Here is a 1059063-nt window from a genome sequence, read left to right as displayed (position 1 = left end):
TCTTTTGCTTGGGGGAGATCAGTCTCTTGTTCTATTTAAACTTTCAACTGATTGGACGAGGCCCACCCACATTATAGAGGGCAATCTGCTTTACTCGTGGCCTACTGGTTTAAGTGTTAATCTCATCCAAAAGCACTATCACAGAAACATCTAGAATAACATTTGACAAGTCTGGGCACAGTGGTGGCTCAGCCAAGTTGAAATGTACTGTTAATACTTACCACCCCAACTTAACAGTTGTTTGGGGATATCAAAAACTTTATCATTAAGGAAAAAAGACAGGAGTGCAGTGGTTATTTGAAGTCGTGTCTCTTGTTTGGTCACAAACAGATTCTCTCTGAAATTCCTTGCTTGCTCCCCCAAGAGGAACCATTTACTTGTCACTCGTAAGCTCTACTCCCAGAGCCCACAGATTTTATTAAAATTAAGAATTATGAGAAGATAAAATAGTTTGTTCCATCAACTTGGAATTGGCTGTTTTTATTAGAAGATTATCAACTTTTTTGTTAACGGAGTGAGTGCTGTTAATTGTGCAAGAAGATTCACTAGAGTGGATATTAAAAGGTTGATCTTAAGCCATGAATATATTCCTTTAAGAAAAGTTGATTCCTTCTGCTCTCTTGAAAGAGCTGCAGTATCACAACTCAGAATTAAAAAAGATTAGTGTTGAGAGTTCTATAGGTCTCAGCAGGAAGGAAACGTGGTTTATTGGGGAAATCATGGACAACCTAATTATCCTTTCTCTCCTTGAAAAAAGGGTTTTGGAGCCTTTCCAGGTCACCAGCACTAGGGTTTACTTTCTCTCATAACTAATTGGAGTTTAGTTGCAAATCCAGTTTTTCCCCACAACTGACCGTCAGGTTGCCTGAATATCCCAAAGCGTGTGATTTCAAGTCAACAGATGAGGCATCAGAGGCCTTTGGCTTGGAACAGTCTCAGCCCGGTGCCTGCAGCTGTCCTTGTACCTCCCGCTGTTGTTCAAGCTCCCATTTCAGAGCGCAAACTGGAAATCTTCAGCCCACTGAGAAGATCCAGGCCACAAGGACAACACAGGGGGTCTGGGGACTCACACAGAGCCTCCCACATGCAGTGTGCAATGCTCTGGTTCCCTGGGATCTTGAGTTTGGCCCGAGCCGCTTTTAACCTGTGGAACCAGCTGACTGATGAAGCTGGGACTGCTGTGAGTCAGCAGGAAACTGAGTCAGTCTCATTGATTTGGAGTAGGAGGGTGTGGGTTGAGCTGGTAAGGACGTTGGATGGGTTTTTATGGTCATGGAAATAGTTTCATTTTGCCAGCTATGAATCAACTAGCATTCATGTGAGCCCAGAAGGAGAAGAGCTAAAGTTAAAAATAAGCCAACCTTTTATTTTTAGGCAAAGCAGAGCACAGCCTTAAAACAGTAACTGGGGCATGTGGACCAGCCTCACTTTGAAGACTCAGGGGGAAGGAGTAATAGTACAGGCTCTCTGTCACATACCTTCCCTACCTGTGCAGGAGGGTATGTGGACAGACCTGCCTGAGCGTGGGAGATGCCCTGAACTGAAGCAGGGTTGTCCTCCTATCCAGCTCCCAGGTATAGTTCCAGGGACCCAGAGCCTCAGTTTGCTATCTAAATCCTCAGGAAATGAAATTGGGGTTAAGGCGTCTCTGCTGTGTGTAGGTAGTGTGCATATAGGCAGAAGTGATGTGCATCAGTACGCAGCTGCTCTAGTTGTTAAAACACTGAAATATTTTCATACTCCTTTGCAAATAAACACCAACCCCCAAGCCCCCCGTTTTCCTCCCCATTACCAGCTACCTCAGCCCCTCCTCTGGGGCCTCAGAGACTTGCTCAGTATCCAGCAACTAAACGGTTCATTCCTGGCACAGTGGGGCATCCATAGAGTCAGGTGTCCTCTGTTTTCTTGAGAGAACTCCAGTATCAAAATCCAAAATTCACCAAGATTGGTAAAAGTGAGAGTTCCATTGGTCTCAACAGGGAGAAATCCATGGTTTGTTGGGGAAAATGATGGACAACTCAATTATCCTCACCCTTCCTTATAAAAGAGTTTTGGAGCTTTTCCATGTCACCAGCAAGAGGATTTACTTTCTTCCACAAATGATCGGAAGCTTCAGCACCAAGGCCAGCTACATCCTTCGTGATTTGTTCCTGTCAATACAGTAATGGTTAAATAGAGGGACTATGGGCCAAAGGGAATCGTGGTATGTGGGTTCCATCAAAGAAAGGTGTTGGGCTGCTCACCCAAGGGACTATATCCCTAGCCCTGCCTACTTAGTTAGCAGAAGATACTCTCCTCCTTCACCACAGAATTTTCCAGCTATTTCAGTCCTCTGGGTGCCTTCTCCCATGGGCTCAGGCATAGATCTTTGAGTTCTGCCACTCCATCCTCTTCATCATGTCACCGTAAAGTGTCCCTGCCCCCAGTGACCTTTTGCTGGTGACTTTACCACTACTGCCACTCTGGCCTCAAGGAAGCAAGGGCTCTGCTCCTTATGTCCACTGAATCCCACGTGGACGCCTGCCTTTCTACTTGGTTCCCACAGGGGGCCAGGAAGGAAGGTCTGTGCCTTCCTGTGGACACACTGGAATTATTGGGAATTAGTTTGTATTTTCTAAGTCTTTGCTCAAAGGATGGTTTTCAGTGTGTATGTGGCCCATTCAAATGGTATGTGACCCATTATTCAAAAGAGACCAGGTTGTCACTTTTAATGTGACCTAGAATAGGTGTGGGGCCAATGACAGGGGAGTTAAAATACAGAAAGAAAGCTCATAGTTTTGATGGGCCAGGCATCCATAACAGCTCCAATTCCCTGACATGCACCCTTCTGGCTGCTTTGGGACTGGGATCTGCTCCTATCAGCTGCCAAGAGAAAGGCCCCAGATGCCCCACACATTACAGTTTAGGCCATGCTGACTTGGCCAAGCTCTATGATAATGAAGAAAGGATTTTCTCACTCAGTGCTGGGGCCTGCTATGAGACACCAACAGCTTGGTCAAAGGGAAACCGTTCCAGGTTCAGTCAGTCTCTCCCCCAAAATCCAAGAGTCCTGCAAAGGAATCTGACCTGGAGTTAACCAAGTGCATACCCTGTAACAGGGTGCAGCCAAGAGGGGAGCCTAATTGGCTCCACACCACAGGGCCACACCTGCCCAGAATCTGGCAGCTGTAGCCAGTTGTGAGAGGAGCTGGAAATGGGGCTTCAGAGGAAGATTGGCACTGGGATTTAAACCGAGATGTGGCAGCCATTGGAGGGGGAGAACCATGTGCAGCCCTGCAAGGGAGAACCACACAGCTTTAGCAGAGTCAAGGCTCTCGCGGCCCTGAGGGAGAGAACCACACGGCTCTGGCAGAGTGGGGACTCCCGCAGCCCTGAGAGGGAGAACCATGCGGCTCTGGTAGAGTGGGGACTCCTGTGGTCTGGGAAGAGAGGACCACGTGCCTTTGCCAGAGTAGGGACCCCCGCAGCTTTAGGAGATACGGTACTCTGGACTGGGCAAAGGGAGAAGAAAGGAAGGACTGTGTTTGTTTGTGGGTGCTTTAAGGGACTTTAGGATTTTTGGTGAAGACATTAGGTCCCTACTTTAAGTTAGTATAGCATTAAATAAACGTTTCCTTTCCTTTTCACAAATCTCTGGCATTGAGAGACGTCTTTCCTCTGGTGGCGGACATAACGGACCTGGGGGCTTCTTTCAGTAATAGTATATCATCCCAGGCCCCTCTTGTTTGTTCTGTGCAGGTGTTTGTTATATTGTCTTTTCCATTTTATAGAAGAGAAACTGATGCCCAGAAAGGTTTAGTAACTCAACTAAGCCCACACAGCCTATAAAGCTCCTAAGACCTGTACCTGGATGATCATTCCAAAGCTACACAAACCACTTTTCTTGGGTGGATCTTGGAAATTCTTTTTTAAAATATATTTTACTGATTATGCTATTACAGTTGTCCCATTTTCCCATCTTCACTCCCCTCCACCCTGCACACCCTGTCTCACCCACATTCCCCCCCTTTAGTTCATGTCCATGTGTCATACTTGCAAGTTCTTTAGCTTCTACATTTCCCATACTAGTCTTACCGCCCCCACCTACTTTCTATCTACCGTCTATGCTACTTATTCTCTGTATCTTTTCCCCCTCTCTCCTCCTCCCACTCCCCTGTTATAACCCTCCATGTGATCTCCATTTCTGTGGTTCTGTTCCTATTCTAGTTGTTTGCTTAGTTTTTGTTTTAGTTTTAGGTGTGGTTGTTAATAATTGTGAATTTGCTGTCATTTTACTGTACATGTCTTTTATCTTCTTTTTCTTAGATAAGTCCCTTTAACATTTCATATAATAGGGACTTGGTGATGATGAACCCCTTTAACTTCACCTTATCTGAGAAGCACTTTATCTGCCCTTCCATTCTAAATGATAGCTTTGCTGGATAGAGCGATCTTGGATGTAGGTCCTTGCCTTTCAGGACTTGGAATACTTCTCTCTAGCCCCTTCTTGCCTGCAAGGTCTCTTGAGACATCAGCTGACAGTCTGATGGGAACTCCTTTGTAGGTAACTGTCTCCTTATTTCTTGCTGCTTCTAGAATTCTCTCCTTCATTTTTACCTTGGCTAATGTAATTATGGTGTGCCTTGGTGTGTTCCTCCTTGGGTCCAAGTTCTTTGGGATTCTCTGAGCTTCCTGGACTTCCTGGAAGTCTACCTCCTTTGCCAGATTGGGGAGGTTCTCCTTTGTTATTTGTTCAAATAACTTTTCCATTTGTTGCTTTTTCTCTTCTCCTTCTGGTACCCCTATAATTCGGATGTTGGAACTTTTAAAAATGTCCTCTAGGTTCCTAAGCCTCTCCTCATTTTTTTGAATTCTTATTTCTTCATTCTTTTTTGATTGGATGTTTCTTTCTTGCTTCTGGTACACTTCACTGATTTGAGTCCCAGTTTTCTTCCCATCACTATTGGTTCCCTGTACATTTTCCTTTATTTCACTTAGTGTACCCTTGATTTTTCTATCAAATTTGTGACCAAATTCAACCAATTCTGTGAGCATCCTGATCACCAATGCTTTGAACTGTGCATCTGATAGGTTGGCTATCTCTTCGTCACTTAGTTGTATTTTTTCTGGAGCTTTGATCTGTTCTTTTGTTTGGGTCATTTTTTTTTGTCTTGATGTGCCTGTTATGTATGAGGGGTGGGGCAGCCCAGTCGCTGTGTTGTGACGCTATGTGTGGGGCAGGGGTCTGAGAGGGAACAGTGACAGTTGCTCTGCTCTCTGCCAGATTTCAGTTACCTCCCCTACTTCCCACAAGCAAATTGGGCCCTTCTGGTGCTGATTCCTGGGAAGGTGGGTTTGTGTATGTTCTAGGACCCTGTGGGTCTCTCCAACAAACTCTCCTGTGTGGCTGGGAGCCTCTCCCTGTGCCTCAACCCCCACAGGTGTTTTCAATTGGTGTTTTGAGGCTTTATTTCCCTGAGCTGGGACCCTGGGTTGCTTGGTCTGTCTCACTCCCCAGTTTTGCCTCATGTATCTGTGCTTGAATGTGGCACCACCCGGTCCCCCAGCCACCTTGTGCACCATGCCCCTCCACAATCTGCCACCTTGCTGGGTCTGCCTGCTGCCACCTTGTGCCCCTGCAGTCCACCAGGCACTGTCTTGTGCACCTGGGGTCTGCCAGCCACCGTTTTGCCACGACTCCTCTCTACCCAGTCGCCTGACTCTATCCCTTCTACTGGTCTGGATGAATATTTCTACTTTAACTCCTTGGTTGTCAGACTTCCATACAGTTCAATCTTGTCAGTACTAGGTGTTTTTAGTTTCTAAATTGTTGTCCTTTTGGTTGTGCATGGAGGCACAGTGTGTCTACCTACACCTCCATCTTGGCCTGAAGTCTCAGATCTTGGAAATTCTTAACACTCTTCAATTACCAACATATTACAAATGTGAAAAGGCATATGGTATGCATGAGTTGAGCATCAAGTTAACCTTGAAGACCTCTGGTGGTTTCACATGGAACAGAAGCCAACAAAGGGAAGCATAAGAGGACACATCAGCAGAACACATTTGAAAATTTCCAGTTGATTGCTTCACCATCTTACAGGTGATACCAGGAGAAGCAGCTTTGGCCATAGCACCAGGGCTCTCAATTCTTCAGTTGCCTTCTTCCTGCTAACATCACTCACGTGAGGCTGTTTGAGCTCTGCAAACACAGGTGCGAGGATCCCAAAGGCCTCGCTCTGCCACGTGCTGTAGTTTCTTTTGTATCGGACCTCTTTCAGCTGTCATAAAGCTTCATTTGGGGTGAGTATGAATTTCTCTGCTGACCTTCTCAAGTCAGATTCCTCACTGCTGTGTCTTTCTGCCTTCTAACTTTTGATTCTGTCCATCATTTGGGCCACTAAACAAGTCCCCTGATTTACTTGCCAGCACCAAACATCTTTGTATATTTTTGGTAATCTCTTTGGTCGCCCACATAGGTGAGAATCTATCTCTAGTTTGTAAATTCCTTGAGGACAGGGACCGTGTCTTAAAAATCCTTGCCTGCCCCTCAGCTCCTAGGTCTGTGCCTTCCTGTGGACCCATTGGAATTATTGGGAATTAGTTTGTATTTTCTAAGTCTTTTCTCAAAGGATGGTTTTCAGTATGTATGTGGCTCTATTCTCCACCCCCCCACTCCAGTCCATCCCGTAGTGACTCTGCCATTTCCACTCATCCCTGCTGTGCAGAGATGGTAAGAAGTTATCCATTCTCATCCCTGAAAAAAGCTCCTCATTTCCTTACATTGCAATTAAGTTCATTTTCAATATTTATTTCATTAGGAAAAATTTTAAATGTGTGTTCTTCAAAATTCTTTTCTATGTTCTCATGGGAGGCAATTTCATACATTGGCATGCAAACTGGCTTTCAAGGTTATATATTCATAGGCTTGAAGAATTAAGATATGAACGTCTTGAGATGGGGCAGGGGCAGCAGCTGGCTTTGTTCTATTTACCACAGGCAGGGAAAGCAGGAGATGAAGTAACATCTTATTGTGCCAGAAAGTAAAGAAGTGTTCAATGAATGATAAGGACGTGTCAAAAGGACACCCGGAACCAGCTTGAAGGGCCTTGTATTATTAGTATGCTCGGGCTGCCATAACAAAGTAGCCCAGACCGGGTGGCTTAGACAACAGAAATTTATTTTTCCACAATTCTAGAAGCTGGAAGTCCAAATTCAAAGTGTCAGCAGGTTGGGTTACTCCCAAGGCCTCTTTTCCTGGCTTGCCGATGGCCACCATCTCTCTGTGTTGTCACATGGCCTTTTCTCTGGGTGGGCACTGAGAAGCAGAGAACTCTCTGAGGTCTGTCCCCTCTTCTTATAAGGACGCCAGCCGTACGGGATTAGGGCCCCAGCCGGATGACCTCATTCACTTTATCTCCTCCTATGGTCACATTGGGGATTAGGGCTCCCACATATGAATTTTGGGAGTACACAGTGCAGTCCATAAGAGTTCTTTCCCTTTGTTTGATTTGTGATCCAGACCCTGCTATGAGAACCAAAGCAGGCCAAGAAAGCTCTCTGGACATCAGAATGTGAGGACAAGCTGTGATGTGGTTTGGTGCGTAACACATGGGTGGCTCTGACTCTGCATTGATTGTGTGCCTGAATATAAGCACATTCTGATTGGACGGGTGTGTACCATTTTCCAGTTTCATCATTTGATCTATTTTTTCCTGTCAATTGTTTCATGCGGGAGATAGAATCTGATTGTAATGGAATATATGAACCTACCTGGGGAGTTCTTGAGCCTGCATCTAAGAAGAAAACACCTTGGGCTTCTTGCTGGCCCTGAATTAAACTGCCCTAGGAGTGTCATATAAAAGCCCGGTGACCACTGCCTGGTTGGTCCCCATCACAGCCAGGGCTGCCTCCACATCCAATCAGTTGTGTTATCAATGCCCCAGCTCACCCCCAAACCCAGTGTCCAGTGATTTTCACAGCTACTCTAAGTGGAAACTATAAGACAAAGGAAAGGTTAGGAAGCAAAACCATCTGTTTTCTTTCCTATTATAAAGTAAATGGAGACATATAATTACAATATTCTTTACGTTTCTCCCGTGTTTTCCACACACCCATATTTTGTATATCGCTTCAATGAGAGTATGCATGCAATTCTATATTCTGCTTCTTGTACTTCATCGTAGAGGAATTAATACGTTGTGTGCCAGCTGAAAATAAACCCACACATTCTTTGTCACTCCTCCCAGAGAGAGGTGGTATCTGCGTCTCTCCCTTAGCATCTGCAATGACTGACCGACCTCCTTGTAGCCAATAGAAGGCAGTAGAGGAGATCCTGTATAACTTTCAAAACTGGGTCAGAAGAGGCCACACAGCTTTTGCCTGGCTCTTTTGGGATGTGAGCTCTAGAGGAAACTAGTACCAAGTAAAAAGACAGGTGTCCTGAGACTGCCATGCTGGAGAGCCCACATGTAGACAGACACTCTGATGGACAGCCCAGCTGGGCTAGCAGCTGACAGCCAACATCAGCTCCTAGCCCTTCGAGTGAGCCATCTTGGACATCTAGCCCAGTCAAGTCATCTGATGTGGGTTTTTTTCAGCCCCAGCTGACATCTTATTGCAACTGCATGAGCAATCTCAAGTGAGAACTGTTCAGCTGAGCCCTTTTCAAATTTATGATGCACAAAATTATAAGCAAAATAAAATCGTTAGTTTAAGCCACTAAGTTTTGAGGCAATTTTCCACACAGCACTAGTAACCAAAATGAATGTTGGTACCTGGAAATGAGGGACTGTGCTGATTAAAATGTAACACATGTGGTATTGGCTTTGACACTGGGCAACAGACAAAGGCCTTGAGAATTCTGTCAGTGAAAGCTTAAAGGAAAGGGAGGAAAATGTTATAAGAAGTGTAGGAAAAGGAGACCTTCATTAGGGAGTGGTGGGAAGTCAGTGAAACCATGACCTGCAGTAACACTGAATGTAAAAACATGCTCCCAGTGAACTCTGTCATCTAGCCAAGAATGTGTCCAGGCAGAGGGTTGGAGATGCCCCCTGGCCTCTTCTGGTTTCCCAGAATAAAATGAGAGCGGAGAGACACGAACAGGTAAGCTGAAACGCCAACTATTACATCTCCAAGTGGAATCTGGAGAAAATACAAAGGGCCCAAGATGATTTTTAGTCAGTAGAGGGTTCTTAAAGTAAAAAGGAGCCTCAGGGAAAAGATTTTCAAAAAAAAAAAATGGTCAGAGGAGAAGAATGAAGCCAGAGGGCTGAGTTTATAAAACACTTCTTAAAGATTTCAGGAAAATTCAAGATGGTATCTCATAACACTATCACGAAGATAAAAAGGACCTTAAGGCCATGCTCTGTAGATCACACCTCTTAAATAATAGACCCGGGTTCTTAAGGATATTGTCCTTAGCTGCCTTATGGCAAGACCAAGATAGAGAAGGGTCTGTCTCAAAGACCCTTTGTGGTTTTGTCAAGGAAGAGAGCTCTAATAGGATTCACAAAAACCCATAAAATTTTCAAAAGAATTATATTGGCAGAAGCATCTTAAACTGAAAGAGAGAGAAGCAGAACAAAATGAAAAGAGGCCTTGGGATCCTCAGCCTTCTGTGGGAAGGAAGCAGAGTGAGAAAGCTACCCAGCTGCAAACACAGGCTATTACAGAAAAGGAAGAACTATCCAAAGCTATCTATCAATTCAGTGTGATCCCTACCAAAATTCCAATGGCACTTTGCACATAATAGAAAAAAAAAACCTTAAAATTTATATGGAACCACAAAAGACTCTGAACAGCCAAGACATTCCTGAGAAAAAGAACAAACTAAAGGTATCACACTTTCTGATATCAAACTATGCTACAAAGCAATAATACTAAAAACAATATGCTAGTGGCATAAAAATAGACACATAGACCAATGGGAACAGAATAGAGGACCCAGAAATAAACCCCCACATACAGGGTCAACTACTATTTGACACAGGAGCCAAGAATGCTCAATGGGGAAAGGATAGTGTCTTCAATAAATGATGCTGGGAAAACTAGATGAGCACATGCAGAAGAGCGATATTAAACCCCTATCTCATGCCACTCACAAAAATTAACTACAAGTGGATTGAAGACTTAAACACAAGCCCTAAACCAAAAAACTCCTAGAAGAAAACAGTAAAAAAGTTCCTTGACATTGCTCTTGGCAACATTTTTTTTTGGATATGACACCAAAAGCACAAGCAACAAAAGCAAAAATAAACCACTGGAACTACATCAAACTAAAAAGAAAAGGGAACCCTTGTATACTGGCAATGGATATGTAAATTGGTCCAGTTACTGTGGAAAATAGTATGGAGTTCCCTAAAACAATTAAAACTACCATAGGACCCAGAATTCCATATCTGGGTACATATCTAAAAGAAATGAAAATAGGGTATCAAAACAATGTCTGCATTCCCGTGTTTATAGCTAAGCTAGGGAAACACCATAAGTTTTCATCAACAAATGAATGGGGAAAGAATGGATATATTTAGTGGTATGTACACACAATGGAATATTATTCAGCTATGAGAAAGAAGAAAATTCTGTCATTTGTAACAACATAGATGGACCTTGACAGTACACTGAGATAAGTCAGACAGAGAAAGACAAATACTGTATGATGTCATATATAGAATCTAAAAAAGCCAAACTCATAGAACTAAAGAGTGGAATGATGGTTACTTGGGTCTAGGGGGTGGGGAAATTGGTGAGATGTTGGTCAAAAAGCTACAGTCTTACAGTCAAAAGATGTATAAGTTCTGGGATCTAATGCACAGCAGTGTGGTTAGAGTTAACAATACTGTATTATGTATATGAATGCTGCTACCAGACCAGACCATAAATGTCCTCACCACACACACAACAATAATTAGGTGACATGATAATGGTGTTAGCTAATGGTACTGTATAGTAATATATAAGTGGATCAAATCAACACATACACCATAAACTTATATAAGGTTTTATGTCAATTATATCTCGATTAAAAATTAAATTAAATTATTGTGGTTGCTTTCTGTTTTTATCTTCTCAAATATAGGTAATGAAAATAATCACATTCCTCATTTTCCTTCTTTTGGATTATTTACTTAGAATAAACTTCCAAAAGAAAATAACCAAGCGGGAGAGTATAAATATTTTTATAACTTCTCATTCACACTGCCAAATTACTTTCCTAAAAGTTGGTACCAATTTGCCACCAGAAACTTATGGGTATAGCAGCTGCATTACAACTTCACCAGAACTGGGTGTTGTAATCTTAGGTATATTTAAAAGCATCACACATTTGAAAGCTGTTCTTGTATACCTATTGTAAAATCTCATTACCTCAATTCTAGGAAAGAATCCATACTAGTTGTAGCCATAAGGCTCTCTCCCTTTCTGTCTAACTCAGTCCTTTACTATCTGGTGGTGTCTTTCTTTTTATTCCAACAAACTTCTCCTATTGCATTCCCAGCCTCCTTCTGGGAAGCTGACCAAGGAGAGTGTTAGTGGCCTCAGCTATGCATATCCCTCTGCCCTGCTTACATGTCTCTCAAAAATAGCCCTGAACTATCCTGACTTTCTGGTCTACCTCCACCCTGCTACATTACTATTGACTGAAAGTTTACTCTGAGCCATATAAATGTTATTCACTCTTTCTGTTAGCCACTTGTAAGGTAAATGTTGTTTCTCCTTTTCAGATAAGAACTAGGTATGTGAAATTTGTAAGTGATGGGGACAGGGTTTGAACCCACGTGTTTGGCCACTACCCTTTACTGCCTCACCTGGACTGCCAATCCATTGGGTGTTCCCTTCCCAGTCACCCAGACTTCCTGGGAGCAAGGTAGAGGTCAGTGGAAAACTCCCATTCACTCCCTTCAAATATTGACCTGATTTATATTTTTGAACCATCCCAAATTAAAGTCAGTGCTCAGTCCTAGCTGGTGTGACTCAGTGGATTGAGCACCAGCCTGCAAACCGCAAGGTCACTGGTTCAATTCCCAGTCAGGGCACCTGCCTGGGTTGTGGGTCCCTAGTTGGAGGCCTGTGAGAGGCAACTGATCTCTCACACTTCTCTGTTTCTCTCCCTCTCTTTCTCCCTCCCTTTCCCTCTCTCTAAAAATAAATAAATAAAATCTGTTAAAAAAATAAAGTCAATGTCCAGGTGTTAACTATGTCTCTATCTCCACTCGACAGTGGCATTAAGATGCATCTTACATTTTGCCAGAAATTATTCACAGAAAGTAAAAGTCCGTAGGCCTATTTAAATATATGAACATTTTTCTGAATAATTTATTCACAAGTCTAAGAAGTTTTATACTTCTTAATATGAAAAGAAAAAAAGTATTTTAAGTTATTCTACTTTTCCATAGTCTTTTGTATTCTCCTTCCTTGGATAAAGCTGTGACAGGAAATACTGGACCCTCTGAGAGATGGGGAATGAGCTGTGAACGAGACTTTGCTTCTCTGGAACATGAACTCCATGAAAGCGAGGGCTTTGCCTGTTCACTGCCGTGTCCCCAACACCTGGCACTCAGTAGGCACTCCTGTCTGTGGAATGAATGAATGAGCTATCTGGCTTCCTGCCCAACAGTCCTCTAGTCACTGCAGCTGAGCCAATTTGTCACATGACTTCAGGCTCAGCATCTGCCATGGAACCAGCCTGAGGCCTCTGATGCCCAAAACCTGGTCCTTGAGCCAGCACCAGGAGACTTGTCCAGGAAATGCAGAATCTCAGGCCCCACCCCAGACCCACTGAACTAGAACCTATAATTTACCAAGATCTTCAAGTGATTTGAACCCATGTTAAAATTTGCAAATGACTATAGGCCGATCTCAAAGTATGATCTCTAGACCAGCATCATCAGCATGTCCTGGGAACTCTTAGAATCTACTGGATAAGGAACTCTGGGAGTGGGGACCAGCAATATGTGCTTGTAACCTCTGGGAGGCTCTGATGCACCCTAACATTGGAAAACCACTGGCACAGGCTCCACACCTTTGACCCAGTTCCACTGAGACTTCAGATCTCGGTTATAGGAGCTGGACTGTTTGCTTGTTTCCTATGACCAAACCTGTGCCTGGCCCCTCTGATTATGGGAAATCTACTTTCTCCTAAAGCCTTTCATTTCAAATTTGGGTAATTGCATAAGATCTTTCTTACCATTCCTTGTATGTGTAGTATGACATAGTGTATTCCAAACAAAATGGATAACCTCATTTTTTAACCCAACTTTTCAAGAGTCCAGATACAGAGTTCTACAGGAATAGATCCTGTCAAGACTCTCCAGGCTTTAAGACGATACAGCCATTCCCTGCTCAAAGACAGTCCGTACGAGTAGTGTGAGAAAGCTGAACTCTAGACCATGTTCTGCTAAGTGATTCACCTACAGGGCTGCATCTGTCCAATGGGGTGACTTTCCTAATTCACTCAAAGGTGTTGCTAGCTGTGGTCCTGAGTCTTATGCCTGTGATTTGCAGATGATTATTCAAGAGGTCCCCAACACTTTGGCCTCGAGTTTGCTAGCCTGAGCTCTGCCTCCTGCCCCCCCCCCCGCCCCGCCCCCTGCCCATTCGCCAAGCAAGCTCGCCTGAGCACTGCCTCTCTACCACCCCCACTGTCTTTGGAAAAAATAGTCTTCCGCAAACCCATCCCTGGTGCCAAGAAGGTTGGGGACCGCTGATTTAAATGATGATAAGCAGGAGGGTCCTGCAGTCCAATGTGAATGCAGTGCACACAGTTCTAAGTTTCTGCGAAGCATCCGTCTGCCTTGATTACAGCTGACGGATTATTCCCCTCCGCTTCTTCTGACAGTCGTAGGGCTATTTGCTCTTCTGATTTCCATTTTCTGCCAGCTTTACTGTTAGTCTTTCACCTGCCAGCTATTTGATCTCTCCTTTAAGGTTTTATTAGTTTATCTTCTTTCATTTCTCAGAGCTCTTACACACGGTTATGCAAATTCTTTAAGAACCCTTAAACACCCTTAAGCAAGTACATGCTTAAAATACACACAGTTCTTTTATAAATAGGTTCTGGACACTGTATTAATTTCAAAATATAAGACACATATTTGCTACTATAGGTTACAATCTGTAATACAATTGCTAAGCTTCATTTTTAAAACAGTAAGGAAACAAAATCACACACACACACACACACACACACATACAAATAGCAGAGCCATCACCTGACCTGCCACTTATCAGGGCCAGTATTTGTGAATTAACAACTTTAGTGCCATGATAATACATTCTCTGACAGGAATTATGCGTTTCTAGATGGCCTTTGGGAAAATGTATTTAAGCATTTCACACAGAGGGTATATGGAATTAAAATGTGTCTTTTTTTGTAATGTCTGCCCAGCGATCCTAGATCTGTCTCTGGAAGCGGAGAGAACAAATCGGATCCTTCCTCCACCTGTCAGACCTGCAGATTTTCAACAGCGTCTTCCATGCTTTCCTCTTCTGCTTCCACCTCCTTATTTTCTCCTCCATGAAATAAATGCCCTCTGTTCCTGTCATTGTTCACCACGTGGTAATTTACAACCATTAGCCATCTTGATTATTCTCCTCTGAAGGGGTTCTTGTTAGTCTATAGAGCACAAAGCGTAGGAAGCCAAAGGAAGGTGTGACGTACCCTGAGAAGCATGAAATGCAAAAGGACTAGCCTTTCCCTTAGGATAACATACTTCTAATGATACCACTTAACGTTACAGATCGCTGACTTCACGCTCACATCCTGCTCACATCAAGCAAAACCTGAATTTTCATACACAGTGTTAATAAGTAAGCCAATACTGCCAAACTCTCCCTTGCACGGTTTTTAGTAGGACTCTTTCCTATCACAGCCTTTTGGGGCTTTCCTCCCAAATTCCTGCCCTCCGGAAACGGCGGCCGGTGGCCAAGTCTCCCTCTGCCCTGTTTCTAGGCCCAGTCCCAAGTCAGTCTCAGAACAGACCGCAACGGGCTGTACAACTATTGCTGGCTGCTTATCCACCGGCAGACTTGAAAACTTGTTTTTAACGAGAGCAACAAAAGAGAAGTACTATCTATGAGGAAATCTGGTGACAATGATTTGTTATTATTACTGCTATCCCCGGCCCAGATGGTTCTCCAGATGAAATGGATAAAAATTGGATCCTCTTTGTGGCTGGTGACAGGTGCAGGCTGAGCCCCTCCAGTGGGATCTCATCAGACACACAGCGCACCGCCGGCTCAGGAGCTTCCCACCAGCGCGCGTGCATGGCGGCAATTCCGAAAACTGTCAAGTGAATAATTGGCCTCTTATCTGGAGTCTTTAAAGATTCCTTTCTTTTGAAAAGTTGTATCAGTCAGGTTCTTTGTTTGCAAGCAACACAAACAGGCACTGGTTAACGTGAGCCGGAGAGGTAGTTTTTTGGATGAACATGGGGGGGGGGGGGGCTTCCGCAATCGATGGAAGGTTAGAGAAACGGGCCTTGCGTGGGATGGGAACCCGGGAGCGCTGTAAATGTGCACAGCAGGAGATAATTGACAATCTTGTCAGGGAATGGCTAAAATGAATGAATTACAAACTTTTATTTTCCGTTTTTGTACCACTCCCATCAAGATTTAAAATTTGAGCCAAGAGAGTTTGATGGCGCAGCTTGGGTCTTAGGTGTATCTCCTGGCTAGAACAGGGTGGAGCCTCTGGTTAGCAGTCTCAGCAAAGCAGCACACAATAGAGACATCATAACGTAAAATTCTGTTGAAGAGGTGGGATTTCCAGAACGGCAATGAGAAGCTGAGCAAATTCGTTCCCCTAAAACAACTATAAAACTGGACAAAATTGTCAAAAACAACTTTGAGGCACTGAAAATGGACCAAACTGGCAAAAAAAAAATTGAAAAATGTTTATTCAAGGAAGCCTACTGAAACTTGGCTAGGGACAGTTGGACTTTCTGAATGTTTAGCCTGGGGCTGGTCCCATCAACCCTTCGGTTTCATCAGTGCAGGAGGTCTGTCAGGGCAGGGCAAGCTCTTCTGCCAGAGGAGGCTGACTTGATTTGGAGTGGAGTGTGGAAAAAAATCCCATGCCCCTGAAATCATGGAAAACAGAGGTGATTGCACAACCAGACAACTGGAAACGGCCAATGTCACAGTCATTTTGAGGTTGTGGTATTGGCTGGGACAAGCAATAGGCTGGAAACATAGCCAGAAATTTGACAGGGACATCCAGGGGCCTAGATAGGCATAGTGGGCTGAGAAAAAAAAATCCATCGTGTCGCTAAAGGTCTGAAAGGCTGTGATCACGCTCAGTGGCTGAGCGCACACTCAGGGGAGACTAGAGAAAATGCTGGCTTCCGCACGTCCCTGAGCCATGTGAGAGCCGGTGTACACGCAGAAAAGACACAGACAGGCTCAGTGGAGGGTAAAAGCTGAGGCAGATTTCTAAACTCCCTGAGCTTTAATGCGTTCCCCAGTCCACATAGAGATCCGTCAGCAAAGGCTAAAAGTCTTACTTGCTCAGTGTGTCCTACCTCTGATCAATGAGTAAGCTGCTCTGAACTAAGGGGAATAGAAGAATACCAAGCTCAGAAATAAAAACAGCAAGAACAAAGCAACTCATGAAGCATATCAGCTGTCACACACTGAAGTAAAGAAAGACTCTACAGAATAAATACAGGCAAGTCAACAACAACAAGAACAACAACAACAAAAAGGCAATAACAACAACTCCTGCGGAGGAAGTGAGAATCCAGAGTTACTACACTATATTATCTCAAATGTCTAGTTCCTAATAAAAGATTATGAAGCCCTGGCTGGCGTAGCTCAGTGAATTGAGCTCGGGCTGGGAACCAAAGTGTCCCAGGTTCGATTCCCAGCCAGGGTACATTCCTGGGTTGCCGGCCATAACCCCCAGCAACCGCACATTGATATTTCTCTCTCTCTCTCTCTCTCTCTCTCTCTCTCTCTCTCTCTCTCTCTCCCTCCTTTCCCTCCCTAAAAATAAATAAAATCTTAAAAAAAAAAAGATTATGAGACATCTGAAGAAATACTGAAGTGGAAACAGCAGTCAATAGACTCTGTCTCCAAGAGGCCCTCTAGAATGATGGACTCAGCACAAAAAAACTTCAATCCAGCTAGTAAAAATTTGTTCAAAAATCAAATGAAATTACACTTTAAAAATTAAGAGAAAATATGATGACAATAATTCACCAAATAGAGAATATCAACATACAGATAGAAATTATATTTGTAGAAGAACCCAATGGGAAATCTAGAGTTGAAAAATATAATAAATCAAATAGAATTTTCCCTAGAGGGGCTCAAAATAATATTAGAGATGATAAGGAAGATTCAGTGGCCTTGAATACAAATCAATAGAAATGATCTAATGTGAAGAAAAGAAGGAGGAGGAGAAGAAAGAAGAAAGAAGAAGGAGGAGGAGGAGGAAAAGGAGAAGGAAGGGAAGGAGAAGAAGAAAATTAAACAGAGCCTTGAAGAGCTGTAAGAATCCACTGAGCATACCAGCATTCATATAACAGGATTCTCAGAAGGAAATAAGTGCGAGAGGACATAAAAATATTTGAGAAGGAAAATGACCCAAATTCCCCAAACTGATGAGAAATATTAATCTACAGATTCCGTAAGTTTTAGGGACTCCAAGTAGGATAAATAGAAATAGATGCACTGTAGAAATCTAAAGAGAAGCTTGAAAATAGTAAGAGAAAAATGACTCTTCACACCTAGAGTGACATAAATACAATGAATGACTAAGTTCTTGTTTTAAAAATGGTGGCTGGAGGCAGTGAGAGGACATATTGATCATACTAGGAAAAAAATTCAGTCAAAGGAATTAAATTAAAAATCAGCAACAAAAATAAAATTGGGAAATCCACAAATATGGGATATTAAATAAGACACTTCATAATAACCAATGAGCCAAAAAAATAATAATCACAAGGGAAATTGAAAAACATTTTTAAATGAAAAAATAACATATCAAAAACATATGGGTTGTAGCTAAAGTCATGCTAACAGGAAAATGTGTAGCTTTATGCTTATATTAAAAAAAAGGGATCTCAAATCAATAACTGAAGCTTCCACCTTAAGAAACTAGGACAAAGGAGCAAATTAAACCCAAAGCAAACAGAGAAGGAAAGTAATGAAAAATTATAGTGGACATCAATGACACAGAAAACAATAATACTGAAATATCCATGAAATCAAAGTTTGTTCTTTCAGAAGATCCATAAAATTAACAGCCTCTGGGTAAAATGACCCAAAAACAAAACAGAGAGAGAGAAACCTAGAGAGAGAGAGAGAAGATACAAACAACAAAAATCAGGATTGAAAGAGCAGCTATCACTACCTATCCCATGGAAATTAAAGGGATTACAATGGACTCGTAAAAACAATGTTATGGCAACAGATTAGACAGTTTAAATAAGTTGACAAATTCCTGGAAGCACGCTAATTGTCAATATGAACTTAAGAAGAAATTTAAAAATATAAATAGAAATGTAACATATAAATAGAAAAATATAAATGAATCTAAAATTACAACAACAAAAAGACATATATAGAGTTACTAATTTTAAAATCCCCCCTCAAATACTCCACACCCAGCAAGCTTTATTAGTGAATTCTATCTAATATTTAAATAATAAATAATACCAATCCTTCAAAAACCCTTCCAGAAAATAGGAGTGGAAATAGTTCCCGAGTCATTTTATGAAGCCAGTGCTATCCTGATGTCAAAGTCAGACAAAGATATCACCAGAAAATAAAACTGCACACTAATACCCTCATGAATATAGATGCAAAATCCCTCAAGAATATATTAGCAAAACGAATCTTGAAACATATAAAAAGAATTATATACCATGACCATGTAGGATTTATCTCAGTAATGCAAGACTGGTTTAACATCTGAACATTAATTATTGTAAAGTGCCATATTAATAGAATAAAGTACAAAAGCCACACGATTATCTCAATAGATGCAGAAAAGGCATTTAACAAAATTCAACACCCATTCAAGTAAAAAAATTTCAACAAACTAGAAATAGAAGGGATAAACCTTTCTCAACCTGATAAAGGGCACTTATGCAAAACTTACAGCTAAATATCATACCCGATGGTGAAAGACTTCACTCTTTCCTCAAGTTCAGGAACAAAGTGATAATGTCTTCACTTGCCACTTTCTCTTTACATTGTACTAGAGGTTTTACTGAGTCAATAAAGGCAAATTTTTTGAGTTAAAACCATACAAATTAAAAGTAAGAAGTAAAATGGTCTTTATTTGCAGATTACATGAGCCTGTATGGAGAAAATCCTAATGAATCCGTACAATCTTCTTTTTAAATTACTAGAATTAATATATGGGTACATCAAGATCACAGAATATAAGATCAATATAAAAAATCAATTGTATTTCTACATAATAGAATTAATAATTCACAATATGAAATTAAGATAATTTAATTCACAATAGCGTCAAAAGGATAAAACATTCAGAAATAGATTTACCAATAAATGTAAGACTTATACACTAAAAATTACAAGCCACTTTTAAAAGAAATTGAAAAAGATCTAAACATAGAAATAGATAATCCTTATTCTTGGATTGGAAGACAAAATTGTTAAGAAGTCAATTTTCCCCATATTAATCTACAGATTCAATATAACCTCTCCTTCCAGAAGTATTTTTCAGAAATTAACAAGCTGTTCATAAAATATTAGGAGGCCAAAGCCCCAGAATAACTAAGCCAATTTTGAAGAAAAAAATATGGGAGAAATTTCACTTCAAAATTCACTATAAAGCTATAGTAATCAAGACAGCATGACACTGGCGTATGGAAATATGTATATATTTAAATTAAACAATTGAGTCTAAAAGACAATTCAGTGGAGAAATAGGCTTTTCAGGAAACAATGCTGAAACAATTGAATATCCACATGCAAAATGATTAATCTACACTCTTAACTCCACACCACACACAAAAAATTGATTCAAAAGTGGACCATAAACATAAATTTAAGAGCTAAAACTATAAAACTTCTAGGAAAAAAACAAGAATAAATCCTTGTGACTTGCGATTAGACAAAGACCTATTAGATACAATACCAACAACATGATCCAAAATAGAAAAAATTGCTCAATCAGATTGCATTAAAATTAATAACTTTTTATGTAATGGTATCTTCAAAAGATACCATTAAGAAAATGAAGGAAGAAGTCATAGACTAGGAGAAAATATTTTCAAACTATATCTGCTAACACACTTGTCTCCAGAATAAATAACAGAATAATAGAGAAGACAACTCAATTTAAAAATGGGCAAAACATTTGAATCGACGTATCACCAAAGAAGATATATGAATTACTGATAAACACATGAAAAGATGACCGACATTATTAGTCATCAGGGAAAGGCAAATTAAAACTATAACGAGATACCACTTCATGACAACTAGCATGGCTATAATCAAAAAGCCAGGCAGTAACACATTTTGGCAAGGATGTGGAGAAATTAGATCCCTTATACATTGCTGGTGAAATGTAAAATGTTTACGACTGCTTTGGAAAACAACCTGGATGTTTCCTAAATAAGTAAATAGAGACTTATCATATGATCTGGCTGTGCCACTCCCAGGAATCTTCCCAAGAAAAATGAAAACGTATCTCAACAACAACAACAAAAAACTTATACATGAATGTTCACGGCAGCATCATTTATAATAGACAAATATTGGAAACATCCACAGGTTTGTAAACTGACGAGTGGATGAACAAAATCTGGTATATCTGTGCAATAAAATGCTATTCAGGAAGAAATGAGTTATCGATAATTTGCTGTTACAAAAACGAGCCAAATAATAGCTGCTGTATCACTTCCAGGTTGTTAATTTCTGCAGGCTGAGGCCCATTAGCTAAAAATCCTGATGAAACCCATATCTTTATACACCAAATTATTCTAAAACCAGTCCAAACAAGCACATTTTTAGTCCTTTAGAGCTTGCCTGCTTTGCATTCCCCACGAGCCCTGCCCCCCACTCACAGGTGCAGGCCATAGATAAGATGTGCCCAGGGCTATAAAGACCCTAAGCTGCTGCTGCCCTTCAGTGCTCCCTGACCCAGAGGCTGCCACTGCCCTGTTAGGGGGCATCACCTGGACACGAAAGCCCGTCTTGATCCAATTCTCCCTCAGGAGTTCCTTACTTCCCTCTCCTTCTGAATGGTGGCCCCAGAGCCACCGGGCTCTGCATGGTCTCATCCTGAAAGGGACTCTCCCTCTCACACAACCCTAAGCACCACCCAGGAAACCCTGCTGTGTGTTACTGCTTCTCCTGGTCCTACGTTTTCTTTAATCAGCCCCAAGTTCTATGAGCCCCCTACAAAGCTACACCATGGATGAACACCAAAAACCACATGTGAGGTGAAAGAAAATAGACACAGACTACATACTGCGTGATTTCCTTCATATGAAATGTTCAGTAAAGGTCAAAGTGTAGAAACAGAAAACAAGTTAGTGCTTGCTGGAGTGGGGGCCGAGTTGGAGTGGGCATGAGATGAAGGCAATGCTGCCCTGTGGCGATGGTTGCACAACTCTGGAAATTTCCTAAAAATCACCCAGTTGCACTTGATGAAATTTGTGGTATGTAACTTAATTCTTATTAGCTTGTTTGAAAATTATATTTTGGTGCTGATTCCAAAAGAAGGAGGAATTAACATTGGGTATCGAAGCACAACAAATACCCAGAGCTCCTTGCTCCTCAGATGTCACTGACTCTTGCTGTCATCATTGAGAATTGCGTGTGCACAGAGCCACGCACGACTGTTGAGAGCAGCTGTGCTAATCCTTTTTTGTTGCTTATCAACAGAACTCCTGGTTCTCAGTCTTCTGGGCCCTGGTGTGATTGTACCTTCATTGCCCCTCAGGTCAGTTGAATCATGTGACTACTTCCGGCCAATGAGCCATGAGTGGAAGTGACGTGAGCCAGTTCTGGGCTATCTGCCAGTGGAAGACACTCCAGAGCATTCATTCCTCTTCACTGTCATGATCGCTGGTAATGTTCCATCGGACTGAAACTCTGACAGCCCCCACCCAACCTGAGATGGACAGGTAAAATGGGTAAAAATAAACTTTTGCTGTATTGTACCCCTGAGATTTGGGGGTTGTTTGTCACCACAGCATAATTTAGTTTATCCTGACTGATACAAGGCAGCCAAATTGAAACCCAGTATTTTTTTATTCGAATCTGAGCAATATCAGTTGCCACTAATGGCTGTAGTATCGTTCTAGTAACCAACGACTGGGTGCCATATGCTACACAAGGTACTTGACATATTTCCAATTCTCCAGGTGGAAATTACTTTTCTCATTTTACATGAGAAAACTGAACCTCCACAGGTTGCAGCAACCTGAATGAGGTGATACAAGCCTATCAGTTGCTAATACAAAACGCATTTACTCACCTATTCTGCAAATGGCTTTTGCCTGTTGCCTGCCACTCATACATGCTGGGCACCAGGAATGCAATCAGGAACAAGACAATCGCCGTCCCTCCTGTCCCAGGGCTGGGATTCTCACCGGCTAAATTTGAGGAATGAGACTACTGTGACTGGCTTCAACCAATCTGAATCCATCTAAGCGACTTGCGGGGAGACGTGGTGCCTGGAGCCAAACTGGGCTTCCTCCAGTGTGGGAGAAGGGGCGAGGCTTGCAGGTGTCGGCCACAGCAGAGAGGGGAGGAGCTCTCAGGCAGCAGACCTCACAGCTGGACCTAGACAGAAGGGTGCCAGCACCCAGTAGCCATGAGACCCAGTGACCCTGGTTTAGGATCTAGTCCAGCAGGGCCCGGACTCATGTACCTGTGGGAGCCAGAACCTATCCCCGCTGTTGAGCCCTGGACCAAAATGTGAGGACGGGAAGGGGCTGCTTGGAAATGGGGAGGTACTGAAGGTGCATCCTGCCATCCATTCTTAACAGGAATATGCCTCCTCAGCCATGGAAATGTAGAGATTTCTGAATTCTGCCCACTTATCCTTGCCCTTCAAATGAACCCAAAGATGCTGCTGATCTCAGCGAGCCCTAAGAGGGGCCATCATATTATCTGTCTGAGAGGGAGGCTATGAAAATCTGTTATCACAGAAAATAAGTCCATCTCCACAAGCTGGAGGACGAAGGATTGGAAACCACCTAGTCCCTCCCCTCTATGACCTTACAATTTATTCTTGACCCAAAAACATGAGGCTATAATGAATGTGGCTCCTGTTGATAATGTAAGGAGTGCTTCCTAAATGGCAGGCACTGAGCTGAGGGCCTCACCTGTATTCAGTCACTTACTTTTCATGATGACGTCACCGGACTATGTACTGTTATTACCATTTCACAGACGGGGAAATGGAAGGTCAAAAACACTCCTAACTTGTTCGAGTTTAGGTGAGTGGGGGCACGGGACTCACACTCAGTTCTGACACCAAAGCTTGTGTTCTCGCCCATAAGACGTGAAAAAAGAATACCTATTGGAGTTTGAGAAAGAGAAAACTATCTGTGGGTGGGGTGCAGATAAAGAACAAAGATCTTCTGGAAGGAGAATAGTTGAAGAAAACTCACCTTGAACCATACATGGAATTTATTATAAGCTTTCTTTTTTTTTTTCTCTCTCTCTCTCAGAGTGAGACAGTGAGACACAGCAGGGGACAATGAATCTTCCAAGGTCATGCCACAAGTCACTAGCCAAGCCTGGCCTGTCACTCACAGTTCTGAATTCCCAGCTCACTGAATTCAGCGGTCAGTCGAAGCAGCCGTGGGGGTGGGGGGTGGGGTGGCCCTGTCAAATAAGTCTGGAAGAAAGCACCTACCCGCACTGTCTCCCCTCTCTTTGTTTCCCCACGGTGTCCCCCCGCCACCCCCCTCCACACACAACCTTCTTATCTTCCCTCCCGCCAGCCCATCAACCACCCCAGGAAATGCCAGGATCCGAACACCATATTGGCCATGAGGGACGCGGTCAACTTCTTTGCCTTCTGTCTGTTCTAAACAAACAAAGGGCAGTGCACAGGTTATTAGTAAATACCAAGGCTTAGTTTATTGTATAAAACTTCAATCCAACAAATAAATGAGCCATCAAGTTTGAATTTATGTAGCATTCAAAACACATTAAAGCCATTTGACCATGACAAAGGCCTTTCCTGCTTTGAATGATGAAGCCAGAGCAGCAAATACCCTTCGGATGAGACATTAAGCGAGGTCCTTTCAGTTTGTCTCTGGGGACTGTCAAGGTGGAAGGGAAAGGTTCTGGCACTCTTTCTAAAGAGTTCTTTTGGGAAAATCCCATCTTGGCTCAGTTTCCTTTCTTTAAAAAGGCATTTGTGGGCCTATCACGGTCCGAGCAATTACACTCACTCAGCTAGGGGTCATCTAGCTGACCGCCACGAGGCCCTGACTTTCCTTGCTTTATCCCGGAGAAGCACCAAGGAACATCACAGGATGCTGGCCGCTGGTGTCGTGAGGTTTCAGCTGCTTCTGTGGCCTGTCTCTGAGCAGTTTCTCCATCTGCAGATTGATTATAAATAACACTTCAAAAGGATTGGTGAGAAATAAACGAGATAATATAGGAAAGAGCATTTTATCCACCCCAAAGTACTGTTCAAATAAAAGGTGCTATTATTAATATGACATTGAGCCCTGGCCAGGTGGCTCAATTGGTTTGACTGTCATCCCGTGCACCAAAAGTTTGCAGGTTTGATTTCTGGTCAGGGCACATACCTGGGTGTGGGTTTGATCCCCAGGCAGGGCACATACGGGAGACAACTGATTGTTGTTTCTCTCTCTCTCTCTCTCTCTCTCTTTCTGTCCCCCCCTTCCTCTCTCTAAAAAGTCAATTAAAACATATCCTTGGGTGATGATTAAAATAATAATAATAATAATAATAATAATTAAAGGTAATAGGTTTGCCCACCTTCTCACTCCATTTTAATTTTCTTCATTTTGCTACAGAAAATGGCAGGCTTCTTATTTCAGCTGGTATTTCTGATCTTGCGAGGAGGGGCCAGCAGCTGCCGCTAATGATCAGGGCCGACTCGTTGGAGTTGAGCTCCATCTGGCCAAGGACTGAGCCTCTCCATAAACAGGCAATTTTCAGGCAGACATTGCCAAGAGATGTAGAGAGCCTAGGAGAAATTATATTTGTGTGGGCTTCTTCCTATGGTACCCCCAACTGCCACCCAGTTGAAGATCGAAGACAACCTTAAAAGTACCTCCTTCCCCAAATACACCCAAAAAAAAAAAAAAGCTCAGTGAATCTGGGTGAGAGGGGTTATAAAGGGATATAAACTGATTGGACGCCCACCCGGGGATGGTACTTTGTTGGCTGCTGAGTTTACAAAGATGCGTAAGACGCAGGCCCTTCTCTCCAAGGAAGTCAGACACTTACACACATGCCAGTGAGAGACATGCCCCGGCTGGCAGTTGTAACCAGCTAGCTGTGCCTTGTGGAGTCCAGCTTCCACACCCTTTGTTTCAGGGCCTTTGGGGTGAGGACTGATATGTGGGTATCAAAGTTTCAGGGCATTTTTGTGTCTCTTCCACCTGCGAGGACCTGGGTCATCACCTCCTCAATCTCAGCCCGGGGTGATTGATTTCGACAGATGCGCCATAAGGTACAACGCATACAAATTCTCTAGTAGAAGGAACATGGGGTGACATGAGAGAGCCACGACATTCAAGGGTTTAAAGAGGACAGAGAAGAGATCGAAGAGAAAAACCCAGCCCTTGCTCTCCATATGTCTGAGCTGTTGCATAAGAGCTGGATATAATTAGAAATATTTACTAAATTCTTGTGATGTACTGTCAATCTCATAATCATCACAGCAGCGCTGGGGAACAGACACTCACAGCCTTGCTCTACAGCTCAGGAGATGGAGGCTCAGAGTCAATGTCCTTTCCAAGATCCATAGCTAGTGAAGGCAGGATTCGAACTCACATCCAGCTGACTTCTAATCTGGACTTGAACTGTGCTATGTGCTGTCCCCCTTCTAAGCCCTTTTACCCTGAGCTCCTTGTTAAAAGCCTGATCTTTTGAAAAACGGGTTTTGAAGGTGAAAGCTCAGATGAGATGATGAGTGTAAAGCACCTGCTATAATACCTGGAACCTCCTCAGTGTTGCACATTTGACAGCTGCTTCTTTTTCTACTGCGACCACGCCATGGTGAGAGCTGCAAGAACAGAATGCAGCTGTGGCACAAGGTGTTGGGGGGAAGTCAGGCAGGTTCTCAGTATATTCAGGGCAGGATCCAGGACCTAAGAAAAGATAGGACTGGGCAATTTCCTGAGGCTGCCTGTGGGAAGGCAGAACTTGGTGCTAAGTAACAAGGTCCCAGAGTATGTCTGTATGTGTGCATGTGCATGTGCGTGCATTCATCCATTCATCCATCCATCTGTCCGTCTGTCCATCCATCCATCCATCCATCCACCAAAGTCTTTCTAAGCACACCTCATGTGCCTGGCACTGAGTATAAAGCGATGAACAGAACAGACACAGCTCTGATCTCCTGAAGCTCACAGGCGGGGAAGACAGACAACAGTAAACACAGAAGTACAATAAATATGTCATCACAATTGAGAAGAGCATCATAAATGTGATGTACAGGGTGCTATGCTAGATAACAGCTGAGGAGAGAAGCTATCGAGAATATAAAGGAAGGCCTGTCCGAAGAGGTGACATTTAAAACAGACTTGAAGAAGTCAGCCAGGAGGAGGAGGGGGAGGGGCAGAGTGAAACAAGAGCTGCCGCTCTCGGAGCTGTCCAGTGGGTCACGTCCGCCCAGTGGGCCACCTCATGGCAGATGCTGTTGCCACAACAACTCACCTGCAGGCCCTCAATCATGTGGAAGTTGAAGCTAGTGGGTGACTCTTCCTGCCCCATTGCTTTGGAGACTGGGGGATCTCTGGTTCTAAAGGTGGCCAAAGGGGAGGTCCTGGAGACCCAGGATATCAAAAGCAAGAACAGTAGTAAGCACTCATGAGCTGCCATGCAAACACTTCCCGAATTCCTCCTGCAGATACATTGAACAAAGGGCTTGGGAGTGGGTCTGGGAACCTGGTGGGGACAGGCCACCCAGTGAACCCTAGTTCAGCCTGTTGTCCAAAGCCCCACAAAGAGCATTACTGCTATTTACATTTCAGTGTAAATCAAGTCACCTCCAACCAGCAAGGCTGTGTAAACTTGTGTTTAATGTCAGGTTTATATTAATATTTGTATTAACAAGATTGATCGTTTACATAACAATGCGTATGTAAAGTCTGGGCTAGGTCTGGCTTTACACATATTTGCATAATGTTTACAGATTGATTGATTAGACAAACTGAGCATAAATCCAAGTAAACTGCTAGTTGTTTGTTTATTTTTTCCTGTTGGGGCTCGGTAACCTATATCTTAATAAATGGGCTAAACTGAATCTAAGTCCTCTATTATAACCTTCACAGAAGATTTAATAGTTCTGAAAAGTAATTTTCACTGAAAAGAGTAAGATAAAATCATTGGGGCTATTTTTTCCCTTTAATCTCTACATTGAGCAGTAAAGAGCATACTGGCTTTAAACTACTCTCTAGTAGAGATAAAACCAGGCCGGAGGCAGAAAACCGAGATTCCAAACTTCTTCTGCCTTAGCCATGGTGGAGACTTTCATAGAGAAGCTCAGGTTTGTCAGGGACCTTGATGGGCCACCTGAAACACTGGATTAACCCCCTGGTCCCAAGAGGCCAGGAGAGGGTGTGGCTTCCTTTTCTGCCTGAAGCGCCCCCCTCTGGCTGAAGAATAAGTGGATTCAGGCACCGCCCCTATCTCCACTCCAATTGCGGCAGAGATCTGTGGAGATCAGGAAAACAAATGAAGACCAGCCAAAGAAGGATAATCACAGGCTACTTATTCTGATCCTTGCCCATAGCAAGGGCAGCCACTATCACTTGCATTTTGGCAAAGACCGAAAGGCAAACAGAGGGGTGGGAAAGTCTGACTGGAGGATGTTGGCCTGGGAAAGCTGGAGGCAGGCTAACTTGAGGAGAGACAGTACGCGTGATCAGTTAGGGGTTCGTAGTTGGCCTTCTCGGATTGGTATCCCAGGTTGGAAGTAGGGACAAAAGTGAAGGAAGCTGTCAGTTATTAAGTCGCCATTGGGAGTCGGTTGTTACAGAAGCTATTGTTCAGCATCCTAGATTGTTTAGGAGTGTGCTATCCTGCAAGAACTACCCAGCGCAGGCTGGCTGCCGAGGCTGGTCATTACAGATAACTACTGGTCATTGGTTTCCCGGGCAGGTGGCTGCAGGCTGTGGGTCAGCGTTCCAAAACCAATTGTAACTTAAATCTTTGGGCTCAAAAAAGCAAGTCATTAATAGTAGATAAATATTTCAGAAAGTATTGCATGTATTAATCTCGGGGACCCCAACCAGGTCATATATGCTATGCTAAGAGTTTTCCAGGAATTATCTCAATTAATGTTTTCAGTGAAGTCCTTGAAGATAGGAGCTGCTATCCCTGTCATTGTCATCATCATCATCATCATCATCACCTTTATTCCCATTTTATACATGAGGAAACAGGCCTATACCATCAAGTACATTGTCCATGTTCTGAGTATCTAGAAAGTAATGGAGGCCAAAGGCAAACCAGGGAGAGCTAATGCCCAGCCAAGCCCTGGAGAAATCAGACTCTTTCCCAGTACTAAAGTATTAGAAGCTTGGTATTTTCATCAGTTGAGGTGCTAGTCTCAAGCAGTTAGTAACTATTTTTACTGAAGCAGTCCCCAGTAGGATCTCTATCTGCCAGAACCTGGTCTAGTTCTCTTTATATCCTGATCTCTGAAAAGGCCTCACTTCTTCAAGAACACTCTGGCTCAGACCTTTCACCAATTCAAACAGGACACCCTCCCCGCTCTGGCTCTCCCTTTGCAACCCTCGTGCTTCAGAATGACAGAGCTTGTATGCTCCTGGGATGCACTGCAGTGATTGCAATGGGAGGCTTTGACCTTGGAGGGCTTCCTGGAGAAGGTGCCCACTGGTCCTTAAGTACTGTGCTCCTGTCACACTTCGGCCACACGGATTTCTCTGGCGTTGTTCCAGCATGCCCAGCTCGCTCCTGCCTCTGACTATTTGCATTTGCTCTTTCTTCAGCCCGTGATCGCTGTCTTCCAAATCTTCCAACAGCTGACTCCTCTTCATTCAGATCTCAGCTCTAATGTTACCACCCCAAAGGACCCTCCGGGACACCCATATCTAACATACCCTCCCACGCTGGCCCAGCACGTGCCATGCCTGTAGTTTAAATTTTCTGTCTTTGTAGCATTGCGCACTGTCTAGGACCACCTCATTAATTTTAAATGCTTGTTGTTGAGGTCTCCCATTCGAATAGTAGTTCCACGTGGACAAAAACCCTGTTTAGCTTTTCAGTGCTGCATTCCCTGTTCCTGGAAGGGCCTCCGTAAAGATTTGTTGAATAAACGATCCCATTTAATCTTCCCAACAACCCATAAGTTGGGTGCTGCACTATAGGTGACAGGCTCAGAGAAGTTAAAACAACTCACCTGAGTCATACAGCTAAAGACTGGAGTAGCATAGAGCACAGACTGGAAGCCAGGTTGATCTGCCTCCCATTGTTTTAACTGTCTCCTGCTCAACCTGTCGGTGTGTGTGGTGTCCACCCCAGGGCTGTTGAACAGATGAAACCAAAAGCGGTTTATTAGTCACACACTCTCAGCCCTCAGGGAGGAGGACGCTCTGCCAGCCAGGGACATCGGGCTTGCAATAGGGAACAGAGTGAACCACAGGGGGCCGTGTGGAAGGCTTGTCAAAAGGGAGGGTAGCCCCCTAGTTCCAGCAGGAGGATACCATTGGCTCATTTGGATAATTCTTGGAGCTGGTGAGGAACCAAAACTGCTTCTTGGGGATAAGCAAGAACTACACCTGGTCTGTTTAACCAGGTGAGTTGTGAGGCCGGGGACCCTTATCTGGGGGGGACAGTGTGAGAACCTCGGGATTAGGCCATTTAAGACCCTCCCGGTGTCACCAAATGCCAACGCAGCCCATAATACAGGATCTTAATGTAGGCCTTCCGCCGCACCCCTGTTAAAAAGCGTGTCGATGGTAAGCGAGAAAACGAGAGGACTGGTGGCAAGGAGAGGGAGTAGAAGTTGCCGGTGAATGAGGCGGCCCAAGGTTAAAGAGGGTTGGCCGGGTCCCACTAGGGGAAGTGCGTGGCCCTTTCCCAGATGCTTTGCAGTCTTCAGGAGAGTCTGCCTTGTCTCAGGAGCGTGGAGAACTGGCAAGGCCGGTCTTTCTGGGAAGAACCTCAAGGGCAGTATTTTAGGGCATTGGAGCTCATGAAGATTATGGATGTTGGCAGATCTGCGTCCTGGAGCCCATTCAACACTGACCCGTGTAAGACCAGTGGGTCTTGGTAGTGTGATTTTAAACACCCATAAAACCCCAGCTTTATTGATTGGGAAAACGTAATATCTCCTTGGAAGCGGGCCCTGTTTTGTGCTGAGAGAGTATACACAATGTTCCCACTGGAGATAACTGACCCGGGAGTCCTCTGGGGTACCGAGGCCTCGGACATAAACTCATCTGAAGCACTCGTTAAAAACAGAGTGATGAGCGCCTAAGTCGTGTCGCTCTTGCCTGCATCGCAGATGCTTTGCTGGGTCAGGCATCAAATTATTGTTATTATGTGGGTGAAGAGATGTTTGCAGTTCTTTTTCATTCTGCTTTGCGCATGTGTGTTTGTTGTTGATATTTCGTACCTTCAGTTCATTAGGACCAGATTCTTTCTGTACGTTTACACTCCCACACAGGAACTAGGAGGTAAGTCCCGAGGCTGACGTCCCCTGACCTGCTTGGTGCAGCCTTCTGCTATGCATCTCCTGGAGAGGTATCTCCCATGGGCTCCTACCCTCAACCCAGCATGTGAGTGCATGCACACACACACATAGGCACCTATGCATGCACACACCTGTGTGCACGCCCATGAAGTTGTACACTAATGCTACATTCAGTCTGGGTCCAGCTCACCTTTTGCCACTTACCACCTTCCTCTTTCACTCCTGCCAGAGAGAACATGGGCAGACATCCCAATTTCTTCACCTTCCACTGGTCCTTGTTTGGAACACGGTTCCCTGTCCCTCCTCTTTCGCCTCCCAGCCCTCACCCTCTTCCCCTGGCTGACCCATAGCCACCCTTTGGGTCTCACTGCCTCAGAGAGGGGCATACTGAAATTGTAACCCTATGTTCCCCACCCTGCAGTCCTCCATGTGCGGAGGCTGCCCAGGGAGGTGCAGGTGGCAGCCTCTCCTGCTGTCCTGTGTGACCCGGTCAGCGTGGGCGGGGGCCAGACAGCAGCTCCAGCTTGTAGAACTGGACCTGTCCATCTCTCTGCCCGAACAAGTCTCTCCATTCAGCCCTGTTTCCTCCGCCTTGGTTTAGACCGTCATTAATGCCGTGTAAAGTGTGATGGCGGCCCGGTCTGACCGGGTGGCAGGGCGAGATCCTCACCCTCGGGCTTCCTGCTGGTGCTCCGCACGGTGTAGGGTCCAGCTCTGGCTCTCCTTCAGCTCTGCCCCGCAAATGGGGTGGAGTCTCCATGGGACCAACAGTCTTTAGGCCAAGCCCGTGAACCCCCTTGCTCCCCCGGGCCATATAGTTCAAGGCCTTGATCCATATACCCAGGACCCTGCATTCCTGATACTCAAGCTCTGAACCCATTCTGGGCCTATACCGGACCCCTCCCAAGTCCATTCTCCTGAAGGCAGAGCTGTGACCAATGTATACACCCGCAGGCCTGAAGGGTGGGCAAGGGGCAGCTGTTTGCTGGGAGCGGAGCGGGGTATGGAGGAAGCCTGCAGGGGGCGCGGAGAAAGTACCCGTCTGCCAAGTGGGCAGAACTGGGGTGAGAGCAGGCAGCAGGCTGGGGTCTCTGCAGGTGGGAGGGGCAAGTCGGAGGCCACTTCCTGCTTTGAACCCCCAAGGACTCCTTCCTGACCCCAGGAAACCATGCAAACTCCTGAGAAGGCGATGTGAGGCCTCAGAATGTCTTCCTTTTCTGTACTCCTCCAGCCTCAGCCACTTTCCAGGTTCCCCCTCACATTCACATTCCAGACCTGCTAAACGATCTGCATACCCACAGCACATAATTTATCCTACTGGAACGTTAGCTCTTTACTTTCTGGTCCCCTTCCTCCCCACGGCTTTTTGAGGGCCAGCACCAGGACGTGTGGCCCCCTGGTGTCTCCCTAGCAGTCAGGACTGGGCTTGGCACCTGGCAGGCTCTTGGAAGATGGGCAGATGGGCGGGGGGGGGGGGGGGGGGGGGGGGCTGGGAGCAGGGAGGGGCCCCGGGAGCAGGATCTTCGGCCCAGGAGATGGGTAGCACCGAGTCCCCTGAGCGGCCCAGCCCACACTCCCACACTCCGAGAGGCTTCTGAGGGCTGTGTGGGGTAGGTCAGGGTGGGAGAGGGAGAAGGAGAAACGAGCCCAATAAAGAGCACCAGAGGACATCTTCTTCATTTTAGTCCTGGTTTTGCCACTTGTCATCTGTGTCAGAGGTCAGCAAACGTTTTCTGTAGAGGGACAGATAGCAAATGCGTTAGGCTTTGCAAGCCTAAGCTTTTCAACTCTGTCTTTGTGGCACAAAAGCAGCCACAGACAATGCATAAATGAAGGGACGTGGGTGTGTTCCAATAAAACTTTATTTACAAAAACAGAGAGTGGGCCGAATTTGGTCCACTGGCCATAGTTTGCTGACCCCTGATCTAGAGCATCCCAAACCTTATCAGGAAGAAGTTGGGGACATAATATCTACTTTATAGCTACATTTATGAACAAACGTTACATGAAATTATGTTGAAAATCATAATGAAGTAAAGCACCAGAGAAGTATACATTATTAGCTGTATCAGTAATGTTAATAGGCTATGGTTGGTCCCATCAACAAGTATATTGAGTATGCACTGTACACTGAGTGACTTGCGTTCATGATGTTACTCAATCCTCACAAAGATCTTGTGAAAAAATAAATTTTACCAATTTCCTGGTGAGGAAACTAAGGCTCAGAAAGTGGTTCAAAGTCACACAGGTGGTTGGAGGCAGGGCTGCATTCTAACTAATAGTAGTTTCTGAATCCACAACAGTGGCCTGAAAAAAAAAAGTAAACGTGGGGGGTGGAAATAACAGGTAAACAGATGATGGAGTGGCTGCAAACAGACAGGCCCTGTTGTGCTCAGGTAGGAGGGCAGGGCCAGGTAGTGTGTCCCTGGCTGTCACTTGACCGTCCGAGTCTGCCGGGGCCTCTGAGACCAGACGTTCTTCTCCGGAGGAGGGGAGCCTTCCCTGGGCAGGGTCCCAGGCTTTCATCCTGAACAAGGCCAGCGGCTTCCGGTGGCTCTGCCAGCGGTGCCTTGCTGGCCTTCTCGGCGGGGGATTTCCTAAGTCACAAGGCAGCCCTGCAGAACTTTCCGGGTCTGCCCAAAGCCAGGCCTGCCTCAGCCCCGGAGGGAGGCTTGAGCAGCCGGTGCCACTTGAACGCAGAGTCCGTGCCTTGAGGAGGCCAGATTCAGCAATCTGTCACACACAGCCCGCCTCTGTGTGACATGGGGACGGGAGAGGCGGGCGGCACGGGCGGACAGAGAGCATCTGTCGGCATGCTCCGCAGACAGGGATTAGAGAGGATGGGGGGAGGATAATTATGGCATTTGCTTTCCTATAAAGTGTGTGTCAGGAGGAAAGGATTAAGCTAATTGAAGAAATCTCCAGCACTTACGTCAAAGGTGGCTGCGGAGCGATTGCTCTATCTTGCATCTCACCTGCTGCCGAGGGCCCGGCTCGGGGAGGAGGCGTGCCCACAGCGCCACTCGGCCCCCAGCCCCTCTCTGTAGAAATAGTCTGAGTTGGCGTTAGCCGTTCTGCAGAGGAGAGGGGAGCTAAAAATAAGTGCATGTGAGGGAGGTTCCCCGCCTTTTTTTTTTCTGGCTTCCAAAGCTCACATCCAGTTTCCCAGAGAAAGATGGAGAGTTGGCTTTCATGAGGTTTTACAGATGTCGGCATGTGTGACAGGGGACATAATGGCACTGAGGATGCACGCTCTACACAGGGACAGGTGGCAGCCTCTCTCTCTCTCTCTCTCTCTCTTCTCTGGAACCTCAGCATAGGTTCCCAGAGGCCATCGTCACGCAAAGAGAAACCGCAGACTCCAGGACCATTTGTCATTGCTCCCCTTCCCCCATGCCACACCGCCAGGCCCAAGCATCTCCACACCCGGATCCACCCTGCAAGGGCCAGGCCTCTGTCTTCTGTCTCACAAATGGAACCTGGTCTTCAGTTGCCAGGTGACGGATTTCGGAGTCCTCTCTGTAGTGAATTGGGAGAAGCAGTAGGGAGTCAGAAAGGTTTCCTCTGTCAGTTGTAGGTGCATGCCTACCAAACAGTCTTGGGCGCGTGGACCGCTGTTCCCTGACAAGTGAAATAACCCAGCTGAAAAATATAGCCAGCAGCCTCATTTCTGCCAGGAGGCATTCTCAGACTGCCTTGGAAAGCGGATCGCCTGCTGAATCCAGAAACAGTTGTTTGAGGGCTTAGGCCAGGAAGCCGGGCTCCATTCCCCGTCGTTCTCCAGCTTTCTTACCTTGGGCGAGTTATTTCATCTCACTTTTGAGTTTTTTCATTTCTGACATGGGGACAAAACAACGCTCACCCTCTAGAGTTGTGAGGATTACGCGAGACGGTCCAGCACAAGCATCTGACACATAGTAGGCCCTCAAGAGTGGGAGCGATCGTCATCATCATCTGACAGAAAATCCTAGGGCTTAAGATGTTGTATTAGTCAGGCTCTGCAGAGAAACAGAACCAGTAGGACGTGTGAATAACATGTATTTGGATTTTAAGGAATTGGCTCACGCAATCATGGGGGCTGCCAGCAAGTCCAAAACGTGCAGGCCGGCTGTCACGCTGCAAATTCCGGCAGGAGTTACCTTTGCAATCCTGACCCCAAAGCAGCGTGGGGGCAGAATTCTTTCCTCTGTGGGGACCTCAGCATTTTCTCTTAAGGCCTTGAACTGACTGGCCGAAGTCCACCCACGTTGCAGAGGATAATCTGCTTTACTCAGAATCTACTGATTTAAATGTTAATCACATCTAACAAATAGCCTCACAGCAGCTCCTAGACTGGTGTTTGACCAAACAGCTGGGCACCCTGGCCCAGCCCAGTTGACACATAAAATTAACCCTCACTGGTGTGTCGGCTGTTAGTTCGGGGAAAATCGTCCTTGCCCAAGCAGGGAGCCTGGGGACACAGCAACAACACAACACGTACCACACCCCATCACCTGCTTAGCCCCTCAGGGCCGAGTTGTGACAGAGGACGGCACCTGGCGTGGGCGAGAGCCCTGCACGCTCAGAGCTGACCTCCCGGGTTCCAGCCCCTCCGCCAGCGGGTGAGCGTGTGGTTCTTAGGAGGATCACTAAGTGCCTCCAGACTTCCTCAGCTGCAACGCATAATAAACACATCCGCCCGGCCTCCTGCACGTGATAGTGTGAGAATAAAATGAGGCAACTCTTGGGAAGGGCTCTGGAAGTGAGCTGGGAAGTGTCCTTACGCGAGTCATTGTCCTGCAAGGGACGCGGCGCTCTGGTCAGATCGAGCCCAAGTTCTTTGTACTAAAGCCAAGGAAAGGCAACGCTATGAGATCCTATATTTGACCTCATTCTAGTAGGTCAGCTGATATGATCATTCATGGTTTCAACTCAAATCCATTGTCTTGCCTTCTCGGGATTTAGAGCAGTTTCTCGGATGGGAATTCGACGAGCAAATTGTCTGAACACTAAACTAGTTTCCCGTCTCTTGATAAATGTTCCCTGTTCTTGAGCAGGGCTCGAGCATTTGAGCTCAAAGCATTTCCCTGCGTTGGAGCAGAGCTCAAAGCAGCAGGTCCAACAAATGTTTGTGCTGGAGAATTCATTCATTACTGAGATATTTATGGAGCCCTTGCCACGTGCCGGGCACTACTCTGGGTCCTGGGTAGAGAGGCTTGTGACTCTAAGTGCTGAGCTCAGCTGTGGCTCAGGGTAAGTGCTTGATAAATGCCAGCTATTTACTATTTGTTCACGCATTATTATGTGGCCGTGTTTGAAAAAGAAAGTCAGTATTAATGCTTTAAAATAACGACAAGGCTAAGACAACATTCCTCCCAACCTCTGCAGCTTTTTCCAAGCTCCCAGGCCTGCAGCTCAACCTCAGTTCAATATCACCCTGAACTCCGAACTCCGAAGTCAGGACGCCAGGAGCCAGAACACTGAGGCAATCATTCTTTGGAAAACTTCACCATCAAAGGAAATTGTCCTATGCTATCTCTTAGAACACTTCACACTTCATTGGGAAGCTATAAAAACAATTACCAGGTCATTAGTAAAGGTTATATTTTTTAAGATCCAAAAGCATCTCTCCCAGAATGACCTTAGCAAGCATTTCAGGGAGAGACCGCTGCTGCGGTGGAAAGAGGAAGAGCTTTGGAGTGGGAACCGAGGGGCCCTGTACTGGGTGCTCAAACTGCTCCGAGCCTCAGTTTCCCCAACCCTGCGCTGGAGGTGGGAGTCCCTGCCCATCTCATTGGGCCGTTGGAGAGAGTGAACTAAAACGGCTTTGGGAATGACACCCAACACCACCCTGACCACCGGAAGGCAATTCCTTCCTTTCCCTGGCTCCCTGTTGCCTGCGTGTGGGGGTCGACCTGTGAATGGATAAAGCAGGAAGGGCTGAGGTGGACACTGACTATCAGCATAGGCCAGGTCGTAGGCGAAGCTGCAGTAACAATCGGAAACCCTCAGCAGCGGGAAACCACCGAGTTCATTTCTCACTCACACCTCCCCAAAGCCACTCAGGAATCTGACAGATCTTATCACGTGATTCCGAGATCCCAGGGAGTGGGGATAAAAGGAGCATGATGAATTACGCTGGCTCTTAAAATTTCCGCCTGGAAGTGAAGCACATTACTTCCACTCACATCACAGAAGCAAATCATGCGGCCGCACGCAGGGTAGGGGTGCCACCAGGGCAGCGAGGACTGCAGGTGTAGGGACAGACCAGCATATAGGAGCTTGGACCAAGCCCGGTGTTCGTGTACAATAAAAAGAAGGTGGGAATGTAGCAAAAGTTGAGGCTTCACATGTAATCCATCTTGTCACACCAACTCAAATTATTTTCTTTAACCAATAATTTCCTTTAAACATCCCCCCTTTAGTTTGCTCAGTAATTCGGTTACACGCCTTCATTGTCCCGGGCATTGTTCCGGGCTCGGCGCACATGAAGTAGTCCCGGCTCCTTGTGCAGCGGATCATCTGGAAGGAAGGCAGACAGCCCGAGAGTAGGAGACATACACTGTCCATTCAAAGCATGGTAGGTGCTATAAAGAAGAATAAAAGCTTGGTAAGGGAATCCAGGATCTAATCACGAAGTGCGAGGTTCAAGATCTATGCTTGAAGATGGTGAATGAGTTCAATGGTGTCCCCCCAGGTTTTATCTCCCCCCCATCCCCTCAGCACTTTCTGGAAGGCGATGTGACTGTCTCAGAACAATGGCAGTGGCGACACTTTTCATAAGCACGAGTACTAACACATTTTTCCGACCACCACCACTCCTGGTAGTGCACCCCTTCTCAGTGGGCCTCAGGTACTGGGCAGTGCGTCAGACCCCTGCTGCCCCTGAGGCCCCACAGGGATATGGAGTGGGAGAGATTAGACTGAGGTGGGACAAAAACAGCCTCCACCAGTGCCTGGGGTTATGGCATGACCCTTCCTGTGCATCTGCACTGACCTGGAACCTCCATTTATCTACCTACACCTGCATGTGGACGTCCCGGTCACCTGTCAGGAGCCAAGACTAGAACAGTGGCGGCTGGGCTGTGGGAGGGGTAGGTAGCTTTCACTGACAGTACACCTCCATGGGCCAGGGTTCTACCGACGCACCTCCGCTGTTTAACCTTCACAGCATCCTCGTGAGGTGGCTGTGTTTACCTCCAGTCTGCAGGTAAGGAAACTGCGGCTCAGAGAAGGGTGTTTGTTCTAGGTGCCAGGGTAAGTGCCAAAGGTGGGGTTAGAGAACCCTGTGCACATTCCGTTCACCTGTGCTGACTTCCAGCTCTTTGGCCTACACTTTCTTCCTTGCTCTTCCTAAAGGGCCTCCGTGGGCATCAGCAGCAGGTCAGCCCTGCAGGTGCTTCTCAAAATGCGCCAGGTCGTTTTATTATTCCCCGAGCTCCTGTTATATTCCAGAAACTACGCTAATGACTTTATATACATGATCCACTATGCTATCCTTTCCTAGTCAGTAGATGATGTGTGTGCCACATCAGACCTCTGAGGTGGGTCAATAGAATTCCATTTTTGTGTTAGGAAACAGAGGCTCTGAGAGGCGGTGGCAGACTCAAAGAGCCACACTGTCACCCACTGGGCCTCATTGCCTCCAGAAGTGCAGTGCGCCTTTCCAGTAAGCCTAAGGCTGCCGTCACGCCCTGTCATGACCTAGCAGGTAGGTTTTCCACAGGAGAACCTTTTTTTTCTGTCCCAGACTCCTTTGAGCATCTGCTGACAAGGATAGAGTCCTTCCCTGGAAAAATGCTCATAAAAACGTAAGTGGAAAAAAATACATGCACCGATCTTATTCCATTAGAAATGTATTTAATTCACATGGATTCAACTTTTTTCAAAAATTTGATTATTCAAAAATGAACAGTGAATTCCAGGAAGGAAAAAAATGCAATAAAACAAAATTCAATCTCAAATGTGCTCCAAAGTACGTTTGAAGTTTAAAAACATAACAGTATTCACCCTGAAATAGAAGTTGATCGCTGTAATACACAGCTTCAAATGGTCTGTGCGTGTCACCTTTCATACCCAGTCGGCTTGACTTTTCCTTTGGAAACTATTAAATGACTCACAAAAGAATCAGTGTCCCCAAAGTTCTTTGCCAAATGAGGGAAGACTTATGCCAAGGAACACCAGCATTCTTTAAGACAGAGCTTGAATCACGGATCCTATCAGTTAAACTCTTTGGAGGTAAAGTAATGAAATATCTAGCTAAAGTGGATTAGATCCTAGGAGTATATATTTTTTTCCCAAGTAATCTGAAGGCAGAGAATTCCAGTGTAAATTCGGCAGCTCCACAATGTCAGAATTCTGGGTCGGCTTCTCTGGAATTCTCTTGGCCTTACCCTCACGGCCACAATATGGCTGCAGCAGCTCCAAACAATGCATCCTCATAGGACATCATATTGAATGAGATATCAACAATCCCGGAGAAATCTTGTCATTTCACAGAGAAATTGCTTCAATTTTCTTTATTTCCTCAACTCCCAAATAAGCTAGGTGAAATCCACAGAACAAGGACTTCTCCAAATCTCGCTAACCCTACAAGGCTTCTTCTACTTAAATGGTGAATAAGCAATAGTGTAAGTTGTTTCAAAAACAAAAAGATTTTTGCCCCAAGGCAATACAAGTTTAAATGCCGTTTCAGCCTTTTAAAATCAAGCCTTCTCACAAAGAGTATCCAGTGTATTTTCAGGATGGACAGTCATACTTTTGTCACACAAGAATCTTCGTGGCTTGTAGGGGAGACTAAGGAGGGAGTTCTTAAGCTCATCAAAAAAAATCAAAATAAAGTTTATATGCAAATTTTGACATCGTTTTTTTCATCAGTATTTTCCAACGTAAGCTAGGCCCAGCTTAAGAGAGGCAGAGGCACAAGGTCAGTGCCAGTGTGTTGTCCCCAACCCTCCCCGCGGACGCCCCTCTCGTCGTAGGAAGTCAGGGAGACCGCCGTTGTGTCTGCTGCTGACCACATGCAGCAACATCCTTTCCATCCCACATCACTGTTGGCAGTGAAACCACATATCCAAAATAGTTTTGCATTTAAAAAAAATTACTTTCAGCCCTGGCTGGTGTAGCTCAGTGGATTGAGCGCGGGCTGTGAACCAAAGTGTTGCAGGTTCGATTCCCAGTCAGGGTACATGCCTGGGTTGCAGGCCATGACCCCCAGCAACCGCACATTGATGAAAAAAAAAGAAAAAAAATTACTTTCACAGAGATGATTTACATAGCAGCACCCTAAAAAACCTGAAAGAAAATACTTATCTTGCCACCAGAAGATCATGCATGGGCCACAGATTAAGAAGCTCCGCCTATAAATAATCCCCATCTCTCCCCAGGGGTACAGAATGGCAAGCGCTCCTTTGCATGTGGTCTGAGAGCTCTGCCTCCAAGAACATCTACACAGGACAAGCCGGCAGACTTGAATGCCGCCGATTTCCAACCCTTCACTCATCACTTGCTCAAAGGTATGTAAAACAGGCTACAGGAAGTGAGGGTCTTTCTGGAGGCACCCGGTAAAAGGGGGCAAGTGTGCCCTGCAGAGAGACACAGACACGGGTCATGAGTTCGAATCCTGGCTTCCCCACTTTCTCCCTCTGAGACCTTTATTATGTAGCCTCTCTAAATTCAACTTCTTTACCTGAAAAAAAAAAGTAAGAGTAATCATTTCCCTCAGCGGGACGGAGTATTTTTAAATCACAAAAATGTTCACCAAGTGTATACCGTGTGAATGTTCGCAAGGTTTATGCTGGGCGTAAAACTTCAGTCCCTCGGACGTGACCAAAGAATGTTTTGTCACGTAAGAGCGACCGGTGAGTTCGCCGGGCCAGCCCTGGTTTCTGCCCACAGGCAGGCAGCGAAAGGCAGAGGTATAATTCTATCCCCCATGCATGATCACAGCTTCTGGGTCTCACCCACAGATCTCCACGAGAGACGTAAGTTGAGGCCACCCTGCCATCCCGGGGATTGTACCCCTCCTTAGAGGCAGCAGGGCGAGGAGGCACGATCCAGGCTCGCATCGGTGGGCAGCCCGAGCCGCCCCCTCAAACCTGCCCGGAGAAGATGCGCGGCCGCCCTGTGGTCTGCAGACCGTTCCTTGCAGCCACAGCAACAGCAGGGTGGGCAAAGCGTCGAGGGAGGTACCTACACCCGGCTTCTCTACCTGATTGGGAAAAAAAGTTCCTTTGAGAACCAGAGTGAAAGCGTTTGCACATCAGACACCGTAAAGTGGTTTTGATAACCGACACTGCCCACACTGGAGTGGAACCCATTTTCTCTGACAAAAATACAGGCCTAAGTAAAGAGACTGTGATGGACTGAGTCGAAGGAAAGGTGAGGCCCCCAGTCTTATCCCTTAAAGCACCGGTGGCAAACACAAGGCCTGTGGGCTGAATCCGGCCCTCCACCTTGTTGTATCCGACCCCATACCTTGTTTCTACCCATCAGCAGCGCTGAGCTCTCGCTTAACTGTTAAGCAGTAGTTACATGTATACAGTCCTAAAATTACATTGGGCCCTTTGAAGGCAACCATGAGGCTGATGTGGCCCCCGGTGAAAATGAGTTTGACACCCCTGCCTTACATTGATTCACAACATAGGATTTAAATCACACCAGCCAGTGGTTCTTAGCTTGGCTTCCTATGGGAATCCCAGGGACACCTGGAAAAGAAATTCCCATGACTGGATTGCACCCTAACCCAGAGTCTCTGGGGGTGGGACCCAGGCATCAGTGTTTTTTTAAGCTTCCGAGGTGATTCCAGTGGGCGGCTGAGGGAGATCGTCACTGCTCCAGAGGCAGGTGATGGTCATCTGAGAGTCCCTCAGCCCATCGTGCGACCAGGCCGGGGGGAGAAAGCATAGCCCCCTGAAAGTCCAAGCTCATACCTCTGTTTTGGGCAAGCCACTCAACCTCTTGTCTCCTCCCACCCCTTCCATTTACTTAATTGCGTGTGGTTTTGTTCATTAGCATGAGCAGAGAAGTACGGTTACCAGGGTAACCGGGAGAGAATCTGGCGCCATCCATCCTTAGCTGAGACCACTAGCCTACGTGACCAGTCTCGAACTGCATCCGTAACTCACTTCATTTTGTTGGTTGCCAGATCATGGAGTTTTCTATCTTTTCACTCTCTTGCTCTCCTAGATCCACTTTTTAAATGTATTTATTTCCACATACATAAGCCTACTTTGTTTTTGTGGTGTGTGGAAAGGAGTATAGATGCACACCATCCTACGTACACTAAATACATCCTATGTACTTATTATTTAACCAAATACCTGTCCCCACTCAGTAGATTAAGTTCTTGAACACCAGCCATCCATCTCCCACTTTTTGCAAATTTCACAGAGCCCACCTTGCTTTAAACAATTTTAAAAGTTCGCCTTTGGTGGAATTCTCTGGTTTCTTGGGTTTCTGAAATGGTGAGTCAGAACTCGGGGGCACTAGGGCGTCCCTCACAGGGTGCTGACAAGGGCAAAGGGGGGACACCCAGAGTTATAAGAAAGCAGTGTGTAGAGTCACCCCGAGAGCCGCCCTGAGAACACACCCGTCTGACTTTTCTGACTGTACTCGGTTTCCCTACAGTTCGCTCCTCTGATGAGCGGGATCTAGATATTGGTGCTTCCCAGATATAATTACTTATTGCTGAATCCCCCAAAAAGCCACGGCAGAGATATTTTTCAAAACTCTGGCCACTTTGATATCCACAGTGACTTGGGCCCAGTGGAGAATGTTGCTCCTTATTGCCAAATTGCAAAAACGTCCTCTTGAGTTTCCAAAAATACCTCCTAGCTGAAGAGTTCTGTGCCTCCGAGAGGAAGGGTGATGGGTCGAAACAGCCACTGAGTAGAAGGCAGAAGACATTAGTCACACAGGGGAGAAGTTGCAGATAAATTTTAAGAGCCACTGGAAACAGGGGACCATATGGTGTCTGGGGGCATTTTTGTTTTCGCAGATATATCCTGGGATCTTTGAAGGAATGGTTGCACTGCCAACTCGTCAATTAATCAACCCTGCCAAGGTCGCCAGGGACGCTGTGGATTGGGTCTGGGCAACAGGGGCCTGGAGGAACTGGCTTTAATTAAAGGATTTGTGCAGTAATGGAATCCTGAAATCCTTTGAGCAATGTTGCATGAACTGGGCCTTTCAATCCCTGTGTGCATTTTCCATGGCTGTGAAAAAACGGCAAATATCCTGACCAAGCACTTCGAGGGAGGGTGTTGTTAACCCATTTAGAAGCCCCGCTGAAGGACACGCGGTTGGGAAACAAGCCCGAGCAAATGAAAAACAAAAAACAAAAAAACAAAAAAACAAAACCCCCTGCAGTCTGCAGCAGTGGGAAGATCGCCACTCTCCAAACCCTTGTGATCCAGCCCTGATACGATTGTTACTGTTTTAAAGAAGCATTGCTTTGTGGACATTAAGTGGTAACATTGCCAGCACTTGAATACCCACCAATTATCTTCACTTGAATTGTTACTTTTGATTTGGATGGAATAGTTGATATCTGAGAGTAACCGTCTCAGATATCTTTTGCTGTTTATGGGGTCCACAAACTGGAAGTTTTCTGGATTGATTCTGCCTTAGGCAGCTTTTGATAGGCAGAATGTTCGTGTAGGGCATCTATTGCCTTCTGAAAAAAATCAGCTACCTTTTCCTGACCAGGTGTGTGCCCTCGGGACCTGTTCCACACACAGCCCCACCTGCCTGGCTCTTGGAGGTATTTTTTCTTTCGTGACCTTGATTAAACATCTTTCTGAAGCTGGGCTGACCCCTTGTTTTTTATTTGCACATGTGAAATTCACACACACACACACACACACACACAATGCACCATACTCTCATGAGTGTTTCAACTTGTGGGCTGGATGCAACGCCACGTCCTGGGTGGTGATAAGAGCTCCTCCTGGCCGTGGATTGCTACACACCTCTTATCAAGTTCCATTGCCAGCAACCTCTGTGACATGACTTGGTTCCCAAAACCTCTTTGAAGAGCTGTGATTTAACTTTCAGGCATCAGCTTTTTATCAGGAGCTGTTACAAGGTCATCTTGTGTGTTTTGAGAAACTGCTATCAAATTCTAATATATTGTTCACTGTCTCTTATCTAAGTAACCCGCAGGCTGGGTGGCTGTCAGAGCTCAGAACCGTGTGTTTTCTTCCCTGATAACCTGCCATGTACAGTACGTGTCCTAGTCAGCTCAGGCCGCCCTAACAAAGGACCACAGGCTGGGTGCCTCCCACGACGGACACTGATTTTCTCAGTCCCGGAAGCCTGAGGTCAGGGTGCCAGTGGGGGCAGGTTCTGGGACTCTCTCCTGCTGCTTGCAGACGCCTCCTTCTCATTGTGTCCTCACGTGGCAGAAAGAGAGAGCTCTCTGGTGCCTTTTCTCATCAGGACGCTGACCCTATCAGGTCAGGGCACTCACTGCCCTATGACCTCACTTAACCTTAATTGCTCCTGCAGAAGTCCTGTCTACAAATACAGTGACGTAGGGGGTTACGGCTTTAACGTATGAATTGAGAGACGGGCGGGGGGGAGACACAATTTAGTCCATAGCAACACATGCACACAATCCATTCCACTTTCTCTCTTCCTTGATGTTATTTAAGAATATCATAGCCACGGTTTGGACTCAACCCCATTGACTTCTTGAACCTTCTAAAACCCATCCCCGTGTGTAGATGTGTCTTAATGACAAACCTTCCAAATAAATTTCAGAAGCCGAGAGAATGAAAAAAAAGGGTGCATACAAAGAAAGATGTACATCATGACACCGTGAGGAGAGAAGCGCTTGTGTGTCTTGGAGATCTGCGTGGCTTGTCTCTGAGGGTCTCGGCTCGCAGCGCCCGAGACTCAGCTGGGCCGTCCAGAGGCCCGGGGTGGGGGTGGGGGGGCCGGGGGGAACAACAGGTGGTAACGCAGAAAAACAGATGAACCCTGTTCCCGGTTCTGTTCTTTGGGTACGTTCCTCCAAACAAAAGAGTGTTAGGAATTAGCAGCTGCATTTCATCAGCCACTGGCTCAAAAACCAATCGTCTTTTGCTTAAACTCACACATATTTGACCAGTAATGAGAGTCTTCCCACTTGTTCCTGCTTCACACCCAATGTGTCTCGAGTTTCTGCCAACTCCGCCTCCTTACCATGTCTCAAACATGTGATCTCCTCTTTGTCTCCTCCACCCCGCCTTCCTTGGGGTCTTCGCCGGCTTTGCACGTGCACTCTTAAAAAAAACCTGTGGCCCTGGCTGGCATAGCTCAGTGGATTGAGCGCGGACTGGGAACCAAAGTGTCCCAGGTTCAATTCCCAGCCAGGGTACATGCCTGGGTTGCAGGCCATAAGCCCCAGCAACCACACATTGATGTTTCTCTCTCTCTCTGTCTATCTCCCTCCCTTCTCCTCTAAAAATAAACAAATAAAATCTTAAAAAAAAACAACTCTGTAGTGCACATTTGCCATGTTTTTAGACACCTTTTCTATATTTTGCAAATGTCTTTATCTTCCTTAGACAGAAGCCAAAAGCTGGTTTTCCCAGCACCCCTGTCAGCCAGGACACAGACATGGGCTTGGCCTCAGCCAAACATCCACACACAAGACTTTGAATCAGAAGTGATTCCATGAAGCCGGTGCCACAGTGAATTCCCCTGGAAAAGGTGAGGGCAGAACCTTCTAGTCTGTAGGAGCCGCGGCCCTGGGAGTCATGTTCAGCATCTGTTTCCAGTGATGGCCCAGTGACCGTGACAGCGATGCCACCCCCGCAGCTGTTCCCAGACGCGGTTTGGGCCTGGCTGCTGGCTTCACAACTCCTCTCAGGTTCTCCGAGAAACTCTAGCGCTTGTTGATTATCCTCTAACGAGTCATGTTCTGCTCAAACCTGCGTGCGTGGTTTTCTGTTCTTCACCATGAAGAACTCTGTGTCAGACAAGATTTGGGCTTTAAACCGCAGAGCCTGACTCGGACTGATTCGGCAGAAAAGAACAGTTGATTAAAGGATGCTGAATGACTTGCATTTTCAGGAAGATGCAGTCGACGGTCTTCCTCCTATTTCTCCTGACACATACAACTAAAGCCACTAGGCGTGACATGGACAAATACAAGAAGCCTCTGAAAGCAAGCCAACTGGTTAGGGAACGCGAGATCTAAGCAATGACAGTGACCAGTTCCCCAGGCTTTCTTTTTGCCTCGCATATCCCTGATTGGATGTTGGCAGAGCTAGAAACCCAGAAACACCAACGAGAGCTGCAGGCCAAGAGTCCCTGCAGAAGTCCACTCGCTCTACCAAACTGACTGGGACAGAAAACTTTTAGACAGTAACTACCCTCCTCCAGCAAACGTCACGGCAGAACACTACGGCCCCACCTCCAGCCCCTGCCAGCAAAGGCCAATAGGCTAGGCTCCCCCTCTTTGCCCAGCTGTTGTATGGTGGCCCAACCTCCCCGCTGGGCTGGCGGTGTGAAAAAAGGCCAGGGAGCCAGGGTCGCATCCTGCACAAGAAGTAACCTAAGGGGAAGAAGGGAAAAGGCTGCTATTTCCCAGCCCACATCCTGCAAGGTCTGGCTATGCTTTCTACCCTTGGATTTGGTCAAATTCCCCCTTTTTAACAAATCTCACGTTTAACATAAGCAGTTGAAGTTGGTACCTGCATCTCAGATCCAACCACATCCCTGCGCAGACATATAAAATTCAGCGGGATGCCCACTTACCTACACATGGTCATTCTTCAAGAGGTCGTGTTGGTCGTGCACCTGTCCCTGAAAGTCCTCCCTACACCCCAACCCAGCTTTCCTGTCTCCAGAAAACCGTCACCCCCCCAGAGAGGGCTTAACGAACGTGATGTTCCAAATCAGGCCCTGGTTCCCCTTCAGAGTCCTATTCACAGGTGTCACTGCTCATTCATCGGGGACTGCCTGCCACTCTAGCCAGGCTCCCTGGGAAGAGGCAACATGTTATTGTACAAGATGTAAGCCCAAGAGGCATAGTAGGTGCTCAGTAAATAGCCCTTGAACGAATGCCTCCCAGAAGCAGGAGAACAGTCATTCCCTAAATACCTCTCAGCCTCTCCTGACGGCAGGACAGGTGATGCATGGTGAGGTATGCAAATGTGGGAGGGCGGCCTCTCAGTAAGTATGTGTCTTCTGCTCCCCTCCCTGCTCCCTGTCACGCCTGCTCCCCTCACAGGGCAAACTCCCCAGAAGGAGGATCAGGTTCTGAGCTATGCTCCCCACTTCGTCCATCTTCTGAGGGGAGGTGAGGGGGACAAAAGGCAGGAGGTGGCGCACACAGACCACTTTCCCCAAAGGAAGGGCCTGGCTGGAGTCTCTGGCTGCGCACAAAGACCATTTGGCAGTTCTTGCGATCCTGCCAGAATGCTAGAGAGTAAACTCCTTGTTTGCAAAGATTTTATTTCTTTTACTTATTTATTTTTAGAGAGAGGGGAAGGGAGGGAGAAAGAGAGGGACAGAAACATCAATGTGTGGTTGTCCCTCATGCGCCCCCTGCTGGAGACCTGGACTGTAACCCAGGCATGTGCCCTGACTGGGAATCGAACTGGCCACCCTTTGGTTCCCAGGCCAGTGCTCAGCCCACTGAGCCACACCAGCCAGGGCTAGAGAGTAAACTCTTGATGACCTATAGCCGTGAATTTCATGCCAATGTCAAAACAAATCCTTGTCTCCAGAATTCAAAATAATATCTTTTTTTTGGTCGACCTCCATCATTTTAAATTGGTCACATAAGGAGAGGGTTGTGCTGGCCATTGTCTTTAAGTAGGCGGGAGATGCGTTTGCACTGAGACCTCTCCTTGGCCTGCTGCTGCCCGGAACAAATGTTGCCATCAAATTACCGTCCCCTGGAAACAGCAGCCTAAGTGGGAAATGCTGACAACTTCTAACCTGAGCCGGGCAAATGGCATTGATAGAATATCTAAAATAAATGAACACAGCCAAAAAAAAAAAAAAAAAGCCTGAGGTATGGGTTTCCTTAACACAGCAGAACCATGTGGCTCTGAGCCTTCTGAGAATGAGAGGGAAGGAGACACCAAGGCCCGAGGTGGACGAGCCTTTGCTGACCTTTGCACAGTACTGTGCTCCGCCAGCATCGTTCGAAGTCATGGAAGTGGCTCTGTGACGAGGGCTGGTGGTCAGAGAAGCGTGGAGAGCTCCCCAGCCACGAGGTCTCCGCAGCCACAGCCACAGGACACTCTGCCTTCGGGATCACAAGAATGCCTGTGACTTTTGGTGCATGAGGTCTTGCATTTATAGAGTTTTTTTTTTTTATCTTGTTCCAGGCTCTGTTTGAAAGAGACATGCAGGTATTTAACTGTTGATTTTACAGGTAGAGATAAGCATCAAGGGCACAGCTCATCCAGGTCTGGAGCTCAAGTTTCATGATCCCTAATCCAGTGCTCCTTCTACCAAAGTCATGTTGGGAAGCTTAAATAATGACAATGACCACTATAGCAGTGATGGCTGATGTTATGGAGTGCCCATCACATGACAGGTATGGGGGTAGGCATTGCAATGACATTATCCCACCTCTGTGAAGTAGGCACTGTCATTATCTACATTTTATGGGTGAAGAAAATAAGCCCAGAGAGCTTAGGTAAATGGTTCAAGGTCACACAGCTAGCAAGCGGCAGAGCTCAGAGTCAGAGCTCTCAACCCCTGCACATGAGACCTAGCCAAGTTCAACAGTAAGAGAAAGAGTAACACTGTTTAATTTACATATTTTGTTTTACTGATTCCTTTCTGTATTCTAAAAGTGTCTGAGTTATGTGGTTTGGGAATTAAGGGAGGTTTACCCTGGCTGGTGTGGCTCAGTGGATTGAGTGCCAGTCTGTGAACCAAAGGGTCTCTGGTTCAATTGCCAGTCAGGGCGCATGCTTGGGCTATGGGCCAGGTCCCCCATTGAGGGGCATGTGAGAGGCAACTGATTGATGTATCTCTCACATAGCAACATTTCTCTCTTTCTCTTTCTCCCTCCCTTGCCCTCTCTCTAAGAATAAATAAATAGAATCTTTTTAAAAAAGACATTAAGGGAGGTTTGCTCAATGGACTCTTCCAGCAAAATTTGGAAGATTACTTAACAGAAAGGTGTGCCTGTCAAACATTTACATACAAAAGCAGGCTACAACATTGTAAGTACACTAGAATTACAAGCATATAAAATAAGCATGGGAAAATAAAAACTATAAAGAATGCAGCAAGTTAGTATCAGTTGTATTGGAGTGGTGTAATTCTGTTTTTTTAATGTTCTCTATTTTTAAATTTTCTGAGTTCTTTGTATTTTGGAAAAATTAAGGAAATATGAAAATAAAATATAGCTTGACTTACTGAATTTATTCTCTGGTATTATGGGAACAACAGAGAAAAAAATGTATATAAAGAGCAAGAAAGGTGGGAGCCCCTCTTATTTTTCACTTTTATTATATCAAAACGTCAAAGGATTTGTCTTGATTATACTAGTAAAAACTTGTCTTCATTGCCGAGAGAGAGAGAGAGAGAGAGAGAGAGAGAGACAGGAAGAAGGAGAAAGAGGAGGAGGAGGAGGAAGAGAAAAGAGAAGAAAGAAAAAAAAAGAATGAAGGGAGGGAGGGAGGGAAAAAGGAAAGAGAAAAAAAAGGGAGTGAGTTTTGCTGCACAGCTGAACCATTAAATTTCACTGCTTTGTTTGGGAACTACTTAACAAGTCCACAAACACTAATCTCGCCGGGTAATTAAAACAGTGTAAATGTCACTGTTCTGATCTTTGACATTTGGTTTGGGTCCTGACAGGGCCCAATGAATCATAGAGAAGGAGTCTCCCTGTTGTGAGCACATGTGTTAATAATCCTGGCACGACACTTTAATATTCCTCTAGATGTTTGGAAAAAGCCTGTGCAGCTAGATATATGCCGCGCCTTCAACACTTCATCACACGCTGCGGCGGCGCCTCTTCTGTGGCTGTTTGGGGTGGCGTGTGGTCGCCTTGGACCATCTAGACTTCCATGCGTACGACTCTGGAGTCGCCGTAAACAGGGCACCTTTCCAGAGGGCACCGGCTGTGTTCTGTTTCCTAGTAACACGATGTCATATACACCAGGGAAGGTCAACTGCATTTTAATAATAATAGTAATAGCTACCACGTATTGATCACTTACTGCGCACCCGGCACTGTGGTTCTTGCTTACCAGACTCTTGCTGATTTAAAGAGAAGCAGTATGCGCAGTGATGAGAGGAGGCAGCCAGTGCCCGGGTCTACAATTTCCTGGCTCTGTAATCTCTGACAAATTTCTCAGCCTCTCTGTTTCCTAGTTCTACCGTCAGTGTGAAGAGGAGATAAGGGCGCATTCCTTCTTAGAGTTGCTGCAAAATTGAATGAGTTGGTTTAGGTAGAGTACTTGCGTATGGTAGACACTCAATACGTATTCACCTTTATTATGGCCATTTTATCACTGTTATTGCTCATTCTTACAATGAGAGAACTCTGGCCTCTCCTGACTCTGACTTCTCCCCTAGACTTTCCCATCTCAGTGGATGGAACCCCCTGCCTCGTAAATGTTCATGTCAGAACACAAGGTACCATCCTTGAGTTCTTCCTTTGCCCCCCTCCAAACCCAGACATTTAACCAGTCCTGAGTCCTCCCACTGGATTCTCTCCCAGAAAGCAGCATTCTGCCGTGGCTGGCCTGGGTTAGGAGCCTGCATCCCCCGTGCGTTATGCATCATGCAACAATGGGCAAAGTACTGGAACTCTCATTTGGGATAAAAGTAGAACCTATATCACAGGGCTGTTGTGAAGACAAAAAAAGTCAAATAATCCACTCAAAGCGCTGGAAAGGATGCCTGAGTGCAGAAACCAGTTAGGCAGTGAGAGTCGTTGTTACTGTTATTACGTCTGTTAATTCCAAGCCTGTCCAAGCTCTTACTAGGACTAAGGCTGCAGCCTCCTAATTAGCCTCCCTACTGCTGCTCCTACCCTTCCTCTCTTCACCAGACAGCCAGCAACAGGATCTTGTTTATGTGTAAATAAAACCATATCCGTGAGCAACTAAGAATCTTTCAATGGTTTCCCATTACACTTGGATACAAATCCAAGCCCTTAGCTATGGCTGGCTACAAGTCCCTATATGAGATGACCCGGTCTACCCTGACCTCACCTTGGACTGTCATCCTCCCTGCTCTAGAATCCAGGGCACCAGCTATTTTTTAGTTCTTTGAATGTGCTGAGCTCCCATCTGCCCCAGGGCCTTTGCACTTCCTGTTATCTTATGGTACAGTGGGTACAGCTGAGCTCTCAGGGCCTCAGCCGGAAAACTCGAAGGCTGCAGGCTAGAACAACTGGGGCTCCTTGGGCATCTTTTTCAGTCTCTATGTGGTCTCTCTATGTGATTCCCCCCAACATAGCAGCAAACATGCAGATGGGCTTCCTATATGTCAACTCAGGGATCCCAAGGCAGATGTTTCAAAAGAAAGGGCCAGGAGAATGCCATCTCACCTTTTATGATATGGCCTTGAAGGTTATGCAGCATCAATCACGTCCGCCATGGTCACAGACTTGCCCCTATTCAAGGGGCGGCACCATTGACCCCGCCTCTCTGTGGAGGACTGCCAGCATCACAATGTAAGGAGAGGATGTGGTATGCATACAATGCAACGTGACTCAGCCTTAAAAAAAGGAGAGAAGGAAATTGTGCCATCTGTGACAATATGGATGAACCCGAAGGACATTATGCTTAGCAATATAAGCCAACCACAGAAAGACAAATACTGTATGCTCTCGCTTACAGGAGATGCCATCCCACAGAAGCGTAGAGTGGAAGGGTGGTTGCCAGGGACTGAGGGGAGGGGGAAACGGCAGGTGACGGTCCAAGGGTACAAAGGTTCAGTGCTGCAAGATAAGTAAGTATTGGAGATCTACCACTCAGCATAGTGCCTACAGCTAAGAATGCCCTATTGTATACCCAACATTTGCTAAGAGGGTAGATTTTACATTAAGTACTCTAGCAACAACAATAATGATGATGATGAAGGCGGGAAGGAACTTCAGAGCAATGGTTGTATTTATGGTCTTGGTGGTGATGGTTTCATGGGTGTGTACTTATCTTCCAATCTACCGAGCGGTGTACATTAAATATGCATGGATTTTTTTGTGTGTGTCAAGCACACCTCAAAAGTGGTTTTCAGAAAGCAATAGACATTTATTCATGATTTGGTTTGTTTTGACTGTTTGCAAGGGTGTTTAACATGAAATGAAACTAAAGTTGAAGAAGAAGAAGAAGAAGAAGGGACTGTGGCATGGCAGATAGTGACACAGCGCCTCTGACAGCACAGCCGGCCAGGGGGCTCCCTGAGCGCAGCGGCCTTGCCTTGTACACACAGTACCTACAGCTCTGAAGCAGTGAGTGTCACATAGCAGATGTGGTTGTTGAATTAAGGAATTAAAGGCCCTGTAAGCATATGTATCATCTTCATTTTGCAGATGAAAAAGTTGAGACTCAGGTAGAAACCCAGCTTAGACTCTGACAGCTGTTTCTGAACAAATCCTGGACTCCATTCCCTCCCCAGTGTTGGACACTGAACAGGCAAGTGAAAGAATAAAGGGTTGAATTTGTCTGTATCTTCCCTAGTGAACTTATTCTAACATGGTTGATTCACATTCAGATTCTATCATCTTCCATTTTCTTCCCAGATTTTTTTAACATACTGATTTTTTTGCTTATTGTTTTTTAGGGGGGCAGGGACTTTGATATGTTGTCCCACTTATTTAGGCATTCATCAAACCCTCAACCTTGGTGAATCGGGACGACACTCTAACCAACTGAGCTACCTGGACAGGGCTCCTTCCCAGATTTTTCTTTCCCAAATGTGTTAGTGCTGATTCTTAACACCGATATGTAGCAAGCATCCTCTTCCAATGGGATCACATAACGTTTGGTCTCAGGATGCCTAAGACGGCTGCCTGCAGGTAAAAGGCCCTAAGAATGGTTAAACTCAGATTTCAACGGATTCCAGCCAAGCGCTTGTCTAAAAAGTCTCAAAAGTGATAGCATCTAAAGGCTCCTTTTATTGTCACTTTCAGAAGGCAGGGACTTGCTGTAGGATCCTTCCCAGTCTCAGCTGGTGGTGGGGTAGCCAGTCTGGGTTGTGGTTCAGAGGAAGAGCGCCACCTACTGATGACCTGCTCCACCTCCAACGCCACTACAACTGGGCTTACACCTGCCTGTTCATGGTCAAAAGGGGAGGTGGAGGTCTTCTAAGGAGAACAGCAGCATCTTGGTTTTGACCTCCAACTCCGGTATTTGAAGTAACATGAAGAGAGACAAAATCACAGCATGCTGAATACAGGGCAGGCCATTGTGACTTTGTGAGGATGGGGGGCAGAGTCTTTCCAAAATACAGCTTCACTTTTCTCACAAGCCTCTCTGCTGAGCGGGAGTTTATTAGGGAGAATAATCCCAGAGCATATTTAATATTATCCTAGCAAGGTATTAACTAGGTTATTATTTCCAGTAATAAAGTGATGCCTCACTTCCATTTTTATGTGTTCCTGAGAAATTCCAATGATGACATAAGGCAAGAAAGGTCAACCTTGACTACTTCTTGTTTCCTTTAGGAAGCTTATAGCTACGAGTAACGGAAAGCCATGGCAACTGGACTAAGTTAACAGTTCATGCAGTATGACTCCATCTGTGTGACGTTCCAGAGCAGGCAAAACCAGTACACGGGGGTAGAAAGTAGAACAGGGTCTGGAGCAAAGGGTGGGGAGGGGTTAATTGCAAAAAAGGGACAAAAAGTCATAAAAGTTCTATATTTTGATGGGACTTGGGTTACTCAGAGGTACTTAGTCAAAACCCATCAGATGGTGCAATTAACATTTGTGCATTTCACTTGCATACTTTTCTCCTGGAAAAAGATGAAATGAAATAAATACACGTTCTAGGTAATGACTTACACTTGATGTCTGCACCTTACTTTGAAATCCACTAACAAATAAAATGGGCTGATGGCGGCACAGGGAGATGGGTTGATACGTGACCCAGCATATGCGCAAAACGTTCGTCCCTGTGGGGTGAAGGTGTTGCGCATACGGGTGTTCACTATACGATTCTTTCCACTTCTATGAATGTTTGAAAATGCCCATAACAAGTAGAAAAGAAAATGAAATGTCTAAAGGAAATAGCCTATGTGCCCACCTTGAGGTTGAAACAATAAGAAAATAGCAAGTTTGGCTGCTGCTTTGGGCCGGAGTTATCTCAACTCAGCTATCTGAGTAAGAAGAACAGGTTGGGGAGTTCAGACGTCACTGATTACCTTTCTTGAAGGAGAATATTTTGAGTTTTGGGATGCCCCCGAGCTTCCAGGAACATGCCTGCAGTGGTGGTGGGCTCTCAGATTAAACGAATGAGTCCAAGGAAGAAGATACTGCTTTACTGATGATTCCTACCTTTCTAGCCAGAATGTTTTGAAGAACAAAGAATGGCTGGGACACAGAGACAGTATCTGGTGACCTGAGGGAAAGCGGGGGGGCGAGAGAAGAGGGTAAAGGGGGGATAAAGGGTGACGGAAGGAGACTTGACTTTGGGTGGTAAACACACAGTACAATATACAGACGATGTATTATAGAAGCATACACCTGAAACCTATGTGATTTTATTAACCAATGTCACCCCAATAAACTCAATAACAATAAAAATGCAACATAAAGAAGCACAAAATATAAAGGAAAAAATAAATAATAAATTGGATTTTTTAGAGAATGGCTGGGAGCCTGCCCTTCCCCTAGTCTATCACTTTCCTAGATTTGTACTTATTTTTTTTCAACAAGAGTAGCCCCTTCTGAGCATCCCGTCTCTGGAAAGAAACTGCACACACACACAAAATTCTTATTTAAGGGAGCCAACGAAGCTTTTTAGGCCATCTAGTGATTTAAACAAAGATGAACCAGAAGTATATGATTAAATTTTCCCTCCAGTCCTATAGAAATCCAATAAATAAATTAAATGCATGTGGATTTAAAAATTAAAGGCCGGGAAGGCTTGAGGCAAAGTGCATTTGACATTTGAAATAATAGAAACTCAAGAGGATGAGAGGAGGCATGTAGCAAGACGTGCCCTCCCGTGGCGTGATAGGGGCCCTTGGTACCCCCGCTCCCCCTGACGCTGTGTTTACGGAGTGTAATGGCATTGCCAGGAAATTCGATAGAACGCTCCGGGCGCCAGGTGTGACTTGAGGGCCGTCATCTGGAAGACAGTGTATGTCGGTGGGCTCCAACTCAGCCCGCACCGCAAGAGGGGGTGATGGCTGCAAGTCTCCGTGCCTTCCTTCACTGCTAGCTTCCCTTCTGAAAGGGTTTGCTCATTGCTCCACCACGCGCCTGTGAAAGCGGCTGGCCCCGTGTCGAGAGAACCTAAAAGATGTGCTCTGGTTTCCACCCGTGCGTGTGTGCGTGGGTGCGTGGGTGCGTGGGTGTGGCGCAGGGACGACCTGACGGAGGGTTCAGCGGAGCTGCTGCCACCTCGACTGGCCTCTTCGGCTCCTACCACTGGGCTTCCTGGCCTCACCAGCTGCACTTCCCGAAGCTCATCCCTTCCTGGCCTGCCGCTGACAAATTGCATTGATTTACAAAACAGACAACTCTGCAATTGCCTGAGTACATTTAATCTTTTCAAATTAAGCCAACTTCACATTCGGCATACCATATGGAATTCTTCGGGGTGTTTTATAAACACAGTTACACTTAAGCCTTCGTCCACTCTGCTTAAACTGCGGCAGGAATAGCACAGAGAGCCAAAAACACACGGACGGAAGGGACAGCCCGCTGCCAGGCCAGAGCCTCTCTGAGGTGGAGAGGACGGCGGACATCATCCGGGCCAGGGGCTGCGCCCTCTGGGCTCGTGGGCTGAACTCGGTGCCCAGATATGGTGAGTTTGGCTCTCTTCGTATCTCTGCATGTTTTTTGTGCCAACATTTAAGAATTGGAAGATTTCACATAAAAATCCGGACTTCCTGCATCTCGTGAAAAATACTGGAAACAGGGCTGCACCGAGCCCTCATCTCCACACTGAACCACCAGCTGAAGACGCCCAGCAGCAGGAGGCCGCGGTACCTCTGGCAGGGGCAGCCCTTCCCGACGGCCGTAGTTTTTACCTCCCCTGTTATCTTACACTGAAGATCTGCACCGAGACTTGCCTGGCCCTTGACGGCATTCGAGTGTGCCATCCTTATCCAAATCAAGACCTTCATTTACAGAAAAAGAAACTGAGTCTCAGAATCCAAATACAGCCCGCCTCAAGCCGCATACCCGGCAAGTGGTTGAGCTGGGACCTCATTCATTGTGCACAGAGGGAGCAGCCGGGCTGACATAGGGGTGAGGGGTCTGAGGGAGATGATGAGAACACAAGGCTGCCCTTGAACCCAAGAATTTCAAGACAATCCAGGCAGAGCCTTAGACTTCCTTGGCCATGGAGCTGGCTGTGGGGAGGAGGGAGGAAGGCAAGTTAATTTGACCTATATTTTGAGAGTCCGAGAGACCACAGATGACTTCAGGATTAAGTGAGAAGGTGAGATATTTAATCCTCAGCCTTTGCAAGTGTCCATTCATTCATGTGACATTTATTGCCTTTCACGAACTACTTTTAAGTTCTGGGGAGATGAAGACATAAAATATTTATTTATTTATTTATTTATTTATTTGAGAGGGAAGGGAGGGAGAAAGAGAGAGAGAGAAACATCAATGTGTGGTTGCTGGGAGTCATGGCCTACAACCCAGGCATGTACCCTGACTGGGAATTGAACCTGCGACACTTTGGTTCGCAGCCTGTGTTCAATCCACTGAGCTACACCAGCCAGGAAAGACATAAAATCTTGATTCTGGTCCTCAAGGAGCTTCCAGCTGTGCAAAGAAAAACAGACATGCAAGCACATGGATTCCAACGGCCCCTCTCCCTCTCCTGCAGTGGAATCTGTAGGGGAGGGCAGGACAGCACAGTGGCTGAGTGCAAGATAATAGGATAGACAGTTGTCTCTGCCGCCCGACCCCATCCCCAGCACAGAGCTCCTGAAAACCTTGTAATCTGTGCCCTGACTGGAGTGGCTCAGTTGGTTGGGCATCGCCCTGTCAACCGTAAGGTTGTAAATTCAATTCCCACTCAGGGCACATACTTGGGTAGCAGATTCGGTTCCTGGGTCAGGGTGTGGAGCGAGAGGTGATGAATCAATGTTTCTCTCTCACATCAATATTTCTCATCCTCTCTTTCTCCCTCCCTTTCCCCTCTTTAAAAATGAATTATTTTTTTAAAAAAAACATGTAATTTCACCCTGGCTGGTGTAGCTCAGTGGATTGAGCTCGGGCTGCGAACCAAAGTGTCGCAGGTTCGATTCCGAGTCAGGGCGTATTCCTGGGTTGCAGGCCATGACCCCCAGCAACTGCACTTTGATATTTCTCTCTCTCTCTATCTCCTTCCCTTCCCTCTCTAAAAAAATAAATAAATAAAATCTTTTAAAAAATGTGTAATTTCCTGGGTGATAGGAGTGTCTTTTGTTACAATGAAGTGACCCTGGGTGGACATCGGGATGACATCTGGATGAGGGCTGCTCACCAGAGAGAAGAAGCCGTGATTAGAAGCCAAGAATGATCAACACCCCTCCCCGCCATTCTCTTGAGAAAGGAGAAGGGCTGAAAAGGATATTGATGACCAATTCTCTCCTTTAAAATGTCAGAAGATTGGGGTTCAGAGGGCTTCCAGGTTGGCGAACAGGTGTCAGTGCAGGGGAATTGACCCACCTGGAGAGGGTGGGGAAGCTCCGCACCCCTTCTCACACACCTGGCCCTACACACCCCTTCCTTCTGATGTTCATCGTCATCCTTTTCCATGTCTTTTTATAATCAACGGGTAAACCTAAGTAAATGTTTCCTGAGTTCTGTAAGCCTCTCGGACAAATGAATCAAATCCAAGGAGCTGAAGGTCAGGGGACCCTTGGATTTGTAGCCACGTCGAACAGAAGTTGTGGGTAGTCTGGAAACTTACTGCTTGTTGTAGGAGACCGTTCTGCATGGCGTGGGCCCAGCTCCCACTTGGAGATGCTCAGGATCCACACCCTAGGATAGGGTCTCCCGTGGCGAATCAGGGCTGCAGTGTACCTAGGCCACTTTGAGTCTTGCTCTTGCTAAAAAACTCCCTCACCCTGAATTGAGGACATGTACTGCAAAGTAACTTCCTAAAATCCATGCTAAACCTTCCAAGGATGAGTGTATTGGGTTCAACAACTTTTGCCTTTTCATTTGCAAATATCCCTCTTCTGTGATGTGATTAGCAGCATTGGCTCCTTTGTTTTCTGTAAAAGGGAACCACCTAAAGGGAACCTGTGCATAGTAAATGAGGACCATCACCTAATGGGCAGAGAAACCTAATAAAGGCCAGTTATGGCAAGGGCCAAGGCTTTTGCTCCTCTTAGGAAAAAAGCCATGCTGTCCCTTTTCCTCCACCAGACTTGGTAGTCCATGTGGATGTCTCCTTTCATCCATAATGACGTGGACACTGCAGGCCAGTGTCTGCGTCACTTATGATTGGTACCTGAAGTGGACAGTGTCAGAACTGAGTTAAATTGTGGGACACTGAGCTGGTGACTGGGAACTGTGGGTGGCAGAAAACCCCGCACATCTGGTGACCGCAAGAGTCAGAAGCGAAGTGTTCTAGATGAGTATTAAAGGAGAAAGACACGCAGAAGGTGGACCGGGCTGGGTTGGTTCTGGTTTGTTTTATACATTAAGGTCACTCACTGACTTGCAGAACTTGGATGTTAATGCTGATCCTGTCCCCTCTTACCTTGGACAAAATGCTTCCCAGGCAAACCTCAGTTTTCACACCCATAAATAGAAATTAAACATCTACTACATGGAGTTCTTGTGAGGAAATGTTTGAAAAGCTCCTTGCACAGAGTGAGCATTCAATAATTGGTAAATTCTGTAATTCTTCTTCTGGGATGCTTTCCTCCCTCCTCCGTACCGCAGTTTCCTTTCCCTTTTCCCCATGTCCTTCCTCTCTTTCTCTCTAGTGTGCTCCAGACGTTGTTGTAAACGAGGTCTCCAGATAGTCCCCGCACTGGGTGACGGGCAGGCCTTATAATGAAAAATGCCTGCACTTATTAAAACATGCCCTGGCGGCCTCGCCTCTCGCAAACAGTGCATTGTTTGTGTTACTTCTTTGAAGGACAGAAAACTACTAAGGAATGAATCCTTAATTATTTGGTCTCTTATTCTCATGGAGTGTCTTGGCTGATGGTCCTGCTTTGGGGCTCTCTCTCTCTCTCTCTCACACACACACACACACACACACACAAAATTCTTCTGGGCCTGAGCACTCCAGATTCAAAGGTGAACCAGAGAGCCAGGAAAATCTTAGATGTCGATCCCAGGACAGATGCTGGTTCCCTTGTTGGCCACAGGCAAATTATCTCCCCCGTCACTTCCCCCACCAGAACCGCAATCAATTATTTCCTGGCCTCACTTGAGGGCTGAGAGACTTAATTAAGCTTTTGGAAGATGGTTGTTAGTTAACCTAATTCCTTCCATAAACTAACAACCCTCTGCTTTCCTAATCACACCTCCCAAATTTTCATAACTTAGTCTACTTTTCCTAAAATCAGAGTGTAGTAGCGTGACTCCTCTTTTACTAATTTGCTTCTATAAGTGGCTTTCAATGATATTATTACCACTTTCCTAGAAACAGGCCCAAGGTAGGAAAATTCTGATGAAGAGATAGCATCTCAGGGGTGACCAAGCCCAGAGATGCTGGGAAGAGTCCTATCCTCTCCAGAGTGAAGTGTTAACTTTGCCCTTGAACATTGAGAAAGGTCTTGGGCCCCCAGGCCTTGTGCGCACCCTAGAGAGAATTGTGGGTCAGATTGAACTTGCTTAGTTGGCAGTGGCATAAACAAAGAGTCCCTCCTGGCATGAGCAAGAGTCCTTTAGACATAGATTCGAACCCTGGCTCCACCTCTTCCCAGCTTAGTGACCTTAACATTTGCTCAGCTTCACCATCTGTTTACCCGTAAAACGACAATAGTAGAGTCTTCTCCCCAGGCTTGTCATAAGGAGAAAGAGAAGTCATATGAGTTCCCCTCTCACGTTCCCTTGCAAGAGATTTGTGTGTCTGTCCAATTTCCACAACTAGATTATGATGAACCCCTGGAGAGCGTATCCAGCTTGTCTCAACAGAGTTTCCACAAGAGAATTAAACTCCATGGAAAATTAGGTAAGTGACTGTTTTCTCAATTCTCCTAAGGATGATATAAAACTAGTACCATGTTAGATGCAAAGGACAGAAGTTAATTCATTGCTACACTGGATGCCTTCAGGGCATTAGGGCTGAATTCTTTCCTGCAACCTGATTAGGAAGCGCTGGTAACACCAGTCATTATAAAAGATAAACTCCAAACTTTTCGTGGTTTAGTGTAATAGAAATTTATGTCTAATGGGTGTTCTAAATTGGCAGGAGTGAAATAATTCAGCGCTTCCCAGCTGTCCACAGCCATCTGCATTAAAGGGAAAGAGCAGGGACGAGAGAGGTTTTCTGCTCAGGTTCCATGGGTTTAAATGCAGGCGGAGGGCCCCTGCCTACCTCAATGGAGCCTGGGAAACGCAGTTGACCTGTGCAGCCAGAGACAAGAAGAAAATGCTAGCAGGTCTCTACCATATGCAAGTGTTAGGCTACCATACAGTATTTTACAGTAGGTGACAGTGTTCCGTAAATTTTAAATTTATACGTGAATGAGTGGACTAATCGTTCATCCATTAATCAATTCTCACAACTTGACTGTCTCTGTTGATCTCATACCTTACTTGGACCCTTTCTTGTAGCCAGCTCCCACGATAAGGCCCTGACACGTTGACCTGTAGTGTTAAACACTGTTAGGAAGAATACTTGACCTCGACTTTGAAAGACCCAGAGGTGAGTCTCAGCTGCATTAGATCACCTGCTGGGTGATCTGGGGCCAGTCACTTTTAACTACTGTCCCTACAGAGAGATATTGCCCATGCTCCTTTGTCGACAGTGAAAACAATGGTCTGCGGCCCATCGCATCATTTCTGGGAAGACCACAGGACTTCATATAAGTTAAAGTGCCTGGGGAAGTGTCACACACATGTAAATGCAATCGATACTCATCCCCAAGTTGTTAGCTGGAAATGCTCAAGGCGTTTCTCCTCAAAGGGCGTCTGTGTTATGGGAGAATATTCGGAACAGATTTCTAGTGGTAAAATATCAGGTGCTTCCTTGCAGTGCCCTGCTTTCTACTCAGTGTTCCTGTTTCTTAGTAGTTCCGTGATAATCATTTCCACAAATGTCATCACGGGGGACTCAGAGTGCAGGGCCGTTGTTGGAATCTGTAATGAGGATGAGCTCCCGGATACAGAGGGACGTGCAAACACGAGACAGTGATGTCAGTGAGATCGCAAACCAATCTGGGGACAGGGAAGGAAAGACAAGAGGGAGGGAGGGAGGGAGGGGGCAGGGGGGGGCCCCCCCACACCCGTGGTCTGTGTTTCTGGCAACACTAGTGATCATCAGCTGACCCAGCTGGATTATTTCCTCCAGAAGGAAGACTCAGGGAGAATCAGGGGGAAATTCAAGGCTTGTAGACACTTCCAAAGGGGTGAAAGAAAAAAGCCTTATATGGGAACTAAAGTAGGTGAACTCTCAATTAAACCAGTCACCTTTGGTGGAACAAGAGTTTGAAGGGCAAACGGCCGCCAGGAGCCTCTTCCCTCCTGGGACAAGGACGAGATGTGTGGCTACAGAGAAGCTGCTGACGGTGGAGCCGGGCACAGCTGGGGGCGGACCGTTGCTCTGCCCCTATTTCTGGTCTGATTTCAGGAAAACCTCTCTGAGTTTCGGGCGATATGAGTCCTGTGTCAGAGTTTGTCAAAAAGACTAGATACAACAATAAACCTTTTGGCCTGCCTAGCACATGGTAGGCATTCAATAAATATAAGTTCTTGTTATTAAAATAGACCAAAGCATTCATTTCCCCTAGTGAAGACATGCTCATTGCTGGACAAAAAGAAACAAGAAGATTTAAGACAATACAACGGGGTTGAAATATCACTGCCCCTGGGGAGGAGGGGTCTTTCCGGACCCTCTGACCCAGAGCAAACCCTCCTGGTGACTTCAGAACTGGGCATGCATGTGTGTTTGGGTTTCGTCTGACTTTTTAACTGAAACATAAGCTCCAGGAGGGCAGAGAGCCTGTTTGTCTCGTTCACGGTGGTTCCGCGCGTGACACCGCCGAGAATGCCACATGCTCGGAAACAGCTGTTGGAAGGAAGGATGGGGAGGAAGCCAGGGCTGCCTGAATGATTAATACACATTTTGACACTGAGAACCCTTGCAGCCCGCAGAGAGCGCCACGGCCTGAGCCGCGGATATCCCCGGGAAAGGCAGCCGTTGACTGAAATGCGTTCTGACGCGTAAGGGACTCCTAGGAGATCCCTGCGCCACCGGAAAGAGTCTCCAGAGAAGCTGGGGCTGGGAGATGAGGGCGGGGAAGGAGCTTGTCTGGCTGTCACCTGGGCATGCATCCAGGTGTGCAAATGGGTCCGGAAGAAGCCCTTCTCGGCCCAACCTGCCCATGCAGAACCCAATTTGCATGCATCACCCACACCCTCCTCCGTGTAGCATCCATCTTCCTGTTCATCAGCGGGTGTGGGGCAAGGGAGGAAAGTACCTTTCAAGACCAAACATGAATCTTGCAGTAAACAAGCTTTACTCTGCCTTGTTGTGTGGGTTTTAACCTTTCATAATACCCAAAGGGCAGATTGAAAGGCTGAAGCAACGCACCGTAAAGCTTCCGTGCTAGGCTCGGGGAAACGCTAGCCGTGAAAAACAAACAAATAAAAAAGCATGAAATGCTATCATGAACCTTTTCTCCTAAAAAGAAGCACGTAGACCCCCGTTCTTTGTTTGCTAGACCCCCTTCTCCAGTCCCTTAATCCCTCCTTCCTGCCAATCCTCTCTCTCCCCTCTGTCTTTCTCTCCCCTTCCTTCCTCCCTCCCTGCCTCTCTCCTCTCTTCCTCTTCTTCTTCCTCCTCCCTCTTTCTTGTTCTCTCCCTGCCTCCCTCCGCACCCCTCACCCTGTGGGTGGGACTAGGACTTATATTACACGTGGACTGAGGATGGAAAGGACCTGGCATTGATAAAGCACCTATCATGTGCCTGGCCCTGAGTTGCTGGGAACACCTACTGTTCATTGTACTGTTCATTGTACTGTTCATTGTACTGTTTCATTGAAACTTCCCGGTAAGCCACACAGCAACCATTCTCTCCACCATCCAATCAGAGTGAGGCTTCACAGTTAATTTGTCTGAGATCACACTACTGATCTCAGACTTCCCGAGCCAAACTGCTTCAGTATGTTGAATTTCGTTCAAACCGAAGACAAACGTATATGCTCTGTTCTTCCACCTGTTAGTATCATTTCCTGTGAAAATAATCAAAGATGTACACAAAGACGCAACAATGAGCCTTAGTTATGGCATCATTTTTAATGGCAAAAATAATAAATATCAATTGACAAAGAGAAAAAAAAGAAGTTATTTTACATGAAAAAAATAATAATAAATATCCAGTAGTAGCGTGTGTTCAATTAATTATGGACCACCTACGAAGTGACATACTTTATAGATAATGTGATTGTTCACCAATTGCCAATGAAACATGTTGCTGACTTATTATTTAAGAGGGAATAAAACAGGTTTCAAGCAATACGGAGAATACTACTTGGCAAGTAAATACACAGGCAAATATATGCATGTAAAAAATCAAGAAAAATGTGAAACTGTACAGTCTATCATTGAATAGTAGGATGGCAGGTAATGCTCCCCATCTTTTGCTTCTCTGCATCTTAGAAGATGTTTCTACAAAGAGCTTGCCGTCCCTTGAGCGGTTTGTTTTAGTTTTTTCTTTTTAGGAGCAATTTTTAGAATGATTAGAAAGCTGCTTTCTAAAACATTTTGCCTGAGGGCCCAGAATTTGGAAACATCTCTCTTCTTCTTTAGCCACTACTGAAAGGAGAAGTAGAAATCCTAGCCAAATACTGACAGTTGGCCAATATTGTTTCTCTTTGTAATTACATTGTAAATCTCTGATTAAAACGTAAGCGCCTGAAAACAGAAACGTGTCCTTTTCCCCTCTTTAACCCAAGTCCTTTTGTGGTGCTCAATGAATATTCACGGCTGTTCGAAGGCCTCCTGCGGTTTTGATTCTGGGTTGTTGGGATTTGTTATTGTTTTTTTTTTCTCCTACCTTACACCAGAAGTTTACTCCTTTGGACCCTTTTTAAGTCAAATTTAAAAAATTTAGAGAAGACTGAAAGTGACTTTTTGTGTTTGAATGACATTAGGGTTTGTTGAGTGGCGTGGCCATGTAAGCAAATGAGGTGGGAGGGATGTAATTAACCTACTTGGGAAAATACTTTTGAACTCTTTACAACATCCTTTTGTGCCCAGTTAATTAATGGGCTGATTACAAATGATTATAACTCACTGAGTGGGTCTGGCAGAACTTCCCCCTGGCAGGCACTCTGCTCCCTAGGCGGCCGTGTGACTTGCCAGCACCAAAAGTCACACAGCTCCTCTGCCCGACGGAATGTTCGCTAGTGCAGAACCTGTCCAGGACCTGACTGCGTCTTCCCATCCTACAATTAGGAGAATTTAAAAATTAGGAGAGCCTAATTTTTCAGAATTCACTGTGTTTGGGGACCAATGCAGCGCTCTTCAAAATAAAACCACACTTTTCAAAACACAAAACTTTTTTCTCTTCACTGTGAATTGCAGAATACAAGGTATGAATGAGAGTATTGATCACGCTCACCGAGTGAAAAATAACGTGAACAATACTGGAAGCCCGCAGCCAACGCTCCTGTCTCCGAGAACGAGAGCGGAGGACTCCTGGTCTGTCCAGCCTTGTCTCTGCAGAGAATTACCGTTCACCTCCGCTTTCTGGGTCTGGACGGCAGGCCCTGGGCGGGGACCCTTCCATGCTCAGGTGCCGGTGGCCAAACGCTGTTTTGACCCTCTAACAAGACAGCCTCGGAATTTTCACAGCCACTTGGTACCAGAAGACCAATTTAATGGACTTGTTGATTTTCTAGCTTTGCAAAATGGTCTGTTGTTTTGTTTTGTTTGCCAAAAGCAAACTCTGTAATAATTACCTGCCAGGTAATTATTTCCTTCACTAAATACATTGGGAACAGAATACACACAAGGGCTGACATGAGGAGTGCAGCCCCCCACGAGCTGTTCTGTTCGACAAAGCAGCCAGCAACACAGGTGGCGACTGACATTTAAATGATTCAAATTAAATAAAATTTTCAAATCCAGTTTCTCAGGCGCACTAGCCACCTTTCGGGTTCTCGATGACCACATGTGACTAGTGGCTACCCTGCTAGACCGGGCACACGGGGAAGACTGCCGTCCTTGTAGAAAGCTCCGATCTAGATGAGACAAAAAGTGCAAAGCCATTAGTGAGACGCCTCCCTCAAAATCCAGCCCGAAGTTCCAAGAGTGGCTACAGACGCCTCCCGCTCCGCACGACAGCTACAGGCCAGAACATACAGTGTAACCGGGAGAAGGGGGCAACATATTCCAGGCGCCTTCCATTCCTGTCACCCCAGAACTTGACACCTTAAAGCAGCAACGACCATTTGACTTTCTGTCCAGGTTCTGGGGCTGGGCTGAGAGAGGCGGTTCTTCGGTCAGGGTGCGGTTGCAAAGGGGCTGGAGTAAGCGTCCTCCCTCCAGTGTCTGGAGACTGGTGTGACTGGGGCTCAGCAGGGGCCTGCCTGGAGGAGGCTGTAGCGCCCCCTGCAGAACCTGGCCTGGGAAGGTGCATTCAGCAGCGCACACAGAAGTCCTCGCCCTCCCGGTCTCCAGCGGAAGGGACAGGAAGAGAGTCGCCATCCGGTCCGGAGCATGCGGGGTGAGCGAGCGTGGGGACAGCCATCTGCGGCACCTTCTCAGGAAAAGGCCAAGCGTCCGTTCTCGCATGGCTGCCCTCCTGGTCGCTGGCCCCGGCTGCAGATGGGAGCCCCCGCTGGGAATTGAGCGTGTTAAAGGAAAACTAATTGTGTAACTTCTGCAGTGCTTTTTCCTGCCAAAGCACGAATTCTAAATCTTCCCTGTGCCGTGGGGCCCTTCAGCAATGTGCTGAGAAGTTTATGGATGGACTCCTCGGGATAATGTTTCCAAGTGCATAAAAAATAAAGACATAGCATTTTAAAGTAAATCAGTTATATGGAAACCAGTTACCGAAGTAGTCAGTTAAATCATAATTTAGTAATATGTAGCAAGCTCTAGCAACAGGTCTAATAAGTACTGTAATTTCAAAGCTTCGATGAACCCGAATGATATTTTGTGATATATACATAGAAATATCTGAGATTCCCATGGACGACAAATTCATAAATTCCGCTAAAACTGTTGTGCTTTGTAGCCTATGTTCAACTTTAAAGGAAATGCTAAATTTCAGTTAAAGGCTAGGGAAAATAAAGATGTGGGTTTTTTTTTCCCTCATTCAGGTTTGTCGAGCCCCTGAGCTCTGGGTGGGGGAAGGGGGTGCAGGGGACCTGGAACAGGGTCCTTTGTGTAGCAGAGCACCCAGGAGAGCTTTGAGAAGTTGTGTAAGGTGAGGAGCAGGCTGGGTGGAGGACTAAAAACAGGCTAATCTGCTCTAGGCAAGGAAGTAATAGGAATCTGGATGGGGAAGGAGAAGGTTCTGGAAGGACAGAAAGCTGGAATAGATAGTGAGGAAACGCCTTCTGGCTAGGATGCCCAGGGAAACTTTTAGGCCCCCAACTGGGATTCCTTATACTAGGTTTTGCCTCCCCACCCCCAGGCCATGATGGGACATTACCGACTGTGGCCACGCCGTGAGTCACTTCCCTTGCCCTGCCAGTCTAGACTTCCTTCCAGAACCTGCAAGCAGAGACGCGCACAGCACCTTCCCAGAGCCAGCCGAGGGAGCTAATTAACTACGTGGCTTTCCTCAGTGCCCACATTGTCAACCAGAGAAGAGCCAGGAAGAAGGACACGGAGGCCAGAACACCTGCTGTGTTGCTGCTAAAGTCTGAGTTGGAGGGTGCAGCCTAGAGGTGGGCTTCCTCCGTCTCCCTGCCTCTGCGCCACCTCACCCCCATTCCAGAGCTGGGCACCTGCAGGGGACAGGTGGAGTCTGTGGGACAGACACACTTCTCCAGGACTGCTATCTGACACTGGTCTAAGGCAGGATGGGGGTGGGGGTGGCAGGGAGAGGGCAGAGAGATGCAAACACACACACACACACACACACACACACATACACACCTTTAGTATTCTTGATGGACTACTTACTGTACACCAATGGCTGTCACTCACCAGCCAGGTAATTTGCTCCATCTCCAAGGAGGGGGGTGAGGGGTGTGGCAAGAGGCCAGGAGAGCTCAGGGAAAACTCAGTGAAATCTGAGCGATGGAGAAGGAACCCCGCCCCCCCAACACTCGAGTTCTCAAGTCTCCTACCCAGGTGTAAACAATAATTATAATTTCACTCTTATTTTTATTTGTTATTATTATAAAAAAGAAGAGGAAGATCAACAGGGCTCTTCCCTACCTCGTGATGGGGACTAGATGAAAATTTTTAATGCATAATCTCATTTAATTTTTATAACAACCCTTTTTTAATCTTCACCTGAAGACTTTTTTTTTCATTGCTTTTATTAGAGATAAAGGAAAGGAGAGGGGGAAACATTGATGCGAGAGAGAACTTTGATCAGTTGCCTCCCATACGCACCTGGGCTGGGGGTCATAACCGCCTGGACAGGAAATGGAGCCTACAACCTGGGTACGTGCCCTTACTGGGAAGCCAACCTGCAACCCTCCAGTTACTGGACAACGCTCCAACCAGCCAAGCCACACCTGCCAGGGCTATAGCAGCTCTTTATCGAAGGTGGTTGAACCACATGAAATTGTTGACTTTAGACTTAAACAAAATGAAAACGTTGTGTCCTTCAACCTAGGGGCTCCCCCAATGTTACAGGCGGATGACTTTCCCAGGACCACGTAGCTAGTGAGCGAGCCACCTGGAACCTAATTCAGGCCTGGCCCCAGGGCTCTTGGGTTGACCATGAAGATGGAGGTGCCCCTGTGGACCTGGAGATGCACCTGGAGGATTTTGAGGCTCGTTTCGTAGCACAGCAACACCCTACTGCTCTCTTCCTGGCCTGTGCAAGGGTTTGAGAACAAAGAGGTAAATAATGTACAGATTCGGCCTCGAAGGGTACCTTGCCTATAGCAGGTGCTCAATGCATGTCGGTTTAATGAGCAGATTACGGAGGGTCGCCTTCTTATGCACACAGTGTGAGGAAGGCCTGCTCTGCCCGGAGTAGCCTCCAGCCTTACATCATGCAGCCCTTTACTGTTACCAGAGCTCGCTGTCACCTGTCCTTGGAGCTCACTCTCACCTGTCCTTGGAGCTCACTCTCACCTGTCCTTGGAGCCAGCACACTTCTTTGTTAACTGCCTGCCCCAGGGCTGAGACTGACGGCTTAGCCTTCTTCTAGAGGGAAATCTCCCCGGCCCAGAATGAAGCGGGTTTGCAATGGAAACCAAGGTCAGAGCAGGAGTGACCTTGGGCCAACTTTGAAAAATGGAATGCTGGAGAGTCAGATGCAGGGAAACTTCAGGTTCCTTTTTGAATTTTTCCTGAGCGTGAGTCCACCCAGAGATCTCATCCTCGTTTCAAACAACTCCTGGGAAACAGGTTCTACATAGGACACAATCCAACAGGAGACCCACCTCCTTGGGGACTCTGGCAGCAGCGGGACCCTGGGGCGCCGAGACCCTGCAGTCCAGGCTAGGAGGGTTGTGTCCCCGGCATTTCAGCCCTTCATCCCCAACTCCCCAGTATTAGGATCACCCCAGTCTGGCATTCTGCCCCTACACACCTTCAGCGTGTATCCACTTCTCTTGCCACTGTCCCCACCTAAGTCCAGGTGACAGTAATCTCTACCCCTACTTTTTGACCTATCAAATACAAAATTCCAGTTGTGTCCTAGCCTTTCAGACCCTTCAGAGTGGTTCCCCCTGACCCTAGAACAAAGTCCAGTTTCCGTCACCTGTTTCTGCCTAACTCCACGGCTTACCTCCTCCATGCCCTCCCTCCCCTTCTCTTACAGCCAACTGGACTTCTCTTGCTCCACAGAGATGTCAGTCCTGAGAGAGCCTTTCCTCCAGGCCTTCACGCACACTGTACCTCTGCGTGCAACATCCTCCCCCCCTCATCTCAGCCTTATTTGCTCAGGTCCTGTCCCCGATGCTCCTCTGGGCCCCCAGGCTGCCCCACGTGTCCTCCGTCCTAACCCTGTCGCAGCCATTGCATCTTCTCATTCAGTCCTCCGCCTCTCGCACGGATGTGCCTGAGTCATAGGAGGGGCTCAGTACAGAAGTGATGCATGAATAGAGAAGTAAATGAACAAATGAAAGACAAAGCTCAAGATCCCTGCTCCAGAGGATTGAAAGGTCTTTCGAATATGTAGCCAGCTGTGCACCTGAGAGAACTTAATTCTGCTCTGGGAAAGAGACCCAGAGTCCCCAGGCTCAAAGGACACACGTGTCCCCGGGTGGATTGCAAGCCCCAAGAATGGCTCGGCCCCACCAGGCCACCATGGGACAGGGCTGGGTTCCTGAAAGCCCAGTACATGGCAGTGGCTGTAAATTAAGATTCACTCTTCCTCCTACAGTTTTATCCCATTCAGCAACACCAGGTCTAAGTCTCATCAGAAATGTATACTTTTTGATTTGCTTTTATTATTCACTTCAAACATGATGCAAACAAGTTGTTCCTGGACTTACAATAAATGAAAACCTCAATTTCTCAGCTATCTAAAAGAACGCTGGATGGGAGGCAGCCTTTTTTGGGAACAGTTTTGCTTTAACAATGTCATTGCTGCTGTCTCCTCAAGGGGAGAGCCCAAGGTCCCCTGTGACGTACTGAGACCAGTGCTGCCCACCCTGCAGACACCAGGGGACAAGAAGTAATTGTCACCCACTCCAAAGAATCTGGATGTTGGCCTTTTTAGGCAAAACCACTAAAAGCTATGACTGAAAAGTTACTTATGCCTCAAGGACAACAACAGTGCTTCTAAAATCTATATTTAATATATAAACTAAATCCAGGAAATAAAGTTGCATTACATAAAAAGTTCACACAACTAATTCTTGCAGGGAATGCTTGCCACAGCTGAAAGATAGGATGACTATAGCTTTGTTGAGCCAAAAAGGAGGATTTCCAAAGTAGAAGCATCTGTGAAAGACCCCAGAGTAATTCTGCCGATCTCACCCTTTAGCCTCGATGTCACAGAACGAATCAGTGTCAGAGAGACCGGGTCCCAAACCACCGAGTGTTGTGAGGAGATTACAAACAGACAGCATGCATGCGTGCACACTTGGCCTTGCTCCACAAAGCTTTTGGGAACAAATAAAATAGTAAGACAAAGAGAAATGCTAAAATACAGGAATCAGGGAAACCATCCATTAGGATGGAGTGTCAAGTGTGGGAGTCGGGGGACATAGAGCATAGTTTGGAAAACCAGCGTGTCCCATGCATTGCTATCGATGAGCTGCGAGTTTAGCTTTGAGTGTTCTAGTGCCCAGAAGGAGAAGGGACTGTAACTAGGGACATTCAACACAGCACCCTGACTTGGGTCCGAGATCTGCACACCGTAGGGGCAGCCCTTGCATAAGAATACCTGCATTGCCTCCGAACACTGAGAAATTCCAGATACTGGTAAGACAGCTATGATGGAGTTTTGTTTTACCTTGGGGAAAGGGGAAGGGAAAGGGAAAGCCAATCACTTCTCGCTATCCCTAAATCACACTGTAAAGGTGACAACGTATTCAGCCTCCTGTGTGTTGGTCCCGAGGCCCTGAATGGGTTCATTCATTCCTCGGACCTTTGCAGAGGGCTCCCTCTGTGCCAGGTACTACCCGGATGTGGGGGGCACTAGGATGTGCTGCCCAAGACCCCTCGAGCACACACTGCTCTCCTTTGGCTGCTGAGGGTGCTGCCGGCAGCCAGTCCTCCTACCCACTCCCTCCAGGACCCACCGGAGAGAGGAAAGCTTCCTCCCCTGGGGCGGCCCACATCCGATGACTGACCAGTGGGGGAATATAAAGGGCCAGGCCCCTTATCTCAGCTTGGGACAATTCTGAAGGGACATCCAGGCTTCAGAACACCCCACAGCATTGTCTGGGAACTGCATAGAGACGGCATCACAGCTCAGCTTCTACTTCGGCCCAGCCTTGCTCCCTCCTTTCCCTTCTATAGGACGGATCCCAAGAGCCCTTCCTAAGAAACCTCAGGCGTGCTACCCCCACCTCGGAGCAAATTTCAAGGGGAGAAAGATGAGAGTCTACACCTGCTGAGCAGTTACAGCCCTGCTTCCTGTCTAGGAAGTCACAGAGAAAGGGATGGGGGAGGGAGGGTGCTCCCGTGTCCTGGGATTCCGGAGCCTGGGTGGTCCGGCTTCCACTGCCCTTCACCTGTCTCCCCATTTTCCTTCCTACTGGGGACCCAGGGTTCTTGGCTCCCTCATTCATTATCGAAAACCAATCTCAGGCTATGTTCTCCTACACTTAAAATGAGGGAAATGGGCTATGTGGTTTGTAAGCTCTAGGATTATGATTCTTTGAGCATTTAAAAACAGTCTTGTTCTTTTAAATCTCAAGTACTTATTTCAGAGTGCCAATATACTGTTTATTTTTTCAATACCGAATATTTTAGTAAATACATTTACATCGCCCTCATTGAAGCACATTCAGTGGGTGCCTGCCTGCCTGATGCATCACACAGCCCTTGAAAAATCAGCAATTGTTGAGATGTTGACACGTTTAAATTGGGCTCCTCTCGCATGGAGCAAAGGAGAGTGCATAACTTAGACCGGGACTTACATTTGTGCTACATGGCTGTTGTTTCCTCTTCCTCGCCTTTCTTTTCTTCTTCTTTCAAGCTGCCAGATGGTGTGGATCAAATTATTCCAGGCTGCGGAGAGGCTGGGTTTCTGCAGATGAGCCTGAGCATCGGTGCGGACTCCTGCTCCCGTCACTGCCGCTCACAGTGGTGTAATCTGCTCCCTACAGGAACCTCCAGCCATCCGTGCTGCTCAGGGAAGAAGGTGATGGTTCCAGCAGCATTTTTTAGCACATTTTGAGAATTTCTGGAATAAAACTTTTGTTTTGTCTCTTTCACTTATTATGTTAAACTCTTAGAAATACAGGCTTTACCATTAGCTTAAACATAAACTGAACTACTAGGATACATAAAAACTTAGTCATTAGAATTCTAGCTTGAAGAGTCAGATAGACGGTGATGACAACCCAATGTTATTGAGCATTGTCTGTCTATTAATTTACCTGTCCTCACAGCAAGGTGAGGAGCAAATACCTTTCTCAGAGGAGCAAACTGAGGCACAGAGAGAAAGGACCACGTGCTAAAGTTTGCTAATGAGAGGGAGAGTCACAGTTTTAGCCCAGGCCATGCGGGGCATGGAGGCCATGCTGTGAACTGCTTCCCTCTACTGACCTGTGGTCAATTAATACTTCTGTGACTCAACATCCTCAGCAAAAACCGGGGGATAAGAACATCATCTTCGGTATGGGGTTGTTGTGAAGTGATAAGAGGAAGCAAGGAAAGCATATGTCTCTCTGCCAGGCACACAGTAAGCACTAGGATGCATTTTTAAAATTAAGTTTCATGGGGGCTCCATCAAGGGAAATGCACATATCCCCTCAATATCTCACTATTGAGTCTGACTTGGCAACCTGGTCTTTGATGAGTTCAGGAGTCTGTGTCTGAATAACACTTAGCCAACAAGGGTCCGGGCTAGATGAGCATGGAGGCTCTGGTGTGGGCATGTGTGGGCACACACCTTCCCGTGCAACCTGGGAGTTCCACGCTCACATCCACCTGCCTTCAGGTTACAGAAGAGACCAAAGCACAAGCAAGGGCAACAGAAACACTGGGCGCCATCTTTTTACTGCTGAGTTCTGGCCCTGAATCTTGCTGGTGAGAAGGTATAAATCGGTATAGCCTTTACAGAGACTGATTCTGCCAATGTCTATCAATCAACACTCTAAATGCACGTACCTCACGTCCCAGCAGTTCCACTGGAATTATGTCCAATGTATGATAGCCACTTCATCAATATTTATCAACACAGCCCTCTGTGTTGATGTCCATCCAGCATGGTACAGCTAAACAATAAAATGCAGTGTTGCCAATAAAAGAATGAGATTGCTCTCTAAGTTGATAAGGAACAATGAACAGATATATAATTAAATGAAAGAGCAAGATGCAAAATATTATCATCTATGTAAAACATAGATGCACACGTACATATTCATATACTACACCCTTATGTGTATACATATAGATACGTGTGTACACATACTTACATGTATATATGTATACATACATACATATTATTTTATTCTGTTTGGACTGCTGTAACAAAAATTACCATAGCCTGCCCTGACTGGTGTGGCTCAGTGGATTGGGTGTGGTCCCGCAAACCAAAAGGTGGCCAGTTCAATTCCTGGTCAGGGCACATGCCTGGTTATGGGTCAAGTCCCCGGTTGGGAGCCTGTGAGAGGCAACTGATCGATGTTTCTCTTACACATTGATGTTTCTCTCTCTCTCTAAAAATAAATAAATAAAGCCTTTTTAAAAAACTTACCACAGCCTGCGTGGCTTATGAACAACATATATTTCTTATAGGTCCGGAGGCTGGGAAGTCCAAGCTCAAAGTGCCGGTGATTTGGTGTCCGATGAGAGCTGCTTCCTGGCTCACAGCCATCTGTACGCTGTGTCCTCGCATGGCAGGAAGGGCGAGGGACATCCCTGGGGTTTCGGGGCTCTCTTTCTTTTTTAAAAAAATACTTTATTTATTTTTAGAGAGAGGGGAAGGAAGGGAGAGAAACATCAGTGTGTGGTTGCCTCTCAAGTGCCCCCTACTGGGGACCCGGCCTGCAGCCCAGGCACGTGCTCTGACTGGGAATCAAACCAGTGACCCTTTGGTTCACAGGCTGGTGCTCAGTCCACTGAGCCACACCAGCCAGAGTGGGCTCTGTTTCATATGAGGACACCAATTCCACTCATGAGGGCCCACCTTCCTGATCTACTAACCTACCAAAGACCCCACATCCAATTGCTATCACACTGGAGATTGGGTTTCAAAATACGAATTTGAGGGGAACACAAATAATCAGAATATATAAGTAGTACTCCACTACATATACATATATATATATGTGCATAGCATATATGTGGTATGTAAGTAATATATAACTGTATAATATTGAATATATGTAACATGTAATGTGATATATACATGTATAATATAATATATGCATGGATGTATATGTCACACATCTTTATCTATATGTATATAATACATATGTTACATATGTGTATATATAGTTTACCTTTATTTAAAAAGAGCTGTTTTTTTTTAAGATTTTATTTATTTATTTTTAGAGAGGGAAGGGAGGGAGAAAGAAAGAGAGAGAAACATCAGTGTGCAGTTGCTGGGGGTCATGGCCTGCAACCCAGACATGTGCCCTGACTGGGAATTGAACCTGTGACACTAGAGCTGGTTATTTTATAAGCAAAATGAATTTATTCGGGATAGTAGAGGAATTGCAATTCAGGACAAGAAAATGTGTCAAACCACAGGCAAATCCAAAGAACAGAGGAAAGGCACTTGGTTTTGCAGTGGAAGAAGAGGAAGTGGTGAGGGACTGTTTTGGAGAATTCAGGACAGTAATGGCTTCTCACTGGCTGAGCGTGGCAGTTTCTCATTGCCTGGTTGTCATCAGGAGCCCAAACCTGAAGGCAACCAGCTAAAGAGCTTCGGGCAACAGTTGACAAATGTGGAGGAGCTTCGCTGGGCTCTGTCCTCCTGTTTGGGGTCCCAGTGGAAGGGCACGAGAGCACCCCCATGAGGGCTTCCCACCTCCATTTTAAATGAGGTTCATTTATTACTAACAGTATTACTACGTTACACATGTATATATTACATTATACACATATATGCGCAGGGGCTGTCTGGGAGGAGATTTTATTTTAATCTGTCTACCACTGCTACAAGTAGGCTCCACTGGATCATTCCAGTTCTGTTCTCACTCTTTCTCCAGCAGAGAGATGACTTCTCTGAAAAAACTATTTTTGATGAGTTCACATGGCTTTGTGCCCCATTTCCCAGCTCTGCGCACCATTTGCCAGCTTTGCAAATGGGCAATGGGAAAAAAAGGAGTCTTTGTTTCACCACAACGAAGGCCCGCTTTTCCTGAGACTGTGCAGCGTAGCTGCCATTGTTTTGTTGAGCAAAACTCACTCTCCCTCGCTCTGTGGGCCAAGTACACGTCCCTGCTCCATAGAGGTCGGGCTTAGCGTCCTAACTTCTTTTGTTTGGCCAATGGAATGCTAGTCACCACATGACTAGAGGTCTTCAATGCATCAGCCCATCTGGCTTACTTCTTAAGCATGGTGTCCCCCAAGGGAAGAGCATACCCTGTGTGACCACTGCCCTTTCCCCTGGGAGTCAACTTGAATCTATCCCACAGAACCCGTGGCATGAAGCAGTCACCCACGGAGTCCAGCTCAGGTCACCCAAACCACACTCTACCCACAGACCCGAAAACATGAGGGAAAATGTGGGTTACAGGCCACTGAGCTTGGGGTGGTTGGTTAAGCAGCAACATTGTGGTGATAGATGGCTGATTCAATTGTAATTAGCAATACCTGACCCAAAGTCAGGAGTGAGCTTTAATAACGGCTCTTTCCCTACTAGCTATCTGGCCTTGGGTAAGTTAACCTTGGAGCCTCAGTTTCCTCATTTATACAACAGAAGTAACAATAACATGGCTCTCGGCCTCGATGTAAGGCTTAAACGAGACAATCTACGAAAAAAGCACCTGGGCCAGAGTAAACATTCTATATATCAGAGGTTGTAACCTGGAAGTATGTTTACAAAAAGAAATTCAATTAATTATCTCTATTGGGGTCAATTCTCAACTGCCAATGGGAGTATTTCATGCAGAAAAGAAAATCTAGATTTATACCTTCTCTTGGAAAATCAGATCTGGTGACCCCGGGCCAGCATTCCTACATGGCAACAATGGATAGCCCTTGGGGGCAGTCTATCTCCATGCGAACAACAGAAAATCCGACTATCAGGGAGAGAAGGGGTTCATTTTTCTCGTGCAGCAAGATGTCCAAGGGTCCACAGCCTAGGGCTGGCACTGAGGCTGAGCACTGTCACCGGAAACCTAGGCTTCTCTGTCTTACTGCTCTGCCATCTTTGGCATGTGGTGTTTGGTCCTCATGATCTCAACATGGCTGCTGCACATCCAGCCACAGCACTTGCGCTTCAGGCAAGAAAAGAAAGTGGGGAAGGTAAAGGGGCAAAGGACAAAAATCTATCCTAGCAAGGCTTTGTCTGTTTATATGGGAAAGAAGATTTCCCAGTGACTTCCACTTACATCTTAAAGGTTGGAAGTGAGTTGTCTTGACCACTTACAGCAGTCGTACTGCTGCGAGTTTGGCTGGGAAAGTGTGCAACTCATCATCGCCTCTACAGTTAAGAAAGAAGGGAGTTGGGCAGGTGCTGAATAGCTCCAACTGGAGTATCTCAGCTTAGCAGAGACCCTGCTGAGGCAGGTTTATCATTTACCTTCCCTTGGGCCCATGCATCCGTGCTGCAGCTCCTGACATATACGACGCCTGTTTTCATTAGTCCAGGCCGGGCTGAGCATTGTCCGGCTCTTGAATTTCTTATTTCTGCCTGGGCCTTTGTAAGCTCACAGCAGGTCCGAACTTCCAAGGCCTCATCCTCCCCAGCTGGTTTGTCCCATTCTTGGTTTTTCACTTCTCATCGAGGGCAGGAGAAATGTACAATATGATGGGGGACTCAAGTATTGGAAAAATTTTAGTTTCAGGTAATAGCTAATAAGCTTAGTAATAGATGCACATAAAAAGCTATCATTTCAGGAACTGAAGGTGTGACCCACCCTGGCTCCAGGAGACCATGAGCAGTTCCACCTTTGTGTCCCAGGAGGCCTGCAAGCCATCAGGATGGTATGTGAGCCAGTGTGCTCCAGGGGGTGATGCCCACCACCCAGGACACAGGTGATGACCACCGCCCAGGACTCACACGAAGGAATGCTGCAGCTTTCATCTGATTAGCTTTCCCCCTAAATTCCAAACCCCTTACCTACACTTTTCTTCTCCTTATAAAAAGGACCATTTAAAAATGGAATTGAAGACGGTCTGTCAGGGTACAAACCCTCTGTCTTTTCGGATCACCGGCCATCTGAGTAAAGCGCCCATAAAGATTTAATCCCTGTCTCTGCTTATCAGGTCTGGTAGGCGACAGGCAGGCAGCATGAAGGCTGGCTTTTCTGGTTTCAAATATTCTCCAAGAAACGACAGACAATTCCTGGACCGCCATTTGAAGTGGCTCTGACCATAGCAGCCGTGTTCTGGCTGCGGCCTTGGGTGAAACTGAGAAAATATTCTTTTCCCTCTGCTCCACTTGTCCTGTTTTTTCCTTCTGATGGGCTTGGACGGTTGCATATCACTTTTCAAGACAGACTGTTGAAGTTCCAGGAGGTGACCTCTATTTACCACAATAAAATTAGTGATTTATAGAAAGTCAGCATTGCACAATCCCCCGAACCCCCCTTTTATCCCTAACTACTGTGTCAACAAAGCACCCAGCATCCAGTATGGTTAAAGGCCTGAATTGTGTAGCAAAATAAATCATTTTTGAAATCCCAGTAGTCATGTATGGAGGGAGCCTTCCTAACTGGAATCGAGTGAGGAGGAGGAGGGCCGACGCAGCCAACCTTGGCTGTGGTATATTACTCAAGTTGATGTGGGGCAGAGAAGATTGGATATTTAATGTCGACGATGCCGTGAGAGGGGGCTGAAAAATTCCAAGTTCCACTAGAAAATAAAGAAGGTAAAATTTACGTCCCACAAGCCCTAGCTCATTTTTTTTCTTCCCCTCCCCCACTGACATTCTCCACGTTTTCTTTTCTTCCTCCTCCTCTCTTTCCCTCTCTCCTGAACTGTTCTTCTCTGTGTCTCCTGTTGAAGGCCCAGCCCGGTTTTCACTAAGGCAGGACACTAAGTTAGGTTCAGTGTTGACATTCTAATATATGCAGGATCCTGGTCCCAAACTTGCTTATTGAAATGCACTTGATGTTGTACTTTGGACCACTCCATGCAAACCTAAATTTCCCAAGTGTGCAGAGCTGCCCAGAGCCTGTGCACGGATTGCTTCGTTTGGGCAAATTGGCACATTCAAGATGGTGCTCACTCCATCCGCGCCCAGGAATCCTGGAGAGAAAAGGTCTGTCCCTAGGTGGTGGAGTAGGCTGGATGCGTCTCGCTGCTCAGTGATAGCAGCTCACTGCAGTTCAACCAATTTGTTTTAGCTCCTGCTATATCCAGACGCAGTGCCAGGTGCTGGGGATACAAAGATCCCCAAGATGTGGCGGACCCTGCCCTCAGGAAGCCCGCCATCGAGAGAGCTGATGGCCAAATAAATTATCTACCCCTCTGGAAGAGCGCTAAGTCCCCTAGGACAGGGCTCCTCGCACTTGAACGTGCACACAGATCCCCTGGGTTCCTGAGGAAGTGTTGATTCAGATTCCGAGGACCTGGGCGGCGCCTGAGGTCCTGCGCCTCTAACGAGCTCCCAGGTGATGCTGCTGGCCCAGAGCCACGCTTTCTGCAGCGAGGTCCTAGGGTTGGGTGTCAGCTGTGACGGGGAAGCCCCGGGGGCTGCTGGGGGAGAAAAGCCCCGGGGAGCAATTAGAAGCTGCTGCTTCTGCTCCGGAGAAGCCTGTGGCTTTCACTCAGGAAGGATAAACAACGGTATAACCGGGCTTGACCCGTCCGCCTGAAGTCGCCTGTCACTGTTGCAGCAAATCAAAGGGGCATTTTTCAGCTGTGGGCGGAGTGATAGCGCAGTTTCGGGAGGTAAGTGTTTGAAAAGAAACAGCAAACCATTGTTTAGGGGGGTAAGGGCACCCCCGTTCTCCTTAGGATGTCCTCCTTTTCCGTTTCCATTGGAAAAAAGGAGCTTCTCAGCGCGCAGCGGATTCTGCAGCTCTCCACGGAGGCTCTTGTCTCCCACAGCCCCTCCCCCTGCATAAAGTTACTATACCCGCCGGAATTCTACCTGGCACGCCACACACAGTAGGCACTCAATAAGTGCTTTGATTGCTTTGAGCAGAAAACACACGGGGGTCGTGTTCTGCTATTTACTTCTTAAAGCCCAAAGCCAGACTCCAGTGTGCTGCTAAACCTCTACTTGAAGAAAACTTTTTCTTCTCTTTTCTTGTAAAAGATTGTGACAGGGACACACTGTGTGGAAAACAGGAGATGGATGAGTTCTCAGTTTCTGAGACTCCAAAGGGGTGCCACTGTGTCAGCTACCTATTGCCCTGGCTAATGCTGTATGACAAACAAGCCCTCAGAAGCAATATGCTTGCTGTTCATGCACCTGGCGGTCAGCTAGGGAGGTTTCAGCACTGATCTGGACTGGACTCATTCACAACCCCAAGCTCATCCATTGGTCCTGATTGGACAATCGGGGCAACTGGGCTCTGCTCCATGAGTCCTATCTCCCAACAGGTTTGCCTGGGCATGTTTTCATAGCCATTGTGGAAGGTGCAAGAGTGCAAGCAGAGACATGCAAGTGATTTTTTCAAGCATGTGCCTGCATTATGTCTGCTGAAATCCCATCTGTCAGGGAAAGTCGCATGGCTGGGCCAGAGTCACAGCGGGAGAGCTCTGCAAGGTTCCGTGGGGGAGGCCATGCATCCAGGGAGGGGAGCGAAACTCCAGCTGTGGATGCATCCAGCGACCACAGCTTTCACATGAAACACAGGAACCCTCCAGTTCATAGTTAAGCTGATCCAAGCAACATCTTTGCACACAGCAAACATCTACCCTTCTCTGCTCTGGGAGAGCTGGAACAGCTGCAGAAAGTCCAGGGAAAACAAAGGCATCTGAGAGGAGGGGGAGCACCCGAGTGTTTACTGACAATGCTCTGTTCATAATCCACATTTAATTCAAACTCAAAAAGGATATATTTGCAATCTGCCAGGTTTTAATATCCCCACCTCCCGCCTCGAGTGGCTTTACTGCAGTGGCAGAAATATCAAGCTTTCTGCCTCTTTGAAAGGCAGAGGCCTGTGCCCCCAAGGCAAACAAAGGGCAACAGAAGAGCAAATGGGCATGTCAAGTTGCTGGAAGGTATCTAGCGGGGTGCCACGGGGCGTGGCTTCATTCTGTCTCATTTAACATCTTCATTAATGACCTGGAAGAGGGAGTAAACGGCACATTAATTATAATCACGAGTGATGATAAATGGGGATTTGTCGCCTGTACCACAGGAAGGGACTCTGGAGAGACCAAGCCGCTGGATGGATCCAGCTGGGGCAAGGCCAACAGAACCCGGGAGGGCATCACAGCATGAGGCCGAGGAAACAAGTCGTGGGAAAGCGACGAGGCCCAGCAGCAAGGAAGCCACCTGAAGTCCTTACTGAAACAGCCTAAGGTATTCACAAATAAACCTGTGAAAAGTGTACATCGAGGAAGGAGCATCAGGAAATTAGATACAAGTTAGCTGGAGCAGGAGAGGGGAGAAAGACAACCATAGTTTGGCATTTAAACTTGGGAGCGGGAGTGCTTCACATTTTTCCTCCACAGCTGCCTTCTCCCACCGGGATGGGAGGTACTAAGGGCATGGATTTGTATGGATGTGTCTGTCCCCAAGTCCTGGAACTATGCTTGGGGCATAGAAGCCTCTTAATAAATCCTTGTTAACTGAATGCCTGAATGAATGAATGAATGAATGAGGGAGTGTGACTTCTGAAGAAGGAGGCAACAAAGCTTCCCAGAGAGCAGAGGCCCTATGGGTTTTATTCTAACAGTGCTAACAGCAGCAGCAGCAGCAGCAGCTGGAGTCGTGGTTGCAGGTGATGCTCCCTATTCTAAGTGCTTCACGTGCGTTATTTCATCATCACAATAAAGCTACGAGGTGTGGCCTATCAGTGCCCCCATCTAACATATGAGGAGTGGAAAGATTAAGTAAAATTCCCAAGGTCCCACAGTGCCAGTGATGGGATTTAATTCTATGCAATCGTGTCCCTCATTTTTTTCACCGCTCTCTTGCATTGCCCGCTGCGCTGGTTTAAGGGAAAGGAGGGAGGTGAGGGGAAGAGGAGAAGGGATGGAGGAAAGAGGAGGGGGAGGGGGAAGGGGAGAAAGAGAGAACAAAAAGGAAAAGTAAACAGTCAGAGCGGGGCAGCCTTTCCCAGCGTGAGCCTGAGACTGGAGACTCGACACAGCCCTTCTCCCTGAAGGCGGCTCACCCCAAGTATAGTTCTGCAGTATTTAAAGATAGATGGGATTTGGTTCACAATGCCCCCAATGCCCCTGAGTTCTTTATGTGGTTGGTACTCAGCAGAAGAAGCCGTAGGTAGCGTTTATTTTCTTCCTCTTTATTTTATTTCTCATCTGTCTTTTATATGAGTAAAAAATTCAGAACTTTTTTTGCATATGTGCTCATTATTTTTCTGTGCATTATTTATTTTCTGCCCATTGCTATATGCCTCTGTCATTTGTACACATTGAGAATCAAGTACATAAAACCATGTATACTGTACTGTTCTTTTTAAGTGTTTTAAGGGGCCGTCAGGGGTAATTTTTCTTGTCCTACATTGTGATATTAAAACAAAACCCGCCCTGGCTGATGTGGCTCGGTGGATTGAGCCCCAGCTGGTTCTGTTCCGGGTCAGGGCACATGCCTGGGTCGCCAGCTGGGTCCCTGGCTGAGGGCATGTGAGAAGCAACCAATGGATGTTTATCTCTCAGGAGGGTGTTTCTCTCCCTCTCTTTCTCTCTCTAAAAATAAATAAAATCTATTTTAAAAATCATAGTCCAGGGCTTCCCCTCCTTTGAAACCACTCTATGTAACATTTTTGTCATGGTTTTAGTGTTTAAATAATTGTCTTTGTTTTGGTCACGTGACTACTTGAAGGTCATGAATTTGGCTTCTGCAATCACCAGCATCCAGAGAGGCAGCATGCTCCTTGTTGGGACAGACTGAAGCACAGGCAGAGACATGCTGTGTTTGAGAGAGAATCCTGGAAGCATCGAGAAAATGGGTCCATCTCCCAAGGGTGCCATCCCCAACCTTTTGGCACCTGGGACGGGTTTTGTGGAAGAGCAGGGCTGGGAGGAGCCAACCGGAGGCGGAGCTTAGGTGAGCTTGCTCTCTGCCCTGTTCCTAACAGTACCTGTCTGCACCCTGGGTTGGGCACCCCACCACTGGACTGGAAGGTGCTTTGGCTCTTGAAATGTTTTCTTCTGTTTCTATAAGCTTCTTTCCCAAATTACTATGTTTATTTGTTTGTTTTTGCCTGTTCAAATTTAGTTTCTGTCCCTTACAAGTAAACAATTTCTTAATAATGCAATAATTTAATTTGTCCCGTTTTAAAGAGGATATGCTTTGATTCTGGGATTCTAAAACTAACATTAATGGGGAAAGGGATCAATTTAGAAGTGTTCTGGGGGACAGTGGGGAACCCTTGCTCTAGCTAATTTTCACTTGGAGCTCATCTAGAGATCACTACAAATCAACTCCACCTCTAAGTTTAATGCCTACGTAATAAAAATACACCATGAAAGAGGAATTCCTAAGGCTGATCTAAGGTGGTACAAAATGTTGCCCTCCACAAATAAGAATGACAATACAAAAAACGTTTTCCCAAACATACCCGTGTTAGAATAGGGTCATCATATAATTTACCCTCCAAACAGGTGCACTCTGGGGAATGAAGGGGGGCGAATTCAACGGTTACGGAAGGACAACAGGTGCAAAACGGAACTGGTCACCTTATGTAAAATATGTCTTAACAAAGGGGGTTACTTGGCCCCCGAATTTGGGAAGTCTGTATACTATAGTGCTATCCCTAAGGGTCATAACACCTCTTCGATGCAAAGTCCTGAGCTCTATGGTGAAGAAACCCACTAAATGTCTTCTAAAAGAGCATTTCAACTGATTTCCTTATGGAATCTTTATTTTCAATAACCCTCCCATCCCAGGGACTCAGTGTTCCATAGAACATAGTTCAGAAAGTGTTGACCTTGAACCTGTGTTATCAGATACAGGACAACCTGCCACCTACATGAATAACCTGTATCCAGAGGCCTCCAAAACAAAAATATCTTCCCGCCAAGCTCCCATTTGCCTGAAATCTCTACAATTACTTTCCTCTTTAAAGACCTTTTAAAGGATATGCACATTGTAACAGGGTTAGGCATTATGTCATCTGGAAGGAATAACTCATTAGCTTGTGAAACATTAGTGCTAATTAGTTTATTTGAATAGCCACTTACCACCCATAGATTCTGAGTGGAGAATGGGTCTCCCAGGAATTATCTTCATGGGAGGAAGAGGAAAACAGGGTCTGGAGCACGGGAAGCTGGCTTGGCCTGTGCAGTGTGCTAGGGGAAGGTTCTCCGGGGTGGGCAAAAGTAGGCTAACACAATGACAATAAGTATTGCAATAATTAATAAATAAGTAAATAATACAAGGATAAACTCTGTTTTCATGGACTCATAACTGTAAGCCTACTTTAGCCCACTCTGTCTCTTAATAGAGTTCCCAACCTCTACTCCACCAAAGATCTCGTCCCTTTGCCTGTTGCCCCATATCCCTAATTTTAAACGATGTTGTCTTCCAAACAAACCGAACTTACCCAGCTGTAACATTGGTTAACTTTGTTGTCATCTATTTTTTTCCACATGCCCTTTTTCTGCCTTATTCGGAGAGTATTCCTTCCCAACTCCATTCAGGAGGTCCTAGAAGGGGCTTCCATGATCTTCTAAAAGCCCCCCTCTCTGAACCAACGGATTAATCTAGGAGTGAGTCTCTGGACCAGGTGGGGCCCATCAGAGTCCTCCCTTGGGAGTTTTGACATTTGGATCAAAACGAGCAAGTCCCCGTGCCTCTTGGGCTGCCAGAGTTGTTGGATGCGGGCCTGGGAGCTGCCAGCAGTCATGTTTTTAGCCACAAGGAGGAAGCTGATCTTAGAGAAGGGTTTCTCAACTGCAACTGACATTATGGGTTAGACAATTCTTTTGTTCTGGGGGGTTGTTCTGTGCACTGTAGGACCTTTAGCAGCATCCTTGGCCTCCACCCACTAGATGTCAGTAGCACCCTCGCCCCCAGCTTCAACAACCAAAAATCACCTCAGGACATTGCCAAATGTCCCCTGGGAGGTAAAATTGCCCTCCATCCCTGGTGGAGAGCAACTGGACGGCCAGTGGTCCAGGGCACACTCGTCCAAGTGCACAGGTGGCCACTAGGGAATGAGAGAATGTCCTGGTGACATTTAAGGCCCCAGTTCCAGCCATCCCTGAGGCTCAGCAACCCCCGGTTCTTCCTGTGGATTGATTTCATGAGCCAATTAGTTCCATTTCTTTTTGCCCTAAGCTGGTTCAAGTTGAATTTCCATAGTAGCACACAGAGTACTGCGTTCATCTGTAATTTCCATCTGGATCTTTGACAAACTGATAATAGTTCACTTTCTTGCTCTACTTCTCCTCCTGTCCCCTCCCCCAACCAGGACCATGATCACATTCAAAGACCCCTGTAAGCCCCAGTTCTCTAGCCCTGCACTACCCTGGGAGGTGTGAGGCATGAGTGGGCACAGAGACAGTAAAAATGAGCCCTGTGTGGGATAACCACCTACACACAATAAAAACGATTCCTCTCCTTTCCCCAGGAAGCAGTGGAAGCGGGCTTGCCTAAAGATAATTTTTCTCAAGAGGGGGAAAGGAAAGTTTTTTTTCATCCATGTGGGACTCAGCTACACAGAACTTAGAAAGAGGAGAAAGCTGAAGTCTCAGTACCAGAGGAAGGCTTCCCTAGGGCTGTGACAGGCAGCAGGGATTCCTGGGGTCCCAAAGCCAGTGACCCTGCCTGCCGGGCCTGGGGGAGGCTGTGGCCTGTCCTGCCAGCTCTGAGCTATGCAGGCATTGGCTTCTTGAGTCACCAGGCCCTAGGGCTCTTCAATATGACCCCACACCTGCCCTAGGATTGAGCTCACTGACCCCCTCCTCCAAAGAGCATAGACCGAATGATTGAGCTTTCATAGGCCATCCTCCCCCAGCTTTGGAGCGTAGAGCAGGCTGCTCAGGAAGGGACACTGGCTGCTACTCAGGCAGGACACCCAGGATAGCCTCAGGGCTGTTAAAATATGGGGATGCTTCCACGCTGGTTGGGACATAGATGCCATCCTGAGCCCACTGGGCATGGCTTTGCCAGTTCAGTCTCTCCCTTAGAACTTGATGCTCAGGAACTAAAGCGTTGGTGCTGCCCAGCAGAGGGTTCCAGGACCCTGCTTCTGAGAGAGGCTGCTTCTATTCTGATTGGTCTGTGTTGGTGCCTTATAGACTGCTGCATGTTTTGAATATCACCCCTGAAAGGGACAACAGAATCCTGGGGGAAAGACATGGGAGGGTGGCAAACACTTATCTTCCTTTTCTGCCTTGGAATGAGCCTACATGGTCACTTATTCTACACGGATGCATTTTTTCTGAAAGCATTTTGGGCTTGCACTTGGAGCGGGGGCATGCTGGCTCCTGGCCAAGGCACTCATGGTCCAGCAGGGGAGAGAGGAGGTGCTCAGTGGACAAGGTAAGAGCACCCAGGTGATGACAAAGGTCCTCTAGCTGACAAGCTGCTGGGGACTCAGCTGATGGACACCTTCATCTCCTCTAGAGGTCACTCTGGCCTCCTGCAGCATCCCCAGGAGTTTGGATGCCCAGCAGTGTGCCTCTGTGCTTTGGTTTGGTCCTTCCTGATGGGTTCACGTTGGCAAATCCGCTGGTAGGAACTCGGCTCGCCTCCTACACAGAGGAAGGGCTGTATATCCTCTTGGCCATATCCAGGCTTCACTGCCACCCACCGAGCCACCAAGGCCAAGTATGTGCCATGGGATTGATGTGATTAAATGGAGCTAAATGTAAATTGGAGGAAGTTCCATTGTAGCTATTTCCTTGGATTACTTCCACTCTTCCTAATTCAGGCATGATAGAGGAGAGAAAGTCAAGCATCCCTCCTTAACTCAACTTATGCTCAGGTCAAGCAGAAGCAAATGAACAGCCTTACAAGATCTGTCCAGAAAAAGTCCAACCATTGTTAATATAACAAGAATAGTTTCCACAATATCATTGTAATCTGGCAGCCAAAAAGAGTGGACTGGGATGCACATGCGTGAACAGTAACGACTTTACCATGCTAGTCAATGGGGGCGGTGGGTGCCATTGAGTGAGCATGTGTACTGTGTGGCTGTTGCATTCAAAATGACTGAGCAAGAGGAGCAACGAATCTGCATCAAATTTTTCATTAAGCTCGAACATTTCTCCATGGAAACTATTAAGATGATTCAGAAGCCCGCAGCTATGGGCAACTAGTGATTAGCAGCTTCATCATGACAACGCACCAGCTCATGCTTCATGTCTCATAAAGGTTTTTTGGCAAAACATCAAATCACCCAGGTGACTCAGACCCCCTACAGCCCATACCTGGCACCTTGCAACTTCTCACTTTTCCCCAAACTAAAATCACCTTTGAAAGGGAAGGGATTTCAGACAGTTGCTGAAACTCAGGGAAAATACAATAGGGCAGCTGATGGCAATTGGGAGAACTGTGTGAGGTCCCAAGGTGCCTACTTTGAAGGGGACTGAAGCTTCATTGTCCTAAGTACAATGTTTTTTGTATCTTGTATCTTTAATAAAAGTCTCTATTTTTCATATTACATGGCTGGATATCTTCTGGACAGACCTCGTAAGTCTAATCCTAAGAAGACAAACAAGAGGGCTATGGGTAATGGCGACCAGAGTTCATTCTGGTCAAAATATAATATAAGAAAGACCCCCAAATGATCCCTTCAATAAACACTCTCTCTCCTTCTTCCCGAATCTATTTGCCCTTCCTCAGCATCACCCCACCCCTCTACCACTCTGGCCCCATTAAAGCAGGATCCTAGGTTCATGCCACAGCCAACTATTAACTGATAAGGCCGAACAACTCCCAGTAAGTATTTGCATTTTAATTGAGAATTATTGCCGAGCACAAAGCTTTCAGAGTCCCAAAGAACAAGGCACGGAATTAGAGGCTGTGAGGTGGGTATTCAGGGGCACAGCAAAGTGTCCTGGTTGTTCCCAAGCTTTACTGTGTCTATTTTGTCCCTTTTACAAGGGACGAGTATTATCTAACCTTCTTCTGATGTCCTTGCCACCCCCCCCCACCCCCACCCACATCTGCTAACACGTTGGCTGTCAGTGGTGTGTCTGGGGGGTACCTAAGAGGGAAAGCTGTCTTGTATTGAGTGAGAATTCCAATGGACCATGCTGGTTACGAAGGGGTGTGGCCTGCCTGGGCTGGAGGGAAGAAAGGGAGAGGTGAATTGTTTGGCTTAAGTAAATATCAAGATGAGGGGATGGCTGGGTTGGGGGCTACCTGCTAAAAAGGAAGAAGTAAGAAGAGATTTTAAAAAGAAATTTTAAAAAGAGATTTTAAAAAGAAAGAATAGAGATTATGGAGATGAAGGAGAGAGAGTGTTTATTGAAGGGATCATTTGGGGGCCTTTCTCATATTATATTTTGACCAGAATGAACTCTGGCCGCCATTCCCCATAGCCCTCGTCTTTGACGTCTCAGGATTAGACTTACGAGGTCTGTCCGGAAGGTATCCAGCCATGTAATATGAAAAATAGAGACTTTTATTGTCATACGAGAGATTGGCTAGTAAGAAGCTCATGGTACCAGAAAGGCCAATGGACTCTTAAACTAGGGATGTTGAATGTTTAATTTTCAGCTGGGGGATGTGTACTATACCGAGTTAACCCTCCCTACCTTCAAATGTCAGGAAAGGTTGGCTATGCCTTGTGCCCACCCAGAGTTCTAGGGAAGAGTGCGTACTGGAGCAAGCAACACCAGCTGCGGCAGCAGATAAACCTTAACACGACACGGGTTTGTGTCTCTCTGGTCGCAGGCCAGTGAGGACAGGGCAGTCATTTCTCGGCCATGCATTTGAAACACGTGGCCTCCAAGGTCAAAGACCTGCGTGCTGTTAAAGGCAAAATCAACGGGGCAATGTGGAGAAGGAAGAGGGTGCCCGAAAGGGAGGCTGTAGAATGCAGACTGAGAATTAGATGGAAACTGAAAATTAAAACCAAAGGTGACTAGAAGAATAGTAAAGGAGAATAAATAGCAAAGCATGCTGGGAACAGTGCTGATTTCCCAGCGAAAATGATATAGGAATTTGCGCTGATCTTCTTGAAATCTTAAAGGGCATCCCCAGGGAACTGGGGATGTCTAGAAAGCTAATATTTAGTCATCCTGAGACAGGGTGCTTACTGCTCTCCCCTCCCCCGCCAACCCTACTTCAAATGTGTGACTTTCAAATATTCTGGTCTCTTTACTGTGGACAAGAAAAAAAAATAATTTTCCAGGAAAAATGGGAAGCCAAGCCCCAGCATGCCTGCTCTGGGATGCAAGACCACAAAAGCACACAGGCTGCAGGCCATTGGGCATGAAGGGGTCGTAGTGGCGGCATCCCCAGGGACGATGCTAGGGTTGTCTTCAGTAATAGGACATGGGGAGTGCCAGAGCACTGCCCAACGGGGACTCGGCCTTCACACCAGGTTCCAAGGGAAAAGAGATCCTTCCCACCAAAGGGATAAAACACGGCTCACATGTGTGAGGATGAAGTTTGGGAAAGAGACCAGGGAGGGGGGAGAACTGCATGATTAACACCCCAAAGATGTAGCCACAATAGAAACATTGCCCAATGCAAATACGATACAGGGCTTCAAAGGCTTTGGCTCAGCTGCAGAAACCACAGCTGACCCCGGTCTGCCTGGGCGGGATCGCGGCCAATAGAAAGAGGGCTTAGAATAGAGAGACAGAGTCACGGGTCCAAGAAATTAAACGACAAGTGTGCAAACAGTAGGAGAGAAGCCAAGCCTCCCTAAAGATAATACAGAAAGAGAATTTTTGAGCATTACGGATACAAAGGCCAAGGTCTGTCTGCAACGGACACTGAAGGCAAGGGGGTGGCCATGCTAAGATTGGTTTTTCATCCTTCCCCTGCTCTGCGCTGCCTCCCGCAGGGCGTGTGTGTTAAGAGGGTGAGAGGTGAGCAGACCCCTGCAGCTGCATCTCTCAGGCCGCCTGGGTTCAGCCACTGGGGGGCAGTAGTGAGAGACTGGAGCCCGAGGGAGACGCAGGGACTTCACTCTGCCTCTGGAGAGCCCCCAGCTGCCAGCACATAGAGAACTATTTGCACAGAAATAACTCAGACACCATGTTCAAACGTGGGGGAATGATTAGGTAAAACTATGGTACATTCACATGATCTATTATACGGCAAGCATTAAAAATCAGATTTCTGGAAACTTGTTCATATTATAAAATGCCTTTGTTCTGACATTAAGGGAGAAAGGGAAAATCCAAAATTAAATATACAGGATACATAAACTATATTCAAATATGCATACAAGAAAAACCAAAAGGGAATAAGAAAAAAATTAGTAAGAGTTGCCTCTGTGTGGTAGGATTATGTGTTTTTTTTCTTTCTTTTCACTTTTTTTTTGCATTTCCAATTTTTCTACAATGTACCTGGATTGCTTTTATAGCTAGGAAAGTTACTTTTTTAAAAGATTTTATTTATTTATTTTTAGAGAGGGAAGGGAGGGAGAAAGAGAGAGAGAGAGAAACATCAATGTGTGGTTGCTGGGGCTGTGGCCTGCAACCCAGGCATGTGCCCTGGCTGGGAATCGAAACTGCGACACTGGAAAGTTAATTTTTAAAGAAGAAAATGTTACCCTGCAGGATGAGTTAGTAAGCGGTATCCCTCACGTTTGCTCTGCCTGCTACATGCTATGGAATCAGTAGCAGGTTCTGAAAAGCACTTCTCAACAAACAAAAACATTAGTTTATCGATAGAATGACTTCAAGACCTTGTTCAAGCAAGATCCTGTTCCTGGAATACTGCACCGGCCTCGTCCATCTGTCATTCTCTTATCCATTCTTCAAAGTATCTTGGTTTGATTCCTGCAAAAGCAAAGCCTGAGACAAGGGCTTCCATGCAGGTGGCCTCTCCGAAGGGGAGGGTGATACGGTGTGTGGAAATTTAGCTCGGAAAGCTAGAAGAATATTCTCCCCAATACCTGTGAACTGGGGAGAAGTCAGGGGTGGAAGACGGTCTCAGAACTGTTTGTCTCATTGGCCATTAAACAGCGAAAGACTGGCTAATGACCACAGAACATCATAAAACCTTCGGAAGGTTTTGTGGACCATTTGGGATTTTTGTGTGTATTGCAGTTTTTAAGTTATTAGTGTTTCAAATCAGTACTTTTTAATGGAAATGACTTGAGCAAGAATCTGCCCCAGAATTTTGAGACCTGTTAAACAAAGTTTAATGAGAAAAACACAACACAACAAAACAAAACTCTCACCCAAGCATCCAGGAATGCAGCACAATCAATCACCTCTTTCTGGCTTTTCCCAGAGATTTTTCTCTCATTTCTCATGAGGATAATAGTCCCTGTGTTAGATTACAAGACGAGCTACAATTCTTCACCCTTTGGTCCCCGTGCATGTGACAGCGTAACTTCGCAGCTCCTCTCATCAGAAGATGGAGCCCATTCTCCATTACCTGAATCTGGGTTATCCTTGCGAATTTGCTTCGGCCAAGTGCAAATGCAGCAGAATTGACCGAATGCCAGTTTTGAGTTAAGGCCTCCAGAGGTTTGCGTGCTTCCGCGTGCTCCTTGGAAGCCTGCCTCTGCCATGAGGGTGAGCCAGAGCTAGCCCGCTGGAGGAGAGCGAGAGCAAGTGAAACGGAGGCCAGTGGTCTCCTCTGAGACCTCTTTACACCAGCCAGCCCCCAGGCACCCAGATGCACGAAAGAACCCAGCCCAGGTGCCTCAGCCAAAGGCAGCTGCCCCAGAAGCAGAGGCTCCCAGCCGATGCACGGACTTGTGAGCAGAAATGAATGTTATTGCATGCCACTGAGGTTTTATGGCCATTGCACAGCATCATTATGGTCATAGATAACGGATACAGCACCAATTTCACTAAGGATTAAAGGAGTACAGCAACACGTGCAGGATTTAGCACGGTGCCAGGACCGTGATCGCCTTTCCTTAAATGTTAATTGTTATTGTTATCATATCATCGCGCTGTCCTAGTGTGCCATGTTGTCAGATTATTTACATGTATTGGCTTCTCCCGTGGAACGAGGGGCTCCTGGATGATGGAAAACCAGACCCAATGCATCCATTCGGGGGCCCATCGTTCAAGAGGGAGACAGATGCGCGCCTAATGTCTATTGTGGGAACTAGCGATAGCAAACCTGCGAAAGTGCTGAACACAGAGCTGAGCACAGAGAAGATGCCTGGTCGTGACACAAACGAAGCATCCCCGTGCCGGGGCATCGTTGTGGAAGGTGAGCTCGATAAGGACCAGCCTGGCCGTCACCTCCACCTCAGGGAAGCGCAGCCAAGGGGATGGCGGGCTAATTTGGCAGTTTCACAGCCATAGCTGCTGCTCGTGCATTGATGCTCTCTGTTCCTCCAGAGGCCAACCATCACATGATGAAAAACTAATTAGAGCAAGCATGGTGCCCAGAATAAGCAGCCTATTAAGGAAATTTGAGTCAAATGAAAGCAAGAGGATATCTATTATAAATATATCCTTAACAAGTATTTATTTTGGGAGTCTAGTGTTTGAGGAGGAACTGGTAAAAGTCAGAATATTTTTACAGTGTCTCCTGACCCCCACAGAGGTCCTCTCTGGGGCCAGCCGGCTGCAGGGGGTGAGCGCCCAGCAGGATCGCCCAGGGAGCACGTGCTGAGCCTGGACAGCAGGTTAACAGAGACCCAGACCAATTCATCTTCATTTCATGCCTTTGACAGCCTCTCACTTTAGGTCAAGTCCAAGGCAAACCGAGTGATCTTATTAGAGGCGTGGAGAGGCGGTGGGGATCACGTGGGCTAACTCGGATTCTATTCCCAACTCCATGATCCACCAGCCAGGGGACTTGACCTAGTTACTTAATTTGTCTGAGTCTCAATTCCCTCATCTGTAAAATGGAGATAACAAAAAGTCGCCTTGCTGGGCAAGGACGAAGATCCAAGAAGAGACACCAAGTGTCTGGCTCACAATGGCAGGCGTGCAGGGGCAGGATAGCCAGCGGCTAAGCGATCAGGCTCACAGGCCGCCTGGCCCATGTTTCTGTTCCCGCTTTGCCACTGGCTAATGATCCTTAACCTGTCTGTGCCTCCTGTTCTGTAAAATCTGTAAAGGGTGAGGGCGGGTGGATTATTGCTAGGTTTTAAGGCGGTTGTGAGGATTACAGGAGTTGACATGTGTAAATTCCTTCGAATGGTATCTGGTACATGGCAAGCGCTCAGTGTAAGCTATTACTGTTCTTTGAACAGAATTATTAATAGAACTCTCTGATGACCAGAGACCTCCTAATCATCTCGCTCTAGTCCAGATATCAGCTGCAATACATTAGCCCATAGGCACAAATGGCACGAGTGGGTTTAAGTAAATCATAATTCAGTGAATCACGATTCCAGCTGATAAGCAGAGAAGCAAAATGCGATTTTATAGGCAGCTGGGCTGCTGATTAAGACGCAGCCCTCAATTACAGCACCTGCCATGGGAGACCTGCCTTATTTTTTCTCACCACTCCTCCCTCAACCTATCACCCGTCAATTTCTCTGAGTATTATGTCTTTCCCTATCTCTGAGGGTTTGTCAGTTGTATGGAGACCTAAATACTGAAACTGCTCCCTGGTTCTGGAACTCACACATCTAGGCTTGAAATAAGAACAGAGCTCAGCTCTCTAGGCAGGAGGGCTCCCGAGGTTAAGACAGACAGATCTGGAGTAGTAACAGGAGTTTGGGCCGAGAAAACGGTCCCTAGGATGTACCCAGTGGAAATGAAAACCTGGGTTCATATCAAAGTCTGTATGCAGATAGTAACAGTGGCTTGATTCATGATCACCAAAACCTGGAAACAACCCAAATTCCCTTCAGCTGGTGAATGGATAAACAAACTGTGATGCGGGCTCAGAATGGAATACTGTTCAGCAGAAACAAAGAACAAACAGCCGGTACAAACGCAACATGGGTTGCTTCTCAAATGCATTAGCTGAGAAAAAGAAGCCAGACTCAAAAGGCTACACAGGGCATGATTCCATTACCCCGACTTTCCAGAAAAGGCAAAACTACTACAGGGATTAAAAATAGACCAGCGATTGCCAGGGCCTGAGGTTGGGGGAAGAGGGTCACTACAAAGGGCCCCAGGGAATTTTGGGAAGGAATGGAAATGTTCCATATATTGATTGTGGTGGTTACACAGTACATATTTTCCAAAATTCATATAACTCTACACTAAAATAGGTAAGTTCTACTCCATGCAAATTAGACTTCAGCAAACCTATCTGTGTAATAAAATGGTCCAGAGGGACCATGGAGCAGCAGAAAAAGAAACTTAGCATTTTTCAAAGGCAAAGAAATAACTTCTAGTTTTTCCTGTCTTTTCTTTTTACTGCATGCATTCCTTGACCTTCTTGCTAGCCATTAAAACAAGCATGTTTTAAGTAGGTGCAATTAGTCTCATCAAATACAGTTACCACTGGCATAAGAAAATATTTGTTTGTCCAAACAAAATCAGTCTTTTAGGAAGAAGTGGGTGTGAATTCCCCTGGGCAAAAGCCACGACCTGTGGAGGATGACACACAGGACTAGGTGCGCGTATTTCAGACCCTGGAGCAGAGGAGATGAGGGCTGTCAGCATGTTTCGTCCAGCTGTTTCATATCCGACCTCTATGCACAATGACCTCGACACATAGAGAAACTGATCTCACAAAATTGGGGCAAAGTCAAATATAGGCAAATGCTAGGTGACTATTCCTGGAAAAATAACTTTTTTCCCAGTGAGAGAATGCCAGCATGGATAATAAACCGAGAATTCCCATTCGGAGTACCCCCAAGCTGCCCAGAGTCTGGCGTTGTGGAAAGAGACCTGGCTTCCTCACTTCGTCCCAGAAGTGTAAAAGAGTGTGGACTGATTGTCATGAACTTTTTCCAGCCTTAAAACAATTTTTCAACCTAAACTTTGCCAATGAATCAATCATTAGTGTCAGCTTTTCAAAAGTATCTGGGTAAGTAAGTATCAGGAGGCTGGGGTGGGGTGGGGAATGCCAGAGTGATATGAGCCGCCAACATGGAGTATTTGCTGAGCACAGCCACATACAACCTGGTTTCGTCCCACCACAATCTATGAGGAAGATGTCGTTATCACCGCTTCCCAGACGGGAGCCGAAGGCTTCAAGAGGGGAAGCCACTCGCTCTCAACCATTTTATATGTTCAAATGCAAGTGTTCGGTGACTCCACAGCAAGTGCAAATGATGGCTTCTGAATTAAATTCGGACAGAGGGGAGGGGAGGCAAGAGGAGAGAAAATAAAATCACAAAGGGGTGGACAGTAGTGTGCTAGTGAGCATTTGACAACTTGCTCTGGGATCTTCCCAGGGCTGGGATATGGCAACTCTACCATGGCCAGGCTGACCTCCACGTGAGGTCAACCGGTTGGGCAACCTCCTCACAATCTAACAGTCAGCTATCCTGAGACTTGCTGGTAGGAAAAATTGTGGGGGGGGGGGGCGGAATATCTCTGCAGAGAAAGCCTCAACAGAACCCTGCCCTGGGTGAAGTAGAAGGCAGGGCTGGAGCAGCAGGGTTAATGGAAAAGGAAAGAGACTGAGGATACGGAGGAAATGACAGAGGAAGACGGATTCAGGGGACAGATTCGAGACTTGCTGATGAAGATGTGAGACCAGGCAGAGGTCCTCCTGGGTGGCTAATGAAGCCAGGGAAGGCCCAGAGCACCTGTTCTGCCCATGGGTCCCAAAGTTCAAGCTGTGGGTGGACTGGGGGACTGAACGGAAGGCCCTGCTTGAGGACAGGCCAGGTATGCACGGACCCCTGCTCGGGGTTCGGAACGTATCCCCGTCGTTAAGCAGCAGCTGACTGACAGGCAAAGTACACATGTATACACTTTAAAAAATAGAGGGGATCATATCATACCACTGTTCTGAACTTGCCTATTTTTTTCAATTAATGGTATAACAGACACCTTCCATACCCTTCCATCTGAGCTGTACAGAAATCCACTGCACAGCAGTTACGTCATAACTGAGTTAATCACTTCTCTGCTGATAGACATTCAGATTGTGTATAGTTTTTATCATTTCAAACAATGAAACAACAACAAAATGCTTAAACATATTTTCGCATGTTGGTTCTAATTTATATTTTTATTCATATTGCCAAATTGCCCTCCCCCAACTTTTATTTCTTTTCACCCTTTGCTAATTGTTTTGAGAGTTATATTTTCCCTCTCTGTGGTAAACACTGTATGTGTCCAATTTTTTTTAAATGTATTTGTTAATATGATAGGTAAAAAATGTAATTTCATCAGTTTATTTTGATTGATACTCTTATTATCTTTTTATATATTTATTGGCTGTCCTATGAATTTTGTGTTCATATCCTTTTCCATCCCCTGTGAATGTATTGCTTTTTTATGAATTTGGTGGTGTTCCTGTCCTTTGTACATCTCTGTACTGGGCCATTCATCTTTTCCAGACAGGTTAGTAGGAACTTTTTGCATATTAAAGAGGTTAGGCCTTCCTGTATCATGTATAACCAACATTTTTCTTTCTGATTCTTGTTTGTCTTTTCATTTTGTCTATGGAGGGTTTTTGTTTATCTACTTTTTTGAGGGGTTTTTACTGCATGAATATTTCAGGATTAAAAAAATCGTATTGTCATCGGTGGTTTCTAAATCTCATGTCATGAGTCATATGAACTTCCTTATTTTTTAAAAAATTACCCATGTTTTCTTCTAGGGCTTTTGTTGTTGTTATGACATTTCTTTGGAATTTTAAGCCACTGTATTTCCTTTGGTGAGAAAAGTGATGTACAGACCTCTGTCCAATGGCTTTCCATTTTTTACAAGATACTTCATGAGACAGGACATTGTTTTACCACTCCTTTTGAGAGGCTAACTTTATCGTATAAGAATGTTTCCATATACTTCTGGTCATTTCTGAATTTACCATTCTATTTATTTAATAGAATTTTTTCTGTTTTCATATTAGTTCGGAGAATGTTAACTACTATAATTTAACAAAAATATTAAATATTAAATAGGACTATTTTCCTTCATTATTACTTTTTATCTGTGGAATTTTTTTTCCTGGCTTTTCTCTCATGTTTGTTTTTCTAGATAAATTTCAGAATAATGTTATTAAAATTTTTTTAAAACCTTGCATTCTGACTGGCATGACCTTGAGTTTATAAATTAATTTCAGAAGAATTCCTATCTTTTTAATACTATTATGTTTTTTTTAATTCCTGTGCAAAAAGTACACATGCCATCAATATATTAAGGTCTTCTTCAACAAAATATTATTGCATTATGTTGCACATCTTTGGTTTAGAACTTGAGGAGGGAGATCTTTTCTATAACTCTATAATTACTGTTTGCATTGTTTTAATATGAATTAATTCATTCTATCAGCAATTAAGAAGCACCTACTGCATGTACCACATACCACATTAGAAAATAAGAAGATAATAAAGCCAAGACAGGGTCCCTGCTCTGATACCTTATCAGATGGTCATTTCTAGTAGGAAGGACAGTCACGTAAGAAATTGCTGAATAGTGTAGTGACCTCTATAACAAGAGCAGTACAATATGTTATGGAATATAGAATCAGAGAGTTTGAAAAAGAGCTCACTTTTTTAGGAGTTGGTTGCGCGCTACCAAGACATGATGTGTCGACTAAATTTTGAGGAAAAGGGTGTACTGGCTAATGAAGGTATTATCCATTCATCTATCTACTGGTGTGTGATGTTACCCAAAAATACTGTTTTAATTAAAAATTTTAAAATGAATACAAAAGTATTCATTAAAAATTGGATCTTATATATAAAAATATTTATACATGTGAGTGAATTATTTAAATAGTATAGATAGGAATTTTCAATGGCTATATGTGATACAAATACTGTGCCAGCCAGATTCAATACTTTTCACTGTATAGAGATTCAAAAATCTTAGACAATTAAAGCTGTCGTTTCCTGTTTAATTTCTCCTATTGTTCTGATCTTTAAAAAACTACCATCTCTACAAAGATTTGGTAAATGGGGTCCCAGTTTTGCCACCACATTTCAGTAATCACATAGAATTGCTGAACAGCATCCAAAAATGATGAGAAATGAAAAGTGAGCTTCCATTTTTTCATGAGTAAAAATTAAAATAGAACAGACCAAAGAGAGAACTTGTGCATTATCTCCAAGAATAATATAGAGGATAATGAGCAATGATTTTCCATGTCCGATAATTTTGATTAAGAGAAAATGAGTTTACAGCAAAGTGTAAAAGTTGTGGATGAACATGAAGAAGAACTTACTTGCTGTCAGGGTGCTAGAACAATGAAGTAAACTTCAAAATAAGATGAGGACCTCCATTCCCATAGGTTTTCCCTAGATAGCAGAAGGCATTTGTGTCAGTGGGTCACAAACTGGAATTCTTACTTAGAGTACTTTGGGGACGGTAAGGGGAATGGATAAGACTGTTAGCAGAAGGCCAAGGACTGGAGTCCCTTGGTTGAACAGAAAGACCTGGAAAAACTGGTTCATCCCGTTGGCAGACGAGGTGTTGACAGATAGGGGAGATGGCACAGGACCCAGCTGATAAGCTCAAGGCCTCTTCTCAGCATTGGCTGACATTAGGAGACAAAGTGCAAGTTCCTTTATTGAAAGTAGTAACGTTGGCCACAGTTTCATGATTTTGTGATTTGTATTAGTGCACATTGGGCCTTGGACAAAAGGACTTGTGGTAGACACTTTTCCCCCCAAATCCAACATAGTCACAAACTGTCACAAACGTGAAAAACCAAAGACATTGAAAATATAACTTTTTTAAAGGAGGGGTTAAAAATCATGTTTTTCTGTGGTTTAGGAATGCTATGCTCACAGAAAGTTAGATAAAAATAGTTTACCATGCTCCCAAACTCCCCAGATTTCCTAGGGCAGGCATATTCAGCATCTGAGTCAATGGTCACAATCTGGTCTTTAGTGACTTTGAAAACAGGCATAGAAAAGGCTTATTTTACATTTTGAAAAGTCCTTAATTGACTGGTAGAGCCATGGTAAAAGGAGATTAGAAATTTTTTCAGCTGCATAAGATTTTTCAATGAGTTCCCTAAGGATGTGGGTGGATATCTTTAATTTTAAGATTGGGTCTATTAGTAGAAAGGAAATGTGGTGTCAAGCATTAGAGTCTCATTTTTATTATCTAGCATTCATGCAACTCATTTCCTCTGTGAATTTTTCAAAAAACGCTTTATAATATCTCGGTTATGTGAGCAGTGTTACATTGAACCGCCTGGCGCTAGAGATATTAAAGGAGGGCCAGCTGGTGGCCAAGCCCCTCAATACAAGCTGGGCCTCACAAGGCTACACTGTACTGGTGGGGTCGCCAGGGCCCAAGGACCAGAAATTCATGTTCATTAGATTCGCTCAGATTCAGAGTCTGACTCACACTTGCAAACTCTCAGCTCTCTGAGGTCAAGTGCGGGGAGAGTGAGCACACATATCTGCCTTTTCCTCCTCACCAAATCCTGTGAAATCAACCAATGAGCGACTGGGATCCACGCACACGGACAACGGAGTGGGGATTGATTGTGGAGCCCTGCGGGGAGGGAAGAGCAAGGGGGGAAATTGAGACATTTGTAAGAGAACAACAATCTAAAAAAAGAATAGATCTGTAACCGTGTGGGGAAAACAATAAAACCTTCATTAACAAACCAGAAATTTGGAATTACTCCTAAAAGAGAAAAAAGCAAAAGGAGTCATAGTTCAATGAAAAAAAAATATCCTGTAGAACATCACAGCTCAGAACACATGCACGAGGGGAACCAGCATGGGGAAGACGTTTGAGGGGAGCGCATGCTCAGAGCTAAAGCCATTCACTAATTCGTTCTTTTGTTCAACGAATATTCACTGAGCATCTATTGGGTGCCAGCCACTGGTCTAGGCATTTGGGTTGTCGGATCAGTGAACAAAACAAGACTCTGGCCCTCTTGGAGCTTATGTTCTAGTGGAATGAGACAATGAAAGATACTCGGTAAACGTTTCGTATATCAGAAAAGGGTGGCTGCTCTGAGTAAAGGGGGGCAAGGGAGGTGTGTGGGTGTGGGGGAAAGAGGGGCTGTTTATTCAATGATGTGACCAGGGCAGGCCTCATTGAGAAGGAGGAGAGAGTTACGAAGCAGCTCTCTGAAAGGACACTCAAAGCAGGGGGAAGAGTTAAGTGCCAAGGCACTAGGACGGGAGTGCTGTGTCTAGCACATTCCATGGGCTCCAAGGACGCCAGAAGGCCTGTGGAGGAGCCAGCTGGGAGGAGGGCAGAAGGAGATGCGGGCAAGAGGTCAGAGGGGGCCGGACTGTGTAGCCCTTGCACGGACCTTGGGTTTTAATGTAGCCAAAATGGGGACAGTATCGGGGGATTGGGAGTCTGTGTTGAGGAGAGAGAGGAGTGCAGGGTTTTGAGCAAAGGAGTGACTTGATCTCACGTACATTTTCAAGGGCTTGACTCTGGCTGTCATGTTGCAAAAGGGCTGTAGAAGGGCAAGAACAGACAACAGAGGACCAGTAGTTCGGGTTAGCAAGGATAGCAGCCATGGAAGTGATGAAAACAATCAGTTCCGAATCGGTTTCGAAGGTAGAACTAACAGGATTTCCTGACACCTCGGGCATACAGTGTGAGAGAGAGAAGTCACAGGTGACTCACGTTTTCTGGCCTGAGCAAATGGTTAGATGGGTTAGGTCACTGTCCCTACCTGAGATGAGGACAGTCGCAGGTAGACTGAAGTTTAGGAGAGGGGGAGGTGGTCATGAGCTCCTTTTTGGATGTTTTGAGTTTGAGGTATCAATAGACAGTCAAGCGTACAGCTATCCAATGTGGAGTTCGGAGGAGAGGTGTGGGCTGGAGAATACGTTTGCTGGTTATTGGCATATGTTTGATGTTGAAGGCCATGAGACTGGATACAATTACTACGTGGGGCAAGATAGGTGTGGAAGAGTAAAATGATTAATTGGTTAAAGGAGAAAAACTAGAGGAGCATCTCAATAGATGCCAAAAAAAGGTTTTGATCAACTTTAAACGCTCATTCCTGATTGAGAAAACAACTGTAGCAAGAACATTCTTACCAGGCTAGAAACATAAGGAAACTTTATTAAAGGAGAAAGAAAAGACCTCAGTATACTATGAAGGATATCGTGTTCTCTAGGTGGAAGACCCAATATATATTTCTACTTGTTTTTTCTGCTTGATATTTCTCAAATCACAAAGCAATACAGCCTTATTGTAACAAGTAAAACAGTGCTATGATGTGTAAAGAAGAAGTTAATCACCATTTTATCCCCATCTGAATCCCCTCTGAGGTAACAAACGTTAACGACCTGGCATTTACCCCTTCATATATTTTTCACGGCCCATTCAGTATTACAAGCATTATGCAGCCCGCGGAAATAGAGGGCTTTTGTTGGTGCTTTGTTTGGATAAAATAGAATCCTACCATACACATTACTAGCTTTTAAAAATTTAACAACATATCATGGACATCTCTGCAAATAATGTAGATGCAGATTCAACTCTAGCTTTTCCCCTAGTATATGGCATACAGATACATGCATACTCTAAATATGTGTATATATATAATGCATACATACATTAATGTATGTACATAATATGTAATATGTGTGATAATTGTATATTATACACACACAAATAGAATATCATTATTCTAGGACATCATTTAGCTACTATTATGCTAAATACATTTTTAAAATGTCTATCAGATTTTCTTCTTCCAGCACCTACCCAGATCTCAAACCCTTACCCCCACTCTGGCATAGCACTTGTTAACAGACCCACGCAGGGCATTTTGTGCTGTTTTCCCCCAAGCTCACAGAATCATAAACAAACAGATTTGCATACAAATGTATGCATTTATGCATGCACACACTCATACACACATATAGTAGTTTGTCACTGGGAACCGTAACAGAACATTCTCAGCGTCTTCCCTTTCTCACTCAGCATCCTGTAGAGAGCCTTCTCATCCACGGGCGGTGGTTCCAATTCCTTCTTCTTAGCAGCTGCATACATGGCACTTGGTGACGCAGATACACAACTTGTTCAACCATTTCCTTATCGAGGCATATTCACTTTGTTGTAGGTTTTATTACAATGATTCTGCAATAAACTAATTTCCATTGAACCCTCTGTACTGGTTCTTTTATGTCTACTGGACACGTTCCCAGCAGTGCAATCACTGGGTCAAAGCATATATGGACTCTTTATTTTAACAGATACTGCTAGACTTTTTTTTTCCTCAAAAGGCAACGACAACACATTTTCACAAGCAGTGCATGAGATTACACTAGATAATATCCCTCGTTTTAATTTTTGCCAGTCTGATTGGCACAGAGGAATGTCTCATGACTACTTGAATGTGCAGTTCCCTGGCTGCTGGTGTGTTTGGGTATCTTTCAAGGCGTGCATCAGCCATTTGGATTTGGAACTGCCTCGTTATACCTTTATCCCTTTTTAAAACTGGAAGGATTTATCTTTTTCTTATCATTTGGTAAAATTTTGTGGTATATAAGAAATAGTAACCTTTCATCTGTTATCTGCATTTCATTTATTTGTCTAAATGCATATTTTGACTTTTGACTTTCTTTATGGTATCTTTTGCCATGTAAAAGTTTTACATTTTTATGTAATCAAATGTGACTATTTTTGATACTTTCCAGGTTCCTGATGTTAGTTAAAAAAAAAAAGAATGAAAAAGAAAAAGGTGTTCTCTGACCCCTCAATTTGCATGTAGTCACCTGAATGTTTTTCCAAGATTTATTGTTTACATTTAAGTTTTTAATGTGGTTGGAATTTATTTTTGGATTTGCTGTGAAATTGGGATGCAAGTTCATTTTGTTCTAGATGAATAACCAGTTATGCCAGCACTATTTATTAAGTAAACCATTCTTTCCCACAGAATTGAAATACTACCTTTGTCACATATTAAATTATGATATATACTGAGATCTATTTTTGGATCCACTCTTCTGTTCCACTGATTTGTCTTCTCTTATGCCAATACCGTGTTGGTTGTATTACAGTTATTTTTATTACAGTGCCTTTCAGTTGAAGGCAAGGCTCTCGTTATTTATCTTGTTCATAGCTTTCTTTGCTATTTAGGCATTTATATTTCCATATGGATTTTAAAATAATTTTATCAAATTCCCTCCACCCCTCAAAAAGAAAGCCGTTGGAATAAAAATGAAGTTGCATTACATTTATTTAGGGAAGAATTGTTTTTTTTTTAATCTGTAAGAATTCTGTATGTATTTCTTTAAAAAAGAAATAGCATGATCACATCTTAAAAATTAACGGTTTCTTGATATAATTAAATGACTATTTCGGATGAGCTGCTCTCCTTGAATTCTGTGAAGGTGACCACTGAGTTTTGTTTTGTTGAGAACTAGTGGGCATAAAGAGATTGAATGTGTTTCAACCTATTTTAGTAATTATTTTTAATGTTTCAGTGGTGTGTGGGAGCCTCTTTGGGTTGGCTCGTGAGGCCATTGGACACAGCCCTGGAGTCACCCCAGAGAGCAGAAAGCTCGGGTGCTCAGGGCAGGTGGTGCGTTTTCCGCCCTCAGACCTATCCAGGCTTAAATTCCCCGGGCCTGCTGCCTTCCAAGGGAAGTGGACTTTGGGACAGCCATCTGGGCGCTTGTCGTTACTGGGTTAGCCATTGTCTCTGGACTTTTTCAGTGAACAGAGTAGAAAATGGAATTTGTTGATGAGAATACATATGTATTGTGTTTATACTAATTATTGCAATTCAAATGGAAGACTGTAACATTTTTACTTAACTCAATCATCTCCTTTCTGCCACACTGAAAAATGTTGGTTGTTGACAATTCCAGTAGAACTACTTGTGTATTTTCAGGCCACTCTTCAGCAGCAGGGTCTCAGAAATACCAGTCTGCACACTGTCTTTAAAATGTGAGATTCCTGAGTGCAGCCTAAGACGTGTTTTGCAATTCTATTTATGCCCTTAGGGCACGTCCCACCAGGGATGGGCTATCAAAATACTCTGCTTCAAAAGTCACTTTAAACTGGGTCTGTCTGTGCAGTTGTGCCACCAACCTGACTCTGGTTGGGTTCAGTTCACTTGTTTTCTTTTACTTTGAGCGTTTGGGGATTGCTCTTTAAAAATTTACATTTGATGTATAATTGTGTAAAATACATGTGGCTATAAAATCAAATCTAAAAAATAAGGTGTGTTCAGAGAAGTCCAGCTTCTGTCTCAGCTGGCTCACTACTTCCCATGCAGGAAGTCATTTAAAACCGCTGCCCCAGCTGGTGTGGCTCAGTGGATTGAGTACTGGCCTATGAACCAAACAGTCACCAGTTCGATTCCCAGTCAGGGCGCATGCCTGGGTTGCAGGTCAGATCCCCAGCAGGGGGCATGAGAGAGGCAACCACACATTGATGTTTCACTCTCTCTCTTTCTCCTTCCCTAAAAATGAATAAATAAAATCTTAAAAAAATAGAACTAAAACTGCTTTTACAGTTCATTAACTTTGCATTTTTTAACTTAAGTGGTTACAGATTTATGCGCTTGTGTACACATCCACAGGATGTGTATCTGCGCATGTGTGTCTCCTCTTTGTTACGGTAGACAGCAGGCAGACCTCACCCCACCTTGTTTCCTCATTCAACACACTATCTCAGAGATCACTCTATCGCCTGAATCTATACAATCTTAGCGTTTTCATCCAGTGGAGTTCCCACCCCCTGCCAGCTCATGGGCCTGGAACTGGCCAGCCTGCCCCCTCCTTGGGTCTGCAAAGGCACCGTCCGGTCGTGTCGTGTGTCCTACCTCCCAGGCCATCAGCAGCATCTAGCATCTGAGGAGTGCTGTTACAACATTAACTTTTCTCATCCAAGGGCAAGGCACATGCAAATGCAAGGATATCAGTTCTGCTTCATATTAGTATATAAATGTAATTCAATTCCTATCCAAATCCTAACAGGACTTTTTAAGGGAATTTAGTTAGTTATACCATTCACATGAAAGAGGAATGGACCCAAATAGCCAAGAAAATTTTGAAATAAAAAGAAAAATGAGTGAAGACTTCCCCTACCAGTTATCGGGGCATACCGAGAGTCTACAGCATAGACTTACTCTAGTGACATACTCTAAGACTTCTGCTCCTGGCCATGATTGAGCCATAGGGTCCAGCTGTAGCCCTCTCCCTACACCACTAAATGCCTAGATGGAATACGTAAAACAACAGATTTCAGGCTGGCATGTGCACACGGGGAGGGGAGAAAAGGTGTGTGTGCCACAGGCCAGGGGCATCCATTTGTCTTCTCACCCCAGACACCTCAAAGTTAGCAGAGGACAGCATGGCTGTCCAGAGGTAGCCTGATTGTGTTTCTCACTAATACACATCTCTGCCTGCTGGGGGAACCCAATATTATTTTTCACCAACATGAACCCTTCCTCTGCGACCTGAACAGTGTATTACATAACTCACGGCTTTACCTGTCACTGTGTCATGTGTCTGCTTCCACTGAAAGAATTGTCTGTGTGTCTTTTTATCTCCTCCTATTCACTTGAGTTTCTGTTCCTACCACTCTTCCTTGACTGCTCATATAAAGGTCACCAAGGCCTTTATCATTCCAATCCAGTGGTCAGATGTCCTTTCCATATTACCCCTGTGTTAGTTTTCTGTTGCTGCTTGGAACAGATTTTACTATATACTTAGCAAGTCAAAGCCAGAAAAATGTATTATCTTATAGTTCTATATAAGACAGAAGTTCGACAGGGTACTCACCAGGCTAAAATAAAAACCTTTCTGGGGGTTCTAGGGAAGAATCTGCTCCCTCACTCATTCAGGTCGTTTGCAGAATTCAGATTCTTGTGGTTGCCAATTGTTTCTTCTGCCGGCTATCAGCTAATGGTTGTTCCCAGAGTCTAGAGGGCACGCCCATTTTTTCTTCACTTGTGGCCCCCTTCCTCCACCTTCAGAGCTAGTAAGGGTGAGTCAGGTCCCTCTCATGCTTTGAAACTCCCCTGCTTCTTCGTCCTTTGCATCAGTCTGGCTGACGATTCTGCCTTCCTCAACCGTTTCTTAAGGTCCATGTGATCACATTGGGCCTGCCAGCATAATCCAGGATAATCTCTGTGTTTTAAAGGCTATAAACTTAATTCTGTCTGCAAACACCGGTATCTTTTGTCACCTAATTCACAGATACAGGTGAAACATTAGGGGGAGAAGACCAGGGAGCCGGAATCCTGCCCACGACACTGGGCTTCTTAGGAACATTTAGCAGTCCCTTCTTTTTGTTTTAATTTTGCCATTTTATTTTATTTTATATTTTATTGGTTATGCTACTACAGCTGTCCCAAATTTTCCCCCTTTGCCTCCCTCCGCCTGGCATCCCTCTTCCCTCCTGCATTTCCCCCTCCACTTAGTGCATGTCCATGGGTCATACATATAAGTTCTTTGGCTTCTCCATTTCCTATACTATTCTTAACCTTCCCCTGTCTATTTTGTACCTACCAGTTATGCTTCTTAATCCTTGCACCTTTTCCCCCATGCTTTCCCTTTCACCTCCCAGTTGATAACCCTCCATGTGATCTCCATACCTATGATTCTGTTCCTGTTCTGGTCGTTTGCTTGTTTTGTTTTTTGGATTCAGTTTTTGAGAATTGTGAGTTTGTTACCATTTTAATGTTCCTAGTTTTGATCTTCTTCTTTTTCTTAAATAAGTCCCTTTAACATTTCATGTAATAGTGGCTTGGTGATGATGAACTCCTTTAGCCTTACCTTGTCTGGAAAGCACTATATCTGCCCTTCCATCTAAATGAGAGCTTTGCTAGATAGAGTAATCTAGATTATAGGTTCTGCTTTTCATGACTTTGAATACTTCTGGACATTCCCTTCTTGCCTGCAAAGTTTCTTTTGAGAAATCAGCTGATAGTCTTCTGGGAATTCCTTTGTAGATAACTCTCTGTGTTTCTCTTGCTGCTTTTAAGATTCTCTCCTTATCTTTAACCTTTGGCATTTTAATTATGATGTGTTTTGGTGTGGTCCTTTTTGGGTACAACTTGTTTGGGACTCTCTATGCTTCCTGTACTTGTATGTCTATTTTCTTCACCAAATTAGGGAAATTTTCTTTCAGTATTTTTTCAAATAAGTTTTCAATTTTTTGTTCTTCTTCTTCTCTTTCTGGCCCCCCTATGATTCAGATGTTGGTACATTTAAAGTTGTCCCAGAGGTTCCTAAGCCTATCCTCGTTTTTTTTACTTCTTTTTTCTTCCTGCAGTTCTGATTGAATGTTTTTTCCTTTCTTGTGTTCTAAACCATTGATTTGATTCTCAGCTTCATCTTCTCCACTGTTGGTTCCCTGTAGATTTTTCTTTGTTTTGCTTAGTGTAGCCTTTACTTCTTCCCTTTTGTTTTTGCCATACTCAGTGAGTTATTTGAGCATCTTGACCACCAGTGTTTTGAACTCTGCATTGAATAGGTTGATTATTTCCATTTCATTTAGTTCCTTTTCTGAGGTTTTGTTCTGTTCTTTCATTTGGGCCATATTTCTTTGTCTACCCAATTTGGCAGCCTCCCTGTGTTTGTTTCTGTGTATTAGATAAAACTGCCTTGACTCCCTGTCTTAGAAAAGGCATCTGTAAATTGTGTGGGATGGGGCTTTAGGTAATCACCAGGGTGGGGCAACTCGCTTCACCACTTTGTGGCTCTGTGGGTAGGGAGGGCTCAGAGAGGGGACAGTGCCTGGCTTCTGGAGGGTTGCCCGGCACTTGCCCCATCAGCAGTTACTTCACCCATTTCCCATATGTGACTGGCACCCTTCCAGCTCTTGCCCTGGGATGAATCCCAGAGCAGGTGGGTTTGACATTTGTTCTAAGTCTTTTTGGGCCCTTTAAATGGACTCTCCTGAAAATCCAGCAGTTCCTTCTGCCACCCCAACACCCACTGGTTTTTTCAGCCAGAAGTTATGGGGATTTATCTTCCTGGACTGGAACCCTGGGCTGTACTGTCTGGACTGGGGCTGGGATCACTTGCTCCCAAGGAATTCCTTCAGACTTTTATTCACCACACATTGAGTGTGGGACCATCTGTTCCACCACCACTGCCTCTCTGTGCCACACCGCATCTCCATGCCTATCCACCTGTCTCCACAACTCCAGTCCTCCTACCCATGTGGGTGGATGTGGCTTCTTTAAATCCTTGGTTGGTTGCCGGACTTCCATACAGCTCAATTTTCTGACAGTTCTGGTTGTCATTTGTTTTGAGACATAATTGTAATTCTCTCTTGGTTGCATGAGGAGGCAAAATGTGTGCAAAATGTGTCTACCTGGGCCTCCACCTTGACCAGAAGTTGCTAACATTTTCTTCTCGATATGCTAATTATTCTTGGCTTAGGAGACCTGTTTGTTGTTGTTGTCGTTTTTTAAGATTTTATTTATTTATTTTTAGAGAGGGAAAGGGAGGGAGAAAGAGAGGGAGAGAAATGTTAATACGTGGTTGCTTCTTGCACGCCTCCCTACTGGGGACCTTGCCCACAACCCAGGCATGTGCCCTGACTGGGAATCAAACCAGTGAGCCTTTGCTTTGTAGGCTGGCACTCAATCCACTGAGCCACATCTGCCAGGGCAAGAGACCTGGTTTTGATGGTTGGTTCTTCTTAGTTTCTATTACTGGCAAATGGAAAGACACTGGGAGGACACCAGGGCCTGGTCCTCACTCTTCTTCCTAATATGCGTGAAGTGATCTCACCTAGTTGCATGTTTTTAAATAACATCTCTATGCTGATGACACCTAAATATATATCCCAACCCTAAGTTCTAGATACTTGTTCAGCTGCCTGTGTGATATCTCCATTTGGGTGTCTTAATAAGCATCTCAAACTTAGTGTGACCAAAATAGAGTTCTTCATTCATTCGCTCCAAACCAGCCACCACAGTCCTCCCATCTTCATAAACATACCCAGTGGACCAGACATCCTACATTCTTCTCCTTTCTCTCTGCTGTCCTGAACTTCTGCTAGACTATCCATTAGCATGTCCTATTGGCTCTGTCTCTGAAATATGACCCAAAGCTGACTATACCTCACCTGCTTCATTGCCACCATCCCAGGTTTAGTCACTGTCATTTCTCACCTGGGCTATATCAATAGCTTCTATACCAGTCTCTCTGCTCCCACTTTTGCCTTTTTTCCCCCATAATTGAGTCTCCAACAGCAATTGAAGCGATTTATTAAAAAGTAAAAAACATAATATTGCTCCCTTGTTTAAAATCTTCCAATGGAGTCTTACCAAGATTAATATAAATCTAAACTACTTAGAATGACCTATGGGCCCCACACAGTCTGGCCCTTGTCTGGGTCAATGACCTCAATTTGGCTCAACTCCCTGTTGTTCATGACCTCTATCCACTCTGGTCTTCCTTCTATGTACTTTTCACACTTGTACTCACTTCCTTCCTCACACATGCTCCTTTCTCTGCCTGAAATACTCTTCCCCAGTTTTTGAAAGGCTGATTTCCTCTTATCTTGGCTCAAATGCTGTCTTCTAAGAGAAGCCTTTCCTAACCAGCTTATCCAGGTCACCCCTCGCACCTTTAGCACCTCTTGTCACTCTCTATCATACTATCTGGTATCATTTTCTTGGTGGCACTCACCAATATTTGAAATTGTCTTATTTGTTTCGTAGTTCTTGTTTGTTACCCTCCACTAGAGTATAGCTGCCACATGGTCAGGGACCTTTCCTATTTTGTTCACTGCAGTAGTCTTAGGATCTAGAATAGTTCTTGATATACAGTCAGTGCTAAATAAATATTTGTTGATTGAATGTATGCATGCATGCATACAGTAAATGTTCAAACTTTCTGACAATTCACTGAGAATTTCTTTGGAGGTGGTTGATATCTAAAATAAAGAAACCAACCCTACTTCCTAAATTGAGTGTCCTGGGAAGCAGACCCTGACACGGAGGTTAACCTACAGGAAGTTGACTAGGGCGTGCTCCAGGGCTCAATGCCAGTGGAAGGCAAGGGAAGAAAATAGAACTGGCAGAGAGAAAAGGTTGGCTGTGACAGTCCCTCAAAAGGCCTAAGTGAGTCTCAATAGCCCTTTCAACCTGGCCTAGATCGTGAAGGATGAGACAGAACTTGTACCCTCATGATGGTCAGTCACCACACACAGGCCACCGTGGGGAGGAGGTGACTCAGGAGGACCATCCACAGACACAGCCGATGCATGTCAGTATGTCACTTGACATTCAGCATCTCCCTCCTCAACTAGCTGTCTATTTTACCCCCACACTCAGCCAGCGCCTCTGGTGCCCTGGTCACTTACCTTGTAGAATAACCCAGACCCTCAGCTTTTAAGGGTCTGAGTCCCCAGTCACTATGCTACTACTCTCAGGATAGAGTTGCGACTTGTGTGTATCTACTGTCAAAACCGCACAAGGGCGTATTAAGTGGATCATCTATGTGAACACATTGTTTTCCCCCATTGTATAACCATAGCTTTATCTCCTCCTCAGGACCAGAGTTATTTACTTCTGCCAGGGTGGTGATTCCTTTTCTTATGCTCATCACTTAACATGAGGAGCTTAAAGGGCCCAATTGGCAGCCATGGTGGTGGTACTGATTCCCTTTTAAGAAGCAGGCTGACTCTTAACTATTGAGAACCCAGAGTTTCTGGAAGGGGAAGCAGCTATTCCCATAATGGATCATTAAAAGTGAAGGAAAATGAAAGTATTCCTGCTTCCACCTCTTGATCCCCAGATGTATGTATTCTACCTGCTGGGAAAACAGCGCCATGTGATGGTCATTTATTTAGAATGTGTGCTGTATGATGGAGGATGGGCATGCATCTTCCTCAGGTCTTGTCTCTGAGCTGGTTCTTCTGTCAGGCTAGTTCTCCTGCAGCCTGTGATACGAACAGTGGGTCGTATGGTCATGTGCCTGTTCCAGCACTTCCTTTCATGTTAAGTCCCTTTGTCTGACACAATTGTATGTGGAATTTCACACCAGAAGATGAAACATTTTCTCTGTTCTTGGATAATGGAAGTGGCTGAAGCCCTGCAGTCAGAAAAGGCAAATCCATAGAAAATGCATTCATGCTTGTCATAATGAATGGCTACCCCTTCCAGGGTAGATGGTATCCGATGTAGTCAATTTGCCACCAAGTGGTTGCTTGATGTCTCCAAGCAATTGTGTCACGTTGGGCACTTGGCATGGATTTCTGTTACTAGCTGCTTGGACATTCAGTGATGGCAGGGCTAGATCACCTTGTTAAGTGAGATCCATGCTTCTGCATCAATATCTAGTCTCCATTCCAGCTACTAAGGGAACTCCATTCATGTGACTGTCATGCACGCCCCAGAGTGGCGGATGGCAGAGGGTGGCTTGTTTCAACCGAACATGTGGTCTTTTAGTGCCTCTTCTACAATGGATGCTCTCTGATGGTCATTGATATGTGAAGTAAAGATCTTCACACTTGATACCAACTTCCGTAGAGTCACCCACATGGTTTTCCCCTAGTCTTCATTGTTCCCCAATCTTCCAAGACCCCTGACCCGATGACCAAGCCATTCAGCACTGCCCGCCAGTCCCTGCATCTTCTAATTTCAGGGCACGTCTCTCTCTACACAAAGTGGCTGACCAGGAGGGAGGAGCTCCTCTTACCACTGTCTTTCAAGTCCAGGCCAAGTGGGGTAGCTAGCAGCCATCACCCCTTCCTTGATTACACCAGCAAACTACGTTGAGCCAATTGTGAATCAAGTTCACAAAAGGGTTTCCCTCTTACATCAACTGCTTATCAAGGATCTCCCCATGCAGTAGGAGCTGAGTGGTAACGTACAGGTGTATAATTAACAACCAGTTTTCTGAAAAGGAGAAAAATGTCCAATTTGTAGCATTAGCTAATTTTCATGGTGTAAATACTTCCATTGTGGTCAGTTTCAAACTAGTAACATGATGTCAACATCCTGAAGATTTAGCAATGAGTTCTCATGAGCTGGCTCGAGCCCACCGCCAGAGCTGAGAGAGAGAGCGGTGCTGTGCAACAGCGGTGGGTGATATGAGCTACCTGCACGCTATGTGTGCACTTGAAGCTTGCTTGTGCCTCTGGTCTTACTGGTGTTCCACATCCTAGGTGCACCTCTTCCATCTGAGCCCACCCCCACATTATGGCTTGGAGAGTGTGATAGAACATAGCACATGAGGGGTACTTCAGGTGTCATGGTCAGTTGATGGCCCATGATGAGGCATTGGTCTCTCTCAGGGCCTAGTAATACTCTAAGAGCTGTTTTTTTGAAAGATGGTTAATCCTCTATTGCAATTGGCATGGTTTTGAACCCTATGGGTCTGTACTGTGATTCTCCTACTGGGGCTTGCATAAAAATCCACATGTCATCTTTTTCTACCACTGATACCCTTAATACTACAGGGTCTGCTGGACTGTGTACAAGGAGCCAGCTGTTTGCCTTGCAGCCTAGACCCATTGCAGAGTCCTTCCCTGCTGCAGGCCCCCCTGAAAAATGGTGTCCTTCTGTGTCACCTGCTCTGTGAGTTGGAGGGGTACTTCTGGGAGATGTTGCTCCAGGACTGGATGAGGCCTGTGTGTAGACAGTGTGCTGCCTCACTCATGATGGGAGCTGCAAGATGCAGTAATTTCTCCTTTACTTCAGATGGGCTGTTCCGGCATACCCAAGTTCACTGGACTCTAAAAAAATTACATCTGAATCTTTTAAGGTTTATCTCTTGCAAGAGAGCAAGGCCTCCAACTTCCTAGCAACTCCTTGTTCATTTGGTCCATCCAGTATGTCATCATTTTACTGGACCAGTGTGATATTCTGTGGGATGCCCAGTGGGTCCACGTCTCTTCGGACTCTGTCAAGACAGAGGACAACGGAGTTAACATAGCTCTGAGGCAAGGCTATAAGTGGATACTGTTGTATAGTCCAAAGAAATGCTTCAAATTCTCTTTTGGACTAGGGACAGAAAAAGAGCGGATTTGCAGGATCATTCGCCATGTTCACATGTGAGTCCATACGAATCTGCTTTAGCAGAGAGAACATGCCTGGCACAGCAGCTACCGTTGGGAGCACCGCTTGTCTAGGTTTCGACAGTCCATCGCCATCCTCCAGGATCCGTCTGGATCTTACAGAGGCCAAACTGGTCAGTTAAGTGGAGGTATGATGGGACTACCACCATCCATCTTTTAGGTCTTAAGGAAGGCAACCAGTTTTACCTTCCTCTCCATTTTCTTTACTGTGGTACATATATATGACGTAGAATTTACCATTTTAGCCATTTTCAGTACACAGTTCAGTGCTTTAAGTACGTTTATGCTGCCGTGTGGCCATCCCCACCACCCGTCTCCAGAACTCGCAGCATCTCGTTTCACTCAGCACAGCGTCTTCAAGGCTCCTCTGTGCTGTACGTGCCCTCGTTAAGTTTAAATGACGTTCCATGGTATGCACATATCACACCCTCTTTATCTGTCCGTCTGTCGAGGACGTTTTAAGTTGCTTCCACCTTTCGGCTATTGTGAACAATGCTGTTACGAACATAGACATGCAAATGTCTGTTCAAGTTCCTGTTTCAGTCCTTGTGGCCACAGACTCAATGGTGGAATTGCTGAATCACATAGGAATTTTGTATTTAATTTTTTGAGGACTTGTCATACTGCTTTTTATTGTGGTGATACCACTTTATATTCTTGACAGCAATGTACTCCTGTTCCACTTTCCCCACATCCTTGCCAACACTTACGGTCTGTCTTTATAACAGTCATCCCAGTGAGTGGGAACGTGGTTTCTCCCTGTGGTCCTGATTTTTATTTCCCTAATGATTTGTGCTATTAACTATCTTTTTGTATGTGTTGGCCATCTGTGTGTCTTCTTTGGAGAAAGTCTATTCAAATCCTTTACCCATTTTTATAGTGAGTTATTTGTGTTTTTTGCTTGTTTCCCTGGGTTAATTTTGCAACTGTTTTCTATTTATTGTATTTGTTCTTTATTTCCCCTTTTACTTTTTTCCTGCCTCTCCTTGGTTTTAATTGAGCATCTTATATGATTCCATCCTAGCTCTTCTCATAGCGTATCAATTATACTTTATAATTGATACGCTATCAATTAGTGATAAAAATTAGTGATTGTCTTACATTTTAATTTATCTAAGTCCACCTTTAAATAATGCCATGCAGCTTCATGCATTGTACAGGTAACTTGGAATATCCTAATTCTTGTCTCTCATTTATCCCTTAAGACATTGCTGTTATTCATTTCCCTTATCCATTTCCTATAATCACTCAATATATTGTTCTATTATTACTTTAGCAATAAACTGTTATCTGTTAGATCAATTAAGAATAAGAAAAATGGAAGATTTTATTTCACCTTCATTTATTCCTTCTCCAATGCTCTTCCTTTCTACTTGTAGATTTCTGACCGATATCACTTTCTTTTTCCTAAAGAACTTCTTTTCATATTTTTTCAAGGCATTCTTCATTCCTATTACACTGTTTTAAAATTCTAACATTTGCTTTTGATTTCTTTTTAAGTTTTAATCCCTCTACTTATATTACCCATCTTCTCTTATACCTTATCTTCTTTGTCCACTGGAGCCTTTAGCATGTTAATCATAGTTAGTTCAAATTTTCTGTTTGATTCCAATTCCACATTGATTGGAATTTGGATTGGTATTAGGAATCTGACTCCTAATTCCAAAGTCTGTGTCATGACTGAGTCTGGTTCTATTACTTGCTTTGTCCTTCACACTGAATTTCCTCTTGTCTTTTACACTGCCTTGTAATTTTTTGTTGAAAGCCTGCAGAATGTATAGAAACTGAAGTCAACGCTCAGGCTTTATGTTAATGAGGTTTTATTTTAATCTGGCTAGCAGGTGGGCTGTGTTTCATGTTTGCTGTAACTGTAGGTGCTGGAGTTTTTAAATTCCTCTAGTGTCCTGTTTAGTCTCCTCTGTTGAAGCTGGGTTTTCCTAGGAATCCTTCCTCCGAGTGCAGTCTGCATCTTACAGCCCTTTCAGCTGTAATCCATGGTTATTATAGCGGAGCCCTACTGGTGCAGTGGTAAGGAGTGGGGAGGGAAAGTGTTATGGTGCGGCAGACTCCTTGCTCCTTCGAGCATGGCTTCTCCTTTGATCAGTGCATTCCAGGTCCAAAAACTGGTTGAAGAACCAAAACTAAGATGGAGTCACTTGTTGGGGACAAAATGGAGTTGGCCCTTGCAGGTGTACTAAAGAAAAATAAAGCTCAACTTTACCTAAGTCACAGGAGTTTGTTTATAGCTCTTCTCAGAAACCAGCAAAGGACTCCAGCCAATTTCCAAATGTCAAGTCTGCTCACGCCATCTCAGGACTGTCTTGTTCCTTGACTCAGCTGCCCTGATCCAAATAAGGAAGGAGACCACTAGGCAACCAATCAACTGAAAGCCAAGTAACTTCTGCCTTTTCCCCATAAAACTCTTTATTAGTCTTTGAGCAACTCAGAACTCATTGCTCCAGTAACCATGAGTTTCCCAGCTTGCAGGTCAAAATCCTTGCACTTCATACATTCTTCTGCTTTGTTTTAGGCAGTGTGCAGTATTTGGTTTTTGTCATGGTTCAAGCCCAGAAATTGGGCAAGTTTTCACTGGGGCAATTGCTCTCAAACTTTTGGTCATCTCTTCTTGACTTATTTTGGTCATTCAGATAGAGGACTTGCTTTGATGGTTGCCCATTCATTTTGCCCCGGAGACCATGTTCTATTTACCATCTCTATCACCTCGGTGGGTCAGGCCTCCTTGACACTTTGCAGCATCCACCCGGCTTCTGATGTTTAAATGCCACCGTGTGACCTCTGTGTTACAGAATTCTGTCACCTCTGCTGCTGTCAATCAGCGCAGGTCTGAAATGGCATCTTCTATCTGCAGCCTGGACTAGAGGGAGAGCCACTGCTGGATTTCTGAGTGAATTTCTGACCTCCCTTACCAGCAAATTCCTTATTGATTTGCGAAGTGGTTCTGAACTTTCCTATAAAATATATTTATCTGCTGGGTTTTCCACCTTTATGTAAATATTTCCACTTTAGCACATTCATTCCTTTAAGCTATTTAATCCCCTTCTACTACAGTAGTTCTAGCATTTCTACCCAACTTAGTGTACTGTGAGCCATTGTTTTTGCCACACTTCTCAATGACATCCTACGTGTGTTCACACCATTGCCTGGGATTCTCGTGTATGTTAAATCTTGTATCAGTAGAACCCCCAAAATAATAAATTGTCCCGTATTTAACTTTGTGTTTCACCTCCCTTCTTTATCCAGAACCTTCGGAATTTAGTCCCATGCATATTTTCCTGGCTCCTGCTGGTACCTCTTGGTAAGGTCCTCCTCTTCCTCCCCCTCCTTCCCCTTCTCTCCCTTCCCCTCCTTCTTTTGATTTTATTTATTTAGAGAGGGGGAAGGGAGGGAGAAAGATAGGGAGAGAAACATTAATGTGAGAGAGAAATGTTGATTGCTGCCTCTTGTCCGTGCCCTGGTGAGGGAGCAAACATACAACCCAGGCACATGTCCTGACCAGGAATTGAACCGGCGATTTTTTGCTTTGCACGACTGCCAGATGATGCCCAACCAACAAAGCCACACCAATCAGGGCTGTCCCACAATTTCTTTGTGGTCATTTTCCAATATTATCAGCCCTAAGAAGTCCTTGGAATAACCTATGTTGTGACTTAAGCCTAATTATTGCCTAGTGGCCAGCAGGGGAAGTTGAGGAGTATTCTGAGAAAGGTATGTGTTTTCCCACAGAGAGGAGGCCTCTGATTATCTCACTAGGAAGGAGAACTGGCCTCTACTAGGGAGGAGTGGGACATTTTGGCAGGCTCACAAGGTAGAAGGGAATTTAGGAATTTTTCAGGTCTGTCAATGTGAGTGCCCCCATTCCGGGTGTGGGCCTCTGGGCCTACTCCTTTCCAGCCTGGGCCCTAACCTTGCGGAGAATTTAATCTTCTTTGGAAGTTTCCACTTGGCCTTCTGCTACTGTTATATTTAAGTCCTGGGAATGGCCGTCCGTTTTCTCTGCCTTCCCAGGGCAGGATATGAGGGCCTGTTTATATGCTCCCTGGAAGGTCTTCTGGCTTTCACACTTAGCTTTGAGCAGCAGGTTAATCACTCTCAGAGTTACATGATCTCTCTCCAAAGTGTCAAGCCCATTTAGCAATACCCAACCAAATGCCAATGTTCTTATAGTTATTATTTCCTCCATACTTGGACAACATTGCATGCTCTTTCCCAGTACACCTTGGGTGGAATTTTAACAATGGCCGTGCTTTCTTGGACCACGTCAGGCAGCAAGTCTTTTAGTATCAGGTTGCATGAAAAGTAGACTCGGAAGCAAAGATTAGTGCACAGGAAGTTTATGGACGAGGACTCAGGATCAACCCCAGAAGAGAAGGCATGAAAGGAGGATCAGACAGAAGGAAAAACTAAGCTGTGATGTTGTAGAGGGGCTGGTTTCTACTTTAGGGACCATTCTGTGTGAATCTAGGGAAGATCACCTAGATTCCCTCTGCCCCTCATCAGAGGGAATGTGAACATCCTGAAAGGTCCTGGCCCTTTGTTTCCCTTGTAGATTCCAGAAAAGCCATTATTCTTTGGTAAATACAGCTTCTCTTCAGTCACTTAGGTTACAACACAACTGATTAGTTTACAGTTCTCTATGGATATACACTGAGCCCAAGGGAAAAGTCTCATCACCTTGATTTCTATTCCTTCTTTACTAAGTCTCTTTGCCAATTGTGAGAGGCTGATGCCTCCAAGGTTAGAACACTTCTGTAGGTAGAATTCTAACATTTTCCCTCCTTTCTCCAAAATTTTAGAGTATTTTATAGTTGTCCTCATACTGTGAATGTGGAAGCCTGATACTGGAATACTTGGAGTGAAAAACTGCCTGTATGAACTTGGGCATGACCTAGGAGGGCTCAGGTTTACTCTTTGTAAAATGACATAAAAAGGGAAAACCAGCTGGAAATTCTTTTCTAGATTTAAAACTCAATAATTAATGAATCATGACCTCTGATAAAAGTCAATATACTGTTAATGTGCATTTAGGGTAGAAACTTGTACTGTATATTTTTTTAAGTGAAGATACTCACTTTTCTTTGTGCTGACTTGGAATGTGGATTTGGTACAAAGATTTTTTTTTAACCCTCTTTATCAGCTGCAATATTAAGGTTATATTTAACCATAGCAATTGCCATTCTGAGGATTGGATAGGAACCTGACTATGGTCTTCCCAGGCATCCGTTCATCCATTTCTCATACTACGTAGATCACCCAGCTTGACTGGCCCACAGATCTCTTTGTTGTGCATTTCTTCTGGAGATGAATGCAACTGAGCCAGCAGATAGGGTCTGGGGGAGAGATCCACAACAGTCATGAGTCTTCTAATCCCCCAAATTTGCTATGGCTTTAGGGACAGCCCTAATGGCCGTGTTTACTTCTTAACCTCTTTCTGCCTTAGAGTTCACATCTATAAAATAACACCTATCTTGCAGGGTTGCTGTAAGAATGAGTATAGAGCTAGAGTTAACACCGTGGAAGTGTGTAAAAATAGCACACGGGGGATGGGGGAAAGTTAATCATGTCCTTGCTGCCAATTTTCTCTATTGCATATTAATTTTAAAAACGTTAATAGGTTGCGTGCATGTTGTACAGATTGGGTAAAAAGAGAGAAGAATAGATCACATCAAGTTTGGGTATTTGTTTCATATCAGTTTCCTCACTGTGACTGAGCGTGTCTGGTCAGTGACTTCAAGTTCTAGAACTGGAGCTGTCAAATAGTTGGGTTCCAATCCCGCCTTTGCCCTTTCTCAGCGGGATGATCTTGGCTGGCTTCTCAAACTCTCTTAGTCTGAGGCTCTCCTAATGTCCGAGTAATACAGATGGTGAGTACCTCCTAAGTAGGACTGATCATTTTCCTCTCTCGGTTTCCTAAATCAAACGCGCGTGAAGGCTAGGGGAGCTCTCAGTTTAGCAGCCACTCAAGTGCCGTAAAGCGCCGGCGGGAAGGAAGTAGGGCGGGTCTGGAATTCCCGCCTCCAATGCGTGCGCGCTCACCACGCACGCACTCACTTCACGTTGCGGAAGCGCGCGCGCAGGCCCAGCCCTCGTCGCCGCCGCCATTTTAGCTCCTGGTTCTGGCCGCACGGTGTAGGCTGTTGTAGCGGGAGGGGTGGGGGTCCTCCAGAGTTAAGTAGCTGCCGTCGACTCCACCGGTGAGGCCGCTTTTCTTCCTTCATAATCGTCCTCTCGAAGATGTCCAAGCGGCACCGGTTGGACCTGGGGGAGGATTACCCCTCCAGCAAGAAGCGTGCGGGGACCGATGGGTAAGCCAGGCCGGGGGCGCGAGGCAGCGGCTCGGGCTTTGTTGGAGTTCCGGCGGGGAGCGGGCCAGGGCCGGCCTGGCGGAGCGGGACTTGTAGCCCGACCCTTTGTTTCCCTTTGGGCTCGGTTCTCTAGCGGCCGGTCGGGGAGAGCGGCGCCACTCCGGCGTAAGGCCGGGCAAGGGCGCGGGGAGATGGTGTTGCGCGGCCTCCGCCCGGCCCAGTCGGGAGGGTGGAGAGGCCTGTCTTGGCCACGCGGACGCCGCCTCCGCCGACTGAGCCAAGGAAGAGTCACTTAGAGGGGAGCGGGCAGGAGGAAACCGCGGACCTCGTGGCCACCCGGATTCCCGGGTGAGGCCTAGAGCTGGGGGAGGGGATAAGGGAGGGCGCGGCGGAGTGTTGCCTTCCGCGGGCGGCAGGTACTTCCTTGGCAGAGGGGCCGGGGAAAGGGCCTTGGGGGCGGTTGGGTGCCCAGTCGGGAGAAGGGAGGAGGGCGGAAAGTGAGAGAAGCGCGTGGATTCTTGCTGGCTGGTATGGGGGTGGCGGGAATGGGGTGAGGCGTGCAGACGAGAAGTTCTCGGGGGAAGGGAGAGTTAGAGCGCCTGCCGGGAGAAAGGAAAACGTGGAGTATACCTGATAGACAGGAAGGCTGGTGTTTTGGAGCCTCTGCGTTTATACTGTGGCGCGAGAGCGCAAGCCTCCGTCCATTCAAACACTTCAAAGTAGGTACTAGGCAAACTTCCGCCCTCTGCCCATGCTCCCGCCATCTCCTTTATTTTCTGCTTTGGCTGAAACAGTGGTTATTGGGCACTCCTGGGAATTAGAAGGCGTTATTTTCTTATTCCAATAAGTTCTTGATTTCTGCTCCTCCAGCCTTCATAAGTAGCTTTTCAAACAAGAAGACCCTTTTCAAAAAGTGTGTTTAGTATTTATGGCAAAATATCGCCCTTGGGGAGGTTGAGAGTCGAAATACACAGACTCGTGGTGTTTCAGATTCCTTTCCCTTAGCATGCCTTTAAAGGTAGAGATATAACAATTGGATAAAAATCCTTTCTTGTCCAGTGTGAGTTTTCATTGCTGAAGAAGAGATATTTATTTAGATAATTTAGGCAAAACACAAAAGTCGGGGCATGCAAATACTTTGAAAAATTTTATTTTTATTGGGTGTGTGCATGTTCAGAATTACTGTGTCAGGCCATCGATATAACTTACATGAATTTTTGTTCACCCAGAGCCCCTTACTGATTTACAGATACCTGTGTTTGGAGTATAAACTAGGATAGCTTAGGGTGTACTTTTATTGAATTTGAGAAGCAGAAGCATGTAACATTTTAATCTTGTAAAGTTTTTAGTTTACCATGTTAGACTTTAGTTCTCTCTCTTTTTAGGCTATAAGTCCCACTCCGCCAGAAAGAACATGAGAGTATTGAGATACTTGTCACACAGTTTAGAGCTGGAAGAGACTTTGAAAGAGAGTGTAGTAAACTCTACCTAACGGATGAGAAAGGGAGATCCTGAGTTGTTAGGTGGCTTGTGCAACCATGCACAGTTCACAGCTGGATTTGGAACCTTGATCTTTTCATTTTCACGTAGTTTCTTCTTTTTTCTGTTACAGCACACATACTGTCACTGTAGTTAAGAGTCATTACAGCTTATTTTAATGGGTTTTTGATGGGTCGGTAAAGTAGGGAGCACTTGGTTCCTGGGTCCTGTGAAGTAAAAATAAGTTATCTACTTGAGATGCAATTGATGTGTCTCAAGAGTTCAGATTGGAACAAAATACCCTGGGAGGGAATGAATTATTCTATTTGTGTGTATGTCCAACATTTAAATGCTTTTCTTGGGATTATAAGTGTTTTCATGATATGTATATGGGTTGCTCCCTTTCTCCTGCAAAACATTTAAATGCGAAGTCTCTGGGTCTGTGGTGGTGGTCTTACAGTTCTCTTGGTTATTAAATGACATCTACCTGTAATAAAGCTGAAGTTCTCAGCTACTTGAGGGACTTTTATATTATCGTTTCTAAGTCACCTGAATGTTATTTTTCATAAAACTAATTTTCTTTAGCAGTGTGCTTACCATGCTTATTTGTGCTCAGGGTTTTTTTTCCCCTCTGAGTATTTTATAACTCAAAAAGTCACTTTTGTTAACTGTCATGTTAACTTTCGAGTTATTAATTTAAGCCTTGGTAGTTAGCAAGTGGTTTTATTTGAGAGGTTAGGCTTGTCATTTTTGTGAATTTCATTGCTAAACATGGCTTTATCATTTCCCCAGCACAGAGCAGGAGATTTCACATTCAAGCTCCTAAACCATACACAGGGTGGGGCAAAAGTAGGTTTACAGTGGTGAGTATGCAAAGCACACAGTCTGTTCTTGTATTATTTATTAATTATTGTGTTTTCCATAGAGAACAACTGTAAATCTACCTTTGTCCACCCTGTATAGCTGTTTTTACTCCTAGTGTATTTTAATTTTGGGGTCAGGTAGAGAAATGAAAAGGTTTCAGTTACAAAATGATCTGATTTCTTTTTCCATCCCACAAATTTTTATATATGTAATTACTGCAAAAGACAATTGTACTGTTGAGCTACAGGGAAAAAATTTTGAAAATAGGAACATTTTTCACTTTGATATTAGTTTCCAATATTGCTTCCTAATGAGAGCTTTTCTTGTTAAATTGTGGAGATGGTGAAATAAAGATACTAATCATATAACATGTAGAGTAGATACTGTGCTCTCGAAACTATTCTAGGTGCTTTATATGTATAAGCACGTCTTCACTACAGTCCACTGATGTAGGTGAGGTTAAGTAACTTGTCCTGGGGAACACAAGAGTATCCACACGTGAAAATAAAATTAAAAAGCAAAACATTCCATGAAAATTTCATCCCTGTCTTTAATCCTTTGATGAACTTTTTATTTAGATCTCTGAATATATGTTCACAAATGTGAACAGCTTTATAATATTTAATACTGGGATGTTTCAGTATGTTTTATTTCTATTTGCTCAGAAATATGTCAAGCTATAGAATAGGTATACACTGTCCTTTTTATTGGCTGCATAGCATTTCACTTGTAAAGGGGTGCCGTAACTTTTTTAACCCATTTCCTGTTCAATGGATGCTGTGGTAGTTTCCTAGACTTCATTTTCTAAGTAAAAAGTGTGATGAACATCCTGTGTGTACATAGTAGCATACTTACATCTTTAAGAGAAGTTCCTGGAAGGGAGATCGCCCAATAAAAAGCATCATGTGTGCAAAATACTCTTATTTTGATGGCCAGTTTACATTTTTTAAAAAATATATTTTATTGATTATGCTATTACAGTTGTCCCATTTTCCCCCCTTCACTCCCCTCCACCCCCACCCCACCCCCCGCCCACATTCCCAGTTCATATTTTTATTAGCAATATTTTAGTTCCTGTTATTCTGTATGGAATTTTAACCTGGTATTGTAAAGTTCTTAAAAACCTTGAATGATAAGCAGTACTTCACTTAATTCTTGAAGTACCCCACAGGACATACGAGTAGTCATGTTTTATAAGTATGGAAAGTAACTGTGGCCCTCTGGTTAGCTTATGTGCTGAGCTAGGATTGAGCCTGGAGAGTACAGAGCCACATGTTCAACAGCTGTCATATTGTCTCTCCTGACATTATTGTGGCTAAGTGATTGTAAAGCACTGCTTTGATAGTTTTTAAGCATTATACCTCAAATAGTATATCTTCATAACAAAGCTCCTTTATAATAAAAGTCCCTATTTTCAAAAAAATTGCATTTGCACAAGCCTACACATATTTCTGAAACTGGCTTTGCACCTTCCTTAACTGACCTTTAGTTTTTATTTTCCCTTCCTTGTTGATGGTAGATGGTTTGAATTATAAGCAGAATTTTGAGGTGATTTAATTTGCCTTCTGCATCCTTCCTGTTTTCTTATTTTACTCTTAAGAGTTTGTTTATTAATACTTTTCACGGACTAGTAAATTGGGCTTAATTCTCTTAATGAAAAAAAAAATCAATTCCTTAGAAGACTACAAAAGGCACCTGAAACAATTCTTTGCTCCAAAAGATAAAGTTTGGGAAGATGGAATTACGAAGTTGCCTGAAAGATGGTAGAAGATAGTGGAACAAACTGGTGAATACATCATTTAATAAAGTTACTGATGAAAATGAAAACTGTCTTAGTTTTACTTAAAAACAGAATGAACTTTTTGGCCAACTCAATACCTTACTGGTTGTGAAACTCAGTGTTTCTTTTACTTTTATATCACAATTACCCTCATTTCATGGTAAGCAGATAAACTTTGTGTCTTAAGAATGCATTTTATGCTTCATGGGCCCTTGAAAAACACCATTGTTAGCATAGGTATTGTAACAAAGCAAGGTGATAATATGATTTATTTTGTCCATCACTCCATCTACCATATCTTATAGCCTGGAAGGGTTAAGTCCCTATGTTAAGTGCTAGAAGTATAGAAGTTCGTTAAACTTTGGTCAGTTTGTATGCCACACCCTGCCCCTATCGTGCAGTGGTGGAAATGTGAATTTTTTTTCTTTAGATCAGGTGGCCTTTAAAAGTTCTTTTTATGTTCTGTGATCTTTAAAACTATCCAGTCTTTGAATCATTTGTGGCTACAGTGCTTCTCACTTTGCTGGGTACATTTCTATCTACCCTATTATAAACTTCCTTATTCACATTTGGGGCAGTATAAATACTTACTTAATTAATGGACACCTTAGACCAGGGGCAGAATGGATGAAAGAAAGTATGACTGATGTCATGTTTCAAAGATAGGCTAGGAAGCTCAAGTTTTGAATTGTGAGACTTCATTTTGTATGTTTATTAGGTTATCCTTTGTGTTCTATTTCCTTTTGATTTCTTTTCTTTTTATGCTAATGGATGAGAGACTTCCATCCTACCTTATATGTCCTGTGGTTCTGTAGAAAGTGATCACTGAGATACATGTATGTGAATATATGTACAAGTGATGATATATGTGAAAAGTGTATATATAATACGGCTTTTATCCTTTAAGTAAATTCCGATGGAATAGAATTATGTTTTTGGGGAAGGACAAGATCAAATGTAATTGGTTAGCTTATTTCTGTGATTGGGAAACCACCCTTCCTCATGTTGGGTTTAGAATTTTAGCTGTATTTCACCAAGGGGAATTACTGTTGCCCAGCTAACGGGCTGTCAGAGAATGAATAGTCTTTCCCGCTCTGCTACCGATGATTGCGGTGTTGGGAAATTTGTATGTCGTCTTGTGTTATGAATAAGGGACAGTGACCTGTGTTGTGGCTTGTGTTACATAGCTCTACATTGTCTATTTTAAGTGTAGGTCCAAATAACCTTGTAGCAAGTTTTTCTGCTTTAGGACTTGGTCTGACAGAAACTGGATTAGTAGAATGAATAAGCCTAAAATATTTAAAAGTTATTACTGTGTTAAGGATCATCTATAGTAACTAGAAGTAGATACTAGACTCGACCACTTAAAATTGGCCTAGGTTTAATATAGTGCACATCTGAGTAATTTTAATAACTTAATAGTGTTCAATGAAGCCCTTTAATGGGCAATCCAAGTGTACATAGGTTTACAAAAATACTTGGAGTGTTTTACTATTGCTATTAAGGATATCATGCAAGAGTAAATGAAACCAAAGAATAAAAAGTGTTTTAATTTTAGTTTTACTTATACAGCAATATATGCTTATTGAACAAAATTAGAAAAGTAGAACTTAAGAAAATTCACTTGTAATCCTTTAACTGACATTATAAGGTGAGGTGGAATTGTTTTTGTCCAGAAGCACTGTTTTTGATAAATTTTTAATGTAACATTCAGTGCCAAAAATACTTTTTACATAACTTGAAGGAGACTCTGGGGAAGTCTGTATGCCATCCTTTTTTTTCCATTTTCGGCCTGATTTGGCTCTGCGTTTTCCCCACTCTGCCTTTTCCCCACTCTGCCTTCAGTATTTAGCTTCTAAGTGGGAAGAGATTTTGCTTGCGGGAGACTAACTTACTCTGTTATCTGGTGGCTCAAGTTTGTGGAAAGAGACAGTTTCTTAACAGAATTTGAGGCATCATCAAGAAAGGGAAGGATATTTATGGGTGAGGCATGGAGAATCCTTGATTATAAGTTATTTTCATTATTTCTGGTACTTAACGTAATTCATTGAACTTTATATCAGTTTATTCATGTGGTTGTCGGACATTTACTTTCTTTGTGACAAAATGCTGCTGTGAACAGTTTGCATAAAGTTCAGAATCTGAATTGTAAATTTATTTTAACTTATTTATTTATTTTTTAGGAAGGATCGAGATCGGGACAGGGATCGTGAAGATCGGTCTAAAGACCGGGACCGAGAACGGGATAGAGGAGACAGAGAGCGGGAGAGGGAGAAAGAAAAGGAGAAGGAGTTGCGAGCTTCTACTAATGCTATGCTTATCAGTGCTGGATTACCACCTTTAAAAGCTTCCCATTCAGCTCACTCAACCCACTCAGCACACTCAACACATTCAACACATTCTGCCCATTCAACACACACCGGACACGCAGCACACACATCACTTCCACAGTGCATTAATCCATTTACCAACTTACCCCATACTCCTCGATACTATGATATTTTAAAGAAGCGGCTTCAGCTCCCTGTTTGGGAATATAAGGATAGGTTTACAGATATCCTGGTTAGACATCAGTCCTTTGTACTGGTTGGTGAGACTGGATCTGGTAAAACAACACAGGTGAGTTACTGTATACCACGCTACGTGTTTTATTAATGTTTAAGTTTATTAAGTGTTCTTTATTTCATGCTGGCGATCAAACTCATTGTGTGCTTCCTGATAGGACATCTTAAAGAAGAGCTGCTTTGGTATTTAGCGCCTTTTGGTGACTTTCAGAGTGGGGACCACCAGTAGGGAGTACCTATTTTCCTGAGTCCGTGGGGGGAAGTAGTGCTGTTTTTCTGGTTTTGTCGCATTATGGCTGGCAGAGTCATGTTCTCCCTCCCACTTTGACTCTGGAGGTAGTGCAAAATTGGGGCTCTGGTGTTTGCTTCCCAGTGCTCGGGTAGAGAAACCTGAACCACTGGAGTGGTTTTCGTTTTTGTCATTCTTATTTCTTTGTTTTATTTGCTTTGAACCATATGGATATTATCTTTTAAAAATGGAAGAGCTAAATAAAGCCTCTGCTTGCGACTGCTATCCATCTAGGTACCTACGTGGCTGTGACCACGTAGTCACAACTAAACACTAGTATCTTGTTAGTAATATATCTAGGAGAGCTTTCTTTCTTTCTTTTTTCTCTTTCTTTCTAAGATTTTATTTATTTTTAGAGGGGGGAAGGGCGGGAGAAGGAGAGGGAAACATCAGTGTGTGGTTGCCTCCAGTGTGCCGTCCCGCGCCCCCCCCCCCCACACACACACATACTACTGAGGACCCCTCCATCAACCCAGTCATGTGCCCTGATTGGGAACCTGACTGGTGACCCTTTGGTTCACAGCCTGATACATAGTCCACTGAGCCACACACTAGGCAGGGCTCTTTACTTTTTTAAATTGTATTTTATTGATTATACTATTAGAGTTGTCCTGATTTTCACCCCCTTTCCCCCCTCTCCCCACCACCCCTCTCCAGAATATTTTTCAAATATGATGAGCTGTTATTTGCTGCGTCCATGTTATAGACATCTAGGCTGCTCCTAATGGTTATTTTGCATGAGCAAATATAGTGGTAGGATAAATTAGTAGAAATGGAAATTGCTGGGTCAGAGGATTGTTTGTAATTGTGATACATATAGCCAAATAGGTTATAATAGGTAACATACTAGTTTACCTTTCCATGAGCATGCCTGAAAGTATATGTGCAAAACCATTAGTGTGTATGCTGAACTTGGGTTTTTACAAATCTGATGGTGAAAAATAGTATTTTCGTGTAATTTTCATTTGCATTTTCTTGCTATGACTGAGGTCAATTATATTTTCATATGTTTGAGCCAGACCCATGAGTTAAAAATTTCTTGGGAGATTACACAAGTAGCAGTCCCTGTCCACTGTAGGCAATTTGGAAAGCTTGGGAAAGTGTTGAATGTAATGATCATTTCTCCTGCAGAAATAATTATTAATATGTTGTTTCCTACTGTTTTGTTTTCCATGTTAATGTACCTATGATGCATGTGTATAGTTGAAAGTCTGATCCTTGCTATGATTTTTCTTTTCAAGTGAAGGACAACTGAGTATTGGTGTTAGAATTGGAACTGTTTTTATTTGTATCACCTGATAGAAATTTAAAGAATGAGTATGTGGTCCTGACTCATGTGATTAGGTTGGGCACAGTAGCCCCACAGAGTGACAGGTTGCTAGTTCATTTCCCAATGCCTGGGCACATGCCTGGATTGTGGGTTTGGTCCTGGCCCAGGCATGACGGGAAGCAACTGATCTCACATCAGTGTTCTCTTTTCTCTCCCTTCTCTCTCTAAAAATAAATAAGTAAAATGTTTAAAAAAAGAAAAGATACATGAAAAGATACAACTGAAACTTAACTAATATAGTGTTTCATAATAATTATATCAACTAGTGCATCTCGTTTGGATAGTATTAACAACAATAATCTAATTGGGTAAAGCTAGGCACTGTGTACTTGGTGTGTATTTAAGTTTTTCAACGTTTCTGCAAGGAAGTTGGTAGTCACCGTTTTACGGATGGTCAAAATGAGGCTTAGATTTATGAGAATCTTGGGTTTTGTGAATTTTCCCGGGTTGCATAGTAGGTTTAGGTGGGTTCAATATTTAGCCTTTCCCATTTGTCTCACAGCCAAAACTATTATTTATTTTATACTGCTATTCTGTGGTCCTATAGTTCACTTTATTTCAGAGATGAGTTTATTTAGTAGCAATTAGTGTAGTGTAGGAAGGTCCAGTCAACTCAAAGCAAGAGGCTTATGATTATTTGGGTTGTTGGTTTGGATATTTAAGATACTTAGGATTGCAGAGCATTTGAGGGGACTCAAAGGGAAACTAAACAGTTAAATAGTGAATTTTACCCACCAGAATTTTGGTATAGTGTTAGTAAACTTTGACTCAAAACTATTATAAGTAGTAAGCCAATTTTTGGTTATCTTTATATGCTTATCAGAAAATGAAATTCTTGCCCTAACTGGTGTGACTTAGTGGGTTGGGTATTGTCCTATGGACTGAAAGGTCACAGGTTCAATTCCCAATGGGGGCACATGCACAGGTTGCCGACCAGGTCCCCAGTTGAGGGCATACTAGAGGTAACTGATAGGTATTTCTCTCACATATTGGTGTTTTTCTTCCTCTCCTATCTCTCCCCTCTCTCTAACTATAAATAAATAAATAAATAAATAAATAAATAATTTTAAAGCACTTTGTACCCTATACATTTAAAAAAAGAAAAATGAAATTCTCTAAACAGTATCAAGTAATGACTAACTTTTGACTGAGACTCAGTAAAGACCTTTCATGTTACAACTTGATTCATACATGTGGTACCCATAGATGAGAAACTCAAGTTAGTTCAGCCAAGGGACAGTATGAGCAAGGGCACAGGTTAAGACAAGGCAAAGCATTGAGTGCCCTGGACAGAGGAAGAGTGAGCTGGTGAGGTAGAGCAGGTGAACCTTGAACAGTAGGTTGGGCCTTAATATTATCTTCCTGTAGATTGGGAAGCCATCAGAGATTTTTTCTTTATTAACTGAAAGACCACTGTGAAGACTTTTTATGTTAATCTTCACCTGAGGATGTGTTTATTGATTTTAAAGAGAAAAATATCGATGTGAGAAACAAACATCAGTTGGTTGCCTCCCATGTATGTACACCCTGCCCAGGAATCGAACTAGCAACTTTTTGGTGTACAGGATGGCATTCAACCAGCTGAGCCACCTGGCCAGGGCCATCAGAGCTTTTTAATTGGAGGGGAAAGACTAGGATTTTGAAGTAGTGTCCTGTTTGGTGAGAATGTTGATGACAGACTATGCAGGACATCATAAAATACAGGGCAGTAGAATAAAGGATAGACTGGAATTAGGGTGTTAACTTTTACTAAGTAGGGGGCTTGGGAGGAATTAATAAATATTTGGAGGAAGGTGGGAAGTAGTTTCCTTGTTGAACTTGTTGAATTAGGGATACCATTCTTCAAGTAGAAATGACCACTAGGTCAGGGGTTAGAAGTAGAGTTAGGACTAACATTCAATATAGGTACCCTAAGAAGAAGACTACTTGGTATAAAACAAGAAAACTCAAAGGATTGAGGGTCAGCTTTTAGGAAAAAATCCACAAACGGAGGAAGGGAAGAAGCTGAAAGAGGACTAGCTTTAGAAAATCTGATCCCTGGTGTGAGTAGCCAAAGCCTGCATATTTCAGGACCTACTTCCTTTCTTGCTGCTATTCTTAGAAATGTGACTAGATGAATTGACTAAGCGGTATTCCAAATACTATTTGGGAATCCTTGAAAGTCCTTGAAACTGGTTCAAAGTTGCTGGAATTTTTATTTGTGCACTTAACAAGACAGAAATATTACAACACATTCAAAATAGCAGATAAAAGAATCAGCTGTGTTCTATTAAACCAGACATCAGAGATGATAAGCAGAAGTGTTAATGTACTGTTGGTAAATTATTATTGCTTTGGAAAATGTAGTTATTTTTAATAGAAAATGTTTATGTTCGATGAATTTTTGTTAGGAATTAATGTTTTAAGTATTTCAGTTTTAATATCCCACCTCAGTAAATCTATTAGTTGTTTGATGTGCTAAGTTATTTTAAGAGTAAAAAGAGTTTCAGAGATCAAGAGTCAAAACTGCTGAATTAGCCAAAACTGTTACATTGTTTTTAAGTGGGAGTAAGCTATCCATTTCACTAGACTGAATTTATAAATCTGTGAGTTTTCTTGCTTCGAGAATTCTGAATTAATTTTAAACAGCTTTTATTGACTAGTGAGTGTTTTGTGTTTTTTTTTTTTCCTAATTTCATCTTGTTTGGTCTTACAAAAGACACTATGCATTTGTGAGAGGCTTGCTGAAATGAAGAGTTACATATATAAAAAGCCTTGCAAGAAAACCACTTAAACTTTGGCTTGTGGGTTTACATACCCAGAAAGCGACTTTTCTTATAGTTGAGTGTTTTTGTTCATTTAAAGTCCTTTAAAGTTATGCATTGTTATGTCCCTAGAGAAGTGTTCCCTCCTTTCAGGTATTTGTTGGTGACAGTACATCCCCAAATTACAGAAGTAACCTAACTAAAATGTAGTAATGGTATAGCAATCAATTTTCTTGAGGTATCAGTGTACAGATTCTGTACCAAAATAAAATCCCCCCAAATGTATGTCTTTTCCCCCATGTTTTTGTATCAGTAGATTCCCACTTAATGTAGTAAGTACTTAGATTTTTTTCCTATGGTTTTTTTCCCCTCAGGTAGTGAGGAACCCTGATATTAGAGGATCTGTTACCTTTTATTGATAATAAAATAGGGAGGAAATGCCCTGTTGTCATGGCAGTCATCCAACTTGTGCTTGTTGGTTTTCCTTTCCCCTTGGCTGCCCTCCTTTATTCAGTGGAAGTGCTGCTGCTTCTCTAGGTCCTGTTGAATCTGGCAGGACAATTACTAAAATTGACTTTCAGTATGGTACCTAGGGTGTTGCCATGGTGCATACCTCTCCTAGATTCTGCTGGCTTATAAACCAAATTTGAATTGAATGGAAACATAATCACTTTATAATTATAAGTGCATATGATTTATATTTTCATTTGCATTTTGTAACTCAAATTGTGTACGGACTAGCGTTACAGTTTATTAGAATGTCCTTGGAAACTAACCTTTGCTATTAATCAGAGTTTTTTGTAAGTTGGTTTTTTCCCCCCAGTGCGTGCAGTGTAGAGCATATTCTTCAGCAAAGCCTCAGTGGACTCAGCCCACTCAGGAATGCAGTTGTGTCATGTCGTCATGCATGACCTTTCCTCAGCTTAGAGTGCTCGTTCTGTTCAGAGTTTGAGTCGTATATAATTTGTGGTGTGCCAAATTGAATTTTTGTTCAATTATTACAATGTGATAAAATACTTTATGTTAAATATACCTGGTATGCAGGCAGAGTAGAATTAATGTAAATGTGAAATTATTTGATAGATTCCACAGTGGTGTGTGGAGTACATGCGATCCTTACCAGGACCCAAGAGAGGAGTTGCCTGTACCCAGCCCAGGAGAGTGGCTGCCATGAGTGTGGCTCAGAGAGTTGCTGATGAAATGGATGTGATGTTGGGCCAGGAAGTTGGCTACTCCATTCGATTTGAAGACTGCAGTAGTGCAAAAACCATTCTTAAGTAAGTACTATCTTTAAACATGGACATTTTCTTTTTTCGTTTTCTGCCACTAGACAGGGAACTTTGCTGTTGGAGTCTCAAGTCATCTAACTTTAGAATAGCCCAGAGTAGACCATCTTAAACTTACTAGATGACATTTCATTTTGAATTGTTTCTTGGTATAATACATAGATATAGAGTAGGCATTGAACTTCAAAGGTCAGATTTTAGTTACTTGGTACTGAATCTTAGGTGAAATGTCATATCATTTAAATATATAAAAGTAAAGTGACATCACATCTTAATAAGACAGTTACTTTTAGAAAGAATGATGTGTGGGATGTGATGCGATTTATTTGGGGGAGAGGCCTTTTAGTGTTAATTATACAACTGTTACCCCACATATGTTATGTGCTAAAAGGAGAATCTTTTGTTCTCTAATATACTCTTGGAGTCTTCTCAGAGTCCTCATTCCTCTTCACTGTAGTGTGGCGCACACGATTGACAACCATATTGAGCTTTCTGACGTTTTACTTAGTTCTTAAAAAATTTTGTCTTTATCTTAAACTTGTATTCCATATAAGTGCTGATACATATGTTGCCTGATGGTACTTCTTTTGAAGCTTTCCCTTTTGTTGCTTCTGTTTATTCTGTATAGATGTGACATTTAAATCATTTTCTAAAAATGATGTCGTTGTCACCATGCAATCCTCCCCCAGAGGTTGTTTCTGAAAGACAATTTTGGAACACAATGTTGCATGGATAGTAATGTGTCTTTGATGGCAGAAATATAAATACAGTGTTATGTGGGGAAACAACATTTTATAGAAAATTTTTAATGTGTGCAGAAGTGGAGTAGTGTAATGAACCTCTACATACTTATTATGCATCTTTAACCATGACCAGTCTTTTTTGTCCAGATCCCAACCTTTTCCCTGTCTCATAATTTGAAGCAAATCCTAGACATTATACTTTCATCTGTAAATATTTCAGTTTATGTCTCTCAGATAAGGTTTTAAAATATAACTGATATCACAACTTAAAATTTTTTCGTATTCGAAATACATACCCAGTTATTCTTCAGGTTGTATGTCATTATTTTCTAGTTTCTTTGATACATATTTCATTTTATTAGAACTTCAGATGAATGAATTCAGTATCATTTTTAATAGCAGTTGAACTTGTGTTTGCTTCAGGCATGTTTGTGGCTTAAAGTGTACTCTTCATTGGATACATTTTTTTAGTTTAGTGATAATCACATTGGTTGTAATTACAGTATAATTGACAAAAGAATTACTTAAAATCATAGCTTGTGGTTTCATATTACTTTAAAATGCAATACTATCAAGGACTAGAAGATAACGAAGGGCAGTTTTTATTCATGTTTAGGAAAAATAGTACTCTGACATTTGATTCAGTATGCATTGAACTTCTCTTGGTAAGCCACGGTTGATCGGAGAGAAGAGAATTTGGAAAATTGGACAATGAGAAAGTTTTATGCAGTATTGGGACTGTGTGTGATAGGGAGTGGTAGGCTGTGAAAAGATGTGCTTGTGAAGGATTTTGGTTCAGTTACTAGGGAGTAACAGGTAGATTCGATAACTCAAAATGAAGGTATTTTTGGCATTACATTTTTAAAAAATTATTTTTATTTTTTTTATTGATTATACCGTTACAGTTGTCTCATTTTTTCTCTCCCCTTTATTTCCCTCTGCCCTGCACCTCCTCCTCCCACCAGCATTCCCCCCCTCTTTAGTTCACATCCATGGGTCATACATATAAGTTCTTAGGCTTTCCCATTTCCTATACTATTCTTAATCTCCCCCTGTCTATTTTGTACCTACCAATTACGCTCCGTATTCACTGTACCTTTTCCCTCATTCTCCCCCCCTTCCCCTTCCTGCTGGTAACCCTCCATACATGATGTCCATTTCTGTGATTCTGTTCCTGTTCTAGTTGTTTGCCTAGTTTACTTTTGTTTTTTTAGGATCAGCTGTTGATGGTTGTAAGTTCGTTGTCATTTTAGTGTTAGAATTTTTGGTAATCTTTTTCTTAGATAAGTCCCTTTAACGTTTCATATAATAAGGGCTTGGTGATAATGAACTCTTTTAACTTGACCTTATCTGGGAATCACATTATTTGCCCTTCCACTCTAAATGATAGCTTTGCTGGATAGAGTAATCTTGGTTGTAGGTCTTTTTGCCTTTTCATGGCTTTGAATACTTCTTTCCAGCCCCTTCTTGCCTGTAAGATTTCTTTTGAGAAATCAGCTGATAGTCTTCAGGGAACTCCTTTGTAGGTAACTGTCTCCTTTTCTCTTGCTACTTTTAAGATTCTCTCCTTATCTTTCATCTTGGGTAATGTAATTTATGATGTGCCTTGGTGTATGCTTCTTTGGGTCCACCTTTGGGAGACTCAGAGCTTCCTAGACTTCCTGGAAGTCTATTTCCTTTACCAGACTGGAAGTTTTCCTTCATTATTTTTTCAAAAAAGTTTTTTAATGAAATGGTTTCCAGAGGCTGTAACTAAACTTACTCCAGACAGAGTAAGGGTTTTGGGATTTCTTCTAGAATCTTGTGAAGACTTAGAATCTAACCTACAATCATCTTTAAGTGATAAATCCTACTTAATAGCACTGGGCTAGTGATAGTTTTGACTAACGGGGATGCTCCATTAAAAAGGAGGTTGTGTGAGGCAACAACACATTGATGTTTCTCCCCCCCCCCCCAAAAAATAAATAAATACAATCCTTTTTTTAAAAAAAAAAAAACAACAGTTTCGTGTGAAAGCCTAGATATATACAGGGTCCAATGTAAGTTATGCCTGCTTGAGTGTGGTTGGTAGGGTAATAATATGGGTGTAATAATTTATAGCTTTAATTTAACATTTCACCTAAAATGTCATATGGTATGCTTAAGTTTGACATTGTTACAGAATTGCATGCTTATGATATTGTAACAAAAAAGGAATGCTGTTTGTGCTGGACCCTGTATTTTGTATCATCACATCGACTCTTACTTTGAGAACATAGATGTTAAAAAGAATTAAAGCCTTAACTGAGGATTAGCTACATAATTAATTGGCTAGGAAGAGTGAATACATCAGACAACTATTGATATTTTCCATTAACTGTTTTTATATATAGATTTCAAATGTTTATGTGTCCATTGTGTAGCCAGATGTTTTTAGTTTTTCACCATAGGGTGGTAAAGAAGACTAACTTCTGAAGTTCCTGCCCGAGGGCCTTTAGTCATTGTTGACGATAGATACTATTTAAATAAGCTTACTTGAGAGTACTTTAGCTACATTAGTTAAAACATCTCTCTATACAATACAGATAAAGCGTCCAAAGATAGTTTCTTCAGTTCTTTTGGGGACACTATACATAAATTTTAGGTTACAGGTCTACTATTGTGTCATTTTCCGAGGATGGAGTTTAGCATGAATTAGTGCACACTCCATTAGACCAGCCTTAAATAGCTAACCAGTCCCCCTCAGGCAAGTTAGTTTGCAGAACTACCACCCGCTAAATGGTTTTTGCCTGCTCTCATCTTCTGCCTGAAGTCTTCTTTCTGCTGTCCTGGAAATTATGGGGAGGAGGGGAAGAACAAAAAACACAACGAGTAGCTGAAGAGGAGCAAGATCTGTTAGTGAAAGATAGCTGCCAAATTTGTAACTCATCCGAGAAAAATATCTACATTAATTTTTATGTATTTATATTCAAGTTAGAGGTTGGTACATTTTTTTTGCAGTGGATTTTAAGAAGCACTTAGTAGTTGGAATAAATTCATCCTTTTTTTTTTCTTTAGGGAATGAAATAATTCATAGTCTTGAGTCTCAATTTTTGATGTTGTTAATTTGATAACTGATTTCAGTGTTATTTTGGGTGGTGGTTCCTTTTTGTCATCCGTCCCCCTCCCAGTTACTGATCTAGTTTGATTTTGAGGGAACTCAGTAATTGACACAAGTAATGCTTAGTCATTTAGTCACATAACTGAGTACTATTGTATGTTGGGCAGCGCTAGGTACAGTAGTAGAAAGTAAATCTGGTCCCTATCTCCATAAAAAAATAAAAATTAAGTGTAAAATTTCAAATTGTGATTAGGCTTCTGAAAGAGAATGTTGTGATTTATATGAAAACATGATTTGAGAACTCAATTTAGATTGGAGAAGGGGAGGAAAATTTAAGTCAAGGCCTGAATTTAAAGTAATGGTTTGCTACATTTCAGGTTATGTTAACAGGGTGTAGATCTTCCTAGGTAGAAGGAACAGCATTTTTTAAAACTTTTTTTTCTGCAGGGGAAAATAATCTTTTTATTTGAGAAGGCAATGTCCGAATATTTAAAGTTTCCAACTGATTTGTGTAAGTCAGCGATCTGTGTTTCATATCACTTGAGATATTAGGGCTGCTATTTGGACAGTATGGATGATCGATCACAGGTTGGTCTATCTCTCTTGCCTGGTTGGAGTATAAACTCTTTGGGAACAGAGACTGTCTTTATATTTATATTTGCTTTGTGCATGGAACCCTTTTTTAAAAAAATCGGAGGAGAATGAAAGGGATAACTGTGAAATCTATCACTTTTTCAGCATAAAAGTGGTAGGAATTTTTTATACGGCTTTATTTTTCCTGATTTGTTAAAACTTCTCTTGGTGGAGAGGGTACAGTGACAGGGTGCTTTGGTGTACATAATTTGCCTTTTATTCTGAATCTTTTGCTTTTGGATATCACATTCATTTCAATTTTGGAATATGTCACAAGGCTAAGGGCCCAATCTAGGGTAGTGTTTATGAAGCACAATGTTTCAGCATTCTCAGAGGACACGTGATTTCATATATAACTTTGGGACAAGCTGCTAGGTAATCAAGGAACTTTAAAGCCAAGATTGGTTGGAATCTATATAATTGACAATGAGGAATGGATATTCTTGGGTTTCAAGGTGATTTCTTGGCATGATAAATCTCTCATAAAGCTTGAGGGAAAGAGATTTTGAACAAATCAGCCAAAGAAATGCTACCCTACATAATATGGATTTGAAACTAATAGGATTTTTTAATCTCCAAAAGCCAGTCTAGGCAAGAAGATGAGAGGAATTAAAAAATCTTTAACAAAGGTAAGAAGCCAGGGCAAACTTGCTACAGTATGGTACTGGCTGGCACAGAACCTTTAAGGTTGACATCAGGGAAGGATTTTGTAGGAATTGCCACAGCAGATTCTTTGGGGCTGGTGGAAACAAGTTTGAAGCACCAGCTGCATAAGGCCTATGCTGAGATTCCAGAGTGGTTTCCAATGCAGCAATTGTTTAAAAATAGATAAGTTGAGAAGACCATCAAAGGGAAATAGATCCTAGAACACAGACTCCAGGATCACAGTGTCTGGTTGTGTGCAAGCTCTGCCACTTACTAGCTGTGATCTTGGCTACCTTAATAAACTTCCCTGTGCTTAGTGCTTTTTCAGAAGATAGAGCTAATAACTATGTCACGGGGTTGTTCTGACATCAGATATGTTGATTTGTGTACAGCCCTTAGAGTAATTCCTGACACCCAGCAAATGGTAAGTCAACATTGCTACTCTTGATTCTGCTGGTGGTGGTAAATGGCCAGTTTGAGAAATTATTGGATCTTTATTACCAGTTAACTCAGGTATCCCAGTTAATTAGAATGGGGTTATAAAACCAAGTTAAGGCAATTCCTTTTAACACAAGTGAATTACAATTTTGGGATTTTGACTTGAATTCAATCTTGGCAGTACTTGTCCCTATGAAATGAATGAATACATGCAAATTCTTTTTCAGGTTGGAGGTAAGATGTGGAAACAGGCCTTGGTATTTTAGACATCATTAATTGTACAAATGTTAATTATAAGCTAATTTACTGAACATCTGTTATTTGGTAGGCTTTGTTCTAACTCATGTATAGCACTGAAATTAGGTAAAGGCAGTTTTACTGGATATTTAGAAGGGTTTGGGAATAAAGAGTAAATGTGGTTATTCACCAGCCAAGCAGTTCTTATCAGAAAAGTTACTGTTATCACTCGATTTAGAATTCCACTGGCTTTTGTTAATTCATGGAAAGCTGGAGTTTGCATATGTTATTGTTTTTGATGACTGTTGTGCTTCTATTAATACTTAAGCACTTGCAAGGTATTAGTTATAAAAGGCCCTTTGTTTACAGTTCCAATGTCTTTATAAGTGTAAAACAACATACACTGATCCTAGCTTTCTGTAAATTCTCTTGTGAGGATGGTGAAGCATTTCTTTCAAAATCTGAAAAATTTGGGGAATGGGCAGTGTATTTTGAAAAAAAATATTTTTTTTTCTATTCTACCTGAAACATACAGAAATACAGTTGTGTGCTTTGGCTGCTGATGATTCAGCTAAGAATCATGGGAGGGTACATACCATAAATAGGGTTTGATTTTTTTGTCCTTTTTTTTTTTTGGTATTAGGAATGCATTAAAACATTTCAGATTCCAGTTTATTTGAAGTACCATATGGAACCCTTCTGTGTGACTCTGCAGCTACTAGTTTGTTCTTACTGTAATCAGTGTCATGCTGCCGTGCTGTTATGATTACAGTTAGGTTAGTGTTGCTTAATACTGTGTAATGTTTTTACTAAGAACACATCAAATTGAACTGGAGCCTGTATAAATTTTTGTTTATCCCTTTACCAGTGAAAAGAACATTAAGTATATAAAAGGACTGTTGCTGGTGTCACTGGCTCTTTGCCTTGGTTGGGGAGGTAAGCTATGAAGCATTAGGAAGGAAGTTTGAGGGTCACATGCATTGGAGGAGGTTTTTTCTCTGAGCTGAGAAGGATGGAGAGACTTTGACAGGAAGATTGATTAGGTTTTAAATAGAGTGGATGTTACAATGATGCTACCTTGGTTTACAGCATGCTTATTGTCTGGGTAGTTTGTGTGTGTGTATGTGTGGTACTCCAGCTCAAAAGAGTTAATTCAGAATTTCTTTTATTTAGTACTTCAGTCCTAACAACTTAAGTATTTATGTTCTAACAACTTAGTAGCTTTTTAAACAAATATCACACATAAATTGAAAGAAAAAAATAATTTTATTCTTAACCACCATTATAAGCACCACTCGAAGTCAGGGATACATTCCAAGAAATGTGTCAGTAAATGATTTTGTTGCTGTACAAACATCACAGAGTGGACTTACACAAATGTAACTTGCCACACACCTAGGCTATGTTATATTACTTCTATATGCTGTCTGTTAACATCATTATTCAGTGCATGACTGTACAGAGACATGTTAAGATTATTGTACAGTAATCTAAACTCAGATTGTGCTAGGGGATTATACATAAGCTGTCCTTGAGATCTTAATATTGAACTACAAAATGTCTTGTTTTTTAAGCTGCTGTGTTCACATGGATTAGGTTTGTGAAATTGTCATACCTTCATATGACTATATAATTGGGAAATATGTGTAAGTGCTAGCCATTTTGAATCCAAAAAAGATCACTTAAAAGAGGTAAATAACTCCATTTTAAGTTGACATGTATACTTAGAGCAAATTTTTTTGTATCTGTGGCATACTGAAGTGATTAATATTGGAAAGAATTGTTTTGATAAAGGAAGGTAATTTGATGGTTTTTATCTGTAGTTACTGAAAAAGTCTAATAGCATTCACTCTGGGCATGTTTAAAAATTGTTTTCTTTTTTTGGTAACCAGCCTTTTTATAGTGTTGACATTGTGAAGGATGGTTAGGGTATTTATTCTCACCATATTTAGTAGTGAAGAGAGCTGTTCTTAAAGTCATTATACTATATATAGTGTGTCTTCTAAAATAGTTCTTGATAAGTGAAAGCTGTTTTTAGTTTTTTTGTTCCTGTGTTCCTTACTGTTGTCATTCAAAAAGTATTTTACTAATCAGAGCTATAAGCAATAATAATATGTGGTAGGGAGAATAAAAGACTTTCTTTTGATCATTCTCTTTCAGAAGTCTTAATCTGTTTTAACTGTGAAGAAATTACTATATACCAACCTGTTTGTATAGGCATTTTCATGTGGGTGGCTTTGGTTTTAACTTTAAACCTATACATTCACTTATCACTATGTAGGACCAATGCCATTTCCCTGAATGTGGGCCCTTTGGAGTTTCATTATGCAGTAAAATATCCACTTAAGGTGGGGTTTAAACGTCAAACACTTTCAAAATACACAGGTGTTGCTTTTCTGGAATTCAGGAGAATTTAGTCTTTTGAGAAATATGGAATTCTAGATACCTTTCACTCTTTTACAGTTCCTTCCTCCATTTGAGTGTGGGGGGGGGAGACATCTTTTTCAAGCTTTTGTGAAGCATGCAACTTAGGATACATGTATACAGCTCTTTGTGCTAAGACTTTATTATTTCATGTCAAATATAATTAATCCAACTGGTAGGAACAGGTACATGCCTATACTACTATATGTTTTATAGAGGGTAGGATGATCCCAATTTATCAGGTGAAAGTTAAGAGTGCACTGTGAATTTGATAGCAAATAATTTTCAAGTGCCAGGGAGTTGATGTACTAGGTGCTTCATATGCATTGTTTTGTTTAACTTAAACACTAGCTGCCAAGTTCTTATTTTACAAGTAGGGCATCAGAGAAGTTGAACTTGTTCAAGAGGTCAGGCACTACTAAGAAAGCAGGAGCTGGAACCTAGGCTTGTCTTACAATAAGAATGTGTTCTTAATCACTGTATGTTATTTCCATCCTCATTTCTCATGTCTCCATGTAAATTTCTATGTGTAAATATTTGTAAATCTGTCCTAGGTAATAGGGAAAGCAATAATAAATTACTCAGATTCAATAATGCCAGTCATTTATAATAGGTACTCCTTGAAACAGATGTTTAAGAATTTTGGGGGGTCATGTTGAGTCAATTTTGGATTATTTACAAACCTGGTTTTGATTTATTTGCGTATTTAGTTATGGCAGGATAACACCCATACTTTGAAAGGTAATCAGATCCTAATAGTATTGAAATAGTACTTCAGAAATAGGATTTTCCGAACAAGTTAACTTTAACGTTTAAAGCAGGGCTGTTTCAAGACATAGGGCTGCTGGTTTCACTGACATCAAATTTTGGTATTGTTCTAGAACAACATTGCCTCATTCTTTATAATGGCTATATAGACTATTTAACTAGTTCTATTGATGAACACACAAATTTGCTGGTTTTGTTATTAAAAATTGCTACTGCCCTTAGTACCCTCTTACAACTTTGTACATACACTTTTTTCACATATGCACAGGTGTATAACTGTGAAACAAGTTTCCAACAAATGAAACTGTAAGGGTCAAAATGCATGTTTGAATTTTATTAGCTGTTGCCAGATTGTCTCCATGGAGATTTTACCTACTCTGACCAGTAAGGGATGAGCAAATGGCATCTGTTTTCATACCCTTGCCAGCCCTGTGTTGTGGACCTTCTTTTATCTTTGTCATGTTGTAATTGAGAAATGGAATCTCATCATAGTTTTAATTTGCGTTTCTTTTGTATGAAATTGAGCATCTTTACATCTGTTTATGAGCCATTTGTATTTCTTTTTGGAATCTGAGGCTTTCTTTCTAGAAATATTGCTACCTGGTTGACAGTCATTGGTAAGATGCTACTTAAAATGCATCCCAGTAATAGAAGGTAAATCTGAAAGAAACATACAATGTTATCGGATTGATGGGATTTGCTATCTGGTCATATTTTTTTTATTTTATTTACTTTTTATGCTATTACAGTTGTCCCAGTCCCCCCACCCCCCCACATTGTTCATATTTGCCTCTCACTGATTGGTAGGAACTTCTAAAACAAAATTAGCATTTGGGATATAAGGTGAAGTTTTTGTCCAGTTTGCTCTGTCTTTGTAATATAGGGGTTGGCCAAAGAAGTTTGCAGTTGTATGTGAGGTTATTCTTGTGTTATTTATTTATTAAATTACTGTATTTTTTACTATTAACCTATTTTTGCCCACACCAGTACTTCATGCCATGAAGAAACCTTAAACATTTTTGTGCAAGTATTTAATTAACAACTTTTTTAAAACATTGGGTTGTGCATCATATCCTGCCAAAGTTTTTAAAAAATAACTTAATCCCTCTGTTCTAGTATTTTGTTTTTGTTTGAAACACCTTTGATTTAATCAGGCCTTTGGAGGTGGGGTGAGGTTCAAGATAGGGATTTTAGGAAGGCTCCCTCCTCCCCTCGTCCCCCTCCCCCCATTTCTCTCTCCATCCCCACACATACCACCCCAAATAACATAACGCTGAGTTATTGGGGTTTGCATTCATAACTTGAACATTAGTCAGTGACACTCTTTAAAGTTACGAATACTATGTATAGTTTTAACATTTTTTAAGGCATTCATTTTGGAAAACGTTTTTTACCGTTCTGTGGATCTTTTTCCTTTATTTATGATGTTTTTAGGAATCAGACAACTTGAGATGCTTCAAAAAAATATACATAAACATAGGTAAACACAAAACTACAAAGCAATAATGTGTTTGCAGTGGATAATGTTTTGCCACGCATACTTTGTTTATCTCGCAGTTGGTGATGTCGACTGGGGTCAGAGTTGGTTGTTGGCTTTTAGTTGTACTATGCCATCTGTGTGTGCCCATTGCAAAAGCAGTTAAGCTAAGTTGATACTATTATTTTATTTGGAAATAGGAACTCTTTTTAACTTTCTCCAAGGATGTTTTTGCTGCTTTAGACATCTGCTTTGCTTAATCTACCCTTTCCTACCTCTTGTTTAATTTGATTAATTCACACTAGTGCTTCTCACACTTTGGCAAGCATTGGAATCACATGAAAACTTTTGTTTTTAAGACTTTATTTATTTGTTTATTTGTTTATACGGGGGGAGGGAGAAAGAGGGAAGGAAACATCAGTGTGTGGTTGCTTCTCGAGCACCCCCTACTAGGGACCTGGCCCACAATCCAGGCATGTGCCCTGGCTGGGAATAGAACTGGAGACCCTTTGACTCGCAGGCTGGTACTCAATCTACTGAGCCACACCAGCCAGGGCAGAATCACATGAAAACTTTATCCATAGAGCACAGATTGCTATGCTTCTCCTTTTCCCAGGTGATGTGGATGACTTTCGTGTGGGTCTTTGTTCCAGAAAAGGAAAACACTGGATAATAGGGAGGGTACTTGGTAAGATACAGACTTTAGCTGTCTTATGCAATTTTAGTTTAATACTTTATTATTGAAACTTCAAAATTATATAATCACAATTTTATTGTTGTAACACCCCATTCTTGTGATCCACCCCTTAACCTGGGTAAATAATTTCATTACTACTATAAAATGTAGTGCAGATTGACTTAGGCAAAGAAAAAAGGCTGTAGTTGTAGGAGTACCAGTATCTGATTCTGTCTTTTTTGGGCTATGTCAGGTTAAAACTTTTATTTATTTTTATTTATTTATTTTAAGGAAGGGGGTCATGGCATCTATACACGTGTGTGCACGAACTGAGACTCTGGGAAAAGTGTTAGTGTAGGAGGGGCCTAGGATTGGAATTGGTACCCTGATACCTAGTCTTGGTAAGCTGTTAAACTGGTTTTGAGATGCTGGAAAAGTTAACTGCTTATCCTAAAAAGAGGCCTTCCAATTAAAACAGTGTCCTTTTTCCTTAAGCTCTCTGTTGTACAAATGTCAGTGTGCTCATATTAACTGGTGATGCAGGGCATAACTAGCATCTCATCGAATTGGATCTCACTGGGTGATGAACAGTTTAATAAAGAGGAGTGTCCTGCAGTCTGTCTCTGGAACCTAGAATAATAGAGTTTGGGCTTAGTTGACCGTTTAACCTAGTACATTTAATATCATAGTTGTTAATAAAGCAAGACAAATAATAGTTTCATTAATCTTAATTTACAGTATTTACAGTCTGCCATTTGTAACATTTCCCCTCTTAGAAAAATATAAAAGAATGAGTATTTGGGTCTGCCCTCCTTTTGAGTGCTTCTATATTGTGGTCGTCTGAAGCTTGGTGAATGTTAGGAAGTAAAAGATCAAAGTAAAAGGGTTGGTTTTTTAAGGTCTGTATTAAGGAGTTTTCAAGTTAAAGTCTGATACCTTTATCAGTTGTGACTTTCTTACATTTTTTTAACATGTGAAATTTGTATGCGTTTTACAATCTATAAGGGTCTTACAAACTGGTGGCAGTTGGGTGGTTGTCATTGCCTGTGAATTCTTGAACTTGATCTAATTTTACATATTGTCACTTCAGTCAAGCAATGTACATTTTTGGAACTATGCATTGAGCTCATTAAAATGCCTTAAAATATGACATTAGGATTCTATGTTAATATGAGTAGGCTAGGAAGCTGAGCGGTAGATTGTAAATTTGGTACTATTTAAACAAATGTTGTTGGAAGAGGGACCAATTTTTTTTTCTTTTTTGCCATGTAAAGCAACAAACGAGCTTTGTGGAATCTAAGGAGATTGACTCACAAGAAGATGAAACTACTTATGTTTTGCTATTAAGATAATGTGCAAAAAGTTTGCCTGTCTCCTGTCAGTATTAACTAACATCTAAAGGCAGGAGAAATTACCAAATGTCCTCAAATAGATCAAAGACGTTTCAAAGCAACTAGAGGCTATAATGTAGCTGATTCATACACTGTGCTACACTGTCGTTAAGGCATTGAGTCATAATTTAATTGACACATTTTTTTCTTTCATGGTCTTAATATAAAACAGTCTTGCAGATAATGCTGTGTCTCTTCCAGTATTCAGGTGAAATAGAGGATTTATTTCTCTTGTACACTGTGAATTTGTTGAATTTACTGCTCCAACAGATGGCATCAGCTAAAAATACCAAGTTGGTCCATGAAGGATTAGGTTAGACTAATTTGTGAAAAATAGAGCCAAAATAGTGAAGTCATAAATGATGACCTCAGATTTTATACCGCTTTTAAATCTGTAAATAAAATCATGGATTTTCTATTTAATGGAATGAGCTGTGACTTCATTGTTTGCAGGCAGACTTTGTTTTGTCCAGGTGCCAAACTAAGGATAGTTTTGTATTAGTGACAGTAATAGCCAGAATTAATGGACAGGAGATGGCTGACCCATACAACTATTCTGCAAACCACCTTTCAACAAGTGCTTGGATTCCAAATTAGCCAACTTCTTTTGAGTTTCCTTCCCTTGAGTTCATTGATCTAGCTGCTGTCATATGGCTTCTCTCTTGATATATTTCTGTCAACATTTTTTTTATTACTAATGCTGCTCCTCATTTCATGACTGTATATTTGTGTGTGTGCGCGTGCGCGCTTCCTTATGATCATTTCATTGAATTGGGTGTGGCAGGGGAAAGTGGGGTTGTAAACCCATCTGCTCTCTTAGCTGTTTCGAACCAGGAACCTGCTGTAGCTCAAGTAAAGAATTATAAAGGCTTTAAAGAAATGCGTGTTTGCATTCGGTAACATTTTAGTGATGTGATGTTATACAGCAACTTAAAATGGTTCGTTTGTTTTATGGGTTGATTATTTGTATGTGTCAAATTTTGCTTTGTTTGGTATTTGTGGAATCGTGATCATTATATTTTGTATCAGGCTTTTCTTGATGCATTTTAATATTGCAATCATACTTGAATAGATTTGGTAATGTACAGTGTGTTTGATATATGCTCTAAAGTTTAATTTTGAAAATGATTGTAAGACAGTAGTACATTTGCTTGGGTAGAGCTTTGGGGCATATTTTGACTTACCTGATGTTTTGCATTTCATTTTTATGTCATGAAGTTTAGTTTTACAATTCTCTAAAAGAATCTAAAAGAAACTTGACCGACACATTCTTTGTGAATGTAGGTACATGACTGATGGGATGTTACTTCGTGAAGCCATGAATGATCCCCTCCTGGAGCGTTATGGTGTGATAATTCTTGATGAGGCTCATGAAAGGACATTGGCTACAGACATTCTCATGGGTGTTCTGAAGGAAGTTGTAAGACAGAGATCAGATTTAAAGGTGAGGTAATTTCTTTCACTTACTTCGTTCATAAACATTTGTACATATAAAAAATACAACACATACTGGTCAATAATAAGTATTTTTAAAAAATCAACTGTAAGAGAATCAAACAGTAAGTTGCCTACATTTTTTTTCTTCCAATCTGTTCTGCTGTGTCTTTTAGACTTTACTTATTTTTGAGTACTGTGTTTTTAAGCCAGATCTTTTACATTTCTAACATATCCAGTAGTTTTGTAGCCCTTCTGTTCACCCTGCCCTATATTAAGTACAGGGGGCTCTAAGGATCAAATCTTTGTCCTTGTCCCAACATAAATACACCCATTATAATTCATAATGCTGGCGAGTGGGAATAGCTATACTGAGAACAATCCACTTCTTAGAAATACATTTCCATGTATAAGCATTATACATGCTTATCCTAAGTTTTTTTCTTTCTTCTGTCATACCAGTTGACTAGTATAACTGTTGATAAGGACTTAAAACTGACTAATCTGGCCTCTTTTATGGCTAAGTATGTATTTATAAAAATTAAATTATGCTTTTGAAGGACTATATGAGTACTACCATTATTAATTAAGCTTTATGAGCTATTGAAGTTTTAGGGGAGAAGTCAAAGTAGAAATTAAGGACTAATAGAGTGTTTTGTGGAGGGAGCCTTCTTATGTAAATTTTTTTTAGTCTTTTCCTCTTTGTTTCTTTTTTTTAAAGATTATATTTATTTATTTTTCGGGAAAGGGAAAGAGAGAGGGAGAGAAATAACAATGTGTGGTTGCCTCTTGCATGCCCCCCACTGGGGACCTGGCCCACAGCAGCCCAACCATGTACCCTGACTGGGAATTGAACTGGCAGTCCTTTGGTTCACAGGCTGGTGCTCAATCCACTGAGCTACACCAGCCACGGCTATTTAAGTAAATTTTTAATGGATTAGATAATGTACAATTTACATAGAAGAATAATTGTACAGTCATGCAGCCCTGCACCTGAACAACCTTTTATAGTTGTGTTGTGGCTTTTTTAAAAAGGAAACCAATTCTCCCCCCGCGGGAATTTTTCTAAAGAAGTCATGTTTATTAAAGGTGATTTGGAAGAAGGGAAAAAGTTCATATCAGTGTCATTGATTCTTTTTGGTTTTCCCCATGTGCAGTGTTCGTGTGTACATGTTTCAGTAATGGGAGCAGTAATCATAATGCATATTAATGATGTCTTTTACCAATCCTTTTTACATAATATGTAACTTTATGAACTTTGGTTTTCAAGTTATTTCATGAAGTTAACATTGTACTCTATTTGATGTCAGGTTTATTTCCAATTTTGTTAAATGTAAATAACTGCTGCTCAGTCTTTCTGGATTTGCTTTTTAAATCACAATTTATTAGTGAGAAGATTTGCAGACTTTTTTATAACTGATATACATTAATATTAAATATTACTTTTTTTAAATAAAGACTACTTAATCCTTAAAGGCAACTTCATATAATTTACTTTTTTCTTCCCCCAGGTTATAGTTATGAGTGCCACTCTAGATGCAGGAAAATTCCAGATTTATTTTGATAACTGTCCTCTCTTAACTATTCCTGGACGTACACATCCTGTTGAGATCTTTTATACTCCTGAACCAGAAAGAGATTACCTTGAAGCAGCAATTAGAACAGTGATCCAAATTCATATGTGTGAAGAAGAGGAGGGGGATCTTCTACTTTTCTTAACTGGTCAAGAGGTATTGTCATTATTTGCTTCATTATTTAGCTGTTGGTGTATTGTTTCTATATGCAACAATTTTGAACCTAAGAACTTTACATATATTAACCATTTTTTTAACCCCAACATTTAAAGTTTTTCTTCATCCTGATTGTATTTATATATCAAATAATACAAACCTTATTATCCATGTACTCTAAGAATATCTATTTATACCAGTAGTGTTTGTGTTCTAGTTAATTATCCTAAGAATGTTAAATGCTTTTTGGAATTTCAAGATTTAGCAGTTTAGTCTCTGTTTGGGAGAGGCTTAGGTGGTCAGCAGTGTGTGGTAATTTGCAGTTTTGCTGAGGTATGAAGTTGAATCACAGCTGCTGTGAAGTAAGGTTATCGTAGTTATTTAAGCCTGTAAGTGAGCTCGGGTAACTCCATACCCATCCATCATCAGTGAATGTTTGTGTTTTGTTTTTGTGTTCTTTCACATGCTCAGTGGGGATTGGAAGGAATCACTGAAATTCCTGTTAGAAACTGTCTTAAGATACGAATTTTATTCTCAGGTGCAGCAAACTCATTTTTCCAGACGTAATTTCCAGCATGATGTTTATAGGTGTGCTGTGAAAACCTTAAGTGGCTACTACACGAGATGAGAAAAAGTTATATGGATAAAAGTGTTTATAAAGCCTTTTAAGAAAGGTTTTTCTTAGAGCTTATCATTTGCTGTAGTAGGCTTTGTAATTTTCTAGAAGGTGCTTCTCAAACTAATGTGTGGGGAGATCACTTAGAAATCTTGTACATTCTGACTCAAAGGTCAAAGGTGATCTGAGATTATGTATTCTTAACAAGCTTCCAGAAAACATTCCAGTTCTCAAGGGATAACTAACAAGGCTCAAGAGTGAGCAGTGCTGTTTCCATAGAACTGTCTGCATTCATTGCTGGAAATGTTCTTATCTGTCATGTTCAATAGACCACCAATGACATATGACTTTTGAGTATTTGAAATGTGGCTCTTGAGAGGAGGGACTAAGTTTTAATTTTAGAGAATTTTAGTTAATTTAAATAGCTACATGTGCTGCCACCCTCCTGTTTGTTTTTGTATGTTCACTAGTTAAGACTTGCTTTTAATTTTTAAAGGTTTATAAATTAAAGAATATGCAGTATGGATGGTATATGAAGGCAAAGTCTGAGATATTTTGGCCCTTTACAGTGAAAGATCTGACCCCTGTTCCGGAACATGTTTTCTCAAGTGTGGTCAGTGGATTACCTGCCTAGGGGAGAAGAGCTCGCAGAAACAAAGCAGGTTCTTGACCCTGTTCTAGACTTGCTGAAACACGGGAAATTTCGGGAAGAAATGTAGGAATCTGCATCTTCACAAGCTCCTCAGGCCATTTTTATATTTTCTTAGGTTTAAAAGTTCTCTGCTCCAGAGGAATGTTTTAGTGCCTGTGGTACATTACTGCCACCAACTTAAACAATGGTATGGGAAATTGCTGTAATTATTTTTCTCAAGGTCAGCTGTGTTATTACCTGCCTGCATGAGAATGTGAACTTTTATTTTGCAGTCAGATTCTACAGGGATGCTTGGTGTATAATATAAGTAATTTTTTGGTCCATTTCTTCAGTATTGTCTGTAATGATTTATAATTTGTACTCCATGGGCTAACGTTTGTTTTCTTTACAGCAGGGTTTTCACCCTCAACACTATTTGTACTGTAGGCCAGTTAATTCTTTGTTGTGGGGTGTTTGTATCTCTGGCTTTTGCCCATTAGATGTAGTAACACTCCCTCCCCTGGTTGTTAAAACCAGAAATGTCTATGGACGTTGTCAGATGTCCCCTGGGGGTTCAGATCATTCTCAGTAAAGAATGAGTCATATAATACTTGTTCTTTTGGGAAATAAGATGTGTTGCAAATTCCATGTTACAGATAAACCTCTGTTGATATTAGTCTTTTCTATGCATTTTGAATGACAATTTTGTATACCGTGTAAACAAGAGTGCTAAATGCTTTCCTGGTGGCATGCAAACCATATTTATCCTGTAATGCAGTGTTCAGGTATTCATCTTGTCCTTTTGTGTCTGGTCTTTATAGTTTCTCACTTCCTCCAAAAAGCGTATATTTTTAAATGACTATTTAAAATAGTTACTATTTTCAGATAACCAAGCATATTAGAGTTCTATCAGAAATACTGGATGCCCTCATAGCAAGGACCTGAAAGGCTTTTGTATGAGTTGGTATTTTGGCACCTTTCATTTAGCTGGGGGAGGGAAGGGAGTAAGCCCCATGGTTGTTCATACATGTGCCGTAGGGGGAGTATAGTATGTCTTTCAATAAAGTGTCATGGTAATTGTGAGTTAGATTCGTAAGTGTCCGGATAGGTTTTTGAGTTCTTTTTAGGTGACTAGTCTTGCATTTGAGGACCTTAGGGGAGGAGGTAGCGGAGAACCTAATGTACTTTGTTTCATTGTGTATAGTAGCATAGATTTAAAGATAGGTAAAATAATTACTGTTTCTCATGTCTTTGACCTTTTGTTATTTTTTTCTTAGTTAAATGGCAGATTCTGGGAATTCATGGCTCATAAATTGAATAGCATCCATAAAATTTAGTTAACCTAATGAAATTTTAAGACCACATAATTATCACCATTTTGACCACTTAATAGTGCCTCTTTAGTCATCTGACTTAATTTGGGAGAGACCAGTTTTAATTGGGGAAAGGTTGGGAAAGATTGGGATTCTATACTGTTTTTTATGTTTTATGCTAATGCTTAAAAAATCTGGACTTAGGAAATCCTTAGGGGAGCTACAATATTGAATTGGATAAGAATGTAATCGAAACCATCAATTGTAAATGTACACTCAAAGGTGTTGAAACCATTCATTCTGTCTAAGCAGCATTGTTTTATATTTAATTTTGCTGAGTACAATGTCTTTTCCACATACAGAGACTTCAGATTACTTAAATCAGTGGGGTCCAAATTAACCCACTCTCACATATGATACTTTTGGAACTGCAAGTTCCAAACCAGAAACTCCCGAACTTTCTGAATTCTCAGTATTGCCAAAGACTGAGCATGATGGTTACTTTATGCTGATGGCAGTCTATGAGTTCTGTGGTCTTCTGAACTGTAACAACTTTATGAAAGTTGGGTAAACTTTAGGGGGGACATTTTGTTGCACAGTTTTAAACCTTAGTCACTAGAATCTTATTTATATAAAAGCATAAGTGGTGTTTAGAGATGTCTTTATATTCTATGAAATGATTTCGTTTTAGCTCGACATGCTTAGCAGATTGGATAGTTTAGTCCCCCCAAGTAAAGTTGAATTATCTTGTTAAAATTCTGGAATCTGCAAATAAACATGTTGGAGCACTTAATCTTTTTAACACTGAAATCTGGGTGCTTGGTGACTTCCAACCACCTTCTTGCCAATTATATGCTTAAATTATTAAGATTGCGAATATTCTGAATATTGGCGGCCATTTTCCTTTTATTCCAGAAAACCTAGTTTTGCATTTTTTTATTTTGATGATATTTAATTTTATATTTGCATACCAGTAGGGGGCATTCTAATCTAGTTACAACATTTGGAAGCGATTTTTTTCCAAGAATCTGTGATTCATTTGTTTTATACATTTTCTGCAGTGAATAACATTTATATATATAAATATATTTTAGGAAGTGTGGGTCTCAAAGGGAACTATTACCACTGAATCTTTAATAGTAATTTTCTGTGTCATAATTTTCGAGACCATACCTGTTGTTTAATATATAAAATGACCCCCCAAAATTGTTTAATTTTCCAGAAACTTTGCATTCTTGAAAATGAAAAAAAATGTTGTGCTTTGATTTAAAATAATTTCAAGAAAAATTCTGCTTTGAAATAAAAATATGGAAGTTTACCCAATAAGGTTTTTCTTTTTAATTAAACGATTGTCTTCTGAATAAAAGAATTTTTTGATAAGGATAGCTAATGATTGGGTCCTTCACTGGACAGATTGCAAGTTATTTATTTTAATATATATTTCTGTGTTTAACTGAAGCAATGCTCCAGTGAAATTTAACATACATTTCCCTCCTGATTTTTTTGTCCCTTTGCCAGTTGCTAGAGCCTCCATCTACTCCCTCTCTGAGCGTTCATGGTGTGTCCTCCCTTTAAACCTGGATTGGAACGCAAATGTACTGAAGCAGTTTTCTGTCATAGGGAGATACTGGATGGTGCTCTAAGATATTTGGGTCAGCCTAGTTCTTAAATATGTTGATACTGTAAAGGTGTGTGTTCTCATTAGGAACAATGAAGCAAATCTTCTTATAATTGCATTGTTGATAACAGGACATTAAAGCCTAATTGCCTTCTTTAAAAATCTAGCACATCAATTTCTTTTAGATTGTGAAAATTGAAAAGGTTATGACTGCAATTAAATATTCCTGGGTGGAAAAGTCAATGTTAGTACAATTTGTTGAGAATTAATTAGGATATCCAAACTCTAAGAAGAGGGGTGTAGAATGCCAGTAAGGCAGTTGTATGTTTGATTACAGAAGTCAAAATTTCAAAATGATTTTGGAAATCCCAGTGAAATTTGCTAAATTAGTTTTGATTGCTAATTTGAAAATATGTCACATAGAACTAGGATTATGATAAGTACTTATAATGTTTCAGTGTGTATTCATTTTGTTTTCAGACTCAAACTTTTATTTTGTAGGAAATTGATGAAGCCTGTAAAAGAATAAAACGAGAGGTTGATGATTTGGGCCCTGAAGTTGGTGACATTAAAATCATTCCATTGTACTCTACACTCCCACCTCAGCAGCAGCAACGCATTTTTGAACCTCCACCTCCAAAAAAACAGAATGGAGCAATTGGAAGAAAGGTAGCATAGAAATGTTCTTCTCTGTAAACATTTTATATGTACTTTAAGAATCGTCTTTGAGATGTCAAAGTATATTGAATTACAAAGGACTAAGTAATGGTGATTATGATTAGGTTGTACAGTACAAAATAATCTGTATTTCACAAGTAAATAGAGAAAGCCCTGGCCAGTGTGGTTCAGCTGGTTGAAGCGTAGTCCCGTGAACTGCAAGGTCTCAGGTTCCATTCCCAGTCAGGGCACTAGCCTAAGTTCAGTCCCAGGTTGGGGTGCTTAAGAGAGGCAGCCGTTTAGGTGTTTCTCTCACATGTCAGTGTTTCCCCTACAACCCCCCCGCCCTGAAATCTATAAGCATGTGCTCTGGTGAGGATTTTTTTTTTTTTTAGGTAAATAGAAAAAAATGTAGTTGGGTGCAGTTTTGTATATCTTTTGACCGTAGAGGAAGCAGATACTACTTTCCACCCCTTAGTAAGAAGTGCCCCCCTTAGCAAAGGGACGTTTGGCTAGGGTAAATTAGAAAAGAGGAATATGCTCAAGTGCTCTTTCTCCCCATTAAGTCACATGGCAAAAAAGCAGTGCATTGACTTCTGCTTATAATTTTCTCCAAGGTCTAACCAAATGTCATGTCCATAGGTATGAACTGTTGACTGCACAGACTGCTAATAACAGCACAAATTACACTGCATAAATATGTGAGTTTCTTGAGGGCAGGAACTGTGGGTCTTTTTGGTGTGGATGTGTGCCTGGCACAGGAAGGGAGCATGGGTTTTCCTAACCTGTTTCTGGGCATTTTGTTGGGGATGGGAAAGGGATCTGAGTTCTAGTTTGAAACAGTGTAGCCATGCTTTCATTTTTAAATAGGCGGGGTTCTAATAGGTTCTTGGGAAAATAAGATTGTAGTGTTTGAAAAGGGTTGAAAACTACTAGAAGACTTGGCTTTTTTAAAGCCCAGTCATTGATTAGGTTATATATAATAAGCAGCATGTGAATTTTAGTAAGACCCTTAAATTGCTGGTTTTAAAGTTTTCATTTTTTAAAATTGGTATCATTACCTTTATCACCTTGGCGCAGATGATTGTCAAGGATTGAGCTTGCTGTATACAGATACCTACTTGTCAAGAACAAAGTAGGTCCTCCTGGTATCCATTGTAAATTTCTTGAGCTTATTTGTGTAGAAGACATCTTACTTGAAATATTATTCATTTGTAATGTACTTGTCAGTCAAATTTGGAATCTATTGCTTTTCTTCTCTATTCAGGACTACCAGATCCACAACTTGCTGCATTTTTAAAATCTTTATGCTAATATTTTCAGTGATTATTGAAAAATTACAAGTTAATAAAGATACATAACTGTATCATGACTGATTCTTTAACATGGCTATGCAAAAGTTGAATGAACCAGAAACACTTTTCAAATTGACTTCACTGAATAGATATGCAACAGGAGCCTAGTAGAATATAAATTAACAAGAAATTGACTTGAGGGGGCACCCAGTGTTTGAGTTTTTCATAGATCAGCAGGAGTACTCAATGACACAAAAAATAGTCTGGTCCTAGTTTCATTATTTTGAACTTTCCGATTATTGTCATAGTGTTCTCTAGAACACATTAAAAATGCTTTTTTTTTTTAATACTTTATGTGCATCCTGAACTTTGGAGAAAACCTGAAATTTTAAGGGATATGTTTAGTATACTGTTTTCAAGTTGATTTGTTGACTGAAAAGTACTAATTCTCAGTGAAGTTTTTAGCTTGATTCTTTTTTTAGAGAGAGGGAGGGGAGGGGGAGAGAGAGAGAGGGAGAGAGGGAGAGAAACATCAATGTGTGGTTGCTAGGGGTTATGGCCTGCAACCCAGGAATGTACCCTGGCGGGGAATCGAACCTGGGACACTTCGGTTCCCAGCCCGCGCTCAATCCACTGAGCCACACCAGCCAGGGCGCTTGATTCTTTATCAACAGATGTAAGTAAACATTTCTGTAGGAAAGAGATGTTAATGCACCCTTCATGCAGAGGATTTACTTTTTCAGGAAATGTGTGCATTTGATAGATCTGTGTGCATTTAGTTTTCCAATTGTGTTTTTATTATTTATCATTCTGTAAAATTGGCATTCAGCAAGATTTACTGTTTGTCTTTTTAGGTATTTACATTTTTTTTAGTTACTTTGAGAAGTATGGATTCACACTTACTAATCTTAATTTTACATGTGAGCCTTTCTTTGCGCTATTAATTGAGGTGCCAGTTCGGTATATGATACATTCTGTAGAATCTACAACTTAAACCCATGGAGTAGAATTGGTTCTTTTTTTTTCTTTCCTTTAACGCTTTTTACTTTCTAGTAAATCCTAAGAATACTGAGGAATATTTTTCACTGAAGACAGATTCTTCAGCTGCTGGTTGTAATATAGATGGTGGGGAACCACTGGAGTACCCAAGGCTTGGGCTTACCTTTGCTTTGAATTCAGAATCCTAGTGAAGGGCCACGGTGTCGCTTCATCGTTCATTGATCATGCTTCATTCAGCTAGTGCACCAGGACCTGTTCTGGGAGATCACGTTACCTCTTGGCACAAGTCAGCTTCGTCTTAGAGGTGGAGAAGAGCACTGTCAACAGAGCCTCCGTGGACGGTAGAGGGAGGGAGGACTTCCTTGGCAATTGATACATCATTCTTATTTTGAGGAAAAATACTTTGAAGGCCATATTTTAAGGACAAATGAAAAATTATTATAGAAGGCTGGTTCATAAAGGAAGATGTGCTCATCAAGCCATATATTTTTGATGCTGAGTAGCTGTCTGGAAGGAGGTAGGAGTGGCAGCTGAGAACTCGAGATAGCTGAAGCACACTGGTCAAGCACCGACTGGCATTCAAGATGAGCAGGGGACCGTGAGACCCACGGCCTGGTTGGCCCAGTTAAAAAGGGAAAAGAATTGGGATTGTGGGGAAGGAGAGAAGGATAAGAATCAAGACTCACACAGATTCTATGAGGGAATAGAATATTTTGGATACCAGAATAGGAAAAACCTATTCTTAACAAATGCCACAACTTAGAATAACATCCTGTCTACCTTATAAAACAAAGGGCTAGAGAGAGGCCAGTTCTTGATTCTTTGTCATGAATTTATTAATTAAACATCACTGTGCCAATAGAATGATGCTTTCATTCAAGAGTGTTAACTGTCTCTGATAAGCACTCACAATTTAGGTTAGAACATATAGGGATTTACTTTCTGCTTTTAGTTGTGTAAAACAATACAATCTGAATCTTTTTGTTGTTAAATTGCTTATGTACTTCGTTCTGATACAAGGATAATAGCATAGAGTAGACTATAATAATATTGAAAGGTTAGGAACAAAGTATATCTAATACAGCTTTTAAAATTCTACCAAAGTAATTGTAATTCTGTATTACTTTATATTTGTTATTACCTTTTGTAAAGCAGTGCCTTATTTGTTATTCCTCATTGTATTTATGCAAAGTAAAGTTTATAATTTGTGGCAAAACTAACAAAAGAAGCTTTTTAGCATTAAATTTTTATTTTTCTTTACTTTTTAAAGATTATGTTTATTTTTATAGAGAGGGTAAGGGAGAGAGAAAGAGAGGGAAGGAAACATTGATCAGTTGCCTCTCTCATGCTCCCACCTAGGGTCCCAGCCTGCAAAATCCAGGTATGTGCCCTGACTGGGAATAGAACTTATGTTACAGTTTACTAATGAACTTTCTCAGAGTATACATTGTTCAATAAAAAAGAGAAATTGCCTTATGGAGATGGTTCTGTAATTGTAAAGACCCTGGATGATCCACTGTCTCAATATAACGTGGTGTAGTGTTGTTGGGATGTTTACAAAAAATAATGTTTATACTGAGTTGGAGACAGCCCCACTCCCCAGAGTTCTCAGGGTTCTAAAAATCCAAACTAATTTAATTTAAATGCGTTAATGTGTCCAAATACAATTCAAGTGGAGCAACTCAAGTATGCTGAGTTCTACTACTTTGAAGTGGAATTGTTGAAACAAGTCGAAAGGGAGGGACCCTGTTACAAGGCATAGCTCACAGGTGGCAAACACAAGGCCCGAGGGTCAAACCCAGCCCTCCACCTTGTTTTATCCGGCCCAGCAGCTTGTTTCTACCCGGCGGCAGCGCCGAGCTCCTTGCCCCTAGTTAAGGAGTAGTTACAGTTACACAGTCCTGAAATTCCATTCTGCCCTTGGAAGGCAACCGTGAGGCCGCTGTGGCCCCTGGTGAGAATAAGTTTGACCCCCCCTGGCATAGCATTAGTATGGGGCATATCTGGATAAAAGTTTACTCTTAGCACACGTAATATATGAAAAGATAAAATTGACAATGTCAAACTTTTGTTGCAGGGTTTATTCTATATTTAGACTTAGCCACCTGAAATACCTACTTGGTAATGAGGTGTGAACACTTGAAGGCCTTTTGAATACTTACTGCCAAGTTACAATGTAGAAAGCTGGCACAATTTATATATGTATTTCTATTGGCCATTATGTGTAAGTCCCTTGACAGATTTAGGGTTACTTTGCGTTCTGACCAGTTCCTGGTTAGGTCATGTGCCACATCTAGAACATACTCCTAGGGCTTGCCTCTCCCCCCGCTCAGGTTCAGGGCAGCTGGATCACGTCTGTCATCTCACTTACCTGTGTGTCCTTAGGCATTATGCACGTGCTTATGTTCCACTTCACCTTAGTATTATTCCTCCACTCTAGTGGTCGAGTCATTAGAAGTAGTTCCCTCAGAGTCATACAATTTGTTATGTGAATTTCCCTTTTTCTCTGTCTCAAAACCTACCTTTGTAGTTTTAGAACCCTGCCCATTTTTAATGGTGGTAGGTGCCTACTTATAGTAATTGTCAAATCAGTATGGTAAATATATCCTACTCAAAAAAATTTTTATTACCTTAAGTTTTTTTTATTGCCTTAAATCTTTTAATCAGTTTAATTTTAGTCTTTGAGAAAAACCCAGATATGACACTTCTCTAAGGACATTTTTAACACTTCATATTTTAGAGTTTGACTTTTAGGTGACAGAATATTTGTCAGTGACAGGGGGCTTGCCAAGTTGGCATAATCACCCGATTTCAAGCACTTCTGGAATTATATATTTACATTACCTCATAAGTAGTTTATAAACACACAGAGAAAACACATGCATATCAAATAATTTGTGAAGGGAGATTAACTTATTTTTAAATAACTACAAAATTGATCACATCAAAAATTCTCAGCCCATTGACTATTTTACAAAAATTTATGTAACTTTTTTAAGAAAGTAATTTTCTTTGCTATCTTAAAGATCTATTTAGAACTGTAACAGTTTTGACTCCAGAGTTCCAGAAAACCAGACGCCCTCTTATATAATCACAAGCATGTAGTAGGTTCTGTGTAGTTTATAATACCACATTCATTGTCTAAATTTTTTTTTACAGCCCAGTTTTAGCAAAGAATAAGGGGAAGTTATAAAATTGAAGCTTGATGGTGTTAAAACCTTTCCACTATTAACTACTTAAGCTTGATTCCTGGCTCTGCCACCTACTGCTAAATTTATTGTTTTTTCTGCTACAACACACTGACTTTTTAGAAGAATATTTAAACTCAGGTTATATTTATTCACGTTCATCTGTCAACTTTATAAACCTTGTTACTGTTTGCTTCAGTTCTAGGTATTAAACATGAGTGTCATCTAAATGTCTTGAAAAATGAATTTTAGTAACATTAGCCAGCTCTGGTTTCTTACCCATTTTATAATTATCAGTCTTCTCAACTGAACAGGGCAAAAAGGAAGCATTTTGGTTTTAGACATGTAAATGATTCTAAAATGACACCCTGTTAGTGATTCTTCAGTAAGTTTTTAAGTCTTCATGGTTTCCTGGCAGTATGAGTCCTTTTGTTTCTTGTATGTGGCTTTCTTGCCTGTGATGTCCTTGTTGAAGCTGAACCTGGTCCTGCTAGTGCTCTTCTCTTCTCTCCTATGGGTGGTTGATCCCACCGTACCTTCACTATCTCTCCTCAATGCCATTTTCTCAGTAAGCTTTTCTTGTCTTTGCTGTGGAAGTAAAACCTTCTTAAATCTCATGTGGCATCTTTTGGTATCATTTAAACTTTCTATCCATGTCTAATCTTCCTTTACACACTGTAAAAGCTGTAAGAGCAGACTCCGTATCAGATTTATCTTCTGTGTCAAATGCTTGCATATACAGGCATCTCCCACTTAATGACAGTGGTCTGTTCCTGAAAATCAGATGTTCTAGGTAAAAAATGCTAATGAGGACCCTATTTTTCCCACTGTGTAAAAGAAAAATTATGTAACATATTATTCACAAGTTTCGAACCAATTTCCCAAAACATCTAAAATAATAATAAAACACATAAAAGCAAGCTATAAGTATGTGAACATTCCCTGTCGGTAAAAAAGTTCAACAGATTCTTCATAATTGCTGTGCGTGCAATGACGTGTCACATGTCATCCTCCTAGAGATTTTTATGCTTTGCAAAACATCTATATTGGATTCTCATGTCTGCTTGTTCTTGGATTATAATTTGAGATTCCTCTGCACCCCATCCATGTGTTGTTTTGTTTAATATATTGAGTTCAGTGATAGAAAATTTTCCTTTGAAAACACTGAAAGATGTGCATGTGTGGAGTTGGGTATGAAACAAGGAGTGTTCTGTCAGGGAGGTGTTCTGTAAGGTAAGCTTATATTGCTTTATTGATATTTTTCTTTTTATGCTATCCTTCTCTTTGAGTAATCAAAATGGACTAGTTTTTATTGAAAAAGGGAGTTGCTATGATGAAGTAAATGAAACTTTGAATTCTTAAACACTAGTCTTTTTATAGCATTGGCCATTGAAGATCAAACCTTATTTCAGGTTAATTTACTAGATTGAAATTCAGTGTTAATGAAAGTTAATAGTTAATCTTTCTGTCATTTGAATTTTACTTGTAATATGATTTTTATATTTATTTCTAAACAGGTAGTTGTGTCAACTAACATTGCAGAGACATCTTTGACAATAGATGGTGTGGTATTTGTGATTGATCCTGGATTTGCAAAACAAAAGGTACATACTTTAAATATGATAGTCATGTAATTTATAAATTAGCATTAGTTTAATAGTAGTTATCACCTACTCACTTATTGGCTGAACTTTACTTTTTAGAATTACTTTTCTGTTACCATTTTTAGACCTCGGTGGTATGAGCCCTTTGTGTTCTAGCTGGCTCTCACAAATTAAACCCATGTTTAATGTTTAATCTTTGGCTTTTTTTTTTCTTTACCTCATTTTAAGGTTGTATTTTCTTTGTTTCTATATAATAATGAGTGTTTTAGTTTGTATGTTTATTTAAGGAATATGGGAGTAGTAATAACAGTACAGGATTACCATCCCTGCAGATCAATTACTTATCCGACGACTACGTTAGTATTTTTATTATGTGACAGTCCGGTATGTGAAAGAAGGCATTATGCTAACCTTTAGTTTAACAGTACTGAATAGCAAGCACTTTTGCCAAATGAGGCAACTACTCAGTAAATACTGCATGTTTTATTATTCAGATATCTTTGATTGTATTTTATAGATATGATTGAGAGAATTTGTTCTCAACACATAGTATTCCTGTTTTTGATGGGAAACTTTCCCTTTAAACTGAAAGCATGTAACTGACTTCTTCTGGACCAATTTTAAAATATTTTTCTTGAGTCTCACTCTGAACATGAGGTTGGCATTAACAGGCTCTTTTCAGGCAAAAGCCTTCAGCACTATTCACTACATAAAATTGTAAGGTAAAACTGAAATTATTTTAAATTAGAAAGAGTAAAGATTATCTGTGTGTTAAATAAGAGCTTTTCCATGTTAGCTTGAGTCTTTCAGAACGATGGACTCAGAACATCTGGAAAAAAGTTAAGGCATAGAATGACATTCTGTTCCTGTGGTAGCATAATTTGTGGTCATCAATACTGTGTTTACTTGGGGATTAACTGTGGGCTTTGGGTACTTCTGGTAAATCATAGTTTTATGTTTGATTGAAGAAAAATCATTGTTATTTTCATTTTAATAGGTGTACAATCCTCGAATCAGAGTTGAGTCCCTTTTGGTGACAGCTATTAGTAAAGCTTCAGCCCAACAAAGGGCTGGGCGAGCTGGGCGTACCAGACCTGGGAAATGCTTCAGACTTTACACAGAGAAAGCTTATAAAACAGAAATGCAGGTAAGGGATTACTTTACTCTATCTTTCCTGTGTATTTGGAAGGTTAAGCTGAATTTGTTACCAGAAGAAAATTGCTTTATTTATTTCATATTGCCTTTTGGCACCATAAGCTCCTTAGTTTTTTTCCTGAGTCAGATTATGGTGTAATCTACCAGTGCATTCTGAAGTTGAGGTGGACAATGGCAGTACCACTTAGAACTCTGTGAAGATGGTTCAGAGAAACTGCCTTCCTTTCAAGTGTGTTCCACAAGTATTTTTCTCATCTGAGTCAGTGATGTAGAAGTAATGCCATCGTAACTAGCTAAAGAGGCAGAGAACCAGATATATATTTTGTTTTATGTAGCAAGAGGATTAAGAAGTGTTTAACAGAACATTTTTGTTTTTTGCTAGGATAACACCTATCCTGAGATTTTGCGTTCTAATTTAGGATCAGTTGTGTTACAGTTGAAGAAACTTGGTATTGATGATTTGGTGCATTTTGATTTTATGGATCCACCAGGTATGAATTCTCAGCATATTTCATCAAACCTTTTAACCAAAATTGGCTGTCCTCCTCTGTATCCCATGTGGCACATACATAAAAAACATTTTAATTTTTTCTTCCAGTAAACATCAAAATAATTCCTGTGTGTTAACATTAAAACTTAAAAGAGTATCAGTTATGTGAATCAAATTTTTTCCTTCAGAATAACTAAATTTTTCTGGGAATTGATGAATTTAGGGGGGGATGTTAGCTGAACACATTGTTGAATTAACAGTTACAAAGATGACCATTTTAACTACTACACAGGAAATTTTTTTAATTCTGTATGATTCATTGTTAGATCTCTAATTGAATTTGGTGACAATTTGAGTTTTAGTGTGGTCCACTGTAGACTGAAGAGTAAGGTCTCTTATAATAATAGTTTGTATTGTGTCACATTTTTGCGTGCTGGAGGCAGCTGGTCTAACAGATTACCTTCTTCCCCTAGCTCCTGAAACTCTGATGCGAGCTCTAGAACTTTTGAATTATCTGGCTGCTCTAAATGATGATGGAGATCTGACTGAATTGGGATCCATGATGGCAGAGTTTCCTCTAGACCCACAGCTCGCTAAAATGGTTATTGCAAGTTGTGACTACAACTGTTCTAATGAGGTCCTATCTATTACTGCTATGTTGTCAGGTAATAGAGGGAAAAGAACTAAAAAAAACCCAGCTCTTCAAAGTTTGGGTGGACTTCGCTTTTGGTTTTGGTTTTTAATATTTAGTATGATAGTAAATTTTATAGCTGGTTTTAAGGAACTCATTTTGTTTCCTAAATATCTTGTAAATAGCTTCATAGTGACATAGTATTTAGAAAAGTAAAATCCGTCATTGTGCACAAAATATAGTAAGAACATTGGCTTTCTTCAGTGAAAATAAAAATTGAAATAAGAAAAAATAAGTCTGAACACAGCTGTAACGGCGTTTTTGGCAGGCCCATCAGTTTTGCGGTGTATTACTGACAGTATGAGAAGAACTTTGTTCTGGCACTTTGCACTGTTAGGTCAGCATGAGCTCAGCCCAAACTGTCATTTAAAGTAGGCTTTTTCTACGCATGTAAATATGTTCCAGTGGCAGTCAGAGATGAATTTCAAGCTTAGTATCAAAGAAATAGAAGTAGTAATATATAATTTTAGGCTTAAAAACCTAACCTGGTAATTCTTTTACCATGGAAGACAGACACTTGATAAGAGAAACACACATAAGAGAAAATTGCTAATGTTGAAAATTGGAAATTAAGCTGAATAAGTAGTGCTTTTTAGTAGCAGTAAAACCCCACAAATAAATAGTAACTTGGAAATTACATTTTCCAAAAAGAAGAAATACTGATAACATACAAAAATGTACACAGATTCTTTTAGCGAAACAAGTTTTTATTGACCATTGAAGTACTACTAGTTTTAGTACTGGGGAGAATTTGACTTTCAGTCGCAGAATGGTTTATCAGTCTTAATTATAACTTAATGCCTCAAATAACTCAGAATCTTATGGAATCAAAGAATAAGTTGAAAGTTTTCTAAATAAAAAAAATTTGGCCTAGTTTAGATGTATGGTATATATTTTAATGGTGTGATTTTTTTAAATCTAAGAACTAGCTAAAATGTTTTTTTGCAGAGTTATGACTGATCAGACTCAGAGCAGATGGGCAGGGCAGTGTATCGAATCATTTTAATTAAATTGTAGTTTCACTTGCGGAGGTGGTGGTAGGTTGTTGTCTGCCTTTCTTATTACATGTTGTTTGTTAGACGCTCCCAGTGTGCTTATGTCAAGGTTTTAGTTTTTAGAGAAAGTATAGGGCAAGAGTTAACAGATTATATGTGTGTGTGTTATCTACCCAGTTTTTCTTTTTCCTAGTTCTCTTGTCAGGCATATAATTACCATTGTTTGAGAGTATTAGTCCCTTAAAAAATTGGTCATTGTGATGCAGTTGAAATCTTCCAAAACTACTACATGTCTTATTTGTAATAGGAGTTCTGAAAACAGGGTTTACTGGTCATCGTCTTCAGCATGTTAACGGAGTAAATATTCATGTGCAGCAGTTATTAAGCATGGCATTTATGGGGGGAAATGTTGATAGGTGAGGAAGAAGTCATGGAACAAAAAGATTGCTGTGGTTGGAATGTTTTCCTCTTAAATAGTTTGTGATTTATAGTGTAAATCGGAGGTCACATGGAGTGCTACTTATTCCCACTAACTGGTAGCTAGTTCACATTAACTTCCACAACTATGAGAGCTTTCTGTACTTGAATGAAATTACCTTGCTTCAGTTACATTAAGCAAGACTTAATATTTACTGTGATCATGTGTCATTGTCTCTCTTTGGCTTCTTTGGCATCTTTTTAAAGGGGAAACTGTATGGGAAAGAGTAATTTGATTCTGTATATGATTTCATTGTCGATTATTCCCATTATTTTCTACCTGAACTGATAATTTATGATTTTTTTTGAATTGACAAGGTTTTAACAGCTTTAAAATGTGTCGACAAAGTCCCAAGCTGTTAAGTATTTTTATTTTCATATTGCTTTTATGACTGTGGAATTGCTAAAAGTGAATTAAGGAAAGTTGTATTTCAAAAATGTAGTGCACGCTTTGTAACAACTTAAAGTTTTATGTGAATTAATATTGAGGCTCTAAACAAATACTGTAGTTAAATATTTTTATGACCCTTGAAATAACTGTTTCAGACTAATTGTCAACTTTTTAAATACTGGATTTTGCTTTTATATTGAGGTTTTGATTTTAATAACAGTTTTTTTTTAACTTGGGACTTTATTTACTAATCTTTTTATTAAAATGTTGGATAACTGGGCTGAATAGCCTCAGCCTTTATGAATTTTCTTAACTCAGAGGCGGTTTAACCTTCCACCACTACTGCTATCATCAAAACCCAAGATTTCATGATATTTTTTTATGTTTACATATGCTTCTGCTCACCGGTGCTAATAGTGATACCCACCAGTTGGTAATAGCCACAGTACTAGGGAAAAAATTACAACAGAAATGTGGCAGTAGACTGGTTGGCAAGTTGTTTTGAGCCCCGCAGTGGGCAGGTGTAGCTTCATAACTTTCATAGCCATTCAGTGGATTTAGTGGATGGCCTTTTGAAAAATTGCATATAGCAACAGGCTATTGACACCATAATTCTGGTTATTGGTAGAGCTATTAGCACTGGTTTTTTGAAATAAGTTGAGCTTTCTAGTATCTTGATGGCCTTCAGAATAGCTGTTTTGATGCCTACTTTCAGATCTAGTTAAAATAATCAGGTACTGTGTAGCTTTGAAACCCTCTTGTCTTACAGATGTGGGTAGGTGTTGATGTACCAAATCAAGGTAGTAAACAGTCCAAGATGCAGTTGGAGGCCATCCTGCCCTGCCCTATGCTCTGTGAACTGACCTAGCTAGGCCTTGTTCCTCTATCTGTGAATGCGTGACTCATCGATATGGGCGTTTGTGTTGGGCCCATACCAACCTTGTTTAGTCCCACAGTGTTTTGTTCGCCCCACGGAGGCCAAGAAAGCTGCGGATGAGGCCAAGATGAGATTTGCCCACATAGATGGAGATCATCTGACACTGCTGAATGTCTACCATGCTTTTAAACAAAGTAAGTGTAAAACAGATTGATGGCATTCTTTTGGCTGAATGTCACATGCGTCATATGTATCTTGATCTCACTTTCATTTACTTGTGACTTTACACCAGAAAGCCAAGAGATCTTTTTAGAAAAACCTCCTGACGAGCATTTAAGATATAAATTGACGATTTTTTAAAAAAAAAAATTGTTTTTATAACGGAGAGAGGGCACCAATTATAGAAAGCTGGAAAATACGGGGCAATAGAAATGAAATACTTGTCCCTGGCCTGGTAGCTCAGTTGATCAAGCGTTATTCCGATACACCAAGGTTGCGAGTTTGATCTCTGGTCAGGGCACATAGAAGAATCGACCAGTGAATGCATAAATAAGTGGGACAGCTAAATCGACCTCCCCCCGCCCCCACTTCAGTCTCTCTTTTCCTCTTTCTCTGAAATCAGTAAATGAAAAAAAAATTAATGAAATGCTTGTATAAAATTTGACTCTAAAATACAGATTTTATATATTTCCTTCTGTTTATATTCATACATTTTGTGTGTTTTTTTAATGAATAGTTTGTGTCGCTTATAGGATCTTGAATACTTTTACTAATAAACAGCTTTTACATAATCACTAACAAAATAGAAAAACGGACAACAAATGTAAATGACTGTTCTTCAGTCAGGCGACAAGTGGTCTATACATTCCCAAGAGGGGCAAAGTCCAGCTTTTCAAGAAGTGCACTGTTACTGAGAGTTACCATTTTCTTACCTATATAATTGAACGAGGTCACCTGTGTGTGCAGTTGGGTTTAGTGAAACAGTCACACAACAGAGGTGGGAATATAGATTGTTGCCTTTGTGAAAAGCAGTGGAATTGATGTTATCAAGAACCTTACAAATATACCTTTTGACCCAGAAATTATCTTTTAGTATTTTGTGGACTCAGATATGGTTAAGGATTTTCATTCCAGAATTATTTTTGATGTATTTATTTATTTTGATTTTATTTATTTATTTTTAGAGAGGGAAGGGAGGGAGAAAGAGAGAGAGAGAGAAACATCAATGTCGGTTGCTGGGGGTCATGGCCTGCAACCCAGGCATGTACCCTGACTGGGAATTGAACCTGCGACACTGTGGTTCACAGCCCACTCTCAATCCACTGAGCTATGCCAGCCAGGGCCTGATGGGTTTTTTTTAAAGAAGGGAAACTACCTGAACACCTACCAGTAGAAAGATGATTCAGTGATTTATGCTACAGCTACATGATATTCTAGCTTCAAATCACGTTTTCACCCAATATTTAATGACATTAAAGCATTTTTCAGTTATTTGAAATTAAGGAAACAGTAATAATCAGGTTCTCGCTAGATACTGTTGTTGAAGTACATTGTTTATAAAATTAAGAGAGAGGAAAACTTAAGAGAAAAGATGAAGGAATACATCTAATGGTTTCTGAAAGTCTTTGATTTCCACGTGTCTGTACGCTAACCTGGTGGATGATAGTCGAGTCAAAGACAGCCCCACATTATCATCGCCTGCACCAGAAATGCGGGGTTTTCACTTTTAAGTTTGTGGTTTCTGCTAGTAAGTTTTTTAACTTATAACATTGGGTTCTCATTTTGTACCTTTTGGTTTATTTGTAACTCATTTCTGTTATCTGATAAAAGTTCTACTTAGACTTCTAAAATAGTCCTTTGACTTGGACATGTCTCTGGAGGAGGGGTGTGACTTGGTTCATCTCAGGGTCCACCCAGAAAGAGCCAGAGGGCCAATATGTGGAACAAAGCATAGCAGCCAAGGTATTGCACACCTGTGTACTCCCTGTGACTCCTGGTCTGAGTTAAATAGAATCAGTGATACCAGGTGAGAAAGGGTTTGCACCCTTCCCTGCCAAGGTATAATAAATTTGGGGCAGATAAGGGAGGTGAATGAAAAGTGATTGAGAATCCAAGAGATGAAGGTCAGTACATTGTTTGCTTCAGAACATTTATTTTATCCCTCTTATGTATGCCTCATGTATTGAAAATGTATAATGTTAAAGACTATCCTTGGTAGCCTAGGACAGTTTGGAAAATCTGTTCCTGTGTGCCAAACGGTGTCACACTGGTTTTATACTTGTGTGTGACCGTCAGACACATCACTCACTCTCAGGCTGACCACTGCTGTAAAGGGCGAGGCCTTGAGAAGCACAGGCTCACTTCCATCTTGGTTCCCAAAATCCTTTGGTAGCATCAAATACTGTTTTAAGTGGAAATTAAGATTCCTCAAGGAGCAGGTGATTTCTTTAAACCATTACTCTCATAAGACATTTTGAAATTTTTAAAATTAAGAGATCGTATTATTTTGTCATTGAAGCTTTTGATAACTAGCGCAGCAGTATATTTGGATTTCGTAATTTTGTTATAAAATTAAATTTAGGATTCGTGTTGGGACTGTATTTTGATTTTAAATATAAATGTAATAGTTCACTGTTTGAAATTAGGAACTTAAGATTTAAAATTTGACATTACTAAATAATGCTTGTTCTTTTTGCACATATTTATACCTGGGAGCTTCCTGTGAGAATACTGATCAGCAGACAGCTACAGAAGTTTTATCCTATTTTTAAATAGGACTAGCAGTACGAGAAAGTCTTATGCTCCACTCACTGGCACTAAGAGCAAACTTCTAGATCTATTTGGACATTTCATATCTCAGTTGAATCTGGAATGTTTTCGCTATTGATTTCTAAATGATACTATGTTATTAATTGAAATAAGTATATTTGAAAACAGCAAGTACAGTTTTGGTTAGTCAGGAGGATATATTTCATTAGATACAATGGTCGGTTACATTAAAAGCGAATTTTATCTTAATCCTATTTGTTTCATACTTGAAAATCAAGTAGACTTGTTATTTCGCAATGCCTTAATTTTCAATATGAAATTGTTTGACTTTTGATTTTAAGTGTAGTTTACTGTATTAGAAGTACATACCTAGGATGTTTGTTTGTTTGTTTGTTTGTTTATATAGAGATAGGGAGGGAGGGAAGGAGAAAGAGAGAGAGGGAACAAAACATCGATGTGAGGGAGAATCATCATTTGGTTGCCTTTCCTGCACGTTCTGACCAGAGACCCCAAACCTGCAAGCCAGGCCTGTGACCTGACCAAGAATCAACCAGCCACCTCTTGCTTTGTGGGTGAGGTGTCAACTGAGCCACGCCGATCATGGCATACCTAGAATTACTTTAATGCAGTATTCCTGTTTTTGGATTTTTATCCCTCCCGTTTATGGAATTATTTCTCACAAATTTACATAAATAATGTCTGACGGTTCTATCTTGACAACTTAAAGTTGTTGAGTTCTTTGGTACTCTGGTGTATTGTAAAACTTGAAAACCTCAGAAAAGTTTTCACTCCAAAATTCCCGTTTTTATTGTCAGCTTCGACATTTTCATTGCCTTTCAGCTTTTTACAGAGCATCAGCATAAGCAAAAATACCTCTAAAGCATACTTAACTCTGTTTCACCTCTTGAAGATAATTCAGTGCTTTGTTTTAAATGTAAGTTCAGATGGGTACCTTTTATTTTTCATTTTAGATGTGTTAATTAGTGGATGCTCTAACACATCAATTCTTCAATTTAAAGACCCATTTTATTACCCCAAGTACCCACCCATTCTGTTTATAAATGTGGCTTAATTTTGTAATAGATCAACATTTATTAATATACCTGTTGTTCCTCTGAAAAGCTACCAAAAAAGGTACATTCCAGTTGGTAGAATTCTAAACCCAAGAAGAAAAACATGACAAAGATTTAATTAATGTATATCATAGTAGCAGGAGAAGGATCAACATAGTTTCAATTTTTAAGGCCTTTTCCCCCATTTCACAATGACCCTCTTAGATTTATTTTTCAGAGGGTCTCCTTGTACATGTGTCTTTGGTACATAATGATGTCACTGTAAATTTTACATTATGCTGCAGTTTGAGGTCTTAGATTAGCAACACTAGGTTGGGGGAAGTTTGTCAAGGATTTATCAATGGAGAAATTCTTTGATAGTCAATATCTGTGGTAAAGTTATTTGGAAGTGCTTAAATTATAAGCCTTGCTTATTAAACATATGAGTAGGGGTTCAAGACATCCTTGTAAAATTTGTCACTTGGATTTGTCTACCACTATGATGTACATGGGTAACAATAAAACTTTAAATACTTTTAAGTTTTGGTTGCTCTACCTCAGGCATAATTAAGGAAAAATACACAGTAGTCATTTAAAATGCACTGTTGTAACTTTTATTATTTTATTTTTTAATATTTTATTTTTAGAGAGGGGGAGGAAGAAAGGGAGAGGAACATCAATGTATGGTTGTCTCTCACACCCCATCCCCCCTGCAGAGGGGGCCTGGCCCGCAACCCTGGCATGTGCCCTGATTGGGGGTCATACTGGCAACCCTTTAGTTCGAAGTCTGGTGCTCAATCCACTGAGCCACCCCAGCCAGGGTGACTGTTGCAACTTTTAAATTGAATTTGATAATCTAAGGCAACAATTTTCAACCAGTGTGCTATAAATTTTTAAAACATGCAATACTTAGTCAGGGGCACTGACGACTTTCCCTTTAGATGGCCAAAGTAAAAAATGATGAGAGCAAACACAGTAGCCACCCAGTGTAAATGAATTATACATATTTGTTTTGGGTCCGGTCAGAAAAAAGTAGTTTGTTGTGCCACAGAATTTTAGTAAATAGTTTATGTGTGCCATAAGGTGGGAAAGGTTGAAAATTGCCGATCTAAGGGGGTTTTGTTTGTTTGTTTGTTTGTTTGTTTTAAGATAAGAGGCATTATACTAAAATTCTTCCACTGCCGCCTCTCAGACCATCAATTGAAAACTGTTGGGTGGATGTTTATGGGTAAAATAAATCATAAAAAATGGTTTATTCAGGATCATTGTTTTGTTATCCAATGGCCAGAAACCCTAGTGTTATTTCCTATTTTGATCCTCACTACAGATTTTTAGGAAGGTTGGTAACATTGTGATCCATTTATTGGGATGACTTGGGCAAAATTCCTTTCCTGGATTATTTCGCTTAGTCTTTATAACAGTTTTCCTTTTTAATTGGATGATACACCTGTTTGGATGATTCATGTCCCCTTTCCCCCCCTTTCTTCAACTTTGTAGATCATGAATCGGTTCAGTGGTGTTATGACAACTTCATTAACTACAGGTCTCTGATGTCAGCAGACAATGTGCGCCAGCAGCTATCACGAATTATGGACAGATTTAATTTGCCTCGTCGAAGTACTGACTTTACAAGCAGGGACTATTATATAAATATACGAAAAGCTTTGGTTACTGGGTATTTTATGCAGGTATGTGGATAATGCAGAAATACATGATAAATATTTCTGTAAAACTGTTTGCTTTCTATAACAGCCCTTTGAATTCATTAAAACACAAAAGTCAGTTTAATAAAGCCTGTGAATGTTGATCCTAAATGTTGTATCTAGATTCTTGAGTGAACTAATATACTAAGACGTTTATGTGTCTAATGAATAACAAAATCCCTAAATGACAAGTTACCGATTCAGTTAAGTAGAAATCAGTTTTAGGATTACTTTATTAATGGAGTGTTTTTTATACTAAATGAATATGTTGGCCATTTTGTTTTGGGTGGGATTAGCAGCTTTTTCCTCAATATAAATTTTAACTCTTATACTTTTGATAAATGGATTAAAGTTTCCTTGAATCTAGATCTTTATTTGAGACAGAAAATCGTAGCAGACTACTAAAAGGAAATAATTATCTAGGTGAATCCTCTATATAGAACCTAATCACGCCCAAATTCAAATATTCAGCTATATTTCATTCACAGTTTTCTATAGGGGGTCATTGGTATTTATAAGTTTAGTGTTACAAAGGCCAAAAATGTCTTTTGAGCTAAACAATAAAGATGAAAAACAATTTTTAAGTGTTTTACTTAGTTTTAAGTGTGTTATATTGGCGGCTGTAGGAATTGAAGGTGAACTTTTTTATTATCAATTTTATTGTTAATCATTTTTGTTATTTACACACACTTTTTAAAAAAAAGATTTCTTATTTATTTTTAGAGGGGGGGGGGATAAAAAGAAATGTCTGTTGGTTGCCTCTCGCACACCCCCAACCGGGGATCTGCCCTGTGACCCAGGCATGTGTCCCAACCAGAATTGAACCAGCCACCTTGGGGTTTGCAGGCTGGCACGCAAGCCACTAAGCCACACCGGCCAGGGCTATTTACGTATACTCTTTATGTTACTAGAGTATTAGAGATAGAAAGGACGTGTGTTTATCTGCTTTAGCATTTGTTAATGAAATGTTAGATGAGAGCCATCGATGTGTTTGACTATAGATAGAAAAAATACAGACAAGATGTACATGCATCTTTTAGGTACTTTCTGCCTTCTAGATTTTTTGCTCTTTATTTTTCTATCTTAAATATGAATCTTCTAGTAATTGTTCATCGATTTCATAGTTGTCACCTGGTGCTAAAGAACCTAAGGGAGGGGAAGGACCAGCTAGTATTTACTGGTATATCAGGCTTTGTGGGCCCATTGGGTCCTTGTTGAAACTGCTCAACTCTGCCTGCCCATTTAGTACAGAAGCAACCTTGGACAAATGTGTGGCCCAGTAAAACGTTACTTAGGGACACTGAGATTTGAACTTTATGTGATTTTCATTTAGTACCGAATTTTTTTTATTGCCCTCTCCCCCAGTCATTTAAAGATGTATAAACCATTCTTGTCCGACAAGCCTTGAAAGCACAGGCAGAGAGTTGGCTTTGGCCTGCAGTGCTTGACTCGTCCCTGCTTCTTCTCAGACGGTGATAAATAAGTATAGCCATGGACTAAAGAGCAAAAGGTTGGGCCTGGGCATTTATATATGTAGGTAGCGTTACTGCACTTCTCTTTTGTACCTAGCGCAACAGAAGCACTGTATTAACTTAACTTGGTTTTGGTTTCAGGTGGCACATTTAGAACGAACAGGGCATTACTTAACTGTGAAAGACAACCAGGTGGTTCAGTTGCATCCCTCAACTGTTCTTGACCACAAGCCTGAGTGGGTGCTTTATAATGAGTTTGTTCTTACGACAAAGAATTACATTCGGACGTGTACAGATATCAAGCCAGAATGGTAAGCAACACCTTTCGTTCGTCAGTTTTTGTTAGAGTTTTGCTCAGAATGAAATCTTTGTTACAGGATAGGCATTCTTCTTCCTTTCTCCCTCATGAAAGAACTTGGTACTCTTTCTATTTCCCATGTGAACTTACGGGACTTTGACCTGATGGTATGATTGATTTTTTACGATCTTTGCTTTGCCGGGAGGACAGTGGGATTGTTGGTGTGAGCATGGGCAAGATTTGGGACCAAATATATAAAGCTACAATTGACTAGCATCAAGAGTGTTTTTTGGAGTCATTCTCTTGCTGTGTGATTAACTCAAATTCCCTGGTTTCAGAAGTCAGTCTTTATAGTCTGTCTGTTCCATTATAATTGGCTCTCAACTATTTATTATTTATATGTTGGTGCTTTGGGAGCTAAACTAGCATAGGAATTATGCCCGTCTTTGTATCTTAGCATATTTGATTTCACAAAATGTAATCAGAACTGGTTATTTTAAGCAAAATTAGCTCTTCCTCAACCCCTTTTGTGTGGGGTGCCCTCCCCACCCCCACCCAGAACCCATTCAGCAGCTTAGGAGAGGAAGCGCCAGCGGAGAGTGGTGGGTCTGAAAGCCCCTATTTAGTTGATGTCACTCGCTGTATAGCGTGAGGCTTCTTTCCTACGCCGATTCATGACTTTTGACACAAATTGTATAGGACATTACCATTTTATCTTACATGCTTTGTTGAGAAAAAATTGTATGGCTAAACATTAGAAAAGTTTCCGTCAAGGGTATTCTTTAGGGTATAGAGTTAACAGTTATTAAACTTTAAAAATGAGAAGATCCGATCATTTGAATACCAAGATGTTTCTTATATATAACCTGTATTACTGTATAACCTTGGAAAGATTTGTCAAAATGGTGTTCTAGAAGGAATGAATAACTTTATGTTAATAATTTTATATTAATGTAAATAAAGGGTTTTATAAAATTTTCCGTTTAAGTTTATGGAAAGTCCAACATCAGAAAACTTACAGCTTACTACAATTATGCATTGCTCACAGTGGTGTTTACAAGAATGAGGCATTTGTCATTTTAATGTTGATTTGGATTTGTAGTTTGCCTTAGCCAATCAGTTTATTAATGAGTAATGCCTATCCTATTAGCAACTCCGGAACTTTAATTAAATGTTAATTTGGTAATTTTTTCCCTCCTTCTGGACAGGTTGGTGAAAATTGCCCCTCAATATTATGACATGAGCAATTTCCCGCAGTGTGAAGCAAAGAGACAGTTGGACCGCATCATTGCCAAACTTCAATCCAAGGAATATTCACAGTACTGAATTCAATGCTCAGAACTGAAGTTATTCAGAGGACAGCTTTAAAAGATGAACGAACTGAAAAGTTCAAGTTGTGCTCTTCACGTTGGTTCAATAATGGCCTTTATTTGAAAGCTTTTTAATTTTTCTTTACAGTAAATATTCCATTCTGATTTCATAAATTAAACATTTATGCCTCCCTTTTGTGTTGACACTGTAGCTCATACTGGAAAAGTCGATCAATGTTTTGCAGTTTATTGAAAGTAGTTCTATATATAACAATGTTATAAGCATTTCTTTAGAAATGGTTGAAAATGCTTCTAAAATGTGATTATCGACCATGGTATGCATGATCGTTGTAATTGTTGACATTCCTTTTAGAAGTTGTGAAATGTTACAACTTGTGCTTATGTAGACACAATCTTCTGTCTCAGTACAGAGGCACTGACTTCAATAAAGTCTATTTATACTAATTTTGGCCAAAGCACTTTGATATCTGTTCTAGTCTCTTTAAGCTGTCTTCTCTTCCCAGCTATGGGGCTTTTTTTGTTTTTTAATTGTAAGTATATTCTGATTACATATTTAGTATCTTCCTACAGAACTGCTCCTTAGATAAAGTAGTCATCAAAGCAATATTTTAAAAAACCTAGCTTAGCATTTTGTTAGGTTAATCAGGATGATCTAATGGGATAAAGTGTGTAGTTTTGATTCAAAATTGGATCCCGAAAACAGACTAATGAAAATAGAGCTTCCATCCTCAAGTTCATTTCAGAAGGCTGATAACTGTTAGCCACATTTTAGCAAGTCTTTTTGTTAAAGAATTATTCTAAGCACTCTGGTCTCTGAAACAAATGTTTATTTGTATTGAATAGATAGTGGGGAATGATGTTATATTGTAGATCTTGATCTTGATTTCAGTGTTGGATATTTTATGCAGTGTACAGAAACAACTAGTATAGTGTGTTAAAATGTGCATTTGACTTTCCATTTCCTGTAACAGGCAGTAGACAAGTTAAAAACCTTTCTAAACCATAAATAAAATGTTTGGTGTGACCCATCAAAGGGCCTGTAATAAATTACTTCCTTTCATTTGAAGACTAAATACTGTACTCATTAATGTCTGGACGCCCTTCTTCTACCACTGCTCCTTTAAAAGTATTTGCACATTAAAGGAAATTTACACATGTGTAGTTGGAATTTAAATATACTTTGAAGTATATTTCTAGTGGTGTGTGACTGAGGAGAGTTAATTGGGCAAATTAAAGAGTATTTCAGGCTACTGACGTTTTTAACTGTAGATGTTACTAAATGATGCCTAGTAAGCAGCCTAAAGGAGTTCATGTGCTCCTATAAGTATCTGATTTTGTTCCTGTGGACTAATTTACACGCAGAATCGATATTTTAGGTTACATTTAAATTGGTTAAAATTTTATCATATATTAAGTGTTGGTGACATTATCTGCTTGTTTTTTGGAGTTATGTTAAGAAAGATATTTGGTAAGACTTCTTCATGAAAAAGAAAGCTCTTGAGGCTGGTAGTTCCTTAATCATTGGTGTTATTGGCAAAGGTATGGTTTTTAAAACTTGTTTTCTTCATCCCCTTCGTTTTATAGATTTGGCAACTGAATGCTACAGTGGGTGTAGTTTCCCTTGTCCACATAGGATGTTGCAACCATGAAATGAGTCCCGTGGTGTAATGCGAGGACAAGAAAGTGGAAATTTTCTCTAGGATGTTTGGAACATTTTTTTCTAAAGAGGTTTCTCTCTCTCTCCCAACTTAAAATAGTAGAACTGCTTTTGTTGTGCTGGGGATCAGGAAAGAAGGCCATCAGCGAATCCAGTAGAACCTTAGACTGTGGGAGTTGAGTGACAGGGGGAAGTAAGTCCAGTAATCAGTTTATTTTGCCAGAACCCAAAAAGCCAGAAAGCATTCTGCACTCCACTTTGTCAGTGCTAGCATTAAGGTGCCTACAAACACTTGGATTCTCTTCTCAGTAATTTTAATGGCCATCCCTCTGCTCAGATACTTTAAAGAAGACCATTACTTTTGAAGACAGCTTAATAGTTCTGTTAGAAATGCTAAGCTAAAATATCTCTTTAACTGTTCCTAATTCCTCTAGAGTAAACTTAGTTAAATAAGACTGCTCCACAATGCCTTTGGGGTTCACTGTCACCTTCCTTTATTATTTAGGCTGGGTGGCCCATTTTCCCCTGTCTTCCTCTTTGACATGGTTTCTAGATGTCTTGAACGGCATTGCTGCTTTACCTCAGCCACGTGTTCTTTGGGTTGTGTTCCATACTGTGGTCTAAAGTGGGCAGTGGGACTTGTGATTCCTACGAGACCAGACGTGGCTGTTGGCTTCTGTTAATGCAGTTTATGGTTAACATCATATTGATGATGGATAACAAAGTGATTTACATGAACTTCACCAGCAAGCACAGCATGCTTTTGGCTCATTAATCTTAACTATAAGGCCTCTGATTATTACGTGACAGTTATGGGTGTGGCTCAGGGCTGAGAAGAGACCCTTACAGACTCTAACCTTGGGCAGTGTTCAGAGACTCCCCACATTTAAGTGCATCCACAGTTATTCAGATAACATTGAAAATAACAAAGACATTTAAAAAGTTAAGTAATTGAGATGGGAATGTCTTCATTATACATAGTTTATAGTGAGAAACTAACCCCATTGTTTTCAGATGTACTTTTTATCAATATTACAGGAAGTGTGGGAGGGGATTCTGTTCCAGTCTCATCCTTTTTAGTGTAGTGCCCTAGTACTGGACCTGTGGGCCCAACAGCCTGGTGGATGACCATTGCACAAATGGGCCGATTTATCTTGCCATCGTCAAGGCAACGTGTTTATTGAGCATTTCTTGCTGCAGTGACTTAATTCTTTTGGTCTACACTGGCTAGATTACAGGGATTTTATTTTGCATTCATGAATTCTTTATTTTGAAACTGGTAATTTCTCATTTCTAGGATATTTAAAGGTAACCTAGCAATACCAACTCCCTACCTCCTTTTCTTTAAATACTATGTGGGGATATTTTATTCTGTCTGAAAAGGTTCTATTTCTTGTAATTTTCAGTTGTAATTCATAGTAGACTGTAGTAAATGGAATTTGAGAACTCAAGTCGTAAACCTGGGAAAACCACATTTACATATCTTGGGGGGTTTTTTGTTTTCAAACGTTTCCCCTTGATACCAGTTTTGTTTTACTTGCAGTGTTGCTTCGTAGCATTTTGATAGAAATTGCTCAGGAGTACTGATCGTTGTTTATTTCATTGAGCACTAACTCTGGAAGGCATTGTGTGAGCCTATAAAAATAAGGCGGATAATTTAGAGACCGTCTCTAATTATGGTCTAGTTGGGATTTTAAAAATCTGTGCAAAGATCTGCACTATAAAGAAAGGTACAGGACTCTGGCTGGATAAGTTGGTTAGGTAGGGTGGTAATGCGCCACAGTTGCAGGTTTGATCCCCAGTTAGCACATAAAAGAATCAACTGATGAATATGTAAATCAGTGGAACAACAGATTGATGTTTCTTCTTTCCTTCCTCTAAAATCAGTAAATAGTAAAATTTTTAAAAAGAGGTATAGTGAATGTGGTAATGAAGAAAATCAAAGAGGTATAGTTAATCAGAAAGAAAAGGTGGGTTAAGATTCAGGAACATACTGAGGAAGTGGTGTAAGTGAGCAGCCAAGTAAGTTACATGGTTAACACTTGGAAGAGTTAAGAGCTGAGATCAGCTTTTACATCCCTGGCTGCAGTCCGTTGTCTTAATAGAATGCCTGATGGTATTTCAAACAAAGCTGGAAATCCAAATGTACATATAAAATCTCCCTGTTAGAAGCTTTACATTTACTTTTTAACTCTTAAAGCTGGATTCTGGGCAGCCATTTGCAACTTCTTGACTAAGTAATAGGAAAATTTTGTGAAGGTTTAGTTTGGACCTCAGAACATACTAGGATTTTCAATTGTACTTAAGAAGGATTTCTTAGATAAGAGCATTTCAGGCTGTGGACAGTTTTCAAAGTTTGGATTTCATTGAGGTACACATACAGTAAACTCTACCCTTTTCGGTCTACAGTTTTAAGTTCGACAAATTTATACAAGTTGTATAATCATCACAATCAATATACAACATTTTCATCACCCCAAAAGGTTTCCCCCTGTCTCTTTGTAGCTAATCTCCTTCCCCCGTCCAAGTGATTGACAGCCACTAAACTTGGTTCTTTTATTAGTTTTTTTTTTTCCCAGAAGGTCATAAATGGAATCATTCTGTCTAGTGTTTTGTGTCTGGTTTCTTTCATTGAGTGTATGCTTTAAGATTTCCCCATATACTGTGTATCAGTGCCTTCCTTTTTATTGCTGAATAGTACTCTGTTATGTGTGTGCCATGTTTGTTTCTGAATTTACTTGTTAGAAAATTGGTGTTTCTAGCCTTTGGCTAGTACGACTGGACAATTTGCATACTGGCCTTTGTGTGAATATAGGTTCTTATTGCTCTTGGTAAGTACTTAAGAATCAGGTTGCTAGGCTTTGTGATGAGTACATGTTTAATTCTCATGAGAAACTGCCAATTTTTCAAAGTGTTAACACCATTTTCCTGTTCTACCAGCAATGTATGTGTTGTTTCTCTGCATCCTCATCAGTGTATTCATGGTTATCGATTTTCATTTAGAATTTCAGTCATTTTCCCTGGCTGGTGTAGCTCAGTGGATTGCGTGTAGGCTTGTGAACCAAAGGGTTGGCGGTTCGATTCCCAGTCAGGGCACATGCCTGAGTTGTGGGCCAGGTCCCCACTAAGGGGTGCTCGAGGGGCAACCACACATTGATGTTTCTCTTCCTCTCTCCTTCCCTTACCCCTCTCTAAAATATAAAATCTTTTTAAAAAATTGAAAATAAAATTTTAGTCATTTTCCTAGGAACATCGTTTTACCTCACTGTGGCTTTGGTTTGCATGTCCCCAGTGATTTATCTTTGGCAGCACGGAGCATCTTTTCATGTGCCCGGGTGCCGCTCGCACCTCTGCAGTACGGTGCCCGCAGCATCCTTAGCCCTTCTTACAGTTCGTTTTGTTGTCGTGTTCAAGAGTTCTTGGTGTGTTCTGTATCCCGGTCCTTAATGAGGTGTGTGTTTTACAAATGTCTTCCCAGTCTGTTGGCTCGGCTTGTCATTTCTTTATCTTTAGAAAGGCAGAACTTCGAAATATTGATGAAATCCACTTTATCTTTTATTTTCTTGAATGGTTTGTGCTTTTGCCGTCGAACCCCAGATCTGATGGCGTGTTAAGGAAGCAGCAGGGAGTCCAGTTTGACTGAAGCATGATGTCTAAACCTAATCAAGATGACAGTAGACGTGGTACAGACAGACTTCCTTCCATTCCACAGTGCATGATGTAGGTGGTCTCCTTTCGGAGAACCGCCAACTGTGGTGGAGGGCAAAAAGCTTTTACCAGGTAAAGAATAAAGAACAAGGAATAGACACATAGAAAACACCTGATTGGCATCTGGGGCTTGGCTGACTGCTGCATTTACAGGAACACAGGGGTTTCCTTAAGTTTGGTTTGCTGATGTGGCACCCTGGGCGGAGTGGCTCCATCTTCAGCCCGGATACTTATTGTGACAGTCTGACACAGGGAGGACGCGTGAGGCTGGAACAGAGGTTGGGATGGACTTGTGGAGGGCTTTGAAGGCTAAGGTGGGAGTGGATCAGAGTTCAATGTAGAGGATAGATTGTAGGTGGGAGGGGTGCACTGAAGCCACTGAGAGAAAATACAGCCCAGGTCATGAGACCAAACCCGAGCGGAGCGAGAGTGAGGGCAAGAGATGAAGCAGTGCTTACAAAGCAAAGGAGTCGTCCGAAGTAGCTGGTTTAGGGTGTGTGCGTGAATGAATGGCTTGGTGTGCCAACTGGGAGTCTGGGCTTGGGATCGTGTTACTGAGATCCTGGTTGCCACCTAGAGAAAAATGGCAAAGATGACAAGTATAGAACCTTGAGTAAGGGAGAGGTGAAGGGGAGAAGACATAAAACCATTAAAATAGTGCAGTGTCATGTTACACGCAGATGCAACGGATGAGAATCGTGAGTACGGAAGGCCGTTGGCATTTGGTAGTTTGATCTTTAGCTAGCTCCTCCTGTAGGTTTAAGGTTATAGACTGCAAACATAAAAATTCCAGATGTAGTCTGACCATCTGTTTTATGTGACCCGCATGGGGTGTTTTAAATCACTTGGAGCCTTTGATTAAAAGTGGGGAGGTATCACATAGGCTTCAAAGTAGCCGTAGGTCTGGCGGCGAGGACAGGCCTAGTAATCTGCACTGGGGTTGGTGCTGTCCCCTGGAAGCAGGTGCACGGCCTTCAGCTTGCCAGGCGCCCTCTCTAGGCGTCGTCGCGTGATAAGGTTTGGGGGAAAGCTGGCAAAGGCTGCATTTACAAGGAGCTGCCTGGTTAAGATGGAGATCAAGAGGGAGCCTTTTAAAGAAGGGAACCACCTTAAAAGGTATTGAGGCAAAACTTCGACCAGGGTCTCAAGAGAGACTGGGGTTGAGGCCAAGCTTGGTGGTGATGGCCTTGGAAGTGAGTAGGGCAAACAGAGAACGGGGAGCCCAGGTTATTGAGGGTGAGTATAGTAGGCATGGAGGAAAGTGGTGAAGTCTTTGAAAGGGGAACTTTCTAGTTTTTAAAAGAACGAGAGAGAAACTTTTGCAGGAGATTGTAAGAAGTGATTAGGATGTCGTCTCTGCATTGCAATAGTGCATAACATTATGTGCTTTTCATTGTGCGGTCCCGGTTCCGCTTAGTACAAAGACCAACAAGACTCGGGAAAAGTTTGCTTAAACATTCTGAAAGCTTTATGTTTGGTGGTTTTGTGTAATTGTTACACAAAGATGATACTGATGAGGTTTTTGTCATTTAAAATAGTTTACATTTTATTTTGGTGCTTGTTTACCTTTTTACATTTAAAAGGGGGCTGGACTGATAGTGTTAAAGGTATCTTTGTGGGGTTTTTGTTTGTTTGTTTGTTTGTCTCCCAGCTGTGAATGTCTGGGTCCATACTTGGCTTTCCTTTCTTAGAGACATTTAATTACCTTAAAGAAACAGGAGCCCTGGTTGGCATGGCTCAGTGGATTGAGTGTGGGCTGCGAACCAAAGCATCTCAGGTTCGATTCCCAGTCAGGGCACATGCCTGGGTTGCAGGCCATGGCACCCAGCAACTGCACATTGGTGTTCCTCTTCCTTTCTCTCTTTCTCCCTCCCTTCCCTCTCTAAAAATAAATAAAATCTTAAAAAAAAGAAACAGGAGTTTGTACAGAAGAGCTGACTGCTTTAGACAGGTCTCCTTAAAGAAATGTCAGGATCTGCTTGTGGCGGTTTTTGCACAAGGTGGTTTGTTTTTCAGGGGTAAGGAAAGTCTTTGAAACTCAAGTTTCCCTCACTTTGTGTTATTACTATAAATACAGTGCTGGTATCTTTTAGTAAAAGAGGACTTTCAAATGAACAGATCTCTCTCGGACAGTTGCAGTCTAGTCTTGTTTTCCCCGAGAAAAACAGTATGGTGGGCAGACTGAAGGCAGTAAAAATGATCAGGCCTGGGAGGCCGAGAAAGCAATCAATAGCAACTTTTAAAATAATTTATAGGAACTCTGTTCAGAGTCCTTGATCAGAACTGGACCCCATGACTCTAGGGTAGGTTGCATTGTTCCTGCTTTTACCAGAATTACCGAGGTCCAAGGTCATGTGGCTGTTCATCCTCAGAGCTGGCAGTCCTCGCGCTGGCCCTAACCCCCTAACTGCTCCGGGTGCTACTCCGAGTGTTTACCTCGGGCTGTGTTCCGGGGATTTGCATATAGACAGCCTGGTTGGAGTCCTTGAGTCGCTGCATGGTTCTAAGATTGTGATCCTTGTCATTGGTCCAGAACGTTTTACCCACGGTAGGTAATAGGCACCTGTGTGAGTGAGGCGAGTCTGCTGTGTTCCGTTCTGTTCACCAGGAAATGGGAAAGGGAACGTGACTGCATCCGGGTTCTCCTTACGTGGTACTACGGGCGTGTGATAGGTCTTCTGACTAGCTTCTTTGAAACTGTCAGTTTTCGGGGCAGCCGTTTCTCGATTGTGTTTTTCAAATGGATCGGTGATATACATTAGTGAGAAGCGAGCCAAATCCAAAAGTCACTGGTTCGGTTTTAGGATGAGAAATATTTCCAAACCAAAACGAATTCCATCTTGCTTCTTCACACGAACTACTTTTCCCCATGACTTGGAGCCACGATGACTGATGGTCTTTTGCATTCCTGTCGTTGGAGTCTAAATATCTAAGGCTCTGGTAGGCTGAGCTCCTTATTAAGGGCTGGAGCCAGGTCCTATGTCGCTAGGTCCCTCACACACAACACTAGGCCTGGTGTGCAGCTCCCCAGCAGATACTTGAAGAAGATGACAGCTGTGGGGTTCGTGTTCTCTTTTCAGTAGCGCTGTTTCCTTCCTCACCGGTGGTCCTACCCAGGAGGCCAGAAACCGGGTTGCCCAAGGAATGGGGTAGGAATATGATATATTGAGCTTGGTAAACAGGCTGGTTTTAAATCCCAGCTCTGCCCTTACCCAGTGGTGAGATGGTGGACTTGTGACTAACGTGCTTTCCTCATTTGTAAAGGAAGGGTTGATCTTAAGACTTGGCCAAAAGATGGGCTTCACCAAATGAGATAATACGTAGGTAATGCCCAGTCCAATGGACACCCAGAAGTGGCAGCGTTTCCTATTTCACTGTTACCAATACAACGAAGTAGGTAATTTCCTGGGGCCTGACTAACACCCAGTCTTTACTTGGACTCGGAAAAATGTATTGGGACCTCCTCCCAGAGGCCTGTCTTGCTTAATCCCTGGCTCTTAGGATTCCTAGTTTAAGTCACCTGGAAAGAGATTCCCCTGCGTGAACGTCGGCGCTGCTGTGAATATGACAAGGTGTAAGTGACCTGAGTGCCTTCCTTCCCGGACCACGTGTCAGGGAGGCTTGCAGGGGCGTTTCCAGAAGGAGTGTGTCATAAGCAACGTGGGTTTCCCTGGATGACCCACGTCGTGCCTGGGAGTTGGCAGAGGCTGTGCTGTGACCTGCGGAGGGCAGTGTCTGCTTGATGACAAGGGGTTGGCCACCGCCCTTGTCTGTAGGGAGACTCGGCGTGCCCCGTGCTCTGCCTGGCCAGCTGCAGTTTCCAGGGAGCGGCCTGCCTGGTTTGGGCCTGTTCTAGTTCCTCGATGGGGTTCGGGCACAGCGAGGCACGCAGGAGCAGGAAGGCTGGTTATTTGGAGTGTTTGGCAGAAACAACTATTCTTGTTCTGCAGCCTCTTACTCCAGTGCCATACGGAAGAGAGAAAAACAATTCAGTGGCATAAGGAAGGATGTTCGCGTGTTACGTTTCATATTAAAACGTAATGCTGATAGTGTTGGTTATAGGTATGGTATCTAGAGACTTGTTTTCATTGCTTTCAAAACTCATTTTCATTGTGAAATGCAGTATTAGGTGTCTATTTCCAAATTTATCTGGTTAGCAAATACAACCACTTGGTCGTACAACATACTCAATATTTTTATTGTATCTGAAAAAGACAAATCGGCTTGAAGTGATCTAAAAGTTTTCCAGGGTTTGGGGGTTTCCCTCGGAATTTCTAGGCCTACTAGGTTGGTGTTTTAAATTTCAAGTTTTGCTCTTTATTAAAGAATAGGAAACTTAGAAAAACTGGTAAGTGGCGTTCATCATTTCTGCACTTTTGATTCCCCAGTCATCGTCTCGTTTCTGAATGTGGCATTGCAACCCTGATTTTTTTCTTTCTCCAACGTTCTGCACTGAAGCATTTGAGATAAGTCCTTAGTGTTGAGGAAATCCTGAATCCTAGCGCCTGGAGGTTAAAAGAAATACAGTGACAGGCTGTGAAATAGTGTTGTCATAACTTATCAGTGGCTGGTAAATAGGGTCCTTGCCTCCTGACACCCTTCTGAGTGAAGGCGGTTTAATTGCACCGCCTCCGTTAGATAAGCATTCGGGACGCGTGGGTGCTGTGGATCGAGTATTAACATTCTCTGAGAGTCGACTTCTGAAGTGAGTTTTCCAAGTTCCGCTTTGCGTCAAAAGTTATTTGGACAATGTCTTCCACTGTACGTGTGCATGGGGGAGCATCCTCTCTAAACGTGTGTAACTCCAGGACTGTAAAAATCAGAATTTTGCCAGCACAATTGGCATTTGTGGTTTATCCCTATGCATCCCCCCCCCCCCCCCCCCCAATAATCATCCTATGAAAACAACTCAGATGAAGAGTGAGTAATCTTTAGTTCTTAGTTTTCCTTGAAGAAGACTCCTTTGCTGTTGAAGGGAGATTTCCAGTTTCTGGGCGTATTGCGTGCACGCGTGCAGCCTCGCGGCTCCCTGTAGCGGAAACGGCGAACGCTGCACCCACTGAGCCTGCTGCCCCCTCGGAGAGGAAGGCAGCGGCTGTTCGCATGCTTCGTCAATTCAGATTTCCGACGAGGCTGAAAATCCACTTCGGTTTGCAGTGGTGACGGGTCTACCCTGATGAGTCAATCTTTTCGATTTTTGAAAGAGAAGCGTTTTAACCTTAGCAGTCATGCAGCACTTTAAAACTCAAAACAAGAGTTTGACTCTGGCTCTTACACTGGTCGAGTGGGAGGAGGAGGGGGCGGGGCCAAGGGGCCCAGGGCTCCTGTTGCCTTTGCACCGCTGTTGGGGAGACCAGAGACGCCTGGGGGGGGACCTCAAGTCGTGGCCTCAAGTCGGGGACCTTCAGATCCTCATTTTTGAAGAAAACGGGCCCGAAATAAGGCGTTCTCTTCAAGGTCATTCAGTTTGTGATTTTGTCTCTTTCTAAGGGCCGCTGCCCACCCCCCACCCCGTGCTGTTACATACATTGTGGAATTATTTACAATCCCAGCTTTCCCCCAGGAAAGACAGAACCGAACTACCGCAGCGGCATTAAGAGAATTAGGGTACCAGTTACCTGAAATGTTTCGCATGTGTGCGTGCGCACTATTGTCGTGATTAAACTGTAGGAGGAAGTTTTAACCTTTGGTAATTTCAGACGTTGATCTCTTCGTTTGATTAGCATCTGCTAGGGCTGTGAAATCTTGGTCTATTACAACTAAAGATGAAGTGTATTTCTCATTCATTAACATTTCAGATAATGCACACCACTTTAGACTTTCATGAGGGAAAATCTGAATTGTGGAAGAAAAACATGTTTTGATTTGCCCTATCATTTTTGAACACTACTTTTATGTACCAGGTACTGTGCTGATTAAGCATGTATTAATACGCACTCAATGTACCAATTCTTCTCAACAGCACAGCCACGGAATGTGACGTGCAGCGGGGTTACAGAGCCTGAGTGAGGCCTAGGACTAGCACGTGAGAGAGCCGGCTTTGAAATCTTGAAGGTGGGGCTGGAGGATGGAAGAGCGGGGTCCCAAAGCCCACTGATCTCTAGAGCAACAGTACTTCTTTTAATCCTCCTTGCCCCACCCCACCCCCTCCTGCAATGCTGAACTTTATTGCCACGTCTGTGCCGCTTGGGAGGCGCTCTTCTGAAGGCCCAGGACCTGTGTGGGAATTGCAGCTCTGCAGCACCCCTTTGCCCTGCACCCCTTTGCCCGTGCCCCCTGCCCCTTGCTTGCTGAGTGGGGCAGATGTCAAAGCACACCCAGTCACATTCATATGTAAATGCTCAGTCTTTCCACTCCCATCCTGGGGGTTTCCCCTGTTTCTTCTGATTTGCTCAGGTCTGTCTGTCTGTCTCTGTCTTACCCACCTACCCACCCACCTACCTACCAACAAGGTCTGGCTGAAGTAAGGCCTGCTTGAGTGTGCTGGGTAGGGTAATAATATGGGTGTAATAACTTGGTTTTATTTTGAACATTTCACCTGAAATATCATATGGTGTGCTTGAGTGTGAGGTTACAGAACTACATGCTTATTGTTTTGCAATAAGATTTTGTAATAAAGAAGGCATTATTTGTGCTGGACCTCGAATCTATTTCCCCCTGCATTTCCAGGTCTTTGTGTTGCAGGTTATTTGTCTCTAGAACTGCTGGATCTAGAATTGAACCACTCCCCCTTCATCTTTAAATCAAGAGAAAATATTGAGGTCACATCACTGCTGTCTCATGAATTATTTGCACAGATGGAGAAAAGATAAATATTGATGTAATCAGACAAGTGAACGTTTAGTAGGCTTTCCCTGACAGTGGCATACATGGGCCATCTAATTTTTGATCCTTGAACAAATCCCGCTTGGATTCTGTTGGCACAATTAGGTGGACAAGACAAACCACCTCTATTTTCTTGTCCCCCCCCCCCCAACCCTGACACCCAGCAGTCAGGCATTGAAACTGAAACACCCTTGCCGGGTTAACTAAGAAGAGTGAAGACTGTGCTCAGCCCCTTCCTCACACTCTCATTTCCGCTGTGGAAGGAAGAGGTGGCCACAACCTTCAGCCGGGAGCAGCTCTGGGGAGCTGCATGGGCCTGAGATGAATCTAAGCTACTCTCCTTCACAGTGGCTTGCCTGGAGGAGGTGGAAATTTGAGCCACTTTCTTGCTCGAGGTCCTTGTTACCTGACCTTGTTATCTGACCGTTGAACTTCCTTATCTACTGGACGGGAGTAAAGTAGAGTCTGACCTCTCACCGAGGGGTCAGACTCTGAAGTCCGTCCTTACGTCCTTATGGTACAAGTAATTCTATTGTCCAAATTAGATCTCCCAAAGCAGGTGATGTGTTAGAGATGCATGCTGGGCCTTTTTCCGGGAAAACAAAACAACACGAAGCATGGCTGGTTTTACCTTCAGTACTGAAAGATCACAATATCTAAGCTGAGTATCAGTAAAATTGGCCTTCTTCGCTCAGAAACCATGTTACAAAACAAATGAGCAAAACGAGAATTCTGCTCAGAAGACACACTCTTCAAGAGGCAGGCAAATACTGAGCAAACAGCAAATTCACACCTATTTCATACACTCAAGGTGATTTCAGAATCGTGAGCAGTTATTCAAACTGTTTATATTGGGTTTTGTGTTTTTGTTGGTGTTCGCTGACACCTTATAATTGAATTACCACATTTAATTAATTGCTGTCTTGGATATTGTGAGAATTACACTGGGTAATCATTGTGGCAAATGCTTTGGAAACTAAACTGTAAGGTCCCTGTGATTGTCATTAATGCGGTCGTCCAACTATTTCTGGTTCCAGGCATGTGGTGGGTGTTCACATCCCCCTTGAAGTTAAGTATGGTCGAGTGACTTGCTTAAGGCCAGTGGGAGGGTGCACAGGAGACAGGGTCCCATCTGGGTGGCAGCGGTCAATTGGTGTCAATTCCGGAGCTCCCTCTCCCCCTGCCCTGGCCACATTCCAGAGTGCGGTGACGCAAAACTCCCAGCTGACCTGTCGTAGAAGCCGCTGAGGTTTGGGGATGTTTGTTACTACAGTATAACTCAGCCCATCCTGACTGATGTACACGCGACACGTACAGATCTTACATGGTCGTGTACTGTTTGACACAGGGCCTAAGCCAACCAGCAAGGCTGATGGCGAAGGTACAATTTGAATACATTGCGTAAAACTAATACTTTTGAACTCTCCACAGAAAAAAAACTCCAAGATCCTTCAAGGAATACGTTTGAGTCATGCCCTATTTCCACTAATGTAATGAGAATTCATAGAAAAGGCGGAAAATTGCTACTTAGTGAGCCCCTTCTCTGATCCTGGGCCTGTGCGCTAGACGTAATTGCACAAACGAGCTCGCTCCGTCCTAACAGCCTCACTGGGAAGAACCCTGGATATGGTTTCTGTTGCTCAACACAGAAAGTGAGCCTGAGAGAGGTCAAATGTCCCAAGTCACACAGCTGTCTAACGGGCGGAGGAGAGCGTTATTACAGAGGGCACGGAATGCTTGCTGCTTCACTGTACAGTGACAATTTCAGCTTCAGCCTAGAAAGGCCGGGAGTGGTTCCTGCTTGCTGAAGGAGTGGCCCGGCGTAAGGGCTAATTACTCTTACTCGGAATTTAATATATGTCTTCCCCATTACACCTTGCCCTTTCTCAATGGCCTTGACCTTGTGAAAAGTCACTCCGATATAAACTTCAACATAACAAAGCCCTACCTCATCCATCAGGGGCCATGCCTAGCAACTGGGAAGTTAACTTATCCCTGTGAGGCTGGGAATGTTGGCTGGACTTCCTTTTCCCAGAGCTCTCTGTTTTTATTGATGCATTTTCCCCAACTTGTATCTTAAAAAATAAATAGCAGCCCAAAATGATGTTATCAGAATACTACACCTTTCAAATTCAGATTTTTAAAAAATTGCCTTCAATATAAAATAGGATGAATAACTGAGATTGACATTTAATTGCCTACGAATGTCATCATTCCCCGCACATTATAAAGCCAGCCGTCTTATTTTAGTTTGTTGCACAGCTGTCGTAATTCACCTTCATGCATTTCTGTGCTTGGGTGCAGAATGACAGAGGAGTTGCTTGTCAGTTTTTGATGGGGGGCTGTTTTATAATACAGGTAAAACAGTGGCTCTCAACTGGTCCCCACCTCAGACCAAATCAATCAGAATCTGTATGTTTGGAGTCCAAACATAAGAATTTTTCCCTTCAGAACTCCCTATTTGGTTCTAAGGCCGATCTAGGACTTCGGACCATTGGGTTAAAAGGAAGGCTCTTGCTGATCGGATAGACTTGGATTCAAGTTCTGGGTCCACTGAGGAAGTTGCCTAACGTTTTACTTTTGCCATCGATAAAATGGGGATCGTGTTAGTATCTACCCCGTACGTTTGTATTACGTATAGAAATACGCAATACATGCAGAAGAGCGTAGTCCGTAGCCAAGATGAAGCACCCAGGAAATTGTTAGAGCCTGTGAATGTATTACCTTACGTTCCAGTGGGGTTCTCACAGACGTGAGTAAGGTTTTCGAGGTGAAATTACCCTGGGTTACTCAGTGGGTCCCATGCAACCATAAGGGCCCTCAGAAGAGGGAGGCAGGAGGCACCCAGAGAGGGAACGTGATCCCTGAAGCAGAGAGAGGTTGGAACGATTCCAGGGACCTGCCCGAGCCAAGGACCCAGGGCGGTTTCTGGAATGTACACGTAAGGAAACAGGTTCCACTCCAGGAACGCCAGTCTGTGGACCCCTTGGTTTTAGCCTGTGAGACCCATGTTAGACCTGGCTTCCAGAACTGCGAGGCACGAAATTTGCAATAGTTTGTTATAGCAGCAACAGGAGACTAATACAACTTGTATCACGTACGTGACCCAAAAGCTGTAAATGAATACTACGGTAATGCCTTCTGGTTCCCTCTTCCTAAAGTGCCTCTCCTTTACCTTCACCCTTTTAGGTCTCTCTCTCTCTCTCTCTCTCTCTCTCCCCTCATATGCCATCTCTCCCTCCCTTTCATCCTTCCCTTCCCTTTCCTTCCTTCTTTCCCACCAGAGGCACTTGCCTGTTCTGCCCCAAGCACTGCACTTAGGCTCTTGGTTTGCAAGAGAAACTTAGAGACTCACGAGGGAAACATGTGTAAGCCATCACAATGCAAAATACAGAGAAAGCACAGGGAAATACGCCAGCCGGTGGGGCGGGGGAAGCAGGCCTGAGTCCTATTTCTCAGTCACATAGGTGGTGCCTGATAAATATTAATTATTTGTTGATTGATTTGGCTCTGTTTGTTCCCCAGGACAAGCACCTGCTCTCAGGAGGAAATGAGCATGTGGGCAGGCATACTCTGTAAACTGCAGCTCTTACAAATGCAGGGAGATGTGCCTGGGCCCACCTGGCAGGGGAAGCCCCTGAGCAACCATAACACATAGTAGGTGCTAAATCCGTGAGCCCTCTTATCAGAGACAAATGCACGTACTGAAGACAAATGTCTGTTGTGCAAGTATTCCCTCCCTTTCTTGTCTGTTCAGTGCCAGGGCTGTGATCTAGTGCAGCCAGAAGGAGAGCGTATTCACCTTTCGTGAAATTTCTCCATCTCCTACAGCTTTTCTTGTTTTCAGCCAGAAGCAGAGGGGCACCCAGACAGACTCACCACTCACTCCACTTTTCTCCCACCTATATTATTCCTAGCATGTTTTGTGGATCCTTCCCCTGGGGGTTTCCCTTGTCATGAAAGCTACTGGAGACAGACAAAACAGAGTTCATGCATGACTTTGTTTTTTTTTTATTTTAAAAAATATTTTATTTATTTTTAGAGAGAGGGAAGGGAGGGAGAAAGGGAGAGAAACATCAATGTGTGGTTGCCTCTCATGCACCCCTTACTGGGGACCTGACCTGCAACCCAGGCAGGTGCCCTGACTGGAAATCAAACCAGCAACCATTTGCTTTGCAGTCCGGCACTCAATCCACGGAGCTACACCAGCTGGGGTGGGTGAGTTTCTTAATATGCCCAAGGCCAAGCCTTAATTTAATCCTCACATCTGTATGATTAAATACCTACAGATAACACAAAAGCACCTGTGTTGGAACCTATCATATACTAGATGCTCAGTTTGTGTTCTAGCCATCTAGTGATTGATAACCAATGACCTCAAGTTGAGTGGGTTAAAGCAACCACCTTAATGTGGGGGCAGGTTATTGAGGGAGGGCTTGGTTGGAAGGTGTGTTGGGACTCCATGGCTGCAATAGGGTGATGGGGCTGGCAGGTCCGCTTTAGGATGGGGCACTCACGTGGCTGGCGAGGTGGTGCCGGCTGCAGCCGGAATGCAACCAGAGCTCCACGTGGCCACTTCACGGGGGTGCCTGGGCTTCCTCGCACAAGGCTGGCTGGGCTCCAAGTGTCTGAAGCTGCAGAAGCTGCAGTGCATCTAATGACCTTAGCCTCAAAAGTCCCAGAACATAACTGCCGGTATATTTTCTTGCTCAAGCCAGCTCAGCTTCAAGGAGAGGGAAGTTAGATCATACCTGTAGAAAGGAGAAATATCAGAGGGCTTGCATTTGCCTTTCCCCAGCCAGGAGCAGTACGTGCTTCTGTTCTGTGTCATCCTGAGGCACGAGGTCAGAGCCAGCTGCTAGGCTCCCATGCTGACCAAGGGTCCACTCAGGGTCAGTCTTGCAGCTGCACCAGCTGGAGATCAGCAGCTGGTCCCGGCCTTGTCTCCAACGGCCTCTCACTGAACTGGAGAAAGCAGATGCAGAGCCAGCCATGGGTCTAACCATCTGTCCCTGCGGACTGTTCTCTCTTTCTTTCTCTCTCTCTTTCTCTCTCTCTTTCTTTCTTTCCTCCTTCCTTCCTTTCCTCCTTCCTTCCTTCCTTCCTTCCTCCCTCCCTCCCTCCCTTCCTTCCTTCCTTTTGGTGTGTGTATATATGTGTGTTGGTAGCTTTTATCTATGTATTTATTTATAGTTCTCTTAAATTTATTTCACTGAGTAATCCTTTAAGTACTGGGTTTTTGGGTTTGTTTTTTTTTCTTCAGTGTGAGCAATAGTTGACATACAGCAGTGTATAAGTTTAAGATGCACAGCATAATGGCTTGACCTTCATATATTGTTAAGTGATTATCATGGTAAGTTTAGTTAACGTCAGCACTTCACACAGTTACACAATATTTTTTCTCCTTGTGATGAGAGCTCTTAGGGTTTACTCTCTAAGCAACTTTCAAATCGAGCAGTGTTGCCTAAGTCCTTGTGTTGTCCATTACACCCCCAGTACTTCCGTCCTTTATAATCAGAAGTTCGTGCCTCTTGACCGCCTTCATCCAGCTCCTGCACTTGCCTTTGGTGATTACTGGTCTGATCTCTTTTATATTAGTTTTTTTTTTAAGATCCCACACATAGCCCTGGCTGGCATAGCTCAGTGGATTGAGTTCAGGCCGAGAACCAAAGCATCGCAGGTTTAATTCCCAGTCAGGGCACATGCCTGGGTTGCAGGCCACAGCCCCCAGCAACCGCACATTGATGTTTCTCTCTCTCTCTCTCTTTCTCCCTCCCTTCCCTCTCTAAAAATAAATAAATAAAATCTTTAAAAAAAAAGATCCCACATATAAGTGAGGTCATACAGTATTTGCCTTTCTCTGTTTGACTTATTTCACTTAGTATAATGCCCTCAAGATCCACCTACGTTGTTCCAAACGCCAGGGTTTCCTCTTTATGGCTGAATAGTATTCCTGTGTGTGTGCATGTGTGCGTGTGCATGTGTGTGACCTTTTCTTTATCCGTTCACTTGTCAGTGGACACTTCGGCTGTTTCCATGTCTGGGCTGTTGTGAATAATGCTGCACGGACTGCACTTCTCTAAGCCATTCAAAGGTAGCCGTAGCAAAACCCGATTATGTCAGTGAGCAAAGCAACTTCACGAGTAAACTCTCATTCCATGCTAAGATCTTAGCTCTGAGCGTGAACTAATACAGTACAGATTCTGTGCCCCGTGCTGCGAAACAACTTGATTGCCATTTTATTTTGTCTTCTGGGTTTTATTTGGGAGTCATCGCAAATGCTGAAGTGTCTTTTTATAATGTAAAGACCATGGGCTCCTCTGTGGTTCTGGTTCTGTTTTGTTTTATAACTTGGACTTTCTGTAAGTCTCTTACATGGACATACGTCCCTCTGTCTGTCCTTGAGACACCTGCGTCAATGCGTTCTTCAAGTGTGTAGAGTCCCATTTCTTCCCTTTCTCTGTGCTCCTTACTTGACAAAACCAGCATTTCTCAAAGTGAACATTAATCGATGTCTTATGTACACAAAAACCCTGATGTCAAACGGGCGGAGGAGATGCAGACGGGCTTAAACAGGTTTCCTTACTGCAGGACTTCCCGGGACCTTTAACAAACTAATGTGTACGTTGTATTTCAGAGAGAACCGCAAAGGTCATGTTTCATGGACTTGCATGACCCGTGTCAGACAGCAAGCCCCAAGGACTTGTGTTCCACGGGACACACTTGGGGAAATGCAGGCATAACCCCGTGCTCCTTTGGGGGGGAAGAGGCACGTGACACGCCGTGTTACCAGGTTTCCGCACAGCTCCCCTTCCTCCAGGCAAAGTTGAGTGCTGCCCTCTCCTGGGATCCCTCTGGCAGCCCCGGTGGAGTAAGAAACTGGGGTTCCATTGCACTTTCTGTGCTTAGCTCTGTGATCCCAGGCGGGTTAGCCTCAGCTTTCTCAGGTCTAATGTGGAGGTAAGACAACTTCCTGAGCTGGGGCAGTGGTGGTGCGCGCACACACCCGGGGTGGGGGGGTGGGGGGGCTGGAGGAGATGCTGGTGTAAGCTAGCTTCCCTTCCCAGGCCTGGGACTGAGCCGAGGAACAAGGAATGAACGCACTCGCCCCCTAGTGGGCAGTTCTGCCTCTCTCATCTGAGTCCATCCATCCTCACAGAGGACTGGATGTCTTCTATTGTTGGCTTAGCAACTGCTCCCACTGGATGTGGGGGCGATTCCTTTCAGACTAATGAGACAAGAAATGACTTGAATGCAGGCGATGGATCTGAGAACAGAGATGATGGGTGCTCTCCCCAGCAAGAGACGGGAAGAAGCTCCCCCATTTTACAGATGCTGGACCTGAGGTCACACAAAAGTGACAGGGTGACACAGGACTCATGGATGAGCTGTTTCCACACAGCGGAATGTTCCATGGACAACCAGGTCGTAGGTCTCCTGTTCCCTCGATCACACGTGGTTCTTGAACTTGAGATGAGGAGCCATTTGCCCGGTTCTATCTGTGACTCAAGGTTATCCCCAAACTAGTATTTGTGGTCTTGCAAATAGTAGGCAGCAAGAACAAAGTCTTTCTATTTTTATTGAGAATGTTCTCTGCCAGGAACCATTGTATTTACTTATTTAATCCTTACAACAAAGCTTGGACGACGGCAGAATGACTCTCGGCCCCGTTGTAGAGCCCAGGAAATGGCTCTACACAGAGCGTCTGAGTAACGGGCTTTAGATCACACAGCAAATGTGGGACACGGCCAGCGCCCAGCCCCACACGGTCTGAGGTCACAGACCTCGGCACTTCACCAGACCCCGCTCCGCCTTCCTCAACGTTGTTGCTGACCACCGGGGTCTCACCCATGTCCCTGCTGCGTGCCCACCCGGCGCCAGGAGCTGGGCGTGGGGGTGGGGGGCACAGAAGGTTCACGAGACTGTTTGGCGTGTGGGATTGCTCCAGAATTGGTTTCGACTTCTTCATAAAGGATAAAGTCCCCGAGGAAAAAAAAACTGAACGATGAAATTTAAAGGAGGGAGTTTTTCCAAGCAGGAAGAAACTGGTTAATAGCAGGCTGAAGGGCAAACATGTTTTAAAAAAGAACCGACGCAGGGAAAACCAACACTGTGTTGGTGACACATATGATTTGTATGCCTGTGAGCCGGAGAAGGCGACTGGGGGAGCGGGCTGTCTTCTCGGGGAAATGAAGCATGGAAGTTCATTAGGGCTCTAAAGAAGTGTTAACAGAGGAAGCCCTGCCTGGAGAGCATCAATGGATCGCAACGCACGCGGTGTCAGGCAGGTGCAAATTGGAACCCGGAGACGCAAAGGCATGATCTGAGGGATACATTTACGAAAATATCAGACAGACAATAAATTATTAAATATGTTAAAAGCTAAAAGGATCTTTGTGTCTTCGAGGCTCTTAAATTCAAGAGAGGGAAAAAAAAAAAAAAGCCAGGTTGGTCTGGTCCGAGAGGGCAAAGGTCGGGGATCAGAGCGGGTGTGGCCGGACTGGAAAGCCCCTGGGGAGGAGCTGTCACTGGAATCATAAGGCCCGGGCCACATGCCCGTCCCCCAGGGAACTGAAGGGCAAGTTGAAAACGCCAGGGCACTTCAGGGCAGGGAGGTCCCTGTCCTGTTCTCATTCTGTGCTCAGGAGCCCGAGGCCTGGAGGGAGGCCCCCACTGCCTGGCCCAGGGGGCCTGGGCTTGCCACGGTCCCTGTGTCCCCCCACTCCCCACCCCAAGTGCCCTCAGCGGCTCTTCCGTCATCCTTGTTTCCAGACGCTCAGGACGGTGGTGGGTGAGGCGACAATGTTCCGATGCCTGTGCCAGGGGCAGGGAGAGGGCGTGCCCCCCCCCCGCCCGGGAATGTTTCCTCTGTGCGTTGTGACCTCTCTGCCACCCCTCCCACTGGTTGTCCCCACACACACGCAGGAAGGAAAGAACGGGCCGGTCTCAGCGGGGCTCTTTGGTCAGCTGGGTGACCCGGGGCAAGCGACTCAACAGCTGGTTTGTGAGACAAGAGTGATGACGATAATGGCACTTCAGCGAGCTCTGCAGGTTGCCTGTGGCAGGTCTGCTCTGCCAGGGGCCGTGCTGGCACCGTGCGGTCCTCCTGGAGGTTACAGGGCAAGGGGGGCTCGGCCTTTGGGCCCCTCCCTACCCGTGTCCCAGGCTACCTGCTGGGGCCTTTCCTCAAGCACCTGTCAGCAACATTAAATTCGTTCATCGCCAGCATCCTCCTGTGAGGCCATCATTACGGTGTTCCTCGGGCTACAGACCAGGAAACAGGTGGAGGGAGGCTCAGCGGGGAAGAGGTGGCGCTTACTCTGATCCCGCAGACGCCGCAGGCCTGGGGTCGTAGCTGCGCTCGTGACCTGGACTTTGTAAGGGAAGCCGACGATTGCACAGGCAGCGTGCATGCGACTCTAGCTGTGACAGGCGCAGGGAAGGAGAATGCAGAGCTCGGTGAGCCTATAATGCGGGCGTTTCACTGAGAAAGAGACATCTACGGGATCTGAAGAGGAGGGCGGAGTCAACCAGGGAACCGCAGCATGTTGGGGCGGGGCCTGCGGCATGGGGGGCGGGGCCTGCAGCAGAAGAGTCTGGTACACTATTGTGAAGACTGAGCACGAGGCACAGAACTAGCTGCCCGCTTGGCTGTGTGGCCTTGGCCCGGCTCTCCACCTCTCGGAACCTCAGTCCCCTCATCTGTGAAATGGAGAGAAGAGGAGGTCGGAGGGTGAACTTAGAGAATGGATATAACGTGCGTAGCCCACACCCGGCAAGCGGTAGGAGCCATTGTTAATATTATTGTCATGAACACAGATCTGCGAGGAAGAACCTCTCCCGCTGAGACCTCTGCCGCAACCGTGACGCCACCTGAGAGCTGGGAGACGTCAAAGACGGTGGGGGCTGGGGGTGTCCTCTTAGCGCACCCCTAAGTGTCTCAGAGGGAACAGATGAAATGAGAAGCCAGGAGTCATCGCGGAGGATTTCCTCAGCTGCCCTGGTGGTCGGTCAGGCTTCGCACTGCCGTCCACGGTCTCACCTGCCCCTTCATCGTGACATAGCGGCAGTGCCCCGCAGGCTCACAAACACGTGCACATTGCGAGGTCTCAGGAATATCTCTTTGTTCTGCTGTTCATGAATATCGATGTCGCCACAGCCCAGATTGGAGCCTTCGCCAGCCAGGCCAGCCACACCCCGAGCGTCAGTGTCAACAGCAGCTGACGAGTTCCGTGTCCTCTGGGCAGGAGCCGTGTGTGGCTATTCTGTTGCATGCCCGCAGCAGCCCTGTTCTGAGCTGAGTCGCACAGGCCCATTTGCAGAGGAGATGACTGAGACTGAGGCCACACAGAGGACAGAGCCAGAGTCACGTCCTCCAGCCTCTGCTCCAGAGCCTCGTGCGCTCTGTCCCATGTTCTTTAGGAGACTGTTTTTGGTCAGTGATACTTCTGAGGGTCATTCCCCAGGATTACCATCTTGTCCCGTGATGAGAGACTTAGGTGAATCTGACTCGAGATGACTGTGTGAGGACCTCCTTCTTGCCATTGGGGCACCACTCCAAACCCGGCACGGTCTTCCCGAATTCTCACTGCCACTCGTACTCATGTCCCAGGGAGGAACAGTTCTCACACTTACTGAAACCTCACACTGTCTCGTTCTTGGACTTGCTTCTTTATCTATTTATTTTTTGTCTGCCTCAACTCACTGGGCAGCAACTTTGACAACAGTAAAAATTGTGTCAGTCTTCTAGTCTCCGCAGAGACCAGCAAATTCCCTGCGCATAGTAGGTGCTCAGTTTCTCTGTTGGATGGACAGAACCCAAGACTCCCGGGCAGGTTGTGATTGTTTCCCTGAACATCTGCCAGTCTGTTGAGCTTTCAAGCCTCACTTTGCTCATCTGTAAAATGGAGTGAATAACAGACAACGGAATACCATGCAGCCATCAAAAATGACGCTGTGCCAAAACATGGAATGGCAGGGGAGCTATTTCTGATGTGGCCAGTGTGTGTGTGGGGGGGGTGGTGAGTCAATAAAAGGCCTATCGGGATGAACCTGCAGAGGATGCAGAATACTGAAGTTGAAGGTTCAGGCTATGCTTCCCAGCCACCTGGTTTTACCTGGAGTCCCCGTTTGCTAGCTGTGCGGCCATGGGTCAGTTGCATCCCCTGTGCCTTGGTTTTGTCGTCTGCCAAATGAGGATGATAAAAGTCCATGTGGAAGCGTTGTGAGAATTAATGAGTTAAGACACTTACTGTATGTGAGGGGGTCACTAGCACATGGTAAGGGCCCACTACAGAGGAGCTAGTGTTGTTGCCGATGTCACTGATATTGTTTCTGTTGTTATTGTGATATATCGAGTACAAGATGGTAAAATGGTATGTGTGGTGTGACTCCACTTACTGGAAATATGTGTCTCAGTGACTCGGAGGTATACAGACCTAAATATCACGTGATCTCTCTGGTAGATAAGTGTTTTCTTATTTGGTTCTTTCCCCCTCCCTCCATCCCTCCCTCTTCACCTCCCTCCTTGTCTTCCTCCCTTTCTTTCTTTAAGCAAACATGTATCACTTTGTGTAATGAGAAGACAAAACCAAGAAAATAATTTAATACCGAAAGTAATGCAATAATAAAACGGGCAAGGCACGCTTCCCGGGCGGCAGGCAGGGGAGGTGGCCGTGGGCTCGGTCCTGTCGCCCTCGGTGTGCGTCAGCGCGGCAGGCCTCCGGTCCAGGGAACGTGAAGAAACTCCTACCCGGTGTTTCTCTGCCGTGCCAGGCATCACTCTCGGCCCCTCACAGGCGCCGCGCAGTGGAATCCTCTTGGCAGGCCTGCCTGGAGGTGCTGGCATCGCTGTCACACAGATGAGGACGCCGGGGCTCAGAGAGGTCAGGTCATTTATCCAGAGCGTCCAGCGACCAAGGAGGCGGTTCCCCGTCGGGCCTGGCTGACCTGGAGCTGGAGGTCTACGGCCGCTTCCCTCAGGTCGTGTGCCCCAGGGCGCTGGCATCAGCGCTGCCCAGGGACTTGGGAGAAAATGCAGAATCTCAGCCCCAGCTCGGCGGTACCAACCCGGGCTCTGCTCTGTGACAAGATCCCCAGGTGGTTGGAACACAGGGTCAGGCTGGAGCAACCCCGGTCCAACCAGATGTGTCTCCCCAGCTTCCGAGTGCCCGGCTCTCATGCCTTCTGCTGCTGGCTGCGGTCCCGCCGTCCACATCTCAGCCCAGGAACCCCGGAAAGCTACCTCCAAACCACCCTCTGTCGTGAGGACTGGGCAGCTCCGAGACAACGGTGTGAAGGGAAAAAGATGTTTGAATCCGGAGACCTGATGCAGGACACTGTCGATGGAGCGTCTGTGGCCGTGTTATCCCTTTCCAAAGAGTGGGCTGTCAATAGGGCATTTTTGTTATTCAAAGAGAAATAAACACCGCAGGCTTCCTAACCAGAGGCCCTCCTGATACGCTTAAATGCGGTTCAGGGCGCCCTGATTTCAAGTTTAGCGGCAGAACAGCAAAGGTGAATTATCCCGGCCTGTGGGTGTTTGTATATGATGATGGAATGCAAACAAGCATTGTCTGGCCCTGGAAGCGGAACCGGAGGAAAAAACTTCACCCAGGTATTTAATTATACAGGGCGGGCTGGAAATGCTCTTTTATTTCCTCGCTGGCCCAGGGTTGCAAACCCATAGGTCACTCTAAATCAAAAGGCATGACAGTGGATTAGAAAGAACTGGAACATAACAGTTGGCAGAAGTTGGTCTGCATTTCTGGTTGTGTCCCTTCCCGCTGAGGCTGCCCGCGCTGTGTAATCCGTGCACGGAGTTGAATGATGTGGCTGGTGTGTGTGCCCGTGTGCGTGGGCACGCACACCCAGACATGGCTCCTTAGAGTTTGCATGAGGAGACACAGGGACCAGCTTCGGGGATGGGGCGTTGGGCCCCACTCGGGGAACAGAAGGCTTGGAGGCGCGTCCTTCTCCTCCTGGGCCCGTGCACGTGTGGGCTGCACAACCCCGGAAACCCAAGGACCTGGGCCGTAGCTTCTGTTTTTGCCCATTTCTGATGAAATATCAGGGTTTATTCGCCAGTGTTAGAGCCAAGGCAGAGGACTAGAAAGATAAATGATTTAATTCGGGCTGTCAGGTGCTGTTTGTTTGGAAGCCGGGATTCATGAGGAGAAGAGCACATTAATTGAGGTCTCAAGGTGGTAGTAGAACACATTTTCTTTATTACTGTTTTCCGTGTAGGGGGTTGCTTGTTTTTTTTTAAAGTTTATTTGGTCTTGTTCAGTCCACTTTTACCGAGTAGGTAGGTCCTGTGCGAGGTGGGGAGGATCAAAGGGAAGGAGAGCGGCCGGTGGGACGAGGCCCACAGGAGCAGTGGGAACAGGGAGAAGAGACACGTGACATTTCCCCTGGGAGAGTGACGAGGGGCCTCCCCCCAAAAGGAGACCCCAAGCTAGGTCTGGGGCAGGTCTTGCCAGGTAGACAGGGTGGGAAAGGCACTCCAGGCAGACAGGACTCTAGGGGTGAAGCCGTGTTGCTGGGGAGGAACCCGATCACCTTGGAACTTGAGCATGTTTGTGGCACTGAGGCTGCATGGGGGCGGGGAGACCCGCCGGGAGGAGCAGAGGAGGACGTTACTGGAGACGGGGTTGGAGAGGTACCTGGTAGAGATCTGGTCAGCAGGGGCCTGGTAGCCTCTTAGGCCACGGAGGACCATAGGAAATCACACCGGGCTTGGGGCGGGGGCTGGCAGTTAGATGGGAGGAATTGTAAGGGGTCATTTCAAGAATTTGGGCTTGGATCCAAGAGCAGTGAGGCCATTGGAGGGCAGTTGTGACTATCCATGTGCCTTGAACAGATTACACTGTTGGCAGGGTGGGGGCTGGCTGGTTGAGGGCAAGAGTGGTTACCAAGGACCCGTCAGGATTTTACTGGAAGGTCCTGGCACGAGAGGGAAGTGCCCTGGCCTCAGGTGATGGTGATGGACACCTTTAAAGGGAAGACACCCTGGACGTGCGTGTCGGAGGGGAGAGGTGCCAAGATGGGTCTCGCAGCACGGCCCAGACTACTCCTTCCGAGCTGCTGCCCGCAGTCGGTGGCAGCGTGCCGTCCTCGTCAGTGTCTCCCAGCGGCTCCCGGCACTCACAGGTGGGACCCAGGAGCGCTCTGAAGAGTACAGGCTTCTGTGGACAGCTCACCCCCGGCATCCGGGTCCTCTGATGTTTTTGGTTGGCTGGTTGTTTTTTCCCCGCAAATGTCTTGGCCAAGTCAGGCAAGCCAGTGTGACCGGGAATCAGATCTCGAGTCCTGTTTTTCTCCCATCGAACTCCTGTCATCTGCTCTGTGGCAGATTTTGGACCTCATCAGTGTCCACTGCAACACCTCTTTGTTAACCCTTTGGTGCATAGAGACCAGAAAACTGAAAAACTACATTTCCCAGACTCCTTTGCAGGTAAGGTCATGCATATGATGGTGCCAAGAACACACACACCTGCTCCAGACTGACAGGCAGAGATGGGCAATGGATGGTGGCTGCAAAGTTCAGGGGATCAGGTATTCTGGCTAACCGAGGGGCAAAGCCTTCTTGTCCTTCCAGAGCAGTGGGTGTCAGATAGCTCCCTTTCCTGGCTGCTTGTTCCTGTTTGTGGCACCCAAACCCAGTCTCCAGCCCCACCCAAACCCAGTCTCTGGCCCCACCCAAACCCAGTCTCTGGCCCCACCCAAACCCAGTCTCTGGCTCCACCTAAACCCAGTCTCTAGCCCCACCCAAACCCAGCCTCTAGCCCCACCCAAACCCAGCCTCTGGCCTCACCCAAACTCAGTCTCTGGCCCCACCCAAACCCAGTTCCCTTGCTCCACCTAAACCCAGTCTCTGGCTCTCTAGGGAATTATGTGAGTTACCTCATAGTATCTGCTTAAAGTATTGAAGTGCATTTTACTGCCTGAAAATCAGAACCTGTAGTTAGCTTTATTTATTATTATATATTTTCCTTGCTGTTCTACATATAGTGTTACTTTGAACAAAGGATGAGCCCACGAAAGGCAAGGAATGGTCGTGTTCTCTGCACTGTTAACCGCAGCGCTGATGGGAATGACCACCACTTGTGGCTGCTTGACCACCAATCATCATTCTTCTAGAAATCAGAGATTACTGATTGTGCCCCAATTTTCCTCTGGGGAACCACAACTTCTCCAGTCTCAGTTCACGTGCTTTGGTGGGGTTGACGCCACCAGAGAGCCAAGGAGGGTCCCGTGACTCAAGTCTGGGCAATCAGGGCACTGCAGCCTCCTGGCCACCATACCTAGTGTGTAGGCGGGCACATGACCAGTGAGAGCCAATGGCTTGACATCACAGGGGTTTTGCTGGGACTGTTGAGAGGGAGAGAGGCATCTATCTACTCTGCCTGTTAGGACCCCTGGTAAAAAGCAGGAGGCGAGCCAGCCGCTGCTGGAGGCTCCGTGCAGGACTGAGGTGGAAGCCAACCCAAAGGCAGGCCCCGCCGGGAGACCATGGTGCTGACGCTCTTTGAGCTCGCGTGGCTCCAGCCTCCCCTGAAGACGCCCCTACTCTGGGTCTGCAGTTAGGCGAGCCAATGAAACTCTTGTCTTTTTCTCTAGTTAGTAAAGGCGGGGGGTTGTCACTTGCAAACAAGTTCTGACTAAAACAAGAATTGTCCATAAATGGCCCTGATTGGCACATCAGAAAACTGGAGGCCTTCACTCTCTATTTTCTTTTATACTTTCTGTCACTTCTACTCTGGCCTTTCTTCAGGTGACCATCAATAAGACATGGCACACTGTTAATGATCTGATGCAACAAACAATTCAAATAGAGCCGAAACGCACCCTGATCCACTATCCTCTTAAACAAATTGGCAGTGGCTTCTGGGAGGAAGGAGGCTCCAAAGGAGGGCCAGGCACCCAGGAGTGTAGTAGGGCTCGCAGCTCTGTCTTGTGTGTATAGGTGCTAATCGCCACCGTAGAGCATTATGGGTTAAGAATGGGGAAGAACCCTGGCTGGTGTAGCTCAGTGGATTGAGCGCGGGTTATGAACCAAAGTGTCGCAGGTTTGATTCCCAGTCAGGGTACATGCCTGGGTGGCAGGCCATGACCCCCAGCAACCGCACATTGATGTATTTTTCTCTCTCTCTCTTTCTCCCTCCATTCCCTCTCTAAAAACAAATAAATAAAATCTTTAAAAAGAAAAAAAAAGAGTGGGGGAAGCAGGGCTACTTGGGCTTGACTGCCTCCTCCACACTCATTTGCTGTGTGATCTTGGCCAAGTCGCTTATCTTCTACGAAGTAAGCTCAAACTGGCTTATAATGAAGGAGGAGTTTATTGGCTTACGCACTTGGAAAGTCCATGGAGGTGTCTAGCTTCAGGTCGGGCTGGATCCGGTTTCTCAGAAGATGTCAGTCAGAAATCGGTGGTGCTTCTCTTCAGGGCTGGTTTCTTGGGCTGGCTCCATTCTCAAGCAGCTGGGACCATTCTCGTGGGAGGGACATGGCCTGGACGAGCTCCAGGCTTCGATCCTCCCAGCGCCATGCTCCAGGCAGAAACAGCACACCTCGAGCCCATAGCTCCAGGGAAAACCTGAGGAAGAGCTCTCGTTGGGTCAGCGTGGGCCACCTATGCGTGCTTGGAGCGGGGGAGTCAGGTCAGGTCGCTGAGACAGGGGATGAGATGTTTCCCAACGGAAAAGGCAAGGAGGGGCTGTTCTCAGAAGGAGGAACCAATGCTAACTGGGTAAAAACAACAGATGCCACTTCTTACTCTCCTAGACTGTGTTCTCTTGGGAAGGAGTGGAAATGTAATAGTTCCCACGTCATGAGGTTTTGTAAAATGCAATTAGTTAACGTTTGGGTAGCAGATGCTCTTGGTGCTCTCCCTCCCTCCCCACATCCCTACCGTATATATCCATGGCCCCCGACTCTAATGTCAGCCTTGGCACCTGTTTGCCTGACGGACTTCCCCTGGCTGCCAGACCCCGCCTCGTCCCCGCCTGGCCCAAGGTCGGCTGTGCTAGGGAGGTTGTAACACCTGGGAGCAGCCTTCAGCCCAGGAATGGGAGGATCAATTGGCTGGCTTCCTCGCCCCTTGAATGGAGAAACTTTGAAGTGTGTTCTCCACGGCTTCCCAGTGGTTCCCAAGTAGGAGTCAGCTCTGGTTGCCATGGCGATGCTTCCTTCGTTTCTTTATCCCACTTCCTTTCCCACCTTACCTGTGTTTCCTAGGATCTCCTCCCAAATTAACATCTTGCCCTCCAATCCTTGTCGCACGAAGAGGCCCAATTACTTTGGGTTTTCACAAACCAACATGAAAGATGTACGGTCCTGTGCCAACATCACGCCTGGCCCATTAGAAGCATTCAGTACATGTTTATTATCAGTATCGTCACAGTTACTCCGAGGTCCATTTTCTGCCTTAGTTCCTTAGTTTCTTTTCGCACCAACGGATGCCTCCTTCTGGCCGCCCTGGTCTCGCTGTGCTTTGCATTCACAGGGCACCTTCCTTGTCCACCACACAGGTCCTTTGCCTTTCCACTTCCCCTTGTCTCACTACTTCTTAACGTTAATCCTTGCGCAGGGTGATTACAATTTTGGTTAGAGGATGTACAACTTTAAGCAGTTACCAAGAACAATTGGTAACTAAGCAAACTACTAGACCCAACAACATTTGTTGAGACTCTAACCTTCCTGAAGGCAGGAGCGAGGTGGTTTTCACTTGGCCTGGAATGCACACACACACCAGCGTGTATGCAGAGGGCTTTTTAAAATAAGACAAATTAGCAGACTTTATTTTAATAAAGGAAAGCAACTGAATGAAATCAAACTTCCTCTGTACATTACATCTGCTTCCCATCTGCAGTTTTAGCCAAAACGATCATTTTTTATCCACATCCACAACAATTTGGCCTCTCGCATCTGCAGAGCAGAGCAGCCGTTCACTAAATGATACCCTAGTGGTATGAGTGTGTTAATGCACCTCATTTATAAGCAAGGAAAACACCCCAGCATCATCTGGACTCCAACCAATTACCAATGTGAAATTAATGCAAAACTTATTTTTTTGTTGGGGGTGGGGAGTGTTTCTGAATAAAGATGGATTTTCTCATTAATGGAGTGATATCAACGCAACAAATCACACATTTTTGAGAGTGGCGAATCGTGACTTGGCAATAAGACAGGAATGCATGCAGAAGGGAGTTGGGTTTGCTTTGCCTTGAGAAAACCAACCACTGTGGATGTGGGAGTCAGGAGCTCTCTGCTTGGGGCTCCTATCTTCAGGCTTTTGTATGCTGCGCAGCCAGGAGCTGGCAAGGTGGCCGGGGTGATCTTTTCTCAATGAGTTAGCAGCTCCCTCTGTGTCCCCAGGGGTTGCTCGTCTCCATCTGTTCTGGGTCCCCGTGGGGGCAGAAGGGGGTGGCTTGTTTTTATGTTGTTGGGAACTAGCGAAGAAACCACCATGTTGCTGTGCTCACGCCAGGTGAGCAAACCTTCCGAGGGAGAATTCTCTCAGAGCGAAAGGGCTGCCCGAGAGGAGCAAGCTGGGCAAAGAGGGAGGCAGTTTATCAGAAGTCTATCCAGGTGGCTCTCTTTGGGCCTTCTCTGTTTAAAGAGGAGAGGGCTGGGGACTAGAGGGGAGCCAAATGTTTGTGGCTGGAGGCCAGGCTCCATTTATACAAATGTTCCCCCGCTTGCTGCTCAGAGGGGATTCTTTCCACCTGTTCCTGCCTCTCCCTCGCTGGATGTCATCGCTGGGGGCCCTGGGCCTGCTCAGCGGATCCATGTGTTTGGACACGGACAGACGGACTTTCAGGGAAAGAGAAGCCACGAGCCAGAAGTCTTTGGTTCAGGATCCAGCTCTGCCGCTTGCTAGGATGGGGTCTCAGTTTTGTCATCGATAAACCAAAGATAATAATAGCGTCCTAACAGGGTCCTCTTGAAGAGCAGATGAGTCCGTGAACAGGCAGGCAATTTTTACATGGACACATCGCACGAATGTATTCACTCCTCGCCAGTTTGGGCAGCCAGAGAGTGGAACCACTGGTTCTGTCCTGGGGGGAGACACGGAGTGACGGTGTCGGAGGAGGGCGATGGCGAACCCAGCTCCGGATGAGCGAGGCAGGCAGGCGGGTGGCCAAGTCTGGGTTCAATTCTTACTATTTTGTGGCTGGGTCACCTGAGGCCGGTTGTGTATTACCTGTGAGCCCGTTTCCATACCTATGAGATGGGGATACAGAGCCCTGACCCTTCCAGGATTGTCCTGAGAAATAAATCCACTCGTTCCACCAACAGGAAAGGGGATCTCAGAGACAGAATTAACTTCCACCAGAGCCAGCGCGGGACCCGAGCTGAAACCAGGTGGCTGCAGGAACAGAATGTCACTGGAGCTAAAATACTCCACGTGAAAAGCACTTCACAAACTACATTTCTATAGTGCTGTGCATAAACATTATCCAAAGGACTTCGTTTAGACAGGAAGCCTAAGACATCCCAGGTGTTGGACCTAATTTTATATAGGCCAGTCCCTTTACAATGAATATTTATAGGAGTGGGGGGGCTGCGGTGGGATTGAAGCGGGGGACAGCGTGAAGAACGCGCCCCTCTTCCTCCCAGCCCGGAGACACAGGGAACAATAGAAGGGACAATGGGGAAGAAGACCCTCCATCCAATACTGGTGGGATCAGCACTAACTTGGATAACGAAATGGAATTCCGGTGAGTCTGATACTTAAAAAACTATTGTATTTTTGAAGCCAGGTCAGTCAGCATTATTTGGGTCTGAAGTTAGTACATTAAATTTCATCTCTCAATGTTCTTTCCGACATCATTTTTTAGGAAAAAAATCGTTTTCTCCTTTATTAAAACCTACCATGGCCAGGGTGGTTAGGGACTACGGATTTGAAGCATCCTTCTTCAGAGACCCAGAAAAGAGGATGCTGAGTTATTTTTTTTTTTAAAGATCATTGGACATACGTTTGGAAAACAAGTCAACCTCAGAAAAAGAAAAAAAAAAGGTATTTAGCCCCAAATCTAATATATTTGCTGACTCTTTACTAGAAGCAATGCTATTTGCAAGAAAACAGAAGCTGTCTTCTAGAGAGAGCCTGTTTTCCTGCCTTATTTCCCCCCTGGCATCATGAGCGGAGGGGGGGGGGTTGTGACATCACTGGGTTGCTGTGGAAATGTTCATTTCACAGAGGACTTCGGCCTCACGTGGGGAATTTACAAGAGGAAGTGTGAACTCTTAGAAAAACAATTGGTTCAAATAAAAATGGACAACATTTGGAAAAGGATTCAGAAACAAAACAATTCAAATTGCCTACAATAGTTTGTGAGGACTCAAATACTTGTAACGGCATCTCCCACATATATGCCAATTTTTATTTAAATTTTGCCTAGTATAAATATCTGTGTAAAGAGTTGGGGGAGCGAGTAAGGAATGGCTTTTCTTGGCAGAAAAAGAAAAAAACAACAACTTCCAGTTACTCAGATTGAGAGGTTGGTTTGGTCCTAATATACCGCCGAGTAATTATGTGTTTATATTTTTATAATACACAATAAACGTAATAGAATAGCTCGATGCACAGGAGTGTGACTCAGGGGCCTGAGTTTTAGTGCAAGAGCTACAAAATCCGTTTCCGCTTTTAACTATTAAATCAACAGAATGCCAAACTGGAGCCTTTCTTCCTGCTGGGGCAGTATTGTCCCCTAAATCCACTTTCCGGTTCTCTCAGCCTAGCCTAGTTGGATGGAGCCTTGACTTAGCTTAACTACAGCAACTGGCAAAAGGAAGTGGGTTTGCATGTGGGATGGGAGGCGGCGGCCGCGGGTGTGCGTGTGCCTGCGTGTGTGCTGGTGTGCGGAACGAGAGGCCCCGGGAAAGAAAGAAAATCGAGACGTAGCAAGTGTGTGAAAATATTTCTCCGTGGCTGGAAGAGGGGTCTCTCTGTACCGAAAAGCAGTTTTGGGAATTAAGAAAAAGAAAAACATCTTCAAAGAGGGTGTGAGGAAGGCTTGCCAGGAGGGCGCGCGGTGTAACGCGGTACCCGTGCGTCTCCGCCGGCAGCTTTTTCCCCCTGTCCCAGCTTGCGGCGACCCACTCCCCACTCACCCACCTGCCCGTGGCCGCACCCGAGCTCCCTGCCGTCCCGGGGCGCGCGCGCGGCCCAGCAGGAAGGGCTGCCTGCCGCCGGGGCGGGCGGGGAGGGGGGGGGGGCTGCAAAGGTCTGGCGGCTCGGGCTGATTTAGTGGCCGGGGCTGTAGTACAGGCTGTCCCCGGCAGCCGGCGGAGTCAGCGCGCCCACGTGACGGTCCTGGCTCTCCGGTGAGCTCCCCAAACAGACGCACACCCAGCCACACACGCGCGCGCACACACACACGCACACACACACACACGCACGCACCCCCGCGCGCACACGCCCGCCGCTCTGCCTCTGCGCCCTCCATCCAGGCTCGCTCATTCTCTCGCCCTCTCGCTTCCCCTGCGGTCTCTCGCTCTGCGCGCTCACACCGTACACACGCACACGCACACACGCGCGCACACACGCAGCCGGCACAGGCGGCGGCGGCTGCCCAAGTCAGGACGAACCTCTCTAGGTACCGTCTTGAGAAGGCGGCAGTGGCGGCGGCAGCCCGAGCATCCCTCCTCGGCCGGAGAGGGAGCACCGCCGAGAGTTTCCGTTCCCTTCGCCGTTTCCTTCCCCCTCCTTTTCTTTATTTTCGAGAGAATTTCTTCTTCGCGTATTGGTTTAATTTGATTTTGAAATTTTTTGGTTGCTTTTTTTCCTGTGTGCTTTTTCTCCCCTTTCCTCATTTTATTTGCATCCAGAGCATGGCGGGCTGCGGGCTGTCGAAAGATACCTTCTTCTCTTCCTTCTTTTACAACTACGGCTCCTCCTGGGAAACCCCTTCCAACCAGGTAAGGGGTGGCTCGGTGCCGGGCGGCGTCGCGCCCCTTGCCCCCCGCCTCGCGCTCACTTGGCACTCGGTGGGGAGGCAGAGGCTCGGGAGGGGGTGGGGAGGCTGGGGGGCCAAGTGGGTCGCACCGTCTGGGTCGGTGCCAACCGGCGAGAGGAGGTGTCCCCTTCCCCCAGCGCTAGCTCTCGGGTCTCCAGGGTCTGTCGCGTCCCTCCGGTGCCCAGTCTGCTACCGACACCCCCCCTTCCCAGCCCAGCGGGAACCCAAGAAAGAAGCTGGAGCCGGCACGTTACCCCAAACAACTCCAGGCAAAACCAGGGAACTCGAGCGCAACCTTCCCCAAGTCGCCGCGGGCGCCGCGCCCCTGCGCGCCCGGCGCCTGCCCGCCCTCCAGTTGCACCGAGGGGCTGCGGAGCCGCGAGTCTCCCGCGACGTGCTCTTCCTTCTCCACTCCCCCTGGGCCCCGAGCCACCTCTTTCCCTAAAATGGCTGCAATCTCAAGTGGAGGCGTCCCCTGACCCCGCGGCGGGGGGAGGGCAGAGTGGATGCTCGGGTGCCCCTGACCCCGCGCCTCCCCCGGCGCGCACAAGCACCCCACAACCACACACACTTAACTTTGATGACTGTGCAATGCAGTGTGGCTGCATCGTGCCCTCAACGCTCCCCACCGCTGGCCTCTAGGTGTGCATGTCGGTGTGATGGGGGGCGGGGGGGAGGGGGGGCTGGGGGCAGACTCCGAAAGGGGGGGCGTGGAAGCAGATGGGTGTTAGCGGGCCACTGGTAATCTGGAGAGGCAAGCGTGTGCTCAGGGTCTAGGGGTGCAAAAGCTATTCTGGGAGCCGGAGCGAGAAAGAGAGAGAGAGGAAAAATGCCTTTTAATTAAATAACTGTTGTAGTCTGCTGCCCCCACCGCATGTTCGGTGAAAGTCTACAGGCATCTGTCATTCCCAAACTACACGGGGAAGTGGAGCCGGAGTCGAGGGAGGAGAGATGTGTGTGTGTGTGTGTGTGTGTGTGTGTGTGTGTGTACGCGTGCGCGCACCCGCACGCGCGTGTCCAGGCTGGGCAAAGTTGGGGCCGGAGGCGAGGTGAAGGAGCAACGGCGAAAGGCAGAGCAACTCGGTGGGCAGTGCGGGGCGCTGGGGATTCCCGGGCTGGGGGAGCGCGCGCCGCGGAGGAGAGCGGGCCGGCGGGCATGGGGGTTGTCGAGGAAAGAGCTCGGTTAGGCCCGGCTCGCCCAGACGCCGTGGCGTCTCTTCTTCCCAGCCCGCGCGCCGGCCTCAGCGGCTCGCTGGGCTGCTCGCCGCACTCGCCGGCCAGGCGCGCTCCCTCCTCGGCCCGGGACTCAACGCGCTCCCGCGAGCTCTCCGCAAAAAATCCAAACCCTCAGAGCAAAACAGCTGAAAAAATATGCTCCGGCGCTTCCGCGTCACCCCCAGTTTTCAAAAACAAAAAACAAAAAAACCCCCCAAAACAAAAAAACTGAAATCGCCGAACTAGTAGTTGCCGGGTGAAGACCTGGCGTCTCCGGCGTGGGCTCTCCAGAAAGCGCCGTGGCCATCCGAGTGAATAATACATAAGGGCGTCAAGGGAGCCTTGGAGAGGCTCCTGCCGCCGCGGCAGCAGCAGCGGGAGACGGCGGCGAGCTCGGGCCAGACCGCCGGGCCGCCGCCGCGGGTGGGGGTGTCTGGGCCGCTCCCAGGAAGTGTGCGGGTCGCTCTGGGGGCGCGGAGCTCCGGGTGGAGCGGGAGGGCGGCTCGGGCACGTGAAATGGGGGTTCCGGGCAAGGCAACAGGGAAACGGGAGGCTCCGCTGTGAGTAGAAACTTGCAAGAATGCCGGGGTGGTCGCGTTGGCGCTGGAGTTGGGGGGCCTGGGGAGTTCTTTGGCTGCCCATGGCCGGCGCTGGGGCCTTTCTCCAGGCCACCCTGCCGGGTCTGGCGGGGCCCTGGTGCTCTCCACGCCTCCGCGTGCGGGCTACACATTGCCGAGAGCCAAAGACCCCTCGGGTTCTGCAAACTCCAGCTGTCCAGGAGTGGGCGTCCGCGCACCTGTGGTGTGTGTGTGTGTCTCTGTGTGTGCGTGTGATTGTCGATGAGTCAGAAACCTACCCCAGCTCGCCTTTAAGGACCCAGACCTGTAGCAAAGGCTTGAGCCACGTACCCGGCACAAGCCCGGCGGGGATTCAGGATTCCTTGGCAGCGCCGCGTCCCTCCAGACCCCCAGTCCAGGAGTCAGATGCGTTAGGATAAGTTTCCCGGCGTGTATCTCCGACCTACACCTAGGGGCCGCGCAACTTGGGTACTTCGTTTTCCTCCGAAGGAATACAGAAAGGAGACTTGGGTGTAAGGAAGCACTCAGTGATACACACAGCTTTCCAGCGACGGGGAGACTGGCAACATCTTTAATGAGCTAGGAAACAGGTCGTTTAGAGCGTTTAAAAGCGAAGGGCTGCAGCCAGATTTTGCAAGACAGGCAATCACGCGCAAACTCCTTGGAAACCAAAGGAGGTGGGCGAGAGGGAGGGGTTCCGGGCACGGCTGGAGTAAAGGGAGGGGAGAACCGGCGAAGGGGGGGTAGGGGGTGGGGGCGGCTTTTAAAAAGAGGGCAAACTGCCTGTTTCTTCTGGTAAAGTTAGTTAAACTTGGTTTGGAAAAGCATTTTCCCCCCAAAGGCACGATCTTCTGGAAAGGGAGTCTCATGTTGCTAAGAAAATCGGGAAGGATTCCTGATAAAGCAAGCAAGCGCCCGCTGCTCTGTGGAGGATGATTAGCTCACAGGCTGGTACTGGGTGGTGTGCTCCTCTTAGTGCAGTGCAATTGTATGGTGGGGAGAGGGAGATCATTTGAAATATTGATTTCTCCTTCCAGTGGCGCGGTATGAACTTTAAGATAAAGTACAGAAACAAATGAGCGATGTACATCCTTTAGAGGAAGGTGCCCTCAAGTGCTACAGAAGCTTTAATCCCTGGAGCTAAATGCAGCCAGGCAGTGCGCTTCACCAGAATTTGCGGTTTCCTGTGCAAGCCACATCGCTGTTTCCAGGGACAGAGACCGTCTGTGCATAAAGACCCAGGTTCTCGCTGATCTCCAGCATTGCATTTTCAGCGTGTGAGCACGGGCAAGTGACCGAGAGACCTGCTCCTAACTGTTCCTACGGAGAGAAAAATAAAAAAAAAAAATAAAAATCAAACAAGGGCAACACTTGAAATCTCATCTTGGACTGTGGGCAGGGCTGCTAGGGAGAGAGGCCTGGGCCAGATTTGAAAGAGTGAGACTTATTCATGATTTTTCACCTGACTCGCTGCCAAAAAAGCTTACAAATCCTCTGTTCCCTAAAAATAGCAATGCTCTTCAAATGTAATTTGTTTACTCCACCTCAATTAAAAATAAAACCCTCTTCCTAGTGTACAAAGTGCTTGTGAAGGAAAGGGTTGCCTGGACTAAAAAAAAAATCAAGCTTTTTATTTCTAGATCAATATGATGCTCTCTCAACATCTAATACCATGTAAAAGGAGCCTTTTTACAACATCAATAGCGGGCAGGCATGTCTCCTTAAGAAGCTCTTTTCCTGGAATCACAAGGCATTTTTGATTACTTTCATTTTCACAAGAAACTTGATTATGACACCTCCGGTTATAAACAAGCGAGCGAAAGAACTAGTGAGGATGAGGGTTCTTTATGGAGAGACCTGGACATTTGGAAACAACTGGGGGTATTTATTCATCACTAAACACAAACACGAAAACGAAACCCAGGCATGAATCATTGTTGACTGGAAGGTTTTTAGTTATTCTCTGACGTTTTATTATTAAAACTGCTGGTGGTGGGGATTGGGGTAATGTTTTGGGAGAGAGCCCAGTGTGTATTAGAGCCGAAACTGCATCTGTTACCATTTAAAAAAACTGGGAAATTCCATCTTATATCTGAGTAGACCATGTTGTAGATATTTTGCACCCACTTGCCAATGTGCAAAACATACCATAGTGAGAGGGTGTGTGTGGGGGGGGAAGCATCTGTTTAGGTGGAATTTATTTCTTCAATTAGAATGAAAACCCCAATTAAAATGTGTATGTGAAATGTCTCTGGTTTGGCTCAGTGCAGCCGACAACAGACCATTCTTTAATTTACAGTTTCACGCCTAGGGATGGCAGTAGTGCAAGCTTCCAGACCCAGCTTTATCTTTCCGTGCTGTGCTTTTCAACCTGGGAGTCTCTCCTGTAGTTGCTGAAGCCTTCGGTCTCCGCCTTGAAGCCGACCACGGGGTGGGCATTGCTGCTTGCCGTTCGGACCTAGGTCACCTTATTAGTTGTCACCGTGTAAGCCCACAGCGAAGCAGGCCAGGTCTGTATGATATTGAATCCGTCGATGGAAAGTGAAAAGCAGAGCCAGTTAGCTGACTGCTTGGGTGTCCGGGAGGCCAGACCTCTGACTTGGTTCACCCGACCGGCCAGTTCTTTGGTTTATTGGGGAGCTGAACCCAAGTTTGCAAAAAAGATATTCCCAACACACTGGACAGTGCTTTTTTTCTTTTTTAAACTTTTTCTTCTCTCCCCAAGCCCCTGCCACTCCACCAAATTTCCCAGACTGGAAATATAAAATGGCATCCCTCTAAGGAGATACACTGTCTTCTCAGAGTAGGCAGTGTCTCTGTCGAATCCAGCCCTGGACTTTCATTAGCCGGCACGTGTACTTCTTTGTCCTCGCTCTATCTTTTCTTTTTTTTCTTTTTCTAAAGATTTTATTTATTTGCTTTTAGAGAGGGAAGGGAGGGAGAAAGAGAGAAAGAGAAACATTAATGTGCAGTTGCTGGGGGCTGTGGCCTGCAACCCAGGCATGTGCCCTGACTGGGAATCGAACCTGAAATGCTTTGGTTCGCAGCCCGCGCTCAATCCACTGAGCTGCGCCAGCCAGGGCTTCGCTCTGTCTTTTCAAGCAGAATAGACGTTTCAGTGCAGAAGCGTTAATGGGTGCGGGTGAGTTGTTGAAAGCTTGTGCTGACTCTCTGTTTTGGGGGGCGGGGGGGTGGGGTTGGCACTACCTTCATGAATGTGGGTAGCCAAAGCAGAGCGAAGCCCACCGAGGGACGCGTCTTTTCCGTCCAGTCCAAGGAATATAAAGAACTTAGTATTTTTTCCCTCTCTTCCCGGGGTCTTTCATACTTCTTAAAGTGGGAACAGGGTTTGGTTCCGTGGAGGTCAGCCAAGATTGGGGAGTGACCTCCATTTACGAAGTTGTTAGAAAGCCAGCGTCTCCAAGTTCAAGAACTAGAAACTGGGCTTCTATACATCGTAAACATGTTTGTTTTCCTGGAGATGTATTATGAACTACAAAACAGTTTTCAGGTACATTTCTGTTTTGCCTTAAATAATTTTTAGAAATCTACCTATAGATCCAGCTCGCCTAACCCCAATTTTAGCAATATTGGATTCCTCTTAGGGGGACAGAAACGTAGAAGAGATGTGTCATAATGTGGGTTTGCTGGGGATCTTGCAGCAAGGCTAGCTTCTTTAAGGCACCGGCTTAAAAATATTGTTTGCTTTCCTTGATAAAGTTCAATGAACCTGAAGCTTGGGCATCAAAGAGCAGTGACAAGGGCTACCATTTATAAATGGTGTTCCAAACACTTGACATGTACTTGACCCATTTAATCTCTATGGCAACCTATGGGGTAGGCAGTTTTATTATTATTTCCATTTCATAGGTGAAGAAAATAAGGTGCAAAGAGTTAAGTACCTGGCCTGAGATCTCTGTGCTGTTTAGGTGCAAGCCTGGGAAATCCTCCAGGCAGCCTAGTTTCAGAGTCCAGAGGGCGAGCTTGCTCTTACTCCCTACACTCTGCTGCCTCGCCAGCCCAGCGGCTGCATGTCCCTTTGCAGCCAGTTTGTGCTGGTGTCATTCATTTGCCAGCCTCGTGAAAGAGTGGACACCTCCTTTGTTGGCCAACTTTGCCCATTTTTTCCTGGTTTCTAATATAATCAAACATAATTCTCTGGTGAATGATAGGCAAAGTCTTCTCTTTTGGTGAGTCAATGGTAACTACTTGATTTCTTTTCTTCTTTTCTTTTCTTTTTTCTTGGTGGTAGACTGAATGTTTGCATTTACTATTCTTTTTGGCTTGCATGGTTGCCGCAGTTTGAGAGACAGCTGGGGTCTGCCAATTGGCAGCTCCCAACATCAAATGACTATGATTTCGTCCTGACTGCGGTGGCTCAGTGGGTTGGGTTTGTCCCACAAGGCCAAAGGTCACTGGTTTGATTCCCAGTGAGGGCACCTGCCTGGGCTGTGGGTTCTGTTCCTGCTCTGGGCCCAGAAGCAACCATTAGATGTTTCTCTCTCACATTGATGTTTCTCCCCCTGTCTTTCTCCCTCCCTTCCCATTTCTCTAAAAAATAAATAAAATCTTTAAAAAAATTATGATTTTTGTGGAGGGCTCATTCCAAACTTACATATTAGTAAAATGACACTCTCCTGGAGAAATACAGTTTTAAGATTCATTAATAGACTAATTATACAGACAATCATTCAGCTGCACCAAAACTCTGTCATATATATGTATATTTATTTACGGGTAAATTCACTCCTCATTTTATAAGCAAACCCACCTCATTTTGGATTTGCACTGCACAGTGGATATTCATGCTTGTGATTTAGTCCGAAATTTACCTTTCTCCTCATGGCCATGTTACAACATGTGTCTTCCGTGCTGAATCACGCACCCAACATTTATGCCCATCACGAACTAATGCCTTTTAGTGGTTCATCCCTCGTATTGTGATCTACAAACTACAGGGGAGGAAAACATACGTGTCAGTCGTTACAGCGAGACAGTCTCTAAGAAGAGGGCAGAAGAGTCTCCCGCTGGCTTCACGTCCCTGTGGCCCGAGCGGAGTCGTGACAGTGCAGGCTTTGCGCTGGGACGCGAGCGGGGCGCCTCCCCTGAGCGGTGGTCACCCAGGAGGCAGAGCTCCCTCCCGGAGAGGCCGTGGGGAGCCGGCGCTCGCGCTCTGCCCGCGGAGAGGTGCGCGTGGACCGCAGACGGAGGCACAGGAAAGCGCAGCAGACAACGGATTTGCTCTAGAAGGCAGTGTGACTCTTTGGGTCCCTTCGAAGAATTCACGTTTGTGTATAGCAGTTCCATCGAAACCTTTCTTTCTTTTGGAGTACATGTTCAAAAATAGAAACGGACGGGAGAAAATGCCAACAGGTGATGCTATCGCCTTGGCGCTTGAAGCTGGTTCCTTAAGCACGGCACGGGGTGTGGAACAGGGCACCAGGCCCCACCTCCCCTTACTTTTTGTCAATAGGAATTGACCTGGTTTGTTAAAGTCACTGGATTTCTGTGTGTCTGACACAGGGGGAGCTGGCCGTGGGGGAGGCCACGGGCAAGTGCGGCAGAGGGGCCCACGCACCTAGGAGAGGCTGGGGTGGGGGAGGGGTTGATCGCTGCTGTGAAGGGACAATGAAAGCGTAACGAAACGTGGAGAAGCAGGTGTGCGGTACTAACATGCTTCCCGTCTTCAGCGTGCACTTCGGATTGCTTTGTGAGCACATCTTCTTGTAGGTTTGAAATACAGAACTGCGGGGAATAGCTGAGGGGCAAAGGGCACGTCCGGCTCACGTCTGGGAGAAGATCAAACGCCTTGTGGTCTCTTGCCTGAGAGAGTCCTAGAAGGTGTGTTAGTTGTGTAACAATGAAACAAAACAAGCAAAAAAGAAAAAAAAAGACAAAGAAAAAGAAAACTCTCACCAAAAAGCTCTACCACATTTTGCTCCAATTTTATTATTTCCAGTAGCAGTTTAGTCCCTAATGTTAACAATGAATGATTATGATTCCGTAGTTTCATTTACAGCATAAATTAGCATTTTGTTTTCTGTTACAGCTTTTGAATGAGGAATTATAATGTATAATTTGCTGAAAATAGATGTTATCATCTCTTAGGATGAGAACAACCACATAAACTTGAACAAATGATAAAAATGGAATCAATTACATTTCAAATGGAAGTAGTTTACAAACCTCCAAATACAAAGTGGCAGTAGTAGCTGGTTATTGTAACAAATAATTAGGTTTTTTTAAACAACATTTATTGAATTCCATTGACGATTTTGGTAATTGTTCACAGTAGACCGTGGCCCTCCCTCTTCCAAAATGAAATGTGGCATGGGATGACTGCATTTTACACCCTACGCTGTGCCTCCTTATTTAGTGTCGCAACCAGAACGTGCATTGATTTGGGTATGTAACCCTTTCCGAGTAACAGGAAAGCATCAAATTGAATAAAACGATGTCACCAACCCTAGTTGGTGGCTTAAGATAAACACCAAAGGCTGATGATTGGGAGTGTTTTTAGATTCCAAAGAAAGAAAAGAAGCAAGTGGTCAAAATAGGTGTGAACATATGTTGAAGGGGGAACATGTTAAATGATTTAGTAGACCTTATATTTTTACTTCAACAAGAATGACTTTCTCTTTGCCACTCGCCACACTCTTCTTGCTGTAACCTTCTTGCTTGTATTGTCTGCATTTCTGGGTCACTCTCAGCCCAGATGGAATGTAAGTGGACTTAGCAAGCTCCTTGCGAGGAGGAACTGTGCCTTCCAGTCTGGGTCCCCAACCTGCTGGGCCTGTAATGGATGGACAAACAGATGTGTCGGATCAATGGCTGAAATTTCAGCAAACAACTTTCATGACATTGTGTGTCTCGCTTCATGTATTGTTCTTTGTGCCATCTCTTAGGATGATGAGCACAATTCTGCCATGTCATTTTTGCAAACGGGAATTTGACTTGGAGAATAAATGAACCTGGCCTTCATTTGAGCGTCCCCAGGGAAGAACATGATTGGTTTACCAGAGGCTCTCTAGACCTCTAAATTTTTAAAATGAAAAATTATGAAGTATATACTTAAATTAATAAATTCAGAAATGATAAAGCAGGAAAAGTGGGGATCTGAGGTTTTTAAATTTTTTACAGTTTTTTTTTTTTGGTAACTGCTACATGCTGAGTGGGTCATTCATTTTTGATTATTTTTAAAAGATTAATCTATTTCTTGAAAGTTAATATGCAAAGAAAAATGTTCAACATCATTTTATTTTTAGATCCCACAATTTAGTCTGAAACAAACCAGTGGTGCATTATAAACACCCGAGAATGTACCTAATGACAGGAGTCAGGCTGAACAGATGCTAAAAGAGATGCCTCGTGTGAAGTCAACGGAGCTGCAGGAGGGAGCGGAAAAAGTCTCTAGGAGTTGGAGGGCTTGTGAGGTGAACCCCGTGGAGACTCTCGCCCATCGAATGTGTGTGTGTGTGCAGTTTGGAGCAGAAGAGGCACTGCTTGCTCCTGCACAAAAGTAGGAATGACATCCATCCCTAGAAAGGCTGTAGGATTAAATGAACCCTTGGACCTGGGAACACCTTTGTAATTGATGAGTAAAGGGCTGAGTCAATGTTAGTTCTGATCAGTTGGTCCTCAGCTATTTATAGAGTACCTACTGGTGTTGCGGCAGCCTAGCAGGGTGCCTGACACACAGTAGAGTCTCAGTAGATTATATTGCATCAGTGATAATAGAATCCATGTACTGAACACTCACTATGATGTTCTAGAAAGCATTCTACGTGCTTTATGTGGATTAACTCGGTTATTAGAATAGCCCTATGGGACGGGTACTATTACTAGGGTTACCATCAGGTGTTACAAAGGAGGTAGCGGAGGTGCGGGGAGGTGAAGAGTCTGGACCAAGACCACAGGGCGAGTGAGTGGGACAGCCAGGGTTTGTATCGATCGTGTCTGGCTTCCAAGCCCGTGCTTTAACCGTCACGCCAGGCTGCCTTCTGGTGAGTGGATGACAGAGGAGAATCACGGCTAAATAAAGTGCATTGTCCCTAACACGGGTGTGAGCTTGAAGCAGAGTCTTGCCAGGGATTAGCGAATGGTTAGCTTCCTTACACAGGGAGTGGGCAAAAAATAGGCTTACAGTTGTATCTGAAACCCAGCTTATTCCTGTATTATTTATTTATTAATTATTGTATTATTTACTTGTACTATTTCCACATGAACAACTGTAAAACTGCTCTGGCCACCCCGGGTGCTTTAAGAAAGGAGCAGGTAACATGGCCTCGATCTGGTGGACGAAGGGGAGTTTGCTTGTGGCTGGAAGAATCACAGCAGGTTTTAAGAAGGTGGTGGCGTTTGATTTGGACCTTGGAAAATGAGGTGGATGTGGGCAGGGGAGAGCAGGGGTGGGGATGGGGCCGAGGGACCACTGAGGCAGGAGGAGGGCGTAGGAGGGATTTGTCAAGCAGCAGTTGTGAAGGGTCGTGCGTTTTCATTGCTGCTGATTCCTTGTTCGTTCAACAAGATTTACCGAGTACCTGCAGCGTGCTTGTTCTTGTCCTCAGGAGCTTTACTGTGGTCGGAGAGCCATAAATCACGTGACAGAGGATATGACGTACAGAACAGTCCTCCCTTAACAGTCCTCCCTTCTATGCAGGGCATCCATTCCCAGTCCCGCGGTGGTTGTCTGAAACCACCATGGGCACCGAACCCTGTACACACCATGTTTTCTCCTGGACACATAGACCTGGGATAGAGCTTAATTCATCAGCTAAGCACAGTAAGAGATTAACAACAACAGCACGAAAACAGAACAATAACAACAATACACACTGTGTTAAAAGTTGTGTGAATGTGATCTTTCTCTGCTAGGTGACTTACAGGGAGCCCTTACAGCGTGGACACGCCGGACTAGGGATGATTCATGCCCCGCATTCAATGGCGCCACATTCCATCACGCTACTTAGAGTGATGCACCATGTAAAACTTAGGAATCGCTTATTGAATTGCTTATTTCTGGAATTTTCCATTTATTATTTTTAGACCTGGGTTGTTGGCAGGTAACTGAAACCGCTGAAAGAGAGCCCACAGATAAGCGGGGGCTGCTGTGTTAAATCCTTTTGTATCTACATCCATATATACACGTATACGAACCTGGATATCATCTGTCTGTCTGTCTGTCTCCCTACCATGATCTCCTTTACACTGTGTGAGGTGCCGAGAAGGAAAAGCGAAGAATGTGTGTAGAGAACAGAACAGCTGAGGGGCAGGGTCTGCCCTGCCCTTCTCCTGGTTTCAACTTTGGAGAGTTCCAAGTGTGAATGGCTAGGGGGAGTGTCTCCAGCCCCCCCCCCCCCCCCCCCCCGGGGTGCTGCTGATTCTCCCACCAGCCCCTCCCTCTCTCCTACTCACCTGAGGGCAGGAGCTGGCAGAGTTGGGGTCCCGAGAGTCGGTGATTTACGCAGCAGAGCTGCTTCCCACCCTGTTGTTCTGGCCGGCACAGGCAAGAAAGAAAGCTTTCAGGCTTACTTGCAAGTTACCGTCCTTGCTTCATTGAAATCTGCTCCACTGACAACGTCAAGAGAACAGCTTACTTAGTGAATCAAAGGTAAAGTTTTATTTTGGATTTGGTTGCACTTCGATAAATTACTCAACTTTTTCTGGAATAAAATTAGTCACCCAAACTGCAGAGCGAAACGGCACCCGAAGGTGGGGCCGCACTCCGGGGCCCACGCAGCCACGCTGATGAAACCTTTTACTTCTTTCTTCATATGATGCCCCAGCAAAAGGGTTACATTGCTTTGTGAAAAGAGCCAAAAAAAAATTGTAAAATGAAGTAGAACTTTATTGCTAATTGATTTTTTGACCCTGCTAAGTAACAGTTGCATTAGAAATAATTTTAACATAATTTCCCCCAATCAAACTGGTCGTAAAGAACAAGTTGCTAGCAAAAAGTGGGTTGATTCTTTGTTTACAAGTGTTAGAATAGATACTGCTCATTTCCTCGAATTTCAGTCATGTTCATTCTTTTCCTGTACTACTATAATCTAGTACAATGAGGTTTGAGCAGTGTTTATAAACTGTACTTTTTAAAAAGAAAGATGTTATTATTTATTTTAGAGAGGGGAAGGGAGGGAGGAAGAGAGGGAGAGAAACATCAGTGTGTGGTTGCCTCTCAGTAGCTCCCCACTGGGGACCTGGCCTGCAACCCAGGCACGTGCCCTGACTGGGAATCGAACCGGGAATTCTTTGGTTCACAGGCCGGCACTCAATCCACAGAGCCACAGCAGCCAGGACTGTAAAGTACCTTCTTAGTCATTGTCATTATGGTGAATGGAGAGTTTCTCTTTGACAAGAGACCATTTTGGTATTATAGTAGCATTGAATACAGACCCAGAAGTAAAGTAAATGTTAAATAAATAGACGTTATACTCACTTAGGCAGTTATTTTTAAAATGCCTCCGCACAGTGACAGTAAGCACGCGCATTGCGGGGCCCCACTCCAGGAACGGCGACCAGACCCGCGTTAACTCTCTCGCCCTCTCTGAGGCTGGTTCTGTCAAGTGGCCTCTCAAAGCAGCCCAGATCAGCACGGACGGAGGCCATTCCAGGCTAATGAGTCTTCCCCTGAACTCGGCTGAGTTGTTTAAACAAAGTGATTAGAGAACATTCTGTGATGCGAGAGCCTTCGAAAGTGCTCGAGTATCCCTTTTTTTCTCTGAAGGGTTTTGGGCCAGTGCCTCCTCTTACCCTTGGGCGTATAGAGTATTTAAGGAGATAGTAAGCTCTACTTGAGTGCTGGTTGTTATTAGTGCTTTTATGACTTATCGTTGTATTTAGGGTAAATAAATAGCTACAGTTGTTGTCTTAGTTGGTTTATAATTATCTTTTTTAAAAAACATTATTTGCATCACCTAGAATGTTAAATGGAGTATAGGGCATGAAATAAGTGCTAACTAAAATATATGTTGCTTGTTTAAATAGACACATAACCTTTGGGTCATTCTGGGAGTTGAATGATACCAGCTGCTAATTCCAAAGTGGTTAAAAATTAGAGGGGCATTTCCTGTTCCTTTAAGCATCAGCTGGAAAGCACATTTGCTGAGAAGGGAGTTCCCCCTCAAAATAGGGACCAAATACTCTTGTTCTCCAGTTTTAGGTACAGGAAACTCTTTCTTTATGTTTTACTACTTAATTTAAAAATATATTTAAATTTATTTTCTAGGGTACTGTTTCTGAATATCATGGGCCAGGACACTGATAGAACCATATTATTAATTTTTCTCATTGCAGATATGATACATTTTAAAAATGACTTTATTTATTTGTTTTTTAGAGGGGAAGGGAGGGAAAAAGAGAGGAAGCGAAACATCGATGTGCCAGAGATACATCGAATGGTTGCCTCTCACGTGCCCCCACCTGGGGACCTGGCCTCCAACCCAGGCATGTGCCCTGACTGGGAACTGAACTGGCGACATTTTGGTTTGCAAGCTGGTGCTCGATCCAGCCAGGGCTGTACATTTTAGTTTTGGAAATTTTTCTTGGAGAATTTCAGAAAGGAAGAGGAAAATTAAAACCATATATATAATGCAAACACATAAAACTAATCACAGATAATGTTTTAATATACATCCTTCCAGTCTTTGTCCTGGGCCTATGTATTTCATTTTTATATAACATTTAAAAAAGATTTTATTTATTTATTTTTAGAGAGAAGGGGAGAAAGGGAGAGAAACATCAATGTGAGAGCACAACACCAGTCGGTTGCCTCTTGTACGCACCCCAGCTGGGGGCCGAACCCCGAATCCCAGGCATGTCCGCTGACCGGGAGTCGAACTCTTGACCTTTTGCTTTGCAGAAGGACGTCCAACCAACTGAACCCCACTGGTCGGGGCCATATTTCATTTTCAATTGGTATATAAAGCCAGTATTTTCACAACACTGTTTTAGCCAAATAAACCATAACCAACTTGCCATGCAGCGTTTCACACTCCTTTTCAGGGCTCTGTGGTGCTCTGTTGTATGATTACAGGATCAGCTACGTAACCACCCACCTCGTTACTGGGTATTTAGCTTGTTGCCAATTATGACGAAACCTGGTGCACATCTATGATTATTTCTCCAGCATAATACCCCATAATAGAACTCCTCGGTTCAAGGGCATAACACTTTTTAAGACTTCTGTGCTAATTGTCTCTGAGAAGTTGCACCATCTTACACTCCCAGCAGCTACACATCCAGGTACCAAGCGGAGGCTATTATAAAATAAATCCTCATCTTACAGTATTTTCTTTGTCCATTTGAAAATTTCAAAATAAACCTTTTTAATGACCGTATCGGGCAGGAGGTCATACTTATAACAATGATGACCTTCTTTTGTCTTTAGTTTTTGCAAATTCTTTGGCCTGCTAGAACAAAACGCCGGTCGGATGAGCCAAGCAGACGGCTTAGGTGAAGAGTTTTAACTCTGGTTATTAGATCAGCCTGCTCCTCTCTTTCCAGGGCATGATATCTCCGTAAATACCTACGAGCTTATGTTCTGTTGAGGTCTGCTGAGGCAAACACCTTTCTTGTTTCCCTCACGGACCTACTTAAACTTCCAAACAAAAAGTAAGTCTGGGCTCTAAGCAGCATCTCCTGTCGTTCCTGAGAAAACGCCAGGGGAAGGGGCACGCGGACTTTATGCTAATGCATCATTATTCTAGGTGTGGTCTGGACCCACATGACAAATCTGAGAGATATTTGTGAAAATGAAAACTCTTACACAAAAGTAATGACGATTAAGTTCACAGTGAAGGTAGCTCCGGTTTCCCTCCAGCTTGCCCGACTTCCTTTCTCAGTTGCCCTCACAACTTTCCAACAGTGCTTTGGACCCTTGGTCCATCAACCAGAAACTCCCTTTCCCCAAATCCTGCCTGTACTGGAGTTTGATGCTTCCCTAAGAGAGTGCATGTGTGGGGAGGGGGCAGCGGCTGCTCACTGTTCCCACTCCTCAGACCCAGAGGAGCTGCGATCCTTGTTGCTTCCAGAACATTATTTTGCCACGATCAAGCAAAAATGGAATGATCCCTGTAGCCCTCCTGAAATTCCTATAGACCACATCCTACCCTTCTTCCTGGCTGTCTTCTCATGTCCCTGTCACTTCTGCTTGTCTCATGAGGGCTCGGACACTTGAGATGCCTGGCTCACATCCTCCACTTTACCCCAGCTGCCTCCACCAGGTGATCTTCAGTGTTCACGCGTTGGGGACATACCCAGTGGCTTTAGCTTAAGGGTTGCAGCACTTTGCTGCACTAAGTTTCGGTAGCTCAGTCACATTGCCCACACCATGGCCTCATCCTTTAGAATGTTCTGGAACCTCAAACTCTAGTGTAACTACGTAGAATAGCTTCATAGCCTTTCAGTTCCCTCACCCATTCATTCTCAATGTCTTTGGTCCCTGTGCTACTCTCTCTTTTTCCTTGTGCATCAACGGTACCCTTCCCCTCACTCTTTTTTTCGCCTGCCCAGACTCCACGATTTATCACTTCAACCAATCTCTTGCCAAAACCTCAAAGCCCTTAATCTCTCACCCTTCTATGTCCATCCACAAAATTCCAGCCTTGGGTTGGTCCAAGCAACTGCCTTGTTGGCCCCTGCATGCAAGCTGCTGTCTGCTGTTGGAAAAACCCAGTCATGCCAAGGAATACTACCTTAATTTTATTGTCCCCCAAGTCAGTGCCATGCGGTAAGCTTTGTCTGGGTCAGCAAGCTCACCCACTGTCCACATCTGTAATGCAGACACTGCCTCCCATCCTCCGCTCCCTTGCCTACTACTGGCCTTGTTCCCAGGTGAGGATTCACTTCGGTGAAACGCTTCTGGCAATGACTTCTCAATTCCTGGATGCTGGGGACTCTTAGTAGTCCCATTTTTTAAAGGCATTTCTGTAACTTAGACTCTTCAAGAAGTTTCTTTGACTCTGCTTGGTGAGCTCTTCCTGTCTTCCATCATGTCTGCGCTGCTCCCTCGCTGACTCTTGCTCTGCCTGCCCTGAGATGTGTTGTTCCGGGGGTTCTGACTGGGGTCTCTCCTTCTTTCACTCCGTTCTTGCTCTCCGTGGTAATCTACCCATGCACGGAAACTAGTCACATGACTGTCTTTCAGACTTGTGTTTCCAAGCAAGCTTGCTCCCCTTAACTTCAGAACTATTTAGCTGGCTAGCTACTTGACAGTCCCATGGATATCTCAAGGACATTATATCAAAGAATTCCTTATCCAGTTAACATCACTCTGGGCAAAGGCGACAATACTCATCCTACATATCAGTTATCTTTCGTGGTATACCAAAACTCTGTGGCTTAAAACAACCTTTCTAAGTGCACTATTATACAGGCGAGGAATGTAGGCTGAGATAAGCCAGGTGGCTCTTCTGCTGGATTCAGCTGGGTTGTTCTGTCTGCAGCCACTGGCAGAAGGCCTCACTCATAAATCTATCTGGCAGGGGCTGCTTGTCAGCTGGGGCCAAGGGGCTAGGTGAGCCGTGCATTCATGTATCCATGGTCTAGCCTGCTAGCCCAGGCTCATTCACTTAGTGGTGACCATGGGTTCCCAGGAAAAGCAAGACAGAAGAAGCTGCAAGGTTTCTGGAGGCCTCGGCTCGGCACTCCAGCAGCATCGCTTGCGTCTCATTCTGTCGGTAAGAGCGAATTGCAAGGCCAGCCCAGGCGAGGGAGTGAAGAGAGAGGTTTTATCTCTTATGGGAGGAGCTGCAAGGCCACATCACGGGGCATGCGAGTGTGTGTAGGGGGTGAAGGGGTGGCGGGTGAGGGAATTAGTGGCCACTTTTATAATTCGTTACATCCACAACTCAAGTCAACCTGTATCTCTTGCTTCCCTTCTTTTTAAAAATAACTTTTATTTTTTGATTTCAGGAAAACTGAGAGAGAGACAGACAGACAGATAGACATTGATTTGTTGTTCCATTTATTTATACATTCACTGGTTGCCTCTTTTATGTGTCCTGACCAGGGATCGAACCTGCAACCTTGGCTTGTTGGCATAGCGCTCCAACCAACTGAGCTACCTGGCCAGGGCCGCTTTCCTTCTTCTTTCACTTCTATCAGTCGAGTCAGGTCAATTTTGCCTTTATGGTAACTTGCTTATGTGTTCCTGTCTTTAACCACTGGGCTAAATAATTCTTAAGCTCAATCTCTGTATTAGATTGTTAGGGGTGGCATAAACAACAGAAATTTATTTTCGCACAGTTTTAGAAGTCAGAGTTCAAACTGTCAGCAGGGGGATTCTTTCAGGCCACAAGGGGAGGATCTGTTCCAGGCTTTTCTCCACATTTCTTCACGTCATCTTGCCTCTGTTGTGTCCATGTCCACAGGTCCTCTCCTTGTAAGGATGAAGGTCCTATTGGGTTAGGGCCCACCCCAATGACCTCATTTTAACTTCATCACCTCTGCAAAGACCCCATCTCCAAATACGATAGTGATACTGTAGTCATAGGGTAGAACTCTCAGGCCCTTAGGTTTGTTAAGGCTGTTATTTTTATTTTTAATGATTTTTTTCCTTTTTTTTTCTTTTTTTTTAAAAGATTTTATTTATTTATTTTTAGAGAGGGAAGGGAGGGGGGAGAGAGAGAGACATCAATGTGAGGTTGCTGGGGGTTCTGGCCTGCAACCCAGGAATGTACCCTGGCTGGGAATCGAACCTGGGACACTTTGGTTCCCAGCCCGTGCTCAATCCACTGAGCTACGCCAGCCAGGGCGTTTGTTTTTCAATTATAGTTGACATACACTATTATATTAGTTTCAGGTGTATAACCCAGTGACTGGACATTAGACAACTTACTAAACCATTATAATTATCATCCTTTTCAACCATAGTTTACAAATTCAATACCATTACGGACCAGTTTCAGATGTACAGCAAAGTGGCCAGAAAACCATGCACTCCACATAGTGGTCTGCCTTGCTGCCCCAAGGACCCACCTGGCCCCGTACCTCCTTACCTTGACATTACTGACTATATTCTCCATGCCGCATCCCACATCTCTGTCTTCGTCATTATTTTCATGGCTCCCTCCTGGACTGTAAACTCCCTGAGGGCAGCACACTTCGTCTTTGAGTCTCCAGCACACGGGACAGGAGACCTCCAATACACAGTGGTTCATTTGAATGAATGACCACGTGCTCGTGGAAAAAAATAAGTAAAATTAACTCTGGGAGATGATTGTCCAGAAACAAAGTGATCTCAAGATGTGTCATTTTAGAAGAGAGTGTTGAATTTTGTGGCCCAGTGCTGTTTGGCTGATCATCAAGAAGGAAGCGAGATGACTCTCGCTTTCACTCATCCAGATCATGCTGTAACCAGTGCAGAGTGACTGAAGGGATGTGGTTGAGAGACTGGAACTTCCTAGACCCACCTGTGCAATTAGAACATGTCCTGTTACTTAAAGAAAGAAGCTGAGACCGCACTGCAAATGATAGCAAGGTTAGATTTTTCAGAAAATGTCTATATTGGGATTTTCCAGAAAAGCAGAAGAAACGGGGTTTGTGTGTGTGTGTAAGAGGAGAGAGAGAGGCTTTAAGAAATTGTTTCATGCAATCCAGCGGCCTGGTAAGTCCAACATGCGCAGAGCAGTCAGTGTGCTGGAGCCCAGGGGAAGAGTTGCCCTTCCAGTCCATAGGCCATGTGCTGGCGGAATTCTCGCACAGGGAAGGTCGGTCTTTTTTTCTATTCAAGCCTTCAGCTAATTGGATGAGGCCCATCCACATTATGGAGGGCAATCTGCTTTACTCAGAGTCCACCAACTTCAATGTTAATTTCATCTAAAAACACCTTTACAGAAACATCCAGATAATGTTTGACCAAATATCTGGACACTATGGCCCAGATCCATGGCCCAGTTGACCATGAAACTAACCTTCACATAAGCCACTCTCCTGGTCCCATGTGGTACTTCATGACACAGCAGGTGATGACCGGAGTGTAGACAGAATGATCGGACTAAAATAAGCAGCTGACCCATGTACATATGCGAAAGGGACCCTTGTTGAAAGTGCCTTTCAGGTCCAGCTGGATGTGGATATTAGCTAGCATTTTACAAAGTGAATCAGTCGTCAAAAAAGGAATAGCTATCTAAATTTTCTATAGCCGGAGGGGAAAATACAATGAGCCCTGGGTGTTTAAGAAAACTTTACAACCCTTATTTGGTGGTGAACTTCATTCCAGTTGATAAGATGCAACACAAATACAGATACAATATTCATTTTTACGCAGACAGGAAATCAAAGTTTCTGGTATGTCCTGGGAAGGAGTATTATGGATTAAAAAAATAATGAAAATAATCATTTGATTAGGAGTCCAAGCTGGAGTGCCGATTGCCACAGCTCTGTTATTTTCCTTGGCTACCACTCTGAGATCTCTTCGGGATTCTAATCGAACTCCCCGTAGTTTCTTGTCTTCAAGCGGACTCAGAAGAGTCAGGAAAAGAAATAATTGCTTTCTTAGGCAGTTCTGGGATTCTGAGGAAGTCTTTCATAACAGAAGAGGCCTTTGTGTGTGGTCATCTGAGGGGCAGTAATAGGCACAGAGCTACACGGCCATTAAGCCTTGAAAACATTTATTAGGGTGAGGAATTTGGAGAAAGCTCTTTTTTTTTTCCTTCTGCAAATGGCCAAATATTCGGATGACGAAATATTGTCCTCAAAGATGTCTGCAGGCATCTGGCCCAGACTTAATAGGCAGTGTTTATGAAATCAAAGGAAGAGAGAAAGATTACTTGTAATGATGAATTCAACACGATTATTAATACTGTCATCGTGTTTACTAGCGAGTGTCATCCAGGCTTCAGATTCTTCCATTTTTACTCTGAAGAAAAGAATCTCTGAAACATTTATATCTTCCCAGGCAGGTTTCTGTTAGAATTCTACATTGCTTTCAAGTTTTGACTGCTCTGTGTGGAAATCTATCCGTAGAGAAATTCCAGTAGGAAACCCAAGAACTGTGTAATGGTGGAGGCCTGGCATTTTACAGCCAGCAAGTTGTTGAGTTTGTTTTATGATTTGTAAAACGGGAGTAGTGGCATCTACCTTCTGAGGTTACTCTAAGAGTTAAATGAGATAATATATTTGAAAGACTTAGGATGGTGCCTGGCGTTTCGGAATCTGCCGTGATGATTGTGAACAGGTGCTGACCAGGGTAACAAACAAGAGACAATTTTGGGGAAACCGTAATATCCATATGTCCCCATAGCTTCCTCTCTTGTCTTCTGGATCTGTTTCGACAGATCACACTGGTGATAAGGTAAGTTTCAGTAAAGTAATTTCTAAGGAAAACATATTTATTCCCTTGTCAGGAAGCCTGATGCCCTAATGCACACAGGCCAAATCATTTCTAGAAGGTTTGTTGTCTGCTCCAGATTTTAATATTTTTTTTCCTGATTTACAAACAAAATGGAAAAATTGCCCGTTTATTTGCAAGGAATAAAAACACGTAAGGCCAAAGAAAATGAGAAGGTAAAACTCCAGAATAACATGATTCTTCAGAAAATACAATCCAATTATAGAAAAGGTAATATCCAGTTCTTTTTTGGTTGACCTATAATAAATGCAAATTGCTTAGGTATTTAACATAGAGTGGTATTTCAGAACCAAATGGTGACTATTATTTCTATTATCAGTGGAAAAGGAATGTTAAGGTAGAAATTAGTACTTTGGGTTTATAAATGGGAGGAAAGTCTTTTGACCGTAACTACCTGAAAACCTGCAACTCCACATCTCACTCACTCCTTCAACAAGTACTTTTGGAGGCTCCGCCACATTCCGGGCTCTGTTCGAGAACCTGGGTAGACACCAGTGAGTGAGAGAGAAAGACCTTGGCTCTGGTGGAATTTATGATCTAGTAGGAGGGGACAGAATACACATAATACAATGAAATGCAGGTGCAAGAGAATTTCTGAGAGTGACACGTGCTATGAAGATGATAAAAAAAGAGTGACAGGGACCGGATAGGGTGTATGTGAGGTGTAGGGGGTGTTCAGGTTCGGGGTGGTCAAGGAAAGCCCCCAGGTGCAGGTCTGCTTGGTGCAGGTCTGGCTGCAGCTGCTGCAGAGGCTGAGGGAGTGGGTGTGGCTGGAGATAAGGCAGAGCGTAGTGGGGCCCAGATCCCAAGAGACCGCAGGTGCAATGCAAGGAATTTAGAATCCTTCTCAGTGAAAGGGGCACTGAGGTTGTGGCCCGCCTTGGGATTTCAAAAGGTCACTTCCGGCTGCTTTGAGGTGGATGGCTTCCAGCGGAGGCAACCAGGAATCCGGGGCCGGAGGAACCTGTGCAGGCTCCTGTGTGAGACAGGTGAGAGAGACGGCAGAGGCGGGGGCTGAAGGTGGAGAGTCGTTAACCTAAACGAAGCAGAGCTCGGGCAGCTGCCTCTGTTTACCAGCCTCGTAAAGACATCCGAGTGTTTGGTAAGAAAGGCAAATGATGAATTTGAAGTGGGCTCCTCAGACAATACACTGTGGACAAACCCTTCTGGGCCCAGGCCCAGCCTGGAGTTTCATGCATGAGATGGTTGGAAAGTGTGAACAATGTTATATCCAATTATATAGGACAGTAGTAATGTTTGTTGGGGGAAAAGGAGAGGTTTAGGGAAATTTTGGGGAAAATTTAGGGTGCTACCACATTTAAGTAGCACATTCAGGACAGATGCCCGTGACTCTTGGCAAGGACGTAAATCCCAGCGGTGGGTGAGCAGTGGACACTCTGAGGATTCTCATGAACCCTGCGGTGTTTTCAGAAATAAACGCTTTACATGACTAAATGGGCAGGCCTGTTTTTGGGGGGTCACTATTAAGAATGATTGCCCAGTTGGAAGGACTAGGTGCTGAAATCTTTATCTAAATATTATCTATTTATTTATTTAAAAAATATTTTTAAAAGATTTTATTTATTTATTTTTAGAGAAGGAAGGGAAGGAGAAAGAGAGAGAGAGAGAGATATCAATGTGAGGTTGCTGGGGGTCATGGCCTGCAACCCAGGCATGTACCCTGACTGGGAATCGAACCTGTGACACTTTGGTTCACAGCCCATGCTCAATCCACTGAGCTATGCCAGCCAGGGCTAAAAATATTTTTATCGTTAACACTATTACAGATGTCCACCACCCCGCTCCCCTTTGCCCACCTCCAGGTGCTGAGGTCTTTAGAAGCTGCTGGCCATTGCTTCAGTTGTTCTGTGGGAAAGGATGTCTTCGGGGGCTGTTTCGTGCCACTGTTTCCTCCTCCCCCCACCCCCCGTCACACACACACACACACACACATGAACACAACTTTGGTGGATGTTGGATGCATGGCAGGGATTCAGACACATCATGGGATTCAAGGTCAGAAAGAGAAGCCATGTGTCCCGTGAAACGTTGTGGATCGAGGCTACTTGCCCTCACCGTCTTAGGAGCCTCTTACTCCCCTGACGCACGTGGCTAAACTGCAGCCCAATTGGCTGCCAATTCTATAGCCCTCAGTTAGTTCCCCGTCTCAACTGGCATTCCTTTTCTGCTCTATTTTGCTTGGTTTCCCAGAGGGCAGTTCTGTTTGGCTCAGCCCCTGGTGTCGCCTGTCTGGTCCTGGTTTGTGGTGGAGGATGGGGGCTGGCCCCCAGTCCATCTGCTCAGCAGTGCTGGGCAGATCCACTGGATCGATGACAGATGGATCCCAGGTAGCTGTTGTGTGAAGAAGGGCCGTGTTGGCTTTCCCCGCAGCCTAGGGTCAGTGGAGGGGAAGAGTGTTTCCGGGGCAGACACTGTTGGTGCCGGGCTGGGACAGTCTCCAAGGAGGGGTGGGGGAGGGTCTCGGTGGAGCAGCAGCAATTAGATAGGAGATGCTGCTGGTGGCCAAAGGGGTCTGATCTAGAGGGGGTATTCTAGATACGGTGGTCAGATGCTCGCTCGTCAAGTATGGCAAAGACGTGAGCCACTTGTCCCATCGGCCTTAGTCAGTTTGGCCTGTTGTATACTGGGTGGCTGATGAACAGCAGACAGGTATTTCTCCCCGTCTGGGAAATGGAAGTCCAAGGTCAGGGTGCCAGCATGGTCTGGTTCCGGTGTGGCCCTTTTCGGGGTTGCAGATGGCCAACTTCTTGTGCTTCCTCACGTATCTGAAAGAGAGAGACTTCTTGTGTGTTCTTCAGTTATGAGGGCAATACACTAATCCCATCATGGGGATTGTGCCCTCATGACCTCATTGCCTCCCTACGGTCCCATCTCCTGAAACCATTCCATTGAGAATTATGTAATGAATTTTGCCGTCATGACAAATACCATATGAATTTTGAGGGGACACAGAGATTCAGACCATAGCCTCACCTTATCTATGCTGGGAGAATTTTACCTTTCAGTCCGGCCGTGCTGGCTTCTCCTTAGCATCCCTTCTGTGTGGTTCTTAGGTTAAAAGTGTCTTTTTTCTCTTTCCTCCCTTTGAGGGAATTATGTAAGGAACACCTACAACTCATAGCAACCCCCACCCCCAATAACCAGAGTTTAAAAATGGGCTAAAGACTGGAGCAGACATTTCTCCGAAGAAGACACACAGATGGCCCCTGAGTAAATGAAAAGATGCTCAGCTTTACTAATCATCAGGGAAATGCAAATCAAAAGCACAGTTAGATGTCACCTCACACCTGTCAGGAGGGCTGTCATCACAAAAACAAAAGGACAACATGTGTTGTCGAGGATGTGGAGAGAGTTATGTCCCCTTTCTCATCTGCCTTTGACGCGTGCCAGCTTCCAGGACAAGGTGATACTGGGTGATAGACGGTGTGCTGAAGGAAACGGCTTCGCTTGAACTGTCTTAGTTCCGACTCCTGGAGCACACGTACCGTAGACATGGCGACTTCAATGATGACCACTTATTTCTCACAGTTCTGGAGACTGGCTGTCCAAGGTCAAGGTGCCGGCAGATGTGGGGTCCAGGGGGAGCCCACTTCTTATTCCACAGATGGCCTCCATCTCCATGAGTGCTCACGTGGTGAAAACGAAAATGAAAACAAACCCGAGAAAGGCCTCCAGGGTCTCTTATAAAGGCGCTAATCCCATTCATGAGTGCTTCATCCTCATGACCTAGTCACCTCCCCAAGCCCCACCTCTGACCCCCTTGACCTGGAGGTCAGGATCTCCACCTGCGAATGGGGAAGGGAGGGTACAAACATTCAGACAGTGATAATGTGGAGTGAATCATTTCAATGAGGTTGAATGATTATCTTTTACCCAAAAATGCTCTCCGGACTCTCTGAATATTATTTGGCAAAGGTGGGAAATCCCTTCCTTCTCAATAAACCCAGACATGCGTAATATTGGGGTTTTCTGATAGTTTTTGTGTCCTCCTTCCAGTTTGGGGGTGAGCTCCAGATGTGCTCCTAACCTCTGAATACTTTAAGGTCAAAGCTTAGCAAATACCAGCACATTTCTTGAGAGGTCTGGAAGAACCGAATCCGAGGGATGCAAATTGCTATCATTTTATCCCAATAAAACGCACGGCTGGTATTCTGAACAAAGCCCCTTTAAAACGCACTAATCCAGTACTGACAAGCTGGCTGCGTCATCAGAACAGACAAAAAGGAATTGCGAAGGTATTGATTTTATATCAACACAGGCCTCCTGACACATGATTTAGGAAACATTTAAATAAAAGACCAGTCAGAGAAAGGGGATTAGATGAGTCTTCAAGACAGACAGACGATCAGTCTTGAGATCTGATTTAACGTTCACGTCTGAGAAAGCCATTGACCGCCTAGGGTTGGGTCCTGGATGATTGGGGTGTACGTCTTAACATTCACGGGTGTTCTGTGGGGGGTTGGTCATTTAGTCACGGGGTGCATTCTGGAGGTTGTGAGAGGGCCTGGCAGACTTGCTGAGCTGGCGTCTTCAATGGGAGACACTGCCCTGTGGCATCAGGTTGGTGTGAGGCTGCCCCAGTAGCTGTCTCCCTCTTTTTCCCTCGAGTGAACACACTCAGTTGCTCACCAAACACCCACCCAGGCCACTGTCTCCTGAATCACTTCTTTTCCAGTTTAAGTCTGATCTTCTCCCGGGGGCCAATCCTGACTTTCTCACACTGATCTCACCTTCCCTGACACTCACACAGTTAGTGAATCGATTATGAATGACCTTGGATTGTTCTCTGTTTTCGTGCATTGGTTTTATCTCCCAACCTGGACAGTTTCTACCTTGGGGTAGAAACAACTATCAAAACTGGCCTACCCTTTTGCCGGAGTTTTAGTTGATACCATCATCAGCTTTTTTTTTTTTTTTTTTTTTTTTTTTGCGTGGCAAGTGCAGTAGATATGTAACTGACCCACCTAAAAACAAAGTTTCTAAAACCCAAATCTGGCCATGGTCATCCCTTGTTTAAAAGCCCTTTGAGAGTCCCACTGCCTCTGGTTTGATTTCACACTCCCTGGTCCAGCCCCCACACCCGGTCCAGCAGCCTGCACTTCCTGGGGCTCAGCGCTTCAGCCCGCTCCCTTCCGCAGAGCCAGAGCTGGTTCTCAGTGTTGAAGTGCGATGTGACCTCTCACTCCACTCACTGAGCCTTTGCTCTGACCAGTCCCTTACCAAGACCTTCCTTTCCAATTCTGAACCGTTCTGTAACTTTTAGCATATTATCAAAAAATGCACATTTTTTTTTTGGACTAAAAGAGTGATATTAAACCGAAGGAAGAGAGGTAAGAAATGTATGCAATAATGAACATTATTTGACCAACCAGACAAATATATAATTTGTGCAGGTTAAAAAAGCATATTAATAACTTCACGAGGTTAACCAATTTAGGACTCAATTAGAAATGTGATCCGAGGAACTACATACAAATTATTATAATTATGGTGACAGGAAATGGCACTCCTAGGAAATGGTAGGAGGCAGGAATTTAAAAGGGAAATATATTATTTAAAAGTCAGGCAGCTTGTCTTTGCGGCCCTAAGAGTTGAATTGGGAAAATTAAAGATCTCTGATCATAAAACTAGCAGCAGAATGAAGTACTAAGCTAATCCACTCAGCAGCAAGCAGTTCACCACCATAATTGGAAATACAGGCTTGTGGTTACTTAATAGAAGTGAACATTTAATCATGTCAGGGCCACCGTGTGCCATAGATTTAACACGCCATCTCTCACATATTTTGCAACTTGGACAATTAATTCCACACCTGTACTGCCCCATCTCCAGATTTATAAAACATGTCTTCCCCATAAAAATAAATGTATGTGGCAAATAGCCCTCTCTCTTGTTTGCCAAAAAAACAGATTACTATCAGGACGGGCAAATTGTCACCTGCTGTCAGCAAATGGATTACCCACGTTAAGGTCATTATCATGGCTGTCATTGTCTTATACGTTAAAGCTGTTCCGTACGAACCTAGGAAGGAAATAGATGATCTTGAATTTATCTGGGGTTTCTCGGAGACCTTTGTGAACTTCATTTTGCACGCATGTAAGATTATGAATTAAACTATCCATGCAGCCACACATTTTTTAAAAAGAGAGACTGCTGTTTTAAATGGGATTTTTTTTCCTTCCTGCTAAAGGTGTTAGATGAACTCAGCATCCCCTGAACCTTTTCATGTTGTCATCTACTGACATTTTTCTCTCTGGGTTTTTAGAAATATAATACAAGATAAAAATTCGCTCGGAGGTGGAACGGCACGAGGTGGAGATAACAAGAGTATTTATTCAGTTTACTCTTCTGCGTTTATTTTTTATTATTTATGTAGTTTATGCTTCTACTTTCTTTAACCTCTAAAGTCTGTTCCGGTGAACTTTGATTTCCATGATGCTATTTCATTTAATTAAGCTTGGTGAGGACTTTTCCCCCCTCTCCATTTAAATGAAACATGATGCAGGAGGGAGCGAATATAAACATCTTTGCATATCTGATACGTTGAAAAATGCATGACCACTTAAATGTCACAACTTGGGGAAGCATTTCTTTTTCATCCCAGTGCTACTGAATTTTCAGGACAAGCCGAATTTGCATTTGTAGCTTTGCTAAAATCAGGCAGCACCATACTCTCGGGCTAAGAACTATCTCAGAGATGCACATGTTGAGATCTCGGAGTTGCTCCTGCCTCTCTCCTTGGCTCCCCTTCCTCCCTCCTCTCCACAGTCCTTCCTTCCTTCCTTCTTTTCTTTGGCAAATAGCCAGGGCTGTGGGCATGACAGGTGTGAGGCCAGCCTTGCGCTGAGACAGCAAAGCCTGCCTTCAGGGCAGCTGGCCCCCTCCACCCCCGCTACTTCCTGTGCCCCCTGGCCTGTTGCAGAGTCCGGCCAGGCCCTGTAGGCCTGCAGAATTAATTTGGTGCTGCTGGTACCTCTTCCCTGCTCCGACTGCTCATTGACTTGCTCCCTAGCAGTCAGGTTGCGGTAGCTTAGACTGCAGGAATGAGGTAAGGTCTGATTCAAACGTCCTGCCAGTAGGATCCCATGGACAGAAAGGGGCAGGGGAATACAAATCTGAAAGAGAAATCAAAGACACGGAATCAATTAGGTTATGTTGAGACAAAATAAATCATAGTGAGAAGAATGGAAGGACAGGGGAAGTGGGTCAGGAAACCACTGTTTCCGACACACTTACCAGGGGCAAGATGCCCACGTGACTCTAGGAGCTAGGCAGGGGCATATAACCAAGTGTGATGGGTGGGAGGTGAGTGGGGCGTACGTAGCCTTGTCTGTCCCCAGTTTGTTACAGTCCCCACCAGTCCATAGTGTCTCTCTAACACACAAGGATGACTTTTTAAGGAACAAGAATTTTTATGTTGTTTCGAATTTTAACTCAATACTGCGTGAGATTGCTTGGACATGAGGAGACCCCTGTGAATCAGGAAGGCCTGTGCTTCCGCAGAGGAGGCAGCTGCGTCTCGGCTCCCGTCCGCTGTGACCAGGTAGGACTGCATGTGGGGTGATGAGCTCTGGTTTTTCCACAGAAGTCAGTGTTCCAGGTTGGTTAGTGTGGCTTGTGTGAAATCTCCTGGTATTTAAATGCTGGCAGGGAAGCAGAATTTTTAAAAATTAGTTAACACTATCAGACATCTACATCTGTGCGGTGAACGTGTCTGGGGCGGGTGGTGTATGACTCATGTCGTTCATGGCCTGTGTTGTACGTGAACTAGCCGCCTCCCTCCTCAGCCTAGCCTCGTAGGGTGGGTGTTGCTGTTCCCTTTCACAGGAATTAAAGGAAGCTGACAATATGCTTGGAAAAAAACTTGAATGCAGCAAATCTCTCCTGGGCACCTACTATGTTCCAAATGCCGTGTCGTGGCCTGTACAAAGATGTAAAAGACTTCCTTCCCTACAGATACTTCTGGTGTACCTTGGGATCCTGGAAGGATGTATGGAAAGTTAGCCGCCACTACAGTGTTTAAATAAGCAACAATGCAAGGCCTCCCATGATTCACTGTGAAGTGAGTTGCACAGATAATCATTGTTAGAGGAACTCCCAGAAGGGAGAGAGATCTCTTTTTGGGTTTGATATAGGGCAAGGAATTCAAACTGGGATCAAAGGATTGAGAATCTATTCCAAAGCAGGTTGGTTAAGGAGGTCAGAAAGTCAGAGTGAGAGTCAGGAGCATCTTCTATTTTGGGAGAATTCCTCCTGGGGGAAATGTCTCTTTGGATGTATGGGATCTGATCCAGAAGGTTGGGTCACTTGTGTGTGATTGGACAGTCAATTCTTAGCAAATCCGGGCCTAGAATCTCAGATGCTGTTTGTGTAAATGGGCCCTTTTATTGGCATCTACCTTGAATCTTTGATGGAAAAGATCAGAACAGTTAGAACAGGAGTCTCGACAGAGTGACCACAGAGTCCCTGTGCTGACTGTTTGGAAGCTGTTTAATGCTGTCTTGGAATTTTTCCTATTTTCTTCTGGAACTCTTTTTTTCCATGTGAAAGCACTTGTGGTAGCAACCTGGATAGTGGCCAGGTAGTCCCCAGGAGTGAGAGTCTGCCCAATAGCAGTCGGACACTTATAAATAGTCATTGGAGGCTGCTTTAATGACTTCTAGCTTGAACCTGGAAGAAGTCAAGAAGATAACAGGAAAAAACTGTTTTAGAGCAGAGGTGGAAGGCAGCATACAGATGGCTTCTAACTGGAATGGTTGAGGCAACCCAGGCTGCTCTGTTGAGTGGCGATTTCCAAACGTGATTTTGTTAGCTCCAAGGCCTTTTTTCCGTTAAACTTCTCACTCAAAAATCCCCCCAACAGATTGCAGACTGGTACAACCACTATGGAAAACAGTATGGAATTTCCTCAGAAAACTAAAAATGGATCTGCCTTTTGACCCAGCAATTACACTGCTAGGATTATATCCTAAGAACCCTGAAACACCAATCCAAAAGAACCTGTGCATCCCAATGTTCATAGCAGCACAATTTACAATAGCTAAGTGTTGGAAGCAACCTAGATGCCCATCAGTAAATGAATGGATCAAAAAACTATGGTACATTTACACAATGGAATTCTATGCAGCAGAAAGAAAGAAGGAGCTCCTACCCTTTGCAAGAGCATGGATGGAACTGGAGAGCATTATGCTGAGTGAAACAAGCCAGGCAGTGAAAGGCAAATACCATATGACCTCACCTTTGACAGGAACCTAAACAACAAAGACACAAGCAAAATATAACCTAAGACACTGAAACAGAGAACAGACTGACAGTGACCAGAGTGGGGAGGGGAGGGAATTTCAGGGGAAAAGGGGAAGGTATACAGGAACAAGTATACAGGACACATGGACAAAAACTAAGGGGGGTGGAAATGGGAGGGAGGCGGCGAGGGCTGGGGGGGTTGGCTGGAATGGGAGTAAAGGACAGAAAACTGTACCTGAACAACGATTAAAATAAAATACCCTCCCCCCAAAATCCCCCCAACAGGTGAAATGACCCTCTCATGGCCTCTGCACCTCAGCCCTTAGGGGTTGGAAATCCATGATCCAATTGGTTATCTCAAAGAATGAGAAGGATGGATGGAATCGGAGATGGGGGAGGGGACAGAGTTCAAGGCCAGTTCTTTCCACACTGTGAGGCATTGATAGGGGTGTGTGGAGGTGGCAGGTGTACAAGGGCCATGGGAAGGGGGAAGACTATATTAGAATTTCTGTGTCTTTTTAAAAAAGATTTTATTTATTTATTTTTTAGAGAGGGAAGGGAGGGAGATAGAAAGAGAGAAAGAAACATCAATGTGCAGTTGCTGGGGGTCATGGCCTGCAACCCAGGCACGTGCCCTGACTGGGAATCGAACCTGCGACATTTTGGTTTGCAGCCCGCGCTCAATCCACTGAGCTACGCCAGCCAGGGCGAATTTCTGTGTCTTTTTCTTTTTTCATCGCATCCTCTTCAAGTTCTTTTTGGCTTATACATGATAATGTATATAATATATTAGTGCTATGGAAGTGATTTATAATTATATCCTATTATTTTATAATTTAATCCTGGGGGTATGTGCTGCTCCATTTGATGTTTGATGTTACTAATGAGGTACAGGGTCAAACATGGCAGCCACTGTCCTAGACAACGAGTCTCAGCCATTGGTAGTACAAGTCTCTTTTACTAAAGGGCCCAGACTCGTCCGTGCTAGAAACAAGAAGCCCAGGGTTCCAAGAAGTGAGTTTAACTGCTCACACGCATTCCGTCATTTGTCATTTATGGCAGGCTTTGAGGACATCCACCTTGCAATGGTATTTCTGAGAGTAAATTTTTATCATTATAGCTTCAAAAACACATCACAAACAGACACAATAATTTCATTAGTTGCTGGAAATTGTAATAATGCTGTTGAATATAAATTTCACCTCTATGGTAATTCTAAAACACAGGATGATGAATAAAAAATTGCAGCAGTATTATTGGGAATAAACTTTATTGCCGTGAGTAAGACACAAGTGGGAGGATTGATGGAGACGAAAATTTGGGGTGATTGTTTTCAGCCAGTAGGTATTACCAGTGGGAAGGTATGTTTTTCTCCCTGGTGTCCTACCCTCGCGCTGGGGGGAAGACACCTGCTCCACGGCGAGTGGGCTAATGCTCCCTTCACTCCAACCCCGACTCACATCTGCTTCTTACTCAGCCTTCTGTCACCTCGGGATGCTCTCCTGTTGCTTGAGCCAGAACCAAGGGTGTTCTGTCTTCCCCCTGTCCCTCCGCATCAAACCCATCAGCAAGTGCTGTCCATTCTAGCTTGAGTCCGTTTGTTCCCCTCCATCTCCTCTGCTACCCCCAGGCCCAGTCCTGGACCCCACAGGGTCCTCCTCCTGCCTGGCCACTCCCTGTACTGCTCCTTCCAACCAGTTCTTCACCACAGTGAGCCTTGCCATAGGGTCATTGGATTAACCACCTTCCTGCTAGAGCCCTCTTGTGGCTTCTCCTTATGTAAGAGTCAAACCCAGACTCCTTCCTGTGGCCCTCAAAGCTGCAGGCTGGCCAGCCTCATCTCTGGCACTTCTCTCCCTGGGCCCCTGTGCCTATGTACTCACGGGTCCCTTCTAATTCGTGAATGCCGCTATGCACTGAATTGTGCCCTCCACTCCCTCATTTGTATGCTGAAGCTCTCAACCCCCTCCTTAGTGTGATGGTGTTCAGAGATAGGGTTTTGGGGAGATTATGAAGGTAGAGTCCTCATGATGGAATTAATCTCTGTATAAGAAGAGACACCAGAGGGCTCGCATCTCTCTCTCTCTGCCCCATGCGGACACAGCAAGAAAACGGCATTCTAAAAGCCAGAAAGAGCGCACTTACCAGGAACCGAATCAGCCAGCACCTTGGTTTTGGACTTCTCAGCCCCCGGAACTGTGGGAAATAAATGCCTGTTGTTTAAGTCGTCTAGTCTGTGGCATTTTGTTATGGCAGTCTGAGCTGGCTGAGACAAACACCAAAAACTTGCCAGCCCCAGGACATTCCTGTTCCCTCAGCATTGAGCTGGCTACGCCCACGGTTCTCAGGTATACAGGTCTCTTTTGGGGGGAGCTCCTCCCTGACTACCCCAGCTGTAGGTCTTCTTTATGGTCCCTGTCATCGTCAGAGCTGTGGCCTCCACTCCTCCAGGGGGCGCTGTTCACACAGAATGCAGGGTGAGAGGTGGTCCATGAAGCTTTGCAAGGAAGCCTCTTCTCTCTTCTTTCTTTTTCTTGCATTTATTTATTATTATTTTTGAAACATCTCTCTCTTTCCTTCAGATTGTTTCAATCTGACATTACCTTTCATGTTTGTTTATTGCTTATTGTTTGGATAAACAAAAACCCAATCTTTAAAGAAAGGGAGCTCTTGTGACTTTCAGTTTCATGGTTCCACATCCACTGGGGAAGAAAGATACAATCCCAAAATGGCCAACAGGATACCCGTGTGTTCAAGCTGCTTTGCTGAGCTCTCCAGAGAGCCAGCTGGGCAGACATTTCTCGCCGGGCAGACGTGCTGTAGGGCAGCAAATGAGTGTCAGCCCGTCTGCCACCTCTGCTCACCCGTGAGAGCTGTGCGGAGCAGCGCCTTACCCAGCCATGCTGGAACCCGAGGCAGGAGAAAAGGCAAGCATACCCATCCTGTCTTTCCTTAAAATGTTGACATTTTGTTTATTAATTTTTTCTGTCAGTTTTTAACTTATTGCATTAAAATATTATCTTGATTACTGAGATTTTGGTGCTCTCTCAAGTTTTGCACCCAAGGCACGTGCCTCGCCCGCCCCGCTCTGTTCCTGGCCCTGGCTGGAACCTTATATTGATGACGAATGTATAGGGAGTGTGTAAGGAATCAGAGGCCTTGCTTTGGCTCAGTGGGCGAGTAATCGACCGATAGTGCGAGCTGTGGTGTGCGTGGAGCCGGAGTGCCCACCCTGCTAAACTGACGGACAGGAACAGTATATGTCAGGGCCAGCACGTTTCCCACCATTACTTTTGAATAGCACAACATTGACTGAAGCCTGGGGAGAACAGAGTCATACGAAATGGCCAAAAGAGCAGAGCTTGGGATTTTCACGGCCTTATCAGCTGCGTGGTTTGGGCCAAGTGATTTATCTTGAGCTTCAGCATCATCGTTAGTAAAATGGAGGCTTAAATATATCACCCCTTCCCTGGGTTGTTGTGAGCATTCAATGAGATCATGGATTCCCTTGACAGACACATGACTACTGAGCGCCCAGAATGTGCCAGTCCTGTGCTTGGCACTGGGTTCAGAGATGCAGAAGAGAAACAAGGATGTCTCGCCCCTGTCGGGGCTTGCAGTCTAGATGCGAGGTGACATTAATGAAGTCACAAATGTAAGGGCCCATCCTATGCCAGGGATAGTCGCCCTCATTAGGGAGACGAGGGGAGAAGTGATGAGTCAGGCGAGAGCTGAAGAAAACACAGGAGCTCACGAGCCATGGCAAGTGAGGAGGGCTTCTGGGAAGGGGACACAGCTTGAGCGAAGAGCCAGCGATGGGGAAGGACCTGGTCTCTGTGTAGAAGTGGGTGAGTGGCTGCAGTGCAGAGCATTCATTTATGTAACGGATGTTGCCATTTTTACCATTATCAGCCGCTCTGCTGGCTTTGGGTGACAGGGGAAGGTAGGATCTAGAAGCTTCACTGGCTTACTCAGGCCACTGCAGGAAGAACGGCTCTGCCTCCGAAGGCAGGAACCGGCTTCTAGATACGAGACTGAATTTCTAGAGAAGTTTCTACTAAGGAGGAGGAGAGGCCAACAGGGCAAAGAAAGCAGAAAAAGAGTTAAATCTAAAAGAGCCACCTTTGGATGGACAGTGAATGAACAAGAAGGGACGTTTCTGTGTCACCTGCCATATTTCTTTGGAAATAAAACTTTTTTTTCTGGAAATAAATATTCAGTAAGGAAGCGTTCTGAGCCGGAAATCTCAAGTGCTGAGAAAACGCCCCATTGCATTAACATTTTTGGGCTCTGCCCACTTTCCCGAAGATGCAGTTGAGTTTTGGAGGACTTCTAAGTGTTTCGACTGCTAACACATTTCCAGGGAGGGGCCTGTCCCAAGTGGATGAGGATTAGGTGAGAGGGTGAGGGAAACTGTTGAACTTTAAAAGTAATCTGAAGAACTCATGATGGGGAATTTGCATTTCTGAATGGCTTGATCTTGGCAAAGTCCGCCCTCCGGAGGTCACAGAACAGGTGGAGAAGGGCCACTAATTCAGTCCCTCAGCCTCATGCTTTCCCAAGCACGGCATGACCTCAGAGAGCGTGAGTTTCCAAGCTTTTCCTTGAGACACTGTGCAGTTAGAATTTGTCACGCAAGTGCCATTGGCGGCAGCTGATATGGCCTGGGAACTTTCCCAAAGTCCACCAGAAGATAAGAGCTTTCCGTGGCCTTTTGCATTTGAACTAGTGACCCAGAGGTGAGAAACTCTCGATTCCATCACTGACTCCCTCGGCTCCCCCAGGCCGCCTGACAGCCGTGACACTGGGAGTCACGTGTGGCACGCTGCACAGGCTCATGATGGGAAGCCGCTCCAGACTGAAAGCGAATCCTCCCTGCAGATCCCACAGTGCCAGCCGAGCACTCAACAGCTCTGACTCTCCTGAGGGGGCTGCCTGAGCTTAATCATCGCCAAACGGTGCACAATCCCAAAAGAGGGTGGTGAGGTCATTGCAAACCCCCTCGGTGGCCTGTTGTGTATGCCTCTCGTAGGTTTAAGTGCTTCCCTTCCTTTTGGGGAAGGGGAGAGGGGGCAGATCTAATTAGTGCCCTGCAAGGGATGGGAGGGACTCAAGAGAAGATTCAGGACATCTTGGAGCTTGCAAAATGTTTTGACAGCGATGACAAGAATAGCAATCAACAGGTTGTCCTCCTCATCTAGGGTCTTCTGTGGGTGGGAGAAAGCAGTCATTACAGAGGCCAGTGAGGCTTGGTGTCATTTTGTTAATAAAGGCTTTATAAGAACCAGGAGAACACCATCTGGTCCTGGGGCTCTGCCAGGTTGAGGAGACTTTAATAGCTTCTTGAGCTTCAGCAGTAAAAATTGGGCTATCCAGGGAACGGAACATGTGCTCAGGAATGGTGAGGAGTTAGAGCTTATTTAAAAAGTGAGGGGCCTAAGCTGACCTTTTGCATCGGCGCAGGACAGAGATGGACTGCGTGGCCAGAGAAGCTGCTCTAATGATGCAAAAACGAATAATTTATGGCTGCAGCTTAGCCTTCCGGGTGACAGTATTGTCTGGGATCTGTGGATCAGCAGGAGGAGGAGACTCGTTATGCAAAAGGCTGTCCAAGAATCCTTTAGGCAAGAGACCTCATTCATAAACTCCTTGCCCCAGAAAGGAGCCTTTCAGGTGAGGTTTTGTATGTTCCTTTTGCAGATAATGGCAATTAGCATAGGGTAAAGGAGATGGGAGTGTTTCTAGTTTATGAAACTTGTAGGCCAAACTGAAACCTGGTGACCTATTTCACGAAGTAAACTGTCAAAGAGTTGACAGTCACCCTCCAGAGAATTGCTCGTCCCCCCTAGAGCAAAGGAAGATAATATTTATTCATGGTATTAAAAAATTTAAATTAAGTCATCCCATAGCAGTTTCCCAGAAAAAAAGGAAAACGCACAGGAACACGGGTTAGCAATGTTGCTATAGATTAAGACTATGGAGGCAATTAATATCGAGAAAAAGTCAATCTAGCACGGTATGAAACTGAAATATTTATATGGAAAGTAAAAAAAAAATCCCATTAGCTATTACCCAGGTGGACACATCGCCATGTAATTACGGAGTTTGCTAACAAAAGCAAATTTCTCTCTCCTTGGTTCCATCTCTAAGGCATTCGAGTTGGCAGAGGCTCTTTTCATGGGGAAGTAATTTAAATAGATGCTGAATGAGGTAAGGGTCTCCTCTGTAAATTGTTCTTGTGCTGGAGGTAAAAATGTGGCTCCCAGGGAGCAGGGAGAATAGTTAGAGAGAAGGAGCCTGGCCCGTGCCTGGCGGGTGTGCAGCACGTCCTTGCTGACCACTGTTATAAAAGAGGGCAAGAGACTGGCTTGGGGGAGAAGCAAGGTGAGTGACCTGAGAGGGACTTAGGAGCTGGTGACAGTCATTCTGATACATTGTCCTCTTGGAGCTGCACCACAAGCCAGTGCGACTAGTGTGATGCAGTTATTGAGAAGGAGTTCAAGGCGGGATGAGGACATGCTCAGGACCCCAAAATATTGAAGGGGTAGTGGGGCTCAGACTGGGACCTAGTGATCTTTTTGGTAGAGGAGAAGGGTAGGCTTTCCTTTGGGATAATTCTCATCACCATGTGGTGGAGGCATGGAGAGTCCATTTTTTCCCTTGCGTCTGCCCTGGGCTCTCGCCATCACTAACAGGAGTTCCACGACCGTGCTGAGGGACACTCCCTTGAAGTGATGGTTTCTGACTTGGGTTAGATCTTTGGTGCTTCCTGACATCTCTTTGATCTTCCCTAGTTAGCCACCATTTCCATCCAAAATGTGTATTCTGCAAGTAATCTTGCCTCATCTTTCACAGAATTAAAAAAAATCTCTCTATTTGGGGATTCCCTCATTTTCCCTGCATATACCTGCCCATTTACCCATGGCAACGCATACCTTCGTCCCTCTTTTTCTGTTACACGCAAAGCCTATTGAAGTCCACTTCTGCTCTGGTCTGTTTGAGTCGTTCTCTCTCCCAACTTTGTACGTTGAGATTTTACCCCCAGTGTGATGGTATTAGGAGGTAGAGCCTTTGGGAGGTAATTAGGTCCTGGGGGTGGGGCCCTCATGGGTGGGATTAGTGCCCTTATAAAGGAGACACCAGAGACCCCTTGCCCTTTCCACTGAGGATGCAGCTAGAACTTGCTCTCTCTGAACCAGAAAGGGGGTCCTCACCAGATACTGCACCTGCTGCCGCCTCGATCTTCTACTTCTCAGATTTCAGAACTATGAGAAATACGTTTCTGTTGTTTTTAAGCTATCCCAGCGTATGGTGTTTTATCATAGCAACCCAACAAGACTAAGACAACCTTTTCGTTGTATACTTGTCTTCACTCCAAGACTTACTAACTCTTTTCACCCATTTCACAGCCTTATTCCCCTGCTTTTGCCCTTTTTTTCTTGTTTTTTTTTTTTTAAGATTTTATTTATTTATTTTTAGAGAGGGAAGGGAGGGAGGAAGAGAGAGAGAGAGAAACATCAATGTGCGGTTGCTGGGGACCGTGGCCTACAACCCAGGCATGTGCCCTGACTGGGAATCGAACCTGTGACGCTTTGGTTCGCAGCCCGCACTCAATCCACTGAGCTATGCCAGCCAGGGCATTGCTTTTGCCCTTTCATGCCTTCAATTCCTTAGTCATAGGAATGTACACGTGATCTCAGATTGCTTCCATCTCTTCCCTCCCAAATTAGCCTTCTCCTGCCATTTCCTTCGGTTCCCCTGCAACTAGTGTCCTCACCCCATTTTCTTTGAAACCATAACAATTTAGCTTTTTTCTGAATACTTTATTGAAATGACTCTTGCTAATGTTACCAATGACCTAATTTTCGAAACTAATGACCTATTTCAGTCTTCTTCCTTCTTGATTCTTTTAAGCAATTGCCTGTTTTGACAGCTCCCATATTGTAAAATACTTTCTTTCCTTGGCTTTCATTCCTTTCTTTATTCAGTCACTCATTCAATGTGTACTTATGGAGTCCTACTATGTGCTGGGGACACTATTCTAGGTTCTTCAGGTATAGAAATGTGTCATTTCTAGCAGCGTAGGCAGGCAGTAAGTAAATGTGGAGGTGAGTATGAAGTGTCATGCCAGATAAGGACGAGGCCACCACGAGGTCCAGCCTCCAGTTGCCAGCCACGGCTCTCTCTTATGATGCCTTTGACAGTCTCTCTGGTTCTTCTTTCTAGCTTTCCCACGTGGTCTTCCCAGGGTGACGTGTCTGTTCTTCCTCTGTTTTTCCTCTAGGAGATCACATCCACCCCCCAAGGCCTTAACGATCATATTTACACTAATTACATCTGCATCCACGTTTCCATATCAGACATATGTTCTGAGACTCGGAAGCATCCATCCAGCCATTTCCTGGACATTTCACCGGGGATGTCCTGTACTCGCCTCGCATTTACCGAGTCCAGACCGGCACCCTCCTCTCACCACACCTGCTCCGCCCTCTGTGTTCTCTGTCCCAGCGAGTGTTGGCATCAGGCCGCCAGTCGCTCTATCTGGAAAACTTCACCCTCCTCTCTGCTGCAGTAAGTCACGCAAGGCAGGTGATGCTGTGACTTGAAGGTTCCAGAACTGGGCCCTGCTTTCCATTTCTGGAGTCATTGCCTTCGTTCAGGTTCATATCATGTCTCTGATGGACTATTGCTTCTAGCAGGCTCCCCTCACTCCGGGGTTCCCACCTCCGATCCTCCTCTCACTTGGCTGCCAAAGTGATCACCCCAAATTTTCCCGATTGTGCCAATTCCCAATTACAAACCTCCCCTGCCTCCCTGAGGCCTGGAGCAGGGCTTAACAGCTGCAGGGGACAGCTGATGTGTGGCTCATGAAACGGCTCTATGGGGTTGGCGTCAAATATTCAAAAACACGAAATGGAAAACCTCAGAATGCATTTCATTCAGCAAGTGCGAGTATTGTTTTGTAAACATTTCTTTCAGTTCTAAATACGTATGTGTGTGCACTAAGTTGTGATGTAAAACGTATGTCTCATCTGGGCAGCACGAGAAAACTTAAAAAAAAAGTGCTGGCTCCTAAGATATAATCCAAATTCCTTGGCATGTAAGTCCCTGCTCAGTCTTGCCTCAGTCTTCCGTAACAGGATCTTCCGTAGAGCCCAGGACAGGAAAAGGGCCCTCATGTCACATCTAGGAGAAGATCTCCCTGTCTCTGAGCGTGTCTGGTTCTTTGTCCGGGTCATGCCTTTGACCGTGCTGCGTTCTGTGCTGCCCTTCTCTCCGGAAGCAAACCTCTCCTTGGTTTTCACAGCTCAGCTTCAATCTATACTCGCCCTAGGCAGAGCTGTGTATTCCCCTCCTCGGCGAGGCGACCCCTGGGCTTTCTGATCGTCCCGTGCGGCTGTGATCTCTTTGGAATGCGGTTTACCTGCTGCTGTGTCTTGTGTCCCTCTTTAGACCACATAGAGGATGACTGTGAGGACGTGTCACGTTTGTATCTTTGATCCCAGCCTGGGGCCTGGGGCACAGAAGAGCTCAGGGTTGTGGGAGAACAGGTGTACGTACAGGAAGATGCACATCCGCTTCAGGGCACTAAAAGAAGGGTGTGTATGCGCTCACTTCTGAGGTCTTTGTGTACTTTCTTATATTTACCACCTTGGCCCAGTGCCCCGGACACCAGACACTGACCACAGGGTGTACAACGCCACTGTTCCAGGTGAAATAGGTGAGAATTTGCCATGAAATTCCGTGTGTGTTTTGTCATAGCTTCAGCTGCTTTGGAAATGGGAATACTCTCCAAATGAAGCATTCTGAGGGCAAAGAGAAAGAACAGAGAATAGAACAAGAGAGAGGGAATGGGATGTGCTGAACAGAAGGAGACATGGGAAGAGGAAATGGAAGAAAATAGAACATAAAGTAGGAAGAAAGAGACGGGGCTGCCTGCCGACTCGTGTTGTGGACTGCCTTCCTAGTTCTCCACCAGCCCCAGCTGGACAGCCGGGAGGCGCGGGCACGCCTGCACCAGCCTGTCCTGGACAGCGAGCAATCCGGACCAGCTTCTCAGCCTCCGCACTACTGATGCCTGGGGCCCCATCGCTCTTTATTGTGGGGGTATTTTCCCGTGTGTGGCTTGGCCTTTATCCTCTAAATGCCACTAACCCCACCCCCACTGCTTCAGAGGACAACTCAAAATGTCACTGGACATTGACCAATGGTCCTCTGAGGGCTGACATCACCCCCATTGAGAACCTCTGCCCGAGACAGATATTTGCCCGTCTGCCTACGGCCTGTTTCGCTGTGGGCAGCGCTGATGGTGTTGGGCGGATCACTGCCAGCCTTGTAGATGCTGAGATCTGTACCTGGAAAACGAAGTGAATAGAGCTTTGAAAAAAAGGTGACTTTTAGCTTCTTTCTTTAAAAGATTTTATTTATTTATTTCTAGAGAGGGAAGGGAGGGAGATAGAGAGAGAGAGAGAGAGAAACATCCATGTTTGGTTGCTGGGGGCCATGGCCTGCAACCCAGGCATGTGCCCTGACTGGGAATCAAACGTGCGACACTTTGGTTCACAGCCCACACTCAATCCACTGAGCTAGGCCAGCCAGGGTGACTTTTAGCTTCTTTAGGAAAGACCCTACCAAAAATCAGTTAAGTAAAATCATCTTCCACACAGGCAAGGACAGAACAAGAAAGCTGGTAGTAAGAAAACTAGGAACAAAAAAGGCCCTACATTTATCGAGGGAGATTTTTCTCAGCTTTAGGCTGCAAACTTGTGGCCGAGGGGTAAGAACCTGAGTTTAGCTGCGGCGCGAGGGAACCTGGGCAGGTGAGTGCTCAGATGAACTGGCTCACTGGGGCGGAGGGGGGCAGGGAGGAGAAGGAGGAGCTGGCATCAGTGTTTTCCTGCTTTTGTGTTTCAAAAAAAATTTTTTTTTGCTATGACTGGTTTCATTTCATCTGTTTTCTAAGAAGTGCCCCATTTTCTGTACGTTATCCACTGCGGCACTGCCAGTAAATAACCAGTGGGCTTCTTCAGAGAGCTGGTAATGCTTGATAAGGTGCCGGAACTCCAGTCTTGGAACGGAGCGTGCGGGCAGGCTGTAGGCCTAGCTCGCCCTCGGACTGTGCGGAGTCTTCCAGCTTGGCCAGAGACGCATTGGCAGAGACGATTTCATGTAAAAAAATTTTATTGAGCAGAAAATGTACAAAGAAGAAAACAGGTGCAACGTTCCCTGTACATTTGAAGAAAAGTTTAAAATTGTGCAAAAATCCCCTAGCTTTCAAGAGGCAGGAAAGACGTGAAACTAGATCTCTGATGAAGGTGTTTACAAACTGTGAAGCCTGGACCTTCACTCGTGAGCCCAGCCCGGCTGAACGAAGCAGTTAATTCTCAGCGTTATTATCACGTCTCCTCGCCAACAGGTCACGTGACTCACCTGCACCTCACTGTTTGGACGAAAAAATGGGTTAGGGTTACTATCCCATTTCGCAGAGGGGATGAATGCATTCACTGCGATCCTTGCAGCTTTCCCGAAGGCTGAGGCTTAAAAGGGTCAAAGTGTTCTTCCTGAGTCTTTATATTATGGAAACATTATAGAAACCTGCCTTCGGGTATTTATCTTTGCAGCATAGCACGATTGCCCTACGGTACATGTTTTTCAGATCATTAGAAGATTCCTGGTGTGATAATGCTGGAGAGGGGAAGATCCATGCTCGCGAGCCAGCCTTGGAACAGTCTGAGCATTTATGGCGAGATTGTATTGCTTATTTCCAAGCTCCCCATCTGCAATGAGCACTAAACCATACTTAAACCATAATGTATGGTTTTAAGGTCACTGCCGGTTATTATCTGACCGGTAATGACCACAGAAGTATACATTATGGCGACTAGGAGCCATTTTCGTACTATTTTCAGTTTTGCTTTTTATTGAGTAGGGGCTGACACCCCCAGGGCTTTACAGCGTTGGATTACAGTGGCTGAAATTCTCAGTCATTTCACTGGGTTTTGTTTGGGGGTGAGGCTGGCGTGTAGCTGCTGTTTTCCGGTTCACGTGCTGTCAAGGGGATTGAAGTTGATTTGAAATGTTCCTTTCACTTGGAAATGGCACTTGGGACTTCCCACCCTATAGAGCCGTGCTCTCCCCCCTTTAAATTAGGGAGTGAGGCTGGAGAAGGAGTTGGATTTGTTTATTTTCTTACCCTTCTGACTCATCAGCCATTATGTCTCAGGAATCATCATCACGTCAACCTTATAACATTGTGGAATCGGAAAGCATGAGGGCCTTCACCTGTCCACCAGAAGGTGTAAGCATGGCGTCCAAAGTTAACCGGGTGTGTTTCCCCAGAGCTGTGATTTTAAATCCCATTTATGATCGTTTGTGTCGCTGATCGGACTGAGAAAACAAACGGGAGTGCTGGAGTGCGAACCAGTGAGATCTTTATTTTGCCACGGCATCAGCGTTCCCTTTCGAAATATTTACTGTTAGAGAAAATGCCAGAGTGGTTTTCTGCGTGTAAGAGCTTGTTATTTTGTGGTCGGCTTCAGTCAACTTTCATTTTCTGTGGAGGTTCAAATCATTATGCAGAAAGTAATACCCGGGGAAGGAATCGGGAATGTGGCACCGCGACAGTTTGATCCTGGTTGTGGATCCTGTCTCTGGAAGCGCGCAAACGATATGAAAGATTTTATTCAGCCGAACAGGAGGGCATAAAGGTCTTAATAATGAAACCTCATTCTGACGGCTTTGACTGTTGGGCAGCGGGCTTCATTTTATTTGCCATATTGATTTATTAGTTTTAACTTCTTTTACATATGCATGCATGCGATGTTGCAATTTCATCTGTATCTCCCCTCCCTCCCCCCGTCGCTGTGTGGCCTTATGAAGGGAGAGATTAACATTTTTAATGGGGAATTTTATGTAGGAACAAGAAACAGCAAACAAACATTAATTATTATACTTGTCCAAAGTAGAGAAGAATCTCCGCCATATATCTTTGTCTATTTATGTAACTGTCTAATGGTGGATAAATTATGCCCTAGTTGCTGTTGCAGTAAATTAAAAAATAATAATAATCCAAGCTAGCGAAGCAGTTTTATAAATCTCTGGTTCTACAGAAATATTTCAGGAGATGATGAAGTTTCTCCGAGACTTTGTTATTATGTCACATACAAACCTTTGCTAATGGGTGTCATTGTGGTCCAGTTATTGAGACAATAATTATGGTCGAGGATATTTTAAAGCATCCTTTATAGCCTTCCCATCGTAGCTTTCCCTTTGATAAAAGAAATCAGGTGGGTGGAAAGTGATGCCCCCTGCGATTCTTTGCATAACGAGAGCGTTTCTGAGCGTTCGGATGATGACAGAATGATCTCTTTTCTCCTCTTAAACACATAACCCCAAGAAGGTTTAAATCAATGTGTTAATTGGTAAGTGATACTGTAATTATATGCATAATCAGGGAAATTTTGAATCCAGATTATTTACTTGCTCTCAGGAAATTAATCTGCAGAGGTCATATATTAGATTGCTTGTTTATTAAGTGGAACCCCTGTAGTCACAAAGTGGCGCCTGGCTCTGCCCTCCATGAAGCATTCTTCTGGATGTTCCCAGCAGGTGTCAACGGCACGGAGCCTCGAGTGCTTATTGATCCAGATTCAAACAGTTCATTAATCTAAGCACACATTATATAGATTTTCCAATGTAATTTTGAAAGGGTTGAAAAACCATATTGAATGATGAGAGATGATACTCAAATTACGCTTTCTCTAGCGTGTCTCCCCAGGGATGGTGGCGTTCCAGGGGGGATGGCTGCTGGGACACGCGGACTATGGTTCCCTCGGGATGTAACATTTCTTCCATGTCCCTATTGCTTGGTGGTTACTGTCACAGCTTGCCCAGCGTTGTTCTTTTATCTTTTATTTTCCCTTCCTATTTGACATCGTGAGTAAGGCTCTCCCCAAGGTGCCAAAATAAAAAAGTTGGCTATGGAGGTGTGAAGGCTGCAAAAAAAAATCATGTAGAGATCAAAACATTTTTTTTTTAGGATTTTTGTCTTTCTCATGAATATAGTAAAGTTTTCCTTGGAGTTCTTATTTCTTTCTCAAGATCTTTACTTTTAGACATGTACCAGATAGTTTCAAATAATATATTCTTATGTTCTTCGAGACACAAAGTGACTCTGAGTACTGGAAAGGGGCTAAAAATAATCATTGCATTTACTTTCATCTCCACCATCACTGCTGCCATTTTGTACGTCTTTGGTTGAGCCAGGTAATGTGCCATCCAGACAAACTTGACTTGTAGGTAGTGTTTGCTTCTTCCTTGGTATGTTGCACATGTTGCCAGTTCCTTTCATTTGGAGTAATGCCTTTATAGCCTTTGCTAGAACTGAGACTGGGAGAAGTAACTAATTATCTTATTCATACTAACATGAAAATGACTGATAGTGGCTTATTTGCTAAGGAAAAAAAGGAGCAGCAGTAGGCAGATGATAAGAATCAACAGAAAGAGAAAGTCTAGAGGTCTTTGAACCGCCCCTCTCCCAACATGATTTGTATATCTTGCCTTGAACTTGTCTACCAAACAGGGTTACCAACAGAAGGTTTATGTGACTGGCACAGAAAACTATGTACTTAGTTTCATTTTGTTCTGCTAGTTTATTAGAAACTTGGGGGCATAATCCCCTTGGACCTCATTTGGAACAATGTTTGGGGTTTTATCACTTCTTCTGGCCAACACGCAGCAGGCCCTATCACATGTTGGGCACTGGAAAAAGCAAGTCAAACACAGACCTTGATTCAGAGGCAACTGGGTCACTGATTTGCCACCAGATAGAGGAGTAAGGGAAGTTAGGGAGAACCGGATTTTCAAAAGCCAACCAGAGTCTATAGATATCCAGAGGGAGGGGCCAGTGTGGAAAGGTTCACTAAGGAGGTGGCGTTGCGCTGGAATTCATGGATACGTGGTATTTTCCAAGGCTGAGAGACATTTTAGGAATGTTCAATATCTATAACAGCACAATAGGGGCTGTATTTTAATTTCACCTTAAACCTGAGGAGTCTATGTCTTTTCGTCTTAGAGAATTGGCTTGAGATGCTTCAATACTGCTGACCTGTTGGATTAGAATGCATCATGCTTAAGGATGCTTAACTAGCGGGGTGCAATTGTGCTTACTCAGACGTTTGCAGCTGATTAAAGCTTTATTTCCAGAGCCGACCCATTGTTTCAGAAGTAATTTGTGCATGATTATGGAAGTTACTGTGTTACCTATTTATTCTGTACTAAAATATCGAGTTGTTGAGTTATTAAAAAGGGTTTGCCTTATATGGCCATATTTCTCTACAAGAACACATTGCTTTTTTTTTTTTTTGCACTTTTAAGGGTGCAAAAAAAGCAACCCCAGGATAAAAGGCATGTTGGTGTGTTTCACTCCCCATCACCTAGTTCGGGGTCTGGGTGAGTCTGAGTTAATAAGGGAAGGCTTACTGGAAGAAGCAGAGCTTGCTCTGACTCTTAAGCACGAGAATGAGGAACGGAAAGCCTCAGCAGATCCAGGCACGGGAGAGAGGTTAATGAAAAGAAGCTGAAACGGGGAATGGAGCACTTGTCAGCTTTAAGCTTTGTTGTGCCATATATTCACTTTCTCCAAAAATATCTCTGTCACGGGGACGTTCAAAGTCCTCTCTCGCCTTTGACTCTGTTGGATGAATGACACTTTAGGTCAGAGGCCAGCAAGTTTTTTTTTTTGGTTCTTGTATTTTTTTGTAGATGGTGAAGGAGTAAATACTGCAGGCTCTGTGAGCTATGTGGTCTTTTTTGCCACTACTAACCCTGCTGTTGTTTCGTGAAAGCAGCCATAGGCAATACATCAACAAATGGTATGGCCGTGTCCCAATAAAACTTTATTTATAAAAACAGGCAGTCAGGCCAGATTTCACCTGGGGCCGAAATTTGCTGACTCCTGCTTTAGGTCACTGTCTCCTGAACCTCAGTCCGTTGGGACCACTGTTATGATATCGCTTACTCTGAGTAGCATCTGCATTATGGTTTACTTAATTTTCTCTCTTTCATTGATTTATTTTTTTTAAAACAGACACATTTATTTTAAAAGGAATTCTACAACATTACCATAAATGGAAAAGCAGCATTATGTGTTATGAAAAAGGGATCACTGGAAAATAAAAACAACGTAAACAAAACCATGTAATCATGTGCAGCTCATCGTGGGGACTCCCTGTGTTGGGAACCATTGACTGAGGCTGTTACTAGTCTTCGTCTCTCAGATTTGATGAGTGTTCACTTAGATATCTTGAAGGAACATAGACAGGCGGACTTCTTCTCCTTCATTATAGAGGCAGTGGCTGAGGAACCGCGGGGTGCGGGGACTGTTGCATAGAAAGCCAGCTCATTATGTGACACCCCAAGAGGGCCCTGGGCTGGTGGTGTTGGACAAAATACAGAGCGCTCATTACACTTGAACTTCAGGCAAACAACAAATATTTTTTTTTCATTTTAAATCATTTCTGTTTTTCAAGTACAGTGGATGCACATTATTCTATTACTTTCAGGTGTACACTGTGATGAGCCATGACGTAACTTAGTGAGTGATCATCCGGGCCCTTGCACCCATCCCACACCACACATAGTTATTAGAATGTTTTTGACTCCGTTCCCTATGCTGTACTTTGCATCCCTGTGGCTATCCTGTAACTACCAATTTGCACTTCTGAATCCCTTCACCTTTTTCATCCATCCCCACAACCCACCTCTGCAGCTGAGTTGTCCTTCCCAGTTTTTATGAGACATACGTGGGTGTGGGACCAGCCTGTTCCTTGTATCTACCTCTCCTACCAGTCTCCACGTGGCTTCTTTGATTTCCTGGGTGCAGGACCTCCATTCAGCCAGATTTCAGGCGGTTCTGAGTGAGGGTTCTCCTCTACTTTAGTTGTAACGATGATGTGCTTGTGGGAGGGAGCAGGTACTGCGTTTACCTATGTCGCCATCTTGACCAGAAGTCCAAATAATTTTTTAGTATGAAAATGTCCCATGCAATATTTGAGACATACTTGTGCCACAAATTTATTTGTTGTTCATCTGAAATTCAAATGTAACTGGGTGTTTTCCCACCCCCTCCTTTTCTTTTTTGCTAAATCTGTTACTTCTAGCCTGGTCCGAGAGCAGGGGTTCAGTGTGCAAGGACACAAGGGTAGCAGGGGGTGGGGTGGTACTTCGGAAAAGGGAGGCAGGAAAGCAGCAATTCAGCCTACTTAAAATTGCATCTGTGGTCGGTCTCAGCAGGGGACAGTGAGTGAAGGAGCCGACCAGGAGGTAGGGGTCAGAAATTGAGGCAAGTTCCTGTGACTTGGGGTCCCAGTCGGGAGTTTGGACACAATCCAGTTCTGCATCAGAAAACCGCTGGAGGGTTACAAAGAAGGGCATGTGTGATAGGACAGAAAATAATCTTCCACAGAACTTGCCTGTTAGCCTATTTATGTAGCTGTACCATGCTCTGGAAAAATAATCAAAGGAGAATTTAGAACTGTTCTCGGATTGTCAGTTTTTCATCTAAAAATGTTAATGTACATTTAAACTTTTAATTAAAAAAAGCATATTCCATCACAAACTATTTTCATATGGAGTTTTTAGCAGTGCTGCACACATTTTGTTCGGAGCTCCACCAGGCTATTAAGCAGCATAATTTGGGTTTAAGAGTGAGCGGAATCAGGTTGTATACCCCCAGGTTACGTCCCAAACAAATTACATTATTTAAACTGCAATCCTTGCAATGTACAGGCGCGCTCTCGGCCGTTCTGTGCAGGATGAAGTCGTAATTCAGTTGTGAGTTTCTGATGCCATCGGAGTTGTCAGCAGTCGACAGAGCCATTTGTGCAAAGGAGAGAAGAGGGATCTCATTACAGATCTTTAGAGCCAATTTTTCATCTTCCTTTTCATTTTAAAATGATCTTATGTATATAATTGCAGGCCTCGAAGACCTTGAAGGCCACACATTTGCCTGGATTTAGACTAAGTGTTTGTGCACGTTTGTGAGTTTGTATGAGGATGCATTTGGACATGAAAATCTAATGCTGACAGGAATTTTTCTGTTCTCTTGTTTCTTCTCGGTGATTTGGATGTGATTATAATCAGGAAATAATCTGACTATGATAGAACCCTGGTGATTCCTAATGCCGGCGGTCAAGTGCAACAGCCACTTCCGTTTCTCTTTGGAAAGGATCGAAGAGTCAGCAGACACACGTTGCTTTGCCAAGACTGAGGAGTGCACGCCTAGCTCACCTGGCCACCAGGTGGCGCTGTAGCCATAAGGAAGTGTGGTCACGGTTACACAGTTTGGCTGTGGCATTAAGGAACTTTCCCAAGGCTGGAATTGGGAGAGAGATAGCCTTTGTGTCTCTGGCTTCTCTGGATTGTAGGGTTTTTGGGTTCGCCTGCACATTTTGTGTATCTAGGATGTTGCCGAAAGGGGAGAGGATTATTTGATTAGGATATGATGTTTCTTGTGTTGTAAATGCGCCCATGCTCAGGGTCAACGATTTGCTAGGGATTGGTGTTAGGAGGGGAGTGGGAAGGGAAGGGAAATGTCACACTTCCATAGTTTCTGAGCTGGATGGTGTGTTCCAACCGGGCGACAGATCTGGTCCTGGCCTGTGGCCCCTGGGTGAGAAGACTGTTCTTGCTTCTGGCGTGCGTCTGCTGGGGGCGCTGTGGGAAGCGTTCTCTTCTTAGCGACACCAAACTCCTGGGTGACCGTAAGTCTCATAGTATGCCTGTTTGCTCCAAGCTCCTCTTTTAGCTGCTTTCTTTCTGTTTTTAACTACTAAGGGAAATAACTCACTGTCCAAAGAATATTTTTTTTTGTTTTTCTTTTTTGAACAGAAGCCAGATATTTGAAAACTAGACACCCACTATCGCCCCCAAGAAGAAAAGAAACTAAGGGAGCATCTGGTAGGAGTCTCAAAGACTGAAAACGAAACAACAGCAACACGGGTTGCTCTCAGCATACTAGAGCTCCCACAATGAATTAGCAAAACCATTTCCTAGATAGTGAAAGGTGGGGCATTGATTGACACGGAAGTGTGCCAAGTGGAAGAAAATTTGCTATCAGAGGGTATGAAGAAAAATTTGCTGAAGGTATAGTGGCAATTAAATCAGCGAACAATGGGATTCATAATGAAAATGGCAATGGCTATTGAGGTCCTACTATGCGCCAGGTCCTAGGCTAGACACTTGGGTATAATGACTTAATCTTTATTTTTTTTGGAACTAAAAAAGAAATTTGTTTATTGAGGGCAAGAGGATGCAAGCAATATAAAAATCGAAAGCTTATCTGGCTTTAATTGGCTTTTCTTTCTCTTGTCAAATGGGGGTGGGATTTTCTTTGTACATTTTCTAAGGGTCCCAGTCTGCTCATGAAATCCTCATACAGGGGGAAGCTGTGGGGCGGAGATTCCTTAAGCAACCCCTTGGGAGACCTCTTTCTTGGGGAGGAAGTAGCTGCTCAGCTGCCCACTTCTTTCCCTTCTCCTTCATGTGCGCTACAAAATAGTCACTGCACTCGATGGTGAGCGCAGCGATTAGCGAAAGGAAGCTCTGGAAGCCCACTCGGCCATCTTGGCATTGGTCCAGGTCTTTCATTATTTTGTCTACGGCCAGAGGGTCTTTTTGATTTTCCAGAAATCCAGGGAACTCCTTTCCCATGAGCACTCTCAGGCCCTCCTTTGTTAAGTAGCCTTTATCCCCAGCACATCTGTGAAACGTGAACGTCATCGTTTCCGTGGCGTGTTCCATCTGAGACGGCATTTTGGTGAGGTCTTGGCTGCCCAAGGCGCGACAGGATCGCTGGGCTGGCTGGGACGTACGACTTAATCTTGATGGCAGGTTTCTGAAATGGGTGTTATCACCCACTTTGGCACATACAGCAATGGTGGTTTAGAAAGGCAAGCACCTGGTTTGGGTTCTTACACCTTTGAGGGCTCCACTTAGAATGAGGTCTATTAGGTTCCAGCACTGGGTGTTGGTGTTGGGGAATTGGCTCCATAATGGACGGACGATGGAGGTAGAGACGAGGTTCCTCCTTGCATCTGCAGACCTGCCACAAAGACTGGCTTGTAGTAGGACTCCGGTAGGACGTGCAGAATGTAGTAATAGCTTTATATTTGGGTGGCCCTTCCCACGTTTGGATTGGAACATTCTTTATGTCATTCAACCAACCTCAGGCCACGTTTGCTGGGTTGGGGGGAGAGTCTCATCCAGTTTTAGGAAATGAAGAAGCTGAAGCTCTTCAGCTTCTTGTTGTGGTCGAGGAAGGCCCTGGAGGTCAGGTTTTCTGGCTATGGACCACAGGGCACCGTAGTCCACGGAGGGGCCACGTGATTTTTGTAAATGAAAATATATATGATGTAATGAATAATGCTCCTGTTGTTTTTTGTTATGTATGCATGACAAGCATTCTGACAGAAAACCCAGAATTGACCGTCTGAGGGGAATGGGTCAGGTTATAACCATACAGAGACCTTTTTACTTTTAAGATATGTTTTTTAAAACTCTTACCTATAATAAATATTTATTCTAAAATACCTAGAAGATACAGATAAGCAAAATAAAATATAATGAAAACCACCCATTGTACCCTCCACTTCAGAGATAAACATTTACATCATCTGCACTTTTTTCTATGCATATATATGTTTTTAAAAATGAGATTGTGGTCTTGTAGCTTGCTTTTGAAATTTAATATATTGTACGTGTCTTTATGTACCAATAAATTACTTCTACATCATCATTTTTAATGGCTATAAAGTGACCTACTAAATGAACACACTATAATTTATTTAACCAATCCCTTATTGTTGGACATTTGGGTTGTTTCCAGATTTCTACTGTGATAAAGCAGTATGACAATGAACACCCTTGAATATATGTCTTTGAGTAATTCATCCTGACCCATCGTTTTATAGATGAATCTACAGAGACCCAGAGAGCTTATAAAGTTTATCTGATGGGCAGAACTTGGGCCAAATGTAGGTCCCTGACTAGCTCTTTCCCTGTTACGTCTGCGGAGGCCACTGAATGTGTCTGGTGGCCGTGGCTATGCCCCACGTGGAAAGGGAGGGATTCCTGGCCTGTGCTGGGCATCGTTCAGCGGTAGAGCTAAGCTGTCCCCTGAAAAGAAAAGGCACATGAAAAACAAAGACAGATATAGTTAGTTTATGCTTTAAAGGTATTAGGACAATTCTTTCTTTAAACCCCTTTTTTCTCTTTCTTCTATAACATTATACTTCTCTAGTTTCCTGTCTGCTTCCCTGATTTCCCCTCCCTCCCTCCCTCCCTCCCTCCCTTTTCCTGTCTACCAGTTGCCCAAATTACTTGAATTTATATCTTCACATTTCTTCTCTCTGTACTCTTTTTCTCTGTCATGGCTCCAGCTATCACTTCCAGGTAAACGACTCCCAGATCTAACCCTCACTCCTGAAGTTCCTCCCATAGGCCAGTTCTACGCGCCTTAGGGCTCTGCGGGCATCTTGCGCTCCTGGGACCAGCACGTCTGCCGAAAGCCGCCCATTTCCTCAGGCCAGAAGTGACTCCTCCTTCGGCTTTGTCTCATCTCCCACCTCTTGCCAAGTCCACTCCCTTCCCTGTTTCTGGCGCTTGCCTTCCTCTCTGCATTCCCACTGCCGCTGCCCTGATTCCGACACACGACACACGTCACTTCTCGCCCAGCTGGTGGCAGTGGCTCCTCATCTGCGTGGTCCCGCGGCCCCTCTTCTTTCCTGGCCGGTTCATCCTGCCCCCGCTCGGCAAATAAGTCTTGGAGGTCACTGCTCTGATCCATACTGTCCACTGAACAGACTCCCAGGCTGTGAGCCTGGCCTTGCCCAATCTTTGTCATTTGACCCTACACTACCTCCCTAGCCTCATGAGCCTTGTTCCTCTGGGGTAGATATGGCGCATCGTACTGGACTCCTGATGTTTTTCTTAACACACCTGGCTCATAACTGGCTCTGAGCCTCGATCCGACCAGTTCCTGGGCTTGAAGGGCCTGCCCCCATCAGACTGTGAGATCCTAACATGGGAATGCCACCTCTTCCTTGGAGCCTTCCCTAGTTTCTTAAGCCCGAGGCGATCCTGGCCTCCTCCGGTTCGCCGCCACCCGCTGCTGGCAGGGCTGGGCCCTGCCCCCCCCCCCCCCCTGCATCCATCCGTGCAGCCCTTCCATGCCGCTGGGGTTTTAAACTGCTCTCGCAGACCCTTTCTCAAACCCTCTTCCCTCCACAGGTGTGTCTCCCCCATGCTAGGTTCCCAGAAAGTATCTGTTGAGTAAATACATGCAAATAATTTAGGGTCTAAGAAACTTTACGTAAATTTATCAGAAGTATGGCCATAGTATGGAGGAAATTTTAAGGACTTGCTGTTCTGAAATGAAAAGGACACACAGACTTTCTATGTATTCATGATAGCTTCTACTTATCAAACCTTCTCCTTGCTCCATGGTCTGGCAACACATGCGAAGGGGACTCAGACACCCTTGGTTAGAAGGTTAGTGCAGTTTTCTGGAAAGATCTACTTTTGTAAGTAAGAACCAGATTCTCTGTCCTTAAAATATGCTCTGCCCCATGACCTCTAGCAGAAAGGTCGTAGGCATGGAGGCAGAACACTTGGCTTCTGTTACCTACAAGCTGTGTGACTCTGGGCACCTTTTCTCATCTGTAACATAGCATTGCCTATCACATTACTTAAAAATTGCATTTGGCTGTTGGTAACAGACATTTGATATAGCAGTTGGGAAAAAAGAAAGAGGTATTTATTTATTTATTTATTGCCTTGAAAATTAAGTCTATAGAGAGGCCTATAACAACACAGGTTTTACTCTGTTTTTCCTTCTTGGTGTGTGTTTTCTCACCTTCAATGTAGCCTCATAGACCAAGATGGCTGCTTGAGCTCCAGCTGTCATGTCAGCATTCCAAGCAAGAAGGAGGAAGGGCCCAAGGTCACCTCCTCCTAGCGGAGAAAGCTCCCTTTAAAGTTTCTAGGGGTGTCCAAACTTTTGGCATCTCTGGGCCACACTGGGAGAAGAATTGTCTTGGGCCCCACATTAAATACATTACCACATGTGATCATAAAAAGGATCTCATTACGTTTTAAGTAAATTTACAGTTTTGTGTTGGGCCGCATTCACAGCCATCCTGTGGGCTGTGGGTTGGACACCCCTGCTAAACAGTTTAAAAGTGTTTTTTCCAGAAGGACTGCCCAACAACTTTGGCTTAGAGCTGACACCATGCTTCTCAGCTCCAGCTACATGTTTGAAACATGTGAAGTCTTTCAAAAACCACCTACACTTAGGCCTCACAACAAATGAATTAAACCAGAATCTCTATGGTTGGGGTCAGGACACATTTTTTGTTAAATGATCCCAGATGACCAAATTGAGTAGCTGAGGTTGAGAACCCCTGAGCTGGGCACCCACATAATTGATAACCCAAATTGTAGTTTGAGAGCGAAAGAGGGGCAGCTGGCTTCAGGGACAGCTGCGCCTGTCCTGGGCGGACTCAGAGGTACGGTGACCCAAATTGTAGTTCCCCTCTTCCCTTGTCTGTAAGGTAGCTAGGCACTGGGTTTTCTGCTGCGTTGCAGTGAGGGGAAAGAAGGGGGGAAAAGAGAGTGGTTAGGCATTCTGGGCTTCCTCCCATTCCTTCCCAAGGTTTGGGGCAGGAGTAAGTGAGACGTATGTTTACGAACTCACTTTGTAAGCTGCAATGTATCGAAGGTGTGTTTGGAAATAAGAATATCAGAACCTAGTTAACAAATGCTCACTGGGAGGTGGTGGCTTGTGGTATTTTTCTTTTAATATTTATTTATTTTTAGAGAGAGGGGATGGGAGGGAGGGAAACATCTATATGTGGTTGCCTCTTATGTGGCCCCCACTGAGGACTTGGCCCGCAACCCAGGCATGTGCCCTGACTGGGAATTGAACCGGCGACCCTTTGGTTCGCAGCCTGCGCTCAATCCACTGAGCTACACCAGCCAGGGCTTGTGGTGGTTTTATAGAGTGAACTTTGGAGGCTGACAAAGTACCCTGGCTTCGAACTCTCTTCAGCATCTCTATGATGGTGCTTAGCGCCAAGGGTCATTACCACAGTTAAAGGGGTTAACGTGTGGAAAGGATTTAAACTGGGGCTTGGCTTGTAGTGAATATTCAATAATTGGCCACTTATTATTCATAAGATTACTTCGGGAGATGCCAATAAAAAGGTCACCTTTGCTGTCTTTCAAAAGTTGACAGTGTCAGAGGTGTTTTCAGGCTGACACTGGCCAAGAGCCCTTTCTCCTCTCCCGTTGGCTGGGAACTGAGCAGGGGAAAGAGGGAATCACAGATTCAAAGGTCTTCCTATTCCCCAAGGCCCCCTGTCCTGACTGACCCCCCAGCAAGGGGCTGGATTGAATTACCAGTGGGGATCAGCCTAATAGCCAGAATGACATCCATTATTTCTGTGACTTGATCCACACATTGGGAGGTGCGTGTATTTGAAGTAACCTTTGCCTGTGGCGGTTCTGTCTCCAGTGAGCCCTCCTTCTGGCCACTGTGCTCCCGTGTAATCTCCCTTTCCATCCACTCAGTTGCCAACTTGTAAACTTTCTTCCCTGGGGCTTGCTCCTCTAATCTTGCCTTCCCTGTGTTTTGCTGTAGTCTTGTCTTCCTTTATTCATTCTGCATTGCTTTTATCTCCTTACCTTTCTGCCTGCTGAGTGTAAACAAACCTTAAGGCAAAAAAAAAAAAAAAAAAAAGAAAAAAAAACCTGAAGCTGGGCAGGATACTTCCTAGCTCCCTTGAAGGGGAAAACACAGTCTAAATCTAAGAGACTGCACTGGACTGCCGGCAGTCGAAATCCAACCCTTTGCATTTGGAGTGTCACTGCCAGTCCACGCTAAAATGCCTGGAAAACGTAAGGAGAGTTCTGCGGGGAGGAGAGTGCGTAAGGAAACCGCTTTTGAACCAGTTTTCGACTTTGTTGATAAACAATCGGTACGGAGCCTGAGATTGTCATCCTGGAGATGCTACTTCCCTCTGACCGGGGCTGATTCTTCTGGGCAGGGGTTGGCAGGCATCTGCTGTCAAAGGCCGAGTGGGAAGCTGTTCAGGCTCTTCGGGCCTTGTTCTCTCTCTGGTGACTGCTCAGCTCTGCAGGCACCAGGCAAAAGTAGCCGTAGGCAGTGGGCGAACCGTGAGTGTGGCTGTGTACCAATAAAACTTTATTTATGGATACAACAGTTTTGCATGATGTATTTTGATTGCCAAGCAGAGAGCACTGGTGATGCTACAAGTAGAAAGTATTAGACTCTGGACTTGGGGGCGATAAGGATGTGTCAAGGTGGCTCTGGGGACAGGTTTCTCAGTAACACTTTTTTTGGGGGGGGGGCTACCTCTGGGAGATGCAGTGTACACATTAACTTCCGAGAAGGCGTGGCCTTAAAAGCAGCAGCCACAAAATACCAGCCCTGGATTGGGTCAATTAACCTGTCGTTTCTCAAACGCACGCATGGCTTCAAGGGACCCCTAACAAAAGCAGTGCCATTCAAATTAGGCAGCACGGGAGTCTGCGGGTGCTCTTTGGAAAGCAGCCGGTGTCTGGGGTTTCCACTCATGCCATCGGAAGACAAACGCACAAGAAACTTGTCTTCATGAAGCTTCCAATCTAGTAGAGAGAGGAAGGCAAGGACTTACTTTATACCGACATTCATTTTACTGCTGTTTGACGTTACCTAACATATTATATTTTATTAGCAAATTATGAGCTATTGGAAAATGTGTGGATTTGAGCGGCCTTTTTAATTAGATTATTTTATTAATTTTTTTCACAATTTATTTCAATAGTAACAGATCACTGGAATGGAAAGGCAACTTAATGGAGGAATCTGCTTCAATTACAGATATTTGGCTTTCTCTGAGCTCGCTACACAACGAGAGATGTACATAGAATTCTAGTTTTCCATATAGCAGCACACATATTAGTGGATTGATTTAATTTATTAGTGAAGTTAATGACTTGTTAGCCTCTTTGGCGTTGTTTGGGAGAATAATCAGCTCTCCTGAAATAATGCATGTTGGAGCCACTCGCTCTGCAGGGCCCGTTGTAGAGCTGCCCAGTGCAAGAAGCACTGTGACTGACCACTCATCTGCACATACACGGTCTTCTTGTCCAAACATCGCACCTGGTTTCTGATGCCCTGGGGGATGAGAGCCCCTGTCTCCACGGTGCGCCTGAGCCCCCAAGTGAAACTGACATAGCCTGCATGGCTTATATTCTCACCAGCCATCCCAAATGCATCCTCAGCATGAAAAAAGATCTGTCCAGCCCTTGACTGTGATATAAAAGAGCAGAAATGTAATATCATTTACACTGGTAGGCAGATGACCTATAGTGATAGAGCCTTGCCAGGGCCTTGAGAGTAAACGGTTTCCTTTCCATTATGGCTTGCAACAGTCACATCTAGATTTTCAGGGCACTTTCACAGTGTGCACGGTGCCCCTTTAACTGTTAGAGACTTTGGCAACCTCATCAGGAAAAGTATCGTTTGCACTTGAGGCAGTGAATCCCAGAGATGCTGGAGAAAGGGCCTGAGGACTCCCTGCTGGAAGGAGGTGAAGCTGGGGTTTGAACTGCACTCTCGACTCCAGATTCTTCCCATTCTATTGGCCGCCTCCTCAGAGATGGGCGTCCTGTGGTTGGACAGGTAATAGCGAACGCACCAATCCTGCATGTTTAAATGACATCCGTGGTGTCTGCCACCCTAGCATCACCCAATAGCTAATGTTCTTTCCTCTGTACTCTTGAAACTCCAGCTTGATAAATGCAGCGCTCGTAAGAAAACTTTCATTAGAAAATGTTTCAAAAATATTCGAGAGGAGAGGGAAGAGTATAATTGCTCCCTATGATCCAATTTCCCAGTTTTAACAATTAACAGCACGTGGGTGAGCTTGTTGCAACTACACCCCCCACCTCGACTGGATTAATTTGAAAATCCCAGATACCGTATCATTTCTTCTGTAAATACTTAAGGATAGTGCTCTGAGAAATAAAGCTTTCTGATTATTTTGTGCTGCATAGCAAACCACCTCCAAAGGTAGTGAGTGACTTGAAACGATAGTTGGTTTGCTGTCTCGCCTGGTTCTGTGGTTTGATTTGTCCGTTTTCAGGTAGGGTCTCTAGTGCGATTCTGATCAGATTCCATCTGGGGTCCAGCCGTCTTAAGACAAAACTGGGCTGGCTAAGCACGGTGGCTCACTCACGAGACTGTCAGCGGGGAAGTCCAGTGGGGCTGCTGACTCCAGTTCCCACACACGATCTCTCCACGGGGCCTGGGCTCCTCCCATCGCGAGTGCTTGGTTCCAAGAGGGAAGGTCCCGAGAACAAGAGTTCTGAGACACGGAGGTAGAGGCGGTAAGCAGGGGTGTCCAACGTTTTGGCGTCTCTGGGCCACACTGGAAACAGAAGCATTGTCTTGGGCCACATGTTAACTACATTGCGACACGTAGTCACACACACACAAAACATCTCATCACGTTTTAAGTAAATTTACGATTTTGTGTTGGGCCACATTCATAAGCATCCCGAGCCGCATGCAGTCCACGGGCCACAGGTTGGATGCCCTGGCGAAGCTTCTTACAGTCTAGTCTTGGAGGTCACGACCATGGCTTCCATCCCATTTCTTTGGAGAAGGGGGCCGCTGGGACCAGGCCAGAGCCAACGGGAGAGAACCTAAGAAATTCAGAATAGTCCCTTACTATCACAGATACCCACGTAGTGTTCAAATTGCCCCATCTGAATGACTGTATTTTGTATTTGGTTTGCTCAAAGAAGGATCAAAATGCATTCCCATATTGCATTTGGTGGATATGGTTTGTATGGTTATGGTTTGAAATCTAAGACCCTCCTTTTTTAATTCTTTGTTTGAAATTTGTTGATGAGGCGGGTTGTGTGGCTGAATTTCCCACAGTCTGGATTCTGCTGCTTGCAGCCCGATGTCCCTCTGGTCCTCTCACACTTTTCTCTTGGGAACTGTTAGACACTGAGCCTGATGGAGCTCGGGCCTGTGATTTTGGCGGTGACACTTCATAGGTGGTGATGTGTGCTTTTCATTGCATCACACCGGGAGGCACGAAATCAGTTGGTCTCTCTTTGGAGAAGTTAAAATTGATTTGTGGGTTCAGGTGTTGAATTACTCCAATTGAGCTTTTTAGAAAAAGCTTTTAAACAGTTGCCTCCATTTTGCAGGCTCAGGAAGTGGGATGAATCTATATTCGTATCTCTCTGTCTGCATTCACCGTGCGGTCGCCATGAGCCAGACGTCCTATCAGAGACGCTGCACAAATCGACTGGTTTGTTTTTCAATTCATGACAACCCCAGAAAAGAGGCATTCGGACCATCCCCATTTTGTAGAGAAGGAAACTAAGGCGCATGCCCCTGTGCTTGACTTCCAGATAGTGGATGATTTCTGCTGAAATCTTGTTTACAAAGAGGGTCCACTCTCCTTTTTAGGGTTCCTGGGGGAAAAGGAACGAGGTCAGTGGGAAAGCAAAACAAAGGAGTCATCCTTTCGGTCGCCTCCTCTTAGAATCCAGAGGCTGAATCCAGAAGCTGGTGAGGCTAATTCTGCCCCAGCTTCCCCATGTGGGAGAATAATTTATTTAGCAGTGATGTTCCCCTCTTTGCGTTATTCATAGTGGAATAGAGTCAGCAGGGTGTGGCCCGCGACCTCCGCAAAGGAGGTGGGGATGATGCCCCATCCCCACGTGTGTTCCTTGCATTACCCAGACACTGGGTGCTGCAGGAGGCTCAGAAACGGCAATTTTATTTTAAAGAAAATATTTTCAAATGCAATTTGCAGTTTATACATAAAGAGTAATGAGCAAAATGGATGCAGCTGTCTTTCAAATTAACCCTGCAATGCTACCCTGGTTTGCTTTCCTAACGAAGTGATAATATAGGCAGCTCCGGTGCCTTTTGTCAGGACTTCGGAGCCTGGAGCCCTCTGGAACTTCAGAGAGAGAGAGAGAGAGAGAGAGAGAGAGGGAGAGAGAGAGAGAGAGAAAGGGCTAAAAGGTATGTGCATGGTGCCTGGCGGTGCCTGGCATCTATAGCTGCTGTAGCTGAGAAAGAAATGTCTGGAAAGAGCAGAACCCAAGAAAAGCACAGCGAGAGTGCTCCTGCTCGAGCATGCGCAGCAAGCAGGGGACCCCCACAGAGGCCTGAAGGGTGCTGCCTGGGAGTAGAAACACTCCTGTTCTCCAGGGGACACCTCTGAAGGACACAGCAGCATTTCTTGCAAGCCTGTGCAGCTATTCAGAGCCATCTTGGTCCCGGATGTCCAGGCTCATGTGGTCTAAAGCAAATGAGATGCTCTGCCAGCCTGGGGAGGCTGCTCTCCGCCCACTCACGCAGGTGCTCCTGCACTGGTGGTGGCCGAATGGAGCCAGCCCTACCGTCCCTGGAGGACTGCACATTCTAGGGTCCCGACCTTTCCCTGTGCTTAGTGCACACCCAGCTGTGTGGGTCCCTGGGCTCATGGGCCTTGCACATTGCAAAGCCAGTTTATTAATAGCGTTGGAAAAGGAGAGACTAGTTTAGAAGATGCAATTTCTTGGCATGCCTGGCACTTGCTCTTAGTTATTTTAAAGGACACTGAGTGACTTAGATCCTATTAAGTCCCTTTGCAAAGACAGAGAGACAGGCAAGCATGCAGACACACTCACATGGTTTAATGTTTCGGTATTCCGATCGCCTTCACTCCAAGCAGACGCCATGATGGTACTCTAAGCAGACGCCATGACAGGGAAAGAAGGTGGACACCTCAGGGACACGGATCCCCAGAACGTTTCCATGGTCTCATGAAAGAGACAGGATTCGCTTTGGAGGCATCTAATGGCTTTATGCATGTGCAGCCTAAGTTCTTTCTGTGGGCGATGGATGGCGGCGGCTGCCACATGCAGGGTCCAAGTTAACACAAACATATGAGCCACTCAGGGCCGGGGCATTTTCACTGACCAAGCAGTTGCCTCATTAAGAGTGTGATGACATTTTATGTGAAGCGCTGTGGTGGTTGCTTATTACTTAAAATATTTTTCTGTAGCATGAGCCTTTCCCATCGACAAAGAGCCCTGATACAGCATTTCTTTGCCTCGTGTCTTGCGACTTAGGAATTGAGCCTTATTTCTGTGTGAGAACAGCAGGGAGGAGAAAGAAGGAAGGAAGGAAAGAAGGAAGGAAGGAAGAAAGGAAGGAAGAAAGGAAGGAAGAAAGGAAGGAAGGAAGGAAGGAAAGAAAGAAAGAAAGAAAGAAGGAAGGAAGGAGGGAAGGAAGGAAGGAAAGAAGGAAGTAAGGAAGGAAGGAAGGAAAGAAGGAAAGAAAGAAAGAAGGAGGGAAGGAAGGAAGGAAAGAGGGAAGGAAAGAAGGAAGGAAGGAAGGAAAGAAAGAAGGAGGGAAGGAAGGAAGGAAAGAAGGAAGGAAGGTAGGTAGTGGATAGTACATTCGAGTTGATTTGAATCAGTCACTGTTGAGAGGTTCGCCTTTCCTCCCACGTGTTCTTTCCTAAGCGAAGGGGATTGGCCACACTGTCTGGTTGGAGGCCGTGGAGGCCACCATGGGGTCTGCCTTCATCTCTGGGTAGCGGTGCAGAGTCTCAGATGGGGCGCACTCCTCAGCCATGATGTAACGAGAGTTTCTACCTCATGCTTGTATGTCATTCACACAAGTGGAGCATCATGGGAGCTGGGCTAGATTGATGTCCCCTCCAAGAATAGCACTGATTATAGAACAGATTTTCCCATATACAGAGCCATTTTTAATTCACTGCCTACCACAGCTGCCAGCCCGTGGAGATAATTCCTTCTAGCAGAATAGCTCTAGATTATTATAGGGAAATCAAATTTGCATAAAAGCACTCTCTCTTCTCTCTCTCCCCTCTCTCTTCCTCTCTCCTTCTCTCTGTAAGTTACTAAACAGATACTGTCAATTACTTTCGTTGGGAGAGCTTTTTCAGGGGAGGGAATTTTTTTTTTCTTCGAAAAATGCCACATAAAAACTTTCCATACAACTTTAAAAGAGGTTGAGGACTAGCATTCGGTGTGACAGTTCACGTTTGATGCGCGCTTCACTGTATTCAAAGTGCTTTCCAGTTCAACAAACTTTATTTTGTTCTGTTTTGATTGAGCACAGGCCCTGGGGATGTAGAGCTGCACGGCCCTCGCTTTTGAAAAGCTGATTTTATTTGACTCGTGGAAAAACTGCCTGAAATAAATAAGGCAGACATCATTCGGTTCACTTTACAGATGACGAAACGGAGGCCCAGCGATGGTTAAGTGACCTTTTGCAAAGGCGCTTGACTGAAGGATTGAGAGCCGTAACCCGTCTTTAGAGTCATTTGCGCTTATTCTGGGGCACCATGATGGCACTCGGGGGGCAAAGGTTGCAGCTGGAAGCTGGCTGCTGGTAGTTGCTTGGCCAGACCTTTGAATGTGACACTGAAAAATGAGAAGGAGATCTGAAGATTTTATTTCTCTCTACACCCATCCCCCCCAAAGAAAACAAACAAACAAACAAACAAACTTCTGGTCTCTTGAAAAATACACTAAAATCAGAAAACGCTGAACCTGTGTGTCATCAAGGTAAGACTGGCCCTCCAGTGGCCACCCCTCCCCACATCCTAATGCCCGAGTCACTCATTGGCATTACCAGCTCCTGGCCCAGAAGGCTTGGAGCGGCCCCCTCTGCTGAATCGGGGAGCCTTAAATAAGGACGTGGGCACTTTGCCCTGGAATCTACATTCTTGCACTGTTTTTAAAATCATCTTTTAGTTTTTCTATTGCTTCAGATTTTCAGCTTAAAAAAAAGTTGGCAATTTTTCAGCTTTTGAAAAAGAGCTCGTCACCTGTGGGTCCCCTGTCCTGATGATTCAGGTTTGGAGGCTCACGACGGAGTTTTTCTTTACTAGCCACTCTAGGCTGATACTCTCCTTGTGTTCCCGAAAAACAAACAAACAGACAACCAACCAACCAACCAACGTTTGTGGCTACTGTTTTATTTAATCGCTTTCCATTTTCTGGTCTGTTTTGAGCCACCTTTTGGGAGCTAGAGAATGTGCAGGTAGAAACCTACCAAGCCCTCAGTTCTGCATTTGGGCTTTGGTTTCTCGATTGTGTTGGGCAAATTTCTATGCTGAACACAGGTTCTTATTAGGAAAATGAGGATAAGCCTATTACGAGAAGTAAATAGAGAGATGAGCCATGGCGTTAAAGACTCCTTAGATATAAGGGGTTGCTAAATTCTAATTTACCGTGGAAGTGTAATTAAATCGTTTGATGTGACCATGGAAGTTACTGGGTAGCTGGATCACCCGGGAATCTAAACACAGCAGCAGAGCACGAGAGACCTTCTGGGAGGGACCGCACACCGCAGGCTGTGTCTGGGCACTGGGTTCTGAGCCCCGCCTCCAGCACACCTCTCCCTGGGGCTATGCTGCCACCCTTGTTCCAGCAGAGTTGAGGTGACTACCTGCTGGGGGTCCTGCACTGGGAGGGAGATCGTTTTGGGTGTGTTCTGCATGATCTTGCAACTCTGCAGTTCCACATCTCGGGATGCTGTTTGCCACCCGACTCCCGAGCTGGTGGCCGTGTGCTGGCAGTGTGGTTGGATGTCAAGGCTGGGCACAGCCCTCTTGTCCCCCCAGCACTCCCGTTTCTTCTCGGGGTTTAAAATCCCACTGAAGTTGCACTGTTTTGGCTCTAGGCTTTGATTCTCTGTCAAAAATCAGTTACCGGCCTTTGCAGGTGCAGAGTTTGCAAAGCACATTCAGAGACTTTATCTCCTTTGATCTTTCTAGTAGCCCCCGGAGGCAGGAAAGGGGCATTGTTACCTTTTGGGAAGAAACACCGAGGAAAGAGTATGATCTGGGAGCTGGAGATGCTGGGTGTGATCCCAGCTCTGTAACTCCTTAACTGTGTGACTCTGAACAGGGGATGCAACCTCTCTGAACTGAATTTCTTTCCCTCCTTATGGAAGATTAAATTTTCACTTTATGGAGTGGTTGTGAAGATTAGAGAGGATCTTTTCATTCATTCGTTCTACACATGTTCATTCATTCTACAAATAGTGAGACCCAGGTATGACCCTAGGCTCTGAAGACCCTGTTCCTGCCCTCGTGGGGCGCATGGCACAGCACTGAGCAGCGGGGAGCACACAGCAGTTCCTCCGCACGTGGTGATTGTCACAGTCGGCCAGCCCAGAGTCACCTGGTGAGCGCAGAGCAGACAGGAGCGGTGCTCGGATTGCGGAGTCCTTGTCTACAAAGTCTTTGACCAGTGGGCTCTGTCCGCCAGCTCTCCGGGGAAGGGGGGCTCCTGACTGTTGCAACCGACGCCCCTTCACTGCAGTCCTCGTTTCCGGCGCACACCGGCACCGCGGAGTGTCTCAGGCTGCTCGGGCTGCTGTAGCAGAATCCTGTAGACTGAGCGGCCGGAACCACAGGCCTGTATTTCCCAGCTCCAGCGGCTGGGAAGTCCAAGATCAAGGCGTCTGCGGATTGGGTGTTTGGCCCGTGCTGGCTTCCTGGTTCACGGAAAGCCCTTCTGGGGAGGGGGGAGGGAGCTCCCCGGGGTCTCCGCGAGGGGCACTGCTCTCGTTCACGAAGGTTCCACTCTCACGGCCTCATGAAACCTCCTCGAACCATCGGGTTTCAGCGTGTGAACTGGCGGGGGACACAAACACAGCCCGCTAACATGGACTCTAGGCATAGACTATATAAAGAGAGTCTACAGCAGAGTGTGTGATTAGATGGATCAGGAGCCAGCTCTGGGCTGAGCCTGGCTCCGCTATTCAACTGCATGCTCCTGGGTGACTGACTGACTCTACCCCGCACTAACCCTCAGGTTCCTCCTCTGCGGAGAGGACGCAGAGAGAGCACCTGCCTCGGCAAGCCCTCCTGGGGCGCGGATAAGGTACCCAGCACGGTGTGAGGTGTTTGTTCAACGGTGGCTGTTGTTGTTGGTGGTCAGGCCCTCAAACAGTGGGCACGTCAGTGGGAAGGCATGTCTGCTCCCTCGTCTCAGTCTTGGCTGCCCTTCCTGTGGCTGTGGGGACAGAACTCAGCAGCAGTGGCTGGGGTCTGGAGGCTTGTGGCCAATCTGTCCCTCCTGCTCCGTCCACAGCCTTCATTCTGTAGCCATGCTGGGCTGTGGCAGGTCCTGGCGTGGGCAGGGCAGGCCAGGAGGATGGGCCTTTCCTCAGTGTGTTCCGATTTCCATTCAATGAGCCTTAGCCGGGGTGGGCTGAGACCACTTATACTGGAGGAGGCGGCTGCAGAGCCACCCCGGAAAGGGTGCTGTGTGTCAGGCTTCTGCTTCATGTCAGAGTCTGAAGTCAGACTGCTTGGGTTCAAGCCCCAGTCCTGCTTCTTACAAGCCAAAGTCATTAAACCCTGGTGTCTTCACCCAGAAGGTAAAGATGATACCAGCAGAGACACACGACATGCACTGTGTCCTAGTCACTGTGCATGTACTGATTCACACACGCCTGCGGTGGCTCCGTGAGTCGGCTACTGCTGTCCTGCTTGCTTGTGGATGAGGAGCCCGAGGCAGGGAGAGTCTAACGGGCTTTGCTCAAGGTCAGTGACAGAGCGGCGGTTCAGACCCAGGCAGAAGGCTCCAGGGACCTGTGCTCCTCACCCCGCCGCTGTGCTGCTCCCCTAGTAGGGCAGGATGATAAGAACCGACCTTTCCGAGTTTTGTGAGGCACAGACGAGAAAGGCAGGAAAAGCAGCGGGCGTCCAGCTTGGCATATAAAACAATTTGTTTTAATGGAAACATTTTCATTTTGCACTAGCAAGTATTTCTTTGCCATTGCTTCCTCATGTTTAAGCTTAGAACTCCTTCGCCCTTTTGGATTTCAGCTACATTTCTTTAGTTTCTAATGTCCTCACCATTTGGAGTTTTGATATTTAAGTGTGTTAGTTACAAACAAGTACAGGTTTAAAAACGTTGCGTTTAATTATTTATTTTTTAAAAATTTATTCTGGTAAGAATACCTAATGTGAGACTTACCCTCTTAGCGAACTTTTAAAAAAATTTTAATCATTGCTCAAGTACAGCTTTCTGTCCTTTACTCCCATCCCATCCCATCCCACCCACCCATCCCTCCCCACCTCCCTCCCATTTCCATCCCCCCCAGTTTTTGTCCATGTGTCCTTTGTATTTGTTCCTGTAAACCCTTTCCATTCTCCCCTGAAATTCCCCTGAAATTCCCTCCCTTCTCCCCTCTGGTCACCTCTCAGTGAACTTTCAAGTGAGCGTGTTGCCCAAGGGCCCCGTGCTCTGCAGTGGCTCTGGAGAGCTTATTCGAGTCAACTGACACTTCATGCCCTCCCCGCAGCCCCTGGCAGCAATATGTGCTCAGTAACTGTCCACTGTCATCCTTAGCTCTGAAGGTGGGTAAGCAGCAGGCCCTTAGAATGCAAGGCGTGGGTATTCTTCGGAGACCTCAGACTCCTGGGTACACACGTGTCCACCTCGGTCCTGTCTGGAAGTTCAAAGCCTCATGCTCATGAGTTGCCCCATCAGAATACTGTGATATCCTCCTGGTGTTACAGAACAAACAAGGGGGGCCTGGGACGATATACTATTAACTGAAGGAAACCCCCAGGTCCGTTATGTCTGCCGTCTATAGGAAAGATGTCTCTCAATGCCAAAGATTCATGAAAAGGAAAGGAAATGTTTATTTAATGGTATACAGACTTAAAGTAGTGACCTAGTGTCTTCATTAAAATCCCAAAGTCCCTTAAAACACCCACAAACAGACACAGTCGTTCCTTCCCCCTTTGCCCAGTCCAGAGTACCGTATCTCAGGAAAGGAAATAGAAGTCTCTAGCTCAGGCAGTCCCTGGTTATTCCCAGTAATCCGTCTCAGCTGGTAGGCCTCCCTGGGTTCCTGGCACCATCAGCTGAGTCACCGGGATCTCTGCTAAAACCAGGTGGTGGTTCCCCCTTCTAAAGCTGTGGGGTCCCCACTCTGGCAAAGGCACGTGGTCCTCTCTCCACCACTCTAGCCGCGTGGTCCTCTCTCCCAGGGCCACGGGAGTCCCCACTCAGCCAAAACTGCATGCTTCTCCCCACAAAGCTGTGGGGAGAGGGGTCACTACTCTGCCAAAGCCGAGTGGCAATTCTCTGCTAAAGCTGCATGGTGATTCTCTCTTGCAGGGCTGTGGGAGTCCCCACTCTGCTGAAGCCGTGTGGTTCTCCCTCCCAGGGTTGCCGCTTCTCGTTTAAATCCCTGTGCCAATCTTCCTCTGCAGCCCCATTTCCGACTCCTCCCACACTCGGCCTCACATGCCAGAACTCATATCCTTCCAGCTTTATTGGGCTGCCATCATGAGTCTGGGCAGGTGTGGCCCCATGTCATGGAGCCAATCATCTCCAAGCTCCCATGCAGGTGCTATAACTCAGGGGACTTGCCCCCCAGTTACATCTTGGTGGGGAAGTTACTTCCATTCCCCTGGCTCAGAGCATGGCCACAGCTATTTAACATATCTATGCAACCAGTTAAAGGTTATAGATATGTTAAATGACCATGCCAGAGGTTAGCTGCAAGTCTGTTGCTATGCAAAACAGCTCTCAAAGGCCCTGCTCCATGTGCCCTTCCCCCAACCCATACCTGGGTGGGGGGGGTTGGTGAGGACATCCTAAAATCTCCTGGACACCTTGAGTTCTGGGCCCCATTTCAAATGCCCATTTGGGGTCCCCCCTCTTGGCTGCACCCTGTTACGCTGGCAGACTAATATTTATAGTCAAGGTGAAATATTTATGAAGTACCTACTTAGATGAGATGCATTTTCAAATGGCTCCAGGTGTAAGTACACAACCCTGTACCGTGACCCTCTGGAGTTCTGGGTCTGAGACAGAAAGCTCCGTGTGTCCTGGGCCGATTTTAGTTTCAGGCCGCTGGGCACAGCCAGTGTACACTCTACCCGGGGCTTTCAGAACGATCACCACCTTCCCCAGCATTCCCCTCCCCCTCATCTTCGTCACCCGCTCACTGTGTGCTGAGTGCTTGGCCGGAGCCAGCTCGTCGAATTCTTGTGTTGGAACACAAAATGAAGATTTCTGCTAGGTAGTCACCTGCAAATGAAATGAAATGTTGTGTAAACATCATCGTTGGCAATAGTTACAACAGAGGGCAGGGGAGAGTAACCTATCTCAGCCCTTGACTATTTAAGAATTGTGCCATAGAATAGTTAGGGACATTCCTTTGGTATAAGCACCCACCTGCTTAGAATAATAGGTTGTTTTGAGTAGAAAAATTTCGACAAAACTTGGCTAGTACCTGTTCCCAAAATATTGCCTAGTGGACATGGATATTTTAATTTTGTTAATGTAAATATTTAGCGAGTAGCTGCTCTGCTTGGCACTCCGTGTCCTCCCACTCCCTGCCTTCTCTGCTCGCTGGGGGGGTTCCTGGCTTACACGGAATGTCCTTTCACGGAGCTGGTGTGTTTGCTGTTAGGTTTCGTTTCATCGGGTGCAGGGGTTTTCCCGGAGCTGCTGCTCAGTGCGGAATAAGGTTTAGTGATGGAGAAGCAACCTGCCAGGGGAGTTTTTAAGACAGTCAACAGGTATAGTTCTCACCATTTTATAGGGAAAGGTGTTTTTATTTTTTTACACTTAAAATGTTTCTGATGGTAAGAGTAACAAGCCCAGACTTTGGTTCTGGTAGGTAGACCAGAGACTCTGATAAGTCTTCCTGTTCAAAAAAACCCAGGAATGCTAGCTAAAGTATCACTAACACTGTTTAATGATACCTGCAAAAAAAAAAAAGTGAGTACAATTTCCAGGGGCTAAAAAGATACAGAAAGATATGGGAACTGGGCGTGATGCATAAGCCGAGGCTCTTCCTGAGGGTGGTTGCTCAGGGCAGGCACTTCAGAGTCTTAAGTTTTGACCCTCGTGCCAGGGACCAGAAACCAGGCTCTGGGCCCTTGCAATGTGGGGAGCTGAAACAGAGACCATCACATAAAGTTATAGCTCTCAAGGGGCTATACCTTCCACAAAAAAGTTAGTTAGAAAAAAAAATTCCCCTGTTGGCCAAGAGAGATAGTTTATCCTCAGCACTTAGTGTGGGGCACAGAGCTCCTTCCCCAAGGTTTAACAACAGCCCTGCCTTAATGTGCCCTTGGAGGTTGAATGTGTGCTGTGCAGTGATGTAGACGTGGTCCTGGACTGGCGGTGCTCAGGGTGCCTGGGAGACGCGCATGCAAATGCTCTCTGAAGAAAGTTACCTTTCTCCCAGACCCTGTGGCATCTCTGCAGTTTCAGACTGGTCTCATGTGACCTCACAGTTTGGAATTACAAACACACAAAGAATTTAGTCGTCACAGATTGAAAAGTCAAGGGAAACAACAAATAGGAGAATGAGACCCTCAGGGAGCTCATATATTGGAGTTGTGATGATTCAGAAAAAGATACAGAAAATAAGTTAAAAATGGCCCATGACGTAATAGAACTGGAAACACAAAGACATTGATTATTCCCCAATAGTAAGTTTCACAAGGCTATTAAAAAGACTAGGAAGATTTTTTTTAAAAGCCCATATAGAACATCTAGAAATAAAAATAAAATTATTGAAATTAAAAGTAAAATACGTCTTTGTAAGATATTTGAAAACGAAGGAGTCCCTACAAGTTAGCCATGATTCTGTTACTCAGAAGCAAACAATGTTACTGTTTTTATAATTCATTCAAGTCTTTTTTCTATGCACCTTTACAAAGTAAACATCATGTTCCATATGAGCATAATTTTTATGGTACCGATAACTTTCTACATAATAAACATATTTCCATCATTGTGCTGTATAAATGTTAATAAAGAAATGCCATAATGTAAATGTTCCCCTACAGTTGGATTTATTTATTTATTTGCTATTTATTTATTCACAAAGACTATCTTGGCAGGAGCTGCCAGGCTTTCTTACTGCTCAGGCTAGGAACCAGCACAATGTCACTTTCCCCACATTCTCCTTGTTTAGGTGAGTCATATGTCAGGCTCACATTCCGTGTGGGAAGGGACTCTATAAATGTATGGGTAATGAGAGGCATGATTCATGAGGGACTTAGCTATCGCCTACATAGTGCTTTTGTTTTCCTTTTTGTATACAATGGTAGCATATCACACACTGTTCTGCACCTTGCTTTTTGCAGTCAAATGTTTTGTAGTACATACAGAATAAATATATATGTGATTTAGGATTCGGATGGACTGCAAGCAATACTCCAAATTATAGTGGCTTAAACAAAATAGAAGTTCATTTGTCTTCTGAATTTAAGAAGTCTGGAAGTCATGGGTTCAGCTTTTTCTATTTTGTTGCTTCACCACATGTGACTTCCATTCTCAAATAACCTCGATATCAAAGAGGGCTGCTGGAGTTCTAGTCATCACATCTGCATTCCAGCCAGTAAGAAGAGAGAAAGAGGGAAATCAGTTACATTTTTCTTTAAAGGTACTACCTGGAATTTGCACCAACCATCCCCACTTACATTCCTTAGGCTAGACCATATTCACAGGGCCTCATGGAGCTGTGAGGAAGGCTAGGAAATATAATCTTTGTTACAAATAGACATGTGCCCAGTTTAAAATATTAGGGTTTCTGTTCCTAAAGGGGAGGAGGAGAATAGTTGTTGAAGGACCATGGTACATTAAGAATTGCCTCATGTTTTATACATACAAGTTTCAACATAAACCTTTTGATCTATTCTCCTATATTGTTTTCAGGAAGGTTGCACCAATGACTGTCTATTTCAGTGCCTGTTTTATGCCAATCTCTCAGCACTGGGAATAATGAATTTTATAATATTGGCAGTCATTTAAGGTTATGTTGTGTTTTAGTTTAGTTGTCTTTGATTCTTAGTGTGGATTCATGTTTTATTCTACTGTCTATTAGCCATTTATATTTTATTTTTGTGAACTTTAGTTCATAATCCCATGTCCGTGGAGTAATTTGGCTTTTTTTCTTGAATGTTTATTAATCTCTTTATATTGAGGTTACTGGCCCTTTATCATTTAATTATAAGGCAGAAATAATGTTTCCGAGAGTTCTGGAATAAGGGGGTATATGACAGTACCATTTTGTAACTGGACTGAGTAGTGAACAGCCGTCGTCATCACACTGTATGTGGACTAAAGTTTGTACAGGTTTCATGTTTGAGTTAAAAGTCTTCTTCTGTAGTGTTCTAACTACCGACATTAGAACATCTTTCTAAGAAGGGATCAGAAGAACCAGAAAAGGCATGGAGAAAAGTGTGCTGTCGAGAGAATTACAAGCAGTGTGTTTGAAACACAAGCTGTGGGGATCAATACAATGTTCTTTGACCTGTAAACTGATTGCCAGAGCTTCCTGAGTCCTGGTTTGTCAGGTCTCAGAAGAAAAAGAAATATGGGACACATGTACGAAGAATTCTCTTGTTGTTTTCAAGATAGAGAAGGATGTAATGACACCACCTGTCCATTAGAGAGCGCTCTACAGACAACCATCTAGGCTGTTGAGAGCGTTTTGTAGACACTTGGTCTCCTGTCATCTGCACAGGCACTCCACCCACAGTAAGAACGCTATTAGAGCACTTTAGAACTAGACTATAAAGGTCATGAATCAACAACTCTTAAAGAGGGGCCTGCTCTTAGAGATGACTGGATCAAACCCTTCACCTAGCAGATGGGTGGCGGGGGCGCAACTTGCCTAAAATTACCCAGCTTATTAGCCAAGTAAGCGTATCGAGAACTTCCGCCTCACACTTTTATATTAAGCTACCATAGTCTCCCTGCCTAGCAGCCTCCCAGCTTTCACCACGCCCTGCACCTGCCCTAAGGGTTTGGACTGAGCACTTGCTTTTGAGAAGCTCACCTTGCTGGTGCTCATGAATTCCTCACGAGGCTGCGCCCTGAGTCACCCTGTCCCCTTGTGACTCTACCTGAGAGCATCACTCTCCTGCACCCTCGTGACCAAGGTCCCCAGGTCCGCTCCCAGTCAGCCCCGGGAAGTGCAGGACCAACGACTCGTTGCGTCTTGGAGAAATTTGTTTCATTGCACCAACACCAAGAAGAGGTGGGCGCGAGATTGAGGGCTATTGTGAAAACTTGCAGGGCAGATGAAGAACAAGTCGCAAACCAAATATGAGAAGGGAGAATATGGTGGAAGAGCAAAATGGTTTGCTTCTTTGTTTATTTTTCATATGTGATTTTTACGATGTGAAGCATGACGTGGGCGGGATGAACACTGCATTTGGAGCCAGATTCGGGCTTCCTTCCAGGCCCCAGGACTTCCAATGGCGTGACTTCTCTGAATCTCAGCCGCCGTTTCCATGAGTTGCAACAACAACACCGGAGTTACCCGAGTGCCCAGGCTCGGTCTGAGGCTTAGGTTGTGCTGCCGCTTGAATGCATTTGGTCAAGTAACCCGCAAATGGAAGAGACTGCTCTGCCAATGGGAGGATCAGCGTCCTCTTTCCAGGGCCAACTCCCATTCACAGAGTTACTGGTGCCTGGAAGTGTCTGGGCCCATTTGATGAAACCGCAGGGAACTGGAACCTGGGCTTGTGAACTGGTTAACTCTGATGAACGTGTGTATGGGGGGCCCACCTCTGTTTGCAACTGAGCAGTCCTCCTGTTCTGCCGTATTTAAATGAGCATCTATAAAGCATACCATGATAATCTAAAACCAGTCAGCTCCGAGGTCCTTTAGGTCTAAAAAGTAAAAGAGGAAAAAAATTACGGACAATATTGCCAGAAATGATAATGAGCTTTCATTAAAAATTAGTTCTGACAAATCTGGGCAGAAAAATGCTTGGGGTTCTTATTTTAAGTTTTCCATGGAAGGGTATGCTTCAATATCGAAAAATGTAAAAGCATTTTACAGATGAGCCAAGCGAAGCTTTCAGAGTTCGTTATTCATTCAACGTGTCACATTTAGTAAGTGGCAGGAGCAGGACTTGAACCCAGGGTCTTCCCAGCTCTGCTCTGAATCACTGCCCTACATTGTCGTGTTTCGAAAGGATGACAATTTACTGTTCTAGTTACATCAAGTAGGATGTTGTACCAGATATGCTTTTTCATTGTTTTCTAAAAACCAATTAACTTCCAAGCTCTGTATTATTTGCTTTTAAGCAATAGTGATGAATAATGTGTCTCACTGATTCCAAGACAAGCATTTTCCCCCACATTTTAACATCTCTGAAATTGGATTGCTTCTTACAAGTGATGGTGTATCATCATTTAATTGGCAACATTTTTCTTTCTTAGTGGCATGTAAAATAATGGTTCATCTCACAACTGATAGTGTCTTAGATTTGATGAAATGCGGTAATAATGACGTGGTTCATATAAAGAACAGAACAGGATGGAGAAACATGCAGGTGACCATGGTCGCACTCGGGCGGGGTACCGTCGGGGAACAGCGTTACCTGTTGTCCATCCCTTCTCCTGTTGTTCTAGTTGAGACCCGTGGCTTCTATCGAATGAGCCGGTATCTGAGCTTTCATCGCGCCTCTGTCCACTTTCTTTTGCACCACAATTCGAGTTCTCACCTTAAAAGACTGCCTACCTGTAATGATTTTCCTGCACCTCGTGTGAAGGTCAAACACTTGGCATGAACTTCAGGGTCCACATGAGTCCAAAACCTGCTTTCAGCCTTATTTCTCATCCTATCTTTTCTCAGTCAGCCTCCCAGGGTCTTTGATCTAACCCAGTGTTTTCCAGAGTGTAGGACAGTGGTTCCACATCACATTAGATGCCACACGAGCAGGGCGTTGAATAACCCCGGGTCACCTCCGAAGCGATTTATGCAGTTCGGACTTCTCTCAGTCCTTCGGCGCAGCCCGAAGAGAAAGCCTTTGCTGGATGCTGGGACGTCTTTGACGTCTTGCCATACTACTTCCCTTTGTTACAGAGAAAGGGTGAGCGGAGACAACAGTATTAAGGTAGAATATCATTGTGTTTTTCATTTATGTACTTTTATAGTTATCTTATACTTGGGACAAGCAACACTGCATTTCCATTTATAGAAATGACATAACATCTCCTTTAAAAAATAATCTTATGTCAGCAAACATGGAGTCAATTAAAAATACTAAGCAAACACTAGTACAGGTGACATGTAGGTATGGCAAGAATTGTGGGTGTGGTACTCATGCCAGAAGTGTGGGCAGCAGTGATCTGTTCCAAGTACTTCACCTCCCTGTGTGCTTGTGCATGCTGTTCCTCAATTCTAGGTGCTCGGTTTCCTCCTCACTAACAATGGAACGCCATGCCTCCTTCTCCTGGAAGCCTTCCCTGATTTCTCTACTCAGACTCAATTGTGCATGCCCACAGCCCATTGCTTTAAATTTGATTTAGCACTTTTGTTAATTCTCATCCTAGTTCGATCTTCACATGCCCATGTCTGTTGTGACTGGAAGCCTTTTACTGGCAGGGACCGTGTCTCAATCCATCTCCATGAGTTCTTCCATGCCTCATGCGTGGTCATAGGGAAGAATGAGTGGATGCATTAGAAATCCATGTTAGCAGTTATTTTATGCAATTCCCCCATCCTGCAGAGACCTAGCCTGGTTCTAGACAGCTCATTTGCTTGGCTTACATTCCAGCGTCCGTGTAAGTAGCAGTTACTGAGGCATTTGTAGAAACTGCATTGTTCTTCAGCATAAATACTTAGCAAGGAAGGTCATAGAATCATCGGAAACCATTCGGGAGGATGTCAACCCTGGGGTAAAGCCAGGGAAAGGCCAGAAGGAGCCGTGCTCCTGAGCGTACACGTGTGTGCCTGTGTGCACACGCGTGTGTGTGCTGACAGAGCAGTGATCCATCGGGTTTAGAGCTGCACCTCTCGGTTGACTTTGCTCTTCATCTGAAGCCCAAAAGACAAAATTCAGTGACCAAAGAGAATGGTAATCTAAGCAGAAAGGAAGAGAGATAAATAAAATACTTGCAGTTTTTATACTTGAGCAGTCCTGTTATCTTTCTCAGTCTTAGATAAGGAGCTTTGCGCTGCCTGCCTGAGCGGAGGCGGTGGGGAGGTGTGCGGAATTACAAAGATAGGTGGTTTCTGGAAAGAAGTTCAATTCCGAGGCCAAGGCTGTCTTTTGGAAAGAGAGCAGAAAAAGACTGGGTGTACCACTCTACCCCCAATTAGGCTGGATTAATGGTGTTCTAAACAGCCCCTAATGAAGCCCACTGCTCACTCATCTTATCTTTGCTGAGGAGGGCCGGGGGTCGGCCCGCAAGAGTGCACCTTCTGGCTGGCGGAAGGGGAGGGGATGAAAACGGGAGGCAGCTTTAAGGGAACACACCTTTATCCTTCTGTAACAATTTCAAAGGGTCTCTGGCTGCTTTCTGTCAACAGCGCCGTGCAGTTCATAGGATATTCTTCAAGGGTGTGATGAGGGGCCTTGTGATGAGCCATCTGTTTTTTCTCTTTCTTCTTTTAGGATTCAACTGCATTGAGGTGCAATCAACGTGATAGTTTAATTGTTCTCCAAGGAATGCTCTAGTACAAGACTGATGCATGATGGTCTATGGAGCGAGAATCTTTATTTAAAAAAAAAAAAGAAATCTCCACCTAGTTGTCAATCATTTACAAAAGAGAGTCCGGTTTTAAGTGATTGATGGCAATTGGACCATCTTACTTGCTTCCTGTACTGACATTTTCTGGGGCTTTAGTTGGCAGATCTAGGGGAGAAGGGAATAGCAATAACACTCTTACACTGGCAGGTTTTCCTAGGGCCTCCCTGGTGCTCCTGCAAACTGAATCGGAATAACAATTAATTTGATCAATTTTACATTAAAAACTAATTTCTGCTTGTATCTGCCGTATCCTTTGTCAGGGTACAACCCTGTGGTCTGCTGATCTTTAAAAGAAGACACAGCATATCGGTTTCAGAGTCCATTGAAAGCCGTTTACCATTCACACACTAAATGTATGGGGCAGTTGGTCTTGCTGCAGCAATACAATTATTCTGGAAGAGAATTCTCAATGATGAAAATGAAAAAAAAAAGGTAAAATAGTCATAATTTACTGCTCTGGAGTGCCCGCCGGGCAGCTGTTTTCTGCCTCGATCTGTATTCTAATAAGTCTTTTAAATGAAGAGATTTATGAGATTATTTTAATTTTGATGTCTTTTTAATGCTTTGTGCATTTTAAATACAACCTTTTAATAGTTTTGGAGATTGAAGAATTTAATTTTGTTTCATACTGCAGAAATAAATGTATTCTCAGGAGACCGCACCATTATTGTAGTTCTTTCTTTCTCTTCTTAAAACCAGCATGTCTGCTACCTGCAGCACAGTCGCCAGCCACAGCTGACGAAGTCTTTCTTTCGCTGGGGAGCCAGAAAACTGGAAGGAAAGTGTTCATCCCTGTGTTACAATGTAACTGGTGCTAGTAGAACTTTTGTGGGTTCAGAGGAGTTTTTACCACCTGCCCCCCTGCCACCCCAGTAAGAAAAAAGATTTCCTGATGAAAATGACACAGCTTTATTTGGATGAGTAGTCAGAGGTGTATGTGAGTTAAATATACAGTTGACCCTTGGATAGCACAGGGTTTAGGGGGACCCATCCTCTCCCTCCCCAGCTGAAAATCCACGTGAAACTTTTGGCTATTGTTGGCCCCTTGTGTTCGGGGATTCAACCAACCGAGGATCCAAAACAGCATTTTCGCTCTGCGGTTGGGTGTCTGCACTTGGTTAACTGCGGCTGGGAATGGGAAAAGACTGTTTTGAATCCGAGGTTGGTTGAATGTGCAGACGTGAAGCTAGCAAGTAGGAAGGGGCAACTATGTTTACTTCGACTATATTGAAACAAATGTGGGCGTAAGTGCACCTGCCCTGCTCAAACCCGTGTTCTTTAAGGATCAGCCGCACATGGAGCGCTTTGCTTGTGACCGAGGTGTGGCCACATTAAAGTCAAATCTTAGATCCCCGTTGTGTGCCCATGTCTATAAACTGGTTTTAAAACTACAACATGATGGAACATATTCACCCAGACACATATTTTAGAAAAGTAACAACTGGTACTATTAATTTTTTTAGACATGGAGGAAGCCATAGAGTTAGATTGAGATGTGGCCTCTTCCAATCAAAATGAATGATGGAACGTGAACTTCAAAATAATATTTTACTGTCTTTCTCTAGGCAGGGGAAAACCATAATCCTCAGGAAAGCTGCTATAGCCAAAAGGTTTGTTAAGGAACCCTCTCTCAATGAAAGATTTCCCTTGATATTTTAAGGTAAAATGTATTACATTTCTAAGTTGCTGTAGACAACTTTACATGTATTTATTCATGGGCGTTAACAGGGGTCATGAAACTCAAGAGTTCCATGTTACGTCAGAGAGTTTTGAAATGCAGAAAGTTCTTGAATCTATGTGCTACTATTTTTAAAATACTACATAAGTTTTAAAAAGTCACTAAAAGTACAGTTTCAAACCATGTTTAACACACGACATGCTCCTGATACAATGTTAAATGCAAAGCAATGGAAGACTGTATGTGCAGCATCCCACTGATGAGAGGAAACGATGGTTGTATGGAAATTGAAAAAGTTACAAGCTGCAGGAAATTGGAAATGAAATGTTCTGCTGGGGTTATGTAAATAAGTGCACGTGCACATACACAAAACATTACAAAATTAAGAGTATGTATTTATTTTGAAGTGGACGTGAGGACGCTTTTTCACTTTCTTTCTCATAATTTTCTACAATAACCCTATGTTGTTACCTGCTACCAAAACCTAATAAAAACACCTCTACGTGTTATATAAATTGCTAAAAATCCTATATTCTTGTTGCAAGCATAGGTGTTTTCAAATAGCAATCTTCCCTGAGTTTGAGTTTGGGCGGGGGTGGGGGGGACCGTGTCAGCTTCCTGTCCCATGACTCTGATCTAATTCTGAAGCTGGAGACGAGGACTCGTCTGAGGGATAAACCCATTCCATGAACTTTTAGGATATCGCTGCTAACATACAGTTTCCATAGTGTTGCTTTTTTGCAACTCGTTCTTTCAATCATTTCTCTGACAAAAATAAGTTGCTTACAATCCCCGCTTCGATTCGTGTTTACTCAAGTTTCACCGTGCCTTTTAAAATTCCAAACCCATCCAAACTGCTGTGTCAGCAAATAGGCTGTAAACTCTCCACCGGAGTGCCCCCACCCCGGCCCCCTCCCCCCCGGCCCCCGGCGATATCGGGAGGGTTGGCACCACTCATATCTTTCCCTCTGTTCTGCAGCTTTAGAACAAAATCTACCTCCATTCTTCACTAAAGCCCTAATTTGGGGCGATCCTGTCCACCGCACGCTCTCCCAGACCTCTCCGTTTCTTGAGCGGTATAACGCGTCTAAGACCCGTCTGCCGTGGTGGTGAAGTCAGAAGAGTTAACGCGTGGGCATGACGGCATGCCTGCAGCAGTATCATGCTACTGCCATCCTTGTTTATGTCGTCATCATCGACAGTAATCAATGGGGGTCCCCTCCAGGCCAGACCTCCCTTGCTTCTGTATCTCCTTACAACATCTCATAATGAGATCGGGTAGCGAGATCTGTGTGCTTGTTACGTTCCAGGCGTATCTCGAAGTGCTCTCCATGCGTTAATCTCACTTAGTATTCCCAAGACCTCAGGGGGAAACACCACTATCATCCTATTTTGCAAGTGAGGAAGGAACCCATGGCCTGGAGCATCCCTGTAAACTCACTGAGGGTCTCCCAGCTAATAATTCTGGAGCTCTAAATCAAACAAACCCCTCTGACCTGGGCTCACCCTTCTAATTAGGAGAGGGCTTCAACATCATAAGCCAAGTAAGTAATTGTTATAGGAAGCGTTATTACAGGTGGTAAGAAGTCCAGTTCTCACGGAAATGTTGGAAAATAGCTTTTGTTCATCCAAAATGCTTAAAACGAAAGCAAGGCCTGTTGACAATAGGCTGGTGCAATTCGGCCTCAGTGTTATTGGAGCATATTCACATTTTACTAGAAATATTGAAAAAGTAAAATTAAGTTTATTGTCAAGAGCATTTAACGGAAAGTGCAGAGACATTTGCGAGCGGTAGCACTTGGCTAACAGCTTGCTTAGGCAGGAACTGTTGGCCACCGTTGTTTTCCATAAAATCGGTTGAACACGTATTTTTATATTTAGAGACACTGACTGCGGAGATAACAGGGTGCCTATTGGTGTCATTTAAATGAGTCACACTTGCAAACGGATAACTCCATTTAACCTGGTGTCAGTTCTCCACGGGGCTTTGGCGTCCATGAGTGACTCACAGCCTACAAATAGTCTACGAACCTGTTGAGATACATTTTTGCATTCTTGTTTTTTCCTGAGGGCTGTCTTCTCTCCACTGGTTTTGCTCTCCAGTTATTTTCCCACTCTTCTGCCCTCCCTCCCTCCTTCTCTTCCTTCCTTTTAACTTCTGGAAATTCTTACAAGGACATTCAAGCGAAGTTTGAAAAAAAAAGACACAAAAACATTTCTTATTCCTACAGCATGACTTTTTTTTTGAGTTTTGGTGTTACGTTACCTTTAAGAATTGTTTGGTTTGCGCACATAATTTGTAATTATATGATCACGGTCAAAGTCAACGCTTTCATTCAGCTTTGTTTCACACAATTAATGACTGTATGTTATTAAGCAGATGTTCATGATTCATGTAGTTTCCTCCCCATTGTTGAATTTTAAAATTGTTTCCATGCTTTAGTTCTTCTAGACAATATTCTAGTGAACATATCTGTGGGTATGGCATTATTTCCTATTGGATCATATGATAAATTCCTAAGAGCAGGATTATTGGGTCAGAAATAATGAATCCTTTTATGGCTCATACACATATAATGAATTTGATATTTCTAGGTGAATTGAGGGAAAGAACAGTGTAGGCTTAGACTCCAATATGAGATAAAGTTCGTAATAATTAAATAGCTTAATGAGAATCACAACAAAAATGAAGTTTTTAAAATTTCTATGCAAACTTCTTCAACTAGTTTATACTACACAAGTGGATTTTTATCTAATCAACCTCAAGTCTACTTAATGTTGAAAGGGTTTTTCAGTTAATTTAAAATATCTTGGCTATTCAGTAGATAATTTAGCCAAAAATGAATTCATTCTTGGTTCTAAATTATTTATGGTTATCAATTATATTCTTTATATTAACCAACTCTTTCAGTTACCAGAGTAATATCAAAATTTAAGGTGAGACTTTGAAAATGGGATCTCAGGATTTTTTTTTCATGCTGACAAAGATCTTGCAAATGTGGCTTTTAATTACAATAAATAACATTGATATTTTAGAGCGACCATTTCAGCAAGTGTCATATTTTTTTGTTTTGTGACTATGTGCCTATGTTTTTATTAGGTGAAAAAAGGTAACTTCGTGTCCGGCAGTCATCACCTATCAATAAACAATCAATGCCCCTCTTCCCCAGGCCCATGTCCAGTCTCGTGTCCATCTCTCATTTCAGCACTCTCTTCCTCCCTTCCCAGCTTAGGTTAGTGGAAGGAGAGGCTACATTCACTTTAAATCTGAATCACTCCTCAACCTTCTGATGACACCACCCACCCGAACTGCCCCGGCTGTGGTCGAGTGAGGGTCTTGATCATCAAACTGAAATGACGCACCTTGGCCCTTCCTTGTCTGACAGAGCCTTTTGCAGTCTGGGTCACTCCATTCTTGGAAATCTCTGCTTCTTGCTCCTATGACCTCATTCTGTCTGACCATGCCACCATGGCTGCTGTTGCCGGCTCCGTGTGTCTGTCCCTAAATGTCGACGTTTTCCTTGATTTCCAGGCTCCTCAGGTAGCTCAGTCTTTAAGGGTGGTTTCATCCATGTACAATGTGCTAAGCGTGTGGCTGTATACTGACTGTTCTCTAGCGTTCCCCCATCCTTCACCTCTGACTTGCATACTAGTCCAGGCAACCTGCTATTGATGGTTTCTTATCTGGATATCCAGAGTCACCTTTAATTTCACATGCACACAGTCAGATTCTCTGGCTTTTTGTGGAGATCCACTTCTTTTGGGTAGTGGTACCGCTGTCCACTCCGTTACTGTATCTAGAAACCTGGGAATTATGTCGGACCCCTTTTCTCATTCACCCGAATCTTACTGGCCACTGAGCTATGTCTATTCTTCTTCTTCACAGTCTCCGGAACTCCATCTCTCCTTTCCGGTTCCATTGTTCTTCCCAGAAATAAACCTACCAGCATTTCCTCCCTGGTGCACCTGACTCTGGTCTTGCCTTCCTCCAGTCCTCTGCTGGCTGCAGCTAGTGATTTAAAGAGCTCATCAAATCTTAGTACTATTCGAGTCTAACTCCTCCACATGGCCTTCACCAGCAGGCGCCGCCCAGGGTGTGAAAGGGTTGAAGCTGGATCTTGCCCACGGCGCTCAGGGTCTTCCATGAACTGGCCTGTGCCAGCTCCCTCCTCATCTTCTCCAATCTCTGGCCACATTCTTTGCCCCAGTGAAGCTCTTCATTTTTTTTTGTCCTTTTTCCATGTGTCTTATGCTTCTGTAATTTTGCAAAGCTCTTTCTAGACTGTTCTTTCTGTTATTATGGAATCCCTGCTTACCTTGCTAAGCCCAGTTCATGGTTTTCTTCCTTCTATTTTGCACCCGGACCTTGGTGACTCCCATGGTATTCTATGCTCTCTCTTTTCAAAGCAATGATCACGGGGACTGATGGTTTGTTTGTACCTACCTCTCCATGAGAGTGTAAGTTCTTGAAGGCAAGGATCGTGGTTTTATTTTTCCTCAAAATGGTTTATGTTCTATGATTTAAAACCATTTTTGTAAACAATTTAAATAATGAGGTCTACAGAAGGAAATAAAATCATTATACTCCCATCACTCGTATTTATTTCATGCAATGTGCTTCTGTCTCTCTACATAATTATTTCTTTTGTAAAAATGTCATGATAGGATTTAATCTTATGACCTTTTAAAAAAAGCTAATACCATATTGTACAAAATCTTCCACATAGTTAAATATTCTTCAAAAACATACTTTTTAGTGGCTGTATTGAATTTGATAATATTATATCATATAGTCATACCATAATTTATTTAACCATTTCATATTATACATGTTTAATTTTTAAAAATTGTATTAGCCAAAGCTTTGGTGAACCTACCTTTTTTGCTATTTAACAGATTTCATGAAATAGAAGGAGAAAAATATCTATCATAAGTCTAATTTCCTCAAACTTTACAAAGTCAGTCAAAGGGAGATTTTTTAATGAATCATGTCAATTGCCTGATGTAGTAAAAGCTCTGTTAACCTTTTGGACAGTTTTGTTAACAATATTGATAACTAAACATGTTTAAAAAAACATAACCTTTGTTGTAGATTTAGTACATAGAGCACAGGACTTCCAGCCAAGATGGAGGTGTATGTAGATACTTTGCCTTCTCGCACAACCAAAAAAGAGACAACAACAAATTTAAAAACAAAAAAACAACCAGAACTGCCAGAAAATTGAACTGTATGAAAGTCTGACAGTCAAGGAGTTAAAGAAGAAACATCATCCAGATCAGGAGGAGGGGCAGAGATGGGCAGCTGGGTGGAGAGTATGCAGCAAGGCAGCAACTGGAGGACCAGGGTGGGCAGTGACTGGCGGACTGAGTGGTCCCACATTTGCATGCAGATAATCAGGATAAACAGGGAAGAACAACTGGGGAGTAAGACAGACCATGTAACCCAGAGTTCCAACACAGGGAAATAAAGCCTTAAAACCTCTGGCTATAAAAACCTGTGGAGATTGAGGTGGCAGGAGAAACTCCCAGCCTCACAGGGGAGTTCGTTGGAGAGATACACAGGGTCCTAGAATGTATGCAAACCCACCCACAAGGGAATCAGTGCCAGAAGGGCTCAATTTGATTGTGGGAAGCGGGGGAAGTGACTGAAAGCCGGCTGAGAGCTGAGCAAGCGACATTGTTCCTTTGCAGACCCCTCCCCCACATATAGCATCACAACACAGCAACGTGGTTGCTGGAACCTGGTGAACACCTAAGGCCTCACCCCTTACAATGTAACAGGAGCACTGAAACAAAAAAAATATGCCCCAAATGAAAGAACAGATCAAGGCTTCTGAGAAAATACAACTAAGTGGTGAAGAGATAGCTAACCTATCAGATACAGAGTTCAAAACACTGGTAGTTAGGATGCTCACAAAAATGGTTGAGTATGGTCACAAAGTAAAGGAAGAAGTGAAAGTTATGCAGAGTGAAATAAAGGTAAATATACAGAGAACCAACAGTGATGGGAAGAAAACTGGGACTCAGATAAACAGTTTGGACTAGAAGGAAGAAATAAACATTCAACCAGAACAGAATGGAGAAATAAGAATTCAGAAAAATGAGGAGAGGCTTAGAAATCTCTGGGACAACTTTAAACATTTTCATATCCGAATCATAAGGGTGCCAGAAGGAGAAGAGGAAGAGCAAGAAATTGAAAACTTATTTGAAAAAAATAATGGAGAACTTCCCCAATCTGGCAAAGGAAATAGACTTCCAGGAAGTCCAGGAAGCTCAGAGAGTCCCAAAGAAGTTGGACCCAAGGAAGCATACACCAAGGTACATCATAATTACATTACCCAAGATTAAACATAAGGAGAGAATCTTAAAAGCAGCAAGGGAAAAGAAGAGAGTTACCTACAAAGGAGTTCCCATAAGACTATCAGCTGATTTCTCAAAAGAAATCTTACAGGCAAGAAGGGGCTGGAAAGAAGTATTCCAAGTCATGAAAGGCAAGGACCTACATCCAAGATTGCTCTATCCAGCAAAGCTCTCATTTAGAATGGAAGAGCAGATAAAATGCTTCCCAGATAAGGTCAAGTTAAAGGAGTTCATCATCACCAAGCCCTTACATGAAATGTTAAAGGGACTTATCTAAGAAAAAGAAGAAGATAAAAAATATGAACAATAAAATGACAACAAACAGCTATCAATAACTGAACCTAAAAAACAGAAACAAAAACAAAAGCAAACTAAGGAAACAACTAGGACAGGAACAGAATCACAGAAGTGGAGGTCACATGGAGGGTGAGAGGGGAATGGGGGAAAAGGTATGGGGAATAAGAAGCATTAATGGTTGGCACAAAATCGACAGGGGGAGGTTGAGAATAGTATGGGAAATGAAGAAACCAAAGAACTTACATGTACAACCCACAGACAAGAACTAAGGTGGTGGGGTTGCTGGTGGGGGAGGTACAGGGCAGGGGGGAATAATGGGGTAGAAAAAAAAGGGACAACTGTAATAGCATAATCAATAAAATATATTTAAAAATGCATAGAATGCATGAGAGTGGCTGTTGCTAGGAGAACCTCAGCTTTCCCATTTTCTGATTTTGCTGTAATACAGCTTTTTATGTAACTAGTTCATATTTGTGAAATGCTTTGAAGATGAAAGCTATTATGTTAGGGCAAAATCACTTCATAAAAATGTTACATATAAAATACGAAAATCCATAGACAGACTCTAAGATTTTCAAAGTAACATCAACTCTTTCATGTAATCATTTATAACCACCATCTTTAGACTAGTAATCTAGGATTCATTTATAGATTATTCTTGGAGTACTTTAGTGTTATCCATTATGGTGGAATTGTTTTTATAGTCACAGGCAATGGTTAGGAATGACGTTATTCTTCTTAACCATAGCTGTTGAAGTTGTAGCACAATTTATAAATAGGTGAGGATAAATAAAAACTGGCCATAAATATAAATCTTTCTTTGTTCGTTGAACATTGCCACCACACAGATTGGTATTTTAAAGAAATAGATTTCATCATGTGTTGTTTAGGTTTTAAAGTAGTGGCAATCATAAATTTCACACCATCTGATTTCTGTAGCTTTCTTAAAGAAAGAGTGTACAGACTGTGTGAGTAATGGGCATAGGGAGTTAGCCCGTGTGCAAATAAGGATTTTTCCCTGTGTGCATCATTAAGTAGTATTCCACATAAACACTGCATCAGACCTAAACTTAAGGCGTCCTGATGTTAACATTTGACCCTTTTATTTGCACAGTGATTCTTATTTTAACATATTGCCTTGAAAGTTTCTCTGCCCGCCCCCTCCCACCACCTCTTCCTACACACATACCACTAACATGAAGCATCACCGCTGTGGCCGGAACCTGAAGGTACATATTTTCAGTGATTGCTCCTCTCCATGGTCTCACCCTTCACACAGATCCACCTCCACCGACTAACTGACTGCAGAAGCTCACCCGGCCATCCCGTGCTGCGTGCTCTCTTTGGCCAGAGTTGAAACTCAGGGAGGATCAGGAGCGCAGAGTCGTAGTAGTGCAAAGAACCGAGAATGAGGTTGAACTTCGGTGCAGTGGCATGTCACGGTGAAGTCCAGTCATTCTGCGTCTGTTTTTAAACCTTTCCGGTGGTGTTGATGCATATTCATGCAATGTGATTTTCATTTTGGAAACTGAAAAGAAATGAAATATTTTCCATCTGACTTTATATTTTACTCTCAGTACTTACTTCCCCCTGTACTGGGCTCCTCCTCCCCATCATTTCCCTGCGTTCCTGTCCCTGCCCGAGTCTGGGCCTGGTTGGTTTTTAGGGGTATTTAAACCCAGGCGTACATGAAGTATGAGAAAATTAATGTTGTTCCAGGAATATTTTTTTTGGCTTCTGACCTTTTTGTGCACTTGAAATTGCATTTAATATTTCATTACTATAGGTCTTTCCATTTAATTTCCTGGATTTTTTTCTACTTGAAAAAAAAGTCTACAAATTTGGTTTTGCGGTACAGAATTATGGGGTCTAATAATTCTCCAGCCTATGACAGTTCAGTAACTGGTGCCCTCCAGCATTTTTATTGCACACAATTTTATTGCTAAAAGGTTAGGCCATTTGACCATTTTTTAAAGATTTATCCATCAAGCATTGCTCAGAGAGCACTAAAATCATCCACAACTTGAAATGTAACCAACATCTAGTCGTATCTTTGAAAGGGGTGTCCTTAAATTCGTGATGAGAAGAGCCCCCCAACCTAGAAACCCAACAGGTGGGCCTGTGGTCATGGGAAGGTGGGTGGGGATGCGGCGCAGGTATGTTTAGCACTTCCTGCAGCTAGCCATGCTGTCGTGAAGGTAATGAGTAAGTATTTCTCTGATAGTCTCCCCCTGTTAGTCACCCATAACTATTTCTAGAACATTGACCTTTAGTCAAATGGTGAATTCTTTCATCCTGACATGACAAGGAGAGATCCGTGAGCTAGGTAAGAAAACTCTCTTGCAATCCATTTAATTTTCCAACTGGCTTAGAGCTGATCAAGAAAATGATAAGATTGGAATTCCATAAAACGCACAACTTCCCCAGTGACTGGGACGTGGAAGGACGCTCTGGACAGTTGGGCGCGTCCTTCTTTGTGCCCGGAGCCTGACCTCTATCCACTGAGCTGATGGGGGACATCCCGAAGGTGACACGCTTTCCTGGAGAACTGGCCACTTCTGCAATGCTCACCCCACCCCCACCCCGTCACATGCCATTTGCTCCACCAGACATGCGGTAAACACCTGATTGCTTTTGGAGTTAACTGATTTGACGGAGGGCTCTTTTCACCATCTGTCGTGGGGAGTTTACGTGTTATGGGCTAAATGCATTAAAGATCTATGCCGCACACTTACAAGTTCCTTGGTGAGGCTAATGGTAACAAGTAGTAGTGATAGTTTCCAAAGGAGAGTAAAATGCATGAGCTGTTAGGTATTATTTAATGTGTGAATGCGAAATCCTTAAGGAGAAGAAAGGCGGTACGTGCAGTTTTCTTTGGAACGTAAAGTCTCCCATTTTGTATAATCTGCACAAACAATTTCTGACAGTGCTTCTCTTAATATCACCAGTAACCATTTGGTGTTGCAAGTCCTGGGGGCCCTCTGCCTCTCCTATTCACCCTCAGACCCCTGCTTGTCTGTGACCTCAAAGTTTGCTGTTTCTTTTGCATGGGACCTTCTTCCTTGACTCTTTTGTTTTTTAAAGATTATATTTATTTATTTTTAGAAAGAAGGGAAGGGAAGGAGAAAGAGAGAGAGGGAAACATCAATGTGTGGTTGCCTCTCATGCACCCCCAACTGGGGACCTGGCCTGTAACCCAGGCAAGTGCACTGACTGGGAATCAAACCGGCAACCCTTTGGTTTGCAGGCCTGTGCTCAGTCCACTGAGCCACACCAGCCAGGGCTCTACCTTGACTGTTAATGTGGCTACCCCCATCTACTTCTTTCATCTCAACCTAAATACCTCTCTTTCCTTCTTTTTCTCTATCATATACCCTTTTGAGTTCTGTGATGGCTCTAATCTCAGTTTTTAATGATTTTATTTAATTATTTCCTCAGCCTCCCCCTACCATAATATAAGTGGTACAAGGGCTAAGATTTTGCCTTATAATTTGCATATCCCAAACTTTTCTTGTAGCCCTGGCATCGAGGAGGTGCTCAGTAAATATTTGTTGAATGAATGGATGCACAAATGACCCATTTTAAGCATCATTCCTGCTTCACCCAGCTGATGTGACATTTTCCTTTTTAGCTGTCTTTTTGGTCTAGCCCATGGTCAACTCTTGAAGGAGCTGACTGGTTCTGATAAACCTCCGTGTATGGCTCGGAGTGAGTCCCGTCTTGACTGGGATTTATAACTCAGTCTGTCATCGTGAATCCAAATGGTGGCAGATAAAACTTGACAAATGAGACTTGGAGCAGATTTTAGTCGAGTTTGGTACATGGGTCGATGTACTATTTAATTGGAATGTGTGGAGTCTGAATTTTACGAACCCTTAAATCCTAACCTTAAGCTACCCCGACTCTATTTTCCTTTTTAACGATACTGCTTTCTCCAAAGCCTAACATTTGTGGCTAGATTAAAAGCGTCCTGGGAGGTGAACATCCACCAGGAGTTTTAATGGGGGGACATTGAGCTGTTTTCTCTAAAAGTGCCCCCACCCCCTAACCGGACAGGATTGATGATGGGCACGAGGCTTCTGATGCTGCTGTCTCGCTTTTCCCTCGAGTGAGTCTGGTGCCAGCAGGCCAGAGAGAGATGCAGATACAAATGCTGGCCTTGGGTTGGGAAAATGGAGGCTTCCCCACACGGGAGAACCTGTCCCTCCCTGGGGATGTTAACCGTTGTCGTTTTGTCCCAGGAAGCATTTTGAATGTTGTTGTAGGAAGTTTTTAAGTCGGACATCCGGGGCCGCCCGCTTAGAAATCCATGACATGGTGTACGAGGTTGCATGTATTTTTAGATCGGAAAGATCCAGACAAGGGATGTCGGACAAAGCGCGAGCTGGTCTTTGGCTTTGTTTGGGTGCTGTACGCTGGTGCGCAGGGCTGGGCTCCCGTGCCGGAGGCTCTGCATCAGCATTCCTCAGCGGTTCACGCGTGTTTGCTCTCACACGGCAATTCCCAGGTTCCAAAACGCTGGGAAAGCCAGTGTCAACACGGCCAGCAGAAAAGGGTAAAATATGGACTGCAGCCTTGTTTGCTATTTGCAGTGGTAAATCTGACCCAGTTCTCCCGGAAAACACGGTCTCTCTCAGGAACGGGGAAGCCACCACATTTTGGTTTGATCTTCTTAAACACACAGCTCTCCTTTTTGGATCTCTTCATCTTGGGTCCTCCCCAGCCCCCGCCACGTGCTCCTTTACTCCTGGTTCTTCTTCTCTCCTTTATAAACTTGTACAGCATCCTTTATTCGCTCTTTTCCATTTGCCCCTCCTATCCATTATGGATTTGCCACCCGCAGACGTGCACATCGAAGAGATGGCAAATGACCCCCAAGTCCACCGTGTAGGGGCAAACTGCAGTAGCACCTCAGTGTGCTTTCTTGCGGCGTTTTCCCCTAACCCTGTGTATGCATGGGGAGCGGAAAGCAATTTTTTTTCTCCAGTCTTACGGCAGTGCCGAACATTTTCCTTGCTGCTTATTCTCAGTGGCCGGAGAGATTCATTGCATGGCCCAGCCAAAGCTGGAAACGGCAAGCATCTTTTATTTTTCTCATCTTCCCCTTCCTCCATCTGTTGCAGACAGCTCTGTGCCTCAGCACCACCAGGCTCCACTGTTTCAGCATTAGGATCCTCTGACCCCTCGCCCCTCTCTTCCTGGGTTTTCCGCCTCAGAAGTCGGAGCCTGGCCCACTTATCTGGTGGCCCGCAGTGCTGCGCGTCCATACCTGTAGCTTCTCTCTTGCAGTCCGTAGGAGTGGATTGTAGTTCCGCTTCTCTGTGGCTGGCAGGAGGGAGGACGCTGCTGCTCTGGGCAGGGGGGCTGAGCTTTGAAGCCCTAAGTGTCTCTCCGGCTGGCATTGATCTGCTCAGCCAAAGGCTGCGGTTGGGTTCTAGAAGTTCAGACAGGCCTTCCTCCAGCAAGTTCCTCTGCGAGCACTGGACTCCCTGTTGCTTCCAAAGTGTAGGAAGGGAGTGGCATCTAACATTTATTCGGCATTTACATGCCCTTACTTTACATGCATTCTCGCCTCACAATGAGCCATGAAACAGGCATTACCATCGCATTTCGGAGATGAGAAAGCAGAGGCTTAGCGAGATTACCAGGCTTGCTCAAGGCCACTGCACTGGGATTCAAAACCAGGTACAAAGCGCTGTAGCCACAAAGTCTGTTATTCACACCCAACTACAAAGTCTGTTATTCCACCCTTTGGTAGAAGAATAAACTCCAGCTCTTTGTTGTTTATTGGCTGTTCTCTGGATAAGGCTCAGCATTGCCACCGCAGCCGAGGCAAACGTCTTAGAGAGGAAGACCGGAGAGAGCCAGTGTAAACGAGAGAAGGCACCAACCCCTGAGTGAGGTTCAGAGACTCCAGGAATGTTCGTGCTGGGCCCGTCCCTAGCGGTCACCTATGCCAGGGGTCCTCAATCCCCGCTACGTGTTACAGCCACCTGGGAAGCTTTAAAAAATACATATGCCTGGCCTGTGCTAACGTGTTAAAAAATAAATACCTGGGTGCAGGGTCCACCCTGGGCATATTTATACAGCTCTCCAGGTGATTTGACTTGAACATGGAGCCAAGTTTGAGAGCCACTGAGTTAGGCTAACCCCCTGTTTGGTGTTAAAGGAAGCCCAGAGTCAACAGCTTAGGGACGTGTCCAGAGTCCCCAGGTCAGCGAGGAAAGGACTGGAGAGGAGCGCAAAGCTCCTGGATAGTGGAGCTGCCGCCTCAGGGTGAGCAGATGGGCCTGGAGTTCTGCCTTGCACGTCCGTCAAATCAGAGCGCACCTGCTCCTCCCAGACTCCGGGGCCCGGAGAGGGTGGTGTCTTTGCCAGGTGGCCCTTCCATTGTTCAGCACCGGTGAGTATCTGGAAAGAGGCAACCTTCGGTAAAAAGGGACCCGTCCTACTGACTCCCCGTGCTCTCTGTGTGGAAGGTGCAAACTCTGTGTTCACACCTGACTCGTGGATTTTCTGCCCCCACGCCCAACCTCTCCCTTTCCCTTTCCTCGTGGGCTTCGGGGATTCCTGTTTCCAGAGCTGTCCGGTGGCCTCTCCTTTGGAGAAGGCAGTGGGGGAGGGCGGGGACAACGCAGGGAAGGGTTGATGCCACTGCTCAAAACCACCTTCAGATTTCTAAACAACTTGATTGTTCTGGAAGAATTGTATAAGAGACAAGAAAGTGTGTATGGCTTGGAGGCAGGATGAAATTGTTTCTGACGGGTTAAAGGTGGTTCGTGTATGTCACGTGCGGTCTAACAGAATTTACGTAATGAGGTGAGAGAAGGCAAGATGAGGGGGCGGAGAGAGATCGGGGCCGGGCGTGCTGCGGTCTCAGATCTGCCGTCAGGCTGATCCGTAAGGAACTACAGCGCATGCGTCTCTGTGGCCGGCCTTGGGCCGCGGTGGGGGCCTGTCTGAGTGAAACCAGAACGCCTTTGACCGGACTGAGAGTCAAATCATCGTGGACTCAGGGTACTGCTTTCGAAGGAGACTCTAACTTAATACTCCCTTGGCTCTAACGACAAGTCTTTTCTAATTGAAGTCATTCATCTACAATAATATTTGTAAGGTCATATCTAAATGTATTTATATATGTTATATCTTTCAATGAAAATATATCTGTATGTTTTGTGACATCTATATACTATCACTATCATTTACTACCCATCTATCATGTATCCATTAGGGCAAATCATGTGGAAGTGCCAATTATTGATGGCTTTTGATCTAAATAAATACCACCAGTGGTTTTGTATGGTTCAACCTAACATATTTCTCTCACTTTTTTTTATCTCCAAAAATTGATTCATAGAAGAAATTCTATGTTATCCTTTAAAATGGAGAACCTGTATCACTTGCTATAAACAGAAGGATTCTTAAGAAAGGTTAAAAGAACACCAAAACATTAGTATATTTTGCTAGACACTGTTGCCTGCAGAAAGCTATGAGCCTGAACCCTGTTTTTCTTTGGTTAAAAAGGGGTATTACCAAGCGTGAGGGCTAAGGGAGGTGGTAAAGGTTTATCATCTCCAGGCCAAGACTTCCTCTTTGATGGACTCGGAGTAACTGAGGACAGGATTGACAAAGAGATAGCACCTTACAGTTGTCTCATCTTGCCCACCAACCTCATGCACTTTCTGGGGCTGGAGCCACCGAACCCGACGGACAGCTCGGAGCCACGGGGCACGCTGGGCCTTGCAGAGGCCCTGCGGAGGCAGCATAGGTGGGTGGGCGAGCCCGGACGTCTGAGCTCTGCTCTCCATTGTGGCGGAGTGGAATGTGTTGACGGGGCACTTGTGCCTTCTTGAATAATTATGCAACAGCAAATATGCCAAAATTCTTCTTGCTGCATTTATAGCTACAGCTTTGCAGGGTGTGAAAAAAGCATGGCGTGCTACCAGCTATGTTGTTTTGAAAAAGTGAATGAGTTTGATGTTTTATATTTCTTTTTCTGTGTGACCCTGGGCAACGTCTCTCTTCCCTGTGAACTTTAGTTTTCTCCCTTGTCAACTGGGGTCATATCAGTGTTCTTACCTCCTTCGTAGGATTCTAATGAGGACAAATACGATAGGGATTGGAAAGTGCCTTTAGGATGTAAAGTGCTGCAATTCTTTAATTCAAATGAATTTACTCGTAACTTTCATGTCACTGAGAATACACCCCTGACCCCTTGCCCTTATCAGTCAAAATGAATTGTTAGAGGGAAACCTTTTCCTCTGTCCCTGATCTGAGTTTGAACATGGGGTTGGAAGCTGTTAGATTTTAACCCTTGAAATTTCATGGCTTTTCATCTGAGTGTAAAAGTAACCTGTGTGTTCATTGAAAACATCTACAAGACAGAAATTCACAAAGAGAAGGAAGGAGCGGTTACCCACGTTCTGCCATGCCTTTCCAGTCTTTTTTCTCATTAGTGCTGATATCAGTGTACCTCTGTCTCTAAATTTGGGAGGAAGAAATAACAAACTTGCCCAGGGTTTAATCCTCTTCTGAAAGGGTGTTTGTCAGAGATGGGGGTGGGGCGTCTCGTGGGTGGGGGCTGAGGAGGCAGAGTAAGGGGCCCAGGGAGGTGAGGATGGCCCCCATTCCCTTGTCCGGAGGGTCTGTGTGTCTCCTCGTTACAAAGGAGAGAACGAGGCGGTTTGAAAGAAACCCACTCAACAGGCCACAGGATGAGCGCCGTCTCTTGGCTGCTCCCTCTGTTGCACGTGCCTTTCCTGGAGGCTGTGCCGAGTTCTAGTTCCATTCCACGGGAAGCTGTGTGGTTCACACGTGTTAGGTTTCAACTGCCTCCCCTTGAGGGCAGTGCTCGAAAAGTTAATTAAAGTATTCATCAGTTTACCGCACAGCCTGTTGGGAACAGGGCCCTAAAAGGTCTTTGTCTTTGCATTTCGGTAGTGTCAATTATGTGATACCAATGTATAGAGTAATGTATTAATATTTAAAAAAAAACCCGTGTTCAGGTGACCTGCTTAAACTTCCCAAGTTTCATCTTGAGGACAAAAGCCCCCAAATTAGATTCCATTGTTGTTGGAATCTCAGTTACCGAGCTTCAGATAAGAAGGTGGAGACAGGGAGCCTAGAAGTGGTATCAGGAAAAAGGGGCGAGAACAGCTTTTTGAAAATTGTTCTAAATTTGCATGCAGGTTACCATGGCTACAAAATATCTTTATCACTTATTGAAAGTATCTGTTAACCTTCCGCGGCTGTCCCCTCCATCGCTGCATTTCGGGACCGCCGCCCTGCGATCGGCTAGTACTTCGGGGTTGCCCTCTCAATGGGCTGCCGCGTCCGAGCTGGGAGTCGTCCAGTCCTGTGCGCGGACGGAGTTCACAACCCACTTCTCGCCGCGGTTCCCGGCTCCCATCTGACCCAGCTGGTTACGATGATTCACGTCTGACGTCTGAACACACAACACAGCGCTGAAGGTTTCTGTGACTGGGAAGTGGATTAGGAACATCTCAGTCATTTTGGCAAGTTGTGGGAAAGTATTTTTAGGAAACCTTGCTTATATAATTTTGACGCCTTTTCTGCTCTCCCTTCTCCGGGTAGAAACCGTAGGTGAATGTACAGAAGTACGGTATTTGGAAGAGCGAGGATGCTTGTGTCCCTTGGATGAAATGAGCACATTCTCAGCCACTGTCCTGGAGGGGTGGGCGCGGCTGGCCGTGGTCATCCCTGTTTATTGCGGTGTTTCAGGGTTTCTGGTCAAGTGGTTGCTCCAAAGCACCCCTGACCTCTTCAAGCACGCGAGGAGTCAAAAGTGGTTCAGATTCGCTCTCCTCCACCACCACAGCAGCGAAGAAGCAACAAAACCTTTATTAAAGCAGTGTAGATATTAATCCACGGCTACTTAATAGCAGTGTCTATAGAAATGAACTTCTGTTTTGAAGCAAGCAAGAGAGGAACACATTTTTAAGGCGTTTTAAGGTGCCCACAGCTTCCCACGGTTTCCTCTCAATTATTTAGTATTTGTCTTAATCTGGAATTACTCTTTTCTTTCCCAGTGGAAACCCCTGGCGTTGTCTGCAGTCAGGGGTGGCTTAGTCGACCCGCTTCCCAATGCATTTGCTCATTGCAGAGCCCCTTTCCTTTGGAAGTTGCTCGTTTGTACACCTACTCCGCTATGGCTTCAAAATCAGTTCCTTTTAAGTCCAGGTGGATGGCGAGGATCAGAACGTTTCTTCCTGCGTCTGCTCTTTCAACCTTGATTCTAAACCAAACAATTGATTCTTGTGACTAATGTACCCACTTATGGCTAGTTAGTGTGCATTTCTCTGATGACAGAAATTGGGGGTTATCTTCCCCGGTGATTTTCCTAAGGACTCCCCCCATTTCTTCCTCAGGCGCCCACTTTCCCTCCCGCAGGAGTGGTTACTGACCCCGGGCGACCGGCGATTGCCAGCCATTACCCCAAATGCTTCTCTTGACGGCAGTTGCTTTCCAAAGCGACGACAGCCACATTTCAACAATTGTATCCATTATGACCTATTTTGAACGTACACACCAGAAGAGAGCTGGAGTCTGGGGAAAAAAAAATACAGCCTTGTGGCTTCTCCACAAGTGTGCACATCAAATAACAGTCCCTCAGGCACTCGGTCTCCCTCCTAACCTGGGGCTGGATGGAGTCCCGGCAGAGGTGTCATCTTGGGAGCACGATCAGACCGGGAAGGTAGCCGCAAAGCGAGGGAAACACTTCTTTTTATGTGAGAGAACAAAAAGACCTTACCCGTGACAGGTCTCCGTGGAAATCTCCTGTGGATGGCCTCAAAGAAAGGCCTGTCCTTGCTGGGTGCGCTGCCTTCGAAGTCATCACAGTGGAGCGATGGCTCCGCGTCGCGTAGGAATTTAGATCCCGGGAGGACAGCGCGGGAGGCCTGCGCCAGTGCCAGCGCCAAGCCCTGAGAGCAGCCTCTGCTGGGGTAGGCGGGGCCTGTGGCCCTTCCAGAACATGTAATGCCGCCAGTTTCATTGGTACGAGTTTCATGTTGTCCAGTCCTCCTGAAATAGAGGAACAGTATTTGCTGTGGGTCGTGGCATGAGGAGGCTTAAAATAGGAGATGAAAGCAGTAAAAAAACCAAACCAAACCCAACCCAAACAAGCTCTTTTTCTCAGCTAGGTCACTAGTAGTTGAGTCAGACGTTCTGGTAGAAAGTCACCCGTCAATCCCCTGTGGCCTGGGAAGGCTCCAGGTAAATAGCAGCTCTCACGTACTTTGTACAGAGTCGATAAAAATTGGCCTAATCATTTCAATAAACACGACATGATCTCTTTCCTCATTAAAGATTTAAGGAGTAATGCCGTAGCAATGACTCTCTTCGACAAATGAAACTGAATAAAATATGTGAAAAGAATATTTTGGCTGGCTCAAGGAAGGAGAGGCTGGCGTTTTGGTTTCAATGCCAAAGAATCATGTTGTCAACTCCCTATGTAGATGGCATGAATTTCAGCTCTTGGTTTGGTAGCTTCTGACCGAAGACCCTCTCGGGCTGGTGCAAGCCAGTGGTTTTCATCCAGGGGATCAGAGAGAGAGAGGGAATGTTCAGATCCTTTCTCCCCCTTATTCTCTCTCCCTCCCAAGTGGATGATTAGGAGAGAAGCCAAAATTGGAAAACTGTGGCATACTAAGTGCTCTGGCTGTTCTGAATTTTTCATTGTATATTCTCTAATTTTGAACTTGTCAAGTATTATCTGTCAATCATCCGCATGTAGCTTGTTAAGATTACAGCGTCGTGGATGTGCACAGGAGACTGACTAAGTCCTGTGATTAGCAACGCAAACTTTTAAGAAAAAATGTGGAAGCATATATTAAAAAGCCTATTGCTAATAAAGACCTCGATGTTTACTTATGAAAAATGGAAAATAAATGATCGGGGGGGGGGGAGAAAAAGGTATTTGGAGAACACAGCACAACTGGAATTTATCTGATTTACGTTTAATAATATAATAACAATGCAGCTGCACTCACGATGCTTAAGAACAAGAGGGATTATTAGATTTGTGCATGGAAGGTAAAATTACTGTAAAGAATTGCTTTTGGGAGTATACAAGATACAGAATATGAAATGAAATAAAATAAATGCAGGGTAGATGACTGGTTTCTGTGTATTGCTGGGTAGATTTAATTAATTGGTAATATAGCACTGAGCCATGAATTACTCCATCATTGCCATTGTTTCAATTTTGGCATTTTTCTCAAACACAGATCCATTAGAAAAGAAGAAAATGTCACTGAGTTGTAAAATATTGATAAATCCCGTGAAGATATTTTTGAGTAACTTGGAAGCATTCTTTCCCCTTATTTTGACGGGAGACTTTTTATTGTCTCTAGAAATCCCATTGAAATTTGAAATAAACCAGTAAACTTTTTTTCTGTGACTCAGTGTCATCTCTGTGTTAATTAGTTATTGCAGGTATTTGAGAACCAGCAGCATGAGGTAGGGAAAAGGGCCAGGGGCTTAAGCTCAAACAGATCCTGTCCAAATACCCGATTTAACGTTTGTCAGAAGTGTGGCCCTCGGTCAACTATGTAACTTCTCTGAGCCTGTCTTCCATTAGTGGGGGCACATTGTGAAAAATCATAGTAACACATTCATTGGTTACTGTTGAGTGCTGACCGTATACCGAGCACTGTGCTGAATGCTGTGCATATAACCCAACACCTGCAAACTGTAGCTAATGTTTATTGAAAGCTCACTCAGTATCAGGTATTGCGCTAATCATTTCCTGTATGTTGTCTGATTCAGTCCTCACAGCAACTCTCTAATACCTGCATGCATATAGGTGTGTATATGTATACACACGTATGAACAAAGTGTATACATGTATCATTTTGTAGCACAAGGGGAATGATGTTCTCTCTGGATAGATCAGCCTCCTCCTCCGAGCAAGCTTAAAATTCTTCTTTGTTTTTTCCTCCTTCTTTTGTTATTAATCTGAGAAAAGGCTCAAATATTTCTAAGTGGAACAATGAGAGAGGGGACAAAAGTCGGGACACAAAGCTGCAAGAGCGCAGGAGTCGGAGGACCGGCCCTCGAGGCCACCTCCCCGGAAGCAACGTGACCCGAATGGCCGGTGTGAGCGCTTCAGCCATTAGTGTAGCACTCTGTGTCTGAGCATCCCTTCTGCTAAGGCTTTTGCCATTTGAAATGTCACGCAAACCAAAGTTTGCCATGTATTAATTCAGAGAGAAAAGGGACAGTGTAATTGCCCACAGGAAATCCCTTCATAGAGTTTGAATGTCTTTATTATAAATAAGCCTCGAGCACCGTAACTGGAAACACTTTATATTCATCCGGATGGCCTGCTTCTCTTTCCATTCCTGAAAGCCAGGAAGGATGGAGCACGCACTGTCGATATTTGCAAGCCGTTCGTTTTGCAGCGCTGGCGGTGGTTAGAAAAGGTGGACTTATTCCGGCGATCTTGGGCATCTGAAGCTTAATCTCCTAAGAAAATCTTTAGCCAAGTCAGGTTTTTAATCGCTGTGTTAGTCATCCTACTGATTACATAAGGAACGCTGTAGGAGCATTGCAAATGCCATCAGCTCTTGGCAGTGGAATGACAATGAGGATGAAGTGTTAAAACTAGGTGCCCATAAAGGCAGACATGGAGAGAGGGCCCCCCACTCTGCTCCCCAATCTGCCTCTACAGTAATTCCGCTCTTTTATAACAGTACTCGCTGGAAGAAAAGCATCATTTGAATTAATTATTTGCACATATGGTGTGTTCCTGATGTCAGCTAATGCTACATTAAGGACAGACATGCTGGGCACCCATTAAATAATCAAGTAAATATTTGTATTGTTTATGATAAACTGGTTCCTTCTGTGGGTATTTTCTGTGCCTTTGTAAACATTACTTTAGTGGGCAGACTGTTGCTGGGGCTTCATACCGGGCATAAATTTGACAAAGAGCGCCGTTTAAATTCCAAATCCGACAAAGAGACCTCACACCCACTGTGGGTTTTGGAGCTCAGTGAATATTCAGTAACACTTAAATATAATAGCGGGATCATTATGGTATGTTGTTGAACTGAATACTACGTTAATAACATTAATCACATGGACTCATTCTTGTCCTAGCCTGGATGTTAGAAGTACTTCTCCGTGATTTCCACTATAATTCAATAGTAATTACTGATGCGATTACTCCAAGCTGGCACGAAATATTTATATTGAACCAACATGAATGCTGGGTTTCCACACAGACGTGAGGCCAGCCTTTGGAGAAGAGATTGGGGCCGAGGCGAGTCTCCCCGGTTTTTCTCCAAAATGGGCAGGAACGCACCACTGATACATGCCCCGAGTACATGAATGAGGGTGACATCGCTCCCTGTTCCCCGAAAGTTCCCGTGGTCAGAGGGAAATGTCGGGGGGGGGTCATCGCTGGGCACGTCTGAAGAACCCAGTGCTTGAGAAAAGCTTTATGTGAGATGGGGACAGTGACACCACACTGTGGAGGAGGCGCCTCGGAGTCTGGGCTGGGCAGTGGTCTGAATTTAAATTCCCAATGACTGTAGGGGCTTTTTGGAATGAGGTCCTTTTAATGGTTCTTCTTCAGTGAGCTTTAAGATGTCTGGTGGTGGTTCTTTTTTTCCTTGCTAGGGATTTCAAAGGGGGCTCTGTGTTCTCGAATGCTTCTCTTTTGTCTCACAAAAGGAAGGTTATCGCATGCTCGATGTTACTCTACTGAAAACCAAGTGTGGGAGCCAGTGGCAGCATTTCACCAAGCTTCTCTGGAGCCCACTGCGCCTGCCTCTGTCAGCTAATGAAGATTAGTGTAGCTGTGGAAGAGCAGACTTGCAAACAACCTCTAGACATTTCTTGGAAAGTTAAAAGTAAGGATCTCATCCCTTCTCCAAATGGGAGGAGAATGGGCCAATAAATACTTCTATTTATTTTAAGGCAATGCGGCTTGTAATTGGCTGCTTCTTGGCTGTGGAAATTAATTTGTGGAAGGAAGAAAACCTAATAATTTTAACCTTCCCTGTATCCTACTTTTAAAAAAAAAAAACACACAACCTCTAAGTGAATTTACTTCTCTAACCCTCAAGGCAGATCTCTGAGCTCTTAATAAATGAATCCATCCATTTATTCATTCATCGATTCACTTGTTTAACGGGTTTTATTGATTGCCTGCTAGGTCTCAGGAACTGTGCCTCATGCTGGAATTGGCCCGGGAATCTGGAACCTCTAGTTTGGGGCAGTGAGATGAGATGGTGGGAGATGTATGTTCAGAACAAAAAAGATGGTCCCAGTGAGCATCCGAAGTGGGTGAGCTTCTGAAAGGGCCAGCACCAGGGAGGGGGACCCATGACTGGAGGCTCTTCAGAACAAGGACCTTAGGGATGGGAATGCGAAGAACACCCCCCGATAAATCACAACACTGAAGGAATATGAGTTTTGTGTGAATCTTGGTTTTGCTAGACTTAAAGTTTTATGACAGAAAAACTCCCTTAGAATGTCAGGATGGGACTGACATCTGGCTTATGTTGTTGTCTTTATTCCCAGACAATGCATTTGTGTTTGAGGGGGCTGTTTGGTCCAAGGAAAGGAAGATGCTTTATATTCTTCACACCTGGGGCCTACCCCAATGCTCTCCGCTGCTTGCTGGACTTTCTAGGTGTCAGGACGTGGTTTCTTTAGGAGACCATGCAGTCTTTCCATGCTCAGTGCAGAAAGTGCACATCGACAGGTGGGAAGGGAATGCTAATTCTTTCCTCGCTGGGGTCCTGAATATAAATTCCTCTAGTCTCCACCTGCATATCTTGCATGTTAAAACAATAGTAGATGTTTCTCCGAATTTTTTTGAGCTACAAAGGCACAATTGAATCATTTCTACAGTAGATGATCAAACTCAGGGTGTTACATACACAACAGACACAGAGAGAGAGAGAGAAAGAGAGAGAAAATGAATCTCCATTGGGAACAACTCATGAAATTCTCGCTAATAGTGTTTGTGAAAGAAAAAAGACTGTCCCTGTTTCAGGCTTACTGACGATATCGCTATAGGAACTTAGCAGCTCAGCCCTCAGCGATACACTGGGGACTTGCAGGTTCTCACTGAATCCCCTGGTGCATTTCCTACATGCTGTCTCCCTGTCCGTCATTGAGATCAGATCTTGTTGCTCCCCATCCCCCTTTGCATCTGGCCTGTGATAGGCCTCTTGGTCATCTGTGGCTGCCCTCTTTTCCTCTGTCTCTTCCCTCAGCTTGCTGGCTGCTGTGGTCCACTTGTGTCCCAGCCACACTAACCGCCAGCCAGCGGTTGTCTTCACACCTCATGCAGGTCCCTCCTCATTACCTGCCCTCATTCACCTGCAATTCCTGTCTCACCCACCCACAGACAGTTCAAGGGACGCCTTCATGACGCCTTTCCATTTTGTTGAATTCGTACCTTGCCCTGGACACTACACAGCAGATATGCCTTGTCTGTATCTATCTGCATATCCATATTTACGCTACGAAGCAGCGATTTTTAACCAGGGTGCCACAAGAATTTTTAAAATATGCAATACCTTACTAGTTAGTTAAAGGCATTGACTTCTTCCCCCCTTAGATTGGCAAATAGAAAAATGACAACAGCCAACACAACAATAGCCATCCGGTGTGAATGAGTCAAAATTAGATTGATTTTTTTGCGTCAAATCAGCAACAAATAAAATATATTCTTTGGTGTGCTGCAGAATTTTGGTAAAGTAGTTTATGTGTGCCATGAGATGAAAGAGGCTGAAAACCACTGCTGTAGCACAGAGCTAACTTAGACTGTGCTCCATACGAGCATTGCATTGTCCGGGGGGATACGTTATTGGGCCCCTTTTAGGGATGAAAAGAAAAAAAAACCGAGCTCCAAAGTAGAATTAGGCTCTTCCCTGTGGCCACCACAACTGGACAGATAAACTGAAGGTCTCTGATGAGCCAAGTACTGTCCTAAGTGCCCGAGAAACACCACTCCCCTGTTTACGGAGCTCCTGTTCTAGGGAGGACAACAGACGCCACACACACACACGTAACCCACCAGTCTTTGCTGTGATACGTGCTAAGGAGACAAATAAGCAGGAAGAGGGGCAGAGTGAGGAAGGAGTGCTGTACTGGTGGCCTCTGATCCGAGGGGCGGTCAGTGTCGCTGGGACCGAGTGAGGCATGGAGAGAGGCCACCAATGATTCAGGAAGGAGATATGGGCCCACAGGAGGGGGCCTGTGAATGACGGTATGCTGTTTGGATTTGACTCTGGAGTCGTGGGATGGTTGGGTAAGGAGTGAAATAATCCGATCTGTGCTTTTAAAATGCATTCTGGAGCTCGTGTGGGGAATGGTCTGCCACTGGCTAACAGTGGCAGCAGGGAGGCCAGTGACAAGGCTTTTGGTCCAACCCAGGGGAAGAGCTGATGGTGGCTTGAATGAGGGGCAGCCACACAGGTGGTTAGACGCTGTCAGATTCGGGATGTATTTGGACATTGAGCTGGTGACATTTCCCGACGGACTGACTGTGAGGGGTAAGAGGAAAAGACCGCCGAGGAGCATGGAGTTACCTTCCACTCCGATGGAGGTGTGGGCCTGGGAGGTGTATTCATTTTCTAGGGCTGTTGTAACAAGTTATCACAAAGTTGGGTGGCTTAACGCAACAGCAATGTACTGTCTCACAGTTCTCGAGGCTTTAAGTCCCAAATTAAGGTATTAGCAGGGCTATCTTGTCTCTGTAGTTTCTAAGGAGGAATCCTGTCTCGCCTCTTCTAGCTTCCAGCGGTTGCCATCCTTGGCGTTTCTTGGCCTGTAGATGTATCATGCCAATCTCTGCCTTTGTAGTCACATGGCCTTCTCCCCGTGTCTCTGGCCAGTTTCTCTCTTCTCATAAGGACACCAGTCATTGGGTGAGGGCCCAGCCTAATCCAGAGTGACCTCATCTTAACTTGATTGCATCTACAAAGACCTCATTTCTGGATAAGGTCACATTCCCAGACACGGGGGAACACAAGTCAGCCCGCCGCACGCAGTGGGGATCAAGAATTCTGTATTAGTCAGGTTAATTCTAAGCTGCCGTTTAATACCTAAAGAGAGATGATGGCCTGGGGGAGCAGGATACCAGGATGTGGAGCTGGGGCAGAGTCTGGGCGGGAGGCACATCCGGGGGCGGCAGAGAACAGAGGCGCTTGTTGAAGCTGCGGGACCCTGGAGAAGAGGACCCAGCCGGGAATGCTCTCTTGGTTAGAGGTCAGGAAACGGGGAGGAGGGGGATCTGGGTGGAGCTGGCCTGGTTCCGTGTCTGCCTTCCTCATACACTCTGAGCTCCTGGAGAGCAGCACACCGCTGTTATGCTTCTAGCTCCCAGCACTGGTGCTGGCCTGGGGAAGCTCTCCGTACGTGTTGGCTAAATGAATGGGCGGTGAGATTTCTCTGTTTTTAAACCCTATGCAAATGCACAACATCGGTGGAAAGATAATACCAGCAGAAACGAGGGTGCTGGCCTGCGTGTCGCCTGCCCAATGTGTCTGTAACAGCAAATACTCTTCCAGGCTGCCCACCTGGTGGGGAAGGGCATGTGTGTGAAAACGGGTTTGGAACACGATGACACGATGGGGACTTGTATTCTGTGCTGCGCTTCTCCGCGGGACCCAGAGCTGGAAAAGGCCGAGGCGCCCTTTAGGTTTTGCTAGCTCACCCAAGCCCTGCACTGGGGCAGGGAGAGTCACCTGCCTGTTGTGCTTCCGAGAAGCTGGCAGCGGGGATGGAGGATTTCCACAGGGCTCGGGTGGTATTGGGGGAGGGGTTGGACGTCAAGGCGTTGTTAGAAAAGGGAGACCTCATGAGAAGAAACAGGATCGCCGTCTTTAAATATCCATGGTTTTATCAGGGGGAAAGGGATGGGAGTAGTTTTATATTCTGGAGGGCGAAACTAAGATCATTGGGCAGAAGTGACACTGAGGCCACTGAAGTGTAGCACAAGGACAGGTGTCAATCCGGAGCGGCATTGATGAGAGAGTTAACAGAAAGCAGTGTTTCAGAGCATGGGCTAGAGGCCAGAGGGCATGGGTCAAATCTGGCTTCTGCCATTTCCTGTGTGACCTTGGCGAGTGGCTTACTCTCTCTGTGCCACAGTTATTAAATCTATCCAATGGGGATAATGAGTGTCGATTTCATAGGATCATTTTAAAATTAAATAAGTTAGTATTTTGAGATCCTGGAACAGTACCTGGCGTATGTAAGCATTTTTGTTATACAAAGAGTGCTTGGACTTCGGGGTCCGAGAGACCTGATCTTAATTCTGACTCAGCCTCATACTAACTGCATGGCCTTGAAGAGGTCACCAGCCTCAGTTTACTCATCTGTAAAATGGAGATTAAAACACCTGCCTGACAGGGCTGCTGTGAGGATTTGTTAGATAATATGTATGATGCCCCAGAACATCATTGATACATCACAAACACTTGTAAGTGTTAGTTCTCTCCTAACAGGAAGGATTCGGCCATCTCTAGAGACAGAGCAAATGGCAGGCACGATGGCCACGTGTCAGGTGTTGTAACGGTGAAATGGTTACATCAGCAGGAGGGTCAGAGTCAATGCCTTTTACAACCTTTAACTCAGACTATTTTAGCCAGTGGGGCTGCTAGAAGCAACATGAGCAGGAAAAATATAACAAAAATATGGAAAAGTCTAATTCCAATTCATTACTTGAATGCACTGATTAAATAGGATGCCAGATAGGGGATGGCGAATTTAGTAGAGGCACCAGGCGGCTCGTGATGAGGTGAGATGGTGTGCTCGGGGGTAAGAGTAGGGACGGGCATCAGCTAGCCTGGGTTTGGGTTCAGCTGCACCATGTTTTGGTGATAGGTCCTTGGCCAAAAATTGTAGCTTGGCTTCTCCCAGAAGCTGACCCTGAGTCTTTTTTCTTTCTTTTCTTTTTTTTCTTTCTAAAGATTTTATTTATTTATTTTTAGAGAGGGAAGGGAGGGAGAAAGAGAAAGAGAGACATCAATGTGCGGTTGCTGGGGGCCATGGCCTGCAACCCAGGCATGTGCCCTGACTGGGAATCAAACCTACGACACTTTGGTTCGCAGCCCATGCTCAATCCACTGAGCTACGCCAGCCAGGGGCGACCCTGAGTCTTTGATTGGAGTTGCAGTTACTTATTTGGGTGCAGATATACCTGAATGCTCCTGATCATCCTGCGGGGAGAAGGGCAGGAAGCCAGTCAAGGTATGTTAGTGAGCCAGTGGCTGCTGTGGGCAACAGGAACCCAGTTCTGCAGGGACCTCTGGTTGACCGTGTTGACCTGCCTCAGCCTTGTCCCAACTTCCCTCTGTCATTATTTGGGGGCTGCTCCTGGGACAGGGACATTAGCACCTGGGCACTTCTATACGCCCTACTTGTGGGCCCAGACGCTCCTATAAGAGGAAAAAGTCCTCAGACCAAGAGCCTGGGCATGTAGGGAGAAGCTAAGTATGCTAACCCACGAGCACGGAGGGTGACTTTGTCAGCTCGGGCTGCTCTAACAAAGGAACGCAGGCTGGGTGGCTTGTAAACCACAGAAACTTGTTTCTCATAGTCCTAGAAGCCAGAAGATGGAGATGAGGGTGCCAATATGGTTGTGTTCTGGGGAGGTCCCCCTTCTGAATCCCCAACTTCTCACTGTGTCCTCACACGGCAGGACGGGGAAGGAATTGTCTGGGGTGCCTTTCACGTGGCACTAATCCCATTCATGAGGACCCCACCCTCATGACCTAATCACCTCCCAAAGGCCCCACCTCCTAGCACCACTGCCTTGGAAGTCAGGATATCAGGGAACACAAATATTCAGTCCATTGCAGAGGGGATACGGGTCGGCCCTAGCAATGGCTGCAAGACAAGTCACTTGAGCTCTCTAGACCTCGTCTCCTCCTCTATACAATGGGTGTAATGACACCAGATGGCTTCGTCTTTGTGGGGAGTAAAGGAGATAATGAACATACAACGTTCCGCTTTCTGCTTGGCCATGCGAACCAGCGAGGGTAGCTAGGACTGCTCTAAAAGAGAAATGTATGAGCAAGGAGACTGTGCCTTTCAAAGAGCAGCGGCCATAGACTCGACCGAAGACATAAATTATTAGAGGAAGCCTGTGTCCATTTAATTTGCTTGGAGAAGTGCCCATAATAGAATCTTATACACTTGGTCACTTAAAAGAATTATGTGTGGCTGACACACTGAAGTCACATTTATCCACTTGGACGGAAGGTTCATCTTGAGGATAGAGCCTGTAATTTACTGACGGGCGTATATGGTGGGATAACTCAGGTTAATGTCTGTGAACAGAGACCAACAATTAGCAAGTTAATTAGGGTCCTGATTTCTGTAGTGAAGGATAATCATTTATTAGTTTAGGTCAGACCCTGAGCCTTTCCGTGAAGTGACTTTCTATGAAAATATTGACTGAGAGGGACTCCCTGTCTCTTCCCTGGCACAACTCACACATGCCTGGGAAACTCATTATCTCGGACAGTGATAGGAGTGAGGATTACAGTAAGTGCAGGGGGGCCTGGCTTCCGCTGGCTGGTGGGAAGTCTGTGGTGGACATAGAAGTAAAATTCTAATACACACATACCTCATACCTCATTTTATTCCGCTTAGCTTTATGGCGCTCCACAGATGTTGCGTTTTGTAGAAATGGAAGGGAAGACCCTCCACCAGCACAAAGATGGGGACTCATTTTATTGCGATGCTTGCTTTATTGAGGTCGTCTGCAGCTGGGCCTGCAGTGTCTCTGGGATACGCCTGTATGGCAATAAGAGCCTCAGACCTTCGCAACCCCCCCCCACCCCCCGGCGGTCCAGGCGCCGTGACGCTGGTCTGTGACTACCCTGCACGGACCCTGTGCTCTTTCCAGGCAATAACGTCACATAAATTACCACGATCATCTCACTTGAGGCATTTGTTGAAAAAAATATATAGAAAGGATACGACTGTGCTTGGGGCTAGAAAGAATTAGGAAGTGGTAAGCTTATTTCTTTGCTTGTTGTTCACCGTGGCTGCTGTTGACCTGTGTCTGGGATTCTGTATCAGGGGCTGGAAATTATAAATCCAGTTTAGTGAAGGGGAGCAGGTGTGGGTGGAAGCCGTGGATGGAGGTGCAAGCGGCAAGCAGCTCCTCTTTTTATGGCAATAAACCCCCCAGCGTTTGTGGTGTTGGTTTTGTCTTCTCACTTGACCCTTGTTGCCTCATTTTGGCATGGGCACCCACTGAGCTTGCTTGGAAAGTTACTTAGAATGTCCCTTGACTAATAAGGTGGAGGCTTGGCCATGCCTCCTAAGCTATAGAAAGGATGATGGACAAGGCTTTTAAAATCTGTTTGGCTCCTGTTTTCGATGCCATCAGTCACGAGTTGGAAGAGTGAGTTGTTTCTGTTTGGAAAGTAGGAGCAGAGATGAGGTCATGACAAGCGGCGCTTTCTGGCGGCAGCAGATCCTGGGCGAGGCGAGGAAACCCCCGCTGGCCCCCCTTGGCCAGGGGCAGGTTACTTCTGCACCTTCCCCGTTTTCATTTAAACTGAACCTGCCAAAGGCACTGCTTCCTATGAAAAGCCCAAGCCAACAACAAAGGGGAGGTTTTAAATATGTCACCATTGTTTTTTTTTTTTTTCTTAACACGTCCTAGGTAAACTGAATTTTAACTGACAAAAAAACCCAAAATGGTGGACATAATTTTCTGTAGTCCAGATCTCAGCAAGCCCGGTGTAAATCGGTGCCCGTTTTCATGAACTGCTGATGGTTAACAAGTACCGTTGTGCGGCAGGCAGAAGGGTGCCCTGGTTCCCCCCAAATGTCTAGCTGTGATCCTGCAGAGTCTGTGAGAGTTAACCGATGTGGCAAAGGGCACTGTCCACACAAGATCAAGGTTGCAGAGCTTGAGAAGGGGAGAGTGTCTTGGACTTTCTGGATGGGTGCAGTCTAATCACATGAGTTCTTACCATCAGAGAACTCTTTCTGGCTGTGGTGAGAGGGAAATGGCAGCCCGAGGAGGACTTGATGCCCCGTTGCGGGTTTGGAGGTACCAGGGGCTGGTGCATGAGGAACTAAATTCCCCCGACAGCTTTAAGGGAGGAGGCAGGCTTCCCCCGGAGCCTGCAGAAAGGAAGTCTGCCCCGCCCCTGCTTTGATTTGGGCTGGGGAGACCCGTGTCAGAATCCCGACTGACAGAGCTGCAAGATAATACATTTGTATTGCTTCACATCAGCCACAGAGTTTGTGGTAATTTGTTGTAGCAGCAATAACAAACGAATATACCTTAGTTTCTCTGTTCTAGTTTTCCTAATGGAAATGGGGTCTCTGAACTCAGGGTGTACTCTGTGAGCAAGAAGGGCTGAATCATTTCCTATCAAAATCCGAAGCTTTGGCTCCTGTGTGGCAAAGAATCTCAACCCATGGTCTTGGGTGGCCAGCATGTCGGGAGACTTGGGTGGTGGGGACCCCAGCAGACATGAGTGACCATCCATGGGGCATCTCCTAAGCTCCAGGGACAACCGTCCTCTTACCTTACCCTCTATAGTCTCTGAGGTAGGTGTCATTATACTTTATCCGCGAGAAACTGCTTCCAAGCGGTTAAGTGACTTTTCTGAGCTCACAGAACTACCGTGTGACACAGGGAAACCTCTGCTGAAAATGTCCTTTCCGCTGCGCTCTGGCCTCCTTCCTGGCAAGCCTCGGCAGTCAGGAAATCAAACGTGCAGTGGCCGAGTGTTCTGCTGCAGAAAACAAGGAGGTAGAACCACTTGCCAGTCTCTCTTTCATGTTTCTTCAGTTGATAAAACATTAATGAAGATGGAGGACGCTGTCCCTACTTTTCTCCGCCGGACCCACGGCGGGCGGGAGCGGGACCCGGCCGGATTGGCTGACCTCCCCGTGCCCACTCTATTTCCCTCCCCAGCTAAGCTTCCCTGATTACCAATCAGCATGGATTTGTGGCTTGCAGAATAAGCACCTGGTTTGTTAGCAAAAGAATCAGGTTGGTATTTCAGACGAAAGAGTATTTGAGAAAATGATTGATTATTTTAAAGGGTCGCTTGGGACTGGCTTTGCAGATCCTACTGCATTAAGCCAGATTTAGGTTCGATTGCTTGCAACGCCATTCGGATTAGACATGTGCAACATGTCTCCCAAGTCCCAGGCTCCGGTGCCAGCCACTGAGCAGCCCTCTGTGTCGTGCACAGAGAGCACGGGCTGTCAGCTCGCGAACCCAAGCACCCCCTGTCCCCCTTTCCATGCCACACGACAGACTTCTTGAAATTCAGCTGCAGTGCCGGCGGAGGCCTCCAGACAGATGGGATTTGTTTAATGGGCGGTTTTAAAGCACTCACTCTCAGCGTTAAGTTCCACGTGAGCAGGGGTGAAGCATGAAAAGCGTTACCTTCTTCTAAGGAGCATCTGGTCTAGAGGGAGCGAGGAGGCTGTTTCAAAAGATGAACAGGTTGTGGTAAACAAATAGTTCTGGGCTCCACAGGTGAGCAGGAAACTCAGTGGTCACCCCGTACATGCCCAGGTTTGGAGCAGGTAGTCGGATGTTGGTGGCATGTGGTTGCTTCTGGGTTGGCGGCGAGGATGCCTGAAACAGCCCTAGCACCCTCCGTGGCTGGAGAACCAAGTCCTCAGACCGAGACCAGGACTTGATGGCTGGACCACAGGGCATTCGTGATTCAAGAGCTCAGTGTCCAGATGGAACTCCCCCCACCCCCAATCATCTTGCGGTGGGGGTGAGCAGGGCGTCATTACCCATAGGCTGTTGAATGCTAGCTAGCCTATTAGGTCTTCTGCATTTCCCTTACTACAGCTAGATCGTGTTTCCAGAACCTTCTTTTCTGCCAGCTGCTAGAGCTCTGCCTGCTTGTGTAGGCCATTCCTGTGCTGGCTGCCCCCTCACCTGGCTTCTGGCTAGACGCAGTGCCTGATATTTCTGTGCTCTCTATCGGATTGATGTCTTTGTGCTGTTTGCTCCAGCCGACACCTGTGTCTCAGACTCAGCGCTCTCCACCCCTCACCGGTCTCTGCCCCTGGGCCAGCTGCCACCCCCGCTGTGCTCCTCATATCCTGGACTTCCTCTGGCCTCTGGCCTCCCCTCCCTGGCGGCTCTGTGTTAAAGTCCCAGTGTGCCTCATTTGGGAGTTGGAACAGCAACACAACGGCCCCCGAATTCATCCCCGTGGGGCCTCCTTGATTTACGCCCATGAAGTTTATAACGCGCCCGCGAGGCTTGAGCCGTGACCCTAGAACCCGACAGTGTAGGGCCCTGCCTGAAAGTTTTCACAGAGCTGGCTGCAAGATGGAATACAATTCTTAACTGAAATAAAACCAGTGAAAACCTCTCTTCCTTCTTGACTACAGGAGGCCTTTTTACAGATGACCATATTTAAAAAAAGAAAGGGAGAGAGACACCAACTCTGATTTCTAGGTTAGAAAGCAGCCTCAGAGCACACGGTGCCCTGGATCAGGAGGCCATGAAATCTTTTCTTTCCTCAGCTCCACTCAAAATAATGTTAAATACTTTAGAATAAACACTCCTTACATGAGATAGCGTCTTTCTGCAAAAGGTTCTGGGTTATATCTGGGTTTATCTTTGTAGACTAATTTTTTTTTATATTGTATTCTACAACGTGCATTGTAATGGTTTTTTGTAAGCACTCCACATCAAGGAAAACATCTGTAGTCAGAACAATCTGCCTTAAACACTGCTTTCAGCACATCATGACGCTGCTCAGAAATTTTGGGTTGTTTCCTAATCTCTCTCCTTTCATTTAAATCGGAGTGTCTGACTTTCCAGGGCTCCCTGCGGCTGACCCCACCTGACCTTTCCTGTTCCGGCAGCCCTTTGTGTTGTCCTTTGTCCGTGCTCTGCCCATAGTGAAGGAGAGGCCGTGCTACAGTTCGAGACAGAGGCCCCAACGCTGGAGTTCCTGGGTCCAAGGCGTCCCAGGAACTGCGTGGTTTTTGGCAAGCTGCCTGACTTGCCTGTTTCGGCTTCCTCCTCTGTAAGATGGGATGCTAATGTGACCTGCCTCATAGGGCTGACACACAGGTGAAACGTCACGACGACAGCATGGAAACCTGCTCTCGAGCACATATCAGACGTGAGCTGTTGTTTTCCACCCTCTCGGGAGTGGACTGGTGATTTGGATAAGGGAGCTATCTGTGCCCTGTTCTTCCTTTCTCCCTTGTGCCGCAGGTGTAGTTTCCTTATCCTTGGTTTAACCTGACATCGGCGTATCATTTGAAACATTTGTATTTTTTTTTTTTGCTTTATTTTTTACAGGTACAGGGTAGATTCAGGTCCATTTTAATCATTTAGAAAGTACCGACTAAAGAATTTTCCTGAAAGTAGCACACACACCAAATCTCTACCCTCCATCCATCATAGCCATGTGCATATGCGTACAAGAATCCAGAATCCAGAATGACCAAGACTCCAGAAAGTCAAATACACGTGAGGTTTGAATCACTTTCTCTGTGTTCACTGCCATATCATTGAGACTAGCTTGGGAGGTACGGGTACAGGGTCATTCATCTACAAATAAAGCTTTGGTTTCCATCAGGAGATGGTAGAAGCAGAGTGTTTTAGTGGTGGTTTTTGCTATTTTGGAGCTTTCTATTCTGGTTGTCCAATCCCCTCCCTCCAAATAAATCCCACAAGCCAGCTGACCTTCAGAGCGTGTTTGAAGCTCACTGAGACCATCAGAAAAGGAGGCGGCCACAGTGCCTCAGGTTCCTACTCTCTCTAGCCCAGTTTTCTGTCATCGATATTGGGGGAAGTGTTGGTTTTTCGGAGAACATGTCAGAGATCTACCACAAGTCTACCTAAATCTAAATCTAAAGATCTACCATTATCTTCAGGAAGTCAGGGGCTTATCTTACAGCCAGCAAAGCCAGGTGCCCCCATGGACCAAACTGGGGTGGGCGCCCATGACGGCACTTCCGGAGGAAGTCAGCAGCTCAGAGTCAGACTCTGTGAAGTGGTTGAATGGCCTCGAAATGTAGTTTAATGGAAAGAAAAGAGTTGTTTTTGATCACGTCGCCCATTTACTTTAAAGAACAATCCCCTTTAATTTGACCATACTGTAGTTATGAATTTTTTGCGTCATGCATTTAAGTTTTGGTAATATAATAAAGACTTTCTTGTATATCATCTAGTAGCTATTTAATATATTTTTCTCTGAAAGAGAATTCAGTGGGGTTCTTATCTTTATATTTTAGTTGAGGGGGCAGCATAGTATAATAAGTAAGAGAACAGGTTACTTTAGGGATAAAAGAATAATCACCAGCAATATGATCTTGGCCAAATCTGTGGGTTTCATCAGTAAAAGAGAAAACAGCTGAGTTATGGGTTAGTGGGTGCAGGGATGAGGCGATGGAGCCGTCTCCTTGATGTGACTTCTGCCCGTGTGGACAGACTCATTTGAGGCTGCCCTTCTCCTTGCTCGCTGCACTGCAGCTACCCTGGCCCCATCCACTCACTCTACAACCGTTCAGTAGCTATGGAGTGAGCATCTCCTATGAGCAAGTGGACAATGAAGCACATCAGAAGCCTGCTTTCCTGGAACGTATGTACTGCCGGGGCCTCAAACATGCTGTTTGGTCCCCTCTACCTAGAATGGTGCTTCTTTGATGCCGTCTTCGCACTCCCTTCCATATATCCCTCATGTCTTAAATTTTGCTTCCTCAGACAAGCCTTGCTGATCTCCTGTCCCGAATCCGGTCTAAAAGATATTCTGCTGTTAGCTTTTCTCCATGTATCCTAACATGTAGTTAAAATGCTGTCAGAGTTTATTTGTATCATTGTGTTTTTACTGCCTTATTCACTAGACTGTCAGCTCCCTGAGGTCACAGACTGTATTGATTTTGTTTATTGTTTGATCTATTACATTTAGGACTTAGCTGGTTCACAATAGGTTTTTCAAGTGTATTTGTTGACCTAGTGAGAAACAATGGTATTAAAATACATTTTCATTTTACAGGCACTGATGGAAAATTTGTGCAGAATTTTAGTGGTGGTAATGCATTTAGGTAGGTAGGTTTCTTTGGTTCTGCTAGCTGATTGTGTGTATGTGTATATATGTATACTTTTTTTAATTGCTAAATTATGATCCTGGGGAGCTATTCTTTATATTTGAAAAGCTTTCAAACAGTTTTCCTTTCCTCCCCACAGGATTAGCTTTTAGAGTGAATTTTTCTTGGGTTTTGGTCGTGTTCTTTAATCTTTACAATAGCACGGGGTCACTCAGTATAAAAGTCCTGGGGCGTCTCAGAGGCTCCTTCTTCTTGCGGAAAATGCACGTCTGGCCCCTCGGTTTCCTGCGCCGTCAGTGGGACCCCGCATCTCTGGAGAGACGGTGAGAAGAAAACGGGTGACGCACAAACGCACCGCGCCTGCGCCAGTCTGTTGGCCGGCAGGAGTGGGGAGCCGGTGGGAGCGGACCTGGGGTGGTGGTTGGGTCCACACGTCGGCAGCTGGCGTTAGCTTGAAGCATCGGTCCGACCGGAGCCTCCTCTCTTGGCAAAGTTGGTGAAGCCGGCCATCGTGTTCCTACCCTTGGGAAAAGCGTTAGTTCAAGTTTTAACACTGCTATGAAAACAAAATGTGCCATGGTGGCAAACAATACTCTTGGATATGGACGGAAATCCCATAAAATTGTATGGGTGATATTAATTTAGTTACCTAGGGCTTAATAGTCATTTTATGGACAGTAAAAAAAATTTTTGTAGCCATAATGTTTTATCTAACTTTATGGTCTCTTATGCTGTGTTTAATCAGTGTAATTATGGGAGAAGATAATCAAATGTAGGACTATACAGTTCTTAAGGTTTTAATGCTGTTATTACTAATTTAACCATAAAAAGATATATAAAATCGAATCATAAAGAGAAATAGCCAGTCAGAGTTTTCAGGAGGCAGTTTAATAATAAAGGTAGAGTTGTGCCTTTTTTTGTCGGTTTGTTTACGTCATTTAGTATATTTTTGATTTATAACTGAGAAGGAACATGGAGAGGAGAATACTTGTCCTGTTCTTTGAACAAAAGTAATATCCCTCTTTAGTTCAAAATGCTTACATGGCTAATAGCGTGCTGCCCCCACAGGCTATGAAAGGCTGCATTTTAAAGCTGAGATAATACATGCCATGTATTTTAGTGTATACATGTACTCGACACACAGTAACCATATTATTATTTTTTGTGTGTGGGCATAAATAAAGAACATTTCCATTTTGTATCTGAATGAAAACAGAGACTGTCCAAGGATTGGAGCACGTGTTCCGAACCGTCTCGCTGTGGTGAAGGCAGCACCGCGCTCCGCTTTGCCAGTACGACAGCTGCCCGTTGCTGTGGTGAGAGCACCCTCCTGACAGCTGGTCCGGCTGTCATTACAGGGTGTCTTGACCCCAGTGGGTGCTCGGGGGATCTCTCTCGGTCTGTGTGCACGTGGACTACGGCGGTGGAACAGGTCCTGAATGGAGCTCACGGGACAACTAGGATGTAGATTAGGGATTGCAGGCTGGAGGCTGCGTTGGGGTGGGAAGCCCCGGTGAGCAAAGGTGCAAAGACTTGAAATTCCTGGGAAAGGGGTGAGATCTCCCCACTAACCCTCTCCGCCCAGGGCACACAGAGCCGTGTAATGGGAAAGCAGTTGGGGAGGCGGGGAAGAAAAATTGGGCCAGTATGTGGGGGCTGAAACTGGACTGAAAAGTACTGGACTGAATACAGTGGAATATTATTCACACGTGACAGGGAATGAAATTCTGATACATGCCCAACACGGGTGAACCTTGAGGATATGGAGCTAAGTGAAATAAGCCTGGCACATCGGGCAAATGTTAGGTGGTTCCGCTTACAGGGGGACTAGCAAGGTCAGCTAGCCCCATAGAGGCAGAAAGGAGGATGGACACTCCCGAGGGCTGGGAGGAGGGGGGATGCGGGGTTACTTTTTAGCGGGTACAGGAGAGGGCTGATGGCTCTCCCACAATGTGAATGGACTTAATGCCACTGCACGGCACACTTAAAAATGCTCAAAATGGTAAATTCCATGCTGTATATATTTTTTACTTCAATAAAACAATTTAAAAAGTACTGTGCTGAATTCTGTAAGCAATGAGAGGCATTGAAGTTTCTTGTGGAAGGGAGGATAAGATTCAACTGTCATTTTTTTCCACTAATATGCTTTATTTAAAAAAAATTTTTAAAAGAACTTTCAATTATTTTTTCAATTACAGTGCACATTCAATATTATTTTGTATCAGTGTCAGGTGGACTGCATGGTGATTAGGCAATCATATACTTTACTAAGTGTTTCCCCCCCCCCTGATATTTCCATGACCCAGCTGGCACCGTACACAGTTATCACAATGATATTGACTACATTCTTTACCGAGTGGCATTTTGGATGAGAAAATGAACAGGGTTGATGACTGGAAGTTTCTAATGGAGAACATATAGTTCAGAGTGAAATTGGGCAGCAAAAAGCGATTGAAACCAGAGTTGGTACCCCATATTTGAAAGACTTGGCAATCCCATGGAAATCCTGCTCTGCCTGTGTGCTTTAGGAAACTTGAGTTGGATGAAGCCCCAAAGTGCAATGTTGAGAGTTACCAGCCCGGAATTAATGAAAAACGTGAGACCACATCCTTAGGCTTTAGAGTGGCTTCGTGCTCTAAACTGATGCTGTGTTCTTTTCCACTCTCCAGCAAATATATTCTCATTGTGTGCTCCGAGGAGATGATTAAAAAACATCATTAAAATACTTCCTTTCCTTTCTTCTTCATTGGAAGAGGCCACAAGTGTCTGCTTTTTCAATTTGAACCAAACCCTCGCTTTTGCATTCTAATAGCAGCAGCTGCAAGTGCTGATGTGTGGTTCACTGGCCCTCAGGATTTTACACCAGGAGACTTGCAAAGAGGCTCACACATCATCGTTTTGATCTCCTTGCTTTAGAGGCAGAAGCTGCAGCCCAGAGAGTCATTATTGTTCCTTTTATAATTCTATCAATTTTCTGGCGGTTAGAATACACTTATACCCGGATGGCAACCAAGGGTAGGCGAAGAGAGGCTTGCCAGGCGTAGGGAGCTCCAGAGAAAAGGGAAGTCCACAGTGAGTGACAGGAGAGCTAAGGAGGGAAGCTCCCCTTTGCAGGGCCAAGCAAGGGAGGAGGCAGGTGTGAGGGGAAGGCACCTCTTCCTCCTCACAGAGGGAGCTGGGGAGTTGGAATTCGGGGCTTGGGGAGCCTTATGGGAGCTGCTGGAGTCTGTGCAGTGGGCCTGGGAGGAGCTTGGTGATAGAGCTTTGAAGTTAGGTCTGGAGTTACATTGGGCCTCACTCGTTATTAGCTCTGTGATCTTGGTCACGTTGCTTCTCTATACCTCAGTTTCCTCGTTTGTGGAAGAGCAATCACAGCTGCTCAGGGGAGGGGTTCTGAGGATACACGAGGCAGTGCTTGTAAGAACAGAGTGAGGGCTCAGAAGGAGGAACTATTATCGTGGCATTTGGGGAATGGTCAGGCTCCACTGGGAGGGCTTTTGGACTCCGTTCCCCTGCCCCCACCATGGAGCACGTGGGGCCACCGGGGCTCCCTTCAGGAAGCTCCTGTCTCCTGGTGGTGGTGTTCATTTGCACGTCTGTCTGCCCCACAACACTCTCGTTCCTGTAGGTGAGCAGTGGTGTTCTAGTCACTTGATTTCCTCAGCACCCGCGCAGGGCCCAGCGGATAACTGCTCCATGACAGCTCAGCTACTGGTTGGATGAGTGAGGAAGAGAATGCATGATCGGACCTGCTGGTCCTTCGTCGGTAGTGGGGAAGTCAGGGTGGTAAGGGACAGAGTAAAGATGGACCTTCATTTTTTGTTTTGCCCTTTTCACAAATGGCACATTGGGAGGTGATTATTTGCTTCATGAAATTTCTTTATAGAATTTATAAAAAGATTCTTGGCCTGGTAAGGGATTTTGAGAGAACACAAACTTCTGGAAATGCAATTGAACAAAACTAAGAATCTTAAAAGTGCTTGTAATCTATGATCCAGTGATTTTACTTTTGGAATTATTACCTCAGGGAATAATGAAAATTACAGAAAGAACTTTTGGCACAAAGTTGTTCATGGTAGCATTGCTTATAATGGCAAAAACCTGAAAAAAAATGTAACTATTTGTGAACAGGACTATGATTCAGTGCATTTTAGTAAAGTCACACATTGGAATAAGATGCAGCCATTAAAAATTGGTGCTGATGAGAATTTTAATAATATATGTGTATATATATCCAATACATGGATAATATATGTATATATGTAAAATTAGTGACATATGCAAATTTATGATATATGTTAAAATAGAGGACTAAAATACCTGCCCGTTGAATAGTAATCACTTCAGTCTGCAATAATGGGGACTAACTTTCTTTATAATTTTCTCTATATTTTTTAAAAACAAACATCTTTATTTTCAATTTTTTTAAAGATGTTTATTTATTTATTTGTTTATTTTTAGAGAAGGAAGGGAGGGAGAAAGAGAGAGAGAGAGAGAAACATCAATGTGCGGTTGCTGGGGACTGTGGCCTGCAACCCAGGCATGTGCACTGACTGGGAATCGAACCTGGGACACTTTGGTTCGCAGCCCGCGCTCAATCCACTGAGCTACGCCAGCCAGGAATTTTCTATATTTTCAATAGATATTTATTAAATTTATAATCAGAAAAAAATCTAGTTTCTCTAATCCATTTAAAAAGGGACACTGGGCACCGTGGTCATTGTGCCTTTCAGGAGGAGCTGTCCCAGCTCCGAGGTACACCAGCACCGTCCCCATCCCCTCCTGGGAGCAGAAGAGGTTGACAGATCAGTGTGTCTGAGTGACACGGTGACACGGAGCTCTGGCCCACAGGGAGGAGGAAACACTGCCACTTGACGTCTCGACTCAGAAGCAGACACAAAGTGCCAGGGAAAAGGTGTTCAGGAGATAAAGGACAAAAGAGTACTTGCAAAGGGGGACAAACAGAGAGACGGAGAGGAAGGATGTGGAGAACAGAAGAACTTGGGAGGAAGGAGGGATGGAGGCACAGAAAAGGGAAAAATAGTCATCGGAGCGAAAGACAGCTGTTATTTTGGGGGGAGTGCAAAGAAAGCCCTCAGTCAGTCCCTTTTCTTGCTCGGGGCCTCCATGATAGTCTGATAAAGTAATGGATCAATTGGTGCCTAGCTTTTATTTGTTTACTTGTTTTCACTTAGCAACGGTATCAGCAGGCAATAAACAAAGGGGCATATCCACCTGACTCTGTCTCCAGGAAGCATTTATAATCAGATCGGAGGCCAGACCGCTTTGTCCTCCCATGTATCTCTGCCGCCAGGAGCAGCTGGTTCACACTGTGCCGGGAACCTCGGCCCCGGGTGATGGACTGACCTGTGACTGCCTTCTCCACACACACACTCTGTTTTCCCGAGGAAGGGATCCTCGTAAGTGCACCCTGGTGCTGATAGCGGAGGACTGAGGGATGGGAGTTAGGAATGCATTCCATATTTTATTGTGAGACCTCTGAGAGATCCCATTTTCCTCCTACGGACAGATCCATAAAATGGGAATACCTCACTGACATTTGTCATTGGATGGCATTTACAAAGACTCCTGATAATCTGTGAACGAACCTTGACAGAGGAGGGGGGTCGAAAAGCAAGGAAGGAAAGAAGCGAGGAAGGAGACAGCTTAGTGTTGTGGGAAGAAATTTTCTCTGGCATCAAGCACCTGTGGGTTGGCATCTTAACTCAACTACCTACCTAATGACCCGGTAAACATTACTTAACTTTTATGAGTCTCAGTTTCCTCATCTATAAATGAAGATAGTCATACCTAATTCCAGGGGTTATTATGAAGACTAAATGACAATATGTTCAAACAGTTAACATATACTAGGTGGTCATTTAAGGGACTCCCTGTTCCACTAACTGACTGCCTACCTTATGCCAAGAATTATACTAAGTGATTTCCAGGGTCCCTGCCTAGCCATTTAAACAGACAACTCCCATTATTTCCTCTGAATCCAATAAAGTTGTTTTGAGTATATCCTGATAAGTAATTGCTTCCCCTAATGACACTCCAGTGGAATACAATATGGAAACCTCTGAAGGTTCTTACGCTTGAAACTAATTTTTAGGTGCGAGTGCTTACAATTAGTCTTGCCTCGTGTGGTTCACAGCATACCAAAAAGCCCCGGGTTTCTAAGTATCGAAATCAAAATGCCTTGAATCCTCAGACAGCCAAATCAGAAAACCTTCCACAAAGGGAGGGTATGCTCACGCTATCTGCCAACATAATTACATGATCGCATCACTGTCCACTCAGGGACTCAGCGTCTTAGAAAGGGAAGCGTTCAGTCTGTTACTAACCAACCCCTCGCCCATGCACTCTACCCCTCACACCCATTACCGCACAGAGGGAATTTCTTGGGAAAAGAAACTCAGAAGTTTAAAACAAAAACACTCCCCAAACTCATGGGTGATAATGCTCTGATGGTGAGTGCTTTGCCAACCTGCTGGTTAAAACTTTGCCTTGCAACTAGAAAAATGACCCAACTATGAGCATGTGCTGAGTGAGGTTCCTGGAATTCTGCCTTAGTTATTCTCCGGCATGCTGAGTCCTTGGCTAGAGGAGTGGTCAGGGGCTGTCCCTGCTTTGGTTTGGTTTTGTTTTTTAAAAGACTTTATTTATTTATTCTAGACAGAGGGGAAGGGAAAGAGAAAGAAAGGAAGAGAAACATCAATGTGTGGTTGCTGCTCAAGGGCCCGCTACTGGGGACCTGGTCTGCAACCCAGGCAAGTGCTCTGACTGGGAATTGAACCAGTGACTCTTTGGTTCACAGGCCTGTGCTCAATCCACTCAGCCACACCAGCCGGGGCTGTCCCTGCTTTTGACTTTGCTAAGCCAAACTGGTGACTATTTAGACACCATGTCTTTGTAATCCCCACAAGATCTCTGACAATATTTTTACAATGATTGAGATAAATGGTCTGCAGAAGGGTGAGTTGACATTCTGGAGTTCACACTCAGTTGGTTCATTGCTAGGCTGGACACAAGAGCTGAGTGTATTCTTTGGGCTTCAGTTTCCTCGTATATGAAATGGGTGTAATAAGATTGGCCACCCCCCAGGGTTGTTGGGGAGAACTGAAGGGGTGAACACGTGAGAAAGTGGAATGCTTGGTTCTCAAAGTGTGGTCCTTAGATCAGCAGCATCAGCATCGTGAGCCCCCTCCAGGCCTGTTGAATCATAAACTCAGGGGGCGAGGTGCAGCAATCTGTGTTTCAGCAAACGCTTCGGGTGATTCTGATGCCCCCTAGCTACCCCCTCCATGCCCCCACCCATCTGAGAACCACTAGGTCAATTTCTTTTGCACCAGTTTCGCTTCCAGCGACTATTCTCCAGGCCCAGTGGTTATGGGTTCTGTTTTCATCCACAGACCAGATGCTCAAGCATTTTGACTTTTATTTTGCTCTTCCCATGCATCCTCTGCCTCTGGCAAGATTGAGAAGCTCTCTGTGCTGCAGGATCCTTTGTGGAGAAATGGGAAGAACAGAATCAAAACATTGGTGAAGAACTGTAAAGTGACTATGAAAAATTTTGCAGATTGAACATTTGGAACAGACATGTAATACTCATTTGTGAATGTATCACGAAACTGGAGATAGTAAAAAAAATACATTACACTGATTTTTAGTATTTTAAATGTACTTTAAGTCTTTGAAATGTTGAAAGATGGGCATATGGAGAAGTGTCATTAGCTCATATCCCTGTCACACTTGTAAGCCCTCGCTGTATTTGCTCATCCGTTACTTTATTTTACAGTCACTGTGAATATTTCAGGCTGGTGGACAGGCAAGAGAGTTTCCTCTGATGAGGAAACTGAGGCTCAGTGAAACCAAGCAACTCCCTCAGGTTCCCACTTCAGAAAATCAGTCAGTGTTGAGAGAGCGTCACACCTACTGATCCCCAGCCTATGGCCTTTCCCCTACAGACTTCATCGCTTGTGCATTAAGTATTTTGGGGGGCAGAGATGTTCATTCGTATTTCAGTTTTGCTTTGTGCCAATGAGCGTGATTTCAAAAGTCTTTAGCTACTGTTTTTTGTTAAGTTTCATATACGTGGAGTAAAGGATGTGCTCTGAGTTCTTGATCACACTGAGATGAGAAGTGGTAAGTGATTAGGCACAAGGCAAAGACGTTTCATTCATTCAGTGATTCAACATAGGGTTGACTCTGTCCCGGACACTGGTTGAAGCTCCGTGTGTACAGTAGTGAGCAACATCGACCTCCGAAGGATTTCATATTGTCATTTTCTCGTCTCCGGCCGTGTGGCCTTTATTAAGGTGCTGTGAAGTAAGCCGGCTCAGCCTCCCTCTCTCCTTGGGATCATCCCGAGGGCACCTTTTAGGACGAGCTTTAAAGCCACCAACCGCCAGAGAACCTAAAATACAATAAAAAATTAAATTAAAAAAAACCCCAAACCGAACAAAAACAATTTAGTTGCAACAGTTAAAAAAAAATAGTGATGGTTTGGACAACACACCGACATGTGTCTGCTGCCCCACCCTGACAATGGGCTAGACATGGCGTTTACCTCAGGGCCACGGAGAGGCGTTCTTTTATGAGAAGCGGAAGACTGCCCCTCCTAGCACAGATGCGGCTCAGATGTTAAGGGAAAACACTTTGCACAGTGTGGGGCAAAAGTAGGCTTACCGCAGTTTGTCTGGAAAATAGTATAATAATTAAGAAATAATAATACAAAAATAAATTCTCATGTTTTTGTGCACTCACAACTGTAAATGTACTTTTGCTCCATCCCGTCCACGTGAGGAAGCCTGCTCTGTGGGACTTCTTATGAAGTGAAGATTCAGCAAACGAGTATTCATGTATTTATTCATTTATTTATTTTTGAGAAGCTACTGTAGGCCAGAAACTGTCCTAGAGACTGGGACTCTAGCAATGAGCACGGTGGGTGAGCTCACTTTCCTTATGGAACTTGTTTTCTAGATAAGGAAATTGAGAAATAACTAAATCATGGAATGCAGGGTAAGGAGATGGTGTCTGACTGTCTCCGAGTGGGGCAGGCAGGCTGCTTTAATACGATGGTCAGGAGAGGTCTTCTGGAGGAGAGGGGATGTGAGCTGACATTGGGATGCTGAGGGGGGGCAGCTCCTACTGATAGCTAAGCAAGAATATTCTAGGGAACAGGATCTGTGAGTGTACAGGCCCTGAGAAGGGAACAGGCTTGGCTGAAGAATGTGTTTATTGGGTGCTCAGTGTGGTGCTGGGCAGTGTGGGGATGGGTGAGGTCCTGTTGAGAGGCAGGCAGAAACAAAAGACTTGGTGTTGACCTTCAAGAAGATAATATAGCATGAAGAGTCGTACCAGAACAACTAAAGATGAGATTACTCGCCTATCTTTAAATGCACTAAGGACTTCCGAGGAAGGGGACACCAGTGGAAGATTCAGAGAGGGTATCATGACAGAAGTAGGGGATTAGATAGCTGGGCAGAAGAAAAGGGGAGGGGACCCTTCTAAGGGGAGCCGCCACTGGAGACACTATGTCTAGGAGTCCGGTGGGGAAGGTGGCCGTCCATGGAGTGGGGTGGCAGCGTGGAAGATGAGAGCCTAGGTCCGAAGCCAGGCTGCCTGAGTTGGACTCCTAGCTTCACCCCTTCCCATCTGTGCAGCTATGGGCTTTCTGTGTCTCAGCTTCCTCCTTTGTCAAGCAAGGGTCCAGCAAGTGCCTGCATGTCCTAGTTATTGCTGTGTGGCAATCCTCCCCAACACTTAGTGCCTCGGAACATCAGCTTATTATTCTCGCTCACAATTTTGGGGTTAATTGGGATCAGGTGAGTGGTCTCGCATGGAGATTTTCATGTGGTCACCGCCAGATGTTGGCTGGGATGGGAGTCACCAGAAGGCTTGATGTGGCTGAAAGTGCAAGATGGTTTCTTCATGTAACATCTGCAAGCTGGGCTGGGTGCATGCAACAGATGCTGGCTGCCTGGGCGCTGTCTCCCTGGGTCTTCCTTCTGTGACCATCTCGGGTTTCCTCTGTGCACGGCAGTTCTCAGGGGACTCAGACTCCTCACATGTCGGCTGGCTTCCCCCAGAGTGAGTATCGTGCGACCGAAAATACAAACACGTGTGTCATGATTTCCGGTGTACTCTATTGGTCAAAACAGGCACATGCCAGGTCAGATTTAAGGGGAGGGGACAAAAACCCTGCCACTAAGTGGGAAGAATGTAAAAAAAAAATGTGTGTGCCTCTGTCTCCATCTTTAATCTGCTACCGCTATTTTATGCATTGTGACGAGGATTGAATAAGTTAGTAGAAAATACTTAGCAATGCACGTAGAACACAGAACACATTCAATTATGTTAACTATGATGATGGTGATGGTGATGATGATGCTGATGAGAAGGGAAAGTCTTGATATTCAGGTAGGAGATTTGAGGGGACAGCCCTGATGGGATGGCAGGGTCCCCCGCAGTCCTTGTGCTAGAATGGTCGGAGAGGAGGTGTTGGAGAGAAAAGTCACTCCCTAGTTTGTATGCACTTAAAAATGAAGATTGTCGTTCTGTCGGGTCTGCTTTGTTAGGTGTTCTCATAGGCAGTCAGTGTCTCTTGTGTCCCTAGTTCGTTCATCCACTCCTTTGGCCTCAGCGAGCATTCACACCTTGAGCATTTACATGCTCAGCATTGCCCCGAGTGCTAGGGAGATTGGACAGACACCGTCCCTGCCAATGGAGAAGCCAAGTTATAAACCGATAGTCACCAATAATTGTATGCAACTCTGCTAAGGACTGTGAAGAATGTATGAATACACGGGGCCTCCACGAGATCATAACGGGGGACCCAGCCGAGTCTCTGCACATCACATTCAACCTGAAACAAGAAAGATAAGGCACAAATGCCAGGTAAAGAGCCCCAGGAGGAGGGCCCGGCACTGGCAGAGGCTGGAGGTGCAGAGGAGCTCCTGGCACGCAGAAACCTGAGCAGTGACCCCGGTGGTCAAGTGCTGCAGGTTGCGGGGCCAGCGGCAGGAGTGGGAGCTGGCGAGGCAGGCAGGACCCCATCACGCAGGGCCTCGAAGGCTAGTTAAGGATTGCAGATTGTATCCTGAGGGTAATAGGGTTCACAGGAATGGTGGTATTTGAAGAGTTCCCCAAACTGCTAAGTCTTTTTGTCTGGAAAGGAAGAAGAAAAAAACATCTTAAAGAGATGGGAGATGGTGTTGAGGGATGAACTGGGCCGGTTTCACTTGAACAAATAAATCACCGGTTGCCATTTATCCCCAATCAGCAATAATCTCAGCATTCTCACCCTGGGTCAGTCTGGACAAAAGCAGCCTACTCTGCTCCCTTCCACATTTGTCAGCCTGTAATAGCATCCTTATCTTAGGAAATCTCTAGATTGCTCCCCAACCTAAACTGTTTGCTGGGCATCCAGGGGTCAGTGGTGCCTGCTAAGCTCTCAGGCTGGCCCAGGCGCCCTCTTTGAACCGCAGAGGGTTCAGTGGAATTGGAGCGGCCAGTCAAAGGCAGCGGTGTTTGCTGATGCAGGTTGGGGTCTGGGGCTGTAATTTTCCGGTGCCTCGGAAAACCCTCTGCAGTCACCGGTCCACGGGCCGGATGGTCAAGGACTGAATGCCGCCCCAAAGGACCCTGCCCTCGAAGAATCGGATCTTTTAAAACCAGCTCCACTCATGCAAGGAGCAGAATTTCTCATAGACTGGGGTGGGTGGTGTGGAAAAAACTCCTCAAATTACAAAACCAAACATGACCAAAGAAAAAAATATAGACACAGCCTTCACTTTTTTGGTGCCAACATGGAAACTAAAATAGCCCCCCTTGGGAAGGGAGCCGATTTTAGTAGCTAAACTCCTGTAACTATCTGCTAAGATCGGCTGCCTGGGTTTAAATGCTTTAAATATTTCCAATGGGAAGTTGAGGCTGAGAAAATGCTCCTTGCCCAAAGGGGTTAAGAAATGTAGAATGTGTTTCTTAGGGCCTCTTTTCTTTTGTTAATGGGAACTGACATTCCCTACAATCAAATGGGACTGAGCCTAATCATATTCTTCCTGACAGAAGAAATTAAGGTCTGTGGTAGCAGACATTATAATCCTGACAGAAGTTTCATGCTTTCCAAGAGCCCAAATTACTCTGTTTACTAAAATCACATGTTGGCAGATCTTTGTTTTAATGCTCTGATTTGGGGGCCTGCTAATTTCCATTGTGTGTGTGTGTGTGTGGGGGGGGTGGCCTTCTGTGGTGTCAGCAGCCGCCCATCACTTATCTTCAGATGTGCCTGAGCAGATGAGTGGCTCCATCCTCCGGGCCTTTGACCAGAAAAATCTCCCCCATGCTGTCTGACTCCAGGGTTTGGGCTGGCCAAAGGCAGCAGTGAGAACTGACTCATTTTGTTTTTCCCTAAGGCCCAGCATGGTTCCTTCCTTCCTAAATGATCTGTTTGGGATCGACCAGCAGTTGAGCTGTAAATTTATTCAGCGGAGTACCTGAGGTCCAGCCCGAAACTCAAAACCATATACCTGTGGCTGGTGATGGATAATTTGATGGGATGCGCTGTTTTTTAAATTATTATATCCAAAGAGAAAGCAGACACGGCAATACTGTTGTTACTCAGTTACGCATGTATGAGGGTGGGATTCAGAATTTCGCCTGTGAGCAGTGGAAGTGGATCCTGCAGCCGATCAGGATGGATGCCCGTCTGGACAACTGGGGTAGCTGTAGCCATGGTGGGCTGGTGCATATTTAACAACTGACTACCCCCCTCCAAAAAAAATGAACCCACCTCCTAAGCCCTGACTTGTAATGCATGCCGATTTCTGGGGTGTAAATACCCCACCATAGTCCATTTCAAGATACCAAGATGTGTCCACGGGCTTGCACGATGCCTGCAGGTTTAACAATTAGCTCTTGCAAAGCCAGTCCAAGCCAGTTGCAGCACACGACTGTCTGAAGCGGGTTCATGCCAGTTTAATGTTATCCCTGCACACACATACACACGGATATGCATGCATCCGAGAGATACTTTTCTCCCTCCCCAAAATGTGAAGTTGGAAATGACACAGAGGAACCAGTCAGCGGGAATAACGTGTCTGGAGGTGTTACCCGATGAGCCATCAGGGTTGTCAGGAGGAGAGCTACAGTTTGATTAGTTTCTGCTTCTCCATTGTAGTGAAGCCACAACTCAAGCTTCATTTTCAAAATGCATTTCTCACCCAAAAGTCTTTTTAATGCATTTTATCTGAGGGGAGCAAATAGTTTTGTACCCTGGCCAGCAGTGCAGCCAGCTCAAAAGTCACCGATTTTAAAGAACTGTGTTCAGATTTGGTATGTGGACAAAATAAGCAGAGCCTGCAATCAGGAACTTTGCTTAAGAGCAAAGGGATTTGAGCTGATTTTAACGCGGTGGGTAACGAATTCTATCACACTGCAGTGGGAATAATTCCTTGCAAGGCTTCTTGGGGTGGCTACGTTCTAAAAATGGTTGATGTGTCTATTAGGTCAGTGTTCTCCATTAATCCGTGATCTATTTTAGAAGGAACAACAATCCCGTGCAGCCGGGCAGACTTTTGATTTGAGCACCTTGGTCAGAGGCCGATTATTTCTCTTTTATGGACAAGTCCGGAGTTGCTCCTTGCAAGTACAGTCCTTACAAAGAATTCTAATGGGCACCCTGCTGGGCGTTGTCTGTTCTTAAAGTCTCTTTTCATTCGAATTGGAGAGAAACAGCAGTCAGTTGAAATACTGGTCTCTTTGGCAGTGACCTTTGCAGAACTAAACAATACAAAGCAACGTCCATCATCGCACATTAGGACTAAATCATTTTGGTCCAGTTGCATGTAGCAGATGGATGGTGCTGTTTGTACTGTACGGCTTCTGACAAATATTTTCCCGTCTATCCATAAACATCTCTATTGGTGCCCCTCTGGGTTCTGGAAAAGTGGTTCTGGCAGGGCACTGCTGGGAAGGAATAAAAGTCAGAGAAAACTTGTGTTGTCCTTTTTTGTCTTGATTTCTTTACGTACTGAGATTGCTTTCTGATTCCCACTTGGGAGAAAATAATACAGAAGCTCCGAGTGGAAAACCTGTCTTCGGTTATATTTAGCAGGGAAATGAGTCAAACTGTGGAAGGACTGCCAGCTTCCTCACTGTAGGATTGAGCCTGCTAACGGGACACGGGGAGACCGAAGGCCTTTGGGCTGGACTCATGCGTCACACAGGCTTTGTTCTTCCAAGCGTTTGGAGGCCTGGCATCTACCTAGGGTTTTTTAAAGCCAGGTGTGGGGTGACCCCTGTTTCTTTTTTGCTTCGTTTTAATCCCTTGATCCTTCTTACACTGCATCGTTTAGGATGAGAGAATCAACACCAGCAAATTCAATTCGAAGAGCGCCTCTGTTTTGGAAGCTTGACATGATGACTTAGCAGAGAAACGAATTTCCTCTTCTTGGGAACTTGCTTCGATAATTCAGACTTGTACAAGGAGGAGTCGGGCCCTCCGTCTGGCAGCTCTTCGTTAGTACAGCTGGGACTCGGTCAGAGCGCCCAGGGAGCCTGCACGTATTCGTGGTCTTGTGAGGCTGGCTTCCCAGAACTGCTGGAATAGCGCTGTGATTTCAGGGGACAGGGAGGGTCGGCTCTCGGGGACTCGTTTTCTGAAAACTGATCTTGTTTTGTGCAAGTGCAGTTTTTTTTGGGGGGGGTCAAATTAACAAGCAGGTATTCAGGAGTTCCTGACGTAGCTTTTATAATTGTCTACGTGTGTTTCTCTTGGCTGAAATCTGTCAATGTGGGTGGTCTCTAGAGCGTGCTGAGGGGCTTTTTTTTATGCAAAGACTGCACATGTTCCCAGGAGCCTCTCTGAGTTTTGTGCCGGGGAGACACCTGTTTGCTGGCTTGGGCCTCAAACCTCGTCTCTCCATTTTTGTGTAAGGACACCCATCGTTTCCAAAGGACATTCATTCCTCAGCAAAACATTTTTATTTTCAGGCTCCTAATGCTTCAATTATTTATATTTGAGAAATGTCAAAAAGAGTGAAAACGAAGCCTTCATTTCAAATGCATTGCCGTATGGAGAAGAGAGAGGGAGTGAGTGGGCGAGCAGCGTCTGTATCCCGACTGACACTGAATGCTAAGATTGTTTACTTTCCTTCGGACCTCGGCCAGGGAGAAGGCGGGCCAGTGGAATAGAGCCCGTGAACCGTATTACTAATGGCATTGTATTCATTTTCTGTGAGGAAACGATATTATGTATTCTAGAATAAAAAAAAAGATGCAACATTTTTTTTTCTTTCTTCCTTCCTATGATGTGAAACAGAAGATAGAAGAAGATGATCTTAGAAAACACTGCTGAAACCTACAGGGAAGACAAGCCCTCAAGAAAGTTTCGGAGAGGCCGTGGCACTGGTTCACAGGAAATAATTTTTTCTAAGGAAATGAAATCCACCAAATAAATGCAAAGAAATGCGCCCTCATGTTCGTCCATTCCTCTGCCTGGTGCCTTCCCCTGGTGCCCGCATGGTCCCGTGTCAGTTACTGCAGTTGCTTCCTGTCGGGGTTTCCTGGAGGCCCGTCCTGGAGCGATGCGAGACGTGGCATCTCTAGAACGACTCTTAAGAGCAGTTGTCTTTCTTTTTTGATGAGCCACCTTTTTGGGCCACAAACATGAAGTAACTATAAAAAAAAAGAGAAATTGCTATGAAATCAGAGACATCCCTGTGGATAGAAATAAGTACTTGAGAGAAAAGTAGCATATCCTGATAGTGCCTTCAACTCGTTCCACAACAATTTAATGGGAGGAAAACACTTTTTCTTGGCCCCAAACGTCTGCCTTGAGTTATGAGTATCAATAACATTAGCCATAACAGCAGATAGAACTGTGACTTGTATGAACATATAACTCCATTAAAAATAAAGCTCACTAAGCTAATTGGAACGAGTATCTCTAGCAGCAAATTCCATAAGCTAATTGGGTTATGTTCAGAGCACTTCTTCAACCCATTTTTTTCCCTCTCTTTAATTTCATGGAGTGTTTCCTTGGTCTTGCATTGTGGCACCAGGTAACTACGAGTATCCATCTGGCATATTCATGCACCCTCATTTATTAATGACTTCACCTGTACTTTTAATCTTTCTTGACACTTCTCTGCTTTCTCCAAGAAGTAACTCTCGTCTCGGGGCAAAGTGGGTCTTTTCTCAAATGAGTGACTTCATTTCTGTTCTCTTTACTTTCCTGTTCCTCCTTTTAAAAAAAAAAAAATAAACCTGGAGTAATTTCTGTTCCTCTTTATCCATGGAAATAGTATTTACCCTTCAAGGTGATGCTTACACGCTACCTTGTCCGGGAAGTTCTTTAACCTCTATTGACTGCGTTAGTTATTAATCTGGCCCAACGAGCAAATACTTATTTCTTCTGTGTTTGTGAGTTCACTGACCAGACTGCATTCAGGGTCTGCCTAAATGACACACCCTTGGCCTAATCAGTATTTGTTGTTTGATTTCATAAAGACCAATCTGATAACATCAGAGACAAAGATAGGATGGAAGGCTCATATAGGCTGTAACCTAATGATACATTTCTGTGTATTTTTCAGGGCTTTACAAAATTGCTGCACAGGATTTATTGGCACCTTTGATGGAGCCAGACTAAGAATAGGTGTGCTCCTGAAGCTGTCCCCTGGAATGCTTATAGCTTTCCCTGAAGAAATTATCGCTTTTTCTGAACGAATCGAGACACACAAAAATAGCAGGGCGAAAAGGTCTTTTTTGTTTGTTTGTTTTGTTTTTTGGTTTTGTTTTTGGCTGTTTCTGATGTTCCTTTTCATCATGGATCGCTCAATTTCATTAATTCCTTGATTCTTCTGGTTCAACCTCAAGTTCTAGCTAGAGAGGTGGAGCTGATTTTGGGAGGCCTAAGACCCCTTAGCCCAGTCGAGTGCAATCCCGTCACTTCACCGGAAAGGAAGGGAGGCCCAGGGCAAGGACTGACCAGCCGGGTGGGGCCAGGCTGCCTAGCGCTCCCTCAGTCTACCAGGCACTCTCCTGCCACTAGCTACCTGCATTTTCCTATTTACGCTACTTCATTTGATGAATCATTAAAAATAGATAGCACAACACTTGCCTCAGGACTCATCTGAGCAGCCCCATTATTTTTAGCTTCCCATGTGGAGAATGGGCTATTATTCCTGTGCTTTGTTCCCTCCTTCCCTAAGAAGCCTTTAATCACGACAGAACTTGACCTTTCACCCTGCCGTTCCGAATTGCCTGCCTGGCCTTAATAGTCTCCTATGAGAGAGGCCTTCTCAACAGCCAAATAAATTTTGCCCGCAGATTCCTTTTTATCTGCTGTTTTTAGCACACGGTTTTCGCAAACAAAAATCCAGGCCAGGGTGCACGTTCGTCCCTGTAGGTGCTCTGATGGGCTTTTCCGTGCAAGGTATTCTGTCCTCCTGCTTGGGTAGGGACAGGTGCTCCTCTGAGACTGGGCCTGGGCTGTGTGGAGTGCCTCGGCCAGCTCCAGAGTGAGAGATCCGCCCACACCAGGGTTTCTCTGCCTACAAGAGGCCATGCAGCCAGTCTGACCGCGTGCTTTTTTAGGGACAGCCATATTTGCATTTGTCGTCTCCCCTACTTGTTTACGTCCTGTGAAAACTGGGCTCCCCAGAGGCACCTCTGCCAGGAACCCTTTTGGGACCTCCATTCTTGTATCTCTTTTCCTTCTTCACTCCCCGAAGCCAGCAGAAAGGAACTCGCCTACCTGGGGGTTCCCTCTACAACCTTCCACTGAGGAGCCCGGCACTTTGGACATTCTTTCGTTGATCTAATGGTTTCATTCCACCAGACACCGTACTCCCCTGCCGAGTGTGGAACCCAGCACCATGGCTCACAGGCAGTGAGCACTCAGTCTGTCCCTGCTAAATGGATGACTTCTGCATCCCCGGTGCCCAGCCTAGAGTTAGACTATAGCTAGACTTCAGCAAATGTTTCTTAATCAACGTAGGAATGAACAAATCAGTGGATAGGGTGGAGTAGCCATGGTTGAAGGAGGCATGCTTCCCAGCTAGCTGAGTGACCACAACCTGCTTCCCTAACCTTTTTTAAGCCTCATTTTCCTCATCTGTATAATGGGAGCAATCATATTACCTTCCTCATAGGACGATGGTGAGGATGTAGCTGTAGGTGCTTAAAAGAGTTCTCAGCTAAGAGTTTGAGGTCTTTTCAATTTTTACTTGGGAATAGAAATGAAGAACTTTTCTCCCTTTCCCACATGCATACTCTGCAGGAATGAACGTGGGCTCTGCGGGAGGGCGGTGGAGACGGCAGGGACGTTTGCAGTCATAGCTATATAGAACTAGCCCATGACGTGATGGCTTAATGAATGCCTGCTTTTTTCAGGTGACTGTTAGAAAATTAATTCCTATTTTCAGAGTTCTTACAATGTGCCAGGCGAGTTGCATATGTGATCTCATTGAATTCTCAACACCGGTCGTTAACGGTGGGTGTTATTATCCCCGTTTCACCGAGGAAGAGCTGGGAGCTCAAGCAGTCAAAGGCGAGGTCTGGCGTGAGTCAATGGCAGAGCCAGCATGGGCTTAAGGTCTTGCCGTGGTCCCTGTGGGTCAGTACGATCGGCTCTGCCTGATTTAAAAGACGCCGTTACGAAAACTGACATGGAAGGTTTTTTAAAAGTATTCTTAGATGAGCGTTTGAGGGCCAAGTTCATTTGCAGCGAAGGCTCCTCAGCAGTCTAATCATGCCTCTTTATTTTTGCTTCAAGAGGGTGCTAAGACTACTGGTTATTGAATGACAGCCCACTAAGTAGCCGTAAAAGTAAAGCATTTGGACTTTGCTAACTGGTTTAGAATCTTGCTGTGGACCCTCTACTGACTCAGCAGCTGCAGAAATGTGGTCGGTTCATGTGGCCCAGGTGCCTGTTCCTCCTTAGCCATGGTGTGGCTGTCTCTGCCTATCCTAGACAAGAACCCACCGTGGCAGACACATTCCCAAGTGTTGTCCCTTGGGCTGGGCCTTTGTGTCAGGAGAAACTGCGGTCTTCCAGCCACAGCAGGACCGATGAGAGTGTAATGATCCTGATAATCATTCTGGAGTCTACAAAAAGAGGCAAGTTAAACGGAGCCCCCAGCCCCCAAAAGTCAGAAAGAAAAGGTTTAGAAGCTGCTGCCTTGGCCAGGCCTCATGCTGGTCGGTGGCTCTCCACGTAGGCTGGAGTCCTTGGGGATGAGGTGTCCTTTCCGAGGCCTGGGTGCAGAATGGATCCTTTCTCTCCATCTCACATGGTCCAGTTTCCTCCGACCATGAATGCCCAGGAAGGCCCTGGCAGCCTAACCTACCAGTGATCCGAACCTCAGGGAGGAGTCTCTCGGATATGGCACCATAAGCATTTGGGGCGGGATAATCCCTTGGGTGGCCGCCCTGTCCATTGCCTTGTGGGATGTTTACCAGGATCTCTGGCATCTACCTACTAGATGCCAATAGTGTGGCCTTAGTTGTGACAGTCTAAGTACCTCTGGCATCACTTAGTGTCCCCTGAGCGGACTCAGCCACGGGGGAGGCAGGGAACCAGTGCTGCAGGGTCACTGGCATGCGAAGTCTCGGCTTGGGCAGAGCTAGGCTGTGGTCAAGGAGGCTTGGTGTGTGGATACTCCTCACATCCCAGGTGAACTTCGGAATGTTCAGCAGCTGATGCGCTCTGTTCCTCTTGGATGGAACCTCCCAGCGTGAGACCCCGTGCAGGTTCAGTTGTGGGAACCGGAGAAGGTCATTTTCTTCAAGTGGCTGAACCTAGGAGAGCAGATGCAGTGTGCCCCTCATCCGCGGTTTCGCTTTGTGTGATTTTGGTTGCTTGCTGTCAAATGCAGTCTGGAAATAGTCAGTGAAAAATTACAGAAATAATTCATAAGTTTTAAACTGCGTGCTGTTCTGAGTAGCGTGATGATGTGCCATCCCGCTCCATCCTGCCTGGGATGTAAATCATTCCTTTGCCCTGCATCTTCACGCTGTACTTACAGAAGGTATTTTGAGAGACAGATTACATTCACATATTTGCATAACTTTTTTTACAGTATATTGTTACACTTGATCTATTTTATTATTAGTTATTGTTAATATCTGACTGAGCTTAATTTATAAATTAAACTTCATCATAGGTATGTATGTGTAAGAAAAATCATAGAATCCGTAGGGTTTGGTACTGTCTGTGGTTTCAGGCATCCACTGGGGGTCTTGGAACGTGTCGCTGATGGATGACGGGGGACGACTGTATGTGGTTCGTAGACCCCTGTCCCCCACACCTGCACTCATGGCAGACATTACAAATCCACCATGACAGTCTCTACTACTAACCTTGGTGACTTCAGCATTCTTTCAACGTGGAAATAGCAAGCACGACACAATGTATTCGTCATTTCTGGGCTTGACCCTGAGAGAGAAATTCAGAAAGAACTGCCAAATGTAAAGATACTGGTGGGAGAAGGTCTTCTTGACATAGGAGGGTCCGAACCCTTGATTTTTAGTTTGGTTCAATTTCTTTTCTTTCCTTTACATGCAAGGCCTCAGTTGTTTGTTTTGTAAATTGCAGTCAAACTTTACTGGCAGAAACAGGAATGCTGTCGGAATGTTAATTATTCTTCCTGGATTCTTGGTGGTGGCCTTGCAGGAGCCGTAGGGATGGAGAGTATGCTGTCCACATTGTCGTCATGTAAGTTAGCCGAGGAGACTGTTTCTGGACCCATCACCTTGGATTTCCAAGGCGAATTTTGAGTTTGGGTTAATAATGCCTCTTGGTACATTTCATGGTAATCAATTTAGTAAACTTATGCTTTGTACCCAGGTAATGGACACACTTTTTCCTTGGAAACTAAAAACAAATAATAAAAAAAAAAGTACTATAACAGAAACTCTCTGACCACCATCCAGAATGGATAATTGCTAATATTTTATCATATTTACCTCAAATCTTATTTTTTATTTGTTTATTTTTAAGATTTTATTTATTTATTTTTTAGAGAGGGAACGGGGGGAGAGAGAGAGAGAAAGAGAGAGAGAGAGAGGGAGAGAAACATCAACGTGCAGTTGCTGGGGGCTGTGGCCTGCAACCCAGGCATTTGCCCTGACTGGGAATCAAACCTGTGAGGCCTGGTTTGCAGCCTGAGCTCAATCCACTGAGCTACGCCAGCCAGGGCTTAAATCTTCTTCTTTTTTTTTTAATTAAAGAAGTAGATCCTCACAGACAGAGTGAACTACTCAATCAGTCTCTAGTTCCACGTCCCTCTCAGCCTTCCCAGAGACATCCCGTGTTACACACCTGCCGTGTGTCTTACTGTGGTATCGTTCGCTCGGTCTCTGTCTATCTGGGGTCCGGCAGAAGTCACACCTGCTCCAGTGTGCTTGGTGCGGTCATACTATGGGTGTGGTCATTTATAGTTTTAATTTGAACATTTCACCTAAAATGTCATATGATGTGCTTGAGTATGAGATTGTTAATGTTACAGAATGACATGCTCATGATTTTGTAATGAAAGATTTTATAATGAAAAAGGGGCATTATTTGTGCCAGACCCTGTATGTATATGAATCTGGAAAAAATATGTTCTATTGTTTTAGGTGTTATTTAAAAATTTTTACACAAATTTTGTCATACTACTTGTATCCTTCTGGTCGACTTTCCTTTTTCAGTCAATATTATGCATGTTGATACATATAGATCTAGTTAATTAGGAGTGGAAAATATCCGTTTGTATTTCATTGTATGAACATATTTTATTTATCTGTAACTCTATTGATGAACATTTCTGTTTCTAATTTTTCACCTGTAGAAATAATCTTGCAATGGACAATCTTGTGATTTCTCCTAGAATTTCTTTAGTATATGGACCCGGCAGTGAACTTGGTGGCGTGTTTGGCGGATACATTTTCAAATTTGCCAGACGTCACAAATACTCTCTGAGGCTGGTGGTACCGGTTTCTACTCCCTCCCACGCATTCTCAGCCGGGCTGGATGGGAGCTACCTTCTCCTGTCTGACTTCCGATCGACCAGTCGATCGGACTGGAACCTACCGGCTGGATAATTTTGCAATACGGAGATTATTCTACTATAGAAGCGGAGTGAATTTTCCAACCACGGGAGACTGTAACTTGTTTCCCAGTTCGCCACAGCAGGAAGCCCTTTAAATGGCAAATAAATGATAAGGCTATAAGGAATCAGAGATTACAGGCATCCTGTGCTCCCGGGGTCCCCGGGGAGAGCCTCCTGCTTTGGCCGGAACAGGGCAGTGCCTCCGCGCACTGTTTCCTCGACTCGCGGCTCCCTTTGATGTCTCAATCTGCGCCGGGCCCCTCTCTCCCACATAATAAGGTTTTCCTCCCTTTCCTCTCCTGCCTTATTCTCCAGTGTGAAAACTGATGTAAATACATTATTTAGTTTCCCTGCAATCTCCTTATCCTTTTGAATATCTCTTTTGTGCACCGCTTGTCTAGCCGATTCGCTGATCCCTTTGCAGCGGACTTATTTCTGATGTACTTAAAGAATTTAATATTATTTGTTGTGTTATCATTGGCTGTTTTCAAACACCATATTTAATCCTCTCTAATCTTCGCTTTACATCTCACCTGCTAAAGTTTATTCTTCTGTAAGCCTCGCACTGGAATGAATTTCAATTTTTTTTTGAAAGATTCTTTTTCTTTGGTCTCAATAAACTTCTGAACCTTGCCGGTTTTGCCACTGTTTTAATTTTTCGTTCTGATGTGACTTCTGTTCCGATTATAGATTAAAATTTAGAATTTCTCTTTTTTTCAGAGGACTTTTCATGGTAGCATTCCTGGAAGAATGTGATACACAGTTTTATGTTTGAGATAAAAGAGTAAACAAACTTAAAAAAAATCCTAGGAAAGTAAATTTCCTTATGTTTTCACAAATCACTGTATTTCATACTGTCATTTAGGTTCCAGAAACAAAGTCAAGATAGAGGTATTGATAATGGGTCAACGAGGGATTTTTATCTACTAATAAAATAAAGTTGCAACTCATTGGTGGCTGGATTTGTAGGAGTAAGAGAAAGAGCAAAGCCAAATATCAATGCTGATTTTCTGATGAATGAGGAAATTAAAGAACATCTTCTATGTGGATTCTTTCTTCCGTGCAAGCCCTTGTATGCTACAGTGCTCTAGGGCGTAGTCTTTGGATCTCTCCTCTTCTTTGTCTACCTGGGCGGTCTTATTTAACGTTTCTAATTATACATATGTTCAGTGTTTTGATATTATCTCATAGGTCACCAAGGCCCTGTTCATTTTTTTCTCTGTTCTTTAGATTGTATATTACCTATTGATCTATATTCAAGGTCATGGAATCACTCCTCTGTCATCTCTATTCTGCTGTTAAGCCCATCCAGTGATAAAAAATCAGATATTCTATTTTTAGTCCCAGCAATTCCATTTGGTTTGTTTTTCTGTGGTATTATTTTTCTTCACGAAACAGTGTATTTTCTAATTCATTACAAGTGTGTTTTCGTTTTTCTCACTGAGCAAATTTCAAATAGTTGCCCCCAAATTATAATCTGTTAGCTGCAGCACCTGGGTCGTCTTGTGGTTGTGCTCTATCCGTTGTCTTTACTGTAATACAGCACCACACTTGCCTAGGTTTTTGTATGTGGAGTAATTTTTAATCGTGTCTCAGACATTATGTGTTTTATGTCATGGAGCTTCTGGATCCTGTTGTTGTCCTCAAAGAGTGCTGGCATTTTTTGTTTGAGTCATCAGTTACATTTGGTTGTACTCAGACAGAATAATCTATTTCTTGGGTGCCAACAGCAGAAAATTCAGTTCAGGGCTTTTATCTTCAGCTGAGCCTCTTCCAATTGGCCCCATGCAATTGTGGTTCAGGGTCACAAAGATTTGCTGCCCTCTAATTCTTCGGGCCAAAAACATAGTACCCCCCAAATAAGCTAAAAATGATAAACTCACCTACGATATCTTTTTTCCAAGCACTAGTTCCTCTTCAAAATATGCCTGCTTTTATTTATTTTCAGAGCCTTCATGCAGTTGTTTCAGTATTTTGTCCGGCGTTCACAGCTGTTGTCTACGGGCGGCCAGTCTGATGGGAGCGTCTCCCCATGTCCGGGTTTTTAATCCCGTCTCCACACGTGGGAACCCCACATTTTCAGCTGCAGCCCTGAGAACTCTCTCAAGCACCATGTGTGCATTAGCGTGTCACCAGCGGCCTGCTCCTCATCCCCATTTGGATGTCTGACAGACATCTTCATCACCATTTACCTACAATGAATTATTTTGGTTTCTCTTTGCGAAACAGTCCTCCTGTATCCTCAATAGATGGAATAGCTTCCTCCTTGATGTTCACCTAGGAGTCACTCTTGACCCTTTCCTCACTGCTCCTCCCCGTTCAGTCCATCAGCAAATCCTGTTGGCTTTACCTGCAACACGTGCACGTCTCTCCGTCTCTGTCACCACCACCTTTACCACCGTGATCTCTTTTCTGGCTAATGCAATGGCCTCTCAATATTGGTCTTTATTGCATCTACCCTACAACCCCTGTAAACTAGTTATCCTACAGCAGCCAGAGTATTTTTCAAATATAAATCAGATTATGTGATTCTCTGGCTAAACACTCTTCAGTGATTTATATCCTTTGCTCTTAGAGTAAAATCTTTTTTTTTAAATTTTTTTAAACATGGCCCTCATAGCCATGTGTGATCTGGTTCCTGTTTACATTTCTAGCCTCACCTTAGTCACTTTCTCCATGGGGCTCTAGCCACACTGCTCCCCTTTTTGTTTCTTGAATAGGTCCCAATTTTTCTTCCTTTTTAAAAAAATTTTAATTTTATTTTTTGATTTCAGAAAGAGGGCAAGGCAGGGAGAAAGAGGTAGAGAAACGTCAATGTGAGAGAGAAACACTGACTGGCTGCCTCCTATAGGTCCATGCATGCCCCAGCTGGGGACGGATCCTTCAACCCAGGCATGAGCTCTGACTGGGAATCTAACTAGTGACCTTTCAGTTTCTGGGATGATGCCCAACCAGCTGAGCCACACCAACCAAGGCTGACCCTCATCTTTCTTGCTTGTGGGATTTGGTACTTGGAGTCCTTTTTCGTCTGGAAACCTCTCCCTACCCCTGTTGCACGACTGGCTCCTTTTCTTCCTTCTGGTTAAATTCAGATAACACTTCCTTAATGAGACTTTCCTGAAGCAGTCTTTAGAGTTACTTTCTATTTCACTGTCTTATTTCCCTCATGGTGTATATCACATCTATAATTATTTTGATTATTTATCCGTTTGTAATCTTTCTTTTTCTTCCGCGTTGGAGTGTAAGCTCCTGGAAAGCAAATTCCTTTTCTACCGTGATTGCTGTGCGCCTCAGTGCCTGGCATCGCCTCTGGTATCTAAAAGGTACTCAGGACCGCGGTTGGATAAATGGATGAAATCAGGAGTACTGAGCTTTGTCCTTTCCTTAATGTACCAAACTGCTCAGCTCACCTAAACCTTTTCTCTTTTCCTGCAGTTTGTGCTCAAAGGTAGAAAGAAATCACTGGTATGGCTGGTTCTATTTTCTATTTGTATCAGTTTCCTTTGAGATTTTATTCTCATTCCACTGCCAGTTAGCTGGATGACCCTGGGTAAGTCTCCTGGCTCCTTGGGGTGCAATTTTTTTCATATGTGAAATGAGGAAGTAAAACACGTATCGGTGGTTTACAATGTGTTTTTTATAACATTGTGAAAAAGAAAAAAGCAGGAGGAGACCTTCCCCTCTTTTATTTCCAATGAAGTCTTATGCAGAACCTCACAGTGCCCCCTTTCACGGGAGATGGAAGGCCCATAGCCTTCCCCTCACTCTCACGCTTGGCCCCTGGGACGTTGTGTGCTCAGCTCAAGCAGCCTCTGACTGTGGAGCACAATGAGTTTTTCTGAGATGAACTCTAGGTAAATGAATCCCTTACTGTCCGTGGGGTAAAGAGTATAATTAATCCCTGTGCACCACCTCCATCAAAAAAACATTTGCACTTGTTAAAAAATTGAAGCAAGAAAATGGGACTCCAAACCCAACAAACCAAGTACAAGTTCACCTAATTTAAAGCTACTTCAGACAAGACATGCCTTCAAAGCTCCTCCCTTTTTTTTTCTTCCTGAGGGAGGAGCTGTACCCCCTGCTAGCTGAGAAAGGCAAGGGTTGGGGCGTCAGAGCTCTGGAGGGGTGGTCTGTGTCCCCTCCCGCTCTGTAAAGGATGTGCCCTGGAGAACGCTGCTGGGCAGCTGCCTCAGGTGTTCATTAAAGCGGGTGGAGCAGGCTCCTGGGAAGGGCCAGGACTGGACAAGAGGGTGGCTTCATGAGTCAGCGGGACTCTGGGTATGTTAATTAATGACCAACGTTGTCTTCTGAAGTAGCTCCTCTGCTGGTACTAGATCAAGACTTCCTTGTCCTTTCATTGTACACACCTGTGCTTCTCAGATTCATCAGCCTGTGCTATCTTTTTAATCTTTTTAGTGCGCCCTACAAACTCTTAAATCTTCTGATCCTTTTGAACCATGTCCAGGAGCAAAAATGAATTGTTTTTAGCCTCTTGCTCGCCTCCCCTTATTTGTGGGGAGAATATAAGCTTCCTGAGGCCAAGTTGGGATATTATTAATAAAATTGCCCGAAATTCACAACAGTGCCTAGCACAATGCCAGCAAACATCATGTGCCTTGGACACTGTTCAATTCAAACAAATCTTTAGAAAAGTGTGTTTTCCTCTATGTGAAAGGAATACATATCTATTGTAAAAAATTTACTATAAGCAGAAAGGAAGTAGGGCATTCAAATGTCAGCTGGGAAGAGCTGCCTCCAAGGTCCGCGGAGATGGGCTGAAACCCACTACACAACCGGTGGAGACCTGACATCCTTCGATGGTACCATTGCCTTTGGGCCGAGGTGAGGCCTCATGGTGTCTTTCTGTTTTGGGCTGCAGAGACCTGGACATGGACCTCTTGTTCCCTGACTCAGTTTCCTCTCCTCCTTTTGACAAGCAAGTAAGCAAGCCAGCAAACAAACAGACCCACACCCATGTGTGCAAGGCACCAGTCTATATAGCAAACCTTACCGAACTTTTAAGGTTTGGGAGATGGAAGAGGCTTAAGTGAGAACAAAACAAGTCACCCCAAATTGAATATTATGTGCCTATTCCTAAGAGCCATTTAGAAACCTTGCCATATTGCTTGGCCATTTTCTTTTTTCTTCTCTATCTAGTCCTACCCTTTTTTTCCCCTTCCCTGTGCCCAAATTCCTGTTTTTCCAATACAGAGCAGATTTGACTGGCTTTTTTTCTATGTTCCTCACTAGGGGTATAGTCTAAAATGGGTTTTTCAAAATGGAAGTCATGAAATAAATTTTAATTATTTTTGGAGGCAGGGTAGGACGTGGACAAATGGCAAGTTTTCTTGAAACTTTTGTCTCAGGTGTGTGTGTGTGTGTGTGTGTGTGTGTGTGTGCGCGCCCCTGGCCACTGTACCCGTCCGGATCCCAAGAGGAAACAGTGAGCCTCATTTGGGGGAGGAGCTGGTTCTTAAAAGGAAAAGCAATAGAATTTGAACTCTGGGCCAGCCTCTTGGTTTGTATAAGGATGATGATGAAAGGATAGATTTATTGCTTGGGGCAGATAGTGGGCAAAGAAGAAGCTTATCCCTTCGTTTCTGTTTGTTTTTGTCATCAAAGGCAATGACCATCAAACGAAAACGGGTTGCCTGGTGATGATGGAGTTGGGGTGGGTGGTAGACGTGACCCAGTGACGGCACCCCCTCACAGTGCTGCCAGGTCTTGGGTGCGTGGTGGAGGACCACGGGTGGTGCAGGCGTACCCCGCAGAGACAGAGCCAGGCCAGGCCTGGAAATGTACAGATGACTTAATTTTTTAAGCAAAAGGATTAAGTGGATTTTGGAAATCCTGCAAACCATTGAATATTCTATCAATCTTCAGAAAAATCCTTATAAGATTCTGGAGAATTAAATAGCTGGTGATTGAATATACAGGAAAAAAAGAAAGATCACTTAAGTCAATGAAAAGGAAGCCAAGCTAACCTCATTTCTTTTCTGGTGGACTATTAGACTGATCAATCAGGACATGCTGTAGGTAGTGTGAATATTGATTGAATCCGTGTGTTTGACCAAGACCCTGAAGGTTATTTTTCTTTTGGTTGGGAGGTGATAGCTAAGGTGGAGAATGGGAGGGTGATACATAGAAGAATTTACTGTCGATCAAGAACTATGTCACAGATTGCAATATGTCAAACTTAACGTGGCCCCCAGGTTACACACCTACCCCATAAGCCTTCCCTGGTTAATGTCATCATTGTCCTTCTAGATTGTGCCTCTAGAGGCATCTAGAGACATCTTCAGTGTAAGCTTCCTTTGCATTATCTACATTAAATCCTGCCAATTCCAATTCTAAAATATTTTGACTCTGCACTCTTCAGAACGTCACTGCCACTATTCTGGTTTAGGCCCTTGCTCCTTTTTACCTAGATTAATAGTCTTGTCCTTAAGGTTGCCTCCCTCCTGTATAAGACTCAAGAGTACTTTCGCCTTAGTACTGATTTGATCATATCACACCCCTCCTCAAAAACACTTGCTGGCTTCCCACTCCCTCCCGTTTGGTTTATGCTCACCTTTCTATTGCTGATGCTAAGTCTTGATGACTCTTTTCTTATTCCCTTTTTTCCCATTGTTAACCTGAAAATACCAACCACTACTCAAAGTGGTACTACTGTGTGCTTCATCTTTGCATTATCACTCACTCACTCACTCACTCATTCATTTGCCCATTGAATTTTACTGAACATTGAATTAGATCTTGGGGACATAATGATGATAGAATGTAGTACTAGTTTCTAGAGAGTCTGTAGCCAGATCTTAAATTTATTGACTGCTTTTGCACTATAACAACAGATCTGAGTAGTTGCAACAGAGACTGTATGGCCCACGAAGTCTAAACTCTACTATCAAGCCCTTTGCAGAAGAGGCTAGCCATCCTTGGGCCCAGACTGGCATTCAGAATCTGCAGATAAGGGCACTAACACCTAAGGTTCACTATGTTGTCCAAGGTCTTAGGGTCAATCTATGACCCAGCTAAGAACCCATTGAGCATATTGACCTTGTTCTTTTTTTTTTTAAGCCATCTGTTCCTCTGTATTCTGTTCTCAACTTACGGTCACTCTTCCTTACCTCTTCCATTTTTAGTGTCATTTAGATTTTTTTCCCCATAGTGTAAGTACATAGCTCTGATTTCACTGTGCTTATCTCTTTTAGGCCACCTTCAAATTTTGTGCCAATTCAGCCAGCTAAATATCCTTTACATTTTATATACCTGTTAGATTGTGTATCTACTGAGGGCACGGGGACCCAGACACCTCAATAATGATAATGGCCATGATCTTTGAAGCAGTGTTGAACATTGTGTTAGGTGTGTAATGTACATTATCTACAATTCTCACTAACTTTGCATTGGAGACATTATTATTATTTACATTTTGTAGATAGAGAAGAGGAGACCCACAGGGGTTAATTGATGTGCCTTGAGTCACACAGAGAGTAAGTGGTAAAGGCCAAATTGGAATCCAGCTCTGTTTTCCTCCAAAATTCACATTCTTTCCACCATAATGCCCTGCTTCTTAGTGATAGCATAATGTGTATGTATTGCACTTTAGAGAATACATACTCTCTAAACATGGCTTGTTCCTCAAACAACCATTCTTGTGTATTATATTTGATTTGATTGATTTTAAACCTCACGACAACCTACTGGAATATAAGCTTCAAGAGGCCAACAGCGTCGTCGGACTTGTTCTCAGCCATTGTCTTGGCATCTGGCCCAGTGTTTGACGTGCGGCGGGTGCTTAATACTACTCTCTTGGCTGAGTGGGTCAGCTTACTATCCCTCTCTACCCTGTTTTCATTACCTCTTATTGATTATTCTATTACAGTTGTCCCAGTTTTTCTCCCCTTTTTTCCCCTTCCTCCTTGTTTCCCCCCACCCCCACCTTAGTTCGTGACCATGGGCCATGCACATAAGCTCTTTGGCTTCTCCATTTCCCACACTGTTCTTAACCTCCCCTGTCTCTTTCGTACCTACCATTTATGCTTCTTATTCCCTGTACCTTTCCCCCCATTTTCCCCTACCCCCCTCCCCAATGATAACCCTTCCTGTGACCTCCATTTCTGTGAACCTGTTCTTGTTCTAGTTGTTTACTTAGTTCTTTTTTGTTTCTGTTTTTTTTTAGGTTCAGTTGTTGATAGTTGTGAGTCTGTTGTCATTTTACTGTTCGTATGTATTTTTGATCTTCTTTTTCTTAGGTAAGTCCCTTTAAAAACCAATAACACAGGACTTTTGCATGGGTCTTGCTTGATCATTCAAACTCGGTAACATGTACACCTTCTTTACGACTAAGAAGGCTCCGTTTCTCCATTTGCCAAGGGCAGTTCCAGTTTGCTTCTGTCGTTTTAGCACACTTGTTAATAGACCCTTTTCACTTTCAGAGGTGTCCTGGTTTAGTTGGTGAATTATACGGTCATCCATATAGAACACTTAAAACATTGCTGAGCCCAGGATTGAATGTGGAAGTCTCGTGGAGAGGTGATTTTAAGTACAGACTCTGGAGTTGGACCCCCTGGGTTTGCACTGTAGCTCAGCCATATACTCGCTGTGCAAGTTGGACAAGTAACTTCACCTCTCTGTGCCTGCGCTTCCTTATGAATATCAGGCTAAGACCTGTCTTACAGGGTTGCTCGTGGGGATTATGCCAAGTACTTACAGCTGTGCCTGGGTCCTAGTTAACATCCTAAGTGAGAGCTATCAGGAGTACTCTGTTCTTGAACAAGCTATAAAAATGTTTGGGGCCCATTATTGGAAACTTCTATCCTTTAACACTCACTAAAAGTTAAACAAAAACGTATAAAGCTCCCCTGTCAAAAGGCTGCCCCATTTCAACAGAAGCCGATAACCAGCAGGCATTTATTAGATCAAAACACCCTGGTACAGAAACGAGCACCGTACAATACTTCAAGCTCTCCCGTCATTCCCGATACGTCAGCTTGTCCTCTGGTTGATGGAATCTTCCAGAACAGAAATGTGTCTTTCCAGGTCCTCCTTCTGTTTCAGGGGAGTTGGGATGGGGGCTTGTGGAGAGACGTCCCCTTTCAAGGTCTGCTAGTAGCACCGATGGGTGTTCCTACGTACATTTCCTCTCGGGACTAACCCCACAGCAAAAAGAATGTTGCTGGTGCATTTCCACCCCCTGTCTGACATTTGCTTTTAAAGTGAAAGCACCTGAACAATACAGAATTCAGTTAAGCCTGACTGAGGAGTTCCCTGCTTTAAAAGGCACCAGAGATGAACAACAACCAATTTCAGCCTTTTCCCCCTTCTTCTGTACAAGACTGTTTATTAGACCAGATGATGTACTCAACTCCAAAACATTCATGTGGGGAAAAAATGGTAGAATTGTGATTAAAATTGATTTTTTTCCCTTTGGGAAGTTGGAATCAAAAATGGTTACCTGCTCATTTATGAAACAGATTTATTCTGTTGACATGGAGGCTTGTTTGAAATGTAATTGAATTTCTGTTACCTAATGGAAAGTGACAGTTAACAGTATTTATTTTCCATTTGTGTCTCAGCAGATAACATAACACAATTTTGATTTGTAGTTAGCTTCGGAATCTGAGATTGTTCTATCTCTGTAATTGAAAAGATGGGAGTGTGATGGCCCCAATACAATCCTTTTTTGTTTTTATACAACCAGCAAAGGTAGCTTGAGTACAGTAAACAGCCTCTCTTCCGCGATGCTAATGGTTATATTCAGATGTGCTGCGTGCGGCCTCTCTTTCTTATTAGGCTCCGACATGTCTTTCTACGTTGATAATCTCTCCATTTAGAGTCCCTTTTTTTCTTCTTCTTTGCAACTAATTTCTGTAAATAACCTCTCCTCTGCCTTCTCCCCCTCCCTTTTGGGCAAAAAATAACTTCTGTCTCGGAAGTAAAGGGAATATTCTCTGCGAGGATTTCAACGCTTCCTGTCTAGCTGACATTGCTGGCGGCCCGTGTGCGGGAGATGGAAATTGTGGGGAAGGGGAACTCTGGAATGCGGTGGTGGTAATTGAACACAGGGGTGCGGGTGTTCGTGTCAGGGAAAGGAATGCCCCCTTGGACTTGATGCTGCTCTTTCTCTTTATCTGAGTCTCGGCCGAGAGGCATGAGGACATAATGACTTTCCAAGTAGACGGAAAGTGGGGAGGAATGTTCGTTAAGATGGTTTTCTTCTTCAGTTAGAGAAGTCGAATTTGGATCTTAAGCCTCTCTCCCCTGGCACAGATTCATTTGTCTCCCTCTGACTTTGTTCCGCGGGCTCTGCTTTCCCAGAACCCTCTTCAGATGGATAATTTCTGAATGCCGTCTGAGAACCACGGAGTGTATGTGACAAACGGTAGAAATGGAGGTTTCATGGCCACTGGACTTGATTGTGGGGTGCCCTGCCTGGCCCTTGGCTTTCTAAGTGACCATGGGAAGTTGCTTCATTTGCCCGCTATAGAGGAGGACCTCAAAGACCTTCACGAGTGGTTGGATGAAAGGTCTTCAAGGAAGCTACAGTGTTTTAATTAAAAAAAAAAGCTAGCTCTCTGCCTCAGGGTCACCTCCATCAAACATTCTGTCACTGTGCCTGAGTTTAAGACAAGCAGCCAAGATGGCCTGGGGGCAGGGCCCAAGGCAGGGTCCGCCGGAGGCTGACCGTCTCTAACAGCGGCCTGAGAGGGTGGGGGGCAGGCATTGCAGCTCTCACTAATGTTAAAGTTGCCCATCAGTCTTTGTGGGCGGCAGTGCTCTCCTCTTGAGATAGAGCATTCCAGCAAGGATATCACTTGGGACAATTTCTGTGTTTGGTATATGATGTTTTGTAAACAGTTACACAGGCGTGAGATCAAACCTTTCGTACATCAGCTATTATAACCATCCATGATTACTCTATGATCAAACTGTTTCATTGCTCATCCTGAAAAATAAATCAGGAAGGAAGACGGATTTTGGGAGGTGGCTTCAAGCTAAGAGTGACAAGGGACTCCTGAGGATGCCGAGTCTCTGTCTCAAGAGGGACAGCCTTGGGGGTGGGGGGATGAGGAGGAGCGGATGTGGCTGCTCCTAAGCAGGAATATTGTTGCTTCAAAGTGAATGTTTAATTTCGGGAGCAGCGTGCGCCACAGGATGATTTTAGAAAGTGGCTATTCGGTCGGTAAACATTTATTGGTTACCTATTCCCCGCCTAGCCCTGTGCCAAGTTAGGGGACAAATGATAAAAACACGCCAGGCAGAATCTTTGCATCTGAGGGAGCCCGAGGTTCTAAGAATCAAAACACCTCGACTGCCTGCTTCAGAACACATGCACACATTATTTTTTTTTTTGATGTGTGTGGGGAGGTTGCATTATCAACTTTTCTTTAAATGCTGATCCTTAAAGAATGCTCTTTGATGGCCCTAGACTAACTGCAGCCTCTCTCCACGGATATTGTTATTCCCTAAATAGACCCTGGGCCGTTTAATGACTCGATGACTCAGTTTCCCTGTCAATGCAGTTGTGTCAGTAATTTCAGCCACCCCATAGGGCTACATGTGGTTCACTACAAATTTGGGGGACGGCAGGCTCTGGGTCACTCCTGGTGTCGTTACTTACTTAACAGCTAGCCCTCAGTTCTCCTCAACATGAACCTCATTGACCCTGGACTTGGATGGCTTTGCCAGACAAAACCATTCAAATCATGGAGTCTGAAAAACCTTGTGCTTCTTTTAATGATGAATATCGAAAAAGAAATAAACTTTTATTAAGGTAAAATTTAAATTGTATTTATTTATTCACCATTAATGGGATTGTAAGTGATTGTTTTGACTTTAATGTGGTATCCTTTATGCATACCGAATTAGGTAGCAATTACACAAATTAGGGTTTTTCTTTTTCTCTCTATAAATAAAGACCAGTAATAGTCCCTTTAACACTGGTATAGTTGCTCTAAAAATTTATTAGGAACCCAGGTTTTTTCTTTTCCCCTCCTATCCCTCTGTGCTTTCATTTGTAGTGGATGAGCTTCCATCTAAAAGATGAAACACAGTTGCTGACTCCTTAGCCATCACTTCCATGTTTCAGGTAGGAAGAGGATGGGCAAGGGGCAAAATGGGTAGAGTTCCAGTCTTCTGTCATCTCTGAAGGAGTTTCTGGGACATCCCAGTCAATGGCTTCTGTCTGCATTTCATTGGCGAGAACTTGCCTCTCCAGACATAGCTGCAAGGGAAGCATTGAAATACAGGCTCAGCTGGGCACATTGGTGCTCCAGGTGACATCGGGGCTTCGTTATTGAGGAGAATGGGAGAATGAAGTTTAGGTAGGCAGCCTGTCTAATAGGTATGAGGTAGACATTCTCTGTGGCATGCAAGTACCTGTTTATAAGCTGATGGGTCAGTTTAATAACAGTTTTATTGCAGATGTCAGCTTACTGCCAGATGCCAAAGGTCAACCAGTTCTTCTAACTGGAAATTCATATTATACATTTGTACTGATGTGGGTGTGTATATATATGTACTTGCTTTTACACAGTCATTTGTTTTGATATATGCTCCTGTAATACTTCATCACATAAGTATGCTTATATGTCAGGATATCTAGATCATGTAAGTTTCTAACTTATGTAAGATGCTATAGTTTGGAAAACTACTATTGCTTAGAAGAAAAGGAAGCATAAAAGCAGTCATAAAGCAGTTTTGCCTTATTGCTAGGTAATGAGGTCTTATATATCAAGAGATGGCAAGCTGAACAATGGCATAAAACTATGAGGAAGACACAAATACCTGATGTGCACTGGTCCTGTAAAGGCAGCTGAGAGTAGGTCCTGTAGACAGGAGGGCCAGAGCCTTCACGTTTATTCCATGCTGCTCCCACCTAATCAGACCTGACCTGTAGAAGGCCTTCATGCATGGGACCCTCATCAGACTGGAAATGATGAATTAAGTCAAAGCTTAAATTGCAAATATGGAAATGTTTAATTTGCACATCACAAATAAAAAAGACCACATGATTTTTGGATTTTAGATGCAGACTATAATTTCAACACACATGGTTCTTGTAGGGGAGTTTGACTAATAGGCAATTAAAATGCAAAGATTCTGTATTTCTCATCTGGACTCCCTGACCTGGACTTTGCCTCTAGTGATGCTATTCATATCTTGATGTCCGATGGGCCTGCCCAGGAGGATCCAAAGAGCCTAGTTAAACAGGCTTGTGGTAGTTCAGACAGAAGTTGTTTATGAGTGGGGGTTGGGATGTCCTTAGCTTGTCATGGTCTGTGTCATAGAGGTTTGATTGGCTACCTGTCCATGTCCATGTGGCATCATTTAACTAACTCATATTTTGACTTACTTGGAGAAGGACCAGATTATAACCCACCTTTTCCAGAAGATTCAAAACACTCAGCTGATTCTTCAACTCCACTAGGGCTGAGCAAGATGGCTGACCATTTCAACCCCCCGAAGAGGCTATATTTGATAAGTTACTGTCCAGGGCATGCTACCACTTAAAAAGCCCATATACCTACTTCTGTGGATAATCCTACCCTCCAGATAGAACTGAGTCCCTTATGTCACAACTGCTTAGTCAATAATGCCCATGCACAAGACAGACTTTTACCATTGCAATGTCAATATATTTTTTTATTACACTGAAAACTATGGCTTTAGAGAATATTTTTTTAATAGCCAAAGTGCCGTTCATCAAGTAGGTCCTAGAGTCGGCTGACAAATGAGGAAATCAGTGGCTGAATTTAAAGCCAGGTCCTTAGAGAAGTTGTGTAGCAAAGAGCATAAAAATTTCACCACAGCTGTTCTTTGTGTTCGTGCTGTGTATTTGGCTGTGACTTTTGGCAGTGTGTGTGCATTGGTTTTGGTATAGAATATTTTATCTCCTCCTTGGTAATGAGGCCTATGGATTTAGTTGACTCAGTTCTGTACTTCTTTTTAGTGCTCAGCCCACCGGTGGCCTATTAGCTGTTATATTACTGTAGCAAGAGGAGTTGTTTAGGTGCTTATCATTAAACATTTAGTAAGCGCATTTATTAAACACATATGTAGTATAAATGCTATTTTACAGAAGGGAGGTATAGATGCTTCTAGATGTTTATCTTTTGAGAAGAGTAAATTTGTACCACAGATACCAGTAAAGCCTGAGAACTTTATAGGAACTGTGTCTCGTGGACATCTGCTTCTAGGTTTGTTTTTAGTGTGGAATTGAGCATAGTAAATGACATGTTTTATGGACATTATACATTTTCTACTACATTTAAATGTCAGACAGTGTGTTTTCACTGCCTTAACCAGAATCTTGTACTGTTTAGTGTGTATTAGTTGAAATGAACTAAACCATCAGGAAGGTAAAATACCTTGTTAGTCAGGATAGGGTAGGTTAGGCTGCATTGACAAACAATCCTCAAATTGTGGGGGTCAATAGCAATCGTGGGTATCAATGATAATGATTAAGTAGTTACACAAAGTAAACACTATTCTAAAGAGTTTTCATGGACTAACTCTTAACACTCAAAACAACTAAATTAGACGTCTGCCATTCTCATTCCCATTTTACAGTGAAAGAAACAGAGGGACATAGTAGTTAACCTTATCCAATGTTACATGGTTAGTAAGTCTCAGGATCCAGATTCTAGCCTTGAAGTCTGGTCCCAGTGTCCAAGCTTGTGACCACTGCACAGTATTTTGTGTAATCATTTAATATTTTTTTCTGCTGAAGCTTCTATCCTCCCCACCCTCTTTTTTTCTTTTTGTAATACCACATGAATTTAGCTTTTCCCACCAACTGGCTATGGAATTAAAGCCAGGCCAATCAGAATTTGTCTTCCAGGAGTCAGGATATTGAGTATAATTGGAGCCCAAATATGTCTCCATGCAGGTGGCTGATAAGAAGATCTACCAGTTCTTGTTGTCTAGGCCCCTGCTCCTTCTGAAGCCTGACAGTCTTTCCTTTGGCACTGTGGGTTACGACATGGCCCCTCATTTTCTCTTTGTAAAAGATTATCTGGGCTCCCATTAGCTGAAGATGATTTCTGTTGCTTAGAACCAAAGAACCCTGATTGACCCAGAGCACAGATGACAGGAGAGTGGTTACATCTTAGGGACACATTTCTGTTTTGTCCCTACCTTTTGGGGACACTGGAGGCTTTGGATGCAGGCAAACCCAGCTGTTTTGTCACTTTTTCTCCTGTGTGCACATGGTTACTCCCTCCATGGTGACTGAACTGAATCAAGTTGTCTGGGGATCTTGTTTCCTCTACTTCCCTCAAAGCTCACAGCAAGCTCAGCTGTTAGTTATTTTCTGACTCCTGGGATGGAAGAATAAAAACAATTGAGATTGGGTTTTTTTGACCTTATGGTAATAAATCCCCCCCTTTTTTTGCAGTGATCCTTTTTTTCCTCTAAATACAAAGATTACACATGTATGAATGAAAGCTGTTCATTGGTGTTTATGGAGTCTCTGACATCCCCGTGGTGGCCCAGGAAGGCAAATTGTGTGTTGGTATTTTGAGGCAAGCTGAAGACTGTGACTGGCTCATGGACGAAGAGAGATGCTTTTTAAGTACATTTCTGGGAAGACCATATATTAAAGCATTACAGCCCCGCGGGTTAGAGCATGCATGGCTTTGTGGGAGGGGCACCATAGGGCCATGGGTTAGATTCCCTGGTGCTATGACTTGGCATCTCTGGGAAACCATTGCACCTCTGCCTCAATTCCCCACTTGTCCTAGTAAGGTTGTCATGCCTCCTTTGTGCCTGATATAAAGCAGCTGTTTATTCAATGATGTTCATTATTTGTAATATTGATGTGATGCCCAAGACCCTTTCTAGTTTCAAGTGAGAGTCACTTTGACACATCTCCACTGTTTCTTTACTTATGGTGCTTTACTGTCTTTGTTTTGTCTTCTTAACAATACTCAAGTCCCTTGTCTTTTGTCTTCTCCACCACCCCCGTCACCCTGAGTCAACCCCCAGCGTCTAACACAGTCTTCCGCACATTACACACTTGCAATTGAACAAAATAATGTATCGATATGAATGGTGAGAGAGAAGGGTATGCACTTGGGTGTAAGGCAGACTTTGATGTCCATCCTGGCACCTGCATTTCACTGTCTGTGTGAGCTTGGCCAGGTTTCTGTGACTTGTCAAGTGAAGAATAAAACCAGCTTCACAGAGATGGGACTGGACGGGCTGGAGTTATAAAGGCCTAGCACAGAGGCTGAGCACAAACATCCAAACACTCTTGATAATGCCACTTTCTGTGTGAAATGTGAATGGGTTAGTATGTATCCCATTCCACGGGGTAGGTATCCCATCCCTACCACGCCGTGTAGTATGTATCACAGGGACACATGGCTAGGAATGCCGAAGAAGTGAAATTTACAAAGGTCATGGCTACCGGACATGTTACCATGAAGGCTGGGTCCTGATTTTGTGAAGAATTCCAGCCAATTCTCTACCAGCCTAATTGGTTTGGATGAAGAGGCTGGCCTTGGAGTGAGCTTGCCAATGTGACTTCACTCCTTGTGTTCTCAGGATCACCTTAGGTTGTTGAGGGTAGGGTTGACAGGCGAAATAGAGGAAAAGCAGTTAATTTAAATTCCAGATAAACAATGAATAATTTTTAGTGTAAGCGTGTCCCATGCACTATTTGGGACATACTCATACACACACACACAAAAAAAACCCCCACAATTATTTCTTATTTATTTGGCATTCAAATTTAATTGGACATCATCTATTTTTATTTTCTAAATTCGACAACTCTTGATCGTAAAGCCACGGACAGACATTTAGGATAAAATTGCGTTTGTCTCTCCACTGTCTGGTGCCCTGGATTCTAGCACAAGGCTCTCTCTGATGTTTTTCCCACAAACTCCAACAGAACCCTGTTTTACCTTAATTTTATGTTCATCTATTTTAATCCATTTCATCAGATGAACAGCATTAACTCGTCCTATTTATATATAATCTATTTATAAGCACTGAAAAAGAGAGGGTATATTTGGCAGGAAATTCAACTCCTATTTAGCAATTGGCAAACGTCAAGAGAGGTTTTGGCTCCGATAAACATCTCTAAAAGTTGTGTTGGAGGGAAAGAGATTGTTACCATCCTCTTCCTTTTAGGGTAAACTTTCAAAAATGAAAACAAACACACCAAAACATCTCACGATAAGAAATGGAAAGGGGTTTTGCTTTTATCCTTATGGAATAGTCTTTGGGGCCGTTTCTCCGTCCCAGCTCTCAGGGCACTAACTAAACAGCTTTGCATTCGTTGGAGAGGCAGCTGGGTTGAAAGCTGAGTCTGATGCCTCTGATTGGCCACCACATGGCCAGTCGCCCACAAAACAGCCTCCTTGGAAGCCTTCCCATGGGCTTACTGGTGTGGGAGGGGCCCAAAGGGTCTGGGGCTGTGCTGTGTTCCTGCACAGACTTTGTAGCTAGGGTTGCCACCTCAGAAGGCCTGATGGCCATTGTCCTGGAGCTACAGATGTGACTGGTGCCAAAGAGCTGGGAACGCTGATCGCTTTGCCATTGCTTCTTTGTGAGATCCCGGGGAAAAAACAAACATAAAAGGGAATTCTTTGCTTGGTTCCTTATCTTTCAAAGCAGGAGATTAAAATTTGACTGCATAGTGATTTGGTAGCGATGGATGAAGAGACCCATGCGAATGCTGACTCTTGTTAGAAATCTCCAAATCAGATGATTCTCTACCCACAGAAAGCTTGTTCGGTGGGGGTCGGGGGAGGTTTAGGCCTCATTAGCCTTTCTGGGTGGCAACTCAGCCAGTTTATGCTCATTCTTACTTATTATTTTATTTGTGACCTAACTATACTTCTGAATTGCTTCCTATTTATTTTAGAAAAAAAGAGAATTTGTAGCAATAGACATGAAATATTTATTTCCAGAGAGACACTTTAGAAATATAAGTTCATAAAAATTAATCCTTCCATAAAAGTTAAGCTGTATGATGCATTTTAAGGACATTAACTGTGTATTCATGGACATTGAAGCATCGCTTGTCATATTTTCTGAGCGTCAGCTATGTACCAGGCAAAGCACTATAGCTATTAACATAGTAATAATAATAATAACTAGCAGTTATATAGGCTTTCTACCTGCCAAGGTATATTCTGAAAGTTTTATACATTTATATATTTATCTACCTCCTCATTCACCCATAAAAATAGCCTCAGTTTTAGTTCAGGCCTTCTCTAAGAAAATGCATAGGGGAAGAAATAGAGAAAATATTATTCCTATACTGCAAGATCCAGATTTAAGTACAGAAGAGAAGGCATTTGTACCCTTAAGAATCAGAAAAACAATTTAGGGTGACTTGCTATACCAGAATTCACAGCTGGGGAAGGTACGTGGGAATGAGATTGGAGGAAAACTCTCATCCTTGATTTAGGCCTTGAAGAAAAGTTGGGCCTTGAAGTGATGGAGAGACTCGAGGAGCACAGGTCCCTGGGAGTGGGGGTGGGAAGAGCATACCTTGGTAGGGAAGCAGGGCAGGTATGACAGGGTGACATTTCAGAAGTTTCTCCGGGAAAGGGCATTCCGGCAGATGGAGCAGCTTGACCACCTGCTTATTGGTAACTGACATTTCCCATAGACTGGTGGAGAGCAGTCCTGATCTCTTACCTCTTCAGAGCTCCCCCTTTCTCAAAGGTAACCAGAAGGGACAGAATCAGGCCATTCAGAGCAAACCCTAACATTTCTTTCCTTCAGGGCAGGATGCCTTTGTTGAGTGGCCATTCTGTAACTGGAGGTCTCCATGTGTTTTCCTGGAGCTCCTCTCCCTGAGCGGGCGAGAGCAGAGGCCACAGTGGTAGGACAAGGCCCCCATAGCAAGTCTGGGGGTGGGGGGGGTGGGCAGCCTCTGCGCTGATGGACCTGTCTAGTCTCAGCCCTGCATCCTCCTTCAGGCCGTCTCCCTGCCTCTCTTCCTTTCTCTCCACCCACTTCTTTCTGTCTCCGTGGAAGCAAGGCTGCTGTCCCCGGGTTTCTGTGCTCGCTGCTGCCGACATCCAAAGTGATAATCCTTCCTGTTCTGCGTCCACAGGAGCCCTAGTTATTTTCTTCCAGCTGTTCCAGCCGTTTTCTCCTCAAATTCACTTATGTCTTCGTTTCTCGCATTCTCCAGTGAATTCTCTCTGCAGCTCTTCCACTCTTTACTGATTCTATGGCAGATGTTTCTCCCTGACTTTCTGCTTTCCTCCCGCTCCTTTTCTCTTTTAATTAATTTATTCTTTGTGTCTGCCGGTCTCCCCCTAGGCACCCTGCCCCGTGAGTTCAGCTTAAATGTTCAGGCCCTGGGATCATCAGGACTTGGGATAAAAGCGGCTGCTTCAGTAGCTATGTGTTTGGTTCGTTCTCTGAGCGTCAGGATTCTCATAGTTGGGGATCAACTCTTTATCTCCTAGGGTTTTTGTGAGATTAGATGCGATACTGGAAGGTGTGTGTGGGGCTTAGCCTCACGCTAGGCAGAAAGCAAGAGACTGAATAAGTGAGTGGTAGCCACGGCTGTTGTTTAGTGTGTCATGCTGTCCTAGTTCGAGTTCAAGGAATACTTTTTAACACTTGCGTGGTACATGCATTGACATAGAATGGCTGCCCGTGGTCCCTTGTCCACTGCGAAACCAAGATCTGCAAAACGGTGGGAAGAAGTTTATTTACTGTGTTATTAAGAGATATTGTATGTGTGTGTGAAAGAGAGAGAGAGTTTTAAATAGGTAGTTTTGTGAGGCTCAGGGATTTGAACTTTTTGTAAAAAGCGAAGGAGGCAAACTTCTTAAGCAGAAGAATGATGCTAGGCATCCATTTCCAGGGGATTCATCTGGCAATTGGGTGGAATACCTTAGGGAGATTGAACTTGGAAAACCACTCAGGAGCCACAGTGGTGATCTGCAGGGCAGAAAGTGGGATGAAGACCCAGACGAACGTGACCGCAGAGAGGAGGGATGGATGGGACTCATGAGAGTGGGGGCGTAACGTGGGGGGCGGAGAGTGAAATGTGACCCCAGATTCTGTCTGTGGGATGTGGTGAACATGGTTGTTTCAGATTAATAAAAGTGAGCACTTCGCAAACAGGAATCCGTAAGAAAAGAGACATTGAATTACATGTTAGGCAGGCTGTGACTTTAATGTCCTATGAAATGGCTCTTAAAATCAGAATCAAATGGAGTCAGAAATAAGGGGCTGTCTTTTGAAATTCCCAGCCCTGAGTCATTAATTGAAGTGTTCTTTGTTTTCTCTGGTTCAAAATACAATTTTGGGGGGTCTCACCTGTGCAAGCATGAGTCTATCAACTAGAGATACGGGAGTGAACAAAACGAAGTCCCTGCCCTCCTGGAGCTTTCGCTCTAAGTTTGAGCCTGGAATGGGTGTGCACAGCCATCATGATTATAAATCACATCGACTTTGGAATGGCACCATGCTCAGTCCTTTATGTGGATGATTTATGTTATTTATACCAGAAATGACTCGCTGAGATAGATACTATAAAAATCTCCATTTTATAGACGAGGAAATAGAGGTATAGGGAGGCTAGCACAGGAGGAAGGCATAAGACTGAGTTTGGCAGGATACTGACCAAGGAAGCTGGCAGGGACAAAGGAGATGTGAGCAAGAAAGTCAGAAAGTGGGAGAAAAATCAGAAGCAGTTGGTAGCAGGCATCGATGTCAAGTGCTCTGGGGAGTTAAGCCGAGTGAGAAATGAGAAAAGACCTCCAGATTTGTCTAGAAAGGTGCTACTGCTGACTTCCTAGTCGTCGGTCTCCCCAAGTAGTACAGTAGGTGCCCCGTATCAAATTGCTCTAGACTGAGGAAATGCCTAGTGAGAAAGTGGACATAGACCATTCACATCAGGGGTTAGAAGGAGAAGGAAGTGAAATAAAATGGTGGTTAACACCAACAACCGCGTGAAAGTTCTGTTCTACATGGAGACAAGTTCCTTGGAGGGGAAGTGCAGGAGAGAATAAGCTGTTGGCCAGGCAAAGAAAAGGAAAAGCCCGGGGGGCTGGAGGAGGTGGGGCAGAGAGCCGTGGTGGAGGGGCTGGTATTGATGGAAGAACTCAGTTCTTGAGTGCAGGGAAGGATACGAAAGGAGATGTATGGTGTGGAGTTGCTGAAATGGAGAAAGGTAATGGATAGGTGGGACTCTTGCTTCAGACAACTTTTTCTTTGTACGCTAAGATTCCGTGCTATCCAGGTACCAGTCCTGGTCAGCAGGCCACACTGGGGACTGCAAGGAGGGAGGGCTACTTGTACTAGTCTCTCTGGGGAATTCATCAAATGAGACTTACTATTCAGTTGGCTGTATTGTGGATGTCTACTGCTGCTTATTTACTTATTTTGGACTTTTAAAATAGCTGTTCCTCTTATCCTGTTGGCACATGTCTCGCCGTTGTAGAAAAATGCTGGTGATATTAAAAGAAAATTTGTATTTGCACTTTCGTTAGTCTTTCGTATCCTCTTCCTGTCAACGTTATTAGTGTGAAATGCCATTAATCATTACAGTGTCATAAAACACATTTTACCATAATGCTATTTCCCCCCAAGGTTTATTTCTACCATTCGAAGAGATATTTGTGTGGGAAATAGCTTTCATTTTGAGCCTTTCATCTTGAACTCCATAGTTATTCCTGGGACTGTTGCCCCTTAGTTGATAATTGGTTTCGGATGCCTGCTACAGACTTCATAATCTCCGGAGGGAGCTCTGTGGAGGGATGAGTTAGGCCACTAAAAAGACCCTTAGTTTTGGGACAAAAATCACCATATGGTCTTTCCTGAGGACCAGGTGTTGAGAGCCGGGGTGGTGAGAAACCCAGCCAGGGGTCATTGTAAGGCAGAGGGGAGGGGGTCTTCACCACTGGGAGGCTGGACAGAGTGGTCAGCTCCTGAGGGGTCTGGAGAATGAAAGGGTTCTTGATAAACTGCATGGGCTCCTATGGTTTGGGTTTGGGGCATAACAGTAGGTTTGCCAGAGAACTGGGGTGGGTTGAAGAAGAATCCAAGATTTACTAGATCTCTCAAGAGCGCTTAACATGGGGGGCACCCTGAAGAGGTTGGGAGTCGGGCGTGTGTGGTGACGAGGCACAGATATGAAAGAAGGGCTCCAGGATCAGCTGCTTGTCATTCTCCTTTGCTAGACGGTCAACTCTTAAGTCTTCTGGATGTCAGCTATACAGCGAGGCAGGCCAGTAACATTTTGTGAGCAGGGGGCATTCACTATATGCTTGAAAAATCGAACTGGCCATTCTTTCTTTTGAAGGGGTAGGCTTTGAAAATTGCTGCCTTTATATTCTGAGTTCTGTGTCTTCTCCATTCAGTGAAAATGCACAAGATGCAGGCGGTTGATGTCTTTGCTTTACAGACTGTGTGTGTGTGTGTGTGTCATGTGGGGGGTTGCTGAGTATATTATTGGTCTGAAATGGGAGATATTGGTTCTTTCCCAGGATGTAAGTGCTGAGTCATTTCATTGGAAAGCATGGTGCTTTGCTTGACTTCTTACTCAGCACTCTTGAAAGGCAGGAAAAGTAACAGTTATATTAATAGGTAAAATAAGTGGCTAGGCCCTTTGTTTCAGTTAGGGAGATCATGGCTTCCAATAACCAAAGGACCGACTGTAAATGACTTCACCATTAAAGAAGTTGATTATCTTATAAAGCCAGACGGGGTATGTAGGCTCAGCGATAGCTCCTAGTGGTCCCTGCTTCTTGGCATTCATGCCTTCGTGCAGTCCTCTCCCCCTTGTATGGGCTGGATTTTGTCACTCCACTGGGGGTGATTGTCCCATAGGGGACATTCAACAATCTCTGGCAACTTCTTTTTTGTTTCAATCGGGGGTGGTGGCATCTAGTATGTAGAGGTCAGGTGTGCTGCTGCACATCTTACAGTGCACAGCCTCCCAGCGAAGAATTGCCCAGGCTGAAATGCCAAGGCTGTCAAGGTTGAGAACCTCTGCATTCAAAGACTAGGATATAGTAGCAAGTAATACGGTGTCACTTCTAATATCAGGTTATAAAAAGGGCTGTGGCTTCCATGTTGGGTGCCCTCCCTTGGTCTCTCTCGTATTGCCTGCTCTGGGGGAAGCCCACCGTCGTGTTGTGAAGCAGCCCTTTGGAGTGGCCTGTGTGACGGTCCTCTGAGGCCTGCCAACTGCCACGTGAGTGAGTTGGGAGGCGGATCCTTCCACCGTTGAGCCTTTGGACGACTGCAGCCCTGTCTCAAAGCCCTGCATCGCCTTGACTGTCACCTTGTGGAAGACCCTAAATCAGAACCACGCCCCTACACCACTCTCAGATTCCTGATCTGAGGAAGCTGTGAAATACTGTTGCTGTTTTAAGCTGCTAAACTTTGGGGTAATTTGTTACGCAGCAATAGGTCGTGAGTGCACAAGAGGTCTGGAGGCAAGGCGGCTATGATGCTGGACCAGAGATTCAGACGTGCCATCCAGGCCCAGGTTCTCTCTGTGACTTCGCTCAGCCATCTCTGCACAGCGGCCGGTCCTTGGGCCTTCCCTCTGTGATGGATCACAGGATGGCCGCACTAAGCGGCATGTATGCCAACCCAAAAGCAAGAAGGCATGTGTCTTCTGGGGCATCTCTTTTCACGAGGGGTGAAAACTTCTCACAGGAGGTACCTGTAGGACTTCCCCCTCACACTCCTGTGGTTGTGGTTAAGACATATACCGACCTCCTAGATTAAGGTGGATTGGGAAAGTAAGTACAAGGCAGGGGGCCTAAGGAGGTTTACAGTTGTTCATCTGGAAAAAGACGTGCGGGCTATGCTTATGACAGTAGCTTTATAGGCTCAAAAGAATGTCATAATGCAACCGTAAACCTACTTTTGCCAACCCTTGTATTAGGCATTTTGACCTCTATGCAGGCAAGTGACTTCTATCAGAAAAAAAAAAGAGAGAAGAAAGAAAGAAGGAAAGAAAGAAGAGCAAGGCTGCGAGCAAAGCTGCAAAACAGACAATTCTATACCTTTTCCCCTGGGAGTACAAGCCTGTAGCTCTGGGCAGATTTCCTGTAGTGGCGATAGCCGAATCCCAAGTCCAGGACTCCGGGTCTCTGGGCACTGACTGCTCAGGCAATTATAGGTCCCATTTATTCCTTCCCTTTTGTAGCAGATATTTTCCCACTGAGATAGGCTTGCATGCAGGGAATCAGTAAGGAAGGAGAGAAGGCCCGGATTGGTTCAGGTGTTTTGCTCTTGGTTGCCGGATGGATCTCCAGGGACTGCTGCTGTAATGGGGAGCATTGTTTCCATGAAAGTCGGGGCAGAGTTGTTGAAGAGGGATGGACTGTGCTTTAATAGTTTTGCTTTTCCTTAAGCTTCAGTGCAACCCCTGCTGCTTTGGACTGTGACCATAGCCTTCCAGAAGAGAAATTATGGAGAGAAACAGAATCACATATTTTATCCTCATGACTGCATTGGAAGTGGCGAGGAGATGAGAAATACACAGGAAGGGGAAAAGTTTGTAAACACAATGATCTGCAAAAGGATGGCTGAGCACAAAGTCATGGTTAGTGACAGACCCATGGTGGTGTCTGCGTGTATGAGCTGGTAGTTTAGTACAGAGAGACAGAGGGTTTGGAGGTAAGATCATGGGATTTGGAGACAAACATGTTCAAATCTCAACTCTGCCCCTAATTAGCTGTGTGATTTGGGCAGATCATTTAAATTCTCTGAGGCTCCCTGCTGTAATCTGTAGTTCATGAAAGCATTCGACATAGAACATACAAGTACCGTGTTTCTGTCTCTTTCATGAAAGCTCCATCCAGTTGCTTCTATTTGGTATAATCTTGAAGTTCGGTTGTTTTGTTTCCCTTCTCCCAGCATCTTTTTTCAGAGTCCCCTGTCACCCTTTCAGTCCTCATTCCTCCCTGAAGACATCCACATGCCTGTGTATTGGGCCAAGTGGTAAAGGGATCTGAGGAACACAGCCACCACTGGGGATGGGAGTTTACTTTTTTACCCAGCAGAGGCACACTTGCATTTGGAAAGAGGAAGACCAAATGGATACGAGCTAGGTACAAAAGCATAAATCATGAACAGCAGGATGCCATTGGATAGTCATTTTTTTAAGGAAGCTGTGTCTCTCCATGGCCTCTTAAATCACCCTGTCTAGGCGACCACCGCTTCCTCCTCTGCTCAAGGCCAACTTTACAAAGGCCAAGTTCCATTGGAATGAAAGCCTTCATGCAACGCCAAGTGATGACCTCTTTGTCTCAGCGGAGGAGTTGATACTTTTTCCCTTCCTTTCTAAGCAATGAAAACTGAGCCCTCACAGCCTGCTTCAGGGCAGGGATAGACTGGAAGGGCTCATTCATCTTGGTGAAGGGCTGGAGGCGATGGGGCTGAGCTGTCCCCAAGCCGGTAGCACGTTGGGGAGCGTCTCTCCTGCTGGCGCTCTGGAGATACGTTCTCACTGTGGCTTTGGGATGCCCCTGTGGGGTCTTTTCCTCCTCAGAATGTCCATCTTCAGCTGATTTCAAAGGCTAAAGAAGACTGCTGGTCCAGAGACTTTCAGCTAAAAACTGATCCCGGCAAGAAACTAACAGAGTGCTTAAGAACTTGGCCTTGGGAGTTAGACAGTCTGGTTCAACTCCCCATGCTCCTGCCCCAGAGTCATAACCTTCACCATGCCATTTAGTTAATCCCCCAAAGCCTCGGTATCCTGCTCTGTAAAAATTGGATTAACATTAGTCATAATATACAATGATTACCTAAGCATGTATCACATGCCCAGACCTATTCTAACACTTTACAAGGCAATGATGCATTTAATCCTTATAGCAACCTTAAAACTTGGCATCATTCTGTCTACTCTGTGTACAGAGCTGAGAGAGGGCAAGCCTAAGTCACTGGCCCAAGGTCCCACAGCTGGTCTGAGAAAGAACTAGGATATAACCTTAGTGGTAAGGCCCCGAGCCCCTGCTCCTAACCACTCCACTGCCCTGGCTTCACAGGAAAACCTTTTGAGGAGTCAAAAGGGATACAATGGCCCTTCAGTCGTTATTATTGTGATTACCATTTTCTATTTATTGGGTTACTTCTCAGACAAAATCTGAAGTGTGTCCTTCAGTGTTGATGAGAGTCATCTATTACTGACCATGAGAAGTTGGTGTGAAAAGATGTAATGAAGTCTCTTTCCTTCTTTTGTTCCCTCTTTCAAGTTCCAATGCTAGCAGCCAGAAGGAGAACTTGAATGTTTCAAATATCTGAAGGTAGGGAGGTCGGTTTGATGACCCTCCTTTTAAGCACAAGGAAAGTGGGGCAGCAATGGGCTGGCTAGTAGTGCTGTGGGGACTTACTCTCCAGGTAAACTCCCGCGTGACCCCAGAGGGAGGCTGGCTTGGATATCGTGGGAACGTCACTAACAGGGAACCTCCGTGGTTGAGAAGAATTACATCTGGTGTTAGAGTGCCATTGTTTTGGCTGCAGTACCGACACCACGTCTTTGTCACCGCATAACGAGCAGCCCAGGAGGGTGACTTGTGGCGGAGTCAGTCATATGTCTTGGCCTTCACATTGCTGCAAAGGAGAAGTGAAGGCCAATGAGTGAGTTGGTCTGTAAGGACCATGGGAAGTAGCAGCCGTATTATTGAAGCTGACCCGCTGCTTAAACCCGTAGCCGTTTCATCAATCACCCACCTTTGGGTCTCCTGAAGGTCAGTCAAATGATTCCGTTAATCGCCTGCTCATTCTCGGGTTCTCGCTTCAGGAGTAATACATTTTTAAAACTTTTTAAAAAATGAAAAGTTGGGTGACAGGTGAGTATGGAAGAAAAATAATCAGAGGGAAGAACAGTCATTTAGGAGCGAGCGGTGGGAGCAGGTGCTGGGGGAGGGGAAGAGCCTTCCGCAGCCCAGGAAGACCTTGCTGACTCACTCGCTGTGCCAGGACGAAAGAGGGGCAACGTCCTTGTCCTTGAGTTCCCCGGGGTGTGCCATCGACGCCCCTCTCTGCTCTGAATTCCCTGGGATCAAGAGTTTGCACTCCTGAGTAAGCAATGCCCAGAGCCCGAGGCAGGGACATTCGTTACAGAATTAACCACACAGACAAGGTCCTCCTCAGTGACAAGCTCTGGTGAACAGGCTCCTTTGAAATCAGAGAGCTGCCTGACCCACTTCTCACTTGTCATCTAAAATACCAGCCTTTCTGTTGTTGTACGGCTTATTGGGGAGAACAAAAAAGACACACGCAGGCTTTTAAAGAGATATGCCTGCCTTACTGTAAACAACTTTCTTTGTGTGCAAAAGCAGATGCTCTTATTGATAAGGTGGGGGAAATGGTGCCCTGGATGGAAGCCCCGAGCAGGGAGTTGGTTGGTCCTGTGGTTTAAGGTACCACAGTTGTTTCAAGGTCATGGACCTCCATGTCCAGAAAGCCTGAGTTGAGTCCTCATTCTGCACATGGAGCTGTGTGACCTTGGGCAAGTTAGTGGGCCACTCTGAGTCTTGGTTTCCTGACTTGTAGATAAGGATAATCCTCTTTCCCCTCTGTACGTTGTTGTAGTGCTTACATGAGAGCCTTCAGTCACTCAAAAATGTTTATTGGTACAACAAACACCCTACAATAGCAGAAAAGTTGCACGCATAGGTTCTAGAAGCAGAATGTCTGTGTTCGAAGGCCAGTTGCACCACTCCTTGGGCAAGTTATCTAAGGCCTCTGGGCCTCAGTTTCTGCATCTATTAAAAAGCGGGGACAGTAAGAGTATCTGCCTCACAGGGTTGTTGTGAGGATTCGATGAGTTTCTATATGGACTACCCTTAGAACAGCGCCTGGTCCCTAGTCAGTGCTATGTAAGTGCTGTTATTACATGGTAGTGACAATGGCAAATCGAAAGGAAAGAAAAGGAGAAAACCACAGAGACAAGATCTTTGCCCTTCGTGGAACTCAAGGTTTATTGGGAGGAGACAAGACACATCAAGTGCTAGAGCTGAGAGCCTGGTAAGTATTAATAGACAGAAGCTAGAAGTATCGTCATTGTTACTGAATTTCCTGGGCTTGAGTCACCAGGAGCCAGAGTCTGAAAGGCAGAGATGAGCTGTTTGTCACGTCTAGTCCGTACGTCAGCCTGTACCTCCTTCCAGTTCCCCATCTTGTGTATGGGATGGATGTATCCTTTGAGATAGGCAGGGAAATAGAGGTGGCTGCCTGACAGCCCACTTATAAAGTCAATTTTTATCCATGATGACAAATGCGGGGCTTCTCCATCTTTGGTTGGCTGATTCCATTGTACATTACCTGTGCCCAGGGGAACACAGACTGCAACATGCCAGAGTCCGCTGAGTGATTAACTCCAGCATCCTTCAGCAAGGAGTTGCTGTTGAGAAACAAGTCCCAGGAGGCCAAAGGGCCAAAAGCAATAAAGAGCCCCACCCTGAGATGTCTTCATGTATGCGGTGAAGACAGGCCCGAGAAGCTGAGGATCAAGTACAAGGAAGCTTGCTTCCTCACTCACCTTCATTGCACACTTGGAGATTAAGCCCATTGAAAAAATCGATCCCCTAATTTCTAATTTACATAGAAATGTATACTATAGGAAATAATAAAGTTATGTATTATCTTCCTGGCCAATATATTCTACTTATTAGCTGGAGGACAAATAATGGGAAAGGCTTTATTTCCTTTCTTTCTTCTTTGCCTTTCCCATTCTCTCCCTCCCTCTCTCCCTCATTTCATTTATCCTTCCCTTCCTTCATTCCTTCCTTCCTTTTTCCCTTCCTCCCTCCCTCCCTCTCCTTCCCCCACTCTTCCTCCTTGTTCTCCCCCACCCCCTCTGGTAAAAGAGCATCCACGACACAGGAGAACAGAGACACACCTAAGCCACCAGGATGCAGCTCCAAAGCGGGCCATGGCATATTTCTGAGGACAAAAATTGTGATCTCCTGCCCCTTCTGCCTCCTGGGAAGTTGGTTTCTTTATTTGGCATTTGTTTAGCATTTATTTACAAAGTTTAGGCAGCAGCTGCGACTTCGGCAGGTACACAGGGAGAAGAGCTAGCAGGTTGCCAAGTTCCACGAGTACAAATCAAGTGAAACGCCACGTTCCGGGAGTTCTTGGTATTATGTGAAATTAAACTTTGGACCGTTAAGTGGCTGTATGAGAAGGGATGCTTCCACTGATCTCTGCAAGCCCGTGGCTACCATCAAAGATGAGACTTGTGTCCAGCTGAGAGGCATTAGTGCAGTCCTATTTGAAAGGGGGCGTGAAGTGGGGGGCATTGTTATGGGGGGGCGGGTGGGGGGGAGAAGAGCCAGGGGATGGGGTAGAGGTTGGCTTTCTGGTTGAATTGGGCTGGACTTCTCTAATAATAGCTCTGGGAGGGAAAGGCCAATTTGCTCTCCTGCTGTTTTCTCGAATGCTTAAATTCCTTTTTCTCGGTGGCCCAGTTATGTACCTTAAGCATATGGGAACTCCAGCAACTATTTGCCCCAAATCACACATCCTGAGCACGTTTCTAACCATGTGCCGTTCTGACGGGGTGCAGGGAGAAGGAGAGGGGGAGGTGAGGACGGCCCCGTGGGAGCTGCCAGCCACCCTCACAGAGGGGCAGTGGAGGATGTTCCGGCGCCCCAGGGTGCAGCGGGGGTCAGTGGAGCAGCGCCACCATCTGGGGCGGGAGCGGGGCGTGCGGAGACCATGTGTGAGTCAGGGCGGAGAGTCTGCTTGGTTGTGGCTGGTGGATTTTTTGTTTGTTTGATTTTACTTTTTTTTTTTTTTGGTTTAGAGAGCTAGATACAACAATAACAAATGCTCGGCCTAACTATACAGGATTCAAGATAGAAGAATTTTCCTTCTCTCTTCCTGTTTCTTCTTTCTCCACCATCCGACAACCTCCCTGTTCCCTTTCTCCAGTTCCAGGCTTCTCTCCCTGAGACTCAAGAATAGGGTTGTACAAGAAGCACTCACTAGTTCTTTCTTGAGATTCCTGGGAAGTCACTAAAACTTGCTTTAGTGATTTAAACAGTGCCCAACGATGGGTCAGTTCAAGGCTTCTTGGTCAGCTGCACCATATATTTTAGGGGAAAAAGGGAAACTGACAGTCCATTGGCTCACTCAAGCCGCAGACCACTGTGTTGTTGAAGCACGCCGGAAGAGCGTGGAGCACGGCTGTTGCCACGTGGTCAGCTCACAGGAGCGTGGAGTTGGAACACCGCAAAGATCAGACGGGAAAAGCAGCGGCCGGTTCTGCTGGCCCGTCAACGTGGCAGTGCTAACGCCAGCTGAAATTTTTCTCAGCCTGTGCGCTGTTCTCTTTGTTCTAGCAACAGTTTCTGTTTGTCATATTTTGCTCTGGGAAAATATATCTGGAACTCAGCTGCTCAAGCTCAGGGACAGACTTTCGGGTCCCTAGGAGCGACCTGGCGGGGGGGGGGGGGGGGGGGGGGGGGGGGGGGATCCACAGTGAGGCTTTCTGTTCCGTGAGCAGAGTCCCAGAGGGCCGCTGGATGAGTCTGCGTGCTCACTCTTCTGGTGAGGGAGGGAGGGAAAAGATGACCATGGCTTCGTCTCTTGCCTTATAAAGCTGTCCGTCTAGGGGCTTGTCAGTTTGTCAAATCAAAGTGGCAACACAGTGTGGGACCTCGGAGACTGACCTTCATCCGGGAGCCAAGGGAACCCAGGGGAGGGGCCGGGCTGGAGGTCTCCGAGGCTTCTGAGAGGACCGACACACTCTTCACTGTCCGCGAAGGTCACAGAGGACGCAGCCTGTGTGCAGTGCATGGATTTCTGCAAAAAAATGTCTGATTTTTTTCCCCACCACCATTCTTTCTTGGGTGTCACCTTAAGTGTTAGTACTGTAATCGTTTAAAATCAGAGGTCAAGCTGAGACAATTCCTAGCACCTAGAGAAGGCCCAACATAGAGTTGGTGCTCAGTAAATATCAGGTGAATGAATGAAGATATCTTACAGGTTGTTGCTTGGGTTTGTATGGATTTTTTTTGGGTGGGGTGAGAGAGCTAATTATGATCACTCTTTTTTATTAAAAAGAATTTAGAGGTACGATATGCTGCTCCTAATGTATGCTTGGTACATTACAATATATTTTTTCTTTTTTTTAAAGATTTTATTTATTTATTTTTAGAGAGGGAAAGGAGGGAGAGAGAGAGAGAGACAGAGACAGAGACAGAGACAGAGAAATACCAATGTGTGGTTGCTGGGGGCCATGGCCTGCAATCCAGGTATTTGGCCTGACTGGGAATTGAACCTGCAACACTTTGGTTTGCAGCCCATGCTCAATCCACTGAGCTACGCCAGCCAGGGACATTACAGTATATTAACACAGCAACCGTGCAAGGGAACTCATTATGCCTGCTTTAGAGATGACAAAACTGAAGCTCAGAGAGGTAAGTCACTTGCCGCCGGCGACACAGCTAGTGAGGGAGTGGTGCGGGGAGCATTTGCTGTCCTGTCTGTCTGACCCCAAACGCACTTTCTGTCCCTGTCCCCCTGCCAATCTCACGTTAGAGTTTACAGCTGATGGGAAAGTCAGTCTTTCAAACAAGGGAATAAATGAAATGAGGAAATTTTATTTCACATCAGATTTCATCTCTCTTAGGGAGATTTACGTCCCTGGGTTGTATTTCATGGGGCCTTTCTACGAGTAGCCAGATTTATGGGTAGTAATCAGTAGAGGCCGAGCTGGATTTCTGTTGCATGTGTACACTTTTCACAACGAACAGGGATAATGGATCAGGGAAGAGCTGGTCTTCGTAGTCCCCAGGCATCCCAGCTGAGCTGACACTAGCGGGGAGAGCGGGACAGAACCTATATCAGGAGGGTGGCTCAGGAAATAGGGGGTCCAGCTCCATATTTGGAGAAAGCAGACTGTGAGAGGAGGCCCATCTGTCAGGAGAGAGCATGCACTCATACCAAAGTCTCTGTGTGTGTGTTTTTGAAAATGTATGCCCATGAAGGACTACTCATTTGGAGCTAAGTACATTCTGGAACACATTAGGGACTTGCATGTGAATTCCTCTTGATGTCCAGCTCTACTCAGCAGAACTAGATGAGCTGGGGTGCCTGACCCTGCTACCCATGCTACTCGTGTGTGTGCAGAAGTTGGACATGCTCACCTAACCCATGCGTGTTTACGTGTGCAGGACTGAGTCCATTCTTGTGTCTTGATGCCTTCCTCTTATGGAGCAGATTCTTGCTCATTCCGTTTGGGGGCACCTCATTTAATTTCTGCAGGGCTTTAGCATCTGCTAGCATGAGGACGTAAGCTATTCCTTCCCCTAGGTATATCTGAGTTAATTTTAGTACCCTTGGAAACCAGAAGACCTTTACAAAGCAAAAGAATGAATTGCTAATTATGCGATTCTTAGGTATTGAGAGAACAGTGTTAAAATAATTTCTGGACCAAAGGGCTCTTCCTAGATGCTTTTAAAATATAACCACAGAGGCCACTGGTGCCTACACTTAGAGATGCATCAGAATAACTTGGGGAACTTATTAAAAACACATGAGATCTAGCCCTGGCTGGTGTGGCTCAGTGGATTGAGTGCCAGCCTGTGAACCAAAGAGCTGCTAGTTTGATTCCCAGTCAGGGCACATGCCTGGGTTGCAGACCAGGTCCCCAGGAGGGGGTGCATGAAAGGCAACCACACATTGATGTTTCTCTCCCTCTCTATCCCTCTTCCCCTCTCTCTAAAAGTAAAATCTTAAACACACACACACACACACACACACACAAAGTCTAGATTGGAGTTTATAATCCAGACACGCAGGTATGGTGTGGAACTCAAAGACCTCAATGTTTGAGATCCCACAATATGGACAGCTGCTTATCCTGCTTTTTCTGTGGGGACTGAAAGTTACTGCTGTGAGCATGGGTATACATGCATGTGATGTGTGTGTGTGTGTGTGTGTGTGTGTGCCCCGGTTTGCACACATACTTCAAGACCTGGAGCAAGCAGGACTTTGGGCTGCTATGTTAACCACAGACATAGCTGCTCTTTCAAGAAAAAGCGAGTGGTAGACATTTCCTTATTGATGGGAGGGGTTCAGGTGCTGCTGTGTTTTTTCTGAGTCTTGGGAATTCTCCTGTAAATGTACTTCCAGCCCCACTCAACTTCCATCAACTCATGTCTGAGTTGGCCAGGAGTGTCCAGTGGTAGGATGCAGCCATGGCCTCACAATGTGTTTGTATTGTATTTATGCGTTCTGTAGCTTTTCTTATTCAAATGCTGTAATAGCTTCCTCCACTCCTTTCTTCTGTCCTTCATTCCTCCCCTCTTTTTTTCTGCCTCTCTTCCTCCCTCCCCGCTCTCCCCTCCTTCTTCTACTTCCTTCCTTCCTTTTATTTGACCATAAGGAAATCAGTATGAAACTTAGTATTCTGAGAAGCATCTCCATAGTTTTTTCCATTAGCCAGTATGTAGTATATATATGCTCATCACTTGCACATTTGGATTGGCAATGCAGGCTTATAAACGCTGCCATAAACTCAGCCCTTCCATCCGGGATGAGAATGGAGTTGTCACAGACAGTTGATGAGGTGGCATCTGTTGGCCACCAGTTTTACGCTGCAGTAGCTCTGAGCAGATAACATTAATAGGAATCACATTTTAAAGTTGTGAATCTGATGTAAAATACTAAATTTGACAATAATTGCGTTATAAAGCAAAAACTCTATTTATTAAAGGGCCCCATCTCCCCTTCGTGCGAGGGGCTCTGGAATTCTTGCTCATACCTGCCCCTAGCAATTATCATGCCGTCTCTGAAGTTCTGTTTTATTTTTCCATTTTCATAACAACTACATTATGATGTGACATATTTTTTTCCAGATATTTTGCTTGAATAAATAAATAGGATATTAAATTCGACTGGGGTATTAGATTATAAATTAGTTCTGTAATAGGCGTCATAATGTTATTTAGATTTTCAGTTTACACAGACCTTGTAGCAACTCCCCAGAGCTATGCTACAGAATTAGAAGTAGATAGAAGTTGATGTAAGAAAATTGGTTTTTGTAATATGCTGATGCCGGTAGAGCCGGGCTGTGTGTAAAGGTATTTAAATGGAGCGCTCCTACTTATTTCACTGTACAGACAAAAGATGGATAATGATTTCACGATTGACTTGTTGGTGCTAACATTGGCCACGTGCAAAACTAAAATATTCCTTCCCCAAATTAAAGCAGTATTTATGTAGGAAGGCTGAAAACCTAGCAGTAGAACATATATCAACTGTTCAGTGGGTGAAAAAGAATTTTTTTTTTTAAATCTGAATCGTATAATGACATAAACTCACAACTGTTTCCCGGCAACCAAGTTAGTGCTTTCAGTGACATTTCACACCGAGAAAGATAGACCCACCCAGGAACACTGTGTGCTCCTTGAAGTCGCTAGCAAGTCGGGTATTAACTCACTGAAGTAATGTCTGACGCACGCCGATGGAAAAGCAAGCACATTTATTAGAAAACGTGGCTGAGCCAGGTGAGTGCCGGCAACAAGATTCAAAGACAGCGTCTGGGTAGCAAGCGGAAGTTGTCTTTGTAGTGAGTGCCGCCTAACCCTAAAAACGGGGTGGCAGCCTGCAGGGTGGGGGGGAGGGGGCCCAGATCTGTCCCGCTGCCTGTGTTTGGATGGCTCATGAGCTGAGCCTGGCTTTTGCATTTTAAAATGGTTGAGTAAAAATATAAAACAAGAGGGACACACGGGAGTCGTATGAAATTCAATATCAATGTGGATAAATACAGTTTTCACCACACAGCCATGGCCACTGGTTTATGCATCGTCTGTGGCTCCTTGCGCACTGCAGGGTTGAGTCGACAGAGACGAAGTAGGCTGCACAGCCTAAAGTAGTTCCTCCCTGGCCCTTCATGGAAAAGGTTGGCTGGCCCCTGCTTTAAACCCAGACCAGGGCAAGCTGCTGTGCTCTGGTCCCTCAGAAAGTCCCGTTCTGGAGAGGGGTTGGGTAGGAGGCTCTGGGTACCAGTGGACAGTGGTGCTTTACTTAAAAGGGAGAACATGCGTTACCAAATGAGAAGACTTGTTCGCCTGCTCCTTGGTGAATAAAATGCCAAATGTAAAACGAATCCAACTAACTTCTGTAGCGTGACTGAAAATATCCCTCTTAGGAACAACTCCCTTCCAGGGTTTATGGAACTTGGATCTGAACACCAGAAGTTTGGTGCCCCGTGGGACGTCCGGAGGTGCCCCAACAGGGCAAAGTCTGTTTCAGAGCCTGGTCAGCCATGTGGCTCTCGTGGTCAGGCCAGACCTGGGGCTGGCCGTCTCTGCCCCTCACCAGCCCCCACATGCTGGAAAAAGCTTGTTCTCTCTCAGTCTGTTCATCTGTACGCCGATGAGTGGTTGTCTCGATGACCTCTGGTGGTGCCCACTCTGTTCTGAGAAGATCCGGTGTCTCTGATAATGGGAAACTGTCACCAGCATAAGAAGGTCCCAGGGCTAGGCAAAGCTCCTCTTGTTTATGGCTTCTTTTGTAGCTTCCTCTTGCCTCTAAAATGCTGCATTTCATTAGAGGTTCACAAGTCTTGACATGTTTGTAAAGAAAGACAGGGCAGGAATTCATATGCCTCGCCTTATAACAAACATGTTGTAACTAACCTATATTTGGAATACAATTTGTCATAAGGATGCAGGCTGCGTTTTAAGTTGAGAGCAGCTTCTGCAAGGCAATGTTTTATTCTCCTCAAGCAGATCCCTGGAGCTCTTCACTTTGCACCTCGAAGGGAGTCTTTATTGGAGAAGCGGCTCTCCATTTCCGAAGAATGGGAACATTTGCATTAAAAGATGCAGGAAATGCCATTGTCATTTCCCTGAGAATTGCCCTTTCCGGTGAATGTTAGATGAAGAATGAAGTTAAAATCCCTTGAAAGCGGCTGGAAGATAAATTAGAGCTGAGCTGCAGTTAGGTAGAACGGAATTTTGTCCCTTCCCTTTAAAATGGTTTTTAATTGATTTGGCATACTTTTTGAGTTAATAATGAGTACTGTACCTGAGTCTGCACGGTCACTCCTGCGAATTAGATCTATTGCATTTGAAACAGCCTTCCCTTGCAGAGGACAGTGATTTTAATGAAGAATCTTTGCTTATTGCACCGATGGAAATGTGGTGCATGGTGGTTTCAGACAGTTCTCTAATTAGCAGTCCAGTCTGTTCCCCTCAATATTTTACCTGAAACAGTTTGAAAATGTAGGCAGGGAAGGTGCTTTATCATGATGCTGGGAGCTCTTCCCCACTTTGCGGGAGACCGTGTAAATGCAAGGATATCTTGGGGCTGGGAGAGCCCTGCAAAGGCGGTGCAAGACCAGAGATCTTTTACATTTATTTTTTTTATGTCAAATGAATCCAGCGGTCTTTAAAAGGGGGGAGCAGAAATAGGTGACTGAATACACAAATGGTTTCTGTGTTAGAATAACAAATTTAACTTTTGGGGGTAGGGAAGGGGGAGACTGGGGAGAGAGGCATTAAAACCCTAACTTAGGGCCTAGTGATCAGGTACGTTGTGACACGGGTGGAGGTGGGAGCCTTGTGGCTCGTGTACTCACTTGTGGGGTTGGCATTTCTCAGTGTCCCTGTGGTGTTACTGTTAATGGAGCATGCAGTGTGTGCTGGACTATGTTTAGAGGCCACGGTCAAAGCCAGCCTGGAGATAGAAGCCAAAAAAGGATGAGCCGAACAAAGCCAGACATTCCTGAGAGGTCAACATATAAAGAACAGGGTCTTTCCCTGGACTCTCCACACTGAGCGAGTGAGAAATGGAGAAGACACAGGAGGAGAGAAGAAAGGAGAAACTAAATTGTGAAGAATAAAGTGTCCCCAGAGACAGAAGCTAACAGTCAGCACATTTCTACTTTAAATAGGATATTTGGTGACTCTCATTAAGACCATGTTCTTAAAAGTTTGGGAAAATGATTGATCAGGTTTATCTTAATGCAAAATGATAATAACAACCATTGGTATGTATGGAAGACACTGTGTTCCCAGTGCTAGGGCAAGTATGAACTTATTCAGCTGCTGGTAGCATCCGCTGGGGTAGGTAGGCACTACCAGGTTTTCTGCTTCAAAGACAAGAAAATGGAGGCACAGAGAAATTACTGTTAGCCAGGTTCACATGGCCAGGAAGTAATAGAGTAAGGATTTAAACCCTGGGAGAATGGTTCCAAACCTCGTGTTAACACTGATTCTGCAGGGGAAACTGGGTTCACCGCTTCCAGGTGGAGAAGGCATAGTGCATTTCCCGAACTTGGATGATGGGAGTCGGAGCCAGGGCTGCAGAAGACACGCTGGTTCCCATAATGCACTTGGAGCTGTAGGCTGCTGTGTGTGCTCTCGCTCCCCAACTGTAATTAAAATTATCATACAGTATAATGATCTCTAATACACTTCAGAACAAATCACCATCTTATATCTGACATGTTGTTAATGTTTACTACCATAATTATTAATTTGAAATATAAGGCAGCAATTTTTATTAGTGTTTGGTTATGTATAATTATGTCAAATATGAGACTGCAATTTAGATTGAACTGTATTAGCAGTGATCATACACAATTATTACAGTGTATACTTGATACCCTGCATATTTTATGTTTCTATAGATATTTTTTCCCTCTAAACCATAAAGAATTATTTAAAGATCTCCTGCAAGTTATTTACAATGCTTTTCATTGAAAGGGTTTTAGAGTATGGGGATACACATACTAAAAATGGAATATTCTGAGTCATGGTTTGACAGAGAGGAATGGGAGGCCCCTGTTAGTGAATGTGTCTCATGGGCCAGACCCCCTCCTGGGTACTTGGCACATCCGATTTCTCATCCTGACAAGGAGCATACCATTTCCCCCACTTTCCTGACCAGATAACTGTGGCAGGAGACTTTAAGAGATGTTACCCATCTAGGGAATAGTGGAGCTGGAATTCAAGTTCATAATCTTTCTGGAAATTTCTATGCTGGGTTGTTAAGGAAGAGGCCATGTGTATAGTAGACTGCTGTCAGAATGTGCACTTCTATAAAATTCTCAGCATTCTATATTTAATGTATTCATTAAATAAATTCTATTAGATCCATTTTAGAGCTGAGACAGCAGAGACAGAAGTTGAAGAGTTTTCTCCAAGGTTGTACATGCTAACGTGAGGAGTGCTAGACCTTTGAGTTAATTCTAATGTTTTCTCAAGAAAGGTTGTTACCAGCTTCCCTTGCAGTTATAGCCAGGATATTCTGAAGCTGCCCTTGATTACAGTGGACCTTGAGTTCATTTTGTGGTGGTGATGATGATGATGATGATGTAGTGTGGTGGTGAGGTAGTGTGGTGATGAAGGCACGCAGATCAAGAACTTCGTGCTAAGCTATTTGCATATTTATTATACTCACTTAATTATTGTGATATGCCCCTTTAACAGATTAGAAAAATAAGACATGGAGAGATTCTCACTACATGGTGGTAGAGCCAGACTTGAAAATAGAACTTCTGCTTCCACGTTTATAGGCTCGTTTCCCACAGAGACATTAATCAAATGACTTCTTGGGTTAAATGACCCTGATTCCTTATCCTTCCCCAAGAAAACCCATTTTCTACTCCTGAGTAGGTTTTTTGTTATGTTCTCCTGAGCACTGTTTTCTTAAAATATTAAAAAAATTCAATGATCAAAATTCTTTCCAGTGTTAACATTTCAATGAATAATATTTCAGAAAAGAAACCAACAAAAAGCAAACACAAAAACCAAGATCTAGAAAGATTACTTCCTGATCCAGGTGTATAATCAAATTATTTCAAGGAAATCAATGTTTTACATGTTAAAAGCAATCAAACTGTATTAGAGAGAGGAAAATAGAATAGTTACATCTTAGTTCAATCACTAATATGACATAGTGACATTCCACTCAATTGCTCATTGACACATAATTAAAAAATTTATTGTATTTTTATATGATTACTGTTTATACTCCTTATGCTACCTCCCCAGCTCAGTCACCACACTGTTGTCCATGTCCATGAATCCTTACTCCTCTTTGCCTGACCCCTCCCCACTAACCTCCTCCCCCACCCTTAGCTGTCAATCTGCTCTCTGTCTATGAGTCTGTCTGTATTTTGCTTGTTAGTTCAGTTTGTTCATTAGATTCCACATATGAGTGAAATTATATGGTACTTTTTTCTCTAACTGGTTTATTTCACTTAGCATAATGTTCTCTATGTCACAAAGGGTAAAATTTTCTTTTTTTTTATGACCCAGTAGTTTTCCATTGTGTAAATGTCCCATGGCTGTTTTATCCACTCGTCTACTGATGGGCACTTGGGCTGCTTCCATATCTTGGTGATTGTAAATAATGCCATAAAGAACACAGGAATACTTATATTCTTTCAAAGTAATGTTTTGAGTTTCTTCAGATATATTCCCAGAAGATGGATCACTGGGTCAAAAGGCAGTTCCATTTTTAATTTTTTGAGGTGCCTCCATACTGTTTTCCACAGTGGCTGCACCAGTCTGCATTCCCACCGACAGTGCACGAGGGTCTCCTTTCTCCACATCCCCACCAGCACTTGTTTGTTGGTTTATTGATGATGGCCATCCTGACTGGTGTGAGGTGATATCTCATTGTGGTCCTAGTTTGCATTTCTCTGATGATTAGTGAAGCTAAACATCTTTTTATATGTCTATTGGCCATCTGTATGTCCTCTTTGGAGAAGTGTCTATTCAGATCCTTTGCCCATTTTTTAACTGGTTTTTTTTTTTTTGGTATTGAGTTTTATAAGTTCTTTATATATTTTGGATATTAACCTCTTATCAGATGTGTTCACAAATATATTCCCCCTTTCTGTGGGTTGTCTTTGTATTTTATTGGTTGTTTCCTTGTGCAAACCCCTTTTAGTTTGATGTAGTTCCATTTGTTTATTTTTTCTTTGGTTTCTTTTGCCTGAGGACATATATCAGATAAAATATTGCTATGAGCAGTGTCCAAGATTTTACTGCCTATGGTTTCTTCTAGGATTTTTATGGCTTTGGGTCTAACATTTAAGTCATTAATCCGTTTCGAATTTATTCTCGTATATGATCGCAGGTTGTATGGGGGGCAACCAATTGATGTCTCTCTCTCTCTCTCTCTCTCCTTCCCTCTCTTCCTTTGCACATGTTCATGAATTCCTACCATATACCAAGTATTGTATTAAGTATCAGGCACAATGAACAAAACACATATAGTCTCTGTCTTCGTGGTGCTTATTTTCTTTCTTAAAAATATGTGTATGAACATGTACAAATTAAAGAATCAATCAATGAAATGTAAATGTTAATTTTTATTTTGCTTTTGTATTTTGTTGGTTAGTACACCTTATACATTTTTAATTAGAATTCTTTTAAATCTTGCTTAAAATTAAATTTACAAAGTAGTTGATTATTACTGGAGAAATTTATATCCTAACCGAGAGTGAGGTTTTTGTCTTTGATTGATGTTCTCAAAGTGCATCTTCCTCTTTTGGAATGACTCAAAGCTGAAGTAATATACTTTTGTAAAACCAAAGACTGCTGTCTCTCTGGGTCCTATTTGATAGTCACCAAAACCCTTTTTAAAAAAATATTGTTATTTTTTTAATCATCCAAGAATGTGTTTATTGATTTTAGAGGAGGGGAAGGAGGGGAGAGAGGGAGGGGGAGAAAGAAAGAGAGAGAAAGATCAATCGGTTGCCTCCTGTACAACCTGGGATCAAACCCATATCCTAGGCATGTGCCCTGACTGGGGATCGAACCTGCCGCTTTTTGTTATACAGGATGGTACTCCAACTGAGCCACCTGGTTAGGGCTCACTGAAACCCTTTAAACACATACCTCCCTGCACCCGTGCTTTGTCATTCATCTACGAAGTGTGTGCCAACAAAGGAGTCTATTATGAGTCTCCACTCCATCAGTGGTGAGGGGATTGCTGGCTCATCCCCATCAGCTTGACTGGCCCTCGTGGGCCAGTGACGTGCCCTGACAAGGCCAGCGTTCGGAACTGCACAAGGCAGGGTTTGACCATGTGTCATAACTGGGTGAGCAGGCTGGTTCCTGATTAAACCCATAGCAGCGACCGTGGCTCATACTGGGTTCCTTCTGAGCCATAGGACACTGAATCAGATCACGTTGAAAATTAATTTGCCCTTTCAGCCAAGAAAAAGTAAAAGAAAATCTTTGGTGTATGATTATTTTTCTGGACTCTATAGTGGAGACTCATTCCACTTGATTATAAAATGTAGAAGTCGGGATCCAGAACCTTACCTTTTTAATAAATCAAAATTACATTTTGTTGTGGTTGTTTTTGTTTTTCTGTTGCGAGTGCTTCCAATGTCACAGAGATGTATGAACAAGTCCTTGTAAGGTTTATCATGAAAAACAGATTTATAAATCCTTTAACCCAGTTCCAAAATTGATCCCCTAAGAAAAGTTAAATATCACTGCTGTTTGTAGATTGCTAGATCACCACGAAGATAATTCTTTTATAAATACAGATGGTTTCCTTATGGAAATTACATGACAGTAAGTAGATGCCAATAGGAAAAAAAAAGACACGTTGATTAGCTAATAAAATGGTGTTCAGTAGAAGGATGCTTCTTTGTCTAATTTATGGCTTATTTGAACTTCCAATGCCCTGTTTTCATCGCAGCCTTTAGGAAATGTTCCTTTAAAAACTTTAAAAATGTAAAATAATGTGAATTTGATTGTCTTGAGCATAAAATGCTAATTATTGATTAGCAGTGAATCAAAGTTATAAAGCTTCCACCTCCTCACCCTTCTTCTCACGCCAAGACATTCTTATGAATTGATGAAGCCCAATCAATTGGCAGCGGGCTGGAAACCCCGCGCTGGAGTGACAGCTAAAAAATGAGCCAATGAATATGTTATCGGCAAACTATTGATATGAAAGTCAATACTCAGGGCTCTGGCATGCAAGGGCAGAGGGCGATGAGGAGAGGAACCAGTATTTGCCGGGTGCCTAGAGTGTGTCAGAACATAGGAACATCTTTACATTTGCGTCCCTGCGGATCTTTTTTTCTTTCATTTTCTCTGAGCTGTGTTGTATTAAAGGAGCCACCTCCCTCCTTCCCCCCCCACCCCCAACACTTTGCATTGGTTACGGAGAAAGCGGTGAGGAATTTCTTCACGGGATCACGCCTTGGAGGGCATTTGAATATTAGCATTACGTTTTCCGTTTTCACTACTCTGTTTGTTGGTGGGCGGAACGCTGAGAAATGTTGCCCAACCTTTTCCAAATGGCACGTGAATAATCCTGTAATCAGTGTAATGTATTCTGTTATGGGAGTAATCAAGTCATTCAGCTTTGAAGTAAGACCCAATTTCTTAAGAAGTGCCTGATGAATGCAGTTGCAGGTAGTTAGAGGAGGCTGATGTACCTGGGCTATTTGGGTCCTCTGGTAGAACTGGGAAAAAGTGCTTGAGGAAACTGAAGTGGACTGTTCTAAAAATATCTGAGTTTCAGGATATAGTTTCCTAGCAAGGCAAAGTGCACCGTTTTAGGTTTTAAAATCAAACATGGCTGTGTGCTTTTGAATCTAGTATTGCCAAAGCTTAGTTCATTGGAAGTGAGACCCAGGAAGATGGCGGCCTACTTTATGCCTGTTCTTTCCCTAGATCTTTGCAGGGTGGGGTCCTTCTCATTATTCAAGCGTTAGCTTAAATGCTCTTGCTTCAGGGATGCCTGCCCTGGGCTCATTTTGCCTGCCCCAGGGCCACAGTCTCCCTGTTCCCTCTTTTTCTTTTTCTTTTTCTTTTCTTCAGGGCTCTTCCCACCAGGAGAAATTCTTGCTACTTGGCTGGTGTCCCCCTTTCCAGGGGAATGTAGAGCTCCCTGTGAGTTGGGACTTTATGTTCACCAAGGTATTCACAAGACCCCAAACAGTTCCTGATGTGCCGGAGGCACTCCTGAAAGACTGAAAGAACAAATGCTTAATTCTAAACCCAGAGGGTTCCCCTCTATGTACATCATTTGCATTAGTAAAGGAGTCAGCGGAGCCAGCCCACCATTCTGCTCGCTGCAGTACCACCCACCCACTCTCCAGTGGCACATCTAAGGAAGGGTTAAAGCTCACCGAGTGGGGCCTGTCCCAGGTGGGAGGCTGCTGCTAATTGGGCAGCTCCGGTTCCCAGCCAAGCCACAAGCCAGCAGCAGGCATGCAAAACGCTTGGAGTACCTGCTAGTTAAGCTTCATATTACTTAAAACGTCTATTTCAAAACTAACTCCAGCGTCTATGGCAGGGGTGTCAAACTCATTGTCACTGGGGGCCACATCAGTCTCGTGGTTGCCTTCAAAGGGCCGGATGTAATTTTAGGACTGTATACATGTAACTACTCCTTAAAGGTTAAGCGAGAGCTTGGTGCTGCGGACAAGTAGAAACAAGGTGCTGGGCCAGATAAAACAAGGTAGAGGCCCATGAACCTTGTGTTTGCCACCTGTGCTCTCTGGGTACGCTCTGTAGTCGATTCACAAGGCTTTAGTAGCCCAAATCCCATTAATGGCAGAGACCTTGCACGAAGCCTTTGGTATTGACTTGGGGCAACTTAATCTGTGGGCTTGTGCTCCCTGCCCACCACCTTATGCTTCTCAACAGCTTTCCTGCTTACCCCTCTCTAGTTTTCCTCCTGCCCTGCTCTCCCCTCCCCTCCCGTCCCTTCTTTCCCCCCTCCCCTCTCCTCATCTCCCTACCCCTCAGCTCCCTCTCACTATTGAACTCTAAGCACGTGAGGGACAGTCTCGGCCCAGTTTCCTCCTCACCTACTCCTCCCTCTTCAGACGTATCTAGCCTTCTGATATTAAGTAAGGTCTCCATGAAATGAGCCAAGTATAAAATCTTCATGTATATAAGTAGGTAATTTTGGGGCTAATCATTGGTGTATCAATACCTCCCTATAGAATGTCTTTTTTTTCTTTTTCACATTGACATTCTGTTTATCAAAGACACGCATACCATGCACTGCAAAGCATTCTGATGATAAAAAAAAAAAACAAAAAACCCAGTGTGACTTTAAGCCGCAGGTTTCCCCAGTGTAGCCAGAAGAGGATTCGGCTTTAAAGAGAATAGTTAAGAAAACTCGTTTTAAGAGCCCATTTATTGCAGAAAATAGGGGAATTACCTGTCCAAGAGAATGAGCAGTGTTCAGGTGCTGCCGATACTTCCCCCGAATAGCACCGTGGTCCTGTGGTCCCAGAATAACGGCTTCTTTATTGGGAAAAGGGGGAGGCGTTGCCGTGGTTCAGTGGGCGGGCAACGCTCCTAGCAGGCTTCCCTGGTTTGCAGAAAATGCGCCCGCGTCGGCCTTTCCACAGAGGGCTGTCCGGCCGCGTCAGGGCCACACAGGGTATATACTCCTGGCCCTTTGATTCCGTTGTTCTCAGAGCAAACCCGCGTTTCCCAGAGTCTGCTTCACTGAACAGCCAACCGTCTGGTAGGAGTTTCCATGCTGAAGGGCTCCCGGTGCAGGAGGAGGGTGGGGGGGCGCTCACGCGTTGTTCACACCAGCAGGTTAAAGAGCAGGAGGGCCTCAAGGAAAGGGACCGGGGCGACTTCATTTCATGGCTGGTTTCTGAAATGCATTTGACTGTGGATGTTTCCAAAGTAGTCTTCCGATATCCTCTAGAGCCATTTAGCCACAAAAACAAAGAAAACAAATAAGCAAAAGCAGTTGTTGTATATAGTTGACCCTTGAACGACACGGGTTTGAACTGTGCGGGGCCACTTACATGTAGATTTTTTTTTTTCAGTAAACGCAGAGGGGCCTTTACAGCCTCCGGTTTCATGTGCCAGATTCAACCCCCCGATAATTGGAAACAGTATTTTCGCATTCCCAACTGCGATGTCCCGACCTTGATGGAAAATGCTGGTTTTGATCCAGGATTGGCTGAATTTGCAAATGTAGAGGGGCAACTGTAGAGCCAAAAGTTGTACCCAGATTTTTGATTGGGAGGGTCAGCGACCCTAACCCCTGCATGGTTCAAGGGTCAAGTGTACTTACTCCGAGTGCCTCATCTTGTGGTTGGGGCATTTGAACGTCTGGTGTCTTCTTCTCCCCCTGGATGGGAAGACAAGTGGGGCAAGGGCTCAGCCTGCAACTCCTTAGTGTCCGGCACTGGGCTGGGCGCGGTCCTGGCGTGGTTGCCTTTGAGCCCGCAGCAGCCCGAAATCCTGGATTTGTAGGCAGGATCTGCAAGCTCAAAGTGGTGATGGAGCTTGCTTACAGCCACTCAGTGGGGCGAGAGGTGCAGCTGTGCGGGGACCCGACTACTGACCCCACGCCCCACGCTTCTGATGCTCAGTGCTCCCAGCAGTCACACTGTTCTCACAGCAGACACAGACCCCACTCCACCTGTCCCACTTTTGGGGCCCCTTTGGGGCACTCATTTGTTGCCATCTAAAAGAAAATGCTGTCAGGAATTCGCCGTTGCACATAGAGCCTTCCGGTGAAGACTGCATACCTTTCACATGTAAAAACCGGAAATCAAGCATGTGATAAGTATGTATACCCATGTCCATACCTGTTCATCCAACCATCCATGTTACCTATACCTAATTATATCTACATACATCATCTGTGTCCACATCTATGTCACCTATACCTATATCACCTATATCTATATATGCATATATCTATATATCTATATAATGTGTACCTATATCACCTACATCTATATCTATCACCTATATCTATATATCTATGTCTAATCTACATCTACATCTATCATATATATCTATGTACCTACACCTAATCTCCATCTCCATCTTTATCTTATCTGTATCTATTCTGGCTTCCCTAGAATCCATTCCAGGCCGGAAACATGGTAGGAGCTCGGTGACGAGAACGTTTTGGCATCAGATGGGGACACACGAGATACAAAGTATGAGTCCACGCCCCTGTTCTGCTCCCGAGTCCCCTCGGCTTTGTCTTCTCCACAGCATTTCTCTCCGCCACACGTATATTTACTTGTGCGTTTGTTTTACATGTATTTGTTTTGCTTGCACTTGGGATGCAACTTTTTGGGGGAAAAGTGTTTCAGGTCATTTACTCGCTGCCATGAAGCTAGAGTAGGTGCTCAGTAAATATCTAGTGAAAGAAGAAGTGTTCAAAGCACATTTTTAAAAGATTTTATTTATTTATTTTTAGAGAGGGGAGGGAGAGAGAGAGAGAGAGAGCGCGAGAGAGAGAGAGAAACATCAATGTGCGGTTGCTGGGGGTCATGGCCTGCAACCCAAGCATGTACCCTGACTGGGAATCGAACCTTCGACACTTTGGTTCTCAGCCCATGCTCAATCCACTGAGCTACACCAGCCAGGGCCGAAACACATTTTTATCTTACTTCTACTTTCCCCAAACTCCTCAAATTGCTTTCTTTATTCGTCCGCTTCTGTCTCATGAGTAGCTGAAATCTACGTAGGGCTGGAAGTAAAGGAAGGCTCGGTTCTAGCAACCCCAGTCTAGTAAGCACTGCCGGGCTCTGGGCTACCAGGGGTGGGGCTGTCTGGAGACCTGGCTGGCTGGCGTACAGGAAGGTGTGCAGCCACAGGGACAGGACGCGCAGTCACCGCTTCGTGCTTTGTGTTCCAGCCCGTCACTGTCACAGCGCAGATCTCTTCGGCAGAGACCCCCAGTTTTCGTTTAGAAAGTCCAGATGGCAGCCCCACTTCCCATCCACTAAAACCACACCCTGCTGGGCTTCTTCACCTGGGACGGGAAAGAATTTCAATACAATTAATCTCCTTGGCAATCCTTTAAAACCCATTCTTCTTAGAAGGGGGTGCATGGATTCATCAGACAGCCGAAAGGATCTGGAAAAGATAAGGACCCCTGAGCCGCGCGGACTGATACAGACTGGGTGGAATATTTTACTTGGTGCTTAGGTAAGGTGAAGGACTGAAAAATGGGCTTCCTTTCATCTTTGAAGTTAAAGAAATTCTGTGTGTTTGTTCAGTATTTGCCCGTTCCTTCCCCTCCACCACCACACACACAGTAACACACACACGCCCGCTTCACTCCTTTATGGCAGGAATGCTTCTGATATCCTGGGATTAGGAAGGCAGGTGAGGCGCTGCTCCCAAGGCAGGGTGCTCGCGGCCACCCCACCTCTGCAAAGCACCGGATATGAGCTCGGGACTGGTGCTGAATGCAGAGTGCGGTGGCAAGGCATTCTGCCAAAACGTTTCCGGATCCAGCGGTAGAGACTGACGCCCACCCAGCACCGATCGGATTACCGCGGCCCCAGAAGCACTTTAATCTCCACCGCTGCTCCTCCGGGCGGGGAGGGCACCAGCCGGGGGCGGAGAGGAGATGACTGAGGTGTGTGTGCTGTGGAGGGCCTTGGAGGCTGGAGTCGCCCTGCTTTGGGGCTGGCGCTGGGAACATGAAACCACTTGCCACAGAGATAAAGTGAGGGGTTCTTATGCATGGGTCTGTGGATAGCTTTTCTTTAATTTCGAGTCTAGTGTGTAAAATTTTTGTCAAAACAGGTTTTTAACACACACAACCTAGTGGCGGCAAGTTGTGCTTCTGTGGCTGACTACATTCAGGGAATAAGTGAAAGTTTTAAACAGGGATACACACTTTTTTAAAAGTGCACTTATTTATTGATTTTTAGAGAGAAAGGAAGAAGAAGGAGAGCGAGAAACAGAGAGGGAGAGAAGCATCAATTTGTTGTTCTACTTATATATGCATTCATTGGTTGATGCTAGTGTGTGCCCTGACCAGGGATCGAACCCGCAACCTTGACGCATTGTTATCGGGAGAATGCACTAACCAACTGAGCTAGCTGGCCAGGGTCAGGGATACACTTTCATAATGTGTTGGGGGTGGGGAAGCAAAGGGAAAATAAAGCTGGATCCTTAAGTAAAGGAAGGAGGACCTTTTACTAGCCAGAAACAGCAAATGAGGAGAAAAGAATGGAATAGAACATGAGTGAAATAAAATAACCAGAAAAATATTATCAAAATGAATGGTATTTGTCCAATCACACACTTGTATCTAACTGTCTACCCATCAGCTAGTGGGAAAAATTTGAAAGCCCTGCGTTGGAATAAATTTATTTTCTTGGGAACACAGAATAAAGAAAATCATAATAGGCTGTGATTAATTCCATCCAAAGTAACAAAACGAGAGTAAGCCAGCTTTTCTGCTTGTGTGGGGCTCACAGTCCATTTATAAGGAAAGGTCCTGTAATTAGAGGTCAATGTGTTGGCCATGACAGGCACTGACGACCCAGAAAGGCCGGGAGAGGAGCTGGGGGCTGAGAGACGTGTGGGTCTGGAGATCCCAGGTTCTGAAGGTTGAGCCTTTACACTTTGGGCTGCGGGAGAAGGAGAGCCAGGGGCAAGGATCCAGGAATGTGGTCCCAGGAAGATGAAGAGAGATTTGCCTGGCTCTGGCATTCCAGATGGATGTGGTGGGGAGAGAAGGAGGCCAGGACAAAGGAGGCAGGAAGAGTAACAGTGGAAACATTCCCTATTACTCAGAGACTTTCCCAGTAGGGTGAAAAAGGGGGAGGGGGGATGTGGGTTTCTGGAAGGATATTTACAAAAGCAGGTCAGGAAAACTGACAAGAAGACAAGCATTGAGCTCAGTGCAGGAGCAATGTCCTGTCTTCCTATATACGGGGGAAGTACGAACCCATGTGTACGCAAGTAAGTGGCAAACCTTACTGGGGCAGCCTCAAGGTGGAAATTCATAGCTATTATTTTCGTGGCCTCTAGCTACAAAAGCTAACAGGTGAAGATAGTCTAGAGACCCTAAGTGGGAAAAAATGACATCTTAACATTTTTGTCAGGTAGGCAATTTAAAAATATCCTTGAATTTAATATATGCCATTAATGCTAAAGGTTGTGTGATAACGATGCAAAAATGCCTTCTTTTCAATAGTTGTAAGGGGCTAGATCCACATAGAGAAGAGACCATGATGGCAGCCCCACAAAGCTGGGAAAACATACCGTGAGCCTGCCCTCCAGAATTAACTAACACCACAACCTATGTCAGGGACTCACGATTATCCGAGTATCAGCTTTTGGATTCTGTCCAGTGCCATTAGCGATTCCCATGTTGATTGCCCTGTTATTCATGAATGTTAATTGCTTCTAAATCTCTTTGGATGTTCAGATACTCCGGGAAAAAAAATTCTGACTGGCGACGCTTGGGGAAAAACATTCTGACTGGCGAAGGTGCGAGTTTTATTAATGTGCCAGTAAACAAGAAATCTGTTTCGAGACTCCAGCGAAGTGTGTGTGATTCAGGATGTTTGGAGACAGTTGATGTGGCATCTTTCTTGGCATGTCTGTCGTGTGTTGGTGGTGTGATAGAGGGGATGGGAAGGTTTTCAGTGATAACTGTGGTGTTTGTCTGAAGCCAGCATGCTTGCGGGTATGATTAGATAACCAAACCATTCCTTCTGGGGTTCCTACTTGCTTAGTATGACATGGCTACCTTTGTGAAAAGCTTATACTTAATGCTATCAAATCAGAAGATATAGACATATGAATGTAATTTGTTTGGTTCATCACCTCTGTGTTGCTCTTCACAGTTTCTGAACCAGAAGGAACCTTGGAAGTAAGCTTCTTAACCTTCCTTATTTTGCCACTGGGGAACAAAGCCTCGGAGGAGTAAGGAAGAGGTCAGGGCCGCAGGGCAATTCAGGAGAACCGAACAGAGAGGGAGGTCACTGGGCTCTTGGCCCAGGGCTCCAGCAATCAAGAGAAGGGAAATAATAAAAACTGGTGTTGATTATGTTTTCAGAAACATTGCAATGAGTGTTTGTGGAGTTCCCCCTGCCCCCACGGGTGGGAACATCTAGTATGATTTAGTACTGAGTTTCCCGTATTTGTAATTGCGACAGTATCCCAGTGGGAATAAAGGAGACACAGGGAAAGGGCAGAGCGCCCAGTGCAGCATTGGGATCGCCTCATTCGGCCAATATTTATGGAGCTCCTCCCCCTGGGAGTTTAGCAGTGAACACAAAAGTTCCTGCGTTTCTGGAGTGCAGGGCCTCCTTGCGGGGGCGGGGGTCATAGGGAAAGAGGTAGAGAGATGGAGAAAGAGAAAGAGCAGTCAGGGGACAGAGCGGGAGGAGCTCTTCCAGGTGAGTGCTCAGGGGAGACTCGCTGGAGAGGCAGGTGAGCATGGATCCTGGGAATGCCAGCAGCAAGGCTGTCGCAAGGAAAGGGAACAGCTGGAGGGAAAGAAGGTCCCGCAGTGGGAGTGTGCTTGGGGATTTGAGACAAGCCGAGAGGTCAGTGTGGCTGCAGCTGAGCAGATAGTGGGAGGTCATGACCTTCGAATCAGGGCCTTCGGGAAGGCTCTGGGTCAGGCATGTTTAAGAAGATCCATCTTTCTACATGACTGTAGTCGCAAATAGTATGCCTCATAAGCGGAGCCCAAATTCACCTTTTCTGAGAGCGTTTTCCGAAGGTGCTATCCTTCTGGGCTCCGTATCACTGACTCCCCAGGAGTGTCCAGAGAATGTTAGTTCTTTCTGGGGAATTTTATTTGTATTTTTCCTTTCAAATATTTTATTATTTATGTTATTACGGTTGTCCCACATTTCTGCCTTTGCTCCCCTCCGCCCGTTCCACCCCCCATGCCCACAGCCAATCCCCACACCGTTGTTCATGCCCATGGGTCCTGTGTATACATTCTTTGACTATTCCCTTCACCTTCTTTCTGGAGAGTTTTAGATTAGAGTGGTTTTCACTGTGCTCGAATCACTGAACCATAAGATGACAGATTTCTTGATGATAGGATTTGTGTCACACACGTTTTTGTATCTTCCAAGAAGCCAGTTGGAGTGCAAACCTTATATGCAGTGGGAACCCAGTAAATATTGATTATTTGGCCAATGCATGAATCAGTGGCCTGAGTGTGGTTGAAAGGATGGGGTGTCTTAGAAAGGGCTGTTAAAATATACCCTTCTAAAAATGCTGTGGGCAAGGTTACTTCTGAGCTTTCTGACTTCCTTGAAATACTTTTTAAAGATGAGTCCATATACTGACACGTGAATGTAACAAACCAAAGAGCAGTAACGTTATTTTCAGGCCAAATTTTAGTTGGGTGGTTGGATTTTGTCAATCTAATTTTTCTTCCACGTTTACAACCTTTTCTCTGGTATTAAAGGAATGTTGGGATCTGGGCTCATTCGACCAAGGGGTTACGTTCGGCACCGTCTGTGCTCTGGGTAAAGTGTGTTGGATGGGTTGAAATGGTGGCGGAAGTTAAGTGGGAAATGCCAGTCCCCAAGGAAAAGGTGGGTGGTCAAGTTGCACTGTGACGGGGAAGATGAAGGTTGTCATTCTTGTGCTCCTGTTACTGGGTTCTCTCACTGTGATGGACCAAAAGTTTATTTGCCTATTGCATTTCAATATCCCCATCTGTGAAGTGGGGGTAACACAAACTTACCCTCTGCCTTTCAGGTTTTTTGCGAAAATCAGTGAACTAATATTGGTAGAATTGGAGCCCCATGGATGAAGGGTACTTTGTAAGTATAACGCATTATTGTCATGTTATGTTCTGTTACTCCAAAGTGCAAATAAATAACGGATGTCTTTTCTTGCCATGTTGGGAAATAAGTAACGTCAAGTTTCATACCCAGCTGTCGATGCCCTGACTTCCTTTGAGGAATTTGATATTTCTGAGCTCTCTCATGGTTTGTCAATATGTTGGATGTAGAAAAGCCTGATCCCCTACCCCCTACCCCCCAATATTCAGGCAATGTTTACTAGATAATTTAGAAGAATACATGTCTACATAGCGTGTAAAAATGCTGATATGAACCCTGGATGTGAATGCAAGCTGTATTGATTTCTCTTGCCTCACATTTTGTCCCTTATTTATTTATTTATTTTGACTTGCATTTCACTCTGTGTCCTGAGCAGTCAGTTTGTGTCTTAAAGAAATGGTGGGTTTCAGGGAGAAACTGAATGTTTCACGAGGTCAGCAATGTTTTGTTAATGATGAAACCAAAGGAGACATCCCTTAGACAACTTGCTAAGCATCGTGTTTCCAGACTTTGGGTGAAGGAGGAGGCCACCTAGAATGGTGAGCTAAATGCGGCTCCCCCCCTCTCTGACCGTGTTACTGCCCAGATGGCTTGGCAGTGGCCTTGTCCACAGAACAGCCAAGGGCCGTAAGCCACAAGGCCAGAGAACAGGCAGAAACTGCACACCCCCAAAGCAAGGGCTTCAGCTGATTTCCCCTGCTGAATGGTACGCCTTTTTATTTTGCTAGGTTGACCAGTGCCTTGGCATTGGGTAGACGGCTGCAGACTGGCTGGCGACATGCCCAGTGCTTAACACGTAGTATTTTTTTTTTTATTTTTTTAAAGAGGGTTGTCACCTTTTAAAAACTCTTAATATGGAGAAATACAAAAAGTGTCATGACTGCTAATTGAAGCCCATTTTTCGTGAGCTGCCCTGAGACCCACAGGACTGTAGGCTCTTATGTCTGGAAGGGGCTACATGTCGCATCTAGTGCTGTTTCTTGGCCGATGTGAAGCTTCGTCGGATGGGTGCCCGGGGCCTGTAGAGGCAGGCCTTCTACCCCCAGAGGCCCCGCCCCTTTGGAGTTGCAGCATTCTCTCTCAAGTGGAACCCAACCAAGTCCACCCTCTCTGTGTCCTCCACCCTGGGGTCCTGACTTCATTTTTCATACCTACCAAGAACAAGTTTTCCTCTTCCAAAGTGACACCCTTTTGAGTGTTTGGTGGCATGGATCGGGTCCCCTCTAGGGGGGGTCTCTGTGTTCGTTTCAGTTCCCTCAACCACTGGAACTTGTACACCAAGACTCCCAGCCCCTTTGCCCCTCTGGGGAGGTTCTCATTTGTCTGTATCTTTCTTAGCAAACAGCCCCGAGGCTCTGCCTTCTCCAGGCCCCACTCTGCAGCTCAGAGTCGAGAGATCTAATCAAAGGTATGGAAGAGCATGACCTCGAAGAAACCAGCTGAAGTCACGTGCGCCCATGGATTGGTTTGAGTAATAAGACAGCAAAGCCCCCATCCCCCTGTGAGGTGCAGATGATTGACAGGGAGAAAGTTGCTTTGGTTAATAATACAATCTGCTTGCCTCCCGCAGACACAGCAGCAGCCTACTAATTTGTTAGAAGTGAATTAAGGTTGTTTACCGATGTTTTGGAGTAACTGTCAGAGTGAAAAAAAAAAGTTTGTACTAGAGGAGACCACTCACCTACTTCGGAGCCGCTGATTATTTTAAACTGAGTGCATAAATAATATATCGAGGTATGAAAGGTGGTTGGAAGCATCTGAACACGAAGCCTCCTGTTTACTAACTGTCACTGGGCTGAAGAGAGTCTAAACAGCACTGGATCTTTTTGTCTGTGAGTGCAAGGCATGAAATTAACTTTCACTTCATAGTTAGCAGAAATCATGATTAAGGCAGTCTTGTTGACGTGTCTTCCGATGATCTGGGTCCCTTTTACTATGCAAGACAATCCTTGGCAACAGAATGCTTCTCCTGTCTCCATCGAAACAAGCCCCCTGTCCCTGTCCCTCCCTCCACCCCCAGGCTTTGTTTGGGTCACTGAATCAGTTGGCTCTGGGTAGAGAGGAAAACAGCAGAAGGATACTAGACTTGGTTCCCGGGGCTCTGGTCCTGACTGTCAGGAGCCCTCTCTGCGTCTCCCTTCTCTCGCCTGTTGAGTGAGGGCAGTGGCATCTGCTTCCACTACTTTACTGGAAGGTGGAGAGACCCCAGTGAGGTCGTCATTGTGAAATGGCTCTGAAAGGTATCAGGTGTCATTTCTGGATGGGACAAGGCTGTGTTCTGAGTGACTTACATATACTAACTCATTTAGTCTGCCTGACAACCCGATGGGACAGGTACTGTGACTGTCCCGGTTTTATCACTGCAAAAACTGAAGCTCAGAGAAGTGAGGAGGCTTGCTCCATCACCTCACAGGTAATGGTGCAGATGGGATCCAACTGCCAGGCAGTTGGGGTCCGGAGTTGGTGTTCTTAACTTTTACTTGTCTGGGAGAAGGAGCCAGCTTTTCCTGCAAGTGGTTGTGCCTCCTGCTCACGCTGAAGGAAATGAAACATCATTCCTAGTAGCCTGGACCCACGTTACCCGAGAAAAGGCAGGTATGGCTTCCCTGTGAGTGCTTATCAGCAAGGAGGAATCTTGCTGGATAGGGAGGCAGCCAACTGTATGGAGTAATTATGTTTTATGTGTGAAGAGCCAGGCTATTCCTAGATGAAAAGCCCTAAGTGAAAAGATCTATTACTTGTAATGCATTCAGAAACAAGGAATTTGATTCACTTTTTGTCCCTGTAAACTTGAAAGTGTGATAGCCTATTTTGGAGTATGGGGAGAGCGTTAGAGAATGAATAGAAAATGTATGGAATGTTTAATTTTGCATGATTACATTTCATATTTGCCGAGGTAACTGTGGCAAATAGAAATGCATAACAACATCACAGCATATCTATTTTAGATGTTCTGATGAAATACTCTGGGTTTTACAGTCTGATACATGAACCCTTTGGGATAAGTCTTTATTATGCAAATGAACAAGAATGTATTTGTGTTCGCATCATTGAAAATATGTAACTTGTATAACTGCTTTTTTATTTATATTTACATTATATTTATTTGAATTTCAAAAGAGGTAAGAGCCTAACATGATTAATGAAAACAAAGATGATGGGAATTTGCAGATTCTCCCCCCTGAAGTGTGCTCACTGTGTAGCGAGGTCATACCTAAAAGTTGGAGTGGCAAGACCTGGGGTCTGATTTGCTTTGGATTTCTCAATGGAGCAGTTCAAAAATAGGGTCATTTGCATAATCCCAGAAAAATGGACGGACTCCTGAGAAGTAATCAGCTGAAGGGGAAGAATAAATCCTGCAATTTCAAATGGCCAAAACCTCAGCAGTTGCTGCTGCGCCCTAGCCCTCGTTAATACAATAAGGTAATGGCATAACTAAATACATGATGGAATTCCAATAATTGGGAACTTAGTTTTCCCATCACAATATGCAGCTTGCGGATGTTGAAAAGCGCCCGGGTCTTTGAGGAGGAGGCCAGCCAGGTTCCTTCTTTCACAGCAGCCTCTGCAGCTCCTCTGGCCATTGGGACACACTTCCCTTTCAAGCTATTTTTAGTGGGTTATATTTAGACAAGGTGAAGTTAAGCAGGAAGTACCCCAAAGTCTGACTTGCCTGCCCAGCCGTTAAGAGTTGAGGATCATTTTGCTGAACGTGTCCCTGGTGCCCTCTAGATCTTTCTAGGTAATAATGGGTGAAATGCAGGCTGGAGAGGAGTGCTGGTCGGGGCTGGGCAGTACCTCTTTGGGTCCTAATTCTGAGATGGCTTAGTGGAGCGGCTGAAGGACAGGCTCCATCCAGAGCTGAGCTCCTGGGGGCAAACCCTGGCGTGGTCTCTTCCAGGGTGTGCAACCCTGGGGAAGAAACTCAGTCTCTCTTGTTTGCTTCTGTGTGAAAGGCCAACCTCAGTGTCGGTGCGAGGCTGCACTGAGTTAATTACGGAAAGAGCTCAGGAACTACCGGGCAGCTTGTGCACCCAGCAAATGTTAGCTAATATTGTTAGGCAATCTGAGGGGCAGGTTTTTATTCCTCTGAATGTGGCAAATCTTTGAGGAAGAACAAATAAATAGATTTATGGCTTCATCCTTTCAAGAAATATTTATTGACCATTTTATCTACCGCCATTGTGGGTGTCAGAAAACAAAGATGAATAACACCTCTTCCTTGCCTTGGGAATTGAATTGGGAAAATAGACATGTCAACAGCTGATGATGATGATGATGATGTTATAAATAATAGCATTAAAACAGAATCTGGCAGGTAGTAAGATATTTTCACAGGGCCTGGTCTGTCATCACAGTGCCCCCAGCATTGAAGACATACACGAAGAAATGAATGACAGGAGTTTGGTCTAAGGTGATTTTGTCCAAGGGTCCAACTGGTTTAGCAGCACAGAGTAGGTTCCTAGCTGAGTAGTCCCTTAGCGTATGGCTGGGACTCAGTCTATGCTCAGAGATTCGGTGAGTGGGTGAACGCACGGATAAAACTCACCTGGAGCTTCTTCTCTTTTCAATGATCACGGTCAGCTGGAGAAAGCAGGTGGTTTTGCTGATGTTGAATATTAGGCCTGGCACTAGGGTGAGGTCAGTGAGATGCTCGAGGTGCACAATTCACGGAGGTGCTCACGCCCAGGGTCCCCCAGGGCCTCCTTAGATTTTGCGCCTTAGGGCCCTCGTTTCCTCAGCCTTTCCCAGGCCCTGTTGAATATGCTCATCTTATATGTGTGACTGTGCGTTATCTGAATATTTCCCCCCAATTTTGTTTTGAAAAATGTCAAGGCTACAGAAAAGTTGAAAGAACAGTACAAGAAGTACTCCGTACACCTTTTACCTAGCTGTATGAATTGCCAGTGTCTGGCCACACTGGACCATATCCCCCTCTGTAGCCCTGACCTTGAACCTTGTCCTAATGCACCAGGGGAATCATGTACCTTCTGTTTCAACATCCTCCTCCCCCCTCTGGAGTATGTGATGTTAAATTTTCTTTCAAAATTCTGCATCGCCAAAGGATAAATTTTAGAAGAGAAAGTCAAAAAGAACATTAAGAGAACTTTGCTTAAATGGTCTTTCAATTTTAAAAACTGCTACTTGAAATTTATTGGTAGACCATTAATACACTAAAATATTTAGAACATGGTCAATTTAATATGCCGAAAATTTGAAAGGCCCGAAAGTTTTTCTGGTTGCTCTGACATTCTCTTTTACAAAGGAGATGTTTGTTGTTGTTGTTGTTGTTGATGTTGTTGTTGAAAAGGCAAGTTCTCTTGACCATTATTGTTCGGAGAGCCTTTCCAAAGTAGATAGTACATCCATTACTAATACAACGACAGCATCATTTTCTGTGTCAAGACCATTCATTGTAAGGGGTCACTTTGCAACTATAACATTGGGGCTATTTATACATTTGGTGATATGCTCTCGAATAAAAAGAAATACACATTTGACTTTGGACGATGCTGACAAACTTTCTTGAAAACAAGCTTCTCAGATCATTTTGAATGTTTATAAAAAAAAGGTGTCACTATATAAGTGTGGCAAGATCTGCCAGAAGATTGTGTTATCTCAGTGGTTTTGGAAAGGCTCTCTGCGAAGCCTTGGGAATGAGGGGAGGAGCCCCCGAGGGGGTGGAGCTGGCCAGAGAGAAGGCGGGGAGACCAGCGCTGGAAAACCAGGTGGCTCCTGTTCCATTACAGTGTCTCTGGTAGGAAGTGCTCCGTGCTGTCATTTGCCTACGAATCAGCTTTCAGGAATGTGTGTTACAGCTAAAAAGTTTGGAAACCACCAAACCAGCATGGGTGGCTAGAAGAAGAAATAGAAAAAATTCAGGCAGCCATGTGTGCAGACAGTGAGAAGTGGTAGCTGCCAACTTGCAGGGTGAGAGAGGTCAGAGCAAGCACGAAACGCAGGTGCAAGAAAGGAAACAGCCCCTGTCTGGGGGTGTTCAGCAGGGTCAAGTGCCCACACGTAGCTTAGGGCGGTGATTCTGCGATGGAGTGACTACTGGTCCTCAACTCGGAGATTCTCATTCAATAGATCCAGGTTCAGGAGTCTGGGTTTTTTTTGATATAGTAATCTCTCTCTCTTTTTAACGATTTTATTTATTTATTTCTAGAGAGGGAAGGAAGGGACAAAGAGAGAGAAAAACATCAATGTGCGGTTGCTGGGGGCTGTGGCCTGCAACCCAGGTATGTGCCCTGCCTGGGAATCGAACCTGCGATGCTTTGGTTCGCAGCCCATGCTCAATCCACTGAGCGACACCAGCCAGGGCGAAACAGCCATTCTCTTTATCCAGTTCTGTGCATTTCCTTTGTTTTACCTCGAGGACTAGCATCAAAATTTGTTCTTATGACCTCTCTGTTTCCACCATTTAGTGCCGGGCACGTTGTATGTATTGTATACCCTGGCACACGGCATGCATTCAATACAGAAACTTGTGTCCATGGGTTAAGGAGTGATATCAACAATTCAGTATTTCTTGTTTTAGATTGTCTTTTAACAAGTATTTATTGAGCACTTACTATGTGATAGACTTTGTCCTAGAGGCTTCTGTCCAATTTGATTCTTACAACAGCCCTCTTTACCTGTCTACAATGGGGAAACTGAAGCTCAGGGAAACTAAATAATTCAACCAAGACCACACATATGGCTGTGCCCAATTCCAGTCCAGATATCCCTATTTTGAGTTTCACTTCTCTATTTTTTTTAATGTTCCTCTCCCAGGCCTTGCAAATAGTGAGCAGGTTTCCTCCCCCTTATTAAACTGGAATTTCCTCACAACTGATTCTCCAGGATTTCGCTCAGCCTGCACATAGAAGGGAAGATCTTCCTCCCCTTGACATGGCCAGAGACCCTGAGTGCCATCAAACGCCACTGCCCACAGTGAGTCCAGGAGCGAAGCCGCTCTGGGAGTTTCCGGCAGGGGCTGCCTGCGAGGGGACCACGACATCAGGCCTGTGTGCGCGTGTGCCCCAAACACCGTCTTACAGAATAAAACAGTTGTCGCGGTGACTAGAACATTGAATTGGTTAAGCCTTCTGGGTTTAGATTGTTTTTTGGAGAGTGAGTAACTCTATGATTTTTACTTGTCACAGGCTAAAAGGGGGGGAAAAAGTAAGAGTGAAACTCCGTAGCTATTTTTCTTCCCTGTACGTTCACAGTGGTTATTTATATCTGGGAAGTTTCTACTGGGATTTGGTTCGGGGTACAGACCTGGCAGGGTGGCTTCTGCACTCCGCGGTGACATTTGACAGCCTGCAGGCAAGGCAGGATGGATTTCTAATATCTAGGTGTATGGATCTGAGGGCCAAGCGCTGGGATCGTACTGTATTATGAAATGGATTTATTGACCCGAATCTAAAAGTGGCCTGTGGCCTGTCAATATCAGATCTGTATCAATATGGTTGATAAATTAGGGTCCCCGACCCTTTGTTTCATTTGCTTTATCAACTGCACTCGGCAGTAACGATCAAAGACTCCAGGTGGTGCGTGGCAAATGGCTTACTGCTCTCGTCATGTGTGCTGCGGGACCGAGGGCCTGGTTTTGTGATAGCGCACAGGTCAGACCCACCCTGAAGAGCACGTCTGTGCCTGGCGTCCTCCCCCGAATCGGACACCCCCGCCCCCAACCCTGCCTTTTAATATCCGCCTCGCGCATTAACTTTGAAACGCTGAGCCCATGCTGTAGGTAGAATCTTCATTTTCCAGATGAGGGAATTAAGACACTGTGAGGTGAAATGAGCTGCCCAAGGCCATACGGTAAATCTCGCATGCAGCTGGGACCCAGGCAGAGGTGTCACGGTCCCTGAGTGAGGGCAGGATACTTTTCTTCTCCGTGGTTACAAAGCAAAAGGATTCGAATTTGCAAAAAACTTTGCCGGTGATATATTTTCTCCCCAGATGGGGACAGGCTGCCATCTCATCTCTGAGTGCTTTGGAGAAGAAATCCATGTCCCCGTATGGGCAGCAGAGGGTGGAAAATGTGGTTTATTTGTTTTTTTTGTTGCCATAGACTGAGGTTGTGGACTTCCCATCTCCCACTGGAGGCTGACCCTCATAGGCTGGTTTTTGTCGTGACACAGGAATCTTTCGAGGGCAGTTACATATCCAGTGAGATTCAGATGATATGAGGGGGCAGAGAAACAGAAGACACAGCTCCCCCCACTAAAATGCTTACCTTCTTGAATGCAAGAGATCTTGGTGAGATAGGCCTGTGATGGCTTCATTTACATGACCACGCCCACCACACAGCAACCACGAGTGACTGCCCTGTGCTAGTTAACACATTGCACACACGCACCCAGCCCGGCCTGGCGATGCCCCGGAAGGAGGGTTCACAAAGGTGTTTGGAGTTGGCCATCCCTGTGGGTACCATGTGAGGTTCGGGTGTAATCCTGAAGGTAGAACAGGTGATGCCTTTGGCATAAATTATGTAGCTTTTTTACTTTTGAACATCTTCTGGAACTCTGAGGCCAGTCACTTTACTCTGATATCACAATGAAGGTAAGCTGGAATAGAACACCAAAGAGATATAAAGCAAAGCCTCTAAGAATGCTTAGGAGGGAAATGGAGTTTTCCCTGGGAAAAGTTTCCCCCCACTCTTTTTGGTTGAAAATTCATTTTTACAGTGAAGAACAGTATATCATGGAAATAGGCTTGTATCTCTGTTTTCACACCTTTTTCTTTTTGCTGAGCACCTGGGTTATCATTCTGAAGACCAGGATGTTTTTTTGTAGGTTGAGGGAATCTATGGTGTTAACCAACTGATGGCCTTTAGCACGAAATTTGTGACATCGGTTTATTTCAAATGTAGTGAGTTACCAAGCACGTTTCCTATAATCCCAATCTCATTTGCATCCTTGTGTCCTGGAAGATCGTCTCTCAGTGTGTTTTTGCTTTCTCACCCCCTCCCCTTCAATCCATATTCCCCAAGGCTCAAAGAACGAAGCCAGTTTCACCCGAACAGATTGTTAGAGGTACAGATCCCCCAGGGATTCAGATCTAATTGGTTTGGAATGGCGTCGAGGAACCTCCGTTTCTAATAAGCACCCCTTCTCTTTTAACAAGCACCCTAAAAAACTTATCAGAATCTTTATTTGCAACAAGCAGGTGTCCTGAGGGCCACAGTATGAGAAACGGTGTTAGAAGCAGAGGAGCTGGCTCCTGAGGAGATGCCACAAGGCGTGGGAGAGGGGACATGGGTTAGAGGACGATGTCCCCTCTTCCGGAGGATGGTCTCATGAATGAGTTGGTGACAGCTGTAGTCAATGACCCACTAGTTAGACAGTCTTGTAGGAAATTTACACCATACATCTTACCCCAAACCGAAGTTTACCAACATTTACTGAACACGTTCTCTTGGGAATCTCAGGATCTGAATGAGAAACAGTATAATACTCATCGCCAGGAAACATATTTATTATGGGAGCTGTTTTTTTATAGTAGGGAGAATTTATTTCACGCAAAGAATATATTGTTTGATTGATGTTATCAGATCATAGGAAGTCTATGAGAAAAGAAACAATAACACCAGCAAATTATCACATTAGGGTTGTTCACCCAGCCATTTGTGTACCATACGAATAAGCACTTTTAGGAATCTTTTGTTATTCTGTCAGATGGAGAAATTATTCATAGAAAACACTTTCGTTACTTTCAGAGCAACAACACCAGTATCACCGAGCACGAGAGAGTGTGTGTGTGCGCACACGCGTGGCTCGTGGGTGTATATCAGCAAACAAGCCATGAACTAATAATAAAACAACAAATTAGCAACAATTTAATTAAGCACAATTTATGTCAAAGTATCTGAATAGGGAGATGATTGCATAATTATATGTAAAAATTCGAGGGGAAGAATAGACGTTTTTATTCTTATGTTCAACTCCGCTCTCCGCCATTGTCCGGCAGCTGTGTCTTCAGCTGCCAGGCTGGGTCACAACTTGGGCCAACAATTTCCGCAGGAATGGCTTGGGCGAACTGGCGGGCTGTCAAGCTGTGTGGTCTGTGTACCAGCAAATGAGTAAATCAGAGTTATAAGTTGCAAATGTGCCTCAAATTAACTTCTGCATTGTAGGGAATGAGTTTGGCATAATTTAAAGTCCGTCTCAGCGACAGCCTTCTCCCGTGGCAGCCAAATCAAGGAGAGGATGGAAAATGAAGGCATGGCGGGCCACGGGGCTCCCACAGGGCAGGAGCTCCGTGCACTGCGCGAGAAATGTCACATTCCGAGAGGCCCTGGAATTAGCAGGCCCAGTGTCATATCGCGCTGTGGTCTCTGTTCACATGATACAAGCCTCTGCTTATCTGACCAGGCCTAAAATAAGACGCTCAGATGCTTTATTTATGAGCTCCGGGCCACCCAGGCCCGGGATGTACGTAACCTTGGGGTACACAGCATTTGATCACTTCAATTCCCATTAACTACCTGTTTCTAAATGGGGAAAAGCATCCACCCAGCGCCCTGCGTTATTCATGAAGACACAAAAGCAGCCTGTTGTGCTGTCACCGGGGCTGATTTCCGTGTAATGCGATCCAGCTGTTGAGTGCTGCAGTGGAAGCTCCTAATGGCAGTTTTCTCCTTCTCTTCCTCTTTTTCTCCTTCCTTTCTTTTCCCCCCACTCCTTTATTTTTCCTTCTTAAAAGGAATTGGCTTGGTCCAGACATTGTTAAGCATATGACGGTAAGTCAAGAAGCTACGAGCTGTTTCCCTTTTTAACGTGGAAGGTCCTGCTGGTGTCACGGGACCATCCCCTGCAGAGTTTCGGGACTTGGGCGCTATTCACATTTTGGATCTGATTGTTTTTGCCGTTGTCTTGGGGACTTTCTCTGGATGACAGGGTGTTTGGAACATCCCCAGCCTCTAGTCACTAGATGACAGTTGCACCTACCCACTTGTGACAACCAAAAATGTCTCCAGACATTCTCAAATGTCCCCTTGGGAACAAAATTGCCCCTGATTGGACTTGTGTGACAGCTTACTGAGTTTTTGTTATTGAAAAATCTCACCGACTGTCTCTGGCATGTGGTTATCAGATCTGGATTTAAAGGCAGAAGGATCTGGGTTTGAACTGAGCACTAGCTACAGCTCCAGCGCTAACTGGCACTAACTGGTGTGACTTTGGGCAAGATATTTAGCTTATCGAAGCTTTAAATTCTTCACGTGTTAGATAAAGATAATAATACTAAACTGATAAGGTAATTGGTAATCAAAGATCAGTGAGTTAATAGGTATAAAGTATGTGGCATATGATACATGCTCAAAAATGGATGATCTGATTATATGCCCTGACATATAAAATACTAGGATTGCCGACTTAGACATTCCGTGAAATAAAAGGCAGTCCTGTGGGTCCCTTTTATCTCGTGTGGCTCAGTTCTTGTCTCGACCCTCTGGTCTTCCCCTCTGCTCTGTCCCCCAGCCATCCCGTCTTCCAGAAACAGACTAATTATGGCCAAAGCCGTGAGACTGGGAGAAAGGAAGGAGCTATGGAGGTGGGATGGAAAAGAACAGTTTCCCAGGGGGATCGTTCTGCAAGGAAGCCCCAGGAAGAGGCGCGGGCAATTCATTTAGCTTCCTGCCCATTAAAGTACATTGAAAGATTGTAAAAACAAAGAATCCCTCAGCATGACATTAATCTGGACCCTGCTCCACTCTCAACAAATGCCAAACCCACCTCGTGGTTTTGCTTCAGGAGAAAGCGACATCGCCTTCCTTATTTGGGAACAAGGTGACAAATGTTCACTCTGCTTTTGTAGGAAACAGCTGAGAAAACAGTCAAAATGCTTCCACGCCACTAGCACAGTTTCCTGCCTGGGTCTCCAAAGTCGAAGCCCCGTTCGAGCTGCATCTAAATCTGGAAATAAGGGCCTGGCTAAGAGTGAGCGAGTAGGTATCAGCCAGGGAAGTTAAGACTGTAATCAGTGATGTGTCTCCTTCATCCATTACACGCCTATTTTACAGAGACTCTCAAGGCCGGTACTTGCCAGCAAGCCCCCCCCCCCAAACAAACTACTCTTCTCATTTGTCCTGAACCTCTCCTGTCTGGGGGTGTGTGTTACAGTTTCACTCATGTTCTGTAGATCTCTCTTCTTCACATCCCTCCTCTTCTGAATCCCTTCTAGTTGCACCGTGGAACACGAGGGTTGAAAAGGACAGGAGAGATGACCAAGTCCATTGGTTGAGTTTCTTCTAGATGATTCCCAACATGTTCCATCATCCTCTTCTTGAATGATTCCAGTGAAAGCTCACTGGTCCGTGAAGGGGATGCTCAAATGCTGGGCCCGTCTCTCTCTCTCTCTCTCTGCATTCAGTATTAATGTGACAAGTGCATTCTGAGGACCCATGGTATGCCAGGACCCAAACAGGAATAAAATACAGTTTCTGTCCTCAAGGAGTGAGTTGTGGCTGTGACGATGTTTTGCATGGATGTAAATCATTCATTTATTCATTCAACAAACCTTTATGAGCAATTATGATGAATTAGGTACCTTGCTAGGGGCTGGGGATACAATGGAGCAAGAACACCATTTCTACTCTCAGTGGAGCTTGAAGTCTGATAGAAGAGAAAGACATTAATCAAAAGTTCACCTTAGTAAATATATAATGAGATTGTGCTAACTTAAGTACAGTGAGGGAAAGGGGTGTGGTTCTGTGTGTCTATAACCGTGAAAGCTGACTCAGATTGGATAGGAAAGGGGGTCCTGGGAAGTATTTCCTCTCGAAACCTTTTTCTCTGAGCTGTGAAGGATGAGCGGGAATTAGCAAGCTTCTGAGGTTGAATGGGGAGGGAAAGGGTTAGTTAGCATGGCAATCAGGGGAATGGCAAGTGGTGCAATAGCAGCAAACACAGGGCCCCGGGGGTGACGGAGGCCACAGGACTCAGCCCAGACAGCAGAAGTGGGTGAGGTCAGCAGGGCTTCCGAAACTATAGACTTTGGTCTTGAAGACCAAGGCCGTTGAAGGCAATTTAAGAGCTGCAGAGGAGGTAAGACAGGCAGACCAGACGACAGTTATATGCAGACCAGATCAGACCAGAGGATGGAGAGGTTGCACAGAAATAGATGCACACGTGCAGGGAGGGTGCTGAGGATGAGGCTACTGATTCTGCTGGGGAGGCCCTGGCAGGCTTAACAGAGAGGATCACGTTGAATCCTCGTGAAATAAGAGCAGACATCTTCCGAGCTGTTGTTCTGGGTGGGGATACAGCAGCCACAGAGATAGGCAGGTCTGAAGACATACAGGAATATTCCAGAAGATACCTTCCCTAGGCTGGAGCACAGGGCCAGCTTGGGTGCTGAGCATCCAGGCACGTGGCTGGAAGATGAGTGTGGCCAGCTGGCCCCGAGCCCTGCGGAGCCCTCGGTGGTGTTGGAGAGGGAGAGCCAGACCCTCAGCTGGAGTTTTAGAACAGTCTCTTGGCCTGTTGTGTGGTGGTGGGGACCAGGAGCCGGAGCATCAGCTCTAGGGGCTGTGCAGTGGTCAGGAGGAGGAACGAGGGTGTCCTTCCCCAGGCGGCAGCAGTGGGCCAGAGCAGGGAGGAGAGAGGATGAGCAGGACTGTGGCATCCCACAGACACCCGACTGTCGCTTCCCAAGTAGCTGGGAAAGGCTGGCGAATGTTAATGTTGTTCTGTGCAAAGTGGGCCTTGGAAGAAAGCTGCGTGGCAGAGCAACGTGATGGATGCAATATTCCAACACGTCCAGAAGCAACAGTGTGTATGTCCCATTGTATCTGCTGTTTTGGGTTGTGCAGGAAAGGCAGAATATTATTTTTTTAAAAGATTTTATTTATTTATTTATTTTTAGAGGGAAGGGAAGGAGAGAGAGAGAGAGAGAGAGAGAGAGACATCAATGTGCGGTTGCTGGGGGCCGTGGCCTGCAACCCAGGCATGTGCCCTGACTGGGAATCGAACCTGCGATGCTTTGGTTCGCAGCCCACGCTCAATCCACTGAGCTATGCCAGCCAGGGCTTAGCATATTATTTATAAAATACTGCCCCCTCCCCCAAGCACCTGGATGTTTGGAGTTTGCACCGATAAAACATCTGGATTTAGGACTGAAGTTTTGTCTCTTCTTCCAGATGTTTGGTGTCCCACTGACAAAGCCTGTGAGCCTTCGTGAAGAGTCATCTCATAAAACTAGGTGCTCAACAGGCTTGAGCCTGTGGCGTGATTTTAAGGGCTGTAGGAATGGACGAACCCCACACCAAGGTGCTGTGGAATAACCAAACTAATTATGGACCCAAGGGACCGAGGATTTTTTTCCCGGTTGGCCAAAAGGGACATGAAATAGTGCATTTAGGGTTTTTAAGAAAATATTTTCAGGTGAATATTTGCTTTGAACAACCGGTGCTGGGAGGTCCGGGAGATTTAAATGTTCTGCGTCGGGAGGGGTTCTCCGGTTCGATTCCAGTCTCTCATTTAACCTGGCTGGCTGACAAAGAGCCAGAGAACCCGAAGGTTGAGTTCATTCTTTCCTAAACAGCGCTTTTCATGACAAAAGTACTTTCTAGGCATTTTGATTAACTCCTGGTGATCTCACGTGAAAAGAATGACCCACAAAGGGTTTGGGCAATTATTTAAATATAGGAATTATCCACAAACTTTAGAAAAGTACAGCTTCAGTACACAAAGGGCAGGAGAGACAAAATGCAGACCATGTTGATAAACTGTGAGTAAACAATCTTAGCTCCAGTTCCTGGGACTGGGCTGTCAGTTCATTTCTCTATACCCGTCTGCCCCACCCTCAGCTTCAGGGTCTCCCTCACGTCCTCGAATGCTTGCATCTTTGGCTGGATTGGGAGCATGTGGCTGTGATCGCTCAGGCCTCAGGTGTCCCAGAGTTCCAGAGGCTGCGCCCACCGACCAGGGACATCCCCACTTTCTCTCTCACCCCGCCTCCTGTGTGTCCCTCACGGGGAAGCGTCTTCGCCAAAAAAGCACGCACCCTTTCCAGGTAGGGGACGGCCTCGGGCCCCAGGGTGTCTCTGGCCAGCTCCTTCCTCTGCTCGAACCACCTCCGTCTGAAGTCCTGTCAGGGCAAAATGGCTTTGTTTTCTCATTTTGATAATATTCGCAAATACATGTAACGGGGAATCAAATTCATCAGTCTGTGCTTGTGAAATTGCCTCCTGTTTATGCCAGCCTTGTAGCGATTCCCCCCCCCCCCTCCTACAGGGGTTATTTTAATTAACAGCGTGAATTTTTGGTAGTTTAATTTATTTTATGATTGTGTAAAAATACTCCTTTGTAAGGGTTTATATATAACTAGCCAGCTAATTAGCAGTAATATTTTAACAACAGCTGTAGAAGCAGGGAGTCCCATGAAACACGGCTTCTCCCTTCAGACCGCCAAGATATTTATTGGTGTCTTTCCTTATCAGCTCTAGCCGAAGGCAACCAAGGAGAGTGGTGTGAGCATCAGATAATTAAAAGAGAAATAAGATTTCAAGTCCTCCTCTCACCTGACACACAGAACTTCCTAAAGACTTCTGTGTGTCCAAACCTCTGATTTAAGACTGTCTCTTTGGCTTAGTTCTTCCAAAATCTATTACATATTCCTCGTGGGCCTCAGCATAAGACGTACCTTTCTGGAAAATTATGGGGAGTCTTTTAACGGCATTCACTGGAACTAATAACAGTCACTGGTGTTTGTACTACACCTTCCATGGATGCACAGCATTTTAACATAGAGTGAAGTGAGCCTTGCATCCATTCGACTTCCTGGGGTTCAAGTATAAGACTGGGGGGAGAGCGAGGTACAGGAGTGGGGGAAAGGGTTGGGGGAGATGATGTAGAGACGCAGAGATGGGGAGAGTCAGAGAGAGAGACAGCAAGACAGACGGAGACAACTCTCCCCCCCACAGCTAACACCGACCGCAGCTGGCTCCCTTCCCCGCCTTTGTTGTCACCGAGCCCCCACTGCGCTGCACTGGCTTTGGGTCTGAGGCCTGAGCTCAGGGGCGGTGAGGCCACCCATGGGGAGGACTGAGGGCTTGGAGATGCACCGGGGCACCTCCGTTCAGGCTGCGTGCTCATTGGCCAGCCTGAGTGAGATTCCAGAGTTCAAAGCATAGTGGTTTGTTGTTGTTCTCACCACATTTTTATCTCCAGAGGCAAGCCAATGGCTTACGCTGGGGCTCAGCGTAGACTTTCCCCCTTCTGTGTGTTGATCTCTGATTCAGACTCCTGCAGGCGTGTGTGCTCTTCCTACCTGTGGGAGGGTGGGCCTCCTCAGCCGTATTTTATATCTCTGACCTGATTTTAGAGACAGGGTCACTGAGGGCTAGAAAAGTCAAGTGAGTTGCCCAAGGTCACACAGAAAGTTGGGGTGGAGAGGCCACTAGAACCACACTCAGGCCCTGGGCGTCTGTGTTGTGTTGACTCAGGATGCCTGGGAAGCCTCACCTTAGTTTTCAAGAGAGAGCGCACCGATCGTCTCTCTGTGCACCCTCACACCTCACCTTGATTGCAGGATGGTTGACCTCCATTGCTTGTCATGGTCCATGTGCACGTTGCTCCTCTCACCAGACTGTGAGCTCCGTGAGCGCGGTCTCTTTGTACCTAGCCTGGTGCCTGGTGCATAGTAGATGCTAAGTAAATACCTAGTACATGAATGAAAAAAAATCATAGTAAGTCAAAGCTGACTTTCCAATGCAAACTTCTTTAGGATGAATCTAAGTTTCTGATTAAGTGCTTGTTATTCAACTCCTTGTACTAACGGCTGTGTGTAAGAGTACTACGTATTCCCCGGGTGGTATGGCGGTGAAGCACAGCGAGGGCCCAAATGTTCACTATCATTATTTCCTCAACTTTAGTAAATTAGAGGGAAAGTATCTATAGAAAGTACAGCGCAAAAATTTCCAAAGAGTGCTTAAATCAATAAAATGTGGGAAATCAGTAATCACACACACACACACACGCACACACACCTAGTTTCATCAGATTTGCCTAAGAGATCTGGAGAGGGAGAATGCCCAGTCGGGGGATAGGTAAAAGTTTCCTAAGAGATGGAAACCTTCTTGTGCCATACAATCACCCCCAGGATGAGTAAATGACTGGCATTTGTAAATCACGTTATATTCCACATCCGTGGGGAGAGACAGAGACAGGAGGGTCAGAGAGAGAACAACCCAGGTGGAAACGACCTCTCGCTCGACAGCTAACACGAACCCACAGCCCGCTCCTCACCACACCTTCACCGTCACTGAGCTCCTACTGGGGTTTGGGGTTTGGGTGCGAGGGTGCGCCCACAGGAGCAGCGAGGCTGCATTCCCAGCACTTTAACAGCGCCTAGCACATAGTAGGCACTCAGTATACGTTTGATGAAAGACTGGATGGTCTTATCTGGCTTTCAACCCTTCGAGGTGGGTCTTGTAATTGTCTCTAATTGGCCAGTGAAGCCAATGTTTGTGATGAAAGTTCCCTAGCTGACCAGCGTCAGAGCTAGGGGTCAAACCCATGCCTTGTCATTCCAAAATCTGTGCTTTTTATTATTTTTTGTAAAATAGCATCACGGGCAGTGTGTTTATTTATGTGAATATATAGTCGCCAAGTATAAGGTCAGCCGGTGGTAACATTGAGCGCGGAGCTCTGTGTAGTTAGTAGAGGAAAGGCTCTGTAATCAGAAACACTTGGATTCGAATCTTGGTTCTGCCTTATTATTATTCTGATTCACACTTACTATCTGTGTGTCTTTGGGGAAATGACCCAACCTCTCTGTGTGTGAGTTCCCTTATCTCTAAAACAGAAGAAGTATCAGTGTCTACCTCCTGAGTTTTCTTGAGGATTATGGGAGATGATGCCACTGGCTGAGTGTTGGGCACGGTCAGGGCTCCCTGGTGACGGGTCCTGACTTTGTCCCTAACTGCAATGGGAACTTCCTGGGTCCCACTGTCCTCATCTGGCAGGTGACAGGATGGATGACATGATCACCTAAGGCCCCTTCCACCTCTAAGACCAGTCAGTGATCTGAGCATCATTTTGTGGTGTCTCACGTCTAATGTGATTCCTCTCAGTACTTCTAAAACGTTTTTATTTTCTGATGAAGAGAGAAAATAATAACATGAAGTGGAGAGAAAGGAGGAAAGAGGAATTGTAAGAGCATCCGTAAGGGAGGCAGGCCGGAGGGGGTGTCATGTGACAAGTAGCTAAATTGACCATTACGGGTATCGAACTCCATTTGGTGTGTAATAGTGTAGGTGAGCACTTGGCCATATGAAACTCGTATCTATAGATCACCTTTCCCCAAACACCACCGCAATTAATGAGCACGGAATGAGGGATGGAGGTTTGGCTGGGCAGAGATAACGACAGAGAATATGAGAAATAGGAGGAGAATGCGGTAATTAAAGGAAAACCGAGGTGACTTATGGCCCCCGTCCCCATTCCTTTCCTCCCCTTCTCTGTTAAGCAGCGTGAAGCAAGAACTGTTATGGAAAGTAGATAGAGGGAGCGACGTTTCTTTAAACATCTTAAAAAAAAAATTCAAACTGGGTATTTCTATTGATGGGGAAACAATAAAGTGTTAGATAATTCTAAGGTTCTCACTGCAAGAAAACAATAATTGCATTTTGTATTTTATTATAATAATAGGTTCCCGGCTAAATGCACAAATCTAATAAAACCATAATACCAAGCTACAATGGGCTTCATGAATTGGAAATGGAGTGAATTTAAATGTTTTTGGCACCTGCCACCCAGTTCCCCAATAATAAGATCTATAATTTCCTGGTAAGGGTGTGCACGACTCTTAGGAATTCAGCTCCGTGGAGGGGCCGGAGGCTGTTTTCAGCACCCGTGTCCATTTCTCAGTGGCCTTGGCAGGCCCACTCCCTCATGGCTAACCCCTTTGCCATTTAAAAGCTCTGAGAGCACTGAGATAGGCTTTGTGACTTTCAAAGGGATTTTTGAACATATAATTAGCTGTGCGGGACCAGAAAAATGGTGAGTCATCCTGGGCTTATTTGAGTGTTCCAGAAGCACCGGGCGTCACTTCCACGCATCCAAAGAACACGGTGTGTTTGCAAATGGAGCAGGAAATGCAAAGATGTGTGGGTAAGGCTCAGGGCACAGTGGGGGAAAGCTGCTGCCGCTTTGATCGCAGTGTCTGCTGCTGTGAGAGGTTAGTGCAATTTTCCCGAGTGCAGGTCACGGGTGGGCGTGGCGAGCGGGGTAAGAGGCGGGGTTCTGTTTGTTTGCTCAGGCTCTTGGTGCCTCACAAGGCCTCCAGGCCTGACACAGGTGCCGATCGGGCTCTCACACGCAGCATTTCCGTGCACAACACAGGGTCCTTGGAAGTCCCCTTTCTTCCAAAATAGGGGGTGTCATCATCGGTGAGGCAGACATCGAGTTCGGTCCCACTTTCTGACTGTCCTCATGCCAAGTCCCCAGGGAACCTATGTAGAAGCTACTGGGAGTGTCTTCTGCCTTTAGATATATCTTGTTTCCCCGTGTCAGACTCAAATGCACCCCGTGGGTGGCTCCTGATGGCTGACCCGAAAGTCTGGGAACTGTAGTCTCATTCTAAAGCTTCCCCATGCATGACAGCTCTCAAAACTGTTGGCTCACCACTGGAAACCAGTGGTAGGTACCCCTCACCAGTTCTTTTCCCTCCTTCATTTGGGATAGGCCGTCCCATATTAGGGGGTTTTTAGGTTCATGCCGAGCCTTTGGAGATCAATAGTAATGTAATGGCTAGGGGTGAGGGTTTGAGGTATTTTGAGATAGTCTGAGACACAAGACCAGCACGAGACAAAACGTAGCTCCGAAAAACTTGTAGTTTCCCCCTTCTGTCTCCCAACACTCGCGTCACACTTTGCACTTTACTTTCGAGTCCGGAGACTGCAGTTCAGTTGAGCTGAGTCACCTGCCTCTGATCACTTCCTTATCAGCTGCGGATGAGTCTACCTTGACTTTGCCCCCAGTCTCATTTAATTAGATATAAGCCTACCTCAAAGTCAATTCATTCTGGTTCTTAACATTGACAGTTTCTCTTTTGGCTAACTCCTTGCCTTTCCCTGTGATTGAAGCAGTGGAGGTTGATAATTCATTTTGTTCCGCCATTATTGATTTGGTGGCTCTGGTCCAAAATTGGAAAATTTCTCTCCACGTTGTTCTTGCCCTTGGTTTTTACAAAGACATTGCATAAAATGGAGGGTGTAGGTCAGAAATAGAAGCGTCCATGCTACTTTAGGGTATGAGGGTCCACTTTCAATCGTGAAAGAGGCTTATTGTTAATTACAGAGATACAAGGGTATCACACACTTCTCATGCGGTGGCCGGGAAAAAAATCCTCCTTACAAATGCTTTCTAAACGGAGAATGGATTTGAAAGACCATTGTCGCCCTCGCTCAGAAATGATTCCCTCATAAAGGACTTGTGTAAAGGTTTTCAAGGTACCTTTATGTGAAAGATAAACTATATTAAGGGCCCGGGAGCTTCTGCTCACCACATTCGTACTGCAGGTTTCCTTCCTTGATTCTTATAAATGTCACTTTCACCGAAGTGTTTCTTAAAGTCACCACCCTCCTGGCATTAAGGATTCTGAACCCAAGAGTAGATGCTTCTCTGACACCCTTTCTTTTTATTCTGGGTACCTTGGTGGGTGTTAGTGCCTGGTGGACTTTTTCTTGATGGGTGATAATGAGATTATCACCTTATACTGCCTTAAAAAAGCTTCCCTGAATGAGCATTGCAGAAACCTCTGAAACGAAATATTTGTGTTGTCGGGAGCTTGTGGAGACTTCCATTTCTCCACAATCCATCTAGCATGTGATTTTTCAAATGTGCCAAATGGTTGTAGAAAGGCCTATCCTTACGGGGAGAAAAAGGGAAAACCCCGTCTTTCTTTGTTTCATTTTCCCCAATTAGTAAGGCAAGCTGAGTCAGGGACACCTAGGGTCTATTGATTGGATTGGATGAGAGAGAAGTGGAGATGAACAGAAGGCGTTATTTTCCTCAGGTTTTTTTACTTCCACGTGAAGATAGGTCCTTTGAATTAGCTCATAGCCATGGTGGAGTATGTGAGCCTCACCCTTTCCTCCTCCGATGTTCCCAACGGCAAAGACAGAACCCGCGATACTGTCTCGTATCTTTAGAAACCTGGTAGTAGGTAGATGTCTTCCAGAGACACTGATTCTAAACAGAGCTAAATGCTTCCCTCTCCGCCCTTCCATCTAATTTGATATCACGGGTCTCTATAAATAAAACAAGCCCCTGATGTCAACTTCTCATTGGCTTAGAGATCACCGCAGCCTTGACCTCACGCCTGCAATGAACTCCGTTTCCTATGATCAGATCGTGGAATCATAACCAAAAAAAAAGAAGTGGTTTCCTGAAGCTGGATCCGAAACCCAAAGATGAAACCACCACCCAAGGCCTTTTCATATATTTCCCTCCCGTCAGTCACGGCTGTTACAGAACAGGTAGCACAGAGCTGCCTATGAGCCTCGCTGACTCCCAGCCACCAGCGAGCCCAGCCAAAATGGGGGAAAACTCTTACTGCGTTAAGTATTCTGGCGCGATGCAGCAAAACCCAAATCTGCCCATTGTGCTTTCATTTCAATAGGCCCTCTAGATGCTTAATTACCACACGGGCTAATTATGCAGTCGAAGTTCTACACCTCACTGGATTGGTGCAGCAGCACGCCTGGCCTTCCCTCCTCCTCCCTGGCGTTGTCGCGTTGGTTTCCCCGACCCTGTCACACTGATGCCTAAACCCTCGACCTCACGTTCCTTGTATTCTGTGCCTCAGCCTTTCCTGCCTTTCTGAGTTACGTGCCCAATAAAGTTCTCACTTCGGTGGTAGGTCAGGACTTGGTCTTTTATAAATCTTTAAGCTGGGGCCATTTAAATTCTGTTTTTTTTTTTTTTTATTGGACCCTGCCTCTTCAGATTATTTGCCGTGTAAAGGTTTGAACTTGTTGGCCTTTAGCCCCAGCTTCTTAGGCTATTAATTTTTTTTAACCTGTGTGACCATGGAAGCAATTTAATAATCTCATTGACAGTGAGGTAGCTGGAGAAGAGATATGTTTGGAAGGTCTTCAAATGGGAGTATTTGCCAAACCTGATGTGAGTGTGTGTGTGTGTATGTGTGTGTGAATGTGCACGCAGATCTCCAAGGGAAGCTCCAGCTACTAGAGCCCCTTGGGTTTGGCGTGTAGGTTAGCCTCCACCTACAAATTCCCTCCAGCAAGCTGTCTGGGCGTTTAGTTTCAGTTTTATTGGGGCAGTGTCTTCGTGTCATCTGAACCCAGCTGAGAGAAAGGAAGGAGGGGAAAAGGGAAAGCGGGAGGGAGGGAGGGGGAGAGAGAGAGAAAGAATAGTTTGTGGTACGATGTGTACTATAAAAGGCTTATGATATGTGAACAGAACAACACATCACATCATATTTGCTTGGTTATTGGGTGACTTGTCAGAATATACTTGGATCTTTGTTTTGAGTCGGAGGGGAGATTCTCCAACCTCATTTTATTTGCATATGCCTCCAAGTGAGACTTTCTGGGCCGTGCTTACATGCCCCAAAGACACATTGGAGTCGTGTTGTTTCTGGGCTTTATTTAAGAAGCAAGCGGGGGCCAAGGCGCTGTGGAAAAGCAGACAACCCCGGCCTCTCCGGCCCTGGCACCCTGATGCAGCCTTGTGGCATCCTTTGCTGGTATTCTAGGCACCACTGGATCTTCTCGGTCAACTTCCTCCTTCCCTGGATTGTCCTCCACCCATGTCCTCACCACACTTCCCGGCCTCGGACCCTTCCTTGAGGATTTGTTTCCTGCCAGCGAAATCCATAAATATATCCACACAGATACGTTAGAAGCTACTAATTACTCAACGTGTTACCCCTTCTGGATAAAATATTTGCATGTTAACAGAATCCTTCTAGAAACAGTGCCCTAAGTCAGAAAGACAGCGCTCATGGTAAGAATTTCATTTGCGTCTGTGGGTATTCCCCCATCAGGCCCGGCTGGAAGCCGGCTTCTCTGTGTGAACATGAGAACTGAACCAGCCTTATTTGGCACAGCAGCAAGTCTTCCTCCATTTTTTTTAAAAAAGTATATTTATGCAATACATATATTTATATATAAATGTGTGTGTAGAGATATATATCTCCACATGCATATATATATATATATATATATATATATATATTCTGCATGGACAGCTTATTGATCCCAGTAGCTGTTGAATTTTTATATGCCATTTATGATTGTTCCCATGGCGTAGTGAAATATTCAAGGCAAATTTGATCAGTGTTGCTTAAAAAGGTCAAGTACTTCTATATAACTTTAGTCTGAAGACGTTCCAAGACGCTCCCTGCCCGCCCCAAGGGAGCTGGACAGGTGTATGTGACTAATGGAGTCGCAAATTGGAGGCTGGCGAAGCAGCGACAGAGGAGTTGAAGCATGCGTGGGTCTGCCTCGGCCGTCCTCCCGCCCTGAGATCTGCTGCAGACGGGAGCGGTGGGATCCCACTGGGTCGCCTCACCTGTGCAAATAGCCAGGTGCGATTCCGCTCCAGGGTTTTTTCAGCGACTCTTCTTTCCCTCCCCTCAGGAAGTAAAGAATGGAGTCTGGTAATGATAGCGGTTGGTCAGCTCCAGCCTAATTCAGTCATGTCACATGCCGAACTGCCCGGTAATTTCATTGTCAGACTGACAGACAGATTGAGACGTATTTCAAAAAAGTGTTTCGAGGTGACCTGAGAGGTTATGTATTTGAAGACGGCCACAGAAAAGCAGACAGTGAATATACCATTTTTGTGTGAATTTGAAAAGTTTTTCTTTTAAATTGAGGGGAAAACAGGGAAAAAAAAGAGAGCAAATGAAGGGCTATTTTCTTTGCTAGAACAGTGGTTACTTTTTTTCCCTCTGGAAAATGAATAGGTTACTATCTAGGTCTTTGTGTTTCTCTTCTTCAACTTTGTTGTGTCTTGTCAGTTGCACTCTGGAAGGATTATATTTGAAAATACAAGGACTGGATTCTGAGTTGGCAAAACATGAAAAATAAAATATACCGGCCCCAAATGCCCAAATGATGTGTAGTGACAACCTCTTTCTGAGTTTTCCCTTATAGGATTATAATTTCTTCCTGGGTGGAAGTTTCTAGAAACAGGTATTTGACTTCCCCTACAAACTGCCACTTAACGGATAACTTGGGGAGGATTACAGTTCCCTCTCCAGATGTCTTTTATTTTGGGTAAAGTTCCCAAATGTGAACCTAAGATTTCTGGTGTTGAGCCCTTTGGGATGGGCCACTCGGGGCATCGCAGAGAGTCCTCTGCACTGGGAACCCTGGGGAGAGAGGTCAGACCAGGCTGGAGAACGCCTTGTGTCTGTTTGAAATGTTGAACATCATGGCTGTGAATGGTCCGGAGTGGATGGATCTATAGGCCAACACCCCGAGAGACAGTAGTGCTCAGGGAGGTGAAGCTGCCACGCTGCTGTCCCAGAACAAGTGACCAGGGCATCGGGGCTTCAGCCTGCAGTGTTTTGCCCCAGACCACCCAACGCTTCTCTCTGTGTCCGTGGTCGTCTTAGCTGCAGCGAGGGTTTGGGCTGTGGAGTGCGAGAACAGGAGACTAAGGCGCGAGGAGGGGGCTGCGTGATGCAAGGCCTTGGGATTTAGACTTCGGGCTTCCGACATTGTCCTGACGCATTCCTGACGCATTCTCCGCCCCCACCCCTCCCCTCTCGCCTAAACTGCTTCGGACTCTTCGCTGTGTGTTCTCTGTTCCTCTTCCACAGCTGCTGGGAGTGTTCAGGTGATAAAACTTGCAGTGACACCATAACTTGCCAAACGAGAAAACCTTTTCTTTTTTCCATATGTCGGATGATCTGTTGGGTTTCTTACCCTTCCCTGTGCCTCTCCCCGAGGGGTGCAGCCCCTAGATCAACACTCTTTCCCCACGTTTTTATATCATATTTCAAAATCCATACTGAGCCAATTTGCTTGACATGAACAGTTGGGTATTACCTCTGTCAAGGCTAACCCCGTTTGTCTCAGAGCAAGATGCTGGTACCCTGCTTACTCTCTTCCACGTGGAGATGTTTCCTAACCACCCGCTTGTGTTCCCTCGCTCTCCTCATGGTGCCCAGCCATTCTGCTGTGAACCAGGCCTAAAGTTCCCAGGTTTCTGCCCTGGCCTTGATGTGTACTCATGGTTCAAGTTAGAGACCAAACCTTAGGGTAAATGCAGGTGCTCGATGGGGCGGGTCCCAAGGTACCAGGGAGGGCTTTAGAAAAAGTATATCCTGCTCACTGCCCCACTAGTAACCAGCTGACGACCTTAGGTGAGTTCATTCAGATCTCTCATCCCTCTCAACTCTGATGTCCCTCATCTTTGAATTGAAGCCGTCCATATAACAGGGGAGCGGACTGCTGTTGAACTTGGTCTCACACCCTTGTCCTGCCCCTACCTCTCCCCAGAGGAAAATCTAGAGGATCAAGAGAAGAATCCCCAAGCTGGGGGGCTTTTACTGTTTGGGGTTCAAATCCCTACAGGCAGGCTATGGATTTGAAGGTGATCCTTCTCACCCCCAAATGTATGATGTTTTAAGTGCCAGGGCTTGCTTGTACATATGTGGTCACACCAGAATGACAACAGATGACGAAACTGGAACTAGTTGCTAAGAGCAGCACTGAGTCCATGACAACACCAATACATCTAAAGAGACGGAAACTGTGCTTCCCTTGAACGGAGTCACAACCGCAATGGCACAAGGTGGGATGAGGACCAGGCTGCATGAGAGTAGTAATGCATTTCCATATGGCGCTGGGACTTGGGGATTTTGGTCTGCATGTCCAGAAATGCCTGCGGCTGCCATGTTTTCTCTGTGGAGGAACAGGGACTCAGAGACCAGGAGGCAGCCAGCGAACAGAAGGCCTTTCCTGCCATCATGAATGGCAAAAGCTTTAAAGAAAAGTTTTTTTTTTGAGGGAATATACTAAGCTTTAAAAAGTCCAGGTATTTAGGCTTTACCCCTAAATAATTAAAGCTGAATTTATGGGAGTGGGGCCCAGGTAATCGGTATTTTTTAGAGCTTTGCGGGTTATTACAATGTGCAGCCAAGGGGGAGAACCATTAGTTATAGACATTACTCCCCAAAGTGTGGGACTCCCTTGGGGAGCTTGTAACAGACACAGTGGCTGACTTAGAACCCTAGGAGTTGGAGCCCAGGGGACCCTGACCACAACCACTAGCAAACAAAGAGATGAACTTCGGTGGAAAATACATATTTTTGAGGACACAAACAATATGGCCCTCCTTGGCCGGTGATAAGTCTTGCTAATTGTGATGGGTGTAGCTAGGCAACATTAGACCAAAGACCAGAGCTAATCTGCATTGTTGGGTCTTGGGAGGGGTCCTGTATTTTTTCCTACATGGTTTTTGAACTAGTTAGGAAATAAATGAGTCAAAGTGGAGGTTACATCTCGTCTTAATTTCTGCTGGAGCTGATCATTAGGCTGGAACTGATAACTGGCTACGACAGGCAAACGGCCCATCACGATAGCCTTGGATGAAGTCCATTTATCCACCTGTTCTTGGCAGGCTGCTCCCGGACCCCGCTAGTGGCACTGCTGCAAGGGTCAGGAAGGCCGGCTTCCTGGGGGCGGCTCGTGTCCAGGACAAGAAGGATGGGGCTGAGCTGGGCTTAGCAGGCTCAGCTGTTCTTACCAAATTCATGCAAAATAAGTCATTCAACGGCCCCACTGTAATGGGATGGAAAAGGCCATTGTTTCCTGGGGAAACTCTTTCCTTGTGAACACCGGAAGTCAGAGAATGTGCTTCTGTCAATCATTAGATGACCCTATTAATTTTTTGCCCCCCTTCACGCATTTTTGCACTTCATGGTTTAGGTGCTCTCTGCCCTGCTCTGTGGAATCTGTCTTCTAATTCTTCATTCATGCCCAGTTTTCTCTCCCAGGCACAAGGAGCCTGCGGTGCTCGAGCCAGGCTGGGGTTTGGAGGTCTGGCGCCTGAGCTGAGTTTGGGGTTGGGGTGGTGATGGGTGGTCCTCTCCCAGTGGAGTGGCCGGCCCTTTGTAGTACATGTTCCCATCTAAATACCCTCTGTAGTCTCTGTTTTCGCGACCGGACCATGGCTGTGATAGTTAGGATTTTACGTTTGCCATTTTATTTAATCTCCCCAGCAACCCGGATTCCTTCCTGTTCTTCTATTTCCATTTTACAGATGAGTCCACAGAAATATAAAAGGGAATTGGCTCAAGGTTATATTTTTAGAAGTGCTGGAACCGAGAACTCAAACCCAGTTCTGGCTGAATGCAAAGTACATGGTTTCCCCACCGTGTCACGTTCCGCTGCCCTGCACAGAATGAAGAGCCAGGAGAGGTTTTTTTTTTTCTTTCTGTGAAAGATCCCATAAGAAGTTCCCCTCAGAGAAGGTGGGGGAGGGTAACTTGTCACATCTGTTCCCTACACACATCTTTCAACTCCTGCCCTTGAGCACATCACCACCTGTAAACATCACACAGTCGTAGACCTCGGAGCCGGGACGGCAGCCTGTCTCCGGGCAGCCAGCCTCAGGTTATCCTTGTTTCTCCAAGAGAGACTGCTGAGAACAGAGAGGTTGTATGACTTGCCCAAGAAGACACAGCGAGGAAGTGATAGCACAGAAGACCTGGGGGCGATTTCAGCTCTGTCCCAACACAAAGCCCAAGAAGTCAACCCCGATGGATAACTTTCCTGGGGTCGTTCTTTATTTTAAAGCAGCCTTCCCACCTCCCTTTGCAGGCAGGGGCAGGGGAAGCTGCTCTGCAGGGCATTCCCCACCTCATCTGACCTCCCTCTGGGTGCACCTTCCTAATCTGCCCTATGGATGGTGAACAGCCCTTTCCCAGCCTGCCTAAGCAGGGCGCGCAGAGGAAGGGCCTTGCACCAATTCCGATTCCACGGCAAGCAGGTGTTAAGAAGACCCAGGCTGAACTGACAACGTGTCATGTGGAAGGCCAGGCACCTCTGCCCTGCGACCAGGTTTCCAATTTCCAACGATCCCACAAACCGGCCCAGAATGAGCGTGTTGTAGACAAACGTGGGGGAAATCATCTTGTCACTGGTATTTACGGTGTCAGACAATGGCGGATTTGGACACCTGCTCTCAGTTTAGCACAGTGGTGCAAGTGAGGTCGGGGAGAAACTCAGACTCACACAGAGGGACACGGGGGGGGGCGGGGGCTGACAGACCCCGGGCAGCACACCGCTCAGAGCCGCTCTCACCTTAAGCCCTCACTCTCTCTCCCTTCCTTGTTTTGTGAGCTCTCTCCTCCTTTCTTCTATTACAGTACTAATATTACTGTTTCAGCTATCTCTCTCCTTTGTTTTTGTCCTGTTGTTTTTAATTTTTCTGTTCTTTGACCATATGTTCATCTATTTGTTGAACCTAAACTTGTCTATTGGACTCTGCTCTGTTCTACAACCTTCCCCATCTCGGCTCACAGAAACCCCGTTTTCCTTTTGTTCAGGCCCAAATCGTGGGATCACCTTTGGCTCTTGTCTTTCTATCACACACCAAATCCATTTGCAAATCTTGCAGATCCATTTTCAAAATACCCTCAGATCCAATCACTGTTTGGCATGTTTAAATCATCACTGTGGTTCACGTCTCTTAGCTGGATTGTTAAAATAGACTTGGACCTGGGCTCCCTGTTTCTCTCCTTCCCTCTGTGTGTTGTCCTTCGAATTGGCCAGATCACATCACCCTTGTGCTCCAGACTCTTCCGTGGCTCCCCATTTTACTCCACTGAACACTTTGGCCCTAGAATGGTTCCCAAGGCTCTGCCCTCTCCATTCCCTCCCTGAGCTCGTCTGCAATGCTTTCTTGCTGGTCTCTGACCGTCCTTCACACACCCTGACCTGAGGGCCTTTGAATATGCTTTTTTCCTGCCTCCACATCCACTTCCCGACATCTTTCTCATTTTTGAATAACTAATCCTGGTCCAACTGCTTTCTTTTTATTCCCCCTCTGCCCTGCTGTCTCCAGTCTAATGTGGCAGTAGGTCCTGAAGCCTACCTTAGGTCTCAGACTCTACCTTAGGGGCTTGGTTTGGTTGGATGCCACTGCCGCTTTCAGGAAAGGATGTGCTCAATGATTACACTGCTGCTCTCCTCCCCAGCCCTGCCCCTACACGTCTGACTGGACGGTAAGGAGGAGATACAGATGAAAAACTCTTACGTTCCTGGTTCTGTAGGGAGCAGGGCATTTCATTGGCGTTTCACTCCCATCTTGTTTATATTTCTGCCCAGGATTTCATGGAGAGTGGATGTCAAAGGAAGCATATTCCCTTCTTAAAGAAGAGGAAGGAATATTAACACATGCATGATATCATAGCAACATTAATGGAACTCTGAATGAAAGGAAGAAAAAGTATTACTTGTAAATCAAACTGCATTTGTCTACATTTTCTTTCTGTTCCTGCCCCTAATCGTACGAAATTTATTGTGGTTGCAGTCCATATTTTCATGTTGTTATACAGCCTCTGTAGTTACTCCATTTAATGACTACATGCTACTGCGTTTTCTTAATCATAAGATGCTGCTGATTTTAAGTGGTAACATTTCCTTCATAACAGCTTTTCAAAGAGGAAAAGAAATATTACCACTTTAAATGTGTACTTCGAATGCATGATGCAGTCTAATTTCAGAAATGTTGAAAATTTACCAAAAAAAGGTCTTAAAATTGAGAAAAGTAAAATAGTCCACAGTATGTAAATTTATTTCACATTCACATTTACGTAATTTACTACAAATAACACTACCGTGAAAGTCTTTGTACCTATAGCTTGTATCTTTTGAATTGTTCCCTTGGTATAAATTCATGGGGGTACAAACAAACATTTTTATGATTTTGAAGCATATTGCCATTATGTTTTTTCAAAAAGGCTAAAAAAATTTTAGCTTGTTACCTAAAATGTATACTTGAGTATTTGTGCTTAATTGCAGCTTTGCCAGCATTAGGTTTTATCAATTTTTTTGCTAATTTGAATACATAGATGGTTTATTTGCATTGTTTTGATTATTTGGGAAGTGGTATAAGATACATTGGTAGCATACTTAATGATAGGTCTAAACTGCTAGTACAAGATGTCAATATTGACAAGACAGTATATGATGATCTTATTTAGATAACAAAGACTAGAATATATTCTTCAAAGTTCCTCCTGCCTTTGGCTGGGGTGGAGAAGATTCAATGAATAGACTTATTGAAAAAGAAAATCAATTTTTGTTTCTGAGAACAAATTTAATTAGACTTTTGCCATTTCCCAAGGACCTTTAAAAGAAGGTGCTACAGTCTAACCTTGGAATTTTCAAGACTTCCTTTGGGGAGCTTTGATACTGCTTGTTTCTGTTACAGAATATGTAGGAAGGGATTGGGTTTAATCACTTCGAACATGTGCTTCTAGCAACAGACATTTATACATGGCATTTACCATTTGTTAGACAAAGTTGCAATTGCTTCGTATGCTCATTGAATTCTTACAGTGATCCCATGGGATAGGGGTTATTAATTATTATTATTATCATTCCCATTGAAAGATGAGGAAGTTAAAACACAGAAGTTAATATATGTAGTAATTTAAAACACTGTGATACCAAACCAAGAAGTATGACATTAAGCCTATGTTGTTAACCACCTAAAGTTCCTTCATTTTTTTTTTTATGAGCATAACACACTATGGAATAGGCAGGAGGTTGGGGAGGCTGATGGAGATGCTAGATCCTGGAATACCTTCTGCTCTATGCTGAGGAACTTACTTTCCATGTCTAGGATGGGGGTATGAGATTTATTCTCCTGCCAACTGAAAGCATGTTTTTCAGCCACCTCTGCCTTTTGACTCAAGTTCAGAGCTAAACCTGTGATGATATCTTTCAACCTTAGAGATAGCCCCTGACTTACATCCTCTTCTTGTACCCTCAACCTTCCCTCCTGTGTTATCAATGGGATTGATATTCAAAGTACTGGGACCTGCCAAAATTAATGCAAACATTCCATGTGCTGCAACATCTGGATGTTTCTAGAACAAGCTATTGCTCTACTGGACAGAATGGCAAACTTTGAGCAAAGAAAGGTCATTGTTATTGGGACAAACAAATCATTTAAACTAGCTAATTTAACTACAACTGTTCTGTTGCTCTTTAAAACTTATCATTTTATGCCTTTTCCTTGTGCTTTGTGTCACAGGCAAATACCTCCTCTGCCTTCGGTTGTCAGGAGTTAGTCATATGTTTTATTTATGTGAAATTGTATTCCTGCTTGGAAGATAATGCAGCCCGGGGAATAAAGAGCACAGGTTTTGGAGTGAGAAAGACCTGGATAAAATCCTAGTTTTTATAACACATCTCTCATTCTGTGATGTTACACAAGTTGTCCAATTTGCTCAGGAATGAAATGAGGATGATAGCATCCTACTTCATAGGGTTGCTGTAAAGATTAAATAAAATTAATGAGCTAATAAAAATACATATGTAGTACATGGCACATACTAAATGTTCAATAAATTAGCTAATAATTTATATGGAATAAAACTTTAATACAATATAAGAAGCATTAAGTGAAATCCAAACTCAGAGCTCTTTGGGGGAAGTGTTTCATTATTTTCCTTTTCTCTGTCTCTAAGTCAATAACTCCAAGCCTCTCTCACTCTTGAATTTTGGGATCTCCTCTCTAAAAATTTTCTCTAAATAAGTTAAGATTTATTTCATCTGTGGAACTTTAAAGACTGTCAAAGCTTTTTAATGAAAATTAGAGTCATTCTCGTTTTTTCCCCATCTGGGGGTAGGATTTGCTATTTCTTTTGGTAGTTTCTGGGGTGGTACAAAGAAATTGTAAAACAAGTGGACATATTTCCAAGGAGTGAGATTTTCAAACTTCATGTTGAAACTTGGTCTAATTAGAAAATTACTTCTCTGTAGGAGTGGGAACTCTTCCTGGGACCACCAGGAAGGGCCACTCAATAGGAGAGATGGACGGTGCAGGTGTGAGCTCCAGAGTGTGGCAATGCACTTGGTGTTGGCTCATGTCTGAGTGGCCTCCAATACAAGATCCAAGGTATCACTCCCGGAGCATCAAATATCCAAACATCATTCCTATCTCCGTATTTTCAACTAGTCTCAAGAACAACCATATTGGGGCATCTGGAGTCCAGCTGGTGGCTATAGGCGTTTAGTGAAAAAGCAATACAAATTACGGGGATGATAGAGATAACTTATTGATTGATAGCTAACTGAGCAGGGCCCTTCCCCTGAGGCTTTATTTTGATGGTGGTGCTCATGGAGTAGATGCAGGTGGTGAAACAAAAACGACTCCATCACTGAACAGTTCAGGGAAGCAAGAGCTCAGTATAGCAGAGCAGATAACCGGGTTGCTATTGTTTGCAAGGTTCTACGTGGGATGTAGAATGTAGCGATCCCAACCTGTGGACATTGGTGCCACAGCTGCTGTCTGTGATGGAGAGAGACTTTGGACAGTTGCTGCTAGACAGCAAGAGTTCAGAGCATGCTGGCTTGGGTGCGATGGTCCCCGGCCATGTTCTGGCACCTGAGGAAGAGCATAGCAGTCTCTCTGGCCCCATTGCCTATGGTTGTAGGGCCTTGACACATCTCGTGGACCTTTGGCCTGGTACCACTCACCCTGTGTCCTCATCTTTCTGCTATCACTACTTCCGAGTCAGCTGAAAATTTAAAGCCTAAGTGGAAGTAAGAACCCCTTTCTTACTCCACCCAGGTTGCACTACGGTTGTTTTCCCTGGAAGAGGATTTTGTGTTCACCATCTTGGACTTTATGGTTGCATTGAAAAAAGACTGACCTTTTCCACTTGCATCTCAGCCAAAGTAGTGTCAAGGGTAGGCAGCAGGGCAGGCTCTTGAGACACCAATCTCAAAGGGGCATTAAAAACACCACTGGGCTCCAAAGGAAGGCAATGCCAGATTTATCAGAGATCTGTTCAAGGTGAAGGATAGAATGTGGTTGAAAGGCATACCATGATTGTGCTGCTTGGGGTGGGGGGCTGATCACCTCTGGAGGCACCAGGAGTAACCATGGGTGATTCCTAAACTGACTCCTGAGGATGGAAGTGGGTAACTGATTTGCTGAGTAGGATGGGGAAGTGAGGGCCAGAGCTGAATTGCCAGGGCCATTGTAGACAGAATTGAGTATTGCCACCTCCTGTACCCTTCCTATCTGAAGCTCCCAGCAATAATTCTAAATAAATATTTAACTAACATTTCAATATTTGTTTGAAAAAAATGACAAACTGTAAGTCTGCTTGTGGGACCCATGTGACTTGGTCCAGCCCTGCATCCTGGCCCCGAGGGGTAGGACCCACTTCCTCTTTCCTTTCTGGCTGCCTCCTTGAGACATTGCTCATTCAGTGGCCAGTGTCCCTGGACCTACAAAGTGTGAGGAAACTTGTATTCCTGGTTCTGTCCAGGGTTTTCCAGACCTGACACGGAATCTCCTTTTCTTATGACCCTCTTTACCAGGGAGTCTTCCATGTACCAAGCTTGGTAAGGGTCTGGTCTAGCTCTTTCACCTGGTGCTCTTTAATTCCCAGAGCGGATAGTCTATGGCATTTATTTATTTACCTTGATAAGCATTTATCATGCACTTGCTAGATGTCAGTTGCTGGTGTGCACCCTACCCACATTTCAAATTTAACAGCTCTCTGGATAAATTCATCACCGCTCTCCAATTCGTACTCAAGAAAACTTGTTTATGTTGATTTTCTCAGTTTGTTTGAATGGTGCCAGCATTCTCTCCCAAGCACGTTTGGGTGTTTCCATGGTCTTTTGTCTCAGGCCCCCATTCTCATTACCACGCCCACCTGGCAACACCTCTGTGAGCTCATGTCCTCACCCCTGAACAACCACGTGCCTCCCTCTGTCCACCTCTGTGAAGGTGTGTAATGGTCTACAGAAGCCCACATTATCAAGAATGAAGGTTGGATTCCTACATTTTTTCAACAAGCTGTTAATACTACCTTTGCATTTCTGATAGTTAAAGGAGGGTTATAGTTCTTTAATCAGTTTAATCAATTCATGGGCCCTTATGAACATGAACATGCTATGAGCACTTGAAATATTGCTTTTGATCTCTGGGAGAAAATACCTAAGAGATCAATAAACTCTTCATTCTCTTAGATCCTTAGACATTTTTGTTGTTTTAATATAAATGGTATATATGCTTTTTCTTGCTTCAGCATGTCACACGCATATATTCACGTACCATACCTCCACTCTAGACTCTGCGAGAGGGAGAGCTAATATGGAGGACCTCCTCTGTGTCAGGCACTTTGCTTGTATTATCTTTTGTGTGGTCTTTACAACACTAGTAGTTATATTATGTAGTTGTGCTTTAAGGAGGGATGAGCACAAAGAACTCCAACAATGTGCCCAAGACCACCAGTTCAAAGCCAGGTCTTGGTACTGGGAACTCTCTCTTCTCAGGGAGAGTTTTGGATGATCAGAAAATCGAAGGGTTGCTTCCTAACTTAATCTCTTCACTGATGAGATTTTCTTTTTACCCCTTTCTCTGGTAGTAAGATTTGTTTGGAGGGTCTGGAAAGTGTCCATTCAGATATGCTCAAATATTTGAATAAAGAAGAGGCAGGGCCTCCTGATTTTTTGCAAGCTGTTTCTTGGATGAAAACATTTGGCCTAAGAAAAAACTGAAGGGCAAAAATAATTCTCAGTAGATCTTTTCAACTTTGGAAGAACCTCATTATCTTTTCCTGAAGAAAAGCTGATGTTGAGCAAGTCAGCTTTGTGATACATCATCTCATAAGAAGTCAGCTGCAGGATGAATGGGCCCATATTTGTAAGGTGGTTCCATACAGTAGGGGGGTCTGGTCAGACTGGATAAATAATACCAGCCTCAAATAGACCTGGTGGAAATATCTGCCTCAGAGCTTTACCCATACATTTAAACTGGAGCTGGGAGTATTGATTGAGTTGCATTGGCCACAGCACCATGCCCCATGCCTATGGCATTCACCTATCTCACGCATTCTAGTCTGGGTTGTGGGTACAAAAAAAAATGGGTGTAGGCTTTGACATTTTCATAGAAAGTGTATTCTCACAGACATATCCCATTATATGACAATCTAATCCGCCTGGTGTAGTGAGTGCTTAATAAATGTTTCTTCTGATAATTCAGTGTGGATACTTGCCCACTTTGGCCATCATGGTCACTCCCCTTGTCCCTACAGCAGGGAGAGAGCCAGGGGCAGTCACATGGTGTTATTTAATTTGATCTCCCTGTCATACCTTCCTATGTTTGCTGGACAACTGCCATTCATGTCTCCTTTACCTTCCATGTTAAGTGTAGCATTATTTTAAAGCTGCATGTAACCCCCTTGAAGAAGATATCACACCCCCATTGATTAAAAAAAGGTAAACTCAAGTCCCATGAAATTAAGTCACTGGTCATTAGCAAAGGCAAGGTTCATGACCAGGATTGTCTGGTTTCTAGCACTTTTTTTCCCCTCTCAAGATGGACCGTAGTAAATTCATCTAAATATTATTCAACGAGGCTAACAAACCACTACTTCAATCAGTGAAATTCAGGTAGGGTCTTGCTAAACCAATCAGAGATCAGCTTCTTTCCTGTCCTGTTCTCTCTATGTGTGGCTCTCGGTGGCTGTGTGATGTGGGAGTTGAGAAGATGCTGGTGAAATCACAGGAGGATCTGAAGCCATTTGTTTATGTATAGCCTGGGCACATCCTGGGGAGCCCGACCCCCTCTCTCTTCAGATGAGGGCCAGTCTGTCTATTGAAGTGAGCCAGAAAGATGAGTAAGTTTTGTCTTTGGGTTCTGAGATTTGCTGCTGGCAGAAGGTATATTTTAAGCTCTTGGTGGCTGGGATTCTTTCTTCCCACTGAACCTGCAGATTGAAGCTACAGCCTCGAAGATCCATGCTTCAGAGCCATTCCACTGGTTATAAAGAGTGAGGGGCAGCATACTCGGATGTATAAATACCAAGCACCCTGACTCTCCTGTGTAATTTCTGCCGTTTGCATACTTTGCTTTTTTCCCCTCTTTGCACTCAGAAAATGCTTTGCTTTTCTGCTTTCAGAGCCTTATCTCCTTTGGAGTGAGAGTTTCAATTATGGCAGGAGAATTAAGGATCAGTGTTCTAAGGCGTATGTCTTCCCCCTCAGCACTCTGCTTCCTGTCCTACAGCAGGCAGAATTGGCCTCTGCTGGAGGGGACAAGCACACCCTATGAACACCTGGAAGGTGTGGAGGGCTCGACAGAAAAGGTGGCACATGCTAGTCAAGAAAGTGATTGCAGAAGAACCTAGAAGTCTTTGTCCTCACCATCGTGCAGCTAGCAGTTGGGGCCCATCTTTCACCTCTCATCTCTCACATGGTAATATTACCCACCTCTTAGGTTTTCATGTTCTCTTCCTTCTCTCTGTAGCCCAAATCCTTGAACTCCTCTTAGTCTGTAATTCTTTCTGCTCGACTTTTACACACAGGGCATGGTCTTAAAGGCGTGCGTGAAAAACCCCACCACCCCCTCCGGCTTTTCCTAAATCCTTAGGAAAATAGTGTGAAATAATGCTGTTGTTTTCGAGGAAGCATGTCATTTGTTTTACCGGTCTGTAGTTGATTAATTTGCAAATGATATTCCCAATAAAGTGCTTAGAAGTAGATAATTACAACTATATTAACAGTTCCCGGGGAAGCAGATGGTATTCTGAGGAGCTGCCATGTAGCATTAGTGCTGACGCTCCACTGTAATGTACCATCTACCCCAGAAAACCACAGACAACAGGCACAAAGCCTGCTGATATTCCAGATTGGGAGGAAATGGTGCTTTTGCCTCACATTCCAATCTTATCGGAATTTTTATGTGTGTTTTCTTGATCGCTATGGTGCTCAGTGAACTGGTACATTTTATGTGAAGTCCCATAACTCTCCAACTCTGTACTTCTGAATTAGCCCCATATTTAGCCTGCATGAAGCAAGTTTCAACTATTCATCAGTGTTTCTCCTACCATGCCAGATATTTTTAAGCATAGATTATCTCTGTATAAACATATAATTTCAATTTCCTAAATTACCTGAGCCAACATGTCATGTTAGATAATCAATTAAGGATTTTGGGATGCAGAGGAATTCCTTCCTCTTTCTGGGTCACACGCACATGCATACACACATGCACACATACACATTCATGCACACCAGTGTGTACATGTGTGCATGCGCGTGCACACACACATTCTTGTCTAGGTAACACCATATTTTATTAAGCTTCCTGATAACAAAAGGATTGTTTTTCAGCTTCGAGCTCTCAGGAGAAAGGCCACAGTGTCATGTACTCCTGCCTGTCCATCTGAGCATCAGGAGTTATCCCTCTTAGGAAGCTGGTGTTATACGTGTTAACACAAAACAAACAGGACGCAACGGAATGAGTACTCATTCGTTCTCTGGTCAGGTGAAGGCTGTTGGGCTACGAGACGAGTGTGTGGGTCACCAAGAGCAGCATGTCCGTGTGGCCCGGATCCTCTTTGCTGTCCACTGCTGGGTCTTTGCTGTCAGTCAGGCTAGCAGAGAGACACCAGTGTTGTCATGTCTGGGGTCTCCCTTCAGTTGCTGTTATCTCTGAGTCACTGCTGGGCCTGGAGAGGCTGTAACAGGCCACTGCCGCAGGCCTAGAGTGACGACTCTTTTCCTTGCCCCATTTCACAGTCATTTCTGCTAGGAGAGCAGCAAAGGACCATTGTTTTCTCTGCTTTCCCCGGGTGAGCATGGGCTAGGAGAGTATGTGTGGGCTGCTGAGTGCTTTGTGCTTATTTAAAGCTGTCTCAGAGCATATGCTCCCTGGCTTTCTAGACGCAGGCCTTGTGGTTGTTGCTGGGGGCTTACACATTAGGGGGCTTAGTTGGATATGAAAGTAGGCTCTAGGGTTCTCAACAAGTTGCCCAATTAACACCAGAAGCCTTTTTACTGTTGATGTACACTAGAAGCTTCTAGTTTTAGCTGCCATTTTTTTTGAGAGTGTACCATGCACCAGGCACTGTGAGAAATAGTTTGAATGCATCATTTCACTCAATTCTCAAAATATTCTATAAAAGAGACAATTGCTGCATTTCACTAAAGAAGAAATAGAGGCTCAGGGAAGTTAAGTAACTTATCCAAGATCTCAGAGCTAATACATGTCAGAGCTGAGATTGAAACTGTAACCTACCTGCCATCAGAACCCAGGCTCTTAGCCATGGCATTACCTGGTATTCAGTTATTTTATGAAGTTAATTCAAGCAACACCACCTAGAATGCTTTTATAGTTCTGTGCAGGTGTATATAGGCAGATGATGCACATCCTTGATTTTATATAAGGTATGCTCAGGGTCCAAGAAGTAGAACTTGGGAAAGGGTAAGGCTTGGATGGGAGGTTGGAGTTGGATTGGAAAAGGTCTTAGTCATATGAAAGATTTTGGATAGGCCATGGGGAAGCCATAGGCATCCAGGAAAGGGAGTCACATGATCAGACAAGGATTTTAGAAAGGGTTTGGAAAGAGGATGCTTTGGGGAAATGTGGGGCAGGAGACAGTCAATCTAGTGAGGGGGCCTTTGGAACGATCCAGGTGAGCAGTGCTCGGGCTCTGGCTGGCGTCCGTGATGAAGCAGTGGGACATAGCATCCGGGAGGCAGAACATATCAGTGCAAGGATAACAGTAGCCAATATTCGTTATCCTGTGACCAAGTACCTTTCGTTATTTGAAAAGCACATGAACTCATTTAATCCTTACAACATCCCTATGAAGGAAGCGGTATTATTTTCCCCATGGAACAGATGAGACAGAAAGAGAAAGAGTACCTATGGTGCCATCAGTTATAAGTGAGTTGAATTCAATCTTAGCCCCTCCTACCCCAGGTCTTGATATCTGGCTAGCATGATGTCAGACCTCGGGCCAGGCCGGGAGTCCGAGTCTAACTCATCTTTTCCTAGACATGCCATCCATGTGTGCACGTAGGGACATGTACACCTGTCTACCTAGGACAAAGCGTGTGTAGGGCGCATGGAAAGGGAATTGGCTTTAGCAAGTATGACCATTCGGTTTGTCCTCCTTTGGGTATCCTGGCAGCTCTTTCAAGGCTGCTCTCAGAGGAGGGATATTCAGCTTCCTGTTTACCTCACTTAGGTAGGACTTAACCTTTCTGTATAGGCATCTCTGGGGAAATAGAGGTCAGACGACCTGGGTTCGGGACTGTCTCTGTAATTGATAAAAGCATGTTTTGGGGGAACATGCCTTAAGGCCTCCGAGTTTCAGCTTCTCATGGTCAAGGTGAGGATGATATCCATTCATCTAGTCATGCTTTCAAGGGATGGATATTCAGCAGCTACTAGCAGTCATGCATGTACTAGGGAGGCATGGGGGCGGGGTACCAAGACATGAAAAAGTCATGGTACAGGCTCTTAAGAAGTTGAGTTTAGTGCTTGACACAAGTAAGTAAGTAAATAACTAATTGCAATTCAAAGAATCGAGGAGATAATATTCATTACAGCTTTTAAAAATCTAAAGTGCTTTAAAATGGTGTGCTATTATATTGTTATTAATTATACTAGGGGGAGTGGGAGGTGAAAGTCAGAAAATGCCAGAGGAATCTGGGTTGGGGTTGAGCTCCCTGCATCTCCAAGGCTCCCACTGGTTGAGGATCCAAGAGTGCGGGCCCTTCCAAGGAGGGTGCCGTGGCTCCCGCCTGCTTTTGACCTTTGTGGAGAGTGCTTACATGAACACACTTCATTTTCAAAAGTTTAAAAATACGCACTTGGAATTGTAGATGATCAAGCACGAATCCCAGGCCCTAAGCGTGTGGGAGAATTTGTGCTGATCTGGGAGTGCGCGAGGCCACGTGCCCTGCAATTTGACGTCAGCACAGTCCGGGAGGCGCGCAGAGTCTGGGCCCTTCTGCGTGGTCAGCCTGTGACGCAAGGTGTTTTCACAGCCTGTGAATCAATTCCCTCTAGGAAAAGAAAGAAAAAAAAAACAAAGCAAAACACCGTGCTGATTAACTCAATGTGCCACTGTTGAAACTCCTGATATTGCAATGTTTAAGCGCCTTCTCAGTGATGACGGTGAAATAAGATAAGCAGAAAATAAAAAGCCGCATGTATTTTTTATTAGAATCAAGCCCTTTCCTTTTTGAATGCTGACCTTTGAGTTTCCAAATTGGGTGAAGAAGTAATTATCAGGAATACCTTGATAAAAGGTTGTAAGATCACAATTTGGGAAAACAATTTTATATTTATAAATCCTTTGTATTTTTGGTGGCACTTTAACATCAGTTAGCTAATTTAATCCTTCATGCCAACTCTGGGAAGTAGATGGAACACTCATAATTAGATCATAGATAAAGACGCTTGGGACAGAGAATGTGTGGCCTGTCCGAGGCCCTTATATCTGGAACAAAGGGGAGAAGGAAGAAGGTAAAGAAAAGGAATGTTGATTGAGCAACCACTGTTTCTCGAGGTGGTTAATATACAATTGAATTCAGTTGGTCATGCAGTCCTGAGGGGAATGAGTATTCTTTTTTTTTAAGATTTATTTATTTGTTTATTTTTAGAGAGGGAAGGGAGGGAGAAAGAGAGAGAGAGAGAGAGAGAGATAAATATCAATGTGTGGTTGCTGGGGGCCATGGCCTGCAACCCAGGCATGTGCCCTGGCTGGGAATCAGACCTGCGACACTTTGGTTCGCAGCCCGAGCTCAATCCACTGAGCTACACCAGCCAGGGCGGAATGAGTATTCTTATTCCCATTGCATAGATGGTTAAACCAGAGTCATACATTTAGTAATCAGAGGCTGAGTTGGGAACTGGATCCCAGCTCTCCTTGATTCCAAATCTGTAGCTCTTCCTGTTTTCAACATGTTCTGATTATATCCTCTTATGAGTAAACTCTTTTGAACATTGACCTCCAATATATATGTATTTATTTATATACAAAGTATTTTCAGGTACTCTTCTTCTGCTAGTTTATAAACACCATAAAACACACACAGGAAATTAAAATGTAAAAATGCCCAAGCATGAATAGGAGACATTGATTTTTTTCTGTGCCCCATTTTGAAGATTGCCATCTAGGCTATGTTCCTTCCTTGGCAAGATAGGAGCACGAAGTTTATTCCCACAGCTCATTTTCTTAGAAAAGTCTACTAGACAGAGTAGGGATGCTTTAGGGCAGGGTTTCTGGCAGTGGCGCTCTTGGCATTTTGGACCAGCTCATTCTTTGTCGTGAAGGGCTGTGCATCACAAGATGCTTGGCAGCATCCCTAGCCTCTATTCACTAAATGCCAGTAGCATCCCCATCCCCAGTGTGACAACCAAAAATGTCTCTAGATTTTGTCAAATATCCCCTGTTGGGTGTGGGGTAGCAAAATAGCCCCCCAGTTGAGAACCAGCAATTTAGGGTAATGGATAGGAATGTTCTCCTTGCTGATGCCCAAAGAAGAAGGGATCAGGCACTGCTAGTATGAGAGACATTTTTCCTCGCCCATGGAAACTCATCCAGAGGACCCTTGGGCTCGGTTCCAACCTATATCTGGGAACTCCTGAGGTTGGCCAACCAGAACAGAGGTCCAGCTGTTCACTGATGATATCAGCCTCTGGATGACTCCTGTGTCCATGCACATAATGTCTAATTTTAACATCCTGTGCTTTTCTGCCAGTGGTCTTTGACAAAGCCCAGTGTGAAAGACCATGGTGGTTCAGTGTGGGGCATGGTATGACATGATGGTTAAGAGCATGGGCTCTGGAATAAGGTAGACCCTTGGTCAGATCTGTGTGTCTGTGACCTTGAACAATTCCCCCAACACCTCTAAGCAGCTCTTTCCTCATCATGATAAACATAAGGGAGGAGGATACTTGTATCATGTATTCAGCCCTTCCGCCCAGTGACTCTTAGTAAACCGTAGTAGCTATAATTTTGATGATGATGATGATGATTGCATAAAACAGACTCTTGCCTGGCACATAGTAAGAACTCAATGAATGACCCATATTGTCAAAACATATAATGTAAATATATATTTCTGAGTTTGATTAAAGATTCTATGACATAGGGATCAGACCTGTCTAATTCATCACTTGATCCCCATTGCCTAGTTCATTCTGGCCTGTCATAGGTGGTCAATAATTGTTTGTTTTGTATCCTCGAATGCAAGTGTTCTTCACTGTGAGCCACCACAAACAGTGATCACTGTCTCTTTCAGTCTGTTTTCATATCCCCCTTAATGGCCTCGGCGAGGGAACGCGCCCAGAAGGTCTCCTGCCCACTTCACTCTGTGCAGTTTAATGGGAACGGAAATGTCTGGTTCTTCCTTGGAAGGAAGGAAGGGAAGGCAGCTCACACTTTTCTTTCTTTCTGATGAATTTGGAAGCTCAAGAAGAGGGAATTCTCTATAATTCTGTCTAGTCAATGGAAATGCAAAAACTTAATAATCATCAGGATTGTCTAATTTTTCCCTAGGATTTGACCAAAATGCTTGCTGTCATGGTATCTTCCTGAATTCCATTTCATAATGCAAGTTTGCTTATCTGGTTTCAGGTTTTTGATTTATTGTTTCCTCTGGCTAGTTTTAGAAAAATTAGAACTCTTTTGTGGCTTTGCAAAAAAAAAAAAGATAACTTATGAGGTTGAGGAAATTTTTTTTATTGGGGATACATCAAAAATCATCAATAATTCAGACATAACAACACTTGATAAATTTAGGAGAAAATTGATTGCAGCGGCAATAGCTGATTTAAACTTGAGCCTGGTTGCATCATTACTCAAACAAACACAGGAGCTACATCAGTTTTAATTTCTGTCTTGTTTAAAAATGAGCAAGTTTCTTTTCAACAGATGACTGTTGATGATCTGCTTCTTAACATTAAAAAGGGGGGAAATTTTCCACCGTTGTCTGACTCACTGATGTTGTATGTTCTTCAAATTTTCAGCACCTCAAACCTGCAATTTTCAGAATCTGTTTTATAAAAGTGGAATTAGCAGTATGGGCTTGTTTTTGTGTTTGTATAGGTATTGGGAGTGTGTGAGAGAGGTGTGTACATAAGTGTGCATGTGGTTTTTGTCATTTAGCCTAAGAGATATGCAGCTGGAATGTTCCTTTTGTTCAAAAAGCATGTGTTCCAAAAGCATATTGCCGCTTACCTTCAATGAGTAACCTCTCTTTAGGTAGTAATGGAATGAGTGAATAGAAGCTTCCATTTTGCCTGGTCTAGTACCACTCAAAGACTGATTTTACGTTAAATTATATGTAATTGCCTAGCTACATCCAAATATTAAAAAAAAAATTGAGAGCAAGTATAACCAGCCCTATTATTCCCACGGTGTCTAGAAAAGGATGTTGAAATTCAAAGGAAATGAACAACTGAGAGGCTGGGGGGGGTTCAAGTTTCTTCCCCCCCAATTATGATAATAGCTGAAAAATGCCAAAGAATTTTTTAAAAGTCAAAAGAAAATATTTAAAAGTTACTTAAAGCTCTGTCATCTAATAGCAATTCCTGGTAGCATTTTTATAAAGTCTCAGCCTTTTTTTCTCAGATAAAAGAGCGGAGATCACATTGCACGTGTGTTTTAGTATCCTGATTTTTCTTTCGTGTAACCATACTTACGTTTTCTGTTACTTCAAATTTATAGTAGTTTAATGACTTCATCGGGGAGTAAACCGTAATGGACTTAGCTGTCCCTCTATTATTAGATATTTAGGTTGTTTCCATTATGTCTGTAACACAAAGTTGAGGATTTCTTAATTAGGCAAGAGTGCTCTGGCCCAGATATTTTTTCCCTTTCTCATATTTTTGTGATTCGCTTACACCTCCTCCTGTGCTCTCTTAACTTTGCTTTTTCACTCAGCCAAATGACCTGGTCTACTTGACCCTTGCTCTTTTTAATAAAAGCTTCGCATCCTCACCAGGGGCTGGTCTCAGGCATAGGGGGTCCCAGTGATTTACTGCAATTGACTTCCAGGTTTTGACCCTGGCATGGACCGTTATTGCCCTGAGCCCAAAGAGTGGAGCTGTGCAACTGCCTTTAGCCACAAGGAGAATTTGGCTGTGCTTGGCCTTGCCTTTTAAAGCCAAGTTTTAATAATGCAAAGGTTTGCTTCCCCCCCAAACCTACTTTAAATCTTAAATTGTCAAAGTTTCTTATGTTTAGAAATATGTTGCTTTTACTGAGCATGGGTTCCTTGATACAGAAAATGTATGGTTTATTAACCATAGCAATGGACTTTCCAATATGAACCTGCAGTGAAATGACTCCCAAATGTCCTGGCTCTGACTTTAGTGTTTTCTACATAGGTAGTGTGTTTAGAGCAAAAGCTGTACCATATACTGATCACGTATCCAGGTTGGAAGCCTAGAATCGCCAGTGTGTGCTGATCTATGGTGTGAAGAGAGGTCAAGGATAAACATTTTGCACATCTGCTTCGTTAATTTACATTTTCTTCTAATTTCACATTGTAATTTTCATGACAGATATTGCTTGCTAAATGCATGCCTTGTCATGTTACACTTGTATCTGGAGTTTCTGCCTTTGGTTGATAGTTCTAGTGTTTTAGCCGGTGGTCTCACTGATTAGGTTTGCCTCCTGGTCTTGTAGACTCTCTTGATCACACTGGTGACACCCACTGCTAGTTGGGCCTGAAAGGAAGTTTTCACTCATTTGAAAGGTACGTACTGAGCTCTTGCTATGTTCTAAGAGATTGCATGTAGGAGGAAAATGATTTAATAGTACAGAATATGAGGGGCTGGGTGATGTAGCTGTGATGCCCTGGATCACTATCTCTAGATGTCCACATGCCCTGCCCCATCAAAAAAATAAGAGGAAGCCCTGGCTGATGTAGCTCAGTGGATTGAGCGCGGGCTGTGAACCAAAGTGTCGCAGGTTTGATTCCCAGTCAGGGTACATGCCTGGGTTGCAGGCTATGACCCCCAGCAACCGCACATTGATGTTTCTCTCTCTCTCTCTCTTTCTCCCTCCCTTCCCTCTCTAAAAATAAATAAATAAAATCTTAAAAAAAATAAGAGGAGATCATGACGTCAGTTGTATGGAGTTTTCTGCTGTTAATACTTAGTTCTGAACTTGGGAGGCCCGTGGGAATGTCACGGTCATATGCCATTCCTCAATGGGCCGGATCAGGTAAACAGACTCATGAACAACTAAGGGAACATGCAGAGTGGTGGTAGGTGCTTGAGGGGAGTTGTAAACACAACGGTACAACATCGCACGAAAAGGGTGATGAGTTGGATGCTCACACTCTGACTGTCACAGCTCTCCGGCCGGCGTTCATCCTCTGCTTCCATCTTCCAGGATACTGAGGGGTCTGTGGAGATTGCAGGGAACAATCCCTGGAAGTCATCCTAGGAAGACCATTCACTGAAGAAGATAGGCGTCTTTGTCTTCTTTACCATGAGCTTCTCTTTCCTTCCTTCCATCGTTCCTTCCTTCCTCCCTTTTTTCCTCTCATTTACACTTAACTTATTCAACAAGTGGTTATTAAGCAACTACTATTTACCAGGTTGAAGATACAGTGATGATGAGTACAGACAAGGTTCTTGCCCTCAAAGACCTTATATTCCAGCGGATCAGCCTGTGGACACTAATTAAAGGAGCAAATTACAGCACTCCATATGCAAATGTTTCTGCTGCAATCAAACCTTGCTGTCTGAGCAGAAGAGCTCCTTTTGGCCTTTCAAGTGCTTTAACTCTTTGCTGGCCTCAAGTGAGTTTTATTAACACCATGCTGTTTTCCTGGTAGGACCTCATTAAGGACTTGTTGATTAGTCCTTGGCTAACTCTGCAAGTTTCCTCACAGACAGTCTAGTTTTCCTTTGAAATTGAGTTTTCTACAACTTTGACTTATCTCATTTTCAGGCAGAGTCTCTGCAGGAGTTGACTCAGTGATGGTTTCAGTTCTAAATCTGTAATAAGCAAATCCCTTAAATACCTATTTTTAGAGGTTATGCTCTACTCGCACAACTTAATTTCACAGTAACAAGGAACAATACATTTTCCAGTGAACACTTCAGAGCACCCATAGGCATAGAGTCAAGTTCACCGCGTTCAAGTAATCCAGAGTTTAAACCACTCTAAATCAGTTCTCTGCCGCATTCCCTTTCTTTCAAAGAGCTCTGAGCAACCTGCCAGCTTTATCTCCCTGATCCTCACAATATCCATCAGACGTTCAGGACGGGCTTTCATCGTGGCCCCGCCCCCTGTGAGTCGGCAGGCAGAAGAATGGAGTTTTATATTCAAAGATGTTTTATGCTTTTGTATTTTAAAGCCAAACTCATAAATGCTTCTTCATTCTTGTTCCATTTTCTCTTTCTTTTTCTTTCTCATCTATCTTTCTCTCCAGTGTTTTCTTCCTTCACTTTCTTTGAATAGTTCATTAGTTCTGTACTGAAAGGATGGATCTCAAGTATTGCCCGTTCTTAGCACCAATCAGCCACAGGAGGGATTTCTGGGCTCCTCCTGGCGGGCGATCTATCACTTCCCGCCATGAAGTCTCCCTGTGCGCGGACATAGGCCATGTTTTAAAAGCCATGCTCGGTTAAGTGGATAATGGTTCATTTCTCATACCTGCCTCTATGGTTATGGTTTCCCTATCTGTCCTGTACATCCTTTCCGGGGCCACAAACCTTTCTGGAGGGATAACCTCTTTCAGGCAAGGAGACAGACCCTCCTCAGCTGCCTCCTGCTTTGTCGATGACTTGGACTCTCAGAAGGTCTTGTGCATCGTGAGTTCTTTAGAGCTGAGTCCCTGTTGTCAATGACTCTTCTGAAATAGGGCAGGGGAGATGGGAAGAGTCCATGTGGCTAGGTAATGACCTTGCCTGGACCCACCTGAGAAAGGAAGCTGGAGGCCTCTTGTTTGGAGAGGACTGAAGGATGTGTCCTCTCTGTCCCCATAAAGGACTGGGAAGAAGAGAGTTGACGCACACGGACAGTTTTCCAACTTTTTGGCACAATGCTTTGTGTTCTTCAAGGTGTTGGGGTCATTTCACATTTATTAAAGTGTCTGCTGTACATCAGATGCCAGTTGTCAGCTTTCAAAGTTTCCAAGTTTGTCACCGTCAAAGGACTAATGACAGTGGGAGGACCAAGGTCACAACTGTAGTCAGTTCATGGGCATCTCTTGAGTACTTTGTATGTGTCTGCCTCTGCATTAGGTTCAGTGGAACCACAGCAGCACCAGCAGAAATACGTGACATCTTCGTTCCCTCCTGACTCTTGTTTGAATCATATTGGGGCCTGCGGCAGAGGTATTGGAAGCAGCTAGAAAACAATGCCGGCTATGTGGAACTGAGCTTCACAAGGAGATTCATTGCAACATTGGTTAACATTGCAATGAAATTAGAAATGCCCTTTATGTCCATCAGTATGCGAATGCTTGAAAGTGATGCTATAAGTATACTTATAAACATGGGAATGCTTAAAAGTGATGCTATAAGTATACTTCTAAGTATACTGTAGAATATTGTGCATCTGTTAAAAAGAATGCTATAATTAGAACTATAGGCAATGACATTGAAAGATTGGCAAGATCATTAAGTGGAAAAAACAGAATTTTACTTTCACTATGAGCCATTTATATTAAATATATATATATGTGTGTTCATGAAGGTAGACAAATGCATTGAAGAGAGACTTGCATAGTATTTACATATAGACTTCCATTTCTGTTTTGTAAGGATAATGTTCATAGTTCACTTACATAATTTGAAAAGTTAATGAGGAAGTACGTGCTGGGTTATACAAGATCAGAAGAGAGGCGGGAAGGAGTGGGTGCTTTCTCCTTCTTGACTCTGGGTGTTTGAGCAAAAACCAGGCACCTGGCTGGAGTCGCTTCTCAGTCCGGGCCCGGGGAGTCGCTGCAATGGTCACCGTGACTTTAAAGATGGCTGACTCTGCTCGTGAACAGCACCTGGGTGGAGGCCCCACCATCTGTCTTCACTTTCTCCTTCTTTCCAGAACGTTTGTGTTAAAGGGGATGAGGGGTGGCAGAGTAACCTTTGGCTCCGTGTCCTTAAGAAAGTTGTAAGCTGAGTTTGTAAGGGTCTTTTCTGCTGTCACGTTTTTAGACCTTGACAACTGCCGAATACGAAAGAGCCAGGATCGTATTTATGGCTCCAAGTTTATTTTACACTGATAGTAGTGACGGACTAATGAAAAACAAGCTGCATTATGATAATGCAGGTCTGTGGCATAGAATTTCTATATACTTAAGTGTGTGGGAGCTATTGAAATATATATATGTCCTTTGTCTCTTGACAGATTGTGTACTCATTGAAGTTGGAGACTATGTCCTTTGAGCTCAAAAGCATCCCCAATAATTATGTAGAACGATAGTTTATTATACAATGGACATTTAAGTGCTTGTTGATTGAATAAATAATTGAATTAATGAATGGGGTAAACAGTCTATGGCTTTTTGCTTTAATATAGAAAACAGAGTCAACCTAATAAAAGTGAAGCCATGGACTTAAAACTGTATAAAATAAGACTTTCAAGTGACATTTTTTAAAAATTATGAGGTCTTTTTAAACAGTAAAGAAAACTCAGGGACTAATATAAAAAGTGCCTAAGAAACACCCAGGTGTCCACCATCTACATTTAACAAATGCTCACAGTTGTCATGTTTGTATCTGTTTTTTTTTTTTGTTTAAGAAATAACACATTTTCAGATACATTAAAGTTCCATTTGTCCCCTTTCCCATTCCATTAGCTGTTCACACCCCTCAGAGGTGACCATTACTCCGTAGGAAGCTATACCTGTTTGCACATTTTTACCTTTTATGTAAGAGTGCACCCCACAGTCTAGAGTTCTGTGAGTTTTAAAGTTTATATGACAGTAACACGATGCCTGCATCCTCTGGGACTTGCTTTCTTTTCTCGGTATTATAACAGATTTCTCCATGTTGATAATGTAGATCTAGTTCTTTCATTCTAACTCCCCTATAAATGAATACCATGATTTATTTATTACCTATTGATAGATACCTATTCCCCTATTGACAAAGACATAGATTTTCCCCCCCAGCTTTTCATAATTGTCAATAGTGCTGTTTATGACACCCTCATGGATGTTTCCTTTTGCGTGTGAGAACATTCCTCTTGGGCACGTACCTAGAGATAAAATGGCCCAACTGTGGGGGAATTATGTTTTCAACCTAAATGGATAGCAATTAATTGTCCTCCCCAAAAGGTTGTACTAATTGACATTCCACCAGCGGGGTAAGAGAATGCCTGCACTGTACATTTTCACTAACACTTGGTATCAGAGTGTTTCCCTTTTGACATTTTAAGGGGATTTATTTCTGGCTGACGGAGGCTGTGTGACAGAGTTCAGCCCCTGCCGGGGTGCTTCGTGCTCCAGAACTGTGTCATGTCACAGCTATCCGGACATCACAGGAGCCATGCCCTTTGCCAGGAATGCATTTATTGCCTTTGAGGGGCCAACTCTTACTCATTCATCAAGTCCCAATTAAAACATCCCGGTCTCTGTGGCACTTTCTCCGATTCCTCCAGATCATTTGCTCTTCCTTCTCCTACCTCTCATAGCTTTCCGTACAGATCTCACCGTTGAACTTGATGTTACATTATTATTACTTTCTGGGGCCGTTTGCATCACTGGGCTATGAAATTCGCCAGGGCAAAGATGATAGGCATGCAGCTCAATTCTTGAGCATCTCTTGATTGGATATCCATTGCCTGTGCCTGGCACTGTGTTTGGCTCCGTGGAACCACAACGGCAGCAAAAGATACGTGACATAGCCTCTCTCTGCCAAGTGTTGCTTGACTCACAATGGCCCCCAGGCAGACAGTAATGAAGCGGCTGGAAAACCGTGCCTGGACGTGCAGACTTGAGCTTCTGCCACTTCCGATGCCCGAGCACTCAGCCCAGGTATAGCACAGTTAGTGTTTACTACAAAAATTCATGTGCAAAAGACATGAATACGTTAACTTGTGCAATAGAATCTTCTAAGCACTTTCCTAGCTGTTGGGGATGTAGCGGAGAACTGACCTGTTAGCTCTCTGTTCTCATTGAGCTGGCTTGTGTGTGTTTGTTGTGTGTGTTTGTGGGGAGGGAAGACGGATAGACGGAAAATAAATCAACAAGTCAATATCCATTAGGTCAGGGGATGGGAACTGCAGGAAAAGAAACCCAGGTCAGGTGAAAGAGAGGTGGCAGATGCTGCTGTTGCCCTGTCCCATGTCCCTTCAGCCCACCTCTGACTTCAGCTTTGGCAAAGGAAGAGGTCCTTTGCTTATGACAACTTCCCATCTCCAGCACTTTCTCCAAAGCTGTGGAGCTGGTTGGCTTATCCTGGGAGTGAGCACCTTCCCTCTGGCAGGATTGAGCTCCAAGGGCCCACAGGAGTCACCAGCTCCACCAGTGGCCCTCATTGCCTTTCTCTCATGCCCTGTCTCCCTCCCCTACTCCTTCACTCCAGCTGCCTAGAATCACCTTGCAAATAAACTCTCAGCTCCCGAGTCCCTGCTATTCTATGCTGCAGGCTGGAGCAACTCAAACTAAGAAGAGGATGATAGAGGGGCTTCTAATTTATAAAGGGTCGTTAACAAAGGACTCTTGGAGTGGGGGACCTGAATGAAAAGAGTAAGTCGTGGACACCTGGAGGAAGAGTGTCTCAGAAGAAGGAACCTGAAGGTGGGTGTGTGCTTGGCGTGTCTGAGGAACAGCGAGGAGCCAGAGCTGAAGCCCCGGTGAGCGAGGGAGGGAGGAGACACTGTTAGAACAGGGACCCTGGAAGACAAGGTAAGGGGTTTCCAATCCACCCCAAGTGAATGAATTGGGTAACTTTGAATAGAGGAGAGTCAGGATGCAATGGAGTTCTTAAATGAATGAATTAATGCAGGAATGTGTAATTATGAGTGAAACAGATCAGACAAATAGTTTGGGTATTTAGAGATTCCAGTTCATGCAGATTTCAGGAGACAATGTTGAATCACAACTATCTACTCTGATCAGGACCGATTCGATTCCATGCTTAGATATCCCTGGGGTGAGCTGCTGTCAAAAGCTGCTTTGCTTTGGTAAGCCTGTGGAGGAGGGAGACACAGGAAGGGGTGAGGGCAATAGGAACTTGAGGCCAGTAGGAATTTCACTGGGCACCGGGGACTTTGAAAGTGATATCTGAGGTTGCAGAAAGGTCACAGACTACTTGTTGCTTTGTGATGTGTGGGTTTAAGCCAGAATGTTTGTTGCTTAGCAATGTTTGCTTGCAGGTGGGCTGCGAGTAAAGGCAAGCTTCCGTCACAAAACCAAACTCCAGAGCAAAAGGGGATGTTAGCTAATTCATCAGGTTTGTAAGAAACTGGTAACTGTTGGCTCAATTACTTTTGTGTTCCCCGTGGCGGAGCCAGGCAGCATTAGTGGGGTCTTCGGCAGTTTCTCCTTTGCAAGGTGGAGCCTTTCTGCTTCATGGCTAGGATTTTGGAAAGAGGCATTTGTGGTATTTATTTACTGCTCTGTTGAAAAATGAGCACCCTGATAGGTCACAAAATGAGATGACTCAAAAAAGTGATTTCCCTTCTTCTTTAAGTCTGAGGAGCGAAAGGGCCTAGTGGTGTGGGATTGTGGAAAGTCTGGGTGGCATTACCCAGGCCACCTGGTCAAGGTGTGGGCACCAAACTACAAGTCAGTGGAAGGAAGACGGTGGAAGCGCTAAGGAGTAAAAAGCTCTTTTCCCTTGCAGAAACTCCGGACCGAATAATCCCACGCTAATCTGCCTTTCCCTGGGCCTTCTATCATTTGCTCTGTGTGCTTTAAATTTATCATCACTGGCGTGGCTGGAAAATGGAGGTCAAATTTCATTTTGGCCTGCAATGTGATAAAAATGACCTGCAAAAGGTAGATGACAGGTTGTTATTTTATGCCCTGAAAAAGAGCAAAAATCAGATAGTGTCCTCTTTTTTTTTCCTCTCCTGGATGGCCGATGCTGACTTCCCTTAGTATTGTAAACACACGTTCTGATTTGTTAGAAGGGTGGTCAAGGTTTAAAACAAGAATGATCTATTTCCAACTGGCCATTTCAATCAGTACAGGTTGACTAGGCGCCTTTCACTGGGCGAGTTCTTTTCGGAACCACTGACAAGCCATAAAAATATCCAGAGCACAAGCGTGACATTCAAACACACTGTCTCTTTGGCTTATAGTTCATTGACTCCCAGAAGTCATCTATTTATAGCCATTAATGATTTCTAAGCAATTAGATCTCCCTGTTTCAACAACTATCATGTTGTAGGATAAATCCTTCTGCACAGAAATGCATGTGGCAGGCGGTTTCGGATAGGGTAACCGAGGCCAAAGCTGGGATGCGTGAGGAAAGAGGAAAAGGATCTTTTTTTTTCCTAGCACATGAGGTGGGAGTGGAATTCATATCAGATAAGGACTATTGGGAGTTGCCGCTATGCCAAGGGATTTTTTTTGTTTTGCCTTTGAAGTCCCTACCCTCCTCCTAGGCCTGCCTTTAGGAGTGAGAGTGATAGCACCTGCCCGTCACTTTCCCCGGGGACAGTCTGGCCACCACCTTGCAGCCTTCTCCACTGGAGGTCCTTCATGAGTCAGTGCTGCTTGTGCTTTGCTTTGCTTTGCAAAGATCATTGCAAGGGCTTATCTTGGGTAATTGTTATTACTACCATCTGCATTACGGTATAATTACCTTTACGAAATGCTGGATCTCTTTAGCTGATGTTTAAAGATAAGTAATAGGCAAATAATTGCAAAGCCTTTGGATATGGAGCAGGGGCCCTGCAATAAGGTGGGCTGTGTTTACACCATGCGTTTCTCTGGTTTCTCTTGTTTGCAGGGAAGGGAGTGGTATAGGGGTGACTGGTTTTCTTCTCTAGCTCCCCCTTTATTTTTTACGCAGACTAATGACGAAGTCAGTGTTGTAGATTTTATCTGCATCTCAATCTGAGATCCATCCTCCACAACTGGTGGGATGTGGATTGCGGCATTTGAGAAAGTCAGCTTTTTTTGGTCAGAGGTCACAGGTGCAAATTCTCTCTCCGTGCCCGAGGACCAAGACTGAGGGGCAGAGGAGACGGATGAGAGAACTTCCATGGTCTCACTTGGATCAGGCAGCAAGATTTGGTGTCACCTCGTCCCGACTCCCCGACTTTGGGATAAGCTGTTGGTCGGAACTTCTTTCTTTGCGGCCCTTGTTGCACTGGGGTTTGGGCTAGAGTTCTGTGCCGAATGAACGTGATCATCAGCAGAACCTTAGCCACGTGGGAACCTGGTGCTTTTGCCATAAGTCCTTGAGTAATGAAGACACAACACTGTGGACAGTGATGCATAAACAGTGAAGGGAATGGGAAAATGAAGAAAATGGGGAGAAAAACATGGATTAATTGATAATACAGAGAAAAAAGCATGACGATATTATGATGGTTCACATAAAAAACAGTATCGAATTTATGTTTTAAGATTGCTATTTTAAATCTCTCTTGCTATTTAACATTCTTGTTTTTCTGGAAATGTATTTGATTAAGCAAATCTGGCCCAAATGTTTACCTCCCTAAATTCTTTTTTTTCCTCTAAAGAGCATTTTATTTCTTTAATTAATTAATTTAAATTATTTATTAAAATAATTAAATTTTAAAATTTATAAAATTTATTTTAATAATTTATGAAAAAATTTAAAGTTATTGATTTAAATTATTTAACTTATTTTTTATTGTTGTTATATTGCAGTTGTCCCAATTTTGCCTCGTTGCTCTCCCCTGACCGCCCCCCACAGTCGATCCCCACCCTGTTGTCCATGTCCGTGGGTCATTCATACACATTCCTTAAGTAGGCCCTTCCCCTTCTTTCCTCTCTTGTCGCCCTCCCCTCCCCTCCCCTCTGGTCCCTTGTTTCCATGCCTCTGGCTCTATTTTAAATTCTTAAATAAAGAAGGCAGTTGCATTACTTTGAGCCATGCAGACTCAAGTAAGAGATAACCCACCCACAATAACTGGGGTAAGTCCTAGCTTGTGACACGCCATCATTCCCAAAATCATTTTTTTTTGCAGTGGAAACTTAAGGCAGATGTAACAATTATCATTATGAAGATACTTACAAACTGTAACCATTTGAGACTTAGTTACTTTGTGTCATGACCCATATTAAGCTTTTTATTAGCATTACCTCATTTACTCTACACAACACCTCTATGAGTAAAATTATAATCTTTCAGAGTTTTACAGGAGGAAACTAAGCCTTAGACAGTTTAAATAACTCGATAAAATCATATTAGCTGGCATAGCTGGGATTTGAACTCAGGCCTGTCTAACTTAAACCTAAGAGTACGTGCTATTAATTGCTTACATAGGACATATGTAGTCTACTCATCTAGCGGATTAGATGAGATACCTGCATTTATATCCATAACTATATATATATATGTGTGTGACTGTCCAGTATGACTGTCAGATACCTTGCCTGTTTATCTATCATAAGCCAGGATTTATGTTGGGCAAGCTAGGAAGGAGGCTAATTTTTAAACCCCAACCACATTCTCCACCCCAGTGGGGAAAGTTCGTGGGAAAGGGTTTTGGTGGGTTGGTATTTATTTGCAAGGCTGACTACAGATTGGCTCCCGCCCACCTGAAATAGCTTCCCTCCTCTTGTTCCAGTACCACTACCAATGAAGCCAATTTTTGAGGAACACTTCATATTGCCACATTTTAAGAAATATCTGCACCCATCAGAGCTGACATTCAAACAGGCAAACTGTGTAGCTTCCTGGGGTGTGTGTGTGTGTGTGAGTGTGTGTTAAAGCAGACCAAAAATGTGCCTTCCTCCCTAAAACACATTTCTGGCCCACCGGTGTCTGAAATTCCTGTTAGATCCACATTGTGTTGGCACGACTTTCTTCTGTGTTCCAGGACAAAACTTCTGGAAGGAGTGCTATCGTAAACCTTGCCACTTACTGTAAGCAGTTGTATCCAATGTTTTCTAGAGAGACAGACTTGGATGAAGGCAGGTAAAGAAACCTTGAGGAGAGTGGAAATCTCGTGGGAGTTGCAGGGAGCAGAGGGGTTAGCGTATAGAAAGGCAGTGCTAAGAGACATGAGGGTGGACTCCACCTTCCACATTGTCATTAAACAAGCTCTAGCTCTGGTTACTTAATTGCCTTAACCAAGGAAGGAGTTGAATCAATGCTGGCTGCTTCGCATGTTTTCATACTTAGCACTAAGAAATACATTCTCCAGAGTAGATAGCTGCCCAGTCTATGGTCTTTCTTCTTCCTTCTTTTTGTGTGTTGGAGGACTCTGACTGCGTCTCTGCTTTGTAGGAGACACTGTGCCTCCCTGGAGCACGAACAGAGAAGAGGCACAGTGCCTGTCCTCACAGAGCACCCGGCCTTGGTGGGTATATGGAGAATCAAAATGCCTTGGGCTTCTTGAAACGCAGGCAGGGATTTATTCGACCTGGAGTGGTTGGAATAGAATTTATAAAAGGTGATATTGAACCATCAGCGGCACCCCTATGCGTGGAAAGGAGACAAGGTGTGGGGAATTCTCAAGAAAGCACCGTTCTGGAATTAGGATTGTCAGGTCCTGATGAAGCCTCACAGAGCTCGCAATGAGTAAGGACAGAACAGCTCGGTCTCACTGTGGGATGCTCCCTGCTAGGATGCACTTCCCAGCAAGGCTGGGGGAGCCGGGCTGCTGCTGAGCTGAGTCCTGTATCCCCTCCCTGGCGTTCTTCTGGCATCCGGGAAATCGAGGCAAGGTAAATTTAAAAGCAAGGGTATTCCTCCTCCGATGCTGTGGCGACTACCTCAGCCATTGGGCTTGCCTATTCATTCCCAGCCTTGCCTCAACCCGGGTAAGGGCCAAGTAAGGGCAAGTGCGTACCCAACAGAGAGATTAACGCATTTGCAACAATGAAAACCTGGAAAGCCTCTCAAAATAGAAAACAAACAAACAGTTGGATATTTTTGAAAAAAAGTTACTTATTGAACGCTTTTAAATTTGCATTCCAGCTTAAATATGCTACAGCTTTGCATTGTAAACTCAGCAATCGATCTAGATATCTCTTCTTGCTCTCTCTTTTCTTACGTTCTGGTGCCGAGAAAAAAAATTTCTAATTTACATGTCCAAATTAGTTTCAACTTACTTATATTGAATGATAATAGATTTCTTTTTCTTATAATTAATGTTGTCTGAAAACATAATACAGATTTAACTTATCATTGTAAAGATCTGAAGATTTTAATATTTTTGCAGAGGCATAAATACACTGTAGCTATAATTATTTCATTATGTATGTATAAAAATAGGATACAGCAAAAAGTACATGCTTTCCCTCACTGATTACTCTTAATGTCTCCCAAATTTCCTGATTTACAATATTCTCTAAGGATGTAGATTTTTCTAATTGAAGTACAGTAATTTGCATATTTTTAGACCTTGTTGACACAGTTAATTGATATGTCATTACTTATATCATGCTGAATATAATTTACACTCTTTATTCACGGCAGACTTACAATGCTGCCCTTTTGGGGAAGAATTCACAATGTAGTGTTCTTTGTCTCACTTTTCCCTTTTGCTTAGCCAGCCTTTGCCCAAGGAAAAACAAAAGGAATAATGGCCAATTGACAGGGTTTTCTGTTCAAGCTAAATATTAACCCCTAACATAATAATCTATTATATCTTAGCATCGGTGGTAATTGTACATTTTTCTAGTAGGATGCTATTTTCAAGGGACTTTCACATATTATTATGGCAATTAATCCTGTAACCCTTTTCAAATTATTTTTTATTTATTGGTTTTAAAGAGAGAAGGAGAGAGAGAGAGGGAGGAAAAGAGAGAGAAAGGCATTGATTTGCTCTTCCCCCCATTTACACACTCACTGGTTGCTCCCTGCATGTGCCCTGGCTGGGGATCAAACCTAGAACCTTAGCATATTGGGGTGATGTTCAAACTGACTGAGTACCTGGCGAGGGCCAATCCTGTAACCCTTGAGATAGGGATGGTTACATTTCTTTGACTGGTGATGAGTGGAGACTAAGGGAAGCATGAAGACTGGCCCAAGGTCATGTAGCTAGAATGATGGCAGAGCTGGGTTTGGAGACGTTGTCTCCAGGACCATGTTATGCCCACTGCACAGCATACTACACCAGAAAGGTAAGGAAACGTCTTAGCTCGAGGAGTATGAGAGAAAGACCAGGAAAGCAAGGGGGAGGTACTAGTGGAGCCATGGGCCAATGTATGAGCTGAGAGACAGGGGTTAAAGTTCATGTCAGTGGTGTCTGTCTAGGTGTGTCTGGAAAACGGAACGTTTCTCAGTATAGTTGCGCATTTCCCTCTCAGTGTGAGAATTCTCAGTGGAAGTGTTGTGTGTTCCCTAGGGGTTGAGCCCAAGCCTTTTGCTCCTTGGTCTCCCGCACGGTGCTGTGGTCAAGAGAGGCACTCAAAGATAATGGTTGAGTGGATGAGTGGCGTTCTTCAGAAGCCGGAGTTATGGCTCCATTGTTCTCTTGACGCACTGTGATTACATCTGGGCCCACCTCGGCCACCCACACCCACCCGCATCAGACAGACCTCCTCTGCGGGGTAGAATTCCTCTTTGCTTTCTCCTTTTCCTTTTCCTTTTCAAGCCCCATTACTCAGGCTGGAGAATTCTCTTGTTAAAAAGATGGTTGGAATTTGGCCTGGCATTGACATGGATTGCTAAAGATGTAGGATCTGCTTTGGATAGATTTCGAAGTGTGCAACCCATACGAGCAGCTGAAAATCACAACAAATGGAGTTCGGAAAGCATGCAAAAGCTAGACATTATCGGCTAATGGAAAAAGCACCGGCCTGGGAGTGAGACAGACCTGGGCATGAATCCAAAACCTGGCAGGCGCTGGCCATGTCACCTCTTGCAGGTCACTTCCCTGAGCCTCAGTTTCCTTTTCTGTACAACAGGGGTCGAGTCAGTGCTTTTCGCTGAAGCCAGTTCAGAGATAAGGTAAACGTCTGGCCCAGGACCTGCTGCCTTGCAGATGCTTCCCTTCCCTCGTTCATGTGCAGGTGGAGATGGATCCCGTTTAGATGGGTCGTAACTTCTGTTGCAGGAACTCAATGCTGTTCATTTCTTCATTCACAGATGTGGGATTGCGTAACTTTGTCATGGCTGGTTGATGTCACAGTTTGTGTTGAGAGCTGGGGAACACGGCCTGTTTGCCATGAGCACAAATAGAGGGTCTGCTGCCTTCTTCCCTCTGCAGCTCTGGGGTTCGTCCACTGCATGGAAGCTGGGCGGTCATCCAGCTGCCCTGTTGTACAAATGGGGGCAGTGTTTGGGCCCATGTAGGACCCGCCTCCTCTCTCCACTGGGCAGCTCTCTTGCTGCTGAAGGGCAGGTGGATCTTCCTGTTGAAAGCATAGCAGCTTCGATCACTTTCCACCAGTGCTGGGAAACGGGTTGAGCTTGAGAAGTGAACGGGCCTGACGGCTGGTGCTAGTTCTTCTTTATTTCCAGGGGAGTGGTCTGGGCAAGCAGAAAGATGCATGATGGCAGGGAAGTCACTTTGTCTCTCTCTTTTTTAAAGATTTTATTTATTTACTTTTAGAGAAAGGAAGGGAAGGAGAAAGAGAGGGGGAGAAACAGCAATGTGTGTTAGTAGGAGTTCAGGAAATAACAAATTCTTATTTTTATTGTTTTCAAGAGAGTACTCACAGGCCAGTTATATCATGAGCAGCCTTGAGCCACCCATGTGCTGTGATTTTTTCAAAGGCTGGCCTGCAGCAAAGGACCCCACTATAGGCCTGGGCTTCACAGTTCTTACAGTCTTTGTAACTCTGGGCATTTTGATTCGGTTATAGCTTGATGCCGCCCGGGAGGGAACCTCCTTAGCTAGGAACCATGTTAGCAAAGATGTGTTTATTGCATCAACAAATTCCCACCCCTGTACCCTAGCAGGAAGTGGCAGGGGCTTGCAGAAATGGATACAGAGCGGGTGTGCTTGGGAAGAAGATGCTGGGAAATGGTGCAAGGGAATAAAGCTGTCAGGTAAAACCCTTTGGTGGGCAGCTCAAGGTGGTCTGCTACGGACGGGGCATAGTAGGCAGTGAAAGGGAGTTAGAACTATCCAAGATTCAACCCATTAAACTAAACACACACAAAGCGAGGGCCTCCTCTGTGCCAGCGAGGAGCCCTTGGACTAAGTCAGCCTCTGCTCTCGAAGTGCTTTCTGCTTGGTGCCCTCTTTGCATTCCTGAGGCCTTTGGTAAGGTGTGGGCCTCTGTCTCCGCCCCTCTGTCTGTCTCTGTTTGGGCGTTTCCCTTATTTCTCTCCTGCTCTCCTTTGCTATCTCTACCGTCCTCTCTCCCCATTCTTTCTCTGCCTCACCCAGGGCTCAAGTCTCCCATCTGCATACAGTCTGATAATTGACATGTTCAGCAGAGGCATCTACATGGCACAACTGCACGGACATTCACATTGAACTTGCTGTACATGAGTAACCAAAGATTAGCTTAAGAAATTGTTTTCCTTCCCCTCTACATATCTGCAAATAGAATCTGGCCTAGGGACGATTCCTCATCAATGTAATGCTTTTGCTGCAAAGGAGAGGGAAAAGGCAAAAATTCTGAAGGCCTGAAAGAAAGCAATATTCTTAACTACAAAATAAAAAAAGAAAAAGAAAAGAAAGAAAGAAACGCAATAAATCACCCATACAAAGCACCTAATCTGTAAACTGAACGTTGGCGGCTGCTCTCACTTGCTTCCGAGACTGGCAAGGGGAGCAAGGCAAGGCCAACGTCAGGACCAGGGAGTGGGAACGGGGCTGCGTGTTGATTGCGTACATTCAAAAATTGCAGTCTCACAGATGAGCATTTCTGAGGTTCTGGGGCTTTTAGGGAGAATTCCAAGTTTTACCTTGTAAAGACTTAGTCGCTCATTTTAAGATGAGAAAACCATCTACCTCTTAAGTTATATGACGAGAATTTTAATGATTTTGGAATTACATGGCAACAGACTGAGAGGTTTTTTTTTTAATAAGGTGGTGAAGGACATAATTACCCAAGTTTCAGGAACTATCTGGTATTTCATGAGGGAAAATGTCAACATTTGGTACATCTGATGATTTCATTTTATATGTGTGAAAACAGAGGCAAATGTCTGTGTTTGAGCAGAGTAATTGTATAGATCAGTGTCTGTACTTTTCTTGAACGCACTGTTAAAATAATAATTAAGCCCTCACACCTGTTAGACTGTGAGCAAAACCCTTTTCTCCGCAAACAGCACCGTTCAAGAAGCGCCCGGCATCACCATCACTGAGGCCAGGCTAGGGCAGGTCCACAGCCCTCCTGTCTTGAATTCTCCTTCTCCCACTTCGGTTTCCTTTTCCTTACTCTTGTCCGTTCTCTCTCTGCCCCTTCTCAGCACCGCCTCCTTCTTCCTCATCAGTTCTTTTCTGAGGAAAGTGATTTCCTGACCCTAGAAAATAATTTCTGCTTGAATATCTCTGAGCCAGGCTGGGATTCTGCGCCTCCTTCCATGTTTCTCAAGCCGAGTGGAATTTCAAGCGGGCTCCAAAGGACAAAGGAAGAGGTGGTGAGTGAGGAGAGGACATCATCACCAGCACCAAGAACAGCTTGTCACGTTCATCTGTCCCAGGCCAGCAGGCATTTATTGAGCACCTACTGTGTGCAAGGCATTTATTGAGTGCCTACTATGTGCAAGGCACTAAGTGAGGTCCTGTAGAGGCACCATATTCAACCGGATGGGATTGATTGTTATAAAACAATGATACCTCCCACCATCCCAAGTTTGGATTAAGTACCCGGTATGGACCAGTTGATGAATTTCTCAAACTCCTCTTCAAGGTTAGTTGCAAAGTTCTTAAAGATGCACAGGAGGTAGGAAAGAAAATATAATTCACTGTTCACCACTGGAGCACCTGTTGTTTCACCAGAAAATAGAATATTCTTTTACTTCAGTAAATTTACACAATCCTTTTGAAGAAGCCAGTTTCCTAAGTTTTACGATGGGGATAATAGAATTACCCAGCTCTGGGTGAAATGCTTAAAGTGGTGCCAAACACATTGTTAGGTTCAGTAACTGCTAGCTGCTCTTCCCATGGCTGTTGGCTCTCGGGAGCTTGTACTGCCAAGTGCAGGCAGCTCAGCTAGACCGTCTCACACTGCACTTCCTCTAACGATGGCCAAGGACAGGAGTGCAACCAGGAAACTGGGCACGACAGTACGTCTAACCAAGGGGAACTGCTGGAGGGTTTTCTCGTGCGACTTACATGCTGCTAAAATACTAGTCAGTTCGGTCCATCGAGCCAGACAGTTGACAAGCCGGGGAAACAAGTCCGCGTGGCCTGGTGCTGAAAGGCACAGACCAGAGCCGGGGCTGAGGCTCACACCCCAGTTCTGCCAGTTCCTGCATGCGGAGCCTTATCACCCTCGCTGGTCTCGGCATCCTCATCTGTAGAGTGAGGGTGCTAAGGTTACCTGCCTCCCGGGTTTGCGATGAGGGCTAATAATTAATACACAGGGTCTGGCACAAATAATGTCCCTTTTTTATTACAAAATCATAAGCACGTGATTCTGTAATATAGCAATATCCCACTCAAGCACACAATATGGCATTTTAGGTGAAATGTTCAAAGTAAAAGGATAAATGACTACACCGATATTATCACTCTACCAACCACACTCAGGCAGGCATCGCTTCTGCGAGACCCTGCATGTGAGGTGCCTGGTGCAGTGCCTGGTGCACTGATGATCATGTAATAAGGGTCTGCTCTCGCTTGTCCTTCATTCAGAAAGTAGGCGTGGGAGTGAAGCTAGCTCTTCAAGATCCCAATTTAATTTCCTTTGGATATCCACTCAGAAGTAGGGTTGGTGGTTTGAAAGGTAGTTCAATTTTTAATTTTCGAGGAACCCTCCATGCTGTCTTCCATGGTGGTTGCACCAATTTACCTTTTCAGCGGAAGTGCACAAGGGTTGCCTTTTCTCCACAGCCTCGCCGACATGATGAGAGCCATTCTGACATGCATGCGGTGATATCTGATGGTGGGTTTTGAGTTGCATTGCTCTGATGATTAGTGGTGTCGAGCTCCTTTTCAAATACCTGTTAGCCGTTTGTCTTCATTTGAGAGATGTCTATTTAGGTTTTTTGCCCATTTTAAAAAAAGATTTTATTGATTTATGTTTAGAGAGAGGAGAAGGGAAGGAGAAAGAGAGGGAGAAAAACATCAATGTGTGGTTGCCTCTCCTGCGTCCTTTGCTGGGGACCTGGCCTGTAACCCAGGCATGTGCCCTGACTGGGAATTGAACCTACAATCCTTTGGTTTGCAGGCCCACAGTCAATCTCCTGAGCCACTCCAGCCAGGGCCTTTGCCCATTTTTTTTAATCTTTTCTTTGTTTTTGGTGTTTTGCTACTGAGCTATATGTTTATGGCACCATTATTCACAATAGCCAAGATATGTAAACAATTTAAATGTGTGTTGATAAATGAATGGATAAAGAAAATGTGGTATACATATGCAGTGGAATGTAATTCAGCTTTAAAAAAAAGAGGAAATCCTTTCATTCCCAACAACAAGATGGAACCTGGAGGATATTATGAAATAAGCCAGACACAAATGCTGCATGATCTTCCTTACACGTGGAATGTAGAATGGCCAAATTCACAGACGCAGAGAGTAGGGTGGTGGTTGCTGGGGGCGGGGGGGGGGGGAACATGGGGAGATGTTGATGAAAAGGTACAAAATATCAGTTACATGAGAAGAATAAGGTCTGACAACCTAACATACAGCACAGTGACCATAGGATAGATCTCACCACAAAAAGAAAAAAAAGAAAAGAAAATGGTAACTACAATAGTCACCCCGCACCCCCGTCTGTGTTTTTGCTTTCTATGGTATTACCATATTTCTCAGACCATAAGTCGCACCTAGGTTTTCAAGGAGGAAATAGGAAAAAAAATTTCGAAGCAAAAGACGTGGTAAAATATTTAATAATGTAAATAACATAATATTTCACCAAGCAGAACTCAGCAGCAGCATTAACAACCATTATTCCTCCCAATTTTGAGCGGGGGAGTGCCTCTTATAGTCCAAAAAATAAGGTAGTTACCCATGGTCAACCATGGTCCGAAAGTATTACATGAAAAATTCCAGAAGTAAGCAGTTCATATGTTTTAAATTGAAAACAAAGAAGAAGAAAAAGAAAAAAGCTGGACATAACACATCAAGGAAAGTGCTTTATTTCTTTTTCTGTCTTAGGAATGTAGCAAAATAAGATTTTTGTTTGTTTGGTTGGTTTTTTATTTTGGTAAGTAAGTAGTGTTTTCAGGTCAGGCCTTGTGTTTATGGAGTTTTATATTTTTTCTTCAACTTACAAACTGGTCATTCCCCAGAAACTAGACTCCTGTAACGTTTCGTTAGAAAAAATCTCTGCCAGGCGAGGCACTAAGTCCCATCTTGCATTCTCCTTTCTGTTACAAGCAGATCCTTTTCAAGATCACATTCCCCAGCTCTAGGTAACAAGGTCGCTGAATGGAGAGAACGGAAGAGCAGACTAAGGAATGGAAACCAGTGCACACGATTGGATTATTTTATACCCCAGGAGCACTCCCCCAGCCTTGCTGCAAGTCTGTCCTGACTATATGCATTTAGCTTTCACCACCATCGAGTACTTAGCAGGGTGTCGGAAGCATGCCAGGTGTCTAGTGACCATTGGTTGATTGATATTCACAAAGCTCTTTTTTTAAGACCTTCAAGAAACTAACTTTGGCTCTATTTCTGCCCCCTGGTCCAGCTCAGATCATAGACACTCCCTTTCCATGAGCTGATCCCTCACTGTTTGGAAGGCACATGAGCCAAGAGCTTAGGCTTTGGAGCCAGACTGCTTGGTTCAGAGCCTAGACCCTCACTGGTTTGCAACTAGTGTGATCACAGGCAAATGTCTTTGTCCCAGAGGGGTCATTTCTTTGTCTTGATTTTGTAAATGACACAGGAAGGATGGCTTTAAATGCTTCTGCTTAAAGGCTTGTATTGAGGATCAACACTATTCACCAACAGCGCGGGGCCTTGGGGGCAGCCAACAGCTCTGCTCCTCCAGCTTCTAGTCTGCGTGGCTGAGAAGGAACAACTCTGGCCTCAGCGCCATCTGAGGGCCTGCTGATGTTTACCATGTCCCTACCCCAAGTTGCCTGCTCGGGTCTGGCGTGCCGAAAACAGTAAAAAAGCTCAGCTGGGACCTATGAAATAGTGTCTGCTTTTTGTGCCTGGGGCTGCTCATGGCTGGTTCTTTAGGTGACAGGGTGTTGTACAAGTAAGTGACCAATAGAATTGTCATCCCCATCTGGGTTCCCTTTGGCCTCTATCGGCCTCGTCAGCTGCCCTCACCCTATAGCTGATATGCGAAGGTGAAGAGCTGAAGTTAATCAGATATGAGTAATACGATGTTTCTCAGAGTGTAGCAGGCGGGATGATTAGGTGGCATGCAGATGAATGCATGCATTTTTATTTTAACAGTTATGTGCAAAAACATATAATTAGTTTATAAAACAAGTGATCTCATGGTTATTATTGCTTAGGATTAGGCAAAGTGGAAAATGTGAGCGAATATGAATTTCACTTAAAGAAAAATATTCAGTAAATAACAATCTAGGTAGTTTGCAGGGTAGCAAAAGTGTGAAAGTGATACAGAAATGAGTAAGGTTTGGAGAATATTGGGCTAATGCAGTGTTAGTTAAAAACATAATGTTATATATGTAAATGACATTAAAAGTTTTTCATGCTCATTACATTTGCAGAGCTCAAACTGGGCAGGTAGTCACAGTGGATGAAGCCATTCACTGCAGGGAGAAGGGCTCATCGACTGGAGAAGTAAGGCAATGGTGTTGGCAAATCCTAGAGAGCCGTCCTCCCGGGTAGAATGGTAGGTAGGATCCGGTAATGAAACCCACACACAGGAATAATTCACCCCTACTCATTGTTTAAATCAAAGAATTCCATGTTTTTGTTAGTATTACTTTAACCCTCCCATCCCAACATTTATTTTTTAATTACAAAGTAATCTCATTTTTCTGTAACAAAAATCATACCTGGTGAGACTGTTTGAATTTGAACTCTGCTTTCAGCAATGCCATTGTATGGGTTAGCTCCTGCTGTATAACAAACCACCCCCAGATTTAGTAGTTAAAATAATAACGATTGTTCTCCTTATGATTCTGTGGTTCTGCAGTTTGGGTGTTTCTTATCTGGCCACAGACACACATTTGCAGTGAGTGGGTGGTTAGCCAGGCAGCTTAGCATCTTTGGCTTGGCAGCCTGTCACCTAGGAAGATGCAGGGGACTGGGTCACACCTCATCCTCATCCATCAGGCTACCTGGGTGTGTGCTGTTGACAGAAGCAAGGTCCTAAGAGAGAGAGCATGAAAGAGTACAAGACCTCTTGAGGTTCAGAAGTGGCACATTGCTGCTTCTGACACATTGGATTGGTTCAAGCAAGTCTCAACGCCAGTACAGATTCAAGGGGGAAGATTCTTTCTCTAGATGGGAGGAACTGTGAAGTTGCATCACAAAGAGGAGTGGTTGCTGGGAAGGGAAACTTTGTGGCCATTTTTTTTGTAGTCTATTATAACCACTTGGCCAATATATCACCTTGGACAAGTCAGTTTATTTCTGTATGTTGTGGTTTCCCTGTGTGTGTGAAGAAGGAGGTAATATACTGGCTCCTCAGCTCTCAGAGTTGCAACCGGGCCACACAAATCAGACCCGCTATGTCAAAACACATCGAAAGCTACAAAATCTCTAAAAAGGTGCAATTTCGTGGGTGCTCTGCCCAGATTCCTCCATAGAACAGGACATCCTAATAGAATTTGCCTCTAACGAGACACAAAGAGGCAAGGGGAGGATGATTACAAACTGCTTAGCCCAGTCCTGGCACAAAGAAGGATTCCATAAATGTCAGTGGCTATTTTTATTATTAATAAAAAATGAAGATCAGGCATAGGCAGGGAATACTCAGAAGGTTGTGATTAAGAATGAACAAACAAACAAACAAACAAACAAACAAAAGACAAAACAAACCCATTGTAGTGAAGAATGAGCTTACCCCTCCATCCCCAACTGCTTTACTATGAAATGTATTTTGTTCATCACCAGCTGATGGCTTTTGAAATCATTTATTTTTATTGTCTAACAAAGGGCGCTTTGTTGAGTGCTTCATTATCTGCAGAAAAGCTTTAGTGTTTGCACCGGAACCCTGTGCTCAAGTGCTGGCACTGGCGATACCTCTTAGTGATAATTTTCGAGTTAAGTATTATGTATCAGGTAAATGATTGTGCATATAAATGGTCATTTTAGGTTGTGCATTAGCAGGTAGAAATGGACAGTCTTTTCCAAGAAATGTTCAACTTCTTTCTCCCACAGTTAACTGCTTCAAGTAAGAGTGTAGCGCATGCTGTGATGTTGCACAAAGTCTGATTAGAAAGAATAATAATAAAGATCTGAACACTGTTAGCTCTTCTGAGACAGGAGTTGGTGCGTTCGCTGTTTCCTTTCTTCCTGCTGTAGATCCTTACATTTATGATGTGATTTGAGCCATGCTACGGCAAAGCACCAGCAGCAATGTGCCGTGTAGAACTTGTGGCTTTTCCTCATCACAGGCATTGTTTTGGAATATGGACACCCAGATATTATAATAGCCTGTCTCCGCCTCTATCCCAGGTGCTTCTTTGCTTGCTGTTTCTGTCACTGGATTGTGTGGCTCGGGAAGAAGGCATGGGTTAGATTTTTCTTGCATCTCCGAAAGTTGCAAAGAGTAGGTGCCAAGTAAATGTAAATTAAAATGAAAAATGAATGAATGTGTGATGGTAGTTCATGGAGAACAGTTGTGTCTCATTTAGGCAATGTTCTTGAAGGCCATCTTGAAACCAAAGTCTGACTTCAGTCGTTAAAGACACAAGAACAGGTCCCACTAAAGATGTTTCCAGCTCACTGCTTTTCCCCGTGCTGTTTGCAGGAGTACACGACTAAAGGTAACCTGCATGTGACATACAGAGAAACCAATTCCCTTACAAGGTAATCTTCACATGGCAGGTGATTTCCTGGAAATAGAATCTGGGTTACGACAGTAAGTGGCAATTTACTCATTACATACTTCTACCCTAGGATATCCCTGATGTCATTAAAGTGACCTGTTTTCCTGTTGGTCCCCTTTTCAGATGGTAAGCTCCTTGAAATCAGAGAAACTGTGTTCTGTCACTTGTATGCCTGTCACCTCTCAGAACGCCTGGTGCGGATCAGGCACTAGGGAGCCCACAAGCACTTTGATGGCCTGAAGACGTCACCCAGGCTCTTCAAGGAGCTTCCTGTTGGGTGTGGAGGCAGCAGAGAGGCATAGAGGTTGTGTTTTAAGACCTATTTCCGAAAGTCATGAGGACTTTTCACTGACTTCTGGGCAGAAGGGGTGAAAAATAGAGCACATTTGACCCACCAGCGGTTTGAGGGATGTTGCTCGCGCTCCTCACCTTTGACCTTTCTTCCTTGGCTCTGCTTCTTTGTCTCCAGTTCTGTCTTTTCCACGTGGTTCTTTTGTTGGCATTATTATTATTATTGTTCTTTTTTAATTTTATTTATTTATTTTTAGAGAGGGAAGGGAGGGAGAAAGAGAGAGAGAGAAGCATCAATGTGTGGTTGCTGGAGGTTATGGCCTGCAACCCAGGCATGTGCCCTGACTGGGAATCGAACCTGAGACACTTTGGTTTGCAGTCCGCGCTCAATCCACTGATCTACGGCGGCCAGGGCTTATTATTATTGTTCTTAATCTGGGGTTATGCTTCTTTGAAGAAGGTGAGTGCAGTGGGTCCTTGGCTAACAAGTGCCAGCTCTTTCCCATGCCTTGTGGGGTTGTGTCTAGCACATGGCTTTGCACATGCCACATGTCCAGGAAATGCAGTTTTAAGTGCCTAAGTAGAGTCCATCTTTGGTTCATCGCTGTTTTCTGGATTGTCATGACCCCTCCCTGTTGTTGTGGTCATGATCCTCTCCTGCCTGCGAACAGCATCTTACTGCCCTCCTTCCCTCCACTCTGCATTTAAGGATGATTCTTGCATATGTCCCCACCCCCCTCCTCCCTTCACACGTTTCTATTGTGTGATGGGGCAATGAGGGATGACAGACACAGAAGAACAGACCTCGCAATACAGCGGGTGAGGCACGCCACAAAAAGGGAAAAACAAAATCGCCGGCTGACACGGTAGTCATGCTCTGTGTCAGCGCTGTTCTAGGTATGGGGACTAAGCAGGGAACAACAGCGACTGAGTTATCAGATGGCAGAGCTGGAAGGAGGAACCTTCTCACGCAACACACATAAATGCCATGCTCTCAGAATGCCAGGGACCGTGCTGAGTCCAGGGAACTCAGCCATGCTCCAGTCTAAGGCTCTGAAGAGTGGCTTTGGGGGGAGGGAGGAGTCAAAGTCCCAGCTTAGCAAGCCTCAAAACTTGAGACGTCTCGAGCAAAGGTTAAGTCCTTGTTGTTCGTTGTATTTCTGGTCGTAATCTCTCAAGTGGCTGCATGTGAGGATGGGTCCGTTGACTGCGTGCCCGTGGCTTCTCAGCTTCTGCAGGCCCCGGAGAGAGAGGATGCCATATGCTGCCTGTGTGAGTGGTCATTACTGCAGACATGAAATAAATGAGATTTCCGAGGGTTGTGTGCTCTCTTCTGCTAAACAAACCTATGAATGGGATTATGGTTAATTTTTTACATATCATTTATGGTTAGCCATCAGCCCCATATAACACAAAAGACAAGCAACAAAAAAAAACTTTTTTAGAAAAGTCCCGGAAATCCAAGCAAGCTCCAGGGTTGTTACCACCAAATGGGATCCTCTCTTCATTACGGAGAGCAGGGATGGACCTCCATGCCTCCCTGGGCGACGTTCCGCTTTCTTCAGGAAATAATATAGGGTTTCCCCCATAATGACCCTGTAGGCTGGAATAGCTCCTTGGGACCCATTTCAGTCCACGGGGTAAATGGTGTGTTTTTTAATGGCATTTTTACCCAACAATGAAGCGTGTGATCTAATGATATACATAGTGTGGGCTCCGTAGGGAACAGCGTCGAGGCCTTGGTTACCTTTAAAAAGTTATACTCTAGGCCCTGAGCGACCAGATTCCAGGGGAACACCATCTGTATTTAGTATTATCAGAGGAAAATAAACACTTGGCAGGAGCATTCTTAGGGCCCTTTCACAGGATGTCTGAAGAGGCCATGCATTGGGCAGGGTGCCATTTCCAGCCAGTGACATCCCGTTCGCAAGGCAGCTGCTCTTTGCTGCTATGAAAGACATGTCAGAATTAGTCTTGGAAAATCCCGTGACTAGTCCCATATGGCTGCCTGGATCATCAGTCCTGGAGTGTTGATAGACGAGTGATTTAGATTACTGAGGCAACCATGAGATCATGGAAAAAGGCCCCAAGTGGCAGTCATGAGTCATGGGGTGGAACCCCAGCTCTGGCACTTACTGGGCAAGTCACTTACCTCGCTGAGCTTTGGTGTCTGTCTTCAAAATGGGGATAACCGGCCCTGTATCACATGGAAATGGGGAGGGTTTAGAGGCCTGCCTCACGTGCATTCCTATAGGGAGGTTCCTAGCTTAGACATGGTTCTTAGCGCGGTAGTTCTTAAGAAAGCAAGCTACCAGTAAAGGGTTTGGCACTAGTCAAGTATTCTCCACATTTTTTGGCTCCCATGAATCACTCAGGGTATTAAAATACAGGAATCTCCTGGCTGGTGTAGCTCAGTGGATTGAGAGCGGGCTGGGAACCAAAGTGTCACAGGTTCAATTCCCAGCCAGGGTACATTCCTGGGTTGCAGGCCATAACCCCCAGCAACCGCACATTGATGTCTCTCTCTATCTCTCTCTCTCTCTCCCTCCCTTCTCTCTCTAAAAATAAATAAATAAAATCTTTAAAAAAATACAGGAATCTTCTCCTACCTGGCCTATTAACGGAGACTTTCTAGAAGTGAGGCCTGGGAACCTGCATTTAATAAACATCCCAGCTGATTGTCATGGTCAGACTAGACTGGAAAACAGTACTGAAGGCAAAGAAGCTGCAAACAATTCTTTTGATGGTGTTATCATCGTTTCTAGGGCTGAGTCAGGCACATGGTTTGGCTACTTGTCCCATTCAAGTGGCACTTGACTTCTACAATCACGGTAAATTGTATGTTGATTCAGGTGTGTATGCAGATGTGGCCCGGGTCACAACCATCACAGTCAGGGTGGCTTGGCTTCATTTCTTGGACAGAAAGAATTTTTTCTTTTTTGCATAATTCTAAATTGCAAGGCACACACATGTATCCTAAACTTAAAATGAATATCGGTCCAAGAAGCGTGATTCCCCAAAGAAACAGAAATCAAAGTGACAAGTCTGCATGGCCCTCGGAGGCCTGACCCAGTTCGCTCCCTGCTGTTTTCATGCGGTTGGCCACTGGTTGGGAGCTTTCTTTAAAATGCTCTCGCTGGGGTGGCGAGGGACCAGCCGAGGAGTGTGCTCAGCCAGGTGTCTTCACAAGATGCGTAAGAGGTCCCTGTGAGTCAGACCTATGGTCCAGCCAACCTGCCATTTTACCTGGGGCCGTACGTCTCTAGTACAGTTTGTGAGGCACCTAGCAGTTCCTTTTCATGCTGACCATCTAGGAAATAGGACATTTCAGTGGAATAACAATAATCATGATCACAATGTACCGCTTTTTAAATGTTAAATTTAATCTTTGGACAATTTCTGAGTCATTGTTCCCATTTTACAGATGAAGAGTTGGAAAGAGGTTGTTTAACTTGCTGAGCTGTCATACCGAATGGCAGGAGTGAAACAGGAACCTAGTTCTGACCTCAAACTTTCAATCATAACTCCATGAAATCCTCCCTAAAATGCACCCCCAAGTTGCAGACTTCCCCTGGGGCTGGGTGCGTGTGCAGTCCCACTGCTGTTCAGGCACCCGGGCTCCACTTCCTTGACTTCAGTTGGTGTGGTCTTTGACAATCTGCTTCTCTCCAGATGTTTCTGAAAATTTCTGTGGGGAGGTCTATTTGTCCTGTCTAATCTGGACGGCTGCTATTTTGCTATTGTAATATCTTAGGATCTATCACATGCATTCTGAATAACAGAATCTCAGAAACAGAAGGGTTTGACTGGTCATTTACACCAGCCCCGAACAATGTCAGAATGATGGCTCACTCTCTCTGACCCATCACCAAGCCCTCTGTCTGCGTGCCTCCAGGGACGGATGACGTTCTACCGTCATAGACCATGTGTGACAACGCTGGGCAGACAATACAACCTGTTCACATAGTCAGCGTAAGAAATGTCTAAACCTGCAGAGAATTTTTATGAGTTTGTTTAAGCCAAGCTGATGACATATGTCAGGGAGTAAGATCTCAAATACTCCAGAGAATAGCGGTTTTGAAGTTTCTTTTATGCATTTGAAATTAAGGAGGGACGTAAGGAAGATTACATGGAGGCGGGAGAAAGTACGGTGGGAATCGGCAACCTCTGGTGTGCTTTAGAAGGAGGGGCCTGAGAGGGGGCGTTTCAAAGGTGTGCTAACCTCGACGCACAGAAGCAGCAGACGGGGCTTGCTTAAGGCAAAGGTCAGCGTTTTAGTAATCACAGCCTGCCCGATTACAAGTTTATGATCCAATCCCCCTGTGAGGTGACTTTCCCCAGAACCCCCTTTTTGTCCACACCATTTACTTCCACCTACAGTCCTCTGTGGGGCTGATGGGGAAAGCTTGAAGGCCCTAAAATACCATGGGCCGTAGGCCATGGTGGACCGAATCCAGGACACAAGATCCCTGGGTTTTGGAATAGGCACTTTCCTTGGATAAATGACAAAGCGACTTCACAGCACAGCTGAGGAGAGTGGTAAGATGGCAAAAACCGAAGAGGCTTTCAAGTCCCCAAGGGGGCTGATGCAGAGGAAACACTGTGGTGTTTTCAGGAGGAAGGAGGTGAGTCGACACTGGTGAGGGTGGAGTGCAGTGTTTGCATTTTATTGATTTCCTAACCTATTGATTTCAATGGATGAACTGTCTGCCAGAAAGAAAGAGACTAACAGTGAAGCCGAAACCCAGCCCTCTGGGCTTCAAAGGAGGGAGGGCGTGATGATACCCCGCCGCCCCACCCCGCCCAACTTCTTTCCTAGTCTGCCCAGGAGCATGCCCAGGGCTGTAATCCCTCCCTCGGCATCCTGGCCGGGGTGGATGTGTGCGCTTTTCCGAGCCTCCTCCATTGTCCTCCCTGAAATCTCAGCTGCAGGAAAGAAGGACTAGCAGCTCTCATTTGGATCTTACTGACCTGCAAGTGACAGTATACAGTATCGGAACTATTCTGGGCATCACTGTGTCTGGTGCATCTCTATGTCCCCAACACCTAGCTGGTGATAGTGCAAAGTAGATGCTCAATAAATGTTTTGAAAAATGAACGAATGAATGCTTGATGCATTGCCCCCTTTTTGAGAGGTCCCAGGCATTATTAAAGTATTCTAAAATTGGGAGTTTATCTGAACACCTCATTTCTTCCAGTTGCAAATGCCCAGAGGGCAGGGATCACTCTTTAACTTCTTTTGTAGTGCTCTGCTGCGATACACACCACGTCTTGGAGGCCTTGGGGTTCAGTATCAGCCTTTTTCTCCCTCTGACAAGACGAGGGGTAGTTTCTGCCCTAGCAGAGGACCCGTGGTGGGGGCTCCTCTTCCCAGGCCTCTCCCCTCTATATTGACTGGGAATACAACGGTGAGATAGTGCCTGGCTAGTTCCTGGACACTTTCAAAAAAATTTTCTCTCACATCTTTATTGAAGTATACTTAACATTCAATAAAATAAAGTCCCCTGTTTTAAGTGTACAAGTCAGTGATTTTTTGTTAAGTACACAGTTGTGTGCCCATCACCACAATCCGAATTTAGAATGTTTTCATCACCCCAGAAAGATTCCACATGTCAATTTGCAGTCAATCCCCAGTCCCACCCTTAGCCCCAGGTGACCACTAATGTACTTTTGGTCTCTATAGGCTTTTCATTTCTGTATTTTTTATATAAGGGAATCATAGACTATGTGAGTTTTGCTTCTTTCATGGAGCATGCTGTTTTGTAGTTTTCCCCATGTTGCATTATGTGTCAATAGAGTTTGTCTTTTTATAGCTGGGTAGACTTCCATTGGATGGACACACCACATTTTGTGTTACCATTTGCTGGTTAGGGGATATTTGCATTTATTTTTGCTTTTTGATTCCTATGCCGCTCTGACCATCTGTGTACACGTTCTGTGGGAACATATGACGAGGGCAGTGACCTTGGCTCTGTGTAGGAGAGAGGAGGGCAGAAATGAACCAGAAATGAATTTCACATGTATTTCTGAAGTTCACATTCAGTACCTAAGTAAGAAACAAAAGAAACCTGTGTTGTTATAATTACCTTTAATATATAATGTGTGGTATTTTTCTACACCGAAGTCAGTCTTAAAAAGACATGCTGATGCAAAGTTTATAATACTAGGAAGGTGGAGTGCCCTGTATATATCATGAGTTAACCTTTTCTATAGGGGTGATGCATAAGGTATTTATAAATATGACTAGTTCATCAAATAGAAAGTTTTGCTTGGGAGCTAAGAACTCATTCATTCCTAAATGTGCATGAATTCAGTGACACATGTCAGTCACATTTCTGGATGCTGGGAGTACAGCAATGAATAAGAAATCCTGACTTCACAGAGCTTATACCCCAGAGGGGAAAGTAAAGCAATAAAAACAAGCTAGTAAAAGGTAGTTGTTACGTGGTGGTAAATGCTGTAGAGAAAATGAAGCATGAAGGAGGACAGAGTGTTGGGGATGGAGGTGGGAATGGAAAAATTTAAGCATACGGTCAGGGAAAGCTTCACTGAGGAGGTGACACTTGGGCAAAGACATGATGCAGGTGAGAAGAAAATCATGCGAGTATGTGGCAGAAGATCATTCCAGGCAAAGGAGCAAGCAAGTGCAAAGGCCCTGAGGCAGAGGAACAAGCGAGTGCAAAGGCCCTGAGGTAGGAGCGTGCGCAGAGGGCACAAGCAACAGTGGAGAAGTCAGATGGTGGGACCCAGCAGGGGCAATGATGGCCTCAGAACATGCCTTGAAAGGTAATGCAGTCCTTGTCCCAAGGAGAGGCTGAAGGAGCCCTCGACAGGGGTGCTACGGTGATGCATCAGGTGTCCAGTTATCAGAGGGATACACCAGCTTTTCAGGTCCCTTGCAAAATTGAGGCAGCACCGTGATTCTTTGAGACTGAAAATGGCTATTCTACACTAAGCAGATGGGATGTCAGAGGGATGCTGTCTGAGTCAGGAGGCCCCCACTCCGTCAGTGAGCTGACGGGATATGGCCTGACCTTTGCTGTGGGGGGAGAGGTGAAGGGAGCCGGCTCAGAGGAGTGCAGCCCGACACCTCATTTCATTGACTAGCGTCTTACCTGGGCCCCCTCCCTGCCCTGGCATTGCAATGTAGTTCAATTTAAAAATCAAGAATTCTTTTTTCCCTTCAGTAGATTATACCCTCTTGGTGTGCAGGTAGGAGGGAAAATAATTTAGTTTGTGAGGCTCCAACAGGTACTTTATAGCACATTAGTGTCCACTTAGCTGCCACATGGATTGCTTCATCAATACCCGATGCATTTAAAGTCGCAATTTTAGGATCTCTTGCGCACTGGGTACAGACACACTCCAGCTGAAGCCTCCCCCAACTGTGAGTGACTGCGTTTTCCCCTTCACCACCACTTAGTACAGGACTGTTGGGCTGGAGTCAGATAGCCCCGGCGGTGCCACCTGCCACACTTCTTTACTTTTAAAGCTTTCCTTGTTTCAAATTTAGCAGCTGTTGCCTTGAGTCTTACTAGGTGCTCATTGTTCAGGAAGGGTGGCTCAAAGATTATGGAGGATCTCACAATTTTTAAATAGTTACTGTAAAACATCTAGGTGGCTGGAGCTTTTGGGTTGCCATTGGTGGTCTTGTGTGCAGAAGTCATAGTTAAGTGTCTTTGTTTACAATGAACGAAGGCCTATTCTTTGATCATGTAAAAGGGTCTGTGTGTCATGTATATGGTGGCTTTGGTGCTCAGAGGTCATTTTTTAAAAAGTAAACATCTAGTGTTAGGACAGTTTTAGATTTACAAAACAATTGCAAAGAGAATCCAGAGCTTCTATATACCCTTCAGTTAGTTTCCTCTATTATTAATGTTTTACAGTACATTAGTACAGTGTATTTGTTACAATTAATGAACCAGGATTGATACTTCACTATTAATTAAAGTTCATACTTTATTGAGCTTTCCTAAATTTCATACCTAATGTCCTGTTTTTGTTGTTTTATGGTCCTATCCACAATACTATAATTGCATTTTGTTTTCAAGTCTCCTTAGGTTCCTCTTGGCTATGAGAGTTTCTCAGACTTTCCCTGATTGTGATGACCATGACAGTGTGGGGGAGGGCTGGTCAGGCATTTTGTAGGATGTCCTTCAACTGGGGGATTTATCCGATGTTTTTTTCTCATGATTAGATTGGGCTTATGGGCTTTTGGAAGACCACAGAAGTAAAGTGCCATTTTCATAATCTCATATCAAAGGGACATATTATCAACATGACATCACTGTTGATGTTGACCTTGATCATTTGGTTGACATAGTATTTGTTAGGGTTCTCACTGTAAAGTTATTCTTTTATTTTCCCTTTTTCCGTACTGTACTCTTGGGGAGGAAATTATGCATAGCCCACACTTAAAAAGTTGAAGTTATACTATGCCTGCTTGAGGGCAGCATATGTACAAAAATTATTTGACATTTTGCTGCATGGAAGACTGTATCTGCCCTCTCTCATTTGCTTATGTATTCAAGTCATTTATTTATGGCATTATGGACTCATGGATATTTACTTTATACTTCAAATTATAACCCAGTCCTACACTATTTATTTTGTTCTAGCTTTGGCAGTTGGAAGCAATTTCAGTTGGCCCCTGGCTCCCTTCAACATGCTTCTATCATTGTATATATATATGTATGTGTGCCTGTGTGTGTATGTGTGTGTGAGGGTCAGGGAGAGGGGAGGGATGGAGAGAGGGGGAGACTGAGAGAGAGGGAGAGGGATCCCTTATTTCCTGTCATGATGCTCCAGGGTCATTTTGTATATTTCTTGTCCCAGTCCAAGAATTAGCCAGTTCTGCAAGGATCCTTAGCTCCTTTTATTGGAGAAGGGTATTAGAAACAAAAAATTAGGCAGTAGGAGTGCTCAATGTTACTGGGTTGTTATTGAAGCTGTACCCGGAGAGGTTATCTGGAACAGAACATATTTTGATGAGACAAGTTGGAATATGATAGAAGGGGCTCTGAACTAGAAGCTGCTCTTTGGGGCACTCGCCTGCCCTCACCCATGTAACTGTGTGTGCCATTGAGAGCAAGTTATTTTACCTGTGAGCCTCAGTTTTCTCTGTGATACGTAACATGGAGACCTTCGTGTCTTACCCACCCCATTTATGGGGTTGCAACAGAGACCCAGAGAGTTCATATCACTTCAAAATATTTTATGAATTGAAAATATTCACAAAATATTTTATGAATTAAGATTTGTTTTATTTTCACGATCCAAATGCTATTGTATATATAGTGCATAGTTGTTGTCATAATTTTAGTTTGGCCAAATTTCATGCATTTTCAAGTACAGGATCCCAAAATCCAACATTCGGTTATTTTTAAAATGAAAAATATGTTATTTTTAATCTTAGAATTTATATGGTAATATAGCCATTAGACATTTTTTGTTTTCAAAACAATTTTGAATATTTTGCTTAAATTATTTCTCTTTCCTCAAGTGCTTCCATGTTTTTAGGGGTTTACAAAGGAGCCAGGCAAGTCAAGAGGCAGTTGGAGTTACTCCTAGTAGTTGTGTCAGAGCAGCTCGGAGGGACTTCAGACCTCCCCCTCTGCAGGCTCCTCTCCCACAGCAAATGGACATGCTTAGTCAAAACGGTTCACTTACAGTGCAAAATGTCACATTGATACAGGTCCCCTCAGCCCCCATTCCAACCTGCTTGTCCAACCCTCTTTCCTTGATAGAAATTCTGGGTCTTCACTGTGTTTACCAGAAGTCTATTTATCCTCCAATATGTTCCTTAGGCACAAAGAAAAGACTAAGTCATTCTTTGCCCATGGATTGCAAGCTATGAAAGATGTGCATTGTATGCAATGTGGCAGAGCTCTCAGTAATTTTAAAGCAGGTTGTCCAAGGAGGCTAACTGGAAACGGTACAACAAAATCAAATCAGCCCTTTTCTGTCTGATGTCCCTGGTGTAAACCAACTAAATGTATATATATATACCAACTAGACATATATGCCATAGAGTTGCTGTCAGTCTCTAGGCATTGCTCCCTGGCCTGGTGGCCCTGTGGAATAACCCCAGCTGTGGGCTATAGATATGTAAGTGATGTAGAAGAGGCAGTGACCCACCTCAACATGAAGGGACACACATTGTGCTGGTGCTGCTGTGTTTGTGCTGATTAGTGGAATTTTAAAACATGGTTTCATGCAGAAAAAGTATGCCCGCTCTTTCCCTGCAACCAGCGATACTGAGACTTTGCTCCTGCCCTGGTGCCTGGGCAACTTGGCTGCTGTTTGACTCAATGTTGTTTCCTCCACATGGAGCTGAGCTCACTCATACTATCTGTTTAAATCAGTTTCTTTGTCTTTCCTTTTAATTAAGGGTGAGTATCAGAGAGAGGAAAGAAAGAAACATGCAAGGAAGATAGTTGCCTATTGTACTATGGAGACAATACAGAGGTCCTTACGGAAAATGAGAATTATTTTGTTGAAATTGGGTTTTCATTTTGCTGTAGATGAACTAGCCTAAGGTGAAATGACCAAGGAAAGACAGGGCAGGGCAGTGGAAATCCTGACTGCTTGAAAATATGTTTATGTAAATGAGCAGTCATGGCATTCCAAGTCTGATGTAGGAAGGAGGCCTTCTCACTGGTTTGGGAAGAGCTCCCTATGGGCTGTTCATCTTAAACACAGCCTAACAGAGTGCTGCTTAATGAGAGCAGTGCAGATCCCAAATTCAATTTCGTTTCTAACTAGCTAAAGCACGTATTTAACTTTGAACTATAAGTAGGAATCAGGAACATGATTGGCTAATGTTTGACTTCCAGTTGGCCTAATGAGATTTTATGAATATCAACATTACTACAGCATTATAATGTATTTGCTGGCTTTTTTTGTGGCAGTGAAAAATATCACCGTCTATTAGTCTAATAACTTGGTTTCGTAACACCACAGTAATTATTCCAATTTCCCTTTGGTGAGTGTGGGACAACTGCCTCTTAATTTTTGGAAAGGTCAGCATATTTTTTTTAATTGATGCTTAGTTTGACTACATCTAATGTCAGTCAACTGATGTTAATAGGCTCTATTATCACACAAAAGTGCTGATATTTTAAATGGAGTTGGTGAACCCCAGCAGGGCTGTGTGCTCAGGGCTACTCTGCAAGGTAGCATTAGTCATTCAGCAGCGGTACCGAATTTATGTTCTTAAATTCATTTCAGCCATTGAAACTTGACAACTAATTTTGGATAAGAATGATTGGAATTGATAAACTCTCTTATTTTTTGGAAGTAGCTGTTTTTCAAAACAAATCTTTTATCTAGTATGGCACGTAATTTAGTGGAAGCATATACAAATTGGCATTGCTGTTGATCATGGGGGTGGGGAAACATTCAAATCATTAGATTCTTCATTTTTCAGGACAAAATGAGGAATACTGTGTGAAGGCCATGATGCTCATCCAAAGCAATATACATGTGACAATAGTTTGCAAAATATTATTTTTTTTGAAAGGGAGATGGAAAAAAACACACTTGGTGTCTGTTTTCCATAAGTCTGACATTATTTCATTAGAAGAAAACAAAACCAAAGGCAGAAAACTGTGCTTGAACAACAAGTAAAAACAACAACAAAAAAGAAAACCAAACCCTTGGACATTTCTGGCATGGCATAAAACTCTAATAAGAAGGAAATAAGGAGAGATCCAAGATGGCAGAGGAGAAAGTGGAAGCTACACTAACCGCCTCCCTCCCAGGACCAATCTGGAATTACAACGAAATTGTACAGAAGTCATCCAGAATAACCAACTGAACACTCGCTGGAGAGAAGCCTTACAACCACAGACAGACAGAAGAAAACACTTCAGCACAACATGACTGGTAGGGAGTGTGGAGGAGATGTGAGAGGGCTGTCTGGGTGAACATAGGTGGCAGCTGAAGTTTGGAGAGATATTTCAGTGGGTGGGGGGTTCACCCTGAGAAGTGTAGGGTCTAACTCCAAGCTGGGCTCCCCAGCCTATAGCACCAGAGCCAGAAAGAAGCCCAGGTAACATCCAGCTGTGAAAAGCAGCAGGGTTTCTGTTTGCCAGGGAGAGATGGCTGGAGATGCAGAGAGCCTCTTAAAGGGCCAATGCACAAAATTTCATTTGCAGCCACTTACCCTGGGCTCTGGGAGATGGAGAGTACAGTGGACTAGAGACACTTGAGGAGAGCCTGGGGCTAGTGGCTCTGGGGAGAAAACGGAAGGAACAGCCACCAGGATCCCTATGCTGAGTCATTCCCCGTACTGCAGAAGCCATCTTTCTTGGGCAAAGCACTCCTCTCCAAGAGGCATCAACCTGAGGGGAAGCAGTAGCCCTGCCCACAGGAATTACTCTGCCCTACCCTGTGGTACTTAAGCAGGACTGCTGATTACCGCTTGATTATATTAACAATTGATTACTTTAATGCTTGATTAATTTAACATCTAAGGTGGAAAATACAAAGAAGCAGCCAAAATGGGAAGACAAAGCAACAGACCTCAAATGAAAGAACAAGAGAATTCTTCAGAAGAACTAGATGAAATGGAGGAAAGATGAAATGTAACATCATCTGCCTCATGGGAATACCAGAAGGAAAATAGAGTGAGCACGGGATTAAGAACCTATTTGAAGAAATCTTGACCAAAAACTTCCCTAATCCGGTGAAGGAAAATGTCACACAAGTCCAGGAAGCTCATGGAGTCCCAAACAAGTTGGACCCAAAGAGGCCTACACTGAGACACTTCATAATTACAATGACAAGGCTTAAAAACAAGGAGAGAATCCTCAAAGCTGCAAGAGAAAAGCAGATAATTACCTACAAAGGAGCACTGGATTACTCAACGGAAACATTTCAGGCCAGAAGGGAGTGGTGTGAACTATTCAAGGTGACGAAAAGCAAGGACCTACAACCCAGGCTACTTGACCTAGTGAGGCTATCAATTAAAATTGAAGGGGAAATAAGGAGCTTCCCAGACAAGAAAAAGCTAGAGTTTGTTAACACCGAAGCAATACTGCAACAAACGTTAAAGGGCTTCCTTAAAAAAGAAGGACAATATAGAATTTTCCTCAGAAAACTAAAAATGGAACTGCCTTTTGACCCTGCAATTCCACTGCTAGGATTATATCCCAAGAACTCTGAAACACCAATCCAAAAGAACCTATGCACCTCAATGTTCATAGCAGCACAATTTACAATAGCCAAGTGCTGGAAGTAACCTAAGTGCCCATCAGTAAATGAATGGGTCAAAAAAACTATGGTACATTTACACAATGGTATTCTGTGCAGCAGAAAGAAATAAGGAGCTCTCACCCTTTGCAACAGCATGGATAGAATTGGAAAGCATTATGTTAAGTGAAATAAGCCAGGTGGTGAAAGACAAATACCATATGATCACACCTTTAACAGGAACCTAATCAACTAGACAAACAAACAAGCAAAATATAACCAAAGACACTGAAATTGAGAACAGGCTGACAGTGACCAGAGGGCAGAGGGGAGGGAATTTCAGGGGGAAAGGGCGAAGGGTTTGCAGGAACAAGTATAAAGGACACATGGATGATAACAGGGGGCAGTGGAAACAGGAGGGAGGTGGAGAGGGCTGGGGTGTTGGGCTGGGGTGGAGGGGAAAGGCAGAAAACTGTACTTGAAAAACAATAAAAAGAAGAAGGAGAAAAACAGTTTAACAGTAAAATGGCACTATATAGATATCTATCAATAATCACCTTAAATGTAAATGGCTTAAATGCTTCAACCAAAGACACAGGGTAGCTGAGTGGATAAGAAAACAAGACCCATATATATATTCTGCCTCCAAGAGATGCATCTCAGATCAAAAGATAAACATGGACTAAAAGTAAAGGGTTGGAAAAAGGTATTTCATACAAATGGAAAAGAAAAAAAAAGCTGGAATTTTATCCAACAAAATAGTATCAGCAATACTTATATCCTACAAAATAGACTTTAAAACCAAGGCTATATACTAAGAGACAAACAGATACACTATATAATGATAAAGGGAACAATCCAACAAGAGGATATAACCCTAGTAAACATTTATGCATCAAATATAGCAGCACCTAAACAAGTAAAGCAAATCTTGATGGACATAAAATGAGAGTTCAATAGAAATGCAGTCATAGTTGGGGACTTTAACACCCCACTGACTTCAATGGATAGATCTTTTAGGCAGAAAATCAAAAAGGAGACAGCAGCCTTAAGTGACACACTAGTTTAAATGGGTTTAATTGATATCTTCACAGTATTTTACTCCAAAGCAGCAGAATATACATAATTTTCAAGTGCATATGAAACTTTTTATAGGATAGACCACATACCGGGACACAAAACAAGTCTCAATAAATTTAAGAAGATTGAAATCATATCAAGCATCTTCTTTGACTACAATGCAATGAAACTAGAAATCAATCACAAGAAGAACACTTGAAAAACATATGAAGACATGGAAGCTAAATGACATGTTATTAAACAACGAATGGGCCAACAACAAGATCAAGGAAGAAATCAAAAGATACCTTGAAACAAATGAAAATGAGAACACAACAACCCAAAATATGTGGGACACAGGGGAAGCAATCCTAAGAGGGAAATTCACAGCATTACAAGCCTACCTCAAAAAAAGAAAAATGAAAAAGCTCAAATAAACAATCTACCTTCACACTTAAATGAACTTGAAAAAGAACAACAAAGTCCAAGGTGAGTAAAAGGAAGGAAATGATAAAGATCAGGGTAGAAATAAATGAAATAGAGTCTAAAGAAATGATACAAAAGATCAGTGAGTCCAAGAGCTGGTTCTTTGAAAAGATAAACCGGATTAACAAACCTTTAACCAGACTCATCAAGAAAAAATGAGAAAGGACCCAAATAAATAGAATCAGAAATGAAAGAGGAGAAATAACAACTGACACCAAAGAAATACACAAGATTGTAAGAAAATATCATGAACAATTATATGCCAACAAACTGAACAACCTGGACAAAATAGATGAATTCCTAAAAATGTACAATCTTCTAAAAATAAATCAAGAAGAATCAGAGGATCTTAATAGACAGATCACACTTAATGAAACTAAAGCTGTAATAAAGAAAAAAAAACTCCCAACAAACAAAAGTTCTGGACCAGATGACTTCACACGTGAATTTTACCAAACATTCCAAGTAGCACTATGTCTCTCTTTCTCGAACTATTTCATAAAATTCAAGAGGAGAGAAGGCTCCCAAACTAATTTTACATGGCCAACATTATTCTAATTCCAAAACCAGATAAAGACACTACAAAGACAGAAAATTATAAGCCAATATCCCTGATGAAAACAGATGCTAAAATCCTTAACAAAATATTAGCAAACTGAATACAACAATACATCAGAAAGATCATACACCATGATCAAGTGGGATTTATTCTGGGAATGCAAGGTTGGTACAACATTTGTAAATCAATAAATGTGATTCACCACAAAAACAAAATGAAGGATAAAAATCACATGATCATATCAATAGATAAAGAAAAAGCTTTTGATAAAATCCAGCAACTATTTATGATCAAAACTCTCAGCAAAGTGGGAATAGAGGGAACATACCTAAACATAATAAGGTCCATATATGACGAACCCACTGCCAACATCATACTCAATGGGCAAAAACTATAATCATTCCTCTTAAGATTGGGAACAAGACAAGGTTGTCTTCTTTCACTTCTCTTATGCAACATACTACTGGAAGTCCTAGACACAGTAATCAGAGAATAAGAAGAAATAAAAGGCATCCAAATTGGAAAGGAAGAAGTAAAACTGTGTTTATTTGCAGATGGGATGATACTGTACATAGAGAATGCCAAATATTCCAACAAAAAACTACTAGAACTGATAAATGAATTCAGCAAAGTAGCAGGATACAAAATTAATATCCAGAAATTGGTTGTATTTTTATATGCCAATAATGAACTAACAGAAAGAGAAATTAAGAAAACAACCCCATTCACAATAGCTTCAAAAAGAATAAAATACCTATGACTAAACTTAACCCAAGAGGTAAAAGACCTGTACACAGAAAATTAAAAGGCATTGAAGAATGAAACTGAAAAAGATACAAATAAATGGAAGCATATACTGTTTTCATGGATAATTCCATAAGATTATCCATGGTAGAATTAACATTAAAATGTCCATACTACCCCAAAAACTCTATAGATTCAACACAATTCCTGTCAAGATTCCCATGATGTATTTTACGGAACTAGAACAAATATTTCAAAAATTTATATGGAACTACAAAAGGCCCTGCATAAAAACAGCGACCCTGAGAAAGACTAATAAAGTTGGAGAAATCATGCTACTTAATATCAAAATATACTACAAAGACATAGTAATCAAAAAAGCCTGGCACTGGCATAGAAACAGACACATAGATCGATGGAACAAAACAGAGAGCCCAAAATAACTCTACACCTCTATAGTCAGTTAATATTCGACAGAGGAAACAAACACATACAATGGGCTAAAGATAATTTATTTAATAAATGATGTTGGGAAAATTGCACAAATGCATGCAGAAAAATGAAACTTGACCAACTTCTTATACCACACACAAGCATAATTCAAAATAGATAAAAGACTTAAATGTTAGACCCAAAGCAATAAAAATCCTAGAAGAAAACATAGGCAAAAAAATCTCAGACATTGCTCATTGATGTTTTTTATTAGATATATCTCTCCAGTCAAAGGAAACAAAAGAAAAAATAAAGGGGACTACATCAAACTAAAAAGTTTTTGCACAGCAAAGGAAACCATCAACAAAATATAAAGACAACCCACAGAACGGGAGAACATATTTGCTGATACATCTGAAAATGGGTTAATATCCAAAATTTATGAAGTACTTACAAAACTCAACACCAAAACACCAAACAACCCAATTAAAAAATGGGCAAAGAACCTGAATAGACACTTCTCCAAAGAGGACATACAGATGGCCAGTAGCCATATGAAAAGATGCTCAACATCACTAATCATCGGAGAAATGTAAATTAAAACCACAACGAGATACCATCTCACCCCTGTCAGCATGATTATCATCAGTAAATCAACAAACAACAAGTGCTGGTGAGGATGTGGAGAAAGAGCGAACTCTTTTGTACTGTTGGTGGGAATTCAGACTGGTGCAGCCACTGTGGAAAACAGTATGGAGATACCTCAAAAAATTAAAAATGGAACTGCCTTTTGACCCAGCAATCTCACTTCTGGGAATATGTCCAAAGAAACGCAAAACACTAATTCGAAAGAACATAAGCATCTCCAAGTCCATTGCAGCGTTATTTATAATTGCCAAGATATGGAAGCAGCCCAAGTGTCCATCAATAGATGAGTAGATAAAACAACTGTGGGGCATTTACACAGTGGAATTCTACTCAGCCACAAAAAATAAGAAAATTTTGCCCTTTGCAAGAGTATGCATGGACCTGGAGAACATTATGCTAAGTGAAATAAGCCAATGAGAGAAGGACAAATGCCATGTGATTTCACTCAGATGTGGAATCTGAGTGAAATTAGTTCCAAACTGAACTAACAAGGAAAACAGACAGACTCATAGATGGAGAGCAGAGGACAGCTAGTGGGGGTTGGGGGGAGGGTAAGAGGGTGGAGGGACTGAACAGAAAGGGAAAAAGAACTCACGGTCATGGACGACAGTGTGGTGATTGCTGGAGGGAGGGGGTATAAGGGATTAAATGGTAATGGAAAAATATATAATAAAGATTAAATTTAAAAAAGAGAAAGAAACAAGAAAGACTTCTTTCTACATACTTTCTCCAGTAGGAAAGGCTCTTTACCTATGTATCCCACTTAATCTTTGCAAGCGCTCTGTGAGGTAGCTAACGTTAGCTTCATTTTACAGCTAAAGAAATAGGTTTGGCGAGGTCAAATTACTTGCCCAAGACCAATTGCTAGAATATGGCTGAGCTGGAACTCACATCCAAATGGGCCTGGCTCCAGAGTCTATTTCTTTTCATTAAAATGGAAGCTTCATGTGAAAGTGGGTCATATCATTTTTGTTCACCTCTGTGTCTCCCAGTGCAGACGCAGTGAGTGGCACTTGGTGACATGATAGCTGCCTGCCAGTCCCTTCCAGGACCTTCCAATTTACCATCTGAACCTCTGCATACTGTCTTTTCCCTTAGCTATTCCTCCATATTTTATTCCCCAGTTAAAAGCCTCTTGCCTTATAATTTGCTGCCTGTCCTGTGCCATTCCCCTTTCTAATATTTCCTGATATCTCCTGATATTTCACTACATTCCCACAAATAGGGTAAGTCCTATAAACTCCATTTTTCAGGTAATAAAACTGAGGATCAGGGCAGTTAGGTGCCTTCCCACGGGTTCACCTCTTATGGTTTGGTCCTGGTATCAGACTTCAGATGGGCCCTACTCTGAAACCTGGGCTCCATTGTTACGGAATCTGGGCTGTGTCTTGAAAGTAGGGATTGAATTGTATTGAGTTGGACATTCCAGGGTTGGGGCGGGGGCAGGCTCAGACATGAAGAATTGTGAGCAAAGGCTCAGAGTGGAGAGAGCACGTGGCTGGTCCAGGGAAGAGGGACCCTTGAATAAAGTCATTGGAATCTCGGTGTTTTAGATTTGTTTGCTAAGGGAGGAACTGGATCATTTAACAAGGCTCTCCTTTTCCTTCCTGACCTCAGCAATCCTGCATCATGTTCTTCCTTACTTAGGATCAGGCAGTAGTACTCAGGAACCACATCTTTGGAGGGTACCTCTAACTCTTTGAGAAACTCTGTTTCTGATCATCATCATCCTACCACTAGCAGCTCCTGTTTTGAGGGATCTATACCCCCATCTTTCCAGTTATTGCCTTCTTCTAGGCATATAGAAGATTCAGCGGAGTCCTCACTTTGAGTTTTCACTCTAAAGGCACGGGAATGTACGTCAGTTCATCTGTCTTTGTCTCCTACCACATCTTCTGTGGTTATGCCTCCCAGGGAACACTTGGTTTTGGATGTTAGGAGCGAGAACTTTCAACAGAGCCAGAGGATCTCAAAACCCCATTTCTGAGGAAATGGTTTTGCTTTTTCTCCTCTAGCATTGTTTCAGGTTGCAGTCTAGGGAGTCTCCTGAAGTGCAGAAACTAGACCACAGACACTATCACTGCTGAGCGCCCATGACAATACGGTGTGTGAAAGCCCAGCAATACCAGGCTTGTCACGTGTTTACCGGAGATCAGGCAACAAAGGAAACTCCTGAGCTGTTCAGGTCCTGCCTTGCAAGGCAGAGGGAAGCCGGAGAGCCCTGATTTGTCAGACGTCCTCACCTGACAAAAGTTCCCCGAGTTGGCCATTTTGTCCGTGCTAAAAATGATCCCCCTTTGTCTCTCTGTTCCAGTTCTTTTTCATTGCCATGAGGATCAGAGGCTTTGACTATTGTTCTTGGCAAATAACCGTCATCTGCTCAGGTCTTGGGAATGAAGAGCAAGGCTGGGGAGGAGCACAGTCTCGGTTAGCTCCTTATCCTGCTAATCCCGTGCTTCTGCCTTCATCAGCACCTTGGAATGTATCTTACCTGCCCAGTGCCTTTCCCCCTCTATTTCACCAAGTTAGAATCCACTGTGTGTCAGTATCTGGTCTGGCTCTGGAAAAGCAGTGACAAACAAGATGAGACCCTTGCCCTTCATAATCTCTTTTTTTTTCCCCAATTCTCCTTTCGTGGGGCCTCTGCCGGGTCAGGACAGTTTTCTACACTTGAGAAGCTACTCCTTTGTTATTTTTCTGAGCAGCAGGTAGCATGGTGAACTCTTGCTGCCCTTTTATTCAATCAGCTCAACATTTTATTAACCTGAAGAGTCTGTTTGGCTCAGCAGAGCTGGAGAACTGGGTGTGTACTTCTATTTAGATCATTTATAAAAATATTAAAGAAGGTCAATATTGGCGTAGCCTGTGGGGCTCTCTCCTGCTGCACCCTGTCTTACCTTTAAGCTGACTCACCTGACACAGGTTAGGTGCATAAGACATGTTCAATACACTTCTTGTTGATTCATTGATTCTTTTTCCTTGTCGGGCCAGCTCTCCCAACCCCGGGATGACTTGGTGTTTTGGTGGCTCTGGACCTGAAAGATTATCAGAAGGCTTTTTTTTTTTTGTGAGGCTAAAGAAACCATGTGAATTCTGTTCTCCTAGTTCCTCCAGGCGTGTCTTCTCAGAGCAGTTATGTGATCAAGCAGAGCTCAATCCTGTTCCTATTCTCCTGTTGGTTTTGTTGTATTCAGTGCACCGTGATGTGAAAACTTGGATTCTAAGAGTCTTCGGGTTTCCAAATGAAACAGAATGATGTGTCTTTCCAGGGCCTGGGAGCCAGCTTCTGCAGGGCCTTCTGCCAGCCTTGTATCCCGCTGGCTGCTGGTAACAAAAGTTTCGAGTGTTTTGTTCAGGAGGTCCCCACTGGGGAGCCTTGAGTGCAGCGTGTTTATAAATTCCAGCCGATATCACCGATGCTCATTCATGCGAGCATTCAGTGGCAGAACCTGTTCTAGGTGCAAGGAGCAAGTGTACCTGTGTGTTCAGGAAGCTTACCTTCTGGGGGAACATTAGTGCAATAAATAAACAAACACCGAAAACTAGGCATTGCTAGCTGTGGTAAGGGCTCTGGCGCCAACACCCAAGGTGCGGGGGTAGCGATGTGGGGCCAGGCAGGAAGGAGGAGGCTGATTGAGACAGCATTTCCCCTCCTTGTGGTGTCTCTGGGCCACACCGGAAGAAGAAGAGTTGTCTTGAGCCACACATTCAATACATTGCGACACATTATCACACACAAAAAAATCTCATAATGTTTAAAGTAAATTTACAATTGTGTGTTGGGCTGCATTCCTAGCCATCCTGAGCCACATGCGGCCCACAGGGCACAGGCTGGACACCCCTGGTGGGCTGTGACGTTGGACTGAATGTGGCGTGATAGGGGACAGGCAAGTGATGATGATCTTTTTTTTTTGAAAGATTTTATTTATTTTTATTTTTAGAGAGGGAAGGGAGGGAGGGAGGGAGGGGGGCAGAGAGAGAGAGAGAGAAAGAGAGAGAGAGAAACATCAATGTGCGGTTGCTGGGGGTTATGGCCTGCCACCCAGGAATGTACCCTGGCTGGGAATCGAACCTGCGATGCTTTGGTTCGCAGCCCATGCTCAATCCACTGAGCTACGCCAGCCAGGGCTAAGTGATGATGATCTTGATGAAGAAAGTCGTTGTCAGAGGAGACCCTGAGGTGGGATCAGCTTGGTGCTTTGTGAATAATTCCTGGGTGAATTTCAGTGGGACACCAGTTTCAATGACAATATCTGATTTAATGTTTCTATTTAATAGCTTTGAAAATGAATATCTATTATTTACAAATAACCAAGTGATATGCTAGAGGCTCTACATCCACCTGCACTAGTTGTTAAACTGTAAGCCAGGCGGGGGCAGGGATATTTATGTGTTTTGTTCAGTGATATGTCCCACATGCACATGGAAGGTGCTCAGTGAATATTTGTGAACTAAACAGACCCTTGACTGCGTCTCCACAGAGGGAGTAGTCCTCCTAGTTTACAGACTGGAGGACTAAGGTCCAGAGGTGTTAAGGCGCATTGAGGTTTGAGTCTGAGACTGTCAGAACTGAAAACCAACGCCTTTCCCGCTATGCTCCATACCCGCCGCCCCCAGCCTATTATTCTAGGGCATTCAACCTCCCTGCTTCCAAAGTCTAATCTGGCCCGTGTTCCTGTGAGGCAGGACTGAGGCAGGGAGTGAATTTGCCTACGCTGCTCTCCCCTGCTCATCCCGGAGGGGTCCTTTGGCAGCCCAATCATCATGCGGCCCCACGGATTTCCGAGCTAACTTGCTGGCTTTGATATGGCCTCAGATCTTTTCAAAAAGCCAGACCTCAGACCCAGACTGCCAAAGCCTGCCCTCCGAGAGGTTTTACGTAAATCACGGAATCGGAGCACAGTTTATGCTCTTACACTGAGGCGGATGTGCCAGAGCAGAGAGGGAGGGAGCTCACAAGGACTGAATACCTGCTGTGTGACTCCCTGGTGATGGGCATTAATTAAAGGATTAATCTAATAATTAATAAGCATTCTAGTAGAATGGCGAAGAGAATTGGTTTGGGGGTCAGGTAGATCTGGATTAAATTCTGGGCTCTAGCCCTTAGATACTGTAGGACTTGAGAAGCATTGCTTAAGCTCCCGTCTCTTCGTTATAAAATGGGTCTAATGTTATCTCTCCTACAGGCTTCTTATGAGAATTAATAAGATAAGACTTATGCATGCTTGCTTAAAGCCAACATTCAGTTTACATAACTTACAACAAATTACTATACATTGCTGAGTCTAACATGGCATATTTGAAGTACCATTATTTGGTATACCACTAAGAAAAGGTGTCCCCAATGTAACTATTTGCACTATCAATTGTCAGATACATTCTGATATCAGAGAGGTAAGATGGGGGAACCGTACATCTTAGAATGGTTGAAATAGTATGTATGTGTTAGGTTATATAACCCGCAAATAATGACAATCAGTCAACAAGTTACTGAAGCGTCGGAGGCAAATCATTGGCTATTGTTTGTCAAATGCCTGAAAGAATCAAGCACTGACACCCTTTTTGTGGCTTTTCTTAATTCCTTGTGACCCTGAAAATCAAAAAAGACTTTTCTTACATCAAGTCAAGCTGTCCCACAACAATTTCAACCAGATTGTGCTTGTTTATTCCATTTTTCATACAATAAACAAGTGGTCAGTGTCCTCAGAACACGTATTCATCTGCTTTTTAATGTAACAGCTTACAATACCTTTCTTTCAGACTAATTACATTACAATTATCTAGGCCTGCAAAACATCTCACTGATGTAAGGTGGATAAGTTCAGGGAATTAAGCAATTTTTAAAGTTCGCTATTCATTCACTTAAAAATATTTTTGAGAGTATCAGATATGCTCGATCTTGTAAGAATATTGGGAATAGGACTGTAAACCTGACGAGGTGCCTGGTCTCATGGAATCTGGAGAAAGGCAGGTACTAAACAAGTAACAAAGAAATAATGTATCAGATAACAATGAAATCTATGACAAAAATAAAGCAGGCTAATGAGCTAGAAAGTGACTGATGTTGAGGCAGTTGCAGGTAGAGCAGCAGGGAAATTTCTCTGGGGAGGTTGCTATTGAGTACAGGCCTGAATGAATGGGGCAGGAGGAGGGAGATATTCTGGTCAGAGGCAACAGCAATTGCAAAGACCTCCTAAGGCAGAAACAGGCTTGGACCATACACAGAAGAGAAAGGGATGGAGAGTGTAGTAAATGTAGGGCAGAGCGGGGGAAGGAAGGTGCAGGGGTAGGCAGGGGCTAGACCACACAGAGCATTGGCAAGGCCAGGACAGAGAGGGGAGTTTATTCTAATTGCAAGAGAAAACTAGTGGAGCAGAGTAGGCCATTGCTGGTTTTTTTTTCCTGGTTTCTGTGGCTGCAGGGTAGAGAGAGAATTGTGGGGTGGGGCACAGGGGCAAGAACTGAAGCAAGGGGATCAGTTAGAAGGATGCCTTTGAGATCCAGAACTCACCTAGAAGTGCAGGGGTAAGGATGGACAGACGTGGTCAGAACACGGCAAATTTGGGAGGTGGAGCTCTGGGGGTATGGGTTTGGGAGGGTGAAGAAAAGAGAAGAATCAAAGTTGACTCTTCGTCTTTGGGACTGAGCCGTAGAATGGATGGTCCTGCCACCTTCTGGGGCAGGAGAGAGCCAGGGGGAGCACCTTCGGGGTGACATCTGTGGTCAGGGTATCACCACCGAGATGTCTATTAGTCATCAAAGTGCTGGTGGCAGAAGGCAGCTGTGAGTCAGGGGTTCAGGGGAAAGTCACTGGTAAAGGGATGCAGTTGGGACATTATTTACATCTCATGTGAGATTTTCTAGATGAGAATGGAGACTGTTGAGAAGATGTTTGAAGGAAGAGGAGCCGGAGCCCACAAGCAGAAGGAGTCCCCACAGAGACTGATGCTGTGAGAAGAAGACAGGTCTGCTGGTCAACCCCAAGGAGAAAACTTAGCAGAGGATTAAAGACATAGAAGCTGGATCGTACTTGCAAAGTGACGGACCCATTTGGGCTGGGAGTCTGGCAGAGAGAGAGACTCCTCCTGGGACCAATATTGATGACGACCACAGGAGCAGCTACTTTTCATCTTCCAGACACAGGAACACAGAAAGGCTCAGTGATGTGGTTACGTGACTTGGTCAAGGTGACAGAGTGATAGAGGTGGGATTCAAATGTGGCTCCAGCATCTGGGTTCTCAACCATCATACATACTTTGCTTCTATGTGGGCTTCTTGAAAAAGTTCCAGTTAAATGAAGGAGGGGAAAAAGAATGTTCTGTATCAAAGGAGTAGCCGGATGGAGAGTGTGGACTGGCGGAGTGAGAAGGTATTTTGGGTCAGCCTTCCCATTTGGGAGACAGTGCCTTTTTGTAAGAGGCCAGAAACAGCCATAATGAAAATAAATGTTGTTTGGAATGAAGAGAGCAGGCAGAGTTCATTTTCTCCCTTTCCCTTTCAGGTAGTTCTCAGTAACAAAGGCCACCAACCACTATTCAAATCTGATTAAACAAAAGGGGGAAAATGAAAAAAAAAAAGGCAGAGAAAAGACCGCAAGATCAAGTGGCAAGCTTAATCTTTGGTATTTAGAATGATGAAGAGAAGCAATATATGAAATCCACTTAAAATATGATTTCATGTTCTAATATACATTTTGAATTTATGGGGAACTGACTTCTGCCATTTATTCAGAGAGCAAAAAAATGCATATGCTATGCAGCTGAACTTATCATACCATAATGGGACACCTAGCATTTTTCACAAGTGATTGATCTTCCCCACCCCTTAACAGTCCTTTCCTAACTGTTACAAAAAATGGAATACATTTCAAGCTTCTCTTGAGTTGAATTGAGCAGAAAACCAAAGAAGCGTCTAATGCTTGCCAGCTTTAGTAAGAAAAAAAAAAAGGTAGGGGGTGGGGAGAGTCTCCTTTATTTTACACAAAAGGAAGAAAATTTCAACTGGGAGAAACACCCCAGGGGTGGATATGTTAATTGGAATATTCCCCACTAAGGTTAAACAGAACTTAAACACTGTTTGAAGCCTACGTTATATATCCCAAAATACATACTGAACCAGGAGGTAGAGAAACTGGGTTTTATTTCCAGCTGTGTCGTTGATTTGAACAAGTTGTTTAACCTGTCTGTGGAGCTCAGTTTATCCATCTTAAAAATGAGAAAAACAGTGTTTGCCTGTGCCCAACAGAACCCAAAGCAGGTTTCACATTCAAAGTTCAGGGCTCTATTTAAATTTGAATTTTAAGGTGAGTGAATTGTCTTAAAAAAAAAGAGTTCAGAATTCTGAGAATAGGAAGAGAGAGAGATAGCCATCGTAGTGCTCTAACATGTCGGGTCTTTATTTTGTACAGATCTCCCTCTGATTGTATAGATCCTCGTGCTACTTACTCTCTTGGAGCTCTTGTGCAAATTGTAACTTGCAGCTCTCCACCAGGGTGACCCGTCAACTCATGCCGTTTGTCTAGGACTTGCCTGGTTGAAACACTGAAAATCCCATGCCCTGGCAGCTTGCTCAATGTGGGTCAAACACAGACAATTGGCTACCTAGTTTCCACTGAGGTCGCACTTGCCTTGTGCGTATGTGTGTTTGCAGCCTTACTACGAGCTTCATGGGGGCCCGGATAGTGAACGGTACTGATTATTCATATTCCTCTTGTGTTTTTGGCAGTCAGTGTTGGATCCATAGACTGTCCCTCTTGCAAAAACTTCATTAGTTGATTTTTCCCAAATGCACCTTATGTTCTTTAGCCTTTGCCTTTTGCAAATTATTTGGCCAGGCAATTTCAAATACATTATCACTTTTTAAAGAAAAGATTTTATTTATTTTTAGAGGGGAAGGGAGGGAGACAGAGAGGGAGAGAAACATCAATGTGTGGTTACCTCTCGTGTGCCCCCTACTGGGGACCTGGCTTGCAGCCCAGGCATGGGCCCTGACTGGGAATAGAATCAGCAACTGTTTGGTTCTCAGGCCGGCACTCAATCCACTGAGCCACACCAGCCAGGGCCAAATACATGATCACTTTTAATAGAAGAGTCCATTGAGGGTAGCAGTGACCTACTTGCCTATAGCTAAATAAACCGGGGTCCAAAAAATAAAGAGAAATTCACACAAGGCCATCCATCTTATAAGTGGCTGACCTCAGACTGGAACCTAGAGCTTCACTGAGCAAAGCCTGGACTCTTTGACTACACTCTGCCAGTGCTTGCTTCCTGGGCCTGGGATATTCTTATCCCACTTGGTGAGAGGGTATCTGGTACATTTCTCAAGGCTTAGTTCAAGCAGCCACTCCAAGAGTCTTCCCCAACGCCCTTGCCTGTTAATATCTCTCTTTTGTTTTAGTAGACGCCATTCATTCTTCCTTTGGGACGTATTGGTTTTCATCTTTGTTTCTTGTTTTATGTTTCCTGGGTGATTGCATGCTTTTTTGGGGGCAGAGATTAGAGCTTCACTCATTTTTGAATTTGTGGGTCCCAAGTGCCTGCCTATTCATTCATTGATTCATTGAATCAAGTAGATCTGATGACTCTGGTTAGCAACATCTTGATTGTAAAGGGACAAGGACATGCCCTTCACCTGACTTGAAGTCAGTGGAAAAATTTGATACTAGAAATCAGGGAGGAGGTCAGATAGGCTGGTGTATCTTGAGTTTTATTCACATGCCACACCACCATGACTTGCAGAAGACTCTTTCCATTGCACTTTGCCCAAGTTTCCTTGCAATTTCTTTCTTTTTTTTTAGTGAAATCATGTTTTTTAATTTTTTACAGTTCTACTGTCAATTTTATTTTTTCTTTATTAAAACAGAATTTTTAATCATTTTTTTATTATTGTTCAAGTAGAGTTGTCTTCATTTTCACCCTCCACCCCCCCACCCCCCCATCCCCACCTCCTACCCTCGAACCTTGCAATTTCCAAAAGGACTGACAGACAATAAAAATGTTCAGATCCCATGAATATTAGAACACAGTCATTTGCTTGGTTAATTTATCTGACAGGCACTTTTTGAGCATGTGCTATGGATGGGATGTCAGGTCCAGGTCCTTTGGAGAATTTGTGAATCCCAGCTCGTGCCCTCCAGAAGCTCTTTGGCTGGATGGAGAGCCGGACAGACGCCTCCATCACCGTGGTAGAACGCTGCTCTGAGTTCCCATGTTGAGGGAAAAACATCGTACAGGTGGTAACCCTGGGCAACTTCCTGAGGAAATGGGATTCAAATTGGGCTTTGAAGTTTGAATAAAATTAACAATAACAGTGATTCTCAATTTCAGGTACCTTAGTGGGAAGGGTGGCTCCTGAGTTTGGGGTTGTGGGTTCCTTTTCTTTGTCTCATCATCCTCTATCTTTCTTTGTGAGAAAACCCTGCATTTTCTGAGATCACTTGTCCTATACTCCTTCTCCCTTCCCTGTTTTTCCCGTTCCCTAATGTCCCCCCTCCCAACCTGTCATTGGGAGAAATCTGTTTTTGTTTGGCAAGCCCAGCATTCCTCTCTGGGGCCAATGGACCAGTTTGGTTTCAATTTGATCTTGTTTCCAGGCTTGTAGCGATAGAAAAACCCTACAGCCCAGCCCATAAAATTCCAATCACACCACTTCCATTCACCACCAGAGTCACCATCAGCCCCCGTTCACATGGCACAGGAAATGATATCATTAGTCTTTCATGTAAATGAAGAACATGGGGAAATGTTTACAGCAATTTATGAAAATTTTTATGGACTCAGCAGTGATTGACATGTTAATAAACAGCAGAAAAATAATTTGGGCTGCTTTCTAGTTATCCTGGTATTTCCTATTGGAAACCTGCTGTCAACAGGCATAAGTCTTCCATGCCCAGTGTACACATGCCTGCTGATAATTGCCATTTATACTTCACTTGTAAAAAATCCCGGAGGAACATTGGAACACCAGCCTGCACCATCTCGTTTCATTTTTATTCAGATCAAATCTTCCTGATGCTGAAAGGAGGGTGGTGCTAATGCTTGATATTTTTTTGAAGCATGCCAATTTTTTCAAATGTTAGGGAAATCATTTTATTTCTGAGCGTGGAGCCTGGCAAAATAATCGAATTGTCAGTGTTCAGTGTGCATTCTAATATGCATTGGCTAGGTTATTTTTGGTTTACCACAATGCCGGGTTCTCTTCTATGTGACCAAATAGACAGAATGATGGTACAGTCAGTCTCTTCAAACACTCCATGTTCCTCTTTAGTGCCTTCTCCATCTCTGAGCTCGTTTTACCTCCTGTATCCCAAGTGTCTCTCTGAAATCAGAGTCAGTGCTATTATTACTGTTGCTAACAATAGCTCATGTCCACAGCAGGGAAGAACAATTAACAAATTCATGAATTGTGTTTGTTTACATGTCTGAGCTCAAGGCTAATTATTTAATTAATGTCTTCTGTCTTGAACAGAAGTGTTAGCACATGGAAGGGTTGCTGAGTGGCAAACAAGGTGAGATGTGAGAAATTCCAACTTATCTGTATATGTAAATAGGCATGTATTCATTGAAGATCTGGAGTTGGGGTAGGAGTGTTTTAATCTCAACAGTTAACTTTGGGAATGCTCGATAAAGAGTTAATCAGCTTAGCTAATGTCTTTTTGTTTTTCCAAGTCATTGGAAAGTACATCACAGCTATGACTAATCAATAGTAATAATAGTAACATTAAATGGCAAATTATTCAAATATTTCAACAAAGGCTCTGTCACATTTCATGTCGTGGCACTGGACAAAGGCACCTATTGATTGTTCACAACCCCAAAGCCCCTCCTCGGTCCCTGTCTCTTCTGTGTGCTCCCCAAACTCCCTATTTATATTTTTCACATAGTGGCTCACCTTGCATGGTGTGAGACGCTGCTCTCTCTCTCTGCAGCGCTGATTTACATCTCGGTGTCCCAGGCTCCGTCCCAGGGTTCCACGTATTTCGGGTGCTCCATAAATGATTGCGTGAATGGAAAGCTCATTTCCAGAGTTTCATTGATTTTAATACCAACCAAGGAAATAGTTTTCCTTGAGAGCTGCTTCTTTTTCAATATGTAAGTACAACACACTTACCAGCCTTTTGTAGTTATAATAAAAAAGCTCCTTCTTACAATTACCTTTATGTTTTGAGTGGAAGTAGTTTAAAGAGAAGAAAGAAAAACCTTGAAGCGTCCAACAGTCCCTCGGTGGAGGAGCAATGCGTTTCTTTTTTGGTTTTCTCAACAAAAGACCAGCATTGGCACCGGGCCATGCATTTCCCCTCCTTGTGCCTTATTGTTTAAACAAATGAGCCAGAGGCTTCTGGAGACACAAACTCTGAGTGTGGTTGAGTGTGATTATTCCAGCCACGCTGCAGCTATCTATGTGTTTGTGCCTAGGGCGGAGACGTGTTGCTAGCTGCTCTTGCATATGGGGGTGCCATGGGGTCAAAGTTGAGGCTGTGCCCTCCGGAACCCTCAGGCTTGTGTTCATTCATACCTCCACAAAGTATGGGCTTCTGTACTGACCCTTCTGTGCCTTTGCATCCCCTTCTGCAGAACGGAGACAGTAATAGTACCTATACATGGGGGTGTCGTGGCAAATAAATGAGTCAATACATGTAATCAATATGAAGAGCTTGGGACAGTTCGTGGCACAAAAATATGTACATTCAATAGGTATTAGTTGAGTGATATGAATGGAATGTTTGTGTTTCTCTAAAATTCATACATAAGAAGATCTAACTCTAATGTGAGGGTATTTGAAGGTAAGGCCTCTGGGAGGTGATTCAGCTGAGCTGAGATCATGAGGCTACAACCCCCAGAATGGGATTAGTGACCTTATGAGAAGAAAAAGAGTCCAGAGCCCTCGTTCTCTCTCCCAAATGAGGACAGAGTATGAAGGCAAGCCAGGAAGAGGGCTCTCACTGAGATCCGAAGAAGCCAGCACCTAGATCTGGGATTTCCCAGCCTCCAAAACTATGATGAAGAAATTTCTGTTGTACAAGCCACCTAGACTATTGCACTTGGTTATGGCAATCTGTACAAACTAAGACATTCAACACACAGTGTCTGCCCTTGGGCACCATAGAGGTTGCCACAGGGAGGGGAGATAAGGTAGAGACATGTAGAAAGGGCAACTGACATTAGATACCTGTAGAAATGCCTTGATGGCGGCAACATGAGGCAAGCGGTATTTAGGACAGACAGTGCTTACAGCAGAACTTGAGGAATGATAGACTTTAAGAAGTGGAAGGGATCCCAGAATGGAGGAATTCCGTGTGAAAAACTAGCAAAGCGCAAGGCTCATTTGTGACAGTAAGGAGCTATGTGAGAACAGAGAGGAGAGGGTGTGGCCGGAGGCAGTGGAAAATTAGGATGGGCAAATTGTGGATAGCACTGCTCAGCCACAGTGAAATGCATAATGAATGGGCTTGGGAATGAGACCGACTGGTTGTGTGCATGACCTTGGGCATGTCCATGCACAGTTCTGAGTGTCAGAGTCCTCTTCTATAAAATGAGCTCAATTTACTAAGTCCTATTGCCCCAGGTACCCAAAAGATGGCTGCAAAGGGTATACCTCCTGTGTGTAGTGTACATTGGAGATTTTACAATTCAGGAGTTATACCTCCAACAACAATCTTTTAGATTTAACTGGCAAGAGAAAAGACAGGACCTCTTGGTTGTCAAATTTCAAAGGAGTTGGGTTAATTGGGGTGGGTCAAGCCCTCTAGTTTTAATGTGAAGAGTTGAGTCTATGTTGATAGGTTTTTGTCTGAACATCATTTAATCAAAAGCTAAAGCAAGAGGCCTCTCACTCATACTCCCATGAGTAAAAGAGAGGCTTCAAAGCCACCAAAATACTGAAAGAACACTTGTAGAGAATAATTTATAAATTTGCATTTGTGTAGAGTGCCCTTTTCAGTTCTACCCACTTGTCCTCTCCGCATTGCAAATCCCACAGCAAGTTGGTCTCCATTGACCTTCTTGCTCAATAGTTCCCGAGCACGCCATCCTGGGAGCAGTTTTTAACCACACAGCTCAGCCCTGTGTACATCTCCAGTTCGTGACTGAGGATGAAATAGGATTCTCTCATCTTGTTTGCACTGCTGATTTGTTAGCTTTTTATCGATTAAAGATCTCAATGCACAATTTGTTTTTCATCTTAAGTAAGGATATTCTGTACCTGTCATACTGTCTATGAGTTATTGATTTACTATGATTTGTGAAAAAAAACCTCTTTTGTTCCAAAAGTTGGGGGCACTCCACCTTCCTGAAGGGTTTTGGAAGGATAGTCATCCATCCTATTCCAAACAATGAAGTTCAACACACTCCCGCCACCGCCAAAGATTGCTGTTACTTAAGGAAAAATTAGATTTATATTTAGATGAAAACAGTCAAGGCTAGGAAGGCCCCCTCTTAATTTCTATTATTGCATAACTGGCTTATGGTGGGAGGATCTACAAATATATACAGCTGCTGAACAAAGCTTCCACTGTGCTCAGTATTTTTTCCCATTTGTGGAGGGTGGTAGGCATTGTGGCATTTCCGTCCTGTTTGCTAGCGCATCTTAAGAACACGTGCATCCATCGCACCATTAGAGGACAGCTTGCCTGAGCTCTTACAAACTGCAGAGCTCATTCACATCAGGAAATGTGTGTAAATTGTGAAATATAGGAAACCCAAGCCTTTAATGGCAGCAAATTGATTCCCTAAACCAGCAAAGCAAATTAGTAATAAAAATGGTAACCCGATAGGCCTTTTGCTTTAACCCCAGCCTAATTCTGTAGACACAGACTCTGTCTTTTCACTGCCAGCTTATTTTTTATTAGTAGATTGTCATAAAACACGCTAATATCAAATTCTTTTGAAAACTTCTAAATCCAACAGCTCATTAATACTGCTTACCTTAGCCTTATCTTTTAGAAATATTGGCTTTAGGAGCAAATAATGAATTATGGAAATACATACAGGTGGCATATCTTCATTATTCTTGATTTACTATGCAAGATGGATGGAGCTAATAATAACCGTACTCATATAGAAAACTCTTGATCGGAAGAATTATTTTATCCTTTAATGCCATGCAGTTGTGAGCATTCATTTTGTATTTTGTCAATTTTATTTTCATCATTCATTTAAGTGCGCTTTTCCCTCCCTGTTTAAAGATAGGTGCGGTGAATAATTTTGATGGGCATGGTGAGCATGGACACAGCATGACTTGAATGCCGTCTTTAATGACCCCAAGCATGGGAGGGTTTTGAATGATGAACCAAGTACGTGTGTTTACATTGCATTCGGAGAGGCATTTAGCCTTATGTCATTAACGGGTCATCTCAGGTTTGTGAATGTTACTTAGGAGCAGCAAGTATTTTTTATCTGCCTTGACAAACATGTATCATGCCCGTGTCTACATGACAGAAGCATTTCCAAGTACATTTTTTTCTGTGTTGTGCAGATACCGTGAGCTCTGATACGGTGAGTAACTAATCTCTTCCCCTGACTTGGCCTGTTTCAATTTACAATTCATTACAAACACGCACCAACTCTGACCCTGAACCCACCCAGGAGAGCCCAGGACTCTCAGTCCCCTTGTTGCTCTGCTTAGTTCTTAATGCTTTGTGCTGCCATTCAGGTTGATGGGCTAGTTTCTTTTCATCCTGCTAAGAGCTCCTCGAGGTCAGAGACAGCGTGTCTCTCACTGTCATACTCAGAACCTGATAGAACATGCAGTAGCTGCATGGTTTCAGTAGGTGCCACATGGAGGTGGAGATCATGATGGAGTCTGTACGTCGGAGCGATCACTCATTCTACTGTGGCTCAGAGAATACGTAGAAAGGGAGGTACGGTTAGAGCAGGGCCACAAGCGAAGGGTGGCAAACAGAATTTATGTGGTTAGTACTGGAAACGCAGGTATCAAATGTGAATGCCTATGCACCTTGGATCCAAAGAAGGTACTGTAGCCAAGAGTGTGTTTGATTATGAGGCAGGAGAAACCACGAAGGCTGGTTGAGGTAAAGGTGGGGTGTGTGGTAGGGGTGGAGGGAAACTCAAATACAAGCACCGACAAGTGATCAGGCCTCAGCTGAGTCTGAGTTAGGTATCTGCTAGGGATGGAGGGCATCTCTAGCTGTCTCTAAGAGGGTAGGGCCTGGCTTTTCAAGTATCTTAACTACAGCAGCCACATAGTATCTCCTTCCTGCTTCTCCCCAGCTCCATTCTATTTTGATTGGCTTCCTTGTGCTCATTCATAGGTCAACATGGTCCCACGCCCTGATTTGTTAAGACAGTTGTATTGTTCATGACCAATGGATGATGGCTTCTGTGGCTCTTAGATATTTTCCTGGGAGAATCTGAGTTGATTGACCACTGATCAGGTGATGGGTTGTCAGGCTGTGACCTTGTGGTCATTTCTCATCCAATTGGCCAAGATTGGGTAAGGAAGCAGACAGACCTTTCTGGGGTGTTTGAGTGACTCAGGTTTGCTAGAAGGGGTTGCGAGCTGGATAGGCAATAAAATATGCCTGGTGCAAGAAAAGGCACGGGGGGTCCTCTCAGGTCTTTAAAGGCTCTGATGTGACCCCTGTGGCCAGAGGGCTGCACAAATGCTTGGCGTTGTCTGCTCTGATGCAGGAAGCTGGGACACAGCTCCTTTTGTGAAGACCCTGATCTTCTGCTCATAGTAGGAGCCCATGACGTATGTGACGTCTACCTCGACACCCAGCTCTGCCTCCTTCACCTCGGCCCTCCTTTTTTCTTTACTTTGGTAAGACAGGACATTAAAACCTGGGACTATCATTCCCCCAGGAAGGGTATCTTGTCACCGGAATCACAGTGTCCTACAAGCAAACCCCTCATATAGTATTCAACAAAGCGTTGATTGAGTGGTTACTTTCTGGCCAGTATCGCTCCAGGCATGGGGAACATGGTGACACATGTGGCAGATATGTACCTGGCCTCATGGAACTTACATGCTAGTGGGCAGACACAGGCAATCAAGAGGAAAAGAATGTGATGCAATATGAGACCATAGTGCTGTAGAAAACGACAGGGAAGTGGGCTGGAGAGTCGGCCGGACTGCTTCTTTAGACAAGGTGGTCGGGGAAGACGTCTCTGACGAAGGGGTCCCTGTTAGAAGGTGCTGAGGACTGTTGCATGGGAGTGCCCTCGTGGCCCATTTCAAGTGTCCCCATTCCCTGCTGCTGTTTGGGTCCCGTGTTGGTCATTGTATTGATTTTGTCTCTATGGCCTCCTTCAGGTAGCGCACAGCTTGTCTGCTAATAATGGTCCATCTTCGGGAAAGTGTTGATCCGATTTGGATCTTCAATCTGTGCATCCTTTTAGGACTGAATGATGCTGTGCTTCCCCGGTTGCTGGGCAAAGGAGCCTGTGGTTCCTACTGTAGGGATACTTGAGGCTATGTCAAACTTCCAACTGACACAGAGAGAGGGAAGTGCGTATGCAGGTTTTGAGGTTCTTTGTGGAAGTCTTGACTCTGATTTTATTGAGTTCTTTTCCATTGGGACTTCAAGTTTGCAGAAATGCGTGTTCTCAGGTAACCCACAGGAGTACCTGTGCATGCACATGGCTACTGCTAAGGAATGAACCAATGTATGTTTTGTTTACGCTTGGCTTATGATGCAATACTTGCGTATGCCACAGCTCTTTGATCCAACAGTTATCACACCGGTGTTTTAATGGACTGATAATCAGAGAGGTCCTCTTCTGAAGAAAATTTCTTTGGTCCATATGCGGAGAATCTGACATAGTAGCTCCCATCTTGGAGATTCAGAGGACATATTAACATCTTACACTGTATTAGAGATTTTGAGGCAAAACAAATCTGTTTGACTGTTTTTAATCATAGTCCCAAACTTGTTCGGCCACAGGCTTACTTTCTGGGGCATAGTACCAAATAGTTGTTCTAGACATGTACTCATGGAAATGCTCACTGGACTTGTGTTTCCCGACACTGGGATGTAAAGCTTAGAGAAAGTCCCACAGACTCATGGAAGTTCAGGCACATTATCACTCATGTACAGGCACTAATGACTCCCATAATGCAGTGAAGTTTGGCATAAATAGGCTCATCATTAACGCTGATGGCAGAAGTATAAACAAGGCCCACATATTAAATTTGCTCTTTGTTCGTTGTGTGTCTGGAATTATTCTCCTATCTCTAGCTGGGTGTTACAAACCCAAGTACAATGTGGTATTATGTTGTTTTCCTGTGAGCTGATTTTTTTCAAATTTCTCCGCTACGAATGAAATTACCAAAGCAGGAAAGGATGGATTTTGGCTTTTCCAAGGCCAAAGTGCTGTCTGCTTTTCTGGTCATAAGGCTTTTAGAACACCGTGATTTTACAGGAAAAAAAACCCAGCGGTAGATTTAAAACAGGTTAAGGGTCTGAGGGTTTGACCTTGGCAAGACCCTTGGACTTGCTGGATCTTTGTGCCCTTATCTGACATGAGAGGGGGTAAAGGCATCATTATCCACAGTGGAGGGTGGCACAGGGGTCCTCACTGTCACAGGCACAGGGGGATTTGGTGCCAGGTTGTGGTTGCTGGTGTTGGCTGAGGGCCTTTGGGCAAAGCACTTCATGTCTCTCTTCCCTTATGAAAGGAGATGATAATAGGGACATCGTGAGGATTGAGTGTGTAAAGACTTACAAAGTGCTTAGGCCTGGAGCTGGTGTGTGTGCATGTGCATGTGTGTGTATGCCTACATGTGTGTAAATATATATTCAATAAACACTCGCTTTTATGTACAACAGATGTATTTGAAACCGTAGACTAGTGTGCAATGATGCATGATATTAATTATTCTGGCTTTCAAGGATCAAAAAGCTAAAAGTAGAAACAAAACCGGAAACACGTTTACTTCCCTCACAGACATGGTGAGTGAGAACACGTGTGCCCCTGGCTGAGACACAAAAATCACCCTTGGGCTATTTTGCCAAGTGGTAGTGGCGGAGGAGGCCTAACGTTGATCTGGTCAGTGTGCGTGTTTCATAGGGATGCTGGCTCTGTCCTCCCAACGTCTGGACGAGGTCATTGACAACGAAGGTTCGAAGGAGGGCAGATAGAAAGGGAGACAGCGGAGGCAGAGCGGACAGGGCCGTGGGGCAAGAAGGAGGAAAGGTGGGCACCCTTTCCAGTCCCTCTGGGCCTGCATTGCTTTCATCCTCCGACCTCAGCACAGGAGTCCCCTCCACACGGCTCTCTGGAGCAAGGAGCTGGCTTGCCGTGGCCAGCGCCTACGGCCAGCAACAGCACAGGGAGAAGGGTCCTTGAGTGGCTGCAAGTGTCAGCTTGCAGATCTGCACACGGAAACTCCAAGGCTCCATGCACTCCCACTGGCTTCTCAAACTCAGTGCATCCTCGCTTCTCCTGGGAAACCGTACTTCGAACTGTTAGGCAGCCCTTTCCCTGTTTCTTAATCACAGATCTGTGTCTACGTCCGTCAGAATGCTCTTAGGCCACCCAGTGTCGTAATAATAAGAGACGACTTTGGGACGTTAACATCATAGATCATATACACTACCATGGGTGAGGACAGTGGACATTTGTAACTTTAAGCTAATGGAAAATTAATTCTAGTATATCCTGTTTGTTAAAATACATGGTACTAGCTACATGATGAAATTATGTAGACACTTTCTTGGGACACTGTATCCTGTAATTGTTTGACTCTCTGTCTCATCAAATAGGCTGTCAGCTACTTCAGGGGAAACTTTTTCCCATCTCTAGACCTTTGCCTCTTAGCACAGTGTCCGCATAGAACATGTGGTCCATAGGGACGGGTGGAATGTGAATACGAATACGAACAAGTGAAAGCACATATACTCATTGTTCAATCGAAAGCCAGCTAAAGAAAATCAGTTCAGCTCCTATGTTTGCTTGAAGCTCGCAGCAAATTTGGAGTAAGACTTCCAGGTTCCTAAACTTCATCACTGGCTCTTTCCCATTTCCTGTAATGCCAGGTGGGAGTTCTGAGACCTTGGTTTTACCTCTGGTTTGACTTAAGCCTTCCTGAGAGCAGGGACCATGTCTGTGTTATTTATAACTGTGTTCCTAGCACAGTTGCTTGCATACAATAGACAGTCAATAGATGCTTGTTGAGTGAATGAGTGATCAAAATGCTTGGTAGAGTCATATACCTAAGTAAGACTACACACACACAAGCCAAGTACATTCATGTGTACGCTCACACACATATACATTATAATACTCATGTATTTTGTAAATATGCATGCTATTCATATTTCACACCATCTCATGTTATTCTGAGTGATATTTTCTCATTTGTCATACTTTTACCTTACTCCCACAAACAATCCTTTTTCCTGCCTCAGGGTCTTTGCATACACTAGTCCCTCACCGAGAAAGCTTTTCTATCTCAGCTATCGTTTGATTCTTCACAGCTGATGTCACAGCCTGCAATAGTATTGCCTCTTTCCTGTTATGAATACTGCCCATCTCCTATATGTCCACTCAGGAGAGAAAGGCCCCTGTGTGTCTGCTCACCATTATGTCTCCGGCGCCTGGTCCACAGCAGATTCTGCACAAACATTTGCTGAGTGGACGATTGAAAGACTTAAAAAGAAGGGAATAAAAGTAACTTTTGATCTTTCACATAATTCTTTCCCTTCAAAATAACCACTGTTAACATTTTTGGTGTATTACCGTGTCTTTAAAAGATACATAGTATACATTTGTGTTTTAGTAAACATGGTTCACCCTATGCTGAAAATTTCTCCCTCTATGTTGCTATCACAGACCCTTTATTGCAGTCACAGTGACCTCTTTCCTATGCCTCGACTGTCCCAGCTCTGCTGCAGCCTCAGGGCCTTTGCACATCCTACTTCATCCGTCTGGAATGCTCTTCCTTTGAATATCCACATGACCAATGCCCTCATCTCCTTTAGGTCTGTTCAGCTGTTCAACTATCTCATTCTCTGTGGAATCTTTGCAGACCCCCCCTTCCCCTCCCCTTTAAATTGCCATCTCAGCATTCTTCTTTCTCTCTCCCCTGCTTTGTTTTTCTCCATAGTCCTTACCACTGTTCCATGTAACACATATTCTACTTATTTATTAGTGTTTGTTTCTACCCCTCCCAACACGAAAGCAAGCTCCGTGAGAGCAGGGAATTTTGTCTTTCTTCTTTGCTGCATCCCCAGTGCCTAGAGCGGTGTCTGGAATATGTTTTTTTTGTTTTGTTTTGTTTTGTTTTGTTTTTGATGTTGGTCTCAATAAGTCCTTGCTGTATGAATTCACCCTCAACACCATCATTTTAAGTGGTTGGACTATGTGGGCCATGGTCGTTTAACTTGTTGAGTGAATGTAATAGTATGTGCTGATTCTCTTAGAATAGAATAATATTAGGGATGTTGAGTTCTTTAAGCACTCCAAGAAATGGCCACAGATTGGTTATTTGGGTGATTGTTTTTAGCATGCTGCCATGGTGTTTGAGAGGCTGTTTGGTAGCAGACTTTGTGCCTTGATTAGAAGCGTGGTCCTTTTCCCTGGTAGGTGATCTTAGAACCTGCCCGCCTGCGGTGTCTTGTTTTCCACAGGAGCAAACTGAGTGTTTCTCTCTTTGTTTCAAATGGTCACATCTTCAGGTCCTGAAGCAAGGGATGCAGCCCATTCTCTCAGGAGTCCAAATGTAGCAGCAGATTTTGCCTCTAAGCAAGGAAGATATGCCATCAAAACAAGCAACTTGCCTTCCCTAGCCCGTCTCTCATTTGAATTTTTGATGCCTCGGTGGTCATTCCGAGAAGCTCGCTAGTAGTGAGACAGCCTTTGCCTTGGAAGGGGAATGCGTACACCATTTTCCCCAGGGCCTGCTGCTTTTGCTTGATAAAGTACTTTTTTTGGATTCCATATTCTCCACCTCTTACCACTTTGAGCGGAGTCCCTGCTGGTTCCTCTGAGAAATGCCTACTTCGACACAGCCAGTTAGTAAACTCCAGATCTAGGGTCAAACTCTATCAGCCCGGCAATTCTGCCTGTGACAGCTAGGTAGATGCTTCCAGCAATGCGCTCATTCCCTGAGGGGCAGGCGAGCCCAGGACGGAATGTGTGGGCTCTGAGACCAGCGGGCTACCAGCTTGCTCTCCGTGCCCCTTCCCTGTGCCCCTTCCCGGTGTCCCGCCATTGTGCAAACCAAAAAAGCCATTTCATCTGAGCTGCATTGACGTTCTTGTGGAGAGGGATTTTTTCCCTGCTCCTCATCCCCCCATTTCTCTCTCTTACTCCCTGCTCTACGGATTCTGGCTCAGCATCTTTCAATGCCTCCATTGGCTGTTTGAGGCCCGCATTTAGTGATTAGCCTTCCCTGGAGTTCTCCCAACTCCCATTAGTCCCTTTGTTACCTGGAGAATCAGTCAGTGAGGCCCGGAGGATGAAGGATGGCGAATCTGTACCGCCAGGGACACCCTCCATCGCTTTTGGATGGGGCTCCATCTGTCTTTGCTTTCTCTGGGATGGCTGTGGGTGGGGTGGGGGCCAGGTCTCCCACTAGTGGAAAAGGGCTGGCGTCTCTTGCTGGTTTTTGAAGGTAAGTGCATTCATCAGGACCTGGGGGTTTGAAAGAATCCTCTTAAGTCACGCTTCTCTTAGGTGTGTGAGCACACACACACAAAGGAGACTCACCTTCCTTCGTCTCCCTTTTCACGAACAGAATCCTATTTTTAGGCCGTTGGCATATAATTCAGCTTCCCTTACCACCCGGTCCTGGCATTTCTTTTAGGAGTCTCTAGAGCCATTGATGGTGTGTGACTGTGCTGAGGGCACAGGGTGTTATCTTGGTCCTCTCCGGGCAACACGAACTTTTGAAGAGCGTGCTATTTTCAGAAAGTTCCCGACGTGGCATCGTCCGATGATCAGGTCACGAAATCGCAGATCCTTGGCGTTGTTGTGAACAGAAGAAATTCCTGGTTCCTGCCTCAGGGCAATGCGATTACAGGGCCCGTGGTCCGATGGGTGACCCCGATAGCTGCCTTCCTGAACGTGACTCACACTTCTATGCGCCCGCCCCCACCCTCAGCTCGGAGCGTGCGCTCGCATTTGAAGAGGACGTGCCTGTTGGGCTTCCTCCCAGCGCTGCCCTGCAGCACGCCCTGATTTCGGCCTCGGTGCCCTGCTGAGGGCGAGCCATTCTCTCGCCCACACCTTCGCGGTCTAGCGTCTCACGCAGCCAGATGGCAGGCAGGCATCGCGGGCGGCTTTGGCTCCTGACGGAGTGACGCTCTCCGCAGGACCTCTGGAGCTGGGGCAGAAGACGGGTCTGTCTCTGCTTGGTTCCTGGAGATACCCCAGCTCTTCCCCGTTCTCCACTGGGAAGGAAAAAATCTGTTTTTGTTTGTTTGTGGAAGAAGCTTCCAGTTGGGTTTTCAGACGACCTTGTTCCAGAGGGGCTGTCTTTTAGGTTGGATCCTGTGGACGACTGAGCCGTCAGGGACCAGAGTTTTACAGCCTTTCCTTTCGGTGCGCTCAGTTCCAGCATCTGAGCTCACAAGCGAGCCCTTCCCTGTGAATCACTGAGTCTGCAGCTGGCCTGATGCTTGTGTCCAAATGCCTATTAATATGCGGGAAGGAAGGACGTGGACCCTCCCCACGTGCGGTGGGCACAGGCTCCAGCTGCACCCTGTCGGGAATCCTCAGGTATCCCCAGGGCCATGAGAATGGGAGACAAGTCGGGGTGACGGCAGAGAGTGGTCTCCATGTTGGGAGTTCGTGCATTTTTGCTAGACAGGATCATGGGGACGGTACTGCATCCGCACAGAGCAGAAGTCTGTTTCTCCACCGATACTCTGTGACAGAGAAAGCGATGTTGACCCAAGCAATAGGTATTTCACACTGAGAGTCATTAATGCCCGTTGATTTTCTTTAAAATAACCATTTCGCAAACATTCACCAGTGAACGTCTGAAATTAAAAGTTTCTGACGGTGGAGAAAAATGACTTTGTAACTCGCTTCTTCTGAAATAGCTTAACCCGGTTCTTGCATTCGCCATCGATCCACAGGAAGAAAAATGGCACCGAGAGCTCCGCGGAGTTTACGAGGAGGCACTGGTAATGGACACAGGCTTCCCTCGGCACATCACAATATATGGCCCCAAACACTGGAGTTAGAAGAGGTGCTGGAGAGAGGCCACAGAGTGTTTTGTAGGTTTAAGGAGCAGCCTCGAAATCAATACTCCCTGTAATAGACAGTTTCGGGCAGGGGGAAATGTATTCATATGCACACACTAGGGTCTTTGCCTCGACACGATTGCTCCCAGTGTTTCTGCTTGAATTGAGTCTGCAGGTTAAAGGGAGAGCGGACTGTTTCAGGAGCCAGAGGCCCTTGCCATTGTGAGAGGAGAGACAGTTCTATTCTTTTGCTTTGTAACAGGAAGCGGCAGGAACTGAACCTGTTAGGCCTGGTAACACTTTCGATTTGCAAAGAGAATGCGTGTCATGTGACCAGGCTTGTTGTTCCTAGGCACATACTTTGGGACCTCACGAGGAGCAGCCAGAGGCCCCAAAACAAACAGCCCCAGAGGGTTTGTGAACCGGAAACGTTCCTTCCCTCGTGACCTTAACTTACATGTTGAGTAAACAAGTCCCTGTTCTCTGTACCCTGGTGTGTCCAAGGCAGCCTCTGATCTCACTGCACTTGGATGGCCTCCAGTCGTCCCTGTGGTTCTGGTTCTTAAAACTGCCAAGAACTGGAGGTTGAGAGAGACTAGACTTCACTAGAGAAACTGAACTGGAACAGGCCTGGGGTGGTTATGCGTGTTTCTCATGCCCTGGGTGAGTCACCTGATCTTCAGCAGGGATTAAGAGGGGGCACACAGGACCTGGTGTCGCTGTCCTACCAGAGTTTAACTGCAAACCTGGCAGTGGGTTTGTTGTTCTAACTTTCCGATGCCTCGTAGCTGGTTTAATCTGGTGAGCGCGTGGACTACGGGGGTGCGGGCATTTATGTACTCAGCATCTCGGGTCCTGTGCCAAGCCCGGCCGTCTGGCTCCCTGGCTTCCTCTTTGGCACGACGTTCAATGACTGTGACTGAAAAGGGTTTTCATAGTCACATTGGATGGCTCTGTGTCACGGGGTGGTAGTTGGGGACTGGTTAGTTTTCATCACGGAGTTGTCAGGTGGTTGTTTCCATTGACGAGGGACACGAGTGGGTTAGGCATGGCTTGATCATTTGGAGAGCTCATCAGAGAAGGGGTTTTTGAAAAAGCTCTTTGCTTGTGCACAGTGATCTCCTGCTGACCCCTTGCTTGTGGCTTAAAAACATCGATGCCACATTGAGATATGAATCTGCCCTTGGCTGGAAGCCGGGAATGCCATCTAGGCCCTTTGTTTGATGTGGTTCCCCACACCCACTGGGATTCCACCTCCTGGAGGGAGGCAACATGGTCCCGTAGACCAGGTGTGGGGTGGGAGCTGGGACTCTGAGATTTAGAAGGTTAACTTCCTCCTTCCTCACTTGCTATATTACCCTTGGGTGACTTATCTGAACCGATCTGTGCCTGCCTGCGCACCTGTGCAATGGGGTTGGGGAGAACGGAATGGAACTAACATTCCCTGTAGGCCCGTGCCGTGCCGAGCGCCTACCTATTGTATCTGATCACACTGGAGACTCAGAAACATCAGTTTGCTGGGGCTGCCACAACAAAGTACCGAAGACTGGCTGGCATCAACAACAGAAATTCGTTTTCTGACAGTTCTGGAGGCTAGAAGTCTGAGATGGTGGTGTTGGCAGGGTGGATTTGATCCGGAGGCCTCTCTGTCTGGCTTGAGGACGGCCGTCTTTTCCCTGTGTCTCCTCCGTTCTGTCCTCTGGATGGTTCTGTATCGGCTTCTCCTCTTCTTAGGAGGACTTCAGTCGTGTTGCATCAGGGCCCCCCATCTGTCCTCATTTTACCTTAATTACATCTGTACAAACTTTAATCACCGAATAGAGTCACATTCTGAGGTCCTGGGGGTTAGGACTTCAACGTACGAATTTTTTGAGCGGGGAGTGGGGACACAATTCAGCTCATAACATGACCCCTTGGAACATTACAGTTTATAGGGGAGCAAGCAGGCTGGAAAAAAAAATACATAACCTTATATGGGAAGAAGCAGAGCCAAGAACGAGCCCCTCTCTGAGACCTCGTTTTGCTCTCCGTTTTGTGTCCCTGTTTGTGCTGAAGCAGACGTCCCTCCTGGAGACAGTGGGCTCAGTGACTTCACAGGTACAGAGTCTCTGTGGCACCGTTCTTGTGCTTCTTCACCTCTGATCTGGCTTTCTGAAGGAGGCTGCATAAGGGTTAGTGTCGGCTTGTCTTGCACTCAATCCACGAGATTTTATTATGCTGTTCACATGTTTAGTACTGCATCATAACTCATCGTCTTTCTGTGCTCCATCAGAAATCCACTAGAGGAACACGGATTCTGGAATTTAAAAGATCATTCTTTGTGAAAAAGGCAAGCGGACTTGTTATTACCTTTACATCACCTCTTCAAAGCCCGAGTTCACAGAGTAAACGCTCGTTGACCCGGTTGACTGTATCCTTCATAATCTTAAAACAGTTCAATTAAGTTCCTGTACAGTGGCTCCATATGTTGGGCTGGACGCAAGTTGCCAATATTTCGACACGGCTCTCTCATTAAAATGATCAGGGCATAGGACTGGAAGATTCCAGCGTGTGCCCCACCTGGGACCTCCCCAAGGGAAACGTGCCTGCCAAGCAAACCAGAAATAGTGTCAGAGAGGAAGCACACCCCCTCTTGTGGGTTCCCCTCCTGGATCGAGTTTTTAATGAGTGCTTTTTACCCTTGGCAGGACCAGGTACGTTTGAGAAGTGTACCTACCTCCTGTGGTGTTTAAACACATTCCAGTTACTCCCATGATAGCGATGCATGAAGCATCAACATATTGCCCCCCCCCCCAGAGTATATATTAAATTCTGAAGGATTAATCAAAACTGCACCATGTTGTGTGCAATTAAACCCTTGAAAGGCAAAATAAATTTGCTGGAGCGGGAGCAGCTCTTGTACCACTTCTAAGCTGGAATGAGGCATTTTTCAGTTCTGCTACTAACAGATGAGTTTTCGCTCAGGCGCATTTTTCAGGAGGTGGGATGGGATGGAAGGAGCCTCTGCAGAAGCTGTGACAGATGGGAGGGGAATGGGGAGTCAAGCTCTTCCAGCGCTACCCTTTGGAACTGGGTACATACCCAGCAAAATCCTCCCATCAGAAGGAGCTCCTGTATCTTATTAGTGGACAAACTGCTAAAGAGATGTGTCAGGAACAGCGGAGGGAGTGGAAGCTGAGCTGTCCCACAGGCCCCGGTGATGTTGGGGTGATGGGCATGCCCCCCAAGGGGGGCCTTAGGGAAGGCTGACTACTCCCTTAGCCACGTTCCTGCATTAATGATGATGACCGTTTGGTGGGCACCCCCAAATCAGGTGAATGCAGGCTTGGGCGAAACAATTTTTGGAGAAAAAAAAAAGAGAGTCCTGGAGAAAACATGGACACTTCTGTACTTTTCATGGAAATGTTATAGTGGTGCCAAATTTGCCCATTGTCTAGCCATTTTAGTTTATTGTATTTTTTTAAGGTTCCCTTCGACTCTGTTGCAAAGAGCTAGGGAGCTGTATATTCAGTGTCCAGGCAGTGAAGAAGGAAAGGTTTGGTGTGGATCGCTCTGGAGTGATGCAGGATAGCCGGGGCGGGGCGGGGGGTGGGGGACAGGGCAGAATCAGAGCTGCCCAGCCAGCCCCGGGAGCTGCAGGGAAAGCAGGGCTATGTGAGGGCTGCGGGAAGTGGGGTGAGGGGGTCAAGATAGTCTTAATGAAGGCATGAGAGGGACCAGAATTACATTTTTCGTCGTCCCCTTTTGACAATCAATTTCCTGGGCTAGCCGAAGTGCCAGGGCTCATGGAAGACTCAGGAGGATGGAGAGCGTGGTGCACCGCTGAAGGCACGGATGTGTCTCCATGTCTCCTGTTCCACCAGAAAAAAAAATTAGCGCATCAAGATGACTAAATTATTCCCATACATAATCTGAAATTTTATTCATTGCAAGAAAAAATATTCTGTAAAATGATGTGAAATCCTTGAATTAATAAAATCAGAAGCTCTCACCGTGTTCAATGCAGCAATTAGAAAAATAAGGATAATGTGCTTAATTTATACAAAGTGCAATTGTTTTTTTCCCCCCAAAGTTCGGAAATAAATTTTATTGGGAGATGCATCGAAAACTCTCATGACATCTGGAATATGGAGATCTAATTGCTGATTCAATGCCATTGTGAACACGCAAACATATTTCCTTGGTGAAATGTCAAAAAGGCAGCAATCAAAATGAAGCGTTTGCGCATTAAAATGAAGAAATGATGACTGAGTTGATTTGTAAACATTTATCTCTAAGCTGACTTTATGAAAAAGAAGGAATAAGTTTAGGAACATGATGGCAAATTTGCACATTCTGAGCCCTGGGTATCGTGAGGGCACGGAAGTCTCAGGATGCACGGTGGGTTCAATCAAATTCGTGTTTCCCCAAATCCGATAACCCCGCTTGGCTTTTCATGTGCGGTTTATCGCACTTTCTTGAACGGCAGGAGGTGGCGAGGGGATTAGGGGAGGAATAGGCTTACTTTGCACCCCCAGCTTAGTTATTCTAAGATGGAACATTTCTCTCCCTTTGCCTCTGGGAGTCATTTCCTTGTCCTGTGATGTTGGTTGGTGGCGATATTAACTTTCACTTGAGTGACTGAGTCAGCTGGGTTAGGAGCCCCTGGTTCGGGCCTCATCAGACTTTGGCCTGAGTGTGCAGCCCCACAGAGAATGGTTGTGAGAGCCCATTCTCGTTGATTCCAATCGTATTCGGAAGAGGCGGCTACGGTCCCAGGAAACACCTCCAGTTTGTCCTCCTGGTGGAAGAAGCACCTAACTGCTGTGAGCTGGGGACAGTAACCGTAACACTAAAACGTGTTAAGCCACCTCACAAAGAAAGCCAATGAACTCCTCTCTGAGGTCGTGTTCCTTTGTGTTGGCTCATACAAATCTCTGCCTTCTAGGGCAGCGGCCCAGAAAGGAGTTTCTAATGAAAGCGGCGAGGAGTGTGAAATCTACGAAAGCCCCCACCAGTGGGAGGGGCTCACGCTGGTCTTGGCCGCTAAATGAAAAATCTCTCCTAAATGCATATATTTTCCGCGTCCCAAATTATGCCAATCATATACAATGAAACCCCTCTGCAATGAAGTCCCGAGAAAGAAACAGAATCTGAGGAGCAAAGTTGTCTTCCCCAAAGGCAATGCATTTTGTAAGGTCTCCACTGTATTGTGCTTGCAAATAACTTTTATTTCTGTAGTGTAAATATGCAAGAGTTCATTTTAATAAAAAAGTAAGTCCTAAAATAAGATAAAACCCATGACTAGACTTGCATTTGAAGATTTAGAGTGTATTCATCTGCTGGTTTTCAGTATAAATATTCATTGGTTTGGAGCTCTCAGGTGTTGGAACTTTTCATCTGCATTCAGATGCAGGTACTTTAATCAGGGAGTTCATAAAAGTCTGCAAGTTCTCCCCCTACCCCACCCTCCTGAGAGTAAAAAACCAGAGTAACGGATAGAATAGAGGGTGCTGGGGCTTCAGAATAACTCAGCCTGCTGGAACTGCATGGCTCAAGGGTGGGGTGGGGGCACGGAAACACCAAAGGCCAGTTTGCACCATCATATCGATACTCTATTAAAAATGTATCTCTTGCTTTTAGACCAAAAAGCCTCAAAAACCTGTCACTGGACTGCAGTCTTCAGAGATGCCTGATAAGGGGGTAAAACCCCGTAGCATCTGTTTGCCATGTACTCACACAGACTGTTAGGGATGTTTTTAAACGTCAGCAGTAACGTGTGCGTGTGTATTAGCTACCGCGGAGCCACGCCGCCACCAGGGCGGCACCAGGGGCTGCCCTAAGTGAGCTAGGTCAAGTGGAGAAGGTACCAGAGGAGCCCTTTGAAAGGACGTTGTCTGTCTGGGGGAAAAATCTGTACTGCAAATATCAGTATGCGAGTACTCGGGAACTCCCTTGCCAGGTTTTGCATCAAACTTCAGGTCACAGGGAAGTTGATCATGACCCTAACGCTGAGGTCAGTTTTGGGAGAGCAGAGGGCACAGGGAAAACAGTTCACATTGGATGTCTGTCCCATTAGCAGGCTCTCAGATTTCTCTCGGTAACCTAAGCACATAGCAGGAGAAGACAGTCACTGAGGTGCAAACGCTGACTAAACAATGCAACGGTGAGGGCGTTGGGAGCGGCGGCTGCCTAACTCGAGAATTCTGCGCGATTTAACAGATTCTGCCCCCCGAGTTGGAGGGGGCAACTCGGAGTCCTCGGGGTTCCACGTGGTCTTCAAAGTGAGCTTTGCAGCGGTTATCGCTTACTTCTCAGAACACAAAGAGGCTTGGCCATTGATTTTGATGATGGGCTTTGTTTTTCCTGATGTGGTAGAGCCCCCTGAAAGTACTGTGGCAGATTGATAACTGGGGCACCGACAGGTCACAGGGAATGGAGGAGGAATTTCGGTTCCGCCCTGTGTAAGAGCGATGGTGTGCATGCTTACCATTTCATGTCTCTGCTTCGGTTTCTTCTTTTTCAAAGTGGGGATGAGAATGATAGCATGCCCTATGATAGGTTGTTGGAAGGATTCGGTGAGACAGTGCACCCGAAATGCCTTCTGAAGGCCAGTGTGAATTAGCGACGAACCTAACCTCCACTGTATTTTAACGTAAAGCTGGGTTCGTTATTGTCAAGTGTGTGTGTGAGAATCCTGCCATGCCGTCTGGAGAGCTTTGCCCGACCAGTTCGGGGCCTAAGCCATCACTCACACATCCCAGCCGCCTGGCTCCGCTTGCACCACAGAGGTGTGTTACGTCAGCTTCCGTTCTGATCTTGCTTTTAACATTAATTGGCTTATTAAACTTCTTCTTTTAAAAAAGAATTGAGCCAAGGTCACCTTTAGAATATCTTCCATTCTGGTTTATGTTTAAAATTGTGGTGGTTTAACTCATGTGGTTTTATTTTGTTTGACTAATCATATAAATTGCAGGAGGGAAAGCATATAGAATCAAAGTAAGCGGTTTCTTTTCATTTGTCCAATCCAATTAGTCGGGGAAATATTCACAAGAATGCTTAACCTTCTCTCTTGTGTACCTAGTATAACATTTCTCTCTCATACCTGTGTCCTGTTGCAATATGGTTGCCGAGGTATGCGACACACCTGTCTTGCCAGCGGGCACGATTCCGGCAGGGCAGGGACCATGCCTTATGGACTGGGTGCAATGTGGGCTCTCAGAGCAGTGCCCAGCTCTCCTCATAGACCCTCCTCCACTTCTTGCAGGCTGATTACAGCGTGTAAGGGTCTGGTGGCAACGGAAGTAGTGAGATCTGTTCTTGGTGCTTTTAGAGCAACCAATGGATTATATTTCTGGCGTGTGATATTACCTTGGTGCTCAGATTAAAGCCACTTTCTTTTTTTTTTTCATTTTTATTGGAACTCATCGTGGTGAAACTGGAGAATAAAACTGTACAGACTTCAGGTACATCGTTCTATCACACATCACCTGTCCATCATATTGTTGTGTTCGCCATCCCAAGTCAAGTCTCCTTCTATCGCCACTTAGCCCCCCATACCCTCTTCTACCCACCCCTCACCCCTCTTTCCTTCTGGTAATCACCACACTGTCCTTTGTGTCTATGAGCAGTGTGGCTGTTGTTGTCTTTGCTCAATCCATTTCCCTTTTTCACCCAGGCCTGCAACCCCGCTCTGTGCTGACAGCTGTCAGTCTGTTCTCTGTATGTACGAGTCTGTTCTCTGTATGTACGAGTCTGTTCTCTGTATGTACGAGTCTGTTAAAACCACTTTCAACACTTCCTCAGACTAGAAATCTTTCCTCTGCTCTTTCAGCAAATGTGTTTCCCCCAGGCCCTGTGTGCCTGGTGCTGTGCTGGGGGTTGAAGACAGACATGATCCCCGGGCCCAGCTGAGGGAGGCAGACGTATCAATAAAGAAATGCAGAGAAGTGGAAGAGGGGGCACATGAGGGGCCCAAGACCCAGAAGCGGTCAGTCCCATCTGAAAGAGAAGTACTTCCTGCAGGAAGGGAGTGGAAAATCTCAGCAGGGTTTGCTGGGCGAAGAATGGTGTGGGGAGAGTGTTCTAGGCCAAGTGCACAAGCGCAGACACGTGGCTCAGCAGGCTGGGTCTGGGAGGAGGAACGGGGTGGGTGTGTTCGGGATGAGCCTGGGGAGGTGAGTGGGGCCATTCCTCTGTGCTGTGGAGGCGGGGCCGGAACCTGAAGCTACTGAGTGGCTGCTGATGGGTAGCAGGTTGTGGCATGAGTTGACTTTCATTTACAGAAGCATCAGATGCTAGAGCTGGAGGTGGATTTAGAATAAATCTATTGTAATTTATTCCAAATAAATGTATTCTAAATCCACCTGTTTTACAGATGAGGAAATTCAGACCTGGAGAAGTAAAGTATTTTGGAGGTGATGATCGTAAGAGGAAGATTGCGGGGGATTTCTTAGGGGACAGTCTGTGGTCATAATAGGCTCTGGCTGTTTTATGAATTGCATTTCATTGAACACGTCACTTAATCGCTCTGAGCCTCAGCCACTCCATTTTTAAAATGTAGATCGTAATTTCACCTGCTGTACAGGTGGGTAGGCAGGTATTGTGGTAGGGCTCAGTGAGGCAATGCGTGTAAAGGCCTTTGAGAGCATGATGGGCTGTAGAAATATGAACATTGTTACCCAAAAGCCCAGTCTTTCACCTCAGATTGGTTGGGTTTGAATTTTGGCTCCTCCACCTTCTAACAGGACAATGCTGAGCCAACAGCATAAACTCTCTGTTTCTCAGTTATATGTGGAGAGAATAATAGAACCTACCTCACTGGTTGTTAAAATTATTATTTTAATTATTATTAGCATTAAATAATAATGCATGCAAAATGTAGTCCCCTGCACATTGCAAGCTCTTATTAATTTCTTATTTTAATTGTTGTTAGTCTAGTATTCTTTCCAATATACATGGCTATTTTTCTTTGACCCTAAGACATAAGTCATAGAGATCTTAGAATTAATTCAATATATATTCTAGATCTTACAATGACGAGCCACTGGCTGGGTGATGACATGCAGATTTTGGCTGTTCTGTGGTAATCTCATGGAACACTGTATCGCATCTATAGGTCTCTACCACACAGTTCAGAGAGGCCTTTGGCTCTAGCTGAAGGGTTACCTAGGGTTCCCCTTACCTCCTAGGTGGTCTTGGGTCTCAGTGGTTTATGGAATTGAGACCTGGAATATTAAAGCCTCTACCTGGGACTCCCATTAACATTACTTTAGATGCAGTATCACACACACATACACACAGTTCAGATGACTAGAATGTCTGACAAGTTCATCTTAACTCAGTACACAATATGTAGAGTCCTTAAATATGGAGTCGCCTTCCCAATTGTCGCCATACTGACATAATACACTTCTATCACTCGCTGTCCTCTGGAAGTATTCTACTCTTCCTGGTGAAGTATTTTGGGGTTGCCTACCCTCTTAGAGGGCGCAGTGTGTTTTGTCACTTCCTGCGGTCATTTGCTGGGCGAGGCTTCATTGGTCATTAAAGGGAACACTACTTCGTTTTACCCCAAACTTCTCATCTTTTTCTCACATGATAGGGGAGGAGGGAGTTCTCTTAGGGGAACCGGGGAGTCATTCAGCTCCCACCTCACCAGACTGACGTGGTTTTAAGAGAGGATGGGGCGAAGAATTATTTTTGCTCTTCTAATTGCTGTCAATCTAACATAATGATACTAAGGACAGTTTTGAATATAAAGGTAGAGATCACCTATATATTGGTATTGGTTTAGCCTATTTCCTTTCTATCATTGTCCACGCTCATGCATGCACACACACACATACGACTACAATGTGACAGGCTTGAAAAGTGATCTTGGCTCTGGGAGCTGAGATCAACTTCTTTCTTTACCTGACATGCAACTTCTCAGGACTGGATCCAGGATTCACTCTCACAACCCAATAATGCTAATAGTAAATGTAATTTATTTAGTGCTTAGTACTTATGAGACATTATTCCAAAGGCTTTATACATATGTCAGTTCTTTTCATTTTAACAACAACCCATACTAGATATGCCCTGTTATTACCCACTGTAAAAGAGGAAAACCTAAGTCACGATGAGTTGAGTAATTGGCTCAGAGCTGGTAAGTGGTTATGCCAGGATTTGAACTAGGTTCTTGAGCACCACACTAGGTCTCCGGGTGCTGGCAGATCTGCACATGCCTCCTGGAAGAGGCTCTGCTGTGGGACTGCAGCCTGCACTCCCCTGATCACCTGTCCCTCCTTTCTACGGCTGAGTGTGGAGGATGCTGAAGGAGCTCATTGCAATGAGATGCAGGCATACAATGACTTGGGTGTGAGGAAGGTCAAGAACAAGGTTCAGAATCTGTGTTTGGTCTAAACAGTAATTCCAGAACTATTAAGGGCATGAAAAAGAGCTTGGAAACAGCCTTTGTCTCATTCTATTTTGGAGTTGACTCAATTGGTCCTTACGGATTCTTGTGTGTCCTTTGTGATTTTTGAGAATTGTTGTATTAACATTCTAACGGCTAAAGTATGATCCACTGCATCTCCATATTTGTCCCTGCCTAATAAAAATATTTCTAAGCAAAGACTTTGATGTGATAGAAAGTCTTCAGATTTTGTTTATGAGATGAAAAGTCTCCTGATCCCCTCACCCAAGTTTTTATTAAGTGAATTTTCAACGGACAGGACACATTTGAAACTTGTCAAATGCTCTGGCCACAACAGCTAACTGTGTGGTGCTATGGTTAGGAAGTTTCTCAAGGCTAATCATTTTTCAAAGGAGGGGGGGCATAAAAACAAAAAAACCAAGGAGATTAATAAAAAGGGCATGGTGTTCTTGATGAGGCAGGCAAAAATCTCAGGGCATGGCTCATCCCCTCTTTTAATTATCCAGTTCATTTAGTCAGCTGTGATCCAGGACATCAGGAGGTCACCTGCAGTACAAAGAGAAGCCAGGGCAGCTATTGACCCGCAGTTCGGTGCAGGGGCGGAAAATGGCCAGTCAGGCCCACTAGTCATTTTACAAATGGAACCTGGAGAGCAGGGCTCTGGGCGTGATGTGTGCGGCTGAGAAGTCCTCTCGATGCCCCAAGGTTTCCTGAACTTCATCATGACCAAGTAGTTCTATGTGAGAAACTGGCTGGCCAGCCAGCCAGCCTGGGTGATGGCTCGTTCACTGGCACGGAGGGAGCTCCAGAACTGGAAGTTGCAGGGAAGGTACCTGGAATGCACCTCCCGGGAAGTCACACCCCGGTGTGTCCCCCACCGTTGCCCCACCTCTGCTGGTTATTTGATGTACATGGGGCAGTGTGAGGGTTTCCTGTCATCCTGGCGAGCCAACCTCTGACACAGGGCAGGGGAGGGGCCGGGAAAACTCACCTCATTTCTGCCTCACCAGCTCTGAGACTCACCGGTCCTAGGGTGACTGAGGAAGTCACCCATCCCACTGCGAGGCTCTGGCTGTATGTGTGGTGACCAGCCAGGCCAGTCAGAGATCTGAATTACTATGTCAACACTGTCTGAGTGGGGAGAGTTCCTCGTTGTCAAATGACACAGGCTTGGCATCTACACTGGGCTGTACGGACAGCGAGATCTGGGCTGGAGTCTGGGTCTCCTACTTAGAATGAGCAGTCGCTACCCTGGGCACATCACTCACCCTCTCTGTTCCTCAACTGCTTTTCCTTGTTGGTAAGATGACGACTGCCTTGCCAAGGACACGGCGAAGAATGAAGAACAGCCTTTATTTCACAGCCAAGGGTTTAAAAAATCACACTTGTGAGCTGGCCCGTGCCTTGGTTAGGTTTCAGTCTCCTGGAGGCAAGCAAAGGTGTTCACTGATTTGTTCAAGGAGCCCTGTGTCAGCCCTCTGGGAGTAGGCAGGTCAAATACATGAGGTACCGCCCTTTACCTCATTTCAAAGCACCAAGGAGCTAGTTGTCCTACTGCAGAAATAAGCCACAGTTAGTTAATTTGGGGTACAAGGTCTCTCTCTCTCTCAATTTTTCTCATATGAACTTCAAATGTTCTACAAAAGTTTTCAGCAACTTGGTAGACTTGATGCCCTCATGTGTACACGGCTGGTCTCTCCTACAGAGATGCTTGCACGTGAAGGGGCCTGGGGAGTAGGGGAGGAGAGTGAAGGAGCACGAGGGTGCAGTTTTCCAAGGAAGCCTGGAAGCCTCATGGAAGCAGACAGGCTGCTGGGCTTGGGACACTGTTTCTGTCAGAAGAGATGGCGCCCAGCCAGGTTCCTTGACAATAGTGGCCAAGGCCTTTGGGTATATGTGGCCCCTCTGGAAGACTCGGGGGCCAGGAGTCCCCAGCTCCATGTCAGTGAATCAGAAAGACAGTGAAGCTTTGCCTATGGGGAGGGGGTGAGGAGACAGCACTTCTATGCACTGTGACCTGTGACACACACACACACACACACACACACACACTCACACTCACACACAAGGAATTAATAGGCATTTTATTGACTTCGCAGTGAAGGCAAGACCTGGCAAATTTCTCCAAAGCCCAGAATGTTAATGATAAGTGGGATTTAATGATGTGATTCCCCATCATGATTAGTGTAAGATGTGTAAAATGCCATTGGTGGACTCTGTCTAACAGGGGATCATTATTCTGCATGCCGGTTGTGTTGGTCATAAAACATATTTTGAGATCTTTTCTCAGTGCCATCCTAACCTCAGGCTGTCTAACCTGATATTTTTTATGAAGCCTTAAGTTCCTAGCTGTGAATTTCAGGAGTTTCCTGGACTAACTGTCATCCTATGTTTTCTATCATTCAGAGAAGGAGTGTAAAGTATTTACTCTGAGAAATTGCAAGACCCAGGGAGGTTTGCTAAAATTCTCGTGCTCCCCTGTGTTTACCATAAATCTGAGACAGCGATACGCTCAGCCAGCTTATTCATATCTGAGTATAAAACACGAATATGGTTTAAACAGAGCAGTCTCCCTTTCTCGCATCTCCCATCACAGGTTGAATATGACTCTTATAACCACAGTGGACATTCTGTCCTACCCTCGGATATTGATTTGTAATTTAGTTTGCAGTAAATTGTCCTTTGTACTAGCATTTGCATCTCCTTCCTAAAAAAATAGGTTTCTACCTCCAGCTCCCTCTCCAATGTCACCTGAGAACTGTATCTGGCCAGCAAGCGAGGCCCCCCCCCCCACCATGTCCTCCCCTCCCCCTGCCCCCGCGACCCCGTCTGGCTTCCTAGAGAACAAGCCACTTCCGGCAAAGATGCGTAGCTCAGGGTTTCGGTGCAGCTCTGCAGTGACACCTAGACTGCAGGTCATGACTGTCAATGTAAGGTGTCTGTTGGCATCAATAGGATGACTCTTCAGGAAGTGATAACTTTAAAAATGTATGATGAGTACCACTGAATTAGACAGATGGGCTGATTAGTGTTATTCCTAAAATAACTGGCAAGTGAGTGTTTATCTCATTTTACAACAGGACAAAATTGCTTTTGCAGTGATTCATTTGTGATCCCAGCTAAGCTGTACTATTAATTTACTTTACTTCTGACTGGTGTATTTGCCTCAGTATTTATTGTGTTTCCCATCGGCATTGTCAAACAGCGGTGCTGCTATGACACCTCGACATTTGCATTTAGATGACGGGGTTATGGGTGAGCATTGCAAGACAGTGTATCCAGCGAGAGTGTGGCTACCGAAGGTGTATCCGTGGCCATTTCTGACATCTTTCCTTGGCTTCTGCATGTCCCTGCAGCCTCTCCCCATTCCCATCACCCATTCTGGACACACTGTTGCTTGAATGATTTTTTTTTAACTTGCAAATTTGATTCTGTCACAGCTCCATATTTTTTTTTAAAGCAAACCCAGATTCCTAAGGGATCAGGCTTACCAAAGGCATGCATCTGATTAGGTGTGATGGGGCCTATGGTGACTAGGGGAGAACACACCATCCCCCAAACGCAGTGCTACTCCAGCTAATGGGAAAGTCAGCCCAGCTTTGTGAGGGAAATCAGACAAACATCCAGGTTTATAAAGAATGTCTTGATTTTGAAACATTTGCGTAGACCAAGCAAATTACAACTGTGTACAACCTCGACTTTGCATCCCGGTCTTATATTCACTTGCTGGTCCCCCACTGGACCTCAGGATAATGTCTAAGCTCTTTAGCATGGAATATGCAACTCAATAATAAACATTCACTTCCATGCTTGTTATTATTATTATTTTTTACATTGCATGCCATTCTTATGTGTTTCTATGCTATTCACACTGAGCCGACTATAGTAAGACCTTACAGAAGGCAATGAGTGAGTTCCAGAAAGTCAGCTGTGTAGAATGAAGGGGGCAGGGCATTGGCTGTGGATGAGATGACTGAGGTGAGTCCATGCAACTAGGCACCTGAGTCTCAGGGATCTTGCTTCAAGATCCAAATCCATCACAGTCCCATCTGTAGTGTGGTATCACATGGTAGCAGAGGTCTTCTCTGGCTTAGTTCTTGATGGGAACCGTTCTGGTTGGCCGGGACTTTCAGGATAGCAACACTGATACCAGGAATCCCTAGGCAGTTGTCATCTGTTTTGTTGGCCCGTTCCTGGAACACTTGGGAGGAGAGAATACTTGGTATGTGGGTCCCAGTGTTAGCCTTCCTTTGTGTGTGTGAATACCATGTGTACTCGCAAGTGTGCACACACAGGCACACTGATAAACACACACACACACACACACACACAGAGAAGTGACCTTTATTTGTCCCCGTTTGAGAACTGGGGCTATACAGAGATTAGAAGCTGATTCTTAATTATGTCCAGATGCACATTATTGCGAGACACTCCATCCTGGCATTTTCCTGTGCCCATAGTTCCTCCGAAGTCAGCACTAAGCTATGTTCAGCCTCTGCACTGTGGTCAGGACTGTCTCCCCTGGTGGTGTCACTCTGGCTAACTCCTCCTGATCTTTAGGATTCATTTTCTATTTATCCACCTCCTTGAAGACATCTCCGCACGTCTGTGAGGAGTCAGGCAGTTCCACTTCAGAATTCTTGGTGCATCTGAAGAACGTACTGCATCTCTGTAAGTGTTTCATTCCACTCTGGGTCCCAGACAAGCCATGAGCTGCTCGGGGCCAGAGACCATGTTCTCAGCACCCTTTTCTTCTCCCAGTACCATGTGGTACCTAGCCAGTGCTCATTAGGTGTTGAATGGCTGAAAGAATGGAAATACAATGCAGCCATATGGCTGCAGAAAAGTTTTCCAGTAAAAATAAAGCACTTTGTTTGAAAAATAGGTATATTTATAATATACATTGATATATGATATACAATATATAATGACCTATGAACTATTCAGGTATTTATATATATATATATGAATAACATGTGTTTGGGTTCCTACAGAGGACCTAAGAAGCGACCGTGCCTTCCTCTCTGCCCTCCCCACCAGGGACGTTACCCCATGTTTTAGTTTTGCTCCGAAATTCCTGGCCCGGAACAAAGGTTTCCATGAGTGGAGCCTTTCTTGCCGCTTCCTGGCTTGGCCCGAAGTCAGATGCAGGAGAAAGGAACCTCACAAATAGGTCGGCTCTTGCCAGGGCCCCAGCCAGGCTGAGAAGATGTGATACACTTGTTGAAGTTCTGAGCACACAGCCACACGGAACCCCGAGTCCCTGCCTCGCCCTGGCCCCCTGCCGCCCTGCCTGAGCATTCACCGTCTCCGGCTCATTTCCTTCCCGCCTCGACTCTTCCACCTGCTTGAGTCAGCACCGGTGACACACTCTTCCCAGTCACTCGGAGGCTTGTGTTTTGCTAAAACAAGGGTCTCAGGAACAAAGGGAACTCGAGTTCAGGGTTAAGATGCTAAAATCAGATTGTTCTCCTCTGGCGGTAAATTGGTATGCCACTCTCACCACTGCCTCCGATAAAATTAACCATGCGTTGAAATCATTGCAATAGGCAGTGTCATCAAAGCTTATTTGTAATGAAAATATGATGTTTCAAACCTAAACTCAGGAGTATAATGAATGTGGGACCATATGTTCCCCTCCCACGGAGGGCTGCGGAGAAGAGATGATATTTGAAATATATGGCAGTGTCTGGGGCTCCGGTTTCCTCCGCATCCCTTACCCCCGGCTGCCTGTGGGTGGTCCAGAAAGGGAGGGATCAGATCACAGGTGCCCAGGCCCGGACGGCTCCTGGGTTGGAGGTCATGCCGGTGGGGACTCTGGCCTGGTCAGCTTCTCTCCTCCTGTGTGTTGTCTGAGTCCTTAGGGATGTTCCTCTGGTCGCTACTTTGCCCCTGGCAGTTGTGTTTCGGCAGCGTTGGACAGTGGAGGAAGAGCAGGGACTGACAGGAGGTGAATTCTAGTGAGTGCGGCCCAAGACCGATGATTAGGCTCTCAGAGGCTCCTGACTGCGGAGTTAAATGCTGCTCTAACTTGAAACACAGGGATGGAGGAAGGAGGCTTTCCTCCAGTAGCCAGAAGCCCATGTTCTTTTTTACCACCTTCGGCCAGGTTCTTTGAGCGGGAATAAATGTCTCCTGAGAGGGACCCTGACCAGGGTCCCCTCAGAGGGACGCTGTCACATGACCATGAATCTAGGTGCTTGGGCTCCCCGTGAAGCCGCACTGGAGCTCCCAGACAGGTAACTCAATGCTGACAGTCACCCTGACCTACCTCTGTCCTGCAAGTGAGGAAATGGAAGACCAGAGAGGTCAAGTGGCACGACGGGATGAATAATGGCCAGCAACCTGAATTATTGCGTGCTTGTTCCTGCTGGAGAGAGTAAAGCAGAAGAGTCCGATTACCCGCTGTGAATCCTGGCTTTCCCTTTTAATGGCTATAGGTAACTTTTTCCGAGCCTTGATTTTGTCATCTTGAAAACTGGAACAATACTGATCTCCAAAGTTTGTACGGGGATGAAAAGACGGATTGCAATGAACAGCCAGGAAGCAGCGCATGAAAGTGCTCATTAAATCTCGGCTAGGAGCGTTGTGCTGCCGCTTCTGCCGGAGCTCGTGGAGTCGCTGTCTGCCGTGCCTGAGCCACCCCTGCCCACACCTCTGCTGCCCGGCGTGGCGGGGTGAGACCAGATGGCGAGGTGAAATGTCTGCTCTAAGAGTCTTTTTCTGGCAGAGATGAAATGAGATAATATGGGTACCATTCCCGGTACACAGCGGGGGTTCTATACCTGTGAGGTGATTTTTTCCTTCTCCTGCCTTCAGCCACCCGCCTTCGGCACTTCCACGGCTCTCGGGCCTCGTCCAGCTGCATGAGTCATGGGTATTCTTACAGCCTAGGAAGGGGACCGGTGAAGACCGGAAAGGCGTTTAAGACTCCAGGAGTGTGTGTCTGATGGAGGGATTTTGGGCTCCTTTTGCAAGTGTAAGAAGATGACCTCGGACGTGTTTACGCGGAGTGCGGAGGGGCTGTTTCTGCGGGGCGGAGGAGTGCGGAGGGGCTGTTTCTGCGGGGCGGAGGGGTCAGGGTGGCTCCCACAGCCAATCCTGTTTCCTCCACTCATCGCAGGCCCGTGACAATGGATGAAAGCGTCCGTTTCTTCTTTTCTTTTCTTCCCCAGCCCATTAACACATGCACTATATTGTCCAAATTGAAACTCTCCAACCGGCCTACTGCTGCTTTTGGCCAAGTGTGTGTGCTGTATTCCTGTCGAGGTGGGCAGGCCTTCCGCTTCTGGTTAAGCTTGGTGAGACAGGGAGGTGCAGTGACGAGGCGCCTGGGGAGCTCCCTGCTCGCTGCTTTGATCTCCCGGTCGGTGGGCTCAGGCTCAGTGGCTGCAGAGCAGCGCTCACCTCCCTTCAGTTATTGCAGCTGAGAACCTGGCGGGCATGCCTCTGCCTTCAACGCTTGGGGCTTTCAGGTCCGGGAAGACGGCTAATTTGGGGGCAACATTCTGCCTGCTTGTTGTGGAAGGGTGGCGTGGGGAGCCGCTGGGGGTCCTGCTTTAGGCCAGACCCTCAGCTCTTTGAGATGGAGAGGTTTAGTTACCGAGCCGTGGGGGCTGCGTGCGGGAGTGGGTGGGGAAGGGGGAAGAAAATGTCCCTGTCTCATCTTCTTGGTTTTGATCAAATGTCTTTGAGAACCGCTTCCTGACAAGGGAGCCTCCCTCACACCCCCAGGGAGAGCGGGCTTGGCTCGCTGCATTTTCTGTTGAGACAAAGCAAAACAAAATCCCTCCCCGGTGACTGCCTGATAAAGGAATAAATTGACTGTACAAGGTGATGTGTTTGATAGGTCATTCTCGCGGATGCACTAGAAACACCTTCTATTAAGAACAAAATGAGGACAAATTTGTTATGCACCTTTTGTTATTTTTAGATTGCATCGACTTTTTTTTTCTCTCTCTCTTCAGGTTGGAGCCTATTATCCTGAACTTCCTAATAAACAGGAGTGACTTAGAAAGTGTTTCATCGTGTTGACCTTTACTTAATTTTCTATGCAAGTGAGAAAAACTATCAGGGAGGACCAGCCAATCAGCACTTTAAATATCCCGTGTGTGTATGTTATGCTTATAAATAGATGTGGGTGCCGCTTTTGAGTGTATTTTTATCAGCCCGTGTAAGGGTAAAGGGCTTATTTAAAAATATATACATGTCTCTATATTTATCTGTCTCTGAGAATGGGGCAAAGTGGTTCATTTAGGAGCATTGTGGTTCTGGAGATCATGTGGCTGCTGAAATGTTAAAACCGGGTAGTGTTCTAAAAATAATAATATTCCGCTGTGGCTTGCCTTTGGTGAGAGCTTTGCGTAGGGCAATTAGACAAAAATGATATTCTGTTGCCGGTTTCCTCTTTAGCAGAAGGCAGCGGCCGGTAGTTGAGCTAAAAAGTGTTTGCAGGGCCAGAGAAATACCACAAGGAGAAGCACTCATTTGGGGAGAAGCACCTTCTGACGTTCGGGGATTTTTCTTTTAATTTTCTTCAAATGTTCAAAGTGTAGGAGGGTAGGTCGCGCAGCTGTTCTTTGCAGCTTCTCCTCTGGCAGGCTGCCAGGAAAGTCGGAAGGCTGCTGGAGTCCCTGACTCGGCCCATAAATAGCGACAAAGCGCTGGGTTTTGAAATGCCCGTGTAGCTCATTGACCGTGCGCCATGGCTGGGATGCTAATGGTTTATGTGGCCTGCAGGTGACAGGAAGATTTCTGCAGGCAGGGCTTTGTTGTAAATCCAGTCCGCCGCGCCGCCTCGTACCATCAGAGGTGGTTTCCGAGTGATCGCCAGCTTTCTGACTTACGGCGAGGGGCGCCGGGGTGAATGATGGCTTGGTCTAACACAGCTGTTGCTCCGGGGGCGTGTGGCATTCCAGAAGACGCCTTCAAAGAGATTGCGCCGCGGAGAGATGCTGGACTCAGTAATGAGGCCCCAGTTGTGCACCAAGCGGGGACCCTTCGTGATGGCGCTGTAAGAAATGCAGCGAACCTGTAGGTTGTTTCTCCGGAGGTGCCGCGGACATGAAGTTAATTCATCCAACACTCACTGATCTTCCTTATTATTCTTGTTTGTTATGAACAGCAGTTGTGTCTTGCTGCAGCGAGGGACTTCCGTTCCACAGTGTCCTCGTATCTATCATCTCATTTTATCCTCATACCAAGTGGCAGATATTTATAGCAGGGGCTGTGGGCTTTGGGGGGAGCCACTGGGCTCCTTTTGAAGTGCATGGTGTGACAGGCACCGTTGAAAGTTAATTAAAAAGACCCATTCTCTGCTCACTGGGCACTTAGAGGCAGGAAAGTCAGGAAAACTGCAAATGCTACACCTGTAATAGTTCTCCTCCAAAAGGATCTTCACAGAGAAAGAAAAAAGGGGTCAAGTTTATCATTTTATTTATCTATCAATCTATCTATCTATTTATTTATTTATTTGGCGTGTTTCTCATCTTGGTGGACTGGTTCCTGGAGAAGTAACATTGGTAAACAACAACACATCCAATGGCCTGAGTATGCATTTGGCCCTGTGCTCGCTAGCGCCTCTCCTGAGTTCCTCATTCAGTGCTCACAGCGGCCGACTAGCCCGTGTCCCTGTGAGCTCTGCTTTATCGGAGAGGAAACCACACACAGGAGGAGCCGCTGGGAAAGGCCTGGGCTAGACTTTAATCCAGGCCGTTTGGTATTCTTGGAGAAGTGCGAATCTCTCTGTTGATGGGGATATTATTATTCATGGTTCTGAAATATCTTCTGAGAATCCCCCTGCTTGGTGCAGATACGACCCTTTGGGAGGAATCTAATGCAGTTTCTTTCTAATGATCAGTTACCAGCTTCACTGGGCGGGTTTCTGTCATCATCTTTTTTTTTTTTTTTTTGAAGTTTGGGAAGGCCAAAAGAGAGTTCAGTAGGGGTGCAGCACAGTTCTGAGGGGGCGGTCCCCAAAGGCCTCTGGGAACTCTGTGCCAAAGGATGTCATGGAATCTTTTTTTTAATGTTATTCTTTTTAAAAAGATTTTACTTACTTTTTTTTTAGAGCGGGGAAGGGAGAGAGAAAGAGAGAGAAACATCAATGTGTGGTTGCCTCTCACGTGGCCCCCATTGGGGACCTGGCCTGCAACCCAGGCAAGTGCCCTGACTGGGAATCAAACCTGCAATGCTTTGGTTCCCAGCCCGAGCTCAATCCACTGAGCTACACCATCCAGGGCTGTTATGGAATCTTTTAATCTTAGAAGAGCAGGGCTGTGGTGTGAAGTGAGGCAGGACTGGGGGTCTGAAGAGCTAAGTTTGAAATTAGGGAGTTTTCTTAAAATCCTGTCTGGGCTTTGTTTTCCTCCTTTGTAAAATAAGGACCATCCCACACTTTTTTGCCTGTTTCTGTGTGTTCCTTGGACTTGCCTAGATTGTTCTCTCCTCTGAGCCTTTGCATATGCGGTTCCTTCTGTCAGGAGTACCCTTCCCATATCTTTGTAACGTCCCTCATCATGCTCACAGGTCTGCTTATGGAAAAGCCTTTCATAACTACATTGCTAAAGTAGCAGCTCTCTGCTCTTGAACTTCTACTGCATTATTTTCTTTTATTTGTTTTATTGTTTATTATATTTTTAGGATTGTTATTGCTTTTAGAAACCATCTCTTTATTTGCTTCCCTGTTGACCACGTGTGAGCCCCAAGCATCTTGTTACCTGTGTGATCCTAGTGTCTAGAACGGCACCTGGATTGGAGAAGACAATAAATGTCTGCTGAAGGAAAGAATGAGCAAGTGATTACATGAGTTATCTTGTTGGAGGGTTATTGGCAATACAGTGAACGAAAATCACATATGAGCGTAGTGCACTAGTAAGTATCCAGCACAAACACAGTGCAAACAGGGGGCAGATCTGCTCAGGATGTTGGGATACAGCCATGGGCTTTACCGGGAAACTTGCTTCCGCGGCCACATACGGACTTTTTTCTCATCTGCTGTGTCTTTTCCAATAACCGGAAGGTAACAGCTAACTTAGAATTAAAAGGCCTCTCCCCCACTGTCCTCATCATAATACTGGAATCGAGTAAGTAAATTTCTTGCATACGTTCTTGATTGGAATTGAATAAAAATCAATGTAAAGTGAAACCCCAAGCCTTCCTTTAGATCTTCCTTTAGACAAAGTTTCACGTCTCTGATCTTATCAGGGAGGACAGTCAAGGGGAGGATGTGTGGGGTCAGTCTTTGGATCAAAGGGAAGTCAAGAGTAGCCATTAATGATTTTCTAATACTTGGTCCGCACGAAAATGCTACATCATTGGTCTATGAAAACGATCGCATTTCTGGTAGCCATGCAGAGATCTCGTTTTACTGGGAGCTGCCTGAGAGCTTCTTAGGTATACCCTCACCTTGCATTCTGTTTTATTTGGAATAATATGAGTCCTGGTTGATAATGTTCAGAATCAGAGAACCCTCCAAATATGGGAGACGTTTTCCAAAAAGACCGGAGCTGAAATGTTTGTCTCCACATATCCCATGGGCAGAATGATGGACGCCGAGACACTCAATTTTTTGCAAGCCACAGTGTTTTCCTGAGCACGGACGACTGTGTTTGCCACCTCCCCTTTACCAAAAACATGTTTATTTAAATATTGCTCCATCCCCACAAGCACTTTTATTATTTACAGATTTAAAAAAATGACATCATTACTTTTCTTCTGAATTTTTTAAAGCGACAATTGTGCAATTAAATTACTGAATTCATTTATATTTAATTGTGCTTTTGGTTTTAATGTGCTATTGGACGGCATTTCTTTCTGAGGCTGTTAGTTTTCCACGCAACACGGAGAATCTAAGGCTATATCAAAGAAATATATTACATGGGCAAGACAAAGTCTCATTAGTGTTATTTATAGCATGCTGAAACCTCATTAGGGGAAGGTATGCTGGATTCAGAAATGCATTACCGGGAACGCTTTGTTTTTTTGCGCTGGAGAAATTGCTTTTATTGTGTTTCTTTGTCACAAGCATAGTGGCTACTGGATTTTTTGGTTTCTTAAAGTATGAAATAAATTAAGTTGGAAGAAAAGAGTAATTAATCCACTAGCAAGTATAGCCTCATCATATTAGCAGAATGGCCTACACACGGTTGTAAGGAATTTCTATTTACCCACACACCTTAACCTCGACCAACCATGAATTTATAACTTGTTTCACTTCAGGTAAAAAGCAATATTTTTCGGGGCAGTAGTTTGCATCTTAAACAGTAATAATGTGCTTTTAGTGCGTTTCAAATCAGGGATGAGTGAAACCCGAGGTGCAAAGGCACACATTTTCCAGTTTGGGAAGTCCTGTGTGTTATAACGTGAGCCACGGATTCGGTCCTGCGGCCCTGGGTCAGTGTTGTCCCGGAGGCATGCCGGAGGCCTGTGATGTGAGGCAAACGGGAACAGAAGAATGAGTCCCCAAGTTGTTCAAATGAAACTCGTCTGGAGTGTGTGGCTGCCTGATGAGATGGAGCGTGGAAATGTGCGGCCGTTGCAGTTAAATTTTGCTTTTTGCCAAGACTTGGCCTTGCTGAGGGTGGGATAGGGGAGGTGATTGAGAGCCAGACACTGATTTTGCTGCTCCATTCTCATCCTGACTGTGGTTGTTTATTGTCACCTGTCTTTGGGTGAAAGGCTGTATCAGGAAGGAATCCCATCCGCTGCGAGATTCAGAAAACTCAACTGATATGATATAAGTACATTTATTATTTACTTAACAGGTGGTGTAGGTGGTCTTAGCCTTGTGTTCCTTAGCTCAGCCATGTCATTAAGAATTCACATTCTTTTCCATCCTTCTCTGTTGTTCTCAGTGTTTTACTTCTTTATGCTGTTGCCACATGGTCTCAAGGTAGCTGCCATAGCTCTTGAGTATTGTATCCTCACACTAAGTGTTGCAAGCAGAAAAGGAAGGACGGGGCAAAAGTTTTATAATTTTGTATATATATTTTTTCCCATAGAAAGGAAGCTCTTCTCTTAAACTCTTCAGGCTTCTCCTTATGTTTCATTGACCAGAACTGGTTCACTTGACCCTCTCCCCCACCAACCCCAAACGAATTGCTAATTAGCAGTTACTAACTACTAATTAGCAATAGATTACTAGCATTGGACTAGGGTGTGGAGAGGGATCCATGATTCCTAAGTTCAAGGGTCCTCTTTGCAGGGAGAAAGTGGGCTATTGGATAATGAACATTCAATATTTGTTGTCTGTCTTGATGGCCACAGAGCAATTATAAGATTGCTTTTAAGTGGCAAATATTTTCACTAGCCACATTTATAATCATATTCTTTGGATATGGACCAACATAGAGAAGATTATTCTTTGGACCAACATAGAGAAGATTTTCTCATCTGTCCTTCATCTTCCCTTCCTTCTATTCACTCATTTATCCATCCACCCATGCATTCATCTGCTTACCTAATCCCCTCCCCGTCTGCTGAACACATGAAGAACAGCTTAGTAGGTTCATATTCATTGCTTTGTGGAGTAGAGAGATAAACCGGACATGATTTCTGCTCTAAAACGAACACATATATTTAGAGATCGGACACATGCCCAAGTAATAGTAATTCCTGGTTGAAAGTGACACATTGACCTGGGAATTCAAAGGTGGGGGAACTAGGGAAGCTCTCTGGAATAAGAGGGGATGCTAACATTTCATATCTAACACCCGTATTAAACGCAATAGTCCTTTTTGCAGTCTTCTTATTGAAAAAAACTTCCTTGTTTCTCTCATGAGTTATTTTTTGACAGCTTTTTCTTTTTGCCCTAGCTTCCTGTGGCCACCAGTGACACATCCAGGTGTGACGTGGTCACTGGTTGAGAGAGGAGTGGTGATAGGGGCAGAGGTGGGTCTTGCTGTTCTTTTGCTTCACTTGATAATGAGTCCATTTGAATTTGTGGACGGATTGGGCGGCTGGTTTTGATGAGATTGCTATTGGAATTATGTCACCAATGACTCCAAGTGATGCATCCGGAGCAAGCTCACTACAGCAAAAACCAGGGGAGAAACAGAAATCATCAGCCACATTAGCGGTGATGGATGATCATGGCATTGACGCAGTCTCTTTCTCTCTCTTTTTTTTTTTTTGTTCTCTTGGAAGCAGGCAGCCCTGTACCTAGCTACCTGTCCAAGATACAATGACATAAATAGCTCCTAGGTGTACATCTACAAGTGGCCCACCTGCCAGCTTAGACTCAAAGTCAGAAGCCGTTTAGGGCAGAGGGGCAAACTTGAAGCTTGTGGGTCAAGTTTAGCCTGTAGTCATCTTTTGTTGGGTACATAGTATTTTAAAAAGGGAAATTGCAAAAAATAAAAGTTCAGCTGATTTAAAATACAATGGAGAGACAGAAATTCTGGGTCCACATCGCCACACGGCAACAGTTGCCTGGAACTGAGCAGCTCCATCTGCTCTGAACAGGGTGTGCCCTCTGGAGTCGGCCCTGGTACCCGCTGTTCCCTGTGGCCTTTCGAGGCTCTGCTGGCTTCTCCCACATTCCCTGGGGGACGATGGAAACTTTGGGGTTCAGCATCTCTGCCTTAGAGGTTTTAGTTCAGATTTAGGAAACACAGAACAGGTATGCTCTATCCATTTAGAAATTATTCTACTCTTCTTATCTTTCACAATTCACAAAACTTACCACTGTCTTCTAAAGGTTTTATTTTTTTTTTGTCTAAAGTCATGAGTAACTTCATAGTTGAATTGCTAATAGCCACCTCTATAATGTGTTGATATTTCAGTTAGGGTTTTTTTTTATTTTTTTGCTTTTTTATTGATCAGTTACAGTTTACTTTCAATATTATTTTGTGTTGGTTTTAGGAGGACGGCATAGTGGTTAGACAACCATATACTTTACAAAGTGTTCCCCCTGATGAATTCAGTATGCACCTGGCACCATATATAGTGATTACAATATTATTGACTATATTCCCTATGCTGTACTTTACATCCCCATGACTATTCCATAACTATCCATCTGTACTTCCTTTTATTTAAAGATTTTATTTATCCTTAGAGAGAGGGAAAGGAAGGGAGAAAGAGGGGGGGACATCAATGTGTGGTTGCCTCCTGGGGGCGCTTCTCCAGGGACCTGGCCTGCAACCCAGGCATGCGCCCTGACTGGAAACTGAACCTGCCACGCTTCTAATCTGTACTTCCTAATCCCTTTACCCTTTCACCCCGTGCCCCAAACACCCTCCCCTTTGGCAACCACCAGTCCGTTCTCTGTCTATGAGTATGTTTAAATTTTGTTTGTTCGTTTGTTTTGTTCCTTAGATTCCACAAATAAGTGAAATCATATGGTGTTTGCTTTTCTCTGACTGACTTACTTTACTGAGCATAAGAACCACGAGTCCCATCCAAGTCTTCAGTGAAGGAAACTTGTCTGGGCAGAATTAATCCAGCTGAGTGTATGTATGAATGGACACATGTACACACATATGCACACACATATATGAACTCTCTACTGGGGACCATTTTGGAAGGCAATGACCTCTTTCGAGAACTGTCATTAAACAATCCCAAGTGGCTTGAAAGAGTTACTGCACCTCCCAAGTAAGCAATTTACTTCTTTGAGACACTACAAATTACAATCCTAGGAAATTGGTGTGAGTTATTGTGTTGTTACTATTGCCGTTAAATAGTAGTGATAATGGATTTCTGTAGTACCTTGACACCGCATAGCTAAAAACAATTACATTTAAATATCAATTTAATTTAATGTGAAACTGTGTTCTGTCTAATCATTGTAGCTAATTGCCATCCTTTGGAAGCAGTTTCCACAACACTTTTATTAACGGTCTGGTAGCAAGTTCGATGTTGGGAGGTTTCTTGCATGAAGCATCATGCAGCCTCAATTTATGTATGTCAGAAATGTCTCCTTAAGTGTATTTACTAGCTGATGTGTATGTAATGTATGACCTGCTGAAGATTAGAAGTGTCAGCGGAGTGGCCATGCTTTTGAATCATATGTGTCCGGAGAGTGTTCATGAGGATAAGATGAAGGCTCCAAATAACAAAGACAATACAGGACAATGAGAAGGGAGAGCTGGTTGCGCACTCCTCCTGTCACCTGGCAATCTCTGTTGACAACCAATAGGTGTTCGGTAAATACCCAGAAATCAAAGAGTACTGTAGTAAGTACTGTTTGTAATAATCTTTCTGAGACAATGCGAGCTGTGTAATGTCAGAGTAATGCTAAAAGAAAATAAGGTGAAATGCCTTAAATGCATTCTCCCTGATACCCTTAAAGAAAGAAATTGCCAACAGGTCCGAGTCAGTAGGAAATAAACTGATATTTAAGTTGTTTATGTAAAATGGCCCGACAGGCCGATGATGGGCTTTAAAGTCAGAAGACCTTCTTTTCAGACCCGATTCTTCCTCTTTTTGACTGTGGGACCTCAAGCAAGTTATTAGATATTTCTGAGTCCTTTGCAATTTCCCCTCTTTAATAAAGATAGATATATCTCATAGGGCTGTTGAGAAGTTTAAGTAAGATGATTTATGTGTGGAGCTTGCATAGTGCTGGCCACACTGGAGATGCTTAATTGTGCTTGTCAATTGTCAAGTTCTATTTCTTTGCAAGAAGAAAAGCTTTTTTACATCTTGTATGTTAGGAATTTTCCAGAAATGGCCCGTATTATTGGACCGAATACGTGAAAATGAGCTGGTTGTTCCTACCTATGTTTCTTGCCTTTTCTGAAAGTGCCTATTTGGCTGTCAGCACGAGGACCTTCTTTCCTAGTGATAATTTCCCTGAAGATTTGGTGATTTTTGTTGCAGAGCTGGGGTAGGAGTAGGTGGGTTTGGAGCCAAGACTTGAAGTCCTAGAGCACTAAATTAAGTGATTTAGACAGGTATTTGTTTAGTATGTGCCACTCAGGCTGCCTATCAGTGTCTTCATGACTCCCCATTAAGGTCGACCTCTTTCTAAGAGCTACAGGTTGAGATATAATGGTTCCCCCTTATCCACGATGGATATGTTCTGAGACTCCGAGCGGATGCCTGAAACCCTGGATAGTACCCCAGACTACTATATCTTTTCTATACATACATATGCATGATAAAGTTTATTTATAAAGCATGCACAGTAAGAGATGAATAACAACAATAATAAAATAGATCAATTATAATAGTATACTATAATAATAGTTACACAAATATGGTCTCCCTCCCTCCTTCACTCCCTTTCTTTCTCTTTCTGTCCTTTTCTCCCTCCCTCCCTCTCTCTCTCTCTCTCTCAACTGATCTGATAACCCAGACAGCTTCATGTCCCAAGTGGGATGGAGCAGATGGTGTGAGATTTTATCATGCTACTCAGAACAGTGCGTAATTTAAAACTTATGAATAGTTTATTTCTGGAATTTTCCATTTAATATTTGTGGATTATGGTTGATTGCAGGTAATTGAAACTGTGGGAAGAGAAACCATGGAAAGTGAAACCGTGAATGGCAGCGTGCTGTATCGGAAGTGAAATAGGTCATATCAAGCTCTTAAGTTAAAATCTGGTTTTGTTCTCGCCATAATTGGGTCACTTCCATGCACAATATAGCCCATTGGTCTTCAAACCTAAGGCTGAGTCATGTGGTCCAGATGGGTAGGGTTGACCAGCTGGCTAGTTGATGGCACCGGCACCCAGGCCAAGTTGCTCAGACTGGCTGTGCTAGACAGCTGAGCACCAGGCAAGCACAGAAGTGGTGTGGAAGGATGTGCTGTCTGGTTGCCACTTGTAAGAAGGATGGGATGCTCAGATGGCAGAGATGGCAGAGTCAGAGACCCCTGCTGTGAGATGAGTGCTAGGATCCCCTCCTCCCCTTTCGCCTCACCCCTTCTCTTGGCTCCTGGGGCTCCTTCCTTGTCCTTCTCCTCTGTGGGGTTTCTGTACTCATCTGCAGCTGGATGGGAGGATCTCTGGCTCTGTGCCACCACTTCTAAGGAGGCAAAGGTAGACCAGGGAATGGAGTTTCAGTGACAGAGGCTCCGTGTGCCCCACCCCCCTTCTCCTACATCCTTGAACTTGCTCCTCCCTCCCACCCCATCCCTTACATCTGTTGTGGAGGCTCAGGAGGAATAGAGGTATGGGCTATGCTACTACTCAGCATCTATTTTCAGTGTCAATTGTGGGAATCAATAATTGAACAGTGAGATTTAAATATGAAGTGCTATATGAATGCTAAATAGACTTTCAGTTGAGAGGGACTCTGATGTTTCAGTTATCATAAGGAGGGATGGGTATACACAGATATAAAGGCTCATTCTATAAATATCATGGCAAAGTAATATATTCATTTGTTCAACAAATATTTATTGAGTACCTGAGTGCCTCTTAAGAGCCAGGTATTATGGCAGGGGGTAGAGATACAGAAATCACAATCAACTCTGCCTCCATGCCCAAAGGACTTATGTGCTGATGGGGAGAGATAGGCAATAAGCAAAGGAATAGGTAAAATATATAATATTATGAAGTAGTATTAAATGCTATGAAGAAAAATAAAGCAAAGGGGATAAGGAAGTGGGGAGAGGTGGAACTTTAAATGGGATGGGCTAGATAATTTTATTTTAATAATTAATTCTTACCAAGGAGTTTAGATTCTCCAAATTAAAATCTATTTCAACCTAGGGTAAAGAATCCTTTTCTATTACGTAGATAGTCTTTCTAGAAATGGCATTTATGGTTATAGATGTGTGTGTGTGAGAGAGAGAGTTTTTATAGCTCCCAAGTTAGGATTTCTGTTTCCACCAATACTTCTGGGCTCCACTAATTTACTAATCCTTTTTTTCTAGTTCTTTCTAGTTACATTAGCCTTCCTTTCCTATCTCATTCTTTCAAAATATCTTTTCTGCTTCCTCATTGAGTAGCACCTTCTAACCACTGTGTGTACTCCTAGAAAATCAAATTCAGAGGCCCTTGAAAACTCACAGATGAACAAACACCAGGCTCCACTCGGTGTGCGTGAATATGCATACAGCCATCACATGGTGGCCAAGAGCCCAGGCTCTGGAGTTAGGGCTGAGATCCTGGGCCAGTTATTTGATCTTTCTCGACCTCAGTTTCCTCGTCTGCAGAATGAGGATGATGATTCCTCCTTCAGAGCACTGTGATGTGAATTAAATGAGAAGGCCCAAGCAAAATGTGTAGCATGCTGCCTGACCTATAATATGCTTAAGAGGTGTTAGGTGCTCTCATCCTGACTTTTCCTCATGCTAAGTTTGGAAGATAATTAGTATAGTATTTTTTCCTTAATCTTAGAGCTAGCATGGATCATGGTAATCGTCTGGTTTACTGGTTTGCAAATAGTTATTATTTTTTAAATCTATCAAAGGAACCCCATTTTCCCAAAAGAAGTTCAGCATGGAACTTCATCCCCTAAGGAAGATCAGTGGGATTAAGCTTGCTGAAATGGGAGCAAGAAGTCTGCATCCTGCCCATTCAGCCTGTGTCCCTTGGGACCTCAGCCTTCTCTTTTCTTCCCATAATGGCCTGAGGGCACTTCTGAGAAAGACTAGGGATTCTCAGGTCTTTTAGACCAACCACAGAAATTTATCAGAGGGATGGCGACTCTAATCTTCCCTCAAACGCTCTGTATCGTTAAATCCTCCCTGTAAACAGTCCATGTCGTGTCCTCCCTAGAAAGATTGGGGGTGGGAACCGGCAGTTTGGACTTCTCACTTACCTACTTCATCCCATTCCCTTTTTGTGTTCCAGTGAATTTTTCTTTCTGAGATCATGAGGCCACCTCTTTGGCGAGTCCAGTGGATTTTTCATCCTGCTTTATCTCTATGCAGAATCTGCAGTTGGCCATCTCTTCCCTCCCGGAACTCCATCACTCTGGGGCTTTCGTCGTTGCCCTGTGAGGGCCTGAGGCATCTCAATGCTGTTTCCTAAGTGATAGCTTTGATTATGTCACTCCCTCTCTCAGCAGCCCGCCATGGCTCCCTATGGGCCTATAGAATCAACACACTCTGACATAAAGCATTTTTTAAACCTTAAATTTTATGACTGCCCTGGATTACCTGAACCTGTTCTTGACCTCCCACAATGTGGATGTCAGAGTTGAGAAAGTTTACTTAAATGAAAAAAAATAAAGGTGAAGTTAGGGAACATGGGAAAGAGAAAGGACCCTTTGTCTGGACCTGGTAAGATAGGTAAGATTTAAATTGGTAGAGGTGGAAGCAAGAGCATGAGTGTAAGTATTTGCCTTTATTCATCCCACTAGATTGAAGTGATTTGAGACCAGGGACTGCTGTGTGATTCATCTCTGGAACCCCCACAGTGCTGGGCTCCCAACTTTGCTCACCATAACCCTGAAGAAGTGAATGCATGACAGAAAAAATGACCAACTGGATTTGTAGTCTAGCGAACTCAAAAAAAATTTGCACTAGTTAATGTAGCCTATTAATAAGTAGATTAAACCCTTTGAAAAATGAAAACCAATATAGAAATGTAGTTTTATTATCTAATTCCCTAATGTGGTTTTTGTTTTATAAATGATGTAATTATGTTATTACAATGTGTTTGTCTTCATTAATAATTTTGTCAGAGGAAAGCCAGTGTCCTGTTGGAACTATTTGTATACCTGGGTTTTTTATTGTGGCTTTTCCGAGGGAAGCTATATCAAGTTTTGTTGTTTCTTTTGTTTGTTTGTTCGTTAAATAGTGCTGCATCACAAAGCACTTTAAAATTCAGTGACTTGAAGCAACCACTATTTTTATTTCTCACGAGTCTAAGGGCCAGTCCTGTCAGTTTAAGCCAGGCTCAGACTGTCTCAGCTGCACCCATTCTTTTGCTCAGGCCACCTGCTGGCTCAGCGAGGAGCTGGCAGGATAGCCTTAACTCTGCTCCAGCTGGTGTCAGGCTAGCCTAGGCTTATTTTCTTGGTGAAGGCAGACGAGAGAGAAAGAGAGCAGAAGCAGTGGTCAAGGCCACCAGGCTCAGGTCACACGCACTGTCACATCCACACATGCTACTGGCTAGAGCAAGAGACAAGGCCACAAAGATCCAGGGGATGGGGAGATAGATTCGGTTTCTCATGGGAGACGCTATAGAGTCACATGGCTAAGGGTGTGGATACGGGGAGGGACAGCAAACTGGGGACATCCATCTCTGCAGTCACTATCCCACAGGAGTTCTACATACTTGGTCATTTTCTCTTGAGACTATGAAGGAGGCCAGGGAAGACGAGCATCGCTCCAGCTTGCGAGACCATGAGCTTCCTTCGGTCTCATCAGCACTCAAGCAACCACTTGAAGGTGCTCAGAGTATTGCCATTCCGCCGGCTCCTGAAGCTGATTTAGCTGTTTAAAGACGAATGCCGTATTCTGTCCTTTTCATGCCCTCTTAGTTTCTTATCTTCTAACACAGGAAATGATAGATCAGTTGATTTGTTGCCTTTGTGTCTATAATAAGTGCAGAAAATAAAAGACCTTGTGAGGTTCATAGGAAGCAGGTCTGTAGAGAAACAAAGAGAGGTAACCCTGGTTTGCCTTTTTCTTGGCTTATTTTTTAAAGGCAAAGTCCAGAAGAAAGTAGAGTCTCCAGGATGCTGTTTGGTTTGGGAAGGATCTAACGAGGTGTGTGAAGGCATCTGTGGGGGTCGGGGTGGGGGGAAGTGAATGGAAGTGCTGATCTGGAGTATTGGAAGGTACGAGAAAGAAGGGACTGATCAATAGCTATTTTTCAAGTGTGGAGCATAATTTGTGTCAGGCTGCTGAAATGAGTTAGTGCTTCATAGTTAATGGCTGTGAGCACATTTCTTTATTGCAGCACTCTCCAAAATGTTTGCCATCAACAATTCTAAAAGGCTGTGAGTGACTCACAATGTGAGTAATGCATCGGTGCTTCGTGAGCTGGGGCCTCTCTTCCGAAAACCTTCCCCTCGGACGTGGTGTCTCTGTATTCACGTCTCTGGCTTGGCTGCACCTCGCATCAGCTGGTATTCTTGCCGTCTTGTTTGGATAGTCCTCTTCTGCAAGTTGCACTTTTTTCCTTTGGGGCTTGCCTGGTTCCCCTACTCTTCAGTAAGCCCTGAAGAAACACCATTCTCTTGCTATTCACAGTGTAGTCCAGGGACTCATAGCATAGGCGTCGCCGGGGAGCTTACGCATTCCCGGCCCCACCCCAGACCTATAGAATCAGAGTCTGTACTCGAACAAGGTCCCCATGGGATTCACATGCACACAAAAGCATGAGGAAACACTGCTGTTCCACAGACATTGATTTTTGCCCCTGCTATTTCTGCTCCCTCGCTGTTAACCTCCTCAAGGACAGAAAATTCCCCTTACCTTAGGTCCGAAACTGACCCTCGACTTTTCACTGACCTCTTTGGGAGGGATTCCAAAGCAAGAGGGGCTACAGTGGCATGGATGGAAGTCAAGTCTCATGAGAAGACATATACTGGGGTGGGCAAAAGTTTGTTCACAGTCATAACACAAATAAATAATACAATCATTCATAGATAATAATACAGGAATAAACTCTGTGTTTTGTGTACTCAGAATTGTGAACCTACGTGGGCCCACCCCTGTATTTTTTTCGTGATTGCATATTGGTTTTGGTCACTGGAAAGTCGGGGTGGCTATGAGGTCTTCTTTCTCCCTCTGAAAAGTGGTGTGAGCCACAGAGAAGTCTGGAAATTAGACACTTACAAAAGCAAAGGCCGTGGTATCTTACCTTCGCCATACCCTAATAGTAATCAGGAATTTCTGCGAGAGGAGCGGGTGCTGCCTGTGATTAGAGGCGTCTTAGAGATACGATCCAGTCGAAAGAGCCCCCACATAGTGAGTTATATGCACTCATCGGGTGTATTCCGCAAATCACGTGCCACGCACTGAGCCAAGCATCATATATTCATGGTATGATTCAATCAGCCCAATGGAGTATGACCCCCATTTTACGGATGACAGAATTGAAGCTCAGGGGAGGGGAGTAAATTGCCCAAAGTTGCACAGCTCGTGAACTGCGGGATTTGAAAGAGCCTGCATTCCTCAGTTTTATATGGTTTCTCCAACTGGAAATTCCTTTCTTTCGTTCTAAAACCTCTGGGTTTCCCAGGCACGTATTTTGAGAGGGGACATTACAGGAAGCTAATTCCTGACCTTCTTCCACACTGGGGCTCAGGTATTTTGAGTTCCCCGTCCCCATCCTTGTCTTTGTTGTCTGTTTCAAATGCTGCCTCCAGCATGGCACCCATTTTGATACTGTCCAACAGGATTCCGCCTCTCTCTTTGAATTCTGTTGCCTGGGCTGTCTGGAAGCTTCACTTACTTGTGGAATTATCTAGCACCTTCTCTAACAAGGAAGTGCCATTCTTTTCTCCCCTCTGCACCCTTTGCCCTGCCTGGCACGATGCCTGCCACATCACACACAACACATATTTGTTCAGTGAATTGAACCTGAGCTGATTTCTCTCTGCTGGGGACCTTGGGAGTGTCAGGACTCCGGCTGGGCAAAAGGTTGTTAACAGAAGAGAATTTCTCGACACAGACTATTTCACACCTTCACTCAGGGCCAGCCCAGATTTCTCTTAAACTTCCGGCCACAAAGAACTGAGGCAGAGGGCTTGATGAGTAGGAGACAGAACGTGTTAGAAAACTTCAATAGCTACCCTGATGGGCCCCTGAGAAAAGGGGAACCCGTCTGATTGTATTTGCTCCTTAAAAACCTCAACTAGAAAGAAAGCAGAAAACGTTTAAAACTTCCTCTTGGAAAGCTATGCTGCCTTTGATTTTTCAGGATGTCTTCAAGTGATTTGGGTCTATTTTTAATACCCGTGAGACATGATGTTGTAAGGAGAGCTAAATATAGGGGCCACATCCCCATCTCTTTTATTCATTGGCCTTAATCTCCTTAAGAAGAAAAGAAAAGGCATACCATATTTCGCCCCCAAGTTGTGACATTTGCCCTGACGGGTCCCGATGAAAGAAAATTAATAAATACCGTGTCGGAAACGAAGATAATGAATGGATTCTTTTTGGAGGAAATGTTAAATGGGAGTTTATGTTAAACCTCCCCTGCCTGCTGAAGACTTTGAGATAGCTCCCTTCCTTTTCCTTGGGGTCCTTTGGGGACAGCCAGCCTGTGTTACTAGAGCGAGCTTGAGCACCCTACCATCAGCCTCCAGAAGAGCAGGGCGCTCCGCCAAAAATAACGCACGGCTTCAGAGCGGCAGCTCTAATTCTAGCTCATTATAAACCTACGAGTCTTCTCCTTTTTCTCTCTCTCCTTCTTCTTAAAGAAGGCATTAAGTATATGTTAAAAACAAACAATGTTGTGTGTACCCATTGGACCAGAAGGAGAGCCTACAGCTTCTTACAACAGCTGTAAGCCTGAGGGATTTGTGTTGGATGGCTCTGCTTTCTCCGTTCTATGTATTTTTCTCATGCCTTCCCACACACCTTCAGGACCCGTCATTTCCATTTGTCTTGGGTGGATCCCCATGTTGTCAACATCTGCGATGTGGCTTGGCAAAGTCCCTGGGGTGAGCCTTCAATCTGGTGCTGATCCCAGTCGTTGTGGAGGCTGATGAGAAGAGGAAGGCAGTTGGGTGTGTGGCTAACAGAATGGGCTCTGGAATCCCACTCTGGATCCTGGCCTCACTCCTGCAAAGGCACGAGAACTTGGGAAAGCTGTTCAATTTTTCCCATGCTTCGGTTTCCTCACCTGTAAAAGAACAGTCATGAGAGTATCTCACATCATTGTTTTGAAGATTGAAGCACATGGCACATAGGACGAACTCAATATCCTTTGGCCTCCAACTCTGCTATTGTAACAAAGGGTGACTATTCTAGAGCTGTGAAATGATTCAAGCCCCTGGTTGGATATATACTTGCTATGTTTTAACAACCACCTGCAAAACAGCGTTGGTTTAATTTGGTTTCCAGATTTGTCCACAGTCCTGATCCCCAGTGTTGTTTTAGGCGGGGTGGCAGCTTCAGCTTTAGAGGAGAAGCTGCATCTACAACAGGCATTGTACCTGTGCTCCAGGTAGGCTGCTTCTTGGAGAAGAAGTCTTCCACTCTGCTTCCTCTGCTGTTCCTCAGTGAATAAGAGCCACCCATATGCCCTGCCTGAGAGACAGATCTGCAGCTGAAACATTGGAGGGTTTCTTCCAGTGAGCTAGGAACCCAGAGGTCTTGAATAGCGCTCTTTCTGCCCAAGACCAAGAAATATAGTCCCCACCCACCCCCTAAACCTTCCAAAAGAAGCTGCACTTTATAATCTCTGCGTGCTGTGCTCCTGTCCCTCCATCTACAAGGAAGGCAGCGCTCCCAAGGAGGGCAGCTTTGCTAAACACCATTCAAAAGGTGGTTAACCTCTCTGCTGGTCTCTGGTTGGCCTGCCTCTGAAGAGAAACTTTGGGGAAATAACCGTGGGGTTATTAGGTCAGAAGGGCCCTTGCCTCCCCCCACCCCCAACCTGTCTGTTTATACAAATCATTGACTAGAATCTAGCAGAAGAGAGTTCATTGGTCTGTGTAGACCTCAGTGTCTTATAGATGTCCATGGATATTTGGATTTGGAAATGAATGTAAAATACAAAAAGAATTCAGAGGTCAGAGTACCATGAATTATTGTTACAGTGCTGAGGTCTGCACTGCTGTAGACACATTTCAGAATCCATTGTATTTCTTTTTTATTTTATTTATTTTTAGTTCCTTTTTTATAGATAGGGGAAGGGAAGGAGAGAGGGAGAGAAACATCAATGTGTGGTTGTCTCTTGAGCTCCCCCTACTGGAGACCTGTACTGCAATCCAGGCATGTGCGCTAACTAGGAATCGAACCAGCAACCCTTTGATTCTCAGGCCCATGCTCAATCCACTGAGCTACACCAGCCAGGGCAGAATCTATTGTATTTTAAAACACTGCACCCAAAACCTTCAACCTAGATTTTGTCCTAAGGGTTGAGGCAGGGGCTCCATATCACTCTTCTCCAAGGACACTGTAGTCTGAGCAGGACTCCTGAGGGTGAGCTGTATCAGCGCAAGATGCTGGGATGGGGCGGACCCCTGGGGTCTTGCAGGCATGTCCCTTTCTCCACAACTCAGCTCTTCCTCGTGGCTGAAATGCTTTGCTTGCCTGGTTGGCTCCCTCATAGGACAGTGAGGTGTGCGTGTGTTGCCCACATGTCTCAGCCACTAGCACCCAGCACCATTCTTGGCACAGAGTAGGCTTTTAATTCATGCCTTTAGGATCCATGGGCAATAACGTGATGGCTCAGAACACCACTTTGCATCTGTTTATTTATAAAGAAAGACATTTATCTTGATTTGTTATAGGACTGGATTTATCTCTGATGCCAGTTTAAGACCCAGAAAAACATTTGAATTTGAATTCCGATGTTCGGTCTGTCCACACATTTACTGTGTATTTGATAGCTCTGACAGGCACATGTAAAATCTAAAATGAAGTGAATTAAATAAATTGTAGAATTTGTCTCCCTACCCTTACTTCCTGCACCCTGAAACTGTTAAACAATTGTGTGCTCAGTTTCATGGTTGCTAGGTTAATACATGGTCTGCATCTGCAAATTGGAGTTTGTTGTGGAACCTTGAAAAATTACGGCTGTTCAGACAGAAGCTAGAAAGTATGAATTTAGCTCTTATTTTATATTCCTGTCATAATGCTTACCTAGAAAAAAATAAATGAACAGCCGTGTTTGTCTCAAGTGGCCCTACCTCTAAATTACATATATTTTTTTTTGTGGTTTTAAACCAGATCCTTGATGTTACTTTAACTCAGTTTTCATGGTTTAATTTATCGTAGTTGGTAAAGATTATTCATCACTCATTTAATTCCAAGGTTATCTATTGATTCTTTTCTCCTCATTTGGTATTTTCTGACATTTTGTGGCACTCAATATTGACTTATAATACAAAATCAGTCGTCTAAATGTTCATAGGAGGTGTCGTTCACTCGTCATCAGCTGTTTTTCTGAAGTAGTAAGTGGAATAGTTATTATGTATGTCGAGGTAGTTGAGTGATTTAAGGGGGGGAGTCCTGCCTTTCACACCCACTGGATCATGCTTATGAAAGTCCTCACATACTTTATACATGAAATCACCGAGCAGGTTCCTTAGGGGTAGCACCACGCAGTGTCTTGGTGGGGAGCTCAGTTCTTCCCTGGAACGTTTACCAGTCTTTCTGTTCTTAAGCCATGTAAATCCACACTCTAGTTTAAAATAATAATAATAATAAATAATAATAAAACTTGCTGTGCAAATAGACTTTTAAGATAAGTCTCCCTAGCCCACTGTTTCTTAAACTTAATGATTCAGCATCATTAAAATGCACATGAAATCCTGCGATTTCGCATTTCTAATGAGCTCCTGGCTGCTGCTGGTCAGTACAGTTTGAGGAGCAAGTCCTTAGCCCATCTTCCAACCAAATTCCCATCCTACTTGGCTTTGACTTTGAAATCCTCAAACTGTATCCGAGGTTTTTCCTTCATTACAATGTTAGGATTAGGAGGAAATACAGATAGAAGAGATGTGACTCATCCCCAACACCATTTATATTTTGTGACAGTGATGGGAATGTAGAATGTGTTGCAAACATGTAAACTAATTGGGTAGTTTCTAATAGTCTTTGTTCAGAAAATTTGGTGGTTGGTAAAGTCAATTTCAGGAGTTTTTGAACTTGTATTTTCTAAATTTATTTGTGCCTAAGGGACTATGGTGATCTATCACCTCCTTTCCTCCAATCTGTCACCTCCTTTCCTCCAAGCCCTTCTCGTCTTCTGAGGTTCTTCTTTTTGTCCCATTGTCTTCCTTGCCTGGTTGAAAAGAGTTTTACTCTCCAAGCCAAAGTGGAAAATCACTTGTGACAGTGTTAGCACATAACGCTTTAGGCTACCCCTCCTAGGTGTATTTTCAAAATCAGAAAGTGACTGAAAAGTTTTTAAAAGCAAAAGATATGATGGGGGGGGTGGATATTTTAGCCCCATGACAGTCTCCTGGAGGATTTTTTTTGGGGGGTGGTGAATAGGGAAGATGTTTCTACCCGACCATATAACCTATTTCCCATTCATCCTGCTCAGAAGATCTGCTTTCCCTCTCTACTCACTAGTCCATTGGTTATTCTTTCTGGGAGCTTATGACTTGGGATGGTCTTTAAAGTCAACTCTTTCAAGAAAGGCTCTTTAGTTACTCTCTGTTGTGCTCACCATGTGCTAAGGCAGTGCTGTGTGCCTCTGGGCTCCCCCGATGTCCAGGACATCACAGTGTCAGGAACAGTACATAAGCATACTGGAAGGGGAAATATTATTTTTATATTGCATTGGGAAGGATGATGTATGGAATGTCTTCACCTGGTTGGACTTAGATTTGATTCTTCTCAAATCAGCGACAGATTCATATGTAGAGAAAAATTGAGGTTCTCATCTATATGTTGTTTTTTATTACATTATTTTGCTTCAGGCTCAAACATATCCAAGTAATTCAGACACTGTGGATGAAATCATCTGATTTTCATCAATACATGTCTACTAAATCCTTCCGATTACAGGCAGTTGGTATTATTACATAGTTATAGGCAGACACGGTAATAACACGCAGTAATTAATTGGAGTCTACGTGGCTCAGATTTATACAAGATTTAGTTACAGCCAGGCTGTTTCTCACGTAAGTGATACAAGTAGACTTAGGTATTGAAATAGATTCTGTTTCCTGGTTTGAAAATTTGAGTCTATTGCTTTCTATCTTTGTTCATTACTTGCAGGTTAAGAAGAAGTCCTCCGTGGCTTCCCCTTTTCTTTTCCTACAATATCGTATCTTATATTTTCATTTCTCTTTTTTTCCTTGCTTATCATAGAAGCCTTTTTATTGCATTCAGTTGAATATCATTGTTGACTGATTAATCACATACGTTGATTAAGTTGGGGGATCATAAATCATGTATATCCACAAAACATTTGGCTTTTGCTTAAAATCTGTAAATGCACATTTATTCACCGCTATTTTGCTAGAGAGCCAAGGCCTTTTTCTCTGGAGTCTTTTTGTTGTGTGGAAGCAAGCCGTATCACTAATGGAACCTCTACAAATTTCAGTTACAGTTCTTGCAAGTGAATGGAGACTTTACAGACAGTGGCCTAAGTAGAGAGTCTGGGTAGATTTTTATGATCCCCTCCCTTACAACAACAATTTTTTAAAGCAATTTTTCTTTATTGGGTCTTTCCAATGCATTTGACTAGTTTCATGGAAAGCAACCAGCCTCTTTCCATTGAAATTCATATTTTATAGATATACTCTTTAATTCAACTATGTAATGGCATTGACAGGCACAACTAGACATATAGGATTGGAGAAAAACACAAGCGAATCTTGCCAAGTGTGCAGCCCCGCTCCATGCGAGCCACACTGGGTGGGTGCGGGTGTATGAGGGAGGAATCTCCCAGCCACGTGTTCTGTTGGCGTAGCCTGTGGGCGTCACTGTTGTCCAGTCTGACTCTTTTACAGAGGGAATAGCAAGCATTAATTATTCTACTGAAAGAGTGAACTGGAAAGAATATTCTGGGTGTTTTTTTCCTTTCTGAAATATGACGGTCACGTCAGAGTTCCTCCTTGTCAACCCTATCACTCTTATGGCAGCTGTTTTGGTTTGCTTGTTTTTTGTTTTGTTAGGGTTAATATACAGACACCTCTGGTGTTGTGGGTTTGATCCATTATTATACTTATTTTGTGCAGCAAGTTTCTGAAAACACCCTACCATTTGTTTCTAATTTAAAAAAGGCAAAAACAGAAGTGAAAGATTGTGAGAAAATGTCTTGAAAAATTTTGTTGAGAAGAATTTAAAGTGAGAATGTGTAATAAAAGGGGTTGTGTGTGTGCATAGAAACTCCTAAAACTTCTAACCCAGGTGTGAAGTGAATGTGTGTGGAAAATCCTCGCAGTGGGAACTGACCATCACCTGTCTTCCACGCCTGGGGACGCCTTGGCTCTGCACTTCTTTCCATCAGTGACCCCTGCCCCCTCCACCCCAGGCTTCCTTTCATTTCTAGACCGAATATCTGCATCTAATAGAACAGGTCAAAGTGCCATATTTTAGCATCAGAGAATACTACTTACAGTTTAATTCACTTGGAAAAACCTTTATATTTGCAGCCTTTTGATTTTTGAAGTGAAGTATTAACATGTTTTTTATTGTATAAGTTAAAGGAATTTCCCTGAAAGTCAAGGGAGGGCTGACTGGTGATGCATTTTATATAGATTTTTCCTTTTTATTTCTGTATGCAACTTTTCCACGAGGAAAATGTTACAAATTCTAAAACGCTTTCTATTTCTTACTAGTCAGCATATTCTTAATAAGCTGCCTATCTCAAGGCAAAAACAGTGATTTGCTGACAATGTCTGCCGTTCCTTGGCTTATGGATGTGTCACTCTCACCTCTGCCCTCATCTTCATGTGGCGCCCTCCCTGTGTGTGTCTGTACTTCTGTCCACTTTCCCTGCTTTTTATAAGGACACTAGTCATATTGGACTAAGGTCCACCCCACTGACTTTGTTTTAGGTTGATGACCTTTGTGCAGATCCGATGTCAAATAAGATCACATTCTGAAGTACGGGGGGCTAAGACTCCAACATGTGTCTTTGGGAGAACACAGTTCAGTGCCCAGCACAGGGCATAGTCATCGCCACTTGAATTGGAAAACCACTAGGAAAAATAGCTTCTCCCAGTGGCATCTCAGAGCAGATTTGTGTTGTGAAATGTCATTGCTGGCCAGTGTTATTCATGCTCTTCTTACACTTGGTTTTCAGAGATGAAACTTCTTTCGATGAAAACATTTAACAAAGACAGAAACAAAACTAATTCCTTTTTGATTGCTCGATTTAAGAATAGTGAATAAAAGCTATGAGAGTTAATAAGCTCCTGTATTCATGTGTGTTCTCATTATGTTTATATTTTGGAGACGTGCACTTTATCAGTAGTGAATTCACCCTGAGCTTCATTGATTACTTGATGCTTCGTTTTGCTTTCATTAATTTCCTTGTGAAGTGATAAGTAGCATTATAGTCATGCTATTCTGAGTTTGCATTCTGAGACAGAGTGATGCTGCATTATTGAACACTTCTAGCCTTTCTTTTTAAAATTCATATTTCTACATCATCTGTAGAAAGTCAAGCTTAATGCTATTCACTCGTAAGCAGGAAAAACCCAGACTGTAAAAGAAGGAGGGCATAGTGGAATATGTAGGATGTGGGTTGAACAAGCCGGGCTAGTAATGAAATCTATTTAAAATAATATTTTAGACTTACATGATGCTTGTGATAAATGCTCTAGTAGATTATTTCATTATTCTCACAACAAGTCTAAATATTGAGGATAGTGTATTGGTCAGGGTAGGCTAGGTTATAGTGATGGAACAAATAATCCTAGAAATTTATTTCTTATTCCCATAATGTCTGCTGTTGGTTACAATAACTCTACAAGGCAATTGTTTTCTGTGAATGGGCTCAGCATTTGATATACTTTGATATCAATGCATGTCTTATCAACAACACATGCTTTGCAGTCACTGAAGTTAGGGCCAGAGTGGGCTAAGAGTCAAGTGCAATGATTAAGGCCTCCACCTGGAGGGGGATATATGCCATTTTTCTTATATTTCATTGCCCCAAACAAGTCATGGCTATGACTGATCTTAAGGGACTTAGAGAAATGCCTAATGCCTAATCTTAAGGGACTTAGAGAAATGCAGTTTTGCTGTGTTCCTAGAATAGAGGGGAATCAGCTTTGATTAATAATAATATACCTGAGATGACAATATGTCTCTTTTATAGGTGTGGACACTAGGGACCAGAGAGGTTGGGTAACTTTCCCAGGGATACAGTGCTAGGTAATAATGGGAGCAGCTAGTCAGGCCAAGGTGTGTTTGATGTCAAAGACTTTGTGCACTGCTTTCCATGGGAACTGGTTCAACTGCCTTGTATATGGTGTGATTCAAATGGTAAAACTAATTGCTACCAGGTTTTTTTTTTTAATTCCTGTGACACCAGGAATTTATGTCTTTGGCCAGGAAGACAGTTATGTCCTTGGGAGAACACAGTTCAAGGACAGAGTTCAACACTGTGACAAGGATTTAGAGGAGTTGGGGCAAACCAGATGATTGGGGAGTCTTCCATTGAGTCTGGTCTCTAGGACAATTTTCTGGACCCTTGCTCCTCTGACCTTTTGGTCTTACACTCAGGGTAACCCTTGAAGGGGTATTTGAATATTCACAGTAGGAGAGGAGGCAAACAAGTAAAGGATGGATTTTGTATGTATCTGCTTTGCTAGACGTAAGGTGACAGGTAGAGTCTTATGATTATCAAAAAGGCAATCGTGTCAAGTTAGCTTTTTATGGCAACTTATAGTCTACAAAACATGTTTCTATATAGTCTGAAGATGAGAACAAACCTATGTGTACTATGTGATTGTGATGCTGTATCAGTGAGGTGTAAATAGGCAGTGGGACCCGAGACTGCATCCTTGAAAGGGCACTGACTAGCATGAAGTAGGTAGGGATCAAGAACACAGGCCTTGGAGTTAGAGGCTAACTCCTGGCCCATCACCTAGGCAAATGCCTTTGTCTCTCTTGGATTTTTATCTGTGAGTCAGGAGCATAATGATGACTTCATAGAATGCTTATGAAGTATCAACACGGTAAGGTTAATGCAGCGCCTAACCCAGTGGTGGGTACCTAGGGCTGTGCTCAGCAAATGCTGGCTGCTCTTATCATCATCATGGTGGTTATCGTTGGGAGGAGTTTTCAAACAAGGCATGTGATCAGTAGGCTGTATATGCACTGGTAGATCATAGTGGGGATATTACTATTGCTTCTGGAATATTATAATCACTTTCACTACAGAGAGTGGACTATATTTTGAGAATGACACCATATTACATAGTTTCCTGAAGGAACTAGCAAGATATAACATGGAAAAGAGACATGGTAGCAGAGGTTTGAGGGTGTGGGCAACTAATGTGTTTGGATCTCTGAAGGGTTGTCCTACAGAATAGGCTTTTGTCTTATTCCTATGAAGTTAAAAAATAGTACAGCCATGGAAGGTTTAGAGAGAAGAACGTTACTTCATTCTGAGACAAAGCTGTCAACCAAGGAACAGGATTCTCTTAGGAGGTAGTGAGTTTACCATCATTGGTGATAAGATCATTGTTTGTATGGATACTGGAAAGATCGTGGGGATTCAAGTGTCAGTTGAGTGATTAGAGAAGAATTACATAAGACTGAGTTTTGTGATTCTACTTCTTTATGCTCAATAAAATTATCCAGAGAGGTTTTTAAACATATACCAGTGTCTTAGGCCCTGCCCTAAACCAATGAAATCAGAATTTCTGGGATGAGGTCTCAGCAACAGTATATTTACAAAGCTTCCTAGTTGGTTTTTCTCTATCTTACTGTGCAATCAAGTTGGAGAACCACTGCTCTAACTAAAAAAAAAATAAAAGTAGGTGCCATGAATTATCCCCAGCTGCATATGTTAAAACTATAGGTAATGAACTCAGAACCACAGGAGAGAGCATCATTCTGTGACAGAAACAATAATGAAGCAGGACAGAGCTTGGTTGGGTTTGGTTCAGTTGAGCACCAAGTTTTGTGGACTCCATTCACACTGATGCCTCTGATCATTCTGGGTAATGGTGGGGAACGGGCTGAGGGTCCATGGTCAGGTTGAGATGCCTATTGCAGAATATCCTCTGGGGGAGGGGGCAGGGACTATAGATGCTCAGGATTCAACTACAGGAAAGAATCTAATTTCACCCAAAAGAGCTTGCTATTATTCATGTTTACTGGCTGGTGAGTGACTCATACGGTGTTGGGGGAGATGTGTTCAAATGAAATGTGTGGCTTCTATGTTTAGTAGCTTGTTTCTTCCAGGATAATCCTGCCCACTGATGCAAACTTGCAGAACGATGCAAATTCTGTGTGTGTGTGTGTGTGTGTGTGTGTTGGGATGAGAAGACAGAGCACACATAGAAATGCATATTTCCAGGGCAGAGAGAGCCTTCACTTCCCTCCTCTGACCTTTACACCGGAAGCATAAAAATGACCCATTGTCCACTGACCCTGGAGCTTGGTGTTCCCTAATCTTTGGGTGCTCAGTGGCTGAGATGGCCTCCCACCTGGCCAGCTGGCAGCTGTCAGGGTGACCCCACGTGTCCCAAATGTGTTCCCATGCGGCTTCTTCCTGCCCGAGCCCTCATCCTGTGGCATGGCGTTTTCTCCATGACAGTCTGCCCCTGAACTGCCCTCGCTGCCGCTTTGCTAAAGGCTTGCCACGAAAGAGAGTAACAGCCACTGGCGAACCCAGGTTGTGCAAGCAGCATCAGCAATGGATGAGGCCTCCCCCAGGCTGGACGAAGACTGGAAGAAAGGACTTCAGCGAGAAGCGAGCTGGCCGGTAAGTGATGTCCTCAGCTCCAGACGGACGCAGATCTCTCAACTCTTTCAGCCCAGGTCAGGGTAATTCACTTCCGTCTCTTTGCGGAATTGCATTGTCTGCAGTCACCTCCATTTGGGAGAAGCCATCATCAGTTTCTGTTTCTTTTAAGCCATGCAAATAAGACTACAGATGAATTTACGCTGGATTGTTGAGCAAGCTAATAGGGTCTTACAAATCTATAGGTGTTACTAAATTTATACTTCTTTAATAAAGGCCCTTGAATTAACAAGTTGCAGGTGTATATCAAAGGAAACATGCAGATTTGGTGTGTGTGAGCCTAAGCTCACCGCGGGATAAAAATTTAATACAACACCTGTCATCAGCCTTCCTTTATGGTGTTGTGGTAGCTTGGAATAGGGGCTTGGTTTTAACCTGTTTTAATGAGTTGACCATTCTTTTAGTACGGCTTGCATGCCTCTCTTATTTATGCTGAACTCATAATAGGTAGAAGCTCCGTGGCATGCAGAGAGTTCACGTGAAAAGATTCATTTTGGTGGAGAGGCAGTTTTCATTAAAATATACAAAGCAGTAATGTTTATACGTTATAATACCTATTTCAAATTAGCAAAATTATATGCTCCTGTCTCGGAAGCTGCCAACTGAAATCCCTTCCTAAATCTTGTTGAATGGCTTTGATTACTCTTCTTCCCATTACACATTACACACCTCTAATGCATATTTTTACGCATCCACTCCATTGCCATTTAATTAGACAACAATATTGAAGAGCGATGCCAGAGGTTTTTTTTTTTTTTCCATGTTTTAAATGCTGCTGCCTTATGGAAAAAAGAACACTTCTGTGCATGAAGAATTTCTTAGGGGGCGGTGGGAGCTAAACTGGACCTGGGATCTTCCATTTTGTCTACGGCAGAAAGGTTCATATAAAACTGGTGATTTACAATGGTTAATTTTGAACATCAATTTTATTGAAAGATAATTCTCCCTTTTATGAAGGAAGACAACTTTTCATAAGATTTCTCCTTTTCTATAGAAATTTCAGCATGTGTGGTAGTGATATTGACAGGTGTGTTGCCTTCTGAGCAGTGTGATGGTATTAAGTGAGGAGCTTCAGAAAAAACATCCTGTCGCCAGTCATGAAGTTGAAGTCCTCCCACTTTGAGTGGGAGCATTCTTTACGAAGCAGGGAGGGAGACAAAATAAATCACTGTGTGCTACTTTGAGGCTGTCATGTTGGGTCCCCAGGAAGGGTCTAAACAAATATTTAGATATTTTATGGTGCATGGGTGTGACTTCTGGATTTTTGTCTTTTGTTGCATGTTTTCTTTTGGAAAGTTGGCATCTTATATGTAGTCTTTACTTCTAAGGGTGATGAAGGGAGGAAGGATGTGAAGTGATGACTCAGAGAGCTCTGTGAATAAAATATTTAAATGAGAGACATGAAATCCAAATGTTTCTGTGTCCTATCAATGTGAGCATCCCATGAACTTTTAGCTTTTCAGTTGAAAATATTCTTTGTGCTCCTTGCCTCTGTCTCCAAAGATTTAATCCTGCACAGCTGGTCAACCCCTGTCATTTGCCTGGTGATGACCTAAGCTCTTCCTATAGCCAGTGGAGGCAGTGGTTATGAAAGGGGCAAACTGGTCTCTCATTTGGCCTCCCTGACCCTTGGAAATGATGTCACAAGGTGTTAGCTCCAGTGTCTCCTGCCTCTGGCCCTCCAGTGTCCTGTGAGGCCTCCCTGCTGCCCCCACTCTTCCATCACCTGTATTGCCATGCTGGGTCCCCACATGCACAGAATCATCCCACTTCAAGCTGACACTCAATCTGTCCCTAAGGCAGGACATTTTAAATCTGATGGCACTAGATGTGAGACCTTGGTTATGACAATGACTGATTTTGGCCATCCATGGAAGTGATGGAGTTGGGGGAAGTTTTAAAAACCAATTGTGATTGATGCCCATACTTGAATTTAGCTAAGTAGTACGTTTCTTATTGATCTAATACTTTCCCACCTAACTACAATTGACCAATCACAATGCCAGGGGTACACCACCCCCAATCTTTCTAAGAAGCCTAGAAGAGAGATATGATTATTCCTCATTTTGCAGATGAAGAAATCAAGACTCAAGGGAGTTACATAGCCTGTCCAAAGCCATTCAGTATTCTTGTCCAGGACCATTTGACTCCCATGTCTGTGTTCTTGCCATTTAGGTTGCTGTGCCATCTAAATTGAATTTTATCTCATTTTTTATCTTATGGAATAATAGCTTAGGAGCAGCTGTGACGTGGGCAGGCAGGAAGCAAGAGGAAGAAAGGGAAAAGCATTCCGATCTTCTAATGGAATAATCAATCTCTGAATTATTAAGACTTTAATAAAATGTTCTTTAATAGTTTATTTTTTAACCCTTAGCTCTCTACCAGTCACTAAGCTACGTTTCTAACCCTTTTAACTACTCTGGCAGACAGATATGCTCTATTGCTATTATATATATGGGGAAACTGAGGCTCAGACATATCAGGGAATGTGTCCAAGTTCACGTGGCTACCAAGATGCTGAAGAGGGATGTGGACCCACTCCAGCCTGAAGCCTCTTACATAAGGCTGCCTCTCTGAGTATACTTTCAAATTATGTTTTGATCATACATATTTTAGCTCCCTCATCTCACAATGATGTGATGAAATTTGGTCCTCAAGACATTAGAAAAGACATAATAGCATTTTCTAAAGTAAATTAGGAGTTGGGCAACAGTGCCTTGCTTACTCACATCTTCAGAATGTATTTGAATTGGATCCTGTTTGCCTTCAATGAACCAGCTTTCCCATGGAGCTGGAAATGAACTAGCTATAGTCTCTAGAATCAGCTGTAAACCCGAAGATCCGTTTAAGCATATAATTTGTACTGGGAAACTAATAGTGGCTGCGTCCAAGTCCATGGTTCTGTCTTGCACAGCCTTCCTCAGCTCAGGGAGAAGTTCATACATGGAAGTAGCAGTGGCTTGTGCTGTCAGGTGACCACCTGACCATGGGCAAGCTTACTGAAGGCAGCACCTTTGCTTCTTCACTTGTAAGGGAAGGTGCTCGTGCTTGGGTGAGGCCTCAGAGGGAAGATGGGAGGAGACTTGGAGATGCTTCATTGTTCTGCACAGTTGTCAGTTGAAAGATGTTGTGGAGGGGCAAACAGCTCATTTCTAGATGATGTTTTATCTTGGGTCAGTTCCCTTTAAAATAACCGATGTAACTGCAGTGTGCACTAGTCTATCGATATCGTCTGTCTGTGCCTGACTCCCCCACAAGAAGATGAATTCCTCAAGGACAGAGATGCATCTTGTCTTTGTGTCTCTGCACTTAGCACCGAGCCTGGCACACACTCAACCCTTGATAATGTTTGCTTTCCTGAAGGGAATTGCAAATTTCATCTGGAAGGGAGCTGAGATGTGACCTGGCCTTGAGTATACACTTGAAGAACTGAGGCTGAGGGGGCCTGAATTGTTAACCTGAGTTCCATTGCAGGTTGGTAGGGAGCAGGGATGATGATCTCCCTGCTCAGCTTTCTTTCTGTTCCCTGGATTGCTTCGCCATGAACTTCCTGTGCCTCGGCTTTCTCGTCGGTAAAGTTGAAGCTGGAGTATATTATCTGTGTCTGTTTTTTTACTGTAGGCCACCCGTCTGGACAGGAACCATAGCACAGAGGTCAAGAATGAGATCTAGAGCCAGACTTTTGCACTTTAACCTTGGCATCATCAAATTCTAGCTATAGAACATTAGCGAAGTTTCTAACCATCCCGTGCTTAAGTGTTCTCCCTCGTGGAAGGGAGATAATCACCCTACCTTCCTTATGAAGTTGCTTTGAGGATTAAATGAGTTAATTTATGGAAAGTACTTAGCAGCACACTTCAGGAAGTACTGTTTAGTGACTATAGCATACATTGTACATGTCAGCTACCACCTATCTATTATCTATTTAATAAGATCAGCCATTTAATGTTGTTGTTGTTTTTTTTTTGAATACCTACTGTGTAAAAAGCACATCCACACTTAAGTGGATGAGAACGTGATCAGAAATACTGTCCTTGAACTTGAGGTCATGAAAGGGAGAGCACAGCAGGCCATTACACTTGTAGGATAGTAAACAAATGCCCCAAGTCTAGGGGGTTGCATGGAAGGGTAACACCAGAACTAAACAAAGACAAGGAGTTAAGCCAGACAAATAACTGTTTACGCCATAACATGTTAGAGGCAAGGAGGGGAGAGATTCCAAAGCTTGTGTTGAGCAGCCAGCTTCCCTTTGGCACTAGCCTTTTAGGGTGAGTAGAAGTGGTGGAGATGCGTTAAAGGAGGCGGGAAGACAAAGGAACTGTGTGGTCAGTCCAAACAACTTTAAATAGCAGTGAAGAGCCATAGTTGGGTCATAAGTAGACATATCAAAAAATTTTAAGGAGGATAATGTCATTCTGGCTTTAGCATGAGGATAAATTAAAGTACAACAAGACTAGAGGCCGGAAACCCAGTTAAGAAGCTGTTTCACCAACTTTCAGTGAGGGCTGGCTGGACTGTGGGAACAAGATGGTAGATTCAAAAATATCTAGAAGACCCCAGTCCCTGGATTCAGTGAGTGATGGTGCAGGGTATAAGGGCGTGGGAAGAGTCAAAAGACCCCCAGGTTTCTCTTTAGGGTGGTTAGGTGGCTGTAGATGCCACCATCTGAGAAGAGATAACCAGAGAAGAAGGTGGTCTCTGGTCTCATGATGGAGTGGATAATAACTAACAAAATAGTGGCTTGGAGGAGAGTTATAAGAAAAATGAATAATATAGATTTTTTTTTTAATACCAGGAAGATAAACAAAACCCTGTGAGGACTCAGGAAACCCAGAGGAGATGATAATATCAGGGAGAGTTAACTGACCAAGAGCTTACTTTGTGCCAAGAGCTGTTTTAAGCATTTGATTTATATTAACTCATAGAATCTTCACCATGGTGACATTAGGGAGATACAAATAGTGTCCTCATTTTGTAGATGAGGAAGTTTCAGAGAGATTAAGATCACTTAACAAGTACATGGGGCACGGGAAGCCAGGATCCAGAGCTTGTAAGTACCCTAGGATTATGTCCATCCATGTAGAGCAAGGGGACAGGGAAGATCTCACAGAGCAGGTGGCCTGAGAGCCAGGTGTTCAAGGAAGAGTGCATTTTGCGAGCCGTAAAACCCCGAGTTAGACTCCAGGCTCTGCGACTTCAGTGTCGGTGGATAGGCTTTACTTGGGGTATGGAGAGCAGTCTCTCGTGCATGTCTCTGGGTTCAGCTGGTCTCCTAAGGTTGCAGGACTAAATGGGTTTGTCAAGGTGTTGCAGGCCAACTCCACAGCTCCCAGCAGAGGTTGCATGTGGTGAAGGAGGCCTCTAGCAAGGCTGGCCCAGTGCCCGGCAGGTCTGTGCCCCATAGGCCACGGTGTATGGGAAACGGTAGGCCTGGAACCTAGAAGGCCCGACTGGGGAAGGTCCACTAGTCTTAGCTGTGTGACCTCAGGCAAGTCCTCACCTCTCGGAGTTGTTTCCTCCACTTAAATGTGGATGTGCTTTGCACACAATGGGTGTTCAAACATGTGAAACACACTACCCATCTCCTAAGTAAAAGTTCAGTGTACTTCATGTTTATAGAAATCTGCTGCAAGACACTGGTGCCATATATCCAATGAAGAAATCATGATTATGGGTCAAAGTTCAAGTGCCTGAGGATTTAGCCTGACCAGTTGTAACTTTATTTAAGAGACTGTTGGACCCAGCAGCAATGGCTTGAAGTAGAAGCTCTAAGAGTTAGGTTCATCAGAAAACAAATTCCATTTTTTCCTTTTTGTTATGTTTCTGGCACAGTGGTATGTTTGGAAAGACCCCTTTCCTTGCTGGTTGTAATTATTGGTTGTTGCCTTTAAATTATGTTGGATTCATTCATTCATTCATTTGGCCAAGGAAGGTGACATGTTTGATGCATGTTTGAGATTCAAACACCATAGGCTTGTAAGTCTACAGGGGACCTTAGGGTGACATGTCCTTGTTTTCAACCCACATGCTCCTCACTCAGAGCAGAAGCAAGTCCACAAAGCTACAGGCAGATGACCTTGCATAGCTTCTCTGTATAGCTCATCCCTAGGTCTAACACACAATTCTTAGCCTAAGGAAATTCTTCCTGGGGGTGGATTTAAGCCACGCCTGTTGCAGCTTGAGGCCAGTTCCACCTCTCCGTTCTTCCTGGAGGTGGAGAAAAACAGCTCAGTCACTGTCCTCAGGAATCAGCCTTCCCGGCCTTGAAGATCATTATGAAAGCAGCCCTCAGCTTCTGCTTCTCAAGGCTAAGCAACCTAAATCCTGAGGTGCAATTCTTCATTTCCATCTTCTTGAGTTTCTGTGAACCTTCTCCAACTCTGCTCATTACTCTTAACTTCTGTAGCTGAAGAGGATCTAGCCAGGGCTAACCAGTGATCAGCCGCTCACTTATTCAATCAGCTAACACCCGCGTATTGAGCTCGGCATTCTAGATACTGGACCTCTGGGCAAAGCCCTGGGGGTACAGTGATAAATAAAAATAGCCTAATGTAGCACTGAAAAGACTGATTCATATCCTGGATCACTGCTTACCAGCTGTTTGACCCTGCATTTAACTTAAACTCTAGTCTCAGTTCCCTCAAGGGCAAAATGAGATAATAATAGTATCTATCTCATAGTGTTGTTGCGAGAGTAAACACATGTAATGCACTTGGAATACTGGTTGACACATATAGTCATGGAACTGTTAAACACAATAAAAATTTGAAGGATGCAGACCTTGCCCGAGAGTTGTACCCACTCTACTTGGAAGGACAAACTAGTAAATAAACAACCGATGGCATGTTCAGTGCTCCAGAAGCAGTCTGAGCGTGTGGGGTCAAAGTTCAGAGGACCAAGAAAAATAACACCTCAGGGTATCAGAAATGGCTTCATGGATCAAGGACGGTGAATTGTTTCATATACTTCTTAAATTCACGTATCGGTGACTTGCCAGGAAGGGAGAGACCTTGGGGTGACATCGCATTTTTCGTTTTTACCCACACATCACTGAGCTGAATCTTAGGGCTTTCTAGGTGGGGAGGGTGAACAGGCATTATAGTCAGAGGGAGCCTTAGGAATCAAGAACCAGAAGAGTAAATACTGGGCACACGTTGAAAACTGGCGAGTGGCTGGTTGTGCCATGGTGTGTGATGGACAGCGAGGCTGGGAGGAGGCTCTCACGTCTGGGTGGCATTAGACTGGGAATGGAGTCGGAGGTCTTGCAGCTGAGGTATTTGGCTAATCCTGAACTGAGACCACGCTCAAAGGGCTTAATTTAAAAAAGCTGTAGATCCTTTAAGCGGGCTGTCAAAGGGCTTGATGTTGCTCTTCTGGTAGTTTTTTTTTTTTTTTTTACCGTCATGGGTCAGAGTTATGTGCCAATTCCTGGAGACTAGCATCTGATCTTATTCACTTCCCTGCTTGTCTCAGGGCCTAGCACAGCACCAGGCATAGAATAGACTTAAGCCGTGCGTGTTGAAATCAAGTTTGCCACGTATAACCAGTGCCTGATCTAGGACAACCAGTGGTGCTTATGTGTGAATGAACAATTGCAAATCAATGAATTCAGGGATTTTACAGTTTTTAAATTTGAGTCAATTTCGAGCACCTCTTGGGAAAGGACCAGTTTTGTGTAAAAGTCCAAAAAAAAAACCCAACAATATGAGAAACAAATTCTCCCCGCGGTGTCTTTGCCTTTTGCCTTCAGCCTCCTGCTCCCCTGTGAGCCGCCTTCGTGACTGGTTATTCTAACAGAGGCCTGAGGAACCTCCAGCGAGTCCGACTTACACTTTTTTCTTCTCAAACTCCTTCTGGAGCATTCACTTCTGTAGCTTACAATTCACGCCGACGATGGCTAAAGCACGTTTGAGAGGCGAGAGGCGGAGGGCAGATTTTCCAAGAAGGTTGAGGGGAAAAGGCAGCCCTTGAGTATCTAAAGAGACAAATATGTTTTACATCAAGTTCCCCTGAAAAAAATGTCAAAAGAAGTGAGAAATGCTCAAGCTGTAGCAGCTGGTTGAATGCAGCGATTCTCACTTGGGGCGCAAAAGCCACAATTTTCTATCTAATTCTCTACTCAATCATTCCATGGCCCCTGTCTCAAGCTCAATTTAAGCTCAGTCCCCAGTACACAGAGCCACTGTGCAGTGCATAAAGGAATGGCTGGCTGAGGGGCTGAGGGGAAGACGGAGCCCTGTAGTGGCCCAAAGCTCGAGTTACCGAGTCATCCTTGGATCACGTGACATCTCTCCCCAAAGCCCCTCAGAAAGTCCATGTAAAATAGGTCATTTCTCCTTTAGCCTTTAAATTGTGATTGTCTCCGCCTGATAGGATAATGTGATCAGCATAGCCTGATGCTTCTGTTCAAATGCTCACCCCATGTGTTGGGGAAACAGTCAATTAGTGGAGGCTGGGGGCTGCGGTGGGGAGTGCTTGGATTGCAAGTTTGCTGCCTCCGGGGCTTTGAATTGAAATGGAAACGGGCTGGCTCTCAGCAGAACTCCATCACTGCTGATGACTGTTTGTCTTTTTCAGAGGAGTTCCGGTGAGCAATAAATATGACTGCTCTTTAGGGAGAGCGTCCTAGAAACTGTTGGATCTTTCCTTACACATGTCAAGTGTATTTCAGTTTTCAATCTCATGGAAGCCTCAGGAAGGAAATGGCAGCAGTGTTATTACCAACTGTCAAGTGCAGAAGCTGGGGGCTGACAGGCTCAGAGCCCTGCCCGGCAGGACCAGGACTAGAACAGGGGTCTGAGCTGAACTTGGGTGCTTGTTTTCCCACATCAAGCTGTCTCTCTGTTCCCTGGTCAAGGATTAACTTTCCCGAAGTTTGTAAAAAAAAAAAAAAGAGGAGGGGTCTTTAAATGACTGCTTAATGCCTCAATCAATTGTCCCCTTCTTTGGAAAGTGTGACATTTAAAGCTGAAATGTGCTGTGTCGTTGGTTCTGAGGAAGAGGTTCTCCCTGCAGCCCCAGCCGTGAGAGTGTCTGGGGAAAACGCAGGGTGTTCACGCTCCTCCATGCTGATACCACGCTTCGGGCCTGGCTTTCGTGCAGTTGTGGGAGTCCAGCAGGGCTATTACGCAGTCAGTAATCCGGAGAGATGCTGCAGAAATACATAATTGTGTGTAACACTCCAAGAGACTTTATTTTTAGCATTGCTGGAGTCCTTTTTCCACTCCGGGGGAGGAGGCCCACCGTCTCCTGCAACAACTCCTTGCCAAGACGTGACTTAAATAGCCCGCATTACCTCAACCCCACCTTGTGGGTGAATTAAAGGTTCAGTGATTCAGAGATCTGAACGAAGGAGGCCCAAATATTTTCTTGAGAAATTTTTGGAAGCTGAAATGGTCAAGGGTTCACATGATACATACAACTTTGTTATTTGTGAGGGAATAATAATAAACTCGTAGGTGCATAGGTCTTTGAAATAGTCTCTGTCCTTTGGTACTCGATCTTGGTGTTCACACAGACCTTGGGGAACTATGGGGGTGCATCTTATGCTGTACTTTGCCTGCATCGTTAATGTATTCTTTATCTGTAAATTTCATATGCCTAGGATCAATCTAATCTTCTTTCTCCTATCTCCTTTCTTAACAACAACAACAAAATGCAAAAAAGCAAAAAACTCTCACAGTCGCCTTTAAAAACTCCTATCACTAAGTCACACTTACCTGAAGTTCTAGAATGTAGTTACAGGACTCACAAGAATGAGCTCTGGAGTCAGACCCATGTGAGGTTAGATCCTGCTTCGCCATTGACTACTTGGATGCAGTTGGGTATATTTCTGCTTTAAAGCCTTCATTTTGCTACCTTTGAAATGGGATTACAAGTTACTTTCTTTTGAAATGAATATGAAGATTAAAAGAAGTAGTATAAATAAATCCCTTGGCAAAGTGACTAGCATATTGAAAGCACTCAGTAAAAATCAGCGGTTATTATTCTCACTGTGAAGGTGTTTCCGTTTAGACCAAGATCATGACAATGCTGTTCACAATTTCATTCCTGCCAGCCTCCCAATACTTGGGACAGAAGTAGGATGTAGAAAAGAGGAGACAAAAATGATCACATTATCAGGTAAAATTATTGTCTAAATAGGAGAACATATATATTCAGAAAAACTGAACAATTAGAAAAAATGAGATTTGAGTTGGTTTATACAACATAAAATAAATATATAAAAGTAAATAACTTTCTGGTATAGTAGTGGTAACCTGTTAGAAAATAGAAAGATAAAAATCATTCAAAACAGCATTAAAATATAAACTATTTAGGAATAAACTCATTAAGTAATAACACTCTGTATGCAGAAAATGGTAAAAAAATTAATAGAAGACATAAAAGGATTGCATACATGGGAAAAAGCTGTCATCTTCCTAGAAAAGAGGGATGAATACTGTCAAAACCTTAATTCTTCTCAAATGAGAATACGTATTTAAGGTAATTCTAATAAAAATCATGTTGCTACTGTTGTGTTTTAGAAGCTTGACCAAAATTCTACAGTTCATCTTGAATAATAAATAGAGTTAAAGAGCTAAAAAACATACTTAAAAAGAAGAGCAATAAAGCAGGCTTTTCTTTAGTAGGTATTATAATGCACTATAAAGTTATGATCATTGAAACAAGTTGTTATGGAGCAAGAATCAGCAGACAAATGGGGTTGAAATAGACCTGAAGCAGGCTTTAGTGAAAATGAGAGTTTCAGATGGGAATGGGGTCAAGATTAGATTACATGTTAGTGCAGGAACTGACAACTATGCAGTAAGTATTGTTGACTCACCTGGTTTACTGACTGGGGAAAAGGTACTACTAATTAAGTCTCAGAGGGAAAACAGTAAAATGTAAAATTCAAAAATAGAAATGAAAGGAGAAAATATAGATTAATATTTATCTGATTTTGGAATGGCAAGGCTCTCTAAGCACAGAGCAAAGAAATGATACTTTTCATTATGTAAAAATGTAAGAATCCTCTGTCAGAAATGTAATAAACCAACCGACCAACAACTAATAGTAAAATGGAAAGTAGTTTTGACAAATCAGGCCTAAAAGGCTTGATATATTTAACAAATTAAGAGTTCAGACAAACAAGAAGTAAGCTAAAAATGAGTTTCATTTATGAGCAATTAGCAGGAGATATGTTGTTGATGAATGCATGAAAAAAGTTGTCATATTTGTCAGCAGAGAAATACAAACTAAAACATAACGAGGCACAACTGGTAGAGATTTTGAGAAGCAGTGATGTTGCTGGTGACGGGGTGAATCTCAGATGGCTACCACCTCTGCCTTTTGGGGTGGTAAATTAGTACCACCTTCCCGGAAATAGCTAGATAACATGTGTCAATAGCTTAAATTTAAAAAAAAAAACTTGACTGATTATTCTAGAAAGAGATGTTAAGGAGGTCACCAGAGACAAAGATATACCTTCACGTGAACGGGTGTTTATTTTAATGTTGTTGGACTCATCTTAAATTTCCAGTTATAGGTTAATGGTTAGGTATACTATGATATAGGAAAATAGTATTTTAAATATTTTATGCAGGGAAGAATGCTTTTCGATATACTATTCAGTGAAAGTGGTGGAAAATATACTTTGGGTTAAATATGGTACCTGAAACTCAATAGAAGACAGTAAAATATAAAAAAGGTTTAAACCTCAGAGGACGGAGAGCATAAAAGAAGAGATGACACCGGTGAACAAATGGCAACTACATTATGAGAGATCAAACGAGAACAAACAAACGGTAACTCACTTGGCACAGCATTAAAAATGAGAATGGAATTTAAGTTTGGAGGGGGGAGGAATCAACAAAAAGCAGGCCATTTCACCCTGCCAAATTCTGGAAATGCTCAGGAATCGGACGTACCAGGAATCTTAGAAGGTGAGGTCGAGGGGCAGAACGGAACGTAGGTGAACAGGCTGAACGTGTACAGAGAAAGAAGAGACCACATGCCTCTGGTCCAAGGCAGAAATCGGATAGTTCACATCCTAATCAAGTTGCACCAGATAAGAGTTGGATGTGAGCAACCGTGGAGAGACAGGTAACACACAAGAATGAAAATAAGGAAGTTTCCAATGAAAGTCTGCATACTGAACAGCGAGACCCCAGTTCCCTCTTCTCTTCCAACGTCTCGACAGCTTACCTTATGTTCTGCCAGAGAGCGGAGGGAAGGACTCCTTTCTGGGGAAACTGACCCCTTTAATAGAAGAAGCCTCCTGTGAAAGCCAACAGTTGTCCATGGCACACCGCAGGAGAGCCCACCACTTGTCTTTCCCATGCTCCTGAAACCGCCTGTCAGCCTTGGATCTTGTCCTCTTAAACGCAGCAGATGACCAGGGGTTACTGGAAGGCCTCCAATGTGAAAGAGAGAGACTAAAACAGAAACAAAACCTACCTGGAGCTAACTAAGGTAGTGCAGGGCAGAGGAAAACACCCTGTGTCTTTCTCTGCCTCTGCCCCCATTTCTGGGTGGATGACTCCATAGAAATTTCATCTCTGTAGACTTGCATTGAACTGGTGATTGTCTAACCACTATGCTGTACATCTGAAACTAATACAAAATAATATTGAATGCAAACTGTAATTGAAAAAAAAAATAAAAAACATTTAAAAAAAAGTGACCAGTGATTTTTATTATGTATTCCATGTGAGTTTCAATTAAAGAGGCAGGAGTTAGTAAAAATACTATTTTGTAAGGATAGGCAATTAATAGATAAGTTGTGATTGGAGTGGGCTGGCTTAGTTGCTACTCTGGGTCTGGGTGTGAGGGCTGACTCTTCCACGGATTGGCTGTCTCACCTTGGGCTATTTTATCTCTCCATGCTTTGGCTTTCTCATCTGTAAAATGACAATAAAATTAATAGGTGTCCCATAGGGTTAAATCAGATAGTGAATGCAAAGGGATGCACAGTGGGCCTGGCTCTTGCAGGAGCTTAGGGCATGTTAATGGTTATGGGAGCAGCAGAAGCGTAGTGTGGGGTAAGGAGCAAGGGAAGGCATTGATCCCAGCAAACCCACTACAAGTATTGTACCTCTGGTCGTATCGGTAATGTTGAAGTTATATTACATGACTCTTGGGAACTATGACATAAAAAATATGAGAAGGACGTGGAGATCTGTAAGGAAACTAGTCAAAGTGACGTGGTACCCATTCTAGGTCTCATTCCTTCATCAGCTACTGTCTTGGGTGAAAAGCTGCCCCTGCCTCTGGTTGTGGTATTTGACAATCGGGACAAAACTAATATAGTAATATATTACAAAATTGATTCTTTCTTCCAGTTTATCCACCAACTATGTTGTGGGACATCTCTTAATATGAAAATACGTCTGAGAATTGTTTGAAAATTTCATGGGCGTCAGTTTCAAGAAGTTGCTAAGCAAAAGTGGGATGCTTGACCTTGACCTCTTGCCTTAGGGGATGACTCTGGTGGAGACCATCACCAATCACACTTTGCAATCCAAGTAGAATGGATTCCTACTTTGCTTAGTCTATAATGTCAAGCTGGTATGGCGATTTTCTTGTTTTTAAGAAACACACCAGTCATGGTACAGAGTATTTTCAAAACATGATGTATTATTTGATGACAAGCCCTGTTCCCTGATATATGAGGTAGAGATGGGTTCATCCAAACCTGAAGGTTTCTTCAGAGGGCGGAGTACTCGCCTTCCCCTCTAGGGAAATGGTGCATTTCTCTCTCGCCTGTGACTGCTCTTGGCTTTGGGGATCTGAAGGGAAGAGAGTGCTCTCGAGGGCTCACTTAGGTGTCTCCAACGCCAAAAGCTGCAACCCATGAAGGGTGCCGGCAGGCTCTCCCTTCCTTCTGCTTTCCAGGAAAGCCACCCCTGCCCCTTCGCGAAGGCGGGAGCTTCCTTTTCATTATACTTCATTCATACCGTGCTTCAAAGCACCCAAATGTCTCTCTGTGCAGATTTGGGGATTAGGAGACACTTGGTCAGCAGATGCTTAAGGGCCAAAGCATCCAATTATTTGTATCCCACTGCTCTGGGCAAATAGTTTCAGTCAGTGGGAGTCACCCCAGGGAGAAGGCTTTATTCAAGAGTTCGAAGAATTCTGTGGAGGAGTGGAAGACCAAGGCAGACTTCACTATAGGAAGCTGAGAGAGGGAAAGGAAGGAAGAGGATCAAGTAGGAGAGATAAGTTCCGTGGAGAAAGATGATGTAAAGAAGTATATAATCAGAGAAATGGGGGGAAGGGGACCGAGGTAAAAGCTGCTGACATATGTGCTAGTTTACATTTAATTCTCCCACCAAACCTAAGCTATAAATAGGCAATCACTCCCATTCACAGACTGGGAAAGTGAAGGGTGGAGAACTTGGTTCTCTGTAGGGTGCCCAGGCTCACACAGGTGTTAGTGAGTGATGTCTTCTCAGGTCGTTCTGGTTCCAAAGGTCCGTGTTTCTGGTCCCTTGTGAGAGGAAATCGAATTCCTTTCCCAGTATTTCCCAGTCACTGGAAATCCTTGTTGGGATCCTCCCTTCTTAGTGTTTGTGGGGCCAATCCACGTCTGCTCCCGGCAACGATTTGCGTTAATGGAGCCCTCTGCAAGGGTGAGGAGGACAGTTTGGGCATCTGGGCCACATGCTGTCTTCACATCTCTTTGGGTGTGGGCTGGACACCCACAGAGCCGTCGGGGGTACTTTAAAGACACCACAGCTTTTCTCTGCCCTCTCTCCTTCATTCCATCAGGCTCACCTTGCACAGATGGAGACGCCCAGCTGGCTAACAAGTCCTTGCAATTGGCTGTGAAGAGGAAAGGCCAGTTTAACGCTAGTCCAAGTTAATGATCCAAATTCTGGCTCCACCTCTTAGAAGCTGTGAGACCTTGACAATGTACTTAGCCTATTTGTGCTAACCTCGGTGCGTTCCCCATCTGTAAAATGATGATAGTAACAGTAGCTGCCTCATAACGCTGCCATGAGGATTAAGTAAAAGAATATCATCCTCATCATCCTCATCCTCATCATCATCATCAGTCATCATATCTCTATGATCTCCAAAGAATCTGCACATACTATGTGCTCAGAGCACGTTGGTTCTTTCCACCCAAGACTGGTTTCAGTTATTGGGAGTTTGGATTTACACGAATAAGAGTGAGTTAAGGAGGGAGTCAGGGTTTAAGACAAGAAAAAGCAGAAATAAGACAATGCTTGTGAATATAAGCTCCCAATAGTGCTTGATGTTTCCACTCCCGACTCCTATGAACAGTTTACTCACTTCGCTCCACCCATATAAACACACACGCACACACATATTTATTATAGATGAAATCTACCACTCGCCAAAATACTCTGGAAATGTTTCTCAGACAAATAAAAGTTTTTTGGGTCACCTTTGTGTGTGGAATGAGAGAAGACATCACGGAGCATTTTAAAAGACACTGCGGCCTCCTTGCTATACTTGGAGCTTTGGAGCTATTGTTCACACTTCTCTTACCTACAGCTCTAGCTGGACTTCCATCTGCAACTAAATGCAAATTAGACATTGCAAGTCTGAGTGTTTTAAGGAACTTCCACCTCTTTCCCTTGACTTGGCCAGCAATGCCCTGTGTAGCTGCCCTGTGCCCATGTTTTTTCCTGGTCTGGTCTCCCTGGGAATGATGGGCTTCCTGAGGAGTCATTGAGTTTCTCTAGCATCCCTGAGCAAGGCTCAGTCAGCCTCAGTCTGTTAGGACACTGGGAGCCTTTAAGAAAACCATGGTTCAAAATGTTGGGGCTGCTTGAGGTCACCCAGGGAAGTTCATATGTGCTTTTCAAGAAGCGCAGTTTAGAAAGCTTTGATCGCTGGGTGCACAGGGCCTGCAGATTGGCCCCGATGGGAGGGCGGCACACTGGGGAAAGTGGCGAAGCCATTAAGAATCAACTTTCTCTCTTTATGAGTGTGTTTGAATTCTTAATTTTCAGATTTATAAGAGCAAGTAATTATATCACCAATTAAATCAGCGAAAAAATCTACAAAAATAAGAAATGCTATTCCTGTTGAATAATATAAGCACATAAAATTGGAGCAATTCACAAATGCAGAATCCTAATGTTATATTAGATGGCTGCAAATGCGGAGCCTGCGTTCCTATTTCCATTGCAGATCTGTTTTCTTTCAGTTTGAAGGAATGTTTCCCTTAACAAAAAAAAAACAACAAAACTCTAATGCTTTATTTTAGCCTAAAGGGATAAATTTCATGCAAGATCTGTTTTAAATGATTTTTTGAGGTTTTGAAGAAATAAAATATTTTTATTTTAATCTCATTATTTTTTTTATTTTGTTCTGAGAGTACTCAAATATAAATGAACTTTGAAAGTTGAAACTTTCCACCTGCCTAGTTCCCAGGAAGGAGAGCTTGCTCATGAACTAAGAATTGTTTGGAAGGAAATGAATGGAGAGAGGGACTGAATACAGAACCTGGCATTGGAAGAGACATTAAGGTCATCTCACCCTACTCGGTCTTCTCAATGACCCTTGTAAACTGTGTGTAAAATCCATCTAATTTCTCAAAGAGGACATACGTGTGTCCAGCAGACATATGAAAAGGTGCTCAACTTCACGAACCATTGGAGAAATGAAATTTAAAACCACAGCGAGATTTCATCTCACACCGGTCAGAATGGCTACCATCAATGAATTAGCAAACAACAAGTGCTGGCGAGGATGTGGAGAAAGGGGAGCTCCCATGCACAAGATGTTGGTGGGAATGCAGATTGGTGTAGCCACTGTGCAAAGCAGTATGGAGATACCTCCAAAAATTAAAAATGGAACTACCTTATGACCCAGCGATTCCACTTCTGGGAGTATATGAGAAGAGACTTGAAAAACTGATTTGAAAGAATATATGCACCCCTATGTTCATTGCAGCATTATTTACAATCACCAAGATCTGGAAGCAGCAAGTTCCCACCAGTAGATGAGAGGATAAAACAGCTGTGGTACATTTACACAATGGAATACTACTTGACCGTAAAAAGAAGAAAATCTTACCTTTCAAGACAGCATGGATAGACCTGCAGCACACTATGCTAAGTGAAATAAGCCAATCAGAGAAAGAGGTACCATATGGTTTCACTCACATGTGGAACTAATGAATAAAATAAACTAACAAACAAAACAGAAACAGGCTCATAGAGAGAGAACAGACAGACAGCCGTCAGTGGGGAGGACAGATGTGGGGCTAGGTGAAAAAGGTGAAGGGATTGAGAAAAAAACTCATGGACACAGCCGACCAACAGCATGGTGATTATCAGAGGGGGTGGGCGAAGGGGAGATGGAAGAGAGTATAGAGGGTTAAGTGATGATGGAGAGAGATGAGTTGGGGTGGTGAACACATAACACAATATACAGTTGATGTACACCTGAAACCTTTATTAACCAATGTGCCCCAATAAATTCAATTAAAAAATAAAATCAATATGCATGTCTAAAATTCAAGAGTATATTAAGCTCCATCAAGAAAGATATGAATTGGAAGTAATCTAAAGTACATTTTAAGCTTTAATTTAAATTTAAAAAATCAAAGTGTATGCTTATATTTATTTTAAAAGTTCAAGTATTTAAAAAATACTTTCTAATGAAAAACCATTGTCCTACCTCCCCTCACTTTGAGCCTTATTCCTCAGTGGCCAATAACATTAGGCCTTCCTGCTTTTCAGGCTACACCAAAGCAAAACAAAAACTTAAATAATTCTGATTCAAACTGCCATTTAATATTTCAAATTTTTAAATGATGCTAAATAATTAATTAGAATCCATAGGTGAGTTATGTTTCTAGAATTAGGGAACGTGAGAATGGGCAAGCTCCCCGTGATGTAAGCTAACTTGTTTGTATTGTCAATCAAAGAAGCAAGTTCAGAGAGGGGCTGTGACCTGCCTAAGGTCAAACAATTCGTTTAGACACTCTGTGAAATCACGCTTGAGTTTGATGCCCTTCCTCTTCTACCTTATTGCTTCCCAGGATTTATTCTGAAACAATGTAGGCACATCCTGAATAGTGCTCTGATAAATTAGGTATCTTTTTCAGACAGTTAGACTATTTTAAAATGCCAGTTCACGTGAATGCAATAGGAATGATGCATTTGTCATTTAGACATGAGTGCAGATTATAATATACCTATAAAAATTATAATGTACCTATAAAATTGACCCAGTTTGGTAGGGAAAAAAAGCAGGCAATTTGGAACAGGAAAAATAAAGCATTATCGACACAAGAAACTGTGTAATATTACAAAGTATAATCGGCAGGAGCCTTCCAATATTCATAGTAAGTTCCAGTCATGTCTTTCCATATCTGGTTCCTTCAGTTCGTCACTGGATGAGGAAACAGAGTACTGATAGTCCAGGGATTATGGAAACCATCTTACAGGGAGACTGAGAAAACTGAAGTGTAAAGATTTGGGCAAGAATGAAGAGAGAGTTGTAGAGTTCTAGAAGCTAACAGAGATGGGCTCATTAGACATCCATTCTTAACGTCAGAAAGAGTTTGCCCATGGACTAGCTAGGCCAGTTAGGTCAGTTTCACAAACTGAAAGAAATCGTGATTGGCCTAGGGGAGGGGTTGGCAAAATTATTCCGTAAAGGACAAGAGAGTAAATACTTTGGGCTTTGCCAGCCACAGAGTCTCTGTGGCAATTACTCAAGTCTGCCCCAGTAGCATGAAAGAGACCATAGGCAACAAGGAAGCAAATGAGCATGGCTGTGGTCCAATCAAACTTTAATTTCACATGATTTCCATATGTGACAAAATGGTATTCTTTTAATGTTGTTTTCAATCATTTAAAAATATAAAAGGCATTCTTAACTGATGATGGGTCATACAAATATAGGCAGGTCCCCTGGATTTGGCTCACGGACCATAGTTTGTTGATCACTGGGCTAGCCTGACAGAGGGTTAGGGTCCATCCTTTAAGAAATGAATCTGCTGTCCCACAAACAAGCAGATTGGAGCTGCTACCTTCCCCCCCGCCTCCCGCTAATTTTGTGGTTTCTGGAATCTAAGTACTCTCTGTTTTGCTTTGTTGTTTGAGGACCAGAGGTCTCCACAGAAGACAGTAAGGTCTGTGTGTGATCTTTTCTCTCTAATACCCCATTTCCTGATCCACGAAGCACTCCAGTGGATAAAACAAAGAGGGTTCTTTACTGCCTTGCACAGACCAATTGCTGGATACTGTGCCATCATGACTAGGGTATAGGCGCTTGCAAAGATTTTTGTTTTTCTGGAGAGCATTCTGCACCCTGATAGAGTTCCGTGTGGCATGTCCGCTGGTGAGAAAACCTTTCCACGTGTCCTTCGGGTTCCAAGTTCCTTCCATATGTCACAGGGGCTGCGCTTTGCCAACAAACCTCAGAAATGCACTCAGTGAAGAATGCCCAGCTATATCCCTCACTGACCACTGACTTCCCTCTTTTGTACTTAATATATTTCATATTTCTAATCCCGGTCATTTTGATTGGTTCCTGGCCCTTTTTATGGCAGTAATACCGTGTACTAATAGCATGCTTTACAGTGACAAGCTTCTTCCTTATCAAAATTCTGACACTGATAGCAAGCTGATAATCAGGGAAGTCACACAGGCAGAAAGGGGTGAAACGGCAGCCCAAAGCCAAGCCTGACTGCAGAGGCACCGTGCCTTCTGCCTAGCCACACAGCCTTGCCTGTCTTTCAGCGTTTACAGGGCATGAGATCTGAAGCCACTTGCACACTCTGACTTGATGAGGTCAATTATTCTTAAAATGTATTGCCAGTAGAGAGTATTTATGCATTTTATTAATGTGTTTGCTTCCTCCTAAGGGAAAGTCATTGACTTCAGTGTAGGAAGGCATCTCACGCTTTAGAGAGTGAAAAATTAACACCCACATTCAAATTTGTTGAGCAATTAGCCCCTTTTTTCCCCTCTGTTGACCCAGGAGTTTTTGTCTTTGGATCGTAAAAGAAAATGGAAACTTAAGGCAAAAAGAGAATTTAAATAAAAGATCTGATAACTTGAAAGTTAAGTTCCTTGGAATCTACAGTATGGATGGAGATATATATATATATATATATATATATATATATATATATAAACTTATGATTTTATACATATTTAAAATGTATAAATTATTTATAATGTTTTGATTTATTTATAAATGACTTGATTCTCTGCCAAATGTATTTATTCCACAAGGAGATGTCTGTAGTATTTATTTATTCTTTATCCCGCCAACTCACTTCGAAAACCCATGCGTGCCCTTAGCAATGCCCTCGCTTCTGGGGAAGATGCTGGTGAAGGCAAGCCCACGAAACACGCCGTGTTGTTGGCCCGGCACCAAGGAAGCTTGAGATAATTCAATCACGACACAAAACAGTGTGACCGGAGCCAACGTTAATGGCAGAGAGGCTACTCTGTGGGGGGTTTCAAAGAAGGGACATGTGAGTGTCTGGAAAAGTCTTTACGAAAAGCACAGATTTGACCCGGGGTCTAGAACTGGGTAGTACCGTGACAGAGAAAATCAGCCCTTCTTGAGGGTGTACTGCGCTCAGCACGGAGGTGACTCATTCGTTCCTTACCAAACATCAGAGTTTCTGTGTCCACTTGGAAGCTGAGGAAACCGAGGTGCTTGAGAGAAGTAAGGTTTAGGACTGGGTAATGTTTCCTGTGGTTGGCTCTAGGCACTACCATTTTGCTAGTCGTGTGGTCACGTGCAAGACACTGAACCTTTCTTTGCCTTCATTTCCTTCTTTGTAAAATGGAAATTATAATAGTACTTACCTTGGGAGCATTGTTGTGAAGTTTGAATGAATGAACGCACAGCAGGTACCAGGAAAAGATGCCAGGTGTGGTTACTACTGTCAGGACCGAGCACCTCGCCCAGTTTGGAATGCAGGTCTGACCCTGACTCCATGCTTGTCTCCCTAAGCCTGGTTGTGGGAGGTGGTTCTGGTGGAGCCGTCACCATCACAGGCTGGACTGTGGGATGAGATACCATGCTGGTATGATGAGTGTTGTGATGAAGTAGAGGACCTGGAGTGATGGATGGTGTGGGGGAAAGCTGGGTACGTAGGGGAAGTTCCAGTGTCACCATCCAGGGCAGAATATGCTGCTCACATAAGCACTTTGGTTGGGCCGTGGCTGGGTAAACATTACTACACACCTTTCCGTGGACTTTGATTCAGGCCTGGTCTGTGAGGTCCTTTTCTGATACCGCACACCTCCCACTGTGCACATGCACGCGCACACACGGTGGCACCAGCATGAGATCCAGATCCTAAGTGGCTAAGCTATGCTCCCATCCCTTGCTTGCCCACAGTGCTCCACGCAGACGTAATGTGTAATTCCTGAAGTCCACTGGAAGGTGAACTCCGTGAGGGCAGGGCCGGTTCTGTCATACCCCACTCGATCCCGGCCACTGTGGGTAGTGCCCAGCACATAGTAGGTGCTCAGTGAACAACAGGTGAACAGTGAAGGGATGAGTAGATGAGGGTTCTTTTGCACCTCTGGGCTTTGGCAAAATGCTGTTCGCCTCTGACTGGAACAGCCTTCCCATCTTCGGTTAGCTTGTTGGTTTTGTCTGTCACCTCTTCCAGAGGTGTGTCCTGCTTCCTTCTTCCCCATTTTACAAATCTGACTTAGATGTTTATAACAATAACCCCTGGTTTTTCCTTCCTTGACATCTGTCACATTGTATACAATTCCCTCTCTATTGGTCTGTCCCATCCTTAAATGGTGGCTCCCTGAAGGGTGAGACAGAGGTTTCCTCACTAGCACCATGTGCCCTGTGCCCAGCAGTGCGTCAGACACCCAGGAGGGCTCCAGACCCACCTGTGAGCACAGGTGAGCATGCACGCCATGCACACACACTCACACATTCTTCCAGGAGCTTCTGTTTTGGCCCCTCAGGGAGAGTGAGTCACCAAGGTAAGTAACAGGTGACTCGGGGCCATGGCAGATGCCTTTCTCCTCCTTTCCTGGCAGCGGGGGAAGCGTGGCGCAGCCTCCACAGTCACTCTGGCAGTTGGAATTCAGAGACAGGAGCCGCTGACAGCAGAAGGGAAGGGAATGAGACGGGAAGTCCGTCACCAGCCTCAGGACTTTTAATGAGTGTTCTCCAAAGCCGAGTCGCTAACAAACCATCCTGGACTCCCTTGATCAGTTTAATTGGAGGACAGACGGTCTTAAACATTTTAAAAAGCTGACAGAAGGATGTAATCCCCTCCAGCTAAACCAGTGCCTGGGAAGCTCCCTTCCCTGGACATGGGCAGCGCTTGCATTTTGACCTTTAGTGGATTTTAGATCACTGTGTTCCCAGTTCTGCTTATGAGCTCGATCTTCATTTCGTCCTTTTGAGCACATACAGAGTGATACCAAACTGTCCATTAATTCTGATGTCTTGCTACTGGAAATCTATTTGAGCAAGCAACTGCTTTGGGAGAATGTTGATGCCTCACTATGCCACAGATTCTGTTTATCTATCTTTGTGAAGCATATTTAAAGCTAGCTCTGTCTTTTTACTCCCTATTTAGGAATCACTATGGAATTTCTTATATTAATTAAGATGTGCTTTTTTTTGCATTAAATGTGTTTTGTTTTCTTAGCGAATTAAAATACTTGGAGAATTGAATTTTTGTATTACTAATATGTATCACAGAAGCTGATAAATGTGAGATTAATGGCCAAAAAGAAACATTTCAGATGGATAATTTAGATTTTTATCATTTATTAATCATGGAAAGTAAACCTGCTGTATAAGTAATTTTAGTTTTATCAAGAAGATAAATTGTTCTGGCTAATGAACGTATAGATATTCTATGCCAAAGGCATTTGGAGTAATCTGTTAATCATTTAACTGTGTCAGGGCATATGCTATGTCTTCATAAAGCAATTAAAACGCATAACTTTCTCCGCCGAAATGTGTGCTGGCCTTCACCGCCTAAAGCAAATTAAAATGGCATTTGTCTTAGACGAGGTTTCAGTGGCACAATATCTAAAGGCAAAAAAACAGGGGAGGCTGTGGATGTCACGGCGAAGAAAGACTTGTTCAGTCTCTCCCTCTTAGGGTGAGGTTACAAATCATTCCCAGAGTGGAGCTGTACTAATGAGGAGGGACTTGCCGGCTCCCAAGTACCTATCACAGCGGATGGGTTCTTGGCGGAAAATCCCAGGGGACCTTTTCCCCTCGCAGTGCCTGGGGATTTACATCTGTAGCTCCCATTAGCACTAATGGGTGCTCCCTGCATACAAACTGTCCTCTCGCTCATGCAGGAACAGACCCCTGAATAAAATGCTCGCTCCATTTATCGGGTGTTTGGAGACGGACAGAGGGCCGCACGAACAGGGCATTGATAGCATGGTGTTACCATTGCGCTAATAGAGATTTGTGTCAGCTCTTTTTTTAGAGGGTCATAATTCTACCTTTAAAATTCTCTTTTGGCTAGAACAAATTTTTAAATATAATATTCTTTCTTTTCGTGTTTTTCTTTTTTTTTTTTTTTTTTTGCAAACGAGCAATGCAAATGGTGGTTGCCACCAACCACCACAACAACCCAAAACATAAACGGCTATTTCACTCACTGAGTAGTTGTGGAAGGTGATTTTCACTCCACTTGTTCTCCAGACATACGTGCCCCAAGCTCAGAGCTCAGCTTCAGCCCTTTCTCCCTGTGTTTTCTGTCAGTAACGAGTCTCAGAAGCTCGGCGTAAAGCTTTGGTGGCCACCTGTGGAGGCCAAAGGCAAAGAGCGGCGAAGTAGTAGCTTGGGATTCTGTGGAAACCGGAGGCTGAAGCCCACCTGCGTTGGAAATCAGATTTTTTAATTCCAGGGTTGGTGCGAATCCAACAGGCAGATTTTTCCTAGAGCTTCTGAGTAGGGATCGAGGGTATTGATTTCTTTTTTTAATTTTTTTTAATTTTAATCATTGTTCAAGTACAGTTTTCTCCCTTTTACTCCCATTCCAGCCCACCCACTGAGGGTATTGATTTCTAATCTGGGTTTCCAAGGCCTTGCGGAAGGCCCTGTTCACGGGGGTTTCACAGTAAACGTGTGATGAACCCAGCAAAGTACAGAGGCAAACGTGTGAGACTGCTGTTGGCTTTTGTCCTTTTTTGTCACTGGCTTCCTAACCTTCTCAAGTCCCAGTTTCCTCACTTGTAACCTAGGAAAGGCAATTTGCTCAAATATTACAGTGCCTTCTGAAGGAGTCAAGCAGTTAATTCACATGAAAGGTTAGCTCGAGGCGTAACCTTAGCTGAAGGTGTAACCTAGCTCAAGCACGCAAACCTGTCAATCTTGTAAGCCCCTTCCGCCCTGGGGTGGAGGGAGGAAAACAGTGTTCCCCCGTGGAAACAAAGTAAGTGGGGAATAAACATTCCCCCTAAACAGGTGTCCCTGAATCCATCCTTTAAAGGGCTTGATGCACCACTTTCTTAATTATCTGCTGGGACAAAAATCTCTAAAACCTTTGTGTTATTGAGTGATGATCTTTATTTTTTTCTTATTTTTAGAACCCTCACACCCACTAACCTGGGCTGTATGTGAGGCCCACGGGGGCAGTTGTGAAAGGAAACAGGCAGCAGGCACAGCCATTTTACTGTTAGCAAGACATACATGTTGGCACTTAAAAAAATAAGAAAGAGCAGTGTGTGATGTAGATGAAATCTGGGGGGAAAGGAAGGCTCGGGGGTGCACTATGAAGTAGGGGAGCTGTTACAAAAGCCCACGGGACCGTGGAGGGTCACGCGGGAGGTGACAGCTGCCTTGTGTGTGTATGGACATCCCGGGCGGGCTTTTCATCCAGTGTTTTGCAGAATCTCACTCCACGGTGTCTTTTTTTTTTTAAGATTTTATTTATTTATTTTTAGAGAGGGAAGGGAGGGAGAAAGAGAGAGAGAGAAACATCAATGTGCGTTTGCTGGGGGTTATGGCCTGCAACTCAGGCATGTACCCTGGCGGGGAATCGAACCTGCGACACTTTGGTTCCCAGTCCGCGCTCAATCCACTGAGCTATGCCAGCCAGAGCTTCCATGGTGTCTTCTGGCAACCCCGGCTACTGCCCTCTGCTCCCGGACAAGTCAAACCAGATCTGACTGTCCTGGCTGGCTCACCTGGGGCAGCTCTGACGCCCCGGCTCACGTCAGGGGAACTGAGGGAGGAGGGACTCCCATTCCCTCCTCTCCTTGCTGCTTCCCCTCTGACCCTAGGCAGTGGAATTATTGCAATGAGCAACGGACTTACAGCTCCTGCGCCCTACCCTGCCTCGGGGTCCTGGTCCCCACCCCTCCACCATGTCTCCAAAGTCTGTCTGCACATGTCAGGGGTGAACGGTGACTGTCTTGTTATAGTGCCATGGCATCACATTGTAACAGTGCCCTTCCCTTCTCTCTTATTACCATTGAATTATATTCTCAAGTTCTTTGTCCTTATTGGATGCTTCTGCTAAGCTTCTGTCCTAAAATGAAATCAGCTTCTTTTCTGCTCCCAGAGGTCTGTGCACAGCAGTCTCTGCTCCTTTTTGGTGCCTGGGGGCCTGGGCGGCCTCTCCTGGGAGGGGAGGAGGGCAGGGTGGGGGGTGTTGCTGCTCGGGCAGCTCGGATGTGGGCATCTGGCCAGCTGCGGAAGGGCGGCCCACTCCCGAGTCTCGAACACAGATTCCCTACTGAGCAGCATGTTGATGCCAGCAGACTGCCAGGTGGGCCCCCTGATGTTTGTCATACACGGATCCATATCGGTGTTATGAAGCTCCATATTAACACGATGCTGAATAGGGATTCCGGCGCTGGCAAGAGGGGCATGGGGGAGCGTTGAAGGAGGTCACCAGTAGAAGTGAAAGCCCTGGGACCAGAGAGCAGCACACTCGCAGGTGACTGTCGAGATGCATTAGCGGGAGGGGAAACTCTGGCAGCATCTGCCTGCATTATCCCTGGTTCCAGCCCAGTGCCCCCACTCTCCTCTTTCTCATTGAATCTGATGCTTTATGGAAGCTGCAACGTCATAAAAATAACACTCTGCTTCATCCTTCACCCCAGGATCTCAAAGCCCTCTGCGGACATTAATATTTATCGCTAGGAGCCCGGGATGTCGGTTGAGAAATATTATCCCAATTTTACAGATGAGGAACTTGAGATTGGGTGGTTAAAGTGACTTGGCAGAAGTCACTCCCTGCCTCCCGAGTGGTGGGGCCATGCCCTGGGCCAGATCCCAGGACCGTATCCTGAGCCCTTGGCAGAATGGGGGAACGTCCTTTGTTTCCACGGAGGAAAACACGGCGTGCCCCGGATAGGCTGGAGGAAGGCGAGGCACGTGGTCTCATCTCCTCCCTCTGACTTTGGTTCCCCTCTCGTCAGGCCTGAGGGAGTCGACTCGTGGCCTGTTTAGTTGCTCACTTCTCTGCCAGCCTTGCCATGAAGTCTGCCAGGTCCGAGTCGTGGCTACGGCGGGGTCGGCAGTTCCAGGCACAGAACCTCCAGGAAGCACAAAGGGGCCTGCTTGGGAAAGGGCATCGACAACGGCTAAGAAGAATGGGGACCTGTCACAGAAAGGCCAAAAAGAAAAAAACAGACTCTCCGTCTAGAAAGATGGAGACGGAGAGGAAAATATCATCCAAATCAGAGGATATCATTGAGGGTTTTAAAGAGGTTGGACCATTAGTATTAGGATCCAGAATTCGAGAGCGATGGCCATATTTTCTCCTTTTCGTTGACATTGTTCCCCATGTTGACATGGGGATTAAAAGGTAGTTTTGCCTTTTTCTTGTACTGGTGAGAATTTCCACGTCTGGAGAGATACACAGATTGCTTCCAGAAATGGTTTAAAGACCTTTGTAGACGAGTCACCTGTTTGGAAGGTGCCCATCTGACTGACTATTGGGGTTGGTACCGGGACTCAGTGCGGTGGTTCGAGTTCCTGGCACTTCGTGTCTGGCCACAGAAGAAAACTGAAACAGTGGGTGTGATGGTGCCTCGCTACACATTTGCTCACCGTTTGCAAAGCTCTGTCGGTAGCCTGTGTGGCACCAGGGCTGCGGAGCTGCACATGACAGACTTCTGCCTGGCCAGTGGGGGCCACAGGCCTGTTGGGCGAGGCAGACGTACAAACGAGCGCTTATGGCGTGAGGCGAGCTGCCGTGGGACTGCTCCACTGTGCTACTGCGGGAGCCCAGAGGGAGAGGGCGCCTGTGCCAGGGAAGTTCGGCTTGCAGATTCCCTCCTCCCCAGGCTGGCCTTGAGGAGGCTGGCAACTGGGTGGGGACAACCTGGGTCATTTTATGGGTAAACAAAAGCTGTTTTGAAACACTTGATTGATTAGCCCTGGCTGGCATAGCTCAGTGGATTGAGCGTGGGCTGCAAACCAGACATCGCAGGTTCGATTCCCAGTCAGGGCACATGCCTAGGTTGCAGGCCATGGCCCCCAGCAACCGGACATTGATGTTTCTTTCTCTCTCTCTCTCTCTTTCTCTCTCTAAAAATAAATAAATAAAATCTTAAAAAAAAAAGAAACACTTGATTGAGTTGAATATTTGTCATGTCTTACAGAATTTTAGGAGGCACCAAGAGTTGAGAATCTGCTGCAGGCATGACAGTAGCGTCCTTGTGACCCATAGCACATTCTGAATACCATTAGGGAAAGACATCAATGTTGCTCTCTTAGGGCCAAGTCATGCTATTTCCTTGTTTCTCAGGTTTTCATCAGTAATGTTGGGATGCTATCCTAGGATCCATTTAGTGCCTGGAACATAAACAGATGGCAGGATGTGTTTTGTGGCATGGTGTATTTGGTAGGGTCCAGGTCCTCTGTGCCAGAGCCTTGGCCACACCTGCTGTAGCCATGATCATTTCATCCTGTGAGATTCTTGAAGATGATATAGATGCCCAGGTGAAGTAAATCACACTGAAATCATCATGGAGGCTCCGCTCCCTGCCCCAAACTCTGTGAAGGACAGGGTCTGGCCGTCTGGCTGGGCCGAGAGAAGGTGGCTGAGGGCTCTACAATCCACACCCCACACTGGGGAGACCTAACTGGCCTCCTTTCTCTTGGTTTCTATTTCACCTCTAAGCCTGTCCTAGGTGTCATTTGTGAGCATCACTATAGAGCAACAGCTCCAAGAGAAGGGCCACAAAGACCAGGATGTCTCAGAGCCCTGATCCAAAGGGCCACACAAGCTGACCCAGCAGCTTGAAGTCTCTTGCTTCATCAAACCCTCCAGCAGTACCAAGGCTTGGTATGTGATGTTTCTCCTGTTCCTCTCTAAAGGAGAAGCAAGTGCATCGGTTGTGCTGAGAGCAGTTCTTGGTAATAGAGGGATAGATTATCTTCCTCCTCCTCTGATGGCCGGTGTGAGCATCAAAGAAGTAGAAATGGGATGCTTGTGGCCATAAACTGTATGCAGTTTCTAAGACACTTGCCCACACCTCCTTTTGGCCAAACTTGCCTAGTTGAGTGCGTACAGCAAACCCCTACCCCCGGCCCCGGGTTGCCTGCATGGGTGGAATCCAGTTGTCAGGCTGCACCTGGACCCCAGCCAAGGGGGCTGCACTTCGGCACAGTCACCTCAACGGCCTTCGCCCATTTAAGGCTGGAACAGGGAAGCCTGGGTCAGCTTTCGGAGAAAGTATATCACTCCTGTGTTTGCATGGTGGGCAAGAGTGTGGATTCTAGAAGGAGGGGGCTCTGGGTGGAATCCCTGGGTCGTGTTTAACACACCCTGTAACTCTTTGGCCCTCTTTTTCTTTAATTTTTAGGACAAAGAAAAGTATGCCGTGAGGAGGTTTGCGAGGATTACGGTAGTGATGAATGCAGGCTGAGTACCCTGTCCTCCCAGTGTTTGTGTTAAGCTGAAACGGGCTAATTTGTCTAAAGCACTGGTGTGCAGTGCCTGGCCTATCATGGACACTCAACAAATGTTATTTTTACTACTTTGTACTCATTGCTATGATTTTTTTACACATTTGTGTAAAGATTTCCAAGCAAGATCCCATGAAACTCTGCCCCTTCCCTCTCACCTGGCCGAAAGGATGATTTGATTTGAAATGTCCTGGTGGCTGGAACATTGCTGCTCACTGACAGCCTGAAAGCATTTCCATAAAATTTCTTTTTTAAAAATAACATCTTTCCCCAAACTTAGAAAGCCTTAAGTATTAAAATGTACTTTTTATAGTGATATTTTTTGTTTTGTGTGTGTTGTTCCACAAAAGTACTTTTAAAAACAACACAACCTAGTATTAGACAGATGTTTATCTGGTTATATAAGCACATCAGCCAAGAGAACATAGTAAGGTAGAGTTACTCGAAGTTCTAAATGTGAAAAACAGGCATATTAAAATGAATGAAAAATTACAGGTATTACTGCGGTAAGCTGCTTGTAATATTCTTTAACGGCATATATTTCCTGAAACCGTGCTCCGTAGTGATGTGCTTTGCAAAATGAAAGCGAGCCAGTTTCCAAGGTCTGTTTGTGCAACTGGCAAATACTCCCAACCTTTGTGTTTGTTTATGGTAACCTTTTTTTTGTTTGTTTGCTTTTTCACTTCCTGGCTTTAGTCAGATGAAGTTCGGTCTTTCTCCATGTGGATCTTCAGAGCTTCAAGCCACACGCTGCTGGCACGCGCTCAGGAGTCTGGGAGGAGTGGGTCTGTGAGGCGCCCTTCTGGGAGGCAGGTGCCGAGGGTTTCCTGGGGGCCGGGAGCCCGAGGCAGAGTCCAAGGTGCACGGGGTATGGAATAGCTGGAGGTGCCGAGAGAAGAGCCCATATTCACTCCCTGTAGAGCAGGGTCGTGAGAGATGGGGCCCCCAGTGACTTTAGGGATTGCTATGACTTTGAAGGAAATGATCATTTTAGGCCATGTTGCCCTAGATTTTGATGTCTGCTGGGAATAACGTTGAAAAAAGGGATCCTTATTACAGGGGTTAAAGAAAACCGAGAACCCCGTAGGGGAGGATGGGAGGAAAATCCTCTGCAGGGCGCCGGATCCAGCATGTAACGGCAGTCGGGAAGCTGGCGACATTTTGCTGTTGTTGCGCCTTGGAGGCTGCCTGGAAAGTGCCCTTAGACTTTTCAGGGAAGTGACCCCTGTCAAGAGTGTGTGACAGCCACAGCTGTGCCCAGGATGGGGGACTGGGGAGTGCTAAGCATAGGGACGGAGTCAAATGCAGCTGGCACTTGGGAGGAGGAAAAATGACTGTGGCTGTTCCTTCTCTCTCTCCCACACCAAAGAACACCTCACGAGAGGCTCAGGGTGCTTGTCAGGAAGATGAATTGCTACGCATGAAGCTTCAAACTGGCGGCTGTTTAGAGTAACATTCGAAAGCAACGCGTTCAGGCTTGTCATGGGACAATGCATCCCGAGGTACACCTGGGTGAGCCTTGAACTTCCAACATTGCAGTTCCCGCAAAAATAAATGATACTTTGGGCAGATGTGCATCGCTACATTGGATAAATTCTGAGGAAGGTCCTGTAATCCATGTGTATGGTGAGGCCAGCTGCTGCTCCCCTTGCAAAGGTCAGGATAGCATTGCATTAAAAAGCACATTTGTATTTTTGGCTCCTGGTAGCTCCTTATGCGTTTTGTTCCGACACTCCTCGCTCCCTTGGATAGCCAGAGCATCGGCATGTTCCCTTTGGTGAAAGTGGTGGGGCTTGGTGGGAATAAACGTATAACAAGAGTTTAGAAAGAGATTTTTTTTTGATGGGGTCATATTGGCACAACACAGATAAAAAAACATTTGTAACACCGCTAGCCTCCCACCACCCTATATGCAGTTATTTTTTTCCCTTCTCTCTAGTCATCTGTATTCTAGAAGCCCATCGTCCTGAGCACGCACTCTCATCTGCATTGTTATTTGTGTCTCCACAACACAACCGTATGTTCACGAGTTGCCCTGAACTCCTCTCTTTGCTTTTCCCAATTTATTGTTTGTCTCATAAACAGGAGGAGTGGGTAGTAAAATCTATGTCTTCCTGGGGAGGTGGTGGGCAGAGGGGCCCCTTGTTTGAGCTTGTGTGTGAGGGTGCGTGCAGGCAGCAGAAGTCAATTAGCTTGCAGATTTCAGGAGAGCCTGTCATCAGTGTCCTCTGCCAGGGATCATGCAGAGTGCCAATTACAATTGATTTCTCAATAAAATTGTGTTCAACCTTCCCCAACATGATCCGAGATAGAAATGCTAGAGAACTGTAGAGAACTGTCTCACGTTAAAAATTTTATTCTTTTCAGTCAATTTTGTTCTTGGAGGTTTATTATTGTTATTATTAGCCTTGGACCATGAGATGTGCTCGACTCGCTGACCTGCCTAGACTTCACAAAACAAGCAGAGTCAGCTGAGGGAGTGTGGGAGTGACGGGCCAGCCCCCGGGCCAGCCCTCGAGGGCAGGGCTCCTCACTGGCTGCCACAGGAAGGTGCCACAGGATCCTGAGATCCAAAAGCGTAGGAGTTGCTTCTCTGTGTTTTGAATCACGCACTCAGAGCCCAATAGCTCTGTATAGCAGATCACTTCCCTTCTCACCGATCAATCGGTGAGTCTTCTCGCTCTCTCAGTCTCTCTCTCTCCTGCATGTACATGCTCATGTACACATACATGCATGCCCCTCCCCACTAGCGCCCAGAGCCCATTGCTTTGGGAACCACCAACCAAACAACCTAATTAAAACACGCCTGTCCAATTGCTGGAGCAATTCCCCAAGTGCTGTGCCTTGCTGCCATCATGCTGGGTCTGCTCAAATCGCTACCTGTATTCAGTTCCCATGGAGGCTCCTCTTGTGCAGAAGAAGCCAATCCATTCAGTGCTGCTTTGCATTCTGAGATGGAAAGCATGCATCTTTCTCTCAGGGAGCCAAGCTCTTCTAAGGAGGGGAGACGCACCTCCCCTGCAATGTCACATGACTACTTCCACCACCTTTGCGCCGTCTTTACCCACAGCTCAACATTCACTGAACGATTGCAGTGGGCCAGTCCTATGCTGGCTATTTCTTCTTTTTTCACTTCAAGCATTTTCAGTTATGTCATTGCTCCCCAAAGTTGGCTGTTCCTATGGCTTTTCAAAAAAAATCTATCTCAACCATTTTTAAGTGTATTTTAAGTGTATTAAGTACAGGGTTCAGCACAAATAATACCCCCTTTTTATTCAAAAATCTTTTATTATAAAATCACAAGCATGTAATTCTGTAACATAACAATGTCACACTCAAGCCCACCATATGGCATTTTAGGTGGAATGTTCAAATTAAAACTGTGGATTAGTACCCCAGGGTTATTACCCTACCAAGCACACGCAAGCAGGTCTTACTTCTGCCGGGCCCTGTCTATTCACATTGTCGTGCGAATATCACCACCATCCGTCTCCAGAACTCCTTCCTCTTGCAAAACTGGAACTAGCCACTAAATAAAAGCTCCCCATTTCCCCTTCCTCCGGCCTCTTCTTTCTACTTTCTTTTTAAATTTAATTCCTCCAGGTATTTTGTGTAACTGAAATCACACAATAGTCATCTTTTTGTGACTGGCTCATCTCACAGAATATAATGTCTTCAAGGTTCATTTATGTTGTAGCAGGTGTCAGATTTTCTTCCTGTTTAAGACCGAGTAGTATTCCATTGCAAGTGCTTACTGCTTTTGCTTATCCACTCATCCATCGAGGGAAGCTCAAGTTGCTCCCAACTGTGGCTGTTGTGAATACGCTGCTATGAACGTGGGTATAAACGATCTCTTTGAGGTCCTGCTTTCAGTTCTTCATATGGTAATTTTATTTTTAGTTTTTTGAGACATCGCCATACCGTTTTTCACAGTGGCACCATTTTCCATTCCCAGCAGCAAAGCGCAAGTGTTCCAGTTCCCCCCATTGTGGCCAGCACTTGTCAGTTTGCTTTTCATAGTAGCCATTCTAATGGGTGCAAGAACTAAATACTTCGTGTGCCCCCCAACCACCCTATGCAGTGGGTGGTATTCTTTTTCTCAGCTGAAGGGTCAGCATATTGAGGCTTGGGATGTCCGATAAATTGTTCAAAGTCACACAGCTGGTTCTACTCAAATCTAGCCGGCTCTAGAGTCATTCTAGGAAAAATTAGGTCCCTGTCCTATAAGGTCCCCTCTGCTGGCTCTATTGGCAACATATCAACAAAGAACTGGGGGCTTCCCTTTTCCATTTAATGGCTAATACTGCTCTCTACCTTGTCAGGGAAACAGAGCCCTGCACATTGCATGTGAGCACAAAGAAGACATTATCCCTTTATTATTCTAAGAAAAGCAAAGGAGAAATAAACTAAACAACGAGGGGACAATTTATTCTTTATGCCATAATAATTTTCCTAATTGTGCAAGTAAGAACCAAATCAGGGACTTCTCTCCGTGTTGGAAGGAGATTGGCCTTTCTGCCAGCCCAGGCAGAACACACCTGACAGAAAAAGAATTGGTAACCCAGAGAGTATTATTTTTGATCCAAGGGGAAAGGCATGTAAATATAAATGTACGCATTTCCTTGCCACCTGTGAAACGTTTGCTTAGCTATCCTACAGCTGATACCTAAATCTGCCACTTCCTAGCCAAGTAAACTTAGGAAAATGTACTCATTTATTTGAACCTCAGTCTTCTCATCTATAAAATGGGAGTGAAACTATGCAGTTAATAGCATCTGCCCTCTTCTCCCCAAAGAAAGGGCGAGAGCAAGCAAAATCTCTTATGTACATTAGAAAGTGAAGTTCAGTACCCACCACAGCTCCCTTGGGTTCGGCGTATCAAGGGGTATTTCCCAATTGAAACTGATGACGTTGTCAATAATCAATCCTGGGAACAGAAAATTCCAGCTGAGATGTATCAAGGGGTATTTCCCAATTGAAACTGATGACGTTGTCAATAATCAATCCTGGGAACAGAAAATTCCAGCTGAGATGGGATCTGGTGCCAGGCACCAGTGGGGAAAGAGGGGGCACAGCAAAGATGCCTTCCTGTGGAATCGGGTGAAAACCTGGAGACTGGGGCCAAGGAAAATCCAGTGGACTGGTCCAGTTTGGATTTAACATTAACTTAATGCCACTGTTGGGGCATTCCACAGAAGCTCTCCCAACTAAGGTCCCTGATCTGCAAAATGAGTAGCTTACTTTTCCTACCAAGTCAATCTAGTTGTCTTAATCTTTCTGTAAATTTGGTGTAACTCTGTCTTTTTAAAAAATCACCTTTGTGCCTCTTTTTCTGAATTTAGAACACTGGTGAAATAAGTTCTTATATATAAAGTGCTCAACATTTATAGTTGAGTGCTCTTGGCATTTAGTAGTTGCTCAATAAACATTTTTTTTTCCCCTCTTCTCCTTCCTTCCTTCTTACTATACTTCCCATTTACAGAGTGGAAAGTAGCAAGATTCTCAACTAAGGCCTATGGTGCCACTTTCCTGATATGCATTCACTTTATTTTTTGTCGCTACCCAGACCTAATTTATAGTACCTTTTGGATGAAGGTGGCTAATTATATACTCTGAACTCACGAGATGGGTTCCTCAAGACATCATTTGCCCAAAGGACAGGGAGAGAGACCTCCTGAAAAAGAACTGAGGTCTCATGCTCAGAGGCTACATTCTGGGATCCCACAGATATGGGCTGGAATTCAAGCTCACCTTCCTTGTTGCCATCCAAGTGAGGCATGTTTAGAGAAGTATTACAAGTCTCAGGCTCTCAAGTTTTTCTTGGTTTAAATTCCAGCTCTGCTACTTAATAACTGTGTGATTGAGGCAATCTTTAATCTGCTTGTTGTGCCTCAACTTCCTCATCTGTGAACGGGATGGCAATAGAACTTAATTCATAAGGTTGTGAAGATCAAACATGTTGACACATATAACAGTTCTAAACTGTTCTAAACAGTTCTAAAGGAGTTCTAACTCCTTTAGAACTATGCCTGGTGCAGTTTAGTAATATATGCCTATTACCATTACCACTGTTACTACCACATTAATACTATTACTCCTATAGTTATTGCTACATGGGGTCATCTGCCTGCTTAAAAGCATTACTCCTTCATGACCGACGGATTTGGATATCTTGAGAAATATACCTTATAGCACAATTGCTAGGTGTTATGTACTGACTTTGAGTCCTAAAGGGATTTCATTTCTTTAGTTAAGTAGGGTTTTTCATACTATTAATAAAGTATGATAATAGTTACTCTTTTGCCAGTTGAGTGAGATTATGTTTTTACCATGAGAGTTAAATATGTATGCAAAATGTAAATTATGTAAAATTTTCATTCAATTGAGAAGATCTCTTCAAACGCCCACCACACTCCAGTGTAACTTTTTCAGGAGTACAGATAAGATTAGACAGAGAGAAGAATATAGCGTTTAAAAACACTAAATGGACATATGCGTAACATAAACTTGGAAATTCAAGTGGAATAATCTCCTCCACAAAACCCTCCGTTTTCAGTGTCAGGCTGGTATCTCCCATGGGCAACTTCCTCTAACAAACCTGTGTTCTCAGCACCCAGCTAGTGGTTGGCTGGTCTGTTTGTTTTTAAAGAGGATATTAAGAGGGAATGCATTTCATTTCTTCCCGAGACCACCTATCCTCAGCAGCAAATAATGCTGTGCGTATAAAAATGAGCCTTTCTTTCCCCCTCAGGCTATCTCTTCTGAGAATCACACTCAGATTCTTACAATTCCAGTACCTCAAAACAGCTGGTTCTATCCTCTAATCCTCTCTCCATTAGATAATTCAACGCTACTTTGAGTAACTGATGACCCAAATCTCCTTAATCCAGAGCCGCCGTAATGCTAGAGCAGTGATGGTCTATTTTTCTAATTTACTCCACACTTTCTCTTGCTCCCTTCATGTCTTCATGGTATTCTGACGACTGAAGCGGGTTACACCCAGAGGTTTGTCGGCTGAGGCTGCTGGGAATGGGGGATTGGAGGAACAAGGCAAAAATTTCTTTTTCCCACCTTGGTGCTAAGCACAGGATGATAACATTCTAAATAATGGGCCGTGGTTTATTGAGCAACTTACGGTGTGCCAGTCAAATGCCGAGAATTAAGCACATTATCTCATTTAGTACTCACAAATAACCAGAGGCCTTAATTTCTAAATTACAAATGAGGAAACTGAGGCACAGAGAAGCAAGGTATCTTGTACCATGTCACTCAGTTAATGGTGAAAGTGTTTGAGGTTCAAACCCAGGTCTGTCTAATTTTGAGACCTCATTCTTATTCACTATAAATATAGTGTTTGGAAGGACGGATCCATCTAAAATTCCATGTTTAATGGTCTAAGAGATTTAGGATTGATAAACCCTGTCTTACTCTTTTTTTTAAGATTTTATTTATTTATTTTTAGAGAGGGGAAGGGAGGGAGAAAGAAAGGGAGAGAAACATCAATGTGTGGTTGCCTCTCAAGCACCCCCTATTGGGGACTCGGCCTGCAACCCAGGCATGTGCCCTGACTGGGAATTGAACTGGTGACCCTTTGGTTCACAGGCCGGCACTCAGTCCACTGAGTCACACCAGTCAGAGTTTGCTTTTTATTTTCCTTTTGCCCCTTATCTTTTATCTTTTATTTAGGCAGTGTGGTGGTGGTCGTCAAAGCTGGGGCCTAGTCTTTTAGGTATATGCCTTTTCACAAATATTCCATTTCCTCTTCTATTTTGCCTGTTTTACATATGCTTTATGTTCAGTGCATGACACAAAACTAACTCCTTAGATTATTTGGGTAACCCTTAGGGTCCTCTGTTTGTTTTATAATCTGAAGAAGAGTTAGAAAATGTTGTATTAACTGGGTAGTGGCATTGGTTGGACCTTCTCGTTACCAGAGAATTTAGAGAATGAGAAATTCTGCTGGACTGAAAAAATAAAATCTGACTGCATGACAGAAAGGTTTCTTTGGAATTACTTTTATAAATTGAATGTTTATTTACTACATTATCTAAAATAGCTCAGAGAGTTTTAAAGAGAATATGGAGAAAGGGAGGAGCAATTAGTATGTTTGGCTATAACAGAGGCAAGTTAAAAAATTCAAGAGCTCAGAAAATATAGATTATTTTTAGGGAAAATGATATGGAATCTGATTCTACTTGGAAGGCTCTTCCATCCCCCTAAACTCAGCTTTTCTGAAAGACCCCATTCATTCATTCATTCATTCATCCTTTGTTTTATTCATTGTAAGAACATCTGAATACCTACTATGTACCAACTATCCTGTCAATCTCAAACTGACACTTTTTTCTCATGTTATTTTCAATAATAGCTATAAGAGTCATTAGTTTTAGAGCCTCAGAATCATTGTTTACACCCTTTAATAAACTCCAATATCCAAGTCTTGCCCATTGTTTTTTATGTGATGCCCATGCTCTTCATTTAATTAATTATTATCACCCCCACCCCAGAGTATTATTACTTTCCTCTAATCAAGTCTCAAGGTCTCCAGTTTTCAGTTCATTGTGCGCATCACTACTGAGAATGGTTGTCCAAGTTGACACATTCATCAAGCTTCTGCCCTGCTCAAAAGCCTCCCTACCTTTCCCCTACTCTGCAGGTTTTAATGCTCACTCTTACCCCAGAGAAGTTCAAGGCTACTCCCTTGGCCCACATGCCCATGTCCTGCTTCCATTGCTCCCTGACTCAAACTTGCAACTTCAGCCATGCTGTTGTCTTCCCAGCCCTTCTTCTTACTGACAATCAACCAGGCATCTACTGTAAGCCTACTACCAGCCAGACACACTCATTCTTAGAAATGGAGAATGCAGACACTGTATGTATGAATTCTAGCTCGGCCCCTGGTGGGCTGTATGATTTGGGTTAATACCTTAATTTTCTTAACCCTCCATATTCTTATCTGTAAAAAATGGGGGTGACAATAGCACTTAACCCATATGGCTGTGGTGAGTATCAAAAGAGAGAATGGCCATAGAACCCTTAGCATAAAGACATCCTACATAGAGTAAATACACAATAAATAGCAGCCATTATTACTGATATCATGATTTATAGAAAATGGTCTTTTTAAACATATGTTCCATTTTTCTCAATCCAAAGGTATTTCCTTCTCAGTGCTTTCCAAGAGGGTAGGAACCATATCTTTCATCCTATTCCCCATTCTTAGTATACTATCTGGTATTGAATACAGTATTTGAATGAATGATAGAGTTTTGTGAATAGACTAGGTTCTAAGTAAAATGTTTGTTGGATTTGGTAGCGAGGCTGATAAAATTGCTTTTGAAGTAAGTTAGTTGTCAATGAGTATTTAAGAATCAGACTTGCCTTGTATAATTCCCATTTTGCCCAGATAGTTTCCGCAGTACCAACCACAACCAAAATATTTCTTTTTTTTTTAAGGTTTTATTTATTGATCTTTAGAGAGGGAAGGGAGGGAGATAGAGAGAGAGAGAGAAACATCAATGTACGGTTGCTGGGGGTCATGGCCTGCAACCCAGGCATGTACCCTGACTGGGAATCAAACCTGCAACACTTTGGTTTGAAGCCCACACTCCATCCACTTAGTTACTCCAGCCAGGGCAAAATATTTCTTCTAAGCAATAGGATTAGCAATTGAAGGAGAACAAGGGGCCAGACAGCCCACTGCGTGTGAAGAGGGAAGCCAGACCACTAGAAAACTGCGATGTGAGGGAATTAATTAGCAATTACTTGGCCTACCCCTGTAACTAAATTACGGGGAGGACAAGCTTTGAGGAGCTCAAGTTGAAGAGATCTTTGGTGGGAGAGTCAGAAAGCTAGAAAAGAGGCTAAATAAAAGAATACTCTAAGCACTAAATTACCCGACAAATCAGCAAAATCATACTATCTATTCCAAGGGTTCTCAAAGAGCTAAGAAGGGGGTAGTTCATGAAAAAAATCTTCAGAAAAATTATAGAATAAATATTAGAAACCACAGAAATATGTAATTCTCCACACAGTCAGTCCCTGATGAGGCATATTCTTCATAGAATTCAGAAAATCAAGTTTGTGGGTAATTCTCCAGCTACTGGTTTGGTTTTGTTGAAGTGCTTCCACCTTGTCCCCTTCCCAGCAGGAGAATGAGTCTCCTAGGTGTACTGGCTAATGCTAGACGGAAATGTGTGGGTGGGCAGGAGCTACAGCTGGGAGCCAGTGTCTCAGAAAGTAGATCCTTTTGGATTTGAGAAAGTGGAAACGAACTTACATATACCTTTTATAAAGCCAAACCTCTTATGGAACAGTCTTGGCAAGGATCAAAGTCAAAGGAGAATGGTCATTAACATTTGACTTGAGTTTCCATTATTTTCTCTCCAACATGTGTAGTACCCATGGCTTTCCTCTGTTCCTCTCTTGTCTTTTAGACAACAACCATTATCTTCAATACTTATCTCTTTTCCATTCTATCACAGAATTCCCCCCAAATCCACTGTAGGAAGCTACTGACTTATCCCTCTACCCCATGCTTTACCTTTTTTTTTAAGCTTTTTCAGAATACATCTCATCTTTGGACATTCTCAGGTTCTTTCTTTCTCTCTCTCTCTCCAAGAATCCAAGAAATTATATATATAGAGTATATATATATAATATTCTCTATATATTATATACATATATATATTCTCCCCAAGAATTCAGGAAAGGGGAACATACCAATACCAGAATTTTCTTGGGGGTGGAAAAGTTAAGGTAAGAGACTTGTGAAAATCAATGTGTCCATGTAACAAGCATTGAATAGCAATACAAAATGTTCTCTTTTTCATAAATTACCTAGGCTCAGGTTGGATGTAGACAATGTTCTCATAGGCACCATTTGGGATGAGGCGCACATTGTCAATATTGGAAAGATTGGCTTGAACCCTGTCCAAACCCTGGTTTTCACAAGGGGCTGCAGGAGGCCATTTATAGTTGCATTGCTTATTACATTCATCACTCTTTGTAACTCTTGAGTTTTAAAAATATCGTAACAGGTCAAAGAACCATTGTGGCCATTGAAGATAACTGGGCAAAAATGAGAGAAAATAAATCTAGGGAGAGAAGGAGAGTTGACTGGAGAGTTGACTAGAGATCTGAGCAGAAGAGAGAGGCCAATAATGATTTCACTGCTGTCAGGAAGGGATTCTGATGGAAAGACTGGTCCTGAGATGCCTGAGACTGGGGAGTGTGCATCTGTATGAGTGTGTTTGTTAGAGCCCCATTTTGCTTTTAAAAAGAGATGAAAAGAAAATACTGCCAGCAAGGATGACGAGAATGATAAATGGATTAGAGGGCATGACTTCCTATACGAAGAGAGATTGAAGTATTACAGAAGAGATAGCCTGCAGAAAAAAAATAGCAAAGGAAAAGGGAAATTGTTAATACTTCTAAGCACCTGAGAGGTTGTAACGTGAGTGACATTCATTTTGGAACTTGAGCACATCAAAAGACGTGCTTAGTATGGTCTGGAGATATATATTTGCCCATTTGCCACTAAGTTCAATGACAGTGAACCAGAAAAGGAAGGAAGTGAAGTGTAAAGTCTGAGGAGTTGGAAAGAAAACATTTTAAGTGTTTATGTTACCTTCAAGGAATGATATTATTAACTTTCTGCTCTGTAAGATTAAGAGTGACATTAAGCATGAGAGAGTGTATAGCTTCTCTGTGTGTGTTCATGAATAGAATCTCTGGATGGTGGCTGAGCCTTTCAAGTGGCCTGGGATAGGCTTGCTGATTGCCAGAACCTGGGTACTTTTCCTGGTGGCTGAGAAGGACTTATTACAAAGCATTTAATGTTTTTTTAATCTAGTGGTTAAGGGCAAGGGATCTTTATCCTCTGCCTGGGTTCAAATCTTGACTCAGTTACTTACTAGTTGTGCAATCTAACAAAGAGCTTAATCTTCCTAAGCCTTAGGTTTTATTATGTGTAAAATGAGGATACAGAATAGTACCTTCTGAAAGGGTTCTTGTGAGGATTAAAATATGTATCTGTTAACACAGTGCAGGGCACATTGCGAACACTTGAAATTGTTAGTTGTTATTTATCCATTTGTTCAAGAAACGTATTCAAGGGTCCACTTTAAAACAGGTTAATCAAGGTGCTGGGCATATAAGATTGCAGTGATTAAAGGTCCTCTTCAAGGGGCTTAATTTCTAGTGGGAGAGAGAGAGTAAACAAATATGTACATAATATTTCAAGTAGTGATAAGTGCAATGAAGGAAAATAAATCAGGCTAAGAGATGGGGCAGTGAAAAGCATCAAAGCATCACTCTAATGGACCGAAAGTCAAGAGGGACATAATGAGTTTGGGAAATCATGGTAATTCACTGAGGCAGAATGGTGGTACGGGATGGAAAGGGGTAATGAATGAATGATGAGATGGGAGAAGTAGGTAGGGCTCAGAAAATTAAGAGCCTCAAATTATGTACTGGTCAGACTAAGCTCAATGCTGTAATAAACAACCATCAAACTCCACAACTTAATACAATATAAATTAATATCTCACTCATGTAGCAAGTAGTTTTCAATATTAATCCAGAAATGCATATTTCTTCTACCTTTGGCTCTACCATTACCTAGGCCCCAGAGCTCTGCAGTGGACCATCTGCCTCTAGTGGCAGGCTGGGGGATAGCATGAGCGATTTTTATGGATCAAGTTGAAAATAGCGCTTGTCATTTCCTTTCACGTTCTATTGTCTGGAAACTCACTCAAATGGTCATACCTAACTGCAAGGGAGGCTGGGCAGTGAACTTGAACTGTGTGCCCAGGAGAAGAAGAAATGAGTTTTGATGAACACACAGCCAACAGTGCCCGCCACATATGGCATGCTAAGGATTTTGGATTTTATCCCAAGGGCAGTAGACAGTGACTGAGGTAATTTAAGCCAGTGAATGATCACATTTGCATTTTAGAGCAAGGAGTCTGGTAGAAGAAGGATTAACAAAGCCAATCTGACACACCATGAGGTGTGGAGTTGGGGAAGCCAAGGTTGATTTGAGAGATGTGGAAAAATTTAAACGGACAAGGTTATACATTAGTGAATGGGGAGTGTGGAGGAAAAGAGTTGATCATGAAGGATCAAGAACTTTTGGCTGTTATTCACGCAGAGGAGAAATTTCTGAGGGGAAAGGAAAATTTTGAGGAACAGAACATTGTCTTTTATTCTTACTCTTATATTTTAGCGAGCCTCTTTTCTGAATCAATATCGGGACATCTTTTCTGACCTGCGCCGGGGAAGTTATGAGGCCAACATATGTGTAATTGGGATTATTTTGGAATATCCAGGATGTGCTCTTAGTCTGCATTTACTATTCTCTATAGTTTATATGTTTATCCATTCATGGTGTATGTTCATTTGACACTAATTGAAATCTTAATATATGCCAAGAATAGTGCTTGACACCACCAATTAAACCATGACAACTATTGCCCTGCGAATCAGTCAAAAACCAAATAATTAAAATATTTGGTAATTGATGCTAACGAATACGGGTCTTCTGTTTGACCAGGCTATGTGATATAATTCATATGTTGCTAGTTGTGCTAGTTTTAGACTATGCATTCAGAAGATGCCTAATGCACTTGTTATAGATTGAATTGTGTTTTCCCAAAAGATGTAATAGAGTCTTAACTGCCAGAATCCATGAGTATGACCTTATACGGAAGTAGAGACTTTGTGTATTTAATCAAGTTAAGATGAGATCATACTGTATCAGGGTGGGCCCTTATCCAATTACTGGTGTCCTTATAAGAAGAATAAAATTTGGATACAGATGCACAAGGAAGAAGACAATGTGAAGACAGAGGCAGAAATTAGAGCGATGCATTTAGAGCAATGCATTTACAAGCCAAGGAATGCCAGGGATTGCCGACACACATCAGAAGCTAAGAGAGGCAAGAACAGTGTGTTAGAATTTTCTAGAGAAACAGAAACAATAGGACACATCTTTACATGTTACATATATAAATATAAAATACATCTATAAATAATAAATATCTAAGTTAACTATATGCACACGTACATATATGTGTATGTATACACGTATGCATGTGTGTATACATGTACATGTGTGCACACACATGAGATTTATTATAAGAAGCCAGCTCTTTTGAGTAGGGAGGCTGAGAAGGTTCAGAGTTTGCCATCTTCAAGCTGATGACCCAGGAAAGCTTGTGGTGTAGGTTCAATATGAGTACAAAGGCCTGAGGACCAGGAGACCCAATGGTTTCAGTTCTAGTTCAAGGGCAGAAGAAGACTGATGTCTCCACTCAAGCAGACAGAGAGAACAAATTTGCTTTTCCTCTGTCCTTTTGTTCTATCCAGGCCCTCAATGGACTAGATGACGCCCATTCACATTTGGAAGGGCAATCTACTTTACTCAGTCTACTGATTGGAATGTTAATAGCATACAGGAACACCCTCACAGACACACTCAGAAATAATGTTTAACCAAACATCAGGGTACCTCGTGGCCCCGGTGTTTCATAAAATTAACCATCACAGAATAATTGCTCTCCTAGAGAAATTAAGTCTTAAGAGAGCGCATGGCCCTACTGACACCTTGATTCTGGGCTCCTAGCTTCTGTAACTTGGAGAGGATAAATTTCTCTTGTTTTAAGCTATCTAGTTGGTGGCACTTTGTTATGGCAGCCCTAGGAAATTAATACATAGTGTGAAATCCAGTGGCACCGACCAGAACAAGGCGTTTTGAGAGAGAGGGCTGGTATATCTTTACTCAGTATCTAAACTAATCATTAACTTAAGAATACATGCCCTGGCTGGCGTAGCTCAGTGGATTGAGCATGGGCTGTGAACCAAAGTGTTGCGGTTCAATTCCCAGTCAGGGTACATGCCTGGGTTGCAGGCCATGACCCCCAGCAACCGCACATTGACGCTTCTCTCTCTCTCTCTTTCTCCCTCCCTTCCCTCTGTAAAAATAAATAAATAAAATCTTTTTTTTTTAAAAGAATACTTTATACTACCAAATGATAAAACTACGTGTATATGTATTCCCATTTTCATATAACATAATGACCACCGTGAAGAAGAAACTAAGGCTTAGTGAGCCCAGGAACTTGCCCCAGTTTGCATAGCTAGTGAGTGGTGCTGAGGTCCCCTGCTTCAATCCTCATTCCTGGAACTGGGATGATCCCTTCTGTGCAAGAAAGAGGAAGTAGGTTTTTGCTGACTCATCGGGTACCACCCAGGGAAATTAGGAAGCAGTGACCCTGAAGTCTGTGGGTAGTTCCCCCTGAGAACTTCTGTGCTCAGTAGGGCTTAAAATACTTGCCTGTGTGGAAAGGCTTACCTTTATCCCTCCAACAGCACCTCCTGGGAAGTGCAAAAGATAAGTGCAAATAAGGAGTTTTTCTTAGTTGCCGTGTGAGCTGTACGCAAGGAGTTTTGCAACTTTTGTCCACTGAAAATGTTTCTTTGAATGTTGCCCAAGTGGCCTCCTAACTGCTGGAGAGGGAAGTGTGCTTTCTAGTGACCAGTCTTGCCAATTAACTGGGTGCCCTGTGCTCTGGTGGAACTCTGTGTCACCGCATGTCACTCTGAGATGCACCCAGCGCTCTCTCGGCTCAGAGGTTCTGCAAGCTGAATGTGCTCGATGCCTAAAATGTCTCAGAGCAGCTGAATATGCCTCAGCCCAAATTCTCCACTCTGAGCATTTGGTAAAGAAACAATCTTTTGACAGAACAAAAAACTGTTCATGCTAGGTGGATAGTTCTGGGGTGTGTATTGCTTAGTAAAACAAATACAAAATGGCTGCTCTGCTTCAACTTGAGTTTCCTGTGCAGTGGCCACGATTTTGACTAATGAGGTTGTATTTCCTAGTCCTTTCTGCTGTTCTTGCAGGTATCAGAGTGGTTCTTTTAAGAGACTCATCACCATACAACTCCGATTAGAATCTGACCCTCAAGGTCTTTTAAAAGAGAAAGGCTTTGTGAGAAGCTGCAGACCGAGATGACAATGTGGCATCTCATTTGCTTTCTCTGTAAGGGAGTGCCCGGGAGAGCTGAAAAGGAGGAGATAGGCCCTATTCAAAGACAGACTCGGTTCCTTTGGTGAAAGCGGCAGGGGTCCTTGTTATACTCACTGCCATCTTGCTCAAAAGAGCTTAGCCTAGTCGTTATGGTTGACGTGTCTGAGGATTCAGTCAGTGACAGTGCGGTGACCCAATTTAACACCCTTTGTTAAAGGAAAGCCCATGTACACATATGGCATTTCCAGGCCAAATTGATCTCCATAGATGACATACTCAGATTCGGAAACACTTGGCTTTCTTTGTCCCAGAATTGAGGACGTGAAGTTTCTTTCATATGTCTCTACTCCTTCCTAAGTTATTTATATGGCGGTAGGAGCAGTAGGAGGCACAAAATAAATAAAATCACACCTCGTTTTCAAGTTTCTTACCACATAATAACTGGTTTAAGATAAAAGCAATAACCACAACAGCCGCCACAGAAATCATATCAGTACTTTAAGTGTCTTACATATTTAATACCCCTCATTACTACTTATCATTACCAGCTCTATTTTACACATAGGCAAAATGGTTCTAGTAGTTTACAAGTAGGTAAAGTACTACCTGATAAATCCCTGGGGTTGGGCTGGAGAGAGGTGGGTAGGAAGGTGTAGAAAAGATGGTGTAATGTGTCGTGGGTGAGTAACGTTGGAACTGTGTTAGAAAAGGTGTTCTGTATTGGTGGAGAGTAGAGATGAGAAAAGGCACAAGGTACTTCCAAGGAATGTGATGTAATTCATTTGGAACCCATAGGAGCACAGAGCGGAAAAGTAGAAGTCAGAGAAAAGCCGGTACCAGATTATTGAGGGCTCTGCATTCTAGGCTATAGCATTCAAAAACTGTTTTCAGTAGGACAGGAAGAGCCTTTGCAGGGCTTTGAACAAGATGGCTTGGAATGGGGGTACCATCAGGGCTGTGCTTTGGGGAACATTAATTTGGCAACCATGTTGAATGGACTCGGGGTGGAGTCCTTAGGTGAGTTAGAGACAAGAAGAGAGCTCTCCTTCGGACTTCTGAATGCAGGCACATATTCATTATTTTAAGATTCAGCGGAAGTCATCACTTGATTCAGTGGGAGAGGATCAGTGTGAGGAAGGGGTGTAGGGGAGTCATCACAGTTTGCTGGCTCCAGGCAGCTACAAGACAGTAGCTTCACAGCAGATTAGGGAACCCTGAGCAACAAAAAGAACACTTTAGAGTCAAACACTCTCTCAGTATTGCTCATGATTAGTGTTAAAGATAGTTGCCAAAATCGTCACGGAGATCCTTGTTAATAAAATAATGTAGGATGATAGAGGCACTCTACTACTAATAAACTAGGTAAACTATGGAGTTTATGTGTCCATGTATTCTTTAAAATTATAACCCCTAAGGGGTATCTTTTATGCTAATCTTAGTTTGAGGGCTAAAAAATTAATTTATATGCTCACAGGACACCTATGAGTTTATATATGATATATCATGGTATTTAAATGAGTTATTTAAAAAGATGGCGTTTAAGTGCAGGGTCATTAAAATGATTGACGTTAGAAAGAAAACATCAACTAAGGTCCCGCTCCCCCCACCACGATATGGTCTTCGGTTGACATTCATATGGCCTGCTGACTATTGCACCGGTTGTTTTGTTTCCTCTGAACCACACAGAATAACTTAAGCTGCCAGTAGTTTGAGGAATACAAGTAGCATGTGTTTTATAAAGTCGAGTATTATGCAGTGCCCTTTAAATTTTAATAGCTGCTGATAGAGACCTTAGGAGATCCAAGCGCACTGGAGTGTGGGACTTCAGCTTTCATTTTTTTTTTTTTAGAGAAAATGCTCTTGCTGGACCATGGGGAAGGCAGATAGGCAGAGATGGTGACTATTTGAAGTGGAATTTATTTTTCATCACAATCCGTACATGTTTCTTTTGGGGAAACTTGGTGTATACATTTTTAATAATATGAAGCCACTCGTGTTAATATAGAAACAGCTGAATACATAGCAGCCTCCTTGGGGATCAGGCTTTGGAATGCGGTGTGGGTCTGCTAGATGGCAAAACTTTAAGAAGTCTCTTTGAGAGATTTTTAAAGACATTTACTTATCAATAGTCCAGATGGCACTTGAAATGCTGAGTAAAAAACTTTACAACTAGGTAAAACATTGGTTAATGGAGAAACATTCAAAGGGTGTATGTGATAAACACATGATATGAAAATCAAGGACAGAAGTAAAATTAAAGATGTAGCATAGAATAGAATAAAGATGTAGCATGTAAATATCTTTATATTCGTTCTTTATTCGGAGGGTGTTTTTTTTTTTAGGTATGGGGTGCTTTCTTATGACTTTATACACTACAATCTGATTACCAAAGTAAGACTCTTTAAAGAGCAACATGGTAGCCATAGAGTTCACTCGTGAAAACAAAAACTGTTTTTTAAATCAGCTTGCCTCAGTAGGGGTTTGTGCTTTGGGATCCATGCATGTGTTTTAACATGTCTCTCAGCTCTTTGAAATGTATCAGACAGTTCACATGCATATGAATGTGCATTTTGGCAGAGAGTGGTCTCTACAACTTTTTTTAAGTTTAGGTTTTCAAAGGTGTTTGTAACCCCCAGTGGAGAGAGGACCACTGGGTTATTGGAAGGTAAACATATCAGCCAGGATTCTGGCACATAACTGATGGTACTCTTGAATGGGATAAGAGTTTAATGAGGAGACTTTTCAAGGGCATGAAAAGGGTTAAGTGAAATCAACAAGTGATGAATCGGTAAGGCTAGCCGCAGTGCAGGGGCAGGACCATCCCTAGACCTGGAGATGCCGGGGGAGGGAGCTTGTTCTGGAAGCCAGAGAACTGGAGTGCTAGCTGGTAGATGCAGTGCAGCCTTGGAGGGAGGAATGCAGCCCCTTTCAACCTGTGTCTGGCTGGGAGGGAGCTGGAGGAAAAATACTCACCTCGTTTTCCTCCTGGCCTTGGATCTGGTGTTAGTGGCTCCCAATATCTCAATCCAGCCAGAAGTGGAAGACAAGGAAGCCTGTGGACACAGTCTTTAAAGGTTAGTTTTTGTGGGTACAGGTAGTAGCGAAGGATGAAACATGGCTCTGGAGGAGCAAACAGAATGTTCAGCACAGCAAAACTTAGCTAGCATACCCCATTATAATTCCAGTGTCTACTGCCCAACTGCCAATGTGAATTGGAGCTAAATTCTGCTATAGTAACTTTCTCAATTGAGAAATATTCAGGACCTCCCTCATTAGGTTTTTTTTAACCTTCTACTTATTAAGAATGGTACCTAATTGAGCCACGTGAACACTAGCGGGTCAGTAGCTTCAGATTAATTTTATATAAAGACGAGAATCATGGATTTGGGGAAAAGTTTAGGTCAGATAGATATCATGTGAGCATATATTGCTAGACTGCTAGAGAAGCAAAGAGGACAATAGGTGTTTATTCAGTCCTGGTAACAAAACTGTGATTGTGCTATATATTTAAGAGAATTTAAACTTTGTTTTTATTTCAGTGAGAGACGCGGATCTGTAAGCTCCAGTATTGCATTAACTCATTGTATGGAGTTCATTATTGTAATTAGACCGCTTTTTAAGATTATTAGTGGACTCACTAATGTACTTTTAAAAAGCTTTATTTGGAAGGAAGTCAATATCCAAAGCCAATAGAACCGACGAGCTTGTGCCACACGCTCTGTTGCTGAAAATCATGTTATCAATTTTCATGTGACTGTTAATCAATTAGAGTGACAGAGAGATGATTTGAAGTCAATTTTCTGTTTATTGCTAAATTAGCAGTTGATCACATGTGCTTATTTGGGGTTTCAAAGGACCTATGGCTTCTTTTGTCAAGAGACAGAATGGAGGTCAATGATGGGAATAATCATTTGTGATTTAAAAATATTTGCATATTGAGACGCAGTGTCTACAGCTGTTGGTTAGAGAGCTAACATGGCAGGTCTGTGCATGCGTTTGAGTTGAGATAGCTAGAGTAGGAAGACTACGATGAAGTGGTGTACCGGATTCAATCATACCTACTCAGCATACAGCCCAGGAAATGAATCAAGCATTGGATGTTTCGTGGTTGGCTAGCATGTTGTCCTTTAAATGAACAGGGGTCCAGATTTTCGAATGAAGTATGCTGCAATAGACACTGTCTTTGGGGTAAGATGGAAAGATATTCTGGCTATTGTAGAATAGTAACCACACTATATCATGGCCAGATTGTTGGTTAGATATTGAGAGTATCAATGGGATTTAGATCAAGGAGTACGGAATGGTACAGTGACTAACACTGGGCATGATGGTGGTGGTGGTGGTGGTGGTGGTGGTGGTGGCGGCGGCAGCTAACTTTTTACTGGGTACACTTCTGTGCCCCTAACACTATGCAAAGTCTTTCAGAAAACACACTCTGTCAGCAACTCTAGGAGTTGCTCTCTATTTATTGCCAGTTGCTTAGGAGTTGTCATCTTAATTTAACAGAGAAACAAAAGCATCTTTATTTAACTAGATAACAGTCTCTAGATGCTCTAGAAGTTACCATCTTTGAGAAAAAGAAACAAAGGCGTAGGAAGATTAAGTGGCTTGGATATCCTTAAAGTTGAATTCTGTTCAATTCCAGAGACCGTGAATTTGACCATGATGGTAAATTTTCTGAATTGGAGTCAGAAGGCCTCTTTTTGAGGCCTCGCTTTGCATTTTATAAGCTGATTAATCTTTGAGCCTCCATTTCCTTGTACATAAAACAAGGGCTTAAGCAAGATAATCTCCAAGGGTCTCTGTAGCCCTAAGTATTCAGATTCTAGAACTATCCAGAAGGGAGCAATTCTCTCAAATGTAGAAGATTATTTCAATATTCCAATTATAAATCAAATACTAGGGAATCTGGAATGCAGACATTATATTTCTCATAAGAACCTCGACTCCTTGTAATTGCATATTTTCAATTACTCGGTGGTATAATTGAATCACTAAAGTATGGCTCCTTAATTTATGTTGGATTGCAGGTGGACAAGTTTACTATCAGAAGCGTTGCACATTCGGACTTTTCCTCCTTTAAGATATGCTTCCAATTGGAAAGCAGAATGAATTTCTGAGGATCTGCTGATGATTCACAGTTATAGAAGGAACATTAAAGCTTTGGGATGACAGGACATATTTTGTCCGTATATTTGGACAAGCGAAGCTGAGTTTAAATTGCTTATGATAATATGTAATGGTGGACCAGTAAATGCACAGTTGTCTGTTTCACGAGTGTAATTAAGTTGTGTAAGACAAGACCTCACTGTGGCTCTTCGCTATTAAATCGCAGTGGCAGCGTGAGGTAAGGCTGCCAGTGTTCTGTGGGGAATTCCCCAGCCGGAGGAGTTAAGAGGAAGGATTTGCCAGCTTCTGCCGTACATCACTGGCTCTATTTGGATCCTGGAATGCCCATCTCAGTGCGGTGTCTGGGGGGCACTTACAAGGTTTAAATAGAAATTAAACTGGAGATGGATCCATTGCCAAATGTAGCCATTTGCTTTCATAACCACAACTAGAGGGAGAACAAGACAAAAAGAGCCAAAAGGAACAACTCAAGCCAGCAGCATGTATAGAAAGATTCTTCTAGTTTGGAGACTCCAGAAGGACGGTCACCCTTGGGGTGAGCAGTTAGGATGGTGTCTGGCTCTAGACTGGGAATCCACTTTCTCTGGCCTCACTGGAGAGAGCATTAGAATGGCCAGCTGGATCCAAATAGCCTTGGAAGGTCAGGATCAGGAGAGGCGATTGCTCTGGTACGTGTTCCTTGAATTATAGATATCATTTACAGACTCTTAGTCTGACCTTGAGTTAATCGCATTGGCTTGGTAGGTACCCAGGTTATGGAGTGTGCGTGCTACTGATTCTCCTATAAAGGGAAGTCCGGGCCGCCTCTGTTGCACCCAGGCCAGCCTTCCCATTAGTTAGTTGGGCACCCTTGAGTTTCAGTGATCTCATTTAGAAGTAACAAAGATATTGAGGTTAGATTTACAGGAAAGACTGCAGATAATCCTGAGAGTGATGTGTGTATAATATCTGTGTGTGTGTAGGTGTGTATTTTTACTTGTGTTTGTGTGTATTTGCGTATATGTATACAGTATTTCCAATACTCCAGAAGGTTCCCTTGTGCCCTTTGTAAGTCATCCCCTACTCAACCCACAGGCACTCTGTATTGTTTTGCTCTCCAAGGTCATTATGTTCTTTTGGTCATCCCCTTATGTTCGCCCAGGTTGTTGGCTGCACAAGGGGACTTGGTTGGAGAGAGCAAGAGGAGGGCTAAAATCCAGTCCATTCTCAGCTTGCTAAGCTGTGTGTCCTGGTGTGGGACTGCTTGTGCTGGAAGAAAGGGGTAACTTTGATTTCTACAAAGCTGCCATCCATGCTAACAGCAGCCTTGGTCGTTCTGGACATTTAGGTCAACCCAATATTGTTGAGAATCTACTTTGTACTGGGCACCACGCTAAGTTCTGGTGGGCAGGGAATGAGCAAGCTGTGGCTTCTGCTTTTTAGGAGCTTGTGATCTGTGGGAATAACAGCCAGGCAAATGGGTAAAGGTGTTATTTTGCAATATATGCAGCGACAGAAGTACATACACACACAGCATGATATAGCTACAAAGAGGAGGGAGGCTTTGGTGGTTTGGCAAGGTTGAAGAAGGCACACATACGAGTGCAACGCACACTCACATGTGCAGAAACATACACTGATTTTTTTTGAGGTCACTGGAGAATCTGTCAGTAAGCAAAAGATGAGTGCAAACTACATCTAGGGATTCCCTGCATTCCCTGCTGGGAGTAGAGACTTAGAAATAAAATCATCATTGCTGGCCATATTGACAGGTTTCCACCAGCATGCCTATACATAAATTGGAGTTCATAGTCCCATGTGATCTGCAAAGGTCATTTAGCTTTTCTTAGGTGATGTCTGCATAAACATCTGAGATGATCACAGTGAAGCTGAACCTGGGAACATAGCTAAACTCACTAATAATGAATGCTTCTAAAATAGAGTTTTAGCCCTGATTATTTTATCTGAAAATCAAATATTAAATCAATGTAAAAATAGTAATAGTAGCTAACTTTTTTGATTTAATATTTATTGTACTTTTGTCCGTGACCATTTAGGCCCCTCATACCTGCCTCCCCCTAGCAATCACCACATTGCCGTCTGTGTCTATGAATCCTTTTTCCTTTTTGCTCAATCCCCCCATCCCCTGACCCCCTGCCTTAGCTGTCAGCCTGCTCTCCATCTATGAGTCTGTCCCCATTTTCCTTGTTGGTTCATTTTGTTCATTAGATTCCACGTGTGAGTGCAATCATATGGTATTTGTCTTCCTCTGACTGGCTGATTCCACGTGGCATAATGTTCTCCAAATCCATTCATACTGTCACAAAGGGTAAAATTTTCTTCCTTTTTTATGGCTAGGTAGTATTCCACTGTGTAAATGCCCCGTATTTGTTTTATCCACTCATCTACTGATGAGCCCTACTTGGGCGGCTTCCATATCCTGGCTATTGTAAATAACGCTGCAATGAACACAGGGGTGTTTATGTCCTTTCGAATTAGTGCTTTGGGTTCCTTTAGATATATTCCCAGAAGTGGGATAGTTGGGTTGAAAGGCAGATCTATTTTTAATTTTTTGAGGTATCTCTATACTGTTTTCTGCAGTGGCTGCAACAGTCTGCATTCCCACCAACAGTGCAAAAGGGGTTCCCTTTCTCCACATCCTCACTAGCACTTGTTTGTTGATTTACCCATGATATGGCTAACTTTTTATAAGCATCTTACAGCAATCTTATGAAGCAGCTTCTATTATTACCTGTATATTAAGAATAAACCGAGATACTAGATGTTAAGTTACATGGCCAAGGCTGGTAAGTGGCAGAGGCAAGAATCAAAGGCAGTTTTCTCTGACCTCAGAACCTTTATGCTTAATTGCTAAAGCATTATAATGCTGCCAGAATAGTGACCGGAACTGGTTAACAGGTCTCCTCAAATAACTTTTCCACATATTAGGATGGGGACTGTATTCGGTGTAATAACTTTTATATCATCATACCATAGTTTAGGCTCTCAGAAATGCTATAGACTCTTTGAAATGAATAGATAACTAGAAGATAAGAGTAAATAATAACACACTTCCAGAGTACTTACTATGTACCTGATATTGTTCTAAGTCCTTTATATTATAGTTTACTTCTGATCCTATGCCTAAAAATACAATAAAGTGTATAAGTGCTTTGACCTTAATAAGTGTACAGCTCAGTGGATCTTTTATATGTGTGTACAATAATTCTAACACTCAAGAAGTTTCCCTTGTGCCCTTTTCAAGTCAATACCCTACCCAAGAGGTTACCTCTCCCAGCGATTACTTCTATTGTTATCAATTAGTTATGTCTGTTCTTGTACTCCATGCAAATGGAGCCATACATTATTTAGTCTTTTGTCTATCTTGTGATGCTCTTCAAAATGTCTGTTAGATTTACCCATGCTGTTAACCGCATTAGTAATTCTTTATTCTTTTTGTTGTGTAGTATTTTATGTTATCGATTTACCACAAGGTATTTGGTCTTCCTGTTGATAGACAGTTGGCATTGTTTCCAGTGTGGGGCTAATATCACTAAAAAAAAATAGAAGCATTTTCATACATGACTTAAGTGGAAATATATGCTCTGTTCTCCTAGGTATAAACCCAGGAGTGGAGTTTCAGGGCCTTAGAGTAGGCATGTGTTTAACAAATACTGTCACATAGTTTTCCAAAGTTGTTGAGCCAGTTTGCACTCTTACTAGCAATATATGAGAATTCTAGCAGTCCACATTTGTGCTATAAGTTGGTATTGTCAATCTTTTTCATTTTAGCTATTCTTGTGGATATATAATACAATATATTTTTTTCTCCTAAATGGTTTAAGTGTAATCGTCATGATAACCACTGGAGATAGGCACTATTGTTGCCCCCATTTTATATATGAGGAAACTGAAGCACAGAGAGGGTAAGTAACTTGCAAAGGGTCACACAGCTAGCCAGTGTTAAAGCCAATATTTGAACACCGGCAGTCTCACTCCAGGGTCCACATACTAAAACTTTTTGCTACACAATAGTGGCATTTATGAGAAGCAAATAGGTAACTGGTCTCTGGGATTCTGTCATTTAAGCCTACAGTTCTTTCAGCCTTTGAGTAGGACCTTCAAGAAATTTTGCCATAGTACCTTACCAATAGTATGAATACTTAATAAATTTATTTCAAATGTAAGTCATAGTCATTGTAGCCTTCCTAAACCATAGCATCTATGTAAATGCAATTGCTTTCATCTTAGTAAATATTAAACATAAATATATAACTCTTGCCTACCATTACAATACTTTAGGAAATACCCATAAGCCATGTGATGATGTGCCTGCCAAACTCACTCATTTTTCAGAAGTTTTTAAAAATTACACTGTTCTATATGAAAATGATGAAAAAATTATTAGATTCAATTTATTGGCCCCACAGAAGCACACACATTGCTTCAGTGGTTTCAACAAGTATTTTTCACGCATTTGCCATGTCCCACATATTAGGTATGGTTCCTCGAGAGGCAGAGTGACAGCAAAACCCAGACTTAGTGATGGTTGACCTCGTGGTGATTACAACCTACTGGAGGAGGAGGAGGGGGAAGAAGTAGTCATGGCTACAAGCTACAGTGCCAGAAGGCAGGCTGTGCCATGTGCTGTACAGCTGTTCAGAGTTTACCACGTCACTGTCTTTGAAACGGTTCTGCGTTATCACCCAGATGTGTTGCACCATGCTGCTGAGACAGCAGTTGATGATTATATGTGCCATTTTTTGATCAGAGGGAGGAAACGCCATTCTATCTTTATCCTCAATCACTTTCTTTCTAAAAATATATTTTTTGCTCCTTTAAAAGTTAATCTGTTTCATATTTGTTAATAAATATATAAAAAGCCTGAAAATAGTATAACAGTATCATAAAACCACTATGTACTCTCTACTAATTATATACCTGTTATCAGTTTTGACAATTAACAATTCACGGGCTGATCTCGTTTCTTGATTCTTCAGTACCATCCACTGTCTACTTCCTCCTCTCACATTACTTTGAAGACTATCCAAGACGTTATTTCTCCTGTAACTATTTCATTATATTTAAAGAAAGGCCATTACAATACCATTACACATCAAAAAAATTAACAACAATTTTATTATCAAATATAAAGTAAGTGTTAAGACTTCTAATTATTTTATAAATGTCATTTATTTTAACTGTTTGAATAAAGATCTGAATAAGGTCCGTGTGTTGTCGTTGGTGGATATGTCTTTTAAGTTTCATTTATTCTGTAAGTTACCCCCTCCCATTTCTTTTGTTTTACCTTGCAATTTGTTCATTGAAGACCACTCCTTTCCAACTTCTGAGTTTAGAATAACAAAAATGGAATATAGACATTGGAGTGTTATTTTCTTTTCATCTTAAATACCTCGAAAGAAAAGGGCCTTAGGACTGACTTCGGAGGTACGCCCTGGGAAAAATAATGAGGCTTCCTTAGTTGTTTAGAAATACAGCTTTTGGCATGTCCAACAGATACCTACATAATTATTTATTTATGGGGCTATGGCACTGCTGACTTAGCCAAGACTGCTCACCCCCCGGTTTAGGAAGATGAAGGCAAAATGGATTACTCAGCATCCTGAGACACGAGAGCCTGAACTTGGCCATTTTGATATGAATAGTATTTTTGAGGGAAACTTGACTTGAAAGCAGCTTAGATGTAGCACAAATGAATATGAGGCCGAGTCAAGCGTCTCATCAGCGGGCCCCGCACGGCCCGTCTGCTGCAGCCGTCTGAAGCCCGGCCTCAGAACTCCGCCTCGCCAGTTTCACAGGGCGGCAGCGTGGCCTGGAGTCATGGCGTCCATGTGTCTGTGTGTGTGCCTTTTCTCTCTATCATCTACTCAAAGGCATTTTGGAACAGTGTTTCTTTTCTTTTCTTTTTAAACAGCATATAAAGCTGAATTGAATTCAATGCTAGTAAAAACGGTAGCTTATGTTAGAGATGAGGGTATATTCTTCCCACTTTAAATAGAATGGCCAAGACCTAAATGTGGGGTATTATTTCCTGTGGGGCCAATGAAAATCATTTCCTCCTGTGATACTTCTCTGTACCACGCTTGATTTACCCCTGTAGTGTTTTCTAATTGTAGTGTATGTATGTGTGTGTGTACATTGGTTTATTCCTTCTCGCTCCTTTATTATGAACACAGTGAGCACTGTGTAAGTATCAGCTATTATGTGCTAGGCAATGTTTAAACCACTTTATGTATATTGACTCTTATGCTGCTCACAATAACTCTTTAAGGTAGCTATTCTAAATATGTCCATTATACAGATGAGGAAACTAAGGCGAAAAGGAGTGCCTGGTCCTGGATCACACAGACAGTAAGTAATAGACCGGGGTGCGTACCCTGGAAGTCTGGCTCCTGAGCCTGCGTTTTAAACCACTGCTCCCTTCAGTGGCTTTGGAGTCGTATATCTATTTACTCTGGACAAGTGCTGCAAAAGAAATAAACTGGACCATCTTTTGTATTACTCCTGGGCGGTTGGTGAGCCACCTCTACATACCAGCTTGATGACTTTGAACAAATCCCTTAAAAATCTCTGCTCCTAGGTTTTTACTATTAAAATGAAGGTTTTAATATTCTCAAATAAGAATATTAAAGAAGAAAGTGTGCCTCTCCCAGAGCATGGGTTCCATCAATTCAGTTTGGTTTCATGAGCAACATTTAGCATGTGCTCTGTGCTAGGCACAGAGGAGGCTATAAGAATGGCCAGGCACACGTGATCCACGCCCTCTCAGAGCTTCCCGTCCAATGGGAGCTCTGGGCAAAATCAGCAAACAATGACCAACTGGACAAGTGCTGCAAAAGAAATAAACTACTGTGAGCTTCTCTAGACATGCCGAGACTTGAACTTGGCCCATAGGAGAAGCTCAGCAAATACTTGTTACCTTACATGGACTGCATCAGCTGCTGAAGGTCATCACCAAATGTGGCCTGAAAATGCACACGTCAGATGCAAGTGTGATCAGGAAGGGCAGAGGGTGGAGCAGGCCCAACTCACATGAGCTCTAGCCAGTGCAAGTCCGGAAGAGTGGAAGGAGAGTGGCCCGCAGTCACGGGTTCGTAACAGGGCCAGCTGTGGCCGCGTGGCAGAGGGACGGTGGAGGGTATTCTAAACTGGGTTCCCCCATGTGTTATCTCTGCTTTTGCCTTGCTCTGGGACAAGAGGCAGGGGTTTTTCATTTTTCATTTTTTTTTGTTTTGCCTTTAATGTATTTTAGCCTTTAGCTTCTGCCCCTCGTTTATAAAAATGGAGCCAGGAATATGTACCTTGCAGGACTTCTGTGACTGTTATGTCAAAAGTTATGAGAAAAATGCAAAAAGGGTTCTTATAAAAGTGTCTGATGTATTGTAATTACTAAGTGAGTATTAGATGTTATTGTTATTTATTATTATTGTAACTTTATTATTCTAAGTCGATGTTAAGTTTTACTCTTTTTTAAAATGACTCAGAAAAGAATATCCTATGGAAATATTGTGTGATGGAAATATTCTGGTCCGAGTGGCAAGAGGCCTGGGGCTGACTCAGCCACCATGGGTGGCTTGGACTTCAGGCAGCCACTTCCCCTCTCTGGGCTTCATTTTCTATGCAGGCAAAATCTGAGTTGGGCTGGACAAGCTCCAAGGTCATGTTCAATGCTGGGGATCTGTGATCATCTTCTGAGGTTGCACATCTGTCTGTTGGAGACCCCACAGGCATGGATTACCAAGGGCTCTATCATCTTTAGTGGTTCTCAGTTGAGAGTGATTTCAACTGCCCCACCTGGGGATGGTCGTCTGTGTCTGGAGACATTTTAATTGCCACACCTGGGGGTTTCTCCTGGCATCCAGTGGTCAGAGGTCAGAGATCTTGCTAAGCAACTAACAATGTACAGGACAGACCTTTGTTGAAAACAAAGTATCAGTAGTACCAAGGTTGAGAAATCCTTGCTAAATGTATGGATGCCCCCATGCACTGTTATTTTAGTAGGCATTATGGTCATTGGAAGAGGTCACATGCAGATTTTATCATTTAGGAGCATTTTCTTTCCCTTCTTTCTGTCTCTTCATGACAGGCAATTGGAAGCAAAGATGAGGTGACATATGACAGAAGTGGAATTAGAGACCCTTTAGAGAGGCCAGCATGAGGCGCTTTCTGTGCAAGAGGCCTGTAAAAGGAATGGAAATGGGTCACCCTCTCTCTTGCTAAGGGACTGATGGCCTATGAGTGATTAGGTTCTTGTAGGAATTTCTTTGTGCCAATGATTCATTCACTTACTGTGCATGGAATAATTGTTGCATGGCAGGCTCTGGGCTGTTGCTGGGGATAGACCAAAGAGCAAAACCAAGTGAGTCTCTGCTCTGTAATTGGAGTTTCCCTGTGCCTTCCACCTTTTCATCTCCCAGGCAAGTCCTACTAATCCTTCTAGACCTTGCTTAGAGAAGCTTCTTCTTTTGACTCTTTTTGGGTGAGCGAGGTGCCCTCCTATCTCCTCCCACTGAGCCCAGCCATCCTTCTTAGTCATCTGTTCATCTGTGTGCGTTCCTGCAGAGATAGGCCTTATTCTTCTCTGTACCCTGAACGTCTTTTTTTTTAATTTATTTTATTTTTTTATTTTAATCATTGTTCAAGTACAGTTTTCTCCCTTTTACTCCCAATCCAGCCCACCCACCCAACCCTCCCCACTTCCCTCCCATTTCCACCCTTCCCCTAGTTTTTGTTCATGTGTCCTTTAAATTTGTTCCTCTAAACCCTTCCCATTCTCCCCTGAAATTCCCTCTTCTCTCCCCTCTGGTCACTGTCAGTCTGTTCTCTATTTCAGTGTCTTTGGTTATATTTTGCTTGTTTCTTTGTTTTGTTGTTTAGGTTCCTGTTAAAGGTGAGATCATATGGTCTTTGTCCCTCACTGCCTGGCTTGTTTTGCTTAGCATAATGCTCTCCAGCTCCATCCATGCTGTTGCAAAGGGGAGGAGCTCCTTCTTTCCTTCTGCTGCATAGAACTCCATTGTGTAAATGTACCGTAGTTTTTGATCCATTCATTTACCGATGGGCATCTAGGTGCTTCCAGTACTTAGCTGTTGTAAATTGTGCTGCTATGAACATTGGGGTGCATAGGTTCTTTTGGATTGGAGTTTTAGGGCTCTTAGGATATAGTCCCAGCAGTGGAATTGCTGGGTCAAAAGGCAGATCCATTTTTAGTTTTCTGAGGAAGTTCCATACTGCTTTCCATAGTGGTTGTAGCAGTCTGCAGTCCCACCAACAGTGCACTAGGGATCCCTTTTCTCCACAACCTCTCTAACACATGTTGTTTGTTGCTTTGTTTATGATAGCCATTCTGACTGGTGTGAAGTGGTATCTCATTGTGGTTTTAATTTGCATCTCTCTGATAGCTAGCGATATTGAACATCATTTCATGTGTCTTTGGATTTTCTGTATGTCCTCCTTGGAGAATTGTCTGTTCAAGTCCTTTGCCCATTTTTTAATTGGGTTCCTTGTCTTCTTAGAGTGTAGTTGTGTAAGTTCTTTATATATTTTGGAGATCAAACCCTTGTCTGAGGCATCATTGGCAAATATGTTTTCTGTACCCTGAACGTCTTGCTTCATGCCTGGAGCTGAGTAGGCATTCAAAAGCTGTTTGTTGAATGAATGAGTGAGAGAGCAAATGAATTAATGAATGGAGCAAGGCTTCAAAGGCCAATTTTTAGGCAGTTTTTAAGACTTCTTCTCCCTTAAGCCTTTTATTCTAGTCTACTTTGTGCATCTCACACTGGAAAGGGAGAGGAGAGAGGGAAGGAAGACAGCTTTGTGGTTTTGTGGGGTGCATAGAGTGACTGTCATTTGGAGAAAGGGGGACTAATGGGATCTGAGGGTAATTTTAACACAAGCCAGAACTGTGGATAAGCTGGTGTCACAGGTCAGGAGCATGAAGGTGATCAAGAAAAATAATGGGACCAGTAACTGCACTGTTATGGGGGAAACATTAATGATCTCCATAAAGATGGTATGTGGCTCACAAGGTATTTTTTTAGTAGATGTCTTAGGGTTGTATCAATTAATAAGGAGCAGCTTGGGTAGAGGAACTCAACTTCTGAAATCTAACTTATTTACACTGAACGTAATCCTTTCTCAGACTGGTGGTGTCAGCCATTGTAAACGTGTTCCCAATGTAAACTGCACTTTCTGGCAGAGACTGTATTTTTGTCTTAGGGCTTGGGGATGGGGAGTGAGTTTTCTGATGCCATGGATGCCTTTTCATAGGTGACTTCATCTTTTGTTACCTGCCACTCTCATTAAACCAAAAGTTTTGACCCACTTCTAAATCATTTACAACCAACCAAATGCTGTGTTAAATGCTATTGTGTAGCAGCAGTTCATTCAGTTTTCTTAAAATCCCTTAAGTTGGTCAAATCCCTTAGGTTGTCCTGGTCAGTAGATTATTAGTGTTTATTTTAAGGACGGTCCCTCCCTTTCACTTCATTCAGCAGCGAAGGGGGAGCCTCTCTCTCTGGTGTTGGTTTCTTCTTGTAAACCCCTTGCAGACCAACATGCCTCCCATATGCAAAGAGTCCTGGGCAGCTGTGCTTCCCCAGCGATTGTTTAATACATATTGGATGTTTCTCTTGGATCTTTAGCTGGATGGCCTTACTCAGAGGCTTTTTGTTTCAGGGAATGATATGGAAGTGCTGTCTTCATATTGTCATTTTCCTGCGGTCTAACAAAAATTTTGGAGTCTTGGTTGTAAATAAACATTAAGAGTGAAGCAACCCTATTGGAATGATTCTCAGATTTTATTTCCCTTTCTCTGTCTACCCCTAGTAACAACTGCGTCACCTGCTTTACAAATGAGAATGGGGAAGGAGAATTGAGTCTGGGGGGTGGTTATTATTGGATCCCCTTTGACCCTTCCTCCAAGGTAGGCATTAGCACTTTGTTCATTCAGATGGGGAAATCACGGCTCTGGGATGGTAGGTAATGCACCTCTAATCACAGAACCAGTAAGTGGAGAACTGGGATTTCCTATCCGGATTTATCTTTGCTCCACCTTTCTTTTTTTTTAAAGATTTTATTTATTTATTTTTTAGAGAGGGATGGAAGGGAGAAAGAGAGAGAGAGAGGAGAGAGAGAGAAACATCAATGTGCGGTTGCTGGGGGTCATGGCCTGCAACCCAGGCATGTGCCCTGACTGGGAATCGAACTTGTGACACTTTGGTTTGCAGCCCACACTCAATCCACTGAGCTACGCCAGCCAGGGCTTTTTTTCCCCACCTTTCTGATAAATTACATTAAATACTATCTCTAAAGGGAAGGACACAGAAAGATTAAGGCAAAGGACTTTATAACTAGAAAATATAACATTGGCCAGGGTATGCCAGAAAAAGTTGAGGGATCAAATTGTTTTCTACCATTTCTGCTAATGGGTGTCCTAGAAGCCCATTGATCTAATCCAGCAAAACCCTCAGAACTTCCTCAGGGTTTCTCCCTGTAGATCATCAGCCAGGGCTTGGAAAGAGTCACGTTTTGGTCCATAAAGTGACCAGCATCCTATGTCTTAGAATTTATCTTCTTGATGCTGCTGAAATTTTTGGGTACCTTTGTAGAAAGTGGAGGGACAGTGGAGCAAAGAATTATATGAAGAAATGCCATGGCTGGTATGGCTCAGCGGAGTGAGTGCCAGCCTGCAGCAAAGCAAAGCATTGCCAGTTTGATTCCCGGTCAGGTCACATGCCTGGGTTGCAGGCCGGGTCCCCAGTGGAGGGCGCTAGAGAGGCAACCACATCTTGATGTTTCTCTTCCTCTCTTTTTCCCTTCCTCTTTCTCTCTCTAAAAACAAATACATGAAATCTTTAAAAAAAAGAAAAATAAGTTTAAGATGGGATAGAGAGTACAAGCCCTATTGTCTTACTATAATTTGAGTTAATGTACGTAAAAATTACTCTATCCTATGGTCAGTTTCAGTATTTACCTGACCATGGCCTGGTGACATACAGGATGCAGACTGGCATGGGTGATGGACCACACTCTGAGTAGCCCTTCTGTAAGTGGCCTGCATGCGGTTGTGTTTGGGTTAGTTTTCCCAAGGCCGTAAAACCAGCAGGATGAGGACCCGGCTTGGGAAGGCAGGCATCTGCTTGCAGGACCTTCTCTGTTAACTTCTGCGCATTCTGCTCTGACTCCTAGGACACAGAGTTTGGGCCCAGAATGGGATGGACTCCAGGCAAATGCTGACTCGATCATTTAGCACCTGTGTGACATTAGGATCAAATGACATCTCAGAGGCTCCTAAGTGGCCCTTGGCATGTCGGAAGGTGCTCAACAAATGGAAGTCATTCATTCTGACAAGGACAATATTCCAAATGGTGCTTGATGGTTTAGGGGAGATTATTTGATTTGGTGCAGTTAATATTCCACATGCCAATGTGTCTCGGCTGTCACGTTTGCGAGGAAACCCTTTGTCAGTGGTTTTTAACATGAGAGAAATTAAGTTTAACTTCATCATTTTAGTATCTCTGCCAGTTTATTTCTAAACCCTGTGGCAGGAATGGGCAACTACGAAGCTTATTAGGAGAATAGATTTTGTTTCCTTGAAGATGCAGGAGATCAACTGTTGGGTTTGATGCCTGGTTTAAATTTCAGCTTTTGCAATTATTAGCTGCATGTGCTTCATTATTTTTCCAAACCTCAGTCTCCTTATCTGTAAAATGGGGATAATAATAATAATATGACGTATTTCAGAGTGATGCTATGAAGATTCAGTCAATATGCGCAATACATTTGACACAGTGCCTTACAGATAGTAAACACTCAGCAAATATTAGTCCTTGTCACTGGTGCTGGTTTGCAGGAAAAAAGTGTGATTTCAAGACATCATTTAACCTTTAACTGAAAAGTTTGCAAACATTAAGGAAATATTAATGGTTAATTATTAGAACTATTTTTCTTTAGTATCTGTATATGTCAGACATAGCGCTAATTATTTCCATACATGTTATTCATATAATTCCAGCAGCATTTTACTGACTGGTAATTAAATCTCATGCTGGTCAAGTAACTTGCTCAGAGGCCCATAGTGAGTGCACAGAGACCCCCCCACCCCTCCCTGCCACACTGAACATTGAACCTGGGATTCACCTGGCTGCACCCTACACTGTTTTTCAGTTACTTCTACTCAGAAGCAAAACTGATAATAAATAATGAGTTAGCATGTACTTAATTCTGTGTTTTGGTCCCTGCTCCAGGCACGTTACATGCATCATGTCATTTTTTCCTCACACAATCCTAAGAGATAAGTCTTACCATTATCCCCATGTTTATAGGTGAAGAAGTGGAGGTAAGGGAAGTAGGGGCTCGGCTGGCGAGAGTGGGACCAGGCAATCAGGTCCCACAGCCCACGCCACGCTAGAAATGGGGAGGCACACACACACAGAAACACGCACATTGGCCTGAGGGCAGTGGGTCTCATCCTGAGTCTTGGGCTAAGATTTTTCCTTCTCTGTAGAAAGAGGGCTGCATTCGGGCCTTTTAAAAGTCCGTTCTGCCATTAAAAGCCTAAGACTCTGTAAGCGGGAGGACAAAAAAAATACAGTTTTCCTTGTATGTCCCTACCACATTACTGGCGCATTAGAAAATGGCCATCACGTGAATGGCTGAGTTTATACTTAGGCCCTATTTATACAATTTGGGGGAAAGAAGTCTGGATAGAGGCCCAGCAGAGCAATTTCCGACACGTCCTGAGCTTCTTGCTCGGATTAGGCCTGGAGCGCCGGTTCCCCGCCCCAGCACATGCGGCGGCATTGAGGACCGAGAGCTCTCCCTGGTTGTGTTTCTCCTCCCACGGCTTTCCTAAACACCCGGCTTCTCGGAGAAACGACAGATGATCGCCTGTTGTGCAAAGTGGACACTCCGAGGCTGAGAGGGGAGGACGGGCGATTATTTGGTGGAAGCATGTCTAAAGATTAGCCAATTTTCCCCGTAGAGTCTTTGAATGTGCTGTTGCTAGTGGCTTATTTGTTGGTCTACAGAATAAAAAAAATGTTCTGTGAGACTCTTACCTTTCCACACTTATCCTGAGAATATTTTCTCAGGATACTTTATTTTTAAGGAGGTTTTTGTCTTCCACTTCAACACAGCGGGAGAAAGGGACCTAAAAGATGATCGTGCACACCCTTTACCCTATAGACAGGGAAGCTGAAGATCAGAGATGTGACTTGGCTAAGCTCAAGAAGCTCTGGAGAATGGGTGATTACCCATATGAAGGGTTCATCCACATCTGGACCTTTACAGTGAATGTTGTGCTTACAAACATTTCTTGGAAGAAAGCGTTTATGTCAGGGATCACGAACTCATGGGCCCATAGACCATGCAAATGAGTGACAGAGTCAGGTAAAGGGCAATTGGGACTGGTGGGGAGTGTGGCCAGCTGGGTAGTGAATACCCTGTTATAAGGAAAAGTTGCTACCCAGCATCAGCCAATTGTTACCACAGGGCCATGCTGGGCTGGTACTGTCCAACCTTTAAACTTTCCAAGAGAAGCACATTTTCTGGACTTTATGTAAAATATCTCAATTTTATATCATGAGCTTACTCAAAATTTTAACATAGTGCAGGCCAAATACAACATGATATTAGGTTAGATATAAAGCACGGGTCACACATTGGCAAACGCAGATTTATAACTCGCATCAGATTGTGAACAAGACTATGATCCAGGAGCCCTGGACAGACTTCTCCAGCGATGCTTACAGCACAGCAACACAGGCGTTCTCCTGCTTCTTTTCCCATGAATGATGTGATGGTTTTTTTAAATCACTATAACCTGGAGTTATATTTAAGTCAGTTGAGAGCAATTCCTCCTTTACAGAACGTTTTATTTATTTATGACAACATCTCTTATCCATCTCCTTCCATGGGTGGCACTGGAGGCCACCGCCTGTGTTAATATCCAGACCTTCTTTCCTGGTGACAAACACCCATTTGTGAGGGGGTGAGGTGTTGGACAGTGGTGACCAGCAGCTCTAAATAAGTATTAGAGACCTGTCAAACTTGGTTAAATAACAGGTTAGAAGGGGGGCCTGGAAGAGGGAATGAGTCGGTGATTCTTGGGGAGGGAGGAGAGAGTATTCCTTCAAGAAAGATGGGAGAAATGAATGTGAATTGAGAGAAACTGGAGATTTTATCGCTGCAGATAAATCTCTGCTACACTTTCCAAATCCAGGGCCTTAGCTATGACATAAAGATGATGGTGTGTAGTCAAGTGTATTGAAACTCCCACAGATGTTTATTTGAAGTTCAGTGTTAATAAAATACATAGATGCATCTCTCTATTTCTCTTTTCCTCATGTTTTTTTCTCTCTTTCTTTATTAACTTATCCTATCCAGCACCTGAAGAATTCCCTTTTTCAGAAAGGGCAATGCATAACTCATTGCGTTGGGTGTACCATATTTAAGAGTGCCCAGGAATAATCCGCTTGAAGGGACTGGAGATCATTTTCAGCTTTAGGAAAAGAAATGCTGAGTTTCGGGACAGGGGCATTTTATATTGCACCTTTGTAGCAGTGTAGGTTTTCAGCTCACTCGTCAGAAGGATTTTATTTATCAGTCTCAAAAGTACTAAGTAACTTGTCATTACTTCTATAACAGTGGGAGATAATTACACCCTACATGCTTTAAGGAAGCAGGCCAGGGTCAGCACTGTTTTGCATATAGCATGTGCAGATTTGGTGCAAGTAGCCTGTTTAAACTGTCACTTGCTATTGTATTAGTTATTAGATTAAACGGCACAGGACTGCGGAGCACAGCAGACAGCTGGCTGCCCCTCTCCGTCCTCGCATTCTGCTGTAGTGGGATCTGGCTGGCTCTCCCTCATTTGGGGAGAACGTGATGCCCTTACACAGTGGGAGAGCTTGACCACCGCCTAGACTGCTTAAATTGCCATTAAACACCGTAATGCTTTGGTGCTGTGTATTTCCAGGGAACCTTTGAAGTCGGTCTCTGAGAAGAACCTGGACAGGATGAAGTGGATCTAAATTGCTGCCCAGCAGAATCTGGGGACGGTCACCCTGGGTTGTGAGCAGCAATGTCACAAGGCTGTTGAGAAAAGGCAAAAATCAGAAACTGGGTTAAGCAGGAGAATGCCCATACGCAGTGAGGGTGGAAGTGGGAGCTGCTCCTTGTGAAGCCAGCCAGGGAAGTGCTGGCCGCTGATGCCATGGGAAGAACGCCGTCTATGGGATCCGACATGCAGGATTTAGAGTCTGGTCCCATCACTCACCTGCTGTGTGGCTGAACTTTTCAGCCTCAGCGTCCTTATCTGTAAAGTGGGCTCATACAAGGTGCCTGGGACAGGGCTTACCACATAGAGCATTGCTTTGGACATGCGAGTCCTCTGACGCTGAACTTAGTAAGATCAGTTAGGTCTGAATGCTGCTCCAAAATGCAGGAAGGGCATTTGTCACTTCTTATTGTAGTCTGCTTGCTAGATGTACCGGCCTGGGCCCCCAGGTGTTGATTGTACCCAGGAGGGAAGGCAGAAATCAGTAAATTATCTCACTGTTTGCAAAATGGGCATCCCAGGGCAGCGTTTTAGCTACAAAGTGCCAGTTGCACTGGCTGCCCTTTGGGATGCAGTCCTAAAAGGAGCTTAGATTCCACCCGCTTTGAAGATTTGTAACAAAACAGCCTCCGCTGTCTACTGTCAGGGATGCTGCCTGCTCTGATCACGCCCCATGCTTTATTTTCCCTTTTCTTACATGACTTAGCATTTCTTTCTACCTTGCGTTATGGTGTTCAGAGGTTTTTAATCTCCTCCAGGCCAGATCCCTATGTGATCCAGCTTTCATGCATCCAGAGCATCCCATTAGTCCCTGGATAGAATAGGAACTCAACAAACGTTTGTTGAATGAACAAGCATTTTGCTAAAAAGGTGGGAGGATGATTTTATTGACCTGTCTTAGTATCCCTTGGGCAATGACTGTATCATCTCTACAGGGTCCGGCAGAGGTAAGGCCTGCCTGAGTGTGGTTGGTGGGGCAATAATATGGGTATAATAACTTATAGTTTTAATTTGAACATTTCACCTACAATGTCATAGGGTGTGCTTGAGTGTGACATTATTAAGTTACAGGACATGCTTATGATTTTGTAATAAGAGATTTTACAATAAAAAGGGGCATTTTGTGTTGGACCTTATACTTTAAGTGTCCAAAGGAAATAAGACCAAAGTCAGCGGCCCCATGAGTTTATGTTTCCTGGGACATCAAACCCTGTATCCTTGGGGTATCGTGGCCAGAAAAGTCCGGAGTCCTGACACAGGAGGGCCCTGAATATTAGACCCGGAAGCTCCTGAGTAGCTCCAAAGGGCACGGACTCCATCCTTTCCCACTTATTGGTGAGGGATTCTTGAAAGAACAGAGAATTTCTGATCTGATAGACCAGAGAGGGAGCACAGGATAAAACGACACCCGAAGTGTTGGTGTGCTCCCTGGGGAGAGAATCAACGTACTCCTTGGGGGCTTTAAAGAAAGAAGGGGTGCACGATGCTGCGTTCCGAGGTGCAGAAGAGGAGAGAGGGATGCCGAGGCGCCGCCTCTGCCCCGCTTCCGTTTCCTGTCTGCGCTCCCAGCCCCCAACCCCACCCCCTGGACAGGGGGGCTGTGAAAGCATCAGCATGAAACCACACATCCTGATGCCTCTGGAAGGGTAACGAGAACCCATCTCCCTACAAGCATCCACGCTACTTTCTCCAGTAGCCGATTGCTCTAAACCAGTGAGGTATCGTCTTGTGGGGGTAGAGAACTCTGAATGCAGGAGGAAAAAAAGAAAATAAATAAGGGCTTCCAAGACAGTCCGTATTGATATTATGCTTATAAAACCTAAAAGCCCCTGCTGACTGTGGAAAATTAATGATAGGTGCAGTCGATATTAATTGTCCCTCCAAAAAGTAGTGGGGGGAGAGCGCCTCCAAAATGAGGATCAATATAATCCCCCTGCCAGTACCATATTGAGCCTTTCTTCCAAAAGTACATTTTTTAAACCATTGACAGGGTTATTTAGGAAAGCGTTTCCTTAGTCCTGCTAATGGAAAGCCATGATAATGATCTTGGAACAATAGGTTTTAGAAACTCGGCGCTTGGGTGAAGACTGGCTTCCCATAGGCAGTGGTGCAGTTTCTCTTTGAAAGGGGAGCAGCGGGACTCAGAGGCGGAAGGAGCTTGGATGCCGGATCTCCCCTATAGAGTAGTGTTTTTTTTTCATTTCTCGTGAATTATTACATGCAAATCCAGCAATGCAGGGGAAGAAAAAGCCGATGACGTCTCTCTGAGTTTGCTGATTAGCCAGTGGCTGGGTTCAGGCAGGACTCCACGTGTTTCTAGTTGCTGTAAACGTCCGTGGAAGCGGAGCACGATCCTTACTGCATCTCCAGTGAATGATTTTTCAATTAGCCTGGAGTTCCTTTGCGGTATTCCCTGTGCAATGCTACGTGGTGATGTAGAGCAAAGGTTTAAGAGGTTTCGGACAATTTATGTGGTTTGGAGAGGCTGTTTGTCAAGACACGGTATCTACAACTACTTTTATGTTCAATTTGAGTCCCAGGTCTTTTGCTTATTTTTATAGCACCGTTTTCCGAGCTGTTACAGTGGACTTAAAGGCAGAGTTTAAAAGCTGGTGGTGGTACGACGGGTAGGGGGTTTCTGGAGGGGGCTGGGCAAGCCAGGAAAACTTGTCTCCAAATATGTGAAGACAATCGGCTTTGCTTAATTGGAGGGCTATTTGGTGAGTCTCGACAGAGAACCATGAATATTGTTTGAGCTGAAAACTTCCCCTTGAGGGTATGGGGGGCTGGGTATCAAAGAAGAGGTTCTGGATTCAACCAGATTTGGGAGATCTGGGAATACCACTTCCTAAGACGAGTTGCAGGTGTGCCCTGGAGATGGTTTCTGGGTTCGGTTCCAGACCACCACAATAAATCGAGTTGTAATCTTGTTGCTGATGGAGGTCCTTACCTTCAATTTGGAAAAAAGAAATGTGACATCATGAAGTGCAATAAAGCAAAAAGCATTACAAGGAGGCATGTCTGCACTTATTTTCATCATATCTCGGTTCCTAACCTGTAAAACTGGGATTGGTATCACAATTGCATATAGTCATGCATGAGAAGTGCTTAGTCAGAGCCTGGCACAAAGTCAGCTGTCAGAAATGTTATCATTTCTATTATTATTGCTGCTACTGTTAGGAATCGAGCCGAAGGCAGTCGATAGGGCCACGTGCAAAGAGTTAGCTGGGAAGATGTTCCTTACAGAGTTGCTTATCACGGCGAGAAACGGGATTGTGCATACATTATGACGAACAAATATAGTGGTTATTGTATGATTTGGTTGTTAAGAGCCATGTGGTTGGTGTTTAATTTATTTTTCAGTTTTCAAAATAACATTTGTCACTGTTATTTATTGAAATAATAAACATTTATTGATAGAACAGCATTCACAATACTTAAGTGAAACATTAGTTTGCAAAGTAGGATCATCGGATGGTTTACTTGAACAGCACAGGAATAAATATGTGCTCCTACACCCAGAAAATGTAACTAGGTGTATTCCTGGGTGGTGGAATATAGTTTTTAAAAAACATTTTTTTAAAAATTGATTTTAGGGAGAAGGAAAGGTAAGGAGAAAGAGAGGGAGTGAAACATTAATATGCAAGAGAAACATCAATAGGATGCCTCTCGCACACCCCAAACAGGGACTTGGCTCACCACCCAGGTGTGGGCTGTGACCGGAAATCAAACCCGTGACCCATCGGTCTGTGGGATGATGCTCTACTGACTGAGCCACACCAGTCAGGGATGGAGGGCAATTTTTTATGTTCTAATAAGTTTTTATGTGTTTATTTTTTTACTCCTCTGAAATTTTTTTATAATGTCAAATTGCTGTTCTTGATTAAAATCTATTTTTGATTGGAAAAAGAAACACCTTCAGATGTGGCTCCTGGTTGGGGGAGATCATTTTTAATGGTGACAAATGTCACCGTGTCAGCATGGTTTTATCAGAGATTTCGGGATGTGAACTTGGACGTGCTGGAGGTTGTGTCTCTCGCTCAGAAAACACAACAAAGCAATGAAAGATCAGGAACATTTGAAAATGAGATCATGAGCAATGAGAACCATAACAGTCGCTTGGCCCCATATATTTTTTTAATAGAAGGCTTACTGACATTTGAAAAATGGAGACCTGTGCCACCGACTTGAGGGTGATTGGCACTTATGGGCAGTAGGAGGTGTTATTTATTGCCCCCTCCCTTCGCTCTCACCCCTCAGCCCAGCCCTCACCCGGCCACCCTCTGAAATAAATTGGATAAGCTATGTATGAAACTTTCTAAAATTGCTATGTACAGAAAAGACGAGTTGTCGCTTTCAAAATATGACTTAATCTGGGTAGAAATTTGAAAAAGTAACTCGTGACATTTTGAACACTTTTACTGATGCTTGTTAAAGAGGAAAAAAAAGAAAATTGTACCTGTTCAGAGAGAAAAAAAAAAAAACCAAGAAGAACTGAGAATAGTTTCATATCAAGTTTTTTATTAAAACAGTTGTGTCTAAATCTCAATGGATTTTGTAAAAATTGAAATAATGTTTGCCAGGAGCACATGGTTGCTATAAATATCTATTTATATTCATACTTCAGGAGTGGGCTGGGTCCCTTAATTTTCTGCATAAATGGAAAATTATTTATGGGTTCCATGCAGGTTTATCATTTTTATGGTGCTACAACTTGACTCTTAGGGTTTTGGGAGTTTCAAGACTTCCAGCTAAATATATATTTTTAAAAACATATTCATTTATTTATTTTTTCAGAGATGGGGGAAGGGAAGGAGGAAGAGAGAGAGAGAAACATTGATATGAGAGAGAAGCATTGGTCAATTGCCTCTCACATCCACCCCAACCAGGGACCAGACCCCACAAGCTAGGTGTGCACCCTGACCAGGAATTGAACCGGTGAACTTTTGGTTTATGGGACAATGCCCAACCCACTGACCCACCCTGGTTAGGGTGCTAAATATACATTTTACACGTGGAGTGCACGTGTTCACGTATAAGATTGCACTCAAATACTTGAGAACCCTTCTTTTTTCCTCCAAAGTGTGCAAGCATATTTATGAATGTTTCATCCTTTTAACACCAAGTTTTTTTGCAAGGGAAAAATTATATTTGCCTCAAAATCATCAGACTCTCAAATACATCCACAGCCCCCTTTTCTAGCCCAAGTATTTAATTCCAGGGATAATGAGTTTCCTTCTGGGGTTCCACATATCTTTAACACAATTCAAAACTGAGCATCATAAAGTCTGCTGAAATCTATAAAAACCATGACATTGTCATCAGTAGAAATTCCTAAAAGCTATTTTGCTTGCAAGACTGTCCTAAATGAAAATTTAGAGGAATTACATTTACTTCCCTGAAATGCCCAATTCTGCTTGCCTGCCTGCCTGCCTTCCTTCCTTCCTTCCTTCCCTCCTTCCTTTTTAAAAAATTATTTTTAGAAAGAGAGGAAGGGAAGGAGAAAGAGAGGAAGAGAAATATCAATGTGTGGTTGCCTCTCACATGGCCCCCACTAGGGATCTGGCCTGCGACCCAGGGATGTGCCCTGACTGGGAATCGAACTGGCGACCCTTTGGTTCACAATCTGCACTCAATCCACAGAGCTACACCAGCCAGGCTTGCTTTTTCTCCCTTCTCTCTCCCTCCTCTCCCCCTCCTCCCTCCCTCCTCCCTCCTCTCTCCCTTTCTCCCTCCCTCCCTCTTCCTCCCCTCTTTCTGTCTCTTTCTCTCTTTCTCTCTTTCTTTTCTATGTTCTCTCTGTCTCTGTCTCTCCCCCTCCCCCTATCTCCTGCTTGCTGTCTCTTTCTCTGATCATCTGTCTCTTTCTTTTGTTCTCTCTGGTGTACACCATTTTTACATTTTATGTCCAAAACCCTCCCACTTTTCTCTAATACCCGCTCCTGACATGGGTCTTTTAGTTTTCCCAATAAGATTTATACCCATCATTCATTTTCTTTTAGCTGTCAAGAACTATATTATTGTATTATTCTAATTCCATGCGTAGTGTAGGGAGATGAAAACATCTTAGTGTCCTATGGTCACAACTGGCTATCAGGGTTTTTATTTGACTCAAATGTTGCTAAGTTTTTTTTTAAAGATTTTTATTTATTTATTCTTAGAGAGGGGAGAGAGAGAGAGAGAGAGAGAGAGAGAGAGAGAGAGAGAGAGAGAGAGAGAGAGGGAGGGAGAGAGGGAGAGAAACAGCAGTGTGTGGTTGCTAGGGATCATGGCCTGCAACCCAGGCATGTACCCTGACTGGGAATCGAACCTGCAACACTTTGGTTCGCAGCCCACGCTCAATCCACTGAGCTGTGCCAGCCAGGGCTTTAAGTTTGTTTTTTTTTTAATTGGTTACTACAGCTTTAAGATTTTACCTAAAAATTAGGATTTTCTTTACAAAACTATAAAAAGATTTAAACACCCTGGGTACCTTAGGACACGGCAATAGTGACCGAAGGGCAGAGGTAGCTTCCAGGTCTCCAACGTGCCACCGTCTCCCCCCATCCCGGCCACCCCCTGCAGGTCTTCACTCACCTATGTTACTCTCTGGTCGCTATTCGGCATTTAACTTTTCCATCACCTGGGTCCCTTCCTGTCCCTACAGTTTCCTCTCCTGGAGCCTGCTGTTCCCCTACCCCAAAGAAGGGAGAACCGCTGGAATTCCAGCTACGATGGCTGCACCAATCAGGAGGGGTACCTTTGGTTATCCCTCAAGTGAGGCCTCAGCTGGGATATGAGGCTGGAGCCGACACAGAGGTTGCTGATGAGACAACTGCTGTGAAAAAGCTGCTGATGTCTTTCGAGGTCACTGAGTCAATCAACCATTTAGATTTATTGGTATAATTCATCTTCTGGTATTTTTGGATGTATTATTCATTTTCCAAACTTAAATATATTTTATCACCATTTGAACAGTACCAAAAGTTGAAAGAAGTTAAAACATTCTATCCGTGCACATCTGGCTTCCGCTAATGCCTGTCTATTGATGGCTCTTCTGGGATGTGAAGGAGTCTTTCAAGGGGTCATATCTGAGTCTTCCTTTCTCTGCACAAATGTTTGATAACTTTTCCCTGGTGTTGCCTCTTCTGGCTGCGCTGATCTCTCTAAATATGCCAAGAGTACATCAGTTCTTGGCCTGTGCTTAGCGTTCAATACATATTTGTTAAATGAAGAAACATTTTTACATACCTTTGTAAAAATGAGGCAGAAAGAGGAGAAACAACTTGCCTTTGGGTCATAGGTGAAGTTGCTGAGAAAACTGGGGTTAGATTTGGCTTTTCACACATCTGTTTAAGTGTTTCTTCCCATTTCCCATCACACTACCACTGGGACCCATCTTTCCAGCGAATATTCAACTTTCACATGCCATGAGCCCTTGAAATGGTCATATGTATTGGCGATTCTGATTCTAACTCATGCTCCCAACAGAATTGCACTCAAACAATGCTTTCCCATTTATGTTCAGAACACTTACAACTGTGTCCTTGCTTAAACACCTGGTGGGATTCTAACGTTTGGGTTTGTAACTTCCTGTTCCTGTCGCAGACGCAGACGCTTGGCTCGTGGGGCCAGTGCTCTGGCCACTCCACTGTAGGTATCAACCACGGGTGCACACGATCTCCTCTTTACGCACAATTATCAACCTGAAAACCTGTGCTGCTGGACTTGTCCGCGGTAGCCACCCTTCCCTCTTTCAGCAGCTGTGGCACTGGACGCGGCACGTCTACTCCAAGTTCACACATGATGTCTTGAAGTGTTCCCACCTTACTCAGTGAACGTTATGGTTTGGTTTTGCTCTGTCTTCCTGCTTTGGGCAAGGCTTTCTCTGTGCAGCTTCGTGGGAGTCTCGCGCCTCGCCTGTTCCACCCGACTTAACTCATCTGTCAGAAATGACAAGTGCTTCGGAGGCATTTCCCCCCAGAGTGTCCCCAGCGTGTGTACGCAGGCACACACCTCACTCACACGCATGCAGATGCACAGTGGCCACCGTGAACTGGGAAGGGCCCGGGCTGCTGATGCTCCGGGCAGTCGCAAAGGAAGCTTTCCTCGGAGATGAAAGCCGGGTCTGGCGTGAGCTTTCCCTCGCTGCTCCCTTCCTTGGGGCCACATTGCTGCTGCCCAAATGAAGATGAAGATGACAGAGAGGACCCGCTAAAGTGGAGAGTAAATAATGACTCTTTCACCCCTCGAACCACTCAAATCTCAGCTTAAAATTCACAGTATGCATCAAAGTAGAAAGAGTATTCATAGGTACCCCAGAGACAGACTGTCTTGAGAGGTTCACTTTGTGGAAAGAGACTGACTCTACCTCCATTTCCATCTCTACCTCTGTCTCTGTCTTCATCGCCATCTGTGTATCTCTTTATTTCTTTCTGTATCATCTATGCCTATACCTACATCCATGTCTGCTTGTGTATTATTGGTAATTTCATATGGTTCAGCCCAGTAACTCCGACCACAGAATTGGTTCCTGCCTCCTTTCCCTACCCTTCTCCCCCATTTCCTTGTCGCTAGAGAAGTGACTGGGAGCTGGAAATGCCGGGTGAGAACTGCAACATTAATGTAGGTGACGCTTTCCATTGGTCCCCAAGATTTGTTCTTCCTGGTGTCTGTGCCCTGTTTAATCCACCCCCTTGTGTGTGGTGAAGACTCGTGAGTATGAGGTGATGTCGCATGTGTGTTTTGGCTCTATTATAAGGCACGGGTGAAGATGCATAGGCCACACATAAGGTGATTTTAAGTTAATCAAGAGAGAGAGCATCATGGGTGGGCCTACTTAACCAGGAGAGAGCTTTGGAAAGGGGGACTGGGTTCCTCCCGAAGAGGTGAACACCTTCCTCCTGGTCGTGACAAAGAAACTAGCCAGAGATGAAGCACCTTTGGGGAGAAATGGCCTCTAAGAGCTGAGAACCCCCGTCTTACAACCTCCAGGAACTGAGTATTGCCAGTTATCTGATTGAGGTTGGAAGAAGACCTTGAGCTCCGGCTGAGGACACAGCCTGGTCAACACCTTGACTGTGGCCTTGAAAGAACCTGAGCAGAGGCTCCAGCTAAGCAATGCCCAACTTCTGCCCCACAGAAACCATGAGATAGTAAATGGGTACTGTCTTAAGCCACTAAAGTTTGGGTAAAAGGTGAGGCACCAATAGAAAAATGGACACAAACATCAAAAGATCTGCCTGCTCAGTCATGGGTCTGATCACACCTGTGCCTGTGACCACCTGCGTCTTCAGCATCTTGCTTCCGCCGCCTCCACCCACAAGCGAAACCCGGGAAGGATTTAGGTGTCAATCCGAGGAGCCAGAGAGCCCCGTGCCCATTCTACGTTCCACCGGTGCTCTTGATGCACGTCTGTGAACTCAACTTTATTCTTTTTGTGTTAGCCCATTACTGCAATAGAAACAAAAGAGAGAACTTCCCTTTTCAGAGAAAAAAATATTTAGGTCACTCTTGGTTTGGAACGTGAGACACTGGATGCTGGAGTGGTAACCCGGACTGTTCCCTGCAGACCCGTCATCCTGCAGCACCACGCGAGGAAAAAGGCATGTGGCTGCCATCGTAGGCTGCTTTTATTTCTCTACTCTCTTTTAAAATGTTCTTTCCTGTTCAGGCTTCTGGGCTTTTTCCTTTCTCCTTCCCTTTGTGTGGTGGCATTTGCTTTGAATATTTATGAGGAAAACTTGGTCCCTCCCCAAGAACTTATTTGGGGGTAATTAATTCTTGGCTCCGTGGCAGTGCTTCACAACTGTGACTTTCTTAGGTACGAACTGACTGAGTAAACATCCAGGCATGGGACATGTGCAGTTACTGCATTTCCTTGTGCCAAAAATTAATCGTTCCTTGAATTTGCTGTAATGGGAATGGTGCTTGTGGGTGAGGGAGTGTAAGGGTGAAATTCCCACGAGGGCAGTGAGGGACCCTTGAGACCCTGGACTGTAGTCTCTTAAGTCATTGTCTTTGCAGTTTTGTGCTCCGGAGCTCTGGAAGAGCACTTTCGAGGAAGCTGAACTACACTTCAGGGGGATTACAGTCTATTAGGGCAGTAAGTGTGCAAAAATGACCGTTCATGAACTTTGGGTGGAGGGTGCAACCCCAAGTACAAAGAGATGAAGGAGAGAGGATAGGGAGACACACTGGGTGTTTTCACCAGAATTTAATAAGGGAATTTGGCCTGAAGAAAAAGAATATGTGGTCATGATGAATTCATTGATTTTTCGACACACATTGAACTTGGATTTGAAGCTGGGCATCGTTTTAGGGATTTTTTTGGTATGATCCAATGCATGGCAAAATACAATGAATTGAGCAATACCCTGCTAATTTGGAACCCGTGAGAGATTGGACTGTTAAGTCCACCAGGGCAGGAGGCACCTCCATCTTGTTCGCTGTTGCATCCTCAACGCCAAGCACAGAGTTTTGCTGTGGTGGGCGCTCAAACACAACTGAGACCTAAGTGAATGACTCTCACCACTGGGCCACCATTCAAAGGGTTTCCTAATGAGATTAATTGTGTGATTGCAATTGTAAAAACAAAGAAGTGGGAAGAATGAACTGTTTACACAGAAATGATTGCTTAATCACAAAACATTGTTCCTCATTCATTAAAGCATGGATCCAGAGGAAGGCTGCACATGAATTCACTGATAGCCCAGTGGAATTCACCGTATATTTTGAATGTACAATTAAAAAAATTGTATCTCTTCATTAGTTTTCCTTTCTATCTCACTTTCTGAATGAGCAAAGATTTCATGGGATTTGGGCACATTCTCTTTTGTGATATTTTACCCAGTTGAGGGACAGTCATGAATGGGCTTTGGAGGCTAAGTAGTCAGCCAGGCCTGCGCTCAGACAAGCGACCCAAATCTGGAAAGGGTGATGAAGCAGGCTTTCAGAGCAGAAGTGCAGATCAGTACCAGGTGGGCCGGCAAGATCCTGGGGCACAGGGCAGAGCCCACTCTAGGTGGACTGGCAGTAGTCAGAGACTGTTTTCAAAGGCAGAAGTTCAGGTTAGATGCTTTCTGTGCAGGGGCCGGTAAGAGTGAAGAGCACATAGCCCATGTCCAATCTGATTAATGAATGGGTCAGGGCCATAGTAAGTCCAGGTCAGCCAATAAAAGCTGAGCCGCACTTCTTGATAACAGGCTTCCCTCCTATCACCATCCTCATCTAAAAACGACTAGCTCTATGGCTTCTTGGCGAGGTGGGCTGGTCCACAATATACCTTTTCTCCTGAAAGGCTGCCTCTATGTATACAGGCCGTTTTAGCTTTGACCACTCTGGACACACTTCATTCACAAAAATATTTTCCGCTTTCTAAGACTTACTGGCCACATGGTAGCAGTGCTATTTTGTATGGAATCATTTGATCACTGCTTTCCCAGTGAATATTGTAAGTGCCCCTATGAGGGGCTGCGAGTTAGGAGAGGTATAGTGGAAATCCAGATTTCTGTTTTAGGGAACATGAGGTTGTGTGCACAAAAGACCTTTAGCTGGATTACACATTAGATACCTCTTTACCTGAAGAACAGAATTCAAATAGAAATTATTATTATTTCTTTATTGTGGTTCAAGTACAGTTGTCTCCATTTTCCCACTGGAACTGTACCCCACCCCACTTACCCCCACCTCCCACCCTCAATCCTACCCCCCCTTTGGCTTTGTTCATAGGTCCTTTATACATGTTCCTTGACTTGACGCTTCCCCTTTTTCCCCTGTTATCCCTCTACCCGCCCCTCACCCCTCTGGTTACTGCCAGTTTGTTCTTTATTTCAAAGTCTCTGGTTATATTTTGCTTGCTTGCTTGTTTTGTTGATTAGGTTCCAATTATAGGTGAGATCATATAGTACTTGTCTTTCACCACCTGGCTTATTTCACTTAGCATAATGCTCTCCAGTTCCATCCATGCTGTCACAAAGGGTAGGAGCTCCTTCTTTCCTCTGCTGCATACTATTCCATTGTATAAATGTACCATCGTTTTTTGATCCATTCATTTACTGATGGGCACCTAGGTTGCTTCCAGCATTTGGCTATTGTAAATTGTGCTGCTATGAACATTGGGGTACATAGGTTCTTTTGCATTGGTGTTTCAGGATTCTTAGGATATAATCCAAGGAGTGGAATTGCTGGGTCTAAAGGCAGTTCCATTTTTAGTTTTTTGAGGCAATTCCACACTGTTTTCCACAGTGGCTGTACCAGTCTGTATTTCCACCAACAACATGAATATAAATTGTAACACTTGTTATTACTCATAACTGCAGTTCAGAGGGTAGCAGGCTGTTTTCCCACACTTCTACAGGCCAGTAACCTCCAGAAGAAATTATATGTTGCACCCTGTACCAACTGTCCTTAAGGAAGCGACACTTTCACAAAGGGCACAGACTGTCATGGATTCTACCAGAAACTGCTGCCACCAGCCTGTGGTGCTTCCTCCTTTTCCTGTCACTTGCTGGTATGCTGTTAGCTGACTGAATTTAGGTCTTAGACATGAAGGAGCTAGAGCTGTTACAGGCGGCTGTGGTGACTGCAGGGGCTCAGAGAAGGCGACCAGAAGGAACACCCAGGACTTTGTGTACATAGGGGAGCCGTCTCTGGGCAGCCTATGGACGGCCTCAGGTGACTCCCCCCAGAGCCCACAGATGAGAAAGCCAAGGGGCTTTGGGCCGTCTCCTCGGGAGCTCCAACTACCTTGTTTGTTCTCCAAGCAGAGGCACGAAGTGTTCTACACACTCCTTGCACATGTGAGGACGTGTGTGTGAGTGCATGAGTGCATGCTTCATTGGTGCTGTCTTGCTTCCATCAGGACATTAAAGTAAAAAGCAAATATCCTGATGGCGGATGGTAAAGTCCCTACATGGTCCATCTGCCCAAGCGCTTCAGAGAGAAGGAATACATGGTTTTAACCTTTCTAAGAAGGATGACCCTACTTGAAAGCCTGTTGTTCCGTTGACTTCCCAGTCGCAGGACGAAGAAGGGGTGGCCGCCTGCAGCTTTTCCACATAGCAGAGAAGATGATGGCTGTGGCTTCCATTTGCTCTTGAAACTGCAAGGTCCTGCTTCTGTGACGAGTTCTTCAGACATCGCGGCACGTTCCCCAGAGAAACCCACTACCCCTCATTACCATAGCTGAACAGATGCTTCAAAGCGGTTCTCCGGATCTCTGTAGGATGCCAGTGAAAATTAGCCCTCATGGGAACTCTCTGTTATTCCGAAACCAAGGTCTTAGTTTTGGTATTCGGAGACCCTGCCCCAGCCTGGGATGTGTCAGTCATGACAGTTTTCTGCATGTGTGTGCCTCTTAGGCAAATATTTCAGGATGCAGCCTGCTCTGAGGACACGATGTGGACAGTTTTAAATTCCTTCATTTCTTGATGTTTTAGGTAGATATTTACCAAAAATTATTATGCAGTGATCAGGAAAATGCTATATACGCTCAGGGAATTTTAGAAGGAAGTCATAAGTGAATACACATTAAATTAATGAATGCATAATTATTGTGCACCATTACTTTCTGACATGTTACAAATTTTGATTTGTTTTTTTTTTTTATCAACCATCTCCATTAGAATATATGTTCAGTGAGGGCAGGAGTCTTGTTTTAGCCAGTGCATTTTCAACACATAGGGATGTGCTAGGCACTTAATAAATATTTGTTACGGGAATGGCCACCCGCAGGGACTGAGCGAGCCAACAAATGGCGGCAGTAGCGTTAAATTCCTCTTTCGAGGATATTTCTGAATTGCTTCCTTTAAAGACTTCAGCCTGCATACAGCTGCCTTCAAAGTTAATATTTATTGAATGGTCTACTGTGTTCCAGGGACTGGGATGGAAGTTTATTGACACATGAATGAATCTTTCATTCCCAGTCCTATGACTTATGTACTAAGGTTGTACACAATTTGTAAGTGAGGAAACTACAAGTTTAAGAGGTTGAACACTTGCCCAAGAACACAGGTCAAATGAGATGAGTGGCCGGGTTTTGACACCAGGGCGAATTAACCCCTTAAACTGTGAAAGCCTTCCCATGTCTTTCTTTGACTTGTTTACCCAACTGAGCAACTACCCTACTCTTTTGGAGGGCTCTCTGTGGGTCAGGTGGCATGTTGGGTGCCTGGCGGTCTGGTCCCTGCCTTTTCTATGTGTTTGAGGAGAGGAGTCAGGACTAGGGGAGGAGGTGTATGTGGGCCTGTGTGCAACAGTAGGATCAGCGGACAAGTTCCAGCCAATTTACTTCAGGAATGTTCCCGACGGAGGGAAGGGGTAATGGACAGTGAAAGGCCCCAAAACCAGATTGGAGGGGCAGTCTGTTTGCAGGGGACTGCGGCTGCTTCCCGGACACACTCGTGCTGTGTCCTGAAATGGAGATCTTGTCCGTTTCCCTCTAGTCACGTTAAACCCAGAGCCTTCCCTGAAAATATTGACCCAGGCTGTGTTTTACCCACTCCACTTCTTAAAATGGAAGTTTGCAGAGAGTCGTTTATAGTTATCAGAACGAGGAGGAAGCTGGTGAATATGTTGTCAGCACTGAAATGTGCAGCTTCTCACTGTTTGTCATCCTAATGGGCTGACTGACTCCTCAGAGCTGCTTATTGGTTTTCATTTAGGGCTGTATTATTTTCGTGCCACTCACAAGGCCCCGCGATCCCCGTGCCATCTCCAGAAGATGCCTCCGGCAGGAGCGGAAGCCGGCGCTGTTCTCAGAGCGAAGGCTGTGCAAGAACCTTGAGCACCTTCCTTTCTTGCTTCTTCGCTGCAAACCCGGTTTCAGAATGTTTGTATTCACTTACTAACGCGAGGCTGTCTAGCAGAGGCTCCCTGCTTTACAGCCTAGCTCTCCACTAATTATGTCAAATTCTCGTAAACTAGCGAATAATTACCAGAAGTGTTTTTGCCTTCCCTTTTTCCTCCTTCACTGTTTTTTTTTTTTTTTTAAATACGCTGCAGGACACATGGCAGCAAATATTTCACACGGGAGTTTGTGCCACCACAATAATTAATGCCAGAAAGTTATGTGAAGGTCTTCCTGGATTAAGTGAACTGGCCCTTGCTGAGAATGCAAGAGGCATGATGGGAAAGTCGAGAAGAAAGCTGCTGTAGACATGATCTATGATGTGTTTAAACTGTGGGAAAAGAACCCACACATTTTTGTCTTTGTCCGGAAGGGTTACTGTTTTTCTAGGACAGTAACAGGATAATACCTTCAGTTAGCAAATAATTGCACAACTGTGTGATCAGATGCTTATAGATGTTACAAGGAAAAAAGAATTAGCAGGGAACTGGGCTTTGCCCAGCTTTTGTTTGCTGCCCTTCCAGTGATTAGATTCTGTCAATCAAAGACGGGTTTTATATAAAAAGCCATTAGGAGTTAGATTTTCAGTACTTCTGATAGGCGACTAAACTTGAATGCATCTAGATATAGCAGTTACTCTGGTTAATGTTATCATGGGGGTGAATTACAGGTATTGGCATTTAGCTTTGTAAACTGTGCTTACCTAGGGATTTTAATAAACCATGGATTAAAGTTTTATGTCTTCCCTTCCTAAGAACATATAGCATTTTTACACTGAGACTTTATGTGTTGTTCATATGGCTTCATCAAATCGCAGTTCATAGGGTGGATGCACAAGGACTAGAAATAGATATATTCCAACCAGTGGAATAAGATCTGTTTGTAAGTCGATATCTGCCAAGAATAAAAAAAAGTCTCTTAAGGATCCTTTGTGTTTCCTTTAAATAAAGAGGTCTTTTTCTTCGAGCTTCAAATCAACTTTTATCTTCCCCGAGTTGATGTGAGATCTTCAGTACATCTTATGAGGACCAAGTCAGAGGGACAGTGGGTTGACTCAGTGTCGTAAAGTCCAGGGGAGGGTCCAGACTGTTCGCATAACTTCCCGACTCAGTGAGACCTGGCAGAGAACACGGGCCCCGCTTCCTCCCTCTCCTTGTGCATCGCCCAGCCCCACTGTCCTGCTGTGCTCACAGTTCTCTTTGGTCTGCAGCAGGAACCTTTATTGAATATTCTGACCTCATTCTCTGGGTATTGCTCCCAGGATGTCACTGCAAGGTCTGTGTACAGAAGAGGTGACAGAAGGGCTGCACTGCAGAGCTGAGGTCTGCGTGGCTGAGCTGGTGAGCAGAGCAGCCCCGAGTCTGTATTTCCCCATCAGTTCCTGTCTGGACCATGAGAAGAGCCTCCTAACCCTCACCCTCAAATGGACCCCCACGTGGTATCTAATGGGCTGTTTTTGTCCTGAGCACCTTGCCTCTCTCCCCTCTTCCCCTTCAGTGCCTTCAAATTCTGTTAAAGATAAAGACAGACCTCTGACTCCTGACTCATTTCGTGCAACATCCCTTGTCCTCTGGGCTCCAGCAATGTGGCCTTCTCAAAGCTTTACTTCAGTCTATCAGAGGACCTTTGATATAAAATTCCCTCTGCACAAAAGGCTCTTTCTTCAACCTGGACCTATAAACTTCCCAAACATGATATCTCAACTCATACTTCACTTCTCAAATAAATCTTGCCACCTACAGCATCACCCTGTTCTGTATGCCTCCATAGCAGCATGCACTCCTCCTTACAAGTAGTTTACCGTACTTGTAGCTTTACATTGTGTGTGTATGCTATTCAGTCAATATCTGTGTATGCCTAGTAGATAACAAGCTTCATGAGGTCAGGGGCCACTTCTGTTGGGCTTGTCCTTTCATCTCCAGTGCTTGGCATTGTGCCTGTTACAGAAGAAACATTTGATGAATCTTAGTTAAAATAAGAAAAGGATGAGAGAATGAGGGAGAGTGCTAGTGACAAAGCATGAGCACGGATACAAGGGAGCAGGGAGAGAAAGAACAGAGGAGAGGAGAGGAGAGGAGAGGAGAGGAGGGGGAGAGGGGAGGAGAGAAGGGAAGGGGAGAGGAGGGGAGGGGGGAGGAGAGGAGGGAAGAGAAAAAGGGAAGACAAGGGAAGAGGAGGAGAGGAAACAGGCAATTCACTTCCACAGCATGCAGAAGCTAGTGAGGAAATGTCTCTCCATTTCTGCCTTGAATACTGAACTTCATTGAGTCTAAGATATCATAACTCTATGACACACAACTCTTTATATGTTACAAAGAAAGAAAAAAAACACTGCCAATTAAACTATGACATACTATCGGTTGTAAAGTGCCTCCCAATTTTAGACATCAAAATTTCAGATGACAAAATGTGAAGTGATGTGAATCTTAGACTTGATGCACATTAAAATGAGATTACATTAAATCTAGGGAAAATGAGCTAAATAAATAGTCAAGTGGATGTGGGTTGAAGCATGATGGCTGTGAGTATTGGGGCTACTGCACCAATTTTTGAATATCTAATGCTACTGCAGCATTTTTTCCTTTCTTTCTGGTAATATGACATGAATTGGTGCACACAGAGTCACGCAGGTGTTCCTCGGTCACCTGGTGAGAAGTAGCATTCTAGTTTCAGGTGGTTGGGATTATGAGGGGCAGTCTACAATGAGGCAAGAAGAAGTCATCATGGCTGTCAAGGGTGAGCACTGACCAAAGGACTAGCAATTTACAGACAGTACAGAAACATCCTTGCCCCTTGGCTCCTAAAGTGCAGCATAGATATGCATCTCTCTGGGATTGTTTCTGCACCATGCTGCTAGTCAGAGGAATAATGGACTAACAGATGTTCGAACCCATGTTTAAGGGTAAACCTGCAAGATGCAAAGCCATCACTCTTACTCCGCAGCTGGAGGAGGAACACTAACTGGTTAGCAGTCAAGAATCATGGTTCCGATCCCAGGTCCATGACTAGCTGAGGGTCCTTGGCAGATTATGGCACACCTGTGTGCCTCACTGGGATTACATGTCCCCAAACTGTGTTCAATCCCCACTGTCAATATGAGCTTCTCTCCCCATAGGTTAATGCAGTCATCAGATTTCTGGGATTCGTGTAGGTGTGTCCTCTCTTTGGTTCGCAGCTCTGTTGATTTCTAGCTATCTTTCTTTTTAACTAATCAGCACATTTTCAGGGCTAGTTGCTATGTGGTAGTGATGAATCCTTCCCTTCTTCTCTTCTGTGGCATGTATTTCCTCATTGTTGTTATTTGTTTTCTTTTTGTAAGTTCAATTCTACATCTTTTCCACCAGCGTAGGTGTAGTGCCCCAGGTCCAGACACTTCCAGTTGTGTCTAGAAATGATAATGTGAATAATATGGCACTTAACTCTGCTCTCAGACCCTGTGATCTTCGGGCCATAGAAGTATGAAAAGGCTGAATCTGACAGGATCCGTAGAGATTGTCTTAGCTAATTAGCTCCTTTAACAAATGAGAAGACTCTCCAGGGGATGGGGAATGATTTACCAAAGGTTACCAACTGGTAGTGGCGGGCTTGGACACGACTCTCCAGGCTGCCATCTCCAGCTCCCTCCAGGGCACCAAGCTGACTTGGTGCTTAACAATACCCGGGACAATAGAGTCCTGGACCCTATTGTAACTTTCTATTTACTTTGCCTTCTGTGTTTTGCAAACCTGTTTTGAAAAGAATGATCTTTTTTTTTTAAAAGCTCTTCTTTTATTTCACATTAAAAAATATGAAATGGATTCCCTTAGGAGTTTAGTGCTTATAATTTTCCTTTTTTAAAAGTTTTATTTATTTATTTTTAGACAGAGGGGAAGGGAGGGAGAAACAGAGGGAGAGAAACATCATTGTGTGGTTGCCTCTCATGCCCCCACTACTGGGGACCTGGCCCGCAATGCAGGCCTATACCTTGACTGGAAATCAAATCAGCGATCCATTGGTTCATTGGCTGATGCTCAATCCACTGAGCCTCACCAGCCAGGGCATTTTTCTTTAAGTCGCCAGTTTTAAGACTCTTTGTTGCAGCTCTTTGAATTTAAATTCTTTTCCTTAGGAATAACCTAGACACCCAGAACACTTATTTAGTATCCTATTGTATGGATTCTTTTTCCATGAAGATCTAGTCTTTGTTTGTAAGCAAGTTGTTTTTGTCTGTTTAGGCTGATATCACAAAACTAGTGTTGCCTGGGCGGCTTAAACAACAACCAGTTCTGGAGGCTGGGTAGTCCAAGATGAAGCTGCCAGCAGGTTCAGTGTCTGTTGAGGGCCCACTGCAGGTTCATAGATGGCCATTTTCTCCCTGTGTTTTCACATGGTGGAAGGGGCAAGGAAGCTCCCAGGAGTCCCTTTTATAAAGACACTAATCCCATTCCTAAGGGATCTCTCCTCATGACCTAATCACCTGCCCAAGGCCCCACCTTCAAATACCATCACACAGGGGATTAGCTTTCACCATATGAATTTTGGAGGCACCCACATTCAGTCTGTAGCACAGGTGGAGTCCTCCTCAGTCATGAATGCTGTTAGAAAGCCCTCAAGAAAGATAAGGGCCCCTTAGTCGTTTTAATGAACTACTACTCGGCCATAAAAAAGAAGAAAATTTTACCCTTTGGTATGGTATGGATGGACCTAGAGAACATTATGCTAAGTGAAATAAGCCAGTCAGAGAAAGACAAATACCATATGATGTCACTCATATGTGGAATCTAATGAACACACTGAACTAACAAGCAAAATAGAGACAAACTCATAGATGGAGAGCAGGATGACAGCTAAGGGAGGGGGAAGGTTAGGGGCTGGAGGGATGGAGCAAAATGGAAAAATGACTCATGGACATGGACCACAGTGTGGTGACTGCAGTGGGGAGGGGGGTCTTAGAGGACTCAATGGTAATGAAAAAATACAATAAAAAATAAAATAAAATAAAATGTAAAAAGATAATTGTGGACAAACTCATGGGAGGAACATTTTTCCAGGTCATTGAAAAATGTGCCTTACAGACATGATCTCATTTTAATCCTCCCAACAATTAGCTGTCTTTATGACTTTTATTTGACAGATAAAGAAACTGAGGCACAGATTGGTTAGAAATAATGGATTGGCAAGTCACCCAAATAGCAAGGGGTCAAACCAAAATTCAAACCTTAATCTCTCTCCTTATGAAGACTGGTAGTTTGCCTTTTCAAATACAAGAACTTGAACTTTACATAATGTGTGGCTAGCGTGGTTTTGAGTTGTTAATTTAATTATTTATCTTTTGCTGAAGACAAGTAACACAATCACTGATTTCCCTAAAGAGGTTTATAAATTGTCCCTTTCATTTTCTATCTTATCTGAGCATCCCTGGGAATTTATCATCAACCAGCAGTGCTTTAGAGGTGAAATCTTCCTGGGGTTAATAGTGCAGTGTCGCTACCATCACTGAATGGTGATTGGCAGAATGGAATTCATTGGTTTGAGTTAAGTGGCCATACAGGACTCCCATTGCAGGAAATCACCAATTGTTTTAGTAATCCCAAATGATCTTGACCTTTGATCCCCAAGCCTTGGGGTGTTGCCTCTTCCCAACGTAGAGGCTGCGTTTCTGTCACTCAGCTCACTTATGCTATGTGTTGTGTTTTAACCCTCACCCAAGGGCATGGGTAGAGGGAAGGGATGGAGAAAGAAAGGGAGAGAAACATCAGTGTGAGAAACATTGATTGGTTGCCTTTCATATACGCCTCAACCTGGGACTGGACTCAAAACCAAGGCATGTTCTTCCCTGACCAGGAATCAAACCTGTGACCTTTTGGTTTTTGAGATGATGCCCAATCAATTGAGTGAGCCACTCCGGCCAGGGCACCCATGCTATGCTTTTAGAAGCAAGAGGCTCTTTGGGCTCTTCTTTGTACAAAAATACTGATTACCCTCTATTCAAGTTAGAAAACTTGCTTGACGGGATTCTGAACGGTCACAGCTTTGCGCTCCCGAGACTAGCCTGTGTTAGAGTTCGTGTTTTCCCGATCTGCACGAACAACACAGATGGCTCGAATCCCAATGACGACGCAGCCCAGTGAGGCCCGGCGTCATCTCCATCTTGCCTCTGTTTCAGACACCTATCGTGCAGTGTTTCAGAACATGGACAAGCCACGCTTTTGACTAGTGCCAAAGTTTAAGACAGTCTCTGAAAAATATCACTGCCTTATTATTTGGGAAGATTGGGATGCCATTTATATAATGACAGCCATTTAGATTTTGCCTTAACATTTTTTTTCAAAAGGACTTTCATGTTTGTTATCTCAATCCTATAATCCATTTTTCACAGCGCAGCCAAAGTCATCTTTAAAAAAAAAATATCAATCTGATGCTATCACATCCTCACTTAAAATTCTCCATTCACTTCCTGTTGCCATCGAAACAAATGCCAAATTCCTTTCCATGATCTGAAAGATCCCACAGGAGCTGACTCCCGCCTACCTCTCTGCTCGGTCTCCTGCCCACTCAGTCGTAGCCACGCTTGTCCTTTTCCGATGCCTGGAATTCACTGCTACTTCAGGGTTTTTGCACTTGTTCTTCCCTACCTCTCCATGGCTCTTTGACACCTGAAATAGGTGCCAACTCAGTGGATCCTCATGGCCCAGGTAGTACTCACAGATGTGTTTACTAATGTCAACTCTTCTTCAACTGCACATTTTTCCATTCTAATTCTATTCTTTCCTCCTGGGACATTTTATGCCTTATGTATTGTTGAAAATGTTTTCAGTTAAGTTCCCAGAGGCTGAAGGAGCCTCTCTTTGAATTTTTGTGTATGATTTCCCGCTTCAGTACTCTTCACCTTGATGGTAAGAAGATACAAGGTTTGGGTTGAGTGAAAAAAGGTGAAGGGATTAAGAAGCACAAATTGGTGGTTACAGAACAGTCATGGCGTAGGGTACATGGCATGTAAAGTACAGCGAAGGGAGTATAGTCAATAAAGTTGTTTATAACTAACTATACATGGTGTCACATGGGTACGAGATCTACTGGGATGGTTACTTAGTAAGTTATATAATGATTCATCACTGGGGTGTACATCTAAAACTAATATAATATTGTATGTCAACTGTAATTGAAAATTAAAATAATTTTAAAATAATGAAAAATAAAATAACAACAAAAGAAGATGTGAGGTTTGGCAGCACAGTGGAAGGATTAGGGTGTATGCGTTCATGACTGACCCATTTGCTAACTAGCTCAGTGGGTGAAGTAATGCATCCACCTCTCTGGGTCTTACAGCTTCCTCTTCCGGGAGATGAGATGCTGTTGACTCTGTCTCATTCTTCCGATTCATGGCTGGAGTTTTCAAATATGACCACAATTCCTTGTGCGATCACAAAAAATGGATTTCTCCATAGCAGTCAAAAGATCAGATGAAGTAAATCCAACAAGACTGAGATGAATGTGTTTTTCCATTTCTAAGTGTTTCTGTTTTGCAAGATTCAAGACCCCATGAGGTGGACCCAGTCCTGTGTAACACGGGTCCAGTAGTTGTGTTTGGTGTGTCTGACTGGAATATATTGGAAAGATAGAAAGTGGGTTGTTGGTTGGTGGGTTTTGGTGTCATGCCAGGTGGCTGGATTCAAACCGTGAGACTGTTGCATATAACGGGAGACTCACCGAGATGCATTTGCTAGTCCTTTATCTTGAGGTTTCTACGGAGAACTTGCCAGTTCATTATTATATCTAGTTTTTTGTTTGTTTGTGTTTCTGTGGAAAACAAAGCTAGGAAAATATTGTCAATATTCTCATGATTGTTAAAGAAAAGCAGCATGCATTTTTGAGAACCATAATTGATGCTTAGATTATGCCAGGATGTTTGGCTTGATTTTTGTAAAACCCGTTCCACTGTCTCAATAGCAAATTGCAAGGAAATCAGTGACTTCTCCTGTCTGGAAATGGTGAATCAGGTCACCCTGCATGTCTAAAGCACAGAAGAAAGTCACATTTCCAGACACACCTAGGAATGTTTGTCTTCATGTCCTCTTTTCTGTGTGTAGTTATCAAGTTGTGTGAAACGGGACCATTAAGCCACAATGAATGACCAATGGTCGTGGCGTTTGGCTGATTGCATGCCCCCCTCCTTCGTTTCGTGGTGTGTTTTGTGATAGATAAATGATTTGGCTGATTACATCTCTTACTTCTTCAACTAATAGATTCTTTATATCTCTACAGATACTTTCAGATTGTTTCGGTGGCACACTCTAATTAAAAGCTGGTAACCGGCTGTAGGAGTTTACAGCTCTTTCACAGCTTTTCTTGTGTTGTCACTTGGAGTTAGCTCTCTCTGCAGACAGGCTGAGTTTCCAGCAGTTAATGCTCCTGAAGGAGATTACCGTAATTACCAGTGATCAATGTTGAATGCCTCTCCATCCAGCCCCACCTTTGCCCCTTTACAAGACGGGATGTAGAAGGAAAAAAAAAAAAGTCAGCGATAGTAGCTTTACCGTGAGCTTGATTTAGTTTACAAGAAAACGGATTCTGTGCGGGCTTTTGAAATATACCTAGGCTCAACAATGCGCTGTTTCTGAGTATTCTCCGAGATGTCAGTTGCTAGATTGCTACTACATTTTCACACAATGAATCAGGTTTCTTTTGAAGATGTACCATGTTCTCACTTTAAAAAAATTACCCGGAGTAAAAAAATCATTTGATTTCTTTCTTTCTGTTTCTTACCAGGGTAATCTATATAGTTCAGTAGGAGAGCGGGTGATGGGTGTGAGGACTAGCCAAGTGCTCAAGGTACCGTGGGAATTCAACACGAAAAATAAAGGTACATCTTGGACAGATGAATCATCCACCCCCCACTCACCCTAATTAATAGCCTATTATAACAGGAAATCATTAAAACGTGAAGGTATATTTGTTCCAGTCACATTTATCAAACACGGTAAAGTAATTCCTGAGCTCTATTAGTTCCTGTGTATGTTTAACGTGATATATGGATTTTCCTTTTTTATTGTTCAAATGTGAAAATGTTTTAAGAATGAAACACAGGCTTTTATTGCCATTTTTTAAAGTATTGAAGGGGATAAAAAGGAAAGTGTAATAAGAGCAGTATATTTTTATGTCAAAAGTAACCTTTCTCTAGTACTCTTTAGATAAAACTGATATTGGGAAAGAAAGGGAAAGATAAGTAGTTCCTTTATTCATCTTAGTCCAAAATCTATTTTCCTCACTGCTGGTTGTTGGCATTGCATGATGATATGACATAATACCAGAAAATCAGATTAGCAGCAAAGAAGGAGAGTCCCAATTTAATAGTTACTCACGAAAATTTTGCCCTTATCTCTACATCACAGAAAAATAAGTAGTTGTTAAATTTCAAATCCTGTAGGCTTCCTGATTTATCATCAGATGGTGGATGCACTTAGCTGCCTAGCATCAGGGAATCCAATAAGTCCTGTCACATATGAAGAAAAGAAAAAATCCCATTGGATAATGGGCTGCGTTCTCTCCCACAGTGATTTATTTCTGTCACAAGACTTAATTTTATCATGAGACAGATGCTCTGTCTGTATCAGTGTATTCATTTCTGCATTTATCTGCTTCATTAAAAAAAAAAAGCACCTGCTGCATTTGCGGGGGTGTGTTTGGCTTTATTATATGCCCTGATGACCCAATTATGTGCTATTTAATCACATCTTTAATTTCTCCTTTTTGATGGTTTGGAAATGCCTTAGCTGTTTTGTAAGGTGAGTCTGGCGTGCAGGGGCGCCCCTGCGGATGATGCTGCGTGGGGTAACCGGTGCGGTGACGGACGGGGTTAACATCCGAGCTCCCTGGTACCGAGTCTCTAAGATTCATGTTGGAGGGGATAAGCAGAGCTTACCAGGGCGATCAGGCGATACCTGGGATGAAGCCGTGACAGCCTGTGCTCTGAATTAGTTTTGTTGGCCTGTGCGTGGAAGACTGTTATCTTTCACAAAACCTGCCAGGTGGGCCTAATATATGTATATATAATGAATATATATGGAAGAAAAGGGGAAAGAAAAGAATAAAAAAGGAAAGAAAAGAGGTAGGCAGAAAGGAAGGAAGCAAGGGAGAACGGAACTTTAAAAAATCCCCTATTTTTATGTGGTCTGAGTCACCACACCTCAGCGCGGAACATCTTAATGACGTGCTTGTGTCTCATCAGCGCGACCCTCCCTCCAATCTGCCACTTAATATAGATCCTGCTCCTCTGAATAATCATCCTTGTTCTCGGGGCAGCTGAGGTGCACAGGTTGGAATCCTCCGCCAACTGTCATCAGTGCAGTGGAGCCGCCACATCTGCCTGCCACCTCGCTGCCTCCGCAGCCTCCCCGTTGCAGAGTGCCGCTGTCCCTGCTGTGCGTGGAGGTGCTGGCGAGAGATCGTCAGGTAGCTGAACTACTCATTGAGCTTAGACTATCCGCAATTCCCAAGCTGGCATTCAGTCCAAAGGACTGCCCTGGTGTTCGCTGCCCATGACAAAGTGACAAGACAAACTGTGACTTCTAGGGAGTTTCCAAAATCTTGTCTTTACTTTCTTACGGTTTCTGTTCTTTACATTCCTGCCTTCTCATCTGATTTCCCATCAAAAACAAACAAACAAAAAAACAGCCCAGACAAGCACTTTTCTTTTTCATCAAAGAGGGCACAGAGGTTAAGGTAGATTGTGATGCTGAGTTTTCCAGATTTGCATTTTAGTGGGATCGCTGCAAGAAAGCTAATAGACAGGAAAGGAGACCACGTTAATGACAATTCTCTAAACAGCTGTTGGAAGATTCAGCTTCACTACTTCAGTTAATTAATCAGCACCTTGCTGGCAACTCTGGGGGAGAGACTCGTTAGATACTGGTAGCAGACAGACAATGCTTTCATATCAAATATGTTCAACAACATCCAATACAGCGATAACTTCCAGAGAGGAGGGCAGGGAATACCGTGGCTCGTAAAGGCACTCGGAAAGAGGCCCTGGGTATTCTTGTAGACACACGCTTGCTAGAAGTGCTGCATGTGTTGTTTTCTTTGTTGTCTGTAGCCAGCCCAAATAAAACTCGGGCGAGAGAGTCTCCAGGGGTCCCTGTTACCGTAGACGGCTTTTTTTTATTGTAATAAATAAATATGTATTCGTAGGTTGATGGCAATGTTCATGATACATCACAAATCAAGCATCTTCATTTCTGATTTTAGTCACGGTCCCTCATTTGGAATTTGAACCATTGAAACAGTCCTCAAACTTAACAACAACTAAGGGAGATCAAAATGTTCCAACGTAGGCCACTCACCGAGCTACCACAGCATTTAGTATGAGAGCTATTGACTCTTAAGCTTCTCCCTGACTTTTTATATCTAAAGGGAAGCAACCTCTTGTTCTCCCTAGGAAGTCAATACAAGCATGCATATTTTATGGATGATAATGCACAGAAACCTTAAACAGACAAAATTATATCTATATCTGGCCAGTGTACTCTGCGTTTTCTTACTCTTCCAAATCATTGTCAGTAAAGGCAGTACTGAGTTTGGTGTAACAGCTGTCTTACTCGAAGTTTCCTGCTGTCCCATGGCCTGCTCATTGATTAATTAAGAAGATGCCATTTTGCATAGTTCTTACTTTACTTTCTCTTTGCTCCTTTATGTCTGTACCCTGCCACTATACAGACATAATGTGGAAACATTATGGCTAAAAAGAAAAAAGAAAAAAGATTTGTCATCAAACAATACATCTATTTTAGTTAAATTTAAAATTATTAATTAATGTGAAAGATAATATTGATCACAACAGACTATATACATACTTATTACATAACTCTTAACAACTCTTAACAAATCTGGGCATGCATTTTATATATGTGTTTGATTTTTACCTATTTTATCATTTGACAGTTTTAGGAATAAAATTGTGAAATAGAAATTGTCTTATGTGTTTAAATATTATCACGCTTTAGAAATTCCCTTTGCTGATATTCTCACAAGTAAAATATAGCTTTTGGTTTCCTGCCCACCTGCCAGAGGTCAGATGGAGAACTTCATACCAAGGACTTGAGGTTGTATTAACCAATTCATTTGGACGATTTATCCACTTGGCTCTTATGTACTGATGTAGACAATTATTGCTTCAGTTCTTTAATGAATCCTACATTATGGCAGAAGAATATCATTGAGTCTATAATACTCCAGGGAGCTATAAAGAGAAATGTCCCTTTTAAATTAGCTTTATGGCACTGAAGCTTTATGTATTTACTTGCAAGTTCAATATTAGCTCGAAGTATGATTCTTGAACTGTCTCTATTGTCCATGACAACATTGTGTATAGAAAGGGCTCTCTTGGCAGTTATTAATGGTGAGTCTGTTTAAAAAAGAACAATTCCCACCTGCTACCGTTGCTTTTGCTACAGAGAGAGCAGGATGCTTTCTTAACCCTGGGTAATCTGACATACGAAATTTAGGTAAAACAAGGACTTTTGCCTAATCTAGCTTTTCAAAGTATAGTTTACCTTTAGATTTGGTATAGGTAGACTTTTTGACTTTGTTCTGTTTTTCAAATCATAGGTTCCAGATTTGTGACTTAGAATAGAAGGAGATGAAATTTACTAGGGAGAGAGGCGATGGCAGGGTGGTGGCGCGGCGACCTCTTAGCTTTGGTGGGTCTTGAAAACTACTTGAAAACTATACAGTGTTTCATGCCCTCTTCAAAAGCTAATTTGTGCCCTTAAAGCCTAAAGCTTAACCAAAGATGGAAAATGTGGCACATGGGCCACTGTGATCCTTCTGACACCTGTAGGGACATCACAAGTCATGCACTGAGCCATAGATAGCCTGAGAATCTTTGGGAACGCCCGCCTCCAGAAAGCCAACTGCCATGAAAAGATCAAAGCTGGCACATGAGATGAAATTTATTTACTGCCCTTGGTCCAGACCAGGGTTGGCAAACTGTTGCTCAAGGGCCGAATATGGCTGGCCACCTGTTTTGGAAAATAACGTTTTACTGAAGTACAGCCGTTTGCTTGTTTCTGTGTTATGTATGGCAGTGTTTGTGCTACAGACACAGAGGTGAGTACTTGCAATAGAGATCTTATGGTTGTCAAGGCCTAAAAGTAATTACTCTTTGGACTTTTATAGAAAAAATTTATTGGTCCAGATTTTTATAGGTTTCCTGGGTCTAGGCTCTTCTTGTTCTGTAAGAACAGAACAGGTTAAGAAGCTTTCTCTGGGGAAACGGGGCGGGACAGAGGGACGATGGAGAATGCAGCAGAGAGGGGGGTACCACACAGCCACGCTTTGTGAGCTGATCTTTTAGGTCCGGATCAGATCTGAGTGGCATTGAAAATGGGAAGCAGTGACCTTGCTTCATGGGGAATTGGACTTTGTGGTTGTAATTGGGGAAGTCTTTTTGGTTGAGATAAGTAAGACCAGTGAAGAGAAGGAATTTTTTCTTCTGTGGAAGATCTTAGGTTTCCCCATCATCCTACCTGACCAGCGATCATGAGCACTACTCACTTCCTGTGCGACTTTGGGCTTTGCATAGTGAATGGGGATGGTCCTGTCTCTTCAGGTTGTGAGGTCATGTGACACATGAAGAGCACTGGTAGGAGGTGTGAGTTCAATCATTGTTAGTCTCCAGTAACCTCCACTTCATCAAACGTGGAACACGCCATCCCAGCTGGAAAACCACTTTTGAACTTCATTTCTTTCGTGCCTTTGAGGATCTTCTGGACTTGGCCTCAAGTCAGACTCCCTTTGGAAGGCTGACTAGAATTGACCTCACCTTTGAAAGCATTCTGTATTGCTAAAAGGCACTGTTTATTGTTTCATTCAGCTAATCAATTAACATAGAAAACTGAAGCGCACTCATTTCCTCCCCACTGTCTACCAGAGGAATAAGCAAGTAAATGACAGGATAGGGGAGGGAACAGGGGGACCCATGATGCCGCTTCTGGAGGGTGTGGCTCCTTCCCTGGGAAGTCAGTGTCCCAGAGAACAGACTCTTGAGCTGGATGTTAAGAGATCTGTAGAACCAGAGAATGCAGAGGTGGGGGCCGGGGGGTGGGAATTCCAGGCTTGTGTATAGTAAGGAGGTAAAAACAAAAAGTGGAGATCAAAATGAGAAGGTGTACACACATTTGGGCTCCACTGGATTGTGGTAGGAGACAGCCGTGGGTAAAAATCATAAAAATCTTCATGTGGGAAGCTAAGAGAAGTTGAGTTCTGCCTGCCATACCGCTGATGACCACTGGGGGCTGTGAAGCAGGAGAGCGACACGGCTGAGCGATGCACAAGCCCTGAAGACTATTTGAAGAGAAACTGGAAACTGATACATAACTCTTGCAAGGAGAATAAGACCTTGGCGAGATGGAAAAGCCCAAGAACGTGTGTGTGTCTTTTTCAATGAGTCAGTCCACATGGCTTTCCCACATTGTTTTCTACTGTGCAGCCCACAAAGGGGGGAGCAGGCAATGAGAACCCCCCAGTCTTTGCTTGCGTTTTCTACCACTTTGCAGACTTTACTCAGCCTTGAAAAATGTTGATATGATCCATCTCATTGTTTTTTTTTTAACTGGCATTTGTCACAAGAAAGAGATTGATTATAAAACAAGGATTTGGACTCATGCTTAGATAGGGCCTGATCAATTTGAAACATACTATTGTAAATGTGCATCTTTTTCAGCTAGCCATCCTTTGTGGAAGGAGTTGGTAAACGTTTTAAGGCTGGGATGGTCTCATTTCTACTTAGGTGATTGTTTATTCTACAGGTCATCTTTTATGTATGTTGCAATGACCAAACCTATTCCTTGGTCGAGTCTGGTTATTGTCATATCTAACAGGACTCATCTGCATGTGTCCTTCTTGCAAAGCCTGGCCAACTTCAGTTTTTGCCCTATAGGCTTCCTTATTATTATATTTTATGCATTGTTAATGCACGTTCTGCTTTAGCATGCTTTCTTCTGGAATGCAGTTGGAATCCCTGGTCTTGAGGTGATGTAGATTTTGGAATCCTGTGGACATGAGGTGGAAACCTGAAAGTGTTACCTAGTATCTTTTTGACCTTGGAAAAAGTTAGTTTAGGTTCTCTTCTTTTCTTTTCTTTTCTTTTCCTTTCCTTTCCTTTCCTTTCCTTTCCTTTCCTTTCCTTTCCTTTCCTTTCCTTTCCTTTCCTTTTCGTTTCTTTTCTTTCTTCTGTAAAAGTGAAATTACTGGCACCTCCTTTGCAGGTCATTGTCAGGCTTAGGTTGGCCATGAGGAATGTGTCCAGGGTTGTGCCTGCTGCCATCTATATCCCTGGAAAATGATGGCTATTAGGCTTTCTTAGAGGTCGTGTTCTCCTCTCTCCCCTTCTCTGCCCAATCTGGGTGAATGTTTATTTCCATCGGGTAAGCCTATTTCATTAGTGGGAAGACTGACTTCTCTAAAGATTACTTTTCTCCCCTACCCCCTGGAAGACTTGCACCCCAGGAAGCAAAACGGCTCTTTTCTATAGTACTTTCTGACGGGTACACTTTTAAGTCTCTGCTGAATCTTGCAGAGAAGATCAAAAGAACTCTGGCTTCCTGGAGCTACAAAACACTTTAAATCTGCTCAGGGGCCTCTCGCTGCTGACTGCCTACACACAGGGAGGGCATAGCTGGGGTGGAGTGGGTTCCAGGGGCGTCCAACCTTTTGGCGTTCCTGGGCCACGCTGGAAGAAGATGAGTTGTCTTAGGCCACACATGAAATACATTGTGACACATCATCACAAAAAAATACTCTCATAATGTTTTAAGCAAATTTACAATTTTGTGTTGGGCTGCATTCCTAACCATCCCGAGGCACGTATGGCCTGCAGGTTGCAGGCTGGACACCCCTGGAAGCTGAGACAGAGGGTGGATGGCCAGGGTGTAGTGCGGAGTGTTTGCCTGGATATGAGGTGGCCAGGGTTCAAATCCTCAGCTCCTTATTAGCGTGTGGGCTGGGCATCTGAGCAGACCGGGGCATTGAACCTCCGATTCACATTGCTTGCAAACTGCTGCTCTCAGGAGACGTGGTCCAACACCAAAGATCATCATTTTAATTCCAAAGTTCCTTTAAGAAGGGAAAAGTGTTCCATGGATTGCTTTAAGCTCCTAGGATGCCACTTAGAAAATTATCTTAATGATATAGACTGGCATCCTGGTCATTCAAGAAATTATTATCCCTTTGCTATCCCACTTAGGGAAAAAACTCATTCCTTTCTTCCATCTTGTACATGCTTGCTGGCTTTTCAACAGCCTGGCTCACATAGGCAATAAGCAGCCATGAAAACCTTTTAACTTGGTAGTCAAGGGCTTGGATTTAGGTGCTTGGTCCAAACCTTGTCTTAAGTGCTGATGAGCTGGGTGTCCTTGAGCAAGTTATTTATCCTTTGCAAGCCTCAGTTTCAACATCGGTAACATGGGAACGATGACGTTAGGACCTGGAACATGGATGTACACTATGACCATAATACCGTGGTATCTAAAACAGGTAGAGCATACTTAATCTCAAACGTGCTACAGCAAATGGGGATTTATTTTCTTTACCATCATGTGTTGTGCATGGAGGAAGTTGGCAAACATTTTCTGACTGGGGATCTTTCCGTGTCAGTGTTTTGTTCCTGTGCTCTTGGTCCAGAGGACTTTCCCCCATTTGTTATCTTCTGTGTACATGTCAAGGGTTGGACCTACTCATTTTGCAGTGCGTTGCTGTCTGATGTGACTCAATGTTGGAGGACAAAGCCCTGTATTGGGCTCTCGGGGAGTTAGCTGACATATAGTGTACTCCATTGTTAAATATCTGAGCAGCTTCTATACAGCATAGCGTTTTCATAATTGTTTTTATTGCTATGTATACAGAGATTTCCCTGTGTGTTTTGTTTATTTACTTTAGTGGCCCTCGTTTTTTTTTTAAGAAAAGACAGAATAGGGCCAATCCCCTTCACAGTCTAGGATTAGGAGATGAGGCAAATTTGTCATCAAAAGGAAATACAATTAAACTTAAGCAATAATTTAGGTACCAAGAGGATCTGATTAAAAGCACCTAAGGCTCTTTGGCTTTTTCAGAAAGAAAGTGCTATGTGAATTAAATGTTATTTAATTGAAATAGTGTGCTTTCACTGGCCCTTTAAACATTGAAAGGGGGCTGGAAGGAGCCCCCAAGTTGGTTCTGATGTGTGCATGCAGAGGACAAGAGTGGCGGAGGGAAGGAGGGGCGTTTGAAATGGAAGCGGAAAAGCTGCAAAGGGAATCGAAGAGGTTTTGATACAAGCGGGTATAAAATTAATGGGCTATATCGAGCCTTTCCATCACTCTTTTAAAATGGGAACATGCAGTGTGTCAAAAGGTGTGATTAATAGTCACGAAGCCAGGCATCCTCCATTTAGCGGTGGTTAGGAAGATGGGCCATGGTGTCCAACCAACCTGAGTTCAAACCCCAGTTCGGCTGTTTTCTGCGTGCAGACTTGATACGCAAGTTAGGTAACCTCTGGGGCTCCCAGTCTCCTGATGTTTTAGAAAATGGGGACCTATAATGCCTATTTCATAGGTTTGATATGTGGATTAAAGGAAACAGTGCATGCCATGCCTAGAATAATGCCTGGCACAGAGTAAGAATGGAACATAACAGTAATTCTATTATCTGATGATAGACGTAAGGTCCACAGTAGCACTGTCAGGAGCATCCCTGCCCCCTCGCAAAATGGCACCCGTGGAACCGCTAAGAGGGTTCTGGTTTCCATGGGACAGACGCAGGAGCTGTGACTGAAACTCCCCTTCCCAAGGACTTATAAGGAGGGGAAAAAAATCACCAAGCGGTAGTTGACGCAAGAATCATTTATTATATTGTTCAACGCGTGTTATAAAAAGAACACCACGGTACATTTCCTCCGAAAGGCAGCGGCTGTAAAACGCTTTGTTCTGTTGAACTGGGCTCTTGCCTCGTAGCAGACAAAACTGGTTAGCTTTGAGGAAACCCAGCACCCGTGATCTTGTGCTTCCGTGTTGTAGCATTCCTTGGCTGAGATGTCTTGCTATGTTTTTCTTTATTTTTCACTTCTCTTTCTTTATGTCTTAGCTTTTGACCTTTGTTCCATGTTAATTTTCTAGTGTAGCTGCTGAAACGCCCGGGGTGTTGGGAGAGAGTGTGAGGCTGGGTTCAGACGCCTGCGTTCACTTTTCTGCTTTGCCTTTTGTGAGCGGGAAGTTTGGAGCAATGGATTTAGGCTGTGTCCCAGGCTCAGCATTCTCATCCGTCAAGTGGAACTTAAAAATAACTGTGCAGGGTTGTTGGAGAAAGAGCCCAGATGGTGTAGGTTCAGCTCCCAGAGCAGGATTTGACCCACAGTAGGCTCTTGTGTGTCACCGCCTCCTCCATCCTGTTTTTCCTTTCACTCTCTTTGGTGCTGTTCCTGGACATGCTCCCTAGATGGGATCAGCGTGGAGGAGCCCCTGGACCTGAGGCAAAAGAAGAAGAATGTGCGTCTGAGTATTTTGTTAGGGTCAGACGTTTCTCTCACCTGGTTGATTGTTGTAACTGCTAGATGAATCAATTGTTTGATTCGTTCAATGAATATTTATCGAGCAGCATTGCGCTGGGATTACCAAGGTGAAGACACAGTTCTAAATTTCATAGCAGTTTCATTGTAGTCTGACGTCCTTACTTGTCAAAACAACCAAGCCATCTGCCTGCCTATCTCTCTTATTTGGTCTCCGGGGGCATAGCTGTCATTTCCAGGAAGTGGAGTGCCCCTGTCTGCCGCTTGTGACCAATGTTGGGGACTGGGCTTGGGCAGGACTGTCCCTCCTGGTCAACAGTATGGTTCTGGAGAGCTCTTCCTTCCCCATTTCCAATGAATATGTGAAAACTAAATTTAAACAAGTCTTCTACTTATAAAGATGCTTTGATTGCAGCTGCCAAACTCTCCCAGGGTGAGATGTTTAGATACGTTTATTTTATTTTAGCATTTTGGGAGCAGCTTTAGCAACAGATGTAAATTTCTGTATCAGATGGCAATGCCTCTTTCCCTCTCCTACTTGATTTTTACTTTGTCAGGTGGTTGTGCTTTATTCTCCCCAATTAAAGGAATTGATTACAATTTGTGCCTAAGTCTCCAGCGCTCTTGCCTTTCTGTGGCTCTGCTGGGAGGTAGTGATGCTTAGAGGAGCCTTGCGTGCCCCCAAAGCTGATTTGGCCTCCGAGCTGAACCTGAACGCAGTAACTCAATTCTCCAGTGGTCAGGAAATGCCGAGTGTGTGTCTCAGTAAGAACTGGCTCTGCAGAGAGACCAGCAGAGTTCTGACTACATGAAAGAGGAGATGGATGTTGTTCCTTATGTTTCTTGAAAGCCTGTGGCAGTTTCTTATGGATAATACAGTATCCTAGCAATTACTGTAAGAAAATGATCTGTCTTAGTGTGTATTAGTTCTGCTTACTACAATCTAGGACACACTACTACCGAATGCAATGTTCATATAACCTAATTTACTATTATTGGTTTTGTTATTCTGCACTCAAGGTACCTGGTAAATTATTGACCAACAGACTCAATACTTTTTAGTTATGTATACCCACAGTATACATATATGGTATGTCCAGAAAGTATCCACCCATGTACTATGAAAAATAGAGACATTTATTGAAGAAGATATAAGATACAAGAAACACTGTACATAGGACAAGGATGCCTCAGTCTCCTTCAAAGTAGGCACCTTGGGACCTCACACAGTTCTCTTAATCACTATCAGCTGTCCCACTGTATTTTCCTGAATCTCATCAACAATAGGAAATATCTTCCCTTTCAAAGGTGATTTTAGTTTTGGGAAAAGCCAGAAGTCACAGGGCACCAAATCTGGGCTGTAGGAGTTTGAGTCACCTGGGTGATTTGATGTTTTGCCGAAAAACTCTGTATGAGACGTGATGCATGCATGAGAACATTGTTGTGAAGAAGCTGCTAATCACCAGTTGCCCATGGCTGCAGCCTTCTGAGTCATCCAAGTAGTGTCTGCAGAAGAATGTCCAAGCTTAACACAAAATGTAATGCAGTCGTTGCTCTACTCGCTCATTTTGAATGCAACAGCCACATAGTACACGTGCTCACTCAATGGCATCTACTGCCCCCAGTGACCAGTACAGTGAAGTCATCATTGTTCATACGTGCTCATTCTCATCCATTCTCCTTGGCTGCCAGTTTACATTGATGTTGTGCTAACCATTCTTGTTATATTAACACTGGTTGGACCTTTTCTGCCAGACCTCATATATATATTTTATATGTGTATTAGAAGTGAGCATTAATGGTAGGGACAGGCTGTCTAAGGAAACTAATTAAAAACAGAGTCTTCAAGTTTTTTGCCTTTTGAGGTGGGGATAAAACATTATCTGTCTGTTTTTAATACATCTAATTGTTTTCCTTTAAATCATCTTTCATGTCAAAAACAAATAGTGTGAAAATAAAAAGAGGTTGCTTATTAGGGAATTCATGAGCCTGAGAGTCAGGAAATCAGAGTTTGAGTCCTATTTTTGCAGAAAACTTTAACATTTATTCACTTGTTCATTCATTTACACATTCATTGTTTCACTGAATTGAGCAACTACAATGTGAGGGGTAAAATAAAACAAAAGTGACAAAAAAAGTTGACCATGTCCTTATTCTAATGAAGTTTCTTAGGCGAGTTCTATAACTTTTCTACATTTTGGTTTCTACGATTCTGTAAGACACATAGAATAGCATCTTCCCCTTTTCTTATCTGTCCTTCTTCTTCTCACTCCTGCTTCTTCAAGGGGTGGTTGTGCCTGTCAAATGATATAATATATAAGAACACTTCAGAGTGCAAGTTAAAAATGTAAAGCCCAAATGCCTCACGCCACACGTTCCTATTCCCTCACCCACTTGACTTAGTTATGAAGACAAAGCATACATTTAAGACATCTGTCAAGGAAGGGATGCAGGGTTGAGCTGCTACAGAAACCATTAATTATTGACGTGACCTCTTATTAACCGTGGATTGAAATGTGCATTATTAAAAGAAAACTCCACCCCATATTCTAAAGCTATTAATCTGAAAGTTTAGAAGGTATTAGATCCTGTAATGATGGGGACATGAGAGGCACTTTGATAAATACATACTGCTGGCAACCTTTCCAACCTTGCTTTTCTGTGTAACTGTGTCTGTGTCAGGAAATGTTCAAATGTAAGATTTGTTCCCTAGGGGTCAAGGAATTAGTGTGCACACACACAAACTTGGGATGAAAATTATTTATGTTTAAAAATAATGTATGTGTTATATGTAATATCTATTATGCAAAAGTACATAGAATATATATGCCTATAAAAATCATATAGACATATTCTATATAATGTTCTGTACAAAGAGCTGTTGAAGCATATATATACTACTGGAGTGATTTTTACTAGTACAAAATATAACTATATTCTAAATTCTTAAGAGAGCAAGAACAGTTATTGACCATTATTTAAAATATATTTCATTGATTATGCTATTACAGTCATCCCAACTTTTCCTACTTTGCCCCCCTTCAGCCTGTACCCTGCTTCCCTACAGCAATCCCATCCCTTAGTTCATGTCCATGGGTCATGCATGTAAATTCTTGGGCTTCTCCACTTCCTATACTGTTCTTAATATCCTCCTGTCTATTTTGTACCTACTAATTATGCTTCTTAATTCCTGCACCCTTTTCCCCATTCTTCCCCTTCTCCCTCCCAGCTGATAACTGTCCAAATGATCTCCATATCTGTGATTCTCTTCCTGTTCTGGTTGTTTGCTTAGTTTTTTTTTTTTAGATTCAGTTATTGATAGTTGTGAATTTGTTGCCATTTTAATGTTCATAGTTTTGATCTTTTTCTTAAGTAAGTTCCTTTACCATTTCATGTACTAATGTCTTGGTGAGGATAAACTCCTGTAGCTTTACCTTGTCTGGGAAGCGCTTTATCTGCCCTTCCATTCTAAATGATAGCTTTACTGGATAGAGTATTCTATGTTGTAGGTCCTTGCTTTTCATCCCTTTGAATACTTCTCGCCAGTCCCTTCATGACTGCAAAGTTTCTTTTGAGAAATCATCTGACAGTCTTACGGGAACTCATAGGTAACTCCGCTTTTCTCTTGCTGCTTTTAAGATTCACTTTTCGGCCTTTAACCTTTGGCATTTTAATTATGATGTGTCTCGGTGTGGTCCTCTTTGGGTCCAACTTGTTTAGGGTTCTCTGTGCTTCCTGGACTTGTCTGTCTGTTTCTTTCACCAAATTAGGCAAGTTTTCTTTAATACTTTTTTCAAATAAGTTTTCAACTTCTTGCTCTTCCTCTTCTCCTTCTGGCACCCCTAGATTTGAATGTTGGTACATTTGGAGATGTCCCAGAGGCTCCTTATACTATCCTCATTTTATCTGGGGTTCTTTGTTCTTCTTGTTGCTTTGGTTGAATGTTTATTTCTTCCTTATGTTCCAAATTGTTGACTTGAATCCTAGCTTCATCCCCTTCACTGTTGATTCCCTGTACATTTTTCTTTATTTCACTTAGTGTTAACCTTCATTTCTTCTCAGGTCTTTTTTATGTTGTTGCCATATGTAATGAGTTCTTTGAGCATCCTGATCACCAGCGTCTTGAACTCTGCATCTGATAGTTGGTTATCTCCATTTTGTTTAGTTCTTTTTCTGGAGTTTTGTTCTGTTCTTCCATTTGGTCCATATTTCTTTGTCTCCTCAACTTGGCAGCCTGACTGTGTTTGTTTGTGTAGTAGGCAGAGCTGCTTTGATTCCCTGTCCTAGTAGCATGGCCTGTTATAGAAAAGGCGCCTGTAAATTGCTGGAGTGGGGCAACCTGCTTCACCACTATGTGTCTCCGTGTGGGGGGAGGGTTTGGACAGGGGACAGCATCACTGCCTGTCTTCTGGTGGTTTGCCTAGCACTCGCCCTGTTTCCAGTCACTTTGCTTCCTCCCCACCTGTGACTGGTGCCCTTCCAGCTGTTGTCCTGGTGCTGAATCCCGGAGAGGCTAGGTCTGCATGCGCTCTACATCCATGCAGGTTCTTCATGCAGAGTCTCCTGAAAATCTGCCAGTGTCTTCTGCCACCCCAACCTCCACTGTTTTCACAACCAGAAATTATGGGGATCTCTCTTCCTGGCACCGAAACTCTGGGCTGTGTGGTCTGGCCTGGGGTTGAGATTGCTCACTCCCCATTTTCACCCACCAGAAGTGAATGTGGGACCATCCGTTCCACCGCCACTGCCTCACTGCGCCAGACTGCATCTCTCTCTCCGCACCCATCTCTGCATCTCCCCCTCGCCTACCCACCTGGATGAATGTGGCTTCTGTGAATCCTTAGTTGTCAGACTTCCATACAGCTCAATTTTCTGATGGTTCTAGGTGTTATTTGTTTTGAGGCCTAATTGCAATTCTTTCTGTCACCACACAAGTAGGCAAAGTGTGTTTACCTGCACCTCCATCTGGACTGGAAATCTGAAACGTTATTCATCTTCAGTGCACTCAATTTCTAACAAATTTGTCTTTTAAAGATTTATCTGAGGATAGTTTTTGCATTCAGATATTTCTAACAATATTGAACACCAGAGTTACTCATTTTCATTCATTTCACAGGTATTTATAGGTAATGTACAATATGCTGGTATTAACCAGGGGGCCACAGATACCATGGTCAACAAACTGAGGTCTTACTCTCACGTGGTGTATAGCCGAGTGGGGAAATCACACAAGAGACAGGTGCTTCTTGTGCAGAGATCTCAGTGAAGAGAGTTGAGGGCCACAGGGAGAGGAGCCTAGGGAAGTGTGGGCTGAGTGAACAGCAGTCGAGGGCTCAGAGGCAAGGGTAGCATGGTGGGCTTTGGGGACCCAGAGCGGTTCTGGAAGGCTGCAGTGTACTGAGGAGGACAGGGTAGTGAGGAACGAGCATTAACAGCAAAGGTTAGACTCTGTAATGGCAGAAATGCCGCTCGGATGAAACCACTTTTGGCAGTCTTCCGGATCTGGGGGCATCGTGTGTCTGCTCTCTGTGGGTTAAATGCAGGCTGGACTGAAACGGAGGGAGGTGGACAGACCTCATATTCTGAAGAGTGCTTTTGGCAAGTGGTTTTGTGATTGTGAGCTTTTGGTTTGATCCTTCTGCCACATGGGCTACCATAAAGAAGATTCGATTTTGTATCATCAGATATCCACAACCCGTGCCACGGAAGTGTTATGGGACTTTGGAATTGAAAGTAGCCCTGGTTGCCTTGGGGTTTACTTTTGCAATAAGTTTTGTGTTCCTCTTGGTAGTAGAATGACTAAGGAGATACTCTTTAACAACCTGTAATTGCTAAGGTACATGGAAGAATTTGGAGATAAGAAAAAGCAATAATATTCTCTATGTTTGATACATATTTTGTGGGTTTTTTTTTCTTTCTGAACATGCCCTTTATTTAACAGGGAGAATCAATAATGCTTCATTGTTTACTAATATACTCTGGAGAGGTGATAGCATGTAATAAAAAGAGCTAGCATGCCTGAGTTTGAATTTTATTTTTGCTGGCTATGGGGCTATGTGACACGAGGCAAATTTGACTTTTCTTAGCCTCAATTTCATCCCATGTAAAATGCGGATGATACGACTAAGTGTTATTTGCGAGATTGAAACAATGAAATGAGATGATGGTTATCAGATGCCTAATGTAGTCAGGCTGCCCCTGGAAGAGTTGGCTCTCCCCCCTGAGGGGAGATTTGGTTGCTCAGAGCTTGTTGAGAAGCCATGCGGAGCTGTGTTTGCCTGGTGAATCCTGTTCCATCCCCTTGCAAACGGAGCCTTATTAACTATTACTTTTAACTGAATGTAACCTGGAGTCACATACAAGTCATTTTAATTTGAGAATCGGAGTCAAAATGTCATTACATTTAAGTTTAATTGACGAAGAATGCCGTAAACCACAAAGTAAGGTAAAATCTTTCTGGTTTTTTTTTCACTAGCTAATTTCTATTAAGTTACATAAATATTTTAGGCTTTTTTACTCTGCCTTAAGGCATTTCATTAACACTGAGGTGTATCCCAGGGAACACTTTACTTTTCACATGTTTACCAGAAAGGCTCTAATTTTCAGATTGACATAAAGGAGACCCTCAATACATAGCTTACCTTTAGTAACTAACTCTTCCGAGATTTAAAATCAGAGTCAGGTTGCTTTAGAACTGGGAATGTCCTTGGGCAGTGACCAACCAAGTCATCCCATTTTACAGTCAAGGAAACTGAGATTTAGAGAGGTGAAAGGTCACTGTCCAAGGTCACATGGCTGGGCACTTCGGTGTGTCCTTGGGATTTACTATGAGAACTGAGGCCAGAAGAGCAGGTGTTCTGATTTCTTCATCAACATTTTAAGTTGTTTTACCATTCTCTACCACCATTTTCCTGTTAAAAAGTTTGTTGAAGTGGATATATCATATGATTTTGGCATGATTCATGAGAAATTGTCCCAATGAGAGCCATTCTCTTTTGTTGTTGTGATTACGTTGATGATAATGCAGAAACATTTAATTTTCCTTCTGTTTTTCTCTTTCATCCCTTTAGAATTGTGATATTTGTGTGATTTTATACTTAGTTTTTTATAAAAAGTAATCCTCAAACTTGAAGACACCTTCTATTGTGATTAGTAATTGGTCAAAATCACCGTACTTACTAGAAATGCATTTACTTTTGCTTCCTACCTGTTTGTGTAGCCAAGATTTTTTTTTTCTAAATATACTAAACATCAGTGTCTGTAGCTCAGGAGTGGTCAGCAGAAAAAGTGATGGGAACATTTCCAGTTTTTCTGGCCTTCCGTACTTTGTGCATGGCGACACCTCTGAACTCCGGACAGTGCGGTGCAGCGGGACCCAGTGAGACCCACCTCTCCCACTGCCTGTCCACCCAAACGGGCACTCTGTTAGGTAAGCCCGCCCGCCCTTCCTCATCAGGGCACCAGATATACTGGGCGTGAGTTCTACAGGCTCACAACCACCAGGCTCGTCTAACCACCTATGTGGTGATGAGAGAATGTGCCCCCGTATAATTTACGACACTTCCCCACTGGTTTGGTACTCTTTGGTGCCCAAGAGCAGCTGGCTACCTACCCGCCATGTCAGAAGCATCGGTGGACTCGAAAGCTGCTAGTAACTCATCTCTCACCTTCCATCCTCCAGACGTTCACCGTAGCCCCGCAATCTTTCTGTCTGAATTCCCAGGGCTTTAATTATTTCCATTGCTGTCTTCTGGCCACTCTGAAATGTCTGGCAGCTTTAAATGGCATTGCCTATAGAGTTCTTCTGACAGCTCCCGTTCATGTCTTCCCGAGGGTGTCAAGAACCTCCCACCCCCGGGCTTGCCTATCCCATCCTGCCTGACAACGGGTCGTGCGGGCTGGGGGTGGGGAAGTGAGGGTTTGATTCCTTCTGCCATCAATCAGCTGTATGGATTCAGGAAAACCATTCGAACTCTCTGACTTTCAGTTCCCTCATCTGTAAAATGGGGATAAAAATCCCCAACCTCATCTACTTGAAGAGGCGTTGGGAGGATCCGATAGGATTACAGATAGAAGAGGCTTTTTGAAAATGGAAGAGGCCCTTGAAAAATGGTATGTGATTATTTACCCGGCTGTGCCCTACCAGCTCCCTTCTTAACAAAGCATTTCTTATTTTCTGAAGTTGTCCTTTCTAAGGTTTAAAAAAAAAACATCCATTTCTTTTATAGAATAGTTTTATGTGCATTTAGTGAGGCCCACAGTGTGTCAAAGTACACATGTTGAGGATAGCCTGGTAAGTAAAACAGGCACGATCTCCACTCTCTGGAGAGCTAGAATAGACGTGTGAATAGCTATTAGAATTGGTGATGGGGTGGAGTTAGCTGGGAGACAGGGAGAAAGACATTAATCGCATAATTACAAATGAGCGCATAGTTTAAACTGTGGCAAGTACCATGAAGGAGAAGTACAAAGAGTTATACGATCAAAGGAGACAGCACCCTCGCGGTCTGAGGGGTTCTCGGAGGACTGACCTTGCAGATGAGACCTGAAGTTCAATGAGTGTGGGCAGAGACTGTGGGGAGGAACTCAGGTGTGCATATCCAGAGGGTGTGGGAAAATATCAAAAATTAGCTTTGTCATAACTTTTTCTCTAGGCTTTACATTTCTATGTTTGGCATTTTTAGAGAAGAACATACATATATAATCTGTGTATGTGTATATAAATATTACAAATGCATATGTACACATATAAATCCAATTTGTAAATGCCTACGAATTCATGTATTGAAGTGAGTGCTAAAACATTTTTGTTACTAGAAATTTGTTTTCCAAAAAGGTAAAAGAATACTGTTTCAGCTAGATAGAACAGGATGCACAAGCATTCTGATAAAGGAAGAAGGAAGATGGGCAATTTTAAGATACTTCAGACACTTGAAGAAGTGCAGTGTGGCTGGAAAGCAGAAAGTGAGAGGGACTGGTCATGTGTGATGAGCCAGGAAGGAGCTAGGAAAGGCCAGCTAAGAATCTTCTTTATTGCAAGAACACTGGGAAGCCCTTGAAGTCCCCTCCTCCTCTTCCTCCCTCCCTCCCTCCCTTCCTTCCTTCTCTCCATTTAATAAATATTTGTACAGACCCAACATTGTTTCACTTTCTGCCACATTCTGTATTTCTAGAGATTCTTGGCTTAGATGTTTGCATCTCCCCATTCAAAACGTTATATATTTTGACCACATTTAGACGAGACCGCCTCTTTCATGCACGTGTGGATGCTGTTTCTCCTCCTCGCGCTTCAGATAATCATTCTGGGCGCGCACAGCTGTCCCCAGCATAACTAGTGTGAGGCATTGCTGCCCTGGGCGGCTGTGCCAGGATTTTAAAGGCCATGCACCTGAGCTTAATACACGAGCACATCAAAGTGAGAGACTTGATTTTGTTTCATGATGTCTTGCACGCATTTAGCAGAGTTCTTGTACGACCGATGGTCACCATCCATCAAGGAAAATAAAGTAGGACTAAAAGTTATAGAGTGTTTACCGTGTGCCGCGCTCTCTGCTATGTGCTTTATGTAATTTATCTCTTTGAGTTTGCACAGTAACGCTGTGAAGTAGGTATCATGACTTATTTGCAACTGAGGAAACAGAACATATGTGACTCAGCAAAAAAAAAAATATTTTTTTTCACCTTATACAGCAGGGGTTGGCAAACTTGTTTTTTAAAAAGACCAGAGAGCAGCTATTTTTGGCCATGCAGGTCGTATGGCCTCTGTCTCAACTAGTCACTGTGCCGTTGTGTGGAAGCAGCCACAGACAGGAGGTAAACACACAGACTCCAATAAAACTTTATTTACAAAAACAGATGGTGGGCCAGATTTGCCTCAGGCTGCAGTTTGTCAACCCTTGTTAAAAATAACAATAAAATATTAATAATTGCCATGTATCAGTTGCCAGTTCTGTGGGTCGGCTACTTTATATGTATTCTCACAGCGAATCTTCACAACTCTTCTGTATGGTGCATGTTTTTATTCTTCCTGTATAGGCGAGAAAACTAAAACTTAGCCTGGGTAAGTGCTTCTTTAAGGTTAACCAAGCTGGTCAATGGCCGTGCCCGAAATTTATCCCTGGTCTTTGTTTCTAGACTTTTTGGCAACCACAGCTGGTTGTTCCTCAATATTTCGCATTTCTTCCTTCCTTTACTATGGCATCTCTGAGTCCAGGCTGAGCTTCCTGCTGGTCCACTTACAGCCTACGTTTCCTTGCTTTTCTTGTGGTGAGGTGTGGCCACGGGACAGCTCCGTCATGAGTCTGTGCGGTGTGAGTCAGTGTGGTGTTTTCAACCTCCAGGCCCTGTCCATGAAAGGAAGGAGCATGCCTATACATTATTTTTCTCCTCTCCCCACTGGCCGGAATGCGGTCATGATGGCAGGAGCTGGACCTGCTCTCTGGGTCATGAGGTAGAAGCCGTGTGCTCAGGATGGTTGGGTACCTGAAATGGCCCTAGTGTGTCAGTCTAGGACTGCGTGTTTTCTGAACTGCCTTGTGAAACATGAGAACTTCTCTTACTTTGCTTAATCCATTGTTATTTTGGGGATCTTTGTTATAGCAGTAAATCTATCTCCTTACTAATATAAAAACTCTTAGTGGGGGAGGGCACAGCCTGAGGAAATTCTCAGGAATATCTTTTGCGTATGAGTGGGAATGAGTACACTTTCAGTATTTGAGAAGAAATAAGATGAAAACGTGTTATTTCCTCGATGTGCAGGAGTCTATACATCTTGCTCTGTGGCCTCTGGGCCTTAATTCTGGGCCTCTGTCTCGGACTTACATTTGTCCTATGACCACTTCCACTTTCCTTTGCTGAAATTCAGGCACCCTCTTCCCAGTGCTGAGCTTTCTCTTCCTACTAAGCCCAGAATCTCCATAACTTTCCCATTCCGTGTGACCTCAAAGAAAAGGGCCGCTGCGAAACAAAACAATATAAAACAAAGTGAAACCAAACACCAATGGAATAATAGTAGTACTTTTTTATTATTATTTATTTATTTATTTTTAGAGAGGGAAGGGAGGGGAGCAGAGAGAGAGAGAGTTCCTTGCATTCAGGTCCTTGGTTTCTGGTCATTGACTTCACCTTTGCAGGGTTTGGAACTCTCCTTTCTCTTTCCAAGAAAACTCTCTCCTGCTGACCACCTCTCTCTGATAGAAGATGATCGCTTCTTCCAGAGATGCTCCATTTCCAGCCCACACCTAGTTTCCTCAAGCTGCCCAATCAGCTTCACGGCTCTGAGACTCAGAGGGGAAGCGTCTGTTGCAGTGGCATGCTGAAACATTTCCTCCCCCTCTTCCTTGGAGGTAGGATGTCTTGTGGTTGATGCGCTGTGAACTTTGTCCCATGAGTTCAAAGGGAGAGAACATGCATGCAAAGATGTTTATGTTTTTATAGGGATGAGGGAGGCAGCAATTTGAGAAAATGGACACTGGTTCCTGACTTCTGCCCTCACGGTGTATTTTCCGAGGGTAATGCATCCAGCAAGTTATTCATCTTCACCAAAAAGCCACTGTTCTGTCTATGAAAGGGGACCACTGGGGATACCCAACTGAGCGTTGGGGAGATTGTAAGAGGTGGTATGCACGGAAATGTTTTGTACACGTGGGTTCTGTTGTTTGCAGCTAGGAATCGCTGCTGATGAAGATGGGGAGATTTGTTCGGTGGAATGACCCAGAGGACGTGTATCATATGCTCAGAGAAGAGTGTTAAGCAGGGAAAATGAATTCACTCAGGCAGTGAATTCCTTGTCGTGGGAGATGGAAGTTAAGTTTGGATAGACAGGGTGGGATCTGTTGACGAGGGCCTTGAATGCCTTGCAGAGGAATGAGGATTTTAGACCAGAGAGAATGGAGCTTCTGAAGCTATATGAGCAGATAAATGACATCACTGAATATGAGTTGGGAGGAAAGTGAAGATCAAACTGCTTATTGCCCCTTCTCTACGGACTGGTTGCTTGAATTCCAGCCACAGGAAGTGAGGCTGGCTAAATTCATCAAAACAGAGAAGAAAGGCTATGCTTATTAAGTCAGAGGAAAACCCGAAGAACCAGGTTTCAGCAAAGTAGCATTCCTGAGCATTCCCGACTCTCTAGACACTAGGAAATACAAAGAAGTCTTCTGCACAGGCGGATGCCTGTGCTTACCCCATGGCTAAGAGACAGCCACGCACCCTAATTAACAGTCCCGATGAGACCGCTCATGGAGAGGTGGTTCTCCAGAGAGATCAGGCACCGTGAGCAACTGGAGGAGGAGATGGGCACTACACCTGTCCTCAGCACCAGCCCTAAAGTCTTTGGGCACAGGGCATGAAGCAGTGCAAAGCCCATCTGAGTCTGTCTGAAGAGAGGTGAAACAAAACCATCAGTACAGTTATTTTCCCTCCCTGTATAGCAAGGACCTGTGGCGACATCCCTCAATAGGTTTGCAGCAGCTCTTGTCCCCCCTGCAGGATTGTGAATTGGGATCATTAAGTTTTAAGTTGTTCTGCCGCTTCCGTGTAAGTGATCATGTAAATATCAGGAAGTTCGATGGGGGAAGCAAGTAAGGCATGACTCTCAAGATCCGCGATTATTGCTTATTAACTTTTCTCCAGAAAAACCTTAAGAACAGCACCTGCTCCCCCAAATCGTAAGCTGAGCACACTTTATGAGCACTGCGTTAGAAAGGCACAGCTAATAATTGTAACCATGTAGATGCAGAAACCATTAATGTTTCCCATGCCCTGTGGTAGGAAGAAATATATTAAAAATTGATTTTGGGTTTCTGCCTTTGTCTGTGTAACATTTACAATGAAGGATCCAGGAGAAAGTATCCTTTAAAATTGATGTTTCAAAGCATTTTGGGCTTATTGGTGGTAAAAATAAATTTTTATTAATGTTTCATAGTGCATGGTAAAAGGTCAGCATCTGAATATGACAATTTTATCTTGTTAAAGAAGAAGATGGTGTTAACATTTCAGTACCTACGCATACACCAGAAGTTTTGCTACATGGTTGGGTTAAACCATTTATAGACAGGAATGTATTCTTTGAATGTAACACAGGCTAAGCGTAGTAAAATGCACAGCTTTAATTTTTGTCTCCACTTTCTGTCTCTTTTTAGTCTCTCCCAGTCACTCTCGTGCAATAAGGTATAGCTTGTTTCCACGCTGTATGTACGGGAAGCAGTGAGCCGTGTGTTCGCACTGCTTCCTTGTCTCTGGGATTCCATTATCAGTTTACTCTGTTATAATTGAAGAAGCTTTTGTTCGTCTGCAAAAATACATTTCATTTTACTTTGTTCCTGTTTCAGTTTCTTGGACATGATGTGGTGAACGTACAATTCTGTGGTGTGTTTTTTTTTTCCTCCCCAGTCACTTTAAATAAAATATACTTCTAAAAAGCCTGCCCCATTTGTTCTGAATGTTTTAGAACATATCTTTGCTGTAATTCCCCAGAAAGGAAATGTCATGGTGTACTTTCTGATGGGTTTTCATTAATCCGTTATAGTTTTGCTGATGATTTGAGTTTATCAAATAGGGTTATAATTTGGTAGAAGTAAGGCTGTCAAATGCTTGGATTTATGCTATGTGATGTAATTCCACAGACCGTGTGGGCAAGATGGATCCCTGTCAGGAAATAGCCTCAGACTCAGAGAGTTGCAAAGGCTTGATGCATTAATCGCCACACCACCTAAAGTGTATAAAGGATGACATTTTACGCTGCCCTGTTTATCATATTTTTAGAAAGACAATGGGATGGACTAATAAGACATAGCAAATGCTCTATGCAGACCAAATGTTTGTAATAAACGGAGCACAATCTAACGGCTGTGCTATAAAACAAATTAAAGTCGTTTCTAGCCAGTAAATTAAAACAGAATGGAGGAGAATGGTTAGGTGACATCAACTGGCAAGCATTTTACTGTCAAATGCATATTGTCCTTTCCAATAGTCCTCCCCTGTCAGGTTGGCGTGGGCTCGAAGTAGCACGGGAGTCCAGAGCTGGTTCGAAAGTACAGCTGGGTGCAGATTGGATGCTTTAAGGCTGGGGGTTCGGGGGGCACTAACTACAACCAATCCCATCCGAATGGTGTCTTCAGAAACACCAATGGAAGAGAATGTCATTTTGATAGGATTCTCTGCCTTGTTGTACAATGTAATAGTAGCTTTTTCCAACTTAGTTTGGCACCCATTGCATGTGAAAAGAGGCCAACTAATACAAATTGTGATGAGACTGTAGCAAGAGGCTTATAATATAGACATACCTCACTCTGCTTTTTACCTTTATTGTTGGCAAATAGGTCCCATGGTGGCCTTCGAAGTTGGCAGGGAGGAGATAGTAGAAGTTGAATGGAAGTGAAAAAATGCTTTGCTTTTTCATATTTGTATTCATCTTAAAACCACCCATTTCTCAGACACTTTCATTTTTCCCTTATTGCAGCCATATACAAGGTGGGTACCTTTGCTGAGATTATGCTTATTTGATTTTATTTTCAAAACGGTGAGAAGTTTTACAGGTAGCTGAAGTTCCATTCTATTCTTCTGTTTCGGGTCGAGGCGGTTTTATGTGAAGTGTCATTTTGCTCTGGGCTCCATCTCAGTGAGTGCGGTGGCCAGCGAGGCATCTGGGCGGGAAGTAGTGTGTGGGGGTTTGGTGCGTGTGCAGAAGGGAGGAGCTGCGGGGCAGCACGCAGGGGCGGAGCTCTGCGGAGAGCAAAGCGCAACGTCAGCAGAGGGCCTCGGGGAGATTCTTCAGCAGCGATGATTTCGTATTCCAGTCCAGAGTGATGCTAAGGAATATTGTTCTTTTCCCCTCCTCTTGGGCCTCTTCCTCCTCCTCAGCTCTTTCTTTCTCCCTTTCATCTTTCTTCTTCTTCTACAACAGTTAAGCAGGAGCTCTCCTGAGCCTGTCAGTTCTTACAGCTACTGCATCATTCCCTTGCTGGAGCTGTCCTAACAAGATACCGCAGACCTGGTGGCTTAAATCAAAGACATGTATTTCCTCTCAGTTCTGGAGGCTGGAAGTCCAAGATGAAGGTGCCAGCAGGGTGGGTTTCCCCTGAGGCCTCTCTCTCCTTGGCTTGCAGGCGGCCGCCTTCTCCCTGCGTCCTCTCACGGTCTCTCCTCTGCGCGTGTGCAGACACTTCTGGTGTCGAGTGACATGGTCCAGACTGCACAGCGTGTACGTGACTGGGCAAGAATTTGAACTCAGGAAGCCCGACTCCAGCACCTGCACTATTAACTGTCACACTGAGAGGCGTGAACGGCATCATTTCGATCAGGAAGAGATCCCAGAGACGCTTTGTCATTCAGCTCAGACGAAGAAACCGAGGTCCCAAAGTGATTCGTACCTTCACACGGGCATGCAATGAACTGTCACCCAATAAAGCCTGGGTACCTGGGATTTCTATTTTTATTGCAAATAATAACAATAATGGTTACCAGTCTCGAACACTTAAGTGCCACGTTGTCTACATAGTTACACATTTCCACAATTGAATAAGATATATTTCAGTGTCCCTATTTTGCAGATAAAGAAATTGAAGTTAGCAGAGAGGTTAGTTAATCGCACAGTTATAATGCACTCCAAACTCAGACTAGGTGGCTCTTTGGGTCTAACCAGGCTCTTCTCTCTCCCCTGTGCCTATAGCCATGGCTCCACATCCTGGGGCCCTCGAACCCCTGGCCAGCTCTGCAAAGCACCAGTGTGCACATTCCTTTTCCACTCTGAGCAGTATCGCCTAAATAAAACACAGGCGCAGGCAGTCCTGGGTGTACACCAGCCTCTGCTACCACTACCTATGTCATTTTCTAACCTTTTCAAGACTCACTGAGATTCAGTTTCTCATAAATAAGAAGAAACAATGGTAACCACATCAAGGTAATGTTTATTCATTCAACAAATATTTATTTAGCACCTTTTATGTGACTGTGACCACAAGGGACAGACAGGGTTCCAGACTCCAAGGTCACTGTGAGAACTAAATAATGCATGCAAAGATCTTAACGAAGTTTTCTCAGTCCGTAGTAAGCACTCAGCAAATGTCGTGAGGTGGTTGTATTACTGTTACTATTACGTTATTTCGGGTGCCCTGGCAGATGCCTGTTCTTGAACACAGTGTTGTCACAGATGTTCTGTGGGAGACACATGCACTCACACACACACACACACACATTATTAAGCAGAGAGGCTTTGTCCATGCTCTCGTTATCGGACCCTTGATAAACAGTGGGCCTGATACAACTGATCTTCTTTTTTAAAAGATTTTATTTATTTATTTTTAGAGAGAGAAGGAAGGGAGAAAGAGAGAGAGAGAGAAACTTTAATGTGTGGTTGCTGGGAACCATGGCCTGCAACCTAGGCATGCGCCCTGACTGGGAATCGAACCTGTCACACTTTGGTTCGCAGCCCGCACTCAATCCACTGAGCTATGCCAGCCAGGGCACAACTAATCTTTCGTCTCCATCTATCCCATGTGTGGGGCTGCTGTCTATGGCTTTGTCCTCTCCCTTTGCATCTTGCTAGGCCATTAGAAGTCTCTCTCTTTGATCTTCAGTGCCTTTCAAAAGAAGCTGGGGGATGTTTTCCCCCCCATGAGCCACTCCTTTCCTCCCCCGCACCCACTGTGTGCTGCCCTTCCTGTGACGTGGTGACGAAGCACCCCAAAGGTCACCGACGGATCCCGGCACCAACAGATTCGTTTGGTTTTGAGTGTCCTCTACGAATCGTGTTCTGTGCTTTTCCGCGAGCTTTTGATTTTATTTCAGAAGTAGATCCCATCTATTCAATTAGGAACACTTAAAAAACTTCTTTCTACTGGTTTATAGTCCCATCTGGAGGAAGGGAGGTGCTCTGCAGAATAAATTGAGTGTGAAATTTGGCTATGCAATAAGAATTCGCTTCCCTGAAGGCAAGGAGAAGAGACACATCAAAATTCAAATCATGCATAGAATAAATGCTTTATCTTTAAGAAACATATAAATAGACATCAAACACCACAGAAACATAGAGGGTTCCCTCTCTCTGTCTCTGTCTCTCTTTTTTAGAAACAAATTTGTGTGCAATTTCATGGCAAAAACTTTGCAAGGCAAGATTATGTATGTCCAATGCTGATAAGACTGCCCAAATGTAAATTTTATGATGCATTTCCTTTAGAATTCCATCTTTCTACTGGTACAATCAAAGAAAGGGGAAAAAGTTTGAAAGCCTTTGGAGAGCCAAGTGCAGGCACCTGAAGAAATCAGGAAAGAATTGAGAACCTGATATTGTAGCTAATTTGTAACATTTTTTTTTTCTCTAAGGCCGCTCTCCTTAAAAGAAGGCACTTGCTCTGAATGTTCCTTCCTCCCTCATCTATAGGACTGCCCTTCCTGCTAGCTCTTGCCAGTGATAAAAATGCAGGGTAGGACGTGAGGGGGTGAAACAATTAGGGAAACTTGCAAGCCAGCCAGCCTCCTGAGCCCAGGAAGACCGGAGTGGAAGGGCTTATCTGACCCTGCAGGGAGTTGCCAGTGGGTAGAACCCTGCACTTGAGCAATAATGTGGTTCATCTTTGCTTAACCGGAAGCTGAAGGACCCTCAAACCAACATCAGCCATGCACAAAGGAAATCACAGGTAGAAGCCGGAGAGAGTCCCTCTGAGGACCCTTAGGGTCATTCGCCTGAAGATAGACACGGAACATTTGTCTTTCAAAACGCTTCCAATAGCCTGACGGTAACACCTTACAATGCTCTCTTGTAACCTTCCTCAAATAGCGACACAGAAAAAGTGGTTTCTGTGCTCAGGGAAATCGAGGTCATGTTGATTAAAGAAAGGAAACAAGTAATATCCTTGCAGGACTTCTCAGAGCCTTGAACAGATTCACGAGTGTCGTGAATCCAAGAGAGAAACAGCGTGAAACCGCAGTTTGAGTTTTCACTAAGTATCATCTCACAGGTCTTTGATTCTCTGAGATGTGCTAGAAGATACGCTGGTTTAGTGCTTCACAAAACACTTCCGTACAGACAGACTGTGTCTGAAGAGTGAGCACATGTGTGCATTCCGTCACGCATGTGTTAGATACAGTCTCGTTTGCTGGCGTGGGGTGGGGGGTTGCAACCCCTCCCCCGTCCTCCCTCAGAGTCCCTCACAAAAGCCCCGCTGTGACCATCACCACCTACGATGCTCCAAAACTTTCTGTCTTCCACATCCGGACATTCTATTTTTAGGAACTGCTGTTTATTTGCAGGAGATACTGAATTCCATCTTCCTAGACGGGGTTTACTCTACTGGCAAGAGATTTCAGATTTTCATTTTTATCATTATCTCTTTAAACCTGATTGTGTTTAACTTCTTACAGTTTCATTATTCCTAAGCACCTCCTCTGCTGTTTTACATTTCAAATTTTACTTTATTTCCTTAAATGTCTGTGCCTTTATTCCTGTCATTTGGGGAGGATGAATTTCCTCTTTCCCATCCTGCTTAACCTACATCAGAGCAATTCAGCAGCCTCGGCATGCTGTTTCTAAGCGTACACGATGGCCCAGATGACAGATTTCATACTTGTATTTGGTGAAAAAAGTGCTGTTTTCTACAAAAAAATATGGAGTGGAGAAAGCTCAACCAATGGAATCCGATTCCTGAAGAGCAAGTCCATGGTGCCACCTCCGTGTCATTCAGTGAGGGGGCCTTGGTTACAAGCAGTTTCCCTGCAGGGTGGCTTGACCTTGAGTAAGTGAGCAATTAGGTAATTCTGAGCACACTTACGCCTCAACCATGATGATCATGTGAGTTATTCGTAGAGCGTATTCTTAAATTGATATGGAACCTTACTTCCAAGAATCTCTAAGCATTCTTGCGTGTACTATCTCATGCATAAGGGATGATTTGGAATATATAACCATGGGTACAACAACTTGGACAATGACCAATCAGAATGGACGAAGGGCCACTCTGGGGTGGATTGTGGGGCCCCCTGCTGTGCTGTGCTGGGCACTGCCCTCCCAGGTACCGGATCCTAGTGAGGTCCAAGAGATTGTAGGTAGGGTGAGCACTGGTGAACTCAAGCAGCCAGCGTGGAAGTGTTTTAGTATTTTAACAACCAAATGTAGCTATTCGATGCTGAATATCAGACCAGCGTGCATCATAAGACGGATACTAGGAAATAGAAGTGTGTGCCATTTTTCTCGTTTGAGAAACATTTCAAAGGAAAAAAAATTGGGCTATCAAGATGTTTAGACCTTTATCCAAAATAATAGTCATGGACACCTCTTGGACTTGATTCCAACCTGGTACTCGTTCCAATGAGATAGGAAGAAAGGATGTAAAGTAGCAACATGAGGTCTCTCAGCTGTGGGTGACACATTTTGTAAGGATTGGCAAACACAAGAATAAATTGATCAAGGCAAAGGACATAGCGTACAAGTCTATGAATTGTATCCACCTTTCTCTCAGGGTCAAATGCAAGCTTGTTAATTGTGCTAAACCTTCATGGGGCACTTCCCTGTGGTTACCTACCCCATTCTACTGGCCACACAGTACAGTACAGGCAGCCAAACACATATATCATAACTTGAAAAATTGGAAGGCCTAGCCTGGGGACATGTGGCTAACAGCTTGTTCTTTGCTAAGTTGCAAAACAGCAGGGCTGCACTCAGAGCTTTGAGGTTCATCCAACTTCACAGCCTACTGTTAGCTCGCTGGCCTCAGGTTCAGCAGCAAAACCCAAACAGTTTGCAGCTTGAACATCCCAGCCCTTCCCAGCAGCAGGAAAAGGGCTGTGTGCACCCTTTGGTTTCCCACTGTGTCCACTGGCTCCTCCCAGGCTGAGTTGGAATTTGGGGTACTCAGGCTTTTTCTCCAGTCTGCTGCAGATGGGCACAGGAATCCTTAGACACAGAGGCAAAGGATAGCTCTAAAACAAGGGGTCTTTCTAAATGATAGTACGTCTGTGTTGCTCTTGGTAAATGAGAAGGTGGGTAGTCACAGGCCAAACCATCCCCATTGAGTGTTGACAGAAACGGGTGTATATCTGTACCTGTGTCACTGGCTTTAGTTTGATGTGGAATATTGAGGAATATTGTTTCTTCACCTCTGTTGGGAAAGAAAAAGGAAACAGAGAAAAGTCCTTATCTGCCCTAGAAGAAAAGAGTAAGGACGTAATGGGATATTCTGAACACGTAGTATTGAAGTTGCCTTGTGCTAAGCGTGTGTCATGTACACTCAGTGGCTGCTCCTGGGGCAGGCATATGTCTGGGTGTCCCACACATGGGTGGGTCCAACGGGTGACCAAAGGCAGGAAGAAGTAAACAACAGAATATCTACAGGTCTAGGGCTAGGGCTGCAGGTAAAAAGACATTAGAGAAAGTTGATGTGTGAACAGCCGTGGTCATTATGGGGAGTCTGCAAGAAAATCAACAATCAGAGGCTTCCAACTTCTTAAGCCACATATACTTCTGATGGTAAGCTGTTTAAGTAAATATTAACGGAGCCCCTCCAATATTCATTGCGTCCTCCCCACACTAGAGGGTTCCCACCAAGTGTGAGGGACCCTCCGCCACAAAGAGAGGCAGTGTGCATAGCAGTTGTGGGCATGTGCTGTAGAGTTGGCCTGAGTGCGGGTCACAGCCGCGTCACTTACCAGTTCAGTGACCTCAGGCGAGCTGTTGAACGTCACTGTAAGTCATTTCCCTTGTGTGTCATAAAGCATATAATGCTAGTCCCTGCCTCCTACCTCCCAGGATTATTGTGAAGCTAAGTTACTTTGTGCGTAACGTTGTGAGGACAGCATCCACACTAAAAGCACTCAATAAATGTTCTCCATTTTATCCAGACTCTACCATGCATTTGGTGCCGTGACTGTCAGCTCGAGTCCTGGCCTCAGATCCACCATGAAGCAGCTGTGTGGCTTCAGATAAGTCCCTCAGTTTCTCTGAGGCACAGTGCTTTCACAGCGAAATGAGGATTTTAATACTTGCCTCCCTGACTGAAGGGCGTACATGTATCACAGATTTCTCATACAGTCCCTTTGGGCAAGCCCTTTGCAAGCTACCAGGTTCTGGGCAAGTGCAAAGTCTCAGTCATTCTTGGTTTCAGAAAGCATTTATTATGAAGAAGTTGTTATGATCTCGTTGCAGAAATAAGGTGCATAGAAAAGCAAGATGAGTCTGTGATAAGATGGTGTGAGTGGAGAATGAATGGGAAAGACCAGGAGTGAGTGCTAAAGGGACTCCGGGTGCAGATGGGCTCTCCGGAGTGGTCTGGGAGGGCTTGGTGGGTGCATCGGGGCCAGCGCTGGGGCCAGCGGGAAGGGCAGTCTCTAGATCAGCCGAGAGGAAACGAGAGCCTAGTGGCCAGTGCAGTGACAGTGATGATCACAGTGATGCTAACAACAAAGCAGTCATCCCTGATATTTACGACACCTATAATAGGTGATACATGCTCTACTCATCCTATTTTCTAATTCTCACAGAACCACTACCATGATTCCCATCTACAGACGTGGAGAATGAGGCTTAGAATCATTTGCTCAAGGACATATGGCTAATAAGAGGTGCTTACAGGATTGGGGTGCTGTTCTCCTTTCTGCTTAGTTTCAGGGTGGAGGTTGTCAACCACTGGGGCTCCACTGCCTCCACCTGAGGGGGCGGGGCCGGCACCTGCTGCCCTTGGGGACAGTGCCGAGGGCTTTCGTACTCCTGATTCTTCTCGCTGTTGTTCCCGTGGCCAGAAACCTTCTCTCCCTTCACCAGCTTGGCTCTCTCCTGCTCTTCCTGTAATTTTTGTTTTCTAGGAAGGCTTCTTTGATATTTTCCTCTCCACCTCTGGGGAGAATATGTACTTCTCCCGACATAGCCCTTGTCACACTATTGTGTCGCAGTTTCTGTGTCCGTAGCCTTCCACTGAACCGTGAGCTCTGTGAGAGCAGAGTGGGGGCTGCCTCATCCATTACGGTATCCCCAGTGAAGGAGGGGACATGGCGGGAAGGCAGAAAGAGCCAAAGAAAGGAGAGAAAGAGGCTGGCTTTATGTAGCAAGAGATACATCTGATAAATGGCTTTGGCCTTTCAGGTTGGGGAGTGATTTTTAGAAGGCTCTTCGGTACAGAATTCTTGCATCCCTCTCTCTTCCCATACACACATATGGGAAACATATCATTCTTTCCCTTGAACCTCAAGCTCTCAGGACCCCATAACGGGCCTGGTTCCTGGGTGAGACAACTCATCCCATCAGAACTCGAGCCACTGTTGTCTGCAGGCATCTCCTTTCCCTGCTCAGCTGACGTGCGGGCCCCATTGCTCAGAGCCATTGCGGCCAATTTGGTTGATAATCTGCAAATTAAAAATTCAATAAGTAGTTCCTAGAATCATTTTCAAAAGCCGGTACATAGAAATTAACATGTTAATAATAGGTGCACAGTGGGGTGGGTTTTCTGCTGTGGATTCTCATTGCTTTAATTTGGTATTACAAAAAGGCCACGGGATGCATTCCTTTAATTTTGTTGCACAGAGTGCTTTGGGGGGTGTTTTGTAAGTATCGACGTGGGTAATGATATCGCACATGGATTCTGTGGCAACTTAGGTAGGAAATAAATGGGGTGAGGTAGGACTCATCAGGATTTCCTTTAATAACAAGACCTTACATCTGGGCAGCACTTTTAATCTCTAGCCCATTTTCAAATGGATCTTGCATATGCTTCCAACAAGCCTGTGAGGCAGCCAGGGACTGGCGTTTCTTCCTGCGCACTTGTGAGAACCCTATGTCCAGAAGTGCATGACCTCACATCAATGACCAGCGGGCAGTGGAAGCGTGATGAGAAGCTGGCTCCCTCCATTCCTAGATGGAGAGCTTTGCTGAGCTAACTGTCGAGCCCTGCAGTGCCAACAGATTCCTACCCAGGTTGCCCTCACAACTCAGGTATAATAGCATCAAACCAGAATGCCTGGGTCTAAAAACCACTCTGAGGGCAGCAGACCTTTGACAGACCGAGGTTCAAATCTCTGCTCCATCACATGTTAGTTGGGAGACTTCAGACTTCCCAAACTTCAGCTGCCTCATTTAAATGATGGAGGTAATAATACCGACCCCACTGGGCCAGGGTTGGGAGGGAAGCAGAGTGGGTGCATGAAACAGAGCTCAATGGATACTTTCCCAGTGTGGAAACTAGCATTTGAAATTGAAGATTCTTGCAACCAGGGTCTGAAACGAAAGGCATATAAAACAAGCTATAGTCTGCTGTCCATATGGTAGCCACCAGCCCCATGGGGCTATTTACACTGAATTGATTATACTTAAAGTGAAAACCGTAGTTCCTCTGTCTCACTACCCACAGGCATGGTGTCCGAGAGCCACACGAGGCTAGGGGCTGCCATGTTGGGCAGTGTATCCGTAGGGAGCTCTTCCATCAGTGCAGAAGGTCCTACTTGACGTCACTGCCTTAGGAGAAATGACCTCAGAAACAGACAGGGGAGATGTCATGCGAAGTCGAGACTCCATGTGGCTGCAGCAGGAGGCCAGCACGAAGACCCGGACCAGTGGGTGCCACTCCCCATGGTTGAACAAAGCTGTTTACACTGGGGCTATGCAAATTGTGTGGGAGCCGTCGAGGGGGGTACGCTGAATAGGCCCACCCCAGATATCCTGCTGATAATTGCGCGGAGCACTGCAAATGGTGCGTAATTTCCTCTCAGGTGCCTGCTCTACACGCTGGTTTGGCATGCTTTATTGCCGGCTGGATTTACACTCTGCATTTGCCATAAAAACTGTTTCCAAAAGAAACAAGAAGCGTGGCAAGATAAAAAGCGATATAAAAAGGGTATTTTGTGATTTATTTATGTCAAATTTATGGAAGATGACAGGAGGCATTACAGTTCCAAAATTAGTTGTCACAGCCGGGCTGTAAATCCTGCAGGACAGAAGAATGGGTTGGGAACCAGGACCCCTGGGTCTATGAGGAGCCCAGGGGAAGTCCAGACAAGGCCGGGAATGGCTGAAACCTGTCACAGAGCTGGCTCGGCCGGCCATCCAGCTAAGACTCTGATGCTGACTAGCTAATGATGATTGGATGCTTGCTATGTTTTAAGCACGTTTCATTTGTAATCTCATTTAATTCCCACTAGCTCTGTCTTACTGATTGTATAGATGTGGAAACTCAGTACTGGACTCTGCACCAAGAGGTGCAGTATATAAAGGATGCAGACAGGATAAGGTGGAGGCTGACCTGAGTGCACCTGTTACGTGTTCACCAAAGATTAAAACTCATGTCTGGCCCCCACACACTCATTGAGCACCCCTAGATTCCAGATGTAGCACCAAGCACTATTGGTTTTCACAGGCTGAAACATGGCCCCTGCCATCGATGTATTTTCATTCTAGCAAATGATGTAAATGATGTTAGACAAAGAAGCACAAACAGTTGTGATATTAGAACGCCCTGAGTGATGCAGTTCAGATGTGCGTGGAGTCTACTAGGACTACAAGGGAGCAGAGCTCACTTCCCACTAGAGTGCACTGGAGAGCTTCATGCGGTGAAGACTCATAGACGGGTCCTGGGCCACCAGAGATGGAGACAAGGATGGGCCAACCGATTCCCTGAGCTCCTGGTATGAGTTCCCTTACTTTCCCTGGAAAGGACCCGGCAGGACACCAATCAATCTACACCATCTTTTAAATATCTTGTGGTTGGTTGGGTAGTGGTACCCTCAAGAAGTAAGTGCAATAGGATGAAATATTTTATCCAATTAAAAACTATAGTTTTAAACGAGAGAAAGGCTGTTGAAACCCTCTTCTCTCTTGGCCTCTACCAAGCACTCTTCTTCTCCAGATGCTCCTATTTGCTTTCCTTTAAGAGTCCTTCTTTGTTCTGCCCGTACGTGTGGGTGTCCTCCCTTCTTCCCCAAAGGCATTCCCTTTAGCCTTCTTCCTCCTTTCTCCTCTGCACCAGGCATGATCTCATCTGCTCACGCGACTCCCACTCCTAAAGCATTTTCTGATGACTCCCGAATTATGGCACCTGCTCTAGCTTCTCTTCTGAGCTCCAGATCCATATATATACCTGTCTATTAAACATTTATAACTGAACAGTCTACAAATACACTGGACTTGCTCAACATGTCCCGAGCAAGCTTCTAATTCTGTGTTCTCAACCACAGTTAGAAAAACCAGGGGCCATCACTGAAGTCAAAATACCCAGCACCATTCTTGGCCATCCTTTCTCTCTCCTTTTTTTTTAAAAAAAATCCTCATCTGAGGATATGTTTATTGATATTAGAGAAAGAGGAAGGGAGAGGGAAAGAGAGAGAGACAGAGGGAGAGATATTAACGTGAGAGAGAAACATTGATCAGTTGCTTCCCATATGCATCCTGACCGAGGGATCGAACCTGAAACCTTTTGGTGTGTGGGATGACTCTCCAACCAAGGGAACCACCCTGCCAAGGCCATCCTTTCTCTTGTCGTCCCCATCTTACCAGCCGCCCAGTTCTGAGTGCATCTTAAGTCTGCCTCCACTCTTCATCTGGGGACGTGGTCATTGGTAGTGGTTGCTAATATTAGAGGAGTGGCAAAGAGCACAGATTCTAGAGACAGAGTGCGTGGATTTGAATCCTGGCTCCGTAACGCACGTTTCTAATCCTCTCTGTGCCGTAGTTTCCTCATTTATCAAAATTGAAGCAAAACATAATACCTACCCCTTGAGTTGTAGTGAAGATTTACTGCATGACAGAACGGTGCCAGGCATACATAAGTACTATTGAAGTTTTTGCCATGACAATTGAACATTTGTTGTACTTAATATTGTGCCGAGCGATTTACAGTTGTCTCCCAGAATCTCCATTCTGGGGGTTTTTGTTCATTCCGTTTTGCAGATGAGAAAACTGAGTCTTCCAGAAGGGATGCGGATCATTTGCCCAGTGAGTGAGTGACAAAGCCAGTGTCCTGACTCTGAACTGACTGACACCAAACCTTGTGCCCTTCACCTCTCTGATTTCTGGGTTTCCCAGGAAAGTTCTAACTGACCGTCTGGCTTCCAGCCTTGCCTCCCTCTAATCTCTCCTCCACTGGGCTGCGTGACCCCGTTATAAAGGACACTTGTTTTAAGAAGATTAAGACATCGAAAACTGTAATTTTTCCTCCTTGGCTGGCCTCACTCTAGCCCCACTCCAGTGCTGTGATTTTCTATCTCTTTGGCCAACTTTCCAAGAGTGCTCAGGGGTAAACGCAGGAATGCCAGGGTTCATAAAGGCAATTATGTAGTTGGTAGGGGCTTAACATTATGGCCACACATTTATGGACAGTTAAGCTACCCGGAGGGTGCTGGGAAATGTACTGATGCCCCTCTAGGGCCTGAGTCAAGATTCTGCCTCCATGCGGACCCTCCATTCTTCCAGCATTTCCCAGCTCTACCAAGGGAAGATATGTCTTATCTCAAATGAACTGTGAGGCTTAGCTAATGATTATAAAGGGCTTACAGGTGCTGGAAGACAAAGGCATTACTAAAATACGCATGTAATATAAATCATATGTGGATAAAAAGAGACAAGTAAATTAGATCAGCCAAAGGTCACTCATTTACTCAGCTGGGCACTCTGAAAGTTCATCCAGGGTTGTTTCTTGCCAGGAGTGAATGGATTTGAAAGTAAAGATTTTCAATGGTATTTTGCTCACAAAAGTTTCCTGCAGTGGGTAAAGAATGATAGCGCTCGTGGTAATAGCAGTGAGAGAGGCCAGTGAGGGAGAATAATTTGAAAAATGAATGTCTCTCGCTATTTTCCTTTGACGAACCATCATAAAGGATCTTCAAAGTTTAACACTAGGGCCCCGTTTCTCCAGCCTGTGTTTTAGAAACTGATTGATTGTGGTTTTTCCGTGGGTCCCCACCAAGTTTGCATCACAACATGGGGCTCCACAGTCAGATGGCCCCCGTCGGAAAGGCCCTGGAGAGGTGCCAATTGCAATTCAAAAATCTCAATTTTCAAATATACCTTGCAGCTTGTTCCTGGTGAGAAACACTTTGCCCCCCTCTCGGGCATGCTAAGTGTTGTGCTGAGAAAAAAGGTGGAGAGTGTTCTTTTGAATGAAAAGACATTTGCAGCTAGGAGCTCAAGACCCTGAAGCTTAAGAGGCCTCCTTCCTTTTAGTGTTTCTTGCTGGGCATCTTTCCCGTGGGCTCAGGTGGGGGTAGGAGACAAGTGACGTGGGCGACCTAAAGGACCCAGGCTGATGGCAGTTGTGCCTATCACTTCCTCCACTTGAGCTGCGGTCAAGGTTATAATCTATACACGCAGGTGCCCAGCAGGCCCTAGCCCTCCAATGGACCAAGTTCATGTAGTAAGTTCTGGGCAGACAGAAGTCTTGTACTGATGTTTGGAATCACTCAGCGTCAGACAAATACATTTCTGGCTAAGGAGAGCCGACCCCAAGCTCCAACACCCCGTATGGATTTGGGAGTTGGGACACCCTGTGATGGCTTTGAACAATCGTTTGCTTTGAACCTGGTGCTCTCACTAGAGCATCGTTTGAGGAAATCATTCTCCCTCCCTGTGTGAGGTTCCTGCTCTTGGAAGTGAAGGTGTTGTCCTGCCAGAATGGCTGCCATCAAAAAGACAAGAAACAACAAGTGCTGACAAGGAGGGGGCTACAAGGGAACCCCTGTGCACCGATCGTGGGGATGTACACTGGTGCAGCCACTGTGGAAAATAGTATGGAGGTTCCACAAGAAATTCAAAATAGAACTACCATACACTTAGCAGTTTCAGTTCTGGACATTTATCTGAAGAAAATGCAAACACTAATTCAAAAAGATGTATGTGCCCATGTTCCTTGCAGCTGTATTTACAACAGCCAAGATCCAGAAGCAACCCAGGTGGCCATACATAGATGACTAGATACAGGACATGTGGCAATTAGATACACAATGCAATATTACTTGACCATAGAAAAGAATGAAATCTTGCCATACAGTAATGTGGATGGACCTAGAGGGCCTTATGCTAAGTGAAATCATTCAGAGAAAGACAAATACTGTATCATTTCACTTATGTGTGGAATCTAAAAAACTGAACAAGTGAACAAAGAAAACAGGCTGATAGATACAGAGAACAGACTGGTCATACTACAGGGTTGGGCGATGAGAGGAATGGGCAAAAAGGTGAAGGGGATTAAGAAGCACCGACTTGGTTACAACATACACAAGCCACGGGGATGTAATGCACAGCACAGGGAACACACTCAATATCACATAACTTCATATGAAGACAGATAGTTACTAGACCTCTGGGGGCGGTCTCTTTGTAAGGTACGTAAATGTCAAATCACTATGGTGTACACCTGAAACTAGTGTAATATTGTATGTCAACCATGCTTTAATTAAAAAGAGCCTTACGTGGCAGAATGCAAAACAATAATTAAAACGAAGGCGTTGAGCCAGGGGACTGCATGGCCCTAACACGCCCTGTTTGGGTGACTAACGTAGGTCCAGTCTCCCTCAGCGGTGCTTTGCGTGCACCCACAGTGTGCGACAGAATCTGACAATTGTTGCCGAGTGGATAGTCAGGCTTTTCTAGCCCACTGTTTCATGTAAAAGAGAAATTGCCTCCTTGCTACTTCTGCTCTCTTATTGGTGCCTTTAAAAAGAAGGAGAGAAGGGCTTGTGAAGATGGGCCCATTCAGCCCCCTCAGCAGATTTTCTGTTTGATTTTCTCCCAGTCCTGTCCTCACTGGCCAGAGGGTTTGATTTAGTTAGAAATGGCACCTAACAGTGCAAATGCTCATTATCTTTATTAGTCATGATCCTCGCACCCACTTCTTTGTGCAAAGCCCTCCAAACAGCCTATTAGTGAAAGTATTCACTTGGACACCTTTCGGGCTGGTGTCAGTGTGGGGGGAAAAGGGAAGATTTGGGAAGCGTCCTGGGCAATGAGCATCTCATCACTGCGTGACAAGCACGGGGGCCTCGTGCCGGGCAGGGCAGGGGGACGCTTTATGCCTGCCCGAACTGCTACAGTGGAATCAGCCAGTTCCTGCACCAAGTGGTTGTAGGGCAGTAACAGGTGACGTGGGAGGGTGGGCCATAGTGTGCCCTGGTTGTCATGGGTTGGATTCATGCTGAAATCAGCCACAAGTATTCTAAGCTTTCATAGGAAGGTAACGTGGGAGCCATCATGGAGGTGGCTGGTTCCCCCCGTAGGTTCTGGGGCTACCATTGACCACCCGGAGAACTTCCTCATACCCTGTGATTTCTAATGGAAGCGGAAGGATAAGCCATGCGTGTACTTCCGCCACAACCCTGCCACCTGCCACAGGTGGGACTGCTGTGCCCTGGGCCTCCAGTTAGGCGACTCTGACCTTCTCTCAAGTTTGGTCAAATTTTGATCAGAGGGAAATTAAATCTAAATTGCTCTCTGTCATCAGGGCTTCTGCTGCAGTGGCAGATCTTTTATGAAGACATAGTGCTGTTACGAGATGAAAATGGTAAAATGGTGTGACTACTCCTTCCCTGACATTATTGTTAGCTGCCTGTGGTTATTTTTAGAGCACTGTCTAGAGAAACTACACACACGTCTTTTCAGCCATCTTTGTGCTTTTTCCACTCACGTGTAGACTTAGCTCAATTCAAACACGGAGATACGATTGATGCGACTGTGCCTGGATCCTTTCCTGGGTAACTCTAGCCGAACGAGAACAATCCCCGATCAGAGGAATTACTCTAACTACCATTGTTGTGCCCTGTGCATATAAGCCCCACTAGTCCTTCAGGTTCTTAGATACCTTGGAAAGACTCACTTTAGTGACACTTAATTTTGTTATCAATTTGGGCAGATTAAGGGGAGCTTGGAGCCTCAGGTGCTGTTCACAGTGTGACGGACTCTCACCTGGGTGGAGGTAATGGACCTAATTGAGCATGCTCGCTACATCTTACACACCTGCAGGACACGCCACACAATTCAAGGTGATGAGGTTTTCTGGCAGAAATAGTGATGATTTTACTCCTTTTTACCTTGCGGTCGCTTTTATAGGACAAGTGCATTATGCTCAGGAGGGCGCCATGCCCGATTTACTTGACCAGGGCCTACCCCTTGGAACTCAAGTAGGCTTGTAGGTTTTACCCACTCCTACCTCTCACATTAGGAGCCAGAGCTTGCCAGCTCACTCTTATTGGCCAAAGTAGCTGTAATTTTCTTCCTTTTTGTGCTGTGAAGAAGGATTTCTTGATACTACCTCAGTACTATTGACATTTTAGGCCGTACACTATTTAGGGGGGAAGGGAGTTGCCTTTTGTAGGATGTTTAGCAGCATCCGTGACCCCTGTGTATTAGATGCCAGCATCACCCCTGCCCCTCCATGGAGTCACAGCTAAATGCCCCCCTACTGCCAAATGTCCCCTGGGGGACAGACGCCCCGCTGCTCTAGAGACATTTTTGACACGAGAGGATGAAAATTTAGGCCTTCATATCAAAAACAGAGGCTGAATCTATCAGGCCACCTTATTGGAAGATTTCAAATCAGTTTTTAAAGGTTAGCCTAGATTGCTACCTGATTCAACTCAGCAGGAAAAATCATACCATGGTGCGTGCGAAGTGACTATAATTTATTAGCTCATTAGTCAGGCCTTGAAATAGCCCTTTTGAGCCCTTGCCCCGGCTGACCAAGCTTATAGGCTGAGTTCCCTTTTCACAGACTCAAGGTCTCCCCTCTGCTGTTGGGCACTCCACGGAGGAGCTTGCGGGGCTTACCGTGGCCTGGTGCCCTTCCCCATAAACAGCCTCCGCTTGTGCATCTAACGACTCCACATCTGCTGCTGCCGTCACCGCCCAGCTGACATAGAGGTTTGGTCTGTGAATGAGAAGGACAGAGAGGTGCTGATTGGAGGGCTAAGGAGGACAGGGACTGACCTGTGGCACATACCCTACTTTTTCTGCCTTCACGGGAGCGTCTAAGACCTCCTCACAGGGCAGCAAGAGTCACTGCGCTCACTGTTGACATGTTTCCAAATGACTGAGACGAAGGCAGGGGCAGTGCTTTTCCTCCAGGCCACACCGAGCTGGTCTGTCTCCACCAAAGAAACAGGGAGGACCCTCAGTGACGAATCTTGCTCTGTCCGCCATATCTCCTCATCACCTCCTCTGGAGTTAAAAGTCATACCAGCCAAATGGCAGAGCTTTTTTTCCCCCTCCTTTCTGGGGTATGTCACACACATTCTAGCACCATAATAATTGCAGAAATATGCAAGAGGGGCACATTTCATTTTACCTTGGACTTGATGCCCGCCCATAATTTGGAGCCTGGGCAGCCAATTCAAACATCCTGATGGATTTTTATCTGACCAGGTGTTCACTTTGTGTGCCCTGCTTAGTTCTCCGTCAGCAAAGAGTTCGCCCTCACGGTGACTCCGTTGAGAAGGGCCATATGGTGGGCAAGGCCTTCCCTCCGCTGATGCGGTCACATTTGCATTCATTCCCCGGTGAGTCGACAAAGGGGAGACTCCGCTCCCGCACTGAGATCCTTGTGCTTGGAACAGGACTGACTATGGGGGGACAGAGGCTTCATTTTTTAATTTTTTTATTGTTTGTAAACAAACCAAGGGTACTTGCTAACGTCATTTAGGTGCATACTGAAGTTACAGGATGTGTTCCAAATTCTGCTCCTTTGGTCAATGTGAGTGAACGCTTCCGGGGTAAGTTCTGTTAGTAAACACACTCTTTTTTTTTAAAGTGCTTTTTCTTTTCTTTTTTTAAGATTTTATTTATTTATTTTTAGAGAGGGAAGAGAGGGAGATAGAGAGAGAGAAACATCAATGTGTGGTTGCTGGAGGTCATGGCCTGCAACCCAGGCATGTGCCCTGACTGGGAATCGAACCTGCGACACTTTGGTTTGCAGCCCACGCTCAACCCACTGAGCTACGCCAGCCGGGGCAGTGAACATACTCTTGAAGAAGTTAAGGCAACTAGGATTCTGTTCGGTTATATCTCCACCAGCGTTTCTTTTTAGCCCTTTCTGGCAGTAAGGGTCTATGAATTTGTTTTTATTTTATATCTGAGTCAATGCTAAAGACAATTCTGTTTTGTAAATACCTTTAAGCACTTTCTAGAAGTAATTTTACTATAGACATTAGAATAAAAACTCTGTTCACTGTTAGCTATTTTCCATTAGCTATACTTTATGTCTATTAGCTATTTCCATTAGCAGTGTTTCCTGTAACAGAACATGGGTGCCGGGCATCCCGTTCACAAACAGAGGTGTGTGTTGATATCTGTATAAGACTGTTTATTTGAAAACTGCCCTGCGCTTGAGCACGGTTGATACCATTAAGGTTAAATGAATTGTCAGAAGAGATTACAGTTGGTGCATATAAATTTACTTAAAATGAAGTAGAATATTTAAAGGGTAAAGAAAATTCTGAGTTTTGAATTTGAAAACTCTGTTTAGGCCTCTAGGTCCATATTTGTTTTTGCTATGAATTGGTGGTTGGTCTGAAGTCAAGTTATTTGTTTTTAATCTCAACATATCAATTTACAAGTTTACCTTACTGGGATTTTTTGGCAATTTTATAAAGATTTCAGGTTATAACTTTTCTATAGGTATGTTTATATTTCTATTGTAACTATTACTCTACATACAGTGAAAATGACCAGTGAGTAAAATGAAAAGTAAGCAAAATGATAATTACTATTAAAATAATCTAGTACCTGAAATTTAATTCAAACATGAACTGAATGAAGTTAAATCATTTTTCCTTTTTGGATTCAATTAAACACTCATTGCTTTCCATTTCTCCCAAAGATAACTGTTTCTGAAACTATAGGAAGTTGTTGTTTTGTATCTTTCTACTTTTCTTTTTTGCAGTGTCCTTATTTAAATACATATCCAGGAATAGGGTGCTAGCAACTAATTATATCAATTGCAAAACTGCTATAAATTTCAGGTGTCGGATGGACAGTATAATCAACCTGAACTCAGGCATCCCTTTCTCTTGTCCACACTCCAGATTCTCGCCATATTGGAAACTCATACTCTTCCAAGACCAGAAGGCACTGATTCTACCAATAAAGTTATAACTACCACCTCTAACTAGCTCACTATTTGTTATGTATATGTGGTTATTGTTATAAAAGCATGTTCTTTCAGTTGACTTTTTCACCCTCTGTGGCATTTGTCACTGCCTCATGTTGTTCTGCCTCTGCCATCACATTGCAAAGGGCACAGGGCAAAGGGCACAGGGCGGGAGTTTTACTCTCTTTGCTATGAGATGCTCAGGACCTAGAACTGTGCCTGGCATGCTGTAGACATGCTAAAAATGTGGGTGTGAGTGAATGAATGAATAAATACATGATAGATCTTGATGACCGCAATTTAGAACTTATCTGATTCCATCTCTCCTTTAGACAGATGTAGAAATTAGGCTGAGGATGGTTTATTAAATTAAATTTCTATCCACTTCTTCATCACTCAATCCTCTTGTTCATCCATCAAATATTTATGGAATACCTACCACCTGGCAAACATATGATTCACTGATGACAGCACCAGAAACATACAAAGATGCTGTCTTCAAGGAGGCCAGTGTTCGGAGGGGAAACAGACCCAGAAAAATAGTAACTGTGTGGACATCTTCATACTTTGGGGAGAAGGGAGAGAAGTGGTGACGTGGGAGTGGAATGGCTAGATGGGGGGAGAAGGCAGGTGGTGATGAGAGCGGAGGAGGCCGTAGGCAGAGGATGAGCACCTGCCGAGGCTTGGGGGCAGGAAATGGCATGGCCCACATTAGGGACTCAGTGATTCAGAAGGATGAGCTCATGAAATAGCTCTGGTCACGCCGTGGGCCCTGGAGTCAGGGTGCTTGGGTTCGAATCCTTATCCTCCTGTTTCTGAGCTCTGCAACTTTGGGCAACCTAAACTCTCCATGTCTTCATCTCCTTATCTGTAGGATGGAAGTAATAGAGCTTACCTTATATAGTGATCTGGAGCAAAGCTTAAAAGAAATACTATTGTGCATTATATCCAATAGGAGCTTAACAAAAGTTCAAGGCTCTTTTTACCACTACTGCAATCAGGAAGTGGTGTACAAGACAAAATCCACCAGGTTGGTTAGGCGTTTGGATTTTATTCTGTACGCATTGGGCATCCCTGACACGACTGTGTGTCAGGGCTGGAAATGTTTGGATTTTATTTAGATTTAGAGAGAAAGACGTCTCAGGTCACCAAATAGAGGAAAGCCTTCCAAGAAGAGAGAACGAAGGCAAGAAATCTGCTTAGAAGATGGCACTGGGCAATGACATTGGAGAGAAACAGAGAGGAGGTGGAGCCTGTGGAGAGAACTCAGAGGTGGAACAGTAGGGGTGGGGGAGAGGCCCTAAGGTTTCCAGCATGGGCAACTGTGTGCTTAAGTGGGGACATTCACCGAAAGCTTGGAGACAGGAAAATCAGCATCTTTAGAGATGGTTTAGGATGGCAGCTTTGCTCCTCAGAGCTTGGTCCCTGGGCAGACAGCATCCACATCCCCTGGGAGTTTGTTAGAAATTCAGAATCTCCAGACCCTTCTACCCCAGACCACCTGCGTCAGAATTTTTATTTTAACCAGGTCCCCAGGCAACATGCATGCACACTGAAACTAGAAGAGCACTGGTCCACAGCTGGGTTTGCCAATGACAGCCCCCCAGACCAAATCTGTGATTTTGTTTTTAGCCTGTGTGCTAAGAAAGGTTTTCACATTTTTACATGGTTGAAACAGACATTAAAGGAAGCATAATGTTTTGTGACACCTAAAAATCATATGAATTCAAATTTCAGTGTCCTTAAGTAAAGTTACGCTGGAACGCAGCCACCCTCCCTCACCGACACATTTGGCCCCGTTTGTTCTCAACAGCAGGGCTGAGTAGTTGCCACGGAGAATGTAGCATCCACAGAGCTGAAGCTGTTTATGGTTTGGCTCTATACAGAGTGCCCTGGCCTCTGATGCAGAGAGAGTGCCTGGAAGTGAGGAAGACCGAGGGGCTGGTCCTAGCACTGTGTTTACCAGCGTGCCGTTAGTTATTGGTGTCAAGACTCTGTGCCTTGGTGTGGCCCACTCATAAAACGAAGCTATCCTCTGTACGCCATGGGATAAGTAGGGATGATGCACCCATGGTTCTTATCCCGAAGACTAGCACTCAGGAAGTGCTCAGCACGTATTGGCCGTCAGCGCTCAGAAACGTTAAAAACGACCATGCCCCCCCTCCCCGCAGGCCGCTGCCTTCCTCCTGCCTGTTTCTCAGCGATCAGGTTCCTACTCAGGCACGTCCGACGCTGCTCTCTCTGGACATTCCCTCCGCGTTACCTTGATTCCTGCCCTTGTCATCTGCCTGATTCTAGAGGAATGCGGAGTAATAGAGAAAATTGCTCCTTTACTTCAGTAGTTAGGCCTGTCATGAATAACAATATTAATAACTAATAACCTACAATGTGGTTAGATGCTCGGGAGTCATTTATTTTGATATTTTTTATGCCATTGTAATGATTTTGTTTGTTATTCATTGTAACTCTACTTTCAAGGCATAAATCAATGTTGTTATATATTCCAGGCAGATGCCGTGTGTATTTTCAGAGGTTTCTGGGGTGAAGAATTAACAGTTATTAACAGTAACACAAGCATGGGGTGTTTTGAACAGATTTTAAAAGCATCAATAAAGAAATCACTGCCACGGGTATTTTTTTTCCCCATTTTGAGAGAAAGCTGCAAATAACCACACTGGTATTTAATACTTGAACTTTATTAAATTGAATGTAGATAAACATATTGGTTATCTCTCGACTGAAGTATAACATTTTCTCAAAAGAAATATACTGTTTCAAAAGCATGGGACGTTTCTGCCTTTTTACCCCTGCCTTTTCTGATTAGCTACACTCTGCTATCTCTTCTCGCAAATACTGATGTTCAGGGGTGCTCTGAGCGGAGAGCGAGACGGCAGCATGGCCAAGAGTCTCTGTGCTGCTGCTTCCCGGCTGCGAATATAATATTCGGGCTGTGGTGGGAGGTGTCAGATATTTCCTCAGATCCTCAGTTACTGTGAATATCTTCTCTGCGTATGCCAACCTGAAGAGTTAGGAAATACAGGAACTGGCTGAGATTTCGAGCAAGTTATCATATTACAAATAAAAACCCCACAATATTGCCTCTTAGTATGAAACGATCTATTTCTTCACAACTTTGTGAAGACAAATATGTGTGTTTTCTGTTTACATTCTTATTCTCTGTCTTATTTTGCACTGTTAATCCATAAACATTGTACTTCATAAAGGCATCTACTAGAATTATACTAAAATTATGTCATGTAATTATTAAGAATATTTTAAACTTTCATTTAAACTCTTTCAAATTAAACATTGTATGTGAGCTCTTTCTAGAACTTAGTTGTGAAACAGTGTGAAAGAAATCTCTAGAATTCTTTTAGGTATGAAAGTGTATTACACTTAAGTTACAAACAGTACAAAATTGACCGAAAAGCCTTTAAAATAACCACTGCTTGAAAATATATATATTTGATTACTAATATATGCCAGGGGCCAGCCTATTAGTAAATGTGCAGTTTCTATGAAAACTGTGGCTATTCCCTCAACTTGCATTACTACACAGCCAAAGCATAAAAAGTAAGCATGCTGATTGTCTGTACCACATTTAATTTAGTGTCATAAAGTGGTTATGGAGAGCTCATTTTCCATGCCCTTCCTTTTCCTCCTAGAAATAAAAACAAAGTAAACATTCGATAACATAAAACTCAGCTTGGCAGAGAAAGGTAACCAGCATCCATATGAAATTTAAACCCTTAGCTGTGAAGTTGCTATGAACAGTTAAAAAAAAGTCCTAAATGTAGGGAATTAGGTGGATAAGTGATGATATGGTCGGAAAAAAAAAGCCAGATTTCAAAAGAAATTTAACTGAATATTTCTTACTGGACAGTGTGATCTTACGAAAAACTGTAGTAACAATGAAGGTGCTGTTCTAATGGGAAGGCCTTCTGTCATGCGAGGTGCCTGGAATACCATTGTATATTTCCACGTGTGACAATGTAGCCTTGTGTTCTCTCCTTGGCACACAGCTCTTAGAGCTTCCAAATTTGGGAGTGAAGTTGTTAGACCACTTGAATCCGTTATCAAATGGTCACTATTTCTTCAGTGACTGAGTATCCCATCTGTGGATATTAGTAGTGACATGGTCCGAAAATTGCAACAACAGGTCATACAAGACACAGTTGCAGGCTTAACTGGAGCAAGCTTTGAACGTTCAGGGGAATGAAATCCTGGCTTCATCGCTGGGACTAATTACTCTATAATTTAATGCTTTTGTCATCTTTAATGCACAGGAAAGGCAAGGGGATGATCACTCACACACCTGCATCTCATACCTGCAGAACTGTGTACTCTGTATGGTTAGAGCCAAACCGACATGGTTCCATAACAAAGTTCTCTCTGTTTCTGTGATACCATAATACTTTGTTTTGGGTGTCTACTGAGAGGTTTATTCAAAAGGAGCAGCAGGGAGTTATTTAGAAACGCTAGAGAGCCGCATTGCAATTACAGCTGCTACAGATCGTAGTTGACCAAACATGCCTTCGGAAAAGTACCATCATATTTCTCTTATGCTTTTAATGAGTGCACACCCGATCCATTTAGCTTGTGACCTGCTTGGGAAAAGCTCATAAGAGAGTAAAGTATTTTCCTCTACTTCTGCCTCGTTTCGTTTTCTTGCTGCTGTTGGGAAGAAAGCTGAGATTCAGAAGTCAGGCTAAGTCACAGCAAACGTGAATGTCTCCCAGTAGGGAGGCAGTAAGGAGGAAAACAAGGTTGTCTGTCCGATCCTCACACAGTGTGTCGGATGCTCAGCAAGGATTTCTGCATGGTGCGGAATCTACACAGATCATTTTGGTGAAGGGACTTTAAGGAAGGGGTTACTCACGGAGGTGTGGCCACAGAGAAAGAACAAATGGGCAGGTGAGGGGGCCAGGGCACGAGCCAAACCTGGGAGTCTGCAGAGAGAAGTGACTCATCATGAAGGCAGTCAAGCTTAGGCTTGGGGTTTCTCACGTCACACAGACAGACTCCTTCCAAGGCCCTGAGAGGGACCAGGAGTAAATACAACTCATAGACACAGAAAAAAAAAAGGGTCATATATTTTTAAATAAAATTCCCAAATTTAATTATGCAGGTTGTGGAGTCCATAAAGCTCGGCCAGCCCAGGGCCAAAGGACAAGGAGAGGACACAGTGCTGGCTGGGCCTGGGAAGAACTGGAGTGGTGGTGGTGGTGCTGAGGGGCGGGCAGCTGCCCGGTCAGGGGTGAAGCTGCAGACAGACAGATACTCCTGGGACGGCAGCCCAGAAGCAGGGAGGAAGTGAACCCTCTCTCACCTTACTTTCTGGTTCCCTGATGATGCTTTGCATTGGCTGAATCCGACAGGAAGCTGGCATGCAAGGAGCCCAGCGGAGGGGCACCCTAAGGTGTGGATTTGAGAAGAAGGATGGAGAATGGATCGGAGGGGGCAGGCAAGAGAGGGGAGGCAGAAGAATAGCAAGCAAAATAATGAAAAATAAAATCAATATTGTGACCTGTTTTCTAATACTGATTATTTAAATGCACAGTTTTTTTTTGTTTGTTTTGGACTCTCCTTTGGTGACCCCTGTCAATCAGGATTTTTTTCCTAATGGTAGATTCTGAAAAGAATGAAATGCTCTACGATGGTTAAAGCTGTACTGCAGACCTGGGTTTATACCACAGCCTCATTCAGGACAAGTAACAGAACCCATAGAATGGCCATGGGCCAGTGGGTCTCATGTGGGGAACCGGGATTGGGGAGTGGAAGGAAATGACCATGAGTTGTAAACAGAATTGTTCATGCTACAGACACTTTCCAGATGAGAAACTGTATTTCAGACCGAGCTTTTGTTAATAACTGTTCAAATATTTACACATATCCCTGATGAATGAACATGAATGTGATACTCCTGAAGCGTTGTCTTGGAGATAAAGGTAAAGGGTTTTCTGATAGGGCAGAGGGGAAGGCATTTGTTTTTCCTGAATGGGTTCTAGATTGAGACATTGTGATTACTCAGATCAATACGTTGAGGAGGTTAGAGTGGGATCGTTAAACTCGGGGTTTTTCTCCTAAACTCTGAGGTAGTTGTTGGGTGACTTCCAGCAGAGGGAGTCAGCTCCTCAGCTTCCCCGAGCCCATCGCCCCATCGTTGGACGTACCCTGCTGTTCTTCACTTGGGTTGTAGGCGTTTTCTGCAGACTCACTCAGACACCTGGATCCACAGGGTGGAATGTGTTTTGTTCATGTGTGTTGACCTTTAGTGTAAGAAACGCTGTGTGATGTATCGATGGTCAAGAATCCTTTGATGATGCGTGGCCCCCTTCCTCCCATTCCTGGGCTCTCTGTTCACAAGACTCCCCAGTCTCATGGTATGCCCTCGCTCTTTTATGTTTGTTCTCTAGCAGAAATGCATAGCATGCAGCTCCTTGGAAGGGATTTGTGTGGGTTTTGCTTATGCTGTTCCCTCTGCCTGGCACACTCCTCCCACTTCTACTCACTCCTCTAACTCCTACTTGTTTCGGATCGGAACTGGCACCCCCTAGAGGAAGTCACCCCCGATTCTCTGTGCACCTTTATGTCATCATCCCCACATCAGATATTGCATCAAATCTGTGTGATTGAGTCTGCCTTCTGGACCACAGGACTTTGGGGGTCGGGGAAGGGGTCGCATTCTTATTAGTATTCACAGTGTGCGGGATCTGGCATATAGCAGGTCATCAGTAAGTATTTATTGAACTAAACAATTGTATAATTGTAAAAAAAATTATTTTCTCTAAAGCAGGGAACACTGTGTAATCCTCAAGGTAGCTCTAGTGTCCTAGTTAAAACTTAGTCTAATGTGTAAAATTTAATTATCTCTCTCTGATTAATTGGCTTCTGAAATGACTTTTGGATTTTCCCTGTGCTTGGGGTAAAATTAGACCAGTGTCTGCTTTATCACACTAAGTTACCTGAAAGAATAAGTTGTACTTTTTGTTAAGACTGAATTGCTGATTAGGTAATATCTTTTATATGAAGTGGCAGAGAAGGGAACTAACCCTGATGATTACTCTCATGCGAAGTCCACAGTAAGGTGACAATGACAATGTCCATTATCACACTGGATCTTCAGGCCCACTCTTTCATGCAATGAGCATAAGGATCTTACTGTCATCTTTAGCCAGGAGATATCAAGTAATTTTCCCAAGATCGCCACTCTGGAGGAAGCAAGGTTTGAACCCTAGTCTGCCTGAGTCATGTCTAATGATTTTGGTCCATTATTCCAAGACGTCTTGTAGCTCTGAGAGCGGGCTCCATCACCATCAGGGTTTTGTTTGTTTGTTTGTTTTGTTTTTTACCTTCATGTGTCCAATGCTTGCTACCTTTGGTAGCTTTGTGGCACCCTGTGCATTGGGTAAGTGATGGACATTTTCATCAGCTTAATGAGAGTTGGCTTTGAAGGTAGTACTGGAGAAGAAGAAGTCTATAGAAGTGGTGGAGAAAGAAGTGCTAGAGATTGATGATATATTCCATATATAACTTTTCTTAGGCCAAGGAAATAGACTTTTTCTAAGATAAGTTTCTCAGGGAAGATGTATGTCAGCATTCTTAAAGATGTATGGGATATATACCTTTCCAAGAAGTGGATTGGAAATCTACTTTGAGTTTATACCTATGATGAGTCAATTTGCCAATGAAATGTTTGGGGGTTGAACTATTTCCTATCAGCTTTTCTAAGTATCTGAGTGTTTTATACCTTGCTAGCCATTATCCATTTCAGAGGAGAGCCCTTTCAAAATGGGGTTCTGCCTCACCTCCGTCACATTTTTAGTGCATGGTGAAATTCATTTGAATAATGGACTTTATCTTGTGTGCTTTCAGCAGCATTGTGAGCATGGAAAGAAAACGAGGCAGATATTTCGGGTAGCTGAAAAGTGAAAACTATGCATTTGAGTGAGTGGTGGCTTGTGGTGGTTTTGACTCCTCTGTTTCTGTGGGAACCTTCCAGGGTTTCATTAATGGGGGGAGGGTGGCTCTTGTCCTTAAATCCGTGTCAGACCTCTGTGACACTGCCCAAGAAGATTCTAGGGAAAAGCCAACAAACAAAAACACCCTGAGATTTGCAGCATCACAAGAGGCCGGGGAAAATGGATTCCATTTACTTAAAATGGTAGGAAGTTTATTTACTGGATTAAGTGCGAAGTATGATGATAACAGATGGAATGCGTGATCACATGACATATTTAAATAGTCTAAGGATAACCTCAATGTCCTGGTCAATGTTCCTTCTCTCGATTAATGCCAGTGCTAATTAACTGGCACAAGTGTTTCCAGCCATATGGGGGATGTTGCTGAAAACCGGCTGGCAGCCTATATCCAGCCACTACCTGCACGTAATTTAGTGCTTCGCTTGGTGCTGTGGGACTCCCGTAATGCAGCAGCCAGGCACAGAGCGCGCTGCAAGTGTCATGGTGTTTTCTTTGTGTCTTTGGTGCCTCTCGTTCCAGATGTGGTTGAAAAACCGGAAATCGTGTTGACTATTTGTGGAGCAAAGGACGCTTGTGCTTGGTCACTCTCTGTACAAGGGCACCTTGAGCTTCTGCGTGGATGTTAATTGATCTTTATTCTGATGTTTCTGATAACGGGCAGGCAAATCAGAAATGATTTTTGTGGAACCAGGGCTGCGCCAGCCAGCGATCTGTTTGCCTTATGACCTGGAATATGAAGGGAAGAACTAGTTTAGGCCAATAGAGAGTAATGTGATCTGGGAGACAGGTTTTAAGTTCCTCTCCGACTATGATTCTGAAGGAGGCGAGTGTGCTGGGTTTGGGGTCTGTCAACTTGGGGATAAACACCACTCATGTGGGTCATCAGTCCTTTGCCCTCTGGTCCTCCCAAGGGCTGGCATGGGAGTCAGAAATGTTAGCTTCAGCCCTGGCTGGCGTAGCTCAGTGGATTGAGCGCGGGCTGCGAACCAAAGTGTTGCAGGTTCGATTCCCAGTCAGGGTACATGCCTGGGTTGCAGGCCTTTTTAAAGATTTTTTTAAAGATTTTTTATTTATTTATTTTTCTAGAGAGGGAAGGGAGAGAGAGAGAGAGAAACATCAATGTGCAGTTGCTGGGGGTCATGGCCTGCAACCCAGGCATGTACCCTGGCTGGGAATCGAACCTGGGACACTGTGGTTCCCAGCCCGCGCTCCATCCACTGAGCTACACCAGCCAGAGCTTAAAAAAAAATCTTAAAAAAAAAAGAAAATAAAAAATGAAACAATACAAAAAATAACATTAAAAAAAAAGAAATGTTAGCTTCAACCATGTCTACCAGGCTTCTCCAAACCAACTCCAATAAATATAAAAAAATAACATAAAGAGCTTTGCAAAAAAACGAGCAAACAAAAACAACATTGAAAGCAACATAGGATAACTATATAATTCATCATCCAAATGGAACACTTAAAAGTGAAGAGAGGCGTTCATGGTAATCAGCCAGGGACCCCAGGCTTGGAGAGGGGCTCCCTGAGTGTGACGGTGTCTGCGGGGAAGGGCGGTGCACTCACTTTGCAGAGCAACTTCAAGGCCGGCCCCACAGGGCCCCCTCCTCCACCCGGACTTCAGCCCCGTGGAGCCCACGCAGAGACTCTGAAGCCTCTGTTGTCGCAGGCAAGGGCATCGCTGGGCCTCTCTGAACCTCTGTCGGCTGTAAAATGGGGATGGAGTGCGTGCTTCTCAAGACTGCGCCAGGGATTAAAAAAGACGTGTGTACAGCATCTCTGACAGCATCTGTCACATAGGCCTCGCTCCTTAGTAACTGTCTTTGGTCCTCCTGCTTCCTTCCTCCCCCCGCCTCCCTTCCTGTATAAACAGCTGTGTTATATCCGAGCATTAATATACATTTTTAAAGGAAAGGACCATGGTTGTAGATTCCCTACTTAATGAGCAGCAGTGTTTCATTAATCACTTACCCTGACACGGGGTGCCTGGGACAGAGTGGAGCTCAGCAAACGTGGGTCCGACGGACGACTGAATGGAGGAGGGCAAGAGCCGCCGATGCTCCACAGCAGAGGGTTTTCAGGCAGAAGAGAGGGCGGCAGTGTTCCCGGCTGATAAGAACTCAGGAAGCGCGAGAACCACAGAGTGGTCTTTTCCAAATGGAAATTTAGGCTGAGCGGCAACAAAAGAAGGTTCTTCACAAAGGTTTGTCATAACCGAAGGAGAACTGTGCCCTCCTGTCCCCACACGGCTCTGCAGTTCCTGCTGCATTTCTGAGATAGAGAGGAAGCAGAGACAGAGTTCCCCTGTGCCCCTCACTGCCTCCTACACGGGCAATTGTGTAGCTCCTCTCCACCAGGCCGATGCTCCAGGCTGCCACACACCTGGCGTGCCCCAGGGAGAGCTAGGAACCGGAGAACGTCAGCCCTTCCGGCGGACCTGAGAGATGCCGCATGTCTGCCTGGGATGTCTGTGAGATCCGATGGGCCAAGCCTTGACTTGGTGGCTTTTGTTTTCCGCCTGCACCGAGAGGCTGTAAGCAAGCTCCGGGGAGCGGGCATGAGCAGATCTTCGCAGGCAGGCCATGGATGGGACCTAAGCCACGGAGCAGCGTGCAGGTCTAGATTCTCATGCTCAGATTCCAATCCCAGCTCCACTAATTAGCAGTAGTGAGACCTTGGACAGACTGATCAAATTCTGTCTTCCGTATTCCATCTCTGAAACTGTGATAATAATTATGTCTGTTGTACAGGATTATTTTAAAGGTAAAACTAGGTCCTCTACAGAAAGCCTCTAGTACAGCACTTAGCACATAGTAGGCACACAAAACCAATGAACTGTCATGTTTTGTATTAGTGCCGACAGGATCGTCGACTTCATTAGTAATGGGTTCTGAAGTGGACCCTTCATTATACCCGATTCCCTCAAGGTGATTGTTCCCAGTTACTCGGCGTCGGGGAACCTCCATGGGGTGGGGGGAAAGTAGATATTGTAAGACAGGGAATTGTCACATCCAGTATATTACATGCTTCAGTAGCCAGGGGCTGATTAGTACAAATCGAATTTCGCACCGACCTGCCAAAGGCAGAGTGCACGAGTGGGCTGTGTGGGTTCCGTCTGATTGTTATAAGGAGATATTTACACAAGAGGTACCATGTAACTGTTCAAAAGTACCTTGTAGCGGTTAGTAATAGAGTGAAATACCTACATATGTGCATATATATATATATATATATATTTGAACTTTTTTTAAACCTCCCCAACCAGTAAAGAAATCTATACACCTGAAAACAATCTCAGACTTGGAGCTTGAAGTCCAGAATCTGCCCTAGGGGGAAAACCAAAAAGATCAGAAAAAGAACCAACTCCCCAGCCTTTGGGAGCAGGTCCTATTCTGTCCTCTTTCCCTTCGTGCGCTGTGTCTTTGCGGCTCCTCCTGCTAATATTATTCTACTGTCAAGTTCTTGGCACGGCAGAGCAGGAAAGAATTTTCTGTGCTCGGAGCTTGAGCTGGGCCCTGGGAAACCCTCCTGCCCTGGATTTGTAGCTGCACGGTGTCATTCTTCAAGCAGGAGCCACACTGCCCCTCGAGCCCGGGGTTTGGGGCATTGTTAGAGCCAGCCCCGCTTTGGCCCGAGAGGGGCTCCGTTTGATGTGGAAGAAAAGTGAGCTTCCCTTTTGTGCCTCCGTCCGCAGCTCTGTGCAGATGAAAATAGAACCTGCTTTCATCTTGCTGGGCCTGACCAAGAGATATCTCCCAGACTGCAAGTCAGCATTTACCCGCACGATTGTTTGGCGAAATCTATTTTTAAAAGTCCATAAATTCTCCTGGTAGACAAAATGGGTACTCTTTCTTGGGGGGGAATGGGAGAGAATAGATATGCCCCAGGATGCACCGTCAAGTTGAGAGGGGAGAGGCGTTCACACCTCTCTTCACCCACTCTGTCTGGAAGCGTATCCACACCTAAAGATATCCACGCCAAGTATGACACGGAGGGAGGGGGTTCTGCCCCCGGAGGAGGTGGGGGGGGGGCGGTCTGGCTTGTCATTCCGTTGCCGCCTCCAGCTGTTCTGGGTTGTGCCAGTTCTGCCTCTCCAGCCGCCCGTGACTCACATCTGCAGGTCACATGAGGCTGGCCGTCATGGCATGTGCGTCACCGGCATTGGAAATACACACGCAGTAATCGGGTTACACTGCTTTTGGTGCGCTGTTCCTCTTTCTGTGCAGTGGGAGCAGATTAGGGAGGCTTGGCGAGAGCTTCATTAGTCAGGAGTCTTAAAAAAACCAACTTGGGGACTTGGGGACAATGAAAGGACCCAGACTGACGTAGAGATATAAAAAGCAGGCTTCGTGTCTGTCTCAGGAGTGTGTCCTGAGCTTCCCCAACTCTGCTTTTGCTGACGTTGCCCTCCCTGCTGGGACCACCCTTTCCTCCACTGTGTCCCCAGCTGTCCTCGCGTAGCTTCACCCTCCTCTTCCTCAAAATTCTGTCGTCATGATCGCCTTTTCCGGTCACTTGCCTGCTCATCACAGGTTATTTTAAGGCATTTTTTTTTACATTGCTTTACTGAGTTGTTCTTCAACTTTTCTGCAGGGATTTTTGTCACTTGTGTTTGCGGCTAGATTAGAAATTACCTGGAGGACAGGTAATGCCCTATCCGTCTTTGCTGTGTATCAACGGTGTATGTGTATGCACGCTTATTTTCCTTTTCGTTAATATTTTAATACGTGTAATTCATTGTCACCATCTAAAACTATGCTTAGAGATACACAAAAATAAGTTTAACGTAATTGAAATCTCTCTTCTTAAAATGGTAATCACTGTTGACTTTAAGTATATAGCTTCTAATATATATGTTTATTTTCAATCACTCCATCTGGTGATGGAGAGACAGACTCTGCTGAGGGGGACAGACCACTGTGTTCTGTGCGTATTAACCCCGGAGTCCTAAGAATAAATCTAGGGGGGATGCGCAATGATTGTGTTTGTTTTAAAGATGAAGAAACTGAGGCTCGGAGCTGTGAACTGACTTGGCCAAGGTCCTGTAGGTAATACATGATAGAACGTGGTATACGTAGTGTTTTGTGATTGACTTTTTTTTTTCACTTGACTACATGGTAATCTATTCATGTATTTAACAAGTACGTATTAAGTACCTGCTATGTGTGGTACGTAGTGTAGGAGAATTTTGCAGAGGATAGAATTGGCCTCTGCTCTCATGAAGTGGGAAGAAGACCATTGAAAAGTCAAGTACATGTGGTCTGTGCGCTGTGATAGGACGAGTCCAGGGCACTATGGAGGCATAGAGCCACATCCAACCTAATCTGAAAGCGGTATATATATTTGTTTATCGTCATTGCTCAGGACTGCATTATTTCAAATAAACCTTTGATTTTAGACTAGTTTCACATTTATGAGAAAATTATAAAGACAGATCAGAGGATCTCCATATACCTCATACCCAGTTTCACCTAATTTAACATCTAATGTTACTATGGCACATTGTCACAACTAATGAGCCAATAGAGATATGTTACTATTAACTAAGCTCCATACTTTAATCAGATTTTATTAGTCTCCCACCCTAATGTCCTTTTTCCGTTTGAGGATCCCGTCCAGGACCCCCCATCACATTTACTCGTCATGTCTCCTTGGGCTCCTCTAGGCTGTGACAGTGCCTCTGACGCCCCTCATTTTTGATGATCTTGACAGTTTTCAGGAGTACTCATCGGGAATTTTATAAAATATGTCTGCATCGGGATTTTCCTGATGCTTTGCTCTCCGTCAGACGGGGTTAAGGAATTTGGGGAGGAAGCCCGCAGGCATGAGGCGCTGTCCTCCACACAGCGCGTCAGGAGCACAGGCCATCAGCATGCACTGTGTTGAGGTTGACCTTGACCGCCTGGCTAGAGCCTGCCTGTCGGATTTCTCCCTGCCCCACATGCCATACTGCATTCTTGAGAAGCAAGTCATTAGGTATAGCCCACACTTAAGAGGTGGGAAGTTAGGTTCCACTGCCTTGAGCAGGGGGCATGATTGCATTTTCACACTGCATGGACACCCGCAACTGATGTCCCCAGCCCCCTCTTGAGAGACATCGAGGTTTTCCCATTCGTATCAGCTGCTAAAGCAATGCCACATGATAGCCATTATAAATGTCCTTTCACCCCTCAAACCATTTTCTTTAGCATGAGCTCCTTTATATAAATTTGGGTCAAAGGGTAGGCATTTTCAGAAGAGTTGCAATTTGTATTGGTAAATTACTTTCTAGAGAGGTAATACCTATTTACAGTGGGGAGTGCTAACTTAACCAAATCAGCAATGTTATGTATTATTACTTTCAGTCACTGATGAGTTGATAAGCAGAGAATTTAAGAATTAATAGAAGAATATAGAGTCGAAGTCTTATTTTGACTGAGAAATTATAACCACTTCTGCATTTTATTTATTTTTTAAAGATTTTATTTACTTAGTTTTTTACAGAGAGGGGAAGGGAAGAAGAAAGGAAGAGAAACATTAATGTGTGGTTGCCTCTCACGTGCCCCCAACTGGGGACCTGGCTCGCAACCTAGGCATGTGTCCTGACTGGGAATCGAACTGGCGATCCTTTGGTTTGCAGGCTGGTGCTCAATCCACTGAGCCACACCAGGGCCACTTCCTTATTTTATAAGGGGACAAACTCAGGTGGACTAAAATGTTAATTCAATGTGTATCTGCTAGACCATGATCTGGATGGAGAAATAGTTCCTACTCTCAAGGATATTTCAGTTTAGGGATGAAAACAACATTAAAAAGCTCAAATTATTCCTTCACCTCAAGTAATACCTACAGTTCAAATTGTACCCACATTTATTCCATTGAAAATTCACAAAATACCTCGTTAGACTGTCTACATGACTTTTCATGAGGAAAAAAAATGGTGAAGATTATTTGAAATATTTCTGTAGTGCTAAAATGTATTTAACAGGAAATTTAGAGACCTCCGTGGATGGAGAGGTTATTGGTGCATGAAGGAACCTACACACCAAACAGAAATTGTTTATGTAAATGCTGGACTCGAAGCAGACCTTCACTGAGGAAGCCGGCCGTCGCGAGTTCGCAGACGCCAAGTGGGAGGTGATTATGAAAGAATTATGAATTCCAACATGTAGTGTTATGTGCAACTAAGTTTAGATTCCCAAATGGACCAATTTAGTAATACTAAGTGTATGGGAGCTAAATCGGATATTGTGAAAACAGCCACACGGATTCAGTAAGTGTGGAAGGGAATTTTAAATAAATAACAGTAATGTGGGCATTTCAAAAGACTGAGGCTTTTGTCCTCAATCCTATACTTACGTAGGATGATCTTAATGTACTCTATCTGGATTGGTTACCAGAGAAAAAGAGAAACAAGTTTCCGAAGGTATTAACAGCAAAATCTACTGGCTCCGTTGAATCTGAACAAGGAGAGCTGAGAAGAAATTGGGAATCATTTCGTTACAATCAAAATCTAAATGTTGATATTAACTCCTTCCCCAGAGGGACATTTTTAGCTGTTCTTCAGTGAATTCAATTACTTATTCCTCTCATTGCTCATCAGCGCCTTGTTTATGCCAAGGAGAACTGAGCTGTTGTTGATGGTGCTGTTTCAGAATGCGCTTGGATCAGAAGGGAAAGAGATGAAATTTGAAAATCATTTTATTAAGGTAAAAAATTCATGAAGCGATTCTTCTTCTTCTCCTCCCCTTGCCTTTTGGAAACTCAGTTTTCTGCCGTGGAAAAACTCTCTCTGCTCAACTAGTATGTGGTATTCTTGGGTTGTTGATTTTAAGAGTTAAAATCTTTGCCCAGCTTAGGGTAGGAAGGACAGAGAACTCTGGCCATACTCTGGAACAATGGAAGTTTTTTAGACACCAATTCCAGTCAAAATCACTCGTAGGAGTACCGGTAAGCAAGCAAAGGAAAGACAGTATAGTTACTCTCCGTAATGTAATTGTAGTGGTGGTCAGTGTTGTAGCCTGGGTTCGCGCAATGAGTTTCTTTAGTGACAATGCCTAGCGTGTACCCAGGGAAATAATCCCTGAAAGGATGGATGGATACGAAAGCCCACTTAGTGGTGACACTGTGCCCTAGGCCTGGGCATGGCCCCCATAAAGCCGGAATGGTCTTGCATCAGGATTCCTGCTCCAAAGGCAGCACCAGGTGCCCTCTGACACAGAAATCTGTCACCAGGGCCATTCTCCTTTCTGAAATGAGCATGTGTGAAGTGAAGTGGAATATATATTCTATCTGTGGGCTTTGTAAGTCCCTGCAGGGACAAGGTTAAGGGCAGGTCATTATTGCCATTTTAGAAGGTAATCCCGAAGTTCTTTGTTTACATCCGTGGCCTATCTGACCAACTGGATGGGTATCACACTCGAGCCTGTAAATGGTGTTTTCTACTTTTCCGTACCGAGTGGTGTGGGTGAGTTCATTCATTTTAGATATAAGGTGTTGAAACGTCTACTTTCCGTGATTTAAAGTTCTGTTTTTACCAAGGTCTCTGCTTAACAAACAACGATTTTATGAGACATTCTAGCTAAAGCTACAGTTTAGAATAGAATTTGGAGACACTCCGTCTGGGCCTTTACAGATTACCTATTTCATACTGAGCTAAGTTGTGTTCTAGAGTCCCGAGAGGAATAATCTTTCTTTGGGGCTTGTAAGGAGCAAGCAACCAAGAAGGACACAGGTGAACTCAAAATGGATGTTACAGGCTCAGTCTCCGTGAGGCCTGTGTCTCGTTTGTTAAACAGCCCATAAGGCAAGATAATTCCATGAACTCACTGAAAAACAAAAGCAGAAGCAACACTAACACCAACACACACATACCTATGAAGTAAAAATATCACACGGATTAATGGAGTTGAGTAATTTCCCCTTTGTTAAAGTCGTCTGGCTTCCTGTTGCTGTTACTACTGACCATACAATTACTATTCAGACGGTATTATCATGAGCATGTAGGTTAAGTGAAGATTAGGTGTTTCTCTTTTATTTGTTTTCAGCGTGAGAACGGGAGCTCTAGTGTATTCTCAAATGGAAATCTAGAATGTGCTTTATCCTGTCCTCCCTCCTTTGACCATTGCCTGTTGAGGTCACCTGAGAAATTTCCACTCATTTTTTTAAAGACTTAAACGAAATGTCACCTCCTTCTGGAGGTTTCCTTGAGGCTAATGGAAGTATTGGCACTTGCTCTGCCATGTTCCACGTAGAGCCTCCCACAGTCCTCTGCTATAAGATGGAATTAGTTACATGGCTGCAACTATTTGTTACATGCCACTTGCAATCCTCCGGGCAGAAATGGTATTCTTTCATCTCTGTGGCTCAACGGAGGAGTGCATGGCAAAAGCAGGCATTTAACACGTGCTTGTTAAATTGATTCCTGAGTGAAGCGAGAACCTCCTCCACACAATTTTTATAGGTTCTGGTAAATCACTGATTACAATTTAGGAATTTGGACCGATAAAGGGAAGCTTCAGAACTCGGGAGTTCTAGGGAAGATTTAGGGATGTAAAAGGATGTAATTTCAAATGCATAGAATTATATGCAGATTGAGACCACTTCCAAGTGTGGGAAGATGAGAGCAGATAATTTAAATCAATGAGAGTGCTTTTCCCCCCCCTTGTTGTTAAGAGGTTGCTATTTTTAAGAAAAGATCAGATTCTGAAAGTTCTTATTCTGTCCTTTCCTTTACTACTTATGTGTCTTTGAAGCTCCGTGTTTCCATAGGTAAAACTAGAGTAATACCGGCTTCCTCTAGAGCGGTTGTGAGAGTTAAATTATAACGTGTGTAAAGCACCCAACATTAGTGACTGCACATGGTTGGTTAATGATAGACAATGATCAGTGTGGAAGTGAGGGTCTGACTCTGAGGTCTGTGGCATTTATTCGTGGGCTACCCCCTAGTCCTTTCCCTAGGGCTAGTTTTAGAATGAGTAGAACTTTGTTTCCCAGGGAGCATTCCCAGGTAGAGCAAAGACAGCAGAATCTCTGAGAGTCCTACCACCACCGTAGAATCCTGTGACAATGACAGTTGTTGAAATGTGCTTAGCATAGATTAGGAGAGTGTATAGAAACTTTAAAAAAGGGTGTTACTTTTTCAATATTCTCTGACCTAAAGGGCAATAAGGGGAGGCCGGCGTTCCTGAGGATGCACATTGTGTTTATACATCATTTTTGCCCATCTGTCAATGAATTAGTCTTTAATTTAGGCTGAGCCATTTCAAAACAAACATATTTTGAAACAGCACAGAAGAAATGTCATTACAGATTTTAATATGTTTACTATTCTTTATTTTGAGGGATTTTGATATGCAAAATTCCTATTGAAATGCAGAGGATGCTGTCACCATTGATTTGAGGACTAAAAATAAGATGTAGCCATGTTCTTCTCCCTCCTCTCCCCCCTCCCCCACCCTCCCTGATTTGAGTAATTGTATGGTACGGAGCTAAATGACAAGGAAAATAGAATTCTGAAAAGCAACACTGAGTGAGCTGCCCTGGCTGGGCAATCATCACCATGGACCCCGTCCAGCCGAAAATAGCCTTGACGAGCTTCTGAGCGGGAGCAGCTGTGGAGGCTTCTCTCTGACTCCCAGGGGTCAGCCGCGGGGGCAGCCACAGGATGCCTGCTAGCTGCCAAAGGCTGACCTTTGCTGGGCAGCAGACACACTGTCTCCTCACAGCTCTTACTTCTCCTACGTGGAAACGATGTCCTAGAAGCTGGAAGGAAGGTTCACATCCCAGACGTCGACTCTCGCCACCTCTCTGGCCTTGGTTTCTGACCCTCTTGCTCAAACCTCTTTTTCTTCTGTGTGATCCCGACCTAATGAAAGTGGTCATGCTAGTCCCGCTCCCCGACGTGTCCTTCTCTGCTTCTTTGCCTCTTACGCTCTGACATTTTTGTTTCATTATTCATGCAGTTTACACACGGCATCGTCAAGGAGGCCTTCCTTGTCATCCTTGGTCACTTTCTCCTCTCTGCACCCGTAACATTGTACACTGTAATCGGTCTTTCGGAGTGAGTTTTCCTGACTCTACGGCAAGCTTCTTGAAGGCATATCTTATTTGTCATTGCATTCTCCAGCGAACACCTAGCATAACATATGACATGTGCTAAGTGTGTGATAATTTAATAAAAGAATGAATAAATGAATGACCTAGAGAGTTGCTGGACCAGGGACAGATGGGGATTTTTCTTTTTAAATGAAGACGTACCAGGGGGTGCCTCTACCTTCCAAGGAGGGCCTTTTCATGATTCCACAGACTTTCTTTAACATTCTTACTCAAGATACTCAAAGATGCTAAAATTAAGCCCGAGGTAAGAATGAGACACATTTACCAGATTTCTTTTCTTTTCTTTCTTTCTCTTTTCTTCTCTTCTCTTCTTTATTCTTTACTTTTCTTCTTTTTTGCTTTTCTGTTCTTTTCTTCTTTTTTAAAAAAAATTTTGCTGTTTTTTTCTGTCTCTGTGCAGGTCATCTGCTTCCTCAGTTCACTTATTTTTATAACCTCACTGGAGCCTTGACTCTGGATCTCACAGGACCCATTTTGGCCGCTCGGAGCCTCCCATGGGCCACAACAGCACTGGATAGTTTCTTTTGGACCCACCTCCAAGCCCAGTTGTGCTTATGCATATTATTCTGACTTAGCAAAGTTCTGTTGAAATGAATGGAATATTTGTCAAAGCAGTTCCCCTTGGGACACCGTGAAAAGGGGCTGATCCCAAATAATGGGAGGTTGTATAATCGAATGGACTGTGATGATGAGGCAGAAAATATTACTACACGAGAGCTCTGCTCTCCCTCCTAGGGAGAGAGACAGAGAGATCACTTCTGTCCCTGGTAGAGAGCTATTCACTTTTTATGACGGGCAGCGTGCAGAGTGGGGGAGTAAGGCCCCATAAGTGAATTTATGCTCAATAATGAGACAGTTGACAGGACCATCTTCCCCTTCTGGAAGAAGTAGACCTGTTCAAGACACGCAGAAATTTACCTTATTCTACCAGACAAAAGGGAGAACCAGTAGAGTTTATTTAAGTTTTTATTTTTCCAGTAAAAAAAAAATAGGGAAGTCGTGGGCTGAGAATTGGGACTCTTGGGTATGAACCACAATTCTACCTCTGGTTTAGTGCCAAGTTTAACTTTGGGCCAAAACAGTGGAACTTTCTGACCCAAATTCCTGGTTCAGAATGGGATCAGCAGCATTTTGGAATGCATCATCATACATTGCGTGAGTTCTCTATTAAAGTGGGAAATAAATGAAAGTGAAGTGAATTTTCACTTGTAAGACTACCACAGAGGCAGAAAAAAGGGGACAAATTAGTAGAAGTTACATAGGGACCCTGGGGAAATTGTAACCTTATAGTATGTCCTGCCTTCTCTTTTCCATGCAAAAAAAGATGTAATTGAAACACTTGCACCAATTTGTGGATTAAGCTTGTGGTTTGTTGCTGTGGCAACTGTCCTTTGTGGTACCATTTCCCGTCTCTGGTCTTCTTAGTGATTTTGCACAGAAAGTGCCCTCTAATTCTTCGGTATTATCGAGAAGTCTCTGCTTTAGATGTCAAGTGCATGCAGGAGCTGGTGCTTTTCCCTGTTCTGGAAGCCTGTGTCTGTCTTGTTTTTGTGAGATTGCGCTGCTTGACTCCCGCTGCTGCTTCCCATGTCCTACTGATCGCTCTCCTCCAGACCTTTGAGTCAGTAGAGCAGAGCCCAGAAGCAGGCTGCTTGGTTCCTATCTCGGCTCCCTAACATATCTGTGCAAATTGGACTAATTAAGGTACCTACATGATAAGGGTGTTTGGGGGATGAGACATGCTATGGAAATGACTTAACTATATCTAACACATTGTGGATACTCAATATGTGCTAGCGTTTGTTATTGGCTCTTGAATTCATTTTTGGTGAATCAGTTGTATCTAAAGGATTTGTGACGATATTAGTTTATCATTTAAATTAAATGAAATCAATTAATTTTTTCCTGGTGTGGGTATGAATTATGTACCAATGTCAATACTTAATATTCACTAAATTAAACAGATACACTAAAAAGGTTTTACATATTCAGAAAACAATTCGTTTTCCTTCTTTTCTTGAAAAAAAATGAGTTCAAAGTCAGCTTATCGATAGGGTTCACATTTTGATTCTAAACTACTTTGTAATTCATTTTAAAGGCTCATGTCTAACTCTTACAGTAGGACATCAGTTTGGATAGTGAAATAGTTAAATAGCATGAGCTTTGGACTCATAGTCTTGAGTTTGAGCCCTCATTTCAACTCTCGATACACATTGGTTTCCTAATCCGTGAGACAAAGATACTAACGTCTACAGCATGCGTTGTCCTTATGATAAAATGAGATACTGTGTGTAAGTCACGTTGGTGCTTGGCATAAGGAAGACTTCTATAGAAGTCCCCATATTACACACCTCGGGGGCACACTATTTCCATTGAACTCTATGTATATAGCACCTCTTTGAGTTGGGGCCCAGAAAAAAAAAGTGGTCTCTACGAACATAATTATTATAGGTGAGGAAAGTACCTGTGAACCAGAAATACATGATCATCTGCTGTTTCTCTGCTGACTGTGTAAGCAAAAAAAAAAAAATGACCAAATTAGGTATATTAGATACTACTGGATATTGTTACCAGATATTGTCTCTCTTTAATTTTCCAATTAATATCTGTGATATTTCCTGACTATGTGCCGTATTTATCAATAACTGAGTATACAAGTCTTATCAAACGTTATGGGGGAAAGAGTGGGCAAAACCATTTCTTGCTGGATATGCTGGTTGCCAGCGCTTGATCCTGCCGAAGCCACCTGCCGGGCATGTGGGTATTTTAGACAGCTCTTTCAGGAGGTGGTACCAGGACACAAGTAGTATTTTGCAAGAAGGCTCCTTGGCTCTGCCCGCGGAGCAGAGAATGTGATCCCCAGCTGGGAGCCAAACCACAAGCATGTGAGCAGTACCTCGAGCTTGGTTGCTGCCTAAGTGCATGTAGGGGATTAAAAAAGACAGGGAACCTTTGTGAAAAGGATGCAGCCTCACATGCAGAGACAGCTGCACCGCGTCTGGTGGGATATTCCACCTTAGTCCCAAGGGGGAGAAATTGTTTCTTACTTACCTAGAATCATCTTTGTTGGAAAGGGAACCTGCTCACGCACTTCCTGGGTCTGGGGTCTTAGGCAGGCCACTTAACCTAAACGAGCCTCAGTTTCTTCACCTATAGATTGACACTGATAATACCTTCTCTGCCTATATCATAGTGTCTGGCCCAGAGTCGTGGCTCAATGAATATTCATTGTAAGCATAACCAGTATAATCAGCTTCACCAGCATGGGCCCCACAGTTATTATTATTAATCAACTGAGTGTCTCAGATGCTGTAGTTGCAGGAGGTTGAAATTACCCTCCTGAGGTCTCTCCACCATCTCATGGATCACTATCTTAATTGTCCAAGATAACTTGGGATTTATTTAGTTTGGAGCATTACGTCTGTTTTTTTTTTTAACCACCAGGCTAGTGGGACAAGTGGATGCCATGGTCATTCTAGGAGCGCCATTACGTCTGTTGCTGCCACGTGGTGCCACTGTTGGATGGTGACTCTGCATAGCACAGTGGGGGCTGGTCTGCTTCTCCGCAGGGACCTTGTCATTGTGGACCGCTACCCAGACCCAGTGATAGCTCCTGGCTTGGGCTCCAGCTTGCCACTTTCTTCCATTACAACCCATGCTAAGCTAGTGCTCTCATGACACTAGACTAAGACAGGGCAGCATGCTCCGGGGGAATTTCTAGTCTCAGCTATATTCATCCTTCCCCGTGTCACCCAGTTATGCTCTTATGCGTCCCCTCTGGGATCTTGGCTGAGACTCCCCATACTAATGGATTCCAATAACACCGAACATCAAATGGGACCTTCCAATTTTTCTTCCCGGGCGTCTTCTTATCCCATACTACCATTTGTTCACCTCTCCTTGGGGGAGAGTTCTGCATAGCCAGGGATACTGGGAGACATCTTTGGTAGACCACACGGGACAAAGGGCACTGTTCTTGGAAGGCAGGGTTTCCCCAGGTCCCATCTTTACATAGCTAAAGAAAGACAGCCCTGGCTGGCGTAGCTCAGTGGATTGAGCGTGTCGAACCAAAGTGTCGCAGGTTCGATTCCCAGTCAGGGTACATGCCTGGGTTGCAGGCCATGACCCCCAGCAACTGCACATTGATGTTTCTCTCTCTCTCTCTTTCTCCCTCCCTTCCCTCTCTAAAAGTAAATAAGTAAAATCTTAAAAAAAAAGAAAGAAAGACTTGCTTTGCCCACCCTTGGCGGGTTAGTGGCCAGCAGCTGCCAGTACTCAGTGTGTCACATGGCTGATTAAGTAATGCATGTGAAAATGCCCCCTAAACCAAGTCACTCGGTATAAAAGCAAGTCGTCATGATTATTAGTATTAAATGGGCAGGAACGATTTATACCTGTGGCATACGCCACCACTCCAGCTCTCATGAACTTCAGGGGCGCCCCAGAAAGCTGTCCGAAACGAAGTGCTTCCTACTGCCTCAGACTATGCTGGGCCAGTCGGCTGTTCTCCTTCATATTGTGTTTCTCCTTTTTCTCCCGTTTTCTGTTTTCTTCTCGCATCCATTTTTATATTACTTTCTGTTGCTCAAGTGTCATAAGCCTTGAACCTGTCTAATGTTTACCGCCCTGAACAGCAGGACGTGTATTCTTAGACCCCACGGTGACTTTCCCTTCTGCAGAGCCAGTTGCTGTGGGCCTGTATCAGGACGTCTTAGCACATGCTGCAGCCTGAGTAATCACACCTGCGCCCGTTCACTGGGGAGGCCTGGCTTTCCTCTTTCCCGCTGGAATTCTCCCCACGCAGGTTTCCCCGTGAAATTCTAGCTTCCTTGATTTATCTTCAGTGTGACGTCTTTCTACAAAGTACAATTTTTGTTTCCAATTTGTAAGATTTTTATTCTGTCCAAATACTGTTCATATTTATTTTTTTAAAAAGCTACAGTTTTGTCCTATTTCTCCCAGTGGAGACGGGAACTTTTGTCCATTGCTATTTACTGCCTTTTATTTATTTGCTAATGTTTCTCGACTTGTATTGAATTTTTGCTGTGCTTTTTCTTACCCACCTATTTTTCCTAAAAAAAAAAAGCAGGGCCAGTACCCCAAGTTAGGGCCTTTAATGCTGCTTATTAGCTGTGTGATCCTGGACAACTTGTCACAGATCTCTGAGCTTCCGTCTGTCAAATGGGAAGGTTAACATATCATCTCCTTGGAGGCAGAAGGAAGATGGATTAGTTAGTTTCCAACTAAAAAATGTATGATTATTCCCACTCCGAACATGCTCTGATGTTCTCTGTCTTCTCATATATTTATATCTTTTTAGAAACCTTTCAAGCTTTATTGATCTTTACCTTTGTTTATCAGTTATGTATTCCCTATCTTTCCGCATGAGTATTACTTTTACTTGTACCTTTTGTACTTTCCATCTGCCGGATCAATGAATGGATTTTCTTTCTTTCTATCTCCCTCCCTCTGCCACCACCACTGTTCCTATCTGCCTAATACCTACTGCCCGCTGACTGTGTGCTGAGTGTTAAACATGGCCTCTGTAAGCCCTTTCAGCACCCGGACAGTTGCGTGTTATTATCCCCATTTCACAGGTAAGGAGGCTTGAGGCTCAGCAAGGTGAAATAGCTTACCAGAGGTCCCATGCTAGTAGGCAGTAGAGTCGGAATTTGGACCTGGGTGTCTCCGACTCCAAAGACATCACAGTTTGTGTGGCTTCCCAGTAGCTCCTATTTACCCAGCGCCTCCAGTGTGGAAGCCACTTAGCAAAGATCACCTCGTTTGATTCTCACAGCAAACTTGTAAATGAGGTATGATTGTTCCATTTACCTGCCGAGGACACTAAAGCTTAGAGGGATGTTAGGTAAGTTCCCAGAGGCACCCAGCCAATAAATGCTCTCAAAGCCGATGTCAGATGACCTCCTTCTCCCTGCCCTGCTGCTCCCTGCTTTGTGAATGAATCAGGGAGTGAATGGGTCACCTTCCTTTCTTCTTCTTTTCCACTATTCTTTGCTTCCTTTACTATCCTTCTTAAAAAAAAAAAAGACTTTACTGTCCCAATGAACAATCTAAAACCTGCTGGAGGAAAAAAAAAGGAGAGGGGCAGCAGCAAAGCACACCTGGAACAGAGCCAGTCCCTGGTGACCTTCCACCCAGAGGTAATCATTTCCCTTCTTTTTTTTTTCTGCTTTCTCCTCCCTTTCCTGCTCTTGCCTTTGCATACTCTTAGGCAAGAGTCACATTCCTTCTCTACCCTCTCCCAGCACAAACGCCCTTTGGGGGTCCGAGTTTCCCTGCTGTGGCGCTTGGCATAATGTGGGACACACACATTTGCAAAACTAATCAACTGTGGAAGGGACAGGGAGTCCCAGCGCCTGCTCAGAAAGGCAGCGGCTGCCCCGGCAGCACAGGCCCTTCGCCTGGCGCACAGGGAGGGGGTGAGCCTGCGGCTCCCTGTAACTGAGCCCCAGCTGCCCCTCACGGGATTGTGAGGCAACAGAGACTCTAACGACGGAAAATGCCACCGGACACTGCAGGTGGTGGCATGTGCAGGACAGCCTCTGGGAGCCTTTCGCTCTCAGCCAAAGTTCAGCTGAAGGGCAGTAGCCAAGCCAGAGAGTCATGTGGCTCTCATGTTGGTTAGTGTGTCACTTTGAACAGCTCTTATCTGATAGTATTATGACTAACCCAGTGCTGACAGCATGGGACAGATTATAGGGGCCATGTGACAATTATTTAAGGCATCAGTGAGAGCACCGTGTGGCTTATATTAACCCATTCTTTCCAGGATCCCTTTCCTATGGGAGTTCAAACCCTTGAGAGTGTAGGTAGGGAGAGGGAGGAAAAAGAAAAAAAGCCCATTGGTTCCCATTTACATGGCCTCTTAGCATTAGTCTATGACTAATTAGTCTATGGTCTATGCTCCTTTGGTTTAAAAAAAATTGATGATGATGGTTGTTCATATTTCAAAACCTTCCTTTTCTTACGCCTTGTACTGATAAAACCCTAAGGCTTTGTTGTTGTTGCTGAGGCTAATCTTTAAGATATTAGAGCCGTGTATTGAAGTCCTAGCTAGGGCAGTAGTCCGTCAGCATGTACCTAAATGTCAGCCGTGAGGAGGAGCTACTTCCCCCCATGTGATTGTCATCCAGGATGGTGCAGAGCAGACCTCAGAAATGCTATGATTTATTATTTATATGCTGTCCTGAGTGTACGCAGAATGGCACAATGGTCGCCAGCTACACGGGGGTTGCCACGCCAAAAATCAAGTTCACGGCCACTCGTGTGGTAGAGAAAAGATTTTGTCCTCCTCAAAGCTCTGTGAAGCAGCATAAAGGATCTTTATGGTTCAGTGAAAAGGACTTTCAAACCTTATTAGGGGACTTAAAAGTAAATAAAACAGAGTGGGTGGACCCAAATTCAGGACTCATCATCTGAAAGGTGTCCCAGGTGCTGAAATATTTATCCACCCAGTGGGGTACCCTGCAGTGACAGACAATGGGGTCTGCAAGCAGCCATGTTTTAAACATTTACTTGGTGAGTTCAGGCCCTGTTAACATTCAGCTGTAAAATGTAATAAAAATGGTACCTTCCTCAGAGGGTTGTTAAAAAGATTTGATAAGAAGGGACTCAGAAAGCCTTAGCCTAGGGCACACAGTCAGTGCTCAGTGGAAGGTGGCGGGTGCTAATGCCCGTTATTATTCTTGTTATTATTATTGTTTGTATGCTCAGCAGCAAGAAGCAGGAATCTTTGAACATGGACTTGAAACATTGACAATTCCAGGGTGATTTCCATGTCGGGGCCACTATGTTTTCCCGCGGAGGGGAGGCCATTCCAGACCCACCTGCCATGATGAGTACAGCACCTCCTCCTCTCAGGAAAGGGTCTGCCGTGGCCTTTGTCACTGCAAGTGTCACGTCACTGCAGAGGGACCAGGAGCACTTGAAGCAAAATGACGGAGTGAGTGGGAGGACCCTTGGAAGCAGCATTGTTCCCACCCCTTTGTCCAAGCAATTTAGCTCTGGCCCCAGACTTGCATCTGCCACTCAACCATGGGAAAGGCCTGTGGCTAAGTGGGCCTGCAACCTTAGAGGGTGATTTAAGGAATGTCTATCATGATGTGAGCACCGCTCTGGGGTTTCATTTCTGCATCTTGAACAACTCATCAAACTTCTCTAACACATTTAGCACTCCCTGTGCCCTTCTGTCTACAGCACTGTGTCAGCACCTGTGGGGATGGGGTTATGCGTTCCTCCCCAGCTGACCGAACACTTTACCTAGTTTGGGTAAGCTAGTCATTGTTCTATTTAACCATACTATTGAGTGCCTATTTTCAAAATTTTTAAAAAAAAATTTTTTGATTTGAGAGAGAGAAAGAGAGGGACACATCAGTTTGTTGTTTCACTTATTTCCACATTCCATGGCTGCTTCTTGTATGTGTTCTGATTGGAGGTCAAACCTACAGCCTTGACATATCAGGACAACGCTCTGACCAACTAAGCTACTTGGCCAGGGCTATTGCACACCTATTTTTCTGCCAGATACTCTTGTAGGGTCTAGAGATACAGGAGAAAAAGGGTCTAGAAGCCCAGAATAATGTTGCTGCCTCTGTTCTTCAACTGGAAATTGTGGAATTCCCCTCTAAGGAAATGCTGTTCAATGGCAACCACATGCAAGCACAGTGACTAGAGGAGAGCCTAGCACTGGACCGTGAGGATAGGACAGACGCTTTTTATTGACACCGTTATTCTGATATTCAATTGGCATTATATTATAGTATCGATGGTCAAAATCCTGAAATGCTACTGCATCCATAGCTGTTGCTAGAGCCCTCTGAGTGCCTCAGTGCCCCCTCCCTGCGTAACCGTGGGTCCTGCTCTTAGACCCCCTTGGCTGCCTCATAATCCAGGAACCAAAAATATACTCATAGCAGGGACCTCTAGGACATGTTCTGACTGGCTGGGGTCCATTTCCATATTGGTTGTTATACTTATGAATATTTTTAGTCATAGCACTGTTCTGTGCCATGGTGTCGAATGGTGAGTTGAGCTTTGGCATAGAAGTTAATCATGGTGAGTTGAATTTTGACTGAGGGCAATTGAAAAGCCTGGGTTGCATCATGATTTCATTCCTTCTGATTTGTATGGCTTTGGATGAGTTATTCTTAAGGCTTTAGGGAAAATACTTTTTCCCTTTGTGTAGATGGGCAGAATAGTAATGCTAGACCCTGCTACCTGGGGTGAACTGCAGTGATAAAGTAACGCAGGCATCTGAAGCACCTAGCATAGTAGTTTCAACACAGAAAGTGCTCAGCAAAGATTGGTACTTATTCTTGTCATTGGAAAGTTTGGCGAAGCTCATGATCACATTTGATTAATTTCAAGAAAAGATGAAACAGCTCCAGTTACCTGTTTCCCTAACTGCAAAACCAACACCAAACCAAACCAAACCAAACCAAAACAAAACAAAAAACACCCAAAGAACAAACAAAAAAAACTTTTCTTGAAAGATGTGATGAAGTAGACATATAAAGTTCTTATCTTATTGGCATGTAAATGTATACATAGTTCTTATTATACTGGCATGCAATAGAATAAATATCTGTGCAGAGGATACATGTGTATATGTGTCTTTGTGGCAGAGAGCGTGTGTCAATCATCAGTGTTATGTGTGTGGTGGATGTAGAGGCGAACAACGGAGAGCCCCTGTGGCCAATGAGCTCTTTGTCTTCTGCGGGAAGCTGGCATGCAAACCAGCGGCTGCAGCGTGCTAGGTACAGCGGTGGACAAGTGTACGGGGCTCTGAGCAGAAGGACCAGGCTTAGCCTCAAGGGGTCAGCAAGACCTCCTGGAAGAGTTGACATTTTAGCTGATTCTCAGAAGGTGAAGAAGTGTAAGGTGAGGAAAGAAGGCCCGGAGGAGAAGCCAGGTAGAAACTGAGCAAAGTCTGGAGAAAGCAGGGGGTGATCAGCGGTCAGACAGAGGGAGTGGGCAGGGGCCGGCTCGGAGAGCTGCACTGCCGTGTGAAAGGGCTCCCTCTAGGTCAGCGTGCAGGCACAGCCGCGCTGTCCTCTCCTGGAGTGTGGCCAGGGCTGCGTTCTAGAAAGATCACTGGGGTAATGTTGATGAGGGCCCGGACTAAAGGAGGACGTTGAGAGTGGAATGGAAAAGAAGGAACAGCTGTAAGAGTGAAGAAGAATTAAATGATAACTCCATGATTTCGGCTTGGGTGGATCTTGCTGCTACTTTCCAACAGATACAGAAAACTCAGACAGAAGCACTGGGGCTGGGAGGGGATATCACAGTCCATTTTGTATGCTGCGAGTTTCCCGGGACCGGCAGGACACTGGTAGTCAGCCGTCGGCAGCCAGCTGACTCAGAGGCTGGAGGGCACAGTCTGGGCTGGAGGCACAGGTACGGGAATCATCATTGCAGTGACCGTAGTTAAAGGCCTTAGAGGCAGCGACATCAACCGTGGAAGAGTGTGAAGAACCAGCCGAGGAGGCCGGGAATAGAATTACAGGGAACACCAACAAGGAAGGGATGGGACAATGAGAAACAGAATTTAGAGAGACAGGAAAACACCATTTACTAAAATCATATTCAGGAAGGTGAGGTGGATATACACTCACACACAATTAATACTATTCTCTTATGACATTTCTTTGGTAACATTTTAGGTTCAAAGTTATATAGGAATTGCCTTGACTGGAGATTTTCTTTCTTTTTTTTTTTGTTTTGTATTTTTCATAAGTATCACATGGCATGACAGGAAACTATTAAGCACTAAACTGATTTTTTTCCTTTTTTTTTCTTTTTCTATAGACTAAAACCAAAGTATAAAGTGGGGCATAAAAATGATGTTCCTATACTCTCTCATGTCTCGCCTCTTCCAGTGAAAACTAGACTCATAAAACCTTTCATTTGAGCCCTGGACGGAGTTTAGGTCAATTCTTCTTTTTAACGGAATCCATTCCATTTTCTCTCATCATCCTCAAAATACGTTCCCTTCACTGCTTTTCACATCCTTTTATGAAATGTTTGTCCTAAATCTCTTTTATTTTGAGTGGCACTTATAAACTAGACTCTAGCATGGAGCAGATGTATTCATTTAATGGTTTGCTTTGATGGCTCCTTTAAGAGGCTTTATAATCTTTATATTTTACCACTGGGTTTGGGATTTTATGCTCTTTTAACAGGTGTATTACCTTCATCAGATGTTTTCATTTTAAGCTGTTGACTTATAAACACATGGCCTGCAGGGATTGGTGTGCAGAAAATTTATTCACCTACAGATTTATTCTTCTATTTGTTTTCCTATTTAGTGCAGGGAGAGGGTGACAGCCGTAGATTGATTGGTAGTGATAGTTCATTGGTAAAAATGACTCTTTCAATGACCAAAATAATTGTTGTTTCTTCTAGTTGACAGTGGGTGGGTGACAGATCACTTGTGGTGAGAGGAATTTTAGTAAAGTTAATTAAAAGCGAAATACGTTCAGGTCCGCATTTAGTTCCCCTGTTTGCATGGCAGGGGGAGATGGTGCTTGCACATCTCTGCTGAGGATGCTTGGAGGTTTGTCTTTCAAACTATTTAATTGTCCAAGTAGTGTATAGTTTTCAAAATGTAACGTGGTTTTGCTTGAAACGGATGTGTTCTGATCTTAGGACCGCAAACCCATCACATTTCTGTAAAAGAGAAGGGACGGGGTGGGGGGGTTGGGGGGACAGCCTCCTTCCGTCTGGTGTTGGAAGGAGGATCAGACAGGAAAGTCTGACACGAAAACCATGTGTGTAACCGGAGGGCCGTGACAGGTGGCCGCATTCCTCGCATTCTTTGGTGATGTGGATGGGGGGACGCAAGAAGCAACTATGCGGGGAAGCTGGTCCTGCCCTGGGCGTGGTGGAATGGATAGACGTGTGTCTGTGGAAAAGGTAAACTGTCCCAGCGCCTTGGGAGTGGAGTCCTGTCCGTAAAAACAAGTGGAATGAAAAGCCCTTCCTTTACTTTTTGCTTTAGAAACTCAGACGTGCCCTGCGGACATTAATTGAGCAACTCTTCCTCCACACGGCGCTGCCGGTCCCTGAAAATGTGGACCAGGGAACCTCAAAGGAGGGTAGGGCAAAAGCATTTGGCTATGCAGAGTGGGAGGCTGAGATGGTTAACATGAGTCCCTCTGGGGTCCAAGCTGTTTTACACTATCATAAAATGAAGTTGATGGTGAAATCAATCTCCGGTGATTATCTTCATCATAAAATCACTGTAAGGGATTCAACATAGTTTGGTATCATTTCTGCCCATGCACAGGAGAGGCCAGGACAGAGCCAGCGTGAAAACTGAATGAATGACCCTTGCTTCCCACGCTCAGAAATGCTGTGCCCCCCCCCCCCCCCCCCCCAGGAAAGAACGAAGGGGCAGGCCAGCCCCGGAGGGAGGTTTCGGGATGCCTCCTTGTTCTCTCCTTTGTGCTGCTCTCAGATAAAACTCTTTGGCTTCCACCAGAGCAGAAGGAATGAAAATATGAAGATGTTGAGAGTGGGAGTGGAGTTACGGAAAAGGACGTGTACGAATCATTTCGAAAGCGAACTTCTTCAGAAATACTTTATCTCGGGGGAAGTTGGGGAGTGGACTCGATGCCTCTTGCCCTTTGCTCTCACAGGAGGTGAAGTTAAAATTTTCCTTCAGTGTCATAGGAACAGTTTTGGAATCTATTTCTAAATAAAAGCATTTCAGGTAATACCCCCTTTCTTCCTTTTTATTCCGACAGCTCTTTGACACACTTCTTTTTCTAGCAGCCATTTCTTTTATTTTCATTTTTTTTTTTGCCTCAGAAGTGTTTGTTGACATGCATTTTCCCCACAGCACTATGAATTCCTTGAGAAGAGCATCCATCTCTTATCTGCTTTTTTGTTTCCATCCCTCGCATCCGGTCCTTCCACAGTGATCTTTCTCATGCAGGTACTCATTTGCTGAATGAATGAGTGAGTGAATAAATGAATGGTTGTACAAGTGGAGATGTATGACAGACACAGACACTGAAATAGGATTGTTTTCAAGTGGGGAGTCAAGTGCACAGCCACGTTCCTCTGTTGTCCCCGCTGACCTGCCTACCGTGGACACTCTCCACTGAAATCCGTATCTCAGGCTGCCCATGTACCTCGTGTCTTCAGAAATATTTCCCTCGCACTCGAAACCTCGCTGAGACTCAGGGGTGGGGGGAAGCTCGATTGCTTTCAGAAACAATAACCTGGGGCCTGTAGAGCCCCAGTGGAGTTCACAGCAGCCAACAAAATGCAAACTGAAGGCCCCTAGGGAAAAGTCCAGAACTAGGAAACGCAATAGTTAGTTGATAAAATATCTGCCTCACTATCGGCCAACTTTCTTGAACCTTGCCCCACTGCAGTGCCCCCCCCTTGAAGTGTCAAAGAGGTGTCAGTGATAAATCATCCCGCCATGAAACGGCACCAGCTTTAGTGAATTCCATGTGAAGCCAGAGTGGGTGCCACAGTGGTGCAGCTTGGGCGAGCCGGCCGGCCTCCAGGGGTGCTGAGTATTTATCCCTCTGAGCCACGGGAGGCCTTCTGTTCATTCATAGATGGAAAGCACTTGGGTGTTTTCATTGAAGCGTCCCATTGTCTCCGTCAGGAGTAAACCAAACAAACACGGAGTTAAAGCAAGCTAAGATGCCAGCCGGAGCCCTCACCTCAAACCCAGAGTTAGTGCCCGACTGCGGACGATGGAAGTCAACGCCTGCTTTTTACTCTCGGTTTGTTTTTTTCACATTAAGAAATCAAAGGAAAGTGAACTAACTGAACTAATAAAGCTAATCCTCTTAAAACATGACAGAGTTAAAAAAAAATGAAGCTTAGCTATTGTGTGAACACGTCTGCTCCCTGCCGTTCCCGGGGCAAGAAAGGAGGGAAAAGCCCCGGACTGCCATAGAAATTCAGGCCACACATGGGTGTGTACCTGCATATCTTGGCAAACAAGTGAAGTTGTCTTAGAGATGCTCCTGGCTCGAGGTGATGGGATGTGGAGGACTCCCTGCCTTCTGTTGGACATCAAAGCAGAGCAATATACTTTGCCCCAGCTGGAATCAATTTCTCTTCGAGTGCCAAACATCCTGTCCATTAGAGGCCAGTTTCTGACCTGCCCAACATTTCTTCCTTGTGCTGAAGGATCTTTGGCGTTTGTGTATCGATTGCGCTATCAGACGGCAAATTCCATAAGGTCAAAATCCAGCTCTGATTATCCAGGTACCCTTTCTTGCTCTGCCCACCTTTTAATATGATAGGAACATTTTCTCAGCATTGGGGATATTCAATAACTATCTGCGGAATGAATGAAATATTTTTCCCTGTGATGAGTAGTGAGGAAGCCTCAAACACGTAGAAAGCATTCTTGAACATTTCTGCTACCATATTGTAATTGGGGGACCGGCAGAGGCACGCTATTTAGGCGAATGCCATATTTTCCTTAAAAACCACAGGATTATTGTTTTTCTTCTCAAAGTGAACTTCCTATTGAAAGCTGAGTTCCACTAACGCTTCCTCCCAAGTAACCCAGGAATATGCATGGGTAAAATTGCACTTGCATTCAGTAAGGCTCTACGTGCCTTTCACAACAGACTCCGGAAAAGCCATGCGCAACATGCACTTATTAACCCCTCCCCTGCCACTGCCTGTGCTGGACGGGCTCTGAGCACTTTCAGACAGTTCTACTGCTGCCAGTGAAATGCTGAACAACACGGTGTTCCGCGTGCCCGGGGGCTGCAACGCAAGGAGCTGCCCGGCACCCCAGAGGCTGCCATGAAGTGCGGTGCATTTGTTAACGGAAGGGCGGCCAAATCAAATCCCACGCCTGGCCTGGCTCAGGCTGAGAACGGGAGACACCACGGAGAGAAACGTAGTTTTAAATTACAAGGTGTTCCACTCACATGCACTTCTATTTGAGAAGACTTTCTCAGGAGTTGGAGTCCCTTGTCATTCAGGGCAATCCCTTACACTCCCCACCCCCTCCGATGCACGCGCACACACACACTTGGCTCTCTGAGGACAAGAGTTGGGTTGTTTACCATTTTCCCAGAGTACAAAGTCTTGAAGAGTTTAATTGTGAATGTAATCTGAAGAATCAAAGTCAGCCCCATTCCTCAGAAGAATGTGATGAGTGGGAGGAAGGAATTGTTGCTTTGCCCGGTCCTCAAAGTGGTGTGTTGGACTTCTTTCCCTGTGAGACGGGGTAGGTGGGAGGGAGGGGGGTGGGGGCCCCGTGAGGGGCCTCAATTACCCTTGTTCTAGTAGAATCCCTGGCCCTCCAGGCTGCTTCTTACTGCTGGTTACTCGGTGGGTGAGCTCAGCCCGGTCAGGTCACCTGTCGGGCATATCCTCAGCGGAGTTTGCGTTCTGGCCGGGACAGGCTGTCTCCCTGTTGCTGCATCTGGTTGGAGGAATGGGAAGAACTTGAGTCTGGCCTGGCTCTGGTCATGTCAGGCAGGGCTGGCAGGAGGGCAGATTCTAGAGAAGCTGAGTGATGACTTTGTAGGATTCAGGAGAGCACACAAAAGAATTCCAGGAGAACTTGCCCCAATTTCCCTTTTCTGAAGTTGGGGGAGGGTTGGGATTGGGGGGCCTGGGAGGAGAAAAGTTGGGTGGGGAGAGGAAAAGACAAAAAGGATACAGCTGACCCTTGAACAGCACAGGCTGTGCAGGCCAAGCTGACACGGATTTTTTTTTTCAGTAAATGCCTGTACTGTTTTTTATCGGTGGGTAGGAGCCTGCAGATGTAGAAGGCTGACTGTGTGCATTGATGAATGCCACTTTATACAGGGGACTTGAACATCCGCAGACTTGGGTTTCTGCAGGGAGTCCCGGAGCAGTCCCCCGTGGGGACTGAGGGACAGCCACATTTTGGAGAGAGCAGATGTTTTCAACTGCATGGGCAGGTCGGCGCCCTTCACCACCTTGTTATTCAAGGGTCAACTGCATTTTCAGGGTTCTTCATAGATAAGTCTAGGGTTTGGGGGAAAATAAAGCTTTGGTTTGTCCAAGTACGACTTAAAGTGAAAGAATCTGAGGATTTCTGCCTGAATCAAATTGCCCTGGGGTCAGAGACACGGCTTGCCCACCCACGGCTCCTTTTGCTCAGTGCACTGCTCAGCGGCTGGCCAGGTAGTGTTTTCCGCACTTCAGTAGTCAGTGTGAAGGGATGGCAGATTGAAGACTTGGCCACAGTAGAAGCAAACTGCCATTATGAGGACTAATATAGGTATTGTCCTTGGTTCTATTTTTGTCTTTTTAAAATTTAGATAGATCAAGTCACAGCAGACAGAGGCTCATTTCTAGGAAAAAGACCTGGGAGATCACTGAGTTAGTTCATCACTGGCCACAGCAGAATACCCTCCCATCCGTGGAAGCTTCTCTGCACTTGATCTTAACCCACACCATTATAGTTGTGATGCGCCTTTGAACATTTTATGTTTTATCTTTTAAAATCAATAGATAGTTTTTGACAGATTGTGATGGGATTTCTTTATGCATACTCTTCTGGCTGAGTTAAAAATTATAGTCTCTAAATGATTTTATTTACATTTGATCCTATGTAGACCTCAAAGGTCAAACAGAGCAAGTCAAGTTTTGGATCCTCTCTCTCTCTCTCTCTCTCTCTCTCTCATCCTTACCTGAGCACATGCTTATTGATTTTAGAGAGGGGAAGGGAAGGAAGGAGAAGGAGACAAACACTGATTGGTTGTCTCTTGCAGGCACCTCAACTGGGAACTGAACCTGCAACCCGGGCACATACCCTGATCTGGAATTGAATCCCTGACCTTTCAGTTTGCAGGAAGATGTTCCAACCGACTGAGCCACATTGGCCAGGGAGGATCTTCTCTCTTTTCTTAACCTCTCACCTGCCACTGCTGATTCTTACTCTCCTGTTCCCATTGTCTTGTTGAATATTGTGGCTCCTGCTATATTCTTTTAGCAAGGGCTCTTATTGGCAAGAACACCACAATGCTGACTCAATTCTTCTACCCAAGTTTAAGGTAGATTTTCTTTGTCCTCCATTTACTCTTTCTGTGCCTGCGAAGCTACTACTTTATCAGCACATGAACAGGGAGAACGTTCTGTCAATAACAATATTTTATCGAGGGCTCCTGACCAATTAGTGTAAGGGCCATCACTCAGATCCTATTTTCTGTTAGTAAGAGAGCGGGCTTTGGTTAAGGGCTGAAGCAAGAGGAGGGAATCAGCATTCATTTACTGGGAACTTAGAATGGAGTGAAAGCTGAGCTGCCTCTTCAGAAGATCCACAAGTCAGGTCTTTATCAAAGAAAAAAACCTTATTTTATTAGATGAAAAAAGATATTTCAAGCTGCAGAAGTCCTCTTTGAAACACTGTCTTCTAAGATATGTAGAAGCATTGACTGCTAGGTTGATTTGGGATATGAGAGATTTTCTATGGCCACATCTCTGTTTTAGAGATGGGGAAACTAAGACCCAAGATAGTTCCATGAATGTACACAAAGTCATGCAGGTGGCAGATGGAGCACTTGTGCACGAAGCCAGGTTTTCGTGCCCTGAGACAGGTCCTTCCTCTGTGCAATCATATGAAAAGTGTGTGTTGGGCACATTTGTCACAGTTAGCGGCACATGGCAGAGGCTAAAAAGAATGAAGGTAAAAGGTTGCTGCCCTCAAGGAGCATTATGACTTTATTTTAAAAACTAAGACAAATCCAAAATGAAGAAACTGGAGAAGGGTGGAATCCGTGTTCGATGGTGAAGGGTGATTGGGCACAGCACTCAATATTAATCATGTTGGGTCATGGTTTAGAAAATAAATGGGTCCTCAAACAACTGAAGAAGCACCAGCGAAAACAAGTTATCCAGAGACCAGCAGAAGACAAAAGAGCAGAGTCAGGATGACATACAAGGTAGAAGAGTGGCAACTATTTGACACACAGAACCTTCAGTCAACTCTTGATTCACAGCAGACATCACTTGTCGATTGCAGAATTTTCTTTCAAGTTCAGACATGGTTGAGCCTTTTTTAACAATGAATTCCTGGGAGCCATTATACAATAGTTGGAACAGGTAGGAGATGATGGAATCTATTTGCTAATTTTCGTGTTGGGATGAAAAGGTCTTCCTGGTTAGAGTGATATTAATACTAGGAGATAAAAATATATAAGCCCTGCCTTTGATAGCCATGAAAAATAATTGTTATGATGTTCCATTACTAAGAGACCTAAAATATTTATGTATAATGTATTTGAATTTAAATTATTATTTATTTGTCATGTTGGACTCTCCCAAATCTAATGTTTACTGATTGTGGAGCACCTATTGGCCATCCAGTGAATATTTGTCAAATGAATGAAGTTCATAGAGTAGTTAATTGTAGCCTTGAAGAGGTGAAAGGCCAGAGTTTTATAAGCTGAACCCATTCAGCTCATGCTGGGACCTATGCCAGGAGGAAGTAAATCTGCAATATATCTCAATGAACAAGCCACCTCCTCCTGCAAACCTGGTATCAGCAGAGCCCTCTGTGTCCTGCCACATACACTTTCTCTAATTCACAACTTTAATTAATAGAGAACATTTATTGTAAAAAAAAGACTAGCAATTCTAAATTACTTGTTTTCATGCAACTGGATGCCCTATCCAACTCCACCCTACCACAAATAATATAGCAGATTTTATTTTCTATGTAGAGACTACATTGGCACTTTTAATTTCAGTTATTAATCAATGAGATTGTAAAATAGTGAGAGCAAGGTCTTTAGCTATTTCAACTGTTCTCCACGAGTGAACAATATTAACTGTCTGCTACTCTTATGTGGCATTCTACTAGGCGAAGGTGAGGCTACAGAGAAGGACAGAGGCCTGTTTTCAAGTCTCCGGGACCCCAGAATACATGGGGGACAATGATGTAAATTCATACAGCTGCAAAATCTGCCACTTCCAATGTGGGTACCTCACATGGTAGCTACTCGGCACATACTTGTAGGTAATCCCTTTTTAATTATTTAGGCCTTCAACGTGGGGTTAACAGATACATTTCATCTCTCCTGCCTGTCCCGATTATTTCATAATGGTTATTGGGAGTTTATTGTCAATAAAGATTCTGAAGCCACGGGTGCATGCTGAAAAGGCAGCAATCAATGAGTGACGCCAGCCTGAGAGCACAGGAGTGTGAGTGAGGTGGCACGTGCCTGGAGAAAGTACAGAGTCTGTGTGCTGAGATGGGCTCTTGGGAATAATCCCGCCACGTCCCCTCGGTCTGATGTAGGAGATGGTGTGTTTTTTCCTGTTCACTTACGGGATCCCTAAATGCCGTGTGTTTTGAATGATGGTGAGCATACAGTTAGGTTGAAGCGTCACTTCTACAGGGTTAAAGGAGAAGCGAAAGACCTTTGAGAAGTTGAATGGCAATGTCTAGATATTTGTTTTAAAGTAGTGGTGATGAGAGCTAACGTTTGTCTATTACTTTGTAGTTTATGAAACACTTTCACACACGGGAAGCAAGCTGGCTGCGAGTGGAGTATTGGCTAAACAAATCGAGGCGCTTTCACGCCATAGAATGCTGGGCAGCTGTTACAGAGAAGGAAGTAGATCTTTATTTGGTGAAAAACACCCAGGATAAGTTTTTTAAAAAGCAGATTTCTGAGCAGTGTATTATACGTGTCTAACTCTGTTAAAATTACATTTTACAAACACATGTCTTCGTGTTGATATAGCATGAGGAGAAACTTGGGAATTTATATAAGAAAATGCTAATAGTAGTTGTCACTGTTTGCTGAGATATAAAGGATTTTTACTCTCTCTGTCTTTCTGAAAAACTTATAACGAACATACGCTATCCTGAAATTAAAAATGTAAGCACATTAACATGTATTAAGATCACTTGATCCTTATGATTACACCACAGGTAGTTATTATCCATGTTTTATAAATGAGGGTCACAAGTTCAAATTAACTGCCAGTACTCAGCTTTTCTATGTGCAAGGCAATGTTCTGATTGATTTACATATATTAATTCATTTACTTATCCTAGTAATCCTTTGACTATACTATCATTATCCACCTTCTACAGAAGAAGGAACTAAGGCACAGAGAAGCTAAGTACATTGTCAAAGGTCACACAGCTTATGAGCTTTTAGAGCCAGGATTTAAAACCAGGTTGCTAAACTCCAGAGTCTATGTGCTTTACAATTATGCCAAGTTGTCTGATAGGAGGCACAAGGCATGAGGAGATGGCCTTGGTAGTTGAACTCAGATCTTCTGGCTCCAAACCCTGTTCCCTTGTCACTACACATTTGCATGTACCTTTTATTTTATGCTTGTCATGTTCATTATCTCCCCACTTCATCGTAGCCTCATAGCCTCACGTAGTTTATTGAGGTGACTACATGATACATTTATTCTGGAACTCAGTATTGAGGATAAAATTACTCTGGACTCCAGGAATATATATATATATATATATATATATATATATATACACATTTTTATTATGTGTACCAGGCAGTACTCTAAGGGGCATGAGATAAAATAGCAAACAAAAACCTGAGACTCCTGGTCTCATGAACCAGGAAACAGACAATAAGCAAAAGACATAAAATTTAGAAAACGTATCAATGCTTTGAAGGCAAACAGCGAAGGAACGGGGTGACTCGGGCTGGGTCCCAGGAGTGGGCGGGGTCACAACTGAGCAGAGGGGTCAGAGACACCCTGCTCCCTTGTGTTGGACAATGAACTTGTGTTTAACTCAACTCATTTTGATTTTTTTTTGTCCAAACAGCTAGGGAACACAAATTCCAGAAGCTAGATTCAAAACTCAGTTCCAAACCGTAGTGCCTTTCAAATATATACTAGCATTTATTTCCTTGTTCCTTTTAACTTGATTTGATCAGGTTTTTATTTTTATCCTCTTGTTTCATTCGTCTAACTTTGTATGTAATCAATAATCCCATTTTTGGACATAGATGGGGTACGCATTTGAAGCATCAAAAAAAAAAAAGGAGTGGAGTTCATGAAAAGAACAAAAGAAACCAACCAGCCCATTTCCCTTTAGACCAAAGGGATCTCCACTGAGTAATCTCATCTCTGATTTGATATGGGACTCCTCCTTTTCCCTCTTGCTTTCTCCCAGGGCACACCACTCCCCACCCCTCTCCTGATTTTCACTTCCATGAAGGTTTAGATTTGTCTTTTCTGGATAGAATTAGCCCTTTAATTTTAGGATACGAAATCTTCACTCTTTCATTGCTGTGAACTTTTTGAGTGACAGTGTGACTTTCTAGGACCATGGTGGTACTTAGCAGATGCCTGTGAGTGTTGATGGATGTTGTAGTTTTCTCGAGTAATTAAAACTTCAGTTATTTATAAGGCTTCATTTAGAAACCGTTGCAACGTATAGCTGCTGTTAATAAATGACAAAGTCATGCTATTTATCAATAACACAAGATATTTGTATTAGCATCTTCTGCGGCTGTGCTCACACTTCAAGCAGTGAGATCTTGAGAAACAACGCTTTGCAAAGCTCGCATTAGTGGCTTGGAAACACTGGTATTGACTGACATCCCAGGTATCGACCTGCAGTTAACATAGTGTGTAGGACTTAGTCACAAAAAAGAGAGTTTTGTTTTCCAATGTAATTTTGAAGATCTATCTTGCACGCATGTGAACACTCCTTCTCTTTGGTTATTTTCCATGTGTAAGGATAGGACAAGACAATACTGAGTATTCGTCCCCAGGACATAGTGTGGTGCTTGGCACCCAGGTCACCTTACTGAAGTTTCACTTAGGAAATTAACACATGAATGAATGAATTCCTTCTGGAAGAGATTAGATGTCCATTCTCTGAGCCTCCCCAGCACCTGCGTTACTTTACTCCAGTCCATTCTGTTAATATAATTATATGTGTTTATTCCTCTGTGCTCTTGCTAGTGTATAGTGCTTCAAAGGGAAGAGGGAGGGCTATCGTCTTCTTTGTTCATCTTTGCAGTCTGGGGCCAGCCCAGCCTGCGGCCTGCGGCAACACTCCATGCCTGTTCTGTGAATGGGCGAGTGTGGAGATGGGTGAATGAATATGTGCCCCATTCACGATGTTCTCTTAGCTCAGGAGTAAACTAATTTGGGTTGATACAAAGTAATAGGAAAAAAAATTCTGCTTCCTTTACATAGCTATGGAATTCTAGCATTCATTTGTTTTTAGCCCATTTATTGTATTAAGATGTTCAGCCACCATTTTAGATTATATTCTTCTTTGATTTGCATTTCCTCTTTTCTGAGAGTCCTAAATTTGCTTTGGAAATCACATTAAAAATTCCATTAGTGGGCTTTTAGATGTTTCATCAGTTGATCTACTACTGAAGAAAGGCCTACAGTCTATATGTTTGTGTATTACCTGGGGGCAGAGAGAGAGTGAGAATGTGAATGAATTTAAGAATTAAAGTTATTAAAATGCCTGGAGTATGGGTAGCACATAGTGAGCATTCAATGCATTGAAAGTGTTGTATTAGTTAGGGTTCTCCAGGGAAACAGGAGAGCAATATATCTGTATATACTTATTTCTACATCTATATATTTATATCTATACTTATTCCTATACCTGTACCTATAGATCTATATCTATTCTTATTTCTATACCTGTATCTTTATCTATATCTATATCAGGGCAGCAGGCTACACACTCAGACAAGACTTCTAGGTTTCAGTCTTGAGGAAGAGTTCTTTCTTCTTAGGGCAACCTCAATGTTTGGTCTTATGGCCTTCAGCTGATGGGGTGAGGCCCACCTACATGATGAAGAGACATTCACCTTACCTAAAATCAACTGATTGTAGATTGTAATCACATCGACAAAAGATCTTCACGGGAGCACATATTAGTAGTTCAACAAACCACTGGCCACCGTAGCTTAGGCAAGTTTGCACATAAACAATTCGATGCATTATATTTTATGATCTTTAGAGGATCCTCATAAGACCTTAAGATGTATGCACAATAAGCCTTATTTTACAGATAAGCAAACTAAGCATAGAGCTCCCTCACACCTTTACTCAGGCCATATGGCTAAGAGCCAAGGTCAGTGTCAGAGTCCAGGGTGTGAGGCCCTGCTCCGTACCATGCTGCCCCTCAGCCCTGCCAAGCAAGCCGAACACAATGGACTCTGCTTTGGAAAATGCCCTCCCTTCCTCTGTAACTCTTTCTCTCTCTCTCTCACTCCCTACACCCCTCCTCCTCCTGCCTTAAAACCTTTCCTAAGACATTTTCCTACCTAAAATACTAGTTTCTCAGACTGGGTATCTTCAGTCTAACACTAATGACTCCTTTTTAGTTTCTTTCCATTTTCTGATAATTCAGTTTGTAATTGCTTGTAGCTGGGGACACGCATCCCCTGAACTGTCTTTTAAAAGCCACCAGTGTACACTTTAGTACATATTTATTGATGGAATTTGTATTCACAAATCATATTCTCTCTAGTCCATGCTGGACACTGTCTATTTCTTGTCCAATTGGAAAGTCATTAACTGATTGCAGTTTAACATGTGTTTCTTGGCGAAATGCACGATCACGTATCTCAGTTTATCAACAGGTAACCGCAGATTTGGTCAGACTGGGGGCCCATTAGGAAGACCGTCAGGTAGCTCTCGGAACCTGCTCTATGATTGTATCAGAACTCTGTCTATCACGTCTGTCATCCCAAGATTTCATCATCTCCACAGATCACGTAACTTCATGTTGGAACCAAGTCGATGTCTCTGTCCCCACAGGACTGTAAACTTCTTGAACAATAGAATATATATCATTTTGTTGTGATAGTGGAAAATATCATTACCTTATTAGTCTAAAGATGACAAAGGCAATTATTTTTACTGAGTGTGCCCCGCGCTGTGCTAGACGCACACAGAATGGCTCCAAAGGTGTGGAGGGGGGAGGAGGGCTCCATTCTGAGAGTGCCTGCGTCTCCTTCCCCACTCTCCTCCAGGCGGCCTGGGCTTCTCTGTGCTTTGTGTTCCATTCCTGATGTCCTGCTGATCCCCTTGTGGCTCCAGGCTCAGGGATCCTCCTCTCCTCACCAGCCTGAGGATTGTCTGGGACCAGGAGCCAGCTCTTCTTCACCTGTGTGGCGTTAGTGTCTCACAGGACTTCAATCAGTAGAGACTTAGAACTGCGGCAGGTGGTAGAGGGCAGTAGTTTGGTGGAACGGTTAAGGCACGCACTCTAGAACCAGGCTGCCCAGGTTCAAGTATCAACATCACCATGTATTAGAGGGTAGCTTTGGTCAAGTAACCCTCCGTGTCTGTTTCTCCGTCTGGGAAAAAAGTGGGCAGTGATAATATGGGAACTAATACCCATAGTTCCCATATTATCAAGATAATACATATAAAGTACTTAGAACAGTAGTAGGTACATGACCAACATCCTTCATGCAATTTTATATTTAAAAACCCACTTATCAAGCCCTGGCTGGCGTAGCTCAGTGGATTGAGCGTGGACTGCGAACCAAAGTGTCGCAGGTTCGACTCCCAGTCAGGCCACATGCCTGGGTTGCAGGCCATAACCCCCAGCAACCGCACATTGATGTCTCTCTCTCTCTCTCTCTCTCTCTCTCTCTCTGTCTCCCTCCCTTCCCTCTCTAAAAATAAATGAATAAAATCTTTAAAAAAATAAAAAAAATAAAAACCCACTTATCCATTTTAAACTCTTCTTGATTTACTATTTCTTGGCATCTAGTGACTCACTGGAATTTCGTGGGTTAAAGACAGTTCTTCAGTCAGATCACATGAGCGGCTGCATTCCAACACCTGGCTGAGAGCCAGGCCGGGTTCTCACTACCTTTTATATTTCTTTGTGTTTCCCTTAGCAGCTAACACTGGACCTTGTATGAGTCATCATTTGTCACTACGACTTTTTATTTTCTAGCGCCCTTACTATTGAGGAGCACTAGCATTTAGCAAACATCTACCAGGTGCCAAGCTAGGGATCTGATCCTTACGTTCTCCAGGAAGACAGGGGTGTCGTCTCTGTTTCATAAAAGCCCACGAGTCCTGACCCATTTCAAAGAATCAGGAAGTGTCAGAGCCTGGTTCTGCCCCCACTCCGGTCCCATTTCAAAGAGAAGGCCATCTCTCCCTCATTACCCTTTCTCCTTCCCTCTCTATGCCTCCTTGGATCCCAGCAGGCACCCCAAAAGCCGGAGGAACCCACATGCTCTTTTCCAGCCAAGTATGCCTCTTCCAAGTCTTTACTCCGGATCCCGGGACTCTCATTGAAGGGTTTATGAATGGACGGGAAGGTCCTGGCGAAACACATCTCCGTTTTCCTTTATTTGCATGTTGGCTCCCCCACAGTATTACCCGATACTAGTGAGTGGGGCACCCCTGCAAAGCAAGACACCCATGCAGGGGCACCAAAAGTTTTAACGTAATCATGGAAGCCACTATGATGACAATGATTAGACCTCTATTGGGCTTCTCGACACATACATCATTTAGTAATAACTTCTATTTTGAATTACAGAGGGGGCAGGGGCCTCTAGAAGTCCATACAGAGCCTGGCTGGCATGCTCGTGCTAGGCTTTACAAGGTTAATTAGATCTGGTTTCTAGCCCCTAACTGATCCCCATTTCTTCTCCCTGGACACTTGCTATTATTATGTACATGTGTGGGTGTGTAGATTGGTTGTGAGCCTGACCTTCCGCTCACTCTTAGACCATGAGCCCATTCAGGACAGAAAGGTGTACAATCTCACACAAGTTAAGCACCCAGCATGTGCTGGGCCATGTTCGGGAGTGTAGCGGATGCTTAGTGATTGACTGGCTCCAAACGGCTGGCTGTTTCCCCTTTTAAGTTCTGCACATTTGCAGGTAGGTACACGTATTCCCACGCACATGGCGAGGGGTGGTGAGAGCTGTGCTGCGTGTCTGTCCTGCTGCCAGGGCATCACGGGGCTAAAGCTGTTCTCCGACCCTGGGTGTAGCCTTGTAGCAGGGTTTTTAGTTTCCATTTTAAGTTTTAGAATAGACTTTCCCTACCTTCCCAAGGTAGGAAGACAGTGAATGATTATTATTCACAGAGAGCTCATGCAGGGAAGGAAGCCCATTTCACACCCTCTGACAAGTCTAAAGTTACTGTCTGAGGCTATAAATAACAACTGTAGACATGAATTAAGAGGTGGATTCTCTGTGGATGATTTTCCAAGCAGTATGCTGTTTTCTTTGCTCTTCCCTGTTCCCCTTTCAAGGGGTGGTAACTTCTGATCATATTTTTAAAAAATGATATATGGGCCCTGGCTGGTATAGCTCAGTGGATTGAGGGTAGGCCTGCGAACCGAAGGGTCATCGGTTCAATTCCCAGTCAGGGCACATGCCTGGGTAGCAGGCCAGGTCCCTAATAGGGGGCACACAAGAGGCAACCACACATTGATGTTTCTCTCCCTCTCTGTCTGTCTCCCTTCCCCTCTGTCTAAAAATAAATAAATAACATCTTCAAAAAAATGATATATAGATTCTGAGAATACATTTCTTGTCCCTAATGCCCCAAGTTTGTTTTACATATTTTAAACTCTGGGCATTTCTAGAGTAGTTTTATGATGCTAATATTCAGAGAAGGCTTTGGTGCATTTGGTGCATAAAGTAATCTTTAGGTGTGTTTTTTTTTTCTTTTTTTTTTCTGGGACCAAAATTGCTGAACTTCACCTATATTTGAGTTTTCAAAGTTTTGAATTTTTTAATATTTAGCCCTTGATAACTTTGCCTTTAAAAACCTGAGGACAAATGTAAACAAGGTCCACCACTAGTTCCTTTAAAGAAGTGACGTTTGGTGGCAATGTTCACTTTGGCTTTCCTTCTAGTCTGCCCATACTTGCAACACCCAAGCCTTGGCCGTAAATCCACATATCAATTTTGTTTCATTTTCAAGTTTTCAAAATTTATTTCCACACAAACCTTTGATCTTGAATATGATTTCGCTTATAGTGGAATCTGATGAACAAAATAAACAACAAAGAAACAGACTGTTTGGTACAGAGAATAGACTGACAGCAGTCAGAGGGGAGGAGGGCTGGGGGCTGGGGCACAAAGGTGACGGGATTAAGCAAAGTAAGTAAATAAATAAAACCATCAAAGACGGACAACAGCGTGGTGACTACAAGAGGGATAAGGGGATAGGGGAGGTAGGAGAGGATAAAGGGGGGTAAATGGTGACAGGAAGAGACTTGATTTTGGATGGTGAACACGCAATACAATATGCAGATGATGTATTATAGAATTGCACACTTGCCACCTATATAATTTCATTAACCAATGTCACCCCAATAAATTCAGTGATAAATAAATAAGTAAATAAATAAATAAAGTGCCTCTCTTTCACATTGCACTGAATGCCACTTTATGCTCCAAACGGAGATGCCAGTCATCTGTCCCCCTCAGTATGTGGGCAAGGCACCCACAGAGAGGGACCCGTGGGCCCTGGTTCCCACACACGTCCGTGTCTTCTTCAATCTACTGTCTACTCCATAGGGTAAAAGGCATGGAAATCTTATTGCATGTATTTTTTTAAATACTCTAGGAAAAGAGGGAGAGGAAAGGCTGCAAGAACAGAGAAATAGTCAAAGCTGAGAAACTTGACCAAGGAAGGCCGTAGGCATTTGTGTAGTGCCCGCCGCCATATACCAGGCCCGCTGCTGGCCCCTCCCCCGCGTCTCTGCAGCTCATCCTGTTGAATCCCATGATCAGCCTGCCGGGTAGGAATTGTCCTTGTTCCCTAGATGGAAAAATGAAGACTCAGAGAAATTAAGTGGCCGTGCTGGGATATTGTGGTATTGAGGTGGGCGGTACTGAAGTGACGTCACATTCACGTTCACGTTCCTGGTACTCTTTGCTGGGTGCACGAACGCCACAGCCAACGTATTCTGCATTCATCTGAGTTCCAATTCTGTTTCAAAGCATTTGTTCCTAGTAGCATAATTTGCATGCCTAGACAGAGATCGTGAAAGTGGACTTGGTTTAACACTCTTTGGGAAAGTAAGTTTCTTTTTTAAAAAAATCACTCCCTTCAGACCAGACCTCTATATGACATATTCAAAAGCATGCAACTTTCACTCCTATTCAGTTATAGTGTGTGGCTTTGACATTTTTAAGGTGTGGTGGTGATGGGGGTCCTGGGGATATCTGAGTTAATAGTACCTACTCCCTCACAGGGCCACAGACCATCCCAGCCCGTCTGTGTTCTTCTAGGCTCCCGAAGGCATGAGGGGATCAAAGGAGGCAGCCTGTTCTGACTTTGTATTCTGGGTCATTTACTTTGGAACCTGCTCCATTAAATGGAGGCCCTCCAGTCTGCCAGGCGACCTACGTATTTTGGAACTTAGTTATAACTGTTTCCAAACAAGAGCCATCGTGTTCTCCAAGCCTACATGCTTTTTTAAAAGACAGTCAATGGTCTTTGTTTTATTTATGTTTCCTAAATCAGGGTAGATTAGAAAACCATACAATGTAGCCCCCCTTCCTGAAGCTGGTACTACAATGAGTTTTGGATGACTCTAACTCATGGAATAATTTTATATTTGACCGCACTTCCAAGCAAAAGCTAAAATAGATATATTGGAAATTGATTCAACTATCGGTGTTCACAGTCAAGGTTAAAATCTATTGCTGAATTGTATTCTATAGTAAGATAAACACACCAAATGGACTTTATGGTATAGACCTGCATGGAAACACGTGTATGGCATGGAAAACCTTCTTGTAATATGGTTTGCCATGTGGTCTTAAGATGTGTTCTCCTATGGCCGTTATTTGCCATTGCCATCTTCAAAGAGTCTTGATTTTGCTTAGGGGAAAGGGTGACAATGTAGTCAAGGCTCCTTCTCCTTTGGAGGTGCTCTTAGTGATCTGAATCAGATGCCCCAAGTGCACTGTAGAGGTTGATTCGCAAAGAAAGATGCATTCTTTTTGAGGAGACGCCAGGTCACTATAGACACTGTCATTCGGCTCCCTTTGACCAGAGGAGGGTCGCGTGTTGGCTTTGTGCCTGTGGCATCCTGCCTTGCCCCGACTTCCCTGGCAGTGGGAGCTGGACGTGGGGGTGCTTTTACTTTCCTTCCAAACATAAAGCTGTGGTTCCCTTCTGATTTGCGGAGAGACTCTTAAATGTCAAAGTTATGTGACTGTTAGAAACAAACAAAAATGCCATATTTTCCCCCCTGCTCAGCTTAATCATTAAGAGAAAAATATCTGGAGTCAGACAACACTGACTTCAAGGCCCAGGCTTCCCATATACCGGATTTTTGTCTTTAGAAAAGTTACTCAACCTCTCTAAGCTTCAGCAAGCTTATCCCCAGAATCAACATAATAGTACTTGCTCTTCCTGTCAGTGTAAGATTTAAGTGGGATCATCTACATCAGTACTCAGTACAGTGCTTGTCACGGAATACATATCCACCAAATGCCGGATATCATCTCTTTAAGGCCATTATTTTTGCTCCAGCTCAAAGAGCTCTAAACTATAAACTTTAGAGATGTAGGGAAGACCCTGTTCTTTGAAAGTTGAAGGAGCATAGGAAAAAACAGGAATACCGCGCTTCATTTCCCATTCTTCAGACTTGTTTATTACAGTGGTGGGTTACCATGGAAACTGTCAGGATTAAGATGGCATTATTGAGTTAAGCATTCAATGAACATCTCAAGAAAGAAAAGCTCTCACATGTATGCATGCCATGGGTGGCTTTCAAATGCAAGAGTTGTTTTAGGGGGTGAAGAGCGGATGGCGTTTAGGAACTCCCTTGTCTCATGGAGTTTCCCGGATTCTCGAAGCGAATGACGGCCGGGAGTTGACTCTGAGCCCGCCGCCCTGCGTGTGTCCCTTCGCAGACCGTTCCATAAAGTTGTCCGCAGTGACAGCCAGATTTTCAAAATGGGAAGCAGCACTTCATGTAGCGGGGAGTGTGGCTTTCCAAAATAGATTCTGAAGTCAAAACGAACTCAGAGTGTTTTTTAGGAGAAGGGTTGACCTCCTTTCATGCCACTTACTGTGAATTAAAGCTGCAAGGGAGGACTAGTTTGGGCATGTGGTGCAGCCCTGAGAGCCGCCGCTGCCAGGGAACGAGATTTGTGTTTCTAAGGAGATACAACAAAAAGGAGAATGCTCTAGGAGCCAGTGGCTGTCAGAGTGTAAAAGTATCTATGTGCAGAAAGGGAAATGGAAGTTGAATTAAGTAATTTTATACACACGTTATGGGGTGCCCTTCTGCTGGGAATGCTTAAATGCAAAAGTAAATAGTTGTGACCACAAAGGGCTTAGTACCTCTCAGCTGATTTTAGTTCTCAGACTCAAACTGGATAGGATCGGTATTGACCCGCGCTACGCATGTGATTTTAACGTGGCCTGACTCCCGTCTGTCATTTTGTTGGGTTGTATTAGTAACAGAGGACAAAGGATGACATATTCCAGCAGAGGTTTGGGCAGCCACTTGACAATCTATTCTGAGTACACGGGAGGAGGAAAACCCCAGTTCTACCAAGTGGGGCAGCTAACAGAGTGTGCTCCCGGTGTCTTTCATGCACTTTCAGCCAGTTTGCAAATGTTTAGTTGGTTATTAGCCTGGAAGGATTCTCTGAGAGGGTTCACTGGATGAAGCACCATCACAGGACAGAAATCACAGGGAGCGTGCACCAAGGAAAAATTACAGTACAGTTATATTTACTCACTCCCCCTGCAGCCGGGTTTTATTTCCCGCAGTTGGAAAGGGAACCACCTGTCTCCGCTGCTGATGTCAGAGAGCTCCCTCGAGACACAGGGCTGTTGGAAAGCACATGATACTGTATGTATGTGCTCTTACGTCCGTATCTGGCGAAGATTGGGTTTCAGATTGGAGTCCTATTGTGGCGTTCATTGACTAGTGACTTCCAGGTGCCCTCCCACGTCACCAGGCCCTAGTGAATTAAAAAGTAGCCTGTGCAAGCCCCCAGCGTGAGTGTCCCCTCAACTTGCACACACGTATTCACGCTGCATTAAAATGAATGAGCCGAGTCTCGGGGGTTCTCATCCATGGATCTGGTTTCGAAAGTGAGTATTAAGAGGCGTTATCTCTGCACCTAGAAGCCGGTATGTGGCTGGTGTTCTGGCTTTTGTTTTATTGCTAATGATCAGGAGTTTAAAAAATGCATTGCAGATTTGAAGGTTTTCTAAAAATAGTATGTGCCTATCTTTTTTTTTTTTCCTGATAGCATTGTCAGTGTGGAGACGTTGTTACAGAGTGAATGAAATGCCTCATGCTTAATTTGGCAAAACTGGATATTATGATCATGCATTTCAAGGGACCTTACGCATTATTATTATTATTATTACTATTATTATTATTTTAAGATTTTCAAATAGTCGTGTAACCCACTGCTCCAGTTCTTTGTGCCTACTGGAGAAGTAGGCCTTCGAAACAGAGTTCTTTGAGGAAATGTGGGGGCCGCTGCACTGCACAACTCTAGGGGGCACCGTTTATGTCAGCTAAGGGACTCGGGCTTGAACCGTCACACTGACTATATGTCCAGTCCCGGGAAATACGATGCTGTCCACGTTACGCAAACATTACATAAAAATAGATGGGCGAAAAAGGTGAAGGGGATTAAGAAGTGCAAAAGGCCTGTTATAAAATAAGTCACGAGGATATACAATAACAGGCAGCATAGGGAATACAGTGACTATCTCAGTAACTATATGTGGTGACAGATGGTTGCTAGACTTACTGCGGTGATCATTTCATTAGATATATGTGTCTAATCTGTGCACCTGAACCTAATATAATATTATGTCAACTATCGTTTAAAGATAAAAATAAGAACCACTAAAAACCAAAATGAAACAAAAAAAATAAAATTGTTGCCAACAATTGCAGAAAGCTTGCTATTAGCGAAGCTGTTCGTTATTTTAATAGTGCCATGCCTCTGAATTTGAACATCTTTACCAACTTGCAAATTATGTGGTTAGACAAAATAGGTGGAAAACAAGAGTCTCTGAGAATGTAAATTATATTCTTGGGCCACATCAGATCAATGTCCTACTAGGGATCACAACCAGGGTTTTTAATTCCCAGCCATCCCATCGTGCATACCAGCAATTAAATTAGTATTTGTAGTGATGTTTGGTATCTTTTTCTCAAATCCTAAAAGCAGAGTAAATGGAATGGGCTAAGACCCCCTGGTTCACCTTAACCTTTCCCCCAGTGTAAGATTTTCCTCTGAACCATTAAAAGTGTTGTAATATATGATTGATATTAATTAGTTTTCTGTAAAGCACGGCACTCCTTAACAGGAACTGAACTAGAAATAAATATATTACCATGAATTAAGATTTTATTAGTCGTGCAGAAGGATTAGACGAAGGCACCTATGCGAAATCCTAAGTACAGGCATCAAATTGAATTAATGCCAGCACTGCCTTGAGATTAATTTGAGTGCTGAACAAGAAATAGTATACCATAACATAACTGTGTTTACTGAATCATTTTTGGCATCAAAAACTAAAGCTACATTATAGATGCAACAACAGGCTTTTCTCCCTTGGAAGAGAGAGGCGGGTGCATCTTGTAATTAAAGGGAATGTTACCCTCTGAAAACTGCCTCTGGTCTCCGGGCAGAAAACAGCCCTGCTGAGGACATGGCATCCCTGTATGTATCTCAGACGCCGCATACTCCGTGCCGCTCTGGCCTTCTTTTGCATTCCATTAGGGTTTTATAACAGGATCAGCTCTATTTTCTGCCCTCTTAATCTGGAGGACTGGGTAAACCGCACTTTATAAATTTGCATCTCATTACTATGTATATGTTTGGAAAATGTGTGGAAGGTGTTGAAAAGAGGTATGGGGTTGCATCAGGGATGCTCTAGAAGGGATTCCTGATTGTAGAGGGAGGATGTAGAGATGCAGCTTTGAATACAGGGCTGCGCAAGCTGAACACCACGGTGCAGCTTCCAAGGATCGCCCTTCATGGACTGGGATGAAAGGGATGCCCCCTGGAGTTGTGCATTGCTCAGGCCCTGCTCTAATACCCTTGTTTTTTTCCCCCTGAAATTTCCTGATTCTATAATTTGGTTTTTAATCTGCATGCACAATACCACGTAGTTGAGGGTAAGTGCAAAACTTTAAACCAGAACTGTCCACTTGGATGATTATACAGATGACCCGTGAGACTTAAATTTTCTAGCCGCCCCATTTAGAAAAGGCAAATTTAATTTTAACAGTATACTTATTTTCCCCAGTGTATTCCAAATATGATATTAACATGTAATCAATACAGATGACTCATGCGACATTTTAGTTTGATTTTTTCATGCTAAGGCTTTGCAGGCCCACGTCCATTTTCCACTTATAGTGCATCTCAGTCTTGACGAGACACGTTTCAAGGGCTCAGCAGTCCCAGGTGGGTAGCAGCTGCCCCATTGGACAGCACAGTTTGCAACTTGTATGCCTACCAACTTGTCAGCATTTCATTACGCAGAAACACCGCTTGCAAAAAATTCCTTAAGTAGCCAAGACAAACTATAACATATCCTTTCTGCCGTTTGATCGGTTTAAAATGTGATGGTACGATTAATCACAAAGCTGTGAGAAGAGCATGAATGCTAAGGCAGTGTAGTTGACGGGCCGCCGGTGGCAAAGCTGCCTTCATAGTGACTGTTTCGCTCCTGTTGCTTTGCTTTTCATTCTTCCCCCATAAACATCTCATTTTAGAGCACACTTTGACACTTGGTGGTTCTTCTTGCATTTGCAAACTCATGATCTCTTGTCAGTTGTCATGCCCCGTGTGGATGTCCTGTTTCTTAACAGAGAAGCTCTTGAAAGGCCTTTGGCTCCAGTCCCTTCTGTGGCCAGCAGAGTGGAACCAAGAACTGTGTTCTGCACTTGCTGCTTCTGGTCGCTTTGGAGGGGCAGCCAGGTCGGGACCAGCACAGGGCGGGTTTACTTTTCTTCCGGGCATGTGAGGAGCCTGGACACTCAGCTCCGGGGAGCTCGGGTGGGGGGTCCTGTGCGCGCCCCTCAGCATCGGCTTCGTGCAGGACTTCTGCAGAAAGTCGGTTCTGCCCTGTGCCTGCCTCTGTTTACATTTTTTATTTATTCACATTTTTATTTTAATTTTGTGACATTTCTTTTCCTTGCCTTATTTCAGAAAAGTAAAATTACTTACCACATACTTTGTGTTCTTCTGACACGAGGAAGCCAGGCAGAAAGCAGACTTAGGCATTTACTCTATGGTCATTTAGAGTGAAACTGAGGTTGCAGTATTTGCATGTGAATAGCAGGTATCATTATTTGTCGAGTACTTAATATCGGTCAATACTGGGCTCAGCTGTATCCCATTCAACCCTAATCCCAACCAGGTAAAATAGGTATTTCCATTGCCATTTCCACAGAGGAGGATTTGAGGTGCAGATGGTTTAGGTGACTTGCTTTGGATCAGATAGATGGGTCTCAACGGCAGCTGTGCACTGACTGTCCCCAAAGGCCACGTGTCATGGAAAGGGACTCATTTCCAATGACACCCATTGATAATGAATTTTCAACAAAGGGCAAAGTACTAAAGTTTTAGAGTTGGAAGTTGCCTTCCTTTCGTTCATATAAAAATACATTCGGAGACCTCCTAATCCTATCCCACCTCTGACAGAGGATGAAATAGATCTAGAACGTTTGAAATGGCCACGTCCAAGGTCAAACCAACCAACCTGGACGGTGGGCCCTTTGATTCCTGCTCCACTGCTCTTTGTCTGTGGGGTTTCATGGTTTCTTTAAGAAGACAAGCTGAACATTGAGAATTTTTTAACAGAAAGGTAGCAGACTTTAACATTTTAGAATATAGGGAAAACTTCTTTCTCTTTGCTATGTACTTCAGAATTTTGATCTAAGTATACTATAAATACTGAAAAGTGTACATATTATAAGGGCTTAGCTCTGTGAATTTTCACTAACCGATCAGAACCCATGTGACAAGTACCAACAGCAAGAAATAAACCAAAACCAACTTTCTGAAACCCTGTTCCCCAGACCATGCCTGCGGCTCTCAACCACCACCAGAGCGAACCTCTATCCTGATTTCCAGGGGCATATATTAGGTATATCTGTTTCTGTACTTATTTATATGCAGAACAGAATAATAAGGCGTGGACTTTTGTTGGCGTGTCTGGCTTCTTGTGCTTCACATTATTTGTGGGATTTATGTACATGTTGATGTATAGTAGATGTTTATTCATTTTCATCGATGTATTTGACTGTAACTTTAAAGTATAAACTCTCCACAACCGTAATATTGTAAGTGGAATTAATAGGTTTATTGAACATTAATTATTTAAATTGATTTCCCTGCCAGAACATTATTAGCCATAGTTTCATTTTGGTCCAGTGTAAAACAAAATAACAGATCTCAAATATGGTAACTTAGTGGTTACAATGCAAGACACATCCTAGCAAACCACTCTTGGGCTGGATTTTTATGCAATATTCAACACAGGATAACATAACAGAAAAGACAAAGAGGGCACCTTCTGAAAATACCCACAAGAGAGAGCTGAGCTGGAATTCCCACTTAGTAGCTTTGTATGGCCGTGCAAAAGGTTAGGTATGGCCTATTTTTAGGTGGCCTATGTGGAAATGGATCTACTAAGATAGATGGTAGAAAGTTACACCTCAGGAGTCGACAGAGATTTTTGTTTTAAAAAGTGGTAGGAAAAGAATCCTCTCTGATCATTTGCTTGGGCCAATGTACAACCTGGGATCATCAAAGAGTAACACAACTCGGGGGCCTGTTTAAAACCGAAACTCTTTTATTAACTGCCCTTTGGAGATTGTTTTACAGGCATAGAAATCAAGTTTTTATTATGTTAGTTTTTTTGTTTCCCTGGCTGCAGGAAAAAGTGAGCTTAAATATGTCATGGTAGTGGCTACTGCCAGAGCATCCAGCGCTGGAGGTGGGTGGCTAGTGGTTTAGCAAGGCCTTGTCCTTATGGAAGTCCATAATTTCCCTGGCATTACTTTGCTTCCATCAAGCCTCCCTCTCCAAATTGCCTGTTAGGAAATTTAGGTGCTTGTGGCTCTTCATTCAGCCCTAAAGGAAAGTCTCGAAGCTGGATGGTATTAGACGGCTCTGAAGCACAGGTCTGCCTCCCGCTAGACAGGGTTGTACGTGCAAGGAAAAGAGCTGAGTAGGAAGACCCTGTAACTCCTAGTGATACGTCAACTCTCTAGTCCGTGATACGAGCTTGGTTTAATACAGTTGCCATTAATGCCTTGATAACATAGTTTGGGCATATGGCCTTCTTTCCTCCCTCCACATCCTACAGTAATAACTTGGATGCTTTCTCTCAAATTCAGAAAGAGGTAATGTCTCATTTCACCAAACATAATGAGCTTTTGATTTAAGCGGGGCAGATGTGGTAGGAGGCAAAACTCTTTAAGCTCTTATTTCCCTAGATGCTGTAGACCTTGTTCCTATTTCCAGAGCCCTGAATTTAGGATCCATCCTTTTTGCTAAATCTTCTCTCCCTGGGTAATATTTCGTACCTGTTGTAAAACCAAATCGCATGTTAGGATGCTACATTGCATCCATATGCAAGCATAAGTCAACAGTCACTCTCATATTAGTTGTGTGCTTTTTGCCCTTATCGTGCAAGTAGGGATTAGTCTTACACACGACTTGTACCACTGACTAACGTGAGTGATAAACAAGATGAAAGCTTACTGTTTCTCCAGGGCAACTACTTGGGATTGGTAAGAACCCCAGGTCTGTAGAAGTTGGCCTTCTCACACCAGCCCGTGTCATTGAAAGTATCGTATTTTGTGAATTCTCTTGTGATCTTGTTCTGGTATGGGGAGGCAGGTAAGTAGGCGTATTTCATGGAGACTGATGAAGGTCAGCCCCTTTGGCAGAGCTGAGCACCCGTTACCTTCCTTGAACCTCCTTCCTGATTCCCGGGGCCTTTCGTACAACGAAACCTTTGGATGCAGCCCTCACAAAGAGGTCTCCCCAAGTGGCCCGTCTCTGTCAGGGCTGACACAGCGTTGCATGTGAAGTTGGCAGAAATCTTAGCTAGGGTTGAATCTGGCCATCTCCTTTGACAGATAAGGAAACTGAGGCTCAGAATCATGAGGTGAATTGCCCAAAGTGGAATTGTGGGCCTGTGACACACCTACGTGAGGACCCATGCTCTTCCTACTATTCTTTTTCTTCTATTTTGTGCTGAATCAAGATCCACAAAATTATTCTGCTTATCAGATAAGGTTGAGCCTCTATAAACACTTCATATGCCATGAGCTTGGCCTTGGTTCCAGCCTCATTACCCATCTTCTTTAAAAAAAAAGTCTTAATGGTCAAAATAATGATCACCCAAGCACAGAAAGAGTGATTTGCAGGAAAAGCCCAGGAAACTGCTGGAACACTAACTCGGAGAGGCTGATAGCAAAGCCTGCCTTCCTGTGGCTATAGCCAGCCTTCCACAGGAGAGAGGGTGGGTCACCTTTCATGTGATATTTGCAGGGCCCAGAATGAGCTTTCTGCCTGAGAACTGGGCTGCAATGTGACAGCATATATATAGGTTGCTCCACATTTAGGAACAGACTGTGTTCCAGAAGTTCACTCGCGAGTCACTGGCTTGAAACTTGGACTGCATTCCCCTTATCCAGTGAATTCCAGTCACCTCCGGCAGGACCTCCATCCCCCACAGCTCTTCCCTAAGCATTTTCGGGCTGCCCTTCCTTTTTCCCAGTTGATAAACCCCTTCCTGGGAAATTTTCTTAAATGTTTCACTGTGGCATTCTTAAAGCACTTACTATTTTCTGCCCCCCTTGGCCTGTGCTTGTGAACTTTATTAGATGCTAGAAGGGATGAAAAAAATACATACGACTCACAGATAGATGCTTTTGTGTAAATAACTGAAATGCCCCTAACTCTACCAAAGATGCTTACATTTTTGAATGGGGAGTTTATTTAACTTCATTGATAAAATTTCAAGCTGAGAACCAAAGTTCAGGTGGTCGTGGCCAGTGGGGGTCAGTGGCAGAAGCCCATCTCAGAGGTTGATACCTCTCCTCTCCCCAGAATTCGGGGATCAGAGGGGTCCTAAGTGCCAGTTAGTCACTGCTCCCCGGGCTGCTCAGGAGCCTTGCATCCTGAGTGGAGTGGCTGATGGTCTCGCCGCGACAGGGAGAAATGGCTTCCTTTTAAATACATGATCTGTATAAGCTTATCACAGAGAATTTAAGAATTACAGAAAAGCACATAAACACACACAAAGAAAATTAAATATTACTTATAATGTAATAAGCCACTATGACCATCTTGTTAGTCTCCTTATCTTCTTTCTTTCTTTCTTTCTTTCTTTCTTTCTTTCTTGTATGTTTTTATATGTAAATTTATTGTTATACTTTTTTCAAACAACTTGAAATCTTAGTATATTTTGAGGATTTTCTTATTATGCTACTATATAGTTTTACAACAGTTTTAACGGTATCGTGGGACATACTCAGTGACTATAGGTATATGAATAAATATACTGCTCTATCATTTACCTAACAGGGCCACTGTTATTGGGCCTTTGCACCATTCTCCAGTTTTCAGTAGTGTAAACAGTGTAGCACTGGTAACCCTCACACCCCGAGTCTCTGCACATATCCCTTTGTTCTTTCTTGAAGATGAATTTTTAGAATTAGAATTTCTAAGTTCACAGGCATGCCCATTTTAAACATATTTCATACATATTATCTGCTTTTCCTCTAGAAACCTGTATACCCATTTCTATAATTGCACCAGCAGCATTTAACATTTATTCTTGGCTGAGCTATAAGTGTGGAGGTAGCCTTAAAAGTGATCTTCTGGGTAAAGGGTTTTTCTTCAAAATCCCATGTCCATTTGGGGTAGCAAACATAAAGTAAGATTTTATATGTCAGCACAAGATTTAGCCTAAACCTCAAGCTAATTGCTTAAAATGTGAGTTTATTTCCTTTCTACATTATGTCCTTAGGATATACTTTGGCTCTTACTAGAGTGAAATTCAAATATCAAAGCACTGGAAAAATCTATGAATGACAGAAAGAAAAGCAAAATGACCAAAACCTTTCAAAGGCTTGTTTGTGGGATTAGAAAACAAAAACTGAAACAAAACCAAAAAAAACACTTTACTTATTAAGACTTCCATTTTGAGACTAGTTAAGAAATATAGTTTTCTCCCCTAAAATCAAGACAACTCAAACTCATTAAGACCCAAGTTCTAGAAATAAGTACCAGGGGGAACTACTTGACTAATAGATATTATTTTAAATTTAATAATTTGTGTACCTCAGTTTTCTTCTGGATGAACCTCGCTCACTTCAGTTGGAGGATTTAATGTCTTTCTTAGTAAATGAACTAAATTTTTGAGGGCCAATAGCACTTTAAATTTTTAAATGGTACCAAATTTAATAAAATGTGAGGTGTTTTATTTTCAGTTTTTGTAAAGAAACGTTGCTAAATAATCCCACTGAATGTTTCTTGTCTAAATAATCAATAACTCACTGCATTATAGATGAAATAACCTGAAATAATTAAGGTAAATGAAAATGTCTATAAATGCACAAACACAGCAGTTACACATCAGACACAATCAGATTTTAACCATGCTTTCTAAAAATCTCTTATCTGTGGGCCTAATAAGCATACTGCCTGCTTTATGTGTAGATTAGTCCAATTGAGTACAACTCGGATTAATTTTCACATTATTTTTGTTTTAATGTGAAAAATGCCAAAAGCAGATTTTGAGATTCACGTTCAATTACAGGCAGACTCATCGGCGAAGAGCTGGTCTGCCGGAGGTTTTATTGGAGATGAGAGATTGTTACTGAGGTTGTCTATCACCTCCAGTTTATGAAAAATAAATAGATAGATGGATGCTGGGAGGCATTAACACTGCCCACGACTCTCTTTTTGCTTCCCCAGAGGTGCTTTTGTGCAAAGTAAGATTTGATTGTAGAATGTCCCCAGACTAGAGGTTTTTGTTAATATCCTACCTTGTCACTAACTTTTGTGCCCTGTGGAGTCTCAGCTCAAATGTGTCCCAGAGACTCAGACCCTGTGCTCAGAAAATGACATGGGTTACTGGGACCAACTAACTTCTCTAGGTATTGAAAGCAAGCAAGTGAATGCCTGTTAGTAATGATTAACTTTAGAAATATTAGCAGTTCTGGGGAGACCCCTTACCTTTCTGGAAGAATGCTCTAGACAGGGAGTATTCCCAGGAATGTCAGTTTCCAGTAACATAAAGTTGCTTCAGGGTCTTTGCTGTGCTTTGGGTTGGGAATGAATATTATTTTCATGTTTGAAACTTTAGTTCTTCCCAGAAGGGCTTTTAGGAATCCTTATGCTCTTTTCAGCTGCTATCAACATTCTTCCTCTTAATTTTCTCTTGTGTAAAATGGGTACACAGATAATCTTGATTGGAGAGTTTTGAGAACTAGATTGAGATGTGGTATATTGGGTACTAATTTTAATGGCTAGCTCCTCCAAGGTCTGCTGTATATGTTTCTTCTCTGCTTCTCTTCCTTGAAAAGTTCTAGCTTAAACTCATTCTTATCATTTATTGAAAGCTTATTAAAAATGGACAAAGATATCCATACTAATAGCTCTTCTGTCTTCTCACCTGTGCCCAATAATGACATCAAAACCAATTGTCCTTGCCATTGTCTACTTGTGTATTTGAATCCTAGCTATTTGAGTTGGACTGTGTTTATGTTTCAGAAGTGGGCAGTTGTCTGACATATAGAGGGTAGGCAAACCTATTGTTTTGGGCAGGAATGGAGAAGAAAATACAAATGTTACATACTTGGTCAGATATTTTTGTTACAAAATTAAGTCACTCTCTTGAAGGTTTATTTTCTCTCTTGTCACTAACTTTAAGGGCAAATTATCCTGTGGTTACCAGCGTAGGAGCCTCAGGAAATGTTAACTGAACCATTGAAGGAAGAAATCCCAGCAGGATGAATTCTAGGTTCTGTATAGATCTGGAGCGTTATGGGCACTCCACAGATGTTAATAAATACCTCTTTCTATTGTTGAGACAAAATGGGGTCAATGGGAGTGTGAATTGTGGTGAGTGAAAGGACCTTGTACCTGAAAAGGGGTGTGTTTATAGAAGAGGAATGTGGACATTGAGTGAAAGATCACTTTTTGTTTTCATATCAAATTATTGCCTGTGTGTAAGGGCTGTCATTCCCCCTAAAATTGTGAGCTCCCTTGTGGTCATGTCATATGCCTTCTTGGCTGTCCTTGCGATACGTTGCTGTGGACACAGTAAGGCTTCAATAGATCTTTGTTGATTGAAACTAGATGTTTGGAAATCTTGGAGGCAGAGTTGACGAAGGGACGAAAGCAGGGCTGCAGGGAAGAAGGAAGGGAACAGTCAAGGCAGAAGCACAGTGACATGCAGAGACGGCCTGGGAAGCCAGGAAAGACCAAGGCTGGTGAGCAACTAACAGAGTTTATGCTCTCCCGAGGAAAGGGGGGAAAAAAACCTGAACAGGAGAGAAATTTTAATCTGAAGAGCTAATTAAGCAAATTATAAGACCTTTACCATATCCCTGTCCTTAGAGTTGTAATTTTTAGACTTTAAAAAATAGTGGAGGATTCTCTAATGGGTCCCAAGAATCAGTTTATATTTTGGTTTGTGCTGTAAAAGAAAACTGGGTGGGGGGGAATACAGTATGCTGTGGTTTGTAAGTCCCATCCATGCTTTCCCTCCAGCTAACCCTCTTTGTCATGGTGAAGGGGAGAAAATATAAAAACACCTCTGGTTTCATTGGACGTGCTGATTGATTTAATAAAAAAGTGGCATTAGGTGGCAGAAACACAAATAGGAAAATCCCAGCAACGAACTGTGAGCAGGTTAAAATATCATAAACAACAGTACACAATGCCCCAGTGCAGGGAACTTCTCTAAAAAGTGTGAATAGGATTAAAAAAACAAACAAGCATGTCGTGGATGCCTAGCATTCGACGGACTCGATGAAAACCAGCAGAGAATACCACGACTCAGGGGCCTCTTGATGATAATGAGTGCTCGTCGACTCTTCCAGGTCAAGTGACCAGTGTTACTTCACAGTTGACTGCGTGCAAGGGACAGCAAGTGACCTTTCCCCTGAATTTTAATAATTTACTGTAGTTTTACATTAAATCAGAATATAATTTGGGAGAAAATGAGTGTTGCTTTGTGGGGAGTGCAGGGTAATGCCACTAATTGCAGGCATGAAAGCCTTCCCGAGGTTGTATTTCCCTGGTCTTTCTTGATTTAGAAAATTAAAACTACAGTAATTTTCCACTTTTGGTAAGAAGGAAAATGTGCCAGTGAAAGGTATTCAGCTGACTTAAAATGTCAAAGCTTTAGGCCATCTTTTTATGGCCAGTAATGACAAGCTGTCAATTTCGTCACATTATTCAGGAATTTACCAGCAACTTGTTGCAGGCGTCGGAGGACCCAGATCTCTTACCATCTTTGTGGTCTGAAAGAAGAAGCAGGCTGTCATTTGGGGGGATTCTTTTGGTTTTTCTTTCTTTCACTGTAATACTTAAGCAACTTTCCATTTCAAATATGTGTTAGAGCAAATTAACATTTTTTTTTCTAATGCACAAGGAGATGTACAATAGAGGACACATTAAATTAACCTTAAAAGAAGAGGAATTTGAGTTGATAGTGCTCTAACACTTTTTAGATACCTGGGGAATTTTTTCAGATAAGTTATTATCAAGTAAAATAATTGAGCTGATTTTAAAAGGATATTGGGTTTAAGATTTTATAAAAACTTGTGTGTTCACAAATAGCTGCACCTTTCCCCGGAACGTGGAAGGGTTAAATCAGACCACTGTAGTGTTATGGAAAGCGTGTTCCCGTGGTGCCTGGTACCTTGAGTTTGTTATGTATTCAATATGTAGTATCATCATGAAACAGTTGCACCTGTGTCAGCCCTCATTGTCTCAGGGTAGATGCTGAAAAATAAAAAAAAAAATATTAAAAAGCCCCAGAAATGAATATTTCTGCTAATCGCAGGTCGGTATTTTTCCCTCACTCCAGGGACATTCTTGGTCTCGAATGCACACCGCACAACCCAGGGCACTGGGGTTGGAATCCAGTGTTTGTTCAAAAAGGCACCCTGAGGCAGCTCAAGAGGAAATGCTCCCTGTATACAAGAGAAAGCAGCCCGGAAACTAGGCTGATCTGGGCACAGCAGCAGGGGCTGCGTTAGGAACACTTGTTTTCTGGGAGCCCAGGACAGGAGTGGCAACACTTAGAAGGGACCCGAAAAGGTGGTATTTTGTTGCCTGTTCTCCTTACATGGAGCAGAGCAAACTGCAGGGACACTTTAGGAGCTGGTGTTCCCTACTACCGCGGGGAGAGCCAGTTTCTGGGTGGAGGAGTTTGTTTGTATCTTAACAAATACAGGCTGTCTTGTTGATTAAACAAACCAAAAGAAAAAAAAATCGTGCCCCATTCTTTGCTTTCAGACACTTCTCCAGTTAGAAAAATGTCTCATAAAAAATGCATCATGTGATAAGCTCTCGCTGTAGTCCCAGACGGAGCTAGAGTCCACTTGGAGGTCTCAGAATTCTAGTCCTCAGGGAGTACGCATTTTAGCTAAGAATATAGTTACTCTGTCTTGAAGCGGGGAGCTTTGCCACTTGCTTGTTTTAGAAGGAAAATAAATTAAAAGAAGATTGCAGGGGATTTTAGTTATTATATGGCCAGGGCTCCGTTTAGAGTCTGTGGCATTCAAAGCTGGCTTTAATCGCAGCATGATGCTCAAAGCCTCCCAAAGTCCAAGTGTTTCTTTTCTTTCTTTCTTTTTTCTTTCCGTTTTTTTTTTTTTTTTTAAAGCGTTGCTTCACTGAGGCAGAGGGCTGCCTTTGAGTGACGTCACGAGTTTGAGCAGCAAGCTGCACAGGAGAAGGGAGGCTGGGTGAGTGACAGCCCAGCCTACTTTTTAATAGCTTTGTCATGTGACTGGGGACTGTAGTAAGACAGGTGCCTTCAGTTCACTCTCAGTAAGGGGCTGGTTGCCTGCATGAGTGTGTGCTCAGTGTCACTGTGGATTGGAGTTGAAAAAGCTTGACTGGCGTCATTCAGGAGCTGGATGGCGTGGGACATGTGCAACCAGGACTCTGTATGGAGTGACATCGAGGTGAGCTGGGGCTGGGCTCGGCACTGCAGCCAGTGCTGGAGCTCTCCTCGCGATGCAATTATTCCTGTCAGGGGGGAAGGGCTTGGGTGAGGAGAGGAGGTGGAAAAGTAGCCCGGGCAGGAGCTTTGGGAAAGGAATCTTAATCTTATCTTAACTCCAATAAGTTTGCTATTTTAAGGTGGCTCTGAGATGCCACGAGCAAATCAAAGCTTAGCTGCTGTCATCCGTATCTGTTGCAGTTGGAAACTCTTTCCATGTGCCTTTGGCTCTGTTTCTACTCATATACAATATTTATGCTCTAAGATATTGATATGAATCAGAAGCTGAAGTCTTTCCAGTGGTATTTAGTGGCCTGGTTGGAAAAATGCCATTTCTATTTATAATAAGATGAAGATAAAAATATTAAAATGGATGTTCTCAAATAGAGTCAGTTTTGACTCGAGTCTGGATTTTTTTCCCCCCCGGTGTCTGTGTGTTCATCAGACAGAGAACTCAAAAATCCTAAATAATCCTGCTGGGCTCTTTTAGATTGCTTTTCTCACAAAACAATGAAGCTGATTCCTTTAAAACTCCTCCATGTGGTTGAAAGATTTGGCCAGCAAATAAAGAGAGAGAGAGAGGAAAAAAAAAAAAGTAAGGTGCCAGGTTTTCCAGTCGCGTCGGCGGCAGGGAAGCCAATGGTTAAATCTCGCTGTACCACGGAGAGCTGCCTGAAGCCGGAGAGAGAATGGAGTTTATGCAGGACTGTGTGTGGAGCTGCTCGCTGCTTGTGTAAAAATAGACGGCAATACATCAATTCCACAGCCTCTGCTGGCTACAATTCATACCAGGGGAAAGAAAGCAAGCCGTTTCCGCGTAATCTCTGGAGTCTAGAGTGACAAGCGGGGGGACGAGGGCCTGGCGTGTTTGCATTCCGCACAATGCAGTGCTCTCGGAAAGTTTGGGCAAGTTGGGAAACAAGTGAAACTTTCCCTGGACTCTGGTGAGATGGAACCGAATTGAAGCGCACGGAGGAGGATCTGGGCTGCTAACAATGAACCAGGCAAAGGACGGCGAGTGCTTCTTCCTCTGGGTGGCTGGGGGCACGTAGGGTAAGGGGGAGGGTCGAGTGTCACACGTGATTTGATTAAATAAGATGTCCATGTGGTGCAGCGATACACATCTAAAGTGAAAATAATTTGGCCCAGGCCGTCTGCGAGTGCATTTTTCCTATCTAGCCAGGCATGCCCTGGATTCTTAACTCTTTGCTGGGTTTGCAAATGGGGCTCGGTGTGCCCTCCCTGCCTTGGCAGAGCGTACTGGCGGATTGCAGTGGTTCTCGTGTTGTGATTTCTCGGGAAGGTGGCATAGACATGGATAATTCCTATGTCGTGCAGCTATTTTGAGCCAGGGTTATAAGTGGCTTCAAAGTCCCGATTTTCTTCGAGGAGCTGGCATGTCCTGTGGGTGATTGTCTGGCTGGCACGGTGGGTCCCAGCAGCTGTAGTTCCATTTTCCCCTCCAGTATGATTCCTGATGCTGCTAGGAGTGGACTGAGAAACTAGATCGTATGGAAATACAGCAGGTTTAACTTCCAGCGTGGGAATTCCTGGAGTCGTTGTAAACAAGCGTCAGAGCCCTTTAGGATAGTGGCCCTTTTATTTTTGTCTTAAGGAGGTGAGGTCCCGGGCTAATTGTCCAGCTGGGGGTTGAGTTGTCGGTTGGCTGAGACTGGCCCGCCGCTCCTCTGTGGCGCCGCAGACAGACAGCAAGCTGCTGGGAGCCTCGCCTCGGCGGCGGCGGCGGCGGCGGCGGCAGCTCTGGGAATCACCTCCGCCAGTCTAAAATATTACGAGCAGCAGGTAGCGTAGGCAGCTTTCATTTTTTGAATCATTAATGTTTGCTGTCATCCTAAAACGTATTATGCCCTTTTGCACATAATGACAGGACAGTGTGTGGGTTAATAAAGGCCTGTATCACTCCAGCTACTCAGTCCCCGGTGTTGCACAGTTTAATGAAGGCGGCGTACAATAAGGTTACCAAGATTGATAGAGACGACGCAGGACCTACACTCGGCTAAGGCTGTCGTTCTTAGCTGCGCCCCGCCCCCCCTGCCCTGGCCCCTTCCCTGTCTTGACTGATTTGTTTTAAAGAAGTATGATTTTTTTTTCATGAATATAACTAATGTGGCCAGGTCCACTCTTTCTTCTCTCTCTCTCTTTAAAATTTACCGTCAATGGCACAAAAACCTCCAAAAGGTTAATGGAGAATTATACTTAATTATAATGATTCATTATCATCAGTGCAGTTAAGCTAATTTATTGTCTGCTCCTTCACTAAGAGAAAAGTCTGTTGGGGTGAAATAACGCACAATAATTAGCCTTTTGTGTTTAGCAACCGCTTTATCCTCTTAAATCTTATTATAAAATTAAGGCGACGGCAGTGCAAGAGCTGGCAGAGTTGCACAGAGCCGGGAGACTGTGGGTCTGTAACTGTCGGAAAGCACACCTGTTACAGATGCGTGGGGAAGCGGTGAGTGTCGGCCTGGCAGAGGAGGACAGCTACAGGGCTCGGGCCGGTGAGCCTGGCATCACCCAAAGGCCAAGCAGAAATGAATAACAGGGACACTCGCTGCCACTAATGCGTTTTAGATGATCAGGAGAATGCCACATGCAGAAGCCCTGATTTTATTAGCATGTCAACACTGGCAAGAAGAGCACATGCTCATTTTTCAACCATAACTTAAAAGTGAAAATGAGGAAGAGAAAGAGAGAGAGAGAGAGAGAGAGAGAGAGAGAGAGAGGGAGAGAGAGAGAGGGAAGGGAAGGGAAGACATAGGTAACAGCACAATAAACTACAAAAAAAAAAAACAACAGTCGATCAGATTTTTTTGATGGTTTTCAAAAGTTACTCAATACAGTCTTCTGAAAGGTTAAAGGGTTTTGAACTAGCCACGCCTGGAGAGGGCAGTCAGGAAGAGCGGGAGGCAGCAAGAAGTGGCCCAGCGGTTCCTTGCTGGGACGTTCAGCATGTCAAAGCAGGCTTCTTGGTTGTGCTCTGCACAGCAGGAACCCCAGCCAGATATCGAGATCTGACGTTTCCTCACTCTGATGTTTTTATTGCTGTTTTTGTTGTTTCTGTGTTTATTTTTTTTAAGGACTATCCCTCAGTGAAGTCCAAGTGGTTTTTGCACCACTGAAAAAGTTGTCCCCCACCTGATCGCGTCGTGGAAGAGTTAAAACGGTGTGTTTGTGCTTAGGGGTGAGCAGTGTGGGCGAGTTGGAAGACTGGGAAGTGTTATACCCAAAACAAACCAGGGACATTGTGCCGGCCGGCGTGTGAGAGACCTCTTTGGCCCAGCCTCTGCTGGCTTGTGGATCTAGTCAAGGATCCTGATCTGTAATTGTGGCCTAAGTCAGATAATAAGAAAGGAGAGACCAATACAATGATCAGGAAAGTTTTGATGGGGAGGTCGGCCCTTTCTTTGCATGGCCTCCGTGCCTGCGATGTGGGATCCCACCGGGGCCTGGTGGTCTTCGGGAGCAATGCAGCAGTGTTCAGGCCCCTGCAAACTCCCCTTCCCCACTGCCGACTCCATCGCCCGGTAGCCACGTCCTAACATGGGACTCGGATCACGCTGCTGCGTGTGACCCGTGCAATGTCGCCTGCCAGGGATGACAGGGGTGCTTGAGAACCCTATCTGCATAAAACTTGTTTTCTTGGAAATCTAAATGTCAAGCAGGATCTTCAGCTCTCTGCCCAGCTGCTGTCTGGACGGGAGTGATTCCACAGCGTCTCTCCTGGCCCCGGAGGGCAGGGCCCTGAGGGTTCCACTTCAGAGTGGGCGCCTGTTGAGGCAGACACTTTGGCGTGGGGGTGGATAAAGTCCCATGTCTCTGGCCTCACGAGATCCCTGCCGTGGGAGGTTTCTGTGGGGTTCTTCACAGGAGGCAGTGAGGAGTCAGCAGCCAGATAGCCAGTTCAAGATTAGAAGACCCCTGTTTTGGTAAGGGTGTCCACTTTTCTCCAAAAGCTACAGTGTGGGACAGTTAAAAGACCACCTATTCCAGGCAAGGAGGTGAAAGACAATGCCAGCCTAGGATAGCCTCGGTGACAAGCAGCCCAGCCACAGCAAAGCATATCATAAACCTATCAATATATCAAAGTCATTTTTAAAATGGCAAAAAAAGAATTCCCTTTCAATTCACTTCTAGTTTCGGAAATGCATAAATGATAAAAATGTGCTACTGTGAGTTTTCTTTCCAGATGTCAGATGATCCCAGCCACACACACGCACACACACACACACACACACGATTTGCATGTTAGACAGAGTGAAAGATATAAAAATTATTTTTAAGACGATGATTTTTGTCTTTCATCAGAAGGCATTTGATTTTGACCTATTTGAGATGCAGTTCAGAAGTTCATGAAAAGTCAAGTGAGACTAAAAGATTTAAATCACAATTCAAGAGAACCATGAACGAGTTAGAGGACTTTGCATCATTAGTTGCTAAATGAATTATATGGATTATGATGGTTAAAAGGAGCGTACATGGAGGAAGTTTTCCTAGGAGAGTTCTCATATTCTATTTTTCATTTAGCAGTTGTTTATTTTGTGTCTGTTTTGTGTGATGTCAATTCCAAAGTAAAATCAAATTTGTATCCCTCCCTCAGTGGGATTATACTCTAAGGGTAGGGTGAAATTTCCCATATAGTCAAGCAGAAAACAATTTGAAACTTGGTAAGTGCTGACTATCAAAGAGGCACAGACATGCCTTGGCCGGTGTGGCCCAGTGCATTGAGTGCCAGCCTGCAAACCCAAGTGTTGCCAGTTCGATTCCCAGTCAGGGCACATACCTGAGTTGCGGGCCAGTTTCCCAGTGGGGGGCGTGCAAGAGGCAACCACACATTTATGTTTCTCTCCCTCTCTTTCTCCATCCCTCCCCCTCTCTCTAGAAATAAATAAATAAAATCTTAAAAAAAAAAGAGGCACAGACAAATCTAGTTGACTTCTAACAGGAAGAATCAAAGACAGCTCATGGAAGCATGGGTTTGGAGGTAGAATTTTGGATCAAATGGATCAGGCAAAGTATCCTTCAGGAGCAAAGTGCGTTAAAGAATTTAGGGTGTTTTTTCTAGTGACCGAAACCCTGGAAACCAGCTTTGGTGGTGTCGTTGAATTAACCAGGCTTAATTCCTATCACATGCTGTTGCAGTTTAATAAATTCCTGAAGTTAATGAAAGCTTTTTTTTTTCCTCCTGCCTCCTGCAGTGTGCTGCTCTGGTTGGTGAAGACCAGCCTCTTTGCCCAGATCTTCCTGAACTTGACCTTTCTGAACTAGACGTGAACGACTTGGATACAGACAGCTTTCTGGGTGGACTCAAGTGGTGCAGTGACCAATCCGAAATAATATCCAATCAGTACAACAATGAGCCTTCAAACATATTTGAGGTAAGGACACCCCTTGGTGAAAATTAACTCCTCATTGAACTTGGCTGGGGCCAGACTACCATGATTGTTTGGCCTGAAAGCATAATGGCTTCTTGCTCTGCTTTCCTCAGAAGACTGTGTGTCACCGTTAGGCACTCGGCACTTCATATTTTGTGAAAAACAGGGTTTGGAAAACACATGAATTTTTTTTTTAGAAAGAAGGGGCTAAGGACTCACAACAAAGTGTGTTAATCTATGTTGAAATACCAAGGGATTGTGAAAGAACTAGTGACAAAGAAGAGCTAATGTCTAAACCTGTTTGTCCCTAATTCCCACAGAAAATGGTGCCTAATATAAATTACCATACAAGATGGCATTTCTTATTAACACAGTGGTTAGATGTCTACCTTGATTTGTTTTGCAAAGTAGATGAGCCATTTATTATTATGTTTTTAATCTATACCTCTGATTTCTATATATCTTGGGACTTCAAACCCAACACTTCTAATATTTACTTATAAATGAGTCAAAATGTATTTACCTTTCAGTTGTGAAAATTACCTCCCAAGTTCTATGCTCTTATGCCTTATTGGAAGCTTACCCTTCAGCGTTACTTTGAGGAAAGAAAGTTCTTTCCCACATAATCAGCACTCAGTTACTCAAAAATAAATGGTTTCTTGTAAGGACAAACATTGAGGACTCTGGCAAGTGAACTGAATGAAAGTTGCCAAACCAACCACTTTTCGGTGTCCCTACCACCAGCTCCACCACCATCATCTACCAGCTTCTACCTACAGGTTGCCAGACTCCATACAAAGCACTTTAAATGTATTTTTTTTTTGTCCACCAACAGAGACATTTCTTATACTTCGATGTTATTTGGTTGAAATCTTGAGTCATTAAGAAAGCCAATTTTACAATATTTATTGAGGTTTTCCAGCATCCAGCACATAAAAGACACGGGGTAAATGCTTACTGAGTCATTAAGAAAGCCAATTTGACAATATTTACTGAGTGTTTCCCAGCCACCAGCACACACGAGTGCTGGCTGAGTAATGAGTGGATGACGCTGGAGTCGCGTTAACGGCAGTAATAGTGCTAACGGAGTGGCCGACAGTTTGGGACACGTGTGCTCTGTGTGTGTCACCTCCCTCACCCCTCAAAACAGCCTATCGTCTGGGAGCCAGTGCCACCATTCCCATGTCACTCATGCAGACGCCAAGTCTCTGCCAGGTGCAGTGGCTTTCCCCCCGTTACACGGCTGACAAATACAGGCCCGGGGCTTGAACCCCAAATTTATTTGACTTCAATGCCGATATCATTGATTAAAAATAGAGTACCAGTGAATTTGGGTGACAGCCATCCTTGACAAAGACATATCAAGCTGCTTCTTCGCTCAATATATTTAAAAATAGAACAGAATCTTTCCTTTCAGTGTCGGTGACATGAGCAGGGGTAGCTGGTCAGCTGGGGCAGCTGTGGGTTCTGCCGGCGGCTGTGACTTTATAAAGCGTTGGGAGCATTACACGGGCCTTAGAAGAGGCCTCGAGGTGGTGGAGGTGGGGCCGGGAGCAGGAAGACATGGAGGAAGTGCTGAAGGCTTGTGGTTATTGACACTTTCCCAGGCTTCTCAGCCGGGTCTCAGAAAGTTCATGTGAGGACTTGGCTGGTTAGAACTGGTGAATTGAACATTCCTCATTCAGTACACTTGTCAGGTTACAGGTCCATTTTAAGTCATGCTGCATTAAATCAACAGTACTTTTGAAAAATGTCCATCTCTATAGACCTCTTATCTAAAAATCAGCTGTTCCATATTGGGCGAATGCCATGCGTTTTGGATCATGGTTACGGAATAAACAAAAGGCAGTGGGTGGGGGAGGGGGTCAGGCATGGTAAGGGAGTCAATCCTGCCTGGTGGGCTGCTTTAGAGAAAGACCCCCTTCTCCATGACCCTGTGTCCCCGTATTTCATGTTGTAGCACCTGCACGAGGTGCTCCTCATTGACAGCTTTGGATGATTTGGTTCAGTGACTGGTGAGCTATCTATAGATGCTTAGTCTACACAAACATGCCCTTGCGTGTTTTCCTGTATAACTTTCTACCACTGACGGAATTGTTTTCGATGCTCTAAGACAGCAGGTTCATTTACTCTAATCTATATCCTTAGGTCATTTTAAACCAGGGGCCTCAACTAAGGATCATTTTAGTCCCGAGAGGACATTTATCAGGGTGTCCAGACATGTTTCATCGCTGGGACTGAGGGCAGGGAGTGCTGCTGGCATGGACGCGGGAGAGACCAGGGCTGCTGCTAAATACCCTACAATGCGCGGAACAGCCGCCACGTTGCAGGAATATTTGGCCGCATGTGACGATGAAGCTAAAGTTGAGAAGCCTTGCGTTCAAAAAAAAAAAAGGCCGTTGAAATCCCCTTCATAAAACACTGAAGGTGACTTGGTCAGATTTCTGAGAAAAAAATGTAGTTAAAGATCTAGGGTAAGAAGAATCAGAAAAGCCCTAAAAAAATAAGCGAGGCACCCAGGGCCTTGAGATTGACACGTCAGGAATTCTCTTAGCGACAGACGGCAGAAGTGACTGTTTAGGTAAGTCCCCCTAACAGTTGGCTCTGAAGTCACAGAAGCCATTCTTCTCTGTCTGTGCAAAGGGTAAGGCCATGTGTGGCGACACTGTGACAGACAGCTGTGGCTTCCCTGGCATTTGCATACAGCCATGATGCCTCTACTCTTTGCCCTCTAGTGCTAAACTCGGGCATCTTTTTTTCTCTAACAGGGAGAAAAAAGGCATATGTTGAGCTTAGGTGGAATTCTAAAATTGTGTCTTCCCCTGTGAGGAAGGTCCGTAGGCAGCAAAGTAACCCTTGAACGGCCGCAGCTTGGTGCTGCTGCTTCCAAAGCTGTGTGTTCTGTGGAGCCGTTTCCCGGAGCCTGTGCCTTTAAACCTCCCACAGCGGACTTCAACCTGTGCTTACTTCCTTCCAGTTCCCAAAACCCTGCCTCATCACATTTGTGAAGGCCTCGTACTTGAGCAAGCCAAAACCAGTCACGGTCTGTGCCACCTCTGATATGCCAATAACAAGCATTATCTACGTCGGAGTCTCAGAGTCAAGCAAGGCACAAGGGGCAAACCCCTTGTCCCCACTCACTGAAGACACCCCTTGGAAAACGGAATGCAGCATTTCTGAGCTCAGAATCAGAGCAGAAAGGAGGGGCTATTGACAGTTACAGAGAGGCCGGCAGGATGTTAAAATGCTGGGAGTAAATAGGAATTTCTTCTTTTGGCCTCTTCCACATTGTTGGAATCTAGGTTTAATTTTTGTGAGATTTTAGAAGAAAAGGAAAAGGATGGAACTGAATGTCACCATTTGGGAAAGAGTGAACTCCTGAGGGGGGGCAAGGTGTGCCAACAGGCAGTTGCGCACGCAGGTTGAGTCAGTGGCCACACAAACAGCGGCCTCTGCTTGTACAACCCGTGTTTGGATGTGTAAGTGCAGGTAACCAGGTATGATTCAGAAGCCGCTTAGAAAAACAGGACACAGGGCCCATCGATGCAGCCTCCAGTGAATCTGATCCATGTGCCAGGAAAACAGGATACTGTCCCTGGACTGGCTGGGAGCAAGATTTATGTTTCAGAATATTGCAACATAACTTCCTTCCCCGTGTTGCCTTTGTGCTTTGTTTGAAGGAGGAGAATAAAGGACTATTTTTCTGCATGGCACTGTGTGGAGACCGGTGGCATAGGGTTCAATAGCACATTGCCCCTTCTGGGTCACTATGGGCTGCCTCGTCCCTGCGTTATTCTAACATCTGCTTTAATGGGCATCTTTCATTCATTCATCTGTTACTTAAGAATGCAGCTAGCTACTTGGGGTTCTTTAGAACACGGCAAATGAGAATGTAGTTGTCTCTAGCTCATTACTCATAGAATCTTCTGAAGCCTGCCTTTGCCAATGGGGGGAGAAGAGCTCACAGCTGTAGCCAGTGCTCATGTTAATTACTCGAGCTCTCCATAAGGTCAGATACGGTGAACTTTTATAGGATAAAAAGTGGGGGGCAGTGACCTGTTAGCTGTCCGTGAGGTCTCCTCTATATGCCGCCAAGGGAGCGGAGGGGAAAGGCTCCCAAGGATACCTGATCATTGGATGGAAATGTAGATCTTACGTGTCTTCTTTAGACTTTTGGTTCTACTCTATTTTTTTTTCTAAAGTGGGTACATAGTCTGTACTTATCGAAAAGTTAGAAAGCAATCTTGGCTAGTCCATGGACTGTGAGCATTTTGCAAGCTGCTGGGAACCTCATTCCGTGACATTTTCCTAGGCATTTTCTTAGAAAACAGCGGAGAGAGTGAAGCGCTCAGTAAATATTTGCAGTGTAATGGGTGAGTTGACAATCACGTGTTTACTACTGGTATGGAGTGCAGGAGATACTGTGAAGATTACCTACAAAGCACAAAAGGTCTGTGTCCTAAGGAAAAGAGTCTGGGAGGCCAAGCAAAGAAATGCAAACGATGCGAGACGGTGGGTATGTATGCATACATAAGTGTACATGCGTGTGTTCAGATCTTTTAGCCAATTGAAACGCAATGTACATGTCTGTACGCACAGGGTTGCGTATACATTATATACTAACAATTGGCAAACATTGCGAGACTGCGTGCGTGCATGGATGTCTGTGTGCGTGTGAGTGTGTGTGTGTCCCTGCTGAGGGGGGAACCGGCAAGAATAATGTCACTGAGGCTGATACGAGAATGAGAGTGAAGTGTTCTCGTGGAAGGTGTAAGGAGGCAAGGAGCTTGGTTGACTCAAACGAAAATAAACATTGGTGGGAACATAGGAGTGGCAGTACATTTGGATTGAGGGTGGGTAGGAAATAGAAGCTGGCTAGGAGAACCCAGCGTACATGGCAGGATGGCAGGCAGGAATTAGGGTGTCTCTAGAGATTCTTTTTAACGCAGCAGAACAAAGCAAGGGAGATAGTGACGAAGAGTGATAATTCGGATAGCTGTAGGAACTGTGGACAAGCACAAAGGAGGGGACATTGGACAGCAGGTCCAGCCACAGCCCTAGCCCAATGCGATGCAGGGGCAGAGAAGGGACAAGGTGACAGCCGAAGGGATGCTGTCTAGGGAACAAAGACTTGAAACACCTCGAAGGAAAATTCCATCAGCCCCAATGAATGTGGGTTGGGTTAGGCAGGGAGGTGAAAAGAATGTTAACTCACAAGCCTTCCAGAGAGAATCGGAGCGGCATGGCTGCCTCCCTGGCGAAGCTGCTGCCCGCCGGCAGGGGCTGAAGTACTTTCTCAGACTTGTGAGTTGTTTTACAAAGGGGCTCTCCATCTCCCTGCTGCCTCGGGGCAGAACATGGTTAACCCACTCCCGAATGTACGTGGTGTCTGCTTTTTCTCACTTGTCTCCTTGGAAAAAATTCTGCAGCCTTCCATGGTAATGAATTCCTGCTTCTGACGGCATGTGTGGTCAGACCGACTTTTCTATGAATGGCAAACCTCTTGGAATTTTAACAAAACAAACAGAGGGAAAAAAAACTGTGCGTACGAACCATCTCACCTTGATTTAATCATCAGGAGAATAAACTCTCCTTTGTTGTGTGAAAAGACTGAGTTAGTTTACAATAATCGCTTTTTCAAGATTTCTGGAATTTCCCATTCGCAATCAATAAATGTTTGTCATTTAAATTAAATTTATGGCCCACAACCAGATTTTTGCCACACTTGGTAATGACACTTACGGAGAACATAGACTTCGAGTAAGAGAATAATAGCCATTTAAGTGGGGAAATAATTGGCTATAACATAGGAACATTGAAGAATGTTGAAACTCATGGAGACTTATGGAGTATTTTAAAAATTTATGTTGTACTTATCTTTGCATTTGTAGCCTACCACAAAATTCCAAATTCTGGGTATAAATCAGCGAGATGTTCATCTTGGAAAGTCACAAATCAGGAAGCAACGATCTGACCCAGCCCGAGTGAGCGCTGCTTTAGCGGCACATCCTACCGTCAGCTCATCTTGCAGGGAGTCTGAGCAGTTTTGTTCGTGTGTGTGTGTGTGTGTGTGTGTGTGTGTGCATGCATGTGTTCATCCCACCTCCATTAAGGACTGTTTTAGACTTCTTGGCTTGATACCATCTGCCTTATCTTGGGAACATCTGGTTTACTACCCTGTTCCTTCCCCGCGGTTATGCTGACCACTGGAAAAATGGGCCTTGGGAGCCCAGGCCCACAGCGTGTGTCTGTGGGCATCGGCCCCTGCGGATGAACAGCAGGTCGCAGGACGCTCGGCCCTGACCATCTTTCACCACGGCTGACTGACTGACTTCCTTGGGGGTTGCTTCTGGGAACGTAGGCGTGGTTACAAGAGATGAGGTTGGCTGCTGTTTTGTAAGGAAGTCGATCCAGTTCTTAGCCATTTGCAGCTTGGAAAGTGAGAATCTATATGTTTAATTAGGCACAGTGATTGTAGGACACTCTCTTTTGTGATTTTCTGGGCGAAGACCAGCCACTTCGTGTCAGATACGCTGGGCACTCCAACAAGTAGGCGAGCCACTTGAGGATCCCGTCTTAGGCTTTCGCCACCTCCCAGACCCTCGGGTAGGTCTTCTAAATAAAAATTACTCCAGCTGGGTGTCTTTGCCGCCAGAAACATGGAGACCCACATTCATGAGGAGGGGCTCATTGCCTCTTGATTTACTTCAAAGATATTAGTCCCCATTACAGTAATCAGGAATCAGGATGCAGCATGGGACACACTGTCTATTTGTACAGTACCTGTGACTGCTTGTGTAGCAACCTTCTACATCTGCCGTGTCTGTTTGCCCCCGTCCCGTATCTGTACGCAGTGTCTTGGAGGCTCGGCCCAGCAGATGGTTCACCTCTGAATGAGATCAGCACACACAGCTGATAAAAAGATGAACATTCAAGACTGCCTTGTTAAGCCAAATCTTTCCTTCTCTGCTCCCTACCAGAGACTTTACATTTTTAATGAGGTTAATTTGTCCCTATAATTATATGCCTATTCATTTAGCAGTGAAAACTTTTGTTGTGGGTTTTATAAAACGAATTGCCTGTGGCGTAAAACCGTTTTGTAAGGACCACTCCCCCCCCACCCCGCGCCCCCCGTTTTTCTTTAACCTCTCAGGTTACTTCCAAGACAGTGCACGCACAGGTCTACAGTTTGAAAGCAAAGCTGGATATACTCTGTTTTACTGTAGCCTGCCAAAGATGCTGACTTACCAGCAGCTAGAATGAGAGCGAGGGAAAGGGGGAGAGAGATACACAATGAAATACACATTCACATTCTTGGCAAGGGCAACATTTTACGAAGACAAATGACTTCTTATCCATTACACCATTTGTCCCTAAACAATGATAGCCAATAACTTTTGTGCCTTTTCTGTTCCAAAATAACGTAACAATCGCATACTTTCAGATTCTAAACACTAATACTTTGTAGACCTGCCCATCTCCATTACTACTGCAAGTTATTCATTCAAGGTTTGTGGCAGGATAGATTAATGAATGACCAGATCTTGTGTAAAATGACTTGGCCTGACTTTTAAACAACTACCTCCTTTTTCTTTCTGGGACAGTCTTGTGATTAGTGTTAATGGGCTCTAGAGACCAATCCCCAAAAGAGCTGTTTTTCTCCCCCAGAAGTAACTTCCTTAAGTGTTCCTCCTCCTTTTTCATTCTCTCCCAAACTTCTGCTCCATAGCAGTCAGTTCAAGGAAGTCCAAGCAGGCCGGTAGGGCAGGGAGGAAGGAGCAGACCCAGTCACCAAATCCTTGGTGGCCGATGCCCTTCCCCATGCCAAATCAGCATGATTTATCAGAGCGCTGTCCTTAGCACAACGGAGTCCAGAGTGAGTTCCTTGGTGTCCCTCGCTCAGTAGGCATAGCTGGAGCTCTGAACTTTGAAGGGAAGCCTCAGAGCTATTTGCAAAGTGCTGGTGCTTAGTGAATACTAAATTACACTTAGGAAATAGTCGACTGCTAGCAGTTATACTTCATTTTTATTCTTGACACAGACACCTAAATCAGAGAACAGTAACATTTCAGAGATTATGGAAGCAGTTTGGGTATGTTCCAACACTATAATAGGATCAGAATTTTAAGGCCTTTTGTATTATTACCAATAGTCACTTAGTTTCTACTGCAGTGTACTTTGTAGGGAATTACAGCTTTTACTAAAAAGATTAAAATGCTATTATGCAAATGATTGCAGTATGTTATTATGTTTACAAATTAACATCCATGGCTCAACACACAAATTAACTAACTATTTTATCTATGTTATTAAGGATTTAATAAATAACTGTTAATAAAAATGGGGAGCTTGGAACACTTACTAGGAAACAATTGTGATTTAACACAGAACTCGAGCATGGTGTTTAATGTTCTAGGTGATATAATGGTAAAATAAAGTTGCGCGGGGCACACAGAGGAACCAGGGTCGTGTGAACTGCAGAGAGGCTTGTCCGAGATGCTGATGACCGTGAACTCGGTAGATTTAGGCTCTCCTGTACAGTGGGCAGCATATCAATAAATCTAAGCAATGCACACACACACCATCTTCTATAAATAATGAGTTTATTGAAACGATAATTGTCCTTTATGGCACATTTGATATGTTCCATACACGCAGAGAATACTTTACTCTAAAATGCAGCTTGGAGCAGATTCTGCTGTGGCAAGTAGAATTTCGCTGTGGAATATCGCCGTGTGATAAAAGAGGAGAAGGCGAGGCTCAGACTACGATGGCTTTACAAACAGGCTGCAGATTGCTATTCCTGGCTGTTCATAAGAGATCATAAAAGCCAGGAGATAAGAACTGCCAAGGTCCCCGAGAAATGAATGTATGTGATTATGTTATCTTGGGGGTTGGATTTACCAGACAGACCGACAACACCTTGACTTTAGTCCAACAGGAAAAGTAGAAAGAAATGCAGATTTTGGAGAGCAAACTTTGTGAAAACGGGGAAGTTTCTAAACACTGTGATTAAAATGTTACAAAAGAGATCCAGGGTTCTGGTAACTGAGTCCTTTGCTAGATCTCCAAATGAGAGGGATAGGTGTCAGCTAATATTAAGCAAACAAAAAGCAAGATGGATACAACAGAATTACTAGAAAATCCTGGAACAACCTCATGCATATTTCACATTTTGGATTTATTTATCTGAATAGCCAAATAAAGATGTTGAAGATTCCCGTGTAAACAATAGCTTTTTTTTTTAGGTCTACCTACACATAAATAATTAAATTAAGTAATAAATAAAGAAACCATTCCATTTTTAGCTCTACCTGCGGAGGGCCACTCACCTGAGCTTCTCAGCAAGACTATCTAGGTGTACTTAAGAAACAGAAGCGTGGGGAAGCAATCACACACTTGGTCAGGGTTTGGACCCTCGCACACAATACAAGCAATTTATTTTGTTCCAAATAGCACCTCTGTTGTTGGAAACTACTTATGCAAATTCTGATATCTAGCTTGAGCAAGGTGCCCGGTTCCTTCATTTCGTTCCACATTTGGGTAAATTGTGTTGTTCTTCCCTCTTCCAAATGTGTCCTTGTGGAAGCAAACACTTGCAAATTGGTTGGAGCTTGCTAAGAGAAAGGAAGGGGGGTGGGGAGAGAACAGGAGGAAAAAAAAAAACCCAGAGCCAGAGGAGTTGCGGGGACAGCTTATGATTTGACGGCCTGTGGCCTTGTCTGGTTCCCAGGCACCTGATCAGGAAAGTGGTACAATCCTGTTGTGCAGGCGATTCTGGACCCTTTGCCGACGTTCACCTGACATGCCCAAGGTTTAAATACCTGCTGTAACTTTACACAGCACAGTGGGAATGCCTGCCTGTGTGTGTGCCTACACATTCACACTCTTTTTTCTAAAGACAGCAAAAAGAATAGTGATACTTGCCATAGAAGGGTGGTAAAATAATTAGTCCAGGAGACAAATGTCTTGGCCCGTGTTTAAACAGAGCTTTAAGGACACAGTGTTCCCAACAGTCACATATCTAAATACAAACCGGTGTCAGCTGCCACGCAGACCAAAATGTAATAGCTTGCTTTCACATAGGTCATCGTCAACCCATTTTGGTCACAGTCACACTGCACATCTGTTTCTGCACGCTGCAGCTTCTTAAGGTGGCATTTGGACCTCCCAAGAACACAAACAACCAAGCTATAAATTGCCACTGCTGGAGTTATTTTGAATAAGTGTATACTGTTTCATATTTATAATGGCGAAGCTTCATAATATTCACAGTGAATATATAACACCGATCAGTTCAACAAGCATGAAATTGTATGTTGTCAACTTGTCACATAAATAGAGCCATATTCTGGCTTGCGATAATGTTGAACTAACATTTTTTTCCCCCAGAATTGTCGAGAGGGTCACGAAAACTTGGGGAGGGAGCACTTGCTTTGGGTAGATAAAGCGCCAGGGCTATTGTAAAGTTGATATTACTGTTGATGAGTTCCTTTCTTCCCCCTCCCTGCAAAGCATTCGCTTTTCTTGGGTGAATGCTAATTGGCTAATCTGGTGTGTTTCTTCTGTCATCCAATGGTATCACTTTCAGCCAGTGCTGGAAGCCTTTTTTCGGGTTGTGTATATGTGAGGAGCTTTTTTTGTTCTCCTTTAAAACAATTTTTCGGTGTTTTTTTTTTTTTTTTTGCCTTTCTTTTCTTTAGTGCAAAGCTGTGCTAATTGTCATGAAATTCTCTAACTACACTCTGGAAAGCCTTCTCGGTGCATTTGCAGTTAATTCTTAATTCGCTGCCAGAGCACTATGAAGTGAGAACTGAATGTTTTGGTCAAACTTTCCCATGATGAAAATTTAGAGTGCTGCAGAAAAGAAATTACTGAACCAAATGTGCAACTGACAAAAAGGAGAGCGGAGGGAAAAGGAAAGGTACCCACCGGTAGCTCGGGAGAAGTGCAGAGAGAGCTTCCACAGTGGCTGATGTTTCTGTACCAGGGGTGGGAGTAGAAATGGGTGCCAAGTGCTTTTGCACTTTTGGGAAATTCTTAGGGTGCCCAGATCCTGTCCTTCTTCCTTCAAATGGCCTGGAGACAGAACGGGTTGCCGTCTGTATCTGCAATCGTGTTGCTTGACCTGGTTAAGCGGCGCACTGTAAAACCTCAGGACGGTGCTGTCGAACGCAAATACTGCTGGGGTACTTACTAACACCATCTTTTCATCCCGTATCCCTTGTCCTAGGGGTGGTCACGTTTTCTCCCATGAGCTACGACTTCCGGGCCAAAGCCCTAGGTCTCCAATTTCTGCAGAGTTTCACATATCTGAAGTCATATCATGGACTTCAAAAGCCAATACTAGTTTATTTACCCTTTCATAAAAAGATAATGATTGTCAGCCATGGGAGTGCTCATCATCTTACCAGCATCTGGGGACACAGTGGTTAGAAGGGGACACAGCCCACGGCTCCACAAAGCACATGGTGTCTGAGGAAGACAGGCCTTTAGAATCCGGGGAGCCAAGAGCTTGGGCCTTGGTAGTGAGGCAGGGACTTCTGCACCCGCCTGTTACCCTAGTCATCGCTAACAGATAAAGTCTGCCCTTCTCTGGGCTGGCACACTTACCGTCTTCAGCAGCGCCTTCACCTTGAAGTGGGATTTGCTGGAGAGCGTCTCTCCAGGCGCTCAGGACCTTCTATTCCAAACTGAGAGCACAGGTGGGGCCCAAAAGACACCAGACCATGGGACAGAATGTTTGACAGGAGACACCTGGGATTTATGGTGTCTTACACACAGGGTATTGATGAAAACAGCGGTTTGCTCCTTGCACTTGCTGAGGGAAGACAAGAGGAAGGCGACCTCAGGGAGGAGAGCGAGGCTGTGGGCAGAAACTCCTGTAATCAGCCAGCAGGGCTGGCATGGTTAGACTGTGGCACCCCTGGCGACGTGTGTGGGGATCCCCTCGGGAAAAAAGTGTTTTGTACCATTCTAGGCCTGTTGACCTTTCTTTCTAATAATGATATTTCAGTCCCGCTGGAAGGGCTGGCACGCTTTTCTGCCTATATGCCACATCCCTGAACATGTGGCTTTTCTGTTCCTTAGAGCCTTCTTGTTGGCTCGTGGGACAGTCCTGCACAGGGACAGTCCTGTTCCCTCCAGGGAAGCATGGTCCTTGTGCCTTGCCTCTCATCACACCTCCCACACCTCCATAGCACTTTATTCACGTGGATCGCTCTGGCTTTCCGGTGTTGCTCCAGCGTTCGTCTCTTCTCCCCAGTCCTTTCTGAGGAGTTTATTTCTGCTTTAGAATGGTGCTTACGTAGGGAAAATGCTCCTCTATTATAGGAATGCCCTTGGTTTTCCATGGGCTCTTGGCCTAAGGACATTAGCTTCCCTGGGTGCCATGTCGTTTGTTCAGATGAGAAGCTGGAGCCTCTGTGTATTCCAGGCATAGTTGTCCTGGGTGTCCAGGGATCCCTGCCAGCTCAGATTCTGTCCAGAAATGTTCTCATGTCAGGATCCTCTCGTGTCTTGCCAGCACATGCTTTGCGGAGACACCCTGCTCTCCTCTCAGCTGCACATATACCAGCCTGGCTTTTTCTTTCAGGCAGTGCTGCCCAATGGGCAGGCTCGCCTTCCGTCCCCGCTGGAGAGGAGTCTGGGCATGCGCCCGAGCATGTGAACGCAGCAGCGATGTTGCCATGCTGCCCGGGATATGTGACTTCTTTCCCCTGCTGGTCCCCAATTCCAGGGCTCTGCATGCACCAGCTTTGAGAGTTACATTAGGTCACCATGCCACTTTCTAGCTCCTCTAATCCTATCACTGGCCAATCCCAGCGATGTAGCTGAGGTGGCTGCTCCTGTCCTAAAGGAATTTGTGTCAATTTCTCCTGGGACAAATCCACTCTGGACTGCTTTGCAATATTTGTTCCAACTTAAAAATTTGACATAGCCATTCCATCCACACAGTAGCAAAGAATTTTCTGTGTTTAGGTGCACTGGAGATAGCTGACAGTCGCCTGGCCTTGGCAGATAACTGGGGCTGGTGATCCACGTAGCGTGATCCATGCCCGGTTTAATGTGTCTTTGAGTGGCAAATGTGCCTTTTCCCTGAGTCAGCAAAAGGCACGATACCCTCTGTCAGTCCTGTGTCACCTCCCCGCTGCGTCTGTGATACAGTAAAACGAAACACGGATCCCACCTTTTCCCTTTAGTTGCTGGTTTATTTTTTATTTCCAGCTGTTTTAAAGCAGAAAGAAAAGATGTATGCCCCAGAGATAGGGTGCCTTTTTATTTCATCACAGTGGTCATTTTTGTAGCTCATGTCAGTAGACCTCATTTCTCTGGCCATTATTAGCTCAGAATTATTAATTGCCTGAAATAGAGCCGACAAAGGTGCCACTTGTGAAATCGTCTCTGTGGAGACACACCAGATGCAGAAAAATGAGACCCGCAAACTCACTGCACTTTATTCCCAGATGAGCTCCTCCAGCCCTCACTCACACTTGCTGCCTTTTGCCTTTCTTAGTTTAAACCAATCTAGTCTGCTTCCCAAGCACATGAGAGATAAGAAGAAATCATTTAGAAAACTAAGGAGCCGGTAGAGGCAAGGAGATGGTAGCAGGAAGTAGGCCTTGGCCAAAAGAGACCAGACTAAAAACTACCCCAGGTAGGCAAACACTCAGAATAGGACTGTCTGGGGCCATTTCACTCGAGAGCAAATTGGCCTGTGTTCCTCGGGGCTGCATTTCTCAACAGCTCTCAACAGGCATTTTGCATCACACAACACTACAGAAATCAATTTTTACAATTTCTCAGATGGGGGGGATATGTAAATGATTTTGAAATCTTTTCATTAAATGCCTTAATAAAAAAAAATTAGGTGCTTAGCACATCAACTTCTTGGTTCATCTGCACAAGTACCTTTGGGGATTCAGGCCCAATGGGGAGAGATCAATGAGGCGTGTGTACAAACATGCATCCACATTCTTAGAGCTCAGAGATGTCCATGGAGTCTTCATACTATCCTGTAAGTCTTTCCTAAATAACAGTAGTAAATAAGAAAATGCTCCATGAAATATGGAACTTCATGTTATGGTCTGCCACCTTACTTCCTCCCTAAAAATGTACAACCCTTAAAATCCCCTCTAATAAAAAGACCGTTGATCTTTTTTTTCTTGTCAATAGTCAATACAGATCATTCACTGTTCAAGAGAAATATATCTCAGGAGAGTTATCCTGAAAAGTAACTTCCTACATTACTTTAGGATGAACTTATTTTCCACCTCTGTTGCCTTCCTATTTTGTCCTCAAATTAACCACCTATTCAACCATGCACAATTCACACATATGTATTCATTTGGAGCACACTAAATTGTAATATGGGTACTATGTGTAATTCCTCCTTTTCCCCCCATTTTCTTGGTGATTGTTATTAATAAACCACCAACTTTAGCAACTGCAAAACAGTCACTAAAATGTGCTGTTTGGTTTTGGATAAAGGATTTCCAAAAATGTACAGCACTGAGTTCCTCAAATCTAATTTCTGTCTAGAAACCCAAGGAATGCTGTAACTGTGCCTTCTTTATCCCAACTCTCTCACCCAGCTCTGCCACCTTTCACCTGAAGGGAGAGGATGGACAGCTTGGGTGTTTCTGTGTGGATGCTGAGCCCTGGTGGGTGACGACCTCGTGCTGATATTCAAACTTCAGCAATTTCAAAGAACGCTGCCCACGCCGACGGCTGTGAGCAGCCCGGCTCCCCTGATTCTTCCTCACGCCTATCTTTTGTGTGAAGGCATTTGTGTCTCTCCTCATGTCCCTTTCAGGAGCAATTCTTCCCCTGTTCAATTTTTCTCTTTCTTTTTATGGCTGTCATAATAGCCCCTGATGTAGTCAGCCGGCGATGACCCTGTCCATCACTCACATGTAAGCTATTCTTGAACCAGCGGATGGTCCCTCGGTGACCAGGTTCATTGTGCCAGTGGTGGGTCTCTCCACCCGACCTTTCATCCGGTAGCATAAAAGCCGACTCCAGGCTGTGTGCTAGGCTGGCTGCCTCGCCATCTCACGGATCTCCAAGGAGCCAAGGGTGGTGGACAGGAGCGTGCCCATGCAAATCTAGTACAGAGGCAGGGACAGAGAAAGGTGTGCCACTGGGGGTTGTCAGAAATTAAATCTGTCTTCCTTTGAGTGCCAGTGGAAATAAGTCTTAAGTGGTGCGAGTCCAAAGGAAATTTCCCACAGACACCATTTCCATACATTTGATTCTCACAGGGAGCTGTTCTAAAGGCTGATTGTTTGGGTCTGTGTTCAGTTGGAGCCTTCACCAGGCAAAGGATAAACTTGGAGGTCCCTAAATTTAGGATACTATTTGGGGCCCTCTTGGGCACAAAGTGTTTATGGTCACACGGGCAAAAGAGCATCTTTCCCCGTTGTGAAGGCCTTTGCGTTGTGGTTCTAGCTGTCCAGGTGGTAGTGTTCTGGCCGTGCTCCTCCAAAGTTATTTTATGAATTTTATGAGGGAAAGGATATTCTTTTAGCTGGTGCCTCATTACCTCCTCATTGGCCAATGCAAATCCATGCACATTTTAACTCTATCTTGGTATCTGTTAATAGGTGGATTTATAGCATTTCTACCAGAGAGAGAGAGAGAGAGAGGGAGAGAGAATGACCTTTCCAGCCATTCAGACCAACCATGCTAAAAATAAGACGTATCAAAGATCTGAGAGCGTGTTCTCTGAGAGATGGTTTGTAAACAGAGCCAACGGCGACAGCAGTATGTTGTATGCCTGCCAGGGTGGCTGTGAGCTCACCTTCTAAGTCACCGAGGAGACTTGCTGCCCAGATTAAGATACCTGGGTCCTCCTGACGGCGGTTCTGAGACTTGTGGCTGCGTTAAGCCAACGTGCAGTGGCACGTGAGGGCACCACCACGTTCCCATAACAACCATGGAGCATTCGCCCCTCTCCCCTACAGCAGAGGAAAGGTTTACCACACTCAATGGAGAGCTAAAGAATAGGTTCCCCATGCGCTGTTCCCAGCTCGGTGCCCATAGTTCCTAACCTGTTTTGACTCTCTCAGGGCATGCTGACTTCACATGTTCCCAAATGTTTGGTTGTTGTCACTGAAGTTTCCTTGTCAAAAATCATAAGAAAAAGAATCGGCCTCTTGTGCAACGTGACCGCATGACCGAACAAGTGTACTGTGCCGTCGTTGTCTGGTCGTCACCTGATGTCTCGGAAAAGCTACGCACAGGCAGAAATGGCGGAATGATGAAAGATGGCTAAGGTCTCACGGCCTTTGGGATTTTCATAAGCTGTCAATGCTTTGGACCTTCCCTTATGTTATAGGCTATGACTGTAGACACCAGGGTACAAAAACAGCAAAGAGAAGGGATCCCATTAACCCCACTTTCTTTCTGGTTTCTGTAGAGCAGTTGAACGCATGGTCATCCTTGCTATTTTAGCAAAGGCCTTGACGAGATGACTTTGTGGGAAGGGAATGATCTGCTCCGTCCAGGGAGATCAGCTGGCTCATGTGTAACATTCAGGGTGCTACTGCACCGGATGCTCTGATACCGGGGCTCATTTTATGAATTCTCAAATTGACCCACTTATCACTTATTTGAAGAACACCAACTATAGGCTAGGCACCAGCTCAGGTGCTCACAACATGACGATGTATTATGTACATAATTCTTAAGGCAGAGGAATCGGTGGTCTGGTGAAAAAGACAGGCTTCCACAACTAATTATAAGGTAACGGGATGAATTCAGTGGTAAAGTTAAAAATAAAGTGCCAGGAAGACACAAACAGTAAAAATGCCTGCCGAAAGGGTGACAGGAGAGGACAATGGATCGGTGTTGGTGGATTATTTACTCATGACACTCTATCACATCCGAAGTTAAACATATACTTATTTATTTATGAAATGTAGTGACTGTGTTTCTCACCTCTTGGGGGGAAGACAGAAAGACCAAGAAAAAGGATGTACATAGTAGGCTCTTAATAATATCCTCTAACGAATCTCTCTTCTAAAAGGGCCCATCTACATTGTGCCCAGCAGTCTCACACCTCATTAGATTGTAACAAAAGCAGCAGAGGGAAATAAGAATTTGTCCATCAAGCGCCCGGGGCCGTATCTCTGAGAGCAAATGTGACAAATTGAGTCAGAAATGAATTAAATAGTCAGCTACAGCCAGTCCAACTTAAAAAAAAAAGCCCTGAAATGACCAAAAATGGAAACATACTCCAGTTATCTGCATTCACAGTACAGAACAAATTTGGTCGTATTGAAGATAATTCTCTAGTGCCCGCTATTTTTAGCTCAGGGGTAAGCTCCTCTAAGAGCCTTTCCGGCATTGCATCCTTTAACCTGGCCTAACGAACTAAGCCAATAAGCTGTCTGATTTCCCTCGTCCGTCCAGGAGGAAGAGAGATAGCTAAAACAAACCATTTGCAGGGAAAATGTTCGGCCTATCTCGTATTAAGAGCTTTTTTCATATGGATTTTTAAAACATCCCAATATTAAGTGTTGCCTGTCAGAGACCAAAATGTCAAGCTTTGCTGTTTTGAAATTGTAGGCTCATGGTTATAAAAAGAGGATTTTATAGGCCCAGTCTAATGGAAATAAACATTACTCCATTACCTTCAGTAAAACCAAATCTTTACAGTTCAAGCTATCATTATTAATGTCTATGAGAAGAAAGAAACGTTTCCAGGGGGTTTATTTATTTTTTTTAGGCAAAGAAAGACGGGCGAGCTGCACCATAGCAAATGAAAGTTTTCTTAGAGCTTTCTCCTCAGTGACTTTGCAGTGTGTAATTTAAAAGCAGAAAGCAAAGAAAATGCAGTTTTAAAACACTTGGCTGGCTATTCCTGGTATCTTTCTTTCTTACATATTAACAACTCTTTGTGAGACTATTGTTCTGTCAATTCTTGTCTGTCTGTCTCTATCTAGTGCACACAAACAACTTTATCAGCCCTTTGCTGTTCACCACTTTCTTTGTGTGTGTGTGGCGGCTTAGGTGTGAGCTATTTCAGTTTAAATCCTATAACCGCAGGTGAAGATTACAATGCTTAATGCATTGTCATCGACTCTGTTCGTTAGAAACAATGCTGTTAATCAGCAAAGTCCAGTTGACCAGGTGACTGAAATTCAGAAGACTGAATTTGCCAGTTCAGAATGGGCTGGATTTTACCCACAGATGCTACCTGTCAAGCAATCAATGGCCCGATACTTATTGAACTCATATTACATGCGAGGCATTATGCCAGATGTGGTAGGGGGTGGAAAGGTATTTAAAGCAGGACCTCAGTCAAGGAGCTTTAGCACCGAATTGCCCAAATTAGATGTGCATGCCTGTGGAGTGGCAGTCAGGAGGTTGAGGGCATTTATAGAGATCCTACTATGACCCAGACAGCCTCGCTAGGTCTACTGTCTTACAGAGTGAATCTATCTCAACCCCCAGCCTTCTCGCAAACACGGTATTGGGCCCCTGCTGAGTACCAATCACTTCCATTGGTTATGCATGGTTTCTGTCCTCCCATAGTTTAGGAATGTAGGCATTAGTATTTAATCAGAACTCAACTTTCCTGGTTCCCACTGCTTCTCTTCAGTGTCAGGTGTATGGAATTGGTGTTTTCTACCAGGAAGCCTCAGAGCAACTGGCCAGTTGCATAGCCATCTTTGGGGATATTGCTGTTTTGTTGAGATGCTCTCTGGACTGTTAAATGATTAAGTGGTGCCTATGCTGTAGAGAACGGGTGGGCTATGGGCATTCGTCACTCTGCAGTTGCTACCTGCTGCCAATGAGGTGTTTGTCGCTGGGCAAGCTGGCTTCTGATCTTTCGTCCCCTTTAAGACTGGCTGTTAATCTTTAGCACGGGCTGTCTGTGCAACACAGTGCACACCAGTTGCCTAACTTCTTGTTTGTGTGCTCTCAGGGATCAGAAACCAGCTTGCCTTCCCCCACCAAGATGCATACTTTAGGGTCACTGCCTCTGTCTCTCTGTCCTTTATTCTCCACATTTGGTCTGTCTCTTAGGACTTCCTTCTTATTCTTAGGTGAATGTTTACCCTCTTCCCTGGTCATTTCGTTTCAGCCCTCCCTACCTTCAACTTAGTTGGTTATGGCCTCTTTAATGCCTCCTGCTGCCCTCTGTGAGTGTTTCAGCTACCCCCAAAGGCGTCTTATCCTGCAAATGCCCTGCTTGGTTATGAAACGATCATTGTTTTTCAGTTCTATGAGCCTAGAACTTGACCAGAAACAATGGTGCACATAGAAGAAGTGTATGGGCCTTGGGAATGATCTTCCTCTGGGGACGCATCACGTTATGAGAAGACAAGACTCATCTATGGGACATGATGGGTGAAATGTGGGTGTTCACTCAACAAAGCGCCATTTTAGGCACCATGGACAATAGAAGAGTCAGTGACCTGGCTCCTGCCTTTAGTTTCCATTAAAAACTAGTCCCCTGAGGAAACATGTGATCATTGGCATGATATTAGCAAACTACTCCGAGAGTTGCGGAGGTGAGAAAAGATCCATAAGACCTGTGGGAGAAGCCGGGCTGTGGAGGCAGCCTCTGCGCTAGATCTTCCAGATGGAGAGCAATTTCCATTGGAAGAGAGGAGAGGGAAGTATTTTTAACGCCAGCTTTCATCTCATTATTTACTTAACACATACTTATTCATCCCCTCCCCTGTGCCAGGGTTTACACTAAGTGTTGGCATAACAAACTGGATTGGACAGAGACAATGGGATGAACAAAGTCGGCAGAGAGGGAAGCCGACAGGATGGTTGGGAAATAGGGACTAATCTAACTGATCAGAAGAAAAACTATTAGACGCAAGTGAACAGAATGTTACAATTGTACCACAGTTGGCCGTGAACAATGTGGGCCCCTTAAGTCAATAATCTGAGAATAACTTTTGACCTGCTGAAAACTTCACAATTGTATTAACAGCCTACTGTGGACTGGAAGCCTTACTAATTAATTAACACATGCTTTGTATGTTATATGTATTATATACTCTATTCTTATAATAAACTAAGCTAGAGAGAAGAAAGAGTTAAGACATTAATAAGGCAGAGAAAATACATGTACAGTATTTATTGAAAAAACATTGTGTGTAAGTGGACCCATGCAGTTCAAACCCTTGTTGTTCAAGGGTCAACTGTGAATAATCAGAGTGAGTTAATCTATCCATAGGGAGACTGAGGCTCAGGCACGGTAAGCGACCTGCCTAAGCGATATCAACGTTAAGCCAGGACGAGCAGGGAGAAGAGGGTTGACAGGGTATGTTATCCTGGTGGGAGAGTTACCCTAGACAGAGAGTGCAGGCAGGAGCCCACTCCTGTGGCTTTAAAGCTAAGGGCAATAGGGCTGGAAGTGGGGGTGATGCTGACAATGAAAGGAAGAGATGGGTGTGGGAGACTTTGTGCAGAAAAAATTGATAAAGCTCTTGATCACATAAAGTGATAGGTTCGATGCTGCAGTGAGAGAAAAGGGAGTAAAAACGGCTGTGATTTCAAGCCCTGGTGAACTGAGAATTTGGGGTCAATTAAGGAAAATAAGAGAATGGGGGAGGATGTGGTTCAGGGAAGGATCCAAGAGAGATGATGGAGACGGTAGTGTGTGTAGATTTCAAAGCTCATGGGGCAGCTGCTATGGAAGGTCTGTGAACAAATTACAATAATAATTGAACTGGGGAGCACTTATGGAAGTCGTTATGAGGAGAGCGTCTTAAAGCTGCAGGCACGGTGGAGGAGGGCTGTCAGGGGTCCCCTTTATCTTTAATAAAAAATATTCAAGATTTTTCTTTTGCTTTGAGGTCGATCATTTGCCAGATTTCTTTTTGCCAATAGTGATAGTAACTTCGGGTATTTTTAGGTGCCTGGTGCCAGGGCTAAACATTTTGAAACAGTGTTTTAATGTAAAAATAATTTTTAGAAGTTGAATTTAATGAATTAAAAGGAGCACAATGCAATATACAGATGATGTATTATAGAATTGTCCACTCAAAACCTATGTAATTTTAGTCACTAAAGTCACCCCAATAAATTTAATTACAAAAATGATCTCATCTGCTCCTCATAATCACCATAATGGGCTGGAGGTATTACTTCATTTTACAGTTCAGAGAGTGAAGCGCAAATGAATCGCTTGCCCGGGGCCAAGTTACAGAAAGTAACCAGAGGCACAAAGATTGCCTAACCCCACGACTTACGTGTTTAACCACGCCCTCGCACTGCCTTTCATTACTTCATACCTCTACTGCCAGGCTCTGCGCTTCTCGTCGCCTCCTACTCCCAGCCTTTTTCAAATTTTCCGAATGCTTAGAATTATTTCTGTCATCTTGTTTTTAATCCTCCTGAATTTTAAAATCACAAGAACCTCTCAAACTCAGGAAGTGTTTCCTGATTAATTCCACACCTACCTAAACAGCTAGCAGACCTTGTTGGAGTAGGTTTCACGTTATTTCGTGGGGAGATCAGCGGGAATCCATCCTGCTGCACAGGCTGGTCTGTGGAGGTTTGCGTTTGCAGAGGACTGCGCTTGAAAGTACCCGTGAGAACTCTAAGGCCAGGAACTGTTTGGGATATTCTTGGCCCCCGGTGTATACGCTCTTGAAACTTGTTGACTTACGGACCAAGATTTTTGTTGGCATTTGGTTGAGAAGGAAGACAATGACAAATTACTGATAATACATGCTACAATTGGCTTTAAATTCCTTAATTGAATGCTTGGGTGTGTCTTCATAAGCTAGAGATTTGGGAGACTATGTCCGTGAGGTAAGTCTCCTGAAAGACAAGTTTAGTGTCAAATATATAACCCTTGTAAAATACAATTGAAAATAGATATGTCCACCCTGGCCGCTGTGGCTCAGTTGAGTGGGGCATTGTTCCATGGAATGAAAGGTTGCAGGTTTGATTTCCGGTCAGGGCACATACCCAGCTTGCGGGTTGGATCCCTGGTTGAGGTGCATAGAAGACAGCCAATCAATGTTTCTCTCTGCCTCTCTCTTTCTCCCTTCCTCTTTCTCTAAAAGCAATGGGAAAAAAATAATAAATTTAAAAGAAGAAAATAGATATATTCCCCCAAATAAACCATTTCTTACAAATTATACGTTCTCCTCCCTCAGTAGGTGCCAACTCATTTTGCATTTGTAGCTGTGCACCCTTTTTCTTAATGTTTTGGGTTAAGGAATGAAACTGTGCCTTTTAAAAAAAATCTCTTTAGTATATACAATTCCTGGCACGTAAAAGTAGCCCAATAAACACATGTGATAAGACTACATGTTATTCCCTGAGCTAATTTATAAGTAGGGATGATGATTTTCATTTCTTTTGGTTCCTGTGTTCTCCTAGGAGTTCTTCGGTTCCTAGTTCAAAATCCTGTGCACAGAATATGTTCAGTACTGTCTAATGAATACACGAATTAATGGCATTTAACTTGTGATCTACTAAAGTATCCTGGAAATATTTTCAGGGGACTGGGAAAATTACCTGAGTAACAAGATCTGTTGAGTAGCTGCCAGGCTGGGTCTGGTGACTATCAAAATCTCTGGTCAGGCCAGAGCTTCCCTCTCAGCTTGTCCCCTCTTTGTTTTGGATAATACAGGTTTTTGTTCATTGATGTTTAAGATAAAGTGGTGCCCATTTTGCATTGCTGGTTACGTTGACAAAACAGGGCTTTATTGCTGCCTAAACATCAGGAGCACTCACAACCACTCCTGCCGCACACTGAGAGAGGGCGGTTGTGTGTGCTTGCCCTTCATTTGAAATATGTTGTACTTAAAGGTCATAGTGTTCCAGTTTGGGTAGCAAATTATTGATCAGGGTATTATGGTAACAGCTTTCCTGCTGATTGGATAAAGATAAATATCTAAGAATGCAACTGGTATTACCTGGCATGATTGTTTTTCCCAAGGGTCCGTTCATCCCAGAAAAAGGCTAAGAGTGGTCAGCAGGTGAAGACTATCAGGCGGAGTGCAAGCCAGGGTTACCCAGCGCCTTCCAAGCACTGCTATTTGTATTCCGGGCCCTACTTCCACTTGCATATCCATCTTTTTACTCTTTGTTCAGGATTCCTCGGCCTTTTGTAATTTTTCCGTTCTTCCCCACTCCTTTTTTACTTTTTGCGTAAATACTCCTATTCTCATCCATTTTTTGAAGGATGATGAGGAAACACGATCATTGCAGAATTCTTAATTGTCTAATATAAAGCCCTTTATCGGGGTCCCATTCTTCTGGAATTTTCTGTACTATTTCAATATTCTTTTTTTTTTCCCTTATTGACCAGGATGTAGTAAAACTCTTTGCCCCCTTGGTATTTTATTTTAAATGTTTTAGTTTTTGTTGATGTGTCTTTTTGCAGTCTCCTAATTTTCTTCCTACTTCTTTGAACACATCTTTTCTCTCTCCTTTGCTAGAAGATGGTAAAGGTACCTCTCCCTGAGACTTTCAGCATGCAGGCAGGTGAGAGCTAATTGGACGACCAAAGATCACATCTCCAATGGCTCCCTGGTGTCTCTGCGTTGACCGTGTTGTCATCATCTCGGAGTTGGGTCATGTCTTGGTCTGACTTTGAGGCTGGCATTTTAAGCAGCATCACTCTTCCCTAATTCACAAAGGCAACCCAAGGAAGAAGAGTTTATGAAATGATGCTTGAGAAGTCTCCTAGTATAACTTTATTTCCTGGGCGTTCCATGGAATGGGTAATGTACTGGAGTGGGCTGGTACTAAAAGTTTTTCTAATAATACCTTAATTTGTATTTATAACACTATATTTATATTATATTAATCTAAATTTATATGTTGTCTTAATTTATATTTATAGCTTATGTCATAAAATATAAACATAAATTTATACTTCAAATTTATACCATTTATATTTATATAGTTAAATATATGTTTATATATCTTAATTTATATTTATATTTTAACCCATAGAGTCAGTCCATGCATTTGCTAATTTTTTTCTGCCTTCCTAAAAGGACTAGAAAGCAAATGTTCTGTAGTATGGGATGCATTCTCAGAATTAAGAGGTTTGTCAGTCAATAAGCTAGTGATGGCAAAGGTGAGATTTGACTCTATCTTTCCTCCCAGTTTTAACATATTACTCCTACATGGCATTTTTCATATGTACAAAGGGGCTATCGATAACTTACAAAACCAAATGAAGGCTACCTCTGTCCTTCACAATGAGGAAGCCAGGAATCAGAGGGGTTTCACCAAGTTCCTGGATGTGGGCAGCTCTCTTTCTCCTTTGCACCCCAAGAGTCTGCAGGCAGCAGGCGCAGCAGGGCAGTTTGGAGGTGGGGCCCTGGAGTCAGCCGGGACTGGGTTTTAAATTCTAGTTCCACCACTTCCTTGTGGTGGGACCGTGGATAAGTTTACTTAACCTCTCCAAGTCTGTTTCTTTTTTCCTATAATAGTGTCTGCTTGATAGGGTTATTCTTTCATTCAACAAACATTACTGATCACTTATTACATGTGAAAAACCTGGTAGACATTGGGGGTTCACTGGTGAACAAGAGAATAAACAATCCTGCTCCCCTGGAGCGTATGTTCTAGTGGGTGGTTTTTAGGGTGAAATGAGATAATGTGTTGAAAGTGCTCGCTCCATGGCTGGACTATGGTGTGTATGTGAGACATGTTTTTTGACACAATGAACAAAAAGCCTATGAACAACTAAAGGTGATGATATTTGCCTTTCGTCTGTAGGTATATTTATAAAGATAGTCACTGTAGTAGTAAGAAAGTCTTTACTTTTGGAAGAAGGAGTCTATTCTATGGAAAATAATCAGAATTTAGCTATAATCATTGGGATTTATCATTTCGAGTTCTCTGGTTGTAAACAACAGAACACACACAAAAAAGTAGAATGAGCTCTAACTTCTCCAAGAAGAATAGCAGGAAGCTATCAGTGGCTCGTGGAATTGATGAGAGGGTGTTGAAGTGGGCTTAGAAGTCTTGCAACAACACCGCAAGAGAATTCCAATCACAGTTCAAATTTTCATAGGCTTCCCCTGGGTTCTGTGCCAGCCTCTGTGCGATGAGCAGAGTGTGGGGCTTTTGCTTTCTGACTCCCACTGTGTATCTGGTGGAGAAGGCCTAATTGTATAAAAGGAAACCGTGGTGCTGTGACAAACATATTGGGTAGTCAAGAAACAGCACCTGAAATCTCTAGGGTCCTAAAGGTGGCTGGAGGGTTGCATGAGTGTAGAGTGCTTGACACTAAGGAAAGGGATGGGGTTCTTGCTCTCAGGTGAACAGCAGTAATTCTACCACCCAGTGGCTGTCGTCTGCAATTCCATGAATTCCATAGTGCTGCTATTCCAATGACTTCTGCCTTTTAAATATAAATATAAATATAAATATAAATATAAATATAATAAATATAAGTATATATATTTGCATACACATACACACACTGAATACATTTTATGAAACCTTGCCTCTGGTGCTATTTGTCAAATGGGAGCTTCCATCTCGTGGTGCTCGCATCTCATTGGTGCTCGGCAGTATGCACTCATTACCTTTGTTGTGATCCAACAGTTCCAGAAACATGGATGGAGCCTCAGCGATGAGCATCTTCTGTGAGCCCAGGGGTGTGCTGGCTCTGGGAATGTGGAGGGATGTGCTAAATTACATTCTGCAATAGCATATATTTGCTATCCTGAGGAATTGTTCATGTGTCTCTGCCAAGAAACATTAGCCTTTTCATTTTTTAAAAATTTCCAAGTAATATATGTAGAAATAATGTAAGGGAAGTGCATAGTTCAATGCTTGTACATAATTGGTAGTCAATAAATGGCAATTTGTAGGAACATTCAGTACCTCAAACTTCCTGGATAGCTCTGTAAAACCAACAGTGTCCTTGGTAACAAAACTGCAAGAGAATTCTGGGCAAGATTCAAATTCCGGAGAGGGAGTGTCCAACAGCCTGCCCCTGGGCTCGGTGCCAGCCCCTCTGTGATGAGGGGAAAGAGGGACTTCTGTTTACTGGCTTCCTTTAATCCAAGGTAAATTCCACCAGGGAGGGGCTGTGCTTTTTTTATCCACGACTGCACCCAGCACTTTGCATGGTTCCTAGCACATGGTATGCACCTAAGACATATTTGTTGAAGAAATGACCAAATTGGGAAGCTCTAGACAGAGGCCAAAGGGAAATGACTAAGCTACTTGCTTGAGTGGCTATCATTAATGCATAATTTTCAAAAGCAATCCTAGAACAGGCAAGACGTTTAATCTCTGTCATGAAATGTAACCTTTGGAGAGAAGACAAGCGACCACAGTGTGACTTCTCAGAGTGCCCTGCAGCTCTGAGCACGCCCGCCCCTCCCTGATGTGGCTGGTGATAGCCAACAGGCAGAGGCATTTTGTATGTTAAAGTGAACCACATTTTAGTCAATGATGTTTGCCATGACGAATGAGTCCGGGGTAAGTGGAAACCAGGAAGCAGTGGCCTGCACTACAGAAAATATTCACACAGAGCATCCTTGCTCAGAATGCTGGTTGCAAAAGTTCAGCATTTGGTATTTTCAGCAACTGCTGTCTGATTTTCTTTATGGTTGCAGGGACACATTCTGGAAAGGCGGTAAGCTCTACTATGTATTATGTGAGCAATTTGGGGTGGGGTTAGGGGGTATAAGTGGTTTTGGTTTTATATTATAACTGTGGCAACAGATGTCTAAATACCATACTTTGTTTTGGTTCAGGGTGAGATAATTTGGTGGTAGTTAAATGTTAGGTTCCTATAACATAAGATGTGTATCATCATTTACTTATTCAATAACTATTTATTGAACATCTGCTATATGACCCTGGGTTTTTATATGTCTAAATTATATTGTTTTGTTTATTTTTATATATTTCATTGATTATGCTATTATAGTTGCCCTGATTTTCCTCTTTGCCCCCCTCCACCGAGCACCCCCTACTCCCTCAGGCAATCCCCACACCATTGTTCATGGCCGTGGGTCATGCATATAAGTTCTTTGGCTACTCTATTTCCTATACTGTACTTTACATCCCTGTGGCTATTCTGGAACTACCTATTATACTTCTTAATCCCCATTCACCCCTTTACCCGTTCCCCCACAGGACCCTCCCATCTGGCAACCATCAAAATGCTGTATTCACGATTCTGTTTCTGTTCTTCTTGTTTGCTTAGTTGGTTCTTTAGAGTCAATTGTTGATAGATTTTTATGTAGCACATCTCTTGGTCTGTCTTTGCTTGCCCAACTCTTTGGTATCCTCCAGACTCCCCCTTCTACACCACTTCCCCGAGATTACCATTGTCGGGTGCCCTAAGACATTTGGGTGCCTCTACTGCCTGCTGTGCTGTCCCCCATGATTTCTCCATTTGTGTCTAGTCTGCTCTGGCTCCCCCATGGGTGGGAAGCTATCTGAGGGTCTCAGCTGTGATTTTCACTCACACAGCCCATTGCCTAACTCAGTGTCTGAAATATATAGTAAGTTCTTCTTACAGCTACGCTGAATGAATAGGGATTAAATAAATCTGACATTATTTGTGGAGTGTGTGAGGCAAGGGCACGGTGTTGGTTCTTGGAGAACCACCCAGCATTAGCAGGCATTTGCTTGTCCTAAAGAAGCTTCCAGTTAACCCAGCCACTCTCGCGTGTTTGACGTATTTTTGAGTGCCCACTGTGTTTCTGGTCACCGTCTCTTCAGAAGTAAAGATGGGCCTTTTAAAAGATAACTAATATTAGTGTCGTAGGTTCGATTCCCAGTCAGTGCACATGCCTGGGTTGCAGGCCACGGCCCCCAGCAACCGCACATTGATGTTTCTCTCTCTCTCTCCCCCTCCCTTCCCTCTCTAAAAATAAATAACTAAAATCTTTAAAAAAAAGATAACTAATATTAAGTGCCATTTGTCTTGAGTGCTAAATGTTAGGTCCAAATAAGACAATGGAAAGAGAAGAGTGGCATGGGTGGGAACATTGTGTAAAGAGGCAGATAAAATATCGGAACCTATTTTATTTTGGAATAAGGCCATATTTTTCCCCTGCCTTCTCCTTTTTTATTTATATCCATTGATTCATCCATCTGGGATTTATTCGAATCTGCTGTATTATATACTCAGAATATAAAAATAAATGTGATGACCCTCTTAGGAATATACACAGTTTAATGTCTGTTTAAGGTGAGTCCTATCATTGAGCCAAACACTTTAGTACAGTGCATGTTATCAGTATGAAAACACACCTTTAATACTGACATTCTGATAATGAACTAAAGGATATAAATGGTAGCAAAAATATGTATTGTCATTTTTTGTTGTTGTTGGTAAATCCCAACATGTGACGCTTTTAAATGGAGCTGATGATAGGCTTCTACTATATACTTCATATCAAAAACTATATATTTTTCCAGTTGTGGCTTTCCATTTTAATTTGAGATCATTCCTAACTTGTATACATGCTTCTGAAATTACCAGGTTTATAAGAGCAAAATATGCAAATGAAATAAAATTCTACTCTTCATTCAAATAAAAGGTAATTAGATTGTTTTAAAAAATTAAACAAAAATTATACTCATCTTTCTGGAACAAGGGTATCTTTGCTTATAGACTTTTAAATTTCTTCTCTCAACCTATGTTTCTTTGCTAAGCCTGTGAATTATTTGACTATATGGCCTCCCCATTAGGCCAGACAAGTCAGAAGGCCGTCAGATTTCCCCATGTTTATGGTAGCTGAATTGGTTCATAATCCAGTTTTGTGTGAAGCCTAGATGTGATTATGATGTGCCTTCATTCTCCAGGGCAGAGGCAAAACCTAGATGTCTTAACGTACCCAGACGTTAGGAGAGGTCTGTTTTGTAATAGTTGTCACAGGGGTTATCACCACCAAAATGATGTAACTATGCAAAACATTTTATGACTTGATAAGAAATCCCTTGCCTGGATTTCTCCAACACGAAGACTGAAAATGATTCTTTTCAGACCTGACTTTCAGTATCTGAATGACTTAGCTGGTACTTGTCACATATACATGGAATTATGTTTTTATTGTTCCCATTTCACTTCCTCAACTAGATTACGAACTCATTGAAGATAAGTAAAATAATATGTAACTGTAGGTAATTCTATTGAAGGCCCCTATGTGCCAAACAGTATTTTAAGCACTGTATATATGTAATTAATTTCATCTTTACAGCAACCTTGAGGCAGATATTTTATAATTATCTTCACTATAGATGGGTGATTGAGTACCAGAAAAGTTCAGTAGCTTGGCCTAGGTCCCCAGCCCTGGTCCAGGGCAGAGCTCGCATTCATGCCCACGCAGTCTGACTCCGGATCCTATTATACCTTTAGCTGCTTCATTGTATGACCTCTTCAGGTGGCTCATACTTTCTGTGTGATACTTCACACATGGAAAGGACCCCCCAAATATTAAATGATTGATTTGTCAAATAATTTTCAAATGCTGTCAGCATTTATCAAGTTTGTGTCAGTTTTCCATTCCATTCAACATTATTTTGTATTAGTTTCAGGTGTACAGTATTATGGTTAGAAAATCATATACTTTACAAAATGAGAGATATATCTATATATGTATATATATCTATATGCATGTATATGTGTATATGTATATAGATATACATATCTATACATATAGATATGTATATGTGTATATGCATATAGATATATATGCATACATGTGCATAGATACATATCTATATGTATCTATATGTATAGATACATATAGATATGTATAGATATATGCATGCATATATACATATACATATATACATATATCTATGTGTGTATATATAGATACATATATCTGTATGTATACATATAGAGATATATATCTCCTTCTGTGTAAGAGCTATAAGGCAGGTATTATTACCTTAATATTCTTGGTGAGGGTTAAATAGGAGCAGGGATCATTTCAGGCCAATGTAAGAACTTCCTGCAGAAATCCCTCCTCATTATCGTCACTGAAAGTGCATCGTAGCTGAACACTCATCAGGTTCAGACATGGGAACATTGCTGGCTCCCAGATTTGAGGTTATCTACACACTTCCCATCAACATGTATTTATTTTTTTTTCTAAAGCAGCATAGTAGCTGTATCTTAGAAAATATTTTTTTACCTGTTTAATAAATAATAATTCTTTGGCCCATTGTAATAGAGCATATAAAGTATTGTGACCCTAAAGTCAATATTACTTTTATGCTGAATTTTCTGTACCACCCTTCTTTTTTCTGTACTTTTCACTTCCCCTGATCTAAGAGATGTTTTAGCAAACACCTTTCCCTAAAAATGATCCCTTCTTTCTGTACTTAACCTTTAATCAAGCTATGAAGTTTTAAACAGTTAAAAGTTTTGACTGTGTCTTTACTTTCTGTAACCAAAAGCCTCTAATAAAGAAAACCAATATTCTAAGTGCTAGATGCTTAATAGAAAAGAAATATATTCTTTACAAATCCCTTATACAAAATGAAAAATCTGTGAAAGGTGAACTATCACAGCTTCAGGAGAAAAATCAGCAAATAATTTTCCTTGTAATGACTTCATGCAAATCATCCCGTTAACCCGCAAACAGCACGGCACATCGTACAGGCCCCAATGATTGACAGTCTAGTTGAAAGGCGAGGTAATTGATGTACAGATGCACACACAGACACACACATGTGAATCTGAGTCATGCATCTTGTACATGTCTATTTTACTACATAGATAAAGGCTGATAAAAATGTGCTTATGAAAAGATAAAGAACTAGGTTTTATACAAAAGCATAAAACATGGTGTGAAGTGGGAAGAACATGTTAAAAGAGTTAAGCTGGTGTGCTTAAGTAATATTTAATGGGGCAGAAAAAATCAAACAGGATCTTAAGCTATACTTAGAATTTTTATGAGGAAAAAAATATGGGGAAAGCATTTTATATTGGAGATACCATAATGAGGAGGTAGAAAAAACGGGCCGGGGAGGGGGGCAAGAAAGAAGGAAGATCAGGGTAGAGAGTGACTCCAAGCCGACGGGAAGCACAGTGAGGATGGCCACGGAAATCAGTGTCTAGCAAGGCTATACGGAGTGGAGGAGAGAGGAGAGGGCATCTCCTGTGTGGAATGATCAGCTGCTCCTCAAATCTTCTGATCTGATTTGTTTTGGAGAAACAAAAATTCAGATGAAATCTTCAGTTTAGTAAATATCATTAACTACTCTAATAATGTCTAAAACCTTTTCTAGGAAAATATCATGTTATCCAAACAAAACATATGTCCCGACTAGTTCTGGCCTGAAGACCTCAGGTTTGCAACCTGAGCTAAAATGAGCGAAGTGATATAAAAATTGAAGTCTTTATTCCAAACATATGGCATGCCTTTTTAGTGGAGATTGGTTGTAATTAAACAGAATTTTTCTGTCTTGCACGATGGGGACAAGTACCAGGGAAAATGTGCTGAGTTTGATGAAAAAATAAAGAAAACTGTGGTCTTCCTACTCCATGGGCCAGCAGCTTAGCATCATCCGGGAGGTTGTTAGAGATGCAGAATCTCAGACCCCATTCCAGACTCCCTGAATCAGAATCTACGTACTACCAGCATCCTCAAGTGATTTGTATGTACATTACTCTTTGAGAAGCACCAGATTTAGTGTACTTAATATGTTTGTTTTGAAGTGGCCCCTGTAAGACAAACCATACAGCAAAAGTTTGAACAGATAGCATAATTTCTGAAAACTTTAGTGTTACTAGTGGAACATGGAAGCATGCAAGTTCACTCTTACCGAAGCTTGGACAGAGCCGTTAACATGTTGACATATTACGAATGCTTTCACAGTGTTAACTTCTGTATAAGAACTTAGTGAGCCAAATACAAGGCTCAACACAGGAAAAGCATTTATTTGGTAATCAGTAAATTACCTTCTGTATTCAGTAATTGTTGAATCCTGGACAACCAATAAGATCGTTTGCCTTCATGTGGTTTTTGCAATGTTGTGCTCAGTCTCAAGTATACATTGAATAGAGTGACCTTTTGATACTCCACGAAATTGACTACATTCCTAAGATTCTGTGGTTTCCATTACCATGTATGTTTTATATTGGGTCCACTGCCATTGCACCGGCCCCAACATAACAGTATCTTATCATTGGTTTTGATAGGGCTATTAGTTGCATGGACACATGGTGTTACCAACATGTGTGTGAGCATGTGTAGGTGTGTGTTCCCAATCAGAACTTCATTTCAAGTGCAGGAACAATATGCAGTTTACCCAAAGCAAATCTAATCACTGAGTGGATCGAAATTTTTGAATAATTTTTGGTCCCACGATGGAAATTGTGTTCCAGGGTGGGCGCTTGCTAGATCTTGAATTTGTGAGATGGATAAGTCCATTAGTGGTTCCTCAGCTTATTAGCAACTTAATTGTCAGGATGTAATGGAAACGTCTGAACTGCAGCAACTCATTAGAAGCAACAAAACACGTGACTATTTTTTTTTCCCTAGAAGAATATTCAGTGAGCTGTGTTTATGCCCCAAAGAGATCTTGCAAATACAATTAACAATTACATTTAAATGAACACCGATGGAGACATGAGGTTTGGATCCTGCCACTGGGAAAATGCTTTGGAAAAGTTAGGGGCACTGAAGAGAGGGGAGGACCTGGGTTCGGATTTCTACTCTGACATGTTATGTGACCTTTGGTCAGTTTCTTAACCTCTGCGAGCCTCAGTCTCTTCATCTGTGAAATGGTGATATAAGAGCTATTTCAAAGCATTATTAAGATAAAGGAAATAGCACTGAAAAGTGCTAAAAATCAGCTGTAGCAAGAAGCAAGAGCTCAAAGATTATTATTCCTTTTTATTTTTCAACCTAGATTTTTTTTTCACTTGGCCTTTATCTTGAAATAAGTTCAATTTTAGAGCAACCTTACTTTTTCAAGATTAAAGATTCACTCATTAAAAAGCATGTAGCCATTGTAGTATCTGCTAGAAGGAGGCTGTATCTTGTCATGTTTGTACTTTTCAGAAATTGACAGTTTCTGTCAAAACAGAAGTTTACTTTCTAGTTCCATGGTAGCTTGTGGTTTGATTTTATGTAGGCTTAATGGCAATAATACTGTCATTGAAGCTCAAAGAAAACTGTTTCTCCTCTAATGTTTTATTACTGTCGTAGCTCCTAAAGAAGATCCTGGCAATACTTAAGAATAGGGGGCAATTGAAGAGTTGTGAGAGGTGATTAAACTTTACTTCATATTTCAAAGATAGTAACTATTTTCCGAGGCCCACAGCTCAAATGAAGAGTATAATACGAAAAGAGTATTTCATTTCCAACTAAAAGTAATGATTAAATTATGGATTACTCTATTCTTCTAATTCCCTTTCCTGATTTTCACTTTTTTCCCCAAATTTTTATTTTTAAGTCTATTTTTTTCCTTCACTTATTTTACCATGTATAATGCACAACCACATTTTTGGCCCAAACTTTCAGGAAAAAAATCTTTTTTTTTTTCATTTTTTAACTCAATTTTTAAAAATTTACATTTAGAAACAAATCTGATTCTCATATTCCAGGGTATTATTTTGCATATGGATATCATTATTGCTTTCTGGAGTTACATTTTTAGTGCATAGATGTAAATAAAAGAATTAAAAACATGTATGTAGATATGGAATTAGCGCTACCCATGTATAATGTGCATCCTTATTTTTCCCTCAAAGATCTGGGCAAAAAAAGTGCACATTGTACACAGCAAAATATGGTAATTATACCGCAATGGCTGCAGGGTGGCGAGGCTGCAAACATCATGAGGGCGGGGACTGGGCTGTGTGACTGAGACACCCGTCGTCCAGAAGAGATTTTCTCAATGTTCAAGTGACTAAAAAAATAAAGAAGGAATAAATGAACAAAGCCAAATAAAACATGGCCATGGACTTCAAACAGTTTAAATATGTACTGAGGACTTCTTTTCTCTTTTTAAAAAGTGTATTATAAAGGATTTAAGTAAAATGTCTTCTATGTTTACTAAAGAGTCTATTTGATCTAGCCTTATTTTTAAGTAAAATGAATTAATTTCTCACCTATCATCTTCAAACTTTTTTCTCTTATATATTCCCTGTTTGTGTTTCCTATGACCTAGTGCCAACTGATATTTTTGCACTAGTCCAGCTACCCCAAATTGAAGGCAATATCTGTAAGGTATTACCAATTACTAAACCCAATTGACTATAGAAGTGGAAAGGCTATTTAATCAGGGTAAAGATTGTGAAATGGCTCATCTTAGGTAATAGATTAAGTCCTAATCATGCAGGGTTTCTTGGGATTTCCTCTTTAGTTTTGCTATTTTATTGACAATAACATTTTAAAAATGATTTTTAAACAATGATGTCATTAGAGAAATAGTAGGAAATACTTACATGGTATTTTATGGTGCCCTTTATGGCCACCACTTAAGTTCATTCTTTTTTAAAATTTTATTTAAATTGTTGTTGTAATACAATTTTCTGTCTTTTACTCCCATCCCAACCCACCCACCCAGCCCTCCCTTCCTCCCTCCCATTTCCACCCACCCCTAGTTTTTATCCATGTGTCCTTATACTCGTTCCTATAAACCCTTCCCCTTTTCCCCTGAAATTCCCCTGAAATTCCCCTGAAATTCCCTCTCCTCTCCCCTCTGAACTCTGTCAGTCTGTTCTTTATTTCAGTGTCTTTGGTTATATTTTGCTTGTTTCTTTGTTTTGTTGTTTAGGTTCCTGTCAAAGGTGAGATCCTATGGTATTTGTCTTTCACTGCCTGGCTTATTTCGCTTAGCATAATGCTTTCCAGCTCCATTCATGCTGTTGCAAAGGGTAGGAGCTCCTTCTTTCTTTCTGCTGCATAGAATTCCATTGTGTAAATGTACTGCAGTTTTTTGATCCACTCATTTACTGATGGACACCTAGGTTGCTTCCAGCACCTACCTATTGTAAATTGTGCTGCTATGAACACTGGGGTGCATACATTCTTTTGGATTGGTGTTTCAGGGTCCTTAGGATATAATCCTAGCAGTGAAATTGCAGGGTCAAAAGGCAGATCCATTTTTAGTTTTCTGAGGAAATTCCATACTGTTTTCCATAGTGGCTGCAATCCCCCCAACAGTGTACTAGGGTCCCCTTTTCTCCACAACCTCTCCAACACTTGTTGTTTGTTGCTTTGTTTATGATGGCCATTCTGACTGGTGTAAAGTGGTATCTCATTGTCATTTTAATTTGCACCTCTCTGATAGCTAGTGATATTGAGCATCTTTTCATGTGTTTCTGGATCCTCTCTTAAGTTCATTCTTATCACAATGTTGTGATGCAAACATCTCCATTTTACAGTTGACAGCAGTGACGTCACTTCTATCAGGGTCCAAATGCCTTTCCCAAGTATACAGAATTAGGACTTGAACTCCATTCTTCTCAGGCCAAATCCTGCAAGATTTTTAATCTGCTACTTTGGAAATATTCACACTGGGCATGACATCAATAAGAACAGAAGGAAAATAAGAGAGCTTGGTTAATGTTTCAGGAATATTGAACGACCCCATGTGCTTCCAGGGACAAGTTGAGCACTGTAATGACCCAGAACTATTTTCCTACCAATTGCTAAAGACAGGTGTTTTCATATTGTGCCTGGAAGTGAAAAGGTCTACCCTAGCACCACCCTTAGCTGACAGCACCAGGAGTTTCAGCCCTGAACAGATTGCAGCTGGCTGACCCTATCACAGCACACACACCTAAAAAGTTTGTCTACAACCAATGATGTCACCAGGGCAACAAGGATTCCAGGGACAAGGCATGAATGGTTTCTCCGTTCATGGCTTCGCTGTAGAGTCTCAGACACGTTGTGTCATAGCTCTTATAAAGGTCGTTATAGTCCTGGCTGGTATGGCTCAGTGGACTGAGTACCAGCCTGTGAATCGAAGAGTCTCCAGTTTGATTCCCAGTCAGGGCATGTGCCTGGGTTGCGAGCCAGGTCCCCAGTGCGGGGTATATGAAAGGCATCCAACTGATGTTTCTCTCTCATGTTAGTGTTATACCTTTCTTTTTTCTGCCTTTCTTTTCTCTCTGAGAATAAATAAATGAAATCTTTTAAAAATGCTGTTATACTCTGCTTGAATTGTGAGGTGTGAGGAAGAAATAAATTTACATATTCAACTATTTTAGTACAAATTTAGTCAATATTTTTTGGATGATTGTTCTCTGGGATGCATATGTCTTTAGCACTACATTGTTATATGAGGCTTCTTGCTCTTCCTCAAAGCACGTGGGTATTTTGCTATTTTTACTTCCAGTAACCTTAAGGGATAGACACGGCAGATTCCATGCTGCCTCTCACAGATGAGAGTTGAAGGCCCGAGGAAGGCGGGTGCTGTGCCAGGCCCCGGAGTCGAGTGGACCTGCATTGACCTTGATCAATCATTTAATCACACTTAAGCTTTTCTCTTGTCCTTGCATCATGCCCTGCTCATGATTTTTATTTTTATATTTTTATATAATAAGTACAAACTGCTTATTGTAGGAAGGTTAGAAAAAAGGCAAATTAAAGTCATCTGAAATTTCACTTCTCGTAATAGTTTGGTGTTATTCTTTCTGATGTTTTCCAGTATACATGCATCGATCATGGGTTGAATAAGTCCAGTTTCCTAAATTTCTTGGGTTTATTTAATGGGTATGTTTCTTTTTAATGACATACATCTTATAGCATCATTTTCATGGATGTGGCATGTTACTGTGTGAGTTCTCCTGGGTGACTTTTACTTCCAGACTTAAGCTTTTCACAGCCTACTCAGTCTATAGTCAGAGACCACCCTATTGTAACCTGTGATGGTGGGGTTTTTTGTTTTGTTTTTGAAAGGAATCCAATATGGTGGCAGCAGTCATAGTAATAGGCTCTTGTCTGATGACTGTCCTGACCACATATCAAAGAGATCTATTTGATGGACTTATGGGTGCCAAAGAGGGGTCTAGCACTGATAAGAACTAGCCAAGGGGTTCAAAGGTCAAAGCTCCTAGCCGAAAGTGCAAGTGGGTAACTGAGGTGAGAACTGGGCCCCAAAAAAGATAGCCCCTTAGCAAAAGAACCAGACTTGATATGCACTCGGTGAAGGTGAAGCGTTCACCGTCTGTGGAAAAAGCGAGGGGTTCCAGGCACCATGATGTGGGACTCTGGGCTGCACTGATGGCAAAGTCTTCTCTGCATCAGCCCACGCAACAGATCGTAGCAAATACCGTACTTTGCCATGCAGAGGTCACACCCATGTTTTTGGCCCACACTTTCAGGAAAAAATAATCTTTTGTTTTAATGTTTTAATTCTGTTTATTTATTTATATTTAGATACTTGGTTTTTGTATTACAAAGGAATTTTAGCATTTATTTTTGAACATATGGTACAAGAAATTTTATGTGGCAAATAATTACAAAACACAAGAACAGATACAAGGTACAACAAATTTTATGTGCCAGTACTGCCGAAGTATAACACGCACCCTTATTTTTCCTTAAGAAATTTGGGCAAAAAAGTGTGCATTATATGTGGCAAAATATGGTATTTCATCTTCCCTCAAAGGCTCTATCAATCTTTTAAAGGAATAATTCTCAATCCTGGTTCTTGTTAGATTCCCACCATGTAAGTAGCATTTAAAAATAGCAACCCCCACCTCCCAAAAGACCGATTTCATTGCTCTGGGGTGAGTAGGGGGCAAGCATAAACATTTTTTAAATGCTCACATGATTCAAACACATAGCCAAAGTTGAGACTGACAGCTTTACCGACATCCCCCACTTTGTGTGAAAGGCCGTCAGCAGGAAACTTCTTTTTGTCAAGTCTTTGTACTAACGATCATATTTTCAACAGTTTCACAGACTTAAGTGTCCCTAAGTTATCCCGGTATGAAACTTCTGGGAAAAATAACCATGCCCTGCTTTCATAAATGTGATTTTTTAATAAAAATTAAGCTTTCCTTAAATAAAAGTAGAGTTCTGATTGCTTTATACATTTATTTATCCCTCAGAGTAGTTTTTTTTTTGTTTATAGTAAGTTAATTTGTTAAGCATCTGTCTTCTGCTGGTAGAATCAGCTCGTTGAGGGTACGAGTTTTTAACTATTTTGTTTATTGCTATTTCCCCAGTGTCAAGAATGCCTGGTATACAGTAGGTACTCATTAAATACTCGTTAACATGTTTTTGACACTCAGTTTGACATACAGATCGTGATTCATGTTCCCAGGAAGCTCACGTCCCACATGTCTATTCAGGTCTGCACTGGCAACTTCTCATTCGCAGTATTTCAAGCAGCATTCAGGCTTCAAGAAGAAAAATGGCCAGCGTATGAGAAAGCATCCTTGCTATTTTTTACTTCCATTCTCCTGGGAAGCAACGTGCTGTCATAGAGAAACTAAGGAGCCCATAGAATCCAAACAAATACATGTTTTGATCAGTTAGTTATTGGTGTGAAGAAAGTTTAACTCTTTGGCCATCAGTCTTCTCATCTCCAAAGTCATGTGGTTGGACGAGCTGCCTCTCCTCTGGCTCTCACTGTGGGTGTTTCTGGTACTACAGCCTCTCGCGATGGGATTTGTTTTATCCTCTTGTCATTCTGTGAGTCTTGAATTTTTGTTCACTTCGCTTTGTACTTCTTTTGTCGTTTCCCATATTGTGATAGGCACATGTGTCTTTTTTTTAAACTTTATTTTAAGCACATGTGTCTTTTAAATACAGTTATCAGTCACTTTAAAAAAATTGTGCGTCAGTGGTAGTAGCCACTTTGGCTAACCAAATGTCAAACGGTGCCCAACTGTGCATACTCACCGCATAGGCATAGAAACCACTGATAATTGTAAGTGACGCTGCAGTGTAAAGTATTTAAAGAGTCTTCACAAGGGGTACTCTCAGTTTGGCATTAAAAGAATCTTAGTGTCTAAACCCTAGGAGATTGCAGACTTACTCAGATGCTTGGGAAACCTAACCCACGTGGCATACTTAGATACAAACTCACTGGGAGAAAAATTTTTTATATTGTACTTGTTTGGCAAGTATTGACAACCCACTACTCTGTGCAGAACACTTAGTGGAAAATGAAATTTGCTCAAGGAGGCCGAGGCCCAATCCCAGGCTCTAAATGGCCCCGATTCTCTTGGGGAAAGGGCCAGGAGCAGCAAAGAGGATTATCAGGAAGCCCACTTTGATTTCCTTCACCCTAGACAGCCCCACAGGCAGCACAGCCTTGCCTCTGAAGAGCTGGTAACCATCTCGAGGCAGTGTCCTCTCACTTTAGTGCCATTGCCAGAGAAGCGCAGGAATCAGATCATTTGACATCATCTGTACCTTGGCATCTGCACCACGTAAATCGGGTCTGGGTGCCAGGGATCTGCAGCTGCACAGTGGGCACATGTATCTCATGGTGCTAAGTCTTTACCAACAAATAGCGTTTGCTTCTGTGATGGTGTCTGCTGAGCACTTCTTGGGGGCAGAGAATTTACTCTCTTATAGAGAATTTATTGATTGAAATGGGAAATTCTTATATTTCTTATAGAGTCATTCTAAAAATATTGCTTATGTCCAGGGTTAATATCTCCTAATTGGCAACCATAAAACTTTATGAGTCATTTACAGTATGCCTCCTTTCTGAAGTCTTGATGCCACAGTGCTCATCGATCAATGCCCACGTGAAATGTTCATTAAATATTCTCAGATGCTGCCTCTCATTCCTTGGGTATATATGCATGTACACACACACACACACACACATACACACACTATTTCTCTTTCACATAGGTGTGTGTGTGTGATATTCTAAATATATCTTCTATCTATCTATCTAAACTGTGTAATCTCTTTGCATATATCTTCTCTTTATGTGTATATATGCATATGTACTCTGTAAACTCTATATTTTCTCTCTCTATATGGATATATTATATATTCTGTCCATTTCTCTTTATATATATCTACCATATTTTTCCATGTATAATGTGCACTTTTTTGCCCAAATTTTTGAGGGAAAAATAAGGATGTGCATTATACATGGGTATAATGATTATATACCATGTGTATAATAATCCCATATATCAAGCACACAGAAATGTAGGTGCACATTATACATGACAAAATATGGTATATATGTATGTGCATTTATAGAAAAGGGCTCATTTGTTTATTTTCTGCTATTCTTTCTCCTCCAAACTAAAATTAATTCCCCAGAAGACAAATTATAGCACATAGTAAGCACTCAGTCAATATGTGTAAGTAGTAATATATCTATATCTGCATAAATATGCAATAAATATGGTACAGGTCTGCAAGTGTGTGCAGGAGTGAAGGGTGTGTGGAGTGTTGATGTCATAGTTCATCTTGGTATGGATTTCTGGTGATTGCCCCATGCCATAAACCTGCAAGCCACTAGTGATTATGTCAAACCGTGCCCTTAATTCTAACACATCAGCCCTAGCAAGTAACAGGTAGGTGATGACCTTCATACATCTTGGAAGGATTTCTGAGCATTCATGTATTTAATAATTTTAATGATACTTAAAATCTCCATATTGTGTAGGCTTCCTTTAAAAGAGGAAGCATGTTTTTCCATTTCCCTTTCATTTATTCATATCTTATCCCCATCTTGAAGTCTACTTTAACATTTTCCTCCATTATGGGGTTATTTTCAACAAATCCATATTTTATTTCACTTATTTTTAGCAAAAATCTAGTGCATGAAAACAATAATGTAATCATGATGATATTAATAATAGCAAACGCAGTCCTCACTATACACCAGGTACTGATCTACACTATTTATATGAATTAGTTCAGTTGATTTTTGAAATAACCTTACAGTGTAAATCTTATTATTATAACATACTTCTCAGACATGAAATTGGAGACACAGAAAGGTTAGGTAAGTTGCTGGAGGGCACACACCTTGTAAGGGATGAACTCTGTATCCAAACTTCAGGCATTCTAATTTCACTGTCTATATTGTGCCTCACTGCCACTTTCATAACAACATAAACATCTTATAAGGCTTGTATGGCCTTTCTGAGTTGTGAAAAAATCTGAAGAAGCCTAGAGATGTTTAAGAATTCTGTGAAACTATATAGAAGAAAATTCTTGAGAATCCTTAAACATGGTCTGTGTAATCAAGTAGACCACAAAACCAAAATGATCTTTATGATCATGATGATGGTCAGAAAATGTTGAAGGAAGAAGAAAATGATTGGCAATAGAAAGAATGAAATATCATATGACTAATCAAAAAGAAATTTACAAAGTTAATAAACAATGAGCTGTAATCAACAAGGAAGCATAGACCATGAAGCATCTAAGCACATTCATATAAAATATAGGGGATAAGAATTCACACAGAATAAATAAAAATGTTACTAATAACTATTAAGAGTTGTTAGAATTGCATGTGTTAGAGGGGATAAATCTAGCATACAGGAAATTATAAATTCCAATGTGATTTACACACTATTCAATAGCCACACAACAGCAACAGGCCCAAACGTACATGATTATTAGAATCAGTTGGCTGTTTATCAAAACTTCAGAATCCTGGGCTATTTCTCTAGCAATCAATTCTCCACTGGGGGCAGTTCTGCTTTCCAGCAATTATTTGGCAATAAGTGTAGACATTTTTCGTTATCATAACTGGGGAGGTGCTGCTGGCATTTAATAGATAGAAGCCAGGGATGCTATAAAACATCTCCCAATGCACAGGACAACCCCCCACTGCAAAGAATTTTGTAGCCCAAAATGTCAATATTACTGAAGTTATAAAACTCTGATCTCGAGATTGTGATTTTGTGTTCTGCAGGAGGGCTCAGAAATTTGTATTTCTGTCCAGGGATCCAGGTTGTTCACACAAACCCTTCAGGAGCTTGACGATACAGTGTGAGTTGGATTTGTTTAAAAACATTCCACTGAAAAGGGCACACTTAAAGTAGGCTTTGAGGTAGGGGTATAATCTAAACAAATGAAGGGGAGAGGGAGGAATATTCTAATAGAAGAACAAGTCACTAACAGTAGGACTAAAGCTAGGCTACACAGTAGCATTGGGTCAGCAATAAACAGTGAGAAACAATCTAAAAGCAACCTCCTCTTTCTACATGGAAGACCAATTCTGCTTCATGGGATGGAATTGAATGGCCCAACCTTAGTTTTTAATCTGATGATAATTAGCTGATAAGAATATAGATTAGGGTAGTTGGTGTGCATGCCCCTTTTTGTTTTAATAACTTCTTCCATGAAATTCCAAAATATAAAGGGGGTGAGAACAAGATTTTAATTAGATAGGTCTGGTTTGATATCCAACTCTGCCTGCCTCTCGCTAGCCACATGAGTTTGGAGCCAATAATAGGGCTAAGGGGTGGTTTAAATGAAATAGTACATGGACAGAAATTAAGTCAGCAGCGCATAAGAAACATTTGATAGAGGTCACCTGCTATTGACTATTTTGTAAATTAAAATAACATTTATCTCTTGTAACAGTTATGACACTATTTCAATGATCAGAAAAAAGTGAAGTGGGGGTTTAAGGTGTTAATCATTATCTTTGTACTTTGTTTCTACTGAAAGGATTGAAAAATTCTGCTTCATTGAAATGAGTATTTGTGTCCTGGCTGGTGTAGCTCAGTGGTTTGAGTCTGGACCTGCGAACCAAAGGGTCACCGGTTCGATTCCCAGTCAGGGCACATGCCTGGGTTGTGGGCCAGGTCCCCAGTAGGGGGTGTGCAAGAGGAAACCACACATTGATGTTTCTCTCCGTCCCTTTCTCCTTCTCTTCCCCTCTCTAAAAAATAAATAAAATCTTAAAAAAAAGAAATGAGTATTTGTAAGTGACTCTAGGCATTTTGTTTAATTTTTTAAAAATTTTAATTGTTGTTCAAATACAGTTTTCTGTCCTTTACTCCCATCCCAGCCCACCCCTACAGCCCTCCCCTCCTCCCTCCCATCTCCACCCCCCTCTTGTTATTGTCCATGTGTCCTTGTGTCCTGCAGACCCTTCCCCCTTTCCCCTGAAATTCCCTCCCCTCTGGTCATTGTCAGCCTGTTCTCAGTTTCAGTGTCTTTGGTTATATTTTGCTTGTTTGTTTGTTTTGTTGATTAGATTCCTGTTAAAGGTGAGATCATATGGTATTTGTCTTTCACCGCTGGTTTATTTCTTTTAGCATAATGCTTTCCAGTTCCATCCATGCTGTTGCAAAGGGTAGGAGCTCCTTCTTTCTTTCTGCTGCATAGAATTCCATTGTGTAAATCTACCATAGTTTTTTGATGAAAAAACTATGGTGACTCTAGGTTTTAAACTGTTTCCCCTTTCTTCTCAATATAGTGGTGGTCTGTAATGTGTTTGTAAGATAACACATTTGAGTGTGTACATTGCTTTCTAAATACAAACTCATTTTGCTGGTGTATGAGTTCAGTTATGTAAGTGGAGAATATATATTATATTCTACAGCATTTATAGTCAATCCTTACTGTACTAGACAGCTGTTTTGGGTTCCATGGAACACAGTTTGAAAAAACTTCTGGCTAAGACTGTTATATATTTGCAGCTTGCAGATGAGTGTTTTATGCAGTATGGAATGAAGAAGCTCACCCGAGTCCAGATAAATTACACCAATTGTTTTCTCTTGATTAGGGAGCCTGATGCATGGACAGAGATAGTTAGTTAGTCTGGCATGATTTTCTCTTCATAAATCGTCTTGGCTCTTTTGAGATATTTGCAAATTAAGTGTTTCATGATGCATCCTAGTGCCCTCCTGAACACCAGAGTTGCTATGAGTTGATCTCTGCCTTTACAAGATGCATCACAACCCCTCCCTTTATAAAAGGTAGACATTTTATTGACTTCAGACTCTGCTCTGGGACTAATTTCAGAATTAGCTCCTCTGTAGTTGTTGCTATTCATATTTACTTCTTTCCTACTAAAAACATATTGGCTGTTTGCCTGACTTATCAGCTGCTGTATGATAATGAATGCAAGCTAATTTTAAATCATAGCTTAAGATTAACGTTATTCAGGAAATAAATTTTCGGAGGTGGAAAGAGGTGGGATGTACAGGGCAAACAGCAACGACAACAACAAAAGGAAAACAAAAAGTCACATTAGATTTTTAGGACTGAGTAGACTTTTTAGTTATTATCCTTCTTTGTTTTTATTAAGCATCTACTATATTCCAAATGTCTTAATAGTGGTCAGACAGGTGTTACATGATTTCTATTTTAGATAGATCATGCACAAATGTGTATTGAGTAACCGAAATAAGTGTCAAAGGGAAAAATAAACCAGGATGGCAGACAGAATGTGCCTGGAATAGTTGGGAAGGTCTCACTGAGACCATGACATACCATGACATTTGAGTAAATGAGGGGATAGAGGGGCAGGCCGTGTGGCCATCTGGCAGAAGAACCTTCTAGTAAGGGGAAACAGCAGGTGCAAAGACCTTGGGGTAGGAGAATGCAGGAGAACGCCTGACATTTTTGTCAGGAGAATGCCTGACATTTTTGTGCGCTCGTGAAGAGGTCAGAGTGATTGGAGAGGATTCAGATGGATGAATGAGGGTGTTGACAGGGTGAGATGATGTGGGTCTTAGTATAGGATAACTAACCATACATCTCAGTTAGCCTGTTATAGCCTGGATTAACCCCTGAGTGGTGGATTATCTGTAGCACCTCTGCCCCGACTCTCAGAAGTGTTCTGGCTTGGATGATATTTTATAAGGTCATCCTAGTCTAGTAGGTCACTCTTAGGATTTTGGCTTTTACACTTAGACATGTGGGAAGCCGGGTTTGGTCAAAAGAAGGCCAAGATATAGCATAGGTTTTATCAGAATCATAGAGCGTTCTATGTTGCGATGGGGTAGCAAATGATAAGGGTGAAGTCAGGAAATCTAGGTGGAAAGCTATAGCAGTGTCATTGTGGTCTGCACAGCGCAGCCAGGGTTGAACTATTTCATTGGAGGCCGTGCCGCTAGCTACTGGTGCACGTGGAACCAGGAGCAATTCTGACTGCTGGTCTGGGGTTCTTTACATAGTGCCTGGTTTCTTTCTTAGTTTAAACTTGGGGGAGCATCTTGAGAAACAGACATGAGACATCTCTCTCTCCCTTTTTTTTCTCCCTGGAATGGCTCCTTTTGAGTGTATTAACCCTGACTTTCTTAGGTCTTTCTCTTGAACCTCTGGTTTTACACTTTTAGCTCATGGAACTTCAGGGTACTGAACCTTACATGTTTAGTACATGCTTTTTCTCATGAGTGTGCAACATAAGCTAATAATTTAGAATGGAACCTAAGTATAGAGGTGAACACACATTTCTGCATACTTAAAAAGGAGCATAAATATTACAGGAATTATATGGGCTTCCATAGGTTTAAGTATATCTATGGAGAGAATTTCTCAGTTTTGCTTATATTTATTTCCACTTGATTCTTACTTTTTTTTATTTTTATGGGAATTATGTTGAGTGTGTCATCACTGGTCTCCTCAGAGTAGATAAATTGAAGGAAAAACCCATGTGCTTATTTTACACTTATGCAGTCAACCACAGTTGAATATGTGAGACTGCACTTAAAAAATTGAAATATATTTGCATAGATTCTAAATATGTGCACTTGAGGTGCAAACTTATGTGTGTCGGAAGGACACAGTATGTTGTGTATAGATACATTTACATATATGATATTTTAAGTAGCCTATATGTCCATGGGGAGTTACCCAGACAGTGCAATTAAGTTCTGTATTCTTTCTACTAGACACTAAATCTGTAAAAACGTAAAATTCCAATGACTTTGGTAGCCCCCAGGCAAATACTTGTCACATAAAGTGCTTAACTTAACTCTCCTGGGAGTAAAATTGGGGAATAAGCTAACTCTTTGGGCATTTGTTAGAAATAAGTAGATACAAAAGTATTTTTATAAGACATGTATGATGGAATGTGAGGTGGGCTTTATTATCTCGATTATGTTTCTGTTGCACATACATGCTTCAGATTTCTTGAGTCGTTTTTTTACCTAACTTCAGGTGCCTACCCCTTATTCAAAACCCTTTACTCCATTTGCTAAACACAAAGCTTGTGGGTTACTTTAGGGACTTTTCCCATTGAATGGGTACAAATAGCAACTTAATAGCAGTGTCCTGTGGGGAGTCTGCCCGTTTTCTTTTGGGGTGTGAGGAGGTGGGCAGACGCCCTGGGAGACCATGCCTGGGTGCAAGAGAAGCAAGAGAAACCACAGTGGATTGCAGAGCATTCAAGGAGAGAAAGAAAAAAAAGAGGAAAAGGAGAAGGAGAGCTGTTTGAAAGCGGGTATTCAAAATATTTAACAACCTTTTCAGCAAAGGCTCAGACCACTGAGTGGACATAGGCAATAAACAATCAGTGACATGGTATCCGTTCTGCTTAAAATATTTTTTAAGCTAAAACCCTCAAATTCTATTTCAGTAGTCTAGTCTAAATTTTTATTTTTTATTTCATTTCAGGGAAATTTCTTTCTTTATCGCGAATTCAGCTTCTTGAAAATCTTGAATCACACTATGTACATCAAAACCAAAATTTATACATGCAAATTTTGGGGGGCTTTTTGTGCATGAAACTGAGTACAGAATTATATGTGTGGACATTCAGGAAAGGGACTCCTGTAATCAGTGGTATTCCTTATTTGATTGAACCCCTGAACCTGTCATAAAAGTTGCTTTCTCATTTATTTATTTCAACTCCTGGTGGGGTCTAGTGGAACAAATAATCCAAAACAGTGGATAATCCAAAAATGTCACTTGTATTTGGCATCAGAATACATTACCAGATGTTACTGTAGCAGATTTCCCTTCTTAATTAGGCCTCACTTAAAGTAGGAGTTAATTTTGTCTTCATTAGCTGCTTCCAAATCAGCTGGATGGGGCAAGGAGGAAGCCCAAGGCATGCTGGGTATTTGGGAGGAAGCTGGCCCAGTGCTAAAAGCTGGCGTTAGATTGTGCTCGAAGAGTGAAATTCAAATATTGGTAATCAAGAGGATGGGCATGCACACTGGCGATGTTTATGGAGGACCCTCTTCAAGAATTTGTAGACCTTTACCCTCTCTTTTTATCTCCCTATTAATCATGAGTGCAGAAAAATTCTGTAATAGGAATTAGGCAGATAATAACCTGAAATTTTATCTAGAAAAAAAATAGAGGCGCAGAGAGGTTAAGTGACCTCTCACACAGATTGATCCCTGAGTAAACAGTACCTTAAGATACTGAAACTGATTAATGAGTGGTAAGAAGACCCCACTGTTTCCTTCTTATTGATGATTTGAATAATGAGGAAGCAAGAATTCTCCTGGCCTAATTCGCATTAAGAGAGCTAAGATAATGAAGCTGTGATTAAATGGCTATTAAACTATTTTTATCAAACAGAGATCAAGCGAGTGTGAGAATCTAGGGACACAGAGTGTAATTGCAATTCTACAAGAGGTGGAAAAAATTACTATCGTGAGCAGGGCATGGTCCTTACATAATGGCCTGCATTTAGACATCTTGGGAATACCACATGTCGGTTTCACTCTGGGTTTCTCCCTCAGGTGTTGGTTAGCATTTCAAAGGCCCTCACCTCCTCCTTCATTTAGTGGATTTATTCGCTCTCCGTGTGCAGTTGGATGAACCGAATGCACTGTCTGCCGCAAGATGTGTAGCCAGTTGGAAGATCCTTTCGCCAATTGCTCACAGAGGAGGAGAGCCTAAATATTTTATACTGTATCCAAAATTTTAATTTTGAGGTGACTCTGGGCATCTGAAAGGGCAAGAATGTACCTTCCGTTAACAGTGCCATTTTGGATTATAGTGCACTTTGTGCAGGCCACATAGGGACCCAGCAGTCCCAAAGAGCAGTCACGAACCTTCGGATTTTGTTGACTGTTCTGAACTCTCACTTACTAAGGGTATGCCATTGCTTTGGAGTTACTGCACATTCTAAATTTGGGTTGTTCATGTTCATGTATGCATATCATCTGTCTCTGGAAATTCTTTATACCTTGAGTAAGTTTTTGTTGATGTGCTTTCTTTCTTCTTGGAGGGCTCTTAGAGAACGAACAGTTACAGTCACAGGGACCTTTCTTTAGGCTGGAAGAACAAGAGCTTCCTAGCATTGTGTAAGGAGAGCCTGAGGTTAGCCCCCACCATGAGATAGGCTGCTGGATGCCCCAGAGCTCAATGGCAGAGATGCCTGTTGGCCGGTTGGTGCCTTACTCCATCCTTCTGCTGCCGGCTGTGAGGCTGAGCTCGGTCTGTGTAGCTGCACATCCCTCCCAACTGGTGACCTGCTCTCTCCTTCTCGCCTGGCTGCTTTTCTTTTTAAAAACTTATTTGAGGCCAATAAGTATATTTTTGTTAGAACAGTCATGTTCAGTATCTAGAAAGCAGTAGCGGAGCTGAGGCTTTGAAAGGTTATCATGCAATGTCGTTTTACTGACTAATGTGTTTCCGTGACCTGCCACTTGTGAGCACACAGATATTCCTAGTCCAGTGGGCTTCATCTGCAGTAACTTTGATTTATTCCCTTTGTAAATTGGGACCAAAGCAATAATGGAAAGTGACGTTAATTGTTTAACAGAGTTCTTTTTGTCACATCCATTGCCTTCTCGGGGGTGTTTGATTGTTGTAACTCATGTGAACTAATCAAAATTGCCGTGGCTAGGAGCCATGTCCACTCGAGTTTACATGTAGGAATGTCTGTTGGGCTGCCACAGAAAAGTATGCTTGATGTAGATCAGACTTTCCACCCCTCCCACCCCATTCTTTCATGGTTAAAGAAAACAGAGAATTTGAAATAATAACATTATCTTCTTCTTTGGTTCAAGAGCAACTGTCCTAAAATAATTGGTCTTGGAGCACCTCTCAAAGTCATTCATATATAGGGATGATAATGAGAATGCTTAAACTCCTTCTGATGAACCCTGACTGTAAATGGTGATTAAAGCCCTACTGATCCACACTAGTTGAAAACCAGCCACTCTACCGCCATACCCCAAGGCACGGACACAATTCTAATCTCCTATCCCACAACACTCTCCTCCTCCTTGTGGTTCCAGTAGAGAGGAGAATTAAAATAGTTGGTGGTTTAATCAGATCTTGTAAATTAATTATAACATTATCAAGCTCCAATATTTCTGCCATTGTATTTGGTGTACATTCACCCAGGCTTATTAATGAAATTGGAAAAAACTAGTTAATGTAAGTGTTCTTTGTCATTTTGACTTGACTGGAATTATTGTAGTTTGTTTACACCAGGGATAAAACTAAGGCGCTATTGTATTATGTGATTGAAAGCAAATAGAGACTTGTAATATTGCAGAAAAGCCAAACACAACATTTAAATTGGAGTAAACAAAATTGCTCATTTACTAGTTCTTGACTATTTTTTTCTTGAACAATTTTAAACTTGAAATAAGTTGTTATAAAAATTGGGGTACTTAGGAAAAAATGTCCAATTGACTGAAAGTGTGCGTGTTTATGTGTGTGTTTGGGACATTTTCAAAGTTATCTTAATTAGATAATATGGACATATTTACATTAATGTAAATGTCATGACTTGGGGATATTTAAAATATTATATATTTCATTTAATTATAATTTTTAATCAGAACAGTTTAATAACCTGGTTTGGTATTTTTGGTATGAGGTGAAATCAAATTAAAATAAAAAGAAGATTGGAATCTTTGGTTCCCAAATCACAATTCTGGCTAGAAAATAAAGGAGTATCATTTCAGTATCTTTATTATTAAAATTACATTGTCCAGAAGAACTCGGGGGGGGGGGGCGGGGAGAAGGGTGTTCAGTGAGGGTTTATCATTGAATTAAGCAATTTGGATTTTAAGGAAGGGATCAGTTTGGGGAAGGAAGTGGAACCATTTCGAAGTGAACATTGTATCCCTTCTGCCTCAGTGTCATCTTGTGCATTAGAGTCTTAAAACTCACAGAGTGGTCACTCCACTCAGACCATCAAGTCCAGTCCAGCGGCATGAGGGTGGAGCCATATGCAAATGTAAAAAAAAAAATGCCCAGTGAAGTCTTCTGTGAATAGCAAAAAGCTCTTATTAGCCTCTTGAATCCAAAAAAAAAAAAAAGTCTGGATGCTGATCAGTAATGAGGAAAAACAATTTTTGTAATGTGAAAATAGAATGTATACATGATAAAGGCCTGCCTAATTTGCCTAGTAATACATTTTGATTTTCTGATTAGCTGTCTTATTCTGTGGTTCTTGTAATTTTGTCAGGTCAATTAACTGGAGTTCAGTACTAGAGAGAAAGGAAGTTTGGGCCCCGCTGGCTTCTTTAGATGTCAGCAGCTTCGGTGCACTTTGTAATGGAACCTATTTGAGATAATTTAGATGGTTAATGTCATAGCATACTGAACTTTTTAAAAAAGTTCAAATTGGACAGACAATGTGAAATGCTAAAAGAAGGAGAAAAAGTGATATACACAATATATATTCTATGCCATAAATGCAGACCAATGAATTATTCGGCAAGTAATCAGTGACTATTCCCATACTCTGTGCCCAGCGTTGGTTGCTGAGGTACATGAATATAACACATTGCCCTATAAAAATGGTGCATAAGCTCTAGTTTGGGAGATCTTGAAAGTATTGAATTCAGCATTATTTTTTATAATACACTTTACAGGTTCTTCCCTTTCATTGGAGTGGAAGGTCTGAGTTCTGTCTTGTTTCTCTTTATACCTTCAACACCGAACATGGTCTCGATATAGATGAGGTGTTCACAAATATTTGTGCAATGAATAAGTGAACACTGCCTTTCCAAGAGTGTGTTGGTGGGAATGAATGTGGGAAGATGGGTTAGACTCTGTTTGGAGGAGTCCCCATTAGAAGTAAGTTTGCACGAGAATTGTACCCCTGGACTCAAGCAATGAATACCTTTAAGAGATGTTACAAAGTAAGACTGTACTTAGTGATGGAACAGAGGGGACTCAAGGTAATTCCAGAGTATAGGTCAGAAGAATTGTTCCCCAAATGTGACAAGTCAAGAGAAATAGTAATTTTGTCATGAGTGGTCCTAAGTTTGGGTTTTGGAGATGAGGGAGCTATTCACAGGTAGAGATGTCCAGGATGCAGTGGTAGATTTACAACTAAAGTTGGGACACATGTTAGTGAAAAAAATATGTAAAATATGAAGGATTCAGTGATGTCATCATAATTGAAATCATGAACGTGTATGGTTTCTCTTGGTATAGTTTTGGTTTCTGGTGATGTTTATGGTGTTGTACACATTTCGGCAGGTAGGCTGTGGAGATTGAAACGTGTACGTGAATATGAAGTGGATGATGGTTAAAATTCTCTCAGGCCCTGTGACTCTCTGAATTATCTCTTAGTTTGGGAAACAAGACGTAGACATGAGGAAAATGACTGTGGACAAGACAGAATTATATACAGCCATATTAAGCACTGCCATAATACACTGCTAAATTGGACAGCTGGACACTCAGAAATTGGTACCGTAGAGGTATTAATTAATTGTGTGTTTCAGACCAAAACTGAATTCGGAGTTTGAGGGAGACACGATCTTTGTGTGCTGGCATGGACATTCAAATTTCATGTATCGTTTACTCATTTGGCTAAACATGTCCCATCTACGCTACTAATAGTGTTAGCCGTCTCCCAGTGTCAACTCACATCTTCTTCTGTTTTTCTGTTTTTGCAGAAGATAGATGAAGAGAATGAGGCGAACTTGCTAGCAGTCCTCACAGAGACACTGGACAGCCTCCCTGTGGATGAAGACGGATTGCCCTCATTTGATGCGCTGACAGATGGAGATGTGACCACCGAGAATGAGGCCAGTCCTTCCTCCATGCCTGACGGCACCCCTCCGCCTCAGGAGGCCGAAGAGCCGTCTCTAGTAAGAACCCTTCCTACTGTTTAACAGGAATTGGAGTTACCTCTGGCTACCCGCCGCATGGGTATGATGTAGTAACACTAAGGCCCGGGTTTTTAACTGAGACTGATGCTGAAAGAATCCCCAAGCACTCCCAGAGTCGCATATTCTCTGATTTTGTGTTTAATACTATTGATGAGACAGCCTTCATGTTATCCTACTGTGTTTTTAGAACTATTGTGTCTATGAGTGTGTGTTTATTTCTTAGTATTATTTATGTTCATGGTAGAAATTTAGAAAGTGTGGACAACCAAAAAAAATAGCTTAAAAAATTCACCTGTAATTTCTAATAACTTATAATATGCAAATGATTGCAATCTCTTCTTTTGTTAAGATATATCATCAACAAGGTTGTGAATTTTGAATGTGCTCATTATTTTTAATGGTTGTATAGTATTTTATTATTTGAAGATGTCCTGATTTATTAAGCAATCCCTATGGAGTTTTAGATATTTAGTCTTTTCCCCCTACTTTTTACTATCATAAATTGTATTATAATTGACATATTTGTAGTTCTATTCTTATGCATAAAATTCTAGAAATAGAAGGTATATCAAGGGGTTTGTGATATCTTAAGGTTTTTGCATCCATAATTCTTATGAAGATTGAAAAACAATAGTGCATTTGCAACCAGAGTTACAAAAATTTATGGTAGGCGACGAAGAGTGAATTCGTTGGGAATAAAGGGTGAATTTTCTTTTCAGTGCAGTGCTTGACCAGAATTTTATTAGTTCGGAGACACAGGTTTACCTTCTCATCTATGGTAACCATTTGTCATTTGCTATAAATCTGATGCAAGAACATACTATGTAAATTACAGAATGCCATCCTCCCAAGTTTACTAATGTGCTTTGATGTGCCACTTAGAGGTTGTTTCTTCTCATTTCTAAATTTTTAAATGTAAAAAGCACTCCATGTAAACAGATGGAGACCCTATTTGAATTTCTGGCCTTCTGAGAATTCTAGTCCAGGAGAAAATATCTCATAAGTGATTGTTATTTATTCCCCCATTTCTCCACTTTCCAGTATTGTTGGCTTTGCTGTCTGGGACTCTGTTTTTTTTTTTTTAACATTGATACCAGATGATTTTCATTCACACAATTGGTCCAGCTGGGACACGTTGCTGACCTAGAGTCATACTACTGGCCCAAGCAGGGAGGTCCTGGAAGGCCCTCAACTCAACCAAAGAAGCACAGGTCAAGAGACAGTCACTGCTTTGCCCGAACCAGAACCCACATCTCTGGACTCTGTCTGCTCACAGATCTTCTTCAGTGATAGCCACTCTTTTATCCAAATGTTCTTTGAATCACTGAAGTGGCGTACTTGACTGTGCAACTAGATGCAAAACGTCATAGCATCTTTCCTTTATTGCCACTTGATTGATCTGGGTTACTGAGGGGAAATGTCCATGTATTCCATCCTCACTCCCCAAGTCCTCACTGAGCAAGGCAGTTTTTCTCCCCTAGTAGTGATTTGGAAATCCTTTTAAGAAGATCCTTTTGCTTTCTTTTATGTAAAAGAAAAATTTAGGTAGTAATGCTAAGTCTCAACTGTAGGAAAAGGAGATCCTTTCACAGTTGGTGGTGTGATGCCAAACTTTTTCTTACTTATTAAAAATACATTTTTGTGAGTGCCTTTGTGGTAAGGTGTGTAGTAATTACAGAGTGATAGAATTACTTTTTATAGTTGTAATTAATTGATTTTAAGGTTAAAATATTAATAACTTACTCGAATTCTTAGAAGACTCATCATTTTCTTGCCTTTCCCCTTCTTTGTTATTTTTCTAGCTCAAGAAGCTCTTACTGGCACCAGCCAACACTCAGCTAAGTTATAATGAATGCAGTGGTCTCAGTGCCCAGAACCATGCAAACCATAATCACAGGATCAGAACAAACCCTGCAGTCGTTAAGGTACAAAAGTAAACTTCTTAATACAGGAGGGAATGTAACAAAGGGTTTTTGCTTGAAGCTATAAAACAAATTGTAGTTTTATTTATATGTGTTCATTCCACTGGGACCCTGCAGCTGCTTCAGGATGGTAAAACCAATTTTGAAATGAGTTTTCAAAAGCAGCACGCTTGCTCATTTAAACTAGGAAGAGTTCATTTGTCTTTGGACAATTGGAAGGGAAGGTCCACCGTCTGTTACTCCTTGCCCACTTTGTTAATGCGTGCGGCAATGCGGGCTTCACTTTACTTGGCTGGTAGGCTGGCATTATCTATAAGTGACTTTAAGATGCAGGATTGCCATTTCGCCAGCTGTCTAACCTGAGAAAGATTGCTCCAGAATCACCGCCAAAGATCTATCTCTGCCATTAATTGGATGGAATGCTGGCAATGACATAATTCGGTTAGCGGGCTGTATTAAACAATGTTTGTCTTGCCATTCACTGTGAGTGAAAAGGGAGCGTTAAGGGGTACTTAAGAGAATTGTGAATACTGGGCTCTAGCAATCAGTAGCAAATTAAGGTTTAAACCAGCTTATTTTTTTTTTTGTTCACAGTAAAGGCGCTATAGGGTCTTGTTAGTTACATGTTGCTGAGTAAGAACATTGCAATGTAGGAGAAATGAAATAAAAAGCTGCATAAATGTCATTTAGGAATTTTAAATGTAATTTTCTTCCCTTGTTCTGCAAACAATTATTCACAGCTCATAGATCTAGTACACTTAGACTGAACACTTCATTGAAAATCTCATCTCTTCAGAAAACCTATATCCATTCTGCTAAGGTTCAGTTCACTAATTTTAGCTTTCTTTATGCCTTGTTTTTAAGACCGAGAATTCATGGAGCAATAAAGCGAAGAGCATTTGTCAACAGCAAAAGCCACAAAGACGTCCCTGCTCGGAGCTTCTCAAGTATCTGACCACAAACGATGACCCTCCTCACACCAAACCCGCAGAGACCAGGAACAGCAGCAGAGACAAATGCACCTCCAAAAAGAAGTCCCACACACAACCGCAGTCCCAGCATTTACAAGGTAGGCTGGGCGCCAAAGCGCGCTCGGTGGGCCAGGGCGCTGAAGGCAAGGGCCGCAGACACCGGGCTGCCGATGCCCACACTTCGGGCTTCCGTTCCCCTGGTGTCTCTCTGGAAAGGGAATTCAGCACTTCATTGTAGATGGGGGAAAAGCCCTTGCTTGGACACAGGTTGAACATATCCTATTTAGCTGATATGCAGCCCGACTCACAACCACCAAATGGCACCTGAAACATTAGCCGGATGGTGGGGGGTGACCAAGTGGGGAGCATGGTAACCTCAGAGAGCGTTTACACGAACTCGGAAATGCTGAGAAAACTGAAGTTCTCAGCAAGCTGGGCTAGGCAATTCATTCCAGAGCTATCGTTTTCCCCTCTTTCAATGATGGACCAAGTAAGGCATTTTTGATTTGCTGTGTATATACGTTAAGGAACTGGAAATAACAAATATGCAGCGTCTTGTGATTAAGTGCACCCCCCCTTTTTAAAGAGTACATGTTAGGCTCATAGATTTAGATTTTATTTTGTAAATAAGGATTCGGGAATTCCTAGAATGTTTTAAATTTGTGGTCTATCTTAAAAAAAAAAAAACGCTGCCTGGATTAAACAAAACATCTAAGTTGATATTTTTTTTATCCCTGTATGTTACTAGAAGGCTGACACTTCTGAGGCAGATCAGGGTGATTTGGGGAAAACCTCTCTTGGCAGAGAGATCATTTCCTTTGCTTTTGGCTCCTTCTCTCAAAATAGTCCAATGTGAGAGGCCTAAAAAGAACTTACTGAAAGTTACTGTTGCTTTAACATATTCCAGTTTCCAAGTGCGCTTGACCTTTGCCCCGGTAGTGGAAGTAGGCGTGTTCCCACAGAGCATTTATAAACACCCACCTTTTTTTTCCTTTTGTTCCCCAACGTCCCTGTGCAGCTGCAGAGCGGTAGCCCCTCATCCATGTTTTGAACCATGATTATTTTGCAAAGGTATGCTGTTGCTGCTGCTTTTCAGAAATGTTCTCCTTCCCAGTGTCGTGAATCCCCCCTCTCATCCCCACCTCACCATAAGCCCAGAGCTTCCAGGAGCTTTCCTTTCCCGTTTTAAATCGGCTCCCAGTTAGGTTACCTGTGCCTTTCTGTCCGTTCAGGGAAATAGAAACGTGTTTACCAAAACAAGCTCAATTCTCTTAGCTTGTTTAGCCCTGATGGGGCCCCTCACTCACTCTCTGGAAGAGTTTTCCCCAGAGCAGAGCCAGCCGTGCTGGGGGCGGGGGTGGGGGCGCGGGGAGGGCAGATGGCAAGGTGGGGGTGGGACTCCTGGCTGTTGGAGGCCACAGGTGAAGGGAAGCCGGCTGGGCTCACTCTCCACCTCCTGCTAGTCACGGAACATTTTCTGGAGCTGAGTGTGACGTTGTGAGCCCCACGAAGCCTCGTAGTCGGTGAACCCAGTGGCCCAGAGGCCTTTTAAAAGATTTTTAAAACAACTTTAATGGGTCCTTTTGGATTTTGAGATTCTTTTTTTTTTCACTTTTTAAATTTGCTTACCACCAAACATGAATGTAAACTGTTACAAATGATGGCCATGAGGAATTCAATTGGAAGGAATATTCTTTAGAAGAGGAGACATGCTTTTTCTTTTAAAGGTATATGTCGTATGTCTGTGGTAAAGCATAAAAACTTACCCCAGAATAAACCTTTCTGACAAATATATATATATATATATATATATATATATATATATATATAACAAGAATATTCTTGTAGTTATTAAAGGCCTAAAAGAAAATAAACACGATTGGCTGTTAATAGCCAACAGGAAATAAATGCTCAGCTTCAGGGATTATTTAAATTATTATTCAAAATTTGAAAATGAAAAAAATATATCACCTATTGGAGATGCTAACTGAGAGGATCTCCTGAGGTTACCTTTCTTAATGTATTGTAATTTTTTTTCTCCCTGAACTGCCTGTGTGCTTTTTGTAACATTATGGGGTCAGCTTCTTTTAAGTTCCTTGGATAATGGTCTGGTCTTCGGCACAGCTTGTTGTCCCACTTACTCACTTACTCATTCATTTGTTAATGTGTTCGTTCATCAAAAATATCATGATCTACAAAAAACAAAAGATTACTTCCTGCCCTCAGGGATCATAGAGTCTCTGGTCTCCTAGTCGTTATAACAATGTGAATTAAACTCTGAGTGACTCAAATCAGTGTTCCTTTAGTGGTAGCTTTTGTGAGCCTTGGCAGGCTGGAAGATCAGAATCTGTATATGGTTTGAGCTATGCCCTTCCTACGGCCCTCATTTCCTGTGTACTTTTGGTCCCATTAAATATGGCTACTGCCCACCCCTCTTTTTCCATTGCCCTTGGCCTTACCTGTACCCAAATATCAGAATTTTGGAAGTCTTACGTTCAGCACTCTAGATAGCCTACTGTACACCTTGAAAACTGGAATTCTAGTGACTGATATTCAATGTACATTTATGTTGTGAAATAGGACATGGTTCATAACTGGTAACATTTCTATAGAACCTGTATACATTATCTTAATTATTAATTGAGCACGATAAAATTGGGTAAAGTTTTTTCATAAGGTGCTCTTTTTGAAAGACTCATTATAACAGACATAGTAAAAAAATAATGTAAGATGCATTCATTTGTCTATATATATGAAAAAGCCAATCAATCAATGTTTCTAATTTGGAGAAGACAGCATGAGCTCTGAATTTCTGAATACACATTGGAGAGATGATAAACCATCCCATTGTTTAAAAACTAAATCTAAATCTACAAATTAAATATGTAAATACTATTTATCCAAGTAAAATACCTAATTTCAGCTTAATTTGGATATAAATAATATTTTTACATTTCAAAAAACCTTCATTACTGGGGTTGATTCATTTACTTTAGTATCTATTGGTTGCAGTTCCTTTTGATAATAAGGAGAAAGGAAACATTCTGGACCAACTCTGCCAGTAGCTAGTCTTATGGCTCTGGCAATATGATTTAGCATCTCCAAAGATTATTCTCAGGGGTTTCGCCCATAAAATAAGGAAGTGTATTTTAAAGACCTTTTTGATTTCAGTTCCATAGTTTTCATTGCACACATGACTGTCTCTTGACCTTTTGAAAGCAGTTATTTTACTAAGAAAAAAAATTGACATATGTATAAATATATCTTTGTAGATAAGTATGTATACATAATACATAGATATGTATCCCAAGGGCACTTTCCATCATGTTTTCCTCTCCTTCTGATGAAAATACAAGACTGGTGAAGAGAAGCAATAGGAATTTTGGAGTAAGAAGAAGATTCTTACTACACCCTTCGTAATTGGGAAATGCCTTCTGTAGGAGGTAAACTTTAGGAAGCATAAAAGGAAGTAGATGAGCTCTCTTTGAAAATCCATGGGTCTCTCGGCTGACAAACATAATACCTTACTTTACTTGTCTGTTCAATCTGGGGATCTGAACCCTTTCCCAACTGCCTGGGTCAATGTGCACAACTTGCCACATCTCACAATGAATTTTCAGTGAGTGGGATGGTTATTGTGTGAGCTTTGGCCTCATACAAATACCTAGTCTCAAGCTAGATATAAAATTATGCATTTTAAGGGAGAAATCAACTGAATATTCATAACGTTCTGTTGTCTTGTAGTTGCTCTGCTCTTTTCTTGTCTAAACAAACCATGTACTGTATTCCAAATTAAAATAGAAAACATTATTTCTCTCTGATGGTATGATGCAAATTTTGCATCCTTAATGGGGAGGCTACATTTTTTTTAAATTTCTATTTTTGTATTCTTTTTGAACGATAGTTTCCTGATGCAAATGTTGTTTGGAATTTTTTTGAGCATAATGGACTGTTGTCTGACTTTGAGCCAATATTTAGAGATTTCCTTACTTTTGTTTTCCATTTTCCAGTTTCCAACCTGACTGTTGTAGAAAGAAAACAAATCTAAAACAAACACTCAATATTTCATAATTAGTTTCCTTTTTTTCCCTTTAGCCAAACCAACAACTTTATCTCTTCCTCTGACCCCAGAGTCACCAAAGTAAGTATTAAGAAACGTAACCATTTTCAGAAAGGGAAGGGGGTTCTAATACATTTGGCTACAGCAACTCCATTTCAGTTTGTTTTTATAAATGTGCCATATCTTCCAGTGACCCCAAGGGTTCCCCATTTGAGAACAAGACTATTGAACGAACCTTAAGTGTGGAACTCTCTGGAACTGCAGGTGAGCCTTATATTTCACTGGGAATTGTGTGTATGTGTGTGTGAAATATGTATTACATAGTAGAGTGTTTCCCTTATGTGATTAATGAAATTAATGGAGAACAAGCAACATTGGATATGAACTTATCTATTTGTATTTCTAGTTGTTTATTTTTTTTAATGAGAAGACATTTATTACGGATCAGACTTAAGGCAGAGTCTCTGATGTGTACAAGGCAGAGCAAAAGTAGGTTTACAGTTGTAAGAATGTGAAGCAGAGTTTATTCTTATATTGTTTATTAATTATTATGTTATTTTCCATACAAACAACTGTAAACCTAGTTTTGCCCCACCGTGTATGTGTTACTGTTGTGGATCCTCAAATACCCCTAGTTTAGATTAAGACACCAAAACTTGAGGAGGTAGAGAAACAAACATTTACTGATCCCTCACTCAATAAGTGTGCCAGGCATGTGTGTGGTTTGGGCTAATTTCCCAAAATCTCGTAAGGATGGCGGTGGTTCTCTCATTCTTAAGATGAGGAAATATGGTTCAGAGATGTTAAGTAAAGTGCCCAAGATCAAGAGCTAGAAAGCCAGGAGCAGCGGTTTGCAGCCAGGTGCACTCCCCCCGATGTTTCCCTTGGGATGTTTTCTCACTGTCCAGTGTACCTAACAGTGTCATGCTCTCCTCTGTATGTTACCATTTTAATATCTTTTCAGCCAAGGAGAAAAATGAAAATATGCCCATTCACCAATACACGTTCTTATATCTATTTTAAAGAAGAGCTATTTTCTTCACCATTTGGACTTCTGAACTCATTTAGCCAGTCTTGACTTCACATACTGAAGAGGAAGGAGCACTAAAAACTTGGACTGACCTCAGAAACTTATTAAAGCAGAGTTCCAAAGCCGGCTTCTGAGTTGGTTGTAAATGGTGTCTTTGCACAAGTGCACTAAGTTTAGGTCCTTGAACCCCAGCAGAAAGTGAATCTTAGGATGTCTGAACAAGAAGTTCCTTGGCTCTGGCCATGGCCGATAAGGGTAAAGGAACAGTAAGTTAAGCAAGATGCTTTCAACCAGAACCGTGGTGCCTGCATGCACCATGGTCATTGTCACCGAGTTTAATTTCACACTTTGAGTTTGCTAAATTACCTTCTTATGAAAGGTCTATTGCATGATTGCATGATTTGGTAAAGCAGTAGAGTAGGTAATGTCATGGTATTTATATATGTTTTATGTGTGTGTGTGTAGACTCATATACATACATATATGTCCATATATCTTTATGTGCATATATATGCATACACATATATATTTGCTTATAAGCACATACATAATTTAAATAAATTACCATTTACATATATGATCATAAGTTACTTGTGGGTGTATATGGTATGTGTAGTAGAGACCGTCACACCTGACCAATGAGAATGAGTATTTGGTGGGTTTATCTAAAAAGCTGATGTAAGTATATACTATTTTGTCATTTTACTTTTGCTTAAAACCTAAACACACATTAAAATATAACATTTTTGGTAAAAGACAGATCTTTACTTGGAGCTTAAGTGTGCTGACTGGGATTCATTCATCTTTTTCGGCACGAACTTCACTGACTGCATTATAGAAGGCCCCACTTTTTGTTTCTCGTTCTTTGAAAGGAAAGTTTTAAAGACATTTGTGTGGTAGTCTGAGTACAGGATCATCCTAGAGTTTTGTGATTTTTGTGGAAATTACACCGTAATTCCCATGTTTCCTCAGCGTTTTCTATCAGCACTCATCTGCAACCAAATTGTCAGCCCTTCTTTTAGTTCTTATCGGGTTCTTTTATTGAAACGACATTTGCCTCACTGACACTTTTATTAATTTACATAATATTTTATTCTCTTACATAATTTTAGTTCCAGTATAATGGCTGTTGACTGGTTTGGGAAAATGCCCTACTGTGACTTATAGGAGGAACAAGCTCACCGAAAGGAATGTATTAACTAGGAATGTTCAGAATGTTGTATTGGTCAGTCACTGTTGTATTAGTCAGGTTAGAGAGGACTGAGAAAGCTTCCATGGGATATGGTAAAATGAAGCTTTGTTTTAAAGAAGCACTTTTTATTGTTCTGATTATAAATAATGAAGTTTCCTATGAAAATGTCACTAATACAGGCTGGTAGAAAAGTTATTCAGAGTCCTAAGATGCAAAGATATTTACACCATTGTTTTCTATAGATATTTTAATATATCTGTGATCATTTTGTACATATATATATATATATATATAATATTTTACATCCAGACTTTTCCATTAACATTTTAAAAAGGAATTTGTATTATCACAGCCCTTTATTATTAGGCTTTTAGAATACTGTGTAACCTTAGTTTGAGTAGGTATTTCTAAATTTACTTATTCATACTCCTACTGTTACATGTTTAGGTTGTTACCAATTTGAAATAGCATTGCAGTGGAAATCTTCATTCATAAAATTTTTTATTATTTTTCTCAAAATAAATTTCTAGTAGTTATTCATACTGAATATAAGGTCATTCATATCTTGGGGGTTTTGTGATGCATATTGCCACACTGCTTTCCAAAAGGGGCATTTCCATTGATAGTCCTATTAGTACTCTGTGGATATACTTGCTTTATTTCATCCTTGCTACCATTGGGTGTCTTCATTTTTAAAATGTTTTGTTAATTTGTGTGTATGAACACATCATTTAAATTGCATGTCATTTCTTAATGAGATTATGTTGTTATAAAAAAGACTTACTTTGATATATTTTTGCCAGAAGTTTTAATAGTTCTTTTATTGATAATACATCATTTTCAATAATTTAGTTATAATTTTGATAAGTAGTGGTCTACACTATTGAAAGGCAAGTAAAGATTTATAGAAAATCCTTTAAAAATACTTATAATCTTTAAACATATATACAGATTTATTTCTGTCAGAGAACCAGAACTCACCTTACTAGTTTAAATCCTTTTTTCTTGGTGCTTTAAAAGATTATTTGGTACAATGGAAAACAATTGAACAACATATTTTTCACATTACCCATTCTTGCAAAATGCTAGGTCTTGCTGGATAGAGTGCAACAAGAGTCAGGCATAGAGATTAATCTGTGGAGCATAGTACTTGGCCTATAGTAGCTGCTAAGTAAATGATACTGTGTTTAATATGTGGTCTTGTAGGCTGTTGGGAGAAAAGAACACTTTCCGTAAGAAGTACAAAGGGAAAATATTATTTATTGTTTATGACATTTGGTTACCTGATAAGAATGTTGGCATGTAGGCTGGTTTTGAGTTTGCTGAGCAAGGTGGTTGTAAGTGTGAAGCTGCAAATGAGAGAAACTGAGGCAGGGCCCCGTTGCCTGGAAGAAGAGAAGGAATTGGAAGCTATCGGGAAGCAGGGGAAGAGGAGAAACTTGGAGGATGCGCCAGAAAGCTGGGCGAAGTTTGGAAGTTGCCTGGAGGGCGGTGCCTGGAGGAGGAGGAGGGGGGAGGAGAGTTTTATTTTGCTTTTTTCGTAGAAATATTACAAGGGTTTGAAATGTGTGATGCTTATGATCTCCATTTCCTCTGGAAATCTTGAGTCAAATGCGTTGCATAGTAGACACTAATTATGCCTCAGAGAATCACCAAAGGGAGGAAAGAAGTTATCAAAGGGAACCTGTAACAAGGCTTCAAGTTCTGTACAATGATTGCAGAAGATTGAAAAAAAATATGAAGACAGTTCAGGACTGAAAGAAACATTAAGACAAATACCATCCTGCAGTGAGTGAGTGAGTGAGTGAGTGAGGTGATCCACAGAAAAGAGTTTGGAAGAAATTGGGTTCTCCACAGGGTAAGGTGGGGAGCCTTAGGAGAGAAAAACACGGGCATCAGGTTTTGAAGTGTACGGGTGGGAAGGGGAGAAGGTATTGCTGGAGCAGGAGCAAGGAAGCAGGAAATCCAAGAGAAGTTTAGGTGAGAAGTTTAGGTGAGAAGGAATTTGGCGTGGGCAGTGCAATCGGTAGAGAACTATGCAAGGTAACACAAATACTTTCCCTCCTTCATCTCTTTCTTTCTGGGGCTCCTTCTCAATATCCTTAATCTCATCTGGGTCTCAGATTCCTCAATTCTAAAACCCTACTTACAATTCCCAAATGCAATTATTGTTTGACTCAAAGGACTAAATTATAGGTTGAAACATAAAATCATCAGCATTCAGCCATTCTGGACATACAAAAATGGCAATTTTGTGTGGTTTAACTTGAGCCAATACACTTTATAAGCAGCAGCACTCCAAATAAAAGTAATTTATTGTGAATTTTAAAAAACAGACAGCATAGCTTAGTGAAGTTGTGAGGAACCTTGGCTGGGATACTGGACTAGTCTAAGTTCAAGTTCTGGTCTACCCCTACCTAGTTGTCTGGCTTTTGGCCAACTTAATAAACTTCAGTGAGACTCAGGGTCCTTATGCATCAAATAAAGGTAATAGCCACATCTGCAGTTTCTTGAGTCACCATGAGGATTAAATGAGGTAAAACATGAGAAAGTCTCAGTCCAGTATCAGCATATATGTGTTTAATAAATAATAGCTTTTCAACTACTACTTCTATGTTAACTTTACCTACTAAGGTCATTGCACCTTGTTGTTCATCTTCTCAGCTTTTGATTATCTTTACCTGTTCCCTTTCATTAAATTAATGTTATCTCCTCTTTGGCAGTCTCATATATGAAATTATATATTCTTGTGTGTGTGTGTGTGTGTGTGTGTGGCAAAGTTCCCTGAATTCTCCATGAAATTGAACATACACTCTTTTTGGTGTGGGTGTGGGTGTGAGATTCACCAAATAAGGGCAGAAAAATCTCCCCTTTGATATTCCTTCTGCAACAGCTCCATCTGCGATTACTACAGATTTTGGAGGTTAGGCACTCCCTAATAGCACCTCACTTTTCTGACTCCCTGCCCATTCCATTGTTAAGAAAAAAGTTGTATGTTGATTTTAGCTCTGTGGTGAACCCTGGGTTCAAAGCAGGTCTGTCTGGCTGGACATTTTGTTTCTTTCCTAAAGCCTGAAATTTAAAGATAGCAGTAGGCATCTGTTATGTTAAACAGGTTTCATTTCACTTGTGGAGTGTCATTGACTGGTATCGGCTGCCAGGAGCATTGTGTCAAGAAGAGTTCTGAAGGCCAAGTCTGTGCTCAGTAGGAATGTCATGATCAATTAGTGATGTCTGCCACAAGTGCAGCAGGGTGGTGGTGGACGGGGTAGGGTTCACGCTGTTGGTTTGTGGATCCTTGATGTACACACACTTACTCTGTTTGGTCGTGGCCAAAGAATAGTATCTAGCTGTTGCCCAGGCCTTTCTGGGGTCTTGCTTTTCTTTACTCTCACACATGTTCTTGAAATTTTTCCAAACACTTAAGTGGAAATATAAAGAGTCAACAAAATTCTAAGACCTCCAGAATGATCCCTCTGTCCCATCTGCAGTGTCTTTGGGAGACAGGAGGGATGAGATAGGAAGTTTGCTTTATTAGGGATTGCCAGCTGCTCTGACTTCGTGATTGTCCCAAACTAGCTCATTCTGGCTGGTAAAAAAACACTTCTCTTTTACAGGTGTAAAAACTAATTTGATTTCAAAATAGCTGTTAGTAAAGCAAGATGAGAGGAAGGAGAATGCTCTTTTGGCAGAAGGCGTTCCAATCTATTGCATATGGAGATTTTTCAGAGCGCGAGACTTTTTGTTTCCCAAATGGGAATGGCAAAGCAATGTCAGCTGAATAAGAGGATGGTTTGCACCAGAAGACATGAAGACATTTGGTTAGGGACCAGTGACTGACCCCCGCATTTCATGGATATGTATATGCATGTATATATGGCTAGGGATATGCAGATTATTTTTATTGTTAGTACTCTCAAAGTGATAAAAAGCAATGTAACTAATTTTAGGGAAATGAGAAAAGCAGAATAATCAACAGTCTCATCACTGTGACACACTAGGTCTATAGCCCTGATATATCCCCCTCCCCGTCATGGCCGTGATGGTAGTGGACACGGGATTCTGTGTCATTTGTTTTTCACTGAATGTTTTCCCTTGATTTAAATGGGCAGTCATTCCAAGTGAGCATCCATGAATGTGTATTTAAAAAAACAAACACTCATTAGCCAATCAATTTGTAACTTCTCAATCTTCTTTATGTGGAGTTTTATATTTTCTTTCTTGGACTTCCCATTTAAAAGTTCATTGTGCTCGATGGAACATTGACAAACAGAATGCATCTGCTCAACCCTTTTGGTATCTACTTCTTTTGCGTGTGCCTCCTCTTCGGGGAACTGGAGCAAAGCAGAATATGAGCAGCAGTCAGTAGTTTTCAAAGGAAAACCCCAGCGGCAGAGAACTGGAAAGTGATTTTGACAGGTCACATAACCCATTCTTGTGCCCGAAGAAGGCGAGGGGGAGAGACCCAGCGAATGCTCTTTGCAGCGGCGTGCTGCAGTGGCTGGTGCCTCGTACTGCCATGGATTTCTGCCATGCTTCAAGCGTGTCCTTCATTTTTCTGTTTGTAGTCTCATTCTTCTTGACCCAACATGGGGAAAGGTCATTCCTTTGTTTCTCAGTTTTCTTCTCTGGAAATGGTACTGTTCGGTATCTTTTTTTTTCAAGCCAAGAATAACAAAGCAATGTACTCTCCTGTATGAGCTTGGGAGGCTTTGGGGGTAGCCACCTGGAAAGCCAGGTCCTGCTCGCCCTCAGCCCACTCCCCTTTCCAGCCCCGGCTGTGTGCGAGAGTGCGCGAGGGCCACTTGATAAGATCTTCATCTTCCTGGAGCGAGAGTTGGGGAATTAGTCACATGTCACAGGAATGTTCTGAGGCTTTTCTGCAAGGCCAGTTTGTTCTTTATAATCAAAGGTGCCATCGAAATACTTAAAAAGTAATAGAGGCAGAGGGTCTCTTGGCCACAGATAGGTGTGGGAGGCCCCTCCATGACAACTATTAACGCTTTGGTTGCTGGCTCCGTGGAGCCACTCTGAGTCCTGGGGAAGCTGAGGGTGGGCTGAGGGCAGTAGGGGAGCTTTGATCCACGAAATACTCTAGTAACTGGTGTAGCTGCTCATGCTGAGTATCAGCCCTTCTTCCTATGCCCTCTTGACGCCTCCTCCGAGTTCTTGGGGCCAAAAATCTGCGAGTAGGACAAGTCACACCCTTCTCTTGGCCCAGTCTTCCTTTGCCGGTGAGTTTTTAAACATGTTATAAACTCATCCTCTTGCTGTTTTTCCTTAAGCAACATCTGAATTGGCATGTAACAGAAGAAAAATCTCACTGTCAAGGAAACTCCAAAGCAAGTCACAGATTTGGCAGGAGGTTCTGTAAAATGTTAGAAACTATTAAAGTAAAGATCCTCCTGAAGTCAGTGGGTGGAGAGTGGAGCACAGAAGACAGAGCAAAGGACTCACCATTTCCCAGAGCCATCCAATTAAACAGAGAAACCCAAAAGAGAACTTCTCCAAGAAAATCGTTTTATAGCACGCACATAATGAAAAAACAAAACAAAACAAAACTTGTCTCTGACTTTTTTTTAAAAAAAAATAAAAGGGCTGTTTAAAAAGATGACTGTAGAGTGTGCACCACTTCTCCCAGATTTGCTGTGCAGAAGTGCATAAGTGTGAGTGATGTAGAGGTACTTGTTTATTATAGAGCACATTTCAATGCAGTAATCATAAATATTGCTAAGGTTGTGCTCTGTTGAAATATGACCTACATACTCTTGATTGTTTGTGTTACGTGATTTGTCTGACACCCATTACATTCTGGGTAATAGCAGCCATTTGTTGCTCTGCACAGCAGGCTCTTTTGACAAAAGAAAATAGGCAGCAATAAAAAAGCTATAGTCTGAATTACATTCTGCACAGAGCTGCACTGCTGAGAGTTTGTGCAAGTGTGTTAACAATGCTCTGAACTGCCTCTTGTCAGCCTTCAGCCCGTAATGGCCATCTGTCCTCCCATAAATCTGTCAAAACCTGCTAAGTTCAAGAGAGAGCATGGAATATACCTTGTACTGTCAACACCAAAATGTACACATTCCCCAGAAAATCAACACGCAGGAAATAATCCGGAGGTGATGGGCGGCATTAGCACTGTTGGTTCAGGCTTGCGGGATGGAATCGAGGGCCTGGCGATTCGTGGGAGGATGAGCAAAGGTAGCGGCATGACGGAATTGGTATTGACTGTCTTCCTACCGCAGGGGGAAGAAATCTGGGTAGGAGAGATGGGGTTAGAGAAATCCAATTAGTTCGGGTGCAGCCAGGGGTCCCCGTCCCATTGGCAGCTCTTAAAAGTTTGACAGTGTTAAAAGAAAAGAAAATGCTTCTTACATCGCTGTTTTGCTTTGGGTCTCAACTATCTCTGGAAATAGATTTTCAATTAGGCACTGGTGGTTCGAGGTCTTGCGATTCTTGAGATTTCTCAGTCTTGCTTGAAGGTACTGTCTGATTAAAGATGTTTCAGTAAACAGTAAAAAAGTTTAGGGAGTTATCTGAATTATTTCCCCAGACCCACCTACTCAGTAATGCTAAAGTAACTTCCATCCACTAAGCAAGAATTCTTGATTTGTTTTAACAAGTAGTGCTGACAGAAATTTATTGCCTTGATAATTTCACTCCCTGGGTATATTTGGTTATCTCCGAGAGCATCTGTACATCTTAAGCATATGTGTAAGAAAATACACTTACTTCAAATGTTAAAGGCTCGTCTCTTAATTTAAAAAGAACTGTGAACTCCCTGGGGCTGAATCCCTGCAACTCCAGCCGCTGGCGTGGGTGGCATCTGGCACATAGTAGGAGTGCAGTGACTGTCTGTTCATTGCCGCAGGCTGCCCGATATGTGAAGGAGGTGGAAGGCTCTGTTTTTAACTCAAAGAAACTACAATCGAGGTGCCGTCAGTCCCAAGAGCAACTTGAGAATCAGTTATTTAAGTGATAATGAGCTTAGGTACTAGGACAAGGGTTTCACATGTTCGAGACTGAAAAGAATTTCTATATTTAAAATCCCTAGATAGCTAAGTTATTTATAGAACTAGTCTCTCTTTAATAGTGGCCTAATTTGGTGTTTCTGAAGTTTAGGGTTTCTTTTCATAAGTCTACAATGTCTGTCAAAACACATATACCCGAGTAGAAGGCAACGTGCCACATGGGATCTGTAGGACAGTGGCTCTTCACAGGAGCTCCGTGAATCATCTTACTAAAGATGTTTAACCAGCCCTGACTGCTGTGGCTCAGTTGGTTGGAGTGCTGTCGGTCAAAGTGAAAGGTTGCCGGTTCGATTCCCAGTTGGGGCACATGTCTGGGTTGTAGGTTCTGTCCCCAGTCAGGGTTTAGATGAGAAGCAACAGACTGATATTTCATTTCTCTCCTTCTCTTTCTCCCCCTCTCTAAAAATAAATAAATAGATGATAGATAGATAGATAGATAGATAGATAAATAATTTAAAAAATGTTTAACCAGCTTCCCAAAGGATCCTTGGGCCACTGAAATGTGATATCAAGTAATGAAGGAGGACCTGGAAAAATAAAAACAAAAATGAGTACAAAGTTTTTTCAAAAACAAGACCAAACAACATCCCACTAAGAGTTTATGATCTACTTGAAGAAACAAGAGATAATTCACATTCAGAAAAGCTAAGCAAGACCCTATAAGCTATATTTAATTTTTTAAAATTTAATCTTTGTTGTGTTTTTTCTGTTACCATTTCATCCCCTTATACACGCTCCCCCCACACAGCCATCACCACCCTGGTGTCCGTGTCCATGACCTCTGTGGACATTGACACAATGGAACACTACCCAGCTATAAGAAAGGAGAAAACTTTACCTGTCATGACAGTGTGGATGGACCTGGAGAACATTATGCTAAGTGAAATAAGCCAGGCAGTGAAAGAAAAATACCCTGTGATCTCACTCATACACGGAATCTAATGTACACACAGAGCCATATAACTATATCGAATAAGTATCAAGTGATTGAGCCTGGCAGTAACTTATTGGAAAAGTAAAAATTACCTTATTTTGGGGCGTCATGAAAAGATTTACAGAGCTAGGTTTTAGGATGTTGATGTCATTTCCCCCGACGTGAGGGCTCTGTTATTGGGAATATTTGACACTTACTCACTCGGCAAAGAGATTATTCCTCATCATTTCTTTGAGCATCTTTACTTCCTATGAGAAATCTTTGAGAACTTGTCATTTCTTTGCTGGGCGTTAGCTTGAATGTGTTGTAATGGTAATAGAAGATAGTGGTAGAAATCAGTATGTATATATTGGCAGTGCAGAAGGTAATAAAACAAGAAAAAAAAAAGAAAAAAGAGAGAGAAGAAGAGAGTGACCACATGTTGAGTAAAAGACATATTTGTCCAGGAAAGAGGGACAAAGAGAGTCTGCCTCAGTGACACAGATGACTCATTCAATACTATGTCACCTCCTTATTATCTATTAGCAAAGAAGGGTAGGCGTGCCATAGGCTGCTACTAAAGAGGCTTTTTTGAGAGTCAATGTTTTTTTCTCATCGTGTTTGCATTTCCCCGTCTTTATGAACTTTTCTGGGATGGATTTGCAAAGGCAAACCACTGTGCATCTTTCTTTCTTTTCTTTCCTCATGAAGGGAAAATCAGTCATGCATAATAAAAGTGGCCAGAGTGGCATAACGTATTTCATTTTAGGGAAAAATACCAATTTTTCTCCATCTCTTTATTGTCAAGTAGGAGAGAGAAGCAGCGCCTTCCTGTTCATACCAACATTTCATGTGGCTTTCTGTGACCTACTTGGTTTTCTCTCGACAAATATATATTTATATACATTTCTAACAAGGTAGGATTTCTCTGCCTTTCCTTGAAACGTGCCGTTGCCTGAAGTCTAACCCCAGGCTTGTTAGCAGACTTGAAGTTCTTTTTTTTGCTGAATAGCATTCACCCGTCCTCCTAAATAGAAAGTGTATTATAAACCAAAATGTTCACTTGTAAGCATAAAGTCATTTGAACTCCAGCCTTCCCTTCTTCAAAGCCCCTCGGACTCAGAAGCCATGTCACAGTTACTTGTCCTCGGCCCAAGGGGAGGAGCCGCACCTACTCAGGGCTGACGCTTCGCGGAGGCATCTTCACAGACTGTCCCGCTGTGACTTCTGATGGCGTTTTCTGCCCCTCTGTAGAAATCCACAGAGGCAACAATGGATGGGTTTTCCCCATTATTCCTTTTTTTTTAATTGAAATTAATTGCAGAAGCTTGGATTCCTTTCAATCCTTCGGCCTCCTAACCTGCGCTAATGTTGTGCTCTAATGAAATGGTCCCATCACTGCAATAATCCCTGTTACTGTTCACTTTGGTTCCTGTCGCAGAACCATATTTTAGACAGAATGTATTAGTTATGCTTACAAGAATGTATTATACCTACATTAGCCACGGTTTACTAAGTTAATGAACTGTGGCGACAAAACCGTAGCCATCACGTCGTAGAGTTGTCTAGTTCCCCGCATTCAAGCGTTGTTTTGCTGAACTCGTACCAACGGCTCTTATGTCATCCCTACATTTGCCATCATCCCATCTATTTTTTTTTTTGAAGTTGCCTAATTCTTTGGTTCCAAGGGTAAATTTTCTTGATTGGACCAAAAAACCCTGGACCACTTGTATTCTCAGTAGCGTTCTTTGTAGACTAAAGCTACCAAAGTCGTTTTATGATGCCCTTGAGCCCCACCGCATTCATTTTCCATAACACGGATGATATGGTTCCCTTGAAAATCTGACCTTTGGTGATGCCTGGTGTCGTGGAGGCCGGGAGGGGCGTGTTAATGTTTTCTCAGAGGTAGGTTTGTTAGCACTGGTGTTCAAAATACAAAATATCACGCTCAGCTGCCTGGCGTGGCTGATCGATCTTTTCTTGGTGACAGAGGCTTAGGGGCGGAGAGTCACTTTGTCAGGTGTTGTCATGCATTTAGTTTCCTTCTTTTTCACTCAGTTTTAACCATTGTCTGAAATCTCGGAAACATTAGAAAAACGTATCCTGGCATTTAAGAATGTTGTCTCTTCTCTCTTTCTTTTCCTATCTCCTTTTTTTTGTTTGTTTTTTTGCCTTAGGCCTAACTCCACCCACGACTCCTCCTCACAAAGCCAACCAAGACAACCCTTTCAGGGCTTCTCCAAAGCTGAAGTCCTCTTGCAAGACTGTGGTACCTCCGCCATCAAAGAAGCCCCGGTACAGCGAGTGTCCTGGTACCCAAGGCAACAACTCCACCAAGAAAGGGCCTGAGCAGTCTGAGCTGTACGCACAGCTCAGCAAGACCTCAGTGCTCCCCAGTGGACACGAGGAAAGGAAGGCCAAACGGCCCAGTCTACGGCTGTTTGGTGACCATGACTATTGCCAGTCGGTCAATTCCAAAACGGAAATACTCATTAATCTATCACAGGAGCTCCAAGACTCTAGACAACTAGAATATAAAGATGCTCCCTCCAGTTGGCAGGGGCAGATTTGCTCCTCCACGGATTCAGACAAGTGCTACATGAGAGAGACTCCAGAGGTGAGCAAGCAGGTCTCTCCCTGTAGCACCAGGAAACAGCTCCAAGACCAGGAAATCCGAGCCGAGCTGAACAAGCACTTCGGCCATCCCAGTCAAGCTGTTTTTGACGACGAAGCAGACAAGACCAGTGAACTGAGGGACAGTGATTTCAGTAACGAACAATTCTCCAAACTACCTGTGTTTATCAATTCAGGATTAGCCATGGATGGCCTGTTTGATGACAGCGAAGATGAAAGTGATAAACTGAACTACCCTTGGGACGGCACGCAGTCCTATTCATTGTTCGATGTGTCCCCTTCCTGCTCTTCTTTTAACTCGCCGTGTAGAGATTCTGTGTCACCACCCAAATCCTTATTTTCTCAAAGACCCCAAAGGATGCGCTCTCGTTCAAGGTCCTTTTCTCGACACAGGTCGTGTTCCCGATCACCATATTCCAGGTCAAGATCAAGGTCCCCAGGCAGTAGATCCTCTTCAAGGTAAACCTTGTTACAACCCACCCAGAGCATAAGGCATTTCCAGGAAGTCAAAAAAAAAAAAAAAAAGAAAAGAAAAAAGAAAGAAAAAAGGAAAAGAAAAGAAAGAAAGAAAGACCAAACAAACTGAAAACATTCAAACCCGCAGGCAGCCCAGCCCCTCACAACTGCATTCCGGGTGCCACGGAACTAATGAGATTGTTGTCACACATACATCGCTCCTCATCTTTTCTTAAATCTGTCAGCCTTGAGCAGAGTGCCTTGAGCCAGTCAGATCACAGAGAGAGCAATTTGTAAGAAACTTGCTCATCTAACTTTTTCCATTACCTGGAGAGCTGCCCTGTGCCAGGATAGTTGAGATCCATGCAAGATAAAGCTGACAGTGTACCAGACTGGCGCTTGGCGTTAACATCAATAAGAGACGCTGGAGAGAACACATCCCTCCCAGACCTCTAAGCTGACTAGATGATCAGAAACTGTCACTGGGCAAATCTCACTAGTTTCCAGGAAGAAAAAGCCAGTTTATGTAATACAGTGTTCCAGGGGTGTTCAGTTGTGCCAGTCCACGGGGGTTAAGTGGTAGTAGTTGCAAACGCCTTTCTGTTTTTCTCCTCTCCCCTAGATCTTGCTACTACTATGAGTCAAGCCACTGCAGACACCGTGCACACCGAAATTCCCCCTTGTGCTCAAGATCACGTTCAAGATCACCCTACAGCCGTAGGCCCAGGTAACGATGCATGTCACGTTCCCTGGGCTCCTCTCATCCTGGCCTTCCCACGACAAGATGCCATCTAAAACCCTGCCCCTCCCCAGTTTATAATGTATTTTGCTCGTGTCATTGGAGGTGGTTGACTTAATGATGAAGTTGTGTTTCTCAGGTATGACAGCTACGAGGAATATCAGCACGAAAGGCTGAAGAGGGAAGAATACCGCAGAGAATACGAGAAGCGGGAATCCGAAAGGGCCAAACAGAGGGAGAGGCAGAGGCAGAAGGCAATTGTAAGCAGCTTGGAGCTAACTTTCATTTCAAAGGAGGGTTTCTTTTTTGTTTCCTTTTTCTTTTATTCTGCCCCCCCCCTCTCTCTCTCTCGTAGATTAGAAAATAAACTAAATCTAAGGCTTTGTTAGAATATGCAAGATTCACCCTTTTGACATTAAAACATCAGTTGTGTCCCCAATCCCTCTTTACATGGACTATTAGAAAACTAAATGTGAAATCAGTATGTTTCTCATTCATTTTGAAGCTCATTACTGTTTTTAAAAATGGGAGGAATGGAGAGTTACTCAGTCAGATAGTGGTTCCATCTGGTCAAAAGATACGTTCTTCTTATTGTTCTCAGCTGCTTTTTTCTTTGCGTGGAAAATGAGCAGGTATTACTGTTCCATCTTTTTGGCAGATGTGAGGATTGAATTGCCCATGAAGAGACTGGGTCCAAGTTAGATTTAAAGGAGTCAGGAGAGGAAGATTTGCTAAGGAAGTCATCACTTCTTACTTATGCTGGGTCAACACCTAACCAGGCAGCTGTGGATGCATCACATTTCTTAGGAACTACTTGTCAATAACCCATTACGTATTTTGGCAGCACTTATAGCAGGGTGTTACATTTCTTTGACATATAGACCATACTGACCCTTTGATGGAAAGATTCAGATGATATTAAAACCAATTTTTTTCTCTGTAGTTCAGTACTTTTTCAGCAGCTGCTTGCTAACGGGTAGACTTTACCTGGCTCCCACCCAATGCTTGTCAACCTAGACCTTGGGAGGCAAATATGAGATACTCCAGTTGTCGGCATCTAGTACCTGCCCATGGTGACATTCCTGATCGATTGTGGCACACTACTTCTGAGCCACCACAGAGGCCCTGGGTGTTTCCCAGCAGGGTGCTCCAAGGAGCCATGGCTAATCAGTTAGAAATGGTACTGCTATTGTTCACTGCAGCCACTGCCTGATTCTGCTAGCTTCCGAGACTCATTTCCCTGAAGATCGGCTGTTGACATATCTTGAATATAAGCATACTAAGACTTAGGGAAAGGGATTTTAAAAGTTAGATGTATATGGTTCTTTAAGAAAACCCACTACCATCAACAAAGTCTTGAAAAACCCACAGCAAAGAGCTGATTAATAAAGTCAAAATCAAGCACTGGCCCACAGTGATCGGCTGGAGGAAAAAGGTTACCCGAGGAGTCTGTTACTTGTAGGCACTGAAGGGGAAAGAAGGGATAAGTCATTGAATACTTGGGCTAAAGGTCTAGGGTGTTTGTTGTCACTCGCTTAACTTTGAATGTACCTAAGACTAAATCCTGGGCCTTTTGCAAATTATAACACTTTACCTCATTTTTTCCTCAACTTTCAAATGAGCTGTGATATTAAGCTCTGACAGAGTGTCATTAGTTAACACTTAAGAAGACTAATGAAAATTAAAAATTCAATATTTCTAATTTTACTATTTTTAATTAATAGCCTATTCAATAATTATAATAACTCACATTTATAGAGTGCCATGTAGTTTATAAAGACTTTTAATATGGCACATTACAGTTAATCTTTACAAAAGAGAATCAGGTTGGATAAGCATGTAGGAAAAATAGTGATTTCAGTGTTTGCAAATTCACATTTTATAAAATCTTTCATGTTTCTCCCCAGAAATATGCCATTAAAGAGAGAGATTAATTCTTTCCTAATATATTTGTTCATTTGGGAAAAATAAAACATAACCACAACCAAAGCTGCATAAATAAATATAGATAAAGACATGCTTATTTTATTCCTTCCAAAGATAATTTAGGGTCAGATACTTAACGAGAGTCAAGGCAGGGAAGAGGTGCCTCTTTGCTAGTTTGGTTCTTTCTAAATAGATCACTAGCTGATGCCTAACCCCCAAACGCCCTTGAAGTCATTCATCTGTTTGGAAGCTGATGTCACCCTGCCTTCTCCTTGTGTCTCAAATGTTGACCATTCCTTAGTTAATGTTTTGATTAGGACAATCTTGTATCAATTCTCTTTGAAAGATGGCTTATGTAGTCCAAATGTCAGCTTGGCTTATATTAAATTATTATAAAATAACTAGGCATTTGTGAGAACTCTGACATTGAGCTTTTCTGTTTTTGAAAAGCAGATTGAAAAAAAGAGAACTATGACCTAGAGGTTGTTTACTAACACAGTGACCTATAAGTAGTAAGAACTTAGTATAAAGATTTGGAATTTATTGTTAAACCAGTGCCCACTTCAACAATCCTATGCTATTTCTCCTTAACATAAGTGCAAACTCATGTCTCTTTATGTGACAAACATTTGCTAGGTGCTTGGGATACAAAAGTAGGTGAGACCTGGTCCGCTATAGCCAGGGAGCTTCACGTCTACTGGGAGGTAAAGCTAAATGGGCAGTGGGGTGTGTTAAGTGCTATTGTAGGAGATACATCTAAGGCTTTGTGGTGGGCACTCAGATCTGGGAATGACGGAAGTCATTCCTGAAGAGAGTGAGATTGATCTGAAACCAAGAGGGGTGGAAGGCAAAGGTTTTCTAAACCTCTGCTGTCCAACAAGGTAGCCATTCGCCAAGTGGCTAATTCAGCTACTTCCAAATTCAGATGCACTGCAAGTGTGATTGGATTTTGAAGACCGTGCAAAAAAAGAGGGTACAATACTTTATTTTAGATCAATGACAAGTTGAAACAATATTTTAGATGTATGGAGCTAAATAAATATATTGTTAGAATTAATTTTCTGGCTCTTTTTTACTTTTAAAATGGAGCTCCTACATTTTTTTAAATTACATAAACCAAATTATATTTTTCTTGGACATTGCTGTTCTAGTCAGAAGCGGTAGCTCATAATAAGTCTCTGGGGGAAGAGAAGCAAGGTAGACTGGGAAACGGCTAGTCATTTAGCTGGAATACTGAAGTGTGGAGCTGCAAGAAATAAGTCTGGAAGGCTTCATGAAAGCCCGATCTTTGAAGGGCCCTGTAAGTCATGATATAGATTTTGAAGTCTGTCTTGGAGGCTTAGCGGAACTATTTAATGAGTTTACCCACAGGAAGATTTTCTGATTGATTTCCTTCCTCAAAAATGATCTGCTTTCTTATGCCAAAATGCATTTTGCAAAGTTTATTTTTATGAACTTGGGCACAGGGACACATGCAATGATTTTTGATTCATTTGGCTAGATGAGCTTGGAAAGTCATTCACAAAACAGCTAAAGGAACTAGAAGAGACTTCCCAGGTTGGTGGGGTAGGTGATTTCCATTCAGATTTCTGAGACACTCTTAGGGGAATGAATAAGTAGCAAATTATATTTGGGATGCTTGGGGTGCAGTGCTGGATTTTGCATTAGTTCAGATCAGTTATATAATTAGGAGACCAACAAAGCAGAGGTTCCATAAGGAAATAAAAGTAATATTAAAATTATATAATAATTAATATTTTACAAAATGAAAATCATTTTGTGGTCTGTATTGCTGTTGTGTTGAGCTCCATAAGGGGATGGCTTGGAAAGTCTATGAAGTTCTCACAGTAATGCCTCTGCAAGCCCCTATCCAAATCAACTTGAGTGCACCAAATAAGAGAGTTCAGAGAAGAGTAGTGATTAGTAATTACTAACCCAGAATCATTCATTGTGGTTGAATATTGCTATTGTTTCAGTTGCTACTTCCCTCCGATTTCCACCCGAACTCTTTTTTCTCAAAAACCAATTCACCCTCTGCCTTTCTCGGTCTCGTAGGCTTGAAATAATTCAGGTGCTGTTGGAACCGTGCAAGCCAGGGTTTAGTACTTAATATCTCAACTGTCACTGCTCTAATTTCTTGTGGACTTCTAAGTCCAACTCCATTTGCAATCTATACAGTTTCCTGCCAGGAAACGTGATAATGGGATGTTAATTAACAGGGAAAATCTAGATATTATGATATGGCTCAGTGCTCAAAACCAAAACCAGATGTGCTGGCGCAATGGCGGTGGCATTTCGTTTCTCTCCGCCCCCCACCGCCATTGGTTAGTATGCATCCTGGGAGCCAGGAACAGCGCGTCATCACTGATAATGATTGGCTTCTTCTGAATGAACAAAAAATTGTGTCATCTCTCATAGTTACTCTTTTTGGAAAAAAATTAAGTAGTTTTCTATTCAAGCCCTTTTAAAGAGCTATTTCGTGGGAGTGAATATATCTTAGGATGAGCTCTGAGCTCACTGTTTAGCAACTGGCAGTTTTATCAGAAGTAGTTACATATACCCTTGGTCTATAGTTCTGATGTTTTCTGACTTACCATTGGGTTTGCCTGCATCTTAGCTCCTACTTGCATATGGCCTGTTAAGTAGACTGACCTGGATTTATTCACGTTTATCCAGCCTCTGACACTAAGGAGGAGCATGTCTGAGCATTACTGTGATAACTCTGGCAAATTGAATGCTGTAGTTTGGGTTCCTCCCTAAGAGTGACCCCCCAGTAATAGGAACTTATTGAATGACTACTGGATTAAATGAGTGTAATCAATATTAAAGGCAAAAGAAAAATATCCTTTTGTTTTTGGATTTTGTCAGTGTTTCAGCATTTCTTTCTGCCCATTCACATCTTTTTATGGACCCCCACCCCCAGTTTATTCTTTTATTAGAGGACCTAACTAGGCCATTCACTCTGGACACTGCATGGGATTATTCATTCATCTCATCTATAGTATTTGTAGTATACCTGGAATTTCTGAAGAAGTCAGGCTGTAGCTAACCTGACATTGTGCACAAGTCTTTTACTGCCAAAGTTGACATGCAGTTTCCTTAGCCATAGGAGTAGGCTTTTAAAAATTATTCTACTTTGGGAACGTTGACTAAAAGTTCTAAGAATCCAAATTCTATTAGGCTATTCCTTGTTGTTACCCAGCTTTGCAGAGCATTTTGGTGAGATAACACATAAAAATATTAACCATAGCACTTGATATATTGTAGACAATAAATGATAATTTCCTTATTAATTTTGTTTTCTTCTTCATCAAACCCCTTTCACCAGGATTATTATTTGATGAGAAACATGGCATTTTCTTCAGCTAACTTGGGAGACTCTATACACTTTCTGATAACTATTTTGATAATGCGAAGTCAGTTAATTCAGTCTGTTTTTTTTTCTTTATTTATCCCCTGTGTTTTGATATAATGAGGATTTACCATACCTGTTAATGCAACATAAATCTCCAATTTTATTATCTACCCCGTCAGCAAACTAGCTTTTGTGAAACTTGAAGCTAAAAGATATTTGATAAATGCTCCATCTTCCTCAATAGTGAAAACTGGTCTGAAAATAATTTTTCAAAAGCTTTTGCCAAAGGTTTAGAGTTCCTCCAAGCCTTTAAGAAGTTGGAAATGTTATTAAGCATTTTGATTTCTTTTCCTTTCATCTCCTGTTTAGAAATTAATGTCTTGAAAAATTGGCTGCAAATGTTAAGGTTTTTTAAAGATATGGAATCTATTCATCTGTCTAATAAAACTGCAACATGTTAAAAATAATCGGTTCTCTGTTAGACATTTTGGCCAATCTTGGAAAGATTTTTTGTCTTTGCTTTTTTAGACCTTCAGCTGCCTTTTAGTTTCAGTTTTAGCACCGGGAAAACTGAGCATTCTAATCATTTTCTCAAATGATAACTTTAACATGTCTTCAATCTCTAGTGTTTGTAAGGTACCAAGATGTGGCCCCAGTCCTGTGTTTTATGAACGGAGATGATAGACCAATAGGTGGTTTAGGTGACTGTGCACACCCCTTTGGGTTTCTGTTCCTCGCATCTAGACTGTGTCTTCTTTTTTACTGCAGAATGTATCAGTATCTGATATAAAAGGTCCTCTGGTTTATCTCCTTTGTGGGATCGTTGTTGCATTCAGCTTCGTATAAAGAAGCAATTCAGAGGCTGTCCCAATATGTCTGCATATGGACGTGCATATGGTAGATTTTAGCTTTAACTTCGAAGTTACTTGAATACATAGGCTGTGTGTGTTCCTGTAATGGTAGTTGAACAATTTCCTTGTGATGGTTCAATTTCTTTCTCTCTCTTCTGTATTGCCCCCTCCTTTCCCTCTATATAGTAGGAACCTTTCTAAAAAGGCTCATTAAAAAAAGAAAATCCCTAACATCCATGCAGGCAGGCACCAGGAAGTTTAGATAGCGGTTCCATCACATTCGGCTGTTTGACTTGAGTCGGCTGCATAAATAGAATGGAATGTGATGTTATGATTCCGCTGCCCGAGTGTATAGCACTGTCCCAGGATGAGCCTCACCACCCATTTATATTTATTGACCTCCTGAATGTGCTGGGTGCTCCGGAGCAACACAATTACAGCCTTCAATTGAGACATACAATCTACATGGAAGTGAATCAGGCAGCCTGCTCTGTTTGCTGTACATCATCTGGGCAGTTATTTAGGCTCGGTAGCTGATGTCAGGGGGATCGTGTTTTACCAACAGTTGCAGCAAAGCCCTACCTCTGGTTGTCACAGGTGATTTTTAAACGTGAGAGTCCTGCAAACTTGTAGCTGTTCCACAATTCTTGCACTTAAACTTGTAAAAACAAATCATGAAAACCTTTGTTAAGTCTCTTAGCTGAGCTACCTAGGCAAGTTTTTTCCTATGATAGACTGCTAAACCTGGCTTTCTTTCTCCCTTATCTTAGGATACACTTAGGCATCTTTGATGTAATGAGTGGTATGGAGTAAGTGTTAAAAATAATTAATTTATTAATTGATTGATTGATTGATTTTTCAACAAATATTTATTGAGACTTTATCTTTCAGGTATCCGTAGAACATGGTTGTCAATAGCACAGATATGGTCTCTGCTTTCATGAAACTTTCATTGTAGGGGGAGATGGACATTAAACAATAAATGAACTATTAATTATTTAATTACAATTGGGCATAGAACTACAAAGGATAAATAGAGTATTCTTTAAGAGCAACTAATAGGAATCGTGACCTCATTTCAAGTCTCTGAAAGGAAATGATTGTTGAATTTAATGTAATTCTAGGCAGTCTGTGTATGTCGGTGGAGGGGAGGGAGGGGCAGTGTAGAAAGGATGTTCCAAGTAGCAGGGTAACATCTTGCTCAAAGGCTCTGGGAAAGGAAGGAACACCGTGTACACTAAGGACTGATAGAAGCTCAACATGGCTGGAAAACAGAGTAACGGAAAGAATGCGATGTGTGGCGATAAAGCCCATGATGATGACAGGTCCAGACCATGACAGGTCCTGTTAGTGATTTAGGGCTTGCCTTACAAGTTAGGAGAATCCATCAGAATGTGTTGGACAGTAAATGGCACGGTCAGATACCTGCTCCCTTAACAAAGACTACTCGTGCCTGAGAGAAAGAATAGAGTGGAAGAGGAGAAGTACAGACACAGAACCCAAGTTATACTGGTCTGGAAGGAGATGCTGGCAGGTTGGTTTAGGGGAGACAGAATAAAGGAGCCGGACTAGAGAGTGATTTAGGAGGCACAAATCAACAAGGCATCATGGGTGATGAGATGTGAGGGAAGGCACTCGGTTTTTGTCCTGAATATCTGGCTAGATGATGTTAATTTCAATGATACAAGCACACTGGGAAACACCCTCTGGGGAGAGGGTGGAACTGGGGAGTTTTGTTTGGGGAATGTTGGGCTAGTTTGAGATGCCAAGGGAACAGCTAACCTCAGATGTCAAATAGATGGTTATTTGAGTCTGAAGCTCAGAGGAACTTCCCTGATGAAAATAGGAAGGGGAAGGTTGCATAAAGGTAAAAGAAGATGAGATGTGAATGATTAGAGCACCTAGGATAATATCTATTGTTGAGTCTGTGAATTGTTCAGTTATATTTCACAAGTGCTTACTGAGTGCCCGGTCCTTGCCAGGCACTTTGCCGAACACTGGGCACATGAAAAGGAAAGATGTTCAGTAAATAACACATCTCTTTGCCTCAGGCCCAAATTACTTTTCACATCATCCAAGACAGGATACTCTCAGTACATCCAGAGAAAACTCTTAGGCAAGCGAAATTTATACCTTAGTCCTGTGCTTCCTGGTCTTTGCTTCCATCTAACTTAAACATCAGCATCCTGAAGTCCGTTCCATTCTTGTTCGTCTTTGATAGACGTGTAGCCTAGTTGGTAAGCACTTTCGTTATATTAACTCCTTCCATTCTTGCCTTTTCTCCCTTTTGAGAGACATCATCACCTTTGTCCTGTCTTTTTTAGAACAAGATTTATAGGATTGTTTCTTCTATATTTTTTAAGAAATACATCCTCAGGCTACAGAATATTCTTCTTGTATTTTGAAGGTTGTAAATTGCTGATGATGATGATATTGATGCCACTGGTGAAAATGAGGCCACACCCTTCCAGCCTGTTTCTAAAATAAGGTTCATTGACAAAGTGAAGTTTATAATGCTTTTTATAGCTCTTAGCCTTTGGAGACACAGGGCTTAAAATAGTCTTTATTTTAAGACTGTATTTTTTCAAATTATTTGTCTTTGGATCACCTGTATCACAATCACTTGGATGTGCTTGTTAAAAATGAAGATTGTTGAACCTTACCTTCCAAATATTTTTAGTACATCTGACATAAATCCTAATAACTTGCATTTTTAATAAGCATCTCAGGTAATATTTACTTACACTAGAGTTCAAGAATCTCTCTTTTGAGCTAGCTACGTCAAAAGTTGTGTCTCAAATCGCCATGCCACATACCTTAAACTTGTACAGTGATTTATGTCCATTATTTCTTAATAAAACTGGAGAAATTATACATCTTCTTATTAGAATTCTGAGTTAATGAGAAATTAAACAGTTTTCCAAGCCAGGTCTGTCTCTTACCAATTTTGAGGATTAATCATAAAATATTTAATAGGTATTTTTGGTCCGTTATTCCATGATAAGACGATCACATCACACACATTTCTTTTCTAACATGTAAAAGCTCATGTGACTGAAATACAGAGATGGCAAAAAAAATGTAGCGGTGAATGACGAGGTGCCGAACAGAGAGAGCATGTAAGGGCAGAAAGTGCTATCGATGAAATGAAAATTAAAACTCGATTCAAGTGTAGCCTTTCATTCAGTTTTACTGTGTGTCTTGCTTTAACTGGCACGCTTTGTGGGTTCTTCTTATGCATGACTGTACCTTTATGAATGTTTCTAGAGGTTCAACTTCTCTCCTATCTCCAGAATGAGCAAGCCTCTCTTTCCTCCCCCCGCCCCCAGGAAGAACGCCGTGTGATTTATGTCGGCAAAATCAGAGCTGACACTACACGGACAGAACTGAGGGACCGCTTTGAAGTTTTTGGTGAAATTGAGGAGTGCACAGTAAATCTGCGGGATGATGGGTGAGAATCTTCAAGATTATTTCTTGTTTAGAAGCTGACATATGTAAAAAATTATGGCCATAAGATTACTAGGATGGGGATGCTTTGACAGATGACATGTTGAGTTCAGAACCTTATTTATTTTCTTTCATCCCTATTTATTAATCTTTCTAGTTGAGATTTTCTGTCCCAGAAATAAGTATTTAGCTGCTTGACAGGACAATCACACTGATAAATGGATACAGTGGTTTAGACGTTGGCACCAGCGGAGTCTCCTGAAGTAGAAAGGGTGCTAGTCATATATGCTAATGCCTCCTCGCTAGCTTTGAACTTCTCTTTGTCCATTGCAGAGACAGCTATGGTTTCATTACCTACCGTTACACCTGTGATGCTTTTGCTGCTCTTGAAAATGGATACACTTTGCGCAGGTCGAATGAAACTGACTTCGAGCTGTACTTTTGTGGACGCAAGCAATTTTTCAAGTCTAACTATGCAGACCTAGGTACGGATTTTATTGTACGTGGAAGGAGGAATCCATAATGCAGAGCTCAAAATGGAAGTAAATGCAAACTGTAGGCACACTGGGTTGAACCATTATTTTATTAGAGGGAATATTTGAATACAGAATTTATCTTATTATTTAATTTTTAATGCAGGAGACAGTTTCTGAATTAAGGGGTGCGGGTTTGGGCAGCAAAAGGCAGGAGTAAATTCTCTGTAGTCTCTTCCCTGATACTGAAGTTCTGCACTGTTTTTGGATGTGTGTGTGGTACATCGTGTTTCGTGTGTCTGTGCTGGGTGCACGTGTGGGGTGTAGTGTGCACCCGCACGTGTTTATATTGTGTGTGTCTGTATATTTCTGTCATCTGCTGATGCCTTCTGTTTCCAACCCCAAATCCTATTGCCCAGGATTGCCATCACTGTTTTATGGAACAGAATATGCAAAAGTTGTGTTCTTTTTCCCTAGTATATCACAAAGCCTTAGAAATGGTCATGTTTTCTACAAATTATACCTTAAGAGGAGAAAGTGCAATTTTATATGCTAAATCACACTATACTTTCTTTAAAATGAAGAAGAAAATCGGTTATTATTTGAGTAGTTCTACGTGCTAACCACTGTGCCAGGGGCTTCGTGAGCATATCCTCATGTGATTACCAGGACAATGATAGGAGATAGACATTATTGATATCCCCATTTTGCAGATAAGAACACTGAAGCATATGTAAGTATGGAATTTTTTTCCTGTTACAAAAGTTGTACAGACTCAAGGGGTAAAAAACAAAGAAAATATTTTTTAAAATATTAGAAAAATAGCTACATACCTGGGTTGCAGGCCACGGCCCCCAGCAACCGCACATTGATGTTTCTCTCTCTCTCTCTTTCTCCCTCCCTTCTGTCTCTAAGAACAAATAAATAAAATCTTTAAAAAAATCTTTAAAAAAATATATTAGAAAATAGGAAACCACCTATCCGCCTATCACTGGGAAATAACCACAATCCCCCAGTGCGTGATTGCATTCCAGTAGTTTGTCTCAGAATGTCTGATTTCTGATAGTTAAGGTCTTATATCCAAATATACTCTTTAATTCTACTTATCTGAATTAATATTATATAAGTTCACTCTCCACTTATTCACAGGTTTAAAAATAATTTATCAGCACATTTTAATGGCTACACAGTATTTTGTTCAGTGAATAATGTCACATTTAATCATTCTAATTATAGCTAAACATTTATTCGATTTTTAAGTTTTTAATATAAATAATACCACAATGGACATCTTAATTTCCTCTCCAATTTTAATTTTGTTCCTTGGCACGTGATTTCCTATCTAATGTGTGTAAGACTTTACATTTTTTTGATGAAGGAAAGAAAGTGGCAAATGTCTCATGAGGATGACATAATTATTTAAAATCAATTATACTACTAATCAGAAAATTAACATATAAATCTATTCCCACACTTTTTATTCTATTATGTAAAAATTAGCATATTTCTGTCTGCACTTGCTTTGGCTTGGTATAAAGAAAGAAATGAATACCAAACACAGGGATTTTTTCTCTCCCTTCTGCCAGAGCAATGTCTCCCTAGAGTAATTGATATAGGTAGTGTGCATTGTTCAGAGGGAATATGCTATAATTCACTTCAAAAGCTAAATAGATAGGATGAAGCAGGGGAGAGTTAGCTTACTGTTAGAGAGATAGAGGTCCAGGGATGAAAATATAAACGGTGGCAAGTCATTTATTTGTTCAAACGTTGGCTGATAAAAACAGTCAAGACAGATTGAAGTCTTGAGTTGATTTGACTTATTTTCTTCAGTGATGAAGGCCGGGGTGTTTCCAGTCTCTCAAAACATCTAGAGTTTAAAAGAAGCTACCTAGAGGGGCCTTCAGATCACGATTCATCACTGGGAGAGGGAGGATTGAATGTTATTTCCAAATTGAACCAGAGCCTCCCTGAAATATTTCTAAGAGGAACGCTTCCCCTCTCGTCATCTCGCCGCCTCGCCGGCAGCGATGACACTTTGCCATTGCTAAGCTAGCTCTGTATTTTCTGAAAAGTGCGTTTGATGTGCGTTGTCGTAGCATGGGTGTTTTCCAGTTCCCTCAAGCCCTACAATTGCAGGAAGGGTGGTCGCTCTGAGCGCGAGTGTGGTGTAGTCCAGGAGCCTACAGACTTTTGGAATCCTGCCGACCTGGGTTTGAAACTGGACTTAGCTTCTGACCTTAAGCAAACAATTAAACTCCCTCTGCTTCTACTTCTTCATTAGTGAAATACCTCATAATGCTGTCAGGAAGATTAAGTTAATGTTTGGGAAGCTGTTAACTGTGTCTGGCATAAAACAGTTGCTCAATAAAGAGTAGCTATGATTATAATTAAACACGATGGTAATGAGAAGTTAGAGGTTTCAAGTTATCTTGAAATGGAAGTGTCAACATCAGCGTCCAGCTTTCGAAGTGAAGAGCATTCTTGTGCGTCCTGTCTTTGTCTCCGGAAGAGTTCAACTTTAATGCACTGGGGCACGGCCACTCAAGATGATGAACATGAGCATATACTGGACAATGAGAGGGACTGTGAGCTGTCACATGTGTCCACTGTAACGTGAAAATGGTGTGATAGACACATTTCACCAAGAGTAAAGTGACCAATCAGCTTAGATAGATTTCACCAATTTTTTTCTGTTATGTTTTTTTTTGTCCCCCCAGATTAAGTAGCTGGCACATCCTATTTCAATACCGTTGAGGACACTTTTGGCCACTACAACATTATTAGTGCAAAACATAATGATTCTAATTATGATTTATGAGCCAGTTTTGAGAGACTCAGAATTTAAAGAGACAATCAAGGTTACTATGGTGATGCCAGGATTTAAATCTGGTTTCTATGAATTTGTAATCTGTGTGTCTTTCTATTTACTGTCTTATAAAAAAATGGATCATTCTGCAAGATCTCAGTGAAAAATGTTAAAGAGGAAAGATAAAAATTAAATTAGGACTATCTGACCACAGAAAGATGGGCTAGTACAAATAATAAAATAATTTTAATCCAAATTAATTATGGTATAGAACTTAAACATATAAGAAAAAATGAGCCTTGGCTGGCATAGCTCAGTGGATTGAGTGCAGGCTGTGAACCAAAGCATCGCAGGTTCGATTTCCAGTCAGGGCACACTCCTGTGTTGCAGGCCATGGCCCCCAGCAACTGCACATTGATGTTTCTCTCTCTCTCTCTTTCTCCCTCCCTTCCCTCTCTAAAAATAAATAAATTAAATCTTTTAAAAAATAAAAATAAAAGTGGATTTGTTGACACTTCAACAAGTTGTAAAAAAAAAAAAGAAAAAAGATAATATCCATCACAAGTTTTTATTGACTCAAAGAAATATAATACATTATCAGCATCTTGAATATATACATAACTTTTATTTTTTTAAAGATTTTATTTATTTGTTTTTAGAGACAGAGGAAGCGGGGAGAAAGAGAGGAAGAGAAATATCAATATGTGGTTGTCTTGCACTGCCTACTGGGGACCTGGCCCACAACCCAGGCATATGCCCCAACTGGGAATTGAACTGGCAACCCTTTCGTATGCAGGCTGGCACTCAATCCACTGAGCCACACCGGCCAGGGCTAGATACATAACTTTTCATAAAACCTTGCCATTTATTGGTAAATCACTCCCAGAGCCCAACACAAATATTTTCAACCATAGTTTTAGTAATATGCTGGTGCTTAAAATGAATATATTCATTTAACAAATACTAATTTTAGTATCTACTTTGTGCCAACTGTTTTCTGTGTGCCAGGAATACAGTTGTAATGTGATTTGTTTCCATTTATACAATGCCATTTTTAACAATTTATTTTAAAAAGAAATTAAAGTGGCTTTTAGATTATTCCTATCAAACTTTTTATTATATTTTACTTGAGTTGCAGTATCTTTCCTTTAGTGTAGAAAAAGGGAGCAGAATAGATGTTATTGCTTGGAGAAGTACATGCAAAAAAAAGCCAAAAGAGATTTTTGGGGTACCTGCTGTGTCATATAGTATGCTCATTAGTGGACATATATGTAAATACCAGTGTTCATACTTCACAGTGAAAATAACTTGAGAACTACCATTTTAAAGTATTTTTATTTTATTTTTTAAAGATTTTATTTATTTATTTTTAGAGAGGGAAGGGAGGGAGAAGGAGAGAGAGAGAGAAACATCAATGTGCAGTTGCTGGGGGCCGTGGCCTGCAACCCAGGAGTGTGCCCTGACTGGGAATCGAACCTGCGATGCCTGGGTTCGCAGCTCACGCTCAATCCACTGAGCTATGCCAGCCAGGGCCTAAAGTATTTTTAGTATTTGCTAATAAAAATACAGAAACACTGAAATTTTGGGTCACATGCAAAATAATCCCAAGTTAAAATATTTTAATCATTCTCAAAATTTCCTCCGAGAAAACATATGCACGTGTGTTTCTGATGGGTCTGTGCCTACCTCGAGGTCATGTCGACTCCCAGCATCAAGAGACTCTGTCCCCTTCCTCCACAACGCAGGGCAACTCTGATTTTAGGCTTATCTCTGGCAATGAGCAAGACTTTCTTTGTTTTTCTTCTCTTCCTCCTCCTTCATCCTCTTTTTTGTTTCTCCAAAAAAGATTTTGATTTGAACAACAGCTTCCAGTGAGCTTCTAATGATACAAACAAACTATTCACTAGGCTATGAAGAGAAGGGTGGAGAACCATTATAATTTAAGCATTAACCATTTAAGATGTTAGTAAGGAAAGATTGGCCATTTTTGTCCTTGCTTTTATGTCTGGGCCTGACTTTCATCGTTGTTGCTTTGTTGTTGTTCTTGCCTGGAAAATGTCGCCTGACAAAAATCCAGTAAGGACAAAGAATGGTGAGAATGAAAGATGAAAAAAAAAAGTGCCTTGAATTCTCTGTTTTGAAAACTAAGGTGGTTAAAGTAGATTGAAGCAAGGGGTTAAAAAAAAGTCAGCCTGGGGCTGCAGAGTTTGAGGGATTGCAGCCTTTTCAGCAAAACACTGTAGTGAGGTCAAGGTCCTGCCTCCACATTATCTAGTCTCACGCTCTTCTGTCATTTTGAGCATTTCATTTTTGGAACTTTGTCTGAAAATGGGAATGTTCATATTTTAGTAGGATTGTTAATGTTTTCCAGAAAACATTTTTTCCCTCCAAAACGAGTGCTCTGAAAGAACGAATATATTTGTAAGAAGTTTTCCGTTATATTTCCAAGATATTCTTTCTCACTTGCAAGACTGGCAAAAATATCTGACTTTTTTAGAGATGTCAATGGAGAAAACAGAAACAGTTAACAGGTTTTTACTTCACATCCAGCATTGCTGAAACACATCGATTTTGTTGAGAGTTCACTCTTTGAAGTAACATGTGAGACTTTGCACAAAAGCTGACTTGGGCTAGTTTAAGGATCCAAGAAAGGCCATGGCTTTATGCACACCTGCATGTTTTCTGTCTCCTGTGAACTGGTAAAAAGACTGAATTTACCCTCTCTGGACATGAAGCATTTCCCTAAACCTTCTAATTTGGGGGAGTTTGTGCCACTATTGCTGGGGTGCCCAAAGGTATGGAGTGAAAAATGCCTGGATCATATATCTCTCCTGCCTCAAAGGAGAGCAGCGGGGTGGGGAGTGGGCAAAGTTCCGATTCTCCTTTTCCCACTCAACTGGATGTTGTGCTCAATGAAGTCAGTCCCACTGAATGGGAAAATTAGTTCCAGCTTCCACTCTTGTCTGTCATTCCAAGTTGTTGAGGAACCTTGGGTAAGAAAAGTAGGGGCTTATTTTTAAAGTATATCAACTGGATAAGTTGCTATTGAATAGACATTTTTAAAGTCTGTTCTGTTTACCTTCTGGGTGTGTTTAAGTCTGAAATGCATCAATAGTAAGGGTGTGAATGCTCACCATTCCTTACCATATATATACACATATATATGTATATCTATATCTATCTATCCGTATATGCCAACAGAAGTTGGGCATGTTTTGGAAAGTATATTGATTCAATAAGTTGCTGTTAAATTGGAAATTGGGTCATCGTGAATGAGAAGATTGAGTTAATGACCATCGTCAGCAAGGGTGCATCTAACTAGGCTTGGGTTTCTTTCAGATTCCAACTCAGATGACTTTGACCCTGCTTCCACCAAGAGCAAGTATGACTCTCTGGATTTTGATAGTTTACTGAAAGAGGCTCAGAGAAGCTTGCGCAGGTAACAGGTGCCCTGGCTGAGGATGACAGAGGGACGGTGAATACCTCACGGGACAGCGCGTCCTTCCCTGACAGACTATTGCGAGTCATACTTAGGAATTTCTCCTACTTTACACTCTGTACAAAAATAAAACAAAACAACAATACAACAACAACAACAACAACAACAACAACAATGGTTTACATGAACACAGCTGCTGAAGAGGCAAGAGACAGAATGGATATCCAGTAAGCACATGTTTATTCATGGGTGTCAGCTTTGCTTTCCCTGGAGTCTCTCGGTGACGGTGTGTGTGTGCGCATGTATGTGTGTTTGTGTGTGCGCGCACATGCGTGCCTGGTTTGGGGGAAGTGTGTATGTACAGGTGGGGACTGGGGGCTCCTGCCCAGAGTGTGCCAGGGCAAACCACTTCAAATGGCAGCAGTTCCAAGAAGACACACGTAAAACCTAGGACTTCAAAATGTTCATATTCTATTCAAAAGGAAAAAAAATGAATAAATTCAAAAGGAAAGAAAACTAACCAACCAACCAACCAAGCAAGCAACCAACCAACCAACCACAAACCGTCCTAAACTGACAGCCGCTGATGTCCGGGCATCAGCCTCTGTACTCTTGTTTTTTTAAGAAAGTACAAAATCGACTTGAAGCGAGCGTTCTCTCATAATGTAATGATTCTATGACAATCCCGAAGACACCACAGGTTCCGTAGAACTAATATCCTTTCTCTCTCTTTCTCTCTCTCTTTTTCCTTTTTTTCCTTTTGCCGTGGAATCTGGGTGGGAGAGGATACTGCGGGCACCGGAATGCTATACTTTCCTAACAACATTTTGAAGTTGCTGTCGTTCGTCCTTTATCCTGACACCCATGTAAATGTCCAAAATGTTGATCTTCCACCGCAAATTTCAAAAGCCTTGTCCATGGTCAAGCGTGCGGCTTGGTCAGTGGTTCTTTCTGAGGAGCGAGCACGGTGTTACATTAGGAATGAGAGTTGGGTAGAACTCTCTGGGATGTGTTCAGCTCGTGTAATTGCTACATTCTCCGATGTAGTGAAGTATTTACAGATGTTAAATGGAGTATTTTTATTTTGTGTACATACTATAAAAGAATGTTCTTTTTTTTGTTACAGCTATGCACTGTAAATGCAGCCTTCTTTTCAAAACTGCTAAATTTTTCTTAATCAAGAATATTCAAATGTAATTATGAGGTAAAACAATTATTGTACACTAACCTATTTAGAAGCTGAACTTACTGCTTATATATATTTGATTGTACAAAAAAAAAGTGTGTGTGTCCGTTGAGTGCAGCAACAAAATGATGCTTTACGCGCATCCATCCCTTCTTAGGTGAGCTTCGATCTAAGCATCTTGTCGAGAAATATCCGAGCCCCTAAAGGTATTAACCACTTCCGCGATATTTTTCCACATTTTCTTGTCGCTTGTTTTCCTTTGAAGTTTTATACACTGGATTTGTTAGGGGAATGAAATTTTCTCATCTAAAATTTTTCTAGACGATATCATGATTTTATGTAAAGTCTCAATGGGTAACCATTCAGAAATGTTTTTATTTTCTCTATCAATAGTAGTTTTGAAACTAGAGGTCAAAAATCTTTTTAAAATGCTGTTTCGTTTTAATTTTTTTGTGATTTTAATTTGATACAAAATGCTGAGGTAATAATTACAGTATGATTTTTACAATAATTAATGTGTGTCTGAAGACTATCTCTGAAGCCAGTGTCTCCTTCCCTTGGCAGAGTATGACGACGGTATTTATCTGTATTTTTTACAGTTATGCATCCTGTATAAATACTGATATCTCATTCCTTTGTTTACTAAAGAGACATATTTATCAGTTGCAGATAGCCTATTTATTATAAATTATGAGATGACGAAAATAATAAAGCCAGTGGAAAATTTTCTACCTAGGGTGCATGGCAGTTGTCAGGGTGGAGTCTCCGTGTTTCATTTGGGTAACTCAGCTTTCGCAGAAGCAATGTTTCTGCTTGCACTAGCATGGCCTCTGGCGTGACCATGATCTTGTTCTTGATGACATTGCTTCTGCTAAATTCAATAAAAAAAAACTTCCGAAAAACCTCCATTTTGAGCATCAGGATTTCATCTGAGTGTGGAGCCCCCGGAATGGAAAAAACGTTCGGAGTGTGTATTCACGTTTCTAAATTGAGACCCGATCACGGTTTGGCTGACGTGACTTTTCTGGAAGACATGAGAGTCCTCCTTTGTAATCGTTCTTTTCCCTTCTCTCGCCCAACACGATCTCACACGATGGATCTCACCCCCCAGGCCGATGCAGCTGATTTTGAAGCTGCATTCATTTATCACCAGCATATTGTGTTCTGAGTGAATCCACTGTCTGTCCTGTCAGATGCTTGCTTGGTTTTTGGGCTTCTTCTTTCTAAGTAGATAGAAAGCAATAAAAATACTATGAAACAAACTTGTTCACAGGTTCTGCGTTACAAGAGTAACACATCTTTAATCCGCCTAATTCTTGTTGTTCTGTAGGTTAAATGCAGGTATTTTAACTCTGTGTGAACGCCAAACTAAAGTTTACAGTCTTTCTTTCTGAATTTTGAGTATCTTCTGTTGTAGAATAACAATGATAAAAAAAGACTATTAAGAGCAATAAATTATTTTTAAGAAATCAATATTTAGTAAATCATATTATGTGTTCAAGGACCAGATGTGTTCTCTATTTTGCCTTTAAATTTTTGTGATCCAATTTTGAATATCTTCTCCTTTTTGCCCTGGATTGTTGACATGAGTAAAAATACTTGGTTTCTTTTCTTACTTATCGAAAGACAGCACTACAGATTTCATGTTGAGAATTAATTTATTCCCCCTCTGGCCTGACAAATATTGTTACCATAAAGATCGTTTTTTTCCCCCCATGGACTTCAAATTGCATCTAAAATTAGTGCAAAGAGAGAATCACTAAACCATCTGAATAGAGCTTTTATATCTTATGCAGACACTGTGGGTAGCCCATCAAAATGTAAACTGTATTCCTTTTCGTTTTATTTTTTACATTTTTGGGAGAGAATATTTCACATGAACACACGCACCCCATCAGGACGGGAAGCAAATTTCAGCATAGATCTCTCGGGTTTTTAGATGACCGTGGGCCATTGCCTTCCTGCTGTGGTAAGTACCACATCTACAATTTTGGTAACCGAACTGGTGCTTTAGAAATGTGGGTTTGTTTTTTTCTTTTTAAAGAAATGTAGCAGAATAATTCTTCCAGCGCAACAAAATCAATTTTTGCTAAACGACTCCGAGAGAGCAACGGCCGGGCTGTCACCGTTCGAGGCGGCGGAGAGGGAGCCCTGTACTACCGGGGTATGACGGTTGGGTCAGTGGAAAAAAAGGAAACCTTTTCATGCCTTTAGATGTGAGCTTCCAGTAGGTAATGATTATGTGTCCTTTTTTGATGGCTGTAACGAGAACTTCAATCACTGTAGTCTAAGACCTGATCTATAGATGACCTAGAATAGCCATGTAATATAATGTGATGATTCTAAATTTGTACCTATGTGACAGACATTTTCAATAATGTGAACTGCTGATTTGATGGAGCTACTTTAAGATTTGTAGGTGAAAGTGTAATACTGTTGGTTGAACTATGCTGAAGAGGGAAGTGAGCGATTAGTTGAGCCCTGACCGGGCTTTCCCCACCCCACCCCCACCTGCCAATTCTACATGTATTGTTGTGGTTTTATTCATTGTATGAAAATTCCTGTGATTTTTTTTAAAATGTGCAGTACACATCAGCCTCACTGAGCTAATAAAGGGAAACGAATGTTTCAAATCTACTTCTGCTTTTCTTATTTATCGTAACCAAACTCCTGGCATGGTTCTCAGGTTAGTACGCATTGTTCGCTCATTGTTATTCCCTTTACCCCTGGATCTCCCTCCCTTTTTCCCTGCTTTTCCATATTCGTGGGTGTATTTCAGCTTCAGGGTAACACGTGCCTTCTATACTTTACGTTGTTTTTTGAGAATGGCCAGGGAAGAAGTGGTGATTTTTGTAGTGACTTTATCCCATGGACAAGCTCTGTTTTCCTGTGTACCTGTGGAAACTTTTTAAGCACAAGCCATCACCGATGGTGACTAACCCACTAAACATTCGGCTTGGGAAACCGTTCTAGTGTAGATGGAATGAGTACTGTTTGAAGACTTGTAATAGAAGGCAGTCCCTATAAAATGTAGGTCATCCTCAGATTAAATGCAGGACATGCCGATGGCTGCTGACACAGCGTGCTGTCAGGATGTCCCCTGTGCCATGTAGGTGGTTGGTGGTCCTAATGACAGAGATGACAGGGAATGCACTGGTAGCATTTTGGCATCCCCAGACTCCCTATGGTCATCTCCACTCCCAGCAACTTGTATGGCAAGACCCAACAGAGGCATAGTATTGGGAAAGGGTGGCTAAATGTATCCCAGCCTACGGGCCCCCCTCTACTACAGAGAAAACATGCTTTTAAGTATTAGAAATGTGATAGAGCTAACCAGCGTGTACTGAAATCTGCAAAACAACACAAGAAGCATTCCCCGTGTTTCTAGTTCTGTTCTTTTAAAAGATTTAATTTCTTTGTTTTTGAGAGAGGGGAAGGGAGGGAGAAAGAGAGGGAGAGAAATATCAATGTGTGGTTGCCTCTCGAGTGCCCCTACTGGGGACCTGGCCGGCAACCCAGGCATGTGCCCTGACTGGGAATCAGATTTGTGACCCTTTAGTTTACAGCCCATGCTCAATCCACTGAGCTTCCCCTGTTTTTTTTCTGTTTTATACCATTTAATATTTTCCATTTATTTTATTAAAATAGAAAATTTTAAAAATGCCATTATCTTATCTAAATAATGCATTCACCTAAAACCATGGTACTAAGCACTCCAGGGTTCAGAGGATAAGCCTCAGGTCTGGGCTTGTCTCCACTGACCCTTAAATTGTGTGGGGTATTTTTAATCTTTTGGCTGGAGCCAGCAAGGATGTCAGGATAATGCAAGTCTTTTTCTTTTTAAAGGGTTAACTTTTGAGCTTTAAAAGCCCTTTGAGAGTAAAGAGGGATTTTTAAGATGTGGCATCAGCAGCTGCTGCTCTGGTCCAGGGACATCCCGATTAGATAAAAGATTCATTTGATGTTCTTCAAACATTAAATCACTTCCATCCTTGATGATACCGGTGGCAAAATAATTATTTAAGCCAAAATTAGGCTGACAAAAATAAATGAGCACTGGGTATGATGCGTTAATTTAAAAGGACTTTGTTTCTATTCAAAAGTCCTCCAAACTAAGTCTGTCCAACCTGTTCAATATGATATCGGTTCAAAATTCTTTTCCAGTGTAGCCAATTTTCTATTCGCTATAGCATTCTTTAGCTAATCATTGGATGGAATTTACAGCCCTAGCAACATTAGTATACTCATTTGACACTAGTGTTAGCAGCCACGTATAACTCAGTAATAATTGCAGAATATTTGAACCAAAGCATAGTATTTGTGATATTTAACTTTACATTAATCTTATATTTTGCAATTCTTGTTGCTGTCTCTTGTTTCCAAACACCTTACACACCATTATAAATCAATCTCCGTACTTTATTAAACAGCAGGGAGTAATAAAGAAGGTCACAACTTATAGAGGAGTTCCTTGGAGGTTTGTAACATTGTGATTTAAATCTCAGGAAGATTTAATCAAAAGCTGAATTAATCCCTGGGGGGAAAGATGCTCTATGGATTCTATCGATGGGCACAAAGCAGTCTGTTTCTTTTCATTGGTCTCTGTTAACATTCTGGAGAAGAGGAACAGCTTCGAGAAAGACAGTGGGGTTTTCTTGGTGGGGGTAGATAAGAAGCAATGACCGTGGTGTCGAGTTTCTAGCCTTTCACCCAGGATGGCCCGTTTCATTCTCAAGGTGGCATTATCGGTTCTGCTAGTGCTTAGTTAAGTTAAATGTCCTCCACCTTCTTCTTGCTCACCTAAATATAGTCCATGTGATTCCAGTCCTCCTGCAAGGTCCCTCTAGCTCCACTCCACTTGAGCGTGTGGAATGTGTGGGTCACATGAGCTGGTTTCCAGGGCTCCTGTTGTAATCAGGTGACTGCCCCGGGCACATTCTCAGGGGCTCTGGAAACTGGCAGGCGGAAATGATCCAAAAGTACAGGCATTTCTAGGACAAGGTTCTACTGAAAAGCCTAACATTTTCCATGACGGGGATGTAGGACAAGAGGCCATCACCTTCCCCTGTGCCTCTTTTTTTGTTCTTAGTCCGTAGAAATGTCACCTTATCCCTTTTAGCTCAGAAACTATTACTGAACATCAACTGACTTAGAGAAGGGGCAAAGTGGAATTAATTAATTAGAAAAAAGTGAGGGAACTTTTAGAGGAGAAAACCAAATGATACTATAATATTTTCATGATTAAATTAAATGAGCATAATTATGCATGCACATATGCACACCAAGGCATTATTATAATCAAGAACCTTAAAATATTGCATTGTTTCAAATTTATGCATATAGCACTTACAGAAGGCAAGTAGCTAGTGTGATATTTGAATTTGCATATTGACCATTTTCATATATTAATTTCTAGTAGGAAGAAGCTGAATTATTAGGAAAAGCCCTGGGGTGATTTAGAAAAAATATTGTGCTTCTGCTCATTTTGGAACATCAGGGGCACTTAGCAACATTATCTTTTTTTTTTCCACATAGTTTTCCGTGATGGATTTTCAACAAGATGACATCCAAGTGAAAACCGAAATTAAATGGGAAGGAAAGAATGTTAAGTGGTAAAATCCTAAATAGCTTATTAGACTACTTAATTGGAGGGAATTTATTTTTGCTGCTGTTAGGAGCTACAGTCAAGCTTCTCTTTAACAATACTAATTGATGAAAAAAGTGGCTTTTGTCCTGCAGTTACCGTGCAATCCCCTCCAGGAAGTCATTTCAGGGGGTTCACGGGCACTTCCCTTTGTCTGACTTCAGCGTTGCTGGAAACCAAGTCCTGTCCTCATTCATAGCATGGCTTTCTCATTTTGTTTCCAACCAGGTCTATTTTTCTCCACCTGGAGCTTCTCAGTGCACCCGAAAGACTTGAAAGAAAATAAGGCTGTGCTTATTCTCGTTTAACCATTTAGCGGGGTTTCAGCTTGATGGTGATACACTTCAATCGAGTGACTAATGTTCCGTTAGTGCTTGGAGGTAGTGCCCTCTGTAAGCGTTTTGCTATTCGATGGCAGGAATATGTGTGCGCTCTCACAGAATAATGATTAATTGCTCTGCTTCTTAGAGAAGGGGGAGTTAGTACGCTGGTCACACAGTCTGTGGTATGGCCGTGTTCCTTTCGTGTCAGGTAACTTCATGATCAAGTGCAATGCATGGCCTAATCAAGAACCTTAATTTTCCTCCAATTACCTGGCTACACAAAATAAACATTCTGGTACCTGTTCCATGAGCTGCCTGTCCTAAGGTCTACAATCTGAACTGCGTTTCAGAGGGTCCAACAGGAAAACAGGAGGAGGAAAAGCAAAAATCGGAGTGCACCACCCAATGATTGGAGTCAGCATCTGAGGGTGGCAGGACCTGGATGTTGGGGCTGATGTTTTCCATTTTAATGACAGGTATAGTGGCACACAAAGGGAGTGCCGGTGCCTGTACCCAATGAATAGAACATTCATAAAATGCTCTCAAGAGTCTCTTTGTCACGTGGCGCCAGGGTCTCATGGAGGCACCTTCTGCCATGGCATGCTGTGGCAAGGACTAACTCTGGAAAGGTCAGCTGTAGGAAAGGGAAGGGATAAGTAGAAGGTTAACCAAACACATTTGAACTTCAGGTACAAAAGCAAGGTTTGGGCAAAGATTTTCCAAAGTTTCTTATTTGCTCGTCATGCCCACTCACCTTACGGGATTATAAAAACAAAAGAGGTGATTGTACAGTGAGAGCAGCTGAGAAGTGAAGCAGAGAATGGACCTTATAGAGCAGCTGGGAGTGTGTGTGTGTGTGTGTGTGTGTGTGTGTAGTTCTGTGTCAGCTAGACAGCAATGGGCTTTCATCAACCTGGCGTTTGCTTGGAGGAGGTGATTAAAACCCAGAAAGGGGGCCTAGGAGTGAGTGTCTAGCGCTCTGTGTCTGTGGTCATCCTGAGGCCTGGCTGCAGAAAGGCTGGCGGATGCATCTGAGAAACAGTGCTAGACACTCCCAGCCCCAGTGCATGGCTGGCCTGTCGGGGTGCTGTCCTCGTGGGATCTGGCATCAGTAGAAAAAAGAGGGCGCGGTTCCTGACAGGGAAATATCTGGGCTCCATTCCCACTCCAGGGGGCCAGCTGAACGAGGTCAGTTAACATTATGAAGTGGGAAACAGGTGAAGTTGGTCATGGACTTTGGTCTTTGGAATTCTATGAACCTGAAATAAATAGCCCAGGGCTTGTGGGCCACACAGGGAGAGAAAAGTGCCCTAGAAATAACAGGTTTAACAATGTCTGCAAAATGGGCATTGTCACAGACTGCTTTCAATATGTTTACAAACTGTAATCAGAAAACATTTAAAAGAAGCACGGGAGTGCATAAAATAATAGAAAAGAACCCCATAGACACACTTCCTAGATTTATGAGAGCTTACCATTTACCCTGTATGCCTGCGATCGCCCCTACAACAAATATATACATAGCTGTCTCCTTTTTCTCCTTCCTTCCCCAGTCACGACTGGTCTTTGGTGGCTGGCATGTGTTATTCCCGTCCATTTGTTTTTCTTTTCGCTACATAGCCATACAACCAAAAGTAAGATGCAATATTATTTTGTGTCTCTTACAAATTTACATAATGTTTTCTTACTGTATGTATCCTTGCAATTTGCCAGTGGTGCCTTTTAATGCAAATGCAATTAGAACAATTCAGCCCTGGTGTAAGCCAGAAGGAACTCCTTTCCAGGTGTTTGTGAGTTGCCTTAGCAGCTGCTTAAACTGTCCCGGCTAATCATTCTTCGCAGCGATCCTGACATGCATTTTGGTTTCCGATTTATCACTTTAGCTCATGGTTAAGTGCATTTACCCAATATCTTTAAAAGTGTTCGACTTTTGACCCGCCCTCATCCTGCTTATTGAGTGGCTATAAAGATATTCCAAGGGAACGGTAGGCCATAAAATCACAGCATAAAATGGAAACCCGTGCCTAGCAAGTTATTTTTCTCTTATAAAGGAGTGAATTCTTTTATTTTTCTTCTTTGTGAAATCAGAGATTTTTTTTTGCCAGACTTCTAACCTTCTCATTCCCGCAGACCAGAGAATGGCTGTGCCCTCTCCAGAGAGGACATTGGGGAGTCCCAGCGCTGAAGAAATTATTTCTTGTAATAGTAACCGATTAAACTAGTTACCAGCTGGGGAGCATGTTTCAGCACTTAAGTTAATTGAACTGTTGCAAACTAAATATGATTCTAAATTGTTTCAGTATTCCAAAGCACTTCATGCGTGCAGATAAAAATGAAAAAAAAATTACCAAATCGGTTTGAAATGTGCAAATCAGGCCCACGGCGCTGACATTTAGATCTGTGGCTCGATAACTCGGCAGTAGGCACTTTGAAAAACTTTGTGAGCTCTTTCTTCTTCTTCTTTTGCCGAGCTCTCCTTTGAACCCCCTGAACCACTGCTTCGTGCGAGATTCCGCGAGTGGAAGTCAGGCTGCAATCAGACGGGGAACACTCCGCATCGGGGTTTTCCTACCAATTTGCCCAGAAAATCGTCTCTTTGATTCATTTCACTGGCCAAGGAAGAAAGGGATTGTTGAAAGGAGGTTGAGCTGAATAGAGGAAATGCAGTATTTCAGAAAATCCCCTGGAACTCGGCGTGTGAACCTGTGTGGAGGGCATGGCTCTGCTTGAGGCGGTGGGCTCCCTGTCTTTGGACCGCTGCACACAGTCAGGGAATGCTCGTGTTCGAGGAGGCGGCGGCTCTGAAGCCCATCTGGATGGCGGGAGACACTTCTTCCCGGTCCGCTGTGTCCCTTCTTCTTCCCCCTTTCTCCTGTATCACCCAACAACTATACAGATGGCACTCTGTATCCAGAACTTCCTGTCGCTGTGAATTCTCCAACCCTCTACAGAGATGGGGCCAAGAGCTAGGATTGAATGGATTGTCTGGGAGGCTTGGATGGGCTGTGCACCTCTTGGCAACTTGGTGAACCATCATGAGCAACAAGTTATACAAGATGGAAGAAATTCCTGTATTCCTCTCATGTCCCCCGTCCCCTCCCAGGGCAAACCTAAGAATAAAATAAAGCGAAAAACCATATCTGTCATCATCATGAATACTATTTGAGAGAGGATAGATAAAACTCAAAGAACTGTAGAATTAATGTCAGGACGAGAGACTTGAGGACACCAACAGGGGCTCCCTGAAGGGTCCCTGAAGCCCTCAGGGACACCTAGGGCTTCAGGTCATACACTGATAGTGTCTGAGTTAGAACGTAGGCCAGCATTGCTGTTTCCGTGACAGCACAAGTGGCCAGGCACCGTACACTGTCAGAACACAAACCAGCTACACAGGCACAAGGACAGTCTCATGGAGAACAAACTGAGTCCATAAGGACGACATGCATATTGATGGAGAAGTCGGGTGAGGCCAGAAAGGGAGGCAGACTCAATCGTGTTACAGATTGCTATGAGTTGAGAGGTCCACGGCAGAGTCCTTTCTCCACAACGTCTCTCCCACGGTGATGTCTATGTATTTATAGTTAAGCGGAAAATACCCCGGAGAAAGATAATAAACTATAGCCACTACCAGCTCTGACCCACTGGGGCTCAGGTGATTTCAAGAGGGAAGCTAGTGGTGTTAGGGCAGAAGTGAGAGAAATCTGGAGACGCGTGTCCTCACTGCCTGGAGGAAGGCAGGAAGGACAATGACACTGGGTGACAGAAGAAGGACATAGAGTGAATGAAGGACATTGAGTGAATGTGTCATCAGCTTCACTATCTTGCTGAAGTTTGAGTCGGCTCCTAGAAGATGGAATACTCACTTATATTCTCATAGCCTAAGAACTTTCTTTCTTACTCATTTATACATTCTTTAAATGTGCTAGACCTAGAAGAGAAAAATTATGCAGTTCCTATCTTTAAAGAAACTCCTAATCCAATGTGGAGGCATATATACATATATGTATATATGTATATAGTCTGTCCAGGAGGTATCCAGCCATGCAATATGAAAAATAGAGACATTTACTGAAGAAGAGATGAGATGCAAGAAACATTGTACATAGGACAATGACACTTCAGTCCCCTTCAAAGTAGGCATCTTGGGACCTCACACAGTTTTCCCAATCACCATCATAATTTCCTGAATCTCACTGATGGTCTGAAATTGCTTCCCTTTCAAAGGTGCTTTTAGTTTTGGGAAAAGCCAGACATTGCAGGGTGCCAAATTTGGGCTGTAGGGAGGCTGAATCACTTGGGCGATTTGATGTTTCACCAAAAAACTCCATGAGACATGGCGCATGAGTGGGTGTGTTGTGATGAAGCTGCCAATCACCACTTACCCACCATAGCTGAGAACTTCTGAATTAACTAAATAGTTTCCATGAAGGAATGTTCAGGCTTAATGCAAAATCTGATGCAGATTCATTGCTCTACTCACTCAGTTATTATGAATGTGACAGCCACACAGTACACATGCTCACTCAATGGCATCTACTGCCCCCACTGACTAGTACAGTGAAGTTGTCATTGTTCGTGCATGTGCATTCTAGCCCATTGCCCTTGGCTGCCAGGTTACATCAATGTTGTGCAAACCATTCTTGTTATATTAACAATAACTGGGCTTTATCTGGACAGACCTCATAGTGTTAGACAAACTTTAGAAAAATATCTGCCGTGTCACAGACACTGTTTTAGTTGCAAAGTGGCAAAAATGAATTAATGGGAGACCCTATCCTCAAGCAATTTGCAATCTAGCGTATGCATACAGTGTGATGAACGTATAACTAAGAAATATTCCATGATCTGTGGGAACAAACCCACTATTCAGAAAGGACAATGGACAGAGAAGGCTCTGGGGGATCTTTGTTTCCTGAACTGATCCTTGCTTGATATGTAGAACTGGGCAGTGGGAGAAGCTAAAATGGTAAAACTCTCATTTTCCCCAGATCTCTTTTGGAATTGGGAGTATTCAAGATTTCCCTAATGTCTGCCATTTTCCACTGACTTGAATTCAAGTGTTGTTTTCTCTACAAAAACTCTCCTGATCTACCTCTCCTCACTTGCTGCCCCAGATCTATAGAACTGACATCTTCATTTTTGTGTCTTCTGCACATTCACCTATCATAAAAATGATAATGTATTCTGATTTATTAATTTACCTTTGTTTTGCCCTTTGAGTGTGCGAGGGTGTTGGCTGACTGACTGGATGGATGGATGGATGAAAATTGACAGAATTTTTATTTTTGGCTAAACTAAGCCCCAAAGGCCTTGGCTCTGAATTGTTTCTAGAATATCATTCTTCTCAAGATCACATGTAAGTGGAAAGTTATGATTCATGAGTTGGGAAGGTGATTCCTCAAGCCTTCTCTGAGAAACCGGGTGTAAGAATACTCATGTGGTGGCATTGCTCCCCTCATGGCTCATTAAAAGCGCCACCCCCTGACACACAGTTTTACTATGGCATAAATGTGATTTCTTCATTCATGAGTAGTTTTCACAAGCTCACTCCACCTGGTCCGTGCAAACACAGGCTGTCTGTCCTGAAAGTCTGACAGTTTTTCTGTTAACAGGCTGCGCTGGGGGAAGCTCTTTACTGCTTTTTGCTTCTAAACATCTTTTGCTTTTCTTTCCTAGCTATGTGGTGTTGATTTGGGATTCCTTGGATTGCATATCACCCAAAGCAACTCTTTGGTTCTTTACCCAATTAGCAACCTGGGCCAGGCAAGGGGGCTGCTGATGACTGGGTCATAGAGCTGTCTTACACAGAAGCTGACCATTACTTGAACAATCTGGTTATAGTTTTAGGGGAACTTCTCTGGAGGAAGAGAATTTCTGCAGATCCTAAGGACTTAGGGAAGCTTGATTCTTAGGACAAAAGTCTCGCCTGAGCTGCAATGGATTAGGCTGGGGGGAGATTTGCTCATGCGTTCCAACTATATGTCCAAAAAGGCTCATTTTTGCTATTCCTTTGGCCAAATGATTTGTCACATCATGTGCATTTCTTACCCAGAAATCTATTTATCAAGAAAGAGAGGCCTGTTGTCTCCCAATTTCTGCTTTCCAGGTGACTGATATTAATTAGTTTGCAGCCAGAACAATTTATCTCTAGCTGAAACCAAAGCAGATGAGAGTGTTGCTGCTCGGTGAGATTTCTTTTCTTGAAACGATGAATGGGAGGGAGATACTTATCTGGGAGAACAGGTTTCAGGTGGAGCTTCCATCAGCAGTACTTTGAAATGCATTCTTAGACTGTGGCTAATCTGGGTAAAGAATAAAAATAGCATGTCATATTTTGACTAGATTAACTCATTTCCAACACAAGAGGCTCAGTCCCCTGCACAGTGATAGACTTGCTTTGAGAGTAGAAAGCGCTGACTTCTTTAATAACTCTGGAGCTAGCTCTCAATTATTGGAATTTCTTGCGAGATAACGCTACTTTCCCCAAAGCTATGGCTCAACTTTGAATTCATCTCAGTTCCCCAATACAGAGAACAGATATTTTAAATCAATACCTACTGCCCTTTTTATTAATGATCACTCCCCTAAAACTGTCCCTCGTGAGTAGTATGCATACTGAGTCGGCAATAAAACCCCAGGTTGACAAAGTGAGAAATAATGAAGACAACCTGACAATGAAATAACTGTTTACCCTACCTGCATGACACTAGGAATTTTACTTCTTTGTGTCTCCTGGCCCCATTTTCTTCAGTATAAAATAGAAAAATAAAGCCCATTTTGTTCAAGGGGTATGGCATTTTCTGGGCTTTTCTGTGTAAAACAACTTGACAAACCTTGAGCATACTCACTTCCCTTCTTAGTGGCTCAGATGGGCAATTAAAATGTCTTTCAAAAACATGGAAAGCTCTGATGAAATCTGAGGTCAGAAAATACATTTTTAAAATTATGTATATATATATATATATTATTTAGTTCCCATACACTACTGTAGACAGTAAACCTAAAGGAAACAAAAACAAATGAACAAGCACACACAATAGCCTCACAAAAACTCTGACCTAGGTTGGAATGAGAAGTTCTGAGTTCTAGCTCTGACTTTAATGTGGGCTAGTTGTAAGTATTGGGTTGACCCAAAAGTCTGTTTAGTTTTTGCCATAAAATAAAAGACACATTTGTTTTTCATTTTCACCAATAACTTTATTGATTTGGATAGTTTGAGTACGTCAGCTATTCCACGTGGTATAACACTGATTATTGTCAATGTCTCGATTTGATCGCTATCAACTTCAGCGGGTCCACTTGACTGTGGAGCATCGTCCAGGGAGAAATCTCCAGGATGCAACTTTGCAAACCACTTTGACACATTCGGTCAGTCACAGCACCTTCTCCATAACAGTGCACAAATCTCTTTTTGCATTTCAGTTGTATTTTTACCAGTTTTGATAAGTTTTTCCAAATGCATGCTGTTATGACAGCTGACAAATTTGTGTCAAATGAAGTTAACGACAACTAAGTGCTACCAGAACCATCATACAGAAAAACTGAACGAACCTTTTGGCCAACCTAACACTTTGCCAGTGTGCTTTACCTCTCCACGTACCACTATTCATTCACATCACTCAAGTGAAGGGGGAAGATAGCTTCCAATTCTAACATGCTATGGAAATAGAAAAATATACTGAGTGCATTATATTTTTCTTTATACTTTAGCTGCATCTGCATAGTCTCTTTCATTAGTTTTTTTTTTCCTTTCATTATTTCTTCCTTATTGTTTGCTTTAACCACCTCTTCTGTATGCATGCTCTCCTTGAGAAGTATCTTTAACTACAATAACATTGCTTTCCCCAAAATCATGGAAGATGAATTCTAAGTCAATTTCTCCAACCCCAATCACTGTCTCATGCTTCAGACTCATAGACCTAACTTCTGGGCATTGTCCCCTGAGTTTCCCCTGGAAATTTAAAAACAGTATGTCCAAAACTGAACACATAATCTAACTTCCTAAAATCCTACTTACTCCCTAAAATCACTCTTCAGAGATTGTCATCAACTCAAACTGCCCTAGCCAAAATCTTTGGAATTATTTTAAATCTCCCTTCCTTTTTATCACCCTATCTAATTCACCAAATCTAAGATTACCAAGTCTTGTTTATGTTACTTCTTTTGAAACTCTCAGATTGATCCATTCTCATCCTCATTATTCCAAGTACAATGAATTCTACTATATCTTTGATTTAATGGTCAAAACATTGCTTCCTAGCCCTCATTTTGTCCTACCTGCTTTCACTTAAAGCCCAAGAATGATTTCACATGGCTCTCTGGAACTAAAGGAAGGTTGTTAGCCTTGAGTATGAGTTCCCCTAAGAATGGTCCCTACCCTTCCCCCAAACGTTACTTTTCACTGTGCTCTCAGCCTTGTTGCCACCCTGTCCTACGGCTCTACTCTGAATTCATCTTCAGGATATAGCCTGCTCTATTGTATCTCTGAAATGTTGTAAAAGTTATTCCCTCTGCATGGAGTGCCCTCCTCTCCTCCATCAGATAGAACCTGGTCTTTTTACTTGAGCCCATGCTTTGGGGGAAGACACACTTGAGATAAAATTCCAGACCCAGTACTTATAAGTGCTGTGATGGTAAGCAGGTTACTTACGTTCTCTAAGTTTTAGTTATATCACCATTAAAATAGAAATAACAGTACCTGCTACAAAGTGTCCTTCTAAAGATTAAATATGATGCATTTAGCATGGTATCTGCCACATGAGAACACTCAATAACTGTTTATAATATTTGTCCTTATGGCTAGACTCTAAACTCCTACTGCTGTCCCTTAACCACCATACTTCTCTAGGTTCTGAGCTGGAATTGAAGCTCTATGGTATCAGGGACAGAGTCTATTTTGTTCACATTTATGTTGCATTTGTCACTCTGTCTGACACACAGCAGGACCTTCATAAAACTTTTGTCATTTGCATCAAGATTGAACTCAGACACTGGTTCTTCTAGGAAGCTTTTGTTAAACTTCTCTAATCTTCCCTCGGCATTGGTTAAATATTTTTCTTACGTAATAGACTCTGCTTCTACACTATTAGAATAATTTCTCTTTCTTCTCTAGATGCATGCGTTTCTGGAGGACAAAGACTGTGCCATTTTTGTCTTTGAATCCCCAACACCTTTCTCAGATCCCTACAGCAGTGCTCAAGGAAAGCTTTCGGAAGGAAGGAAGGAAGGAACGAGTGAATCAATTCTCTCTTTCTCTCATGTCTTTCTCCCTTTGCTCTCCTCTTGCCCCATTTGCATCCAGTTTATGAAAATCAGACAGAGAATGTGGGAACCCATGGATGTCAGGCAGGTGAGACCACCCCTTCACTCCGAGTAGACCTCGAAGATAGTCCCCTGGTGGTCTGCTAAAATAATCACATTGGTAGTGGTGCCTGGATGGAAAAGTTTCTTCCATCTCTTTAGTCATGGATGCTTTGGATAAATTCTCCTAGGTGCAAGGTCATGAGAATAGCTCAGGCCAGGTGCTAGAGCTGAGTAGACCTCCCTGAAGGAAGTTGGGAAAGCTGGTATGTAGGTAAGAGCCCACCCTCTGATTCTGCCCACAGGGTTTACGTAAGAGTCAGGGAGGCTGTGCATTTCTAAGCGCCCAGGCAAGAATGGTTAGAGATGGCCTGAAGGGACGAGGAGGACTTCTTGCTCTGTTCTCTGGGCCACGGCCTCCAAACCACCTTGTAGGCAAACAGGCGAAAAGCGGAGCTGACCCCGATAGGCATGGAAATGAAAATCAGGGAAGGATTCTTTCAGCACCTGCAGGACCCGTGCCAGGGAGTTAACATTTGGAAACCTCAGCTCAGTGCCAGGTCGCTGTTTGAAAAGCAGCAGATCTTGAAGCAAATGCCAGTGAGGTACAGAGGGGGAAAAAGTGAGGACAAGGACTCCAGGAATTAGCTATTCAAGAATGTTCAAGAAACCTGATAGCTCTTTTCCTTGTCAAAAGGAAAAAAAAAGAGAGAGAAAGGACATTCAAAGGGGCATTCATGGAAGCAGGCTGCTCAGGGTTTTCAGGGAATTGGGAGGGCAGATGCTCCAAGGTTACTGGAGTCAGTGTCAAACGCGAGAACAAAGTGGCAGTGACACGAGCTAAGAAATGACTAAGCACTCGAGGGCTGGAGGAGCTAATAGATGGATCCAAATGCCAAGTGAGGCAGTTGTCTCCACTCATTTGAATATTTCTGAAGAGGTGATGAAAAATCACAGGAGAGATGGGACCTCTTGTCTTCTGGAATATTCCAAGATGAGAAGGCAGTGTGGCCTCACTCTGTGAAGCTCTGCTTGTGGTGATCCACCTTCCTCTTTAGCCACTTTCTCCGGAGTTTCTGATGGACGCTTTGGAAGCACTGCCCACCAAGGGTCCCTTTGACACGGGGCCTTCCGGCTGAAGGAGTCTCTGGTTTGCAGCGTGGGACTTCCTCTCCCCCAGGCACGTGCTCCAGGTTTCCAGTTCAAGGGCATGGTCTGACACTCAGGCAATTAAGCAAATTTTGTTTTATGCAGAACGTTCTCCTTCCTCCCATTTCCACTTTGCCTTTTTCATCAGTGTTTCTGTCTTTTGGGGAGCCTGAAGAATTAAGGCCTGAGGGATATGGAAAAGTGAAGAGAGGAAAGTTAGAGAAAGCGACATTTGTATTAGGGATTTTACTCTCTCCCAGGAGCGTTTGCATGTAGAGTCATTGAGTAAATGTTTGGCCCAGAGTAGATTCCTGATGAATACTCCAGGCCTTCCCCCCCCCCCACTCCTGTTTCCATTTTCTCCCTCCTTAGCTCTTCTTCAATTTGCTTTATTAGGAAGGATACATATTTCTTTGAAAAGAATCACTAATAATGCTGAAAGCTCATTTCCGAAATGCCTCTTCAATTGAGATTCTGTATTAGGCACTTTTGTGATCTCGGGTATGCCTCATAACCAGCCACACAGGATGGAGAGACAACTATACTTACTCTATGGATTAGGAAACCAAGCAAATGAAAAACAAGTTGCTGTTCCTATAGCTAAAAAGGGATAAAATGAAAAACTCAGGTTTTCCACACTCCAAACCCATTATTATTATTCTTTTAATCTGCACCCAAGGACATTGTTTCATTACTTTTTGAGAGAAAGGAAGGGAGAGAGAGGAAACATCAGTATGAGAAAGAGACCTCAACTGTTTCTCTCCCACATGTGCCTGGACCAGATCAAGGACTGTACGCACACGGATCAAACCCACAACCTAGGTATATGCCCCTACTGGGAACTGAACCCGCAACCTTTTGGTTACACGATGACTCTCCAACCAACTGAGCCACACCAGCTGGGGTAAACCCATGGTTTTCTTTACACGCTGTGTTTCTCTCCTGGGCCATGCAAATGTGGCTTTCTTGGAGCAAGCCCGTGTTGCTGATGTGGCACCGGGGGCAGGGCTGGTTAAGTGGGAGGGTTAGGTTTGAGTGGCCCTCCCCGAGACATGCTCTGTTTCCTCCCTCTGCTCAAACGGCATCTAATCATGCCCCCCATTGGGTCAAGCACTTTTGATTATCTCCTGTAACAGGACCTCACCTAACCCCTATATCTTTGTCCTTTAGCAGCCCAGGGTCTCAATTAACTAATTAAAAACAAACTTATCTGGGCTAATAGATCTTATCCAAATCAGTGCCTTTTTTTAAGGTCCTGAAAGCAGAGTCAAAGTTGGGAATATCTGTTGGTAAAAGGTTACTGGGAGAAATACATTTTTGAAGTAGACAGAACTTCATTGCCTCTCAAATCTCACTGAGTAGCAGTCGTGCATTCCGCCTGCACCTGGCCATTCCTTGCTCTCAAAAGCCCCCGCGAGAACCCACCACCACCATCTTTTGAGATCTGAGCCTCTAATTCCCTGAACCATCAGCTCCACTTAAGAATAACTTGCCCTGATTTCTAAAAATATTTATGAAGCACCTACTATGTACAGAGCTCTGTTCTAGGCAGGAGATCCGGTGAAGAACAGCACAAAGCCCCTGAGACACTCTGTGCTACAGCACATTTTCTCTCTGTCTTCCTCTCTCAGGGACATTTTTATAGCCTGTTGAACACTTGGTATCAAATAGGTAAAGGGGAAAAGAATAAGAGAAAAAAGGGTTATTAGTTTTAAACTGCTCATTTAGAATTACTAGTTTCAATCAATGACAATTTTAAGATATTAAACCCATTCTGAGGTAACTTGTCAAAAAAAAAAAAAGAAAAAGAAAAAGGAAAGGTGCTATTACTGATATTCTCCAAGGTTTTTCTAATAAGATCAGGGTCAGTGATGGGAAATAAGCTAGAAGATGAATAAGTTGTCAGAATGCAATTGAGTTCCAAGGAGCCACTGCAACTTCCCAGGAAAGGCAGCATGAGCAACTTTTTTTCTGAGCCGATGACAGGGCGGTTTTCGTGGAAGTAGCCCAGGAAACGGCTGCTGATTTCTCATCGGATAAAACCGTGTTGGACCCTCCTGGTACCTAACGTATCGGAAAGCAGTTATTGGCGTTCTCCTCTGAGTTAAGGGAAAGAGGCAGCTGCGTGAACCCTGTCTGCTCCTCTGATTCTGCATTTATTTCTGTTTTGTCAAAAAGCCTTGATAGACTCCCCGCCTAGCCTACCTGGAACCAGACCCTGGCGCCCTTGTGCTACGTCCCGGCCGTGTGACTCTCAGCGAGCATGTAATTCCTCTGAGCTTCAGCTTCTTCATCTGGAAAACTGGAGTCGTGGTCCTGGCTGGTGTGGCTCTGTGGATTGGGCACTGGTTTGTGAGCTGAAAGGTTGCAGGTTCAATTCTTGTTCCGGGCACATGTCTGGGTTGTGGGCCAGGTCCCCAGTTGGGGGTGTATAAGAGGAAACTGATCGATTTCACACATGTTTCTCTAACTCTCTTTCTTTTTCCCTTCCCTTTTCTCTAAAAAATAAATAAATAAAATCTTATTAAAAAGAAAATGGGAATCAAATTACTCGTGGCCAATAATAACCACCACCACTGACTAGGTGATTATTTTCTTGGTTCGAGCTCTGCAGGGTAGGAGATTCAGCCCCTCCTTTGATGCTCACAGTCCCCATAAGTTAAGTGTGACAACACCCATCCATAGCTATTATTATCCAGAATCATGGTCACAGTTCAGAAAGCACTAGAGGTGACATTTTTTAAAAAATCATGGTTATCTTTTTATTTTAATTGCAAATGACTGTGCAACTTCTGTGATAACCATCTCTGCCAGGAGGAGCTTTTCTTTCTGTAATAAATGGCATACTTGGGCAAGGCTTCTGCTCTCCAGTAGACAGCGCTGCCTCCGACTCCCACCAGTCCTCTGAGGACAGCAGGAGAGTGAGTCATGTAAATGACTGAAGATATGTACTAGCGAGAGTGTGTAGACTCCTTGTGTGGAGCAGTGATTGCTTGCTGAATGTGGAGAGGAGAGAAGTAGAGCTACGAAATGATAGAGAGGGATTTCATCTGCCTCATTCAGCACCCTCGGGCGTGAAGCAGGAAATCCGTGTCCCCAGTCGTGACCCTGATTCTGTGACCTGCTCTGTGACTAGACCTTCAAATTCCCAGCCTTGCAGAACCAAGGGGACGCCTGGGTTTTGTTTCCTGTAGATTCTGGTGGGCTCCCCTGATCACAGGGCTCTGCTCTCCAGCGAACACATTCTTGTCATTGGAAGGAAAGGTCTTTTTTGTTCTGCCATCTCTTGTCTCCATTCCTGCTGGTCTCCAGTCCTTTCTCTGTTTCACTCGTGCTATGGGATCTGTGAGAAAAGAAAAATCAATTCTCTGGTTAAGGTCAGCCAGTAAAATTTGCTTGTAGGTCCCCTAACCAACGACCTGATGAATCCAGCCACATTTCTCCCAGTTACAATTCACTGAATCCTCCTAATAGTGCTTACCATGCCTTCCCTGTGGCAGGCCCCTCGGCAGCCACCTGTCCCAATCACTTTGCAACCACCTTGGAGGGAGCTAATTCTGCCTTTTTGTTGTCCAGATCATTTGGGGTGGTGCACTGATTTCGGAGGGGTGGTGGAGGGCTCAGAAAACACAGCTCTAAGTTTTAAGCTACCCTTAGGTATGCCATGCACTGTTTGCAGCAAATTATGAGAGCAGGAAAAGGCAGCCTCAGATGGCAATGACTGGCAAAGGCTTGAGACAGCTACCTCTTGGGCTTCACCTGGTCCCTGAATCATCGAGCAGCGCCTTTGAAATCATCCATTCATTTCCTGAGGGCCATGGGTGAGAAACACTTTATGAGCCTCTAGGCCATGCAGAGTGATGTGGCTACAGAGAAGAAACAGTGCCAGCTTGTTGCTCACAGGCCAAGAGGGGAGAGACGAGCAAGCTAATGAGGCCTCTGGAATAAAGACCATGAGTCAGGGAGTGCTCACTTGCTGTCTGAAGGCAAGCGGAGCCCCTGTTCTGCCCATGGGGCGGGAGCATCAGAGGAAACCCTTGTAGGCTTGGTTTGAAAGTCACAGATGAGGTAATCAGGGAAAGAAGCAGAGGGAGATAATGTTCTTGGACATCAAACGGATCTACAATCAACTTCCATGTCTACCACGTATTAGCAGTGTTACCTTATACAAATTACACATCCTCTGGCCCTGGCTGGCATAGCTCAGTGGATCAAACGCGGGCTGGGAACCAAAGTGTCCCAGGTTCGATTCCTAGTCAGGGTACATGCCTGGGTTGCAGGCCATAACCCCCAGCAACCTCACATTGGTGTTTCTCTCTCTCTCTCTTTCTCTCTCCCTTCCCTCTCTAAAAATAAATAAATAAAATCTTAAAAAAATATTACACATCCTCTCCAAATGCAGCTTCCTGAGCTCTCAGATAGGTGTCGCCCGCTTTGCAGGGGGTTGGTGACAATCAGCAAAATATATGTAAGCTCAAGACCCATGTTTAACACTGAGTAGATACTCCATTTACGGAGATTGTTTTTGCTATTTCTGTGTACGATAATCCTTTGTTTTACATTATGAACTTACCAAGGATCAACTCAATGATAATTAGACGTGGAGCCTGATCCATTGAGACAATAGGTCTAGGGGAGAGAAGCGGGAACCCTGGCCAGAGCCAGGCTTCATAGCTTGCACTAAGGTGTAGAGATTATCTTCTTGAACAGGGTGAGAGTCATTGAAGGCTGGCCACTTTTTGGGAAGGGTTGTGTGGAAGCAACTAGACCTCCCCATGATGGTAATGATGATAACGGCGTGGTCCTTCCTGTTGTCAGCTGTCTGGTCTCGGCTCGCAGAGCCTTGGATCGTTTGCCACCTAACCACGGAAAGTAAAAACGCAGGCCCTGCTTTGCCTGTGAAGAAGTCTCAGCAATTTTTCTGAGAGTAAAACGTTCTCTGTGAAATTTTGGAAGATTTCTCCCTGTCACTCTGAAATGCCCTGAATTTCAAGCAGCTGTAATGTTGCTGACTCACTTCTGGTTTCATAAGGATCTGGGTTAAGTTGTCATATGTTATAAACCTCTAGTTTACAGAATCTCTCTCCTGCTGTGAGGCAGACCTGAAAGTGTGCCGAAGGAATTCAAGGTGGGCTAAACACAAGTTGAGCCTGACAAGTGTCCTGTGATCTTGTTCTTTTTTTTTTTCCAGTAAAAGGAGACCTATAATGTTTTCATAGAGTCATTATTTAATTTTTGTCTTAAGGAGGAAGTGTCAAGGAGCAGAATTCCAAGATGTATGTCTATGGAAGACTGATTGCATTTCATATAAATGGCCCAGAGCTTCTTTTAATTCTTTATGAAATCTCTCCACATCATTCATGACAAACGTATGTCAGATCTCTAATGGGAGGCACATTTCTCTTCTTAAGATTTGGTCTTGACTTTGTCTATCACTGACAGAAGCAGCTAGGAACTCTGGAAAGCCAGGAAGCCATGCCCACGTGTTAAACAAGAAATGCAAAAATTGGCAATAAACGGGGAGAGAAATAGACTGGGTTGAAGACATATATGGCTTATGTCATAGTTTCCCCTCCCTTCCCCTCCCCGCCAAAGAATCAGCCTACAGAATAAACTCTGTGGGATTTCAATATGATTTGCAAGTCAACTTATATCATGGCTCCTTTTTCCTAGTGAGGATAAACTAGCCTATGTCTTTGCATAAGTTCCTCACTTCTCCTAGAATACATGGAGAGTGGATGGATGGATGGATAGATGAATGGCCTAGAACAGCAGCCCTTGCCTGAAAACATCACTCCTTAATCTAGTGTTATACTTGTTTTTTACCTTTAAAAAAGATGTTTTCTCTGAAAGCTTTGGCCTTGATTATTATAGCTAATTTCTTTGAGATTTTTACTATCTTCTTTTTGTGGGTATAACCCTCCTTGGCCTAAAGCCAATGTCAAGAAAAGCAACATGCAATAGCTACTTCAACGTATACCTCCTGATCAGGAAATGGTACTTCTGCCTTTTACCAAGCCACCGGTTCCTGAAGGAAGGGATGCTGACTCAGGGAACAGGCAAGCCCGTATGTATATGCAAATATGTAATTTACCTCTTGCACTGATTTCATTAGACAACAGGTCTGTGGTGTCTGAGAAGTTGTCAAATACTCAGGCTTAATTTTACATAATTATACAGTATAGAATGACATTATCTCTGTTTCCTTATTGCTGTACCAGTTCTCGTTCCTTCACTTGAAGTGTAAGCTCCACAGGGCAAAGGTTTTGAGGGTTTTATTAACTGGCATGCACTCATCACCTAGAACAGTGCTTAGTAGAAACTTACGAAATATTTGAATAAATGAATGAATAACTACAAAGTTAAAAACTTCCTTCCTCATTTCTTTCCTGTCTTTGCTTCACAGGTGCTTCTGTTCTCTCCTTTGGGGAGGACTCGGTGTCACCTGCAATGAAAGGACTCACAGTTCTTTTTCAAGATCATGCTATTTTATCATGAGCGCTACGATTTTCATGCCCATTCTTTCTCACTGACTGTGACTGATTTCATGTCAACCTTTTTATATTTTTCACACACCTTGTAATGCTGGTGTTGCTTTTAGCACAGGCCTCTTTTTTTCTTAAATTATTTTGTTCATGTGCATATGCTGATGCCTAAAAGTTTACTAAACTTAATTTTATGTTTTATTTTGCTTCCCACAAACTATATTTTATTTTCTTTGCACTTTCTCATTTGCTCTTCTCATATGTAATTGTTTCCTTTTAGGGCACCAAATAGAAATTGCCAGTGTCTCTCAATAACATCTCTATTTTGGCATCTTTTAGTACTCTTTCACTATAGCCCAGATCAAATAAGTACATTCCTTGCACTTGGCAGGAAAGTGTTAAGCATTAACTCCCAATAGCCCTCTCCCTTTTTATCTGTCCTTTAAGTGAAGTTGCCAAATAGATTTGAAGAAGGAAATGGAAGGTCATTCAAGCAAGGGTTTATTTTCCTGTGGAGGAGAGAAACAGTCTTTTGAAAGGCATATCAAGAAACAAATTCCTTCTATTTAAAGCTGTAGTTTGTTTTGTCCAAAAGTGCATATTAATAATCTTTTGTAATGGAGTAGTGCAGGAATCTTTTTTATACATAGCAAGAATTATTTTGACCAAGTTTCAAGTGTTCAGATGTAAAGATAAAGGGACAGAGATAAAAGAAATGAACTGTCAATACAAAGTGCATGGATTGTTTGCTAGCTGTAGTGATGAGTACAATGTCATAATAAAGTACAATGACATTTGAGTAAATTCAATGAGATTCAGTGTGTCTTCTTGACTAGAGAGTCGTGAAGATGACAAGGTCAATTAGGATTTAAGGGAAATAAGAGGATAAAAAACAAAGTTGAAATAGTTGGTCCCCTGTACTCCCTCTCTACTCCCCCCTAAAAGATATCAATTCCTGATGAGCATGGATTTGCGTTTGTATCATGAACCATACCTGTGGTTTGCATGTATGCAACTATTAATAAATCCAGGTAACTTTCACAATTGGCGCCAGCTCCAATTACTTAGTAGAGTTTGCCTAGAACCTTTCATCATGAAGGATTACTCAGGTATTAAGTAGTACCTGTGAGAAAATGTGCTATAAGCATTAGTATTTACCTATCATGGCCACGGTGCTTGCAAGTGCTAGCTTAAAGCGCTTGAAAATTTTCATTGTTGATTCAAGTCTATTCGATTATCTTTAGTTTTCTTCTGATAATTTTGGGGGAGTTCTAAATTTGTTATATTATAAAACTCGATTTAGGAAAGATTCACATATCATAATATCCATCTGGCTCTTGTACTGTTTGCCCAGTTGGGATTATTACAAAGTTGTACACTGACAGATTTCATTGCAGAAAGCAGATGCCCCTCATGGACTGTGAGGAAACAGAGATGTTGACCTAAGAAAGGATAAAAATGTGAAGTACAAAATTCACCATTGTTTTCACCAGAGTAATGATGTTAGAGACTAAAATTACATTACAAAGGACTCTGCTCTAAGGATGTTCTCAACTGGAAACAACAGCCAAGCCAGTGAACTAGTATAAGCTATTATTAGTACCTGTTTTTCACATAAGAATCAGAATGTTGACCATGGCCAACACGTGTTCCATAGTTGTTAGTGTCATTGTTTGTACCTCTTTAGCTCTCTTGGGGTTTTTTTCAGGGCTATCAAGGGGGGTGCCACGTTACCAAGCCTCATGTCTACGCTAAGGCTAGGACAAATGAGGTAAGGTAAAGTGCCAGTGATGTCTGTTCATTTTTTCAGTAAAGTAAAAGCCTTTACACATCACCTCTGACCTTCACATGTTTTTGTTTAGAAATGCAACATATGGTTCACGTTGGTTAGAAGAGAAGCTGAGAAAGTCTATATTCAGTTTTTTTGGTTTTGTTTTTTTTGCCTCTATGGTAGACAGGGCAAGAAAAAGAAGGGTGGAGGTATCCAATTAACCAATCACTAAGCACTGACACAATCCACCCCTTAAACTAGTGGGCATCCATGCACATGCTTCTTCACATATATACATTTTAATAAAGTTTGTTCATCCTTCTTCCACAGGAAGTCATGCCAAATACCTTCACTTTAGAATCTAGCTTGAAGTACATCATCACTGAGTGATGCCCACGCCTCACTATCAGACCCAGATATGGATTTTTTGGCCTAGTGATTATTTGCCAAGAGATAAGTTATCCATTCCCTTCATCTAGTAGACAACAGTGGTAAAGACCCAGGGTAACTACAATAAATTCTCTACCTTGGGAAAAGAAAGAATGGAAATCACACACAAATTGCTGGGTCTACAGCACACACCAGACAGCAAGGACTTTGCCCTCACAGTGGAGTCGACTTTTTTATTGGACAATCTTCGTGTTCTTTTTTAAGAGGCTCTCTAGTATCTATTATAGTTGTATAACACGGTCGAAGTAAACTTTGGAGATGTTTTTTCCTGAGGAATATATGACCTTCTTAGTCCATTTCTTCTCTGTAAAGTTTCAAGGGCTGATAAGGTTAAACAGTTACAAGTTTGAGGTTTTTAGAGCAACGCTATTCCTTAGAAAACATAATAACCTTGGGTTTGGTTTTGCCCCTAGTAGTTTCCACCTGGGGCAACTAAAGCCATATACAAGTGTAAACATAGTCTTTGTGAGAAATCCTGTGTCCTGGTCCTTAAATTTAGGGATCGGTCTAATGGGAAATGCCTTGTAAAGATATGGAAAAAAATAGGCTTCTGTTGGAATACAACATTCTAGATAAAATCTTTGCTGAGATATAGTTGTTGTTAAATTTTGGCTTGCTTTCATGCTGCTGGGTAAGTACTTGCTTTCCCATGTCCACATTCTGCACCCTCAGATCTACTAAAGAATTACTGCTTCCCCTAGTATGAGACCTTCCAAGATACTCCTCCAAGCCTGTTGCCAACATTCATTTTGATTCCTCATTGCCTCTGCCTTACCCTGAATTAAATATTTCACACATTACTTCCTAGTTAGGGCAGCACAAAGTATCATCATTGGTGTGGCTGGTCCCAGGACCAGGCCAAACACTTTCCAAGGAAATTTCACATTAGGAGAAGGCTAATCAAAGCCTTAAAAAGAACAACATCAGGCTGAAAAGGCAACTTGGAAAGAAGTAACAAAAATAAGGAGAAGGTTAAAAATCAGTTGGTTTGAGACAAAGTATGCATGGGTTGAAAGTAGATTCAGGAGATGATTATGCTAATGTAGACCAACCACTGTGGCATTCTTCTACTGTGTGTCTTGGCACAGTGCACTGCCCAGAAGCACGTCCTTAAAGCCACTGACCCATCCTGGATACAAACCAAGCAATGAAGGGTCGGAAGCAGAAACCCAGTTAACCAGGTACCACCAGTTAAGTAGGCAAGAGACCGAGAGTCAGAAGTTCTGCTAAGACAGCGGGTAGCAAGAAGACCAATAGATCACAGGACAGAAGCAGGGTCCAGAGTTTAAGAGATTAAGAATTTGGCAGAAACCACTCCAGTAATAAGGGCTGAACTTGGATCCTAGGGCAAAAAGTGCTCCAGTGTATTTTATTACTAAATACTGCTGAATGTGGACAAATTGGGACCACAGGTGCTGGGCATTTTCAGGAAGTCTCAAAGGCATGATGGAGATGTCAATAAGAGCTTATTTAGATTTTACTGCTAAGTTATCTTTTATCTTTTTTACATTTAAAAAAGATTTTATTTATTTATTTTTAGAGAGAGGGGAAGGGAAAAAGAAAGAGAGAGACAGACAAACATCAATGTGTGCTTGCCTCTCATGCAACCCCCAGGCCCACTGGGGACCTGGCCCATAAACCCAGGCGTGTGCCCTGACTGGGAATCAAACCGGTGACTCTTTTATTTTCAGGCCCATGCTCAATCCACTGAGCCACACCAGCCAGGGCTCTTTTTAAATTTTTTTTTACATTTCATCCATTCATTTATTTGTCATATTTCTTGAGAACATATAATTATTGCCATTAGAATGGTTGGTGTTTTTGGAAGAGTGCTTATAACATGTCAGACACAATTCTGAATGCTTTACATAGAGTGAATATCAAATTAAACCTTCACAGGTTTAATTCTTAAAGATATGAAGTTGGTATTTTTATCATTTCATCATTATAGAGGGGATACTACCCTTCATTCACTTTCTTAACCAAGCATTCTACTAGGCTTATATCCATCCATCCATCATCCATCCATCCATCCATTTTTTTCATTCAGCTAATGGATAGGCAAGTTGTTGTGCTAGGTGCTGGGAATGAAATGGTCGCCAGGATCAAAAAGTTCACTTTGAAAGTTTATAGTGTTGTGAGAATCTGGCAGCTAAGTTATCACTTGTGATAAAGTATGATAGGCAGAATAATAACATGCAGAATACAATGTAAGCTCATAGAGGGGGCTTTTGGTATTGTTGAACAAAGGACAGAAAAGCTCTGATGAATGATTATTTAGAGTGAAAAACAAGTGGCCACTAAGAGTTCGGTAAATAGGAGTAAAACTCTGTTCAAGAACTAGAAAAGTACACATTTCCTCATTTGAATATAATGTGGGAAATACAAGGGGGTGAGGGATTAGGCCAGAAAGGAAGGCAGGATGCCAACCTACAAAGGGCATTCTGAAGGGCGTGGACTTTATTTTAATGGCACGGGGAAGCTTTTGATGAGTGTTAAGGAGAGGAGTGACATGATTCATTCATTTTGCATTCTAGAAATGTCACTCTGGCTGTAGTGTGGAGGATGGATTGGATGAGGCAAGAATGTCGGCAGAATCCTTTGGGATGGTATTAGTCATAGTCTCCAGGTGAGACATAGTAGTGGCCTGAACTGTGGCTGTGGCCATTGAAATAGAGAAAAATGAATGGGATGGAAAGATACCTAAAAAGTTGAGATAGCCCTGGCTGGTGTAGCTCAGTGGATTGAGCGTGGGCTGTGAACCAAAGTGTCGCAGGTTCGATTCCTAGTCAGGGTGCATGCCTGGGTTGCAGGCCATGATGTTTCTCCATACATTGATGTTTCTCTCTCTTTTTCCTTCCCTTTCCTCTTTAAAAATAAATAAATAAAGTCTTTTTTAAAAAGTTGAGATAGGCAGAACTTGCTTAGGCCTTTCACATGGAATATGATGTATGTATTACTATTCATTTGGAGTAAATATGACAAGATTTCATGCCATATTTTTAACATCTAATTGAGTGACTAAGTGTTCATGGGAAAACTATGCCAGCAAAATGCCTATTTTCATACTTGGTAATACAAGAAAGGGGAAACTCTCACTTCCATAAAGTAGGTCCAATATTCATGGCAGAGAGTGAGTGGTATTAGAGCAGTAGAGTGCTTAGAGTACACCTGAATTCTTTCCTTGCCTTTATAAAGCCAGGTAGAGGCTCTACTGGGAGATGCTGAAGTGTGGGGCTCGGGGGGAAAGTAGCTGAATAGTTGTTAACTTTGAAAGGAGAATCGGGGAGTAAACATTAAGATTGCCACATTAAGATTCTACCCTATTTTCAAGTTAGTTTTTCTTTTTTTAAAAGATTTTATTTATTTATTTATTTATTTATTTATTTATTTACTTATAGAGAGAAGGGAAGGGGGAAAAAGAGGAAGAGAAACATCAATGTGTGGTTGCTTCTCAGGTGTCCCCTACTGGGGGCCTGGCCTGCAATCCAGGCGTGTGCCCTGACTGGGAATTGAACCAGCAACCCTTTGGTTCGCAGGCCCATGCTCGATGTACTGAGCTACACCAGCCAGGGCTCAAGTTACTTTTTCTTTAAGTGAAGGACTTAGAGACGATTCTAAGAAAAATTGACAGCAGCAGCTTGGAAGCATCCGAACTCAGCCTGGTTGCCCACGCTGTGTCATAAACCAGCGCAGCCCCATTTTTTATCCATTTTATAATTAGGAAGTGCATAAATAGAAGCCCCCTTTTGGTTTTATATTGCCTCTCTATTGTATTTAACTTCTGGAGTGTTTTACTGCCAGTCCTCTCAGTAGCTATTCAGCAACCCACTGAGAGCAGGGGTTTTTTTTTGTTTGTTTGTTTTTTCCTGTGGAACATACTTTTATTGTTTTTTTTAATGCTATCTTCTGTAACCTACTATTGTTTCTATGGTGTGGCTGTCCAAGGCCTAATGATCGATATGTCATCACCTGTGAGCTTCAGCCCCTTACACCGTGTCTTGGACAGGTTTATATCACACATTTAAGTTGGCATTCAAAGGAAGCCGGATACAAGAGTCCCTTCCTGCCTTCACTCTGCAGTTTCCTTGTCCTTTCCCAGGGAAGGAGGGAACTGTTTTCATACAACTTTCAAAGTGACCCATAATCAAACTTTTAAGATTAAATTGTGGAAGAGAAGTATGATAGTTGTAAATAAATAATCCTTAAAAGGTGAAGAAAGAAGAAGGATGTGATTCTTTTGAGTTATATTTTTTTAAAAAACAAATGATTTAAAAAGTACTAATAGCCACAACATATAAAGAACTCTCAAAACTTTTTAAAATTTTATTTTAATTATTGTTTAAGTACAATTTTCTATCTTTTACTCCCATCCCGGCCCACAAGAACTCTCAAAACTTAATAATAAGAAAACACACAACCCAATTTAAAAAAAAATAGGCAAAACATTTGAAGGACAGTTGACTGGAGTAGATAACATGGATGACAAAATAAAACATGAAAAGATATTCAACAGCATTAGCCATAGGGAAATGCAAATTAGAAGCATGAAGAAATACCACTACATAGTTGTTAAAACAGCTCATTTAAAAAAAAAATCCTCACCCAAGGATATGTTTTACTGATTTTAGAGAGAAAGAAAGAGAAAAGGAGAGAGAGAGACAGACAGACATTTGTGTGAGAGAAACATCTGTGGATTACCTCCCATACACACCCCACTTGGGGGTTGAACCCCTGATCTAGGTATGTGCCCTCACTAGGAATTGGACCCACAAGCATTTGGTATACACAATGACACTCCAACTGAGCCACCTGGTCAGGGAAAACAGCTAATTTTTTTAACAGTAATAACAAATGTCGGTAATGATGTGAAGAAATTGAAACTCTAACACATTGGTGGTGCAAATTCAAAATGCTGCAGCCTTATACACAATGGCTCAGTAGCTCCCTGTAAAGTTAAACATATATTTAGCATACCACCCATCAAGCCATTCCTTGGTATTTACCAAAGGGAAATGAAGATACATGTGTACACAAAAAGTTATATAGAAAATGTTATAGTGGTTTAGGGCTGTATTAATAATAAATTCCAATGTCTTATAGCATTATACTCAAATGCAAACTTGTGCCCCAGGGAGAAGTAATCAAGTTAATTCTTACCATTCCTCCCACACCTTAGAGAACAATAGTGGAGATGAATTTATTAGGTATTTGTGCACCAATTACAGCCTGCCTTTCTTAGAATGTGTGCAAAGGAATGTAGGGATGTTTTCTTGAAATTAATGTTATAAAAGCTTTTCCCCTCCTGATGTCTAAGCGTAGATGGAGCACAAAACTATATGAGACCCAGTGAGGTCATAGCATAAAAGAGATAGACATGGGAGAAGAATAAATGTACGTGATGAGAAAGAAGAAGTGAAATCGAGAATAGAAAAGTGCTGTGAATGTAGATTTTCATCCTTGAATCTCCCAAGTACCAAGCACACATAGTAAGTGTTCTATCTTATCTATCTATCTATCTATCTATCTATCATCTATCTTATCTATCTATCTATCTATCTATCTATCATCTATTATCTTCATGTTTGCATTAAAATGAATTGAACTGAGTAGAATTGAATGGTCCCAGCTCAGGAGGAGAGAGAAGGTTCTGAGTCATAGCCAATGGAGAAGTAGGTTTTAGTTTTCAGCGGCCCAAACACTAGAAACACACAAAGTTGCTGCTGTATCATTGTGGGAGGTCATGTTGTTGCTTTATTCTTCTACCAGGAACTTAAAATACTAGCCAATGACTACCACATATAAGCAGTAGGAAAAGAGAAAGTGTAAATAATCAAAGCATTTAGCTGCTTCAGTCCTGCTTTAGTAGCTGGTCCTAGGGGTCATTTGGCAATTCACACTGTCACCTTCTGCTACCCATTCCAGGTTCCTCATACCTTCTAGCAGCACTGTGGCTAGAGGTGTGATGGCCTGAGCCTTCATTCTTATAGTTTTGCATCCTTGGGGAGAATGTGGGGAGGAGGTTGATTTGGTTTTTCATTTCTTCAGACTAGCGGGTCAGGAGGTACTAAGACGTGACCCAGGGGACAGCCTACTCTTCACACATGGAGCTCCTCTTTGTACTCATTGAGAGCAACAATCATATGACTCAGGATCAATCATTGCTGCAGGTACAGTGACCCTACTCTGCCTGCCGGTGCAGCTATGTAAAGAACATGAAATGGTCAAGGGGAAGAAATGGCCAAGGAGAAGAATCAGCTTCTATTTCAAGAGAATCAGAATTAGTACATTATTTCATTTGTTTATGCTTTGGCAGTAGGATCTCCAAGTCCAGTAGGCTTTTGTAGGTCTCGACAGTGAGTAATATGGTCATTACCCCATTGCTAGATTGCTCTTGCCTTAAAAAGTGTCATCTGATTGGGGGCTATATTGTGGAGGGCAGTGTACTTGTGTGCTATAGCTGCCATAACAAAGTGCCAGCAACTGAGTAGTTTCAAACAATGGAAACTTATTGTCTCATAGTTCTCGGGGCCAGAACTTTAAGATCAAGGCGTGAGCCACCTTTCCTCTGGAAACTCTAGGATGGGATCTTTCTAGGCATCTCTTCTATCCTCTGGTGGTTCATTGGTTTGTGACCGCATAACTCCAGTCTTCACATGGAATTTTTCCTGTGTGTGTTCGTCTCTGTGTGTATGTCTAAGTTTCCCTTTTTTATAATAAGGACACTGGTCATATGGCATTAAAGGATCTCCCTACTCCAGGATGACCTCACTTAACTTACGTAATTAAATATGCAACAACTCTATGTCCAAGTAAGGTCATATTTTAAGGCATCGAGGGTTCAGACTTCAACATATGAATTTTTAGGGGGGGGAGGACACATTTCAATCCATAACAGGAACCATGAGAGTTGATATGCTTATTTCTCCTTGCAGACGAGAGAGGGTAGCACCGGAAGTTGTGTCCTCTGGGAAAACCACTGTCTTCCTGGAAAATGGAAGGTACGCCATGAGGTTAGGGCGTTTTAAGGGGTCACCTTTACTATCTTTATATGGCCTTGACATACAGAATCCTGCCAGGTTCACATTCTATACGAATACCACAAATGAGTTGGCTACCAGGCCAGGTAAGCTGCTCCCTACAGAATATTGCTTTATAAAGTCCCTTTTCTATGTCTTCTCTGGGCTACACGTGTTTCCACTGAAAGACACACATTTTGCTGAAATAGTTTTGCCTGGACAAAGAAAGGTTCAAATAAAAGGACAACTTTGCTTTTGATTAGAATCAGTCTTTCCACATTAGCACTAGTATTTTTTTTCTCATTGGCAGATAATGATAGAAGTAGGTCTTCCAAACCTTTATTTTGATTATCTTGGTCTTATAATCATGTTTGACTTTAAAACTTTTTCTAAGACTAACTTATGGCCATAGGTACACACACACCCAGTGTAAACAGTCATTCACATGCTATTTAAGTGGAGTGGCAATAGAGAAGATCCTTTTTTTCCTCTTGGTGAATCTAATTTTAACCCACTTCCAGTTCCAGAACTGTCATCATGGACCAGGCCAAAACCCTCCCTGCTACACTATTCCATCTGAATGTTCTTTGCTCTAATAATTTTTTCCTTTGAATTAAGATGTCTGGTACAGTGGAAAAAATGACAGGCTTGGAGATAGGGAAACATAGACAGTACCTAAAGTCCTACCCCTAATTGTCCATGTAGACCAGACAAACTATATCTTTTTGGTTTTCTAAAACCTCAGATAAAAGACAAAAATGTTGGATGCAATTGGAGTTTCTAAAATATGACCGATCACATGGCATGCTTATTAAATGACAGTTTTTCAGACCCCTCTCCAGATTAATCACATTGCATTCTCTGGAAGAGGGCTGGCTACCCATGAATTTCTTCATGTTCCCTCTCACTTAATGCTCCACCCTAGTTTCTTGTGAATCACACTTTGGGCAATGCCATTTCAGGTTCTTTCTAAAGTTCACTTCTCCAATGGTCTGTTAAAAGCAATAGAAAGCCACTACACCAATTAATCCATTAGCTCGCATTCCTCCGTTTTCTATCAATTAGAATAGGATCTTAAAGAATAAGAGTTAGGGTGGGTAACTTCTGATGAACAGAGAGTTTGGGGAGGCAGGGGGCCCAGATGTCAGGTACAAGTGAAGAAACTTGGATAACTGAGGATAGAATACGGGACTCAGAGATAAATTTGGGGATAAGAAAAATAAACTGTGAATATCTTGATATATATATCAAGAAGAAACAGACTAAGTGTGCAAATCATGAATACATTTATAGAGACAGCTAAAAATGGTAGTGCAGATCTATATTTATTGAAATGGAAAAATGTACAAGATGGATTTCTAAATGAAAAATAAATGTCTCATATAGGTTTCATTTTTGAAAAAAAAGAAAGTTTTTTTTTTTAATTTGAAGTATGGTGAATTTTTCTCAGCAGTAAGAGTACGGTTAATTTCTGTGCCCTCTTACTTCCTTTACATATAAACCAATTTTTTTTTTACAAAGAGAATGAAATGTTTTGCAATCACAAACAGCAATAAAGCTCTTTCTGTTCTGACTGTAAAAGAGGGCACAGCTTGCCTAGGGAAAGCGAGGACAGCGGTTGTTGCTGGACACAGGAAGGGACAAAATGGAGCAGGTGTGAGGAGGAGTTGGGTGGAATGTGAGGAATCAGCCCAGGGCTACAGAGGAAAGCGAAATGAAAGAGGAGAGGCAAGAATGTGTAAGCCAGGTGAAGTCTGCATTCTCCTAGGTCTTTATCATGACTCTTGGCACAGTGGCCCAGTTTGCCTCCTTGCACTTTGTTCCTTCCTGGGGCTAGTGAGGAACCAGCGGGTCAGTGTGGCAGGGATAATTGCGGGCTCAGGGCATATTGGGCTGTTTCAGGTTTAACTCCTCTGCTGCCAGGTACCGGCCTGCAAGCTCGCCTGGGGCCATTCGCTCCAAAGACCTGTGTATTTGCTGCTAACATGCAACTCAGGATGGCAGGGTTGACTAGCAGCGTGGAGGGAAAGCAAGGGAATGGAGGCTATTTATAGCAGAAGGCAACAAAGGTTTCCTTTCTTTTCTTTACCACGAGTTGTATTTCTCTGAAACTCTGCCCGTGTTGTGCAGAAATCAAAAGGGCAAGAGAACAAGCTCTTCAGAGCTGGTTGGAAAGTTCCAGGGCTCTGTTTTTAGAGCAAATCTGCCAGCTTCAGAGGAGGTTGCAACCACCCTTGGTTTCTAAATCAGCTTGATGACGGTGCAAATAGATGCAAATGAGGGTCAAATCAATTTCCATAATGAACAGCACAAGCAGAGCGGACTCCTCTCCACCTGGCTCAAAATTGCTAGAAAATCAAATGGGGGAGGAGGGGAAGAAACAAAGAAAGGGAAGGCAAACGTCTCAGTGACCTGAAGACTGCCAGGCTTCCGATCTTGGGAATGAAAACTGCGGTGTCCAAGAATGATTTTGGACCCTGTTCTGGAAGTTTGTCCAGGGATGATGGGTCAAGCACAGGTCTTCGGAGGATTTTTGTGATCAAGCCTTTTCTTTTTTTTTTCTTTATTTTTTATTATTTTTTTTTTGCTGTGGTTCATCCTGTCTCATTTGTAGGCTCTACTTAATACCATAACCTGTATTTTTTTCTTTCATAACAGCTTTATTGAGATATAATTCACCTACCTAAAAATTCACCTCTACAAAGCATACAACTCAGTGGTTTTAGTATCTTCACAATTTGCAGAGTTGTACAATGATCACTGCCATCTAATTTTGTAACATCTTTATCACTCCAAAGAGAAATCCCCTACCCATTTAGCATCACTTCCCATTCCCCATCCTCTGGCCCCTGGCAACCACTAATCTAGTTTCTGTTTATGGGTTTGCCTATTTTGGAGATTTCATAGAGAAATAGAATCATATAATATGTGGCTTTTTGTGAAGGGCTTCTTTGGCCTGGCATAACGTCTCAAGGTTCACCTAGAGTGTAGCATGTGCCAGTACTTCATTCCCTTTATGGTGGGTTGGCCTTCTGAAGCAGAACCAACATGAGGGTTATACACCTCTGTGTCTCAGAGGACTGCCGTGAACTCCACTCGTTTCAGGGAAAAACACATACATTTTGAGATTATAGTGACATGACCCAACGCTATTACATTTCCATTAAGTCTTTACCCACTGTGTTTAGCTCTCAATCTCCCTGCATTTCAGAAATTAGCTTCATGCCATTCAACCAATACTGGCTGATTGGACTCACATTTATAATGAACAGGTATTTGTATAAGCTGCAATGCAGTCACATTCATTTCCAAAGACTGGTGCTCCTGGCACAGCCCGTGTCACTGCATATGGTTGACTTGCATCTATGAAAGAGATGAGAATCGCTAGAACTGGATGGACCATTGACTGAACCATCTGAGAAATGTTTCATTGGTATGAATATTGAATGCAATAATTTACAAGGATCCAGTATTTTCATATGCTTAAATACATGGCAGGAACTAATTAAATGGGTTTTATTTTCTGGAAGGCCCTGAATATCTTTGGATAACCCAAAATTTATTTGTAAAAAGTTTATACATCCATGTAAATCTTTCTCTTTAAGATAGATGTATCAACACCTTCCCTTGTGAATGCCCATGCTTTGAAGAAATGTGGTCTCTATCACTCCTCATGCATAGCCAACCTTCTGCTTTTGTCTGCTCAGCCAGTAGAACCTCACATTGAACTAGCAAATGCACAGGATCATAGTAGGATAAAAAGTGAGGTTCTTGATGATGTTTCTGAGACAGTGCTTAAATCTGTCAGAGGTCACAGGTGTCAAGTTTGGCCTTAAGTTGTGTTCATCGCTGGGGCTTCAGGACATGTGTGACAAATGGGGAGAAAGAACATGCCAGAAATCTGTTTCCCACCAGGTGCTAACAAAGGAGAAGTCTCCTGAGAGATAACTTACTTGTTCCAAGGCTGAGCTGGGGTCCTGATGTAACATGTGAGTCTTGCAGTTGGTGTGGTATTCCAGAGGGTACCCAAAGCTGTGAAATGGAGTAAAAGATTTGGAGAAAGAATGCCATTACTCATTTTTTAACATAATACAATGAAAAGGAGGCCAAAATCATACGATTGTTTTCTAAGATAGACATCAGATCAATCTTGCGCTCACGTCAGGCCATTCTGGGCTCTGTTCCCATAGACACAAGGGTTCAGGTTCACTGCACACAGAAGTTGGGTGGGAAAGTCTGAGGACTTCTCACTAGAGTGACTTTCTCTTCTACAGGAAGAGAAAGCAAACACATGCGCTGTGTCTAGTCATCTGAGTCTGGCGTATGAAAGGAACTGAGTGATTATAATTGAAAAATGCTTGCAGTAAGTCAGCACCCCAAACTATAACTGTAGCCCCTCATCCACACATACTAAAACCCTATAAAACATTGGGCCAAAATCCAAAGTCATTTTCGTGCTTATGTCACAAGTATATTGTAACAGACGGTGGCAAAGCACCCTTCCCACTTCGGCACAGAACTCAGGGTTGCTCTGGCACATCGAGAGCTGCTGTGCTCTGGAAATACCCAGGACTCAGGCGTCAGGGGAATATGAGGTGGCAGTGCCTAGAGGTGGCCGTGTCCATGGTGAAAGTGCTCAGATGGTACAAGGGTGGTGGAGGGTCGGAAGGGGACATGACTGCATTTCTGGCCCCAGTGGGATGAGGAAAGAAGTCACACAGCTGCCTGAATGGACCTACTGTCGTCACAGCATTTCTATACCAAGAGCCCCTACTTCTCCTTCCTCTGCTCCCTGTGTGGTGAAGGGTGAGATGTCATGTTCACAGGCACATTGGGGACACCCTCTGGGGAAGCTCAGTATAGGCGGGGGAGATTAACAGAGGCCTGGGAGTCTGCAAGAGCAGGTCTGGGTGGAAGCCAGAGAAATAATAATAATGATTGAAACCATAAAATTAACAGCTATTGAGTATACCGTGTGCTAGGCTCTATGCCAAGTGCTCTGCATTCAGTTTCTCCTTTCAGTCCTCACAATAACTGTTTGATTTAAATATACTTTTTATGTCCATAATACAGTTGAAGAACCTGAAGCATCATAACTTAAATTTTCTTGTAAAGGACATTGTCAGAATTCAAATTCAAGTTTGTTCCTTACTCCTAGCCCAAGCTGTTAACCTCCATGTTATATTATCTCTCAGGTTATTACTGTATTTTATCAGTATGGGTGTTTAGCAGTGATAATATACTCCTTGGGTATGTCATTTAAAAACTCGGTTTATAGACATAAAACACAACTACACATATGTACCCTTAATATGCTGTGTTCAGATGGGTAAATAACTACAAATGAAAATGTGTGAGCTTTATAAAAGAGTAGATTACAATGTGAAGAAAAACTGATCTAGTAAAAAAAGCATTTTTATTGGTGTTTTAAAGAGTTTCACTGGAGGAAAGCAGGAAGCAAGAAGTGTTTACTAAACACCCTGCTATTTGCTATTTGACAAGTATTACCATAACACTGAATCCTCACATCCACCTTGTAAGGTGGGAATCATTACATTCATTCTATAGGAGTGGGAAACAAGGCTCCAAGATACTAAGTAACTCACCTAAAATCTAAGGTTGCAACTTGTAGTAGACTGTTCTGCGTGGCATGGGCCCTGCTCCCACTCGGAGATGCACAGGACCCACACCCACGGATAGGTTCTCCTGTGGGGAATCAGGCCTGCAATGTGCCTAGGCTGCCATGAGTCTTGCTTTTTGCTAAAACTCCCTCACCCTGAATTGAGGATATTTCCTGCAAAGCAACTTCCTAAAAACCATGCTAAACCTTCCAAGGATGAGTGTAACCGGTTCACCTACTTTTGCCTTTTCATTGGCAAATATCCCTCTTCTGTGATGTGATTAGCAGCATTGGCTCCTTTGTTTTCTGTAAAAGGTAACCACCTAAAGCAAACGTGTGCATAGTAAATGAGGACCATCGTGTAATGGGTGGAGAAACCCAATAAAGGCCTGTCATGGCAGAGGCCACGGCTTTTGCTCCCCTTGAGAGAAAAGCCATGCTGTCCCTTTTCCTCCACCGGACTCAGTAGTCCGTGTGAATGTCTCATTCCATCCATAATGATGCGGACACTGCAGGCTAGTGTCTGCATCAGCAACTGAGTCTCAAAATCATATGTGATGTTTACCCCATCCATTGCACCAATGAGGCCAGCTTCTAGCAGAAAGTTGCAGAATGGAATGACTCATCATTTTCTTAGCTCTCAAACATGATTAAATATGGAAGATATATTTATTCAACTCTTTCAACAAACACCTGTTGAGTGTCTATTGTGTTCCAGGTACTATGCTATAGTCTAGGTTGAATCTTAGCATTGACCTTGGAGTGGAGGGGATTCTGTTATACAATGGAAGAAACAAAACTTATGTAGATTATTAGTTAATATGCCAACCACACAAGGTTCTATGGGAGGAAAGGGAGGAAGATAAATTTGGGACAGATTTTACGGAAGAAGTGACATTTAAGTAGGCTCTTGAGTAAGGCAGGGAACAAGGTAAAGGAAAGAACAAAGATCACCCATCAGTAATAAAAGAGATCAGTTTGGGAAGAGATGGATAATTCCTTTGTGTGGCTGGAGTGTCTGATTTTGGGATAAGCAGAAGAGAGAGAAAACTCTGATGGCTTGTTCTCAGAGACTGGTTTTGAAGAATTTTGTATGTCTGTGTAATGAATGTGGACTTTTTCTTATGCTGGATAAGAAACAAAGATTTTACAGAAAATGTGGCCAAATTATTGTATTACCAAGATAACTATGTAAGATTTGAGATGATATGTTGAAGTATAGAGGAAGAAACATTAGGAAAATTTTTAAAAGTCTAATTATCTCGGAGGCATTCTTGACTTTTCCTGTAACACTCCACATAGCTAGTCTCTAGTTCCTAAGAAATTTCTTTTAAATTAGGTGCCTGTTCTTTGTTCCATTGACATTGTCATGGTCCTTTAGCTTGTTCTCTCTTATTTGGGATGTTGCCCTCATTCCTAGCTTCCTCTCCCGTACCCCCGGTCTCCTATGAATCCAGTCACTAGCAATCCCAGGCCTAGAGGACTCTTGACAATAGATGAAATCTCAATTCTTCAGGTTCTTCCATATATTCTGAGACAGAGGGGGTTTGGTCTTTGCACACAGTTGAACTTTATGAATGTTGAATGCTTCCATATTGGTTTTACCCAAATGGATTACAGTTGGCAGAAATTCTGGTGCCTCCACTCTTCAGGACAGATAGCCTGGCAGGATGAGATGGCTAGGGCTCGGAGCTGGTTACCTGGATTCATAGACATCATCATCCACTTACCCTCATGACTCATGCAAGTAGTGTCATTTTCTGTATCTATCATGATGAGAAAATATAATTGAGAAGGATTAGGTGGACTTGCCTGAGATAATAGGGAAGAACAATGCAGAGTTAGAGAAAAATACTTCATTTAACATTTCCCACAGTAGACTGGAAAAATTTCCAGAGATCTGAATTCTGCGCTTGGCTCTCTTTACAACATGTTGTATGACCTTGGCCAATACAGTTAACCTTTGCATTCCTCTGGGTGACCTAAGTAAACTCAGAATAATATATCCCTGCCTGCATGGCTCCCAGGCATGTGAGGTTGAAAGGGTTAATGGGAGAAAGCTTAGAAAGTATCCAAATCACTGTTTATCAAAAAGCCTACAAGTCCGCTGTGATAGGCAATCTATGAATGAGTGTGCTAGATAGTAGAAGCTTGGTAAGAAAGATTACTGGGCACAGTTATCTCTTTTCCTTGAAAGCCCTCAACTTACAGGTTAACAAGCACCTTTGTACTGAGTGATATTCAAGGTTAGAGGAAACACATGCCTTACCACTGTATTGTAACAAATCAGTTAATTACAGGGCAACCTGTTCTTAACAGCCCCTGAAGGCACTGGCTGACCTTGTACCAAGGCTGTGAAAAGACACTTTCCTGACAAGGAAGTAGCTGAACTTGTGAAGGCTCCCAGCCTCTGCAGGTATTTACAAAGGGAAATAAATGCAGCGGTTACCATGTGCTTTGAAAGCCACCATAGCACCCCTCTCTCTGTGATTTCTCAACTTTGCCCAGAGAGGACAGTAGCAAGTGGGCGTTGCTACTAGTCAGGGGTGGCCAGTGATGGAATAAGCAAGCACCATGTTAACACTGCTTGGTAAGTCAGCATGAATCCCAGTACAACCCGAGAACAGTCTAGGAGAACAGGGAGAGGGCCAGTTTCCAGTGTCACATTGAAATCACATTGGCAACACGTTTTAAAGAGTGGAGTAAAGAAATACCAATTGGCAGCGGCTGATCAGTACACAGGGTTTAGAGACTGACTTGTCAGTATCTGTTAAGATTAAACTTTTGTGTACGCTGTGACTCAGCAGTTTCACTCCGTTGCCCTGCAGAAACAATCACACGTGTAAAGAACTATGAATATAGACACACATTCTAACACTCTTGGTAATTTTTTTTAAAAAAGGGAGAGATGCTTTATATATGGGAATGACAAAACAAACGATGGAATATTCAGATTGTGGAACAGAATGGGACAATTTAAAAGAATGTGGGAGACCTACGTCCAATCCACCAGCACATTGTGTTAGTGTCTTCCTCAAAGGTATACTGTGAATCCGAGCAATGCGCACCAATGTCACTGCAGGCATCCTTGTCCAAGACACCGTCTACCACCGTCCCCATGAACTAGGACCTGGCAATAGCCTCCATAGTGGCCTTTCAGCTTCCTCTCTTGCTTCCTACAGTTTATTTTTCATTCTGCTACCAGAGCGCTCCATTTAAAATGCAAATGTGGTCATATCACTTCTATGGCTTCTCATCACACTTAGAACAGCACCTAAGGTTGTCTTGAACAACACCTGCTAGGCCATATGTGATCCGAGCCTTGACTACCTCTCCAAATTAATTCCTCACCATTATCTTTTCCCAGACCTCCACCATACCCCATGGTGGGTGCTCGACAAAACATCGCTGAATCAGTGAAAGATGAGGTCCATATGCACTGAAATAAATGGAAAGATCAGCAAGACACACAGGCTGTACTGTGGAAAAACACATTGGCGATGAATTAAAATCCATGGATTTAAATCCTAGCTTCCTCACACAGTTTTCAGCCAGCAATACATTCCACGTGTCTTAAATTTCTTCGCTGAAAAATGGGATTAATAATGTCATCTATCTCACAGAAGTGTTATGACGATTAAATAACCTATTTGTGTGAGGCTCTCAGAGCCACGTTTTACTTACAGCCTCAATTAACAGGACGTCATAACTAGGTAGAGCCCCTATGACTTTGATTTTTGCCTCTTTGTCTCTTCACCACATCATGTGTCTTAGGTGCTATTATAAATAGTCTGATCAGGGGGAACTTATGGTTGGATAATCTTAGTAGAGATTTGAAGGCAGTGAGGCTAAAGAGCATGTAGCTTTCTGGGCGAAGGAATGTTTAGACAGAGGGAATAGTTGGAGGGAATGCCCTGAGGAGGCGATATTTGGGATATTCCTAAACCTCTCTATAAAACAGTGCCCATAACATATGGTGTGGTTAAAAAAAAAAGAAAAAGAAAGGAGAAAAAAACCATAGAGGCTCCAAATAGTAGTGATAACAGAGTAATTAAACTATGAGTACAGCGAAGCTCTAAGTGATCTATATGATATAATATAACATATATAATACACCAGTTCTATAAAGTGGGAGCATTCCTGAATGTTCCAGGTAGAGCAAGAAGGGAAGAGATGAAGGAATGGAAAGAAAAAAAAGAGCAAGAGGAATCAGGGATGTGATGAGGTGGGGTGGACTGCAAGAGAAGGCAGAACTTCAGGGGATCGTGGTATAAATTTGGGCAATGTGATCAGTGTGCTAGAAAGCTCCTGGAGGGCGTGCGTTAGAAGGTGAACACGTTAGAAGGATCACTGGGTGGAGGTGGGGTGGTGTCACACAGGACAATAGTGTTGTGGTCTGGGTAAGAGATGCTGGCAGCTCGCACACAAGGGGAGGACTTATTATGATGATAGAACTCACAGGCTTTGCTGAAGAATTGAAAGTGGCAAGAGAAAGAGGAAAGTCAAGGTGATACCAAGACTTCTAGCTGAGCAATGATAGACTTGGGCTGCCCTTTATTGCATTTACTAAGTGATTGAGGGAGGAGGTTCAATCAAGAATTTGGTTTTACCATCCAATTGAAAATGTAGATTAGGTAGCTGAATATAAAGGTCTGAAGTTATGGGGAGGAGGTTGGGGCTATTGAAAAGTAAACATTTGAATCTCTAGGACTCAACCCTGTTCACGACCTGTGAAGAGTTCTTTGTCACCAATATGTATATGTTGGAGTGTATTTTGAGGAGTTTTTTTGTTTGTTTCTTATTCTTTTCTAAGTTTCTGTTTCAAGATTTATCTGTTTGATCTGATGATTCCCACCCATTCAGAACCTGAAGTAAAGAAGAGATAAAACATTTTTTGTTGTTCCCTTTAGTTCCTAGTCAAAACGGTGCTGTTTTGGGAAGAAAACAATACAGGAGTTGGATGACCACAGACAGAGAGATCTTCTAAACTGAGAATTGACAGTGATTATAATTACGAGGAAGGAAAAAGGAATGGTTTATACTGTGTTATAACGTGAGACCTCAGTGACATGTGCTAAAAACATTCTTGAATAGAAGACAGGATGCAAAAATATATTAGCTAAAATAATCCAAAGAGTATTAGTTCTAATATTTCAAAGATACATTAGTTATAATAGTGATATTATTCTTAGCTACCATTATTCTCAATAGCTCTTCTTGTTCATTTCCATTGTTTCTGAATACCATATAGCATGCTGGGTGCTTTTCTCAATGCTTAACATACATTACCTCATTTGACCCTGGCGCTTTGCTGTGGAATTATTGCTATCTCTGTTATTCAAAAGAAGAAATTACAAACAGGTACTTGCTTCAATATTGGCAGCCCGGGGCTAGAATTTCCCAGTTATTTCACAGAATATTAAGTACTAAGAAAAGAAAATGGTGGCTCTAGAAGACTGGGAAATGTTTGATTAAATAAATATAAGCATGCTGTTTAGAAGAACTTCTCATGTCACTAGTATGTTAATATATTATAAATCTCTAAAAGGGGCTATAGCCGATGGCATTCCCCAGTTCCTTGAGCATAGGACCTTTTTTCTTTTTTTTTCATGGTTTAATATTAGGAAAAACATATTTTGGAACAAGTCTCTTTAGGACAACTTAACCCTGAGAAATGGCGTATGTCTAGAACTCATCATTTTGTGGCATTTTTTCCTCAAAATCTTCTTTCTTGGGCCTTCAATGTCATGTTGCTATAGGCATTTGAGGCTGCCTTATATTTCTAACTTCTCACCGTCCCCTGGACCTGAGCGTGCATTTTGATTGATGCACCGTGGCTGATCATGCAACCATGCTTTCACTTTGAACATGATTTCAATTTGATGGATGTCCAGAGTGTTTGTCTGATGAGGGGGGCCTGGTCGCACAGGGTTTGCCTCTGTCCGGTGGCACCTATAAGGCATCGCACTAATAGCATGGTCGTCCCTTAGGCACTGAATGCTTTGTGTCAGTTGTGATCTCTGTTGGCCTGACTCTGGTCTCCTCAGATCCTCACAGTTTGGTCCGCAGCTGTCCCCATTCATAGGTGTAGCCACACCCCCACTGACTTCACAGCAACTCAGACAGAGAGGGCTTACTTACTACTACAAGTACGTCCCATATCTACCCCAGGGCTTAGTAAGAGCTCATTGCCCTGGAAACGAGGGTTTGGTGCTCCTTGATGAGAGTGAGGGCTCCACCTGGCTATGGAGTCACAGGTCTTCGTTCCTACTGGGTCCAGTCTTACTGTGGTCAGATAACATTTCTCCCCTGGCCCCATGGCTGAGTTCCCACATCACCGTCCATTCAAAAGCCTAAGTTCTGCTTACAGGACCTCGTTGACTCTTGTCAATATCCCTAAAGATTAAATATGTAACTTAACTTTAATCTCTGGTCAGGGTCAGCTCTCCATAGAACAGATGCCTCAATGTTTTGCTGAGACTTCTAGGCATTTCTTAATCAAGAGCGTCTTGCCTGCTATTGTTATAATGACACATGGATGCCAACAGCAGGAGCTTCAATTTTATGAATGCTGACTATGTACAGGCTCATGCTCAAGTTTTTACAAGTATTACGTTATTTAACAGCCTAATGCAATAAGTATAATATCCCCATTTTCAGACAAGAATATATAATTGCCAAAGATGAAGTTTCTGCCACCAGGCAGGGACAACATTTAAATGCAGATTTTCATCCTTATGCCTGTGCCCCGAGACAGTGAGTGCTACTGTCTCATCTATATTTAGAATGTTCAATCACTCTGCTTTACCTGAATTTGCTTATGTTGTCTTACTCTAAATTGAAACAGCACGTACTATAGAAAACAAAAGTTACTTTGTATCAGACTTGATTAATTAATTTATGCATTCATTTGCTAATTAATCAGCCATTTATTGAATTCTAACTGAGAGTCCAACACAATTGAATGAGGGCAATGAAAAAATTTTAAAAGATAGAATCTTGGATTTCAAAGGGCTCTTGTTTTAAGGAGACAGAATCAAACAAGCACATAGAGAATATATTGAAAGCCATTGCAGCCAGTTGTATATTTAATAATTTATAGTCCTTTGTGCAGTACAATGGTCAGGAGGACACTGCAAGCACCATTGCCTAGTGTCTTTAAACCCAATATATCAAAAAAAATTAGTGCTTATTGTAAGTATGTTCCAGTAAATGTACAACTAGGCGAGTTAGAGGAATATCACTTCTTGAGGTATACAAGTGCTGATGTCCCCTTTAGTTAGTCATTTAGAATTCTCTAGATGTGTGAAGAATTGATGATAAGCCAGAAAGAAAAACATTGGGTCGCCCAAGGGATCAAGGTAAGACATTTCCGTGCAAATTACCTATTCACCTGGCTAGACCCTCCATCGGGAAACAGGAGTTGAGTGGGAAGGCCTTAGGTGTCTGCAAGGTTTAAGCTAGCAAATGTTGTCATTAAATGCATTGACATTTTTCCTTGGAAGGATATAATAAATAAGTAGTTCTACATTTCGGTGCTGGAGAGGCAAGACGGTGTCCTCGGGCAACGTGGCTGACAGCCAGTCTGGGAAGAAAGGACTGTCGTGACAGCTGTGCCAAACACTTTCAAGAATGTAATTATCTTAAGAACAGGAACATTTGGGGTGTAAATACTCTTTACTGAACTTCCTAGTATGTATAGAATCAGAAAAATATACTTGATAAGATTAACTATGTAATGAACTCTATCACCTGCATTGGATCTGATTATTTTTCCATAAAGTATCTTTTCAAAATGTCAGCCTATTTCAGTTATTCTAAGGAGAAATAGGAGAGGGAATTGTTCCATGGTTTGGAGCAGAGAGAAAGAAAAAAGCCTCCCTACTGGGATAGAAATGTAAGAGAGAAAAAAAATTCAATGGGAGAAATAAAAATTCATGGTGTGGGAGGAAAGTAGGAGAACAGAGAATACCTTCAATGATTTCAGAACATCATCTACTCAAAAATCAAGGATTCCTCTAAGAGGTAATTCTCCAGGAGACAAAGAATAGGAAAACCACGTCTACTTTCACTCTGCTGTCTCAGTCAATCCTACCTGTGAGTCTAGGATCCAAAGGTCCTGGGAGAAGAGACATTGGTAGCATGGGCAGCAGTTAAGGGTGACAATTTGTTTGGCATCTGCCTCATCAAGCAAGATTATACCGGCCCTTAAGAAATTTCAGAATCTACTCTCTCTGTCACTTCTACCCTAGGTCCTGCATTCTGATGGCCTTATTACTGACATCCTGAGAAAGCATCTCTTCTAATGTGATGTGACAGGATTGCGAGGACCTGGTGGGAGAATAAACTAAATTTTAGCTAGGAGATAAATTGATATTTACATCAGTTTATCAAACATTCTTGTATCATCATTATTACTTGCTAAAATAGAAAGGGAAGTGTGTTTGCTTATTTATTCATTCAAGCTCTTTATTGAGAACAGACTATAGACAAGCAAGAGAAGCAAGAATATATCTTTAATTTAAGAGTCTTATTTTTGATAAGTTTATGACCAGGAAGCTCTAGAAGTGTGGAGAAAAGAAAATTTACCCAATACTGGTGGTCAACAGTGGCTTTTTAGAAAAGATGATATTAAAACGGAGGCTTAAAGAATGAATCAACATGAGTACTAGTCACAGACCCAGGGCTGGCACTGAACTGGCAAGACTTGGAGAAAACAAAGATGAGAACTCTACTCATCCCTTTCTTTAAAGATATAAGAAATTATATCTTATATAATTTCTTCCCTCTCTTTAAAGATATAAGAAATTAGCACGGCTGTAAGACAGTAAATGATTTTTAGTGGTGATGTGTGATAGAGATGTTTATAGGAGGTCAGAAGAGGAAAAAGATCTCCACGATTATTAGTATGGCCAATTTATAAATGACTTAATTTGGACACCCACTCTGATACCTTGCCATCTGCTCTAAAAGAATTTCCTTCCATTAAGTGGAAACACCTGATCACCGGGCAGTGCCTGGAGTAACGAATGTTTCTTTTTTCTTTCAGGAAAGCCAAATGCACTCCATCTCAAGTTCAGCAACAAAGTCAAATAACATTAGATGCACATGCTTTCTGCCACTTGGCAATTCTAATCCATCAACAGCTGTTTGGGTAGAACATTTTTGTGCATAGGGCCTTTGGAAGAAGTCAGAGCTTAGGAAATTCACCAGCTCCTTTGGAGACAAAAACTCAGCAGGCATATACCTACTGGTCTAATCTTTGTGGCTGAGCAGGAAACCCACAGTATGCTTTCAGACTTTTGGTTGGCCCATGGAATATGTTACTCCCGAAACGTCAAAATGTACCTTTTTTCCCCAAATTAGATGTAATTCAGTTGAGTTAATTATCATACAATTATAGCAATGGAGAAGGAAACCCTAATCAAACATGAACACCTTGTCTAACTATTAACCAGGCCATGGTGAACCATTACCGAGCTCTGGTTCGCATGATCCATCATATATTTTTGGCCCCCTGTGAACAAATGCTTAAACAAGTCCATGGTCATTTAAACTGAGAGGCCTGGCTGCCTGTGGTTGTGTGATTATCTTCAAACGGTTTAGTTATTATATTTTACTGGCGTAGAGTTATGGTGACCTTCCCCCTTTCTGCCACCTTCTCCTTGTGATGGGAAGGAGTGGACAGCACGTGGCAAGAAGGTAGAGCTTCCCAGCACTGTGACCTATGAAAGTGTTGACGTGTTTGAAAACATTTCCACTTGTATTCTCTTCAGCTACTAAAGTATTAGAAGTTAAACGACTCTAGATAAGTTTTCTTTCTAGGAAGATCTAGACTCCAAAGCATCAGATTTATGGAGTCTTTTAATATTAATCCAACTTGATCTATCTTCAGGCCAAATCAAGCCATTGCCAATATTCCAGTAGTCAAACACAAAATTACTCACATGTGGCATAAAAAACTTTTGGTTTCTCAGTCTTTAATATGAGAGGTCAGTTTCTATTGATACTGCAGTATGTAAGTAGGGCCTGACCTGGTTAAAAGGATGAGGTTGTTGGGACTGGGAAGGAAAAACAGGAAGAATAAAGCTAGTCTGGACCGATGGACTGATACCACCTTCAGGGGTAGGTCATGAGGCTGTGGGTTCAGTGGTTCAGTTTATCCCCAGGCACACTAGAAACTAGGCATAGTGCCCAGTGACAGCCAACGATTTGTTCACCCTAGCCTCGATCACACTAGGCTTGCCCTGGTGTCAGTCACAGGAGTGTCCAAACCATCTGGAGAGGCAGCAGCAGGCATTTCCTATGGGATGGGATGGTGTCAGGTACGCTGTCCACATAAAGGCTAATTGAAGGTGGAGCAGATTCATCTGTCTTGAGCTTTGACAGAGTGGGTTATTTAGAAATGGAGACAAGTATGTGACTTTAACTCTGCAAACAGAGGCTTAATTATAGCAAAGGAGATCTAATAACAAAGAGTTATATAAGACATTCTGGTTTTCTGTTGTTCCCTGGTAACCAGCGTCTGAACAAAGAGGGTGGTGCAGGAGAAGACAGGGTGGAGGTGAATCCCTGCTGATGGTGTTGTTGAAGCTTCCATAGCAGCCACCAGTGGTAACCGCCCCAAGGGTTCTATGTGTAAACAAACAGGCTATTCCCTTGAAAACATCAATCTCCTAAGACCAAGGTCAGCAATCATATCATGTCTTCCTCTTCTTCACTCAAGCTTTTTGCTAACAAGAAAAGCAAACATCTTGGGAATAAGAACCCAGTTAGAGTGAATTCTAGGATGCCTTGAATATCAAGGTTTGTCTTCCAAACTTACCTTGCTTCCTGGAAGAGTTCTGAAAAACTGGAAATTAACTTTAGAAGAACTTCCAAATAGAGGTTTGCATGCAGAGAAGATGATGGTGTGGATGAAGCATATAAAAAAGGGCCCAGGGCAAGGCTAGGAAGAAGTCAAAGTAATAACAAGGTACAAAATAGGAAATGTATTAGCAATTTGTGGAGGCATGTGATACCTGCAGGAAAAAAAGACAGAGAGGGAGAGGGAAAAGAAGGAGAAAAGCAAAGAAACCCAGAAGAGGTTGAGAAAGTTCTGGCTAAAGGGAGCAGTCTCAGACTGAGGAGAAGGAATAAGAGAGCTCAAGGACTCCAGGGTGTGGTCAAGGACATTCCACAGAAACTCTTTGGATGACCCCTCTCATCTTAGTTTGAGCTGGTATCTACTGAAGGTGATGAATCCATTTCCTGCATGTATCTTATAAACCATTTCCCCAGGGAAGATGGAGGAGAGAGATTTCTTCATAGACAAATAGATTGGCTTGATTGAGATCCATATAGCTGCTTTCTGCTTAGGAAATAAAATGCCAGAATTGTATGGGGTGTAAATGACCAAAAGGGGCATGTGAGTATTTCACCTTTAGCATGACATAGGACAAGGATGGGTGCAGAATTGGTCAGGGAAACTCCTCAGTGTTCTGGAGGTGCCTCACTGCCTAGTTTCTACAGCTGTGACCCTGAAGTATCTTGCTCTGAATAACAAAGGACCAAATTCCACTTATATGGATTATGTATCCAGAAGATGTGGGGCAGCAGGAATTACGGGAGCTTCAGATGACTTCTAAGCCTTTTTTGGGAGGTGGGGGGCACTGGGGAGGGTGGTGCTTAGTGGTACTTTTTTCCCCAACAAACCCATTGATCAGAATTGAGGAAATTATTCTGGATAAACTGCTTCTTTGAAAAGGGAATGAAGCCCCTAGGTGTGTAGCTAAACAAAGATTTTTGTCAAATAGGAGAATCAGATTCTGAAAGAGACAATATAATTGTGGGAACCCACACTTCCAAAGTGGTTTTGCATGTCTGCTGCCCACTAGATTTCCCCAATGCTAACTGTCACACATTTTGGTAAAGGTTTTGCCCTCTGATATTTTGAATAAATGATAACAGAAAATTCTGTTTGACCCAGGCAGGTGGGAGCCTTTCCCCTCATCATCGGTTGGCTGTATGGCTCTCAGCAGCACCACCGGGCAGTCCATCTAAAATTTCTGCTTTTGAGAATGTCCCCCATAACTCTGGATGAGGTCTGATGATTGGATTCAAATGTTTTCCTTGTCCTGAATAAGCAATGTTTCTTCCCTCTTACTCTTTTCTCCTCTAACAATAAATTAATACCATCACTGAACAAGTCAAATGCTTCGTTGAGATTATGTTAATTTCTAAGACTGTTTTGTATGAAAAGAGTAGTAACAACCACCACCATGCATTGTGTACACTGCCAGACAAGGTGTTTTTGCTTTTATATGCCATCTTGTTTAATCTTCATGGAAACTGTTCAAGGTAATTATCTTTTATCCGTTTTTGAGATGAGGAAACCTGGGAGTTAAACACAATTCTCTGGGTTTCCACAGCTGGGAAGTGGTAGAGCAGACATTCAAATACAAAGAGAATTTGCCTCTGGAACCCTCAGGCATGAAAGTCTGTGAGAGCAGTCACTAAAAGATTCTAAAAGATTTGAGTTGAATTGAAAATTGAATTGAAAAATCATCCCTCTCTAGTCCTTGTCCTCAAGGTAATATGGTTCTGACAATTTATGTGTCTATATTTAGTCTTTTCAAAGTCAACCTGCGGTGTGGATTATAAACCTGGACAGATCTATGTTCCCCACCCCAATTCCTCCACCTCTTTGCTGTGTGCCCTTCGATGGGTTATTTAACTCTTCTGGACCTCAATTTACTCCTTTTAAAATTGAGGTAATGCCTTACTTTAGAGTTGTAGTAAAGATTGTGTGACATAAACAATGCTCAGCAGGCGGGCATAAACTAGACCTATGAAATACCTTCCCCTCTGTAATACTCATATGGCACCACCCTTTAACTAACCAGTCTGCAAACTTCCTTTCCTGCAGAGTGATATCAAATGCTTCACTTCTTCATCTTTAAAACCAATTATTTCCATTTAAGAACACAGAATCGCATCTTTTCATATAATATTCCTACCTTCTCATAAATGATGGTGGAGTCCCCCAATTTTCTCCTTTTTATATCTTGATTCATGGCTACTGTCAACATCTCAATAAATAACCACCATCTTCTGCAAGTGACAGAAGCTTTTTCAGAAGTTAACACTCTATTGATTGCTGATGCCTCCTTTCCATCAATAGCCTCTTGCTGGTGATCAAGGGCAGTAGCGCCAACTGTGGGGCCCTTTCAGATGAGTTTGAAGTTCATTGAACTCTGAAAATAGACCTGATGGGATATATTGTCATCCTGTACATAGCCGCTGTGGTTTACTTAATTTGAAGGGACATTTCATAATTCTGGCTAAATTGGAATCACAAGTCAGATGAAATTTAGGAGCGAATTACAGTGATCTTGCCCTCTAGAGGCTTTGAAAGGATAAGTCACTGAGCCATCTGTAAGGGCTGCTTGAAGAAGCTTCTTTAGCGCAAGAAGGAAACTACTATTTCAGGAGTTGAGAGTTTCTGGAGTCCAGTGACAGTAATGATCAATTCTCCGCAAACTAAAATGGCTTCTGATTTAAAAGGGTGAGAAATATTAGTGTTTAATGAAGCAGTGTGAAATTAAAGTATTTTTAGAGACATTTTAGGAGGGCATAATGGGTAGGCAGGAAGATGGCTGCACCCAGTGTTTGAGTTCCAATACCAAGTTTAGAAGAGAAGAATTATTAAAATAAGGGATTGGGTGATTATTCCATGACAGGAACTGTGTTAAAGACATTATACATTTTGTTATGTAATTCTTACAACAACCTTGCAGATAACACCTGAATTGAGTATCTGTGGTTTAGAAAGATGAAATAATTTGCCTTAGTGCACATAGCTAATACACTGCATGACTAGGCCTGCAATTTGGGATTCGTCATGAAAGTGTGCTCTCTTTCTACACTGTAAATTTTGTTGCTGGCCTCATGGCTTGTAACCCTTCAGTATTACTCAACTGCCTGTCACCCTCATGTTGGTGAGACTGGGCCTCTCATTCATTTGTCTAAGATGTACATTAGGTTTCCTTTATTATTATATCAGGGATCAGTATTACTCAAGAAATGGTTAAAAGTGGAATGTGAAACCAGTAGAGCATTGTGGAAGAGATAGTTGAGGAACATACTTGAGTTGGAGACAACCCATTGTCCTATTTCTGGATTCACAAGAGAATTGTGTTCTGCATCTTTGTCCAGGTACTTTTCAGTATAGAGCAGGGAGCTAGCCATGCTGAGTATGAGCTAGGCCTGATTTTAACAATCATAAGGCTATAAAGCTATAACTATTAATTGGGCAGCTGCTCTTTGTTAGGCTCTTTACTAGATATTTTTTTGAGCTCTGGTGCATGTACTGTTTATAATTTTTGTTTTTAAGATAAAATGAGGAATGTTTTAAAAGGCAATGCTTAAAGAGATCAAGCAAGTTGTACAGAATCATAGACCTAGAAAGTGACAGATGTGAGATCTAGGTCTTTCCAATTCTGTTCTACTTTAACCTACTCATTAGTTAATAACCAGCATTTACCTACTTCATTCTGGGCCTCATGCTAGGTACAGGGGATCACAGACAAATAAAGAACAAGTCCTACCCTCAGGATTTTATATATTTCATGTTGTAGTCAATCCTCTTCTAGAAAAAGAAAGCTTCATAGCTCCTTGAACAGGACTCTTGTTTTCTCTTCCTCTGTTTTACCTTGTACAGTATTAGGTAAGCAGTAGGCATCAACAATACCACATAATTGGCTTATTCATCTCAAGACCTTGCTCATCCTACCACTTCCCACTTAAAGAGGTGAATCAGGGCCATTCTACCTTGAATCATGATCCTTCAGTGCTCTGGAGAATTCCAACTTTGTCATTCCCTTGCATTAGCATAATAAACAGAATTCTCTTCTATTAAACAGAAATGGAAATGAGAGTGGTTAAGAATACAATGCCAACTGGGCATGAAAAGAAACTGGAAAGATCAGCAGGAACAAATGTGTCATAATCTCACAGGTCTTTTCCCCTTGGATTTCAGTACTTTTGCTCTTACTGCCAGTTTTGTCTGTGCTTTTGCCCAGATCAAAAGACGAAAGCAAAAGAAAAAAAACTAAGAATGGAAGTTGTAGATGATGTCATCTCATTTGGCTTCTCTCCCTTCTCTGGGATAGGGGATGGAGTGGGAATTCATGTGCTACCAATTGCCTACCCTGGGCAACCAAAAATCTCAACCTCCTTTCTCTTTCTCTCTTTCTTCCTTGAATTTATTGGGGTGACATCTACTAACATAATGTATAGGTTTCACATGCACAATTCTATTAATACATTATCTGTATATTGTATCATGTATTCACCACCCTAAGTCAAGCCTTCTTCCATCACCATTTGTCCCCCATTTACCCTCCTCTACCTCCCTCTACCCCTTTTCCTTTGGCAATCACCATACTATTGTCTTTCAGTTTTTTCTTTTGCCTAATCCCTTCACCTTTTCCACCCAGCCCCTAAATCCCCTCCCCTCTGATGGTTGTCAGTATTTTTGCCGTATTTATGAATCTGTTTCTATTTTGTTTGTTAGTTAATTTCATCTTAAAGCTATTCATCACAAAGCATTTAGAGATCTTGAGAGATGCCACATGCCTGGAATAACCTGATTCATAGAAAAAAGGTGAAATTTCTCAAAACCTTGGTTTTCTTTTAGGCATTGGAAAAGCACACAGTATGTGTTCTCTCTCTCTCTCTCTCTCTCATTGCATGGATATTAACATCATTTTAAAGAGTAATGAGTGAAGTTGAGGGAGAGGGAAGCTTTGTTCACCGACAACCAGTAGCCTACAAGACTATAGTTTTTACTAAATTGAACACTTATTTTGATATATGGATACAAATAACTAATAATGCTGGTTCATTTGTTGCCCATTCAGTAAGTAGTAATTTACTGTATTATTTTCATGTAGAAGGCATGAGTATAGGCCAAGAAAACAGTGGTGGATTAATGGACACAGTGTCAGCCCTAAAAGACTTGACAATTTAGTGAGAGAAATAGACGTAAATAAAAGAATGATCAAGTATGTATGCCATATTATTTTATATTAAATGACAAAAGAAAATGTCCAAAATTCTGATCTCAAAGTAGTAAAAAATAATTCTATCTCCACCAAAGTCTTTATGTTGTTCAATCTCCTCATCTATTTAAATAGTCTCCACTTTCTTTCATTTCACTCACAAACCCCCTAGCACATTATCCTATACTTTGTAGGTATAATAAGTACATCCTACCAAAAACACCAAATATTGATTGAGCACCTCTATGTGTCAGTCACTGTAAAGGCACTTTATCTGGTGTCACATGATGCTATGAGCTTAGTAGATTAAGAGCTAACATTTACTGGGTACTTTTTAAGGGTCAGTCATTGTCATGTAATACTTATTTGCTTAATCTTCCCAACATCCTGAGTTAGTCAGGGTTCTTCAGAGAAACAGCAACAATAGCATAGAGATGGACATAAAGATAGATAGATAGATAGATAGATAGATAGAGGTAGAGTTAAAGATGAGACAGATGATAGAGATGATAGAGACAGAGACAGAATCAGAGTCAGAGACAGAGACAGAGACAGAGATAGAGATAGAGATAGGGATGTGGAAGAGGAGATCTAGTATAGGCATTAGTTCCCACCACTATGAAGGCTGAAAAGCCCCAGGACCTGCCTTCTGCAAGCTGCAGACCGGGAATGCCAGTGGCATAAGTCAGTCTGAGTCAAGGCCTGAGAATGTGTCATGGTGGTGGTGGGTGGTGATGGCTCCAGTCCTACTGTGAGTCAAAAGACTTGAGAACCAGGAATGGCAATGTCCAAGAGCAGGAAGAAAAATGGATTTTTTTTTCAGAGAGAGCCAATTTGCTCTTCTCTACTCAGTGTACAGATTCAGATGCTGTACTCTTCTGGAGGTACCTTCATAGACACACCCAGAAATAAGGTTTTACCAGCAATAAGAGCATCCTTGAGCCCAGTACAGATGACATATAACCTCACAATTCCTATGAAGAATTTCTATTCTAGGTTAAGTAATTTTTTTCCATGCTTATACAACTGGCAAGTATCTGGACTCAGATATGACCCCAGCTGTTCTTACTCCATGGTGTGAACTTGATACCACTGTGCTAGCGGGTTCACAGCAATATAGTCTAAAAATACAGTAGAACGTATCAGGATGCATTGCATATGCAAAAGATAATATTATTTTAGGGAAGATTTTTCTGTTATAAATACGTATCTATAGATACATAAGAGTGTATGTGCAGAGTCACAATGTAAGTCATTTCTTATGTGCATCAGGCTCAAAAACGCTTCGGAAGCACAGCTGCTAAACCATGGACAATCCTAACACATTAGTGTACAGGAATCCACTTGTCATCCCAGAGGTATCTGCTGTTTGAAATGGGTCTTCCAGAGCAGGCAGTACTGGAAACTGCAGTGCAGACCACGGAGCCAGCCAGGCTGTGGGCTCCACCCTGAGCCCGGAACCTGTCTGCACAGATGCCTCCTGGGAAAGAGGGGCTTCTGAGAACCAGGCTTTGTTCGGTTTGTGGTTTTCTGTATGGATAACTTCTGCTTCTATATCTGTTCATTTCCTCCTACTTTCTTTTGTTTTATTTGGGTTTCATATTCTAGTCTCTAACACTGAATGCTTTGTTCCTATACTTTTGATATGTTTCAATTTGCAATAAAAATCACTAAAAATCAAATAAAGTAAACAACTTTAAAAATGAATGCGCTGGAGCTGGAAAGTGAGGGAAGTGAGGGAAATGGAGAAGGGATGGTAAAAGGGTATCAGCCTTACGTTACAAGAGGAATGAGGTCTGAGATTCTAATGCGTAGCAGTGACTATGGCTGATAACACTGCATTGTACAATTGAAATTTACAGGAAGAATAGACCTTAACTATTCTCTCACACACACAAAAGGGTAAATATTGGAAGTGGTAGATGTGTGGATTAACTCAATGGGAGGAATCCCTTCACAATGTGTGTGCATAGCAAATCATGTTGTACACTTTAGATATCGTACAGTCGTATTAATCAAGTATATGTCAATAAAATTGGGAAGGAAAGTAGATGCATTTTCTGTCATTTATGAGCTTTTGGAGTAAAAAACAGCTGAGTCCACCTCCCTAAGCTGTAGCCAAAAATGTTGCACATTCTTGAACAAGTCCTATGTTTCCCCATTGAAAATGGAGTAATCGGATTTGCCTTGCAGGGATTTTGTGAAGATTACATGAGATATCAAATTTCAATCGCTCAACATACTGCTGATGTGGAAGAAATATCCTGACTGCCTTTTCTTTCTTTAATTTAGGAACTCCTTTGAACAGGTCTTAGACCTTGTTCAAAAAAAATTCTTAAAGATTCCATGAGTAGGCTGTGTGACCCCAAGCTATTTGGCACACTTATCATTTCCAACCATTTGCTCAGGCTATGAAGCCCAGGAAGCAGGTCATCTATTTCTCAAGGAATATGTACTCCAGCAAGCACGCAAGGTAGCCAGAAGCCAGGATCTGCAAATATACCCACCCAGGTCTTACTCAAGGAATAAGGCAATGAGTAGGAAATATCTCGGCAAAAGCAGAGCCAGGCTTCTCCAGGCCTCTTCACACCAGTAATGCTTTAGAAGGTGAAGCTGCAACGCTAAGTCCTATGTTGGAAGGATTCAAGGAGATTCATTGAGTGTCAGGCTCTAAAATTGGAAGGTTATAGAAACTCCCTTTTAAGTTACACCCCCCTGAGATCTCTGGAACCTGTGTTTTTCCAGTTCTGCCAGGACTCTTGCACTGAAATGAAAACAAACAGATGCTCCTTGCAGCTGGTTTCACCTATTAGCTCTTTAATCTATCCTAGAAGAGAGCTCTGCTTTGTAATAGCAATGTGTTCAATCTGGGTAGATGAGCAAGATGCCGGCCTGACAGCGTTATGTTGCAGAGGAAACACCAGTTACCAGCTCTCTTTCTTTACTTCAATGAATTGCTTTCCTTCTTGCCCCTGCTCCAAGCTCCTGCCACTCTTGCTCTCACCCCGCCACCCACCATCATCACCCTTGTGGTTGAAGACGGGGATGGAGATGCGTTTCCAATGATTTAGTTGCAATCAATCCCCAGCTTTCTTTAGGTATCGAAAGACTCTTTTTTATGTTGTTTCTTTTAGCAACATTTGCTTTTATTCGACTCATGGTTCCAATAATTGGGAAATGGAATCTTCGCTGAGAAGGTGGAAGTGAATAGAAGCTAATAGTTCCAATTCAGCTGGAGCTATAGGAAACGGACGAGGGTTACAACCCTTGTCAGAGCGAGACACTTGCTTTTATGAAGAGCCTATATTTGAAAAATTGCAACTAAATACAGTCGTCCTAACCCCTGTACCCACAAACAATGATTGTAAATGGTAACCTTTAAAAGAAAAAAAAAAAAGAAAAGTCCTTAGATGTGGGGTTGACTAGGTTGAATTGCATGTTTGCACCACTTTTTTTCAGCCATGTGTGTATAAAATTTTATATATATATAATTTTTATATAATCCATTTTTTAACCTTTCTTCTTAGTTTGCTCAAAAAAATTTACCGTGGCTAACCTTCAATCTCAACTCATTTATTTCGCTTCACATCTGTTTCCTGATGCCCCGGTTAAGAAAACAAACATTCACCTTCAGCCATAGGCATCTACAAAAGCGAATACCAATGAAAACATGACCAAAAGTCAATTGAAGGAGAAACAGAACAGATTGGAATTCCTTGTGGCCCCCCTCCTGGTTCCTTTCAGGCCCTGGGCAAGTGAGCATGTGTTCATTTGCATGGTTGACTAAATGGCATGCTTAGACCCCAAATTTGCATCTCTGCTTGGGTTCAAAAGTGGTCCCTGAGCCAGTTTCCCTTAGCTCCTCTGTTACTTCCTACTTGTAAGTTCCACCCCTTTGGGAATCCTAGTCACCAGGGTACAACTTAATGCAGAGAGCACTAATTGGCTGGGTCCCGTTCTTCCTTTAATGTGGGGGAGAGCCAGCTGGTACTGATGTGATGGCAGAAGGAAGGGGAGAGGAAGGGATGGGGAAAGAAAAAGGGATAATTTCCAAGGCAAATGTGCAAGAGGCATGGAGAGACTTGCCCTGCTGCTCCCCTTCCAAGGGATGAAGCTCACCATACTTAAAGCCTACTTAGCTTTTCACCTTCCAGTCCAGCCCCCCAGTCCTGAACGGGGCGGTGGAGTTAAAAGCAAGCTGAACAGCTTTCTGTAGATCATGCATTTCTGTGCGCTTCAATTCCCTTGCCTGCGAAACAAGAATCAGATAATCACCTCGCCTAACACAGTGGGGTCCAAGAAAAGTTATAGTACTCTTTGAGATTATTTAAGGTTCTGGAATGGTGGTAAATTTTATTTTGTGTACTATGCTGAGAATGCTGAGGTAGAAGGTCCTGGGGAAAAATGCTGGGGATGGTGGCATGGGCATCTGCCTCATCTAGTTTGCCCCCTGCCATTTAATTGATAACAAAATTAAAACCCAGAGAGTTAAAACAACTTGTTAAGTCAAAATGTCAAAGCGAAGGGTTCTGCAAAGGTAAGGCTTCTCTGTACGTGTAGGCAAGCGACTCGGATGTTATGGGGTTGCTATTTCAGGCTTTGCTTAGGAAACAAAAATTGAGCTGAGAAAATACTACTTCAGTGAATGTGTTAGTTTGGTTGCCAGGGCCAGAAACCTAACCCTAGCAAACTGCTGGCTAGAGAATCGTTAATGAACTTACAAATCATGGCAGACATGAATAAAACAAGGGCAAGGGGATGGATCTACCTGAGCCTCAGGGGTGATTGGAACCAGGGGCGTGGCTTCTGTAAGCCCTCCCTCCAAGTTTCACAGCTTTATCCATCTGCATCTTACCTTCATTGTTATTGTTATTATTTCTTTTTACCACATATTCTGTTTCTGGGGAGGCATATTTAAAAAATGAATACATAAACAAATTCACTTTTTTTTTTTTACTTTGGCCACAAGAGGGAGACTATATCACCTTGTCTTTACTCTGAAATTTAAAATTTCTCAGGAAAGTGCTGGGATTGGTCCAGACTGGGGAAGTGGGTGAGGCTATAGACAAGCATGGCGACTCTCCCTCCAATGGGAGCAGGATGGAGGGCAGTAGGGGTTGGTCCTAGAAGAAAACCGATTGTGAGGAAGTCACTTAAAATGCATGTCTAATCTCCTGAGTGCAGCCACAGGTCCACACGCTGCCAGAGAGCTCTCTCCTTCACTGTGAATTAAGAGCGATGGCGCTGATGTTGCCACCATCAACGTCAGCTTCCACACTGTGCTGCGATGTGTATTTCCATGTGATACATCTTAGTTTAAGTGAACTGCTTGTTCTTGTATTCAACTGAAGAGCAAAGAAAAAGCTGGAGCAGAAACGGTGTGCTTCAGACCTACCAGAGTGTCTGAGTCTTCCATGTCTTGCCTGTCTTTTTATTCTGTTTTTGTTTTAAAGTCATTTGACTTGATGTGCTCATCACTGGAATCTCCGCGCACAACGTGACTGCCCTGCCTGGCCCAGCACAGCAGACTACAAAGCTGGGCTGTGAGTTCCAGAGAGACACTTGCACCTTCTCTTTTATTTCTGGGGTGTCATATACCATGTTGTAGTGTGTCCTGGGCTTGACAAGCTAGTCAGTCACTTGTATCCTTCAGTACTGCTAGCACCTAAGCAAACCAAGTAACCAAAGGCTAACTGGGGAGACTGTAACCCACCCACGACTCCTGGGAGGCTACAGGGAAATGGAGGTGACGCAGCAAAAAAGGTCCAGAGCTCCTCTGAGGCAGTCTTGATGTTCTAGCGAGGTGTTACCAGAGTCGAAACACAAGGCATCATAATTATAAGGAAAGCGTCCTGACTGCCTGTAAAGCGCAGCACTTTATAAATCAGTAAATCGTTGTTATGTTCCCGGAGAAAGGAGGCTTTCCAAACCAAATAAAATATTTCAGAACTTAATTGTATTTTCCTACTAATAAATAACCTTTTTTGGCCCACAGATATGGCTTAATACAAATGAAGGTGGTGTTTTTATATTCGTAATGGGTTTTTAGGTTTAACTATAACATAGATTTAACCAGGCCAAAGACTGCAGAAGGGGAATAATATGTATTAGGTGATTTTGTCAGGGACCTTGTTTTATTCTCTATCTGAAATGGAGCTGTGTACCCATACCATGGAAAGAAAACAAAATGTTCCTACTGAGTAAAACAGAAAGCTCCTTCCCAGGAGGAGATTAAAAGGGCCAAAACATTGTGCACACATTGCTCCTTGAGGTGCCGGCACCTAGATGGCACCTTGCGTGTACTACGCAACGTATTTCTAGGTATTTAAAAAACCCTCATGCCAATCCTCTGAGCTAGGTTTGATCTACATGTGAGAAATATGAAAACTGTCATTCTGAAACATTATTCGACATATTCAAGGTCACAAGGATATTAATTGGGGTGGCTCCAGTTTTTCTGGTCCTTGTAACCTATGTGTTCCACACTGTATCACTCTGCCCCTAGTTCATGTGGGTGACGCCGATTCAGGAATGAACAAAATGTGTTCAGCCCCACTAGATGCTATAGGCCATTTACATCATGTCTTCAAGCTTCCCAGGGAGATGCGTATTGTTGGTTTTCTTTAAAATTCCCTTTCAACTCCACATATTTATGAGCATGTCAATAGATACTTTAAGAATGTATCTATCAATATCAAATGTGGTTTTTGGCGGAAACCTTGAAAAAAGTTTCAGAATTATCCTCTGAAATATTGCTTCCATTATTTTTTAAAATTGCAAGAAAATGTTCTGCCATTTCAGACCATTTATCTCTGTTAATAAGACACTTTTTTAGTTGGATAGATAATGTAAACCCATCTGGTCCGCGGTTTCTTCATTTAGTCTGGTGATAATAACAAAAGGTGTTTCTCCAACGCTTTGGCACTGTCTGGACCAGTCTTTGGCCTTTCCTGCTGTTGGTGGATGAAGAAAACAGGAATAAATTGGGACCTAGTTACAATTCACAGACATGCCATTTACAATGTCATTTCCCTGTCGTGGAGGGAACAGTGCCCAAGTGTTAGCGACAGCAGAACCTTATTGTAAACATCCCTGGACATTCAGGAAAGAGATGGGAAAATGCCACAACATATTTTTGTGCTTTGACGAGACATCACCCCATTCTTTTGTCTTCTAATTCACAAAGTTCTCCAGTACACGGTCTACCCATTTGCAAATATGTGTGTAATTCAGATTTTTTTTTTGCCTGAGTTATGCAGGCAGATAAAGGGAATCACAAAGAATGAGACCAACTTTTCACTTGGCTTTAGTTCTGTTTACCACAAAAATGAGAAGTGAAGCATTGAGACAATGTTCTGAAAAATTCAAGGTAAGGGAAAAAATGGGCTTTAATCTTGAGGTTCCGTAAAGAGTGCTTTATTTCTCCATGTTCTCTTCTGTATTCACGGAGTTGGCGTACATTTTACCTGGAAATTTTAGAAGAGATTTTTTTCTTATGAAGTATAAAAAACACATGGGTTTTGATCCTGAAATGACACGCTACAACTTCCTCCATTCTATTCCCTTTCCATCTCTTGTGTTCTCTTTCCATCCTATAGTTTTCCTCTCTTTCATTATCCCTAAAGCTGCCTGCCACCCTGCTAGCTGGTTTTATTGAATTTAGTCTATCAAAATACAGTTAAATTCTGATACGTTCATGTTTTGTTTGAGTTTGAGTGAATCATTTTATCTTTTTTTTAATAGTTGTTTTTAATTGAATTTATCGGGGTAACATTGGTTAATATAATTATATAGGTTTCGGGTGCACGGTTTTATAATATGTCATCTGCATATTGCATTGTGTGTTCACCACCCCAAGTGAAGTCTCCTTCTAACACCATTTAAGGCCCCTGTATCCTCTTCTACTTCTCCTGACCCCTTTCTCCCCTGGTAATCAGCATTCTGTGGTTTGTGTCTGTGAGGCTTTTCCTTTTTTGTTGGTGTTTTGTTTTATTTTGTTTTGCTTTGCTTTTTGCTTAAACCCTCCCCTGAATTCCTTTAACAAGTTGTTTTGTTTTGTCATAATACAGCTAAGTCATGTGCTTATTCCAGGTCTTTCTTGGCAGGTAAACAGACCTACCTACCTTCTTCCACTCACCGGCAAAGTCTCCGCACCCCAGCGACTGTACAGTCTAGGGAGCAGGTAGGGAGGGGATCAAACAGCTAGTTATTTTTTAGAACAAAGCATAACTACTGGCTCAATTCAGGAAGTAGTTAAAAAATCAAACAGGTCAATGATATTCAACTAGTAGGGGCTTTCTTTGCCTTAAAGCCATTTATTTGTGTAGACAAGGCTGCTTAGTGCTGTGCAATAGAAGCAGTTGTAAAAGGTCCAGTTAGGGTTTACTTGTCTGAGCAGTAGTTTAAAAGAATAGCTATATGAAAATATGTCATTCTTATTTCTTCCTCTAAAATATTGTTTATATAATTATTTTAGATAATGAGCTAAAGAGGCATTCTGTTTTTTTTCTAATCAGAGCTTTATTAACATCAGGTAGATATACAATGGCAACATACATTTAAGGTGTGTAATTTGATATGTTTTGACATATCTTTATAGTGTAGGTCCTGAAATTCAGGAAAAAAAATTTGGGCTCATCTTTACTTAAACTTGGCTATGCTTATTATAATGAGACAAGACTATATTTATTTGTACAAACTTTATGGTAGAGTCTGGAATTGGCTTATACAGGTCTGGAATGCTGTTATACAGATGCTTTTATTTTACAGGTAAGGCAACTGGGGATCAAAGAAGTGAAGGCTCTGTTTTAAGGTCAAAGACTTTGTGGTCCAGCTCTGGCAGTTTCCTGAATTTCAGCTCTGTGACAGTTATAGGTATACCCTACCTGCCACTTTCACGCTTGATGGTAGGAAGCTATATGTACGTGTTTTATATTTATAATTTTATATTCACTACAGATATGTAAAACACACAAGAAAAATCTTTTCTCGGCTTTATGTGAAAGCCTGATTGCCATGCAAATTTTCTTCCAAATTTATGAGGAAGTAAATAAGAGAGAAGACCTGAAATCCCCCATTAATTTGTGTGTGTGTGTGTAAGGATACATTCAAGAAATAATGTCATAAGATACCCTTGCAGATAGTGGCAGGAGCATAAAAGAAGACTTATTAGGTAGGGCTTCATTTGTTTTTTATTTGTTTTTGCTATTCCACAAACTCCTACTGACTGAGTTAAAAGTACAAAATCCTCTGTGAAACCAACCAACACGTGACCACACCCTGCAGACCCAGGATCCCTGCTTTACTTTTCCATCCTTTTCTGAGATGTTACGGATTCTCTGCCAAGTTCTTCTGTCCACCCTTCCTCTGGGGAGACGAACCCAGGGCTCGGAAGTTCCCCTAAAGTTCCACAAATCAACATTGGGGTCTGGCCACATGTCAGTTGTGAAGTAAGCTCTTAAAAACAATCACAAAAGGCAGAAATAGAGGTAGGCATGTTAACCACCCCTTTCTGGCTAGCAGTGAGCTGTTATATCCGAATGTTGGAAATCTGAGCCGGGGAAAACACACCATGTCTTCAGGTAGAAATTTTCTGTCTCTGCCATTGAACCAATAGGCATGAAGTCTGAGGATCAATATGTTTTGAGCGTTGTGAACTAACTCATTTCTATATTGTGTGTTATAGCACATAAAATAATTTTTCTCCTTTAATTTTTAGCCTAAATCTTTACAATAGTTCCTCATAGCTGATATTGATATGGTGTCAAAGCCTACCTATGCAAGGAAGCACTGTAATATATTAAAGCTAGGGAACGCCGATTTAAAGTAGTTTGAGAAAATAGTTCAGGCAAGAAAAAATAAGAAGGAATTCTGCTTCAAAATGGTAACATGAAAAATCCTGCCTGAGATTCTAGTCTGCCGGCTTGCCCTACAGATAGTAGACTTGCCAGCTTCCATAATCCCATAATTGTATGGGGCAATTCCTTAAAATAAATCGTGTATGCATGAATATTTCTATGTATCATCTATCTATCTATCTATCTATCTACCTATCTATCATCTCCTATTTGTCCTGTTTGTCTGTTTTTCTGGAGAACCCTGGCTTACACAATGCCGTTAGACTCTGAGAAGATTACAGTTGCTGTGACTTTTTGGAATAAGATCCTACCGTTTGGTTTTTAGTTTCCAAGCATTAAGCTTCATTATCAAATACAACACAGACTCGGGCTATACATTGTAAAAGTCTCTGGTACAGAATTCAGAAAGAAGCCAAGAGTTTGGATGGTGACAACCCTAAGGTTTTTTCCAAATGTTACCTACCATTTGCCTTTGAAAAAGCCCTCCAGTTTATAAATAGAATGCACAATTGTTCCGCAAATGGATTCACTCTCTATGCAAGTCTTGATTTGCATGTTTCCTCCCTTGGCCTGGTAAATAACCCAAACAAACCCTCCAAGTATAGTTTATGGGAGTTCCTGCTCTCAATTAGTAATAGAATGCCATAAAGTGGCTGTATCTGGTACAGAGAGAACTCTTCTCTCCTCATTAACTCATCGCTTCAGAAAACTCAGTGCCTAGGGGAACCCTCCTCTTGCATCAGGGTTTCAGGCTGTGTGATTTTTTTTTCTCTAAGAATTGAATGATTGTGCTGTTGGGGAAATAGCATCATCTGTGACAGATAACTTCTTTATTGGGAAGATGAGCAATAGTGACTGCAGTCCTGATATCATACTTAAGAACCTAAGGGGAGAGGAAGGTGATAGTGGGTATCGCCCAACACCTGTCCATAAAGTTGATGATTCATCACACCCAGACAATTTTGTGGGAATAATACATTCATTGTGTCATGGCTGCTGAATCTTCCCAAGTTTAATAGCTGCTGCAGACCCATGGTGCAGTAGAAGCCTCGGAATTAAGATGATTCAGTAGGTTCCAATTCATCCTAAATAAGTGGCTGTCTAGATAAATGAAGTTCATCAAATTGCAATGAATACCATATAACAACCTTGCTGGGACTGCATGCCCCTGGGACACGGACCGTGTCTAACTGTGTGCTCCGCCGCATCTCCTGTGCTGGCGCTTTGCAGTCTGTGTTCAATAATCACAATATGACCGTGTGTTTGCCCTGAGTCACTTTATTTTTTAACAGCAAAGTTAATGCTTTAACTACATCAATTAAGTCACTTAAATTCAACCGGTTAATGAAATGCCCTTATGGAATGCTGCCTTGGAATCCTTTTGTGAAAGCAGAAAAAAAACAAAACCAAACAAACCAAAAAGATCAGTATAAATTACATCTCATTCAATTTACTTTAAAAAAAGACAATTCACATTTAGCTCTTATTTTAATTAATGAACTGTGTCGATCAGGTTGCCTCCGTGATTCCGGGTACTCTTTGCCTAGCAGCTTTTTTTCTGTCAGATGCACTGTGGGGCACCAGACCAATGACACAGTGTGGTGAGAGGAGCTACATTTTTGGAAAGTGACCCGGAGTACTTACTCTAAAATGCTTGGATGTTGAGCTAATGGGGCCAGCTCCTTTTCCAAGTGTTCTCCCCAGGGTGAGCACTTGTGCTCAAGTTTCTCTTTCGTGGGACAGGACCTCCTTCCTTCTCCCTCTGGTAGGGAAATGGCTGATTCTCATGGTGCTAAAGACTCCCGAGGCAGACGGTCCTTCTGAACAGCTGGCATCCACACCTAGTCCATCTGATGTCCAGAAGCCCACACATCCTCCGTTGATAGAACTGCTTTCCCACGCTTGCCCAGTGAGGAGTGCTGCCTGGCCCCTTCCCTGGAATGCAGACCCACACAGTACACACAGCCATGCCCTGGCCCTGGTCCTGGCCTGACTCTCTGGGGGCTGATGGCAGGATCAGGCAGACCCTTGTCTTTCCCAGTCTAGCAGACTCCTGGCGGATGTGATATTTCCTCATTCTCCAGAAATGCCTACTCCTTAACGTCTACGTGTGACGTTTTAGAATCCATCACGAGCTTCATTGGCAAGTTGTGGCCGACTCCTGTGGACTCGCCTTGAACAACCCATAGCTTAAACTGGCCTTTGGAGACCTCATTTCTAGGAATTGCTTCTGTCCCCAGAGCTCAGCAATTTTGTTTCTGTGAGATGAAGTGTGCCCTTGGCACCAGCAGAGACCATCTCTTCGGCCTAATGGATTTCCACTGGGCACTGTGCTCTTTGTCATTAGGGCTGATGGTAAAAAACGGCCACCCAAGACATTCCTTCTAAACCTCTCCCTCACTGGGCTTCACCACCTGTGTGCAGCAAGTCCCTGCAGGGGGTTCTTACTCAGTTGGTTTCCCTGGTGTGGTGGGCTCTGCAGGCGTTTTGTCTTGCTACAGTAGGGATGCGCATGGGCCCGGGACCAAGACTGTTAATTTTTTCATTGAGGTAACATTGGTGAATATGTTATGTAAATTCCAGGTGCGCAACATTATAATCCGATACCTGTACACTGTATTGTGTGCCCACCACCAAAATTCTTCTTTCCTTCTGTTACCATATATTTAGACCCCTTTACTCATTTCATCACGCCCCACTCCCTTCCTCTCTGGTAACCGCCGTTCATCTACGAGTGTTTTTGCTTTATTTTGCTAAGTGGTTCTTTTTTTTGTTTTATATTCCACAAATGAGTGAAATCCTTCAGTTTTTGTCCTTTTCCACCTGACTTATTTCATTTAGCATGGCACCCACAACAAGATCCACCCAGGTTGTCACAAATGGCAATATTTCATCTTTTTTATGGGTGTGTAGCATCCCATCGCATAGTTGCACCATAAATTCTTTACACATTCGTCCATCAGTGGACACTGGGGTTGTTTCCATACCTTACCAAGCCCATGTGTCCTGCCTTGACATATCCAACAGGAAAATAGAGCTTGGAAAACGGAATGTGTCCCTTTCAGACTCAGATCACTATGCTAAAATACATTCACATTTTAGAAATGTGGTGCTTTTGTGGTGTGAAGGAAAAAGAACGGATTTAGAATTTGAATATGAGACGTGAACCCCCTTTCACTGTTTGGTGAATCCCTTCACCTCTCTGCCTCTCAGTTTTCAGACCCATGTAGTACGGGGTGGGAAGTTGAGAGGGTCGGGGTTTACTGATAACCACATTTTCCTGGGGGGTTTGTGTAGGAAGGAAATTGCATTAAGAGTATGTTGTGAAATCGAGAAGGGTTGCAAGCGTGTTTGGGAGTGGTCTCTCGGGCAGGTTGGAGAAAAGGCGTTGCTCCCATTGCAGATACAGCAACTGAGGAAGAGAAAGGTGAAGGGACTCGATCAAAGTCATATTGCCAGTGAGTGACAGCTGGGACCAGAACCCCAAATTTCCAGCTTCAGTTTCAATTCTTCTCTCTAATCCATTTTTTTAAATTTTTTAAATTTTACTCACTAAGACTTAGGATATGGTATGACTCACAGTTAGAAGAAAAAACAAAATCCTGGAAGCACTGAAACCCTTGAGTTCTGAGAATTTCTCATTGACTGATCACTTCCTTCACAGCAGGCAGCAACCAGACAAGTTCCATTGTCTGCACCTAATCACTTGATTTTGATGTTAATAGAATCTTCTATCAGATGTACCCAGGGAATTGTGAATAGAAAGAATAGGGTCTCTTTCAATTCATTTGTTGCATAAGGCATAACATATTGTTTATTAACATTTTATACATGTCTGAGCCTCAGATTTTAGAAAATATTATCTCCTCTTTCTGTCTTTTTGCGTAGTTTTAAAGACCCTGCCTACCCTTTAAAGTAGTTGCAGCAGAACAAGAAATTTGGAATCTGGTGTTGGGCTCTATAAAGGGCACTGCTGTACAAATCACTGTGAGAAAGAGGTTGCCCCCATTGCAAGGGATCGTTTTAATCTCCATTTCATCGTCCTAAGTTAGCCATCTTCTGTGCTTTTTGAACACCCATTTACATCAGGATTTGGGTGACCAGTTTTCTCTTCTGCCTGGGACAAGCCTGGGCCCAATATTGCTGATCCACATGGGTGATTCTTTCTGGTTTGTTTTTCCCTAGTGCTTACACCTCTTAGTGTATTCTGGGTAAGGTCATGAGGTCAAGTCACAGAGCAGAAAAGTCTGAGCAAGGACTTTCTGTGAGAGGCCAGAGCAGGAAAGACTTAGTTCTGGCTTGTTTCTCTCTAGTAAAAGGATCAGGCTCAGCTTGTATCTCATCTGTCCCATCACACCATATTCATGGGGGCAAAAAATCATGCGCATTATCTGAAAGGTAAGAACACGAAAGGTACAGTTCTTACCTATCCAATTGCTATTCACAGGAAATCAAGGCCCCTTTCTTCTTTAGGCATAGCTAATATTATGATTTTAAGCTCTTTCTTGTGTTAGACAAATCCGTTATGGATTTCTTACTTTCTTCTTCTATGAATTTATCCAGGACAGGATATGAAGTAGATGGTGGTCATCAGCATTGATGTTCGAGTACCATCGATTCTGTCTCTCTTCTCCCACTCCTGGCAGCAATGATACAAGGTCAGTTGCCTCAGCTCATCATCTGGTCCTTTGTTACACAAAGTCAATAGAATGTGGAGACACGAGGTGACTGTGCTAATATAAATCTCCAGGCAGTGGTTGAGTGTGTATGAAAGAATTGTACCCAGGACCACGTAGGAAAAGGCAACATTTTGGCCATTCAATGACGTCTAAGTAACAGGCAGGATACAGTTATAGTGGAAAGAGTGTGTGAACAGTGAGAGAATTTTCTGGAGATTATTTGGCACAGATGTGATTCTTAAACCAAAGAGGACAAAACCCTCAGTCACTAGTGGAGCAAGGAAGCATCCAAGATACTCAGGAACAACTACAAGTTACTCACAAGATACTCTCACATTACGTACTCCTTGGTTTATTTAGCTTTGTGAACTGAGACTTCAGAGCAGAAACAGAGAAGGAAGCAGAGAAAGAAATAAAATTTTGCCTGCTGATCTTCATGAGTTAAGGATGGGACTTCAAGATAGTGCTATACAAGAGGTCGAGAATCTTCGTACTATGTATATTAACACTGAAGCCAGGAAATAGATTTCTTGTAGATACCAGCAAGGAACAAAGAAACACAGAAGGAAACCATATAGACTAAGACTAATGGCTTAAAATAAGGTTGTGCTAAAACAACAACAACAACAAAAAGGCAGAGACACCATCAAAGATGTTTCTAGCTAAGAGACACTCTTATGTCCATGGGAAGTGTCAGAGACTGAGGTGCACCGACACTTTGCCCTGACTTTTCATTCATTCAGTGCTATCTTACAGACCTAACAGGGAGGATTCCATAGCAAAGTAAGCAAGAGACTGGTTTATGGGTCAGATTGCTTGTATTTGTGTCCTGGGTGCATGGCTTACTAGCTATATCGGTCAGCTATTGCAACAATAATGCTGGGTAACAAACCACTCTCAAACTCAGAAGTATACAAAAACTAAAATCTTTTCCTCACTCAGGTATCTGTGAGACAGTTGGACCTTAGCTGTTGTAGATTGCATTCTGGGTTTGCCTCTAAATTATGAATTATGGGAAGTTTACAAAAGGAAACCAGTGTTGCCTTGTGAGTAATGGGTGACCTCCATGTGAGATTTCCTTCCATTTGTTTTGTAGCTTCATTTCCCTCTCTCTCTTTTTTAAGATTTTATTTATTTATTTTTAGAGAGGGAAGGGAGGGAGAAAGAGAGAGAGAGAAATCAATGTGCGGTTGCTGGGGGTCATAGCCTACAGCCCAGGCATGTACCCTGACTGGGAATTGAACCTGCGACACTTTGGTTCGCAGCCTGCATTCAATCCACTGAGCTACGCCAACCAACACTCATTTTTCTCTCTTTATACTCATGCTAATTGTGGGTGTGTTTTACTTTTCCCCATTTTTTCATCAGGTGGTTGATCTTACTGGGTTCAAACAACTAATTTGGTATCTAGCTTCTGAGTTTCAATTTTAAACTTTTAATTTTACTTAGTGTATATCAAGGCATATACATATGTATGTTAGTAGGACTCGGTAATGTAACACATTTTCACCACGTGAAACCTGTCAGGCCTTGATAAAGGGAGGGGCCTCCACTGATAGGTATCAAACTGATATTGTCCATATAATGCTCACCTGGCCACATAACAGTTATTTAATGGGTCCAGCTCCTTGAGTTATAGGTCAGCCTGAATCACCCAGACAAGTATCCCTTTCTTGGGAGAGTGGAAAATGCATAACCTCGGACTGAATCTCAGTACTTCAGTTTATTAGCTGTGTGTCCTAGAGACAACTCACTTTTCTCAGCTTTAGTTTTTGTTTCCCAGGACTATACCAAATCTTACCTTGAAAGGGTCTTGCAAGCATTAGAGAAGATACATATTAACATTGGGCCACTTCTTTTCTTACCCATTCTGCTCCAACAGGACATGTCATTTCCTATCTCAGGGTCTTTCTTATGCTCGTTACATCTTATGCTTGCCATCTCTTGCCACCAACAACATTCATTCATTCATGTATGTAAAGGGTGTTTATTGAGAACCTTCTCTATGCCAAACATTGTTCTAGGTGTTAGGGACCCAACAGTGTACAAGATATGCATTAATGCTTTAAAGCTTACATGCTCGTTAGGAGATATGGTCTTAATTAAGTTAAGTGGTATAATGACTAAAGAAAAAGCAAATGAGTGAAAGGGCTAGGGAAGATTAGGGTTAGAGCTACAATGTAAATGAGAATGTCTGGTACAAATGACGAGTTCTCTGTGCTCACTGGTGTCTGAGAAGACTTTTCAGCCCCTTGCTGTCAAAAGGGGTCATGTCACTGGTTTGGACCAATGGATTAACAGTGGAAGTGACGTGGTCACTTCCATCTAGTGCATTTAAGAGAGGCTGAGCATTCTCTGTGGCCATTCTTTCTCTGCTACTGAGTCCATGAAAGCTGCATGTTCCAGAAAATGCTGGTAAAGATGCAGCCTTCATCAGCCCGGCTCCCTCAGTCTTCTGGACCGTTCCGCCTCTAGATGATCTACCAGCAGTGGCAAGATGCTCAGCAGAAAGGTTCCTTGGCCTCAGACTTTTGCTTTGCCATCATAAAACTCAGTTATACCTAATACATTTCTTTCTTTCTGGCACTATCTGCTTCTCTCACATAAACTCATTCTTTCTATAAATCTTTCTGAACTTTGTGACTTTGCCTACACTCTGTTTTCTTACAACCTCAGTGACCCTTCATGACTTGGCCCTATATCGTGGCTTCTCTCTGTAACTCTGTCCAGTTTCAATCCTTGTTACTGACTCCCTGATATTTTCTAAACTCAAGCAAGAGTCCTTTAGATTCTTGGAAGCAGTTCAAATTCAGGTGCCAGGACACATCATAGTTTTCTGGCTACCTCATAGGTCACCTGTGTTGGGCCTGGCTATCAATGGTGTAATCATCTGTGGCCACTGGAGCTCAGCCTTATGGTTAAAACAATATTATTTAAGGATTCTCAGAGTTAAATGCTTGAATGTAGCTGCTTACTTAGAAAAGGTTATGGGCATGGCAGGAATCCCAATTAACATAGGTACCATGATTGTTTGTGATGAGCCAGGAATCACACTAGACACTTAGACACATTGGATAATAAAATTACCATGTTTCAAAGAGGACGTTGTTATCATTCCGTTCTATGGTGGCAGATACTGAGTCTCCAAACTTACTCAGTGGTCCGTGGCTACAAAATAGCAGATCAGGTGTTGACTGCCTCAGCATTTTTACTGCATTGAACTAGAAGTTCCCTTTGCACACGTTTATTTTATTTTAAAAAAATCTCTGCTTTCTTTCCACCTAGAATAAATAGAACACTTGAAAGTCACCACTACTGTCAATATTAGAGACATATCAAATGCTGTCACTTAGCCAGGAAGCTGCTTTGGAGTAACTGTGTAATATTACACAACATGACAAGCTCTCATCCACAGTGGCAACGTGAAAGCCAGGGGCATGCGGCTTGTGCAACACTCCAAAGCCATTAGCTGAAATCCCAGGACCAGAGGCCGAAGAATTCGCCACCAAACCCAATCTGTTCTCAGCCCTGGAGAGCAGAGGCCACTCTACATGAGCAAGTTATTTTCATTCAAGGCTGAAATGTGTGCCCACATTCGGCTTTCTGTTCTGGAGATAGCTGGGCATGTTATCTTCTCAGTGTGGATTGGATGAGGGAAGTGAGAAGCAAACAACAAATTCTTGGCAGCCAAAGGCAGGCAGGCAACAGAGAGGAAGGGAGAAAAGCTGTCAGGGGCTGTTGAGGAGTCATTTGACTCTTGTGATGCTTTTGCCATTTTTCTTCAGTCATCAGAGCGCTGTCTGCAGGCTTGATATTTTCTTAATAAACAAAGGGTGGGAGGAAATAGTATGAAATAAAAACACTAGAAGTCACCTAATTTTCTACCTTTATCCATAGTCACTGCCACAGCCATATTTTTAGCAGTTAGGATACTTCCAGAAACGGGAATGTCCAAGTTACAGAAAAGCCTATTTAACTAGTATGAATGATTTAAAAATAATTCCTTATTCTATATAACTCTAAGACCACCCCCCCCCAAGTTAGAGTAGACTTAAGTCAGGTTTGTTATGTTTGTTTCTTTATGTTTGTTTTCTGTAGCATCGGCTTAATCCAAGGTGGGTCTCCTTTCTGGTTACAGTATGGCAGCCAACAGTGTCGAGGCTGTCGGTTTCCCGGTTCTGGAAGAGAGAATACTGCTCTCAGTAGGTCTCCCCAAAGAGTGGATGAGGTTCTCTTCCAAGAGCCCCAGACCAGATATTCTCTGGCCTCATTTGCTCCACTGGAGTCACGTGTTTAGTCCCAATTCAATTACTCTGGCCAACTAAGTGGGCTTCGCTAATTAGCTTAAGTTAATTAAGAATTATTCCTGGAGCTGAGGATGAAGTCATCTCACTCAAACTGTAGGCTAACCGTGGGGGGGGGAGGGTAGTTTCTGTAAATCCTGTGCGCCACCAGGGGAGGATATATTCATGGTAGCAACAACGGATCCCATGAGGCTCTTGTCCAGTCGTAGCTGGACTATGGCAAGCCTCCACCCTGCGCGTCTTACCCCTAGTCCTGTCCTCTCTGGTCCATCTTTAATGCTGCTCCTGATGACAAATAAAGCTAAAGCACATGGCATGTAAAATCCTTTATGAACTGTTTCCTATCTACTTTGTAGTTTCCTTCTATCTCCCCTTCACAGTGAACTGGGTGAAACTCCCTATACTCCATCCAGCTAACTGTTGTTTGCCATTCGTCAAGGTTCAGTTCGCCATTGCCTTCTGAATGCTTACACGACCTTACTATCTTCCGCTAGTTTTACCTGCTCTGTTCTTTTGTAGCAATGTGACTTTAACCTTTATCATAGAAACATTCTGCTGTATTTAATTGCTTGTCTTTTTTTTCTTGCTCGAGAATACGAGCTCCCTAAAGGGCAGGTCCACAGATTTGTGTCCTTAGCTCCTGCAACTCCACGTAAAGAAAAGTATTCGGTCACTTAATGCAAGTTTACTGAGTGATTGTAACTCACTAGTAAAGTCTGCTGTCTGCTGTGGGCTCAGGGTAAGCTGCAAACAAATTGAAGCCCTGGTCCCTACTATCTTACAGCCTACTCATTAAATAAAATGAATAAAGAATAAAACATCAGAAGGAGAATGAGGCAATTTCCACCATCCAAGGAGGTAAACTGAAAAGAGGGTGACACTGGTCACTGGTCTCTCTCTCTCCCTCTCTCTCTCTCTCCCTCTCTCCTTCTGTCTCTATCTGAGCTGAATGTTCATCACCTATAAAATACGTTTTCCAATGCCTGACATTAAAAAAGTTCATTATATTTTGGCCCTGGCTGGCATAGCTCAGTGGATTGAGTGCGGGCTGCGAACCAAAGTGTCGCAGGTTTGATTCCCAGTCAGGGCACATGCCTGGGTTGCAGGCCATGACCCCCAGCAACCGCACATTGATGTTTCTCTCTCTCTCTTTCTCCCTCCTTTCCCTCTCTAAAAATAAATAAATAAAATCTTTTTTAAAAGTTCATTATATTTCTACTATGTTATACCCAATCTTATTTACTTTGTTTTTCTATTAATAAGAACGGGAGAGGAGGACACTGTTTCCACCCGGAGATATTTGTGAGAGTACTGGGAGAAGCACATTCACGAGCACACCAACTCCTGGGAGCATCCAGGTGCCCTTCCTTTATGTAGGTAAATGTTCGACCGTGAATAGCCCTTCCCTCGAGTACTGGTCGATTTTCTTGGGTGAGAATCAAAAAGCATATTTAATACCAACTACTGATGCCAAGGCTGAAAAAAGAAGAATATTCTATTAAGTGGAAATTTAGTGAATTTAGTACCAATTTAAATCTCACCTTGTTCTTCTGCCAATGCTTAATTTCAACTCATTGCCAAATAAACTTGCACCCGATTTTTAACTAATATTTAATGTTAGAAAGATCTACGGACATAATTTATACTACCATCAATGATACATTAACGTAATGAATTAAAAACTAGCTTATCATTAAGAAAACAAATGAACAAAGGACATATCTCTTACTCGATGGCTTCCATTTATTGTCATTCTTCCTTTTTTTCTTGCTTGTTATTTCTCAAAATTCAATAATCTGTACTAGATAGCCCAGTCATTAGTGTGAATTAGCAAGACTCCACCGCAATTCATGGTAATTCGCCAGAGCTCAAGGTGTGATAAAGGGAGAAAAGGTTTTAGCAGAGCTCAGTGTGGGGAAGCCAAATTACAGGGAAGACTAGCTGCCTCTGGTAAATAGGCTTTGCTTAGGTTTCCCTGTCCTGCAACTCCCTGCTTTCTTATAAAATGGAAAGATAAAGTAAATTAAATCCTTGGAAAAAAAAAACCCTACTAAATCTGAACTTAGGTTTTAATAAACTTAACATTCATAAAGACTTTGCATGATTAGGGTAAGGACTTCTAATCAGTCCAAACAGATAAGATCCCAGTCATAATTGCACTGGCTGTTATTATTTCCTTTTCATTTACTTATACCAATGCAAAATAAAGTCTTGAGATGTCTACACATGGAAATGAAAATAATGGTTTTCAGTGATAATTTGATAGGAAGTAATTGGCCGCCTGAAGAGAAAAACTCTCATCGTGTAAATAATTACAAATAATTGGTTACTATAAGATTGGACTGCATTTGATACACTCAGTACAATAAATACTCTTAACTAAAGATGCTAACATGGAGGTGGGTGGGGGGAGGGTGTTAGCAACCATGAGCACTGGAGACAGTAAAGCAGTTTATTGTCTGACTAGGCCCAGTCCAGCCTTGACCCACAGGTTGACTTTTTGGCCAAAAATTTATTTTGAAATCAGTTTTATTCAGCTGTTATTAAGGATGGAGATTTTGACAAAAATTGGTTTTATACTTTTTCTTTAAAAAAAAGTAAAGAAAAGAAATATCAGCCCTGGCAAGTGTGGCTCAGGGGGTTGGGTGTCATTCTGCAAGGCAAAAGGTCGCAGGTTTGATTCCTGGTCAGGGCACATGCAGGCTGTGGGTTCGGTCCCCAGTCAGGACGCACACGAGAGGCAATTGATCGATGTTTCTCCCACACATGGATGTTTCTCTCCCTCTTTCTCTCCCCCTCGCCCTCCCTCCAGAAATAAATAAATCATATCTTTTTTTGATAATTTTATTTTTTAGAATTTTTTAAAAGATTTTATTTATTTATTTTTAGAGAGGGAAGAGAGGGAGGGAGGAGAGAGAGAGAGAGAGGGAGACAGAGAGAGAGAAACCTCAATGTGCGGTTGCTGGGGGTTACGGCCTGCAAGCCAGGAATGTACCCTGGCTGGGAATCGAACCTGGGACACTTTGGTTCCCAGCCCGCGCTCAATCCACTGAGCTACGCCAGCCAGGGCTAATAAATCATATCCTTAAAAAAAAAAAAAAGGAATATCAGGTGACACTGGGCAACAATCTTGTGAAACCGGAACAGATGTTGGAGCCACCCAAAAGCTGATCCTCCTCATACCATGAGAAGCCACCCTGGTCCTGGAACAAGTCTGAGTTTGTGATGCCGGCTCCCATAACATCCGGTGTTTCTATAAGTCATAGGGATTCACAGAAAGTTTAAGCTGCTTAACTAGATCATTATAATGTTACAGAATAAATGCAGTTGACACAGAAGTAAACTGAGGCTGTGTTTGACCGGCTCACCCAAGGAGGCGAGTCTGGAGCCGCAGAATCCAGGATCTGAATCCCAGTCTTCTCACTCATAATTTCCTGACATTTCTGCTGAGCCTGGCTTGCTTCCTGTTGTCTGGGATCAGTTATGAAACTCCTCATTGAAGTCATACCTGCACTGAGGTGAAGTAAACATCCTTTGTCTGGACCCTCAAGTACTAGCACTGGTATCTTGGAACAATCTGTCTTATGTGAGAAATAATAAATGGCCAAGTAACGAGATACGGTGCCATGTTCTGACCCATAGGAACGTTTCTTGGGGTCATTTGTTTAACTAGAAAAATAACCGGTTTCAAATGTCCGCCTGGTAGGGTATGCATTTTTTTCTCACTAGGACTTTCTCCAACTTAGGACATTTGAGCTGTTTTCAAGGAGATTAGAACCTTGAACAAGTCGAGTAGATAATGTTATAAGGGGAGTCTCCTGCAACTAAGAGTATGACGTAATCTTAGTATGGCAACTAAGAGTGAAGTATGACATAAATGGTAATTTGGAACCCTCAGAAACTTCTGAGAATATTCTCAGCAAACATTATTGAATAGAAGAAAACATTGTGTTGACCCATTTACTGGTAGGTGGGTCTCTCGGAATCCTTAGCACCTGGTGCTACCACATTTTCAGTACGTACACAGGTACTACCTGTACCGTTACTTAATAGAACTTCTTTCCTGATTCAACTTTATGATTCAGAAAAAAAAACTCTGTCAACAGTAATTCCTCCATCCTTTCATTCATCTTGCAACCAGGCTGAAGGCGCATCTCCACAGCAAAATGGATATGAATGAGCAATTTTAAGAGAATATAGGCCAATAAGCATATTGGCCAATATGCTTATGAAAAATGGCTAATAAGCATGTGAAAAAATATTTAACCCTACTAGACAGAAAGAACTACAAATTTAAAACATGTATTTTAGACAAATTAACAATGCTATATTGTTAATTAGCTACTGAATAGGCAAAGAACTTTAAAAGTATTAGATCCATTGTGTCCAAAAGTTCTGAGAAAATGGTATTCTTATACTTCACCAGTATGAATGTAGTGAGTTGGTCTAACCTGGTGCCGGAAGAATAGTGCTTATTATCAAAGATCTTAAAAATGTGGAAATAATTTAAACTGGTGATATAGTTACATTATTTGAAATTTATCATTTTAAATAATTAAGGGTGAACATAAATATTTATAAGAATGGTAATCATCACATTGTACTTTATCAATAAAATGTAATGATAATAATAATAATGAAATAGAAGCAAATTAATTTCCTAAGTATAGTTTATAAGATCAATTCTCAAATACTGATTATCAAATACACTTGAACTTACCATTCAGTCAGTGATATTACAAGAGAATATTTAATGATGTAAAAATATGTCCCTTGTATAAGCAAAATAAGGTTACTGAAACTGTATACCATGTGATCCTATTTCTGTGTGCACACACACACAGATGTTAGAAATGTATGGAAGAATGCATTCTGAGATGTCCACCATGCTCATCTGGGTGGTAGAACTATGGGTGAATTTTTATGGGCCTATTTACATGCATATTTCCACACTTTGTTAAAAAATGTATGGAACTTTTGTAATTGATAAAAAAAGAATTGAACATTTTAAAAACCAGCTGAATATGATTATTTCTGGCACATTCATTAAATCCCACCTAAATGAGACAATCCTAGATTACATTGACTCAAAAGTATCATGGATTATTTAAATCTAAGCTTCTACCTCATCTTGCTTGGACCACTGCAGTAGATTTCTATCTGGTGATGTCATCCCACAGTTTAAAACTCTTCAATGGCTTTCCAGTGCATTCAGAATAAAATCCAAATTGCATACACAGCCCTGTTGGACCTGGTCTCTTGTCTGACTCTTTCATCTTATCTCACACACCACTCTCCTTCCCTCCAACCACAGTCACAGAGTTTCTCCGACAGACTAAAATTGTTCTGCCTTAGGGACATTGCACCTGCTTCTGCTCCTGCCTGGAACGTTCCCCCTTTCTCTCCCTGCTGCAGGCTCTGCACACGATTGGTTGGTTCTCACTCTCTGGGTCTCAGCTCAACTGTCACTTCCTGGACAAGGAGTAGCCATCTCCTGACAAATCCTCTGTGGCATCAACCGGTTTTACAGCCTGTAGAGATCTTCTCGCTACACCCATTCTTCCTGCTCGGTTATTGTTTCACAGTTATTAAATACTGATGATTTCTATAATATTGGTTTCTTTCCCCCAAAGTGCAAGCAGAGACCTGCTTGTTTTTCCCATCGCATCCCCAAGTGAAGGAAAGATGCTTTGTGTGTTGAAGGTGCCTAATAAAGCGAAGAGGAGTTTGCCTCCAGAATAGAAGGTTTTCCATGAAGATCCATGTGCAGAGTCTCAGAAGGGTCAGAAATGGAGTATGGCTCCAGAGTCAAGGTTAGGGCATTCAGAGCTGGGGATGATGAGGATGTCTGCCCTTCGCTTGGGAGGCAGTGTGGTCAGTCGTTCCTCTTCTCAGTCTGTCTCTCTGGTCATCTGTTCTTTATGCCGCTGGGGTTCCCGACCCTCTGCTTTCCTATATATTGTCCTTCAGAGCTTCTGCTGACTCATTTCTCATCATTTTGATCTGCATATAATGCCTCCCAGTAAGAACTTATATAAAACAAAATGACCCAAACAGCATTCTGGTAAACATTTCATAAAAATTTAAAATACTTATATTAAAACTAGTATCAATTCCAATGTTTAATAAGAAATGAAATATGATTGCTGTCAACTTCTATGCCAGTTCATCCCAACATAAATATAATGTAAGCTACATATCTAATTATTAATTTTATTCATTACTTTAAAAAGTAAAAGAAACATATGAAATTAATCAGCACTATATTTTATTTAAACAAATATTCCAAAATATTTTTGAGCAGCCAATTGATATAAAGACATTAAGGTTTTAAAAAGCCCCTTTATATGCACTAAGTTATGGAAAGACTGTGTACTTTACATTTCTGGCATGCCTCAATTTGGACTGGCCACATCTTAAAGGTTTGATAGCCTCTAATGGTTGCAGGTTTATGGATTGAACAATAATAGTTCTACGCTTTGTATCAGATTCTGTTCCACCTGAGAGAAGACTAAGTTTATTCTGGCCTTCTGGTGAGAGTATCCCCAGGAGAGATGATGCTTGGGTAATATGGCCCCTGTTAAGATATGTGTTAGCTTTCATAGTGCTGGAGGGATCCTAGGAAATGGATTTGTTCTTGTGAGGATAAAAGTGCAGGGAAAAAAGGAAACGGAGCATTAGGAGAAAGGAGGTGTTTTGGCTCTAGGGAAACAGCTAGAAATTGGGCCTGGGAGAGCCTCCCCACCTTTTCCCTTTCTATTCCAGTCTCCTTAACTCACCCTCCTTCTGATTTCTCGAAGGCACCTGCTGCCGCTCTACACCAACCCTACCAGGGCGTCCAGGCGTAACTGAACTAAACGAGTCCTGGTGGTTATGAAAATAATCATAAACATATGAGAAATTTATCTAGGAAAGAACTGAAAAAACATCAACAAAATACCTGGGAACGATTTTAGACGAGGAAGGAGCATAGGTGCATTTCTGAGTACTGCTTGGTCCCATCCATGTCTTTGTTCACTTCTGAAGATTTAAAGGATTTCGATTTGAGATTCTCTAAACATGATGAAATAAGAACACCATAGAAGACAAGACCAGTGTTTTGGTATACAAAAATGTGGTACACTCCATGTGGGCTCCTAAAACTGATATCATATTTATAATCTCAACCACCCTGGCCTTTCTAGTCTCAACCCTTATTCCTATTGTTTAAGGACAATTTATCTCTGGATTTCTTTATTCATCTGTTAATGAGAAAATCTTATTGTCCCATTTTTTTTTTGTTGGTTTGCTTTGTTTTGTTTTTGGTTTTACACTTGTCCAAATTGTCAATCTCTGGCCTGTTTCTAGATTGTCGGCTTAGGCCAGGTCATCTAGTAGTTCAAGCAACTATGGCCGGGAAAGGCAGTGTGACCCCCATAAAGCTGTGGGCAGGTGGGCCGTGTAAATGCTATCTTTCAGCATACTGTGCACTGGGCAGGGTGGGTAGCCAGCTGGCAGGCTGCTTGGTTTTCTTTAAGGAAATACAGAGTAGTAGATATCAGAATGGACTGTGGCATCAGACTTCTTAGGACCAAATATTGATTCCACCAGGAAGTACCTGAATGTACTCAGGCAGCTTACTTTATCTCTCTGCAAATTTCACATTTATATCATATGAATACTAAGAGTGTCTACCCCTTGGGTTGTTGTGAGGGTTAACCGAGATCATCTTGACAAGTTATTGGACGGGAACCTGGTATACAATTAGTGCTATATTGTACTGTTTTTTTCTTTTCTCATTTATGCAGAGTTAATCATACCCTTAGCACGCTATACCTTGTCTTGTTAATCTTCACAACAGCTGTGAACAATGGGTATTGTGATCCCCCTACCACCTATGAGGCAATCAGAGCTACAAGAAGGTTAAGCAACCTGTTTAAAACCACACAGTTAGTAAGTGGCAGGGATGAGACCCAAAATAAAGACTGACTGATTTCAGAGGCCAATTTCCCTGTTTTACTGCAGTCCAAAGAGACAACAGATAGTAAAAGAGAAATGTTGAGTGCCAACAACTTTGGAGAATTTTTTTTCCAATGATATATGGTTGATTATTCCAGAAAATCATCAGGATCTTATTTGGTTTCCAGGGGGCCTTGACTCTGGCCCATGTTCTGCTCACTTACAGCTGTCTAGGCTGCCAAAACACAGGACCTACCACTGAGCCTGCCTGCTCTGCACGGTTGGGTCCCACTGCAGTCAGGTCATCACGATGTGTTGAAAAGGTGTGTTCTGGTTTGCTGCGCAGAGAATGAACTGACACCTCTTTGGGCCAAGCTCAGGCACACTGTTCAAATTAACTTGGCTGTAGAACCCAATCCAAAGGACCAGGTTCTTGCCCCAGGGACTGCTGTGATGAACCCGCTGGCAGAGATCCAGCCATTCGCTGTCTGAACTGTAGTCTTGAAATAGTCTGAATGATTGGGCATGCAGCTTGACCGGAAGAAGTCTCTTGGATTTGCAAAACATTTTCTGCCATGCTTTGGCTTTTTAACAAGAGGTCCAAGATTTGAACTGTTCCCCAAAGATAAACTTTGCCTTTGGAGCTTTGGGAAAAAAACGCACACACCTGTGTAGAAAGTGTGAATGTTATCACATTTAAGGGTAGAGCCTTTATAAACGTTGGTGCTGTTAAATTCTGAAAAATCAGGACTTGGAAGGGAATGCCTCCTTTGCTGATTGCACTGTAACTGGTGCAGCTATAATAGGCTCCAGACACTACTAGAATAGCAGATATCTGTGTGTGACTACAGAGGAATATATAAGAAAGAAAAAGACAGATGGTGTACTTAGGTGCACTTAAGTCTGATTGCGTGAGTTGGTAATGAATGTTTAAATATGGCACTCCCATAAAATCAGATACCTGTAGACAATACTGGAATAACTACAGACTTGGCAGAGGAAAAAAATGAAGTTGTGGATTCTAATTTTTGTTTCTGTCATTATTATGATTGTCTATTTACTTGTATGGGAAATTTCACAACTTTCTCGGAGCCTAATCACAAAACAAAAAACACAATCAGTAGCATTGAAAACAGATTCTCAGAAATGGGAGGAAGCATAAAGATTATTTCAGAACTGTAGAAGCTCAGGGCCAGATAGGTGGCAAAGGTCAGGCAACTATTCGTGACACAATGAAGATTAAAAGCCATGTCACAGATCTCCTGGCCTAGTCATTATCCCACCACAAAGCACCATGTTTTCTGTCCAAGATCGTGTTACAATATTATAAACTAAGCAAGAATCTTAAACGAAACACAACTGACATTGTTCAAAAGGGGGATAATTTTCTGCCTCCATAAACAACTTAAGTTCACATATTTTATTGGCCCTAAACCAGATTAAGTGAGCTTTTTAAAAACCTTAATAAAAGTTGGATTTTACAGTGGCCGATACGCATTTAGTTTTCCTCAGGGGCTTCCATTTTAACATCTTTTCTGCATCTGCCATCCAAACTGATTTCTAGTGAGATGATTGCAATTCCAAAAAGTAAAAGCTCAAAGATTTTGCTTAGACCTGCTATCAAAGGTGACTACGGTACCAGGCGAATCTGGAGAAGGGTGTACAACTCGCATGGGCATACAGGCGGGGGGTGGGGGGGAAGCTGAGGGAAGCAATCGGATCTGAAGTGCATGCTCCATGCAGAAAGTAGACATCAATCAGAAGCTGTAAATAGATAGGACCTGGCACCTTAAGTGCCTTAAGTGTTTGAAGTTAAGCCTTAAATTGCATCCTTATTCTTAAAGGAAGCAGTGAGCCTCCCATCAAAGAGACTGGTGGCATAATCAAGATGAGTAATGCTGCCAGATCCTGAAAGGACCTCACAGTCTGAGTAGGGAAGACCGTCCCTGGTGCAGGGAGCACGAAAAGTCCACATGTCACTTATCATGAGCGGGGATCTGGGTGGTGAAAGATGCACACGCTGTAAAATTAGGCAGTGCTGACATATATTGGACATTCTCCGCATGGTGGTGGAAGTGCATTCCAAGCCCCATCTCAACATCAGGCTGTTAGAGAGTTTTCTAGAACACAGATTTTGAAAATAATTCTTCAAAAAGCAAGGAAAAGGATCACTTCATATACAATATAAGATTACTTTAGATTTTGTTTATTTTTAGAGAGAGGGGAAGGGAAGGAGAAAGAGAGGGAGAGAAACCTGTCTGTAAGAGAAACATTGATTAGTTGCCTCCTGCCCAGGGATGGAACCCAAAACCCAGGCATGTGCCCTGACTGGGAATTGAACCAACAACCTTAGGGGATGATGCCCAACCAACTGAGCCACAACTAGTCAGAGCTAAAATTACTTTATAATTCCTAGATTATACATTAGATAATTGTGTAACTATAAGATGACTTATAATTCCCACATGAACAGATCCATCTAGTAAACAAACATGATATAATTGTCACCTCTCTAGCTTCCACAAATTCTTTTTTTTCAACCTACCAAAATTACAAGGTTACCATTAATTCTAATTTGCAAGAGTGAGGTAAATACTATAAAACATACACATCACAGCAGACTGCAACAGAGGAAGGAATCCCATCAGCATAATACCACAATCCTTACAGCAACTCTGGAAATGAGAATTTAAGAAAGATAAAACTGTCCAATCATATATCAATATATTAAAAAAAATTCTAGATTAAAATTAAGACATTGAATCCAATAACTTATTAAAATAATATTGTATGATTAGAATTATGTTACTAAAGGGTTATTGTTTTAAAAATAAATGTCCATTATATTTTGAGTTACAACTAGTCTCTTCTGGTGAGCTCTAGATGCTTGGAATCAACCAATGAACAAAACCAACAAAACATATGTGACATCCATTCATTCACTAATCTGTTCATTCAATCATTCATGTATTTGAATTGTGGTTATTTGCCCTGGCTGGTGTGGCTCAGTGGACTGAGCTCCAGCCCGTGAACCAAAAGGTCAGTAGTATGATTCCCCGTCAGAGCTCAGGCCTAGACTTTGGGCCAGGTCCCTGAGGGTGGGAAAGAGGCAAAGATTTTTCTCTCACACATTAATGTTTCTCTCCCTCTCTTCCCCTCTCCCTAATAAATAAATAAAATTTAAAAATAATTAAATTGTGATTATTTAAAAGTTTATTAATCCATCAAACAAATTGATTACTTAAACTATTTCAGATACTCTGTTAGAAGATTCACTATTGAATCTTATAAAAATGAAATTCTCTTAATTATATTTTCCCATATGTACATGGGGGGAAATCACAGAAATCAGGCAGAAAGTGAGTATTCATACTCATTGTTCTTTATTCATAATTGGGCAGAATGGGAAATGGATCATGGAACATTGATTTAATATCAGATTGACCTGATTCTCAATGCTCTAATGTATGTAAGAGTAGCTCTGACGTGCAGGGTTTAACCCCCTGACAAGGATGCAGGATGCTGAGCTAGCATGCTGCTAGGAAAGGTTTAGACATTTGAAGAAAGTCATGATGCACATTAAGCAAAGTGGAAATCTCATGGCACTCCATGGCAGAAGAGCTCAAAAAGCTGCAAGGATGGGCATGGTGAAGTGGGTTAGGCCTGAAAAACCTTTTGGTGATTATGTTTCATGGAAGAACCCAGAGAACATTTCGTTTACCAAATTAATAAAGAGTGCACTGGTGGGAAGGTTCTCAGCATCACTGAGAAACTCAGTGATAATTTTCTGCCTAGACTTGTTATTGGGCAATACTGTTATACAATTGACTTACAGCACTGGGAATGATAGGGTGTCCAATAAAAGAGGCCAGGTGGTGGTTGCTTAATTCTCAGAACCCAGGGGGCTATAATTAACATAACGAACAGCAGGGTTGCAGTGGCAGCCAGGATAGCCTGACCTATAAAAAGCCATAAAGATCGTACATAGAACAATAGCCAAAGGCATACTGCATGATCTTTACTAACAAAAGAAATTAAGATTGGATAATCAGAAGACTGAGAGTAGCCACCCAGTAAAAGTCATGATCTCTTGCCCAGCTTTTAGATTGAAGCCGGTTTTTATATCTGGAATCCATTGACTAAAAAAGAAGCCAAATCTTGGGGAGAAAAAGACCTAGAACACTACATCAAGCATAGAGTATGTTTCCCCAATAATTCCCAAAGTGGTCTTCAACCATTCACAGCAGGGAAAGGGGAATATCCAGGTCTTTCAAGAACAGAGGATCTAAATTGACATTGACACCCAGAGAGGCTCCCCCGATGAAGCTGAAGCATATGGCAGCCAAGGAATACATGGTATTCTGGCCCAGGTCTGGCTCACAGTGTGTCCAGTGGCTCCAAGGACCCACCACCCTGTGGTCATCTTTCCATCCCTGAAAGTATAATGGAAATAGACGTACTCAGTAGTTATGTCCTATACCAGTTCCTTTGCTTGTGGAATTAGAGCTATTGTGGCAAGAAAGGCCACGTGAAGACTTTGAAACTGAACTTCTCTCTCTTGCCAAGACAGGTACAAAAAAAAAAATCAGGAAAATGGCAGCAGTTAGTGCCACCTAAAGGCCCGAGGAGTATAGAGTAGTGCATTTTATCAAATCTCCATTCAATTCGCTAGTCTGTACCTTATGAAAGCCAGGTGAATTCTGAGAGGTAATAGTAGGGTAGTGCCAACTCAACTGACTACTATCACAACTGCAAACGTAATACCTGATCTGGTATATCTGCAAAAACAGATAAAAATAGCTTCCAGTACATGGTATTCTGCCATTGATATGGTGAATGATTTTTATTTTTTTCCATTCCTATCAAAAGCATGGAACAAAAACAGTTTACATTCACATAAAAGAAATAACAGTATGAATTTATAATTTTGCAAAGTACTATGCGAATACTCCCCTATGTTCTGTCAAAAGATAGAATGAGAATGCTGAACTATCTAGACACAGTTCAGAACATCACACATGTCTGTTATATAATGACATCAGGCTAATTGGTATGAATAAGCCAGAAGGGGTAAGTATGTTAGAGGCCTCAGTGTGCCCTCAAGAAAACAGGAGATAACTATGATGAAAACTCCAGGACTGATATATCCTTGGGAATTTTAGGATTCCAGTGGTCTGGGACACGCTGTGATATATCTTCCAAACTGAAAGAGAGATGATTACCTGTGATGAAGGAAGGGCAATATCTCATGGGAATCTTCAAGTTCTGGAGACAGCCAATAGATCCCATACTTGGGAATTTTGCTCCAATCATATCTTGGGTGACCTAAAAGGCAGACATATCTGAGTGAAACTCAGTAGTAAAGGTTTCTGTAGTGGGTTCAGGCTCCATGTAGTGGATTCAGGTCCTGCCACTTAGGTCATATGACCTGGCTAATTCTATGGCATGAATGGGTCAGTGTTGGTAAAAGACATATGTAGAGTTTATGGCAAGGTTCAAGGATGAGGATTTGGCTCATTTCCCCCAGTAAACCACCCAACCATCTAGAAATGCAGCCAAAATAAAGAAACATCAGAACTGATAATAGAGGGAAAAAATAATATGTACTTTAGGGTTACATAATAGCTTTTGTAAAAAAATATTTTGAATAAGTTAGAATATTTCTGAATGTTAGTTTTCTTACCTGGAAAATAATATCGATTTTGAGAGACAGGTTTAATAAAAAGAACGTGATGTAGAGTCATAGAATTCAGACAGAATCCTGCGTCCATGAGGATTCCAGTGGACTTTTACACTTCCACGTCATGCTGTACCCCCCATGGCCATCACAACCTATCACATTATCTCATTGAAGCCTCCACAAGCGACTGGGCAGCGATATGATCCTTCCAAATGAGCAAATGGGAAATCCAAAGTTTCAGGAAGTTAAATAACTAGACAAGTTAACAGAGTTCATACCATTTGAATGGCTGATTTTTTTTGTTGTTGTTGTTCATATAGTTGTTCAACTTCTTCTCCTGCTGAGAATCCATTCTTGATGTCTGGAGAAAAAATTATAGTCATCAACTCCCCATGTGTATATTAGGCTTTGTATATTTCAAGCTCCACTTGTGCTTTCAGAATCACAGAAAAATAATTGCTTTATATTCATTTTTTTATTAGCCAGAACACACAGGCTCGGCTTTCTGATTTATTGGGTTCTTAGTAATTATGTTATAAGGGGTTACTTTCAACAACAATAAAAGCAGCAGCAACAACGATAATAATAAAACTAAATGTGTTGAGTGCATTTTGTGTACAGGGAACTGTTCTAAAGAATTTTAAAGTATAATGCATGTAATCCTAAAAAAAATCTATCAGAATTAGGTAAAAATGCCATACCTATTTAGTATATGGGAAAATTGAAAATGGAGACCTTTAGAAAATCTTATTCAAATTTATGCAAGTAGAAAGTGGTTGAAATGGGTTTTGAACTCATACTACCCAGCTGGTTTGACCATAGTGGCAAACAACCATGCCATATGGCAGAAATGACTGCCAAACAGTATAAAACCTGAATCTATGGAGCTCTGAATAGACCCTCAGCTCTCTTCCAGTAGCTGTATAAGAGTTGGCAACTACTGAAAAACAAGGATTTAGAAAACTGTATATAGTGATCGCCAAAGAGCTTTCTACTTGACAATAAAACTAGAATTTATTTGCTATGGTTATCAAATAGTATTGCTAATTTAGAGTGGTGGGATTAGTAATTACGCAGAAAAAAAGGTCAAGAAATTCGTACTTTAATCTCAGTTTTTCCATCAATGGTTGTGGAACCATAGGCAAGGCATTTAACCTTACATGACCAAGTTGAAATAGCTGGCAATATTACTATCTCACAGGACTGTTTTAATGATTAAATGGACCAATGTTTATAAAGCCCTGAGTACCATATGCCCCTCTCTGACAGCAAACAAAGAGCAAATAAACAAAAAACACAAGCGATTTCTAGGGTTGTTGGGTAACTGAACCTTTATCTGTTGGGTGATGTAAAACTCACCTTAACCCATTTCCCGGTTGCCCCGAGGATACTCGCCAATGGTGCTTGCGGCTGCCGCATTTACCCTGAGATAACTTGCGAATTACCGTCCTAACCTTACCCATGATATCTTGCTTTTATTGTTATTTTTGCATTGCTCTAGTACATCAATGGTCTTTGGAAACAAATGACATCATTCTATTTATAGCATTCTGTTTTTAGTAGTGGCAGCAGCTGCACTTTTTCTCCCCCCTTAAACGGGAAATGGGTTAAATGATCAAAGACATCTTTCGGGATTTCTGTACTCAACACTTTAAACATCTCTGGGGCGGTTGTGATATTCAGAAATACGCATAAGGATTTAAACGTGGCGAAGAATTTCACTGTCTACTTTTTATAGTCCTATGGAGTTTTCCTCCAGATTAGCTCTTTCCCTTTAATTTTATGGTGAATTAAACACCAGACTTTTTTTTTTTCTTAAATTATTTCTTCTTCAGATATCTGCAGCATGATTTCCCTTTGGAGAAATACTACTCAGCCCCCCTTAGCAGTACCAATTTTGGGAGGAGGGCTAATCTTGTTCTTCGTTCCCGGGAAGAAAATTTGTGTGGGGCATTAAAGGAGACCCATGTCGACCAATCAGACAATTGTATCTTCCTAGCCATGGAGACAGATGCAGGACGGACATGTGACCACGTCAGGCCAATCGGAGTCCATGAGGCTCATTTTGGACTTCTTTTAAAACTGTTGGGCAGGAAACACACTCTTTCTACTGAGGTTGCTGGAAGAATAAATTATACATTAACCTGGGAGCTGCTGGGAGCCGTTTTGCCATTATGAGTGAAGACTGAGGGGCAATGGAACTAATACCGAATAAGCATTGTTAAGAGACAGACAAAGATCGAGTCCTAAGGATACCACTGGTTTCCCTTGGAACCATCTGTGTCTGATCTCGAACATGATCAAAATTTTCAGTCCCTGTGGCTAACAAATGATCACTTTCCCCTAAATTAGTAAAAACGGTGCTATGGCACTTGCCACTAAACAATACAAATACAGTTACTCTCTTGACTTCCAAGTGTTGGAACTGCCAAATGCATTTTAAATGATCAGCACCATTGGCATCAAACAGTCCAGGCCTTTCAGACTGCTCCGCTGTGCCCTCCATGCCTGTCTCAGTTGAGTGCTTACTCTCAAGCTCTAACCAGTGAACTGCTTTGCCCAGCATCTGGTCTTGGCACTCTGTCTTTGCCTTAAGAATCTGAATATAGGATTTGAGCTCTTTATTATAGAATGGCAAGATTGTTTTGTGTGAACACACATGGCTTCTTCCAACTCATTCCCCAATGAGTCTTCTCCATCAGTGCATGGAGATGCCCATGGCATATGGCTCCAGCTACACTATTATAGTCACTCCCTACAGAGATTCTCTGGGTCAGCTCCGGGAGACAGTAATTACTCCTTGCATGGAAGTAGCTGTTCATCACTCAGGGGCTTTTGTAATTGATGTGTCTTATGCCAGCATTTCTTTCCTTTCAGAGATGCCTCAGAGAACTGCAGACAACCTTCTTTAGATAGCATTGGCTTTCTTGTTTATTTAAATTTTTAAGCAAAGATCATCTCATGATGAATTTGGTCCTTTATGACAAAATACCCTGTCTTCACATCAGACCCATTGCTTTGATAGTGATAGATGACCTGTTGGAAGGAGTCACTGGGCATTTTGGGAAAAGGAACCATATTTAATTATTTGTAATCATGACATTCTCTCTCGAAATTGCAAAGTAGCTCTTTGATATGAATAGCAAAAACTGTACACTTACTTTCTTGGAATTTGAAGACTCACCTTTTCTTTTTTACTAGGCACAGTACCATGTTGCCTCAAAATATTAACACAAGGGAATGTCATTTGTTCTCACCTCATTAGAATACCGCATTTAACATTCCACAGATTTGAGGTTCCTAATAACTGTGCAAGCTGAAATCATTAGGACGGCTTCTTAGTTGGGCTAATATGAGTGTAGAAGAGGAAGTTTTAAGCATGTGCCCATCTGATAGAGGACCTTATTTGAAGAACATTATAGCTAAATTGGAGAGAGCATAGGGCAACAGAAATGATAAATGGAATGGAAGGGATTACTGAACATATGAGAAGAGATTAAGAAAAATGGGGTTGTTTAGTCTTGAAAGAAGATGAGTCTGAGGTGAATTGATTGAGGAATTTGAGCTAGCTAAGGGCCACGATGCAATTAAGTTTGATCCATTTGAAGGTGTACCTTTAAGCAGAAATGTGTGAAAGGCAAATTAAAGGGCTCTTATTTTACAGAAAGTGTGGTGATAAGCAAAGAAAGGATTTGTAAGTGCTAAGCTAAAATAAAAGTGTATTATCATACTTAAGAAATTATTTGTACTGGCTAATTGAAGATACATAAGCAAAGGAGATAGACAATGTGAATAAATAACCAAGGACTTTGTGTGCATTTTAGAGGCAAAGCATTTCTGTTTATTATTTTTTTCTTATTTTGTGTTGGAATCAAAATATTTGAACTGAATTCTAACTTGTTCACATGCTATCTAATTGCTTTTGAACCTTGGTTTACTTATTTATTAAAGAGGTGGCAGAATTAATATTTACAATATTCACTAGATATTAAATAGGCAAATAAAATGTTATATATTTATATATATGTTATATTTACCAAAGCCTTCTTCCCAATGTAAATGTGGCCAAGCAGAGTGAAAGAATATATGTTATAGAAAACACTTTGCAAAAAAATTAAAATAATTTACCTGTCCTCTCTATCTTACTCCAAAATAACCACCTGAGGTAGCAATGAAAAACACATAAAATAAACTAAAATATTTGAAGTTTGTACAGTATGAAAAAAAGTCACTAACATAAAATGTAGTGAGCGATAAGGCTAAATTATATAGCATGTGGATGTACATGATAGACCACAAACTTTCCTCCAAGTCTTCTCTCAACCAAATAGAGAAAAAATACAAACCAAACCTTGAGAGTTACATAATATAGTATAGTCAGAATAAAATAAAATACACCGATATGGCAAATAACAACTATTCTTGGCACTATGGCCAAAGGAGTGTGTTTTTTTTAGTGCTGTCGTAAAAATAAAAATACTATCATAACAAACAAGTTTTTCAGTAATATATTTAAAAATATGCACTATAATACTTCTTTTAGTGCTCAACAGTATGAACAGTTGGTAGAAAAAAAAATCCAACCGTAATCTAGTAAATGCAGTTCAAAGGAATATTGTATAAATTGTTGAAAATACCCACTTCTTTTTTGAACTCAGAAATAATAACCTCTATTAATTCATTCATTTAGTCATCCCGTCAGTTCACATGGAGTATCTACAAGTTGAGAGCATTAAGTTAAATCTTTAGAACATATAGAAATAAAGCATGTTACATTCATCAATTCTCCTTCTTGGATTTAATGGAATAGTTGGTATTAGGCTGAAACTCTCCTCAGAACCATAAAATAGAAAGAAAAAAAAAAGCTTACTATTTAAACCTATAGAGAACAACCAAGGCAATCAGGATTTGTGGGACGAGGTTTCAGGAAGATACCCCTAAAAGGCTGAGAGGCTGTGTAACAAATTGAGCAGTTTGCAGTGTACGGGGGACAAAAGCAAAAGTCAGGGCAGTGAAAGGGAGAGAAGCCTTGGCAGACAGTCCGGGTCTTCTCGAGAGCCTGGGAGAGCCGTGCCCTGGGAGTAGAGGCAAAGGGTAATAAAGTGACCTTGACTGATTGGAGTAATATGCTCGTATTTTAGTTACTTGCCAGGAGACAAAGAAATTCCTCGAAAGATAATATTATCAGAAATCTTTAATGTTGTGTATTTGTAATATCTAGCTTGGAATGAAATAAATTCCATAAAACAACCAACTCACCAAAAGCAGGAGAAGAAACACAGAAAATAGACAAAAAGGCCTTGGGTGAAAACAGTTATTAGAGTTTTCCAACAAAAAGTTTATGATCACTAAAATTACTATGCTATAATTAGAAAGAAAGGTATTGACAGTAATCATAAATACATGGGGAAAAAATAAATGGAAATCCTAGTACTAAAAAATGGCAGATATTAAGAGATCAGTAGATTTTTTAAATAGATGATTAAATACAATAGGAGATATGATTAGAGAATGGGAAGATAGGATAGTAGGAAATACCCGGTTTCTGGCAAAAAGAAAAATGAAATTAAAAAAAAACAAAGAAAAGAGCTTACTAGACATCTAGAATATAATAAAAATGTCTAACATAGTTGAAATTGAGTTCCAGAGTAGGGAAGAGAAAAAGATAGAATAGCACAAAATTATTTTGAATAGATACTGACATTTTTCAAAATCAACATTAGCTAGAAAGCCACAGATTTAAAGAACTCGGAAAAGCAAAACAGAATAAATGTTAAAAATATATGTATCTAGTTACATCATAGAAAAATTATTAAAAAAATAAAAAGCAAGAACAAACAGAAAAAAAACTACAAGCCAGAGAATAAAAGACACATTATGTTTAAAGGAAGAACTATAGAGATTAAAAATATATATAGCTAACATTTAAACAGAAATGATAAAACCAAAAAAATAATGGAATGACTTTAAACTGCTGAAATAAAATAATCAAAACTAGAATCTAATTGACACCAGAAGCATGCCTCAAAAATGAAGGTGAAGTAAAGGTATTTCAAATTGTATTAGTATTATAGTGTTGTCGTTACAAATTGCTGCTAATCTGGTGGCATAAACAATATAAATGTATCATCATTTTATAGCTCCATATGTCAGAAGTCAAACACCAGTCAGCCTCACTGAACTACAAAGTGTTGGCAGGGCTGAATTTCTTTCTGGAGACTTCATGGGAGGGTTCATTTCCTGCACTTTCCAAGCCTCGAGGGTCCACCTACATTTCTTGTTTTATGGCACTTTTGCTCCCTCTTCAAAATCAGCAATGATAGATGGGCCAACTCTTCCTCAGGCTGCCACCCATTTGGTTCCCTGAAGTTGCGAAAGGTTGTTTAGTTCTAAAGATGTAAGCGATTAGATTGGACACTCGAAGATATCTGCAATAATCTTCTCATCTCAAGGTGCATTACCGTAGTCATATTTGTGAAGGCCCTTTTGTCATGAGGGGTGCCCTACTGTGACATATTCACAGGTTCCAAGCATTCAGGTTAAAACATACCTGGGGGTCATTATTTTACCTACCACATAAACAAGCAAAAACTTGGAAAATTGGTTTCTAGCAGATCTTACTAAAATAAATACCAAAGGGACTACTTCAGGAAGAGGGGGGTGCGTAATTCTAATAATACCCATGAGAATTCAGGAAGAAACAAAAATCATCAAAAAAGTAAATATGTGGAATACATAACTATTGAAAATGATAATAATATCTTGAGGAATTAAAATACAGAGTCCAGTTGTGTGTTGGGGCCAGTTAGCACTGGCTTGTAAGAACTTACTGAAAATTTTTCAGTAATTCTGAAAGCTCATTATTAAACACACTATTTTAACCACCATTAAAAAGTAAATTATAGAATATTGCAATAAAATAAATTATAGCAAAAACAAATGCAATGAACACTTAAAATTCATTACTTCCTAATTATTTTGTACAGTTTATTTTGCCTATGCTCCTGAGCTTATGTCTATTATATATGCAAGAAGAATACTACATAATGGTATACTAATGCACATTTCCTCCAACACTCATTCTGTGATGGCATATTGTCATTTGGATTTGGTTATCATGGTAGTATTTATACTCTAAAAACTGGCAAATACTACAACTCAAGACTTGATTTATTGTTTTAGTAGATTGTCTAAAAAGCAACAAAAATGTTAATTATGCAGATTAACTGTTATACAATTTAGCAAAGAAGTTGCTCATGCCAATGTGTCAAGCTCTGACATTTATCTTTATCTTTATTTCATTTTTGTCATGCATGTTAATATAACTGAGATATGAGCTCATTCATGTCATAACTATACTTATTCGTCAAATTCAGCCATAGTTCTACGAAGGATACAAGAGCTTGAGAAAATTCAATGTGAGCATGCTGTGAGAATCAATTCATTATGTGGAATTTATAACAGAATTGTGTATTTTATTTTTATTTGTACATTTAGTATTGTGCATTCTGGATCAGGAAAAATTATAACAAACTTATACAGATATGTATATATATGCATATATTTTCTGTACTGCATACTGAAATAAGCCCAAATAGTAAAGCAGTACAGGGAGTGGCATGAAAGTGTTATTACCTACATTGCCTAACAGACAGCAAACACTACTAATTTAAGGTCAAGAATGTAAGTTGTAATTTCTAGGGTGGACACTTGAAGAATGGTACATAAGAAGTTAATAGAATAGAAGATAACCACAATAGATACTCTTATCCAGAAAGAATAAAGTATTCCATCCATTTCCATTTAATGTAATTACTGATATATTTGGCCTTAAAAAGATAAGCTCATTATTTTTATTTAGTTCACCTAATTTTGTTTCTTTTTTTCTTTTTATGTTCTCTGTGTATGGTTTGACTCTTAAAAAAATTGTTAACATTTCTATATGCAGATTTGTAGCCTAACTTTTCACTACATGTTATATTGCAAACCATTAAATATTCTTTGAAAACATCATTTTTATGGCGACATAAAAATCTCATTATATGTACTATTATTTATCCTCTTCCTTATTGGGTGATATTTGTTTTTTTATGAGCTACTATGAGTAATTTAATGAAGAACATCCTTTATCCTACATTTCCTTGGCAAATCTCTGATTAGTCCCATAAGGTAGATTCCTAGGTATAGAATAAAAAGTTATGATTTGTTTAAAGCATGTCATACATATTGCTAATTGACTTTCAGAAAGGTTGAGCTAATTTTCACTCCCTCTAGTAATAAAAGAATGTTCCCCTTTTTCCTATTGTTTCTTCAACGTTCAATATTATTACCTAAAAATATATTTTCAGTTTTTAAAATTGAAAATACATATTTCAGTTCCAGTTTAATTTGCAGTTTTTATTACTATCAAAGCTAAATAGTTTTGTAAATTTTATTGGCTCTATATACTTTTGTGAATTGTTGGTTCATTGTGTTTTCCCATCATTTTCCAAATGCCTTCTTTCTCTTTAAGAATGTTCTTATACATTCAATAAGCAATTGATCCATGGAATTACATAAAACAATATTAATCAATTTATTAAATATTTACTAGTAATTCCTAGCATGCAGACTTGTGAAAGGTAAAAAATTATATAATGTCCACAGAATTCATAAGGTCAATAGCTAGCTGTCAATTCATCTGATAACATAATTCACAGTAATTGTGTCACTAAGGAACAAATAAACACTATAGAAAATAAGCATACATGACAGGAAATGCTAATAAATGACAAGGCTTTTCGATGGAGTTGGGGCGTGTTTGAACCTTGAAGAAATAATGATAAATAAGTTAGGGAAGGAAGCTAAAAACAAACAAAATGAAGGCAGAAGATGTATATGTGGGTGACAGAGAAAGAGTGGGGGTCTTTGGACTCGTGTTTTTAGCAGATGAGTTGATGCCGCCATTAACTGAGGTTATTCATGGCATTCAACACTTGACTTGATCTAGCATCTAGTAGCCTTTCCCTTTCCAATATAAATTTATTTCAGAATACCCCGTTGAGATAAAAAGAAATAGTGGTAATAAGGTGGACAAAGGTGAACCCAACAACAAGAGAAGAAGGCAATGTACCCACCAAAGGGGGTGCCATCTGCAAATCATTTCGGTGTCAGCCCTAAATAAGGAAAGTGGAGGAGAGTGTTCCTAGAGCAGACACTCACGATAAGACTGTCTAGAAATGTATAAATACAGTAAGTGACTGCATGTACCTCTCCACACTACAGAGAGGTAGGAAAAATGAGTCCTTAATTTAGGATTATTACACACTTCTCTTGGGATTATAGTTTTTTGGACTACTTGAGCAATTTAAACATTTTATTTCCAACAATTCTGTCTTTTTAAAAAGATAGCAAAATATTTATAAGCATTCAAATCATAAAGCGATTTTCAAAACCAAATTATTTGGGGGCTTTCTCTTCATTGGTATTAAGCCTGCCCTCCTGCATAAAAAGCAAGAAAACTGGCCCAAGTGTATGCAGCACTGGGAAACAGGCCGTGCAGGACAGAGGGGGAAGCACATGATGTGAGCTCTACGGTGGCCCAAGCTTTCTATGCAGAAGTGCTCTCTGGACTGTAGTGCAGGGAGGGGGCACCCAGCACCCAGCTAGCAGTGCACCGCAGTCTCCCTGAGTGAGGAGAAAACATCACTGAGCCTGTTAAAACACTAGGTCAAAAGATGTCACTTCTCCTCTCCAAACATGCACTAGTGGCTTCCCACTTCCAGAAAAAATCATCTCTTAGGCACTAAATGCTTCGCTCCTCACCATCACCCCTGAGCTATTTCCTTCCACCTGGTTCACTCATCTTGAAGTACCCAAAGCTTCCGAATCTCCCTCCAGGCTTCTCCTCAAACAATCCAGGCTCTTTACCATACTTTTCCTTTTCCTGAAACTCTTTCCCTAAAACCGTCCTTCCACCTCCACCCCGCACTTCCCTGCCACTATAAACACATGGATTTTTTCCTCTTACTCCATTCAGGTCTTCTTCACTCAATTCTTAGCTGTACAGATGGACCCTCCATGGCCACCAGACATGACATACTTCCTCCAACTTATCGTCCTCTGTCCTACCCCCTTCTCACATTGCTGCTAGATGCTAGATCAAGTCTAGTATCTAATGCTGAGCCTTCAGCAATGCAGGGATTAGGGGTGGTCCACCACCCACACAGTAGAAAATCTGCATATAACTTACATTGACCCTCTGCATACTTGTATTTTCAACTGTGGATATGAAAATAGCAATCTTCATAGTATGTATCCACCTCAGGACACACTATTCTTTTGTTTCCTGAGTACTGTTTTAGCAATATTTACAATTCATGAGTTTAGAAATTTGTCTGTTTCCTCTATGCCTCCTGTGCCCAAGCCCTGGTACATGATAGTGCTCAATAAACATGTATTCAATGAATGAATGACTAAGGAGGGTTCAGCCAAGGAGAGCAGTGAGTGTTGGCTTTCTAGAGGTCATGAGAGGGACGGTTTTATTTAGCTAAAAATGAAATGCCCAGAAACATCAGCATATACAACAACGTGAAACGAAGCGTGAGGAGACCACTTCGGATCAGTTTGGCTGCAGCGGGGGGAGTCTCAGAGGTAAGCCAGGTCAAGTGGGGGAGAGAGTCCTGAATGCCAGCTGAGGTGGTTTGTTGGCTTGATTTTTTAAATGTACCTGGAAATCCAAAAGGGTCACTGGCTCTGAGGGCCTTTAGGTGGGGGAGTGATTGTTTCAAGTAGTAGGTTGAGAGAATAAATTGGGCCTCAGAGAGAAGGAAGCTACCTGACATCTAGATAGATCTTGAGCGTGGTCAGGGTCCAGCCTGTCAACAGGGTATTACAAACAGTGGCCTACGGTCATAGTAATGTTAAGCTTTAGTGATAAAAAAATCACTAAAATAGGACACTTTTTATTTTGACTGTTGCTTGCCAAGCATTCTCTGTAGATTGTCAAAGGACTACATAAAAAGAAGGCTGAAATATATTATTACCCTTGCAGGACACCTATTATTGTGAATGATTGATTTCTCTTTGCCAGTCCCCAGGGACATTGTGAGGTCAATGCTGAGATCGTTTACAAAAGCAGTCCAAGTCCGTTTGGCTGAATCTCTCAAAGGAGAAAGATGTAAATTAGTGACTTTTGTGCTTTATTAGCATTAATAGCCCTTAACATGTAGATTGTCCCTCATTTCCAACTTCGTTCTCAACAATCAGTGATTGTCATCATCATTAATTAGTTATTTTACAAAGCCCTAAGAGGCAGGGCCCATTTTACAGATGAGGGAACTGAGGCCCACAGATGGTAAGCAATTGCTCTAGGTCTCCACATTAAGTTTGGATTAGGCAGAAACTTGGCCACAGAAGATTGTTTTAATCTTTTTAGTCCATGAAGTCATGCTGACTCCATTTTCTTATTAACATAGAAAATCTATGTATGCACTAGTACTAGAATACTATACACATGATTTTCTAAAGGAACACCAACATTTGGTGACTTCAAATTATCAATACTCAGAATTTGTATCATCTAGGATAATGAGGTAATCAAAAAGATAACCATTAAACAACAGTGAAAGTCAATGATTTGATGCTTTTAACTTTCCAGACTTTCATGTCAACTTCTTTCACATACTACTTCTTATATCCTTATGAGTTTAGAAAAGGTAATCATTCTTATCCCTATTTTATAAGTGGGATAGACACAGTTTGTTTGACTGCTTTTCACATCTTCAGAAGCCAATACACTATGCTTCCTTCATTCAATAAGACATGCATTTCTTTTGCTTTTCACTTAGCAAATATTTGTATCAACCAAATGCCAAACATTATGATGGGCTCTAGATATACTCTGATAAATAAACTAGACAATCCTTGGCCTTGTAGATCGCACACTTCCATAGAGGAGACAGGAAATAAGTAAACAAATGTGTATTTGCACATTGAATGAGGAGATAGGAGAAGACTGGACTCAATATTTTAAAAAATGACAGCAAGGATCCTTTTTTGTTAAGATAATCAGAAAAAGCTTATCTGAGAAGATTATGTTTAAGGTAAGACCAACATAGAGAAGGGCACGGTCATGCAAAGCACGGGTGAAGATATTTTCCAGCAGAGGTAGGAATGTGTATGAACATCCTGAAGAAGGAAATGCAGGAGAAGATATGCAGAAGAGCCTGAAAAGTGGCCAGGGTCTCTGGAGCATAACAATGACAGCACAAGGGGAGACAGAAGAAGTAGGCAGAGGTCATACACTCAGGTTCAGGTTCTCTTAAGGTGTTTGACTTCATTCTAAGTAGCATAGGAGGCCATCATAGGTTCTAACAGAAGAACAATATAGTCATAATTACCAGTTTAAAAAAGGGCATGTTGGGTGTAGTATTGGGGATAGATTGAAGGCAGAGTAGATTGGAGAGGAAAGGCTGTAAGTACAGAAACACCAAGAAGGAAGTTTTCCCTGTGGTGTGGGGTCAAGGGTAATGGCAGTGGTGATAGTACAGGTAAGACAGATTTTTAGGTGTGCATTTTTGGGTGTGGAACCAATAAGACTTGAAATGGATTTGAAGTTGGCTAAGAAAAAAGCGATCATAGATGACTTTCAGTTTCTAGCATCGACAACTGACAGTAACACCTGGCTGGCATAGCTCAGTGGATTGAGTGCTGGCTGTGAACCAAAGTGTCGCAGGTTCAATTCCTAGTCAGGGTACATGCATGAGTTGCAGGCCATGACCCCCAGCAACCGCACATTGATGTTTCTCTCTCTCTCTATCTTCCTCCTTTCCCTCTCTATAAATAAATAAAAATCTTAAAAAAAAAAAAAAAAAAAAAAAAAAAACTGACAGAAACAGAGCCCCTTATGGGAACGAACAGGGAAAATCCAAGTGATCAGGTCTGAGCAGACAAACGTGGGGTGCCTGTGAGTCACCCAAACAGAGAAAACAAGTATGTAGTTGGGTGTACAGGTCTCTGGGAATTAGAGGGATGCGACTAGTGATAATGCCAATTGGAAAGTCATCCACAGAAAGACAGCATCCTCAGCCCGGGGAGTGGAGGAGCGCACTTCCTGAGTGTGTATCCAAATGAAAAAACAGGGTTGAGGACTGAGCCCTGGAAAAATTTCAGAATTAGCAATTAACTATAAGAGGAAAACCCCACTAAAAACATCAGAAATATGCACAAGAAAAGAGGCAGAGGGAGCCCTGCAGCACGTGTTTTTAGGAAAGACAGGAAGACCATGTCTCATTCACTCATCCTTCGCAGCCCTGTGGGCCTCCGCCTGAAACTCAGCTCCTCGTGTGGGTAGCGTCTTTTCTGAAATGCATTTCCTCATCGTCCTTTGAATCCCATGATATGCCACACTCATTAAGCAAAGGGGATGACTTTTTCTTTTCCAAAGCTCAGTTGTAGTCTATAAGAAGTTCTACTTTGAGATTACGTTCAGAAAAGAGAAACAAGAAGTCACATGCTTGGCACAATCTACTATGTACAAAGAACACAAATGGACTAATCAGAAGGGAAGTGGTAGGAGATAATGGGGGGAAGGGTTTTCAGGAACATCTATAAAGGACACATGGACAAAACCAAGGCGGAGCAGGATCAAGGGTGGGGAGTGGGGATGGCTGGGGTGGGGGGAGTGATGGGGGGAAAATGGAGACAACCGTACTTGAACAACAGTAAGAAATGTGAAAAAAAAAACAACAGAAAATCAACAGTAGGTGATTATTAGTTCTTTCACTAAAATGCTTAATGCAGGGCCCTGGCTGGCATAGCTCAGTGGATTGAGCTCGGGCTGGGAACCAAAGTGTCCCAGGTTCGATTCCCAGTCAGGGTACATTCCTGGGTTGCAGGCCATGACCCCCAGCAACCACACACTGATATTTCTCTCTCTCTCTATCTCCCTCCCTTCCCTCCCTAAAAAAAAAATAATAATAAATAAATAAAATATTTTAAAATGCTTAATGCAGTACAATTTATAAATTTACTGTTGGCAACTTACAACTATATAAATTTACAATTATACAATTCACAATGTATACATTTGTGTCCCTTATAGGCTATGAGTTCTTTAAGGCAAGTATTCGTTTTTATTCATCTCGAATCCCCAGTACCATGGACATTGCTGGATACGTTTTATGTGCATGGAGAGCTTTATGAAAGTGTTAGTGCCTATTTTATATTGCAAAGGTAGAGTATTCAAATTCTAGATGCGTGTGTTAGGTGGACATGGGTCATATGATTATTTTTAAAGCATTTTTTAAAATTCAGAATTAATATCACTATAATTTAAAACTGGGTGACCTAGTTTTAATTGCATATTTATTATAATATTTTGGAGAGGTGTGTAATATGTAAGCAAACATGCTAGATGTGTGAAAGATTACATTAAAGAAGACAGCAAAGGCATAATTTTTCCCCTCCTGGGGGTAGACTGTTTGGGAGGCTGAGAGACCGCAGTGTCCGCTGCAGCCATGGCTGTGAGCAGCAGCAATGATGGCGGTTCAGTGGTCCGACCATCCAAGGAGAGACAACTCTCTGCAGTAGCGATGCTTGGCCTGGCAGCTGCCTTGAGCTCATTGGAACGCACTTGGATATTCTGTGCACTAAAGGAGAAAACTGACAATGTCAACGGAAAATTTTAAGTTTCTATTACTCACCTTTGTCAGATATGCGTCATTGAGCTCATCCATTTGTGGGGAGGCCAGGGATGCTTTGGGAGCCTTGAGTGGGCTAAGCCTTAGAGTGAGACTTGGTGACGGAATGTATCACAGGCAGGGGGCGGAGCTCAAGTGTGAGGTGAGGCTGTCTGTGGCTCATACAACTCGGTAATAATAATTCGATTAAGTCTTAAGTTTAATAACTGAAGCTGACAGAGTATCCATAAAATGTTTTTCTCTGTACACCCCTAGAATTAATTTAGTGAAAATACACACACGCTTGGACACTTTTCAGTTGGTGGCTGAAATTTTTCATCATATATTTAAATACTTTCACAAATGTGATTTCCTGCATAGTGGAAATGTTAGCATTTTAAAATAAAACGGTTAGATCATGTTTTAAAATTTTCCAATAAAGTGTAAATACCATAATAACAAGTACTTGCTACCATTCATTCAAAATACATGAATAACGTTAAAACGAGATTCTTTTTACTCTTCAAACTAATATTTTTATTCTGTTTTCTCTAAAAAATTGTGTCCTGATTTCATGTATTTATGCTTAGAAGGACTCTATTATCACCTTAACATACTTTTGTACAATAAACCATGTACATAAATTAAGATTTAACTTTTTAAATGTTTCCTGTAACCATAAAACTAAGTGTTAAAATGGCCCTCTACATTGTCATTGTCATTGTCATTAAGTATACCATTGATCAAAACAATGCATTATATTTCAAATTTGAGTAATAATTATGAATTATAAAAGTACTATTTTATTCGATATACATCTTTTAATAAGATAAATGTCTTTTTATTATTTCATTGGCTCATATGTCTATGGGTGAAGACTACTTATTGCTAAAATCACATAATTACTATTTGAGTTCTGCTCCTATTTTTGGTTTCTATAGATGTAAACACTGGGAAATCTTGTTCCCATAAATAAGTGGACAGCAACGGAAGAAGTACTGTCACTCAGTTCTTTGATCTTCTTCAGAGACGTATGCCGGAACTCACATAATCGTCTAGCATCATACATTAGTTTTAGTCTATAGCCAACAACTGTATGAGGTCTTCTTCAATTCTGTGAAAGTGAAGAACTGGAAGCCACCAGACTTTCAGAAAAGATTGTCACCTCATCATTAGAGGCATTCAGTTTTTCAGCATCTCCACTGACAGGTGTCCCTTTGTTTGGTGTCATGGAAGTTTATACACCCTGGGGCATTACATCATAGGTAGATTCTAGGATTAGTGAGAGATGTGACTTTCTTAAAGTTGAAGGAAAGAGGTTTATGTTAGAGGGGTTGGAAATAAGAAACCTGCATGATGTCTTTAACGTTCTTAAGGAGACTAGTATTATGAAAGAGCACCTGAAGAACTTGAGAACTCAGAAACTCTTAGACTTTATTTACCAGCAACAGCGCATGAAGCAGAAGTACCGCAGGATGAAGCCCCGAGCTTAGCCTCTTACCATTGGCCTCATGCCACAACACCCTAGTTAGCATCTCTTCCATAGATTACTACCCGCTTTCTAGATTCCCATATTGGGATATTAATTACCTGTGAGGGATAAATGTATACAGGACATTGGAAAAGATAGAAAGTAGTAAATATGTCAAAATATGAGACCATGCTAAAATATAGAGAGAGATTATATAAGACAGTGGGGAATATGGTAAAGGAAGTGTAAAAAGATGGTGACATACATTTGATACAGTTACACATCTGGGAATCTACTTTAATAAAAATGTGTAAAATAAAAATAGTTGTTTGTGAACCAAACATATACTGCAGTTATTTACAATGATGGCAAATGGAATTCAACCTTGATGCTGGCTTATGATATATTGGTTTAATAAACATGGTATAAATCTTCAAGAAGTATTTTCCAGACACTATAATTATGCTTATAGAGATTAAGAAGTAATTGCTATAAGTGTTTGTTATATTAACTTATACAAATTAGTTTGCACAAAATCCTATGTCAAATACAATATAAACTTTGTGAAAAGTATGCATACAAGGGAAAAATGTAAGAAAGTAATAAAAATTATCTTGTTCTGATTGATGCCTGGGCCCTTATGTTACTTTAAAAAATGAGAAAGTACCTAGTCAATTATCAAACCAAGAATAGGTGGAATTTGTCAGCAAGTATGAGGCCTAAAATTTTAAATGCAAGAATTGCCACTGTACATACAAGAAGCACATAGAGCATGTTTCAGGAGAAAGAATGGCTGTTTGGTCGGAGTAAGTATTTTGTAGACTAGTAGGAGATGAGTCTTGAAAGATGGGTTGGAAGATCACTGAGGATACAGAACATGACGTTTGCTTTTATTCTACGGGAAACTGGGAGCTATTGAAGATCTCTGAGCAGAGAATAAAACAACCATAGCTCTTCTTCAAAAAAATAATTTAGATGTGGTATAACAGGTAAATGATAATTGTACACAGGGAGTTTGTTTAGGGGTTACTATAATAGTCTCTGTATTAGTTTTCTATTTTTGCATAACAATTAGACACAAAATAGTCATTTAAACCAGTTTCGGTGGGTCAGGAGTCAGAGCACTGGTTAGCCTGGCCCTCTGTTCAGGGCCCTGCAAGGCCGTGATCAAGATGTCAGCTGGGGCTGTGGTCTCATCTGAGTGAGGTGCGGGCCTCTCCTGCAAGCTCACGCAGCATTTTGGCAGGGCTCACTTTCCTACAGCTATAAAACTCATGGCAACTTGCTCCTCAAAGCCAGAAGAATAGTCTTAACCTCAGGGAAAGCCTAAGCTGTCTTTTAAAGGGCTTTCCACTGAATAAATCTGGGCTATCTAGGATAATCTCCCTTTTGATTAAATTCAAATGATTTGGGGCCTTAGTTACATCGACAAAATTCCTCTACTGTTGCCTCATCATGTAACCTACTCAAGGAGGTGTGATACTAACTTCCCCATATAATATTACTTAGTCATGGGCATAACACCGGGAGGTTGGAGGTCGCTGGGCCATCCATGGACTCTGCTTACCATGGTCGGTATGAGAGGTGTTGGGTACAGTAAGCATAGTGTCTTCACAGGGACATGTGAAAGGAATCCACAGTGTTCTAACTCAGCTGGTACAGAAACAAATAAACGCACAGGCACAAATTAAACATAGGTGATAAGTCCAAATATAGAAGCATGCATAAGGTACCATGGTGGTTCGGAAGAAGGAGCCCCCAATTCTTTCTGGAAAGGGAAGAATCACAGAGAGCCTCCTAGGTGAGGATTTTCTGGAAGGCTGCACAAGATCTGTAAGATGCACAAATACAGAACAGACAGGCAAAGCGAGAGGACTGCTTATCAGCAGATAAATATTTTTGACATGTATAACACTATTATATTTTAATAGTGTGATGCTTTATTTATAGTGGACGTTTGCATTTCTTTTGATTATTTAAAGTATTGCATTAAAACATTACTTATCTTGGTTACTGGTGTTTGGGGGAGGGATCGGGCATCCTCTTGAGTTTTGTACCTAAGGCAAATGCTTCTCTCTTTGCACCCTGGTCCTGGCCCCGAGCTACGCAGGGCCTTGTCATTATTTAGGGATTGCTGGAATGTAAAGTGAGAGTGAATAACATGGCACAGAGGGAAGCTCAAAGCTGGAAAATCTGGCTGAGGTAAGATGATGAAAAGTCATGCTGTCCTCTGAAGAAGATTTCCAAAGACCTTACCCTGAAAATGACAGTGAAGAGTCATGATTTTAAAAACTGGAGAGGGACCAGATGAGACTCATCTTTAGAAAGATTACACTGGCAAAAGTGTGGGGGCTACTTTGGGAGGATTTGCTGTTCTCCATTCAAGGAACAATTAGGAGGCTATTGTAGTGGCCACGTGAGGTAAGTAATTATACTTATGTTACCCATAGTATTTGGCTCACTGAAAAGTATTTTAATTTGGGGATTCACCAGCAGAAACTGAGAAATTTCTTTTTGGAGAGCATGGTAGGTGGCTTTTTTTTGACTCACTCAATGGTGGACCTTTTGCTTAATGTGATTTTTTATGGCAATCACATTTGTGGCGGAAGCATTTCTGTAACTATATGCAGCTTATTTCACCTGAGAAATGTGTTTGATAAGATACAATGTTCTGATATGGGATGCCAGGATTGAGGCTGAGCCTATAGTTTTATTGCATTTATATGCAGTGATGTTAGGTTAGGAATAAGGCAAATGAATTCTCACCATACAAAATTGAACAACCCAGCTTTATAATTGCTTCAGGATAGTCGAGTGTCTATTTTGTCTCTGTTCAAAGTACCCTAAGGAAATCTTCCTAGGGCCATTGAAAATATCAGTGTCTGCAGATGGAGATCATTACAATATACTATTGGCTGTATATTTAATATATAACTAGTGAAAACTGATTCAAGGGAGGGAGCCAGGATTACAATTGGATGCTTGATTGGAAGGACTGATATATCCAAGAGGCCAATTTATAAAAGACTATTTTACACAGTAAAGAGGTGGCATATTACAAAAGTATTTTTGGCCTTGAAAACTTCTAAATATGCACAACATAAATGTTGATAGAATCATACAGTTCTTTATATGTCAACATTATTTAACATCTCTGATACCGATCTCCCTTGCACACCTCCATTTTTTGATGTTTTCTTTTTTCCAGACACCTAACTACATCCGTCCCAGATTGTTTTCTTTCTTACTGATAAAAGTTGAAGATGCCCCGAAGATTTAGTTGTTTATTGGGGTATATATTTTTCAATTAGAACAGTATTTATACATTTTTAGAATTTCTTATCATATAGAATGGATACCAGTTAACTAGAAAATGTCATGAGTAGCTCTTAAAATTAAAAATAGATTTCTTTATCTTAGGGCAGTCATGTGAATTGCAAGATGTTTAGCAGCCTCTCTGGTCTCTACGTAGTACCTGGCAGTAACACCTTCCCAGTAAAAACACTGAAGATATCTTCAGAAATTGGCAAATTTCCCTTGCATGCAATATTACTCTTGGTTGAGAAGTGTTGCTTTAGAGGATCCTATTGTATAAATATGTATTCCCTTTTGATAAATATTTAGGTTGTTTTTGCTTTATGAAATCACACACACACACACACAAACCCCGGCTGCATTGAGCATGTCAAATCCATCCGTCTCTGAATAAATGTATAAGCCTATAAATTACCTGCAGGATAAATTCCTAGATGAACTCTCAGGTCAAAGAGGATGGGTAGCTCACACGTGTATAGATTTTGCGAAATTGCCCTTCTTTTACACCTATTTTGCCTTAGAACCACTCTGTCAGAATCTTGCTGATCTCTGGGTGGGAAAGAGGACACTCAATAAATGTTTAAGTCATACACACAGAAGCTGTCAGTTGCATTGACCAAGGCTCTCTGGAGGAGATGACATGTCAAGTATTTAGATTTCAAGGCAGGGAGAGAATGGGAGAGGAGGAAAGTCAGCAAAGTAGGAGGAGAGGAGAAAGCAAACATTTATTGCCTGTCTCCTCTGCCCAGGTGCTGTGATATGCACATTACATATGTTATCTACAGTGTATTAGGGATTATCATGATGGCCCCTGCAGGGAGTGGCTTGGGTCTCTGGACACAAACCTAAGCAGGAGGGCAGACTGAAGGACTAAATATAGCCAGTGTTAGGGCAGGCACTGCTTCTCCTGCACAGAGATCAGAGCCACTTCCTCAACAGCCTAGAGACTCAGTTTCATAGCCGGTATATTTCACCAAAATAGCCCATTGCTCTAGCCCCTCCAAGGGTTTCGTGATAGATGCCTGTATCATATTTTAATTTCAAAGTCACACACCAGTGGCTAAAAGGTTGGATTTGCCCAAAGACATCAGTTTTTTGGACCCTACAATGTTATACGAAATTGGGCCAACAATTTAAAAATCAAGCGATGTTATTCAAAATCTTGAGTTCTGGTTGCTTTTTTTAAAGGATAAAGATCTCCAACAGTGGGCAGGCTCTCCCACTGGCAAGAACTGGCATAGCTGAATGAGAGGCAGACTCCATTTAAGACAGGGCACAGGCTGTCCCGTTTATTCCAGTCCTTGCCACGCCCTCTGTCCTCCTTGATATAAAAATGTAGGATCAGTTTCTATTGAAATAATAGCCCTGAAATGTGTATTTCCATTGAGAAGCTTCTTCGTATAAACATTCTTTAAGTCACAGGGAAAGGAAAATTAAAAGGGACACACACACAAATAGAAAAATAGGAGGGGCGAGCAGTCTAGCTCAGTAGTTCTCAAATCTGTGTACATGTTAGAACCCCCTGAAAAGTCTTCCAAAAATGGTGACTCTTACCTCCTCATCTTCATTGATTTGAGTGCAATATCTGGCATCAGTTTTTTAAATGTTCCCAAGTGATACTAATGTAGAGAAAAAACTGACACACCTAAATCCTAATCTAGATAGGCACTATTTGTATAATCAGGCACCTATAAGAATTTCAGCTTTGGATTTCCTGCTCCAACGCAACAGCTTTGACCACACTGCTTACACAATTATCACTGAAGTTTAGTTTACCCCCGTAGAGTATATATTCAAAGCAAAAGAAACTGCAGGACATAGTAGACACTAAATAATCTTTAGTAGTGTCTTACGTCGAGTCCAGGTCTTTGTTTCTTTTTTCTCCCACTTTATCTGATTAACCCAGTCTATCTTATTTTCAGTTTACCATATCTGTTCCTCTTGGTGGTTTATTTCTTCCTTTCACTAGGGAATTCCATTTTCAAATGAAGTCACTGGATCTCAACAGTGAAGATTATCCTCCTGGTGAGGGGCAGACACAACTCTTTCTGATTGCAAAAACTCATGCTCCTTCCCACGATACTAAATTTTTCAACACTATTATTACCTCTCCTCTTATATTTGAAAGTCCATTGGCTAGAGGTAAAACCTTTTATCCCACAAAGAGGAAGAGAGCTTAGAAGAGAATGTGTCTGGAGGGATAAATTAATGAAATAAAACCACACTGATGTGTAAATAACTAATCGCAGATCTTTTTATGAGAATGAATCAGACTTAAATATGACATTACTTTCAGCAGGTTATGAGAGTTTTACATGCTCATTGGCAAACAAATTAGAAAATAGATAAAAATGAAAGGAAGACATTTGCTAGAGAATTACCGCTCTTGAAAACCACTCAATATTTTGATATATTTTCTTCCATTTTTCTTGTTTTGATCTGAAAGTTGAGGTCATAAGATAGATACTATTTTCTCTCCTAATCCATTACCTAGTGTTTACTATTTCACCAATTCATTGAAAATTCTTTGAAAAATTTCCGATGACGGCACAATATCTGGTTGTGAAGAACCATTATAATTTCTTTAACCAGTTTTAATGGAGGATGCTAGGGAGGGATTTTGAAAGATGTGGTGGCATTTTCCAAGTGGACAAGGGAGCACAAGGGCTCGTGTGCCCGCTCTGCATCAACATTCACTGCCCTGGGTCGCTTCCCGAGAACCACAGCTGTAGCTGCTCTGTGTTCATGCTTGACTATTTGATTTGGATTTGAACTGGATCTTTGGAGAGTTTAGATGATGCCAGTTTTTCAAGGGAGGAAGATCAAACTTGGAATTGAGAGATAAAGAGGAAACCGAGTTAACGGGGATTATGTTAAATGACAAATGCGTACGTGCTTTTAACTTTGAAAATAGCTACAAAGAGGCAGTCAGCATTCTTTATGGAGCACAGAGAGAGAGAGAGAGACAGAGAGACAGAGATGAGACGATAAATCTGGCATTGGAACATCTTGCTTCTTGAACTGGCACCATCACTAATTAATTATGAGATTTTAAACTATTACATTCAAGCATTACTTACTGGACATACTGTGCCAAACAAGGCTTTAAGGATATAATGATGGGCAAAAGATACATGATTCACTTGTGACTTATTGAGAAGATAAAATAATATTTTATAACTCTATTTACTTATCTATAAAATAAGGGAATCTCTATCGCTCCTTTCAGCAAAAAGTACTATGTTCCCATGCCATTCAGTCTTTAAGAAACACTTACTATATAACTACGATCTTGCATGCACTTTGCTAGCTGTTCTTAAGCTCATGGTACAGTGAGAGTGGGTAATACAAACATAATTTACAAGGAACTACAATGGCCTGCCACGATGGAAGTACACTCTGGGCGATTAGGGTCACATCGAGGAAGCATCTGCCCTTCTGAGAGTGAAGGGGGAGTCTGGGACAGTGTGGAAGAGAAGACAAGGAGTAGTCACAGGCTTTACACGCAGAGAACCTGGGAAGTGGCATGTAGCACAGCCGACAGCAGAAGAATATGAGAAAGTGTTGCATATTCAGGGAATGATTGGAATATAAGATATTTATCAGTTTATCCATTACACAAACATTCGCTGCACACCAAGGGTGCTAAGCACTGCACTAAACCCTGGGAGTGAAACGGAGAAATACAGGCCCTGACTTCTCAGTGCTTCGACCTCAGAGAAAACCTTGGCTGTTTCCCTGTGTCCCTCACCTTGAGGTGGGTCATTTGTAATTAGTTCATTTTGGAAATGAATCTTTGGGGACTCTATACACTCTTACTCCAACACAACGTCAAGAATACATTTGAACTCTTCCCTGGTTTTCCATCCTCTTTAGATCACATTCCAGTCAGGACAAGCTTTCTCCTGCATTTCAGAAACTCTAGGTTTTAGTGGAATAAAACATACTTGAATCTCCAACAAAAAGCCTATTGTGAACAGTTTTCTGATCGTGTATTCCAATCCCTGGCCTGTTGATAGTTACAAGCTCCCTGACTCAATGGGCACATAGTACTAGGGGACTAAGGTGCTATTATTGGTGATAACTAGCCCAGGATACTTGGTTTGTACATCTGTCTCTCATGATGTTGCTAATGGTATGGCATTACAACTGTCAGGGTAATTCATCCTCAGCTCTGAAGAAGGTGGTTGGAAAAGTTTAGGAGGAAAGAGTCTTCTTGAGAGAATCCTTAATCCATAATAGGCTGGAGGAGATATGATGTGTTGAAGTTAGGATTTCTCTTCATTCTTTTGCAATACTCTATTACAGTTTTGATATTGGTAAAATTCAGAGAAGTAGATGAGATTCTGTTAACCCAGCAAGTTTCAACTGGTGTGCCACAAGAATCTTTAAAACATGCACCACCTGACTATTTAGTCAGGGGCACTGACCTCTTTTCCCTTCGATTGTCAAGTGAAAAAATGACAACAGCCAACACAACAAGAGCTGTTTGGTGTAAATGAATCAAAATTAGACCTACTTTTTTGACAGATTGGCAAAAAATAAAACACTTTTTGGGGGTGCTGCAGAATTTTAGTAATTAGTTTATGTGTGTCATGAGATGAAAAGGGTTGAAAATCTCTGTGTTAAACTATAAGGAAAAGTTAATTTGCCGCTCCATTACCAGGTAAGGAACGAGGGGCTAACTTCAGCCAGACACGCTCTGAGGACAGATTTGGCATGTACACACACCACAGGCACAAAACTCCTGTGCTTTGTGTTGTGACGCTGGACTTACGTGAAAGGAGGTATGCACTTATATGAGCTTTTACTGGACACCTCTCACCCAAAATTTCAGAATATATTGGCATCTAAGAAACCCTTTTGATTTAGAGATGATAGCTTTACATTTTACAAAGCAATTTTATGCATGATGACTTCATTTAATCTTCACAAAACTCTGTGATGGTTGTTATTATTTCTCTATTTTGTGAGTAAAGTAAGAAGCTTAGGAAGGTTAAATGACTTCCCTGAGCCACACAGTTAACAGATGAAAAAGCTAGGCTTCAGAATTAGGTCCCTCTCTTTAACTTGTCTTCCATTAACCCTCCAAAGCTGACCAACATTCACAGATGTTCAAAACAAGAGAGTATAACTTAAACTAATAGAGATTCTGGTTTTACTATTAAACTATCATTTTTTAAATTATAATATTCAACTCTGAAGATATGAGATTTGTTATTCTCACATTTGCCTAATGGTTTGAAAATCAAATAAAGTTTGCATGTATCAGAATTTGGTACGTTTCAGATTTTTTATCTAATAATTCTACCATAAGTAATCCGCACTTAATTTAAAATGGAAAAAAGTTTATGAACCAAGATATGTGTTGACATTTAATTTTAATAATGATAAAGGGTAAAAATTTTCACCAAAATAGGGTATCTTAATGGTAGACAGAGCAAAGGAATATTATGCAACCATTAAAATAATATTTAAAAGAAGCTTTTAATAATATAGAGAATTCCTGTTATGAAGAAAAGCAAAATGCACACATATATACATTTAGGAAATATGCGTACAAAGGAAATAGAAGAAACCAAATGGAACTTAACAGTAATTAGACTGATGGAATTATGAGTAATAAGATGTTCTTTTTTCTGCTTATATGCTTTTTGAAGGTTTTTTAAAATGACAACTTTATTCTTCACAATTTAAAATCCAAATTTTAAAAGGTTAAAAATGCACTTACATGTAAGGTTAAAACATTTGTTGCCCTAATGTGATACTTTGGCTAGTGCTTTTTCTCAGAAAAATGAAAAGTAGTTGTGTCCAATTTGTGTGTTGTGCTAGCTGGTTGATCTCCAAAGACCTTCTTTGTACCCATTTCCTATGACTATGGAGCCGGTGTGACAACTTACTGTTTTTCAGCTTACCACATTCATTGGTAAGAGCACCCAAATGTCCATATGGGGCAATTCCTCATGGCGCCTAGTCTGGGTGTGATATGGGGCTGCTTCTCCTTTCCTTCCCCTCCTTGTTGTTATTTAGTAGCCGAGACTTTCCGTCGTGACTGAGTGGGCTCTAGAATGCAGTCTCGGGTGACTATCATTTAATTTCCAGCGGGCCAGATCTTTCCTGTTAGAAAGGGATCACCATTTTTCTCCCAATGCTTCAGAGTGCTTTTCAGGCCAGTTCAGTTGTAAGCCTGCCTCTCAAGCCGCCCATCAGTTCGGTGACCTCCTTCTTATCTCTCCGGTAGATTCCTTTCCGTTGAATTTATCCACTGCCTTCAGTCCAGAACCCTGACTAACGCACACTGACAACCGTTCTCCATCGTGAGCATTGGCAAATGCTTTCCTTCGGTGCCATAAAAGTTAGCAACGGGTTAGTATCCGTGTAAAATCAAAAGTAAAGGCTACCTGCTGAAACATAACCTTCACCCAGAAGGACCTACTAAAAACAGCAATGGCCACGATATAGCAACTCAAAGCTAAAAGGGTTTTAAAGGCATAAACACATTTTAGGCCCCCGTATGATCTGAGAACTAACTCCCATAGTGGCCACAAACGCTTGAACTTACATCAAATGTCACTTTCCAACGTGAAGCGGAAGACTGCAGTGCCTTGCAGGATTCTTAATTATGTTATGCTCTTGAATTTTCACAGCGTCTTAAACATAGACTTTTTTTTTTAGTTATTGCCCTGGCTGTTAAGACCTTTTGTTGGAAAGGACATGGTCTTCGGCCAGGTTAAGCTACTCTCTGTGTTCTGAAGATAACCTGCAAGCACCCCAGTTCCTGTGTAATTAATGTCTGTCTGAGGCAGTGCATTGGATTTGTAATAACTCTCTCATGACAGGGAAGCGAAGCAGGGACCCACGTCGCCCGCCTGGTTTCTCCATTCTTTTACCCAGTAACGTTCCCCAGGACAGACACTTGGATCTTAAAGCAGCTTTAACTCAATGAGGCCAGAAACCAAAGCAGCATTTACACCAGGAAGCTGACCTAATTGGCTTTAAGGTCTGTCCTAAAGACTTACTCTGTCAGCTTTGGCTCTATTTACTTAGCTAGAGGGTTAAGAAGGATAACATGGTTGACTCGCAAATATATTTCTTAAAAAAAATACACACAAAGCTACCAGCCCTTGGAAAACAGTGGTGGAGCAAGAGGCTTCTGGCTGTGTGAGAGGCAGGGGCAGCCCGTGTTTGCCTTTCCTTCCTCCATCCCCTCCCCTCGCAGTTTACCTGGGGTGAGAAGGGCTGCAGCTGCTGCCAGGTCCTCAGGAGAGGTCACAAGAGGAGGATGACACAGCAGTTTTGGGAATCCAGGCAACAAAGAGCCTCTGCTTCCTTTGGAGAGCACAGGTGATGCCCCTTCTGCTACCCCTCACGATCTTTCCTGGTCCCAAGGGTAGGAACCTGCCAGCCATGTCAGTTCTCTCGTCCGCATTCTGGACAGGGCCTTCTCATGCCCTTCTATCTGGGAAAGATGCTGTCACTGAACCTTAGTGGTCACAGGAGGAGTCCAGCCTGCCTTTCTCCACCTTCCTTTGCCCTCAGCTGACTGTGACTGTTTTGAGAAGACAATTCTCTTCCTGCCATGGTTCCCAGCATTCTTCCTCAGAGATGCTGCTGTGCCTGGGAGTTCCTTCTGGTTCTGATCACTGCTGAAGTTATACCTGCACCAGGTCCTCTCTTCTTTAGGTACAATTCTGCATACATCCTTTGTTTTTTGTTTTTTTTTTTCCTATTCTTACTATAGATCAAGTACGGGAAGCACTGAAATGCAACAGGGCTAAAGGCACACATGGTCCCTGTCCTCAGAGCTTACCATCTAGTAGAGACACAGAAAATTAGTTACAGTGCATGTGATATGGGACAGGGATGACCAGAGGTGATATGAGGCTAATGACAGTGGCCCTTAACCTACGTTGCAGGGATCAGGTATGTCCTCAAGAAACTAAGAGCTAAAGGAGCAGCAAGACTAAGTCAGAAGTAGCTAGCCGAAATAGGTGGGTTTAACAAACCAAGGAAACAGTGTTTTTTTCTCCTTCATTTTTGTCCACTATACAGTTCATTAACATATGTTGTCAATTTTTTGAAAAGTAAAAGATGATACTAAGAGAGAGAAATTATCTTAAATCCTATCATCCAAATATCATTGACCATTAACATCATGGCGCTTCTCTTCTAGTTTTAGAGGTGGGGGGTATGATGAGGAGGGAAGAAATAGGAGAGAATTTGTATGTTTCAAATTATTTACTGTATATAGTTTTGAATATTGCTCTTTTTACTTAAAATTATACTATAAGCTTTGTTTTACTTTATTAATACTTCTAAAAACATCATTTTAATGGCTAATTTAGTCTTTCTACATGAATACCTCCTGGATTCTCCATCTCCTTTGGTTACCCAGTAATCTCTCTTGTTCGTGCCTCCAAGTCAGACTTGCCTTCCCAGCATTCCCCTCAGCCTGATCATGTCGGTCACATGTGCACTTCCCATCACTGTGTGGATTGGAATGGCCCAGTGCCCCTGAATGGTTAGCTGGACCGTGCCTAAGCACACGGCACTCCAGGCTTCGTCTTTCATTGCCTTTGTGGCTCCCTTCCATGTGTGGTCAGTACGTGTTACTGACTAATCTATCAACCTATGTTCTTTTAAAACATAAACAAGAAGCAAAAGCTAACACCCACTGGCTGAATCTACTCTGAACCTTATTTGACTCCTTTCATTGGGCACCATTTCAGTACCTCACACTGTGAGTCATTGATTTTGCCAGTCATCCTTTGTCCTGGACTGTTCCTTTTAACCAGGGTTAGGGTGAGGGTTGGGATGTCATGTGCCAGTTATTGATAGGCTTTCCTTGCTGAAATGTGTGCATGGAAGTTCCCATGATTCATCTGCATTTCCTCGTATCGTTATTATTATCACCTTTGTCAACGTAGTTGTTATTATTGATACCATGCCAGTCCTTGAGCTTACTGTGTTACTCATATTATCTCATTGAAATTTCAAAATAACTACCGAAGGTAAATATTATTTGCCTCCCTACTTCTGAGAATTCAATTAAAAAAACAAAAACAAAGAAAAAGCTAGTAAATGGGTAGGTTAATGATTAAACCAGATTTATCTGATTGCAAAGTGAGTAATGTTAGAAGAGAGAAAATGTGAGAAGTGTGTGTGTGAGAGAGAGAGAGAAAGAGAGGAGCAACTTGGGAGAAACAGAGAGAGAAAGACTAGAGACTATTTCCACTTAGGGAGATTTGAGAGAACTCCTTAGACCTTATGTTTCTTATTTCAAAAAAGGATATCGGACAAAATTTTGACCAATGCCTGCGTTGGCACTGAGAACCCAGAGATTTCTGTGGAAAACAGGAAGGTGTGGCTCATTTGCAGTCATGAGTTCTGTTTCGCCACGAAGATTCTATTAAACTGGTTGTTCTCCTTCTGTACCAAATGCAGGCTTTCTGAGGCGAGGTATGCATGAGTGAGACCGAAGGGGGGAACAATCAGATAAAGACTGATGCAAGCAGTCACATGCTGTGAATCCACAGTCACGTGCCCATGGACTACAGCTTGCTGTTTGGACTTTGCTGCTCTGAGCTGAGCACCTGAATGAAATTTGTAAGAAAAGTGAGCGGTGCCAGGTGTGAATGGGGTTAAACTAGGCAATAGCCAAGGTCCCTTCATGGTTGGTCATTGAAACAAGTCAAAACCTAGCTTTGCCTTTTCCCTTTATGTTTAAAGCAGGTTGAATGTACAGATAATTAGAGGGTGCCTTGGTTGTTTTCCTTTGATATTTTCGTAGCTGGTGGAAGACAGTGTTCCACAAACAAAGAAAGCCAGAAAGGGCAACATTGCTTGCTGACTTTCTTTACCTCCCCCCCACCTCCCGCCACCTCCCTCCTACCCCCACTCCTGAAACACGGCTAAGTCTCAGACTCTGGACACTTTGGAGCTAAATCCTAGAATCAGCCCTGGAATGAAAATTCCACCCAATGAGTTTTGAAAAAGGTAGGACCGCACCTTCCAGGCCATCATGCATGAGATAAAAATTATATCGTGAGATAACAGAAAGCTAAACAAAGGCAATAAAATGAAGCTTAAACAAACATCATTTCTGAAATATTTTAAAACTTGGGCTTCATGGAAATCTGTGTTTTTGGAAAAATGCTACATGCATTTGATTTAGGCTGATGTTTTTAGTATGGACAGATGTATTGAAGGATGGCAGATGTGGTCGATGAAGACAGTTACATAAAAGCAGTCAGGTGTGTGTGCAGCCCTGCCCAAGGGCTTGAAAGGAAGAAGTGAAAGGTGAAAGTAGATACACAGATAAATGCGGATGGTGACCAAGGCAACCCCATCATTAAACAGGGAAAATTCATTTACCCTTGGAGTATTAAACCACACAATCCACAAGCCTTGGATAAAAGAGAAATGACAGAAGCACTTAAGGAGCCTACTTCTTGAGCCTCACAATATTAGAGAGCTGCCAAAACACTAACCATCGCCTTTTAATGTTTTTATTTTAACATCTTAGATTCCTCTTCTGCACCTCTCAATTAATATTAGTTGTCATTTTTTTATTCCCTTGTTAAGGGCAACTTATTTTAAGAAGTAACATTTCATAACTATTTACAAATTAAAAATTTAACTTCAAACATAACACCCATCTCTTCTCATATTGAAACAGAAAACATTATAACTACTAAAAAAACTGTGTGAACCATGTTTTCATTCTAGTTTGTGTCCTCGGTCTCTCTCTGCTGAAGTGAGGCTCTGATACACTCTCTACAACATAAGTAATGCAGGGAGGAAGAGGAGACGTGATTTGTACATACAAGCCCATGCATGAGTCATGTTCAATGTCTCTCATCACCTCCAAACCCTACTCCTAGCGCGGGAAAATGGAGAGAAGGGTTAGCATAGAAAGCTGACCATGTAGAGCCACAGGAAACCAGGAATTGCACTTTACAAAATAATTACATAACACTTTACAAACTAAAAACCACGAAGCCCACTTCTTGCCCCCTCTCTCTCCTGCTCCGGTGATGACGACCATGGCATGGGCTGCCCTGGTGTGAGACCCAGGAGATGCTGGAAGGAGTTACTCTCTAACTTAAGGAAATGCCTGACAGAAATATAATTTACTTTCTTTCACAAGGTGATATAAAGGTATATATGAATGCAGATGCATTTTATTTGAATTGAACATTGTAATTCATCAGCATACAGTGCGTGTGTGCTATTATATTGGTAGTAGCACTTGTCCATTCAAACATAAAGTTTGCATTATCATTCTGGCTTTTGCAGTTCTTTGAAATAAAACATTGCAGAATAAAGTAATTCAGCCCTCAGAAGTGGTACGTGGAAGTTTAGCAAGGGGGATAGAGAATAGAGATTGGTTATCTTTGTCTTAGGAGAATCTGTGAAGCTATTTACTTGGATCCGTGGGGCAAGGATTGAGTGCTGCCCCCGGAGACACCCCCGGGGTGGGGCTCCATCATCAGCTTCTCTTCCAAGTCCCCCAGGTGATGCTAAGGAGCAGCCTGGTAGTCTAAACCCTTGGAAAAGAGGAACCAAGGTGGTAAAGATGCAACAGACACCTAGTATTGCCTCAGGAAGTTGTTTCTGGGGCAAGACGGACAGGGTGTATGAGTGTAAATCCATTCATTATTTCAACCAGGCAACTTATGCTTCCTTGCGCTGGTGCCATGTCAACTGAACATACGGTTGATTATAACATGGCTTCTCGCTGTCGGTCTGATAATGAAGAAGCTCGGGCTGCTCAGGCTTATGAGACACGTACGTGTCTCATTAGCGATGGGTCCATAAAATGGCTTCCTACATTCGATTTTAGTCTCTTCTAAGGCCAATCAGTGCAATGAGTTTCCTGAACACTGCTTAGTTTGGAAACTCTAAAACCTTTGGGTGTTAAGGGTCTGGGCCACGTCAGACCATCATAGTTCAAGTGAAGCACTTCTTAGCGTGCCTGCAACATTGGGCCTTTCTTCTGGAGGTACCTGTTGGGAACACTTATGAATTCTGTGGGCTAAGGTTATCTCCTCGGACCCCACAATTTTGGACAACTCTTTTTAGAATCTCAATTGTGTTAACTTTTTGGAAAGAATTGCTGGATGAGAAATAATTTCAAACATTTTCCAAAGAAACTTTTGGATGCAAGTCACTTTGAATTAGTACCTTAGCTTGTATTGCCATTCAGAATAAAGTGAAATGGTCATGATTCGGAGTAAGTTTTCATGCTATGTGATCTCACACATATTTATTCTCTTTGGGCACCTGTTTTCCTGAGTAAAAAACTAGAGGGTGTAGTCATATATACATACCTCTAGATTTTTGCTAGCTCTAAATTCATGTGCCCCTATGCAACTATAGCCTTAACAAAATCTTTTCATTTTATAACAGTTTTAGCTTTATAGGAAAATAGGGACATAGCATAAAGAGTTCCTATGTTGTTAAAGTGTTAATGTAGTGTGTTTGCTATCACTGATGAACAAATATTGGTATATTATTATTAACTAAAATCAATACTTTATTCAGATTTCTTCAGGTTTTACCTGATGTTCTTTTTCTGTTCCAGGATCTCATTCAAGACACCACATTACATTTAGTAATCTTGCTGTTGTAGGCTCCCCTTGACTATGACACTTCCTCAGACTTTGCTTGTTTTTGATGCCCTTGAAAGTTTGTTTATTTACTTTTTCTCTTTCTAAGTACACTTTTTGGAGGGATATTGGTTGATAGGATCATGTAGGTGTCAAGTGTACATTTCTATGCCACGTGATCTGTAGATTGCATTGTGTGCCCACCACTCAATGTCAGACTATCTTCTGTCACCATATATTTTGCTCCCTTGCTAGTTTAGAGGAGTACTAGTTAGGTATTTTTTAGATTGTTTCTAAATTTTGTCTGATGTTTTCCTCATGATGGGATAATGAGTATGGGGTGAGGACCACAGGATCAAAGAGACATTTCCAATGCATCATATCAAGAGAACGTTCTACCAACATGACTTATCATTATTGCTGTTGACCTTGATCACCTTGGTAATGTTTGTCAAGTTTGCCAATTGTAAAGTTACTCTTCCCTGCCTCTTTCCACCTGTCTGCCCCCTTTAAAGGAAAGTCAGAATGGGCAACCCACACTTAAGAAGTGGGGAGTTATGCTTCCTGTCCTGGAGGGAGGAGTAACTACATGAATTATTTGGAATTTTTCTGCAAGGGAGATTTGTCTCTTCCCCATTTGTTTATCATTTGTATCAGTTTGGACACATGGGTATTTATTTTATACTTTAAGTTATAATCCAATATTATCTTATTTTGTTGTTTGAAGTGCTTCATCTTTGTCTACTGGGATCTCCTGGATCCCCTTCACATGTCTTCATTATGGATACTGTTGTGTTTGTGTGTTTAGCATCTGCCACTACCATATGCTCCAGGCCCATCTTGTATGTTTCCTACCCCAGTTTTAAAATCGACATTTCTTTAAGAAACCCTGGGTCTATTTTTTGGAGTATGGCATTAGAAACCAAAATCTTGGTTCTAGATATACCCTTTGCAACTGTTGCTTCTGGGCACACTCAGCTGCCAGGCTGAGAAAATGTATGTTTGTGTGTATTAACTTGTGTATTTACATATATCCACAAATATTTCCATGCCTAGCCATCTGTATCTATAGTAAGTTAAACGTGAGTTCACACTGATGTCTTCAGCTCTAATTCCTTACAGAGTAAATCCTTCTATTCCTTTTTACTTGCTTAGCTGTAACCTCCCAATCTAACAGTGAGAAAACTGGCTCACATCCTTGTTTTTGGCACAGCAAAAATATCCCATCCTCAACTTTGAAGCAGTCTTCCTTCCTTTTAGGGAGCCATTGGTTTCTTTTCATTCGATAGGGCTATAAAATAAATATTTTTGAAAGAAAAGTCTAATGATTATAGACCATGGATTCCAATTCAGGTTTACTATTATAGGATTTTTACTTCTTTGCACATATTTTCTCATTTTTTCCCTCTTACTCCGGAAAGCTACATTTCTGGTAATTTTCATAAATTATGTATTTGCATTTTTTATAATATAGGAAAATAATTTCAAAATTACAGCAGAACATTGCCACAATTAGATTACTAAATGTACTTTAAAACTAACGTTCAGTTTTTATTGACCTTCATGTATTGAATACTGAGGATGAACAGGCAAAATATTATGCCTTAACATCACTTAAATTCACATCTCTATGACTGTGTGATCAACTTGATACACACATACATTCATTTCATTTTGTCTGCAAATATTAGCAAGTGCTTTTTAAATATGATTTTATTTTGTAGTATGCAACATTTAATATAGGAAATAGAGAATATATTCACAAAATCTAACTTACCTTTCTGTTTTTCATCTTCTCTGTGATAACGGTTTTATTAATTTGTGATTTATCTTTATTATCTTTCTTCACAAAAAACAGAAAATGCTCACTTCTTCTCCTGTATTACACAATAGCATTACAACCTGCATCGTGTACGATACCTTATTTATTTCACTGAGTAAATATTATGGAGTTCCCTTCCTATCAGTGTATGGAGATCTCCACCATTTATTTTTATGGTTGTTAGTGCTTCTTCGTGTGAATATATCATGGTTTGTTTTACACTGCCTCATTGATAGACATTCACCATTACCACATCTCAGTGAATAACATTATGCCTAAGTCATTTTGTGCATAAATCATTTTGTAGATTTGGGTTACACTTGGAAATAGTTTTTCTTGGTTGAAGGTAAGGGTGTATGCAATGTACTAATTATTGCCAAATTATTTCCATAGATGTGGGACCATCACCTTTCCACAAGCAATGTAAGAAAATGCCCCTTTGCTCTCAGTGTAGCCAACAAATTATGCTGTTAGACTTTTGAAAATTCTGCCAGTCTGATAATGAAGAAATAGTATTTCAGCATAGTTTAAATATTCATTTTCATAATTATAAGTCAGGTTGACCTTCTTTTCATGTGTTTAAAATATAGTTTCTACATCTTGCTTATTTTTATATGTTTTAGTCTTTTATTTCACTCAAATTTCAAGACTTTATTTTCTTTTGGAGATATCATTCTTTTATGATAGAATTTGAACATATATTTTGTAGTTTGTCCTTTGTATTGTGACTTTCATTTGAGTGAGAAATTTTTTACTCAGTCATAATGTTCTTAAAAATATTTTTCTGTAATGTGTCAACATTGTCTTTTATTATTTTAGATTTTTGTCTTAGCTAGGAAAGTGTTTATCACTCTCAGTTATTACAAGTTTTCATATATATTTCATTCTAGGGTGTTATGAGTTTAATTTTTACATTTAAATCTTTGATTTATTTAGATTTTATCTTGGTGTACAATGTAAAATATGGGTATGATTTGATCATTTTCTTAATAGCTATTTTCCAAAAGTTGAATTGTGTCCCCCTTAGAAAGAGATGTTGAATTCATAACTGTCAGTACTTTGAATGTGACCTTACTTGGAAATATGGTCTTTATAGAGGTAATCAAGTTTAAGTGAGGTCATTGAGATAGGCTGTAAACCAATACAGCTGGTGTCTTTATAAAAAGGAAATTAGAGCCCTGGCTGGCGTAGCTCAGTGGATTGAGCGCAGGCTGGGAACCAAAGTGTCCCAGGTTCGATTCCCAGCCAGGGTACATTCCTGGGTTGCAGGCCATAACCCCCAGCAACCGCACATTGATGTTTCTCTCTCTCTCTATCTCCCTCCCTTCCCTCTCTAAAAAATAAATAAATAAAATATTTAAAAAAAAAAGGAAATTAGAACACACAGAGACAGAGGGAAGATGATATGAAGAGACACAGGGGAAGACAGCTGCCTAAAACTCAAGGAACATCTGAGGCTGTCAGAAAGCAGGAGTGAAGGCTGGAACAGAGCCTTCCTGAGAACCTTCAAAGGAACTGTGTCCTTGCCTACACCTTGATTTTGAACTTTTGGCCTTCAGATCTGTGAGATAAGACAGTTCTCTTATTCTAAGCCACTCGATTTGTGGCAGCCCTAGGAAACGAGTATATCCACTGATTTGAGGTATCATCTTTATTATATGTTTTCACCTGCAACTGGGGTGTACTTCTGAACTTTCTATTCTGTTCCATGTGGACTATCTGTCCATGCATATATACACACCACAACATTTTAATTAAAGATGGTCTATACTATGCTTTAAAATTGTCTATAGATCCCCTTCCTCATTTGTTCTCTTTGTTGTGTTTTTTCTTCATACTCTTACATTATTCTTCCACATGTAAGTTATTAAAACAAGCAATCAAACAAGTACAAATATTGTTCCTCCAAAAAAAGTTGGTATTTTTATCAGGATTGCAAGCTTTTCTATTTTAATGCCAATTTACATGAGACTCTTCAACTAGCCCGGTCCCTATCTACAAAATCTGTATCTCCCTTCTCTGGTCTCCATAGTTGCCTAAGTGTCCAAAATGGTTTCAGTTGCTATGGAAATATTTTCTCCGCTAAGATGGTAAATTCTTCAGATACAAAGCTTTCTGAAAAGTTTTTTCTTACCCTCAGCAGAATTCTTCTGGAGACATAGATAGTTTCGATAATTACATATTGAATGGATTCATATTGTACAAATAGCAGTTTTAAAGTTACAGAGGAAGACTTGTTATAAATAATCTGTTATTGAGACTTTTGAACAACTCAGGGTGGAATTCAGGTAATATAGTACTGTACAGGGAAGTGAGTGCTAGATATGCAATCTATCATATTATAATCTATACTCTATAACCTATAATCTATATTATATCTAATATAATATATATTATCTATCACTTACATAATAGATACTTATATATTCTATTATATCTAATATAATTATTTATTGTCTAATTATATATTATGGTACATATATTATATTAGTTATAAATAATTATACATAATATAATCATATTAATTATAAATAATTATATGTACCATAATATATACTATAATACTATATTATGTATTATATATGTATATGTATATACTGTCTCTATCCAAAGTCATTTGTACTCAGATAGATAACAACTCTGAGACCAACTTCTCAGTCTCCTGCCTTTTAGGATCCAGTGTTCTCGAGCCTCCCTCATCCGATTACTGTGCACGTGAGAGGATCCTTGGTTCCTGCTGTGACCTCCAGCCTTGACTGTGGTCCCTGCCTCTTTCTTACCATTTCTCCCTCACTCATTCTGCTCCAACCACACTGACCCTCTTTGCTCTTCCTTGATTAGGTCAAGGTCATTCCTACTCGATGTCCTAGGCTCTTGTCCTTCCCATGGCTGGAAGTGTCCTTGTATCTTACTCCACTTGCTATGTGATTTCCTTATGTTGAGGCTCCAACGCAGTTCGTCACTTGGCCCTCCCCGATCGCTCTGTATGTAATAGCCCGCCTTCTCAATCACTTTCAGCCTGCTTTGTGTTTCTTCATAGTGCTTGTTTATATCTTAAACTCTACTGCATGCTATTATTTCACTTGTTTTCATTTGCACTGAGATCTAAGCTCCCTAAGGAGAAAGATGCTGCCTTCTTCACTTCAATGTCTCCTGGCTTATAACAACATAGTAAGTGCTTAGTAGATATTTGTTGAATGAATAAATAAATAAAATGATACAACCTTCTTTGTGTAAAATCCTTGGCACATAATAGTTGTTTAATAGGTGGTACCTTCCCTTTTCATTTTTGCTAAAAACGTGATTTATTGTTGTGGTAACCCTGCAGGCACATGTAAAATAAGCCTTATTTCTGCTCTACAGCCTATCTCCCTGACCTCTGGGTGATAAAGACCTAAAGAAACTGATCTCACTTGCTGAACTGCATGTTCTCTGTGTTATTTTTCTTTGGCCCAGGCCCTCCTGCACTTGACCAGAAGCCACAGCATTTTTAAATGTCCCTTCTCTGCCATTAATCATGCTGATTTCCCGGGTTCTGGGCATGCTCGTGTATCCAATTATATTGGGGATGTTTGCTTTTCCCCACGCCAGCAGAAAGGACATCTCTGTGTTCACTCTCGCAGTTGGATCTCCAGCCCATAACAGCGTCTCTCCTGGTCGTTATCATTTTGCCACTCAGGACTTAATGGTGCTCTCAACCGAAATCAAAGATATTCAGGCCAGTTTGACTTCCCCATTCTTCAAATGGAAAGGTCCTGGCATCACTGATTTTCTTTCAGATTTGGCAGAGCAATAGTCTAAAGATTGAGGCAGGGAATTGCCTGTCCTACTGGAACTTGAGAAAAGTGGGCAATTTGGGAAAGTTTCTGACCACGCTTGCCATTTCTCTGCCTTGTCAAGGGCCTGGGACTCAGGACGGGGGAGACACGGAATTCAGCCTCTGAGGTCCCGGCCCTTTGACAGACATGATGACAGAGTCTAACAGTGAAAGTACTGAGGAAGAAGGCAAGCGCCAAATGCCTGAGAGAAACCAACACTCACCGGGTATATAAGGCACACATGGCCCAATGCTGAGATAGGTCCGAAGCACCTAAGTAACACTGAGCGTGAGAGAGAGTAATAATGCCTAGCAGCTTTAACACAATGCTGGTTCAGAACTATCCTAATGCTATACCTCTTATTAAGGTCTGCTATGGACTGAATGTCTGTGTTCCTCCATACCCTCTGCCCCTATGCACAAACAATTCCCATGTTCAAACATATATCTGAAAGTGATGGTATTAAGATGTGGGCCCTTTGGGTGGGGATTGGGTCATGAGGGCAAAGCCCTCAGGAATGGGCATAGTGCCCTGATGCAGGCAGGCCATCCCTCCCTGTGATGTTACAGTGAGAAGACACCCATCCAGGAGCCAGGAAGCCTGTTCTCGCCAGACAGTGACTCTCCCAGAACCTTGATCATTCTGGGGATTGCCAACCTCCAGAATGGAGAGGAATAAATGTTTCTTATGTATAAGCCCCCCAGTTTATGGTATTTTGGTCTAGTAGCCTGAATGAACTAAGATAAGCCCTTCCTTTTCCTTGACTTTGCCTGGAATAGTGGTGCCCCAACTCGAAACATTGTGGTATACCGTCCTTACTGCTTTGGTCATATCTGAGTACCACCTTACTATTAGTTATTTATTTATTTCTAAAATCAACTTCATTTATTGTAAAAGAAAGTGGTATGTTTATAAAACCATTTTCTTTGGTCATAGAAAGTGGCTATTAATGAAAAATTATTGGTTGTCACCTAAAATTGCCTCCTATGTTACCAGTGGCCTGAGATGCTACCTTACTTTGGGCAAGACTGAAGTCAAATCTTTGACTTTGAACCCAGACCATTTGAATGGCAGATTTGGGCTCCTGTTTCTCCTCTGACTTTGTTATGATCCTAGATCATCTAGAGGGTCTGAACCCAAATTGTCTCTGTCCCCTTATACTTGCCTTCTGTCTCTGCCACTGCAAAGGCTACCTCCCCCCTCACCAGAGTTTCATTTTACTCTCTTCCTTCTTGAAGACTAATTTTCAATCAAAACTAGGCATCTCTAGGTCTTCTCACTTGGCATGTGGAAGCTACAAAGGGATGGGGTGGGGGGAGAAATACTGTAATCAAAAAATGTCAACCATGAACCAAATGTAGTTCTAGATAGTTTGTAAAGCTGAACCCATTTAATATTTTCAAATCAATTATTGTAATCCCCATTTCATAGGTAAGTAAAATGCACTAAAGAGAATGCAGAAATTTTGCAAAGGTGATGCATGGGTAAAGCTGAGAGGCAAACCAAGTTATATTTGACAGTCAAGTGTGTGCTTCTTCCAGTAAAAATCCTAAAGAACAAAGTCCATTGGCATCTAAAGATATGATGTACAGAGTTGATAATCCTTTTTTAAACTGAAAAAAAAAACTCAATCATTTTTGTGATTCAAATAGCTACAAAATATATATGTTTCTGATTCAAGTTGCACTTCAAGTACGAAAAGACTGTTTTCAAAGAGCCATTTAATGTTCAAGAGCCTTATAAATAGGATCAGGCAACTCAAGGTGGCTAACTGAGAAGATCTATTTCTTGTTTCAGCCTTAAATGTGCTGAAGTGATATCCAATTCATAATGCTACCGTTGATATGCCCAGAGGGTAGAATCCTGTGACTGCTAAATCTCAGGTTCCCTCGGAGCAGAGGACTGCACAATCTTTCACTGGGTGAGGGCATCATCATTCATTGGAGCGTTTCTCTCTCTTTGGATATTTAAGTGGATTTCATTTCTTTGCTTATATGAGTAATTGCATTATTATTAGTTTTAAAGTCCAGTTTGATATGCAAGAAGAATATTTCATTTTTAAATTGATTTCTACTGTAGTTTCTGCGCTTAAAAATGAGTATGTATGTGTAATATATATTACATTCTTAACAGTTTTTTAGTTTGTATATATTCTGCATGGGTCTATTTGTATGGTTGCCTTTTCCTCACTGACTTGCCAGTTCCATGAAGACAGAGACTTTGTTTGTGCTGTGCAACCCCATATGCTCAGAGGTCAGAACAGTACCGGCCAAAAAAATAGGCAAAGTTAAACAAGAAAGCTCCCTAATGCATTCCGTAGGAATCATGTCAATGATGCTGATAAGAATTTTCCTTGAATGAAAACTTTACACAAGCTAACACAAAATTTCCATTTCAAGTACATTTTTCCTGGTCAGGCAGATCTTCCTGAGCCCATATTGCATGATCTCTCGGTGTCACATATAGCGCACACAGCAGGTGTGGTCAGCACATCCCCTTTCTCACTGGAAACTTGAACTGAACTGTAGAGAAACACAGATGTTCAGTGCTCCTCCTTGGGGCCTTTACCGTTTAAATGACCAAATTCTGTACAGAAGTGAGGAATGGGCAAGTGAATAAGTATTTCCTTAAAAACAAGAAAAGTCCAAATTGCAGAAATAATTTATGAATATGAAGGAGAGACAACTTAATAATGAGAAATTGTTATATAGGTCAACCTTTTACCAAAAAAAAATAAATAAATAAGGAAAGAATGTGTGTTTGCATCTCAATAGAATTGCTAAAATTTTCAACTTTGAAAGGTTTACTAAAAACCCAATTTAAATTCTTAAACACACATGAATGCACTCCCCTCTGTATACACAATAAATTCAATAAAACTTGTTTTACCCTCAGAGTGCTTAGTTGTAAGGTGGCTTTCTTCTAGCTGTTACTATAGGTCAAGCACTCTGCTCAATACTTACTTCACTCAGTTCATTCTTCAAAGTACTCATCATTGTTATCCCATTTGACAGACGTGAAAAGTGAGACAGAAAGTTTAAATAATGTGTTCCAAGACAGAAAGCTCCTGGGTAGAAGCAGGAGCAAGGTTTCAAGCAAGGTAGGCAAACCCAGAGCATGAGTCCTTAACCAGTAAACATAATTCTACAAGCCAAGGGTTCTGATCTTTTGACATATGCGTGTCCAGTTTCCCCACTTCGATAACAGTTTGTAAGTTTTAGTGTTAAATATGTCCTGGGTACTGATCTAAGTGATTTGTTACACATACTAACTCATCTAAGCTTCAAAACAACCTTGTATGGAACACACTTATTATAATCATTTCTGTTTTGCAAATGAAGAGCCATGGCAAACTGAGGTTAAGTAAATAGATTGAAGTTATACGTTTATAAAAGGTCAACCTAGACTTTGAGCGAGGCACAGAGGGGCTGAAACTCACTCCTAACCCCTCCCAACCCGTCTCTCTTTGGCACTATTCCTTCTCTCCTCCTCCAGTTCTTTCCCCTCCTCCTCTCCATCTCTCCCTCCCCCTCCCTCTTTAATCAAAACACTATACCCGCTTATTGTCTTCCAACCTTTTGATTTTGCTAACAAATATGAAGACATGTAGCACTTGAGTAGTATAGCTTAATATTGTAGAGCAGTCATTTTTTTTCTAAATTAATTTGTGAATCCAAGCAGTCCCAGCTGAAATCTTAATAGAGCATTAGAACAAAATTGAGAATCCAGATACCAACTTAAATATATACTGAAATTCAATGTACAATATAGATGGCATTTTATCTGGGGAAAATAAAAAATAATTAAAAATTTCAGAGGGAAAACTAGCTAAGCATCTAAAACATTGATTTTATAAGCAATTTCTTACAATAAAAAGGATTCTGTAGTGATCAAATATTTAAATAAAATATGTTAGCATGACCTACTGAGATGAAAGCATACGTTTCATGGTTTATCATCTTGAAGCATAGAAGACATTTCTAAACATGACATGAAACCTGAAAAGCATTTTTAAAAAGCCAAATTCAAATCCATAGTATCTTTAAAATTTCAGTGTATCAAAACAAAGCTGAATAAAACAAAATACTCAGTGTTGGTAAGTAGTTGAGGCAATAAATATCCATATGCATTTGGGAGAGGAGCATAAATTGACTCAAACTTTAGGAGGTGAGTTTGCCAGTTATGCCAAGGTTTTAAAAGTTTATTCTCTTTCTTTGATCCAGTAATTCTACTTAGTTTATGCAAACAATGTTTATTAAAGATCTAATATGTATCTGGCATTGTGATAGGTTCTGTCAAAAATAAGTGAATACAAGAAATATGGTCCCTGCCTTCTTGGACTCAGAATATTTTCTTAAGGGATGAGGCACATTTTTTCATCATGGCAACAGAGTTTAAGGTTCCGAGTCCCTCATTTGCATGACTCCATTTCAAAACCTTATATATGTTTATACTTATATTTAAAGTTTACTTCCTAAAGATGGCATGTTAGGCACCCCAAAACCTGTTTCTGGCCCTGCTTAGAATAAAACCAAACTAATTTATAAAATTGTGCACTTACAGATTTTTCTGCATCATAGTTATGCTTATGGTGAAAAAAAGAATCTATAATCTAAATAAAATATTAATAAAATGTCAAATACTTATATAGTTCTTTATCAATAGGCAATGCGTTAAAGAAATTGTATAGCCATACAAGATAATTTTATAGAATCAACATGGCAAAATAAATCTCTATTAACTGACAAGGAAATATGTCCATTATATTGTTAAATGAAATAGTAGATATCAGTATAGCATTGGCTATATGATTTATTTATGAAGAAAATTCTCTATGTTTATATTTCTATTTCTATGGATCTGTTTAGATCCATATCTAATCTACGTTTATAGGCTCCATTTGCATAGTTACCTGGAAGAATGTTTTTCAAAATGGTAACATTATTTATTTCTGGGTCAGTAAAATTTGGGGTGATTTAAAAAGTTTTCCTTATTTATAATTTTATGCATTGCATGGGTTTTTGCCAGTGAAAATGTTTTGTTCATTGACAAAAATTATGTTGCTTTTGAAGAGAAAATATATAGCAGAGATATGAATAAAAATTTTTTACAAATCACTATGTATGATCTAATTAATGCTCATTCATAATCTGAAATAATACATCATAGAGTTACTATCTATGTAATAGGGTCATAGTCAACTTTAAAAATATTTTCTTATTTATCTGGAGTTTTCAATTTTTTCTCAACATGTATGTTATGCTCATGTATGAAATGATAATATTGACCTATCAAACAAAAATGTCAGCCATGTATATTCCATGTATTAATCATTTTTGATCTGCAAACATTAAATATATATTTATGTTTCTTCAAACATAGCTTTAATATTACTTCTGTTGTTACACTTGCTTCTCAAAACCCACCTATCCCCAAAACTGACCTCTCTCTTCTTCATCCTTACCACCAATGTCCGCAACTTTGAATTTGTCTCCATTCTGCATTTCTTCTACAGATTCTAGGGTTTAAACTCATGATCACTAATTCTATAGTGTTAATTCTGCTCTTTAGTGCTTTTAATGCAGATTTCTCTTCTATTATTGCATTTTTAATCTCCTTATAATCTTTGTCATGTCAAACTCCTGTTTTTATTTCTATCTGCCTCTTAGCCAACTCCCTTCTTATCTCAACTTATTTTCATATAATCTCATCTTTCATCTCTTTATTCAGAGACTGTAGTTTTCACTTCTATTTAGATTACAAAGCAGACAATTTCTGCAATTTCTGTTTCCTTTAGTGACTTTTAAACTGTTCTTTTAAACTGTTCTCTGCAGTTTGATTGCTTTTTCCTCTTTTTAACGTGCAAAATATTTTCACTGGAGCCATTTATTTTTCTGTTCTCAGTGTTGTCGTTTTTACAGAGGGGTATCTATTGATGGTTGATGGAGGACTATATTGTTCCCTTCCACTAGTCCTAGATTACTGTTAAAGTCCTCTGCTCAGATCTTAAACAAAATGGTTGGTTGATATTCATGGCTCAATGCCACATTTATGGTGTCTAGCAGTGGCTTATTCAATGGTGTTATTGGTCTTAGGAGGGACTCCCCATTCCTGAGGTATGGTAGACTTGCTGTAAGGAGGCAGTATATTGTAGTGATTAGTGTATTAGTTATGTGTATTAATTGTGCTTTCAAATTCTGGATTTACCAATTTTTATGGCTTTCTTTTTTTATTGATTGATTTTTTTTTGAGAGAGAGAGGGAGAGAAACATTGATTTGTTGTTCCACTTATTTATGCATGTATGTGCCCTGACCAGAGATCGAACCTGCAACCTTGGCATATCGGGATGACACTCTAAATCAACTGAGTTCCAGATGGAGCTTGGATTTGTCAATTACTAAAAGAGTCATTTAACCGCTCCATGACACATTTTATTTGTGAAATGAACACTATAACACATTCCTCACTGCATCTTATGAGGATTTTTATCGATATCAGACCTACATTGGACTGAAATACTTCAAACCTATCAACTCACAGAATCCTCCCACCTATTTTCATTTTCATGATATAGGTGAAGAAATTGAGACAACAGTATCTTAAGTAACTTGCCCATGGTCTCATAGCTTTTAGTATTCAGAACTAATATTAGAACCTAGGTATTAGAATGGTTTCCAGTGAGTGCTTTGTATTTAGCATCTGATAAATGTTTGCTATTATTATTACCAGGAGGAAAATGTATTTATGGATGACTGAAAGTAGTGAGTAGTTCTTCCCTTTCCTGAAACAATAAATGCAAAGCTCTGCATTCTACATACATGGTTTCCTTTCTTTTTCCATTGTATTCTAAGATGAAAATTGGCCATACCTTAACTCTTCTCCCTCAGGGTGTATAGAATTCTTGATAATTGTGATCCTTGAAAATATTTAGAAGGAGCCTAAACTCAGGAATCTGAGGTAGAATGTTTATGTATTTGTGCATGCATATAATCTGTCCACCTGCAGGTCTGTATACACACACAGCTACTTTGGACTCTGTTCCCTGCCCTGTGTGATAGAGCTGTGGCTCTACAGTCTTTCTGTGGTTGGCCATTGTTACAGACTTTGCTTTCCGAGACAAGGCATAGAAAGTGTGTTGATGTGCCTCTGCATTGTCCTTCATGTTGGCAGTTCTGAGCTCCTGCAACTGACAAGGTATGTGTTAATGTCACCTGACAATTGTGTTTATCTTTTCCACTCCATGAATATTATAATTAGAGGAAATTCCTCTAAGATTCTGCCAGTAGATTAGTTGTCAATCTTCGTTTCTTGGCTTATTGTGCACTCTCATCTCTTTCTGCATTTTCCTAGATATTTTGTGATAAAAATCACAAAATCTATGATGTGGAATGCTCTTCAATCACTTTGTTAAGCCGCTCTCTCCTCAGTGCTGCCCTTACTTCCCAACTGTGTGTGTGTGTGTGTGTGTGTGTGCACATACACACATGGAGAACTTAAACATATATTAATGACAATGACACTATACAACAATGAAAAAAGTAATGTTAACATTATACAAGAGAAAGAATAGAGTAGTTTTCTTCTTGCTTTGTGCCCCTTACTCTGTAATGGCAGGAGGTACTAAGTCAAAACCGATGTAGATGTATAGAGTAGTAAGAATAGCAGTTAAAGAATTTCAGCAAATTTCCCTTCATTACTAAAATTGTCAGCAAAAAAGTAAGATATAAGGCCATTTGCATAGAGTGAGACAGGTAAGACTGGGCTTGAGCTATGAGAGACCTGGCAAAAAAAAAAAAATTGTAAAAGCTACCATTTGCAATGGAGATGAGCTATTGTTTTATTCAGATAAGGATCTGTGCAGTGGAACAGACGAAAACAGTGGTGGCTTAAACAAGAAAGAAATGTTTATCCCCTTCATGGAACAATCTCAGCATAAGCAACACAGACTTATTTAGTGACTCCATAGTCTTGGGAAACAAAATTCTTCTGTTTATTGCTCTGTGTTTTGCCCTAACTTCCATTATCCGAGATTACTTCCCACCATGTCCACATTCCAGGCAGGAGAAGGGTGGCTGAAGGGCAGAAGGAAAGCTCATCTGCTACTTTTAAGGCAACTCATAGGAAATTGAACACATCACTTCCTTCACATTTCATTACAGAAAGCTCAGCATGGTCACATCCAGTTGCAAAGGATGCTGGAACTGTCAAATTCAGCTGGGCAGCCATATGCACAATTAAACCTAGGGGTTCCCTTATTAAAGTAGGAAAGCAAGCTTGCAAATTGGAGGTGAAAACAACATTCTATTCCATTCTAGTCAATAGGAACCATATGTTCTAGGGGGTTAAGTGGGCTAAGTTTGCTTTTGGAAGTCTTTGTCTTCCTTCCCATTTGCCTTTGCTCCAGTGTTTTCATGATTTTCCTCAAATGTTTAGGGACTTGTACTGCTATATAGGGTCAGGAAATTACATTTATTCCACCTTCTCCTCTATGTTATACTTTCAAGTGGACAACTGACCTCTGCTTGGATGTTTCCAGAGCAAAACTCAGGACTTCATTGGACTGTTGGATAATTCCAATTTTTAGAACTTTTTTCCAATTAGTTGATGATGTTCTTGTAAAAATATGGCAGATAAAGTCCATTGCATGCGTGTTCAATAGTCACTCCCCCATTCTTCGCTGCTAACAAACTCCAATTTGTTCAGGCAGTACCTGGGGTCCTTTGATTGCTTAGGATTTAGCCTCTTACACCAGAATTCATCATGACCGATGTCATTTAGTCATCATAACATTCCTGTTGGCCAGTCATGTTGCCCAGTCCTGGACAGTAAGACAGCAGAAAAAATCAAGGACTGGTGACTAGAGATGTTTTCCCACAATAATAAAGCATGTGTGTGTGTGTGTGCACACACACAATTATACTGGCAGTATTAGTTTTAAAATACAGAAGGTCTTTAAAACTGTGGAGAAAGAAGGCAGAATCAGCTCCTGGCTTAGGTGGGTTGCATATGACCTACACTGATACTCTACAGTTAGCAGTTTCAATGGACTGCAGTAATTTGAATTGGAGCTCAGCTAGAAACAGAGAAATGGAAGAGTCAGTACCTGGAGACAGGACACACACTGAGTTAGCTGTGCTGAAGAGACACATTCTGTACCTGGTTGCACAGTGGCTGTGAAGGAAGTAGAGAGGGTGAAGAGGACCAGGCAGTTAGTGCAGAGAAGACATGACGGAGATAGGTTGGACAATGAGAGCCCCTCTAGAAGAGAGGCTTGGGCAACAGATAGAAAATTCTTGCTAGGTGACTCACAAAGTGACTGAAAGAGTTTAGCCATTGGGTTTGTGAAATTCAAAAGTGAGATCATAGCCTTTAAGAGGCATTTTTTGACCAATAAATGAATGAATGAATGAATGAATCAATCAATCAAGATCAATCAACCAGTAAATCTGAGGGGACAAATATAATTGATAGGACCTGCAGAAAAATGTAGGTAACAAAGAACTAATCTGGGATATAATTGTGGAGATTGAAGTACCAAGAGAGGACATGGCAAATTTAAACTAGAGTATCGAGGCAGAACATTTGCAAGTTTACATTTATGTATCCGGAAATGCTGACATGAAAACGTCCCCTCACTATTCACCCCTACTCATTGATTCCAGTGCCCCTGTCTCTTGATCCATGACTTCATTTGCCTTTGCTGCTGCCTTCTAGGTTAGGGCTTTCACTGGACTCTCAGCACTATCAAAGCATGTTGCCTCTAATAGTCTTTAACTTCTTGTTTTGGGTTTTTTGTTTGTTTGTTTTTTCTTTTGCACCCTGCCATTTAATCCTCAGCCTGGACACAGTTCTGGGTAGCTGGCACCTTGCCTTAGTTTGCCTCAAACTCAGTTTGGTTGGGATTTGATAAAAGGTTAAGCAGATTGTGGTTATCAAGTGTGGTTGTCCTGGCTGTGCCACTTTCCCCAAATTGGGGATGGTCTATAAAAGTCAGTTGCACAGGTAGAGAGGTAGGGAAGACTCTTTCATGCGGAAGGTGATGTTCCTTGCTTAAATGGTGGGAAATGATCAGGTACAGGCTGTTTGCTAAGCACGGTTAGAACAAGTAGCCTCCTACTGGTCCTGGTAACGTGCTGAGGGGTAGTGGTAGCTTGGTTGAGATCCCACCTCTGGTTGGCCTTTTTTAGCAAGAGAGGGAGTGAAATCTTTTCTTTCCCTTATTGTATTAGTTGGGACAATACCAGAGGCCTGATACTACATTTGGCAGCTAGTCGTATCATCCTGTCTTGTTCTACATGTCAAACAAGTTTGAAACTGTCACTAGCACCCTGACCAATTCACCCTGCCTTGTATTTCTTGGCCTCAGACATCTGGAGAGTTGAGGCCCTGCCATCAGATCTCAAATTTTCATTCCCTCTAAGTTCTAGCAACGCGTGTCCCTGGTTCAAAGGAAAAGATATTGGATATAGGATCATCCCATCTCTGAACTCCCTATTCCCAGTCACATTTCATTTTCTCCTTCAGAAATGATGAGGTGCTCTGGTAGAGATGGCCCTTGTGCTCTGACCTGGACTTCTGACTATGTTATCAGGCTTAACTCGCTCGTCCTTCCTCTGTGTCCCCCTTGACATCAATAAGCTAGCTATTCCTGTTGTTTCCCCCAGTATTCTCAATTCTGTTTTTATTCTGTCTATCTCTCATCTCCTGTCCCTCCTACGTATATGTTTCCATTCTCTTAAACTTCTTATATACCCTGTACGGCATTTTTCCCCAATGGTGGCAGGAAAGAGACAGATAAACTATCGCAAGCTTTCTTTCCAAGATTCATAATTACATTTCAGTGAAACAATTATTAATTGCTAAGGTCATAGTGATAAAGTGATCAAAAAGACAGTTTCTGCCCCCAGAAAAGCTCACAGACCTGTGCAATGAAAGCAGAGATATATAAACAAATTACCACAATACAGTAGGATAAATGCTATAGAAGAGGTATGCCTACAACGGGAAGAATATTCATGATGGGGCAGTATACTCTGTCTGTAAAGTGAAAAAGAGCTATATACAATGCTAAAATCAACAATTAAATGGTTTTTTCCTCCTTATACACTCAAGCAACTTAATTAAATTTGTAGAATGCTAGAGGTAAGAGTAGTCATTGTTTTCTGTGGAAAAGCAGACATTGAAAAGCCAAGTGACTTGCCCCAAATCACTGAGCATGTTAAACAATGCTGGGGTCTTATGTATCAGTCAGGAAAATTAACACTAGCTGCTACAATAGACAAAGTCTCGTAATCTCACTGGCCTGATACAACAAAAGGGACACCCTCCTCCTTCATTTAAAACTGATGGGTATGCCATTTGCAACACTTAGCCTCCAAAATCTTTCAAGCAGGGAGAGAAAGGGGTAAAGAAGACATATTAGCCCTTGCTGTTTCTCCCTAAAATAAACAGATATCATTTTCTCCCAAGATTCATCCGTAAACACAAGCCTTACTGCCTCCATTAAAAAAATGCATAAGAATACACGAGATGATGTGGTCCAAACTATCTTTGCTACACCTGGCCTCCCTTGGGAATCCTAGCTTTACTACCAACGGGTATTCTTCAATGCTAGCTGGCGCTCACAAAGCACAAAGTATATGTTTGATTTGGGTGGATGGATGGATGGATGGATGGATAGACAGGTGTCACATACTTTATACCTCATTACCCTCATTATTTTAGTTGATCTTCTTAGCTAGGCTGGTGTTTATATTTTCACCCTACTGTCCAACTTACTTGACCCTAATGCTCTTCAGGTGAAGGGCACGCATATGCTTTCATCCAACAGAATTCAAGAGAATTTTGATAATGCGGCATAGAACATCATGGTGTTAATCATTTTGTGACTAGTACTGCAGAATAAAATGCCTGGCATAGTAAATAATAGCATAAGAACTGTCATTGAAAGAAAAGGTCAATATTATACCTGCTTGCTGATAGGCGAGATTAATATATTCTTGCTATTAATAATAGTAATTAGACTCTATTGCTTCAGCTGGTCCTCAGGTCCCATTTATAGGAACAGTTTAATGTTCTTCCTGAGCATGACTGGGCATATTTTAGTACATCGTTGCAAGCATTGAAAATCGGTGCCAGGATCTTCTTATCATTTTATTAGCTTTTTGGCACTTTGATTTTGTATTTGTATTGGGCTCCCTTGCCTACTGCTGAAACAGTGAGCAGGGATTTTTATGTGAAAAGCAAAAAACCACCCTTAATAGCATTTTCTATTGGGGGCGTAACTATAGATCTTTGTATATTTTGCACCATTTAGCACAGCCACTGTCGCAAATTAAGAGGCCAGGCATCCTTGTCAGGACAATTAACACTTGCAGTAGAAAACTCTTCCTAGCCTTGGGGGGAAAAGAAGCTTAAATTGGGGTTGTCATTCTGAGAGACCTTTTTGGTATTGGGAGCAGGGGAGGGGGAGGGAGGAATGGAGCCCTGGGTGTTTGGTAAGCAGACGATCAACCTCTCTTCTGTTATAATTTCTCTTCTGTCATAGTCAACATCACCTTGTGTACTGTGCAAAGGGTTTGCAGAGATTAAAAAAAAAAAAGGAGCTGGACAGACTACCCTTGTTTAAAGGCTAAACAGGGAGGGTACTTCTAGGAGTTCCCTCATTAAAATGAATCCTTCTCCGCCTCGAATTTTCACTAATATTTCCAGTTTTGGATTAAGGCAAGAAAGGCCTCTATTAAAAGGAACCATTGTTACCTAGCAGGGGTAAAGCATTTACTCTTTATCATTAATGTCTTACTGTGAATAATTAAAATGAAGTTTCCTTCCTTAGCTAAGCCTTAAGAAATAATAGTGGTAACATTTAAAAATCGAAAATGTATGGCATGCTAGAGTTTACAATGCCAACAGAGTTATTCACTCCTGTGTTTCTTTTAATGATCTTGTGAGATAAGATAGGCGGAGGGGAGGGTTATTTCCATTTAACTGATGGAGGATCTGAGGCTCTGATTGGTGAATCAATTGTCTGTTCAAGGACAAACTACAGGGCTGGATTACATGACAGACTGAGTAAGAAGTGAGGGGAGGGAAGGAAGAAATGGAGATCGCATGTAGGAGGGTGTGTTCCTATTGGACCAGGAGGGAGCATACTGAGTAGCCAGGATAGATGTGAGGGTCTGGAAAGTCTTGTAAGTGTTCATTCACACCAGAGAGAGGATATTAACAGTTGTGTTATTTACCTTTACTTGAGGGTCTGTTACCTGCTAAGCACCTGACTAGACTCTTCTAAATATCGTTTGATCTCATCCACTTTATAATCCTGCCAGGTGGATTATATTGAGAAAACAAGTGGAGAAAAATTAAGAATCTTGCTCAAGGTTTTTTAGCAGCAAGTGGCAAACTATTTTCCTATTTCTGAGCCCCACATTTTTTCACAGTCATATGCTACTGTGCAAGAGAGCAAACAAAGAAAAGGTCAGGGCAGGGCCTTGGAAACAAATTTTCCTTTCTTCACATCTGTCTCAGGCTTGGCTTCTCTGCCCTTCACCTTGCCATTAACTCTGTAATCCTGCAAAGAACAGAAATTGGATTGCGCCCCCGACCAAAGAGAGGGTTTCAAACTTTCTACCTGGATACTCTTTTGCAGCTTTCAAAGTTTCTCATTCTCCCTTCAGATCCATTATGTGGAACATTTCACATGTTTATTCCAGAATCATTTCTATTACTGTTAAAGTAAAACAATGATTTTTTTTTTAACAAGGCTGTTTTTCCTCCCCTATTGAGCAATCTGGTTGCCATGCATTTTTCTCCTATGTCAAAAATTACCCCCAATTACCTTTAGGTGTCAGATTGTTTTCTTAGTGGATATTTTTTCCCCAAACAAGAAGTCATGAAGGGCAAAGAATGAGTGATATAATGGAAGGAAGGCAGGCACCTTAGCTTCCTTAGCAGTCTCGACCACAGTTGCTATAAACAGGAATTACTCTTTCCTTGACTGAAAGGTGGCCACCTCTTGGATGAAATGTGGCAGTTGCTTAACCGTGTCCATTAATAAAACATGATCATCTAATAAGCAGCAAGTAATGATGAGCTGATATGCTTCATTGACAAGGCAGACAGTGGCTCAGTGGGCTCACAGGTACTTTTTAGTGTTCATCTGCCTGTGGAGTGACCTTGAGCAGGCTGCTTAATTTCTCCATTACTCGGTCTCCTCATCTGTAAAATGGGGATAATAACATTTACCTGGAGAACGGAGGCATTGTCCAAATTAATTAACTCAGGCAAAGTCCTCGGAGATGCCTGGATAAATGGTGCCATGTGATTGCAAATGATTAGTATCCTTATTATTCTGACATTCGCCCATAAGGCCCATCGATCAAATCTGGTTCTAGCTGAACTGGGCAGAGCGATGGATTCTGCCACCGCATTCGATGGCAGCTTGCCCTGAAGATAAAGTCTGTCACACACAATGTCTCCCCAGAGAAAGCTTAAGCTGGTAGCAGTATTGATGTAGGTGATCTGCCTGCCAGGATGCACGGAAGCAGTTTAACTAGAGCTAATTACAGCCAGCAAGAGTGCCAAAGCCAAGAACTCACCTCTGATGGTGACGGGCTGTTCAAAGAAACTATTTCTGAACTAGATGATCAAGCTGAATTTTCTGCACCATCGGTATGGGTGGCATCCTGAAGGTTGTCATTACCCCTCCAATTGTAGAGGAAGAAAAGTTGCAATATTGTTCTAGAGGGGAGGGCAACCAGAGGGAATTGTAATTGTTGCAAATGGCCCTTTGTGACATTCATCATTTATTTATTTTGGCCATTTTTTTTTGGTTGTTGAACAGATGTTAGGATGGAAATGAAGGGATGGAGAGAGTTGGCAAGCAAGACAGACAAGATGGAGTCCCCACTCTCACCGGAGCTTTTGACCTGAGATGAAGCAAGGTGGGTGTGCACAGAGAATATACAGCAGGGGAAGTGGGGCTTACAAAACCTGCACGGCAATGATGAGTGCAGGTCTTTGGTGCAGTGAGGTTGATGCTATTAATCATAACATGTTAAGCTGCACATGTGTGTGATGTACTAATGGAAATGTCCTCATTACCACCTTCGTGCAAACTGCTGTCATTTCTCCATTGGATTACTTTGACAACCCTCCGGATGGTGTCCCCTATTTCAACCCTTGTCATTGTGTAGTCTATTCAACACACACCAGATCACTCTGGGCAAGTTCCTCTGTGTAAGTCTTTCAAGGCTTCCTTCCCCGTTGCACTTAGAATCAAATTCAAACTCTTGCCATTGCTTTCTGTTTTTTTTTTTTATTGCCCATCTCTAAACTAATCTAATTCTAAAATCCAGCTGTTCTCTAAGCTTTATCCATGATGGTTTCCTTCCAGTACCCTGAAAGCCAAGCCTTTTCCCACCCCAGGGCCTTTGCATCTGTCCTTCCTGTCTGGCATGTTTTCCCCCAGGGGACTTGCTCTGGCTAGATCCCAGTCTTTAAAGTGTCTCAATTTAAATGTCATGTATTCAGAAGGCTTTATCTGACAATCATCGCACCCTACCTTGCCAATATGCTGGGCATTCTTGTTCTCCTTTGCAGTATTTTTTTATTACCTGTAATTCTATATGTACTTATTCATTCATTCATTTTCTTGCTAACTTGTTCAGTCTCCTACAGAAGGCTCCTCTCAGGGGAAAAGAATTTGTCCTCACCCTCATGTATCAGTACTCAACACAATACCTGGCACAAACAAATATTATATTTCTGAATGGTGTTGAATAATAACAACCCTCTTTAATTAAGCACCTTTTGTATGCTGTGCACTGTACTCTCTACACTCTCCCTTCCTGGCTCCAAAGTCAAGTCTGACTCCATTGTTCCTTGATTTGGAGAACTGGATGAGCAATCCAAATGCAAGGATCAAGCATAAATCCAAATGCAAGGATCAATCTCAATGGTGTTGGACATGGACTGGCTTGAAAGGCATTTTTGGGAAATTGAATCTAAGAGAAAGGCCCAAATTGTAAGCACTTTGTGAAGTACTGAGATCCTGGTGATGGATTTTATAGGGGAAAACTAGTAAAAACCTTAAAAGGGATGAGCCCAAACAATCTTCCTCTGCCCTTCTTAGGAAATTTTCCCATTTAAATTTTTTTTAAATTTTATTTTAATTATTGTTCAAGTACAGTTTTCTATCTTTTACTCCCATCCCAGCCCCATTTAATTTTCAACTGCTTCTTGCCTATGGGTATCTTAACCTTTGGCTTCTGAGTACTGCTTCCTGGTGGAAAGTTTCAGGAGTGTGAAAACCTTTCACTTTAGATTCACTCAATGCATCGAAGAATCTACACATTGGAGGATCTTGTTTGTCTAAATAGACAAACAAAGAGAAAAAAATACATACTGAAGTTGTGGCTTTTCTTTTCTCAAACTTTGACATTTTGTGTGTGATATTTTATTTGTGCATTGAAGCATTGTCGTAATTAATACAAATGATAGTTTTTAAAAATGAGATATTCAAAAGGAAGTGTGATTCTTTCATTGCCAAAAATTTTTTAAAGGCATTCTTAGATGGACAGGTTTTTAAATCATGATATGAATATTTTCCCAGAAGGAGAGCTTCTTTTTTTAAGGATTAATTTGCTGATTTTCCAGTCACCTATGAGTATAGTAAAAAAAGATGTTAAAATAAAATCGCATATGTATTTAAGTCATCAAATCTCAACCAGCGCAATCTAAACAACCATCAAGAAACACAGAGATGAAATTGCAAATATTGCGGCACAGCTGTAGACTGCTGGGCAACAAAGAGCTAAACTAAAGTCACAGGCATTGGGTAAAACCAAACAGTATGCTTGTCTCCCAGAGACTGGGCTGTGTTCAGCACCAAGACAAGTCCTGGGTATTAAACGATACAGCAAGTCTCTCTTAACTCTGAGGATCTGGAGGTGATGACAGGGAGGGCAATTGCTGAATCGGTCTCAAGTGATCACTGTCACGGTACAGGTAGTCCCAGGGTTGTGTGGGAAGACAGAAGGTGGAGCCTTAAATCCAGCTGGGGAAATCATGACAGGCTTCTTAGAGGAGGGGACACCTGGACTGCATCTTAAAGGAACGCCTTGCTTGTCAGAAACAGGACTGTGGGCTGTACCAGAAACTTCCTTTTTGTTTCTCAGCTCATTCCTTTCTATTGCAACCGGTTTCCTCCTCAGCCGGAGATCTTTATGCCCCACCCATTTCTTTAGACAGGAAAGAGCTCCCTTTCCCTTTGAACACTCCTAGTGAAAGGTCCTGGTTTTCCTTGGGTGAATGTGCTTTCAAATCCTTAGTCCAGTCACTTTGGCTGAGGAAGCAGTGTTCTCCGGCTGGTCTAGCTCTGACCCATCCAGTGTACCTAGTGGGCAGTTTCCGTTTAAAACCTGTACCTTCATATGCTGACTAGAGAAGCCTAAAAAGGGAAGGGGAAGAAAAGCCTTCACCAGATATAGCACACAGGATCATTGACCAGATGAAATAGTTGATATTTCTAGGGACTATCTTTCAACCTACCGATAGTTAAATACACTTTTTATTTAAGATTTTTTTTCCTTTTCATTGAATTTTTTAAGGCGACACTGGTTAACAAAACCATCCAGGTTTCAGGCGCCCAATTCGACATCACGTCACCTGTACACCGTATGGTGCGTTCATCCCCCTTTAGGTTGCACTCGCTGACTGAGAGACTGTCAGACAAGAACAAACAAACACTTGCTCAGGTTTTTTCTCTGCTAATCCCTTTCCTAGGTGCTTCCCTTTCCCCGTCTCATAAAAATTCTTACTACAACCTTCGGAGACAGGTATTAAGTATGAGAAACGGAGCAGTTAAATAGCTCTTAGATCACATGGATGAAGAAGTCACAGAGACTTAATTTGTTTTTAATTAGCAATTCCATGTTCCCTCTACTCTTCCACGTGGGATCTTTGGAAAACAGTATCATAGCGTGAGGCCCAGTCTTCCAAATGGCCCAAGGTGTGCAAATAGAAGCATTGTTTCGTCTGCTTTTTTGCTGACCGTATGGTAAGGTGGTCTTCTTTCTTCAGATTTTAATGTGCTATGTCAGGAGAAAATATGTAATAAGTGCTCTGGATTTTCTATCTTTTGAGCTGATTCTGTAAGATGTATCACATGTCTCTTCCGTAGAGAGCGTAATTAATGGAGTATATTGTTATTTCCATATGATATCATCTCTGGGAGGATTTCTTGTCAGGCACACGGTGTGGCGGTGTGGGAAGAGGACATATGTAACTGTAAACTTCTGCATTCATTTTAAACATTCTCCCAGTAGGCTGGCACAAGAAAACAGCAATAATTAATTGGGAAATACCCATTCATCTTTATAGAGAGAGCTTCCTCTTAAATGTGGTGACAATTCTTTTGGAAGGATCAGAATCAGGGGCTCTCCAGCTGTGGACTGGTGAACACGGGGGGAGGGACGATGCCGTGCACACAAGGCTCGGGTCACTCAGTGGGGTGTCAATAGCTGCTCCTTTGGTGGGCTCCTGTTGATTTCATCGGCCCACAGAGTTCTCTCGGGTGCACACGAGGTTTAGTTACAGAAGCAAAAGACATGTATAAATAGAGGGAGACAAAAATGGTGTATCTCATTTTATTACTCTTCTGTGGAATCGTAGTAAAAGTTTTGTGGAGAGTATTGTATACAGTAAAACAATCGTTTGTCAAAGGGTAAACTCACTGAACACCAATGCTCTGTTTTTAAAAGATCCCTGGTGTGCCGTGAACAACACAGTGTTCATAAAAAGCTGTCCTCCAGGGTTGGATATTCTCGCTTCCTCAATTACTAGAGTGTTCCGAAGTCTCTCAAAGAAGGCGGGTTAACAGTCATTGTCGGGAGGCACCAGGTTGTGCTCTGTCCCATGCTTTGGCACATTCGTTAGCGCAGACTCTAAATTTTCTTTTTTTTCTTTTTTTAATATTTTATTTATTTATTTTTAGAGAGGGAACAGAGAGAGAGAGGGAGAGAGAGAGAGAGAAACATCAATGTGCGGTTGCTGGGGGTTATGGCCTGCAACCCAGGAATGTACCCTGGCTGGGAATTGAACCTGGGACACGTTGGTTTCCAGCCCACGCTCAATCAACTGAGCTACGTCAGCCAGGATTAAATTTTCAATTACTGAATCCATGAAGTAGTGAGGGAGAGGGGAGAAAAGCACCTGCCTCCAGCCATAAGCCCCGCGGTTCTGACAACTCACTCTCTCCTCGGCCTGTCTTTTCAGTTCAGCCTGTAGGCAGCCCGTTCCCTTAATGACACCGGGAGGTACATTTCAGTCATCAACCACTATGATTATTCATATCGGATATCAGAGGAATATAGGAAATGTGCAATCTCTGAATCTTTAGTCTTTACTGGAGAGTTGACATGACTCATGGAGCAGATGAGGAACCTGCAAAAATTCCTGCCAGTGAACTGACAGGTACAAAGCATTTTTTAGGTAATGATATGCCCACATGAAGAAGCATAAGGCAAAGGCAATTTGTATGACATGGTCATTCAGAATTTCTAATTTCAAAGACTGGCATAAATTATATGAGTAAAATTAAATTAGATTTCTGACATATAAAGTGATTGAAAGTTGTCACTTCTGAACTTACAACAAGAAAAAGCTGGACAGTCTGAAAATCAATGACTTTTCCTGGGACCAACTAGAGACATGAGGTCTCAGGGCAGAAGATGTTATAGCAGAAATAGTTTACTTAGGTAAAAAACAAAAACAAAACTAAGAAAATCTGTAAGAGAAAAAATGTCATTATTAATGCACTAATTCTGACAAATGCATCATACTAATGTAAAATACCAATAAAAGGAGAAATTGCTTGTGGGCTGAATGGGAACCCTTTGTACTATCTTCACAACTTTTTCTGTAAATCTAAATTTATTGTAAAATAAAAAATTTATTAGAAATATATATACACTAAGGGAGAATAATACTTTGAGTAAATAATGCAACTATTGCATTATGGCAAAACAGCAATAGCTTCTTTCTTTTGAGGAAAAAAACTGAACAGAAATTTTAGTAAAGGCAAAATCTCTCAGGTATGGAACCTACATCTTTAGGATGTAAGAGTCCTGATTGCCTCTCTGGGCAACTAATATTGACTTGTGAAATTCAGACTTAAAATAATTACATGATTTTTGCTGTACTTTTCAGATACAAAGACTAATAAAAGAATTTGATTGCCATTTCTTAAAATGCATACTGAATATACCCATTAGTACGCTTTCCATGCTTTGTGTTGATGGAAAATCCATCTTTAACCATAAAGCAATTGATTTTCATAAGCGTCCTTTTCATATATTGCTGATTTGTATTCTGTGGAGCCCACTATTACAGGACATTTGTTTGAGCGTAATCTGCTCTCTGCCTTAGTTTGGGATCTCTGGTTTATTCAAGTCACCAAAGACAGAAATAGCTGCAGTTTTGGCAATTCCCATTCTCTTTTCCCACAGGGGATACTCACTATTTAGCAAAGAGCATTTTCAAATGCAAATGACCCTCAGATTAGGGCAGTCCCCCTTCTTTCAGCCACTGCTGAACCGCCACCTGCCCGTGCTCCCATTCAAAACTAGGCTACTCAGCCCATATGCATCTCCTCCACTATTTTATTTGACAATCTGTTTCAGCTTCGCCAGGGAGCTGGCAAATTATGTATTGCTCGTTTTGTCAAAGTCATCATTGATGACAATTCCGGCATCAAGAGGCTCGTTTTATTCTGCAGATGTTTTTATCAAATAGAAGATAAATCATGGCTTCCCTTCTTTGTTTTGTGTTACACTTCTGGGGATAATGGAGGGCACAAATAAAAACTCTTCATTAATAAAGAAAGAAAGAAAGAAAGAAAGAAAGAAAGAAAGAAAGAAAGAAAGAAAGAGGCTCAAGAGGATCCCCATGCATGCTTTTCAGATATGCAGAGCACACGCCGATAAGAGATTATATTTAGCACCCATGTAACAAATTTGGGGTAGGGGTGGTGGTGTTGGGGGAGGTAATCTTAATTTTAAGAGATTCACTTTGTCTCATTCCTTTCAGAACAGTGGGCTCAGTTTCATTTAGAATTCCCATACAGAGCAATGTCTCCCGTAGCATCTTCCTAGAAAGAGGCAGTGTAAAATGTTTCTGAAAACGATAAATGGTTAATCTCACTGGTGAATCACTGGGAGAGATTGTCCCCATGTTCTCCTGAAATGTAGCTAGACTCTCCATGATTTTTTGACAGAGCATCAGTGGATCTCCTGTTTTGGCCTGCTGAAAGCTATGCTCAAATTTAGAATTGAGGATGAGGAAGAAAAAAAATGGGTGCGTGAATATGTCTTCACCTTCAACTACAAGGTGTAGATAGTTGATAAGAGCAAAGCAAAACTCTTAAATAAAAAGAAATATTTAATAGAGGCAAAGAAGTGGTGTTCTATTAGGATCCCATGGGTGTGATTCACGTGGCTGCACAGGCCTCACGGTAGTTCCTACAGTGTCTCTGCAGCACAGAGTTTGATGGGCTTAAAATCGGGGGCAGGTTTGACAGTTATAAGAGGAGAATGGAGAATGTCAAGTGGCTCACGACTCTCCATGATGCAGATGACAACATGGGGAGAGGCAGCCAAGGATGAGTATAAGTTTGGAAATTCTCTAGAAGGTGCTGGTAAGAAGAAAAAGAAAATGCTAGAGAAGTAGCTGACTATAGGAAGGAGAGCAGTTAATACAACTGGACCATTACTTGTAGCATCATCTCTGCCAGTGAGTTCACTGTGTGCCAGGCACAGTACCACATGCACTTTAGACATATTATTACTCATTATCTTCACAACCACATCATCTCATTTTATTTTAGAATGAGGAACGGTGGCTCACAAAATTTATGCCACTTGTCCAAGACTTCTTAGCAAGTACTTTCTGAGTCATTTTGGACAGTGGCTAAGAGCATGAGTTGCCCTCCAATGGTCTTCGGTGTGAGTCGGGGCAATCCAACATTTCTGATCACTAGAACCCCCATCAACCAGTATTATTTTTAATGGTATTACTTTTCATTGGGTGAGTGTGTACTTATGGGGCACCATCAATTTACTTCATAGATTCCTTTCCCACTTATTTATTGAAGATCTATCTGACAAACACCACACTAGGTTCTGGACAACAGGGACACAGTACCTAAACATCTTTACCAAACAGATGATAGGAGGAAGGAATTAGTGTATCAACCTTTCACTCCTCTTGCAATATCCACAGACAAGTTATTTCTTTTTTACATCATTGTTTCTTTTAGACTCGAATCAATGTCTCCAGAAAACCCTTAGATATTTTGGATCAGCACTGCAATTTTATACTTAGGGGAGAGACTCCTTCTTATTTCTCAATTGTTCTACCATCAAGTCTGAATAAAACATAAGCTGATCAATATATAAAGGAACCATAAGACTAGGCCACTGCAGTGACTATTTGTGGTGATTTTTTTCTTTCTTTTCCCTTACTTCTGCATGATTTTACATTAAAGTTAAAGCAAGAACAACAATAGAACAGGGAAAGCAAATAAGATTTTAACAAGCTTTCAATAGACTGACAAAAGGAGATGGGAAACCAGAAACATGAAAATAATAAGCAGTAACTCTGCCAAGAAATACAGCTTCCAAATGGATCTTGAATGGGAAATTTACTTATTTATTTGCATCTTCCAGCTCAGTTTTGTGTTAACTATTTTTCCCCTCTTGTTTTGAAAACCATTTGGATTTATTGCATCTCCCATTGTTCTTTTGCATTTCTTGTTTGTTTTTCAACATCCAATCTCCTTATTCTAACATCTCTTTATGTTCAGATTTTTCAGACACCATTTACTTGTTTTTTCTACAAATAGTAGAAATCATGGAATGAACAGTTAGAGTTATTGTTAGTGCACAAATAGCTTAAGACAGATCGTAAAGTCCCTAGTGATCAAGGAGCTATATAATGCTGACTAGCTCCAGCAGTGACAGCAAGCATTTTCATAAGCCAGATGCTTAGCTTTCAGCTCAGCCCCATCAACTCACCCTCACCATGTGAGGATCTCCCATTACTTTTCCAAAAAGCCTGTTGTCTTTCTGACACTCAGAGAAATTCCACAGTTTCTAAGGTGTTTCCCCAGCTTCATTCTTTCTACAACTACATATAACTCAAAATGATGGGGACACACAGCAAAAGACAAGCACACGTTATTTTTTTTGCCAGCCATAGAAAATTCAGATGCAGAATTTTAACTGGATACTAAAGGCCTCTTGCCTAAGATGCTGCCATGTACAGGAAAAGGAGGTAAATAAAGCTGTTCCATTTCCTAAAGAGCAAGATTAGGTTGTTTCATAAACTAATATTTTTGATATATCATAACTCAAATTACCATGACTTAGGGTACCAGAGCATGACAAAATGTGAACTATTTTTTAAATTTATTGATTTCCTTAACACACACAAAAAAACCCACTTTAGAGTCAGTGATCATAGCATTAGTCAAGCTGTTAAATTTTCTTTCAAAAAAAATCTTGTCCACATTGCTCTAAAATTCATTATATGGGAGCATTGCATTTCTCAGAATTTTTCTCTCATAGACATGAGGACAGCAAATATCAGAAATATTTTGTGTGGAGCAAGATTGAGAATGAACTAGCCAGCTAGGAAGGTAACAATATCAGTGACCTTCCAACTTACGGTTTTAGATATTTAGCTCAATATAAGTCAGCTATATGGGGAAGAGCCCTGCCCTCTGGAGTAGATGTGATGCATGGCTGAAGGCAGAGAACTTGAGAATCTAGACTACAGGAGGTTTATGGTTCTGGACTACTGAGAGTCAGTCCAGCGACAACAACACATGTGGGCATATTGGGCTTCTAGGCTGTCATAACAATCTACTATGAACTAGGTGGCTTATAACAACAGGAAAGTATTCTCTCACAGGTGTAGAGGTGATAAATCTCAAATTAAGGGCCATGTTCCCTCTGAAGCCTAGGGGAGAATCCTTCCTTTCTTCTAGCTCTGCTGCATGCTGGCAATCACCAGCATCCCCAGCTTTGCAGATGCAACACGGCAGTCTCTGCCTCTGTCTTAAATGACCTTCTCTTCTACATGTTTGCATCTGTGTCTGTGTCCAGAGTTCCTTCTTCTTATGAGGATGACAGTCATATTGCATTTAGGGCCCACTCTAATGCTGTACGACCTTATCTTAATGTGATTATATCTGCAAAGACTCTTTCCAAGTAAGGTCACCTTCAAAGGTTCCAGGTGGACATGAATTTTGGAGGGAACACTATCCAACCCAGTACGCTAAGATTGCAAGTCCCATTTTAGGTGACATATATCTAAGAGACACCTCGAATTTAGCATGTCCAGGTCTGAGTGCCGGATTTTCTATCCTAAGATATATGTTCTTAGTTATTGTTGAACCAAAAACATTTTGGTTCAACAATACCTGAATGCTTCCAGGCGCTCAGACCTAGAAGCTAGGGATTATTTCTTTTAACTTCCTTCTTTCACAGCCTGTATCCAACACATCAGAAAATTCTCTTCCTTGGTTGTAAATTATATTTAGAATCTGGCCACTCTTCACACCTCCTACTGCAAATGCTATTGTATGGGCAGCCATAGTCTCTCACCTGGACCTTTTCAATAGCCTTCCAACTGGCCTTCCACGTCCATCTATTTTCACCAGTGGTCTAATCTTAAGAAGGAAGAGGAAGTGATCCTTCTCAAATATAGGTCAGATTATATCACTGCTCTGCTAAAATCTCTCCAGTGGCTCTTCATTTCATTCAGAGTGAAAGCCACCAGGGATGTCCAACCTGCGGCCTGCAGGCTGCATGTGGCTTAGGATGGCTATGAATATAGCACAACACAAAATCATAAATTTACTCAAAACATTATGAGTACTTTTTTTGAGATTATGTGTTGCAATGTATTTCATGTGTAGCCCAAGACAATTCTTCTTCTTCCAGTGTGTCCCAGAGATGTCAAAAGTTTGGACACCACTGGACCTTACAACATCCAATGGAACACAACCCGTCCGACCTCATCATCCCATCTCCCTTGCTCGGCTCCGTTCACACTGCCCCCTTGCAACCTGTCAATCATACCAGTTATGCTACCACTTTAGGGTCCTTGAATGGCTACTTCCTCTATCCAAGGAAAACTTTGAGGTTACTGAAGTCTCTACCTTGCTGGAGAAGTCAACGTAAGTTGGACAAAATCTTGTTCAAAATAACGTAAAATGAACTCATGTGTCATTCCTAGTTCTCTGATCTAAAACAAAGCAAACTCCTATAAACCACAATAAAGACATACTTCCTCTCAATCATTTGAATTCTTACAATAATAACAACATGGTACTTTCTACATACTTTTATACATATACTGAACACCATATCAAAGTAACTTTTTACACTGTAATATAATCTATAAACTTTTAGTGAGCTTTAGGTCCATTACAATATTGAAAAGATGACCTTTGATGTATGTTAAGTGAGAAAACTGTAATTATGTGATGGATAGGAAAACTCTCTTGTGCTTCTCCAATACCAGAATGTTAAGTCTGAGTGTCTAATCCTGGTTTCACAGGTCCACCTGTACCTTATCTAGAAAGAGTGGATTTATAAGAAATCCCAAGGCTTCTCCCAACTTTTTCCAATAACAACCCTGGACCCGCCATTTGTATTTATTTCCTTACAAAAGGAAATTTTGTAAGAAAAGATTTTCACAGACTAACAGAATTATCCAAGGAAACACTAGACAACTTCAGACAACTGGTTAGCCTTAGACTCAAAAAGATAACAGATATTGTTTATCTGTGAAAACAAAGAAACAAACAGGTGTCCAACAAAAGACACAAGCATTTAAAGGGAAAATTATGAAACAGGAGTCAGAGATAAAAACCAAGTGGGCAGAGCTCAGGAAGGAGATGGAAGAGAACCAATAAAACCGAGCAGAGAAGACGGAAAAGCACACAAGAAACAACAATAAGACATGAACAGCAATAAGACATGGCTCCAACAGAAAGTGCTGGCAGGAACACTGTGAAGGTGTGTGAGAAAGTTGCCCAAAACGAAACAATAATAAAATGCCATGTAAGATTGATTACAGAAAACATACTCGGTGTGGAAGACAGAAGAAGAAAACTAAATACATGTAAAAAGTGAAGTTCCTGAACGTGAGAATAGAGCATATGGAACATAAAAATATAAAAGTAAAACAACACTGAAGTTTCAGAAAAAGCTTGTATTTGCAAATAAAGAAATGCACACCTGTCCTTTTCCCTAAACTGTTGATATTAAAACATACGGGTGATATAATTGACCTTCAAAAATAAAGAAAAAATAGGACTTCTATTTTTATAATAGGGATTCGATTTCTTCAGACCAATACTTTTGGCTAAAAATGACAACACGTGCTAGATATTATATAGACAATTCTCCCAAGAACTGGAAAGCTGAAAAGATAGTGAGGAGCTGCGAAGGCGACCATGTGTGGGAGTGTAGAAATACAAGAAGTGTCCTGCATGGGTGTGTTTGATCGTAGGGCAGTTGTGGCTGCTGGCAAGCTCGGGCCTTTGGTGCAGCAAGCAGGGCCCACTCTACACTGAACAGGTAACATCTCCACCTTAACCTGGGAAAATAAAAGGGAACAGGCAGCAACTCTGTCCACAGAGGACACGGGGAAAATTGCCCGGATGCTGAACAGACAAAGGGTGCAAAATAAAAACCCACTCCGAGGAGTTGCGGTTCTTGTTTTGCTGTTGCTTAGATTCGTTGTTCAGATTCATGGGCAACATATATTGTTCTCACTTTTCTAATTTGGAAAATTCAACTCGGCATTGTGGGAATTGTAGGACTTGTGTTTATACATGACACTTAGCACAGTGACTGGCACTGAACACGGGCTCCAAGATGAGTGACGACAACAAGATGTGCACTCTTGGGGAGCACCCACTTCTCCTGAGAGGCCTGGTGAAAGCTCCTGAGGGCCATCAAAGCTGAGTACCCCCTAAACACATTTTTTCATAAAACAATACCAACATAGTAAAAATAATGGAGAGGCTTTGGACTTTATTATAAGGAGTTATGACCTATGAAATAATGCATTACAATTAAGCTATCTTTCTTAAAGCCCACAAATACTTACTAAAATTTAGATTTTGCTGTAACTACAATACTACGCTTCTATTCTCTCTTCATTCCAGCATTTTTCCAGTGACATTTCTCAGGCCCACGGGGCACAGAATGAGAGAACGTTTAGGTTGGTGGCAGAACCTTGAGTTAGAGATAGTGGACTATATTTTCAGATCGAGCCGTGCTCGTAAAGAGCTGAGAAGCTTGTGGCAAGTACCCCTTTCTGGGCCTTACTAGACTGATGTAGCAAGTGGAGTTCATGAATCCTGGCTTACACACTCTTCTCAGATGTGTTCACTGAGGCTTTACAGTGTGAGGAGAGAAATGTGCAAATGCATCGTGTATCATGTCCGTCAGTTCTGGGTTAGAACAATGGGGCCTTTGGTGGGATTTCCTTCTTTTGTATTGACATTTAGTTGTACTCGGAAGCATCTCTTTTTGGGGGTATATATTTAATTAAAATTATAAAATGACAGTTTTTTCCATTATAGTAGATGTTTAATAAAAAGGATGTTGATCAATTAATTAACTACAGGCAGACCTCTGGATTTGGGAAGGAGGAGAGAAACTTTAATCAAAGTTATTTTTCTTTTCCAGAATAGGTAAAGGACAGCAAACCTTATACTACAGGAAGATCTGGTTTAGAAGGCATCTTCCGTACACTACCGCGTTCTGACAAGGCCCATTGTGTAGCTGTATGACGCATGTAAAGTAAAACCCGAAGGAAGTTTTTTAGGAGAACCATTAACAGGCTAAAAATTTGGAACTCTTTACTCTGGCATGCACATCGTTTACAGTTTGACCACTGTCTCCAGCCGATCACCTCCTGCACCTCCTGGAAATGTACGCTCTAGAAATATTTAACACATTTGAATTTTCCCAATACAGGTAATGCCACCTGTCTTTGTGTTTGGCGTACACACAATTCAAATGTACATACCCTTTATCCAAAAAATGTGTACTTTCTATGAACACCTAGCTCAGTGCTCACCTCACCCAAGAACCTTTCCTTCACACCACTGACCATCCTGACACTCTCAGCCCCGTCCTGAAACCCTCCCACCTCAGTCCCGGGCAGTGGCTCCTTTTGTTGTGCTCAGCCCTGTTCACTGTATGAGCACGTTGGGTTCTGTATGCGTGTTTGTGCATCTGTCTTCCTTCCTACATTGAAAATAGGCATTAGGAACAGATTGTTCAAAGATATAATTTCAACAAAAAACAAGTATTTGCTGAATAATACACTTAATGAATTTGTGAGTGAAATGAGTGGGCACCAAGCCTAATCATTTTGATGATTTTATTAGTATAAATTTACTAGTTAGCTCAGAAATTTCTGTTTGTTTTTCAGCAGCTTTACTGAGGTCTTATTTATATACCAGAATGTTCCCTACTTGAACTGAACAGTTCAATGATGTGTAGCACATCGTTGTAGCATTACACACCCCACAATTTTACCAGAGGACAGTTTTTCTGGACATCTTGCATAGACCAACTAAACAGCTTTACCTTAAAAGTAGATATCAGATAAATAGAGGCAGAAGGGAGGGAGGAATAGACTGTGATACAATTATTCCTATGCCTTCTACAGCAACGCTAGTTAAAGTGAAATATATGGCGTTAATTACCAGTTATGTAAAGACACACTTTTAAGTCAGATTTATTATATATCTCATCTAGGAACAATTAAGTTAATTGTCTTTAAACTTCATTTTTTACTCCTTTCATTATAGCCCTTTTCATATACTGCCTGATATATCATGGTTTGTATCTGTCTGGGCGAAAGAGCAAGAACCACAGACTGTATTCCTACATTCCTCTTCGGGACTTGTATTGTTTAGCCCATGGTAGGAGAAAAAAATGGTGCAGTGCATCAAACTGAGAAACAAAGAAGGAAGAGGAACAAGGGCTGTATCCTCACGGAAAATGTTCGGTGGGAATCAAGATCTCAGCCCCGTTTGGGCTTGAAAAATCCGACTGCGGAAATTGTTCCTAAGTCTTACTAATTTCATTTCTCCACTTTAAATTACTAGAAGAGCTCTGTCCTTTAGTGACTTACCACTCCAGAGAAACAACGTATGAGGATGTTTCTGCCCTCTATTTATAAAGATCAATTCACCTACAATTTTTTGATGAGAGGTTGACAAGCTTTAAATCATCTCGGGCAACTTTTCATTGCATTTTATGATAGAAAGCTAAAGAGAGTAAAGTGTCCAATTAAAATCCCAAGGCTGTTTTAAGAAATAATTATCCAAGTGGAGAAAGTATAATAGCATCCGAAAAGTGAGCCCCTCTTCATCTGCTCCATCAGTACCCCAAACCCTCAGAAGAAAACACGGAATAAGAAAGGTGACATATTTTCATCCTTATTTGAATCTTGTGAAACTAGTTCCACACCCGTGGAGCCTGAAGGTCAGTCTAATTTTTTGAATAGTTGAATGTATGTTAAATTAAATTTCTGAATTTTGGGAGTTGTCTACCAATAATTAACAGCTTGTTATTGTATGTAAATGTCTATGTCTCTTAACCTGGTGATGTTTTATTTCTCTCTCTTCATTTAGTGTTTACTCATCCATATTCCAAATTTTTGAGACTTTTTTTGCACTAAATGCCTACTTATTGGTACACAAGTCCCATGTCACAAGCATCTTAATATTTTTTACTGCACCACTAACTGCATATCCATCACATTACACATTCCTTTTCACCATTGCCAGATATATTCTATTGCTTTCAAAGCCATTTACCTTGTCACTGCTTTGAAGTGATCCTTTGTGAACAGTCTTGTTCTATAGCAAAGCCATCTCCTCTGCAAAACAGCAAGGAGGAGGCTGCAGCATGTCTCTTATAAGCTATAATTGGTTGCCTTGCAACTCTTTGGCCTGAATGCTTCCTAATTTGTAACGCACAAGACTCTGTTCAAGAGAATAACATATTCCATTTCTGTTTACAGAACCAGTGCTTGATGCAAAAAGAGATAGAAAATAAGATTGGTCCTTTATTGGTCATAATTATACCAACTATACCGTGCAAGATATGGAAGGCTTAGATAAAAGCAAATGAATTTACTTTTTAAATTGAGTTTACTAGATGAAATCATATATCGAAGTACAAATCTTTTGGCTGTTCAATTAAGACTGTCTTATTTTTTCCAACAACTTATAGGTCTGTTTTGTATTATTTTGCATAAGTATTTCAACCAATTTTCATAAATTTGCATTTTTGTTTAAAGATCCCTAATGCCAATTATGTATAATAAATGTAATTAATTGGTGCCTTCCACAGCCACTGCATTCAAGTCTGGTTTACAGTGAGAGACTCCGGAATGGCTAAGTATGGGAAATTGCTGGTAAATCAGCAGTCTATCCCATAGCACCTACAGCAAAGGGAGAAGTGAGGTTGGGAATACCCCCCCCCCCCCCGGAGAGATTAAATATATCAGGTACATGATGCCTAAGAAGCTTTCTTTCAGTAAACCCAATTCAATGCTTAAACATAAACGAAGAGTGAAGGACCTACTTGTACCAACATCAGCATCTGCATTAAACCATCACTTCTGCATGTAGTCCTCAGGCTGATTTGGCCACCTAACCGGTAAGTATAATTTGCTCTTTCTAGCACATCCTTCTCAGAGGAAAGTTAGGAAAAAGAGGGCTGCCTGTGAGTAACTCCTGACTAACACAAAACTTTGTTGTTCAATTCGGAGTTCATTCAGAAAGCAAGAGAAAAGCATGCTATTGTCTTTTTAAGCACAATTAAGGGTGCGTGTCCATAGTTCCTTACGTTGTGCATTTACTCTTTCCCAGAAAGTTCAGGACACTAAGTACATGTTGCATGTTTTCTGTGATGAAAAAAAGAAAACCTGTAGTATAACAAGATTAGCTTGGGTTTAAAAAATATGTTCAGCTTGTAAGCTTAGGAGTGACCCTCTTACTATTCTAATCATCACAATGTGATGAAATTAGAAAACTGTAATTGGATGCCCTCGATGTGCCCATCAGGTTGCTTCAAGTTCAAGTCCATGCAGTTAGAATCTTCAATGCAGTAGGGGATTGGACAAGAAGAAAATGACTGGCCTTCTCATCTAACTCTGAGTTGCATGGGAGACGTATCTCAGTTATTCCTTAAATTGATTTTTGCCTGAATGTTCCCTCAGGACTTAAAATATATTTCTATATATCGTGATTTAATGTAATGTAATTCAGGAGGGTGGCTGTCCTTCCTTTCAAAACTTGGAGAGTCCTGAGTTGTTTGAATTTCAAGTCACACCACTGGAGTTGTCTTTTTGTCTCAGCTTTTCATTCAAGTAGCGCTGATGACACCAGTTGGGGGCTTGGTGGCTCTGGGCTGGTAGGTCACACAGTGCGAAGGACTCGGTCAGGCCTGTTTTCGCATGACTCCCTGGGATCCTGCCCTGACAGTCTTGTTTAGACAGATGATAGATGTCCGTGAAGCCACCCGATTTCCAGATTTAAATGTACAAAGGCAGAGTTGTCTCATGCGTTACACAGACCTGCTATGTAGGACAAAGTTGAGCCTGTCAGGTCGGGGCACAGTAATGGGAAAAAAAATACCCTGGTCTGCTTAGGAGTGCCTTCCAGTAAGCTGTACGTAGGAATAAATTTACCCAAAGCTTCTTGTTTTATTTCCTATATTGGGTCCAGAGTTTACCATGATTATCATTTCTTATCAAGTGACTGGGTCTCAGAATTCTTATCTTAGAGGTTTTGAAATGCCTTACTTTTCACTTTCTTATGACAGTGCAGATATGAGGGACATTGTGTATATTTTCAATAAAATAGTAAATATTAACTGGCATTCGGCCCACTTTGGATGGAACTGATTACTTAGAGGTGATCACTAATATCCACACTCCATGAAAAGGCGACAGAATGAACTGTGACCAAAGCCTATGTGCCTTTAGCTTGGAAATGCTTACCGCCTGCCACCCAGTCCACTGGCTGGGAAACCACAAAGCCTTTGTCCTATACTTATGTTTAATGGGATCTGATGTCACTTAAACATCTAGAAATTCCTGAGAGTAAAAGGAGAAAAGTCATTGCCCCAGATTTAGCCAACACTGTAAATATAGTGGATCTCCAACTGGATTTTAAGTACTTCTTGTGCTGAGGTTTGATTGGTTCTTTGAAAAGACAACACTTCTGCAGGGTGAGTCTTCAAAAAGAGTAGGAAGACTCTCTTTCATTACAACGAACTCCTAGAAAAGGGGCCCCGGGAAAGCAGGTATTCTGAAACGAAAGTGGGGTGTGTATACATGTGTGAGTATTTGTATTCTTTGGAGAGTCTTGGTTGTCAGGGGTATTTTCAGTACCTGATGTGTTTTCCTCCCTGTCCCTGACCTCATTCTTCTAGATACAGTTCCCCTGAACAGACAAGGAAAGATGGCCATGGACAACAGTATTTGATTATAGTGTAGTGTGATCCAAGTAAACACTTCTAAATGAGAATATCAACAGAGCTATAAAAGTACCAAACCACAAGGCAAAGATCGTTGCTTTGAAACTTTGGGCAATGACAACTTAGATGCCCTTATTGTCATTTACTTACTTTTGCTTGGGTTTCTCCTGTGTAATAATTCATGTAATAGATGATATCTTGGGATAAGGTAACTTAAGGTGATCTTGTCAAACCACCCCCTAGATGGCATTTTATTTTCTTACATATCTATAATATGAAACAGTTTACACAGCACATGGTTTATCTTCACAATGGACCCCTGTAGGAAATAGGTCCGGGTTGGGTTGGAAAAATAAAACCCAGGGAAGATTAGAGACTTGCATTGACCCAGGTTATGTGCAGATTTTAGGTACAGTCTGAGATCCAGATCAGATATCACCATCTACTCCAAAACCTTTCTTCATATTCCATTAATGTCTGCTAAGGATGATGGATCCTGTTACCAAAAAGTCTTTGGTTAGTTGAGAAGGCTAATGGGTGAATCAAAGCAAATTTGGAGAAGTAATCATTCTTGCAGACAATAAAAAAAGCTGTGGATAAGAAGGAAAATGTCGATGGAGACAATTGTTGGCAAGGCAGGGAAAAGGACAAACATTGCCTAGGGAAAGGATAAAAAAAAGAGGCTCAAAAAAATAAGACGTAGAAAACTTGTAAGTGAGGCTGTTGTGTGGGATATGCAATATACAGCCCCCCATATTCCTCCTTGGCTTGTCTCTGACACAATCTATATTGTTGACAAACACGGTGGTTTGAGTAGACTCTGTTTAAGTAATGAGATATACTAGGTTAAAGCTGACATGAAGTGGCTCATAGTGAAATGCCCTACAGTTAAATTGCAGTAATATTTTTTGTTTTTTTAATTATTGTTCAAGTAAAGTTGACTCCATTTCTCCCCTACCACTCTCTTCCACCCCACCCATCCCTATCTCCCACCTTTGATCCCACCCCACTTTGGCTTTGCCCATGTGTCCTTTATACATATTCCTTGATGCTCCTTCTCCTTTCCCCCCTGTAATCCCCTCCCTTCTCCCTGCTGGTTACTGTCCGTTTGTTTTTTTACTTCAATGTCTCCAGTTATATTTTGCTTGCTTGTTTTTTTTGTTGTTGATTAGGTTCCACTTATAGGTGAGATCATAATATGTTTAAATCACCTATTTATGTTTGTTTCTTAGGCTGGATTATAAACAAGTACCTTCTTCATTGTCTCATCTTTCATATCTAGTCCCATATCAAATGTGACACTACATTTTACTTGAAATTTTCTTACTGTCTGAAACCACATACTGTTTGAAACTTTTCTCTAGAAGCCCTAAAAAAGGATGTTCAGCATTAATAACAGCCCCAATACCTAAAGAAATATGTTATGACAAAGCTTATTTTAATACTTAAGTGACTATGATATTTATATATTTGACCTTGTCCCAGAAAGCATATATGATGCATTTATCCTTTAGGACTTTTGTTTTGTTTCATTTGCTTTGATGATGTTGTTGTTGTTGCAAATAATAAAAATCTATAATGGGCAATTTGAGCAAAAGTAAATTTACTGGAAAGATATTGGGTAGCTCACAAAATCAGTATATACAACAGAAAACTAGGCCGCACATACAGTCTCAAACAGAACAGGAACGATAAAGGGTAGAGAAAGTATTCAGGTTGGATATCAGAGAGCCAGAGTTAGGATAAATAAACATTATCCATGTTTTCAGATCTTGACACTCTTTTGCCAAGATTCAAAGTTCCAAGAGAAAGAATCTGATTGGTTCAACTTAAGTCTCATGGAAACCTGCCTGTTGGCTGTATTGAGTTGGAGAGAAACGACCTGGTCAGAGCAGCCTATAGTGTCTCCAAGGACTCCTTTGGCTCCTATAGTGGAGGGAATGAATGATGCACAGTCCCATCCAGATCGAAATCAATGGAGGAGAGTGAATTCATTAAAGGAAATAATGAGGGCTTTTGTAAAGCACCCACAAATGCTAGGCAGGCAGCACAGGGAATATCCACAGCACTTGGGCACCTTCTGCCATGGAGCTTCCCACCTCCAGAGAATAGGAACTGTGAAAGCAGTCCAGAATGAGACCATGAATAAGAGGCAAATGAGGAATCAACCGCTCCCATCTCTGTATACACTCACATGCACACACGCTACATAGCCTCCCAGATCCATGGAGCAAGATTCGTTCAGAAAGGTGAATACTACCACTTCAGCAAACGAAGGGGTTTCAGAAACAAAGCAAAGGAAGACTTCTGGATTGGTTCTTGTTTTCTTTTGTGTTTAAATTGTTTTCTCAGATGCCTTTAAGTCAAGTTTTCTTTCACTTATCAAAGAAACAGTACTTCCCATCAAATGACAATATCCTCTCCCAGTTTCCAACATCTGTCTATTTTAAAGGGTTATCTAAGAGTGCCTGTTAAAGAGCGTCTGAAAGAATGCAGGATCTTGACTATGAATGGCTAAGGAGAAACCAATACTGGGAGGTTGTGAAGACCAGGCTAGTTCCAGAGCCCATCATTTCTATCTGTCACTGACAAGTCACCAGGCCACTGTAACTCACCATCATTAGTCATGTATGTCTTCTTGAAGCGCAGAGGCAAAGCAATAGAAAAGCAGCAGACACTGAAGTGTTTCTGGAGGGTAGATTCTTTCTTTCCATGCACTGGTCATATTCTGATGACCTTACAGATTAAAAAAAGCTTATGCATGCCAGCAGTACCAGACTAGATTCACACCAACCTATTTTAAGTATGCAGCAAAGCTGCAAATTTTGCTGAGTCAGAATTCTATAGTAGGAAAAGGAATTCTGATAATCCTGTTGTGAGAACACCATTCAAAAGATTACCAAGAAAGACCACACTTGTTACTCTTTTGTAGAAAAGATTGGAAGGCTACTAAAAATTTTTTTCGAAATGTTGAAGTTATAAAAATATACTGTGCCAAAATATCAAACTGAAGCAAAACTAAACTTGTTAAATACGCATGTTTTGCAAAGCCAAACCAATGCCGGTTATGCCATCGTACATGAATTCCCTGCAAACAGCTTTTAAAATGTGCAGAGCATTTTACAGATCACTGAGAACCTAAATACCACAGAGTCCGTTGAGGTGAGATACATTTAGCTATCCACTGTGCCTATGCCTGCATTCACCATTTTTGCCTGCTGCTATGTCAAGGACTTTTAATGCATCATTGTAAGAAATGCTCCTTTTGCAGGTAAAAAAAAATCTTGATGCAAATCTGCATTGGAGGATGCGAACTTTCCACCCTAAAAACGTGCATTTATGCCTCAGGGTTAACCTCAGGCTCTGTCAAGAATACATTCGAAATGAGGAAGAAGTAGTTTGTAGGACTAGAAAATTTGGAACAGTGCCTTGTAAAAAAACTTTCTCCTCCCCTACACCATTAAATTATATAATTTTGCTTTAAAATGCACAATTCCTAGTTTCAAAAAAACCCATATTCATTAGATTAACTTCATTTGAAAGAAACATAGAAGCAGCAGCTACCAGAAGAGTGACCTTGGGACATTCCAGAAACATGATAGTTCATACATTGGTTCTGGTCCAGATGTCACTGAGAAGGAAGGGGTGGGGGGGAATGTCTTTGGCAAGATCCCACTTATTTTGATATATGGTATCTCTGTTCCCTCCATCTACATGTAGTTTCACATTAGTCATATTTCAGTATTGGGTAGACAGATGAACTTGTCCTGTTCAATCACTAACATTGATTCTCTATTGCAAAAATGAAACTTTGATTTGCCTTGGCACCAAATATGCTATCCATATGCAAAATTAAAGACAGAGAATTAACAGGTGCTCCAATCAAACATTTAAAAATTGGATTCAGTAATGGACCACATTCCATTATGTTTCTCTTCTAAATACTATGGTATAACCTCTGTCCATGTACAAATATTCTTTCCAGGTTAATGACTAGTGTTCCCAATAGATAGAGTGGAAATACCATCTAAATATTATATAGCAATATTTCTACTGCATTAGGCTAAAACTGTGATGATCCAAAGAGTGTAATTTTTTTAAATTTTGTTTTGGAGAGTCCTGTCAATTTTCCAGACTAGCCTGTAAATGTAATATTAAAAAGATATGAGGTACTATAGCATATGTGACCACATTTCCTGTTAAGATGTATTAATGACTGTATTCAACACAGAATAAGGCACTTTAGACTTGCATACTAGTTTGGAAAATTAACATCATAATGTTTAGAGACATGTAAACATTGATATGAAAAATGCTTTTGTAAAATTTATGAAAAATGGGCGACTTTATATGGAGCTATTTTAATAAGCACTTTTATATCAGAAATGTATACCAATGGTTGTTGTAATGTTCACTTGGAACCTTGAACTATGTAGAAAAGATCCACTCATTTACTGATGGGCACTTAGGTTGTTCCAGCACTTGGCTATTGTTCATAATGCTGCTATGCACATGGGGGTGCATAGGCTCTTCAGAATTAATGATTCAGGATTCTTGGGGTATAATCCAAGCAGTGGGATTGCTGGATCAAAAGGCAATTCCATTTTTAGTTTTCTGAGGAAATTCCACACTGTTTTCCACAGTGGCTGCACCAGGCTGCATTCTCACCAATAGTGCACTAGGGTTCCCTTTTCTCCATAACCTCTCCAACACTTGTTGTTTGTTTATTTGTTGATGATGGCCATTGTAACCCGTGTGAAGTGGTATCTTATTGTGGTTTTAATTTGCATCTCTCTGATGGCTAGTGATGCTGCGCATCCTTTTATGCCCTTTGCATGCCCTCCTGGGAGAAGCGTCTGTTTAGCTCCTTTGCCCATTTCTTAATTGGGTTGTCTTCTTGGAGTGGAGCTGTGTGAGTTCTTTATATATTTTGAAGATCAAACCTTTGTCTGAGGTATCATTTGCAAATATATTTTCCCATACGGTTTGTTCCCATTTCATTTTGCTGATGTTTTCTTTAGCTGTGCAGAAGTGCCCATAGTAAATGAGTGGATCAAAAAACTATGGTACATTTATACAATGGAATACTACACAGCAGAAAGAAAGGAGCTCCTACCCCTTGTGACAACATGGATGGATTTGGAGAGCATTATGTTAAGTGAAATAAGCCAAGCGGTGAAAGACAAATACCATATGATCTCACTTATAAGTGGAACCTAATCAACAAAACAAACAAGCAAGTGAAATATAATCAGAGGCATTGAAATTAAGAACAAACTGACAATAACCAAAGGAGAGAAGGGGGGATAATGGAGGTAAAGGGGGAAGTGTTGTCAAGGAACATGTATAAAGGACACATGGATGAAGCCAAATGTGGGTAGGATCAAGGGTGGGAGGTGGGGATGGTGGGGGTGGAGAGAAGTGGTGGAGGAAAAATGGAAAAAACTGTACTTAAAAAACAATAAGAAAAGAAGAGAAGAGACCCTTGTCTTAGTGAGTGTGCAAAGTGATTCTAGAAGAAACAGAGGAGAGAAAAAGTGGGGTCATGGATGACAGGCTGGTTGACCTCTGAGCTTTTTCCATGCTGAGATGAAGACGTTTATGGTAGAAAGTTATCACTGTTTCTCAATAGTCAAAAATATCTCTCCCTACTATGTTTTGGTCCATGTGCATTGTTATTACACACATGGCCTTAAAGCAATTTAGACATGTACAACATATGGATTTTTACTGGTAGTAAACTGGCCAACCAAGAAGCATGGGGAGGGCCAGGGCTGGCTAATCTACAAGGATGCTACCTGGTAACAGTAAGTCAGAGATCAATTTCTCTAATATAAACTACTGAGTTTGTTTGTTTTCATAAATGTATTTGGAAGCAGGCTTTGGAAGTCCACATAACTGGTTCCATAATGAAATTCCAGCCCTTTGTTCTGTTAGGTTCTCTGACCGTCACCTTGCATGACACATTCACTCAAGGTAAATGTAGCATCAGGCCAGAGGCAGAGAGCAGTGGCCCTTATGATCCATATCTGGCCACCAGAACACTTCCTGACCAATGGTCTGTATGGAAACTTTAGGAACCGATTCTGGATCTATGCATCCTGTTAACACAAGAATTAAAATTTCCCTAAAATATTTTTGTCCCTGGCTGGCGTAGCACAGTGGATTGAGCGAGGGCTTCGAACCAAAGCATTGCAGGTTCGATTCCCAGTCAGGGCACGTGCCTTGGTTGCAGGCCATGGCCCCCAGCAACCGCACATTGAAGTTTCTCTCTCTCTCTTTCTCCTTCCCTTCCCTCTCTAAAAATAAATAAATAAAAATCTTTTAAAAAAATAAAATATTTTTACCAGTTCACGTATTTTGAATATTTTTGCCAATGAGAATTCACTTCCAATTTAACTGTATTTAACAGGATCCTCATTTTGACATCCCCCCCCCCCAACAATCACCTAGCTATGTAGTAACGCATTGTTATTACTCTACATATGGGTAACCAAAACACAGGTGGAAGCCAGTTCTACAGTAAGAGGTTTTTTTTTAATAAGAAGGATAGCTAGACACCTCTGAGTGTGAATTCCTGATTAGAGCAGCCCTCTACATGTGGGTCAGAGCTTACCCAATTAACAAACCCATGACAGCACAACACAGAGGGTTATTTGAAATATTTTAAAGTAAATTGTACTCATCTCACCAATGACACACAGTTCTTGCCAGTCTGGCTCCACACATAGTGAAAGGCAAGATGCATTTTGTACTCTTGGTTCCATAGATTGCCTAGTATCTGGGCATCACAGCAATTCATCGCCCCACCATCGTCTTAGTCCCTAGAAACAGTGTTGAGCTCCAACTACGTGTAAAGCCATATTCAAGAGTAAAGCTGGACCCAAATGTGGATAAACTGTCCAGCCTTCACATTGTTGTAGTTAAAGACAGATACAATTTTTATTCCATCCTATGTACTGCTGCAAGGTCTTAGCCAATAACCAAAAGTCCTTTGAAGGTGTATATCATTATTTCACTCATCTTTGAATGAGCAAAGGGCAATCTTATATGCATCAACATGCACAGATTTTATAGAGTACTCTGCCTGTAGCACACAATCAGTAGGTGTTGGCTATGGAGGCTGAGCCATGATGGAAAATCAGTGCCTTGCTTCTTAGAGTGGAGTTGCTGAGAGCAAGGGAAATGCATATTCTAGTTTGCTTAGAAGTAAAGTCAGAGACTAAGTTCAAGGTTCAAGTACTGGTAAACAGCTGTGTGTCTTGGACAACACTCTTACTCCCCTTGAACTTCCATTTTCACATTTGCAAAAGAGAAGCGAGAACCTTCTGTCACTCAGTGATTGTCAAGTTTAAGTACAAAGGTGTATAACATTTATAATGGCATGCTTCACTCATAGAGTTCACTCAAAATTATGAACGAAATGAATTAATTATCTAACAAATGATAACTTGCCTTATAATTTTTTTCTCCCTGGCAGTACTAGACAATAAACATCATTGTAATATTGGACTGGGGTACAGAACTAACTCATGAATATAAACTGATTATATTATATTAGCCTTGCATATATGCAGTTTTGTTTAAGGCCATCATTTTGACCCACAGAATATCAGAGTAATTGAAATTATTACCTACTTTTGAGAGAGTTTTCACATATTTTATTTAGATTAATTTGATAAATGCTAATGCTCAAAAGCATTATCCTATGTCACCATTATTAACAAATAATTGCAAAAATGAGTCACTATCTCTACTCTTAATTAATTGAGTCTTTTAACCCATATAAGTTGAATTAAGTCCATTGAGTTAACATGGAATCCCAGGCCTTATACTGAAAATGTTGAAAAAATATATCCTTTCAAATATTTTGGGTCATCTATTGGGTTCTAGAAAGTGTGTTAGAAGACTATGATTTCATTTAATCCTTACATCAGCCCTTCAAGGAAGGTGTTACTGTATCCATTTTGTAGATGAGAATCTGAATATTACAGATATCTGTATCCTTATTTCACACATATTAGAGATCAACATGGTCAGACTTCCATTGTCATTTATCTATGGAAAGTTCACCAACAAATGCTGTGAGTGGGTCTGAATTGCACATACTGGTGTTTACGAAATGACTGGCACATGGTGGATGGTCAACACAACTTCTGTGTGCAGAAATGAATCCTGCACTTACATTACGGAAATAAAGAGTAGGTCTCTGTGACCCTGCCATCAGCTTCCAAGGACATGGCACTAAATCCTCCCTCTCCAATGTGTTCTCCTTTTACCTTTCCATTACTCTGACTCATGTGTGACTAAATCATGCCTTTTGGGGTCGGAACCCAAATTTTGGGTTAGAAAATCATTTTGATGCATTTATTCACTCATCCAGCAAAATGAAAGACACAATGTTAGATACTGGTAATTGTTAAATATTGATAATTTATAAAGTAAATATTAGGCAACTACCGTATTTTAAATGGACTTATAGAGCATGATTTCTCAAGTTTGTCTGTTTAATAGAATCCAGGGGCTTGTTAACAAGTATGGATTCACAGCAACCTACTCCTTTCCCAGACACATTTCCTATGCTTATGGAGCTCCTATCCTAGTGAGGAGGAGGAACAATGAACCACCGTGGGAAGCACCCTGAACGAAAGAAGATGCTCTATGAGATGCAGCTATGCACCTAGATGCTCTATGAATATAGGAAGTCATACTTGAAATAGCTGGACAAAGCCTGACTGTGGAGTGATATTGGATAAACTGAAGGATGGAAAGATAGCACCATGTGAAGAACTGGTTGGGAAATGTTGAAGGTAGAGGAAATGTCAGGGTCACAGTGTCTGACCTAAGACAGCCACATGTATTCAAGGAGCCAGAGAGGACCAGTGAGTCTGGAAGATCCCGGGCAAGGCAAATCTATCCTGACGTGAGGATAGACGAGAAAGAAGGGTCCAGATGATCACATCACCCCAGGTGCAGATAACATATGATAAAATAAAAAACTCTGGGCATTTTGGGACAACTTATTTACTTATTGAATCATCCACTTATGATATAAATTTTTGTACCAGTGTTTCAATAGTGGAATAGCCCACATTCTAGCATCCATTAAAATGGTGTATTTGTACTAGGGAAAAAGCCATTTTGTTTAATATTTCTTAGTTTCTTTTTGTGGCTGTATGAAACATTTGTTATAGAATATTCAATTTGTGACCCCAATAAGAAGGATATAACAACAATGGGATTTAAGTAGTGTAGTAAGGAGATATTACTAGTCCATGTAGTATTTGAAATGTCTTATATGAGATCATGTTATTAAATTAGAGATTATTATTTCATGAAAAGATCCAGTGTGGAAAATCACTGAATACCAAGATCAATAAGTTTCTAGAAAAGAAATAATGAAGTAACATGAAAGCTAGTCCTTAAAAAATAAAGATTCTCAAATAATAGAGACATAATTTACAAATACATGATTAAAAATCTACCAATAAAGACATTCTCTTCCTATTAAAAAGTTTTGACAGGCCCTAACCAAGTAGCTCAGTTTATTAGAATGGCAACCCGATATGCCAGGGTTGTGGGTTCGAGCTTGGTTAGATCACAGACAAGAAGCAGCCAATGAAGGGATACATAGGTGGAATGATAAATCTCTCTCTTTCTCTCTAAAATCAATTAAAGTTTTGACAAAAATATCAATGCTTATATTTTATCACAAATGCAGAAAAAGCGTCATCCTAAATGATCACAATTTTTTAGTAAGAGGAAGGATTCCAGCTTTTGTGAACATGCCTTTATAATCTGGGTAAGAGAACAATTTCATTGCCACAGGCAGAGACAGAGGAAAGCAAGGTATTGTGTTAATGTGAAACTTTATCCAGAAATCACATTTTGAATTCAGAAAAACTATTTTTAACAAATATATAATATGCCCTGGCTGGCATAGCTCAGTGGATTGATCATGGGCTGTGAACCAAAGCATCGCAGGTTCGATTCCCAGTCAGGGCACATTCCTGGGTTGCAGGCCAGGTCCCCAGTGGGGGCCACGTGAGAAGCAACCACACATTGTTACTCTCTCTCTCTCTCTCTTTCTCCCTCCCTTCCCCTCTCAAATAAATAAATAAATATCTTAAAAAAACAGGTTGTTAAAAAAAAATATATATATATATATTATGCAATATCTATCTCAGGAGGTTAAATTTCCAAAGATAAATTTTACAAGGGTACTAAACAATTTTTTTTAGTGTTTCCAAATGTTGTAATATAATACAATTAATTTAAGCCTGACACATCAATGGAATTTGTAGATGTTGACTTCCTACCTTTCAGACAACTTGATGGGGAAAAAAAATCATCATTCAGAGAACTTTGTTTTTACATCTATAACATTCTATTGAATATGAGAACCAACTGAAAAGAATAAGAAATGTAAAAACAATTAAGGGCCCTTTACCGTTTAGCTGAAAAACAAACAAAAAATATGGGGCTCCATGTTTTAAATACAATACTTGTTTTAGAGTCAGTTTTTCACTGGACCTTCAATATTGAAGAATTAGTTAATTCACCTAAAGGAAAGAAAAAAGAATCAACCAACAGGACTTTTAGAGCAGATATGGAGTGCTCAGCGATGGGCGGCGTGTTCTGGAAAGAAGAGGATGAGTACGAGTGAATCATTGCTGTCCAGGAAATTCCAGTCTAATCGGGAAATTGCATCATGAAATAATACATCGAGGAGGGGAGACAGTTGAAAAGTTGTATGAGACAGCCAAGAAAGTTTGGGTTGTGACACACAAGTAGGACTTCGAACAGTTAGAATATAAGGAGAAGAAGATGAACATTTCTTGAGCCTTCCAGATGGTAAATACGGGGCTGAATGTATCTTAGACATTTTGTTTTTAATTTTAATTCTCATAGCAGCCCTATGAGATAGGCAATTATGTTTTTGAAGCTGAAGAAACTAAAGCTTAAAGAAGTGGGCAAATTTGCCTCCAGGTCCACAGCTTGTCCATGGCCACCCTTGTGTAAACACAGGCCACTCTTTTTTTAAAAATATATGTATAATTTTTAATTTTATTTATTTATTTTTAGAGAGGGAAGGGGGAGAGAGAGAAAGAGAGAGAGAAACATCAATGTGCGGTTGCTGGGGGCCATGGCCTGCAACCTAGGTATGTGCCCTAACTGAGAATTGAACCTGCAATGCCTGGTTCACAGCCCGCACTCAATCCACTGAGCTATGCCAGCCAGGGCTACACACAGGTCACTCTTGCTCTGGAGTCTACGATGCTCTCCCATCACAGTGTTCCAGAGATCAGAACTGTGATGGTGGAGAGAGAGGCGAGGAAGGACATTCGTGTGAAAGAAAAGAGGAAAAAAATGAGTGAGGAGTTACACAGATGTGACATTTCTGCCATAAATATTCCTGATCTCTTTGGATATTTTATTTTTTAGGGGGAAAATTTCCACAAACCAGTCTCCTGTAACTTAGATGACAGCACCGTTCTGCATCTAGTTGCTCAAGTCAACCTTGGGGCCTTTTGGACCTTTACTCTGTCCCCTAATTCATTAGCCAATTCTGTCATGTCTGTTTAGAATGCATTTGTGTCCATGTTCTGTCCATAGATCTAGCACATGTTTCTTTCCATGTTGATATCTATCTCTACTTGTATCTAAACATATTTCTATATATTTATCTCTATATAGCTTATCTTCAAATCTGTATCTATTTCTATATCAATTTTATGTGCATATCTGTCTCTAAATCTATATAAGTAGTTCTATTTTTACATACATATGTGTATAGGACTCTCCATCTCTATTTAAATCTAAACCTATACAGGTCTACCTCTAAATCGATCTCTACCTCCATATTGATATCTGTACCTACACTTGCACCTGCCCCTGAACTTACACCCTGACCTCTGTCTGCACTCATCCATCTCTCCCAGATCCAAGCTAGTCTAGGTCATCATCACCTCATACGTGCATTACTATGATAGTCTCCAAACTATTCTTCCAACTGCTATTCTTGAACCTTTATATTTTAAGCATACAAAGCACTTCATGCTAATTTCAAGAGTTTACGGCGCCTTCCCTCACACTAATAATAGTATCTAAGTTCCTGCCCATGGACAATGGATTCCTCGTTTCCTGTCTCGTCTCTTTGAAGTTTCTTCTTCAGTCTTCATGCTTTTCTCAAATGTCGCAGTGCTTTATGCCTCAGGGGTTTTTCCTGCTATTTCCTCTGCCTAGTATACGGTCTGCTTTCAGAAGTTAACATTGTAGCTTTTTTCTTGCTCAGTTCCAATGGTGCCTCCTGAGGAAGGCCGTCCTTGCTCATCTGGTGTCATGGCAGGCACTCTGCGGTCGCTGAGAGGGGGCCACGCCCGATCAGCACTTCTCGCATCGAGAGGCGGAGTCCACACAGCCACTCCTTGAATCTGAGTGGGTTCTGGGGCTGTGCACATCAGGATGATGAGGCAGAAGTGATGCTCTAGGCTCTGGCTTCAGAGATGGTAGTTTTCACTCGCACTTGGCCATGTGATTCGTGTAGCCCCCTCTGATCACCACACTGTAAGAAGCCCCAGCCTCATGGCGAGACAGTGGAGGATGAAATTCTATGTGGAAAGAGAAAGGGGGAAGGGGAGGGGAGGGAAGAGGGAAGAAAAAGAGAAAGAGGAAGAACAGGTTCTGAGGGGCCAGCCATGTTTTTGGAGGTGGATCTTCCTGTCCCAGCTGCTACTATGTGGATCACAAACCACCCAGCTGATTCCTTCAACTAACAAAAAACAAATAAATAAACAAAACATAATGTTGTTTTAAGGCACTAAGCTTTAAGTAGTGTTTTATACAGCACTCCTTTAACCAGACACATGAAAAGTATAATTCATCACATTACCCTACTACTTAACACTGGAAATATGCCTCCTTCCTTCCCCCTGCCCTCCCTTCTCCTCTCTCCCCATCATTCCCTTCCCTCTACCCTTCCTTCCTTTTACTTTTTTCCTCTCTCCCTCTTTTTCTTTGTTACCTGGTGACTATCTAAACTCTTTAGATTGCAAACCCTGCACGAACAACAACATTGCATCTCTCTTCCCCACTGATCTCTGATATGCAGAGGTGTGCCTCGCAGATGTTTGAAACCAGCAAAGATGTACTGAGTGAATACAATAAGCCCGTGCATTTAATTATTCTACCTACACGGGGTTGGCAGTCCCTCTATCAAAATTATGACATCCATCCATTACATAAATAAACAAATAAAAATCCCTTCCCAAATCCTTCCAAATATAAATTTGGAAGGAATACATGATATATGGTATTCTGTCATTTTACAAAAGGTGTGTTTCAGCAAAACGGGATGCTTAAATTGGCTGGTAAATTATACCTCTCTACAGTTCTTTGGTATTAGACTTCAGTGAAATCACTAAATGGTTAGCTCCGTGCCATAATGAGTTTCAAAGGAGCAAATAACAGCCGCAGATTTCAAAGTAGATTAAAACACATCCTTTGGCTGTTCAGTAGTAGGTCTTATGGCTGGCAGAGTTCCAAACCCCTCTTCATCAGCCTTGTGACACCCTGGACCAGGCCATGTGGATCTCGGCTGCCCAGCTGCCTCTGATCCGAGGAGCTGACACAGAAATAACTTCCATCGCTCATAGATGACTCCTCCGCACAGGGGCAGCGTTAGCGCTGCTCTACAAATACCAACTCGGGGCCATTTGAGAGCTCCTGCTGCGGGGAAGATGAGGTTTTCAAGACATAAGAAGAGCCCCTTTCACATCGTTACCCTTTGTGCTTAGTACAAAGGCAGCACAGCATTAGTGAGAGGTCCCTATCACCCACAATGTCACTACCCTGAGCTAGCCACTTCAGAGACACTTCTTAAGATGCCCACCCAACCTGTACCCTATGTTCCAGCTCTAAGAACTTTTTTCCTTCCTCTAGGGTCACAGAGGTGAACTGCTACCCGGTCCAGATTCCAGCCATTCCGGCCTTCGCTTTGCTGTGGGACTTCCAGGCCCAGCGCTGTTGCACAGGTTATGCACTCCAACGGGAACTTGTTAACCCTTACCTTCCCCACCTCTCTCAAAATCAAGGCCTCAGCTGCAATGCTACTTCCTTTGGGAAGGCTTTGCTAGTCCCCTCGGTGAGGATGTATATCTCTGCTATACATTTATACTGCATCCTTTATAGCAAACCATACCCCGTATTTAAACAGCTAGACCAGCGAATCCTGTGTTCTTGTGATTCATCAGTCAGTTGTGTTAAGTGCTCTCTAGTGTTAGTGTGTCAGTAAGTCCAAATGATTGGACTAATCACTGTCAGTGATTAGTAGTGTGAATAAATGAATGAATCACTGATGAATGGATGGATTGCTAAAATTCTAGGTCAGTATACATGTGACCTTGCCAAAAACATTCATGGAAACATTTGATCCACACCAAAAGGTCCTCAAAATTGGTCCTGCCTGAAATGCCCATGAAGACATTTGGTCCATACTGACCCATCTATCCAACCCCATGAGCCGTGACCGGCTAGGGTGCTGAGGCGTGAAGAGTTATTATGGACAGTACAGCCACAACATGATCATTGGGCCAAGAAGACATGGTAATATAGCATTTTAAAAAATGTGATCAATTATAGACCCAAAGTACAAATAAATGCTGCGGGCTGTTTGAACCCAAGAAGGTTTTCTAAGGACGCACATTTTGGACAGGACAAGGTATCAAGGACTATTTGGTACGGACCAAATATTCCCATGAACATTTTGGACAGGAGCAAATTTCCAGACTCTTGGCATGAACTGCATCTCTCCATGGACATTTGGATAGGACCAAATGTCCTGCAGTGGGACACTTTTATTGACTTTTTTACCCTTAAATTTGGAACAATAGGTCTGTCCCTGGAGAAGATGAGATCCTTCTTGTCTAAATCCCTTACTTCTGATCCTCATCAATGACTGACACGTTCAACTGCAGCCTTCATGGTACCCTATGTTGCAGACCAATCCTGGCTTGAGGCAGAACGCACATGGGAATTGCCATGCTCTCACTCATGAATTTCTTCCAGACTTATCCTTCCTAGCAAGGACTCCAAAGCCTTTGGTGCTGAATGCCAGGATCCCAAGAACACCCTTATAGGACATTCCATTGGGATAAAAAGGACCCAGAACACTGAATTCAAGCCTGAGCCTCTGTTGCCTGTTCCAACAGTTGGCACTTGTTTCAGTGCCTGCCTCAGCCCTTGGCACGTTGTAGGCACTCAGTAACTGGTAGTCAGCATTATCACTGTGATCACTAATTATAAGTCACTGGTTAATTCACCTGGGTAGTGCCCCTCTTTTCCTATGAGTTTTGTTGCCATTTCACTTCAAATTGGTCTGAAATAGTCCACCCTGACCCTGATCCATGAATTCAAGCTTTCCTGTCCCTGACTATTTTTAAATGTTTCCTGTTTATTCTCCTTTCAGCAACTACAGATCATTTCTGCTAGGATTCCATTTACCGAGGCTCAGCTCATCTGTGGGAATCCCGGTTACTTTTTAAATTACTATCTTAGCCGATCATTTTGAATGAGAACAGACATTATGGTGATTCTTGGATATCATTGCCCATGGCAATGATATTAGGATATTAGGCTGGAACACTAATATTAGAGTCACCTTATCGGAGCATCTTTAACCTCTACTAGGTAAGAGCTTAAATTCCAGAGTTGGACTGAAAAGTTTTAGAGAATAGATCTACTACTTATTAGTAGTAAAACCTTGAAAAACTTATCGAATCCCTAAGTCTCTCTTTCCTCCTTTGTAAAATGGAAATCAATAATAGTTCCTACCTCCCAGGGGTGTTGTCAGGACAAAGTGAAATGACATGATAGTAAAAGACTCCTGGCAAGTCTGTTCTCCCAGGACGGTGTGCCTACCTGTGATTATAATTTCTTGCTTGGTCTTAACATGTGCCCCAAGGTTTTTCTAGATGAGTCTGGTTCAAGTACTGTCTCTGTGAATTACCTAAAGGTGCACATGCATTATTGGTCTTCTGGCTCTTTGGGAACTGACGATTGCATAGATGCCAATATTTTAAGTACTTTCTGAATTCATTTGCTGGGATAGCCTCACCACAGTAACAAATATTCTCTTTGTGATTCTGTCGCTTCCTGGGCAATTTCTCAAATGAACTGGACTGTGTATGTTTCATTAGAAAACACTATACATGAAATTATTACTTTTAAACGTGTTCCTAATGAGACTTCTGCTTCTTGGAGATAAAGTAGACATACTTACTTCATCATCCCACTTAGTACAACTAAGAATCCTGGATATACTATATAAAACAAATATAGAAACCCTGAAATATAGAGAAAAGAAAGCAGACTAACAAGAAAGCTTAGGATCTAAGGGATAACATGATGGTTAGTTACCTGAGTTTTCTTTTTGCCTTTTATATGCTGACGCGGAGCTGATGAAGTCAGCAATCTGGACACACCAGCCGGCGCAGACAAAAATAGCCCTCAAAAACGCCTGTTCTCTGTAGCCAAAGGACTAGGAAGAGGGGCAGCCTAGCCAGACAGAAAACACTCAAATACTCACTTCTATATTCCAGTTAAACAACACAGAAGACACTCTAGTACTACCCTACCTACAGCAGCAAAAGCTGAGTAAGGACCCAGTTGAGGATAAAATAAGGAACTCCAATACCTCTTCCTGGCTGGAGTTGGAGAAGGCAGGTAGGGAGGCAGAATTTTAATTCTTGCTGGCCAGTAATAAGAGCCCCCCCCAGCCCATACCGGCAGTCACACCACATGGAAGCCTGGACTTCCAATTAACACGGCAGTGATGTTCCCACTCCCCACTGAGGCAGTGTAGGAGAAGTCCTGGTGGAGAATGGGACCTTCCATCAACACCCCGGGGTAACAAGGTCACCCGCACTGTTGTCAGTGGAGACCACGTGGGGAGTCAAAACTCAATCTCCACCCAGCAGTAATGAAGAGCCCTGCCAAACTCTGGTGTCAATAGTGGCGAAATGACCCGGAATTCTATCTCCATGTGGCAATATATGTGTGGGGTTTTCTCTGACAGACTTAGGCACCCCCCACAAAAACAAAACAAAACAGTGAAAGAGAAGTTTAATAATATCAAAAAATGCCTAAGATAATACAAATATGTCCAGGATTCAATAAAAAGTCACTTGTCATATCAAAAACCAGAGCGAAATCAAACTAAATGAAAAAAGTCAGTCATGAGATGTCAGTGCTGATATGGCAGAGATGTTAAAATGATCTGACAAAGATTTTAAAGCAGCTGCGATGAAAATGCTTTACTGAACAATTATAAACACACTTGTAATAAATGAAAAACTATAGAAAGCTTCAGCAAAGAAGTAGAAGCTACGGAGAACTAAATTGAAATTTTAGAATGGAGAAATACAATGACTAAAGCAAGAGGCTGAGTGAATAGGCTCAATTGCAGAATGAAGGGAACAGAGAAAATCAGCAGTGAATGAGGCATGGAGCAATAGAAATGCCTCTTTATGAACAGTGAAGAGAAAATATACTGAGAAAAGATGTAATAACATTTGTAGGATCTGTGGGAGTATAATAAAAGACCTAATACTTATGCCATTGGAGCTAAAGAAAAAGAGAAGAGAGAAAACAGGGCTGAAACATTTACATAAAGATATTATGACCAAAACTTCCAAATTTGTCAAAAGTAATAAACCTACAGATTCAAGAAGCTGAGGGAACCCCAAACAGAATACACCCAAAGAAATCCATGCAAAGACATGTGACAATTAAACTTTTGAAAAATAAAAACAAAGAACAAGTCTAGAAAGTGGCCAAAGGGAAAACAATGTTACCTTACATGTAAGGAAAAGAGGCAATTAAAAGTATAGTTGGTTCCTCATCGGAAATGACAAAGGCTTAAAAAAAAAAGGTGCAACATTATTAAGTGGTGAAAAGAAAAAGAACTGTCAACCTAGAAACTTATACCCACAATAAATAATATTCAGGGATAAAAGAAAAATAAAAATGTTCTTAGATCAAGAAAACCTAAGAGACTATCTCATTTTCAGACCTGTTCTTAAAGAATGACAACATGAAGTTCTCCATATGTAATGGGAATTGTAAAATAAGCAACCCTACATCATCAGTAAAGAGCAAACAAAAAGGTAAGAAAATATGAAAAATATACATTAGACTTTCTTCTTTTCTTGAATTTTATATATTTTTTGATGATTGAAGTTAAAATTTTAACATTGTTGATGTAGTTCTAAATATTTATATACTGAGGAAATATTTAAGGCAATTATATTATAAATAGAGGAGTCAAAAGAAACTAAAGGGAGTAAATGTTGTAATATTTCATTTGAACTTGTAAAATAATTACCCAAGTAGACAGTGATATATATATGATATATATACATATATGTATATACCAGTATATACCATTAAAAAGGCTACTAAAAAAAAGACATACTCAAAAATAATTCAAAATGAAATTTTAAAATAATTTCAAGTGACCCTCAAGAAAGCAAGTAAAAAAAAAAAAACAGAGAAAAAATTGAGAGTATAAACAGTAAAGGAAAATTAAATTGCAGGCTTAAATCCTAATATACTGATAATTACATTAAATGTAAATGGTGTAAATATGCAAATTAAAAGAGCTTGGCAGAGTGGATTATAACATGACTCAACAATTTCAAAAATATGTATTATTCAAGCACTGATCAAAGTAAACAAAAGTGTATTTCTTAATATCAGATAAAGTAGACTTAAGAACAAAAAGAAATTACCAGAATGAATGACTTTATATAATGATAAAGGGTAAGGCCACAAAAAACACACAAAAGTCCTAAATATGTAAGCAACTGATGACAGGGTTGCAAAATGTATGAGGCAGAAACTGGTAGAATTAAAACAGACAAAAAAAGATATTCACTACTATACTTGGAGACTTCAATATCTCTCTCTCTCAACAATTTATTCAAAAGAAACTGGCTGGTGTGGCTCAGTGGATTTAGTGCTGGCCTGTGAACCTAAGGGTCTCCAGCTCTATTCCCAGCCAGGGCACATGTCTGGGATATGGGCCAGGTCCCCAGTAGAGGACATGTGAGAGGCAACCACACATTGATGTTTCTCTCCCTCTCCTTTTCCCTCCCTTCCCCTCTCTCTAACAATAAATAAATAAAATCTTAAAAAAAACTAGACAGGAAATCATCAAGTATATAGAATAACTCAGCAACAGCACTAACCAATAGTATCTATTCAATATTTTTAGAACAACCAAAAGCAATAGACAACACATTATTTTCAAGTGCTCATTAATCATATCCTAAGGTAGAAATCCATAAAATAAACTTTAAAAAATTTAAACTAACTGAGAATATACAATCTTCTCACTAACCACATTAGAATCAAAATAGAAATCAATGAAGGAATGATTACAAAAATCTCCAAACATTTGGAGACGAAGCAGCATATTTGTAAGTAATTCATGATTCAAAAAGGGAGTCTCGACAAATTTTTTTTAATGTACAACTGAATCAAAATGAACATATGAGTTATCAAAGTATGCAGGACACAGCTAAAACCGTGCTAAGTGGGAATTTTTAAAGCTAAATTCACATATTAGAAAAATGTCTCAAAAATAACATTTTACTTCAATAATGTAGAAAAATAAGAACAAAATAAAGTCAATGCAAACAGAAGGAAGGAAATAATAAACATAAGAGCAGAAATCAATGAACTTGTACATAGAAACACAATAGAGAAAAATCAATGAAACCAAGAGCTGATTCTTTGAAAAGATCAATACAGTAGACAAACAACTAGTGAGGCTGAGAAGTAAAAATACAAAATTACCAATATTATAAATGAAGCAGAGGATACCATGATAGACCCTGTAGCCATACAAAAAGATAATATGGAGAGCCTATGAACAACTCTGCCCATATAAATTTGACAACTTTGATGAAATGGACCACATTCTTGAAAAACACAAACTAGCTCTTTTCACCCAATATGAAATAGTTGACTTAATAACCCTGTAACTATTAAGGAATTTGAATTCAACTATTAAGTAATTGAGTTCAAAGTCCTTCTAAAAAGAGATAGCACTGTTTTGTCACACAGGTTTGAAATAAGAATGGTAGAAAAATCTTACCAAGTATCACTTTATGTACTTTGTAGTAATCTTTTATTTTATTCTGTTCTTTTCTTCTTACAAGTGTTATAGTTTTACATTTACATTTAAATCTATGATACATTTTGTGTTAATTTTCATATAGGCGTGAAATTTATATTATGTTTTTGATCAGTGATTTAAGTAGGTATCATAACCAGCTAATACATTTAAATACACACACACACATAAAAATCCTAATTATCCAGGAGCGTATAACAGTTGATTTTTAGTTCAATAGAACTTGAGATTGAGCTTTTATCATTTTAACTACACCATGGCTATAACCTACACAACAAGAGCACAATAGAATGAATCATGCTCTGTGATTTAGTGAAGAGGGTTCAGGGTAGGGACTCCTACTCTAATTTTGGTATATTTATATCTGATTATCTGTCTTACCTTGGTCAATCACTTAAATCCCTTGAGTTGGTAATCGGAAAAAGTTGCATGAGATTATTTTCTGGTCTTTTCCTTTTAGCTAAAACATTTTTGATTCAAATTCAGTGTGTCTCATCAGAACTAGATTAAGGGGCAGGGCAGCCAAGGTATCTTTGGCAAATTGGATTTTCCAATGATGGTCACACCAGTATTAATCCCATCCGACTCACTCTTCTCACAAAGTGATGTTGACAATCCTCTCTTGAGAGAGAAGGTCTCTGGTGCATTCCTCAAGCCTGGGCATAACTTTGTAATTGCTTCAACTATGAGAGCATGGCAAAATTGACATTTACCTGACTTCTAACAGGCAATGTAACTTTTCTTCTTCTCTCCTCTCTCTCTCTCTCCTTGTGCCGTTGGACAGCTAATCTACCATGTAAGTAGTTTTGCAGATACTATGTTGGAAAACACAAAAGACAGCACATAGTGTTACAGAAAAGAACAGGAGGAGCCCCCGCTGCTCTCAGATGTCCAGGTCTTCCCAGCTGGGGTTCCAGACACGTAAGTGAAGGCGCCTTCGTGACAGTAAACAGACACTACCAGTCACCACCACAAGGCAACGTGGTGAGAGATACTGAACCAGAACCACAGGCGGAGCTACTCGTAAATTCCTGGCTCATATAAATCGTGAGGGATAACTGCTGTTGGTTTAAGCCATGGGCATTAGGGTGGTTTGTTACACAGCCACAGTTACTAGAACAGTGCCCACCTAAAAATTTCTAAAGCATCACTGGCACTGAGTAAGATGCAGAAAATTGTATTTACTGGAATGTGCTAGAGAATATTAGCACAGGAATAAATCTAGTGAATCTAGGTTTCACTGATTGCCACACAGCACCTTAACAAATCCGCATTTTGTTACTGAACTAAAGGGATTCATTTGCCCGCATACATCAAAGCCCAGTCAAATGTAAACAGGAGTTTGCAGCCAAGAAAGCAAAGGTTTATTTTTAAGGAAATGGCACCAAAACCAACATCACAAGTGAATGGTTGCGCTAAGACCTGACTTCCCCGTGGCTTCTAAGGGATAGGTTATATAGGAAAAAAAAATCATTAATCATGATGACTAAGGGAGTTTGGGTCACGGTCTCTATTGTTTGGCCCGCACTAGAGTAGGCGGTAGTTAATAATTATATCTAGTCCTGATGTCTGGTTTTGCAAGGGTGTAATCACTGGGGTTGGTCCACTTTCCTGGTCTGGAGCTGAAACACAACTGAGGCCTAGATGCTATCTCTAGTTTGACCGCAACTCTATCTCTGTGGTCAAAGACACCAGGCTTTGTTCCTGAGCCTCATGTCTTTGATGCTAACCAGAATCTCATTGTCCTGAGGCCTTAATGGTTAAGGGAGTGGATGTGTAAGGGAGAGGCAGGTGGGCGAATCAGGCTGAACCAAGCCAGTTTGAATCAAAGGGAAAGAAGGGGTAAAGGTCAGATTAAAGAAAGAAAGTTTCCAAGCAGTTACAATTTCAAGGGTGCATATTTGTAAAATCTAGAGTCACAGGAATATAGTAAAATATTTGCTAATCATATCTAAGACCAACACCTCAGGGTTATTCATTTTCATACAGCCTACTGAGCAAGACTGTGAAAAGCAATGCCCTTGAGGAAGCATATCTTAGAAAGGGAACCTGCAACAGAATTCAAGAACCCTGAGCCATGAAAATAGCTCAAGGACACGTGTTTCCACTTCAAGAGTAGATGGCCTTTCTCTGCTAAATCTTGAAGATAAATTCTCTCATTAGAGACTCTACAAGAGCAATGAAGGCCTGGGTACTCTATTCAAGCCCTAGCAGTGGCCTAAGAGAGTGATACAACCTAGTAATATAATCTGACACAAGTCTGTGTCATGGAACTTGCAGTGCCATTGTGTTTGGTGGCAGATGCTTTCTTGTCCCGTTGGTAGACTTGTGCAGTGCCATCTGAGCGAACATGATGGGTGCCGTGTCGGAACAGAAGCTTTAAATAGGAATGCATGGTTCAACTCAGTCTCTTGCTTCTGCTTTCTGCGTTGAGAAAGGCACACTCCAGACAGAGCTTGCTCCTGCGGCCTGGAAGTCTAATTGAGAAGACAGATGGAGCAGAGCCACTGCTGGAAGAGAACTCTATTGGTCTAACGCTTTCATGTAATGTAAGCAAGAGATAAACACCTGTGTTATACAGCCCCGAGATGTTGGAGTATGTGACTTCAGCAAAGCTACCAAGTACACACACCTATGGAGACACTAGTAGATGTGCAACTGCCTTGATGTTTGCAGCGCTGTGGCCTTTTAGCCTTCTCTAAAGAATATGTGAGTGAGAGTGTGTGTGTGTGTGTGTGTGTGCGCGCGCGCGTGCATGCAAAAATCATACATATACAGGGAGGTTTTGTCTTGATGAGTCAGTGTTTTTATATTGGGTGATGTAGTTAGTTATATTACTTAATATCTGTTATAACTCAATAACAGATACAAGTAATTTGGAAAGGTTACCTTGGGTTGGTTTGCATTTATTACATAAAAGCTAGTGGGGGGAATTTTATGTCCTAGTCTAGATTTGACAGTGCCTTTCAAGAATCATACTATAAACAACAGGGGTAAAGCCTCTGCTGTGAGTCGATAAGGGATTATATTAATAAAGCCTGATTTTAAGCACATAAACCCAAATCATACTAGCTTAAGCAAAATAAAAATAATAACAATGATTATTGATACATAAATGAAATGTTGCAGTGTGTGTGTCTGTGCCTGGGAGTGTGTGCACGTGTGTATTGTGGGGGCACGTTCATTGGCTTGTGTAATTGGAAATCTGATTCTAGGGCATGGCTGAATTCAAAATCGCAAACAATGTCATCAGTGTTTCCTGTCTGTCTGTGTCTCTCTCCTCTTCCAGCCCTCTGTCTTTGTTTTGCCCTTTCTTTTTCTCGTGTTTACCTGTTCTGATCCATCTCTCTCTACTTCATAATAACACCTACCTTAGTTTGGGCTTCATTCTTAGAGCTGAGAATGTGAGTCTCTTCAGAAGCTACAATAACTAAAAATATGAGATGAAATTGTGCAAAGGAAAATTCCCTCTTCTGCTATTGTCAGAAGAAGGAATAGAGGCTACGCAAAATTTAAAACAAGAAAGTCTATTAACCGGGTAAATTCCAAAGAGCATATTCAAAATGACACAAATATTTACTAACTGATTTTTAGGAAGAATGGAAAAAGTTTGACGCAGGTTTTCTGAGTTTTGACGAGTGGAGTGAGCCAATGTAGAGCCAAAACTGAATCGTTCAGAAACGCAAAGAGAAAGGAAGGCCAATTTTCCCAAGCGCGGGAAACAAGCCCTCCACTACAGGAACGTTAAACAAGTTTTGAAACATATCAGTTTGAAGAGGGGATCGTGCAAGCTCATGGTCTTGGCAGGGGAAACTGGGAACTGGGTTTAGCACTAGGTCTAGCACCTTGGGTTCTAAACACAAATTTGCAAGGTTTTCGTATTAAAGAGGGAAATGAAAAGAACTAGGGAACTCTCTATCAGCAAGTGGTATCAGTAGGTCAGAAACCTTCTCTCACTTTAATTCTTTTGTCAGTATTTGTGTGCACTATTCAATGCCTTTGTCTTTATTAAAATAAAATTGAAATATGTAAAAAGCTTTTTAAGTAAAGTCTCCCAGGTGCCTGTTGCCGCCTCAAGTCCCCTTTCTTTCTTCTTTTGTTCTCTTAATTGTTACTTCACAACAATTAGTTGGGTATTCATATGCAAACACATGCAAATTAAAAGTGGCTTCCTATATGAGATTTTTACTACTAGTTCATTTCTACTTTTGGGTCTACTGATAAAATCTGCAAAACTGCTTTTTTCTTACCCTTGCTCCTTGGGGCATAAAAGAGAAAGAATGGCATGAAAGCCACCTAAGTATCTCAAAAGCTCTGCCATTGTTAAGATTCTTCTTCAACTCGGAAAGTGGTTTTTCATTGTTTCTCCCATTGTCTGCCTTGCTCTCTCTCTCACAGAGAATGTTGTGTTGAAGCTTTCATTATTTGTTACCGACTCGCTATTCAGGACTCACTGGAATTTGCTGTATTACATTCAATATGGGAATGGGCTTGTAAAGGAAATAAATAATCATCAGAAAAATAAATGGAATTTGATTGATAGATGGAAACTATTGTTTCCAGACAGCACAATATATTTATTCAATATCAGAAGTGGAGAGAGATCTGAGAAACACATTCAAATATTTGCTTAAGTTTCTGAGAAACATCAGAAAATGTGTGGAGTGGAAGAAGTAGTTAAAATCTAACGATTACTATTTTCCTCGATGCAATAGATTAAAGATGTCTGTAGTCTTTGCTGTTCTCTCCTTAAGAGAGGGAGACTGGGAGACTGTTTGCCATCCCCTTAAATCTGAGCTTGCTTTAGGTGACTTGTCTGACCAACGAATATGACAAAAATGGCCTTCGGGACTTCTGAGGTTAGGTCCAAAGGAGTCTTGTAGCTTCACTGGGCTGAAGGAACACTCATCCCAGGAACTGAGCTGCTCTGCATAAGGAAGCCTTAAGCAACCTGTGATAAGGCTTTTGTGGATTACAACAAAATGACCTTGCCGAAAGCCTAGGCCAAATCTCGGCCAACACCAGGACCAACTCACTAGCCGTGTGAGTGAGCCATCTTGCAAGGGGGTCACCAAGCACTGGTCAAGCCACTCCAGCCAGGATCTCAAGGAACAGAGAGGAGATGCCCAGCAAAGCACTCCAAATCCCTCATCCGCAAAATCATGATCCAAATGAATTGCCGTTTTAAGCCACTACATTTTGGGCTAGTTCATTACATCAACAGGTAACCGGAACATTTAGATATGGCTTAAAAGGAACAAATGAACAGACAAACATATGCCTGCAGGCTTTGTAAAAACAAAACCCATTACATGTACAATTTCCTTTGCAAAGCTAAATAGGTGATCTATTCACAGGTGGTTTAAACACAGGGAGTAATTACCGGGAAATCTAGTTTACAAAGGCTAAAACCAGCTTTCCATGGGTTAGGTTTCCTTTCCCACATTTAACCTTGGCTTTTTTAGTGTCTGTTCACTAGTGGAAGCCCTGGAGGAGAGGGAGGGGTGCACTGGTGAGGATAAATGTGTTGGCCAAGACTCCAATGTCCTCTGCACAACCTACAGATGCCTCAGTGACTAATCTTCATCTGCAGATAATTCAGAAACAGGGCAGATCCCTTGGATTTGAAAATGGGAACTAAAACTCATCCATCTTCTCCTGATGGCTAAACAGGCTATTATTAGCAGGCCAGATGATTTAATAGGCCCAGGATGGAAAGGCACATGTTGATAATTAAACACTCCAGAGTTCCATTCCAAAGCAAGTGTCCTTTAACAACACGGCTGAGGTTTGTTTGCTCTGCAAACCCTTCTCTTGCACTTGCAGGACCCTGGAATGTGTTCAGGCATCAAGAGAAAGTTTTTTTGATGGGTAGAAATGCTGTGTGTCAAACCCAATGCTCAATTGTTTGGGTGACATGTTACACTATGGAATTACCTGTCCCGAATCAGCGTTGTAGATTCACCCACATATGAATTCTAAATTGAACCACTCTTTCAGCAAATATGAATTGATGCCTAATAGATTGTGGAAGAGTGATATAAGAACTGTGTTTTGTGCTGGCTCTGCCTCATGGCTATTTGACCTTGAAAAAGTCAGAGCATCTTTGATGCCTTAATTTGATCATCTGCAAGCAAAGAATACTTGATTCTAAGGTATTTTCAAACACTGAAAATTGTTCATTGTACAAATTTTATTGTCAAAGTGAACTCTCCCCTCAATTATAAATTGATTTATGGCATGGGTGAGTTAATAGGAAACAGATTATTTTTGCTTTAAGCATATGCATCTATTTTCTCAGCCCTCCTTATTTACCATATTTACAAACTGTCTTTTTAAAATATTGCTATTTTTATAATAGTAAATATTTATTTTACTCATAGCTATGTGCCAAGCACTGCGATAAAAGTTTTACAAGTGTAATCTGAAGTATTTCTTATGACAACTCATTGAGGTGAGATGTGTTTAACCCTACATTACAGATGAAATATGTTGGGCCTCAGCACAGTTTAGCATCGCACACAAGAGGGGTGAAGCTAGGGTTCCAGTCCAGGTCTGTGTGATTCCAGTGACCACACTCTAATATGGTCCAAGACCATATTTGTCCTAGAACGTTTTATTTCAATGTTTATAGTCCATGTGAAGACCATCAGAGGTTTTTAAAGAAAAAAGTATCTATCTACTATTATCTATCTATCTATCTATCTATCTATCGTATCATCAATTTCTCTCTATATAAATACTTATACAGATACAATGACCAGAAACAATGTAAAATTAAAGACTGCAAAACCAGCAATCAGCAAGCTTGGCTGTGAAGGATCCTTCTGTTTTCCGCATGGAATGATGTTTGCATCTGTTGTAAGTGAAAATCAGACTTTTCCATGGGATCACAAGGAAATCATTCTAAGGACCCACTCAAGGGAGACTGTGGTATGGCACGGTTTATTAGTGTGGAAATAGAAGCTTCCCTCTGGGTTTCCAATGTTCAATCACACTCTGTCCCACCCTGGAAAAATTCCAACTGTGTCCTCAGCAAGACCAAGACAAAAGCCGTTGTCCAGAGTTTCTACTCCACATTCAAGTCCAGTTAGTCCGACACCTGGCTAGCTTAGTGTGTGTTTCCACCAGCGGCCCATTGCTCCCTTTGGAGCTACCCACTCTGCCGCAGGCCCCAATAACTGCTAGACCTACATGGTCATGTGCTCCTGGGTGAGAGACAGTGCAGGGATACATGGGGGCGTGCATTCCCAAGTGGGTGAGAGTGAGAATCTTTGTTTCCCTGGGATTGTATTAGCTTGAGTTTAGGATGAACCAGGTGTCTTTTCAAAAGCACTGATCAACCTCCCAAACTTTTGTAGCCTTGGGATGGGTTTACCTCCTAACCAATCCTTTCCTTTCTGGGGCTAGATGTCAGACCACTCTGGTCTAACACGTCCCCCTGTGCCATTTGACTTCTATTACACAGGTGCCCGCCTTCCCGTGCTCCCACTTGGCAATCCGTTACTGGAGGGGGTCGGGGAGGGGTGTTAATCCCCTTGCTGGAGCACAGCGCTATAATCCCTGGGGTGTAAAGCTGTAGCTTCCTGGCTAGCAAGCAAGTTTATGTTCCCGATTTTATTGAGCACATTGTCTAGTTCCCTTTGTTCCTTTCTTCTAGCTAAATACTGATGGCGGCACATCTATGACTAGGGTGATTCCCTGCCATCCTCTCTTTGAAATATGCTTCAGGGAGGAATTGAACTATAGGAATTCAGGGAAAGAAAATAAAATACTTTTCCAGCAAAATATCTTCCCGGCTCCTTCAAAGTAAGGTGCTCTGATGGTATTTTTGGAGGAGCCTTTGGTGCTCCTCCGTTCACACAGCCATACAGATTTGGGAAATCAGAAACATTTGCATAAATAAAAGAGTCCCTCAGGCCAGTTTGGGAGCTTCCAAACATTTAGAAGATACATATCTGAGGGACTGATGTTATCCTGATCAAGGCCAGCATCAGGAAAGAGCAGAAGCAAACAAGGGAAGACTCCCTATACCAGGTATTATTGTCCATACTTCAACCATATCCTCTTGGCTCCTGTTATAGATTTAATATTTGAGCCCCTACCCCCAACTCATTTGTTAAAGCCATATGGTCAGTGTAATGGTGTTTAGAAGCAGAGCCTTGGGGGGTAATGGGATTAGGTCAAGAGTGTGGGACTCTGGGTATGGAATTAGAAGAAGAAGAAGAAGAAGAAGAAGAAGAAGAAGAAGAAGGAGGAGGAGGAGGAGGAGGAGGAGGAGGAGGGGAGGAAGAAGAAGGAGGGGAGGAAGAAGAAGTAGAAGGAGAGGAAGAAGAAGAAGGAGGAGGAGGAGGAGGAGGGGGAGGGGGAGGAGGAGGAGGGGGAGGAGGAGGAGGGGGAGGAGGGGGAGGGGGAGGAGGAGGAGGGGGAGGAGGAGGAGGGGGAGGAGGAGGAGACCTCTTTTCCTTTCCTCGCGTGCTCATGTACTGAGTAAAAGGCCATGTGAGGACATAGTGAGAAGTCAGTCATCTGCAACCTAGGAGAGAGACATCACCAGGAAGGAAACTGAATAGTACCTTGATCTTGCACTTCTCAACAACCAGAATCATGATAAAAAGAATTTCTGTGGTTTAAATTGCCCCATCTTTTTCCTATGGCAGCCTGAGTAGATGAAGACATCTCCTTTTACCATTCTTTTGCATTTCTCCCCCAGCTTCAGTGTGATCAGGCAGCTGTCTTCTTGGAGGACAACATTTGGAAGCACTCCTGGCTTCATTCAGAGCAAGACCACTCGGAGATGAAACTGAAACTGCAGTTTCTCTCCAGCATCCAGGATTAGGCTAGCACTCTATTTCGGCTTCTCCTTCCCTATTCTTCTTTTACTTCTTGACACTTTATTTTAGGAGCACTTCCTTAAAAGAATCATTTGCACATGAATCTTATCTTAGGGTCTGCTTCTAGAGAACGGAGCCTAAATGTTTTCTATGAAAAGGGGGATACCTGTGCCTTCCACCTAGTCGGCAGTGGCTGTAGAGCCTGGACTCAGGAGACAACATGAAGTCAGTAAGGAAAGTCTTACCATATCCCTACCTTTCGGTGCTTAGTACAAATGTGGACAAGCTGGCAGAGAGATAGAGCTTTCTTTTACCTATAAAATAACCAGTTTGAATTAATTCATATAACTGATGCTTCCCAGGGTGCCCACCCAGTGTATAATCTACATCCATGCCTATTAAGTGTTCTTGCACATTTAAGGTTACATAGGCCAGCTGCCACCCTACTAGAACTGCGGCCACTCTGGCCTCCTTCCAGCTTTTATGTGTGCCATATTTTCTAGCTGCTGGGCTTTGCACATCCTACTTCCTTGTCCACTCTGCATGAAATGTTCTTATTGCTGACCCTTCTAACCCCATCTTTAGTAATCTGGCTACCCCAGAATTTTTAGTACGTTTCAGAAAACATGGCCACATGTGTGAAACTATCTGAACTACTAAATATGATACTTTTAAGACTTAATTTTTACCCTCTTTAGAAAACTATTGCTTACACTGTCTTGTTTAGTATAATTTTAATACCAACCCTGTACCTCACTTGGCATGACTTCTGTGTTTACTTATTAATTCTTTCCTCCACCTATGGTTCCAAATTTCATGTCCTTTGGTTATTAAAAGTGGTCCTTGGTCAATCAATATACATTTTTTTTGTCTCCCAACTAGCACCATTAGCACCATCTAATTGCTTATTAGAAATGTAAATCCTCAGGGCTTATCTCAGGTTCAGAAACTCAGAGGGTGAGGCCACCAGTCTGTTTTAGCACTTTGTCATTTTGTTATACATTCAATTTTAAGTACTTGGTCTAAGTGTTATAGGACTTTGAATCTTAAATGGCAAATTCTAAAAATTTCAAATAAAAAACCTAGACAAACAAAAAAACAAATAAGCAATCTTTCCTCACAACCTCGGTTCCTAGAAATCCTAAATGCTCTGGCTATCAGATAACTTGCATTAATCTGGTCAGGTTGCCATTGACAAAGTACCACAAACTTGGTGGCTTAAAAACAGAAGACATTATTGTCTCACAGTTCTGGAGGCTAGAGTCTGAAATCAAGGTGTCAGGAAGGGTCTTTTCCTCTGAAGGCTGTGAGGGAGAAACTCCTTCATGTCTGTCTCCCAGCCTCCAGTGATTTGCTGGTAATCTTAGCTGTTCCTTAATTTGGGCCAGTGTAACTCCATTCTTCACATGGTGTTCTCCCTAGATCTGTGTGTCCACATTTCCCTTTATTATATAAGGATGTAAGTCATACTGAAACAGGTCATATTGAGTCCCACCCTTATGGTCTCATTTTAACTTCATTAGCTCTATAAAGCACCTATCTCAAATAAGTTCTGTTTCTGAGGTTAGGGCTCAACCTCTCCTTTGCTGATGAGACACAGTTAAGTCTGTTTCCCACTCTCACCCCTCCAGGGGATATGTATCCTCCTTACAGAAGCAATGGTGACCAAAGCTGAATGATTGGAAGGCAGTGAGACAATGAGAAAAAAATTGAAAGAATATCTCATTATTACCTTGCAAAAATAGTTTAAATAGAGGCAGAAAGACCAAAAACTCAGTTCATCACAAACTCCAAGACTCATTGTATTACGCTGATTAGGCTTCCATAACAAAATACGATAGAGTAGGTGGCTTACACAATAGCAAGTGGTTCTGGGGGTTGGAGGGTGCCAGAGTGTTCAGGTTCTGCTGAGAGCTCTCCATCTGAGTTACAGATGACTCCTTCTTACTGTGCACTGATAGGACTCTCCTTGTGGGAACACAGAGAGTGAGACCAAGTTCTCAGGTGCCTCCTCCTATAAGAGCACTGGGTCCCACCATGAGGACCCGACCTCATGGCCACACCTAACCTTAATTACTTTCAAAGGCCCCATTTTCAAAGATCACATCTGGAATTAGGGCTTCAACATATGAATGTGGGGGATATACAAACATCAAGTCCCCAGTACTTAACCAGGGAGATTCTGATTTATTTCCTCAAAGGCAAAGCCAGTCCATCTGAATTTTTAGAACTTCATAATGTATTGTGAGGCACAGCTAGAACTCTTGTCCCGGCCCCTTATTTCTATGGAAAATTCCAGTAATTCTGTATTGCTGGTGAACATAGGAGAGGAAAGGAAACCACTCAAAGCTACAGCATCTTATGCCATTATTCTGACTGTGTATGTCTTGTCAGCCCGCCTGCTCTGCAGGCACCTGAAGGGAAGCCATCTCATTTCCGATAGCCCTTCTCCAAATCCCCACAGAGGTGGTTACTTATTAAGTTCTTAACAAATACAAGCTGATTGATCAAATAAAATATTGGATTCTTTACTTCAACCCCTTTGCTTCAACAACTACACAAATAAAAAATCAATACACGTACATTATTAATTCTTTTCTGCGATAGAGAAATGCAAAGGACACACGCTGGAAATTTTACTTTGTCTAGCCGGGTAATAGAGACATTGAAAGACAAACTCAGCTTCTATCTAGTAATTAGTTTCTCTAGTCTCTATCCCTGTTTTATACACTGGCTGCTCAGTAAAACAACTCTGTTGTAACAGGCCAAATCCCATCCAAATGTGGCTAGGAGATATGGTAGGATTGCAAAAGGGAGCATTTTTTGACTACATAGTAAAATTATGGAAGAGAAGTTAGGGGAAGCACTCTCAAAACACTGTCCCTCTCCTCCATTTTCATCACCCCCTTTTTTCAAGATCTTAGGAAATATACTTATTTCCTAAGATATATTTAAGATCATTATAAAAATAATGATCTTAAAGTCAGCCTCCCCTCCCCAGTTCCCTGCCACAAAATCAGAGCAAGAGCTCTCACATGCTACCAAGTCCTGAAAAATAACCATTTGCTATCCGTCCACCTATTATAGGATTTTTCTATTAAGCCCAGATACCCTGATTTGTTTGCAGAGATAAATTCCACCCCCTAGCATTTCTTTAATAATCCTTTTATACTTTCTTCTTATCTCTCCTCTCGCTGCTATTGTTCGATAGGGCCCCTTAAACAGGTCTTTCCACAAGGTTACTCAAATTAAACATTAGCCAGCTCAATAAGCAGCTACAGAAAACTACTGACGGTATCTAGCAAGATAAACATCCACACACCAAACTTTGAGATTTCTTTATTTCTACCTTGATTGTCTCAAGGAAGTGTTTTTAAAGACCATCAGACTTGCTCTCTCTTGTGTTTTCAGACACTAGGCTTTCTGGTGCAAAATGGACATGGTGTAGGGAGGAATGGCTACATTTCACTTCATTTTGATGACAGAAAATTTAATGTTTACATGGTCTGTCTTTGGGTTCAAGTGAATGAAACTCTATGCTTAGAGATTTATTCCTTTGAATTAATAGCAACTCTTAAAGAATCAATATATTATTTATGAATGGTTCTGTAGGTAAGGCAAAGAAATCAATAAATAAACAAATTTAAAAAACAACAACAAAGAACAACTTTTTGGCTAACACCTAAGTGAGAATTAATTTATCAGGGATGGTGATCTTGTAGGAATCTCAGGTAAGCTAAGAACACTGGATGCCTTAAATAGTGGGGGGCTGGGTTCTTCAAAAGGAAGATAAGGACAAGAAGGTTACATGTGGGAGGTATCACAGGCAACCTTGGGCTACTTCATATTCAGTCAAGAGCTAACCACTAACAAGCAAAATAGACACAGACTCATAGAGGCTGCCAGCCTTGGGGGAAAGAGGGTTGGGGGACCGGCGGGGGAGGGAGCAGAGAGGTGGAGGGATTGAGCTAAAAAAGAAAAAAAAAGGAGAAAAAGCTTTTGGACAGGGACAACAGTGTAGTGATTGCCAGGGTAGGGGAAGGTGAAGGAGAGGGTATAGGGCGGGGTAAATGGTGATGACTTGCCTTGGGGTGGTGACCACACAATACAATGTGCAGACAATGTGTTGTGGAATTTTGCACCTAAACCTTGTATAATGTTAACGAGTACCACTCCAATAAATTCAATGAGAACCAGGGTTCGGGGAGAGCAAGCCCTGTGCAGCCAGCACTGCTCTGAAGCCGAAATCACCTCTGCTGCTGTGGAACAGTGAACTGCGAACAAACTTTAGGTTCAGCTCTGCTCCCCCATTGTAAGTGTGAAGCTGGGGTGCTACTGAACCTCATTAAGCTCAGGTTCATCATCTGAAAACGGTTCACAATAACACACATCTAACAGTGTATTTGGGAAGATAAAATGAAATAATATGTACAGTATCTGGCTTGTACACAGACCAAATACTAGCCCACAGAGAGCACAGCAACCTCTCCTTGGCTTCACATATCACTGAGTTTTTTGCCTTTTCCCTGCCTCTGCAACACAGGGAGAAAAAGGATATATCGTTTCAGCAGAGCGTAATACACACTGAGGGAGGGTCACTTGATAACCGGGAGCTCAGTGGTTGGTTCTGCTTCTTTTCTGTCCCTATGTCCCTCCCAGAACACTCAGAAAATATAAAAAGTGCTTGGCTTGGGCTTTAAATATAAGGAACTGGCAATTTTCTTTTTTTTAAAGATTTTATACACTTATTTTTAGAGAGGGAAGGGAGGGAGAAAGAGAGAGAGAGAGAAACATTAATGTGCGGTTGCTGGGGGCCGTGGCCTGCAACCCAGGCATGTGCCCTGACTGGGAATTGAACCTGTGATGCTATGGTTCCCAGGGAACTGGCAATTTTCAACAAAAACAGTTTAACAGAGGAAAACTACTGGGAATTTGACACCTTATTTTTCTATAATATATATATATATATATATATAGCTACCCAAAGACCCTTAGAAAACTCAACAGAAAAAAAACAGGTGTCCTTAGATTTCCCTATATTATTCAGACTACTAATACATTATTGTTGTTATTATTCTAGCAAATAATATGCTAGTATGTTTTATACCCTAGCATGTAATGTATAATTTATTATACAATAGCATAATACTATATGTTAATACTCTACTATTTTTAATGTTTTATTATTACATAGTAAATAAATACGAATCTCTATTTACTATATATTTTTCTGGCATACACAGTGAGGTACTCACTCTCTACAATAAGTGGGAGAAAATGTAGGAGAAAATGCCAAACCCATAGTTACAACCTGTTCATGGGTACTCAATTTTCAAGTAACGTGGAATTCGGGAAGAAATAACGAAGCATTGTGCATTGGTCTGTGTGTGTGTGTGTGTGTGTGTGTGTGTGTGTGTGTGCGCGCGCGCACACGCGCAAATAAGGGCAGGCAGAAGAAAGGGGGTGGAAGAAAGAAGAGCGCAAACTCAGAAGGCTTCCAGTGGCTCAGGATCAATGTCTGTGCCTCCCGAAACCCTCCAGGGTGGCTGCCTAGGTGAAAGCAGAGAATATTTTCTTTTTATCTTTCAATCACTGCCTTTGTAGGTATAAAATAAGAATATCGATTCCAGGAAGGTGATAATGGTTTCTCAGTCAAAATGTTATTTGCTGTTGGAATTCATTTCCCTGTTGCTTGATTTTTATGTCACTCTCCCCAGGTCTTCAATCTTCTTTAGACACAGTCAATGGACTGGCAGGTCCCAGGTAGATGGTGGGGACATTCTTGGATGAGACGCAGCCTGGCCAGGGGGAGATCTTTCTAGGGCTCACGCCTCAGTGCCCAGCCCCCTCCTGCTTTCTACTCTTGATATAAAGGAACAAGCTTCATTATTTTTTACTTTCTGACAAGATTGCGAATTAGTATACTATCTATGTTTCCTTTCCCTGAGGCACACCCTGGTGATACCACACAGGAGAAAAAGACAAATTTAAACACATAAAAGCAACTTTAAAAATGTGAACAATCTCAAAGAGGAGGGAAGTAGTTTTAACTGATGCAAGGAGCAAAAGGCAGACCAGAGAGGGGAAAATCTATGTCATCCACATACAAGAAATAAAAAAAGAGATAAATTAAGGTTAAAACTTTAGTTGTTTATTTATTAAAGATTTTATTTATTTATTTTTAGAGCGAGGTGAAGGGAGGCAGAAAGAGAGGGGGAGAAACATCGATCAGTTGCCTCTCACATACTCCCAATTAGGGACCAGGCTGGTAACCCAGGTATGTGCCCTGACTGGGAATTGAACTGGTACCTCTGGGTTCAAAGGCTGACACTCAGTCCACTGAGCCACACCAGCCAGGGCAAAACAAACAAACAAACAAACAAACACATACACAAATAAAAGAAAGAAAGAAAGAAAGAAAGAAAGAAAGAAAGAAAGAAAGAAAGAAAGAATAAAAATGTATCCATCCAAAATAAATCGGTGACCTAGAATCTAGAGTTTGAGATGTTACCACAAGACAACAAAAAAGAATAGAGAGGTAAAAAAGTGTTGGAGGATGTGGAGAATATAATTAGCAGCTTTAACTTATGTGTATGATTTCTCACAGGCAAGAAAGGTCATACATGGGTGAGTAAACATATAATGAGACTGAGAATTTACTAGTGTTAATGGATAATAAAAGACCTCAATTTGAAAGGAATTACAGAGTGCCAAATAGTTAAGAGAAATCCACATGTAGAACACTTATAGTAAATGTTAATAATCAAAAGCTGCAAATATGCTAAAATTTGCTAGATTAAAACATATAAAATATCAAACAGTAAGCTTCTCATCAGCAATACAAGGAAAAATGATGGGGTAATATTAATATTTTCAAAATGTTGAGGAAAGAAAAATAACACCAAACTTAAAATTTGTGATAAGCTATAATTTAAATATATATAACAAATAGAGCTACTTGGACTTCTCATAAGGTTTTCCCCATATAATCTTTTCCTGTTTGAGAATATTGTTTTTTTCCTAAAGATTTTATTTTTATTATTTATTTTTAGAGAGGGAAGGGAGGGAGAAAGAGAGAGAGAGAAACATCAATGTGTGGTTGCTGGGGGCCATGGCCTACAACCCAGGCATGTACCCTGACTGGGAATCGAACCTGTGACACTTTGGTTCGCAGCCCACGCTCAATCCACTGAGCTACACCAGCCAGGGGCTAAGAATATTGTTGAAGAAAGTAATCAGACAAGAAGAGAAAACCTAGGGGATATAATATATGTATGTACAATGTTTATGTAAGTAGTATATATAAATGTATATACACGATATTGTGGATGAGTAAATAATCATAATACAAATTCATTAATAAAAATAAATCAAGTTTAATGTCTAAAGAAGCAAAGACTCTATGGGGGGAGATATAGTTATTTATAAGGGATAATTAACTACAGACTAAAAATAAAATGTAAATGGTGAAGAAATCATAAAGGAAATTAAGTGATGCCATACTTATTACTTGATGACAATTTAAATGCATTTCTAAGAGGGAAATTAATAAGAAGCCAATGTAAAAAGTTGAATTAAATGAACAAAAGAAGAAAGCACATAAGGCGAGGGGAGAGCTGGTCGCGAACCGAACCGGCTCTGCAGAGCAGCCTGGGCATGTCACTGCCATGAAGGCGGGGGGCTCAGTCTGCTTTACAAACTGCTGAAACTGAAATCAGAGTGCCTACAACAATGCCTGCTATGTTACATGGTCCTTCATAAATACTTAGCAAAGACATGAACCTCAACAATATGGAGAGAATATTACCAAAATTGTGTGTGTGTGTGTGTGTGTGTTTTATTAAAGGATCTAGATAGTATAGAAATCTCTGGCAAGAGCAATTTAGAGAAAAAAGACAAAACAGAATACACAAATCAACAAAATATAAAACGAAAAAGATGTTATGTATATACATATATACACAAAAGCCTTAAAAACAATAACAATTTATTATAACAGCTGTATACTGACATATTTGGAAATCTAGAGAAAAGAGAGAAATTTGTGTAAAATATGAAAGCCAGAATTTGAGCAAGAAGAATACAACCCTGACTAGACCAAAAACAGAGAAAATGAAATAGTAATTTCAGGCTCTCCTCCAAAGATGCCTGAGGTCCAAATAATTCCATAGTTGAGTTCTCCCATATTTTCAAGGGATAGACTGTTCCCATCTTACAGTTTTCAGAAAACTAAAGAAGGAGAGAAAGACACCAGAGTTTTTATGAGACTAGTGTATTGATTTCTAAATTGGATCAGTAGAATACAAAATAAGGCATTTATAGATTCCTTTTATCTTTCACCACATAAAAGACTAATCATACAGCTATTTTAATGGGCACAAAAAATTCACTTACTAAATTTCAGTGTCTATTTTTGACATAGACTCAGCAAATCACTTGTAGAACAAAAAGCCCTTAGCTTAATAAAGCTCATATAGGTAAAACCTACAACTTTTTATTTAATGCAAAAACTTGAAGCACATTCCTTCAGCTTTATAAATAAGGTAATAATGACTGTTATATGTCTATTATTTAACATAATACTAGATGTCCTAACTAACTCTATGGGGAAAAAAAATGTCAAGAGTACATTTAAGATTTAGGTAAGACAATTTGCACGGGAAATTCAACATACTCCTAAGATAAAATACTAGATTTATCTGAGAGCCTGTTCAGTTACCTGATGCAACATTAATTTCTAAAAGTCGAGCATAAGGAGAAAGATTGGTAATTAAGACTACTTGAAAATTAAGAATATCTGATTAATGAAAGAAATCACTGATAAAGTTGATGACAGAAAATAGACTGGGAAAATATACTTGGAACATCAAAAATCAATATAAGATTAATACTGATTATAAAAGGAACTCCTGCAAGCCAAGGATGAAAGACAGTGAAAAATAACAGATTTAAAAAATAGTTAATACAAGCCCTGGCTGGCATAGCTCAGTGGATTGAGCGCAGGCTGGGAACCAAAGTGTCCCAGGTTCGATTCCCAGCCAGGGTACATTCCTGGGTTGCAGGCCATAACCCCCAGCAACCGCACATTGATGTTTCTCTCTCTCTCTCCCCCTCCCTTCCCTCCCTAAAAATAAATAAATAAAGTCTTTAAAAAAAGTTAATACATGTAAGGAATTCATAGAAATAAAAATAAAAAATTGGCCCTGGCTGGCATAGCTCAGTGAGTGGGATTGAGAGCGGGCTGCGAACCACAGTGTTGCAGGTTCGATTCCCAGTCAGGGTACATGTCTGGGTTGCAGGCCATGACCCCCAGCAACTGCACATTGATGTTTCTCTCTTTCTCTCTCTCTCTCTCCCTCCCTTCCCTCTCTAAAAATAAATAAATAAAATCTAGAAAAAATAAATAAAAATTGTTGTTATTAATAGTAGTATTAAAAGCCTCACTATTATTAAGATCCCTAGCCTGGAGAAGCAGAAGAAGACCTCTATGGAGGCAGCATAACTTTAAAAACGGAAGAGAACTGTGGATTGAAGGGCCAGACCTGTCCCCAGAGCCGTGCAGGCTGTTTTCAGATTCCATGCATTTGAAGACTCAGACACCTCTCCGTGGAGCTAGACCTGGACAATAGGAAAACGACAAATGATAACTAACAACCAAGAAGTTGGTCCTCCTGGCATCTGTGCAGCATATTCTGGGCCCTTGCAGTAAAGGTCATTGAAAGATTTGGGAGGGGTCTTAAGGAAATGTTTAGAGATACTGCGATAATCTATGTGGGAAGCACCAAATAAATATCATTTGAGGCTGTTATAAACCAACTTTTTCACATATCAGGCTTAGCCTGGGCAATCTGAGGTCTGCTCTTGTCAAATGCAAGTTACCAGATGCTAGTTCTGTAATGGGCAATAGGGCACAGTCTGCCCTCTCAGGAGCGGAAAGCTTTCTTGTCTCTTTAATGAAAATAAAATGTATTATTATTCTTTCGAGTTAGCTAGAATCAAAATAATGAGCCAATACCTCTATCCTCAATAGCTATAAATATTAATGTTTGATGGTGATAATAATAATGGTCCATAAGCAAATAAGAAGATGGATTGGAAGCTTGATGTTAGCAAAGTGATAAAGGAAATTACTGCCTTAAGGATTTAATTAAATTAATTTTTTTGGCCACCCGTGTTAGTAGATAATATATTGTCATTTAACATGGTTAATTTTCAGAACCCTGGTATCTCAGAATTGACAGGCACTTTAATCCTCCCAGCTCTCACCCATTAGTAATGTTTTTAGTTGTTTTTAATGAATATAATATATTTTATAATATAAAATGTAATTCACCCAAATCTTAGCTGTTAATTTTTGTGCATGGTTACAAACAGATCTTAAAATTCATATGACAATGCAAGAGACCTATAAGAGCCAAAATAATCTTGAAAAATGACAAAGTAAAAGGCCTTACACATCCCAATTTCAAAACTTATTGTCAAGCCATAATAATCAAAATATCGTGGTACTGGCATCTAAATAGGCATATAGGTCAATGGAATAGAATTGAGAGTCCAGAAATAAACCCATGCAGATTTGGTCAACTGACTTTTGACAAAGGCACCACGACAGTTCAGTGTGGCTGGGGTGAAAGGAGAACAGTGTGTGGAGGAACTGAATATCTACACGCAAAAGAATAAAGTTTAGGGTAGGAGCTCCTTCTTTCTTTCTGCTGCATAGAATTCCACTGTGTAAATGTACCATAGTGTTTTGATCCACTCATTTACTGATGGGCACCTAGGTTGCTTCCAGCACTTGGCTATTGTAAATTGTGCTGCTATGAACATCGGGGTGCAGAGGTTCTTTTGCATTGGTGTTTCAGGGTTCTTAGGGTATAATCCTAGCAGTGCAACAGACAGCATGGATGGAACTAGAAAGCATTATACTAAGCCAAATAAGCCAGGCAGTGAAAGACAAATACCATGTGATCTCACCTTTAACAGGAACCTAATCAACAAAACAAACAAACAAGCAAAATATAACCAAAGACACTGAAATTGAGAATAGGCTGACAGTGACCAGAGGGGAGAGGGGAGGGAATTTCAGGGCAAAAGGGCAAATGGTGTGCAGGAACAAATATAAAGGACACATGGACAATAACGAGGGGGGTGTGGAATTGGGAGGGAGGTGGGGAGAGCTGAGGGGGGCTGGGATGTGGTAAAAGGCAGAAAACTACCTGAACAACAATTAAAACTAAGAAAAAAAAAGAATAAAGTTTAACACCTACTTCACACCATATACAAAAGTTAATTCAAAATGGGTCAGTGACCTAAAGGCAAGAGCTGAAACTATTAAACTCATCAAAGAAAATATGAGTAAATCTTGGGTAGATAATGGTTTCTTAAACATGACACCAAAAGCACACATGTCAAAAAAAATAGGTAAATAAAAAATTTTAAGTATTTGTGCTGTAAATGATATTATCCAAAAAGTAAAACCACAACTCACAGAATGGGCAAAAGATATTTGCAAATCATATTTCTAATAGGGGATTTTATCAAGGTTATATAAAGTATAAAGGATAAAGTATATCCTTACAATTCGATCATAAAAAGGTTTGAATAGATATTTCTCCAAAAAACAATGGCCAGTAGGCCCATGAAAAGATATTCAACATCATTAATCATAGGGAAATGCAAATAAAAACCCCAATGGCGTACCACATCACACATCCAAGCTTGCATCCAATAAAAAGACAGACAATTGCACCTGTTGGCAAGGATTCAAAGAAACTGGAACTCTTATACATTGTTGGAGGAAATGTAAAATTGCTTAGCTGCTTTGAAAAACAGTTTGCTAGTTTTTCAGGAAGCTAAACATAGAGTCACCCTGTGAATCAGCAATTCCACTTCGAGTATACATTAAATGGAAAGGAAAACATATGTCCACAAAAAAACTGGTACATTAATGTTCACAGCAGCCTTATTTATAACCGTGTCAAAAATGAAAATAGTCCAAATGTCTATCAAGTGATGAATGGATATACAAGATGTGGTGTGGAATATTACTCAGCAACAGGAAGCATAGCTACAGCACAGGTAAACCTTGTAGAAGTAAAAGGGACCAGTCACATATGCCATATGTGTGTGATTTATAGGAGATTTCCAGGAAAAGGAAAATAGATGGAGCCAGATAGGAAATTAGCGATTGCCCAGAGATGGAAATGGGAGTGATCCCTAATGAGCATGGGGTTTTGTTTTGGAGTGATGAAAGCCTTCTAAAATTAGATTTTGGTGATGGTTTTACAGCACTACGATTATGCTAAACATCTATGAATTGTATACTCTGAATGGGTAAATTTATGGAGTCTGAATTATTTCCCAATAAAGTTGCTAAAAATGTAGTTTTTTTCTTTTTAGGCTCCCTACATCTTTCTGGGACATGATTTGGTCATTGAATATTTTCTGTCCCACCCAGTTAATGCCAGCTGCAAATGTGATATATATGTCATTTCAACGTGTATCCCAGTCATGGACAAATCCTGCAAAACAGAATAGTGACATTAGGATTCTTCCTCTAGGCTGGTATTAATGACTGGTCCCTGCCCATGTTCATTCCATAGGATGCAAACATTCATTTACTTATTTATGAGCACCTATCATAAGGCGGGCCTACATCAGATGATGAGTGTAAAAGGATGTTGAATGCCTGCCTTCTGCCCTCAAAGAGAAGAGAGCCTATAGTGTGAGCCAGACACATAAAAGGGAAGTCCTCTTCAGAGCTGTATGTGTTAGGAGGTATTGGTTGTAATAGAAATCAACTGTGGCTCATTGGATTCAAAAAGAAGCTTCTTTGGGTGCCATGAAGTCGCCCCCAGTACTGCAGGGAAGTCTGAGTACTAAGGCTTCTGATGTCCAGGAGCTGAGGGGACCCATCGTGAAAATCAGGGCCCAATCCGTGGTTCCCTGGGGCTGCCAGGGCTGGTATTAACCAGCAGTATCCATTCTCCATCCTGTGTTTCTCCACTCGAGATCTTAGTTTCCAAGAAACTAAGTAAGTTCAAATGGTGTATCTTCAGCTTAGCTTTCCAGGTGTCAAACAGGGGGACAGAAAATCAGGTAAAGAGGGCATGGATTCTGAGCAGACAAAAAACAGAAATGACCTCTGAGTTTGGTTTACATCAGAAGAACATAAAAAAAAAAACACAGTGTTAACACTGGAATAACCTGAGGGATTTAGGAAGCCTTCTGGGTGGAAGTGATGCTTTAACTGAAATATGAAAATCAGTGGTCTGTGTGAAGTATAAAGCCTGGAGTGGGGTGGGAAATCAAGAGTCATTTTGGACAGATGGAGTAATGTGAGTCAAGGCATACAGGTTTGAAAAACTACGATTCAATGAAGGAACAAAAAATCACACAGTCGCAGCAAATCCAAGCGAGATTCCTGGAGAGGGGATGTGAATACGGCTAAAGAAGTGGACATCAGGAAAACTGTAAATGTCTTTCATGACTTACGCAAGCGGAGCCTGAACTTTGTTTTGGAATTCAGGAGAGTCTACGGAGGGCCCTTAAGCAGGCGAGTGATATGATTAGATCTGCAAATTAGAAATTCTGACCACTGTGTATAGAGGGGTTTGAGGGCTGGGAGAGGCAGGCAGAGTAGCGAAGAGGTTACTTCAAGGGTCCAGTTGATGCTAAAGGACAAGGTGGCTCAGAGAGTAGCAGTGAGGATGCAGAGAAGGGCTATCTATGTATGGGAGTCATTGCAGAGTAAAGAAGCTGAGGTCCAGGTGAATAGTGGGGTATGGATTTGGGAGTGGGTGTGGAGACAAAGCAAGGAGTTGACAATGTCACCTGATTTCTACTCTGGGGCAGTTCTTGAATTTCTCAGGAAGATGTTCACTGTTATGTTTACTAGAGTAGCTCCCCAGGGCCCCTAGAGTGTGACCATCCTGTCTGCCAGAGGAAAATATGGAGACTGCCAGTCACTCACATTTATTTCTAGGCAGTCATGTTCGGGGGATCCCTGTCCTGATCCTATCAGGTGTGTCTGGGGGCCTCCGGAGTCCTTGGGTGTGACAGCTTAGCTGTTCCTGTTTTCTCTGGCACCGCCATGCTTTGCTGGAGAGGTTTCGTTTCGCTGCCTTAGCCCTGGAGGTAAACCTAAAAGATGCTGCAGTTTGGTCATTGATGCAATCCTGAAACTTTGTTTTTCCCAAAGGCAAGATAGGACACTCAGGCTCATTACTCCGGAGAGTGCAGTCTGTGCCGGCTGCACTGGCAGTGTGGTATGACTTCGGGTCACTGCCAGCCGGGTGAAATTCAAACTGGCCACTCAGTTGAAAGGTTCTCTCTGGCAGTACGAATTCACTGATCCAGGAATGCACTTTTAACTTTCTAATCAATTTAACCTGATGACCTTTCATCAAACCGAATCACCTGGTTAGAAGGGACACCACGAGGGCATTTAGTCTAACCCATCGCCATGCAGGCAAGGCTTTGCATGAGCCCATGGAAGAAGGTAAATGTTTAGGCTTTTCATAAAACACCCATGGAGGCCACCCAGAAAGGTGGTGGCCAGTGTTGCGAGTGTTGAATAGCCAGCAAGCCTTTCTAAGGATGACATGCAGTTCTCTCCTTTGCATTTCAAATCACTTTCTTCTTGTGCTGGATTCATTAGAAGTAAGGGAATCTGCTTCATGTCACTCACGCTCTTCTTCATATACTCGAGAACTATTATGAATTCCTTATTTGGCCTTCTTCTCTTCAGGCTAAATAAACTCAGCTCCTTCAGCCTTCCCTCAGAGGGAATATTAGTCAAACCTTTAATCATTTTTAGTTGCTGTTTTCTGGACCACCTCCAAAGGTTCCATGGCACGTTTTTTTTTTTTTCCGGGTGAGCTGGAATGGAATGTACTAGGGTCAAAAAATCTCATTAATCCAGACCCTGCCAATTTGTGATTTGTGATAACTCAGTCAGGGATTTGCTTAACTAACTTTCCCTTCGATGGTGCAAGTTTAAGGCAAACCAGTTCGGGAGAATGGGGAGCCATAGAAAACATTCCAAATTCTCAGGGGAGCTCACTTGTTTCCAAGTGTATCACCGGCATACTTCTGCACAGAGCCACTTGCAGGCCAAGCGTTACCTGGACATTTCAGCAATTTCCCTAAAGAGCTACCCTAAGTGGCTGTGCCAGGCTAGATTGAATTGTTCCTGAGACCATATATTCTCTGCTATGAGTGTGTTTATTGGGCCAAAGGCCTTAAATCTATCAGTCTGCTACTGTTCCAAAATTCGAGGAGGTAAAGCACCATAATTTCTGTACGTAATCTAAAAGTACACAATTATATTTCAATTTGGTGTTGGGCTTTTAACCAACAGAGAGCAGCTACAGTTTCATGAATCTCTATGACATATTTTTTCCTGTGTGCAAAGATTACACTACTCCACATTTAACTTCAAAATATGTTCACCTTGCAATTCCAAGTTATTCATTGAATGAACATCTATTACCTGGCTACTTTGTGCCTAGCCATAACCGTGCTAAGTATTATCAAAGAGTAAGCTGTGGTCCCTATCCTGAAGGCCTCTCAGCCTGGGGATGAATATTATAATAGAGCTATCAATAAGTTTCATTGACAGGACAGAAGAAGAGCTCACAGTGGTCCCTGAGAGGCCAGGGACAGCTTCATGATAAAGGGGTCTTCAGGAAAGGTAACCTTACCTCAAAGGGGAAGCAGAACTCTTCCAGAAGGATGGTAGACTAAAGAGATTGGGCAATATCCCCTAAGTCTGGGTTCCTTATTATATGGTAAAAAATTAATTACATTTCATTTATGGCTGTTATAGTGACTGAATAATTTTGTTATGAAAATACTGAAAATGCTACCTTGCTCCCCTTGATGTACACAAGGTCTGTCCAGAAAGTATCCAGTCATGTAATATGAAAAATAGAGACAAGATACAAGGAACATTGTACCTAGGACAATGGCGCCTCAGTCCCCTTCAAAGTAGGCATCTTGGAACCTCACACACTTCTTCCAATCACCACCAGCTGCCCTGTTGCACTTTTCTGACTCTCATCAATGGCCTGAAATTTCTTTTCTTTCAAAGGTGAGTATAGTTTGGGGAAAAGCCAGAAGATGCAGGTTGCCGAATCTGGGCTGTAGGGGGACTGAGTCACTTGGGTGCTTTGATGTTTTGCCAAAAAACTCTGCATGAGACATGATGCATGAGAGGGTATGTTGTAGTGATGAAGCTGTCAGTCACCAGTTGCCCATAGCTGTGGCCTTCTGAATCATCCAAATAGTTTCTATGGAGGAATGTTCAAGCTAAATGTAAAATCTGATGCAGATTCATTGCTCTACTGGCTCAGTCATGTTGAATGCGATGGCCACACAGTACACAGGCTCACTCAACTGTGTCTACCACCCCCACTGGTTAGTACAGTGAAGTCATCATTGTTCACACATGCACATTCCAGTCCACTCTCCTTGGCTGCCAGGTGACATCGATGTCACATGAATCTTTCTTGTTATATTAACAATGGCTGGACTTTTTCCAGACAGACCTAGTATACTTTAAGGGTTTAAAAGTTGAAACAGAATCTTTGCTCGGTTCTAGAACACCCTGAGACATTGGATATCTTAGATGAAAAGATGCAGACCAAAATTTCTTTGTTATTGAGTGGATTGGAGGTGGATTAAAATTCCAGCATTTAACCCTCTGTAATAAGTAAGGCTAGAAACGATAGGCCTCACGAAATAGAGGTAGGCCTTTTTCAGAGAAAGTGGTTTATTTTCCAGGTTTATTTGAAGGAGATCAGATTTCCCTAGAGAGAGTGAGATTACAAGAGAACCCAGAAGCAGCTGATCCATATTGGGCCAAACTCCTTGTCCCAGGTTCACCTATTAGGCAGCTTAGAGGGCCTGAGGGGCTAGAATGTTTCTCACTGAAAGTCCTTTAAAAAAATCATGAGGACTGTAGAATAAAGGTTTCAACTGGATTCACATCCTGCCCCATTTTCCATCAATCTGGTTATAGGGGGTCTATAAAACCAACACAAGTCCTGAGTCTAATCAAGTGCATTGTCACCCATTGCTCATTTGAGAATCAGGGAGAGAGCTTTAGGAATAGAGGATCAGGAGCCAAATTGGTGAAATTCAGATGCTAATTCTGTCCTTTATTAACTGAATGCCCTTGAACAATTGACTGAACCTCCCTGTGTAAAATGAGGACAGTAGTACTTCCTACTCCATAAGGTTGTTGTGAGGTTTAAGTGCATCAAGATATGTAAGTTGTGTAAATCAGGGTGGGCACTCAGCGGGTGCTAGACAAGTGCTCACTACTTACTGTCTAATGTCTAAAGGCTAAATGACTTACAGTAGCTTCCATTCAATGTTTCATCCATTCAAAATTAAGAAGCAATGTAACTATGTACTGTGTGCAAGAGATTAGACCGATGCTTCGCACAACTTTATATGCATATTGGTCACCAGGGTGTTTTGTTTAAAAGCAGTTCCCATTCAATGATGGAGCTCCAAGACTTTTTAGTTCTCAAAGTTCCCAGCTGATGCCAATATTGCTCTTGGGTGGACTGTATTTTGTGTAGAATGGGCATAGATACTTGTACGGCGGATCTATAAATCCATTTGGGTAGGCCTAAAGGAACAGGCTTAAGTGCTGCTTTCAGGTACAGACATCTGGGTTTGGCTACCATGACATATTTCTTCATTTGCCTAAGTGCTCTCTCAATTATAATCTGTGTAATGCGTGTGTGCCCTACCGCTTCTGATTTACAACTTACAGTTTTCTCATTACCTACTCTCGTCATTTTTACCCTAGCCCCTTAATTAAGACAGAGCCAGAAAACATCCTTTGACCAAGTCACAGTTCTGACAAAACTGGATGCTTAGAGAAAGGTTAAGTCAATAAGGATTTTCTTCTATGATTAGTGTTCAAACTTTAGCATGCATTGGAATTGCGTAGAAGATTTCTTTAATCACAGACTGCAGGACCCCACCCCAAGAGCTTCTGATTAGGAGAAGCATTCATATTTCTAATAAGGATCTAGGTGATGCTAATGCTGCCAGTTTGAGAACCACACATTGAGAATCCTTGTCTTATCCAATACAGTCTGGGAGCCTGTGAAGAGGAACTGACTGTATTTGGACAAGAGTAACCAATCATATCTGATACCATCAAGTGCAGAAAATCACAAATGCAATACACATGTAACCAAAGATTAAGGGTGTATAGAAAAGGATAAATTCTATTCCATCAAAACCCACAGCAGCTAAAACCAGTTCAAAGTATCCAAAGCCCTTATTTACTGTCAGCTGAGAGAGCTGTGTGAAATTGATGGAAATGACCATGTGTAAAGGCCAAAGCTCTTCTGTCTGTATTTCAAAATCAAGTAATAATGAGGCCTGGGAAATCTGCAAATATTTTACCAGAAAGTAGCATGAAAGGATCCTAGTGTGGGTACAACTAGGTGTCAGATTTCAACATCATCTCCACTGCCTTCTGGAAGCTTTTTCTGATAGCTTGATTCAGAGGTCAACATTCCTTCCAGCGGGTTTTGTAGTACCCATACCACTTAGGTAGTAGTTATACTTTTATGTTACCTGTTTACATGTCTCTAGACTTAAAACTCCTGGACAACAAAGGTTATCTTTTTATCTTCGTGTTTTCGGGGTCTATCACAGTGCATGTATGTACACATATACATATATATGTACATTTTGCATACACAGATATATGCAGTAAGTAAATGAATAAAGAGCTTTTACCCCACCTAGGAGGTGAGTTTCCCCCTGAATCCAAGCTTTCTGAACGAGACCCTGAGTGAGACGGGGATCCCCGTGAAGAACTGAAGAGCGTGCTGCCACAGAAAGGAAGAATGGGCTCTCAAACTTGACACCAGCCCCTAGACTTGTCCTGTCATTTCCAACAGTGCAGACTCTTCATGTACGGATGTGGCACTAATGGAAAGGCATTCCGTGGAGCGGAGCAGCATCCAGAAACCATTGTGGCATTCAGATGCATCCCTGGCCCAAGCCATACCTCAGAATTAAAGATGTGAAACAATCGTTCAAATTCAGACAGCAAGCGCAGATGAAGAAAGATCAGGCCTTGTGTGGTTTAAAGCTGTACTTTAGCACTCAAGCCAGTTTAAAACCCAGAATCCCATGGAAGCGGATGATACAGAAGTGCCCATAGTATTGAGACGAATATAGAAAATGTGAATGTTTTCACCTAGGCAGTTACTGCCAGTTTACCATGATGGTTAAGCCTCAAAAAAAACCCAAAGGGAAGTGAGTATGATTGGATTTGGAGAAGGGCAAGTATTGTAAGGCAACAGAGTGTACCCTCCTTAAATGAGAAATCAAGGTGTGTCCTCGCTGGAGGCTTGCCTTTGATCTATGGACATTGTATTCCAGCAACCAGTTCCCTCGCAGTGGGCGATAATTTAGGGTGATTTGTATGAAGCACCTTGCCAAAGCATGCAGATAACACAACCTCCTCCTCTGGCTGGCCTGCGATGGACTCAGGCTAGTGGAACTGAAACGAATGCCTGATTTTCAAGCAGCGTTTAATCACACTTTCAGTTTGATTTACTAATGCTATTGTCTTTCCATTTTCTGCTAAGGAATTATTAGCAGGAAGTAACTGGGCCCAAACGCCACAATATGTTGGATCAATTTAAGAGACAACATAGATCACCCGGATTTCTTTTGTCAAATGGAACCATTACACTTGCATATTAAAAAAGTGTATATTTCTGTTTCAAGTGTGTAAGTGATGCATTGTTTAACATTATGCAAAAGGCCACCAAGAAGGCAAGAGGGGGGATGTGAATAGATGGCAGGGAGAAGACGATAAATGTGTTGCTGCACATGCAGCTTATATTTGACCAAGTGTACCTTGTTTTGTTGAAAGCGAGTGCATTTTTCTCTTTTCCCCATAAGGTAGCTTAGCGTATTCTCAAGGTTGTCATCTATGAACTCAGAGAGAGAGAGAGTGCACTTTCTACTCTTGACACAAACAGTCAGTGACTAAAATATATTCTAACTCTATCTAGCTGCTTAGTACATGGCTTTCTAAAGTCCAGGATTTTGATGAACGCTCTGCTTAAAAATTAAACTCCAGACTCATTCTCCGTCTCTTTGTCCTCATCTGATGCCTTTGCCACCGATGCTGCCTGTTTTTCTGTGTCACATTGGGTCTGTTTTTCAGTGTCCCACTGTCTTTTGCCATACAGTGCATGGACAGAGCAGCTGAGTAATTATGTCAGTGTGACTGCAATTTTACCTTTGGGGCCCTCTTGCTATGACTGCACACAGGTGACAGAACCAGGAATGGTGACATTCCTTGCCTGTCAGGGATTGGCCATGTGACTCTATCAACTGGCAGTACAGCAGGCAGCTGAGTCACACCAGTTAACCTTACAGCTTGGCAGTAGGAGTCTGAAAAAGGCAGGTGAAACGGGACCGCAGGCACTCTGTCCCCAAAGAGCTTGGCTCCAGATTGCAACAGAACAAACAAGATCTAAAGAGACAGTGTGAACCCGGGCAAGAAGGCTTCCCTGAGCTCTCATTCCAGCTCTATCTAACCTTGGACCAGACCTTTAAGCATCCATTTCCTTATGTTTAAACTGGTATTTCTGTTCTACCTCCCACATACATATATTGTGAAGACCAGTAATAATAATAGTAACAATTTCTATCATTTAATGATTTAATAAATGGCTTTTGCATGCCCTTGGTAAGTAGAGATTAAAAAGGCACAAAAGCACTGGGGCTGAATGCATTTACAAGAAAAGCAATTTGTACAAAAGCAAGTTGGGCAACAACAACAAATTGATTCATAATTAAATATTTTCAGCCACTGACTCGTTTTTCCAGTGTTAGCAATGTGACTACACTACAATGTGGGTTCCAAGCTTTCATGTGCTTTTAAGTATTTTTCCATGTTACTGATTTTATTGTTGTTGTTTGCCTATGTTTTATTGTCTCCACGCTTCTAATTTACTTCCAGCTGAATTTTTTCTTGTCTTTGCTATTTGTAGTCATGGAAAAGTGCTCATTTGGTTTGCTTTTGAGTAATACGCTACTGCTGGACATTTTGTTTGTTCTGATGAATCTCTTGTTATTGTCATTTAGATTGTGCCTATTTATGTACTTATTTAAAATCTAGGATGCCTACTTTGGGTCAGAGAACCAGGACTAGTCAATATAAGGAAGAAAATATATAATGGAGCCTGAAATGGCTCCTGTCCCATTGCACTGGCAGAAATACTGAGGACCTACCATGTGCTAGACATTGAACTTGGGGCTGAAGCAAAGGTAGTCACCCTGACAGGTAGGATCCTTGCCCTCAAGGGGCTTATAATCTAGTAGCAAGAGATAGACTATAAACAAGTAAACACACAAGATCAAATGCAAATTCCGCAAAGGATATCAAGCAACTTCATGTGTTAGGGAGAAACTCAGTGTGTAAAAATCAAACTGTGGATGGAAGAAGAAGAATGTGATCAGGTCTAGGGGCAAAGTATTCCAAGGACACTTATAAAAGTCTATCTAGAATAGGGATTTTGATAAGAAGAAACGTGACATAAGATTGGAAAGATTATTTGGGAGAAATTCTTTGACAGCGGTGAATGTAATGGAGGCCGTGTTGTGTGTTGAATGGTGTCCCAGCCAAAAGATGTTAAAATTCTAAACCCTAGTACCTATGAATGTGACCTTATTTGGAAATAGGCTCTTTACAGATGATCATGTAACAATGAGGTTATTAAAGTGGGCTCTCAACTAATATGTTTGTGTTTGTCTAAAAGGGGAAAATTTGGACACAGAGACAGACACACACAGGGAGATGCCGTATGAATATGAAGACAGAAATCAGGGAGAGCCATCTGCAGTCCAATGAGCACCAAAGAGTTTCAGCAAACCACCAAAAGCCAGGGCAGAAGCATGGGGCAGAGCACCCCTCACAGCCCTCAGGAGGAACCGCTCCTATCCACCCCATAATCTCAGATACCTAGCCTCCAATACTAAGACAATAAATTTCTCTTTCTTAAGCCACACTGGTTGTAGTACTTCATTATGGCAGCTCTGGCAAACTTTATCCTTGCCAGCTTTATCCTTGCACCTCTGTATGTGTCATGATCTGAGAACATTTGTTAAAACAACCCGCAGGAAGTCAGTACAAGTCAACTGTACTGGGCCCCATAAAATAGATGAAACCCATTGTCTTAATGTATGACATTTTGTTTTGTTTTGTGGTAGGCAATAGGAATCCTTTTGAAGGGTTTGAAGTAAGATGAACCAACCTAACTTTTGCCCTAATTTTCCAGCTTAAGGGCTGCTTATAAACCCATGCCATCCCTCCTCATACCATTGGCTGATTTCACAGTGTCCTGAGTGCTGGTTTCTCTGTTTCTCTCCTGCTGCTAACCGTGAGCCATTGGAGACCAGGAATCTTACCACATAGTTCTGGATCCCCAACCCCTCTCCCAGGGCTGGTGTTTAGTAGGTGCTTATTAATTACTTGTTCAATGGTAAATTTCATTATCTTCTCACTTTTTACTTTAATATAATTTCATGCTGTCAGAAAAGTTTCAGAAATAGTACTAAGAACTTTCATCTTCCCCTCTCCCTGATTCACAAATTATTAACATTTTTTCATATTAGCTTAATCATTTTCTCCCTCTCTCTACATAGGCATAGTGGGGTTTTTTTTTCTGAACCAATTGAGAGCAAATTTTACTCATCAAGCCTCTTCTCTTGAAAGCTTTAAAGTATATATTTCCTAGGGGAGAAAAAAGCATTATCCTATGTAATCATAGTAAAACTATTTAAGTCAAGAAGTTAAATATTAATAAATACTTTTATTTATAGCCAATATTGAAATTATTCCTATTAGTTCTTTATAGAACATTTTTTTCTGACTCAGGATTCAGTGCAAAATCATCCACTTCACTTATATGTCATGTCTCCTTAGTCGCCTTTAATCTGGAAATATTTATTAACCTTTCATTGTCTTTCATCATATTAACATTTGTGATGAGTTCACGTCAGTAATGTTGTAGAGTATTTCTCAACTTAGTATGTCTAATTCTTTCTGATGATTTGATTTAAGGCATGCATTTTGGAGCAGGAGGACCGAGACATAATCACATCTTTCTCAGTGCATCACAGTATGAGGCACGGAATGTCAATTGATTTGTCCCAATTGGGGCAATTTTAACTTTGATTTCTTGCTTAAGATAATGATTGTCATGTTTCCCCACTTAGTTACTACTTTTCCTGTAATTAATAAATAACTTGTGGAGAGACACTTGAAAATCTTACAAATATTTTATTCCTTATGAAACTTTCACAGGCTAGTTTCAGCATCCATTGTTGACTTCTGTGATTCCATTATTATTATGGTGATTGTACAATGGTGATTATTCTGCTTCATGTATTCTACATTTATTAGCTGGAATTCTGTTTTTTCTTCTCCCTCACCATATGGGCTCATTTATTCTTATTTTAGTAAATGGATTATAACTCATTAATATTACCATTTATTTTAATGTTCAAACTGTCTCAGATTTGTCTCCCAGAAACCACTTAAATCTCTACTTATTTATTTAATGATTGAATCAAGTGACATCTGAACTGGGGTTTTGTTGTAATAATAGGGTCTTATTGATCAGATGTGGCAGCACAATCTACCAATAGCCAAGTGCTGGAAGCTACCTAAGTGCCCATTAGTAATGAGTAGGTCAAAAAGCTGTGGTTCATTTACACAATGGAATACTACACAGCAGAAAGAAAGAAGGAGCTCCTACCCTTTGCCACAGCATGAGTGGAACAGGAAAGCATTATGCTAAGTGAAATAATACAGACAGTGAAAGAGAAATACCATATGATCTCATCTACAAGTGGAACCTAATCAACAAAACAAACAAGCAAGCAAAATACAATCAGAAATACTGAAATAAAGACCAAACTGACAGTAACCAGAGAGGAGGAGGGAGAGGGATAATAGGGGATCTAGGCCCATCAAGGAAGGGCCATCAAGGAACATGTATAAAGGACCCATGGACAAAGCCAAAGGGGGTAAGTTCAAGGGTGGGAGGTTAGAGATGGGGGTGGGCATGGCTGGGGGTGAAAATGGAGACAACTGTACTTGAACAACAATTAAAAAATAAAAAAAATAAAGGCAAGTTTAGGAAAATGGGAACACACAAATAAAGAATTTAGAAGCAGAATTTCATAAGGGTAATGGGGAACCAGGTTTAATAATACTATAGCACTTATTTAAGTATATGGAGGAGGTAAAAAGTAGCTATGTCAGGAAAGAAGGAAGGGAGAAAGGGAGGGAGGGAGGGAAGAAAATCATGCAGAAATAAAAACAATTTAACTGATGATCTTATTTTTACACTTTTCAAAAGGAAGGTGAGGACAGAATTCTGTTTCCAAGGGCCATTCATAGGAGCTTGTTCAGGGTGTAGGCAGGGGAAAGAGGATGGAGGGAGGTCTTGGGATAAAAGTAAGAAGCAATTGAATTCTAGAAGTTTATAAGAAGAGCGTCTGAAAACACTGTAAAAGACATGAGTTTTATGACTTTTGAGGACCCTCCCAGAGTCACTTGTAACAACACACTGAGGATAAATGACCTTACAGACCAAAGCTGTATAGGGTATTTCAGGAGGTTGGGTTAAGGTACTACCATGCCCAAAGGAGGCTTCGAGACAACATTCCCCACACTCAAGCAATTCAAAGGAATTAATCAATGGCCATTTTAACAAAGACTAATGTGGATCAAAGTTGAGGTTCTCTGAGTTTTCCTGATTGCATGAGACACTCTGTTTCCAACAGAATTTTGCATTATGCTGGGAGGCAAAAACAAACAAAGAAACAAAGAAGCAAATAAAAACTTACATGATTCAGAATAAGCATCTTTCTTGGCATGATTCAGAATAAGCATCATCATTCCTTCTTGGAAGCATGGATGGAGAGATGATTAGGGTAGATTATGGTTGGTTTAGATAAAGAAAGGATACAGGATATGTATTTTTTAACCTGTAGTGTAAAAATAAAGGAAAATAAAACCATTGTCTAAAGAAGGATACCTACATAAGGCATTGCAGTCTATGCTTTTATGTAGTCAATTACTGGTGCTAGACAAAAGTTATTAAAGGAGTTTCCAAATTTCTGAAAGGGAAGCTGGACAAATGTCCAAAGGAAAAAAGAACTAAAGTGGGGTGAAAAAGAGAAAGATATAAGCAAGGTGAGTGGGATGGTGTGATGCCTAACTTTATGTGTCAACTTAACTGGCCACAGAGTGCCCAGATTCAAAATTATTTCTGTGTGTGTCTGTGAGCGTGTGTCTGGATGAGATTAGCATTTAAATTGGTAGGCTGAGTAAAACAGATTATCTTTCACAGTGGAAGTGGGCACAATCTAATCCATGGAGGGTTTGGATAGAACAAAAAGTAGAAGAAGAAGGAATTCACCTCTTTTCCCTGCCTCATTACTTAACCTAGGACATCCCATCACATCTCCTCCCCTCACACTGAGATTCATACCCCTGGCTCCCCTGGTCCTCAAGTCTTCAGGACCAGACTGAATTATATCATTGGCTTTCCTGAGTCTCCCGTTTGCAGATGGCAGATCATGGAGTTTCTCAGCATCCAGATGCACATGAGCCAATTTTTCAATATCTACCTATCATCTATCTATCTACCTACCTATCTCTGTGTGTATACATTTACGTATCCATATATTTATGTGTGTATATCCTGATAACGTATTGATTCTATTTTTCTGAAGAACCTTGGCTAACAAAGATGGTTTCTCTGAAGGTGAGCCCAGCAGACCTTTCTCTATCTCCTCAGTTTGCCCCAGGCCACGCTGTCAAGCTTCTTGGAGTTGGAGTTCTTTCAGCACTGGGAGCCTCAGGTTGGACTGCTTAATTCCTTTTCTTCATTTTTAGGTTGAACACCTTAAATATCCTTAGTGCCCTTTGAGTCATAATAATAAGATCATTTCCACAGGGGAGTGTCGGGAGGCCTAATTAGTAGCTGCAGAGAACTCTGTGATCTCACAAGGAGAGGAGTGCAAAGCACAGTTCGACCCGAGAACCGGAAATGGAGGAAGAGACTGCTCAATTTAGCTGGAGCCACAGTCACCCAACTCACTGACGAAAACGTGAGTCTCTCCGTGGGGTTGCTCCCAAAGGTCAAGATTTTATAAAGTCAGTATTTCCCCATCAGAACAGCACCTTTTGATCGCAGTGATCTGTGAGGCAGCCTGCTGCTGGGAAAAGGATGGACACACAGAACTGTGTTCTGATCCAAGTCAGCCTGCTTCTACTTGGCAGGGCGAAAATTAATTGGTCAACTCACAGCTTTGGGTGTAGTTCCCTCCTCTGTACGTTGAGTGGCTTGAACTAAATGACTTCTAAAGTTGTTTCCCCTCCAGCATATTCATGGTTAAAGTTCTTAGCTTATATATTAGACAAATTCATTTCAATCAGTGTCTACTGAATAGGTTTTCTGTGGCAGGCATGGTGGTAGCTCTTAGGCAAGGCACACCTTTAACGGCACCATCTACATAGAAGATAATTGGAATCATCACCTTTCGGTATCGTGCAATGTTATGGCCCTAAAGACTCAATTAATGAAGTCTAAGTTCCCATTGAACAGAAATAGAAAAATGAACTCAGTTGCCTGGGTGTGGGGTAAACTCAAGCTTCTTCAATGAGTTGATGTCTGCACTGGATTTTGAAACATGAACAAAAGTTTGCTGAGAGGCAAAGTGGATAGGGGAGGGGTTCAAGGAAAGCATTCTGGTGCGAGAGAGAAGAACGTACGAAAGCATGAAACATCGGTGAAGATTTGCTACAATATACACTTCAAGGGGGCACATAGGTGATGATACAACACACTCTTATATGATGGTGGGCCTCACTATAGAAATGTGATTTTTAAAAATATTTCCAAGCTCACAAAAATATTTTTTCTAATTTACAGTCAAAATGTGTTCAAAATTTCTATATCACAACATCCAGAGCAGATGAGTGAAGCAATATAGAATTAAGCAAACAATGCCAGCTAAAGCTTGCTTTGCATTTTCTGACCTGTTACAATAAGAAAAGGAATGCAGGGTTCCCGTTGAGGCATATGCACCCAACACCGTGAGTTACCTTTATAGGGGAATTCACAGTGTCTATGTTTGGCTTCTCCCAAAACTTGTCACAAAGAAGTGCAAATAAGGAGACCAGAAAAGCTAGCCAAATCCTCTCTAAAATTATCCCTGTCATCAGAAACAATTAATACTATGTGCTGCACAGTATTGTTCTAGGAAGAGGAGCCAAAGGAGTTTAGGGAGATTTGCAGATCATATAATTTTGTAACTAGAGTTTATGGTTGGCACACTGGTTGGTGTGTCAAAGCTTAATTGGTGGGAGGATTTGAGGGAGTTCAAAGGAAGTTATCCAATGGGTTCATGTAATATTACTAGAGGAAGGAGGTAGTTATATGTTTATAACATTCTTGGGAAATTTGTATTTTTTATTTCCATTTGGAGTTAATCAAGTTGATCTGTGTTAATGGAACTCTACAGTGTATATAAGTGTGTGTGTACACATATGTGAACGTGTGTGTGCCTGTGAATGTATATAAGTTTTTTTCTATTCTGCACAACATTCTGTGGGAACTGAGTAAATGTCAAAGCATCATACCCAGGCAACCTTTTCAAGTTGAACTAATGGAACCTCGAATGAATTTACTTACACTCCTTTGCTCTTATAAGTCCTGAGTTCAGTCACACCTGACATTCTTCATACATTTTAACAAAAGCAAAGTCACATTGCAAGCAAAAGGCTTATGCAAGCAGAGAAAGACAAAAATTTAATCTCTTAGAATAAACTATACTTTTAAACTAATAGTGGATTATTTCTACTTGTCTAGCACAGTCTTTTGTATGACTGGGCAAGGAGGGAGTTCCAATTTCTCCATTACTGATCTTCAATTTAAATGAGACATCATCAATCATTTCTCAAAATAGTTTCAGTGTGTTCTTTATAAATTGGAGATAAACATGCTTCATTTTGACTTTCATTGCTGAATAACAACAACTCCATCTTTGTTTTATTTTTATATGTGAGGAAAAGCAGAGTTTTGAAAGGAAGTCTAATTCATTAATAAATCTATCTCCTGGGTCCTTATAGCGCTGTTTCTTAAGCTCATAAAAAAAGAGCAGAGAAATCAGTATTTGGGTTTTTGTTTTGTTTTATATTTTGGTTGCCATTAAATTTTGAAGCTTCTACAATGCAGGCTAATTTTGAGGGCTGTGCAACTCTGGGAACTAAGTGAGAATGTCAAAAATAATCAAAAAGTAGAAAACTGATACACAGATAAAGAAATGTTTTCCAAACAGAATAAAGGGTTTCAGCAGCATATGGGCTTGCATAGTTAGCCCAGCTCATCGCATTGAAACTCTGGGTAAACAAAACAAAAACACAGAAAACTGTGATCAAACACCGCCCACCGCCCCCACACCACTGGTCGACACTCTTCCCTAACGGTCAAAACAGGACACGTAAATCCAGTCTGAAGGCCAGACTGAACCTGAGCATTGACAACGGGATTTGCAGGGAGGAAAGAGTGCCACCTACTGAATCACCACCTTTCAGGTGTTTCTGTCAGCACTTTGTTTTCCTTGGAGTTCTCCCAACCCTGGAGTGTGACCTTGCTTAGAAATGAAATCTGACCTCATTACAATGCAAGCTTAGCTATCTGCAGGCACATTACACAATCAGCCAGAACCCCTCATCTGCAGATTTTCCCCCAAACAGTGCAACACTAAGTGAGAGCCACAAGAAAGACAAGCAGAGGGGCTACGGAGACCCAAACGGCAAGAACAGCTGCGAAAGGGGCTGAGGCATCTGTGTAATGATATGTTTAGTCACTAAACACAACTATTTTATCTTAAGATACACTCAAAATTCACTACGCATGTTTATGGAAAGTCTCCTTATTCTCCGTCTGAGAAAAGTGCCTGACTAAATGTTTTGTTGGATCGAACTTAATTGTTGACATCTGGAATTGGTTAATGTTAATATTAACAAAGCATTTGGCTAAATAAAATGATATGGGACAAAGGTCTATTCTGAACATTTATTGAGTCATGTTCATATACAGTTTAATGGAAAACGTGATACATTTATTTAAAAATTGATAGATAGATATTAATGATTGTGACCAACATTAATTTTTAACTCAGTTTAATCTTAAGTATTAAATCAATATTTTCTGAGTTACATATGCAGGAGGACCTATTCATATAAAAATCCATATCACAAAGATTCCAATATATGTATCTGATTTGTCTCCTAAGCATATTCATATATTATGAACCGTGAGAACACAAGAGAGGTTAAAAATGTAAAACTATTAACCATGTGAGCTTTTATGATCTGACTCACTTTGGAGTTTGCCATCATTTATTGTAACGTGTAACTTACCCCTTATATGTGCCTCATATCCCACCTACCTATGGCTGCCTAATGGAAATAATTTAGGGACCACAGTTTCCCTAAAAAAAATGGTACAACTAAATGTAAAAATTTTAAGTCAAAGGATAGTAATGCACATTGATGTAAGGGAGGACATGTTTAGATACATTTGCTTGTTGTGTGGCAGATGCCAGTGGCCTCCTTAAAAGAATAAAGAATTCAAAGAAATTATGTAGATTGGCCTTGGGAAATTCAGAAGCATCAGCTAGCCTTGAGCTAGACTGAAGAGAAACACTTTAACAGAGCGTCTTAACCCAATTAAATAGCTATCCCCAGGCATCTTGCTGTAGTAAGTAATTGAATCCAATGACAAATGTTCTGCTTTCATAAAGGGCATAGTGTTAGAAAAACCTAAACATTTTTCAGTTGTTATTACTTTTTTTTTCATTCTTTGAAAGTAAAATGTTTGAAAATACTGGAAAGGCAGTAGCCCAAAAACCCCAAATATGAGATCATGCCACATGGGTATAGATGACAACCTCGTGACAGCCAATGGCCACAACTAGAGCTGTATGAACAATAAAACAAGTAACACAATATTGGATTGTAACCCAAAGTATAAAGTAAATTACATGTATCCATGCTGATATAAACAAATGATTGAATAAATAAAAACTAGAGGATCAACAGCTCTTCTTTGAAGAATGTCAATACTCTCCCACTTCTGAGTATGGATTGAACTTAGTGACTCCCTTCCAGTGAATAGAGTACAGAAAAGAGAAACATAGCAGTTTTGCAGGGGAGATTCCTGGTAAGCACTACCTGTGATCAGATCAATACTATCAGTGATGTCACACGAATGTCATCTACCTCCTGATGTGTTGTTTTGAGAGAGGCATGCACCTCTGTGGTGTTCCTTCCAAAAACCCATAACCTCATTCTAGTCATGAGAACATGTCAGACAGACTACATCTGAGGTGTATTCTACAAACTCCCTGGGTAGTACAGCTCGAAACCCTGAGGATCATGGAAAACTAGGGAAGACTGAGGGAATGCCACAGATCAGATAAACCCAGGACACGTGATAACTAAATGGAATGCAGAATTCTGGATTTGGTCTTCAAAATAAAAGAATAGTGGAAAAAAAATGGTGAAATCCAAATAATGTTTGAGTTTAGTTAAAGAGTAACATACCAATGTTGGTTTTTCAGTTTTGACAAATATAAAATGATATAAAAAGCACCAACATTACGAGAAACTGAAACTGGAAAAGTAATATAAGGGTATAATCCAAACTACCCTTGCAACTTCTCTATAAGTCTAAACTTACTCCAAAATAAAACATTTATTCAAAATGTTTGAGGAAAATATTCTTGTGGAAACACAGTTTGTCAAGTCTCTGGATCTTATGATATATAATCTTATGGCTGCTCTGTGCTTTAAAATTATTTGTTGGATCCCATTGCTATATATGCTGCCCATTAATATTAATGTATTTGCAACATTCCCATTTAAGGAAGTTAGACATAGCAGTCTTATAATATATGCAAATAATATTGGGACTTGAAGTAGGTAATATCTGGATAAGACATGATGTTAATTATGAAGAAAGTGATGGAAAATAGGTAGTTTCTGGATAAATTTTGAAAATAAAATCAATAGATTTCTTTCACTATTAAAGAGTGTGAGAGAAACCATTGACTCAAAGGTTTCTTCATGGTTTTAAGCCTGAGAAACCGGGAGGATGGCGTTCCCAGTAACTGAGATGAGGAAGACTTCAGGGGCAGCAGGTTTCTGAGAAGGGGAAAGAAAACCACAATTCAGATTTAGATGCATAATCATAATGCATTATGCCTAAGATACCCGTTTGAGCAATACAGGCACCATCTGAGACATGTAGTTCAGAGAGGCTATCCGAGCTAGAGATTTAATATGGGAGCCATTAGGACATAGAGAAAAAATGATCACAGCAAGGAAGTGACTACTCAAAGAAAACATCCCTGGGGGCCTCCAATATTAAGACATAAGGTAGATGAGGAGACTCTGAAATGATAAATGAGGCAGAAGAAAACAAGATGAGGTTTTCCAGGCCATGGCCCAGGTTGGGGAACCCAAGTAGCCTCCGTGAATGACCCGAGTTATCGAGCCGGAGCTGAGAGGTCGAGGAGGCCAAGGAGGCAGGCACTGACCCAGCTGAGTAACAAAGAGGAGGGAGTTTCAAAGGAAAACTCTGGCTGTGTGCAGAGGGCCCCCGCTCAACACTGAGCAAAGTAAAAATCAGAATATGCATCTGAGGAAGCTAACACAGGCTAGAGAGAGAACCCACAGGAGATTAGAGGGAAGAATGCCTGGGAGTCAGAGGGGGCTGGGAACAGTGCCTGCTACGAACAACCAGATTTAAAACACCAACAGCAACAACCAAAACCAGCCCATAATGCACTGGGCCCTGAGTGAAATACCCAGAAAATTTTTTCTCAGAAGTAGAGAAATCATTATTTCTAGAACAAATGCTCCTCTGGTCCTGCCTAATAAAATGTAACAAACAAACATGAAAGAATTAAACTGATTTGTAGTAAATAAATTTTGTCCTAATATAGGATTCAAAAATATTTATAGAAATACACAAAAATATTCAACATCCACCAAGACGAGATTCATGATGTCTGGTACCTAATCAAAAATTAGAAGGCTTGTAAAGAAGCAAAAAAATGTGACCTGTAATAAAGAGAAAAAAAGTAACTGATTGAAACTGATACAGATGTTAGAATTAGTAGACAAGGATATTAAAACAATTACAGTGGTACTGCATATGTTCAGAAAGATTTAAAAATAAAAGAATGGAACATGTTAAGTAGAAACATTAGAATGTACAATTTATAAGGCCTCAATCAAACCCTAGTGATAAAAATTACAATGTGTGAGATTAAAAATACACTTTATGGGATTAATGAAAAATTAGACCCTGTAGAAGAAAAAAATAATAATAAATTTAAATATATAGCAATAAAAACTATTCAAAAGGAAAACAGAGAAAAAAGATAATTAAATATATGAACGTCTGTCAGTCAATCAAATATACTCTCATTTGAGAGGACTCTCATTTTAGTCCCTGAAAGAGAAAAGGGGGCCTAAAAAATCATTTGTGGCAATAAGGGCCAGAGATTTTCCAAATTTAAAAATAACTATAAAACAACTAATCCACAAAGCTCAACAAACCCCAAGTGTAAAAGAATTAAAATAAACACGTGACGAGAACAATAACAAACATACACTGCATTGGCCAAAAAGTTTGTTCGGTTGTTTTCATGCAATAAATGGCTCTAGTAGTGCTTCGTTGTTTTTAATTTCATTCAAAACATTTTTTTTTTAGATTGTATGGTGACATCTGTCATATCAGCATGCATTTAAAAACAAAACTTATCAACATTGGTGAATTTTTGTGCAGCCACTTATTGAAGATAGAAAAAGATATGGAACATTTTTGGTATATTATGTTTTATTATTTCAAGAAAGGTATATATGCAACTGGAACGCAAAAATAAAAAAGATTTGTGCAGTGTATGGAGAAGGTGCTTTGACTGATCAAATGTGTCCAAAGTGGTTTGCAAAGTTTCTTGGACTATTGAAATTTTGGGCAAGTAATTCTTTGCTATGGGGCTGTCTTATGCATTGGAAGATGTTTAGCAGCACCCCTGGCCTCTGCCCACTAGATAGCAGGAGGTAGACCACATACCAAAAATATACAAATAAATAGAGATATTGGTGAAAATGAAAAATATATCTTTTATTTTACAGAAAAAAATATAAATAAACATTTTAGTCAGCCCAATAATAATCAAATTGCTCTAAAACCAGTGGTAATCAGCAATCTGAAAATCAGCCAGAAGGGAAAAAAGACATGTTTACTATCAAAGTCAAAACATGCCTAAGAAGAAACCATAATTAAATGTAATGTGACATCCTGGATGGAGTTCTCAAACAGAAAACAGGCATTAATGCTAAGAAAATTTAAAAAAAAATATTGATTTTAGTTAGTAGCAATGTATCAATATCAGTTCAACAATTGTAACAAATAGTTCATTTGTTATAATTTGGTTAATAATGAAGAAAACTGAGTTCATGGTATATGGAAACTCTGTACTACCTCATAAACTTTTTAATAAATTTAACAAAAAAAGTTTATAAAAGTTATTTACAGAAGAACAAAAATAAGAATAATGGCAGATTTTTTTTTGCCAGAAACAGTACAAGTGAGAAGACCAGAGAATAATCTTTAACATATTCCAAGAAAAACTGTCAACCTAGAATTCTTTACACAGTAAAATATCATTCATAGATGAATATAGAACAGAGTTTTGCAGTTATAGAAAAACCTGAAATAATAGCAGACCCTGATGATAAGAAGTATTAAAGGAAGTACTTCAAGCAGAAAGGAGATCAGATGGAAATATGGTTCTACTCCAATAGATGAAGAGCATCAGAAATGGTAGCCACTTAGGTAAATATATAAGATATTATTCTTATCATTTATATCTTATGAAGGTAATTAACTATTAAAATGGAATTAACTGTAGTGCGAAAATGCAGCATATGTAAAGGTAACATTATAAAACCAACAGCTGGTTATCTGAGAAAATCAATAACATTGTTTAATATATAGAGAGACTAATCAGAAAAAAAGCGAAGACAAAACATAACTCTACCAGAAATAAGAAGGATTCCATGTCTCTGGTTCTATTTTGCTTGCTTGTTTGTTTTGTTAATTAGGTTCCATTTATAGGTGAGATCACAAACTGACAGTGACCAAAAGGGAGGTGTTAAGGGAATAATGGGGGGAAAAGGGGGATGGGTCAAGTCAAGGAACAGTATAAAGGGCCTATTGACAAAACAAATGGGGAGGGGAGGATTGAATATGGGAGATAGCAGATGGGTAGGGCAGGGGAGAGTAATGGGGGAACAATGGGGACAACTATAATTAAATAACAATTAAAAAAGAAATAAGAAAGATGATATTACTACAGATCCAACATATTAAAGTAAGAATGAACTATCTGAAAATTTTATACCAATAAATTCATTCATTTAGGCAAAACAGACATATTATTTAAGAGACACCAATCTCAGCCAAAAAGAAATCAATAACCTGAATAGAACTTTATCTATTTATATTGTAAATGTGCAGTTATAAATCAAAATTCTGAAACAGATGCCTTTATTGGTGAATTCTTCTAGGCACTAGGGGAAAAAAGAACAGCAATTCTACACAAATGTTCTAAAAAAAATGAAGATGAGGGATTACTTTCCAGCTCATTCTGTGATGCCAGCATTATCTTAGTTTAAAAATGAGGCAAAGACATTATAGGATAATAAAACTACAGACCAATATTTACAATGAATATTGATGTAAAACTTTTAGAAAATAGGATTCAATAAAACATCAAAAAGGTAATAGAGTAGGACTTCTGGCCAAGATGAAGGTTTAGGTAGATACACTTTGCCTCCTCACACAACTAAAAGAAGAACAACAGCCAATTTAAAAACAAAAATAACAAGAACTGCCTAAAAAGCAAACTGTATGGAAGTCCAACAACCAGGGAGTTAAAGGAGAAACATTATTTCAGACCAGAAGGGGGGGTGGAGATGGGCAGCTGGGGAGGAGAGGACTCCCAGGGAGGTGGCAGCTGGTGGACTGGACTGGGCAAGGCGGTGGCTGGTGACCAAGTGGTCCCACATTTGCATGTGGATAACTGGGAAGAACAATTGGGAAGTGACACAGACTGCTCAGCCTAGGGTTCCAGCATGGGGAAATAAAGCCTCAAAACCTTTGGTGGTAAAAACCAAATCTGTGGGGGTTGTGGTGGCAGAAAAAAAACCCAGCCTCATAGGACAGTTCTTGGAGAGACCCACAGGGTCCTAGAACGTACACAAATCCACCCACCCGGGAATCAGCACCAGAAGGGCCCAATTTGCTTGTGGGTAATGGAGGAAGTGACTGAAAGCTGGCCAAGAGCTGACCAAGTGGCATTGTTCCCCCTCAGACCTCTCCCCAGTATACAGCATCACAATGCAGCTACATGGCTTGCCCCGCCCTGGCAAACACCTGAGGCTTGGCTGCTTATATGTAACAGCTGTGCCGGGGGTGGGGGGAGGGTGGGAATATATATATAGCCCCAATGAAAGAACAGATCAAAGCTCCAAAAATAGAACTAATTGATGATGAGATAGCCAGCCTATCAGATGCAGAGTTCAAACCACTGGTAATCAGGATGCTCACAGAAATTGTTGACTATGGTCACCAAATGGAGGAAAAAGTGAAAGCTATGCAAAGTGAAATGAAGAGAAATGTACAGGGAGCCAACAGTGAAGGGAAAGAAACTGGGACTCAAATTGATGATTTGGACCAGAAGGAAAAAATAAACATTCAACTAGAAAAGAATGAAGAAACAAGAACTCAAAAAAATGACGAGAGGCTTAGGAACCTCCAGGACAATTTAAACTCCAACACCTGAATCAAAGGGGTGCCAGACAAAGAAGAGAAAGAGCAAGAAATTGAAAACTTATTTTAAAAAATAATGGAGAACTTCCCCAATCTGGCAAAGGAAGTAGACTTCCAGGAAGTCCAAGAAGCTCAGGGTCCCAAAGAAACTGGATCCTAGGAAGCACACACCAAAGCACATCATAATTACATTACCCAAGATTAAAGATAAGCAGAGATTTTTAAAAGCAGCAAGAGAACAGGAGACAGCTACCTACAAAGGAGTTCCTATAAGACTATAAACTGATTTCTCAAAAGAAGCCTTATAGGCAAGAAGGGGCTGGAAAGTAGTTTTCAAAGTCAGGAAAGGCAAGGACCTACATCCAAGATTACTTTATCCAGCAAAACTATCATTTACAATGGGAGGGCAGATAAAGTGCTTCCCTGATAAGGTCAAGTTAAAGGAGTTCATCATCACCAGACCCTTATTATATGAAATGTTAAAAGGACTTATCTAAGAAAAAGATGATAAAAAATATGAGCAGTAAAATGACAACAAACTCACATCTACAACTGAACCTAGAAAAACAAAAAATAAAACCCTCAAAAACAAACTAAGCAAACAACCAGAACAAGAAGAGAATCACAGAAATGGAGATCACATGGAGCATATTTAGGGGGAGGTGGGAAAATGGAGAAAGGTACAGGGAAAAAGAAGCATAAATGATCAGTACAAAATAGACAGGGGGAGGTTAAGAGTAGTATAGGAAATAGAAAGGCCGAAGAACTAATATGTATGACCATGGACCTGAACTAAGTGGGGGCCAATACGGGTGGGAGGATGGTGCAGGGTAGAGGGTAATAAAGGGGGTGGGGGGGAATGGGAAAACTGTAATAGCATAATCAATAGAATACATTAAAAAAAAACAGGTAGTAGAGCATGACCGAGTGAAAAACATAATGTGGGATGACCAAGTGGGGTGTATCCCATAAATGCAGTTTGGTCTATCATTTGAAAATCATTGCAAATTTCAACTTTAACAAAGTAAAAATGAAAAACCACACAGCAATCACAATACAATACAAAAGTCATTTGACAAGTTCTGACATCCATTACTGATGGGAAAAAAAAAAAGCTCTGAGCAGTGAAGGGAAGCTCTTAAATCTGATAAGGGACAGTACGAAAAATCTCTAGCTAACATCACAATATTGCAAAACTAGATGTTTCACTTCTTTTTTTTTTTAATCATTGTTCAAGTACAGTTTTCTCCCTTTTACTCCCAGTCCAGCCCACCCACCCAACCCTCCCCATGTTTCACTTCTAAGATTAGGAACAGGAAGGGTGTCTACTTTCTACTCAATATATTACTGTGCATCTGAGCCAGTGTAATAAGATTAGAGAAAACAAATGGAGACATCCAGAGTGAAAAGGATGAGCAAACTTCTCTGTTCACAGCTGACATGATCGTCTATGTACCAAGTATTACTGAATCTACCAAAAAGTTACTAGAACTAATAAGTAAGTTTAACAAGGTGTGTATCTGCAATCAAGAACAACAATCAATTGTATTTGTATATGTAAGCAACAAACAGCCTATGGTGTAGAAATTGACAAGTTAATTCTAAAATGTCAATGCAATGTACAGAACCTAGCATAGCCAAAATAACTTTGAAAGGGAAAGTGACAAGACTTAATATAAAACCATAGTAATAGACACAGTTTAATATTGGTATAAAGATAAGTACATTAATGGAAGAAAATAGAGAGTTCTGAAATAGACCCACACACAGAGACAACTGATAACTGATCCCCTGACCTCCCCACCACAAATATATAAAAGCAGTTCAAGGGAAAAGCATAGTCTTCAAGAAAATTGTTCTGGATAGTGAATATTTATGTGCTCCCAAACTAAACTTCAATCCATGCTTTGTACAATACATAGAAATTAACTAAAAAT

At 42.9% G+C, this 1059063-nt stretch overlaps 3 protein-coding genes and 2 long non-coding RNA genes across 10 annotated transcripts; 3 read left to right on the top strand and 2 right to left on the bottom strand.

The window, feature by feature from the left end:
* The first annotated feature begins 118385 nt into the window (after positions 1–118385).
* DHX15 (DEAH-box helicase 15) lies at positions 118386–172716 on the top strand. The gene is made up of 14 exons (XM_028506981.2): positions 118386–118619; positions 124926–125361; positions 130753–130946; positions 144751–144910; positions 146412–146630; positions 151310–151477; positions 158465–158551; positions 159549–159698; positions 160089–160197; positions 160670–160861; positions 163699–163821; positions 168946–169136; positions 170765–170934; positions 172130–172716. The coding sequence occupies exons 1-14, from the start codon at positions 118549–118551 to the stop codon at positions 172245–172247; spliced, it is 2388 nt and encodes a 795-aa protein (XP_028362782.1). The 5' UTR covers positions 118386–118548; the 3' UTR covers positions 172248–172716.
* LOC118499159 lies at positions 164287–166365 on the top strand. Its single transcript, XR_004901674.1, has 2 exons — positions 164287–164774; positions 164968–166365. It is a non-coding gene; the product is annotated as an uncharacterized LOC118499159 (long non-coding RNA).
* A 33173-nt stretch (positions 172717–205889) lies between the features above and the next one.
* PPARGC1A (PPARG coactivator 1 alpha) lies at positions 205890–838193 on the top strand. Of its 6 annotated transcripts, XM_028505630.2 has the most exons (14): positions 205890–206369; positions 390409–390473; positions 745061–745240; positions 796914–797108; positions 798932–799054; positions 799916–800120; positions 804118–804163; positions 804273–804346; positions 816426–817341; positions 817961–818065; positions 818217–818337; positions 827539–827660; positions 827990–828141; positions 834275–838193. In XM_028505630.2, exons 2-14 carry the CDS (start codon positions 390456–390458, stop codon positions 834376–834378), a joined length of 2361 nt encoding a protein of 786 aa, XP_028361431.1. In that variant the 5' UTR covers positions 205890–206369; positions 390409–390455; the 3' UTR covers positions 834379–838193. The 6 variants fall into 6 exon arrangements, with proteins under 6 accessions (XP_028361431.1, XP_028361427.1, XP_035875300.1 ...); XM_028505626.2 differs by lacking the exons at positions 205890–206369; positions 390409–390473 and adding an exon at positions 543899–544035 and having other exon boundaries at positions 834275–834865; XM_036019407.1 differs by lacking the exons at positions 205890–206369; positions 390409–390473 and adding an exon at positions 726595–726695 and having other exon boundaries at positions 834275–834865.
* Positions 255089–255675, bottom strand: LOC118499154 (protein S100-A10-like). The gene has a single exon (XM_036019419.1). The coding sequence runs from the start codon at positions 255626–255628 to the stop codon at positions 255236–255238; it is 393 nt and encodes a 130-aa protein (XP_035875312.1). The 5' UTR covers positions 255629–255675; the 3' UTR covers positions 255089–255235.
* LOC118499156 lies at positions 601283–605855 on the bottom strand. Its single transcript, XR_004901671.1, has 3 exons — positions 605375–605855; positions 603694–605150; positions 601283–602693 (listed from the first exon to the last, which is right to left on the bottom strand). It is a non-coding gene; the product is annotated as an uncharacterized LOC118499156 (long non-coding RNA).
* Positions 838194–1059063: the final 220870 nt, after the last annotated feature.

This window comes from Phyllostomus discolor, chromosome 1 (genome assembly GCF_004126475.2).
Source record: "Phyllostomus discolor isolate MPI-MPIP mPhyDis1 chromosome 1, mPhyDis1.pri.v3, whole genome shotgun sequence".
Taxonomy (NCBI): Eukaryota; Metazoa; Chordata; class Mammalia; order Chiroptera; family Phyllostomidae; genus Phyllostomus; species Phyllostomus discolor.
The sequence above is the reverse complement of the archived record's forward strand: the minus strand, read 5'-3'. Positions and strand labels throughout refer to the sequence as shown.

Coding starts and splice junctions, on each gene's coding strand:
- PPARGC1A (XM_028505626.2), top strand. CDS start 543,967: ATGGATGAGGCCTCCCCCAGGCTGGACGAAGACTGGAAGAAAGGACTT. Junction 544,036..745,060: donor AGCGAGAAGCGAGCTGGCCG/GTAAGTGATGTC, acceptor TGCCTCCTGCAG/TGTGCTGCTCTGGTTGGTGA. Junction 828,142..834,274: donor GTCTAACTATGCAGACCTAG/GTACGGATTTTA, acceptor GGTTTCTTTCAG/ATTCCAACTCAGATGACTTT.
- LOC118499154 (XM_036019419.1), bottom strand. CDS start 255,628: ATGCCGTCTCAGATGGAACACGCCACGGAAACGATGACGTTCACGTTT.
- DHX15 (XM_028506981.2), top strand. CDS start 118,549: ATGTCCAAGCGGCACCGGTTGGACCTGGGGGAGGATTACCCCTCCAGC. Junction 118,620..124,925: donor AAGCGTGCGGGGACCGATGG/GTAAGCCAGGCC, acceptor TTTATTTTTTAG/GAAGGATCGAGATCGGGACA. Junction 146,631..151,309: donor TTTTCTTAACTGGTCAAGAG/GTATTGTCATTA, acceptor TTTATTTTGTAG/GAAATTGATGAAGCCTGTAA.